Here is a 1,153,433-nt window from a genome sequence, read left to right as displayed (position 1 = left end):
AGGCCATCCCAGCTAAATCAAGTTGTCATTTATTTTTGACTTGCTCTTGCCCAAGGATCAGTAGCTGTTTCTTTCAGGTTGAGACTGGAGCAATTTGAAAGTGCAAAAGCCTATTAGAAAAAATGGCATGAAGGGTTAGTTATAGCAGTGGCGGTTGCACTTTGTCATCTGTAGTTAACCCTTTTGCCCCAGGGCTTCAGAGACTTTCTGTATGGTTCACAGGTCATTCAGAAGCTTTGCTGCAAGTAAGCATTTAAAGGTGAAACCTGGGAGCAAAGCTGTCATAAAGGCATGGGGGCAGGTGCCTGTGTGTGTGGCAGAGGGGAGTTGTTAATCCAGATAATATTTTAAATGGAAAGGAGTTCCCTGGGGGAGAAAAATAAAAACTAAATTTGCTTCTTGTGTTTGGTAGCAAAAAATGCCAATCAGGGAAAGTAGACACTTTCAAACAGTGTTTCAGTTGGATTCCCTGTATCACTGCTTCCTTTTGTAGGCAAACAAAAGAAAAAGAGACCTCTTCAAATTTTGTAGGTAAACAAAAGAAAAAGAGACCTCTTCAAATCCTGAACTCAAATGTTTCAGGGGCTATGACCAAAAAAAAAAAAACAAACCAGTAAGAACAACATAAAAAGTATTTGATTGCAGTTCTCTCAATTTCTTCACATAAAGAGGATGCAAAAGGAAGCGATATGGATCATTCTGTAGGGAAACAAAATTATTCTTCTGTGGGGAGGATGTTTAGATTAGATATAAGGAAAAAATTCTTTAATGTGAAGGAGGCGAGGCACTGGCACAGGCTGTCCAGAGAAGGTGTGGATGCTTCATCCGTGGATGTGTTCAAGGCCAGGTTGGATGGAACTCTGAGCAACCTGGTCTAGTGGAAGATGTCCCTGCCCAGGGCAGGGGAACTGGAACTAGATTAACTTCCAGATCGTTTCCAACCCAAAACATTCTGGGATTCTATGATCCTATGCTCCATACTCATATCCAGAAAACCATTATCTGACCTCTGTGTAGAGAGCCAACTGTTTAAGGGAAAGATTACTGAAACTGTGGCTGTACCATTTTGATTTACAGTAGGCTTTCTGCAGAAGACTCAGTTTATCTGTTGTGTGTCTTGTTTTGCTTACTGCTTTTTTTGAATGGTTCACTTTATAGCTTGACTTGTATTGGAGTCATACCCATGGCAATATTAGGAGAAAGATTTCCATCATCTTCTCATTACTGCACTAAAAGATGCCCTGTCTGATATGCTGGGCACAGATGTGGTTAAAAAACAGGCTTTAGGAGGCGTTTTCTTAATGTGATCTGTTAGTCACTGGACTGGCATAGATACAAAGAGTTGCAACGCCAGCCTCAAGAAAAAATAAGAAAAAAATGTAATTTTTGTGCATTTGCATGGGCCTGTCAAGATATGTGTATTTGAAATGCATAGATAAACTGAATAATGCAGTTTCAACTAATACACTATTTGTTTATTCAGATATTTCTGCAAAAGCACTTGTCGGAAGGGCTTACTTTAACAATGTTAATGTGCTATTCTCTGCTCAGGGATACAACCATTCCAAAAGACTGCATAGCAGTAATCACTAACACCGTCACAATAATTACAAATTTGCCCATGATCAGTGTAGTGGTGTTTTGTTTGTTTGTTTGTTTTCTTTTTTTTCTTCAGGCTTCTTTGCTACACACCAACATATACAATTCTGCCTCTTACTCTGCTAGCCTGAGACACTGGTAATATCTGGAATACCCTAATCTGAAGAACTAAAGCATTTCCCTTTCTCCCTTCTATTTCCAAGAGGATGAATACCTATACTGGGGCAGTTCAAGCATCTAAATAATTCCCCTTATGGCCTCTGTACAAATTTTCAATAGCTTTTCTCACACCTTTTTACATAGCTTTTCTTAAATTCCTTAGGCATCTTAAGTTTACTTACAAAATAAAACAAAGCTGACAGATTTGAACTCATCTCTGATATCATGAGAAAGCAAAAGGAGATAGAAAAGAACCTCTGACAATTCAGAACAAAGATATTTTTTTTTGTTGCAAGCTTGGTAATGGTGTGAGCTCAACCTTAGTCTCTGCTGAATTGTTAAAATGTGAAAGGCAACTTAGCTAAATGGGCAGTGAATGAGGGGAGCTGGATGCACCGTGCAAGCAAAGTGAAAACTATCAATCACCATCTATTACTTCACTCTTGGTATTTGAGCAGTGTTTCAGATGTTCTGGAGAGATTAGCTCAGAGTAAGTAAATGCCAAAATGGAAACTGTCTACACATATCCATCCAGTGTGTCAGCCAAGCTAATCACAGTGTGCTTTATAGACTGACCACTTCGGTCCCAGCTCTATCAGGGATCTCCCAGACATAAATTTAGCAAGGTAGATGAATCTGACTTGTCTTAGTAGAAAGTTCCATATCCTTCAAGCAAGTTGTCCTGCAGATAAGGAATGAAGATATCTGACTTGGAGATTTGACCTTCTAAATAGGCAAAGTAAATCAGAAGCTATGAAGATTTCCTGCAATCATTCCCTGGATTATGTCTTGATTTCTAGCACTCCATGGATCACAGTTTGAGAAGAACTGAGCTACCTTAGCATGAAAGCTGTCATTTAAATCAAAACATAAGCCATGAGCCCACTCTCCGGATTTCACACATGATTAGAGAAGATATCCTCAGGCCTCAAAAACAATTCCTAGTAATTTTACAGACACCTTTTAGTAAACAGTTCTTGAGTCCTCATATTAATTTGTAGCTTAGAGGAATATTTTGCTTGAGAAAATGGGACCTCCCTTCTGGATAAATCAGCGCAATATTCCGTCTCAACACAACAGGTTCTCCACTCAGTTCCAAATACTAAAATGACACCTGGTTCCTCTGAGATCTTTCAAAGCAAAGGTCTTTTGGATGTCTCGAAATGGAGAAATGGTCAGCCACTGTAATAATCTAAACACAACACAGACGCACAGGAAAATTATGAGCTTTCCTTATCCTGAATATGGTGCAATAGGCAGAAAAAAAAAACCTTTTTTTTTCATAAAAGGTTAAAGGCAAATATCACTTGCTAGGGTATGTTTTCTCATGTTGAAGAGAAACCACCATAAGCAATCACAGTGATAAACCTTAGGAGGGAAAATGTCAATTACTAAGCAGTATCTCCTGGAGTACAGAAGAAATCCTCTTTGCTCAGGTGAGATTCACTTCTCAGTCTGGCACAAAAAAGAAAACAGCAGCAGTAGAAGAGAGACCATCAATTGAAGCAGATACTGCAAAAATAGTCCTGAAGGCAGAGAGCAAGAGCAATGGTGGTATAACCTAAGACCTGAAAGGACACCAGTGATAGAATAGCTGTGACATTACAGCTGAAAGTGGTAAAGAGTAGGCAACATCCATGTACTAGCAGAAGAATTACACAGTTTTACAGGTGTAAGAGAAGCTGAAGTGAGATTTAGCTGCAAGTACCGAAAGGAAAGAGAAAAAAGTCATTGAAAGCAGCAAGCTACAGCCATTAAAAAGAGCCATGATTTCTTCCTCAAAAATTGGAAATGTTCTGAGGTATGGAAGATGGAGGAAATGAACCAGAAGCAGAAGAGAAGGAAAAAAAAACAGGCAGTGAAAAAGCAGGACCACACCTGCACAGGCAGGCACTTCAGAGAATTGTTCATGATGTTCTTTTTCTCCAAATAATCATAACAAACACACTCATGATGTGAAGCATGAGCTCATAATTACAATCTAGCAACTCATATAAAGGAATATGTGACAGCTAGGAGAACCCCTAACATGTATTTTAGCAACACATATGCACTTAAGTCTTCTAACTTTTATCAAACTTCATTTGCAAATGACTCTGACATTCACTCTTTTGAAAGACAGAAAAGTGAAAGCATGAGAAGCAGGAATACAATTGACTCAAAGTCAGAAGTTTTAGAGCAAAGACAGGGAAAAAAGAATTTCTAAGTCCAAATCTGCAGAATTTATACACAACTGATAAGAGAATCAGCAAAGAATAGAATACGAAAACAAAAAAGTGTGGTCTTACAATATTGCTAACCCTCTTTCCTTCTCCCAAACATACCTGATTGTATCCATGCTGAATTTTTGTGCCTAATTGTGAGCACAAACAGGCACAGACTCAAATGTAGTTTCTTTGGTAAGCACACAGACAACATATACAAATGTTGTGGCATATAGGATGTGACCATAATTATATGTGAAACCAAGTCAGAATTTATTCATTATTTAATCAGTGACATTTATGAATACATGAAAAGCCAATCTTATCCCAGATAAGAAAAACATAAATTTTAAAAAACTGATTCTCCAAAAATTGACTGAATGTAAATTATTTTTTAAGATACTTTCTAATGAATTAACTTATATCCAAAAAATCAAACTGCTTAAACCATCCCCCCGAGTTTCAGATTTTTGGTTTTTTTTGGCTTTTATTTGTTTATTTGGGTTTTTTGTTTAAAAATTAGCATTTATTGCTTTAGTCATGACACATTTTTCCCAATCTGGGCTTTCAAGCTGATGCTTCTATGTCTGGAATTCATCCTTTCTTATAGATTACTCTAGTGATGGCAAACTAATATTCTCAGAAAACAATGTTTTAAAATTGACAATTCCCTGAGCCTTACTTTTAACTGACAACTTTCAGGACTTTATGAATAAAGTTAAATAACTTTTTTAAAATTATTTATATTTATAGCTAAGAAGATCAGAATATTTGTTTTCTAATATGAAGCTACTCTAGGAAAACAAATACATTGTGACCATATTTCCAAATTTAAGCAATGCAAATTGTAAACAATTCAAACTGATAGAAGGCAAGCAAAGGCCTTCAGGGCAAAATTAGCCAGCTGAAATAGCTGGAATTTCTTTTAGTCTGTTCTTCTGAAATGGAAAACACTGATAACTGGAACTGATAAAATTCATCTCAAGTTCCAGCTCTGTCATGTCACAGAATCAAAGAATAAGCTGAGTTGGAAGGGGACCACAAGGATCATTGAGTCCAGCTCCTGGTGCTGCACAGGACACCCCAAGGGTCACACCCTCTGCCTGAGAGCATTGTCCAAATGCTTCTTGAGCTCTGTCAGGTTGATGCTGTGACCACTGCCCTGGGGAGTTGTTCCAGTGCCCAACCATCCTCTGGGGGAAGAACCTTTTCCTGATATCCAACCTAAGCCTCCCCTGATACAACTTGAGGTCATTCCCTAAGATCCTGTCACTGTCACTACAGAGCAGAGATCAGTGTCTGCCCCTCTTCTTCACCACAAGAAAGTTGTAACTGCAATGAGGTCTCCCCTCAGTCTCCTCTTCTCCAGGATGAGGAGACCAAGTGAGCTCAGCCATCTGACTTCTCTTCAGGGCCCTTCACCATCTTCTTTCCCTCCTTTGAAAGCTTCCTAATAGTTTAATATCTTTCTTATATTGCAGTGACCAAAAGTGCAGACAATATTCAAGGTGATGTTTTACCAGTGCAGAGAATATAGCTCCCATTTTTCTAGTGCAGACACGCTACTTTGTATAGAGTCTTTTTCCAACAATAACTTAAAATATATATTCAGAAGTCTCAGAGGATCAGAGCTAGAGCCAGGATTTGAATATCTTTCTTCCAGGCAGTGAGCTGGATAACCCACTGACAAACTGTGGCTTGCAAGAAGTAGGCATCCAGTCCGTGCTAGTCCCCATGGCTCCCTCTGGCATCCCCTGCAGCACAGGTGAGCACTGCTGAGGGTTCAACAATGCCACCTAAAAAAACTGCCTGAAAGTGCTAGCCTACTGGGGAAGAGATGCCTCATTTAGCTAATGATAGCTGAGATTAATTTTATCCTTGGTTTTCTGTATTCTGAAGAAAGTGACACCAAATCCTTGCTGGAGGTTGGGAAAGCTGTGGGTTTTTCTTCTTCATCTTCCTCTTGTCATGTATCACCTCATTTTCCATCAGCAGTGAATGCACAGAAAGGCTTAGCACACCAGAAAGTACAACTCTGTGCCTCTTGCTCTTCAGCACCCATCATATTGCTCTATGAGATGTAAATATGTGACCTTATTTTGAAAGGAAAATCCTTCCTAGCTGCTTTTCAGCTCCATCACTTATGCATTATAGACTTTCTACTCAATTGCAGCATAATCTCATAGGAATTTATTATGCATCCTGTATATAAAACAGTATGTACCCTCTACAAAGAACATCAAAAGGTAGTTAATAGAGATGTTAAATTATTATTGGTTGAAAGCAGCCGATGCCCTAGAGTAATCAGATTCTCTCTTTCTCTCTCTCGCTTCATATACTATATATAATATATACAATTAATAGTGCACATATATCAGTCTCCGAATAGATCTCTATAAAGTCTGCCTGAATGTTAGAGGAACTGATGTATTAAACATGTGGAACCAAGCAAAGATGTCAAAATAAGGCACACTACAAATACCAGCAAAAGTGGTGATGGATAAGGCAAAGGAGAAACTGTGAGTCCCAAGGAAAAAAAAAGAAAAAAAAGCTTTATTCTATTTCCTGCTCTCACCATTTATTTGTAGGGGAAGACAGTCAAGGTGCTACTGACTGGAGTGAATAGCTGCACTGGTATTTATTAATGGTCAGGAGAAAAATGTTAAATGCTTACAACTGAGCTAATTACTTATTGCCAAAGATCAGGAAAAAGTGTAATGTGGAACTTACTATACAATGATTAGATTAATTGAGATGAGATTGAATTAGAATTGCCATCTCTATGATAAGGCTCTGAAATAGGTACCAGAAAATCTGTTAGATGTTATGGGTATATTATGAACTGTTACTTGAGTTCATTCATCTGGATTCATAATGACTTCCTCAGTCCAATCCCTCCTTTTAGGCAGTTGACCCTTTCCACATGTTTATTCAAAACACAGCAGCATCTCAAACAAGACTAGTAACTTAAAATAATGTTTACATTAGTAGTAAGTATCACTAGTAATAATCAGAGCAACTGGTGAAATTTAAATACAGATTTATAAATGTTTCTTTTACAGGTAATTGAAAATTTGAGAATAAAATTAGGTTAATTGAAAATTAAAGATGTAAGACAGTGGAAAAGAAGATAATGGTTCGCCTAAATGATCTTAGAGATTTCCAACCTTAACCACTTGGGATTCAACAGTAATATGTTAAATATATATATATATATCAGCATGAGCTTACAGTGGAGAAAATATTGCAACACACTGAATCTTGAGTATCTGGCTCCTCTAATTATACACTGGTCTACAGCATGATGCACATTTGCCTGGGGTTTTGCACTGCTCCCTTCTAAATTATCTGGGTCTATCTCTTGCCTGAAGGCTCATCCCATGTAAATCATGCTGCTGTCATGAAGAAACACCCTAGCAAGAAGGAAAAAAATTATCTCAGAAAAGATTTCCAACCTGTTTCACCCAGGAGCTCCAGAAGGGAACTCAGAGAGCAAGTATGGACTCAAGTGATGTGTTGTGCCATGGAATACTCTGATAAATGACCAGACACTGTGTTCTACACCAAGACTCGAAGTGGAAAAGGTGTGCTTGAAGGCTACCATCTTAGTTGACAGAGACTGAATTTCAGTGAGGAGATCTCTGAAAGACCCTCTTAAAAATCTCTTTTGTAGTTCTGAGTGTGATGTGGACTGCACTGAGAAGACCTGGTAGACCTAGCAATAAGAACATTTGTTTTCCTTCATATCCAGGGGAAATTCAAAATCCTCAAAAGCTGTGGTAGCAGGACTGAGGGAGAAAAAAGGGTGAAAAGCTGGAGAAAATCATCCTTCCCTCTTTTACCCATAGGCTGAGTATGAGTATTAATGGATTCTCAGAGATAAGGGTTGGAGAGTAGCACTGAATAACACATCCCAAATGAACCTCATTGCATTTGGTTTTATCATGTCACAAGCTGAAATTCCATAGCACAGCAACAAAGAAAGCTTGACCCCTCTTCCTGCTCTCAGAAAGGTCATCTCAGGAAAACTTATTGCATGTATGGGAATATATCCAAGGTTAGGTACCTCACACACATGAACAGAGCAAGCAATGCTGTGACCAGTGGTTCTGTACCTTACAAAATAAATTCTTAGATGCAATTTGCTTCTTCTCTGGGCAGATTAATTGTTATCTCTATATTTTGGGCCCCACATGGGGTGTCAGTGTAGGACATTATGGTTTAGGAATGGTATTCACCAATTTAATACTCCCACTAAAACCATGCTGCCCCTCACTCCCTCTCCTCCTCCAAATGGAAGTAGAAAAAGCAAAGATCATGGGCAGAGGTAAGAACAATCTACTGGAATCAGCAAAAAGAAAAGAAAACCAACAGTAACAGAAACAACATTAACAGCAAAGGTATAAGACAAAGAGGTGATTTACACAGAAATTCTGCAACAATTAGCAAATACAAATTGGCTCTTCCTTGCCACATTTGCTCCTGACTGGAAAGAACAACACTCTCCTTGGTAGTGAGAGTCCCATTCCCCCAGCTCTGGCAATGATATGAGGTGATATCAAATAACATTGGTGCCCTGGCCATGCTGCCTCCTGGCTGTTGCAAAAAAATTAACCCTGTCCTGGACAAAATCAAGGTCTCTCCAAAGCACAAATTTAATCCTAGAAGATGAGCTGACAACAACTCAAAATACATCCAATGCCTGCTGTTTATAAGAAAGTCCATCAACAAAAGTTCACTTTTGATTTGGACTCAATGTATCAGTTCAAACCATATTAATAATCCATATTGAAGACTGAAAAATGTGGATTTATCTCATCTAGCTGAAGACATTCGATGAAGATATCTACATTTGACTGCAAGGAAAGGAACAGGCATGAAATGAAATACATTCAGTAAGAGCTTATCTTCAGGTATTAAGATATTCAGTAAGGTTAAGCAATAAACTCAGCTGCAGATGTCAACTTTGAAAACCTCTGAATGAATCCTGTATGCTGTATCAATGCAAGTTTTGTTCAAATGCCTTTGTCCAAAAGCAACTGAATTCTGTTTCACTGGTGAGAGTTCCACCTAGCTTAATTTTGTGGGACATTGATTTAAAAAGCAACATAAAATCAACTCTTGAAGATCTGAGAACTGCTAAAAATTCTGAGTCATATTAGAGTTTTGTTTGTTGTGTTTTTTCTCTTGTATATGTAACATATGTTTGGTGTCTTTAAACACAATTACTTTTGTATAATAAAAGTGTTGATTTGATGATGCAACATTTTCTGCAAGTGTGTTTAAGACAGTTTATGTTTTCATAAGTTGCAATGAAACTCAATTATGTATGTGTAATAAGGCTCTTGATTGTTACACTTCTACTTTTCTGTATAATGAAGCCAGCAATTAGAATTTGGTTGCTCTATGGCATAGGAAAACACACTTGTTTTGTAGACAAAAGATCTTAATGAGCATCTTAAAAAAAAAAAAAAGTTCCAAAAAAAAAGGTCAATAATTCAAACATGTAATCAGATTTCTTAACAAAAAGAATTTGCTCTCTGAAAATAAAATAACTTCATTGGGCAAACAGTTGAGATTACATAAATAAACTCATTCCCATGGTTACAGAAATTAATGAGAAAATATTTCACCATTAAAATTATTGCCTTTACATTGTTAACTTACATGTTGTCTTGACTGCAGGTAAATGCACACAGCTTGTGTAGTAATAAGCTCTAATCACACTTATTAGCAGATGCATCTACATCAGACTTCTGCTTTGAACCAGAAGTGTGCTTCTGAAGCAAATTTCCTAATTGTCTTTATTTACCATGCATTCGTTTGCCTTCTGTGGCAGTTTTGGAGCTTGGAAACCATTCCTTTTAGCTTAAATTAGACTAGAAGATATATTCCAGGAGATCTTCAGAGGCATCACTTCTGCAGTCTGTGGGTTCAGACTATAACTGACCCAAAGTAAATGCTCTTGCAGTGTCTATACCATGGGCATCAGGTGTTAAACACCATCTGTTCTGCTTACACAGATTTCTTTCGCTCACCTTAGTAGACATTGTTGACAAAGATAGTGTCTCATCCAGGAGCTGATTTGTTATTTTCTGGTAACTCACCCCAACAGATATTTCTTTTGAATTCTTAGAATTTTAGTGTAGGGCCATGGAGTCAAACTGAGTCCAAACCAACCTGTTGCAACCACAGCTTTCTTTCAGCAGTACCATATGCTGTCCCTGTCCCCATTCATTGATGCTGTGATAGGCAAAAACAACAAAAGCTGAGCAAGTTTCAATCCATTCTGATTACTGGCACAGAGCAAGCAGGGCTGGGAAAAGAGACTTGTCACCTTGGAGTGCAGTCAGTGAGACAAGAGAAGAGGTAGGACTCACTGAGTGTAATTATAGTTATCTGAATCTGATAAACAAACAGTAATCCAATTGTCTTAGATTTTTGTACAGTCAAGCAGAGAAAGAAGCAATTTTAGGATATGAGATGGACTGCGACCAAATATTTTCTATTTCTTTCCATTGACTATAAGGGAGTACTGGCAACCAGTACAGATGGAAATCTCATGTTTTGCCCCTGTGAATGATACCCAAATTGTCTGGTCATTAGTAAAGCAGAAAAGAGCCACAAAGATTTTCACCTTCTGGTGAAAGAAAGGAAACACTGAATTAAGAAGTCATCCACTCGGAAGATTGAAGGCGGAAACAGTCAGTGGCAATCTTCTTTTGATTTTAGAGGAACTTATGTCTTACTATTAAAATTAACATAGAAAGTGCATATAAAATACTGTCAATGCCCATCACTGTGATATCACAGTCAATGTGACTTCAAATGAACCCACAGCAACATGATCTCAAAGGTTTGACACACTCATTTGAATCCACTCACAGCAGTTTAAAAAGCCAGGCATTTTACAGGTGGAATACCTGTGAAAAATCTACTTCTTTAAAATGTTGATAATCCTTAAAAAAAAAAAAATCATAAGGGGTTTTATTAGATTGCTCTGAGATTCATACTTTTCAGGGAAAAAAAAGTAATCACAAGATTGTAAACATATTTCACCACAGCTTAATTTGTCTTTGAAAACCATCTTTTTTTAGAGCTTAATAAAAATACCAATAGAAATATACCCTGGCTTACGGTTGTCTTTGGGGCTTTTTTGATTCTGTGAAATGCAAATTACTTCCAAATCCTAAATTAACTGATTTTAAATAATTTTCCCTATTTTAAGTAGTTTTATAATTGTGCTTGCATTTAATTATGGTCCAAGAGGAACAAGCTTTCTAATTATACTATTTTTCTTAAAAAACATTGCTGAAACCACTCTTTTTCTATAAAGGCCAATTGCTTTGATCTTCTGGGTTATTTTTATTTTTTTCAAATCACACTACAGTACCTGACATAGCCACCCAGGGTGGGTGTGTGACACCAGGTTCTGTCTTTGTGTTTGGAAAAGACCAAAAATAGTACAAAGGAAACCCCAAAGCCCGGGAATTGTGAATGTATTTATTGTTACTTTTCAGGTTTTACAAACATGCAGGTGAGATTACAATGAGTGCAACTCTGATACTGGTAAAGCATGGAGATAGAGGTAGAAGTGAGGCAGAATCTGTGGAAGGTGAGGATTTTTCATCCTGTGTTGCCAAAAATTTGTGGCAACATAAGGCAGACCTCAGGGAACTCCACAAAACAAGATGTTACTCTAGCACAGGCAGGCAGCCCAAGATAGCTAAGGGCTGGCTATGTCAGGGGAGCATAGATGTGGCTCTTATGGATCTCATGTACCAAAACCACGCTCTAGGGCCAGGGTGGGTGTCTGGGGCATTATTACTTGAGCTGACCAAATAAACCTGATCATGTCTGCATGTGTGCAGCAACTGACCCACCATATGGCAGTGTCATCACAGCCTTAAACAGGTGTTTAGGCTTGGGTAAATTTAATTTGGGTCCAATCCAAAAGATATTTTGGAAGCCTAAGCATGTGTTAAACTGCTCAGTCCCTTTACACACATCCACACACATGAAGAACAGGGATTTCTTTGCTATGTCTTTTACATGACAAGCACACAACTTTATGCTCTGGTTTTAAGTACACTGTCTGCCTGCCATTTCACAAATAAACACAAGAAACATATTTTAGATGTTGTTGGTTTGTTTCTCTTGCTTCATCTTCTTTTTTTTTTTCCTTCCCTGCCATCTGGGTTTCCACAATTAGAGATAGGATTCATCTCAACTAACCTTCACTGTCTGAAAGGTGAATGGCCTAAAATAATCACCTAGGGTCTCTCTGCAGTCAGCAGAGAAAAACAGACAACTCCAAGTAGTGATTTGTCCCAACTTAAGCCAGATGTCTGACACAGACAGGACAAATCAGTCTCTGAGGTGCCCATTTCTCTCCACTGAATATAAAAAGGGTCCAGTTATCTGCCTTAGACCAAGTATGTAATTTTAGGCAATAACAGTAAGTGAAATAAATCCTGTCCCTAGGATCTTATGATACTTATTATTCTTTACACACTAAAGTACTTATGTGAAAAGGACTTCTTATACAGGGACTGTCCTAAAAAGTAAAATTAATGTTTAGTAATAGAAAAAATGGAACAGTTAATGCAGAAATTTAGAATTAAACTGCAAGATTATTTGTCAATGACTGCAAGACTGTTTGACTCAGAAACACAATTACACAGCTGTAGATTATTACAGTTAAATACTTTACACCTGGAAACATACATGCATTTTGTCATTAAAAAAAAATCCCATTTTCCATTTCCTTGCACTTGGCCAATTAGATACATAATGATAATAGCATATAGTATAAATTTTGCACACAGATTCTCATTAAAGAAACATCTTAACAATATATTTTAAAGAAATTGCATATATACTTTGTAAAAGTAATATTTTCAAAAGACAGTTTGAAGTTAAGATGAAAAAAATAAAGCAATTACACTTTCTCATACTGGAAGAGACATGGTCAAATAAGACTTAATATGAAAAATTATTCCTTTTAAAAATTACTCTGTATTTCTGAGAAACAGCTTCTGAAGTACTGTGATAATAAATTACTCTTCAGAGCAGTGTCTGTTTTATAAAAGGCCTTCTAAACGTACAGTACATGAATGCAGAAGGCATTAAAATTACACATCTGTTATGCTAAGAGAATATTACCAAGTCACAAATTTAAGTACTCAAACATTAATACTCTTTTTTTTGTTGGAAAATTTGAAATAGTTAAACATACCCTAAACCATTTTCTAATAAAAATGCTCAGTCCTGAGTCAATGGCAGAGCTTGTACTTGTTATATCAATATATAAACTGATCCATCAAGTAATAAACAGTACAGTTAACAGTCAAAATGTTCATCACACCTTCTCTTGATACAAGAATTTTTTCCCTTACAATAAGAAGGATTTAGGGTGCATACAGGGGAAGAGGAAGAGTAAGAGGAAGAAGGGAAAGGTAATCAATTTGTATTCCTCTTAAAGATCTTTCATTGAAACATTAACTCTGACTCTTTGCTTCTAAAGTGTCTGTCATGGAAGGGTTTCTGCACTGATTTGAAATAAAAAGCATAAGTCTACTACACCAATTTATATAACTACATGATCTGAATGTGTTTCTGCCCAGTGAGTGTGAGGAAGTCCTGAACTGGCCACCTCATATATAAACGTCTGTATTTTGAGAGATAAATTGCACTCTCTCTCCTGGCACTAATGATATTCTGATGGTTCATTAATGGTAACAAAGGACTAAGTCACTGCAGTGACTGAGGGTTATAAAAGTCTGCAGATGCTTCCAGTGCTGAGAGCCAGTCAGAATAAGGTTTACAAACTCTCCCTAATACATGGACATATATGATTGTCCATTTGCAACTAACTGCCTCAAAACAGACACCAGATGCCTTAACAGCCATCACCAGCAGCTTCCTTTCTGTGAGGTATAACAATGAAATGAACAGCTGGGGTAAGTTTCTGTTTAATGAAACATTTTACATTTTTTTTAAGTATCCTTCCTCAATTGTATGCATAAATTCCCCTCCTATCTTGTCCAGAAAATGGGCAAGTTCTTCCTAATCCTATGTATCCCTAGTGTGCCACTTCAGAAATTAAATAATGATACCCTTTGATAAGTAAGTGAATGAATAAACAAACTTCCAAATCTTATTATAACAAGTGGTTGCACCATTAAGTAAAGGCCAAATGCCCCTCAAGGAATAATTTCAGGCAAAACTGTGTCATATCACATGCATTTTACCTTTTCATCCATTATCCAACATCATACAGAAACTCTTCTGTTTCCTAATGCCTTGATTTTCAGGGCATGATAAAGTGGCAAAATGTGTGTATCTACATTTTGTGGGATTTTTAAGTCAATTTAAGATGTCTGCGTGCTTCTATCTGATTCAGTGTCAGGTTCTGTCTCTGCAGAGCATGCAGACATGTGCTTCGGAGCCCTTGGCTTCAATAAGAGCTCAGTTCTTATTGAAGGAGGAGGCTCTGAAGCACATACCTGTGTGTTTGGTGAATCAATGACTCGTGGGCACCCGGCCCTGCCCCAGAGGTGCTGGTTATTTCACCTCCTATGGATCCTAGCAGGAGCAGAATGGTAATCTGCCATGGAAAGCACGAAGATTTTGAAAGGGTGTTTTGTTTTTCAGAGCCCTGTTAAACTCCTGTGAACCTTCTGTCACCTTCTGAAACTATGGTTCCTTCATACATCTGCCAGTATGTGGCAACTGAATTTAGACTGTGCATGCATTTTGCTCATGGCCCTGTGACCTGTAAAATATGACATGTAATGGAACCCCCAAGAATAAAAAGCCCCAAGAGGGATTCTGCATGGTTGTGCTTGTATGGGCATTTATTGCCTGTGTATGTGTGTGAGCACATATTTATGTAAGTCTGTGTTTCAGTGTTTCCTAGTACCTTCCTTCCCTGAGCTTTTTGAAATTAGTATCTGATTTTCAAGAGCACTGAATTTATTTAAAAGAATTGCTAAAGAAGAAAGTTGGAAAAATAATGCTCAGAACACTAACAGCAGAAATTACCTCGTCTCGCTTAAGGATATAATGGCCACAGGGAGAAATCTTCAATAATTATTTCAGACTAATATTAGTGTTTAAAAGTTAGTATTTTAATGGAAATGTTTGATCCTGATGAAGCACAGAAATTGGCTCTGTCTTTTAAGTTGCCTTGCTCACACACCTCACATACAGACAGTAGACAGGCAGCATAATCCTCTCTGGGCCTTCAGGTACAAAACAAATCATTATAGTTTTCCCATGTATGCCAAGGTTAAACAAACACCTGTAATGCTCAGTAACTTCAGCTCCTCCGTACACTGTATTAGTGGCAGCTTTCCTTAAGGATTTGACTAAGCATATGTCTACCCAGCAAAATGGAGACACAATTTCAGAGCAGATTGCCTTTAGCCTGCTAGATAGAGGTAAAGATAATAGCAATGGCATGTTGACACAGGCTGGGAAAACTCATATGCACCCACCAAAGGCCCTGGGTAAATATTCAGGCTCCCAGTCCTCACAAATGGACAGGATGCTGATCAGCCAGGACTGACAGCTCGCAATTGACACAGGTTAGGGAAAGGCAGCCTGGGAAGTCCCATGAAAATTTGGACAGGACAGCATGATTCAGCAGCTTTGATACTGATTTCCCCTTGTTCCTCGCTTTAGACATTTGATAACTTTGTATTTCCTCTTTCTGTCATCTCACCTATCTGCCAGGCAGAATCCCCAGGGCAGGTCCTGCCTCTTTCAGTGCAGTCACATTCCCTTTGCAGCCTTCATTATTAGGTCAGATTTAACTTAGAAATTAATGGTAAGGCTGATATATTTATTGGTAATACAGTCTTTAAGCTTTTTTTGCTCCACAAGACCTGATACCATGTTATCTATTTGTATGATTTTCTGTTCTTTAAAATATCCAAGGACACTAGAATCACCTAGGTTTATTATCCTACAACAGGTTGTCTGATTAGAGACTAAAAAATTATCAGCAAGTCCTGCCTTGAATATCTCTTTTCACATTCAAACCAGAATCAAACTTTTTGTTCATTTCCAGGAGTGACCACTTCAGAGTCACTGTGTTTTGCTTTGTATTCAAATCTTTCCCATTATGCCCTTATACCCCTGTAGCCAATTTTATTACCTACTCCAAACTGCCCTGCAGGGTTACCTGTTTCAAGGCTGGCAGAAAACTTTTGAGCATGAAGGACAATCTTTTTCCTTATCACTGGCAGATTTTTGCATTTAATTTTGTAGATTGAGGAATATTTTTCCTTTTTTTCTTTTCTTTTCCCCCTTTAACAGAAAATTATTTGAGAAAAGGTACAAAAGAAGACTACTACACAAATAAAAACTAAATTACAATTCCTTGATTACTTATTGTAGTAGTGTCCTGATGGGGTACTGTTCATTAGAGTATAAAGGATCTAATATTCTCTAAATAAAGAGTCACAACACAATTGTTGTACCACATATTTACTTTAAAAGAATAGATTCAGCTCCAGTGACTTCATTAAAGCAATAATCATTTACATCTCCCGAAGGTCTGTTCCCCTTGGGAAGACTGCCCTGTTTACTGTCAAATGATGCCTTTCAGTCTCCCTCTCAGTTTTCTGGCCAGCAAGATCAGCCTGCACAGTTTATCTCCTTTTTATTTACCTTGGTTCTGATAGTGTTGCCAAATTTAATGATGGAGTTGTTAAATTTTCCTGATTGGGCTGTATCTTCCCCTGATTTAGTGACGCCCTTCTTGAGTGCATTTGTTGCACACTTTGCTGATTGAGATGCATAATTTAATTTAATAAATGGAGAGAGTTTACTATCATTTTTGCATATTTTATTATTAGGGAAGATTCATAGTTTTGAGCGCTGGCTTATTCATTCCCTTTATTTATTTATTTTTGGCAAAACCAGCTGCACAGGCAACACTTGTTCAGCTGCAAAACTCCGCTGACCAAGCTCTACAATTCAGGAACTGAACTTTTGAATATTTTCCTTATTAAGGTGCATATTCTACGAGTAGAAATTCCAGATGCTTTTTGCTTCAGCAGCCAGGGCTTATGTGCTAAGCTGTCGACAAATCTGTTGGGGATATCATTTGTTTTAAGATCACTAAAGTGCATTTTCTATAGTTTCAGCTATGGTTTTAGATTCTTTGATAAAGCAAATAAAGATGCAATCAGTTTCTTTGTAAATCTTCCTATTTTGCATATAGTAAGTGGCACAAGCTTTCCATAACCAGCAGCTTCAATCTTTGGGGAAGCATTTATCCTACTATTTGAAAGAAAACCTAAGCATTTTGCTATCTTAGATTCTGAAGACACAGCAGGTTGGAAATACTGTAATTCCTGTTCAGTTTATTTTGCATAATATATTGGGGGAAAAACAAGCTTGAAACTGGACTGGCAAATGCAGAATGTAATAGCTATATAAACAGTGATAATAGATGGCTCAATCAGCAAAGAATGCAGCATGATTATGTATAAAATTTCATCCACTAAAGTTCACAGCATGATCAGGAAAGGAGGCAGCCAATCAACAGAGCATAGAGCTCTACTGGGAATGAATATGTTTTGAAAACTCAGCTACCCAGAATATTCAACGAGATCAGCAAAGTTCTAAAACGGGGCATTTGTAGATAATAATGGTTATGGCATTATTAGTCAGTAGAATCACAACTCCTTAACATGCCTCTTTCCAGTAGTGTGTTCAAAAGAATTTAAGTATTAGGTACCTGGGAATACAAGTTAATGTTGAGCATGTCAGTCATGGTGAGAGCCCTTGGCAGGACTGGTATAAAAATCTGCTGCTGTTACATGCTGAAGAATTCACTTCATTAAATCCCTACTGTGTTTTAACTCTGTTCATATTTGCAAAGGCTGCCATCTTGACCAGCACCCCGAGAATCGAGTGAAGAACTGAAACAAAGGCATATACAAGGCCTATTTCTTTCTCTGTGAAGCAATAGCAAGTTTATCGTCCTTGAGGAAAGGGCACTCAGAAAAATTGCTAGCAGTTATCTGTATGTTACACAAGGTGCATCAGTCCCACTGAATGCTCAAAGCCTTGTCTGGCTCACAGAGCACATTTCTCACAGCATGAAAATTCCATCCAGCCTCTAGTGTATGTAGTTTGTTCAGAATATATGCCCATATGATCTGGAGATGAACTGTTGGGACTACCTACATGGATGTCATCTTGCATACCTGCCCCAAAATCCTAAGAAACAGAGTCTGGAAATTCATTCCACATGGGCCAGTCACTGACCACTGCAATCACAGCTTTAACACACCATGAGATTGAAAATCTCATTCTTTCTGGGTTTCTAAGACCTCTACCATTTCATCTTTCTCTTTGTAATGCAAAAAGTAGATATTGTAAACAAGTTTTTGAGTACCCAAGGAAACTTCTAGTCAGTGCCACCAGGTCTTAATCTGGCAGAACAGCTTCACACAGTCAAGCAGGGTGATGCAGCTTCAGTAGATATACCGAATCAACTGCTGCTGAGGGCACAGTATCCACACTGTATATCTTTTAGTGCTTTTTTTAGTATATACTAGCCCAGAAGTGGTCCCCTAAGCCCAAGATGCAGGAGGCCATTAGTTATTTGATTAAAGTTTATCACTGATATCAGTTTTGTCTGCACAAGATCCTGTCCAGACACTCCAAATTCACTTTGTGCAATATATAATAATTGAGAAAGGTCCAGAACATCACTTCAGAAATACACTCCTGATCCAAGCTGAATTGTCAAGGTAGACATACCCTGAGCCATGTCAGGTGCCCAGACTTTTCAGTCAGCTGGAGCATGGAACACATTTTCTCTCCAAAACACTGCAAGATTTCAAAGATATAAGTGTCCTGTATTCAAGGAGTACAAGCAATGTTCCCTGTGGCTGGGGAGCAATCTTGTTGAAAGAGGTCCTGGGGTTCTGGTGGACAACAAGCTAAAAATGTGTCACCAGTGTGCCACTTCAGCAACAAAGGCAAATAAAATCCCTGGTTGCATCTGCAGGTCCATCACTAAAAGAGACAGAGATGTATCATCCCATTCCACTCAGCCCATTTAAGGGAAATGGGTCTAGCTTTGGTCCTTACAGCTCAAAAAAGTTGTAGACAGACCAAAGAGGGTCCAGAGGAGAGCCACAAAGATGATCAAAATGACTGGAGAAACTGCTTACCTGGAAGAGAGTGAAAGTTAGGTCTTTTCACCCTGGAAAAGAGAAGGCTGAGTGGCAACTTCATCACTGTATTCCTGAACCTAAAGAATAGCTAGGAAAAGGACAGAGACTCACTCTTCACAAGGAGTCACTAGAAGAAGACAAGCAGCAATGGGAACAAGTTCCTAAAGGTATAGTTTCATCTTCATATAAGTTTTTACAGTAAGAGAAACCACTCAGAACAGCCTCCACACTGGTGTGGTAGAGTTCTCATCACTGGAGGCTTTCAAGCTGCAACTGGACAAGGTGCTAGATAATCTTATCCAGGCTCCCTTTCCCACAGGAGATGGAATCAGATAATCTCTGGAGGTTCCCTCCAACCTGGACAGTTCTGTGGTTCCATGATTCTATGATTCTATGAATATGCCTGTATATATTCATGGATATGGATAGGACATATATTACCTCCCCTTAAAAAGGAAACATATATATATATATATGTTATTTTACAACCCTTTCCACAGCCACCCTCACATTACTGCCAAACTGATACTGAAAAGGGTTGACTCCCATGTAGGCAGCACCAAAGAAGCCCAGCACTTGCTGTGGTAATAGACTGTTATGCATCAAAAGGTATTGAGCCTGAGGCGAGAATTACTGGCTAAAATTCCATGACAGGCGCTATGCAAGAGGTCAGAGCACATAATCATAATGTTCCCTTCCAGCCATAAAATCTATTAATCTGAGGATTTCTTTCTACTGGGTATTGTGCACAATTTGCTACAACAAATACTGAATTCAATTCACCCAGGTCACACAGGAAAACAGTTGTTTTTAAGATTACACTTAGATTTTGCACGTGGTATCAGCTAAGTTCATGTACTAAAGAAACGACCACAGCAATCTTTTCTCACCTTTTGCTTGGATCAGCACACGTTTTAAATCTCTTAGAAATTCCAGTGACTTCAAAGGCTTGATGTTTTAAAAAGAAGAGCCACTTGTTAAGCATATAAATGAAGATTGAACCTCTCAGGTTGCTTTGTTTTCTTTTATTTTGTTTTTGTTTGTCTTTTGCTGTTTTGTTTTTTATTTCTGTGTGGCTGAAAGGTCTGATAAAAGATAAGACTCCTTTCATCCTTTCATCCCATCCTTTTTTAAAATACTTTTGGTTACATTGAATTTAGTACTGAAAAAGAGTTTAATTTTAAGATTATCACCACACAATATGAATTAAACATATGCTAAGTGGATTAAGAACTGGCTAACTATAAGGTCTCAAAATGCAGTCCTGAATGTTGTATGATCCCAGGATTTAGGAGGGAGCTGTTTCTAATGTGGCTTAGTAATTGGTGCAGCATTATTCAATATTTTCATCAATAAGTAAATAAGAAATCACTACACCTAAAATCTGCAGATGATACAGAGATTGGCAGGCTAGTAAGTAAGGGTGGGAACAGGAAAAATCACCAGGCTGTCGCATAAAATGTCAGCCATATAAATAGATGGTTATACCTGGAAAATGAAGGTCCAAAGTGTTCTTTCTATAGAAAGAAGACCCTGAAAGCTTTGCAGAACAGAAGTTCAGTATTAGTGACAGTGGATTGGTTGCACGGTCAACAACTCTATATTATCTAGCACTGTTTTCTGCACAAATTCAAAAATTAGCCCCATCTGCTGCTATGAAGAAAATACTAGCACAGAAACTACAAGACTAGCACAGAAATAAAGCTGCTGACATAAAACTATTTACAAAGAAGTCTTAAAAATAAGGTTTCAAATATATTCTTAATGGAGGATTAAAATAAATTAATTCACCTAATTTTCTGAAATGAAAAACAGGAGTTAACTAGATTATAACACAGGTAGGACAAGGTAGGATATGTATTTTATGCAAAGACAGAACAAGCAAGAATGATTGGATACATTCAAACTGGCAGACAATCAAACTTTTAGGAAGGCACAACTTTTTAATAGCAGGGGTCACAAACTAGTGGAACAAATTACCCAATAAGTAATAGATTCCCTGTGTTTTGATGTCTTCAGAAGTAGTATGGATGCCTTTTGGGAAGGAATGTAATCAAATACTTTGAATTCAATGCTGAATAACTCTGTGACATTTAATAAATTGCAATATGGAACTATCCACAGTAAGAGTGAATGTGAGTGTCCCTTCTGGCTTTATCATCTCTGCATGTATTATTTTGTATTATAATGGATGTCCCACAGGATTGTTGGCTGGAATCCTACTCTCCTTTTTATAAAAGAAGGACATGCTGCAGACCAACTTAAAAATAATAATAACAATAAAAGGAATTTAAGTTCTAGTATTTCTTTTATTTCCACTTTCTGCATCCCCATCATTCACAGCCATAATGGGACACATCTGGGTGTGTGTTACCACAAGATAACTCTCATCTTGGGTCATTGAAGGCTCTCCTCTTTGCCATGTGTTTCACACTTCCCCAAAGGTGTGTGTTATCTCAGTATAACACATGCCTTGTCGTGTCTTATTTCTCATCTTCAGAAGAGACCTTGAAATTAAATAAATAAGTCACCAAACAGTGTGGGAGGAATTGAAGGGTATTTTTCCCCCAGTGTTTCTTCTGTTTGTGTGTGCATAGCGGGCATGTGTGCGTGTCTTTTGGATTTCTTCAGGTGAGAGGAAGGAAGAGAGAAATGTCTGGAAGAAAGAGAGAATTAAGAATTGAAAGAAGCACAGATATTTAAAAAAAGAAAAAAACTGAAATAGCAGCGCAGCTTTGCTACATAGCAACAACATAGGTTTGTGATAATAGGGTCTGATGAAAATGTCCCAAGAAAAGTATTAACACATTTTCACATGTACACAAACTAACAAAAACAGTCTAAGATAATAAAGCATACATAAAGAAGGGGGGGAAAAAGAACAAGTTAGCAAGGTCAGAACAACCAACAGCTGCAAAGAAAACCAGTGCATATAAAACCTGGAGACAGGAGAAAATAGAGATTTCAGAAACAGCACGATCAGGAAATGCAAGAAGAAAACACTGGTATCGCATATTCACAGAATGTGTCCTTTCCCCCTTTTTTTCTCATCTTGTGTTCCAATTGTGATTATAAGACAGACTGAATCATACAGGTGAGGGAGGAGTAGCAGCAAGGTGCTGCAGTGACAGACGAAACATTTTTCCATGGCTGAAAAAATGAAGGCCAGAAGTACACCTGCATCTCATTTCTTCACACTCATTCCTTAACTTGGTTGGAGATGCCTTCAGTAGTCCTGGTAGCCAAAGAAAATGGCAGAAATTATTGCTATTTAGGAAGAAAATGTATATCCAAATACTTAACTGCTTTTGAAAATACCAGCACTGTTTTCGCAGCTGCTTTTTGTGCTTGCTTTTTTTTCATCTGTGACTTCCTCACTAACAGACTCAAGTCAGTAAATCAAGCTCTCTGCACCACAAGTATCATCAGCACTCACCAAAAGGGTGTCATGAGGAGAGCCTTAGGCTACTGTTGGTCATGTCAAATCCAGACCTGGGATTAATCTGGCTGTATGACCCCAGGTCTGCATTCAAACAGCAAAACTGAGCAGCAGGACACGCGACTTGGGATGCAAAGCCATGCTGACAGAGCTAGCCTGTTTCTGGATCCAGTTGTGCAGCTGCACAAGTTCCCAGCATACGCAAGAACAAGAAATCTATTTGGGGGAGCATACAGATTTTGCTCTGAGTGGACATTTGCACCAACAGCTAGACTCTTGGGAATTATAAAAAAGTGACCTTTTATAGAGAGTGGAAGCTGCCATTTGTGTCCTATCCAGAGTGCAATCAGGTTCTAAAGACCACAGAGTTGTACCTCTAAGCACACAGTACCACTCTGCTCTTCAGACTAGCAAACACAGAGACAGTTCCATGTTCATGGAGCATCTTGTCTTGGGTTGGAAGGGTCCCTAAAATTCATCCAGTACCTCAACTGGCCTTAGAGTACCAATTTGGAGCAAAGCCGGTTGTTTTTGGAGCAAAGCCTGTTTAACATTTGTGAAATGCCTAGACCTAGGCAGTCTTGGCCTATTCCTTGAACTTTGTTGAGAATTTACATACATCTCTTTAAAACTGCTCAGAAACTATGTCTTTTCTTTTGCCAAGCAAACAGGTGAACATGATGAAGAAAGAAGGCTAGTCTTTTGCTTGAAAGACCAGTTCCCATCTCAGACCCACTGGAGTGAAGAAGCTCGCTCTCCCCTGCTTCATCTGACAGCAAATGACACAAAGATATCAGGGTCCTGAGTCATCCTTATTGTCCCTGGCCAGCCCCTCCCTGAGTGCCCTAAAGAGAACGATCTAGCTCACTTCCAAAACATCAACTCATGACAAAAGCTATTAACAACCATTTGCCTCATGAGTTTCCAACCCTACTGTTTACCTCATGCGACACGTTTTGCTGCAGCCATGATTTCATGCAAGATTTAAGTCAGCAGCGGTTCTGTTTTCCCTGAGAAGATTCATCCTATCCTCATCCAACCCCTCCTTCAACCTCCTGTGGCATATCCTCCCCAAACTGCTAAAACAAACCTTGGTGTGGCTGCACGAGGAATCAAGTCAAGGAGATTTTTTGGTTTCAGCTAAGAAAACAAAATACATATATTTCATCTAATAGATCTGTCTCTCCATAGAGATGTAGGAATCCTTTTCTTCAGAGCTAAAGAGGGGGAGACAAGGGAGAAGGAAAGGAAGGCTTTGAAGAGTGTTTCTGCTTTACTCCCACATCAATATTGTCCTGACAGAATGATAAATTATACACAAATCTGCAGTTTGAGCCAGCCCTGGTGTCCACACATGGCGAACAGCAGCAGTGACCAAACACACAACCATGTTCCTACACGCCAGCTGCATGTCTGTCAAAGCTGTGGTCAACAAAAATTTGCTGAAGCCATGGGAGAAAACAGAACCATATTTGTCAGCTAGGTCCACCAGAAAAACAGGACAGCAAATGGCTGTATTGGATGCAATATTTGGAAGCAGAAAGCGATAATGGGTAACAAGAGACAGTGCAAAGCATACTAGAGGTAATAAGGTGCCTTTCCACACATCTCTGTTGGCTTTTGACTGTGAACATGCACATCCCCTGTGTATTAACTGCTCTTTTCCAACTAGCACATAGCTGCACAGATCAGCTCACAGATGTGATCAGTTTCTGGATTTTGGCTGCAAGTACAGTACTTCTGGGTATGAATCAGTGGTTCCTGCAGATAAGGAGTTCAGATGCCAGGGCCGGAGAGGAAAATGCCACCCATTTCAGGCTCCTCACTAGTTGCCATAAGAGCAAGAACTAGAGGTGCAGCATAAAAAAAAAGATTTGCAGTCTGGGAGATTTCCTAGTATTGGTGGAAAAACACTCGCTTCGGGCCATTGTAGACCAATAAACAGTTCATTTTTTCATTGTTCTAATTAATTTAATTAAGTTAACTTCCAAGGTGTGTTAAGAAGCAATGCCTTGGGTGATTAACTGTTCCCATATCAAGGTGTTTTCACAAACACATTTACCTTGATTAGTGTACACATTATTATGTAATTAAATACCTCACACAGAGGAATTTATTAGTGCCTCCTTGTCTCCTAACAAATAAAGCAGCCCTTGAAATTCTCTGTGAAAAGAGCTCTCCTAAGCTAGGTGAGAAGGACAAGCAGAAATGTGTGGAGAGAAAGATAATCATGGATTCATCATGCAAGCAAGTCCCTCATTGTCTCAGCAAGGCTCTGCATCTCTGCTTTTGCAAGGACTGTGAATGTCTGCCTGGGTCTCCTGGAGACTTTCTGGCTAATTAACCCACTTTTTGCAGATCTAATGTGTATTTCTTTGGCCAGCAGAATCATCTCTATCCCAGTTCTGTGGAGCAAATTCTCTATTCAAACCTTAATTCAGCTAAATGGAAAACCTCAATTTAAGGCATTTACTTAAGAACATTTCAAATCCTAATAAAAAAAATTACAAAGGAAACTCAAATAGTGTTTAAGAGCTCTTCCTATGGAGCTTAGTCAGAGGAGTGAAGTGGGCCAGTTTCACTGAGGGTTTGCTCCTACTTTTTAGCATTTGTAGCCTACAGCCACTCTAGCCACAGTTCTAGTCTTAAACATGTGCTTAAGTATTTTGTTGAACTGAGGCCAAGGTTACTCCCATTGGCTCCAGCAGAGATTAGTGCATGAAGCTGAGATTAGTCTTTGCCCTATCTGCAGGCTGTACCTGCTATTTTATTAGGCATGACCACAATATTTCAGCATTCTCTTCTCGGTTTGTCAGTAGATCATAAATTGCACTCACCATCTGATGAAGCAATAAGATTTGCTTTATGCCTCATTGGTCACTTTCCCAAGCATTAAAGCTTAGAATGAACAAAATGTGGATGGTTCGAAGGTTCAGTTAAGAGATTTGCCCAAACTTTATAAAAATGTGTTTTGCAACTCTTGTGCCTGTAAAATAAAAAAAAGTTTTTCATTAAATTCTCATATTACTAATTATTTATTCCAGATAAGCTAAGCAGTTGGATGAAAAATTCTTCTAGGCAAGTTAAATATGATTATCAAGTTCCCTGTAGACCAGGAATTTAGTGCTGGAGTATCAAGGTGCAAATTCACCATCATTATCCCAGTTTATCTGTGAGAAGGGAATTTCAGACCTATATCCACAGTCCACATAATTTTCTCATACTGTGGAAATCCCTCTTGAGCTAAATTTTGAATGCTAAGTTGCTGACATTATATTCCTTAGATGAATTTCATCTAGAGTGAATACAATCCCTTTACTTTTCTTTCTTTCCCCCCTTATAAAGATTCTAGCTCCTCTTCAGTGTATCCTACTCTGAGAAATGACAGCAATAGAGTCTGGGTTTTTTCAAGTGCTTAAATGTTCAAATTTATCATTATTGATTTGAGTCATCACCCATAATTCATTTAAACAATAAATTTTGAAAAATTAAATAATAAATTACAAATATCTAAATATTTTCCATTTTGTGGAAAATGGAAGAAATGCAGGAAATAAGGAGCAGGATTAGACAGCTGGCCAACTATCCAGTTAGGAGAGGAAAGAAAATTTTGGATGACTGCCTGTTTTAAAAAGGTTTACATTGCTTAGCTCTTGAGGCAATGCTTGAAATTTCAAGACCTCTGATTTGCTGAGCATCCTCTTACACGACCTCTTTCTGAAGCCATGAGTTTGCCAGTCTTGATTACACAATATGTCAAATATGGACACTGTCATTTCATGACTTAATGCCAGCTGTGCCTGAGAGAAGTCATCCGTCCATCCATCCATCCATCCATCCATCCATCCATCCTCTACATCCCTTTCCTGACCTCATGCCAGATTTAGCACATTGGTGACCACTGAGTGAATCCCATCAGTTTGCTTCTCTGAAGAACAATCAAACATTTAGCATTTTTCTTTTTTTTTCCTCAAATCATTTTCATCCGGAGCACTATGCTGCACCATCTCACTCCACGGTGGCATGATTTCTGGAGCTCACGTGAGGTAATAGCAGGAGATCACAATCAGGAGCTGGGGATGGTTGAGATCATCCTTTCAGCCTGAAGCACAATGTTAGATCAGTTCAGACTAAGTGGAAAGAGAAATATAACCTTCTGAATCCCTGTACACAGGTGATTGGGACTGGCTTTTGAGTCTGACTCTTCTACTCCCCTCAGCACGGAGGGAACACTGAAAAAAAGTTTTGCATTTTCTGGAAAAGTGCTCTCCCCAGCAGGTTTTGAGTAGCTATTCTGCTTCTAATGAGTAAATTTTGATGCAGATTTCTAAGCTCCAAATACCAGCTTTCAAGACTTCAAGTCCCAAATTACAGTAAGAACCTGTGTAGAAGAGAGCACTATAAATGCTCTGCACTCTTTCACATATAATTAGCTAATTACATATCCTGGTGCTTAGAAGCTGACTTTTTCTAGTCCCTGTCTAGGATGAAGAATAATATAAAGGAAAATAAAAGAAGAAATAAACAAATAAACCCACTTTTTTCCCTTGTCCTATGAGTACAGCAACTATGTTCCCGAGCAGTGCTCCAAATTCTTGGAATTAAGTGTGCTTACTTATCTTTATATTTTTCAGGACACCATGCCTCAGGGAAAGAAAAGAAAAAAGAAGTCAAATCTTAATGTTAGTGCATAAGTTTTGAGCAAGTAGGGCCCAGATTTCATTCTATGGTAAGTATAGATCCTTGGCTTGCAATGGGTGCATAGTCCAGACCAACATCTCTGAGTTGCCATTGGACTAGAAATAATAAGGCTTGCTAATTAACCTACCTGCTGACAGACATGAAAAGCCTGACTGAGTTAAAAGCACTCAAAAGCTTTTAATAGCCCTCCTTGTGTGTCTACCATTCCCCTTCCTCAAATCACATGCACAAAAGGCAATAGAGGAACCAAGAGGATCTTGTTTTCCATTCAGCTCTCAGAGCGTAAAGTAGCACCAGGAAAAAACAAGTATTAGGGTCCTCTAATATACAAGCATCACCACCCCTTTTAGAGAGGATGAATTAGGTGACATTTTCTGGGAATCTGGAAAATACTCCTGAATGCCAAGTGAATCAATGTTGAAATAAGAACAAATACAATCCCTACAAATGGGACAAGAGCTATCAAGTCTGTGGCAGTGAGAGAGAATTATGTTTGCCTGGGGCCAGCTCCTCAGGGAGTGAAGATTGATTCTTTATGATTGATGACTCGGCACTTGAATGCCAAGTCATCAATTCCCTGTGTTCATGGCATTGACTGCATCAAGATAACTTTTCCCTCGTGCCTAAGCATGGATATGGTCCTTGCCTGGAGTGCAGCCTCAGAGGGCTCAGGTACAGAACCTGAGTCACTTGCTTTAAATAAAAGACAGACAAAAACTCCAGGTGCCTGGCTGCAAGAAATAGACAAAACTGAAAAATGGAGTGGGAATGGTGCATGGAAGGCTTGGCCACCCCTTTGCTGCAGCAGGTCCAGATTATATATCCTAAAATTAATGGGTTTTTGTTATTTAGTTATGTACTCTGAAATGCAAAATAAATATTTTGGGTTTTATTTGCTATACATTCAATCCTTTGTCGGGGATAACTCAACACTCATTCCACTGCAACACTAAGAGCTGTGCAATTCACAGCATAGAGGAAAGTGGCGACCAGAAATACATACCTTTATCTGTCTGGGGTGGGGTGTTGGAAAATGCATCTGTCCTACAGGTCTTGACAGCAATTGATAAGCTTTGAAAAACACGCACAAAATAAATATTCACTGATTGAGGAGGGACAGTGATTTCATTGCCAAAATAAAGAAACACCATGAAAATCCACAATTCGTGTTTGGAAGAAAGTCCATCCTTTGTCTCATTTGTTCTGTCCCTAAAGTCCATGCAAATAAGTTTCCTAAGTAAAATTTAGGACAGTCTTGATTAACCCTCCCTTTCCAACTTCCACAGTGTTTGAAAAGGTAGCTCCAGCTGGTTTAAACTAACCACTAAGAATTTCCCCATCAGGGAAGGATCCACAGCTGACACAAAGGCCCCCCAGGCTGGGGACCATGTCAGTGGTGTAGAAAGGAGGAGGAAGTCAAGCAGGACTGCGATGCCTCTCAGCTGAATCCAGGCTGACAAAAATGCTCAACCAGTGTATATCAGAGAAGCTGTGTGGCTGCTCTTTCACAGGCTTTGGAATGTTTAAGTCTGGAGAAGCCACTACCAGAGCAGGGAAGGAAATCTGCTGTAAAGTCACACTTCAGTCTCACTTCAAGAGGAACCATCCTACCTTTTTCTTTCTTTTTTTCCTCTTTGGTTTTCTTTTACTTGGCTACCTTTAATCCTGAAAAAAACATAATGCCATTTTTGCTGAACCTATGGCAAAAGTTTTGGGTTTTTTTCATTTGTTTGTTTGGTCTGGTTTTTTTTGTTTGGTTGTTTGTTTTTTGTTGTTTTTTTTACTTTTTAATAACTCAGTTTGCAGAACTCAGACTTTGAAAACATTCCTTCCAAGTTCAGATTGAGTTTCAGAAACAATAACATGAAAAAATAGGAAAAAGATCCTTATTCAGAAATTTCTTCCACCCCTGTTCATTTTTTACTTCTAGAAGGACTGATGTGTGGTGCTTTTAAATAAAGTGTTAAAAATTTTGCAAGCAGTAATTAGAAAGTTCAAAGCTTCACAAATCTTACCAGTAAGGTTTTTACTTTGCTCCAAACCAAAGCAAAATCCAAGCAGAAAAACAAATTCTCACTTCCACTTCCCACAACCAAAACACCCAATATCTCAAGCCAGTCAAAGAGGCAGAGAAGTGTTAACAATAGTAAAGAAATATAGTGTAGATTCCATTTCTAGCCACGTGTAAGAACATGTTCCTTCACATGTTTACTAACAATCCATGATCACTATTGTTTAATGTTTACCTAGTGATTCCTTTTCCTTGATTAAGACTTAATAATGCTGATGTCAAAACCAGTTACCAGGGAGCATTTGTAATACCAGCTTATTAATGCTTTGGGGCATACAATATTACAATCATCCTTTTAATCACATCGCATTGCATTTGCCCTATTCAAAAGCAAGGAGTTGTTTCACACCTCCTGCTAGAATCTTTTTGACTCAGAGGTTATGTGCCATATGCTAAAGGATCTATGTATAGAAATAGATGTGAGCTATTTCCAGACTTCCCTCAAGCCCGGGCTGTTGGATTTCTACTCCTGGCTTATAACTATATGATGTGTTGTACATTTTAGTTGCTTTCAAACTTGTTTTTAAGTGGCAAATACTTGAGGATGAAAGGCTGAGAGTTACACAGTGTGTTTTCCTCTACAGAGGAATAAAAGTGGTGATATCTTTTGAAGGCTGTGAAAGTGCTGTTAATGATTTTCCATGAACTTTTGATGTAATGATAGAAGGGGAAAATGTAGTACTATGCTAAGAAGAGATGACCTCTTTTGCACAAACTGCAGGCAGACAACCAAATCTACACTCATCCATAGCCTGGTCATTCGTACTTAACAAATCCAGTCCAATTCCTTGTAAAATGTACTAATTCCATTTTCTCTAGGTGGGCTTTTGCTGCCAATAAATCACCACAGCTTTTTTATTTGAATTACGCTTTTTTACAGAGACTCTAAAAGACTTTGAGATCCCTTCTGCATGGATGTGATTTTTATCTTATAAGTACCTAATGTTGATGTTACACATCAGGACTTGTGTTTGTTAAAGCGAGCCATGTACATAACAAGTCTTTTAAAATTAGGCTGAAATGCAGAGGTATATATGTACACAAACATGCACAGAGCCATTCAGCCCACAGAAAATACAGCTCCTTTCTTGGTCTATAAGAATCCAGAAGTTTTAGAAGTTTGGGCACATGCACAAAGTCTTGATCATCAGGTCTTAAAACTGCATTGCCAAGAGAAGCAAAGAGGCAAAGTATCACTCTGTGCTTGGCTGATTTTTTTTATATACTTTCACAAAACAGATGTCGTTGGCCTGAGGTAGACTTGATGCTTCAGACTAACAGGACTTTCTGTTTGAGTCTGTATATGGAAGATTTCCTAAGGAAAAGGTCATCCTGAAAAGAAGCAATGCTTCAACTAGTGACCCCAATGTGTGCACAGATGCTCCCAGCTCCACTTTCCCAGCCGTTTTAGTAAAGTCACTAACAGTCTGTCAATTTGTTGACAATTTTAATTACAACAAGACTTGATTATAACTACTCTTCAGACTCTATTCAGCGTTTCTCTTCATTAACATCTTATCAGCAGTATAATTGCAGGCTGGAGTGAACTCACAATGCCTTTTACCTTCTTCAAAGCAGCATTCAAAATGTGAAGACAACTCCAATTCAGTTCTGTGAAGCTAAAGGAGATACATTCCTTCAAAGATTTCATCAATTTGATATTAAAACAACAAAACCTGAGCAAGCACCTTTTGAACTATCAAGATCTTATGAGAATCATACTCACGAAAGCAGTGCCCTGACTTAAAGAATAGGAATTTTCCCAGAACCTTAGCAATTGTATTTGCTGTCAGAAAAGGGGCTGAGTTATCTGTTTCCTAGAAGATTTTTCTGTTTTAAAAAAATTTATTTGTCCACCAGGGCAAGAGGACATTGCTTCAAGCTGTGTCAGGGGATGTTCAGGGTGGACATCAGGAAGGATTTCTGCACTGAAAATGTGGTCAGACATTGGAACAAGAGGCCCAGGGAGATGATGCAGTCACCAGCACAGGAAGTTTTCAAGAAACGATGGGATGTGTCTTAGAAATCCAAAAATATATTATTTTTTTCTGAAAACCTGTAATAATAATACAAATTTAAAAAATTCTTTGGGCCAGTTGACTCCTTTTTTTCCTTCCATTTAAGGCAAATTGCTTCACTCTTAGTAACAATGTATATTACCATTTTGCCCTTGCAGCACATGCATCTTGTTCTTCAAAACTACACTGGAGGCTACCGAGCCTGGCTTGTTGTGAGTGCATAGGACAGGTCTGTGTCTCCCAAGCACAGTTCTCTGAACACTGTGATGGTGAGTGACAGCATCATCCTGCAGTTGTAGTGTGTAACCGCCACGGTGGAAACATCTCTCCTGGTGTCTAGAGGTGCCTGAAGGACGTGTGTCTTTAGTTTCTGTCAGCCACAGGGAAGGGGGAGAACAAAACCAGAGGGTTCCCCCTGTCACAGCTTCCCTGAGAAGAGATGCAGACCCACCCTGATGTGCACCCAGATGCTGTATCAAGAGTTCACCCTGCCTGACCAGCAGAGAGATGTTGCGATGTTAACAATTTAACAGCAAATAGTGATGTTACGGCCTATGATTTTTCTAAACAAATGTAGAGCAGAAAGAACCAAGCAATACTCTCCCCTTTCCCTCATTGCTTCAATTGCTTTGTCTACCAAGATCTGCTATTCTTCTACCAAGACATTAGATTCTGAATCAGGACATTTATTTATCATGTATTAATTAAGTATATGCCTACATAACTGCACTTAAGGTCACTTCTTAGCAATTTAATTACTAAAGAAAGTTAATCCCACTTAGGCAGGCTCTCCCAAGCTTTTGTTTTTTTTTTTTTTTACTTCAATCATTTTTCCTCTGTGTTCAAAATTAATTAGTGCTAGCTAAAAAAAAAAGTTACTAGATTGACACCACAGAGTCTGTTATTCTTCTATTCATTAAACAAGCACTGTGCAAGCAAGACAATTTTTTTTCACTCAGGCATTCTTTGGTTATTGACCTTATTTTTAGAAGTTTATTTGTAAATATATGTTTTATATATACAAATTTTGAGGCCACCAGATATTATAATGCTTACCTACTGCTCCCAGATTCATGAATACGAATACCTAAATTCAGCTCTTCCTCCTATGTTGAAAATTGTGAGAATGTGCTGACAAACACTTTCCTGGTTTTCTTTGGTTGAATTATTCTTATTTTTCTTGAGGAGCTGTCTCATTCCATGTTCATAAACTTAATTTTGCAGCCACAGACACTACTTAAAAACAGATAGGCATATAACCAGACATTTTCCAAAACACATACCTCCAGAAAGTAGACATTTAAAGAGAAGAAATTATCATGAGAAATGAAATTAAATCACAGAAGTTCACAAACAATTTGCAGAGTACAGCTACAGGAACTTCACCCAGTCATTCATGTACAGCGCCCAATAAACATGCCTCCCAAGACAGATGCCTTATCCTGGCTGAACAGGAGGTTTGCCCCCAGATAAATCCACAGGAGCCCATGGCCCTGATTCACACCCAAGTGGGCTGGAGGTATCAGACCTTCCAGATCACTGCCATTTTTCACAGCTGCTGGGATTGTTACTGAGGGTGCCAGCCCAGAAAGGTTGATTTTTGTTTCTGCTTGGAGTGTCTTTCCCTCTAGAAAGGCAGGCACTCACAGTTTCTTTTCATGTTAGTGTGCCTTTTAGAGAGGAAATTTCCCAGCAAGGTAGCTCTGTTTTATGTCTCTTGCATGTTAATTTGCAGATGTTTAAATCACACTTTTCTTTTTTTTTTATTTCCTGGATAAGAAGGATGTAAAATATTAGTGAAAATCCATTTATAAACTCTTCCTCTCCTCCTCCCCGGAGAGCTGCTCTAAGTCTTTTCCTCCACTACAGAGCAGTGTGTGTGAAGGTGACAAAATACCACTTTTAAGTCTGCCCTCCAGGGTCCTTTTGTCCTCCATGTTCAAACAATAAAAATACAGAAGGAGGAAAAAAAAAAAAAAAGAGGAAAAGCAAAGATGAATAAGGGAAAAAAAAACCCAAAACAAACAAACCAGTGAGCTTAGAAAACAGTTTCTAAGAAGCTTTTAAATTGTATAAGGAGCTTCTGTTTCAGATAAGCTTTTATGACACAAATGCACTGCAAAGTCACTGATACCTTTTAAACAGAAAACTTCCTACCTTTCTTAAGCAGATAAATTATTTTGGTCAATATTGTCCCATTTGACAATCATTTGAGTAACAAAATAACTGACCAACATGTAGATTTATACTTTCCATTAGTGCAGTTACCTGACCAGTTGTTAGTTTCCTCTTAGTCAGACGATAAAAATATTATGAATAACCTTAATAAATATTCCACACAATGATGGCAGCTCTAAATAAATAGCAAAGGGAAAAAAAACCAATGAAAGGAAGGACAAAATACCCCAGCTGCTACCAAATCTCAAGCTATGACTGTGTGCTCTGCATTTGAAACTTCATCAAAAAGCAACAGGCACAGATCTGGGGGTGGGGGGGCAGGGGGAAAAGATATATAAGCTATAAGAAATATCAAAGGACACCTTTGTTGGTGGAATATTTTTCATTATATCTTGACATTACAGAAGGCAGGATGGTGATCAGTAAAAATGAGTACAAGTATGAAACAAATAGAAAAGTCAATGAACACATAGAATGCATCAGGTATATTCAATAGATCATCAGCAAAGGAAATCAGCCCAGAGTATTTTCAACTCTATGTCAGTCCATTTACGTATATATCTATTTATCCAAACATTATTCAACCAGAACAGGAAGGTCAAGAAGCCCAACAGATTTAAAAGGAAAGCTGATGAATATACAGGGTTGTGATAGTCACTCGTGTGTGTGTCAGCGGTGTTGGACAGATGGACTCAGTGAACTGGTTGGTCACTTTATGTCCTTTTGTCTCTGTTTCCCATGGTATATTAAGGATCTTGAGGAATGCTTGGAAACACTAAATTCATTTTGCTTAAGAGATCCAAGTGTGTATGTCCATATCGGGATATAAATCTGAGCACTACTAGCAATAACGAGTTTCTTAGACTGTAAGTCCTTAAATGATCAAGCACACCATTGAATGTAGAATTAACCAAAGGGATAAAATGACAGTGATTTCCTGAATGTCTCAAAAAATTGTTTTAAAGGAGAAGGAAAGAATTAAGTCTGTAACTTGTGGGAAAGCAGATGGGAAAACAAGCCTGTGTGCTAAATGAAAGTACTCAGATCCCCACAATGTGTTGATTTTTTTTTTTTTTCAGAATACATATTTCAAATTGTGGAATATTTCACGAGAAATCTTCCTGTTTACTCTGTTTTTGTATTTGTGCCACAGACAGCATAACAAATGGAGTCGGGTCTTAACCAGCAAAAAAAAAAGAGGTGAATAAAGTCTCCTGAGATAACCATTCATTTCTGAAAGCCATTCATAATGATGAATGTCTGTGAAATACACTGTAAGGGGAAAATTGCTCATCTAATCTCCACATTCTTGTTGGTGGTGACAATGAAGAGTCAGTAGAGAAAATTGAAATTCGTGGATAACTTGAAAGTCTTTTCAAGATTCCTCAAATGTTTGCTACAGTTCTTTGAGTTACTCTTTGCCTTCTGCTACACAAGTGGTAGAAAGAGAAAAGAAAGGTGATTATCTTGTTTTCTAAAGACTAAGAAAATGTCCTGCCCTTATGAATTATAAGAACATATAAAAACATGATCTGAAGTCATTTTTATATAAATTCAGGTAAGAGAAAAGGTAGAGCCTCTGATTTACTGAAATGTATTTGCCTGTTTCTCCCTAGCCCTTATTAACCACTCCTTATTGTGGGCTTGGATTTCCTGTTACAGATTTCCTAGGTCAGTGAAATCCATATTTCCTGCAAAGGAGTTAAGAGGAGTTTGAACCATTCTTCATGTCCTCTTCTTCTCCCCTACTTGACATCTCCTGCCTGGAAAGCCTTCATTTCCTTGATTCCCAGATGGAGCAGAGCAACATGACCTCGGGGACCATCAGTCAGCCCTGGTTAAAGCTGCAGCCCTGACATGACAGGACTGGAGGTTTTCTTCTTTTTTTTCCTCTTAGTTTACTATGCTGAGTATGACTCAATATTTTCTGCTTCTGGTTCATCCTTGTCCTCCTGCCACATAAGGGAGCTTTTACTATCCATCTATCTCTAAAAAAGCACTTGCAAAGAGAAAAGCATCAGGATGCATGTGACCTAAAGAATACCAAACTATGGTGTGATTATGGTCTTCAAGCACTCCAGCCAGAGACATCTGGAGGGGGTGGGTGTGATAATTATGATAGGTTCCAACAACATGGATTGAACCAGGTACCATCCAGACTGAGATGGAGGTGTCTTCAACAGCTGGAGCAAAACAAGCTGTCACTTGTTATGGTGAAGGCTGCAGAATACCTGCTGCACAGTGGGAAATCCTAGCAAAGCCAGCCCACGGGAAAACAAACAGGTTAAACAAAGCTATTTGTCTGATTTGATAAATAATGAAAAAATATTTATTCTATATATTTTACAAATTAATTTTTATAATTATAGAAAATTATATATTTATATATTATATAAAACTTCCCAAGTGTATTTAGCTAAGATATGTTTAATATTTTAATCACCTCTCCCATATCCCTCCTGACTCAGATCAGTTGGAGAGTCCAACAACTCCAGACAAAAAATACATGATTCTATCTTTAAACAAACATCCTCCATTGCATGCATAAAAATCTTTGCTCTTCCACTTTCTTGTGAATGAGTAGTGACAAATTCTTTTTTTTTTTTTTTAAACTTCTGGATTACTCCAGCTTCAATCTAGTAGCTTATATCATTTTATCCCAATATCCCAAGGCTTTCTTAGCTGACTCAGTAGTGATATATGTAAAAAGAAGCTTCATTGATCCTATCTGGACTGTGTGAGAATGAAACAAGAAACAGATTGCTCCATACCTCTGCCAACACATGGACACACAACACAGCAGACCCTGCTTAGAGGAGAGAAAAGAATTCAACAAGAGTGAATGCAGGCATCCGTGGTCTCTTCAGAGATAAGGGGCTACATTGCATATGCAAAGGTCTTGCAGAGGCAGTCTGTGTGTTCCCAGGGGTTATCAGCGTGCCCTTCTGGTTATCACACAAAGTCACAACTTGGTTGAGGCTCATACAAGGTTGTGTACAAAATATGAATTATTGATCCTTGGATTTTTAGATGCATTTTGATGTCCAGGTAATGTTGGTAAAGAGTTGGTGTAGATCATCTTCTGATATTTGTACGGCTGTCTCATAGCTCTTTTTTTAAATTTATGTTGATCCCTCCTTCTGCCTTCAGACTTCAGACAAGTGTCTGCAGAAGGAGTGCCTTCTGCCCTAAATTAATCCAAGAATGAGTTTTGTGGACTTGACAGTGCTATGTCAAAGGTGTGACTCAATGATCTTAATGGCCTTTTCCAACCTAAGTGTGTCTGTGATTCTATGATTCTAAGAAGACAGGGCAGATCATGCTTCAGGCAGAAGGAACTGTCAGACAAGTGTGTTGATCAGCAAATTATCCAACTGATCATTATTTACCCTTTAACTCTTCTGTTTTCTTGAACTTTCTTCATTCCTAAATCACCTAATTCCTAGGTATCTCACAACAAGTCTGGTGCAGCCCCAAAGCACTTTTCCCCTGCATTCTTTATCACATCCCACACTTTTTGTCAGAAGCTTCCTCTTTGTCTGGAAGGTGATCCCAGGAGATGACACTGATGCCTTGTGGTGATGGATGTCACACCTGCATAGTGGGGCAAAGGCTTTATTGGACAGCTTGGGTCAGAGGGGCAGACAGGAAATTTATTTATAGAAAGTCCTTGATTTGGGTCCCTGTCTTGTATTGTACCCTTGTGGTTATCTGGGCTTGTGGGTGTGGGTGTTTAATGGAAGTATGGATTCTGTGATAGGCATGGAAGTGACCTGGAAGTGCACTATTCGAGTTCTCCTGCCTTCTATGCTGTCTGATAGAGTGTGATCTGAAAATGAGCTTTTGTCATAAAACCTAATAAGTGCTAAACTTAATCCTCTCTAACTGAAATCGTCCCAGCACTGGGTCTACCTCCTTGTGTGGTTAAGATATAACTTTTTAACTCAGGCAACAAGGCTCATTATTCTGTGGATAAAACAGGAAACAAAAATACCATGTTGGGATTGGTTTCTTTATGGTTTCTTTGTTTGATTGTGGATTTGTTAGTTTGTTTTGGGTTTTTTGGTTTTTTTGTTTTTTTGGGGGGTTTTTGGGTTTGTGGGTTTTTTTTTGTTTTTGTTTTTTTTTTAGTGGTTCTTGTTTTGTTTCATTTTCCTTTCCCTGAATAAAAGTTGCTCTGTTTTGGAAAAGATTAAATGTCTCCATGCTTTGGTAAAACAATGGCCAAAATTTGGTGATCACAGAACATTCCCTTCACTGTGATGTATTTTTTCTAGACAGCAAAGACTCCCCCAGTATGGCAAAGTCACATATATTTGAAAATGTTAGTTTGTAGAGGTTATGTGGGACTATATTCTTACTGCTAAATACCTTGAGATTTTTTTCTTTTTTTTTTTTCTGTTGAGCATGATCTAATCTGGACCTGGGATGCAATCCAGGTTTTGTTATCTGAAGTGCAGTGAAGTTAGTTTTGGATATATTCTCCAAAGAGGAAAATGGTTTGTCTATTTTAAAGCATTATAGGGAAGTAGGAAGTCTGTGACTGAATTCAGAGTGAACAAGACCCAGAACTGGGTGACACATTTTGTCAAACAAAATGGATGGAATAAACCTGAGCCAGCTTTTGAATACCAGGTGGATAGAGTTGGAACTGATGGGGCAACAGCACCCCTTGGCATGGACTGGGACCAGAAATGAGGTAGATGAAGGTCACTAGAATTCTAGCATGAATGAAGAAAACAAATGATAGGGGATCTAAGCTGTAAAAAGTTATGAGGGTGGAGAAGAAACAGAAGACAGATTAACACCCGCCAAAAAAAAAAAAAACAAAAAAGGATAAAAAACCTTCAGGGACATGGACCATATGAATATACTGTCATTTCTAGTTGTGTTTGGATTTGTGCTGGATTCATTGTGGGTGCATTCTTCATGTATAGTTTCTCACCCTCAGCTGTCCACTTATGCTGTACCTGACAAGAAGGAAGAAGGAAGTTGGCATCATTCTTGCTGGGTTTGGGGTTTTTTCAGCTTAAAATGTCCACATGGATGTCACAAGAAGGCAAAGGTTGAGAAATTATCTTTGTTTCAAGGCCTTAAGAATCTCTGCTTCATTTTGTTCAAAATGGTGGATATATCCTGGTGGTTAGGCAGCACTGGGAAATTAAAAAACAAAAAATCTCATTCCTATCTGTTTTGAAAGAACATATGGAGCTAAAAGGCAAGATGCTGACCTGTTTTGGAGATCAGGATTATACCTTGTGTCTGCTACAAATGAAGATTTAAACTTCTCAGGTGTGGTCACTAATGGCTTCTTCCTCATTTTCTGGTGCCTGAATTCAGGCCCTGGGGTCTGATTTATGGTGCTGTGTGCTGGGTCAGGGCAGTAATGAGAGGAGGGAGAGACTGTGCACTCAGCATGTAAAATGTTACATGAACAAAGTCCTGAGTGAGAGAGTTATTCAGTTCACTCAGCTTTAAGTACAGCATACACCCCTGTACCATCTCATGAGCTGCTGCAGAACTCTTCTCTGGAGAAGACTGTCTCCTTCTATTGATTATTGGTGGGATGAGGATACATGGGCTTGACAGCTGTGTGAGCAAACAGGGAGGGGGGCTGGAAGACTGGCACCCCCTTGCTTACAGCGTGGATGTGCTACAGGAATGATGCAGCTCTTGTTACAGGGACTGCCAGACTACCCGCAGGGCTGATAATATCTCTCTGCTTGAAGTAGGGTTTAAAGACTATGTGCTAGATAAGAGTGGGGTCACAGGCGATGGGATGCACCCACAGTGCATAGGGCTCCACCTGAACTAGTCAAAGTCTCTTTATAGTCTGGGGAGACAAGTGCTTCTCCTAAGGGGGTGATTCATTTCACTCTAAAACACACATTTAAAATGGGTCACCTCTTAAAACGCCCCTGTTTAGAGGGGAAGCCTGGAGCAGCTAGAGGAGATATAAACATATACGTGTGGGATCTCTGTAAGGAGGTGAGGTGAATCCCGTGGTTGGTAATCAACAGTGGGAAAGCACATATAGAATCATTATGTACAAAATGAGGCCTATTCAACCTGAGTGTTGAATGAGGCAGGACACCCACGGAGTGAACAACATGTCTTCATGTAATTAAAAGTGCCTTCATAATTGACAGACACAATGAGAGAAAAGGCAAATATCACTAGGAACCTTATTTCTAATGTTTACCAATGCCTGAATACTTGACTTTATAAATTCCATAAGCAGTTAGTACGTATACATATATATGTATGTAAAGAATGCAAACATTTTAAAGTTTATTTAGATTTTTCTCTGCATTTATAATAAACCAGATCCTCCACTCATGTAAACAAGGATAATTCTATTTTATTCTGTACATTTATGACAGTTTCCCCTATCTGAAGATCTGGCCTGGTTTGTGCTGTATGTCTTCTTTTTTTAAGTGCCACAGACATATAAAGTGAATCAATATTTCCGCAGTTATGCTGACGCACCTCCACTTATAATTGCTGACAAGATCCAAAACTAAGTGGCAGCCTCCCAGTGAATGAGATAATTTTTCTTTCTCTTTTGCCAAAGCTTGTCTTACCTGTTTCACTTACAGATAAGTTCATACTGAGTATAGTAAAACCAACTCTCACTTGTAATGGAAAGCTGACTGATGATAAACAGTGCAACTTCTGAATGGGAGATATTGCATTTAATACTAGCTTGAGATGAAGGAAAGAAGGAATTTTCTTGCCAAAAGACTAAGAGAGTTGGATACCATTATGAAACAACTGTTTGGTACATCTGCCTTGATGAGTTATAGAAATAAAAAAACTGGGAGTTCTTCAAAGCCTCCAAAACTGAAGGAATGTTATTTAATGCTTCCAAGCAGCCCTGGGCAGAAAATAGAGTTTGGCACTTAAATGTTTCCCTGGAGGACATTGTGTGATATATTTTACATGTTATTTCTCAAAGTCATGAATCTCATGGACCTAGGGACAGACTATTTGGTCCCCAGCTGTCATTTGACTTCTGTACACACAGGATTACACAGTACCAATTTACACGACTTTCTGGTTGGCTTCATTTAATATATACTTGTACTCTGGAATGTGACAGGGAATAAGCCTTAGTCTAAAAGAGGGGCACTAACCTGCCCTGTAGCTACACATTGTGGTTTTACAGTCCCACTCTTAATCTTGTCTCTAGTATTTTTATAGAAAAGAGGGTTACTCATTTCAGCCCAAAGTCCAAACATTACCATCGCTTAAGGGTGTTCCACAAACAAATTAATGCTCGAGATTTCTTTGAAAGCTTCTGGCTGTAGAAAAATAAAAGCTCTAACAGAATTGGGTCATGCCACTGGTTAGAGAAACATCCTGACTTTGTACAGCTGAATATCTGACAGTGGGTGACAGAGACACAGAGAACTCTCTCACAACCTGGAGGTGGTTTCCATCAAAGGGGTAATGATGGCCAATATTGCTATCAACTAGATTAAGTTCTAAATTAAAGGCTAATTCCAAATGAAGCTCCAGTCTTACATTTCTAACCACAAGGTAGCACTAATCATGGTTGCAGGCGCATATACTCAGCTTGGAGGAATAGGGAATGGAAGCACTAATGGTGGCAAGAGGAGTACTTTACTTTACTCTAATTTGAACAGAGAAGGGCAAGTCAAATCTTTACTTAAAACACATTGTCATCCATGAGCAATGCTTGTAGAAAACAGCAACCAGGTCTTGGTGGAAATGACAAGTAACTTCACCTTGCCTTTTCCCACATGTGAGACACAAAGTAGAAAGACAAATCCTTTATAACCCTGCCTAACAATTTTTAACCACTGAAATATTTCAATAAGTTCAGCTTAGAGGGCTTCCTGTTGAAGAATCATGGGATTGTGTCCACTGGTATCACTTCTGCTAAAACATGAAATTACCTTCTTCTAAGCATGGCTTTTAAAGGCCATAGTACTCCTCCTGACCAGAGTCTGTGCTGTGCTGTGAGACAAAAAGTCTCCTAGATCCTTGGTCTAGTGTTAATTTACTTCAAACTGCCAGTTCATTTCTTACAATCAAACTTTTGGCATATCATGGGGTCATGCCCCAAATAATTTCTACAAGTCCTTCATAATAATCAACTTTCCCTAAAAGGTTAAAAAAAACCCAAATAACAAAACCACAAAAAAAACTAACCAAACAAACAAAAAACACACAGAAACAACACCCACAAAAAAACAAAACAAAAAACCAATACAACAAAACAAAACAAAACCAAAACAAAACAAAAACAAAACAAAACAAACAAAAAAACAAAACAAACAAAAAAACAAACCAACCAACCGAACAAACAAAAACAACAAAAAAATAAGAAATCCACAAAAACACCAACCAAACAACCAAACACACTAACACAACATAAACCTCTCCATTTGTTTTCTTTCCCAGGAACCCTTTTTTTTTCACTGCCCCATCACCCTCAACAAAAATGGGTTTTATTGACTTTAATGTGAAGTTTTAGCCCTCTTTAGATTCTCCTGGAAGACTTTCTGCTGTGGTGGGAAAATGCTGAAAATTATTGAGGAATTTTAAGTTCAGTGTTGTTGAATATGGACACACCTTGGTCTGTCTTACTCTGTGAAAGAAAGAATTGGAAAACAGGAAGTGTAGGAGCTTTTGTGAGAGAGGCCCTAATAGATCTGTGTTTTTCCATCTGAACTTTTCCTTCACTGATGAATGGTAGATTATTTAGAGAAAGTGAAAAAAAATCCACATTAGTAAGGCAGGGAACGAAAAGTTCCCTAACAGCCTTCAGAGTTTAAGTTTAAAAAGGATATTCTGACCATTTGCTCTCCTTTCCACTTTCATTCTTGCCAGAATTGCTGCCAGTGTATATCTGTGGTATCTCATTAATGGAAATGAAAAATGACTAGTTTTGATCCCAGTAAGGTCCAGTAAGGTGCAGGGGAAAACTATTCTTCTGGTTCAATTAACTCAGGAATTCAAGTTACACCTTTTGAGTATAAAATCCAAAACTATCCTTTGCTCTGAATATAGAGTTCTTAACAAAGCAGAGCCTGGGTGAGTGAGGACAGGAGAAAATAAGCTTCACGCTGCCTGTTTTGAAAGTGACAGGTTAAACCCTCAAAGATGCTGCACACCTACAACTCCCATTGAGGTCTCCATAGCAAAAAAGTTATCCTACTAAATGCTCAGCTTCTTCTACTTTCTGGGATTTGGACCTTTCCTTCTAATTTAGAGGACTGTGTTGGCAATGCCAGCTTGAATTCTACTGAAAGGAAGGAAGGTAGTGTTTAAGCCTTGAGGCCTGAATGAGAGATGTTTTTTTTTTTGTGACTTGATCCATGCAAAGCAAGGATGACAACACCTGTGAGATGTGAGATGGGTGTATGTGTGTACAAATGTTGTGAAAATGGGATCAGGACATACTTGGATCCTTTTAGTTTGTCTAATTTTTCCATTATATCCATATTTGTAGCTTTATGGCTACATCGAGTCTAATATACATTTACCATCTTTTTAGGTTTGGGGTTTTTTGTTGTTTTTTTTCTCCCCCCATGGAGAGATTTACCATCAACTATATTGTTGGATACATCTTGGTGTTATGGATTTCATTGAAATTCTCTTACTGTGAATTCTTATTCCCTTATCTGGGATAGGATTTGCCAAGAAGGACTTCTCTGAAGTACTTTTCAGTGATTCACTCTCACATTTTCTATCAGCAGTTTATCCAGTTTCCAGAACTGTTGGGCAGAGAAGTGGAACCATGAAAATTACCTCGTGGACAATTTGTTGCTGTTGCTGTTGTTATTTTTGCCTAAGATTCTATTAGAGTTAAATTTGCTATGACAGCTGGAGGTCTAATCTTTTGGATAGAAACTGCCAGATCTGAATATAATTATTGTAAAGAGGGAGATGAAAATACAAATCTGAGGGTTAAATCTCTGACGTTGAATCTTATCTCAGTGGCTGAATGCACCCATAGTAGCCCTGTGAAAATTGTTTCACTTTCCTTGTTAATCAAAAAACAAACAGACAAAAAACAGTGATGATGGGGAATTGAATGCTGAAATGATTGCCTTATAAAATAATAATAAAAAAGGAAAGGGAAAAGCTCCCAAGCTTCTAATAAAATCACAGGCTTAAAACAATGCTAGGATTTCATCAGTGCAACCAGAACTGAAATTACAGTTTTTGACTGATGTACTAATGGGAGAAGCTCACAATTAATGGAACTCACTATTGAATTCTACATGTTCATTTAAAAAGGTTCATCATGGAATCGAAACCCTGTTCTTAATTTATAAAATGTTTTCACTGACGAAAGTCCAGTAGTTATTCAGTTCTTTCCAAGGAAAATTTAAAGCAGATAAGAGAGTGTCAGTATCCCATAATTTTCAAGAAATTTTCATGTCAGTTTTTTTGAAATAGTCACCCCAAATCAGCACAGCCATTCAGTATGATTGGAAGGGAAAAAAAAAAAAAAAGCAAAAACAGGATTTTTGTTCTCTGTTCTTTTCTTTAAGGGTCTGGATAGATGACATGAGTAACTTACCCCCTCTATTTCTTGATGACAAGGCAAGGGCTCTTTAAATCCTCCTGCTTCTGGGAGAAAAGGGGATAATGAAACAACAGGATAAATTAAAGCAACCTAAGCCAAAGAGTGTAAAGATATTTGGTTTTGTATTACTCTTACAAAAGAACAAATAGGAATGGTAACTGAGGAATTGAAATTGCCAGTATTTTATACCATGATACATCAAAGTATTTAAGATGCATGAGAACATAAATAGAACTGGTTTTAGTGAAGTCGATAGAACCATTAAGATAATCCTGCTAGTTCAGATAGTTGAAAATACCTACCACAGTAGTTTGCTAGAATGAGTGTATGTTCATTTACCCTGATTCTCATGTGAAAATAAGGATAATAATTTTCCCATAATCTTAAATTATTATCAGGATAAAATCTCTTGAAGTCCTGATGCCATGTTGATAAGATACCACATCTGTATTGTATTTGTGATTTTCTTTTTACCTGACAATATTGTCTTTCATTTTGTTATTCCATTTAAAATGAAATATTTCCGAAACAATCAGCTTTGCCTCATATATGTTTCTTTTTGACATTTTTAAATTTAAGTGTTCCACTTTATTTTCATTGTAAAATTCTTGCTCTTGCATTATGTTCCAAATATAATGACTGGTAAATTCTGAGGTTCAAAAGTTCTGCTTTTAAATGCAGTACTTTAGGTTCGTAATCAAGACTATTTTGAAAATGTGGTGCCTACAGTACATATGAATATGCTAATCAGCTAAACTTAATAGTTCTCATTTGTATTAATGCAAATTAGGTGGCTGTACTTTCCACCAAATATTTTCCTCGGTATTTATTAGAGAAATCAAAATCTCTTTCCACCCATAATAAGTCCTAATATTTCATCTTAACATTTTAAAGGGCGTGTTTTAGTTTAGCTTAATCTAATTTTGTTGAACAAAATTGCATCTAAAGGCAATATAAAATTACAATTTTTTCCATGTCAAATGATAAAAATGGAGTTTATATTTTACATGAATTTGGCTTTTTGGTTTGTGCATTTCAATTAAACCTCTCTTGTAATCCAAATGCTAGAACATACTTTATGATAATTTGGTCCTGTAAAATAGTATCCATCTGTATTCCTGGTGCCTCCTTCCCTCTAGCCATAATCCTTTCTAAACTCTCAGTCTCAGCTTACTCCCATGAAGAAAGATTGGGATTTTTCTGCTTACTCAAACAAGCTTTGTATGCATCTTGCTCTAGCTGGAAATGAAACCATGTGGGATTGGATATGCCCAGTTTTGAAAAGGAATAAGGATTGGTAAATACTCACCAAAATCTGGGCTTGTTCTTTCTTAGGTGGCCTGTGGAGTGTGAATCTGGAGCTTTTAATCCTTCAAGTTGCCTTATTGAACACCAGGTGAGCCCTGGAGTTGAGGTAAAGCCCAAAGAGAAAATTTGTAAGAAGTATGTCGAGGAACTACCTGTTTTTCTATGCACAGCAGCATGCCAGACCATGCAGAGGTCTCTCATGATCTTTGTCCATATAAATTTGTTTTTAATAGTAAAAATATTTTTGTTGTTAGTAACTTTCTCTTTTTTCATGAGAGAACTATAGGAAAGCTCTTTACCGTATCATCTTTCCAACTTGTATTAATTTTATTTCAGGATCACACACCAGCCATTTTCTTCTGAAGTAGAAAAACAAAAGAGAATTCACCATCAGTATTCAGAATATTTCCTGCATGCCAATGACCTGCATGATGAAGACAAAGACCTGAATTGAAGGTAGCTATTCCCACCCTCAACAGAGATGAGAAGCAGCTTTGATGGGGCACTGTGACTGCAGTATCCACCGCTCCACTTTCCCCATCCAGAGTCTCCCCATCCCCATGTCTGACTTGTCTGAATGAGCTAGGACCAGCTATTCTTCAGTTTTTATTCTGTTCCTAACTGCACTGGGGAACCCCATACCTGATTGGCCCATACTCACTGCTGCAATTAAGGTGATTAATAATATATGTTCTGCAGAGAAATAGCTGGGAGTAGTTTCCAAAGCTTGGAGCCTTGAAGCCTTGAACTTCTTTTGCAGTTTTAAATGTAGCTTTAGACTGGATGGCTTAAAAACCACTCATTCTGTGTTCAGCAGAACTAATGAAGCCTGATTTTCCCTGGCATTGTGTCTCGTGGCTAGACTGTGCTGTGTCAGGCAAGGTGCAAACCCTGATCCTGGGGCTGAGATGTTCAAAACCACATTCCTTCTATGGGGGATCTTTTGACCGAAATGAGTGTGGGTTTAAATGATGAGAGTGGGTTCATGATGCAGCTTGTCTTTAGTGGCTGTGCTCATAGAGGGCTTCTCTTCTACTCAGACGCCTCTTTTCTGAAGCTTGTAGTAATTTAATATCCTTGACACCTCCAACCCTCAGCTAAATTTGATTGAAATGAGATAATCAGTCTGTAAAGTGAGACAGACAGACAAATACGCAGAGATGCGTGTGCTCTTTGACCATGATAAGCCTCATTTCCTTCAGAAACCAGGGTGAAAAGAATAAAATCCGTGATGCTCTTGGTTTAATTTTGGTTTTTGTTGTTTTCTGTTTTTGTTTTTCTCAGGGCAAACTAACCCCAGCATTAAAAGCAAAGCAACCCTGACGTCAGACTTCACGGAAAATGAAAGGGGCAAGCTATTCCAAGGGGAGTGGGGGGGGAGTGTGGAAGGAAAGGGGATTTAGTTCGACTTTTTTTCTTTTTAACTGCAGCAGAAATCAAACTCCAGAGCTTTAATGGAAAAAAATCTCACTTTTCTTTTTTTTTCTTTTTTTTCTGGGAAGAAGGAGAAGATAGGAGAGAGGAGGAGAAAAAAAAAAATAGCTAAGCGACTGTCAGATCAGCTCAGGATCTCCATTAGAATGCAGAGTGCTCCAGAGTAATTACAAAACAGCTGTAATGGAAAATTGGTAGTCAAACCCATTTTCCACCAACTAGAACGGTGAATGGGCTCCATTATGTTCCTAATTCTCATTAACTTAATTTGCATAGGAAACAATGAAGGAATACCTAATGAGTTAGACTCAGCTAGCAGCAGATCGATACCCCTGTGAACAGGGGTTCGACCCATAATTACAGGACATGTGGCAAAGCCAGAATGTTTCTCCTCTTACATAGGGGAGATGGAAAGGTTGGCCTCGCTGTTGTTATTTATTTAAAGGCTGGAAATGTGGTGCCTACAGGGGCGGGAATTTGTTGCTATTTGGAGGTGGGAGAGAGGGAGTGTTAGTTATTTTTTTTCTTTCTCACTTTGTCCTGTGGCTTTTAGGAAGAAATTTATTATTTTACTTCCTCTGCTGCCTTAAAGAAGGAAATTCTTAAAAACTGATCTTGCACCCAAAGTTTAATAGCTGGGATGTGCCCATGCTGTACACTGAAGGCTGCAGCCAGCACAGTTTTTGCATGTGTTCTGGGCCAACTAAAACCTGGATAAATACACATGATGTGTCATCACACCCCAGACTTTGAGCCCAGCCAAAAGGCAGAGCCTGCTCACCTGGGCTCAGCTCTGTGCAAACACAATCACACGGTATTAGAGCACCAGCAGATGTAAATACCTCGGGCTCAGGGTGCGTGTGTGTCTCTTTGCAGTGTAATCCAGGGAAGGTCTCTGTTCAATTCCTGTTCTTGGCAGCCTGGCTGTGTTTGCTGTCTTGGACATGTGTGTTCAGCTCTCTGGCCTTTAACTCCTGCCTGTGGGACAACGACAGCAAATCCATGCTCTGGTTTAGACCATGTGCTGTATGGGGAAGGCTCTGGATGATCCAAAAATTATGGTAATATGAGTGAGGAATACTTACTCTGATGAGTAAAGACTGTGAGCAAGGTAGTGTTGCCTTAAACAGGCTACCTGAAACAGAGGCCAAGACAAATTAGGAGTATAAACTGGACAAATATATTCGAGGCTTTAAGGTACATTCAGGCAAGCAAAGCCCCCCTCGGGGACTATTCCCAAAATGGACCCTGGGTGACGAGCTCTTCCCCTTTTATAAGTTTTGTCTTATTAGCATATTGGTCCCTAATTCTCCAATCACACCTTCAGGTGATGATATTGACAGCCCCAGGACCTGCTTCCCCTTTCCACCATTGTTTACATATTTTTAGACTCTAGTGTAAGGACTATGCCCTTGAATATCCAGAGAGCTTTGTTTTGGTTAAATGTGTTGGGAACAAAGGTTTTCAGCATTCTGTAAGAGCACAGAACTACACCAAGTTACAGACACATGAAGACAAAAAAAACCCCCAAAATTATTAAGGTATCTGTGGGATGCTGCTTCTTCTGCAAGACAATTTTTCTGATTTTCCTGATTTGTCAGTCCTAGACCACAGCAGCTAGATCATGCATATAGATATCAATACAGTTACTGGAAATGGTTGAATCTCTCCCAATGGTCTCACAGCTTAATTTAGTATCTATTGTTCTTTCTGAGTGAAATTTCCCTTGTGAAGAAGAATTTTGGGGGGAAAAAAAAGGAAAAAAAAAAAGGAAAAAATCCAAAACCAGCATTATGTGAGTGTTCAAAAGAGTTTTAAATTAATGTTACCATATTTTTGTATGTACTGCAGCTGTGCAGTCCTCACAATGCCAGAGGGAACATGCTGTGGCAGATTCTGTAAGAAATGCATAAAAAGAAAAAGTGTCTGCCTTAACAAGCTCACAATCCACTCAGATCAGGAAAACAGAGGAAATCGTCCTATTCCCCTTTTCACAGACAGAGACCTGAGTCACTGAATGATTCAGTGACAAGTCCAATGTCAGACTCAACTTTGGGCTGATGATTTATTACTACAACACATTTCATATATTATATTAGCCAAATTTATAAGTGCATAGATTTTTGTGTCCCACTGTGCTAATTTTTTTCCCATACAACATAAGAAAAAGGAGGTGGCACCATGAAGGCACTGGAAGCACAGGAGACTCTAGCAGATGTGTTCCTAGGACCTAAGGAAACCTTTGGGCTCATGTCAAGACTGTAAGTAAAGGTTGGGTGTTGGAAAAGTTTAGATTTTTAGATTAAAAATCATTGCATCATAGAGTGGATGTTGTACAGTTGTGAGGTCTTCAGGGAAGGCAATAAGTGGGAATAACTGGGAAAGCAACTGCCTTAGGTAATATGTGATGGGGAAGGGTAACAGGTTTGCTCTTGATGGGGTGGGGAGCACCTGCTGACCCAAAGGAGCAGTGAGATGACCAGAGGGCTCTGCTTCATTTCCCCAGGGCAGGGGTCAGCAGGTGGCACTCACACACAGCCTCACGAGGTGCCAATGCCACTGGAGTAAGTGGCAAGTTTCTCTTTTTAGAATTGCTGCATCATTCTTAGATCTTTGCTGCAGTTCCTTTGTGGGAAGCTGTGGCAAACAGCTCAGGAAGGGGTTTTTTCTGTCATAGCATTTCTGACTTTACACAGAATTGCACTTTGGGAAGTGGTTTGAAGTCCCTGAAAGCCAGATGGTCCAAACTCTGATTTGATAAATTCTGTTAAATAAGTAACATATTTAATATCAATACATTATCAAGCTGAACCCTTATATCAATATATCAAGTCATGAATTTCTCCTTCAGCTGCAAGACCAAGATATGTGCAAGACCAAGTTATCTGCCTGCAATGAGAAGTAGCACTGTTCAGTGTTACTCAGTCTCTAAAAAATACTCTTATGATTTCTTTGCAAATGCCTAATATTGTCCAATTTCTCATCTGTTTTAAAATAGAGAGTCTTCTTGGAAGTCAACAGCATTTTCTTCCCAGTTGATGTGCTGATAATATGTGATGACTGTAAGTTTGTAGATGTGTCAAGAGGGTACAACACTGCTCTGGGCCTCTAGAGAGCTGAAGTTCATCTCCTGTGTAATTGACTTAGTGAGAGTTCTTGGCCAACTGATTTCATCATTTTTTGCTCCCCTTCTCCTTTCTAACTGTTTTTCATCTTCTCGTTTCAGGTGTCTCTGCTTCACGTTTTCACTAATCCATACATTGTCTGATGTCACCACAGCAAGCAGAAAAAAATAATCACGATAATTTAAAATATATTATTATAGGTTTTGACTCAGGACAAGGGCCTTTTATCCAGCTTTATTCTGTCAGCTTTGATTTGAAGGAACTCTAAGCAAGCACTGCAGTTAAAAAGTTTATGGGAACAAAAAGTCCAATCTTTCTGCAAGACAAAGCCCCAAATTCATCCTTCACTGGTTAAATTAAATGCAGGATCACTGGCTAGTACTTGAGAATTTAAGTCTGAATTATCATTGCTTTGTATGACTAGTTATATTTGTTTAATTAAAGTAACACATCTGTACAGTAAATAGCAGGTGATCGGGCAGTAACATAATACTGTACAAGCGCAGCATTAATTGGATAATGTAATGAAATGAATGGTGGGGTTTTTTTTTTTTTGTTGTTGTTTTTCTTTTTAAAGAAAATATAATGAGATTTCATCATTTTATACACACAGGTAATCATTTCTTAGAAATACGGGAAGGGTAAATTATCTGCAGATTTGTACTCTCAGCAAGTATTTTATATGGCCCAGCTGAAGAGGTAAAAATAATCTGGTTTAAATGTCTTGAAATTCAAACCAAAATGAGAACAGTACGAAATGAAGGTGCTAGTAAGAGCTAAAAGGACTCAACTTACTTCAGGCCATGTGCCATAATGACTATCAAACTTGTGGGTGATTTTTTGTAGGTGACAGAATGTTTCCCACTGCCTGATTAGCACTGCACACAACTGCAAGCCACCATCCATCCAGATCACTGTCCATGAGATTCCTTTTCTATAGACTTTTCAGATTAACTTCTTTCTAAGCCCTTTCACCAAATATGCCACAATTTGGGAACACTTCCCATAAGCAGATGTTCCAAAACCAAGTGTTTGTGCTAATAGGAATGTGCTTAGAAGAAAGGTGCCAGGTTCTGTTCTGGAGCTGCAGTCAGTGCAGATCTGCTTCTGGGCTAATACTAAATCTCTGTTCTTCACTTTTGGAAAATTAATGCTGTTCCCTTTATGTGTCATGATCACGTCCTGGTAGGGAAGGGTGAGGAGGGAGATAAAACAAGTTAGCGTAGGTTAACATTCAGATAGTTTGGCAGGCAGGATCAGAAGTCAGGGGATGCAACTGCCTGCATTGTGTCCTGAAAACAATCCATCTTCCTGCTCAGACACTCCTGATGTTTAATTGATACATTTCTGCCTTCCCCCTCGTTGTTAATATTTAAGCAGGTGAGCACAGCGGGCAATGGGCTGCTTGCAGTAGCCAGGTGGCCCTGTCAGCAGCCTGCTGCACTGATCACCTCCCCTGAAATTTGCATTGCTTTTGTTCTTCTCCTCTGAATGTGCACCAACAGCCCCAATTTGAAAATGCAAACAAACAAACATATATCTAAACTTTCTCTGAAGGAAGCCTAACCCCCTTGAAGAAAGTTCCGCAGGGCCACCACTAGATTCTTTTATTCTTCTCGCTCTGTATTTTTTTTCTCTCTGCCTTTTTGTTTGGCTTTCACTCTTGTTCTCAGTATTGCTTTCTTTCCTTTGTACTTTGATGTTTCTTCGGGGATGTGAGGAAGAAAAGCATCAACAAAACAAAGCAAAACAACAACAACAAAATTGAAAAAAACTCTAAGGCACTTACAGTTTGTATTTACATTAACTACACCTGCCAACAAAAATGGGGGAGTGTGGAAAACGAGGGGAAAAAACATAACCAAGAAATCCAGCGGGAGGAAGACCAGGGTACAGGGAACCATTATCCTTCCCTAGGGTCTCTGCCCTGAGAGCACAGCCTTCCAATCATCCAAAGGGAAAGGCGCTCGCCTGACTTTCTGGCTGGATCATTTTCTCTTCCCCTGCCCCACTCTGGCTCTTTTCCAGAGCAGCAACCAGGTTGCAGGCAACTGATAGATTTGCTCTTGTCTAAGGGACAGCTGGTTCAGGCTAAAAGCCTCCAGCGTTCAGTGGTCAGCTGCTTGGTGCAGAGTTAGATTAATGAAAAGAGTCTGTGGTTGGTGTTTGCCCAGTTATCACTAAAGTGTCTGGGTCCAAATTCTCCACCATACAAAATTTAGGCCCATAAGAATATCTCCTATTTCCAGTACTACAGCTCAACAGCGTGGCCACTCCAGACAGGCTTGAGATCAGGTCTCCTGCTAGAAATTGTTTCATTTTGTAGAGATTTTTTAAATATTAAAGGGGTTAAGAAGGTATAAAAAAGAGTATTTTATCCAGGGAATGTCATTAAAACCCCTTCTTTGGCAGCCTAGCTAAAATGAAAAGACTGGCCTGAAGCTTTCTCAGATCATTGGACTTCTTCAGTTCATTCATGAACACCTCTGAGAAATTCTGGGCACAAATATAACATTTCCATGCATGAAACAATGTATTGTCTTGAAACTAGTATAGTCATCCACAACTGAGGAGGTCTGAATTTAAATCACTATAAACACAGAGGGAAGTTAGACTGCGATCCAGCAACTGAGATTACAATAAACATACAGCTACCAACTTAGCTAAACCTGAAATAGCATTTGTGGCTGTGAATGGAAGAAGGTGGCAATAATTCTGGAAATCCAGAATTAGGCACCTGTTTTCCTGAGAAAGGCAGCTTTAAGTCAACTGACTAGTTTGCATGCATTCTGCTCTGAGGATATGAACTCAAGTATTCATCTCTTTTTATGTATTCATTTAAACTTATTAAGCCCTGTACCCTCAACGCATGCTGCAGTTTGATGTAAATGCTGGTCCTGCTTTGTTCATCACTCCAGATATTGTGTCCTTTGAAGTTCTAGGGCCCTGTAATGTGTTCAAATTAATTTCAAAGCATCCCAGTGCCTGAGATCTCCTAGTACTGAGAAGGAGTGTCATCCAAAGACCTATGCATACCCTGAGTTACAACCAGATAGTTCTATTTCTTTTTCTGCTGTGAATTACCAAATATCCTGGTGAGTCCTTTTCCTGGCTTATCTAATGGTGTAAAAGTCATTGTCCTTATGAATTTACTGGTTGGTTTTGATTTAGTTTGGTTTGGGGCTTTTTTTTTTATGATTACACATAGTTTATTGTTTATCACAATAAGTTCCTAATATTTCTGTCCTTTTTTGACATAAGACACAGCTTGTAAAATATTTTCCTACCCAGTTCTGGGGACCTACAAGTAGGTAAAGACAGTTACAATCACTTTGTGTGGAATGCCAGATCATTACAAAGCTGTTCCTAATGGTGTATGAAGGTACATAAACCTGGATTAACCAAAATAGTGGAGGTTCTGGATAGAAACAATGTTATTTGGAAAAATCCCAAATTTTAATCTTCCATCACATTTCTTTGCTTTGTGACACAGAGTTTATATTGTTAAGGAGTTGGTCAGTACTAGCAGAAGTACTCTGACCTCTGTGGATCCCTTGATGGGCCCACAATTGTTTGAGAAGTAGCTGGAAAGTGGCAGGAATTAGCAATCTGTGAGTGGGAGAAAGGGCTGAAGAGGGATAAGGGAGTGTCCTACTCTAATGCTGAGTTTGAGGAAACAAGTCAGAAAATATGTTTGATCAATCTCCACACACTCTGCCATACTTCTGAATTTCCCTAAGAATTTTTTCTTTTTCATGAGGAATTAGGAATATTTTCACCGGAAGCAGACACCATTTAACTAAGAATATCCAGTGAAGTGAACATTCACAGCTTTCTTACATATTAGTTGGGGGTGACAATGGTCGTTCAAGGCCTTAAAGAAAACAATCATTGTGATTTTATGTGCTTACTGTGCTTATACCAGGGAGATCAACATCTGAACCACAAAACATCACTTTTACCACAGATCCATTTTATAAATTAGGCTTCGGACAATCAAAGGTTCCTTTGTATTAATTTTATTCCATCTTCTGCATCCTCTAGTTCTTTGATGGCAGTTTTGCCTGTGCTGTGTGCTTTGTCTAGAATGAAGCGTCTTCCCCCATTCTTATGCTGAGCTGCAGAAGGCATTTTAATAGCCCCATTTCAGCCACATAGAAAGAAAAATAGTAAAGAGCAAGTGATTTATTTATATGGACAAAATGGTTTGATGTTGTTCCTTGTTGACAGACTGATCTGGCCAGAATTACATTCTATTGATAAAACTGTGAAGGAATGACATTCATCGACCACATGAAGTTAAGGGATTGGGGAAAATGAATTTGTCCATAGAACTTTCTTTCCCAAGCTGTCAGATGTTTCTGGAGATTTGAACAGCCTCATGCTCACATTTGCGTTCACATCTACTTTATCTTTATTTGTTTAACCATTTTGTCGTTACTGGCTCACATTTCTATAAATGCAGCAAAATTTGAAGTCTGTCTCAGCAGTTTGCTACTAAGATCTAATATTGGAGGCTTTTATCTTGGTGGGTCTCCAGAATATTTTGAACTTTCCCTATCACTAAATAAGTAAATCCCTAGACAGCACAGTAGTGATTTTTTGAGACTATGCAAGGTTTCCTTTCTCATGCATCAGAATACACAATTTAAAGGCTTGTGATCAGTTACTCCCACAAGAGATTCTCTCCATGCATATCACAATTCTCCATGTACCATGTGATTCTCACAGTTATTTTGCTGTCCTCAGTCTGAAAGGTAAAAGACCACAGAACAGGAGGAACAGATGTATTCCAAGAGGGTAGGAAACTCAAACAAGACTTAGTATCTGAAGTCATCCATTACATCTATTTGTTTCTTTTCTCTGCTTTTCTCTTGGGCTCTGCTCATGATCCTTCAGTAAAACATTTAGTCTCACAAACACACACACTTGGGGACCTGTCATCTTTAAATAAGGGGTCCACAGGGAAAGGAAAGTACTTTTAATTTAGATCTGTCTTAACCAGAATTAAACCAAGCTTTAGATCCCATGTGGTGGTGTAAGTTTGACATTTGCTTCTTGCTTTTTTCCAAGCTAGCGAGCACAAATGTGCTTCCTCTATAAAGTAACAGAAAAGCTAAGATTGAATGTAATTAAAATAAAATACAACAATATTAAAATAATATTAAAGGAAGGAAATGTAGTGCATAAACTAGTCATTAACCCCAGCATCCTCAATAGATTTAAATTTGAGTAACTGCTGGTTGATTTGCCTACTTATAATTCCCACTCTAGTTTTAGCTGGATATTATATTCTTTTTCATTCATTAAAGCTTCGCAGCTGCTTCCCACTCCAGTGAGGGGTGCACTGTCATGCCGAAGGGAATGATTCCTAGACAGAAAGAAGTTTTCAGTCCTTTGGGAATTTCTACAATGATCCCAAAGGGGCCTAGGATTTTACCCATAGGCTCCTATCTATGCTATAGATTAACCTGGTATATTGCGTCTAAATTCTCCTGAATTCTAATGAAGTCAGTTAAGTGAAATGTTAGTGTAAATAAGTGCACAGACTACCAGAATACCCTGAAGCTGGGTTTTTTTCAGCTATGACCCAAATTTGGATCCTGACACTGCATTACTGGCCTTTTCTTTCTCAGTGTGAGTGCATATACATAAATGCATGTATGTATATGTGCATATAACCTAGTAAGACATGCTAAAATGTTTTAAGATGAAAGATCCTGGATAACATGTAGTCATAAGATGTTATTTATGCAGTTTCCTTGGAGGAAGATTAATTGGGCTGAGGTATGTAGACTAATGCATGAGTCAGCTGTGGTATCATCACTGCAGATACATGGCTGATTCAGATGATTTAAAACACACGGCCATACTACAAAGCAGCTCAGGACAGGAAGTTAAGAATGATTTCAAAGCCAGCAGATACTGCAGGAGAAATCTGAGCTGGTAGAATATAATTACACCAGTCAGCATGTTGTCTAGGCAAGTGAATGAATATTCTCCTTTCTGCATGAGAGCCAGAGGCTTCTTTCAAATATCCATAACTCCAAGTTTAGACATGATTATGAGGATACTTTGGATTTAATATTGATTTAGAGAGCACAAGATACTGGATGGAGTCCTGCAAAGTAAATCTTAGGACCTGACAATCCCAGTAAAGGCTCTAGTCACCTGAACGAGTTCTGAAGTCTAGTTCTGCAGCTGCCCTCTTTGTCTGTAGGCTGTGCAACTTCAATTATGGCACTTGACACTGCTGCAGCACTTCCAGAAACATAGCTGTAGCTTAGCAGCTTCCAGAAGCTCAAGGACAGGGCCCTGTAAGAGCTGTTTGAAGTGTCTCTATCACTTATCATAAAACCTGTACAATTTAAAGGACAAGGCAGGCAAAGAAATTGAAGACACATTTTGGAGAATGAAGATGGTGCAAAGAGACCATGCAGAACTGTCAGTGATTTGGAAGTGTGATTCTGGACTCACCAGCCACTGGCAGAGCAGAGAGAAAGCATGTGGCTCTGGAGTGCCCAGTGGTTTGCTCATAAAACTATCCTTCCCTGGCTTAATTAAGAAACATGTTTAACGAATTCAAGCTGAAGAACCTCTCATGAAGCTGTAGTTTAAATAGATAGGAGAATCCAACAGCGGAGAGGGTGGGGACAGAGGTACAGAGAGGAGTGCCAAATTCATAATGGAGAGCCCAAGCCCAGCCTGAGCCTCTCTGCTACTTGACTATAAAGTTGTTGCATTCCTGTCATTTATTCCTTTAGTTAACGAGAAGGCACCCACAGTTTTCACTCCTCCCACCACACACCTTTCTGCCAGCTCCTTCTTGCTCCATTTCATGCCCAATCAATATTATTTGACAACATACAGGTCAGCAATGATGGCAGTTATATCAGCAGCTTGGAAATTACAAAAGAAACTATTGTTTGTCTTGAAATTAAGGGCTACTGGAATCAATACTACATTTGAAAATTGATATCGACCACTCTGTGTGTTTGTGTGTGTGTGTGTGTGTTTGCATGTTTAGGTACAAGAAGAATTTTGGGGGTTAACTCCTCTTTCAGCTATATAATTTCTGTTTCTTTCTGACAAAGCCAATGAAATAACCCTAAAAATTATACACAAATGAATCTTTTTGAAGCAATTGAAAGGAGAACAATATTGACATCTCATAATTGGATTTCCCCACTTATAATGGTAACAGCCACTGTTTTGTGATTATTTTCCAGGGCTTGTATGATGGTTTATTGTTTTTGAGGTTTGCTCTGGGTTTTGTTTTATTTATTTAAAGGTTTCTATTCAAGTCATATCAAGGAGAGGGGAGGAATAATGTCTGCAAATGCCATTTGGATCAAACAAGCCAAGAATAGTAATAGTTATTGTTTGGCATGTTTGAGAGCTATTGTGTGACAAATAGATTTGGAGTCATCATTTGTTTAAAAAGGCAGTAAATGAAACTTTATGAGATGGGGACAGAGTAACGACACAAAATTACCCATCCAGAACTCCTGATGGTGATCAGTAAAATGAAATAGATTAACTGTTTGTTTTTCCCCCCCTCCAAGATGCAAAGAAAATAAGATGCAATCAAAAATATTTGTTATCCTTGACCCATAGTGAACCAAAAAATTGCATAGTAGTGGCTCATGACAGCGGAGTTTGATGGGTAATGACTAGATAACCAGAAGCAGATGAGAACATAACGAAAGGCCAACCCAGTGTTGTCACAGCCAGAAAAACAAGCAATTTTGATTAGAAAAATGATACTGATATGAAGTATGACAGTTGTCTCCTGGTATATGCTAATCCCATGCTTCATGATTTCTTCTCACTACCCGAATGGACAAGGAAAGACTTCTATTTTTACCTTTTTTGGCACCCATATTTAATGAATAATTTAGTTTGTTCACTTTCTCTGAACTTTGTCTACAAATCGAGACCAGGAGCATTTGTATAAATCCTGTGAATGGTCTTGAAGCACCTCTTGGTTGGTTTACTCGGACGAGATAGGTGTCATGCTCAGCTCTGGTCCTGGAGACAGAAACCTTTCCTAGGAAGGTTACCAGGGACTAAAAAGTCCTGCTTGTTTGTTTGTTTGGTTGGTTGGTTTTGTTTGGTTATTTCTCTCTTCTACTACTTCTCTTCAGGGGATTTTTGGCTAATTAGAGAACAAGGGGTGAAGTCCTTGAAGTAGTGACTCATACAATGATTTGTGGATCAGATTATTTGAGATTATAAAATTTCACACAGACGGTGGGGAGAACTTGTGTACTTTCAGTGGTGGGTCAAATATTGCACCGTGTCATGAAAAGGATATTGAGACAGATCTTTACAGGGGAGATTGTGGAAAATCAAGGTGTTTCTCCTCATCTTTCCTTAGTCTGTGTTTTTTCTTAGTTTCTCTGCTTTTCTTGTGTCAATTTTTTCACTGGATGAAACTTCTAGAAGTCAGTTCTTTTTCCTGGAAATTTTACAAATGCCATTTTCTAACCGTTATTTCAAGCCACCTCACCTCACCCCCTCCAAACCCCCACAGAAAGCCAAAAATCTCAACAAACAAACAAACAAAGAAAACCAAACCAAACCAGAAAAAAAAACCCACACAATGGAGCAAAAAATAAGTGAAACCAACCAACCAACCAAAGAAAATATACATTCCATCATTATTGCTCATAAAATTGATCTTTTAAACCTGACTTATGAGAAAGGTGTCTACTTATGTCTTAATTACCAAGACAATTCTTCACACAGATGTTGTAAATATTGTTATTTATTGATTACATAGCATGTGTCACCAGGCTAGAAGCACTTTCCCCTGAATTATAAACTACTTGGCCAAATTTTGATCTCTCTTGCACCTTGACGTTACAGATCCCCAGATGGAAGACACTATAAAGAGAGTGCTAAATTTGAAGAATATTCGTTTGAACATTGACAGACAGCAAGAAGACTCTTTCCAGGCCGTGGGCCAAACTGTGCTATGAAACTCACGGCTCCAAATCTAGTATAACTCCCCTGAGTCATCACCACTCTCAATATTTCGAGTGTCAAGTTTTTCCCTGCAGGTCTATCTACTTCTTAGCCTAATGAATCCTTTTCTAGTTTTTCTTTTCCTTTTTTGATAATCCCAAATCCTCATCCTTTCCCTTCAGGTTAAAATCAAACCATACAAAGTGTTCCTTAATCTGAACAAATATACATTGTCCTCAAACTTAGATCCTCATCTATTTATATAATTACAATCATTTCAGTTCACCAAAGTTGATGTAACTGTCCTAATTTATACCAATAAGTATTGCCCATAAACAAATTTTAAAATGTTGAAAACATATTTTACTGAAACACCAGTAAAATGGTCTTTCATTAACCTACTTCAAATGTATTGTATTTTGACATGCTCCATTCTGCAATTCACAATTTGCATCTCTTTCTACTCCTATGTGTTTTTTCTACAAAACGACCTCTTTCATCTTGAAAGCATACATATTTATTCTAAAATTTCTCCTAAAAGCCAAGTGGACATGGAAAGTCTGTCCTTGAGTTAAATCCTGACTGAAACAGGGAGATGCATCAATCAATCTGGGATATCTGGAATATGAAGTAGAAGATTAATTCTAACAAAAACATATGTAGTTGCAGGAATGAAAAGCCTTTTTTTTTTCTTTTTTTTTTTTTTCCAGGACATCAGGAAATCAAGGAAACTTAATCTATAACCTGGACTATGAGGCCACAGTTTTTTCCCTTTCAAAGCTCTAGACTAGAAGATTTAGGAACCTGGCCCTCCTGATGTGGTTTAGGAATAGATTTGTCTACTCCAGTGTTTACAGAAACAGTCAACTTCTACTCTGAAATGGTTGTCTAAGTGCTGCTGGTTGTCAGTGAGAAATGACAAGCTCTTCTTTTTTGGTGGCCTCTGTTTGGAGCATACAGTGGTAGCAGGGATCTCTCCAGATGGGAGATCAGTTGAGAATTGATATCCACATTATCACCCAGCTGGGCCAGATGGGTTAAATAAATCCCACATCTAGGGCTTTCAGTGACATGCAGCAAGGAAATTCTCTCTTTTGGATTTGCAATTGTAACTTCTGACAGACATTTTCTCGCTATATCCTGAAGAAATATACTTCCCCTAATAGGAAATATAACCTACTTACATAAATTTCTTATATATTACTTATGGATTTTAATGTCAGTAAAAATTAGTGTTACATTAATGTTCATTATGACACATTTCATTAAATATTGTATCCCAAACATTGAGCTGGAAAAGCCTAATCACCATAAAAATTATACCTAAATGACATCTAGAAAAATCAAAAAGGAAGATTGAGCCAGGTAATGGAGGCAGAGTAAGACTTTTTTTTTATTATATTTTTTTAGTAGGTTGTTCTGTTTTATTACTATTAATTTATTTTATTTTAGCTCCCTGAATTCAAGCATAGAAAAATAATGGAACATAATCTGAATTCCAAATAATAACAATAATGATAAAAATAAAAACTATGTGGGAGAAGTGGAGAACAAAACTGTTCAGCAGAAATGAGCGAGCAGCAGATTGGAAGTATGAACAAACCTGTCCAATGTCATAGCATGCCAAATTCTTGAAGATGACAGATGGTAGAATTTTCTTTTACTGCACTCTGCAGAAATACACAATAAAGCAAAGTGCACCTCCATCTCCTCCATCCTCTAGCAGGTCATTACTAAATTTCTTAAGACATTACACCCATCCTCCCTTGGTTTTCCATTATTTATTTTTGCATTTCTTTTTTCCTCATCTTTTACTGCCAGAATATTGATCTTTTGTTCCTTGTGATTAGAGACTTTTATTCTATATTCAAAAAAATATATTAGCTTTTTTATTAAAATTTTCCTCAAAATAGTGAATGTTAACATCTAAAGGAAACTGGTTTAATTTCTAATATGGTCCATACCTGTATTTTCATATTCCAGAGGCTACAGATTCTCTTTGGCAATAACTACCCTTGTGCCATCCCTGAATTGACAATCTTTTATTATCTTTCCTCTCAGATGGTTTTGCTCGTATGCATTTAATAAAACTCGTATGTGTGGTGATGTTTTCTCTGGCCATCACAGAGCTCCCCTGAGGGGACAGACAGGGAATGGCTACCTTAATGAGCAAAACACTGCCTGGGAACATTCATGGACACTAGGAGATGATTACTGATACTACGAAACAGAACAGCTCCAGATATGGGTTTGGATTATGGCAATTATCAGCCTCCAAAGCCAGCCCTGGGCATGCAACCAGTATGGGTTGCTCTTAGCAGGCAGTTAAAGTCACGTTTTAAAAGCTAAGAAATTGTTACAGTGTGGATGAGAGCCATTCCATGACCTTCAGTCATCAAGGAATGGACCCACAAATGTTCAATTTGCATCTAATGATATTGTCTAAGAACAGTTCTGGAACACCTCCACATGGAAAACCATGGGATCTACCCAAAAACACGCTGAGGTGAGACCAGAGAATGAGGGAACAGTTGCATGCATGTTTAGAACCAATTTGTATTCTCAAATGACTGAGTGGAAAACACACATTCATTTTGTTCTTCATGCTCTTTCTCCATTTTGTGTATTTTCTGGCTTCAAACAATAAGATTTTCAGGTCGGGGACTATTTTTCACTGTGCTTATGAGTAACTATTAGCACAAAACATTATGCCTCCACTGTGCCTAAAGGAGTGATCACAATCCTTAACTTACAGATCTTGATCTTGAACTCTCACTGCCAAAACACTGCAATTGTTAATACAAATAAAATGCTCCTTCTGAAGATATTTATGGGAAAACTCACATTAATGCTCATCTTCTCCTTCTTTGTCTTGTTTAGTAAGCAAATACCATCCTTCTCAAAAATATTTGCTATATTTTATTAAATGACTGATTTGAAGCATTTTTTAAGTCCTTCTAATAAAAAAATAGCTCTATAAGATGTATTGCCTCTACCTCCCTCTTTCTGTGAAACAGCAAGAGCCTGACAAAAATTCAGAGAAAAAGTGGATAGAGAAGCACCATCGCTGAAGGATTTCCAAGAAAATAATCCTGCTAAACAAGTTTTGGGAGAATGAATGAAGCATAATGGTACTGCAAACACATTAAAAGTTACCACACAAACAGAGATATTTCTTATTTGTTTGTTTCTCTCCTTCTTGTGTCATCCATGGCCTGTCCGGAGGCAAAGAGACTGACACTTGTAATATCCTCCCTCTCAAGCCGTCTGTCAGCTGGGAAATAATGAAGGGAATTGAGCTTGTTTCAGCAGAGATCAAGATTTCTAATGGGAAAGTGGTGATGGAGATTGTCTGAGTGCTTGTGCCCTGAGCATGGATGAGTTAGTCAATGTCAAAACATAAACCATCACTCAGGGAATGTGGATAAGCTTGTTTGGCTCCACAGCTGCTTCTTGTGTTGGGAAAACTCCATTATGTGCTATGCTGTCCTAATTATTTTTTTTAAAGGTAGCATTTCCTTTTGCAAATAGGTAATCAGAAAACACATTGTGCTAGGTACAGAAGACTTTGTTGCCATTTTGAACATGTGAAAGAGATGGGTTATACAAGAGTCCCATAAGGAGTCTTTTCTGAATATTATTTATGCAATATGTAGTGTTTTTTGTTAATACAAGTTGTGATCAGCTGGAGGTTTTCTATCATCTATAAAAAAAAGAAGATGAATTAGGCTAAAGCTAAAAAGTTAGAAATTCCATATAAAATAACCATGATGACACATTATTTCGCTTTCCCTTGGCTGCTTTTTCTGCTGAGGCTGAAGGTTGTTTGGAACTGGAATTGCTTCTTCCTACGAGTTTGCACAGCGTCAGCTGGTAAAGACTTTAATCTGGTCTGTATTCTCCAAATTCTGGTGTAATACATGTAAGTACATGGTTTGCAATACATCACTGGTCATTACTGAGAACAAGAGATAGACAATCTTCCCTTGCAAATGGCTTAGAGTAGTTGATCCTGCCTTGGGGAAGGAACTACATGGATTACACACCCTCTTAAGACCCTTTGCAATGCTGTTTTTCTATGATTGCATCTAATACATACTCCACTGCCATTAAGGCATTTGGAATCTAAAATAGGACTCCTCTTTTAACATAAAGGGAAGTGGAAGTAAGTCTATCTGAAAAACAAAATAAACTAAAACAAAACAAAACAAAAAAAAAAATCTTTGTTTCTGAATTGCTTTAAAATATTTTAAATACTTTTTTTTAAAGTTCCTGAGTCAGATGTTGCTCAAAAGCAGCCTATTGGATCTGTAACCAACTGTACATCTATTGTTCTTTATTCCATTGAATATGTTTCTGATGTAAAAATCACTTGCTGTGTGTTTGGGTAAGAAGGCATCTGTCAGAAAGGTGAAGCATGCTCATCTTTGGAAGGGAGAAGCAAAAAAGCTTCTGTAGGTTGCAAATGCCACTGCCATAGCTGCAGAGATGATTCTGTCTGTGTTCTGTCACTGGTTTCTCCATGTGTTTTGCTCAGGCATACTACAGGTGGCATTTCTCCAGCTTTAGAGCAAGCTGAAGACATGATATTTGATCTACAGCAACCACCTATTTCTTTCCAGTTCTGTGTGAAGGGCAATGCATTTTCTTTAAATTATCTAATCAGAATTATGGAGTGATGAGTAGATATCAGCTTAACAAATAGAAGGAAGAATTAGAAGACTAAACATAAAAACTTTAAACTTAGTCTAGTTCTGCTTAAGCTCTTGTTTTACCACCAAGCAGAGCCTGCTCTGTCCTCTGACATCTCCCTGCAGATACTGGCAGACATTGGTGAGGTCTAATCTCAGCCCTTTCTCCTCCAGAATGAAAAGACACAGCTCCTTCATCCTTTCCACATAAGAGAGGTTCTGTAGGCCCTTAATCATCCTGGTAGCCCTCCATGGGATCTGCCCCAGGAGCTGCACATCTCTCTTGTCTCAAGGAGCCCAGAACTGCACACAGTACTCCAAGCAAGGCCTCGCTACAGCCTATACATTAAAAAAAAAAAAAAAAAAAAGTCTTTGTTGCAAGTTCAAGATGTGAAATTCCCTTTTTGGCTAGGGTAGTGTGCTGTGCTGGTCTGGCTGTGTGGTGACCTTGTGACATGCTGGGTCATTACTCTAAGCCGTTTGGTATCTGAACTCAGTCTCTCCAATTGGCTTGGGAGCTCTGATTCTGCATCTGCAGATAAAGCACCTCCCTTATCTTCGCTTCAGCTCAGAAAACTTGCATAACAGTGCACACTGTGATCTGTGGTTATACATTCAGAACACCTTCCTCGTTGTGACCAGACACTTCTCTGTCCTCCAGAACAGATAAAGGTCATATACAGAAATTTAAAGTGTACCTGATGAAATTATCATATGTTAATCGACCTCTTCAGATAGTGATCTGTACTGTGGATTATTACAAAATCTTGGATACTTTTTTTTATCAGCACCCTCCAGTGGGGCCTTTTGAGTAAGAAGTCCAGAGATGTATGAGGTCTTTATTTATTTTCTATGTCCATTTAGGAGATGCTCCTGCTAAGTACAATTCTTCATTCTCAAGGGCTTCTCACTGCACAGTGGTCCAAAAGTTCAACCACAGCCTCTGCAGGATAAGGCTTACATCCTCTTCTCTGCTTTTTAAATTGCTGGAAACTCTCTCATCCTTCATCTAATAATAAATAATTGCAATAATTAGTATTATTAATAATGCAGGATCTCAGAGGGCATAAGCACTGGTAAAACAGAGCATCCAAAAGATTTCTGTGAGCACAGAAATGCCCCCCCAAGGAAATAAAATAATCAGAGGGAAATATCTTGAAAGCAATGTAACTTTGGGAGAAATGTGTTGTTTCTAATATGCTTTTGGTTCTCTATGGAGCAACAAAAAAAAATCCCATTAATTATTATAATTGTTGATTATTTGTTAGGCACTAAAAATACAGTCAGAGTAATGAATGGCTTTTAATTTTCAAGGCTTTAGGATACTTAAGTGAAAAGAGTTTGGTGGATTTCAGTCAGTCTCATGCTGGAGAGGTCACAGAGCACAAACACAGAATAGTGAACACTTCTTTTCACAGTGCTATCTATAAACTGTAGGCCAAATAAGACTGAGCAATTAATTTTCTCTTTTTTATTGCCTGCCAGGAATACTTCAGCGTGGAACTCATTCTGTCCAGAATATCAGTGTCCAGACTATTTTGAGCATCTGAGTATAATTGGGAAGCTTTGGGTATCTATTCCATGAATAGACGTATTTCATCCAATAAAAACAGGTACAAAACTTTACTTTCAAGGTCAAACCAAGAATTTTTGGAAAACATCCCAGAAGAAAACTGGCTTTATAATCTGGAGGTTACCAGGAATTTCACGTTCATATGGATTCACAGACCTTTCCAGTGGTCACAGTCCTCCATTATTGTTTGTAAAAGAGAGTAAAACCTATACTGAAGCTTATTTCAGATCTAAATAAATTTAACAGGTTCCCAAAGGGTTACCATAGATTACCTCTAGTCTCATGAAAATATGGAAAGACAGGGAAAGACAAAGGCCTTGAGTATGTTTTGGAGCATAACACTGGCAGGAAGGATGAGGGAGGCAGCAGCCTACTGGATTTTGGTGAGGGGGCACAGGTGTGTTGCTCCTCCTGTCAAACAAGTCACCATCATGGCTTATAAATCAGGGCTGTAATCGGGAAAACTCTACAGCAAATTAATCTTCTATCTTTTTGGGTAAGCAATCCAATTTCCCCATGCAATTCTTGAATTACCTCTTCTGAACAAAACAAAGAAAGCATTTTCGTACACAAATGTGAACTTTCACTCAAGCAATGAACAGTACCCTTTAGTACCCCAGTCTCTCCATTCTTTGATCTCATGGTGCATCCATGCATCCTAACCCCATGCTGCTTCCTCCCTCCTCTGATCTCATGGGAAGAGGTTGTTTTTGGGTTTTTTTACAGTAGAAACTCCTGTTTTCAGCTGGAAAAGTGGCAAGACTGGGCCTGATTGTCAGCCTTTCTGGGCTGGTGAGGTTTTTATGAAATTAGACATATTTGTCTTGATGTTTAGTAGAGAGCATGAAATTCAAATCTCTGTGTTTGGCATTCCGCAGGCCAGCGCTTTAATATTCAATGACATAACTTCATTGCGGTTTTGACAACACTATATAGGAGTTGTGCTTACCATTGAAAATTAAAGCCACTGAAAGAGTTGACAACAGCAGAATTGTGAATGCTTCCAGGCTCCTGAAGTGATTGTTATTCCAGTTTGTCTAGAAGTGCTTATTGTGTTTGTAATACCGTCAGTTCCACTTAAGGGCTACTTGAAGTCAATGCAATACAGTTAAGTATTACAGAAATCTTTCTTTCCTCCTGAACATTTATACCTCTGTGGCTCATTTGCATTTTCATTTGCCCATATGTTTATTGATTACATTTTGGCTTGAAATCTTATCCAGGGTTAATGTTTATATCTGTCTATCCTATCTACCAAGATTCTTATCTGCTCCTTGTCTCCATCATATTTTAGCACCTCAGAATCACTCACAGGCTTTTATCCTCAACTCTGAGGGAGGGAAGTGCTGTCTGGGTTTCAGAAATTGGAGATTTGTATGCAAGCCCACGAATTATGAAACTCTATCCTAATTTCCTGTACATGTTAGTTACACAGATTGATCTTGCTATGGCTTCTGCAGTGAAAAGGAATTGTGTACTGAGCATCCAAACTCAGTTAAAAAAATAATAGCAGTTGAAAACATTATAAAAATCAACCTCCAAATCGTAATAAATTCAAAGCAATGAAGCTGTAGAGCTGCAAAATTGATATGCATAAACGTCAGGGAATTAAGAATTTTGCTTTTCTCAGTGAATTTTACATGCACATCACTAAGCAAAATTGTTTCCTCAGGTTTTTTTTGTGCTGGTCTCATCTCTCCCTATTGTATCATGTAAGATCTCTACACCAATATGTAGAACCAAGCCTAAATTTATTCTCAACTAATTTGAGGCATGAGAGGCTCCCCAACAATGGTCTCCATTGTACCTTGCAGTTCAGTGCAAAGATTTACTCACAGAACCTGCTCCTCAAGAGTGTCATTAAGACACAACCCACGATCCTCTGCATCTTAAAAACCCAAATTTTTCTTAGAAGTTAATCTGAAATACAACTCTCTTATTTTCATTAGCTCTTCTCCCTCCAGGCCTGGAGACACTCAAGGGCAATGGTCAAATGCCATAGAATATGACAGTTATCCAGTTCCTTCCACTAGGAAAGTTGCAGCTTCCAATTGGCTTGGCAGCCTCGATGGCTCGTGCATACTCCAGTTCCTGACATTGAATTTTAAAGTTCTCACTAGCTTAATTTAAACCCTTTAAAAATTCAGTCAAAATTTTTAGTTTAGTTAACGTAATATGATACTCTGCCTGAGTTTGTTATATAGACATATAAACAATGAAAAAAAAAATTAATGAATATTCACATTAATGAAGAAAAAATATTAATACCCTTAAAATTTGTGAAATACATTGAAATAAATCTATATGAACTAAATTCTTTTTACACAATCAGTATTACAGGAATATAGAGATTTTCTGTTCACAAAATGCAGGTACTACATCTGAAAATTGCTTTCATTATTTATTGAATTAAAAGAAAATTAAGTTTCCTTTTCCCCATCCTTGTATTACAAGGCTGGGAGATCCATGTTATGCACATAAATTAAAATTGACTTTTTTTTGTCCAGGAATGTTCTTTCCCTTTCCATCCCACATTAATTCACTGCCAATTTACCTCTAGATACCCTTGTGCCAACAATGACATTTAACCTAATAGTTTCTTCTTCCTCCCTGGTATTTATTTCCTTTTCCCCTCACTCACAGACATTCCGAAAATTGACATCACTGGCCAAGATAGAAACTGTGGATCACTGCATACATCATTCTACTACATCTTGGGAGAACCTAGGGGAGCCTTCTTAGATATAGCATTTAACTATGAAAAGCCTAGGTGAAAATCTGCCCTGTTTTCCCTGCAGGCTGCGGGTGATCGCACATCCTTTTCCATGCTTTTGGTTTTATTCGGATGATGCATATGAACAAAAGCAGATAAAGCATAATAGAGGAACATAGGGTTCATTCTGGTGGCTCAGAAAAAGAGCTAAGGGATTCAGTGTCCCCCAAAAAGAGACTTGCTTGGCCCAAAGAAAAATCACAGGCATCAACACAGGACAAAAAACAATCATAAATAAAAAAGACAAACAAACAAATAAACAAAACACCCAAATCCAAATTAAAAAAGGCTCTTACAGGTTGCTGAATAACCTGCCCCCAGGAAAGTTCTTTCTAAAAGCTTGAAATATGATCTTTCAAACACTTATTTTAATTCTTGATATTCATCTTATTTGAGTATCTGCCTCATCCTTTGAGTCGTGACATTTTCTAGGAGAAACAGACTATCTAGCCCCATGGTCTTAATATTTCCATTTTTTGTTTTATTTCTGATTCTCTTATTCCTTTGTTTAAGAAGCTACTATCTTGTTAGCTGCTGCAGATGGTCTCCATGCCAAGATTTTGTTTCCCCAAACATTGAATTATTTGTGCACAAGCAAAGCATCTGCAATGGTCTTCAGGCATGAAAAGTGCTTGCAATTCCCCAGCCACAGCTAACTCAAACCATGAGATTTTAAAACATTTTGTGAATAAAAAAATATAAACCCAAAACTATTCATCTCAGAGAGTGAGGTGCATTTCAGCCTGGAGAAATTTTTCCCATGCCAAAAGTTTTTTAAAGAGTTAAAGGTGCTAAGGCTACACTGTGAGGGTCTTAGCTGGAGTTTAACCAGACAATACTCTCATGAGAGGCACTGGAATTCTGCAGCAAATAATCAAGTTCAGAGCAGCTGAGGATTTCCAGCTTTTCTACTCGTGAATGTCCCTCTGCAGACTTCAAAAGCCTGGAAGTCTCAGAAATCTTGTGTTCTCAATCAGTTTCTTTCCAAAAACATTTTATCAGAAATTGGACACTATTTCCCCTTGTTGGTGTAACAGTTACTCATATGGCTTTCACTTTCTTCTTCGCTGTCAAAAAGAACCCAGTGGTTCTATTGAATTATTTTAAATCCTCCTGATAAAAGGCTATGAAATCTCACTCCACAGGTTGTTGTTTGTTTTTTTATTTTCCCCTTGTTCACAGACATGAAGTCGTTCTAGTGTGGGAAAAAGAATCAGGTTCATACTTGGAGTGCTGGGTCCAATTCTGAGCTCCTCAATACAGAATTATGGATATACCAGAGCATGTCCAGCAAAGGACCATAATGATGATGAAAGATGTGGAGCATTTAGCATATGAAGAGAAGCTGAGAGGGCTGGAACTGTTCACCCTAGAGGAAGGAAGTCTCAGGGGGATCTTACATCAATCTGTATAAATACTTCAGGAAAGAGAGTAAAGTTGCAGCAAACGGGACAAGAGGCAGTGAGCACGAAGTCACAGGAAATTCTATTCAAACAAACACAAAGAGAAGCTTTCTTACTGTAAGGATGGTCAAACATTGCTACAAATTGTCCAGAGAGGTTAGAGAATCTCCATTCTTGAAAATGCTGGAACCCCAGATGGGCATGGTCCTGAGAAACCCATTTAAGGTGACCCTGCTGAGCAAGGGGAAGGACTAGAAGAACTCCAAATGAGCCTTCAATTCTCACCTCTTCTATGACTTTTGATTGTTTTCTGCTATGAATACCTAACACATACAGACAGGAAATAGGTTTCAGTCTGCTTTTCTTTCCTGGCATCATACTATTATTCCTTCTGAACAGTTGCTTCTGTCCTTGGACATTCATCTCTGTGCCCATACTGTTCAGAAATACAGTGTCCCCCAGCTGTCAAATGTGAACTAGTTAACTTTTTCCTATGTGACTTTGCTCACAGTTTTTCTTTCTCAAAATCACAGTGTCAAAACATCCTTCCTAATTTTTTTGTTAATTCTTTAAATCACCTTTCAATCCCACTAATTCTATCAGCATTTTAGTCTTAGTACTTGGGTAGAACTTGATTCTGCCTGTTACTTTTAAACCTGTGGGTCATTTTGTCAGCATTAATGATTCCTTCTCATTAGTCCACATAAAGTATGCAAGACTTGGCTCAAATCAAAAATCAGAAATAAATCCTGAATGGTTCAGAAAAGTCCTATGAATTAGCAGGATGTATTTCCTGAGTAAAGTCTGAGTAAATGCTTAGTGAATATGAGAAGTCATCCAGGAATATCTGAGCAGTCTTATGGTTTCAGACTGTTCTCACAGGAGCTACTTGTCATGAATTCTAGTCAGCAAGATTGCATTTGTATTTCATGTTGGTACATGCATGGTGCTTATCGAAGAAAAAGATCGCTCTTCTGACACCAATCTCCAAGGCTTTGGTTTCCTGTCCAAACACTGACATGTTGACAGATATAAAGCTCCCCATTTCTCAGGCAATATTGTTCTGATCACGATGGTTTTGACGAAATTCCATCTTTATCCCCAATCCATTTTATTTTTTATCATGGCGATCGCTTCCTAGTTTCCCTTAGATTACTTAGTAGCTCAGCATCAATAGACAGTGGTACTAAAGGGAATACACTTTAGTGCTTGTACAAAGACCATCCATCATGGAGAGATGGATTTGGGTATTTTTATAGGATTCTCCTCCATGGTTGGCTGAGTGCTGTTCTGCTGCTGTCTAACATGGGGGGATTATAGGTGTCTCTCTGTTGTACCTGCTGCTTTCATATTGCAAAGCAGGGGGGTTATTAATAGCGATTGTTTTCAGCTGGAGCTTTTAAAGCTTGTAATACCAAGACATAGGATTGAAAGTTATTAAATGAACTGCCAGTGCTGCAGCAGAGATGATAGTGTCTAGCTCTGGGCACTTTATTCCTCAGTTTCTTCTTTTTTCCTGGGTAAGCAGACTTTATGTTGAATGGTTTTTCACCATAGTGCTCTCCTTTAGCAGACTGCTTTCTATACATAGTTTCCAAACAATGCTAATATTTCTTTAATTCCTCTTTTAACCTTTCTCCATCTTTTATTCTCTGACAAATTATAGTCTTGGCATCAGGCTCTTCATCATCTTTCAGCTCACTCAGCCTTTCTTGTAGATAACAGCTTTCTGTGAGGGTTTTCACTCTGAACATCTTGCCTAGGATCATTATCTAAAGGTATTACAGTATCCTAGAACTTCTTGTCCCTTACTTTCCTTTTCCTCACATAAAGAACTCAGTCCCAGGTTTTGCTGATGAACATGGGAACAGAAATCTTCACTTTATTTGTGCCCTGATGGGCTCAGAGCTATTTGGAAATGAGGTCTTGGGGTGATAAAAGAAAGTGCTAGGAAAGTATCATCTCACCAATGGTTAAATTTAGGAACGCAAGAGAAAGAAAAGCACTGCAACTCTGCAGTGTCCCTTAACACGATCCTGTGTGCAGTTCTACTTTTCCTCATCTCTTAGAGCAAGTAGGAGGACTAGAGAAGATACAGAAAAAAGGCAACAAGAAAGATCACAGGTATAAAATCCTGCATAAATTCATGCATCCATGCATGAAACTCTTAATTAAATAATTAAATAAATTAATTAAATAAAAAGATGACTGAAAGACTATATGATGAGGATCTGTGAAAACAGTGGTTTTGGGATCTTTCAAAATACAAGCTAAGGCATGAAATGAAACTGGCACATGGGAATTTAGAAATGAACAAAAGGAAGTACTTGGAACTCTTTGGCACAGGTTGTTGTGTAGGCTAAAATTTCTATGGCTTTAAAAAAGAGACAGAATGAGTAAAAAACTTATTGTTAGTTATTATACCAAAAGATACAGCCCTTGGAATAGGAACAAGAAATGTTTCTGAAACAAGAAATCTTGGAGGATATTTAGGAAAAACAGCACTCCCCTTTCCTTATGACACATTTCTTACCTTATAGCTCTTCTGTGGAACTGGCCAGAAAAAGATTTTTGAAACTGAATGCCATCAGAAACATTATTTCAACAGGCACATTCTGTGTGTCTCTGTGTGTGTGTGTGTATGCCTGAACATCTGTGAAATGAAATACTGATGAATATTTTTGCTTCAAGTAGCTTAGGAGAAACTTTGAGTAGGACATTTTCTGTTCAGACACCTTAATGGAATATTTAAATTTAATATCTCAAAATACAGTTGAACAAAGAAACTTTCCTTGCTTCATATGGAATACATAAATGCACAGATAATCAGAACTTTTTTTTTAAAGTTCTGACAAACTCAAAGTATGTTTATGTATATTTCTAGGAGGGTATTCTTAAAAAGTTTTTTTCAGATTTGTATTAAGATCATGTGGCACTGTTTCTCTGCAATGACATTTTGTACAGTAAAGAATTTACACTTGTTTCTGCATTAAAAAAATATTATTACCATATAATCTTAGCAGGCAGAGAACATAAGGACTTCACATTATTAAAATATTCCATTTCTCTCCCAGGGTAGGATTATTATCCACACTTACATTGTCTAGTGATTTTCTTCTATCTCTAGTTTTAAAAATCCAAGCAAATGAGTTTACTGGAAAAAAAAAAATAACCCATAAAACTGCTCAAACTATTTTTTATATAACTTTTCTTTTCTGCTTGAAAACGCCATTTAAGCAAAACAAAAATCTTTCTGGAATGTGCTAATTTTGATAAAATTCTCTAAGGAATTTTTTTTAAACATTTCCAGGTGGTAGTGATAGCTGTGTTAGCTATGCTTCTGACATTTCCTTCTGTAAATACTCTTTTCCACATGAAATTCCAGACTATATTTTGTTCTAAAATAAAATAAAATTTTAAAAACAGAAGTGTTTAAGACTTGAAGTCTTTCTGAAAAAAACATTTTCTGGTGAGTTCTATGTATCACTTAAAGAACAAAGCACATTTATTAATGATTTCCTTTTATTGTAAACCACAATGAGAAGATGATCTTCTCAACTGTTACAAGTATGGGTGGCAACTCCACCCATGAAAAGTCCTTTGCAAAAGGTTTCATTCTCTTCATCATTACCAGCCCTGTAAAGAAGCCAAATCCTTTTTTATTTGCATTCATTATTTCTGTTCTTATTCTTTCTAAATGAATCTATTCCAGCTCTGCCTCTCATACACTTTGCCATGGTGTGGACCATGTTTTCTGGATCTGATGAGGCAGGCCAGTACCCCATGTTAGAGGATATTGGTCAAAGAGATTCCCAGACAGCAGTCAAGCATCCCTCTGACCTCTGGGCCTTGAACAAAAATGTTCATGTACTCAAGAGAGACCATGAAAAAAACCCAACTGGGGTGTCACTGAAAACTGGGAAATAAATTCTCCAAACTATTTGCTAGACGATTAAACCAAAATTACTTTATTAGCAGTGTCAGGTGCATGGGGAATTTTCATCAAAGCATGCATGCCCAGTAACCTAAGAGACCAGGTTATCTTCCTGAAATCAATACATATTCATCACATTTTCTGAATACACGCATATATGCTAATTATTTCAGTGGACTTATTTGGATGTGGTTCCGGATCTTCTGATTCATCTTTTCTCCTTGAGAGTATTTCAAATAGGAGGTCAGGTCATAATGTACTTCTCTTATCGTTCTTTGTTCTGACACATAGTCCTTGTTCTCAAAACTAAGACATCTAGTAGTGAGTATTAGTCACTGATGTAAGTAAACAAGGAAGCATTAGCTGGCACAAGACTTATTAGTCACGATGTAGGGAGTTAACACAAGGCCACATTAATCTCTGACATTTGCACTGAGCACTCCATGTACAAACCTAAGCATTAACCACGAATATAGGGATCATTCAGTATGTGCTAAAGTTGAAAGAATTTTCCAACATCTTCCCCCACTGCTGCATAGACTCTATCTTAAAGAAATACAACTTGTCTGGGAAAAGGAGTTTCACAGATTCTATGGGTACAGGCTGTGACTTGTGCTGGGAGAAGGGGTGCAGTTATGGGCTGAGACCCCAGGGAGCCTGGCTTAGCACTGAGAGGGATTCCTCCCCATGAGCAGAGACAGGGAAGGTAAAGCTCAAACAAAGATGTAGCTGCAGCTACAGAATCACAGGACACAGGACTATCTGCACCCAAGGGAGGATGAGCAATGCAGTCTGGCACTGACAGTGCCTAATCTCTTCTTAAAAAGCTCCCAAGCAACAAAGTTTCACAACATTGCGTCTCCATCACAAGAAGTAATGACCTGACACTCACTGAATTATTGTATCCCCATTCCCTCTCCTTTCCAATCCTTCATGTGAGATGGGGAAATGCTGTTAGCCTTGCCTTAGAGGAGACAGTGAAAAAATAAATGTTTTGAGGAAATACAAGAAGGCAGAGTAGAAAGCTGAAGCCATTGCCTGAGTGCCACGCTTTGACCCTCCTGTTCTTTCACAGCTCTCTCTACCTCTGAAACATGACTATTATTATTACACTTTCTACTTCCCTGCTGTTTTCAGTCCCTGCCATGGTTAAGAAGCATTTCACTGTTTTCCATTTGGGCATCATCCCCAGGTTCCTATGTGGTGGGCAGTGCCTCAGCCCAGAGGGAGCAGCAGACCAGGAGCTGAAAAACACCAGCCACATACAACAGCTTCAGGATCAACTCTAATTTCTCTCCAACCTTCAGCTGAGGAATTCAGAGAAAGATGAAGTATCAGGAGGGGGGTGGGGGAAAGGTGAGGCATTTTGTCATTAACAATATAGCCTCACTTATCACTTACAACTGGAAGTGCAGATAGCAGTTATTAAAAGATGTACCATTAGTACAAAAGCTCATTACCGTGCTGTAATCCTTGTAAGTATTTGTGACTGATACCAATGGAGCTGGCAGTGTGTAGAGCGGTTTTTTTCTTTTTTTTTCCCCCTTTTTTTCCATATGTCTGGGATTGAGAAAGGAGCCAGAGATTCAAGGATTGAAACATGCTTAGGCAAAATTCCGGTTTCTATACAATTAAAAAGAATGTTTATATGTTTATAAAGGGTCTGAAGATCCATGTGTGAATATTTTTCCATCCTCCATAAAAAGGGACTAAATTCCCCTTTCTGGTAACAGGTAACATCATCTAGAAAGGACGTGCTCATATTTTTTTTGCTTATATCTGACTTTCTCCAATCACATTTGTCTCACTCTTAGGTCCAGAGTCTTTTCTCTTCCTACCTGTTAATATGACACTTTCCCTTCACCCATTGCCCCATATTCTTTCTGCTAATTTGAAACAGAGTTTTCTGTCTTAAAAAACAATTCCCAATATAAATCAGGGCACTTTGCCAGACGTTTGACAAACTTACACTGGAAACTGCTATTCTACCCTGTTGACCATTGAACTTTGTCTGAGCTATGGTTTATTTCCAGCCACTCCACTAACCTCCATTTTAACTGTTGGCAAATTATTTCATTATTTCAGTGCCTCAGGAAAGCCAGGATAAGAACATTTCCTTGTTTTATGAACTTCTCTAAGATATATACAAGAAAAAGCTATAAAGAGCTAAGTAGTACTACTGGTAGTAATAATAACAATCATAATGGAGCTGAAATGAGCCTGTGTTCCAAACTTTGATGCCTTTTTTTTTTCCTTGAAAATATCATTACTGAAATGGAAGGGGAAATAATGACAGAAAGGAAGATGTAGTTCATTCTACTAATACAAAAAAAAAATAGATCTCCAAGAGATTGGCTACCCAAAGTAATATTTTGTTCAGTACAAGAGAGTATGTGAGCCAGTTAGTATTCAGACACCTGGATTTAGGTAGTGCAAAATTAACAGAAACATCATATATGCAAGTTTTATCTGCACATAAGTCACTTAGAAAATAGAGATCTCTTGGTTTCAAGGATTCTTCTTCACTGTAATTTAAAATCAATGGGTCAATTAAATAAGATAATCTTGATTCAGGGTGAAAAATAAAAATGTTGGTCTTTTTCTATTCTGAAGCCACAAATAGACTGAGAAAGGAGAGTCTGTGTGATATCCAACTACTTGTTGTGGCTTTTTTCTCCTGTCTTGAGCAAAAAGATGCATTTTCTTGGTTATGCATAAGTAAACTCCAAGGGAATATTTAATTCGTGTCACCTTAATGGGTAGAAACACTGTTTGCAAGCTTGAATTTCAAACAAATAGTCAAGACCACAAGGCTGCCAACAGCTGACTGAAAGGCTGAAAGGCCACCATGGGTGAATTTTGGATGCAGATACAAATCTCATTAAATGTATTGATGTATTAAAGCTAATGTTTTGGCCAAAAAATATCCTTCAGGCTCAGCAAAAACAGGAAACAAGCTGTTCTTTGCAGTATAACAGCTGGATTGTGTCAAAGATCTGAAACTAAAGTACTTGACAGGCTGGGGACAAGTAAAATGGAGGCTTCCCGTAGGTAAAGAAAGTACCAGAAGTTGCATTCTATAATCCTGTTAAAACAGAAATAAATAAGCCAAGGGGCTGTGAGAGTGAGCCAAAGAAAAGGCAGAGGGACAGGGCCTTTGGAACAGAGAATGTCCCAGTGAGATGGACATAGAGACTTGACTAAAGCAACTAGCATTGTTTTCAGTCAAAAATGTATTGGGATATCCTGCTGGTAATTGCATGCAAATAGTCTTCTCCAAGTTTTTTACCTGGCTGTGATGCCTGAGGTCTCAGCTCAGCCCTGGACAGCCCAAAGGCTGCCTAACCCCAGAGGCAGGCTATGAGATGTGTGGTGCATGCTCAGCTCTGATGTGGCAGTACTGAGAGGTTCACTGCAGGAGACAGACCCACCGTGGAGAAAAGGCTCCAGTGACCAGCAGTGGTCACTGCTGAATGAAAATAAATGGTTTCAAAAGAGACATCACTGGGCAGGGATTCAAACACCCCTTGACAGAGAGCAAAGCCTCGGGGAAAGCCACTGTGTGCTCCTCATTTCCGAGCCTGGTAGATGTGCTTGCAGATCCCCAAGAGCTGTCATGTAACATTCTACCTTCCTTACTCAGATAGCTCAGCAGCCCTGTCTGCCTTATCATCAGATCCTGCACCTCACACTTCTAATAATTCCTACAAGAGCTCTTCTCTTTCCCTCCCCTTCTCCCCTCATTCCTCTGAGTGATTCATGTTGAAGTTGGAAGGATTAAACAATATGTTATCTCAAATGCTGGTAATAGCTTCGGGTTAAAACCATGCAGGCTGCAAGAGGCATCTTGTTGCTTAAGTTATGCAGAGACCAGAGGCTGCAGAGCAATAAGATCTTTTTTCAGACTTTTATCATGCCCACTCCTAGAATGTATTATAAATCATTACCTTCCCACTCAGCATCCTGGAGTCACCAATATTCAACAGCATGCTTTTCTTTTCCTAGAAATAAATTAATATCTATTTTTTTAAAAATACTGACGAATTTACTGCTCAGAAAAGTGAGCACCTAAGAAATGGTGTGGATGGCTGTTGTATGGATTCACACACAGAGCTCTGCAGTCCCCTCACCACTCCAATGCCTGCTGCAGCCCAATTTCCTTCCTATTTCTGGCTATTGGAAACCAAGTCCTTCACCCCACTACTGCTCCATTCTTCATTATTCTGCTCCTTTTCATCCTTTCCCTTTAGTTCTGTCAAAGCACTTGAACTCAACACCTAATTCAAAGCCACCTGAAGCCTAGTAAAGCTAAGAGCAGCTTTTCCATTGACTGAAGGGGACTTTTGATGAGGTCTTTGGTGCATATTCAGAGGAATGGGGATGAGCTGGAGGAGTGGGCCCATGGGAACCTCATGAGGCTTAAGAGGACCAAGTGCAGACAATGAACCTGAGTCAAGGGACTCCCAGCATCAATCCAGGCTAGGCACGAACAGATCAAGAGCAGCTCTGCCCAGAAGGGCTTGGGGTGCTGCTGGGTGAGAGGCTGGACATGCCCTGGCCATGGCACTCACTGCCCAGAGAGCCAAACGTGTCCTGGGCTGCATCCAGAGCCCTGTGGGCAGCAGGGGAGAGAGGGAATTCTGCCCCTCTGCTCTGCTCTGCTCTGGTGAGACCCACCTGGAGCACCTGCAAGGTCCATTCCAACCATTCTATGATTCCATGATACCACCAACTGTTTTTTCAGCACCCCCTATAATCTGCTTTCCTATACTTAGAGCTCCTTAACTTCCAAGAGCTACAAGACCTTTTAGAGTGGTAATGAGGCCTGTTTCTCATTGCTGTTCCCAGTTGTCACTTCTTCTAGTTCTTGAGGAGTCTACAACTCCTGGAATCTGGGCAAAATCTCATTATGTTTTTATTATTAACTTGTGCAAAAAGTAAAAGCTCTATGGATTTCTCTTGTTAAACAAGAACAAAAAGTGCATTGTTTTAAATTCAACTTTATAATTTGAAGATTACTGCCTGGCAAGGTTCATTTGTGGTTTTGGTTTTGGGTTGTTTTTTTTTGTTGTTGTTTGGTGGTTTTTTTTTTTTTCTCTTACGAGTCCAATTAGTTTGGGGATTTTTGAGTGGCATAAATTTTTTAGGCTGAATTTTCATCTTTTTTTATTTTCCCCAATTTCTTCTGGAAAGATAAGTTATGGTAATACAGAGAGGAAATAATTCTTAAAGCTTACATTCCCAGATAAATTTCAAAACTCTTGGAAATCTCATGAGGTGGTGCTGTCATTAAACTGTCAGTACTGAGTCTGGGTAAAGGCAGTTGAGCAAGTTTGAATATAGACTGCCTAATAACCCCAAGCTGGGAGATATTTTAAGCACACACACAAAAATCTTCCATATTTTGAAATATTGACTAGTACTTGGTAGCACACAGTCTTAGCCCACGACCAGCTTTCCTGCCTTCTGTGGTCAGAGATGTATGAATTAACAGTGCACATATTGAAAGTGCTACATTAAGCCTTAGTGAAAGAGCAAGGAGCTGGAGGCTTTCTGTCTCAGAAATTCAACAGTTGTGTGGGCCATCACAAAAGTCTGGCTGCAGTGTCAGATTAGAAGCCACTCCGAGCTAGTCCTGTTCATTCTAGGCAAATTCAGCACACAAGGACTGTTGAACAAGCCCCACACTTTGGAGGAAACAGCATTTCTTAACCATTTGTCAGTGAAAAGTCTTTTGCTTGCAGTATCTGAGACAGGTCTCTGTAAAAGGCATAAACCTAGCTCTGCCTTAAGCTGCTCCACGATTCCTGTACAGAATAGAACTTTCCAGTCACCCTGTTACATCCCCAGATCCTGTTACATTGCAGGATTTCACTTCTGTGTTATACAGAGAGGATGAGAAAGGCAGGATGAGGCAAAAGGCTGTAACTGAAAAATTAATTACAGTCTACTACAGAGCCTGGTAAACTGTGGCATAATTTGAGGGGCCTCATAATTTTTCCTCGTAATTTCGGGTAATGGTCTTGGGCCCACATAATACTGCTTAATTTTTTTAGATTTATCTTCTGATGATTGACTACCCTATTTCTCCCCCAAAAAGAGACAGAAAGAAGTCTCTGGAATGTTATCTTGATCTGGAGTGGACTCCCAAGTCCCAGCATTACTTCTGAAGAAAACCAAGGAATATCCCACTCCTCATATGGGCACATCCTCAAAGTGGATGGATCCCACCTGCTGCTCCACAGTGCCTGCATTCCCCTCTCTGATGGAGACTGCCCAGCTCCTGCCAGTGCTGCCTGGTGTTCAGGGACCCTGACAGCACTGGGGGGAGGATGATTTGGTGCTTCTGCAACATCGTTCTGCAATTCCCCTGCTGTTCTGCCTTCCCCCGATGTTTTCTACAGTGTTTTGTTGGGGTTTGTTTAAAGTGTTATTGCATGCAATGCTGAGAATGGATTATTCCTTGTTATGAATTTATACAGTGCCCTAAGGGTCCCTTGATTTGTACTGTAGAGTTTCTCATGAATAGATCTCAGCTGGGACCTGAGAGCTGTGAAGTGAGGCTGAGCAGCTCGCTCTCTTCTAGATGAACTGTGAGCAGGGGACTCAGTGATATACAGAGCGAAAGGCTTACTGCTGAGGGGAAGACTTGAAGGAGACTCTTCTTAAGAGACCAGCCAAGAAAGTGCTCAAAAATAAAATGTGCATTTCTAGCCTTTTCCTTTGAGCAAATAACACCCCCCAAAACAACCCCCCACTATAATTCTCTGCAAACTAGCCTGCAAAGTTAAGGACACAGACCTCTTGCAGCAAACTCAGATGGCAGTCAGCCATTCCAATTCCATATAGACACACTCACCAGCGTACAACCAAGGATTATGGCTGAGTGGGTGCTGCTGGAGATCAGAGGGAGCCTGTGGATGGGAAGATGATAAACCAGTTGATGGTACAGACTTGGACCTGATTCCTCCCCATGTGACAATCCAGAAAGGAATAAACCCACTGACTGCAAGCTAGAAAGTCCTGAAAAGTAAAGCTCATCTATTTGGACTCTTCCACACAAAGTTGAAGTAAAACAGTTTCTGAACATAAACTACTGGAAGTTTGTTCTCCAAAGACATGTCCTAAGTGCATGAAACCAGTGCTGCTTTGGGAGTCAGGGAAGTGAATTCTCCCTGAGACTGCCCTGTATGTAACACTATGTCCTTATTTGCTCTCTATCTCCACTGTCTAACAGGTCTCTAAACTCTTGAGGACATGGGCAGTCTCTGCCTCACAGCTGAGCTCTGTTGTCTTCTTTGGATATTGATTTTTCTGTAGGCATAGCTTGTGAACATCTTACAGGGAAATGGAGATGCAGAAGGTTAAAACTGGTGTATGATTCCCAGAAAAATGATTGTTCAGTGACACTAAAGTCAAGCTTTCTCCACCAGCTGCTAAGTAGCAGGAAAGACAGTGGCATCTCTCAGCAAAGTCTTCCTACTGATAGATTTTGATATTTTAGAAAAGGTGGGACTTAGAGTAGCATCCCATAATAACCACCCCTGAGTGCAAAAAGCCTTACTAATAAAAGGGCCAGGCTAAAAAGGACAAAAAAAAAACCCTAGAATACAATTTAGGTTTTGTATTATATTTAGGAAGATATAATATATCTTCCTAATATATTATATTTAGTATTTGTATTATATTTAGGAAGATTGTTTGGTTTAAATTTTTTGTTTGTTTATATAATTTTTAATTATGTAGAGGTTTCTGCCAGCATTTGGAGTGAGATAATATGTCATAATACTGGTAGTCAGCAGAGCTGGCAAAGACCAACTTCCCTCCTCCTTCAGGGAGAAAGTTCAAGTCTGAGTTCAAGTCTGATAATTCAGATGCTACCAGCCTTTGCATTTAACAACCTCACTACTTAGATTCTATCAGTTCTCCATCAATCCTCTCATCCTCCCTTCGAAAAGATGGCAGAAGTGTTACACAGGGTTTGTTTCTGAAATGGCTTTTGATGAATGCTGGGGAGCTTAGTCAAGAAAAAAGCCAAATCTTGGTGGCACATTAGAGCTTGAGTGTCAGACCCACGTGTTGAATATATTCTGGTGCAAATATTATCCTCACTAATGATGCTTCCATGAAAACACAAAGATCAAGGAAAGGAAAAAGAATAACAACATCTTTCATTGTGTTTCTGTGTGTCTGATAAAGTCATTAGGGAAAACAAGAAAATGGTTTTTTGATGCTGATGCTGCATAAACATGTTTTCTGAAGGAAAATGTTTTCACATTATCCTAAGAGGTAAAAAAGAAGAGAGATTAAACTCCCAAGCCTCAGCTTGGATAAATGGGAGTAGGGGTGGGTAAAGGGGTACCATCATCCTCTCCATCTTGAGGATCTTCAGGACAGGAGTGAAATGGTGCTTGAAGGCAAGAGGAAAGCTGAGTTTGTGAAGGGAGATATAGAGAAACTAGAAAGCTGGGCTGGAGGGATTACCTGGACAAGAAAGATTGAGCAAGATCATCATGAGGCAGGTACATCAGAGAGCTTGGTACACTTTCTGAGACTCACACAAAAATACATCTAGTGGTCTGCTGGGAAGGGCTGGGTTCTAACCTAGACTTTCTCTTTTATACACAGACACCATGCAGGCATGGATGGGGGCCAAGATCTGCAGTTCCCCCGCTGGGGAACATCCAAGAATGTTTTGTTCTCTCAAACCAAGCTCTTAGAAGACCCACTGGCTGAACAGAAAATATGCAGTCAGGACTAAATGCCCTGCAGTCCATCCTTTCCTTGCTTATCCTGAGTTCAGACCTTTACAGTTGGTGTATATGCTTTGAGTTACAGACAAAAACTGGTAGTGGGAAGAGCAACTGTCCCAGTGATCAGTGGGCTAAATGACACCACTGAGACAGCAGCTCTACATGAGACCACTATTCAAGGTTATATAGATTTCTTCTTGCTTAGGACGTGATCTTTTGTTTTTCTGTGATAGAGGCCAATATTGTGGCTTCTAGAAGGTGGAATAACTTTGTCAAATTATTGTTTTGTTCGGTTTTTTCTGTGCAGTGACTACTGTTTGATGAATGTACAACAAACAGGACATCATTGCATGACTGTATGGGATGGAGTCATCCCCCAGTTCTGACTCCATAGCTTGCAAGTTTAATGCACTGTGGATGCAATAGCTGAGTCTTACAATATATCTCTTACAGACATAAATTAGATTATACCTCATCATGGAACCATTGTACCATATGTACCATTTCTTCTTGTTATGTCTACCTTTCTTAGATATGCTTTTGAGAATCTTTGTACCTCATTAGAAATGTTGAAATGATGAGACATCACACAGAAAAGACTAACAGATTTAAAGTTTTTCTATTTATTAAAATTCCCTACCAAATCTAGATTTTTACTAGTAATGAAAATTCACCAAAAAAAAAAAAAGAAAAAAAAACCAGGAAAATTGGTCTTCATATTTCAGCAAGTTGGCCTAATTCTTCTACGCTGAGTAACCCCAAGGACAAGGAAAAAACCTGGATATCAAAGTATTGGCTGGCCAATTAAACTCAACCAGACACTTTTTGTTTGCCCGCAAGAATGAGATGTGGACGGGGTGAGCTTGAAGCAACTCTTTCAGGGGATCCTAAAAGAGTTGATCTCATTAACTTTTCCATGGGGGACAAAAGTTTTCTGTGATATGTTTTCTGATACCCACAGTCCAGGCCAGGAGTAACCTCTTTTGCACCTGCAGCTAGCAGGCTCTTTAGATCTTTAAAAGCACAAATTAGCTCTGTCACATTATGGGGGCTCTAGAAACAACTTTTCTTTAAAGACATTTTACTCTTCACTATTTTCTTCTCCTTCTTCCTTTTTGTTTTCTTTTCTTTCACCAAACCAAACCTTAGCTTCCTTTCTCTTTTTTTTTTTTCTCCTTTCTTTTTTTCTCCTTTCTTTTCTTCCCCCCCCTTCATCTCTAACCCCTTTCCTTTTCCTCTTTCTTTTTTTTTTTTTTTCTTCAACCTCATTTTGGAGGTCTGACAGCTCAGATCTGTAATGGGTCTTCCTGCTGGACAGCTTTATAATTGGGACTGCAGAGTTCTGAAAGCATGCCAGATGTGTCGTCATCAAAAAGCAAAGTCCTCATTAGAGCCCTAGTTGTAAGTGCATGTGTATGTTTTCAGAAGAACTTTTCCATTAATGGCTAGTAGGTGTCCAGGAGCAAAGATCATTGTCTCTTTTGTAGCTGGCCTTTATATAAAGGATTTTACCTAGTGAAGTGAAATATTTTCTTTTGTCCCACTGTGTTTTCCATTGTAATGGGGACTTGGCTATATAATTTGCTTGCTGAAGTGGTGCTTGATATGACAAGAAACCACTCTCCAGATGCTAATTGTCCTTGGGTTGCATTATTTATGCAGGAGAAGCAAAAATGGGATGTTCCACTATCTTTTTTTTTTCCTCATAAGTGTTTCTTCAATGTTTTGACGTGATAGCTTTCCCTTTGTACTGCATATGCCTGAGCTGTAACCTTTATCCCAAAAAGATGAATTTTCTTTTATTCTGAAAAAGAGAGGCAGGGGTGGATAGTGGTGACTTGTTTGATACCTCAACCCAGATTCTGCATCAAACTAATTTAGTTTTTGCAAATAATTTAGAATCTCCATATCTTAGCATATTAGGGGGAAGATAAGTGCAAGTATATTAGACTACCCTCTGGAGCTTTTTTGAGAATAAAATGTATGTAAGGTAAAGCTCCTTGAATTGAAAAATATTTTTAGATACAAAGTAATTAAATCTTTCTGTAGAAGAACTATAGTAGATAAGTGTCTAGAGAGAGCTCAGATGAACTGATTAGCTATTTTTTGGTGGGGTTCCTTTTTTATTCTTTTAATATAATACAGAGATTTTTAAATAAAACTAGCAGAATGTCCTCTACCAACCTTTCTTTCTTTCTTGCAAAAAATGCTTGTCAAAATTGCATGCTTGTGTGAAAATCTATCAATTCTAATAAAATTTCATTATGAAGAAATCTGAGAAGATTGTTCTGATGAGCTTGTAATGGAACAGAATGTTCAGATGTTTCCATTTCAGTACAGCCTTTTCTGTATATCATTTTAAAGCTGTTCATAGTGTATAAAATCAAACATGAGCATTACAATAAATCATTTCACTTTCCTTGAAAAAGCAGGTTTCAAATAAAAATCATTATTATTTTATTTCAGACTCACATTCCCGAGTAAATTTCACATTTCTCCCATTATTATTATCCATCTAAAAAGAGTGAAAATTATGGGAATAATGTAATTTTCTGTGAAACAGAAAATACATTTGCAGCCAGGTTCTACTTTTAAAAGCAAATTGGTCAAACCATGAGTGAGCAATTTTGTAGATACATGAAGTGGGGTTTGTGTCATCTACTGTTAGATATGAATAGTTCTAAGAAAGTTTCTAGACTATTTCTGTGATCCATGGAGAAAAATAGGTACTGCCAAAGGATTTATCTCATATGTCTTAGAATGGCATGAAGTTCTCGTGACAGATGTATAGTTAGAGTTATGTATTCTGTTTCTTCAGCAAAATAAATATTAAAGTGACTAAGCACATATTTTGATAAGAACACAGGACAGGAAGGGTCCTGGGTATCTTATTTTGGTTATTTTTTTGTTATAATTCTTCTCCAAACTTAAGAATTTTTATGTTATTTGTATTCCTCAGTGTCTAGACCTGCTGTTCTGGACCAGACCCCACTCCCTGCTTGGTGCAATGTTACAGACTCTGGCTGCTGTTAGCCTGTCACTAAAAGCATGCAGTTCCAGGTGACAACTGTGTGAATTCTCAGGTCAGTTTCAGAAACCTCAGCTAGATTTAGTTTTACCTTTTAGTACATGTTAAACAAAACTGAAAATGTCAGTGCTATCCTCAGCCAACAGAGCAGAGAGAACAGGAGTGTCTCAGTGTACAACAGGACATGTGTCATTCACTCCTCCCACAGGATCCTCATTCTGATCCCAGTTGTAATAAAACAAAACATCTCTGTAAAGATTTTGGATTCACACAATAGCAACTAGGATCAGAAACTAGCCTATGCTTGTTAATAAAAATATATACATGATTCTCAACAGTGAAAGATATGGTCCATTGCTCTTTTTGTCTTTGTCCTTACTTTCTTTTCTACTCTATTCTGTCCTTTTTGTCTCTCCTCTCTTTTCTTCAATCCAGTTGTGATTTACTACATTATAATTATATGTTGTCTTCTGACTACTAATAATTCCAATATCCTATCCGGCCATACAACAGTAATTATTAGCTATAAAATGTTGTTCAAAACAAGGACAAACGGAACGTTTTTTGGTTTTTTGTTTTTTGTTTTTTTTTTTTTAAGCTGTTTTTTGAAAGCATTCTTGGTAATGATCTCTTTGCCTCATCCCCCAAGGAGACTAACAAAAAAAAAAAAAAAAAAAGAAAAGAAAAAAACAAATGCCTACACAAAGGAAGAATGAGAATACAAAGAGGAAATTCAATACTGTGTATTAACTCACAAACAGAAACAGTGAGTAAAGTGCTGGGCTTATCATTGACTGGAATGAAAAAAGATTACCCAACAAATCTATCCCTTCTGTTGAAGCAGAGCTTTTCGTAGACTTGCACCAGAAATTAATCTGGACCTGCAAAATTACTTGTATATAAGGAGCGCTAAAAAGAAAACCAGTAAACCACTTCAGAATGGGATTATTTCTTTATTTTATACATACATAAATGCAAGGATTAAAGAAGTTGCATTATATTTACTCTTGACATATGCTGTAAGGAGAAGCACTTTTTATCTTTCCATTCTGTTTAGAAATTCAGATCTTAATGATGAGACAGGAGTCCAAAAAGCACCACAAATTTAATTATTTTAGAAAAGCAGGTCCTTTTAATAATTATAAAACACTTCGAAAATTTCGCCCACAGTGCCACAATGGGTCGATCCACAGGTCTTTTGTTAATAGTATCAAAATATGAGAGATTTCATAAAATTAAATGTTGAGTGCTCAATCTCAACTCATCTGAAAATGGTGGCAAATCTTCCAGTCATTTCAAATGTTTGCCCCAAGAACCTCAGAAGCTTACACCAGGACTCTGTGACAATATTTTGAAATATTCTAACCCATCAACCTAAGTAGCCTTTCTCCACTGGCAATTGGTGGATGCCCAGGTAAGACAAACATATAGTGGCATTTTGTCAGAATACTCTTTCAGTCTCCAATGCTAACTGCAATTTGCAGTGCAAAGATTTCTAAGATAAGGGATGGCCTTTTTATGTTAGCCTTGATGGCTTTTTCTTTCACGAAGGGCTTTTTATGAACCTATATAGATATTTAATCTTCAAATGTTCCTGCAGCAGGGAGTTCAACAACTCATCAGGCTTTTAGTCTTTACAATCAGAACACCCTTGATTTGTTAGATTTGTGTTTGCTTTTTAATGATTGAATTTGATGTCCTCTATTTTCTGTGCTGAAAAAAAGGTCATCAAATGTAATCTGTAGAGCATAAAGTCTGAAAATCTTCTTATTGACCTCCATGTCCTTTGGATTGGTCTCATAATAATTTCTGCTAGAGTATCTCAGCATTAATGCACAACAGAAAACTCGATAGATCTCATTCATTGTTTCTAAGATTGACTCTTCAATTAAAGACCAGCTATAAAATGATGGAGTCCAGGACCACGAGAGGATGTAAAAAAAATTAATGGCAGGATAACAAAGCTGGATTTCAAGTTGGCAAACTTTGATCTGTTTGGGGATTTTCTTGAAGGAATCCCTGGATTCCTTGGAATGGAATACAGCCCTGAAGTGATGATAGGTCCAGGACAGCTGGTTGATTTTGCAAAGCCCAAGCACTAAAATATCTCCTCTCAACTAGCAGGAAACCAAGAAAAGTCATCAGAAGGCCTGCATGGGGGGATAGTAACCTGACAAAACTCAAGATATGAACGTAAGTGTAGAAAAGGTTGATGAATGTTCTGGTGACCTGGGAGAAATAGAGAGACTGAGTTCATATTGATGATGTCCACTCAGAGGAGTTGACTCTGTCAAGAGATGTGAAGGACAAAAAGGTGTTTTTCATCAACAAAAGGAGAATTTATAGAGAATTTAAATCTGGTTCTGAATGGGGTAGGTGATTTGCAATGCGGTGAAGCCTGAAGTATTCAACACTTTATTTGCCTTGGTCTCTACTGGTGACATTTAACACAAGGAATTCCAAGGCTCTTGAGGTAACCCCAGGAACAGTGGAAAAGTCTGAGCAAGGAAGATTTATTCTTGGTGGAGGAGGATCATCTTGAAGCGCATTTTAATAGATTGAATATACACAAGAACTTGGGATCTGATGGGATGCACCCTCAGAGGTTGAGGTTCTGATCAATGCCATTGTGAGAGCACTTTTATATAACCTGTGAAATGTCATGGCATTTGGGGGAGATTCCTGAGGAAGCAAACATTACCCTTGCAGGCAAGAAAGGCAGCCAGTAGGATCTGAGGAACTGTAGTATGCTCAGTGTTATGCTGATGCTTGGGGAGATGATGGACAAAATAATCAGGGAACCAAACACACAAAGGACAAGGAGGTGATTTGGAGTAATCAGTATGGACCTACCAAAGGGGAAATCATGTCTGACAAACCTGATAACCATCTGAGATGAAAAGAATACTTTCATGAACAAGAGAAGGGCTATGAATCTTGGTTTTTCTTGATTATGTCAAAATTCATGACACAGTCTTCCATTAGCAAACTGATGAAATATAGGCCAGTTAAATAGACAGTGAGGTAGGATGAAATCTGCTTAACTTGTGCCCTTAATGAGTTGGTGATCAGAAATTCCATGGAGGCCACTTACTGGTGCCGTATCCCAAGGGTTTACAATGAGGACCAATATTATTTAAAATCAGTATTAATAAATTGAATGGTGGGAAAATGAACCCTCAGCAATTTTGCGTTATAATCAATGGCATAAATGGATACACAGGAAATTCCATTTAAACATAAAGACAACTTCTTAACTGTGAGTGTGATAAAATATTGCAATAACTTGCTTGAAGAAGTTGCATAGTCTTTACCAATGGGCATACTCAAAATCCCTTTGGTCCTAATCTGACCCTGATTTGATCAGGGAGTTGGACTGGACAGTCTCTAGAGATCCCTGTCAACCTCACCTATTTTGTGATGGAGTTAAGTTTCCAAGTGAGTAGGGGTTTGTGTTATCATTTTTTTTCTACCTATCTTTGACATAGGTTAAGGGGCTGGCCAGGGGATAAACAGGCCACATAATATGCTCTGGAGTGTTATTAATCCCCAGTTCATAAATGTTAATGACTTTCCTGCTCATGGCTAATCCAGACAGAGAAAAGTGGTTTTGAGATTAGAAGATAAATCCTTACCTTCATGGCAGGCCCAAAGGACTCTGAAGCATTTGGGAAAATGACATGTTAGCATCAACACCAATTCTGCATCAGGATGCACCAGCACAGATTTATGTTCCTGAGAGGCATCCCATTTATCACGTGTGTGCTGCAAGATTCCACTTTGCACAGGTTTTTCCACAAAAGTTCAAGACATGTTAAGGCTGAGAATATAAAGAGCAAAAATATCAAGAGAGACTCTGTGAGGTGAAATGACAGATACCTCCTGTACCTGTTTCCTCACCACTCATTTCATTCCCTTTCGCTTGTTACTCTGTCAGTGTGGACTGTGTTCTTGCAGTCCCTCAGACAGCCCTTCATACAGACAGTCTGAAAGAAAACCAGGTTTTATAGTCTTCCCTGGGCAATCTGAGAAGCACAACTTCAGGAAAACAGATGTGTTTCTATTCTTATCTGAGCAGTTGAGAGAAGGGGAGAGGTATCAGGTTGATGAATATTCAATCTGAAATTATTTATATGCATGTACATATTTTTGCATGTATATCTACAACTACATGCAGGTACATGTAGATATGCACATATATGCACATAGGGAGAGATAGGCCAGGTAAATATTTCAAAGGGCTATAATAAATGCCTATTCAGATTACTATAATTTGTGTATTTTTGAGCATTAGGGATAGGGTTCTTCAATACTTTCATATTTCATCATCTCCTGTATTTATCAAAGAGATGAAAGTTATATTGGGACAAAAGAAAATGTACAAGCAATTACCACAGCAAAACAAAGCCACCTTAAACTCCTTAAATGCCCAGGAACAAGAACTGGTATCACAGGACATTGCCACACTGCAATTTAAGAGAAAGATATTGTGATAATAATAAGGGTCAAATTCTTGTGAAAATGGCCATGTTTTCAACATGCTTGTCAATACAACCCTCAGGAGATATTCAGAGTTGTTTCTGATTTTTGTCTGCTAGCTAATGCAAATATTTCCTTTTTGAAATATTTAAACATGACTCTCATGGGGATGAGGGTTGATCATGAATAAGGATCATAAAGAGATCACAGAATAATACAATTAAGTTGGAAGAGAGCTTAGAGGTCATCCAGTTCCAAGCCCCTGTCATGGGCAGGGACACTTTCCACTAGACCAGGCTGCTCAGAGCTCCATCCAACATGGACTTGAACACTTCCAGTGATGGGTTATCCACAGCTTCTCTGGAATCTGGAGGTGTTCCTTATTTAATCAAACTGACTTAGCCTCAGGAACAGAAACTGAGGCTGCTTTCTGCAAAATGCCGTGAGTAGGTCAGATTTAAGTTTCCACATAGCCTTACCAATGGGTGTGTCCAATAACCCAAGCAGACATACCCCGTGAGTAGATGTCAATTCCCTACATCTTTTATCTTTGTTGTTCTGAGCAGAGAAAAAATGTCAAATATAAAAGGTTAGTCAAAAATAAAAACAAAAAAAAAAGAAAAAGGATTGCTCACTGTAGATATACATTTGCTTTCTAAATTTTAGAACATCTTTTGCACTACAGGAGCATCACAGTCAAAACTGCTACTCTTTTGCATGTTACAATATTCAATTAGAAATTGAAAAGCTTGAAAAATGAATATCTGGAGTGGCTTGATCTGGAGACCTTCCCAGTGCTTGTAGTAAACTGAAGTTCATCTGAACCTGGCACAGCCAACACTAAAAAAAATATCCCAATTATGAATATTGTGGTTTGTCTGAAACAGAAACTAAAATATAAAGAAAATTCCTTAAGGTCTCAAGTAAAATTATGTTTCTTGCAAGGCTCAGAACAATAGAAACAAACAAACAAATAAACAAATCATTTTTCAAGTACAGTCAGAGTAAAAAAGATTTGAAGAGTGGAATATTTCCATTACTAAGAAGTAATAAAAATTATAATAAAGATGAAAAAAGGATATATTTTATATGAAAAGTTATCTTTCATATTTGAAAGAGGTAATATGAAGTACTTGTAGCAGATGAGGTCAACTAGACATTTTTCAGTCTGGTGGTAACCAATAAAGATAGAAAAATGTTGTAGGCACTGACATTACAGATTATGGGACTGAAATTCTCATCTCAGGAATGTGAGTGTGTGCCATAAGTGCCCTCCTTCCTGTTAATGTCAATTTGTATTAATTTTTTAGAAAAAAAATGAAACAAAATAACACAGAAATACTATAGGATTCTAAAAGGATAGCACTATTAATCCATTATATATTAAAAAAACCTAGATATCAGTACTGGATAAGGCAATGGACAATTTTACCAGACCCTCAGAAAATAGAAAATTAAATAGAATATAATTGTTATAAAATTTGTAGATTATCATCAATAATTAATAATAATAATAACAACAACAATATTAACAACAATAAAAGCAACAATAAGGATAATAATAATGCTTTATTGAAAATAGGTTCCATAAAGCAAACCTGGTTTAATGTTTGGAAACATTTATAGGTTGCTTGATAAAAATAATTCTGCTACTATGCTATAGATTAAAGTATCCTTATTTCAGCCCACCATTTTGATTAAAAATATGAACTTCAGAGTATCAACAATGCACATAAACATTGTTCTGTGCTACCCTGCCAGCTCATTAACTGACAGCAGTGAAAAAAAATGTTATCAATAAGGAATCACCAGTGAATATGAGAAGTTTAGAAAATGGTTTTGTGCTCATCAACATTTTAAACAGGGAACTGGAAGGAAATATAAAGTCATTACTGGTGAAATGTGCAGATGACACAATATTTGTCCTTCCTTTAGCTGATTGAGGGATAAATATTAACAATATCCAAGCAGCCATACAGACACATGTGGGTTGCTTGGTAAACCAATCTCTGCCATCCATGATATTTAGTTTTGCTCCTTTAGTGTTTGGTTCTTTAAATGCAATAATATATTTGGGAACAACAGATGCACCCCAGACACAGGACGCTGGAAACTGAAGACTTTGAAAAGGTTAAGTGTAAATGATGATTTTAAGAGAGGCACTGATAGAAGAGAAGCTTGTGTGATGCTAGGCTGCATAAAAAGAGAAGTAGGAAGGAGCGGAGAAAATATTCCATTTCAGCATTCAGCATTCATAGGACTGAGACTAGAATACAATTGTGGCATCTGCATGAATAAAAATAAAGAGTTTATTAAAAAAAATGAGCTGGGTGCAGAAAAGAGCCATGGAAGTGATTTCAGGTCCAGAGAAACTGCTTCACAGAGAGAGACTTAAAGAGCTCAATCTGTTCAGCCTATTAAAATGAAGACTGAGAGGTGACTGCAGTACAGCGTATCAGTACCTTCACAGGGGAAGAACGCTGGGTATTAATGGGCTCTTTAATCTAGTGGGGAAAGGCACATCAAGAACTAATGGCTGGGAGCTGAAGCCAGACAAATTCAAATTAGAAATTAGGCACAACGGAGGAGATGATTAACCAGAGTCACAAACTACTGAGGAAAAGTGTTTTCTCCACTGCTTGATATCTTCAAAATCAGAAAAGATGGTTTTGGGTGTTTTATTTCAGATCTGTTTTGGCTGAAGTCTTATTTCTTAATAAAAAAGCTCCAACTCAGCTCAGGTTTGTGCAGGTTTGAGATGGCACAGGTGGGTGGGAGAGGTCCCTTGATGTGCACTGAGATGACAAAAATCTGAGTGAATGTAGTTAGCACAGGGATGAGTCTGTGCTAAATAACCTGGCCCGTAGATTAAAGCTCCAGTCTCAAGAGCTTTTTATGCTTTCCAGTTGGCACAAGGAAATGCAGCTAGTCTCTTTTTTTTATGTGAAGCACCCTACAGAAATATCCTTTCTTGTAAATAAGCATATGTTTTATATCCCTAAAGAGATGCAATTTTAACATAACTTTGTCCAGGTACAACATCAGAACTTTAGTTTCAGGGTTTACAGTTCACAGAGCTCAGCCTTCCAGTTTTAAGGGTCAATATTCGATTTTAAATACATATATATATGAACAACATCACGTAATTGAGCTCTAGATCTCCTTTCTGTCTTTTTGTTTGCTTTGGGTGTTTTGTGGGGTTTTTTTGTTTCTTTGTACTTTAATGAAATGCAGAGAAAAAAGGGAGACACAACACAAAGGAACTAGAAAATTAAACACAAACAGATTAAGAAAATGTGAGCTGTGCTGCTAGAGTTTTGAATTTATTAGCCCCAATGTCTTGAATAAAGGGATTGCTGCCATTTTCTCAACCAGTTATTCCAGGAAACCTATGTGCCATGCAGAAGTGTGGCATGAGTTTTAATATGCTGCTAGACACTTGCTGCTTTTCTCATTACAAGCAGACAAATAGATACCAGAGATGATGATTATACAGACTATGTCTCCTTCTATTATTTCCAGATGGCTCTGTTTTGTTGTGATTTTAATGCCATTGCAAAATGTATTTATTAAGACTATGTGTTCTTTTTTCTTTTTTTTCCCCTTTCTTTTTCTTTTCTCTTTTTTTTTTTTTTTTTTTCTCTTTTAGTTTCTTCTTTGTCAATAACCCAGAGTGCTGTGCAATGCTGGAGAAGAGCTCCATGCACCATGCCCCAGTATTCTCAGGGAGATGTCCTGCTGGGAAGCAGAGCTGTGGAGAAGGAGTTCAGGGTCCTGGTGGACAAGAGCCTCCCTCTGAGCCAGCCGTGTTCCCTGTGGAGCAGGAAGGCCAGTGGTTTCTTGGGATGCATTAGGAAGATCATTGCCAGCGTGTCAGGGAGTTGATGCATGCCCTCTCCTGAGCTCTGTTCAGCCATCACATGGAGCACTGTGTCAAGTTGTCAGCTGCTCAGGACAAGGGAGGTGTGGAGCTCTTGGAGCAAATCCAGTGGAGAGCTTACAGGGATGATTAGGGCACTGGAGTATCTCTGTTAGGATGAAAGGCTGAGGGAGCTGGGGCTGTTCAGCCTCAAGAAGAGACAGCTGAGAGGGGAGCTCATCCCTGTCTGTCAGTGTCTGCAGGGAGATGCCAGAGGATGGAGCAGGCTCTGCTCAGCTGCACCCAGAAATGGCACCAGGGGCAGTGGAACTTGCTGGTCATCAGTTTGACCAGGAAGTTCCACCTGAACATGAGGAAAAACTTATCTACTGGAACAGATTGCCCAGAGAGACTGTGGAGACTCCCTCGCTGGAGATACCCCATAGCAGTCTGGATGCTATCCTCTGCCATGACTTTTGACATGACCCATTGTGGTCCCTTCCAACCTTACCCATTCTACAATTCTGTGATTAAGCTCAAGTCCCTTCTTAATATCTGGGTTTGATATTTTCAGATTGGTCACTATACTGCATCTTCCAGCAGATCTGATTATTCTTTTTTTTTTTTTTAAAAAAAAGAAGAGTATAAAGAAGTAGAAATTAAAAAAGAATTATGTGCTTCAACTTTATATTTATTTCTTTGTGCTCTTTTAAAGAAGGACCATATTCTTGTTTAAATATTGCCTAAAAATTCATTCATGTAGAAGAGATTTAGGCCAGCTGTTTAATTATTTTTTATAAATGTTCAGAGTTTATGGTTGCCATTTCAATGAAAGGTAGTATTTATTACATTTCAAATTTGTGGACAAGAAAAGTGTTATTAAGTGTGGCCTCTTCTTTGCCTTCTCACTACATTAGAGAGGATTTTATTTCAGAATGGCCTTTTAAGATAAATAACGCATTTTCCCTGTCTTTTTTTCCAGAATTCATGGTAAGTCATTTGAAACAATTGATGTCAAGGTTATAAAGAAACAGTAAACATCAGATCATGATAGGAATATGATTATGGCTGGAGTCCCTAGTTAGGTCTCAGTCTCCTCTGAGTTATACCCAGGCCAAACACATGTAATGCAATGGTGACACCAGAGACTTTGCAGGTGAAGTATCATTGGCTATTTCTGTACCTTTTCCAAAGGCAGCAACTTCTACAGGAATAAATCTTGGATTTAAGAATATGTGGATCAGTATTTCAATAATAATTTACAATTACCAGCTTTACTTTTTTGGAAAGCCTTTGTGCCATGTGGAGACTATATTTTCAAAAGAATGAAGCTTAGACTGAAGAGATGAAAAACATGTAAAGGGTGATAGATGTTACCACATTTTCTTTTATTCTGTTTTGTTCAAATGTCCCATGATTTTCGGTAACACTAGAAAACACTTGCATCAGTTCTCCTTGTTTCTAGCCTGTTTCACTTTACAAGTCCTTAAGGGGTCAGTTTTCCAAGGATTTAGGAAAACCCAGTACACTCCTGAAAAATTAATTAGTTTAAGCCTGCAAACTTCTGCATGAGAAAACAAGTCCTGCACCAACTTGATGTAAAAACCTTTGAACTGACTTGAAGCGAAAGTGACAAAACTTTATGCAGTTGGGTAAAAATTTGCCTAGAATTCTCTATTTGACATGTTTCCCAATCTAATAAGATAACGTTTTAGTACTGGTATATTATTTTTTTAATTTTATTTCATGTTGACAAATCATTCACTCTATAGAGCACAGGAGCATCAAAGAACAGCCTGTATAGGGGGATGTGGAATTTCTTCTATTAACCCTGAATTTTATTTTGAAAATATCAGGAAATATTAGAGAAATTATAACTAACATATCCACTGGAACTGCAACTCGAGGAATCCAGGCTGGACAGTGGAAAAACATCTGCTATTAGGGATTGTGCAGCCCTGGAGATAATCACACTGGAAATTGAGGATGTTTCTTTCCCTGGATGCTTTCAAGACCAGGTAGGTAAAAACGTGCCTGGCCTAACACAACACTCTCTTACTTCAAATAGACAGCTGAACCACAGGCTTCAAAAGAGGTCTCCCAACCAACATATTCTATAAGTAGCTAAATAATTTCAATAGGTATTGGATCACTTTTTCTTTTAAACTAAATTTGTTAATCAAGGCCTAATAAGTGATCTGAAATAAGTCATAAGGACACATAATTTGTGTATTAAAGATTCCAAGCCCCTTTAATTTAGTACTCGATCTCTTATGTTGCTCTATAGAAAGCAAAAGTACTTTTTATAAATAATTACTAAATAACCTGGATTTAGAAGGAATTTCTAAGACCCCTAAAAAAGCTTTTCTACAGAATCATAGAGTCATTTAGTTTGGAAAAGACCATTAAGATTGTAAAGTCCAACTGCACACCCAGCACTGCCAAGCCCACAACTAAACCATGTCCGTTAGCCCCACAACTGGATGGTGAGTCAACCCTGGACACACTGCTCCAATGTTAGTAAACCCTTTGGATGAAGAATTTTTTCCCTAATATCCAGTGTAAAGCTCCCCTGACTCAACTTGTGGCTCTTTCCTGTTGTCCTATTACTTGTTACTTTTAAATGTGTTTGTTTTATTTTATTTCGGCTTTATGGGAAAAAAAAGAAAAAGCCATCTGAATAAAAATAAAGTTTTAGTGCCAATTTTGTTATGATACCATATTTTGACATATTTTAGAATGAAACATTATAGCTTTCAATTTCCAAAATATCATTTCTGTTATTCCCTTGAAAGATTAATCCTCTCCTTCCTGCTGCGTCTTCAAATAAAAGAAAAAGTTTAACTTTTTTATTTGAATATTTTCTTCAGTGATCCATTTGCGGTACTTTTCATTTTGTCTATTCATATTTGAAAGAAAATAAATTAAAATAAAGAAAACAGTTTCATATTGGTACGTTTTCCTCCTTCCCAACTCTGTAGTTTCATATTCTAACCTTCAAGAGCAAAACAAAAAAAAAAAAAAAGGTATCCTAACACTTTTACCAATCAATTACTTATTGCATTAATCCAAAATACACGTTATTATCTCAAACATTAAAAAGAACTAATTTCCTTGCCAGACTGACTTGGAGTGTGACCCTAGAGTTTTCTGTATCCATGCTTAAAAAAAAAAAAGGTACTTTCTTACCACAGTCTTTCAAAATTTATACATTTAGAATGCTTAATAGTATATAGAGTTATCTCTAATTTACAGCAGTATGACTCTCCTAAATACAGTGCTTTTATTGTGATTTACACCACTGTTCCTGGTCTCTGAATCACAACCATGTCTATATTTATGGTTTTCACAATCCCTTTGGTTGTATGTAATTTTTACAGTAGAATAAAAATAGCAAACCCCTACTTAAAGGACCTTATCAGCATAGATCCTTAATTACAGCTATGTTAAAGTAACCTCTGTAGTGGCCCACAAGCCAAAGCAACAATAAATAAAAGGGACTGTAAAGTGAGTAGCTTCTTCCAAAGGGAAATGTCAGCCTGCGCAAGGAAATGTCACCAGAGCAATAACACTTCCCGCTGCTGCGGCGGGCGCTGAGTGGGAGCAGAGAGAGGAGTGTGGCTTTGTGAAGGGTGTGTGTGGTGAGGGGCTGAGCACTCACAGAGCTCTCTGTCCACTGGGCAAAGCAGGAGGAGCTGCCAGGAGGGTGATCAGAGCTTCCCCTGGACTGTCAGGCTGAACCAAACTGGAGCCCTGGAATGAGGCTGGTGCAGCAGTTTTACACTGATGCCCTGTTTAAGTATTATTTGTTTTAACTCAGACACTACACAGTCTTCCTGGGAAGCAGAAGAGGTTTCCTTCCATCAGATGTGTTCCTGTTTCTGCAACAGCTGACATGGCAGTGTCAGTCAAAGGAGAGTGGACATACCAGAAGTTCACAAGCCTCTTTCTCCTGGGTGGTCGCATATGGTAGGATGAGAACACCTCAGGACAGTGGCAGAAAGCAGCTGTCCTACAAGTGGCCTTGTACACAAAATATGGAGGAAGTTACCTCACTTTCCTGCAAGCAAGAAGTCTATCTGCAATATTTTATTTCGTTCTAAAACCCTGCTTCCATCTCCTGTAAACCTTGAACTGTGGTTTTGATTTTGCTCTGGATACAGTTTGATTTTGCCCAGCCTCCCACCACATGGGCTGCACACACAGCCTTTAGTCCTGAGTTTGAAGAACCATACCCTGGCCCAGACAGCTTCCCCATTTTGCCTCTCATGCATCCATCTCTTGGGATGCTATATATCTAATCCCTTGTTACTTTTGTTGCACGAAGAGGTCTTCTTGCTTCATTTGTTGAATCTGAAAGACCATGCCTAACACAGTGTCTGGCTTTAATGAACTTGGTGATTATCTCTGTTCTGAGAGCAGCTGTGAGAGCTCTTGCTGCAGTAATACCAGTGAACAGAACACTCAGACCTGAAAGAAAAAGGGAATCTGCCGATTCCAAGCAGTCATTAAGCTTAGTACCTGTAAAAAGCAGTAACAAGGCAAAAGAAATTTAGTTAACCATCTATGACATGGATTGAAACATGCTCAGACACAACCCTAGGAAAGACAGTTTAGCTAGTATTCGGAAGTGGGGCTTATGCAGAGATTTCCAGGATGAAGACAGGAATTTGCATAGTGAAACCTAAATTGCATTGCATCATATACTACATATAAATGAGAAATAACACACACCAACCTCTGGTCAGCTGTACAAGACATATGATTCCCTCTGTTTATGGCACTAGCAGTAAACATGAAAGGTTTGCTGGGACTTTCTTTCCCTCCACTAACAGAACTTGTTCAAAGGTGCAATGAAAATCAGACCCCTTGATTAAGGGGAAAGCAAAAGGGAACTCAAGCCCAGCAAATGCCTCTGGCCCTGCCCCTCCAGTCTGTGCCACATCAGTTCACCAAAGGATCCAGTCTTGCATCTCAGAAGAACTAACCTTTTGATGTTTCTCAGAGATGATATCTGCTTCCAATGCCCTTTACCAATTTTTACTGCCAGACTCCTAGACTGGAAAAAAGGCTTCATTTTCCTAGCAGAGGTGAAACTTTTTCTCTTCCTTCTCCTTCTCCTCCTTCTGCCCCCAGCTCCTTTGCATCTTTTCAATTTATGAAATGCTTTGGGATCATTCTGGGAGAAAAGCTCCATGCAGTATAACCACATTAGCTTGTAAAGCAAACGAAAAAAATGGCCTGTTGGTCATAAACAAGCTGTCTGCAAATTTGTCATATGCTATCTCTGCACTGGATCTTATTCAGGACTGCAAGATGTGGTGGTTTGTTTTATACTGATGGGCACTGTTGCCAGGGATTCCATCCCAATATAGATGTTTGTAATACACATCGTGTGTCAGTCTCTTCAGTCAGTTGTCGGTAATAGAGTTTGAAAGGCATATAGTGACAGTATAAATGCATATGGTATATCTGAATATTTTGTTAGAAGGATGATGGGTCCTGGCTGCTTAGGATGCTACATGGACTCCTGTGCAACTTGCATTTTTACCAACTCTGTCTCCCAAACTGGAAACAAAGACAAGCCATGCTGGGCTGTCTTTACTGTCAGTGGAGCGAAATCTGGAGGGCAATTCATCTGACCTGCCTTTGACCTTTATCTTAGAATGAGATAAGCTTCTTTCTGTATTTCTTTCCACTGACTATGGAAACAAGCCTTGTGTGATGAGCTTAACACCTGGAGCTCTATGCAATTTCTTAAACTTAGGCCCGGTCTACTCTGGCCAACCTCTATTTTCTTGGACCAGCATCCTTTGGATAATATATGGTATCTGCCAGCCTTTTTAGCTGTCTCAGCCTAGGACATTTCAAGTGTTACTACTTTTTACATGAGCAGCTGAAAGTCCCAGGCTAAGGTCAGTGCTGGGGTATCTCTTCAGCAGACCACAAACAGGTGGTAGGGCACAGCATCCTGCCTCCAGTGGCAGGTGGTTCTAGACATCTCCCTGAAGTCCTGTTCCACCTGGCCCAGCTCTGTGTGGGTGTCTCCAAATGCAAGGGCACTTCAAATGTTGTCAGACCTCTATTTTTAGGCAACTGACTCAAGCCACTATATGGCTAAATTTAGGTGTTTGCATATGAGCTAGGTGTCTAAGCTTGGAGAGCTATTGGTTGACCAGATATAGACATTTGCTTCATCTCTTTCTAAACCACTAATTGTATTGACTAGACCTCTACTGTCTTTAATGGGTACCTGGCCATTTATCTTGCATGTGGACATCTAAAATTAGATGTCTTAATCCCTAAGCCTAATCACACCACTAACTTTTAGATTCCTAATTAAGATAAATTAATTGAAAACTACAAGACCTTTGCACCATTTTTGAGCCCTCCTGTGCTTTCATCTACCCTAATTTGGAAAGAGTAGATGACCACACTGCTTTCTCCTTTGATGAATTGCAGGGATTAAAAAACAAAACGAAAAAAAATCTGTTAAAAATTTGGTTTCCTTGAAAAAAACAGCAACTTCAGGTACAAGGAGATTTGCTTCTTCATTCTGAATAGTCACGAAATACCTATCAAAACTTCAAAACATGGATCACTCTGTTTTGTCATCAAGCCAAGTATGTCAGGGAAGGTTTAGGTTGGATATCAGCAGAAGGTTCATCCCCCAGGGGGTGATTGGGTGCTGGAACAGCTGCCCAGGGTGGTGGTCACAGCACCAAGCCTGACAGAGCTCAAGAAATGTTTGGACAACGCTCTCAGGGACACGGTGTGATTCTTAGGTCTGCCCTGTGCAGAGCTAGGAGTTGGACTCAATGATCCTTGTGGGCCCCTTCCACTTCAGCATATTCCATGATTCTGTGATTCTGTTTAGAGATAGCTACAGAGTGGCTTATTTTCTCCACCTGGCTAGCTGTACTGGCTAGACCTGACTGAAGATTTAGGTAACCTTATTACCAGAGCTTTATGCCAGCACTTAAATTTTTTTTAAGCTTGAGCACTAGTATCTGAACCAGATCTGCTTTGGCTGCTCTGGCAAGAGGGGTGAGTAAAGTAATGGTCAGCTCTATGCAGCAGCATGTTTAGACTTTGCTGAAAGTGTTTGTGAAGCTCTGGTATTTTTGAGGGTTTGTATTTGTTGGGTTTTGTGTTTAATTTTTACAATTGTTGGGGGATTTGGTTTTGTTTGTTGTTGGGTGGTTTTGGTTTGCTGTTGGATGTTTTTGTTTGCTTTTGCTTTTAAGAAATACTAGGACACAATTTGTTTAATTGTCAAATAACAAAGGAGATACAAAGGTTTGATTACCAGCTTCAGATAAGTCGGGTGAAGTTGAAAGACTATAACCATCATGTTAATACTAAAAATTTTCAGAAAGCAGAACATGTACAGGACAGGATACAGCAGAATTGTCAAAAAATATTCAAAAGATTGTACAAGAATTGAAAGTGCTCAGTCTTACCTAATTAGAAGTTTTTTGTGCCTCCCTACAGAAAATTTCCTCTGAAAACTCATTGTGTCAAAACCAAACAGTGTTTATTTATGCAAGTTGTTTTTTTTTTTTTTTTCTCAGAAATAGCATCATAGCGTTCATGTGATTTCATTTCTTCAAAGTGACACATATTTTCCATTTCAACAGCTATGGAAGGTAGTGAGTACATTTGCTTGAATTTTACATGAAAGAAACTAAGACAGAGAGGGCCAAACCAAAAAGGTATTTAACCTCCTACTTCCTTTTGAAATCATCATATAGCAATATCTTTGGAGATGTAGCTATAAACTTTAAAAGCAATATTCAGAGTACTCACTTTCACATCATAATGGCCAAAAATCAATTTCATTGATTCTATGCTGGCTGTTGAGCAGGGAGAACTCCTGATTCTCATGTCAGAGGCTCTGTGGGAACTGTTCAAGAGTCACCTACAGCCTGTAGACTTCTAAGGATACTTCTTAAGGATTGTAAAAATGGCTCACTCCTTGCATTAGGATCTAGCCCCTCATTCATTGAATCACAGAATGATTTGGGTTGTAAAGGTCATCTTGATCCAGTGATAAGGGCAGGGACATCTTCCACTTGACCAGGTTTCTCAACGCCCTATCCAAATTGGCCTTGAACACTTCCAGGGCTTTTATAACCCCCCTGACAGTAAAGAAGTTCTTGCTAGTATCTAAACTAAACCTGCCCTCAACACTCTGAGTATGATTTGATATTACACAGTAATAATTTGATATTACACAGTAGTAGATGAAAGGTCTCCTTCCAATGCATCAAAAATGCTATTGAGAAAATTATCCATCCACAAGTCCAGTTCTTAAAAGCAAAATGCTGATGAACCCTCTGGATTCCATTCCAATTTATTCACTTAATGGTCACTACTATACCTCAACAGAAGATACAGGCACAAATCAGTCTGCACCAATCCTCTGAGGGCCTGATATTGCTGGATTTTTGAGGGTTTGCTTTGGTTTTTCCTTGTTATAGCTAGTAAATTCTTTTCAAGTTACACTTGAATAACAGAGTAGTGGGAGTCAGTTCATGTTTATAAATTTTTTGAGGAAGTCCATATATGTGATGGGCATGACTGCACTCTAATGCCTCAGGCCAGACAACTCTTGATTGTCCTGTTCTTTCTGAGGTCAGGTATCATGGAAATCTGCAGTGAGATTTGTGAGGCTTTAAGCTTAGACAATCCCTTGAAAACAGCTTCCTGGAATTTAAGGTTTTAAGTTCATTCAAAGCCCCATTTGGACACTGAAATAAACACTCTGGACCACATCTCAAGTGCTTTGTTCAAGGTCATCTGAGAGGAGTTCAATGGATCTTGGAAATGAGCCCAGATCTCTGCTTAACTCTAGCCATAGATGCATCCATTTTCATTCCATAGCAGCATAATAGGGATTTGGAAAACTACTCTAAAACCTTGAGAACTGAATAGATATAAAAATCCTTCTGTATGTATTTGGAACTATCTCACAGATTTCAGTGGAGGATATATTCTTTCTTATAACAAATTGAATTGCTAAATATCTATCAAAATCTCTCATTACTTGTTAAAGTAACCACAGCTTTCTCATAAATATTGTAGAGATACATGCAGAGGGTTAAAAAGCGACAGCTCAGTGGTCTGGATTTAAATCTGTTGCAGGTATATAATTTAGTATGACGTTAATTGGGTAGTGGGGAAGCATAAATGAGGAACACAATGCGTATACATTGGATTTTTTTGTCAAAGAAAGAGCACTGCAAATGCTAACCTCAGCAGCCCAAAATCAAAGAGAGCAGAGGGGAAAGAAGGGAAAAAAAAAAAAAAAAAAAAAGCCTGCCCCCTAAAAACCCAACACACAAAACAACACATAATACACTAAACAATACACAAGACAAGATACAACCAAACAATTGTGTCTTGTTTCTTTGGGAAGAAGTTTAAATTAGTTACCAGGGATTAAGGTTTTCAGATAAAAGGGATCAGTTTAGATCTGAAAATGTAGGTTTAGCTGATTCTAAGTCACTGCCATTCAGCTCATCTTTGCAACTGTCTGTCCTGATCTGGGACAGCTGAATTGTTCCAAGTAGGGGACAGCTGAATTTTGTGTACTTCATTTGTGGCCACCAGGCCCCCCAGAGCTGCTCACTCACTCCCAAACTAGCAGGATCAGGGAAAGGACTGGAAGAGTAAAACCTGGAAGAGTTATGGGTTGAGATAAAGATAGTTTAATAGGGAAAGCAAAAAGCCATGCACACTAGCAAAGCCAACCAAGAATTAATTCACTGCTGCCCATGGTCAGGCAGGTGTTCAGCCATCTCCACCTGAGCAAGGCCCCATTATGCTCAACTCTGACTTGGGAGGACAAACTCCAAATTTCCTCTCTTCTTCCTTCTTGCTTCCACTTTACATACTGAGCATTATGTCCCGTGGTCTGGAATGTCCCTTTGGTCAGTTGGTCACCTGTCCTGGTTGTGTCTCCTCCCAGACTCCCAAGCACCCCCAGCCCCTCCCCAGCCTGGCATTACGAGGAGCAGAAAAGGCCTTGGCTCTGTGCAAGCTCTGCTCAGCAAAAACAAAAACATCTCTGTATTATCAACCCTGTGTTCAGCACAAACCCCAAACACAGCCCCACACCAGCCTGGGAAGAGAATTCTCCTTACTGCAGCCAAAACCAGCACACACATTCTCTGTTTTGCTCTCACTGGCTAACCAGTATTGACTTGCAGAAAATATGTGATGCATAGATTAAATCTGGCAGAATGGGTGAGATCTTATGGAAATTGAAGTGTCAAAGAGATCATAGTAAGTGGGCAGCACAAGTCATGTGAAGACCAAGAGGAACATATGTTTCAGTCTCCTCTCAGGAAAGCTTCTTTTAGCCACTTACATGACAAGAATTAAAAAAAAAAAAAAATCTGCTTCAAATAGGAAAAAGAAATATATAAAAATCTTCCCAGCATTGTATATCCTTACCTAGCTGAATGGATCCCCACATCACAAGAAAACAAAAGATAAAACACCTGGAATTTACCAGTAGAAAAGGGCAGGAGATACAAAGAATATTGCCAATGCTGTAAGTTTCTTCTGCCCTAATTACATGTGTGTTATTCCTGGCCTAGAACAGGGCTTCCTGTGCTGTTCTTACTTCTGTCTCTATCTCTCACTGTTTTTCAGGTCATTAGAGGTAGAATGTTCTGGTTTGGGTATTCAACAGGATGTTCAGGCTCTGACCTGGATGATTAAGTAGTTTCACCTATCTGCTATGCCTTTGGGTTCTTCCTTGACTGTTCTGCTCAGGGTAGGGTCTGTGTTGTGTATAACAGATACTGCTATGGGACCTTGGTCTCTGCTAAGGATATTAAGTGTTGCTACCACACAGGCATTAAGTGTGCCTGCAGTTAGGCACAGGTAATCTTGCAGTGGAAATCAGGGACAAAGAATAAATTCAATGCCCTACCATATTAATTTGCACAGTCGCTGTTCTGTAGATTAGTCTTAAATTATTTTGAATTGCAAATCCGATTGGACTTTAATTATGATTATGACCTCTACTTTGTGGCTCACAGTTCAATCTCTGGAGCCACAGTCTATGGTAAATTACTATAATGGTGCTGTAGAGGATGCACCATAGTAGAGAGCCTTGTCCTATATCTGTAGACAAAGACATGCATGCACATGCACATTTTGACTTGGAACAACCTCCTAATACTACAGATTTATTCTCCTTTGGTTTTGCTTTTTTGGCTTCCCTTCACTCCACATACAGGGTAGCAAGGACTCAGTGACTTGCTGGAAGAAATCTGTAGAGTATGTTAATTTCTGTGGAATTTAGGCAGCCTCATAAGTCTTAGAGATTAATAAGAATCTGGGAAGTATCTATCTTCTGGTGATGCTTTCATTTGCGCAGTAATAAAGCTCGCCTTTCTTGTTTAATAAAAACAATGAGGAAACAAATGGGTGTGCAGGCATTGGAACTTTTGAGGTATTAATTCAGAAGCACGGAGGAAAGTTTTTTATCATGCTGTAAGCACCAGAAAGGTGAAAATTACTCTTCCCCAGAGCTCTTACCCTCTGTGTGCCTTATCTCCTAGTTACACCAAATTTAAGGCAAAACCCTCAGAAGGTGCAAAGTGTCTCTCAGAAAGTGCTGATCATTTTCCTGAAAGGTGATGGGCACATTTCACAGAGACCATCAGGAGCCTGGGAGAATTTTGCATAATTTGCCTTCTTCCCTTACTCACTGGAATGATTCCCTGGTAGAACATTCCCTCTCCAACCAAATGATGTTTCTGTGGAAAATTTCAAATCAGTGAAAATTTTGAAGCCTTACTTTTCTTTCTTATAAGTCTCTTTTGGTTTTGGAGAGATGGCCATGATTTTGCCTGGCTGTCTCCCTTATCCTCATCCCTCCCCAGAAGTTTTTTGTCACTTTAATTTTTTGTGCACAGACAGGAAATTGATGAAAGCAGGAGCCTTGCAGCAGGCAGGAGGCCAGGGGCTGAGCACCCATCTCCTGCCCAGCTCCCAGTCTCCATACATCTCCAGCTGCCAGAGAGGCACAAGCCCAAGTTGCTTAGCATCCCCACATCTCCTGCAACTCTGGCTGCCAGAGAGCTGGAGCAGAGTGAGAACTTGTAAAAGCAATTTGCTTACCCCTCAAAATAGGAACTCTGCAAGTTAGCACAATTTTTTTCATTTAGGCAACAGGATTCAACAAAAAAAAAGTTTCAAAACTTCGTTTCTCTTTGATATGCATTAATGAATGTATTGTATTAAGTGATGTCTTAAGAACTGCACTTTTGCCGGCTGGGGTTGCACACTGAGATAGTCCTCTTCCTGTGGAGGAGAGCTGACCAAGTCTCTCTGCAGCCACCACTTCCCAAGCTCTGATTCAGGATGAACATACTGCCCACAGGAGCCATTTTCAATACCAGGAAAGAAAAGATAGTGCGGTAAATACTAACTGAAGGTTCTGAGCTCCTTATCTTGCCACTATGGCACCTGGTGGTCTCAAGAACATGCTCCAATTCTTGTCTTTCTACAGGGGGAATTTCTCTTAAAGAATACTGGGCAATCTGATCCTTGCCCTACTTCTCAGGCAAACCATTACTTCACCACTTATAGCCCACATGGATGGAACTGTAACATACAGAAGGTTGTTGCTTGATAGGTGCTGCATGCAGACACTGCTGTCTCTGTGGGTCAGGGATGGACTGGATGTTTGGGTTCTTCTCTCAGCTCCTCGTTCCTGAAGTGAAGTTTGTCCAAGTGTCAGCAAAGTTTCCTGTTTTTCTCACTTTGACAAAATTAGAAATAAAATTAGTTGGGATATTTTTCTTCCCTGTAACGGTTTTATCCAGACTTAATGCATAAACCTACAAAAACTACTTGATGGGCAGGCCTGCCTAGTGAGTTCCTGAGATTTGTTCTTATTTGGTTTTGCAGCTGGAGCCCATGCTAGCTGCAGTCTTTATCTTCCACATAGTTCATGTAGTGACACTTTTAAGGGTGATCCAGCTCTGTCTGGGTGGAGAACACGCAGAATTCTTTGCACTGGTAGGAACACAGCTACAGTCAGGAAGCTTTTGCCTTTGCTTCTGATCTGGAGATGATAGTGTGGCACAGGTCTGGGTCAGGATATTATGTTTGTAATCATATTACAGTGGATCTGTTTGGGCCCTGACTTCAACCTTCACTTAATAAAAAATGTGTTCTAGCCACAGGCTATGAGTTCTCATGACTAGCAAAGGTAGGGACCTTTGCAATGCAATAAAATAAGGAGGAAATATTGTGAGATATAGCACAGGTTCTGCTTCCCCCCTCCCATCCTCTTGCACTCTGAAGTGAAATCTTTGTTTTAGAAATAAACACTTTGGAACTTAAATCAGTTTTTGTTTAATCAAGTTCACTTTTTAAATATTCTTAAATAAAATACTACTTAAAATGGGTAATTTTACATGAAGTGGGAGAGAGATAGTGCAAGAACCTACAGTATATCAGACTGAATTAGTTTTTCATGCTACAAGATGTAAACAAATCTATTTAATTAGAACACCTTGTTCTTATTGCATTCAGAGTAATTTTTTATACAGGCAGAAAGAAAAAAAAAAGGCTTGGCAGCAAATTTCTACAATCCTAAAAAAAACCCATCTGAACTGAGCATCTCTTTTAGTTAAATGGATGTTTTCTACTTGTTTGAATTGGGTTCTCAAAGTCAAACCCCTCATTGCAATGATTCCTGGGCCAGCAACATACATTCCTAGAGACCAGCTTTCGTTTTAAACCCCTGATTTTCACTTCATCAGAGGAGACATTGGATGTGTAGTCATCCAGGGTGAAGCTGGTCCTTCAAGCATCTTGTTTAGGTTATGCATACTGAGACCAGATTTCACTCACAGAACTTCCTGCCTATGCCAAGACCATGAGATTTCCATACTTGCTCACCTCTGGAGGAAGCTGTCACATTCTCGCCATTATTCCTTAGGTGTAACCCAGAATCACTAATGACTTTCCCCTCTTTGCAGTTGCTGTCTCTGCTTTATAAGGTAAAATGCAATCTGGAACAGCAGCAGCAAGAGGAAGGAGAGAGGCTGTGTGCTCGAGGGCTTTATTAAACCCCATAAACTCTAAGATCACCTTTCTCTTTCCTCTCTGGTAGCCGTGCAAGGAGCCCACTTGGCTATACAGGCTCATTAGTCACAACAGAGAGGCAGCACAAGGTCCCACAGTGACAAGCTGCCACCTAAATCTAGGTAATGTGCCGTGCTAAAATGCTGTACGCTGGCTTGCTGCAAGATCTCAGCTCCTTGCTAAGGTGATGTTTCCTTTTCTTTCTGAATTCTAGACCTGGATTTACCACCCCTGTGGCCTGTGCTTTCCTTGACACACATTTTAAAATGTGTAGCCTCCTGCCCACACATTTCCAAAGCCTCAAATGGGCAGTAGAGGCACACAAATGTTATCTGGGAATATTATGCATAGTGCTAGACCTCTAGATCCACTCACCACATTCTCCTCTGTACGTAGTTCTATTCCACCAGATTACTAGTATAAGAAGTATTCTTTAACTGTGTTGTAGTAGAAGACCTTGTGGTGGGATCTGGGAAAAAACAAAACAAAACAAAACAAAACAAAAAAAAAAAAAAAAAACAAAAAAAAACAAAAAAACAAAAAAAAAAGCAGGGAGAATTTTCCTGAATAGTCTTTCCTAATCTGACCAAACTGTCTGAGCAGAGCTGCACAATGCAGTCAAGGAAGTGTGTCTCCATCCAGTGATACCATGTGTTTTGGTTCCTAGTACATTCGACAGTCATGCTGCATCCTGGTCCAGAAGTCTATGGATTTAGATTAAACAGAGCTGCAGTAATCAGGGGATTTTAATATTGTTCCTCTCTTGCCCAGAGACCTGCTGTGCCTCCTGGAAAAAATATCTTCTTTGAATTTGTGGAAGACATCCCTACCCATGTCAGGGAGATTGGAACTAGATAATGTTTTAGGTCCCTTTCAACCCAAACCATTCTATTATTTCTTTTTTCTCCTCCCACCTTTCCTTTGGCCTGCCCACTTATATGGCCAACTCTTCATGACACTCTGCTTTGTTCCCTTCTGGTGTCCAGAGGATCCCCATCCCATCTGAATTATCTAGAAATTATACTAGCCTGTAATCACAATCATCACACTGAAAACAAAATGCCAAAATTTTTGTACCAATGTGAGGGCTGGTTTATGTTCCTCTGGCTTTGTCCCCTACATTAATGATGCTTAGAGGCAAAACAAAAAGCTGATCACGTTACCACCATTAAATGTTATCAATGACTTTTAAACAATTGTAAGTGAACTTACATGCTTATTTAAGTGATGAGTTAATAGTCCTGGCTTAATAAATACCTCAGGCAGTGGCACACCACTTATGGGCAAACTGTCAGTGGTGCCTAGCTTCACAACTCTCCATCTGGAGAAGCAGCCAAGCAGCACACAATGACACTGCTGTCTGAGCCACCCTCCTCACTCCTGCCCAGGAGACACAGCTCACTTTGTCACTCCTCCTGTCTGCTCTCTGCAATCCAGCCTTCTCTCCTTCCCCATTCTTATTCCACTTGTGGTTTTCCCCTGGTAGCCTCATACCCCTCCCAAAATATGCCATGCACATCCTTCTTAACACCTGTTCTATTTTCTCATCTGTCCTCCATCAGATAATGCACTGCTCTGAGCATCACGAACAAAAGAGATTTAAGGAATCAATATAATATGGTCAAACAACTCATCATGCCCCGCTCCAGTCCTGGAAGAAATGCTGTGCTCAGTTCTGGGCTCCTCAGCACAAGGAGCTACTGCAGAGTGTCCAGCAGAGGCCACAGAGATCTGGAGCATAAGGAATCTGAAGCATCCCTCTTATAAGAAGAGATGTGAGAGCTGGGTCAGTTTAGTCCAGGGAAGGGAACACTGGGAGGGGAAATCATTAATGCATGTAAGCATCTCAAGCCCTGGTGTCAGAGGATAGTGCCAGACTATTTTTCAGTGGTGTCCAGTAACAGGACAAGGAGCAGTGGTCATAAACACAAAAGTTTCACCTCAATATGAAGAAAAATTTCTTTTCATTGGGGGTGGCAGTGCTGCCCAGGGAGGATGTGGAGTGTCCATCTCTGGAGACATTCAAGCCCCACCTGGATATGTTCCTGTGTCACCTGCTCCAGTTGGCCCTTCACTGACGGAGCTGGACTGGGTGATCTCCAGAGGTCCCTTACAACCCTAAAAATTCTGTGATTCTGTGAAATAGAAACCAATGTGAGTTTATAGCAAAATCTATGGCCCGAACAGCACACCCTATTACTAAAGTGACCCAGCATAAGATGACAATCATGTCAGTAGAAAACTATGCCCCTGTATTAGATTATTCACATTTGTGTGCCCTTTCCAAGCTCTGGAAACGTAAATAAGTGTTGTTATGCCTATTTCACAGGTCTCTACCTGTGAAACTTTGGTGTAGAAAGGTTATTTTGTCCAGATTTATAAAAGACGCCTTATGGCAGAACAGAGACATTAATTCAGTTCTTTTTGCATCTTGATCACTGCTCTTTATTTCCTCTCTCACTGTGATTTCTAGTCTCTAAATTTTCATTAATTCCTAGGAGGTAAGATTTTTTGTGAGAAAAAAAAGATGTGTGTCTTTACTGGCTGCGTGAGGAACACAGCTTAATCAGATGATTTTCAAAACAAATCCCAAATGCCTTCCAGAGACTTATTACCTTCTCTATGGTCTTACTTCTGAGTATTTACCTCAGGAAAAAAGAATCCACACATTTGCTCCTCTCACTGGTGTGTTCAGTCCTTGCCCCATGCTGCCCCTTCTGCTTGGACCACATCCTTGAAACTGTTCTATTGTCCCTTAACTAACTGCCCATACAAACATCTGCATTACCCCCAAGGAAAAAAAATTCCTTCCCTATAAGCGCAGCAAGAAATGAAACCCAAATCTGAACAAAAACAATGTCCCTTCCCTACTGTGATGTGTGAAATACTTTCCCGAGGCTGGTATCAACTCTCTCCATTAAAGTGAAGTTCATTTGCAGTCACTTGCCTATTCATAGTGGTTGGGCAGAGAGCAGAGCCAGGGCTGCCTGTCACCAAGATGAATAGACAGATGGCAGGGACAAAAGTGGTCACATTTGGTCCGAGCCAGGGGTGCCATTTCTAAGGTCAGGTCTTCATCTTGTAGTGGTCAGGAGGAGGCCTGTGATGATGATGATGACAGTACATTTGGAATGATACTGCTATTTGTTTATCATGGCTTTTGCACAGGAGGTACCAATTTTAGCAAACACAGGAGGAAAGCAATTGAGTTGGCCCTGCAGCAGCATCTGAGGATCTCATCTGCATGGATGCTTCCCTTTTTACCCACTGCATATCAGAGTTTAGGTACAGAAACAAAAGCTGTTTTCTTTCCCAGGGCAACAGTGAGTACTCTCTAGACCTTGCTGAATTTCTTCCCATCTCTTGTTGGAAAGAACTACCCATAACTTCATCAGAGATTTACCTTCCAGTTTGAGTCACACATTAATCAGAATGGCTGGATCTTTCACTGGTGCTTATCCCAGTGTCATGGATCTATGGACTTGTTTTTATGTGGAAGTTTTCCACTAATCTCAAATGTCTGGTCATAGTTTCCCCTGGTTAAACTGAATACATGGCAAAAATGGCTTGCTCCCTCTTCTTCCCCACCTGCATCGCTGTGCAGACAGGTGCCAGACCACAAAAATATTCTTCAGTCAGTAAAAGTAGTTGTAGATTCTCAAAAGCAAACCTTGATATGTCAGTTTACATTCACTCAAGACTCTGAGTATAAACAAATTCTAAACATTTCCAGCAAGTGCAAAGACCAGAATATAATTAGATTTTACTTTACCAACAACCCTAGAAGAGGGCATTGATGTCTAATGCATTTTCCTCATTAATTGGAGACTAAAACTTGACCTGAACTAGAAAAAGCATATTTATTTACAAGTTGGAGATATGTTTTAAATAGGAAATTAAAAGCAGATAGCCGTATAATCTTATAAGAATAAATGAGAAGGAAGACTGATAAAAAAACAAAGGAAAATAAAATTTCTTGCAGCTGTATTTCACATATGACCTCTTCAGAATGTGATTAAGAAATAAAAACAAACAAACAAAAACCTTCCTTCTGGTATATGTAATGAATATGAATGTATATGAATAAAGAGTATTTTGGATTAGTGCTATGTTAACCCACTGCAAAACATGGATCTCTATATATTTCATTTTTAATGTTAGAAATCAAGTTCAGCAATGTGTTGGCAGAAAAAGAGTCTCTTTAAAGGATGGGAAGTAAATCAATTTATGGAGGGTTTGGCATGATCTTGGTGTTATGAAAAAACAGAATTGGAGTCTGGAGGTAGCCAAAATGTTGTGTGACTTGTTATACTTTATAGCACGGGGTAAGGAAAGGAAAATAAAACCCACTGCCTCTGCCTCTTTGTGTGGTGCATATGCATCCCAAGGACTTGCTTATGTGGACAGCAACCTACAGTCTCTCTGTCTGACTGTCAGGAACAAAAGAGGAAAGAGGATATCACCTCCCTGCCCAGGTAATATGCAACTTCTTTCTATTCCAGGGCTCACTTATGGAGTCCATTGGAAGTGGAATAAAAGCAAGAATATATTTAGTGTGCTTACAGATGATCTGGAATTAATTTCCTTGCTCTTTTGCAGACACAAAGTGTAAACACTGCAGAGGACTGAGTCTATCTCTGCCTTCTTTGAGTAGAGCAGCAAAAGCCATTTTGTTTCTTCCAGCACAAGTTGATTCCCTTAGGCTGTGAGCTCCTTTCCACAAGAACTCCCTTTACTCTGTAGCCCAAATTGGCACATACCATCAGAAACCTAAACTGACAGAATTCCCAAATCGTTAGAGGTGGCATTTCCTTCTCTTTGTCCTTCCTCTGTAGTGAATGACTTCTCTCAGTGATCTCCACTACAATTCTCTGTTCTTGGGCTGCTCTGGGCACTGCAACAGCTTCTCCAAGACAGGATGAGACCCTCTGGCAGTGTGTTGTCGTGACAATGTGAGAAACAACTCGAGGAGTCCATTTCCCCAACCCAGCTGCTAAGGGAAGGATGGTTCACCAGCGAGGTCAGCCTCACTCAGTGTCTGGTGGCATCTGTCCCCATGTGCATCTTGGCTACCACCTCCTGGTGGGAAAATGTTTTTATGTGGAGCAAAAACCGCTTCCTGGGGAGAGCATTATTGCCTCTTTGGAGAGACTCCAGTACCAGAGGAGGCTGCAGTTTATCAGTTCTGTCCTCACCACTCCACTCAAAGTGTCTATGCTGTCAGGGGGATTGATGGAGTTGGGAAAGCCCCCAAAACCATATAACTTGACATTAAAGAGAGGCTGTGAAGCTCTCACAACCAAGAGTACCTTTCAGGGAGACATGCAGAGAAAACTGCTCTGTCTCTTTGGTGGATGACTTTTATCGTGAAGCTGCACTAAGCCATTACTAAGAAAGGCACAAATTTGCTGGAGCTTGGAGGGGGGAGGAAAGGGGAAAGAACCAACAACAATAAAAATAAGACACATGCTGCTCTCTTTTCTCTTCAGAGGCTTTGGGAGAATCTCCTGAGGGCTGGAGGCAGCTGCAGAGATGTTGTAAGGAGGGAACAGTGCACACAACCCACCTGCAGTTTGACCTAAAGTTAGGACTGCAGTGGACAGGACTCCTGGGGTAGCACCACACATCCCACCCCAATAAATTTACCTGGATAATACCTCCGAGAGTCCCTATGCTACAAATCAGTTTATTCTAACAGACCTGGGGCAGAAAGCAAGAAGTGGGGGCAGCAGGGACCTCATGGCAGCTCAAGAAGTGACTTACAACATGGACTCTGAAGTCAGAAGGAGAGGCTGGTAGATGGTGAGCTGGTGGTACTGTGGCTGGCTTGCTAACCATGTAAGAGATTTCAGGATGCTCAGGTGTATCCACACAGGAGTGCTGGCATTTCAGTGCAGCACCTTCCACTGTGGGCAGCCTCAACTGTCAACAACATTGTGGTGCAGTGTTGTAGGTGAGAAAAAGGGATTAGAGGATCTTTTCCTTTTTTTATTTTTTTTTTTTAACTTACTGCATAAATAGAATCAAGGAAAATATAATGCAATATAAATAAAAACAAATGGCTCAGTCAACTCATCTTTAATGCTTTGCTGCGTGACATCTATTTTGTCTAATGGAATACGACTTTCATACACCAACTGGATATTTAACCTTGGCCAAAAGTTATGATGTACATTACAATACACTTTTATTATATTACAATCTATTGTTGTTGTTTTTTTAATCTATTGCTGAGCCCCTAACAGTATGTCTCTGTCGATGAAACCCATCTGTCAAAAGCACAGTAGGGACATTATTATGTAAATGTAGTTGGGTCTTCCTTTTGTGGAATTGGGGGCAGGAATTTAATATACTGTCCTAATATTCCAGCCAGAGGGGAAAAAATATTTATGAAAAAAATCTTCTTTTTTTAAGTAAGAAAAAAAGTCTAGCTGAATTTGGCTTTTAAAAAGTCAGATCTTTTTCTTCACCCTTCCCAGTAAGATCTTTAGAGCTAATGATACAGTTTCTAATAAAAAATAAAATAAAATACATGAGAGACTTTTTAAGTGCACCAGGAGACAGATAGGTCATTAATATCAGCACTGCTATCTTTTCTATATTACACTCATATTTCAATAACCTACATTTTGGGGTTATTCTTTTTTTTTTTAACAGGTGCCGTTTTGGATTATTTCTTTATTAGGGTTTGTTATAATATATGCACAAAGGTATGTAGATTTCTAGGAAAGGCGTGGGCGAGGAGGAGATTATTTATTACAGTTCTTAAATATCAGCCAAAATCCATCCATCTAAATTGTTTTGCCTTAGATGCATTCTGCCATTATTTGTAAAATTAAGACATTTTTTCCTGCTCGGAAAAGGGGCTAAAATTGAAATAGCCACTGTAGGAAATGAAATATCTACACAACCCTCCCCTGGGCAAGCTCCCAGCCTCAGGAACAGGCTCCAGGAGGTTTGTCCCAATGTGATGCATGAAATGAAGTGTATGTAGCTCTCTAAATCCAGATTACCAGCTGATTTCCTCCCCTAAATTCAAAGGCACCATCTGTTGAAATCACGACAGCCTCCACTATGAGGATCTCTGAGGTGGGAAAGTGTTGTCATCTCCTTCTCTGCAGATGGGGTGCTGAGGAGCAGAACAGCTGACTGTGTGTTTGCACAAAATTAAGGTATATTCACAGCATAAGGAGAGGCACATGCATGCTGGCTGCGTTTCCTTAGCACAGGTAATGGAAACAAGGAGCATATGACAGAGGAAGGGTTATCATGGACAACAAGTATTTATGGCCCACTCACAGTCTGGATCATCCTTTGGATCCTGAGACTTGCCTCCTGTTCAGTGAGTTTTGGTGAAAGCTCCTCCTGTTTAGGAATCCTTTCTAATTTCTTTTCAAGGGAAACTGTGAGAGCAGCCTGGTTGGGTAGAGAGACCTTACCAAAGCACACAGACAGGGATTATCTGTGGGATGTTGTGGTGTCCCAGACAGGCCTGTGGGACAGGAGGCATCTGAGGAAGTAATAGCCAGCACCAATAACAAGGCTATGCATGTCCCATAGGAATTAATCAGGGATTTAAGTGTCTAATTACAAGACTGAAACCAAAAAAGGCATGACTTCATGGCATTTTTCTTGTGCTATTTTCTTATTTGATAAGAAAGATTTTAAAGTATGCTATAAAAACCTCATTTGGTGCATTCACATGGGCATGAGAAAAACCAAATTTTCTTTATCCATAGTAGACTCAGGTCCTCAGGTACCACCCAAGAAAAATGCACCTGTATTCCCAGGCAGGCTCCAGGAGGAGACATTCATCCCTGGTCCCAGATGGGCCACTGCACAAAAAGGAGAGTAGCAAACACAAATATGTTAGTACCTACTGCTATTTTTGGCAGGAAAGGGAAAACATTTGACTTTGGACACACTTCTCTCTGTACAGAGATTTTGGAGCTCTTGGAAACAGCCTCTTTGCTAATATAAAGTCCCACAGGATGTCCACATGTGTTCCTAAACTTGACCAATAATGACAAAGTCCTGGGGATACTAAACTGTTGAGTGTCTGTTTCACATCTAAGTCACGTTCAATAAACATCCTCAAAGCATTTGACAAATTCTTCTGCTAGAAAAAGCTCTCTTTTATCCAGAAGCACAGGAAAGTGTTCACACAGGAGTACAGTAACTAACTTTTAAACCCTCAGTCTTTTTGAAGTGATTTGAAGCAATATCTTTTCCATTCCTGAAGCCTGGGCTAAGGTAATTGGAGATGGGATAGCTGAATTAGGATAGGTGGGATGTCTGGTGTCCACAGTGGAAATATTCTGTAGCCTAAAGACTGAGATGATCATTGAGGAAAATGGAACTTTTACACTACACTGTAGACTCAGTCCCTACTTATTAAGTTGTTGTGTGGACAGAGATTTTATCTCAGTATTTGCATATTATGGTACACAGAAACACTCAAATCATTATGTTTGGCTGGCTGGGCCCAGTCTCAGATATTGAGTGTAAGCTCAGTGTTTTTCTCATTTAAAACACATTCAGGTGAAGCAGAGCCCCTGTGTGAGTGACACAGTGTCTGACAGTGAGCATCGAGGTTCTGTTTTAGGCTGATGAGCTCACAGAATCACCGAGAGGTTTGTGTGGGAAGGACCCTCACAAATGTCACATACTCCAACCACACACCAGCAAGGTGCTGCCTGTGAAGCAGACTTTCAAAGCATTTTCAGCCCATCCTCTCTCCTCCACGCTGCTGCTGCGTGTCATCCTCTCTGCCAAAGGAAGGTGAAGCTCAGTGCTGAATTAGGATAAACATAATGACTGGGCTTAATTGGGCAGCATACAGTGGAGACAAACATAGTGACTTTTCCTCATCCATAACTAAGTCTCACTGCACTCAGCCACTAACATGCTGAACCTGATCAGCAGAGCTAATTTTCATTAGCTAATTGAGCAGACTCACAGCATTCTCCAGCTCCTACTGCTCCCAGCTGCCTGCTGAAGGAGGTGCACTGAGTGCAGGTCCCATCTCAGAAGGGTCAGCTCAGGGGGGAGCTGTCTCAAGAGAGGGAAGATAACCAGTGTTGTTCCTTTTGCATGTCTTTCCCTCCTGCTTTCCACAGACACCTGCTTCTTCACATATTTCTTAATTTAAAGTTTAATCAAATTTTCTTTTAGCATCTAAGCCCTTATGTGATATTAATATCTCTAAAGACTAAAATCCAGATCTATAGATATCTCCAAGCCTAAAAATACCTATCCACTGTTAGTCCACAATGTTAAATAACTATTAATTCCCCTTCAGGGCCAGGTATTAAACCAGGCTGTAGAGATGCATTGTGTGAAGGAGGATGTGAAACACTGTCATGTGCCACTCATGGCATAGCACAAGGCAGAGAAGATAAAGTGTACTATTTAGTAGCAGGAAGAATCTGAACGCTGGCTTGTGAGTCTTTTAAAACTCCAAGCTAATTGGCTAGGACCCATTTGGCAGGCTACAGTGGAAGAAATGGCAGAGATGACAGGATCTGTTTAGTACTACTGACGCTGGTAAGAAAAAATGGATTATATGCTATTTGTGTTTGCTCATATAATTGCAGGGGGTGGGGAGGAGGTGTGGAAGAGTTGTTCCACAGAACTATTATTGGTGAAACAAAATTCAATGTTTTAAATGCAAAAGGGCTTTTTTTTTTGTAAAATTTAACATTGGGATGCCTCATTAATAATAGTCATTTATTACTATGTATGTATCTCTCTCTATATATGTATGTATGCCTATCTGTGTAGGTGTATAAATATTTGTATATATCTAATTTTTTTTTAAACCATTGACAGACAGCAGTTTGATGTTTCTCCTGCATCTCAGGTGGGAGATCTTGGAAGATTTTATTTGGTGGGAAATAATGGGAGATATTAAGTATCCAGTGGTGAAATAAGTGACTTAGATGCCCATCTCAACTTTTCTGCATATGGTTTTCTCCACCTAGGTGCCTTTTGCACACCAAAGTGCCCTCATCTACAGGCAGGAGTGTGGTGCTGTCCTGAGGAGCCCGGGGATGCCTCAGCAGCAGCAATCAGCAAGGAGGAATGGCAGGGAGGCTTCACCCTGTGGTATATGAAATTTTCCAGGCTGCAGAGGGTGCCTCGAGCACTTCTGTGTTTACACGTGGGAGAGAAAGGATGGTGCTGCCTCAGTCTGGGGACAGGGGACAGCTGCTCTGGGCTGGCAGCAGGTGAGTGGCAGATTGAGAGGCAGTTGGGGGAAGGAGCCCATCTCCAGTGGTCCTGCCTTTCGTGCCTTGGTAGATATTTCCATACCTGAGTGAGCTGCAGCAGGCAGCCACTGCTGGGTGTCCCAGAAGCCTCCTGTCACAGCACATCTTGATGACAGCATCCTCACATCTTTTTAAGCACTTCTGAGGCACACAGGCCATAAGGAGGTGGTGTGGGGACAGTGCTGGAAATGCAGACCAGCTTTCATAAGGTCAGCTCTGCTCTGTGATTGGCAGGGCGGCAGCTTCTGATCAATAACTGCAAGGGGTTATTGATCCGGCCACCAATCTGAACTCTTAATTACTGATATTAAATGTCAGAAACTTTCAGAGTTTAAGCCATATGACTGTAATCTCTTATTCCAGACGCCCTGCGGTGGAAAGCTCTCATCAAACTTTGTGTGTCAGGGGTGTTCTCTGAGCTCAGCTGCTGCACACTGGGAATGATGTGGCTGGATTCTGTATGGCTCTCTGGGCTTGCTCGGTGGGAGGGAGCTTGCTGTCTGGCCCACTCTGTCTTTCTCCTGCATATCACTCAAAACTAAAGGAGAATTGAAAAGAAGAGACCTTTTCTCCCACTACCAGAAACTGGAGCTCTCTATCCAGTGAAATTCTTGCTTTAAGCACCTCAGCAGGTCAGGAGCTGAAGCTTTCATGGTTAGCCCCATATAAATATATGCATGTATAAAGAGAAATACAGCAGGTGAGCATTTCAACAGATATGCATTTTTCATAGTATGTACTACAAACTTTTGTGCAGAAAAGCAGAAATAAGTCAGCTTCATACTTCATATCTACAGGTGCATGTCTGTTTGCGTGAGTTAAATGCAAAGTGTTCTCTCTAGCAACTGCTTAATTGACTTGTCTTTCTGATACTTAGTAAAAGTCTGAGACTCTTTCCTCATCATACGATTTCCTTCTCTCTATGTCCAACACTGTCACTTGTTGTCTTTGTAGAATCACAGAATCATTTGGGCTGGAAAAGACCTTTCAGATCTAGCCCAGCAGTAAATCCAGCACTGCCAAGCACATCCTAGCACAGGGTCTATATAGCTGGGGATTTTCTCCCCCTTTTTAATTACTCTGCATTTATCAGCATTGAATTTCTCCTGCCATTTTGTTGCACATCATTCAGCATCATGAGATCTGTGCTCCTAGCTGTCAGATTTATTTTATTTACCCTATCTCAATCCCATCAACAGATTTTTGTCTCTCCTGCAACAGAAAGGATCCCTGTGGGACTCCTTTGGTCACCTGCCTCCAATAAAATTTTGCCATTTATTACTACACTTCACACCTACTACTTTAAGCAGTTATTAACCCAAGAAAAGCATTTCCTATTTCTTTCTGAAATAGGAAATAGCCTGGCTTCTTTACAAGCCTTTGGTAAGGGACTTTTCAAGAATCCAAGTGTGCTTTTATCCATATGCTTGCTGACTCTTTGAAAGCACTATAATAAATTTTGTAAGGGATAACTACCTCCTATAAAAGTTGTGTTGCCTCTTTCAGATTACATTACATCCATCTACTTGCCTGCCAGTTCTGTTCTTGATTACAGTTTCTTCCAATTAGCTTGATACTGTGTCATACTTGCTGATTTGCAGTTCGCCATTTCTCAAACTGGAAAAAAAAAATCCCTGATAAAAAAGGTTTCCTCTTTAGCAAGAACTAATAATCAAATTAAAGATGACCATGGAGTACTCTTGATTGCTAATAACACTTGTGAGTTTAGAAGGAGGAGTTTCAAGTTACTGGTTATAACATCATTTTATTTAAATTTTTTCAGGCTATTTATAATCTGAAGAAATCATTAAAGGTAGAAACTAAATCTCAATATCTCTCTGGATGGTGAATCAGGGTTGATTCCCTTCATTTAGTCTCTTGAACTGGGTTTTTTGTCATGCCATAATTAAAGAAAAAGAAAGGAAAAATGGATGATTCTTTGCTATGATCATTTCATTTTCAGAAAAAGGGAATTACATTGAAAGCAAAACAGTACACAAACAGTGATTACTTCCATCTCCTGCATATTTCTTTATAAAGGGTTTTTGAAAGGTATTACACCTTGGAGGGTCAGCTGATTCTTGAGGGAACCAAGTACTCTATTATCAAAATTAGTGGCAGACAAGTAATACTGCATCACAGGTAATTAAAATAATTCATAGATTGGCAAAATTCATTAAAGGGTAGGTGAATCCTATTTGGTGTATCATGGAGAACCTAAGCAATTTATAAATAGGCAAATGTGACTAATCTTAAATAAATCCTGTGAAACCAAAGAAAGCCTTTAAGTCAGTTAATCAAAAGAAGACAGTCAAGCAGTTGTCTTGAGGCAGGTAAATCAATGAATATCAAGAACCTTAAATCTGTATTAAATCCCATTACTTATCTTTGTTTACCAAATTTTGGCCTTAGTGCTCCCTCCAGGAATATATATTCTAAAAAAGCAGGCATTCAAGAGTAAAAACCCTCAGCCATGTACATGGCAATAACACTTCTACATCCTGGTAGAACTGTTCAAAGAGAATTTAAATTAAGTTCTGTGGCAAAACTTTCCAGCTGCACATCACCTCTTCAAATGTCACCTCAGTGATGTCATCACATGGTAGGGATAATGCTGAGTTATTGAATACTGCTGTTTTATTTTGAGTTGTACTGTCTTTTGTTCTCAGTCCTTCTTCTTAGGCCTCTGGTTGCTGAAAACTCCCAGGAGTGAACTGGAAAAGCTGTTGGCCATACTATAAAGCTGAGCAGTGGGAGAGCTGCCTCTTTATTTCAGAGGATTTTATAACCTTCTCTCTCACTTTAGGCAGGGAAAAATGTGCATCTCTTTCAGGCTTCACTGGATTCAAAATCAGCTCTTTTCATCTACTCCTTAACACCTCTGTGGCTTTAGAAACACAGCTCAGGACTATGCAGTCAATTTAATACATATGTAGGACACTTCTAACTGGCTTTTGTATGTATGTGTGTCTGGAAAGAATGACTCAGAGTTCCTTTCAAGGCAAGGTTTTAAATTTTTGCATTTATTTGAGCCACTTAGTTACATGAGGCTCAGTACAAGCTGAAATTCTGCTTCAAGTAAATTGCAGTTAATTTCCCTTTTAGAAAAGAATAAGGGAACAGTCTAACACTTCTCATAAAGATCTTTTAAGACTTGGTTTTCAAGAGGGCTTTCCAAATTGAATGACCATGAACAAACACTGCTGTTTACCTTATTAACCTGTGTACACAAGCTTGAACTCTTTTTTCCTTTGATTTCCTATTTGGTAAGGAAGGCTATAGCTATAACATAGGTTGCTGGCAAGAACAATGGTTCAGCCTGGTTAAAATACACTAAGCCTAAATGAATAAGCAGAACTTGGAATTTTGTTCAGTAGAGCACATTTCTGCTCTGCCTGAACAATGGGCATAACAAACCCTCTCCTTTTTCACCCTAATCTTCAGCATAGATATTCCTTCATTAGTACACCCAGGACTAAACAACAGACACACAGTGTTACAGAAATACTCATCTTCTATTGTATATACTACAGAACATCACACAGTCTTATATTTGAAAGGTTTCCAGTTGATAACCAGTCATTTCACAAGTGCAATCCTTCTCTGTCCATGAGGCTGAGTAGGGCTTCTGTAAGCTTTGTAAGGAAAGGTGATGCTGGTTTATATATTCCTAAATTATTTGCCTCCCAAACCCACACACACTGGACAGTCCCTCATTTCTGTGAGAGAAATAAATAAGCCTTTGAAAGCCATTAAATAAACACAAAGTCTAGGCAAGTTTAAGTGTTTTAAGGTATCTGGACACAATGTTCCCTTGGAAAGAATCCTATGAAGATGTCAACATTTTCTTATTGACCTGTAGGAATGCTCATCTCACTTGTCTTGAGATGTGTGGATTTTGCATCTCATTGGATTGGTCAGTTGAGGTGACCTCTGTGTCAGATGGGCAGCTGCAGGGATTGTGCTTTAGTTGGCTTCATGTCATACATCAAACAAATGACAAATGTCACAAAGGATAAAAATATCTCATATTCACTACAGGGGGAGCTGTGAGGCTCGTTTACATTGGACTCCTTTCTCTTAGGTAATAAAGCATGGTAAAAATAATCACAATTTTATTTTATAATAACTGCCTCAGTTACTGTTAAAGGTTAGGTTCATGCCATGTACAAACTAAAATATAATATTTATATATAGTTGTCTCAGAAGAAATTTACTATTTCATGGTTATCAGGAGATCAAAACAAAGAAGCATCTACAAGAATAAGAGAAAACACATTTAATATAGAAGTAATTGCCTTCTTCTCTAAAGCCTTTTTGAGTTATAAATACATGTTTCCGTAGGTTCAAAAGTTTAGAGCATTTTTAGAAGAAAACATGTTCAATAAGAAATCATCAGGAAGATGATTTTATTTCAACAAGAAGTTTTTTTTAGAGTGTGGAATGAGAGTTGTTTATGATATATTCTGTTAACATATCCCTACATTACTCTTTGCTCTTTACGTTTTTGAAAGTCAGGATTCTTTCTAAAGCATATTTTATAAAAATCTGTTTTTGCAAGATTATGATAATGTCTCTACCAGCTGGATGTCTAGTACAAGGAGTCTTGTTCTTTCAGGAGATATTCATGCTAGTAGCTTGATTCTTGACCAAATGGCTCCTAGTTTTACAACTGTATTACATTTGCCACTTTATAATTGTGGGCTTTTATTTAATATTGTATATAAAGCAAAAAATATAACGCTTATGTCAATTCTAGTCTAAATCTACTAAAATGATGTTAATGATTTTCTTTTTGAAAGTGGTTTTTTTTTTCATAAGTGCTATAAAATATTCAATGTTTATAAATATATTGCCAAGAATAGCTGAAGATTGTGAAAGCTAAAACATGTTATAATTATACAGGCTGATTTTCAGACTTCATATAATACTGGCTGTTCTATAACCTGTGGTATTATCCTCCTTTAACATGTACAGCTGATTCTCAGATGAAAGAAATAGGACCAGAATGGACTATTTTTAATTAGCTTGAATATTTGAATAGCCTGAATATTTTAATAAAATACACACCCAGATACTTTTAAACCTATTTTAAACATACGAGACTTAAAACAATTACAAAGCTATCTTAAAATTTTCCAGCAAGCTTCTAACCACCCAGAGTAAATTCTGCTAATATGTCCCAATGTTATCTACAGGTACTCAAGAATCAGCAGTGATTGCACACCCCTTCTAGAATTCTGCTGCCCTTTGGGAAAATGCTAGAGCAATAAAGCAGTGTCTCCCAGACCTAGTCATTTTACTTATTTAGATATCTATTCAAAAACAAAGAAAAAAATTCATTTTATATTTTCTGACAGTTGAAAATTTCCATGTGTTTTCCCTTTGGATGGAATTAAACATGTACTAAAAGGAATAAAATATCTTGGAGACCTAAAGGGTGATGGTTTTCTTTCTGAGTATAAAGATGGAATAGAGGTAGCTAGAGGGGAGGGAGAATACTAAAACTTTGTGTTTCTTTGTTTGTGTGTATAAAGAAGACTGCTATTTCAAAAAGTCAAATGTTTGGGGTTTTTTTTAATGTTTTTAGTGTCTGACTCAAAAAAAGAGCCACCAGTGCATAAGGGAACTTAAATAGATATGCCACCAATAATGATATTCCTAGAAATACCTTTTCCTCTTGTATATATGTACCTGATATTATCTGAAGCATTCGAAAATGTGTTTGTGTACAGCAGCACTATAATAGGATTTTGTGAATTGTTCTTATCTAAGCGTTATATATGCATCCAGAGGGAAAACTTTACTTTAACCAGGTACATTATCAGAAAATAACAATCTGGGGCATAAGCATCCCAAGTGTGCACCTTTTTTATGATGTCAAACAAAGCAAACAATACACATATTTTCCCATTATTTTATGTTTGATTTTTTTTCATTATTATTATTATGTTAAGCCAACTGTGTTGGATTTGTAAATGGGCTATGACTGTTACACTGTGGCATCTGCTTATCCAAACAAGTCTCTCCTGATAGTGGTGCTGAGCAGTGAAGGCCAGGAAGTGGCAATGGGAGATGAAACAAAGAGTTCATCTCTGCCAGCGGCCACAGGTTTCACCTCGGGATGATTCACATGAATGCAATAAGAAATTCAACACAAAAGAGTTTTTTTCTTTTTTTCCAGAAAGCTATTTCCAAAAGGAGAGCATGAATACAATCCCCCAAGCTGTCCAAAAATTAAGACCAGGGAGGCAATGGTTGTTTCTGTTAAAAGTCATGTTCCTGTGAGAGTAATGCACTGGAAACCAGAAGAAGCAGGAATCAACAATAGGAATGCAAGTCGACAAAGGTAAAAAACATTCTTCATATCTTTGCTATGAACAAGAAACTTCTTTTCTCTAACTTCAGCACTTCTCCACTGCAGTGTTATGTGTATATTCCCAGCAGTAGAAGACAAGCTGAGCAAGTTTTCATCAAAAGAAAGTTTGCAGGACTGCAGTACAAAGGAAAGAAACATTGATCTACCTACTAACATGAGAGAAAACCACAATTTTTACAGAATTTATGGATAGGCAATTACAATCTTCTTGGTGACAATGTCTGTGTTAATCAGTTTTCCATCCGAATTTGGATTAGAGGCAAAGCAGGTTCATTAGAGTCAACCCTTTAAGAGAGTGATTCCTGTGAGTTCCAGTAACCACAGCTAGAATCTTCTTAATCCAGATGGTGACAGAAAAGAGATATAGAGAGGTGTGGATGATCAAAAGGGGAAAAGATCCCATGAAGATCATCATTAATTTTTCTTTTCATTTACCACTCTTGCTACTAAAAATCTGATGCTTGTCTTGAACTGCAGCTGTCAGAGCCTTGCTGTGTGGCATTTCTTTTCATTAGTTGTAGGGGTAAGTCTCCCACTTTTCAAACTGAGAGCAGGTTGAACCCTTCTGCAACCCAACAGGTGAATTTAGTGTTAGAAATAAAATAAATATAAGATTCTCCATGTTTTATTCTCCCAGACAGCCGAAGCAAGGAAAGTAGAGACTTCACACTTTCAAGAAGTACCTATTTCACTGCATGATAAGAGTGTTTATACTCACTCATTCTTTTCACTCATGAAAATTAACAAGATTCACTGAAGCTGCAGTGGTGAAAGCCATACATTCTCCATACAAGATGCCTTTCTCCTTTAAACTCTCAGTCTGTGAGGCTGTAATTGATATTTTAATTTTTAGATGGTCTTTCAGATTTCACTTGGCATAGTAAGCTCCTGGTAAACTCACAATATTACCACAGTAGTTCCCCTGCTAGAAGTCCTAACTTAGGAGAAAATGCTTAATATTCCTCCCCTCCCTTTGGAGTGAAACATTTGGGAAGAGCTAAGAAGCAGCTGCACATGGGCTGTTAAGAAGTAATTTGACACCTTTACAGCACACAGATACAGGACTAATTGGAGCCTGGTTCTTCAAACTCCCATGATGGCTCAGTCCCGAGGCTGAGAAAAAACCATGCAGGTAATTTACTACTTTTCACTGTTTGTTTTTTCCTGAAGGGGAACTTTTATTCCCACATACTGGTTTTAGGTACTTACTCCATCTGCCTGTCCAAAAGAGGAGTTAAAAGTTTTATGTTGCAATCCAGAAATTAAATCCTTTGCATGTGATGGGATGGACTGCAGTAAAACAGCCCTCAAAACATGGTAACACCCGGCATGAATCACTGGCTCTGGAGAGTAGAACCACCTTGAGGGCTTCCAATGCATGTTAATAAGTCTTCTGAAGTCTGTAGGGTACTTTGGCTACCACAAGTTCTGATTCCATGACCCACATTCTTAGCACAGTGGCATCAATGTCTCCGTCAATTGACTTCAGTAACACTGCTTTTCCAGGTTATTGTTAAGCTGAGTGAAATCTGCATTGTGATCAGTGGTTTGTTAAGCTACTAAGTGCGGCGGCTACTTCTGAAGTCATAACCAGAAGTGCTTTAAATGCCACAAGAAAGTTCGTTCAGTGGAGAGAAGGGCTGTTTTGAGCAACACAGGAGATGAATTTGGGCTTCTGGAAGTCGGCTCATGCGAGGGGACGAGATGAGGTCTCTTCAGCTTTATTGGGGGTTACATAGGGGATCGGAGAGTTTGGAGAGACATCTGAAGAGCCCAGAACAAAGGCTCTGCAACAGGTTATAAGGGTACATAACTGGGTGGGTTTACAAGTTTTCAGAACAAATAGAAAAGTGAATACAAGTAATTTACAGTCTAAATTTACCAATGTCTAACACTGAGATATGCAGGCGTCGAGTGGTTGGGGAGAGATAACGGTCCATACTATCTGTAATACTTTTCTGGGAGGTTGCTGGGATAATCCATTTCTTCTTCACTTTCTTCTGGCACTTCTCCCATTTCATCCCAATCCTCCACATTCTCAAGGGCACTGAGTTCTATCTCAGCTGCTTGGGCCGCAACATCTCCCCGTTTGTTTTCAAATAAAAAGGATAAAACTGCTTTTACAATGATAGATTTGCATACACACAAACAGCAAAGAACAAACGTGACAATGAGAACAACTGACACCAAGGTTTTCACGAGGGAGGCAAGCTATCCGGACAGGCCCCATCCTTGGAACAGCTTCCCCCACCAAGTCTCTGTTTCCTGTTTCAGATTTTTGATTTGTGATTGGATGGTGTGAATCTTTCCAGAAATGCTTTCCCCATGTAGGGAAAAGTTAAAACAGCACATTCCTGCAAATTCTTCACAGCCGTGGCCATGGAGGAGCAGAAGATAATCTATCGCAGCTCTGTTTTGGAGGGTGGCATGTTTTAAAGTTTCTTCATCTGCAAGGAGTTCGCTTAGGGCTTCAGAGGTTGCTTTTGCATTTTTCCCTATCCAACATTCTATACGATCAATTTCTCCAAGGTTGTGGTAAATGGCTGTCCACGGTAGAAAAATAGTTGCAGCTAATTTTTTGCTTCTGGGCCAGGTTGTGATTTCACTATTACATTTTTCCAGGTCCAATTGTGCTGCTCCTTGATCTCTTTTTTGACGTTCGAATTGGGCAGATTTCCCAGTCAAAGATGTTGGTTTTTGACTGGGAAGGACTGAATTTTTGGAGGAAGAAAGCCAATCCATTAACTGTCGTTTGTCTGGTGTAAATGTCGCCAATCTACCGAGTGTACATGGGCCTCCTCGTGGATGAGCAGGGATTCCTGCCCAGGCATGGTTGCCGCAAATCAAAAAGAGGCTTTTTGGCAATTGTTTGTGTTGTTCGGGTCCCACTGATCCATGAATTGCTGTGGTCACACACCAATCTCTCGGGGAATATTTTTTGTCTACAGGGATGAGTGAATATTTTATTTTTTCTGGAGCAATGAATGAGACACATTGGTCTGCACGGGCTGACCCATGCAGTTCAAGTTCTTGTGGTTCTGCTTTCAGAGGTGGCAACTCTGTGACAAAATTGTCCCAGGCAGCTGCCGAACCCCAGTGGTTATTTACTAATTTGTCTATAAAAGGAAATTCTCTCAGTTTCAGTGGGATTCCCAACAAACAGGACTGGATAGGATCTTCTGCTCTGTCCATGCCTAGACACAAACCTTTTTGTCCCAGAGACTCGGCGAGAGATCGCCAAACGTTAGCTTTTGGTTGGGGTACTATGAATGTTTCAGTTGCAACCATAGAATCCAGGATGATGATGATCTGCAGGAGCTCTTTCATCGTGAAACCTACAAAACAAACATGATTAAACAAAAATAACATTTATAAACTTCAAAGGGTCTTCCCAATACTGAAGAATTTTTGGTTTCGGGAAGTCAAAATTTGCTAGGGAATATATGTATGATTCAAGAGGTATTTTAACTAAAGGGGGATCTTTGAGTCTGATTTGTTTCTGTTGTTTCCAGTTGAGGATTGAAAGTCGTTCCCAACTGGGTTTGAATTTTTGTTTTGGTTTCGCGAAATTCACTCGAGGGGGATGAAGTTTGAAATCCTCAGCTGTGTACGGTTTGACGCATTTTGCTGGAACCCACCTGGGCCCGGTAGGCGTGGATACGCACGCGTAACCACGTCCCCAGGTTACCAGGGGAAATGGTCCTTCAATGTTTAAAGTTTCCAAATTCCGAACCAACACAGGTGGTTGTATTTTCAATTTTCCTCTCTTGTCGTTCATGAAGTGCCTAAATATAGGCGGCATGGGCTCCTCGGCCGAGGCATTTAAAAAGTTGATGACATAGAGCGCCTTGGCCAACCGGAGGTGAGGTGTGGTGACTTCTGTTGTGGTCCCCAGCTGTCTGTAAAGTGTTGTTTTGAGGGTCTGATGGGCCCTCTCGACAATTGCTTGGCCTGTCGGCGAGTGAGGGATGCCGGTGACATGGCTGATCCCCCATTCTTCGAGGAATTGATTGAATCGTTTGGATGAGTATGCAGGGCCATTGTCAGTTTTGATTTGCCCCGGGATGCCCAGTGTGGCGAATGCTTGGGTGAGATGCCTGATACAGTCTGTTGTTTTCTCCCCAGAGTGGGCTGATGCAAACATTGCTCCTGAAAATGTGTCCATTGACACATGGACGTATTTCAATCGTCCAAATTCGGAAACATGTGTGATGTCGGTTTGCCACACTTGACAACACTCAGTTCCTCGAGGGTTAACACCCATAGGGTAAGTGGGCAGATCGTCGGTGGAACAGTTAGGGCATGCCCTAGTTATTGCTCTTGCTTGTTCTCGAGAGATTCCGAATAGCCTGGCCAAGGCGTGAGCATTTTGATGGAAAAATTGATGGCTCAACTTCGCTTGGCTGAAGTGGTCTGGCGTATTCGGTTTCAGGGCAGAAGCTGCCAATTGATCAGCCCTACTGTTTCCATCGGCGATGGGTCCTGGCAGGTCGGAGTGTGACCTTACATGCATCACAAAATAGGGATGCTCTCGGTGGGACAAGGCTGTCACAAGCCTCAGGAGTAAAGAAATGATTTTCGGATTGTCAATTTGTTTCAGGACCGAATTTTCTGCTCTCAATGTCACTCCTGCCACATAGGCAGAGTCTGTGACAACATTGACAGGTTCTTTAAATTTTTCAAACAATCTCACCACAGCAGCAAGCTCGGCAACTTGTGGGGACCCCTCGATTACTTGCACATCGGACTCCCACTGTCCTGTGGCGGGGTTCCTCCAAGTCATAACAGACTTTTTGGAAGTGCCTGAGCCATCTGTAAATACAGTCAAGGCGTTGGGAATCGGTTTTTGTGACAGTTTTGGTTTTTCAAACCAATTAAATGCTGTACTTAGAAGTTTGTGTTTTTGATGGCTTGATGTTATTTGGCCAGAGAACCCTTCGAGAGCCATTTGCAAAGGTTCATTGAATTGCATTTCAAAATCCAATTGTTCAGCTTTGTAAGGCACACGTATGAAAACAAAGTCCTGACCTGCTAAGGCACGGAGCCTTAACCTACCCTTTTTGATCACTTTGGATACAAATTCATCTCGGGTAGTTAACGTTTTCGCCAACTGGTGGGGGAGGAAGATCCACTCGATGATAAGGAGTGGATCAGGACGGTCTACACTCCACTGGTAAATTAACCCGTGGATGTACCGGCCTTCCCCCAGGACCACAAGCTCAAAAGGTAGGTTTGGGTCATATCGGTGGGCTTGCCTTTCCGATATGGCCTTTTCCACCTTTCTCAGTGCATCCACAGCTTCTGGTGTTAATTCTCTTGGGGAGTCTAGCTCCCCCCCTCCGATTAAACAGTTGAAAAGGGGGCCATTTCCTCGGTTGTGATACCCAGGAGAGGCCTTACCCAATTCACGGAGCCACACAGTTGATGTAAATCACGCAATGTGCGTGGAAGGTTTCCAATTTTCAAACATTGAGGACGGATAGTACGATCATTGATGGTACAACCCAGGTATTTTACTGGTGTTGTTTTTTGGATTTTGTCTGGTCTTATATCAAAACCTGCTTTTGTGAAAACATGTGAAACAATTGTGAGCACTTTTTCAACTTCTGGGCTTGTTGGAGCACACACCAGAATGTCATCCATGGAATGCAGAATGCGGACTTCAGGAAACTGTCGTCTCACAGGGGCGAGAACTCGTGCAATATATTGCTGACAAATTGCAGGTGAGTTTTTCATCCCCTGAGGGAGAACAGTCCACTGAAACCTTTGGAGTGGTTCTGAGTTGTTCAGAGAAGGCACTGAAAATGCAAATTTGGCTTGATCTGCAGGGTGGAGTGGAATGCTAAAGAAAGCATCTTTCAGATCAAGGACAGCCAATTTCCAGTCTGAGGGTAAAAGGGCCGGAGATGGTAATCCGGGTTGGAGAGATCCCATGTCCTCCATGGCCTTGTTAATTTCTCGAAGGTCATGGAGAAGTCTCCATTCGTCCTTACCAGGTTTTCTGATAACAAAGATTGGAGAGTTCCACGGGCTTGTTGAAGGAACAATTCGTCCTTTTGCAAGTTGTTCTGCCACTAGGGTTTTGAGGGCTTTCAATTTTTCAAGGGGCAGGGGCCATGGATCAATCCACACAGGTTCTTCTTTCAGCCAATTAAGACGTGGGATAGCGCCCTCCACCACAGCCCCGGTGGAAAAAACTTGCTCTTTAGGAGATGGAATGATAATTTTTGCTCCCCATTGGCAGAGCAAATCTCTCCCCCACAGACTGTATGAGAGGTCCGCTACAAAGGGACGGACAGTGCCTTTTGCTCCTTCTACATTTACACAAACAACTGTTTGGGCACTTCGACGTGCCTGTGCATTCCCTCCCACTCCCATAATGGGTGTGGTGGAATCAGTGAGAGGCCATTGGGAAGGCCAATCTCGGCGTGCAATGATGGTGATGTCTGCTCCAGAGTCTACCAGTCCAGTAAGAGTAATTGTCTTTTCATTTAGTGTTAAGGATGCTGTCAGCAAAGGACGAGATTTTGCCAGGTTTTCAGACCAGAATACAGATGTTGCATGTCCTTGGTCAGGGTCTGTTGGCAGCAAATGCTGGAACGTGTCATCATCGGTGTCTGAATCTGATGTCCAGTTCAGTTCTCTGGTCTCACTATTTTTTTCTGCACGCGGTGAGTGTTCGCGTTCATAATTTAGTTTTTTGCTGACTCATTTGCGGTTGGATTAAAACGAATGGAGGGTTTCCTGGCGATTTGAGGTGTAGATTGTTGTGACGCAGGGCGCGAGGTGTTTGGGGTTCCAGGGTGGGATTCCGTAGGTGTTCTCGGAGGAAAAGGAGAAGAACGTGAGAGGGAAATATTGGGACAGTTTCTTGCCAAATGGCCAGGTTGGCCACATTTGTGGCAAGTATAATGTGGTTGTGGATTGGAATGGGATTGGGGTCGGGAAGTATAGGCTTTAGGGAATTGTGGTACTCGGACAGGGGGTTCAAGAGATGGACGGGAACAGGCTTCGATCAGTAATGATAAGGTAATTTCTGTGCTTGGGGGTAAAGAAGAGATGATTTGTCTGCATCTGGGATTTGCATTCACAGAGGCTGTTTGAATTATGACTTCTTCTTGCTGTTCAGGATTTTTAAATTGTTTTTCAATGGCTGCTGTGAGTCTGTCAATGAAATCAGTAAATAATTCAGTTTGGCTTTGTTTAATATACATGAAAGGTACTAAGGTTTCTGGTTTTGAAGGAACAGCCTTTAAGGCATGAAGTGCTGCTGTTATTAAATCTAATTGAATTGATTTTGTAATGATTTTCACTTGTTCAATCGGATTATTAAATCCTTCTTCTGATCCAATGAGAATTGACATTGTCAGGTGTTGCAAGTTGGGGTTTGTTTTATAATTTGTTAAAAGAGATTGGACCCTCCGTTTAAAATGTGATTCCCAGAGTGTCATTTGTGCTGGTGTTAATAGCACTGATATAATGCTTCGAATGTCCACTGGACAACGGGTTTCTGATTGGAGTATTGAATCTAAATATGAGTTAAAATAGGTTGAATTTTGGCCAAAATTTTTTGCAGCTTTTAAAATTTTTTCTCTCACTGAATGTGGAATTGGAAACCAAGTGACAGCTTGTGTTTTGCCTCTGTGGATGCTCATCGGGGATGGTGAGGGACTGGCGGAACTGTGGTTAGAATTAGGAGAGAGTTGGGATTGAGAGGGGTATTGGGGTGAAGGAGGTGGCTGCTTTTTCCTCCTCCGGGCGGGCGCTGCTATGAGAGTCTGACCGCCGGAAGTTGACATGCTGAAGTTCCTGTCAAAATGGCTGCGTCCATGACAGAGTTCTCCGGAGGTGTTTTGTCGGGGTTCGGACCGCCCCTCTGGCGTCATGGAGGAGGCGGTGGACAGGGCTGGGAGAGGGAGTGAAGGGGGTGGATCTAGGGAGAGGGAGGAGGGAGTGAGATCATGGTAGGAGTGGGTTCTGTTCCCGCGGCGAAAGCCGCGGGAGGTTTTTGCGGGTAAACCTGGAGGAGTAGATAGGAGGAAGTTATGACGCGATTGGGCGGAAGGAGAGGAGGAAGGGGAATGCTGGGAAGAAGATGCTTGCGACGAATGCTGGGAAGGGGAACGTCGGGCACGCCCACGGACACCGGCATGATCGTGTCCATGATTGCTTTGTGTGGATTCAGCGCGGTTTGGGGTGTATTTTTCAGCGTTTTTTGGCGCGGACCTGGGTTTATTTTTCCGAGATCGGGGAAAGCGCGGATTAGGGGTAAGAGGGGTTGAGGGAGGAGTTGAAACAGAGCTGCAGTCTCTGTCTGGGGTTCGGAGAGAGAGAGAAACCCGCGGGTCCCAGCGCAGGCAGCCTCTGGGCGTATTTTTACGTTTTACCTGGGGATTTCTCGCTCCTTTTAGGATAGAGGGGTAAGGAGAAGGGTGTTGGGATAAAAAAGGGGAACTGGGGAAAGAAAGCTTTTCAGCAGCAGTTACTAAACTGTGAATTTTGGAGACCAGGGGGTACAATCGGAGGGCTAATTTTTCATGTAAACGGCATTGAAAAGAGATTTTCTCAGACAGTTCGTCCCAGAAATCCCCTGAAAGGATGTCTTGTGGGTTTTCGGGGGGACAATATTTTAAAATAAAACGTATTAAAGATGTTAAATGGCTTTTCTTAAAGAAAACTTCGTTCTGAACTAAAAGTGTGGTTAATTTGGACTCAATCTCGCCTCTCAGATTCGCGACCTTAGAAAAAGAGCAGCCCATTGCTGTCCAAGCGGGGGGGGTGGTCTTTTTCTAAGCCGAAAAACAAAAAACAAAAACAAAACAGTTCCTCTGACCCTCCCCCCACAGCGAGACTCGTTCTCTGCCCTGCAGGGGCACTGGGTGGGGAATTCCCTCTCCCCACTCCCACAGTGTCACGGGGGACTTACACCACTCGTGGGTCCTCTTCCGTGAGGAGGTCAGGGGCAAAATAAAGTCGGTTGTCGCGAGGTCGCGTTCTAGGTGTCTACGCTCGCTTTGATCGGGCGTAGGCTCCCACAAAAGCTGGAAAGTTTTGGTGTTGCTCTCAGGTGGAAATTTCACGCGTTGCTGCGGGTGTTTTGGAGCTCCCCCTCCTCCGCTCGGCGGCGGGCGGCGCGGCGCGGCTCGGCTGCAGCCGCGCTTTTCGGAGGGGTTTGAAATCTGGTTTTTTGCTGTTTCTCCCGGTTTCTTCTTTTCACGCGGTTTCAGCGTCTTCTCCCACGATGTTTCTCTCACGATGGTATCTGTGGTTTTCCTCACACGGGGCACCATTTGCGGCGGCTACTTCTGAAGTCATAACCAGAAGTGCTTTAAATGCCACAAGAAAGTTCGTTCAGTGGAGAGAAGGGCTGTTTTGAGCAACACAGGAGATGAATTTGGGCTTCTGGAAGTCGGCTCATGCGAGGGGACGAGATGAGGTCTCTTCAGCTTTATTGGGGGTTACATAGGGGATCGGAGAGTTTGGAGAGACATCTGAAGAGCCCAGAACAAAGGCTCTGCAACAGGTTATAAGGGTACATAACTGGGTGGGTTTACAAGTTTTCAGAACAAATAGAAAAGTGAATACAAGTAATTTACAGTCTAAATTTACCAATGTCTAACACTGAGATATGCAGGCGTCGAGTGGTTGGGGAGAGATAACGGCTCATACTATCTGTAATACTTTTCTGGGAGGTTGTTGGGATAATCCATTTCTTCTGGCACTTCTCCCATTTCATCCCAATCCTCCACATTCTCAAGGGCACTGAGCTCTATCTCAGCTGCTTGGGCCGCAACAACTAAGTGCTTTGCAGAGAAGTTTTAATATAGCTAAGACAAATGATGTAACAAAGATTTCTATTTATGTTTAAAATGATTCTGTAAATAGTTAGGATTCCATTAATGTATTACAAAATTAGGTAACACGAAAAACAGCCTGATAACAGGCAGGCTTTCAAATCCATTAAATGTGTTTGAACATTGCATCCTAAATGTCCATCACTATTACAGGATTTTATGTGAGAGTACAAATATATAGGACTTAAAAAAACACTGAATAAAAAGACAGTAATAAAATAGAAGCTTACTGAGTTTCTTCTTTGACTACTCTTTCTTCTTCCTTTAAATCTTTATTTGACACTTTATTAAAAGTCCAGAGCTCAGAATTTCAACCCTTGGTTAATCACCACTTAATCATTTGGCATAAGTTAAAGGCACATCTCTGCTGCATCGGTTTTCTCTGTGTAATACTCTCCTGATTAAGCATCAGGCATTGCTACCTTTCCTCAGTCATATCTCTAATTTGTATGTGGTCAATCCACCTTCTAAAATACTGTAGTGTAGATACTACAGATACTAAAAAATATTACACGGAAACATGTGTCATCCTTGAAACAGATGCCACCCTAAACTGTGTTGTGATCTCCATAGCAAGGATACAGGAATGGACTGTGAATAACTCAATGTTTTGTCACGCTCACATAACTAAAAGCCTAAACTTTAAGGAGCTTCTTTGTGCCAGGATCCATCTGGTGACTAAGCTGGACAAATTGGGAAGCTTTGCTTCAAAATCACACAATTACACCTTGGAGTAATTGTTTACAAATACTACATGGTGCTGACCACAACTATTAAACGGATATCAGGAATCATGTTTCCCCACAGCACTGCAGAGGTAGGGCTGGAACCAGTTTTCCTTCCACCTAACTTTTTGTTGCCTTCTCTGAACAGCACTTCTCCCTCCTGTGAATTGCAGAAATAATTTCAGCAGCGATATGTGATCAGGAGTGTAGGAAATCTTTGAGCCAAGATGGATGCTTGACATAATGAGTCGTACAGCGACACCATGGAACTCGTCAACTGTGATCGTCACCAGGGCGCTGAGAGTTTGGGATATTTTCTGTAAACACACACATCTTTATTTTTCCAAGTGTTTTGCAAACCCGTATGGTGGAAGGCTTTTCACACTTTTAGCCTGCAGACTCTTATTGAGTGTGGAAGCAGAGTTTATAAATAGGACTTCTCTTTTTTTTTCTTTCAATGCCATTTAGAGCTCATTTTAGCAGAGTTTATAAACAAGCTACATTTGTTCTTTTTATTGGCTCAAGAAAACAGCTGTCTATCAAGCATTCCTGTTTACATGATCTCCTTTGGTAAGCCATGCTTAGAGACCTTCTGTGAGTTATCAGTAACTGTTATATAAATAACAGCATATTGGATGAAATCTGTGATATTATTTCATGTGCATTTTCTTCCCTTACACTGAAGTTCTCTTGTAGGCAGTGGCCCAGAACCAGATCCATTCACCTCTGAACTGTCTCCAGCATCCTCTTTACAGGCCCTGTGTTAGGTCCTGGCAGACAATGCCCCAAGGTTGCAGAGATCATATGCTGGCTATCTGTAGAGGACTGCATTTCAGCCATAATGAATTAAGTGATTTCTTTCTTCAAAAAGCAGGAGATGTTTGACAGAAAAGCTAAAAAACACAGTGCCAAAGTGGGAGGTCTGTGCTGTCAAGAGGTGTCAAACTGACAGAACTGGAGACCTAAACCTTCTGTTCCCCTACAGCGAAAAACAGATTTCAAACCACGTCACATACTAGAAGCACTGGCAATGGAAGCATCCATGTATGTTAGCCACGATATAGAGGCACCAGATGTAGAGATGTGAGGAGATTATAGCTGCCATCTCAATTCCAGTCTCAACTTTAGAGATGTAGAATTTAGTTACCCAGAACTTTGCCCAATACTGCACCTTTTAGATCTGTAACACTCTCCAATGCTTATCCCCAGTGCACATTCAAATACAAGATTTTGGTTCCAAAGCAGTTGAAGATTCTACTTTTCATTGCCCAAACATTCCCCAATTATACAAGTGAGGTGGAACTTTCAGCACATGTTTAACTCTGTCTTTTAGGAGCAGTAAATGTTCAAATTCCTAAAGGGCACAGCCCAAGTTAGGCATATGTTTAACCAGCATCCTGTCTCAGTTGTTGCCCTGCATGTGGGGGCTCAATGAAAAAATAAAAAAGAAATCCTAATTGTAATCTTGACTTTGGGCCAGGATTGTATTGAAATATTTATAAATAAAGACATGATGGTATTTAATTATTTAAGAAACAAACTGGTTGTGGAAATTTCACAGAGATGTAAGGTCCTTGGACTTGGGTAAGGGATAAACTTGGCCCACTTTCCTGTGACTAATATATACAGTACAGAAAGAGAGAAAGGGGAAGGAAAAGCCATTTTCTTTCTCAACAGGAACATACGATATTAAGGAAACAGAAAACTACATTTCTAAAATCGTTTCCATTTCAGAGTTCTTCTGCCTATGGAGAATCAATACGCCAGAAGAGCATAGCCTTAAACATTAATATTACAGAATAAAATTTGTTTTTGATGGATTGATAGGCACATTTTCTTAAGGCCAAGAAATAATGAATACAACCTTTTTTTCCAGATAGTCTATCTTTCCCCTCTCCCTGCACAGAGGATGTAGAAAATAATATGATACCACTTGCCTGTATATAGAAACATCTGTTATTAGGCACCAAGAGGTTTCACTGGGATGCATGTCCTCAACTCCATATATCCAATGGTAACAGCAAGGGGAGATCAGAATACGGGAAAATGCTGTTCTTTGCTCTGTTTCAGCTACAGAAACCCAGTCAATCAAGGAAAGCTTGGCTGATGTGATGGCAGCTAATAATTCCATGGGGATTTAACTCTGCCCTAACTACAGAGTCCCTAAGCAGGCTGAGCTTAAAAGCAAATCCATGTACACCCTGATTTCAGCACATAGTTTTACATCATGTCACACTTGCTTTTCCTTCTGAATCAGCAGTAACTAGCAAGTTCTTCCCTAGTAATTCTGATCTTACATATGGACAGAGTAAAAATAATTATTTCGGTTTTGTTTTGACATTCGGTCATTCTTTGTGGGGAGGCAGCACAGGCCCATATTTCTGAAGCATCTCTAAATTTCTATGGCTCCAAGAGATACTTCCAAGATCACTTGTATGTATTTAAGTTGAATTTCAAATTGTGTGTGTTTCAGACACATTTTTATTCACTTTTATACTTACAGAAGAGGTGATTCTGATTCCACAAATTCCCTCTTTTCCTTCCTATCTCTTTCACACTTAAAAATTATATATTTTATACCCAAAGTCAAATTTGAGCATCCTTTAGAGGGAGAAAAAAATCACTGAACTCAAGTAAAAAGAGGTTTTTGCAAGGTTGTTCTCCTATTCAAATATATTTGTATGGAGGTGGTTGGTAATGTGGAAAAAAATATTCTTCTCACTTATTGGGATCAGCCATATAGGAGGAAGACATGATGTTAGAACATTATCATGTGTAGTTTTGCTCTGTCATGATATAGTTTATGCAAAATTCAGAGAAAAGTTGACCTTTCATTGTATGTCACCTTGTAACAGCTCACAGTTTAGTCTAATCATATTTTTAACTTAATGGTGGGGAAGAGTATTCTTAGTCTGCCTCAATGGAAAACTGTGGGGGCTCTGTCCTAACTCCCTCCAGCATCCTTAGTTTCATATGGCTGCTCTGACAGAGGCAAAATCAGTGGGACAAAAAAAATGGAAGGAAAAAAGCTTCTAAAAGCCAAAGTTAAAGTCAGTGTAAGAATTCAGTTCAAAATCAGAATTATGAGAGGTCCAGAGTAGCTTTGCCATCCCCTGAGATTCTTGGCAGCTTATCTAGCATCTCCCAGGATTTCTGACTGCAAGAACAGAGCAGAATGTTGCAGTCATTGCTTATGTTTTATTATTGTAGCCGGAGTGCTGACTGAGGGACTGGATTTAGTGCAGCTGAAAATGAAACCTGACTCACCCAAAACTTATAATTGTCTTGGATGAGGTTAAAGATATCTCCACAAAACTGTTTGTGCTATGTTATTGCTGAAAAACCCCAGGCCTTTGGCAAACTCTGGAGCACTGTCTTGTGCATGGAACAAAGAAGGGACTTACCCTTAAGTCCCAAAGAGCTTACAAACTAAAGCTTCCTTAAGAAGACTACAAGCTAAAACTTAATGCTGCAGTATTACGTGTTGATTCGCAATAATATCAGCGTTTGCACATTGTAATATGACTTAGGGATATGTTATTGATTTTCTTTCCTAAGCATCCAGTAATCAACATCTTGGCTAGGGTTCCTCTATCCTTCTGTGTGTTGTACAGAAAGTCACTGTACCTCCACAGAACCAATCCTTCCTTACTTCTTTTTAGTTTCTTGCAGCCCCCAGACTGTGCCAGGTGCTTCCCAAAGAACAAAGCTTAGGAAGTAGCTTTGAGATCTATGTAAAAACTCATTATAATGATATTTTTTCGTTCTTCTTTATATTGAACTGCACCTTTCAACTAGTGAATTCAGCAGAGTTAGCAACTTACACCAAAAACTGGTCCTTTGTTAAACTTTTTCAAGCTTTCTTTTCTCCCTGTATTGAGAGGAGAGAGATACAGGTTCGTCGGTTGGTTGTTTAATGAAATTCTCTTCATTCTTTTTTCTTTTCCTTTTCTTTACCCCCAAGAATATACAGATGGCTTTGTAGCTAAAAATATGATATTACATACCTCTGGTCAAAGTATTTTGAAGCATATCTGTTCTTACTTCTTTATATCTGCAACCATAAATGTCCCAAATACTTAAAAGAAATCATACCTGACTCTCATCTGGAAATCAGTGAGATTTTTGGTTGATTTTTTAGTAGACCTTTCCACTTCTATCAATTTGGACTGAAGTTTGGGAACTCAGAACTAAAAGGTCTCCTACTCTTTATAAACTCCTCCCTTTGAGCCCTTTGTAGAAATATCATTTAGCTAAATGGCTGTTTATGCTCTGAGAGTAAAATTTTTGCTTTTGATCTGTCTTAGACCAAAGAGTTTGTCATTATTTGTTAATTTTCTTGCAGATCATAATGCATTTTCTTGTGTCGTGTTTTTGTCTGGGATAACCTGGTTTCAGATGGCACAGCCCCATAGGCCCATCACACACTGAAATGCAAATATTATCCAACTGGAGTTTCTTATGACCTTAGAAATTAACTGAAAAGAAGATTATTACCTTTTTCCTTCTTAGCCAAAAACACACAGGCACAGAGTACATTTTAATCAAAAAGTCTTACCAAGCAAGCACATTCCTAACACCAGTTAGTATGGATGGAGTTAAAGCAACAGAGAAGTTTCTGCCTAGGAAACCCCAAGATCTCACATATCTTTACATGCAGTTATTTATCTATTTACTTGTTATTGTATTTGTAAGACTCTTTGCATGCACATGAATTTCATATGATGGGAAACGTTAGTCTTATGTTAAAGAAAAGGGTGGGAAATCTTTTTATGTAACTTCTGCAACCAGGATTTATTCTATGACCTTTAATAAATCAATTCTTGATGTCTCAGTTACTCCACTGGTTAGATTTTGATTAATAATGATCCCTAATATAACTTCTGTAGTTCAGAACAGGGTGGTGAAAGGGAGGGCCCAGTCCTGCCAACTTTTACTTCAGTAGGTAGCACTTGCTCCTGAGAATGGTTTTATAAACCTCGATGGAAAACGCTCAGCTGAGAAGTTTTGCATGCGTAAGTACGACTTCTTTAATATCTGTCAGCTTTTTCTATTCTTGAGGTTTAATGTGGCATTTAAGTGAAAATTGTTTTTTCTTTATGAAGGTCTTTTTTTAGCCCATCATCCCTTATGACAACCCAGATAATTTAGCACCATCTTTGATGATGGAAGAGGTGTGATAGTTTGATGCCACTTGGCTACAGTTTAGGTATTTTTTTTATTTGGAGGTGGGGTGGGGAAGAACTTGTTTTCTATGTGTAATTTTTGTCAGCATGGGTTTAATCCTTCAGACAAAGGCTCAAGTTGACTGATGGCATTCCCATCTAAGGTAGACAGCAAAACTCTTTCCAAAATCTATCTGCTATACAGTTATACACATGCAAAATGACTCATTCTTTATTGCAGTGGCATCCAAGATTGTTACAAGAGCTATGACAGCGTCCAAAACAAAGGATGCACTCCAAATCAATTTAGTGGGGAGGGGAAAAATGGCAGAAATTAAAGCTCTAAGAAACATTGTTTCCATCTCCTGGCTATATTCAGGATTTCAGAAGGTCTCCCGTTTCATTCCAAGAAGCCAATACTTTATTCTTTAACTTCTGAACAATGATATAACTCAGAAATTGTGACACACTTCTTTGTTTCAAAAAAGGAATACATGTTTTAACAGCTTTATCAAAATGCACAGCAGAGGAATTTTGATGTATGTTCTTCCCACAGCTTCAGGACATCTTCTGTGAATGGCTCAATAGGCATTTCTGGGAAAACTCTTCCCTTACTAGTGGAACAAATCTGTTTTTCTCTGTCTTTACATAGATACTGAAATCTGTATTAGGCACAATGCAGTTATAAGTCAAGATATGATTCTCAAGCCTTTTAATTTAATAAACTGACAGCACTAATTGTCTCACAAAATTACCTGGAAGTTCCACAATTTTTATTTTGCAGTACTTAATCTATTCATTCAGTGTAGCTCTCATCTGGGCCTAGGAGGTGATAATTACCTTGATGATTCTTTTTCTTTTTTTTTTTTCATTTCAAAAATCAATATTATAGTCATTTTCCACCCTTTCTGTTACCTCTCCACATTTTCAATTACTTTTCCAAAGTCTCTTCCTTGGATAAAATTAAACCAATTACTGCTGATCTTGACAAGTAATGACACATGCCCTGTGAACTAGCAGCTCTTTCTGTGCTCTGAAAGCAGTCCTTCATGAAGCAAAGATGTTTATTTGTTCTTTTAATACTTTCTCCAGGAAACAGAAAACTTAACTGCCATGCCTCTTGATATACCAGAAACTTCTGCTGAACTTTCAGCATGACTTTCTTTCAGATTGTGCCCATTACTACTGGATTACTCTGCTAGATATTTTTAATTTTTACAAAACTTTTAGATTTGTTTCCCTAAAATTCTTCACCAAGCAAAGATCTCAAGCACCTTCTTGACTTAAATCATATAAATGCATTACCAGGCAGGACCCTGGGGAGAGGATGGGACATCAGTCTATGGTCTGAGATGCTGCATTACAAGAACAATTTACACACTGAGTCATAATGAAGGAAAATAATTTCCTGCCTTCAGAAATGGGCAAAATCATTTTATTTCATTTCTGAATATTCAAACCAAAATACGACAATTTTTTTTAAAAAAGTTTCTTTGGGCATTTCAAGTAAGTTAAGATATTAAAAAAAACCCTAATTGGCCTTCAGTTTCTCTCCAAGGTTTTTTGGGCTTTTTGTTTTGTGACAAAAAGAAAAAAATCTTTTTGAGTCTATCAGCCAAGTGAAAAATCAATTAGTTACACAAGTCTGGCTATTTGTTAGAATTAGCTATCAGACAATGCAAGATTTTTGTTAGTTATTTTTCCCCATAATAGGACATATCATGTACCACACTATCACTGAATTTTTGTTTGCGTCTGTACAGACCAAGTAGCATTTTTAGCACCATTCTTCAAGGTGCAGACAAAAATTGTAACAAAAGAGAAGAAGGAGAAGCAACTTCATCTGTATATAAAATTATATGTATAGCTTTTGGGGGAGGAAAAAAAAATTATTTTAAAATAATCCTAGAATGTTCAGCACTCATTCTTTTTACACAAAATCTCAAAGTGACACTCCATTTAACCCCCTCATTTGGTGAGATTCTTTTTGGCCACCACCAAATTCAACTCTCACCTTAGCTGGATTACTTTTTTTTCCCTTATAAGAAGCTATTTAGAAGCTAAAGAATATCTTCAGGCTGGACTTACATGAACATTCTGTATGATCATTCTCTGTCCCCTTTTTTCCAGTAGCTAAAAATTCCTTCTCAAAGTCTATTTTTTTTTTTTTTTTAATATTTTTACGCTGCAGCCTATTAAGCATCCTAATGTCAATATGCTCAAATAACCACTAAACAGGTAATTAGTCGCCGTCATGTACATGAGTTTGCCAGGTGAAGAGGTAATAACATGGGGGAAAACCATCAGCTGTTATGAGGCATTCCAGCTCCACTGGGTTCAGCATAAGAATTTCTGGTTATAACAGAGAAGACCTTGGTATGAAATCTTCTCTGCTGTGAGGCACTCAGTAGGAGATAACTGAGAATAAAATGCATATTTAAGAGTAGACTAAGGAAGGCAACTTACAGGCAAAGGACAATATTAAAAATAAAAAAAAAAGGAAAAAAAAGGTCATCTCTCTGTTGCCGCCTGAGCTGCTCACTATGGAAAAATAACAACTGATGCACAGGGAAGTTGCCAAGGAATACAAGGAAGCACAGCTTCTTATGTGCTGCCTTGGACTAGTTAATATTCATCAGCAAAGGTCAAGACCTTAAACAGAAAGGTTATTTCAGGGAATTGTATGGAATAACAAGAATCAGTACAGCCCAGAAGTGTTGAACTTGGATTTCAAGGGTCGAGGTTTCCAACACCTGAAATTTCACATGTGACTGGATGTTCAGATGCTAGATTGTTTTCTAATTGCTATAAATCTTGTGGGGTTTTAAGCTGCGCACATAATCTGCATTTCTGAAAAACATAGTTATTAGTTACCAGAAACCCAGTGTATTATTAATTTATTTAATGCTGATGGACAGAATAGTGTAATACATAAGGATAGTCAAGGAGCAGTGATTGGCAGGAACAAACCAGTTTCACCAAGTGGGGACAGGGAGGATTTTATCCTAGGAAATGGCAGTGAAACCTATCCTAATAAATAACCAAGCTGAGTTGACTCAAGCACTTATAGTGCCAGTGTCTGTGATAAGCAATGGAAACATTAATATAAAATGCTTCACCATAAATGAATACGGTAGAGTTCAGAATGATATATTGCAGCACAACCATCCCTAGCATGGCATGCTTTTAAGGTGATGCTTATAATCATTTTTATTTTGGTAACAATAGCGGGAAAAAAAAGAACAGAACAGCAAAAATTGTTATCTGCTAAAAAGGAACGGCAATAGCAAAATTTCCTGATAAGAACCTACATAAGGATTTAGCCACAGTGAGAGAACAGTGCTCAGATACAAATGCAGTAACTAGGAACGTGGTTGTAGCTTGTTCATTTCTAATCCTAGCTGTATGTTACAGTCAGATGGTGAAAGCAGTCATTTCATGAAATAACTGAAATTTTCAGATATTTCTTGAAATGACCAGCATTATGGCTGTTCTCCTACACTCTTAGACTGTTCACTCCATCATTAAATTAAATTACTGGTGTTATTGTGAAAGTCACATTGGTGTGATTTCTATCACTAATGTTTAGGCACCTGAACTCAGATGTACAGGTTAATTTAGGCTCTCACAGTCATTGAATAAAAGGTGCCATGTCCAGTTGGTAACCCAGCTGATCTAACTTAGCTACCTGGTTTTGGATTAAATAAAACATCCTTTTGCATATAAGGTTCCCTTTCACTCAATTATAAAATAAGTCAAATGTGATAGATTTGGGCAAAAATGCTTGCCCATTGATTAATCCTTGTGAGTCTTATTCACTGTGCTGCTTAATACTATAAATGCTTACAACTGCTGTGAAAAGTGGAAAGTGTTTCTGCCATGACTCATTCCTGGAGACATTCACTTTTTACACCCTGTGCTCTTTGCCACAGGACATCTGATTGCACTGGATCCATTTGCTCCCTCCTTGTAGCTTACATTTCCCCTTCCCAGCATGCCATGTGGGCTACAGAATGGCATTAGTATTATTTTCAGGATTGTTTGGGGTTTTTTTGTTTTGTTCTGTTTTGATCAGAACAAATAACATGACACATCTTTCTTTACCCGGTCTGGGACATTTATTAAACCTCTCCACAGTCATGGCTTTCCTACAGTCCCTAGACTTAAAAATTTGCCCCTGTTGTGACAGTCAAATTCTAGTGACAGATGAGCATGTTAAATGCCTTTACTGCCTCGAAGAAATTCTGTCTCATATTCCTAGTAAATGCAGCATTTGTTGGTCCTTCCCCTTGCAGGCCAGAAAAGACTAAGAGCCTGTCTTCCTAACTGCTTCCCTGGGAAGTGAAAAGTTCTATCTTCAGACAGGCATGATGAAGTGGTACCATTCACAGGGAAGACAATATTAGTTGAAGTATGGATGTGGTGAATGTCCATGAAGTTATATGACAGGTTCACTCTTTCCTAATGAGAATCTGAGAGGAGCCGAGGGATTCTGCACATCAGATTAGGAATGTCCAATATGGTTCTGATAGAACTGAGAGGCTGGAAACTACATCTCAAAACAAGTTTCCTGGCTGTGACTGCATACAATAGCAGAGGAGATGCAGTTGTGGGTGTTTTTTGGGTTCTAGGACAGAGGCAGAGCAGGCACCTGAGACATAAAGGAGAGCCTGATTCTCCAAGAAATTTACCATATCCCCTGAAACTGTTAAAAAAGCGGTCCTTATCCCAGAGAAAATCATAATTTAAATGGATAGGACTGAAGTAGTGCATGAGGTCAAAGACTACCTGCCAGTTTGAGTCTTTCAGTCTAGGCTGAGAATATGGATAGGGTGAATATGAGTTCCTCTTTCATCTGCATATAAAACCCAGAGCACGTCAGAAGGCATTGACCTTCACATCTGTTCACACAACTGGGTGCTCTGAATTTCCTAGAAGGAGGCTTTTTTTAATATGTACTCCTGTATGTTCTTTTGGCTGTGGGATATTACATGGAAGAATGGTTGAGAAGATAAGCAGGACTCAGTTGTTGAGATCTATTGCCCTACCTGCATAAAACTTTACCACAAATTCATACTCCAGAAGCGAGCAGGGAAGGTTGTAATGGCATAACGAGAGGCAAAGTGAGACATGTCACAACCCTTAAATAGAAACTGGACACTGAGACCCAGGAAATACTGGCCTCAGAGGGGCTATGTTTCTCACTTACCATACATCACCCTGTTTTATCAGATACAGGTTTTTATCCTGAATATGTGCAGCTGTCTCAGAACCTTTTTGAACTTCTGAAATGTCTATTCATGTCAGCAGATGTTATGCAACCATCAGAGCTTGACTAGCTTGACTGTTGAGTATCCCACTGAACCCACTGCCCACACTAGAAGGTGCAAAACCAACTCAAAGGCATCTGACAGAAGTCAAGTAATTCTGAGAAAAAGCACAAGCCCTTTATGCTCTTTCCTGGTCATGGTGCTATAAATCCTGGAGGTTCCCCCTTTCCACAGTCAAAAATGTAAAAAGAAATTGCCTTCTGATTTGTGTCCTTTTCTTTCTTTTACAGTCAGCCTCAAGAGATAAATGGTCAGTTGAAACATCCTTTACAGACTTCATGGATATCAAAGAGTAGAGAGACTTGTCCTGAACTTTAGTAAAGCTAGACATTTGAGAAAAGCTGAAATGTTGGACAGAAATAGGAATGTGATCCCAGACAAGAAGCACAAATTGTCTTCCTGAGGTTGCTGCTAAGGAGGTGACAAACATTAGAGATTTGGGCTTGGTTTTGTTGTTTTCGCATATCATCCAGACATTTAAAAAAAAATTTGCCTTCTAAGTTTGTTTTTTACACTTGGGTTTTCTAGATTTGTTTTTTTAAAGCTCAGCTAGGTTATTCACAAATTATCTCATTTAAGGATCAAACTCTAATTCACCGTATGTTATTTATTTATTTAATGTAATATTTTTAAATTTTCCTGAGAGGTAGGTTTGTTGGATTTGTTTGTGTTTTTTTAGATTAAAAGTTTAGGGCTTTTTTCATGTTATTTATTTGGCTAGTACCTTCATTTCATTTTGATATGAACAGATTTTAACCATATGAGTTTATGCTTATTTTTATAGTCATTATGGTTTTCAGTAAAACATATACAATTAAACCTTTGAATCAGTACTTATGAAGCCCAATAAGCTGGTTTCTGAACTCCAGTTTCACGTATTTGAGATCACAGAATCATAAAGTAATTTCAGTTGTGAGGAACTCCTGAAGGGTCAGGATGGCTCAAAGATGGACCCATTTAAAAGTTATTCCATTTGACATAGGCCCTTGTTCAGCCAAGCTTTGAATCTATCCAGGAATGGGTATTTCACCTCTCATCTTGGCCTCTGATCAGCCTGTTTGTGTGATTTCTTTTCCCTAATTTCTGACCAGAATTTCACTGTCTGTAACCTCTGTCCATTGCCTCCTGTCCTTTACATATCTACCTCCCAAAAGTGCCCAACTCCACTTTAACCTCCTAGTTCATATTTATTAATATTTACTTATTCTGCTTTTCTGAAATCTGGATAAACCCAGCTCCCTCAGTATCTTCTTGCATATCTTGTGGTCTGGACACACACACACCTCACACTATGCAGCTGCTCTCAAACAAGCCTGAGTATCTTGCAGATGCAGGGGAGATGTAGAACTCCAGGTCTGGTTTCACCAGTGCTTAATGGAATGTAATAATCACTTCCTTCAGCCTTTAGCTGATGGTCTTGCTGATGTACCCCGGTCTGTGACAGCCATCACCTCTGTAAGTGTGGCTAGCACAGGTCTTTCCCATGAGAATTCTTTTTGTGTTTTATAAATAAAGTTTGGATGTTATTAAAAACAGTGTCCCAAGATCTGGACGGTGCAGGCCTGGCCAATCAGGCCTAGGGGGAGGCTTCTGGCCTACCAATCTGGGTGACTTTTGAAAACTCTAGATATATGATGAAATCAAAACAATAAAGGTTTTTCCTTCTTGCCACTGAGAACGGAGTTCTTTACTCTGCTAGCTGCTCAACAGCAACATGTAAGGATGCAGCTCAGTGTCCATCAGGGCCCCTCAAGTTCATTTCTGCACAACCATTTCCAAGGCCAGCTGGTGGGACAGGCCAGAAACTCCTGAGCTGCACAAAACCAATCCAGTCTTGATCACATTGAGTGACCCCACAAAGCAAAACCCTGAGACACCCTGCAAAGGGAATGGCTAAGCCTCTTTCAGCCTGAGGAGCAATGCACACCCCTCAGATCAGGGCCAAGGCAAAGCAGTGGATGGTGTATTCCTTCAAGGTACATCTGCTTCAGAGTGAAATGAATTGAGGTTGAAAATGTTCTTCATGATAATTTAAAGCTTTAATGCTGAGCTGCACTCACCATGGTAGAGACAGAGATACAGGGAACTGAGATTGTGAGAATGAATTGTCTCAAAATAAACTGAAAATGTGGCAAAACAGTTGTGCATTTCCAGATGGTAATGAGATGCAATTATATATGTGAACTAAACAGATGTATCATATAGTCATTGTTCTAAAACTATTAGAAACTGCTCAAGACAATAAGTGTACATGCTTGTTTGTCCCAAGCTCACAAAAACTTCAGCTTTACTCAGATCTCTTCAGATGGTAGAAGAATAAACCTTCACTGGCAGGTAGTTAAATAACGTTGACTAATATTTCCAAAGGCAGGTTACATCTATTTAGTGAATGTGGATATATTCTTGCTAATTTTCAAGTAACCCAGAAGTTACATAATAACACTTCCTACAACCAAATGCGTAACCTCTAATACTGATGCAAAACCAAAATGAATCACTGGAAATCTTTAAAACACAAGACAAGGAACTTACGTGCTTCTTCCCAAAGCTTATATCCTAAACAAGGTTTTAAACTGGAAGAGAAGATTGTCTAATCTCCACCTAGAGTCAGCACAGAGGGATGTGACCCTCTCCTGAGGGTGATCTAACCTGGTATCATGTGAATTGCTGAGTGATGGTCTCAGTATGTCCAGTGAGATGCCAGCATGGGTGACAGCCTCTGACTGACACGTGTCATTCATGCACAGTAATATCAGATGAAGAACAACCTTATCTTCTGTTGCTGGCAGAAAACAGGACATATTTAGTATGAGTTATGACTGCATTTGGTCATAAATAAAGAATCGTAGAATGGTTTGGGTTGGGAGGGAACTGTAAATGTTGTCTAATCCCAAATCCTGCAGTTATCAGGGTCATCTTCAACTGGGTCAACATGCTGAGAGACCTGTCCAGCTTGACCTTGAATGTTTCCAAGGGTGGGGCATCCACCACATCTTTGGGTAACTTGCGACAGTGTTTTTTATAAACTTCTTTTGAGTACTTCAGGCTGTTATAAGCTCTGCCCAGAGCCTTTTCTTCTTCAGGCTGACCATTCACTCAGCCTTTCCTTTTAGGAGAGGTGCTCCTACCCTTCAATCATCTTTCTGGTCTCCTGTGAACCCACTCAAGTATGTCCATGTCATTCCTATGTTGGGGTTGTAAGAGGACAAATTACATAAAATTAAGGTTTAGGGAAAAATATTGATTCAGCTTGCAGTTTAACTTAAAGTACTATAGGAAGAATTTTTATGACATTGTAATGTCCTTTTTCAGTATTGGTAGAACAATAACTTGGTATTTGTGTTACAACATGATTTTTATATTATGATAATGTTTTGTCTTAGATGCAGTCAAACAAGATTTTAATGACCTAAGTAGAGGTAGAACCTCATTGTTTTGTTAAAGAAAAATCTTTAAAATATTATGTTTTCCTAATAAACATTTTTGGTGTATTTTATAGAGTTCAGAAAAAATAACTTCATCAACGCAGAAATTGTTGATGAAATGAAATTTTCTTCTTTTTCACACCTCTAGGTTATTTATTACACCGTTCTTCATTCAACATCTGGTACTTATTTTCAGTTGAAACTTTCATTGTTTGTGATAGCTGATTACTCATACCACTTATTGCTGTTTTTCTGGTTGTACTCTATCTGAAACAAAAGACACAGCAAGCAAATGCATTATTACCTTTTATGACATTTATTATGATTATTAATATGTGTAGGGAATATATGCTGATTATTATTCATATGGTAGTTAAACAGTTCCACATCCTTGGTATTTGCTATCTTTCATATCAGGCTATGAGAGTTTCCCCATTTTATACATTAGAGATGGAAAGAAATAATAATTAAAAACCTTGCCCAAAGTTAAGAGAGAAAATGAGTTGGAGCAGGGATGCACAGTGTTCTGGCTCTAATTTCTTCCGGAACAATATGTTTCATTATATTATTGAGACCAAACAGAACTGAGAGTGATAGATTAAAAAATGCCAATGGTAGATATCTGGCTTACTCCTGCAGCCATATCACCAAAATGGATTGATTTTCACTTCAACAGAGTCAGTTTAAAAAACATTTGTCTGAAATCCAGGAAGGTTAAATGCATCAATAAGTATAGAATATCCAGCTCTCAGAGAAGTCAACAGGAGCTTTCAAAAAAATTATTTTGGGTTGGAGGTTTGGTGGATTTTCTTTCTCTTCAACAAATTGAAGCTTTTGACTCTGAGGATAATAAAAGACACTTGTCAATATTGAAGATGAGGGAAAGATTATGTAACCTGCAATGGTTTTCAGAAAGTCTTCTCATACTTTTATAATAATGTGGGCTACATGTTACTGCAATGAAAGTACAGTGGATTGATGGACCAATCTTACTATTATGTGTTAAATATTGCACTGAAACAAGGAGTATATGTAACTGGTGCCAAAAGAAGGGCATATAACTTTCACAGTGTAAGAAAGACAAGTGCCTCCAGTATGTAATTGATTCTATATATTTTAGACTCCTTTTTAGTAATTTGAAAGTGCTCTATCATTCTTCTCAATCAAATACTGGATCTAACATAATAGGTTAAGTTAGGAGAGAAGGATGCTCCTCTACAATATAGCTTAGGAGTTATAAACAGGTCACCAGTGGTAAAAGAAATGAAGGCTTGGAGCTGGGTAAAATTGGGTTTAAGGGCAACGAAGACATAAAAGATATCTAACATAGATAGAACAGATTTTATGTAGTAAACTGGGATGTAATATGAGTGTGCAAACACGGAAGGGAGAACAAGGTACATAAGGATGTTAGAAAATATAAAAATAGCCCATGCCAATTCCCCCAACAAGGAGGAATAATGAAGAAACCACATTAACATCACATTTTTCCCATTTGTGAACTTGGAACACTGATGGCCTGATCCTAATGTTCCCTTGCTCGAGGAAGATGTGTGGTATATGATCCAGAGGCACAATGGAAGTGTTCATGAAAGGGATAGATATTATTTTGTGTATAACAATTATAACCGCTTTGTTATAGCACTGAGACTTTTTTCTTGGTACAAATATTCTTTATTTTCTTTTCCTGTGATAAATAAATCTGAACCAATAATACTTGTCAAGCTTTACCATTAAGATTTCATTTTTATTAATAATAAATTCTTGACTTCATGTATTCATTGCACTTCCCTTTAGTACATAACAAGATTTTAAGCATAATAAAAAGCTTAAAGTTTTAACAGAAAAACAAGTTCCCATTTGACTGGCTTTCATAAAGCGGCTTCAAGAAGCAGCTAGCACAAACAGTAATGTTTGTTTTTGTCTCATCTCATTTTTATTTCTTAGTGGAATTTGCTGCTAGCAAGCAAAAAGAGTTTCTGATCACAGTCAGTTACTCTGAAAAATATATTTTATTACTTTCAAAAAAACCCCACTTAAATGAAGGGAATTATAAAATCATTTTTACAGGAGTCTTCGGATAATAAATTGTCAAGTCTTAAATATCATCAGATTCTTTTATCTGAGTTTATCTTGTTGAGATGGATCAGAATGCTGTAATCAATCACTCAGCCCAGCCATAAAATGGCTTCATCATACATGTGTGTTCTCTTCAAAATCAAGTTGTAACATTTGCACATAATAACTTATTGGGTTGCAAGGTTAGTCCAAGCCTGTGTTCAATATTATCTGACATTTTATTGGCTACTACACAAACTTTTGCCTAATACAGTCATTTTACTTAGAAATTTAATTGAAAGGTTGCCTGTAACAAAGCACTTTTTTAATGTAGGAAGAGTAATGTAAAACTACTTGATGCATGGAGGAAGAGGGGAGACAGTAAAATGTAGGAGAAAATGAAGAAGAAAAAGAAAACACTCATTCTAATGAGAAATGGAGTTTGAAGAGGAAGTTTCATAAGGATGAATTCATTCCCTAAGGGAGCTTAGTCTGCAGTTGGTGCCTGGATCAGCACACCTTCCTAGATGAAAAGTATAAATCACACAGTTATGTGATGGATGATGTTTATTTAGAAGGAGGCTTGTTAAAGAGGTGCTTACGAGGAAACAGGCATCTTCTTTCAAGGAACGAGGTCTTGATGCAAGTGTTTAGAGGGTACAGAGAGGAAGGCAGGAAGACATGGGCTTGCAGGGGAAAATCCCAGCAGAGGGTAAAAAAGGGCCATCCTCAGTTTGCAACTATCCGGACTTTGTCAGAGGAATATGAGAGATGCAAAGAGGCCTCTGCTGGAGGTTTCGGGCAGGTGATGGATCTAGTTTACATGTGAAATATATTGACCTATTTCATTTCAGAAGAATGAGGCTTTCTAAAAGGTGAAATAGAAGCCTGCTTAAAAAGCTAAATTTTTTGTGAGATTATGACCATGCAAGAGGCAACAATCAAAATAGAAATATAATATTAACCTAAATCTATGTTTTCTCATATAGATGTTATTTTATTTGCCTTCCCCTATCTTGAAGAAAATTTTGCAAAGTTTTATTTTTAGAACGCTTTCTCTGTCTATTCCCAACTATATCTCTAGCATAGAATGGAGTCACACTCTCTTCCCAATTCTGAGAAATAAAAAACCCAAACAAACTAACAAATGAAAAAACAAAACATACAAAAAAAAAAAATCTGAATCTACCTCACATTTGACACAGAATTAATATGTTAAAACAAGTACATGATAGCAATGTATTTTGAAAAATAAACTAAAGAATAAATAAGGGTAAAAAGTATTATTAAGTCTAGGTCTATGGCCCCTAAATTTATGTATAAGCACTTTACGTAGAATAGCTCTGAAACTGAAAAACAAACAAACAAACAACAACAAAACTTCTAGAAGTGCTTTATCCTCATTACTGTTTAGTAGTAACTTCCTGAATAATAATATTCCCCCAGGAGGTGGTAATTTATAAAATAAAAATTCATAAAATATGAATGTTTTATGGCAGCTGTTGAATGTTGATAGAGTTGTGTTAGAATCTAAGACTGAGTTCCATTAAAAAAAGTTGTCTTCTCTTTGGTCATTGTTTCTCTCCATTTTTTTCCATTAGTTAGCTATGGAGATAGCCAGGATCCAACTGCAGCTCTTTTCATGGAAGGGAAGATGAAAACTTGGAAGCTGTTGGATCTTCAGTTCCTGAATCCCTTGGCCCCTCCTCATCTTACTTCTTATCGAAGTGGCTTCCCATTTTAAACGTGTGGGATAAGAGAAACAGAAAACTTGTGGAGCCTTTGTACAGCCACCCTCCCAGGAGCTTCCAGTGTTCATACCTTCAGGATGGCTCTTCTGGTGGGTTTCCTGAAGACCCTGACATTTTTATTTCACTCAAAGAATTTGAAATGTGAGGTTCTCCTTCAGTTCATAACAAAGTCAGCTATTCTGAAATATCAAAGCCCTTTGTGAATTGGAATGACCTTTCCCTGGTTAGCTCCTGCCCTTTAGCAATGGGTGTTGCTGGTTGCTCGAAATTCACATACATGGCCACTTTTTGCAAAAAAAGGCTGTGAGGGGGCAAACTTTCTGCAAAAGGTCTTTAACTTAAAAAAGTCAACCCAAGGCATGAAAAAAAGAGAACCAGTTCTGCAGGCTATTCACCTCTTGGCCTCTTTACTGAAATTGCCAACAAGGAGAGGAGCTGCGATGAAGACTATTCATTTATCTCTGAAAATAATGTTGAATATCTGTCACTGCTTTGGGAAATGATTGACCTGATAATGATAGGTTTTATATCAGCAGGTCCTCGAGTGCCATTCTCAAAGTCACTATATGGGGTTTGAAAATTGACTTCTTAATGGTGACAATCCTGTGAAACAGAAAGGAATTGCATTGCAGATGAATTTTCTGATGCAAGTGCATTGTCTTTTCTCTACCCAGATTGATGCCCATGCACTAAGTATGTTGCCCAGAGCAAAACTTCAGGGAATTACTGTGCAATGGCATTATATTGAGCCACATACATTTAATGTCATGCAATAATTTACTCTTAAACTTTTTCTTATGATGGTGAAATGACTCTCACTTAAAAAAAAAAACACCTCAAACATACTTACAGGGGAGTTGTATTTAAATTCATGAGGATATAGTTTAGCCTTAAGAAAAAAACATCTTAATTTGCCTCTTGTTTTTAAGGTTCATTACAGTTAAAGTTTCCTTCCAGAGATGCATCTCACAAAGGTCAATAGAAACTACTGGGGATTAAGGATGGAATTTTCAAAAGTAATTACTGCTGGTTTAAGTCTGATCTCACTGGTTTCAATGAACTACTGTTAACTTTAGTGTGAACAGAGGTAGTCAAATATCAGGAGCTTTTTGGAAATCCAGTATGAGTGATATGCCATTTAGTTGACAGTGAGACAAGAGTTGAGTACAGGACCCTCAAAGTTATCTCCCTCTTTCTTTGCCATGAAGTGTGGATGTTAACTTCTTAAAAACATATAAATGCTATCATACCAAACCAATATGCAAATACAGACAGAGAAAAAAACAGAGTGAATGAAATTGAATGGCCGGGAAAAAAGGGGTTAACAAGGACAAATACAGATAAAAGTAAACAAATACAAATCCAATGAGATATTGCCTTGGAAAATTGCTACCTAATTTATTTCCTCATTAGCATTTTTGAAACTTAACTAGGCCCAATTTCCCAGTAAACAAGAAAAATGAATTGCAGATCCCAACTCTGTTTATGTTCAATTTCTGTGCTGTGTTTTGTTCCCCCTGAATTAAAGAAAAAAATCTGTCTTGTTTGCTCTTGAATTAATATTATAATCAATGCAACTTTCCATGGTGTTTGCAGTTTGTCACTAGTATTTATTAGCTACAGTATGTTAACACCCAAAGAATAACCAACAGAGGTATTCCATTGTGATAGGCAAGACTGAGACACTACCCATTCCCAGCTTTGCCTATTTAAAGGGTTCATTTTTAATGAGTAAAGCAGGGAATACTTTCAGGGGCAGGAGAGAAGAATACACATAACACACAAGTTAAGAAAATAATATTCTGGTTTTTAGACTCCAAATCATTCTTACAATTTCAGGTAACTTTGAAGAGTAGCTGCTTTTAAGCAATTTTCTAAGGAAATTGAGTGCTTGTTGGCAAGAAAAATTAGTGGATGGCAAAAGTTAGATTTTCAATCCGTTCATTATGTAGGCAGCTGTGTGGTTGTCTTTGCACAGTGAGCCAGAAAAGGAATGTCTGCATCTTTATGCAGCAGGAAGAAAGAACCCACTTATCAATCCTAACTAGAAAAATAAGGTTGTACTCTGTACACAGAATCATAGAATCCCAGAATGGATGGTAAAGATCACTGTTCCAATCTTACCAGCATTCACTCCAGTGAGCTCAGAACCCCATCCAGCCTGGCCTTGAACACTTCCAGGCATGGGACATCCACAGCTTCTCTGGACAATGTGTGCCAGTGCCTTACCACCCTACAGAGAAGAATTTCGTCCTAAAATGTAGACTAAACCTCCTCTCTTTCAGTCTGAAGCCATTCCCCCTCAGCCTATTAGTGCATGCCCTTGTGAAAAATTCCGCTCCATCTCTCTTGTAGGATCTCTTGGAAGAGGGAAGGCTGCAATAAGGTCACTATGAAGGCTTTTCTACTCCAGGCTGAACAATCCCTATTCTCTCAGCCTTTCCTCATAACATATCCTAGTCTTTTCCTATCAGTCATATACATTTATTTATTTATTTACCAGGATACTTCACTTATGGACTATCAGATATGAAATGAAGTTTGTACAGTGAAGATGACCCTTCAGCAGTTAGGACAGCATGTGGGTAGGAGCCTCTTCTTAAAGAGGTGCTGGAATCCACCATGCTTCCTTATGTTGTAGCTTTAGGTCACAGTCCTGCATAAGTGAGTGCATATCTGTACATCCAAATTAGAAAACTACAGTATATTATCCAATTAAATACGTTACATCAGCTTTTGAGGCACATAATCTGATCTTTTTAGCATCAAATCTTTGGGCTGAGATTCAGCTACGCTGCAAAAAATTCTCCATATGTGTTTCTCTGATAGCTGAGGATGTTGTCTAGGATAACTGCACATGGGTGCCTTAGTACATAGTGCACGACAGCATGACACTGCTCTAGAGAGAAGGTTGTGTGTTAAATTGGTCTGGATTTCTGTGTGTGTTTGGCTTGTTTGCTTTAGTCCAATATATATTCCCTCTCCTGTACAGCTGGTCGGCTTCTGCTGTCATGCTATATTTTTTCTCCAATCAAGTCTACTAGACTACACTTCCTATAGGCACTGCAAAAATAGGTTTCTTGTAGGGAAAAAAAAAAAAAAAATCAAAATAGTTTCATAATCTCATGCTGAAATGTTGCACATTAAATGTAAAGCAATTAATTTCCATAACAACGAATTTTACTAAATGTAAATGGAATTCTTTTCCAAATATTTCAAAGCAAATATGTTTTATTTAAGTTTGGATTTTTTTTGAGGTTTTTTTTCCGGTTTTTTGGCATAACACAAATATTTATTCTCCCAAATATAGCAAGTCTGCTTACAAGCATTCATCTGCTATATGATTCACTTACACTGGCATTAGCCTGTCTAGACACTTTCAACCAAACATGTAAAAGCATTGAAAAATATCAGGTAATGACTTATAATTGGTACTTCTGATGGACTGTGGATTTCGTATGATTAATTTTGTTCCTCCTTATGAACCTCACATCTTTATTAGTATACTTTTGTTGCAATTTTTTTCTTTTCAGGCTGCAAATTTTGCAGAATAGAAATTGTATCATTTGATTTACTTTTACAACATCTAACATAATGTGATATTAAATATGTCTGTATATAATCAGTGCTGTACCAGTGTTAATAATAAATAATAAAATCCCTGTAAGATTATTATTCATTGCTCAGGTAAACAAACTCTGAAATAAGTAAGTAGGTAACTGCCCTACGGTCCTATACAAATCAAGGGCAGAACCAACCTTCCGAGCCAAAATAGATTAAGATTCACTTTCAAGGCATGATAAAATGATGTGTTTTCTCTAAAAGCACTATTAAAAGATCAACATCATCTGCCATGTGTATCCAAGGGTGAGTTTCACTGCAGACCACTGCAGCTGACTTAAAATTTAGGCACATAGTTTTCCTGTACAGCAAAGAGTGAGGAATACCCACCTCCCAAATCAAATTCCTCCCAGCTCTCTCTCCTTGCTGACTCCAGAGGGAACCAAGACAGCTCAGAAATTCGCAGGCATTCATAGTTTAGCTCATTTTCAGGTACTGACATCTGATGGTCCAAGGCTGGGCTGGCGGAGAGCACAGAGGACATTCCAGGTGCCTCCTGTCCTGCAACATGAACCTCGTGCTTGGGATCCTTTTCCACGGAAAGCCAATGTATTCTGGTGAATAATCAAGCTCTGTCTGAAGTAGGCACAGCATTTAATCAGAGGAATCCCTCTGAGAAGTCACACAATTTTAGCAACTGGAGCTCAGAAAACCAGCTCTTATGTAGACACTTACCCTGCAGTTAACTAAAATTAGGTGAAATGAATCCCAAATTCATAATTTTTAAATAGCTGTAGTTATATTAAATGCAAATGAGCCACTGAGCAGGGATCTGCAGTAATTTCTGATCAAAGATTCCAGAGTTGGGCTGGAAGATGATGGCTGCTAAAGTTCAGGAACAAGCTATAAGGGGAAACTGGGGACCTCACACAGGACTTAAAATGGTGCTAGACAGACACTTCCAATAGACTTGCCTCAAATCTATGTGAAGGAAGGTATTTGGGGAGTATAAAACCTTAATGCTAGCACCAGGATTATGCAAAGAGGACTGGTTGATATTTTGCATATTTTTGGCTTTTTTGAGAACTATGTATCAGATTTCCACCCTTGGAAATGGTTTACTAATTGTAGAAAGGAACTCTTTGTACTTAAAAATCAGATATGTTCCTTGCTCCAAAGAGCATAAGGCAGAGATCTAGATCAAGATATACTTAAAGAGATTATTTTTAAAGAAGACTGAGAAAGACTGTCAGTCTGACAGGCCCTTGAATGTGTTCCATCCGTATGGAATAGAGTATTGAGCAGCAAAAAATATAATATGCATACGCGAGAAAAAAAACATACATAACTAAATGACATAATAAGGAGCATTAACAAGAGCCGTGGTGCCATTCTGAATGCTAGACTGATGCAGTCAAATAACGTGGAGAGGAAGACTGCATTTGTATGTGCGTCAAGGAAGAGAGATTCTGTCTTGGGCAAGTTTCCTGTCAGCAAAAATGTATTTTCAGTTAATACTGGATGAATAAAATAAGTAAACACTGTTCACAAGCAATTTAAAGGGTTGGGAGTGGGTTTTTTCCTATTTTTTGCCTGTAAGAATAATTAAGATAAAAATGTTCTGTGTACGCTTGCAGGTATGGGTTTCAGCAAACTGAAAAAAACCCCAAAACCAAAAGAAAAAGAAATAATTAAAAAAAACCAAAAAAACAAACAAAAAAACAAATTTATGGAAAAACAAAGTTAAAACTGGAGGCCATTTTCATTCCAAAAGATTTGTGGGGGTTTATTGTGTTTTTTTCCAAATACAACTTCCCTGGAATTGCCAAGCACAAGAAATGGTGGCTGCCTGTAAATGACCCAGATCTGTGAATTCAACAGAAACAATGAATTCAGGAGTTCTGTATCACTCACTGTGGCTGTGAATACCATGAGAAGGAGCAATCTCTTTCAAGAAAGCCATAAAAGCTACAGGTCTAGTTGTCTTTCTCATGTAAACCACAGCGACACTTCCTGACTTTAGTGGAATTATGACCATCAACACCTGCTGAAGATTTGGCTAAACTGACTTTTAAGTGTAATCCAAAGTTGTGACTGTCTTTCTTTGAATTTAAGCTTAAACAGATTTGTTCTAAAAAGGACACCTAGAGGCTCTGACACCTAGTCCAAATCTGGAGAACTAAATATTTGAATGCCTGGTCTGCTGGAGACATCTGTTGCTGCTGTTCAATGTTGCTAAAGTAGTTGCCTGTAACTGTAAAACCAGCTAAAGGCTCAGCTTTGGGCTGCAGAAGAAATACACACCTACAGGTGAACTTCTACAAATATTTCCAAGATGCAGACAGCAGGAAACATGCAATAACTACTACACTTGGCCCCATGTACTGCTGTGACTGCTGCCATAGAAATTAAAAAAAGGTGATTGAGAAATGAAGTCATAAGAACAGATGTAGCCAAAAAAAAGACATTTCACAAGCCTTAATTGCAGTTAAAAATATTTCTGTCATTCCTGAGTGAAGAATTTCTGCATCACTAAGATATAATTTTAGTCATCTTATACATACACTAACAGAACAGCAGTTCCTGACTATCTAAAGGTAGCAGAAGCCATGTTTTCCTAATCCTGGGGTTGTTTTTTTCCCCCAGCAAATGCAGCTGAAATAATAACAAAGCAGCCTTATTCCACCTCTACAACCCAGCAGCAAATATAAATCCATCAGGGTGACAATAGGATTAAACTGTGGGCACTGCTTGCTTGTTAGTCTTCTCCCTTAAATAACTTCCATGTGAGATGGGAAATTAATGTTGCAATAAGTTGGTTCCTGTTGTGGGCCCAACAATAGAGCCAGCAATCCTCTTACCGTGGAGCATTACTTTTGCCTGTTTGTCGGCTGGCTAAACTGTTCAGTCACCTTTTGTCTCCATAGGAGTACAATGCGCTTGTTGATTTGCCAAGTCCCAAATCCTATATTTAATACAATACCTTCATGTAATTTGAAAAATAAAAGTATGACTGTCCCTGAATACCATTAAGAAAATTGAAGGGGAGGGGGGAGAAACAGGGGCACAAGCTCACATATAGATATTTTCACATTGACATCCCAGACAAAGACTCAAGCTGCATCTTCAGGTGGAAGGAGGCATGGACAAAAGAAAATGTATTAATTGGACCACCTCAGGAGCAAGTCTTAAGTTACCATGGCTCATCTTCTTCCACTGCTTTTTCCTTGCTTTAATGCAAGGCCATTTATTTGCTGCAGAGCTACATCAGCTCTGAAGGCCAGTGGAGAAAGAGGATGGAGCCAAGCCTGCTCCTTGTCCCAACAAAACACATATTCCTACAGTTAAACCCAGCTGTATTGGGTTTTACTTGTCTGTAGTTGTTGAATCTAAACCTGAGTACTGTTGACATATATAAGTTTATGACTGAGGACTACCTAGTCAAAGCATTCATGAGGAAAAGGACCACACTTACTGAGTAGCCTGGAATCTCTGACTCCACTCCTACTTCAGATGCCTTAAACTGGGCAGTGCATTTCAGAGCCAGAGTCACTGCCATTTAAAGCTGTTCAAAGTAATACTCTCAGAATGCCTGCCTGGTGAAGAACATTGTATCTTTCAAAATGCCTAAAAAAAGCATTGTTTTCAAGCAAATTTCATGTCAGGAGGAAAACAAATGAAACACAGTGATGGTGACAAACTGTACTGAGGCAAAACCTTCCACATGGGATATTTCTTTTAAAATTTCAAAATAGTCTAAAAAAAATCACTGGTTTAGTATATTTAAAAAATCATATCGTTTTCCTGTGAATTAAATGCTCTGAATTTAATACAGCAAAATATTTTGACTGACCTTCACCTCCCTCAATTTTTTTCCTCCAGTGAATTTTATTTTGAAGCAAGATGTTTATTTGTTTGTTCTCCAGGGTTTTTTTGCCTTTTATGAATGAACAAACAAAAATCATGGGTTTTGATTTTCCTACCATACAGGGAAATCTGTGTGTCCTCTCTCCCCAGATCTATCACCATCTCACCACTCTTCTGTAGCAAATTGCTCTGGTGCTCTCAGTTTGCCTCCTATGAGGCAAAAGGAATGCTCAGAACTGTCCCAGAACACAAAAAGGAGGAGGGAGAGCATTTTCAGCTGTAAAATTGTGGGGTTTACTTGTGTTCGAATAAATTCTTTGAAAGCCCAGTGCCCAAAACTGGGCACCATGTGTCTGCTGCTATCCACACAAGAAAAAAAAATTCCCCTGAATTTACGGTCAGGATGCAGAAAGAGACCGACGAGAAAAGAGCAGGGAAAGTGGGCAAGGCAGGAACAAGGTGCAAGAGTGAAGAGTCACACTTTAGCTGGAAAATGGTGAGTTTTTATTTCTGATTGTGTGACCAGTAGAGTTACACAACCTACATAATCATCTGAGACCCTCCCTTCAAGTTAGACCTCATGGGATAGGAGGGAATCTTGGGCTGTGTCTGCCCCGTGTTAGAGGTAAATAAATAGATGAGTACCATAATAAATTTACTTTAATGAGAGAAACAGATGTATACAATTTATTATACTGAGGGCATGAGGAGTGCAAGCAGCACTGCTGTGGCTTAAACATAATTCAGCCCCACACAGCCACTCATTCAGTACCTGGCCATGGTGGGATGGGAAAAGAACCAGAAGTGAAAAAACACATGGGTTTTTCATGAAGACAGTTAACAGGAGCAGTAAAAACCATACACACAAGCAATGCTAAACAAGGAATACATCCAGCACTTCCCATCAGCAGGCAGGTGCTGAGCAATCCCCCAGAAAGCAGTGCCCCATCACACACAACAGTGACTTGGGAAGACAATTCTTATCACTCCAAACCCCCCATACATATTTCCTTCTTCTCTCGGTTTTGTATGCTGGGAATGATGCCTACAATAACATGCCTGTGATCACCTGGAGCCAGCTGTCTTGCCTCTGTCCCCTCCCTGTGCACCCTCACTGCTGAGATGGGGTGAGAAGAAAAGTGCTTGATAAGGTGCAAACCCTGCTCAGAAATAATGACAACATCTCTGTATTACCAACACTGTTTCAGCAAAAATCCAAAGCACAGCCCCTCAGTAGATACTGTGGAGGAAATTAACTCTACCCCCGACCAAACCAGCGTGTGCATGAATCTCCACCCAAAGCACAGTAGACAATTCCCAAAGAGAATAAACAGAGGGTTTCTGAAGCAGAGGTGCATTCTCAAAGTGACTTTATAAAAGCTTTCTCCTCACTCCAGTCTTCTCCCCCAGCCAGCAGCCTCCTTGAGATCTCATGTATCATTGTTCTGTGCACACCGCTTTCCATGAGATGAGTTTAATAGCATTATAAAAGTCACATTGTGCACAAATTGGGAACTTCAGCGCCTCGGTAACTGCTCTGATGCGTACACACTTGCAAAGTTTTCAAAGCAGAAATGTTGAAGGCACTTCAAGGCACAAAAACATCCTTGGGTAAATTACTTCCTATTAGTATGTCACATATATCTTATATATGACTCTGGTTTCATGAAGTGACAGCCGCGCTTGACAATAGAACTTTGCACTCTTTTTTATTTATATTTTTCCTGATTTTTTTTATTTTTTCCAAGTATATAATGTCTGATGCTAAACCACTTATCTTCCTGCTACCAGTGAGACCAGGGCTGCCTACTTTGCTTACCAATAAGCTAGGACATTTCCACCTCACACCTCTCCCTGAAATACCAAGCAATTCTAATCCCTGCTGGTTAAGTCAGACAAGAGAAGGAAGCATGGATAGTTTTAAAAGGTGGGTAGGTTGTAAGTCCTGTGACCCATTTAACATTAAAGCAGAAAAACATGAAAGAAAAGCTGAGGTGTTTCCTTGTCTGTATAAATTCCACCTCAGATCACAGAATATCACCATTTTTTCAATATCTTGAAGGTATATAGCAAGAACAAAAAGTACCAAGCCTTCCTTCTCACCTATAAAAAAGGAAAAAAGAGGCATAGCTTCTACCCATATGAGTCCCCCAAATCGTCTGCAACCCTCCCCCTTTACAGATACTGATTCCAGAGTGAGTAATTTGGTTTTCAATTTTTTAATGAAGAATCTGATCTCCTTTTTTTTGTTGTGTTTTATGCTTGCGCATAATGGGACACTGAAATTGAAAAATCAGTTTAAGTTCAGGTTTACAATCTATTTCACTTCCTCATTTCCAATTACAATTTTGGAATATTTTGTTGTTTGCATTTAAAGCATCATATGGAGATATTTAACACTTCATATCTAGTAGGTTAAATGACAATTTTAATGGACTGTTAGGATGGCTTAGAAATACATAAAAACTAGGAAAAAATAACTCAATTTTTTTCTACTTTTCTGCCCCATACACCATTTATGCGTCACTTTGAAACAGAGAAATCACATCTCCTTAACAAGTTCTGATCATTTTGATAGACCCTGTTTAATTTCCTCTAGAGTATATTTCTGAAATTTTGTGGCTGAGAGAAAGATGGAGTAAATACAGCTAAATTACAGAAAATAGCAAGTGTATCAAACCTACATATTAATCCTCAACTAAATTTACAGTGTCCTTTTAACTGAGCTACGAACTCTGTGTTCTACAGCTGTGGAAAAGGTTTTCTAAATAATTCTCTTTTCAAGCAAATTCCTAAAGATGGTCACATCTGCCCAGAGAAATGTGTAGGAGGGCAAGTTCAGTAATTAATAAGATATTGGAAAATGTAGTTAAAAAGTCTTACTTTTCAGACCTTCCAAGAAACAGCCACATTTGAATCTAGGATTGAACTTTACAATTATGTTAACTTGCAAATATACTTTTTCCATAAAACACTGTAATTTAGTCCACATTAAAAAATGTATACTATTTTGCATTAATCCTAAAAAAAATAAAAACCAAACAAAAAGCAGTCACCACATCAATACCATCACAAGGGAGATTTATTTCAGACACACATTCTCCATGTTTATACTGGCTGAAAAATATATTATTCATATAATGACATTCTCAATACATTAAAATACCAAAAAAAACTAAGGTCATTACTACTCCTTCAAATAAAGAATTCAATTTAGAATCAATGAGTTATGATGGTTTTAACTATTAGTTTGGTTTTTTGTTTTTTATTTTAGGGAGCAGACAGATATTCAATCCAAGATCTTGACCAGTTGGAGTTTTATGCTTTTCAACATTATATGACATCATAAATCATATATAAAGCAAATATCTGAACCATAAATCTCCCTTTAGACATACTGGACAATGTAATTTCCTTCATTTAAGCTTCAAAGATTTAATCATGATTCTTTACCTGAATTTTTGTTCTGGTTTAGGTAGTGGCTGTCTAAATAAATCTCCCATAAATTGCTGGAAAAATCTTAGTTTGAAGGGAGGCAGAAAAGGAGGAAAAGAAGATGAGGAAGAGTGAAAGATAAAAGGAGGGAGAAAAGGAAGGAAGGAAGGAAGGAAGGAAGGAAGGAAGGAAGGAAGGAAGGAAGGAAGGAAGGAAGGAAGGAAGGAAGGAAGGAAGGAAGGAAGGAAGGAAGGAAGGAAGAAGGAAGGAAGGAAGGAAGGAAGGAAGGAAGGAAGGAAGGAAGGAAGGAAGGAAGGAAGGAAGGAAGGAAGGAAGGAAGGAAGGAAGGAAAAGAAAGAATCTCAGAGGCAAGACTGAATCCAGGGGGATTGCAGTGGACTGTGAGGCTAAACCTCATCAGAGAAAGCTTTATTCCCAAAGGGAGTTTCACTGAAAGGGAATAATTGACTACAGAACAGAAAGAACCGATTCATATTCTTTGAAGTCAAATCAAATTCCTCATCCTGAAAACTTCCTTTCACAGATTAAGGGCCAAGTTTCTTCTGCATTCTGTGAAGCACAATAAATTACCCTGCTACGAGTGAGACGAAAACCCATCTACAGGCATTTGATTCTTAGATCAAGGAAGCAGAATATTTTTATATGCATTGATTATTCTGCTCACCATTTCACTGTAAGAAATCTCTATATGACTATTCCTAATCTCTCTTTTCCTGCATATTTCTTCTTATATTCTTAAAAAAGATTTTTTGCTCATTCCAATAACACCTCAAGCCATGTGGCCACCAGGTTTAGTTAGGTCCAGGTCTTTCTTAATCCCTCTTCTGATAAAAAAATTATAATTTTTTTGATTACTCTTTTATATCAAGGCCGTGTGAGTTGTCTCTAAGACCAGTAGAAGGAATGTAGAAATCCACTTGACACCCAGAGTGGAAAGCATTGTGATTTATACAATGGCTCTTTCTTATTTCAGAAAAACTGAGGTCAGTTCCTTTTTTCACAAGAAGCCTTTGCACTAATAGGATCAGGCCATTTGCCTTTCCATAATTTATAAAGTGAGGTTCCAGACTCTCAGCTTGATGTATGCAAGCAGAGTAAGAAAAGAAGGACATAAACATTGTCATTCTGGGAGCAAAGGGATGATGGGATGGTGGTGGTAACCTTTCTTTAGGAGCATAGATAGGTATATAGAGATGGTAATTATCAAAAAATAGTTGATTCCTAAAGCAAGGCAGAGACTTACCCACTTTAACCTTGCACAATTTCCTGCCCTGACCTCAGCTGAGCCTCCAATGTTTTGGGACCTCTGAGTGGAGTGCTCTCAATACAAGCACATCAGAATCTGGGCCAACACATTGCAGGGGAAGAAAGGGGAGGTGGCCCTCTTGAGTAAAGCCAGAACAACATTACCAAGCTCTGGTCTTTGGGAAATTCAGTCCTTTTCCTACTGTTTGTGTGGCCTTTGATGATACAGGTTCACCTTTGCAAAAGACATTTTGCAGCAGACAGTTCAGATCACTGTCCTTTAAATCCAGACATTACAACCAGCTGGAAGTCTGCAATGACCTCTTCCATGGCAGAGCAGAATAAATCAGTGACAGAGTGCTAGAATCATTGCAAGAATAAAAGAGGTCCCTCCCTCCTGGAGCCTGTATTTTAACCTCTTTAGATGAGATTTTTGTTACCTCACATGGTCCTCTGAAAGTTAGACATCTAAGTCTAAGGTAGCCATTTGTGATTCCTTAAGAGTCAACTGAAAGAAACACGATTCTCCAAAAGGGCAGTTCACCTCATCCTAAAATAGCCTTTGGGAATGAGTCAGCAGTGCTGCCCTCTGCATTACCCATATCTGTCCTTTGACTATAATGGATGGTGAGGGCAGTCCACACCTGTAAACTTCAGATACTGAATTTATACATGAGGACTTCCACTTTCTTTGTGGAGTTCCAGGTTTCATTCCTGCAGAATCAAACACAGAAAACTATGAAGTCCACGTATTCAAGACTTGCCTCTTATAAGTACTTGGATAGGTAACATAATCACAATATGAGTGGAGGACTTATTTGAATGGAGAAAAGACTTATGTTGGTCACCTTAGTTACTATGGAAAAAAGGTACCATAAACATAAAGCAATAATATCAATCTCACTTTTATGTCCACACACACACACACACACACGCAAACAAAAAGAAAAGGAAACAAGTTAAATTTGGTCTCAATTACCTAGATGGATAATAAGACTTTCAATTATTGCTGCATTATTTGTGAGTATGTGGATGAAAGATTAGGTGACAATATGCAAAATATATTTTCTGCATATTATAATATTTAGTAATGTCATTTGATTTTTTATATGTTTCATTAAATTGTTTTGTGGCTTTATTATCTACCCAGATGCACAGCTCAGAAATACAATTATTCAGATTTAGAAGCAATAAAATTTGGCATGCATTTACTTGTATTCAGAATTCCTGCACGCTAAAGAGAAATTACTGCATTCTCCCCACATAGCTCGGTTCTCATGCCTTTGCCAAACCATTCATTAGAAGGAGCACATTATAGAAAATACACCATTTATGTTAAGAAACCCTCTGATAACAGATGTATTTGTACAAAGCAAATATTTCAATATATCATAGCCTTTTGATCATGACTATAATAGAAGCAAACCTATACACATTTTCTGTAATGCATATCTCTGTTGTATGATTATTGGGGAGGGGGGAATGAGTGTTTTAGATTATATGTTGTAAGAAAAGGCACCTGCAGACAGAGGTTGACAGTCCCTCGAAAACATTATTGAATACAATACAAATTGTTCCATTTTATTATGAATGTTTTGAGGTTGCATTAAAAGGCACGTCTCCTAGCTGAAGCACAGGGAGCTTTCCTACAGACAAGTCATTCCAGCTTTGTTTTGCCTTCGCTGTGTTTCATAAATCAAGCACTCAAATATACGACACAATGTCCTGAAGTCGTCCCCTGTCCCCTGTAGTTGCGACTGAGTCTGTTCCTGATGGATAGCAGGGTAGGGAGTAAGTCAGCAGTCGTGTCCTAGCAGGGGAGGTTTCAGCAGTGGTGTTGGCTGTGCTCTGAGAGGTTCCACACTGCACCTTGGGGCCCTGCTTGGACCTCAAGTGATGATCCTGGGCAGAAGCACCCCAGGTGCTTTAGTGCACATTTTTTTGTAAAACCTGTCTGTGGTACAGACCTGCTGGGCTGAATTCAGCTGAAACTGCTTATGAATATACAATTAAATACAGTAAGGGGAAGGTGATACTGCTTGGTGTGTTCCTTCCACTCTTCCTTCCAACAGGATCTATAATTCCATCACTGAGTAAGAAATTTTTTCACCAGTGTGTTTCTTCTCGCAGCAGCTCAACAAGAAGAGCATCTCCTGGCAGAAGAGCTCTAAAGAACTTCCATTTGCTGTCCAGGAGTAAATGGGAAGATATTCAGCGACAGGACTCCTCTCCATCCTGACAGTCCCTTGCCAGCAGTTCCAGACTGGATCAGGACACACTGCCTGGTCTCTGCTCACTCTCAGTGTCAGTGCTGCTCTGAGGCAATAGTTTGCATTTTAGGGAGTCCCCCAAGCCACGGCCATGGGCTGCAAGGGGACACCTAGGTCTTTGGTCTTTCCTTTATGCTCTCAGGACTGTAATCTAATTGGTGTTCTGCAGATGGATACCTTGCAGTTTCATGTGTCTCATGGACTCAGCTGTTTCCAATTTCTGCCCACCCATCACATAGGCAAAATTTATCCTGTAGGTGTCTGTAAAAGAAGAGACAAGAATATTCTGAGCAGCTGTGATTAAGGATTTGGATAACTGAGGCACAACATAGCCATCTCCAAGGGACAATCCCTAGTGATGTGGGAGATCCACAGAGTATCAGAAACTGACTGTGCCTTTTTTTCTATTATTTCCTTCTAAAAGCAGAGAGGTCTCCAAGCAGCAAAATTGGTCTGAATATCTCCACTTTACAAATGCCACAGACCTCGTCCTCTTCTTTTTTCTGCTGGAATTATTAAAATGTAGAATAGCATTTTATTTTTTAAATTAATAACTTCTGCTTCAATGTTTCTGATTAGGGTATAAGCACTTTATTACATGAATGAAATCAGTATAATCTTTTTTGCCTAAATTTACACACATAATACAGACAGCTTTAGTTCCCATTTCTGCAGAGGTATAGAATTTTTATTCTTTTCTCCTAATGGATAGAATTTCAGGCAATTATGTTGTTTATGTTTTAGAGACCAAACTATTTTTTTTATGTTAATTTCAAATAACTCTCTTGACTTCAACAGAGTTACATTGGATTTACATTACTATAAATGGGAGTACACGTTGGTCCTTAAATGACTACAGGGAGTTTGGATTACCCAATGGATTTGGAAAACCACACTCAATAATTTTGCTAAAAATGTCTTTATTCCTGGGGCCATTTAATATTTATGCACTTGTTTCAAGCTTGTTTCTAAAGAGTACAATGATTTATTATGAACCAACACTTGCACAATAAGCTATAATAAAACAGCTATTTCGGTTTGCTTATGTTTACCACAAAATCAGTTCAAGGCATCTGAGAATGTTCCTTGGTTAAAGTAAAGTATGTCCAATATAATGGAGAAATCTGACTTGATTTAACTCACAAGCTTGTAGGACAGACAGGAAACTGCCCTAGTTTGACAGATGCCAGTGGATATTCTTTGCCCACCACATTTTCCCTTCTTAGTGGTTCCCTGTTCCTCTTCTCCCTCAAAACACATTATCTTTTGAAATTGGGGATAAGTCTTACCAACAATGAAGAAGCAGCAATTTCTTTCTGTGTTTCTTGGCACACAGCTGACTTATTTTACTTGAGGGGTAATGTTCTGGGAGTTTCTAAATTGTGAGACAAACAGATGGCTGTCCTTTATGTATGGTTTTCACTTTGTACATTATGATCTTTCTATTATTATTTGGAAAAAAAAATATTAATAGCTTTCAGCTTCTTCAAACCATGAATCACATCTTTCAACATCTCTGCAGTTTCCTTGGACAGGTACATTGTCTCAAGAGAGAAGAAGCCTTGATCTTCATGCATGAATTGACCCTACACAGACATCATTGAACATTCTCCCACTTACACTGGATAACCAAGTGAGGGCTAACAAGACCCTTGATAGAGTCAGGGTCAGTCAACAGAAAGGTTTAGAAATTTTATTTTATTATTTTATTATTTTTTTATTTACTGTTTTGTTTTATTTTATTTTATTTTACATTCATTTAATTTGACTTATTTTAAAGACTTGGAATCTAAATTCTATAGACTCAGAAAAATATCATATTGATGACTGACATTTAAACCAAAGGCAAAAATCTAAGAGATCCCAGATTTTCAAACTCTTTCCCTTCTGTCGAATGGTACTTTTTAGTAACCACAGATGTCTTTGATTTAAGTTTTCACTGTGTTCTATCCACCCTATTTTGTTGTCCATTAAGAAAGAAACATTAGTCATCACTCTGAACACAACAGAAAAAAAATGGCTAAAATAGGGGTCTGATATATATCAGCTTCTGTTATTCTTGTTGCAAGCCAAAAGAATACAATTTCCACAAATTTTCTTAGACTCATGAAGTCTCATACTCAGAGATACAGCTGGGGTTTTCAAAGCCACATCACAGCACAAGCCCTGTCACTGCCACAAGAGGGGAAACATTGCTCAAATCGTCAGCACCTGCATTATGCATATCCACTTCCTTCCCTTTGACGACATCCACAAGATCAAAATGGGTTCATCTTTCAGAAAAAATTGTTGTGATTAGTCATAGGTGTTTGGGCCAGAGAGAAATTGTGGGGAGAAACTCTCCACCTTCAGGCTATGCAGTAAGGTCACCAAAAAGCAGTTAAAAGCAATTATTGCATCACCCTTTCTTGCAAGTTTTCTGCTTTCCATGATGTCACACAAGCAAACGATTTTTCAATTAGCAGAAATGCTTGCTGTGTGGCAATTGTCACATCCTTGGGGGAAAAAAAAGAAAAAGAAAACAACCTAGAGGACTGGAATAATTTTGGAAATCCATGAAGAGAGAAGAGAGAGAGAGGAGAGAGAGTTTCTCAGGACACAGGTGAACTTTGTGGCCACTGCAACCCTCAGGAAACAGAGCTTGTTAAAAAGGAGTCTAAAAGAAAAGCTGATGTAGTCTTACTGCCATGGGACTTCTCAAGTGAATAAAGTGAACAAATGGGAATACAGGGGAGAAGGAAATATCTCCCAATTTCAGGTGTTTCCAAACTGGACAAAGATGCAAAAATAAATTGTCTCCTGTCATACTTAAATGGAAAAATAGGACTGAAAACAGAGAAATAAAGGTTAGGGTTAATGCAAAGTATATTCTATCTAATAAGTCCAAAATTTGGCATGTGATTCCACATCTCTGCACATTCAGGGTATCTTTGGAGGCATCATTTCCACACTCTGATGTTGAGGCTGGTTTCAACCCCTGACCCAGCTCCCCACAAACAAGCCACACCATGGACAGCAGAGGGGTCTGCAGAGCTAGTTGTGATGGCTCTGTCATGGGACACTAGAAGTCCAAACCAGATGGCTTTGGTCAGTCTGAAGAAACTGCAAACATGAAAAAAAAACCCCACATGATTTAATTTCATGTGTTTAAATCAATTTCATAAGTTATCCCTGGTCATTCTGCTGCAAAAGAAAGGGAAATTGCGCAGATGAGCAACAGAGAAAGCTGACCACCAGTCTAACTACCCAAACCAGTGGCAGGCAAAGAAACCACCTGGATGCTAAAATGTGATCAAGTCTCAGTAAAAAACTGCAAACAGAACACATTCATTTACAAGGGCCCAGCCATGAGTTGCTCTAAGTGTAAAATGCAGCATGTATTTATTTTTTAAGAAGCAACTACTTTCCATTTTGACCATAAACCCCAGGTAACCATCTCATGACTTCCAATCATCATGCTGGAATTTTTTTTTTTTTTTGTTGTTTTGTTTTGATATGATTTACAAGATAAAACTGAAGTCTGCAGACAGCTTAAAACTTCAGTGCCTCTCTCTGGAACATCTGCTGGAAATGCAAAGGAACACAGTGCAGAGGTTTCCTCTGAGCTTATTCTTTGATTTAGCACAAACAAATGCCTGAAAAGAATCATACTGTACTTGCTAAACAACAACTTTGAAAGAGAACTGCACATCTTGGGAGGTAAAACATAATATCCCAGTCCTGGTGAGACAACACCAGGGTGACCAAGCTGACTGTGCTGCCTGGTGACAAGCTTGTAGGATAAAAGTAACTTGTTCAGACTTTTTCCATTTGTTCCACTGCATGGCTGCACTCAGACATTGCAACTAATTTTGGGAAACTACTAGAGCCAGTTAAGGCTTGAAAAGCCTAAGAAAAAACTAAAAGATGTATTTAAAATGAAGCAACTAGCCAAATATAAATTGACATTCAAGAAGTTGTCAAGACTTGCTATACATGCTGCAAATATAAGTCCAGTCCAAGTCAAAAACATCCAATGTCACTGACTCAGGAAAACAAAAAAAAGAAAAGACTTTCTGGAGCAAAGCTGACAAGGTCTGATCATGCTGACTGAGGGAAAGAAAAGGTGCTTGTTCTAGAATACTATTCTAATTTCTGTGACAGCTTACAAGGAGATATTACGGCTAAACAGGTAATCAGACATGCCAAATCTATTTTTGCTAAATATAGTACATGTGCGATCAAAAAGTCTGACAGTGGGCCACAGTTTTGTAATTTACTGATGAGAATTAGGTATATTAAGTGGTAAAGAGGCCCCAGACATCCATCCTGTGGTTTAATGAAGTTGTCTCCTTAGAACCACAGAATCATAGAATAGTTTATATTGAAAAAACACCTTTAAGAACATGGAGCCCAATCATTAACCCAGCTCTGTCAGGTCCACCACAAAACCATTTCCCTAAGAGCCACATCTACATGTCTTTTAAATAGCTACAGGTATGATGACTCAATCACATCCCTGGACAGCCTATTCCAAATCTTGTAAACCGTTTCCATAAAGAAATTTTCCCTAACACCCAAACTAAACCTCCCATGGCACAACTTGAGGCTATTTTCTCTTGTCTTGTTGCTGTGACTTGGTAGAAGAAAATAAACCCCGCTTCTTTCCAGGTACTTTTAGAGAGCAGTAAGGTCTCCATGTCTCCAGGTTAAACAATCCTTCTTCTCCCAGCTGTTCCACATCAGACATGCTCTAAACCTTTCCCCAGCTCTGTTGCCCTTCTCTGGACACTGTCCAGCACCTCAATGTCTTTCTTGCTGTGAGAAGCCCAGCCTCTTGAACAGGACAATTTGCCCTCCAGAAATCCAAGGCATCAATGTTGCTGACCCCATCCTCCTTACTTCTCCAAGAACTAAAGACTCTATTATTCCATGATTGCTTTGCCCAGGGTGGCCTCTGACCATCACATCACTGACCAGCTGTGGCTGCCTGAACATCCCAGTGGCCTTTTATGATGGGTGACTCTATCAGTATAGATGCCATTTATCTGGACTTCTCTAGAGCATATGACGTGGTGCCACTCAACATCCTTCTCTCCAAACTGAGATGGATTCAACAAGTGAACTGCTAGATGAATAAGGAATTGGTTGAATCGTTGTCCCATTGTTGCCATTTTCAGCCTGGAAATGAAGCTTGAGATAATTTTAGTATAGTAGGTAACATAAAAGTGGATTTTTATTGGAGTTCCATGGGCTATGGAAGAATATCCACAAAAGCCCGACCACAGGGGTGAAAACAGTTTTATAGGTTTCAGGAAATTGGCATAATTGATAAAAATCACTGATTAGAGAGACAAGTGGTGATGAAGATTCCCCCAGGTCAAGGCTCTTCTCTGGAGTCTCCCACCCTTGGTACTAGCAGCACTTGTTTACAAAAATGTGTCTTGAATATTTTGTTCTCAATCTTGGTTCCCAGGAACAACCAAGATAAGAGAGGGGCCTTGTGCCCCCTGGGGCTTGTAGCTCTGGAAAGTGTTTACTCTGTTTAGCTGGGAAAAAAGGTAGGGGAAAGTACAGGGAAGGCGAAAAATATATAAAGGAAATAAAGCAAAAATCACTCTGGCATCACCATTGGCCCAAGATAAGCTCAAAGCTTTAGCTCAAACCCAGAGATTTTACAGCATTGAAATGAATGGCATTGAAGTGAAACCTGGTGAGATTGGAGTGCCCTGTTGGGGAGTTACAGGTGCTACAGGAGGGATAGGCAGGGCAGGAGAGGTGCAGGGGTGGGATTGTATGAAATGAAAGGGCTGGAACATGTGGAGCTCACAGCTGGCAACGTGCAGGTGAGAGCCTCTGGGTAAGAGTCAAGGGACAAACAGATAATGCAGATGCCATCGTGGGAGTCTGCTGCAGACTCCCACCCAGGACCATGGGATCCTTGTGAGGTTTAAGAAGATCAAGTGCAAGGTGTCCCTCTGCTCTGCTCTGCTCTGCTCTGGTGAGACCTCACCTTGACTACTGCCTCCAGCTCTGGGAAAGCCGGGCTAGTGGGAGATGTCCCTGCCCATGGCAGGGGGCTGGAACTGGGGGGGGTTTAAAGATCCCTGCCAACCCAGTCCATTCTGTGATCCCATTATCACCCACCAGTCCTAGCTGTTGTCTGCCTTGGCTTTTTCCTTGATTCTTACCCATAATTTATCAATTGTCATTAAGCTCTAGACAATGAAAACACTCCCTAAACATACATGGCTACCTCACCACCTCTGCTTCCTTGCTTATTGAAGAACTCAAAGCCATCCATTGCAGTACACCAGTGGTTCAAGAAACCAAACCATGTTTCTTCCTGTGTATTCCCTCATTATTCCCTGCAGCTGGAAAGATAGAGGAGAACACTGCTTATGCTCCTGATCCCTTAACCAGCCATCCCAAGGCCCTGAAGTGTCTCCAGATGGCTGTTGGACTTCATGGGTGTCCACCTGGAAAACAAATAACGAATAATGATCTAAGGGCCCTACCAGAGCAGGGTTTTTGCTTCATGTTGTTTACTGGGCCCAAAGGAGACATCAGCATTCCCTGAGGAGTGGGCCTGGTCTGCCACCACAGACACACCAGCTATGCTGGGCAGGAACTCATCCCCACTGCCCTCTGTCCCTTCAGTCCCTGTGTTCAGTCAGGTGGGGAGAGGACAGGGACATGTTTCCTGTCTGTCTGTCAGATATCTATCTCTCAGGGAAGGCAGGGTGCAATTCCAGTAGCTCTCTCTCTAACACTTCCTTAATACTACTCAAACTACTCCTCTCTTCCTGGAGCACTGTCATGAAACAGAGGAGCTTCTCAGCCTGGGAGACCTCCCACTGGCATAAAAGCAGGGTCCACCCTGCAACAGGCACTGGGTGTTCCCCCAGAGCTGTGCCTGGGTGTCTACCTTGGTCACAGCAGCTGTAGAGCTCACAGAGGTCGTGGCTTTCTGCCCTGCGGACACCATTGCCCCCTGGTAGAGCTGACAGGGCTTCAGTGCCCTTCTTGCCTGTCCTTTTGCAGGAGCTGCACCCAGGCTGCCACACCGTGCCCTGAGGCTGTGTCATGCCCTGTTTTCCCACCTTGCTGGTGTCACTCCTGGTTGCTACCTCTCCCCAAGGTCTTGCTTCATAGGTGTAGAGGCTTGGCCACCACTGCCAGACCCACCTGGGTCCTGTCATCCAAAGCCACGGGATCTGTGGGCATCCAGCATCAATTCCAGCTCCTCCCAGTTTCCCCAGTGCAGGAAACCCTGCTGTGCACTGCACCAGGGTGCTCTGCTGCCAGTCCTGCCAGGGCCAGAACTGCTCACCTCAGCAACCTAGGGAAGACTAAGGGGGACAGTGACAAAATAAAAGGGACATTTTGCCAAAGAAACCATCACAAAAGCACTAAACAACAAAGCTAGAAAAACCCAAAAAGATAACTGTCCCAGGACAGCTGGATCAGGTACTTCAGAGCAGCAGTGGCACATGACAAAAGAGTCAGTCCTGGCAAAAATAGCATGAGTGATCAGGCACAGATTCTAAGTACTGATGAAAGTACCAATTGCAACTAGAGGGGCCTAATTTAATTTAATTTAAAATTGTTAATAAAGTAAATATGATGGTTACAGATATTTGTGACAGGATGTCATTTGTCTACATATTATAAAGCTGGTTTTGTTTGGGTTTTTTTTTCCCTTTTGCCTAGGACAATAAAGAAGAACAAATGTTTGGAACTGCACCTTTTAATGGCAAACACAGGCATTGATTTATACCACCTTAAACAGTTAAAATCAGGACCAAAATCTAAGTGAGTAAAACAAGATCCACTTCTGTCTAGTGGAGAAAAACAGACACCTTCATAGGATGCTTTTCTGTACGTCAAGTCAGGAATCTGAACTGGGAAAAGATTTTTTCTCTCTCTCTCTCTGTGTCTCTGTCTCCCTGTGGGCTATACAGGGAAGGCAGATGGAAAGTCAGGCTTAAGTGTCTTACTGTGTGACATTTAGAATCAGGGGCACTGAATCCTGTCCTCAGCCTCAAGGATGATGCTTGACTAACAGTATCCCTAGTAGACAGCTGTTTTCCATGACCTTTTCAGTGACCTTAGGCCAGGCCTTCAATAAGGAAGCTTTTTATCACTTCACCAAGGACTCCTACATGCTACAGGAGTCTGCTCTATCACCCTTTTGCGACATTGGATCGATTTCCCTGAGAGTCTCTAGTACAGTTAGCTTCAAGGTCCCAAGCTAATTTTCTTGCTATTTTCATTTCCACACCCCTCGGAGTCCTCCTTTGCAGCAAACCAAAACCCAGGGAACAAACCCAGGGACAGGACATCTGCATTTCCCTTGGGTTTCATCTGTTCCCTCATGCATGGGGCTATTGGCTACAACTCTGTGCATATGAGATCAGATTGCTTTGCATAGTGTCTACCTCAGCATTAACACTCGGGTCTGCAGCTCCCCGTGTCCTCCGAAATGCTTAGCACCAGGGCACTCTCGAAAGGCGACTGGGTGGCTGCTGGGGCTGGAGGTAATGCCTGGGTTTCTGCATCCCATTTTGAATCTAGCCCATGGTAGATAGCAAACAAGCATTGCTACCATCTGATGGTTGCTTGGGGAAGTGAGTTTAGATGCTGCAATTGTTAGTCTCGGAAAAACCACCACTCCCGGTTGCATCAAGGAGCACCATGCTGGCAGCTCCCTGGCTCGTAACAAGAAAGCTTCACAGATTTATGTTTTATTTCTAGCTCCTCTCACATGACTCTGAGGAAAACAGGCAGCAGAGATGAGTAGAACTGAAAGCTGAAGTCTTTTATATAATTAAATACTTATGTGAAGGACGGAGGTGTATTTTTAACTTAGATATTTTGCTCCCGGGGAATTTAAAAAAACATTATATTAAAAAGTTGTTCTATTAGATAAGTGAAAGGGTTATTATCTTCATAATACATCTTAATTGAGGGGGGGAGAGGAGGAGGAAAAGCACTAAAAGGATCCTTTTATTTATTTTAAAAAGCTTTTTTAAAAAATTGGCTTCCTTTTCTGTGTATGGATAGGTCAGGGATTACTTTACAGTTCTTCATTGTTTCGATGTCATAGTGGGAAACTGAGGCACTGAGACATTAAAGTTTAAAATCACAGGTACTCTATGAAAATGGACAGTACCTGACCTCGCAGTGTGATTCACTTTGTACTCCCTTTTGCACGTGCGAAACCCAGCTGTAGTGAATTCATCTGTCACTGAAAGCTCAGCATTTCCATCAATGAACATAATTGCCCTTCGTGCATTTATTGTGTGCCCAAAATGGTTTCTGCCCCCAGCATAGCATCCATCCTCAGGCTTTTCTTGCCCTCTTGTTCCACACCCCATTCATTTTTAATTAGATACATCAACTGTCCTGTCCATTTTTACTTTCCCTCCTTTCCTTCCCATCAGTTCCTAACTCCAATTTGTTTTCCACTCCTTCTCTTCCTCTCTTTTTCCTGCCATATAGATTTATTGTCCTGAGCTGTTTCTGACATTCTCCAGCTAGATTTCTCTTTCTCATAAGTGCAGCAAGCAATTTCCTCATCTTCTTCAGCAAGACTCACTCGAGGAGAGGAGAAAGGATGCATACCAGGGAAAGCACAGGAGAGTCATTGCATTCAGGTACCAAAATGCTGAGTTTCACAGCCCACCACCCAAACTGCAGCTGGAGCTGAAATTGAATTTAGCAGCTGAAATTTAAGATATCTCAAGGAGCTCAATGAGCTTGTCAATTTTAGAGGTCTGTACAAGAGTCAGGTCCTGGTCACAGCAAGTGACCCATTGAGATCTTGAATCTTTACTGCAGCTTATCAGAGCTTTAGAGCTTAATTAACAAAATATTACCAGAAATCTGTAGATAGGATAAGTAATATATTTTTCTCTACCCCTGTTATCTGAAAAAAAGCTTGTGATTTTGGGCTTTTTGAAGTTTGGGGATTTTTGTGGGGTTGCTGTTGTGTTTTTTTTTTAATGTTTTTCTTTCTCTTTTTTTTTTTTTTTTTTTTTTGATGGGGGAGATTGCTGGTTGTTTTCCATTGTTGGTTTGGGGGTTTTTTGCTTGTTTTCCTTCTTTTTTTTTTTTTTTTTCTCCCTAAGAAAACAAGCAAGTACCCAAGATGTCACAGCTGTAAGGAGCTGGATTTAGGGCCAAATGATGAGTAGTGTCATGAACCTTAGGAAGAAGCAGGAAAACGAGAGCTGCTTATCTGAGAGAAAATGGCCTATTTTTTTTCGAGGTGACAAGACCCAAGAACATCTAATGAATCCATTATCTGAACTATTATCTGCTTTACAAAATGCCAAACTCTCCACTTAAGGAATAATTACAGTTGCAAATTGCCATCGTTTGCATAGTTTACAAATCACACAGTTTAAAAATCCTACCTATTGAAAGCACTGAAGCCTCAACATTGCCCACAAAACAGATAAATGCGCAATTCATGTAACTCTACCAAGAAATGGACATTTGAAGTGGTGCTACACTAAGAAACCAATTTTTGTATTTATTTCTCATCCTGATTTTGGTAGCTGAGTATACCCTGCAAAATAAAAAATCCCCACAGTATAAATTCTTTATAAAATTAATATGTATGGGAAATCTCATTTGAGGTAAACTGTCATGTATTTTTTATGCATATTATGATTTGTTCCTGGAGCAAATGCATTTGTTTATGAGTTAAACAGTAAAAGGCTTTCGTGTACCTGGATCTTTGTGCATAATCTGAAGAGTGTCAGTTCTTCAGAGTTTGTTACAGAATAGTTGTTCTTTCCATAATGGTGCTTATGCATCTTATCATTTTTTTAGTATCATTATGCAGTTTTAAATTCTTTTCTCCTTATGAGGTCTGGAAATCTTCTTCTCCATCTTAAAGTGAGAGAAAACTTAAACAAGAGAAAGCTTAATGATTTACCTACAGTCGTACAGGTAGCACATAATGCAGCTGAATGAGGTTTCCTGTGTAATCTGCAATAAGGACAATACTTGCTCTCACTCCATAAATCTTAGAAATAAACTATGTGCCCACAGGCAGGGCTCAGCACTTTTTAGAGGTGTTCTCACTGGGTGGCACAACTTGGCGCCTTAGCTGGAAAAGCTGCAGTCACTGTGCTGAAAATTACAGTTATTACAGAGACTAAAGCACAGACCCTGAAATCGTTGCACCTGGTGGTACCAGAGCTGCAGTGTCACAGCACCTTCTCTAAACTACTGTCAGAGGGCAAAAGGTGAGGTGCAGACTTACAGACAGCCAAGGACAAATATAAAATCATTCCTATTTACACCAATGTGTGAGAAAAGAATTAACGACAACAACAAAATTCCTAATTTAAAAAGAAAACAACCCAGAATGGAATATTATGGACAAAAATATGCTGTTACATGGTTAAGCTACATCTGTCCTCCAAAAGAAATTTGAAGGCACTGGGGTTGTTTGTCAAAAAAAGTGGGAAGCAAAATAATGGTTCTTCAGTTCAAAAGCTGCCAAGGTAAGTGTGATTAATTATTTTTCAGAGGCACCACGAACTGGAAAAGAAGGCATGGACTTAAATTACAGCAAAGATTTAAATTAGACACCAGTAAGATGTTCTCCTGATGTGGAATAGTTAAGTAGCTGAGTAAACTGGGAAGATTGTAACATCTCCATTTCCGGAGGTTCTTTAAAATATAGCAGAGAACTCTCAGGCCTGAAAGAGACAGAAAATCAGCCTTAGAAGGACAAAGGAATGGATTATTTCATGACTCTACATTCTAACCCTGAGATATCTTCCATGTCTTACTAACCAGAATTGACTTCTTGTTTCTTCTCAAACAGAAACTCTCTGTAACATACAAAACCAGGAGACAAGCATATGATCTAGTAAACTGAAGACCTAATTTGGAAAATATTCATGAGATTTCAAGGCTAGGATATTTGAGGCAAAAATAGAACCATTCTCTTCAATGATTTATAGAATTGCTTTAGAGAGACAGGGTAGAACATGCACAGTGATGTAGTGAGTGAAAACAAAAGTAATTGTGAACATGTTGCATTTTGAAGAGTAGAGGCACCATTTGCCCTCCTGAATTTTGTATCAGTACTTCCATGAGCTCTCCTGATCAGTGCAGATGTGACTTTGGTAGGCCTGGGAAAGGCATGACCTCGGTTATTCCCTTGACCTAGAAATGTCAGGGTTAATCTGTTCTTCCAATTTATATCTAGGTTGCCTGCCCTCCTTCCTGGGAGTGTTTCAAGACAAATACTGAGCAACCATACGAAACTCTCAGCTGCTGTCTTATCCTCTATTTGACAATCTCATGAGTTTTTTATAAATGCAAGTCTTACTTTGATTTTTGCCTGCTGCATCAAGCCCCTCAAATTAAGGGTTACTATTTCATGAGACTAAAATAGCCTCACAGGACATATGTCTCCAGTAGCACAGAAGAAACAAAATGGTAGCAATCTTCTTCTTGCCTAATACTAGAAACAAAGTTGCCTGGGCACTTATGACTGTAAGATAATTATGAACTACCAGGTAATACAATTAGATGATGCCTCACTCCACCTAAACCAGTTTAAAAAGTTTGTTTTGTTTTGTTTTACCTTAAACTGTTGGACTGAACTTCTACCCAAGTGGCTTTTCTGCACATCTGAATATCTTACATCTGAACTGCAATTTGGTATCATCCGTAGTGAGAACACAAGTCTCTGGAAGTCATAGCCTGGTGTTTTGAAAACAATTGGAACCATCTGAATATTCAGAAAACTAGTAGGTAAATTTCCTCAGTGTTTCCTCAGGGGACCTCTGAGATGTCTCAAACATTGCTAAAGGGCCTTCAGTTTTCTGGAAGGACATAAGACCAGAAGTAACACGTGTGGACATCTCTACCATAGCTCCCAGCAACCTCACAAATAGCCACAAAACCCCTGTTTCAAATCTGAGATTGAAACAGGTCTTCTGTCAAATATGGTTGCCACTGGCTGGAAAGCAAGGCTGGAAGAACATGATTTCTGCTGGTTCTGTCTACCAGCACTTTGCATGTATTTTGTTGAGCCTATTTTCTCCAAAAAAAACTATGACATTCTGAGAGTCAGAATGGGCCCAAAATGCACCTATTTGAATGATTCAAATAATTCTTGGTGAGGGCTAGAAAGCAATGGGACACTGGGGGATGTTAGATGCTTTGCTGTATGTGTTAAATCTCAGTGCCAGTTGTGATGCTGCAGCACCCAACCTCATCTCTTTGTCATATTTTTCTTCAGAGGTTAGCTGAATTTCCCCTTTAACCTTCGTTATCTTTACATTAATTTTCTCCCTTGCCCTACACGAGTCCTGCAGTAGAATCCAGAACCTCAGGTGGATCACTAACTTTGGAAACCCTCACATCTCGTTCTCCTGCACTGCTCTCAGACATCTGTCTTTGGCCAGCAGCTCTCCACCATTGTGTTCCATCTCAGCTCATTCTACAGCCTTGTAACTCATCAAATATTATTTATTCATTTCACTCTTGTGGTAGGGCTCAGCCTAGAGAAGAACTTCAGTGAGCTGTATGAACAATGTAGGAGAGTTTCTGGTGCTTAAAAATTTACAGTCAAAAGAGACAAATAGTGAGGGAAACACAATATTTTTGTCATATTTTTCCGAGGTTGAGTGGGAACATCAAACTATTGCCTTCTGTTCACACAAAAAATATCTGATATTTTAAAACATTCTGATTCCCTGCCTAGACTACAAAACCACCTTCCATTTCATCGAGGTTTTTTATTAGGCAAATATGAGAAGACACTCATAGAAGCTTCGATTCATTCCCAACCTTCACCTTTAAGCAGGTATGGTTTGGTATGGTTTGGTTCTTTGTATTTGTTCATTTGATTGGTTTTTTTCCCCCCCTGCTTTCCAAAATCGCTTGCTTTGATTTCACGTCGTTAACAATAAAATCCGTGATCCCCTTCAGATGAAATTTGGTGAGTGCTCCTGATTCGGCTGTTTTCCTCCGTCCTTCGGCCACTAGAGGGTAGCACAAACAGCCTCCTGGAGCGAAGGTCCCAGGACCCCCAGGAAGACCGGGGGGACACGAGAGGTGGAGCAGGGTGATGGGGCAGCAGCGAAGAGCTGTGCACAGAACGCCTTGCCTCTGCTCAGCTCCGCAGTGAAGCCACCCCTGAACCAGCTGGATCCACACATGGATGGTCATTCCCATTAGCCGAGCCTAAGTGTTGTTTTGGGGGAGGTAAAGAAGGGCTTTTGTGCATATTGTATTAATGATTTGCAGCAGAGGTTGGTTTTGTTTAAATGAGGATCTGTTTGTGTTTAACCCTTTGGGCAGCATTCGTATGGATCTGATTGAGACCATGCAGAGCACTAATTGTAAAGTTTACGGGAACAAAATGGATAAATTCAATGATGGTGGAATTAATAAAAAAAAAAAACAATAAAACACATAAAACCAGTTGACGTAGTGACAGCGTGCCTCTGTAAATTCACGTGTACAATTGCCTGGACTTTCTGAATTATTTAGAAATCTTGCTGCTACTACTAACCCTTTGGCTTGTAAGTCACATCACTGCCTCTTGACTTTGCCTTGGGAAATTTGTTATATTTCAATCCAAGATTTCCACAGGATTGAAGGTTTACTAGCCTACATACCCCAAGCCTGAAGCATAGCTCAAGACTGAGAAGAAAGACAGGAGACAGAAGCTCTTCTTGTGTAGATACTAAGAACTATGTCAGACCTGGTGAAAAAAATTTCTCCCTCCTACTGAAAATAAAAAGCAATAAAATGTAATATCCAAGTGAGGATTCTATCCACCTTGGCTGCCCAGATCAGCTAAGAGGGTGAAGAAGCCAAGACAGAGAGAGTGAAAACACAGCTGTGTTTCCTGATACTGACCTCCAGGTATCAGGAGGTCAACATTAACTGCTGTTTAGAAGTGCAAAACACAGCAGCAAAACCTTTAGGAGTGATCCAGTGCAGAACAGGAAGCAACAGCTGAGCAAGGCCTGTTATAAAGCAATTTGCATAAAGTCTCTACAGTAGGCCAAGGAGCTGCAGGGAAAAAAAAAAAGAAAAATATAAGAACAACAGACGGAAAAATTATATAACAGGTTGTAGATCATCAGTGGGGTTTTTTTCCTTCTCAGAAGCAATGAATCTGGTAGTAAAATCAGCAGAAAAGCAGTGTATGGGTCCACTGATGGCAGGAATAAAGCAGACCCAGGGGAAAGCCTAAATGGACAATAATTGCAGGTTATTATATACTGTGCTACAGTACAGTGGAAAGCTGGTCAGCTATTAGCAAGTTTGGAAGGAACAGTCAAGAGGACAGAGAAGAGAGTTTATAATCTTTCACATTCAGCAAGTCAGAGGCAAGCCTCCAGAGCTGAGAGATGGGAAAAGAAACCAGTGATATGATGCACCAGGGCTGTATCTCCACTGCTGAGGAAGGAATTGTCAGAGTTTCTAAATGTGATTTTTTAAAGCACTGTGGCCTGCACAGCTGTAACTTAGCTGATGTTCCTAGGCTGGTGCAAGGTGTTCTAGGCTGATGAAGACAGCACTTCAGGGGAGAAATTCAATAATTTATTAATGGTCATTTATTTACCTATGTTAAACACTGTGAGGAAAATTCAGTATTTTTCAACATAGACATCCACTGTCACAGAAACAGCAGTGGGACATCCCACTCCATCCTGGAGGTCTTGTGTCACATCCATCTGCCCCAAACATGTCTTGAGATTTGTAGGACCCATGAGACATCACTGGATACCTGTGTTCAGACAACTGCATCCCATCCCCAGCTACACGGAGCTGTGAGTCCAACAGGAAATGACAAACACCTCCTGATCCACCTGCAGATGTCCATCCTTCTGCCTCTAATTTATATATCCTTGAATAACCAAACCTCTTGGTTTCCTCAGATGGGTGTCACAGATAAGTGGGATGAGTCTGGACCTGAGTGCCTCCCAGTCCTCAGTGTATTTATCCTACCAACATTCCTGTGAAGGAAAGAGATGCTATAATTCCTCCCCAACATATGGGCAAGAGAAACAGTCACACAGAGAGTTTGTGCCCAAGAAGGAAATTGAGCCTCCATCTCCCAGATCATCATAGCTGTTGAATTGTTCCCTCTTATGTTGTTAGAACTGATTGCCTGCACAACAGACAAAAGTTTAAAAACAATATTGCTATTAATTAGGTTCTGATACGTTCATTTAGTTCAACACTGCAGGTGATTTGTAGCCTTTTTTAATGTATCTTTGTCAAGTCCTTAGTTTTTCTTTGACATAGCTTGATTCAGTTATGGCATTTGGAAAAAAGAAAAGGGAGACAAGAGCCCAATTTTTCTGCTGATTATTTCAACTCCCACTACACAGCAGATGACTGAGAAATCCTAAAGATGAGTCAGAGGGTGAAATAGGAAGAGTGGAGAGATTGTTTTAAATTAATGGGTGTGCTGAAAAAATATCTGAAAAAACCCAATGAAAAACCAAAACAAAAAAAAAAGAAAAAAACAAAAAAAAACCCCACCCAAACAAACAAAAGAAATATATTAATTTCTAGACAAGTTGCTTTTAAAGGTTTTCTAAGTCAGTAAAAGTATCAGTATATCTTCATGTCAAAGAGAAAAAAATGCTGGAAAACATATTTCTCTTGATTTATTTTTGTCAAAGATTGGAGAAAGAATAAAATCACCGAAGCATTATGAAGGATTTGCATTTGCGTTGTAAGATATCACAACTGAGTTTTAACTGTGGTATTGCCCCTAATGCAAACGGGAGATCTGCAAGGGAAACACAAGAGGCTTAGGAAATTGAATGAGCCAGTATAAGACCTCTTTCTTTTTCCACCTCATGCCAGTTACCAAGTAGGGCTCTGCTGAGGCCATGAAGGATATTATGATCTTGCAGATGCCTTCCTTCAAATGAGATATCAAATCAAGTCCTGACTACTAATCGTTATTGAAGGTCTCAGTGCCTGTCCTACTCAAAGTCCAAAGAGAATAATCAGTTACTCTCCATGTACTGATACTGCTTTATCAGTCAAGGAGAAGTTTTTCCCTAACTCCCAGATCTAAAATTTTACCTGCTCTTAAACAGACACTGTTCACAAAAATCTCTATCCTCTTGGGACCACAATTTTACATCTCATCTGTGAAAGACATTGCACGGCATTTCTGGGCTTTTGATTTGACACTGTGAGCTATGGAGAAGCTTTGTGAAAGATGGTGTTTTACATACAAAATTCAAACATTTCAAGATATGCCTTTTAGACAATCAGAAGTAATAGTTTAGTAAAAAATCTTAGTCCAGCCTCATATACCCATAACAGTGGACAAGAATAAGGACACACTGTGTAGGTTGCCAAAATCTTCCTTGCCAGGAGAGTGCTTTTCATCAGAGAGTACCTGGAAGAGTCTGGGAGAGGCTAGAAAGTGAACAACTATAGAAATGCACTGCTGCCAGCTGTGGGAGAAGTGGAGGATTTTGTTGGCTGTGTAGCGTGCTGTTATGAAGGAAAGCCTTGGAGACCTTGCTCCCAGATGATTGCTTGCAGCAGGGATTGGGTAGAATCATTTAGCCTACCTGGCCTCTGAGCAGAATCACTGTCCTGAGCTATTTTTGCATGGATGTTGGCTCCAAGTCTTCCTTCAGAGCTGCCTTGTCACATGCTGTGAGTTTTTGAATTATCCACTCCAAACAGGACAGGAAGACCTTTGCCTTTGCCTTCTACTGCATTCAAAGGAGTTTCACTTGTGTGTGGGTTGATAAAATAAGCTGATAAAAAGACTAGATAACTAGATTAGGGCAAATAGGATATAACTGATAATGACAGTGAGTGAGAAGGCTGGCAACCAGGCAGAGATAACAGGATTTATTGGGAAAATCAAATGTGAATTGAAAGTTTTTTGACCACCAAATGAGTTAAAATAATAAAACAAGGGACACCAAACTAGGCCTTCAGAAAACCAAACTCCTGGGCCCAATAAACCAGAACAGAGGAGGAAGGGAACAAATGATCATTAACAGAGAAAAAAGAAAGCAGTCAAACAAAAACCAGCTCACACCTTAGCAGGGGAGCAGGAGAATGAGATGAAATGATGAATGCTGAGCAGGAAAGGAAGTGGAGCAAATCCTTTTGCTTGGGTTTGAGGCCAGGCTATGGAGAACAGGTAAATAACATATTCCTTAAACTTGAACTAGCCATGCTTCATTATCTGCATTTTTCTTGGCCACAGTCATGCTGAAAGAGACATGTATGAGAATATTGTTCACGTGTTTGTTTAATGGGGAGCACAAAGAATAAAATCTAGCTTCCTTCTTCAGCTCTGCATCTTGCTGGTCACCTGAGTCCACTGGTTATGGAGCAAAACCAGCTGATTTCAGGTTCCTCAGCACATGGGGAAGATGCCAGACTGCAACATGTACTTTTTATGTTTGCTGTTTTGTAGGTGGAGAAAAGTCTGTGTTCTTGTAGACAGTTTTACACATTTAATTAAGCATAAGAATAAGGTGAGTCAGAATAGAAGGAAGTTAAATCTCATTATTAATCCAGCCACACTGTTAAGAAAAACAAAATAAAACAAAATAAAAACCTAACAATAAAAACTTCCTCACCGATCAGATTTCTCCAAGGTCTTCTTCAAGCTCAAGTAACTAAGATTTTTTCAGTTTAAGTTTTAGTGGCTGATTTGTGTGGTTTTTTCCCTGCTTCACCTGTTGGTCTAATATAACTTCCTCTGCTTCTGGTGTTACAGGGAAATCCACAAAACTGGAATCCAAAATGAGTCATCACACACATTCAGAGGGATGCTTTTCATTGGCTGGGGCAGCAGGCATAGGATCACAGTCTGGAGAAGAACAGTGATATTCCAAGTGTGAGTATTTGACCTTGGAAAAGGCAATGGTTTTATATTGTTTCCTTGAAAGACTGTGGGGGGCGGGGGGGGAGTGAGGTAAGGGAGAAATAAAGCTATTTCCATTTTAGAGCTCATGAAACATAAAACAAAGTGGCCCACAGCCACAGAACCAAGGAGGCAGTCCAAATCATCAGACTCCAGGTGTGAGAAAGCAGACAATATTGCCTTGTCCTTTTATTGAGACTGTTTCTCTGGCATCTCTCACCAGTGCTAAACACATAAGGAGAAGAATAACAAAGACTCTAAGTGGAGAGAAATAATGAAGACTTGTGAGGTTTTGTTCAGTTGCAGCAATCTCACATGTTTATTAATAGAAGGTCGCCATGTGTAAATATATAATTTTGGCTGGATATGGGCAGCATCTCTTTAATTATCTGAAGAAAGAGGGTATTCATTATGTAGACAGTAAAGGAACATCATTCAGCAGAAAAGCAACAGAAAATTTCAGGCAAAGAAAAGCATGAACTGATATTTTTCCCTGTCTCTTGCTTGTCATTATGAGTCATTTCTACAGAGTCTCTCTGTGTATGTGTAAGAGTGTATATATTTTTACACATAAAACTGTAATATCTGTATGACTTACATAAAATCATATGTGTGCTTCCTTGGTTACTCTGAAGGCAGGCAGGAGCTGGAAATTCTGGGAAAAAAAAAAAAGTGAAATGAATGCCAAGCTGACCTGGCTCAGCGTGCAGCGACTGAGGGTAAAATAGAATTTGGTTTCACAAATTGAACTTCCTTTCATAGCCAATGTGTCCTAAAGTGCTTTACATACAGTACAATGAGGGTGATGCCGGGAGTAGAGGCAAACACAGAAGTCATTGTAGGCACAAAAATAGATCACATGTAGTCTTCTATATTAGAATCTGTTTCAGCAGGTGAATGGTCTTGGGAACATTATTAACTCTATATTCATCTGTTTCCTTATTGCCAAGGGATGTTGAACTTCTTCTTGGACAGCCTCTGAGAGGATGGCTTCAAGAGCATCACAGTTTCCATTCTCTTTTAAAAACCCTGCTATTATCACTTCCAAGTACTCGCATTTCACAGTGCAGTTATGACTGCATTGGTCTTTTCTTTCTTTTCTTCCATCTTGGACCTTGTCTGATTGAGTGTGCACTGGATATCAGACTGTTATTCAATCAGAAGGCTGGATGAGGGCCAAGAGCAGCATTACACTCAGCCCTTTCCATTCATTGCATGCATTGAATCATATTGCAAAAGAATGTTTCATCATTGCTAAGATTCCCAGTCATCTCAGTCCACCATCATGCAAATGATCTCCCAGGAAATTATTGTGTTCAGGGCAACTGCTCTTTGTCATATGGCACTGATGTACCATAATCACCTTTCTTGTATGCCTTTGGGCACCACTTATGAACTTGGAACTGAAATTTTCCCTCCTACTTTCAGGAATTCACTCGAGTTAGTGACTTGTTATGAGTTTTTCCATGTCACATTCTGTGTTTATTGAATGGATAAAAGCATCTCCACCAGCCAATTTTGATTAGTCAGGAATAAAATGTCATCCAGAGATTCAGCTGGAGGTTCACCTCCTGTTTTCTGGGGTCTTGTGTGGGCAAAAATCTAAATTCATCACTTTTGAAAAAACAGAGTGGCTCTCCATTACTGAGTTTATTTCTCAGTTCAAATGGGAAGCTGGAGGTCAGCATAGATGGATGATGACCCTACTGTGAGCAGCATTAGAGTCAGGAATTAAATTTCATCCATAACATTCACATCCTTCCCTTCCACCACAATGCAAATATCAGAACTTTGGAAAGTCTTTTGAGTGCTTTAGAGTTCAATTTAAACCAATATATATAAAGACTGTATCCAAACTGACTATCAAACATTTATTTTGTTCATTTAATTAAATCACCATTGTTCTAAATCCCTGATTACTCAAACCAGGGGGATCTGAAAAACCATGCAATAGCTCCCATCCAGACTGCATGTCTCACATTTCTTTCCATGGAAACCATGGCACAGGAGCCTTGATTCAGTCCTGAAACTCATCCTGATATGAGCTCAGGGACACAAAAACACTGTTGGGTCTACAAGCTGTTCTGTCCTCATTTAAGTTCGGGGACTAATACTGCTCAGCCTGACTCCAACTCATGTGTAAATTGGTTTATAACAATGTATTCCAGTTTACACAAGCTCAAGTACAAGCAGAACATGCTCCTGCTAATGTCACAACAGTAATTAAAACCACTGAAAGCTATATGTGGAGAAATGTTCCAGAATACTAAGGTCAATATTAAGGTGCACACTGAGATTGTTCAGCTGGTGTACTGATTTATCAGAAGGCACATTGCTCTCCCATGCCCACCTGACATTACTGAGTTCTGATTTTCAAACCTTCAATACATTCTATGGCAAGCATAGCAAAATCAATGAGCTATGATGACTGGGGATGATCTGGTATTTAATCTGCTGCTGACCAAGTTGGCTGCTTTGAAAGAAAGGAAAGGGGATATGGCAGCCAAAAGAGTTCTTTGAAATGTATACTTATGCATTTGATGCATATATTTGAGAGGTATTAATAAAGAATTTTTTGCAGCTTTCAACACTTAGAAACACTTGAGATGAGTTTTAGTGCTTTGAAATTGAGGGGCATGGTGGGGGATATGGTGTCTTTGAGTCTTATGTACTTAGGCAGAGGTTTTGACCCCTCAGTTCTTATTTTCATTTTAAAAAGTAGAACAGAGGATTTGAACAGCAGCAAGGTTTCTTATTTAATTGTTTGGCATGAAAGAGCAGATCCTTACCTGATATGGACTAAGATATTTTAAACCAATCATTAAAACAGAACTCACATTTGCATGAAAGAGTTCTTCCTCTCAGATGAAAAAGCTATGTTTTTCTGGGATGGGTTGTGAAATCTGATCTAACTTTTCTGAAGAGCTTGGGAGGGGTATAGCTAAAGGGAACTGATGTCCTTTGGGCAGCCTCACTTGCTCTCTTGGGAAGCAAATTTTCTGCAGAATCCAGTCACCAAAAATTTCATCCCACATCTTCAGTTAAGCACAAAATACTGTGGGTCTGAAACACAGACCAGTCCACTTTATGAACTAGAAATTCACAGGCCACCAGCAAGGCTCTTGTGATAATTTGACCTCTTGAGGTGGCTATGGAAGACAACCAAGCTTTCAGGCTCTAACAGCCTGATTTGACCACATGTCAGTACAACAAACTTCCCCAGGTCTGAGGCTCACAGGGTATATGGAGTTACAGAAATTCAACTGATTCAGCTGTGTGGATGCAAAAGAAGATCACCTAGAGATAGACATCCCTTTCCTAAAAATGTTCCATTTCATAACAACTGAACCTCAAAGACAATGAATATGTAGTTATGTGAAGGGTTGTAATCTTATTACATAATGTTTTTCAGCCATGTAAAAATCTTCAAAGTAGCCAATTTCCCCATGACCTTGGCTCTTTAAGAGATCAGAATTCTCTCCCACATGCATTGGTAAGAAAACCTCTCTTCCCACTGATTTCATGAGCAAGAATAATAATACATATGGCTGGCATTTGCTACATGTCTCTGATAAAAGGCTTTTACAACCTCACCTTTATGTCCCATTCTCTGGAGTCTTGGTTCTGTTCAAGTTATACTGCAAGCAAGCAGACATCATGCTCTCCTTTGGCCAATTAGTTGGATGCTTCCTGCAGTTAAAACCAAGAAGAAATACAGTATTTCCTTTCTTCTGCACAGACTGGGAAGAAGACCAGGCCTTTTCTATTCAAAATCAATTGCCCCTGGAAAGCAAGGTCTGATTCTGTCAGTCTGGGACTTAGCAGAGCTCTCCTCAGTTTCTTCTTAGTGCCTCTCTGGCTGTTTGCCAGCAGAAGCATGAACCAACACACAGAAGAAGAACTACTGGATAAAAATTCTCCCATTTTGCCTCTGAATCTCCAGCTGATCCTCAGATGGACACCTGTGTCTCATTTGACTTGTTCCATGCACTTGAGATGACTTGCTGTTTATTCTGGTGAGAGACCTTCCAACCAGTCCACTGAGAGGAAGTTTAAACTCATATTTAAACTTGCCCCATTATTTCACACAAAAAAAGCTGGCTTCCAACTGTGCATGAAGCTAGTTCTGGCCTGTCCTAAGTTTCAATGTCAAAATATGAATGTAAATACATGTACAAACGTCTCTGCTCATCTTATGCCCTTTTATGGTGTAGCTAAATTCACAAAGGTCATGATATCTTTACACTCATTCCATTATTTCCTGTCACAACATAATAGATGGTAGTGATAGAAGGTTTCCATGAGGAGCCACTGTAGATGGAGCTGGAACATTTTGTTCAGACTCTTAGATTAATTCAGAGCTGTGGAATTACGGCAAGGTTCAGAGGTCTGTTGCTCCATTACAGACTCTGGAAGTGCCTATGTGTTTTTTGCCATTTCTCCCCATGCATGAACTCTTTGACTTTATGGTTTTACTCCTCCAGGCTCATGCATTTACTTTCCTTAAATGTCTGTTCAGGCCTTCCTCGGAATGACCTCAGTAGCCTTACCTACCTAATTCTTTTCTGATAAACTCTGCATTTTTTATCCCAACAAATATCCTCACCAAAACATTTCTAGTTCTTCCAGGGAATGTAGTTCTCCTCCTGCCTGCACTGTGATTTAGAGTTTTCCCTTCACCTCTTCATTTCCTCTCAAATTCCCCTCTCTACCAGTCCCTCTTTTGACCTTCTCCAAGGATTTTTCTCATCTGCTGCCTCCTAGAGATCTGGCACTTCTCTGTTCTGAATTCTAATCTACCATTTGCTCTTCAGCTAAAGGTCTGGAGAGATGAACAGCCCTCAGTAACATACCTATCTTTTAACATCAACTGCAGATGTAACTGGGGCTCCTAAATTAAAAGGACACATGCAGAAAGCACAAAGGATGAAAAATTGTCTGTTCTAAATTCAAGCCCAGAACAACCCACCAGCTGGATATACAGGAAAAGACCTCTTCACCCTCCCATTTCAGTCAATGGAACAAACACAGTCTGAATCTTTGTATTATGCTGTCACTTGTACTATAACTATTACTTTTAGATCACGGGGAGGCACATGCAACATGCAGTGTTCCTGAGATGCTGGAAGGCTGTCTGAGAGAAAACCAGCTTACAGGTGGAAAAGCTATTCTGAAGTGACCAAGACCTTACACTTTCCTAGAGGATGCATGCTTGAGTGAGCACACAGCAGCCAGAAGACCTTTTGTATTTGTTCCATAAGCTTATTAATGTGTGTTTAGCTCCATGGTTAACTAGAACCATGACTATTCTCTCCCACTGCTGTTGAAGCCATGGACAGTTTGAAAATCCCTGCTTATTCCCTTTACTGTCTCCACCTGCATGTTTGGCCTTCAGAAGACAGCTCACTGTACAGGTGATTGACTATTCTGGACAGAAACAGACAAAAAAGAAATAATCAATAGGAGTTCAAAGAGATATAAGAACAGATCTACATTTTATTACATTCATAAATTCCAGGACGGATTTATAAATTTGACCATTAAGGAAACCGAACATATTTGCAACACCAGTAACAAATAATGCAGGTAGAGATATCATCTATCAGACAGCAAAGAACTGATATATTTGTAGATATGTAGACAAACAGATAGAAGGGGAGTGAAATAGGCAGAGAGACTGTCAGAGAGACTGTCAGAGAGAGGAAAAAAATATCTTTAAGGACACCATGAAATTCTAGCAGGAAGCTGATGAGTATTTTTGCACATTTGGCTGTAGAGTACCCTCCTTCTCTGTCTACAGTATTTCCACACATGTGCATGTGTGGATGCACTCCTACATGGGCTCACAGCCCCCCAAAACACACACACTCTCTCGGTCATCTGCCACGCATCTGCGTTAGAACGAGGTACACAAAATCAGCAGCATTAATGCTGGACCCTGAGTGTTATTCCCTCTAGGCACTTGGAGAATAAAACAGGAGGAAGAATGGGTTTTATAAAACAAGTATTCACTCATGCAAACAAATACAGTATTGAGACTGTGCCTACAACATGTGTCATTCAAAGCAAGGCTGGGCACAGCTTCAGAAGCAGAACAAGCCACGTGATCTCAGGGTGTTCTGAATCTGAGCTCTGACTTTGCCATTTTTCTTTTTTTCGCTGAGGCTGTAAAGGTCCATGTGCAAAGGGACCAGCGATTTGGGATACTAACGTCACACACCTAATCTCCACACTTCATTCTCTCTAAAGTTCAGCAAGAAACTGGGTGCCCAAATATGAATTTGCTGCTTAAAGTCTTTATTAAGAGTTAGGCCTGATTTTCAAGAATACACACTGACTATGACTACAACTCTAGGAGGACAACACCCTCCAAAAGGTGGCTTAAAATCCATCTTTAACTGTGTTAAATTGAGTTAAAGTCCCCAGATCTCAAACTGGATATACAAAAAAAAAAAAAGAAGAGGTTGGTTTTTTTTCTTGCACACAAGCCCTAATTAAAAGGAAATTATTCTGGTTGCAAAGACAAGCACTTAAATATTAAGAGCTCCCAGAATTGAGGTTACTTGCACAACCTGGATTTTCCTTTGTTGTACAGATGCATTCTAATTCAGACTTTAATTACATGATCATTCACAGAGTAGATGGCATGTGTAGTGCTGTTTGTTGACTGTAGAGGACTGAAGGATTCTGCCTCACATTTCAAGTACACAGAAGAGTGGACTTTTAGGGGCAAATATTCTTCCTGGCAAGACCTCCTTTTCTTTTAACTCACCCCCATTTCAGATCCACCCCTTCTCACTCTGTATTCCCTTTCCCTGTTCCAATCCTGTATCCAATTTTACTTTTTGGCTTTTTCTGAGTTTATTTCTTTTATCTTGCCTCAGTCTTTCAGTGCCTCACTCCTGAGTTTACCAGCCCCAGAGATGTCAGACCCTCTGTACTTTACCAGAATTTATTTTCTGATGTTTTCTTTCATTGCATTTTGTATATTAACCCCTCTCTTTTTCCCTGTTTTTGTACCACAGATGGTTGCCCATTAGATTTATCTCCCCTCCCACTTCTCTCCATTTTCCCAAATTCTTCCTACTGAGAAGCAGACTGCTGTGTCTCAGCACAACCTCTCCTCCAAAGCTCTCTGTGGCTAACTGGGTCAATGCAAATAAATAACTGGAGAATTCTTTAACCCTGGGTCCAAATGGCACGGCACCAACTATCCATATGGCTAAATGCTCTTTTCCATAAAAACCCACATTTTCCTGGTCTGTAGTGCCTATTGAAAACACCACACTGGTCTGTGATGACCTCCAAGCTGCACCCAGAAGGTCCCTGGGAGGCTGGTAAGGACCAAACCTGTCAAAGACTGTGCTAAGATTGAGGAAATTAATGCTTTTTTTGAACTTATACTCTGAAACTGGTTGTTCATTTCCTGGTACCAATTACTATCTTTGAATCTGAATCTCAGTCTGTTCCCCATTTGTGTCCCTTCTGAATCCATCCCAATGATACTCCATTCTCCCTGTCTTTCCAGATTTCTTGCATTTTCCCCCAGCAATTTCTTTTTAGTTTCTGTTCTAGTCTCACCTTTGGATCTCCCTGTCAGCCCCTGAAAACAAAGGCAAGACAGAGTCCCTGCTTTTGTCTCAGGTATCCAGACTGCAATTTTTCCTGGCCTGTCCTGGTCCTGAGCTGCAATGACAGGAATAACTCTTGTCTACTGTAACAAACCCAGTGAGAGCCAAGTCACTGGGGAATCTGGTTTTGGAAATCTGCATCTCTAGTGAGCATCTGAGAGCTGCCATTTTCCCCAGGCTTTTAATTGGCCACTTTGGGGCAGATTTTCCCAGAGACAGCAAAAAAATTTGAGAAAGAGCTTCACCCCCTGTCAGCTCTTAGTATCATGCTGTAAAGCATGGGGACAGGAGAGCTTTACAAAGCATCTCATTTGACTCAGTTCAAACCAGCCCAGTTCCCCTGCAGGTTGTTCTCAGGGACTGACAAATATCTCCAGAAAAAATTTTTTAGAAATAATTAAAAAATTTAAACTCAATGCTGGCGCCCAACTTAGAGTTTCAGCCAAAACATGTGCAGTTTATCAAAGCTGAACAGGATTTTACTAGACTGAGAAAACCTTTGTAATTGGTGGTGCTACCAGATCCTATTAAAGTGAAATCTCCCTTCCTCACAGGGGCGCTGTAAGCATTAATTTGTTAATGACTGCACAATAATTTGATGATGAAAAGGACCATATTAACATGAGGCATTATTGTGCCTTCAATACAGTCTTGCCTGCTTTCATTACTCATTATATACAGGGACATACCTATTATGAGAAGGAATGTGGAGATAATAAACTTGATATTCTTTTCAGAGGACCAATCCGACATGTTTACGGTGTGCGCAGCACGGGCAATAGGAATATTCTGGAGAGCTCTCTTTAAAAGGCAGAATCTATTGTGTGGAATGTAATGATGTGGATGTATCTGTCTGCACAAATCCTGTGTCTAAACATACATGAAAACCCATGACATGCACCCTCTCTTCCTAGTTCTCTGTCCTCTGTTAACCATGGGTTTCTTTGCACCCCTCCCTTTGCCACCTCAAACTCACCAGTGCTACTTTAATAACAAAATGCCTCTGTAAACATTTTTTTTTTTATAACAGTGATACCTTTTGTTGCCTGTATTGACTACAATCCTGTGCTAAGCTCCTTTGGATACCAATAATTTTTCATTTCTCTCCTCAATCAACTTTCCAGAGTCTAACTAATGCAGAGAAAACAAAACCAAAAAAAACCACCAGCCTACACTGACTTATGCATTAATTCAGGGACCAATCCTGCAAATGTTCACATGGGTAATCCTTCCTCAGATGAATAATCCTTCTGACCACAGCAAAGTGATTAACAACAATGCAGATAAAGGTTTTCAGGATCGGGCCCATCCTCTGATGCTTGGGTTCTCACCCAAAATTTAGTGGATGGTGGTCCCTCTTCTTTTATGAGATGTGTTAGAGGCCCACATGCAGCTCTCAATTATTTCATTTGATTACGTAGCTAATGTGCCCTCATCCTGTCAGCACTCCCTGAAAAGCCTAACAAGCTGAAGTAAACAATTCCAGCTGAGTTAGAAGACTTGGCAGGATTGGGCCCTTTAATAGCAGCTGTGAGCTGTATCTGATTTGTGATCAGAATGTCTTTGCTATTAACAGTCTCACGTTTCATTTAGAAATAGGCTTAAAAAAAAAAAAAAGCTAGCAAAAAATCTGTGAGTATAGGAGCTGATATAGCTAACTAGATCTAAAGAAGGCTAAATTGCTATTTAGAAACAAAAGTCACACGTATTTTTATTTATTTGGAGCTAAACTTGCCTGCTATTTAGCTTCTCCTCTTTAAAATAAAATTCACATACATCGCTTATTTATTTGTAACAAAACCTGCCTGCAATTCTTTTCACATCACACAGCAACCGATGGTTTTGTGTGCTGTGGGTCCAGGGGTTTGAAGTTCAGCAGAAGAATCCCCCTCCAGCAACCTTTCGGCCTATTCCTGCCTTTCTTCTTTACTTGCTCGTTTCCTGGAGAACGAAGACAGTCAGGACTGATGTATCGCTGTGTCCCCCTTGCCTGCACCAAACGGTGTTCATTAAAAACTTGCTGCTAGCAAGGGCCTGATCCAGCCCTCCTGGAAGTCATTGGAAAGCTGTCTATTGACGTCATGGGGACGAGGAGCATACTAATGCATGCAAGTACCTTACTAATGCGGCCAGTCCTGTTAACAACACCGAAGTTGTTCACAGGATTAACAGCAATCAATCAAGCCCTTTGAAAGGCACATTAAAAGCCAGAGCCTGCTCTGCAAGCCCTTTCTCACAGGAGGTGTGTATATACCTGTGGCTGGTTCTGCTGTACCCTTCTGCTCTTGGCCTGGCCATGTCGGTGCATTTTTCTAGCCATGGTGATTTGAGGTAACATTTCTTCTGAGAAGGTAAAAATTGGAGGCCATCTACCCCCAAAATAAATAATGTTTGCATTATCACAAAAAAAAAAAAAAAAAAAGACACTAACCAGAGTGAGAAGCAGGAGAAAACGGGGCTGCAAATGGTTGTGGGAGGGGGGCTGCTTTTTCCCTGCAAGTAAAGGGGGAAAAAAAAAAAGTAAAGTGCTTTGTTATGTTCCCAAGCACACAAATAATTTTTACTCTCTGGGAGAAACTGAAGGCTGTTACAAAAGACCGTATCCTTACAAAATTCCTCTGGACTTCTCTGTTTCTGGATTGCTGAACTGGACCCGCTGTGATTACACTGGGAACATTTCTCACTGGGGAACTGTTCAGCAAAAGCTGGTTTACAGATAACAATTTCATTCCTCCTTTGCCTGTATCTGTTTAAAATCCGCTACAGCCCCTTGTACATGTGTAAAGGTGCTTATGGGGTATGGCTTATTTCCACCCACAGCAGCAGCTGTGTTCATCTTGGAGCCCTTGTAGCAATATTTGTGTCCGTATTATTTCATCCTGCCACCCCTCACAGCTGTGCCTGTGCACCAGGGGGCTGTACTTGAACAGCATCCATTTCTAAATGACTATACTTACGGCTCTGTGAAAACGGGGCGTGGACCAGCTCAAAGTTTTAAAAAATAGGGATTGTTATAAAAGGGACACCCGCACTGAGCAGCAAAATAGCTCTTTTTACTGCCCCGTTGTTTTAATTGGCTTTCGTTTGGGATAAGCCGTGAGAGCAGGCAGAGTGGCCTGCTTGTGGACAAGGTGTTAACAGAGCTATCTATCCCCGGGATGGATCAGTGCCGGATGCTGTTTCACTTTTCACTGTAGTGGATATTCCTTTTTCAAAAACAAGGTTTAGGTCTTCTTTCAGTGAGTCTTCCTAGCTCTATCACGGGTGTGGTTTTAGGGATCAGAAAGAGCAGATATTGGGATTTTTAAGGGGCGGGGGGGTACGGCTGAAAGATTTTGTTTCGTGTGGGTTTTGTTGTTGTTGTCATTCTTTTATCGCAGTCCAAGGCACAAGGCAGGATTTGAAAACAGGTGAGTCACGGGGCTGGGAATTTGGGAGTGGGGCTGTCTAAGGGTTTTACCCTCCCCGCAGCCCCCGGGCTGTCAGATCTCCATGCCTGTAGCCTTTAAAGGTTGTAGGAGTGTGCCTAGGAAGGGAAGACGGGCAGACTACCCCCGTCATCCCCCGGCTTGGACCCCAGTACACGGCACGCCTGGTCAGGCAGCAGACAATGCGCGGTGCCTGCCACCAGCCCGGCACCAGGCGGCTGACAGCCGCTGCTGCCCATCAGCGCCCGCCGACTTAAAGAGCCGTAAAAGGCAGCGCAGGCTGCCGGGGGCTCCGCACGGGTGTCGCCCCCGGGTGCGGGCCCCGGAGGGTGGGATGGGGAGGCTCCTCGGGGCCGGTCCCGTCCCGCCCCTCGCCCGCAGCGCTCCCCTCGCCGGGATCGGCGGTGGCCCCGGGGAGGGGCGCAGTCCTGCCGCCCCCCCGATCCACCCCCGCTCCTCTGCTGGCAGGACACGGGAGCACTCTCAGACACAGGAGTAGTTGGAATAGCCGAGCCACCTGCAATGGGGTGATTTTCTTTTTTTAAGGCTTTTTGGTTTGTTTTGTTAGGGGTTTTTTTTGTTTTTTTTTTTAAGAGGAGGCGGAGGGGATGAGGGGGTGGTTTGGTTGGCAGGACACTGCCTTGCCTCTGTGTTATTAAAACAAAAGCCGAATAAAGTGGAAAGGCGGCAAAGCTTGTTCCTTCCTTTTGTTTGTTTGCTTGTTTGTTTGTTTTTAAAACAGAAACAAAACCCAAATCCCGGCCAGTAAAGCAACCAGGAAGGCTGAAATTTTTAAACTAACCTCCTACCTCCGCGGGTCCCCCTTCCGTCGGCAGTCACACGTGTTACCTGCGCTCCCGGGGGACGGGCGGCCGGGGGGGTTCAGCTCCCTGCCTTCCCCCCTTCCCCAACTCCCCGGGGCCGCCGCCGCCTCCGCCACGGGGAGCAGCCGGCGGCGCCGGGAACAATGGCCAGCGCTCCGAGGGGCCGGGGCGGCGGGGCGCGGCGGGGGCTGCGGACACCCCCGGGCCGAGGGGGGACAGCCGGGCGCCGAGCGGCTGCAGCCGGCCGGGAGGGGAGCGGGGGTTCAGGCCAGGTAACTCGCAGGCTGCTCCGAGCTAGCCTGCTGGTGCTTCTCCGAGCTTCATCCCCGCGCAGCTTGCACGGGAAGCGGGAGAGCGGGAGGAAAGGGAAAGGGAGGGGAAAAAAAGCACCGACAAGGAATAAATTGCTCTGAGCGCATGCAGAGCCTTGTTTTGTTACTGTCCGGATTACTGTTATTATTATTTGGGGGACAAGGGGGAGTTGCGTCCTTAATCCGAGGCTCCCTGCCCTCCCCACCCCCAGATGCTATGAAAGAAGAGCTGATTTGGTCTCCACCATACAGTACACTTTGTCTAGAGAGCATTGTTCGGACAAGCAACTCTCGATCACTGATGACTACAAAATACGATTTATGTTTCCATCAGAGACAGACAGAATATCCTGATGGCTTGAAAGTCGGGCAAGAAAATCGCTGCTAATCAATCCCTTTCCAATATATATACGCACATACACACATACACACACAGAGTCCCTACAGGAGATAACGCCCGCACTGACAGTACATAAAATAAATATCGGCAGCACGAAAATTAACAACAGTCATCTCGGTATTTTTCGGCTCTCTCTGAAGTGCTACAATAATATAGTTTGCGCTTTCCTAGTTCGATGTCATCATCAGTAACATAATTTATAGAAAAAAAAGAGCTTAAAGAGCATGCATTTTTTTAGATGCAACATGAACAGATATAGTAAAGAGAGCTTGTAACATCACAATCACAACAACAACAGCAAAAGCAACCTCTGAGCCGGGGGTTTCATCCGTATCTGAACTGCTTTTTATTATCATTTGCGAAATTGTAATAAGAGTAAATAATAAATAAGAGACATCATCATAACAGAAAGAAGTCAGAACACCTTGGGTTTGGGGTTTTTTCCCCTCTCAAATAAAAAGGCAGATTTCCCGATGATCACTGAAATTATAACGACAGCGATTGATCGGAGGGCTTGCAAAGGAAAAGGAAAAAAAAAAATCATCATCATTGGTCCTAAAAACGCAACCGTTCCCCTTTGCTCACTTGGCACAATAGAAATTGACTGTCTCTCAAAGAGCCATGCGCCTAGTGCTATTTATAGCCAGGGGCTGTGTTGGAAGATACCATTAGGCTTCTGCCGGGCAGACAGACAGGGGGGTGGTTGGATGGGAGGAGGGGGTTTAGCCAGAGTAGAGGCAAAAGCAATCCCCCACCCCTAGCCTCCCTTCCCCGTACACACACACATCCACACACTCACACCCCACCCCCTAGTCTGGCTGGGAATTTGAACCGATCCAGCCTGTTTAAACGGAAAGGACACAGATCTTCAATGTAAAAAAAAAATCAGATCAGACCCAGAGAGAGAGAGAGAGAGAGAGAGAGAGAGACAGAGAGGGAGGAGTGTGTGTGTGTGTGTGAGTGTGTGTGTGTGTGTGTGTGAAAGAGGGAGAGGGAGCGAGAGAGCGAGAGAGAGGGAGAGAGAGAGGGAGAGAGAGGGAGGGAGAGAGAAAAGAAGAGGGGGAAAAAAAGGAAAGAAGATTTTCTCTATGTATATAAAGATGGCCACGTTAGCAAACGGACAACCAGACAATACCAGCCTGAGTAGCAATCACAGCAACCCCAGCACCAACGGGCATATGAACGGATTAAACCATAGTCCCGGAAACCCATCCACCATCCCAATGAAGGACCACGATGCCATTAAGCTCTTTATTGGGCAGATCCCCCGTAACCTGGACGAGAAAGACCTCAAACCGCTCTTCGAGGAGTTCGGGAAGATCTATGAACTGACGGTGCTGAAGGACAGGTTCACTGGCATGCACAAAGGTGAGTTACCTCCTGAACTTTCCCGGGAGAGATCGGGAGAGAAAGGAAGGCTCCCTCTCCCTCCCCGGCTCTCTCTTTCTCTCTTTCCTTTCGATTTCATTTCATTTTATTTCATTTTTGGTTGGCCCGGGGGCGGAGGCGGCAGGCTGGGGGGGCAGGGAGAGAAATAATAGACCCATCCTAGGAAGAGAAGAGAGAGAGGCAAGGCAGGGAGTCAGCTCCGTTTGGCTTATTTATTAGTATTTTTATTTCTTTCCCCGCTTTTTTGGGGGGTGAGCGGCAGCTCCCGGGGAGCGCCGGGCGAGCGGCGGCGCGGGCGCGGGGCCGGCGGCAGCTGTCCGCGGTGCTGAAGCGGGAGCGGGTGCTCTGTATTTACCTTCGGGAGCCGCTCATCCTCAGCCCAGTGGTGTGTGTGTCCGTCTGTCTGTCCCCGGGTTTGCTGGCAAACCCCTATTTTACAACTGTTCTGTATCTGGCACCGGCGGCTTTCTTTTTCTTTTCTTTTCTTTCTTTTTTTTTTTTCTTTTTTCTTCTTTTTTATTCTTTTTCCCCCCTCTTTTTTTCTTTACTTTCTTTTTTTTTTTTTTTTTTTTGGGGGAATTTTTATTTTTGCTGCTGTCGCAATTATTATTTGTAGTCCTGTACAGAGCAAGAAGTGAAGGAGAGTGAGTTGCTCCGGGGGGCTATTTCATTTTGATCCTATTCAACATGGGAACAGGGATATAAACAACAATAAAGAATCCCATCTCAAGCGGGGCAGGGGTGTTTGTACAAAATCACGATATGTGTGCATGTGTGGGAGAAGGCAAGGCAGAAGGGACAGGTGGCAGCTTAGTTCCAGAGGGAAGAAGTCTCTGACCAGGCATATTCCAAGCACTACTTTAATGTGCCCAAAGTCCATGCCGGGAACTTTTTAGGTTTTCTCTAAAGGTAGCGGAGATGTACTCCTCACGCAATGCCTCACTTGCTCCATCTGTGCCCGTTCATTTCCCTGCTCAGTTTAGGCTCTCCGGAGGTGCCTATCAGATTAGATGGTGCTCCGTTTTGGGGGTGGGGGAGGGTGTATGTAGTGGGGGAGAAATGCTCACATCCTTGGGTAGGAAAGTAGGACTCGCAGGGAGGAAGTTGAAGGTAATTTGCATGGTAGCCCCGCTTAAGAGCAGGAGAGAACTGGGAGCTGTATAAGCCACCTTATTAACTCAGATTCTGTGTACATGTGTGGATGTGTGTGTTTAAATTTATTTTTAAGAAAGAAAAGGGAAAAGGAAAAGACTGGATCAGAAGTGATTGGGGTGTGACTCCAGATTTAGTGCAGGAGGAGAAAGTGTTTTGCACGGGGCCATAGGGAGAGTGGAAGTTGTATCTTTTACAGGACAGACTCAGTACCAGTGTCTAGTCCAGCTTGGTGGGCTCCTGGCAGTGACAGTCACCGGTAATGGCATTACTGGCTTCCCAGCTTTCCAGATGCCTTGGCGAGTTGTAAATCTTGAACTTAACGGCATGTTTAGCAGACATCTCTTCCCCCTTCCCACTCACTCCCCTCCTTGCTTCCACTCTCAGGAAACGCGAATGAAAATATACCCTGACAGTGCAAACTACCAGTTTTACACAGGCTAGAGAAAATGCTCAGGGCTTCGGGGCGAGGGACTCAGTCTAAGTTATAGGATATTTCTTCCATCCTTTCATGCCGATAGCTTCTAACACCCTTCTCATTTTTAAAATGATCAACGTAGCTCTTTCGAACCTTGCCTTCTTTTCAGACTGGCTTCCTAGAAGCCACATCAAGGTCTGATTGGCATCATTTAAACATGACATCCGTACTATAATAATTATTAATAATAGCAATAAAAATAAATAATAAGAGGTGCGGCAAAGGAAAGGTCCTGAGAGATTTCGTCTAATAGTGAGAGTAGACACTGAGCTCGTGTGTGTGTGTGTGTGCATGTGTTTGCAAAAAATTGTCTAAGGTTTCTGCAAAATAAAAATAACAGCAGTAAAAGCTACACTGAAGAGAATCACTCAACATAGTGTAAGAGGAAATCTTTGAGCTAACACTTTGATAAAGTATTTTTATTTTAGTAGTGGGAGGTTACTGTGCTTTGTTGATGAGACTTTATTGTTTTGTTATGCTTTATCTTAAATGTGAAATTAATCAATCTATTATTTCTGTTTCATAGATCTGACTTCTCCCTCTTTCCGTTCAGTTTTGCTTTTACTGTATGCCTGTATTCACAGAGACAAACTCAGGGAGAGGGAGAGAGAGAGAGAGTGAGAGAGAGGGAGAGAGAGAGGGGGAGAGAGAGAGAGAGGAGAGAGAGAGAGAGAGGGATCATTTATCTTGCTTGGATGTGTTTAACACATATCCCTGAATTAAGCAAGATACTAACTTCATTTCCCTTCATTTCATTTCTGTTGTAAAGCTGCAACATAGGAAAAAAGCCAGGTGGGGACACTTGTCACTTCATCAAACCAAATTGCATGAGTTCATCTCAAAACAAACAGTCATTTTTAACCTGCTATAAGTTTTGGACTTTGGAAAGAAAATTTATGATGATAATTGTTATTTTGCAGACTAGGGTTTGAGCGAAGCTTCAATAGACACCAAGTTGCCAGCATTTCAGAGATCGGTTTTATTTAGTACATCCGAGAAGAGTTTGAACTCCTTTCTAGCGATGCCGCTGATTTATTAGCTAATCCTGATAAAAATGTGCCTCTGGCTACCTGGAAAAAAATTACTTTCTTGCCAGTAGTGATTAATTACTATTAAGTCAAAAAGCGTGATGGGGCTTTGAAGGATGAGGATTGTGTTTGGCTTTTTTTATTATTATATCATTCATTTTATTTCATTTTTAATCTATTTTTTCTCTTTTCCCTTCTCTAAATGCAGTCATGTGAAGCATTGTATTCACTCAGATGTCCTTATTTTGGCTTTGCTTTGCAGGCATAGGTGAAGAATTGCATAAAGATAGTCCAACTTGGCTCACAGGGGTAGGTTGGCAATACAAAACCCCAAGATGCTTTCCATAAGAGATGCATAATGCTTATACATTAATTGATCCATCACTCTCAGTTGATTTCATTCCTAACTCAGGGGACGAGGATGTGGCAGTGGTATACCCTGAAGGGTTAATAGTAGGCTGTAGTTTATTTAAGTGTACGGAGAGCAAACCTTGGGTGTGGAGGGGGAGAAAGTGGGATTGTTCTGGGAGGAGGGAAGAGACAGGAATTAGCTTAAAGTGAAAAAACAGCAACCTGAGTAATTTCAGGTGTAAATCCATTGAAACGAGATCAAAGGATGTGTATTCTTGAAAATATTATGAAGATATCCTATCGCGGTGCCCCGGTATAGCAGGAGGAAATTGAAAATTAAGAACCTAAAGATAAAGTACATTACTGTGCCCTCCTCCAAGAAAAACTATCACAAAAGGAGAGTGAAGTCACAGGTTCTCTCACCAGCAGCTCTGGCTGATACCAGTACAGATACCAGAGAAGAGGCAGGGGATTATGATTCTCTTGCAGATACGCAAAGAGAGAAAGGGTACGGGGGAAGCAGCATGTGGGGGAAGGCGGGAAAGGCTTGCCAGATCCCCGAGAAAATAAGCTTTAATGGCACGAGTGTAGCTGCTGCATATTTCCCCCATCCTCACTTCTCTCCACACGGGGCAGGAACAGGCTCCTGCTCTGGTACTTTGCTCTAGGGTTGGGAAGAGGCTGTGTGCTGAGATCCACGGGTAGAAATCTACCGGGGCTGAGCTGACCCACCCACACACTCACACACACACACACGCACATGCACGGAGTTAACTAATCACACTTTAACAATTTAGCAAGACATTCATTCATAACTTCCCCCCATCTTATCTAGCAGTGGAGTATGCTTAAAGGCTGAGTTACTGGGAGATATAAAGGTTAGTGCTCTCAGGACAGCCATATTATAATGCATTATCTTTGAAGTCATTTAAGGCCAATTTAAGTGGTATTTAGGATAATATTTATGAATTAATGTAATCTAAATATAGGACTGTCCCTATAGGTTTAAACAGTCTTTTCTATTGAAGCTTGCTTGTACCCAAGGCCTAGAAAATGTTTTAATTTAAAATACACAGGTCTCCATAATATTCTATTTAGGAAGTCAGAAGAAATCAGCATTCCACACTTAACTGAGATTTACTGAAACACATGCGGGCGAATGCACTTAAAGTGTGGAGATAGCGTGCACTGCAAAAGCAGGAGTCTTGCATAGACTTCAGACCAACAGCACTCCTTCAACCCTTATTTAGGGGCGGAAAAAGCACAAACCCCCCAAAATCTCCTTGAAATCCACTGCTGCAGTCCCGTGGTTAGGGTGTTTTTCCTACCTGACCCGAACCTCACTCTGTAAGCATTCAATGCAGATAGAAAAATGCAGTATGAAGAGAACAGTTTAGTTCTTTCACTGTTTTAGCCTCTTAAAAGTACAAATAATTTTGAAATTTAAGACACCTCTAGGGTAGGAAAACAAGGCTTCCATTCGTTATACTCTATTCTGTTTGATTACAAAGATAGATGATAGAAAAATTAAAACCTTGTTAAACTTAAGGATGTTTATGAAGGTTTTGGATATGTCAGAAATTCAAAGGCGCAATGAAAATGAGCATTCAGTTAAGATGATGTTTATATGTAGAAATGTATAGATTTTTGTGTGTGTATACATACAGAAAAAGAGATGTATACACATTCATGTGTATAGCCTTTGGGAAATGGAAATTTAGTTGAAAAGAAGCACAACGCAATACAGGTGCTGAATAAACTCCTCCATAATTGAAACATAAGACTTGCCTGGCTGAAAGCAACACATACAGCATTTAGTATGGTAGTAAACCAAACAAGTTTTAGGGAGGTAAATGCACAAATAAACTGGAATAAAACAGAGGAGACTTTATGCCTAATGTCTAAAGAACAACCCCTTAAAACAATCACAATGCAATTGGATAGCTTGATGGAAGAGAAGAAAAAAGCAAACCCCTGTACATTAAAATTTCCTGTACAGATGAGCGTCTATGTGTTTTGATAATGCCAAACAAATAGCCCAGATTACTTCATAAATTAGAAGAGTATATGTTAACTCTTTTTTTTCAGTGGTCTGGACATGGATTCTGGTTTCTAAAAGCAGCTGCAGCCAGTTATGATGCTGTTGTTACGGTTGTGTCAGCATTTCCAATACAAACTCCAATTTTCTGGGATCTCTTGCTTGCCTGTCAAGTTTTACACTGAAAGCTGTTCTTCAGCTAGTCCCACTACCATATGAACTAATCATACTTACTAGATGGATTTGTTTAATAGTTACATTAATGAGGAAAAAAAGAAAGAAATTAAAGTTTATGTGTCCACAGCTTTTGTTTCTTCTATTACGTTTGTCCAGGTTAGACCTACATTTCCTACATTTTTACAGATTATGATTGCTTCTGCCCCTTAATATCTACATATACTGGTGCCCCTGGGTATCTTCTGGAATAAAGAAGGGTACTTATTTTTTTCTTAAAAACAAACTAATTAGCAAAAAACCAAATTTCGCAGTATTTATTTGTCCCTACCAAGGTTTAATAAGGGGTGAATCAGAAACTCACTAATATCTGAAAAATAACAATAGGAATGGGGAACAGTTTGGTTTAGTTTTGTCTTTTTTTCCCCCCATATTGAGCCAGAAAAGGTTGGAAATTTCAGCGCTGAAGTAGAGGGAAAAATTGAGGATCCTTGTCACCTTGCATGAAAAGCGTGGTTCATCTGGTCCTGCATCCCACATCGGCTAGTGACCAGTGCCACCGACAGGTCTTTCTTTAGCAAAGGATTCAAATTGCATAGCATAATAAAAGCCAGTCAGCTGATGGAATAGTCTTCTGAAGGAGATTGTCAGAGAGTACCTGGAAATTTTGTCTGGGTAAAGAGTGAGCGAGATCGCAGAAAGTGTCTTGTGCTCAACCGAAAAGTGGATTGTACCTGTCAAGGAGGGCAGGCAGAAAACTCTCTGTTCATGGTGGTAAAGAACAAGGGACGGAAGGGGTTGAATGATCAAGGAGGGTCTCCCCCAGCCCTAAGAGCTGGAAGTATGCAGCCACATTTTTCAGCAAGACATCAGGGTGTTTTTTTATCATGCATACCCTGTGCATACCAGCCGCACTGACCCGACAGACCATAACGACACTAAAGGAGATGTTACTGTCCCTCCCGTCAATCAAGTGTGAACCGAGGCGGGTTTATGCGACAGGCAGTAATGGTTCCAAGGGAGAAAAAGTGGGGGAGATGATCTAGGCTGTTGGATCGCTTACCTGCATTTAAAATAGAGAGAAAACATCAGATGCCCAAAGACCCGTGTAGGTGTTTGCCCTAGCCTCAAATTAATATTCAAAGTAATATTCAAAAAACACGGGAGCTGCAGACATCAGTGTGACCTGTGCATCGAGTATTGTGTGGTTTCTGCCCCGTAAGAGTTTGCACTAACCAGGTGAGGTGTTAAAGAAGTAAAGTTGAATCCTGACTTTAACAAGTAGCTGGTGCTTCATTAATCCCTGTGTCACCTTTACTTCGGAGGCAAAGGCCTGTTACCTGCTTGCTGGGCAGAACGCAGTGAGATTTCTACCATCACTTCAGTGGCTTCGCATTTGGAAATCTTGGTGCAGCTTTGCACTTACTCAGTGTTTCACATTCCTTTTAAAATTCTGGATAATATGTTTACATAGCAAACCTCAACACTTGCAGCTAATGTTACTAATTTCTGCATTTGCTGGCTTGTCCTTTAACTAAGCTTTACTTCCGTAAGTGAAACTAAAACTAAAACAAATTTGAGGAACTGACAAAAGCCAGATCTCTGCCTCACTCCTCACTCACTTAAAAGCTCCGCTGATGCCTGTATGAGTGTTGCCGGGGTTTGTCATGGTGGACTGACCCTTACACATTAAAATCTGCTGCAGAAAAATGAAAAAAATAATAACCATGGTGAGTAAAAGTTATGGTTCTCTTCCACTTACTGAGCTGGGGAATATATCAGAAGGGCCTCTCTTTTCCTCTACCTCTGCACGAGCCATCATCCCATTTTGGGGATCTCAGGATCTACTGAGTCACTTTCTCTGCACTGCATCTCTTGGTGTGGTCTGGAGTCAGGATGTCACCACAGAGATTGCATTTGTTTGCTCTTGCCACTGTGAGCCACAGCCTGAATGCACATACAGGTGAATGCAGCTTTTAATGTGCATTCATTATATCCAACTGACATCCCCTTGAAGGAAGAGAGGGCTTATTATTGTCGCTCCTTAAAATAGAGATGGATGAGAGCTCTAAACCTCTCAAATAAAGTTCCTGACCATACGCAGTTGCTAAAAATAAATCATATACGGCCATCTATTCCATGTAAATTAATGGCAAGACATATAGATATAGACATTGTGTTAAGTTTGTCAAGCAGAAGAAGCCAAAAATATTGATCAAGGCAAGGGGGAAAAATTGATAATGAACTGGACTTCAAGAAGACTTTAATTGACAGTGACTTCTGTGAACCAGCTTTGGACAGTATATATAAACTGACCACGATGTAACTTTATTGCAATGCACTCTCCTGTAATTAATTGTCACCTTTGTTAAGACTGGCTACAGATCAAAGGTTTAAAGATACTTAACAGGTTCTTAGTAACAAACCCTTCAGATGCATTAGAAATATCCGACAGCTCAGCCAATGAGGCATGCAGATTTCGATCTACCTCACCCTTATCTGTTTATTTCTCCCTCCTTTGTTGAACACGGAAAGTCATTGTTTAACATTAACTATTTAATAGATGACTTTGTTGGCAATGTTGATGCCTCCAGGGATATATGGTTGCAGTGACAGGGACCTTCACTGTAAGGTCTTTCAAAGTATTTTGCCAACAGAAAGTCGCTTATGGTTTGGTAGACCAAGGTGTAATGCAGACACAGTTTGCAGTGCAGACAATTCTTGCCCCTTTTTGTGGCTGAAGTGTTTAATTTCCTTATTTAAACCCAGAAAGCATAAAACGAACAAAAAAATCCTAAAAAACGTACATGAAAAGTGTAGCTAAGAATGAACTTCGATGTGAAAACTGCATATGGAGTGAGATAGAAGTGTGCATGACATGTTTGTATATCACACATATGCAACCATTTATTTTATGTGCATGTTAATGAAAACATGCATTCAGTACAGACAGGATAATATAGGTGTCTAAATAATTCCTTTCTAAAAGACAGTGCAGAGAACATATTCTTACATGAAAGTGGCAGGTGACTTAACAGGGCATTCCTGGAATTATATGCAGAGTTTAATATGATACGCAACCGTTTGCTCATTTTACTATTTTAATGATACAGTCAGATTTAATTAATTCATTTCTGGTTCTTCTGTACATTGTGTCTGAGTCTCCAAAATATTTCAGAGGCAGCCAGGCTGCCTTCCCATTGCACCGGGGTAGATAACTCTGGACATGAAGCTTCTTCAAACAGAATAAAAACGGAGCTTTGCAGACAGAGTTGGTCTGATGAGATCTGACTGCATATTTGGCCTGTTTCTAATTCAAATGCCTGTGTGTATACTACACAGAGACTGTGTATGCATGCATGTATCGAAAGGGCAGACTTACATTTGCACATAGTTCCTCTCCTTTCCAGTCCCTAAGGATAGATTCGCATCACATAATATGCATCACTCACTGCAAACGCACACAAATATCTTTGTCGGACTCGGTAGCTTCTTGCAGGTAGATGTATAAAGCAGCATCAGCCTAATAATATCCCTATAAAACAGCACTTCCTTCCTAGGATCGAGAGGGATGAAGGTTGTCAGAAGATCAAAAGATATATCACAGTGTGCTTGTAGAAATCCCCTGATTATGTTTCCTCTCTATAATGCTCTAATTCACTATTTGATCAATTGTAAAAGGGCCAATGCTTTAGGAGGGAAAAAAAAGTATTAGGTTACTGGATGCTTCAGGGTGAGTGAAAATCACACCTAAAATTATATGTAGCAATACAGTAATGAGATTATCAATACTTCTTTAAGGAATCTGACAGCCCTATACGAGAGATTCAGTTCTGTGAGCAAAGGTCACAATATAGATATTGCTTATTAAGACTATCGATAGCCTAGTTGACCAATCTTACCAGAGACTGTATAATGTACCTGCTGTTAACAGGCAGGGAGGAGAACTATGAAGAATTTACAGAATTTCCCACATGTAATATTAATAATATTGATTGATTCTAATAATATAATAAGGTAAAGACGCACTTCTTTGAAATGGTGCACGGAGGAAGCAGGGGGAGAGCAGATTGAATTGGTTTGCACCTCTCTGAAAGTTAACCTAGACAAAATTCAGTTTTCTTGCCTAGGCTCTGTTTCGTGCCCATTATTTCACCTGACTCAGACAGAACCCAGATTCATTTTTCTCTAGATCGCGTCTTGTACCAGCAGGTGCACAAAAGCCAGGGACCTGAGAAACTTCTCGCAGCGAGGAGCATTTTGGCCAACAACTTTAGCCCCTGTCAAAACAGGATTAATCCAAGACACCTCTTTCTCAACACAGAATTGCAATGAAAGTGTTTCTTTTTATTCCCCCTCACAATTTTATCAGCATTTAAGGGATGGGGAGAAAAACATGGTGGAAATAACATATGTTCTACATTATGTAAAATCTATAATTGACGAGAAAGGACTCTGCAGATCAGAAACACACCTGCCCAAAAGCCTGCTGAAGTCCAGAAAAACTCTGCCTTGCCTGCAGCAGTGTTTGGACGGGGCCCGAAGTTACGGGCAGTTCTGCAAGGTGCCGCTGGTTGAAGCAGGAGCGCCGACAACTCGCGATGTGTCTGACTTAGGGTTGTTACTCACCTAAATCCAGACACACAGAACTGGCTCCTTCCGAATTTCTTAACTACTCCCTCTGCAACAATAGGCTGCCTTATCTAGGTAAGCTAGTTCACTCCTTCTGCTATACCATTCAGCTTCAACCGTCGCGTTCCAGCGTCCGTGTGGTAGTTTCAAGAAGGTTTGCATTTCATTACGCCTTTTTTTCCCTTCGGTTTGCAGGGCAAGTGTTTTTCTTTTGTGAGCATTTAATTGCTTTTAAACGCAATTTATTTGATCGTATTCCATCTTCAATAATACATGGATGAAGATGCAATTTTTCACCCTCTTTTATAAAGATATATTGTTATTCAATTATGCTATTCTGTGGGATTTGTTCTGTTTTGTGCATTCAGAGGGAGCTTGGTCATTTTTTTGCTTTGCTTTCCTTCTTCCTGTCTTCTTTTTATTATTATTTATATGGATTTTTTTTTTCTTTTTAGAAAGAGAAATCTCATTCAAGATACTGGCAATAAATGAGAAAAGTAGGAGTGGAAGTGAGGAATGGGCAAGACAACCAACAAAAATCTTTTGGCAAAGTCTTTAAAAGCATACCATTGCTTCATGTTTATTTGAAAGAGGGGATGCAGCCAATTTTGATACCAAAAAAAAAAAAAAAAAAAGAGTATCTTAGAAATCATTTAACTCCAAGTTTAGTCATTGACAGAGAAGGAGAAAAAAAAGAAAGTCAACCCATAGGAGCACTGGCAGAAAATGCACCGAAAGATCTTGCAGGCGGCACGGGTGTTAGAGTGGGGCTAGTTTCTACATTGTGCTAGGATTAGGAAAAGTTAGCAGCAAATTAAGCAAACAAATAGATAAACAAGAAGCACAAGCACTGCCATTCCTTCTGAATTATTTGTAATGGCTAATACACCTCAGAGCTGCTCCCGTTTAAATTGCTGCCTGTGCCTGCAGCTTCATTCAAAGGAAGGGCATTATCTGGTGGGTGAGGGCGGGCGGTGAGGACGCCTAGGTTCTAATCACAGCGTGGATAATTACTCACCAACACTCTCTGATGGAGTCACTTAAGCTCGGTGCCTTCAGGCCTGAACTGAAACCTGTTGAATCAATGGAAAGATTCCCATTGGCTCTAGTGAGCTATTGATCTTTCATTTCCCCAACTGCAATATTAGGCCAGCTGGAATTTTTTTTTTTTTCAATTCTTTTTTTTTATGAGGGAGAAGGTAATGGCATAAATTTGACATTTACTTTTTTATGTGTAAAGGTTTTAGTGTATCTCTGATGGTAAATGTATTACATCAGAGCCCCTTTCAGCATAGATCTGGAAAACATGTTTTCAAAAAACACTCAGTGGGGGCATGGAAAATTAGCTTTGCTCATTTCACTCGTAAATGCATGTTTGTCCCTGCTTTGCTAAGAAAGGGTCAATGGCAATTTTGCCAGTTTTCTTTGTGTGAGTAGGATTCAGCCTTTATAATTTCTCTGTCTACAGGAATGTCATCATTCACTGATTCAGGATCTCGATTTATATTTTTTTTCCCCCTTCTTTTAGTGAATCACATACATACTCTTCATTGTTATGGCAACTGAGGGAGCTGCAAAGCAAGGATTTGAAGAAGGGTTGCATCCCACCTTTCTTCTTTAGGGGCCTGATCCAAACCTACTCTTTGCAACACAGTTTGGATCAAGCTGAAGGTATCTGCCTTCACCAGGTCAGAAAAAAGAGCAAGTTCCCTCTAGACAAGTGTGCTCCTGCCCTCAGTACAGGCAGATGGAATTGGCAGTCGTCGCCCATTTGCTGAGCACCGACCCAACACTTTCTGAAGTCAATAGTTAGACTCTGACCCAGCCTCACAAACAACAGACAGACACTGTGTGAATCCTTAAGCAGGGATGTGAACATCCCTGACTTTGGCAGAGCAAGGTAGTCCAGACAGGAATTTTCACCACTGCTACCCAAGGTGTAGGTTGTGGGGAATAAACAACATCCCAGTGTCCAGACACAAAAAAATTAATTTAGAAATATTGTTATCAAAGAAGAGGGTTTCAGGTGGTCTCCCACAGCAAAGATTTGACAAACAAATGAATCAGGCTTCTTGGGTTTTTTTGGGGTTTTTTTTTGTGTTTGTTTGTTTTTAGTTATTTCAGTTGTAGTTTTAGTTTGCACATTAATAGCAACATACATGGGATTCTTTTGTTTGTTTGTTTGGGGTCTTTTTTGGTGTTCCCATCCCATCTGTGCTCACGTCTTTTATGAAATAAATGGAGGAGCTGGAGTGCGCATGCAGTTATGTGTGTATGTAGAGTCGATTATCTAACCCCTAGTCTATTTGAAATCATCACAGTGCACTCAAGTCAATGATATTCTGTCAAAGGTGGAGGGGAAGCATGCGTGCAGTGTGAGTGCGTGAATGCAATGCTGTTTGATTGCCTGAAATCCAACTAAGTCTCAGTTTCAAAGGCCTGGGGGCAGCAGAGAAAGTATTTGTTTGTTTAATTATTTATATATTTACTCAGCTTTACTGACAGTGTTTGCAGATGGGGAAAAAAAAAATGAAGAAGGAATGTTGGGTTCTTGTTTGGAGGGGAACTGGTGTTGTATTAGCCTCAATCTGTTCTCCCATATAACGGCTGCTTTGTGCTGTTAAATGATCATTTGTTACTGACCGGCTCATTGAAAAAGGCCAGAGAGGTGCTGGTAGAATTAGATTTCACAAGTTTACTCATAAAAGGAGTTCCACAATAGGTGTGTCATTCCCCTGTCTTTTCCTCTGTACCGATCCAGGGACAGGACTTCTGGCAGCAGCTTCTTCCTTCTAGAAGAAATAGCTGAGCCACCAGCAAACCTGGTGACTCTGCTGTGATGAGACACAGGTCTGACTGCCGGGCGAGCAGCTCGCTGCCCCGGCTCGGGCCTCTCTCCCTGGTCTCGGCTTTGCTGCTCCAGCGCAGCATCCAGGCTTTCCCAGGCTGGGCTTACATCCCAGACCAGCTCGTCATCCTGCCTTCCCAGCCTTCCTTGTCTGGATGCAGGTAGAGGTGTGGGCATGTGGACCACAGGCTCAGATCCACTCCCGATCAGGTCCTTTCCCCAGGTGCCGCTTCAGCCTTGCTGCCCAGCTCCCACTTGTCAGCTTATCATGCTCCTGAGCAGTTTATTTTCCATAGCCAAGCTACAGATCTATTTCCCCAGCTCTCGCCATTGCTGCTCACACTCCTCTCCCCTTGGTTCAGCTCTGCAGCAATGTTCTGCCCTCACACCGTCCCTCGCAAACAGAAAGCACTTCACCGGTTCATGTCACAAGTCACCCCTCGGATTCTTGCAGACCACACTGGCTACGTCTCCTCTCCTTTCTCATGTCCTTCCCTAGCAGGTTTTGGGAAATGGAAGCCATGCTGTACATATTTTCAGAAAAAAATTCTGCCACGGGTAGTAGCAGAAAGACCACACTCAAAAAGTACGTGCAAACGCGATATACAAACAGATGCATTTTTGTACGTAAACTATTGAGAGCGTAGACAGAAACAGTTGGGGTTTTTTTCCATTTTGATATTTGAAGCTCAAGGTCCTCTTTAAAAGATTTTAAAAAAATAAAAAAATAGTGCTGTGAGCCCGTAATTTCGCAAAGGTAATTGCATCCTTTTATTTTTTAACTTTTCTTGTTTCGTTAAATCAGCAGCTGATGTCTCACTGCTGAACAAAGGTCCTGCATACTTTTTCTGTTGAATTCTTAAAATTGTGATCTTATCCTTAACTATTCCCGGCAGTCCATTCTAGCACTACAATTCAGCTTCTTGCAAAATATTTTTCCTTTTTTTGAAACATAACTACCCCTCACTTCCTAAACCCCTCTCTAGCAACCACAAATTAATGCAAGAAGGTGAAATAAGCATTTGATGTGATGTTGCATCAGAGTCTTCTTCATTCAGAGGTAGGTAGGAAGGGATTAGGAGCCTATTTCTAGCCCAGTCCTCTTACTAACCTTCCATATCCTACCTGATCCCATTCCTAGACCTTGTTCTTCCTTAGTTTGCTATGTGTAAAGAGGAATTTATGATATCCAGCTTTGCAAAGAGCTTTGTGTGTATTTAAGGCAGAAGTCATGCTGTAGCTTTAGCGGTGATGGTCTAAGGTTATAAATGAGACCACATTTGTAAGGAGAGGTAATATCTTTTATTAGTCCAGCTGATATAGCTGGGAAAAAAAAAGACGGACTTCCTTGTGTGCCTGAAAGCTTGTCTATTTTTTTCCAACTGTATCACTTGGTCTAATAAAAGATATTACCTCTCCCGGCAAGGCTCGTCTCATTTGAGGTGTAAAGCATGTAGGCTGGTAATTTAGGCCTGGGTTTTGTCTGTGTTGAGGGATTAGACTTTTCCTCACCTAGGTGGACAGGGTAAAAGCACCTCAGGCTCGTGTCCCTGTCTCTAACTTTCTGTGATCAGCAGCAGTGGCCATCTCACAGGCATTGAGAGGTGCAGAGAAAGTCTGACAGCCCCTGTTTTCTGATCCTGGAGATGTCCTTCCTTTTTTTGCTGTTCTGCTCCCTTCTGGAGCACCACATGCCCTCTCCTCACCCCTGTGACTGTGATTTATTTATAAAATTGCTGCGTGTATGTGTGTGTGCCTATGTGTGTGGGCAACCACACAAACATCCCCAAGCTGCCGAGCAAGCTGATGAGCATTTTCTAATGTATTTAGCAAGTAATAATGCAAACCACAGGCAAAAAGTACAGCAAGGAGAACAGGTAAAATGCTTAAGCCAGGGAAGGCTTTGGAAGGAAGGGATTTTTTCCTCAGCTATGAATAAATTGCAGCCCCTTCCATGGCTGGGAGAAGCATTGTGGTGGGTTTTTTGTTTGTTTGGTTTCATAAAGTATTGCTGAAAACACTGAGCAGCAGAAAAGGATCCAGCAGCAGATAGCAGGTTTCCAGACACAGCAAAATCTGACTCGTACGCATAAGGCAGCAGTAGTCAGAGGACAGCTATTACTTATGCTTGGCTTTACTACCAGGGAAAGCGTCGGATCATCTATTCAGATCAGGATAGTCAGCTATGCCAAAGGTTTAATCAAATATTAAACATGGTCAGTAAACTTAAACCAACGTTAGACATGCAGGAGTTCTGTTCCTTTTCAAGCAAGCACTTTAGGAGGGGAAAGTTTCCTCCTATCTCTCTCTGATGGAGACCTTTTGAGGCTGGAGGGATTCTTTTTCCAGACAGGGACCAACACAGGTGTATGTCTGGATAAACAGATGTGCATGTGGGCCTTCAAAGGCGTATCTCTTACCCTGCCAAGTACAGACTGAGTTGATTTTTCCCCACAAGTTCATATCTTTCTCGCTCAGGTCATTTCCTGTATGCTGTTAACTGTTCACCCCATCCATTTATCTGTCCATCTGTCCCTCTCCAAACAGTGTTTTGTCTCTTGCACTCCTTCTCATCATCTCTTCTTCACAGTTAGAAAGGTACGTGCATGTAGATATGTGTATTTGCAAAACTGTTCAGGCAAATGTGCATATCTGGCTGCTTATTGATAAATAATACACTTACAATGCCACATCTGCCTCCTTCTTCTGTACATTTGGGCTGTATTTACACCCTCCAGCTCTTATTTATTCTGGCCGAGGACAGTCAAAGGTAGAACATTTTGCAGGGAGTTATGGTTTACAATGTTACCTCTCCCTTCTATTATTCATTCTCTCTGATTTTTATCTAATCTCTCTTTGATTGTCCTGGTGCAGCTTAAGAGACAAAGTGAATTTTTATTACATCATCAATATAATCTCCAGCTAATCAGCATCTGTGTGCATTACCATGCCCCCTTTGGCTTTTCATCTGTGTCCATAAATAATAAGAATAAGGGCCGGTTTTTGTGTGTGTGCGTGTGTTTGTGTGTTGGTATCAGGAAGAGAGTCACAGCTGCACTTTTTCATTTCAGCCAGCTTGTTTTAGCAACATTGGACCCAGCTTTCTGCAGATTGTCTTGACTATTGCCCAGATTAATTTCCTGGTGCCTAATGCTTAAATCATGGAAACAATTAAAGCGGATGAATCCATACACGTCTTCTCGCAGCAACTGAACTTTGCTGTTAATTGTACACACATTTCCACGGCATTACAGGCAATATGCCCAGTGCCAGTGGAGTGTGAGGTAGTCAACATATCCCCCTAGATGGGCATTTAACCTGTAAATTTTTAGTGCGCACTTGCCGCTGTTTCTTGGGTAGGAGGATAGTACATTGCGTGTCTTTGAACAGGAAGATTGGAGACCAGATTTTTGGCTTTTGATTGCTGATATTTTTCCACAGCTTGCTGTGTAGCTCTTAGCCTGCCACTCAGGTCCGCAAATTTTGCAGAGTTGAGCTCCTATACATTTTTTTCTCCTCCCTTTCCAGCTCTGGAAGAACAATGAGAATAATACCTCCCCATAAAGTAAGACTTGTGCCGTACTTTGAAATTCTCATCCTCTGTACAGATGCATTGTGAATTTTAAACAGAACCACTGTGCTTTCTCTTTAAAATACCCTGATTTGGCAGAGCTAGGCAGTGGCAGTGCCTCTCTGTTAAGCAGGCAGATTTCAGATTGGTTTCCCAGTGGCTTAGGGTGAGACTCACATCCGATACACAAACTGTAATGCTTCTGTCCCATTCTGAAGTGCCAGGATCAATCTTTACCAAGATTTCCAAGACTCATCACAAGCACCGTGCTAGGGTTTGATTAGATATGACAAAATCTTCAATTAAAACAGGCACACAGACTTATGGAAAAATTTTAGACTGATATACTGAACAGCAGCAAATCCCTTGGGAAAGAGTATGGCCCTCTTCCAGATGTAATGTAGTTATGGTATAGAGCTGTCCATCCAGCAAAGTGTGCGCTTAATTCACATTGTGGAAAGCCTCCCAGAACGCAATAGGTTCTTAAAGTTGAGCAGGTGCTTAAATGCTTTGCTGGATCTGTGGAAATCTGTAGTTCAGATGAAATAATTAAGCGTAGGGGTGTTACAGAAGCCAAGGGAAAAGCATAATTCTGTGACTCAGAATAACACTCCTTCATAGCTGTGACAGAACAGTGAAATAATGAAAGAAACACTGTGTACCCTGAACACCTTTCAGGGTGGATCAGGCTGAGACCCCCTCTATATTTCAAAATTTTTGCTTTCTGATTTCTTTTTCCATGGACAGATTCTGATTAGATTTGGCTTGGCAATGGGATTTGCTTCAAGCAAACAGAAACAGAATATTTTCAGTTCTCATCTCCTGTTTTCTTTTTTTATACCAAATCCTTTTCCCTGGCCCCTCCAGTTCCATTCCCTGTTTTGACAAACCAGCTCATTTATCAGATGGGAAAAGAGGATGGGGGGAATAAGAATATTTTTGGTTGCTTCTGTTTTGCATGATATAATCCCCCTCTCCACTTAGCACCTCCGTAAATAGGAGCTCCAATCTGAAATTGGTCACAGTTTATCGAACTCAGGATGAGACCAGATTGGGTCCTGAGCCTCTCTCAACCAAGTAATAAAGAAAACAGAATTTTACACTTCAGACAGATAAAGCTGGCACTTCATGTAATGTTTTCTAATTTTTCTGGATCCTTTATTATTTTTTTCGTTTTTTCTTTCTTTTATTTTTTTATAATTTTGAATGTTTATTTGCATGTGTACTACTAGGTTTCTCTTTATTGTATCACTATTTATTTATGCTCCCTTACACCTTTTAACACCCTTTCTTGCCCAGCTTCCCCAAACCCAGTGGCAAAATCGCCTGGGCAGGTATGAAACCACCGTAATTCCTGGATAAAAATCTACCTTGAAGGATGAAGAGCATCCCCCATTTGAAACTAGAAGCCATGAAAAAGAACACATCACTTATCTGAATTTGCTGTTCATCCAAGCACTGTTTATGGAGATTTACAGTTCCTTGCCTGTGCAAAGAGCTCTATTGCATGGTGTCTGCTGGAGGATTTTAGGTGGCGGTATTAGCTGCGGTATTAAAAATGCATCGGAAGGCACGAGGTGGGAGATTAGTTGGATAGAAGGACCCATGAATGAAGGGTTAATTGCATTCAAAGAGGCCATCGTATGGAGCAGAGGAGGCAATAGGTTTCTTTTCTTCAAAATTTACTAAATAGCTGGAAACATGGTTTAATGAATTTTAATGGGATCTTTCTGAATCCTATGCATATTGCATCTGCTGACTGTAGGAAGTCAAAGTATTGTTGAAAGGGAGGGTATTGCCCTACTTTAGGTTTCACAGTTCTGTATTTAAAAAAAAAAATCTGCAACAAGCACTTTAGTCAATATATATTTTTCCCCTTATTTAATTCCTGTCCCCCCCACACTGCAAGTGGAAAAGACTTTCAGAATCTGTGAGCCCTCAATACCATAGATTATTCTACTGTTATGTAACACGTGCTTTACATTTATTGAGCCATCTTGTGCTGTCAAGATAAAGGAGGCCTTAGCATTTTCCTTGCTTATGAACCATCGATGAAGACATGGTGATGAATTCTCCTCTTGGTTATATCCATGTAAATCTAGAGGAACTGACTCTTGTGAATTTCTTCCAGGATTACTGTGATATAAATGAGATCGAGATTTGGCCCGGTCAGGTGGGAGAAAGAAAGCAGGGAAAGAGTTTGAGTTCTCTTTCTCTCTTCCAAGTGTTTATGGACTGGGCTGGGATCTTACACTGCACAACTCATTTCCACGGAAAGAGGAATTTCCACTCATTTCCTCCAGCAGAGGCGGCAGAAAAGCCAATCTATCTGACTCTGATGCAATACAAACGAGATATCCATTCACACTTTAGAGAGAGAGGGTTTAAGGGAAGTTTTTTCCTAAGGGAAACCGAGGCAGGGCACGCAGTGAGTTTGTCTCAGAGCAGCTGTGTGCATCCAGCACGTATTTTTTACGTCTGTCTTCACTAAGTTGAGGTTTCCCATTGCCTTGGTAACTTGAATTTTCTCTGTCGCTCCTTCTCAAAATGCCAGGCACCCTCTCAGACAGCTGATAGGATAAGGCTGCCCTACTTTTTATTAACCTGGGGCCCAGTTCTCCTTTGGGGCACAGAGAGAATTGCTGAGACCCTCAGAAAAGAAGCTTTGAGGTTCCCTCGAAGCCAGCAGGAACTGACAGGGCTTGACATCTTACAGGATTGTGTTTAGGTCTGTGGAAGGAGAAAACCGCACTGTTTTAACGGCAGCAGCACGATCAAGATGACAAAACTTCTCTGTTAGAGACATTGTAGTACTTGGACAGAAATTGTTACTCTCACATATAAGTGCACAGACATACAAACAACTGTAGAAAATGTGAAAGGAAAGTAAAAGCATGCTGGCAGTGGGCATCTTTAAATCAATATGACTGTGGCCACTCCAGGGTCTAGTGGGATAACATTTTCTGTAACCAGTTGGTGTTACACTGGCTCTGCTGATACAGAGGGTGTCCCAGCACAGGAGCCAGGGCTTCCCAAGAGCAGAGACAGCCTTAGATCTTGATTTGGAGCGAGACTTTCCAGACTGAGAACAGCAGGAGGACTTTGCACCCGGGCTTTTTCAAAGAAGAAAGACAGATATTTAAACACTCTTCTGCAGGACTCCAGACAGCACGTCTTCCCGGTACGGCATTGGTGTTTCTTTTTCCCCTTGTCTCCCGTCCCTCCCTCATGTGTTTCAGATCTTTCTCTACTTACGAGCAGGCAATGTGATGCCTGCTTTAATGGCACAGATAAGTTAGCCATGCAACTCGGAGCACCAGCCCTAAACCACCTATCCTCCTCCCTTTGATCTGGAATCAAAACAAAAGACGCCGGCATCAAAACGATCCTTTGCCAGGTAACAGTTACTTTGTGCGCGTTGCCTTAGTTCAGCTGCAAGGAGCTCTCATCTCTTTGTATCGTGCCCAGATCTGTGCTCATCTTAATACTTTATCAATGTGCCAGCAAGCTGCTTCTATCGTGGATACAGCTGTGCAGAAGCTGTCAGGGTTTTTAAGTAAAGCATTAAACAATACTTCGGTAGACAGCAAATTGTTATTTCCTTACCCCTCCTTCAATTCTTCCTCTCCCTCGCCAAGCCCAAATGATGAAGCCCTTATTTTTATGTCAGATTTGTGCTCAAATTATACAACCCAAATGCATTTTCCTTCCCCCCCGCCCTGATGGGACACATTCTCTCCCTAAGGCGTGGAGAAAGAGAGGCACAGGAGTCCTTCCTAGGAGCTGCAGACTAAATGAACCTCATGAACAAGTGGCCTGTCTCGATGGCTCGCTGGCCCACCGTTCCAGGTGAGCTGCTGGAGTGAACCCAGAAAAGCCACCCACCTCATCCAGGTCTTGTCACAGGCACAGCCTGCGTTTCACAACCCTTTCTAGACTTTTAACACACAGTGTTGTTGAGAGCTGGGAGTTAGGAGACATTGTTGTTTTGTTTCTTTTCGTAGCTCAGCTGTTGGTTTGCTCTGTAGACGCTGAGCAAGTAATTTCTAGAGAAAAATTAAAACTGTCTGTCACTTTTTTTAGTGCCTACTTGTTTTGTATGCTTGTTATGTACATGCTTTAGGGAAGGGGGGTCCCTAGCACAATTGGTGTTTCAAGCTGGACACTGTAAATTCAAGACTGATTTAAAAATTTCAAGGTACTTAACTTGTTGGCATTGCCTTTCTGATTCTTGCTTTACAAAACTGGATAAATAAAACTTCCCCATAAAGAACTTTGAAATTTTCCAAAAAAGTTAGTAATGGACAGTCACTTGAAGTATCAGAGATCAGACCTTGTTGGACTTGCACATAGTGTGTACACAGATATTTCCTAACAGGAGTACTTTGCCAGATTCTTGCTTAAGGGAATCCAGCTTGTTTTGGTGCATAATAATCAAGCGACCCCAATTTACTTATTTTTTCTTTTATTTTTTTTCCCCTCTTCTTCAGAGAGGGGCAGTTCTGAGACACCAGGGCCTGAGAACAAAGTTTGCTCCTCGTCTGTCACCTTTGGCACTGACCCTCTCCTGATAAGTCAGGTCGAATTTGACAGGGGAAGGACCAAGGTCAGGCTCGCTTGACTCCGGCTGTCTCTTCCACACACCAGATACAATGCTGCCACTTTGTGGTTCCTTCCTATCTGTTCTGCTGCACACACTCACCCAGCGCTCTCATCCTGCCAGAGAGCATCCCGGCTTTCTCTCCAGGGAGGAATAGTGACACTCCAACTCTCACACTGCCTGGTTGGGGATGCCATGCAGCCCCACTGGCCTCCACAACAGGCTGAGACCAAAAAAAAATCCCTCTGCCAGTGGTCATGTTACAAGCACCTCTTGCACTCCCATAGCTTGTCTCATGTAAGCAGCTACTGCTTCCAGCTAAGACCCTCTGAGCTGGAAGGGAGGGTGTAGGGATGCCTAACTTCCTTTCTTGGATTGTCACCACCTGTTTTACCCTCTCTAGGTCCTTACAGATGCTTTTGGTGCAAGGAAAATGTACTCAGGCCACTCTTTTCCTAAACATCTTTTCTCTTTGTTGTCTGTCAGGTCCTTGATCCTCTTTATTTTTTCTACCACTGCTTTTTTTCTTATTTCCTTCCTTCTTTTGAGGAAAAGAAAAACGCATACACACAAAAACGCAGCAGGACAGGAAATTAAACCTTTGCACAAAGATGATTTGGTGAGATGCTGGCTTTTCACTCATTTGTTTTGCACTGATTATTTTTTGTAGGGGAGAAAGGAAGGAGTGAGAGCAAAAAGATGTGACAGAGAGGGTAACTGAGCAGAGGAAAGAAAGTCCTTTAATTTATTTGGAGAGCGCAGACATTGGTTGCTGCTTTTTCCCTATACACATGAGAAAACCAAAAGAGCTTTAAACCCACCAGCAACACTCACATGAATTAAATGCCAGGTGGAACTGCTCCGATTTTCCTGGATACAATGAGGATAATGGCTTCCTCCTGGCGAGATTCTCCCCACATCATCCCGGTTAAGCAAGTCTTAGCTGTATTGCAACACCACTAGGCATTCCAACACTCCTTTTAATTTAGTAGATGAATCCATTGCTTTGTACTGAAAGGTTGCTTCAATAAGGCCATAGAAGTTCCTTCAAATCCCTCTTGCTCTTTTATGAGGAGATGAACATTACAGCCAGGAAGCACTGGATGTCTCTGGCTCCCTGCTCATCCTAGGTGTTCCCCAGACAGCATGGTTTGCCTCCATGCAGTGAATCCTCAGAGAGGATCTTCCCCTTGAAGATATTGAAATCTAAAGAGCAGGAAGGATCTGCCACAAGTCTAGGAATATACACTTAAAAAAAATGGAGGTAAATGAAGAATAGTCACTATTTCTGAGGAAGATGTGCTCCAGACTGGAAGATTCCAGGGCTTGTCCATGGAAGAGTCTTACACTTCCTGGAAACATTCAAGTGTGATAAGAAACAGCTGTGACAGAGTCCCAGCAAACCTCAGTCCTCAGTGCAGGCTGGGAATTTCCCCACACCTCCTGCTCAGGACAGAGTAGCCCACAGGAATGAGAACAGAGAGAACTCTCCTGCCCCATCCCTCCCTGGCGGCTGCTATCAAAGGATACTTCTGCAGTCCTTGTGCTGTGCAAACACTGCCACATACCCGATGGTGTGTCTGTCACAAGGTTTAAACAACTGCTTATTCACAGTTCTGCAAACCCAGAAAACACCGTGTTCTCTGTGGTTTCTTCGTTCTGTGTTCCTGTTGGCATGAAGGATGTACACTGCCTGCTCTTACTGGGGGAGAGGGACAGCTTTAGGGTGCAGAATGCTGCTATTAGAGAAACAAACACAGTGAGGAGCAGACAGAGGTGGCATAAAGGAGAGGTTTAGTAGCCAGAGGAGTGGAACTGTGACTCTCTTCCCAGGAGACCTGTTTAAAAATGGGATACTTGCAAATCTGACCAAAACAAGAGGAACATGTGTTTTTTCCAGGGCAGCATTTATGGGGATGTTTTGCTATTTCAAGACCTAAGTGCTTGTTTATGTATCCTTTTTCTGGGGCAAAGTTCTGTGACTCAGTTTCCTGGACAGCAAGGTATGCAAGGTAATAACTCCATGTCTGGGACGGCAGGATGCAAAGTGTAGTTTGCACTTGTAAAATAATTGAGATGTTTTGAGGAAGGGTCACTAGGAGGGCTGAATAATTGAAAAGGCCACAAGAGATCAATGAACAGCAAAAGACGGTGTTTGCTGATAATTTTTAAAGCACAAGAGAACATTAACAAATAGATTGCAAAATTAAGGTCCTTCAATTTTTTTCTTTTACTTTGCTCTTAATATATGTTGGGGATCTGATTTTTTGGTTGGTTTTTGGTTTGGTTTTGTTTTTTTGCAATTGTGATCACATTTGTATTATATTTTTTCAGCAACAGCTGAGATCAAGAATGCACTGTGTAGATGCTCTACAGGCACTTACAGACTGCTGTATTCCAATTGGACAAAAACAAGCACACATCCAGTAGGAGTAAAGAAGTACCAGATCGTGATCAAATATGTTTGGTTCCTAACCCTGAGTTGCACTGAGATTAAGACTCAGATCCTTAAGGGCACTTAGAGCCCAACTCCCATTGAAATCAATGGGTGTTAGATACCTAAATAGTTTTATGGATCCAAGCCTAAATAACTTATCCAAGGGCAGAACAGCAATCTACAGCTGGGTTGGGAATTAAACACAGATTATACAAGTCGCAGTCTGATTTCTTAATCATCTTTCCTCTCCATATTTTCTGCAATAAATCCCTAGCATTCACATCACAACATGGATACACAACACCCATCCCATCAAGTCACTGGAAATCTGCAGTGACAAAAATAATTTTCTTCAAACCATGCCCAGCTACAGACAAACACCAGTGCACTTCTTCTGTGCTTGGGGTTGGCTTCTGCTCTTCCTTACACCACAGAAGCTTCCATGGTCTTCAGAGTTTCCTCCCCAGGTTTACACCCAGGTGACAGAGAGCAGAATCCAACCCCAGCACTACAAGTTCAAACATTTTTCACCCAGCTCTAGAGAGGGGATGGATTAGACAAACTGAACTTTCTGAAAAGATCAATATGGAACATCTCTTTCAATTACTCTCCAAGGCACTAAGCCTGTGAAGTCGGTTATGATGCATTTATAAATCTTTCCAGGAGGGGCTGTCTGACATTCTTCTCTTCCACCTTTACTCCCTACAAATAATTCCCTATTGCCTGGGATGGGCTGGCAGGGCAGTGTTACTCAGGGATGGATCAGACTCAAGTTTCTCAGAACCAGGAGAGACAGGAATTTTTTCATATCCCTTCTCAGACACTAAAATTCACATAATTAGAGAGGCACCTACAGAAAAACAGGAGGGGCTGGGTCCAAACCTTCTAAAAGACACTGCAAAGTCACTGGGGCCAAAACATGTTGCAGAAGTTGAATGTGTATTTTACACACTCCAAAAAGATGGAGTGCGTACAGATGGACTACTAGTTTGGATGCAATTATATAGGGGAATGGGGTGGGGGAGCCCTTATGCCGAAACAGCTCCTCTGATTCACGGAACAGGTTTAAAGCCTACCCAAAAAATTGTGCTGAAGGTGTTGATTTAAGTCCAGTCATCTCCTACAAGTCTGCTGGCTCTGGTACTGCAGGGTTGAAGTGAGGATTTGGAGCATGCAGAGAGAGTTTTCTAGAGGACCATGAGTCACTATGCCGTGGCTATGCTTTTCTGTGCATTTACCTGCCAGGACGACAGGACACCTGCCAGTTAAAAGAGCATCAGGGTCACTTGAGATGCAATCTGTGTCCCTAATTCTTCCTCTCCAAACACCCTTGCTTAAGATCAGGCTGTCTGAAGTTTAATTTTGTGTTCTGCCTTGGTGCCTGTTTAGGACCTTCTCTAGAGGCATTAGCTGAAAGGCAGTAACAGGCTCAGGCAGCCAGGGCTGAGAGTGTTTAATACATATAAGCTATTTAGATGTTGCTTCAACAAGGCTGCAGGATTAATGCATATTAATTCCCATCTTTCAAATCCGACTGCAGACCAGGCCTAAAGACACCTCTGCTGTCTTCACTCCTGTGTGGGTGTTCCTCCCCCACAGGGTGCAGTGAGACAGCCTTTGGGGTGCACAGGGGATGAGTCTGTGTCTCCACTTAGGGTGTTATAAAAATAAAATAAAATAGAATCCATATGATGGCAAATAGAGAGGAAAGAGATGCAGGGCAGTTCAGCCTCCTCTCTATTAAAAGCACCCTCCTGCTTCATGTGGCATGGCCACATCTTGGGGCTGCCTTGACTCTGGGCAAAAGTCTGTCACCTCTGCTGGGGCTGAGAGCCCTGCTGCTGGGTGCTGCACAGAGGGGGGATGAATTGAACCTCCAGCCTCAAGGTCCTGGGATGCCAGGCAAGGGACAGGAGACAGCAGATGGATCCTGGCAGACAGGGGACATGTGAGTTGATGCTGAGATATCTTTCAGCAGCGTGGCTGGCAGCCATCCCACCCACCCAGCCGCTTCGGGTTCCCAGGCAAGAGCCAGGGGTGAGAAGGGGCTTGGCAGAAGCTGATGGGTTTTGGTCTTGGCTAATTAACCCAGCAAATGTGACAGCCATCCTGGGATATCTCCCACCATCTTCTCGCCCTTCCAGCTCTTCTTTACCCCAGCTTGAGGAATGTCAGGAGGGAGGTGTGTCCTTGGGTCTTCACTGCTCTGACAGCAGTACTAGGGAGATTCCTGGCCTGAAAGGGTCTGATTTGCTGATGTATCTTCACATAATAGACACCTCTGCAGCCCTTCACTCGTGCTTTTAAGGAATCAGCAGTTGCAGATGTGGGCAGGGAAAATGGGGGAGCTGGAAGTGTGTGAGAAAGGCTTCAAGTAGGGCTGGGGAAAGGGTTATCTTCCATTTCTTTCCTTTGAGGTGACCAAACCCTCTGCAGCTTCAAGGGTTAGTCTCTTGATTTTCCACCCACCGGTGAGGGTGAGACTTGTGAGGACAGGCAGAAGGGACATTTAGGCACCAGTGTGACATCTTTTGCCCACCAAACCTGTAGAAGCCGTGGCAGACCAGAAGATGCCCTCACTGCCACCGGGTGGGAGTAACACTGCAGGGCAGCAGCAGGGAAAGCACTTCAGGAGCAGCTTCAGATGACAGCGAGTAAAACTGACCATAACCTGATCCCAAATGCAGGATCAGGCTGCAGTGGTTGAAAAGGACCTGCCGTCCTCGGTGACAGCATTTGGTGTAAGTGGCAGCCTTATTTTAACCCAATTGATGCTGTTAATGAGAGGATGTAAACGCACCGAGGAAAATTTGCATTCAGTGACTGAGCAAGGATTGAATCTTTCGGAGTGAAATTTCTAGTGTGAGACAGGCTTGGTAGATGTTATGAAGAATTAATATTTATAGACCATCTTAGCTGAGAATTTCTACACAGAGGTACATTTGCATTCTTGGAAAAGAACTTTTTATGAACTTTTTTTTTCCTTTATCACTAAATAGAAATTACTTGTTGATATACAGCATATAATTTGAAAGGGTGATTACTGTCACATTTACAGATAATTGAGCAAAGTGCATATAATAGATGTATTTTTACATTGTAGTGGTTACATTATCTAGAAAAAACAGAGACATGCACATGACTACATTAAAGATTTAGGGCTCTATCCTGCACCATTTAAGTCAATGGGAGTTTGTCACTGATTTTAATGGAAGTTAGATAGGGGTTTATAAGCCAAAGTAATGCAGCTGCTAAGGAATAAATATTGACACAAGTGGGTCAATATATTGGTGTCTTTTAAGTGCTAAAACTGTACTTTGAGATACCTATTGCAAATTTTTTTCTTTTTTTTTTTTTTTTTTTTTGCATATTCATTGTAGCTGCAGTGCAGCCATCCTGCTGCTAGAGAACAGGACATGGTGGCTACCAGTATTCATTGTGTAGTAGTGACACCTTCAGGTTACTACCAAAACCAGTCCCCTCTGTGCAAGGCTCTACACACACGTGTGGGAGACAGAAATCTTCAGTGAGAGATTTGGTGACTTGACCAAGGACATAGGGCACATTAGTGACGGAGGTTGCAGTGAAAGCCAGGGTCTGCAGCACCAGGGAGAAATCAGAACTGCACACACTTAATCAAGGTTTGCTTGGGAGGCTTGGGATATTTTTCACCAGTGGGGATAAAAAAAAAATAAATTAAAAAGAGGAGAAAAAAGAAGTTAAGGTTAAGCTCAAAAGTTGTGGGTTTGGTGTTTTGGGTTTTTTCCTATTAAAAAACCACCTTCGAGTATTTGATTTTTTAACACAGCTATGTTGGGACATCTGTTATACTTTTCGAAAAACATAATAATAAAACCAGATCATACCCATTTAAGAAAAAAAATTATTCCCACAGATAAACTTTTTTTTTGAGATAATAAAAAAAAATGTTTTGAATTTATCCTTTTTATGTCCTGCTTGAAACAACTTGCCAAATTTCCTCCAAATCTGTGAACAGATTTCCTTCTTGCTAAGCTATTTTTCCTCTTCAAATATCAGCTGACAAAAAAAACTGTGCAAGTCTAGTCATCAAGCTAACAGTCTGCTCTCAGTCTCTCCAAACTAAGCAAACAGTATACAAAATAGAAAAGAAATTATGAAAGAGCCAAAGAGACCAGAACAAAAGCAAAAAGGATTTATTCTCTTAAAGCATCAGCCTGGAGTACGGGAATATTACTCCAAGGAGCACAAGAACCACTAGAAACAGCCACCTCCATATGAACAGAGAGAGTGCTGTACTCTGCCTCCATCTAATACGTGAGATTTATAAGTGCTTCAGCTCCCCAGAGGCACTCAGGCATATTGCTATATATAGGACTGTTCCCAGATTACAGAATGCCTTCCCTTGACTGTAGCATTTTCAGTCCACAGGGATTTTTTTTGCTTCTCTTTTATTTTCTTTTAAAACCAGCTCACTCCAAGCTGCTTCCCTTTGTTTGCTCCACCACCAGTGTTAATCATTGTATGGAAATGGGTTCAATGTCCGGTTCAAAAGCAATCCTAGGCAAATATAGATAAACAGCCTCTCCCAGGAAGCGACAATATTTGTGCGGCGCATAATGTGGACAATAGATTTGTTTTCTGAACGAGTTAGCTGGAAAATCATTTAGGGCTCTGCCTCGCATTGAGCTGTGCCTTCACTGAGGCCAGGGCTGGGGGCTGTGGATGCTGGGCTTGGGGCAGAAAGAGATCCACATGGGTGGCCAGAATCACCCAGGGGCTGGGGCAATGCTGCATGCATCCCATCCACAGCAGATCCGTGGAGGATGTGGTTCTGTCCCAGCTCACACTCAGGCTTTTTAGCTCAGGAAGTCTTTGCTTGAATCTGAAGCATTCACAGGGACAGAAACTATCAGCCTCACAGGAACAGTGAAGAGGGGAATTGGACAGTGACAGCTGCTGTTCTCATAGAGGATGTGATTTCACACGGTTTTGGGGAAGATGTGGACAGATCCTGCAAGGATCCTGAGTTCCCTCTGAGCAGAGCTGGCTTCTCTTTCTCTTTGACCTATAGGGAAATTAGTCTCTTTGCCCTCCTTCACTCTGAAACTGGTGTGTGATTTCATACATCTCTGCTTCTGCAATCACTGGTCCCTCCTCCATTTCTTACCTCTTTTTTTTTTTTTGTGCTTTCCTTCCCTGTCATTATTTTTGTCCAACAGCTATTTGTTCAGTAATCTCCCCCAAGAGATTAGCACACTAATAGGCAGTCAACAAAACAAGAAAGAAAGAAAGACACAGTACTTAAAGGATGAATACTTGGGAGAGAGCATCAGTCTTTTGATGTCCTGATTCCAGTCGGGTTTATTTGCTATATATATGTCTATAATAACTATACATCTTCGTACAGCTGTCCTACAGCTCAGACAGAGATTCCTGACTGCCTTGCAAACCTCCTGCCTCTCCTTCAGTTGCAGAGAGGAGGAAAGCGACGGCATTCCCAGTACCCAAAGGGGTACCCTGGCACAGAGCAACTCAGGAATTTAGGGCAGCAGGACGGCTTAGCTGCAGAGTCAGTCCACACATGATTTCCTGCCCTCTGTAGCAGCAGCCCATGTCCTGAAAGCATCTCCACACCTTTCGCTTTGGTTGTTCCTGTTCCCCTTTGAGGAGTCTGTGCCTCCTGATGGTGCAGAACCCTCAGCTTCCATCTCCAAAAGTAGATGTTGGATTTCGCTCAGTCATGGCTAAATAAAGAATATCACCCGATCTTCAGTGACCCTCCTGTGTCGAGTGGATAACAGCCAGGCTTTTAATACAGACGCAGAAAAAGGCAGGGACACTCAGGAGGGAAAAGATGGCTGCAACTGCGTCACATTTTGCAGCATGGTCTGACAAAAGCTGCAAGTACACTTCTCAAAGAAAGTTTAGTTTTTCAGGCATGCTCCGTCTTTGGTGGTTGCTCTTGCTTTGTTTTTCCTCAGACAAATTCTTCTTTTAAACTGGCAGTGAAGACTTACTTAGGACTGCATTAGGGGCTCTTGAAAACACCCTGGAAATTGATACCACACACTTGGGCGATTTTATTTTTTTTAACAGATTGGTAGGCATTCTTTTCATTTCCCCCTTGTGATTTTATACAGAACACTTTTTCAGGCAGATCTTTTTGCACCCCTCCAAAGCAGTCAATGAAACCATTTGCATGCATACAATTAAGCACAAGGGAGGGGGGGAAAGCACGAAAAAGCTACAGCTACAACAGCCTAATAATTTCATCTGAAAAAATCCTCCAGACTGCTAATATTCTGAAGTAACAAGTCTTTTTGAGAAGAATTTTTAAAAAATCATGCATGCCTCTAACAATCATTTTACATACCCACAAATGTGGGAACATATGAAAGCTAATAATTTTAAAGCTAGAATAATATAATACATTCTGCCCCCAGTTTGCCCCTGATCCTGCAAAGCTGAAGATGGTGGGAGGTTTATTATTGACTTTGTTGGGCATATGATGAAGTAGTTGATGGGGAGCAGCTTCCCTCAAGCCAAATGGACTGCAGAGGTGTAGCAGAATTTGCCCCCACTTTTCTGATAATGTGTAACATAAAATCCCACACTTAGCACAATCCAATACCCAGAAATCATACAGGGACAATAGGGAGACTTGTATCTGGGGAATGAACGTGTAAGACATTGGATCAGCAGGAATAAATCTCAAATCTTCACAGTAATATAGGCATCCCAAGTATTCAACAACATAGGGCTCCTCCCAAAAGATCAGAGCAGCACCGTTGTACCCTGTGATTCCCAGGGAACACAGAAGAGGGAGTTACTATTAGAGTTTGGGAGGCCATGAAGTTGTCAGTTTTGGTTTCAAAGAAAACAAACTGAAATTTGAAGGTTAATAGGGCTTTATTGTCAGCTCTGATGCATTCAGAAAAATGGAAGAGATCATCCAAAATTATAGTGCTGGATTAAAAGTTCCTAGACAAGACGCATCCAATCATTTTAGCTCAAAATAGTACATAGTGAGGTTCATAATTGTTGTTTTGCATTATTTCAATCTATAAGATTCAGACTTTCTCAGCTAACACACAGGCTGAAAAATGCACATTAAAAAAAAAAAAAAAAGTTGAGATTCTCATATATTCTCACACGTTCTGGAGCTGGTTGTGAGGAAGCAGAGCAAAGCACACCAGACTTGGAGGAACTAGAAGAGAGAGTAATACCAAAAAAAGGATAGGAATGTTTTTCTTTGAGTATGCACATGGTGCATTTAGTTATTTTCAGGGTCAGATCTCAAAATTATCCCTTAAATTTTGCTTGGCTTGCTATTCATTCCCATTCATCTTCTCCTTGAGTCCAGTGAACACAAGTATAAACCTTATAAACAAAGTTGACACCTTTAGGGTTGCTTAGAAAACTGTTTCAACATTAGGGATACAATGGGAAAAATAATTAAAAATAGAAGAAAGAAATTGCTTTCTTGAGAACATAAGTGCAGCCACCCCAATTCAGACATATGGAGCACACAATGCCATTTGCCACCAGGCCATAAACACAAGCCTAGAGAAAACGAAGAACAGGGCAAGAGTATGCAACACCTCCCTCAGACACTCTCCCAGATCTCACCACTTCCAGCCCAAGGCATTTCCAAAGCTTCATGCTGCTCACTTCTTCATGTAGTGAACCATAATGGGCTATTTTCTCACCACACAACTCCAACACAATCCTTGAAGGCCTTACACTGTAGGTCATGAAATATTCCATCTCTGTCTGTTCATCTGGTCAACAGAGAGAACAAAAGTAGTTCAGAGGGTGCAATAAAGCCTTGAGCAGAGTCTTCTAAGACAAAATACCAGTCCAGAGATCTGCCTGGAGTACACAAGACTTGCCTTTTAGGACTGGCATTTTAGGAATATATACCACTAATATAAGAAAAAAACCAATCACATAATTCCTTGGAGAAGGAGTACACCTGGAACCTGATCAAATGTCTGCAATTCACTCTCATTTAATGTTTTGCTCTAAGCTTCAGGGTCAGTTGAATTAGAACTGAAGTCCATCCAATCTTTCAGATGAGCCTGAAGTTTGAGAGAAACAGGAAGGACTTCTGGTTTTGCAACATTAACCTGTAAATGAAACATTGGTGAGCCTTTCACTTGGAACCAGCTATCAGTGCTCAAAAAAAAACTTGAGAAAGTGTGACTTGAGGAAACAGAAGAGGATTTAATTTGTTCTTATTTTTATCATGCCTTTACAACATTACCCAAATGAAAGGTTAGGGTATTAAAAGTAGTGACCAAATTTACCAGCACTTCTGTAACCAGATCTTTAGATCATCCAATATAATACAAGGAAAGATAAATTTCTATGACCACCTCACCCAAAATGTTGGTTTAAAAGTTTAATTCCCACTTTGTGCCTGTGAACAATGCAATAACATCCTCTTGCTTTTTGTGTTTTCTGGCCCAGGCCAACATAGAAGTCAGCAGTACAAAATTAAGGAGTGCTTTGTATTTCTATTCAAACCGCTCTGTATTCCAAACCCAGACCCCTGCCTCCCCTCATCCCAGGTAGACATTTGCATCCTTTAAATGATCTTGTTTATTTTATGTGTTGGAATACAGTTATCTGAATATTAATTATGGTTTTAGTGAAGTTCATCGGTTGAGTGCAGGAATTGAGAATTCTTCCTTCGGTTGCAGCCACCTGCTTAGATTTCTGTGTTTATCTGCTTCACTGAGTTTAAATCAGTTTCTGTAAGTGAAAGTCTGTTGCTTTGAGCAGATGTTAATGCTCAGAAATAGTGTACAGTCTGCCATTAGCATATGTAGCATAACACTAATAAATAGAGGCATGTACCACCCTTGAAGGTGATTCTGATTTCAATAGAGAAATCTTTCCCCCATCCTGCCAGCCCCTTTCCTCAGCAAAGCCTCCAGCATATACAGCTGTTAAAAGTGAAGGATCTTCCTCCCACCCCTGGAAAGACCTTAGCAAATGGTCCATTCTGTTTATGCTACATTTGGATGATTAATGATATTGTATAGTGTAACTAAATTGTGCTGCTATTATCATCAGGTCACTGCTGACAATTAGATATATCATCTCTGGGGTTCATATACAGATAACAATTTTAACTATGTGGATAAGTAAAGGTTTGATGGTGTCCTAATGTTAATGTAAATATTACCACATATTGGAAATCAGTAATGCACCACACACGGGGATTGGGTTACACAACAGCGGCTGCCGTAGCTGGGCTGGTGAGATGGTTGCAACAGTGGTTTTCTGCTTTATCCTCCTTGTTAATTTTTTCCCTTCCCTAAGGATTTGGAACAATCCATCTGTAAAACATGACAACCATTTAGGCTCAAAGGGACCCAGCAGCTTTCAAGCAAACCTGTAATCAAACTGATTGGGGATGTCTTGGGTTTTAGGAGGGGGGAAGTTTGTTTGGTTATTTACCTCAATGCTCTCCTGGCTCCCTGCTCAATGCAGGGCTTAGAGCTCCAGGACTAAAGCAGAGTCACTGGAAGAAAATTTGTTGTTTGAGCTTGGCCAGCTTAGCCACAAGAAGGAGTAAATCTGAGAAAATCAGGTCCTGAAAGTGTCTTCATGTTTTGTCTCAAGAACAGATCAGTGCTCCTAATCCTGACAGCTGCAAGTAACCATTTGAGAGAGAGGTCGTATTAAGTCAAGATGAAAAATTTGAGAAAAGACTTATTGCAGAAATGCAACTTTACAGCTCCTGGCTAAAGTTGAAAGTATATTGGAAAGGTTTGGGGGAGCAAGAATTCAAATTGAGCAAAGCCTCTGCCCCTTTTACTATTCATCCATCAATAACTGGCACATGTCATGTTAGGGCACAGACTTGAAATTAATTTTCTCGCTAATATTAAGAAACTTTATTGCACCAACCCTTATCTTCATAAATCCTGATATATACCAAGAGCAAAGAACATGGAAGTCACTGCAATAATATCAGCAGAAAACTGGAGCATGATAAAAATCAGCTTTACAGGCCTTGCATTTCCATGAGTCTAATTCCCATTTCATAGGGAGGAAAACATAGCAATCTGCACTCAAAAAGAGAAGAGAATCACTGGATCAGAGCCCCCAACTGATTTATACTCACAATTTCCTTCTGAGATAGCAGCAGCGGATGTGAAAAGCAAAGACTACCAATAATTCTGTTCTCCTCCTGGCATGAGAAGGGAAAGATTTTCCTAAACTCAAGAAATTACTGGACTCAGATTCATTGGACAGTGGTTATTTTTAAGTGGTTTGAGCAACTCACTGCCATCTTTTCAGGTGGGTGATATATCCCATTTTCCAGAGAGGAAGGCATTAAAAAGGAGACAGTTTTTGCACAGAAATAAAGATACAGGCCTGAGTTCACACTTCAGTGATTATTGCACACCTTGTCTGCTATTTAAATAATGGGGTTTAAATTTAAAAAAAAAAAGAAAAAGCAAAATAAAAAGAAATGCAAGACAATGGTGGCTCATCTTCTTAGAAAGCTTAGCTCATGCAGTACGAACAGATATCTTGTTGGTAAATTTTTACAGATATCCAGAAACTGACCAAAAAAAAAAAAAAAACAGAAAGAACAAAGCAGATCCCAGAGCATCCAGGGTTGTGCAATGAGAGATGGTGGGAAGTAGAACCTTGTGATATTAGCTCCCTACTAATCATCACAGATCAGAGCATCATTTCACTTGACATCCTGCACACCCGGGCAAGGGATTCATCTTCAAGATACTGTTTGGGTCTCTGGGCAGACGTACCCAATTTCTGTGGGTCTCAAAGCAAAAAAGCAAATTTCTCCCTCTGCTCCAAGCATACTTTTGTTGTAAAATCTTTCCACTCAACAATTTCGGAGACAGAAAATAAGGAATGAATGGTATCAATTCATTTTTATTCCGCTGATGTTCCCTTGCCCACTATTTGCACTTATTGATCTGCAGCTAAGGGAGAAGGCCAGAAACAGTAAAGGATAAAGGTAAGCCCGAAAAATGCTGCTGTTCTAGAAGCTGGAGGGCAGAGGAGAGACAAGGAAGAAGAGCAGCAGGAGAGAGGGAGAACAGAGAAAGGAAGAGAGAATTAGAGACAGAGCAAACAAGATTAAGTTTCATCTGACTTATTGGATGTACACTTGGAAAGAAAAAGGCAGAGGGAGGAAGGGCAGGGGGAGAGAACATGAACTGCAGCAAGTTCTGTCCTGAGGCTCCATGCAATGGTTTTGTCAGAGACTCTCTGAGGCTGGTGCCACTTCACATGATGTGTAGCTTTAATGAAACAAGGAGGGGGCCAGGAGGGAAGGGAAAAAGAAAAAGTGACTGAGACTCTCTGTCTCTTCCCTGGTCTCTGTTTCAGAGACCTATTGGCCATAACTCTTGCAGGGCAAATAACAAGCGTTCCCCATCCAAATGTAAGCACATTGGCACTTAATCCTATTTTATAAAGGTTATAGTTTTACATAAATCACTTGCTCTAAATGCACTTTAGTCATCCTCCTCATGTTAAGTTTCCCTTTAAGCCTAACTAGGGATGGAGGATTTCTCCCACTGGCCCTCTGGACATGACGCCACCAAGATTGAACTATGCTCTCCATCTTTAATATCCCTGGAGGGATTCATCTATAATGATGTCAGGGGCTAAGCATATTCCCTTGCCAGGGCGGGGGAATTAAATCCGTCCTTCCCCTGTCTCACTCAGCTCCAGTGTAGCTAAAAACAAGTTGTTTGGAGAGTAGAGAAAGCTGGTGACGTTTCTCTTTCAATGTCTTGCTCTCCATGCAGATTCCCTAATGTCTACTGAAGGGTGAGCTTAGTAGCCTTTTCTTCAGTGATTTCACTATCAGTCATCCCATTAATGAAGTTTATAATAGTCTCTGAGACCTCTCCTCTCTATCATATCATGTTGAATTTGCCCAGTGATTTTCAGGTTACAGTGGAAGGACAGACTGACAGAGCCAGCCCTAGGTAGGCATACAGCATAGTGCTTGGGAAAAAATACATTTCACTAAGAAATCAGCTTAAAAGTACCGCTAACATAATTGCTGCAAGTCACCTTTTACGTGTTCTCACACAAACACATCCCTGATGAGGAAGGCACACTCCATCTTCTGTACATTTTCCTAATGGGTTCTGTGCTTGTTTCATAGCAGGGTACACAAGTTGTTGAATCATCAAGCACTCAAGGAACTTCATGAGCTTGGACTAAGCTAGGTGCAATGATTTTAGCAACCTCAGAGCAGAAAGACACTACTCCAGTTGTTGCCTTTACTTTTTTAATTAAAAAGTTACTTAGTTCAGTAGGATGAATTGTCCTGCCATGGACACAGAGATTGATGTGATCAAAACAGAACTTAAGTTCTTTCAGCTAACATGGTTGAGCCATCTCTGTTGTCTCTCACTAAGGCACCTTTAATTTAAATCTCTCTTCTTTACCCAAATGCCCATTTTCATGGCATTTGTTCCAGCTTATCCGAGGCTGAATAGCATTTTCAGAAATCATTTAAGTACAGTAGTGGAGAGTCAGAGACAGTAACATCACCATCAGTAGCCTTGTCTTCTGAAAATTAATCTAAAAATACACTGTCTTTCCAAGGAGAGAAGGTAGGTAAGTAACATTAGCTGGCAGGAATGTTGCCTCTCAAGCTGTCTTGATCCCATTCCACAGAGCAGTTTCTGGTAATCTGCAAGGATACCCTGAATTTCTTGTGAGCAAGCCATAAACCTTTTTCAGTTTTCCACTAGCACACACTTTACCTAGCCTCTGTGTTTGAGAAATGATTCATGAGGTCCAGGTTTAAATGAGTGTCTCTGTCTAGCATTAGAAAAGAAGCTGATGCAACAGGAAGCAGATCTTTTGTTCCTTCTGGCCTTACATCAGGCAAGAGACAGTTTATGTGACTTCCAGTCAACTGATGCAAAACCACGAGTCATTGAACTAAATTCCCAGTGTCTGATTCAGAACACAACTGTAAATAGATGACGCTCCACTGAAATCATGGTTGTTTAACTCTCCCCAACAACTCTTTGACTCTTCACAGCAACTCCGATTCTAGCTCCAAATTAACATTAACAGCACATAATCCATCTTAACAGAAAACTAAGGACAGATAGGAGAGGAAAAGCTTGAACTCTTCTGCAGAGAGCAATCTCACACCTGTGAAATCCTTAAGCCCTCTATGTCAGCCTCAGCTTAAATGACTGTATAAGCCTAAACAGGAATGAATTTCACCCACAAACAACATGAAGAAAAATTCTACTTGCCAGTCAGTGACGATTCATGCATTAGCAAATTCACGGGAAGTTCAAAGCTGCCTAGTTCTGTCACCAGCTTTGCACAGCTGGGAGAAACTCCATTTCCCTGCAATAGTAATGACTTTCTACTACAAGAGTAAGAATAAATTTGTTTTCTATCAGACAACCAATAGAAATAATTCATAAGTTTGCCTTATGCAATATGGTTGCGTTTGGAAAGCTCAGCTGCAATCAGTGCCCCATAGTGCAAGGTGCTGTTCATTCTTTAACAAAAACACAAGCCAAAAGAAACAGAAGAGAGGAAGTCATACACTCAAGGCCGTGCAGCAACTCAGCAGCCAAGGGAAAAAATGAACTTAAGTTTTTTGACCACCAGCCCAGTGTTCCTTATGCTGCACCATTCTCTGTGCCATCAGTGAGGTCAGAGAGTTTTATATTTACGCACTTTACACCATCATCATGAAAAGCACCTCACAGCCCATATTCTTATTTTGCCCCTAGAAAGTAAAAGCTGCTTCTGTTCCCAGTTACGTAAGAGAAATTGATATATAGGAAAAGTCTGGAGCTACAGCCATAAATAAATAAATAAATAAATAAATAAATAAATGTGTCTAGACCATAATTTGTGGTGCTTATGTCCCAACCTCAAAGGCCCTGCTCAGTTTCTACTCAACCCCAAAAGCACCTATTCCATCAGCATAAATACTCCTTCTCTAACAAATCCATATCTTGGAACAGGGCCCAGATCTGAGGTCTCCTCTGAGTCGCATAAATGCCCTTACCAGAGCATCATTTTCTCAAATCTCTGGACCAGAATTAAGACACAAGAAGCAGCAAAACATTTTTATCTCCTGCTATTGCAGCATCCAAAGCACCACCTTGATTCTTTTTGGTGCACACTGTTTGTTTTGGGAGCAGTAGTAGCTGTCACATCAAATCACTGCCATGTACTTGTGGGGCACTCACTCACCTGGAATGGTCCAGAGAGCCACCTCCAGCACCAGCATCCCCCAGCTGTGCTCAGCACACCCAGATCAGCTGCCTGCTCTGAGATCCCCAACCAAAACCACTCTCTCTCCACACAAATGCACAAGACAAATGTTTATCTGATATGTTTAGGGCACAGGGTTTTCTGAGGATTTTCTGTTAAAATCTCCTTGGCACTAAAAACCAGGCTAGGTCATGGAAACACAAAGCTTCTAGTTTCTCTAACAGCTGACAGAAAAAAACCAAAAAAAACCCAAACAAACTGAACATTGCTTCTTTGCAAAGAAAAACAGGCTGAGGCCAAGGACAAAGAATCAAGTTGCTGTTTTCTAAAACATTGATTTGAACCTGCCTCACACTTAAAGCAAAACAGAAAGACAATAAATCCTAGGGAAGAATCAGCAAAAAACCCACAAGATATCCAAACTTATGTAGTCCTATAGTAAATCTAAACTGCTTACATTTAGGTCTTCCTGCTGAAACATTCTAGGAGGACTTTTCTCCTCAAGGGGATGCCAGAGTCACCAAGGTTAGCTTATCTCCCCCCCTGCAATCATCTTTTCCATACTTTGGAAAGTATCACAGCTGGATGGCTGACGTAGATTTGAGACAGACACACACGCTGGACTGCTCATGCAAGAGACCCCACGCAGTTACAGTGACAGTCACACCTGCTCCATCTCTGCATATGCAAGTCCCAAACTGCATCTGAACCACAAGGAATTGCTCCCATTTTCTCCTCCCCTGTTTGGCTGCACAGAGCCACAAGGCAGGGCAGAGCAGCACACATGCTGTTGGGAAAACAAAGGAGCAAAAACACAATGTCATCAATGGAAAGCAGGAGATTGTTCCACACTACTGAAAGGTGAGTGACAAGAGAGTCTTCCTCTTTCTTTGACAATATCAAAACAGCATTGGTTCTCTCAACTGCCACCACAGCAACCTGTGAACAGGGAATATCAATTTTATGCAGTCACAGAATAAACACCAGGTTTAGAAGACTCTGTCCACCTGCTGTCGACAGATATTTCATGTCTATTCTCCTTAACACCAAACACCAGCATAGGCCTTTCCATTACATGATTCCTCCAGTCCAGGAGTACCCAAACTTTTGGATCAATACCTTTTAATTTTTCTTTCTTCCTTTTTTCTTCTTTTTGTTTTTTCTTCCTTTTTTTATTCCCCTGGCAACCCCACCTAATTTCTGGGAAGGTATCAGAAAGGCAATTGATGTCTTAGCACTTTCTACTGTTTCTTCTAAAGCCTACCAAGTTAGTTCCTGGAAATTGCTCTTCTTCCTATTAGGATTATCTAGAGAATGCACAGCAATACAGGGTTAGGACAAAAAAAAGGGGTTCTTTCACATAGTTTGGAGAGGTGATACATTTTTTTTTGCTCAGAAATGAAGGTGGACTTTGGCAGGCTCCTCTGTAAAGCTCTGCTCCTGTTCCTGACCGCTCTCCAGGCTGAAGTGATTTCACACGGACTCAGGAGCTCCTTGCAGGATCAGACCTGGTTCCCACTCACTGCATTTGTCATGCAGGTTCCCAGCTGGTACAAATTCACATTACTTTGCCAAAGTCAATAAAGCTACTGCTCAAGTGTTGGCTGTAAAGTTATTTTCTCTTTTCTGAACATTTTCTTTAACTTTTTCCTTTTTAGAGCTATTCTATGTGAATTAACGGTCCATCTGCAGTGAAGATGATGTAGAGTTGCATCTAAAATGTTATTTACATAGCAGACCTGATGCTGAAATAACTTTTGAAGGTACACACCTGACTCTGGTTTTGAAATAAGCTCTTAGTCATTAAAAAGGAAACACTTCTTTATTTCTTAATTTATGAACATAAGTTCATATGCTACCCACTTAAAACATAGAAGTCTAACTCTTCTCTTTCAGGAAGAATAGAAATGGGATTTAGTAAGTTAGAGCTATAGGGTAATAATTCTTTAACTGCTACGGAAGATATAAACTCTGAAATTCACTTTCAATAGAAGCAAACACCACATCAGAGAAGTTAGCAAGTGGGAAAAGTATTTGCTGTTTTACTGGCAGTTTTGTTTAAAAAAGTTTAGATCCTGGACTACCCCCTTCCCTTTGCCCACAACCCTTTGACTCTCTCTACATAAGAAGTTAGGAGAGATTTTAGAAAAGTGTTCCAAAAGGTACAGTACATTACTGTATCATTGCAGCAAGTCCTGCTTACAAGCTTAACACGCTTGCCCTTTGAACCTTTCTTAGTTTTGTCACTTCTGAAGTATCTATTTGTATTTCATGGAGGGGATTATTAAAGCCCAGTTAGGAAAAAAAACCAAAATGAAAAAAAAACCCAGAACAACAAACCTCAAAACTTTTGCCTTAATTTATTTTCTTAGAAATAATAGCAATCATAGCAAATACTCCTGAGAACACTTTAAAATAGTCTTTCCAATACTTATTAATTGTTTATTTTTACTTTCCCCCGAAGACACTTGGAAAAGCAATTTACTTAAAAAGCAGGAGCACACAAGTTCAGGACTGCACCAGCAGCATCACATAATAACATCCAAACAAGCCCCAGTGTCCTCTTTTTTTATCATTTCCTTCCCACAAGCTGTATCTTGTCAAGGTTTCCCCTCAATGAGAGCATTTTCTAGCCTACTTTTTGGAGGGTTGACTCCTTTACACAAGGGGTAGAAGTACTGAAAAGGCCTTGAAGAGTCTATTTTGCAGTAGGTAGCAGACTGCTAAATCTCTTTGTTTCAGGCTGTGAGTACCCTCATTTCTTGTTTGTGAGCTTTGAGTTGGACTGTGAGTTCTCAAACCTTTCTCCCTGCTTCTTTAATGCTTAGTAGTTATGTTTTTCTTTCCCAGCTGATTTTTGTTCTCCTGAAAATTGCTCCAAACTGCCTCCCTAAAAGAATCATCTCTAAGCAGACTTCAACCATGGAGGGTTTTATTCTGTTTTCTGAGCACTATGGATAGACTAGTTCTTGCACAGTTGCTTGAAAGTAATTCTCATTAATACAATATGTTAAATCCCAGTCTCAAGAAGACTTTGATGTGTAGGCTTAGGAGATGTTCAGGATGGGATCTATCCATTAAGAAGGGCTTGCTTGGGACAATGAGTTTGTGCATTAGGGCCTAGAGCTGTTAGTTTAAACACAAGTAATAAGATGAGGTTATTCCTGGATGTAAGGCTATATATAGCACCACCTTTGCCAGCTTATGCTTTTGCCTGTGCAACTGTCTTACTCCTAAATCCCTATGCCACATTCCTGCACAGTTCTGGGACGCTGTTTTATCCCTCTAGGATGTTAATAAGCCTCACTGGCAAGGAAGAGAGCATTAGTCTTTGATGGGTAGGTAGATTAAATATGCACGCATAATAGTAAATATTTATTTAGGTACCTGAGCTATTCTGATTAATGGCTGCATTTTTCTTTTAAACGATTTGAGTACTTTTTAATGGCAATTAATTAGTATTTATGGCATGATTATTTAATTTATTTCACTCTTCTGCTGCTAGTACTGTCAGGGAAGCTGGAAACTCCAGGTTTTTACAGTTTTTTCAGGTTGGTAAATATTGGAGTTTGCTTCTGTCTTCTGTGTGCCTGGGGATGCACAAACCAGCATGTCTCTGCTCTATTTCCTGGCACTTATTTACCAGCAGCAGAACTACCATCCAGGGAAATAGGACTCTGATCCTGCAAGCACTTCATGAAGTTTTTTAACTTTAAGTACACAAATAAACTTGTTGTGGTCAGCAGTGGCACAAGGATTACATGCATAAGTTTCCAGAATTGGGACCTCTAGGTCTCTCTAGTGACCTGCTTAGCTTGCAGTAATAACAGGGCAGCTCTCAAAGGACTATGCACAGAGATGCCCTGTGCCATAATCTGGCTTTGTGGGTCCGATGTAAGTAGTGGAAATATGATTTATTTTTGGCCCTGATTGTTGAAGTGCAAGGAAAATAAATGAGGGTTTCAAGAAAAAGGACACAAAAAACCCCTTCTGTATCAGGGGTGTCACTGTATCACTGCAGAAGCTATGAGTGAAGAGGATGCAGAAATTTGTGTCTCCTTTCTTTGTCCTGTCAGCTGAGAACTGCAGGCACCCATCTCTTGGTCCTGCCATCATTGCACAGGGACCTTGTCTTGACTGAACCTGGGAAGAATCTCCAGTGTTATCCTCACAAAAATCTACTGAATTCAGAAAACATTATAATTTCTTCCCTGGGTGAAGTCCTAGGAATTGTATAGGCTTTGCTTTTGGTCACTTAAGCAGCTCGAGTTCTCCTTTGGCTTGAGTCATGCTTTGGTAGTTTGATTTTTTTTTTTTCCCCTGAGGCATGTGGGTTTGTAAATGAGACCAATACCATATTAAGTCAAAACTTTGAAGTGCCAAATCCTTCTCCAGATTTGTCTGAGACAATTTCAGAAATGTAGGGCTTCTGGGCTAATCTGGATACAGAAAATCCTGGCAGCCTTGAGGAAACCTTGTCTCCCTACATAGAGTAAGGAGAGAATCAGGCCCTTTCCTGGATCAGACAGAGTTGGAGGCTACCAACAGGGAATGAGCTGGTGGGAGAGGTCCTAATGAGCAGTGGGTGAGACAATTAGTGCCAAGGGATAAATCTTACACAGACGATTCTCTTATTCGCTCATCCCCTGCACTCTCCACACTCGACAGCCCTGAGTCAAAGCAAAGCAAACAGATGGGGAAAAATACAATTAGTTGCAGAGCCACCAGAAATCCAAACAATATTCCATCACGGGTTCTAGGCCAGCACACTAATTTATCGAGTGCGTGGTGCTGTTGGAAGTGGCCCGGTGTGCTAACTCGGCAATAGATCATGATAAAAAATGTAAGTGATCCGTTATCGCCAGGTTAATGCGCTTTACTATGCAATTCTGCTAGCTCGACAGAAACATCATTACATAATGATAATGATGCTCTGCAAACAGGAGCTGGAGGAGGGGGAGGAGGGAACGAGACCTCAGGCTCCAGGATTTTGCAGAAATTCCTGGGCAAAAAGCACTGGATTTTCAACTCATTTAAAAACAAAAATAGGAAACTGAAGATATTTGAGTCTCAAAAAGCAGAGATGTTAAGGAATCATTAGTTCAAAGTAATGAATGCTTTTTTTTTACAGTTCATCTGCCTGATTAGGAGTGTTGATAACCATGAAATTCACCAGATATTTGCTATTGTTTCATTTCTCAAGAGCTGACAGGGCTGCTCAGATCTGGATGCACTTTGCTGATAATGTGGATGAATCAAAAAATTGCCTTCCCACCTGGCACATGGGCTCTTGCAAGCTTGAAAGAGAGGCTGGAAGGAGGAGGCAGGAGGGAGAGAGAGGAAAAGCAAATGACATGCAGTGCCTGGGACACAGATGCAGAGAGAGCACATCAGTGTGGACAAGTGGGAGAGACTGAGCTGGGCAGGGCAATAGGAAGGGGGGAGAAATGTAAAAATAAAGCCCAGCAGTGTGGTACTGGTGGTGGTGTGTGTGAAGTGAGGTGAGGGAGCACAGACCGTGCCCTGGGTGAGGAGTCCCCAAGAGTGAGCAGAAATACATGTGATGGAAAGAGAGCACTCTGCCTGCTCTGAATGCGTGGAGTAGTGAGTGACATGAGTGACGCTCGTGATTCCAGGGTATGGGAGGGTGAGAAATTGCTGCAGGAGCAGGGGCCAAGAGGGAAGTTCTCCTGCCTTTGATGCCCCATTTGGTGCTGGGTGTGGGACAGAGACCTGATCTCTCACAAGCTGTACTGCCCCATCTTGCCCCCCCTATCTTGCTCTGCATCTTCTGGGTGTGACATGTTTGTCTCTAGGGCTGTGGAAAGCTCTTGCAGTTGGTGTGCATGCCTGGGTATTTTTAGCAGGTGCTTTGCATTATAAATCCTGCTGGCTTTAACATTGCTGGGTAGACTTGGTATAATTTACCTTTGGTTTAGCAAGAAATAGGAGCTGACTCAGGGATTAAGGTGTGTCAAGTCAACACAAATAAAAAATAATGCAGGGGAGGATTAGTCAGAGATGAACGCAACACGGGAGCTGAGTGTTAATTGTGGGAATAGTGCAGGGAAAGAAGAAATAAAACCTCCTCTATTTACCCCCGACTTCTCTGAAGACACAGCCTTTCTTGGGGTCAGTATTGACAACATGTCCTGTCGACGTGGCTCTCTGTAGCTTGCAAAGGTTACATCCCATCCTATGGAACTGTTCCTCCTTGCAGCCCAGGTTTTGGAGTCACATCTCTTAAATTAGGAAGTTCCTGTTTGGCCTCCTACACAGCAGGCAGGGTGGCAGCCCTCAGCCACATCTCGTGGCTTGCAGCTGCTGTGTGATGTGGCTGTGAGCAGAGGCTGGCTGCTGACAGGATGAATTGGGAGATGCCTGATTTGACACAGATTTCATTCTCTGGCAGAAGGATTTCCCTCACAGGCTCCAAACAACTTAGCCATATTGGGAAGTGGAAATTTCTGAAGCATTAAAATTCTTCATGCAAACCTGTTGTGGGAGGGAGAGTGCTGTTGAGTAAAGATAGTTGCTGTTAAATATAGGGTCTGTGACTTTGGTGAAAGGGGTGATGTGGCAGCATTGAAAAATCTGTGAAAAAAGGGGCTGGTCTTCCCTGGCCAATTCCTATTTTTTTTTTTGTAAATAAAAGACCCTGAAGGTTTCAGCACCTGAACAAATTATAAAACTTCTGTCTTCCCTGAGGGTCAGGGGGGCTGTTCTGTTCAAACTGCTAGGGTTCATGCTTTTGCCATATGGTAAAGGCTCAGCATTGAATCCTTCAATGACTGTAGGGTAAACTACCTTCCATTATTATTCCCATTCAGCACAACTGTCCATACACACATATGGACTCTACAGTGAATGCACTACCACAGACTTCTGGCTTAAATGCTGCCCTGCTCATATTCCACATTTCATGGCCAGCATCAGGCTTTGACCAGAAGACAAAAGAAGTAAAAATGGCTCAGTGTTCTTTGATCTTTTTGTTCCTGTTCTACCTGTGCCCTGCCCTTGACAAAAATAAGTGGTTATAACAGGCCTTGAAACAATAAATTTCATAGCCTTCGGTTGATTTCTTATGAATTATTGTCCTCATTGCAAATCTCTTTATATTTCCTTTCAATTCTTTTTCTGCAAATATATGCAAGGACTAATTTTGGAAGGAGAGGATGAGAATTGTCGCGTGTGCATGTGGACATGCACACATTCTATCTAAAGGTGGTGTAAAATTTGTGATTAGTTGTTTAGATTAGTTATGCTCCAAATTCCCAATCAAAATTAGATGGGTTTTTTGCTAGTCACAGCCATTTCACAATACCACCCTCCATGTTCCTGACGCTGTCGTGTGGCAGCAGCCTCTGAGAAGGATTGGCTGGATGTAGGAGAAGGCTGAGGGTTCCAGAACTAATAAAAGTCAGCACAGGACAGTAGGTTAGGATCTCTTAATTTCCGGTGTTGTGGCCCAGGAGTGACACTGCCTCACACTGCACGTGCAGAGTCCCAGCAAGCGACAGGCTGAAAATTCAGATCTTGATGCCAGCCTTCAGAACTCCTGTGAATACAGAAGCATGAGGTGCATGTACCAGGTGATATGATGGAGTGGGTATCTGTAGGTTGGGATTGTGTGAATATCGGGCTGAAACAGGCAGGGTACTGCTCCAAAATACTGCCTTCATCAGGTCTGGGCTTCAAAATGCTGTGTGGGAGTGGGGTGGCACTGCATAGGGCTGAGGTAGACTTACATGGTTAAGGACAGCTGGCATCCTGTCTATTAAGTCATTTAATCCTTCTCCTGGGCTAAATACAACCCTCTTGTGTTGAATCATCACCTCTCTGGTACTATGTGTGAGCCTAAGGGAAGACATTGCTAAGATTCCTTAAGAGAGTACATTTTTTAGATTCATTTTCTGTAAGGAGAGCAGAGAAAGAGTGAAAACACTTGAAATTTTTCACCACTGTGGTGTCATGAAGAGGAGACAGGAAGGAGGGATAATGCTGGTGCCAATGGAATATGAAGCCCCTATCATTGTACTCGAAGACCAAACCAATGAAAATCTCAGTCATACAAAATGCTTTATATCTGATCTTTCACTGTAAATGTCATATAAAGAAAGGATCTCTCTGATATTTCAAGGAGCAGCAAAGTCTGTGATGACATGCTGGTATCAAGATTTGCATATTTATTATAGATAAGCTGTCAAAATGTATGTTGTCAATTTCACCTTATACTCAGAATTTAATGATGCACATAAAGGACAGAAAATCTTTAATATTAATATTAATATGATTTTAGATTATAAGACTTCATTGTGGATATCAATCACCTAACCCTTAAGGACATGCCACTCAAGTTGATAGAGTTTATAGAAAATTAATGTGATCCATTCTGTGTGATCTATTGCAGGATGGGGGGCTCAGGGGGTGGCATGGGGAGCAGGCAGGGGGTTGGTCATTCTTAGTTTGCATTACTTCCCTGAGTATCTTCAGCCCTTTGAGTAGATTAACTCTGCCTGACCTGGGACTCGATTGCTGTCTTTCATGGAGCTCTGGAGGAGCTGTGCAACCTCTAACCTGGAGGGGAGTTTGCAGCTTTGCTGATGGCCCCGTGTTGGGTCAGTGCCTGCATAAGGAGGTTGTATTTCATCAGCAAGAGGTGCTCCTGGAGAAATATTTCACTTCCACTTGCTACTTAATAGCTTTAAAGGGATGGGTATTACAGCTTCCAAGAATCTAAAGGGGAAGAGGACACAGGAAAGTAGTTGAGAAGGCAAGATACTCCTATGATTGATATCCCTGGATGGGAGCTAGAAGAAGAGTGTTGAAGCTGACAGGTTTCTTAAACTTGATTGTACCAATATTCTGGTAAAATCACCCTGATATTTAGGTAAAAGCTTTGAAAAGCAGTTGCAAGCCTGTGTTGGGGTTATATTTGGTATCTTCTCTCTTATGTCAGAAAAGGCTCATGCATTTAAGGCACTGCCAAATCAACATTCTTACACCTTCTTTGCATGGGCAGAAGCTTCTGGATAGAGTTCAGAGAGGAATTTGGAGGTTTTGATATTTTACTGCTATGTGCAGGATCTGCTGCTGCAGACCATTCCTTACAGCATTTGACACCAGCAGCTCCAGTGGAGCTCACATGCAGGACCTTAGGAGAAGACAAAACTTGGACCAGGCTGCAACAACTAGATCTGTTTTCCTGTGAGCAGCGGGGACTGAACAAGACCATTGCCAGCTCTCCCTAGCAACTCTAGTACAAGAAGAAGAAATATTTTGTGGGTGAACAAAATTAGGATCAGTTTCAAGTTCAGCCACATGTGGGAAAAAATCTAAATACCCTTAACAATGGTGATCTTTCTTGTGTGGAGCTATGCTGTCCTGCCCTTCCATTGCAATCCTTATGTTCAGGCTGCAGCTGTGCTGGTTCAGGGTTTATATCACAAGTCCACACAACACATGGGTGAAGCCACACAATCCTATTTTAAATTACTAGTGGTGGTGTAGCATGTCTGATTATCTCCCCAGCCTTTATCTCCCTTGGCACTGGTTCTCAGGGAGGAGAGTGTTAAGTTTGATGATGAAACCATGTCTTCACCTTGCTGTGGTGTTTCTGGGTAAATTTTTTCTAAGGGCCAAGAAGAAGACATCCAACTTTAGAAATTATCTGTTTTGTTTCCGTCTCTGTTTTGAATTAAGTAGGTGGCACTACTTGTATTTGGAACTTTAGGAAGCAAAACACCTGATACCCACTTTTTTGTGTTATCTTCTAAGCTGTGAGTTCTGAGAGACAGTTAAATTTGTAGAAATCACCTGGGCTCTGACACCATGGTGGGATGGGGGAGGAAGAACTGGAAACTACAATGCTAATAATATTGCCAACAGCAGAGAATCATAATGTGAAAGTTCAAGCATGAAATGAAGACAACATGAACTGCTTTCCTTTATCCACTTCATAATACCTGCAGAAAACAGGTAGGAGAGATTTTATATTTAGCACGTGAAAGTACCACAAAGACCTGGTAACACAGACTGGATGGATATAGTTAGTTACTGCTGGAGTTTATACACATACATGCTCCTCTTATCTCTGACAAAGACAGCATGTACAGGCTAAATAAATAAATAAATCATAAAAATAAAAATAAAATAAAAAGGGCAGATGGGAATGAGAAAATGAGAAGCAGGGTAAAGATGGCCTGAAATATCTGTAACAGCTTTAAAATCACCTTCCTTCCTTTCATCATGGTTTTTAATGGAGCTGAGTTCCTACGGATCTTGTGTTAGCAACTTGGTTTCTGTCCCATATTCGGGTGGGGAAGGAGAGATTTCATTGCATCTTGATTGTATAAATTAATGGGTGAACACCCTGCACATGTTTTCTTATCTTAAATAGAACCAAAGATTCACTAGTACAACTTTCTCTGTATGCTGGCAAAATGCTGAATTGGGAGATCTTTCTCAACATGTTTATGCCTCTAGAGCAACTGTGAAAATGATAAATTCCAAAATCTGTCCTATTTTGACTGCTTTTTATCTCTTTTTTTTTTTTTTCCTTCTTCCCCCTCTACCCCCCTCCCCAACTCTCTTCTTCTGCCTGCATATTTAGGACACTTACTCATCTGTGTAACTGTCTCATCTCTTTTCTGTAGGCCTCCTGCATAGTAGTATAAGCAATGAAATAACCTAATCAACCAAACACGTGTGCTCTTTCTTGCCTTCTGCATTTTCTCCTGGTTGTATCTGTTTATCTCCGCGTCTCCAATATCTGCTTTTATCTATTAGTATGTCTTCTTTCCCATGTTTTATCCATTAATACCTCTTGTTCAGCTGAGGATAAACTCAGTAATAATTGCACTATAAAATGAAGAGTACACTACATGTCTCGTATTGCTCAGGGGTCTGTTAATTGGAATTTATAAAGTTCAATAAACAGTAATCCAATAAGACCTAAACTCTTATTCATTTATCTTAGAGGTAATATCCAGGCTGCCAGCAGCAAGCTGGAAGTGGCTGAGCCACAAGCCTTGGTCACACGTGCAGAATAGATTTGTCTTTTTACCTCTCTGTGCTAGGTACCTGCAGCTGTGAGTCTCCCAGCATCCGTGTCACTCCCAACAGTGGGAGATGTTTTCCCCTGCTTGGGAACCTTTGAAGGAATGTGGCAATAAGCAACTCATGCAAAGCAGAAGGTAGTAGTTTTTTCCCCTTACGTCACGGCCTGGCTAGCAGATCCATGTAGAGCCAGTCAGTCCTGTGACTCTGGGTGTTTTTCCCTTTTTTTTCAGTTGGACACTGCTAATTTAGAGCTAATTTAAAACACTGTTCCCTACTACCACCCCTTTGAATTCTGTCTTTTGAACTTTAGCCCTGTATCAGAGGCCTCTGTTCTGCTCTCCTCCTTCACTCTGGCCTAAAGCACTGCTTTATGAATCACACTGGACACCACTGGCTCATTTTCAACCCAGCCTATATTTTAATGGAGGGTGAGAGCATGAAGCAGCTCTGTGATATTTTTCAGTGCTGTGCAGAGAGCTCTGTGTGTGAAAACACTAAGTTTTCTGCAATCCACTGCAGTGGCAACCGGTAGTGGAGTCCAGAAGGCATAGATCAGGTCCTGCCCTAAAGCAGTCTGGAAAAGCAGTGCTGATATGGAGTGAGACAGGGTCATGTTTTGAGGTCTCTTGTTGACTAGCATGGGGCCAATTGAATAGCCCTGCATTGGCTATGCAAACAATTAAGCGTTCTGTAATACAATCCCTGCAGATGTTGTACCAAATATATCTCGGTGATAATGCAACTTAAATAGCAATGTATTGACTGGACAGACTAAACAGATAACATGATACCTGATTACTGGATCAGTTTGGGAGCAAAAAGCAGTAGGACCTGAAAGTGATTTACATGTCCTTTTGAAGAGTGTGTTTGCTGCTAGCTGAAAAAAGGATTGTGTAAAACCGATTTGCCAAACAAAAGACTTTCAGTCTATTTTCACTCTCCTTTTTTTTTTTTTTTAACCCTATAATAAATTTGGGCCTTTAAACTGAGTTTGATGAAGCTAAATATATCGCTTAGAAACCATCTTTGAAAATAGCATTTCAGTATCTCAGTACTTCCCAGGAAGCCTCACAGAAGCCTCTCCAGCATGCACCAGTGTTTCCTCCTGTTAAATAGTTGCTGTAGATCGGAGAGAAGATGCCTAGACTGGGGATTACATAGCTGAGCTGAGGGTCTCAGTGTTTCCTTACTCTTTTTCACCTTGAAGCAAGACACCCTGTCAGCCCCTCACAAGCAAAACATGAGGAATACTGTTGATTCCTCTTATCAGAAATGCCCACAGTGCTTCTGCATTTTACCTGGATGCTCAAAGAGGAATTTGATCTTGGCTCTGTGGCATTTTTACCTCTGCTTCCAGAGGCTGGAGTGTCCCTGGAGGTTTTTTACTGATACCTACTCATATCCTGCCATCTGATACAAGCACCCTGCTAAGATTTTGAAGCAATGATATTATGGCAGTGGTTTCTACATCATTGCCTATGCACAGGTTTCTACATCATTGCCTATCTTTGCAGCATGATGTGGTTGGCAGAAGTTTCCCATCTCTAAGTGACTAGGCAAATGATCAGATAACTCCACTTGAGTGTTTTGCTTTGCTTTTTTTTTTTTTTTTTAATCTAAGGTTGCTACTTTGGAGTCAGCAAATCTTTGAGATGCAGATATCAGAGGTTAAGAGAGTATACTAGGAAAAGAGCATACATATTTGTCCTGTTCTTGTGCTTTTTCACTTAATAGCCATTACTGACCGCTGCCAGAGATGGGGTACTGGGATAAATAGATATTGGGCCTGACCCAGCAGGCTGTGGTTACAAACAGCTCTCCTGAGACCCCTCTCTCTGCATTCACTGGCTGCATAAATAACTTTGAACCATCACAGTCTGTTCTGAGAGCCTCAGCTGTGTAGCTAAAGTGAAGTGGAAGGAATCTCTGTCTCCGGGTCTACTCTTGTTGAGTAAAAACTAAAACCATAATTGTGAATGACAAATGCTCTCCAAACCCCAGAAGTGATGCTGGGCAAGGCAGTATATTTGCTTTGCCCCCTTTTGGTGATGAAAAACTGTTTACTGAAGAAAACGGAACGTGTATAAACCCTTAGTTCATCAGTGGGCAACTGCAACAATATATTTGATCCTTTTCATACTTCACTGCTGTAACAGCTTAATATTAGGGTTTAGGACAACATATGTCCCTGCTTTAAGAGTATTCACTTTTTTTTAGGACTGTGGAAAAAAAACAAAACAAGCTCTGTAGTAAGGAGAGGAACGGGACCTCAATTTTAGCAGTTTTAGTACAGAAATGGACAAAAATCCTACCCTTGATTCAAAGCTTCAAAGGTGTAAAGTGAAGGCTCTTTATGACCTGTTCTGTCAAATGAAGTACAGTGGTTGTTCAGAGGTAATATCCTCATATATTATCATGCTTAAAAACAGGCAATGTCATAAACTTTTTGAAGCACCTAACACACTACAGAAGCTGAGCAGGCTGGTAAAGTCACTAGTTAACACCTCTAAATCACGTAAAGCTGGAAGTGCTATATTCTCTCCTGATGTGTTCAAGGTGACCTGCCATTCTTACTATAAACTGGATTTTTAATTTTTTTTTATTATTATTATTTAAGAGGGGAAATGCATCCACTCTGGGGTGGTGCATAACAGCTTTTTAACCATGTTGGGGCACTGTTCCTTAGGTAGTAGCTAAGGACATATGGCCTAACCAGAACAAAGAACTTTTCTGAAGACTTTGCTGGTGACCCCATCCCAATATTGACATATTTTTCATTACTAGAGGCAGATGCCTTTGTTTCCTCGTTCCTTCATAACCATGATGCATTTGTTGAGCCTAAACTCAGGTAAGCCCATGGTGTCTTCCTGCAGTCTTTACAGGTTCAGCAACAGATTGAATGTTAGTTACTCTTTTGAGAAGGGCAATAGGATTTGTAAAGCCAGTGAAAGTGTTGGCCCCTGCTCTTTTCCCAGCTCTTTTCCCAAAGGCAGGAACATACATTCAAATCTCTGCAGCTTCTTTTTAAATATGTCCCTAAAGTTAGACTTTTAATGTTTTATATAGGAACCAAAATGTGCAGCCTGGCTTTCAGAGATACCAAACACACAGCAGATCCCACCAAAAGCAGTGGTGCTCAGAAACTCTGAAATAATACCATGGCAGCTTCACAGGGAGTGCTGATTTCTTCCTCCCATAACATTTCATGGCAAAATATACCTAGACCAGGATCATATGGAACTCAGTGTTTTGAGCTGGAGCTTCTGTCCTGTTTGATTTACTTTTGCCATGCTGTGGTTTGCACCAGCCCATCCCTCAAACCCTCCTCCCTTTCTAAATCTCAGTACTGCTTCACTGACCATGTCAAAGGTTCACTTTGCTCCTGTAGAAGTCTTTTCCAGCCTGGTTAATGTCACTTAACATTCGGCTACAGTGTTTGTTTTGAATCAGATTAATTAGGTTTCCCATGACTGGTGTGCTAAGAGCTTCTTGATTCATGTGTTCTGAATATTGTCTCTGGACGTGTTTTGTGGACAGTCTTTAGAAACGTTTATGCTGTGCTGATGTTTGTTGCTAATTGCTGTGATTTGCTGAGACATGGAACACTTGACTGATATCACTGTTAGCAAGGGCAGGCAGAAAAATAGTAGATTTTACTCCAGGGTCAGAAAAAAGTAGGAAAATATTTCACTGCCAGTTCTAAGGAGACTTTCTCTGTGTAGCAAATAATTACTTTGAAAAGCATCTAAACAAAAGGAACTTTTTGAAAACCAAACAAAAATCTGTTATGTTTTAGAAATCATAAACAAACTTACCAAAGAAGTATAGCTGTTTCCTGCAGCTATGTTAATGGTGAAAGGTGCCTTTAAGCACCTGCTTCAACAGCGGTGTCCAATACTTGACAGTGTTATTGTTTTTCAAACTCCCTTAGTAAAAATGAATTGTCAGCAAGTTTAAGTACAACATCATTTCAAAAAACTCCAGTGACTCCTAATGACTTCTAAAAATCTGTAGCTAAAAATGTAGATTGTGGCAGCTCTCTCTCCTATACATAAGTGAACCTGCAAGAAGTTGCCTATTCCCTCTCCTTCTAGGAATGACTTCCCTTAAGGATCCTGAGTGGTTTTAGTAGCAGTTTTTCCTTGTTCTGATCAGGTTGTCAAAACAGTGTCCAAAGCTGAGATTTATCTCTGAAAACATGTTCATCAGTGAGAGGGATCTGATTCTCTGGCATCTTGTCTCTCCATGGGTCAGTATTCTCCTTAATATCTAAAAGCCAATGGCTTCTGACTGAAGGTTTGGGATATAATCTTGATTATAGCAAGAGAATATGGTGGGAAAAGTGCTGTTTATGGAGCATTGGGATAAAGAGTGAAGTTGTCTTCCAAATACCAAGGAAAGCAGACCTAGTATGTTCCAGCTGCTGATAGTCATAGAGATTACATTCAAAGTATAATAGATACAGACATGGAGCTGGATATCCAAAGAGTCCAGAATTTAAAGTTGGCAGATTGCTATGAATTAGTAGCTTTTTAATTTAGGTCATATTGTTGTCTCCTTGATGTATGTAAATTTGATAGTGTGCATCTTTCACACTCTCTGCTAGCTCACGGCTGCTGCCAGTGTGGTCAGAGTGACAGACTGCCATGGTGTTCTGGGATAAATGCTATTGCAGAATTGGTGCTTTTCTAGCCTGTCAGCAATTCTCGAGGTTCCTGGTCCTGGCATCTTGCCTAAATTCCATCTTTTTTACTGTAGAAATATCAACTCTGTTCAGAGATGTGTGCATACACCAGCCATTGCCCAGAGACTGTTTTGTCCTAATCTTGTTGTTTGAGGGCTGCTCAGTTCTGAGCAAGCCTAAGTTGTTTTATGGGTGTCACTTCTCACAATATGAAAGAGTCTTTTCTCCTCCCTTTGGTCAGAAGAACAAAAAAATGTGTAATGTTTCAGGATTTTCACAACAGATACAGACCAAGAGAAGGAATCACAGAATTATGGAATGGGTTGTGTTGAGAGGAACCTCTAAAGTTTTTCTATTCTAATTTCTCTGTGATGAGCAGGGACATCTTCAACTGGATCAGTCTTCTCAGAGCCCCATCCAAACCCATCTTGGATGTTTCCAGGGAGGAGGGACCCACCACCTCTTTGGACAGCCTAGTCTAGTGTTTTAAAAAAACATCTTTAAAAACATTTTCCTTATGCCTCATCTAAATCTTCCTTCTTTCAATTTAAAAACACGACCCCTTGTCCTACAGCAATAGAACCTACTAAGAAGTTTATCCCCCATCGCTCTTATAGGCCCCCTCCAAGTACTGAAAACCCACAATAAGGTCTGGAAAGCTGGAATTCTGCTCTTTTCTTGAACATTCGTTTTGACATATAAAAGTTATGCCAGCTGGCAAATTTACCATAACTGCTCTTCCTCCTCTTCTGCACGCTCCCTATAATATCATCAGGTACATATGGCCACTGCTTAGGTGGGCTGTTACACTGGAATACACACTAAATTTCACCAGTGCTTTTTGGGGCTCTGTCTCTGGAAGAAATTCCAGTGGTAGAATTTGCAAATGTGCTGGGAGTATGGGGCCAGCCCCCTTTCCCTTGCCTTTGCTGCACACCTGCATGAAACTTACCCTACCAGAACCCAGATAATCTGCAACTCAAATCTCTTCTGTGTATCTGAAACAAATTGTGCTGGCTGTTTGCCATGCAGTGAAATCACACAGTTTTTCATTACACTCTCAGAAGCCTTAATTAGTGAATAAGGCAGCTGTATGCTCTCAAAAATACATCTATCAGTACAAACTGCTGCCTGATGGTCCAAAATAAAACATGCCAACATTTCTTTCATGCTTTCTCTTCTCTTAGAGCTCATGGGCAGGTAATTGGGGGGAGAGGGACCACTGAGGGTTTTGTTACCTTTGTGATTTATATTCATCCCCAATTAAGAAGAAAAGACAAAATGCATCTTTAAATTGTCTGTCTGATTAAAATTATCTGTCTCTGTATGGAATTACATTCCTTTCTGTCTCATCTAGGTATTCAAGTGGTACCTTGTAACTCCTGATTTTGTGGGCCCTGCATGCTTTGAGGAAATGTTTTCTGATCTTCACCCATTAGTTCCACAGTGCTGTTTGTCAGCATAGTGAAAAGAGAATGCTTGTCATGGCATATCTTAAAGAGAACAAGGCTCTCACCTGTCTTAGGGAATTAACGAGAACGTACTGTTTTTTCTAAAAAGGGACAAGAATTTTATTTAAAAAATTAGTATGTGTCTCTTCAAGTGGGTCTTGGTATTTTTGTTGAATAAATTTGCACTGGGGACATGGAAAGGTGAAGTTTCTTTGCCTGGAACTTTTGCTGGAATTTCTTCATTTTTTCAGCAAACTTAGAAATGAGCTTGTGGAGTTGTTTTTGCTTTTTTGTTTTTTTTTTTTTTTTTTTTTTACTAGCATAGCAGGTAAAAACTCACATCACCCAGTCTCAAAGTATTCCTAATACAAGATTTCCACCAGCTTTGAATTGGAGCTGCTGAAGCATCACTGGGGTTCTATCCTCTCGAATTCCCGGTGGGGCAATGAAATGAAATGCTTGTTTTATGGAGGGGAGAAGAAAACCCACCTGCCACCTGGAAAGCTTTTGGTGAAGACAGGAATTGAACCCACAGCTTTCACATCAGCAGGCACACAGCATTGATGTCATGAATGATTGGCACAACTTCAAGGAGGAAGCGGGTTAGTCTAGGGTGGCATCAAGGGGATGCAAATTCACATTGATTCCTCTCATCTTCCTGAGCCAGGAACCTGCCTAATGATGCAAACTTGCAGAAAGTGACAGAAAGCCCAAGGGAAAGGTACGGAAATGGTACAACTATTTCAAAATTTTATATAAACTACAGGAAGGGTGACAAGATATCAGTCCTGTTGTGAGTACTTTGTCTCATTTGCACTGCTGTCTACAGTGGTGGTTGAAACATTCTGTTTTAGAGGCAGGGGGACAAAGCTCTTGTTTTCTGAGTCGGGGGTTGATGTGTGGTGGAAAAATGGACTCTGATCTTTCTGCCTGTCTACATCTAGCATGTACCTGTACACTGTCTTCCTTTCTCCCCTTTGCACCCTCAGAAGATCCAAGTAACTCTGCTTTATTTCTCATCCAGATCACTTCTGATCCACCCTCAATAAAATTCTAGTGCAAGTCTTGGTGTCCTATGTCTGTCTCAATATAAGATTCAAGTGTGAGTCAGAGATCCATCTGGACACTCTCTGGGTCTCCTGCAGAAGACTCAAGGATCAGCATATGAGTCTTGCTAATCTCAGCTGGTGGAATGTCTCTCAGCTAGCTTAGACCGCAGGGATTCTCTTCCTTTTGGAGATCTGTAGTTGGAAAAATGTTCGCTGAAAGAGTGCTAGTACCAAAAGAAAGTTCATCCTTTTTAATTTCTTTTAACGTGTTTTAAGTTTGTACCCCTAGCAACTTCTGACTCACAGTTGCAGATCCTGGGAAATCTAACATTCTTTTGCAGTACAGTGCAGATAGAAAGACATCAAGTAACTTCAGGTGAACAAAACATGTCAAACAAGGCTAGATTTAGACTTAATTCCCCCTCTCTCACCCCCTTAATTTTTCATATTTCTGCTTTTTGGATTGTATTGTGAGGTTTTAGCTTTGGTTAAGATATGAACAAAGAGCTTTGGTTGTCAGCAGGACTCATAAATAAAGGGCACTGCTCATTGTAAAACTCTTACCATTGAATTATATAGTGAAATAAATTGTACACCTCTGAACTTCCCAAAAAGACAATATTTAGCCTTTGCATTAAAAACCACAATTTTTTATAAAATCATACTCCAAGCTGAATTTTATCCTTCAGCAAACAGTTGGAAAGCAAACAAGCAAAAGCTGCTTCCAAAAACATGAAAGTGAAGGAAATACAGCCTTCTGCCCCTACCAGACTGGTAATGTCTCTCAGATGATATGCTCCTACTCTGAGGTCTTCAGTGGTGCTGGGAGGAGATATGCAAGTAGACTTTTCATACTTCTGTTTTGCCTGCACATTTGATCCTCCTCCTGCCTGAAAAAGAGGTAATATATAAAATCAGGGTTATTCATGATAGCAGTAATACCATTTACTGCTGCCTTAATAGCCTGCAGGAAATGAGTGGGAGTATGTATCTTACTATTTATGGTGAGCAGAGGGACACCATGAAGAAGCCTTTGACAGCTCCAGTGGTTTCTGCGGTTTATGTTGTTCATGGTGTGTTTATCTGACCTCAAAATGCACTTTGGCTGGGGCAAGAGATGAAGATAATGTGTTGCCCTCTACAAAGGAGGGGATAGAGGGCCAGCTGGACAGCGAGCTGACCCTGAGGAAGGTGGATTTGATACACACCTTTGTTATCCCTCTCCTGGTTGAGTTTGGCCAAGTCACTTTACATTTCTCCAAGTATCTGTCCTCTTATTAGCAAATGGAATAAAGACACTGACCTTAAGTGCTTTGAGACTTAGATAATTTCTAAGAACAGGGTGGGAATAACATGGTAGGTTGAGAGCTATGGCTTCCTGTACCCCTTTTCTGGGTAAATAGGATGCAATTCTCTCAGGCTGTCAATCCAGTAGCTGTCACTTGTCAGAAGCACTAAATTCAGATGCAAAATGTATAATTGCAGACAAAGTTAAATGTACCAGGGTCAAAAGGAGGGGGTGGTGGGAAAATGAGATAAGTTGTTTATGTGGAGAGGGTAGGTATGTGTGTGGGGGGAAGTGTTTGGTGAACTTCATAGACCACATCTTCTGAAGGATGGACTTGTGTTGCATGAAGACTCTGACTGCTAGTTTCTAGCAAAAAGCATTAGCTGCAGGAGAAGCAAAACCATACATTATGGAGCAGCACTTTCTGTAAATTTTTTTTGAGGCACACATTTGTAAACAAATCTAAAATTAGAGTTCAGCATCAGAACAATGAGTACTAGCTTTTCATATTTTTTGCTCTCAAATTTTGACGTTTTTTTCCTCTCTCCAGATCATAATATAAGTAGTGCGTGTGTATATGATTTATTTATATTTTTAAAAGGAACTTTCTATATTTCCATCTGTTCCAATTAGACTGAATGGAACAGCTTTTGTAAGTAAGTGGAGAGAGGGGGAGGAAGAGAAGGGAGTAAAAAGAACAAAATGGCTTAAAACACAAACCTTGAATGGAAGAAGAGAAAACATTTGTTGCTTAGCACCAAGATGAAAAATATCTTCTCTCTACAAAAATCAGGAAACAAAATTCTTGTTCCTCCCTCTCCACCTTCCTTTCTCCCTTGAAGAACTTCCAGCCACTAGCTAGGAATATGAATTGAGAGACTGGAGTTTACAGAGACACATAGGAGCTGGACACAGCATTGCTTCTGTGGCAGGTAGTATTTTCCTAAATAGATAATGTCTTTGGAGTCAGAACAGACCCTACATCACCTCTCCATGTTTTGAGTGAGTTTAAACCACTCAAGGAGAGGGAAGATCTTGGTTGCCTTGGACAACCTGATCTCCAGAAATCTCTTCCAGTCTCAGGAATTTTGCAGCTGGAGGTGGTCATCAATGTGCACATTCCCTTGGTTTTGATAGGGTGTAATTTTGATTTCTGTCCTGGTGACTTGGCCTGTGGAAATTCCTTGCTAGAAACTCTTAATTTCATGGTGAAGTATCTAAAAATCAGTTAGTCCACTTGGCTTTTTAAGTAGTGATGAGAACAGGCCAAGAGTACTCTGAAAGGATGACTGTTTTACTACCTTTTTTTAATGCCCGTTTTTTGATTTTTTGTTGAGTTTTTTTTTGTTTGTTTGTTTTCTCTAAATTGAATGCTTTTCAGTTCTTCTGATTAAAAACTTGTACTTATTTGTCTTCAGGCTTTTTGGCTGCTTTGCATCCCCATTTCTGAATGAACTGTTTCTAGAGCTGGTAGAAGCTTCTCTGAATTTGTCCTTCTTCAAACCTTGTTTGAGGGTCTCAGCAGAAAGCTGAGATATGAGCAAGGGTGGAAGCTGCTCTCCTCCTGTGTCTCTCGTGGGACCCTGCTTTGCAGTGTGGCATTTGGAAGGTGCATCCATGGTAAATCCTTCTCTCAACCAAGTGGGAAACCCAACCAGACTGTCTAAGCCCTTTTCACTCCAGAAGAGTGAACAGGCCTTCTGTAATGGCTGGAAGTTGTAAGTAGATGGGAACCCATGTGGTTTTTAGGTTCATAACCCCCTCCTTCCTCTTCCCTCTCTTCCCCTGTCAGTGTTTTGTTGCCATGGAGACAGTAATTACTCCAGGAGGTTTCTAGACTCTACTGAAGCTCCCATCAGTCTCGCCTCCCACCTGGGGAGCTTCTGACATTGAGTTAAAGGTCAAGTCCTCATGTAAATGTTTTCCTTTCCAAAATGAAATATTTTACCTATTTTGGGTGACTGTGGTGGCAGCACAGAAAACAGTTTGTCAAATCACTTACAAAGCCAGAGCTGGGACACTTAAATTCTATTCCCATCAGGTGCATGGGAGTATGGGTGGAAATCAACAGCCTCATAAGTCATATTTTAGTCCAAGCTGAATGCTTGATTTTTTTCCCTGCCTAATATTGCACATGTTCTTTGCCATTCCCTTCCATCCCCCTCTTTCCAGCTTTTCTGAGCTTCTTGTTCTCATTAATTTGTTGTTTGCTCTTCTGCCTAGACGTAAAAGCTGGGATGAAATCATTTTTATTGGCGTTAGTCATAGGCTGACACAAGTCCTAGAAAGGATCCCTTGGGTCACTGAGTCTGCCCCCCTGCTATTGCAGCAGGCAACCACATAATTTAATTCCTTTCATAAACTACCTGTTAAAAGCCAGAATAATCCTTTTTTAAGTGACTGTGAGGGAGGTGGGGGAGGGAAAAGGACCCTCATCCCCTGTTGTTTCTTGTACAGAGGGCAAAGGAATGGAAATGTGTTGTTTGAGCAATTAGAATAAGAAGCAGGAAGATGTGGCTCTCTTAGTTTCTTTTCCCCAATTAACCCATGCAGTCACCTGCTTGGAGGTGTTATCCATGTGTGTCAGACTAGACAGGATCAGTGAAATGGTGGTTCTAGCACATCAGTCCTCCCTCAAGAGAAGGACAGAGCTGCAGTTTCAGGTGCTCCACTGGGATTCATGTGACCAAGTCCTGCTTATGTCTTTGTCCTGAAGTCTTCCTAAGTAAGCCCTGACAAACTATTTCCTGGACAAGGTCTTCACTGTCAGTCCATCCATGCTGCAGATTATTTGCAGCTTTCCGGAGAGGCCAAAGCAGAAAGAAGGGTGCTTGTGATGGCTCCTCCAGAAGGAATAGCTCTGCTGAGCAGTCCTCCATCCAAGCTGTGCCTGTGCTCTGCGCCGCTGGCACGGGTGACACGGAGGTCAACTCTGCTCTTGTCAGAGGCAGACTGGAAAGCAGCAAGTGTAATTTATGGAGGCTTGGCGTGCAGTTAAGTGTAAAGTGATGGAAAGTGTGGTGGATCACTGCACTGGTGCACTTGACTCGTGCATCAGGCACATATCTATGCAAGTTCACGTTCAGTTCAAAGACAGTCCTGAAAGCATAAAAAATGGCAGCACTCCCAGCTGCAGCATTGTCAGTGTCAGAGGATGCCATGGGGTTTTGCTCTTGATACCTTTCCGAGCTTCTCAGCAAAGCACACAACTGTAATTAGTTGACAAGCTGGCTGTGAGGAAACTCTGGGCTTTTATAATATCCTTGCGTTTCACTGACACCTTTGATCCTGAAGTGCTTTATAAAACTCTGCATTCGCACAGGGGAGACCTTTAGCCTTGGCACTGACATCCAGCCATTGCTGGGGTGATCTGCAGCAGGTGGGTAAACAAACAGCAGCTGCAGCCTGCAGTAAGTGCTGGAGAAAGAAGCAGCAATGCACTGACATGGTTGAGAAGTTTTGGGTAGGTGACTTGGGTGAGGTTGAGAACAGACCTCAGGGAATGCCATTAGCTCAGAAAAAAAAAATGAAGGAGCTTTCAAAGTGTGTTAGTGCATTGTTTCTAAACCAATGTGTTGAGCTAGGAAGCTTGCAGTCAGGGAAAGTAATACTGGAGGATCAAGTGTACTTGGCTATTTTCTTTGAGAGAGGGACTCAAAGAACAGAGGGCTTTTTTTAACAGCTAAAACTCAGGATACAGACTAATCTCAGCCAGTGTAGTTGAGCTGATGGAGAAAACAACATCCTACAAGCAGATCAAAGCTGGACTGTATAGACAGCAACTTCAGCATTGGTTGAGTATACAATGTACAGGACTGGACCCCCAAAAGTACATCTGTTTGAGTAGATTTTTTCTTTTTTTTCAGTGGGACGAGTTCTAAATTTCCAGTCTCTTTTGGCCTCCTCATTGTGGGGCTGTTTACCTTGGAACACAACAGCTTTCAGAATGGTTGTGAGCAGCTCAGACCCCTGTCCACATCTGCAAATACACCCTTTGTATCTATTTGTTCTGGTCACAAGTAGATATGGTGCAAAACAATGTGAAAGAGACTGCAAATGTCTTTCTTAAAGACATAATGCAGTCTGGCCCACTGGTAACCTGCTATTAAGATGAGCTTATGCTGCCTGAGGTCAGGGTTTGCTAGTCCAGTCAAGAAAGTGTCATGCTTAGCAGTCAGGGACAAACACTGACCTTGGGCTGTCTGTCTTTCTCCCTGTTTTTTTAAGACCTTTGATCTGTCAGGATAGGGCATGGATGCAGTAACTATTGATTAGTTGTGATTTTCAATGAATTTTCCAGTCACCACCATACCCCTTGTTTCCTCATTTAGCAAGCAAAAGTAATCTCTTACCAGCATACTCTGAGGAAAGGGAAAAAAAACTTAGGTATGTTTCCTTTGACTTGTATGACTGATGGAGAGCATCCTTTATCTCAGAAAGATGAATTTAACCCCTGGAGGTTTAGCCACAGCATTAGTAAAAAAGGCTTGAGCATTGCTGTGGCATAATGCTGCTTCTTAGTATGTGAATCAAACACTTTGGGGAGGTGGGCGTTGAGGTAGATTGCAACTTGCCCAGATCCAGAGGTTGTAATCAGCAGCATTTCTGGCTTGGAGACTTTTGTGCTCCCAGAGCTGCACTCTGAAACCTTGGTCTCTCCCAAAACACAGTGTAAAGTCATTGGACTGGACACAATATTAAACTTTCCTGCTTCACAAACCGTGATCTTCTCTGTGGTGTGTTGCCACAGTGCAGCACAGCAGCAGGCTGCTGTGTAGTAAATTCATTGTGTATTGTGCAAGGGACCATTAGTTAGCTTATTATTAATACATGTGTGGGCTTTAATATACTGGTACTGTGTCTGTCAGCATCTCTACCAGGTTTGCTTTTGTCCTCTGTGTTTTCCCAAAACAAGCTTATACAATTAGTTTCTTCTTGTTTCCTAAATTATTTTTGCTGTTCCTAATTATTTCACACTCCATATAAAAGAATTATTGGGGTGGGTAATGGGAGGCAAGGGATCACCTCGCCATTGTAGTGCAGGCAATGTGACGTTAAGGCAATTTGGATTTGTTTTTGTACTAGTTTATATTTGGCTGTTTAAGAAACAGGAGATACTTGGGATCTGATTTTGGAGGTTAGGGTGTGACTTTCCAGCAGAGAACAAGGGGTCTATTGGGCTGGCCCTTATGCCCAAGTAGGATGTTTGCTGAAATAGGTTTAGACTAAATCACTGACAATTCATTCAGAGATTAATGTTCTTGCCTGAACATGTCGTGTTATTGGTAATTTTCCTGATTTCTATTCCTTCATAGACAATTCTTTTTTCTTCCCATCTTTAGATATGTGTAAGTAGGATCTCCAAATATCCATAGCAGTTTACATCATGGGCAGAAGACAGGATTCTGCTGAAGATTGTCTTCTCATCCTCATACAGACAGTGGAGAAGAAATGTGTGAGAAAGGTGTGAACAGAATGAAGTTTACAGCTGGGCAGTTAAAATATATTTACATTTCTGATTGCTGAGAAAGCAGCCAGCTCCCTAAATACTGGTTGACTGAGTGTGACTAGGCCAAATATCACTTATTTCTTAAATGCTGATGCACCCACCAGCTATCCCAGTTAGGACTGGAATACAGACCAGCAATGGAGAGAGCCTGGAGAGACTGCGTACAGAGTGTGCTGCTGGCTTGGAGACAATGCCTCTTGCCCATCCAAGATAATGATCCATGTCCCTCACCAAGCATACCTGTGCCTGAAAATTTTGACCAGAACTGGAGTAGCAGCTGTGCTGTCCAAAGCTCTAGGGTAAACAGGGCCTTGAGTATGCTCATTGCCAAGTCATGCTTGGATTGCGGTGGTTAAATGCTCAAACACCATCTGCTATATACTTTTGCTGCCTTCCTCAGAGCAGCACCCTTGCTAACGTTTGCTTCCTGGTAGGGATGAAGCATGTTTGCCTGTTCTTCCCAGGTTGAACTAGAGCAAACACATCCAGTTATTTTCCAACATAAAGTTCCTTGCTTAAAGTTTGAGGGGTTCTTTCCTCAATGGAACCTTCCCTTCACTGATCACATCCTGCCTTCCTCCAGCCTAACCTCATGCAGCAAGACCTTTGAAAAAATGTAGTTAAATGGGTGGTGGATTCTGAACTGGGGATCATGAAGAACCAGGGATGAAAGTAAACAGCAGAGAGCATTACAGAGGTCAGGGAGAACATACTAATTAAATCTGAGAAATATGTTTCTTTTGTGGAAAAAAAAAAAAAAGCATGGCAATTTGTTGATTGGAGTTTTGTTGTTGGTTGATTGGTTTTTGTTTGGTTGGGGTTGGGTTTTTTGTTTAGTTAGGTTTTTTTTTTTGTTTTTTTGGATCCTTTTCTTTATGGTGAGTGGGGAAGTTTTGAAAAGGGGAAATGTGGTTTACCTAATTATTTATTCTACAAGTGAAGGCAATGGGCAACAGCTCCACATTAGCAGGGGGTGGTCTGGGCTGGGTGGCAGGGCCCTTCCCTGCAAATTTCACTAAAACTCTCATAATCCTCAATGTGAACGAGTCCTTGCTACTAGGGAAGGAAATGCCACAGGAAAAAAAAAAAGGGCATAAGCAGCCAAAACCTCTCTAAATGGAATATTTGTTAGTTTTCCGTGAGGCACTAGTGGGTTTTTAAGCTCTTCCAAGCTTTGAACAAATTAAGACTGAGTGTAAAGTGTAGATATATTTATATTTGTTCCATCTCTTTGGGGTAAGTTGAGGATCTAGAGGAAGACTCATCAATTCAATGCATGTTCCATTAGAAACTTCTTGGGATTAGATCAGGTTAATGAAAGGAATAAATAGGGCTTTGACATGTTGTTTGGTTTTACAGGACTGTATTGTTTTATGATGTTTTATGAGAAGCACTTATACTACTCTTCAGGCGAGAGATTATTGCGCCTTTTATAAAAAGTAAAAGAAAACCCACTTCTCTTTCCTTTTCTCTCTGTTGCTAAGTAGATGCTATGTTTGTTTGCAGTCGTCATTTCCCTGTAGAAATGCTATGTTCTGGAGCACTGCCTAGAAAGAAATGGCTTCAGAGCACAGATTTCACAAGCAAAAGTGGTGGTGCGGTGGGAGGTACCCAAATCATGAACACCCAAAAAAATCTTGGAGTAAATAAGTTGTCTTGGAGAGAAGATGAATGAGCACAGTCCCAGATGAATACACCCAAAGTCCAAAAAAGCCCCCTTGGGCTCCATTCTGAAATATTGCTCTTGTAACATTTTCTATTTTTTTAGAACTCTAATATCTCAACAAACAATTGAAAACATTATTTTGGCATCAAACCTCTGGCTGTTCAGAGAACATCTGAGGTGATGTCAGTGTTCAATTTGAACAGGTTAAGCTCAAGTTCCAAAAATTTCTAATGCCTACTTTCAGAGCTGGTCCTTTAGTCTTTCATCATCCTGGTTAAAATGGGACAGTTGATCTTTTGATTTACTTTAAGGGTTTGGAGATTTTCATGCCAGATCAACAGGGAGTACTTGCTAAGCTGCTTTGTCTCTGACTTCACACTATTCTGTTAGGGTTTTAATCATTTCTGTAGGATTTTAAACAAAAACACAGTAAAAGCGTAAAAATGCATCCTAAGCGCCATCCTCTCTTGCTTCTATACTCTCCAGCTCAGCTGCTCCATCCCAGTTTTCATATAAAGTGACATCAGGATTCTAGATATTGTCTTTTCCACTTGTAATATCCTCTCCCTTCCTGGATGATGACAATCCCTAACCCTTGTTTTAACTTTCTAACCCTTCCAGCACTATGGAGATGCACAGCAGTTACCATCATCTTGCAGATGGGAGGCAGAGCTAAAGAAACAAAGCAGTGTTCTCAGATCCACACACAGCTTGGGGATGCACAGACTTGTACAGGGTCCTCTCATAACCTTGGCTTTACAGGAGGCTCTAGGTTGTACTTGCAGACTGTCACTGGTTTTGTGATATGGACAAATGTCTGTTAAACCAGTGTGACCCACTTATGCGTGTAACCTAATGAAGCTTTGAGTACAGACCTTTCCTCAGAGGCAAAAGGCCAATGCACTCGCCTATGAAGTCTCTTCTCATTCACCTTTAATATTTTGGTGTTAATGGATCATGCTAAAAAGGATTAGCCATTTCAATTTACATTCTACTGCTTTCTGCATTTAACATTCTCACTGTAAGTGATGAATTATTGACTATTTAAATGTGACTACAAACAGTCTGAAATAGAAGGTCTACTTTACCATTTGCAATGTGGACTCACACAGCACAGGTGAAAGTTTTCCTTTCTCTTTTTAGTTACCCACTGGTGGACTACCTTCCTGGCTTTCACCTGCTGTCCCAGAACCCCAGGCTGGTGTACTGCCTGGTGTTTAACAGCCCAAGAAGAGGCCCCAGGGTTAAATATTGTTAAGTGTGTGAAATTTAACCTATATTATTGATATTGGGTTCAGACCAAAGTGTCTGCAAAGTGGCTTAAAAGGAAGAGTTCATTATAGAATAAAGCACTTTGGCAGAAGACCAAATCCACATGCCCTTAAAATTGCTCTTGATTCCCCCCTTCATATTTAAATGTACATAATTACAGAATGGGCCACTGTTCGGAAACCAAGATCTGTCCTTTGAAAATAAGTCAGGAGAGATCTAGGAGCAAGATGGGGTACCATTACTTAGGACTTGAAGCTCTTAGAAGTGAATTGTGCATCTACAAGTGCTATCTCAAGCTAGCATTGGTTTCCAGGTTACTCGTTCTGGGGAAACATAGAACTTCCTGATAAATGTCCAGTTCTTACTTGTAAATGGTAATGGAAGAACTTGTGTTATATCTAACGTGGTATACAGTTTCTGTAACTTTGACATGGGTGGTATGTCTGTGGCATCTTTCTTGAGCTGGAGATGGGCAGAGAAGAGAGACAACCTTTCAAACAATCAGACTGAGAAAGTTCTAAACTCTTAATTTTTTTTTTTTTTTTTCATTTCTCACTTCTACTTCCACAATTGTTCTCCAGGCTCTGCACCATGAGGGAATGTCCATATCTGGAAATCAACCACCAAGGGGAAACCAAGAAAACCCCAACTCACATGAGGAAACTGAAGTGCTTCTATAAAATAGGCTGTAGAAACACCCAGATAAATGTGAGAGGCAGGCATGTGTTGGTGGTGTAGGCAAGATTTTACCCTTCAAGTTATCTAGGCATTTGAAAATAAAAGAATTTTCCTAGAGCAATTAGTCAGAACAGTCTGAAATGGGTAGGTATTTGGTGAACTCTAAACAAACTCAGCCTGGTCTGATCTCTTCTTCACATGTGTCCATTGTAAACACAAACCCCTGGTTAGAGAAGGTGATACCAAAATAACCATACCCCATCAGATGGTTGAGTATCATCTAGCAATTGGTACTAAGCATGGGACTTCTGGCTTGTCTTTCTGTGATAATTATGATCTAAATCTTCCATCAACTTTGGGCAGTTTTTTAAATTTTTTCATTACAAGGCACTATTTTAGTGTTAAGTATTACTGTTGTGCTACAATATTACATACCTGCATTTCTCCATGAATTCATATGCCTGGAGTGTCTTGAATATAAATTCACAGGCATGCAGTATTACATGGTACTGTTAATAATAATTATGTAGATTTGTGCAGGGCCTTTTGTAAAAGAGAACAATACACTTAGAATTTCTCTCATGCACTTAAAGACCTGACATAGGAAGTTAGAAAAGTGTTGACAGAGTTTGAAACAACTCTATTCCATCTCTGGCAAGATTTCTTTAAAGGTAAAGAAATAATCCCCAGTGAAGGCTAATAATGTTTCTTGAAACCCACTGCAATCAGGTGTTCTATATACAACAAAATGTAGGGGAGGATTTGAGAAAGTGCACTTTTATATTCAGATTTCATTAGTTTTAACCTATCATTTTGGAGTAGTGGTGCACCACCTGAAATCAGTGGACCTGTTGTGCTAGTTAATAAACAAAATGAATTCTGATATATTAGTAAATGGAAGAGACAGTGAAGAACCAGTCAGAGACATTGCTCAAAGTGTAAAGTGATGAGAGAGTACATACTGAAACAGATAAATGGCAGAAACTGCTCCTGTTGCTGCATGTTTGTGTTTAGTCCCAACTGTAACAAGCAGCAGTTAAAAATGAAGGTAAGAATTATCTACATGAATGCACTTTTTTTCAAGAAGAGGAATTGGATCTTCTGGAGGAGGGACATTATTAATTTCAAGAGACCTGCTGACAGAAGTGACTCAGTCATGCAAACTTCCTTTTATTTCTTGGTTTTGGGTTTTTTTTAAAATGTATGTTCTTTTGGTAATTGAGGTCTTATTTTAAGAATTTTTACAGCTGTGAGAAAGGAAAAATGACAGACCTTCAAATAGTTTTGGGCCTTTCAGACTATGAAGCGTGATTTCTTAGCATATGGCTAGAGGAAGAGGGTCTGGATGTGCTCTGGAAAATAATTTTCCACAAGCAATTGCCAACTCTGCAAAAGGATTTCCTGAACAGAAACTGAAAAGACGCTTCTGATTCCACTCAGGGTGTTCTCTTTAATGGAAATGTCTAACTTGCTGCAGTAAACCTTGAAGTCCCCATGAAAAATTCATGGAGGAGAGGAAAAAAAAGCTGAAGGACTTGCGTAGTGCTGCAGGAAGAGGCTGGCACTGAGGCTAGGTGACATGAGAAGTCCTGTGGCTCTGCCAGGTGGTGCCCTGGAAATAGCAAGGAGTCCAACTCCCGTCATGTTCTGGAGCACTGCTGAGCTGGGAGCGAAGCGCTGCAGATGAACCCAACCACACCTTGGAATTTAACATCCATCCCTCTCTTTTAGCCTTGCTTTCTCCCCTGGGGAAGTGCAGTAGAGTAGAACCCCGGCAGCAGATGTGAATAGTTTCTTCTCCTTTTGGAAGGAAGGTGTACAAAAGTAGTTCCTAGCCTCCAACCACACTCCTGTGCCTGGGAGAGAAAGGTGTCTTTCTTATCTTCTGGACAAAATCTGTGTTCTGGATTCAGTTCAGTTCATTCAGTGTGAACTCAGTGTGAATTGAATTCCATTCATTCAGTGTGAATTCAATTCAGATTACTTCACTCTTGGTGTAAGTGAATGGAAGAGAGACCTTTCTAGTGTAGAATATGACAGGCAGTCATATTCTGTTCATTTAGATGGTTTTTTCCTTATGAGGAGTGACTATAACTTGTTGTTTTTCTGAGAGATGGAGTCTTGAAAGCAAAGTAATGATGCTGCAAGGCCCACTGGTTAATGGCAGGCAAATGCCAATAAGGCAGTAAAATTGCCTGAGTAGCAATTTGAGCATTGTCATAGCAAGTATGACCCTTGAGTTTAGGAATTTGCCTATAAAATTAAACCTAAATAAAATGAATGTAACTGTCAGAGGAGGTGCAGAGTGAGATTTGAAAATAAGTTTAAAATAAGCAAAATATTTGCATTCCATCTTCATTTAGGGGCAGCTGTGGGGGCTGTGTAGGGCTTGTTTGTCAACAACATGGCTGGCGTGGACAACGACATCAAGAAGCAGAAGGAGGAAGGTTTCCTGTGTGGTGTTGTGGCACACAAGAAGTTAAGAATATCCCAGAAGTCCAGTGATTGACATCATCACATGCACTTACTGTTTCGAAGCTCTTGTCTGTCTCAGGCCTGTTTGGCAGCAGAGGCAAAGGTCAGAGAGAAATTAATCTGCTGTAAATGAAACTAAATGGATTTCAGGGTGCTGTTTGTGACAAGAGTAAGTGGTGGAAGACTTCAGTATGCAAAGGGCTGCAATTTAGACCTTGCTGGTGAACTGGGTCATTCATCTTTCCCATGTAAAATGAGGTGAACCTAATCTTTTCAACAAAATAAGGATAACAAGCAAGAAGGGTGTTCTTAGCAATTTAGCCCCAGGGCTGCAACTATCTAAATAATTAACTATTAAAGTGCCTCTCCTGCTCCCTATCAAAAGGAATAAAAAGAATAATGCTCATATTAATAAAATAGTTAATTGTTGTCATTCTAGATCCTTAAGCTCTAACTGAACCCCTGGTAATATATTCTTTGTTCTCTAAAATGGCTGATGCTGAAGCAGCAATTATATCTGGGGTGTACTGTGGACCAGTTCTGGGTGACAAAAATTTCTCATCCTGCTCCCAGATAAGTGATTTTAGGTGAGGGAATGTTTTTGTCATAGCATTATGGGACCTGGTACTGGGACCTCTTTGGTCACTGACTGATAATCCTCCTGGAATTCTGAGTACTTCTTATTCACTCTTTCCCTCTTCAGTATTTTATTTAATCCTCTGAAAAGCAATTAAGACACACATCAATTTAAGAAGAAGCTTTGTGTTCAGCCAATCTGAATATAGTCCCAGGTATGCAAGTGCCTCCTAACTCAAAGAAAGTACTGATTTTGGTTGAGATTTCTAGGTATTAGAAGGTATAAATAATCTCCTTTTGAAATGAAGTGAAATAAATGGGTGCAGTTGTAGGGGAGCTAGCTTTCTATTGAGAAAGGTATAATGATCCCAGCTTCTGAGGTGTCTGAGCCAAAATGTGTATGTATATAAATGAATGTATATCTTAGTGCTTAGATACTCGGGTGATGAATGCTTTGGGAGAAGATAAAGTAGCCAGAAAGGTATGAATAAATGTCTCACCAGTGCCTATCAATAGGCAGTGACTGCTGCTGACATGCTGTGTCTCAGTGGGCAAACTGTAAGAGCTTTAAGTAAAAACAATTATTGAATGTATGATGTCTAAGTCTATTAGTTGTATACTATTATTGACTGACGTTAGATTAAAAAGCATGTCTTTATTACTCTCTCCTGTCATTAACTTGCCAGAAAAGGTCAGTCAAGAAGTATATTATTACTAAATTGTAGACTCACACATTTGTAGCTGCAGCAGGAATAAAGCCATGGAGGACAAGAGCCAAACTTTGGTCAGGCCCAGAGCCTAGTTTTGTTCTCACTCCCCACACTCTATAACGAGGCCAACTGCTCCCCATCCAGATATGCTGTTGCTTTGTCTATATTCTGTGCTGAAAACAAGAGGATCTGTCTTACTGTAGCTTTTCCCCAAATGCCTCAGGGTACCTCTGCATTTTGTAAGGAACCTGGATGTAAGCCTGCATTCGAGTTCCAACCTGCTGGCCATCAATGTAAGGCATGTGCAAGCCCACAGTGTGCTTGATCTAAGGGACAGAGGGAAAAGAGAGAGAATAAAGGCTTTGTGCTCAAAGTGTATATTTATCTGTATCATAGAGGGACCAGTCTGCTGTGTTCAGCCTGTCTCTTTCTGTTATTTAATGTTTCCTGCAGCCATGGTGGTTGATCCACACCAAATAGTGGAGAAGAGGCTGCCAAATCCTTCCTGAAAGAGCTCGACATCTGCTGCTGCAAAGCAGATGGGATCTGTAAGCAACCTGTCCTAAATCAACTCTCTGTCAGTAGACATCAGGAATCAAAGCTTCAAGCCAAAGCATGGAAGGGTGGAGAGTGGGCAGGAAAGGAATTGACCATCAACCTTGTTGCTGACCTGAGCATCATAAAAGCAAATGCAAAGTTTCAGTGAGAGAATATCCTTGTATCTTCTCTGATTTCAGCAGTAGTTAGTCTGAAATGCCTGAACTTAGGTGCATGAATTCCTTCTTCAGAAATAGTATTGAGCTAAATAGAATGCCACTTTGCAGTGACTCCAGTATTTTGGAAGTCTTTACTTGGTGTTTCGTGTTATTGACATAAAATTGCAAGATTAGGGGTATTGGACTCCACTTATTCCTCTTCCAGAAATTTCTTAGAATGGTCGTTCAGCTGCACAAAACTTCACACAAAGATTTCAGGAGAAATCAAGCTCAGAGGTGAAAATGGAAATGATTCTTTGTCCACAATGTGGGCTTACAAGTGCAGCAGTAGGTTACTGACACAGACGGAAAAACAACTTGCAAAAAAATGAAGCTTTGTTTTGAGATTTTTTGTCCCTTTGCCTCCTATCTTGGACAGAAAGATTCATCACAGTCTTTTGATTGACAACAAAGCTCCTTACAAACATCAAATTTGTGACTTTTCTTTCAGGAATAATGTCATTGTTTTGGCCTTGCACCTTCTTCCCTCTCTTTCCCTATTCCCAAGTAACCTCCTTGAAATCAGCTGGGTTAGTGTATGTTTTTATTCTTGGACTCTTCCATGCCTAAGGGAATTGAGTCACAAATGGCTTGTGTTCACAAAATTGGTGGAATAAAGCCCAAGCTTTAAAGATGCAGCTTGGCAGCTTTTAAAAGGGCATAAGTAAAGGCATAAAATATTGGGTGAAGTTTCCAGAGCGATTTGAGACAGTGATTCCTAAGTGAGTTTGGAGAATTTAAAGAAGATTCTGACATTCATTTTTTGTCTCATAAAGATACAGAATGATGAGCCATTACATATACATTTAAGCATCTTTAAGTGTGCTTCAGAATATATGTTATTCTGTTCCTGCAAGAATGGGGAGGGTGTGTGCGTGTGAGATTCCAGAACAGGCTCATCTTTAAAGTAAAACTCGGGAATGTCATGTGGCAGAAGTAAGAGGGAGTAAGGAAAAAAGTTTCACATTGTAGTGGGAGGAAAGGAAGGAGCTGTTTGCTCTGTATGGAGGAGTTCAAAGGTTCAAGAACTGTTTAGGCTTTTGGAAATATCAGTCCTTTTCCATAGACCAAAATCAGAGAGATGTGGTTAATCTGTTGGCTGAGAGCTGGTCAGGCATCCTGAAAATGAGCTGGAGGACATGTTTTCCAGGGGAACACATTGCTGTTTCTTAACATGCAAAAGCAAAGCAGGGGTACCATGTGTGCCCACATTAATCTTAGCCACAGGGTCATTCTGACTCCTTTACATCCATCCTACTCTCTGCGCTTCTCTCCAACATATCCATATCCCTTTAGGTCTCAAATCTTCTCTTCCTGGCAACTTTGGAAAAAGTTAAGTTTTTAAAGCTAATCTTAAGGATTTTTATCTCTTTTAAACATCCTATCTCTAGTCTGCTGTGTTTCAGAAGTGTCACACCAAATCCTGAAGCGAAGAGTGAGAACACCAAGCTCTGCATAATGCAGGTGCCCAGGAGAGCAGTAGGCAGGCTGGTTGCTATAACAGCTTGTAGCTGTAGAACATCTTCCATTTCAGAAAAGATCCCAAATCTCTTTATGGACTCAGTTGAGAGAAGGTAAAATGCACTATGGACAAGTTGGGAAAAGCTGAAAGAGGCAGAATACTGGGTTTAACTTGGTATCTAGGATAAACAGTCCTGACCTACTAAGCACTCTGTATGCATAGATGAGAAAGGTAGTCAGAGTTCTTCTGCTTTTCTCCAGACATTCTTTCAACATCTGTGAAATGGGGATAGCAATTTCTCTGTTTTCAGTGGTGCTGGTGCAGAAGAGGAATCATGCAACACGGCTAGAAAACCCTATGGCTTAGGAAGTTTAATACACTGTACTTATCAGCTATTGAGTTTCTGTATAGAGGACAGTTGTGTTTGGTGAAGGCTGAGATGAGGGCTGACACCCTGGACTGTGTCTGTGCAGCCCGTTTTTCTTTTGGAAATGGGAGAAATGGGCCATGATTTAACAGCCATGATTGAAGTGATCTAATTTGAGAAACATGGATGGGAAGCATTGTTGGAGTGGTCAGGCATGTGAATTGTGTGGCGAGGCTATGACACCCTTCAGATCTGTCAAGACACCAGAGGTACTTGCTCTATATTCTTATCAGAAGATAATTTCCCTTGCAGTGTGAAACTGCTTTGCATATCAAGACTGATCTTTCCTGGGAACTTTATCAGTTATCTTAAGGAAAAAATAATGGGTAATATCAAGACTGCTGTTGGGGTAATCCTGGGACAGCTTTAACTTTGCAGAAGTATAGCATAAGGCTTTTTTATTGAAAGAGGAGGAGTGGTTATATTCTAAATCTTCTTCACCTGCCACCCTAATACTTAATAAGATTCAGACTGAGGCAATTTATATTGCACTGTGATTCCAAAGTGTAGATTCTTTTTTATTTCTGGAGGTTTCTAGGAAAGGATTGGACAAAAAATGTTAAATGTTTTACTTATGCCATGCATTTTGGTAGCCGGTTGGATGAGCTGACCTCGCAGGCTCCATTTCATAGTAATTGGTGTGAATTGACAGTTCTGTGATTCACCTGAAACTGCTAGGTAGCCAAGAGTGCTGCTCTCAGTTTTTAGAGTTGAACAGAAAATATGGTTTGCATGACTAATATGCTTATCTAGATATGTTATCTATTGCAATAAAACTTACAAATGCATGGACTCATTTTTATTAAATATCAAAATGGTTTCCTGTGTATATGTTTATTTATCAAAATAATGGAGTACTTTGCCCAAGTTTCGAGTAGAAATAATCTTTCCTTTCTTACCCCCACCTTTATTTCAATGATGAATGTCTAAGTTCCTCATTTCCCACCATCTACAAAGATTTCTAAGGGCTTTTTTCTTCTTTTTTTCTCTCCTCTTTTTTTCTTGCAATTTCAGTAGTAGACATTCCCTTTCAATGTAAGTTGAAATGTATGATTTTTAAAAAAAAGGAAACCAGTCCTGTTTTAAAATAGGGTGGTCTCTGAGATGCCTGGTAAATCACTGCACTGCAGAGGAAGATTTGGGTTGACAGGATGCAGCCTGGAACACAGGACTGGGGTGAAATTCTGGCTCATCAGGATCTGTTCCCTACCATTGCAGGCAACCACATCACATAATCCCTTTCATAAGTTTATCGAGCCTCATCTTTAAACTAATTAGGTCGTTTGCTCTCACTATCCTTGTTGGAAAGCAGTTCCAGAGCATCGCTCCTCTGATGGTTAGAAACCTTCTTCTAATTCCCAAATCAAATTTATTCATGGTCAATTTATACTTATTTGTCCTTGTGCAACATTGTCCTTTATTTTAAATGCTTCTTTTCTCCTTGATATTTACTGTGGGGATGTAGCTAGCAATCATAGCTAAGCTATGTGGAGCTTTTTTCTCTTTTGCCAGCCAGACAGAGAAAGCTCTTATTTCTTGCATAATACAGGAATTTGGTAAAATCTCTCTGGCTCCAGGCTTTGTATTCCACCTCTTGGAATACAGGTGTGGGGAATGGCACCCCCTCTTCATGCTGAACCTTCCAAACAGCCTTGTTACTGGCAATGGTACCTTTTCCCCTGATTTTTGAATATTCTTCTTGACAAAGGCTTTGTTTTTAACTACAGGAAGCAGCATTATAGGAACACACTGAGATTAAGCCACTGTCCTTTCCATTTTTCACCTGAAGATAGGGATGTAATCATATCTTAAGCAAACAGTTTGGAACAGAGACATCCCTGGATATGCATTTAAAAGTGCTACAGCATGTCCTGTCACAAAATGATCACTAGATGAGGACTATCTTTCCAAGCAGTCTCCAAATTTGCAGACACCTACATGAATCTTGAGCACTGACCAAAACCAGAACAAGCAGCTGCAAGTTGCTCTGTCTTCACCCTTCCATTCACAAAGTGATACACAGTACAAAACCATGTGTAAGGGGAACGACTGGTGTCAAATTATCTTTCCTGGTGTGGGACGTGAGCTGCAAGTAAAGCCTTCAGAAGTGGAGTTCTTCTGGGGACAGAAAGTTCCATGAGTTTGCAGGAATCATAGCCAAAGGGGCAGTGATATGGCTGCAGGGCATCCGCTCAAAAAACTGTGAAAGTCTTAGACATGGAAATGCAGAGTGGATGAAAGACTTTGTGGATACCTGGCTGTACTCCACGGAGGGCAAAGACAAGAGGTAGAGTAACACAGTCATCAGCTAGTCCAGCGTGTCAGCAGGTTGTCACTGAGCAGGGTTTCTCAGCAGTTGGACAGACCTGACCATGAGTCATCAAATGTCGTGTTAACACACTGCTGCGTTAAATCGCGTGAGCTATCGACGCTAAAATTTGTTTACCTTTTAAACTCGGTGAGGCAACTTCAAACTGCAGCATGCATTCACAAAACATGTCCCCATCATCTTTGGGCATGGAATTATTACAGCATGCATCCTGGTGAAGCAATTCTGAAATCTTATCATGGAGAAAGGAGAGGGGAAAAGCCAAAGTACCGCACAATTAAAGTCTGAGTGGTGTGAGGAAGGGTTGTATGCATGTCAGGGGTTGGGAAGAAGACGTGGCCTTTCCAGGGACATTCAGCACTTGGGATACTTAATAAGAGCTGGGTGAGAAGTTTCTGGTTTTCCTTCTTTTGTCCCTTTCCCGAGGTAAGAATTCCTGTTGCCTTAGGTATAACATAACATTCTGCATATCTTGATAAACCTAATCTGTTGCAATTAAATCATGTGGTGATCATGTCACATGTTTCAATTCAGATGGAGAATTGCTTCAGTTATACTGGAGAAAGTGGTGGCATGGATTTATTTTGATGAGGATGCTGATCTGCTAGGATCTGTACAAGAGAGGAACAAAGTCCAGTGAGAGAAGCTGAAGTATCAGGAATGGAAAAATAGTGGGCAATCATATAACTGACATCTTCTATAAGGCATACATATATTAATATGGTTTTGCTATAAAGGCAATTTGAATTTTGCTGTTTCCTGTCTTCTAATTTCCATTTTAAAAAAAACTGCCTCAAAATCTTGTATTTTCACTTGTATTTTCAAAAATGTGAGTACCTTGAAGAGATTTATAGTCCTTGGTTAGGGGACGGTGGGTAAGGGATGAAGGGAGTGTATGTAAGCTTCCTTTTTTTCCTGGGGGCTGGGGAAATATTATTTAACATTCCTGTGGGTATCATCCCATTATCATGCAGAAGGTATTATTGTGAGAAATTTGGTTTATCAGCAGAGATAGATTAGAGAAGAAATTCTGTGATAAATTAGTTCCCTATTGAGAAATGTTGTTTTACAGGAACCAAAATATTTGAGAAATGCTTCAACACAAAGTTTCTTCCAGCTGATGTACTCAGATCTTGCATGCATGTGTTTGTAAATGAGTTGGTAGGATACTGGGAGCCCTGTAGGACATTTCTAAAGCTACAGCCTCTTGATTCACATTTTGGAGTGCTCCATAAAACCAGATTAGAGGTGGTTCTGGAAGTAGGCTCTTATAACAAATGTTTTTAAGACTGAAGCTTACTAGGCAGGGTTCTACTACTTTGCCTGGAAAACTTACTCACTATAGATCATAAGAAAACCCACAAAACAAACAAACAAGCACCCTTAAATCTGTTTACAGGGAAAAAAATCACAAATGGAAATATTAAAACGTAGCAAATGGCTATGACAAATGAGAGATTCAGTTACATCAAGTGATTACTGAATATGCAGAGATCACATTTGGACAAGAAGTCCCTGAGCCACAAGGCTGAAATCTGAGAAGAATACCCAGAGGACACATGATGCACATTTTCTCCTTATACTTCTTTCAGGGCATCTGCTTCTTGCCACTGTTGGAGAGAGGATATTGAATGAGGTGGGCTTTGTCTGATCTGGTACCATCATCCTTATATAATTTCCAAGTCCACTACTTTTGAAGACAACAGTAGTTGTTGTTTGGGATTTTTAAACTCATTAAACTCTACTCTCCCACTTTCTGACATCAGCAGGGATTCTCCAGTGAGTTTTATCCTCCTAGAGATGCTCAGCAGCTGGCCCACTATTTTTAGCTTTCCTGATAGGAAAAAAATAGTAAAATGTAACCACGACTTTGATGTGTGTCTGCTTTCAGGCATCCACTATCCACTGATTCATTGACTGGTAACAGTGAAAGTTTTGGTAGGTCACTGTATTCATGAGATAGCCTAGAAAGTTTCTTTCATCCATCTTTTAATGTCTTGGTCAAAATGGCTTCCAACAGTCTCTTTTGAGGAGACTGCTCTGCAGTCTGAATACTTCCCCACTGGGAATTCTTTGCTGGTACTGTGTTGGTACAGACATGCCTTTCTGTTCATTTGTGGCTTAGAATTTCTCAATCTATTTGAAATCAATGGCAAAATAAATACTAAGCAAGATGTCATATTAAACTTCTATTAAAAAAATAAAAATCGAGTAAAATAATAATAGCTTTGTGTGTATATGTGTGTGTGTGTGTGTGTGTGTTTGTGATTGATTCTCAGGTCTTTTCCCCTGAAATTGACCTCTACAAAATAACAAAAAAAAAATTATACCACTTAGAAAAACTTGGTGACTGGCTGGCTGCTCAGCTCTGTCCAACCCCTTGAAAATTACTGGCAATTGCCCAGCCGGCCATGGATGGAATTGTGTTTTAATGCAAATTTTATCACAGTCAGTTGACATTCTGATTTCTTTTTACCAAGAAAGGCTATTTGAAACTGTTTTCTTAAAAAATGGGCTTTTTCTTGAGTTAGAAAATGTGTTAAACTTCTGGATAGAGTCATTAAAGTTAGAAACAGGGAGAAGGGGGGAAATGGAAGCCCTTTGAATGCATTTGCTCTTGGATCAGTATTAGCTTTTGTTTATGGTTTCAAGTCACTTAAGTAATAAAAGTTCCATGAAGGACTGATTTGCTCTAATGGCCGGGAGAGACAGTTAGTAATGTTTACTTTTACCTTCTGTAGGGTCATAAACTTCCATCTTATAGCTTGCAATTGTCCTAAATGGCATAAGAATCTGTGGTTGTGATTCTGTTCCAGGGTTGCAAGAATTTCTCTCTCCTTATGCCTCTTAGCAGAATAAGGAGACAAAAATCTTACAGAACAGTCAGATGGAACAGTGACAAGGAAAGGTGTTGGAAAATTACTGAGCTAAAAGTTTTCATTGAGAAAATGAAAACTTTGCCCTTCCGTGTTGATTTAACTCTTCTGCTTTTTGCCTCCCTGCCTTTTCTCCTTCCCTGCTTCCAACACTCACAGACATAAGCACCCCTCAATCATGTGTAAGATATTATTCCACTATTGCCCCTGAACTTGTATGATCTGGAAAACCTTCGGTCATGCGCCACATTCATGCAAATAAATGTCAATAAAAATTAAATTAAATATATTCCCAACTAACAGATTGTTTAGATGGAAAAGCCATCTTTGAGGCTGTGTGACAGGAACAAATACCAGTATTCCAGACAGTTAGGAAGCATTCCTAAAGCTCCGGCTAAATGTTCTGATGTTGAATTTCCAGTTGTTACCCCCAGTTAGTCTTCTCTGGTATCGCCCTGAACAAATTTTTTTCCAATCTTTGTGCTTATACCTTCAAGACTTGCAGCCAGTTATCATCTATCCCCCTGAGTCATCATTTACCCAAGTTATACATATTTAGTTAATCTTCCCTCATAAGTCAGTCCTCCCAGTCCATTACGAACTTCTATTACTCATCTCTGAAATTCATCTTTCCTTTTCTGTTTTTTTCCTTCCATGTGTTTCTGAACACTTTTAGGTGATTAGAGCTGACAGGATTGTTTTAGATGTGGGTTTTCTATTGACACCAAAGGAAAGAGGTGTCTTTGATCTGGAAGAGACATACACACTATAGTATGTGATATTGTCCACTGTCATCTGAAAATGTCTTTTGACATTACTACCTTTCAGCTTCGTTTATCCTGTTGAGCATTTGCCTCTGTGGCTATTCTTTACCTGTATTTCAGGAGCTGAATCATGCAAGGTTCTAGGCATGGCTAATCCTCCCCAGCAGGGATTCAGGTGACTGACCATGCTATTAAAGGGCTCAGCACCCTCTAGGATCTGTTGCAACTTATTCTCCATTCCTCTTGATGTGTGAAATCTTCTTTGCTGTGCTGTTTAAATTTAATATCAGAACTTCTGCTTTGCTAGATAGTTCTTCTACAACTGACATTTATCATGCACGTTCCTCCTGCCAGCCCTCAGTGTTTTGTGGTCTACACTGTTCATCATCTAATACAAGCTCAGTTCTCAAAGCAAAAAAAATTCTGCTATAAGCTGTTTCAAATGTTTGACTGAAACAATTTACTATATACTCAGCATTCACTAATTTTTAAGTTGATCAACAACAAATGTGATCAAAATATCTCTCTGGTAGTTGATTACTACACAGTTTTCCTTCTGTTCTCTCTGTGTCAGGAAATTGTATATCCTTTACTTCAGCCTGTCAAGAGCCCTTTTTAAACCCAGTGCACTGAGGCTTTGTAAATTGTACAGATATTGTTTTAATTAAATTCACTGCTCCTTTTTCACTTCAAAGATTATATCCTTATACCTTTTGTAAAAATCTGTAGTTTTAGGCTTAAATTTACACCACTTGTTTTTAACTTGTTATCCAGGAACTTAGTCCCACAGTAGTGGATGGGAAAATGCACCTGGACACAAGGGACAATGTGTTTCCCCAGTTTGCTGTTTTGAGATACTCTACTGGGGGATGTAATGTATTTGTGAGTCTGTACAGGAATGTGTCCATGCTCAAGAAAAACAGACTGATAGGTGTTCATCGGTCCAGGTAGACTCTTGGGAGATTTTTGGTTCAAGTTTGACATTTACCACAAACTTGTTGTGTGGCTTTGGATGGGTAGTTAGACCTTGTCCTTCTTGCTTGCCTTGTCTAGCTCCTAAGTAAGTTATGTATGAGCCAGGCTCTTAAAGGAAGCTTGTACCATTCAATGATGGCTCAGCTTAGAGCTTTTTGCCAGAGAGGCAGTGGAGCCCCTCATCCTTGGGACAAACCTCTCTACCTTTGTGTTATAATTGATTGATAGAAACTTTGAGAAACCCTTTCCATCTTTCTCCTGCTGCCATGCTCCCAGAGCACCTCATTTCACCTTCTTTTCTCTCTCACACACAGAGTTTGCCTCATGGTTCTCAGCCCTTAGTAGATAGAGGTCTGTTAAGCAAGAAGATTACTTCATCCCTGGCATCTTGCAGAAGAACTTGATCCTACTTCATCCCATTCTGCTACCTATACTTAAAGAACAAGCCAAATTGAGAAAGAAAGATAAGGAGAAAGAAATAGGTGATAAGAGACAATACTTATTTGCTCCCAACATCTCTTAGAGGATAGAAGAAGCTATTCAAAGTCAAAACATATGGAAAACAGCATCTGGTTATGGGAGCTTGGATGTTAATTGTTCTGACAGCTGAAATTTGTCTCCAGAAATCTCATGAAGCCAGCTGGTATTGCAGAGTTTTCTCTGGCTCATATTGTGACTCTTACAAGTTTCTGGAGACTTCTAGTCTCAGGGTGATCATCTTGTAGGAGCAGCTGCTGCCTAAAGATTTTCATTTCTATATCAGCTGGAACCAGGAAATACATTCTTTGTGGGTTTGGATTTGCTTTTGTAACATAAAAATCCTAAGGTGGCTTCAGATGCACTTCCCTGAATTCAAACTTAACAAAACATCGTGGAACTTAGCAAAGAGATTCTAATGTTGTCCTTTTTGCAGTTCTTGCATGCATGGTGTGGAAGAAAACTCAGTAACTATGAGTAATAAGGTTGAATTTGAGATGTGTTATAAGGTTCCATTTTGAATCTCAATTTCCTGAATCAGAAAAATGTAGGCTGGGAAACTTGGTAAGAGCAATAACACTAGAGAGATAATTACAATAGTTTATTTCTGAGCGGCCTAGGAATTATCTAATAATAGCTCTTTTCTGCAGTTGTTTTAGTGCCTTTTGCTTTCAACCTTGAGCTGGAAATGTCAGAAATCTATATTGACACTTGTGCCCTGTCTGAGAGAATAAAGAATATGAGGTTGTTTAGAGAGCATACGAGTCTGTATTTAGAACAAGCTACTTACATGTTTCTGAGACAAAAGCATAAATAACTAATCATTTGATGATGCTATCAACAAGATGTTTGCTGCATGGCCCTGACATTTTTTTTAAGGGTGAAAATACAAACTTTTCTTATGCAAAAATACAAACACGTTTCCTGCACATAGAGTTGATGTTATTTTCCAAGAAATGTCTGTTCCTCACCCTTGTGAAAGATAATGAGCAGTAAAAGAAAAAAAAAAAAAAAGAAAAGAGAAAAACAACCCAAACTCACTCTATATAGAAGCAGAAAGGAAAGACTTGGACAAAGCTGTAAGTAGCAGAGCAGTCTAATTAGTTTAGAGATGCTTTTGCTTTAGCTTTATTTTGCTAAGATTCAAGACATTCAAAGTGATTGTTGTTTAAAAGCAGCATAACCCCTGGAGACTAGTTGAGCATTCTTGAAGAAGTCTCCCCAAAAGAAGTGAATCCAAAATCAAAATAAAATGTAGAAGAGGAAAAGTTTCTGAAACAGCTAAATGTTTTAGAAAATCCACTGAGTTATTCATATGCTGCTAACAATAGAAAGAACTCAAAAGGCAGGACCCAGAACAGCAGGTACAGAGTCTAATTAATGCATGTACTCTAAGGAGGCTTAACCCATAACATTCTGAATGTAAATGGTACTGTTTCAACAGCAGCATTATTTCCAGTTATATTCCTGACTTTCACTAGTGAATCACAAGACAAAAAAACCCCAACTTCTATATTTTTTTCTTTATCACTGCACTTATCATGGCAAACAAGAAATCTTGAAGGTTTCAAGCTATTTTCTTTTTTTTCCCAAGGCTGCATTGTAAAATGGGAAACATAATTATGTTGGATTTTTCTTTAAAGTAATAGGTAGGTTGAAGTGAGTCAAGCTTAGAGGTGATCAGGATTTTAACTCAAACTTGATATATCCTTGTGGAGCAGAAGCTGGAATTTATTTATTCTCATTCCCACTTGAGTGATATCTAGAGTTTTTTCATGACTTTCTCACCAGTGACAGAGTTCTGAAACACTGGGAACACTGTTGCTTGGTCCAGAAAACCACTACATTATTATCTTCACTTTAATGTCTGTCTTTTTCATGTCTGAAAATTGAAAGCATGCCCTAATTGATGATTAGGGGCCAAAGGCATACACCTCTCCTTGCAACATGGAGTCCACAGGTGTTAGACAACAAATGAGAAATTGAGGTTGGTCTGTTTAAAAGTAAGTTTACTACTGTAACTCAAAGCATTAAATATTTGCAGGCCTAATTAGGTACACCAGAACTCTCTGTGATAGACAACTATCTTAACCAGTAATCTACATTCTGATTTCTTTAATGGGGAGTCTATTCATTGACCATTCCCTGTGTATATGGAAATTAGACACCTGTTCTGGGTAGAAAATGTTCTGAATAGTTAGAATTGCAGAAACTTGAGCAGTGAATCTTCTGTTGACTTGGACTGGGATGATCAAAATTATCTCAGAAGTTTCAGGATGAAATTTAAAGCTGAAAATTTGGCAGTTATGAGAGAAATGGACCTGGTATATGGTGTGTCAAATCAATGGTTCATTCTGCACCTTATTTTGAGCATGCCAGTCAGCAAAGGATCGTTCAAAGCAACTTTGCAAGGAATTTTCAAGACCCCAGGAAAAACCCACCTATGTGTGAATCGGAGACAGAAACTGTTCTCTCGTCCTGGGGAAGGAAGTTTGACAGATCAAAATTTCCAGTTTTCCAGTGGTGTGGAGGCAAGGTAACTTGAAAAATAGACATGAATCCTTAGTGATCTGCCAGTGACAGTGTGCTCTCCTGTGCCAAAGCCCTGCATTCAAGACCCTGTTTGCCTGATCTAGGTTAGAACCTGGACTACTGGTTGTCCTGGAATAAATTATTCTTGCTGTAGGCTCTTGTCAGAAATGGTATCATGGGGTTGAGAAACTTGGTGAACTAGTTCGTTGAAAATTTCTGTGAGAAATTCTGACTTTTAAAAACCAATGCTTTCATCAAAAACTATTTGACATCAAAAATCAGGATGAAACCACTGTCTGTGTTGTTGAAATGCTTACATATACCAACAGTTGCTCAAGTCTCTGCTGTCTGCCTGGACACTGCTAAATATAATTAAACACTGCTTAGGCTGAGGACAGACTCTGATTTGGACTGTGCATGTCAATGTCTCATTTTGAACTTTCAAAAATGCATTTTAAGTGAGCTAATATTCTGTAAATATTGTTTAACTTCTGCATTTGCAGGTTTGGCCTCTTAATTTTTTTTTTAGTATTGGTTCATGGATGTATATGAGTGGGTCTTCTGTATGCTTTTAACACAGAGAACCCTATCAAGTTATCTATAGCGGGAATATTACAGCATCATAATAGTTAATGGAAAATAGCATAAGAGGAAAAAGAAAATTAGCATTCCACACAGCAGGGCATTTCGGATGTTAATCTGCCTTGCAATATAATTGACAGGGAAGCTGATATCTGGGAAGATTTTTATTCCTATCTTTTTCTCTAAACAGTTAGTGTTCAGTTGTTGTGCAGCAGGGGAGATGGAAAAAAAGAAAGTTCTAGCCAAGTGAATGTTCTTTACCAGCAAAGATGTTAACTTTTGTCAGAAGGTAGTTAATCACTGAGAGAGAAACAGATGAAGAAATTGGATAAAACATTTCCAGTTCCAAAAGTCTTTATTGATTGTGTCTCCCTCAAGAAAATTCAGCTCAATCTCTGAAACCCTCAAGTGATTAAACCTTGGGCAGTCCACTGTAGACAGAGCAAATGAGAATTGTTTCAAAACCAGACATGTAGAGCTAGGATAGTTAAAGCGAAAAAAGATTTCTTTTTCACTTTGAAATCCTAGCTGGGAGACGTAACCTGAGATGTTGATTTTAAGGCAAGAGTTTTCTTAAGTACCATGATCTTTCTCTATATAACAGATCTCTAAATTATGAAGCAACATTTTTTTTTTTTTTTTCCCAGAGAAGGAGCTCTGTTAGAACACAAACCTAGTCTGGAAAAGAGGGAACAGATGCCTGGTCCACCACAGATACCTTGTATATTTGTGTCTAATTTTTTCAAAGATAATTAGGGCACAGAGAGACTGAGGCATCACTAAATGAGATGCTCAGACCTATGATCAGTAGTGAGTCCCTATTTTTTCCCATAGGTGTGAAGTTTTTGCTCTCAAACCAGCTCCTACAGAAGACTGTGTCTCTCCTTAGGTTAGAGCATGACCCCTAGCCTGTGACCTTAGGTGTGCAGCATTCCTAGCATCCTCCATTTTCTGTATACAGCATGAAGATCTGCTAGAGTTGTGCTTGGATTGCAGCTTGCTTTCTGAAAGTCCACAGTTCTCTGCTGGAGTAAAGCCTTGGTTTCCCTGCTTTGGGGTTTTAGGGTGTGAGGTACCTTAAAGATGGTAGGGGTAAAGGTCCTGCAGTTGGTAAACACCATGAGCTGATCCATGTTCCTTCTTCTGTTGCAGAAGACTATCTTGTTCGCTAGTTCATGTGCTGTGCAGAATTATAGCATAAAACACAGGAAGGCAAATTTAGGAAATCCTCACTGTTAAAGTTAACTAATATATTTGTAACTAAAGGCAAGAAGGTATTTGACTCAAAGAAGAAAAACCAACAAAAACCTGACAGCCTTGTGAAAGTTTTATCTTTTTTTGGGCAACGATTCTGATTTTAGTTACACTCACAAGTATTGGAAGAGTTGTAGTTTCAGAAGTTATCACCTGTCAGCTGAGCTGTGATAACTGGTTGAGTGCATACGCTAGAGACACAAAAGTTTGTGAATCAAAAATTGTCTTAGATCACTTGCACCAGCTTTCTCAATGCCTAGGGTTATCCTAACTGCTTTGGATTGTGGTGGCTGAGGTCAGCATCTGACCCAAGGACTTTTCCAAGAAAGGCAATGTATTACAGTTCAAAACATGGGCAGGGACACCTTCTACTAGACCAACACACTAATCCTCATTCAGCCTGACCTTGAACATTTCTAGGGATGACGCACCCACAACTTCTTTCATCCCCTTTACAGTAAAAAATTTCTTCCTAATATCTGATCCAAATCTACCCTATTAAGTTTTAAGCCATCTTCCCCCTTGTTCTATTTCATGGCCTTGTTAAGAGTCCCTCTCCAAATCTCTTGTAGCACCTTAGGTAAGATATCCCCAGAACTTTCTTTTCTCCAAGCCGAACAAGCTCAACTCTCTCAACTTGTCTTCACAAGAGAGGTGCCCCAGGTCCTCTGATCTTTATGGTCTCCTCTGGACTGTCTCCAGCAGCTCCATGTCCTTCTTAGTTTTATGACTGCAGAGATGAAAGCTGTACTCCAAACGTGCTCTCACAAGAGTGGACTTAGAGGGGAAAATCACTACCCTCAACCTGCTGGCCACAGCTCTTCTGCTGCAGCCCTGGACATGGGTAGCTTTCTGGGCTGTCAGCGCATATTGCCAACATCAACCAACATTTCCAAGTCCTTCTCTATAGGGCTTTTCTCAAGGCATTCTCTGCCCAGTCTTTTTTTGTGCTTAGGTTTGTCCCAAAATGGGTAAAAGACTTTGTGCTTGGTCTTGTCGACCTTCACAAGATTTGCATGGGTTCCCCTCTCAAGCCTGTCAAGATCCCTCTGAATGGCATCCCTTCCCTCCAGGGTGTCAACTGCACCACAAATCAAGATTCTTGTTGTTAAACCTGTTGAAGGTGCACTCAAACCCAATGTCCATGTTGCCAGCAAAGATGTTAAACAGCACCAGTTCAAATTCCAGACCCTGAGGAGCAGGAACACCACTCATCATTGGTCTCCACATGGAGACTGAGCCATTGACAGCAACCCTTTGAGCGTGGCCCTCCAGCCGATTCCACTGGTCCTAAGATCCAGTTTTCTTCGTTTTAGAGAGAAGGATGTTGTGTGAGACAGTGTCAAATGCTTTGCAAAAATCCAGGTTGATGGTATCAGTTGGTTTTCCCTCTTCCGCCAGTGCTGCAACTCTGTTGTAGAAGGCCACAGAGTTTGTAAGGAGCAATTTTCCATTTGTGAATCCATGTTGACAGTCATGAAGCACATCCTTATTTTCAATGTGATTTAGCATGTTGTCCAGATGGCTCTGCTCCATGATCCTGCCTGATGTGGCCTGTTGTTCCCAGGGTCTTTCTAGCTTCTGATTTTAAAAATAGGGATTTTTTCACTGGTCTACCGATCCCAAATATGATAAACAGTGGCTTAACCACCTTCCAGTTCCCTCTGAACCCATGGATCCATCTCATCAGGTTCCATGGACTTGTGCACCGTCAAGTTCCTTAGATGGTCTCAGACCTGATCTTCTCCTAAAATGGGTTGGTTTTCATCCTCCAGTCCTTGCCTTTGTCTTCTTCAACTCAGGCAGTGTGACCAGCTCTCAGTTTTCAGAGTTATTCTGTTCAGTTCACAGCATGTTTCCTGACAGTTTTGCCTCCCAGGCTGGTGCAAAATCTTCTGGAGACTTACTGTGAAGTTGAAGTTGCCGTAACCACAGTCATTATCCATCTGTACCTCATACAATTATTAATTACATTATTGAATTCTCTGGAGATAAAATTAAAATAGAGCTTTTGTAATTTTTTTCTCATCTCAAGCTTTTGTTTTGTTTCCCACCTTCTCTGTAGCAATCCTGTTTCCCAGGAGACAACTTGATATGTCCTCATGCTTCCAAGAGACCGTAGTTCAGTAGGTTCAGAGTTAATTGGCAGGTGGAGGTTTCCAGATGTTTATGTGCTTGCCCAAAAAGCTGTCCACTGGTGGCAAATGAACAGCTGCAAAGACACAATCCAAACAAAGCATCTTTTAGCTGATTGACATGTGTCTGGAATGCATGACACGTTTGAGAGAAATGGAACTGAAATTAGGAACAGTTTGGAGTGAGTCCTTCATTATCAATAATTAGTCAATTAGAATTTTTGTTCAAATTCAGATATAATTCACAAGCACTGTAGTGACTCAGTCATTACCACCCATAGAAGTGGATGACAGAAATCATGCATTGCCCTCACACTATCCTTACTTAAGGGATGTGTTGAGAAACATTCAGTGTACTGCTGAACATGGGCAATTCAAAGGACCTGGATGGTGCAAATGATTTGTAGATGAATATGAAGCCTTTAACCCAGAAATCATGTTCATATCTTGACCAAACCGTTGATGGAAAGCAAGAAGTTAAATTGAGCTACTTAGTAGTTTGCTATAAAAACAAATTCTTTTTCCAATGAAATAAGTGGTTCTGCACACAGTCATAAGGTTCAGCAGGGAAAATTGATTCTTCTAAAATTGTGTTCCATCTGGGAAATCAAAATGAAAAAATGAAAAAAATCCAAACCAAAACAAGACACAATTTTTTTTTCCACCATTTTATTTTGTCTGCCAAAACCCCAACATAGCTGCTCCATAGGACGTTATTTCAAGACTCAGTTTTTTTAGGGTGCTGTGTTAACCTCAGAGTCCAGTGTTGTGCTTTCTAAGCAACATTCTCCAGGAAGGACGAGTCCTTTGGAGGGGTCATAGGGAGGCACATTGAAAGAGGTAGCCTAGGAAAAGTTACACCTGAAATGGGTTTTACAGTTGTCATTTCCCTAAACATCACAGTACAAAATAGAGATCAATTTTGATGTTTCAGGGAGGAGGGCAGGGTGGTGCAGGAAAGAGTATTGCCTCTCATTCTAATGCACAAGGAGGTGAAATATAGAAATTCTTGCAGGGTGGAATAATAGATATGTATTGTTTTATAAGAGACCAAATATTTTTTAAAAATACTATTTTAGCTGATGGCTAATGCTGTGTATGTGCCTTACACAGCAATCTTGTGGTAAGTAACGGGAAGACAAAAAATCTGCATGAACTGTCCTTTTCAAGTTCAGGTTTGAGGCTTGTTATGAAAATTAATCTCTACTTTATTTCATTTGGCCGCTGCTGGGATGGAACTTCTTACTGTCTCTAAGCAACCAAGTCTTACTTAAAATAAATGAGATATTATTTTTCGTAAAGGTATTACTTTTTGCCCAACACGTGTGGGATAGATTGTGATTCGTGTGCATGATATATGAATGGAAAGGGAAAAAGAAACACTTCCACAGAGCATTTTTTTTTGTCACTGGAAAACAGGAGGGGTTTTCAGTCTGATCATATGACAGAAGAGATTTCTTTTCCATTTCAAATCATTTTTGTCCATAACACTGTGTGTGGCAAATCAGTGATAACTGGATGCATTCTAAGTACTCTTTTGGGGACTTTGATACTTCTACCACTTTTGACAAAAGGTTTGGAGAGGACTTAATGGAGTTTTCTCCTGGGTGAGAGAGAACTTGCCTCCACGCACACACTTAGTGTGGATCTTGGAAGGAATATTTGCACCCTCAGAGAAGAGCTGTCTCCTGCTTACTCAGTCTGAATTACAGTCATAGTACAGTAGGAGCTGCAGGACATTGTTACCCTGAACTGTCATCATGGCAATCACAATGAGGAGAAAAATATAGCTATCATTACGAGAGCTTTACACTGCATAGTTTATCTCTATAACAATGTGCTATGATGTGCCTAATTAGACTGTATCAGCTGCTCCACGTCTGCTACTAAAGGGAGACTTTCTTATTGTGTCTAGTAAACAGAGAGCTCTCAGCCTGTGATTTAGCACTGAAATTAAATTTAAGCATAGTTTCCCAGTTGATTATAAGGCTATGGGTGACTTTTAAGGATCCTTTTCAATCTATTACTTCTACTAGCTGTAAACTCTCTGCCACAATTTCTTCCTCTTCTTTGGTAGATACAGACTAACTGAAAACCCATCCATTTAAAGTTAGAGGGGAACAAATCAAAATAATTCCAAGCATGCAAACTTTTGATGATGTTCAGCCTCCTGTTTTGATTGTCACCTTCTGCTTCTGAGTCTCAATTATCAGGACATAATAAATGTGATTGGCTTGAATAAACTGAAAGTAACAAGACATCCAGAGAGTATACAGGGTAAGAAATAGTGAAAAACTTGTTCTTTTTTTCTTTTTGATGACATATCATAGCTTCATTGTGAGAGGAGTAAGGTGGCTTCCACAAGAAAATCTTTGAGAAAAAAATAAGCATATTTATAGAAAAAAAACCCTCCTATTTTCTTCTATGTACTAATCTAGTAAAAGCATGTAAAAGTGTGCCTTTCTTCAGTAATATTATCTAAGGAACCAATTTGGAAAAAAACAGTGAACATTGCATGGACAAAATGCTCACAGTGGCAATCAAAGCTGAAAAAAGTTTAGAGTCTACTTATAACTCACCTTTTACGCCTTTTATATATGCTTGGGGAGAGGATGGGTGGGTCAAGATGAGGTTATGGTACTTGTTTGTTTCTTTGGTAGTGTCTCTCTACCTGTGCTGGTTTTGAAAGACACTCTCAGTCTGAGGGACATGCTGCCTGAACCTTGAAAGATATGATACTTCCATTTCAAGGAGCTGGAGACATTCTGTAGTAATTTCAGAGAAAATGTCTTCTGCATAACAAGCACTTTTTTTTTGCTGCAGGAACTGGCAGGTTTTCAGTATACTGCAGTAAGAAGAAATAATTTGATCACATCAGACACACAACTGGAGTAAGATATTGCAACATCAACCAGTTTTACCAGAAAGCAAGCACAAAGGTGGGGAAAGAAGGCAGAGCAGGGCTTTACCTTGACAGGGCTTCAGACTTTGCAGTTGATAAGACAACTTTTCGGAAGAATCAGAGATATAACCCATTGGTTAATCTCTGAAGTTCAAACAATCTGTGGATGAAGGATGTTTTGGAGTGATTATTTGGGCTTTGGCATGATTGTGTTTATGACTGGAAGCCAATGAGTCCTTGCAGCAGCCAGTGCAGGGTGGTGACTTTCTGGTGTGAAACAAACAGAGCAGCTACTTTTTGGTGCAAGTCAGGCTAAACAATAGAAGTATTCCTCTGCAGTAGGAAGTCCCAAGTCCTTGTGTGCCCTTTACCAAAGGTACTTGGTACAAAAAAAGGGAATAAGACCTTTCAGCCTATGGCAGTAAGGGGCTTGTTGTCAGTGCTGCTGCTGGGGCAGGAGTGGCATCTCATGCCCCACCTCACCATCATGTGGAACCTCTGAGATCCCTAATCCTGTGCAGCCTTCTGTATCTGACACTTGTTCAAGGAAAAATAAGCACTCACAGGTACACTGTTGCTCACTTTCTACCAGGGCTCAGAGGAAACTATGATAGCTTCATTTCTTGACTCTTTACTACTGACATACTAAGCAGAGAATTTTATGATTGATTTGCTGGGAATGGGATGATGACAGGAAAGTGGTTTGTTCTATGTCTCAATTTCAGTAGGATCTTCTCTGAAACAGTGCTGTTATCAAGGTTTTTCTTTTTGTTTGCAGGCTGTGCCTTCCTAACATACTGCGAAAGGGAGTCTGCTCTAAAGGCCCAGAGCGCACTGCATGAACAGAAGACACTGCCGGGGGTGAGTCCAGACTGAAAACTTCTTTTTTTAATTTTTTTTTCCTTTTAACCTAAAATGGGTTACATATGGTGTTCTCATCTCAGATGTGGAAGCAAAAAGTCTCTGTTTGTTTGGATGATTCACTATTTGCATTGTGCTAATAAAATCAAGATACCACCAACCCACCCAAATGGTTTCTATGCACAAAACTAAAAGCTTTCTGCCTTTATTGGGAGTCAGGAAAACAGTAATCAGCTGGGAATGGACTGGGTTCTACCAGCCTTACTCAGCTGAGGAAGTGCTTTAGGATTCTGACCACTACATTGAAATGTTAGAAATCTTCACCGGGTGCTTCCTCTTACTATTTTTCTTCTCTGAAGCAAGGTTTGGCAGCAAGAAATCAAGAAACAGATCACATTATTGAGTTATCACAGAATGAAAACATATTCCTGATGACAAAGTGGTTTGACTCAGTTACTTTAGTATTCAAGCAGCTGTAGCAGATTGGAAAGGCGGTGAGACAAGGAGAAAAGAGAGAGAGGAAAGACGCACACGAGATAATGAGGAAAATTATTCACATGAGCAAGATCTAAGGTTCAGACAACACAAGCAGAACTAAAAATAGAATCAGCATTATGTGGGGAAGACCTGCCCTGCCAGGATGGGTTTCTAGTTTAGCAGTTACCCAGAGGAGGGAGAGAGACTATTTAGATTCAGCCGGAGTACATGGATTGGGAACAGCCAAGTACTCCTGCAGTTGGAACGGGGCTGGTTTTGCAATGACACAGAAGTCAGTGATCAAGTAACTGAGAGAGGGTTTCTGAGGGTTCTAGGCTGCATCTAAACTGAGAGGAAATCTATCCAAAAGTCTGTCTTTATTAGCTGCTGTTGAATGATTGATTCCCGTGTAGCTATAACCTAACTTTCCACCAGCTCTAAGGTACACCCTTTGCTCTGTGTTCTGAGGAAAGTGTTGGTCCTGTTCTGCTTGTTTCCATCATCCTGGGTCTATTTACCTTATCTCTAAGCCACCTTGCCAGAATGGAGATGCCCACGCACTTGCTCATCTACATCTATCTTTGCTTAAAAGGCCATACCTTATGCAAATATATACATACTTCATTCCCTAAAAATATTTCTGTCAGCTGACAACTCCCTCTGAATTACTTTTTTTCCTAGAAACTCCTTAGCAGCAGATTGAAAGTCACTTCAGTCTTGTGGAGGGTTTGAGTTTTTCTTCCCCCTCCACCTTCCACTGTTTTCTTTTTGCTTCTCTCTTTTCTGAATGATAAAACTGGATGTACAAAAAATGAGCATATGTTGAATAAGGATGTTTCAGGTAACATTTTAACTGAAATTTTCTTAAATGTGCTTGAAATCAAATATGTATTTATCAAAACTAGAGATGTGATGAATAGGGTGTTGTGTATTTAAAATACACTAATTGAAATTCCACATTTTCTGCTGAGATTGTTTGCTCTTCTCATTAGGAGCCAGACCATTCACTTGCACATGGAACTCTATCTTCTCTATGAGGTTAAAATCTCATCCTGAAATTGTATTATGGTAATATCTTCAAGAAGACAGTGGGTCAGTGAGATTGAGGACTCAGAGCTGGAGAGTGATGACTTAGGATTTTGGATTTTTTCTAAGTTCTTTATATGTGCACAGTTCTGAATCTTATTCTCTGTTTTAGAGACTTCAAGTCACAGAAGTTTTAAAACTGTTGTCTTGGACCAGTTTTTGCTTTAGGATCAAGACTTTCTTCAAATGCTGTACTGACTGATTCTAGACCACAGGGAAGCAATTTCTTCTTTGTTTTATGTCATTTCTGTTACATAAACTCCATACTGGCCACACTGGTTCTGGGAGGCTTTTTTTGTTTCCTTTTACACTTTCAGGAGACACATCAGGATCTGATTGACTTGGGAAGAGTGAATCTTTCTAAAAGAGCAACCAGGTTTCTTAGAGTTCTGAGCACTGATTTTCTCATCCCTTTCCTTTCCATTTCTATTTGTCTCAGGATAAAGGTTTACTTTCCACCAGCAAACCCTCTGCATGCAGCTTTCTGCCAAGTTTCTGAACTCATCCTCTGAATGATGTCACTGTAGTTTATTTAAGGAAACCAGTCTTGTCTCTTGATAAACTATCATGCCTGAATACTGTTTTATGGTTCCTATCTGAGTAGCAGAGAATTATTTATGACTTACCTGACTGTTCTTGATAACACGCACCAAAAATATCAACCATAGTTCATCACCATAAAATAAGAAGCACTTTTAAGGTCAGGGGTCTAAGTCCTTATTCACATAAGTTCACAAATTACACATATATAACATCTCCTCTTGACACTCCACTGTCTGTGACACAAACAGCACGACTGAGGAGATATCAAAAACAATTAACAGGCACGGTATAGGAAAAAATAAATAGTACTAGATTAAGTCATTCTTTCCCATCCCCCAGTAAACTGTACATTTTCCTGCTCTTACAATATTGCTGTTTGTATTCTTTTTATTATAAAACACAGAACTGAGTAATTTTTAATAATATGCACATGAATGTTAATGTATGGAAATGGTGAGGCATGAGGAGGTTTTGTCCAGATTCAGATGCCTTGCCTCTCAGCTATGTATCACTTTGTTTTTAGTGGAGTGGCTACATGCACATATTTTATAGTAATTACTTTTTGGATGTGCTTTGTAAGATGACAGAAATATGTTTCACATATTTCTATGTTATATGTAGGACATAAACTCATCTTGTGGAATAATCAAAAGACTTCCAAGCAGGTATGTGTTGATTAATAAAGTCTTTATGGCACTTTGTTTTTGGGTGGGAAAGAATCATGATAGATATTTTGAAGCAACTAGAATGGAAAGTAAAACATAAAACTATCAGTTGGATCCTCTCCATCTGAATGAGTGAACTAGGCTCTTTTGGAGAGTTTGAAATTGTTTTGCCTAAAATGGAAAGTTAATGTAGCAGAGTGTGTATGTATGTGTAAAGAGCACTTTGTGATTGTTGGACAATCCAAATTCTAGTGTTTACTTCTGATTGTTTATTTTACATATAATAGAGTAGCTGGATGATGAAGTATATTAGTTCTTTAATAATTTATAGAAATGCTTTGATGTTGCAGTAATTACATTAAAGGTCACATATCAAAGGTAATTTGGTTGAGCAGCTGTGATGGTTTCTCAGAAGCAATCAATATTGCTGTCCATGGCGCTGATTTCACCAAGGGGACTGCCAGATTAAAGGAGGCTTATTACCAGACAGACAGACACGGGGGAAATCAAGAACAGATTGGAGAGATGCACTATTCTTTTTCCTCACCTATAATTAACACTGTTCACCATAATCTGTGCTAATCCTTCATAGTGGGAAACCACCTTTTTTTTTTTTTTTTTTTTTAAGACTAGCATTATAAAAAGTGAATTAAGGCAAGGAAGAGTAATTTTAGGGGAGTAAGAGAGTGAAAGCAGAGAAAGTAGAAAAGTTGATTTACCCCTGGGATTTCTGATGCTGATATATCCCAAAATGATAAAATGTAATATCAAAAACACAGCCCATGGTCTTGAGGAGAGCAAGGCGAGGGGGGGAAAGTGATCTAGACAATGACAGTGAAACGTATGGGAGAATTATCTGCCTGCAGATTTTGTGTAATATTATCTATTTGCCCCACAAAGCTCCACGGGAAATGAAATCAGGGAAATAAAATTATGTTTTAAGTGTAGTCATTTTGATTACAAATTATAGTGAAGCGAACTTTTTCTCCCCTTTCTTTTTTCTTTCTGAAGTGAATGGCAGAGGATAATGCTGAGAAATGTAATTACGCTATCAAGATCTACTTTTATTTATAGCACAAATAAACTGAGCTCTTGTATGATAAGCACAGCAGCATTTTTCTTCCTCTAGTTCTTTGTGGCTCTCTCAGGCAACAGGAATGAACAGTCCATGTATACTTGGTTGGAGGCACTGTCTCTTTGCATAATGTTAAAACCTTCCTGTAAGACTTGCAACGAATAACTATGAAATTAAGTATGTACAAACTGTTAACCTCAGCAATCTGCAGGGCTTATTCAGTCTGGGAAATAGGCTGGGTTTTCTTGCTGAATCTATTCCTCTTGAAAGACAGAGGTACTACTGCTATGCTAAATTTCTCAGTGCATAACATAATTAGTTTTCTCCCTAACTGTTCTGATATTCTTTGTCTCTTCTTGCCATCTAGAAAAGAATGCATTCTGTTTTATTCATCATATGCAAAAATATGCATCTTTAACATTAGGAGACAGGTGAGCTCATAAAACTGAGCTCATAAAACTCATGTTAAACCCATTTTTAAAAAAATAAAAAAGACCCCCCTCTCTAATTATAGTTGCCCTCAGTTTGGTTTTATCGTTTGTTTGTTTGTTTGAAGGATTTTTCAATATGACTGGTCTTACCTGACTTAAATTCATATGTATAGGTGAGGAAAGGCACCTGAGCATAGTGGGGACGAGGGAGGGTACCTTGCAAAGTCTGGCCTCCCTTAAATCCTTGTAATAAGGCTTAAATGAGACATAAGTGTCAGGTGGACTTCAGAAGTCCTGCACATATAGCATTGATTTCACTGTTTAAGCAGACCTTGAAATTTTACTGTCTTATTGCCTTTTCTTTTTTTTAATGTTTCAAAGCTTTTTCCAAAAGCTTGTTAGAAAACCATTAAACCACATATCACCCTGCATGCTGTGTTGTGCCAAAAATGATATTATATTCCCACAACTTCCCATTTCAAAAGTTTTCTCTGCTGATGTAAATTGCAATTTGGTCAGCCGTGGTAGGCTGGATGGGTTCCATTGATTAAAGTAGCCTGCTGAACACACAGCCTGCTCACCATGCCCTTTAGATTTTGAAAGAAAACACATTTAATTGTTCCCTTGGGAGAAACATGTCTGTTTTCTGAAGTTAAAAATGAAGATGAAAAGGAATAAAACCAGATTTGAGGTAAGAGACTAGGGAAAAAAAAAAAAAAAGAAAAGAGAAAACAGAAAAAAACACCCAGCCCTTCAGAAATTCTCCAGAAATTCTCCTTTTAAGATCTTTGGATGTCAATGTCATGCTTAAAGAGATTTTTTTTTTTTTTTTTTACCCCTTGTTTCCTCCTTCTGAGTGACCAGCCAGTAAAAGGATTTATGGATCTTGCTTTGGGTAAAGCAGGGGAGAGCAGAGGAAGAGGAAGCTATATGCACTTTCCATTTGCTAAAAACCCCTGTAGTTTGACAGTGCTGTTCTGTTCACCAGATGAGATGAAACACCTGGGTCCTATCTGCTTGGTAAACATTAAAGTTCCATTTCACTAGTTAAAGATTGGCTTCTGTATCCCTATAAGGCAGCCTCCAGAATACAAAGTAAACTCTCTCTCTGCTACCCAGTCCAAAGAGCTTTGCAGAGAAAGAACACAGTGCCAGCATCCTGACAGAACCAGTGTGGTAGATGCATACTGTTATCTCAGCTGAGACTGGTGTATTCATCACCTTTGTGGTGGCTAATCAAGCTCAACTTGAGATGCAAAATGGGAAAAAGGCTTCTCAGTCAAGCCTGAGACTCGGTGGCAATTGAAAAATGATGTGCAAAAAAATTAAATTATAAAGGTAGCATCGTCTTGTCTTTATAATTTGACACCTTTTGGATCTCAAAGGATGATTTCCAAGTTATTCAACAAAAGCTTTTGCTGGACCTTCATTTGCTTTATGTGTTATTCAATGACAACTTTTCTCTCTGACGTGTCTGCCATAGGAGGATCAATCTAATTTTATGTACAACTGTAAAGATGAATGATAAGTAGAAAGGATTCAGGCAAGTACAAGCTGAATAAATTATAAAGGGCAAATGATGACAGGACTGGGGGTCCCAAGAGACAGTGATATGATAACAGAAACTAAAGACGAATTTATGATGGATGTAGTTAGCATGTACTGAGGCTGTTAATTCTTCAGGGTAGTTTTACAACTTCTTGTGATTGGAGCAATCAAAGTATTTCATTTTAAAGAGATGCTGTATATTTTCACTTGTCTGTTCTGCATATTTGTGTGTATGTCCTCATTTACATGCATAGCAGTAAACTCCCATAGGCTAGTCAAGCTTACCTCCCATCAAAGGACCCCTATTCTCCAAACCATAATGCCACTGTTTATGCATAAATAAATAGATAATGTGTAACGATTTGAGGGCAAAGCTGGATATCAGGGAAAAGTTTCCATTTTCATAGAACACAGAAATCAAATTTTTTTAGACCCTGCAAGTAGCTGAGCACCTCCAGCTACCTTCAAAGCCAAGCGTAGGGATTGAGTTAGCTCACAGATCCCTGATGAAAAATTATATATAACAAGCAGGTAGGTCAAATTTTGGGCTTAAGCTGCTTTAAGAGCAGCTGATGCAGCATCATAAAGTTAGAAGCAAATCTGATCTCAGAGCAGTTCTTGATTGCATTTCATTCATACTCTTATTTCTAACTCTTGTTCCTTATTATTAAGGATATTTGCATGAAAATGATCTTTTTTCCTTCCTCTGAAGGGTTGTCTCTTGTCTGTGAGTAATGCTTACTCTGGCCTACATTTGTGAATACCATGGGCTGGATTCTGACTTCATTTACACAAGCGTAAATCAGCAGTGATCTGATTGAGGTCAAGGGATTTATATGGCGTAGGAAAGAGCAGACTCAGCTATATTTGTCACTGCTGAGATGATGTCATCGTGTAAAGTACCATAGCTCTAAATGAGGAAACATATTTTTACCAAGAATCTTTGCATGTGAATGCATGATCTCACAAAACACTGAGCATCCCTGACACCTGCTGGGCCATTCAACAGCTCCCATGGGCTCTCCTGGACAGAGGTCCCAGCTCCAAACTGTAGGAATTAAAGATGGTTGGTGTCTTGGTGTTTCAGCAGTGTTAGCCATTAGATCCCAATGAACCCTAAGCAGTTGGATTCCCAATTGCATCATCCTACTGATTTGGCAACAATGGGATACACCCATTGTTGAATAACTTGCAAGCAGCAAACCTTTGTTACTCATCCCATGTTCCCAGTCACAGAGAGACTGGGCACCCAGGCACCCACCCTTTCATTTTTTCAGTCATATGGATGATGGAGTGTGACATTGTCTAGCCAAGGAGTCATTGTTCATAGGCTAACCTTTCCATAAACACCCACCTCCCATATTTGCATTATTAATTATGTTCTGGTTGTGCCATGCAAAGCCAGTGTAAGCTTTTAGTAAAGCACTTAGTAGAAGATCCTGCTTATAATCATGATTATGTGGTTTGGATTTCTCTCTGGGGTGATATGCCCACCTCTACTACAGATTTACCAGCTGCACTACTCATAGTCTGCCCTGGTGTGAGCTCTCTGCCCTATGTTTTTCATGCAGTGTATATATCCCTTAAAATCCTTCAGATACTCAGTGACAATAAATTTATTTTTTTAAGCACTAAGATGGAACACCACACACAAGAGTGATGGATCAGATATGTAATGTCTTCCACCAAAATCATTATCTTTGAAACCCACAGACCTGTGTCTTGATCTAATTTAATTTAAATAGTCTGTGTAATAGGAATGAAAACATGAAATCATGGACTTATATGCTGTGGAGAAACTACATTCCATGACTGTAATTCCTGGCGGGCGATTCTACAGTCAGGACTTGAATCTTGCCTGAAACCTTATTTCTGGTAGCACTACTTATGCTATGTAGGTTAAGACCATCTATGCTTGTTGAAAACATTTCAGTTGCAGAGTAGACAGGCTGCCAGCCTCACCATGTGAAACCCATCCACTGGCTGCAGATCTTTAAAAAAAAAAAGCCGTGTTTCCCGCATTAAATCATCTAAGAGCACGACTCATGCATTAAACTTAAATCTGTTCTTCAAGTAAAGAACATCTTTTAAAGAGCTATCTGAGCCGGAATGCTTTTGGGAGTGGCAGAAACTGTCCCATGTCTCCACTTGCAGATAACTTCTGATAGGACTTGACGTGATGTAACCCATTTAGCTCCTGCATTTCCCTTCTGCTGTGCTCTGTCTCTGGCAGGGAGGAAGTGGTGGGGAGTGAGTGACCATGAGGCTGCACTCTCAGCTGAGGTGAGCAGGTATCTGAAGTGACTTTGCTCTGCTGAGTAGCTGCAGAGAGAGACTTGCAGTGGCACCGCATGTATGAGTTGCTGCACTTGGCAGGTTCCCAGCAATGTCAAATCGGTCTGATTAGTTTCTGTAAGTACAAGGACAAAATTAAGCCTAACCTATTTTTCAAAGAAGAAATGTGCTTTTCCTATTTTTCTCTTTAATGGGAACTTCTTATATCTTGTTTCCCATACTTTTGCTCCCCTCCCCTTCCCACCATTTCACTCCTTTTAAAAAAAAATCTTGTTAAAGTACAATTTCTTGTAAAAACATGGGCCTTCAAATTTCTTTGATTTCTGTAACGTATTTTGACCTTGATATGCATTCATTTTCAGCACCAAATGAATCCTACGGTGCTAGAATGAAGTTGTTCTCTTACTGTCCCCTCAGGTACGATAAACTACAATCCTAAAATCCTCTGCTACTTTCTAGTGCGTATTCTCTTTGACATGTTGCAAAAAATGAGTGTTTTGATCACTGGCTTTGTAGGCAGGTTTTGGCAGAGTAAGTCTTGTCCAGTTAAAACTAATCCATTCCAAGCTCAGGTTGCTCCCTCAAACAGATGGAGAAAATTTATTTTTCTCTTGTTCTTAGAATGGCTCAGTAATTTCTATGCTACTATATTGACTTTGCACGGTAAATATGTAACTGATAAGACATGCTGGCGTGAGTTTCTGATTTCATTTGCAGCTTTGATCAGTGGAAGAGCATTTTGTTTTCAAGGTGGTAAAACTGGAATCAGTTTTTCTTGGTCTTTTCATTTACGGCTAGCTTGCTGTCTTCCTTAGTAAACATTTGAGATGTTGCTTCTGTCTTTTACGTGATTTTGCAGTGTCCTTTCTCAAGAAAGTCACTCCAGTGTCTCATGTCTAGCTGAGCATCATTTTCTCCTTTTCTCCCACAACCCATCTCATCCTGCACATCTGTCCTTGCCACCTCTTATCTCCTTCGTAGATTTGCTGGAAACATTACCCTGATTTCCCGTAATGCCTGCTTGGTGAAATGAGTTGAGATTACAGCTGCTGAGGAGGAACACCGTGCTTCCCAACTGCTTCTGCCTGGGAGGGCACGTATTTTCTCCAGACAAAGGGAGAGAATCAGCATACTGATCATTTCCACATTTTGTGACACCACACATATGTAGATTATGGAGTTGGCTTGTCCTGAATCTGACGTCTCTTGAAATTATGGGGCTTAGTGTGTATGAGCTTTTCAGTGTACATATTCATGTTGCCCAAGAGAAACAAGGCAGCCAGGAGAGAGAGAGAGAGAGAGCCATACTGTCTTCTCTTCTCTTCTCTTCTCTTCTCTTCTCTTCTCTTCTCTTCTCTTCTCTTCTCTTTTCTCTTTTCTCTTTTCTCTTTTCTCTTTTCTCTTTTCTCTTTTCTCTTTTCTCTTTTCTCTTTTCTCTTTTCTCTTTTCTCTTCTTTCTCGGTTCTTCCTGAGAGCACCTGGGGAGTGACTGGGGATTGGTTTCTGTGTCTGTGCTTATCCTGCACAGGGGAAGGGAGTGGGATGTACAGGGGGATAACCTTTCAACCTTTTCAGGGTATTTGTTTTGTTGGTAGCAGCCTGGTGCTCCCACCTTGTTCTTTTTTTTCTACTACTGCATCTTCACTTTGCTTGACATGACTCACACTTTCACCTGATATGGGACAGACTGAGACACTCCTGGGGAAGTTGGGAATGTGTTGCTAGCATTCAACAGAGATCTTCTGAGGGCAGATGAGAAAATGTTGGTATTTGAGGGCTTTGTATGTTTTTTTTGGAAGCTACATGCAGGCTCTACAAATGTGGATACACTACAAAAAGGGCAGATGTGACACCCTTCAAAGGCAGTGTCCCATGTCCCAGTGGAGGTCCCAGATTTATCTATACTTCTATGTGTTTCTCTTTTATTTTTATTCTATTAAGCCTTAAACATTTTCCACCAGCACTCTGAACCCAACCTGCCACAGCACAATGGTAATGCCTCTAAAGTGAGACCGTCCAAACTAATTTCATTGTCCTTGTTGAGTGAAGTGCAACAATTAGGCAGACTGCACAAATGGGTCCAGATAAATTGAGTATTTGCAATTATTTCAGTTTGGACAATCTAATGTGATATTCACTGTGCAGCTAAGAATTATGTTTCCCAGTGAGGAGGGGCTGTCATTTAGTACTCTTGTTGGCTGGGTGTAAATTCAGAGTAACTCCATGGGCTCTTGCAGAGTTTAAGCTTCTTTACATCAGTGCAGCTCAAATGAGAATCTCATCCTCTTTCTTTAGTTGCCCTATAAAGCTGCCTCCCTTCAGCTGTGCTTGCACCTTAGAGATACAGCCAGGGGAGCTGGAAGGTCATTTTCTTTCCTTTTTTTTTTCCTCTTTTTTTTTTTTTTTTTCCTCCCCTGGGCCAGGGTTGTGTTGTAGAACTCACTCACTTTAGGGAATCCAGCTTTCTTTGAATGCCTCTTCACTCTCCAGCACCGAAACACTGACTGACAACTTGAGTTACCCTCCAGATCTGGCAGTGTTGCTGACTTTCTGCACAGCACTGCAATCAGATCTCCTCATTACCAGTGCCTCTCTTTCTTGCTATTAACACCTTGTGGCTGTGTCCTGCCTTTCCACCAATTCCAGCTCAAAAATCACAGCAACCCCAGTTGAAAGACAAGTGATTTATACCAGACAAATCTACTCAAAAAGGCAGATTGCTGCTACTTTTTGTTTCATTTCTTTGCAGGATGCATTGCTTCTCATTCCCTCCTCCCGGTCCCCCCCTCTGCTCAAGCAACACACTGTGTTGCTGGGCAATTTTCACCAACTTAATCACATTTGGGCCCAGTGTTTTTCCCGCAGACCCTGGAGTGTGCAACGCTTAGGCCTTGGTTATTAGTTTACACAATAAATGAAGCCCATTAGAAGAGGATAATCAGGGCTTGGAGAAGGCCACCTCACTCGTTATCTGAGGAGGTTATGTTAAGCCTCTGTAGTTATTAATCATACTTTTCCATGCAGATAGCTGGAGATTAAGAGTCACATTTATCGTCTTTGGTCCTCATTCTTTCTCACTGATATGCAAGCACTCTTTATAATCGTTGTTATTATGGTTATTCACAGTCCATCCAGTCAGCCAGGACCACTCCTGAGATGTCACCTGAAGTCTTGCACCTATCCGTGGTGGCCTGATGATACAGATCAGAGCCACTGGAGGTCTCTCCCTTTGAAACTCAGAAAACATCCTTGAGAGTCCTAGAAAGTCTCTGCTAGCTGTTATTGAATTGCAGTATCTTGTCCAGAGGCCAAGAGAATTCTGAACAGAAGCCGACACCACTATAAGAGCCAAGTTTAACAGCAACCCTCTTGATTTCACTTGCTTTGCTTTTTAATACCAGCTCCAACCTTGAACTTTGACTAGGATGATATGCTACCTTGTGGCTTTTTGAAATCTAGCCTAATGCCCTTTTAATCGAAGCGAATGATCCTTTTTCCTTACTTCATTTTTAAAGCACTTAAATCAACTAGGATAAAATCAGAACACTACTAAGTGAACTCACCATTAGTTAAAAAAAAAGGTTAAAAATGGAACCCTTTTCTCGATCACAGACTTTTTTTCCCCATAGAAATATGTTTAGGTTTTTATCATTCTCTTTCTGGTATCCTGAGTGCACATGTACACACACTCAAACACACGCAAAACAACTCCACAAAAAAACTTGTTTAAAACCCAAGTAGTTGAAATATTTACTCCAGTGACTGTAGTCATGGAAGAGTTGCTTCAATAAAATTAAAACAGTTAACAACTAACTCCATTCAGCATTTAGAGACTGCACAACCATCCAGTCGCAGATCATATCAATGTACAGTTGCTTCCAACTGCTTGCACACCTATTCCTTTCCATTGTGTCCACTAACAGCTTTACAGAAGCTGTGTTCCAATTTTCTTCTTGTTCCACTTAAAGAAAACTGGGTTTTTGTGAGTGGATTTAGTTTCTGAAGTAGTAGCCATGTCAGTGACATGCACAAATCCTAAACCAGGGAGGCCATAGTACCTCTCAAGCAAATTTAAAATCACCAGTTCATCCAGTTGCTAAAACCTGGATTTACCCTTTGAACCTGGAGTGTGAGTTACCATATATGTAGTTTTTTCCATGCCAAAATTATTTCTCAACCTGTGAGGAAAAGCAGATTTCCAGAATTTGCACTTCATAGCATTTCCCTTTTAACTGAAGCAAATAAAACTCCAAACACTGATTTCTCCTTAAGAAGTTTCTCTCCTGCCCAGATGATGTGCTTATATACCAGTTCAGCATATCTAAGGGAAAGCAACTCTGCTGTCTTGACTTAGAGGTCTACTAGTCTCTGTCATCTCATGATCTGGCTTCTCCTTTTTTCCTTTTTTTTTTTTCCCCCCTTCTTTTGTATTTTAGTCTTATTCTGGACAGTGTGCTTGGTAATGCATAAGACCCTTGCTAGGGCCTTATGGTTTATTTGTTTGGTTAATTTGGGGTTTGATGGGGAGTTGTTTTTTTGTGGGGTGGATTTTTCTTTTTTAATTTTTTCTTATTTTATTTTTTAATGAAAGTATTTTCTCTAGAAAATGTCAATTCGAGACCTTTTCATTTGAGGGATCATAGTGGATTTGGTCATGCATTTATGTGAGACTGAGTTTTGGATCTGATAGGAAATTCTTGCTCAAATGAAAAGGCCAGAAAAGCAGAAATCAACCCAAACAGGCAGGCATGACATTTGCTTGACATACGTAGCTTCCCTGATACAAATCCCTGCATAACCCAATTCAAACTAAGAAGTGAACAGACCCTTGCTTTTCTCTGCCCTCCCCAGTTAAATTTCCTGCTCACCTGATCCTTGGCTATTTGAAGATATTTGCACATGTGCCTCCGTTATTTTCTTCTCCTCTCCCTCTATTTTTACAGAAATTGCTAAATAATTTTCTGGAAATGCTAAGGACTTTTTTGAGTGGATGAATATTTTGGTGTGGGTTGCTGAAGAACAATACCTGGCTGATTTTAAGATGAATATATAGGTTTTTGATGCACAGTGATGAGAGGGGACCAGGAACACAGACAGGGTTTGCTGTACATCACCTCAGGTTTCATGAAGATATCGACACTTCCTCAGCTGTCTCTGTGCAAACTGGGCTGCTTTGTCCTCCATTAGGTGGGAAAGTGAGTCTGTGAGAGAGTGAAAGAGAAAAATCCTACAATAAAATGCAGTTTTGAGGCCTGAACCAGAACCAGGATTTCCAAACTCTGGATTAAATACTTGCCTATGTAAGAGAAGTCAAGGAACCCACCTTTGCCTTGATGTTCTACCTACAAAATTGAGCTAATTAACCTTCCCCCAGGGTTATCTCTTTGATTAGTAGACATTTAGAGTTCTCCAGAGAAGGATTTTTCCTTTCATATGCATCTGCATTTATGTACAGTGCTTAGCAGTGACAACTCCTGCTTTTGACTACAGTGTCCTAGACATTCCTGTGATGCTGACAAAGGATGATAACTGTTGGGAGGGAAAAGTTTTCTTCCAATATAAGTTGATGGCTCAGGACGATTCTTGCCTTTCAGAAGGGGGTTGCCTCTCTTCTCTTTCTCATGATTGACCTGAAAATAAATAAGGAAAGAGTGACATTCCTTCTATTGCCTTTTTTTTTTTTTTTTTTTTTTAAGAGATAGAGAATTTCTCTTAGCCTCATGCTGTACTTGTCCATACTGTATTTGACATCTGCAATAAAATTTGGGTCAGATACACTTGTCGATAAAAAGAGGCATCCTACAAACAGCCCTGTGCTTGCATTAGGGTCATGTCAAGAATAATAGAGACTATTGTCACTGCAGTGAACCTCTGCATCGTATTAAGTATTCCTCACTTCTCTCCTCTCTGCTTCTCTCCAAGACATAATGCAAGATGCCTATCATGTTCCACCACATCTCACCAAAGGGCATGGAAAGGGAGGAAGGGAGCAAAGCTCCTCTGAGCTACTCCAGCATCAATGATCAGAGGGAAAACCTGGAACATCCACATTGTCTTGCTTGATCATATGTCTCCTCTCCACTTTTGTGGCTGAAAATTGCAGGAAAAAAGGGCTTTTGTGAAGGGGAATTTCAGGTGTTTCTTGTTTTCTTTGGCTGGATTGATATGTTGTTTTGTTGGGTTTTTTTTCTTTGTTTGTTTGGGGGTTTTTGTGAATGAATAGTGTCCAGGGGACAGATGAGGGAATCACATGTTGGCATGTGAAACAGATGGTCTTGGCAACTTCCTTTCCATGCTAAAAGTCGCCCATGCTGCTCACAGGTGCACAAACTTCAGACACCTGTGTGTAGAAAAGGTTCCACCTCCTTTGTCTTCGCAATAATATTTTCTGCTACATCTCCACACTGTCCACCAACACCAGAAAAATATCACAAACCTGCACCCACCAACCTGTTCACACCTAGGGATAGCCCTTGACCTTAACTGCCTCATACATCTTGCCTTAATAGTTCTGGATCAGCACCCAGAGCAGTGTGGTGTCTCAGAGGTACCTTTGCATAACCATCTGTTTATCAGTCCATCTTCACTGGTCAAGAACATTTTCAACACTGAGCTTCAGTCAAACCTCTTTCAATTCTGGTGAGAGACCAGGAAATAAGGAGGAGGGGACACTGATTTCATTTCACTCATACCTCACAAAAGGCTTAGAAGACAGGTCATGTAGCTAAAGGAATTATTTGCTCTGAATTGAATGCCCAGAATCCCTCTGATGTGCTTTGCCTGGACCTTTCCTGTTCCTGAATAGGATTTTCTGGGGAAGACAGCAAAAATCTGGTTCCCCCCAGAAGTGCAACTCCTGGCTGTCCTCTGTAAAAAGCCCACTTTCACTTGGCCAGCACATCAATAATTCAGTGTCATCTGCTTTGGCATCACACACCTGCACCTTCTTCCCCTTTCTGTCTCTCCTTTCCCTTCTTTTTCCAAAGCCTAGTGACATCCTTTGCCATATTTTAGGTGCTAGCATAGATCAAAGTCCTCTCAGGATCAAACGTGCTGCATACAATCCTTACGGTTACAAACAAGGTCTTTCACTGACAGAAACACGTTTCTGTGCTGAATTTTCAGCAGCCTATCAGACTTGATTCAAGGGTAGCTTTTGATTTCACAAGGAAATCTCTTCTGCCCTTCCCCCCAGTTCTTCAGATTGGAACAGGGGGAAGGGAAGAAAACCCACTCAGTTTGCCTGGAAGAAAAGGGAGAAGGGCTTTCTTGAAACTTTGGAGAGACATTTAATATTCCCATGCTGTATTCTTTATTTGTTGTATCAAGTAGCAGAGACCTTTAATGAAGGATGAACTTATCTGATGTAAAAAACAAGAAAGACAGAGGACTGAGACACTTGCCTGAGTCTTTCTTACATAGTTCTGATGGTATTTTTTAGTATCTTGTGGTCCTCACTTCCCAATAATGTTCTTCCTGTTCAAATATCCCTTCGATACAACCTTTGATGTTTGAAATGGTAGGTGGGTCCAGAGTATGGTATTAAAGTTTGATAAATGGTTTTCAATACAGAATACTAGTTACTATGGGCAACTATTTCCTGTGAGTCCTGTCTTTGTGCAGCTTCAAGAAAACCTTCAAAGGAGATTAAGTGAAAATATAAGTATTAATGTACAGTTTTCTGACTGGCTCACATCTTTTGTATTCTATCTCTTGGGGCTTCTGAAGAGCTTTCTGAAAATTTAAGTGACGTAGATGCTGAAAATTGATTGCAAGTACTAATTTTGCAAATCCCATTTGCAGAGGTTCACTTCAGTTTTCAGTATTCTGAAAACACTCTTTGCTGCACACAAACATAGGGTTTTGTTGTGTTTTATTTTTTCAGACCATTTGATAAAAATCCCTTTTAAATTATTTTCAAAAGACAATTCTGCTTGGACCTTGGAAAAAAATCCTAGTAACATATCTTCTTTGCCACTTTCTGTACAGTCAGAAAAATGGAAAAGTAAGGAATGTAAACAATAAGTAATACCTCACTCCACATTAATGGAAGAAAAATCTATATTTTTGCTAGGAAAAATAATTGCAGATTAATATTTCTGAACAAATAATCCTTATGCTCCATAATTCGCTTTCTATTATTAAAAAATCAATCAGTAGAAAGCTCTTTTTAATAATTAAGTTCAGGACTGTTACTGTTTACTCATAGTGTTACTGGGTTTGGGACTGTTCTGGTTCATCCTGAACCACAGAGATGGAAAAAAAGCACTTACTTGTAAGTGGCATACAGATGAAACATATTGCTTTCAAGAAGAAAATTAGAAATCCTCCCTTGATGCCCACTTCATCAGGGTCTGTTTATTTGCCAGGAGAGCCTTACTTTCATTCCTAGCTGGTATTTCTTCTCTAATTTTGAATATCCACTCTTCTCAGGGTACAAGTAGCTGGCTCACAGGTCCTCAGAAGATATGAAAAAATGTAGATGACATCCTCTGAAAAACTGTTTGTCAGGAAGCAAGAACACGAACCTACATCAGAGTGTGATTACCCATTATGGGATCACACATTTGCTGCCTTGCCTCAATGGCCTCTCTTCTGGAGTGCATGCAGGGTAAATAGCTGTTAATTTCCTTGCTACATAGAGAGCATTTTCTGTCTTGTCTGAAGAGAGGAGGTGCTGGTTTTCCCCTGAAGAGTTTCTTTGTTTATTGGTTTGGATGAGACAATCAGGAGAAAGTTCTCTAATCACCACATACTCAAGTGAGATGCAGTGTGCCTTTCTCTCCCACAGCTAATTCCTTCAAATTCTTTCCTCACAAAGTAAAGCAAGGTCTAAGTTTCTTTCCCAGGAAAAATCCCTGCTGGTCATTGCAGATAGCTGATGTGGTAACTCAGATGCATGTGCAGCATCACAGAAGAAAAAAAAAAATCGGTAAAATAATTACGAATTCACATATTGGAGTGAAAGTTCAAACCTCCACAAGGCGTGAAATGGTTACATAAAACAAATCATTGAGTGTGTACAGATGCACTTTAATATGAGGAAATGTGAGTAATACATGGGAGGCATAGAGAGATTTGACGTGGATTCCAGCAAGTTCATTGAAAAAATTTGAACAACAAATTTTCAAATCCATTCCAAGTGTGACTATCCACCTCTGGATCATAATTTCATCTCCTTGCCTAACCTCAAAGAAATAAATTCAAAAAGAAACCTAGGAAAAGTATTTTATGGGAATTATGGTATAGTTAAACGGAGTTAAAATTTTACTTTTTTTTGAAAGGGATGCATTCATACTTTTTCAGATTCTCTGTGAAAAAGAGCATTATGGAAACCTCCTTCAAAAGTACACTGCAGTAATTTCATGTAATGAAAACAGCTTCATTTAAATGAAAATACTGATGTAATTCTCATTAAGATTTAAATATATGAAAAATAGCCAAAAGAGTGATTTTAAAGTGATTCAAAAGAAAAGGAGGAGCCTTGCTAAACTGGAAAACATCAAAAGGGGCAGAAACAACTCTCAGTGAGGAAGGGGAAGACACTAACAGGAAGAGATTGGTAAAACCCTGTTACTTTAAGCTCTCTAGATTATGATCCAGACTGTGTGGAGCAGTTCAGCAGTCCTCAAAGAGCAGGTGGCACTGTCAACTTTTCTCTACACCCCTATTCCTTACCACAGGCAAGCCTTTCCAGATCTGGAGCTGCTCTGCACAGATGAGGCTGCTGAGGCATCTTTCTTAGCAGTTTCCAATTTCCTTCATGAAAGAGAGGGTGTTGGGCTGGGTGAACTATTCCATAATAGGAATATTGGGGCATCCAGCAAGGCCTTCAGGTGATACAGGGCTGGAATCTCCATTCCCACACAGTGATGTGAGGCACCTCTCCTCTCCAGGGTGGGTGTGGAGCAGCAGGAACTTGCTGGAGCCTGTGGGATCTACTCCAGAGGGATGATGCACCCAGCAGCAGATGGCCAGGGTGTGCAGATCTGCTGGCTGCTGACTCACCAGTGCCTCCACCACCAGAGCTCACGTGGCTCAGAGAGGTTGCCTCTCCATGTGGCAAAGTCCCACTGGTGTTTATTTGATGTCATCTGGGGAGTCTGCGGTTTTAAGCAGTTGTGTGGAAAAACTAGAGGTTTTCTGAAGTTGGAATTAAAGCACAGTTATGCTATTCCGAAGGGAAGACAATGAGGAGGCTCTCCAGGCTTTATCTGTTGCTGGGTTTGATCTTTCTCTGTGAATTAGTCAATTACAAATGACTCATTGCAGTGCAGAGAACCCAACTTAGTACTGGGGGAAGGGATGAAGTCGATTGGATTTTCTGTCAGTATGTGGGCAGATTTTTCTTATGTATGTGTTCAGTATCTGTTTTGTTCTGCTCTCAGTTGGAACCAGTGAAAAATCTTCATCTGGATTCCCAGAAAGTAGAGCTAAGTCAAGGACATGACAAACCCCTCTTTTCATGTGAGCTATCCATTATGTCCATTCCCAGTATGTGTGGGAGGAGGTGGAACAGGGCTTAGTGAGCTGATGGTAGAGCTCTTTTATTTCCAAAGATGTTGTTTTTCTTATACTGGGAAGCTGGTGGGAGTTGTGCAGTGAGTAGGTGAATACAATTCTCAGAGGCTGGCTTGGTAGTGGCAGACGTGCAAGTTAAACTGGAAAACGCAGTCATGTGATTTGACTTTTAGATTAAGCTAAAGTGGGAGCAATATTCTGGCATTGCAGTGTTTTTGTGTGAGCTCACTGATCTCAGCCTCTTTATCCAGATATTAACCCTTCCGTATCTCAAAAACTCTCTCTGCAATTTGGTGGTTTAGGTTAGCTGTAGGCAAACTGATGGACATCCAAGGCCATCCCACAGTTTCCTGAGTGTATTCTCATTGCCTTTTCCCCATGGTTCAGTGACTCTTCTATACTGTAGAGAGGCCTGATATCCTACATGATATGGACAGTTGTCCTCTATGAAAGCAAAGTGGACAGGATGAAGGAGGTTATTGCCCATTTGCAGTCTCACCTGCGTGTTCCCAAACCGTGCACAATCAACTGGGTGGTTGAAGTTCTTTGCATTGCTGATTTGTACAAACCTGATTAATCTGAGCCTGAAAGCATTACTGCCTCCCCGTAGTGTAGAGAGATGCCCAGGTGATGGTGGCACTGCTGTTGTGAGCTGGGTAGGGTTTCATAACTCAGATGCTCATCTGTAGCCAGTCTGGCCAGAAGCTGCTCACCTCAGGTACCACACACACCTGGACAGGTTTTCAGTATTCTTTACATCTCCCAAGCAGCTATTAACATTTTGAACTCCAGTTCCCACAGCTAATAGTTCACAGTGACAGGTGACATGGTTTCTTTTGTCAGTGCTTGTCTGTATTTCCCGGGTGGCCTTCTGTGGGGAGGGAAAAGCAGAGAGCAACATGGACATAGTATTTATTTCAAGCACCTATACGCAGGATATCTGGAAATGAAAGATTCAAGCCAGACCTTCAGGAAAACACTCTGTGGGAGATGGAAATAAAGCACTGGGACTTGAACGTTTCTTCTTGTGCTTGGCAACAAAAAGTTGACCATTCTTGTTCTGAAGTAAATAGAATCGGAAAACCCATCCACTACTTTGGTTCCCAGTGATCCTGAGAGGAAATTGAAACCAGAGCCTGGGGTGGACTTGAGGTTTCAAATTTGTTCCCAGGTTAACTATTAGAAATACAGATTATATTGGGCAAATCACTCTGCCTCTCTGAGATCTGGGCTTTCACCCATAAAAGGAAGACAAAGCTCTTGAACTCTTTTGCAAAGGGGCATAGAAAGATCATGTATTTATTGCCCAGTCACCTGCTACCCCTGCACAGGAGAAATCTCTTTATTTTTCCTTAACCACTTCACTATTGTCAGATGCTGGCAAGAACTGCTAAAACACCTTTTTTCCCACCTCTTGGCTTTTAAAAACTGTAAGCCCTTAAAATAAATTTGAAAAACACCAACCAAGCAAAAACCTGAATTTATCATCACCTGGTAGGTCTGGATAGGGCTATTCATGAGAACAATCCAAAGGCCTTCACCTTGACTTCCCAACATAGTTTGATGTGATTTTAATCTGATTATTAGACTCTCGATACATCTTGCAAGCTTGTAAAAGATTCATTGCTGGCAGAAACATTTTCGTTACTGGGGAAACTTTTTGTTGTTGTTGATGTATGTGTTGCCTGCCATAAATACTCATCCGAGAGCCAAAGGTCATTTGGTAGCTGCTTAGCAGCTTCACTTTCTGAAATGAAACTCGAGTGTGTTGGATCTGCAGCAGAAAGCCGGGGGTGTAAAATAGATGAGGGAAGAGCGCTTCCACAGCATTGAAGCAGCCAGATTATTTTCCAGCTTTTTTTGTTTGGTTTGGGCTAGGTTTTGGGTTTTTTGTGGGTTTTTTTTGGTTTTGTTTTGGAGGTTTTTTTTTTTTTTTTTAAATCTTGATGTTGAGTTTTCTTGTTTTTCGTTTTGTTCTCTATTCTTCTTCTTAATGTTCAAGCTACAGTGCAAAGTGTAAAAGGGATAGCCTTGCTAACTAAACCTTGTGTGTTTATGTACAGCCTGTGGCATTAAGGGATGCACTCCCAATGCCATGACCTTCTCCTGTGCTAGCCCAGGGGATTTATTTGCAGAGCAGCAGATGCAAATTTGGGATTGTTTTCTAGGCTAACCAGAATGATTTGGTAACCAAGGGCAGTGGGTAATCAAGCCTTGACTTGGGAATTTCATTATGTGTACAAATGTCAGGCTGAAGACAAAACTGAGATTTTGGCTTATGTTTGGTGTGAAACCTAAATGCACCCTGAACAAAAAAAAAAAAAAATCAGTTTAGTCCCATGCCCATTCAGTTCTCAGTTTGCTTCTGTAAAGTCTACTTGTGTAGGAACCAATTTCTGCTAGGGTTGCAATATCTTTAAAAAACCTCTGTGACCCACATGACACAGCACATCATATTAGGTGATACAGGAGCAGGTGCTCACTCTAAACTTCTTAATTTATTTTGTTTGGGGCAGCACCTTATAGCTCTCTAGATCTCTGCACTAGCTTCACATAGGATCATGTTGTTTCTGAATCTTCAACAGTCGTGATTTGGTGTCCATACTGAGGCAAAAAAATCAGCACTGTTGTAACAATGGACTTCTTTGTCCCTGGTGCTTAAATGGCATTCACTGCAACTCTTTATACATATATATATAGGGGTGTGTGTGTGTGTGTGTGTGTGTGTGTGTGTGTGTGTATACATACACACATATTTATATATGTGTATATTGATATATGTGTGTGTGTGTGTATTTACACACATTTACCGTGTATATGTAAACAAAAACCAAAACCAGAAAAGCCTTAAAACTGTCACTGAGAGCAGGTTTTCACCAAATATTTTTGAGAAGTTAGCAACTTTGGTCATGAAAACAGGCCCCATCAACAGCAGTGACAGAACTGCCAGAATAACAGCAGCTCCTGGCTGCAAGAACAACACCTATCACCTTCCAGCAGTGAGGAGCAACTGGCCTGTGATGAGGAGCTACCTGTGTGCAGGATCTATAGGGCAGTCAAGTTCACTGTTAAAATTGTGACTGCATCCTTTTTTGTTTAAACACAAGACTGACAAATTTAGACAGTCTAAATAGAAATCAGAAAAATTAGCAGAGAAAACTTATTCTCCTGGAAAGCACTGAAATGCTTTCTGGAACAATATTGCTTTCAGTATATTTCTTACTGGGATGGTCTCTCAGATTCAGAACAGTTGTTTGACCAATAAGTTCCCTTTATCTTGTTTTGATGACATCTGGAATCACAAATCAGTAAGTAAACCTGCTCTGAAAATGGTAGAAAATTCGCCTAGAAAATGCTCCTCTAAAATTGCATCTAATCACTGGATAATACACAGTGATATTTCTCCTCTTAAAATATCAGTTCTCTCTTCACAGGAGAGAAATAAGCTTCATAGCCTTGAAGTGTGCATTAAATGGAGTAATGTTTTTCTGGCCAACCCCAGTGGTACTTTGTGTTCATGGTTATATTTCATCTTCCTAACTTCAGCCTAATGATGGTAAAATATTTTGTTTTCTTCTTATAGCCATTGCAGAGCAGTAGTTGAGTGTGGCTACTCATCACATCTTTTCCAGTGATTGGAGAGTGACCCAATGGCTGAGACTGTCCAGGTGATGTTAGGAGAAGCCACTCTGGTTTGTGAATTAAAACCCTGTTCCCAGGCAAAGCAGTAGCCAGGTCTTCAAAATGATCTAGTCAGAAAGTAGGTTTTCATCCTATTAACCCACATGCTTAGAAGATTTAGCATTATGCAGCTCGTTATAAGCTCTTCACTGTCTTTATTAAACTATTTATCTGAGGTAACTTCATATTTTCTTTTAGGATAAACTGGAGATAATGCAATGTGCTTGTTTTAATTTGCAAGGTTAACTGATCTAATTATCTGTGTGTGTTTATTTAAATCCTTTTGAGCACCAGGCCCTTGCAGGTGGCTGCTTTGTTTTCCACCAACAGGAAATCTTTTAAAATGAGATGATATAGCTCAGTGGGTCTTCTTGTATAAAGGATTTTCTAATAATGTATGAATTTATTAAAGACAAATAGAAAGCTTATTTACATTAAACAAATTCACAAGGAACTATTTCTCCCTTAACTGGGAAGAACAAATGACATCTACCTTTACTATGTTAAAGGACTATATATTTCATACAAATATATTAGACATCAGTATTTTGGGTAAGGTCTTTTGACAGACATTTCCGTTCCCATATCTGTCAAGTTTTTCAGAGTTAATGTTTTTGCAAAGTCTTTGAATCCTGAAGATTTGGAGACTTCAGTGGCACAGGAAGTAGCATCACGAGTCCAAACTTCTGCTTCAGGTTGAATGAGTGTAACTTTTGCGCTGCTCTCTGTCTGTATGCCCAGTAATTTAAAGAGAAGAAACATGTTCCCACAGATGTCTAGATAACATTTCAGCAAAATTGAAGGGAGAATATTTTTTCCTCCTACATTCCTCATGCTCATAGCCATATCCTCTTCTAGCTTTTCCATGGCTGCATGAAACCTAGATGTTCTACTTGCAAATGCTGATTTACTATTTTCTGTATCCAGCTGATGGAGTTAAGCCACAAGGGCTGCCATCTGGGCAGGTTTGTCAGCAAAGGTGCTGCATGAATGTGGCCACACTGCCTCTGGACCAGAGAAGGCTCTGCCCTGGCACTCCTTAATCTTTCAGCCCAGGGATTACCTTGAATAGAGCCAGCTTGTGCCAGCCTGCTCCTTATGTTGTACAGTCACCAAGGTCCCCAGATTCTGCAGGACCAGTAGATTTCTTTTGTTTGTGCTGCAGAAGGCTTTCTCCTAGTAACTGTTCATCAACTCTGAATACTCCCCATATTAATGAATTACCATGTTCCTCCTATCAGCTCACAAAGCCACCTTTGATAAACAGACTCATTTGCTCTGTTTCCTGACCAAGCATTAGCTTAGTGGCCCAGTACATCCATCTTATCTTTTGGGAGCTTTGTTCACTATAGCAGAGCCGATATCTTGCTTTAGTTAAGCACCTGCCAGTGATAAACAGAAGAGAGACAGGTGCTAATCTCCCTGGGCCTGCCTCTCCCCAGGGAAAGAGCCCATTTGGTCATAGATATGAATTGCTGATGGATCACTCTATTGATGCCACATCTCACCACAAAGGGAATTGGCTGCAGCCCTTCCCCAATTTTGGATGTTTTTAAATCTTGGCTAGCTGGGACACTGCAGAGTGTGCTGCAGTGAACAGTCATGTTTTGGCTAGCATGTAAAACAGCACTGGTTTCAGACAGAGTTGTGGATGAAGAAGGTCTTACTTTTGCTGATCCCGCTTATGCTCCAGCCAGTCTTTTATAGGCTGTCAAAACACAGAGCCAAAGTGAAGCCTTTCCTTGGATTATATGTGGTCTTTACTTGAGCAGAGCCTGCACTAAGTGAGCAAAATCTAAATAAGGCTGTCAAGGCTTTGACCTAGAGTATTTACTCACACAAGTCCCGGTGAGAATTGCAGACTTTATACATCAGTGCAAATGTAAGCGTTTCAGCGCATTCTCCTGTGCTCTGACAAAGTTAATTGTCTAATCTTGACACCAAGTGCCCTGTACTTTTTTAAGAGGGTTATGCATGAGACTAATTATGTGCTGTTAATTTGGCTGCTAGCAGCTTTCTGCTTTTAACATCCATTTGATTTGGGAACCGTGCAGGGTGGCATTTGCATGTAACTAGTGCAGGGGCTGTGAACTGGATGCTGAAAGACAAAGGCAGCATATACCAGTGGAGCACTCAGAAAGAGGAGGAAAGCACTGATTCCTTTGTCCTGGTGTCCAGAAATAGTAGGATGCATGATACACAAGTGCACTGCATAGAGAAATTTTGCCAGGGTGTATATAGTCTTTTCATGTAGATACAGTGGAAGATTAGAATTTTTTGTAACTACGTGCAAGTGCAAGGAGAAATAACTTAGCTTACAAGGGCAGGGCAGGGAGCCCTAGGTTGGGACAGGCTAGTTCCACTAGCATATTTGAAATTCTAGTTCTCTCCACTGCATTGGAGGAGCCTTTAAACTTAGTAATATCTTGGCACTCAAGCTTTGAAAAGAGACAAACTTATGAGTTATCTAAATTCTTGAGAACATTCTAGTCTGCCATAGCTAAATGTGCCTCAAAATCTGAGTAAAGCCCTTGCACTGTTTCTGGAAATATTCAGCCATATTTTTCACCCTCCCAGTTTTCATCAGATCTTCCAGTGCCTGCAAATGAAAGAGAGAAAAGTGGACTGTGTTTTTTGTTCTGCCTCTAGAAACTGCTGTGGAAAACTAATCAACTTTGTACCACAGGACCTTTAATGTACTGGGTTCCCAAAGTAGTTTCTCAATGGTATAATGAAGCAATGACAGGGCACTTACAGAACTTCTTAAATAAAAAAAAAAAAGTGGGGGAGGCAAACCATTGTGGGAATCATATTAATATGACAGCAATTTGTAGGTGTTTGGGGAGGGGGATGGTCTGAGCTCCTACTGTGTTACAATCATGTTTTTCATGTCATTTCTATCTGAAGTGAAGCATTATGTCAAAGACCTTAAGACAACGTTGAACTAATACAATGCTTCAGGAGTGGAGAAAGTTGGCTGTTCAGACGCTTCTATTTCAAAAGTTTCAGTAGATCAGAGCATCTGTAGCTGGGTTTGATTATGAGCCACATAAACATACATCAAGATTTTGCCAGGGCACTCTCTGATTTGTAGTTTGGGAACTGGCAAACTTCAGCCTGTCCCATCACAAAACACTGATGGGATGTTTAATTTTGGGTTTGAGAATGATGAACCTTGATCTTGGGTTTCCAGCTGAAGTTCCCTGGGACTCACAGCTCAGCTCCAAAGCCAGCGCTGATCTCAGCATGGTGTAGCTCTGAGGCAGCTGGTCTTTGTTATCAGCCTCAGACCTTCACACTGCAGACCAAGACCTTTCTGAAACCCAAAGCAACCAAAAGAAAACAGACTCCTCTGCAAAGAAAATGGTATAACAAATTTCTTAGGAGCTCCTCTGACACTGTAGGCCCGATTGTTAAGAGGATCTGTGACTGTGGAGTCTCTGAAATGACTGCTCTTTATATGGCAGTTTCCCATCTGGTATAGGAATCAGGCTGCCAACAGACCTGTTTTGATTAGAAGAAGAAAAAAAAAAGTAGAAATACGGGTGTCATTAGTAAGGTATTAGGATCCCATTTTTTTATTTAAATCTAGAGGCTGAGAGGTGAAGAATATTTTTGTCCTCTGACACTGTAGTGTCTTAAGGCTGAAAAGTTATCACCACATACCTGTGAACCTTTTGAGCCTTTAAGTGCATTTTATCTGAGCAGGGGACTAAAATAAACACCTAAGCTGATGGATGTAGAGCCAGTGAGTTTTTAAAAGGAGCAGGTGTTACATGAAGTTGGAAAGCAACAAAATAAGGGGACTTGGTTTCTGAAGGCAGCTGGGCTGGGCAGGAGAAAAGCACAAGCATGGGGGCAGCTGGTAACCTGTGCTGTGAGGAAGAATAAAGAGGAGCCTCTGTTGAGGACAGGGGAGAGTGAGGCTGCTCCAGCCGAGTGGGAGGCAGCAGGAGGAGGAAAGTTCACTGCCTGCTTAATTGCAGGGGGTGCCACAGTCCCACTGTGTACACAAAACCCTGTCAATAGCACTGAGGTGCCAGCCTGTTAATTAATGATTTACTTACACTGACCCTTAACCCCGAGGCAAATAAGGGGGATTTGTTTTGCTTCTATTAACTCCTCAGCTTGCTGAGCAGAGGCCCTCTAGTCCCCAGCATCACATGGCCACACAGGAGCTATGTGTCCTTTATTGTGAGAGGATCCAGCTTGTGACAGAGGGGAGGGACTTCTCATGGGGCTCAGTAAAAGAACAGGGAGCTCTGGGCCTCCTTTTCCCCTGCTTAGCCTAAAAGTGCCTGTTGATGTGTCAGTGTGGGTGGTGATAAGGGAAATGTGTACAGCAGTCTCTTCAGAGCCAGATGTGATTTCCTAGTGGTACAAATGGAGATAGAAGTCCCAATACCTCCTCAGGGACAGCTGCTGTGATTAGCACAGTCAGTGTGACCAAATGGCTCCCAGTAGAGCTGGGGTCTGACCTGTGGCTGGTGTCACAGACAGCCTTCTGATGCAGCATTTCCTTCCTGCATGACCACAGCCGAGCATCAAGCCCACACCAAGATTCAGGTCTCCAGCTGCCATGCCATAGGAAATGAAGATCTGAGAAAGCATTGGGAAAGCAAAAGGAGCAGCAATGATCTCTCCTTCCCCTGAGTAGCAGGAGGATAAATACATTTCAGAATGTAAAGAGATTGATACTATGGAAATAGGAACTCTATAAGTTACTTAGTTCACACACGTGCAACTCCCCGAGGGTGTAACTAGGGTTGTTCTGGTTTTTTAGTATTATTGCTTCAGGCATTACACCTGAAAATGCCAGATGTACTTAAATCAAGTGTGATGGTGTCACTGCATAGTAATAGTGTTTTATCAGGGGGATGAACTGGTCTGCTTTCTCTCTCAAGAGCATTTGGAAGAGTATGATGCAGAGTGGATTGGAAGGCAGATGGGTTCCTCTCTACTGGAGAATTACATTTTTATTAAAGTAGCTGGTTGTTGCTTCAGTGGAGGGCCAGTGGCGGCTGCTGTGATCAATAGAACTGTGCTTTTTATGTAAGATTTACTCTTGCTTGTCCCAGTTTTGCCGAGAATGTTCAGCTTGCAATCGATAACAAGCCGTGATGACAAAGTAGCTCGTTTCAATTGAATTTGATATCATTAAAAATGTTAAAAAAACTATTGTCTCTTCCACCTTTTTTTCTAGAGAAAAGTTTTTCAATGAGAAACTTTGGCGCTGCCCTAGCAACCCAGCAGAGTGAGAATAACCAACCATCTGTCTCAGCCTTGCCAATGCTGGTTTAGGTTTGTCATGGCTGAATACGGCATCTTGTAGCACCCTGTTTAGACTGGGTTGTGGCTGTATTTTCCCAGCTGGTACATCCCAAGTACTGACTTGTGCAGCAGCTTCCCTGTACTGCTCAATTTTCCTTCCCAGAAGAAAAAAGATATTTTATACTCAAATGCAAAATATTTCTAGAAAAGAGGAGGGACAAAAAATTAAAAATCTCTCCTTGGTTTCAGGTGTTCTTCCCCTGTTCATGCAGGTTTTGTAGCTGAAACTGATTTCCCAGAAGTTTAAAAAATACTCTAAAAGAGGTGCCCATTGGTGAGGGGAGAAGATTCCTGATGGTCTGCAATATGATACCAGGCAGCTTCCAAAGTAATCTTAGCTGATATTGCTCTTACCTCTGGAATCAGGCTCCTTTTGGTCCTTGGTTTTAAGAGTCTGATTTGTAATTAGAAGAATGACATTATGATAACTTTAAGCTCTGAAAGGTTTCTGTTGCCATGTATCTCATAATTTCCCATTTCCAAAGTCAGAACACATTAAGTAAATATGCGTCTTGTGCCCAGAATGGGTGATTATCTTCTGTTCTGACTTGAAGAAACTCTGATGCAGGGACTAGTTTCAACTTTTGGAGAGCAGCCACTTCTTCTGACTCTGACTGGAGCACAATTGCATTTACCAGGCTTGTCTTGCACATTTCAGCTTGTTTAATTTCCTAATAACTTCCTCTTCTTGGGCAGGGGAGTGAAATGGCTTCTCTCTCTTCCAGGAAGTCGAATCATCCCTGGCTCAGGTGGTTCAGGTCACAGGGACACAGCATGAGGAGATCCCAGCAGTAACTTTCTGCAGCAAAATAAATGGCTGCAGAATTTAATTCAGCTGGGAAGCATTCTGAGTTGTAGACTTGACTTTTCCTCTCCAATCTGCAGAATTGTTGCTGCATTTAGAGAACCTCATATATGCTAGGGAAAGCAGCCCTTAGAAATTAGCTTCCAGCTGTTGTGGGGTTTGCTTTTCTGGCTTTTTGATTGTTTTTTTCCCTTTGTCCCACATCTTTAAAAGCATCCTTGCACCCAGAATATTCCCATCAGCAGAAAGAGGTATTTTAACATCACAGCCAGGCAGAGAGAGATATGTGTGGCTGCAAACCTGCCTGATCCTTCCTCCTAGGTGGATATGTTGGGTTAACTATCTCCTCAGAGCAGGTGGTCCCTCCTCAGAGAGCTTCCCAATAAGGGGCTGCAACAGCAGAATAAGATGAAGGGGAACGGAATGAAATACACAAAGGTCCAAACCATCTTGCTACCTGCAGTTGGTACAGAACACTCTCTTTAGATGGGCTTAGAGGTGGATGGAGCTGAAGTCTGACAAATGAGCTTGGAGACCCTGCTCTGTGCTTGGAGCAGGGGGAAGGCAGGATGAAGTGACTGTAGACCAGGCTGACAGACGGACTTTGTGCTGGTTGCTAGGCAAAGGCAACTCATGCCTGAGCCAGCAATCCCCAACCTCTCCCGAGGAGCACCAGAGCTGGAGATGAAGGTTGCTGCTATTCCAGTGCCAAGGAACAACACTTTCTTTTGTTAAGAGAGTGGTCCTGGATTATTTGTTTCCCCTCCAGCTGCTGGGCATTGGTGGCAAGGTTAACTCTGCCATGTGTGGAGAGAATTCCTCGCTGTGCCCTGCTTCATGTCTTCTGTTTTGTTCTGTTATAATTTCATAACCTCAGCAACAAACTTCTCCCCCTCCTCCCTCCTTATTCCCCCTCTCTCCTCCTCCCCTTACTCCAATGGTTTATGAGTTTTGTGCTCTGTGGCCTATTAAGGTTCAGTTCCCAGCCAGTAAAAATGAGGAATTGGTTCCTGCCATTCCACGCAAGGAGTTTTAATGCACTCGGTCTCCTGGAAGCCTAAATGCAATAGTTTTGTATCGGTGATAGTTGTGTAACATAAAGCCTTAATAAAGGTTTATAAGGGAAGGGATATGAAATGGAGCGTATGGAGTTCAGTTCTGTCTGTGGCTCCACTGGAGAGCTGAACCAGGGAGAATGTGTTTTTAGAGGAGCTGGGGGTCTGTGAGGTGTACAAACACCCTCTGCTGTGACACCCCATCCCAGCTGTATTGCCTCCTCCCCAAGGCAACAAACTCACCATCCTCTGAGCCCTGCATGGGAACTGTGCAGCACTGGCCTGAAAAGCCATGGTTCAGTTTGTGCTGTCCTAGGGAGGACTCCTGTGTCTCATCCTGAGCATTCCTCTGCTGCCCATCTCTCCAGAATCCTTGGAGCAGCACTTCCCTCTACTAGTTCTCCCCAAACTCGTATGTGCTGGGAAGATGCCTGTATGTAGATGCAGCAGCTAGTGGGACACCATCTTACTAAACACCTTCCTCAACTTTGGGCTGAAAAGTTGGGCTTTGCTTCCACTTCATGTTTTGCTTGATCTTTTTGCAGTGATCCCTGTAAAGCAGCTTGCTGTCACCTCCTTTTGCTGTCGCCTCCATTTGCTGTCTCACATTTTTGGGTTGTAAGCTCTTCAGGATGCTGTCTGCCCCTGTGCAGCGCCTAGCACAATCTTTCTTCAGTGGTCAGTGAGGCATCTAACACACATATTTAATATTTAATTGTCTTGTGGGACTCAGATGGGAAGTACAGAGCCAGTCTCATACCTACCCCTTGTCTTTTCCCCTGTTTCAGAGATGGTGCCACATGCAGTTACAACTAGCCTGCCCCATCAATTCATACAACACAAGCTTTTTATGAGCTTTTCCATCAAAAGTCTTGAAAGTAGGTGCATGGGAATGCATTTAGTAGGGTTTGAGGGGTGCCCTTTAGCTGCCTTATGGTATGTAAACATGAAGGTATTTTTTGTGGCTTTGTTCTTTAGCAAAGCAGCAAATCTTTTCCTCTTCATTTTATTGAAATGTCTCATAAATATGAGCTTTAAAAGGATAAGGATGACAGGTTTCTGACATATAGGGAGTTTAGTTTCCCCCCCTGCCTGCAGATCTTTGAAGAAATGGAAGCAAAAACATGAGAATGTATTTCCTTCTCAGTCAGTCTTGTATTCTCAATATTTTAAATTTTAACTTTCCAGAAGTCTTAATGGGAGTGGGGAAGGCACTGACTTTTATTTTGCTGTTGTCTTCTGTGTTCTGGTCTCTAGACCCCATCCCATTCCCAGTCACTTCAAAATCAGATCTCTGTATGGTTTCTATTTTTATAATAAGGACTTGAAAGATACCCATAAAAGTTTTGATGACTTTGGAGAAAGTTTGTCATCTGATCCTAAGGTTTGTTTCTTATTTCTTCAATACTGTTCTTACAATCATTACACAACTTCAGAAATTTAAATTCAGATCTAATTACAACTGATTTTATTGTCAATTTTTAATACAAACATTTTTCAGGCTTAGATTTCAAAACCAATAATGTTTAAATATATGTATGGTGGTTTGATTTTCTTTGTTTTGTTGGTTTTTTTCAACAGGGTGGGCAAAAAAAATATGTGTAAAAGGTACATAAAGGATCAGTGGTCTAGTTCTTAATATTGCAAGAAAAATGCAGGGAGAGTTTAACTCTAAGAAGGACAGTGAACTGTCCTAAGTGATTAGAAATGGTGCTTCTGTAAGGCGTAAATTCCCCATAAATGTATTAAGGGATATTAACCATAAAGCCTAAAAATGATGTATGAATATTGCAATGAACTTTTTCATTGCTGATCAGGTTAATAGATGGGGTGAAGAAGAAGGCTAGTATGAGGCCTTCTAAAGGTCCTCAGGAGTTATTGCAGAGGACAAAAAGCAGAGAGATGAAATAGAGAAAATAGATATGGATAATAAGTGTGCTTCTGAACAGGTGCAGTTTTCTCCTGTGCAACAGAGGTGACAGAGTAATAGCAAGTGATAACTAAATTGGTGTTTCAGTAATTGCAAAGTCTTGGTCCATGCCTTAGCATCCTGCTGCTGTCCTTGGCTTACTCTGATGAGAGGACAAAGTAGTCTTAAATGAATATACTTGTTTAATGATCCAACCTACAAAAAGAACATGGGGTTTTTTGAATACTGATAGGCTTCCTCACATGCTGTTCACCTGCAACCAGCATGGGACAGCTGTAGCTCATCCAGTTTTGTCTCTGGAGTTGTCGTAAATGACACAACTCTCCTTACTGTGTTTCTCAGAATGAAAGCTGATGTCCAAAAAAGTTTCAGCCATTCATTCACTGATTTTCTCTGATGGATGTCTTTCTTTGGCTTGGCATAAACATTGTTTCCAGGGACATCATACCATAGACGTGGGGTAATCATACCCCATTAGTGTGGGGTACCCATAGAAAGATTGTGGCCTTAATGTCCTGCCCAAGTTCACTTCCATTCCTTCAGAAAATTCCTGTTCAGCCTAGACTAAACCACTTTGGGTTACATTCAGAAGACTATTTGAGACTATTTGACTATGACTATTTGACTCATATTGAAATCAATACAGATCCATTAGGGATACAAACTCTGGTTCCTTCTTGGCTTCATTTCCATGTATGTAAAATGGAGAGAGTGTCAACCTCTACCTCCCAGAGCAGGAGGACAAAATACATTAAACACTGAGAGCGGCTCAGATGCTGTGGTGATGGGAAGGCACACAAGCACCAAGTTGCAAATGGTTCAGACTGAAATGCCAGCAGGAAGAACAACTTCAGCATTGGAAGTAAGTCATCAGGGTATCTGCAAAGGGAAAAAAAAAAAAAGTGCTTGAAAGAATCCCCTGAACAAATTAAATCTTGAGGCCTAAAGACAAAGGGAGAGAGAATTAATTTTTCTACAGATATGAAATGTTCTGAATCAGATAAGTCTTGTCATTAGAAAAGGCACTAAGCAGCAAATGTCTGGATAATACCGCCAGCTCCAAGCTTCTCTTGGAACCTCTAAATACATTAAATCCATAAAACTAAATGAAAGCAGCTGCAGTTTTATAGAAATAAAAGGCTCTCATATTAAAAAGCTAAGAGCTTATGAAATGAAAGAAAAAAATAATAATAAAATTAAAGTGGGGGAGGAGGAGAGAGAGAAGAGTGAAAGTTAGAAACATAGGTTCCTAGGAAAGGATGATGCAAAAATCTCTAAGGTAATATGTGAGAATCCTTCAGAGACAAAATAACACACATTCAGTGCTCAGTAAAAAAGAATAATAAATTTTTTAATCAACATATTTTTTGGCTTTAAAGAGAAGTTTTAGTGTAAAAATGCCATTTTGCTATAAAACCTTTTAGAGTATTGTGCCCTGTGAAATTTTGGGGGAGGCCCAGAGGGTTTACCCCTTTTCTCATTTCCACTTCAGTGTTCTGAACTGAAGCATTTTGACTTTCCACTTTGAAACGCTATTCTGCCACCCTTTTAAGTTACAAAAAAATATAAGCCTTTTTGTCCCCTTCTTTTTCCTTAGACTCATCAGTGCGTAGAAATAGCCAAGCACATTTTGTGAGAAATTCTGCAGTTTGTTCTCTTTGTGGGAAATGGAAACAAGGTTTCTGTCCAGCAGTAATTCCTCGTGTCTTATGCATCCTTGAGGTTCTGAGGAAAGAATGAAACTGGAGGTGGGGGAATAGTGCGTGCAAAAATAACTTTCATTTGTATGCAAATTTGCTTTCATTAGGATTTTCAGTTCTTCTTTCTTAGATGTATTACAGCAGTGTTTGGAGGCCTGCTGTACAAACACATGAATTCTGCATTGCTAACATCCTTTTGTGCAAGAGCTGTTGAGCCACATCTGCGTGATTTAAGCAGAGCTGCCACTTGTTGTGCGTTGGCTTTTGCAGAGCTGTTCAAGGAGATTCGTCTTGCCCGCTCTACAACGTTTGAAAGCCAACTGTCCATGCATGGTTGGGCTGTCTTGGACCCTTTTTATAGCCAGGAAAGGGACAGGAACCTTCAGAGACACATTGACCTCTGCCTGTTGGTCTGCAGTGCCTATAAAAGAAGTCTAGGTTGAGTAACTCGAACTTGGAGTTCAGATCACTGACTCCCACTCTGTGATTCCTGAACTTGCTGGAGCCACTCTCACCAGATGGATGCTTTCTGTTGATGTTGTGCACCACAGGGCCGCTATTTTTCCAGCTATTCAGAAAAACCTGTATGTGAGCCAGATGGCTTAAAGTAGCCTTGATGTGTGGTGATTTTAGTATGCTTTCTTCTGTTTGGCTTGTTTTTTTTTAAGACATGGGAAGGATGAAGAGGGGGAAGCTGTTTGGACAGCTTATTCATAGGAATAATTACTTTTGTAAGGCATTTGAAGGGAAAACAATTATTTTATTCCCCCAAAGAGAAAGGCAAGAGCTGAGACAAAGAGACATCAGTGAATAGACATTAAACCAGCTGCCCTTAAGCAGAGCATGGACTCATAGTTAGAGCTGACCTAAGTTCCCTTCCTGACTGTGTCATTGGTTTGATACAAGATGATGGATGAAATGGGTAACATCCTCCTCCATTAGCCACCTAACTTGAATAAAAGAAATAAAAGCTTAGATGTTACCAGCGATGATTTCATGTAGCAGACTTATTGACATTAATAATGCCTTAAAAATGTTAAAAAATAATGACGGTAATGCTTTGAAATCTTAGGCTGGATGCTAGTTCTCAGCAAAACAAAGTATTTTAAGTGCCATTATCCCTTAAATTCCTGTACTTTTTAATTTTGCTTTTTGCCTTGTTCTGATGTGTCAAGCCTGTGGAGCAATATTCTTTCCTAGTCCTTTTGCCTTGTCAGGAGGACACAAAGGCCAGGGAAAGTTGTGTGATTTATTCTAATTTTCCTTAGAACCTCTCTCTTGGTACACTGAAACTCCAAGAGGGCAAACGTTCCCATCCAGGAAGGCAAAGCTTGTCAGATGTTACCATGACAACCTGAGTGTAATTAAGGCCCGTTTCAGCTGCTAACAGCTGTGTGCATTTTATCTGTCTTGAAGATTTTATATATATATATATATATATATATATATATATACACACATAGATAAATATATATCCACATGCAAGTGTACTGTGAGGATATGTGCATCTATCTAGCTGTACATAAACCCACACCTAAATTGCTGGCCCTATGCACTTCCATATTAATTGAGTTGAATACAGAAATTTGTAAAGACGTTGCTGTTCTTAAGGATGCTGAAGCACCAGAGCTTCTCCATTGCCTTTCCTTTTACAACCACCCATTTTTAATGAAGTGTCAGGGGAAAAAAAAATCATAGCCAAGAAAAAGGAAACCCTGCTCCAGGGTTAGAGTTTCCAGCATCTTTTCAGGGTGGTGAATGAGCCTGTAATTTTTGCTCCTATTAAGGAGGAAGTAGGAACTGTTTTCTAGCGTTAAATGTCTCTTGTAAATGCATCAAGTTCTGAAATAAGTCACTTAACCTTTAGGTAACTCTTCCTGTGTTTCTGCGGGAAGCCATCCTCACGTACACTGTTTCTGCACTCAGGATGGTGAGTGTGTGCTGTGGTGGCCTCTCCTTGGAGTGCTGTGTCTCCAGGCTGGGTGTTGACCCTCTGCACCCCAGAGCAGTCAGTGCTGCTCCACCTAGCTCCTTGGTGCAGTGGGCAGGAGAGGCCAGGAGTTGCTGCAGGCAGCCTTCTCACTGTAGAGGGAATGGAAGCTGCAGGAATGGATACTCAGAACACCCCAAAATAGTTCCAGACTGATGACCCTCAGTAGCCAACAGGAACAAGAAGCTTTTGATAGCTACCTAGAGCAGATGTATTCACTGCCTGCTCTGAGCCCACCATCCTGAGCTGGTTGGGTCTACTCAGGTGATGTGAAGGCCTTTCATTGTGTCACAGTAGGCTACAGAATTTTCACTTTATAAGCTGTGCTCCACTTGGTTGTGCCGTAGGTAAACACGTTTGCTGTGAGTGTGGCTCTGGAATAATGTGGGGTTTTGTGAGATGCCACACATAACTCATCTGAGGCTGCGAATATATTAGACTCCCACACAGGTTTAGCTACACATCTTTCCAGCAGAGCAGTTTAACTCTTCATGGATCCCATAGTGATGCAGTAAAGCATGGGAAACATCATAATCAATGAAGTTCTTTCCTGGTATCTGTATAAATTGCCACAGGTGACACCAGTTTCAGTGGGAACTGATGGTCAAGGGCTTAACCATTTTTGGGGAAAAAAACCAGAAAGATGAGGAGGTAAAAAAGTGAAGAACTGCTCTTGGGAAAGATGATTTACAGAGTAAATGCAGAGTAGCAAAGACAACAACTTTATTCAAAAGACATTAAGCTCAGGACATATCTTCTAGAGACCTAGATGTTTTGTTGTTGTTGTTGTTGTTTTTTTTTAAAATGTCCTCCAGGTTTGCACCTGCTATAAACCATACAAATGTGGATGTCCAGAATGTGTTTGGCTGGCCTTTGGGTTTTGTTTTGGCTTTTTTTTTAAAATTATAATAATCTGAGCTGGTGAATACAGCTGCGTTCTCCTGCTCTTTCCCTTTGTGTGTGTGAAATTATAGGTGCCAAGGGATCCTGTGAACTTTCTGTTTTGGGAAGGAATCTCATTGCGATCTGCATTTTGGGAATGCAGAATTTCCCCAGAGTAAGTTAATGGGGTTATGTCCCTGAATGCTTTTTGCCTGGGGGAAAAGGTAGAGGGAGGCTGCAGGCAGAGAAGCCAGCAGTGTGTGATTGTGTCCATAAGGTCTTGTGTCTAAGGCATGGTTCTCAGAGGTCAGATAACTCTTTGCAGCTCTGTTTTTGAGTGCCTTGGCTGCAGAAAGGGAAGTCACCTGGCATCACTGTGCCTGAAATTCATTGTCTCCATCCTACACTCTCTGCTGGTCTCCTAGGTCATAATGTTTCCACTGAAAATGATTGTGTCAGGACACTTCATTTTCAGTTTGGTTTTTTTGTTGTGGGTTTTTTTTTTTTTTTTTTCTTTAGGAGGTGATCAAAAGATTGTATAGAATAATTTAGGGGCTTTGATTAAAAGGTGCTTAACAATGCACTGAGAATGTGTTGCATATGTGTCCATGTGCCCACAGGCATGAGTAACTTGGAATGTGCTCAGGTTTGGGTACAACAATGGCCACATTTTGTGGTATTGCATTCGTATCTGCACAGGGCCCTGGAAAGGGTTTAGCTACAGCTGCAAGATGAATTGGGAGTGGTGTGCTACAAGTTAGCCTGAATTCAGAGAAATTAGAACAACTTGAATGTCGTGCTGTACCTTTAGCAGTGGTCTAAACGATTCCTCAGAGAAAAAATACATTCAGCATTTTGTGGTATTTATGTGAGGGAAGTGCTGTTCAGGGAGAGGGGTGAGATGAAGGTTTTAAACAAAATAAATGGAATTTCATGAAGACATTTAAAGGGGGGAAAAAAGTCGGAATGGTGGGAAGATTGGGGTGACAGGGAGTAGGAGACCTTTGCAGAGTTTGGAGATTGTTGTTAGAGGAATTTGTATAGGTTTTGATTTGAAGAATTCTGTGAATTAGCAAAATATATTTTCCCTTCACCCCACCCAGTCCCCTTCCTCCAAAAAAACCCACCAAACCGAAGAAAAACTGATTATGGAAACTGTTCATTTTTCCTGAAATAATTCCAAACTCGAGACGTTAAAAAATGATTTTCAGGTCCAACTCTTACATGTGAATAGCTCCAGTTCCTAATTTCAAGTTGGCATATGCTTTATCAGACTGGAAAATCCATCTCTGAATGGAAGCGGAAGAAATAATAAACTGGTAATTGGGATAATATGATACCAAGATTAGCTTCCTACATAGCTGCAATGCCTCAAGTCATTTTCTTGGGACTGTGATATACCCAGCTATATCCAAGATTATTTTGTCTTGATATACAAATATATACATACATATATATATATGAGATATACTTAAATCCCTCACTGATGTTTTTATAGCTGGGTAGCCATTTTGTGAAGAGTAAAGTGAATACCCTCAGAAAAAATATCGCACTCCTAATTTTTGTGTGCCATTTTTGGGTTTGTGCTGCTGTTTTCCTACCCCACAAGAGACGACACCATGAGGAAAGTGTTTCGCTGGCAGTTTGTATGGAGAGATGGAGGAAGGTGAGGATGGGATGTGCAGGGGATAGAGAGGTCAAATATTTGCAGAACTAGGTCACATTTTCCAAGCTCAACTTCTGGATAGCAATCACAAAGAAAAAACTCATTCCTTCAGAAACCAGGATGTGCCCTGAATAAGGAGGAGTCAGTAAGAAAATGAAAACCACACTTATCACACAGCCAAAGGATCTACTTGGAACTGTGAGATTCAGCAGTTTAAATGTGCCTTTGGACTGTAAATAGACCCAAACCCCTATCTACCAGTCAAACAGACTCCAGTCCTTTTTAACATAAGATTTGCTTTAATTACAAAAGCATATTACCATTTATCACCACACTCTAATCCCTAACCATACACCTCCTTAGCCTCTCTTATCCAGTAACTTTACTTAGCCTACCTGAACTGATATAAATCTATATCTACATATCAAACATATTCATGAAGCTCTGTCAAAAAAAAAAAAAGCAAACACCCCCTTCCCCCTCAAGTGCAGGATTAATCCAGTGGATGTGTGCTTGTGCTAAGTCTTGCTTTTCTTCTGCTCAAGCTGTAGCTCACCAGAGGTGCCTCCATCCCACAACAGGGGACAGTGTCCCTGCCAGCCTTGCACACCAGCCCATAAATCCCTTTCTTTTCAGTGTGTAGGTGTTTGGTGTCACGGTGCTTTACGCATCTCCTCAGTTGCTGCCGAAGCTGCCTGAGGTCTGCGGCGATGGATCAGGGTTTTGATGTTGGTTTGCCTGTCTGTACACTTCGCTAATTAGAATAACAAAACTGGTAGCAAATCTTCAGGCATCAGCCATGCATTGCATCAATTAAAAACATCAAAAACAAAGTCTCTCCTGGTTCCTCTCCTTTCCACTTGATCTCTTACTCCATGGGATGATGTAACTGTTTCCCTAAGTCCTTCTCCTAATTACTGTGCTCCTTCTTTTCTCTGTGAGCTTTCTTGCAGCCCCAGTTCTCTTCTGACATTTTATTTGCTTGCCCTTTCTTTTGCTGCTAGGGGACACCGCTACCCTAGTAGGGGAAAACATGCATTTGCTGAGCTTACACACTCTGACAGAAATGTAAGCATAAGATTTTTAACTAAATTTGTCTTCTCATTCAATATGATGACGTTTAAAATTTTTCTTTAAAGTACCAGTTTTTTGCAGCATTTCTTCCAAAGGATAGATAAGTACTGTTATCTCTGTTGCATTTGGGGTATTCAAGACACACAAGTTTGAATTAGATGAGCTCATATGTTCTATTGGATAAATCCTAAGCCACTGAGCAAGTAGGTTGATATCTTAGGACATTGACAAAACATGATTGTATGGAATTTAGATAAAACATCCTGAACATTAATTTTGAAAGAGCTTGGATTCAGTTTTGAACCATTCACATCTAAACTCACTTCTCGTGTTTAACTGATGCAGAAATATAAAATACTTGGAGGAAGACAGAGACACTGCCCTAATTTTTTTCTTAGGCAGTTTAACATGCAAAACAAAGCAGAGGAAGATGCCTCACTCTAAAGATAATTCTTTGTGCAGAGTCTGAAAAATGAGATCATAGTATAAAGAGGCTACTTCTGCACTGATGTAATTTCCTTATGGGCTTCTAATATAATTGTTTATTTTTCTTAGATTAATGTAAAAATAGAAAGAGTGCACTGAATATTTCAGGTGATCCATAAATCATACTGTGGTTATTTTGGTCTTGTCATCTCACTTCGTCCAGCTTGAATTATATTGTGACACGTGGTGGAAAAAAAAAAAACTACTCAGTGGAATTCAACACCCAGTGTGCAGGCATGAATGCAGCTCCCCCCCCCCCAATACAGATATTAGACATCCCAAAATTCAGACCATCAATATTTTGTCTTTTTCTCCTCATATTTAATCTCTCTTTTGTTTTTGATTTTGTGCATGATTTTTCGCTCCTGCCACTGAAAACTGGGATGGAAAATCTCATGGCAGAGGCCAGTGCCTCCCCATCATCTTCTTTTTGCTGACTCAGTTCAGAGAAGCATCTCAAACGTGGGGATGTTTCTGAACCTGAACCCTCAGCCTTCCATGCCTCACTTTTCAGTCTCCTTGTTCTGCTTTCACAACGTTTGTTTGCTTGGCATCACATTAAACCTACCTTCTCTGGGACCTCTTTTGCAATCTCCCTATCCAATCACAGCAATGCACATCTTTCCCTTTCCTCCTTCCTCTCATTCTCTTTACCTGTGAATACTCAGAGCTGCTGTTGGGGGAGTGACTTGTACCAGGGCAAACTGCATTTAATTCAAGTCACTCCTTACACCTACAGAGCTGCCTTCCTGCTGTTCAGCATATGTTATGCATCCCCTCTCCGTGCCTGGTCCGTCCGCCTTGGCAATTTAATTCAAGTTGCACAGCATCATGCTTAGAGTCTCCAGTTTGCTCTCAAGTGTCAGCCAAGATGGCTGCTGTCATATTCACTTAAACATCCCATGTAGATGAGCCCTTTGTATGACAGGAGAAGGGATTTGGTGGGTCAAAACCAGCACGAACCAGAAGACACAGCATTTCCTATTTCTAGCTGAGCTATCCTGACATTTCTGACCAGATTTCACGTGCCACAAAGGACTGACTGCAGCACACACTTTCCTGACAAGCTCCTTCTTAATTAATTATTTCTCTTCAAAGAAGTTGTGGGGGCACTGATATATTGATATATGGTACTTCCAGTCAGCTCAAAGTGGAGCTCTGTCTTGAAAATGCCAGAGAATGCTTTATTTAAAAAATAAAAAAAGGAAGCAAAGCAAAAGCCCCAAAAGATTTTAGGCCTTATAAACAAAGCGCTAGGGACCAGGAAAGGCAAAAAGTGGGCAGTGTTAGTGCATCTGACAACATGTAACGGGATGCCTGTTCTTGCATCCTTTGGTTAAATCAACTCAAAGTTACTGTCTAGGAGGAGGATAAAAGAAGGGGGGAGTGGAGGAGATAGAGGATGAAGGTGGATGGGGAACAGGGGGAAAGAAAGAAAAAGAAAAATCAATCGAAGCTGAGTGAGATTTTGTTTGCCAAGTTTCCAGCTGCTGCTCAGAGTGAATTTTTATGGCCAAGTTATAAACCTTTGAAAATAGGAGTTTCTAATGGAAATGCTGACAGACCCTTTATATGGTGACATTAACACTGGCCGCTCTGCAATTGTCCTTGCCTTCTTTTATTTATTTTCCTCTCTTTGTCCTTAAGGTCCTATCACACTTACTGTGATCCTGGTGAAGAAACAAAGAGAGAGAGGTCAAAATCCCTTAGAAACAGGAACTCTTTGTAAGCTGATGAAGCAGGCTGGGGAAGGGCGATTTCACTGTGTGGGGACAGAAATGTTTCAAGTTATTATACCCTCCCACCACAAAGCCTCTTGTAATGCAAAGTAGTGTTCAATCTCTCAATATATATTGTTTTACCTTTCTTCTTTTTTTCTCTAGTCCCAGTAGCTAAATGTCTTGTGAATGGTGTTCCTCCTTACAGCCAATTAATGAGGTAAATCTTTAAGCTAATACAAAAGTGAGCTTGAGAGTAAAAGAAAAAAAAAAAGAGGAATTGTATGCTGTGTTTTCCTTTTGGTATTTTGTGAGTGTTTCAAATATTCAGGTCTGTTTCTCAGCTGAAATGAAAGTGGTCTTGTAGGGGAAAATCAGTCTTTTCTACCCGTTTATTGAGAAACTTGATTATATTCCTACAGGCTTTTGATTTATTTGAGAAAGTTTAAATTTCCTTGTGTCTGAATGGCCTTAAAATGAGTCTCAAGCTGTATTTCTGAAGGAGGCAGTCACCTCTGGGTTGCTGAAAAGAAAATGGTCAGGAATATGACCTTCTCCATATTTGCTGCCACAAGCTTTTCCTTGACGAGTACAGGTTGGGATGTGGAGCATCCAATGACCTGCAGAAAACAGGCTCTGTGTGAAGCCAGCAAAGGGGTTAACAACTCTATGAGGGCACTTGGGAACTTGCAAAAGATGTGAAAGTCTCCCGAAGGAAAGGGAGGAGGGGATGTGCAAGGAGGGAAATGAGGACATCAGTCTTGGCCCTCTCATTTCCTTCTGCCACCCCTTTGACTTGCCAGACAAAAAAAGGAAAAGTTTCTGCATTACCTGAGGTTTAGCTGGATCTTATCATTCATGGAGACATTAAGCATAATGAAGGTCTTTAATGAGAGAGGTGAAAAAAATCATCTCTGATCTTTTAAATCCTGTTACTCACCTTTTCTGGGCCTTGCTGACTTGGCTTTCCACCAGCAAGCTGCTGTGTGCAGCACTGCCTTGGCGGCTGTGAGGAGCTGGGGTGGCACATTTGTGAGGAGAGGTTTCTGATAAGCTGTCCTGCATGCAAAGGCACCTCCCTGCCATGGTGGTGCATCCCAGGCTGCTCCCAGAGTGAGAGAGCCAAGCGTGGAGTCGAAGGATGAGCATATTTAGCATCTCTGAGTATCCTCAGAGAGGAAAGGCGATGGCTCCTTCTCCCAAGAGATGACAGATTCTCCTCTCCAGCGAGGATGCTGGTTTGCCTGGTGGCACCATTCTGTAAATTCGGTGTTCCTGTATTCAGGGTTTGTGCCCTGACTGGAGCTGTTTGCACCTGCGGAGCATTTGGCCATCATTGGATTTAATAGATCTCAGTCATGCCTCCCTGCACTCCCCAGAAGGTGGAAGTCAAATACATGCCGCATGCTTCAGTGCTCTTCAAACACATGTTTAGCATCTTACTTTATTTCTTGGTTTCCATTTTGATGGTACACAAAGGGTTTGATGTTTTCATTGTTATACACAGTAGCTTAATTTTTTTCCTTGTAGCCTCTGGGCTGTTGCACCACTGTTATGAGATCCCTCCTAGGAACAGCAGGGCAGAAATATTCTTTATTATGGGCTTGAATTTAACTTTTTTTCCCTCTCCTCCCTTCGCTCCCCCCACAGTTTCGTTTGCCTCTCTGGTTTTAATTAGCCTTGCTTTTCCAATTAACATCCTGGTCTGCTGCAGTGAGGCCAAAGGAGGGAACCAGAAAGGCATGGCAAGAGCCCCCTTTTCTGAGAAAGGCTCGTGGCTGAGGCTTGGAGACTGAATTTTCCCAAGGTGGAGCTGCATTGACTGATTCTTAATAAAAGGAGAATTTGGGGCCCAGCGGCACTGTAGGTTTGTAACAGGCATTGTTCCTTGAAAATATTAAGCTCAGTAGGAAGCACGTTCCCTCTTGGCCTCTCCTAGTCTCAGGTAGTGATATGGAAACTATCATCACATTTGAACCCCTTGCAACCTGTCCCTAGGTGGTAATGCTTCATGAATACCACTGAGCAAGCAAAAAGAAGAAAGGAAAAAGGAAAATAAAAGATTAAAAGCAAAACCTTTTGGCTTGTCCCCCAGCACAATCAGCTTGGTATTTTCAGTACACTAAAACAAAACCAAAACCAAAAAAATAATTGGGGCTGAGCAAATCCCTTAATTGGGGCTTAAAGATTTTTTCAGACATTCACCAGAAGTGTCAAACTGCTGTTGGTGCATCACCTAATGTGATACATTTCTCTTCTCTAGCCTGGCACTCGCTTTGGATGAAGTGAGTCTGGATTTACCTCCCTGATTTTCCTTCTCCTGCACTTGTCCAGAAAATTGTGGGGCACAGGCATTGTTGCAGTGTGGTCCCCTTGTCCAGCAGGCCTCCCAAACTGGTTCTGTGGCCCCAGACCTTCCATAATGATCCATCCTTCCATAGGGGGTCACAGCAGGTCACAGTCAGGGCAAAAGGAATGTGGATCAGGCTTGATCACACCCTGGGCTGCAGTGTAGGGGGAGATGGTGATGATAACTTCCTGCCAGTGATGCTCTTCAGCTTTCCTTCCTCTGGCTGGGGGCTGATCTGCAGTCACAGACTCCTTCATCCCAGTGTGTCTTAGCAGGAATCAAAGCCTTTCAGAAAAGAATTGTAGGCAGAAATTATAAACATGTGCATTTGTATTCAAATTGGGTATGATTTCATGATATTTCTAGATAATACCATCTTGTAAGAAAATCCCTTTCTATAGAATATTTTTGGTCTGATGCAGCCAATATCTACTTAATGCCACAACCAAAGTGCAAAAAGTGGCTTTGATCTGGATAGAGAATATACCTAAATAAGCACAAATTAACATTCTAGAGAACACTTTTCCACTGGTGTTCTTGAACAGACTAAACTGCCAGAGCTTTAATTTTTTTTCTCTGTCCCTCTTCCTGTCTCTGCTCATTTTTCTGGCTGTGATCATGCATCCTTAATTCCATTCAGATTTCTTTCCTTTGAGAAGATGGTATTAAATTAATAGCTTTGCTGGAAATACAAAAAAAGAATCTAGCCAATATGTAAAGTACCTGGAGATTTAGCACTTTGCTGAAGAAATTAATAATTACAACAATATGAATCTCATTGCTTTGCCCAACCCACCCAAAAATTAACAAGTCTCTTCCCCTCTAGAGATAAAAATCTTATTTAGATCTGTCAGGAATATACTTTTGTTGCCTTTGCAATATCATTGTCAATGCAGGGACAGGGGGAGGGGAAGAAGATTTTACGTAATGTAATGGATTTTGAATCTAAATATTTGATCACTTCATTCTCTTCTGAGATTTTATTTTTCTTTATCTCACTTCTAACAGTTTATTTTTCCCTCTTCCCACTAGGATGGTGTAGCTTTAGTCACACTTCCAAAACAACTCTCTGTTAGACCCTGGATTCAGCCCTGGAAGGGTTATTATTAATAGTGATGTTTCTCAGTAAACTTGCCTCCCAAGGTTGCTCTAGCCAAGATTGTTTAGAAAACTCCACTGGGACACTTGTAAGGGACACCTTGGGTCTAATGTACTAGCGTTTAATGGACAAATCTATTTAGGTCCCTGTGTTAATATAAAACTGTTTTGTTAGTTGTGAAGCAGGCACAAAGCACTACTAATAACAGCTGTGAAACAGAGCTAATTTGAGCATCAGTGGCCACCTGAATACTGGAAATTCAGGGCACTCGTAAAGCCTCTCTGTTCTTGATGAGTAAAATTGGATTGATGTAAATTTCATTATTAAAACAGAAATGCTTGTTTCCCATGGAATTTCCTTTTCACTTCTTTGAAAGCAAAAATTACATTTTGCTTGAGAGAAGAGCACAATTTGACAGCTAGGGGAAGTATATTCCCTGATTTTCCATGCCTTGTTTTGGAAGGCTGATCCCAGGCTAGTCTTGTAATTCAAAAGGATTTGGAGCCTGTGCTAATGTGATAATGGCAATACTTGTGCTATTAATTTTGTGTTTCACTCTGCCTTGTCCTGCCATGTTGCAGTTTCAGGACTGCACTGTCTCCTGCTCTGTGGGGAGGAGGAGATGTCAGCCAGATGACCTCCCCAGCTCAGGGTGGTACTTATTTTCCCCAAACAGTGCTGCAGTAACCAGAGCTGTATCAAAAGTGGGGAGTCAATGGAGATATCTCATCTGAGTAAAGAGAGGTGTTTTGTAGCTTCAGCATTGCAGCTCCTGGTGTGGGATGAAGTTGTATCAAATTCCAGCCAGGTCCCCAGTTTGCCTTGGTGTGAGAGAAAGGAGCTTACTGAGAGCAGAGAGGAAGAGGCAAAGAGAGACACCAAACCATGACTTGGCCACTTTCTTCCCATCCCCAATTGCCTGTGTTTCCCTTCATCTGGCTCTTTTTAAACACATATTTTCCACAGCAGGTCGCAAAAAAGTGCTCTTTGTGTCTCTCCTTTTCATTCCGCATTGAATAACACAGCGGTTCTAAGTTTCCTCCTTGCAAGACTAAATCCTCAGATGCTTGGTTCTGTTTCAGAACTGTCCTAACAGTTGGTTTGTGTTCTCCATAGGAGGGGAAGCAATGACCCTATTTGGACAAAGTGTGTGGGGAAAAAATATAGACGGTATTTTTTCTGAAATATTTCCGGGAGAAACTTTGTAGAAGGGCAGAAAGTTACAGTTGATTTAGCATTTTTTCCCAGGGACAACTGGGTGGAGGTAAGTTTTCAGATAGCAGGGAACTAGAGACTAGTGGGATGTGAGGCTATGTAGGTGTTGGATAGCAACACAGCAAGAAACAACACAAGGAGCAAAAGGTCAGCTGACCAGCACACATCTCCCTGCGTCTGCACTGCTGTGCTTTTAAATGATGCATTGCTTTGGTTTTTCTTCCTGGGGCCTGTGGTGGATAATACCAACAGTTTCTGTGCTGCCCTGGTATCCTGTGTGCCCCAGTGTAGCTCACTCTTGCCGTGACCCTGTGAATATCACTTTCAGCAGCACAGATCCGTCCTGTTGCTCTTGACTCCTCGGTGCAATGTGGGCTCTCCTGTAACTGACAGGTGCATTTCTCCGGGGACTTATTTGTCAACCTGGAATTCCCCTTCCTCTGCTTTAGCAAAAACCTGTCGACACGATTAGCATGGGGACTGCTGATTCACCAAGTGGGAAACAAGAGGAGATTGTTTATTTGCTAATGTCAGATGTCAGTTCAAGGTAATCTCTGACCCTCGGTCAGGTCTCAGGAAATGAAGCTAAGTGATACTTCGGCCAGTTTACTTTTACAGAAGAAGCAAAAAATTATTGTAAACTATACAGAGATTAAAAAAACATATGGAAAAGTCCTCCACCTGGGAACAACTGGTAGCAAGGATTCCCCAGTGTATTATTACCTCTTTGAAGGTATCTTCATATATCTTTGTGACTTCTTACTTAAAAAAAATAACTTAATCCTACCCCTTCAATTTTCAAGGAGAATTGGAAGAGGATATAGAAAAATAAAAAAAAAAAAAACCAACAAAAACCACCAAAACAATGGAAAGGCTTAGTGCTAACAGATGGGCAAAAAGTATGTATAAATTACATTGCCAAAAGACCTTACTGATGGCAAGTTGGTACTTCCCTAATAAAATAATATGAAAGGTGTTTAATTTGTGAGATAAATTAATGGTTGGCAGCATGAAAAATCCATATTGTATATAGTATCCACCAACCCTCTCCTCTGCTGGATTTCATACCCCATATTGACAATGAACAAAAGTAGTGTGGCCTTTTAACAGTGGCTAATACTAAGATTTTACAGAGCTGATTACATTTTTCATGATGTGTGCTCTTTACATAAAGTGGATGAGACTGGATATATTTTTAAATCTGAGCCAGAAGATGACTGAAGTATCTCCCTAAAACCCCTCTGATTTTAAATTGTTGCCTAAAGTAGGGTTTTAATCAGTCGCTGGTGCAAATGACTGGAGAGCAGCTGCCAGCCTGATCCGAGCCTCACTGATGTTAGTGGCAATCCTTAACACCATTGTGAATGGTCCATGAAAGCAAGAAGCCTGAGATTTTCCTTCCCACTTAGAACCCACACAAAGGGACTAGGAAAAAAACATCTTGGGGTCAGTTTCCAGTGGAGGACAGTGTTGCTCTCTCAAAAATTGTTACTCAAAATTCGTATTTGGTGTCTCTGGCCGTTCATATGCACTCCTGTCTCACTGCCTTCCTATGCTATCTGTGAATATTTAGTCCCTAAATGGGAGCTTGGTCCTGGCAACCCTCAGAACAGAATCTCCCACCACAGCAGGTGGGAATAGAAGAAGTCTTGGGCAGATACACAGTGGCAGAATTTGAGGTAAATGAATCCTTGTCTGCTGCAGTACCCTCCTAAATATCCTTACTAGCATCCTGGTGAGATGAGCCTCCATTTCTGGTCTGATGATAGAAGCAGATGATCTTTTAATAGTTCCAGTGGTGGGAATGCTGTTCCCTCGTCTTCCGATGAGGAGTTTAGAAACCGACAGGTAATTAGCAGGAGCAGCTGTTCATATGAATAGGCCTATGTCCAGCTTTACCCTCTTCAACTGTTATGCTCTGTGGAAACAGAGAAAAATGGTATCTCAGTGCAAGCACAACTTCATTTCATGTTCTTTTTCCTCTCCTTCATCATTTACAGTAGTTCCAGCAATACTGCTGTGGTGGCAGGTACTACTTAAAGCTGAGACCTGCAAAACAATGAGACCCTTGACATTTGTGTCAATGGATGCAGAATTTATCCTTTTTTTTTATACTATATGGCACTTAAGTGGTTTTTTATCTATTTCTTGAAATTTAGAATTATAAAATTTCAGTTTGCAATGTTGGTTTTGTTCAGAAAATGCAAGTAAGTGGGTTAAAACAATCTGTTGCATAGACAGCTTCAAATAGAAGAAGATAAAAGTAAATTTTTTAGAGTTCTTCAGGGGGATTTTCTGCTTTGGTGTCTTCTATGTCAACATTTTTTGAGGCGGGTGGGAAAGGAAAGAAATACGCTAGAGGCTTCAGTATAAATTAAGACGTGCTTTCCAAATCATTAAAGGGAACTCTTAATATTCACAGACACTTCCAGGGGTCAGTTCAGCCTACCTAGGATCTGAATTGCCATCTGGCTATGCCAATCTCTGCTCATTCAATACATAGTGAACTTAGGGACTAGACTCCTAATACCAAGATGCTGTTTCCAATTTTATATTAATATTCTACTCAGATCTGGAAGATTGTACTTCCATTAGAATCATCTAATTCAGAGGGTCGTTTTTTTTCAATGTGAGCTGTTGCCTTGTCAAAAGGAGTTCTGCTGGTGATGTAGTAATTCAGATTGTAAAGTTATGCGTCAATAATTGCTTGTTGGGCTCAGTGAGAGGCAGGACCCTGCAGGGTTAAGTGTCTCATGAATGTGCTGAGATGTCCTTTGCCTTTGGGAGTTTTCCAGTAGGGGGAAGGAGTAGAGAGGGGTGGCAGAGATGTGGGGTGAAGGAAGGCTTGTTCACCAGTAGCCAGCAGTACAGCTGTGAAGAGAACTGGTGATTCAGCCTTGCATCTTTGACTGCTGGTCCCTGATTTGCTCCAGCTGAGGTGTCAAGCTAGGAGCTAATCTCCTTCAGTTCACTCTGCAGTCAATGAAATCTCTTGAAGCGTTTCTGAAGGACAGGTTACTTAAGAGCCTGAAGTTAATGAGATAAATTGAACAGTTGGTGCCCCTTTAAGTTGCTGTCACATCTGTCCATTGAAATCTCCAATGTGCATTCGGTATGGCAGCATGACAAATCCTAAGCAACAGTAATGATGACTTCAGTCTCTCCAACACCAGTTAGCCAATATAATATAAACCTGTTACTGGTATAGGTTGTATTTTTTGTTAGATATGCTATTTCTCTAGCTGGGAGAAGTGCTCCATGCAGAGCCCCATCAATAGTTCTGGAAACCATACTCAGTGTTGCTAATTGGATCCTCTGCATTTTCTAAATTGAGGGAGAAATGCTGGAGCTGAGAAAGAGGCTGGAGCACCTCTTTTCCCTCTTCACTCTGCAGCACTTCTGCAGCTGCAACCATTGTTTTTCCAAGTAATTTCCAGGAACCCAGACAAAGGAGATTACATGATCACTACAGTGGCCTCTCTGAAGAGACAGTGTGATTAAATGTGTTGATTAGAAATTTGCTGCTCACCTCTGATAGCAGTGGCATGGATCAAAAAGTCAGCCGTAGGTGAAAAAAGAAAAAGCTGCCTTTTAAGAATAACTGTGAGTACATTCCTGTCAAGTACTTACAAGAGTATAACATAACTAATAAGCAAGCAACGAGTTGGAAAGTTTTCTAGGTAAGTCATTTACCATATGAAAAACAGATGTGTGCATTTAGATGTTCCTGTGCATGGATATTGTAGTAGCCACAGCCTACTCTGCTGCTGACTTCAGATACTCAAGAACATCAGCTGTCCTAGCCCTGAGCAAGTTTCTGACCTTCATCTCTTCTGCCCACCTAGCAATATGGTCATTCTGGCAAATCGTAAAGTGTTGCTGTTGAGCAGCTAGCAGAGTAATGAAGGCACCAGTTCTCAGTGGCAAGAAGGAATGATCTTTATTGTTTTGATTTCATCATATATATAGAGTTTTCAAAAGTCACCCAGATTGGTCGGTCAGAAGCCTTCCCCCAGGCCTGATTGGCCAGGCCTGCACTGTCCAAGTTCTGGGACACTGTTCTAATAACATACAAACTTTATCTTTATTTATAAAACACAAGAAAATTCTCATGGGAAAAGCCTGTGCTAGCCACAGTAAAGTAGCTAAGGTTTCCCTTGAAGAGGAAAGTCTCTTTTACACTGAAGTGTATATTTAGGGTTTCACACTATCTACCGCAGGAACATAGCTTATGTGGGGCAGAGAACTGACATGAGCAACTAGGGGTCCCTGCAGCACCTTCAGAGCACAAGAATTAGATTTCCAACACAGAAGGGCTTCTCCCTTTTTCAGCATAGAAGGGATAGTGGAGTAGAGAAGACCAGCTGATGTATCTTTGCTCTCATGAAGCACAATACTTTGTGTGTTTCCCTAAATTTGTAAAATCGAGAAACAGGTACATATTTTCAAAGGCCTCATTGGCAAGAGTTAAGAGTATTTGTATTGCTTAGGTGTTGTGATCTGTTGTGCTTGTGGTTCTGTAAGCATTCAGTAACAGATAATGTCTTTTCTGATATTCTGGGTTTTTTTCAATATGTAGACAAAATCTACAGCAGCATGGGAGGAGGAATGGTTTATACACAATGTACTCTTTTGGCATTGTCTCATTTTATCCTTCTTGTTTATCTTCTCCTGATTTTGCCCCCTGAACTCAAATTGCAAGGTGTTGAGGCATTGCAATTGTGTTTGCTTGGTGGGGTTCCAGAATAATAGCTAGCTGTGCAAGCTAACATATGATGTACATTAATTTCCTCATATAATTTACAGGTTTTACAGAAAACCTGTGATGATACCAAGATTTTGAACCTGATTTTCCTGTGTCCCAGTGATTTAAGAGCACAGCTGGATATTTTGGTTAATTTTCTTGTTTACCAAATGTGTGTGGGGTTAACTAAGATTTTATGGTTATTTTGGATAATAACAAGATGTGGAATGTGATACTAGGATGCTTCTCTCCAGAATATTGCACTTTTTTTGGCTCTAGGAGGCCTCTGTCTCAACAGAAACTTTGCCATTCAGCTACCTGTGAATAAAAGATTATTCTCTAGGTCAGCAGAGCAGACCATGAGCTTTAGAACAAGACCAGACTAAGTTTGGTCCCTTTGGCCACTGAATAATTGAGCAGACAGGAGATGTCACAAAAAGTGACAAAACAAAACTTTTGAAGCTGCTGTCATTTTTGTTACACTGCACAGGGAAACAGTGTTTTACTTGAGGAGTTTCATGGAGAGAAGAGAGGCACTGAATTTTTTATTTCTCCACATGCTCCTTAGCAGCAGTACTTTTTGCCTCCAGTTTGGTGCCACACCCACAGGCACAATCCTTCCCCAGTGTGACCCCAGTGACACTGGGGATAGAGCTGCCCCCACAAGATAAATTCCATTTGTCATGACAGGTCTGAGTGCAGCACTTTGAACTCACTGTGTACAGCCAGAGGCTGTTCTGTCTTGAAAGGAGCTGGATTTCCATCTCAGGCATACAGAGACCTTTTCATCCTAGACAGGACTCAGCCCTCCTTGCTTTAGTGATGCCTTGACTTCTCCTGTGGCTCTGTGGCTGCACTCCTGATGCCACTTTCTAGTGCTTCACAGACAAGGGCAGGAAGAGCCATGGTTATGTATAATGCTGCCACTGCTTGCAAATGAGGCTCAAGAGCTTCAAAACTGTTTAGAAAGTGTGCCAGACCCAGAAGATCAGTGTGTGCAGTAACAAAAGGAGTCGATAAATACACAAGAGTGTGTATAGCAGTCAGGAGACTGCAGTGTCAGGATTCAGGAGCTGCCAATGTATGAAGCTTAACCAGCTAACCAGTGTAAACATTTATTTTGGTTTAAATTGTCATCCATTTTCCTTACTGATATTTTTAATCTATTTGCTTTCTATATTTTTCTTTTTTTTATTAACAAGTGAGTACAATGAGAGTAAATATTTTTATCGTGCAGAGGTCAAGAAGCTACATCTTTGAAATCACCAGAATACTTTTTGACTCTCTCGTAAGCATGGATTTCTGAGAACATGGGTCCTAAACATTTTTACTGTAGCTGGATTTTCCATTCTTGCCTTGTTTCAATCTGTTGAACTGACTAGCCAGGTCTCTCTCCCTCACTCTCTCTGTCTTTCTCTTTTCCTCTCTCTCCCTCCCTTTCTAGAATAAGCCCTCTCAAATGTATTCCTTTCCTACAAATCTAATGAAAATAAGGCTGTGGATAGAGGAGGGAAAGCCTGAATCCCACTGAGGGAAAAGCCTTAGTTGGAATTAAGCACATTACTTTGACAACAGAGAATCCAAACTGGGAGGAAGACTGGGAAAATTACTGTTCAGTAGTTCCACCATTTGTGCACCTACATGCAGATTTCCTGGCTGTCTGCTACTTCAGAGTGGTAATATTATTTAGTAAAAAGAAACCAAACAAACAAACAAAAAGAAAAAGAAAAAAAAAAAGGTACAAGTGTAAGAACTGTATCTCAGTTTTGGAGAAAATTTCACAGTTTTCACCTGGATGACCAGTTTGGCCAAGCTATTATCACAAACCAGTTCTAAACAAGGACTTTATGTAGGCATTTATACTAGGGCAAATCACTGCACTTTTCCTCAAAACTCCCTGGGGCCAATGGGACAGAGAGCAGGGACAAGCAATTCACTGGCGCAGAAAAATACTAAATACTATTGGAGCTGCATATTAAATTCTGTCCTTCTTTTTAAACAAACAGGGATTGGTGTCACTGACCTGAGAGTGCTGCAGAAGTGTCTCCCCTGGGAGCTGAATGCAGTGGGGTGCGTGAGCTGTGAGAGCAGCACCCAGCAGTTCTTCACAGAGCTGAAGGACAGGAGGCCACCCAAAGCTGTTGGAGAGGGACCTTTGGAGACCCTTTAAAGGAACAAACTTGTAACTTGAGCACAGCCCAGTGAGGTCCCACGCACTCAATATGTCCTCCTCAACCTATCCCCACCCAAACAAATCAGCTTTTCTCTAGGAGCTGCAGAGTCCTTTCACATCCCAAACCTTCACAGAGAGCAGATCTGCTGCTCTGACCTGAGTACAAGATACCCTTGGCTGCTGCTGCAGTAGGGCTGCCAGGATGTACCTGCCATCAACAGAGCCATCCATCCAATCCTCACTGCTAAATTGGAGCACAGATCACATGCTTTTTCAGCCTAATGATGATATAAGGGAGTACAATCCATGGGTTGCCACTGCAGCAGCTCCAGGCAAGCACAGCCTCTGCTATTCAAACAAGAAGGGAGGAAGGAAGCTTCCAAAATTCACCTAGTCTTTGCCCATCACGAATGATCTTTCTCCTCCTGGCTTCAGGCTTGGTTGGTAATATCAGAGCCAGGTAGTGCTGCCTCTGATATTTGGCAAACCTGGTGCAGCACAGCTCAGTTTTCACTCAGTTACCTTTGGCTCTCACAGGTATAGTCAAAGGTGGGAAAATACCAAATGTTATTCTGAAAGCCTCTGTCCCTCAGCACTCTGCCCAAGCAATGTAAACCTCAACCTGGGCAGCCTCAGGCAGGGAAGAGGGTGAAGGATTTTGTGACTAGTTGAGAGAGACAATACATCACAAATTCGAGTGTGCCTTGTGCTTCTCCTGGAGCACATGGGAGTTATGCCTCTAATTTTATGGAGACCAAAATCAGGGCCCTGGCTGACAGAAAATAAATCTTTTAAACAAAAAAGGAGTAAAATGTGAAAATAGATTTCTTTTCATCAAAGTTAAATAGTACTTACTACTTGAAAGTAAAGTATTTGTCTGAATTATGGCACTGAAAGTCACCTTTTCAAAGAGCTCTCTAAATAGATATGTGTTTTCCTTTCAAAAGTTCACTGCTGAAAGTTAAGAAATCCCCAATAAACACTAAAATTTATTTACAAAGTCATAGGTGTGAATATGAAGCATAAAATGAATATTTAATATACAAGAGCTCTTGCTTAATATGTGTGCAATTGATTCTTTTTTTTATTATCCCTGTTGTAATGATCATTGCTTATTTCACACTGAAATCTGTTTCTGACAGTTAGCTCTAAGCAGACAGTTTTTCTGTGATTAACATCATTGGACATCTCATTACAGGCAATCAAAGATTTTGATCTTAAATACTTTTTGGTAATTAATTTGATGTTTTATTGAGTGTTTTTGGCAATGCGATAGATGCAGGAGACAAATTCTGCATTGTATGACACTGTGAAAAGCTTCGACTTAATAACATCACAAAGAATATTTACCATTTGGAAAAAACCAGCTATATTTAGAGTAAAGTCTCTCTAACAAGTTCTTCTGTAATGTGCAATTTAGGATTGACATGCCATCTAATCTATAACAGTGGATTACACCACTTTCCTTACTGCTGCATTCAAATATTGAGCCTAGTTTGAAGTATTGATCCAGCTGTCTTCAGTCACTAGAAATATGACAGTTTATACCAGCTATCTGGTTAGTAATGTCTCCATAAAGTGATACATTTAAAAAATACATGTTTAAAAATAATACTTTAATTTTTGCTTGCTTCTTAAAAAGACCATCATAGTTGTCATTAAATGAAAATAAAATGCTCTGGTTCTGAAGGACACGGTTTATAATTTTTTTTACTACAGTCAATCAGGTCAGATGTACAGTCCTCATGCAGCTGATACTTGTTTTACCAACAGTGTTGTGGACATTTTAATTTTTTTTTTTTATTTTTTTATTTTTAAACAATTTTGCTCAAGGAAGCTTTGCATAATTGGACCTTTATTCCATTGCTGGGCTGGTTCAGATCTGAGCTCTCACATCAGAGGGGCTGGTCTGTTTAAAAGCACCGGTGTGTCAAAGCAGAGGAGAGGAATAGAACAGTTAGGAATTATTCATACAGCAGCAATGAGATTTCAAGGCAAAAAAAAAAAAAAATCCTGCCTGAATTTTTGCACTGTGAGGTGGAGGCCACGCTGACCTTCCCACCCAAAGACATTCTGCCTGCTCATGGTTCATTTCTTCTGTAGTTCTTCTGGCATCATGTCTTGCTTCAGCCTTCCCTCCATCCCACCTCACAGAAGATAACCCAGAGACTGAGGGAGAGAGACACCACTGAAGGGAAATCTCCTGGGGGTGACACTATGCTAATACCAAATAAATAATAAAATTAAACCCAAACTTGTAAGTGGGTAGGTCACACAGCCAACCCTTTTAAGACAACTTCTTGATGCTAGAGGGAAAAGAATATGAATCAACAGGCAGGACAGGGACCCTGCTTCTGCTGAATGACTCATTCTGGGAGTGAATTGTCTTCATTAGCATAGTGTCACCCATTTATTTTCTTCTGTGGAAGGAAAGGGCTTCAGTTTCTTTTCTTCCTCACATGACCTTCTTCAAAGTTATTGTAGAAAACCACTTGGAGATCCAGCACCAGCTCAGTTTCTTTCCTGCTTTTCTCCTCTTTTTTTAGTGTGACAATAAGTGCTATTTGAAACCAAAATCTTTATAGGCTGCTTAGTCTCTATTCTATTTAACTTCGTATGTCAGGACTACATTATGACATTCTAATCAGGTTCCCACATCACACCCATCGCTACTGAAGTGACTTTTATTTATTGTTTTCTCCCTTCTGTCTTGTGCCCTCCTTCATAAGAAGGACGTTGGGGCTATCTGGGAAATGAAATGACTCACTCAGAGAGAAATCCATTTGTATCATACAGGAAGGACAAAACAGATTTGCTCAGTCTCTTGCAGAATGTGAGGGCAAACCTTCTTGGTGGCTTTCCAGTGTCTCATCTTGTGTTTTGAGCCTGAGAGACAATTCGGAAATCGCTTTTTTCTAACTTGGTTTGGGTGTTTTCTCTCACATCTGTCTCGAGGAGGTTACTCGCTAGGGAGGGAATAGAGGAGGAGAGAGGAAGGCAAGGGGTTGATGAAAGAAGGGTAGGATGCAGCCTTGGACAGGATCTGGTGAGGTTATCCAGCATATCTTCTGTATTCCAAAGAGGGATCAACTGTTCTTTTCTGTAGAATTTGAACAGGAGGCTTTGTTGAATTCTGTGGAGCTGAATTTCTGGCCTGATTATTATCTAATCCCAACATGTGAGATTAAAATTGATAGTTCTAAAGCTGAGAAATACATATGTGAGGAATGAAGCTTTTAGCTGTATTGATCAAACTACCAGTTTTATATGAGAATTAGTTGGTATTTAATCTATCTAGCAGCGTATATCAAAATTACAACCTAAGGTTTTTAATACTTACAAAAAAAATTGGGAGGGGAGGCTTGGGGAGGTATAAATCAATGGGATAAACTGTAATTAGCTTTTTTTCTGATAGATTATAGTTCCTTCCCCGAATGAGAACTCAGTACAGTCACTATATATATTTAAATTGCATTAACTATCCTTAGAGCTGTAAAATACCTGGAGCATGGGAGATGTCTAATATAATAAAGAAAATAGTAAGTAACAATATATAACTAGGAGCTAGTGTTGAATTTTTATGGGTCATGTTGTTTATAGGTTTATAACTGTGCTCTTGGTTGGAGCATGCACTAAGGAATACCTAAGTAAGAATCAAGGAAAATACTGTGCCAGAAGATTTGCATGAGTACTTTTCTTTTATAAACTCTGTGTATTAACCGTGTTCTAAAATGGTAGCCAGCTCATGGAATGTTAGATTTAAAAAAAAAAACAAACCCAAACCTAAAAGAATAGAAAACTTTTGTCAAAATATACTATGTGTTTGTTTAAATATCTTTCAGTACCAAATGTAAAAGATTAGAGAGAATTACTTAAATTAAAAAAAAAAAAAAACAAAAACTAACCCCTGACCATTCCATAAACATTGAATTTTAAAAATTCATTACTATTTCACACAACTTGCAAGTTCTCAGAGCTGAGATTTTGTTGCAACAGAACCTGCATTTTACTGAAGTTGTGGCCAAAGAGAACACAAACATAGACCTGGAGAATCAAGTTTTGAAGAAATCTTTTGGCATTAATCAAGCTGACACCTTTAGGATGTTTTTTTCATACACTTTCTCCACCACTAACATTTTCAAGGCTGCGCTCAATCACCTCCAGCACACGTGCTCAGTAGTTTTATAACTGGTGGTTGACTTATCGAGTTGTCCCTCCTCTTCATTGCCACCTTTATTTGGTTTCAGATCCTGAAATCCTCATTCTCCAGTTCAAAGTGACTTTGTCAGAGTACCTGTATGTGACTTGGTCTTACACCTGGGCCTATCAGAGGTGCATTTAGTAGCACCTCTTTAAACCTTGGTACAGTCATAAAAGCTTCCAAGAAGATTGCAGTTAGCTCATCACCTTCTAATGGATGTCTTGTACATCCCTGAAGCAAAAAACCTCTCTTACTGTTCTGAAATGCACCTTGGATTTGCTGTGCTTCTGGTCATCAAACATTAGCACCAAATGTTTGCAATTAGACTGCCTATTGCAGAAACTCAGGAGTTCTTTGAATATAGAGCAGCAAATTGTTCCAAGATGATGGTAGGCATTATCCCCCATAGGAGAGATCCTATTTTCAGTGACATGCTATCTCAATTCTGTTTTACAGCTGCAATGAAGGAAAATAAATGAGGTTGTGGTTCTGTGAAACTCTGGGCTGTTGGTCTGAATCATGGTAAAATTTTCTTCTGCCACACTGCAGCTTTCTTTTCTTATGACAATGCATCTATCAGGATTTTTAGGCTAATTTAGGGATCTTCCTGCTTACATGTTTATTATGAGTCTCAATCAAGCCATCAAGTCTTCATCAAAAGTGGAGAAAGCCTGAAAGTGCTTAGGATGTAATGAAAATAAGCAGCTTTACGACCATAAAGGAGGAGGGAAAGGGTGGGTGGCAGATGAGAACAGGCAGGGGGAAGTTTACATCTTTGTTCTTTCCCAGTGATCTACTAGAAAGAATTCTAATTCCACAAAGACCTGAGTCAACTCTGTTGAGTTCTCTGGCTACAGCAGACATCCCACATGACTTTAGAGGTTACTTAGCTCGTCTATGGCTCAGTTCCCCTTCCTGCTTACTTGCTTTTAGGTAGCACATTGCTGATAGCAAGATACTCATAATTAGTGCCAGGGTAATAGATAGGAGTTGAACAGATGATCTGAGAGTTGTGACTTACCTCAGGGCCATATGCCAAGCCCTGGCTAGTGCAGGAATGGAGCCAAGTCCTGTGAAGGTTGGTGGCTTCCTGGTGAGACTTTCTGCTTGCTGTGCTGTACTGATTGACAGGAGAAAGGGTCCACACTGGTTGGTGAGCTCCAGGATTGGATAGCTTATGTACCCATGCCACCACAAACAATCAATTTAAAATATTTCTTGTCATTGCTCTCACTTGGATCTTGATGCAGCAGTGGGTGAAGGCACTGGATATAAACATTACATGAAGCATGATGGGCAAGAATATCTGGTCTGAAAACTGACCTTGGTCCTGGAGGCTAATCCAGTTTGGTGCTCAGTGTGTTCATCTCCCCACCAGCTTCACCAGAATATGAGCAAGCTGTGCACCTTGAAGGATCAGCCTCCTTTAGTTCGTATTTTAGCCTTTGGCAATGCATTAATTAAATGAGGATAATGCCTACTTTCCCCTTGAGGATATTGTGAGACTTGGTGTAGAGAGATATTTTGAGCCCTTCTCGTGAAAGACACTGCACAGAGTAAATGCCAAGCATTATGCACCTCTTGAGAATCAAAAGGTCACCCACTGAAGACCAGGCTAAATTCCCATTGATTTTTATGAGAACTCTGGGTGGAGCCCAGAAAAACAATCCCCAGGGCATGGACTGATCCTTCTGGCCCAGTCAGTGCTGGGATCATGTAAGTTTTGATACTTTCTGGAATTAAATAATTCACTTCTCTCTTAATTTCATCATCATTAATTTAGCCTATCTTGAAGAGAAGCAATAGGTCAGTTGGATGGGGGGTAAGAAAGCCACATGGAACAAGCGAGGAGGAATTAATTAGGTATGCTGCTGGCAATGTGCTGCTACCCTCTGTGGAAGTCACAATGCTTAGAGCTATGGAACTATCAGGGAATGAAAAATAAAATAAAAGGCTTCAGATTTACGATTCCCGTTCTTATGTGTTCTTGCCGTCGTTCATATGGATTAGGACTTGAGTTCAAACATTCCCTGTAGAAACGAGGGTTTGCTGACTTAGAACAAACAGCATTAGGAATACAGGTTAGGCAAACCCAGAGATATTCAGGTTCATCTTGAGTTTCAGCTGTAGTTGGTCTGAAGTGCTATGTTTAATTTTTTTTTACTCTAGTGCAGCAATATTTGTAAGATAAACAGAAACTGTGGAATCCATATTGGTCAGAGTTTCTCAATGCTGTTTTGGAGAAGAAATTTAAACAAGACCTAACACTCAAATATTTTTAAAAATCCTCTTCCTTGTCTGTTTCTGTTTCTAGTTTTTTTCCAATATATGTCCTTTCTACTGGTTTCAGGTTATTTCCTGAATTTTACCTGCCAGACAGTGTTAATGTTGAGAAGTCCAGGTGGACCAGGACAAATTCCTTTTTGGACAAATTGGACAAATTCCAATCCATCTGAATAAGAAGATGAAACTGATGTCTTGGTATCCAGCACTGAGGCAGTGCAGAGGGGTCAAGAGCCAAGGCATCTCCATGCAAATTACACTTTATAGAAGTGACATAGAAATTGTAAAAGTTACATTCATCAGATGAGGGAAAATGAAATAATTAAATATAGGGGTAGAGGTAGGGTGTAAGGAAAACATTAAGAAATGACAGAAAAACACCATTTTGGCCTCTGTCCCATGGAAGTCAGGCAGATGTGCTTCTATGGAGGTTGAAAATTCTTCTGTTTAGAAAGTTTGAAACTACCATAGGCAAGAGTAAGTTTCAATATATAGGAAAAGAGCTGCAGGAGTGATGTGTAACTGTCCAGCCACAATTTTAAGCACAAGGGTGCTTTAGGATTGTCTCGCTCTCTCAGTCTGCAGAAGCTGTGAAGATGATATTAGACAAGCATCTACGAAGTACTGGATATTAATATTTCCTTCTGGATCAGATGATCTTTAGGGACTCCTCACAGCTCTGATCCCTAGCTTAAGAAACAGAAACACTTATTTGAGACCTGAAATTTGAAGAAAAGAAGAGGAAGGAGGAAATATTATGTACCTTTTAATAATATTATAGTTTTTCACCTGGTCTGCAACACAAGTCCAGAGCTAAAATCATGTAACAGCTGAACATGTGACTCTCAGCCTACATGCACAGTTCAATTCTCTTTCTCACCTGGGGCCAAGGCTGTCCCCAGGGCTGTTTGATTTTGTTCTTCTTGATCCTTAGCACCAATTCCCTACTTTTCATAAATCCAAAAGACAGAGAAACAGACCATAATGAAGGTGAATCCCATGTTCCAGGTAGCTAAAGGGCTAGATCATGAATTGTAAAACCACTCCCTAGTTATCCCCCTAGGGAAGTGGCTTCTCCTGTCCACTTCTCACCCTGCCTTGCACCCATTCCATGAATGGTGGACCATGAATTTTGGCCCTGTACCAGCCTGTGTTGATACCAAGTCAGAAGACTAATTTCTTTGTCTCCACATCAGGTAAAAATTCACTGGTGTCATTAAACAACGAGCCTCTTTCTGCAGCATCCCTCCTCTGGAACGAGCCTTCTGATTTCTGCTTTGGGGAATGCATTAATGATGCCGATAGGGAACTCTCTTGCAGGTTGTTTCTTGCAGCGTACGAGGATTTTACTCTATCAAAGGGTTTCTGGTTGTCTCTTAGGGGCCAGGCAGCATTGCTGCTCTAATTCCTGGGCCTGGTTTTCGTTTAGATTTTTACTACTTCTACCCTGGTGTGACTCCAGTGACCTGCAGAGGATTTTCTCTGATTCATGCTAAAGTAGCAGCCTGTAGTTCACTCAGAGATCCAGAATTCACTCTTTCCTATCCTTCCTCTCCATTTCAGCCACAATGGCCGAATAGTGACCTTGGTTTCATCAACACCTGCTTGAAACAACTCTGTTTGTATATACCTGTTGAATGTGCTTAGGGACAAGCCACCCAGGAGCCTATGTGTATGAAGGGGGTCAGATGTCACCACCAAGCAGCTCATGTTGTGAAGGGTGATGCATAAACTTTCTGTGGTGTTTTCCTTCCAATTTCACTCCCTTAGATGCAAAATCTTTCCTCTGGGGCTCATGTTTAAAAGCTTATTCTACAAAAGAAGGGTGAAAGGGTGATATTTGCATATGTGCAAAAGCACCAGGTTTGGGGTGAAAATCTTAGTAGAACAAGGATGTCACTTTTAATCAACTCCTCTTTCGTACAAAACTGCTGAAACCTCTCTTACCTGACACAACAAAACCAAAATTTTCTAGCACATGCTATTTGATGTTTGGAGAATTCCAAGCACTTATTTGCTAAGAAGCTCATTTAGAAGTTGTGAGACCTGACAGCTAATCCCACATCCCAAGTGCTGTCACATATATCAGGAACTCTGTGCCTCAGTTTCCCCTGTTATAAAACGGGAATAGTTACCATTTTCTTATGCAAAATACATTGAAGATTAGGCAAATTACATAAAAGAAAACACATGAAATCCAAATGCTATTAATAAGAGCTTATTCTCCATATTGTTCAAACTCTCAGAAGCCAATTCAAAGTAGCAGTGGTGTGTGTGTTAAGAAGGGAAGTAGTAAGAGCATTTAGGAAAAGATGAGCAGGCTTAAGGTAACTTTACCTGAAAAGCTGTCGTCAGCATAAGGGGTGGCTTGAATTGAATGACAGAACTATGGGTATGTTTATTTGTAGAAGTAAATGTAAAACATCTGTTGGACCCGTGTATTTAAACCTCCTGGGAGCAGCTTTGAAGCTATATCCCTCTGTGTCTATGCATTTCCCTTCTCCAGGTTGGTGACTAAAGATGAAAAGACATCAAAATATGCCTAAAACAATCTCATGTGCCGATCTGAATGTTTCAGGCTTGTGCAGATTGTAAGACATATTTATGGTTTATTTTGTCACCAGTGATCTCCAGTAAAAACCCTGGCCTTTTATTGTACATTTGGTTCTTGTTATATCCTAGGTAATTAGACAGCAGATCCAGGTATTGAACACACATTTCTCCACTAGCTATCTAAAATTAAAGGTAATCATAAAGACATTACGGAACACATCAAGATTTCCTTTATTACGACATTAATAAGACATTATGCATCGCACCCCATTTGATTAGCATATGGTGCCTCAGAGCAAATCAGTTAACACTGATGCATCTATTAAAGTGTCCAAGCAATATTCCGCATCTCCTAAGTGATGCACGATAAATATACTGCTGTGTGGCCACCCTCACCCAGCCTCTGCCAGCCTGACAGGGCTCTAAATCTCCCGTGATGAGCTGGATGCTCTGCAGATGCAACTCTGGGCATCATCACAGGGCTTGGGGGGCTCTTGCCAGAATGAGAGAAGGAATTTAAGGGCACATTTTGAGCCTTTGTAACCCAGCTAAGCTTGTTTTAAGAGCAAGCTTGTTTTAAAGTGTGAGTTTAGAGAGTGAGGAGTGAGTAAGGCTTTGGTCCCTCCGAGACACTGCTGTTAAATTACCTGGTTCTACTGCATCCCAAAAGCCATGAGAGACATTCCCTCATGAAGCTAGTGCTGTAGCTCAGTGTCTTCCTCTGCAACTGTGCAAGTGAACCAGTTTCAAAACATTCCTCCCATCCTTTGTTAGGGAATTACGACAGAATCAGTAGTGCATGTATTGTCCTGATCCCAGTTGCAGTCAGTAAAGACTGGAATAAATGCATTAATTTTAGGGTTTGATAAATTTGCGTTTTGCCTTGTGACTCAGTGGTCAGGTTGCCATCTCAGATTTGGACTCATTTCTCCTGCTCTCAGAGTATAATTCTTATTGCCTAATTCTGTCCTTTTACATTTTAAATTATGCCTTTATTTAGAATTTATTTCTCTCTTCTGAAATTCAGAATTTCTATTAATAATCCTGTGCAATATTAGAGACATGCAGGAGGTACTATGAAAAATTCAATTTACTTTTAAAAATTTATATTATTGTGGTAAAAAAAGAAACAAGAATGCTACTCATCTTAGAGTTCAACATATTTAATTATATTTAACACTTTTAATGTCATTTAAGAAACAGAATAAAGGCTGGTTTGAGTTTAGGAGTTTTTTTGCTTCATTGTTTTTGGTTGTTTTTTTCAGAAATGCAACAATTCACAGCAATTTCTGTTGGATTGTGTCACATAATTGTGAGATTAAAGCAAACAGTAAATATATTATCCCTTTTTTCCAGGATGAGAAAACTGCATCACAGGATAAGTTACATGACACAACAGAGTAACAGTAATAGCCTGGATATTAAATACATAGTCTTGTTTGCCCTAGATAAGGTCCCTGTGCATTTCTTTCTAGAGATTGTCTCTCACTGAGCAGCTCCTATTGTTCAGGTATTCTGCCTGCAAGACTTTGTCACTTGCTCAATAGTAAAGTAGGAGCTAAACACTTGAAACATTTTCTCTCTTACTATAACTTTCAGGCACTTCAGGAACATAAAGGACCATTTTTAAGTGTGGCACATCCTATTTCTTTAAAGGAACAAGGCAAAATCTCTGATGTGCTTTTGAACTCCCGCAAAATTCACACTGCACTTCCTTCACTTGATGACTCTTACACTGTGACAAGTTGGGGGAAGGTTGCCTGAGGTCAGCTGAATCAGACAGGACTAAGCAAAACTATTTCTTGTCTAGTCTGTAGGGAGAGCATCACCCCGATAAGAGAATTAGCCATGTGTGACCACTGGGCTCTTCTGCTATGAGCTGACAGCTGCCTGTCTTCCTCAAAATCAGATTCTATAATTTTTCTTCTTTTTTTTTTTAGAGCAATAAGTACCTTTCCTGTACTGCTAACATGACTGGGGTTTTTTTTTCTATTTTTAATTTTTTAAAATAAAATCCCTATTGGCGAACAAGAAATATTATCTGGGAAAAGTTCAGTAAACTGTGAATGCTGCAAATGCTGGAGATATCCAAGAGCTTAGGGGCCACAGTCAAATGGGGAAGAAAGAGGAATGTGAGAGTGGAGAACAGAGGAAGGAAGAGTAGGTACTTCAGTTTGATGAGAAACATGAGTTTCCCTTGATGTGCCTGCAGTTCTGCCTTCCACTGGTGTCTTTCATCTGTGAAGCTCCAAGTCATGCCATTCACACACTCCTGGAATTGTGAGCATGTAGCAAAGTTTTTACAGCAGGGGCAGTCTCAGTGTGTGGCACATGCTGTACATGCATTTTTCTTGAGCCCAGTCTAAAAATGCACATATTCAGACACACATACAGGAAGACGATTCTGCAGCTTAAAAAACACCATTTTTTTTTACAACATAAAGCTTGTGTATAGCTTAAAGAAAGGTGGAAAAGAGAAAATATCCTTTCTTTTTTTTTTATAGAAAGCTGTAAACTGCAAGGTATTTATTCAAGAGACAAGAGCTGTTCCCAAGAGCTATTCCAGTTGCTTTTAGAGCTCTCTCTGTGGTTCTCTTTGTGTGGAAGAATTTTAATATTTGTCCCCTTCTTTTTACTTTTAAATATAATGTTAGTGGATCTGTGACAGTTTGAACTCTCTGCTTACATTTTTCCTGATTGAAAGGGCTGCAGGAAGATAGGATAAAATTTAGAGGCATGGGTCATAGTTTTGATAAAACACATTTCAAGAATTGCTGCTACAGGAATGCTACAGCTGAGATTTTCACAGCTAGTAAAATGTAATCTCAAATGTTTTTGCTTGCTTTGCCCAATAAGAAATTCATCAAAATGGGGTTAGATCCTAATTTAAAAAGCTAAAAAAGATGATTGTCAGAAGCAAGTGCAAGATGGTGTGAGTTTTTTCCCCATACCACTCACCCTCCCATAACTTCTTTAACATAAGATCAAGTGAGGCATCTCAGTCACCCATTCCTCTCCACTGCAGCCACAGCACTGCCCTTGGAAAAGCTGTGTATTAATTCACTCAGGCTCTTCAAGAATTTTATTCCTCTGTGTGTCACAAACCTTCAGGTCCAAAGATGTTTGCAACATATTTGCACACATTAGTTTTTCCCTGATGGTTAACAGCAGCAGCCACCTCCTTTACTGTGTCCATTTAAACATCCAGAGGCTCTTCTGATGAGGCTGTTTATATTTGTGTGTAACTTCCCCAGCTACTGAGATTTCACTACTACCAGTGTTGAAAAAAGCATGCTGATGGTGGGCAATAGTAGCCAAGGCTTTAGATGCAAAGTGGTTTATTGTACAGGATGTGAAATTGAACTTCTAATTCTTTGCTCTGGCACTGATTTCTCTGAAACTATGAGCAATTTGTTTTACCTTTGAATCTTCCTTTCTCTGAATCACAGTGCTTACCTGCTTTGAGGTTTAATCAAGGAAACTGTGCAAGTGCCAGATACTGTATAAAAGCAAGAGGCAATTATTAAAAGTGGGCTTTGACTTTTTAAAGGTAGGATAACAGATGCTGGGTAATAAATCTCATTAACGATGATAGGGAAATTGTCTTACTTTTGAACTCTCGTGGTGTTTGCTTCCTAACTTTTGTTACTGCTTAATACTTACTCTGGTTTCACTGTTTGTTTTGCAAAAGTGCTGAAAACAATTAGATGTCACAATGAGCTATTATTTCCCTAGGGTGTCCTAGCACTTTCAGATCTGTGTTTATGTTTAGGAATTATTGAAGCATATTGTTTTGATATAGCTTTAAGCAAAATGATTGGCTTTCAGATCTAACCAAGGCTGAGATTTGAAATCTGTTGAGCAAAGTTGCAGGGTTTTCAAACAGTGTTGCAGTTTGAAATTTATACAAGATATTTCACCGACCTAACATATTTGTGTATGTGTGTGCTTGCTTGTCTACTGACAAGAATTATTGACTTAATAGGTTCTGGTTTTTCTCTCTCAATTTGGAATGGGAAAAACATGTCTCTTGCTGGCTCGTGATGGGAAATCTGCTTCCTGTCCACTTATATCAACAGCTCTGAACGTGGAGCTGCAAATCCAGCCTGGACTTGATTGCTCAGAAGTGTTTCTGTGGTTAAGAAGCTGCAGTGTAGCACTTGGTTCCACATGAGGAGAATCAGATGTACTTTAGGATTTACTTTGCTGTGCTACTGAATGTGCCTCAATCCTGCAAGTTCAAAATGGTGATGCATTTACAGTTATCTGCTGCTCTTGACTCATCCATTTTCCTCTTGGATGATTTCTGTCTTGCAACAAGCAAAGGAACAGGAAATGAAGATCTAAGTTTGGGTGATTATTTGTCTTGGGATGATAGGTAAAGCATTTGCATTAAGATAAAAAAGAAAAGAGTATAAAACTCTTGCTTGAGTAGGAGACAAAAGTGTCAGTGATAAATTAAGCTTCTACCTCAGTTTCCCTTTCCTATACAATTAGGAGTTTCGTCTAATGGCATGCTTGAAAGAGAGAAGACAGCTCTGTACAAGAGGGAAATATCCTTACTCAGGGTCATGAGAAATACTAATCATCAGAAATGCTAAAAGTCAAGTGAAACAGAGGTCTGAGAGCATTTATTAGGTTTTGTATTTGCTAGGGTTTTTTTTTTAAAAACAAGATGTTGCTCTTGCAGAGGGAAAACGGTGATAAATAGACATGCAGGTGGTGTACTTGTGTAGTCCTGGGCTTGCTGGAGATGCTGACCCACCCAGACATGGGCACATCTATCTATCAGGCAGCTCCTCTCCGAGAAGTGTCCTGTGCTGATTCCCTGACTCATATTGTAAAGAGAGAGGGAGACCAGCCTCGTGCTTAGGATTTTATGATGGAGCGTAAATCAGGTCTGCCTGTACTTGACCAAGGTTGAAACCCACAGTGCTGCATGGTAATTAGATTTTTAAAAGATTTTTTTTTCCCTCTGGTTTATTTATATAGCAGTAATTACCTCCAGCACACAGTCGGAGTGACTGCTTGTCTTTCATGACCATACTTTTACCCTTTCATTTGACTGTCCTGTGCTTTTGTGGCTAATATAGAGCTTCATTCATTATCCCCGAGCCCCTTCCCCTGCCAGCCCTTGCACAGTGGCACAGCGGGAGCACAAGGTTATTCTGTGGCAGCTTAAGTGGGAGTGGACGTGAAGAGCGGAGCAGAGACGTGTCCCTCAGCACTGAGCTGGCAAGACAGCTCCCACAGCTCCCTCAGAGCCATGGCATTCCTAGGGGAACAGGGCTAGCCTAGGGGTTCTGAGCCCCTATACCCTCTTCTTATAGATATTTCTAGTGATTTTCCCATCCCTGGCTCTTTCTGGTGTAACTTACCAGTTGTGCAGAAATGCTCCTTAATAAACACCTCATTTTCCAGATCTCCTATCCATGGAATCATCAATGTTGGAAAAGACCTTTAGGGTCATCCAGACCAACCAGCACTGCCAAGGCCACCACTAATGCATGTCCCTAAGTGCCACACTTACATGTTTTTTAAATCCCTACAGGGATGGTGATAACCACTACCCTGGGCAGCCTGCTCCAGTGCTTGGCAACCTTTCCAATGAATAATCTTTCCTAATATCCAAACTAAACCAACCCTGGTGCATATATGTATCTTTTTGCCTCTTTTCTTCTTCCATCTCTTCCCATCTTCTCTTCCCATTAAGTATCTTTTGAACTTGTTCCTGGGTTTGAGAGGGATTTGACAGCACTTGCTATGCTGCATTTAAAAGTTATTTTGCTCTTACACTTCTCATCTTAATATGAGAGAAGGACCATCAGTTAGCTTCCTACAGAAAAAACAAACCCTCATTGCTTCAGCCTGGCTCCTGACAGGATCTGTGGGTCCTGGAGAGAGGAGCCCAGCCTGGAGCAGGTTTGCTGGCAGGACTTGTGATCTCATGGGGAGCCCAGTCCTTATCGCAACTCATGAGCCTTTTGTTATATTTTCTCTCTCCTGACCAGCTGAGGAGGGGAGGGACAGAGCAGCTGTGGTGGGCACCTGATGACCAGCCAGGGTCAACCAGCTACAGCCTAACTTCTATCTGGCTACAGCTAGGGAAGGTGGTTCCCATGTGGGTTAGTTTTCTTGTAGTCATACAAGGATCTTAAAACCAGATTCACTATGCTAGACCAGAGTTTGAGGTAGGAAGGACTGAAGTGGGTGCCTGCTGCAGCTCTCTGTGGCCATGCTCAGCAAGGCAGCCTGCAGAGGGACACTGTCTTCTCTCTGGAGGCTTCCAGGAGCTCTGGGTGTTCCCAGTTATTATTAATGTACAACAGCTTGCTCCTGGACCAGCAGAATTGTGGGGTTTCCAGGGGACATCTTTATAGGAGTTGTCAGAAGGCTTGAAGTAGAACAGCTATGAAATGGAGCATTTTCAGTACTTGAACGAGGGAGAAGGAGCTTGCTGAGCCACATGAGATGGTGATGCTGCCATCAGGCCAGAGCAGTCAGTCAAACAAATGCAACTCCCTTTACAGTGGGAAGAAAAATAGGTTTTAAAAGCATCACCAGCCTCCCCAAAAGCAAACAATGTTGGTGAGTCAATAAATGATGGAGTTCATAAAGTGCCATTTACTTCCCCCTCCGTCTAGCAGCAGTAAATTCAGATCAGACTTTCAGTAGCTGTCTGGCCTCACAGGGGTCTTGATTTCTTTTTGAAAACCATGGATGACAGTTACTTCTCTTCCCCAAGTTGTCAAGAAGGAGCTGATATGACTGTCAGAGGCACAGTGTACATGATGTAAGTAGCATTTCTGTTTCCACCTCACGATTGTTAATGTAGCTGCTTACATTTGAATTCAACTCATATCTAATGATGACAGTAACACTGGGCTAGCTTTCTCTTTCTGAGGAAGTTTGCACCATTTACCAAGTTTCCTGACAAGATCTTGGGTGAGCAGGATCTGTCTATAGATATCACACAGGTCCTAGTTTCTGGTAGAGGAGATCAATGAGGAGGAAAGATGCTGGTGGTTCACCTCTAGGGGGTAAGAGGCAGAGAGAGCTCTGCTACTAGGTGCTGGTGTCAACTTCCCAGCCTGTAATCTTCAAACAATCTGACCAGCTGCCACCCAGTCTTGATGTCACCAGTTTTACCCATGAGCTCAGTTGCTTCAAAACCATCACAGCGACCCACCTTGACCTCTCAAGCCTTGTTAATTGTGTGTCTCTGCTGGCTGAGTTACAGCACTCACAGCTTGGGAGGAACCAGATTTAGAACCGCAGAATCTCAGAATCATTTGAGTTTGAAGGGACCTTAAAGATCAGCTCACTGCAACCACCTGCCATGGACAGGGACACTTTCCACTAGGTGAGGTTGCTTACAGACCCATTCAACATGGCCTTGAATATTTTCAGGGATGGGGCATCAAGAGTCTCTGGGAAACCTGTGACAATGCCTCACCACCTTCACAAAAAAGAATATTTTTGCTATCATTCAGATTAAAGACATTCTCTGTTGTCCTGCTGCTAAATGCTCTTGTAAAAAGTCCCTCTCTAGCTTTTTTGTAAACCCCCTTTAAGTTATGAAAGGCCACAATAAAATCACCTTGAAGCCTTCTGTTCTCCAAGCTAATCAGCCCTGACTCTCTCAGACTCTTCAGAGGAGAGAAGCTATGTCTGATCACCTTCATGGCCTTCTCTGAATTCACTCCAGCAGGTCCATGTCCTTCCTGTACTGGGGACCCCAGAACTGGACAGAGTGCTCCAGATGGAGTCTCTGCAGAGCACAGTAGAGAGTTCCTTCCCTGTCTTACTCAGACTTCTCTCTTTCACACCCTTTCACGCCTGCATGTGCATGGTGCAGTAGAGATCAGCCTGGGTCTGAGCATTGGTATGCAACTTCTAACCACAGCTGCTCTGTCAAGCTATCTGAAGAGCAGTTTCATGGCTCTCAGCATACCACAGACCACTTCCAATACTACTTTCTGATAGTGATTACAGGCAGTGCTGGGTTTTTTTGTTTTATTTTTGTTTTCAAGGTACCAAAAGAGTGCACAGTTTGAGTTCCCGGTGTTATTTTTTTTACCCGCTTTAAGATACCGCCTCACATTACCATTCTTCTGCAAAAAGCCATTTTTAACAACTGCAGGTCAGGAGTCTGTTTTTCCTTCCCAGCTTCAGCCCACAGGGATTTTCATGATAACATTTAGTTTCAGAGCTGCGTACTCTATGGAGAAATGTGATTCAACAGCTGCCCTTCCTGAACTGTGTCCTTAAAGTAGAAGCAAACCTTTCATAAAGCCAGGAATGTAGGGGAGCAGGTCTGTTTGTGTGGATGGGTTTATGCAAATATATAGGGATAACCCATATGAAGAAAATTTTGCTCTGTTTCCTCAGACAACTTCCGATTTCCAAGTACTGTACAAATCTTGGTTTCTGGTTGTTTCTCCGCAGAACCAATCTGTAAGCAGTGAGGGCAAACAGTGATGCTTTGGAATATGGAAACATTAGGTCGGGGTGTAGGTGAGGAGGGAGTGAAGCACATCCTATCCCATGAGAGTGAAGGTCATTCCCACACCTTGATAAACTTACTCCAGTGTCAGTGTCAGGGTCTAATGTGGTCTCCGCCCTGGCAGGGCTGCATAAGTGTGAAGGGACTGAGGATGGATATCCTAGAATCCCAGATACACTGAGGTAGTGCCAGAGTCATGCAACCTGGGCTGTCACTCAGCCAGTTTGCTTTGTCTCCTTGCTCTTGCAATCCAAACTTGTGATATCCCTCTTTTGTTTTGGTTGTTGGGGTTTTTTTGTTTGCTTGTTTGGTTTCATTGTTGGTTTGTTTTTCACCCCTCCCCTCTCGGTCTCCTCCTTCTCACAGATTCTCCTTGTACATGTTGTTTTCTTAAAGCTAATTTGTTTCCTGTGCATCCTCCATCTGCCCCCTTAGGGAGGAGTTGGACCTATTCCCTTTTCACCCACAGACTCTACTTCCTGCCATCATTTGGTGTGTGAGTGTGTTTTAGGGTTCGTTTTAATTATCATTAGTGTCCTGAGATGACCTACACGCATAAGCTGCTTTGCATTCCTGAAAGCTGGTGTGGAGTAATGCCTGGTCGGCTCCTCTCGGGCTGGGTGGGAGCTCTGTGACAGATCACAGCTCAGCTCCTCACTTCCCTCCCTGCCCTTCACCCACCCGCCTGCACCCTGGGGAGCCCACACAGAGCCGCCTTCCCCTGTCACCCCACAGCTGATTGAAAACCTTGCTCCATGGATTAAGACACAAAAGTCCTAAGTGAATTAAATTGCTCAGTCTCAGCTCTTTCCTCCGATGAGAGATTTCAGAGAACAAAAGCCTCTGTAGGTTTTTTTTTCACATGGTTCAGCACAATTGGGGCATCTTGCTCTGAACAAAAGAGATGTGAAGCTGAAGGGAAATTGCAGGGCTGTTTGTTGGACTCTGCCCTCCTCCCTCCCCTCCCTGCTCTGCACCAAGTGCAAAGAGCTGAGAAGATGCTCCAGTAGTGCACATAGTGTGGATCAGGTGGGATTTTTCCCCTGTGCACCTTGGCCTCAAGGTACAGAGGGTCCAGAACTGCCCTGGCCCCAAATGTGTACTCCCTGACAGTGTCACTTGAATTAAAGACGGATGATTTTCACATCATTCCTGCCCTGACAACATTAATCTGATGTGGCTTTCACAGCTTTAGTTGCAAATCCAATCACTTGATGGATGGGAATGTTTACCCACCCCAAATCTCAACTTTCCTGCCTTCCCCGCCTCCTAGCTAGTGTCAGCCAAGTCAGCAAGATCTCTGTCTATAAAATATACCAAGCAAGCTGCAACTTTGCAGTCTTACTGGGATTTATGGACAGGCTTAAATGATAAAGGATATTTTTTTTTGTTTTGTTTTTGTCCTTTTAGGCTTTTATAAACAAACGTTTTCCATGAGTAGCTTTGTTTTCCCGAGGTTCATGTCAACCCTGCTCAGCTGATGCAGAGACCTTGCCCGTCTCTCACAGCCACCTTAATTGCAATGAGTATTGTGGAAAACTGAGAGATGAATTTCAGTTTCTGGAGCATGGAATAAAATTCTTGCAAATTACTTTTAAGACTTAAATCTCCTTTTCTTTGTCAAACCAAGAGAGAATTGCAATATTGAAGAATATTGAGACAGGTGTGGGGGGACAAATTAGGAAAAAAAGAACAAAAAATTGACAAAATAAGCAGCCAGATCTCAATCTGTTTTGTCTGTTATAGGACTGTAGAGGGTTGAGCATTATTTCTGTCACTATTGGCCTCCTCATGTGACTATCCCAAATACACTCCTTCTCTGACCAAATCAAGTATTGCAATGTGTATTTTTGTTTGTATTTGAATGTCAGTCCTTGTCCTACCTTGAGTGACTGCACCGTGTGTGGGGCAGAAATATTGGTTGTGACTATATGAGAAGATTGATGTCACATGGAGTAATTAATCAAGTCCTCTTAAACCTCTTTTGTTTAAATGACAGAATGGGTCATTTTGTAAAGACTGGTACAATTCTCTAACAATTAGAAGGACTTGGTGTCATCCTCCCTCTGCTATCTCACTGTTATCCATAAAGCATTGGCTTTTCAATGCATTAGTATCCTCTTCATAATCTTTCTCTGTTCCCCTCTCTGACTTTCCTTGAAAGGACAATGTCAAGATAAAAATCAAATATTTACTCTTGTGGGTGTAGACAAATCCTTTCTGTGTTACTTATAACGCCTCAGATTATGAAATCGGACATGATTTCAATCCTCTAATTGACCTGTCATCATTTAGGCTATTTACTTTAATTCTTGTGGTGCTCACTGGTTGGACAGTGAGTTCAAAGGAGGATGGGGGAAGAGAGATTTTATTCATAAGTTGGATGCCTTTAGTCCTTTTATGGCAGTAGAAACCTTTACATCAGGTGATAACACTGAGAGGAACAGCCTGACATTAGCTGTGAGAAAGCACAGTGTACAATCACCTCCCTAAAAATGTTGTTTTTGCTTTTCTGGTCTCTCATTAAAGAACTACAAAGCATAATTTGAGGAAATTTTTAATGTAAGTACTATCCTGGAAAACCTGGCTATTAAGGTTTTGTATTGACCCTCAATGTACACTGTACTCAGAGAAATGCAGTTTGGTAGCAGGGATGTGACTCATATGCACTGAAAGCTTCATTTGAGGGGGCAGTAAAGTCAATTGGAAGATCTCTGTTGATTTCAGTGTTATCTTCCTGGCTTTGTATCTACTGACCTTTGCCAGCCGGGAAATTCTGATAATCCAAAGGATGCCAAGATGTCATTGTTAAAGACTGAGTCCCTCTGTGATAGATACTGGAAGGCCCTTCATTTTCAGCCATCACGGCTGAAGGATGGCCTTATGTCAATGTGCTTCAAAGGTATGATACAGAAACTAACATTTTTCTATGTTCTGCCAACCAATTTCTCAGTAAACATGCACAAGTCCCTTTGAGAGGTCTTGGCTTAGGTTTAATGCCAGATCGTTTTCTTGAAACTTAATCACTTCTGCTGAAACTTTTTTGGTGAGGGACTGAGAAGGGCAGAGTGAAGGAGAAAAAGAAAACCCTTCAACTTTTGAAAGTGTTTGGACATGAGAGGCACTTCCCTGTCTAAGAAAACCAGCAAGTTTTCAGCAGGTATGTTGGTGCTTGGAGACTATTCACATAATTTATAGCACTCTCTGAAGACAGTGTTTTCGAATGATGAACTTGAATAAGGTCAAGCTTTCTGAGAGATCCCAGAACACTCGTGGGATGTTTCAATCTTTTCCTTTCCTTAGGGCAAGACATTGCTGCTTGTTGGAATGGACAGGTGGCTCCATGTCCATCCTTCCCTCATACAAGAGTGACTGTTTTGGTCAATGCTAAGGACTGATTGATTGTCACACTGAGGTGACACAGTAGGATTGGGAGGACCAGGAATGAAGCTGAGGGTGCATCTTGCCTTCATCAGGCAGAGATGAGCTGCTGGACTATAGGAGAATTTGAGATAAAAAATACTCCTGGCCTGGAGCTTGCCTTCTTCTGTCACGATACAAATAGGGTTTAAGCACAGCTTAGTGCCCAATCACAATGCATTTCACTGACAGTAGTTGCTGTTAAAATGGTTGGTTTTGCCTTCTTCCTAATGGCCATGCTCTGCACATGACAAGGACTAAGTTAATGACAATTGCTTGTAATAGGTACTGGGAAGATTTTAGCATGTTCCCTTTTCTTCCTGGTGTCTTTTCTCAAAGGCAGCAGGGTGACAGAATTCAGATGTGGCCATCACTGCCCATGGCAGTAAATCTGTGACGGAGCCTAAATTACAGTCCCTCTCTTCAAATTTGTTGCCTGGTTCTCTAGCTAGCTGACAGACAGAGTGGTATTTGCTCCTAGCATGAGATCAGGCGGTGTGGGTATTGTATCTTTGCTTCTGCTCTGATTGGTGGCCTTGATTGAGTCCATGATCTTGTCTGTTCCTGTATCTCACCATTGTAGGATAAAATCTGCCATCTGCATGTTTTATTCTAGCAAGCTTTATATCCCAGTGACCAAACACATCAAACCATTTAAAAGTCTTGCTCCTGCAACTACAATGGTGAGAAGCCAAGAAGCTTTTGATGGAAGGTGTCTTTATCTGTCTGTCTTTTTAACCAGTCTCTTTCACAGATCAAGACATTACCCAACCAGCTACTCCTTAGCAATTTGGGTACCAAGCTGGTGTGTCAAAAGGGGAGCTTTCCAGGGGAGAGTCTCACAAATAAAAGGAAAACAGATGGTTTTTGTCAAATAAATTTCTGAAATGGAAAGCATCACCCCGTTTCAATATGGATGCTCAGGGAGGGTAAGGATAAGAGGAGAGAAAAGAGTTAAAAATTGCAATCAGTGTGTAGTGGGCACGGTCAGCTGAAGAGTTAAGTGACAGAGCCTTATTCACTCATATGAATTAATAATTGATTCAGTAACAAATCACTAATGTTGCAGTAGTCATGGTGAATAAGATAATAAATGTGTCCTGTCCAGGGAATGCAATGTTGTTAGAATTCAGCTGAAATTATTCATAAATGTGCTACTTTTCCTCATCTCCAACTACTGCTAGTTTAGCTTTTCTTTTTAATCTTCCTAAGCTGTCACATTAGATGGTGGAGCTAGTCACATTCTATATACAGTGGGATATTAAGGAGAACTGTGGAGACATTATGTCAAATTTCAATAGATAATAGACACAAATTCAGAAACAAAGTGCCTCCATACCTTTTTGTGCTCCTCATATGGCTTAATAAATAAATAAAATAGAACCCAAAGGCTATTTGATAGTTTTTGCATGTGACCCCTGTAGATTTTCTGCCCCCTCCCTCTGTATCTGCTTGCAGAAGGAGCTCCAAGGACTTCTGTAGCCCTTTGGTGAGATGTGCAGCCTCCTGACTGAAGGGGCTCCAGGGTACCTGGTATTTGACCTGCAGAGAGGATCCACAGCCCCTACACACTGGTCTGAAATGCCACCACAGGTCCTTATGTGCGTGAACCACTCTTCACCAGGGCAGCTGCATGTCCTGGGTGACAGGAAACTAGTGAGGGCTTGTAGTGGTATTTGGAACGTGAGCAGAAAGATGTTGGGGTTGGATAATCACTCAGTGAGCAATTAGAGAGAAGGTGAGGCAGATCGAGCAAAAGATGAGAAGTGCTTAAGAGTGTCACAGCTCAGATGATGTGAACAACAAAATTTCTCTAGCTTATCAGGGAAAACGACACCAAGGACTAACACCTGTGAACGCAAGCCAGACAAAAATGACAAGTAAGGTATGCTTTTTTTTTTTGTAATCAATGAGTGTAATTGAACTTTGTCATGACTTCAAATGGGTGAATTTTTCATTTGCTTGAAGTTTTCAAATCAACATTTGGATTCCTTCCTAGAAATGATGCTTTAGCCAAGGGCAAGGTGTTCAGTAAGTGAGTGGAAATTGTGGTGCATCATGTTAACGAGGTGAGATTAGAGAAATCTGACCTTAAACTCTTTGAACACAATCTTTAAATACATCTGGAAAATGGCAACAGTGTGAAACAAAAACCATCAGTGTAAAAATGAAGAATGCTGGAGAAATTATCTGCATGTTCCAAGAGGGCAAATCAGAAAGATAGGAAACACAGTCCAGAACTGAGGGCTAATGGCAAGAAGTCTAGAAGTAAGGACAAGGTAATTTTCAGAACAACAGAAAGATAAGTGGTAGAACATAGGAGATCTCATTTAAAAGTGAGGAAAACATGGGGAATTCACATGCCTACAATATTTAGGGCTGGTTTGAATTGCAGTGGACAGCATTGCAGGAATGTGGGTCAGGAAGTCTTCAGTCCTGCTCTGTTCCTATTCTTGGTACACAGACAAGAACATCCCTCTGAGCCAGACAGAAGACAAGGGCTGAGTCAAAGACCAGAGACATCGCCAGAGGATTGCTCAGTACTCTTGGAATACTGTGTTGAGAAAGTGAGGGGAGCACAGGAGAAATAAGTGGAGAAATAAGTCTTTAGAGACTGATCTCAGCTCTCCTTAGTTTGATATGCATGCTTTGGTCATCTATAGCAATTCCAAACAAATTGCAAGTTCGTTGCAAATTCATCTTTCCGTGGTGTCCCCAGATAATAGTAATTTTGACTATCACCTCCTGTTAAGACGTAGTTTCCACCAGGAGTCTCTTGCTATGGTGCAGGAACTCAGCAACCCATTTCTGTCTGGAGATGCAGCAGCCAGAGCAGGTTTATCCATACAGCCTGTGATTCCCGGAGCTGGATGCCAGCCAAGATGACGTTTTCAGATCGCTTGTTTTCTAAGAAAAAAAAGCAAAAGCACTGCCATGGGGGCGACAGGGATCACACAACGAGAGGACCCCCCACCTCTGCCTCCCCATCCCCAGCTCCCAGGGTGCTACCAGGGAACAGTAAACCCCAGCAGAAGCGAGCATCACTCCTCCTGTAATCACACAGGATAAGACACGCTGTCTCTGCCTCCCCCCCGGGTTACCTAACCCGTCGTGGTGGCAGGAGCTGTACGTGCCTCCCCGGGAATGATGTCAGAGCCAGGCGTAGGGGGGCTGGGGTTGTGCCACATGGCAAGTCACATGCAGTGGAGCTGTCTTCACCTCCTCCTCCGAAAGGCTCCGTGTTTACTCGCGCTCTGCAGCACACTACTCCTCTGAGCAAGGGAAATGCAGCTCGCTGGGATGCTCGGGGACCAGAGTTCACACGTGTGTGTGCATGTGCCTGTGCAGGAGTGTGCATGTGTGTGTGTACAGGGTTCTCCTCCTCCCTCACTACTTTAGGATCAGATTAGGGACATGCTCTCCCTCTGAAGGCTATGAGGTCCCTTTAAGTGAAGCCTGAGCTCTGCTCCATGCAGCCAGAGGGACAAATACAGTGGGAATGGGGCTGCAGGGAAGTGGAGAGGACCAGAGTCCTTGGCTGGCCATTTGCCCTGTCTGCTCGTCCTCCTTCCACTTCTTCATTCCCTCTTCCCCCTGCCACCCAGCCCTCCCCCTGCCTCCATACACATACACTCCTTTTATTCTCAGTAAGTTATTAAAAATGTAGACATCACTGGCTCCCAGGGTCAATATGTTGTTTTTAAATTTAAACATGAATTTCCATTTCATTGAGCCTTCAGGCCTAATGAGATGTGCTTTGACAGGAGCAGCTAGCTGGAAAAGGCATGATTGAGGGGCGAGCCAATAATATTAACTCACAGCAGAGTGTGCACACACAGCGCTGGAGCCACGAGCCTTGATTCGCTCCTATCCAGGGCTCCGGATACAGCAGGCAAGGATTTCTGCTGCAGGCCCTGCAGTGAAATGTCAAATGCATTTAACCATCTGTGAGCTCTGCTTGCTCGTGCTGGCCCAAGTTGGACAGCCTGAATGGAGTTCCTTTCAGCTGGGATGACAGACGGGGCCAGGAGGGCTCTGGAAGTTGGGCTTGTCAGTTTAGAGGGCATCAGCTAAAACAAAGGGAAGAGCATAAAGCTGTGGAGAAGGCACTGGGATGGGACTTGGGAGATGTAGACTTCCACTGGCTCACTCTGTGACCTGGGCAGATCATTCTGCCTTTCAAGGAGGATCAGGAAGGGGTGTTTGCACATCCTGGTGTTGGAGGTCTCTCCTTTCCCTGCACAGATAGTGGAAAGTGTCACATTCCTCCTGGGCAAAGCTTCCAGTGCAGAAATTTGATGATATTTCCCATGGAGAACATGATTTGTCCAAGAGAGTTTGTGTAAAGCACATGGAGTTTCTGTCGGGAATGCACTCTGGGAAGAGACAGAAACCCTAATTCCATTTCCACAGGGATAACCAACTCACCCACCCTACCAGCATGTTCTGAGTGCTAAGGGACAGTAGTGTCCTCAGCCTGGCTGTGTCACCAAATAAATTTGTCACTGTAAATGACATTTTCCCATATTTTTGAAAGATGGCTCATTTGTGAATATCCATTTTACCATGCTCCAAGCCCCTTGTTTTGTTATTTCTAAGGTGTGTAAGACCACAGATGTGGCAGAGCAGCAAGGAAAGCTTGAAAATACAGTGAGAACTCATGTAACATAAGATAGGTAGGTCTGATTTTTCCAGCTTTCTAGCAGAAAAGATATCAGTTGGAAAAAGTGAGCAAAGGTCCTCAAAAATGAAGAGAATTATTTGTGATTTGTCTCCAAATAACGATTAGCAAAAATCTGTTATCAGAGATGTGTTTGGGAGAAATTAGATATTTGACCTTTCTATTTTTTAATGAAAAAAACTCTGAACCTATTTTCCCCCACCCTGAAAATAGTGATTTAGCATAGATAAATTAAAAGGGGAAGTAGAGAAGAAAATCAAGTTTTGGAAAAAATAAATAATTTTGATTTTCAATGCAGAATTGATGCTTCCCATAGACTCAATCCAATTAAAATGCTACTTTTTCAATCTTTCTTTTTCTCTATCTGAGCATATAGGAAAATCCATTTCCCAGCCAGACCTAATCCAGACCCCTGGTGACTCAAATCACTGAGGAGGTTTCTGTCAGGTGTGATTTGTAGGGCTTCCTAGGTTTTGTTGATCCAGACCTAAAATCAGGAAAAGTCTTTCTCATAGTGCCTTTTTGAGTTTGCTCCTGCTGCAATCCACAGTGGCAGACGCTGATCTGTGTCTGTGTGTGTGTGTGTGTTTATAAAATATGAAAGAGAAATGCAGCATGATATTAAATGAAAAGTAAATCAGAGTAATAATTAATAATAAAGGCTGCTGAATATTCTGAATCTTTGAAAAGGGTTGCTTTCTTCCCCCCTGAATCCAGTGAGCACTCACTCGTATGAATAACATTACATGCATGAGTAATCCTTTTGAACTCAATGAAACCCAAGTTAAGTATGTGCAGGAGACCCACGCAGGATGGGGACCAGGAGCTTTAGCACTGAGCTGAGGGAGGCTGTAGCATTATGTTTGTTCTGTTGCTTAATTGCAAAGCAGATGTAAATAGTAGGTCTCACCAGTTCTATTCTGTTTGGGCTTGGCTGGAAGAGATTCCCTCTTGGTGCCTAAACCTTTCTGGACTCATGCATTTCTGGCCTTTAAAATGTGATATTTAGCTTTCAGAAAGCAAATAACAACCATTGTACACTTTTTTGCACCTTTCTCCTGAGGGTTTTCCAAAGCACTTTTGACAACATTAACTGTTGAAACCTGACAACTCCTCTGTTGAGGACAGCATCTCGGATTTGCCATTTCCCTTCTCCCCTTCTCCAAGTCTGCATATATTTTTCACTTGCATAATGATATTTGGACTCTCCATAAATCTTCACCTGCTAAAAACATGTTTATCTAACAAGCTGAGTTTCCATTTCACATCTTTTTCTAGAAATAAATCTCAAACCTATATGTGCTTAAAATTAAGGAAAAATATAACTTATAAAAATCTTACATTTCAAGGGAAGCAGTTCAATATGTCTCAGTGTTTGGGTTTGAGAGTCCTGGATGCTCAATTCTGATTTTATAGAGAACTAGGTAGATAAAGGTGAAGTCTAATTTAGAGCATTGTGCCCAGTATCATATAAATCACCAGTGTGAGGAGCAAGAATAAGAAACCCAGAGTACCAAATCCCTTGCTTTATGTCCTGGCTGACACTTGTAGTAGAAGAGACATGAACTGCAGCAGCTGAGATGGTGTGAGGATTTGCTGCCTTAACATACAGAACGTTTTCCATAAGCTGAGTTTCATGAGTCAGCATTTCAGAGAGCAATAACTTACAGTAATAAACAGGGAAAGAACGCCGAGTTTGTGTGGGTAAATTTGGTTCTAAAATGAGTGATGTACTTCGTGGTAATCAGGTACAGTTGTGATTTGAACCCCTTAAAGCCTGTGAAATATGTTCTCTGTTGGATGATTCCAGCTTTTTTTTTCCCCATCTTTTATTTTCAGGGGGGTTTTGTTGTTTTTTTTTTTTTTTTCCTCCTTTCTTCCTCCCCTTCTCTTTAGCTTTAGCTGTCTTTAAGGACAGGTATCTCAGTGGGGTATTGTGCATTGCCACTACAGAAAAAGAGAATAGAGAGTGAGGCATGGAGAGGAAGAATACAAATTTCCCCATTCACTATTGATTTTTGTGATTTGCAGAGGGAAGCTGCTGTGGCTTCTATATGGAGGCTGTAGGTGGGGAAGGTGGGGAAAATGATAAAGCAGAGTCAGGAACAGTGGTTTCATGTAAATTTTTACCCATGCCTGTCTTTCTGCTCAGTGGAATCTTGGAGCGGATTCATGCTTTTCATGTTCACAGAGAATTGGAGCTTAGATCTCTGACCTTTTTAAAATCCATTTTGAGTCTCATCTTTCAGAGATTTAAACAAAAGATTTTGACCTAAAGGGCCATTGTTTTACACTTTCTGATAGAGGGGATAAGAAGGACTAAGAGGAAGGAGGGGAGAAACAGAGATTGTCTGAAGCAGGACCTGCTGATTCAGGTGGTAATTTTGCAAGTGGGAAAAGGAGAGAGAAACCTGTGCAAGATGCAAGTTGCTGCTTTAAACCTGTAGCAGGAAATGTGACAAGAACCTTTGGGGTACAGAGTCACTGTTGGGATAATACAGCTTTCCCTACTATAGTCAGGTTCGGTTACAGGAAAAGGACACTCCTGATTCTTTACTGTCATCATAATCAACTGCTTTTATTGCTTTTATACTTAGACCCTGAAGAAATGTCTCAAACAGCAGAACTTCAGAGAGGGAGAAGCTGTGGGATCCAACAACCAGGCATGGTGGGAGATGAGACCTCGCGCTATCTTTGCTTAAAATCAATATTCTGGATGCTGATTTTTTTTTTTCTTGCAGTCCTTTCAATATAAAAAATAGTAGTAGCTATGAAAAGATATCCATCCCAAGCCTTCTTTACTTCTCCCTCCATTTTTCTTTCAAATACTTCTATTTCTGTTTGGAGCAGATTTTGTGGTGCATTTTGGCAAACAGACAGGATTAAATTCTTCACATCCCTTCTTTTTCCTACTGATCCCCCCAAATATTTACCCACTCAAAGGATTAAAAATAGGAATTAGGGAATTCCCCATAGCTAAGAACTTTGGAAGGGGATGTGTCCTTTCCCTAATCACTCTAGGAGGACTTTTGTGATACAGAAATGTGTTACCACTAGAGTTTCATCTCTCCTTCATCTTCAGAAGGAAACATCAGTGGGTGCAGAGAGAGGAGGCATCTGACACACCAGACACATAGAGGGAGGAAGCATTTGTTCCCTGTTGAGAAAGGGACTCACCCCAGACATCAGAAAAGGGTAGAGCAAAGCTCTGCCCCCTCTTGCTCCTGCCTGCCCAGCTGCAGTCAGCTGTACAGTGCAAGGGCTGTCAGTAAACATTCAGACTGGCTCCAGATGTGGAGATCTCTGTTGGGAGGAATGGATTGAAGCAAACCTTCATTTTGCCTGGATTTGAGCTATGTTTTTGGCCTTGTTTCCAAAGAAAACAGAGCCTATTCATTCACACCATCCACCCACATCTGTTCACCTGTTTCCCTCCACACTCCCCCAAGACATTTTAAACCTATCAGTTGGTTTCAAACAAATCTAAAATATCCTGAAAGCCTTGATGATCATTACGATTCCAGTGGTTGTGTAAAAATTGGCAGAGGAAAGGGACACCAATGCATTTCCCTTCTGAGCAGGGAGTGCAGAGTCCATCCAGGGCAGCAGCCCCAGTCTGGAATGTGTCACACCCTGCATGAGCCACAGAGCTGAGTATTCTGGGCAAAGTGGAACTTATGGAGGAGGCTGGCTTGTAGAGAGGGGAGAGCAGGGGAGGCCTGAGATACAAATCTGTAGCAAGCCAAGCTTCATTAGCTTGGCTTCATACTTTGAGAAAGCAATTATTATTTCCAAAGCTTTCACACTGTATGGAGGATGTGCCACTTAGCTCAGAAAAATGCCATGTCCTTGAAAAATACCTGTATCATAGAAAGATCCTGGGTATGTGCAGTCACTCCTGAGTGTACTGAATCAAAGAGAGGAAAAATTAGCTAGGCAACTTTGGAATAGCTTGGAGTGGAGGCATTAAGATCTAAGCATGAGATGGAAGCTCCTCTATTGAAAAGAAGAAATCTTCCCCAAACAATAGGAAAAATGTTGAACCAATTGTTTCAGAACATTGTGAAGATCAAGAAGTATTCCTGGAGTGGAAGTTTTACATAGTTAAATAAATAAAAGCACTAGGCAAAATTGGTTTAGGCACATTTCCACAGAAGTCCACCATCTATGGTGGACTCTCAGATATGGTTACCCACGTAACCCATTTCTGAGAAATTTCCATAATTGCTGATTTTCTGAGGATAAGAGTCTCTAGCTGGGGGGATTGATTTGTGTTCTTCCTATTTCTTCATCCACAAACATCTCCTAATTACTGTCTGAAATAGGTGCTGGACTTGAAGAGTCATTAGCTGGGTCTAACACTACTGTATTCATTATTTCATCTTCATTTGTTGGGTGTTCTGAGTCCTACTAAGGGAAGGATTGAAGTTTGAAACAAAATTCATGAGAAAAGAGTCATGGAGAGATTGATAAAGCTGCTGTGGGATGAGAAACTGATAATTGTGGCAGATTTATGATGACCTTTATAAATGGGCATTGGAACCTTCAATTCAAGGAGGAAGCCATTAACCCTTTTGCAGATATTAAAAATAATGTCATGGGGTATTTTAAGTATGCACAATTTTTCCTCCTGATGACACACTTTCCTTTGGGTCTGATCTGAAAAGCTGTTCATTCTCCCAGGGGCTAGGCTTCAAATAATAGAGAAGCGTGCAGGGAAAGAAGCTACTTTCACACTTCATAAAAGCAGGACAACTTTCCACCGGGGAGCCAGAAAGTAGTGTCCCTGTAGGACCTGTAAAGGTGTGTTTAAAACAAAAGTGAGGCAGGTTAAGAGAAGACTGCAGTGATTACCATGGGGCCAAGTGTTCCCTGTGTATAATAATCTGATTATTGCAACAGTGACATCAACAGTTTCACTGATTTACTCTCTCTGTGGTTCCACCCAGTTATTTCTTCGTGAAAACAAGAAAAATCTGGTAATACAATTTTTTCACATTATAAAATATTTCAGTACTCCAAAGTTATCTGAAATATTAATGTTTTGGGAAAATGTGAAGCATTTTGCTTAAGAAAGGCAACTTGATGAGAACAGTAGCAGATTTCCGTAGGATTTGATGGCAATTGTAGTACTCAGTGTGCTGAGGCTGCTGAGATTTTGGGGAGAGAGTGAAAATTATTATTTCCCTAGTGTGTGAGTGGGGACACTGAGGAAAATTAGAGTTGAAAGGACCTCTTGAAAGAAATCTATGGTGAACTTCTGGGGAAAAAAATTGCTGCTTTTGCTGATTTTAGAGTCTCCTGTATCAGTGTTGTGGCTAAATATAATTTTGTTTTCAAATTCAGGGCAAAATTATTTTTATGAGAACTCACTGGGAGTGGCTTATAACTTGCTGCACAGTGATGAGGAACTACCAAGTAATTGATCAGCAATATCTTGAGAGGCTTTGAGAGGAAAGGTACCAACAATTTTGTAATTTCTGTGCAGGATGGTGGCCACAGATCCCTATAAGCTTCAAACTGACACCTCCCTTGAAGTCCAGTGGTCCCAACCCACATCTTTTCCAAGCATCATTAGAAGCCAGGATGACTTTTGTTCCTGTGGCACAGCATACTTCATCCCACCCTTCAGAACACAGTGCTGGTGTGACAAGTGCAGATACTGCCTGGAAAAGATAAAGGAAGGATAATAAAACCTGTTCCAGGCAGCACTGATTGTATGATCTTATATGAACAGGTTTTTTCCTTATTCCCAGGATAAATATAGCTGTTATGAGGGTCTGTGTTGGTCAGATGTCTTATAGGAAGAACAGACTCTGGCTCATCTCCATTGCTCTTCTGAGCAAAAGTATCTCTAATGAACCAAGTGTTCTCTCTGGTTGCAGCATCCAGGGGACAAAAAGTGCACTCTGTCCTTGCAGGGAGGAGCAGGAGGGGTGAGTTCCCCCATTAGGGCTTTGGAATATGGATAACTGCTCTACTCCAGGATGGCTGATCAGTCAGTAAGATATCTTTTCTTCCACAGCCACTCACAGAGGTGGTGTGGGAAAAGGACAGAACGGACGAGAAGAAGTCTCTTCCAAATTCTTTCCCTTCCCTTGCTCTCCCCTGTTCCTTTGATGTAGCTGCTGGGACACATCCACAGGGTCAGTGAAAGGCCCAGGCACAGAGGGGACTGCCCAGAGCTCCCCCAGAGCGTGTCAGAGGAGCCATACAAACACATGTCCATGGTGAGCAGGATGTTCCAGCAACACTGTGGTGCTGGGGCACAGCAGGTCTTTCCAACAGCACCTCTTCTGGTGCAAAATGAAAACAGAGCTGGTGGTGTGGGACACTGGAGCCTGAAACAGGAGCATATCATGAACACAAAAATGAAAGCGAATGACAGTTACTTTTATCTATTTGTCTTCATTTCAGTGGATTCTCCCTTCACCCATTCCCACCCGCCTCCCGTCCCTTTTTATTGGGTGAATAGCAGTTTTTGAACAATCTGATAGTAGTTGCTAGCTCAGCTTCTTTGCTTTTGAGCTGTATTTATTACTCATTTCCTGATTTCTTACAAAAGAGCTCTGCTGCCTTTGAGATTTACAGAGGGGTCTCTTTTCTGCAAGGAAAGGAAGAAGAAACACAGGGAAGACTTTGCTCAAATCTGGCAGTGGAAAGAGCTTCCCCTCACCTTGTTGCTCTCACTGACCTTTTTCCCAACACTCCCGCAAATTAAAATCAGTTTTTTCTATCTATCCGTCCCTTCTCGCTCTATATATCAGCTTCACATTGCAGATAATAATTATCAAAAAAATCCTACTCCAGTGCACTTGTTGGTAGGGATCTGGAAAGCATGTCTCTGGCTGCAAGGCAGGGCCAGACATATCTAATTGATGGATAATTATGACCTATTTGGTCTTCCAAACTGCTGCTGCTGAAGCTTATCTAACCTTAAGAAGGACGGGCTTCAGCTACTGCAGCTGCCACCTCAGGAATGCCTTGCCTAGACCCACAGTCTCTCTGGCTCAGGCTAATAGACATTAACCCCATTGCTCTGGGTTTTGTTTCCAATTCACAACACGTCTGGTTTTGACAGCTGGCCTGCCCTGAGAGGACTTGGATGTGCCCATTAGTGTGGAGTGAGCCCTGGGACTCAAGAGAGTGCAGTGAGCAGTGGGGTCTCCTCTGGCTGTTGTATGGAGGCTTTTAACCACCACCACGACCCAAATGCAGCTCCCAAATGGGAGTTTTGGGGACTGCAGCTAAGGAGGACAGCAGCGGAAATGTGTGGGAACTTCAGCTGTAAAGAGCAGCAGGAACTGTGGGTTCAAGTCTGTGGTGACACCTGGGCAGAGGGCAGAAACACACAGGACCAAGGAGACACCTGGCCATCCTGATCAGTGGGAAATTCAACCTAACTCCAACCTTATCCTGTGTGGGGAAAGTGTTTAGGAATGTATTTGAACTCCTGCAAAGTCCGCATGTGAGCCAAGGGGGAATAGAGGGAGGCATGGAAACACAAGTCATTCATTTACCTTCCACCCTGCCCTCTCTAATATATTTGATTTACCTAGCTCTAAAAAATTCTGCAGAGGGAAGATCTGCCTGGTTATGTGCAAAATTGCTGAATTCCAAGGATGGTAAATGGCTTAATATTAGCACACTGGACTGAGACATGAAAGAACCCAAGTGACTTGGCTTCTCCAACTCTTTATGGTTTTCACCCTGTTCTCTCCCTTTCTGCAAAGTGGTTGTGCACTAAAGTGCATGGGAACTGCTGCACTTTATACTCACTGAATACAGCTTTTAAATTTGGGCTGCTAGACCTTTCTCTTGAGTACCTGCAATTTACAGTCCCTCCTCTCCACATTTAATTGTGTTTGTAAATAATCAGTATATCTTTAGGTGGAAAAATAAAAGTGCAAAGGATCTGTTACAGGCTAGATTTGTAAAGTAAATCTTTCTTCTGCAAAAAAAGATAAAGGGGAGGAGCCCTTTGGTAGTTTATTTCCTGCACAATTAAAAAGCTCTCATACTGCTGTAAATAAAACTCCAGTAACCATAGTCAGCTGGCGCCATGTGGAAATCACTGATTTTCAGGCTGAGCAAAACTGTCCTTTTGTACACCTCTGCCATTTGTTGGCACTGAGCCGAAACAGTTTGAGTGTGTGTGGAGTGGCAGCTGGCTGTTTGCTCTGCGCCTTGCCTGTGTAGCACCCACCACAGAGATTTTCTGACTCAAAGAGAATATTTTGAGGACATTGCAGTGGTGAAAATACATAATTATGTGTTGGGTGGTAGGTCATTACTGTGCTGACTGCATTTGTTCCTTAAGCAGCCTGAGAGAAGCCAGTATATCCCAATAGCTAAGAAAGGATTTGCACGCCTGGCTGAGGATCTCAGTGCTTTATCTGCTCTAGTGAACCAAGCCTGCAGCTCCCTAAAATGAAGAGAAATGCTGTCACTCAGGACCTTTTCCTTTGTCACTGACTTGCACAGTCCTGGACCAGAAGGGTATTTAAGTGAAGAAGGGAGGGACAGAGTCTAGTCATGGTTGCTCCCTAAGACAGCTTGCTTTAGTTAGATGGTTAGCTCTTGTTTATAACACTAGATCACCTTTTCCTTTTGTTCTTGGGGGTTTTTTTGGGGTTTTTTTGTGTTCTGGGTTGGTTTTTTTGGTTGGTTTTTTGTTTGTTTTGGGGCTTTTTTGTTTGTTCTTTTTCATTTGTTTTGTTTTAGTGGGATATTTACATCAATGTTTACAGAGAGTTTAATTATAGGCATATAAATATAACCATATTTTCCAGCCTTTTCTTTTTGTGTGTGTGTGTGTGTGACTGGGAGGAAAAAAAATATCCATGACTGGTATGAGACACGATAGGTTTATTTTCATGTGAAGTTTCAGAGTGCCATTTCCTGTCAGCTGAATATCTTGATGGAGGAACCAGTGTCCAGGAAACCTGCCCCTGCCCCATGGGCTATGGAGACATCCTTGCACAGTGTCAGTAGCAAGTCTGCAGTATATAGCAGAAAGTGGCTTTATCCCATTTTTTCCAGTTTGGCATCTTTTCACCAGTAAGATGTGCACAAATTGAAGGAAGTTCAGACAAGAGCCACAAAAATGATGAAGGGCTTGTGAAGTGTTGACTTACGAGGAGAGATTAAAAAGAACCAAATATGTGTAGCTTGGCTAAGGAATGACTGGGGGTAGGGGGGAGGAAGGGAATGCAATATTTATCTCCATGTACATACAAGGATGTAAATTCCAAGGCAGGAGATGAACTGCTTATGATAGTACAAAGGAAGATTTATTAGAAGTTGTAGTAGGAAATTAAGGAAAGGAAATTTTCAGCTGAATATCAGGAGAATTTTGTTAAGGGTACGATAACAATGATAAATATTTATACAGCATTTTAATAGTGAGAAGGTGGCACAATGATTCCTGCATCCAGTGTTTCAAGGCAATAGGGAAGGATCACTTTCCACCCTGTTGTGCTATTTGATAAAAAGCTTAGTGCAGAGAAGGGGAAGTTTTCCCTCCAATATGTGAAGCAGAAATGGCTAAAATCCTTGTCTGACCATAAATGGCTTTGGTGCTCTGGCAGGAGTAACTTGGAGAGACCTTGACCATTTTTCCTGGTCAAGTTTTATGAAAGCCAGTTGTTGGTCAGCTATTGCTGATATTTCTAAAGACAAACAGATTGTTTGAATTTTTTCCTGGGCAGCTCAAGCAGCAGATATGGCTGTCTTCTCATGGCAGGGGCTTATATTCAGAAAAAAGTGTTGGAAAACCTGCCATTTACTTGGTAAATAATCTCTGCTTTCCAGCCTGTGATCAATTCACTTCACAGCTCTGTATTAGTGCTTTCTGAACTTAACAGGAATTTTCCAGCCCCAGCCAAAGGAAAGGGATCTTCTTAGCAGGGCAGTGGAAAGCTAGCACTTGAGGTCCTGGAGACAGGAATACCAGAATGTGCTTTGCAAGGGACAATGCCATTCAAATCTGGAAGCAGTGTGTAGGATGGAAAGCAGTGTGTAGGATGGAAAGCAGTGGTGTCTTTTGAGTCTCACATCAATCACAGTGACCCCCATCTGATGCCCCTAAACCCACACTGGAGTCATTCACTTGGCTTTGTCAAGAAAAGGGGAATCCCAAAGACCTTCCGAGCCTTACACACTCTTTCAGAGAAAGATTTCACACAATTCAAGGCAAAAGCAGAGTGGCTTTCTTTTTTTCTTTCTTTTTTTTTTTTTTCCTAGTGCAGTGTTCAGTGTCTGGGACACAAAAAAAAAGGTATTGTCAGATGTGTAAATGCAAATTTAATGAGCGGGTAAAAAAATCCTTTCAAATCAATGCAAAAATATTCCACAGTGGAGTCATTTTGATTAAAAAAAAAAAAGGGGGGGGGGAGGAGGAGGTTGCCTGAAATAAGCAAAATTTCAAGCTAATGGGAATCTCATTCATTATTTAATCCACTCCTTATCTGAAATGTACAAAAAATGGAATCTAATATGGCATATGTATGTTGTTGTCTTAGCGAAAAGACAGGGGCAAAGGCCTGCAATTTCACTTAATATATTAAATCCTACTGCAGGCTTTGAGCCAGATTAATAACTCTAGCGAGCTAGAAAATCCCAATATATATTTTTTCTAGCTCCATGCATGATGCGGCTTGATTCATAAGCAGCTCTACTGCTGGGCTTTATTAAATACAAATAAAATATCTCTTCTATTGCAAAAGCCCACAAGGTGACAGAAAGAGGAGAAGCAACTGTCCTTGCTAGTTAAAATGTATTTTCTTTGGCTTCCTACTCTTTAACTCAGCCCCCAAGTCCCAGGTCCCTAGAATATTTATACAGTCATAACCCTGTGCATAGAATCCAGAGGGATAGACTGAAAGGAAAGAATTTGTTCCCGATCACTGGGGCATGCTTGTGCAAAAGACCCTGCAGCATTCCTACCCTCAAGTGGACACGACTCAATTTTATGTCCGCTCAGGAGAAGAGTTTCAGCAGCCCAGCACGCTTCCTTACAGTCTGGGACAGCTGGTTTGTGGCTGATTTAAGAGTGTTACCCAACGACTTGCTGGCAGCTCTGGCACAAAACCTGGGTTGGTGCTTTGTTTGCCAGGTGGCATATTTGAATCCCCAGCTTGGAAAGCAAGAACGGTGTCAGGGAGCTCAGAATCACCAGTCTGGCTTAAAAATCATCAGATTGGAACTGTACAATTTATAGGAGAGATCCTATATAATTTTAAGGTTGCTCTTCAAGCATACAGGGATAGTAAAACAAAGGATTTAGGAGAAAAAAAGAAAATCAAAATTACATGAACAGCATAGTCCTGCTTACAAATTGCGACACTAGTTTTGGAAATCAATCCTTTTTTGGAAAACAGTGAAACATGTGTTGCATGCATAGATGAGGATGCACTTAAATATCCTGAAAAGAGAAGGATCTACTCATGTACAACCTTGATCTAAACCTGGGCTTCTGTGGGCTCAATATCCAAGACCAAGTTCTTGGGGTCGATACTGAGTAGGTGGATAGGGCTTCCCAGAGAGACGAGTTGGATCCCATTGCAACCCTTTGCCTCGGTGTCTTGTAAAGCCATTAAAAAACCACATGAATATGCCTTGAGTTTAATGGTGGAAATCCCTCTGTGGGACACCAGCAAAAATCTGGGAATACCAAATTTTCTATGGAGGTAGACTTGCTGAAGTAGATACGGTACCCATTTGTAGAAGTCAGATCATCCTCTGGGAAGGTTAATGTAGAAGTAGGCAAGTGAGTTAGAAAAGAAAGATATTAACTGTTTTGAACTGGGCAGAGCTGGCCTGATACAGACCAGGGGAGAGGATACCTGCAAAAACATTTGGGGGAACATGATACCCTCTTCTTAATGGCTTATTTAAGCCATCAGCTATTCTTTCTAAAATAAACAGAAGAATAAGATCTTATTTAATTTATTCCTCTGGAGAAAATGGAGCTTTCAATGTACTGGAAAAGGATAAAATAACTTCTGCTATGTAATTTCACAACTTTTTTTTTTTTTTTTTTTAAGTCATAGATGACCAAAGGGGTTTGTTTCACTTTAATTAAGCAAGAAGAAAAATGGAGACTTAAGCTAGTGCTTAAGCTAGGTTTTCAGATAACTGGCAGTGAAATAAGAAAGTAGTGGTTTTTATTCCTGCAGTTGTTTTTAAGGTGGGAAATTAGTGTAAAGTTATTTTTAAATCCACATTAGTAACTTGATGGATTTTTCCACTCACTCCTGGCACAGACCCAAGGATTCCAGTTCTGACTGCACTGAGCTGATGGAAGGGGTGTCCAAAGGGACCAAGGACAAGGGCATGGCTCAGGAGGAGGGACAGATTTCTGTCTGTGTCTGTGAGGTGTGTGTCATGCTTCTGGTTGGGGGCTGAAACTGCTCTGGCATCACTGCAGCATCTCTGCTGTGCTGTGAGTAAGAGTAAGTGGATAACCTGAGGAAATTTGAGGCTAGCATGGGCTGCTCTGGTCATACTTCACAGCTGGGCCAGTCCTCAGGACTGCTGCTGTTGCTGGTTTATTACAGCATGCATTGCCATGGGCACAGGAGGTCCTATTTGAAGGTAAAAGTCCTGGACTACTAAGTGCTTACCACATGCAAAATGAAAAGATGGTCCTTGACCTGAACTGCTCGGAGATGTGAACGCCTGAGAGAGGCCACAGCAAACAGATGGAGGGAGAGCAAGGTAATATAGAGCGGATTATGATTTGGTTGGGAAGTTGCAGTGATAGCACACTGGCTGCCTCGTGGGTGTTGAGTGGTTTGGAAGTGTCACTGCAAAGGTGAGTTTCAAGGAGGGATGATGAGGCGGGCTCTGTAGTAGATGCCTCTGATGTTGGCAGGACTTTCACATCCCTGGTACACAAAGGTCTCTGGACAGTAGAAACAGCTGACATAGCTTTGGGGTTAAGCCAACACTATCATGCTGTTAGGATGTTTATCTGAACCAACCGTCGCAAAAGGCTCTCCCATGCCTACCTCAATATTAAGGACTCAGAGGATTTTGAGGACGGAGCACATCATTTATCCTGACCTTCTGGATGTAGTAGAGGCCACGGGATTACAGTGATTCCTGCACCAGGCCCCACTCACTTGGGCTGAATCACAGGATCTCTCTCTGAAAGGTGTGCAAGCCTAGCAGAGAGTCTTGAAGGGAGATGGTGTTTCCCTTTTATAGGACCTGTATACGTGTTTGCACAGCATGTGAAATACAGTAAGCATATATTTGTGGTTTTTTTTTTTTTTTCTTTTGAATGTTAAATGCGCTGAAGGGCCTTTCTGTAAAGCTCAGGGGTTTTGAGCAGAATTGTGTACTGCAGAGGCAGCAACTGTAGGCTAATTTGAAAAATTCACGCTGGACACTGGGCTGAGATGTGCCCTTTAAATGATGGTCAGTGACCCAGGAAGAATTTCCTGAGTGCAGGAGGACCTCAGCGGAATTGTCTCATGTCTGCAAGTGTGTGGCTAAGCAGTTTAAATGGAAATAGTACTAAGGGCATATTGTTTTCCTTTGGCTTGCATTTAATGTGCTTATCCTGTGCTTCAAATGCTCATGATTTTACACAAACTTAAGTTCAGCATAAACATTTACAAACTTGAGAAATAGAAAGTCAGTAATATTAGAAATCCATATTTTAGTTTAGGAGGTTTCTTTCGCTCTTTTTGCCCCAAATGCCACATTACCTCTTCTTTCATTTCCCTTATACCATCGGCACCATTCAAAGGGTCCACAGATGGCAAAGTTGTCTGTGACCATAAGAAATGAGATTTTAGCTAGAGGAATAGAATTCAGGAGATGGGTTTTGTCTGTGCCACAGAGGTGCTTTAGAAGTCTTGAGTGGGGCATGAAAATGTTGTGAAAAGGAGGAGTTAAGGAGAAGGGTGGTATTTGGTTTCACAAATGCATTAGGTATCTTGTCTAGATATATGATAGTGAATGAAGGGGAATATGTTTTGTTCTGGTAACAGTGTGGAGCACTGATCATTGCTTATCATTTTTTGACACTATAAATGGAAGTGGAAAATAAAATATTACTGTAAATTACAGGAAAATTTAAAATCTCCCCAGAAATGATGGCATTAACTGAGCCCCGTGTTGTTGTCAACATTCTTCTAAACTTCCCCCATCCATTACAACCCCTTTTCTCTGCTGAGATCATGTCTGTCTACTTTGTAAGCTCTGAGTATACAGTCCAAAACCACAGTTTCAGGCCCTGCTAAGAAATTGTGTTAGCACTAGGACAGAAAATTGATTAGTCCGTTTTCTCTGTTCCAACTTAAGAGAAGAGTGAAGCAGTAAATAGTGTTAATGCTGAAAAGTGAATTAGATTTCTAACACTGTTTCTGCTTTAATAGTTTTTTCCATTTGCTAATAGCCCGGATAATAGCAACTGCCCTTCAATAACATGTGTTGTTTTGTTTGTATCTTTCTTCTGACAGCATCTTTTTAAAGCAACATGTTACAGCTCATTCATGAAATAGTTATCAATTCTGTCCTTGTTTGTTTCTCCAGGCAAGCTAAGTATGTCCTTGTTAACACTGGCTGTCGGGCATTGTGTACCTGCAGGCTGTGCTTAGCTCCCTCTTTTTAAGGGTCTCTCAGTCAATTAAAATTGCAGATACAAATTTCAGGTGCTTTGGAATAGGGCTTTCAAATCCAAACCCCGATTTCACACTTTGTTGGATAGCAGAGCAGCATGGATGGGTGGTGATGGCAGCTCTAGGCAGGAGCAGGAGAGTCCCCTGAACACCAAGGATGCTGAGCCAGGTTGGATTATTTTGGTATCACCTTTTCCAAACCTCCTATCTTATTTATCTCAAATTCCTCCTTAAGTATACTTTTACCAGTCGTGCTGCTCTTGTGAATTCTAGCTTTCTTATCTACTCATTCCTGGATCTAAAGTAGACCAAATCAGCAGAGCGATTATGTCATCTATAGCTAATATTCTTTATCATCATTTCCTTAGCAGAGGGATTGGGGTCGTTCTCTGGTAGGGTTTCTTTGGTTTCTGCCTCTGCAACCCATGTGCTGCTCCATGTGAACATTTGAGGGAGCAGGTTGAATTTGCTATGAGAAATTGATGTGTCCAGAGTGCTCCTTCATTCCTGTGTTTGTTCTGAAATACTATATTTGTCTCGAAAATTATGGTTCCCAGTTAAGTAACACATATGGAGAAAAAGTCTGTCGAGTTTTCAAAGCCTGTCAAACACAGACCCTAAAGTACAGCACTGGGACACTTCCACATGCATAGTCTGTGCCTTTGAGGTGTTCCCCACGTGTCCTTTGATGATTAAGTGACAATTTGTGATTTGGTATTGCCTAGCAAGTTCCTTTTCTTTCACTGTACCAGACTTCTCAACCCACCCCATTCTTTTTTGTCCCAGCATTTCAATGCCTAAATTATCAGGAAACTAGGGCAGAGACCATTTACTTTGGGAAGTCCATTCAGTAGTTTTCCCAAGCATTTAATCTCAGATTGGTGACTGTAAAGCTACAGTAATTTGTAATTGCAATTACTGAGTGATGACAGTTAAATGGTATGTAATAAGAGCCTTTTAGCTACATACTGAGTTTTATCCTAGTTTATCACTGACATTTCATTCAAAGAAAAAATCTGACAAAGTTTTACTTTTGTGGATACAGTCAGCTAGAGCGGAAATGTTTGCAGAGGAGTGCTACTCAGTTGGATCTGTCATGCTATCCTTGGCAAACTACATGTTTAATTATAAAATGCTCTTTTAATTTATTTGATAGTTCAAAGATCTATGCTTTTTTTAAAAAAAAACTTGGAATTGCTATTTATTTGGATCTCAGAAAACATATCTAGCATTTTTGCTAAATTAAATATCCTGGTTGGAATTTGTATCTTTAAAGAAAAGAAACTGATGAAATTGGCATGGAATAATTATTTGATTAGTGTGTTCTCATTCCGTTTGAAGAGCCAAATTCCTTGTTCTGCAGCAGTGTGCAAAGCCTGTACCTAATCCCTGGGTGAGAGAGCTCACAATTATCTAGGTGGAAAGTATCCTTTGCCACATATCCCTGGGAAGCACTCCTCTCCCCTTCTCCAGGGGAGCTAGCTGAGCTTAGCAAGAAGATGAGCTTGGGAAAAAGTTTCTGGAGTACAGGTGGGATGTCTGATTAATTACTGTCCAGAGTATTATTTGTTGTAGTGTGATTGTGATTAGTCAGGACATCACCCTGTTTTTTCTGAGGTTATTTCTTTGAGATTAAGCAAAGCATAATAGTGTGATAGAGTTGAAGTTTATAAGGAAAGAGGTTAGAACATTCATTAAACTTTTCTGTATTTATCTCACTCTTCTTGCAAGACAATTTCTTTTAAAGCCAAAGCCAGATACTTGAATGAAAAATGACCCATCTCCTTAGCTCTCCTATCCACCACTTTTCATGAAAATTGACCTCTCCATTAGATCAACTAATCAGTGGAGCATAACCGAGGTTTAATGGCCATCAAAGAGAAAACCAATTTAGTTTCAGCTGCTTTGACAGGAGTGCATCTGCAGGACTTTGAGCAGACTGATCAGTTGGGTTTTTGCTGGTTGTTATTCCAAGCTTTTGCTAAATTTCAAGTAATGATCTCTCACAACTGTCCCTTTACTTTTTGCTTTGTGCTAAAAATAAGTTCTGGGTATTTCACAGGAGGCACTGTCAAGGCCTGGACTCACATGTGTGCATGAGGATTATCGTGTCACCCTCCCGTGGTATGATAAGGGATCTAACCTTTCTTCAAACTGCAGAAACTTCTTCATTTGTATCCAAGTGTCCAAGAGGGATCACCAGCAATAATGGGACAAATTTCTCCAAGTATTTTCTTCTGAATATATAATCCACTTTCATAAGAGAGTGAGTTCTAGAGTTAAATAAGGTGTTTCACATGCAGCAATTATTTTATTTATTTATTTATTTATTAGCTAGCTCCGTGTTATGGTTTCTCACTGTGAAATTGATCCAGTCTTGATTGAGTGTGAGAGCTGCAGTAATATGTTAGGAGGAGTTGGTTGGTTGGTTTCTTTTTTGGTGGAGGGAAATTAGAACTTAGATGTGCACATGAGAAGATGGTTTGAGAAGACCCAGCTGATTAGGATTGCATTTTCCTGTGGGGTTTTGTTCAGCATTCCTCATGAGTAATTTGAATATGACCTAACCTGCATCTCCATGTCAGTGCAAAGTTTCAGTGCAAATTAGTTCTTAATTCAAATTAGCCTCAATTCATAAGAGTTCCTGGTTGATTTTCTTTCTTCTTTGTTCCTTCTACTGTAACACCTCTTTCAGGTTCCAGATGTATTCTGCAACTCCATTGGCTTTGGGAAAGGGTACAGATTAAAAAATAAAATAAAAAGTTTTTTGTAGCACGTTTGGGACCTAGAGAAAGCATGTTTCCCATTCTTGTTCCAGGGATAATGTGCATCTCCAGACTCTGATCCAGTGGAGCTCATTGCTGTACAAGTACAGTCAACAAGAATATTTTTCATAGACTTTAAACACAGAAAAGATGAGAAAAATGCATGTAGAAACTAGTAAATAAAAAATTAAAAAAAAAAAAAAGGAAACATTTTAAGACAGAGTAATGCAAAGCTTTCAAAAGCATGAATTAAACCAACCTTTCAGTGATTAGGCATTAGGATGAAAGTTTCCATGGGAACATATTATCTCATCAGTCTCTACTTCAGTGTTCCTTGTGTCCTCGATTGAAACAGCTGGAACTAGCTAAATTATGCCATTTTGTTTGTTCTCAATTGTATGAAATCTTTTTCTTTCTGTGTTTCAACTGCAACACCAAAAAGTCAGTGTCTCTTTTTCTCCTCCTCCTTCTTTCTTGGCCAATGAATCTTTAATTATTTATACAAGTGGAATATCTCCAAGAGAAGTGAGGGAGAGAAAGAGGGAGTAAAATGAAGAGAAATTGTTTTAGCTTTGCTGGTGTGGAGTTGATCCCAGTCTTGAAATAAATATCAGCCTTTTTGGACTTGATTATTTACCAGTTAGGAAAAAAAAAAAGACAGAAAAATCATGAACCTCTGATAAATAATTCAGGCTCCTCCATCTGTGAAAATGTTGGATTTGGCCTAATTTTTCTTATAAACAAAGACCATCATCTGCTCCAGAAAATAAAATCTGCAAAATTCAGGTTCTGAAGGGGCACTTTTTCCCTGCCAAGATCTGATATATTTTTTCCCACACACATGCAATTAAAAAGCCAAACCAGGAAATTATAACAGAAAATCAGGCAAGCTATCTTTCATCCCTGTTCTGGTAAAATGTCAGTCGCTTAGGGCTATGTTGTTGAAACACAGGTCAACAAGAAAGGAGTTGTTAGTTTTGCCAGGTTCTGCTATTCAGTGCCTAAATCCCTTTGGCAGCATATGTCAGATACCTGATGCTGATCTGGGAAGTAGACTCCATCATCAAGGTCTGAGATGGAGCTTGAAGGACAAGAAGTAACTTTAGCCTTTATCCTGTGTTGCACAGAATGGATTTCTATTTCAAATTTAAAATAGTTTCAGTAAAACAGTAATTCTGCCCCTCCCAGGATTTTATTTCTTTAGAGCTGTAAAGATGCCTAGGTGTGAGTATATGTTATTATTTGCAGGTAACCTGAAATTAATGAATTCACAGAGACCAACTGCAGCATCAAGGGATTTCTGAGACAGAGGTTTCAGGTGGTAAAGAGCTGAGGATTAGAGCAGCCTGAGGCTCAGGGATCTCATTATGGGTCAGCCTGCAACCAAGAAATTGGTCATCTTTTGTCTTCTACATATAAAATAAAAGTTGGAGAACAATGGTATGCAGCTGATTTCTCCTGGCTTTGAGAGGACTAAGTGCGCAAGGGTGGCTAAATGCCACAGGAAAGACCTGTGGGAAGCTGAGTTGGGAATGGAAGGAAGAGATGCCAGGATGCAGACTTTGATGCATAGTCTAGGAAACAGTGATCAGACCTAAATCTACAGACTTCAGAAGGAGAAGAAAGTTGCAAGGAAGGGAGCCTGGATCCACATCTTAGAAAAATTCAGCAAGAAAATATGGTTGAGGGAACTCTGAGAGGCCCTTGAGTAGAAAATGCAGCATGATGCTGGTAAAGACATCAGCCCCATGGCAAATCCTTCTTTGCATTTGGCTTCTTCCTTTGATTTCACAGAGGTTCAGGGGGAAAGAAAACACCCAAAAATCTACACCAAGCCAAATTCGATCGCAGCTTGTTTGGCAATTATTGTATTCATGTATGCGTGAAATTTCTGATGGGAACTTCTCAGGGAGAGTTTGTGGTTAAATTATCATCATTTCTCTCCCAAAACTCTAAAAATGTTAATGAGGGTTGGTGAAAAACTAGTAACTTTAAAATTAGATTAGTCCAATAGAAATGACCTGAAAGTGAGTTTCCCGTGACAAGCAAACCAGAAATCTTAGGAGGGCAGGATGGCAGTTTTCCCTCAAGGGTGGGAGTGATGAACTCAGCTTTGCAAAATCAGAATCAAACCCAACTATCTGGCTCTGTCAGACAGGTGGGATATTTATCTACCTGCCACACATAAACATGTTTCTACTCAGTAGTAAACATAAGTGACATAGAGGAAGAATCTATCATAAAGTGTTTAGGGAAAAGAAAAAAAAATCCAAATCAACAAGCATTAGTGTTTGTCTTCTAGATTCAAATAAAAATATAAAACAAAATATAAAAGCCACATTGTGAAATGACATTTGAATAGATGTGGACACTTAGACTACATCCAGCTTGTTGGACAGTGTTCAAAAAGCTGTGCTGAGCTGTGACATTACTTTAGATAGGGAAAAAAAAATACATTCTACCATTTCTGAAATGCTTTTGATGCCTTCATGAAGTGGCATTCACAGTGCAGGGTGGACAGAAGCAATGCTATCCTAGGGGCAGGCAGCATTCCCATGGCTGCTGGAGTTAGATGGAGTAAAGTGGCTGTGGCTGAGCACCAGGGTGCCCAAAGACCCTGCCTGTCCTGAGACTCACCCCAAGCAGCAACAGCCGGGCTGAGAAGGACACAGAGAAGCCAAGAAATGGAGATAGGAAAGGATAAACAGGATTATTTGGTGGCGTTCAGCCAGGCTGCAGCTTCCAGAGCTCTCCCTAGGCAGCAGGTTAGCCTCTGCACTCCCCTCCTGCTCCGTGGAGGTGCAGTGAGCACTGTCTGGAGTTGCTGTACCATGAGAGGAAAGTGTTTATATCATGTGGGTTAGAGCAACAAACCTGATTGAATTCCCCAAAGGGAACTGCACTTTCTGAGGCTTTCAGCAATCTGCTGGGAAGATATTTTTTCCCTTTGTCTTTCCTTCCTATGTTCCTCACAATCTGAGCAGCATTTTAAAGAGCATTGCACAGACTGCAGGGAAAAGAGGAGAGGCTTTTCTCAGGGTGCCCCTTCCACCAGAGCCCCTTCCAGCAGAGCAGCAACTACACTTGTTTCTTTGGTGGGGTGAGAGGAATGGATGCAGATCTGCCTTTCTTCTTGCCTTGCTGAGCCAGACCTGGTCATGCAGGGAAGAAAGAGAATGAAACTCGCTTTTGGGATCAGGGGAGGAAGATGGGAATAACTCCTCTTCACCATTATTTCCAGCCTGAGATTGGCTAATTTCTGAGCGATGACACTCCATTAGGCATTGGGGAATTGGCTGTCCCGCCCTACATTGCCAGAAATTCAGTCCTTTCACAACAATCAACCTATTTTTAATTCATCAGCAGCCAAATCCTGGGGAACAGCTCTGTGTACACGTCTATATGTGTATGAGATAGTTATGAAAGACCTGTCTTTGACCTCCTCACTTTCAGCAGAAGGTTATTGTCTTAAATAGCACATCCAGCTCGCAATTCCCTTTGATCCTCTGAAACTTCAGCTCAGCCACCTGATGTAATTTTCATCCCCCTCTCCAACTCCTTGCAATCCCTCCTCCCCATCCACCTCCCCCCAAACATTCAAAGACATTATAGCAGGAACTAATTTTGTCTGGACTATTATTAGATCATGAGATCAGGGCAACATAGAGGTCGTAAAATGTTTCATTCTCTCAGAATGGCCATCGTGCCCCTATCAGGTACCATAACGTTAGGTTTGCTTATTGTGCAGATTGCTTGAGTTGCAAATTGCACATTATCCAGCTTAAACACCTGGCATTTACATTCATTATAACCCTGACACCCCCCCTTTATGGCCTCCCGTGAGGGTCTTCCAATTGGTCAGAAGCGCAAATGAATGTTTTATGATTATGATGAATAATGTGAGGGGCTGTGGAGGGGAAAAAAAAAGGAAAAAAGAAGAGAAAGGAAAAACAAGAATGAGATGTAGGCAGAGGAAGGGCCTTATAAAGCACTTTGGTGATGCAGAGCTTTTTGTGAGAGGTGCATAGTGATCTCTGTAGCTGGAAAAAGACTCGATGTAGCTGAATAGAACTAAAGCAGAAATAAAGTCATTTTCAGGAAGGGATAAAGATGTGTCTTTCCTGAAAGAAGGTTCAAGGTGTTGGCATCCTGGCACTAAACAAAGAGTTGGAGGGAGTGGGTTATATTTCTGGTGGTGTTTTTTGTTCCTCAGTGATTTCAGGCCAGTACCTGCACATTTTTCCGTGCCTCAGTTTCCCCTTAAGCACACATCAGGAGTGGATTTAGCTGCCACTTCTCCTCCTCTTCTCCTCCCCACCAGTCTCAGGGCCTTTGCATTGCAGCAATCCCTTCCCCAGCCCTTCCAGACTTCATGCTTTCCCTGAGAAAAGGCTCTTGGAGACTAGCTGGTAACTGGAGTCAGATCTAGATGCAGTTTTGGGATGTGTGACTGTAACATCCAAATCAAGAGCTATTCTTTCAGTGTTTTCCTGCCTCATTTGCTGGCATGAGGAAGGGTCATAGCTTTGAATTAGGAAGCTGCAAACTAAATGTATGAAGCCATTTACTGCACTACTTCTTGGGTATTTGGCTTTTTATTGGCTCCTTCGTTTCTGCTGTCAGTGGCTGCTGGGCCAACTCTATCTCAAGAAGTCACACTGCATTTTGAACCTGGGAGTTATATTTTCTATTTTATTTCTCAGACAAGACCTAGTTCCACTACCCTAATGTTGTTATGCCTCAAGATTGTTTTTCAAGGGGCAGCAGAAGGTGGACAGAGTTTATCTCTTGCCTCTGAGGCCATCTTCAAAGTTGAGGAGCCTTGACTATAGCATTTTTTTTTTCCAAGGAAGCTGTAGCTATTTTGTGATTGACTTCAGCAGAGACAGAACTTCAGGGTTTATTTCCTAGACTGTGGTCAGACAGAAAAGTTGGAAAAAACAGGCTCTCTCTTGTGGGACTTTCATAGCCTAACAAGAGCCTGGAAATTGCCTCTGGGTTTGCTAGTGCCATGTCTCCCCTCAGGAGGCACAGAGATCATTCCAGGATGCTCCAAGCAAGGAGGAACGGAAAAAGAAAACAAAACAGAGAAAAACCCCAAAAGAAAACAAAAAGTCTAAATGAGACTCCAAGTCTCCAGAGATTGTTTCTGTGGCTTAAATTATTTTAATTAATAAATAAATAAATGGGATTGAAAGTTGCCTGGGAGAGAGACTGAGGTTCTGAGATATTTTTAACCCCTCACCCCTCCCTCCCAGTGTTGTTTTGCCTCATCTCTGAGTGGGATCTGCTGGTTGCTGGGTGCTCTTTTGTGCATCTCAGTCTGGACTAATAAGACTTTCGTGTGAAGGAAAGCTCACAGCAAGGGCAAAGATATATTTGACTATTGTGTTCAGGGCTTGTGTGCATTGTAGGGTACCAGCTGAGCAAGGGAGGGTGATTTTAAGGGCTGGTTTTGTTACAGCCTCACAATTTAGAAACAATCAAGCAGCATACTGATAATGAGAGTTTTTAAATGCAGTCTTGGGGTCTGCACAAAACTGAGCTGGTTGAATAGCAAATTGCTCTGTGTTGCTTTCTCTCTGTCAGTGAGACTTATTTATGGTGTGCACTGAGCTCAGGGAAACCACATGCCCAGCCTAAATCCATACAGAAAAAGCAAGTCAGTCTTATAAGACCTGAGAAGAAAAGGCAGGAATATTTTCCAAAGACTAGCATGACATTTAGGATGCAGAGAAAAGACACTGCTGGAGATCCTTCTGCCTGAGCACTTTGTGGAACATTGCAGAGAGCAAGGCTTAGAACAATGGGATAGATGTGTGTTATTATCCCTTACAAAGGACTTGTATCTGTCACTAGTTTTGCAGTCTATGTGGTTCATAACCTAAGATTTCTCTGATTAAAACATAGATCTTGCTTCGTTGCAGTGGAGGGTTCATGTCTTTAACAGAAGTGGGCTCAAGCCCAGAAGGTGATTGAATCAGCAAGGAAGCCAAGTGCCCAGTCTTATACGGCTGTCATCATATTGCAGCCTTCAAATCTATGCATTCTTTAATTTTTCAAAATAGCCCTTTATTGAATTATCAGCCATTGATGAAAACATAACCTTTGCCTATTACAGGCATAATGAGACCAGTTCCACAGCACTCTTGACATATCAGTTTCTTATGGCAAAGTCCTACAACACTCAATAGGAATGAAATCATCAGGATTTTATAGAAACAACTCTGTGAGGGCATATAATCCATTTGATGATGTTTTGATCACACAAATAGATAGCTGTGGATGTTTCGATACATCCTAAAGATTTCTCTAGGATCATACTCAATTCAATCCCATAGATATGTGGACATACAAACTTTCTCCTATATCTGTAGACAACATGGATATCTGTTAAACACAAAATAGCTATGTAAGTGAAAAAAATTAATCCAGAGGAGGAGGGTGCCTTGTGTGTCATCAGTTACTTGAAAATTACACTTGTGCAATTGAATCCTGCTAGAACTTCTTGATGGAGCACATTGTCTCCATTTTTGCCTCCATTTTTGGTGTTCCAGGACAAGCGCTAAAATCCACTTAAGGTGTAAGTACAGACTAAACCAAATTTCTTCCCAACTTTGTTCCCATGCAGTTGACTTATGCCTGGAAGCATGAGGGTTATTTCCCTAGCATTTCTTATCCGAGACAGTGCAAGTGTGGATGTTTTCATTATGTATACAAATGTCTAATTCTATTTGGAATTACAGTAAGGTCTTGGTTTTCGTGGAACCTTGTGGCAATTTGTTGCTCAGGGTAATTATGCAGTGTAGCTAAAAAATAAATAAAAATCTTTGTCAGCTTTGGATTCATTCCCCCTTTCAGTTAACTGAGACTCTTGCTCAAACTGGTAATATATGCATATACATTTTATGCAAGGTTTTCACACAAAGACTGCTGATCATGATAATGGTTTCTTGGAAGAATGAGGGTTGTGCTTTCTGATCTCATGGATTTCTTTCTAGGCACCTGTTTCTTCATCTTTTTGGAATATGTGTTTGCCTGAATATCACTGCCACATAAAAAAATAGATTTAGTAACATGTTCAGTTTAGGCATCATGATCCTGGAGTTGCAGGTGTTTAAAAAAAAATTAAATAAAGGATTTGAAAGAATATGCAAAAGGGTTGATGCTGCTGGCCAGTGTATCTGGAGACATGATGGATCTTCCATCAGCAGGGGATGTTCACATGAAAATTGGATTGTGTTTTAAGGTGAGCCATATATTAGACAAAACAGAGGGACATGATGCAGACACTCTTGTGTAAGATCATATGAGAATGCTTTATTAAGGTGTCAGACTAGAAATTACAGTGTCTCCTTGTAATCCTAGTGTCTTAATCTAGAAGAAATATTTTTTCTTATTATTTTTAATTAATTTAACTCTAATTCCTAGTTGTTGAGCCATTTTTTTCCAAGTTTATAGTGGCTTGCAAATTTTTTGGTTTGGTAGAACTTTTTGGTCATATAACATTCTTTTAAATAAAAGTGTTGCAGAAGATTTTGTTCAGAATATATTCCGCTTGAACTGAGTAGGATGTTATCGAATTTTAAGTTTTCTATAGGAAATGAGTCAATAAACCTGATGCTACAAAATAGAAAGTAAGATCTTTACAGGGTGAGTTTTCACTATTCTTATAGGACTTGAGAAACTGGGTGTGAGTCTCTCTTGAATATTATGATGTGGCTCAAAATATTTAGGGACAGCTGATGGTTTCCTGTTAAATTCTAACGGGTTGAGAAATGCGACAAAGATGGAGCCTGTGGAAGGAAGTGGAGTTCTTTTTGCCCTTAGTGATTTATGCTCACTGACGTCTTCAATTATAATTCAAATTTGCAATTTCCTCTTAATTGTTTTATAGAATCATTATCTTCAGACTACTTTTCTCATGGCTACATGTAGGGCAGTTGTCTGACTCCAGTTGTCTCTTTAAAGTTTGCCCTTTCTCAGCTGTACTCTTCCCTCACTTTATCTGATTCCTGCCTTGGTATCTACAAGGGGCTGGCGTTGTGTGAAGCTGCAGGAACAGTACAAAGTTGCCACTCATAAAACGATTTTCAAACATGAGAAACATAGCATTCAATTTTCCTGTCCAGAGCTGCATCCTTAAGTTGGCATTGATAAATCAGCTCTTTATTTGGTGTCACAGAAGCCAAGTCCAGGAAGATTTCCTGATGCTTCTGGAACTCTCCCTCTCCATCTGTGTGGTGGATAGACCTCTTCCTGCTGTGAGCCATGAAAGGGCTGCACCACAGATGTTGGGGACTGGCACGGAGCTGGTGATGGAAACCAGCTCAGGCTGGAGGGGCTGGGACACTTTACACCAGCTGAGGGTCAGCAGGGCATGGAGGACCTTGTTGGAACTTGCATTTTGGACACATTCAGCTCTTTTCTCCCAGGATTTCTTAGCATCCCCTTATTTCTTCCTCCCTTCCAACCAAAAAAAAAAAAAAAAGTTCAAACTACCCGTGATGGTTTGCCTCACCCTGTCCTCCTCCTCCTCCTTGCCCAACCAGATCATGCTGTGAGTCTGCAGAAGTTTAGCAATAATTAGTGCCAACCTCTAGCTGCTCACTGCTTGCTGGGAATCCGGGTTGTCAGCTCCGCCTGTCACAGGGCTGTGAGGAAATGAAGCATTGGGAGGCACAGAGATGTGGGAAGGAGGAGGAGAGATGTCCCCGCGCTACAAAGCACATTGCTATTAAAGTGTCAGTTTTTTGGTTTACTGTTGCAGTTTGTGTGAAGAGTTTATGGATCAGCAGATAACAGTAATTATCACAGAGACTTTTCTGCTAAAGTCTAATCTAACCTTTTATAGTTTTGTACCACAGGGCATCCTTCTCCTCACTCCCCCCCCCCTTATTTTTTAAGAGCTTATTGGGTGATTTCATTATTTTATTTTTATTTTTTATGGCCTTTAAATCATCAAAGTTGACATCAGACACCTTCACACAAAAAAAGGATGCATAGATTAATTGAATGAGGGGGAGGATGGTAGGTTTTTATTAATAATACCAATCTAGAGAGTTTATTGTAGCAAAACCCAGGAACAGATTAACTGCATTAAAAGAAAAGGGAGGGGTGAGTAGGGAAGAATGAAAACACTTGGAAATGTTAGTCAAGGTGAGATGCTGTCCTCAAAATTAAAGCACTTGAAAATTTATTGAATGACATTCAAGCCTTGCAAATACTGGTCCCAGTCTGGAATCATTCTGTCAAAGGCAACGCCTTTACTCTCAGCAGATGAACAGAATGGGAAGGCTTATACAGAAAGTGGCAGAGTGAGGAAAAATTGGAAAAAAAGAAAAAAATCATCACCAACATTGCTAGAAAGCATAGGAAAAGTACCACAAGGCAACTTTTTAGCAGTTCTTTTTTATTTTTTTTAAAGAAAGTTTTCGGGATAGAAGTTTGTAAACCTTGTTGAGCTGTCTTGTGCTTTTCTTGTGCTGAAACACAATTTTTTCAGTGAAAACATCTGAAACGCTTATAAAACATGGTGTGTCATTTTAACAGAGGGACAAAGATTTTCATTATTTTTATTTCTGCCTCCACAGTCTTTGCTGTGCAAGCATTACAAAGAGGTCCTGATGGAGTAAAATTCTCACTTTATATTATTTTTCCTCCCTCTCTCTGTCTCTCACCATTCCCACTTTTCCAGAAGAACAAAAAAGGAAAGAAAAAGCTCTAGAAACTAATAATGCAAGAGAGCAGGGGTGCATTTTCCTTTCCCCACCCTTTGGGTTTTCCTTCAAAACACTACATAATTGTCAACACAGGATTTTATTTCATTTGTTCACTATTTCATAATATGGTAAAAATCATCCCAAAAATGAGTATTTATTTCTGTTTCCTTGACTGTATGTTTTTGGCAAGCTCCTGATTCACAGTTGTAATGTGATGGTTTGGAGACAATATGCCAATAATCAGTCCCAGTAGAGTAGGCACTGTTCAGACATCCAGGAGGAGCAGAGAACTGCCTAAGGATCTTTCAAATTCAGCAGAGGAAGCTGGTAATTATTAATTTTGAGGTGGAAGGCTGATGCACAATGGGCAAGACACCAGGTCAAGTGCTGATGATTGCAGAGTGAATGAGACTGACCATCTCAAAAACAGTCATGCCAAAGATGGTCAGTGAACAGCACAATCCAAGCTATCTGAAACTCTTCAGATGTCAGAGAAAATCACATCCTAGCTCTGCCAGTTCTTTGGGACCCTTGAGTCTCTGGTCTTTTGGCAGACCATCATGCTCGGTTCAATTTTTGAATACATTTCTAACCAGGCAGTTGATGGTGAGAAGGATGAATGGTGTAGGGATTGGAGCAATATCTTTGGCATGCAAGATGTTGAGCCCTTTTATTCATATATAAGTTTTCTTTCTGCAGTGCTGCCAGCACAGAATACTTAGGGCTGGGGGCAAATACTTACTATTTCAGTAAAAGAGAAAAAGAGAAATAACCCAAAATGAGATACACAATCATTGACTCCTCATAAGAAGAAATAATAAATAAATAAATTAATTAAATACACAGAGGGAACTGAGAAGGAAAATGCTGAAGCATCTTTGAGGTTAAATTGTTTTGTGTTTAAGGTACCCAAGTGAGATTTGGGTGATGCCTCCTTTAACTTTGTGCTTCGTTTCTATTTATAAAACAAGGGGATGTTTCAGCATGAACATACCTGGATTTTAATACACTAAAGAACAAAGTTTTCCTGGACAGAGTAAGTCCATACTGCAACTCAGAGAGCTTTTCTATTTTGTGTTTTCTATTTTGTGTTTTGTCTTGTTTCCATGCTGAACAGGTAGGATTACAGGTCTCCAAAGCTGTTCTGTTGAGGTACAAAGTACCAACTGAAATGTAATTTCCTGCTGGAACATCAAGGAAAAGGGAATACTGAGACAAGCTATAGTCTCTGGAAGAGCATGGGGATGAATAACCTTCTTTTAATTTATTTATTATTAAAAAAATATAACAGCATTGGGCAGCAATCACTTCTCAGGGTATAAAACACACCAGAGAGATGTGGAGGGTGTTTTTATTCCTGCCTGAGTAGTAGTGTGGGTGGGTACAGCCTTGGTGCAGAAATCCATTGCTGGTGCAAAACACCTGCCATGTCCTGCTCATCATCTAATTGGTGGGAAATGTCCTCAGTGTACAGACCTTCCCCTGGTGCTCAGCACAAGGATGAACTCACCTTGGAGGAATATTAGATGCCTAACTATAGTGTATTTCTGGATGCCAGGCATTTTACTTCTTTATCCATTTTTCTCCTATCATTCAGAAAGCTCTGGCTTATCAAAATAGGAAAAAAAATCAGAAAACCAAACCCAACAAACAACCACATGCAAAAAAAACCTCCCAGATTTACACCTTCTTCCTTAAAAGTATGTGAGTCCAGGCTTTTTCATCCTAAAACGACAGAGGAATGGCAGGAACAGTGAACATGAAATGTAACAGTTCACTTAGCAGGAGAGCAGGCTCCTGGTGTTTGAGGTCTCTGAGAAGCCTCTGTCAAATGGCAGATGTGGCACTGGTGATCAGGCTTTGCTCTTGCTGGATTTAGCACAGTCAGAGGATTTGGACTCTTCTAGTCAACTGTGAAAACAAAGTTCTTTCTTCTGTTTTTGTTCTAAATCTGGGGAGAGAGGAAAATAAAATGCTCATCTTCCAGATACACTGAAGGGCACCTTTATTTATGTCATAATGGGAAATATTTTCAACTTGCAGATCCTTCTCTGGATGCCTCAAATTTTGACATTGTTTTTATAATCTCTGTCCCCTTTCTTTGCCCCTCAGCAATATTGACTATTGTTTATCTAAGCCCTTCCTCAGTCACCTGAATATATGTTTTAAAGATTCAATTTCTTCCCCAGAAGTAGCTCTATTCTATTTTCTCTAAAAAGTGGAAGGAAATTGCTTCCAAGGGGGTATATGGCAGCTTGAATTGCAAAGGCTACCGGCATCTTCTTTCTCGAGCTCCACAATGCCTAGCCAGAAATGCCATTATTGCTACTGGACTTTTCATTTCTGAAATTAACCATGTAACCAGAGGCAGTAGCTCATTTCATGGCTTTGCTGGGAAGCAAAGGAGCCAGGGACAGATATCCAGGCATTTTTACTTTGGCTGCAAATTTATTTTAGCTCTTGCTCTGGAGTTTGCAGCTGGCCTTTGGCATCTGGAATAGCATTTGCTGAGGAGTATCCAGCACAAATTAAGGACTCTAATTTCTTTTTCTTGGGACATTTTCTTTGCAGGAGTATTATTTACTCTCAGAGAATGCAAAGGAAGGGGGGAGGTTGGCTTCTCAGACCTCTTGGCACTTCCTCCAAAGCCACTTGCAAGCCTTTCACATGCCTGCAATACACTTTTGGGGGTACAGACTTTTACCCTCCTTTTAGAACTGGGCACAACACAGTTGCCTAGAGGTGATATCAGAGACACTACATAAATATTTTATTTACAGTTTGACACTCACAAGGCACCCTTAAGTTCAATGATTGCAGATCTCAGAGGACCTGTGGAGGTGTTTGAGTTTAAGCACTCTGCTTTTGAAAGTTTTGTCCTATGAGATCTGACAAAACTGGCGCTGCCAGGTTGGTGGTGGGAGCAGACGCAAAACTTTCGAGTCTGGCTCTCCAGATGCCTCCCTTAATCATCAATTACATTCCCTCTTTTTTGCTATGGTAGATTCATTATGATCATGGCAGCCTACAGGGTTATGGAAAAGTGCAGGGATTTTCTGCTGAATTTGGCTAAGAGAAATTACATCTTGGGAAGTAGATTAAGCAGGTCTTTCCCCCCCCCCCCCCACCAATGACATCTGCTAAAACAAAGAAATTAAAATCACTGTTTTTTTCCTCAGGGAAACTGGTTTCTTTGAAAGCTTGGTTAGGAGAGTAGAAAAATGAGTGACAAGACAAGATATTGGAAAAAAAACTGAGAATCTGAAGGCTTTGTCCCAGAAAGACTTTTAAATAAAAAAATCCATGATCAAAAGTTCCACATCATCTGTGTTTCCCACCTCTCTGAGAAATCTGTGATCTCAGCTGTTAAATGTGAAAAGCAGGGAGATGTCAGCCCTATAGTATGCATCTGCCCTCTCATTGTCAACTCTCTTCTCTAGCCAGTGCAGGAATCCATGCAGCATCTTTCTAGGCAGGAAGGAGTATAATTTTCTATATGTAAGTATAATGGTTCAGGAACCTCCCCCTGCACTGGCATTTAGGAGCTGGAAGCCCCTTTAAATACCAGTGCTTCTGAGGAGCACTCAGTCTGCAAAGAGCAGGCAAACGAGTTAACTCTTGGCTTTGTGCTCTCAGGCATTCCATTTCACACCCTCCTTCACACCGGCAGCAGCCAGAGCACTGAGGAGTCCTTGCCTTCACCCTGCTGCTTCTGCCACTGCTCACACCCCATCAGCCCTCCTAAGCCTGCTGTGAGCCAGAACTTCCTCAGCCACGGAGTCCAAAAGGTCACAGATTTCTCCAAGATTTCATTTTACTGACCCCAGAGCAGATTCACCCTGGCCCTGTTGCCCCAAACGGGACCACATTCCATGCTTCCCAATAGATACACCCTGCAGGTTTAGTCTAAGCCTGAGCTCAGCCTTCTGCCACCATGTCCGTTATTCCCCCTTGGAAATTTCCACTAAGAAAGAGAATTCTTGCCATTAATGCTACTGGTGCCAGTAGTCTGGGTAGTTCCTTCTGGCTGCAGGTCCCTACTTCTGTTTGAAGACCACTGGAAAATACTACAGACTGAGTGAGTGTCCCAGAAAAGAGCAAGCCTGGTCCAGTTTGGTTAGATAAACAAAGTTATTTGAATCCTTTTCCACCAGTCTAAAATTTCCTGGAGACAGATTTCATTAAAAAGGAGGAGGGGGAAATAATTCTTGTTTGTATCTTTCAAGTGCCTTTCTGTAACAATAGTACACAGGAAAAAGGCTTTTCCATCACTCCACACCTCTTGATTAGTTTGGATTATCAATACATCCTGATTATCTACATGGAATTGCTTCAAGAATTATCAGAGGTGACATTAAATTGATTAATCTAGTAAAGCTTTTCTTGCAATTAGATTCATCCTATTTCCAATTACCTAAGCACTTGCCTGGCATTTTCTGTGGTGGGAGAGGAATCACTGAGATGTTCTCATGTGCTGGGTGCACTTTTTCCCCCTTTGCAGAGGAGTTTGTCTCAGAAATAGAAAATCACAATTCAGTGCTGTGTTTCCTACTGTGAGAGGTCACTGCTTCCAGACCTTTCAATGAGAGGGGCAGAGTTGAAAAAAGTACCAGCTCCAAGTCAAAGTTGTAGAACAGAGTCAAAGTTATCTTTTAACAAATCCGATTTCCCTATGGTCTTTTTGGTAATTTCCACTTAGAAAATGCACCAGTCTCCTGGCTTTCCAGTTCAATGTTTTGAAGATGGTCACTTCTGCTTCCCACCAGATAGGTTCTGTGTTTGACTTGCTGGTTTATGATGCAGGAGAGTTCTGGCTGCTCCCAGGACAGTGATTCCATGTGAATCACCCTTTCCTGACTCTGCTGTGCCATCTATAAAACATGGGCAACAACTTTCCCAATGTTTCCATGCTTTAATCTGGTCCCTCTTGACAGTAAGTTCTTTGACTTCAGAGGAGCTGTACTGATTTACACCAACTGAAAGTCTGCCTTGGAAAGTTTTTGATGTGTTTTCCAGCTCTGTGGGTGAAGAACACAGTAAGTTTCCCTGAAATGAAAGGTGAGGGTGACTGGTTGGCTGCGTAAGAGCAGAGTTCTTGTGAGATTCCCTTCTCAAAGCGGGGACAGCAAGCTGTTTTGCCACAACCCCATGATGTGTATCTCGTGTACAAAACAGGACCTGATAGAGTGAGATGCATTTCAGCAGCAGTGAGAGAAGAGGAAGAGCAGTGTAAGCAGTAGGAGGGAATCTTCACAAAAGCTTTAAAGGAAACACATTTGAAATATAATGAAAGGTCTCATTGGGCTTTAAAAAAAATAGAGAAAGGGAAAGGAAACAGCAACCAACCCTGCTGTTGTATTGTCTTGTTAACAGTGTGTCACCAAATTTAGCAGAAGGAAGCTTCTCCCACACATCTCCCCTCACACAACTGTAACTGTCACAACCTCCCGAGCTCTGAAGCACAGCTTTGATCCTGTGCAGCTCTGCCCCAGTTCTGCAGCACACAGAAGAGAGAAGAAAGGGGAATCACCTAGCAGATTTTCTGGGGGAATGAAGAACACCACTGCCAAGACAGGGTTAATTGCCATGACAACAGCACTTCCCCAGCATCTTTCCAGTCTCTGTCAGAAGGGCCCCCCTCCTCGTGTCCTCCTCCCCTCGCTGCATGTGTTGTGTTAATCTAATTTGTTCAGCTCAGTGGCTAAACAAATAACTGCAAACCTGGTGCTCATTCAGATGCATGGCAAGAGGGGGCAGCTCTCCGAAATGATATTTACTTGGTTATCTGATGATACACAAGTTGTATAAGAAAGGACAAGGCCTGGGAAGGGAGCAGACGGAGAGCAAGGTGAGATAAAAGTGAAGGGGCTCCTTAAGTGCCGACTGATTTGTGACTGTGTCCTGCTGCGGTTGGGCAGATTGTACAGAGCAAAGTTGGTCACTGGAGCATGATGTGGAAAGGCTGTAGAGGAAATCTGCTTCCAAGGATTTCCACTGAAGTCCCAACAGCAACTGACAAAACTGCTAGAGGAAAGGAGAAAGGTTTTCTGGGATCACTGGGTCCCAGAACAGATCTTAGAACAAAATCTCTTCTAGTCAAGATCTGGGCCTCTTTGTGAGATGTCTGGTACAAAGAAGTTTGGCCTTTTTAGTTTATTTTCTAATTTAATAATTACACTTATGACCATGAAACCTGATTTCCTCCCTTTATGGGATTTGTGAGTTCTCAGGAATGCTCAGTCTTTCACAACTATGTCATTTTGTTTGCCTAAAATTTGAGAATTTTCAGTGAAAGGAAAAGAGAGTTGCTTCCCAAAAAGCGTTCTTTGCCTTGATTTGCAGAGAACATACATTCTTTGATTTAGCTCAGAAAATCAGCAGTGAGCTACTGGGTCCCAGCCAACACATGGTTCAAACAGCCTGTGGCCATGCACCTTACACTATGTGCATATTTTTTAGAGCATTAATGTTGCCTTTTGGATAGAGCAGATTCCTCCTAAGGAGCAAGGCAGAGAAGTACATGGAGGTACTGGGCATAGAATTGGGCACCTGCATGCATAAGCTGTCTTGCAAATTGCTGAGTGCCTTGAGCATCTGTTTCTGGTGTGGAGGGTGCAGGCAGCTCCTCACCTCTCAAAGTCACTTTTATGTATTCATTTGAAGCAAAGTTTTTGCCAATGGACATGAAATTCCTCACAAATTCCACAGAACCAGTTATATTCCCAACCAGACTGGAAAGCTGTACTTGTAACCTGCCCATCCTCGGATTTCAAATTATTTTCCTGGTGTGTCTGTGCTGCCTGGATGCAGGGCAATCCGAGGGACAGGGAACAAAACCCTGAGAGTCACCTACTCCTCGACCTCTGCGGCAGCTCCCTGCACTTTCTGTGCATCTGTTTCTCCTGCCAGCACTGCCTGCTTGGCTGTTATGCTCAGGATGTGCATTCACTGTGGTCCCAACAGGTGTTACAGCACAGTCTCATGTATTATTAGCAGTAAATAGCAGACCACTTCTGCAAAATGCTAAATATGTTTTGTTTTCCTCAGCTTCCCTAAGCGAAAGGAACACCTATTAGCTCAGGTCTGTTCAGACCTGTAAGCAAGGACTTTCTTAATTTAATGTGCATTCTTCTCCAGTTAAAAATGATGGCTTGTTAGAAACACTGTACATGGACGTAAGATTCAATGCCTCTCTTAGGGCTAACATGTCCACACGCTTACAGTAGTCTTACATTTTAACAACAAAATCATCCATTCTGTCGTTTTTGAAGGCAAATTAGCAAGCTGCAAAATTTTGACCTTGGAATGGTTGCTTTTTAGTGCTTGTGGTTTGTTTTTTTTTACCTGCCAGAATTACAGCAGTACTGTCTGAGACCCTACTCTGTTTAGAAGTAGGTCTGTTTTCAGGGGAAAGGGCCCTGGGATCATAGTTCAGCAGTCCTTTCCTCCTCTCAGCAGTTTCAGGTTGTTTTTCATTCTCTCCTCTTTCAGTATTTCTCCAATTATGAGAGATTTGGGGAAGATGCAAAAAACTTCTCTGCAAACCTCCTGCTCCCCTTCCTTCTTTGCAGCTTGAGATTTTCCATCTCTGGCTTCATATAGAGAGTGGTGACCAAAACATCAACATGCTAATCTCAGAGCCCCGGGCCATTTTCCTTACTGTTGCTGAAGAACACAGCCCTACTGGCTGTGCCCTGAAGCTCTTATAGCAAGGAGCTGAATTTTGATACTCTCTTTCCTTCCCTTGCCCTTTTTTTTTCCCCTGCCTTATTTTATAATTATATTTATTTGAAATTGAATTTTAAAGGTTCAGTCCCCAAAGCAGTGAGATGTAATTTCTGGTGGATATTAAAACGGTATAAAACTGCTCATATATCCCCTCATGAAGAACAGCTGGTACTCAGAGCGGAGGAGAGAGAAAGAGACTGACTCTAGCCTTCTTGCCAGCTATGCAAAAAACCAATAATAATAAATAAAAACTTATTATTTTCCCTTAAAAAAAAAAAAGAAACAACAAAAAACAAGCCTTAAGTTACATGAAGCATAAAAGTTTGCTGTGTAGATTATAAACAGATATTCAACCATATAATTTAAAGTACTGCCATTGAATTCAGTACTGTGATACTGCCTTATGCTGGTAGAAGATCTAGCATGGAAGAGCTCAAGCGGTTCCTGTCTGAGAGTGCAGGGTAAGGGACAGCCATGGGATCTCACTGTATTTTGTACAGTGCAATTCAAGACCACATTTCTATCCAAGGTCCAGATTGTGATGCCTGTATTTATAGTTCATCACTCTCTCAAAAAGCATTGAAAAAAAAAGAATGCAAATAAAACTGTATTGTGTTAACCTGCATGGAGATGACAATAAGGCCTAGGTTTTGCACAGAGACACAGAGACAAAATAGACAAGAGCATGAAATACTGGGACAGAGATAAATCAGTGGTGGTGTCTATTTGATCTACCTTTAGGTCCCTTCAGTGTAGGCTTCTATTTCTCAGTTCCCTTCGTAGTTAATGGAGAGGTAGAAAAGACAGATGGTGAGTTTTAGGGCATGACTCGTGTTGGCCCTCAGCAGATACCTGTGTTTAGTTGGATAAATTGCACTCCAGACTGGTGGGGCTCTTGGTTCCATCCCCAGTGGCTGTGAAGAGAGCCATGGATGAGCCCAGCACAGGCTGTGCACTCTCACTGCTGACAGGCAATTACATTGGCTGTACAAATACAGCCACTGACCTGCTCAGTGTTTCAGTGGCAGAGACAAGGAAGGAGCTCAGGTCTCTCGAATTTGAATCTTGTGTTCATCCTTCACCTCCTTCAACAATGGGTAAATGGTTTTTCTGGTTTGGAGTAGTGGTTATCCTGTACAATTTTCCTACACAGATGCATAGTTTTGGCTTTTTTCCCCCTTTTCTCTGGTTTTCCAGCTAAATTAATGAGATTCAATTTTCACTGGGAAAGCAATAGAAAAACAAAAGTGGCCTCAGTGGCCAAATACCCCATTAGTGTAAGGGCTGAAGCATCTGCACTGGCCCTGCTGGGCCAAGGGGCCATGAACGTGACTTGGAAAGGACAGATTCCTAGAGGGCTGTGCAGAGGGATACTCACCTGATCAATAATTCATTAGGTACAATTTGTAAATAACTGAGTGGAAAATATCCTTTCTTTTCTTCTAATCATTCCAACTAATCTGCTGATCCAGAGAACAGACAGGTTGACAGTGAATGTTATCTCACACTCCAAATGTAGGAGAAGAGGTCAGGCTTCTTTTCCAAGTCTCACCTCATAGACTTTGGGTGCATTTTGGTCCAGGTGGTGTTACTTGAGCTACTCATTTGGCTCCAAACACAGCCTGATCTCCTTGACAAAGTGCTCCCAAATCACTGATTTTTTTTTAATTTTTTTTTTTTTAGTGTCTTAGCTCTTTAGTCTTGTACAGACTGAGGAAATATCATATTCTACCCAATGTAACCATGGGTGAGGTATTAATAGGTGGAAAAATCAAAGATAGCAGAGGAACAGTCTGTTTAATGTAGCGGGTTAGGGTGTACTCTGTCTCCAATCCAGTCTTACAGACACAGTCACATCTCTCAGCTCCTGTTTCATCTTTCCTTTGCCTCATCTATTTTGACTCTATGTTCTTGGATGGAATAGCTCAGTTACCACTGCCATCACAATACTGAAAACACAGTCTGCCCCATATTACCCAGGAACAGTAGGAGTCCCTTCCTCCTCCACATATTCATGCATTTCCTGCTGAAAATGTCAATATTCTGCAAAAACCTGTCTGTTTTCAGACTAGTCTTGTAGGATTTCATTACTGTAGGACAAAAGAGAGAGGGGAAAAGGAGCTTTTTGGCTTTCCAGCTAACAAGCTCTAGAAGGAAGATGAAGGTGAGAATTTTGTAGCTCAGTGTTGAAAACAAATGCTCAGCTTTTTGACATTAAGCTGATAGTTCAACTTAGACAAGAAGAGAGTAGTAGGATCTGAGTAAGTTGCTCTTCCTGCCATTTATGTGGTTCCTCTTTCCAAAAAAATTCCATAACAGAGAACAACCCTGGTGTTTGGCATGTCCATTCTTCTGGCCCAGCAGTGTTACTCTTTGCCCTGTCTTACAAGGAGAGTGATGATTTAATTTGTGTGTGGTAGTATCTCTCTAACCTGCCACAGAATTGCAGGATCATTTATGCTGGAAAAGACCTTTAAGATCGGGTTCAACCATCAGCACAGCACTTCCAAGTCCACCACAAAACCATGTCCCTAAGCCTCATATTTACCCATCAAGGCCATAAAGAGCAGCCTGTGGCATGCTTTGCCCCTTCCTAGACTCCTGCAGAGCTCTTCTCCTCCTCCATCACTGAAGTCAGACTGGAAGATACAAGGCAGTGTGAAACCTCGTCTCTCACCCTCTACTACCAAACAGTAAGACTGAACAGTGTGCAGTATTCTTGTATTTAAATATTTCTGTATTTCCATACACACAAGTATGAGCAAGTACACAGTGACACATATAAGGCATCATTTGCCCTTTTGATTCCTATCACCTGACCTTCTTTTCCATGCGATTGATCTAGAAACACATAATAATATTTAATTAGAAATATACAGGGAAAATTTTTATCATCAACAATAATATTGAAAATACCAACTTGCTTCTTTATTCCCTTTGTTTTCTTGGAGAAGTTAAACCGTAAATTAATACCTATTTAGATTTTCTAAGAAATCTTGCTGTGATGCAGATCTTGCAGTGACCCAGAGAAGCTCACACTGGTTTGAACTCTGCAGCCCCCAGTAGAAAATGTTTAATTACCTTTATTTTGCCGAAAGCAGATCTGTTTATCCTGCAGTTCTTGGAGATCTCTTGGACTCCCTCTGGTGGCTCATCTACTATGATGTGAAAGGAAGGGAAAAGTTGTTTACTCGGTGCATTACATCTTGGCACTGTTTGTGCTGCCGCTGTGGTTTGCATTAATCTCTCTTAGTATTTCCTAGGACTATGTCAGCCTCTCTTTGCCGAGTGCTTTTCAGTCAAAACTCAGTGAGGGTGTGATAGGCTCAAGGTATTTTAATGCCTGGTTGATGGAAATAACAAACCTAATCCTCAATTCCCCATGGCACTAAAAATAAAGAAATAAGTGTCACCATGCACACGAATGCCCAGATGTTTGCATCAGTGCCTGGGGAAATCTGCTGGATAGCAAACCTGTAAGGCAAGACTCAGGTTGCTCCTGCACTTCACAATCTCTTACTCACTGCCACTGTTCACAGTGGGATATTCCTGTGGTCTGAGCCTCAAACAAAGAGCATTACCCATGTAGTCAGAGAATCTGGGAACTTGTCTTGACTAAGGGTACAGACAAATATTATTTTGTTTTGTTGAAAGGCACTTTCTGCATGGAAATTAAAAACACTAGTGTTATTTGCAGCACAGCTATTTTGCTTTCTTTGATACTTTTCCTTCCTAGTTTTTAAGTCAGCTCTTTGTTATTGTTTTTGGTTTTGTTGTTTTTGTTGTTGTTGTCTTGGTTCATTGGTTTTGTGATTTTTTTTTTCTTCTGGCTGGTTTCACATGAAACCAGATGCAGTTTTCTGTCAAACCCATCCTGCCTTGTGTGTCTGAGCTTCGATATTGGTGAATCTGGCTTGAACCTGGACACAAAGTCAGTGCATTTAGAGAGATATCAGAATATTCTGGTGATAACTTCTCTTTAGTTCCATGAATGTCAGTCCAGTCTCATCCATGATAGGAGCCTTTACACATCTCAGAAACTAGGATAAGTTTTCCTGGTGCAGACACAGATGCAACAGTAAATCTGTTCACAGTACAGAGACAGCCAAAAACTCCCTGCATGGGCTCATTGAGCTATCAAGCTGGCTGGAGTAGCTTCATCTGCATCATGGCAAGGATCAGGGATCTTCTGCTCATAGTGTTGCCCACAGAATTCTCCACCACCAAACCAAGCTTTTTCCATGTGCTCACTCAAGTTGAGTTTCAGGGATGGGATTTGTTTAAATGTCTAAAAGATAGATATTTCCAGCTGAGATGATTATCTCCACCCCTTCTGCAGTCAGTGGAAGGAATGAACAGCCTGTCTGTCCTTAAAATAATCATACTAAATACTTGGATCCAGTGACAATCCTTTCAAAATTATTTATCTGTAATGGGATAAACATCTCAAATTCAGATGTCAAAGGTTTAGATGTCAGGAGCGAAGTATCTCAGAAGGGCACAACGCCTGTATTTAGGACAAAAAGTGACTTTTCCTTTTTGGTTCAGGATGAAGTTGAAAGTGTAAAATACATTTTTCATGAAATCTGCTCTATATTGCCAGAATTTCATGTTATGTGATGCATCCTTGAATAAGAATATGAGTTGGTAAAACAACAAGTGCTCAGGGAAAACACTGAGAAGGAAGAGATCTGCTCAGAATGTGGCTTTCTTGAAGGTCCATTTTGCATGTCTGTAACACCTTAAGTGCTGAGAAAGGAGGTCACCCTGCCATAAAGGACTGTCACACCCTGTGGGACTTGGGCCCAAGAGTAACTCACCCAGTAACTGACATTTGCAGCACATTGAATCAGTGCTGAGAAAGAAGTCAGACTGGGCAGTTAATTACATATATGTATTTCCTTAAAATAAGTGTTTATAGCTGTGGATTGTGCTCGTTGCCACATGCACAGAAGTCCATCTGACCAAAGTAATCTGTAATATGTTTTATTACAGTAGTACAAAAACTGTTTGGTTTAGATTCTTTGTTTGTTCTTTTCCAAAAAGCAGAGAAATAAGTGCTCTGCAAGTGAGGTTCTCATATACATTTAGTGCTCCCTTTTGAGATCAAAACTGGCAGAGAACTTCACGGAAGGTATTGGGAAATACAGCAATGCCTTGACTGAATTTGCTGTCCCAGTGCTGCAGTTTTGCTCTGTTTTTACTAAAAATACTGCTTTCTTTCATTGACAGAACTCCTGAAATAGTTATCCATTAATGTACTTTCGCCTCATTTGATAGGTTTTGATACCATTGAACTGATCTTTACCTTGAATAATCAGTCTACTGGCTACAAAGATGGTGTCTCCTAATGTGTCTGATCTGAAGCTCCTGAAGATAGAGTGATGACTTCACAGGACTTAGAATCTGCTCATTAGGGTGCAGCTCATGATAAGCTCACATGAGCAGGAGCATCATTGGGAAGAGGTTTGTGCCATTGATTACTGGAGCTGATCGTCTGCTGCCCCTTTCTGCTTTGGCAGCAAGCTTTATGGCTGGGTGTCTCCTCTTAGGGGGAAAAACCTCACCCCGGGTGAAAGAAAAAATAGCGGAGGGAGGATGGAGAAGCAAGGCCCATGTTTGTAATCTACAGTCAGAGAAATGTGTCTCAAAGTGTTGGAGTCAGCTGGAAACGCTGCTTGCAGCAGCTCCTGGTCACTGGCCACTTGGTGGGTTACAAAAGGCCACTGCAGCACACTTTGCCACCCACAGGGCTCCCTCCCTCACAGCAGGAGGACCAGGGAACAACACCAGCTCCCTGTACCAAATATTTGCATAACAATCTAACAGATATATGGAAATGCCAAAATTGTACATGCAGATGCAATCCCTGGGCTCAGGCCTGGGGAGCGGAGGAGCAGCCACCCCCTCCACCCCACTGTCTGCTACAAGGCAGACCTTGTCTGGTGAATTTTAAAGCATCTGTTGCCTTCAGAGAGGGAGACATGAGGGGATTAATTTTTCCCATATTCATTTGCTTTTTGGTTTCTCTTGAAGGCACTGAAAAAGTTTGCCTTGATACTCACTGTCGAGGCGTTCCCAGTGATTTCCCCCATGGCACATGCCAGTTGTCTTTAACAACCTGTCTGTTAGCACAATGCAGGGAATCTCCTTGGTGTCTGGGTCTAAATCAAGAATAAAGACCCCAGTCTTTTCCTGTGTGGTTATCGGAAAATAGATGGTGGGCAAAATACCTCTATTTGCACAGGGTTCTCTTTGTTCTGCTGAGTGAGGGATACAGAGGACACTCAGTCATTCAGGGAATTACTGACTTAAATTCTGCAACCAGGGATTCAAAATTATTATCCAAATGGTCCATTTTGGCTTGAAACACAACACCCAGGACCCATAGCTTTAGGACATTGGAGATGTTAGGTCACGGTATACTCTCTTGAAGACTCTTAGGAACATTTTTTATCAGATTTTCTTTGTACGGTTTTGCATCCTTAGTCCAAATGAGCTTAAAATGATCCCTCCCTCTCTTTTTTTTTCAGTCACCGAAAGGCTTACATCTTCCCCAGTCTGGTCAGATCTCTCTGGAAATACTTGTCAGTCTTTTAACAGATCTGACTCAATTATAAATCTTTAAGAAACGCCCACAAAGTGAGATGGTCATGGCCTTAAGCTATCTTGCATGCATTTCATTACACCTCCTATCACAGAGAGAATTTCAAAGGTCTCTAGGTACCTTTAGGGTGAGCATCAGTACTGATTCAGGAATGCAAATAATGTGGGATATCTCGAAGTATTTAATTGCGTCTTTGCAGAACTGTTTATATGAATCCCATATGCTCTGAAAGAACACTTCACCTGCTTCTGCCTAACTTCTTGTCTCTCTGAGTTGTGTTTGTGTGCCAAGAACCACAAGTCATAGAGCATGTCAGGTAGCTCAGGTAAATGGAAACTATGGGTGCAAACCAACCCCTGGAAATGAAACTCAGTCCTCTCAGCTTTGGAGGGAAGGAGGAAGTTTAACTACATGCAAGCAAGGCTTTCACGTGCATGAGGTCAAAGAACCAGCCCATGGCCTGGTTTAGTTTTTTAACAGCTATGTGAGAGCTCAGAAAAGTGGTTTTGAAAGATTTCCACTGGTTCATTTCTTCCTAAAGCCAGAAATTCTGATTGCAAAGAGGTGTGGGTAGGGGCACAGCCTCATGGTCAGGATCATGAAGTCATAGAATGTGAACCTTGACTTGCATATGGGGGTGAACAGAAAGTTCAGCTCAAGGGGTGAACAGAAAATACAGATCAAGACAGGGAGGTTTCACTGTTTTCAAAGTCCTTTTCAGGGGATCCTGGGAGAAAGAAATTGCCCTGTAACATACCTCGCAAGGATGCTAGGAGCTAGAGACCTCCTGTGTGCTTCTGCACAGAGGAGGGAAAGGAGAGGCTTATTGAGTGTTTGGATTTCTGCTCCTGAAGGACATCACCATAACTTGGCTTCTCTCCCCTGTGCAGCTCTGTCACTCTATACAAGCAGATAGAAGGCTCTTAATTCACTGTATGCCCTTCTCTCCCTTTTTCTGGTGCAAATATATGTGCATTTACATGCTCTGCTTTCCTGCATCCTCCTCACAGCCCCTGCCCTCTCTCCCACCCACACGCTATAAAAATCTGCCATGGATCCAGTTAGTAAAAGGTGAATTTTTCCTGCCATCTGGGTGTTTGGTGGCACAGATTCTCTTGGCCTGCCTACACACACTCGCGGGCGCGTTACGCCCTCCTCTTTCCCCTTCCTCTTTCTCTCCCCCTCCCACGAGCTGGCAGTAAAAACAAAAGGGAAATCTTCAAAACCACAATGTCAGCTGCCTGTGTCAGTGTGGGTTGAGAGGACGGATCACAGCACACTCATCTCCCAGTGGGCAAAGGGGACTGTATTTCAATAAATTTGTGTACTACAGAAGACTCTGTAAGAGATTGCTTTGGGGATCTCTCTGTTGAGTTACTTTGGGGATGCCAAGCCCTTGACTTGCTCAGGAGGGGTTTGCTGCCACCTGCTCTAAAACTCTCATGTTTTCCATATCCTTTTCATTTCAGTAGCAGTGTCCGTTGTTTGCTTCACAGCACAGTTTTGTTTTCTCCCAGTTTGACGAAAGGCTGTTTATTTTTAGATCTGGAAATGTTGGCTCTGGGCTTGCTCTCAGGGAAGAGCAATGCTAGATTTCCTCTGGTTAGCTCCTCTACACATCTTGCTCCTGACCTTCTTTGGTCCCACTTAAAAATTGTGACCTGTCTTGAGTGGATCATTCAACCTCTCTGACTTTCTTTAATGTTTGTCTTCACTTCTGATTAAATCCAGTGGAAATATTCCAATTTAGGAGAGCAATCTGTGAAAAATATAAGGTGTCACTGAAAACAGCACTTATGTGTTCATCTCACTTTTCTTCAGCATTATGTATAATTTTTTCCTGTGAAAAGATAATATTGAAACAGTTTTTGCAACTGGCTGTTCAGTATAGATTACATCTTTTTGTTCAGAAGAGAAGCAGAAATTTTCCTTAGACATTCCTGCATTTAAACATTTCTGAAATGCATATTTCCAGAAGGCATGTGTAGTTGTTGCCCTTTTTTTTCCTGGCTTCAAGAGAAGTGGCAGCTGTAGAAATAGCAAAATTTCCTGTGTTTTTTGAATCCTTGTGTGCCTCATGAAACGTTCTTCCTCTAGGACCTTACCTCGACTGATCACAGACCCAAATCCCATCCCAGAACACCACAGAACGTGGGGACTGCCTTCCAGATGGGTGTTGCTGTTGCTTATTGGAGGGGTTTTGTGTCATTCCCAGATTTATTGTGGTGCTCACCTCCAGGTAGAACAGGGAAAACCATGACTACACAGTCTACTGAAAGGCAACTCACCTCTGTGCTTAAAATAATCCTTCTCCATGTTCCTTCAAGCTCAAACTGATGTGATGGAAAAGCTGTCCTACCATACTCTTCAAGCAGATGAAGATAATCCTCACCTAGAGGCTGGAATTTAGAGCTGTGAGTAGAAGGTTGGTTTGAGGAACATAAGGAGAGAGGAGCTAGTCAACACTTCATACCCCCGCTGCTGACATGAAAGAAATGGCTTCAAACTCCCTCTTAGGCAGGAGCTTGCTGTGTGACAAGGCAATTAGCCTCCCTGTGACTCTGTTCCCAGTCTATGCAGCGAGGATACAGCACACAGCAGAGCAGCAAAGCACGAGTGCACAGCGTGCTGGTGAGATGTGCCACGGGAAAGGGGGTGGAGGTGTTGCTGAGAACGGATGAGACAGGAGTGAGTGGAAAAGAGCCACGTGAAGCACACACCCAAAGAGAAGTAGCAACCTGCTGCTCAGGTGTTTGCATGGTCCTCAAAGTGCACCAGGTAGCCATGGAAGGGCAAGGCCTGGACCAAGAGGCTCTGAACCAGGTTGTTTTAACAGTTCCTGTCAGAGGAGCATTCGTTTAATGCAGAGAGGGAACAGCTGAGCAGCTGTGTTTAGAGAGAGACACTGTAATCTATTATGGGGCTTGGGCCACCCTTGATCAATATGGCAAAGTCAATAATAGCTTTTGATTCCAGCATATTAGGCTGACTGTCAGATTCACATTTATTAGAAGTTTTTACAAATAAGTCAGGCTTGAAGGAAAGAGAATATGTGTCAAAACTCCAGGTGGAAGGCTGATCTTTATATTTTTTTCCCTCAGGGTTATCATAGAGTGATAGAATAGTTTAGGTTGGAAGTGACCTTAAAGATCATCTAGTTCCAGTACCCTGCCATGCTGCACAGTATTTTAGGGAGAAAAAAAACCCCCTACCTTTCCATATACAGAATGAAATTCAAATAAAATCCATTAAATTTGAGTTTTCAGTTAAGGAGGATGAGGATTATCTGAGGTTTAAACTTGTAATGACCAAAGCTTCATATCTAACTTTTTCTCCTGAAACTTCCATCTCTGTAAATAAGTCAATTCCATTAGTGCCTAAAACTCTGCTTGAAAAGAAAGAAATACAAACCCAAAGCACTTTAGGCATTCCACATGACATCAAAGAAATGTTATAACTTGAATTTATTTTAAATTTCCAGAAAACATGAGAACTGTGATATAAATAATAATGCAATTAAAACACTACCGTATGTTCTAAAAGAAGAAATTTAAAATAATTTTAGATCCATTACATGTGTTTCCACTTCTTATGTTTAAAACAATAAATTTAGAATATTTTGGCTGAAAAAATATTTTTAAAATACCAAATATATAAATACTTCAGTTATTACAGGTATTATACTGACAGGTGAAAGTGGAAGTGCAAAAGTGAAAATACAAAACTGCTTGAATTTAATCTCCTCCATATTTTTTAATCAAGCATGTCTCAAAACACTTCCTGGGAGTTAAGCAACACCAGTACAGAGACAGTGTATTAAAGAGAAAGGGGAATTAAAAGGTATAAGGAAAGGAAGGAAAAAAGCTGTAATAGAAACTAATTGGAATAGACAAGAAAAAAGGGAGGGTTTGCCTGATGTCTGGAAATATATAACACAGAAACGAGGTCTGAACATAGCAGTGACAAGATTGTTTTAGAGACACACACAGGAGGTCTCTGTCCTGGATGAAACTGGAGTGATAGGAGCTCACAGAGGCAAGTGAGATTTGTGTGGCTGGTGGAGAAATACACACAGTAGCATTTTGATTTTTAGTTCTTATATATTAATAGTCAGTGGAGATCAGCAAAATGAAATCTCTCCATTGAAAGAGAAAGGCTGAATGAAGGAAGAGGTGAATAAACCTGTTGGAGAGTAAGAAAGACTGTGTGTCAGAGCTCAGCCTTGAAGGAATATGTAAGAAGAGCTACTTGTGTCCTTATCTGAGTCTCCTGAGATGTTAGCGCATCCAATGCATTTTAAAATTTGATGGATTTCTGTGGTCCTTATCTTCTTTGTTCTGCTGGTGCTTTGCCCTTCTGCTTTCCTTTGATCGCTGCTTGGGATCAGTTTTTTGTAGAGCTACTGGGGCAGAGTGTGTTGGCCGCCTTGCTAGTCGATGACCCAGCAAGAGTGGTACAAGGACATTACATGGAGAGGAGCTTTTCAAGAGATGCTGGATGAACAGGTTTATCATAATTAATGAACTTGCAGAGGAAAGAGCCTTGAAATCTTCCTGCTTCAGTCCTGTACCCAGCCCTTCAGCATATAATTTGCTAGGTTTGTATATTTTGGTAGGTTCGTGCATTTTTGTTAAGAGCTGATGGGTGTGGGGCTCAAATAGCATCCCAGAGGAAAACAGGCTCTCAGTTATGTGCCAGTGGTGGTTTTAGTCAAGGGACTAAATTTTATTTTATTTTGGAATAAAATTATAAAGCTGCTCTTTCATTCTTAAGGCAGAATGGCTTTCACCAGTACACATCAGCAATGCCGGTCCTTCCTGGTCAATTTCTCTAACTTTTTACATGCAAACCTTCTGAAAGTTGAGAAACAAAAACCTAGGAAGTTTCTAAACTGCTGATTTCAGACACAAGAGTACAGCCAGGGGAAAGATCACTCTGTAATTGCCATGGTTTTTATACACTTTCCCCAAACATCTGTTACAGGTCACTGTCAGGAACAGGTTATTTTGTTACAGACGTTTAGTCTGACCCAGGATGACAGTTTTTACGTTCTGATTAATAGCCTTAATCCAACATCACCCACAACTCCTATAAATCCTATAACCTCTTCTTTGGCTCTTACCTACTAGAACCCCAGGAGTGGGAACACTACAAACAAAATACTCCTTTCCCTTGCAGTGGAATTCAGCTTTAAATCCAACCCAGTCTACCAAGTTTATCATTCATTCTTCTTTAAGCCTAATCCTGTTTGTTATTATTCCCTTTCTCAGATCCAGAGCATTATGTGGAAGGATAGATGGTTGAAACCTAGGGTGAGGGCCAAGATGGTTGTCATTCCATCAGCAGAGGAGCACAGAGAGGTTTGCATAACACAACAGTACATTGTGTTTTTATTCCCATGTTGTCATCATAGCACTATCCAACAGAGTATAATTTCTTTTTTTTTTTTGAGAAAACAAAGGAACATATTATTTTTCAGCCTGCCAAACACATGTACTAAAAACAAGAAAGAGAACATGTTCATAACCTCACAATGCTTACAAGACTACAACACATATTTTCATACTGGAATAAAAGTTTTCATCCAAGGCTTATTGCTGTGCCTCTACCAGGATGTTCTGAAGTATGTATCTTGTAGGCATAAAACTGTTTTCTGTAACACTGGTGAGGCAAAATGGTTTAGTGCATTTTCCTTTCTTGTGGCTCAGATAGAACTGTTCTGTATATTTGCTGTTCATACATGAACTTGAAGCCAAATCCTGCCCAAGTTAGTTTTTCAAAATGATTAACAGGACTAGAGTAGGCTCCACACTGTGAGGTAAAACAAGGTCTGATGCTTCTTCTTGCTTTAGTTGCAGCTCTTTTCTATCCAATATTTCAGTGGAAAGAAGATACATTAAGTTTTTGATGGTTTCTCCATGGTGCTGGTATGTTTGGTTGGTACACGTTCGTATAACCTTTCCTCTTTTCTCCAAGTTCTACAATCATCTACACCCAAAACAGTCTTTTCTGTGTGTTTAGTGTGACCAAGTTTCTATTTAAGGTCCCCAGCTACTAGGGGAATGAGAGAGAGAGAGAGAGACAGAGAGTCCTTCTTTGTGGTAACTAACTCTTTATATAATGAGCCCTTTGCAAATTCTCCTTGCATACTTACCGACACCCCCGCAGTTACTTAAATGGGCATTATTGGTCACTAGGTCCCAAGGTCATTCAACAGAATGGGGTTGTTAAAAATAGGAATGAGGGTTCAAGGCACAGGGTCAAGAGAGATTAATTGAAAAATCTTCCGCAGGCCTGACATCATCTGTGGAATGGCAGTGCCCAGACACCTCCAGCTGCTGTTGCGTTTCTTGCGAATGTAAATGAATGGCTTCCTTTGTGGCAGTGGGGTGGTTTCCAGGCTGGGTTGTTCATTTTCTTATGTTCTTTGCCTTTCATTTTATTTTTTTTCCTGCAGTTCATCTTCTTAAGTAATCTTTTCCTGAGTGTCTTTTAGTCTTCCTTCCTGCATTGTCCCCAATTTTAACCTTTGAACTCTTTGGACAGATCCAATTAAATGTGAAGTTCTCACCAGCTTTGTGGAATCAGGGTCCCAAATGAAGGAAATGCTGTTTCTTTTACTGTCTAACTTGGTGAAAGGCGTGTCTTAGTGGACTGTGGAAAATGCCCACCATTGCTGACACGTGAAAAAATATTTCACAAGTCAAAGAGCATTACTTCCCTTACAGGCAGAATTTCTCACATTGGAGATGGGTGGGTGCTACTTTTCTTTATCCTAGGTAAGAAATCAAAGTTGTTTCCTAAAAGGGCATGTAAATCTACTTCTTTCATCACATATTCCTGTTCTAACCCTCAGAGCTATTGTAGATCATGGCAAAATGTGAGCCCTGATGGGAGTTTCCATAGGTCAGTAAGATCCCACATTTCAGAACTGACCACAAACCCAGTTGTGGAAAGCCTAGAAGTTTTGAGGAGGGTGTCTTCTGTACGGTGTCACAACTTGGGATGCACTGATTAATGTGTATAATGAACACACATCTGACCTAACTGCTTAAACTCTGTAGAGAGAAATAGGCAATTCCAGAGAGTGATTCTCCTGACATCTACCTTTGAATTAAATGGATCATCCTCTAGAATTGACTATTTCTCATGGGTTGTGAAGGTGACCTAGATGACTATCTCAGATGTAAATGCCAATACTGTAGATGACTAAATCTGTACCTATGAATCTACTCCCAGTGTTCTGATGAAGATATGCCAGTCCTGAATTGCTTCTGGCTGTTTATGCTTTAGAGGAGCTTGAGATCAGGACTTGCACGCCAGGAGAACACCACTTCCCAATGCTGGTTTGTTGTTTGTTTTTTGTTTTTTTTCTTTTGTAAAGAAACAAGACAAGCAAAAGAACATCCTTTTTCAACAAATGTGACTGAAGTTATGCACCATGCCCACTGTGACTTTGAAATTTTGGTACAGAATCAGTAATAAGACTGAAGACTTTCATTAATCTTATTCCAGTACCTTAATTTTAAAACTAACTATTTTCAAAATGCATTATTTTCAGAGTTTGAAGTCAGAATCATTTAAATTTGAAGTTTCTCAAAGAGCTGAACAGATTTTTGTCCATGAAGACGTTAAGAGGTGTTGGATTTATTCCCTCCTCTGGTCAGAGAAAAACTTTACCAGGACAAAAGTCACTGCAAATGCCAAGTTCCCATCTAATTAGGGTATGGTGCTCAATCTGCCAGTCACAACTTTTATCAGTCACCTCCTCCTGCTCCGATATGCTGTGCAGGATCACTTCTTTCTCTCTCTCTTTCTTCTTTAAAGGAAAAAAATATTATCAGGTTTTGAGGGCTTAAAACTGTTGCTGCCTGCACATCTCTAAAAATAATATAAATCAGTGCCGAGGGACCACTTGTATTTTGGCTGCATGAGGAACTTTAACAGCAAAAGAAAAAGGGGAAAACTCATCAGTGCGTAGATCTCAAAAACTAGGATGCTGTGTCTGCAGCCTTTCAGAAAGTTCAGAAACCCATTAAAAACTTTATTTTTTATTTTCTTTCCTTTGGCTTTTTCTCGGCGGTAAGTTATTCAGCCTTAACACAGCTCTCATTCACACTTTTAACCAGGCTTGTAATACAGCAAACAGGATCATCTCAATCTGACTCTTCCTCTAGAAATAAGTATGAGGCAATTGCAGGAAGAGAGATGCAGGGGTTTATTTCTTCTTTGGACTCTGATTTCGCACTTGTGACTTACAATCTCAGATACAGACAGCAATGGTAACACCAGAGAGCAATATGTGCAGGAGGGATAAGTTGTGATTATCAGCATGTAAAGAGGAATGCCAGAAAGGCAGGTTGACTGGTGGAGACACAGAAGGAAGTCAGCCAGCATCACCAGGACTTGCAGAGTTAAACAGAGGTCCATTTGTTTCACATTTGACCTCCTCAACTTTTTGCATTTTATCCATAGCTGATGTGGCCTTTGAAATTCACCTGGAAGACCTGAAAGGCTCTTCCAGGCATCTTCATTATAGACTCGTTTGTAAACACATATTTAAAAATTTCACGCTGTTAATGATTCCCTTGATAAGCTGCTAGTTGAAGCAGCAGAGGATATTTAATGAATTTGAAATATCCCTCTATCCACCTCCATCCTCTTCCTCAGGTGCAATATCGGCATTCAGGATCAGACCTGACCCATGATCTAGGTCTATTAGAGACAACTGTTGAGCCAAGTTCTCCCCTCTTGCCATACCAACTGAAGCAGAACAAATATGCCTAACATGAACATGTCCATCTAGCTGTTAAAGCACAGAAGATACTCTTTCATACATAAACTTGAGATGAAAAAACACTGATAAAAGCTAAACAATCCTTGAAGGCCAGATAGCCAAAAACCACAAGGATCAAGAGCAATACTAAGGTTGTCCTAGATCCCCACCCTGTTTCTTGCCTACCAGAAGGACTTACTGAATGGATTTAGAGATCAAAGCCACTCACAGAGCTTCTTAGGGCTGTCTTAACCACACTTCTTGAATATCTTTTCTCATAGCTCCTTGAACATTCCCCCTTCATCCTTTTTTTTTATTCAAATGCACTGACTGTAAATCTGTTTAAGTAACATGATAATGACCAAAGGAATGGTTATGATGTCACTAAAATGAGCTATATATAATCAACCTAGTGTATTATTGGGAGCAGACAAGACAAGGAGATGGGAGAGAAGAGAGGGAGGAAAAGTGCTTGGAGTTAAATACAGTTGTTTATTATCTACCTCCTCAGAGGTGCTACTTGTAAGGTAACTGATCAGTTCTTTTGCCCCTTCACCTTCTGTCACTGATGCATTAGAAGTTTAATTTTGATAGCAGAAGTATTCCCCCCAAACTCCCTTTGGTTTACACTAGACTGTCTGATCTGTTTCACTGACATAGCACAACGGAGATGCTGCTAAGAGATATTAAAGTCAGGTATTATCAGTTTGGTAGCGTAATATTATTTCAATCTCATCCTCAATAGATTGTCTGCATAGTGACATGCTGCCAAGGTGAAATGAATGAATGAACCTGGGGAGGTTCATTGCATGGTGAGCACAGGAAATGAAATAAACTAAAGGGAAAGAAATCCAGTGTTAAGGAGGAATAGGAACATGGGATTTGGAAGGGTTGCATTCACCATTCTGCTAGAAATTGACTTAGTGGTGGCACAGGGTTAGATTTGTGTCTGGAGGGCAAATGGCAGGAGTTTAAATTCTTCTTGAATAGTGGAAATGATCTGGTAATTTGGATGAATTGATGAGAGAAAAGCAATAGCCCTGTTCCTGCTGTAAACTGAAAGATCTGAGTTTGGTTCAAGGGAAACAAAACGCTATGAAACTCTACACACAACCCTCCAAGTACTGCAGGTTTATACCAAATACCAAATCACCAATGTTTAAATAGTGGGAGATCACTGAATGTGCTAAATTGACATTTAGGAGGTAAAAGTGGGTTTATGCCACAATCTTTCTTCATTTCTTGGAAAATTTAATGTAACCCAATTTTCCTTTTTTCCTCATTTCACTATCTGTCCCTTGGGGTTAAACCCCAGTTCCTTCCCTAGTGACACTGTGATATTTCTTAACATTTGCCAGCCATTTCCAAATATTATAGGAGACTAGGTCCTTATACACATAGGCAGGGTCTGACTGAATGGTGGGATCAGACCCCAAAGAGGGGCAGTTGTTGGTGAGGCATGGGCTAATCAGTGCAGTGAAGAGTGGTCATGATAATTTTGTTATCTCAACCTGTTCACTGAAGAAATTATATAGTACTGCCGTGGAGATCCCTAAGCATCTCTGACTTAATCTGAAATTATAAATCTGGCTTCAAGGGGAAGGAACACAGTCTGTGTCTGTCCTTCAACTTTTGAACTCAGCTGATTTTTGATAAATTAAGCAGTGGAGGTAAAAAGACTCTGACACATGCTGTTTTAATATGAATTTTGGAAACAGGTGAAATGGTGAGGAAAAGGCACTACCACTGCTTCCACTGAAAAAACGGCTAAGTGATGTTGTCCTTCATTAGACTTCAGAGAATCCAGTCACAAGCAAGCCATTGGCAAACAGTCCTCATTAATTTCACAAAGTCTGAAATAACTTGTTCCTGTTTAAGAACTAGGTTAAAATATTAAGGAAGCAACTTCCAGCTCTGTCTATCAGTAATCTGAAGTACACCACAGGAAATTAACAGCGCTAACAATCAACCTTTTGCTAATGACCAGCACCATAGAGAACTGATTTTATGAGCCTCTAGGCAGCACCTCAAGACTGGCTTTGCATATGTACTTGATTGTGCATTGTGATGGATTTAGGCTGGCTCTCATTTCAAAGTACTTCCAACTTTCCCTCTGCCCATCCCACACTTCATGCCTCTCAGCACAATTCTCACAGCCCATTAGAGAGAGCTGTCCGTGGTTCTGATTGCTGCACTCAGCCAAGATCGATGCAAGCCAGTCCCATTTCCCTCGTTTTCACAGCCCACTCTGTGCACCTGCTGTCCTCAGTCGGAAACACTCATCTGTCTGCACACCCTAGACTTGCTGCTTCAACTGAAACCTGGCAGGAGCAGCACGTTAAAGATGCATCTAGTGGAACCTGCACCCAGAGAAATGCCAATTGGTGCTTCATCCACTGCAGGCAGGGAAATCAGCCAAGAAAGGACCCACTTACCTGATTAGGTCTTGATGAGCTGCTCTACAAGGTTCAGACAAGAACGCCTTACTCTTGTAACTCATCCAAAACAAAGTAAACAAACCACACACTGTTCAACTCCACACACACTTTTGCATCCTGGGTTCTGTTCAGAAAATTCAGATTAAAAATTTCATTTTGTCGTAGCTGTACAACCAGTGAATATCTCAGACTGCTCCCCAGGTCCTGTGAGAAACTAGCAGCTACTTTACTTCCATTTGATGGTTGGAGACTAAGCAGACACAGAAGCAAAGCTACCTGTGCTGTGTAGCATGAGGATGATGGTCCTGAGTCACAAACATCTGAGCTTGCAAAGGGAGCAGGTGGATGTAAAATTTCAACTTCCTTCAGTTGGTTTCAAATTCATTGTGTTTAGACAGTAAAATGAGCAGAGTCTGAAGATAGCTAGAGGATCTATTAGCATTATCTATGGAACACCAAAGTCCCATGTGGGTGTTTATCCCTTTCCTGGTCAACTCTTCATCTATTTCTACAGAAGTTCAGTTTTGCTTCTAAGAGCCAAGTGTTGACTGCAATGAAAGAGTTCTACCCAATGACAGATTTTTGAGGATTCAACATGTTTTTGTCATTGTTTGATGTTAAGACTTCTCATATTTATTGTCCCCAAAGAGAAGGGTGGGGCAGGTAAATCCACCCACATTAGAGAGATTGAGTGCTGCCCAGTGCTCCTTGCATTTGTCTAGGTGATAGGAAAGCCTTTCACCTGCTCTTTTCTTCATTTGCTGAAGAAGGATTGGAATCTGTGCCTTCAGTCTTCCTAAATGAGTCCCCCAATGAGAGAGCTTTCATGCCTGCACCCCTTTTCCCTGCAAATGTTTCATTATTTATAAAAGATAAAACTGTTCCCACTGTATGGAGTGACAGGTTAAGGTACATAGGATGTTAAAGCCTCAGGCAAAAGTTTCTGTCTTGTCTGCTATTGAGGCTTGAACCCAGGAATCTCATGTGAGTAGCTTAACTGTCTGTCTATTCAAGGTCTCCCTGACTGCCATCCATTTATTCCGGAATGAATAAACGCTATCTAGACATCAGACACCAAATGCAAAAATCCCAGGGGATTTTAAAACAAAACAATACCTGACTGATTTTAGACATTTACTTCTCTGTGTTATTGGGGGGGTAGAAGGACAAGTTGTTTGTTTTTTAATCAATCCCACTGACAGAAAATTAAAACTGTTGCTGAATTCTGTAGCAAAGATTTTAAGATTTTTTCCGTAGGAAAGACTTTCAAATGCATGCACATATTTTGCCTTACAGAATACACACTGACTTTAATAATTTATCTCTCTGGAATTGTTTTTATTTACGTTAAACTATTCAAATTTTGAAAGCATTTTTTTCTTAAATAAAATGGTGTAAAATCTTTTAAGTTTTATGGATATTTTCTGTACAGTTAAAGGACAGATTTCAGGGGTTTAAACCTCCCAAGTCTGTGGAGACTTGCCAAAGGGAGCTATTTTTGTGCCACTAGAGCTGGTCCAAAATAAGAAGGACTAGAATAAGACTCTGTGACTTTGTTCATTTTTGTTGCCTGCTGCATTATTGATGTAGGGATGGAAAAGAGTAAGAAGTGGTGAGTTAAACAGGGACATATCAGTTGATCCTGGTCTCTTACAGCCTGTCTTTCTGTCTAGGATTTTCATCATCAGTCACATACTTTCAAAGAGTTTTAGAGATCTATTCAAGGACACCCTACCACTGGATAATTAAAAAAAAAAAAAGCCACCACTATTCAGCACTTTTAGTAGACTTCTGGAGTCACAGTACTTCTAGGAAGTCATTGGATAAATCAAATTATGTTTCATCTTGCAGACAAAGCAAATACATATTTTCATGCTGACAAAACCAGTTACAATTGGTGATCTGCTGGTGCCTAAAGTACCACCTCTTTCTCTGGAGTGCGAAATCATCTAGGGCTTGGGAACCCCAGAGGAGAATATGACTGCAAATACCTTGACCTTGATGCCAGTAAGGTGAGATAATGTCCAAACAACTTGCTTGGGAAAACTGAGAATCATTACTTGGGACTATATCAAAACAAGGGAGATTCCCATATCTCACAGGGCTCAAAGAATTAGAATTCAGTTCATTTTGAAAGAAAATACCAGAGGAAAGGCAAACAAACACACAAAAAGCAGAAACCCCTCAAAAATCACTTCTCAAAAAAAACTTTCTTGGCAAGGTGAATTGGATGTTGGTAAGCAGGATGAGGGTGGTTTGAAGAAGAGTCTGCTGCCAGTTGTTGATTGTCTGATGGAGCTGATGGGAACATTGGCTGAGCCTCTGCCCTCGTTGTGTTCATTAGCATTCACACCATTCACTGGCCACCCCCTTGCACCAAAGACATTTTCTGAGGTTGCTAATTTTCATGAAAGCAAGTGGGGTCACTTTCCACCTTTTTTCCTCATCTCGACAAGGCTCGTCCCCTAGAGAGCTGAGAAGAAAGGCGCTTTCTTGTTGTCATCTGTGCAATTATCAGCTTTGAACACGATGGCAATTTGTTGTTGTTGTTGATTTCCTTTGTTATGCAAATGTACCAGCTCATTCTCTGAGTGCTTTTTTCCCCCACACAGCATAAAAAGGAATATTACACATTTAATTTCATGTTATCATTTGTTTCCCTCTGAGATTTCCTCCAGCCATTTTCTGGTCTTCTTCAGGCTAGTGGGAGCTAGGCAGTGGCATTTTGAATTCTGACTTTGTCACTTCTATTTACTTTTTATCATAAAGGGGTATTGTCAATAGGTCTTATGTGGCACCTATAAAACCCATTTAGGAATTTAAATCTCCACTAAAACACAGAATTTATGCTTCCTTTTATGATTTATGAGTAGAAGCCTAAATTCTGCTTTTAATAGCCTACCCATTTATATTCAAAGCAATCAGCTTACGTGCTGCACGAGCCTTAAAGTTGTTAGTGCACAACTAAAGAGAATAAAAGCAAGAGGATGTAGACAGAGGCCTAAGCCAGGAAGTTCAGAATAGAATTCAAATTAGGACTTCTCCAGGGCTTTGAGATGCTGTATCTCTCTGACACTTATTATGGTTCAACTCCTCAGTGCATCCTGTATTTCACCCTTTGGGAAGAAAAACAATATTCGAAATCAAGAAGCAGGAATATCTTTTTCCTTTTCATTTTTTTTTTTAATCACATAACCAAACCTCAACTGATTCACTCACAAGTATAAATCACTCAAGAAGTTGAACACTTCTCTGACTCAATTGTTCAAAACTTACCAGTCTGTACAGCTAAGGTGGTAAGAGGTCAAACCCAGATTTTTTAATGCTAGCTCGTCTTATTCATTTTCAGACAAATTTAATGGCTGTAATATTTAATTTTTTTTTGAAATCAAAGTGAGTAATAACACTGGTAAGACTTGTCTGTAATAATGCTTAGAATAAATGAAAGAGACTGATGAGTACTTAGGTGTTTTCAAGTTTTTTGATTAATTGAACTTCTTTCCCCTGAATTTTGAGAAAGAGTAAGTGGAACAGGACAAAGCTCTTACCTCGTCTGGCCAATTACTGGTAATTTGTACCTATCAATAACTGCAGATTCATATCTCTTGATTTACATATTTGGAAGGCTATTTGTTGGATGTCAGTTTAATTTGTCTTCCTTTGATCTCACTGGAATAAATCTAAAAGTCTTCAGATAAATGAATGACTCTGGAGTAACACTATCATAACAAAAATTATAATGTGACTAAGACATGCATAAAATAACCCATATCTCTTAAGGGTTAAGGTATTAACCCAAATTTCTCCTACAACCTGACATCTTTTGCTCTCATGTTATCATCATTGCATGCAGAGGCAATCTCAGAAATCGTACATCAAAAATGGGGCTTAGAAGTTATCTATTTATGACAGAATATCTTTTGCTGATGAGCTCTGTTGCAAATGATTTTATGCCTGGTGGGTTTTAAAGGAGTTCTCACAGATCATTATTGAGGTTCTGAGGAATGAATATGAGAGAGGATGCATCAAAACGTGGCCAGTTTAAAAATATCTTCTACTATAAGTGTTAGTGCTGTCTATTGATGAGCATTGTAGTGTGCATAGCAAGCTTTATCTTCACTGTAGATTTAGCAACATGCTATGCTGGAGCTGAAATGGGTTTGTTGATGCAACTGTGGTTCATCCAGTCAGCATACATAACACTCTGTCTCCCAGTCTGAAATATGAAAAGCAAAAGCATGCATCATGATAGTCCCCTAAGTTCCTTTTATACTCTCTGCATGTCAGGCCATTCCAAGAAAACATTCAAAAACTGCATGTGGAATATCATGCAGTGAGTCAGGCTCCCTTGTGCTATTTACCAGTAACTGCATGACACTGTTTGTGTTTTGTTCTTAAGAGTGAGCTTCAAAGTCTATGGTGGAACTACTGTATTGTTTTACTCACAGCCTTTTATGACTTTGATTAAAGTGGATTTGGTTTTGGGTTTGTTTTTTTTTTTCCCCCATCTTCTTGAGAAGAAAAGTAGAAGTCTCCATTTTACATATGCGTTTTCATACAGAGCTTCTAGTGAGTGTGGACCACGAGAGTCTTTCAGGTATTCTACTTCCTTAGCTGGGGTGATGGTGCACATACCAGGGGAATGAGGCTTACATTTCTGGAGAGACAAATGGAAGTCCCACAGGGAGCACAGTGATCAGTCTAAATCCTTAAGAGCAGCCCAAAATTAAGTTGCTTCTTAAAAGGAAGGGTAATGAGAAGTCCACCTGTAGTTTGGCCAGCACAAGCTCAGAGCATTCCTTGAACAGATCATAACATTCTGTGTCCATTGCTCTGCAGACCCCAGTCAGGCCCTTCTCCACACCTGCAATGGAACAAGGATGTGGCTCCCTCTTTCCAAGACTCATAAAGCATTAGAATTTTACCCATTTCTCATTCTCAGTCAGGTAGTGGGTACCAAAAACAGGCTACAACTTCCACCCTCTTTTTAGAAAGCAGCCATTTCTAACAGCATAGCCAGGACTTCCCTGGTGAATCTGTGTTTTGGATCTATATGCTCACTCCTCCAATTATGAGTGCTCTGAAAAAATGTCTTCACAAAGGACAAACTACTTCCATAGCATCAGTCAGTATCATTTAGACTCCAGTGCCCTTGCTGACTAGGTTTATAAAAATGACATCTACATCCCAAACTCTTGGAGCAGAAGAAGCAGCTGCCTCTGCGAACAGCCATTATTTTCCTTATATTATGCTCAGAGTGATAAACAAAACCTCTTTTGAAATATTCATGCTACTGGCCCACCTGGGGTATAAAATATCCAGAAGGTAAATAATGAGCTAAGGTTTCACAAAATATATCCCCAGCCAGAATGGATCACACCAATTTCTTCCAAAGTCCCAGTAAAATAAGTCCCTTAAACTTACTCCTGCCTTGGATAACTATGTGCTTGCAGGAACAGGTGATTTTGCTCAGTGTTATAGGAGATTGCAGATCTTTGACCCTGGAGATATAATATTGTAGGGACAAATAACCATGAAATATTTTCTATATGGACCACAGTTAGATCTCACTAAGCAGGTGCTTTAGCATGGTGCTGAGCTTGGCCTCGCATTCCCTAATTTCCACCATAGCTATTGAGTTTGGAGTACTCTTGATCAGCCATTGCTTAAGTGGCTTTTTCTTCAGAGCTGGCATGTGTAGAGCCTGCCACAGAATAGGCCACAGACATCATATCTGCAACCATCTGCAAACTATTCCTTTTGTACTCCCACAGCTCATCCTGTTAGTCTCCATTTTACAGGCATACTGTCTGTGAACAGCTAGCCTCTTTAAAAACCAGCTGATCTTGTCCTTCCACACAATCTCCTGTGGTAGCAAATTCCAGAGGTTCACCACTAACTGCATAAAGTTTTTCCTTTTGTCATTTTTAAACAAACCTAACTCTACTTGCATTGTTTCCTTACTTCTTTAATTGCATGATGTGTTGAACAAAATTTCCACATTTACTTCCTCCAGTACTTTCACCTTTTGTAAATCCTTGTGGTATCACACCTCAGCTTCCTGAATTGTCCCAGCCTTTCAATTTCCCTTAAAGAGTCATCCACCCCATCTGATCATAATACTTGCCCTTCATTTTACCTTCCTTAATTCAGTATGTCTGCCTTAAGGTGTGTAAGGCAGAAAAGCACCCAAATGTGCTGAAGATGTGAGCACACAACACCTTTTAGATACAAAAATATGTATCCTATCTTGCTATCAACACATTCATGATGGTGCCCAGCATGTCTTTGGCTTTTTCAGCTGCAACTGCACATTGAGTCAAAGATTTCAGACACCTGATGACACGAAATAAGGACTTCTTTACCTGAACTATAACTGCCAGTTTCATGTTCAGCATTCTGAACCTTCAGTAATTGTTTAGGTATTTCTTTTTTTACTTGCATAAGTTTAGGTTTATCCACATTGCAGTTTATTTGCCAACCATTTGTACACTTTTATGAGATCTATCTGCAGCTCCTTGTCAACAGAAAAGTGATTATCATATCTACAAAGCTGGATATTCCTCTGCTTATTCTTTCTCCAGATCATGGACAAAGATGTTGAATAAAATTGCTTCCACGACCAATCCCTATTGGCTTGTCTCTTGAAAAGTCTCTTCTCTTTAACATTCTTTGCCTTTCATCCATGTGTCTACAGTCCCCCTGCTAGAACTTCAGCAGGTTATTGAGGTGGGTTTTCCCTTTGCAGCAGCCATGCTGCCCAACAGAAAATATAGTTCATGTACTGTATGATTTTATTGTTTATTATAGATTCTGTCATCTTTCAAGGGATGGAAGTCAGACTCACCAGTCTGCAGTTCCCAAGATTTTCCCTAGAGTCCTATACACTCTGAGTGAGGTCAGTCTTTGATTAGAAGTTATAGCCTGTCACTATTGGTTTTGATAGCTGGGTTAGGAATCTCCTCCCATGGACTTTCTTGCACAGTTAGCCCCCGAAACAGAGTGAGAAAAATGTGCTTCCATTGGAAGAAAACTGGCATTTCACTCTTTCCCAATTCTTTTTTTGAATGAGTGAAATTAAAAGCCAACACTGATTTTATCACTAAAATACAGTGAAACCAATGCAGCTTTGTGCCATGCAAAAGCTGGGGGGAGGGACACAAAAAAAAATATACAAAAAGTCCCTTCTCTCCCTACAATAGAATATCATACAAAAATTTGCTCAAGGGGTGAGCCAATTTTTTTTGGCTTTGTAGAATAAGGATGTCATTCCTTATTCTGTTTCTGCTTTAGAAATAACATATCGAGGACTTTCAGACTCTTAACCCAAACACTATACCATAATAAGAAGATGTGAAATATGAATGAGTCTTTTCAACTGATTACTACTACAGGGATGAAGAGCTAGGACAGTCCAGCAAGACAGAGATATACCAGTCCTTTGCTAAGTATCTCATTTTGCCAATTCAAATGTCTCTGTAGTCAGGGTTGTTTGAACAGAATCAAATTTACTTGTAATGAGCCATATAGTAATTCTCTTGTCTTTTTTTTTCCCTTTTTTTTTTCCTCTTGTCTTCACATTAATTTCTGCAAAAAAGCACATCTGATTTTGTAATGCGCTAAGCAACTGTTTCTCAATTACACCAAATTTTACTGCTCCTCAGTTGACTTTTAAAGATATGGCAACTTCACTGTTATCAAAGGTTCTTCTCACAATAAAGTCTACAATAATTCTTCACCAGTTTCATAAAACTTTCAGTACCAAATTACTCCATGAATACTTGAGTAAGTAGTACTTTCTACCAAATTCTTAGAGTTGTTTCTAGAATATCATAGACCTGTGGCAATGAAATCCAAATTGCCCACAATAGTAAACTGATAATTGCTGCACACAACTACATTCTTTTTCATAATTTTTTTCTTCCTAAATAATCTTTTTTAATGTATGATTTCAAAAGTGTGCTACAACTAGCAAGAAATGGTGCATATATCTTTGGACTGGAAATGAACAATAGTGGGATATGGGAGGTCCAAGGAGGGGAATGATGAAATAGGAACTATTTTATTGATCAGTCATATTAAAAAAAAAAAAAAGTAATGTTTGTTCTTTCTTTTGGTTTTCCTGTACCTGCGTTCTTTCTAAAGCAGCTGTTTTGGGTCACTTCTTTTCTTAGACCCTTTCTGTCCATCCGTCACTCAGTGTGTGTCTTTTCCAGGCAGCTCATTCCAGTTTCAAAATCTCTCTCTGTCCTGCCCTCAACCCCCTGCCATGATATTTCCATATGTATGAAGGACACAACCTTATTCCTATAGTTTCTCTCCTTCTTGTGCATTTTGAGAATCTGGTCTGGGAACTTTATTCCTTGCTGAGGGACTTCAAAGCACCATGAGATGTTTATATATGAGCCAAGACTCCTACACTCAAATACTTGAGAAACGTGTATGTGAAGAAAGATAGGACAAAATTCAATATGGTCACAGACCAGAAAGAAAATGTCATCATATGTGAAAATATCTCAACATGTCCTTTATTCGTGTTGAGGTCAGTAGAGATAATGGATATTTATATATTTAAGTTTCTGTGCATGAGAGGCGATAGAGATTGATGTCCCAGTTCCTGCATCAGATGGATCCACATGGATCAGTCTGTACATATAGGAACTGTTTCATCATTTAACAATGACCATCAATGGCAACAGTCACAGATGACTTTCTTCTCTCTCCATCAGGTATCTCCATCCTGAGCAAAATGAGTTTTCTCCTCAAAGCCAAAGTGTGAGATGTGTTACTTATAGACAGGGTTGTCTTGCACCTTTGAATTTCCTGTTTAAACTGGAAGGAAACATTGCCAGCAACCCCAGCAACTTATGCTAGTATTCAGAGCCACCCACCTTAAAACCTTACAGTTTCCTTCTGCTTTTCTAATATTAAAATTCTTTCCTATGATAAAATGAAGGGGTAAAAGAACCAGGCATTCTTATTATCTCCAGCAGTATGATGACCTATTCATTGACATTGAGGATCAAGGCAATATGCTCTGGGCTGCAGAATCTTCCCAAACACCAACAGCCATTCATCATCTGTCCTGTGGCAGGAGCACTGCCATGAATCTCCACAGCTGGCTGAATGTGGTGGTACTCAGTTCTGCTGGGTCTTAAATTGGTTTTCAACACATCTTTGTGAATCATGGGCAACTGGAGAATCAAAAGTTTCTGTTGAAAACACCAAGGCAAAGAAACCACATAATTTTTGTTTATTTATTGGAGGACTAAATTCAGCAGAGACCCAAGTACTCTAAATTACAGCCTGAGACATGTTTGGAAATAGTTTACCCTACCTTCTTCACGGCCTCTTCCCTTTCTGGGACTAAAAGGAACTTGGTGACCAACAACAGTACCTGTGCTGCTCTAGGCGGAAATTAAAATCCTGTGAAGCTGACACAGTGAAAGACGTTTGTCAGTGAAAATACAGTATAGAAATACAGGTTTTTACTGTTCCTGGACACATAACCCACTCAGCTGTCACAGGAGTGACCAGTGCAACAAAGTGAAATTCATCTCCCTCAGCATAAGATGAAAAATGAGAGAGCAGATTCCTGTGAATTCTTTACATTAAGAGTTAGGTATGACCTGTCAGAGCTCAGATGGTGCTTTCAGCGCAGCTGAGTTCACATGGCTTTTCAGTGCTAAGACACTTTCTAGAATATGACAGGAACTTCCACCATCACAGCCTGGCTTCAGACATTCCCTGTGGATGTCTGTCAACTCCCTCTATGGCTATGCAGGCTCTATTTAAGACCTTTGCAGTGATGACAGTGCTGATGACCATTTTGACCTTTCTTAAGTTATTCATTCCTCCTTTCAGAATTCCTTTTTCCTCATTTTGCTGTAGTGGTTGCTCTTTTGGTTTAATTATATTAATGTTGTGCAGTGCATCGATTGCCTAGAGATGGGTCCTTTAGAGAAGAGTACAAGAACAAGAGTTTGCAGTAAATCCTTTGTTGTAGAAATAGATACAAAATTCCAAACTTTGCCCTGAGGAACTGTCAATGTGACAATTTTCACTTCCCCTACAACTCAAGAAGAAGGTGTCTTTTTGATGCAGCTGATGGCTAGAGGAACTGTGATCTTTGTGCACATTTTCTCTGCCAAATACATGACAGAGGCAGCCTTTACAGCAGAAAAAAAGTGTAGTTCATAAGCACTGCAGTGAGGGAGGTGGTCAGGAAGTGACAATAGTGTGGACCTTTCTTAAGGTTCTGTCTGACTTGTCCAAATGCAAGAGAAAGAATGAGATGCAATTATGTCTGAGCCTTGACTCACATAGAATGAGAAGATAGTAACACTTCCAAGCAACTTTAATTGCTTGAATTTTTTCCTCTGAGATGGAGACCCATTCAGGGTGAAGTTTCTGAAGTGATTTTCAGCATTTTGAACTCTTCATCAAGCTGAAAGCAATGTGAAAGCAGTGAATTCCTTTGGCGGTTTGGTGCTTGGATTCAAAACATAGACAAAACAGGCAAAAATCCCAAAAATCTGCCTGTAGTGGAAGGCAAGAGGAGAGGTTGTGAAGTTATCACCAGTAAAGGGGTCACTAGTAAAGAGCTGAATATGAAAGTGTCTGTTGTGAGTGTGAAGGCCTTAACTGATGATCTTTAATCTAAGACTTTTTCTTCTTTTTTTATCCAACCCTAGTTCTCCCTGCTCTACACCTGTACTTACTGCTTGAAATTTCTCATGGGAAACCACTTCCTTGGTTGCAGTAATGTCATACCAGCACAGCACAGGAAAAGGGATGAGAGGATGGGAAGATCGAAGGCAGACATTTCCTATTCCCTTTCTTCCCTCACCTCGATATTCCTAGAAGAATTTGTTCAGGTCCAGCCATAGTTACACTAGGGCTTGTGTAAGACGCCTCTGAAAGTCAAAAGGATGTTGGCCATTTGCACTAAAACCACAGTGATACTGCACAATACATTTAGTTTTCCTAGCAGTTCAGGTCTTCTCTTCACCTATTAACTTTTCATGGAAAATGCAGAAGTATACAGAAAGCATCTCTAAGCAGGGTCTGTTGCGGAAAATAGGGAGTCTCAGTCTTCTGTGCCTCATATTCTACTCCTGTGCAAAGAAGAGGGAAAATGATAAAAATGTAATGATGAGCAACTGGGATTGGGGTATAAGGGATGGGGAGAGGAACAAAACCTTCTGTTAATTTGAGGAAACATTGCAAGTCCTTACCTGGTAAAGTTCCCACTTACTTCACTGACTACACAAGGTGTCTCTCAATGTTATAATTTTAGATATTCAGAGCAGACCAGACAAGGCTTAAAACAATCTTCTTCATGTAGCAAAAAACTGTATGACAACTTAAAGCATTGTCATGCACCCTGAGAGTGCCCCAATGTTTTCTGACAGCTGACAAACTAAAAAGGACGAGGCTGTCAAATGCAAAGAATGGGTCCCCTCCTTTTGGCTTCTGTCCCTCTGCTCTATTCAATTAGGATTGATCAAGCTGTGTCAAAGGTCCCTCCTCTGTTTCAGTGGCCACCAAGAGCTTTCATGATGACTAATGATAGGCTATCCTTAAAAAGAAAAGGGGAAGAAACAGAAAGGATAATAAAAGCATTTCTTTTCTCCTTTCTTTCTTCTATCCTTATGTTCCAATTAGGCACATTACCTTTACGGTGCACTAAATGAATTTAATGTAATTGTCATTGTTCAATGATATACCAGGCCCTTCTGCCTTCCAACATTTGCCTCTCAAGCAGAAACAACCTCTTACTGAAGCAAAGTAAGATTTAATCATATTTTGGCAAAAGACAAGGTAGAAGATAAATGTTTTTCTTTGTCTGAAAGATATCTAAAATATTTGAACTCAAGTATGGATAGAAAATGGAAACTGGTTAACAGTGTTGATAAGAAACTTAGACATTTCTTGGGTATCTTGCATAAGTTTAAGGACTGCTGAACTGTTCCATCTCTAGTACTAGAATTGAGGAAATGACCTAAACATCCTCTAGCAGTTCCCATACCCGTTAATATTTCTCCTAAACCTTTTTTCTGGCCTTTTTTTGTGTTTAATACTAATACTCAGGTACCATTTGCACTTGAAGGTATATGCCACACTTTTCTCTGGGAGTATATGTTAAGTTTTTCCATGGCAGTCATTTCAAGATTTTTTTTATCTGTCAATCCTAAAATAGGGTGTGATTTGTAACAGATATTTCCCAAACCTTAAATTAGACCAGCACCAGAAAGACAGAAAGATCTGTGCCAAGGAGTTTAGATGAAGGTGATGGGATGACACCACAGACAGAATATAAATTTAAGAAGATAATTCTTATTATTGCAATAGCAATATAAAAAATGCATCTATCTCATTATCCTGGTAACTAAAGAAGGACTGCCAAAGTCTTCCAGAAAACATCAGTTTTGTACAGGATATAGGCCTCTATCTAGTTAAAAATCCTTTATTTATTTCTAAGGGTTAATCTTCTCTTAAAACTAAAACATATAAAAGAAAGGAATGGGGAGATCTTAGGAGATTTGAAAAGCAAATAAAGCCTGAGAGCCAAAATCTGTTAGAGCAACACAGGCTAGGGATTTTCCTTTCAAATTCACACAGAACTTCCTGATTTTCACAACCCTATTTGTGTCTAGTATAAAATCTTTGGAAATTTCTACTTAGTCTTAAGAACAAATTATTTGCCTGGGCAACTGAGTGAGTTCCAGTCCCATTATGCCAGAAGTTGATCATATCCCTGTTCTAAAGTTGCCTGATCCAGTGTTTCCCACACATAAACTGTTCCATAGAACTGAAAATACTTGTGAATTTCTTAGTGAGGTCATATTAACACATTAGTGACAGAAATTTTGTTAAATTCAGCTTTTTCTTTTCACAGAGGGCTATGGCATTAAATGTTGGTTGAGTTTTTTCCTACTCTGACCTGAAAGAAGAATCACTCATTTATTGCCAGAAAGTGTTATCAGCTTTACCAATCTTTTTGTAATATTTAATCATGTTCCAAAATTACTAAAATTGAAAGACTTCCCACCTTCCAGTGAAACTTTCTGTCTTTCCTTGAAGCCATTGAAAATATGCTCCTAGATGGAAAAAAAAATCCACTAATGTCAGAAACATAACTGAAATTCAAATACTGAGGTTGTGCAGTATTCTGATTCTGTAACAATGCAACACTACATTTATCCTAAGCCTTTGTGCTGAAGGATCTTAAACCATGATAGAAATACTATGACATTAGCCCTCACAGCCTTGAAGCATCAACTGTTATAATTGCTCAGCCCATGAGGAAGTGAGGCAGACACAGACTGAATTAATCCAGGTTCACAGACAGTCAGGAAGGGTCCTGACAATTTTGATAATCAAAGGCTACAGGGATCACATGCAGAGATGCCCTGGGAAGGTGAGGGGAAGTGACAACTACCTAATTACTCACGCAGATCATCACTTTAATCACTTATTGTATGCTTTACTGGACCCCAGAAGTCATAAGAACCATCACTGGTGAGGAGATGCCATAACTGTGCATACCAAAGACTGTCTCACAGAGCTTGCAGTCTAAATCACTGACTACTGATACTGTAATATTGCTCACTGGCATTAAAGTGAAGTCACAAATCCCAAGCTAATGAGATTTTCAACCATTATTAACATTAATTCCTCACAGAAACAGAACTGCCAGCCCCACCAGCAGGAGCTGAGGAGGTGGTGTTGCAAGACAAGCAGGTTTTGGGAGCATCAAAGTCATGGAGCAAGAGAAAAGAGGAGGAGGAGAAGATGGTGTCAGGGAGGTCCATCTTAAAAAGAAAAAAGTGGGGAACAACATGTCCAAATGCACAAACAGATGAGGAGTGGGAGGGGAAGCAAAGACAGAGGGGAAGGAGTTGAGCCCAATTACATGATCACAAACAATATTTTTGCCAGTGAAGAAGTCACCGCCATCCTGGTGAGACACAGCAGCCAGCCAGCTACACTATTATTGCACAGCAGTAAAAAGTCTGAGCTGAAGGCACGTGTACAACCCTGTGATGGTGACTCGATACATAATGCACTGACTTCTTGGCTCACGACCTTGTGGCCAGCCCTCAGAAGGAAAAAAATATGCAGTAATAAAAGACTCTTCAATCTAAGGGAACAAGCATCACAAGAAAAAAAGACCAGAAATTGAAATTAGATAAATGGATTTTTTCTTTTTTAAGCAGTGAGTATAATTTCCTATTGAAAAACAAGGGATGTATTTTACAATACCTTCTTCAAAAAGAGTACAGGGATATTTTGGAAGATGAATTTCAACTTAAAAAGTCATTGTAGTTAATAAAGAGCTAATAGGGGAAATCAGTGCCCGATTACATGTAGAGGGTCAGACAAAAACAGTGATGGAGGACTGTTGGCATTGGTGTTATACCTGGCACTGATGGAGGCCTGGAATGACACCAGCTGCTCTGTGCTGCCATGCTTTAAGTAAATTTGGCAAGAAGAACCTGAAAAATTTGCTGTTGAAGTTGAAGGATCTAGAGGTCTTCAGAAGCAAATGCATTTCTGAATGAACACATTTACTTCCTGGAAACATAACTACAGTGTGTTGGTCAGGGTCATGTTGGAGGGGTGTGTGAAGAGCAGCAGGATTTATCAACAGACCAACATCTGTAAAACATATCCACACAAACTGGCAATTATAGCACAGACATCCTATCCGATGGTTTAAGTCACATTTTTTTCTCTGTTATATGGTGTCTAAAAAGATTGATTTCTAGCCACAGCCTACATTGTGGAGTAACTCTAGGGTTCACTTTGCCTAAATAAACAAACAAACAAATAAACAAATAGATGTTGCTTACCAGCTTTTGCAGCAACTAACACTTCTTGTCTAGGCTTAGCTTTCCATTTCTGTATGTCATGGGCCTGCACTCTGAAAAATGTCAAATGTCTCTAAAATATACACCAGGAAACTGTAGCTCTCTTAAGATTTCTGATCTTTACTGGTGAGAATCAACTTTTCATTGCACACAGAGAAACCAATTCCCATCTCCTCTCCCTCCAGAAATTAGACTGTACAGTGGAAAAGCTCCAAGTTGTTGCTGTTTAGTGGCAAATTGGCTTGGGGCACCAGCAGTACTAGTTCTAAAATCATTAAGTGAGCTGCCACCAATACATCTTTCACAGTCAAGCTGCAGATAAATGGATGGTGAGATTGTCAAAGATGGAATTCAAAGTTACTGATGAGTTCTATCCTCATCTTCTTATTTTTTGAAAAATAATATTATTTTCTTCAAGTGAAATGTATTTTTTTCCAGGTGGGAAACAAAGGGCTGTGATAGGAGAAATAAGAGAATAATTTTGCTCTCTAAAACAATCAACTTCCCTCCCTACTCCCCTTTCTCCAAGACCAAACTCCATTAGTAGTTTACTTTGATAGGAAGGAGTAAGATTTGTAAAAGCTTCTAAGATGAGCAGAAAGGAGACCTGAAAGGAAGAAAAATGATGCATGTTTTTGTTGAGGGGAGGGCAGCATGGCAGAGACATTTGTGGCTCCAACAATATCGATCCTGAGACAAAGGTACCCCTCAGAATTCCCAGGTTACAAATGAACGTGTCTTTCCCCATCCTCATACCCCATTAATCGAAATAAACTCTCTCCTTGAATCAGAGCTTTTCTTCTGCTGTGGATCAGTAAAAAACATTGACTGAGGGTTGGGAAAAAATCCCTTGCAAGGGAGGTGTGGCATGAGCTCACCTCCCTTCAGCTGCTGTGGATCACAACCCAAGTTACAAAGCTGAGCAGACTTTTGAATGGGTGCTACACGAACTGATGAGTCTCTGTATCTCTGATGGCATGGTTTGCTGGCAATGGCTGTTAGAGGGTTTTCTTGCAATTGTGAAATCACATTAAAAGGTGCCTCCTGCCTGGAAGAGGTTGTTTCCTACAAGATACACAATGGAATGACAGAGAGAGATTTAGGGTGTAGGTGGTGTGGATGCCTTCCCTATCTTCCTATGGAACTAAGCTAGGTTTTCTCCTTCCTAAAGAGGCCAAGAAATTTATATGCCAAATACCTGTATTTCTAAGATATCATCAACTTTAGGATGGCATAAATATTCTGCAATGGAATTACAGATCATTATTTATTGATTAGAGTGTTGCCTTATATTACTAGCTTAGAGGTTAGGCTTAAAATCTGAGTATCTCTCAGTCTTTTAAGCCAGGAGACCAACCTTCTCAGCTTGGCTTCCCCCCCCAAGAGGGTCATAGGAAGAGAATCATTGGTGATTTTATGCGAAAAATAGCTGTACCTACAGCATTTTGTTACTCAATGAGGGAATTGCATGGCCAAACATATGGGTGAAACTGTGCTATACATGACTCACAGGCGTGGAAGATAAATATCTGAGACTGTCAACAGAGTGGTCATTTCACGTCCCTACAGATATTAACTCCCACCATAGTTAAAGTCATTGCCTGTATAGAAACACTGTTTATTGGCAGAAAGCACATGGAAAATCTGAGTCATTTTACAGACTCCTGACATATGTACAGACCATGAGGGATAGCAGAGTTATAACAGATGATGCTCCTCCAGCACAAGACATTTTTTATACCATGCACTACATATCACAGGTTCTCAGCATCACCCAGAAATCTTTGATGGTGATTTGTGACTTGTTTGAAAGGTTTCCTTATTTACTGCAGCGAAAAGTTCTTCAGTCTTCTCTAAACTCCAGTATGTTTCTGACCCAAACTGTTCTAAAGAGATATCCAGCTTCTCAGGAATATTATGTTAAACTGTTAGAAGGCTTTTTGCATAATCTTTTGTTAAAAGTCTTTGAGATATTTAATATTTACTCCATATGGATTTATTCTGTTTTATTTTATTGTTAATGGTTAGAATCTATGATATTAAGGGTCTTTTCCAACCTAAATGATTCTATGATTGTATTTTAATACTGCCCTTATGATTAATTGCAAAAGGACATTATTAGAGTGCAGATTCACCCCTCTCTTCCTCAGTGAACTCTACCTATGTCAGGGAAACAAGTGATTCTTCTTTTACAAGAAGATAAAATTATAATGAATGTAATATAAGGAATAATTGAATTAGTGTCATAACAGCAGCATAGACTTCAATTAGAAAAAATATTTCCATTGTGATAAAGTTCTGGCCATAAATTTCAGAAATCATACATTTTTGTAGCCTTATATTTCTTTGCTCAGGAAATGTCTGTCACTGAGAACCTGAGGATGACTGTAGAATGAAAGTTTTCTCTTCACAGAAGAGCAAAAGGGGAGGAAAAAAAGCCTCTCTGTAAATGAGATGATACCATTTTCAGGAATCATGTTAAAATGTAAAAGATACTTTTCTCTCCAAGTACGCAACTGTTAAGTCAAGGTGTTTAGTTTAACATGACAAAGAGCAAAATATGATTCTATAGGTCTGTCTTAACTGTAAAACATTTTCTCCCATTATTCTAAAAGGAAGAAGAGGACAGAGATTAACAAATTTTGAAGGGATCAGACAGCATAACATCTGTTGTTTAGACCATTGCTTAAAATGGAATAAAGTAGTGGGTGTGGATTTGTGCTGGAGGTCATCAGTATCAGGTAGTACATCCTTCAGCAAGGTCCTCATTATTATATGGTTTTATCTGAGAAGTAAAAAGAGGAGTGAGCTTCTCTGATGGCAACCTGGTGTTCTACATATAAACCAAAATCCAAAAGAGATTGGTATAAGAGTGGACTGAAGCTGCAGGGAACAAGTATGTTGTCCAATGAAATCTTAAAAAAAATTCTGCAAGTGTTTATGTGCACATACGTGTGCATTTTGGGACCAGATGGTCCCAGAAGTTAATTACAGTGTTAGCTGATCATGAGAAACAATTGTAGTTAGAGATGGCTGACTTGAGTGACAAGAAAAAAAGGAAAAGACGAAGACATTTCCCTGCTGTTGGTGTTTCATTTTCTTGCACATACTAAAGTACACTTACAAACAGCTTAAGTTTCTTCAGGTAGCAGCCAAGTCCATAGCTATTGTGATGGGCTGGAGTATTTCACAAAATTACTTAAAAAATTGTTCCCCCTGACTTTCATATTCCTTTCTCAATTTCATTCCCTTGAAAAAAAACCCAAAAAATAAAAATATGTATTTGTGATGTTTTGGTCCTGTTTCATCATGATAGTAATTATTTATATAGCACTGTCACTTTCAGCTGGCAGACATGGAACTGATACTCTGGGTAGTTATTGAGAGAAGACCTGGAAGGACTGTACCCCCTTTTTATCATGGCATTGCCACTGTACAAACACACCATACAGCCCTGGCATTGCTGCGAATAAGTGTCGCTAGTGCCTCTTATTAGTGTTTATTATCATAACTGCTCATTGTATTGCCCATTATGTTAATGAATTAGAACAACAGACCTAAATGTTTGTTGTTGTATAAAGCTCATTAGTCTCTGAGAGGAACTCAATGCAACATGAAGGTTGAGGAGCTGGGTTGCAGGAATATTACCAATTAAGTCCTATATGAACACGCAATTAGGTAGGATGACATGCTTGATTTACGTTGCTTTATGGCTAAGCTGGATAAACAGCATATCGCTGAAGACGAGAAGCCTGCTCCCCCTTTGCTCATCCCCACCCTGCTGGAACCTATTCTAATGTTTCCAGTGGGAGCTCAGCACACAAGAGCGGCTGGGCAAGGTTATTGGTGCCTCCTGAAGCACGTTTAACTCTCTCTGCTGAGCTCAAAGGATGGGACAGGGTGTGCTCATGCTGTGGCTCTTGTAAGTTTGGTTGCTCACCCCTCTCTCACCGATGGTTGTTCTTCACGGGGAGACCTTCCTCTGTACCTCATGCAAGCCTGCAGTGACTGCCAGTTTAAAATAGCTTTATATCACATCACACTTCTTCAGATGCAGCACTGAACTTAATTTAGATTTCTCCATCAGCCCTTGCCTTCTCTGAGAACACACACAAGTATTTATTGTGCAGTTCATAATGAAGCATACACCATTGTACATCACACATGCATATATTGTGCATCAACATGCACCATCGGTTGTGATTCTTGTGAAGCATCACTCTTCCTTAACTTTCTCTTCCCTAAGTATGTATTTGCATCATTATATACATTTATCACAACTGAGGGGAGATGCAATTGAAAGGCACTTTCAGGAGTTGTCACCTCCAGCTCCTCAGCCATAAATTGTTACCTCCCATCTGAGACTTGGTAACTGATCATATGAGCTCTCCTAATTGTTTCAGAGCAAGGTGAAACTTCAATAATGAATTAAACTATGGAATCAGCAACCATTAAATAGCGACATGTTGACTTTTCTTTTTTCTTTTTTTTTTTTCCAGTGTGAGGCTCTTTATTTCCAAAATTAGAGGTTACATGTACAGGTAGAAAACTGACGGGAGCCAGGAGACTGCTAGTGAAAGACACAGGCAGCTGATCAGCAGTATCTTGCTTCTGTGTGAGGCACCTGTCTCTCACAAATGTGTCTTTCAAAAAGCCACGTCTCCCCAGTCTTCTGGCTTGTTCTATGCTGTCTTTGGCACCTGCACAATCAGTTGTTGACCTCTGTTTTCAATGACGCTGGCTTGGCACTGAAATAAAGCCGGAGAGACGGTGAGGTACAACTGAGAGACATTTTATGATGCTGCTTCTTACTGCCTGAAATGCTGCACATGGAAAGTCTAAATCACGGAGTTGTATGGAGGGCTTGAGTTTGCATCACTTTTTCTAGCTGTTCTAAGCAAATAAGGTGTTGCTACATACTACATTTGTTGTGTGGATATCTAGTGACTCAGAAATCAAGTTTACTCTTGGTGTTTTAGTGAACAGGACAATATAAATGCGTTATAAGTGAGCTTTTGTATGAGAGTAGGGAACCACACACCTTTTGCCCCTTTCTATCCCTATGTGTGCAATACTAATGGACCATTTGCTGTTTCAGCTCCGTGGCAGGCTTTTGCATCCTATATTTCTGTTGATACTGGTATAGAAGAATAAAAGTTTTCTCCTGTTCTAAATTGTTGATAAATATTGCATGTCTCTCATACTTTTTTCCCCTATTCAGCGTGAAGAAACGTGAAACTTCCACCATTGCATTGCTTTAAAAGTCTGTCATTTCTGATGAAAAGGTCCTTAATAACAACAAACTTGGACTCATCAATGGGGAAATGATTCTGCTTTAGAAACAAAGGTAGCAATCAGCTTGGAATTGAAGTTAATGCTTAAAAAGAAACCTGAGAGGCATAAAATGTCAGTTTTGAATGGAAGGCTGAAGCAACTCTTAAGGGAAGACTTAACTGTTAAGCGGAGAAGATCAGAAAAATGATTCATTGAACATACACAACCTAACAAACAAACAAAACCCCACAAAAACCAAAACCAGCCCCTTAAAGGGAGAAGAGAGGAGGGGACCTGCAGTTATGGAAGGAGTTGGAAGGAAACTGAGTGACAGGTAGCTCTGATGTGATGGTGTGTTCAGAAAGTCTGTTCTGAGATCTTTCATGGTGCTTGCCTGGTGGCAGAGGGGAGGACCTGACAGGAGGCACCTGTACACCTGTACAGCATTCATTGGAGTTCAAGAGTATTTATGGAGGGATTTCTAAAGACAATTTTGCTGCTGCCCCATCTTTTTCTTTCCTAAATATCCTACCCAAGCATGTAATTTTTGATTAATGGTTTGAGATCATTAGTTTTGGAGACTGATGTTCAAAAGAGGCTGCATTCCTCTAGCCAGACATATCCAGGATATCTCAGCCTCATCCTGAAGGCATATATTTAACATTGTGATTATCTAGTTGTCTTCTGACCCACAGTCCTCCCAGAGCTTTGGCAAGAGTGCAAAGTGATGTGAATTGTTAGTAGAGGCAACTCCATTAGAACCTTCCTGCCACCTTAATCCAGACAGGCCACCTCACTCCAGACAGGCCACCTCAATATTCCCACAGAGTCTTCTGGTCACTTTAATCTGGATTCAAACAAGAAATGCATGGTTGCAAGTTTCCTAAAAAGTGTGAAATATTCCAAGGTCCCATGCACTTTCCTCCGTTTTATAAAGGAGCTTTCTCATGCAAGAATGTTGAAAAAATGCAAAAGAGTGATTAAAGGTGAGAGAAATGGTTATTTTAAGAATGAAAAGGAACTATTTTTAATTTATTTATTTTATTTTCCATCTCCATAGAGTCTTTGCTGAAAGGATTTTTCCAATCTAATCCTGTAGATGCTAGATCAGGTGTCCTGTTCCATCTCCCTGCCTTGGTTTCCCTTGACTGAATGGACTGAAGGTGAGAAACCTCTAACGTGGGTTGATAAAAGTGGAGCTGGCACTCCACAGAAATGGAATAAAGTTGGCAGGTCTGATTTTTCAAACTTGTTCAAGAACCTAATTCCACTTTGTCTCATTTTTAACCTTCAGTTTCAAAGACGAGGGAAAGGCAAAAAGGAAAGGGTAAAGATTCTTAAAGGATAATTCTGAACAGTGATCTTCAAAAGCATAAACTGTATGGAGGTCATTTACTGTCAGGAATTTTAAAAATCAGAATTTTTCTTCTACATTGTTGTGGGCAGATAAAGAAAGAGGAAAACTTTAAAAACTAAATTTAAAAAAAATCATTCTTCTCCACCCCTGATGCTTTTGAAAGACACTACTCTGTGTCTCTGCAAAGGGCAGAAATTTTTGTTTTCAGGGATGAAAACTCATCATCATTCATGGGAGTTTGATGAAAAGCTTTTTGGACCTTCCTTCTATCGCTAGTAAATTTTTGTCATCTTTCCTTAGAGTTTGTTATTTACTTGATGCTTCTGCAAAACTTAGGTCTTACTTTTTTGTCATGTTAACAAACAATTCTAAACCAACAGTTTTTGCATGTCCCTGTTGAGGGAGCTGTCCCCAGTTTTCTAGGAAAAAGGCTCTAAGGAAGACATGAGTAAAACCTATCTGGAAGGGAGTCAAGCTGTTTGCAAAGTCTGGTCAATTATAGGGTAGTAGGAGCAAGATAATCACTGCCACATGCGTCCTACAGATTTGATGTGAAGGGAGAGTGAATGAAAAAGGGTAACAAAAGGGTCCTAAATATTAAAGCTGATGCTGCAGACTGTGAACTCTGGGCTATCCTGTTTTCTGGAGATCAGGATCATTTGAGCTAGAGGTGGATCCCAGAGGGACTTGTAGCTTAGTCTCAACCTCTCTAGTTTTAGACAAATTCTTGAGAAACTCATGCTGGTTGCCTAACAACCAAAGTCTGTTCAAGGTGGGGAGAAGTTATTTTCCAGAGGGAACACAACCGCTTAATAATTGAATTGTTATTTTTTTTCTCCACTGCCTACAGTGATAGCTCAGGATAGCTGCACTCTAAGCTTTAGTATCTTAGTTAAATGCATGGAAGGATCTGGGCTACTGTATCCCATCAAACCACTCTTGAACCTAGATGGATTTTACCCTGATAGTAATTCAGAACCAAGACCATTTCCAAATCACAAATCTCTACAAAGTGCATGGCAAAGAACAAGGTGTAATTTCGGAGCTGAGCTGAGCAGCAGGATCTTCTGTGGTATCCACCAGTGAGGTGAGAATGTCTCTTAGTCATGGGACAAATCCACTGGTGGTGAAGTAGAGCAGCTTAGAAAGGAAAGGTCGTCTTCTTCAAAACCAAACTAACGGCGAACAAACTCACTGCCTTAATGCATACCGATTAAAAGGAAATCAGGATGGGTAATTAACTCCTCTCTCAAGTGTTTGTACAATTCACTTTCCCTCTGCTACATTTCCTGAGCACTCCTGGTGCTAAGCTCTGAAGACGTTGAATAATGACTTAGACCACTGAGTTAAAAGTTTATTTTCTTAAAAGATCTGTTCTCCCATTCAATCCATTTCACATATTGCCCTCCACCAAGCAGAACAATAAAATGAACTATAATCATAAATCCACGGGTGTTTTGAGGTAGCCCATTCATAGTTTCTCAGACTAACAATATGAGTCAGCCTGCAGCACCGGGGGAGATGTTAAATTTATGTTGTTAAATTTTCACTCTTACCTCTATAGTTTCTCCGAATCCTCCTTTCTCTATTTAATACAGCCTGCTAATCTGTCTTCTGTTTATTTTTCAAACGCAGGCCTTCTGCCTCCTACACCATTCAGCATCCCGCCCACCTCCCCTCCCCCTCTGACTTTCCCAGAGCAAACAGCGCATTCAGATCGAACCAGATTGACAGGTGTGTGACAGATGGATGGACAGAAAACTGGATCGGTCCAAACTCCTTGGCACTTGAAAAATTGACAACACAACCAAAGCAGCGTAACGGGGAGAGATAGATTGGCAAATGGAATAAATGGTCCCCGGAAAGTTTGCGATTAATCTTTGCCCTGTCAAGTAATGGCCTGATAATGCAGGAATTTAATGGGAACAACTTCTGCTAGTTCAGAGGCATCCATTAGTGTGGAGTAAAGCAGGAGACAGTAGTCGGCATTGTTCTTTTTCATAGCCTTTGCAAATGAGAGGGGATTATTAAAGTTGTACCATCTGCACCCCAGCTCCACTCTCCTAAATGACAAGTCCACACCATTCTACTCTTCTGTTCATAAGGGGTGCCACTTGAGTGTTTGCTGCTCCCCTCCTGAAAATATTCAGTCTTATTTGATCTGTTACATGCTTCTCCTCTCCAGCATGAGCTCCAAGCTACCTAATGAAGTTGGCACTGGAAGAAAGAGATTTTGTTAACTAAAAGGTGTTGCTTTTCAGAAAGCAATGTGTTCTAAGTCCTGTCTTGAAAATAGTAGGTTTTCCTATTTTCATGCATCATTTGGCTCTGCCTCAGTTTCCCTATGTATAATAAGGTTGTTCCCCAGCAACAGGGCACTGTGGAGGATTCTGCTAGGCAAGTCCACTGGGAAAATTCCATGTCTAAACAAATGCTGGTGTTGTCTCAGGTCTAAATTGTGGCTCACATGCTGTGGCTGTTGGTTTGGAGCATGCTAGACTAAGAGTAGGTCTGATTATGGTGAGAAGACATCTATCCTAGTATCCTGTTTATAAAAACACTTGTAGTGATAGGGGACATAGCAAGAGTAGGCAGTAACATTTCCATTGAAATTAATGTTGTAAAGACATGCTATTCTGAAGTCATTTGGCTCAATAGATACTACTTGGCCTGTGAATCTGGTTTGTCATTTTGAACTTTTCTGAACTTTGTTGGTTGCCTCAGCATGTCCTGCAACAAGTGACTTAACTCTGTACCACTTCAGGGGCAAAAAAAATGGCTTTTACTTTCAACATGCTTGTCTGCTCACTTCATTAGCTTCAAGTATTCAGAGCAGGTGCTGACAGTTTTTTCTTTAGCCCTTCAATTCCAGTCAGGGGCTTATTGCACAAGATGTCAAGAGGGGAGGGGAGGAGCTGTTGGGTGAAGGAACCCAAGAAAAGAGCGGGCAGATGTGCTGCATCAGTGGGGTGGTGTTAACTCTCCAAGAAGCCTGGAACAAACTGAGATACCCCAGGCCTAAATGAAATGAGTAGCTGAGTCACCTTCACGTTGGCAAGGAGGGGACTGGCTGGGGAGTGAGAGGGGAGCCCAAGTGCTCAGTCACATCAGTGCAGCTGTAGCACTGGGGGAGGGAGGATGCAGGGGGGCGGAAGAAGCTCATTATGACTGATAAATAGAGGGCTCCTGTTGTCAGCAATGTCATTGTGTTCACCTTTTTTTTTTTACAGTCCCCTCTTTCCAGCTGTGTAATTAATTAATGGATTGGAAGTGCTTAGTTTCCAGTGATCTACAGGTTGACCTTGCACCTAGCCCTGCCTGTCTGTGATTGTTGTCAGTAGGTCCAGCTTTCACCAAAGACACCTCCCTCTCTAAACATCTCTGCTTTGGTCCCCACGGTAGCAATAGTTGATCCCTTACCTTCCTCCCCATGCTTATTTTCACAATGCTAAGGAAAATAAAGCAACAATCCTCTTTCTTGCTGGCATTTTTACATTGACTTTGCATTAGGATAAAGGTTGGCACAAGGTGCAGGTCCTCACAAGCCAAAGAGTAGGATTAAGATCACAGGAATTTTAGTTCACGGAAGGAGGGATGATCATATCATTGGATTTCAGACTGCCCATAATAACGCATGCAATCCAAACTAGATTTTCTGGTTCTTCTTCAGCCAGTGATGAGAAAGGTGCCTCTATTGTCACATCCACTGCAGGTAACAGTTTCAGAATAGGATAAATCTCTTCCAAAAAAGATGTTTTCCTTCTTTAGGCTAGGAGGACTATGGAGGTTAAAGTAGATATTTTGTGTTCAAGGTAGCTAAAATTAGGCATGATGTGTTTATTCCTCATTATCTCTGCCTTGTACTTATAAATGAGGTGAGTAGATGGATTTCTTCACCTCTCATTTATATCTTTAAGCATATGTGTAAAGTAAAGGCATACAATGCTGCAGCAGTTTACCAGAAAATTACAGTTGTTAATGGGGACTGAAGAACTTGTTCCAACAGGGACCTCATGGCTCCAGTCCATAACAGAACTCTTACTTTTTTCAGTGTGTGAACAAAATATCATGAGCTTTACAATCAACACCATGAATGAAAGTCTGGGTAAACACACTTGGTGACCTCGCTGGTAAATCTGCCCGACAATTTCGCAAAACAGACTTAGGCTATTGATCAAGTTGGCTGGAAGGGATCTTTTCACCTCAGGGTCTCTGGACTACATTTGACTCAGGGCAGTCAGGAGCAAAAGTGGCAATTATCAAATGAAAGGAGCAAGCTGAAGGTCTCAACCTAGTCTCTAGAGAAATAAGACCAGGGTATGGAGATCTCAATCAATTTAAGTTATACTAGGGATGACTGACTAGGTTCACATCACAAAACCAGTCTTCTCTTGGTTTTAGGACTGAATGCATAAGAACACAGTTATTTAATCTTCCAGTTTGACATAAGATTGGAAGAAGGTCTGAAAGACCATTAGAGAATCTGCCAGTCTATTGCATCATTGTTTCGGTTTCTCTATAGAAGTAATTTTTTTAACTAAACATTTCCCAACACTGACAGTCTAAAACATTCAGCTACCTTAATAAAGTATAATAACTAATTCAAGACTCTATTCCCCAGCCTCACCTTCTCCAAGAAAAAATACACCATACACAGGAGCAGGATTACCTAAGCAAGTTGCAGGAATGTGCCCATAAGTACTGGGTCAACCACTTTATTACTCTAGTGTACAGCTCTTTTGATTACTCATAGGCTTTGTCATATATTTATTCCCCTAAGCAAAACCACATCTTTCCTAAGAGCTTTACTGACTCAGACCAAAACTCCACCTTGTCCAGCAGCTTCTCCTCCAACACTGACTGTAAGTAAATGTTCAAATAAAGGTGTAAGAGGAAGGCAAAAATATTTTAATAGGTAGTGTCAGCACCCTTGCAGCAAGTTCAGGGTCAAGCATTTTCTGAGGCGAGCCCTTTGCAGTTAGGAGCACTGAGTAGATTTTTCTTTCTTGAATTCTCCATAGCTTTTGGATTTATGCAGTATCTAGAAGCAAGTTGATTCAGAAGTTAAATACTATGTAAAGAATCAACTCCCTTTCGATATTTTTAGCCTAATACATGCTAATTCTGCTACAACCAAACTCCAGATACTAATTTTTTAAGGAAGGTCTTCTCTCTCTCTACTCCCCCCTCTCTTCTTTCTCCTTCTCCTTAGAGAGATGGTCTTCCCTTTCCCTTTCCCCTTCCCCTTCTCCTTCCCCTTCCCCTTCCCCTTCCCCTTCCCCTTCCCTTTCCCCCCACTTCCCACTCCCCTCAATGTGTGAACTATGGGAAAACCAGGCTCAAAAGAAAACCAGGCTGCATAAAACACAGATCAATCTGCAGGAGGGAACAATCAGAGCTCCAAAGCCAGTTTCTGAGACCAATTTTATCATGGTGGTGCCTTCTTTGGGGATCTGGGATTTGGGGGGAAAGCATCTGGCAGTGGGTTCTCTTTTACTCTCTCCATTCTCTCTCTGACTGTTCTCTGCACCTGAGTTAGATGGTGTTTGTATTTCTCCTCTTCAAATGTGCATCAGCATTTCAAATGAAACTTTGGACCACCGCCGTGGCAGCCTTTTAAAAGGATACAGCACGAGATTCCTCTGTGTCCTCTCCTCCACTGGAGAGCAAAGGCAAACTAGAAGAGGGATATTAATGTGCAAATTAGCGCAACCTGACTGGCTCCAGATTGCTACTTAGAATTTGCATATTAATAAATGTTTTTGTGACAGCATTTAGCAGATCAAGAAGGGCAGAGATTAAAAGAAGTCAACAAGATTTTTAAGCTTTTCCTTTATATTCCCTTCTCCTCACATTTGCAGCCTCCTGTATATATCTATATCTCCTTATACCATATCCATATGTGCTTAGGTTGCATATCTATAGGTCAATGCATGTAAATCTGCCCAGCTATTGACAGATGTGAGATTTGCAGAACTGCCCTGCGTGAAGTTAGAGAAACAGTTCTGTGCTGGAAGGAGAGCAGGCAGCTTTTCCTGTGTGTGTATTTGAATGAGTGTGTTTTATACACACGCACACAGAGTTGGAAAGATAGATGTAGGAACTGGACAGTCGCCCTCCCCCACCCCCTTTTCAAATCTTTTTCCAACAGGCGCTTTTATCCCATTCAGCTGAATAAATTGGGACTCTTGAAACTGTGATCTTGACAGATGTGAGCTTTTTTTCTGAGCTGCATTGGAAAAAGATAGATAGTGAAAACCTCCAGGGCATTTGGGCTTAGTGGAGCCAGTGAAAAGGGTTATTTCCAAGTGTGCTGAATAATGCATCCCTCTGAATTCCTTAGTTCTCTCTTTCTGTCCTCCTTTCTGTCTTTCGCTCTCTCTTCCTTTAAATGCTTTGTGGATGAAATGTTGAATGCCCTCCCAGAGTTCTTCCACCACCACAGGAAAGTTGAGATCAAAATCTTACTGAGCAATGGCCCTTTAAAGTGTCTCATGAGAGTAGTCTGGGGGTCAGAAATAGAGGGGGAGAAAGTGAAGAGATAAATAAACAGAGCAAGTTACACGTACATAACTGGTGCATTAAAGATATATTTCTCCATTTCAGCTAATTAGTTGTCACATCAGTCTTAACAGAGAAACTGGCTGATAGCCAGACTATTTTTTTTTCAGAAATCTCTGTGTCAAGAACATATGTTCAAAGAGACTCTCACCCCTATTAGATTTGTCTTCCTGGCTTATTTTTGTTTATCTATGACATGTTTATCAAAACAAGAAACAACTTGAAATTATCTCATTGTCAACTCTTTTCTTTGTTCTCCTCAACTTTCTTTATCATTTCCCAGTTGGAGCTTAAATTTTGTGCTAGTTGGTCAAGGCAGGATTACAGTCTGGAGTGAGGAGAAATCTGCTTTCATATTGAGCTGAATGAAAATGTACAATTTCTGTATGAAACAAAGGAAAAAAATGTAATCTCTTTCAGGGTAAATGTGAAATGTTCTGTTCCTGCCTTGCTTCATACAAGGCAGATGATAGAAAGTTATGTAATTATTCTTTAGGGTTTTTTTTCTTAATTGTCCCCATTTTTTGCCCTTTTTCTCCCCCTTTTTTAAACAAAGGCATTTTGAAAAGAAAAGCCCAATTTCCAAACAGAAAAGTTTTGTTTTTTCCTTTGGCATTTCCACCATGAAGCACTTTGTCTCTGACTGCATTGAAATGCAGTGTTTTGACATTTTGCTATGTGGATGTCGGGCTAAGTGTCTTGCCTGAAACCACAGAGGGAATTAAGACTGCATCTCTTGAGCCCTCGGTTAGCCCTTAACCAGTGGACCATCTTTCCTCCTAGCAACCTTTAGGAATTTTTGAGCAAAAGGGATCCATGGACAACAACATGGAGAGGGACACATCCCCTTATCAGAGGCTCAGGAGCAGAGATGACCCCAAGCAATTTGTGGAGAGGAGTGGGTAGGCGTGTACCCCCCATGCTGGAGTTGGCACCATCTGTCTTTTTGCTATGCCTCCACTATAAAAACAAAGATTTAAGAGAAGCACAACAGTGGCACACACACCCTTGGGCCACACATCAGTGAGTTTGCTGGCGAGAGCAAAGCTGCCGTGTCTCTGCAATGTTTTTGTCAGGATTATCTGACTCCCAGTCAAGGTGCAAACAAACCTGAGGTCTTCTGTCAATAGCGGTGTGTGAGCTGAGAATCTCAATGTCTTCTGAAAGAAAGTTTGGGAGTTCTTCCAGAAAAAAAAAAAAAAGAAAACATGTGCGGGGAAGGAAGCTAGGTTTCTATCCCAACATTTAGAAAGTAACTAGGAGAATCATAGTGAAGACAATGTGAGAGTATCTCCTGATGTGTCTCTTCTAGTGTTTTATTTGGCTCGGTTTTTAACACCTCAAGTAGCTTTCTCTGCTTCTCTCAGGAGCCTAGTGCATGATCTCATTTCCATGAGTCTTCTTGCATTTTACCCTCTCATGATGCCATGCAATCACTCCTTGCATTAAACCATCATTGGTGTAAATTACTTCAGAATGTTCTGTTTCTGGTTCTGGTCCTGGTTCTGGTTCTGGTTCTGGTTCTGAATGGCATTTGTGTGGTTGTGCTCAATCATCCCAGTGCTTCTCTCCTCCAGCCCAAAATCCCTCTACACGTATCTGAACTCCAGTTACATGTACCCAACTCCTGAGAGGTGAGAAAATTGGATGCCACATATCCATACTAAGCCTGTGACACCACTGGAGGTTCAGATGACAGCCAGTAACAGCCCTGATTTCATTGATCCTCAGTCCATTTATTTGATTCAAATAGAATTCACACAATAATCTCACTACCTTATCCCTTCCTTATTCCCTGTTTCTTGCTTCATACCAGTTTCTACGTCCCTCTCTAGTTTTTTCTCTGTCCACAGTATCCTGAAGCATTTTGATCCAGCTGCCCTTCATCAGCCCATCATCTACAGCAGCCCACAAGAAACATTTACCACTAAATCTTCAGAGCAAAGTCTTTGCTCTTCACACAGACTTCTCCCTTGGGTGAGGGAGGTAGAAAAGAGAGGGCACAAAATATTTCTGACAGACATCAGTGTTGCTTCTTTATCTATGGTTGGAAGGCAGTTAAGTGCTGGTGACAAAAATAACGTCTTTGTGCAGCAGAAGGAATGGGACCCAGCTTCCCACATTATCTGATCTCCCTCCTTTCCCTCATCACATCCTTTCTGTAGATTCCCCTATGTCTAATATAAAGAGGTGAACATACTTCATTTTCTCTCAAAAAAGGTTTACAAAACTTTCCTTCACTCAGCTGTCTAGTCTCATAAACATCCACAGAAAGTAATGTCTTCTTTTTTGTCCTGAAGAATTTTGTTTCTCTCACTCTGTCAAATTTGGTTAAAATTGCTCAGCTGCTATAAGAAATATTGGCAGAGAAAGAATGGGACAAGGAGATAGGTAATAAACATAGCATGGTTCTGTAAATCCTGTTTCCTCAGGAAAACTGGGTAAAACAGGATGTTTAGGATTCAGCCTGGTCGTGTTTTGGGCTTGATCACTGCCTCTACTGATTCCTCATATGGAGAGCAGGTGTCAGAGCTTTCCCTTGGAAGTGATCATGGTAACTGGGTGTGCTGGACAGGTTCATCCTGTCTGGATGTGCTGAGGGCAACAGCACAAAATATTGTAGTCTTTGTCTTCAGGTCCTTTTTTAAAGTCATAAAACACTTCAGATGCTCTGAAACATATGCCTCTATGTCCTGAAAATACAGTTCTTCAGTATGTCCTGAGAAGCTGCATTAGCTTTCTTTTCCCACTTTTCCAACTTCACTTCCCCCTTTTTCTGTCTTCTTCCATCCTCAGTCAGCCTCTCTTTCTCGCCTCTCTCTGGTGTTCGTCAATAAATATTCAATTAATGCTTTCCTATGATATAGATCTATGGGTGCCAGATAAGAACATCTTCACAGGATGAATGGTGCTGCTAAGTCTGGCAGCTAATTCTATGCAGATGCAGAAAGTCTGCTGGAAGTGACTTTACAAAATGGAGTGCTCAAGCATCCCTGTTTTATTTTTTAATGCAGATGAGAATTTAAAAGCCTGTGTTTTCTACAATTAATTTTATGTACTATTCTTTTCAATTATTTATGTTCCCTGAATGATAAATGGGCCGGCAGAGAGGAAAAGGAGACTCAAGGTAGTGGGAATCTGTAGAAAGAAACCTTTTTCCTCATTAGTTATTTATTTATTTTAGACTGGAATAGCAGCCCAGATGATAATTAAGAGAATGTGGGCCCTAGATCAACAGGTAATAGGAGATCAGTTTATCACCTAGCAAGGCTCACAGGAAAAAGACAAAAACAGAGAATAGAGGTTTAGTCATAATTTTGCCACAGATTTATTTAATTCACTTTGCCAAATCCCTTAACGTCCCCACTTGTGAATAGGAGGAGATAGCTGCTTTTTGCAAAATAGAAAGGCACAGCAAAAGTAAGCACAAATTCTGTAATTGATGAAAAAGCAAAACTTTTATGGATTCAGCCAGACTTTTCTTGCATATATCAGTGTTGATCTTGGTGAAAGCCATTCTTGGGACTGGAGGCAGAAGGGAAGTTACAGAATTACAGAATCAAGGAATGGTTTGGGTTGGAAGGGACTTCAAGCATCATCTCATTCCAGCCCCCTGCCATGGGCAGGAACACCTTCCACTACACCAGTTTGCCCAAGCCCCATCCAGCCTGGCCTTGAACATTTCCAGGGGTGGAACATCCACAGCTTCCCTGGGCAACTCATGCCAGTGCCTCACCATCCTCACAACAGAGAATTTCTTCCTAATATCTAATTTAAATCTACCCTCCTCCAGCTAAAAGCCATTGCCCTTCATGCTATGTCTACAAGGTATTTCTTGTTAAAAGTCTCTCTTTAGCTTTCTTGTAGTCCCTTTAGGCACTGGAAGATGCTATAAGGTCTCCCTGGAGTCTTCTTTTCTGAGGCTGAGCAACTTGAACCCTCTCAGCCTGTCTTCACAGGAGAGGTGCTCCAGCCCCCTGGTCAACTTAGTGATTCTCCTCTGGACTCACTCCAGCAGATGGACACAATACCCCATTTATTTTATTTTATATTTTATGCCTTCGTGCAAGTTCTTGGCATAGCACTTACATAGAAATACAAATGTTCTGAGGAAAATAACCTTCCTCAATAAAGCAAATGCCTACTTGAATCAGTGGGCTTTTGAAACCTCTGGAGAGAGAGTTTGACCCTCTCTGGTTTCCAGTCCATTTCCGAGGGTTTTGGAGAAGCAACAGGATGGCATTTGGGGCCTTAGAGAAATTGATTCTAAAGATGTAAGGAGATTATTTTAGAGCAAAAGGGAGGAGACCCCATTAAAATAGCACTGAAGTGGAAAGGAAGCTGAACAAATGGAGGTGTGTTAGGCTGAGCGTTGTTTGAAGTGAGACATTTTCCTTGAGATATTGATTGGGTTTTGATGCCATTCTTAACCTAAATCAGATCCTTAAAAACAAACAAAAGCAACCCCTAGTAAAAAAAACAAAAATAACCAAACAAAAAAACCCCACAAACCAAAAAAAAAAAAGCCAAAAAACCCCAAAATAAACAAATAAAAAAACAAACAAAAAAACCCCACCAAAACCAACAAAAAACCAACAAAAAACAACAACTAAAAATATATAAAGGGTTATTTTAGGACTGAGAAGAACAGCCAGGATTTTCCTTCTGCACATTCTGCTTCCCTAAAATAGTAGTGCTTGCTTGTAAGAGAGACATCTTGGCAGTAATGTATATTATTTTCTTTCAAGTTCATTTATAAGGTTAAAATCAGAAAGTTTTTGAGTTTTGGATGGATTTTTTTTTCTCCTTTCTAAATTTATTTCAGCATAAAAGAGTTGAGTTGGAAGGAAAACAATGGAGGCAAAAATTATGCACTGGAAAAAACTAGGGATGGAGCCACTTGAAAAATTGCCAACTTTCAGAGACAAATTCATACTAATTTTAGAAATTTCAAACACTTTCTCAAGTGTATTTTTATTCACAGTCATCCCATTGTGCTTTCATGGCTCTTGAAGAAAGCAGGGCAAGGTGGGGGTGGGTGGATGGTAGATCAGAGACCTTCTCTCAGTTTGTGAAAAATAAGGTGAGCAATTTTATCAATTTTATAGAGATTAAAGTTTATGAAAATCACAATTAGAAAAATCAGCTATCAATTGAGAGGTATAACGCAGATATAAACTTGCTTGTCCTTTACAAGTGTCCACAGGGACATGTGGGGTAATCTCTTCCACCATGACCTTCAGAGATGACTGAAATTATGGCCTTTGATATACTAGAACAGTTCCTTCAGGAAAAAAAAGACAGGAAGAAGTAGTGAGGAAAAAAAAAAAAAAGAAAAAGAAATCCATCAGACTTATAGCATAAATGTTTGTCTTTGTCATAGAGGCTGTTAGATTAGTTCAGCTTCCATAATCTATTTAATTATTGTCTTTAATGGGACAGCCATTAAGCGAACTAGTTACTTTCTGTAAACATAATGAGAAGTATCTGCATTTTTTGCACCAGCCTGCCACCTTCTGAACCAAAATTGTGTACTCATCTCAGTGACATGCCACTCTTTCCAGAGGAGAGGCTGCTCTGAGATGGAGAATGGGAATGATTTCACCACTCTATCTATTCCACTACTGAACTCCATTAGCAGTGGAAGATAACAGCTGCAGAGAAACTGGAGTCTTTGCCCTTTTTTGAGTCTATTGCACCATTGTCAGTGCAATTTGTGAGTTCTGTGTTGAGGAACGCTCAGAAGGTGGGGATCAAACTGGAGCTGTAGGTTCATTTTTCTAGCGGCAAACAAGATGTGCAATGAAGCACTATTTCCCTGTTTGTCTCTATGGCTGAAGTGAGACATATTCCACTGATATGCTCAAAGATATCATTGGAGATTCTGTCACTTTCTAGTGAAATAATAATTCAGAAGAGTGAACAATCACTAAAAGAAGTTGGGAAATGAAACTAATTTCTGAATTAAGAGCCAAATACATAAAGCTTATCTGAAACTTTTTTTTCCCTCAGAATTGCTTTATAAATAAATACTTTAAGGAGGCAGAGACACAAGATCTCAGCAGAACCTGTACCTGAACTAAACCCCAGTACACCACTGAATTTACTTATGACTTGTGGCACTTGTTTTTTTCTTCTTTCCAAATGTTCTCTCTCATGGTCCCTGTTCTTTTCTTTTCCTGCACATTTTTTCCTATTTATTGTGGTCCTAGAATAAGAAGGGATCTGAAAATGTTCAGCTCCTAGGAAGGGTTTTGACCCAGTGGTTGCTAGGTGATTAAATGTTTTGATGATGGGAAGTCATATACACTGATACCAAAAGCATTATCCAAAATACAGCACAAGCAAGTGTGAAAATATGTGGGTGATGAGCCTCTAATTTTACACTTTTCATCCTTCCACATGCGGCTGTGAGTTTACAGTTTGCAAGGATACTATCTAGATGCCTCTTGTATGAGGTTGAGAGGTGCTGGAAAAAGGTAAGGCTACCTTCAAAAATAAATCCATAAACTCCCCTTAGCTACTAGTTACAGCAAGAAAGCAACCATTAGAGCTCCCTATGAGGGTAGAGAAAACTAGAGAAAACAAACTGCTCGAAATGGTTCCCCATGCCCCAAAGTGGCTTCAAACACACTGGTAGAAAACAACTTTACAGAAATAAACCTTTTTTTTCCCCCTTCCTCCCCCACCCCCTGCCCCTGCCATGTGTGATTTGTTCATCCTAATTCAGCATTTAGGAAGCAGGAAGCCATGAGGCAGAAGGAACACTACAATGCCATCCTGTTATTTCTTGCTGAGTAGCAACAGGCTGTGGAGTGGACATACAGCTTTTTCTGGATGTGGCAAAAGGTTTCTTTCAGCCCCTAATTTGCAGTGTCAGAGTAACCCATTATCAAGACGATTAAATTTAAAGAGACTGCAGTAAATGCTAGCATACAGAAGACATCAAGCATCATTAAAATGTAATTGGAAGCAAAGCTTAATGAGGTAAAAGAAAAAAAAAAATACCCAGAATCCTGTAGGGCTTTCTGCCCCCCCCCCTTTACTTGCTTTGCCTGAGCCAGCAACTACTGTATTGAAAATTATAACATGCAAGCTGCATTATTATTTGCTGTTCTTGCAGCAGCTAAAACGACAGGATGCTTTAGTGTAGCTTTGCAATGAGTGTATAAAGTTATATTCACTGTAATTTTAGACTAAAGGGGGGAATGCTTTTGCTTTCTCAAAGTCTAAAGTTTCTGGTAGGAGAAAAGCTAATCTGGTTTTGCTCATCTGGAGCAGACAATAATTGACAAATGTAAATATGTGTTTACAGTTTTGCACTGATCAGTAGACAGCAGTGGGTTTTGAGGCAGCATGATTCAGTCTTTCCTGAGGACAGCAGGGACAGTGAGATAGGGGAGCACAAAAACTAGAAAGGATAGAGAGGGGAGCAGCAGCCATTGTAGCTGGCAAGCCAAAATGAAACTGCAGTGCCTCCGGTAGGGATGTGGATAGTAAATGTAATGTTTGTATAGGAGGTAATAGCTCAATAAGGCAGTGGGCTGGTTTCCCAGGTCCTTAAAGGCTACCTGCTACAAAGCATCTGCAGTTCAGCTGGTACCATTGTGATATGTGCTGGTAGGGCTCTCTGGAGAGGGAGTTGCTCCATTCATCTCTGTCTTGCAGCAAGATTGAGGCCAAGCCTGGACTTTGTAAAGACTGAGTTGGTGTGAGTCCAGCTTCCTTTTTTTTTTTTTTTTTAATTTCTTTTTTGTTTTTCTTTTCTCCCCAAGACACCAAGTCAACACGTTTTGTAATTTTTTTCTGGAGGAGGAAACAGGCTGGTTCAGTTGGCTGCATATCACTATCTGGGCTTGAGTTAGTTGTTGTTCTCCTTGTACACAGCTGCATATTTCCTGGAAGCATCACCATTTCAACTCAAGGCTCACGCAGAAGTAGGTTAACAATGCAAATATTTTTCCCAAACCATCTGATCCAACTAGGGTGCCAAGTCCTGGCCCTTAAACTAGCCAAACATATTAGTCTCAGTTGGATCCATGATCATTTTATCATTTTTGTTTTGATGATGTCCTTTAAATCAAAACTCTGCGGTTTCCAGTGGTGACTCTAGTAGTCAGTTCTGTACCTTTGTTTGAGAACAAAAAACTTTATGTCTGGAGAAAGCTGCCTGAGCTACAAATAGAGCCCCAAGACTGCAGCTCAGTCCTGCCCAATGCCATTCACCATCCCTGGTTTCATTTACAAAAATTCACACCCAACCTTGTGCGTTTGTTTTTTAAAAAGGCTTTCAAAAGCAACAAAGTGACCTCAGAGCTTGGGAATGATTTCCAAGCAATGTCTGCACCAGAGGGGGCTCTGAGGTACAAATGCCTGAGCTCATTTGGAGCCAGGATAAATGCCCACACAGCAGCAAACCCAGCTGTCCTGTCCCCTTTTCCAGAACTGGTATTTGCACCAGACTCCACTGTCCTCTTCCTGACAATCAAAAGAACTGCCCCCTGAAAGTTTTGAGTATCCGAGCCTTCTCTGAAAATGATGCCCTTCAACTTTTGTCTTTGCTTTTATTGCTGTTCCTATTCTCTGTCATGTCTTTTAATTTAAGTCCTCCAGGGAAAAGACATTGTTCCTTATTAGGAGCTCATATAATGTACAAAACAGCAGGACTCTATCTTTCACTCTTTAGGATCAAGCAAACAACCTGAAGATAGGAATTTTGTCAAAACATGTCAACAGAAGCTTGACTGAGTGGCACATCTCACTACAGTAAAGGTGGTGTGCCTGATTACAAAAGATTACAGATGAATCACTGCTTGTTTTTGTTGAATAAGTTCGTCTCTCTTCCTTTCACTGTCACATTTATTTTTAATTGCAGATACAGTGTCAACTTAATTCAATATGGGGAATGATTAGTAGAGTATAACCTACAACTACCGGACAGGTAGAGCACTCTTAAGGATCTTAGCTGTTCTGCAATTAAATAGAGGTTGAGTATTTGAATAAGCTTCAGATTAAATTTTCCCTTCATTTTCTGGGTTGCTGTTATTGGCCAACTATTTTACACTGCCTAAAAATGTAAATCTTCAAGTCTCCAGCTGCTCAAACAAGACCTTTCACTGACACAGTGTTGTCTTTAGATTTTAAAAAATGCATAGTTGCAGGAAGCTGGTCATTGAATTTTTCATCTTCCTGGCTCTTCACTAGCAGAATATTTGCCTTATCATATAGAAGTAGGGGAAAAAATATATTGCTATATGTTTTGATTTAACAGTGAATTTAACTTTTTTGAGGTATCACAAAAAATATAAGAGTAAGATCTCCAAAAGAGATAAGTAAGATCTCCAAATGTTCTTTTCTTCAGTGAACATATGCGAAGTGCCATTGCCCTATATTGCCCCAACATATATGTATGAGGGACTGAGTCAAGTTTCCTGTTATCTGACCTTTCTGTGTCAGTACCTTCTAAATAATTACAAGGGGGTAGGGGAAAGTTAGAGCAATCATCCATTTCATAGTATGCCGAAGAACAAAAAAGGAAATATCTTGATTTTTTGCTGTATTTTGGCCACACCCTTCACCAAGGCTGAGATTGTAATGCCAACACTTACAAAGGTTTGAAGCTAGGATTATTTGGATTTGAACAATATTAAAAAGGAAAAAGAGGATGAGTTGACATCTTCACTGCCTGCAAAGGGCTCTCTGTTTTCAACAGAGTTTTAAGAAATTGCATGTCTTCAAGTTGAATGTGCTTTTTCTGCATATAATTGAAGAGTCTCTCCTTTTTTATACAAATTAGATCCAGAAGATCTCTACAAATAATACGGCAAAGTTCTGTGTCTCAATGTGCTGATTATTTTTACACGTCATGCTTAGCTTTGTAGGGCAATCCTCACTCTACTACGCTTCTTGCTAAAAATAGGAATACTGTGTACTAGAAAACTGTAGCTAATTTTTTTTATCATCAAAAATGTGTTTGACTTTTAAAAGAGGGAGGTTGAGGGATGGAGCTGAAGGTTTGTTGCCTTTTCAGGAGCAGCTGAGACATTTTAGAAGATTTCAGCTTCTTATTTCAGGTCAATTTGCAAAACTTTAATTAGAAAGAGGAATGGAAGGAAAAAGAGTACCTCATTTTTGATCAACCTGTGTGGTGGGGTAATAAGTACTAAATTCAACTACACAGGCATAAATTACAATTTTCATTTTTTCATGTGGTTTTCATGTGGTACTATAACACATAGCTACCTGGAACAAAAATGCTGTGAGTTTTGGACAGAGTCTGCAAAATTATTTGGTTTCATATTGTAACATTTTACAATTTCATAGGGTGAAGCACTAGATTTCCATTTCAATCCCTATTTACTATGTGGACTCTTGGAGGGTGAAATCATTTTACTCCTGGTATTCAGAACCAGGAATTTTGCTGCAGCTTGAAAGCACTTTGGGATATCTTGGGATTTCCATTTTACCAGCCTAGTTCTTTATAGAGATTAACCATTGTACACTTACGATTTTGCAATGGCAACACTGAGCTTTATACCACTCAGTTATGGATAAAGTCTCAGCCCTTAACAGTGGCCTATCAAAACTGAAGTTGTATTGTAACACCTGGGGCTCTGGGTAGACCATCTAGAAATATTTAGAAGAAAGATCAGAGGTGAAGGAGACAAAAGAGGCTAACAGTTAGGAATCACTCTTGTCTTCCCTTCCCCCCTACCCAAAAAAAGAAAAAAAAGAAAAAAGATAAAACCTCTGTATACACATTATCATAGAAATAGATTGCCCTGCAGCTGCTCCACTCCAGATATATTAACAGCTCTGGGATTCAAGAAACCATTGTACAAGCATAAGCTTAAAGCCATCAGAGTGACCGCAATGGACTTTTTCATTAACAACAGGATCACAGAGGAAGGATTTACTCAGGCGTAACAATTAAAAAGCATGGGACTGTAATAAAAGGGAATGAGACTTCAACTCTTTCTCTGCCTCTGTCTTTAGGACTTTTTCTCCCTTTCTGTCTCACTCTTTTTTCCTCCTTCTCTCTTTCATGTTGTTCTTCTAATCCAGGGCTCCCAATGGTCTGGCATTACATCTTCCCTTGAATTAGCATTCCCATTCCCCCGGGAGGGCTGCTGTGGTGATGACTAAGGGAAGGGGTGATAAATGTTAACAGAAACACTTTTGCAGAGTGCTGATTTTTCTGTTTGTAAAGCATGCACCTGCACAAAAGATGCCGAGTGAGAGAAAATAACTCCATCTCGATGGGAGAGGAGTGCACCCGGAGACACACACTTACTTAACATACATTACAGGGATGCCCTGTAGTAGTATCACACTGGGACTTGCATGGCAGAGCAGGAAGGGGGGAGAGGGGAGGAGAGGTGCAGGGTAGAGAGGATGTTTGCTTTGGGGTTAAGGCTGCAGATAGTGTTTAGTATCACTGGCACACAGCCCCACCACCCCTTCCTTTCATGACCTTGTGCCTCTCTCTGGCTTGGTGTCTGAGTTGTCAGCATTAGTGTGGTTCATGGAGTGTGGGTAGGCAGCTGGGGCAAAGGGAGTTTGAGTCCCTGAATATCAGCCACAATATAATGAAGCACCTTTACAGAGCAGTTCAGTCTATTTCTTAATCCCCACATTTTTACACATGGAATTTAAGAAGTAGGGAGCCCATAGGTGATAAATTAGAAGCTGGGGTGGTTCCAGTGCCCATGGGGTCTATATGTGGAGATTAAGATAAGCAAACTAGAGTCTCGTCCCACCTGAAATGCCACTCCACTCCTGCCCCACACCATGAGCCATAAAAGAGATGTATCAGTACATCTCCCATCACACCACCTGAGTGAGGAAAGCAAGGAGAGTGGGGTAGTGGCCTCACACTGGAGTGTGCTCATCTTCAAGAAGCTAGTTTGCTGCAGAAGCTGTAACTTCTTAAATAAATGTAGTAGACTCTGCTTTGGTATCGGAATAAAAATGATAAATATGAGCAACACATCCACATTTGATGAATTGCAGGGCTAAATGTTCTCATGCATATGTCTGAACCACTTCCTGAGTCACCCATTCTTGGCAACATCTACTTTTGGGCTCTCTATTATTCATGGCCATACTGTATTTGCAGCATTTTTAGCTGAATGGACAAAGTAAGGCCATGGACATTTTCTGGGAGAAAGGTCAGTGCACTCCCCATAATGTAAATTCAGAAAAGAGTAAAACTTGTTCAGGACAGTGGTGGAGGCACAGAAACTTGGGAGAGGTCTGGATTGCTTGTGATTTTAACTATGATAGGGTTTTGGTCTAAGGATGTTACATTACAAGGAGTTACTAGGCTGCCACAAACTTTGGATTAGTTTGGAAGCCTGTGTCCAATTTTTTATGACAGTAATGGACTTTGGTCTTTTTCTGGAGTTACTATGGTAAACTATTATGTTATAGAATGGGGGGAAATATTGATTATTTTTTCTTCTGTGTATGAGTCACCTACATTAAAGAATAAACTATGGAGGTGGTTTTACCAATTAACACATTGCAAATCTAGAAAAGGCTAAATCTTTTCTTCTCTAGCAGAACCTCTTCTGGGTTTACTTTTTCACTGTTCTCAGACAGGGTTGGAGATGGTGTGTACAACCTGAATCTGGAGTCTTTTTATGAGGCAGGGACTCAGCTTCTCAATATTGCTGTACATGTCTAGAGGAAAAGATTTAAAAAAAAGAAAAGAAACAATGAAAAAAATTTAAAAAAAAAAAGAAAAAAAAAATGAAAAAAGGAAAAAGAAAAAAAGGAGAAAGGAAAAAAATGAAAAAAGAAAAGAAAAAAAAGGAAAAAAAAAATGGAAGGGAATATTTTTAATCTCTTTCCATCTCACTCCATCAGGCTGGTTCTTCAGCCGTGGTGGTCATGGAGTAATAAGGAGAGGACAGGACAACAAAGGCCTGATCTCCTTCTACCTAGCAAGGCAGTCTGATCCCTCAGTTGGATTGAATATTCCAAAGTTATGGTGGGTGTTCTGACCCTTCTTTATGTGAAAAGTTGGGATAAAAGAGCAAATTCAGAGCAAGCACTTGTTCATTGAACTGTTCCAGCCAACAAATTTGCTTTAGGATCCTTAATGGCTACACATAGCACATTCCTTCAGAGGTACATGGAGAAAGTTGCATGGACAGGTGTGTGAAAAAACTTAGGTATGTTTGAGAAGTCCTTGGGCTTTCCAGGAGTCCTAAGAAGAGCAGCCAGGGTGCCAATCTCCGGGCTTCAAACTGCAGATCGTGCTATTGTGAGATGTTGGTAAAGACATCTCAGCACCCTGCTTAGAAGGAGCTTCAATCTTTGACAAATAGCAGGCACTTTGAGCCAGAAAAGCCACTGACTTCATCCAGAGAGGGGAGGGGAAGAGAGGCAAAGGCAATGTTTAATTAGGAAGCTAATTTCATGACATCATGCCTCCTGGCCTTTATTCCATTAATGAAGCTGAAAGTAGGCCACAAACTACAGGGATTTATTCTTCCCTATTGGGACCATGTTATATCTGTCTGTCTGCTTGCATGGAAAATGCAACATCATTCCCAGTTGTTAACTTATTCCATAAACATTCACCATTCACTCTTCTCTTCCTGTAGTCTCATTTGTACTGCATGCCTAATGCCCTGTATAAATTGCCTCTCTCTGTATACTAATGTGGGCATCTTTTTAGTTTTTCTTATTATATTTTCTTAGGGAAATGGGCATAGGAATAGTGGAAACAGCCACCTCTGAGGATTTACCTGTGGGCTAATCTCAGAGTATAAGGGCTGTCTCCCAAGATACTGAGAGGTGCTGAAATAGAAATTGTGAGATGGGAGAGCAAAGAATTAATGTTGGTTTTACCTGTACCATGGGATGAATACTGAGGATCTGATAACTCAGTCCTTATGTGCAGAGGGAAGAGGGAGAAGAGGACACTGAAAATTAGCTGGAAGCATGCTTGGGATAGTGCAGATTAAAACGCCTGAGGACCTGGCCTGTGCCCTGGCTCCAGGCTCCTGGTGTTTTATGATAACAAATCCGTAGCAGTGCCTGTCTCCCCCTCTCCCCAGCGTCTGCTGCTCCCCACAGACAAGGCAGTGGAGCAGAAGGCACGTCTGCTGCATGCTGCTACAGCTCACAGCCCGGGGTCCTAACGCAACATGCAACAGATGCCAGGTCTGGTTCCTGCTGGAGCCATCCTCTGTCAACAAATTGGGAAAGGAGGCATCCTCAGCCCTTCTGCCATCACTGTTGAGGCACTTAGCTGGGTTGGAGGGGAGCGGTGTCTGAAGTCAGCCCCGTATCAATCACCACTGCTCCTAAGACAGGACAGCGAAGGACATGTCTTGATAATATGAGTAAATAGCTCCAATGGCGAGCTGCCACGAGAAGGGGCAATGTCATCCCCTGTCCTTATCTGCATGTCTGTGCTCTCTCTGCTGCACCAGCATAGCACTCATCAGGCTTGAGGGTTTTATCACAATCGCAGAATCAGAGAATATCCGGAGCTGGAAAGAACCCACGAGGATCATTGAGCCCAACTCCTGAAGAGCTCCTGAGGTGAACCAGCTCTGCAGCTGACCAGGCCTGGTGTGGGACCCATGTGGTGCCAGACAAGCACAAGTGCCACCCTAAGAAAGAGGTGGGAAAACATGTTTCTGCTGCCAAGAAATGCTGTCCCAAGGACCTGCAGTGACACTGAAGTCCTGCATCCCTTTCCCAGACTGCACAGAAGGCATAACAAAGTGAAACCTGGGAGAGTAAGTAAAGGCTGGCATGAGAATACAGCATCTCAGCACTGAAAATTGTGAGTTATACCTAAAAAAATGTAGTCTCTTAGCTCAGGTATGAACCCATCCTCTGTGCCTGAACAGTATCAGCACACATTACACCAAGCCACTCCAAAGGCCTGCTCAGCAATCAGCTGGGTATATTCATAGATGTTAAAGCCCTGAGGACTACTGTGATAATCTGCTTTGACCTACATAACATGGGCTGGAGAAATTCACCCAGTATTTCCTGGAGTGAAAGGAATTGCTCTTCCTGGAGTGATTTCATTCAAAGTAGGACTGAGTTGATTGTCTGTATGTTTGTGTGTGCTTGTGTTTAGCTATGCATTATGTTGTGTGTCCTTTTAATTCTTTCTCCATCTCCCATTAGTGGCCCTTTCCCTTCTTCTGAATGCTTAAGCCCTTGAGGATTTAACAATATTCAGAGAATGCAAAATTCAGAGCTCTGAGCATGACAACTGAAAATATCACCACAAAAATATGTTTAGTTCACCCCAGAAGACAGGGCCATAACAGCATGTGTCATTCTCTGACCAACCACAGTGAAAAGCTGTGATTCAAATTTCAGTTCTGCACCCACAATAACGGTTGAATAAACATCAATTTTGTTTGGTGCCTGACTGCTTAGGGACACCAGCAAGCACTGATGAAGTCAGCAGTGATGCTCTGTGTCATGGATTGCCTGCATGCAGTGAAAAGGGACAGACTCAGCACAGCCAGAGCAGTCACATCTCGTCACAAGTTTCCTTTATGGCTGACACCTTTGTATCCAAAGCAGAGCATTTTTCTCTATCTGTCCTGCTCTGTGGGATCAGCTGTCCCACACCTGCATGTGGGATGCCATCCAGTGGCCCCAGATTTGGGAAAGCTCCGTGTTTTCTAAGCTGGCAGGCACCAAGGGATGTATTTAGGCTGTGATGAAAAATATTTCAGTTTGTTCAGGCTCTGACCACAGAGATTGTGTGAATGAAGTTTGCTGATTGTAATTGATGTTTATGTGGAGAAGACTCCTTTGCAAGGATATCTGTTGCCTTGAGAGATTATGAGCTGGGTGCCCTTACTAAGTGATAGCTGGAAAGACTGGTTGCTCCATGCCAAAGTATTCCTGTGCATTGTCTATTTTTCGTGAAAGTCCTCTTTAAGCTGCAGCGTAGAGCTTTATTCTTCTTCCTTTCACAAAATCTAAGCTACTTTTCGGCTTATGCTTACAAACTGTCCTTCATATAGGTAGTGCCCTCCTGCTTCCTGGGCCAAGTAAATTTACAGCACAGTGCTGTTTCTTCTCCTTTTTCCTTGGACTTTCTTCTATCAGATGGAGGTGTCTGATCAACATATGGTCCACTGAATAGTAATGGAAGTCCCAGAGCTGGGAAGATTACATCATGCTGTGTAGGGCTTCTACTGAGGGCTCTAGAGGTGAATAATCTTTTTACCTACTCCCTACATCACATCAACCCTGACATGTAGGTCCTTCCTCTCCACGTGGTCCCAGAGCCCTCTGTCCAAGACCAGGTGCAGAGTTCACTTTGTACATCATGTGCATCTCTCCAGTGTCCTCATAGCCCTTCATCCCACAGCACATCCCCAACACTGACTGTCTTTGCCCTTCCCATTCCCAGCCCCTATCTCTGAGCAGCCTTCTCCTGCCTCTGGGAGAGAGCAGTGAGCACTGGGAATCATCCCGGTCCCTCCTGCTCAGCAATGCAGAGTGTTACAATGAGGTCAACCAGCCTGACCCTTGCGTGTTGTTTTATAAATACATCCTCCAGTCACCAGGTCAGCCGCATAAAGACTTCTTTCTGAAATATGGGAACCTGACAAGTGCTTAGCAGACGGCCCGACATCCTGAATCCGGTCTCTGTGAGATTCTCCTCTCAGCAGCGCCGGCACATGCTGTTCTGATGGTGTGGTGCCAAGTGACTTCTGGGTCAGTGCTGATCTTTGGAAATAAGTCTCAGTGGGGGATTGATGACAGAGTTCTTCTGACCTGAGGGAAATCGGTAGGAGGAAGGCACCAGACATGGAGTTGGTCTGCAGGAGGGGGTGAGGGGGGGACGGGGCAGGCAGAGGGGAAGGGGGGATGGAAGGCTGGCGACTTGAATATTAAATCCTCTTGAGCCAGGGAGCGTGGTGAGGCAGCCGAGCCTTTAGCTCCCTTCCTCACGGGCTGTTTTCCAGGGAAGGGAAACAGCTTTAATCTGTTAGAAGAATCCCAATTTGTGTTTGAAAGCATATGTTTGCGCTGGGAATCCAGCAAACGGCACTGCAGTGCTTAACTAGTAGGTCAATGCTGTGGACTGGGAATTCAGCTCTGCCTTCAGTGTGGAGAGTTTATCTACAGAGATCTGAGCTGCTGTGGTGGTACTGAGGAGCAGCCTTTGCACAAGGAAGTCCTGGAGGATTCTGGTTCTCCAGAAGGCTCACCCAGACCTGCCTTGGCTCTGGAGGCTGATGGGGTTTGTGGGAACTGTCCTGTCCCTCACTGCTTTTACTGGGGAACTGGGGAACAAAAGATCCTTTTGCCTGGCCTGAGGACACTGGCTGGATTCAGCTCTGGCCTTAAAGAGTTGCTGGTCAAACAGGTGAAAAGGAAGCAGCCCTCTGGCAATAGTAGCAGTGACCTCAGGCAGGAGACTGCATTCCCTCCTCCCAGAACTACTGACTATGTAGAAGTCTCAGGGGTCATTTTGTGACGACAGATCTGGATCTTCCATACCTTTTATTGCTGAAAATCAGGAGTGTACTCAGGAGAGAACAGCACAAAACAGCTCCCAGGATGGCAACCTCTGTGCAAATGCTGCAGTTGCAGTGCACAGAGCAAACCCATCCTTCACCCCACTGCTGCTCCCCTGCCACCAGCAGAGCTTCTGAAGAATTTCCTACAAACTGCAGCAATATTCTACCCTGATTTCTCAATTGGATCAGCAGAGCTCTACAAATGGTTTCTCCAAATGGAGAAACAAGAAACGGAAGGGTTTAGCCTAAGATGTGAATAATATTAGACCAACCTACAGCACAACCTCCATGTTGACCTTACTGTTTGTTTTCAACCAGGCTCATTTTGGTCCAGTCACTTAGGGACAGCCTTGTCTGTGACAATGAGCAAATGTTTACATTGGGTATTTTTATCAAGCAGATAAAACCTAGTTTAAAATAAAACCAACCCAAATAATATGAATTATCTCATTGTAGCTTTGCTCCTGAAAGAAAAAGATGAAGTTATGATTTCCCCCCACATCCTATGTGAGAACACAGTGCAGCACTGTACAGGGAAGCACAATAGAATAGTAACTCTTTATTACTCCTCTCTTCTTAAAATTGTCCCTAACTGTGTCCCATAATACCATCCTTTATTTTTAAAAGTGTGAGTACAGGAACAGATTCTCATCATTTCCATAAAAATTATATAGACGGGTACAATCTGCTGCAGGCAAGACAAGGAATATGTTATTTTCTCATTCTTTATTTGATTTGTCCAGCTATTTCTCTGCATGTGATGAGACAAAGCAGGAGTTTCCTTCACCTCTCATAGTAAGGAGCAAGCATGCATCAAATAAGAAAGAGCTTGTGGCCATCCAGCTATTCCTCCCTTGAGCACTCCGTAAGAATGTATTGGGGAAGACCTTTTGGGGGAAACATCACCCACAGGGACAGGGAGATTTGCACTGTGGTTTGGTTGCTTCTGCAAAGGCAGAAATGTCAGAGCAGAATAAAAAGCAGAATACCAGAGATGGAGTGAGATATTACGGCTGAAATCTAAAGTGACTGTTCTGCATCTCCCTTGGCAAGATCTCTCTGCGGAAAGCAGGAAAATTTTGCTACTTTGGGACACTTGGAAGCCAAAATTGTAGCTTAAGCTTCAGGTAATTGATGAGTTCACATCCAGGATACTAAATCTCCTTAATTGCATGGTGAGTTTTAAGGAGTTTGGGCCAAGTCCCATGATATCATGGGAATACATTAGTTGACAGCTAGAGACAGAGGATTAATCCCAAGGCTTGAAGGCCTGGTGGTGTCTACTCCAAAACTTATTAGTCAGACTTGGAGTTACTTGTGTTTGGCATTAGGAAAGGTGCACTGAGACATAATCAGCTTCTTCTCACTCCATCCCATAATGGGAGAACAAGGGGTGACTTGGTGAAATTAATGGCTGGTAAATTTAGAATAAATAAAAAGAACCACTATGCCATGTGCCAGTCCCCTGTGGGATTTACAGCCACAGGAGGTCATCGAGACAAATACTGTGGCTGTATTATTAAAACAGGCTAGATAATTTTATTACCATTAATAACGTTTACAGTTATGTAAGCTGAGATAATGAGGCTAATCAAATCTCATGCTTCAGGGCATAAACTGATTGCCTGCAGGGGTCAGGAAGAAGTTTCTTTTTCCCCACATGCAGCACTGCACAATTGGCTAAGTGCTGTGTCTGGGGGGGACACCAGCACAGTGGCTATCGCTGGAGTGGGTGACTAAAGCCAGCATCATGGCAGCCTCCCCATCCATCTCTTCTTCCTCCATGTGCTCCTGCTGTTTTGGTTCTGACCCCACCTCCTGGTGTGCCTCTCCTCCTCATTTCCTGAGCATCCTCTGTGTTCTCACTCTGTGCCCCAGGTTCCTCTCTCTGCCTCCACCTCCTTCTTTCCATGCTATCTGTGCTTTCCCACCTCCCTCACCACCCACACCTTGCCTCTGCACCCTGCCACCAGCTCCAGCACACTGGCTGGGAGCCCAGGATAATAAGCCTGGCTCAGTTTGTCTGACCCTGTCCAAAGCTGACCCTCTGTGGAACAAGAAAATGTGTTTGTGTGGGGTCTGGGGTTCATGGTACAGGTTATGAACCTGCGATATTTCCTGCAGTTTCTTTGCAGATTTATTTTAATGACTTACTGCATTCCCTGGTAACACTCAGCATCCTCTGCTGAAAAGTTTTTTGTAAGCAACCCGACAAAAGTGAGGGCATGTTTGCTGAATGTCCAGGGAAAAAAATCTCTTTCTTGGTGCTCAGACAGACTCTGAGGAGAAAAGAGAGGTGATAAGTAGACATATCTAAGTGCTTTTGGATATCTCTTCTGGGGAGCAGGTGAAAATAGCAGTCGTGTCATTGTTATTTTGGGTGAGATGGGGAAAGGAGAAGCAAGGGAGAAAGTGTCATTTAAGTCACATGCAGTGTTTTGGATCTGCAGTGATTACTCATGCAGATATCTGTGCTGGCGTCTGACAGGCAGATGAACGGGCTTTGGGTTTGCAGAGGTGTGAGCAGAGGAGGTCAAAACTCCAGGTGAAGAGGTTTGAGGTGCTCACTGCACTGTTATTAATTTGGCCAAAGCAGCTCTGTACCTGATAACCCCAGGGGCAGTTCTCCCTCCCCTGTTGCAGCCAGAGAGGGGCAGGGTGGAATCAAGGGCTGGATCTGACTGCATCCAAGGCTGCCTCTTCAGCACGATGGTTCAAATTCTTCAGCTGCCCAACACAACTAGTTATCAGGCCCATCTTCTCACAAATTCTGTGACAGTCACTTCAAATGTATTTCCGATTCCACTTCAAATATATAAACAGGCCAGATGAGAACTTGAAAGACTGCTAGGAAAGGACTGTAATAAAGTAAGTTTGCTCCTGTTGCAAGAGTTCAGATGACTCCAGGGCATACACAGAGCTGTGAGCAGAGCTGATGTACACTTGCTCTTCTCAGTCAGAATGGTGATATATTTCCTTCTTTAAGCATCCTTCCCAATTAACTCAATTTGGTGGGAAAGACACCCCATGTTAAATACCCTGCCCAGATTTTGTCCCTGAAAGTACACGTGAGATGACAGTCAGAAGCACGTTTTCCTCCTCACTCATGGTACACCCCCTCACCTCCAGGGTCTGTGTTCACCTCAAACAAATTGGGAAGCTACATGCTTTTTCAAGCCCTGTCTTTGATGTAGCAGAACAACCTAGCATGTGCAACCTAGACCCCCTTTAAAGGGGTCTCTAATATAGGCACAACATGGGGGTGACCTCATCACTGAGCAAATCTCTTACTGAACCACTATTTATTAATGTAGACAGGTGCAGAATGCACCTTTCAATACCCCTTTCTAGCTGAATGCACTGAAAATTACTAGTGCTTTATGTAACTCCATTGGGGGCCACTGAGATTTCAGTTTTGCAATTAGATGCTATAACAGATATGTATAAAAATATATTATGGAGTTGGATTTTTTTCCCCTTCCTTCTCTTTGATTAATCATTATTCCCTCTTGCTCTCCTGCCTCCACTGCCTGCATAGCACGCTGCCCTCCTGTCTGGTTTCACTTGATCATCTCCCAGGAGTGGTACTGCAAGTCCCAAAAATGTGAATTCCAAGAATCATTTGGACTGGGACTGTAGATGTGAGACACTTTCTTCTGCAAGTGAATGATTGTCCCAGGCATTGTTACCACTCACCTGGTAGCATGCTTTTCTTCTTCTTGTCCATATATCTCCTTGGGTTACAGATTGTTCTGATAGCTGGTATACCTTGGAGGATTTTGTAGAACATTACCCTGTGAGAAAAAACTATTTGATTTTGGAGCTAAGTTTTACTGATTAACAGAAATATGAGGTTCAGTCTTGGTGCAGTGGGGCTAATTCTTAAATATTTTAAAACCAAGTTTGCTTGTAAGACGCCTTGATTTAAATTTATGGTCCACTTTCACACATAAAATGGTGGATATGGGATTTTAACACAAAAAATTGGGCTGAAAAGCGGGAGGGCTTGCTTTAGAATTAGAAATTTAGAGAGAGCAGGACAGGAAAGTTATCCCCTCTTAAATGTAAAAAAAAAAATTAAAAGAAAAAGAATTGTTTCATAGAGCTGGGGCAGACTAGAGACTTGCTGTAAGCAGCAGTAGCAGCAGTTGCCCCACTACAACCCCTAGGTAGACAGCCTAAATTGCTCTTCACAACAATGGTGTTTACTCCAATTTTCAGCTCCACTGGTGCAAATACACCAGAGGTTGCACTGTTACAGCCATCCTGGTGGCTGCTGAGCACACAACCTCTTATCCTCCCCAGGACGGAAAATAGTCTTCGCATCCAATCCCACCAAAAGCTCTTTTTCTCACTAAACTATCTTCTGAGAAGTTCACTGGAAGATTAAATACCTCCTTCTGCTATCGCCCTCCCCTCTTTATGTTTTTATCACTCTGGATGGCCCAACCTTTCCCTCTTAAAGCTGTGCTCAGTGGTAATATAAAACCCAGACGAAAGCACAGAAGCACTGAAGACAGCAGCCAAGTTAGAATTTAGGTTGCGTCCTCTGAGCTCCTTTTCGGAATACTGCAGGCTTAATTTGTTGTTTGAGCATCTCCCATATTTATAATAATACCCTCTATTAAACAACATGCCGTTAGCCATAATTTCCCATGTGATTTACATATTTATTATTTTTATTTTTATATATACAGAGGGTGATTTTGTCTCTCAGAATCTACTGCTCTCAGATGGCTGTGGTTGTTGCATTATTTATTTTTTTTTCCATCCTTTACCAAGTGATCAGAGACAGATTGCAGGCTTTTTGTTGCTATTTTTTTAATAGGGTGGCCTGGCTGAAGGAGGGTAGAGTGAAAATGGGTGCAATGCAGTAAACCTGGAATCGACACAAGGAACCCAGAAGGTCTGCTAGGTTCTTGCCTCATTAAGAACTCCATATCTGCTCACTGACTAACCTTGCAAATGAGTTCACGCTCAGTAAAGGAAATTGATTACTTTCCATTGCAATTAACATCTGGTCCTGGGTCAGATCATTAGGATAATTTGTTATAGAAAAAACCAAAGAGGCTAGCTACAGGGTAATAAAGTTTCTTCTGGACCCAATTAAAGATGCATTCTCTGGTTATTTTGCGGGACATCAGCCATCTCTTGGGGGTATTACCAGGGAGAAGGAAGCATACGGAGTGGACAATAGGTGGTGGAATGCCATATATGAGAAAGAGATATCAGGGGAATCATTTACTCCTGCCTCTAGGAAATGCTCCCATTTGCAGTCTGAGTTTCAGAAATGATGTATGACATCTATTTGGTGAGGAATGCAGGGCTGAAGGGTTAGTAGGGGCTGTGAATCTCTAGGGATTCTACTCAGAGAAGGCTATGTTCCAGTTTTGGACAGGTTCATAGATAAAAATAAAAAAATCTCTTTTTTAATTTCACATCCCTGTTTGCTCTGAGACTCATAAAGATGTTGGCTTTCACCAGCAGAGTTTTCCCAATTTGAAACAAAACTCTGAATCTTGCCCAAGAACTAATAAAGGTTCTCTTGGATCTGAGACCTACGGGTTTTTTTACATGTCGATATATCAAAAATCTAAGAAATCTCTAAACATATAGCAGCCAAATTTCAGCCCCATGTGTTGATCAAGTCAAAAAAACAAGCCAATACCACCACCTAAGAAAACTAGTTTTCATTCATTTTTCTCACAACAACAGGTTTGCATGGCTCCAGGGAAAACATTTTGGGAGCCATGCTAGAGTTGGAAATAGAAACAATGCTGTTCATATTCCTAGCAGCAAATGCTTTTTTAACAGACCTGTTGGTGTCTGGGACTTCGTGGTGTTTCTTTCATTCTTTCTGTGGCCACTTAGAAATTCATGGTGACAGAGAAGCTCAAAAAATAGGCCTTCCTGCAGCACAAACACCACTGAGTTAAAGGAGAATCTTCATTAGCAGCAGAATGGATAAAGAAGCTTATTCCAATTATATAACTGAAACTGGGAAGTGGCACATCAGAGCTGGGTGGGAATCATTTTTTTTCCCATTGGAAAAGAGATTTTTAGATTTCTTTTTATTTATTTTAGATTTCTTTTTATTTATTTAATATTTTTGTTCCTGTTGTGATGAAAGGTGAAATTGGGAAAATGTGGCAGATAAATATTTTCTTAAATCATATTGGATCAGGTGAATAAATTTTAAAATCGTGAGTTTAAACTGTTTCATTTTCTTTTCATCTTTCTATGTTTATTCATCCTTTAGTTATGAACTGTATTCTCAAAGAAAAAGCTAATTTTCTATTGACATAGTGAAATAGGCAAATTATTGAATCATTATTAATTTGAAATTATAGTAGGGGGATATTATTTTGTTGTTGGAGTATTTACTTTCCTTTCAGTTTTCTCTGCAAAATTTGAGGGATTTTTCTTTTTAGCAGATTTTTCTTGCAAGTATTTTTCATTTCTTCTGACCAACAAAACACAAAAATGTGATGGAAGGAAAAAAATCAGAATACAATTATCCAATGAGAGAATATAACACCGAGGAGTAAGACTTTACTGTCTGCCATTCTTTTTATTTATTTAGTCATCCTAAGAAATAAGCACATTCTCAACTACAAAATGAGAGCCAATCTTCCTTTTTTTTTTCTTTCTATTTTCCCTTTTTCTTGGATTATTTATTTTTTTTTTCCTGAAAATTTGAGCCAGATGTCGCTGGTGGTTACAACAGTTTGGGTTGATCTCATTGCAGCACAGGACATGAGGCAGCAGAGCCTGGCTCAGTGCTTAGGTAGGACTCAAGTGATGCAAAGACTTGGTGATGGCTCTGTGCAGAAGATGTAAATATCGGACTCCAGTGGCTTTGAAGCATCTTGCTGATAATTCATATGGCTACAGATCTATAAACCTGCTGGTTCTCAGGCACCTTTGCCACAGCTATCCATGTTAATGGGAATGGGAAATGAAGCATATATTTTTCTAGTAATGGATAAACATCAGGAGGTCCAGGGAGTTTGAATTCTTATTAGAGAAGACTACTCTACTTGTGATAAGCCTTCCGACTCTGGAACAGTTTAGACCTAGATCACTGAAATCTGTATAGGTGGTACTTGCATTTCTGATGGGTTTGGTCTCCAGTTTCAAAGCCTCTGAAAGCTGGAAGAGGCTGGCATTTTTAAGATCTGTCTGTGGAACGCAGTACTACAGTCTGACATCAGCTACTGTCCTGATTACCTTGTATCTCATGTTTTGTGCTAAGATCAATGTAGGCCTGTGGTCACTGATGATGATGAGACCTCAGTCTCAACACGGTGAAATAGACTTATAGAAGTATTTTGCAAGCATATTATATATCCAAGTTCTTTATTTTAAGAAACTTTGGCATTGGGTCAGATAGCAGCCAGACTATCTAGGCTGGGATTCATCTTAGCAAGTGCAGACAACATATTACCTATATTTCTAAACAACCTCTGTGGCTCCCAGAGAGAGTTAGCACCTGCAAGATGATTTCCATACTAAAGCAGACATCCTGGAAGGTACCTGTTTTCCTCTATTGCCTCTAATGTCATCAGCACAGCAGAAAAAGTTTAAGTGTGGTAAAAAGGTCAAGTTGAATGCTATTCAAAAAGAGAGGTCTGCCTACAATCTTCATATATCTTCATGTGACCCAGGGCAGATTTAGATTCTGTGGGTAGGTAAACAGGCCAGTTACTGAATTTTACAACACAGTTCATCTCACCCCTAACTGGACACTCACATTTCATCATGTGAACAGGCTGAAGAGATTTCCACAATGATTAAAGGAAAAGCCTAGACATCTACATTCAAGATACCTAAACTTGAGTGGCAGGAATCCTACCCAAAGTCGTAGACTCACAGAATGATTCAGGTCGGAAGGAACCTTAAAGATCATCTCATTCCAGGCCCCTTGCCATGGATAGGGACACCTTCTACTAGACCAGGTTTTTCATCCAGCCTGGCTGTGAACACTTCCAGGGATGGCACATCCACAACTTCTCTGGGCAGCCTGTTCCAGTGTCTCGTTTCTCTTATAGTGAAAAATGTCCTCCTAATATCTAATCTAAACCTGCTCTCTGTCAGTCTGAAGCCATTCCACCTTGTCCTGTCACTTCAGGCCTTGTCAAAAGCCCCTCTCCAGGTCTCTTGCAGGTTCCCTTTAGGTACTGGAAGGTGCTATAAATTCTCCCTGGAAGCCTTCTGGTCTCCAGGGTGACCAACCCCAAATCTCAGCCTGTTTTCACAGGACAGGTTCTCCATCCTTCTGATCGTCTTTGTGGCCTCCTCTGGACTCACTCCATAAGGTCCACATCCTCTGGTAATTAAAAATCGTGGCTAATTTCAGTGTAAAGTGAGCTAGGTTGCACTTAAATCCCCCACCAGAAGGAGGGGTGGGTGAATTGTCTGTTTCACAGGGATTTGAACTTGGGTGGGCTACAGAGGCTTGCAAATGAGCTTAGAACAGTTTTATCACTATCTTGGTAATTCCTCAATAAATAAAATTAATGAGTTCTGTTGTCATCCACATCCCCACTGAAGAGGATTCAGATCCTCCTATCTCTGAAAACACTCAAGGAGTCTTGCTCCTCATCTGCTTCTTGATGATATTTTCTTTTAAAGAAAGGTCCATTTAATATGTTCCTCCCCAAAAAGTATTTGCAATTAATTCTTATCAAGGGCAACAGCTGATTTGTAAGATTACTTCTAAATTGGTAATTAATTAACCTATTACCAAAGGAGGGAGGGGTGCTCTGATTGTCAAGAGGTTAGAGCAGATAAGTGATGAATGGTTGGGTTATATCAGGACCTTGGCTCCCCTCTCTGATCACTTTGGATGTTACCTAACCATGCATTATATTTGAACATGAATCACAGCTCCTCAGTCTTTATATTTCCTAAGCCAAAGCCTGACACACAGAACTATGGGTAGATCTCATTTATTATTGCTTAATTAAAGGTTCAGTGCACAAAGAGACGCCTCTCGCTTCACTTTAGCTAGCCAGCAAAATCATAATTGTACTGATGTCGAGGCCAGCTTTCTAAGTAGCTATTGGAAGTCACAGTGAGGAAGATACGAGCTATTCTGTAGGGAATTCTAGACAACAAAAGTTACATTCATAATTTTTAATTAAGAAATTATTTTTTTTTCCTACCAGGCTGCTACGTTGATTCCTTCTCATTCCTCTCATGACTCCACGCTGGAGCATTACAAGTAGCAAAGAATAATTAGTTATTTTTTCTTGGTTTTAATTTTTGTGACTAGGCAAATATGTTAAAATCTTTGCATTGACCTAAATGATATCTTACAGCCCAGCTAGCATAACAGCTGTATGTTGTTTCAGCACAGTAAAATAAATATTTCAGTTTACCTGTGATATAACCTTACAGTTTTCAGGTTTAAATGCTTTTAAATACTACATAGAGAACTGTTCATAATATTTTAAAAAAATTAAAATACCAGGTTTATGCAACTCAGCTCTAAAACATCTGCGAAACAAATTTCCCAATTCTTCTGGTTTTTGTATGTCTTTTAGTAAAAATAATTTTCTCTGGGTGAAGTAGGTTCAAAGCAGTATTTTCTGTAGCCTCACATTGCTGCCTGAAAGAAATTCCATAGGTTTGCAAGGTGAAAGACAATGTGTAAGGATGAAAACGATCAAGCTGCAATTTTTTTTTGGCAGAATCTTCTCTTCTAAGGTGATGTAAGAGTTAGATAATGCATGACCCATCCTTAGGAAGAGTGTGCCAGACCTGAGTTGGAAATGAAAAAAAATTATTTTTGACTTAACAAATTCAAGCTGGCAATGTTATGAGAGAGAGAAAGAGAGAGAGAGAGAGAGAGAATAAAATATGGAAAGCCCAGATGGCATTACAGAGTCACTTTTCCTGACTGTGGGTGTGTTTTAAGGAATTGTCCTGCACTCTGGAATGCCATAAATCCAACTTGATATAGTGCTGCACTGCTCAGATGCTGTCTCAAAACTTGCATCCTCGGCTTTTTCAGTGGTGAGGCCTGGGCTTTGGTTTTGTTTTCCATCACAGAGAAATAGGAGTATTCTGTGTGTGAGATTGGAAGAAGGCATGTAGGAATCATCTCCTCTTTACTTCCCCTCTCCCTGCTGTGCTACCCAGTTAACAAGATAATCTCTGTAACGTTCAAATAGCAATAGGCCAGTCATTTCTGAGGAAGGCAAGCATGGGATAGAGGTCTGAAAAAATAGTAAGCAAGCCTAACTCCATGGAAATCAAGCTGAAAGCTGCTTTCAGATTTAGAAGGTCTCTGCTGCTGACCAGCCATTCCCATGTGAGGCACCATACAGTAGTGCCATTGCAGGCAGGCTCTGCTCAGCCACACAGACCAGGACAGCAGGAGCTGTGTTGTTCCCTGCAAGCACAGGTGGAGAACAGTGTCATGATGCCAGAGACTTGTGGAATTCCCCTGCTATCTGTCCCTGGTGGCTGTGTTTTGGTTTAGCAGTCACCACAGGCAAACTTACTGCCTGGGTTGTGGACCTGTCCACAGCTCAGGAAACTGCTGGGAGAAAACAGTGGAGATTTCCTGCCTCCTTGGGGTTATTATCCTGCTCCTGACTGCAGGGAAGGCTCTCACCAGCTACAAACAGCTCTCCAGCCCATGAAAGCTTTTTTCTTAGGTTTAAAATTGTGGAAATGTGCTTCTTTCTGTGCGTGGGTGTGGACATATAGTAGTGGATGAATGTGGATGTACATAGTTACAACTCCGTACATCTGGACATACAAATACTGTCATGACCCGACTAGTGAAAGATGCCCCTGCCCAAATTAAGGTGCAGACAGGACCATATGCCAAAGTGAATTATACAGATTTTATTTAACAATAAATCTGAGGTAGAGAGATAGAAAGAAATAGGAAAGAGGAGGGAGTGAGGGGGAGAGAGAGAGATAAGGCAGAAAATAGTCACATCCCGTGGATCCATCAGCATCCTCCTGGTCCTTCTTCACCAAGGACTTCTTCGTGGTGGGGGTCCCACAGTCATTTTTATAGGCACACCACCTTTATATGACCCCAATTCTCGTTATCCACAGCGTGGTATGGCTATGAACCATTGCTTCCTTTCCTACAGCTTGCCACAGAGGGAATCATTGTCCAGTGTGTTAACCATCACGTGCTAAACAGACCTTGCTCACCCCAGGCCTGGAATTAACACCTTTCTGACACAAATTCCTCCTTCTGTGCTTATCTCAAGTTCCTGCTTTAGTGGCTTGTCTTATGGCAAGTTCCTTCTGTGGCCTTGACAGTGTTTGAGACAGGCAGCTGTGCTCTTGAAGTCCTTACAAATGCATGTAAATATATTGGGAGGTAACAGTGTAGTTTCATGATTTCTCTTCTGCTAACCAAAGTCAAGACATCAAGAAGAATATGTACTTAAAATGAATAAATTGAGGTAATTCTTGAAACAAAAAGTGAAGGATATCTTTGAGACACTACAGCGATTATTGTTGAGACACAAAACAGGAGTCTTAGTGAATGTCCTATAAAAGTAGTAGCAGTAGCATCAGTAGTAGTAATAATAGTAATAGTAATAACAGTAATAGTAATAGTAATAGTAATAGTAGTAATTATAGTAGAAAGGAGCTGTATCTGCACCATTGCAGAGGTCTCCCCAAGACTTAGAATTGCTTTTGGAGAGGTGAGTCTCTGCACATTCTCTCAGTGTGTGGATCTTGCATATCGTTGTGCTAATTTGCAAATGCTAGAGGATTTGCTCCAAATTTTTACCAACCTGTCTCCTATGCAAACAAGACTTGTGGTTCTGTGTGCTTGCTGTTGTATTCAGTGCTGTAAAACAACCCAACACCAGCTGTGTTGGCAGATTTTAAAGGTGTTCTTCTTGGGATAGTGCACCATAAGTGTAAGCACATTTTTTAAGTTTGAATTTTTTCTTAATTTTAAAAAGTCACTTATCTCCTCTCACAGAATGTACAAGGATTTTTGATATTATTGTTATTATTATTATTATTTATTATTATTTATCAAGTCTGTTTTCAGGAATGATAGGCCTTATTAAATGCTTTTCATATGAGACAGCAGAGGCCAGTGGACCACCGGTAAAAAAACACTGACCAGCTCTCATGGATAATCCCTGTTAGCAATAAACTCTATACAGCCACTTACACACTCTCAAAACCCAGCAGGATGGGGGAGAGGATCAAAAGAGTAAAAGTGAGAAAACTTGTGGTTTAAGATGAAGAAAGTTTAATCAGAAAAAAAACAAAATGAAACAGTAGTAATAATAATAATAATAATAGCAATAGCAATAGTAATAATAATAATCCCTAAGGAAATGGTGTTTTCAGTTTCTGGTAATGTCTCTGCAATATGCAGGCACTGCATTGCCTTTAACCAAAATTTAGAAAAGCTAGCTTCATCACCAAGTGCCTCTAAAAAACTGTACAACCTCAAGAGATTACTTTTCTAAATGCAAGTGAGGTTTCCATTATGAGATACTTTCTGTTTGAAAGATTTTTTGGTGAGTTGCCACACATTCAAAAACCAACTGAAAATTCTGCTAGCTCTTCCAAAAGTATTCCTAGTGTTGTGCAGGAGGACAACACTAGGAATTCCAAGTGAGAGTGATTTGGATTCCAAGTGAGAGTGTCCAGGGTTCCTCAGCAGTACACAGCATACTGACCTAGTACCCTGATTTAGTTTTAGTCAAAATACTAAGGTTTTTTGCAAATCTGGTATACATGAACTGTGCCTTTGGTTACCAACATGCTGTTTCATTTTCTGGAACTTGGGATAACTAACTTTATGATAGTGATGTTGAGTAGCCATTAATTCTCATTTCTTTCAGCTATTCCTCAACTCCAGCTTATGAGTTCTTCAATAAAAATCTCCCAAAGTTACCTTGGCGACTCATACGTTTGCCAAGCTGACAGATTTATGACAGTTACCTATATAAATATTTATATGCTGCGGCAATGCAATTTTTAAAGGCAGATATATACACTCTCACCGAGACTTTCAAACAAGGCAAAATGCACTCGAACAATGTGACATAACCATATGCAAGTCAGTGTGTTTCAATACAGACTAAACACACAGACATTCACACTAATGATCTTACAGACTTCCTGACAAGCCTGTAGTCTTTGCACTCAAAGACCTTTGGTGAGCCAGAGCATGCTGAGAGATGTGTGGCTGTAATACACATCCCAGTCACCGGAATAAAACCTCCTTCCCTGCTGCACGTTGCTGGACAGGGCAGCACAGGTACACACTTCCCACAGGAACTCCCTGCAGTTTATGGACTTAAATTTGGCTTCTGCATAGCAGCACATTCACTACTTCCCAATAAAGTTGGATATAGGACACCAGAGGATCTCCTTCTCAACAAAGCCAGCTTCAACTGTTTATGCAAGACCATGTGGATACAAAGCATCTATCTTTTAGTAATTATAGAGGAATTATCCATTGAAATAATTCTCTTTAATTTTGCCCTGTCACACACTCATGTACACATGCTGCTACCTTCTTTTTAGACCTGACTGAATCTATTTGTGTTGCATTGCCCTAGGCTGGTGACTAGAGCAAATCCTTAGCCTATAAATTCTGGTGATGAGTTCAGCTGTTTTATTGTCTGGCAGAATAGATGGAGATGATACAAAGTCCAAAGTTAAAAGAAAAAAAAAAGAAAAAATGAGGAGGTGGCTAAATAGAGAAGAGTCATTTATATGTAAACGACTCAGCAATTTATAGAATAAGCCAGGGATCTTTTATTTTTGTAAGACTGAGGGGAAGCACAATCAGCACCACGTTAACCTAAGACATACACCGAATGTGCCATTTTACTCACTCCATCTTCCCTTTCTTTGTCTGAAAGTCTAAATATAAAATCACGTCCCCCCTCCTTCTCTCACTTTAAAAATAGAACTGAGATGAAGTCTTCCTCCTCCCTTGCTTTTGATGGGGAAATCTCAGTGGCTGTTTAGATTTTGCTTGTACATTAATAAAACATTACAGGGAAGTAGTAGGAGAGAGAGCAAAAATCTTTCCTGTGACATCAAAATGCCTTTCTATTCTGCTGTTGCCACTTGAATTCACTGCTGCTTCTTCTAATCTCCAAAACTTTGGCTTAGTGTGAAATGTGCACACAGAGAGAGGTTATGTATGTGCATATATTTTTGGGTGAGTTGTGTCTCCCAGTCCCTTGGATGCACACTGAGGGATGTGAGAAAGGATCGAAGAGAGCCTTCCCTTGTACAATGCCACATCTGTGGACATTGGAGCAACAAGAGTTGCCAAGTTCCTAATTAAAGTCCCAGCCCTGGAGATTTTCCCTGTGCTTAGGGCAGACTCAAAACTTTGAGCAATATCTGTCATGGTGGGTTCTGACTTTGAGTGCTTGAAAGAGGGACACTTGAGGTGAAAGGAGCAAACATAAACCACTGCAGAGAAAAGAGAATGTGAGAGTCTGAGAAGCAGCGGGAATCTGAGCCAAGAGAGGAGTCAGGACAATCAGTGACTTTAGGCCACTCAAATTGGGTGTCCAAAGCTGCAATCAAAACCTGGAAAACCAACTCTCTTGGCCTCATCTTCCCATCTGCAACCTCAGAAGCAGACTTCTATAACACAGTTATCTACCATGCCTTTCATTCTGTGAGCATGGGCAGTGCTGGTAAAATGAGCTGCTCACTATTCTGAGTGCTGACAGCAAGCAAAGAGCCATGGCAGTCTGACTGCAAATTCAGCTGCCTGGGTAATCCTCAGCCTAAGCCAAATCACATGGGATAAGAATTAGACAGTGCTGACATTAAATATTTGTGCCATTTTGTTCTCACCTGCATGTATCTTTGCAGAATTTACAGCCAAATACCATGGGCAAAACTGTTTTTGCTAGATAATAAAAACTTTTGTGATATTTGTAGCTTGCTTTTCTGATGTTTTGTTGGGGGGTTTTAGCTTTCAGTCCATCAGGTATGCAAAGACATCTTCTCATTCTCAGACTTTTGAAGGTCTGAGGTTCATTCAGCAGCATTCCGACTTGTTTCCCAGCTCTGCAGCCACAGCTTTCCTTAGGATCTCATCCAAATCCCTTTAATCCCAAGGAAAAGCCTCAATAGGCATGGTCTGTACACTCTGTGCAGACATCTAAGAAACTTCTCCAGTTTTTCTTCCTTACCTGTATAACATTAGGAAATATAACACTGTATCTCTTCTTTCACATTTTCCTTTTCTTCTTTTATTTAAGAGAAACCTTATTCATTGCTTGTCTTTGCCATATTGCAGTATTATACAGTGTGTGTATATATATATTTTATATATCTATACATATTTTTATCTATTTTTTAATATTTTTATGTATGTATGTATAAATATATACACCTACGTATATGTATGGTCTCAGATATACAATTCAGCCACTAACTTCTCCTGGCTTCGTGGGAAAGAATAGTTTTAAAAGTTTAATTCTACTTCATATTAAGTATGGAGTCTCAACAAAGCTACAAGTCTTACCAAAGTGTTCGAGTCTAGGAACAGGGCCGTGTTTGAATGCTTTGTTGGAAGTCAAGATTAGGAATGTTCCCATCTTAAATCACTTTCTAGGAATTAAAAATGATCATGCACTGTAAGTGCCCATTGTGCTTTTGAGGTTTGGAAATTAAGGAAGTACAATAAATTTACTGAATGGGGTCTACTGTTTCTTGTCTTATTTTCTTCAGGGTAGTTAATCTTAAAATATACTGCCACGTTTGCTGAATCTGTTTGTGTGTGTGTGTGTATAGCCATTTTGAAGTAGGAACAGAAGTACAGAGAATCCTTTAGGAATTTACTGTAAGTCAGTAATGGATTTTGCTTGTTTTCAGGCCTGGTTTTAAAATGTCTTGTAAAAAAATAATATCCCCAATGCATATTGTGCAGGAATTAATGTGGAACTCGAGCAAAATTACTCTGCCTCTTAGGCATTAAAAAAATCCCAGTGACACTAGGTTCAAAACATTGCAAAAATGTGTTTCTCCCTCCTTCTCTCTCTCTAATATTTTAGCAACTCAGTATAATTCTTCATTATTGTGTTCTTTGATATATAGGAAAGGGGACCTTGAACATAGAATAAGTGCTTCTAGTACAGCTGTAAGATATGTGATCTGCAAAGCATAATATTACATAAGCCTGATAAAGCAGAATGTTTTTAAGCCATTAGCCAAAGCAGGTTTTGTAGCGACAAGGGTTTAACTCAGTGGTGTACCACTGAGTTTATACTGGTTTAACACCATCACCCATACAAGGAAAATCCATAGATAAACCTCATCTTTGTAGCTGGACACGTTTTTTACCTTTGAAGGCTTTAATTTTTTTCTCTTTTTGCATGGCACAGTTTCACTACCAAAATAAGTATTCCACACTTACAGAAAACACATTTATCAAAGGACTGAAATTTTAAAAAATCATCTTTGCATTATACAAACATATATATATGTTAAGGAAGGGACCATGATCCCAGCTGGCACTGCTTCAAGTGGAACTTGGACCAAATGACCCCTTTCCAAACAAAGTGGCTCTGGGATTTTGCAGTCCTGAGGGCTGAATTGTAGCGTTCTGAGGACTCCCCACTGAATTCAGGAACCAGTCCACTGTTTATTCACACAGCTTAAGCTTGAAGTCACCTACCAGTGTAGGTCCAATTGAGGAACAAGGGCTTTGGATATAATTTCTTAGAAAATCCTTTCACTCTCTGGATTTTGCTGTTGTCCTTGGTCTCAGGAGATCTGGACTTTATTCTTTCTTGGTTATTGATTTACAATGAAACTCCATGGGAGATACTTCCTCTTCTCTGCTTTACGTTTTCCATCCATCAAAAAGGACTTATTTGAGCCTGGCTTTGAGATGAACTGAGGAAAAGTTTAAGGTTAAATTATTTCAGTGGTGCCACTCAAGGTTAACTTTGCTTGAGCTGAACCCTACCAACATTTGTCAAAGTAGGACTCTTGTCACCAAGACCTATGGAAGAGGACCCCTTTTTCTATCTCCTGTTTTCTTCACACAGGAATAATTCATTTCCTAGAAATATTGTAATTGAGTTAGGCAAACACAGCAGCCACTTTGTGGTTCTGTGGGAGATGGTGTTTAGAGTGGGAGGATGACTAGAGGATATAAGATTAAGTTAAGTGGGGGAAAATTAAGACTGAACATCAGGAGAAATGTTTTCCCAGTATTAAAGTCTGAGAGGCTGTGATTACAATTTCATAATCCAAGGGAAGGACGGGTGGGGTTCATGGTGTCTTTGAATGACAAAGCACAGCAGAAAATATGTTTCTGTTTCTATTTACTGGACTCCCAAGTATGCTGTGATCTGGTCTGGCTTGAATTACACAGTCTAATTAAAACAGACCCTTATTTAATGGGCTAGAGACACAGAACGTTTAGGTACACAAATGCTGGTGTAAGCTTTGCATGCAGTTGCATTAATTTGCCTGCCCAGTTACAAGAGTTCTGCGTAGAAATTGGTTAATTGCACCAATTGAATCGCTGATTGGGCATAATACCCTGCACAATAGCCTTATTTGCATATGCATTGATACAGGCTTGCATGTATAGTTATGTGTGCAACGGTGCTCATATTTTGTATATATAAGAGTGCATGTAAATTGCTTGAAAATCTGTCCCTGTAGATCTCTTCCATCTCTACTTTAGATCATTTTTGTTTGCTAAGCAATAGATCATCCCACTCTGATACGAAAATGCGTCAGCTTAGAGAGTGAATATCAATTAAATGGGTAAATAAAATGCTGCCAAAGGTGTATTTTTGTCTTTTATCTACAAAATCCTTTTTTTCTGTTCTCATAACTAAAATTCTGGATTGTTTGGGGGCCTTTTTCTGGCTGTGAAAGCCAGATTTTTCTTTCAATAATTTATTTATTAGCCCCCTTTCACATAGATTTATTAACCATAAGCCTGATTGAGTTCCATATAAGGCACACCAGTGCTATTCCCAGTAAATTCCATAGGATATGGGTTTAATTGGAATGAAGACCTTGCAGTTTTGGGAGCTATCAAGCTGCTAATATGCTCCTCAAGTCTAAGATCTGTTTTAAGGCAGTTACATTGCCCTGTAAATATCTTTGCTCTGGGTATGTTTTTTGTTTTGAGTTAGGGCAACCGAGTCATAGAATGCAAAGGTCACCTAAAATACTATTAAGGATACTGCGCGTCACAGTGAACTAGATCTTTGTTCACTGGTGAGTCTCTTAGCACTCCTTGCTCTCTCCTGTCTCCAAACATCAGCCAGCTGGCCTGCTCAGTCTCTTCTCTTCAACTCTTCGCTTGCTTTAGAAAGTAATGAGCTCTCCTGTGGCTCTCTTTTGTTGTGTCTCATTCTTCTTTGGCAAAGTAACACATGTTGTCCGAGAAAAAGAAACGGGGAGAGCTTTCTCAAACCTATAACTTGACACAGTAAGGGCTACAGGATGAACTAGCAGAGCACACAGGAATGTTCACCCATTCATCCTGCTTCCTGATTAGGAGAACAGACAGGGATTTGGGAGAGTTCTGAAGAAAACTGAGTTTTTCGAGGAAAGCAGAGTTTCAGACAAGTGATTCCAAAAGGTTTGGTATTGTGTGTGGGCTTTATTCTCAGCACACAAACTGAAAGCCCTGGTTTTTGTTTTTTCCCTATTCTCACATTTGGGAAAGAGACCCTGAAGAAGGAGGAGAATAGTGCTAGGATTAGGCTGGAGGATGCCTGGGCAAGTCTAGAGAAACCTTCCATGGATTGTAACTTGGATTGTGCTTTCCATGCTTCCATCAGAAGGTGCATGAGGAGCTGCATGACCATACTACATTCTTCCTTCTATCAGAGGTGTGATGTATTTCTTAGTCAGGAATTTCCATCCTTTGTGAAACTATTTCAGAATTCCAGAGTGGGTTGATAGGATTGTCAGCTAGTTGGATGTGATGGACTAACTGCAGTAAAACAAGACTGCATTCCTCACAAGTAGAATGATAGCATGTAAGGGGCCTGATGCTCTTACAAGGAATACATTAATCTGAACTTTAAAATACAAAACAGTTTGCAGAGCAGTTTCCAAGCAATGAGTGTCCCAAAATAGCTAAAAATTGTCACACGTCAGGTGAATGAAATATCACCTCCCTGAAGATGGGGGCAGTGAGAAAGTGGAACATCCTTAACACATTAAACATAAATTGAGTCTCAGAACCTCCAGGTGTAGTCCCATTATTGCAGGGAAAAATTAAAATTCAAGTGTGATTTGAAGGGAATCTGTGATGCAGAAAGTAAGAGAAGTCTACTGTTTAGAGAATGAGTCAAAGTTAGAAGGCTCCCTCACCAGTAGAGGAAACCAGTTAGTGTCTGATAAATAGGCAAGTGAAAATAAGGAGGGAGCAAATGGGGTCCAGCCTTTAACACACACACTTAAAGCAAGAAAAGCTCTTTAAATTAAAAACTGAGATCCAGGGACTGTGGGAGCACTGGTATCACCAAAAAAGAAAAGGAGATCTGGCCATTTGTTTCCACTGGGGCTGATGCCTCTAAGGCAGGTAACACCATTTTCCACTACAGTTTGTTATGCTCCCTGTCATGAAAAACAAGTCTACCTCACCACTGGCTCTCTGTCCGATAAAAAGTCAACTCCTGTCATCCAAGAGCATGTCTTTGAATAATGAATCCTGAAAACAGCCAAGAATTCATAGCAAAGCCTATCTAGCTTTCCCAGATGCCAGGCTTCCAGGTTCAGATTTAGTCAAGACTTTTGAGAAGCTCAGGTAAAGAAATAGGAAGTGGAAAGCTTCATTATTATTGCTTGTTGTGGCTAGAGGTACAGAGAGCTAGGCAGCTAGCAGCAGAAAATTGACAGCTTTTCAAATCCCCTCTAAAAAATTGAAGATGCTTTGCAGGATTTTTTTGTTCATTCCAGTGTTGTCTTCTCTGTTACTCTGTGTGTTTTGCTATTTCCAATTTGGCTGGTGCTATAGTAATAGGAATGATTATTCGTAAAGGCCAAACCTTCAGATAACAGCAAAGCAGGGGAAATATTTCCAACAAGAAAACAGGAGAAAAGGAAATACCTTTATCTCCCAAGATAATGCCATACATGATGAATGCATCTCTTGATCACATTAAAGTGTTTAATTCATGTAAAATTACAAAGGCATGAAAATGAGCAGGATTCCTTTTGAAGTCAAGACAGTTTACGTCATCTTGGTGGTCATTTCTCAGGGAGGCAACTCTGAGTTTATTAATAATGAAGTTGAGAACCTAGAGGGAAGGCTCTTTTTGTGGGTGGCTTTTTCCACCTTTTTCTTTTTATTTTTTTTCATTTCTTAGAAGAAACAATTTAAATCACTTGGAGTGTGGAGTATTCTGGCACCTAGAAACACTGGCATTCCTTGAAATAGCCATAAAATTCCTATCTGCTCAAATAAATTCTTGTCCCAGTCATTTCCTCTAATCACCAGAATAATTTGCTCTCAGCCTACATCACTCTTGCCTCTCAGATCATCAGTCAGGAAGTTGGAACCCTGTCCCTATAGTCCACAAGTTTCCACCTAGCCTTTACCCACTGCCAGCAGCAGTAGTCATATACCAAAAGCTTGGAACTATTCCATGCTGTTGGGTATTTTCTGAGACAAGTTTGTGGCAATAGTATAATGTGAGTGTCTGAGACACCAGAGACTTTCCAAAATCTTGGTCTGTGGCCTCCCTGTCTGCAGAAGGCTTGAGATCAGCGTAGGACAGCCCAGCTTGGCACAAGTGGTGTCAAGGTGAGATTTGCATTAAAAGAGATGACAGCATTCACTATGACAGATAACAGTGCTGTGTGTTGTTTAAAGATAGAAAAAGTGGAAAGATGTATTCGTCACTAAAAGGAGGATTCAAACACACTTTTGTGACCTGCTTAGCAGTGGTACAGTGGTTAAATGAATGAAGTTTTTGTTCTGCAAGTCTTCAGTGGCACTCAGCAAACCCATTGGTAAAGTAGAAAATTGGATATATTTAGAAAAAACTCAATGATTTCAGTATCTATGTTTAGTGAATGAGATTCCATATAATTCAAACAACTTTGCAAAAGGCCACTCCAGAGCTTAATTACAGAGCTAGGAAGAAATTGCAGGAGTTCTTGGTTCCATAGTCTCATTTTCCCCCATATTAAAGATTATAATTTTTCCACACTAAAGAAAAAATACTACCTGGAATGAGACCCATCTGTCCTAAACTTGAAGGCCAAAAGAGAGATATCAAAGTCTGGAGTAGTTATGCTAGGCTCCCTTTATGGACAGTGGAGAGAAATAGTCCTCTCCAGAGAGTTATTCATCACATCCTGAGATACACATCTCAACTCAACTGTGTGTTTCCAGGATTTTCTTGTTTCTTTCTATTGACTACAAACATAAAGTCACAACTGTCTGAATTCAGATGTCATGGTGGAAGTGATATTTTTGTTATCTTGTTATCTTATCCACCTGAGAAGTCCCCAAAACTTGACCCCTTCAGATACTATGTTTTTAGTCATATTATTCTTCTCCACCAACAACTCATCCTAAATAATACCAGCATTTATTCTTTGAAATGGCTTTTGAGTGAGATAACCTGTATATATCGTACAAATCATATTTGAAAAGTGTCTCACCCACCAACAGAGTATTCCTGAGGAGTCTGAGCAGCAGATGTCCTTAGATGGAAGTTCACACTGGACGTTTAGGTGAAGTTATTTCCAATTTCTCCATGTGTGTGTGTGTGTTTGTACGTGAGTACGTCTGTAATGGCACATATGACAATGTGGTGTGTACAGGAAGAATGGGTGAACTTTACCATTTCATCCAAGCATTGTGTGCTACAGTAAATATCAGATCTAATGATATTGACTTTAAGGTATTGCAGCTTCAAATGTCAGTTCTACTCTATCTAGCACTCCGTTGGATTTGATTTACATCTCTTCCTCCCACCTCAAAAGCTGCAAAAGGGGGATGTTGGCAAGAAGGGCTCAACACTGACATACTTTGTCTCTGTTTTCTGCCTCTCCTTTTGACAATTTTTGTATTGCAAACTTTTGACCAGGGCTGAAGAATTAACTCCACAGCCCTTTTCCAATGCTTTAATTCTGATTGTAAATAACTCTGCTTCAGGTAACTCCACAGCCCTTTTCCAATGCTTTAATTCTGATTGTAAATAACTCTGCTTCAGGCTCAGGGGTAAATCAAATGGATGAAATATCATCAGCCTCAAAAGTGAGTTCTCTTGCCAGAGGTGCTGCAGCTGAATCAAAAGGTCAAGGAAGTATTAGTGACAGTTTGAACAGAAATTAAACTAGTCCCAAAAACCAAAGAGCTCATAAGAATAACATTTAAACAGCATTTCTTGGTCTTTTACAGGCATTAACTAACAAATCCTCCCTGCACCCGGGTGACATAATGAGAAATATGATGGTGGTATTGATACTGAAGATTCAGTTGCAAAGTGCAACCAAATCTGCACCCTATAATTGAGTTGAAATCCTATATTTTTGATCCTTGGAAATTGCAAAATATTGACTTAAAACTCAAAGTGGGCAGGAAACAGATTTTTCATCCAGGGAGAACTTTGCTTCTCTCTGTGCCTAGATAAGAGAAGCTTCGAAACAGCTAATTTGCAGGAAGGGGACAGCACAGAAAGAGCCCAAGTGGTGATTCAGTGTGGGTGTTTTGCTTTAATAGTCCTGAAGTGCTTAATTTTCTTTTCAGGTCCTTGGCTTATTCTATCTCTTAGAGGAGTGTTGAAGCATATCATTCACTGTGTAGGATCAAGTAAAGGTTACTAAGGAGGCCAGTTCAGCAGGGGTCACTTTTCCAAAGATCCCACAAGGAAGTAATCCCAGAGAACTCCCCCAGTTATGGTTTTAATCATACTAAATGTATTAGGTCACTTTACTGTAAAACCTTTTCTTTCAGCTTTTTCTTCTAACACTCTTACCCTTCCACTATATAGTAAAGCTTTTCCATTGTAAGTATTTTGTGTTTATAGGAAAAGGAAATTACCTTGATAAAGTCTGTGATTTTCAGTACAAGAAGAATTACCCTAACTGGTAGAAGTAGAGTCATCTCTTCTTTATCTCAAGGATGAAGGTACTGAAAGACTGTGTTTTTCTTATAGGATGATTAAAAGGACAAGAAATAAATACACAAAATTGAAGGTGAAAGTTGCCAAGGAAGGAAGGAATTATTTAAGATGGTCCATTGGGATATAACTAAGAATAATGGGATAAAATTAGGCAAATAAAAATTCACAATATATATCAAGAATGGAACAGTTACTGTCAGTGAAGTATATCAAGCCATGGTCTCCCAAAGGAAAGGGTGGGAAATCCAAAGTTGGGAAGACCTCAAGGCACATTGAGCAAAACAGGGAAACAAATGCGGGAAGGAACATTCAGACACTGGCAGTAGAAATGGCTGGATGACCTACAAAAACATAGGTCTTTTTCTTACTCCTGGTCCTGGCAATTACTGTCCTATAAATCTAACTTCTCTCCCCATTAAAATAATGGAATATAAAGACAGAGAAAATATCATGAAACTTCTAGAGGACAATGGGATAGTGAGTCGTAAGGAAGATGGGGTTGAAAATTAATAACATCAGTGTAAAGACAAAGCAGAGGGAAGGTTATGTGATAAGATTTTAGTAATAAGTTTGATAGAGTACATCTGAAAATCTTGAACCCAAAAGGTCATTTGGATGCCTAAGATACTGCCACTTCCTTGTTAGGACTGTCTGTGAGAGGAGGTGATGATAAACAGCAGAGTTTCTAATGATGGAGACTGGTCTGAAAGTACATTGCAGTGCCTTTTCCCTTGTGGTGTCTTCATTCCTGATGCAGAAAAGAGCCGGCATGATAATGATGTTTCTTACTAACAGAAAGTTCATCTTAGTCCTAAATGCCTGTCATGGCAGAGAAATGTTTCCAAGGGATGTATCCAGATTTGCAGTAGTATTTGTTTGAGGGAATGGTGTTTCAAAGTTGTTAATTTTTAGGCTTCTCACACTTTGAATTATTCTAGAAAATGTTAGTCAGGGCTGGTGGTGATATCCTTCTGTAATTGAGAGGAACATAGTTTTTCATATTGTTATGCAGTTCTCTTTTTCTTTTTTTTTTTCTATTAGAAAAAATGAAGCACAAAGAGGTCATTTCTCTTAAATATACTGAGGTTGTTATAGCTGGAAACAGACAGCCTGACTTTCAGGGCCCTAAAGGACTTTTGAGATACTCTTATATCATCGCAATGGTGCTCACTGGTATGCGTGTAAATAAAGAAGTTGGGGTGGGATTTCTCTGACTGTTCATTATAAATCTAAATGGTTGAAACCGCTGCCCAGCACAGCTATCCAGACTGGTCAGATGTGTGGAATTTTCAGCTTCTTTTCTTTGACTATAAACTAGGGGATTAACTCAATACAGATGTAGAAGAATGAAGATAGGTGAGATGCCTTGCCGTCCTGCAACCAAGTCCTCTGAATAATCTGCTTGCTCTTGTAGTTCTTCCAGAACAATATTTGCAACCTCCAAAGAATACCTTTAGATGCCCAGAATTACCATTTAGTACTGTCATGAGGTTTTTTTCAAAGCAGCTGTATTTCTAAACACAGCACATCACACCATATCATAATATTTTTTCACAGCTTCTTACAGACGGAGTTCTGGTTTTCGGCTTTGTTCTGTGGGATAGAGGAGGTCCTTGTGGTTAGATTCTCAGTGTGGCCATTCTGCATCTCCTCCCACCTTCATGACCCAGAGTTTTTATATTTCTGACCGAGAGCTAGACCAGAACATGCCACCAATGACACATGTAACCATGTGAGGGTCCTGCTGTGAAGAGCCTTCAGCCCTTCCAGAGTTGGTTGCTGAGATCACAAACTCCTTAGCAGAGAACATAGTCTTCCCTACTTGCTCTTTGGCCAGTTGGATTCTCATCATATCTGGGACCTGGATGTTTCTTGTGCCCAAGGAGCAGCTGAAACTTCACTGAGAAAAAAAGCTGCCTTCCTACTCTTCTAGCATGACTGATTCCACATGGATCACAAGAGGCTCAAGTGAAGAGGGTAGCAGGGAGCATGTTTTTAATCTGAGTAGACATTCCTTGGTTTGCTGTGCCACTCTCCAACACCACGGCCTCGATGGTCTGTGCTGGATTCAGTCTGAAAGGTCAGACAGAGAGGGGAGACCAGATGGCCACAGAGACCCAGCATGTCTGAACACTATGTTTAATTACACACAAATTTACTGCAGCGTGTCAGGAGGGAGACAGAGAGCTTGTCCCATGGAAAGGTCAGGCATTGTGTGGTGGCTCTACCTAAATTACACTAGGAGGAAGGGAAGTGAGACCCTGACCTTGTATAATGAATGTACAGCCAGACCCCAATGGGCACAGTGCATTCATGTGTTCAGTTCTTGCTTCCCCAGACAAACCAAAAATAATTTTTTTTTCCATACTGACTAAAATGCCCTAGATTTTCATTTTCTCAAGACGTGATAGTATTTCAGTCTACAGGACACTACATATATTAGGATGCTGAAAAACCCCAAAAACAACAAAACAAAAACCAAGGCATTTTTTGGCCATGGAAAGCCATCTATATATGGCATGGACATCTGAAAGAAGCCGAGAAACCACAGCACAGAGAAGAGTTTAAATAGTCAGATGCAGAAATTTCTTCTTTTAGGGTAATTTGATGGGGTTAATTCTCTCTGAAATTTAAATTCTCCAACATTAATATCTGAAGATCTCCCATAATATATTTTTTTATCCTTTTCTTGGTATAATAATCTGAACAAGAAGCAGATTATGTTTTTAACTTACACACTTATTTAGCCTGGTTTATGGTTCATTGGTTTGCTTGTTTGTTTCTGAGAGAGGAGAAGATGGAATGAGGGAGTCAGGAAAGTTCCTTTGGCTGTTACTATTGATCTGAATCTCAGCAGCATCCAATGGTCACCATCAAGATGAAGATCCCCCTGTGCCAACTGCTGTGTGTGCTTTTGTTCAAGCACAGTCCCCACTGAAAGACAGTCCAATTCCAAGTAAATGTAACTAGGATTAAGACAAGGAATAAATAAAGATGATGGGAGAAATTTGTTTCTCAATATTAGAGCTCGTAGCTGGCAAACTGGTAGGGAACTTTGTTGTCCTGATTTCCAGTCTAGTTCTAGTCTTAATGTAGGTTTATTCAAAGACATGAGTATGATGTGAACACTTATCTGGGGAAGGTGCCAATTAGAAATTCTTGTAGGTAACTCACAGTGGTTAGGTTTCAAATTACATTAAGAGCTTGACATGATTTAACTGCTTCTGCAACTAACTAAATCTGATGGAGCCTATAGATTTCCTTTTCCTTGGAATGAAAAATCATAGACTGATCTCATTTTATTCAAAGCAGTTGTTCTACTACTGCCTTAAACAAGGAGTTTTATATCATTATTTGTCAGTTTGGCCTCCTGGGATATTCCTTTAGTTTTCTTAAATGAGAAATGAAGAACAGATAGCAGTGGTGACACTAGTGCCATATTTCTGTATCCTACCATCTTACTGGTATTTACTCTGCTGAAGTAGTGACCTGTCATTTATAAATTAAAGTATTCAGGACCAGGAATTTATTTCTGTGTTTTTGAACTTACACAGCCTATGAACAAATTCTAAGAATTTAGGTTACTCCATGAAGAGAAGTGGTGATGTGAGAAGGTAAAATTGCACAAAGAGTTAGAATGAATTGCACAGTAAGGAAAAATAAAACAAATAGCAATAAATAAATAAAGCGATAGATAAAAGCCAATAGATGGGGACTATAGATCTGTAGAAAGTACTCACTAAGCACCATCACACTGGCCAGGGACTGTCAAAGCTGGAACTTCAAGCTTTTTGTTGCTTTTAAATGACAGCATTATACTTCTGGGGTACAGTTCTGCATTACCGGAAGGTTGGACTATTTGTCTTCATAAATGGGTGTGTTTCTTTTTCCTGAGATTACTTCTGACTCCCTGTGCCTGATTTTGAATATTTTTATGGGCATCTACCACTTTCCTGACCTTCATATTTTAAGAGGTCTGGGAGATTTTCAGCAACTCAATTCAATACAGTTGCATGCCAACTCTGTGAGAGAAAATATGTTTTCCCATGCAACCACAAGGAGGACATGTGCCTATGGTGATGGCATATGAACAAGACAGATGTGTTATGGGGTTGTGAAATGTTATCTAAACATGCAGAGGTCAAGATGACAGTTCAAAATTCTCTTCTTTTCTGGGACTGACACGTTGGGATAAAAAAGGGAAGAAGAGATCAAAGGCTCCTTGAACTACTTGACCATTATGCTCTGAAAATTAGAAAAACAAAGCAAAACCAAAAAAACCCAAAGCTATCGAAGAAAACAAAGCACAGAAACAACAACACCAAACACGTTCACAGATATGCACATAAAATGCTTCTCTAGCACAGAGTCAAAGCTGAATTTAATATTGAGAACTTTTTTCCTTCCTTTTAAACTGAAACCTCCAATAATTGCCTAGTGTTCCTAGGAATGTAAATTACTCTTTCTGGTCTCTATGTGGGAAGCAAGGAGATGAATGGGAGTCTAAATTGGTTTTGCTTCCTGTTCCCTGTAGTGGATGCAGGATTAGTCCACTGTGCCTCTTTGCCCTTCCATTTCCTTGAAGACATGGGAAAACCTTCATTTTGCCAGGAGTTACTTACTCATTAAAATGAATCAAACAAGCCAGATTGTAGCAGGCATTTGAAAACCTGCTATCTGTCAAGAATTTTAAATTTAAAATTAACATTGAGTCCTCCTTTAAAACAAAAACCTTGACCTTAAGTTGCGTAGTGATTGGCAAGCGCTCCCCATCCCCTGACTCGATTAACATTTAAATGCCATTTTGTGTGAATATGAGTAGCGCCTTTGGAACAAACAAATTACTAATGTCTTCCTGCAGGAAAGGAGCATCAGAAGTGTCTTATTAATTTGATGTCTAATTGAAAATCCCTTCCTTGTTCTGAAGAGGTCTATGTGGCCTAGGATAAAAAGACATGGGGTACTTTTGGGCCCTAAAGATGATATCTCCGTTAGCTTACTCTTCCTTTATTTGTGTTTCTGGGCATGCTCTGTAGTGGGACAAAGATGAATGCAGGGGAGAACTTGTCTTGTATGAGGAAATGTGTGCTTTGTGTTTGATTCTTCTGGAAATGAGTAATAAGGAACAACTTACGACTATTAAGCTTTACAGCCTGTAGTACAACACCCAACTGCTGTACCAATGAATAAAAAAGGGTATCGAGAAATTCAAGTTCTTCAAGCAGATTAACAAAAAAATCAAAGCTGGAAGCCAAACTCAGAAGTTCTGTTCTTTGCACATTTGAGCAGTTGGGGTGTCGATGTTTTAGATGAGCACTTTGCAGCCATAACTTCTATTCACACCACATGCTCAGCTCATCCTTGTTTGCTGGACCTCACACATCTCCTTGTAGCTCCTGCAGGTTAGAGTCTAAATGAAACTACAGAACTATTAAGGTTTGGAAAGACCCCTAAAGACTATAAAGTCCAACCTTTGGCCAAGTACCACTATTCCCAATAAACAATATCATGAAGTGCCATGTCTGCTCATGTTTTGGACACTTCCAGGGATGGTCACTTTATCACTTTCCTGGTGAGTCTCTTCCAAGTTTTCCAACATGTACACCTAGTTGGTGAGTACACATTAGAGGTCCTCCCATCCTACATCACCCACAGAGAAATTTCACAACAAATTATGACCCAAAATTTTCAGGTTAGTCTATCAGTGATGTGCTCCTGTTTTGCATTTCAACAAAATATCTGAGGTCTGTGCTGTTAGCAGGGGAAAGGATAGAAGGGAATGCTTCGCCAGCCAGCATATTTATCTGCCAGCGCTAATTGTGCAAATGGGGAAAAATTTGTAAGATGCAAAGGTGCCGCTCAGAGAACAGCAGAATTTGCTGCTATATCAGATAAATAAATATGCATATGCAAATTAGAAATGTGCTGCTTTTTCTTTTTTTTTTTCCCTAGGATAATGCCCGCCATCTCCTTCAAATTATGTCAATTTGACATTGTAAATTTGCAAGGTACACACAGGAATCCTGATACACCAAACCCAGCGCTCGTTCTGTTTCGAGTGTTTTCCCCCTCATCTCATTAACTCTGTCAGTTAATTCTTGTTCAGCCACTTTGCCATATTCTATATTTGAATTTTGAATAAGAAAATATGAGACTTTATTTAATTACTCCCTTGTCCCACCTTTTCTTACTAGAACTCCCATTACAGTCTGTCTATACACACATGCTATGCATCATCTCTAGCTACAGAGATTTTTTTTTTTTTTTTTACATGCTCTTGGGCTAATCAGCATGGTCTTCTGTTGTGGTCGGTAGAGAAAAGTACACTCTTTTATGATGTGATTCCTCTCATCCTAATACTGAGATCTAAAATCAGTCAAATGAATTGTGTCCCAAAAGCACACATTTCTCTTTGGTGGTTATAAAGATTATCAAATGTGACTCGCTCAGATGAAGTAATCTGTGATCGATGGCCACATCTGGCTGGATAAACTTAAACTCACTCCATCCTCCTGGAGGAGAAATGTTCTTGAGGTACCAAACCCAAAATATTATCTCCTACTCCTCAGCAGCACTCATTACAGCACTGTGATATCCATGATGGCAAAGATTCCTGTGTGCTTGGAAATCAGTGAAAGTGCCATTGCATCCGTAAGTGAAAAAACCATGCAGACATTTCCTAGGTACTACCCTGGCTTCTGCTTTACCAAAATGGGATGGAGATGTTTTCTTTGAGCTTGCCCTCATCTTGTAAAGATATCAATCAGATTGTGTGGTGACAGCATGATCATCATTTTAGCTTTCAAGTCCCCACCCCCTGCCAGTTCAAGGATGCTTTCTCCAAAGAATATTTAATCTCCAGCTATCTTATTCATGGCTTTAAGTAGTAGTGTGATGAAAAGCTCCTCCTGACCTAAGTGTTATGCAAAAGGCCTAGGAGAAATATGTTCTTTCAAGATTTTTAGCTCAGAGTGAAACATTTATTTTTGTACGAAGAATGCATCACAGCTTTACAGGTGTTCAGTCTTTCAAGCTTAAATTTTTTTCCCAAGTTAAAAAATAATAATTAAAAAAAAAAGAAAACATGAACTATATATTGATCTTTGTACAGCTGTGATGTTAAAGTACAGTTAGAGTTCATCTGCCTGTTTTCAGTATACAACTCTTAGTTGCAAGTGCTGAAGAAAAGGTTGGTATTTGAGCACTTTGGGGATAGATCTGTCAGCATTTCTACTGTTTTCTTGAAATCTGAGGCTTGTTTGCCTGATACAGGGGTGATAAATCAGTGCACAGAGTGCAGATGACCTGGTCAAAGGTGTGTGGTTAATGCAGTTAATCACCTGTTCTGCTCTTCATCATGTGGTTGTCTAATTTACAAGATCACTGCTGTAAATCCATTGAAAACATGCATGCCATGCCATTGGTGCTATAGACCCAGAAAATGTGGGTAACAGAACCTAAAAAAGGTGTTCCTTAGCTCTTCATAAGCTGGATATACATAATATAGCTTAGGATGTTGACTTATTCTTTAAGTAAAATATAAACATAAAGGGCTCTCTAAGTGGGATGGTTTGGAATAAAGGGGGAATAGTGTGGTGAGGCTTATGGTGAGTAAATGTCCAGTAACATGGCTGTGGACAGCCATATTCAAAAGATACCTACAATCTCAACACTCCTGGGAAAAAAAAAAAAGAGCTGGGAGAATGGATTAGGTGATGTAGGATGCAATTTTGGCAATTGTTCTCTGTTATGTATTTCCTCTAGATCTGTCTGAGTGAGTATTCAAGATCCTAAATAAAAGGGCTTTCTTTATTTCCCAGGGTGGTAACAACCTAATATACTTTTCATTTACGAAAATTCTCCTTGGCATCTAAGCCTTTCATTTTTCTTCCTGTATTTGTGTGTAACTCTATCAGCAGATGATCTGTTCAAAACTGATGGCATTTTGGAACCCAGGACAACATTTTACTCCTGTAGCATGGTCAGCCAGTAGTAAAAAGCTCTGGAACACATCGCTGGCTTCCTTTAAGATTTTACTTTTCATCAGTTTCCAAAGGAAAGTGAGAGTAGGCCAGAATGTCTGAGTGGGAAGTATCTTTATGGACTTGGATGCTGTAACTTCATCTGTCTGTGGAATAGCCCATTTTGAAGAATTGCCAGTATATGGGGAACAGCAGAAGAAAATACAAAGCAAATCAGAAAACAGAACATACTGTTCTTTTGCTCTCTTTTCAAGAAAATGTATTTTTTTTTTCCCCAGCAAACTTTTGGCAATTTTATTAAGGATTCATTTTGAAAAGAAGGGAGAAATCATGATCTTAAAATTATCTTCTCTATCAATGGAAACATTCTAAAAAATCTTTTAAGTTATGTTTACTTTATTTTTATTAAATTTCTTTCAGAGAGAGAAACCTGATGGGAAAAAAAATCCTAAACTTTCAGAAAAATAAGGAAGCTCCTGTGTTTCTTCAGGTTTAATATAAAATAAAAAACTTAATACAGTTCCTATCACGTCTATTAGCATTTTGATGGCTGGTTGGTCTTGGAAATAGCAGAAATTGCTAGGTTTTCATAGAAGATGAAAACAAAGTAGTGGTGTATGCTATGAAATAGGGGGCAGAAATCTGGGTATGTGCATATCTGCAGTGGGAAGAGGATGAAAGATCAGGGAGGGGTTTTGAAATGAGTTTGCTTTTATTCAATCACTAGCCCAGGATCTTTCTTAGTGCTTCAGAAAGCTTTCAATAAAAAACAAATAAAATGCATAATAAAATACGGACTTACAACAAAAATTCAAATGACCATCCCAGTACAAGCCCATAAATAAAAGATTCAGCTAGTGAGACACCCACAAATACATTTTCAAAAGGCTTTTAAACTGATTAAGGAAGCTGACTTCACGTATATTGATACTGGAGGGTACAATTTCCTACAAAGTGCAGGCAGGCAAGGGTTGGTATACAGAGGTTAACCCAGGATGCAGTTTTGTAAGGCTATAAAACCAGCCCTCCCAACAGGTTGTTCTTAGAAGTAGACTGTCATTAAATCTTAAAGAAAGATTTAGGTATGTGTTCTTCTTCTTTCTTCCTCCTCTATCTATTTTAATTTCAGAAAGTTTTACAATCCTCAGTGTAATAGCTCATCTATCTGCAAAATAAATAGAATTTATTCTGTTCAGTTGAATCATGCAATAATGTAATCAGGAAAGAGTCATAGGCTAACACACACACAACCTGATGGCATTAATTTCATTTTTTTTTAGAAAACCTAGCTCTACTTACTAAAAAAGGACTCTAGCAATCATTTCAATCTACAGTTGTGTCCAAGAACCAAAGATTTTATTCTGTCTTGGCTTTAAATCTATCTCATGTTTTAGAGAAGATTGATTAGACATTTTAAAATCCCTTAAAATGAAAATGTTGCATTTTTAATGAAGAATAAGGATGGCAATAGAGTATTTCTAGATATTGTTATCCAAAAGTGTCACAATATCGCCAAACTTAATATATTCGTAACATCAGCATTAAAGTATTTTTTGTATACACAGGTGGAGAGGGTTTATATAAGATGTTGGTCTCCATCCCCTTGGTTAAATTCTTGTCCCCCTCCCATCTGATCTTGCTGTGGTGACAAGTTTGGGCTCCATGTTGTTAAAAGTCATATTTTTGGCAATCACATGGCTGTATGATAAGGTGAGGTTGCCTTGCTTTCCCTGTTTATCATGGGTCCAGCGTGCAGGATGAACGTGGGAATGCAGGCAAGGCTGCTGGCTATACACATGCTGCCTCTCAAGAACCCTCTGAACTGAAAATGATTGGAGTTTAGGAGATTATTCAGGATAAATATAATCTTTCTTACCTACTTTTGCCCTGTGCTCCAACTCTAATGAGAGGAACTTTAGCTGGATGGACCTATTGTATGATCCAATAGAACTGATCTTGTTCCTTAAAAATGTTTAGTATCATGACTCTCCTGTGAGAGTGACTCTGTCACCTCAGGACATTTCCTCCCAGACACACACACACAGCAGAGCTGCACACTCTGGGTATGACCAGGATTGCAGAATGCTCAAAATAAATTGCCCAAGTCCTTTGATCCCATGTGTCTACAATAACGCAGCAGAAACATGTATGCTGCAGACATGATAGCCCTTCAAAGACTCTTTTCTATATCCTCATTCACATCCTGGCCTTTGGTTACTCAGTGAGAGTTTTTGCTATGTGAGGTAGCACACAAGGCACTTGCTACTCAAAGAACTCAAAATATGAAATAAGACAGACAGAGAGTGGAGAATTTAAGAACAGGAAGATTAAATGACTTGCCCACAAGCATCTCAGGAGTCTGATGCAGAGCCACGGACTAACCCCTGTTTTCCACCTCTTGCATCGGTCTATCACTTGCTTTGTTTTCTTGTTTTTATCTGGCCCTTCTTTCCCTGAGGGCAGAGAAATTTCCCAACTCACTGGATCATTTTGTCAAGGGAGATAGATAACTTTCCAGTTCCTCCCTCTCCCCACCCTCTTCCCCCCATTAGCCAATCCAATTATAGAAAATCAAATATCTTGCTAGAGCTGGCCAAATTCAATTACACAGGTACTTCTGGGTAAATTTTGGCAGTGAATAGTTTGCTCGCTTTACCCAGACTTTTCTCTTTAATAAAATGCTCCCAGTTAGCCAATATATCTTCTTATAAAATAAAACAAAACCCCACATATACATGCAACCATAGATAAGCAGAGACATATTCTTCAGATGCTTTATGGGTATAGATTTTCAGGTATCTCCAAGGACCTCTATACCACTCTGGATCTGAACTGTTAAATCCTGTCTACCTCTTCATGATTAAATGGTAGAATGGGAAGTCCTGCCTTTAAAAGCTGGAGCTCAGCAGGCAAATACCAAAACTGCATCTGCTCAAAATATGTTTCCCTTTCACCTGAAAAAAAAAGCCCAAATATTTCACATACAAGTACATTTTAAAAATAAGGTATTTCATTTGAAAGCTGTAATTTTTTGTTAAAAAATGTCAGAGCAACTCCAGGTGGAAGTTTCAATGACTCATATTTTTTTATCTCTGTGGGCTTAACTCTGTCTTTAAGTTGCATTGCTTGTCTCCTCTGCTTTAAAAAGGGCAATTCACTGCCAGACATGAAGTCCACCTGGGCATCACTAGTCACAGAGGAGAAAGGAGACCTCTGGCAACTACCCTTTAGCTCATTGGAACAAACTTCCACCACGGTGTTTGGGCTCCTCTGTAAAAATTCTGCAAGGAAAAAAACAAAAAAAAAAAAAAAAAAAAAAAACAAAAAAAAACCAAAACTATTTTACTTAGGAGGCAAATTGCTGTTTATAAGGTTTTACAGGTGACCAATTTAATGGTTGCACAGGGTAAAGGACATACCACTACAACAAAGTGAACCAACCAAAAAAGTATTGCCTCAAAAAAAGTACCTCGCACTATTTTTTTAGGGATCTCTGGACCAATCTGAAACCTCCACAAACACTTCATGGTTCTGCAAAATGTAAGCAGGAAACACTTGCCAAACTAACCAAATTTTCACTACCTGGCAATTATAAGATATTGCCTAAAAATATTTTGTTGTGTTTTTAAACTTCTTGAAGCTTCATGTGGAGAAATACTATGAATATTCTCTCCCCCTGAGCCTTGTGGTTGTATTCTCGATCTTAAGCAACTCATCCAATAAAATGAGACACTGGACTGGCATTTGGAATGAGTCAGAGCTGATGTATCTCCTTCTTCTCTTGGATAACACCTCTTCTTCTCAATAAAACCTTGTATTATTCAGATGGGGTGTAAAGACAGTGGTCCAGCCAAGAAACATGCACTTAAGATGTCTGGAATACAGAATGCTAAACATGTCCCCTGGACCCCTTCCAAACTGGTTTAGTTACTAGACTTGTTTCATAAAGGAAATGGGTGCTAAGTGTGGAAAGTGAAGATACATGGAAGGGCATTTTCCAGGCTGCTTTAATGATTGCAGCCAGATAACAAAATATTGTTCATTTCTGAATTCAGAAATTCTTCTGAAGTAGTTCTTCTTCTTTGTTTGTTCTAAGCTGGGGAGAGCTGCTGTGAGATATCAGACAGGTTTCTCACTCCTGTGCAAGCAAAGGCTTCAATTCAGCTAAAAATAAAAAAAAAAAAAACCTACTATTTGAGACCAAAATTTTGACAGTTTAGGAGGAGGAGGGGAAGGGGGAGAATGGGATTAGACTTATATTAGGTAGCAAGAACATCCAGATTTAGTATTGTGAGGATTAAAAAAAAAAAATTCCCAGAGCTTCAGAGTGGATAAAAGCTTTTTTGCTTCAGTGCCTAAACCAACTTCTAATTAATGGGGTTTAGGAAGACATTGTCCTTATGAGTATGTTATCCCCATAGCTGCCCACTGAAGGGTGCCCTGCCTGTTGCAGAGGAGCAGATGGTATTGACCACTGTCTGAGACAGGCTATTGAACAAAGACTGACTGTTGATCTGGTCCTCTATGTCTGTGCTTTTTTAATCTAATCTCATCTAATCTAATCCTAATGCATTTTTCTTGTGCATCTCAAAAACTCCCAGGTATATACATAAAATCTTTTTAAATAAACTCTTCAATTCCAATTGAAAGTGGCCTTCTGATTTGAGATACCCTCCCACCTTATCAATCCAGCTATGAAGTCCTCACCCCAAAGGGTGATTTCATCCATCGCAGGTATGACATTTTCCCCCAGAACGAACAGCTGTCCAGTGTAAGGATCAATTACAAACACTTCAGTTTTGGAGAAAACCCTCCCATGGACTGGAGGCCATAAGGGGGTGGTTTGCCCAGGAAAGGTGCAGGGTGTCACACAAATGAGTTTTCAGTGTTGCAGAGCCAAGAAGAGCCATCTGTGATGAGCTGTGTGAGGACACTGCTGACTATAGATGAGCGATCATTCTGTGGACACAAGATGTAGAGGATTGTCTGTGACTTGTACACCTGGATATAAATCATGCCATGACTTTTTTTTTTTCTCCCACCAGTCAAACAGTCAGTGTTTTAAAGAAGACTTTGTCATATTTAATAGTGCTGTCAGCCTTGCAATTTTGCTGGCCTGTTAATAAGAAATTCAAAAATGATATTATTAACTACTATTCTCCCAGAGCTGGGCAAAGTCAGCCACTACAGAGCCTCACACATAGCGGGGTGAAAACCTTCATGGTGCAACAATGAGAAGCTCAATTCAGCCGCAGGGTAACTTCAAGATATTTGGGAAGCCAGTCTGCCACTTGCCTTGACAGCAACAGGGGAAGGAATTTTAACCCTTGTGGGCTGATATGGATGTGGAGGCAAATGCAGGTTGAAGTCCTTCTCAAAGGAAACCATTTATATTCTATATATTGCTGGTGCTTTTTTTTTTTTTTTTTTCTTTTTTTCTCTGGGTGCCATCTCAGTGTGAAGATAAACAGAGCTGGCAGGAAATATCCTCTCAAAACAGAGAAAGAAAAGCCTTAAGGAACTTGATAGATAAAATTGTACTTATATTTCCCCACTCTGCTGAGAGATTTATCCTGCAATAAAAGTTATGCCAGAAGCTCAGACAGACAAGTCCAGACTAATGCCAAACTCCTGCCAAAACCACTAAATGATCTGCATGGTCAGAATCTACTTTCCAATATGTGAGAAATGACTGCCCTAACAGATGACTTAGTTTTAATATTTGCTTTTAACAACTGTAGCAATGAGTTGGAGGGTGTTTGCCCTATGCATGTCAGTTTCTATTCTGTTTTGGTATGCACTTTCCCCCTCTTAAGCAGGTCATCTTCCAATAGAGAAAAAAAAGAAAAATAAAAAATTCGTATCTGTCCAGATGGTCCGAAAAAGCAACTCACAGGTGGTTGGAGTCAAAAAGGTTAGCGCTGTTGATTTTGTTAATCCATTCACTCTCAAACAGAGATTCCTCTCCTCCAAATTCTTCTATTTCAGTCTTTCGATGCAGGTAATTTGACCTTACATGGGGGACAAAAAGTGTCTGTTGAAAGATAAGGATATTTTCAGAGTCATAGGCACCTGAACAACGGATTTCAACTTCTATGGGGTCTTCCCTGATGCCAGCTTTAATTTTTATTCCTCATGGTGTTGACTTGGTTAATTGTGCATTGAAAACAGCACCGTTTGCACCATTAACATTGGGCTGATCTATTCTATCAACAGAGGAACACAGCCCAAATGGATGCAAAACGCCTTGCAGCTGAAACTTGTCATGTTGTGAGGTCTGGTTCCAAAAGACATTACCCAGAGTTCTGAAGAATAAAGGTGAGAAAAGGAAAAGAATGTTTTCCCCCTTGCAAAAACACAAAGCAGCCAGCACTACCAACAATAAGTAGAAAAAAGGTAGAGAGAGGAATTTTGCTGCTGTTCAGATAATTCAACAAACGTTTGATCCAGCATTCACTGAAGTCAGCAGGATTCTTTCCATTCCCTCACTTGTCCAATTGCAGCATCATTAGCCACATTACTTCTAACTGTTGGGCATCTACATCTAATGTTGCCCTCTCAATTGCAGCAAATAAAAATAGAAAATTAGAGAACTCAGCTTTCCATATCAGCACCTGAGGAAGGGGACTGAGCGAAATTTCCACCCAATTACCTTCATGGCCAGATGCACAGGGTTTTGATCACCTTTCCTTCAGTTTGGGAAGCATTATTTGCTGTGCAGCATTTTCCAGGTGATGCTGTAAATGATAGACCCTCATAGGCAAAGCACACCTTGTATGAATGTTGCTCCTGAAGCTTCAATCTTTGCACTTCCCATCTTTTTGCTGCTTCACATTTGCAACATTAACATTGCATTAACACAAGGATGGGGTGTTTAATATGGGTGTGCAGTTGTTTGCAAATCAGTTTGCAAAGCACTTTGGGATCTTGCTGGATGAAAGTTACTATATAAGTGTCAGTCATTATTACTATCATTATTATCATTATTATCATTATAAGTTCACAAGGAGACAAACAGCAGCATTAGAATAACACTGGGGGTAGATTTTCAAAGCTGCAGTGGAGATTTGAGCTGCATGCGAGTGCCATGAGCACACAGTTCATGGCAGTTCTAATGGATTGCCCAGCAAAGAGAGCTTTGGCCTTGTGAAAGGAAAGGTGCATTCAGAGCCACAACTCCATTCCTTAAAGCAGCACATCTAGGTAATGCCAAGGAATTTCAGCTTCTTTCCCTGCTGTGAAAGATGATTCTTATCAGGACATGTAGCTGGGAATGTTGGGATAATTGATGGGAGGAGGATTTGTGGGAGCCCTGCAAGGTGGCAGCTGCATTGGGATTTGCAGCAGCTTCTGACCCTTTTGCATGATGTGCATATTCCAGGATAGTGCTAGAGAAGCTCACCTCCTCCATAATTCTGTGCAAATTCATCTTGGGGCAAAACCTTTCATCTGGATAGGTGAGAAAAGGAAATCAAGAAGGAGTCTCTCTGGCATTTTGAGAGCTGGAATTTGTGTCAGAAGAGACGACTGTTTTCTGGACTTTCAGAAAGAGGTTATATACATAACCACCACATATTACTTATCTGCATTAGAGTTTCCTGTCCTCACCACTGTTCTGCAAGGCATTACTGCCCTTCTCATCTCTACAAACAAAAGTTATTGTTTGGATGAACTTTAAATTAAATCCATTTATGGAGAAATTCCTATTTAAAATTGGGCCCTTAATGGTGTGGATTTTTGAGGGTTTAAATTTTTTTTGTTTGTTTGTTTTCATACTTAAGAAGTATTTTGCCAGTGGATCATTTACCAAATATTTAAATTAAGACATTTCTGAGAATTCTGCAGTGGAAAGAGATCTGTTGTGGAACCATGCCCCAAGTTACATATAGAAATATAGCCCTGGATTGAGAGTACATTTGTAGATGGCACAGGTTCTGCTTTTAATATTGCAATTTCATATCACTGTCTTTCTTTTTCTTGGGAAGGCTAAAAGCCAAGTGTTTGGCTCAAATCAGACATGACATTTTAAAACATAATTATAAAGTAATTGACTGAAACCAGAAGTTACTGTTAGCAGGTTGCATGGCTGAAGTGGAAATGGCCATAAAGCATATCTCATCTCATGACAGAACAGTCTCTAATGGTACAGCAGAACTGAATTTGGGATATCAGAATGTGGTTTTGACAACACTAACAGAAACAGATACTGTCCTAACCATATGTGTTAGTATTCAGGCACCTACTTCCAAACAAAATTAACCCTCGATCTGGATTTTAAAACACCTAATTTTAGTCTAGTTTCTTAAGAAACAGAATTTATGCAATCAGCCTCTTTGTGTTCCTGTCCATCTGTTCCTCCTCCTCAGGAACTGTGCAACCACTGAAATTTGACTGATCTGTGGCGTATTTGGGGTCCCCAGTTAGGTCTTGGATTTTAAAGTGGAGCTAAAGCAGCATGAAGTGAGCTGAAGTGGAGGAGGAGTGAAGCAGCATGGAACTTGGCCCTCGTGAGTGGCTTGGCTTGCTTCTTAGTTTAAAGGACAGACAGATCATGTTGTATTCTATGAGAAAATGAAAAGGCAGATGCTACGAATATCCTGCTGCTTTGTTGAGCAGGAGCATCCCAGACTAAATTCCTCATAGCCTGTAATACAGAATGATTTTTAGGGCAAATGGGACCTGTGACATGAGTCACATGGAAGTAAATCAAGGCTAAATTGAGGGCATACACCCATTTCCTCAGTTTACCAGGAACTTCCTGTCCTTTTCACTAAGTCAGAGGTCTTTAAGACCCATATGGATACCATACAGTCAAAAGAAGGGGAAAGAACTAAGCAATTAAATGTATTCATGTTATTTTTTTGTGATAATCCACCTGTCCACACTATTATTGTCTTGTAAATAGGGTGAGAGACACTTGAGACAGCAATTCTCTTTTCTTTGTTTTCTTTATGATCCTGATTATAAGGGGGTTTCGGTTCACATCTGAATCTTTATGTGTTCTTTTGATACAAATAATTTAGATTTTTTTAAAAACTAGGCTCAATTAACCCTGTGTCCCTCAGTTTTCCAATTTGTAAAACAGAGATAATAAATACCTTCCATTTATAGAACTGCTATTCAAAATTAACATTTTTACCACTGATTTGCAGAGAAAAACCATTTGCAAGTGCAAAGTAATTATTGAAGATGCATTTATAGATGTATGATGATAGACAACCGTTCATGAAAATCCAGCTGCAAATCTTAAACACAACTATTTAGCACTAGCATACTTCTCTAGTAAGATTTATGGATTAAGGGACCAAAAGGGATTTGGATTTGGAATGGATCAAGTCCCTCCAAGGTTTCTATTGGCCATGTGGCTCCAAAATAATCCCACTATCATCATAGTATTTTCATCTTCAGCTTGAAAAACAACATTTGATTTCTCATCTCTTCAAAGATTCTTTGACTGTTAAGTTGTTGATTACAATTCAGATGTTAATTGAGGAACTGGCGGATGAGGATGGGGTGTTTTGGTTTTTTATTTTCTTGGCAGTGGAATATTTTTGCTGGAGAAGAGAGGTGGCAAAGGATGTTTTTGACAAATAGATGTCAATTTAATGCTGCTACGTACACTATTCCTGCTTTCCCCTGCAGGGGCTTCCTTTTACAGTCCCACAATGTGCTAGTTTCCAGAGGCTATGCCTCTGATTATCTCAAAGTTGACAGCATTTCAAACAGTCAGCAACCCTGTTTTAAACGAAGCTGTGGTGATTGGTTGAAAAAGACAGCCTGAAGGCCTCCTGATCCAGGAAGCCACTTACACATATGACATCTTCCCCATACCCTTACTTCTTCAGATCCACTCAATACCAGTTTCTACCATGATAGTGCCCTCGGGAAATCAAACAATTAATAATGGCTGAGAAAAATGCAAAGTTAATTGATGCTTGTTCTATTATTCAATGAAAATTGTGGTTGCCCACGATAGATCTGCAATATTATTTCTCTTCCTGTGTCTTCCGTTTTGACACTGCTAAATCTTTGGGTCAGAGAAAGTGATTCTCATATGTATTTGTTAAGCTTCTGGTCTAAATTAACACTTCTATTGTGAAAACAAGAATTTTCTCCCTAATGTATAATTATTTTTTTTCTTCATATCTTGAACGTGCCTCGTAGAAAATTAAAGTTGATGTAAAGATTTTAAGACTCAGAGAGTTGACTCAATCAAAATAAACCATACTGTAATTTTAGACTTTGTTTGTCTAATGTGATATTCTGTGATGTCTTCACTTCCTAAACTAAAATGCTCTCTGCCATTAGACATTTTTTCTTCTGATAGGTAATAATAAAGGGCAACAAATTTTCCTAACTTTCCTTTGTAGAAGCTCCATATATAGCATCCCTAAACCCATTTCTTAAATAAGGGTTTCAAGTCCTCAACTATTTTTTTTTTCTTTTTTAACTCTTTCCAGAGCCTTTGCATTTTATCAGTCTTCTGTTTGTAAAAGGGGAAGCCAGAAAAAGCACTGTTTTGATTTAACATCCTCACTAAAGCCTCTGTTGTCTTTTCCTCATTAAGCCCTTACTCCTGGAACTCACAATCCTCTTGGTCCAGGAAACCATGGAGGGAATTTGCCATGCTGGCAGAACAACCAGAATTCTTCATGTGTGTTGTGGTTGATGTGTTCTGGATATACATATACATACACATACACATATACATATACATATACATATACATATACATATACATATACATGCATATATATATCTATATATATACACATACATACACTTTTGATTTTTTCTGTTGTAGTTGTGAGACTGCACTTGGGGAAAGCAGGGAAGGTGAATGCAGGACCTTCAGGAAGAAAAGGAGCATTTCAAGGAGCGGAACGTGGAGACAGGATGTTCCAAGCATAACAGGGACATAAAAAGGAATGAAACATCATTTTGGACAAGCAGAAAAGGGGAGAGGAGACAAAAATGTTGAGTCGTTGGCAAGCACTAAATCAAAGAGGGGGGCCTTGAAGTCAAGGGCAATGCCTTCCATTATATCAATACAATTAATGGCATCCTTATGTTCAGTTATTTGCATTAACAGCAAAGTTAATGCCGGCAAAGATCAATGCTGAGATTAGTGATGTCCAAATCAACATGCTTTTAAGCAAATTATTTCCACTGTCTGAGTCCCTTTCCTAGTTAGTAGCATGAATCTTTGGTGGTGTCTGCAGCTCCATCAGCACATGTCTCTTAAGGGCTGCTGTCTCTTAAATATAGTCCTCCTAACATTAGTACCACTTGCACAGTAAGCAGGAATAGCAGGTCAATAGATCCACTCAGTGTGGATGTCCTGTACATCAGAAACAATGGCCAGAAGCAAAGTGTTCTTTTTGTGTTAGTAATTAATATTACTAGTATTATTGAAAATATTTTAATTTCCTTTTCTCTTTGATCCTCTCTCACACAATCTGATTATTGTGCTTAGTCTTTTAACAAAATGTTTTCTTGGAACATCAAAACCAAGCAAATGAATCACACCAAATCCCATAATCCACCTCTACCATGTTGCAAAGGCAAAGAAATCAGGCAGCTGTGGTCACTAGCAGTTCCACAACATGATGTCAATGTTCTTCCTGACAACAGGAGGCCTGGGAGCTTAAGATTTTCAAAAGCTGATTCAAAAAGATGCCTTTGGCTGGGATCTGGTGGGAATAGTGCTAAATCAATGTAACTCAAAGTACCCCAAAAATATCTTAAAATATCCTTGACAGCAGTGACCCAAAATATTCCACATTATTACTCAGTCTTGAGTACTTGGCTGAGTGTTGATCCCCATTCAGCTATTCCTGTACAGTCTTCTCTGCCTTTGGGCCTTCTTAGAGAGCTTAGAAGTTCTCCAGTTGTGGTTCTGCCCCTACAAACATCTAGATTTGACAGACACTGAGTGCCTTTTGGCACTTTGAACACACAGATAGCCAACAATGGTGCTCTCTGCAGCCCCACCGAGACACACGCACATTGTTCCATGTAGCTGCTGGTAACTCTGGGCTGGAAAGATGTTGGAAAGGACTGATCAAAGTAATTTAGACAATGTTTTCCTATTGAAAAATCATGGTTTTAAAAAACACGCTTTTTTTCAGAGAAATCATCAGGGAAGGCTCTTAGATTCAGGCTTGAATTTCTTTTGAAAATTAGTGACAGTGGGAGAGAGAGAACTCTGGAATAGCAGGCTTTCAGGAAGGTATCCAAAAAAATTCCCTTTTTGCTGATCAGTCAGTTATTCTCTAGCATTTCTTTCTCTGTTTTTAATCATTACAATAAATCCGTGTACTTTGTAAGTCAAATTTTCAGTTTGCTAACAGCAAGTTAGAAAATTGGAGAGGATTCTATAAGAAACGCCTTTTTAAATACCTTCCTCTTGGAAGACATGAATTCAAATTAATCTTAAGTGCAGACCATTGGCAAGATAGTTTTGCTGGTAATAATAGAATAAGGTTTTGATGATATAGCAAAGATATGAAAAATACACCCAGAGCCCTGAGACTGTACATGAATGGAGCAGTAGAGGTATCAGTAGCAGTGGTATCAGTACACTTTCTGTTGGCTGGATAGGCAGGTGGACCCTGATGTGCAATATTTTTGACAATCAGTTAGTATTGGATAAACATTTCACAAAGAAATACCTGCTATAATTAAATGCTGTGGTTTTGGCACCTTGAAGCACTGTATAACCTACTTGGATTCTAATTTCTTTTAATTTCTAGAGATTCTGTCACCTCCCTCACAAAACAGCAATGTTTCCCCCCCTACATATGGTATTTTGTGACACTAAGACATAGTGTCAGATAAGCACAGTGCTTTCTTGCAACCCTTTTGCTTCCTGATAGCCCCCAGTCCTTGCTAGGCTATTAAGGAAAGCCAGAGGAAGGTGAAGGTAACATCTTTGGGCCCTGGTTTAATTCAGAGCACCTGCTGTCTTCCTGGGTGCCAGAATTGTATAGCCTTGTTGGGAGCCAGGATGTAATAGCTGTGCCTGATAAATAGCAGCACTAAACATGCTACAGCAAAGGTTTTCTGTACTATAATAATTGTAGGCGCTGACTTGGTGCAATATATCTTTGCCAGCGTGTAGTGACAGAATAAATAGCTGTTTTTAACTATAGGATCAGGAAAAGCTAATGCAGTGATTGAGGGAAAGTATCCAGCTAAATGTAGTCTGTCTTTGTTATGCTGTCCTTCCAGCCCAGTCCTACCTGTGCTCAGGGGGTGACGGATGGACTCCAGCCTCGCTGGCATCCACTGCCCCTCCTGCACCTGGCAGGGCTGGTTCACACCTGGGGGCATTGCCAGGGCTGAGTCTGCCCCCGTGATGGCTCCTGGGTACAGAGAAGGGGGAGGCAGAGAGGAGGCTGAGAAACGAAACGTTCCAGGAAGCTGTTGGAGGGAAAACAAATGAAGGTCGTGAGTTCACAGTCTTTGCAATCTGGTCAGTCTTTGTTGGCCAGGAGAAAATTAATGTGAGCCCAGCCCTGCTCCTGGCAGGATTTCCTTCCCACAGAAGGGTGCCAGAATGGTTGGTCACCATGTTGACAGTCCTGCAGGGACCAGGATTGAGAGGGGTCTGGTATCTAAGCTAATGTCAACCATTTTTTCCTTGCCCATACCTGGGATATTTTATCTTGCTCAGGTGGTTGTGGGATATTTCACACAGTCACGTTTTTCCCTGCTGTGGTTTTTTTTTAGGAAATAAAATTAGCACAATACCAGAGAAGAGCTTTCATTGATGCCATGCTTCCAGGCAACCGCCATCAGGAAAAGAAATCAGGCTCTGCAAAGTGTTGTCAAGGCAGAGAATCCCTTGTGGAGGGTCTGCTTGGGGTATAAGAGATAAATATTTTCCTTCTTGGGATCTGCAGTTTTATGTACATAGATTTCTTATGAAAGATTAAGGTACAACAGGAGTAACTAGCCAGGGACCTTTGGAGCATGGACCTGACTCTCACTGCAGCTGGCAAGTCAGACAAGGTGAAGCCTTTTTCCTCCATCCAGAGGCTGACCCACGGTGAAGGTTCCCCCCACCATTTCCAGGGCAGTGTTGCATTTGCTCTGCCCTGCTTTGCAGACTATTTTTCCCTTCCACCTCTCTCTTTTCTGTGGCTTTGCCGGCTCTTGCTGCTGGTACTGAGAGTACACTTTGCATAATTTATCTCTTTCCTAATGAGGAGATGAAGTCCTGGCTGCAGCTAATGGCACTGAATTAGCTCACCTGCAGTCTGAGCACTGGATCTCATTTACCAAATCTGCTCTGAGTGTCTGAGAGCTCCTGCCAACCTTGGAGATGTAGCTGGATGGTAAAGGGAGTGTTCAGGGGGAAGAGTCTTTAGTCAGCTGAGAGTAAGGTGTTTGAATTTTAAGTTGATTCTTTTGCTACAATGAATGCCATACTCCTCTGAGTCTGCCTCGAGTTACAAACTACTCTCACCCAGGACTAGCAGACCCAAAGAGAAAAGGTCTGCTTAAACAGCAGACCTAGTAATGGCTGTGCATGCATCCTTTTCATGCACACAAGCAGGGTGTTTCAGGCTGGTCAGGGAAGCATGCACACTGCTACAGCTGTAATCGGTTTTAGTTTACAGACTTGTAAATGTGCTTCTCCTACAGCAAGGAAAAAGAAGTAAAAAAAAAATTCATTGAGGAGAGGTTGGGGTTTGGAACTTTTATAGAAAAAAAGTAAAAAAAACCAAACCCAAACAAACCAATCTAAAAGGCAACAAAATCCTTCCAGCAGAATTTCCTCTGTAAGGCATCAAAACCTATTGATGATCGTAAGAAAATGAATCCATGCCAAACTTGGTGACCATAATTTTACTCAAGAAGTGAAACTTTTCATGAATTTGGCAAAAGACTACAGGAAGCCTTGGAATTTTCAGGCATTTAAAATGTGTCTCTTGATTCTAGGATGTGAGTTCTATCCTTTTACTCTGTGTGTGGGACAAGATATCACAGATAAAATGCATTCTCATGTTCATGCTGTACACATCAGTCCAAAGCAAATTCAGTGCCAGGTATTCTGGTAGGACTTTTTATGTAAGAATATGTGTACAATCCTGTTGAGTCAAATTAGGGATTCACAGACTAGCAGAATGTCTAACTGTGGCAAGTGGCAGACACTCAGGAAAAAGGTACCAAAAAGAAAGTAGCTTGGCAGTGATGGCACTGATTCATGAAACTCCTGTATTTTGGGCAGTGCTGCCATGCCTGGAACGGGTTCTCACCATCAAACACAAAAATTAGGGGCATTGACTAAACTTCAACAAAGACCAGAGAGAAAGTGACATCTCAGGAAGATGGGAGCTATCTTACCCTAAGACATGCATCCTTTCCAGGCCAAAATCATTTAATACTTTAATTGAAACTTCTTCATAACTGAGATAAAGTTTTTTCTGAGTGAAGTGCTTCCATACTATTTTCATACCTTTACTCATTCTTTTCTTCTGCACTCTAAGCAGGCAAAATTCTTTTAGCTCTTTCTTGTGGATAGTGTTTTCTCAGCCTCTAACTCACCCTTCTCTGAATTCACTGATCAATCCACACATTTCTTCAAGAAGAGTGCCAAACCTTGGTTCAGCTGGGGCTTTTTCAGTACAAAAGGAGTGTAAAAGCTGTTCACCTTTTTTCTCCCATAGTCTAGTTATAGCAACTTGAGCTAGGAGGCACAGTGAACAGTGTTAATGCACTGCCCTGTGCTTAAAGACTGCATCAGTGCCGGTAGAGGATATTAAATATTTCATGATTTGTTCTTGTTTCTTTTCTCATCATACTGTATGATCTCAGCATCTTGTGCAGCCTAGTAGAGGTTGCTTTAGATAATAATGACTGGCAAAGGTAAGGCACAAAAACTCTTGGATCATTCCTGTGGTCTTTTCTGGCCTTAACCTTTTTGAAATGTCTGTTGTGTTTTCTTGTCTTTCTAATCCATACATATGTATCCATGCGTGTGATGCCTGTTAATGCAGATAATTACCTGTGCAATTATCCTTACAGCAATCATTCCACACGTTTTTCTGACTGAATCCATGTGTGTCTGTGTATGTGAAAAACATCTGTAGAGACAACACTTGGAAGCACCCAAGTGTTTTCCACTCCAAGGATTAGGGGCTGGGTTTGGCCAGGCTGTTTCTGTCACAGGAGGGAAGGAATAGAACTGGGGAAAGATCCTTGAAAAAACATGATTTTCCTCTTTACTTTTGCAGTCATCAGAGAGTGATAGATGCAGAATTAGTGTACCATTTTTCCAGCACACCCAAATTGTCCCTAGATGAGAGCAGGCAGGCTGAGGGGCAGAGCCATTTTGCTGCCCCAAGCAATGTTCTTCTCTGGGCAAGCCATCAGATTTCTGGCCAGAGCAATCCCTACATACACCTGCAAGTGTTTAGATAGGAATTTCATCACACCATATCGGTGAAAACCATCCTCCAGGACAAACATGTGCAGGAGAGCAGCAGTCCCAAAAGCAGCCTAAATAGCAGGAAAATTGCCAGACCCTGCTGCACACTAGACATATGCTGAAAGCACCTCTAGACCATGACGAGATCCATGAATCCCTGGGCTTCATTTTCTTCCAGCCCCCTGTTCATATTCATGAGTTCAGAGGCTTTCAACATAGGTTTTGTTCTGTCTTCTGTTCTCCTTTCCAAGGCAAGAGAACCGCAGGCACTCTGGATTCACAGATTTCTGTGTATTCTTGAGTTAGAAAGAAAGTGTTGGAAAATGGAAACCATTTGTGTTTCTGGATAGACTCTCTCTTTGATTGGGTTTTTTTGGATTCCCTACCACCACTTCTACCCTGCTACTCTCCTCCTCCTCCCTGCCTTTTGGGAGCAAAATCTCTAAGCATGGAGGCAAAAATCGTGCTAGAAATCAGGAACTGGGCACTTGCTCTGTAAATTTCACATGCTGATGCATTTCTATGTTAGCCAAAAATAGCAACAAAACCAACAACAACAACAAAAGAAAAAAAAAATTGTTTAATGCAAATCACTTGCCACTGACTCGTTTCCAAAACAGTAACATTTACTCTATAGTGCAGTGCAGCTGGCTGCTGGCCCCCTGTGGAGATTTCTGACTGAGGTACCATTTAGAAACAATTTGGCTGATCCATCTTATGTATTTTTGGCAGATCTTGTCCCTCATTTCTTCTTTACTAAGAAATTATGACAGATGAGCCTCAGATACAGATATCATCTGCTAGATTCTCCTAGAGGATTATTTAAAACCTAGACCACCTGTAGATGTTCTATTCATCCTTTGGATGTCTGTCCCAAGAGCAGACAACCTCTGGAAATCCTATCTGTGAACTCCAGAGCATCTCCTCTGGAGTTCTCCAATATTGGTAAAATCCAGATTCTGCTGAAATCAGTGACAAAGCTCTGGCAACATTTTGTGCCCAAACCCTGTACATCTACAGGATGGTTCTCAAATTATGGAGATTCCCATTGCATCATTTATTTATCCATTCATCCGATCTTCACAGAGACTTTCTACTCATCAGACTTGACTGTATTTCTAAGTGGGGTCAGTGTTAGGTTTCACTCAGGTTGCAATTCAGTCCCTTGGCAATTTGACTTATTCTCAAAAAGTGCTATTATTTTGCCAGGTAACTGCAGAAGGAGGCTGACACAACTAATTTAGGTGTCTTGCCTAACAAAACCTGTGGTTAAATTCAAACCCTGAGGGAAACATAAGTCTGTGTCCAACACTCTCCATTTCCTCTCGACTGCCCATTGTTATACTGTCTCTATCTGTACTTTCACAATACTCAGGTAAAAAAAGCGTTCATCTATTGTGACCTTCATGTAGTCACTTAATCTCAGTGCTAGAGTTCCTGTAACTTTCCATCCTTTCCTATCCATCATCTCTGCTTACATTGTGCAGTCTTTAGACAGCTTAAGCTTCCTGGTAGCACTAAAATATAAATCATAAATTATATTAAGGTCAACTCTTTTCTCCAATATTGTATTTAAACAAAACACATATGGTTTTTCAGCTGCTTTTCAACTTTTTCCAGGCTAAAATGAGAGCTCTTACTGGATTACATTCAACACACACAAACTTTAGGTGTCCGGAAGTAAGGTGCTAAGGTTAATCTGGTCATCTGGACCTTTCTATAGACAATGGAGAAAAAAGGACCATCACAAAATAAAATTTGTCTTATGTGTTATTAGCCTATGACTAAGAACAAAAAAAATCTCTCTTTGGAGATCTGTGGGTCTCTTTATTTGACCATGGAAAGAGTTGGAATTATTAGGTTAAACTAAATACTACACTGTTAAAATTCCAATTGACAGAGATTAAATGAATCATATGCTAAATATACACACTTCTTACTGTGTCTGTGTTTTATCCAGCGCCTTGGATAAGCATGACACTGCTGCTTTTATATTTTCTGATTCAGATGCATTTTTCTTATAGATCACCTTCTCCCTCCCATACAATCACAGGACAACATTGTTGGAAGTAACATTTTTTAAACAGGTGCTGTTGTAACAGACCCTAAGACACAAAATGCAGCTCTAAAGATGTCATGTAAGACTGGAAATGCCTGTGATTGTGCAATCCTGAAACATTTCTTCTCATCCCAAGCATACCATACATTTCAGTTTTGGTGACAGCCCAAAATTCTCTGTGCTAACTTTCCTATTAAATGAAAACAGCCCACTTACACATCTCTGTTTCCCCCTCAAAGATATTTTTGTTGATGTGTTTGAAACTTTGAGATTACATTGATCTTTCTGAAGGTTGAGAAATTAGCACTGTTTTACCAAAGTCACTCTAAGGATATCTTCTATTTTTGCTTCATTTCACACATCATGTGGTGATTCTTGAAGGTGTAGTCTATGACATATAGTGACATGATTATGAAAAGATTGCCAAATATGTTTTAGACAAAGATTCATTACCAAGAAGCTCGAATAATCTTCCATGACAGACAGTAAGATAAAATATTTTGAAGATTTTGACTTAAAATAATTAGATTTTAGAGGTGGCTGCTTATGTATTATACACATAGCATTTTGCACATGATTCTTTCAACGAACTCAAAATAGAAGAAATGCATTGTCCAAAACCCACTGACATTAAAGAGAAGCTCTCTGACTTGAAACCTACCTGCCTCAACAAGAATGAACTCAGACATGCTAATTTAACATTTTACTGTTCTGTTTTCTTTCTTTGCTTATCACATGTGCTCTTTCTATCTCATATTCTAGCTTTAAAAGTACAGTCTAATAAGATTTACAATGATCGGTTTTTTTGTTTTTCTTCTTCTGTTAACTTATTTTCTGGCTATAAACTCATGATAAATTTCAGACATAAAATGCGCCAAAGTCTACAAACCCAGTGGATCACACATGGGATGAATAAAAAGCAGAGCTGCTATTTATCTGCCCTTGGAACTAATTAGTAACTGCAGCTCATGGCTCCCTTATACTCTGGATACTCAGGCACAAACAGAAGCCAGTTACATTTCAGGGTGTCTACTTATGTCTCGCTTATTATTAATTTCTCTCTGAAAAGCTTCTCTTTGCTCCAAACTGTAGATCAAAGTGATTCAGATGTTACCCAGATCCTCCTAAGTTCCAGGTAGTGATATGGAAGGGTTAGCTGCATCCCTGTACAGCATACAGACTGACCTCCTGCCCCTCAGCAGGGAAAACAGGCATTTTCATCAGCTGAGCTTGAGTTGTTCCTGCCTTGTACTGAAGGAAACTGACCTTTGAAACTCCCTTCCAGCCCTGTTATCCCTGATTTCCTTCTGGGAAAAGGAAGCTATCCAAAGCAATTTAGGGTGGGGTCTCTGGAGAATGCAGTATACTTTCTGCAAAGGGCAAAGCAAGGAAGAGCTCATTCTGCTAAAGTTATTCAATGCTATCCCCTGCCAACATTTACTTAATTATCTTTCTGTTCTATAATGGCAATTGAGTTACGGCTCTTTCCTGGAACTTCTATGTCCTTCCCTAGTGAATGTGTTTGTGTGTGTGTTTTAAAGAAGAATAAATTGAGTCCAATCAGTTCTGCTTTGCTCAAGGCAGAATTTATGATGGCCTTGTTGGAGAAAGAAGCCATGAGGCAGGACAGGACAGGACAGTACTGCTGCTATATTTTAGCTGTTAAATATGTGTCATAAAACTGAATGCTCTTCTCTCCATACTCTTCAAAACTCTGTCTCAGGGATATTGTTGCCACTCGTCAGGATCGTGCACTGCCTAAATATTTAGTTGCTCTGTACTTGCTCTGCTTCTCCAGATCACCTTAGTGCTTGTGGACTGCACTCACCCAGACCTCAGGCACACAGATTTGATGTTTGAACTCCATTCTCTCACTGCAGAGTCAGTTTGATGCCCATATAAAAAAGGAAGGGTGATCCCCTGCACAGCAGGTCTGCCTGGTGAACGGAAAGCATCATTTTCCCTACTATCCACTTTCTCTTGTGTTACTTTGGAGAAGACAGCTGGATGGGAATCTTCTCAGCTAATTTTAGTGCTGGTAAGAGGGAAGGTATTCAGTCTAGGTTACTATTCATAGCTCTCTCTACCCTCAATAGGGAGACACAGGCACCTTTGAAAGCCAGGGGATGGCACCTCTCGCAGCACAGAATGATTCACTGCATGGAGCACCTGACTCCCTGCTGAGGACACAGCGAGTGGAGATGCCTGGAACAAACCTGATGTCTGAGTTTGGCTGGTTAGATTTAAGTGAGCTGAATGTATCACTCAGTTGCATACCTGACCAATGAGAATGGGCTGACTTCTCCTGAGATATTTGAAGGATATGTACAGTCCAGGCTGTTGCTCAGTTGGTATTTCAGTAGTACCACCATAGATGCTGAGGATTTGTCCCTTTTTCTCCTCTGAGAGCTTTTCCCAAGATCTCCTAGCTAACATTACTAGTTGCTTTCAAAGACAGTTTACTCCTCACTTTCATAACCTACACTGATATAATCACAGAAACACTGCTCCTGCAACAACTCTAAGAAAGCCATCAGCCATCAGCTGAGTGCATGAGTAACAGCATAAAAGAACAAAAACTCTAATCTATTTCCTTGCAGGAGATTTTTGAAACTTAGGCAACTTAGGAAACCCTAATTTTCAAGTTGTAGAGGGTTCTTCCACTGGTAATTTTTCAAGATGGTTTTCATTTATTGTTGTTACACTTATATATTATTGTTCTCTGCAGCATGAGGTGACCCCAAGTTGGGATAAAGGTCTGCTGTGCTGCCCTTTACCAGAAGACAATGCAGTCATGGCAATTGAATGCACGTAAAGAGAGAAAAGATGAAATATTTTGCCAATGACTGATTGTGTGATCAGGAAAAAACTGCCATTTAAAGAAACACTTGACAACATTCCCTCCAACTCCCTAATAATGGATAGCTTCCAGCTCCCAAACAAGAAGAGACAGAGTGTGACTGAATATAGGCCCAAGGTGCCTTTGCACTAATCCTCATGTCCTAGGGTTATTTGCCTTTGGTTTTATTTAGTGTCAAGTTTTACTTCTATAAAGAGAAAAGAAAAAAAAAAAAAACCGAAAGAAAGAGCTGATGAATTTTCCTCTTCCTATGGAATGAAATGCCAGTACCTGTTGAGCTGCATCTTCATCACTGCCTTGGGGGTATTTGATTTCATGAATCTGATTAAATTATTCTGCTTTCAGTATTTCTTTAATATTGCTTTATAAAATATACTCCTAGTGGCTTCAATAGTGAGAGCACTGGCTGTACTTTCTTTAAAGCTTGCACTGTCCCTCTTGAGACTGGGGGAAGAGCCCTTATTAAAGAGTTCAGTCATAAAAGCTCCTTCCTCTAGGAGAAGTACTTTGAAACAACTGAAACACACACATACTTTTTTGCTATGATTACAGAGGCACCCATAGTAATTCCTTTCAGTGTACACTATGGCCATCTCTGATTTCATTGGCAGAAAACCTCTTTCTGCAGAAATTTCAGAACATTGTCATCTGATCAGTCACTAACTGATGGGAGACCGTTTTCCTACCCAGTGGTGAATACCTGGCATTTGCTCTGTGGTGAAATGTTGCATTTTTATATCATGAGGGTTTCTGAGGTTCTGACCTTATGTAGGGTAAGGCACTGCATGAACATTCAGGGAGGATTGTCCTGGTGGCAAGGACTGCATAGACCTCATGAGCAGCATGGATAAAATCAAAGTTGATAGAAAAAAATGGACAGAGGGGATTAAGTAAGACCAAAGTGAGTGCCAAAGGTGAGTGGCCGAGTTGAGGAGGACAAAACCCTTCCTCTCCCCCTCTTGCCCAGTACTGCTGTACTGTCACTAGTTAAGGGTCTCCTGTTCTAATAGAAAAAAGGCTGCACTGTTGCTGTGCTGTGTCCCTTGATCTGTTATCAGCTCAGGCCATAGGTGCTTAGGACACTGTGCTTTCAAAATCACATAAGAGTTTTAGGAGCAAAAATTCCAAGGCAAGTCTTTGAAGATGAAACTGAAGAACCCAATCCTTTTCTTTTCTGTGCATTACCCATTGAACACATAAAGCATGAGCAAAATATTATGTAATGTATTGTTACTAGAATACATACCAATGTCCTGAAAAGCTTGTGCAAATAGAAGGAAAAGGTCAAAAATACAGACTCTATAGTTCCTGATCTGTCTCCATCCTCCTCAATCTAATCACATGCTCATAGGAATTTCTGTTCTTTACATCACTTGGATTCATGCAGTGTGCTGTGCAAAGAAACATGACCATATCTTGTACCTGGTTCCTAACTGGGAAATCATCCATCTCATTGCTGCTGATGAAAGCCCTTTACTGCTATTAAATGTCTGCAAATAACACCTAAATTGCTTTTCTTCTCTGAGAGGCACTTATTATATACATATATAAATGTATATAATAATTGTTAGGAGCAACTCACGCATCTACTGCTGGTTTGCAAGATAAATGACATTAATCAATAGGATGCCTACAGAACTTTTGGTGAGTCATTTGTTATGCTAATTGAACCACTTAAAGTAAACTGTCAATGAATAGAGATTTTTGACAGCTGAGATGAGACGTGGGGCTAATTAGTCAGTTGCTATTAAAAAAAAAAAAAAAAACCTGCCCAATTTTAATAATGCAATGTTTAAGAGAGAAGATAATGTTAATCATCTGACCAGACCTCTCTCCCAGAGGATATAGTAGCAAAAGGCATAGCCCATCACAAAAATCAAGTTTCTCTAGGAAGCAAACAAAACAAATGGCTGGCTGCGCAGAGATGACAACCTTTGCAAGAGAGTTGATGTGTCCCATAGGTTACAGCAAACTTTTTAATTAATACACAAAAGCCCAACTTCTGCTCTAAATTACCTGTGTCCTTTTAGATCAATCCCCTTGTTTTCGCTCAAAGTGTTTTGCATTCATGCTAGCAGCAATGAGATCATTGGGTCTGACTGTGAGGCTTAGTCCTAACCTACAAATCAAATGGATTGATCAGATACACACACTGTCTAGAAGGCATGAGCAGCATTTTGGCAGCCCTTTGGAGCTAGCTTGTGGAGGATGTAACCGCATGAAGCTGTGACTGAGATCACAGCAGAAACTTTAGAATGTTGCATCTCTCTCCCTGTGATAGTTTCCAGAGCTTGTAATTGCTTCCTTCCATTGTTTTACAGTGCTGCCACTTTCAATCTTGAAATTGCAGAAGCTACAACAGCAGAAGGCTTTGGAAAAGAAGCCTTTTGGTCTTAGAGCACAACAGAAGCTTTCTAATTCTAGCAGACTGAGAAATACTTTGAATGAAATTACTGTTCCTTATGTACCCAGCTGCTGTATGGTATAAATAGTTAATCTTGATTCCACTGAGGACATACCCAAACCTCTCTGGCTTTAGACAGCATGACTGGGACATACAACTCCTAGTGCATTCCACCCCAAGGTGGCCACAATTCTGAGCAGATTAACAGTGACTCTGGTACTGTAGCAAGTGTCAGTCACAATCACCAGTGACCAACTTCCCTCTAAAATTCTCTCTTTTATGCTTGCCAAAAAGGTCCTTAAAACAATTTACCTTTTGTTTGAAATTTCCATTCTTGATGACAACCAGCAAGATTGTGTGGAATCAGAGCTGCCTTGTTTGCTCAGTACAAGCATTGGAAGGAACATAAAATAAGCTAATCAGCCAGTCATCTTAAATATTGCCATTTAAATTTTCCTTAATAGGATAAAATAAAGGCAAAATCTTGAATGTGTTGAAGAAAAAAAAGCATTTCCATTGCTACTGGTGTTAGTTTCTATTAAAAGCAAGTGTGAGCCAGAAACTTCCATCTTAGTTGCTTTTTGTTTTTTTAACTGTTCTTGGAAATTATTAGACTTCACAAAGCGCATTTGTAAGAAAATTGATTTTTGTAGTTTTAAATTTTCAGGCTTTTAAAGCTAACCACATGATACAGCTACCTGAAGTTAACATTTATCAGTAACCAAAGGAAAAGTATTCAAAGCAGCTTTCCAAAGTACTAAGTAACAAGACAAGTACCAGTTAAGGTATCACATAAAATGCCAGCAGTACTGCGGAATGGCCAGGTCTCTTTGTGTTTTTCTTAGTCTACGTGTGTATATGCACCTATGTCTCCACCATGATAATACCTATATTTTTATGTGCCATAACAATATTAAAAATTAAAGATATTATTTCTGTGGGTTGGCTGTTGCTATTTTGCTGTCACTCTGGCATTCCCCTTGAACAAATTCACACACAAAGTCATGCATAGGTACGTTATTCAACAGACTTTGGCTAAGATACGATGAACTGCATTTCCAGGAGCATTAGAAACAACAACTGTTTTTAGCATCTACACAGGTCAGCCTGTAAATCTGTGAAATAGATGTCACAAACGTCACAAATTAGGAGCTGGTATTTTTGCAATTACAAAAGCTGAGATGTTTTTTGCTGCTGCTTGTGGACGGAGGTAGGGTGACACAGACTTCACCATGAAGGGAACGTTCGGCTTTTTCCAAGGCAATTCAGCTTAAGCAAGCATGAAGCACAAGCCTCATCGCCCAAACCTCCAGCCCTACTTAATCTGACAGGTCTGAAATAGATCAAAGCCTATGAGCTCTTCCCATTTTCTCAGCTTTCTGGTGTCCTGGCACTCAGTGTCTTGCCCTGTCTGGAGGACAGTCTGTGTTGGAGTGGGTGATGTCCTGTGAATTGAAGGGTTAGTGAGGGCTGGGAAATGTGAACATGGCAAGTCTTTGGATTGAGTTAACACACTGAACAATCCATGAGGCAAGAGAAACCAAAAAAAAGTGATGTTTTCAGAAGCAGTGAAGCCTTTACCTCAAGCTGAGAGCAGCTTGCCCCTTTCAACCCCTGTGTCAAAGTTAAAGAGATGAGAAACCACACTAGGATTGGTCTCAGGCAATCATCCAGACACAGACTCAAAATCAGTCCTGGGTCAGCTGATTTGTGGAGTGTATGCTATGCTGTGGCTCTCTCAGGGTTCAGGAGTGGGCTTCAATTGCTTAGGACAGGTTTCTTGCCCAGAACCATGCTGATTTCTTGAGGACCTTTCAAATTCAATTTTACATGATTCTGTGCAGGAAGACTTATCTCAGTCACTGACTCTTCTACATTCCCCTTTTAATCAACAGAAGATACAAATCTTTCAAGGCCTCCTCTGGCCATTTGTCTCTGGTTTTAGGAACATACATTTTCAGCTTTTGACATCTGCACTGTGCTTTCCCAAATGACAGCTACTGGAAGAAGGAAGGGAAAATCGTGTTTGTTTTAAACTATCTTTACCTCCTTACTCTGTGCCATGGCAGCTTCGTGCTTTATTGGCTATGAAGAAATTTGTTGGTTTAAAGAGCACTAAATTTCAGACTTTTCCTTTTCTATCTAAAGAAAAACCCACACACACTGTTGATGCAGAATTTTGATTCAGAGAACTACTAATTTTAGTTTAAAATAAAAAGGCTAATTTGGCTGATCTTTGTTCACAACTGCAAACCTTAATCCTCATCTACAGTTTGTTTCCTTGCTTTTCCAATAATGCTGAGCATCTTTGAAGGAGATTCATGAGTACAGTGGGCTGGGGAATAGGAAACCCAGGGCAGAAGGCAGAGGTGTTCATGTGTGGAGTAGGAAACGAGATTTCCTTCACCTTTACCGAGTACAAGGATTTTAAATCCAAACATTGGCATCTATATGTGTTGAGAGGATCCTGCCTAAGAATAATCTTCTAGAAAACTCCAAATACTTCTTCAACTGAACTCCAGACTTATAATGAATGCATCAGAAGTGAGCCCATGCCTCAAAATCTGGACGGAGTTGAAATCTGAAGTAACCTTAATCACTTTAATGACCTCAACTTTTCCAAATTTTGCTGAGAAAAAAGGAAAAAACAGGGTGTGAAAAAAAGATCCAACTTTACAGCCTTGACCTATTTCTAATCCTGTTCTGATTGCTATTTACTGGGCTCCTTTCCAAACATACTGTTTACTTTAGGGCTGATTTTTCTCCATCCAGATTAAAATTCCAGTGAGTTTCCCTCATTCCTTTAGACTGTAACCCCAAATGGGCCATGGTATTTTATTCAGAATATAGTAGCTGGATAATGATGCTCTCAGCAACTCGCAGAAACCAGGCAGTTTGTATATGAGCAGCTCATATACACACAGAAGCACACGGGAGCTCATGCATTCAGCCCCACAAATTGCCTCATGCACACACACACAGACAAATGTGCTCCATGAACATGCCCATGGCTCCTTCCACGCCATGCACATATGGACTAAACAATTACACTCACCTATGAGCCTGTCACAAGGCAACAGAAATGCCAGCTGCCTTTGAAGTTTCCCGAAGAGCAGGAAAACGAGTCAACAGTGCTGGCCAACATCACATCATTAATCATCTATTAGCTGAGGTTGTGTGCTCCTGTCACCTGTCACTTTGTAATGCATGCAAATCACTCCAAGAGTAACATTTTCAGCCTGACATTTCCAGGGCCAGAGCTGGGATCAACCTGCTCTTTGTATTCAAGATTAAAAGGAAGTGGAGAAACAAGTGGTGAGATTGTTGGAAGGAGACAGGGAAAATGAAAGAAATAAGAAAGGTAATGAAAAATTGGTCAGGAGAGATGAGTTTAAAAATAGAAAGCTAAGATTGTGAGGTTTTGCATATGATTCCAGGAAATACTCATTTTAAACACATACCTTTGCTTTATAGCTCTTAAAGAAAGTGAACTGTAAAGATGACACTATTTTCCTGATAAACTGTGTCGAAACAGAGAACACTTTCTATACTTTTTTCTTTATTTGCAACTTACAAATTTGAAATCCGATCTAGCTTTAAAAATCTCTATCTGAACTGTTTTCTGTAAGTTCCTATTATGGTCGATGTATGGAAATGAGATTTTTTAATACAATTCCCCGATCTCTGTTTTAGATACGTTAGGAAGAAATAAATTGCTGAAGTGCATGAAAATGTCTAATTCTCTCTTTTGCCTAGCAAGGGAGTTGAGGGTGACTAGGTGAGATATACACAGGTTCTGTAGGTATCTATGTTTACTAAGTTGAATCTCATCCCTATTGATTTTTAACTCAGTTTGATTTCTGGTGATTCAGAACAGATAGAAAGTGTGATACCAAACCAACTTCCTCTATTATTTTTGTCGTGACTCTTAAAAAGGTAGGATAATATAAACTCCTCATATCCTAGATCAGACCAACCTAGAAATGCCACAGTAAGTCTTGAATATCTTCATTATGCACTGTGTTCATTAACCGGGAACATTTTCAGTAAATTAGTGTTGCATGACCAGCTCCTCCAGAAAGATACACTTTTCTACATGCAAACCTCCCCTGCCATAGTGAAGACATCTTAAATTTTCTTTGGGTGTGTCATACCTGAAAAAATTTTGGTGTTTTGAAAGTCTCTATTGTGCTGATCCACAACAGACTGTGAGGAAAAAAAGATGAGTTAAATAAACAAATTTATTTTTTTAATAAATGAATAAATCTCAATGTCAAATAAATACCTGGGATAAATCAGATGGAGATGTCTGATAGCTCAGGTAGAGGTGTTCAGGATTGTATCTCCAGACAGGCAAAAGTTCTCACCTTCATATCTGCCTTTTATAAGAGATTCATGTTAGTTTTCTGTCCAACTCCCTCCCTCTTTGTTATCATTCCTTTCCTCTTCACTATTTTCATTTCTTCCTCCCTTGGCCCACTTTGGCAAAATATGTCTGCCCTTTTTCATGTCCATCCTTATGGGGATGAACATGTTAAAAAAAAGCAAACATCCTCACATGGATGAACATTGCTTCAGAGTGAGCAAAGGACACCCTCTGACTGAAAAAAAGGAACGGGTCACAGTCTTGATTGTGGTACTCTCTGCCTCACCACATCTCATTACCCCAGGAAGACAGACACAGATTAATCCCACAGGTATTGGTGGAGAAGCAATACTGGGAAACTAGAACAAGGCATGAGAAGTCCTCACCAAGGTTCAGTTACCTGTTCCCTGTCTTTGTCTTCTGAGCTAGTAGAGCACAGAAATTTTCTTTCCCATTTAAAATCTACATTTTCTTTCTTCCACTGAGATAAATCAGCTTTATTCTTTAATTCCTTTGCTAGGTGTAAAAGGATATAGCTTTCTGCAGGGGCCAGCAAGGAAACATCTTGTCTGTGGAGTCTAAATTAGGGTGCAACATTCCCAGGATGGAGGGGCAATATCCTCAGCTAAACCACAGGATATGTATTTGCAGGAGATTTTGAGGCTTATTTCTTTGGATAGATAAACTACAGATCATGAAGGCAATTAATCATGGACTCATGGACAAGTACATCTGGAAGGGACCTCAAGAGGTCATCTCATCCATCCCCCAGCACGGAGGCAGGATAAATGTGCACAGACCATCCCTGACAGATGTGTGTCTGCTTCTCTCTGCTTCCACTCTGGATGCTTGCACACCATTATCCATCTAGAGAAGAAGCATATTTAAAGTTATGAGGAGAAGCAGAAAATATCACTTTTTAAGCCTGAAGATTTCCCCCTTACTGTCTCTTGGGGCCTGAATCCAGTTTTTGGCAAGAGAAGATCCAATCCTCACTGTAAAATCTTATGAAGGGAAAGAGGTGTGAGCAATTTGCTCGTTTTGTAGCCCAGGTTCTGTTCCAAGATGTAAGACCTTTTTGATTGCTAGTTCAGTAGAAAAGCCCAAAATTAAATCTTATCTGGATATGTGCATGTGTAAAAAAAAAAAAAAAAAAAAAAAGAACAAAGGAGAAGGAGGAAAAAATCGAGTAAAAGAAGAGTGAAGAGAAAGAAAGAGACAGAAAGGACAGAAAAAGATAAAATGTGTAAGACGAAAAGGAAAATGCAGCGAGGGGCAGGGATTAACTTGAAAGGAGGAATGAAGACACAGAAGGAACAGAGGACATACAGGCTGAAGTGAGAATGTAGAGAGATGCAGGTTTTTAAGCTGGCCATTTCTAACAGAGAGATCAGAAAGACTTTTTGTTGTTGTTGTTGTTGTTGTTGTTGTTGTTGTTGTTGTTGTTGTCCTTAAGTGACTTCTCCCACTGGCTAACATCTCATTTTATGGCAGGTAAATAAGGCTGCCTAATTGGTCCCTTGTTCAAGAATGGGAATATCGAGCTGAGCCTGCTCCTTCTGAAGTGGGATCTTGTCCAATTTATGGTCTTAGCAGATGTGATCTCTTCAGGGTTCCACTGTAATGATAAATTGAAACATTTGAATGCTGCGTTCCCAGGTCTGGGCATCCAGCTTTGCGAGTGGGGAGAGAGGATCTGATCAACTTTCCTTCTGAAATGACAAATTGTGGTTTCCAGAAACATGACTTAGTCCCATTTGCAAACCTAACAGTTGTGGAGGCCAAGAGTGGGCTGGGTGAAGAAGGATGCACCAAGGTGACTTGGAGTCTGAAGGACTCTGGTCTGGGAGAAAAGATCTCCTTTGAGAAGGAAAGTTGGGAAGTGCACCTTGACTCAGAAGCACTTTAAATTAAGGTGACACTTACAAACACTTTATTAATAATTAATAAGTGATTAATGAAAATTACTTTTTAGCTGATAAATTGCTTGAAGACACATTAGAGTGTGTTTCAGAAAGATGTGGATAAATATTTTTATGCATTCCCATTTATAAATGCTTAGTAATGGGCTCTCAACTTTCAGGTGTCTCTGCATCATTTATCCCCATCATTCCGGTGGCATGCTATAGAGACATCTTATAATCATTTATTTTCAAAATTTGTTCCTATTAATCATATATTAATTATTATTAAGAAAACATTTGTGCACACTTCTCTTAATCTGAATTCTCGCTTGACTGGTTTTCCTAGAAGTGTGGAGGAACACCCAGCTTGCACAGCTCATCATGTACTCCAGAGCCAGGCAGGTGTAAAATGGTACTTCATATAACTATCTCAGCTTACTCCAGCTGAGGATTGAGTCTAGCCTGCTCTGCCCTTGCTCTGTTTCTCCCTGTGGAGCAAGAGGAGGATCTGCAAGGATGTATGTGCATGGCAGCACTGCCATTTCTGTAGTGTCTGGCCATCACAGGATGGGAACTCATTGCTGAAATCCATCCTCCTACAAACAGACCACTGTGTTTTCCTCCTGTCTGGTGGGTGGCAAACCAAAGCACAGATGCACAGGAGTCCAGATCTTGGAAATCTTTTAGGCACCTATGGAAATTAATGAGCTGGCAGCTGAAAATGCCTAATGACTTATCCGCAGCTCAGTCCCACGCTGGCTCTTCGTCTACTGGGTTGTTCTGCTGCAAGGTCAGGATTGGTCTGTCAGTGAAGTGAGAAACAGGAGATGGGCTGTGCAAGTTCTTTACACCAGGCTCTGACTGAACATCTGCCTCCATAAAAGTTAGAGCAGCATGAAGGCTACTGTTATTTATATCAGCCTTAAGGACTTAGGGAGACCTAAGTCAGTCATGAGGATGTTGCTGTTGAGCAGCTAGCAGAGTAATGAAAGCACCAGTTCTTAGTGGCAAGAAGGAATGACTTTTATTGCTTTGATTTTATCACATATATAGAGTTCTCAAAAGTCACTCAGATTGGTCGGTTAGAAGGTTTCCCCCAGGCCTGATTGGCCAGGCCTGCACTGCCCAAGTTCTGGGACACTGTTCCAATAACATCCAAACTTTATCTTTATTTATAAAACACAAGAAGAATTCTCGTGGGAAAAAACTGTGCTAGCCACATGAGGATTACTGTAAAATTGTCCCTAAATTACTGAATGAGCTTCCAGAGCCAGACTGATTATTTCACTAACTAGCAATAGAGCAGTAGACAGGACTACCTCACTGATGATTTTCTGATTAGTTTAAGCCAGTGGTTCCTAAGCATGAGCTCAGAGTCCCTTGCCTTTAAGACCCCTCAACATCAGCCTGAGTGATGGGAAACTACAGGATGTTAAGACCAAGTCCTGGAGACAACACTTGCTCCATATTTTGATCTTCCAATCAGCAAAGGGCTGGAGGATCTCTACTCTGTCCTACATGGACCAGGTAAATCACAAATAGAAGCTGTCTTAGCTTAGAACTTTCTTCAAATAAGGATCTCAATTTATTCACTATATATTTAATAGTGAGAGAAGTCAATATTCCAAAACACCTCCACTTTTCCAGGAAAGTTTTTTCAAAAATACGCATTCCTTGGAAAATGAAAAAACAGCAGAACCTATTTCCCTGCAGCTTCTTGTGATTACTTTCTCTCATGTTTATCAAGCTGCAAATGAAACCTCCTGTGCCAATTGGTTCAAAGTTATTGAGGGAAGAGGAAAAGAAACAAAGATGTAAATAGACATTAAGGTATAAAATAATCACAAAACCCTTCATTTCTTTAGGAAACCAAACTAAAAATAATTTGAAAATTAAGTCAAAGTTTCCTACGTCTGTCCCTAGTGCCTATGCATAGCTCTGTGACAACAAACCATTGTGCAGGACACAATAGCCCTGTGACTCCTGAATTGAATTTGTTCTGCCTGTTCATGGCCAGTTTGCACTCAATTTTTATGCCTGTTGCATAGAAGAATCATTTTTCACAGACAATGATTTTTCCATGAGCCGCTGTGGAATATGCACAGTGCAGTGACTTGCTGAATTCATAATTACCAATGCTCCTACTGGAAACACACAACTGCAAAAGTTATGCTCTTCCAGGCAGAGAACACAAACAATTTATCTGCCTGCCTAGGTGCTTGTATTCCCTGTGCCAGGCTGTGGAGTGCCTCTTGATCATTACTTGACCTACTGTCTCAAAAACTTTGGAAAAATGCTAAAATACTTATTCAGTGGTCAGTTTGGGGGAATTAGAGACAGGACAAGTGGACTTGGTAGAGCTTGGAATTGAACTAAGGTCTAAAACCTAACACCCGTCCTGTCAGCTAAACTCTGATCAAAATCATCCACTACACCAGGGTATTGAATATTTTGCCTTGATGACAAATGGCTGCCACTTGGCTCCATTGTTCCTCCTACAGACCTTTGTGAATAGCTCTTAAAAAAATAGTCAGAACCTACTCAAAAAATAATTTTGGAAGAGTATATGTACGAGACAAAAAAAATATCCCAGAAAGTCTCTCAGTCCTTTTCTCAACTCACCTGCTGTGATTGATTTTTAAAATATCAGTAATACCTACAATACCAATATTACAGGACATAGTGTTGCCTAGAAAGTAGAGGAAAAAATGTAAGAGGCAAATCTGCATTCTGTTCCCACTTTTTTTTTCCATTGGGGGTGCTGCATGGCTTGTGTTATTCACTTTCCGTCTGCCTACCTGTAAAATTAAAGCAATTTGGGGAAATTTGCTGATAACTACTTCCCACAGAAGGTGTGTAAGGCCTGTGTGTTTCTAATCACACCCATCTGGAGCTGTTATGAAAGGATGAGGGAAGGGCAGTTGCACACAGATAAAGAAATGCACGTGGTGCAAACACATGGAGAGCTTGGGAGGCACAGGAGTCTGGGGTTTGTCTCAGAGCAGGAGCAGCAAGGAGCAAGAGTGGATCACCAGACAAAAGGGAGAGATTCAGAGGTGTCTGACAGTCACACAGGTCAGTCAGACCATGGCTGCTGGCACTGTGATCCCTCCTGTAGAGTAGCCATCACACATTCCCGCTCCGGGCAAGCACTGGAAGTGCCTGGTCTGAACTCCCTCCTCTTTATCAGGGCTGACATGTGCTCCAGTCCAACATCACCCGAGTGCCAGAGGCTGGAAAAACCCTTGCATTCCTTATAAGATGCTCGGGGGGTAGCTAGCAGTATGTCATGTCTCTGCAGGTATTATGAGAAAAGAAGCTGAGACACAGGTGATTACAAATAGATTCAGAGATATAACTTTCCATCCAATTCCATCAGCCCCATCTCTCTTTAATATTTAGCTATTTCTCAATAAACTAAATTGACAGCAGAGTCTCTCCTGCTGCGCATTTAAAATATATGTGTACACATTATATACAGATTGCTCCTTATTTCTTTCCCTCCGTATATCATTAAACTGGTGTTGTGTCTGCTGCTCTGCATATGTGTAAATGGCAGCTTCTCTTACTGATAGCGGAAAAGTTTGAATAGTGTGGTTTTGCCGTAGATGAAGGAAGGGAGAGAGAGAGGAGGACTGTCTGCATGTCTACTGGGTGATGAGTGCGTGGTTGCGGGTGTTAAAGCAGAAACTATTTCCTCAGAGTCTTGGTGGTATGTTCTTTGACAGCCTCCTACACCCATGAAAATGTTTATGTGTTTAAATTCTTCTTTAGGACCCTAATCTTCTTTCCTTATATTGGGCATAAAATATCTAAATGGAAGTTAGGGACCTTTATGTCTTTTCAGATGACTCAAGTTTCTCCCTTCCCAGTGTGTTAATTTTTATGCATGGGGTCTTATCATGGATCAAGGGTACATAACTGCCTGAGGAGCACACAAATGTGCAGAGGGATGTGTGATTGTTCTGCTGAGGCACATCACAAGAGCAACAGCCTGTGCACAGTACCATTCCTGGCCAACACAGGAGCTCCTCCAAGCAAGGAGTCAGGCTGGGAGATACATCAGCTTGCAGGGGTTCTGTGGGTCTCACACAGACACAGACACACACCCCACAGTCACAGCAGGCTGGTCTGTGACAGAGCACACAGATACACCAAGCAGGACAGGGTTTGGGGCACTTCAGTGTGCAGACAAAGTGTGGCATGCAACAGGAGAGCACCCACTGCAAGTCAGGATGAGTCACCTGGGCAGGGACTGAGAGTGGGTCTGCCTGGCCTTTGTCTCTACTCCATAAAAACTGCAGGACCCTCCCAAATCAAGGGGCTGTTGCCCATACTTCCAGGATGCTGTAATTCCACATGTGTAGATACCCACATGTGTATCAAATGGAGAGAAAACAACATGCAGACAAGATCTCCCCAAATAATTAAGTCCACACTAAGCTATCAATCAATACAGAAAACCATACCTGCTCAGCCTCCTTGGGAGAGACATACCCAAGACCCATCTGTTCAATGATCTAAAAGTGAATGCTTGGAAGAAGCATTTAAGAAACAAATGTAGCATGGAGTGACGCCTCCCTGCATTAACCCACTCCAAGGTTCTGGAAAACACAAAACCACAGGGTGTCCACAACCTCTGCTGTTTAGGGTGTACCAGAAAGTAAAATATTTCTTGTGAGATCATCAAGGAGCACTGCTCATACCTTTTAAGCTTCATAGCATTTGTTGTTTAACCTATGAGCATGGACTAAAATTTGCTTTTAAAGTAGTCTTGATTTGCCTGTGCAAGTATATACTTAGAGTCATGACAGAACTTCTCAGCTTCTGCTAAAAGCCTGTGGTTGCCAAAAAAAGTGGTGTGAATTCAGGTGATAGGAAGAGGTTTTGCAGAGACAGGTGCTCTAAAGAGAAGCTGAAGAAGCCACTCTGTCCTGGGGCAGGATCCTGAGGCTGGAGTGACTTGTATTTCATCAGCACTCTTGTGTTGCATTTTTGAGTCCAGAAAGCTTTCCTAATATTCCACCTTTGCCTGTTCATTATAGTAGCTCTGGTTATAATTAAACTCTTTTTTTAACAAGATATCAAATCCAGCCTGCAAAAAAAAATGTTCATCAACGATTTCCATCTGTGTTAGCAAAGACTTCCATTCACTTTGTCTCCTGCCTCACCCCACCCCCTCTGAACACGTCTTTGGGTAGTCTTCAGTACGTCCACAAGGAGACTTCATCTTCCTCTCAGCAGACATAATTTTAGCCTCATGGCAGCTGAGAACCATGAATATTGAAGGGGCTGTGGTTGTTTCTGGGGCTGCTGTGGAGGCAGAAGCCTGATGTTGGTCAGAGAAGAGCTGTGTGCCAGGTGGTCTCATGGTTTAACCCTTTCATGTGCTCAACCACAAGGCATCTGCAAAGCCCTTCTGACCAAGCAGCCTCTGGCACTGCTCTGCTGAAGTCTGTTTATTTGCTAAAGGCAAAGCTGAGGGGCAGCCTCACTGGCAGTAGTTTTCCAGGCATGGACTGCCTGGTTGCACTTCGGAAGGTATCTAGGGATGCTGGCTGCCCTTTTCCCTCAAAGCCAGATATGCTCGTCCTTGTGCTAGCATTGTCCATTATGCAGTCGGCAGTAGTGTTCCCAAAGGCTTGCAGTGAAACACCTGATCCTCAGGTGGGGATAAAAAACCCCAACAGAATAATTCCACTGACTTCTACAGGGCTGTGTCATTCCATGCCAGATGAGCAACTACATCGAGGGACCTTAGAGTCACTTGAGAGGCTGGGAAATCACGAACTCTTAATTCTGTCTGAATAGTTCACCGACCTAAGAGGGAGACTGGATTGTCTCACATTGTCTGTCATTGTCTCCATAGCCAGGATATTTACCCATTTCCAGGGATAAGCAGTGCTGTCTGCATCAGGACAAGTGAATCACGGTGTTGTCACCCATCCTAAGAGATGTGATGTCCCTGCTTTCACCAGGGTGTGTCAGGCACTCAGAGGTGTGTTAGTTTGTGGTGACAGTGACACCCAGCCTGTCCATGCACACCCCTGTTCCTGTGCCTGGAGAGGGAGAATGTACAGAGAGAAACACAGAGAAATCCTGTCGAGAGGAGGGGCAATAAGGAGAGAGACAAATATAAACCCGTGTAAATAAATTGGGCTTCCAGCTCCATTGCCAGATAGGACAGGGCTAATTCACCTTTCTTCTAACAGTTTGTGATTCACTGCCTTTAGAAGCACTTTTTGCACTGTTTTCAGAAATTTTTTAAGGTTTTCTTGGATCTAGTAATAATTTTGGTCCTCAAAACATTCTGTGGCAAAGAGTTCCTCCAGTAAAACACACATGGCATAAATAAGCAATAATTCTTTGATTTCAAATATAGTTTAACATTTTTTTATATTAAAATAAGTGACTATTACCTGTCTGTTTAAAAATCCTTTTGACATTTCATTTATGGTTTTTATATAAATCAGTTTGATTTCCACTCTGCTTTGTCATTTCTGCTGGGGTATCTAGACCACTTCATCTTCCCCATCCTACAGAACCTGTGCTTTCCCTCTGATCTTTGAAGCCATCTTTTTCTCTGCCTTTTGTAGTTTTACTTTACTCTTTTTCTATCTTCCTGGTGAATTCTGTGCACCATCATAGGAGACAGAGTCAAACTCATTTAAGGATCATGACTTTGGAATATAATTTTGTTGTCTTTCTAATTCTATTAAAGGACTCTGTGCTCATACTTCACCTTCCAAAAGTAGGGGGGGGAAATGGCAAAAAAAAAATAGGCTTTATTATTGTTTTCAATCAGTTATTTAAAAGAAAAAAAAAAAAATAAAACCAACCAAAAGTGAAACCCACCCCAAAAATGCAACCCCAACTTCTATCTTGGATGGATGGATGGGTGTTTTTGCTGTCAGGATAAAGCTGAATGCACAGCTCCAGGGCATTGTTCCAATATTTCAGTTCTTCAGCTAGGTGATACTTCTCGAGTGTTTGAACAAGAGATGCATCACGGAGTGGGGGAAGGAGGGGTGGAGAGGGAAGAGTCTGTCAGCAAGAGGCCCCATGCTAATCTTCTCCTTCAAGACGGGAGCCTTTTGGAAACCTGTTTTAATATTCATGGTCTTTAGGTAAATAGTCTCTGAGTCAGGCTGTCAGTTTCTGCAAATGTGGCTGTCTTGCTGAAGCTACTGCACATTTATCAGTGAGTAAACAGTGACAGGAGTAGGGGGATTAGAGAATTAAATTAGTGTGTAACCACTCTCCTTCTCAAGTTTTTGGCATTACCTCGTGTGTGTTTTGTTCCAAGTTTTTTCTAGGTTGGTTTTTTTGGGTTTTTTTAATCTCCGTCTCTCTCTCTTTCCCTTCCTTCCTTCACACACACCCGTCACAAAGTTACCTGAAATTTCTGAGATTTAATTTGTTCTCCATCTTTTAAAATTGCGGGGTTTTTAATTTAATTTTCTATCAAAATGAGGGTTTTAAAATAGCAATGAGGTAGGCTGCAGGAAAGGATCAGGAGGTGCTTGCTGACGCTGACCATTTCTGTTTTCTCCCATCCTGGTCCTTTTAAGTTTCTCTGGCTGGGTTTCCCAACCGAAAAGCTCCGTTCCAGCGAGAAGAGCTGGCACTTCCCATCTGCACCAGTCTTATTTTTTCCTCCTTTCTTTCCCTTCCCTCTCCACCCCCCACAGGGCATGACATAGACTCTGCCACCTGCCTTGTACTCATCAGGTTATAAGCCAAATATGCAAGCCCCTTGGCAGCGCCACGTTCCTGACATCCTTTGTTGCCATCCCCTGACACCGACACAGACACGCGGTGGTCACCCCTTCCCCCATCCCATCTGTGAAAGGAGGAGACATTTTACTCTCTCCTGGCAGCCAGAGCCAGACCGATTGCAGAGGATGCCAATTAGGCCTCGGGGACGCTAACCAGGTCATGTCCAGCAAATTTCACACCGGCCCTTGCAGGGGTGTTGGCTCTCGTGTGGGTGCTGGTGGAGAGTGGAAACACTCTCCTGGGGTTTGAGCAGTGGGAGGTCCTGAGGCACCGTGGGCAATTTGGGGTGTCAGCATCACAGGTAGTGCTTGCATCAGTCCCACAACGCCTGCCCCTGTGTCAGAGCACAGGCAGAGCATATGTTGAGCATCCTCTTCTGTTTGCTGTATCAAAGCCAGTCTACTGGGAGCACTGTGGACACGGCGCTGACTTCCAGACTCCCTTCCCGGCTCAGAGCAGAAAAAAAGGTGGGAAGGAAGGAGAAAAGCGACTGCTTGCCCGTGTATCTCCTCGCCTTGTGTTAGGCTGATATCCACTGGCATGTTCACTGCCACAGATGGGACAACAGTACCTTGTTGTGTATCCAGCCCACAGAGTTTGTCTTGTACGTGCGTCTGCTCGGTTCAGCCGGGTTCGCCAAGGTGGGTGGCGGGGAGCCAGTGCTGTAGCTCTCCGGATTTATTATTAACACCCAGCTTGATTCAATGCAGCCTCCTTTTACAAACCTCATAGTAAGCTTTCTCAGGCAAAGGTTTCTTTACTAAGCAGAAACTCTTCCCCGTTCTGTGTGAGCTCTTGCTTCAGATATGGGGGCTGACGATGCTGGGGCCGCTCTTGCATGGCAGGCATTTGGACTAAACCCACAATAGCCACTGCATATAGTAGTTTGTGTGTGATCTGTCCTTTATCTGTAAGGGCTGGCCCACTTTCTGTTCTGTTGGAGGGCTGGGGTGGCAGATGGGGCAGTTAAATTTGCTGCTGATGGGCAGAGGAGACTGCTGCAGGTCTTCATGGGGCTCCTGAATCCTTTACAAGAGGTAGGATAGGGTGAACTACTTCATCTGCCTCCACTCACCCCATAAATGTGAGCATTTTATGAATTGCTAGTGGACGTTTCTGCAGGAAAAATGCATAGATGGAATAAGGAGAGCACAGTGCAAATAAATAGGGTTGTTTTGGCATTTCCATCCCTGTAAATACCTACCAAAGTGTTAAGAGAAGCGTAACAAGCCTCTCAAAGAGAGAGAAATCCCATTTTGGCAAATTTGCTATTGACCATGTGGACATCCCTGTGACTTTTCCTATACTCCCTCTCCATCACCATCAACCTCCTGCAGGGCAGGTCATCACTGAGGGGGAGGAAAAGATGGTCCCACAGATGGCCTGAGTTCAGAGGGTCTGTGGGAGTGAGATAACTCTCATTTCCAGATGTCAGCAGAAGAAATAAAATCAAGTAAAATAAAATAAGATAAAGTGCAAGCCACCCATGAAGCCCTCTCCCTCCACACTCTCCCTGGCATACACATTACCTTGTTAATGACAACCACCCTTGGGGGCTTTACCATTTGGAAATTCCACAGTACATGGAGAATGCAGCTGCTGCCCCCAAGCAAGTGCCCAGGCCAAACAAATGGACCTGCTGCCATGGTGTAAAGGCCTCCAAGATGTGCATGTGCTCCCTGCCCAGGATGCACCCCTGCTTGTGACACATGGCACAACTCGCTAACAGCAAACACTCAGAGATGCCATCCAGCTGGGATGGGAACAGGAGCAGATGCTCCTATTAAAAAGGCTGTAAGACTCAGTGCCCCTGTGCCCTGTTCAAAGGGAAAGTCCAAAGTGGCTTGTACAAACAGAGGCTCTTTTCCTTCTGTCGCCTCCTCCTCTCTGGGGTTGAGTGCAAAAGCCAGCCATCCCCAAAGATATTTTTGCTTAGTTTCATGCTTTGCAGGACATCATTTATTGTCATGGATCTTGTCTCTCTGTTTGTAATGGTTGAAGCTGCTGCCAGGACTTGCCATGCTAGAGATGGCTTGGGTTTTTTTTGGGTTTTTTTGGGTTTTTTTTATTTGGTTGTTGGATCTCTAAAACTGGCCTAGCTGGGAAAGGATAGGATTTTTGGGGTTGTGTGCTTTTACAGGAGACCAGTCATGTGTGCATGAATCTCAACTAAACAAAGAACAAGAACTTTCCTATAGTATTAGAAGCAAAGCCTTTATTCCTTGGCACAGAGAAATGTCTTTCCCACATGTGTTCTGGAAGAGGGGATTGAGATCAGGTGCATTGTGTGTCATCCCAGAAGATGTGTGTATTTCTCACGTGCTCCCCTGGGCTTCCTAGGGAGGGAACAAGACAGTTTCTTCCTGTGTCAACAAGACAGTTTCTGTCTTTCCCTGTACACTCCTATAATGGCCCTAGGGAAGAGTTACAGATTCCCAAAGCTCCAGATCTCCCAGGTGAATATGGTCTCAGAGAGTTTGTTTTCCTCTCCTTAATGACCAGCCTTGATGCACAGGGAGAGAATGAGGTTGTAGGGATGCCCTGCGAGGTAGGATTGAACTGCATCCTCAAAAAGGGCTTGAAGGTGCAGACAGCAATCCTCCCTGTGAAATTCTTTCTTCATGTCAGGGTGGAAAAGCAGAGTAGAAGAGGAGAGAGACAGAGCACTGCTTCCCATTCTGTGTGTGTTGTTAGCTTTTCCACACCCATGCTTTTGGAGCAAGCAAGATTAGCAAAGAAAGATTAGGAGAAAGGCAGATTCTTTGCAGATTGTTTGTATTTCTCTTGGATATGGCAAGTGATAAAATACCATTTTTGTCTTCTCTCAAAAACTTCCTCACTGCTTGCGGTTATGTCAAGGTCAACCACAACACAGCCAGTCACCCCCTAAAACAAAGCCAGAGTGAAAAAGCCTGTATGTAGTGCTGCAACCTGAAAAATAGCCTGGGATGGTGCTGTAGCCCAGGGATGGCTCTTAATGTGATGCATTTGAGAGAAAACAGACCTCTGGCATAACCAGCAATATGATTAAGGGGTTTCTTTGCTTCCAGTAATGCAATATTCCAGCCTAACACATGCAGGATTAATCAGCCTCTTCCTGTAGACTGGGAGCAGGACATGTGTAAGAAGTTACAGCCCTCGTTTAAACCCAACTGCAGAGGATTTTGCGGGGCTTTTGCTCGTTCTCCTCATCTGCAAAATGCCACTTTGGTGGTTTATGTCAGTCGTAACAGCACCACATAATGTTTTCTGAGCCCAGCTGGCCCTTATTTAGAGATCAGGAGGTAATGAAGGCACAGTGGAATGATATCGATGCGGCTGCTGAAAATTTTCAGGGCTGGATTGCAATTTGCTGGAGTGGGGGCCCCGGGGAGGGGATAATGGTGTGTTAACCCTTTCCATCTCATCGTCCTCCTCCTCCTCCTCCCAGCCAGGCTCCAGTCCCTAGCAGTCAGAGTGAGTTAGTGAGAAGCTTGTTTGTGATATTTCGCAGAGACTGTAAGGTGCACCTTGACTTTTGGCTTATTGCTGTTTTGCCACAGGGACTCAAGGCTAATTTGTAGGATATACCCCCAGTGCCAGGACTGAACCTTCTGGGTGCACCCAGCCAGCGTGGTGTGCCTTTAGTCCTCCCTTAATTTCCCGGGATTTTTGAGAGAGCAAGATGACCACTCTTGGAAAACAATGACTGCAGCTCCTCCAGTCGATTGGATTAGCAGGAGCGATTGGATTAGCTGCTAATGAGTAGTTGTCACTCGAGTTGATGCTACCTCACCACATTACTAAACCAGCATCATCTGCCCTCTGCACACCTTCCCTGGCTTAAGTTCCATTTACATCCTGAAGCACAGTTTAAACAAGACTAGTAATTTTGGGGGTGCAGCGGGTGTAAATGAGGGTGCATAACTCAGTGCAGCTCCAGAGGGGTGCTGAGGACTGTACAGAACTGCAGGCTGAGTGAAATCCTTAGGAAGAGAAGGTAAAGCAGCACATGCCATCGCATATTTCTGGGTATTGGACATTAATATGTTGGGAAGGAAACCATGTAATACACAGGAACTAGCACATTTCCTGCAGTTCTGGGGTTTGGGGATTCCTTTGGATTTTTTTTTATTGGATTTCTCAAAAGCTGCCTAACCTTGTCTTTCCTGTAATTCGGCTCATTCTGATGGTGATTCAATTGAAAAAAAAAAAAAAGAAAAAAGAAAAAAATCTTTCCTCTAGCTAAAGGGGGGAATCAGCGGGTTGTGTGTGTGAGTTGTCAGAAGCCTTGCACATGAGCTCACAATTGACACACATCCTCCTCTTTGGTACAAGCCCCTAAATCTGGTAATTAGCATGACAGATGAGATTAGGGGGAACTGTTGGGTAGATATAGTTGGTAGCTTTTCCCCTGCTGTACCTCTTTGCTCTTTCCACACTTCTGGAATTCTTTTTTTTTTTTTTCACAGCTTCAATATATTTTTCACTCTGCCTGCTTTTTCACTGTGCTAGTTTTTATCCTTTTACCTCCTTCCCCCACACACTCTCTGCTCTTTTGTTCACTGCTTCTCTTAATCAGAACATGAACTCAATACCTTTAGAGACTGAGCTGAAATGTTAAAACCATAGTATTTAGTGGGTTCAAAATTAAGAAAATTTGTCCCAACCTTCCCAACTCATTAGCAGGTCTGGTAGATTTTTGTATCATAATAAATCAAAAAGTTATTCTCCCAGCATCACTTTCAGTGACTATTTATTAGGAAAAAAATGCTGATTTTCTTTCATTGTTTCTGTGCTGTCTCTACCCATAGAACCGAAATTCCCATATCTTCTTCCTCATGGCAAAAGCCATATAGAGAAACCTGGGTTTGTAGATGCCCAGATGCCAAAGGAGAGATAATAAGGCAGGCAAATGGAGAGAGATTCCATCAGCTTCCAGAAAAAAAAATAAAAAAACCCACCAGAAAACTGTCTTCTCATTTCCCTTCTGAAATGAAAGACTACATCTACAGCAAAGCATCTTGCAAGGCAAACAGGTGGCCAATGTGTTGGCTGGACCAAAAAGGAGCGTAGGAAGTGTTGCAAGCCTGGTTATAATTATTTCCTTGCTCTTTCCTGCTTACAGTGTTTCACTTACGTATGGTCTAGTTTTCCAAGCCTCCCTCTACCTGCTCATCCTTGCACATTTATTTGGACCTGGGATGCAGAGTGTGATAACACAATCCTCCTTCCCAACACACAGCCTCTACAAATTGCAGGGGCTGCTCCGTGGGGATCTGGGTGCCCAGTTTTGTCATCTTGTGACACTAATCTTTCCCCCTACTTGTGAAATTAAAGGGGAAAAAAAAAAAGAAGTCACATTTCTGTCATCTATTTTTCTTATCGGATTCATGCACAGATTCCAGGTTTGCATGATTGCCCTGTTGAGGAAGAAGCCTTTGGTGCAAAGTGATAAGGGTTTGGCCCACATTAAGGGAGAGCAAGGGAGGCAAGATAAGGTCAGAAAAGGGGGCTAAATATAAACACCACGGTCACTGTTTCTGAAGCACTATTTGCCCAGATTAATACAATTTGTGAAATGACAATCCCTGAGGTGGCTTTGTCCCAGCAAACGTTTGCTTTTCAGATTAAGCCTCATTTGATTTTATTTTCTATTTCCTTCTCCAAGAGCCCCGTGCCCACCTCCGAATCCTGCTGACAGACACAGGGGCTCTTTGTGCTGCTTCTTCCTCACTGAAGTGGAACAGGGAGAATTGCATTTCTTTGCTTTTCTTCCTGCTGCCCTGGAAGAGAAGAGCAGATGGAGGGGGCTGGGGCTGGCCTTTTCTCACACAGATATCAGTGGCTTTTATGGTCCTTTCTAGTTTGTGGGAATTTGAAGAAAAGACCCTCACACCTATTGATGCTCTTTTTTCCATATACATGTGCATACACATATACACTACATATATGTATTTAAATAAAACACCTCTATGAAAGATAGCTATGTAAATATAAACACATTTTAATCTCAGTCTGGCAAAGTGAGACATGGGAATTTGTTCTTATAAAGCAGCAGCCCAAATGAGTTATTTGAAACTGCAAAAATACTCCTTCTCTCACCAGTCACTGTCCTTTTAAGGTCTGTCTTTCCCTCTCCCTTCTCTATATAAATTTCCAGCCTGGACATACCCATTCTTGTGAAATAAATTCATCCCTCCCATCCGTCCCTAGACCTCTTCCTCGCTTCATCTTTTGGATGTCGCAAGTGTGGCACACCATTTAAGATCAGTCCTTATCCCCTTATTCCTATCTCATTCCTCTGACTACTTAGATTCATCTTAGCTCTATCAGGCTACCTTGCTTTTAGGCTGGAAGCCACACAGCAGTTGTTAGTCAGAGAATCACAGAAGATGGCAGGAAAGGAAAAGGAGGCAGTGCAGCCCTAGTGAGGAGGGGAGGGCAGGAGGTGCTCAATGATACTTCTAATCCTTCCCCAAGCAGATCTTTTTCCTCCAGGAGGGACTTCAGGGACGCTCATGTCCCTCACCTTGGCTTTAGCCACGCTGGGAGGCTGATGCCACTTCCCTGCTGCCAGTCCCGTTCTGCGAGCTGTCTCAGGGAGTGCATCACGCTGCTGTGACAGCAAGGGCCAAACCTCTGCCCCAGCGAGGCTGCTGGAAGCTGGCATGCAGGGCACAGGGCTGGGAGGCAGGGAGAGAGGAGAAGAGAGACCTGGGCGGCGATTTCTGCCCCATTAACTCCCCTCTCCCTGCAGTGAGGGTTTACGTAAGAGGGGATGGCGTGTGCCCGCGTAGGATGGGCAGGACATCTGGACTCCTCTGCCTCTGGAATGGTATTGTTTTGAACAATGTAACCAGGTAAATGCCTTGATAGACTGGACCACACTGCCAAGATAGCATTACTAATTTGATTATGTCACTGTGACATTATTAACCCACTCAACCATCCTTTAGATGCTTCGCTGCATCCTAAACTTGCTCTGCTTTTCCTTCCCAGTGACAGGCTAAGGGTTCTTTCTCCCTAATCTATTGTTCTACACGACTACTACTTTACACAATAATTTCTCATAATACTCAGCTTTCCTAAGAGCTAGCAAGCTCCCTGGGTTTTTCTTTTATATTTCTGCCTGTCTGCCTCTTTCTGTCTTTCTCTGCCTGTCTAATCATACTCTCCTCTACAATAATTTCATAAAACATTTTTTCTTACTTTGTAACCATATACATAGGGTAGGTTCTTGAAGAATAGCCCAACCTCTCTTTCACTCTTCTTTAAAAAAATGAATCTCTGGATGTATTTTACATGAAATCAGCATTGGATAAAAGGCAAATGCATTAACTTTCCCACTCAAAGGTGTGCTCACTAATCTCTGAGCTGTGGAGATATACCCCTGTCACACCCCTTTCTTCTGCTCTATATATTCTTTCTGTCTTTTCTCACCGATTTCACAGTATTAGGAGGCAGAGGGTGCAACTCTCTCTCCTCTCTCACAGAGTAGCTGATAGGCTGGTGGAAAGGAACTTTTCCCAAGAGCAGAGCCAAGGGAAGAGACGCAGCAGAAATCTCCCCTATGAGGGTGATCATCTCATACTTGCACTGCCTAGGCTCTTTCAGCCTGGAGCAGGTGATACCCTCCCAGAAAGGTCTCCTCACACTGTGTGTAGTAAAGGGATAGCCACTAAAGGAAGACTCTCAGGCAGCCTGCATCTGCAGCCTCAGTAATTGTGTTGTGCCTACGTCTGCTCTCTCCTCAGGTGAACGCTGAGCTCCGGCGCAGCCGCTGAGAGCACACGAGTGAGCGTCACTCGAGGTAGTGAGACTCAAATGCATTTTTAAGTCTGTGCTAAATCAGGACCTCAGAGTGTTCCTGGGAGGGGATTTCTTCTCTAAGGCGTTGTGCAGAGCTGTCTCTTCGCATCACATGAATAACCGGGATATTGGGCTCTTAGTGCTAGAGATGCCTTCCTCTTTTAGCTATGCTGAGGAATCATTTCACTGGAACCTCGGCTTCCCAGACATCTCCCTTTTGCTCTGTTTCTCTACATCACGTCTGTGTTTTGCTGCAGCAGTAGCAGTACTGTAGCCATAGCAGTAGTAGCACAGGGTCTGGAATTCCACATAAGAACCCGGATCCTCCCATTTGGGGTGAAGGTGTCACAAAATAAAAAATTCACTCCATTTGCAGTAGTTCCCTGCGGCTCTTTGCATTGCAGTTTGTTCTTCTACTGTCCTGCAGTATGTTTTCACTGCATTTAAGTATTGGTTTTCCCTTGTCCATCCTGTGTTAACTCTCTGGTGCCCTTGTATCCTTGTGCCTGTGTGTTTTGCCTTAATGGGTCATGGATGCACTCCAAGGGCTCAATCTTGGACACCTATTCTCATGAGCCCTTCCAGAAACCAATTTCTTGGAAGCTGGTGCCACTCTACCTCTCTCATCTGGGCAAAATCAGCCCACTGAACTGATAGAAATTTCCAGGACCAGTGGGTGAAAAAAACTAAAAGGAGGGGATAGCTTTTTACAGGGGTAACAGGTTGAATCATCTTTTTGTCTTACAAGCATCAAAACTGGTTTAGATGAGTGTGGCATGATCCCATGGGAGCAAACTGGGGGGGGACGGGACTGGGGGGGGGGGGGACAGCAAATGGAGGGAGGGACAGGGACTGGCCTTACCCAGGCAGGGATTTGAAAGCCAGGAGCAACCCCACTGCACAGATTCACTCTACAACAGAGGGGTTCAGCCACAAAAGGGAAAGCAAAGGAACAACACTGTGGCACAGACTGCAATGAAAAATAACACCTCAGTACACCAAAAGCCTCACCCCTGTGCACTTCTCTGTCTTTAAGCTTTTGGGAGCTTTATGTTTAAGGAAATGTGGGGCTGAAATGAGCCCTGACTGGAGCACAATGCAAATACAAAACAATGATGAGTAATATTAAAATTAAGCTGGACAAAGCACTGAGAGAGTAATCCATAAGGGAATAATCTCTCATCAATTCCTTGGAGCCCCAATGCGGCAACTTATTAGCTCTTTTATAGCTGGGGGAAAAAAAAGGAAAGGAGAAAAATCTAAGATTCCCTTAGCCGATTTGACTATGAAGTAATTTAATAATAGTAACAATTATAAACATAGTGGTAGGAGTAATAAAAATAACAATACTAAGACGACTTCTAAGAAAAAGGAAAACAGTTTCTTTACACGCTCCTTCAAATAGTACTGCTTGTAAAACAGCAACATTTGTACCACTGCATCTCTTTGTTCACCAGCTGCCACCAAGCAAAGTACCTGCCCTCACTGACCATAAGAGAAAGAAAGGAAACACTGGAGTGGTCTGTTGATCCCAGCTTTTATTTTGAATAGCTGATTTCTCAAGCATGGGCAGGCTGAGCTCTGCCTCATTTGCAGGATACTCTGAGGAATCAGCCCTAATGCATTCAGTGACCTGGCCTGTAACAATGCACGATGTGAAATAAAAGGGACTTTATATTATTTACAAAAACAAGCCAGGCTGTGTCAGGTATTGGTGAGCAGCTGTTTCTGCAGGTGCTGCACTCTCTGCTGAGCTGCAAGGAAACTCAGCAAAGGGGTTTGATTTCTTTTCATCCCTGTTTTTCCCCCTCAACGCTGACAAGTGCTGCAGGATCAGGCTGAATATTGCCGGCTCCCCCTCCCCACTATCACTGCTGCAGTGGGCTGTGACTGCCCAAAACCAGCTGTGTTGCCCTCCACCCTACTCAAGCACACGTAAATCACACTCTCCACAGAAACACCAAACACGGGAGTGCTGCTGCACACACACTGCCTGCTGCACCGCAGAGCCAGCACGGCTGTGTCCAGGATGGCCACACGGGCATCCAGTTTTCCTGGAGGATTAGCACCCCAGCACAGCACAGGCACACTCTGCTCCATGCCACCAGGCCAGTGAGCCACCAGAGAGGCTCTTAGTGCGCTCTGATGGCTATAGGGCTTGCCACAGCACAACAAAAATAGTACACCCTGCACCTACAAACATTTCCTAGGATCACTTCCCACTGGAATGTTTTGCACAGTACAGCCACAGCACCACACTGTGCACGTGTGTGCCAGCCACATAACCTCTGGGTGTTGGTGTAAGCTGTGTGTGCACCCCGCTCACACACACTCCACAGGCTGCTCACACACACCCCACAGGCTGCTCACACACACCCCACTCACTGCTCACACACACCCCACTCACTGCTCACACACACCCCACACCCTGCTCACACACACCCCACACCCTGCTCACACACACCCCACACCCTGCTCACACACACCCCACTCACTGCTCACACACACCCCACTCACTGCTCACACACACCCCACTCACTGCTCACACACACCCCACTCACTGCTCACACACACCCCACACCCTGCTCACACACACCCCACTCACTGCTCACACACACCCCACACCCTGCTCACACACACCCCACTCACTGCTCACACACACCCCACTCACTGCTCACACACACCCCACAGGCTTCTCACACACACCCCACTCACTGCTCACACACACCCCACACCCTGCTCACACACACCCCACACCCTGCTCACACACACCCCACAGGCTGTTCATACACACCCCACTCACTGCTCACACACACCCCACTCCCTGCTCACACATACCCCACTCACTGCTCACACACAGCCCAAACCCTGCTCACACACACCAAAAACCCTGCTCACACACACCCCACTCCCTGCTCACACACACCCCACAGGCTGTTCATACACAGCCCACTCACTGCTCACACACACCCCACACCCTGCTCACACACACCCCACACCCTGCTCACACACACCCCACATGCTGCCTTGCTCCCCTGTTCCCTCAGCCCATCAGGCACACATTCTCTGTCTCCACATACTTACACCTTTAGCACATGCTGTGGCCAAACAGGCAGCTGAAATTGTACCCACAGAGTCAAGGGACAGAGGGTTGATCTGCCGCACACACCCCAAAAAGAGCAACACAAACATGAGCTCAAACACCTGTGAATAATGGGGGGGAAAGGGCAAAAAAAACAGTGCACTAACAGGAAAATACCACTAGCAAGGGCTAGCTGAAGAGGCATGTACTCTCCTTTGCTTCGCGAAAGGCTTTCATTTGAAATCTTGGAAATGTTGGTAAGAGTTAACCAGGTGAGACCGTCAACAGAAGGGATCGTGGCTGTGTTGGAGGCTGCTCCAAACACCTGTCCCCTCTCACAACCAGCACTGCTCCCTGCTCCTCATCCTTTCTCTGCCGGCAAGGGGGAAAGCAGATTCAACCACAGAGTTCTCGTTTAATTGCTCTATAATGCCATCTTGTGGCTTCTTCACTCATGAAGCCGGCTTTTTGTTACATTTTCCCAAAATGAGGCGATTACCCTGTAAAGACAGGGATGGACAGAGATAGAGGGAACTGGAAAAGTAAAAGGAGCAGCTTATGAGCATCTACTCATGTATCAGGGGCATGAATGGGTAATAGTATAATTTAAATTTTGAACGGAACGAACAGATACTCTGAAACCACCTGCATCCAGTAAACCCTGTCAGACTTCTTCTAAATAGTTTTCACATCACTTAGAATACCAGGTCATATGATAATTATTTATTATTATTATTAATAATATTATTACTACTACTTTTATTACTGTTATTTAGCAGAAGGCTAAACTCAGATAATTCAGGTCCTTAGTTTGATGGAAGTGTAGAAAGATCCCATTTCCCATGAAAACCTGGTGTTTGATTCATCTCATTTGTGGAAGGACTGATGCTAGCAAGGGGCTTTCAGAACAGGTGGAGTCAGAAAGGAACCATGTTTGGAGCATGCTGGTCACTGTTGTGAAAGATGAAAGAGGTGTGGGGGAATCTGCAGGAAATCTGAAATGCTGGACAAGCCAGGCAGCACACACAGATTTCTTTGTTAGATACACAGCAGAGTGAGGGAAAAATATGAGTAAGGAAATGATCATGGCAAGAAATTACATCACTCAGTCGTCGGTTTCATGATCTGCTTGCACAAGGGATGGTGCCAAACTGAACAAAAGCACTCAGCTATAGGTGCAAGCTTGGAGTGCTCAGGTGTTTTATGCCTCCAAGTGTGACTGTGGTGTTTTGTGAATTGAGGCAGAGATTCCCCAAAAATACAATTCTCGAGCTGTTTGAAAAATTCACCCTTCATTTCCAAACTAAGAGCAATGGCTAGAGTCAGGTTCAACACAGAGACACCAGGCTCAGAATACACAGACCAGATCTGAGATGCTGCCTCACCCTAAAAAAAACCCAACAAACACTGCTGTCATAAGTGGGATTTAATTCTGCTCACTCCTAGCAAAAGCAGGAAGGCAGGACTTCATCCTGGGTGGGAGAAGGCACCAATTCCTTTGGGACCGTGTGTGCTGGCTCCCTTTATGGCTCAGTTAGGTGCTGCCTGTGCTGGGATGCACTGCTGGGATCCACTGCTGTCTGCACTGTGGATCCAAACTGCACCAGAGGCCCTGGAGTTCTTTTGTAAAAACAGTCACTGGGGTTTTGCTAAAAAGAGCCACTCAGAACACAAAATCTTCTCCATCTTTCCTCTGCATCACCTACCACTGTTTCCCATTAGTTTTGGCAAGTGAAGCCTCTCATAAGCAATAGGGTTTTTTTATGAGATTTGAGGCAGCAATGGTAGCAGGAATCACCATGTGGAAAGTCGGCTTTATTCAAGGGGAAAGGAGTTTTGGAAGGTGATATCTGAGACAAATTAGAGGAAAAGAGTATAAAGAGAACCGTCACTCCTGAATAAGTGTCTGCTTCTTCCTTATTTAAACAAAACCCTTGACTCACCTCTGTTCATTACAGGAATATTGGATAAAAATAGATTAATTAAGACAGAAGAGAAATGCTGTCATCTTTAGGCTTTAAATTCAAATTAAGAGGGAAGATGCAGTTCTTCACTACCGTGATATAAACCAAGAACTGCTGTTTCAGTTTCAAAGGGAAGTATCTGTATTTTTATAGCAGTAGTTATAAGCAGTTTCTATCAAGGAAGTTTTTTATTAACAGATTGTTGCAATAGTTGTCCCATTTGACCTGCAGTGGACTTCTTGCATCATCTCATTCAATTATATCCTTTTGTGTCAGATAACCTTCATGCAAGTGTTCTGTTGCACTTAAAAACTCTTAGGGATTTGTTGATTATTTTTCTTTACCTTCTTTTTTATTTTTTTCTTTTTTTTTTTTTTTTTTTACATTCATCTCATCTAACTTTAACCACCTACAGTGTAAATGTCTCCGTTACCTTGGGCTCTCACAGCATAGGGAGAAAAATAGGTGTTTCTGGACTGTGATTCATCTGGTCTATTTTGGATGCCTCATTAGGGTGAGATGATTCATAAGTGATGCTTCATTCTCTCCATTGAATAGAAGGGGCCTGGCTCTGTTATAGGCATCTGCATTTGTACAGATCACTCCCATTCTTTGTTCTGGTTTGGAAGGCTTTTCCACATCTCTGTCTCCATTTCTAGACTAAATTTACTCACACCTAGTCCAAGCCCATCAGTTGAAACAGAGATATTCTCCCTGACTCTGGGCAGCTAAGCAGCTCGTTTGCTGTCAGCCTTTGTCAGTTTTGGGGCAGGTCAAGGGAGAAATGCTATCAAGAGTTTGGGAGAGGCCAGGGCTAAGGACAGATATGATTCTCTGTATGTTACATGCCCATAAAACCTCACAGAATCTTAATTGCTCAGATTAGGTGTTTTGCTAAAAAAAAAACAAAAAACCCACACACAGAAAAAATCCCAAAACCAAAAACAAACAAAAAAAGCCCCAAAAAACAAAAACAAAAAACCCACCAAACAAACAACAACAACAAAAAAAACCTCAGATGTTGGGGACATCATCTTTTGTGTCTAAATGGGGAGAAAATATGATGAACTGAAGAATTAACCTCAGGACACAGGTTTTTTAAAGAGTTTTGTTTTCTCATTGGGTGTAAACCTGGCTTTCCCTAGCAAATTACCAGTGAATTACCTATGAACCAGCCAAAAAGCCTATTCACCACCTGTACCTAACCACATCAGCAAAGAGTTTGGCACCTCTCCAGTGAGAACAAACATTGAGGACAAAATCATTTATAGGGTAGCTCTAGTCAGAGCTGTCTTGGTCTCTTGTTTGCAACTGAGAGATTATACGGTGTTGAAACCAAACACAGGCTGGGAAGTAATAGGCCTTGTTATCAGCAGCAGCAGAAGAAAGGGTTTTGTTGTTGCTGGGTTGGGGTTTTTTTAAAGTGTTTTTCTCATGCAGATCTTACTATGGGATTTATTGGGAACCTGCTCAATCCTTCAAATTAAACGCAAGATAAACCAAAACACTGTTCAAATGGAATAAAATAAAATACCACCCATGAAATAGTCTGACTATAATTTAGTATTTCTTTTCATTCCAAACTAGGCCCAGTATTACAGTCCAGCAGACTGAAGCTGTCTGGTGCAGCCACAGTAACTATAAATGCTCCATTGCACTGGCTTTTAAATGCTCCTTTACAAGGTGGAAGATGGTGCAGCTCTGTGTGCTTTATCTAATCCTTCTCCCTGTGGTGTGCCTGCCAGCAGCAATCCTTGTTGTTAGTAAATGTGAGAGTGATTTTGTCCTCTTATGTACCTTGTCCATGAGGTCCTAGTAATGGCAATCAAACTCCTGCCTTTGCTACTTCAAACTTACCAGGAAAAAATGGTACCTTTATTTCTGGCCAGTTTTTGTAGTCAGAGGAGGGAGAGCTGTGTAGAAGCCCTTCTTGAGACATGAAGTTACTGGACATTTTGCTCTTCTTGCCTGTCTTAGGGTGGTTGGTCCTAGTTCCCACAGGTGCACAGTTTTATTTTTTTAGCCTACGAGTTGCTTGCCTTCATGTCTGCTTCAGTTTGCACAGCTACAGCATCAGCTGTCACTGCCCACCTTGCTGACCTCCCCTGTGGTCAATTCATTCACTGAAACGAGTCCTGCATTGTAAGCTGTGCATTACTGCACGGAAATTCCACATTTCCGTTGTGGTGCCTCCTTTCCTGCAGTGAGCAGAGAGAAAAGGGAGGCCATCCACTGGTGAAACAACACATGTAAAGCCTTTTGCTGAATTCTTCCACTGTGGGATAAGAACTGCAGAGAGGAAAATATATTGCTTAGCCCTGCCCTGTGTGTTTGCATCCTGCTGCTTTCTCAGAGAGTTTTGGACTTGGCAGCAGGAATATAGGCTCAGAGTGGAGGTCCAATTTGGTTAGTCAGTACTACCTTAGCAGTGAGCCTTGAGGAGAGGCAGAGGACAGCATACATTTTGGGTGGGTCTGGCTGCAGCAGCAGGGCACCAGGTACATTTTCACATGAGGTTGCTGGTAGGATCACCAGTCAGTCCGGTGGAGTCAAACTGATCACAACTTGATTCACCCAAACAAGGTGAGCAAGTAGAATGGTTTAGCCCAGTTTTAAAGATGTATCTTTTGGCACCCTTAGTGCAGGACACACTGTCTTTGCAAACCCACACTTGCAGCAGGGATGTGGCAGGTTTGCTGGATTTCCCAGATGACTCATGTCCTAAGAGAAAGCACCTCTTTAGGGATATGAATAATAAAGACATGGACCCTGCAAAGGCAGCATCCTGAGGCTGTTTTTATTTTTGAGACTCCTCTGGAAGTGCAGGATGTTCCCTTCATACCCTGAAGAGCACTGACTGCTTCACTGCCTCCTTCTTCCCTCTTAAATTTGTTCTTCTCCCCACTTACTGCATTTAGCATCCCGTGAAGTAGGCACTCCAGCACTGCCGGAAAAATAAACTGCCTGCCACCTGCCTACCTAGCTGCAGGTCCATTTTTTTCCCTTCTCCTGGCTGTAAATATGTTGGTCAGAATCAGAGCTGGCCCCTACCATCTGCATCAGGTTGTATTTCAGCATTGCCCAGGCTTGTTGCAGTGAGGGCTTCTGACTTAGGGCTGAGAAGAACAATAACAGCTGAGCTCCAGAGGAAGGAGCATGAATCAGGATATTAGTTATTCCTCTGCTTTTCTGGAACCTGGGGCGTGAAGAAAGATACCTGCTTTCTTTCAGATGAATCCCACCATCACAGTTTTAGCTAATGAGGTGCAATTTTACAGCTCAACATTAAACAAGAATCTGAAACTGTTGTTTGCCTGAACACACAAACGGTGGCAGGTGCTAAGCAGCTCCTTCAAAAAGTCTCACCTGTCAGGGCAAACCAAGATAAAAACAGAGTAAGGCATCAAGGTGTGCTTTTTCCATTGGAGTGTCTGTGTGTAGGTGATTGCCCAAACCAGAACTCCTGAGAACTTCTTCACTGCTTTGAGCCAGAATGATTTCCAAGGGCTGCCTGCTGATGTAGCAGACATCTCTGCCTGGGCTCCTCTGTGGGGGACTTCAGTCACTCAGTAGAGTAACAAACAAAAAACCCTCCAGTAGGTATTGTCTGGTTAATGGGAGGACCAGAGCAGAGAGGCACTTATGTGCTTACAAGCCACACAGGAAACATAAGATTTATTGATCCATGCTCCAAATCAGGGACAGAACACTAAAGAGGGACACAGGACACAGGGTTACACAGGGCTACATTCCTCTAAGCCACCACAGTGGAATGGTGAAATGCCTCCCTTTACAGAGGCTGAAGAGCAAGCAAGTAATGGATTTGGCCTCCCTCAGCTTCTCTCCTGAAGGTCACTCTTCCCAGAATCTATACTCTCCAGAGCATGGGACACTCTCCTTCAGGCCTGATTACACAGACTGAATTCCCCTCAGACAAACGTGGAAAGGTGACCTGCTTTGTAGCAGCTTCAAAAAATGAGAATCATTTTATACCAGTAAGACACTACCTGAGACTGAAGCCTTAGTAGAAATACTAATATTGGGTCAGGCTTATCTCAGTTTCATCCCAGTCTGTTGTGGGGACAGCTGAAATTCTGCAGGAATATAATAATAGTTTGTCTGAGGCTTTTCTGAGATGAGATTAGATGAGATGATGTAGTAGGGAATGGTCCTGCAAGAAGGCAGGGGTGAAATCTGGCCCACACAGCTGTGGATCTGCCTGCCTGCAGTGCTTGGTGCTGGTACAGGGCACTTGTGCTTGTCTGTGGCACCAGCTCTGCTCCTAAACTCACACAGCTAATGGCAGGCTGGCTAGCACTCTGCTGTGTGCATTATATAATTCTCCTTATTTCCTTTCCCCCTCATGGTTCCATTTCTTCTTTTCCTTATTCTTGTCTTTATTCTTTCTCCCTTTTTCTCTCTTACCTTCTCTTCTTTTCCTCCTCCTTCTGGTTGATTCTCCTCCATTCCTTCATTCGTTTTTCCTCTTTTCTCTCATTTATTTGTTTAGAGTAAATTTTCAAATCTATAAACCCATTACAGCAAAGAGACTGTGTTGAGGCAGCCTCTGAGCCTGCAGATGTGGTGGGTCCTGGATTCCAATAACAGAACTTATTTGGAAAAAAACATTATCTGTAATGTGGAAATGGTTTGGCTTGAGGCTAAAATTTATCATCATTACCCTAATATCATCTCAAGCCTCAGCTCTGGCAGCAGCTAAAGAAAACACCAAGGCTTAATTCAGTCAGTGCAAGGAAAGAGAGACAGAGGATGGAAAATATGATTTATGATGGAAATCAATGCAATCATAATACTTTATGCTTGTAAAATTGGGCTGTTCCAACAGTGCTCACAGATTGTATAGGCAGCTCTCCACCAAAAAAATCATGGCAAGATAGAATGCAGTAGTACGATGGTGCAGCTGGCACAAAGGGATAATAATCAAGGTTTGGGGTGTGAGTGGGAACAGGTTTTGTTTTGCTGGGGGTTTGTTTTCCTTCCCTCCTTCTCCAGGGATCAGGCAACTTCACTCAACCGAGGTCTATCTCTGCAGGACAATAGGAAGATGATGTCCTGCAGCTCCCAGAGGGTGCAGGAAGGGGGAAAGGGAAGAGAAGGATGACAATCTGGAATATGAAAGGAACGCTGACTAGTTTTCCAAGTAAATGGCAAGATCTGGCAGGAGCAGTATCCCCAGTGTAAAAGTGAAAGCAACAACGTGACTCATTCCTCTGCAGTGCGGAGTACCTCTCAGAGACCAGCTGAAGTATATTTACAAAAATTTGAATCAGGCTGTTCACCTCAGCTAAAGACAGACAAAAGTGATGAGGCCTGGGAGGTTTGTTTCTAATGCAGAAAACTAAAAAGCATCTGAACTTTCGATTTTGACCAAATCATGACTCCTTTCATGCTATAAATAAAATAAAAGTTGCAGAGATCATGGACAAATTGCTGATGTAAAGTTGGGTTAGCTCATATGTAGTGTAAAGAACATGACTTTTCAAAATGTTATATGCAGTTTCCCTGAGCAGTGCTTGAAGGATGTTCTTCACTTTGGTTATATGGGTGGGAATGTACCCCTGCAGCATTGCCTGTCCATGGAGAAGCAGGACAGCTTAGCATCCCCAGCAGCCAGAATGAGGGAATGCAGTTATTCTTAGGGAATGCAAAGGAAAAGTGCTCATTTATTTATATGGTTTCATCAAAGGTGAATTACATGATATCTAGAACTTGCAATTCAATTCAATGCAAACTTTGTCCAAAAGATAGTCAAAAGAGAGCATTTGCATTATTTTTTGTAACGGAAAATATCTTTCCAAACAAACTTAGTTTTAGTAAGATGTTTTTGAAATCCATTTCATATTTCCTGATATCTCGAAAAAGCTTTGTGTGTAAAAGTTGGGGAAAAAAATTGGCGATTCCTCCTTAAAAATAATAAAAATTTCCTGATTATCAATTTATGATTCCTCCATCTTCTTCTCCTTCCCCTCAGGCAGAGTAAATGCATACAGTGATTTAGATCTATAGCCTCAATAGAGGAATACATTGTAATGTGGAGTTATGAGCACCACACTTACACAGAAAGAGGGGACATGCTGGAGCATACCACTCACTGCACACCAGAAAATCCAAACAAGGTCAGGATTCACAGTACAAACCATTAGGAAGACAAGCTTCCTTGTCTTCAGAGCTCACAGGAAGGTTTTTTTTTTTTTTGTAAATGCTGTAGCCAAACAAGGCAGACTTTCCCTGTCCCTTTCCAGCTCTCAGTAACCCCATGTGAGTTTCGCAGTGGCCAACAACACTGAAGCAGCTGAGCGGAAATAGTGCTTAGGAGGACTCCATACTTGAACTTTCATCAGCCACGCTGAGGAGTGCCTAGTGTCACAGAGAGCTCCAGAAATACGCAGCTGCAGGCAGGTTTGCATTCCCAGAAGGACCATCACAATGAAAAGACCATCACTGCACAAAAGTAATACAGTTCACCTTCCACTCCCAGGGCCAGAGCTAGGGTTACCAAGGACTTTGCCTTGTGCTGACAGGGACATCTCCATCTGTAACTTCAAATGCTTAAAGCTTTCAAGCACTGTGCTCTTTGCAGGAATGGATAAAGAAAGAAAAGTACAAAGGAGCATTTAGTCTATTCTTCTCCATCTCATCCACTTCCACAAGGACGCTGACAGATGAGGCTCTGTGGTGCCAGAGAACTTGTGTCCCTCTCTGATCTGAGCTTTTCAAATAAAACCAAGAGGAGGCTGGTTTTTAGCAGGCATTATGTCTTACTCTTATGGATACCCTGCTACATCCCATCAGCATCTGGCTGTCATTTCTGTCACCTCTCAGCCCAGAGCTCACTAACTAGTCCTCTCCCTTTTCCCCTCCCTGCATCCACAGCTTCCCACCACTACCCCACATATCCATGCACACCGAGTACACACACCTGTTTCCCCGAGATCTGTTTGTGAAGCAGGTTGTTGTCTGATGGCCTAATTTCCCCGATGGATTAACAAATGACTCCACCACCTTCTGTAATTCTATCACATTGTCCCCACACTCTTTTTTGCTTCTGGAAAAGTTTGACAGCGGTAGCAAGGGATTGGAGAGCAAAAGGTCCACTGAATGAAACCGAATTAAAAGTCTTGAACACCTGCGGTGTCAGTGTTGGACAGCCATCTGTCCCTCATTTGAGAGCGCCGTTACTGTCTGCCATACCTAATGTTGCTTGTCCCAGACAAATGTTAAGATTCTGCATGGACTGGGTTGATGTACAGGGCCTTGCTTTGCAAATTTATCCTCTATTTTAAAGACAGAAGGGAAGACATGCCACTGGTTTGTCCTCTGGTAAATTACTGAGATCAGAAGAGTTACACTATGCATTAACTCCTGCTGCTGTTCAGGAATGCTACCTCAAAAGAAACTTTCTTTAATTCACATCACTTTCTATCTGCACACTGCCTAAAGTACAGAAACACCCAGACCAGGTACAAGAGTATTTCCTCTTCACAAACACACACACACACACACACACACACATATATATATATATATATACACACATATAAAATTATTTAAAATATGCTAGACTTATGCATATGCATGCCCTCACACATGCACACACATGCTTCACACACATAAGTGATGGAATTTTTCATCAGACCAATGTGCTAGGAGCAAAAAAGAGCAAGAAAAAGCTTGTTCGGTGTTAATTTTTTGAACATATTGTCCATTCAAGAATAAAAGAAACAGGTCTTTAAGGACCTGAGAGGGCTGAAAAATTTGTCCTCTAACAAAATCAGTTTAGTGAGAAAAAAATCTTCAAGGGCTTTTAGAGGAAGCAGAGAGGGATATAACTTTTGTTTTCTAGTATATTCCTAATTTAAAGAAAAACTGATTATCCCTCTTTTCCCAGACTTATTTTTCTGTATGTCAGTTGAATTGGCAGAAGCACCACAGTTTTTGTGTAGGAGACAGAAAAACAGATTTTATTTGCCGGTGTGCTTGAGAACTGTCTTCTGCTACTTAAGCTGATAATGTTTCCTTGTCTGTGACGACATTGAAACCAAGAGATCTCAAAAATTAGGAGAAATGGCTGTCACAAACTCATCTACAAATACTGCAAGGTCTTTGCTGTAAACTGGAAAACGCATGTTGCAAAGGAAAATTTACTAGTAGTCACTGATTTTTCTTCAGAGGACTTACTGTACTTCTACAAACTTGTCCAGACACCAGTCAGAATGAGAACAGGAGTAAGTGGGGAAGTTTCACCATCTTTGCCATGTAAAAAGTCAAACTATGTAGATCCAGACAAACTGACAAATCAGTGGCATTGAGTCAAACCACATCCTTGGTAAATAACTGCACACATCACACAACCATCACCATGGTCAGCATTTAACAGTGAACCTTGTTTACTTCCAAGCACGGTGGCTAAGACTGAAGGTACAGAGAAGCTGTTTCATCTTTACATCCTTGGAGACTGATGTTCAGTCATGGCAGAAAGGGGAGGAACATGAAGGCAAAGAGGGGCGTGACAGCGTTCGGAGGAGATTTTCTCGGGAGGGGGTGTTTGGCTTTTTTGTTGGTATAGGCAGGAAGCTTAAGATGTTATCTGCAGGCTACAATGTGTGCCATTTTAAACACACTGCTCTTAATAAATACCGACAGCAAATCAGGACAAGAACAGACGCAAGTTGTTTCAGGCGACTTCTGTCAAGTGAACAGTAATGCGCCAGGATTAGTGGCAATCCTCTCCATATTGAAGAGAGCAAGTCGCCTGCAGATGAAGTGCTCCAGGCATTGCAGTGGGTTTATCAAGGGGTCCTTGATATTCTGGAGCAGACGTGCAGGCTGCAGCATTATCAGTAGCTTTTCAATTCAGCCATCTCCTGCTGAAAACTGGGTGGCAGTAGTGGTGGGAGTGGGAGGCAGTTGTTTTTAATTCCAGGTGCACACTAAAGAACCCACATCCCAGTGGTTCCCAGACCTTCCACATAGTGATGTTGCTAATGCAACTAGACTTGCTCTTAATAACTAAAATGTTAAAAGCACGGTATTGGCAGGGCAACAGTTTGAGCCAGTAAACCATTAACTTCCATCCCATCAAGTGCAATCAAAGTCACAGTTCACTGGGGCTCAAAAGGCAATGGCAACTATGCCATTGTGTCACCACCCTCCCTTATACCAGGTGTCCCTTGAAAATGCCAGCCCAGAGGACAACTGTTTCTAGTATGACTTAATTAAATAAGGACTAATATCTAAGGCACATTATTCTTCTCTCTGAGAAAGGGACTAGGTGTGTGGGTTAGCTCTTTATTTGTGAAGAAGACACCTCTTGTGTATTACTGAATAAGGATCTCCTTGGACTAACACTGTTGAAGTATCACCAGGCCTATTCTTCAACTTGCAGCAGCTTTATGCCATCCTGCTAGCTTAAAACTAGAGTTAACAAATTTTATTGAGTTACCATGAGGGAACCCTCCTAACAGAGCCAGCTGTGTTGTTTTACTAATAACGCCATCAAGGCTGGTTTCCAGAAGAATCTATCTGATCTCTGGCATCTGGTTTGAATTACTTTGTACATTAGCACTGAGAGCTGACTCAGTCTCTGGGCACCTCAAAGATCTCTTTCAGGCACAGATTGGTTTGCTTGCTAGATCCTTGTCCACAGCTGAGCATCTAAATTTGTATTTCCAATCCAATTTAAAGGAAGCATCCAGAGGAAAATCTGTCCCTGTAAGACCTGTAGACTGGAAAATACTGAAAAGCCAGGAAATTAAGATAGAAGCAGCATCTCACATTCCATGGAAGTAATTTCTAAAAAACCTGTCACCACTTCTGGGATTTAGCTGTGCAGAACTTCTTGCTAAGGGTTTTAAAAGAGGTAATTAACAAAATACATATTATGGTCTCTTTGAAGCTCCATGGTGGGGTCTCGCTCTAATAAATTTTGCTGCAGAACTCCTGTCTTGACCCACCTCCATCTTGAGCTCAGGAAACACAAGTAAAGGGAATCCAGTTTGGAATTCCTCCCTAAATGAGATTCTATAACAGTAAAAGGGTTTGTATGAACTTGGAAGCTTTCCCCTGCTCATTCTGAGTTTACAGCTAACAGGAACTTTTCTTGCCCTTTTTTTTAACCCCCCCTTTTTTTTCCCCTCATTAGCCTTCCAGCAAAAATGCTGCATTACATATGATTCTGAAAGGCTCTGTATTCTCCATGCAGATTTTATGCAGTGTATAAAATAGCTTAATCAGACACACAGCAAAAGAAGCATACAGACACACGGAGTGAGAGACAGCAGGCACACCTGAGACTGAAGTGCATCCTGTTCATAAAGGGAGATATAGTGCTGATGGCATTTCACACTGAGGTATCCAGGGACCATCACATGGCTTGATGAGACCAAGGAAGCTCAATAGACTTTCCAAACTTAATTAGTACTTAATGATCTGGAGAGACACGGATGTCCATCACCTCTGCTTCAGCCCCTCTGTTCTTCCTCAAATTCTTAATTAACCTTTAAGGAGATGATGTGCTGATGAGTTTCCTAGGATATTGCATTGATTTTTTTTCACACACGCACACATACACACTTGTGCACACACTCAGCCACGCCACACACGCCAGCTCACATATTAAAGCAGCTCTAGTACAATTTCTCAGCTCTAATGCACTCCACACAAGGGCTCTGCTGATCAGTGTTTATTAATGAAGCGCTGCCTCGAAAATTGTTAATTGATGGCAATGTACAGAACATTGTCTGGAATTTAACCTTATTCATCATTTAAGTATGTGGGAAACTAGAGCGTGGTGTTAATTAATAGTGTAAGAACAAAGTTGGATCGTTCTGCTGTGGATTTGAAAAACAAAATCGTAAGTGCAAAGAGAGGGAGAAAAAAGCTGTGATTAAATATAAAACCAGAGCAAAAAACTGAGAGAAAATGGAGCCAAAGCCAGTGTCATATTCAAGATGACTCACTTTGTGCTGATAATGAAATAAAAATTTTCTTGTGAGCTTATGTAATATTTTACTGTTGTGTCATATTTAATCAACTCTGAGTTTTAACAAGCTAAGTAGAGGGTGGGGGGAAGCTGCTACCAATGAAGTGAAAACAGATTAATAAGTTTTGAAAAGTTAATAGACAAATTTTCAGATTAAAAAAAAAAAAAAAGAAAAAGAATCAATGTTGGTAGCTGAATTCACCAGGGGGAAAATGACAAATGGAGAATGCCTTACTTCAAGTTCACTTAATAACAGTCTAAATATATGGTGATAATGTAGTGTGCAATGCTAACAGCTGCACTCTTCCAGGCTTGTCTAGATGTTTTCAAAGGCTGTTTGTTCTCCAAGTCATATTCTTGATTAATGGAAACCTATCTACCCAGATATTCATTTAAATGACTTATTACCATGGGGTCAATGCACTGCAGTTTGCGTGTGACATTGCCTTCCATGGGACTGTTGCCCTTGCTGAGCTAGGGCACTTGAACCCCTTGAGTTTGGGCTCAAAATCTCAGTGTACAGGCTTCAGCCAGTTGTATTTGGATAAGTGAACCACAGCAGTGGATCAGTTTTCTGGTCCATGCAGGAATTTCCCTACCACAAAGATATTTGGCCTGTCCTAGTTCATACCCATCACAAAGGATAACAGGGGGACAGCATGGACATTCCTGGCTGTGCTGAAAAGTCATGGTACTGTGCTCTTATAGAATAAAACTCAGTTTCTGCCTGTCATCACACAAAAAATCTGTGTAGAGCAGGGAAGGAAGCCTAGCATTTCATGGGACCTGTCTTCTTCTGCAGTTTCTGTGTTTACATCAACTTGGGGTCTTAACCCTTAAAGAGATATTTCAGTGACTCCTAGGTTTGAAAATGTGGAGGATGGTGTGAACATGTGGTGTGCTCCCCACTCCAGAAATCCTGTCATGTAAAGAGAGATGATGGTCTGAGGAAAGAGAGGAAATGAAAGACAAAAAAAACAAAATATATCAAGGGAAAAGTAAAAGAACTGCCAGATTTTCCTGAATTTCAGGGAAATGTTCTTCAGGGTTTAGTCAAGTCCTTTCAGTTTAAAAGAAAAACACATGCCATTTTGAAACAAGGATAAATCTCATCCATTTTCTTTATTTCCAAAACTCTTTCCTCCCTTCTTTTTCCAGAAAGTATTCTGGATGTTGACCAAATTTCTGACTTATTCAGATCCCCCTAAAACTTAACTTTCAATTGATTTTTTAGTTTATTTGCAATAAATCCCTTAATTTCTTTTTGGGAAGATAAGGCATGAAATTATGAAATGTGGAGCTACACAAAGGCTGTTTAAGGGCCCCAAATCGGGATTATTTCTGCCTGTGTTATTCCTCAAGCCTGTAACCCTTGAGTAATTTGGCTGCTGTGGTGGTGGGGCTGGATAAGCACATAAAGCCTGGAGGAGAATGGGAAAGGGATGGTGTGAAATGTAGAGCACAGGAGAGGATCCGTGCAGAGCATCAGGGACCATGGAGGATGTCAGTGACCACCAGATGCCATGAGAAGGCAGAGATATTTTTTTGCCCAGCTATCCAACGATGAGAAGAAAGGTCCTGGCACTGCATGTGTGATTTGAATTAAGCTCAGATTTCCTCTGATGTAATTAGTGATTCTTCGTGTGCAGCATGATCTAATGGTCAGCAGTGGGAAAATATCCAAAGGACATGGAAAGCTTCGGAGGTATCTGGACTGTGTCAGAAGCAGGATGGTTTGCAGAAAGTACAAGAGAACATTTCCTGTTGTGCACTTCATGACCTCTAGCTGAGGTCTGATTGTCCTGATATCACTCTACTTTGTGCTTTCCCTGAAATCTAATTCAGTCTTTATTCCCTCTGCTCTCATCACATGCTTGGGGGCATAAAGGACATCCCCCACCCACCCACATTAGTCATGTAAGATGACATGTAAGTCAGGTAAATCAAGTCATATAAGAGCAAATACCCCATGTCTCAGCCAGGAAATGCCTGGTGAGAGCAGTATGAGTGCTCACTTATTAGTGGATGTTCAGTGAACTGTTTATTATTTAAAAGTCAGGTGGCTTAATTGTTCTTGTGAACGCAAAAAGCAAACAAATGTCCTATAGACCAAGCTCATTTTATTTCCTATCTTATGGATAATCCTTACTACAATACCTGGTGGCAACTGGACAAGAAGACAGCAGCTATTTTCTCCATCTTTCACTATTTCCTTTCTTCTAGCTCTTACTGTGAATAAAGCTTTTTTCTAGCTTGTAAAATTTTGTTTAGATGAGCAATGAGAGGGAAAATATGCTGCCTGAATCTAGGACAATAGCTGACTAGTTAAAAAGAGCAATGGTCTTATATCTAGGAAGACTGCTTAATGGCAGACCAGAGCAGCTTTCAGTTCTAGAAAATCAAATAAATAAATGAATGAACACATAAAGTAAAAGGAAGGAAACCCACCTCCTCACTCTCTAGAATCTCAGTGTTTTTAGAGAGCCAGGTGGGGCCATCTAGACCACCAAAGGCAACCACCCAAAGCTGGCAGCTTACTGACTGTGTTCTTAGCAATGCTTACACCCAGCCCTGGACATTAGAATCTGTTTAACTGAGCAAAATAAACATGTTGATCATGATCCTGGGGATTAGCTTGTAGTCTGCTTGAAAATCGCTGCATCATTTTTGGCCACCAGAGTTACTCTTTATCAGAGCCTGCTTCACAGAGAGATTAGGCAGCAGCAGGGCTCTCCAAAGTGTACCCAGTACACTCCCAGGGGCTTTTGGGGTCAGTGGTGAAGTACCTTGCAAACAAGCTCCTGGCATGTGTCTCTCAAAGAGGCTCTTCCTGATCTAGCAGGGAGAGTGTTAAATTGTGGATTGCTGCGTTTGGCTTAGTTCCTTTCTTCGCCCCATGAGCGACATGAATGTGAAGGGATCTGTTGTGCTCCTTATGCTTCTCTCACTTCTCCCTGCTATCACCTGTGTAGGTACATCATTTTTTGCATCAATATTTGTGTCTTGTATTTAACACTCTTCGAATGGCAAGGGACAGGGACCTTGGTGGAGTTTGTTTCTGGGGCACAAAGGCAAATCAGGACCATATCACTCTTACCTCCAGCATGAATCAACCCCATCAGAAAAGCCCTGCAGAAGAGAGTGCTCAGCACATGCCTGGAGCTACAGGAGCTGGAGGGTGGTGAGGCACTTGCACAGGCTGCCCAGAGAAGCTGTGGCTGCCTGATCCCTGGAAGTGCTCAGGCCTGGTTGGAGGGGTCTCTGAGCCACAGTCTAGTGGTAGACATCTCTGCCCACAGCACAGAGGTTGGAATGAAGTGGTCTTTAATGTCCCCTCCAGCCCAAACCATTTTATGATTCTGTGATTCTAAGATGCACAGTGGGATAGTCATTGCCTTCTTACCCTGAGAGAGATGTCCTCCCTACTTGTCTCAGTTAAATCCTGCACTACTAATCTTTGCTTTCCACTTCGGGTGAGCAAGAAGTAGCTTTTGATTTCATGACCAGGTGAACTAACAGTGATGTTGTCAACATTCAGCTTTCACTGGCTTTACTGGGGACCATATCTTTACATAGCACAAGGTCAGAACCCATTCTCAAGTAACTTGAAGTGAGCACTTAGTCCTGGAAAGACAGAACACTGAAGGCTTTGTTTGTCTCCTAGACCTAGGGAAGCTGTGCACAGTGGGGATCAGAGTGGAATCATGAGGCAGATGATTGCACCTCCTGTCCTGTTTTGCTCACAAATATGTTTTAATCAGATAGCATCAGTAGTGGTGAGTGTGGCACAACCTGTTTTCTGCACAGTAGGATGCACTCAGTTTTCTGGGAGACATTCACATACTAGTTTGAGTATCTCACTTGTCTCTAGCAGGTGCTTATTATGAAACAGGCTTTTTTTCCACAAATTATAGTTAGTTTTGCTAGAAAGGTGTCATCCACATAAGACATTCTCTCCATCCTTCCTATTCCTTGTTGTCTTCTTCCAGTGACTAAACTTCTGCATTCCTATTAGCAAACAGCCTCAGCATCCCATTGTGTTATTTGAAGGATAATATCACAAGAAAAATAATTAAAAATATTCCCAAATCTAACTGGGAAATCTTTAGGGAACTTTTCTCAATCCTTCCACCTTGACATGGAATGTGTTGATTTCATTCCTTTCCTCCTGTCATTTCTGTTTCCCCTGCTTCCCCTTTCTCCCTCATTCCCTCCCCACTCATCCCTACAGGTATAAATAGCCCAAAAAAACACACAGCTCTGTCTGTGACACAGCCATGCTGCGTCAGTCTCTGCTGTGCCAGTTTCCCCATCTGCTGCCTCCTTGCCCCACGCTGCATGTCCAACACACGCTCTCGTCATGCTGAGTTGAATAAGTTGGATGCCCAGGTTTGAAACTGGGCCCATGCTGAATCCAAGACCAGGTCGTGACATTGACAGTGAACAGGTAATTGTGGCTTTACAAGGAGGGCACAGAATCCATTTCACAATGCAAATAATGAGTCTGATAGACACAGGTGGGAAAGTTATTGAAACAGCAGTGTCCAGTGCTGGCTGTCAATGCAGAAAGATGTCTCTGCTTGATCTTCCTGGGACCAGGCTAAAGGCTGCTGCCTTGCAGGAGCCCAAAATGCACATTGATTCAATTTCCTTCTCTATCTTGGAGTTCCTTTGGAAATGGAACATTTGCTGAAAAGAAATAAAGCAATCATTACAAATGCTAGTCATTAACGGTGTGAACCTTCATATTCACCTGCCAAGACATTGGTAGCGACTCAGCAATGTTGTTCCCTGAGCACTGACTGTTGGGTTTTAATTACATTGTTCTATTAGAGCTGTTCAAATCAACCATTTGAGAGCTGTCTGGCTGCTGTAGTGAAAAAAAATAATAATTTGACCTTGACATCCTCTTCCTTCTCTTTGTCTTCATACTCTTTGGAGGCAATCATTCATACAGTATATATCTTGTATATAGTCTGTCACTCTTCCTCCTGCAGTGCTTGTGGGATCAAAGTAGCTTTTCTGGGTGTTCAAGCTCCTTTATACTGCACTGACTTTACTCAGCACATAAATACTGCTATTCCTGTGGGTGCTCTGTAAATGTTCTCATGCTGGTGTTTCCTACCATGGCTCTGCACCAGTGAGAATTAGGCCATCATGTGTGTTACCTTCTTCATGCTTTACTACTTTGGCTATATATGTCTTTGTTAACACTTAGAGTCTGTCTGCTCTCCCATCTACTTGCATGCCATAGAGTCCCCTAGTCGTCAAATGCAAAAATGTTCCAAAATGTCAAGACCAGACCTCCTGTGCAGCTTCCTTATTATCAGAATAGGTCTGCTTTTCCCCATTCCTTCCCTAAGCCAGGGCTAATGAAAGGCAGATGGACAGGTTTTTAGAAGTCAAAAGACAAGTTCATGCTGGTCTCTCATGGCAGACCTCCCTGAGAAGTTACTGTCTTCATCTCAGCTGACATCATCTTGACAGTTAACGAGAGTGTCCAAGTTTTGAAAATGAAATGAAGATTTGAGTGCACTGATCCCCAAGCCCCAAAAGATGGTTTTATAAGTAGTGGCCAATTCTGTTACCAGCCCTCCAAGATACTGCAGCTGGAAATTGAGTTTGAGCATAGAAACAGCTTATTGCAACATTATCTCTTAACAAGGGTTTAAATACCACGTCAGTAGCAACACAAATAGAGAGAAACTAGGTCTGTAGTAAAAATGTAAACAATTTAATTTTTGCTCCCTTTCCTCATCAAAAAAAAATAAGTTGACAAAAACAATTATATCAGGTCCTTAAAATTTATCCATGGAATATTTTGATTCTACAGACAAATAATAAGTGAATGCATAAATATTTATTTATACTTTAAAAGACCACCATGCCGTGAATAGCAATGTGTGTAACTTATGCTTATATCTTCTTCCATACACCATAATCCTAAATTAGACTCCATGGATATGGTACATATAATAGTCTCTAATCTTAGTGGAAAAAGGCAGTTCATCATGGGAACTTTTACCTACAAAATATCCTGAGAGGCTTAGTATGTCTGGGGAAGCCATCTCACAGCAAAGTACGATGGCAGCATAGGAAATGAAAATACACTTCCTCTGGCAGCATCTCCAGACTGAAATCTTCAGGGTGTTCGGGAGAAGGGGGAAAAAACAAAAAAAAAAGATTCTCCATAGACACCACATTTGTTTCATGAAAAAACATAGAGCTCAAACACTAAATTTCTCTGAAGAAACAGCTTGATTTCATGCTAGGTGGTGATTAAGACCCAAGAAGAGAGGCTTCCTCCAGAATGCAGCCACCCACCTGTCCCCCAGATTTCTTTAGCCAAAGAAGTGCTGTGAGGAATGAGATCGTCACGACCTTGTGGAGGAGTCTCAATGAGATCCTTGTGATCATCCTGTTTGGCTCCAAGTCATATGCAGGAGCAATATCTTCCTTCCAGTTTCTTCCACAGCCGCACTCCCAAGGACAGTCAGGGAAACCACAAGGAAAATGAGCATTTTGTATAACTGCTGCCCGTGTCCAATATTCGCACATGGCACCCCTTGTCACCAGAATGGTGATCTATTTTTTCATTTGTTACCAACATGAATTTAATTCTGTGTAGTTCCCCTGAGGGGAGGAAAAAACACAGAACCCACCACAAAAATAACCTGTGCCGCTCCCATTACTATCCCTTTAGTTATCCTATCCCCTTCTGCTGCAAGAGACCTGCCATTAGCAAATTCCCAAACCACTCATTTATTTCCAGGGCTGTTCTGTGAAGCCTCATTCTTCAAACATAACAAATCCAACAGCTTCATGAGTTGAGCTATTGTGGATTTTTCCCTGTGACTGCAAATGGGAATGGTCTGTACAAATAAAAGCCCAGATCTCTCTGCTATTACAAGTAAAAGAGTCTGGGTGAAATATCTGCTGAGGAATATATTTTATGTGTTTTCTTTAACTGTCCATCCAAAAAGTGCTGAGTGATGGTCGGGTGCTGTTAGGAGGCACTGATAATGGCCTTACATTTACAAAGTACCATCCATCCAGATGGACTCCCAAAGTACTTTATAAACTTTCCTAACTGGTTGTTCCAGCTCCACACGTCACCTTATATCTATCCATCTGTTCACAGCTATAGCCTTGTACAGAGCACTTCTCTCACCACTAAAGGGTGGCTATTCCAGATTTGGTATGTAGCTGATGTTTAAGAGCTCACACCAGTGTGTAGTAAAAACCCCATGGCTTAGCCCTGATTGTCTTCCATAGCTCTGTGGACTTCAGTATGAATTAAAACTAGGGAGCAGAAAATGAAGCTGCTGAGGAATCAGGTAGAAAGAGAAAGGTGATTTTTGTGCAGTAAAGCAGAGTAAGGCACCTCACTGCCAGCAGCTGCTTAGATGTTAAAAGTTTACACAGATTCGTGGAGAAGCTCACAAGTTCATGGAAAATCCTGATTCCACCTCTGCCACAGAGATATACAAAGGCTCTGGGGAGATTACTGTTGGCAAACCTAGACCCCCTTATGTCACAGCTGAATTTGGGCTGTCTGTGTACGTTTTCCTACAACAACGCCCACAACAGAGGACCCAGCAGCAGACTTCTTGTCTGGGCAGTAACATGCCCAACCAGACATCATCAGGGCATGTTGGCTCTGTAATCTCTCACTGCTTTATTGCAAGAAATTTGCTCAAGAAATTGTTCTTTACTGGCTGTATTGCTGCAAAGTCCTGGGCTGAAGCCACAATTCCACCACCAATACGAAACTGGAAGTTGGTATTTGGGGCTGCCAGATTGCAGTTAAAATACCTAACCAAGGAATAGTGAAGGTAAAACCACAGTGAAGGGAGAAGGAGCCAGTGAGAGGTGTGCTGTGAGCCCTGGTGAGCCCCAGGGCACTGCTCCTCTCCCCAGGTGAAATGGAAAGGCTTATGCAGTGCTTTCTCAGCCTAGAATTTTTTTAAACAAGGAGCACGTGTGTCACTTTACACAGCTCTTTGACAGTTCAGTTCACATTTGGTTGGGGTTTAGATCAAAATTAGATTCTGTTAAATTCCAGTTTGCATTTGGCTATAGGAGGCATTTAGATTAGACAGCCTCTGCTCTCCTGAAATATACCCAAAGATCCGACATGATCGTGACTGGTTAGGCTATGATTTTTTATTTTTGCTTTTTAGTCCAGAGGATATTTTCAGACAACAATCTACATTTGTGTGAAATTAGGATCCATCCAACACCCTATAAAAAATCTAAACTAAAAGATTAATTGTTAACCATGATTACCATATTATTTATTGTTATTGTGTGATGTTGAGACTATGTTTGGAACAGATGGGAATCCAATTAGCTTAGTTCTGCCTTTGTCCGTTGGATGAGACATTAATTTCAGGGCCACTCTCCACCTTGTCTGAATAGCTATGAGAAAAGAAATATGCTCATGGAACTTCGTGTTTTTGAGACTGTTTGTCATATATTTTGTTTTCTCAAAAGGACACTACTGGCTGCTAAGCAACAGAATAGCTGTGTTTCCATGTACATTTATCTATATATATGCACATACATACGCAGACACAGGGAGTTGTTTACTCAAGGACAAGAGTCCTCAACAGACTGGCTTTCAACTGAGAGTAATTCTATTAATTAGGGCTGCAGATACCATCCCCCTTCTGCTTCCCCCACCTTACCCCTCCTTTTCTTTCCTCTGTTGCAACTATTACTATTTTTAATTAACGTGCCAAAATGTTCACTTCTAACTATAACAAGAAAAGAGAAAGACAAAAGGGCAGAAGCAGGGAGAGGAGCTCTGGAGAGAAAGACAATTTGTTTGACTAACCCTTTTAGAAAAAGACAGGCTTGTCAATGATTTCTCTTCAGGATGGTATCCCATAACCAGGGGAGGGAGCAGAAAAGCTTTTTAATGGGGCTTTTCTCCCAGCCAGGAATAATCATGCCTACAGAGAAATCTTGAAGCAGGCTTCTGCTTGGGGGCAGTTCTGTTATACAGCTCAGTAGTATTTCTTTTTTGCCTTTTTAACATCTCCTCCTTTTTTTTCCTATTTTTTTAAGGTGTTATGAATCCTTAGTCTAGGAATTATCTCTCACTCCATCTATATTTCTTGTGCTGTATTGATCAGTAGGTTATTTCTCCACCACAAATCCCTATCCCTAGATATTAAATGTTACAACATTTGATGTAATCCCCACACTTCAAAACTGATATCCAGACACCAAAGTAAATATTTAGGGTTCGAGGTTGCCTCTCTATTCTTCATTTTTGAAACAGTTTGTGATTAATTGAATACCCATGGAAGGGGAAGATGATTAAGATGTTCATTGTAGAGAAACAGAGATATAAAAGGCAATACTGGGATTGAGATGTAAAAACAGCAACAGCACCGGAGAAAGTGTTGTTTGAAATTAAGCATGTATGGGTATGAAACCTGGATTTTCATACACAACAAACATTATAAAATACATGTTTTATTGTTGCTATTTTATTTAAGTTGAAATTGTTTGGGTATTGGTGAAATACCAGGGGGGTGAGTTCAGGAAAGAAAATCAGATTTTAACTAAAAGAATAATGGCTTTGCACTTACAAATGTTATCATTCTTTATGGATAATATTAATAACCTAAAGGTTTGCCAGAAACTGGAAAAAATAGATTGCTCGTTTTAGGTTTTTTGTTGAATCTTTCTCTTCCTAAGCCTCCTCCCTGTCCCTTCCCAAAATATGCATGAAAAATTAAAAGCATCAGAAACTGGTGTGTTATGAGCCCTGTCCCTTCCAGTTCTGAGGAGATGTGAGCTTTTAAAGCATCCAGCTGGCATCTACCAGCCTTTCAAGAAAAGCTGTGGATCTGGAGCTCCAGAGGTCCCTGATTCAAACTCAGTGGCTTTGTCAGGAGGGTGGTGACTACTTCTGCACGCACACAAATTGGCAGTTATCTGAACCACTGTGCGCAGAAATCCTTGACTCCTATTCATATGCGTCAGGCAGTGTCTCTCATTTCAAATGACATTGGCTTATTTGACTTTCAAATGAGAAAACTAAGTATCGTGAACAGATGAAGAGATAATCAAAACATCTTTGTTCAGGTTTTTGGAAACTGGTTTTGAAAACTGAAACTCCTGAGCCGTTCTGCCAGTTCTCACAATATTTTTATCATTAGAAAAACATCAACAACAACAACGCTTGCTGATCGGTTTCCTAAATCTCCTGCCTTTGGAGGCATGTGAATTGGTGCTGATTCACCTTAATAATAATTAAATGTAACTTATGTTTCTATCAAACCATATTTGTAGGAAAGCTTGAACAACACTTACTTTCAAAAGAAGAAGAATTCAAAATCTGAGCTATTTCTAAGCCAAGCCTCAGCGCTGACAACAGTATTGCAGGAGCCACCCTTGCTTTGAAATCACTGGTGTAAAATCAAAAGTAATATAAAATGGGGGAAATACATGATAGTGAAAAACTTTCCTGGATCAGCAACTTTGATCCCTTACCACTACATGAACTTCTCAAGGTCCATCTTGAACATTATCTTCTATCTTGCTTCTCACTTTTCCAGCTAGGCTAGGACTGCATATAGTTGATGAGAGATAATCCTCTTCCTAATTTCTAGGCTAAATATATTCATAGCTGGTTGGTCTATTTCCTCATCCCGAAGAATTTATATTAATGACTGGCTAATTGTTAATTCCCCCTTTGTAATTATTCTTAACTATAAGTTGCATTTTCTCTCTATTTTTGCATATTTGAATTGTTATCTATGCATATTCACTCTCCAGGCTGTTTTGGTGAGTTGTGATTGATCAGCAAAATCATACGGTGAATGTTTTTAATTTTCCTGATTTGATAAGCAGACACATCTCTGTGTGAAAATGGAGCACTCATCTTCCTTTAATATTTGAATATATGCCTTAGAAATTTGGGGTTTTCTTGAATATTCATTGCTATAGAGAACAACAGTTTGACTGTTCACAGAACTGCACAAAATAGTAAAGAAAATATTATAAGCAATTCAGTCCTGTTCTCTGAAAAGGAAATTTGCCTTCTCACACAGCTCTTGTTGTGTTACCTTCTAGAAATGGCTGCATTTCAGCAATGCCACAGACATATTCTTTATGAATTCAATGTACTGCAAAGTACCACAGGACATTTTGGGATGTGGTTGTGGGTGTAGTTTGGTTGTGTCTAGACTGGTATTTTTTAAACAGACACCAGGGAATGGAATATCCTCAAGATAATGACATTTCATAAGGATGGGTGGATGCTGTCTACGTGAGAAGGTCTAGCAGCATTTCCTAAGGGATTTCAGGGTCTTTGCCAGGCAATTCCAGAACTTCAGGCCTTGTTTGCTTATGTTTTGTTTTAATTATCTGGAGTGAAAGGACATCTTTGCTTTGTATTTGAACAGCGACACATCACCTGCCCTCTCTAACCTCAGCTAACAGCATTATCTCCTCAGGTCAAGTGAGAAAGGCCAGGGCTCTTGTTGCTGTGGGTGACAGGTTTAAACCCTTATAATCATCCATGACAGCACTTGTTATACTTCTTCTTTTATGAGAGTTTTTCAACTTCTCTGTTTCTGCTCCTTTGTACTGCAAGCCTTTGGTTCTTAGTTTTCCTTTTACATTATTTCCCTTATCCTTCATCAGCAGTCTTGCATTTCAATGTTTGCATGGATTCAACAGTTTTCCTTCAGGTTTCAACTCACATGCTCATGGTCAAACTTTCAAATCCGTGATGTTAATCTGGATTTGAAGTAAAACCAGGAGCATGTTACAGTCCAGTGCAAGCACACACACATCTCTGCTGCTTAGCCTCTTTTTCTCCAGACAGCGAGCTGGAGAAAGACACACAAACACAAATGCACACACCCCTAGGGCACAGACATATCCTGTTCCTTCAGCTCTATCTTCAGCATTATCAAAATTAACAAGTAGCCACTTTAATCCTGCTCACTCATCACAAAGCCCTCTTGTTCCTGCGGATCTGGATCCACAGCTGTTGGCTTCTTATCTTGAAGGCGAAGTAAATAAAGGAAAAGCAAAGGAAAAAATAAAAAAGGACACCTTTCTACTCTTGCATAAGCTTCACACCAACCTTCTACTTATTGATAAGTGGCTTAAAGGGCTGTTTGGAAATGAAAAAGTCACCCTGATAAGATAACCTCTGGCCTTGGCAATTCCTGGTAAATTACTGTGCATCTCTGACTGGACACAGCTTCTCTTACTTTCAGCTTAGAATGGGGCAAGCTGACACCTTGGATCACAGAGTGAGGTACCCCAGGATAATCCCTTGGGCTCACTAGTAGTGTTTTGTTAATTGATAGTGGGCTTCTCCACAAGTTTCTCTCCTGGCATCACTTCTGGGTTCTGTTTTGACTGGTGCTTCCTCTGCCAAGAGCAGAGAGAGGCATACAATGTGAGATTTGACATTTTCTAGCCAGGGAAGATAGGATATTTCAGGAGCTGGACTGGCTGGCAGAGCTCCACTCACTGGTCCCTGCTCTAAGCTGCTGGATGGAGAGACACCAGGGAGGATATCAGTGCAGAACAGACAGGTGATGCTGTAGGTGATGCTGCTGATGCTGCAGCTTTGGTGAAGTCTCTTCCTAGGATAGGGTGACAGCATGGTCCTCTTGGGAATGAGTGTGATGCAATCTTCCTGTTGAAAGTGAAGTTAGACCACGTGAATTAAGCCTTCTACTTGGCAGTGGGTGAGGAGATTTTGTTGCCTGTGCCACCACTCCGTAGTTTTTCTCAGGAGGTAGTGTGTTGCATTATTGTTGTTCCTGCTGCTGTTGTTTTAATCTTTCACGGGAGATTATATAAAACAGCCTCTCCATGAACCAGAACACATCTCTGGGGAATATGATGACAGCATCCATATCTTAAAAAGCCATAAAGTAGAGACGCACTGTAGAAAGTAGTTGTTCCCAGTAATAAGTGCAGTATGACATCCAGGAAAGATACCCTATTGTGACAAGTTTGAACACTAGTGCAAATCTGGGGAAAAGTACATTTAAAACCACAGATGTTGCCATGCTTCTTATTTTAAAGGATTTTGCTTCCCTAAAGTACTCCTGCAGCCAGAACAAAGCCCTTTAACCCTTGGCAGACCATAGCCATTTCCTGATGCTCCCTGATGCTTTCCTGATCTCAAAACTGATTCCTCTTGAAGCCTGCATCACAGACATCCTCCCTTGAAACAGCAGCTCCCCTGCATTTTGCAGGACTCATACTTTGGTGTACTCCAGCCCATGTGGACCCTGACCTTGATGGGTGAACAAGCTGATAAAGGGTTTTCTTCTTCCCTGATCTCACACAGAGATTAATTTCTGGTCTATATATAGTAGATGTGAAGCCCGATAACAGGCTTGTTTCAGGTCTTGCAGGAGCTGAGGCAGGAAGAGAGGATAACCAGTTCCCAGGCACAGAGGGACAGAAACAGTCTTCAACTTTATATTTGCAAAGTGTGCTGCACACCAGAGCAGGACACTCATTAGGAATTGCTGTGCTCATACCTGGAGGTACAATCCTGCTGCATCCCATGCTGCAGCCCACAAGATGGAGTGGGAAGGAGTTTCTTTGCTGTGTTGCTTCACTAGTCTGTTAGGAGAATTCAGGCCACTGAGCTTTCACTACCTTGGGCCACACTCTCAGAGCTGAAATGCCACCTATATCCCCGCAGCTAGTTAGTGAAAGAACAACAAACTCCCAAGCGTGATTGAGACTGCCTGAGCAAGGTGACATGCAGGGTCCTGTTTAGAGTGAGTGAATGGAATGCCCTGGGCACAGTGCAGGTCAGCCTTTCCAAATATGATTCTCCATGCCTCAGTTTCCCCTCTCTCATCAGTGTGCAAATTATGCCAGCAGCCACTGCCCACACTTAGGTTTTATTAATGAACTCCAGGACCAATAAGTCAATAGATCCTGGAGAAGTGTCACTATTACAACCATCCACGACAAGGGAAAGCACATTCCCAAGCAGGGACAGTGTGGAAGGCCTAATGAACATTAAGCAGAGCACTTGTTCTGCACTGGCTTTGTCGCTGCTGGGCAGCCTTGTCCTGACAGAGCTCCTGTCCAACCAGGGACGTACATCCATTCATCATTAGTCCTAATGCAAGCTTGGGAGTTTTAAAGCCAGGGCTAAATCAGACCATCTTAATTTGCAGGCTTAATGCATTGCATATTATCCATATCCTTCCTATGGGATTTATCTTGATTAAGTGCTAATTTGTAACTGGTGGTATACCCAATGAAGTGACTGATGAGAAGGGTGCCTGGGTTGAGAGTCTGTGTTTTGGCAGCAGTGCAGACTGGAGATGGAAACTGCTGTTCCCACTGCAGACACTCAGGCAGACAGCACATTTTGTGCACATCCCCATCAGCCTCATGGGCAAAGTGTCCAGAAGGGTTTAGTTTGAGTTATTCTTCAGCAAGCCAGAGGTCTGCAGTGGGAGAGAGGGCCAGTGTTTTAACGGGTTTTTTCTGCGTTTAAAAAGTCTATCCTGTGCTGCTGTACAGCCCCGTGTGGGCAGAACAGAGCAGGTCAGAGCAGCCAGAGATGTTTCACATATCCTAGTGCAGGCAGCTATTTACACACCCTGGTTTTTCACATCTTTGATCACCTATTGGGCTCGTCCTGGGTGTGCCCAGAGCTGAGCTCCTGCCCCATCCCCTGCAGTGACCCTGCCCAGCCCCTACCTGGCTCCCTGCTTCCACTCTGTGACCACTAAGAACAAATTGGAGTAAAACGTAGAGAGGAAGAGATCATTTTAGACACCATCACAGTCCTGATTTGACCACAAAAAGCTGGCAGAGCCTAACAGCAACCTTAAAAAGTCTCTTTGAGATGGGCAGAGCTTTTCTAAGGAGCTAGGAAGCTCCTATTTCAGCATAGTTTTACTCTGTTGACCTTCATTTTGGAATCAGAAACAAACTTTCCACCTTCACCAGACACACCAAATCTCAGATCAATCTACATCAGCATGTAAATTTTACAGGGTTGGAGGAGAAGTGACCTTTAAGCAGAAATGGGTTCTCAACTTTTGCTATCACAGCACTGGCATTTCACTAAAATAAAAGCCTTTATTTCATCTGGCACTTTGGTGTCTAAAACTGTGTCTGATTCTGTAGCAACCTGCCACCCCCCACCAAATCATAAATACACACTGAATGTATGCCTTAAACAAGTCTTAAACACAGAAACACACATACAGAATTCAGGTCAAGCTGTTTCATAGTCCTATTTTACAGAGGAGTGAAATGAAACTTCACTCAGATTTCTCTGATGTGGTAATAGTAAACCCAGGGAAGGCATCCAAAAGTCTTAATTTATGTTTTATGCTGTGCAGAGGTGTTTCCAAATAGCATTTCTCCTTTTGGTTGTTTTTCCTAATGCTGAAAATAGTGGACATTTTCTCAGCTGACGGGTACTGCGTCCTTTTACTTGAGTAACTAATGACAGCAGTTGAGGAGGAAGGGGGGCTTTGTGTAAAAAAGAAGTTAATTAATTTCGGGGGTTTTAATCTCTTTTCTTTTGTACCAAACTATAAAACAAAAATTCTTCGGGAGCCAGAACATGTACCTCCAGTAATCGAAAGAGAGGCAAGGATCTGACTAATAGATATTACGTTCCATTATATGGTCTTGAAGTCAATAAACATTAGGTTACCTTCATGCAGTGAAAAAAGACCAGATTTATTAAAAAATCTTATCTGGAGGGTTTGCATTTCAATAGGATGTGAATTTGCATATTTTAACAATAACCTCCCATCATTCTGTCTGATCTGTGCTCAGTTGGCCATACAGATCACTTTATCTTGAATAGATTATCACCGGTTTAATAAACCCTTCATAATATGCAGGTATAACAATGGTACTTCATTGGATAAAGAAGGTATTAAAGTTCTTTTTCTGGAAATAGGGGTGGCCCAGCTAGTGATTAACTTTATACCTCTGTACATCCCTGTGCTGAATACCGATTGAAGGAGAGTATTCCCATTATTCACATTCAAAATGGACCAGCTCTTCAGAGCTCCTGTTAACTCCTCCTTGCCCATGGCAGCTGTGCAGATTAGCTGTGGGAGTTAAAACAGCCAAGGCTGCCGGGGATGTTATGTCCAGCAGTGGCCACTGCCTGGAACACCAGGAAAAGCCAACACTCTTCCCCCAGGCTGAGTCTCTCCCATGTGCAGTGTGATCAGTGGTGAGATGTCTCACCAAGGAGGCACCATCTCAGTGCCAGATGGAAGTAGGGTCAATGCACTGCCCAGCAAAGGGCCAGAAAGGCTTCTAGGCAAAAAAAAAACTTAGATAACCTGCTCTTCTGGTGAAAAAGCACCATTATTCTTCCTTGTCTCCTCTCACAGGCTTTTACTTACTGACCACTTCAACTTTCCACACAGACGTTCGTATTCCACCAGTTGCCCTTTACAAGGGATGAGTCCATCCCACAGGTCCCATGGCCTGGCTTGTCATCTCAAAATGTTTGCTTGGGAGCAGCACACTCAGGGCCCCATCAGGAGCACCAAGAAGCCTCTGCCAAACCACAGGGCTGGCTTTTGCCTCCTGCAGTTTCCACGGAGACAGACTATTATTTACATATGCCTGCAGTTCCAGGCTCCTGACCACCCTTCTCATGAGACACAGGGCACAGAGTTAATGCCAGTGCAGCAGTGACGGGGCAAAAATAATTTTCATGTTGTCCTGCAATTTTTGATTTCTTCATTTTTGTTTCTTTGTTGACATTTGCACCCTGACTTGAAAAAAAAACAAAACAAACAACCTGATACTCTTCCTCTCCTGGGTACCCACTACAAAGCAGGCAGCTGTGAGTGTTATCTGTCCATACACACAGCTTAGACAACCCGCAGGCTACTGTGGCATTAAGCCCGAGCTTGTAGACCTTAATGAGAGATAATGTTTGCTCAGGACCAGCTCTGTGGTCATGCAGCCTTGGGATCTGGGCTGCCTCACAGCTGACCAGCTGGGAGCACAGGAATAATGAATTTGGGGTCTGAGTGTGCATGCATGTATGAGAAAGAGACAGTATGTCACACACGCATTCCCCAAGATACTCCTGAGAGCAACTAGAACTTTTCACACTCTCTCCCTCCCCTGTTTTCTTTTTCTCTGCTCAAGCTGTGTTCGTGCTTGCTTTTCCAAAGCTCCCATCAGGAGCTTTTTGCTTCACAAGAGCCAACATGCCGTTGTGCTGCCTGACAGTGGGAGCACAGCAAGGCTAGTGAATAATGGAAAGTTATTGACCTATAATAACCTGGCATTATTGACCATAAATGATTTAGTTAAAGCACACACACACACATACACATACACACGCACACACCATCTCACATGAAGGAGCTGAATTTTGAATTTCCTTTGTTCAGCACTGGCTCAATGGAGCTTGTCACAGGGGCATTTTGGCCTGGCATGAAATTAATGTTAATCAAAACATCTCTGAGGATCCTCTGAATAAGGTTCTTGTGGGGAACAAACACAATACCTGGAGCCAAAAGCAGGTTGTCCTGAGGCTTTACTTGAGGCTCCATGAGAGCACAAACCTTTCAGGATCTTCAGGAGAGTTCAGAGATTTTAAGGCTGAAGAGGACAATTTTCATCAAGCAGCTCAACCCCTGCCATAGAGACTAACAACTACCAGGACCAATAACCTGCCACCAAACCAGAGCACAACAATGAGGGAGAAGGAAAAACATCCACTTTTGATGTCAGACTTCCCAATTCCCTATTACTTTTCCTTTCTGCTGAGGCAGCTGTTCCCCTCCGAAGTGCTGACATCAGGTCCTCTGGAGTCACAAAGTGTCGGTCGCCCTTCGGGAAAGCATGCTCAGGGCTCAAGGCTGGCCTTAGGTGCTCCTCTGGATCCACAAGGTCAGGCACCAACCCCCACCTTCCCTGATGAAACCCCAACACCTTCCTGGGCCTGAATGGAGGCCTGTGGAAGTGCAGATATCTGAGCTGCTGAGCTTGGCTGGGTCTGTTAAAGATGTGAGAGGGTACCTGTTCAGCTGAGCCAGATTTCTGAATAAGCTATAACTCCAACCATTGGCACAATTGCCTTACAACCTGCTAAGAGGTCTTTGTTTGTGTCAGCATCTGAATTTTGTGGCTGGCCCTTATTATGGAAAGTTTCTGCCCAGCTTTTAACAGGTGAAACTTTGCAGCTTGGACCCATTCCTGATTATCTATCAGCACTCTACAAACAGCTATTAAAGCTTCTCATTACCTTTGTGGGTACTGTTCTTTATATACAAAATAGCCATGCTTGCTGGGCCTGGCTTTCTTTGTTTTCTCAGGGTCAGACAGATGAAAGGAAAGATTGCTTTGGTTTCAGATTTGCCTGACTGGGAGACCTTGAGAGATGATTCAAAAACAAAATTTTAACTCTCAATGGTGTTGACCCGTGGTACGGAAGCAGCTATGAATTGGCATTTAAAGCACAGAAAATTGTCAGGATTCAGGGATTCTTTCCCTTGCTTTTCCAAGATCAGTGCAATCTTTTCCTACTGACTCCAGCAGGCAGTGAAAGCACCTGGAGCCTCTCCTGCAGTCCAAAATCACTGCAGACAAGGCAATCACTAGAGTCAGAGGTGCGATCCAGTCTGTGTACTGAAGTAACTAACTTTTGAGTACATTTTAAGTACCTAATGAAGCAGGCTTCCCGGAGTAAATCCTTAATTTCTCCATCTAGGAAATTGGGTTTGCATAATTTAGTTGTTTAAATTTAGGCAGCCAAGAGCTCCCTCTGGAGGTCTCCGGGCAGCCCATTCCCCTGCACGGGCACGGGCAGCCACTTGATTCAGAAAGGCAATTTCAAGATGTATCTGTGATTTCAGCACAAGTCTTTCCATTAAAGAAATAGGCTCTCCCCCAGATTTTCCAATTTTTCCTCCAGCATTAGAGCTAAGCTAGGGGGCAAGGCCAGCAGGAAAGAAACAAGTGAATTGCTCCCTGAAGTCAGGCAAGGAGAGTGATATCCTAGGGTACAGCTCTTTGTCACTCTGCATGTGCACACCCTCTCACACTTGTGCACACCCCTGAGACCAGCCCAGAATATCTGACTCTAGCACGATGTGACAGAGATCCACAACTTTTTCAAAGGGGGGAAGAGGATGGGGGTGCTGACCTCTTCATTCCTTCATGGTATTAAGCTTCTCCAGGGGAAGTTTGGCCTAAACACTTGGGAAGGGTTCTTTGTTGGGTCTGTGTCTGGTCACTGGAACAGTCTCAAAAGAGCACCAAGCCTGTCAGGGTTAAAGGAGCATTTAAACAACGCTCCAAAGTCATAAAGACAAGTATTAGGCACACTACAATTACAGGTCCCTTACAACTCAAGATTTTCCATGATTCCATGGCTTTCAACTCTGTCCTTCTTTCCTCCCTCCCTGTAAATTGAGCTGTTATACCAGTATTATCTGTGCCTTGATACCTTGGATTCATGGAGCTTCTAACAAATATAAATTCCCCTTTGCACACACCCCATTTAATCAAAACCTTGCTGGTTTAAGCAATCTGTTTTATTAAATTACCAACCTATGAAGCCATTAACTCAATTAGAAGCAGCAGTTCTGTGGTCTTGAACAACCAAGGGGTAATATTGCAGTGGTAGACGTTATGCAGGTATGGCACGTTATAATAACAGTGAGAGCTCGTATAGCATCTTAGAACTTTACAATTTTGTAGGAATAATATCTAATTAATCCTCACAATGGGCCCTGAAGGTAAAGATTGCTGTCTAACCCCTTTTTCCATGGAGGAAACTTAGTGGGAAAGGAGATGATAGGTAATAGACTTCAGAAAAAAGGCCATATCTTTCCATAGTCTGTACTCACAGGAAGAAGGGTCCCCAAATTGCTGCTTTCCTTCTGAGCAAATCAACACCAAGTGACCATTATCTCCCTTTCTTGTCTCCATATTGCTCTGTGTAACAGACTGAGTTAATTTTAAAACATACCTTTTTTTCTTTGGAAGGTATGGGGGTAAGAGTGTAAAAGTAACACCAAAGTATTACTAAAATTTAATATTATTATTAAAATTAAATCATACAGAAATAGAGATGATAAATAGGAAAAGGAACTGGACTTGATTTGAATTTGAAAAGAAAGTGACAGATTTAGGATCTGTACTGCTTTTAGCAAGGTTCAGAAAGGAAAGAAACAGCTTAAAACAGTAAAAATCAAATAATGCTTCTAATAATTAACGTTGCCAACTGTAAAGGTGCATCAGTCACAAATTATCTTGAGCAATCATGTGTGATATGATAATGTAAATAAGAGAAATTTTATTTTCACATATTTGTTTTCTTTGAGCTATAATTTTAGCATTAAGGATTTTCTTTTATTTTTGGAGTCAAAATTTTTGTTAAAAAGTTGCTCAGGTCCAGAAGTTGAGGATTTAAGGAAAGCACCATATGTGAGGAGGCTGATGGTAAAGCTCCAAAAGCAAGAGACTTTGGCAGTGCTTGTAAGCAGGGCTAGATCAGGGTTACCTTTAAATGCAGAGAGGTTCATGCTATATCCTTATTCAAAGAATTAATGAGTAGCTTATTTAAAGTAGATTATTAAAAAAAAAAAAAGCCCTATTATTGTTCTCAGTGGTGATGGCTCCATTTTATCTCCTTTCATATTTACACCATGTAGCACCCAATTCACACTGCAGAGAGAGAAAGTACAATCTGGCCCAAATTTTCAAATATGCTCAGCACCCAGTGGACCAAAATCTTTTAATTATCTGTCTGTGCATTTGAGAACATCCTGCGTTTGAAACAGAAGGCTCCTTAAATAGTGTGATTTCTTGCTCGGTTTCCCCCTCTGCATTTTTTTACTCTCAGCATCACATCTTGAGACTATCTCTGCGCCGTGATTTCAGACACATCCTGCCAGGAACCAGCAAGCCTTGTTCTCCTCCGAGCTGGTTCAGACATGTCAGTGTTGCTTAGGCTTTCCACCCATCCACCCAGGAGCATCAGAGCCTGGGAGCTGATGAACACACACTGCAAAAGGTTAATGGCCATGGCCGCCAGAAAGTTTATAGCTGAACTTCTCGTGCCTCTGACAAACACTCAGTCTTCAGTCAAGGGCCACAGCACAGGAGGGGGAAGGAAGGGAAGGAAGGAGGAGAAGGAAGGGAAAGAAGGAAGGGAAAGAAGGAAGGGAGGGAGGGAGGGAGGGAGGGAGGGAGGAATAGAATGCAGCTGGATGCAGCTCCCAGTGAGACCTCTCTGCTTTGCCTCATCCAGCTTTATCCAAGATGACCATTCCATGCAAGCAAGTGAGGGGGTCAAGCTTGCAAGTGGGGATAATGAGAAAGAGAGTAAATAACTTTAAATAAGTTGGAGCTATTGGCTGTGCCAGAGGTGGCACGCTGCTTCTGGCCACTAACACGTGTGGACAGGTGAACCTTTACACCAAATCAATCATCATATTTATTCTAATTGTATCGTAATAGTCCCCCAGGAGCTCAGTTCAAATGAGCTTGACATTATTAAAATTTTAATGCCCAGTTTTCATAGCTGAATGAATATTTAAAGGGTATGTCCCAGGCTTAAGTTATGATGATGAAGAAATTAATGGAATGTCTTGTTTAATGCTTTGGTACATGTTGATGCAAAAAAAAAAAAAAAAAAAAAAGAAAGAAAGAAAGAAAGAAAAAGAAAAAAGTGGTTGTTCAAGGCAGAAAGGAAAGGCAATGTTTAGGCATAATTAGAGGAGGAAAGCATCAGTGATGCATTAGTATCAGACACCAATCTTGTTGGCTAGCTCTCAGCAGAGGGGAAATATTTATCATTCAGGAGGGGGGATGTCAGGGTGCGGTCAGGGACCAGAAGAGAAGCAGCTCCACATGAATGACAGATCAGAAACGAATCCCTGGGAGTCTCTGACCACATCCCTACACAGTGGAATGAGCTTACTAGCTTTTGTTGGCTGGAACAGACAGGGAAAATCACCTTTGTTACCCAACCACGGTGTTTGTTTATTTTAAGTACCCAGATCAGCTTTGAAGGATGGCATAATTAATCAGCAAGACTCATCAGTCTGGTAATTATGTTACAGATAATTGTCAAAACATATGACCAGATGATACCAGTTATACATAGATGGGAATGAGAGGTAGCTCCTTTTGTACTGGAGGGCCTGACGCAGGCTGGAACTGCTACAGAGAATTGCACTGAGGGTCTGAAATCTCAAATGATTGTGGGGTTTTGTTTTATTGTTTGTGCTTGGGGTTTTTTCAAGCCTTCCATCCTTTTTCCAATTCAAGAAGTGTTTGGGAATCTATGGATTTTTAGTTTTCACCTTTTTGAAAGCTGTACTAAAATTTGCAAGGTTCCAGCTTGTGCTTAGTCATTTACTTATAGAAATTGAGGACTAACTTGAGCAGCTGGATGGGCTTAAAATCACACCCTGTATGCTTTTCCTAGCTGTTGAGGAGGGCAGAAAAAAAAGTTAATACTCTAAGTCCCTTCACAGAAGATTTTCTCTAAAGGGGAACTATCAAGATTAAAATAATCTTATTCTTTCTTTGAGTCTTTCCTTGTTTGTTTTCATTTTTGTGGAATTATTTTTTTATTTTCCATTTGCCAGCTCAGGAGCTGATGCAGTGCACAGCTTATCATCAGAACAAAGTGTTCACACATCTAATTTAAGGTGTGATTTCAAACCAGTTTAGACAAATCAGAGGATAACGTGACATGGCTGTTGGGGGTTCTTTAGCTCAAATGGAACTTGTTTCTGGTTGTCTAAAATAACAATAAATTATATTTGTTGATTAATAGAACTGAGAGAACAAAAACATAACACTGGCATAGGATAGGGATACACCTTGAGAAGGAAGCTCTTGTGATTCAGAAATGCCTCAGCATCCTGCTTGGAATAGGTCTAGATCTGAGCCTTCAGGGGTTCAGAACTGAGATAATGGACTGTTCTCTGTTGTACAGCAGCAGGAAGGTGACTTTAACCTTTGGAAGAAGCTAAATTAGGATAGGAGGAAAAGAGTGAACACTCTAAGCTTGAAAGCAGGACCAGTGGTGGGGAGAAAGCACTTTCTGGTTCAGGGTGGACCTAGCCCTGTACCAAGGAAAACCCTGCTTGCAATGTTAACCTAGGGACAGCCTCTTTCTGTTTCTGGGGAGGCTGTGTTTAAAGTCCTGCTCTGAGGCTACCTGTACATTTAGATCACTGAGAGAGCCTGTATTTCATGGTCTTGGCAGTGGGTGAAAGCAGCTAGTTAATTTACACAGCTTACTCAGTTGTTTGTTAAATGGCAGTGCTGTGGAAAGCATTTCTCCATAGGCAAAAGGGCTGGCTGTGGTTCTTATCTTTGTGGCCAGGCGTACAAAGCTACAAGCACAGAAGGTCTAATCTTCTTGGATGGACAGTGGCCAAGGTCTTTTTGCATTCAAAGCACTGAAGTCAATGGAGCCTGGCCTTGCCTAAAGTCTGCAGAGTCAAGCCAAGCAACCATTAGTGGCAAAGGCAATGTTTGGGTCTTGCTTCAGAAGAAGAGATAAAGCCCAGAGAGTGAAGAGCACAGCAGGAATGGTCCAATAGCCAGAGGTCGTGGGCTCAGGATAAGGGAGAGGAAAAAGCAGATGTTCATCTCTTAGTGAGGGAGCAGGGGTTATGTCTACAATGCCTTCAGGGATACATCTGTCTCTCTGACCTGCTTGCTGCCCTGCTCATGTCCATCCTGAGGAGTCCCCCGGGCTCTGTGTGACCATGATGTGCCTCACATGCAGAGAGCACCCCACCTACCCAACAGGCAGCAGCAGAACAGCTCTGAGAGCATCTCTGGGACCCCTGGGAGGTGAGGTCTGAGGGGAGGCTTTCAGCTGGGCTGTGCAGGAAGGGAGACCCACAATCACACACACCTGAGCTGAGCACACACTGCAAAACTGATCCAGGACCTTCAGCACATGTTCTCATCACTCATATAAATTCTGTGATGTGTTGTACATGCATTTAGCCATCATCAGTGTAAGGATTCACACTTGTTGGTGTAAGGCTGTCTTTGCTGTATCTGTCTGGACTACCTTCATATGATGAGGGAACTGGGGTGCTCAGCCTGGAGGAAAGGAGGCTCAGGAGAGACCTTGTCACTCTCTAAACTACCTGGAAGGAGGTCATTGCCAGGTGGAGGTTGATCTCTTCTTCCACACACCAAGTGGCAGGACAAGAGGAGATGGTCTAAGTTGTGCCAGCAGAGGTTGAAGTTGGGTATTAGGAAACATTTCTTCACCAAAAGAATGGTCAAGCACAGGCTGCCAAGGGAAGTGATAGAGTCACCATCCCTGGAAGTGTTCAAAAAACTTGTAGATGGAGCATTTGGGGACATGGTTTAGTGGTGGACTTGTCAGTGTTTTATTAATATTTGGACATGGTGATCCTAGAGATTTTCTCCAACATTAATGAGTCTATAATTCTATGACTATGCTGTTGCTCTGCCATGAGGGAGTTTGGGATCAGAGTGTCTAGGCTAAAAAAGAGGTCTCTTTCTACTCAATGCATGCTAAGTTGGCCAACAGAAGAAGTTAGGGATAGAGAAGAATGATTGTCAATAAAAGGTGTGTGGGCACATTTTAAAAATGGGTGTAATTTATCTTGAAATAAACTCTAGAGGGAAATTAGAAGACAAATGGGATAGTGGAAGAACTTTTCCCTACTGATACTAGGGAAGAAGAGAGGAAAAGACAGCAAAAGACTGACTTAGTTTTATATTAGAATTCGATATGTTTATGAACAGAATTTCACATTGTGATTGTTCATGGCAGCAGCAGGGAATTAGATTTAATAAGCAGCATGTCCGTTCAAGAGTAATGCCTCTGCTGTCGGGATACACAGACAAATAGAGCCTTTTATATAGCTTAGCATCACCAGAGGGCCAGTCCTGGGACTCTTGGCATGCTCTAATGTACTCACTAAATGTTCAGGGGCTTCTTACTTTTATAAGGGGTCTGGGGCTACAGAAACATTTTCAAAACTCATCATCCACAAGACCCCCTTCTTTTCAGGAAATATAGGTCAAATAAATAAATAAATAAAGGTCAAATAAATAAATAAATAAAGGTGCAGCAGCCAAGCAAGACCCATGAGTGCAATAAATAACCATCTGGGTGATCAGGGCATCACCTTCTGTCTTTAGCCACTAAGGTACTGTGTGGAGGCACAGTCTAGTGGCTGAAAATAGACCTATGGGACACAATTTTTACAGTGTGACTGCCCAAAGCTTTAAGGGAATCTCCTTCTGTCTCTTTCACATGCAGATTTGCATATGAAACAATATTTATGAGATATAAATACTAAAAACAAAACCAAAAAACAACAAAAAATGCACTCCCGTATCTCTCATTTTGGAAAATGAGTCTTTGGTCCAAGCATCCTGCTGAGGACTGAGTTCTCCCTTTACCCTATCCCACTTCATTTAAAACCAGAGACACTGTAAGGTTGAACACTACATGCTCAGCTACCCCAGCAACAAACCAAATGATTTGTTGTATTGGAAAGTCTCTGTTAGGCTATTGACAAGATTAGCAGTTTCTTCAAACTCAAGCCCAAACAGTTCTGTGGGGAAGAAGTTTTGTATTTGAAGCCACAGACTTGTGCACATGAGCCTGAACTGAACTGGAGCCCCTCTAGGCTCATCTATACACAGGAGAAAAGGAGAAAGATTGATCAATAGTTAGACAGATGAATTATAATGTGTTTTATATGATATATAGAAACTACTCTCAGAGATCAGGGATGGCTAGTAGTAATTGTTCTCAGGGAGAAGCACCAGAGCACTGACTGATTTGTAAAGGTCAGACCCTACAATGGCTTTTTTTCATATTTCACATGTTGCCATTGCAGGTCTTCTCATCTGTTTGTGTACCTATCTATGGCACACATCTCAGCAGGTGGGGTGGAGTTAAGGATCCTTTACCCAGATAAGGTTTGAGATAGTCATTTCAGAGGCAATGCATTACTAGTGAGGTAAACCAAAGTGATTTGGGTTGTTGGTTTCTTTTAACAAACTTTCTAAAATACTTCTTCCCTTACTCTTTCATTAATCCAACATTGTATCAATTCGTAGTGCCCACAGTAAATGTGGTTAATGTGTAATTACACATCAATCCATGAAAACATAGCACTTACCTCTATTCCCATGGGGACAGATTGTTGCTCTGTGTATTACAGCTGAAATATCCAAATACAGGTTGTGTAGCTAACCTGTGGTGAAGAAGCTTTTCTGATTCTGTAGCATTTGGAGAAATTTCCCTGAGCTGAGCACCTGAGCCCTGACTTTTGTTCTTTTCTTCAGAGAAAGATTGTTTTGGATTCACACTTATGGCTATCTAGTTTAGATCACTGTAATTCAATTATGTCACACAGAATCAGGTACAGAGTGATTTACTTGAACTTTGCAATTACACATACACAATTCAATTTCAGGTGATTTTCTTGGCTTTTCCAACTTTGACACTAATATACTTTGCATTTCCTTAGGGCCCTCTATCAGGGCAGATTTTGTTCAATGCTTTAAAAATTATGACCCACTCCTACAAACACATTCCTGCCAATACTTTTGCTCACATAAATAGCTGTATTGAATTCAGAGGAATTACTATTGTGCACATGGAAGAATCAAAAAAGACTCATGGCAGACTCAGTTGGCAGAACTGATAAAATGAAATTCCTCTTAGTGTTTTGGGGAGAGATTTTAAACAGAAAAACCTGTCCCACCAAAGAAACAAATAGCAAACATATTTTCTGAAAATTTCAGAGCAGTTATTAAACTATTCCTGCCTTCAGATAACATCTGAGGTATGTCATGAGATCATCAAGAACTAGATATTATTTTTAGGGAGGAAATTGCTCTGGGATGGATTTTTTTTTCCATGAGGCTAGCCATCATCTACAGAGATGCAGGAGTGCCTAATAAACATTTGCTAAGACCTGCTAGCTCACATCTTTCATGATTAGGTCACAGCTGTGTTTCATCATTGATTTAAGGGGCTGATGCCTGAACAATACCAAACACTACAGAACATCAGTGAGCAAGAAGAGTTTGTCTTTTGCCATGGTATCTATCCACATAATTCAAGCATAGAAATGACTGGATGTTTGTTTGTTTTTTTGTTTGTTTACCATCAGGATTTAGATACTATTTTTTTTTTATCAGCCACCTTCATAGTACATTATGATATCTTTATCTTCATTATGTAGAAGAAAAAGCTGAGAAAGAGGCAGATGCAATGATGTGTCCAAAATCATCCAGAAACCAGTGTAGAGCTGGAAACAGGCCTTGCCAGAGGTTAGCATCTCTACATTTTACATTCTTTGGGAGCATCCAGAAACATGGGCAGCAGAATTCCTTTCATCACGGTTTTTGATACAAATCAAAGCCCCCAATATGTCCTCAAGGACTGTTCCTTTTTTTTCAGACCTCTAAGGAGGGTGGAAAGAGTATTATTATTATTTAGATGATCACCAGGATAATCTTCCATGGTCTTATAAAATATACAAGCTCCAGAATAACCTTTTGTCTCCTGAAGTGACGTCATCCTTAAGCACAACCAACAGATTATCTCCAACATACCTGTCTTCTGCTTGGAAATGATCTTCCTAAATATTGGTGACATTTCCATCCTCTTCAGTAATCTCTTCATCTTTTGCCTTTTTCTTCCTGTCTCAGAGCACATTTTAAGCTATTCAGGATATCACCATATTTTGGGTTCTTTTTTTCCATTTCTTCTCTTTTTTATCTCTGTATTTGTCCATTCTCAAGCAGAGTTTTACATCTGCTTAAGAGCACTAGGTATACTGATGAGCAATGAAAAAGTGGGTGAGACAAGAAAGAAAAGGGTAGTAGGAACAGTGAGAGGAAGAAAGATGGAGACAGTGAGAAATCAGCTGTCTCTGCTTCCTACTCTTCTTTCCCAGGTGATCCTTCTACCTGCTCTAAATTAATATCAAAGCCAGAGGGAGCAGAAAAAGGTTGGTGGGGGAAAAAATGACAACCTTAGGAAAAGAAAAATCATGATGCAGAAAAGCGTCTGTCCCCTGTCTAATTCCTGCAGTGGCCTGTAGCTGATGGTGCTGAGAAAAATACAGCAGCAAGCTCTGACATTTCATTTCTGTGGAGAATTGAAAAAGGGCTTGCTATAATTCATCGCTTCTTGTAACTCAAACCCTTTTTGACAGGGGTACCTGCGCTGTCTTTTAACAGTGGCACCACCGTGGCTGTAATTGGACATGAAAAATGATGTTGTGTTTCTACTTGCTGGGAGAATTGGGGTGGGGGTAGGTGGGGCAGTGGCAATTTGGTGTGAGGTGGTGACATCTGGCGTAATTTGGATGGGTTGGTTTTAGGCAAAAAAGGGAAGGACAACCCAAAATGAAGGGTATGAAGTGTGGCAAGTATGATCACCTTGCCTAAGTTGTGCAAAGATGATAGTGAAGGTGATATTCAGCAGGGATAACATGCAAACAGTCGCAGGAAAATGAGAAGTGTGATGCACATGAAGTTCTAACTTCACCATCAACACAAACATTTATGGCATTTGTTAGGCCTCTTCCTAAAATAGGCCTTTCCACAGCTGCAGTGGTGCTACTTCCCAGGACAGATGGGGAACAAGAGCCACAGGATTTTACTGACTCCACACTGGGAACACAGTTGTGACTAGAACCCTGGTGTGCCACTCTCCTGTCACCTCTTTGAAAACTGTGTCTATATATGTTAAATTAAATTATTTGGCTCTTGCCTACATCTTTGTGCCTCAGTGGTCCTCAGCACATCTTTGCTACAAAATTGCTGTCAAAGTTAATTTTTGGACAAATGGGACTCTTAATCATGAATGAGTATAAACATTGTCCTGACTTATAATGCCTTCTGGTACCATAAAGTCAGACATCTTCATATCATGAAAAGAATAAAAAATTTTAGTCAGGTCCTAAAGGATGGTAGATAAGTTAAAGAGAAGATAAACACTTTTAAGACTTACTAATGGTAAAACAGTTTACCCCTTTCGCAGTGGCATCCCAACAGGGATAAGACAGAAGAAGGAAGCATGATCATATTTCAAAGGAGAGCAGAAAAAGCATCCATAGACAGAGGAAAGAGGGATCATTGGATGGGCAGGAGTGTAGCATGTCCTAGAGGAAATCCTAACAGAGAGCCCTTACTCCATCTACCAGTTCAAATGTTGGGTCAGCCTGTCTAGGTCTTTTCTCATGTTGCCAAATCCCTTTTGAAGCCTTATTGGACAGGGTCCAATAACACTTGCAGCCACATCTATAGTTCCAATGATCCCACGAGGATTTCCTGATGGTATTGATCAAATTTGCTGTCTGGCAAATATTCTTTCCCCTGTCACACTCTCAGGGTCCACAAAGAGAGGAGAGATATTAAAGATGTCCATATCAGTATTTCCCCAAGCACTCTTTGGCAGGCTGCATTTTGAAGTATAAACGTTGGCTTCATTCCACTAAACTTATGGCAATTTCCAGATAAAGAATAAGCAGAGAATTTGAATATCTGAATTCCTTTCTCTCCAATAAGACATTTCTCCAGGCTGGGGATTCTACATCTTTCTGCCATTTTATTTCCCCACTTAGCCTTTTTCTGGTCCCCATGACAGGTCCTTGCTCCCAGAGTGTCTGTGTGGAAAAAAAATTTCCATAGATGGAGAGAGGAAACTTAATTATTTTCCTCTCAGTGTTTCTCCCTATAATTGGTGTCTTTCATGTCAAGATGATCTCAATTTGTATTATGGGCTCCGTGCAGGCAGCACTTTCTCTTTGGTCTATAAAGAAATTGTCAAGTGTATAAATCATAGTGTACATTAAATTACACTAGCCTTTTACTTATTAATTTCCCCAGTCTTTTTTTCCTCTGTTGGATGCGCAATCCCTCACTCTTTTTTTTAACTTTCTTTGGGATTGACTTCTTTTTCTCACTCCTCAATCTCAGGAAAAGAAAAAAAAACAAACCAAACCAAATTAAACCAAACCAGCAACCAAAGCCCAAACAAATATTTTTCTCCTTTCATTTTTGCTAAAGGGTCTAACAATGTCGTCTGCCATGTGCAAGCTGACTTCATCCAACTCAAACAGGAGGCAGAACTCTGTCTAGATTTTCTAAAGGCTGGATCCAAAAGTTATTTGAGTTCAGTGGAAATTTTAATGTATTTTAGCACACTTCAGATCAGAACCTATGTTGGTAAATTCATGGTATGTTTTGAATCCCAAGGCTGTGTCCATTTGCACTCCAGACTTTGCCTCTCAAGGCTGTGTGCTGCTCACCTCCTATAAATTCCTGGCTACCGTGGCTGTTTCTCTCACTGACTGCTTGGGATGCAGGTTCTGGCTGTCACAGAGTGAGCACCAAGGACCCAGGATTAGATTAGCCATAGGATCCCCATTAGGAACCCATAATATGTAAGAAGGGTGCAAGTGTTAAAGCAACCAGGTGTCAAGTCAGACCTTGGTACGTGGATGGTGTAAACACCAACCTCCTGCAAACAGTCACAGAGGTTGATCAGCTGAGGGAAGAAACTGAGTAGTTTGGCTTCATTATGCTGCACATGAGAAGAAAGATGTGGTTCACATCACCTAAGTCTAAATGCATGGACAATCTTTATGATCAGTACAGAGGAACAGGCACTGCAAAAGACCATACACTGTCTTTATCTCTAATATCAAGCTTAAGAGTGGCTTAAAATTATTATTTTTTTTTATACATTTGGAGTTACATGACATAAATTACTCTCCTCACCTGTGGGTTGTCAGACCTTTGGAAGTCTGTCACAGCCAGCAGCTCATGTGTGGTTAGAAGGGCCCTGGGGCAGTATGTCTGTCCTGCTGTTGCTTCATACATCACCTCTGGCCCTGCTAATATCTTGTGATACCTATGTGAGCAACAGGTCTTTGCAGTGGCAGAAGCAAGGGCTGATACAAGGTTTATCTAATACCAAATTCTTTGTTGGTTTTAGCACTTCAGCTGTCTGGATTTTGTTGGATGATACAGGCATAGAGGAGAGCAGAAGCTGCTCAGTAGCATTGTAGCCATTGATCCTTCTCTTCCAGAGTGTGTCTAACTGTAGTCAGTTTATGGATAAGTACATTTTCCTCTAGAGACAACAATACAGCAGGATCTGCTAGGCTCTTCATCATTTTAACCTACTTGTCAGCCAGCTTCATAACTTGTTATTACTAAATATGTGTGCAGAGCAATTAGAATAAATCTAAGTTATTATGAACCACTTTCCAAAAAAAAAAAAAAATAAAAAAGCGAAAATTAGGGGAAAAAAAAGAAAAATAAAACTAACGGCCTTGCTGCCCAACTGTGATTAGATATAAAAAAGGGACAGATAGTATTCCCTGAAGGCATCCTGTGACATTCATCAGCCAGTTTGTGGTCTGACTTTATTGGGAAGACATATGTTGGGAGATTCCTATTGCCTTCTGACCTCCTGCTCCCTGTGATGCTTGTTTGAACTTCTTCTTTCTTAGTTGGTTGCCAAATCAAAAAGATATTTTCATTCTGCTCAGAGATGGCCACACATAGAAACATACTTTGAGTGGTCTGTCTGCACAGTGTATTGGTTGCTTTATGTGACAAGGAGTATGAGGCAGGGAAGGGCTTTCAGAGTAAAATCTCAGGTGGTTCTGATGCAATCTGCATCTCTGGGTATTGACAGGAGAGGTATATCCCTGGTCTTCAGACACCCACATCTTGTTAGGCACTGCCAGTGAAGAACATTGTGAGCATCTGTTGTGAGCATCTCTCCTGGGAGTGAGCAACTCTGGGGATAGTGATGGTCCCCAATGGTTTTGTTGAGTGAAAGAGGGATAATTTGGATAACAGAAAATCTATTCACAGCCCAGTGGCAAGGTTTTTATACTTACTTATATTGTCATATGAGAAAGGAAAAAGATATCTGAAAAAGCAGCAGAAGGAACATCCTGTCCTCTACTCCCAGAAAATTCTCAGTATCCAACACTCCTGCAGCATGCGGACAAACTGGAGCCAAATCCCACTCCCCAGGTTTGAAATGGAGGCTGCTATGTTGCACTTGACAATCCTACTGAGCTTACAGTAGAAGTGGAATTGGCTTTTCAATTTCCTTTCCATCATGACAAACTCAAGAAATTTTTTCAATTTAAGTTTCACTGATCCTGATGTTCTGACAAAGCATTTTTGTTCTCACGCACCAGTGTTTCCAGAGGAAACTATTAGAAATTTTAAAAGTTACGTTTAAAATTTCATGACCTGTGTGAAATGAGTCAGATCCCTCTCCCAATGTGATTCAACAAAGCCACTGTCAGGTAAGAGGAGTGACACGTTTATTTACCTCAGACCAAGCAGCAGCCTCCACTCCATGGTTAGTTCTTTGTTTACTAATTGCGTTTTCCCCCTCTTTGTGGAGTAAATTCTGATGCTAATTATGACGAGCGGTAAAGAGGCAAAGCAAGCCTCTGTATATGAATGTCTGACTCCTCCATTAATTACATGTCTGTCTTTGTTCTTCCTTACAGATGAACAGACCGATCCAGGTGAAGCCAGCGGACAGCGAAAGCCGAGGAGGTAGTTGACTGCATTGCTTTCAGCCACAGTGCTAAATATAATTGTTGTCTCTGGCTTCTCTCAGGCAATGTGCTGATCAATTAGTAACGTAATCACTGCCAAAGAAATTCCCTCTGCAGCAAAGATTCTCTTTATTAAATCTCCTTTACTTCGTCTCACTTTCCTCATATTCAATTATTATTTGATTTTAAAAGGCAGGCAGGTGCCAGCGATTGCCTGAGAAACAAATAACTGCCTCGTTAAGAAGTGAAGCATCAGGCACTGACTTAACAAAGTTTAACAGCAGTGGACAGCAATGGGGGTTTTTTCAGAGCAATGTCAGGCTGAGCTGTAGAGGTGTTTAATTTGGTTAGGATAAAAAAGATATTTTGTGGTTTCTCTAACCATGTTGTTTCTGCTTGCACTGAAGTGACTCTGCTTTTGGAAAAAGCAAATTCTGAGCTGGCAGAGTCTTCTGCACCTGTATCAGCTTATCTGGATAAACCTATTGTGGAAACTGAAGACTTGTCTTAGACCCGGGGAGTTATTCAGGATTTGCACAGGTGTAGCTGAAATCAGGAGCTGGTATTTTGCTTTTCCATTCTGCACAGTGGATTTGGAAGGCTTTGTTAAGTTATTGTTCAATAGATCACCAGTGATAAGGTGTTTCCTGTAAAAGGTTTTTTACCTGAACTGATGTGGTGATACTTCACCATACTCTTCTAATAGGAGCCTGTTTGTCAGATCAAACACACAGCTCACTGAGAAAGTGTGAGATGGTCTGTTATGCTGGATAAATTACCATTCTGCTATTTTTTTCTTCTGTCTGTACATTTATATATATACACACAGATATATATAATGACACATTCTCTTCCTCTCTATCCCTATCTCTTTGGGAAAAGAATAGAGAGCCTTTTCCTCATCTATTCAATAAAAACCTCGAGTGCTTATGTATAAGATAAATGTGGGAGTAGATTTTGTCATTTAGTAATGATGTGGCTCTTAGATGTCTGAAAACTCTTCAATTTCCACCATAAATATAAACTCTCCTTCATTTGTGGGATGACTGTCTTTGTGCTGGCATTAGTGGAAATCTCCAGCAACAACTACTTAAAAGGAGAAAAATGCTTCACAGACAAAAGGCACCATGTTCTCTTCTCATTTGAAAGCTGTGGATTTCAGGGACTTTGACTGCGTCAGTGTGAGGCTGAAACTCTCCAGTGACTCAAGTCATTGGAAGACTTTGTAGCTTGTAGTTAAAGGCCTGGTGAAATCACAGGTTGAGAGGGGCTCTGTAAGGAAGGGCTGTGGTGCCATGTAATTGCAGAACAGGAGAACCGAGTGCTGGAAAAACACTAGAAATCTCAGGCATGAATATTGCTCTGTCAGACCCTCTCTAAAAAAAATTTGGGTGAATTTGGTTAATACCAGACAGAAAGTATCTGATGGGATCTGGCAAGTTCTGCTATCAAGGTCCAGGGCAAAATTCTTACTTGCAACAAAGGCATATCACATCCTACAGCATTGTTCAGTGGTTTTTAACAGAACCAGGTCAATTTCCTCCCCTTTCCCTCCCTGTCTGACGATCTGGCTCTGTGTCTGAGTAGGATTGGGTAAGCCATGGGCAGTTGTCAATGCCAGTCTCCTAGGGGAAAACGGAAAGGCTCAGCTGCCTTGGCAAATGAGGGGACATTATGCACATTCCAGTGGAGTTCGTGCCGACAGCGAGAGTGAAGGGAGGGCCTTTTGTCTATTTAATTAGACATACCAAAAAATAATAATTAGGCTGGCCAATTTGCTTAGTGCGCCTACAGGGTATGTAGCTCCCAATCATTCTTTTTTTTTTTTTTAATGCAAATCAGTAATAGAGAACACATGCCTGGCTTTCTGGGAAGGGTTTTCAAACTCCTTTGCTAGGAGCAGCTGCTTTCAGGAGCGGAGGTTTGAACTGCAAAGGGCTCCAGTGGCAGTTTGATTCCACATTATCTGTCACACCAGCGGTCCCCTCCCCATTGTATTTTAGCTAATTATCTCCCCATCTCGCACAGACCTCATCTTTTCCCATCCAGTCTGCTCCCATATTTCTTCTGTCGGTGGCGATCATAATGCAGAGGCCAAGCGGGTGCTCTCATCATTGGTGTGAAAGACACGTTGTCCTAATTCCCCACTGACAAGCTGCTGTGGGCTGGTGATGTTTCAGGACAGCATGACTCAAGGGCAACTATGGGAGAAAAGAACAATTGGCACCCAAGGGAGGCATTGTATGAAAACTTACGTTCTTCAAGAGCCCACCGGTTAAAGCAGGCACAGCAAACAGAATGCTAAAGAGGAGGCCATGTATCTTAGGAGCACATCAAAAGACTTCATTAGGGCTGCAAGATAAAGGTCAACTTCAACAACAAAGAAACTTAAGTTGTAGCTTATTATGCCCTGTCCGTGTATCAGGATGGGACATGGGGTAGGAGGGGGGTTTGGAAGATGAAGCAGCTCTTCTGCACAGCACAAGTCTTTGGTCTGCCCAAAGTCCACACTCTGAATACACATGCTGAATTATGGGGAATTCTGGTGCCAGGCCACCGTGTTAATGAAAAAATGCAGTGCTCTCTGAAACTGCAGTTTGCAAGGAGGTTTTTACTGAAAAAGATGAGCAGTAATCTTGAGGAAGTGAGATTGTGTTTGCTTTAGGGACAAATACTTGCATTTTGTTAAAACATGAATCTTTGAATTTTCCAGCAAGTTCTCCCACAGCTAAAAGATGATGAGAGTAACAAATTTATTCTCTCCCTCAACCAGATTTGGCTCAGCACTTTTTCCTGTTGTTCTGGAATCAGGACTTTTTTTGGTCTTTAACCCTCCCTGTGTCCTAATTCTCAGTTGAACCGAGAGTGTTAGCATTTAGTGTGTGTGAGCAAGAATTTAGACCATCTAAGTTGGGGAAAAAGTTCAATATATTGTTTGGCATAAACTACGCTCAACCCACCAAAATGGAAATGCTGAGTGCCCCTTATTAGATTTCCTGGGTTTATTGTTTTGCTTGTTAATCTACATATTGGACTAGGAGCAAGACAAAGCATGAAAACCTTTTCAGCAAAAACTGGCATTATTTACATTTGCCTAATCTCATGGGAAACAGAAATGAATGTGTCCTCAATATATTTCTCTAGGGAAATAGTCTAAATTAATGGAAAAATCTTGCATTTTTCATTCCCACCCGTTTGTGCATGTATGTGCATAGTCAAGCTACAAAATGCTCTATAGGGGTACTCCTACAAAGTGCTCCCTGAAGCTTCAAATACCTGCTAAGAAGGTGAGAGTCCTTTGAGATTTTATAGAGATTTTTAACACTACCGGAATGGATAGAATATGATAGAAAGGGAATAAGTCAGTATTTTGTCCTGAAAAATCAGAGTGTAAGTCTAGCTCTATTAAGAATTTCTTTAAAACCCTCATTGACCTTTGCTTTGGGCAAATTTTATGTTGACTAAATGAAAACTACTTTTCCAGAGACTGGTAATTCAACATAGTTTTAGGGATGTAAGTTATAACCCCACATCAAAATTTTGAACATGGCAAATCCCAATGAAACAGCCAGAATTTTCTATTCTTTTCATCTTGGTGGAGGTGGTTTTTCTCGGCTCCTTGCCTGATATTCAGGTCTAAAAATAGCCTGTATAAAATAGATATCCATCACTTAAAGTTTCTCAAACTCAGAGAAAGACTTCAAGCCTGTTTTGTGGTTTGGGGCAAAAGTTTGGAGCCATTTCTTATTTCATCCACAAAATCTCCAGCTCTTGCTAGGCAACTCTCACTGCAGCTGGCAGGGTTAACCTATGATAAACACAGCCCCGAGGTCCCACTGCATTGCACAAGCAGTAACATTTTTTAAAAGGAAAGGACTCTCCTGCTTCTGCGGTTGCAGTCTGCTAGTGATGCTTAGATGCTCCAGTGCTCCCACACTCCTCTCTAAGGACAGAGGATGGTCCGTGGAGGAAAGCATGCAAAGATGTACACGGTGTGCTACCCTGGCTCAGTGTTAATGTCACTACCAAGTGTTTCACGGTGGTTTTGGGGTCCTCCAGTGTTTTATGAAAGAGAAATAGAAGGCTTCTGGACTAAAGAAAGGAAAAGTAGGAAGTGGTTTAGGGTTGAAAGGGTGCAGCATCCTGCAGAGAGGGTGTTAAGGGGTTTACCAGAGAGGCTGTGGTGCATCATATTGCACCATATTTTTACACACAAGAAATCTGCTAAAGTTTCCATGTTAGTGCGCTCAAGCAGATTATCTTTTGTGCATGTTTGAGGGAGACTTGTGTACCATGTCATTTTCTGCTGTTTGGCAACCAGAAGGCTTGGACTTCATATTTCAACTGACTTGCAGCATTTCTCTAGCCATTACTTAATGTGCAGGGTCTGAAACTATCTGTTTGATCATGGTTTATTCCAGATTCAGGGCAAAATGTTCACAAACTGAATTACAGTTAATAGCAAAACAGTGTGCCTTGCTCATGCATGGTGATTTGCTTCTTTACATACCCTTTCATAAACTTGGTAATGATGATGGGGTCAGAATGGCCTCTCCACATCTTCTTAGCCCTATTTTCATTTGGGACAAAAGCCTGGGTCTAATTCTTACTTCATACAGGTAATGTCTAACTTGCTAGCTCTCTGCTGTGGGTGGCAGGGTAATCTGTCCAAGGTCCCAGTAACTATTATTTAGTTGTTTTCCAGTTAAATGATCAGAATCATGCAGCTTGTGCAGATTGCTAAAACCTCTCAGGAAGCTTCTCATCCAGGTGCTAGCAAGATCTAGACCTATTTAGGTGCTGCAGTCAAGCAAGACTGGTTGCCTTCAGCTTAGTTTTGCTTCACACTGGTATAACAATGCCACATGGAATGATTTCCTTCCTCCTTGGAAGCCCTTTTTAAAGGGCAGGTTGGTTACTCAGACCTTTAGACCTGGAAAGTCCAAAGAGGAGAGTTTAGTGTGAGAAAGGAGAGAGTAATCTTGACAGAGCTCAGCATCTTCTCTTCTGCCCTGCTGAAGGCTGGGCTGTGCCTGTGTGCAAGGACTGCTGATGTCTGAGGCTATGCATAAGCCAGAGTTGTACCTTGCAACTCTCATATCTTCCTTATTTCTGACCCACACATGTTGCCTGTAACATCAAACTCTTCAGAAGACTCTTTGCTAGCTGTTTCCCAACTTTTACTTTAAAAGACTTCCCACCCAAGAGGCTGAAGAGCAGGCTGAGGAAATGTCCTTTTGAAAGGTGGCAGTCCATACAACCTACTTTACATGGCCTGACACAGCTCTTCTTCAGCTCTTCTTCTTCAGCTGTTCATCTTGTTTTTCTTTTATGATCTATACACCCATTCAGCACTGGTAAGCAGGTGGCACTGGAAAACCATTTAGAGAAAAAGAAAACGTTCTCCCTTCTCAGAATTGGGGAAAAGATCTCAGTGACCACATCTCCATTAACTCTTTCAACATCACATGGAGTGCAGTATGGCTCACATTGATCTTTTACAGCTCAGGTAGAGAATGACACAGACAGGGACTTGCAAAGGTCACACAACACATGAATCCCAGCCTTTGCTGAAAATGTTCCACTGGAAATGCTGCCTACTTGTTGTACAGCAACATTTTCAAATTGTATGAAGTCTGGGCTCAAGATCTCTGGAAAAATCGTTTTCTACACCCTGGGTGTCATGTTCCCCTCTCTTTGCCTTAGTCTTCACAACAGTTTAAAGAGCACCTCTCTCTTCTTGTCAGCTCTTGCAATTTGAGAGAAGATTTCCAGCTCCTTGTGAAATTCTTCTCCTAAGTCTCATACACCTCCTCTTCCAGAGATCTGTCCCAAACCTGATCAGCTAGTTTTGACTTTTCTTTCAGGAGGCATTAAAAAAAAATACTCCCACTCCTAAACCTATATATTTTTTCTCTATTAGTTACATATCAAATATTCCCCATTAGTGCTGAATTGCAGTATATCTGTGTGGAGGGTAAAGAGAAGGAATGACTGGCTAAAAATAAACTAATATTCTGTTAAAAAGCATATCAGAAGTGAAGATGAGCTCATGAGTCAAGGGAAACAAAAAGAAAAGGAAAAAGAAAAAGCAAGAACTTAGGCAAAGATCTTGATGTTAAACTGGGAGGCAGCTTTCTTGCCTCAGAGGCTGGGGAACATGTCCATTGGGTTCTATTTCAGGTCTGAACATCTATTAAAATCTGTATTGTCTTTCCTTCAGCCCTAAGACAAACCTGATCTAGAAAGAACATTTTTAGTACTCATGGAAATCTTCTTTCTAGCTATAGCTGGTTGAGGCACTGATTAGAGTCAGTAGGAAATCAAAATCTCCTGGTTTATTGTGGAATTTTAGCACTATGTGACCCTAGTGACAGCTGACACGTTGTTGTCCTCAGAAAGCTGTATTTTCAAGCAGAGAGAATGTACCAGCATGCAAATGGATCAGTTAATTCAAAGTGGCCCTGGATGACCCCATTCATGCTCTCCACTCTCTGGTAAAACTTAATTCTGAGTGAGAAAAAGGGCTTCAGCAGATCCTCATGTGTAGTGTTTTATATATGATGACTCTGCTGAAGGCTGATGTGCTCCACTCCATAGTCAAATGCTGAAAGAATATAAGGGACATCAAACTTTTGTTCACATCTGCCCTTCCCATCGTGATTGAAATCGATGGAAGTGTGCCCATCAATAGGAACTGGAAAAGATCCACAGGACATTGTGTTCTAGCGCATGTCCTAAGGACAACCTTTTAAAATCCAGTATTAAGGGAATAAAAGGGAAAAAAAAAAACCCCACATTGCACATATTTCGTAAAACATCTGTAACCTAACAATTTACTGACGAAAAGGAGGAGAGAGAGGCTGGGGAGCTTATCTCCTGGAGGTTTTGATATTGGTTCTGTTTCTTGCTACAACAGAACTTTTGATCAATTATGTAACTTTGATTCCCTTCTCCTTCACACCCTTCCTTTATTGTCTGCTTGGGCTGTGATATGCTTTTATTTGCTCATTTCTTGTAGATAGTGCCTTTGGCATTCATGCACAGGCTGTCAGTGTCAAAGGGTTAAGGCACCGATTAAAGCCTGTAGCTGTGCCCAGAATTATGTGTGCAGGGCCAAAAATCAGCTGCAGTGGGTGATCGAGGGCCCTCATACTGCAGAGTGATATTTAGAGTTTTTTCAATAACAGGGCAAAAATGGAAGAAGCAGTGGGAGGAGAAGAGTGGAGGAAATAAAAATTATAATCCTATAAAAAATCCTACCTTTGTAAATACAGTTCAGCCTCCTAGGTGAACTCGGGGACACATAATAATCCCAGTATCTTTTTCTTAATGTAAAGGTTGCTTGTCAATGGGGTTTTATATGGCATTAATAATACATTTATATATACACTCCACAATTAATTGCAAAGCATTTATGGCACTGAACAGTTAGAATGCATTATGATAATCACTCCTCGTGCATTGACTTTATTGTAAAGGTTTTGCTGATCACTGTAATTGGCTTGTTATTACACAGGAATATAATAATACCTCTCTGTATAGTAGTTTATAGCACATCAATAGCAAATGCATTCCCTTTATTGGAAGCAATGTGCATTTTATTAGAATACAGCTGAATAAGTGCAATCTGTGTAGAAAATGAAGTTTCTAATGACCTGTCTCACAAAAGAGTCGAAATAACAAGCCATTTATTATGTATTTTTTCCACTGATGAACTTGTAGTTACAGTTACAGAAGCATTCTTTAAAAAAGCATAAGGCATGTTTTGCTGTTCTTTCAAAGAAACATTTGGGGGAAAAGAAACATATGGGCCATTTTTCTGCCTATGTTGAATAAAGTAAGGGTGACTGATGATCACACCTTAGAGATATCATTTGCTTGTTGAGATATTCCAAATTTCTTCCTTGAGTATTTGGTCTGACATTCACAAAGAACTAAAATGTTTTGAGTCCAAATCCAGCTCTTGGAGGAGTTCTGTGTTAACAACCCCTTTGCAGTCGCCAACACATTAGATATGAGAGACTTGGTGCTGTCCTTACTCCTGTTGCATGGGTTCTTTTCCTTTGTCTTAAAAAGAGGCATGTTTTATAGTCAGCAACAAAAAAACCTAAGGTACCCAGAGCTTTTTTTCCTGCCTGCCACCATGACTCTAGGTCTGAATTTCAGATCTTACTGGGAGCCTAGAGTGGCATGCATCTGACATACACAGAGAATTAATGTTCCTTTGTTTATCCAGCTATCCCCAAGTGTGATCAGTGTCAATCAAGTACCTAAATACTTCTGAAACCATGAACCTGGGTAAACAAGATTATTGTTTCCAGGCCTGGAACAGTTATACTGCTCTCCATGGTACAAACTGAGTCCAGTGTTGTAAAGATGGTGAGTGGTAGTTTTTTGTCATAAGCTCAGCTGGTTAGAGAGTGATGCTAATAATGCCAAGGCTGTGGGTTTGATGCCTCTATGGAAAATGCACTTAACAGTTGGACACAAGGATGGTCCTTTTGGGTCCCTTCCAACTCAGAATATTCTGTGATTCTGTGATATGTGCCTGCTTTTTCTCAACTACCACTTGTTTATTGTAGCCTTGCAATTACCCTTCACTCTAGAGTAATTCAGGGTCTTTCTGGAAAGCAGGAGCCAGGAGATGTCTGGGCTATGAGCAGTACCCTCAGCTGTTGCCACACAGACTGGCTCAACCCATTTTTGATGCAGACTGAACTCTCTTCTCCAAGTGGGAGTTTCAGTGAGGAGGGCTTTGCCTCTTGCCTGCTGAGATCCCAGATTAGTGTATCACAGCTTGCAAGAAGTTTCCAGACTCCGGAAATACTGGAGGTCAAGAAAACTTTTCTTTGTGACATACACAACATTTTCCAATTGCTATATATATTTTGCAGTATGTACATGAAATCAGCTTGGGAGGCAGAAAATCTCTCTATGTAAATAATTTACCTCTCTAAGTAAACTGTATCTTGTGCTTTTACCCAGAATCTGAGCCTCTTAGGAGCCTTAGAACTAGGGACAGAAGAAATTTTAAATAGGACTACTATGCCACTGTTATTAGAATGTTATTTCAGGCAGAATTCACTTTTTTCTAGTTTTAGCATGTAAACATTAAGTATATAGTCTATATAGTCTAAGTTAGTCATCTAGTCTCCTCCTGTGGGCAGTGGAGAGAAAAAGGTGCTTCCAAATTATGATTCATCCTGTCCTCAGACAGGTGGGATAAATGGTACTTCAAAGTTTCTCTTCTCTCTCTCTTCACTGAATCAGGCATGAACCTATGGCAATTAACTTAGATTTAGATATCTCACTTTTAGACACCTAAAGAGAGGTAAGATGAATCGCAACTTTCACCTTTTCAGGCCACAGTTTTCTATCTGTATCATATGAAGGATGATACTTGATTTTTTTCTGAAACCCTAGGCAAGATCTATGAATAAAAATTGCTATATAAAAACTATGTATTATAGAAATTGGGAGTTTGTCCTGAGAAGAAAAGACATCTTTCTCCATTAATGTGTTTGCTTCATAATATTAGGGGAAGAATAGGAGGAGTTTCATCCCTATCAGCCCGAGCAATAGAGACAATCTGATCAGTTTTAATTCCTCTTTGAAGTCAATTTCCATTTTCATTTTTGTATTTTGGTTTGCTACCACTCACATACTCAGGATAGAAACTGAACCAAAAAAACCCCAAAAAATTAAAATTAAAAGTATTGTGTAGCATGAGTGTCTTTAAAATGTGTTTTCATAATTAAGAAAAGTATTTTTATCTTTAAAACCAGCTTGCTTTGGAATCTGAGATAGAAAATGAATATGGTCCCTTGTAATATCATTTGTAGAGAGGTAATTTTCAAGGCAGCACTGCACTGAAACATTTTCCCCCAGGGAGGATAAACAGTTGGCTTCAATTAGTGAGGGACTGTTTCCTTTCTTTTCAATTTTAAGGACAGTCTTGCAGCCTGATCCTGCATAGAGGAAGAGAAAGCTCTACACAGGGCAATAGACTGCAGCTTGGAAGACTGAGGCTTAAATTCTTACCTTGCCACAGATATTCTCGACCTTGAGGAGGTTACTTAGGATCAGGCTATTATTTTCACTTCATTTCTATCTGGTGACTATTATTACCTTTGACTGTCTGAATATACACGTAAAATTGGCCGAACATCTTGCTCTGACTCCAGTTTCCTTCTATAAAATAATATTGGTGCTGCAAGGATACATGCATTAAAGATTATTAGGTGCTCAGGTTCTCTAATCATTAGTTCCACAGAAATAACTTGGTTAGACAAATAGAGGTGTTCAAAAGTGTCAAATGTGTTTCACTGCTCAAATCTCACATAAAGTCAATGGGCCTTGGGTGTCTAAATATTCCCTTTGAAAATCTCCCCAAATAATGATGTTCTTCCAAATAGTTGGAGCCAGCTTTGTGGGGCTGATTCCTTATAATTTTACAGTGGAATCAGCTCAGTCTTTTTCCCATAGGAGAACTGCCTACAGATGCTTGTGGAAAGCAAGGAGGACATGTTCCATACCAGGGCAGGTTTGTTTCATAAAACAAGTTGAGACTGCCCGATGAACAGGACTGGAAGTGTGTTAAAAATAAGAGGAAAAAACCTTAAATATCTTAAGACTGGCCTTAATAAGGGAATGCTTTCTTGTATCATCAAACCTGAAATGCAGGAATTGATGGTAACATACTTCCTGCCCGTGAACTGCCACATGAATTGTAATTAATCCCCAAAAATCTTTATTTTATCCATCTCTGGGGTCACTGGTGAATGGCCAGATGCATTGATTATAAACCACAAAATACTAACACTTCCAAGCAGACAGCCAATTAACATGAAATTATATTGCCACAATGTGAGGTACATTGGATGAGCTGCCTTCTTGCAGGCTTTTTTCATTTGTTGGGGGTTTTTTGTTTTTTGTTTTTTTTCTCCAAATGACTGTGACTATTATGATTATTATGAAGACTAGCTAATGAAAAGGATATGTGGAAGAGTGGGCCAGAACCACAGGCAAGGGGGAATGAAGATAGTGTAAATTTAATGACTTTAGCTATTGGACTAAACTAAAAGAACCTTTCTATTCCCTAGATCAGAAATCTAGTTATTTATCATTTTTCTTGGGTCAGTGCCTGGAAGACCATCTAGGAACCATCACACCAGGTTCACTGTACAACACAACACTGTACAACAACATACAGAGGTCATCTTTTCCTTAAAAGATTACCCTCTAAAGACAACCAGATGTGGTGTCTGGATTCAGAGTGGTGAGAGAGAGTTTTCCCAAGTGTGACAAAAAGCATAGTGCTGGGTGTCACAGCTGGGAGTGAAATTAGTAGATCAGGTCAGGTGCTATAGAGTTAGGGTCTACCTGGGGTAAGAAAACAGTGGGATGGCCTTCAAGCAAAGTAGGATGGCCTTTTGGTGACACATCTGGCGCAAAGCAAGTGACATCCTGAATAACACAGACAAGAGCTGAAGCCAAAAGCACAGCCTCCTTGCTGACAAGGACCCTTCTCCTGCACCATCACACCACAGGGTTGGTGAATGGGATCACACCCAAGGCCAAACAGCTGCCTTGGTGTGCAAGGTTGCTAGCAGGGGAAACCTGAGCTTTAGAAGATACCTGAGGGACACTGACAAGGAGCCTGTTATGCCACCATGCCACTTGCTGCAGAGGAGACAGGTGTGTGGTCTCTGCAGCAGAAAAAAGGGTGTAAGGATAGAAATGTGCCTAAATACTGATTGTATCCTTACAGAGAGGTCTTCAAAGGGACCAAGGCCACCTAAAACAAAACAGAGGTCAAAAGTCATTTCTTACAGCAGAAATTCAAATCCAGTGTCCGCAAGAAATTGAATTTATCCCTTTCACTCCTTCCCCTCAGTGTGTGATCCCACGCTTTTCCCTGGTATTACACAAAATGGGGTTATTATTAGGCCTCTAATGTTCCCTTTTTGAAGTTTGGACTTTGAGAGGAAAGGCCAAAACACTGGAGCAGTAGCCATTCTTCTGATGTTTCTGTCTAGAAAAAAAGGAAATGAATAGGGTTTAGATCTAGATGGAATCATTAGCTCTCATTTAACCTCTTGCATAAACTGACTGCAAAATTTCACCCAGATGGTCTGTGCTGAGACTTCTGACTTGTATTTGACTGAAGAATAAAGACATTTAGCCAGAGAATTACTCTTTTGAGGCTTCAGTACAACTTTGATATCAAACAGGTTGGAATTGCCAAGATAAATCTTCTAAAAAGCTTGTAATAAGTTTTCAAATCAGTTCAATTAGTAAGGATACATTTTGGCGATCAGTTAAGTGTAACAAGTAGAGACAGTAGGATGTATTTTTCCATCAAATGCCTAAATACATATGACTTCCCCAGTTTCCCCCACAAAAAGAAATGGGCTATCTTTTCCTGGGGCAAAATTTTCCAAATTTTTCTACACAGACCCTTGAAAAGACACAACAAGGTAATTCTCCTAAAACTGAATGGATGGAACTATTCATATGTTTGGACAATGGAGTTCATTCAGAACAATAAAAGGGAAGTCTCCTGGAAAGCAGCTATTCCCATGCACAGGGAGCAATCTGCATGATTCCTCCTATATGGTCCCAGTGCTATCATTTCCTTCTTGCCACATTTCCATATCAACACAAGTGTTTTCCTCTTCTTCAGCTTCTGTCTTCCTAGTCTGATCATGTGCCAAAGAGATGAGATATGTCCAGTGCTTTTCAGAAAGTTATGCTGTCCCCAGCTCAAAAGAAATCTCTCCTCTGCCCTAGCCAGTGACCACAGAAATGGTTGTTATTGCATGTCCACAGACACTGTGAAGTGACAGAATTTCCATGAGCAACTAATCAGGAGAGAGAAATCCTCCATTTTGCAGACATTAGTAACATATTGACCTTTAACAGCATGGCAAGCTTTCACTCTCTCACTCTCTCTTTAATGTATTATATCCATCCTTAGGGAGGAAAAACTTGTAGCTAAGGATTGAAATCAGAAGTGGATCATAATGCTGGCTGTGCTATTCAATCGCCCTGCTGTATTTAGGATCCATTTATTTCTAGCTGGGTTTGGGGTTTTTTTCCCATCTTGAGTCTAAAAAAAGAAGTGACCAGGCTGGCAGTGACATGTGATTAATAGATTGCACCTTTAGAAAAAGTTAGCAGAAGGAGATTAGCATTGCAGCCTATTATTTATTAATTAAATGCAGACACCCTATTTATACCAATGCTGATGACATTAGCTCACGTCCATGCTTTGGGACTGCATTATCCATCCAGTCTCCTAGCATAGTAATGATTGTTATTAAGCTGGTGGATGTTGCTGAGCTCCTTCTGTCACTTGCTTCTGTTATTAGCAGGAAAGGACAGCCAAGAAGTTAAAGATCCAACCTGAACATTTTGTTCGAGTGTCTGTTCTGTCTCTAACAGCCTGAGTTACCTTGGCCATATCTCTGGGTTCCTTTGGGACATCACTGCTTGCTTTTTACATCTGTACCTCCCTGTAGCTCAGTGTGCAGTGAAGATTAAGCATGCAAGGCATTATGCCATGTGAGACCTTTTCCATTGCCTACAGGAGAAAGAATTACATTAGTGGGCATATAGGATCCTGCTGCAGCTATTTCAGTCAGCAGAATGGGAAAGAGTTATCAGAAGTGTTGTTATTTAGCAGTGCCAGGGTAAAATATTATACTTCACATGACTCTTGTTTGATAAACTTGTCCTCCTGCCTACAAAGTGTTCAAAGGGAAGTTCTGAAGCAAATCCAGCCCTGAGGTTTCCATTGTTCCTAGTGGTTGTTTCCATAGATCCTGCCATTAAATGCAACAAATGGATTGCAGGACTCTTCCTCATCCCACCTCAGGGGATGCCATGGGCTGCTCTGTCACACACTGAGGTTGGGAAAAGCAGATTGCTATGAAACTACCCTCTCCTGCACCTTGAAAAAGGGAAACCCTTGGTGGTGCAGGACACACTTCTGGTTTTAAATCAGGAAATAGCTCTTCACTGCCTTATAAACAAACACATGGCCTTTGGTGGGTCCATGGTTTGACACACTGCAGTTGCATGAGTCAGCAGAGCCAATAGACCATATATGTTTTGCCTTCAAAATAAAGATGGGAATCCAGGGAATCCTTATATTCACCAGTTGGTATCCTTGAAAAATTCCAGTTTGGGCGTTCATAACCCAAATGATCAGTTACTCCTGCAGAAGCATGTCATAAATCCTTGGGTTTGGTAGGGTTCCTTGACAAGCTGTGATGTGGACACTCTCTTATGACTGTGTCTGGCTCTTTTTCCACACATTAAAGGACAAGTTAGATGCACGAATTAATCTCTTAACAGTGTCTTCTACGTGTAAGCAACTGCTTTTCCTGTCAGCAGGACATTCTGCAACCAGGTCAGGCTATGTGGTCATGAATGGGTTTAAGGTTTTCTCTCTCCTTTGGAAAAATTTCTAAGTCTACAGAGGTGCAAAGATATGTCTTGAAACCAGTGTGTACTCATGAAACTATTGAGGATTTGGTTCAAACCCCACTCATAGTCAGACTTCTGGAGTTTGGGTAGGCTTTGGCCAGCCCCACCATGGAAGTGTTCCCTCAGAACAGTCCGAGGACCTGAGCCTTAGGCATCCTCTAACCATCATTTTGGTGTTTGCTTATTTGAATTTTTGTCAGCTGTCGTGTTCCCTCACTGGAAGCTGAGCACTGTAACAGCCAATAATTAAAAGCGAATATTGAAGAGTCTTTCAGCATTATCTACACCATGATACAATCTGAACACATGCAAAAGACATTAAAAGATGAATGAAGAGAGTGAATGGGCTGATTTATCCTGGACTGTTTCTCACTGTGTGAAGTCTGCCTTTCACAGCCTGATGAAGTGCAGAGACAGTTAGTGGATTTGCTACCAGGAAGGGCACACATTCATTTCCCTTCCTGCAAATGTATTTAGAGCTGAAATTGAGCATAGGAAAAGTTATAGCCAAAAAAGCAACCACTGAAAATGCAAACTATAATTTATTTTGGCAAGTTGGTGTTAAAAAGAATAAGTTGAGGGTAGTAGAAACTGGCATAGAAATTTTGCAGAAGGATTTCTCCCTGTGTGTGTATGCTTCCAACTGTTTTTTTCTTCTTTTCTTTTTTCTGCACTGCATTTCTTGTAGCTTTCCACAGCTTCCTATGGACATTTCTTAAATACCATACCAGTTGCAAACACACCCATTCCTAACCTGAGACAAAAAGAGAGTAGGATGCAAAGTGAAACTGCCGTTCCTCCCCATGCCCACTGTTGTAGCAGTAGAATAAAGCATCTCATCTTTATCTAGATGGTGAAGCAGGGCAGAAAGATGGATTTAAAATGGATGCTGCTCCGCTGGATGATGCAGATAATATTAGCACTTCTGCATCTCTGTCAGTGACTCTCAAAACCTCCTTCAGATGTAATCAGCCTCTTCACCTTGCTCAGTGCATGAATAAGGAAACTGAGGAACTGTGACTAATGTGGTTGGGAACAGCACATCACTACACAGTTTGGAACTGAAGTCACATCTTCTAAAACCTGTTCAGTGCCCTACTTAAATCTGGTCTTCCTTTATTCATTTTGTCCTCCTTCCTTCTCTCAGTTTCACATGAGCCTTATGGCTTCTATAAATGTGCTAGAAAGTGAATCAGAGGGCATAGGAGTGCATAGGAGTGGGGAGTTTGCAGGGGAGCTCCCTGTGGGCCCAACCTGTCAGCACCTTAGCACCCACCCATGTGCATCTTCCCTGTGGTTGGGGAACTCCTTGCTGCTGGCATTGCAGGGAAAAAAGGAAAAGGTGGTGCTATCATGCTGGAGAAGATGTAGCCCCATTCCTGACCTCCCTGCATCCTCTGTGCTGTAGGAATTCATCATCACTCTCCTGTCAGTTATATTATCTCCTGCATGCAGCCGTGCAAACATACAGCATAACACGTACAAATATCTGGTCACAAAAGGCTCAGCAACAGCCCTGACCAAATAAAATCCCCCAAACACACAGTGAGTTTGGATATTGTCCTTTTAAATCTCCTTTCAAGGTTCGAGTTTTTCCCCCCTTTTTATGTAAATCTGTTCTACCTACACCACCCAAATGCCAGGAAGTCTTAGAACAGTAAATACCCCTGCAGCACAAACAAAAATCGTGCTTCAGAGAAATTGTTCAGCTTCTCAAAGCCACAGTCTTGCCCTTTAAAATGAAGGACATGCTTCTGCAAAGCTCTCCTTCTTTTCCAGACCTTTGTTTTCAGCACGTTTGCAGCTGTACCACCTTTGCCAGTGATGGTATCATAGCTTCTCAAGTTCAGCAAGGACACTCAGCCCAGGGAGACATTACAGCGATGTCTTAAAACTTCAGAAAGTGCTTTGCCATTGAGTTGATATTAAAGCAACATCTTCAGAAGGCAATATGAAGCAATTTGCTGTAAGTTATCCAGTCTGTTGGCTAGGACCAATCAAATCCCTGCTCCTTCTTGCCAAAGGAAGTCAGACTTGCACAGTCAAGCTGTTTGTGTGTATGTGTCTGGGCCCATCTATCAGTCAATCTGTCAAGGGTCCTTCCTCTGAGCTTTGAACCCACTGGGTAATTTAACCTATCATTGATGGGGTGGAAGAGGTCCCAAAGCTACTGTGTTCCTATAAATTTCATGAAAATAGGCAGCCAAGCAGAGCAGAAGGTTCTCATTAGTGTTCATAAGCCCATCTTTTATTAGACATCAATGAACTCATGGGGGTAGGGACACTGGAACAGGGTTTACACATTCGGCTGCCCATGAAGCAACTTGTTTCAGTGTGTGAGCTCTGATACCCTGTCAAGAGGCCTCCTGTAGTAACAGCTTCTTGGTTTTAACAGGATGTCAGACAGATTTCTTAGCTCCTTTCTGCTGATTTCAACAATGCTTCACACGGCAGAAAAGTCAGCCTGCTGGTTGCATTTCCCTTTCCTCCTCAGCCAAAGCCACTGGGGAGAGTTTCTGCACAATGTTTAACAAGTAGCACAACATCAGAGGTGGCTGCTTTTCAGTGAGGAGTACCTGAAGGAAACAAGAAAAACAGCACAGTCTTTTGAAATTTTTCTTTCTACCATTATGAGTAGGTATCTGTTACTCAGTCATATCTTCAGGTTGTCTAAAACAGACTTCAAGATTAAGAAAGGTTTGTGAACAAATCTTAATTTCATTTAACATTGTCCAGACTGTCTCAATTCCTCTTCCAAACTCTTTTGCATTAGTAGTGTTGATTTTTTTTTTCCCTTTGTTCTGTGGAATAAAGAACTCTGAGCTGTTGCTCAAAGCATCTAGGTTTGAAACAGGAAAGCACACTCTGAAGCAGACCTCAAAAGCTCCAGATGTAAGGAAGTGCATGTAGCAACAGGAAAGATGGTTCTTGAGCTTTAGTTCTGAAATCCCTATGTTTTCCTGGATGGAAGGCAAATCTCTGGCCATTACCCAAGCATACCCATGGACAAAGGTATGTGGATGGAGGTGTTCATAGCACACAGGGTAATGTACTACTGACAAACTATGGGTCTTTGTTTCTGACAAAGATTTTCGAAGTAGATTTGATATAACTTAGCCAAATAGTGCAAGGAATAAATGACATTAAAAAACCATGTACATATACATATATATATATAAATTTTTTTTTTGCAAGAACTGCATTGAATGACAACTGGAATATACTCCCAGCTGGTACCAGTCATATGGAAACCTATGTTTCAAAGAAAGACAACTTAAAATTAACGTCATGTCAAAGTTACTGCTTTTCATGAGTACCAGAAAATGCTCTGTCCCATTATTTCTGTATGTCAAGGGTTTTTATGTGTGTACTTACATTATTTGTTCTCATTGTAGCATTCTGAAAAAAAGAAAAGTGAGTTTAATTCCTCCTTTCAAAGAAATCCACACTAATTTGAATAGGTGGATTGAACATAACTAGGTACTCTGTGGGCTGTGTGTGCACATGTATTGTTCAGCTCCTATGTCTTTTTAGATTTTTTTTAAAAGTCAGTGGCAATTTTAGAGAAAAATTATTGGGTTTATTTTCAATGTGTCAAAGTATTGTTGTTTTTTTTTCCTTAAACTTCATGTCTATATTATTTTTGCTGGAAGTACTATACTTATTTTCTTTCTTTTTTACCATCCTTATTTCTTTTGGTTTTGGCTTTCTTCCTTTCTTTCTTTTTTTCCTTTACCTGCCTGCCTGCCTCACTCTTACGTAATATCACCATAATTTCTAGAAGCTATAACAAGCAGGCAGAAGAATAGGACCAGCCTTTCTTCTTTTTAAGTGGTGGTGACTAAGCAGTAACTCCACACAAGTTCTTAAAAGTCAGTTTGATTTACTGTGGGGTACATTGGAGCAGGCTCTGGTATACATTATCCTGCCAGAGAAGTTGTTTATATGTATGGAAGACCAATAGGATGAAGTTGAAAAAAAGTTGGTTTCTGTCCCTTCTGAATGAATGGAAGCAGAAAACAAGAGAAGGGAGAAGGCGGAGAGTGAGGAGGAGACAATTCCTCCAGGAGGGAATTTCTGCTTGCAAGGGTTCTGCAGAGTGCTCTCTCCTGAGGTGGACCACCCTCTTTGTCACTGGGTGAGTGCCAAGTGATGAACCAGACTAGAGAGAGCAGCTTGGCACCAGGAGGTGTTGCCAATGTGGTTTCATGCAGAAGCTGAGGTTTATTTCCTGAAGGTAAGCCCCTTTCTGTGACCATTCTTCACCCCTGCCCTTGCAATTTAATTTTTTGGCCCTAATAACGTTGTTTTCCTCCTGCGAAACATCAAGCTAGGAATCACATGAGGAATGCCTGTCTAAAGTATCTGTAGTACTTCCTGATTTGATGAAGAAACAAATCAAGAGGAGGACACAGGCTTACTGTGTGGACGCAGAGTTACTTCCAGTTATCAAAACCTTTTGAATATTCCTTTAGTTTAGCCTCACAGTGGGCAGAATGACCTCAGAGTAATGTCCCAGCCAGGCAGGATCAGACTGTAACCTCTGCCATGCAGCAGCACAGCCAGCACAAGGGGAAATCACCTTTGCACTCACCTGATGTTAAAACAGTAATGTTATTTGACTTGTTCTCTGGTGTGCCATGAGGGTGATGTCTACCACTGTGACTGTCCACCACCATCAATGTCCACCCCTGTGAGATGTTCTGTGGTAAAGGGACAGAGCCATGAAAGCATCTGGGCCCATACAGCAGATGAAGTCCCTATGCCATTCAGTACTTGGCAGAGCTCTCTGAAGTAACAGAGAGGAAAAAAAAAAAAGTCTGGGGCCTTAGGAAAGTTTTGTAGACCTCCTTTACACATTTCATGCAAGTCTCTCTTCCCAGTTCCTAATCTTACAGTGAGTCTTTGAAAACACCACTGAGCCAGGAAACCAGGGGCAACACCAGAACACATTCCCTCAGGCCATGCTTGGCTGTACCTGCTCTGATGCGGGATTGAGCACATAATTTTTTAGTGGGAATACTTATTTCCCAAACTTAAATTATCCTTAGTGGTTTTGAGACTAGATTTTTACAGGTCAGGCTTTAGTATGGTCTTAGCCTCCAATAAATTTTATTCATATTGCCTGAACAACTTCTAATAGTTCTTATTTTTCACTCCTGGCAGAAGCCCTGCAGAAGTACTTTGTTCTCTAACTCAAGTACTGAAGTCCTGTCTTGCAGCCCCAGACCCTACATACTCCTCCATGGTGACCTATAATAGGTATCTTTGCAGTTGAAGGTTATACTCATTTCCAGGTCTCTTGCTTTATGAAGGATGAAATTCATCTGGGACTTGGAAAAAATTCTTTTGCTCACTTGGCTCTTGTTGGGTTTGCTCAGACTTACTCATAAGGTCTGGAATCAGTGAGCACTTAGAATCTGGGATGGGCAACATTCCTTCATTTGGACAGCTAATTAGCTTTTTGTTTTTCTGGTGATGTAAGCAATGATCTAGACAGATAAAGAAATTTCTGGAGTGATCTATCCTAGTGATGGTCTTTGTTTCCTTATTTTTGAATGTAAAATACATAGTTGTCTCCCTCCTCCAATTTGTTCATTTTCTATAATCCACCAGAAAAATGTTCCATCTGTGTGGGCTTGAGGATTTGTCTTTCTTTCCAGGATCAGGCTTTCATTTTAATATTCTTTTTAATTTTTCTCATGGGCAGGGATGGAAAACAAACCTGAAGGTCTCACCTGATACCCAATACAGATCATGTTAACACTCCTGTGACTATCAGTGAGCCTGCAAAGTTTTACAAAATGTCTGTGTGCACACATGCCTGTTGGAGTTGAAAGGACAATCCTGGGCAATTTTGATCTTGTTATTGATAAAATGCAATAAACTATTATTACTGGAGTGGAACCCTCTCAACTGTCAGAGAAGTTGCTAGTAAAGAGCTTGCTAAGGATTAATATCTATGTGTGTGTGTGTGTGTGTGTATCAAGGTGAATAATAATAAACACTTTAGTCAGGTGTTCTTTTCAATCCTTTCCTTTATGTCAGCTGTAGGTTTTAATATTTTTTTCCCTTCAGGGGATACTAAGTATGTTAGTTAAAAAGAAGTAAAGCAAATGCAAACCCAAATATTACTTGAAAATGGCATTCATTCCCAATGGGTTGCTGTGCATGGAATTTACCTAGCTTTTCCGTGTGTCTTCAATTATTATTATTGTGTAGAATTTAAACAGGGACATTCGCTCCAAGAAAAATAATATCAAAAATGATCCTCTAACTCTGCTGTTCATAAGAAATGTCTTTATTCTCTTTTTCTCCAAGGGGGAATTAAGGGGCTGAGAGCCACTGAGTTTGGATGAATCTGGGTTGAATGCTTTCTCCTTCCATTCTCCTATGCTCATTTCCCTTCTTCCCTTCCCACACACTCAGCCACCTCAATACATAACAAAAACCCATGGAAAGTGTGACTCTGGGTGTCCAGCCACACTCATCCCTGAACCCAGCTTAATCATGCTGAGGGAACATCACCAGGACTGTGTATTTCCATTCTCTGGAGGTTTTCTGTCCTCTACACCCCCAAGACCAATTTCTTTTTATTTTAAACAAAAAAGCCACAAGATAACTGATTTTCCAACAGAGCAAATTCCAATTTTGCCTCTGTGGTTCATCAGAAGTTGTGTGCCAGATCAGAAAATGTCAACTGGACACAAAAGCAAAACCCATGGGCAAAATAGAGAGTGCTGGTCCACATATGATTGCTGGCTAGAGGGTTAACCCATGCCCCAAGGAGCCATCTGGTGAATGGAGACTGTTTGTTTCAGCCCCTCCCCAAATAAATTTTATTCTTTCAAGTATGGGAGTTAATCAGTCTGAAAGAGAGGCATTAGTCAATGGAACAGCTTTCTGAAGAAATCCTCATTGTTCAAGACGTTTAAAAATTGGCTGGACAATGAACTGCTTGAATATAGGGATTCATTTTGCTCCATCCAGGGAGCAGAGTGAGTGTGTGGGATAGAAGAGTTAATAAGTCTTTTCTGCTGCTAATTGCTGTAATTCTGAGAAAGAAAATGGGGCGAGAGCACTGCAGCAGGGGAGCCAAGAGACCCCAGGACAGGAGGGGTTAACACTTGTCATTCTTAATCGCACACTCGCAGTCTTGTGACAGAGGACTGCGCAGGGTACAAACACAGGCAGCTCACCCAAATCCACTTTCCCCACTGGCACCATCTCTTTATGACTTATTGTGTTAATTAGCTCGCCTGCTCCGTTCCACAGCGGAGCTGAACGTGCAGCGATTGCCACCGGGGGAAGAGGATTCTGTGCCCAGCGCCAGCGACTGTGCTGCTCTGCACAGAGTGCCTTTCAACGAGGCACTTTTCCAGTCATCCCCGGGGCAGCAGAGTCTGCACAGCTGGCAAACAGGACGGTCCTCCCCTTCCCTCTGGTTTTCTGAGACTCTTCCTGGGGCTAGCTGGTCTTCACTGGAGCCTGGGGAGCTGCAGTCCAGTCTCGGAATTTGTCCCTGCAAACCACCTGGGCTCTGGTTCCCCAGAGATGTTGTCATCAGCTCCTGACTGATGTGTTATAGGCCTGGAGGGGAGGGGATTGTTTCTTTGTTTAGTTTTAAAGTAAAGGTAATGTCATGAAAATCAGTGCTTCCTCGTTAAATTAAAAATAGAATATGTCCCCACCCCCTGTCATTGTTTTTCAAAAAAGAAAAAAAATACATTTCAAACTCAACTGAACTGAGTTCTGTCCTTAGGAGGGAGGATGTGTCAGCTTAGTACAGGAATAAGTGTGGCTCAAGGGAAGGAGTGTCCCAGCCAGAGGATTGAAGGTTGTTATACAAATTAATGTGGTAATTACAGTATCATCTGGAGAAAGCAACTGTGACTGTGTCCCTGTTCTGCTAAGTACTGTAAGCACTGTAATAGAAGAGAAGTCCTGGCATGGTTATAATCTCAGCAGACAATTCAGGGCAAAAAAAAAAAAAAGGCCCTTTATTACAGTGTCATAGATAAGAAGCCAAGGCCCAGAGATATTTTGAAGGTATTATAGTCACCGAGTCACCATCACCCCTGGCATCATTTTGGCTATACTATGTGCAAGACTAAATTGAAATTCTTGACAGGGGAAAGGGACATCCACAAATGCTATGGATCAAAGCCATTTTTCATTTAAAAATGAAAATTTCTTCCAAATTAATTTTTTTTTCAAGTTACCTAATAATTACTGAAAAAAATCAGAAAATTCTTTCTTCATTTATCCTTTGTTTTGGAGAGAAGGGATTTTATCTTGAATTCCAGAAGAAATAATAGGTAGAAATTATTCTTTCTAAATACAAAAACAAATCCTAATGGGAAAAAAAATCAGGGCTAAGAAAAGACCTCCAAAATCATATTTTTTGGTTAATTACATACATGTCTTGGTTAGGTCCAAATATGCCCCTTCAAAACATCTGCCTAAGAGTAATTTGCAAAAGGCCACATGAAGAGGCTTTAGCAGAGAAGTCTTATTTCAACTCTATTATAATGAAGGAAATAATGTTAGTAAGATATCAAATGAGAAATCATAATCACGTGTTAGCAGCAAGACGAAAAGTGTAAGTATGTGAGAAAGGGGGGGATCAAAAGCAACTTCTTCCAATGCCAAAATAACTCTACTGCAAACAAAAAGGACATTAGGCAGAGATTATTAAAAAATAGTCCATTGTTCAGTAATAGCAAACATTTCACACCTCACAAGGCAGAAGCAATAAATCCCATTGATTCCTCTGAGACAATTCACAATTAAATACTGATTTGCAAATAAATAAATAAATAAATAAAGGCAGAATTCATTGTGGCACCTTGCACCGCCAAATCAAAGCAATTGGAGTGGAATTGAGAATAATTACCAGATGTGTTGCTTTGTGCTCAAAACGGCATCCATTATTTACAACTACCAGTGATGTTCCTTATTTATTCCTCCTGCTGGTCTAATGACTATTGCCATTCAGCGTTCTTTTATTTAATCATCAACATCCAAAAAAAGAAGTATCTTTTTTCTTTCTCTCTCTGGTTTTGGTTTTTTTTTTCCTTTTGGCAGCAGCAGGAAGGGAGAATTTTTCTAAACCCCAGCAATAGCAAATTGCTCTGAAGGAATGCATCATTTTTTTCAGATTGGCTGTAATGTAATTATGTGCATTGCCTTCAATTTATTGGACTTTTACAGATGTGCAATCCAAATGGATGTTACTTTAACTCCTGGAGTAATGAATATTTGTTTTCTCCTTGCCTATTTCTCATCTTTTCTATGGAGGGTATTTCTGGATGGAAATTGACTGGTGGTCATAAGCATTAAGAGAGTCTGAAGCTCCCCAGGGGAACCCAGTGCAGTCATAAAGTTGTAGTACATGTAGCCATGCACACACAGAAAGAAAAGTGTTCACAGGTGAAGAGACCCCAGGGACATGGATTTTCTCTTTTCTTTATTCTTCTGTTTGTTTCAAACCCATTTGCAGGCGGGGTGCCTTCCAAGCTCATTCTAGGTATGGACAAAGGCAAAATATTCCTTGAGGAATGAAGAATTGATAGGTAGATATGAGCAGACAATTAAATAATCTGTCCCTGCATTTGCTATGTCCACAACAGGCCACTTCATGAGTATCCCCACACTTTTTCTAGTAGGTATTTGCATGGATCTCCCTATTGATATAGAGAAGAATTTCTGAAGGAACAGGTGAAGATGTACTGAATTGTCTCAGTTGCAGGCTGTACTAGAAAACATCCCTCTTCTATTGGCATCTCATAATTTCCAGAGGTAAAACTTTTGGAACATCCTTTTCCCCTCCACAGTTTACAGATTGAACATTATTTCTTTAATTTCTCCTCTCTTCTTGGCTGTTCAGAATGGATCCTCGTGATTATATAGGGGTTGGCATATTTCCAGGCCCTTTTACACATTTCAAGCAAGTCAGATTTTAAAGAAGAGTTTTTATCACTGTTAATCTTAATGAACCCAGGGAGCTCTCCAGGAGAAGAAAGTCCTGGCAGATCTGGCTTTACATGGACAGTGGGTGAACACAAAAAACAGAAACCATTTTCCTCCATTTCAAATGGAATCTGGCAGGTTCTGCCCACTCCAGTCACTGCACTTCCACCATAAGGCAAGTGTGACCACAACACCCTGCAAAAGTGTTAACCCTGTATCCCAGTAAAGGGGTTAGAGTAAACTGGAAGCCAGACAATACTAGAGAAAGATACCAGGTAGCACAAAATAATGCTACTTCTGCTAGCTCAAATTTTCTTCCAGAAATACTGAAGGTGAAAAGAATATGAAATTCTGTAAGGATTACAGAAGGCATCACAGAAAACTCACACTTGAGCAGCATTGCTACATCCCTATTAGTGGCCAAATTCTTCACAACAGGATCTCTGAAGAGCCAAGGGCACAGACCCCAGGACCTGAGCCCTTTGCTGGTCTGTTACACGAGTAAAAGGTTATGGAAGCAGGGCAGTCAGTGTAAGAAAGGTACAGCAAATTTCAGCATACACACACCCACACACACAGAGATTCCTGAATGGCTCAAAAGCTCCTGTCAGTTGAGTACTCTCAGTGAAGACAGACATCACTGCTCCTTGTTCTGTGCCTTTAATCTTCCGTTTTGCTCATTCTGCTCTTTAATCATCAGACGACTCCTGACAGTAATTGTGGATGTCCCTGGATAGCTCAGTAATAAATGTATCCTGAACAAACATGCCTGTCAGACTCTATTTAGCCTAGAGCATCAAGTTTATGACCTCATGAAAGAGAATCTTTCTTAAGTTCTCTAAACACCTCTCAAAGTTAATCTCTACTTGTTCTAATCATTAACTATTTTTTGGCATTTCCCTCAAGAATTAAAGCTAGCACCCTGAAAATCATATGGGTCCCAAACTTCAGGCCACAGACATAATCTCTGTGTCCAAGTCTTAATGCCTGGCCCATTCTGATTCCTCAAATCTCTCTTTTGGGAAGAGCAGTAGCAGCAGAACAACATTGCAGGATATTGTTAATAGAAGTACACTTCTCCCTCCAAAGATTGCTGCTGTAGGAGCATGGAGGACAAGTTCTTTTTCTGTATGCAGCTTTGAGCATGGAACATCTACTGGGACAGTTTCACAGAGTAAAGAAGTGGAGTTGGAGAGCGGTTTCTTTCATTGTTAATTATTTGTGCTTCTGGTCTAGTGACCCAAATTATATTTAGCTCCCCATCAAAACCAAAACCTGAAAATTAAATGGACTGGAATGGAAAGGTGGTCTCTGTGTCACTCTCTGGATTCTGTTTCACAAGATGCAATCTTCCTCGATTTCCAAAACCAATTTTCTCCCATCATCTTATGAAAGTAGAGGTCATCCTGTGAAATGTGATAGCTCACCAGTTTTTATAAAAGAATGTGCCCTTCCCCACGAAAGCAGGGTTCATTAAATCATGCAGCTGATCAGATTGCTGAAGCCTTGATTGGCTGGCAGCCAGGGTGAAGAAATCCATGGGGAAGTGGCACATGGCACCATCCAAATAGGCTGGACCTGAACTAGGGTATTTTAATCACACTGCTATAGAGAGGAAAGAGGAATCTCAAAGAAGGGCAGTACAGGAGCTTTATTGGCTTTTAGGGTCAACAGGAGATGGGAAATAATCATCCAGCCACATCTGAGTTCCACAGCTAGCGTTTATTCCCAGGCACCACTTTACTGCTAATCAGAGTTCAAAAATAATTCACAGCCTACCTCTGCCCTTGTTGCACACCTTCTCCCCACAGTGTCCTTACAGAAGTTGGAAAAAGGCTGTTTGGAGCTGGTATCAGAAGGCAGCTGCTTCTGGAGCAGGGCATAGCAACCATGAGTAACACTTCCTGCAGTAAGTTCTGAGACCAAGTCCATTGTCTAAGACAAACTTCAGGCAAAATGATGCCTTGGGCTAGCAGATGAGACAAAAATCCTTGTGTGTGCTGGTTAGAAGATGAAAAATTGTGCAGGAATGAGTGAGACCAGGAAGGTAGAGCTTATGTTCAAATTGGACAGGTGGGTTAGATGTCCTAAATGTTAGATGATTTAGATTGAGTGTTATTCTGACTTATGGGGTTCATTTGTTTCCCAAACTCCATGTGGAATGAGAATGGACTGGATTTAAGCAATACTCTAATTTCATTTTCAAGGTGATCAAATAGAATGCAAAGCCATAGCTGGTGACTCAAAGGGTAGCCAGGTCTGAGTCAAAACTCAAGTCTACCTGTCTGGGATTTGCAAGGCATGGATAACCTGCCCCTGTGAAAGTATAAAATGAACAAAAAGAAGTGTCCCAGTATTCATCACTTCTGGCTTTGGCCCCAACACTGTTTTGTAGGGAAATTATTAGATACCCTATTAATGCTTTGGGGTTTTGCCACTGCTAGAAACCATTTTACATTGATTTTGTAGGACGTGTGTGTGCAGCTCCTCTGAAAATCAAACTGTTCATTCTGAGACTTAAAATTTGAAAATATGGATACTGCTATCAACTAATTTCTATAAACAACCAATGCATTGTTTTTCACCCATACATTTTTACAAGTGAGAAACTGAGGCAGAGAAAGGCACGGGACTTAGACTAAGACGTAGGACTGAAAGGCAAGAGTTTCTAACAGCTGGTAAGAGCTGCCAAAGGGTCCTAAGTAGATTGAAAACTGTAAATTCAGGGTAGCTGACCCTTCATTCCTGAGAATCAGCACATCCTCTAGGTGTGGCATTCAAAGGCCAAATGCCTTGCCCACCAGCTGTTGTCTGAGAAGTTTTTCAACCCTTTGGAGAATATTGATATTGATTGTAGAAAACAAGAGTTAATCTGGAGAGACAGACAAACACACATAAATAAAGTGCATTTGAGTTTAAAGAAAAAAGTTAGCATCATGCCATTGAACTATTGACAAGGCTGTCACAAATATCATCTTGTCTCAGTGTAAATAAACAAGCTTAGTGCTGTTATTTTAGAATAAAAGGCCGGAATAGGTTTTGTATTGACTTTCTAATACCCACTCAAGAGTTGGAAGAAGAAAATTAAAGATAATAAAGTAAAAGTGCAAACCATAAAAGTGGAGACAGCTGGTGCATAGTAAACTGCAAATCAAAGTCCTCTTCAGTTCAGGAAACCAATTGTGTAACTCAGTAAAGGTCAGCAGCAGAGATAAGAAGTTGAGCTTGTCAGTGAATCCCCTTCTATATTTGGAAGGATGACGACTGCAGGGTGATACAATCTTGGTCTGCTGTGATTCAAAGACTGGTGCTCGTGTCCTACGCTTTCTGTGTGCACTTGAGAGCTGGGTGGTCTTCCTGGGCCCTGCCACATTTGTTTGAAGTTGACCTGCTCTTGGGTAGCTTATCCAATCCACTGGGCAACAGCGATAGTGTAAACTGGTAATTCCATCTTAACTCTGTTTGGTGACAGGGATATTTGTAACTCCCTACAATAGACTCAGGTGTGATCCCAAGCTCTCTGCATTTGCCTTTCTTACAAAAGCATGCACTGATGCCACTTGGTATCTTTTTTGGAGCTCATGCCTCTGTGTCTTGGTTAAATTCAGGCCTCTTTTTGGGAAAGGGTTGTCCTTAGAATATACTCAACATCTTTATCAGGTTCTTCTTAGGAGTTCATTTATTTTCCAAGCTTCTGTGATACTTTTGTGGACTTTCTCACTTCCTTTTTTCATCCTAAGTGAAAGAGGATAGAAGGATCGAAAAAGATCAGAGAGAACTGAAAAGAGGAATCTGATCCCCTTAGTCCAGCAGGCTACTCAGGAAGGACAACTGTTTTTTCCTTTGTCTCATCTCACAGGCTTTGGGCAAATTATGAAGGAGATCTTAGACCTGCAGGCCCAAGATGCTCCCTTTAGGGATGGCAAATCATGTGTGGGAGCCCACACTTTCCATTTGGCAAGTAATGTACTGCTAAATGAGTGAAGTTAAAGGTGAATAAGTGGCGATAGTTGAAGGAATAAAAAGATATTGCATAAGGGGCTGATGAAATGATGAGGATTTTGAATGACAGTGAATTTGATGAAGATGACAATTGAGGAAGAACTTCTTTACTTACAAAGGGAAGTTGAGGAAAATATTAACAACACCAGTGGCTGTAGGCTGCTGTTCCAAGGACATAAAAGCCATCCCTGCCTAAACATACCTTCATCCAAGTGACCAAGGGGAGAACAAGGCTTTCCAAGACCATGACTGCTATGTTTGATTTTGAATGAAATCAAAACATCCTCTACATCTGTTTCAGACCTCAGGTTCTGCCTTGGTCAGCTCCATGAGTTTGCAATGGTGTTGCCTCATAACATCCAGCATATCAAACTCATACAAGTACAGGGTGTAATGGCCCATGGGTTGTTGAATACATGCAAAGCATTCACGCAATAATTTAGTTTGAATCAGAGTGGTTACCATATCCGAATATAATGCCATTTAAATGGGTTTCTTTGACATTCCTTCCTGGATTCCTTTGAGATGGAGAGTCAAATGTGAGTCAGGGAGGAGTTATTTTATTTGTTTTCTGTTTCAGGGGAGAAAATTTGTATGGACAACTCAGAAAATCCACATCTATGTGTAAGCTGCAACTCCTTAGAAAAATGATGGAGCTGCAGTTGTGTGGATAAGCTCTGCTCTCTTGTACTGGGAGTATAAAGCAAGGGGCTGACTCAAGTAGCAACAACACTTCCAGCTTTTACACTTCTTCCTTGGAGGTTTGAAGGCAGGAGTACCCTTTGACACTTCTGCCTGGCCTTACGCACAGTGAATTTCAGATAGTGACTCTTGCCTCTGTCCCACAGCATATGGCCAGAGGGATCTAATTGCCTTGAAAAGTCTCATAGCATGGGAGAGGTTTCCCCATCCCTAGTCTTAACCGTTAATTACCCTCACTGGTTAATTATGCTCACTAATTCTCTTCAGTGACAGCAAGGTGGCAACAGGGTTTTTCCCTAGTGAATTTAGTTCTCCGAGCCTCAGCCTCTCCTTTGTTAAAGTGGAAGTAATAAACAAACAGCCAGATCATCCCCTGATGTAAATTTACAGCACTGAGCACAAAACCACCTTTCCTACCTGATTCCAAACAGCCTTTGCACTGTGAATTTAATTGCCTTCCTGGACTTTCCAACTCCTATTTAGTTCTATTTGGTTTGGGGTTAAAGTCCTTTGAAAATCCTGCCTGTGTCACTCTGTATTTTTGGTAAGCAGGAAGCAAAAGTCCTGAACATGACATTGCCTGTGAAATGATGCAAGCCCACTATCTCTGCAGCATTGTTCTTACAAGCGTGTATCATATCAATAAAAGATTATCCGAGTTCAGGAATGAAAAAATAAAAATGAAGGAGAAAAGGATTGGGAATCATTCTCAGCAGGTCATTTTGGTTGGGCTGCAATCAACTTGCCAGGCTTGATAAGACAGGTATTTGAGAGAGTATTGATCTCAGATCTTTTCTCTTTTTAATTTCATTTTTTGTATTTGTTTATACTTAAGGTTTAATAAGCTCCTTGCATCTTGCCTCCTGGTAACATGCAGCCTCTGGTTTGTGAATTCATTGCTCCTTTAAAGTTTTGTACAATTTCTGCAGCTTTTGGGCCAGCCTCCATTCTTTTATGGTGGGAAAGGGCTCAGCTCAGCTTTTCCTCCCTCTTTCCAGTTTGCCTTTTCATGATTAGTTAAATCCCAGTTTTCACAACACCAGTGAAATTCCCTCAATACATTGCCACTCTGAAATATTTTTGCAATGGGAGTCATGCCTCAGCACTGTGGTTTCTCTTGCTTTTTGTGCTTGTGTGGGCTCAGCACCACCACTGGCCTTCTGGTGGCAATTCCAGGTGTCCTCTGCAAGTGGATTGTGGGTTCCAAGCAACATATTCACACCCAGTAAGGTGCAGTAGTTCTTGACCTGCAGATTCTGCCAGGCCGTACAGAGAAGATGAGAGGTGAAACAAAGGCACAGCGGGGAAAATGACTTTTCCAAGGTCATATTGCTGACCATGTCAGAGCCTGCCCAGACCCCAGCAGGATCAGTCACTCTCTAGTGAGTTATCTCCAGCACCAGGAAACCTCTCCAGGGTGATTTAAAAGGGTGTGATTTTAACCAAGCTCAAGGCCCAGCAGTCTAATGAATCTTCTCCCAATGACTGGCATGCACACAATTCATCTCATTTTTCAGGCTTTTGTGACCAATACAAGAACTGTTCACCCTAACCTGCCTGTATGATTCATCTGTGTTTTGTATGGCTTTTGTTAATCAAATTGTAAGTCTCAAGTGCAATGGGTAAAAACAAAATTAAAGGGTGATATCTGATAGCAGATGGAGATTTGATAATATGAAGAGTAAAGGTTTTTGCTGGATCTTGTTCCAAGTGTTGAAGATGGTTAGACTTGGGCCAAAAATAAGAAAAACATTGAAATGAGAACTTGGATCTGAATTTTTATCTTTTTTTCTTTTCTTTTTTTTTACTGGGTGTATATCCATGATTTCATGTGTTGCGCTAGAATAGATTCAAAGAATCATAAAATTTGTTTAGGTTGGAAAAAGTTTTGAAATCATTGAGTCCAACTGTAAACCCAGCACTGCTAATTCCACCACTAAACAATTTCCCTGAGCACCACATCTCCACATCTTTTGAATACCTCTAGGCAAGGTGACTCCAGAACTTCCCTCACCTGGCTACAGCCTCCTTTCAGGGAGTGGTGGAAAGTCAGAAGGTTCCCCCTGAGCCTCTTTTTCTCCAGGCTGAACACCCCCAGCTCCCTCAGCTGCTCCTCATAGAACTTGTGCTTCAGACTCTTCCCCAGCTCTGTTGTCCTCCTCTGCACCCACTCCAGCACATCAAAGAGGCTGACAATTCAATTCCACTGTGACTTAAACCTTGTTTTGTTTGCAGATTTGGGATCTGTTCACAGTAAGAGGCTACAGGTAGGACAGGAAAAAGGTAGTCCAAAGGATGGACAGACTTAGAGCTGTACCTCCTTCCCCACCTAATTTTTGTTTTTTCATCACATCTAATCCTTGAATGTGTTTAAAGTTTCCCTGTCACCTTCCTCCCTCAGCCAAATAAATCACCACTTTCTTTGTTTATTTAATCAGCCTGATAGGATGATTAGAAGTTAAAATACATGAGGAGTCTTTTCTGCTTAAAAGTTCTGGGATTTTTGTTTAGACCCTGTTTTCATTAAGGTGTTGGCTTAAAGGAATGTAATAGCCCCAGCATGACTTTAAATGCTTATTTTTGTTTGGGAGACATCCATGAACACTGCTTTTCCCCCCATTTTTGTTATTATTATTATTATTATATTATTAATCAAAGAAGGTCAGTTTGGTTTTGAATCAACTGTTTCACTCTACAGGAGAGTAAAACTCTGATCAGTCTGAATTCACTGCTAAGTGATGTAGGAAAACACAGTTTAAACATTCAGTGACTTTTTCTATTACTAAGTACAAAGCTGTCCACTCTAAATAGGAACACTGAGCTCAGCTTTGCTATCCTCCGCCAGCTGCCCTTTCCAATAATGACTCCATGACTGGGAGTTAGCAGAAGGAATTTTATTTAGGACTCATGTTTTGATAAGATTTAAGACTATAAAAAAAAAAAAAAACAAATTTCCCAAATGACAAGCTAAGTAGGTGGTTAACCAGCTCCAAAGCACAGATCTAAAGCAATAGACATTTTCAGAGAAACTGCACAACGTAAGCCCTTGGGGGACAGGCTCAAGTAAAACGAAATGGGGTTTGCAAATTCATTGAAATTAGGTGAAGCATTCGAGAACCATCACCATTTAAAGATATTGATGAGACCTTGTCTGTATGTGCAAGTCCATAGCATTAATCATTCACACAGACAGGAATGGACTGTAGTTTTCAAACAAGATTTGCTGAGGGTTGTTGGGCGCTTTGGAAGACGTGTTGTAGCTGGTGCTGCATATATTGAGGTACAGGTGCAGGGGTGGCTCTCCCTACACCCTGTTACTCCACTGCTCCTCTCTCATCCTCAGGCAGCACTGTGTGCAGCTGAGACTGAACAGCTCTTCACATTTCAGTCACTCCACCTGGGATCTTCCTGTGCCAGGGCTGAGGTTAAAATACCAGTCTGGATCCAAGCTCTCCAGAGCAAGTCATGCCCCTCTTTCTCCTGCCATGCCTCAGTTTCCTGAACTAGGCAAAGTACAAGAGATATGTATTGGTCTGTATTGCAGAATTGTCACCAGAGAGAGGAAAAGAAACATTTGCATGATAAAATGAATAAAAAGTGCCACTGGATTTCATTTGTTGGATTTGTGGGAAGTCCAGACCGGTTGTTATGTTTGGAGCTTTCAACCCCAGCATGAAACTCTTGACTCCTTCCTCTCCCATCATTAAGGTCTGATCCTGCCACTTTTTACTAGCAAGAGTAAACACTGCCCTTTGAAACTGTCACAATGATTGACATGTAAAAACTTCACATTACATAGGTTATTGGGAGTGAATAAAGGTTTCAGGCTCAACTTTACACAGGCTGCAGTAAAGACAGCTCAGTGAGAGGTGTCTGCTCCCATCCCTCAACCCTGGCTGCCCTAGAATGCAGGTCTGCATCCTCAGGACTGGTGTCCTTCAGATAAGCTATTCACCAGAGCTCCCTTGTCCTGCCTGTCTCTGGTGGCTGCTGCTCAAAATGAGCTTAAGAAATCCCAGTGTAACCTTCCCAGAAGAGATATCACCTCAATGTCTTTGCCAAAGTTCCCCTCTGGCTGTAACACAAGGCCCAGGTGAGCTGAGCATTTGATGACTGCCAGGGTTTAACCATGCAGGGGCAGATTGTGTTTACTGCTCTGCAGAAACTGCTCTCCTCCCCTCCACCACTGTCACCAAACACCACTCCATGCAGTGCCTGGTTGGTGACCCATGGGAGGAAGCTCACTCTCAAAGCCAGGACTTCTCTGACACCTATTTGAAAATCCTCTGCATCAAGTCTGCATTAAGATGTTGCCTGATTACAGACTCCAGGCTTCACCCTCAGCACAATAACAAAGAACAGGTATGCTGGGGATGTATACCAGATAACTCAGCATTGAGTTAAATCTTAATCCTTACCCCTGTGACTTCTGCAATTGTTCAGCCCTATACTTCTCACTCTTTCACTCACATAGCTCTTCCTCAGCATGGCTGAGCTCTGGAGCAGAAAGCAAAGAAAAGGCAGATCTCATGCTCACTTCTCCCCTTCACTATGCAGCCCTGGTGTAGCCTATCAGTACTGGATGTAGGCTACTAAATTTGCAGCATTATAGTCCTGCTTTGATGTAGCAGCTCTTTAGTATTGGTAAAATGCAGGAGGACATCTTAAAGATAGTCACCAATTCCCCTATTCTTTCCCAAATTCCAAGATCCCCTCCCTTCTCCTCCTCCTCCCTCAGTCAAGGGGATGGGTGTCTGTCTCCAGAACCGCAGCAGTTGGCTGCTCATTCACAGATTAACTGCTCCAGCTCTCTGCCTTATTACTATTCATATTCATTTCCCCATCCCATCAGGCAGTAATCCAGTAAAAGATGTCAGCTGGTTAGCAGAATCATCTGGGAAAATTTGGGAGACCCTTAACAGACTTCCCCTTCCCGTTGCCAGCCCCCTGCTACTAATTCAAACAGTCCCCAAAGCACTGGGAGTTTATTTTAGTTTCCTTTCCCTTTGTCTGTTTCCTTGGTTTTGTTGCTGGTTTGCGGGTTTTTTTGGTTTTGTTTTTCTTTTTTTCCTCCTGGACCCAGCTGCATCTCTGCAAATTCGATCTCCAAAATGGAAGCTTGGCTGAGCTGGAAGCTGTCAGCACCGATGGTTAGTAGCTGGCTGCAGCCACTTGCCAGAGAAAGGGGAAGATGAGTCCCTAGGCATCAAGGCAGCATGAAAAGTGACTATATCTAAATACTTCAGCACATGATTTCTTTCCCATTACTTTGATTCAAATCTCCCTTAATCCTCAGCTGCGTTAATGCAGTTAGTAGGTTATGAGTGCCGCTTGTGGATGCCACTGGATTTGAGTCCTTCACACAATTGGTTGGTAAATAATTTAGTACCAGTTTTGCCTGGAACAGAACCTGAAAATAGCCAGGCTGCTTATAGATCCTGCTTTCTCTCTTCCCACTTTTGTCCCCTTCATAAGCGCTGGGGGGGTTGTTTGTGCAACCACAGCCTGGCAGAAACTGCCATTTTACATGGTCACAGCTTCCTCCTGTCCCTGCTTGTCAAAATTTCTTTTAATTTATTTTATAGAAGAAAGGGGAGGGGAAGAGTGGGATCAGACCAGAGAGCTGGAGCTACTGACAAAAAAAGCAACTGAATATTCCTGCCTTGGAATCCACAAACAGAAAAAGTTGACTAAATTTCTGCCACCAAACTCAGTTTTTCCTTTGCATCTGGTGTTTTTGAAATACGGATGTATTCAATTATTTGATGTACCTGAACCTCTTCAATTCAGTTTAAGGTCGACTTGGCAAAGGCAGACAGAAAATGGTAATAACAAGGAAGGAATTTATGAGTTCCAGGAAAAAGTCCTGGATGAGCAAGGAAACAAGAATCCCACTGAAATGACCAGGCAATCTGGGATGGACCAAATTCAAGTGTTATGATTCTTTGGGCCGTAATAATATCCCAAATCATGTCCCTCATCCCATTTTATTTCCTGGCACAATTCTTTCTCTTCTTACCTTCTACTGACCATGGTGCACCACACTATCTACTGTACCTCACACTGCTTCTTCATACCAGACACCTCCCTCCCTATCCACACAGGACTGAGCTTCACCCAGCAGATGTGGAGCAGACTCCAAATCCCTGCTGCTCATCACTGCTCCCAGTTCAGCTGAGGTTCTTCTTGACCTGAACCATGGAGCATTTTTGTTCTCCTAACCCTATAAGAGACTTACAAAGACAGATTGGACAACCTCATTGTCGCTGTTGAGCCGCTAGCAGAGAAGTAGAAACCCAGGTTCTCAGGCAAGAAAAGAGACAGTTTATTATTTTGATTTCCATATATATAGACTTCTCACAGGTCACCCAGATTGGTCAGTCAAAAACCTCCCCCTAGGCCTAATTGGCCAGGTCTGAACAGCCCAAGTCTTGAGACCTTGTTTGCAAAAACATCCAAACTTTATCTTTGTTTATAAAGCACAGCAAAATGTTCTCACGAGAAAGACCTGTGCTAGTCACACCTCATAACTGTTTTTGTGAGGTCCTCTTGATTGGTGTCTGCAAAAGCCATGGGGGGAACAGAAGAAACCATGGACAAAACTTGCCATTGGATGTTCTTCTAAAGAGAGGCAAACCAGTTGCACACAGGATCTGATGGAGAAATATTTAATTTTGCTGTATTTAGGAGATTGCACTAGATGAAAGATGCCCCGATTCCTCATTTTCTGGTGGCTGTTAAACTAAATGTTGCTGTGACCTCCCTCAATCACTGAGGCCAACCAACACGGAGCACCTTGTGCCACCAAAGTCTAGACCATGACCACTTTGATGCTGAGGCAGGTATTGAGGGTGACAGACCAATGCATTCTTATTTACACACCCTCACACATCCCCAAAAGCAGGCTGGTGGCCATGCTCCCTCCCTCAGACACCAACTGTCTTAGCACACTACATTTTGGTCAGTCTGCCAGTGCAGCTGCAAATAAACCCATCAGCCAGACCCCAGACTCTTCATCCCCACTTCAGATGCTTTTTTGGAATCTCTTTGAATTTCATAGCTGCTTGTGAGCCCCCAACTCCCAATCCCAGACCCCCAAACACATCTTTCAAAACACCAATTATAGGACCCTGCATCAGCATATGAAGTTATCAGGGTTTAGTCTGTGAAGAGTCATTTATTAATACAAGGATTTAATTGTATATCATAGCCAAAGAAAAAATGAAAGCTGCTTATGCCTTGCACTGCCCCAATTCTGCATTGTTGTGTGTCAGGGCTTTCACTTGCTCTTTCCTGCTCTGCCCTCCTGTTTTGTCTCTTTCCTATTGCAGTTTCTTTCACCCAAGCAGTCCTGGGGCATTTTGCAGACTCACTGCATGTGAGATCTCCATGCTCAGTGCAATAGTATTTCATAGAAGGGAAGACCGAGGCATAAAGGATTTAAGGTCAGAAAGTTCTTCCTCAGGTGCTTAGAGGCAGCAAATCTCTTCAGTATTTAGGGGCCAGAGGAGTCACCTGCTTGCCAGAGGTTGTATCACTGCTTGTTTGGTGATGGCACCTCTGTGTATTTGCATGTTCCATCAGCTCCAATATGAGCAACAGTTGCTTAGCAACTTTGAGATGATGGCCAACTATTCTGATGTCTGGGTAAGGATTCAGACATTTCATTTTGGGGATCCATATTTGAAAACAGTGGTTCAGGTGAGAGGATGAAGGCCACATGCAGAGGTGGTGTCTGAGCAGTAGGGGCAGAGCCAAGCTTTCTCAACGCCCATTTCAATCAGGAGCAACCACTTGCTTCCTCTCCAGAGATGTTTTGGACTTTTGGTATTAGAATTGCCCTGTCTGTCTTGGCATAGCTAAAGCTGGCTCCTGGGAGTGGAGTATTTGTGGAAATGGATGAGGTGAGGGTCTAGAATGACTGTCCACCCAAAGTGTCCACAGCCAAAGCTGTCATCCCCACTGATGCCTGTGGTGACAAGAGGCTGTAGAGCTGGTGGGGCACTGAGCTGCTCACTGGGAGTCTCCAGCTTGACTCACAGACCCTTTTTGAGGGTCACACTTCTGCCCAGTCTGCAAAATGAGAATAGTGATGCTTCAACCCCCTTTGCCAAGAGCTTTGAGAGGCTTGTTTCCCTCCCACAAATGCTACGAAAGATCTAAATAGCAGTGTTATTTCTAGTGTATTATCCTGATAGCGTGAGAGGCATAAACAAAATCCGCATTTGCTGATGGTGACTCACTGTGAGCCTTTGAGGGTTGTGTGGAAGGGCTTGCTCTGATGTTTTTGCTGCTCTGAGATAGATTATTGATTCTCTTTATCTGGTGTTCGTCTTATAAACCCAAGGTGATGAGCATCCTGTTAGTTTCAAGAGCACTGGTGCTATTTTTCTACTGCTTCAAGGGACACAGAATATGATCCAAGTACCCTCAGATGAGCAAAAAAAACCAGGTCAACCTGGTTCACATCAATTAAACTGCCAACTCCAAGGGAAGGCTGAAAAGTAAGATTGGATAACAAAAGCAGACCTTGTCCAGTGAGAGGGTTGGGAATTTTCCATTAAATTGTATTTTGCTTGGCTTGGGTTGGCTTCTGTTGTTACTAAGCTTGTTAGGAAATGCCAGATCATTGAAAATAGTGTCTTTCATCTGGGGAGAAAGCAAAAAAAATCCAGAGGAAAATCTCAGAAAATTGTCAAAATGTTGTATTTTGACATTGCTGCCAAAGGGAAAAAAAGTGCTCTTTCCCATTATAATGGAATTTGTTATTTTAGAAATGTAATCTTATTCCCAGGTAATTAATACGAGAAAATGTGTGGAATCCAACAGATTTGTATATACAGCTGTCAAGATACAAAAATAAGGATTTGGCTGTAGCACAATAGGGATTTTGCTGTTCTTCTCAATCCATAGCAGAAAAAGGTCTCTCCAGCAGCAGCTGCAACATCAACATTCCTTTCTTTGCAGCAAACCCTCCAGCCAAAAAATGCTAGATGCAAAATTTACCACATTCTTTACAAAAAGCCTTTCTTGGCTCTCTTTCTCACCCCACCTTCTGCCTTTCTTGAAAGCCATAAATATGAAGAGGCCAGCTGAAGTTAACTGCAAAATACCCACTTTCAAACAGGTGTAACAAAAGAGTGAGTCTGAAATGAGTGCTCTGCAGAAAAGAGAGGGAGAGAGGAGGTGGGGTGGGAGGTGGGAAGTGGGGAAAGGGGAAAAAAATAAAACCACTACATGATTGAAGGCCTTATAAATGTAAATGGTTTGACAGAAAGGGTTTAGCAGCCCTGGGTGGAAGATTGCACTTGCTGTTTCAAGGCCCTTATTTTCAAAATCACAGCACTGGATCCCTTTCAAAGCTGGTCCCTGTGTTTGCTTTTTCAATCAGTGAATATCAGGTTGTCTCTTTTTTTCTTTCTTTTTTTTTTTTTTTTTTTTTTTATTCTCTGCACTCAGATGTGCCAGGCTTAAATGAAACCTCAGAGAGAGAGAGAATACGAGCTGTGTTCTGGACCTTTGAAAGAGCTCATCCCTGCTGCCTTTATTGCTACTTATTTATGAATCTCCCGTCTCCCCCTCCCAATCCCCCCTTCCTCACCAACCTCCATCTCTTGTTTTCCCGCGGCAAATCCCACCTTCCCCTTTGGATGTTTTTTTACTTTTCTTTTTCCTCTACATTTATCTATATATTTTATACCCAGTAAGTCAATCAGTTTCAAATTATTGGTCCCTGAGACAGATGTTTGGTGAGTCATTTAGCTGTGCGAAGTTCTTTAGACGGCTTGCTCTTCCACCTCCTGTTCATTTAAAGCATCTTTTGAGGCTGATTTTTCCTTTTCAAAATGTCTTTAACTGCCGAACGTTTGCTCCCACCGGGCAGTCTAATGATGTTGGACACAATATGTGTGAACATCTCTTTAGAGGCCATCTCCCCTAGGCTACATTCTTGCCTATAAAATCATTGTTTATTTAGTCCTTAGGCCTAGGAACCATCTGCAGTCCCCATGGCTCCTGTTGTTTTTAAAGTCCTATTAAGTTTCTGCACTTCTCGTCAGAGCATTATTTTATTTCTAAATAACCACAGACAACTTCTTGTCAAGGCGGCTTCTGCCAGGCAAATTAGAGATGACAGTTTCATTCTTCTGACTATGGTGAGCTCTCATCTGATGTTATTTAATGTGAAAAACAACCGTTATATAGAGAGTGATTTAAAAACAATGAAGAAAAAAATAATAATAGTAATAATAATTTTAAAAGAGAGGATGGAGAAGGTGGCCCAGAGACTCTAGGTTAAAATGCTCAGAGGGTGTTTGCCAGTCAGGAAAATACAAGGAATTGGAAGGCTCTATATAATGGTTATAACAAAAGAGAATCAATGAGTGCTGACTTGATATCATTTTCAATCTTTCTTTTCCTGACTGGAACTGAAAACATTTTTGTTTGGTTTGGTGGAATTTATTTTTCTTTCCCTCCTTGCTGTCTTTCCCCACCTCACATTCCCCTCCTCTGCTGAGTAAGCACTCAAAGCCAAGGACAGTAGCTGAGCCCTGTCCCCCAAGGAGAAGCCCCTCCTGCTCAACCCCTCCTGGCCTCACCACCCAGGAGGTGAGAGCTGGCAGTGGGGACACCAACCCCCTTGGCTGAGCAGCATCTCAGAAGCAGGATGTTCTCGGCATCAAGAGACAGGTCCCCCTTGCAAATCACTCTGTGTGACTTTTCCCCATCTCTTAGCAGAAGTATTTAACTTAAACATTACCAGCCACAAAGAGGTGAAGTCACCACAATGATGTCAGTGCCAGAAGGGGAATGTCTGAGCAGCTACCTCTGCTATAGCCTCAGACTTGCTCTGCCGAAGGTCAACCAGCATTAACACATGCCCCCACTTCTAGAAATATTCTTCTCCCTAAAGCCAGATGGCATCATCCTTTTTTTCTACTGGGAAAGGCTCCTGGCTCGTGGTACACCCCAAACAGTGCCCAGGTATTGACCGTGAGTGCTAGCTGGTCAGGGCTGGCATTGTGCCAGCCTACATCAGTAACAAAACAATAGAGACGACGAGAGCAAAACACCTGAGCCCAAACTGTCTCCTTGGACAACGGGATGACCATGGTGTTTTGACCTCCCTTGGCTTATGAACAACAAGCTGCTGGCTCTGGCTTCATGCTGACTGCTGCTGATAAAAGTGTAATCAGGGAGAAAGTGAAAAATCAGTACAAAAAAGAGGTAAACCTGTGTGATGTCTGTGAACCAGCCAACATCTTACTGCATCCGTTTTGCCACCTGCTGATCAGCTGTGGGAGTTGGGCAGAAAGGCTGCATTTGGTTGTGGTCATAAGGCTCTTCAAGACATGCAAGGAGAGGGCTTAAATAGAAATGGCTGAGAGGGGCTGATGTGTTTTGGAAGAACACCTCACTATAGTAATGCTGTGGCTCTGCAGTCAGACCCTCAGATGTCAGGGAAGGAGGTTAAGGTGTCTTCTGTCATCTTAACACTGCCCTCTCCTGAATGTGCAACATTAGGCTGTCAACCAGACCCTCATTTGGTGGACGTTGTGTAGCTCCACAGAAGTTTTAAAAAGTCTGAAATTATATTGCATGATATAAGCAAAGAAATAGCAAGAAAAGAGGCTGCCATCAATGGATCTATGCTGATTGACACCAGCTGAATAGCTGCCTTTTACAGCAGTCACAGGCTGGTTTTTCACATAGTATGGTATCACTTCAGGTGAGTGTTTCTGCAAACCTTTGCTGTTGCCATACTTCTACAACCCATTTGTCTCCTTGAATGCTCACACTGGTTTTGCTCTGTCAGAGCAGTCTACACTATCCTTATCAAGTTAGATGGTTCATCTTCTCACTGTGGCTTGTGTTCTAATCACCTGGGCACCTACCATCCAGTCCGAATTTGCTTTTGAAACAGCAGGGTAGCCTTACGGAGGTACAATTCGGGGGATATGGCAATTCCATTACTGTGAAGCTCATTTACTGCATACTTGGGTGGTCTATATACTTTAGTAAATTTTCACTGTTTATGCTGCAGCTGTGAATAATCTCCTGAGTGCTGTTCTGTTCCAAATAGGTTTTCTTCCCATCCTCAGCACCAGCATGCTAGAGAGCCTTCCAGTCATGCATTAAGCAATATGACCAGTTTCTCTTTAGTGCAACCTCTTCTGATATTTTCTTCTTATGGGGATGAATTTAGTACATGAATTTAGTACTTTTGTTTGGTTGGATTTATTTTTGGAGTCTGTCTCAATGTCTGCACTTGGGATGTACAGTAGAGAAGGCAAGATGAGGAAATGTCCCTAAATTATACAGCTAAAATATGTTTGCAGTCTATGATAGACATATTTTCTGGTGACAACTGCTTCTACAAAGCCCCTAAGAAACTTTTTGGGCTGTTTCAGACCTGACATTGTCATTCAGTTTCTCTTACTCCAGTGGGAAATTGTTCTTCATATGGCTCCAGGGGATTATGCAGGATATTGGGAGAGATGAAATGCATAAAGTCTGTGGAGTGCAATAAGGGGTTCTCCTCTAGAGCTCCTTAGAAGAATTGGGGACTTCTGGCTCAAGGGGTCAGGTTCACAAAAAGCTGATCATTCCACAGGAAGAGATAATTGAGTGGAGACAATCTGCATAACTAACTTTCTGTCTCCACTCCTCATTCCTCCACACCAGTGATGTCGGAATCCTTTACATGAACAGAGTGGGCTCAGTAAAAGTGAGGTGTGCTCACATTGAGTCTTTCCTTCAGCAACAGCCTCATTGAATGGTCCTGACAAGTCTCTTAAGTTCTGCTTTAATTTGTGTATTGTGAAAGATTATTTGGGACTGAGCTAATCATCTATGGCTCCTTTAAAAACCAGCAGAGAGGAAAAGTCATTCCAGGTGGCTATTCATCTCCTCGAAAAAAAGACAGAACAATTGACTTCTGGAGGAACCTGTTTAGCTCTACAGAGCTGTGGAACACAAGCTGTGGCTTGGAGATGAAAGGCTGAATCACAGCTGTGGCCTCTTTTGTGGGACCTACAAGCTGCAGAGAGGATCCCAGGGTTCTACCTCAGGCAAGGTTTAAGAAGAAGAAAATCTCTAGAGAGGAAAGGGGTGCCTTCCCATCCTAGGCAGGAGCTGTGGAGGGGGTGAATTAGTGTATCCCCATCCAAAAGAGCTGAGGTCTGTTGCGAGCAGTTGAGCGCATTTTTCCCCCTGCACAGCCAAACGGTGCATGTGTCCTTCTCCAGACACTAGTGATGTTTCCCCACAGGACAGCCAGCTGTTCCTTTCATATGGGGAGGGGAGGGGAGAGGGGGAAAGAAGGGGAGAAATGGGAAGTGAAGAAAATTAGTTTGAGCCATTACAATTGAACCCAGACAGTATTTGGATGTGACTGCGATTAAAATGGAAGGTCTTTTAGATGTAAGAAAGAAATCCTGGCTCTTAGAGTCCGTGGAGAATGCAGTATTCAGTAACCACAGAGGCAGGCATACATTATAAATACATCTGTAACTACTGAGATAGGTGTGAAAATGTAATTAACTGGAAACCTACTGAGTTTAAATGGACTTTTAGTTGTTTCAGGTTTTTTTTTTCTTCTTCTTTAGCCCTCCCTCCTCCTATTCTAAAGTTAAGTTTAGACTTGTGGGTCCTCTAACTCCCACTGGCACAGTGTAATTTAACAAAGGTTGTTCCAGCCGAATTTGAAATTAATAATTTCAAATAGGCAAATCAATGATATTTAAAAGCTCCCTCCTGTGTGTTTGTACAATCTGCACAGGTATAAAAGCTAATCACATCTTGCTGGGGAAGAACATTTGTTATCGGTTTTAAGTAGAGCTTGGCAGTTTGGCGGGATCAAACACCATGTTTCTTTCCAAAGTGTGTGTGTGCCTCTGTAATTTAATATTTCTCATTAACTTAGTGCTGGGAAAAGGTGTCAGTGCCGATAGGGAGAGGCCAGACAGCCTCCTGAGAGACCATCTATTTTGTGTCACCATGAGATTTGCAAATAGCAGGGAAGGGGCATAGAAGGGATCATGTGGGATAAGAAACAGGAAGTTAAAAAATAAGGTTTCTGAGGGTATTGCTTGTTTGGATGGTGATGGGCTAGGTTTGACTCACTTAGAAGACATACAGGAGGATGCCAAAACACAGGCTTCCTTCAAATATCCCTGCAAATGCTATATTAGTTCGGCTCCAGCAGTACCTGTTGTCCTTTGTCATGATCATAGCACTTTCAAATATCATACACCTCATGAAAAAATATCAGAAAAAAATTGCAGACTCTACATTTTTCATAACAGCATTTCTTTCTAACACCAGTAATTTACTTTTACTACCCACCTGGAAATAAGATATTGTAAAACCACTCCCCACATTTTTTCTTTTTAGTATAATTTTGAATGATATTACTATCTGCAAATCAGAGAATCATAGAATCATAAAATGGTTTGGGTTGGAAGGGACCTTAAAGATCATCTGGTTGTGAATACTATCCCTTTTCTAAGTCCTTGAAGACCTTCAGCTGCAATAATTTCTTGCAGCAAGGGGTTCCATAGGTCAACTCTAGAGAAGGCAAAATATATGCTATTTCTATGCCAACTCCAATGTATAATTTATTTTCTGGATTAGTATTTTGCCTGTGCTTCTACATGAAAAGATCCTATTCAGCCCAGTGCTGTCTCATACGGAGAAGAAAAGCCAGCTGGCTGTGCTGAAATACTCTTTCAAAAAGTTCCAAGAAGGAGGAAGAGTCTCACATTTGTATTCTCCTTGCAACATCTCTTAATAATTTAATTCCCATTAGAAGTGCCTGTGTTGTAGGGGGGAAAGATTTATAGAGAGATTTCACTCCAGGTTGGGTTTTTGTCTTTCTGTGTTTTCTTGGCATTTATCATGCATGTTTTAATTTGGATCTGAGTCTTGCTACCATCTGGTCATTATTGCAAAGAAATATTCATTTTCTCTGAGTGACATGGGCTTCATTCATCATGGAACTAGCTGATTACCCCTCAGTTTTTTTTCCTATTACTTGGAATGATGTCTGAAGATACTTAGCACCAGACACAGCAGTAGTCAATAAAGTTTGCAAAGTTAGTGGCAGCTGGTAACTGGGCATAGGAAAAATTAGAAGACACTTTTTAGGCTCTGATTCTTCCACTTTTTTCCATACATCATGCATGGGAAGTACATTATTTGAGGCCAAGGCAGCATTGCAATGGATGGATAGTGAACTGACGACTCCATTCCCCTTCTACTATTGAACCGTGGAGTGCTGTCACCATCAGAGTGAAACTTGGAGGCTTTTGCTGTCACCTAAACATAGGGAAGAAAAAAAGGAGACAATTTACCCCAGAGGAATGTTGCAACAGCTATGCTCTGTTTCTCTCACAAAAGGAAAATACTTCCAAGAGTGACAGCCTCAGAAGCAGTGCAAGCTCTTCATGAAAAGGTCTCAAAAGCCATAATTCAGGCTTTGAAGGGAAATTAGATATGATCACTTTTAGGCTCCTACGATGCAAGAGCCTCCCCTGGATGCCTGTCACTGCAAACAATGGGCACAGGAGGTGCGGAGCAAACAGAGGGACTCTCAACTAGTTTTAGGGTTATTTGCCATATGCAGTGACCCACAACTGCATCGGCACACGCTTTGCAAATAAATTGCTACTGTCTATTCTTTCCCTTCCCTGGTACTTCCCACGTCCTGTTGTGTAGATCCCTGGACTAATCCTTCTTTGGTTCCTTTTGATGGCAAACATTCCTCTGTGGCAGAGACTGCAAAGAGGGAGGGCTGCATGTGTGAGGGGAGGGGTGTGCCTCGGTCTCTGCAGGCTGTGAAAGTCAGGTGTCAATCAAGGGGTTGAATCAGACAGTCTGAAGGACTGACATCCTTCAGCATCATCATTTATGTACCTCTCCAAATAGGGTATAGCTAAAAAAAGGCCGGCCAGGGGCAGATGGCAACTTGGGATCAGACAGGAGCAGAGACAGATGGCAACGTGCGACCGGTTGGAAGACAAGTTATTGCGTGAGATTAGCTGGAAATGGATGGGAATTGCAAAATGGGACTGGTTGGGAATGTAATTCTGTACAGTCATTTGCAAAGAGCTGAAAATTAGACCACCGTCCTAGCTCCCCTGGCAGTCTTGGACCTACTTATGTTTCCAAACTGCAGAACCACACAGATCTGCAGAAAGCAAAGTGATCTCCCAGGGATAAGATCTGGCCAACATGATCTTACTACGACCTCTGGACTTGGTCCTAGAGATTAGCTTCTTTTTTGGAGAGAACAGGACAACTGGTAGCAAGCATTGCAGTTTAGTGTTCATCAACAGTTGTCACCGTGCCCAAGGAAATATGTTTAACAGTTTTTGGACACACAGCACATTCTGTTGCACCATGTCGAGGGTGGTTTCAAATGGAGCAGCCAACAACTGGAGAAGGTGATAGAACAGCTTGCTTCAATTTGGACCATCTGTGACAGTGAGATTTTGGGGTTATGAATACTCAGCCTTTCCTCCAACCTAGCAAGGCAGAGGGAGAGAGAGAAAGAAAGTGGGAACATCTGTGAATTTGCTGGAGGGTAAAACTAAGCTCCATATTGGGTAGAGCACCATCAAAACACTAAAATGACCAGAAAAAAAAAAAATTGTTCTCAATCAAAATTAATTTTTACGCTTCCTAATTAAGGTGGCTTGTTTGGAGGCTTTGCTCTTGCTCAAAGTGATTTGAAGCTGGTCAAGTCCCATTCCTCCTAGTGAAATCTGTCATGATCTATTCTAACACAGGCAGCAGGCTAAGCAGGGTATTTATTTATTTATTTGACATCAAACAAGAAGAGCAACAGAATCATCCATCGGTAAGGGTAGATGAGTAGGAGAGAACAGGGGCGAGAGAGGCAATAAAAATAGAAGGCAGTCCAGATGTTTACTGCACACTAAAATACTGCCTTTCCTCTCTACTGATAGCACCGAATGTTATTTTGTTTCTTTGGAATTCGTTTTCCGAAAGTGTCTGCATGAGGAACATCTGCTCCCTCAAATCCAGACCTACAATTTGAATAAATTATCAATATCTGGCAGAGCCTGTTATTAATGGCTAGAGTTTTATAAGATTCTCCAGTATAATAATAGCAAAACCAGCGGCTGGCATTCCTCCCAGAGGGACTCTTATTTGTCCCATTTTATTCTGTTCTGTTTTCTTTTCTTTTCTCTTTTACTGTCTGAATCTGAGCATCATCAGTTGATTTTTACCATAGCTCTTGGCTCAAAAAAAAAAAAAAAAAAAAGGGAAGAAAAGGAGAAAAGCCATTAGTAACCTATAAATCAAAAAGAAAAATGACATCCTCAGATATAAAAGACTCCCTTGAGTGTTTTGTTATTATTACCTGTACAAGGTTGCACATGTGGCTTCAGAAACATCTTCTTCCATCAGAAATCATCAGGTAGAAAGATTTCTCACTTCCGTGCAAGAGATGAGTTTTATTAACTTCCTCTTCAGCATATACCCTGGTAATTAATGATGCAGCACACCTTTGAGGTACCCTAATGCAGGCTGTTTATCAAAAAGTGCAACTGCACAGAAAGAGAACTATGTTCCTTCAATATGATAAATCCAAACCCGTGCTTGGGTGTTCTACATCTCTCTTTTAAGTACAGCCACTCCTAGTAATTCCAGGGTTTGACTTTCATTGCAAGTTCTGAAAAATCGCCTCCTGGCAGAGAGGTCCTCCCATGCACGTGCAGGTGACCACGCACCAGGAAAAAACTCATCACTTCCACAGTCAGCAGAGCACTAAACCCATGGGGACATTGTGCAGCCTAATTTTTGGTGCCACTCTGTGAAGCCTGTGGCAGAAGTCATTTATCTGTGAGTCTTCTTTGTCAATGGGGACGAAGGAGAATCCAGCAGGGTCCCTGCAGGGACTTTTTGCCCTCTGTTGTCCCCTTAAACTAGCTTTTACTCCTTTACTCTGTTTGCTCCCCAGAGTTTAGCACTGAGATATGCCTGTTATGAGCCTTAGTGCACAGTCAGGACCTGTGCCACTAAAGCCATCATTACACATCTGAACTCCTGGCAGGATTAAACCAATTCTCCCAAACTGATTGCAGAGAGGATGGAGGCATTTGGCTTATAGGTATGCCCACTGCAAAAAATGGTGGAAGAGCAGACCTCAGGGTGCTTTGGATACAGCAAAAGCTCTGTCGTCAAGTAAGAAAAAGAAAAATATAGAAGAAGATAAAATAATCATGTCAGCAAATATGTGGAGCCTCCATAGAAGTCCCAGGTGGTCCTTTGCCACTGTGATTTGTTTAAAAAGGCTGGTGTCAACCTAAACACAAGGAAAGGCAGATTTCACAGGAGCCTTCCTCATGTGTGAGTCCTGAAAACAGGCCTGAGTCAAGCAGCACCCTGTTTCCCATAGCTCCCACTGAGGACAGGGAATGGCTCTGAATGGATGTGTAGGTCCTGCAGGTGTGGATAAACTGATGGCAATCAATCTCCTAGTGCTTTCCAGGGACCCAGAGGGCTGGGGACTCACCAGGACACAGGGACAATCCTGGAGAGCAGTGTCACTAGAACAGACTCTGCACTGTATCCCTCTCCACATGGGTAAGCAGAGCTTTAGGTTGTCTCTTGGGATACCACTTGCCAATATTATAATGGAAAATGTTCTTTTAATCAAACAGTGCTGGTCCCAGTACTGACCCCTGAGGAATGCCACCTATCACTGCTCTTCAACTGGACATTGAGACATTGACCTCAACCCTTTTAATGCAACCCTCCAGCCAATACCTTACTCACTGAGTGTTCCATCTGTCAAATCCATGGCTCTGCAGTCCAGACAAAGATGTTCAGTGGGACACTGTCAAATGCTTTGCACAAATCCAGGTACATAATATCAGTTACTCTTCCCTTATCCACCAGAACTCTAATCCAGCTGTAGAAGGCCATGAAATATGTCAGGCACAATTTACCCTTAGTGAAGCCATGGTGGCTGTCACCTATCACCTCATTATTTTCCATGTGCCTTAGCATAGTTTCCTGGAGTATCTGTTCCATGACCTTTCTGGACACAGAGAGGAGCATTCCTTTTTTTTCTGTTTTTAAATGGGGGATATATTTACCCTTTTCCAGTCACTGGGACTTTCACCAGGTTGCCACAACTTCTCAAAAACAATGCAGAGTGGCTTAGCTACTTTACCTACCAGTTGCCTCTGGACCCACAGATGAAACTCATCAGGTCCCGAGGACCTGTGCACTATCAGGTCCTTAGATGTTCTCAAACCTGCACATATCCATGCAGAAGCTCCTAAGACACCCCTGTCCTTAGGACAAGTCAGCTGTTTTTCACCCAGAATTGGTCCCTGTGAGCAATGAAACACATGAGCTGCTGTGCTGCCTCAGTGAAAAGCTCCATCTCATGCAGGGATGGTGAAGATGAATTAGTTAATTATGTAAAGTGCTTTTGAGATGAAAAGTGACATCTGAGTGCCAAGTATTACTATTAATAACAAAACATATACCACCTACCAGGTATTATTTCTTCTTTTCGCCCAAAAAAATATAGTTGTGAAGTTCAGATTACACCAGCATAAGTCAGAGGGAAAGCATAAGATTTTCAGCAAAGTATTTCAATCTAAGCTGTCCAAAATTCAGAGGAGCCCATTTTCTTTGGTTCTGCCTGTATTACCACCTCTGTACAATGATGTCCCAGTGCCAATGTGAAACCCAAACAAATCACAAGCCTTGCATAAAAATCTGCCCTTCCTTATGCCAGTGTTTTGTGCAGACACCTGAAGCAAATGTTCAAATTTTTTCAAATTTTCAAGGAAAACATCTCTGTAAGGTTAACAATATGCTTGATTCCTCCCAGCAAACCCCTTTCATACCTACTTAAATTAAGGCACAGGTTTCAGGCTTGAGAAAGCTGGGTGTCAGCTTCTTGGTGGAGCCCCAGTTTTACTGAGAGCCAGAGGGAATGGGAAGGAGAAGGAGAGGAGAAATTTCCCCTGAAAATTCAGCCTCACGTGAAATTCCAGATCGTGTCACATGAAACAAGAGAAGAAGACTGCAAAACAGGAAAATTTGTACTATACTGAGCAGGGTATAAACTACATTTCAGACTTGTGTTGATATTTAAACCTGCTTGGTATGTTCTTACTGAGTCACTTAAAAACTGGATCTTGGTGGAAAAAGCAGCTGGGCATTATTGATTTTGGTCTATTACAATATTTCAAGATAAAGACCCAAAAGTGTTTTGTGAGACAGCAGTTAAGTTACAAACTCTGCTGTAGCAATGTGTCTTATTAAAGAAAGGATTCATATATGGCAACCAAGGCCAATATTAATTAAACAACTCCAAACACTGCAGTGCGTTTCTGCAGGGGGGAAGGAGTTTTCTTTTCATGCATGGTACAGGCAGCCAAATGTAAGATATTTTGAGAATGAAGCAATTTGTTGAATACACATCTTTGTCCTCTTCTCTCCCCCTCCTTTTCCTCTCTCTCCTTGCACAAAATTTGAGGCATTCATGTAAAATGGCTCTTAGGAATTTCACACACAGTTTTATTTATGGTAAATTTATTATAATAAGGATGTTCTCTGTCATTGTCTGAGAGATTTATTTATTGTATCACACTTTTGAAACTGCTGATATTGATTGTTTCAAGAGTTTGCCTTAAAGGAAGAAGGGGAGAAAAACAACAACAAAAAAACGTCACGAATGAAAAGAAATGGCCATGTTGCTATCAATTATTTCATAATGAGATATGAGGAGAGAATTTTAAACATTATCTCTAGCAATACAGTTGAACAAACAATATATTTACTGGAAATTATACTCCAATGATGAATGGCTTGTTTTAAAATAGAGGCTTCTCTAATGGGGGCCTTTCAGAGAAGCAGTGACACACAGTCCAACTCACAATTATTATTGCATTTTAATCGAAACTGAATTCCGTATTTCTGCCAGAGAGTGAGAAGAGTGAATCCCATTTGCAAATATCTCTGTCCTGATGATCCCCAAACAATAACAAATTCTAAGCTGTCCAAAAATATTCTAGTGATAACTCCATTTGCCAGTAATTCATCCTTTTCATCCTGCTACAACACCCCCCACCTTTTGCTTTCTTTCTCAGTGTCCAGATACATTTTCAATTGCAAGGATTCAAAAATAAAAGCTTTTCCCACCACCACCAAACAAGTGCACCCTTCCCCCGCCACCACCTCATCTTATGTAGAATAGGGAATTGAATATTACTCACTGCAGTTTCTAGCTATGACAGACAGTAATTTACCATTTTATTGTGATTCAGTGCTTTGGACAGAGGCACACATTGCCTGTCATGCTGTGTTCATCACCGACTGTAGAGACAAGCATTGCTTGTCAAATAGTAGAACCCTTATAATGAGGACACCTAGGTGTAACATAAAAGATTCACAGGCAAAAGGACTTCTTATGGAGGGCTTAAAGCCTCTAAAGCAGTGTGAGGTAGTTAGATAATACACAAACTTTAGAAGTGCTACAGACAGATATTTCCCCCTTGCATCTATTAGGCATACCAAAAACGTTATCAACAGAACAATATGTAAACCTTTGTGCAAAGTAGGCAGAGCAATTTATTTGCATTATCTCACCACCCCATGGAAGGGATGAAAGAGAAGGGGGTGTGTGTGTGAGTGTGGGATGTGCAAACAAAACCCCATAACCTAACCAGGTGTGTGCAAGGCAAAGCAAAAGCCTTCTACCTTTCACCAGAGCTGTTGGATGGTCACTAATGAGATTTCCAATGATTTTCATTTGTCTTCATTTCTACCAAGGTTGACTCTGCATGGCATTTTTTTCATAAAGTGAGAGGCAAGGTGGGCCAGCAGGTTACAGCACACGCATCACACCATAAGCAGCTGTCAGGGGGCAGAACACTGACACCTGAGATTGGATTAATCCTCCATCAAACCTAATTGGAAATAATGGACTGCATCCTCAGCTGGGGTAAATGGACACAAACCCAGTGTCTTCCAGTGAGGCTGTCCTTTTTTATGTCCGTCACAGAGCTGCACAGCCCATGTGTGATTGTCTGCCTGTCATTGCTCACATGGCTCCCAAGGTTGGAGCTGGTCCCCTGCAGCTGCATCCCTTTGGTATGTCAGCAGGAAAAGGTAGGAAAAGGCCTGCACAAAACTTGTCGGTGCTGAGGCACTGGAAAAGGTTGTCCAGAGAACCTGTGGCTGCCCCATCCCTGGAAGTGTTCAAGGACATGTTGGATGGGGCTTTGAGCATCCTGGAGTAGCGGAAGGTGTCCCTTCCCATGGCAGGTGGGTTGAAACAAGATGATTTTTAAGATCCATTCCTACTCAAATCATTCTCTGATTGTATGAAGGTTTGCAGAGCGTGCAGGCAATACCTTGTCTCATCTGACAGGTGTAGTTCAGGCTCAGGGTTTGCTCAGGATTGCAGGAAGTTTTGTCAATAGGACAGAGCAGAGACCACACAAGGGCCTGAGCAGCTGAGTGTAAAGCCAGAGCTGTGCCTGTCCTCAAACCCTTGGCCCCGATGTGTGCTTGAAAACCCTCTCGAGCAGCAAGCTCTTCACAGGCTGGGGGCCTCTGTGGGTACAGCTGCCTCCTGCTTTTTATCTTTCCTCCCACCCCAGCCTAAGTGGGCTTTGTTAGCTTGAGATGGCAAAGCATCCTTTGAAGTGTTCATTTCCAAGGGTGAGCAGAGGCATTTCTGAGTCCTGTGTGAAGACCATAAACTTACCTGCCCAGGACAAGACAGGGTGAGAGGTTTATGAGCCATCTATTCCAGATAGGTTTTCCCTAGGCTACCCCACAGCTGAACACCATCTGAATAAACCATGTCAGCTTTTTTCTGGCCAAAGGAGCAATGTCCTTCTTCCCCTGGATACCCTATGGGAGGTGGGAGTTTTCTCCCCTCTCCTCCAGGTCCTCTGCCCTCCCTTTCCTAGGACAGGGAGATGGGAGAAACAAAGCTGGATGCAATTGTTGCTGGGTGGAAGTTGCGCCATGGGCTTTTATATTTTCTTATTTGCACAGTAATGTGAGCACACAAGTTCATCAGTGCATTATAATATGCACATTTTCAGTCTTAGATGTTGTGTTACAGAAATCTGCCTCCACACACAGTTCAACATCTCATTTTCAGGCAAGGTTATGTTTTCCTTTAAGGGTAGTTAGAAACACAACCAATTTTAGGTACTAATACTAATTTAGGAAAGCGCATGTTCTAATAAAGGTAGTTTAAATGTATTTAGAGGCTGAGGAGTACTTGAACTTTAATATTGCCAGTTTCAGATAACATTTGAATATTAGTGAAGCTAAACTGATTGATTGAATTACTTTAGGGAAGGGTGAGACACAAATGCAACATTTTAGTTAGTCTTATTACATTTTCATTTAGCTTAAGGGAAATTGTAACTGCTTGAAGATTGGCTATTAGAATGCCCAGGTAAATTTTTGCAAGATTTTGCTTTATCACTACGTGCATATGTCACATGCTGACATTCATTTCCTAATGCTCTTTCCCATCTTTTGTCCCACTTCTCCTAAAAAAGAAAACAATATGTGAAATTGAAAAATGGTGCTCACTGAGGGGTTTAAAGACATTTGAAATTTAGAATATATTTTAAAGGTCAATTTCAGCAGTAATTATGTTATAATGGTGAAGCTTTTAGAGAATGCGAAATGCAAGATTAATATGTTGCCAGATAAAAAGTGGCAGAAGACTCTATCTTGTGTGAGTGTGTGTGAGTACGTGTGTGCACATTGCACATGTTGGAGCTTGAATGCTCCACCAACACACCAGAACAGCCTTCCCAGGCAGAAGGAACTTTGTACAGAGAGGAATTAGAGATTTAATTCGATAAAATGAAATATTCTGATTTACAGTGTGTACGTGTGTAAATCTCAAGTGGGTGCTTTAACTACATTATCATCTCTGCAGCTTTATATTTTGTCAGGTGCGCTATTGGCTCATTGTGTGCTTCTTGTTGCCTCATAACCTAATGTGCCTTAGTGTACTCGATCAAAAAAAGAAACATCTGAGTCATGACAATGCCAAACATCACATGAATTTTCAGTCCTACTAGAGTGAGTTGTGTAAGAAGTTTCAGATCCTCTGATGGAAATTCCTGTATAAAACATGGTAAGGACTTATTCAGTGCAGCCAACAAACTTTTTTGTTACAAACTCTTTTCTGCTGGATGCAATCCTACTACCCCAGGAGTGGCATTTTCCTGAAAACTCAGTCCTGGCTTCTCACTGGTATGGATGGGCACTTTCATCCCCACCAAGCTTTTCAGTCCTCAGGCTTCTTTTTGGAAATCCAAGCCTGACAGCAGATTTCTAAGATGAGCCACAGGGGTGGATCAAAGCCTGAACACAGAAAGGAGTGCTCATACTGTCTAGCTGTAGCTATGTAAAGAAAATCCTGTGAAATTTGGAGGCCCCTGTGTATCTATTCATTATATAGGAGTAGGATTCTTATTCCTCTTTTTTTTAGCATTTACAAGTCAGGGGAAGAGGTCTGAGCTGGCTTTCTTTTAGGGCCAGTAGAGAAAAATTGGCAGGCAATGAATGTGTGCCCAACCAGTCCTAGGTGAATCTCCAGGTTTTTGCTGCTCTCCTCTCGCTGCATAGGGAGGCTAAGTGACAAGCTCAGGGTAGGCATCTAACACTTAGGCACTTAATCCTTAGATGAACCTCAATTGCATGCTATTCACTCCATTTGCATTTAAATTAGGTGCCTAAAGACCCCAGGAAGATGGTAAGCTCCCATCTCTCCAGTGCAGAGTGAATACGAAGGCAGAGCCCCCACTGCAAAGGCTGTGATTGCTCTGGAAGCTGCAAGGCACCTGGCCACTGCAGCAAGGAGAAGTAAAACAATAAACCAGAACATGATGTATAATGAGAGAACTAGTCATTTCCCAAAGCACATCGTAAATAGTATATTTATAACATTAATTAAATGTCTGCAACTAAAATTATTTATAATGGAGATGTGAGAACTCAATAGACTATTAGTGAAGTCAACGTGTTTCATTCCAGAAGGACTGGACAAAGACTTATTACACTGTATATGAAAGTCTTAAAGAGTTGCTGGCTTAGAAAAGTTTCTTTCCAAGATGTCTTCATAAAAATAATGAATGTGTTATAGAGCATAGCTTATGAGAGAAAGCCTAGTTTGTCTTGACTCCTCTCTGACATATTTCCCATATAAACAAGGAGAAAAAAATATGTACTTGTATCCTAATGAAATAATAGCGTACGATGCTAAAGAGAGCCCCAGAAAACATACACAGTAGTATCTTTAGTCTTTTAGTTTCTCCATAGTGTGTAAACCAAAGAGTAACTCAAGGCCAACAGGTTGCTATCTTTACAGTCAGCAGTGCCTACATCTCTACCTGTGAGTAAACAGGATGTTGGCATCCACCCTGCCCTGCAGTTTCCCACACTGATGAACCATTAGCTGACATTTTTGGTCTGGGTCCAAGCTGACCACTAGTCCCTGCATGAAGGCACACATCATTCTTCCAAGGACCAGTCCCAAAAGCCATGTGAATTAATTTCTGCCACATTTGTCTCCTTCCACCCTACTCTGCCCTCTGCTGTGTTTTCCATCAGGCTCTGCATGCTCATGGGTGCTGATGCATCCTCATGCCACACCTCAGGAAAGTAGCACAACCCCTCATTTCCAGGTTTCACAAACACTTCTCTCTTACGTGGGGTTTCTTTCCTGCAGCTCTGAGCAGAATCCATGATTTAACAGACCTATTTACTGTGAGTGCTGTTAGACTACATCAGCTGGCCATGGTGCTAGAGAATGATCCCTAGCCCTGTTTTATTTAGCCATGGAGACATACTCGGAGCTTCTTCCACTTTTGGGAGGGAAGGGAAAGTTTCTATCAGCAGAAAATCCACATCTTTGAGCACTGATAAGCTTCTCCGTTCCTTCTCCAACTGTGGTCTTGAGCTTGGAGGCTCTAGAGCCAGTTACAGAGAGCTGGTCAGGTCTTCCCCTTTTCATACAGCAGCATTTACTCAGAGTCCACTCAGCTGGACCAGCCAACAAATGACCAGGGAAAGAAAGAGGTGTAAGGGCAGCTATTATCACCTTGTTTCATTATTTGGATACCATTTTATGAGGATGTGAACACCTATCAGCCAGCTAAAATTAAAAATATAGCAGCTAACTACCAAACTCCATAATTATTGTGTTGAATTTTGACTTTCCTCTCCTCTTCTTTTACCCTCCTTTCTGCATTTTTATTGAGGTGATTGTACCCACTTCTTGTTTCTTCCTTGTCCTCAAGGTCATGCACTATGAAGATTTCTTTTCACTAAATACACTGAAGGGTAAATAAATCAGAAGAAATCAAGTCCCTCCATCCTCCTTAAGGAAGGATTTTGCCCCTTGCAACTTCTGCTGGTCCTCTTCACTGCTGTTGTCCACTTAATAAACATCATAGCAAGACAGTGTCTCTTTGTCATCTCCCTTCAGATTCCAAGACTGTTATGCATTAAAGGTCTGGAGCCACAGGGTATGCCAAAAGCTGGGTCATATGTTTTGCTATGATGTTTCCACTATTTCAGCTCTGTCTAGAAAGGGCAAATGGTCAATCATCTTCCTGAGAGTTAATGGAGCATTTCTGCAGCAAGAGGAAAAAGTGAAAAAGTTTAAAAAGACTGGCTTATTATCTCAGTCAGCCAAAATTCACCTGGCCTGTCACCTGCCTAGAAGTCTTCATTTTCTTTTCTTTATTCTTCCAGATTTTTCTTCCTTTGCTTGCTTTCACTTTCTAAGCTTTCCTGTAATTCTGTTTCAGATGTACACCCCTTTTTAGTTCTCCAATTATAATATTTTGAACTTTAACATTAAAACCAGGATACCTGTCTAACATCTTTCCTGTATGTTTCTAAGCTCTTTGCAGACAGTAATTAACTGAATCTGACAACAATTCTGAAAGTTTAGGTGAGTGGAGGCATAGAGTGCCTGAATGTTCAGATGCTTAATTAGTGGCAGAGTGAGGAAGGGAGCCTGAGAGTCCTGACTCCTCATTCCTTGATTTGACCATCTGATGTTGTCTCATACAAAGCATAGGAAAATATGGATCAGACTATCTCTCTCCTCATCCCTCTTCATCTTATTCTAATTACCCATATTAAATCCACTTTACCAATGCCAGATACCCCACCAAACTGCTCTGGGTAATGTTCTGTGATACTCTGATTCCTCTGTAATACTCTGTCTTCTGGTCCTAACCCTTCCCTTAAGATATCTGCCCTCATCTGCTGCAGCACAGGAGTGGCTGTTAATGATATTAAAGCATCACCTTCACCTACCTCAACCAGTGAATCCAGCCAAATAACTTAATACTTTTCCTTTCTCCATCAGCAGGGACACAGAATCCTAGAATCATGGAATCACAGAAGAGTTTGTGTGGAAAGAGACCTTTAGAGGTGATCCAGTCCAACACCCCTGCAATGACGGGGGATGTTGTACCCTAAAACCACAACTTAGGGACATCTTCAACTAGACCTGGTTGTTCAGAGCCTAGGCCAACCTGAATGTTTCCTGGGAAACGTTTCCTGGCTTGCTGAGCATTGCAGGACACTTTGCTCATGGTGGGGTTTACAAGCATATCTGGGCTGATTTTCCCTCAACATGTGCCCAAAGTTTACACCTTCCTTTAACTACTGCTAAGCACACACCTTTATCATTCATCCTGACAAGTCTAAATATGCCTCTGACTTCAGGTAGGGACAATACCTTAAGACAGGTAGTATATACATCCTTTACCCATCTGTCCCACTCCTGACATGTTGCTTTCCAGATTAAGCTCTTGCACTCCCTTTTGTGTGCTGGAAAACACTGGGGGCCAGATGGAGGGATGGGGGAATGCTGCTGCCATGATGAGCACAGGTCAGTGGGCTCACAACATTCTTCACATCTCCACGCAGACACATTTCAAATTGCCTTACCCACAGTTGCAAAGGGAGCTGTGGCAGAGTTTGTGACTGTTTCCCTTTTACTGTTTCTTGAGATGTCTCGTTCCTGGTGGGGCCAACCTTCACCTGCTCCAGTCAGGTATTTTGGTACAGCTAGGGGCAGCCAATCTTTGCACATACTGAATCCACCTGTCTCAGTCTCTGCACTGTTTCTAGTGTTCATCATCCTGCCCCATGCTGCCATCTCCCTGACTAATTAATAAGTGAGTCATCTTCTCCTGTGGCCTCAAAATGCATTCAAGCTGTCAGTGGGACATTTATTTATTTATTTTGTTGTGGCTAAAGGCCTATTCTCCTAAGCAAGGAAAGGATAAATAAAATCAACTCAGACAAGGTTATTTCACATTCCTAATTTCCAACACTTTTTTTTTTTTTTGCTTAAGTCCCACGATGCTTGTTCATGTTTTTCCCCTTTCCCTCTCTCACCTGCTAACAAAAAAAAAAACAAAATACATTTTTGAATCAAGATAAAGCCATCAAAGAACTAACTAAACATGATTAGAAAGGACCTCTCCTTAATGGGAAAAAAATCATGATTTAGACCTGGCTGCTTTCCAAATATCCCTGTGCAATCAACCAAAAAAACACATTTTAGAAAACAGAATTGTAAAAGTAACTTTGAAGAATCGGTTGCCATGGAAACAGATCTGTAAATACTTAACTGCAAACATTAAGTGACACAGTGATATTCCAGAGCTCAGGATGCTTTAAAAGGATGGCAAATTTCACCCAGCTCTTTAAATAATCAACTCGGCTGTGCTTTGATTTTTCTTCTTTTTTTTCCCTTCTCCTTTCTTTTTTTCACACTATTCAGTGCAATCGCATCCCTGTTCTCAGGCATGTGTGATAATGGAAATGCCAGAACTATTTTATAAAAGAGAGTCCTGATCTTTTATAACATGGAAGCAGAGAGGGAGGATGCAGCACCAAATACAGAGTCAGAGCAACCTGTGGAGTCTGAAAATATAGCTCAAATTCATTCTGTTTCCCTATAACTGCAGGGTCAGAAGAAAGCGTGATTGATTGTGGCTTTTCACTGCAAGAAAAACCACAAACGACCAGCAATTTCTTGTCATCTGCCAGGGAAGAATCAGATGCAAGGAAATAAAAGGGTTATGGGCAATTTTAATTTAAACAAGTGGGCACATTTATGTTGTGCCCTAGCCTTAAATCTTGGCTCAGATTTAACTCACTCCTAGGTTCCCCAGTAGATTTCAAGACCCAACTCCTGTTGAATTCAGTGCAGCAAGAGTTCCCTGATCACTTGGGGAGTCAGGGCTCCTCTCCTTTCTTGTCTTGGAGCATCCATACCTCACATACTTATCTGGTCCAGACAAGCAGGTGACTTCATCTGAAACCTCAGGTGTTTGAAGGGCAAAACCTCTCTCCCCCTGCTAAGATCAGAAGGGCCAACAGCATTGATGTTTCCTCCTGGGAGAGCAGTGAGGGGCAGCTGCTGATAGACCTTTCCCTGGCTGCAGGCACTGATTATGGAAGAAGTCTTCAAGCCTGCTTTCCCAAGATCTTGAATGATTGAATTTTCAGACATACTTCAAAAGGTCTGCATGCTCTCCCCAGCCTCAGGGAAGGTGAGATGGGTCATCAGTACCACAGTGGGAAGGATAACTTTGGGGATGGCCATGACCCAGTACGTGATAACAGAGTGAACTGTGGTTATACACCCAGTCCCATCAGATACCTCTTAATGGCTTTGCTCATCTGTTTGAAGTTTTGGCAATAGAGGTTTTGCTGTAGTTTTAAATCCTAACATGGGCAGGTTAATTTAACTTGTAGAAATCTTTTGGACAAGGTGATTCCTCTTTGGCTTCTGACAGATTGTGCTCAAAGCCTCCCTACACTGCTGAAATAGCATATGGCTTTTCCAGAGTGAGGGACTAGGAGAGAGGAGAGGATATTTTCCCACTACAACTCTGCTGTTGGCAAGCGTTTGGATTTGAACCAGAGATCCTCACTGCTGAGCAACAGCCTGTGAGTATCTGCAAACACGGGTTTAGCTGTTGCTTTAGGAGGACCTTTAATAACCTGCTTGTTTTCATCGTTCTGGTTGGGTTTGAGGTTTTCTCTTCCCTGTGGGCTGGCTGTGTTATCCTACTGAAAGCTGAGCGGTATTATCCTTTAAGCTGATTTTTCTGCCCAGCTTAGGAAAAGAAGGGACAGGCAGAAGAAGGAAAAAACACAGAGGCCAAGGATGCAGGAAAAAAACAGGAGGGGACAGAGAAAAACAGTTTGAAAGAAGCCCTGATCTCCAGAGTGATCACCTTTTCCTTACACATTTTATTTGCTGGAAGTCTGTACAACTGCAAGAAATTTGTCTATTCCCTATCTGGTCTAAGGGTTACTAAAATGGACAGGGAAACTCAGATAGAGGGATATAGGGGATATCTTAGATATAGATAAGTCGGCAATCAATTTATAAATATAGATGTATATATATATATATTTTTTTTTTTTAAAGAGGTGTCTCTATCTTATATAGCTGCAAAGTTCCCACCTGGATCTCTACTCTGCACAGCTTGCTTATCTCTGTATCTCACATATATGCCATCTGTCTGGGAACCTCTGAGAGAAACCTGTGTGATCTTTGTGGAAGCAAAGTGAGGAAAAGCACATTTTCCTTTGCCTTTCTCCACTCCCTCCCTCTCCCTCCTCTGGATGCATGCTTCAAGGAGATGTGTGCGTGTCAGGCAGAACTCAGCCCAGGGCAGGGAGAGGAGAGGTGGCTCTCATTTGCAAAATCTGCGGTGTTTTCATCCTTGGCATGGTGGTGATGGGGTGGGGGAGAGGAAGGGGGTATGGCATGTCACTTCACTTTATCACTGCCTGGGCTCTCGCCTTGTCATTCGGCACTTGCCATGAATCTAAAGAGAGTTTGGCCTTAATAACTTCACACAAGTACTGCATTGCCAGTGACTTTAGAGACGGGTGACAGCAAGCAAGGAATTATAATGAATTGCTGCAAATGCCTTCTTCACACAAATTACAGTTATTTTCCTCTAAGCCTGCAAGCCTTCCAACATCAGGATTTTGGTTCAGAAGATAGGGTAGGGTGTTTTTGTGTCTAGGGAGGCATACATTTTTCCATTGCACTTGGACCCCTTCATCCCTTTTTTCCCCTACTGCCTCCCTGGGGTTTTTTTGCTGTTGCTTTGTTTCAGATTTTTTTTTCTCTTATGCAATCAGAAAAGTGATTTTCCCACTGAAAGCAGAATAGTACTCACAAGCCACCCTATACTTTAAAAGAAAAGGGAAGGAAGTCTGGCTTTGGTTGACGCTGCAACAATTTAATTTGGGGTTAACTTCCTTCCTTGCCACCACAATCATCTAGACTGGACTGTCAAGGTCCCCTTCTCCACAGAGAGCCATGTCACCCTGGCTATTTGTAATAATCAGGATGGCTATTTGTCTATCCTGATTGGTGTGTCCTGCTGGAGATGCTCTAAAACAACACTACTGCCTTCATTAGGGCAGCTGTTTTGCTCTCAGCAGGGTGGACTACTATTCCTGCAATCTTTGCTTGGCTGTTCCACACTCAAAATGTCCATGACTGGTTCAGGCTGACTGTTGTCTGTAAGCAGACTTAGCTTTGTCAGTCTGTGATGCATTTGGGTTCTGATTAGTGAAGGAAAGAGGGTAAATATCACTCAAATACAGCATGACTTCTTGTAGACTGGTGCTAATGGTCAGCACATGGCCAGAACATGGCTCATAACTATTTTTCATTTCCCCATCAGTCTCCATCATTTCCTTCAACAGATATTTTTAGCAGTAGTGAAGTGATGCAGCTCTTGGCTTTTCTAAGAAGAAATTGTCTGCACAGACAGGTAAATTGCCCTAAAATCTCCCTGGTGCTAACACATAGCCAAACCCTCCATCTTAATGCTCATTCTGGAGACATCTTGTCGGGGCTCAGACCATAGCTATCCCTGGGCTGAGGACAAAAGATTGCTTTCTTTTGTCACCCTCTGTGCTGAGCAGAAGACTGGAGCTGGCACTGTCTTCTCTGTGATTTCAGGTGATTTCAGTGGTGGTCTGCAGAGAGCAGAGGATACATGCCACACAGAATCAAGAGCAGCCTCCCCTAAGGTGGAGAGAACTGTTAGGCAGTCACTTTGTGCAGCTCTGCAAAGGTCACTTCTGTTCTGGCAGAGCATCATTAGAGTAAATGGAAAGATTTATTTTCCCTGCCCTGCTTTTTGTACAGACATTTTCGTACAGACTTTTGTACAGAAACTAACACAAATTAGTTTCTCCACGAGAATGAAAAGTGTAACTCTAAGTGCACTTTAACCTCATCAACTTTAGGTATTTAAAAGACTCCCTAAAGAGTTTTGATTGAGACCACAGGTCAGCTGAACTCTGTACAGTTCAGGCGGCTCTTCACTCCTTCTCAGCATAATCATCCATACAACGAGGCCTTGCTTCAGCTGCTCAGTTCCTAGATTGGTTTTAAAACACATTATTTGTGCTATTGCCCGTGTTACTTGTTTAGTTAGCAGCTGTCATATGTCAGGATCAACTGAGCGATGATAATGTGTGGCAGAAATATTTCAATTATACACAGAGCTATTCTTAAGCATTTTAAAAAAAGGGATGTCTGTCATCCAAGCCCGTGTTATCCCAGAGGTGCACACCCACTGCTGCTGGGTCTCAGGTGCATTCTGGACAGGTATTTGATCTTCTGTTTTCTGGGTTAGATTTTGTGAGGGGTGTTGAGGGAGCAGAGGAAGTCCAGTTACAAAGTGCTCTGAGAAACAGGGGCTGAAGGGCAATATTGTTGAAGAGTGAGCTGTTTCAGAGAAGGCTCTGGGAGCAGCACGCTTGCCTTTTCCCTAATCCAGTGTGTCTTTGAATCACCACTGACTTGGTTACTGGCAGGGAGAGTCTGTTGCTGCCGGCTCTGCGGTGTCAATGCAGTTAAAGGGACACTGCCAACATGCTCTACCTCCTCAGGAACAAAATGTGAATTACAAGTAGTTTCAGGTGCTATGTTTGCCCTTGAGTATCCTTTGCTGATTTCTGTTGTCTCACAAACATGTTTTGAAATGCCTTTCCTTGCCTTGCTGCAATGTGAAAGCCCAATGACGGACTGCCAGTCGCCGAGGGAGTGTTGCAAAGTCCATCCCTGGTGGAAGGGTGATAGTTTCACTTTGTCAGTCTCCCTGTGAAAACAGTGTGTGATGATGGTACCCTGCATCATATGCCTCATCAATAAATTTATCAATTAAATTTCAAGGCTAGGAAGACATCCCCAGGCAGCATAAGCACCTGTTTTTATGAAGTTTTTCCACGCATCCACTGCTGGCCTTTGTCAGAGACAGGACATGCTGCCTGGATCCACAGGCTCTCCCTGAGCAGCCATTTGCAGGTTATAAAGCATGGCATGTTTATTTCTTTACAGTTATGTCAAAAATTGAGCTGGGTTCTTTAGTGTTCAGATCACAATTGAATTTGGCAGGGTTAGCAGTTTCGAAAATCTATATTTAGCTTGGAGGTGACTAAACATTCACTGGTGCCATCTCACAGGTATCAGATATTGCAGTTACTTTTGTCCATGGCTTTAAAATTAGGAATGAACTTGCAACAGCCTTGTATTGGTGTAATCATACTGGACAGAAGTGCAGACCCATGGTCTGAAGTTATCCAGCTACCAATGCTTATGGGTTGCCATCGACCTTTTGGACTTTAATGGCTTCTTCTTCCTGCAGAGGTGGCAGATCTAAAGACACTCATTTGATGAGTTACATCAGGTCAGTTGAAAGAGGACAATTGATTTTGCATGGAACAAAAATCTCTAATATAGGAGCTGTGCATTAAACACTGTGGTGTTAATATATCAGGATCAGGTGTGAGCATACAGCCAAATTACATCAGTGAAACAGCTAGCTCTTCTAGTCTTCAAGTTTTAACATTAGTTTTATGTAGAAGAATAGAAAGTAGATTTTCTGCAACTGGGCATTAATCCCGGATTCTATCTGAACCCTAGGTTGAGTCGGAAACTTTTTGAAACACAGTTAAAGCATCAAAAGCATCAAAGACATTTGAAGCAGCACTGTGTAAGATCAGCACTTTATTTCATGTGCCCGAAGCTTTTGTGATCCTTTAGCTGGTGCCATGTACCTGGATAACATTTAACCACGGCCTTACTTAGAATAGTTAAACCAAACACTAATATTCCTTTAAGAGGGCAACTGATTCCACCTTATTTTAAAACTTCCTGAGTGAGCTAAGAAAAAGTGGAAATGTCCTCACAGCCTTCTGCCTTTCTCTAACAAAATGAACCTAAATAGGAAAGCTGACTTAAGCAATTACAGTTTTGTCAACATTTGGTTTTGTTCTGGATTGGAATGAAAAGGCAGAATATCAAAACCTGTCTTGGCACAAGGAGTTCTGGAAACACTGAAACTTTTTTAGTCTGACATCTTTGATTGAAGAAAAACATTTAGACTTTTCTCAAATTGAAATTCAATTTCCAAGAGGCCAGACCTGAGCTGTCGCAGTGCCTCAGGCAAATGCTGTGGATGGGGGACACCGTGGGATTTGTAGCCTGGCAGGGGAGCCCAGCCCTGTGAAGGATGGGGATGTAAGACAGCTAAACTATTGCTCTCACAAGAAATGGCTTTCAGCACTATTATTTGAATTGTGGGAAGATTCCACTTTCATCAGAAGTCCTTCAATTACCTTTTTTCAAACAACAGATAATTATCCCCATTTAAAGAAGAAAATGATCTGTGGGTTTAGCAGAGAAAAGGGGACATTTGACCTAAAACACACTCTTGAAAGGTAGAATTAAGTGTTCTGTGAATAATTTCGAAGGGGAGGAAAAAAACCCACAAAAGAACCTGGAAAAAGCACATCCTCCCTTCTCCCCCAGCCCCAACACACACAGATGGTTTGTTTGATGAGATGTTTGTGATTTCGGTGAGTTTGACCAATTTTCTTCATTAACAATCTACTAGTCTACTGGATTTTGAGACATTTATAGGAGGGATCATGACTTATTTTCTGTTGCATAATTTATGATTGTATGCTATTACTAATTAAATGCAATAATAGTAATGAATGCAGTCCTCAGGCCTAAGCAAACTCAGTGACTTGAGCAATTCAGGTTGCTTTGTTTAGAAAGTCTTTGTAAATAAAAACAAAAACAAAAAAACAAAACTAAACAAAAAAAAAAAACAGGAAAAAAAGAAAACCAACAACGACAACCAAAAAAACCACAAAAAACAAAACAAAAAATCCCCCAAACAAACAACAAAAAAAAAAAAATAAGAGAACCCACCTTGTTGGTTCATAAATTAAAAAAAAAAGGAAGTGATTAATATTCTTTACAAGGTGAGGGGCTTCAGAGTTATAGATATGCATTAGTTCAGGAGAGGGGAAGGAGTTGAATGTCATGTCTGTGAGGTTCCTGACTCTAGCAAAAGAGAAATAGTTACAAGTGGATTACAGCAGCTCTCTAGTTAAACATCTCTCTTCTTTGTAGAGAAACTTTCTCTATGCCTCTTTTAATTCCTTCCCCATGTCTTTTTCATTCACTATTTCCAATAATTGGAAGTGGTGAAAAAACCTGCCATGGTGACTTTGAGTTGTGCATTGTGCTCTTCCACCTTCTCCATGTTGGGTCAACCAGGACTAAACACCACACAGCCAGGTTGGTAGGGCTGGGGGTGCTAGAGGTGATTGGAAATTTTGTGAGATGGAAGGAAGACAGTGAAATATGTAATTTGGTGAACTCTACTTCATTCCCCTAGTACCTCAGAGAAGGAGTGGAAAGGGAAAAAAAGCCAAGACTGTGTTGAGGGGTTTAAAGGAAATGGGAGGGAAATAGCAAAGAGACAGGTGGAATGGAAAACATTTTTAGGAAAATATGTGTGGAAACATGGATTTGTGAAAGAAACTGAGAGGTGTATTGGATGTTTCAAGAGAGAGAGATGCATGAGATCAGCTTTCTCTCCACCTTCTTCTCCTACTATTCTGCTGAAGTACCATCATTGGTGAGGAATGGAGAAAGATGAGCCTGCTGTGGGCAGGGCAGAGCAGGGATTCTCAGTCCTTGATGGGAATCAGGCAGAGGAAATGCTTGGTCAGCTTAGCTTTGAATGAGAAAGAGAGAAGCCAAGAGTCAGAGAGAAGAGGAGAGACAATCTTGAATGCTTTGTTAATTTAAAAGTGCAGTAGCACAGCAGACTCTGTACTTGATGTCACAGATATGTATTTCAGGCCTTTTCTTCTCAGAGAGCATCAGGGAAGGAGGGGAGAAAGGCAGAGGTGACCTCCAACCTTTCCCTCCCTAAAGAGCAGAGGGAAAGGTCTGTCAGATGCAAAGAGGTCAGAGGAGCTCTGACTGTTACCACCCACCACTGGGAGAAAGGCTCAGCCCAGGTTGTGTTTCAAACAACACAAAGAGATCTTGATGAAAAGAAAACTTACTACATATCGTGCTGTAATGGGTTTTAAATGTCTTTATTTACCAGCATTTGCAATAACTTTCCGCTGGTATCCAGACATCACCAGCTAAAGATAAAGGAATCTTTCGACTGACAGTGCATGGGGTCAGGAAATAATTCTCCTGCTCTCTCTGTTTAGCTTTGCATAATTGACCCTGTGAATTATGGGGGTGAAATGGGGAGAACACCATCTTCCAGGGCAGCAAGCACTACCTGCCAGAAGACAAGGACCAACACTATAAAGTGCAGTGCATCAGAGTCTGTTGTCTCTTTTAATATCCACAATATTTCTCCTGGAGAGACACCCACCAAAACCCAAAATGTTTAATGCTAGAGTAGATAAGTCTACTGCTCTTTGCCATGCTTTATCTCATCCTTGGCTAGAATGAAATCTGATCAGTGGTGTAAATCCAAGTTCCCTTTCTTCAGAACACTTGCTGACAAATTGGACAAGAAATTAAGGCAAGAGATAAGTTTTATTTCTAGTCACCTTTATGTGCTGAAGCGCTGTGAAACATACCTAGCTGGCTAGTTCTTTGTCCTTCCACTCCCCACTCATGTTTTCTAAAGATAGTTCAACTAGGTTCAGTTTATTACAGAATGGTTGGGGTTGGACATGATATCCGGAGTTCACCTAGATCAGCACCAGGAGAGGTTGGAGGTATTTTTGATTTATGAGATAAACAGAACAAAGAGGAGCCAGCTACACTCTGCTGCTTTTATTCGTGGATAGTAAAGAGCAGGTTTCCGTGTCATATATCCCACACTTCTTTTAGAAAGGGAAAACTCTGGCTTTACCAAAAAGTTTCTGCCTCCTGTTAAATGTGGCATCCTAAAAGTCAGGGGCAGACAGAAGTGGAATGATTGCTTCAGATATTGAAGTACAAGATTTTTCAAACTAAGGCTAGAGGACTCAGAGAGAAAGTTTAGGTGTGGTGTGCAGGAGCTCATATCTGAACAGACAATCTTCATTTTGGCTTTGGCTGAGATATAAGATGCACATCTCAGCAGTTAGTGAAATCTGCTCGCAGAGACGATGACCTGAGCTTCCCAAAGTCTTTCCTACTTTCAGGAATGTAGCTCGGTCCTTCACTGGAGGTAGCTCTTACCACAACCACATCTTCTGTACTTGTATGATCATTCCCATACCCACCTCTCAAACAGAGCCTGGACTCCCTTTGTCCTCCTTGGCAGTCTGAGGACATGGTGATCTCTAGATCTCCTCACATTAAGCTTTTGTCTTTGACACCCTCAGGATACCAAAAAGATCCTGAAACCAGTTCTGTGCTTCACCATCAGTGCTGTTTTCACAGGCCATGAATTCCCTAGCTACGGTTCAATCAACAAGAGGAAGTGACACAAATCTTGGCATTTCACAAGAAAAGGCTCCAAAGTATTTTGTGGTTTCAAAAGTGTACCAACATACAAATCTTCAAAAGTGATGAATAAGACCCCCAAAAAATCATAACTGATCAGCTTAAAAACATTTTTTTTTTTCCTTTCTCAGTGGTTGCATTTGTGGCTTCTTATAATTTCTCTTGTAGTTTTCAAGTCTTCAGGGCTCAGGACTTGGTTCATATTTTCAAGCTTTTGTTGTTCACAGCAATTCATGCCTGGAAAGGTATTTATTTTTTAACTGAAACCTGTGATTTGTACACATAACTGCAGAACTCTGAGAGGAGTCATGGATCAACACAAAATATTCTGACACTCAAAGCAATTGCTGGAGTTGGTAATATGGATTCATTACTGCTGTTCAAGTGGCTTCTTTGAAACTATTAAGTATGGTTTTAAGGATGTTAGAAATTCAAGCAGAAAAAAAAAATCTTTATGAAAGCCAGTAGTAAATACCTGGTCTGCTATGACAAAGATGGTTCTTAAACTGCGTAAGGATTTGTGGGAAATTATTTTTCATGAGGTGTGTGCTAGTGATCTCTTTGATGCTTGCATCCCTGAGGAGGATATGTACATCTTCTAAAGTGTTCCTGGAGATATTCCCTGTGAATTCATGCAAGAATTCACAAAGTTTAGCATCAATTTTCTTTAGCTCTAAGCAACCTCTCAGATTTATTTCTCTTGCATTCTAAGTATAAAAGGCAGTGGCCACTCAGTGAACCTGGAAGGTGGGGGTCTTGTATATATATTTTATTTTTTTTACCATTTACTGCAAAAGAGAAGGGTTTCTTCATGTAAAAAGGACCAAAAAAGATGAGTAAGATAACACAAAACCTGTGCAACATGCAGCAAAGATTCCTCTGAGAGGACCCAGTGGCTTAAGGAAGACCCTTTGAATGATCAATTCCCTTATGTTGTTCATTGATTTTCTCCTGGTTTTACCTTATCTTTCCTTTCCTGTTGATATCTCTTTAATTGATTCCTGATTACAGATTACACCAGTTACAAACTGTTATTTGTCAAACAGTGAAGCCAGGCTTCTCTCTGCGGCTCGGGAAAACACATGAAGCTTTTGATAGTTTTAGGAGGTTCAAACTGAACAAACTGTAGAGAACATGAGATGATCTGGTGGTAATTGGCAAAGAGGGAATCTGTATAGACTCTTCTTCAAGCAACTACCTTGTTTACACTCCCAGGCCTTTATACTGCTAGGAAATCCTGTATCCTGCAAGAATTACAATGCAGTAGAATCTGCAACTGAGTTCAAAATGTGCTTCTCGGACTCATTATCAACTTCAGCTCTGTTTGCAATGCTTAGCATATAAATTATTTAAATTAAACTAACTACATAAATTATTCAAGTTTCTTTCCCCCCCACCCCCCTTATCTTTAACAGACACTGCAGAAGTTCAGTGCTAGTGGTGTCACACTTCACTGCCAATCAGATAGGAGTGCTAAAGGCATCTCAAAACATTGGCAGTGCCTAAATGACCACGAGACTCTCAGGAGGCAGCCACCAAAATTTGAATTATAGTGACCCTGGAACACCAGTGATGAGATGCATTCTGCTCCCCAGGGTAAACAAGGAGGGAGTTAGGAGTTACAAAGGGAATCACAGGATGGATGGCTGTTCAGGAATAGGTACCATCTAATCCTGTTGAATTCTCCCTGCTTTGCCTTTGGGTGTGTCCAGGGCTTGTTGCTCCTGCTATGGGGTACCTGAGGTTGTCAACAGCCCTGTTGTGAGCAAACCTAGTGCAATGCTAAGGGCCTTTCCCCTTATCAGGCGTTATTTTGACCTGGATCCCTTATTCCCTGGATCCCTTATTCCCTATTTACAAGCACCAAAAGAATGTGGTCTTGATCTCTTCAGTCCCCTCCTTTCCTGTCATCTGCTGTATCATAGCCAAAATTCACAGTGTCCTAAAAGAAGCTCTGAGCTGGAGGCAGTTGCAAGCTGCTGTTTCTTTAGGGACTCAGCCAGGCACGTGTTTAGGTGTTTCATGTGGGCAGATATGGTTTTCAGATCCAGCAGGGCAATAAACTACAGAGACTGCTTTAGAGGGAGGGCTGTCAAGGGCTGGTTTGCAGGCAGCCATCAGAGAGAGGCAGAAATAAAGTGTAATTATAATAGGAGACATGAACAGAGCCCTTAGTTTCAGTGGATTCCATCTGAACTGCTCTTTATACACATGTCTTTTCTTTCATGTTTTATTCTTGCTATTTTCTTAATTCCACATTCCAAATATGATTTAAGAAAGCAGCCTCCACCACGTCCCCTGATTTTGCTGCGATTGATTCGTAAATCTGCGAGGACATGGTTGAGTTAGATTTCTGAGTATGTCCACACATTGTGATACATCACAGCTGTGGGGTTTGTGGGGGTCATATTTCAGCTGTAGGGAAACAAATAAATTCTTTTGTTCATCACAATCCCCATGTGAAGGTTCAATACAGGTCTGAATAAGAGAAGACAAAATCCAAAATATTGATGACTACCTGTTTAGTCTTGAGTTAGTGTAGCTATCAAGGACTGATATCAATCCAGGCTGGAGGGGAGTAAGACAGATAAACTTATAATAAATATATAAATCATTTGAAGGATGTAAGGATGGGCATGGCATGATCCTTGTTGAAGGGAGAGGGCAATACAGTTCATCCAGCAGGAGGACATGAGGAAAAGAGCTCTCTGCTGAGACATGTGGTGAAGTATCAGAGCAGCATCCCCTTCTTTGCATGGTTTGAGCATCCCTATAGACCAGGCAGCAGAGCCACAGAGGAAGGGAATGGCCTTTTTGTCACTTCAGAGAATTTGAATGTGCTAGAAAGGCAGGCTCAAGGCCCAAATGACATGAGTATGATGGAGAGCACACTGCCACCCTTGTGCCTTCACAGTGATTCTCATGATACTCAGTGCTTTCCAATTATCTGCAGCTCTTACAAGTATTTTTGTATATAACAGCCTGTTTTTCTTTGATTTAAAAACAGTAAAACATTACATCTTGATCACAAGTTCTGGAGAACTGATGGCAAACCTGAACCCGGAGAGCACAGAATTGCAGAAAGAAAACAAAATTACCCAGAGAAATCATTGAAAAACACAGCAGAACAAGAAATATTTTAATCCACCCTCATGATTCAGGGCAAGCAAGGAGAACATACTCTCCTATGTCATTTTTCAGCAGTTTGGGGTTGGTGAAATACAAGCAGGTGAGAGACATGTTGTATCCATTAAAGATGGATGTGGCATGCGTCTTTCTTTTTAGGCCACCAAGAGATGACATTCTGTGTGTGGTGATAACGAAGAGGATAAGGTGGCGTTTCTATTGGTTTCATGCTTGCCTGTATTGGAGTAGATAGACGTAATCACCCTGGAGATACTGTATTTACTTCTCTTTACTTATTTACTTTGTTTCTTTTATTTCACTTTAGGGGACTAGGCTGGAATTGACATTTCTTTCTCTTCAGCAGCAGCCTCCTCTCTCAATGCAGAGTCTCTGGGCACTGAGTTAAGCCAGACAGTGGAATGGACCTGCTGTAAATAGTGTTGATAAATTGGGTAGATAACACAGTGTGGCCTGGTTTACCCCAGTGCACAGAGTAATAAAAAGGAGTTTCCGCCTCGGAAAGGTCATGGTATTGACAAGGGGAACGATTGTGGGGATGGCAGTTGTGAGATGCCTGTCGCAAAAGTCACTTTTCCACGGGAGATGCTGGAGGCTTTTCCTCACTGCCCTCACCCCAAGGGTGTTGGATTCATGGTGCTGGGAAGCCAGTGAAGCTGGGAATCCCTGGTGCCAAAGGGAACTCAGCTGCAAGGCTCCCCAAACCTCTCGTGATGCTGCTGATCCCAAAATGGCCAAATATGCAGGGACTATTCCAAAATGGGGCAGAACCCACAGGGCTGGCCCAGGTGTCTTTAGGTGCTTTGTCACCTCGTCCTGTGTGGCCACAAAATCTTAGTTAGAGGGATGGGATGGTGCCACCAATCAGTCACAAGTCTCCCAAGTAGTTAAGTGGTTTCATGTGGTAATAATAAAAATGGTCCTTTTTAATCCTGCGCTTACATTTCTCAATTCACACACAGGAGGGAAGTATCACAGCCAACAGAGGACCCATCTAATAGACAGCACTGAAACATAATTTTGAAGGAACCAAATCACTTGTGGGTCACAGACATTGAGCAGAGCTTGGGTCAGGTGTGCCTGGCACAATGTAGATCAGCCAAAGAAATAGCTCCAATAGGTAGTTAGACATCTCAGACCACTCTGAGGAAACCTACACCCAAAAATCTAGTCCTGAAAATCCCTGGCTTCCCCTTTGAGCAGTAAAAACAAATGTTGTGCATCCAAAGGCACCAAATCAGAGATGATAGAACAGAGAGTGCAGTGGGGTTGACATGCATCCACAAATAACAGCAAATTGAATAATCTCTAAGGTCTTGCCTGGACTTGCAGTCCTCTTCATGTCACAGCACTTTTAAATAGCTTTCCAATTAACATACCCAATATCAGGACTGGAAATTCAGGTCTAATAAGGTCTCATTAAAAAGCAAGGCATACAGCCCACCAACTGAATTCCATGGACCATGCCAATTGGCACTGGGATGTGCTATGATTACATAATAGCAGCCATTCTGTGTCACATCAAAGGTCCTTGTAGTCCAACAACCTTCCCTGACACTGGCCAGCAAAGCACACTTAAAAAACAAAATTAAGAGCAAAGTGCTTGTTACAGTGATTTTTGCCCCAGTTATTCTTCCAGCACTCCAGAGCTTATGGGATTCCTAAATCAAACTTGTACATAAAGCATTTTGTACATCAATGAGAAAGTATCCACAAAGTGAAAGCATTGCTGAGTGGTGGGGAAAAACATTTGTTCTCCCCAAAGAAGCTAAACAAGTATGACAAAGTATTGATTCTATCATTTTATTTCAAGAGTGATGCCCGTGGTGTATTAGGAAAAGGAGTGTTTCCACAGCAGAGTGAGTTTCTTAGCTCTATAATGTGTCATGTTGTCCAAATGGTATTATAAGTGATGTGGTTTTCTGAAAGGCAAGAGCAATGGTTTTGGCCACTTTTTCTGTCTTGACTATTTGCTTACAAAAATATTGGCTTAAGAGTAGTTTCCAACAGCACTCATGGCCAACTCCCAGCTAAACCTTGAACTCTTGTGAGTCTTTTATAAATGAGAATGAGGTATTGGGGACATTCCTATTTTGCATTGGCCCATATCGAGGAGAGTTTGATGTATCATCAATTTGTGTCACTTACCACCATTCCAAATTCAAAGTGACATGGATTTGGAAACCTCTCTAGATGCAGAACTGTGGCAAAAGGGCCGAGTTTGGCTGGAGTGGGGAATTGTAATGCCTTGAGAAGGTGACAGTAAACTGGCTCAGGGGAAGCTTAAGCAAGGCCCAAGTGATGCCCAGTGCAAAGGCAATCTAATGATTTAATACCCCTGTTCCTCAAGAGTGATGTCCTGGAGCCCAGAATGGCAATCCTTGCTTTGGCCACACAGCACAGCCTTCCAGGAGCCAAGATCAGCTCATTAGACTGCAAGATCTGTGCTCCTTGCAAGAAGCTGGTCCCCATCCAGTTTTGACAGTCTCAGCCAACCTGTGCCATCTGTCTGAGACAGCTCCCCAAACACACAGCAAAGCCCTTCTCAGAGCTCCAGCCACATGGTGGGAATATTTCAGAGGGCTGGAAATAGTGGTCACTGTCAAGTGCAGTAGCTTTTGGCCCCAATGGCCACTTTGTCACAGATGTTGCTGAGGTCCGTTGTAATTTCCAGGCAGTTCTGGAACCAAAAAATAACTTAGTAATCATTCAATTAGAGCAGAAGTAGAAAACTAAAACTGGTAAGCACCCACCTAATGATTAATATTCTCCCTCTCCCCTACCCCTGACTGGAAACGTCCACCCTTTCTTGGCAGAATGACCTGGACTTGGGTTCCTGTGAAGTGAAGTCAGTTTGGGTTAGTCTTGCAGGAGGTTCTGGGCTCTGAGTGATGATAGAAAGTGAGATAATAGAGCCCTCAGCACCTCACCCTCACCTTAGCCTCGTCCACTGGACACATATGGGCTAATGCATTTGGCTCCTATTGCTAAGCAAGTCAGAGTTATAAACAGGATTTTCATAATTGGGTTTTAACATACGTAGAAACCATCCAGCAGCGATGATAGCTTTGCACCAGAAGAGCCTTAAGACAGAGAACAGCTCCTCTGAAGTGTTAAGAATCCCAGCATATTTATCTTAATAAGTTTTATTACAGCCTGCCAGTTTAAACCTAATGACTAATTTATCGTATAAAATACCAGCAATATATTTTTTGGTTTTGCTAATTAATTATCTCAAACAAAGGTGATATTTATAAAACTGTCCAGAAATGGTATGTGCATTAAAATTGCCTTGCAGCAGGAGATGAAATTATTACTAATATGGGATCAAATTATTACTGTATTGACTTAGTTATTTTATTACCTCATAATGGATTTCTTCATTATTTTCCCTGGGATTGTAGCATTCATGATTGCATTAAAGTCTGTTAATCTATGCAAATATCATTAGGAGCTACTAATAACCATGGCAACTTTCTTCAATTTCAAGGAATGTGGTAAGTACTCCCAACACATTGTTTTGTTCTGTTAGTTTGATGGGATTAACTCAGCCCCCAAGTCCTTGGGACAGTGGGTGGGCAGCAGATCCCTGTGAGCCTTTCTTCCTTTGCAGACAGATGAAGTGGAAGGTGAGAATTTGTTCTTCTGCTTAAGAGGTGGCACCATTTTCAGCTCCACCACTGTAACTCTGCCTGATGTCAACCAAGTAATCTGTGAGCTTGGAAAAGGGCCACACCATATAAATTTTCTCTGTATTTCCAGCCCTCCTGTTTATCCTCAAAAACAATAGCCTACCCCATGGCCCCATGTTTTCAAACTGCAGCAGGAACCAGATATTTTCTAACAGTCAGGTCATGGAGTGGTGGCTTTTCTACATGCAGGACGAGGCAGAAGGAAATAAGGAAAGTGAATTTTCAACACTGGTCACAGCTTTTGAGTGTCTCGTGTGCGATCTAATGCCTTCACACTGATGTTTCAGAGGCACTCAATGAACCATTTTCGAGAGGACTGAGATTGCTGCAGAGCTGTGAGCGTGTGTGTCAGTGTTTGTATCGACCACTTCAAAAACATGCAGACAAATATTAAGCCTTGAATATTTCCCTTTTCAAACACCTCAGAAAGCTCAAAGATGCATGCACGAGTAGAGTGATAGGTAAGGGAAAATACGCAGCTGCTGAATGTTATAAGTATTTGTCTCTATTACCTATTAGTCTAATTTCACATTTCCCATGCTTAGATAATGAGGTTACAGACACCTTTGTAGTAATGCACACAAAATTAAATAGAGGAAAATCAGGTTAAATTGGATCACCGAGTGACAAGGATGGAATTTCATCTCTTCACCCATATCTGTCTGTCTGACTATCTGTCTCTCTAAATAATCTAGATCCGTAGCTTATATGCAAGCAAGACAATCTCAACAGCAACTTTCCAGCAGTGATTTCCAGCTGACCAGCACTGCATTATTCCTGCAATATTAGGGTTTACATTGGGCTCTCCTGTCATTTCTGAATGGCACCTGAAGCGTCCTCTTTGAATTGACCTTAGACTGAAATCAGTTTAGGTCCAATTATAAGAGCTACTGAACTCTGGATGCCCTTGTTTTGCTCCATCAGCATGTGCACCACAACTGAGAGGAAGACAGGCTTTGAAAATGTTAAAGGCTTCAGTTTTTGACACAAAAGCTGCATTCTGAACTATAAACAAGCAAAACGGACTTGAGATGTTGGTGAGCAATCCCACAGCTCCAGGGATTCACAGGAATCTTGCCTTCCCACTTAAACAGTAACAAGAGTCTCCGTCCCAAAAATCTCTGAAAAAAAAAAAAGAAAAGAGAGAGACAACCCAACAACACTGCTGCAGTGTCAGAGCAAAGTGGTGTTGGATTAGGCATTTGCACCTCTGTAAATGAATTAACAAAATGTGATTGTTTTATGTTTGGCTGTCAATCTGCATTTGGCTCAGAGGGGATAATTTTTACTTAGAATGTGTTAAAAAGTAATTCCATAGATGGAAGCAGTCTTGGACCCTGTGAAACTCTCAGCTTTTTTGCTGATGAGCTGACCTTGTTTTGTTAAATAAAAAGAGACCCAAAACAGTGTTCAGGAAGGGAAAAAGCAGGGTGAATCTGAATAAAACAAACAAACAAAGAAAGAAACCAAAAAAACCTCACACAAAACAAAACATAAAAAACCCACTACATTATTTTTCTGTACTCTGTCTTTCTTTTCTTTTTTTTCTTTTTTTTTAAGAAGAATGGCTATCCTTCATGGTGAGAGGTAAAAACAAAGGGAAGAGCAAGCCCAGAAAAAAAATACAGGCATTAAATTAGATGGATTGGTTGAAGCTGTTATGCATTAATTGCATTTCAGGATCAGCTGGGCCCCCTCTCCACCATGCAGCAGAGCCCCAGTCTGCTGTGGGGCTGAACAAAGGGTAGGAACAAAGCAGCATTAAGGGTCCTATCTAGGGTCCCTTCGAGTCTCTCCGGTTCGTTTCCTTTCACAGCCTGTTGCAGAATCCAAGCTTATTAATTCCTTGAGTTTGGACAGATTCTGTCAGAAAAGGCTCTTTTGCAAAACTGCTGAATGAACCTCCCAACTTGGACTGCTTGGGAGTTTTGGGAGTGGAAACAGAGGGAGTTGGTCTGCTTGCATTGTGCACCAGACCAGGATCCTAACTCAGCATAATACTTAGGCCAGCCCTGCTAAGGGGTTACAGTAGATTTAGATCTGAGGAACCAAATACTGTAGGAGGATAAACATCTGCCTATTTTTACCCAAAGTGTAAATTTAAGTAATTTAGAAGGAGATGGGTCCACCAGAGTAGTATGGCCCGCCTGTGCTCAACATTGCTTTTAGGCCAGGCAGAGAGGGAAATGGTTTAACTTAAAATGGGGGGTGTAAAAGTATACTTTTGAGACAGATGTGAAAGTAGGAGGCAAGGTTTCGTCCTTATTACTTAAATCAGGGGGTTTTGGAGTGTCTGACATTGGCTCTGAATGGCTGATACCTGCTAGTAAAAGGTTTGCTCTCGGTCTAACTGGGTGGCTTTAATGTAATTTGGAACTTAGGAAAAGTTTGTATTCCAGCCATGATCCCAATGCTGTAATCTTCAGCCCATCTCAAATAGCAGTGGGGCGACATAATTACATGGTGTAAATCAGGATGGCTTCATCATGGTGCTGATTTACACCATCTGAGGACCTGGCTTAGATGTGTTGTGGCAGTGAGCTGCACTGCCTAACCTCCCTGAATTCCCTGCATGGATTCTACACATCACTTAACTTCAGGCAAGACTTTCTCACATTGTCTGAATGCTAATTGCACTTCTGTGCTGCAGCTTATATTAAAATTAATATATAATTTTAAAAAAATAGAGATAATTGAACTGACCCAAAATATAACCCTTTTCCTTATTTCTTAAGCACTTGAGTTTTAGCACAAATCTCTTTTACTGCAGGGGCTTATGTTGTGCCGTCAGCAAATGCAAAGAGCAATTAAACATTTAACATGATCACAAGGAGAAGAGGAAAGCTGCTGTTTAAATGCATCAAGGAAAAAAAAAAGCCCAGGAAAACAGCCTCTTGGGTCTAATGTAAGACAGAAAAATGCACTACGGTCAGTTCAATTGAAGAGCTTTGTTTATTGGGGATCTAGTATATTATTTTTAAAAGTAAAATTCCTACTTTTCTGAGCTCCTTAGAAGGAATTTCAAACAATCCTGTGCCACAGAGATGCCAGGTTGGAGCAAGTGCTTTCTGAAGGGTGAGCATTATGATTTTCACCTTCTCTTTGTTGTCCTTACTTGGGAGGGTTACCTGGAGCTTGGAGAATATCTGCTTCTGGAAAGAACTGCACAGCATTTCCTCAAAAGAAGACAAGAAACAACAGACTTCAAAACCCAGCATCCCTACTGACATTCCTCATTTTTCTGTTTCACACATTTTCCTGTTCTGCCAAAAGCACGTAATCTAACCTATGAGTCATCTTGGTCAGTGCTGCTGCCTATACCCAAAGTATTAATAAGAGGAATTAGTCCTGTTTGTCAGTTTGTCTGTGAATGAGAGATGTAGGATTAAGTCGCTAGATGATATTTGTTTTCCGTAGCTTTTAGAGAATGTTTATTCAGTTGCCATAAGGACATCAGGGTCATGCAGCCTGATATGCAGCTTGAGCAGGTGACCGCAGTGTGCAGCCCCGTTTGGAGGGGAGTCGAGTTCCTATCAGAGAAAGCAGCCCTGATTTGACATTCTGTTTGTCTGAGGGACCTGCCTGGAAAATGCCCTTGGAGTGTGTTTCCCCAGCACAAAGGGATGCACAGCAGCATGAGCTCAAAAAGGCCTCGCTCCTGTGAAGGGCTGGATGGGGAGAGCAGATAAGTGATGGGACTCCAGGGCTGCTGTCAACCTGACAACATCTTAACAAAGATACAGAGGAATTTTGGGGGCCTTAATTTAATAGGATTTGTCAGGTCTTTTAGTGGGATGCTACCATTTTCAATTAAGTATTTTTCAGGACAGTCTTCTCAGTTCTGGTGGGTGGCTCAGAAAAGGGGGCTAATGCCAAAAAGCCAGAAGAAAAGATAGTCAGGTTGCTCACCAGTTGTGTGGGGTATCAGGGAATCAGCTGCCAAGATATTCTTCTTGGAAGGGTCTGACACAGGGAGATTCTGAAATGGAGTGCTGGTCACCAGGAAGGCTGCAGAGCAGACTTCCCCAGAATGTGAAACAGTAGGAGAGCAATGATCTGAACCCACTTCCCTACATTTTAGGAGGGCATATGAATGCCAGAAAATGGTATCTATTTCTTCCTGCTCGAAGATTTTCAAGAGTTTAGGATTTATAGTACTTTTTTTTTTTTTTAATGGAAACAGCTTTAAAAGTTTTTAGGTTGAATTCAGAAAAAGTGGGAAAACTACTCAAATATCAACTGCTTTCTGCCTGAAAAAGCATTTTCTTCTCAGCTCTTGGATTAACACCTAGACTCAGGCATGGCTGTGACACGAAGAGGCTCTTTATTTGCCAATCTCAATTTTTTCTGGGATTGCAATATCAGACACAAAGCAACATTTTCTCTAGTAGATTGTGCCACTAATACAATAAGGGTCTAATATATTAATGAATAAGGATCTATAATATGCTAATATTTCTGCATCACATTAATATTCTATTAGACTAATGTATTATTATGCTAATAAGTCTATTAAAAATGCAAAATATAATTATACGTTCTGTATGGCTCCACTGTTGAAATCTGATTCCTGCCCTAGACACACTTGTGTGTGTATTTCTAGAAATTGTATTACCTGCTGTGCAAAGTTAGCTTGATCTACACCTGATGTCTTCCATCACGCACCCCAAGCAGCCGAGACAGGATTTCATACCCCAAACCCATTAACAGGTGAAACAGATTAAGTGCTTCAGCAGGTCTGCATTTCAGCTGAGGGAGAGACAGGCTGACAGCCGTGCTTTACAGACACCTCACTCTCTCGTGCTTTAGAGCCTGGAATTTACCTTTCCTTTCACAGAGCAACTGATTGAGAGGGGACTCTCCTCTGGGTGGACGTGTTGTGCCAGCAGAGGGTAACATACCCAAATCCCAGCAAGCCAATCCCCTAGGAAAGGGTTGAGAGTTTGTGCAGCTCCCTATCCGGTGTGCTGTTTATCTAGCTTACTCTTTAATGCCTAATTTCCCCCGACACCGTCAAAGGAGACTAAGCCACAGGCAGAGCAGGCTGTGAGTTCCCCTGGACACTAATCCCCAGCACCAGGGCACTGTAATGTGTTTTTCCCACCCTGGTCCCAGCCCTGGCTGTGCTCCTGCTCCTCTGTCAGCGTTGAGAGAGAATTTTCTGAGTGCCTCCCACTCTCCATAAATATATCCACACTCCTGCTCACTCCTGAATAATGGCATTTGGAGGAGAGGTCTCCTGCAGTTCTTTCTACCACAGCTAAATGTTCACTTGATTGCTTTTAGATGGGCCAATTAAGAATGAAAAGGGAAAGTGAACAGCATGGTTTTGTTTTGTTTTAAAAATGTCATGTTTGCCAAGTTTATTAAGCAGGAGCTTAGAACGAATATTGAATTTTCAAAGACTGGCTCTGATAAAGTTTGGAAAAAGAAAGTGGAAGGACATGTCCTTCCGCTTGTCCCTATCAGGATAACTCGCTGCCCTGTATCAGTGTCTGCATCTCGTGGCACCAGGCATTTAATGGATGTTACAACAGACATCTTTAATGAAAGAACAGGGTTTCTGTTACCTGTCTGGAGATCTATTCACTTCCTTATTGCCACTGGGAAGAGGCAGGGAATTGAATGGAGAAGGATTCTGATTTAGAGAAATCCTTTCTAACAGGGAGGAAAGAAACTATGTAGGTAGAACTGGTAGTCTGGGGAGGCTGAGGCTCTCTGTCACTGGAGGCCAGCTAAAAATGAGAGAAATGTATGTATCTGCCACTAATAACTCAGTTGAAGGTGGTTCTGCATTGCACTAGTTGAGCTAGGGAGCTTCTCCAGGTTCTGCCAAACCTTTGCTCTGGTTCTGTCCCTTCTTTCACAGGCAGCAGACATGAAGTTTTGTGAAGACCCTCACAGCCCTCAGGGCTTGTTTGGTATCCAAAGAGCAAAGAAGCTGGGATGGCATGGAATTGTCCTTAGGTGTAAAATAGGAGGAACAGTTCACAAGTGCATCATAAAACTCAGAAGTGTGCTCAATTTCAGAATATTTAGGGCTTGCACAGGCATCTACATGCTTCACACAGCCCACCTGTACTGAGTTGCCTTGTGCATGAATAACCTGGTTGTGTGGTGGCTGTTTTTCTGTCACAGTAAGGATCCAGCTATCATTAACAGCAACTGGATTTGTCTTTTAGAGTAAGGGAAATATCCAGGTCTTTGGAAGTGAAATCTAAGCATTTCATTATTATTTTCTATGGGTATTCAGTATGATATATATATATGCATGAGTGATAATGAACATATGTGACTCCCTGAGTTGAATTTTTCCTAGCACACACAGTCCATGAGTTAGGGACTGGATTATACAATATTTAAAATAGTTTTATTTTTGCTGTCTTATATCCCTCATCTTTCTTCCAAATTTCACCATTCTTAAGACAGCAGCAGAATGATTATATACTGAGTGAAGAATTCCCAACTCTGGTCTACAAAATAGGAAACTCATAATAAAACCTTTTCACTGTCTGTGTTTTCAGCTTCCTGGCTGTCTTCCAGAGGCCCCAGAGCAAATTCCATTTACGTTATTGTCATTATCACCATTATTATTTTAATATGTAACTTGTGCACCAGCATTTCCTGTGGATCCTCCAAGATGATCATCAAGTGGTTTCAATCTGATTTATCAGCTTGAAGTTCAGTGGAGCTACACTGATTTACATGAGACTTTAGCTGAAGTCCCTGAGACTTTAGCCCGAAGTCCCTATTGAAAGTGACAGAAAGCTTTTTGCTGGTCTGTCTCTCTCTGGGAAAGATAACGCTTTTCACAGAAAAGCTGTTATTTGGTGTGTTCCCTTATGTAACAGCACTGCTGGCAAAGTAGAGAGACCAAAAAAACGAGGACAATAATAGTCATGGAAAGGCTCAGGGTGCTGAAGTGACCAGCCTCTCCACAGCACAATGTTGTGCTGTTGTCAAACGAGTCCACAGAAGGAGGATTTTATCAAAATCTGTTCTTCAGTTTGTGCAGATATCTTCAAGCTAAGTCTGCATGGAACAAAGGTTTAAGTGTAAATTATTACTCCAGACTTTGGTTTAACTTGAGTTAATCTGCTTAGCAAAAATCTTCCTGTCCTGCCTCCTGTTTATATTTCTGTGTCAATACATATCTAAAGTATTCCTTTTTCTTCTCTAAACACAATCACTCTATGAGTTAGCCATGATGATTGTCTTCTTGTCAAAGTGGCATGTTGCATATTTTATAGATTTCCTTAACCTCTAGCTGGTCCATCCACAAAGGGATATAAAAGTACCCCTATGTGCTTCAGATATAACCTTAGATCTTCTGGATAAATTCGGGTATTTCAGTGCTGGTATTTACACAACCACTACCATCTTTAAGTGTGTGGGCTAAAGAGCAAGAAAAGCCTTGCAGAGGTGTTAGCGTGGAAAACACATAATCACGGAATGATTATATGCAGGTGCCTTTATTCGAGCTCGGGAAGCCGGGGTGTAACATCTACCCAAATCTGGCTTCGCCATAGGTTTGAAACAAGTACAATTTTATACCTTTCCTTACAGAACAGTGATGTAATCATATGTTAATCATCAACTTATCATTGTTCCATTGTTTTCCCCCAAGCATGACTTTAAGCCCCCCATCTCCCATAGTATTTCTGATTTATTTCACAGGTGCTAATCCGCATGATTTCACTAAAACAATCCCCATTCTCTAAGCAATCTTCGTGATCATGTCGCTGAGTCCTGTACATGCAGTGCCTATCTATCCTGTTCCTAAAGCCTATTTTTAACTAACATTTTAACCCAATGTTAACAGAGGGAGGGTTATGTTGCACATTTCTGTGCTAAAGGCCAACCCAGACATTCTTGTGCAAGCCCCTGGAATGAGAGTTTGCTGCAGGAATCCTGCAGAAGCCTGGTAGCTCACCATCTATCTGTGAGTGTTTTCTCCTCTTAAGCTTGCTTCATACCAGGATTAATAAGCAAAGATTGGCCTGTAAATCTTACACACATTGCAACTCCCTCTCTACATAATGCTCTGCCTTTTGACAGGAAAGCTTCTTTACCCCTCTAACTTTTTCCATTTTTCTCGCTCTTGATCTCACTTTTCTGCCGCCTGAATGCAGGCATGTGTAAAAAATCGGGGTGAGAGGATTTGGTCTCTAGGCAAAGAAAACACCAGAGGTTAATTAAAAACAAAAGGAAGCATAACAAGCAATTCCCTCTCATTCCTACTCTCTCCCCACATGGATCCTTCCAGCCCAGGGTTTCATGCAGGAGTGGAGTTAGCCAGGACCAGGATGGAGGCAAGAGCCCTGGAGGAGAAAAAGGTTTTGCAATCTTTGAACGAAACTAAAGGTGGGGGAAGACCACCCCATCAGTGTAATCCCAGTGGCAATTTCATCTAGGTCTGTTGTTTCTTAATGAGTTTTTATTCATCTTTAATTTGACGAGTCTTCTTTCCCAAAGGAGGGCTAAGAAAGCAAGGGAAAGGGGAAACACAATGGTAGAGCAGAGAGAGAAAACTCTAACAATATTTTTTTTTTTGTTTGTTTGTTTGTTTCTCTCTAAACTGATTGCTAAAATATCTTTCTAATACATTTCTCTGTCCTTTTAATAATGTATTTAGCACAAAATTGTTTTTGGAAATACCAAATTAATAAAGAAATAAAGAAAGCAGGCTACAAAGGTTTTGTATGGTGCTCAAAATTCCTTTCCTTCCTTCCTTCCTTCCTTCCTTCCTTCCCCCCCCCCCCCCCCCCCCCCCCCCCCCCCCCTTCCTTCCTTCCTTCCTTCCTTCCTTCCTTCCTTCCTTCCTTCCTTCCTTCCTTCCTTCCTTCCTTCCTTCCTTCCTTCCTTCCTTCCTTTCTTCCTTCCTTCCTTCCTTCCTTCCTTCCTTCCTTCCTTCCTTCCTTCCTTCCTTCCTTCCTTCCTTCCTTCCTTCCTTCCTTCCTTCCTTTTTTGTTATTGCTCGGGGCTAGGAAGTTCAGCAAGAACAGAAGCCTATCTTGATTTTCTGGATTGTATCTCTTAGATCACATCTAACTGGTTAGATCAAGCCATAATAGTATTTAATGGAAAAAGTCATGGAGTTATTACACTAAGGAACAGGAATGTCAGGGGAAGAATGAGCTTGGGGGATATCCAATCTTGCTGGCATGGCTAAAATGGGATCTGGTCCTTTTGATAAAGAGTGGGGCAACTTTCCACCAAAGTGTTCATCACAGATTGGAGTCCAAGACAAAGAGAGGAGCAGGCTTGTCCATTTGGGTTGCTGGCGTTTCACATCTCTCTTCCTCTCCCTGTTTCCCTCTCTTTCACCCATACATACACAGGTAAACTTTGAATGTAATATTTTGCACATCTCCTGCCACTGCATTACATCCCGCTGGCCATACCTTGACAGGCTGCATCAGTCAATAATGATGTAATATTAAAGGGTAATGACACAGCCATGCAGAGTAATGAGAGAAAGCAATTTCTCTCACTATTTATCCATTTACCAATCGATTGAATTCATCATGTCAAAAACACAGGGATAAGTCCATGAGAGGCTGACATATGTTCCTATTGTGTAGTGGTTCTGCTCAGCTGGCTGACAAAAAAAGTCTAAGTAAACATATTAAGTTAAATTCTGCTCAGGGTGTGAAGACAGAGGAGAGAAAGGAAACAAGTCTGGACGTGAACTTGGAGAGTGGAAAAAATACTAGTAAGAAATAAGGAAAGAAGGTAAAAGAGCGCAGTTTGGATCCATGTAGTGAGCACTGAGGCATGTGTGCTGTTTCATCAGAGTAATTAATTAATTAATACAGGTGTGTCTATTACTTGAGACTCTCTCAAGACTGCAACTCCACTTTGTAATCCTTCCTTTGAGAGCCTCTACAGGCTCAGGAAACATCTGTGCTTCTCATGAGCTGCCCCCAGAGAAGATTAGGATGGACAAACTTCATTTACAATCTGGCAGAAAGTGAAACCCAGATAAATCCTGAGATTAAGCAGAACAAGGACAGGAGCTGCATTCCCTCCTGGTGGTGAAACAGGGGAAGGGCTTGGATCTGGCACAAGCAAAGTTTGACAACCAGATGTGTCCAGAAAAAATACATTTGTAAAAAGTGTGAGGCAGACTTTATGCATAAGTTGGTAAGGAATTCCTGGGACTTCCAGGAAACAGACTCTTCCAGGAGTGCTGTCACTATTTTGGCTTCTTCCACCCAGCAATTTGAAGCTGATGTGACAGGACCCTTCTGCACCTTCATTGCTTCTGATTTCCATTTGGAGGTATTGATATTCCCTCCTCTGAGAAGCAAACTGGATGTACCTTTCTAACAGAGCTGCTCATGTTTGCAAGGATATTTATGAAACAGACCCTGCAAAAGTTGAATTTCTCTTGGAGCAGCCCATTGGAAAGAAATGTGTCAAACTCTGAATCTGATTGTCACTGATGAAGCATTTGGCTTTGCTAAACCACAGGCACCCTGCACAAGCTGTGGGGAAAAAGGCAAAAACACACCATATACCCAGAGCAACTTTATACGTGAGGTGCTGCCCTAAAACACTGTGCTCAAGTAACTGAGCAAAGCTGTGGGACAAGGACAGGGTGGGGAGAGGAGTTAAAATCACACAGACTCCATTGAAGATGGCCAGGGAGGTGTGGAACTCAGAGCATGGAGAAAGGACAGGGATAAGGATTTTGCAAAGTATTTTTTCTTTTTACTTTCTTTCTCAGAGCTGTTTATAGATGTAATCCTACAACTGCAGAGTGTAAATCCTACACAAGCCCAAGCGATTATTGCAGCTGGAGGCTCTGGGTGGTTTTGTAACTTCCCTGCTCTGCTTCAGCTGCTGAAAACCCAGGAGGGAACGGGAGGGAAGGGAGGGAAGATAGAGGAAGGAGGAGAACTGGGCTCTAGCAAAAATCTTGATCCAAAAGCCCAGCTATTTTCCCAGCACTTAATGCCTCGTGAATGCTGTCCAAATGGGAATGGCACTTGCTTCTGGGCTGCATCAAAAGCAGTGTGATCAGCAGGTGGGAAGTGTTGATTCTCCCCCTCTGTTCTTGTGAGACTCCACCTGAAGGGCTGAATCCAGCTCAGGACCTCAGCAAAAACCTGTTAGAGCAGCTCCAGAGTAGGACCACAGAGATTATCAGAGTGCTGAGGCACCTCTACTACAGAGACAGGCTGAGACCACTGGGGTTGTTCGACCAGGGGAAGAGAAGGATCTGGGGTGACCTTCTAGCCCCTTCTGGTCACTGAAAGGTCTAAAAGAGAATGGGAGAGGGACTTTTTACAAGGACATATACTGACAGGACAAGAGGTGATGTCTTTAAACTGAAAAAAGACAGGTTTAGATTAGACATTAGGAAGAAATTCTTTACTGTGGGGGAGGTGAGGCACTGGCACAGGGTGCCCAGAGAAGCTGTGGCTGCCCCACCCCTGGCAGTGCTCAAGGCCAGGCTGGATGGGGCTTTGTGCAACCTGGGATAGTGGAAGGTGTTCCTGCCCTGGCATGGGGGTAAAGAGATCATCTTCAAGGTCTCTTCCAACCCAAACCAGTCTGTGATTCTACACTTCCTCCAAAACTCCTTTCCTCTCGTGATGTCCCCCTGTCCTGGGTGTGTAGGAAAATGAAGTGTGATGTGATCCAGCACCAAATGCTGTACAATGGCCCAGGTTGCTGTCAGCAGGAGCTGGCTGCAGTGTTTATCTCCAGCTGTCCCAGCTCACAAGCATGCCCACCTGGCACACAGCAGCACATTTGCCTGCAGCACAGCAGAGACAGCCCAGTCTGAGACCAGCTTGTGCCTTGCCATGCAGGGAGATGGACCAACCTGGCAGACACAGCAAACCACACTCAGGAGTCCAATGGTCCTTTCTGGCCTGATAGTTTCAAGTATCAATCACATGTATGTTTAAAAACATTTTGTTTCTATTTTGCTTTCTTTTCTTCCCTTTATTGGGATCCATTAATTATAGAAGAGGGTGGCAATATTTGGGACTTGCTCAAGGAGTGTCCCCAACTTCTTGACCACACAAGGGCATCTCTGCTGCTCTCTCTGTCTGCTTCAGCAGAGCTTTCAAAGGAAGGCAGGGGATATGTGAGCCGAGGGAGGGCATTTCTTAGTCAGTGGAGTGTGATGATTTCTCCAAGTGATGCAAATGAAGAACGCAGGATGATTCTTTCTGCCAGCATTGCCGCATGCAGAGCGTGGCTGTGCCCATGGAGCTGTGCCAGCTCGGAGAGGAGGGGACATGAGCACATCCCTGCAGTCCCCAGAGCTAAATGGGCTGCTCATGCCTTGGGATGAATCTGTGCAGCACCTAGCCGAGGGGGGCTCCTCACGGCGTGCAAAATGGAAATAACTTGCAATAATAAAGTAAATAGAGAGTAAAGCTGTCTTCTGTAATGTTATTCTCCAGGTGAAATGAGATGCCAAAAATGAAAAAACAGCCTCCAAATGATTTTAAAATGTCTTTCGCTTTTAATAATTTAAGGGACATACTAGTGAGGAAGATAAGGAAATTTAAAAATATACTGTCTTTCAGGCTGACGGTCTCTTCCTCAGACTCTCTCCTGTCTGATCCACTGAGGACTCATTGACATATCCTAGGCTGAAGCAGACCATTAGACCATGCTACTGGGACAAAAAGTTTTCCTCTTTAATTTTATTGACTAAGCTTTCTCTTAGAAATGCTGGTTTAGCTTTGGGGGTTTTGCTTCTAAAAAATAAATTTCCTTCCTCCCTCTTTCCCTCCTTCCATTCCTCATCCCTCTCTCCCATCCCGTTCTTCACTCCTCTCCCCCCTTCCCTCCCAACACCTCCATTCTTCCATCTCTCTTTCTCCCTCTCTCTCTTTCCCTCATTCTTTTTCCTGGTTCAAAAAGCCCTAGACTGTCTCCTTGAGTGTTAAGGACAAACTGGCAATAATTTATGTTATAGCGTGATATGAAAAAAATTACATTACACTATAAATTATAATATGAAGGGTGAAATGCCAGGAAGGATGCCAAATGCTGGTGGAAGTCCCATTAGACAACAGAGTTCTATTGCCTACCACTCCCCACAGAAATCTTAGCAGGTTTCCATGAAACTGTTTGCTGTGAGAGGAGAGAGGCTGGAGGGGGGGAAGAAGATATACAATATAAAAGATAAAATATGTAATCAGTCAGCTGGAAGTAGGAATTTTTTACTAATGCCCAAAAAGAAAGGTGACTTTTGTAAAGACCTATAGAAATTTCAAGTCTGGATGCCTGGGATTTTGTGATGCTGCCTCAAGCTGCAGCAGAGGCTGTGGGGAGGAACTGTGGTGTGTGCTTGTGTGTGTGTAGTGCTGTTATCTGAGGGGCTCTTGGATTTTATCCTCCCAGACAAACCCCTGTGGAAGTCACAAAGGCTCCTTAGGTTTTCAGGTGTCCCTGCTCATCGCTGCAGGTCCAGAAGCTGCTTGAGGTTTTGCCAGGCACTGTCTGGAACCACACCGTGCTCTGGTGGTTCTTCTCTGCCAACAGGACTAATCAGGGGGGAAACTAAGAAGGGCTCTTGAAGAAAAAATGCAGCAAGGAGAGATAGGAATCTGGAGCCCACCTTGGGGTGGACCATTGTCCCTGGAGGCAGCTGGCTGGAGGGGAGCAGGAGATGGGTGATTTCAATCCTTGTCTTAACACTCACCAGCCCCTGAGAAGATCCCTGTGGAGTCATCCTCATCTCCCCATGCACTGCCTAACCCCTGATCATTATTTAATTCCTAAAAATCTTCACATTCTGTCCATTCCACTGAATCTCAGCCTGAGTCCATCTCTCTCCTAGATGTGATGGCACCAAAAATAGAAGTCAGAAAAAATGAATTATTTTGTGCAACAGGCTGCAGGTCATAAAAACAGAGGGGACAATTTACCCAAGGGTAGAATGGTTGGTGAAGCTGTTGTTTCATTCCCATTTCATGTCTGGTTAAAATAACTGTTTGAATCTGAAACCATCAGTCAAATTTTATAACACTGCAGTGTTAGTGAAGGAACTAGAGTCATCTCTGGATATCAGGTAACAAAAGAGGATAAGTTCATTGTAAGAAAGGGAATATTTTTATGATGGACCAAGAAAGAGAAAATGTCTATTTTTCCTTAAAGATAAAATAAGTACAAGACAAAAAAGGGGAGGAAAAAAAAAGAAACTGAAACAACAGATTATTATTTTACTTTCAAAAAAAAGACAAAAAAAAAGGAAAGTAAACTAAAACCGTACCAAACATCCCAATCAATGGAGAGAAAAGCAGCTTTGAGTGCCTTATTGAACTGACCTACAGAGAAAGCTTCAGAGTTTCAAGCCCAAACAAGTCCCTGATAAGATGTGAAATGCAATGGAAAAATCATTTAGGGGAAACAACAGAGAAGCTGATTTTGCTCTAGTTTTACAGGTCGGTTCAATAAAGGTTCCTGAACTCTCTTTTCTGTGTAATTCTAAGGAAGGGTCATTTAATTAATATATTTATCTGAAGGAAGAAAAAAAGAAGAGTAAGGGAGGGAGGAAAACAAACTTAAAACAAAGACTGTATTTCACTTTGAGCATTGCAGGTTTTGGTTGAGTCTGTCTAGCACTTGAGCTCGCTGGGTACCCACAACCCTTTCTTCCACACGGTTGCTCTCTTAGCTTCATCTTTTAATTTGGTGTATAAATTATCACAAAAATTATGGAATCCAGAGAGGAAAAACACATCCAAGCACATTTCTTACTCATGTTTTCCTTCTTTAGCTCTCTGTGATTCATTTACTGCACTTTCAACCAGCCATCCTGGTTTTATGAGAAGTTGAAAGACAGCTCAAGCATTTTATTATCTCCCTGCCAGCCTCCAGAAGAGTATCTGGCAGTGTTCAGGATACCCCCTGCAGTGGGACTTGTGAATGTAGAACTGTGGGGCTCAGCCCTTGGCTCTGCAGCATCACTCATTCCCTGCTCCTGCCTTTGCTGTGTGTCCTCCCAGGCATGGCACAGCTGTGCAAACCTCAGCACACCACAGCCTCCCATGCTGGGAGCATCTCCACGGCCTCTGGTGGACACACCTCGGGCTGGAGCTGTCTCGACAGCCCTTGACAGCTCCATTTCTCATGCAGGCAGGGCTGCTGAGGGGAAAATGCAGCAAAAGGGTTCATCCATCCCTAGATTGGAGAAGGGGAGTCCATGTCCTTCTCTCAGTGCTCAGCCCAGGGCACTGAACGGGTTAGTTTGGTGGCAAAGACCTGGTGTCTGCAGAAGACCCTGCTTAACACAGGCATTAAAGCCTTTTCACAACTCTGTAGGTCCAGCCTTGCTTCCAAGAGACAAAAACTTCACACAGCCTCAAGCAGCCTGAGGGGGTAACCTGTGAGCTGTGTCCTGAGAGCTGCCTAGGCCAGTGCAGTTAGGAACTGCAGTAATATAATAACAGGAAGGTTTTGTGTGCAAAAATAGGGCAAAAACACTTCCGATGGTGTGCAGACCCTCTGGTGGTGCTCCCCATGCCAGAGCCACGCTGGGGAAGGCAGCAGTGCATCTGGAGCTGGGCCTGGCATGTTTGCCTGCATGTTATACACGGAGGTATTGTTGCCATCTGTGTTCCTGCAGCTCCTCCATGTTGCTTCCTTATGGCTGAAAGATGGAGAGAATTTCCCCCTGCCGCCTTCCTAACAGCACTTTGATTGAAAGGGTGTTCTGTGCAGAGGGAGGAGAAGGGTTAACAGAAAAACTTTTCAAGGTGTGACAGAGAGTTAAGCCTCCATGCTCTCGAGAAATTGAACTGTGGAGAAGTGTGGGAAAATGGCTTTCTTCCCCCACCCCACGACAATGCGGTCTTTCTCAAAAAAAAGAAAAAAAACTGTAAGATTTTTTTTTTCATGTTCTTCCAAATATCACTTCTGCTTGTCACAATATTTATAAAAACCCTCTTGCTATCTCAAGCTGCACAGCCTTTGGCTCAGGTTCCTGCTTATGCAAAACAGGGTCATAAACATGTCACTGTGTATTTGATAAATCCATCTTCCTCTTGTCATTGTCACCAAGAAGCTGAGATGACAGGAGATTACTCCGTCAAATCGCCGTAGAAACGCCTGCAGAGTTTATGAATTTTCATAGGATGTAAGTCCTCTTTAATGGGAAGTGGGGCCCAGTGAAAGCTTGCTATTTTTAAGGAAAAGTACGTGCATCTGTGTGTCTTCATCGGTGTGTGGGAATGCACTGCATGGCCAAAACTTTACCCACCACACATTAGGAGCTGTGCCAATGCATCCCACTTGAGAACATCATCGCCAGTTTGTGCCATTTCCTTGTATCTACTTCTCTTGCTCTGACCCCAATTCACATTTATATTAAGGCTTCCCTAAGCCGTACTGGATGTGTAAAAGAGATGTTAAATAAGTGCAAATGCCATTAGAGGGTATTTACTGATCTAACATATTTCCTGTGAGCGTTTTCATTACCACATCTTGACATGCTTGTCTCTGCCCTCGCCTCCTCCTTTTTCTGCAGTCTAGTGAAGGAATCAACCCATCTTCAGTGAGAATTGCCTCTGTGTCAGGGTTCAAAGGCCAGCTGGGTTTCTCTTTCTGTAGCTAAACTTAAAAGCAAACACATTTCACAGTTTTCCAGACAGGAAAAATGTCCTTTTGTCAATCCTTACAAGAATAAAAAAATGGCTGACAGTATAATCGTCAAATTTGAGCAAAATAGGAGAAAACAGATAAACATGGATATTAACCTTCAGGTTTGAAGCTCAGTTGAGCCAAGTGCTGAGCTCTACTGAGGACATCCTAAAACCTGGTGACCCCTTCAGCAGTTCAGGGGCATGTTTTGCAACTTTCCACTGGCATTCATGCTGCTGCAATTAAACAGCTAAATGCCCAGCCTGGGAAGATTACAGCTGGGTCTTCTCTGCAGACTCTTCTTGTGAGTTAAAAATTTATTTATGACCTATGGTAATGTCTCCTATGATGCTGGGGCATTCTCTTTGCATTAAAGTTGTCTTGTCTTCATTTTCCAGCACATCCAAGTACTTCAGCCTCCTGCAGGGATGTTGTAGCTTAAGCCTAGCCAGCAACTCATCCCCACAGAGCTGCTCACTCACTCCCTGCCAGTGGGATAGAGGAGAGAATCAGAAGAGTAAAAGTGAGAAAACTCAAGGGTGGGGATAAAGACAGTTTTAACAAGTAAAGCAAAAGCTGCTCACAGAAATAAAGCAAAGCAAGGAATTAATCCAGCATTCCCATGGGCAGAGAGGTGTTCCATCATCTCCCAAGAGCAAAGCTCCATCGTGCCCAGCAATGACTTGGGGAGACAAACACCATCACTTCAAATGTGACCCCTTCCTTCTTCTTCCCAAACCTTTATAAGGATTACCCTCTGTGGTCAGCTGGGGTTAGTGATCCTGGCTCTGTCCTCTCCCAACTTCTTGTGCATCCTCAGCCCCATCACTGGTGGGGTGGGGTAAGAAGCAGAAAAGGGCTCAGTGCTGTGCAGTGCTCACACAGCAATAACTAAAACTTCCCTGTATTGTCAATGTCATCTCCAGCACAAATACAAAACACAGCCACTATGAGGAAAATAACCTCACCCCAGACAAAACAAGCACATGGGGCAAGAGTACAAAAGCTTTTTAAGCCAGTACCGTGGGCATTAGTCCCCATGGCTTAATAAAAAACTGTGTTGTACCATGATTGTTGCAGTGCAAACAAAAGCAGGACCCTCCACAAATAGCTGCACACATATTAAACTGCAAAAAGGGGAGAACTTCACTGTTTCTCAGCATTCCAAAGCTTAAAGAGAGACAATTATATGCTTTTGGTCCTCATGGCAGCAGTTACTGCAGTACCAGCCTCAATGTGTTGGTGCATTTACCTAAGGTGAAGTAGCAACTGTTGCTCAGACTTTACCAAAGTGACCATTATTTATAACCTGTCTGCCCAGCACACAGCTCTGTGTGTTTGTGTAAACAAGTCCAGGAGAGCTGGACTTCAATGGGATCTTCATCCAAGTGATCCCACAAGAGCAGGAACCCCAATGTGCTCTTGGTCAGGACGTTCAGTGAGCATTTTCCCCATGCAGTGACACCAGGGGACGATGTCACCTGTGCTAGGTCATGGATTACACCACCTGGGCTTCTGTGGGATACAATTTGCTCTCCATCACAGATCTCCTGCAAAAACCAGGAATCTTGACCATTAGAAGTAAACTCCACTGGACACATTGAATGAAATATCTCCTCTGGTATCTTAAGATAGTGCTGTGCACTTCAGCAGTCATCAAAGTGTTTTAAAAATCATGCACGCTGAACTGCATTAACAGCTCGTTAGCAAGCAGAGCAAAACTAAGAGGAAAAGAATGAAAATCTGGAAAAACATTACCGGATACCACAATTCCATATATTTGCTAAAAGCATCTGACCACTTGATATTTTTTTCATTTTGTGAGAGGGCATAGAGCATAAGGAAGTATAATAAAGGCAGGAATATTAGAGTTTGGTTTGATTATTTAAAAATTAATTTTCAGCTTTACAATGAAGGGATTCTGTCCTATTGTTTTGCAAGCAAACAGCAGCTTATTCTTCTGAAACTCAGCATTCTTACTTTTGGAGGATGAAAGAAACTTTCAGAGAATTTACAAGAGAAACCTGTTCATTAGATTATAAGTTAAAATTAATTAAAAATTGGATTCTCTAAGAAATGTATCATCTGTGCTCACACTCTCTTCATCCAAATGATGTCAATAAGAGAATAGCTCAGACTTCAAACTTTCTGTATAGTTGCAGTTAATTGAATTCTTATGCTTGGGGTATTCTTGAAGAAATTAGGAAGTAATTAGGCTATGCTATTAACCATTGTATATAATTGATCTGATGATATAGCCAACAAACAGGCCAAGGTCAACAGCTTATTCAGCTCTTAAGCTTGATGTGTTCTCAGAGATGATGCTCCATTCCTTCCTCTGTTATGGATTTGCTTGCTGGAGTCCTACTGGCTGCACTGGGAGTTATGACCTTTTTTGGGGAGGGTTAAATCTACCTTCTGCCATACAAAATATTCCAGGTTGGGCACCTGTGCTTGGGATACTTCATATGGCTTTGCACCTCGCTAGGCAGCACTGCTCCATCTCCTCAACACTACCTACAGCAGAGTATCCCACAGCAGGATATCCCACAGCAGAGCATCCCATAGCAGAGTATCCCACAGCAGGATATCCCACAGCAGGATATCCCACAGCAGAGCATCCCACAGCAGGATATCCCACAGCAGAGCATCCCATAGCAGAGTATCCCACAGCAGGATATCCCACAGCAGGATATCCCACAGCAGAGCATCCCACAGCAGAGTATCCCACAGCAGGATATCCCACAGCAGAGCATCCCACAGCAGAGTATCCCACAGCAGGATATCCCACAGCAGAGGATCCCACAGCAGAGCATCCCACAGCAGGATATCCCACAGCAGAGCATCCCACAGCAGAGTATCCCACAGCAGAGTATCCCACAGCAGGATATCCCACAGCAGAGGATCCCACAGCCCCTCTGGGCAGCTCTGAACCAGTTTCCTGCTTGTAGGGCTAAACCAAGCAGGTGACTCCCAAAGCATAAACAGACTGTGGGTGTGGAAGGGGATGTCCCAGGCCTTCACCCTCCCCTAACACACATTACCCAGCCATTAAAAGGGCATCCAGAAAGTAAATGCTAAATTCAGCAGTGCAGTTTGGCTCCTTGCACGGCTGTAGCTCAGAGCAACAGTTACAAATCCAGTTTAACAGGCCAGTGCTCTGACTCTTTGCATTGATTCAGCACACCGGTGGATTTGTTCTTAAAGAATGAAGTCAAAACTCCCTTTGGCTTTGCCAAGGTCTGGCTTTCACCCTGCAGAGCTACAAATCAATAGAAGCAATGGAAGGCAGAACTCACTGTAAATGCCTCTGAAGGGGGAGGTATGGAAAATGCAATTACCCAGAGAAGGGAATAACAAGACAAGTTTTTTTATTTGCCCTTTTCTTTTTCCCCTCTTTTTCCTCTCTTGGTGAAGGGAACTATTGCAGCAATAGCCAAGAAAATGCATTTTGAACATTTTATAATTCTGCAAAGCTGAGTGCAGGAAATTTACTTACAGACAGAAGTAAAAAGATGCACACATATGACAACATAGAATTTTTCAGTCTATTCAGAAATAGCATTATTAGAAAAACACATGTATGTGTAAAAACTGTCAGGAACTAGAAGAACATGGCTCAGTTACTTCATGGTGCCACTGACAACCAAGCATCAGTGTTAGCAGTGTTAGTAGTGGATATAGCACAATCCTTGTCTTCAGGGGCCTTCAAAATTAATTGCTGCCGGGATTGTGATGGCACCCTTTTAAGAATATTAATGTGAAGATTCGTGTAAAAATATATATATTTTTACACATATATTCTGGTGCATATACTCTTAATATTTAAAATATTTTCAGTAGGGATCTTGGCTCCCTGGGTGTTGTTCTGCTTTGCCTTTTTACAGATTGCAATGAGCTGCTTTGGTGTTGATGTTCCTCATCCAGGGGCAGGCCTTTTTTGGTCCCTCTGGAAAAGGAAGGAGCACAGGAGATGGTTTTCTGTACATGCATATCTCCGTTCCCGTGTTTAAAATGCAGCTACCTCTGGGGTTAAACACGACAGCATTTTAACAACTTTCAGTCGTGAAGGATAGCTTCTGCAAGTCAAACTGATTGAGGGCTATCTGACAAGGGGAAGGGGGAAGCAAACACCATGAATTATAGATGGCAATCTGTCTATTTTACCATTACATACCCACAGTAGGAGCAGATTCATTCCTCTTGCACCTCCCATTGTGCAGTCATCCCCACTGTACATTCATTTCCATTGTTTCTCCTTCCATGTATTGTACATTCAGACCCTGTCTCAACTGTACATTCAGGCTCCGTGGCAGGAGATCCATCCATGGGCTCAGCTGTTTCACAAACAGATCTAATAGCTGTAGTGTGCTCAGATGAGCATGATGGGTAATAGCAGAGCAGATTGAACTATATTGTCCCAGGAGTTCATATATTTTTATACACTCGTAGGGTACACATCATCTTGCTATGACAATGAGGCTAAGTCAAGCATCTCGGGATGCAATAAAGCAGATTACAATACTGTTCTTTCACTCATTTTCACTACACTTCCCCTCCCACTTTCTTTTAACAATGCCAGGCTACTTTACACGCAATTCCCAAGTCGTGTCTTGCTTTATGTTCTCTTCCTTCCTCCAAAAAAATATTTAGCTCTTATTCCTCCTGAAACAGTCTTCCATGGAGATAAAAATAAGAATTTCTTAAATATCAAAGAAAGTTTAGGACATGAATTTCAGCAGAGAAACTCCCAGCAATTCAGGCTTAAAAATGGAAAGGTTAATAATTTTTTCCCTCCCCAAGCCATGTCACATTATTAAGTGAAATAAAGCTGACAAAGGAAGTGCTATTCAAATAACCAGTGCTCTCATTTACTGCATTATTATTACCATACACCTTTCTCGTGCAGACATGCTAGGCAATTAAGAGCCCAATTAGCCCCTCAGACACAGGCAAAGGGCTCTCCAGCATCTCAGAATGAGCTATGGATGTTCTTTCAGAGGGTGAAGATGTGACCCTGGATGGGCTTGAATCACAAACTTAGCCAAAAGCTGGAGAACACTTGTGTCCTCTTTCCCAGTCCATCCCCACATACCCAAGTGACAGCTGCATTCATCTCTTGTCACCTGAAGCTTCGCTTAGCTTCTCCACTTCCAGTCTGGGCAGCATAACACTCAGTGCTCACGTGCATCAAGGAGGCAAAACAGCCCATGATTTTCTTTGCTGGTTCCCTCTGTAGAATTCCTGATCCCAAACATTCAAAATCAGGAGTCCAGCTTTACAGAAGCACAAGAGTTGCTCAGATTCTTGAGGGCCTTTTTAACAGACACGTTCTTCGACTTTGCATCGTGTCTGGCCTTATATGTTCATATTTTTCCCGTTCCCCCAGGTGTGATCCAGTGAACACAGGGTGGACAGGGTGGACAGTGGACAGTGATCCAGTGGGCAGGGTGGTCCAGCGATAAGGGTGCTTCAAAACTCGATGCAAAAATAAGTAGATAAGATAATGCTCTCTTTATTACAGGCTTCTAGGTGCTAGTGTGAAAAAAAACCCAAATGGCTAAAAGAAGTAACATTTATGATAAGGTGAAATTTACTCATGCCAACAGCACACTTTAAAATGGCAAAGTCCAAGAAATCTGAAATCCTTTGTTCACACAGCCGCTCCAGGCCTGGAGACCCAAAAGAGCAGGATAAACAAACTTTTGTCTATAACTTGCAGATATGGCTGATCCTGTCTTCTCACAAGAAAAATGAGCTCTTTCTGGGTGCCTTCGAGCCCAACAGTTGTGACAGTCTGTGAACTCAATTCCACTTTGTATTCAGATAGTTCTTCCCACCTTGAAATATCCCACTGAGTGCAGCAAACCATATATAAGGAAACACATCTTCCCAACACTGACATCCGTCCGTCCCGAGGTAGCCACAAGCATCTATCTTAATGACCCGCAACACCACCAGACAACAAATATCAGAGAGAGTCTGAGATGATGGGCTGGTGTAAAATGAGCCAGAGCAAGCTCTGTATAGATTTACACCACTGGAAAGTCAGAGCCAGGGACAGAAAATCATTACTACATGCTTTGGAAAGTAAATGTGTACCTTGGAAGGCCAAATACCGGATTGGAACTGGAGATTAATTGCGGCATAGATGGGGCATTAGGAAATGTATCGTAAGGTACAGTTGTCCTTAATGATATTGACTCCTCTCACAAGGGTGCTGTGAAGCTTTGTGAGGTTGGGTCAGCAAGAGGTTCTGAGGTGCTCCACAAGCAGGAGCCATGGGAGTACAACCCAGAAAGGACACTGCCTTCATCTTTGTGGCTGCAGTAATAAAGGGAGAAAAAGATAAATCTGAGAAGGATGGAGAAATAGGCTAGTTCGACAAGGTGGCTATGATTTCGCCTTTCTTTTCTACCTTCTCATTACTCCAGCACTCATTTTCTGCTTCTAGACCCAACGGGACAAACACAGAAGTATTAATTCCCCTGTCATATCTCTCTTTCCCTCTCTTTATTAAAAGGAAGCCTTTGTTTTCATGGTAAAACATATTAAAAAATCTAAAGCTAGAGATTAAACCCTATCCAGATTTAGGAGAACTCAGGGTCAAAGCTGAGCCAGAACTCAGCTTTACTCCTGAAAAGTTTTGCCAAAATACTACAAATATGTCTCCAAAATGACAGAAACTCCACAATATCAGTCTCTGTGAGACATTTACAGGATACAGAGCAAGTGGATACAAATAAAAAGGCCAGTTCTTCTTTGCCTGTCTCTGATTCAGGCCACATTTGTGAAACTCACTGTGGGCTTGGAGTGCTGCTTTATCCCAACCTCCAGTCAATACAATCAAATATGTCAATAAAGCCAATAAAGAAGTCAAATATGAATATTTGAGACAGATAAATGCAAATTCTTTTCAATATAATTTCCCTCTCCTTCCTCTCGTCTTAGTTAGACCTCCCCACATGTTATTACAATTTATTTCATTAGCAATGAGAGACACATTGGAGTTCTGGGGGAAAGACAACAACAACAACAGCAACAATCTTTATTTCTTTAATGGAAAATTCAGTATATGTTCAAGACCTGCATTCCTTAATCCCTTGTGCCTCACACAGCTAAGCCAGGCATGGATCCCAGCCTCTGGTCAGAGCTGCCTCCATAACACCCTGCACACCAGTTTTATGACCCAATTTCTGCACATCACCAGCCTCCCTGTAACCAGGCTGAGTCTATCTTACTGACGTCAAGGTATTTAGGCTCCTTGTAGATATTGGACATGGATTTCCATTTGGTATGATGGGCCTGAGACAGATGTGCTGGCTGCACTGCTTCAATATTCTCCTCTGATTGTTAATGTTTCAGTTCCAACACAGAAGTACTGGTTATGCTATTTTTTTAAGGCCATCTGACTTTGTTTCCTAAATCAGATGTGACAGGCAGGGATTGCATCATGGTTTTACAACCACACATTCACTCACTCTCTGTGCTGCTGGATGTTTATTGGGCTGGAGAAGAGGCAGCACTGAAGATACCCAAACCCCACAGTTCCTCTAGGCAAAGAAGCCAGCTTTTTCCAAATCCAATTCCAGGCACTGAGTAAAAACCTACAGAGTGCATGTTAACCAGGTTTTGGGAAGGAGGGGATCTATGGTAAAGAAACAGGAAAGTGAACTGCAAGATATAGGAGAGTCACAGAAGCCTGTTAGCGGGACGGAGGAAGATACTGTTATCTTTAAACTTTCATGTCTCGCTGTCCTGTTATCATTACCACATGATGCAATCTTAAAACATATATCTACTCTAGCAAATTAAACCAGCCAAGGCCCATTTTCTGGCCCACAGGACATGAGACATAGTACGGCTTTTATCCAGCTGTCTAAAATCTCTTCCACCCAGAACCGAGAGGAGTGAAAAAAATTACCTCCTGGAAAGGATGGCTGGCTCATAAAAATCTGTATGGCCACAGCACTGTGTCTGAGTCTGTGCCTTATTTTGGTTTAGCTGATAGATTGAGACAAAGTCCAGTACTAAGTCTTTGCTCCCATTTCAAAATTTGGGAAAGGAGAAAAAGGACATTCGGCTCCCTTTTGCATCGGCAAACTCCTTTCCAACTCCTACCAGTATATAGCTGTAAACTCAAGAAAACCCTAAACTTCATATGAGAACAGTTCCAAAGGGATGAAATTGTTATGGAAGGAAAGGATTCGCATTGTGCTTCAATTTTGATTATTAAAAGAAGAGAGGAACCTAATTCATATCAAGATAGAGATTTGAAGTCCCTACCTATGGGTACCCTGGGCTTTATGTTTCTTCCTGTTATAAAGAACTGAGAGCAGAATGGGATTGCAGCCCAGAAATATGCATATCTAGAGAAGATCAGAGATGTTTGATCCTGAAAAATGTCTCTTTTATCAAAATCACCCTGAATAAAAAAAGCCACTGTATGTGAACATCACGCTGTGCTTTGCTCCTGTGCAGGAGAATGTTAGAAAAAGGGCAGATGCCTGCAAATCTGTCAATGGGCAGAAAAGAATGAATGGTAGTGAGGGGCTGAGGTAAGTGTAAATTCAGAGCAAGGGAAAATATTATTATGCTAAAAGCAGTTCAGGCAATGGACTAATGTGTGAGGGAATGGAAGAACCTCTTGGCTGGACAAGACAGTAGATTTTCAGCTGGAGTTGGTCATCATGTAACACAAATCCTGCCAAGGCAGGTGCTCAGGTGAGTAGCACCTGACCCTGCAAGCCCTGAACTCTGCCCGAGCTGCTCCCAGGTGCTGGAACTTTGCATCCTTGTGGAGCTGTCCATTTTCAAAAAAAGTGCAGAATTTACTATGAGGAGAAAAAAATGGAGCCCGAGTGCCATTAATAGGATGTATGGCAGCATTCTGTAATACATCAGTCCTACTTATAACATAATAGCTGTATAACTCATACCAGGCTCTGGCTCATGTGAGGCATGGAGGTCTACATTGCACAGGGGAGGAATAAGCAACACAGTTACACACCCTGCAGTGGGTAAGATTACAACACAAGCAGCGAGCTTTCCAGGCCTTAAACGCTGGAGGGAAGGACAAGGCATAGGAACAGTTTGATCCCTGATTTTTATGAAAGTTAGAGCATTTTCACTGCAGAACTGCAGCAATTCTCTGCAAACCTTTCTGTGTATGTGTGTGTGGTCAGCAGCAATTTTTAGTTGTGTTAGCAGTGAAAGTAAGGAATGAATCAGTGATGGGAATTAAATTTGCCTTCTTATTCTCTCAAGAGGTGATGCCATCAGTGTCAGTGAATGGAGAGCTGGAATGAGACACATTCTCAGATGAGGTAAATTCCTACAGCTCAGATGAAGCAAAGGGAACTATGCTCCTTTATACCAGCTGAGTGTATATTAGAGAACAAAAATATGAGGAAAACTTTATTGTTACAGACCAGGTTTCTTTAAGGAATTAGAGAGCTCTGGACTTGCAGTATGACAGATCATTTGCAGCCTCCAATTCACATAGTTAGGCATAGCGGGGCGACCAGCTTCAAACTGGCCATGAAATGTAAAAAGTCTGAATCCAATCCTTGATTTTTAATTTTTTTCTGTAAGACCTGAATTCAAAGCTTTAGTCTTCCACTCTGGCAGGTGATGAACATCACAAGAAGCTATAAGTGCACCTTAAAAATGCTTCAGCCTTTCAGTGAAAGCAACCTTTGCCTTGGAGACTCAGTATCAGACCTCAATAATTCATGTATTTTAAACCCAGCACAGACTGGTGTGATAATCTAAGCTAGACTGCAAAATATAACAGGCCTTCAGACTTCTCTGAATTATTTTCCATTTCAAGTCCAAGAGCTATTGTCAAAGTAAAATATGTATTTTAGAAAAATACCCAATCCCATTTTAAAGTAGCTAGTGACAGGTTATCTTCTATAGTCATTGGTAAAGGCTTCTAATAGTTAATTACTCTTAAAAAGGGCCACCTTCATTCTTCCTTACATGTCAGACTTTGTCTTCTAGGATTTGACTCTTTCTACCTCCCCATCTGCTAAACTAAAGGGCCTGTATTCCCATATTTCTGTTCCACAGAAAGTGATTAAATAAATGCTTAATTTTCATTTTGAGGAGCTAACTGGCGCCTTTAGTCTCTCCAGATAAAACTGGATTATGACAGATGTGTGTAAAACTGAGTGTCTCAGGGAAGATGAACAGAGAATAGTCATTCACTGCTTCTCCCAGTGTAACAGCTGGGGGACATTGAAAAAAATTATCAGCCAGCATGCTTAAAATGGATCCAGGGAAATTCATTTTTAATGGGACCCAGTCAGGTGGTGTAACTCCGTTCTGCAGAACATAGAAATAGCCCCAAAAAGTCATTAGATCTGTTCTCCTTGCTGTATTTTCTTCCCTTATCCCACACATCTGTTCCCGCCAGTCCCACATCAGTGTTGCACATCCTCCCTTTATCCATAGGTTGAGATGTGTTGTGGGTCAGGTCCAAGCTTCAAATTGGGAAGTGCTCCAATAATAGATAATGAAAAATAGGGTAAGTGTCTTTAACAGGATTAGTTCTAGCATTTTCCAAATGTTCAAAGTAGTATGAATAGCAATGGAGAGAGGCTCCTTTCCGTGCTCAGAATTTCATGGCTCAGGTCCAACCCCCAAGAACTGAGTAGAGCTTCCAGCATCAGTGGGAAGTTTGAGGCACTGAGCAGGAAGTGAGAATTATGTGCCCTCATGGACATGAGCTGCAGAGCCTCTCTGAAAAGATAATGCTTGTGAATTTTCTTGGGCAGCACGGGGGCCCCATGGGCAGCCAGGATGTGTGCACAGGGAAGGAGGTGTGAATGCACCTGAACTGCAGCTGGGCAGAGTGAACATGCACAAGAGGAGAAGAATTACTCTTATCACTCTCCATTCCCAGCCTGGATCATGGGGAGGGTGGATTAGAGCAACAGAGGTTAAAAACTAGAATGCCTACACTGGAATTAAGCCATAAGGTCTGACTGGACAGGGAGAGGAAGAGGGGGGTATCGATAATTGCACCCATAGGGCAATTAGAGTTACAAGGAGCAGTGGAGCTACACTTCAGTCCCAAGAGTGTGATTAATTGGCACTAACAACCCCTCTGGAGTTGCCTTATTGCTATTATGAAGACAAGTCTTTATTTTTTATTTTATTACTTTTTATTTATAAATGAAATATTTAAGTGCATGACTTTGATCGCCAGGATCTGCTAGTTAGTGCCGGCTTCAGCCACAAGGTGCCAGGATTAAAGATTCATCAAAGGCAAAGGATTAACCCACCCTGCTGGAATGCCAAGTAGCTAGTCAGGAAGAGGATGCTGCATTAAAGCCTTAAGAAGTCACTCTTTGCTTAGCTTTTTCTCTAGGGCTGTGGATTTGGAGTCTCCCCCTTCCCTCAGTCCCTGCTTAGTTCATATGCCCTTCTGTACCTGTAAATTGCCTAGGAGGAAGAGGACGGCAACATTAAAAAATACAAATATTCTGCTAACATGGAGTACTCTCCTTTTAAGGAAAGGCAGTTGCAAAGGTGACATCTATAATATCTAGGGTTCGGACACAACCTCCTCTGTCTCAGTGTCTCATGGAGAAAGGGCTGAGATGAATCTGGCTGGTGGTCTTTTGAAAAGCAGCCAGAAAGGAGAGAGCAGAAACACCATCATCTCTCTTTAGGCACAACAACCACATATCCACATTTCCTACCAGAGATCTTCTTTGTTTCTGTGTGAAGATAAAACCCAAAGCTCTACATTTGTCTAAGAATTCTGGGAGCTTTATTTTTTGGACATGTGCTGTGACATGGTCACACCAATTGTGGATCAATGCTGAGGTGAGCAACAAAGCTCCACAGCTGTACAGCAGCCCATGGCAGAGAAATGGCCACCTGTTTAGCAGTTTAAATCTATTTTAAATCCTTATTCCTATCTTAGGGCCTTTGGTTTAGAGGACATACCTTTACATGCCAAGGCTAATAAAATAGACTGGTAATTTTTTAGTACTTCTATTTATTCTCATGCATATTAAAGCGGAGTCACTATTAGAAGAGTGTATTTTGTGATTTTTGGAAGTCCAAGCTATTGCCAGGGTCTTAAATAAAAAATCTGAAATTATTCTCCGTCCTGCTAAGTCCAAGCAAATACCAAATTGTTCCAACAACTTCCCCCACCCCAGAAGGGACCAGTGGAAAGCAGAGCTGTGTAAGCATCCACTGTCTTGCAACAGGGCCCTGCAAACCAGTAAATTCAGTGTTCATTTAATGGGATCTGTCAACAGATGAAACAAATGGGGCAGGAGAGACTCTGCCTCGGACTTACACGAGTTCATCCCAATAATCTCGGACTGCCTGACTAGTGCCTGCCTGTCCTTCTGCACTGCTGGGGCTCATTCCAGGAGAGGATAAATACATCTACTTCTTCTTTCTCACATAACAGTGCTTTTCCCCTTTTCTTTTCTTTTCTTTTTTCTTTTCTTTTCTTTTCTTTTCTTTTCTTTTCTTTTCTTTTCTTTTCTTTTCTTTTCTTTTCTTTTCTTTTCTTTTCTTTTCTTTTCTTTTCTTTTCTTTTCTTTTTTCTTTTCTTCTTCCTTTTCCTTTTCCTTTTCCTTTCCCTTTTCCTTTTCCTTTTCCTTTTCCTTTCCTTTTCCCTTTTCCTTTCCCTTTTCCCTTTTCTCCTCTCCTCTCCTCTCCTCTCCTCTCCTCTCCTCTCCTCTCCTCTCCTCTCCTCTCCTCTCCTCTCCTCTCCTCTCCTCTCCTCTCCTCTCCTCTCCTCTCCTCTCCTACTGCTGCCAAAATTAAGTAATTGGTAGGCTTTGGGAAGACTTGAAATTTTTCTGGCATCTGGCTAGATAAGGTTTCCTTCTCTGTTGCGCTTCCCATCTCTCTTCTATGATGTAGCTAAGAAGCCCAGCAATCTGCTTTCCCTGCCAGATACCATCATTCAATTGGAAATACTATTGTTTTCTTTAGGCAGATGGTTAGATCCTTTGATCCCTTCACTAAACTCATTAGAAAATCTGGCCTCAGATCAAACCTTGAAAAGAAGAAAAATTCAGAGGGAAAAATAAATACCATGGTGATGAAGGTGGTGTGTAAGATGCTGGATAGAACTGAATAGGAGAACTTATTTTCTCTCTGCCTTTAAACCAGGGCTTTTTACTCTCTGAGGTCTGCAACTGTTTCTAATACTAATCAGATCACGCTGGCCTTTGTAAACATGCACACACAGACATATATTCATGTTCATATGAACTTTTTATGTATGCTCGTGTGTGTGGAAGTAACCAAAGGCATTTCCACTTGCTTCAGTCCATGTGTGGACTCTAAGAGCCTGCTAAGGGACTGGTTGCACTGAACCCTGTACTCCTCTGGTACACCTTGCTGTATGTTTATAAGGGCTCTGCTCCACTTTGAAAATAAAGGGTATTTTCAGTGATTTGGGCCATAAGAAGCCCCACAAATCTCAGCCAAGTGAGAGGAGACATGGACTCTGCACTTATCAACCTAAGTCACATCCCTCCACACCTGGCAGTGCAGAATGGGCACAAAGAGAGTGCCCAGCAATGAGTTATCAGCACAGCTCAGTGACCCTCCCTTGTGTGGAGACAGATTTATTGTGTTGTGCAGGGAAAAGGTCCCAGGTGTGTATCTGAGAGAGGAGGATGGAAACAGGAGGAAGTCCAGCAGCACAATTCTGCTCTTCTTTTCGCCTGTTGGAACCGATATCCAAGGATCCCCTATAAGACAGAACCACTGTGAGGTGACAGTAATGCCCAACAGCATAAAGGGACACAGTGAGGTGAAAGCAGGAGGTGTGGCAACACAGCCTACTTTGAACACAGCCCATTGGCACAAGGTGTAGTGGATTTATTTAGTTTTTGGATTTGAGCTATGTGAGAGGAGTGGTCTCCACACCTTCTCTTTCTACTGAACTAGGGAGAGAAATATGAAGGAATTTCCTCAGATCCCCTAGCAGCAAACAAAACCACCTCTCCCAGAGGCAGTCAGTGGCTATCTGTATGGTACTCCATCTTCCAGGCTGAATTAAGAGGGGCTGGACATCCACAGATGCCATCAGTGGGGGCACAGGCACGTCACTCATCCAAAATACCAACACAGTGCATTTTTCTCTGTAGTACAGGACTGGAGTCAAATACTGTGACTGGACTTTTTTTCTTTTTTTTTAATGGATTGTATAATTTTATGGCTGTCAAGATGAACAAATAATTTGCAATGAATAATTTATCCAACAGATTTTGATTCTTTTGCAGCTTACTGAATATCCATGAGCAGACCTCGATTTCAGCTGGCTTATTTATTGTTTGAATTTATTTGACATGTTCCCCTTTCTCTCTTTTTTTTTTTTTTCTAAAAACACTATCAACTAATCAGAGATATCTCCTGAAAAAGTTTGATAGTCTGCAGTTGAAAGTAGTTGTAGCAGCCATGAATCAGGGAGTGGACAGTCCAACGCGCAGAAATATCACTTGAGATATTTGGATTTAATTCTCCTTCACAGACTTCCAGTGTGACCTTGATAAAGGAACTTGGGAACAATGTTGCCACTAAAAAGCTGTCCCTAAGTGACTAATCCAAGCGATAGGGAGGAACGCAAGAATGACCAGACTGGTTCAGCACATCTGTCTTGCCTGGTGCTCTGTCTTGACTATGGCCAAGACAATGTGTCTAAGACAAAATGTGAAACCAGGGCAAGCAGGCAGTGATTCTTCCCTAAAGCATTTATCCCACCTCCCTCAATTTGTACTTCAAAAGATCGCTGAGACAAAGGTGATGTTTTTCTGTTTGGTAGCCCTTGATGTATTTTTCTTTCACATTAGGGCATGAACCCAGGGCTGGTGAGGACATAGATTGCTGGTGTTTTATTCTGTTTTAAAACAGTATTTTATTCTGTTACAAGCTACCTGGGTTACCATGATCCAGTCAATTAGGATGAGATTTATTTACCTTACCTGACATTATCTATTTAAAAGAAAGGTCTCACTGTGAGCTACCCTGCTAGCTAAATTCAGGGATGTGTTCACGTGTCACAACAAACCCATGAGAGTGGTGACTGAGGACCACCAGAAACCCACCAGAGTGGTGACTGGGGACCACCATAAACCTGTGAGAGTGGTGACTGTGTGGGAGGATCAGGGTGCAGGCAGGGCTCCACTGATTACAATAGGGAAGATACTCCCCTCCTCCAGAGATTTTGATTATCCTTGTGTCAGGGGTACACAACAAGTAAGTGGAACAAACAAGCAAGGCAAGATAACAAACTGAACAATACTGGGAGGGAACAGAATCCAGGATTATGTCTGGCTTTGCCCATGAGAGGCAGCAGTGTTTTGAAGGCACTGAAGCAAAAGGTAGATTTTAATTCAGGTTCTTTCCATACACGGGCTCTCAGCTGAGATGAAGGAGGTACTTTAATCCCCTGGGAGCAGAGCTATCAAATTGGCTGGATGGCTCCCTCTGTCATAAACAGCATATTTTATGCAATGTACCCACACTCTGCTCCATTGTGGTAAATTAGCTTTTCCTTCTCTGATGTTGTGTGCTGTTTTGCATAGTTGGGTGGAGGGAAGGAGGCAGGAATGACCCAGGTGGACAGAGATGTAAAATGCTTTCTTGTCCAAAAGACAGGAAGAGCTGCTTGTGAACAGGTGGGATCGAGCAACACTTGATGTTAGATTTCTACACTGACTGTTCAGTGTGGCCCTGAGAGCTCAAGACCAGGAAATCACCCTCTGTGCAGATAATGAGCCTGCAAGAATGGCCCAAGGTGTGTCAAGTACACTCCACTCACACTGCTCAAGACCTCACATGCCCAGGGATGCCTGGAGAGCTGGTGTGTTACCAGGCAGGTCCAAACAAACTCTCCACAGGCAGGCACTCTGCAGGAGCTGGAGTGTGCTGTGCTTCCTGCTGCTCCAGATGGTGCCCTTTCAGAGTAATGTAGATATAGCCACGGAGGTCCTGCAGAGAGACAGCCCTGTCCTGCTGGGCAGCTGTGCATGGGATTGGCAGTGCTTTCCAAAGAGCTTCTGCTCCGGCCAGTCTGTCCTTGCGCCACTCAGGAGGTCTTGCTGTTAGCCTGGGAGAAGCCTGGGAGCCTGCTCCTCTCCTGGGAGCAGGACCAGGGCAGCACAGGGTGCTTTTGAGAGAGAAAATGGCCCCACAGCCCTCAAAGCATAAGATCCTCTCATTCAGGGGTTTGCTGCCACAAGGTTGATCCTTCCTTCTGCAGAAGGAGGAGGGAAACAGCAGGTTTTATTCTGATCTTGGGACAGAAGGCTTGGGGGGTTTCTTGAGGATTAGATGCCAGGGTTGAAGTGCTGGCCATTGTTTTCCGTCCCTTCTCCACTGACAACAAGGGACACTCTCTGCACCAGGGTCACAGCTGAAGTTCTTCAGTCTGAGTCTTGTTTCCAGACTCATTGCAGGCTCAGCTGGGATCACAGATGCCAAACTCACTGGGCTTTCTTCTCTCTTCCCTTATCTTTCTGGACTCCCACTCAGCTTTCTTTTAGGACCTCAACAGGTTAGAGTACCTCAGGTGTTATCAGCACCTCCTTCTACACCCTTCTTCTCCCTGAACCACATAAGTTCTCCCTGCTTATCCTTCTTCTTATGTTTTTCTGTCTCTAAAGCATACAGCCATTCTCAGTGACCCAATCAGCCCTCCAGAACAAGAAGGCACTTTTCTTCTAGGCTGGAGTATTTATTTTGGAGGTTGTCTTGATTCAGGTGAAAGCGTTTGAGGTCTGAATCTATCAGCTACTCAGAGTCACTCAAATTACTTTCAAAAAGTAATTTGTCGCTGATTCCCACATCCAAAAACTTATTGTCAATCTCGTGTTCTTGGTGACCATCTCAGTAAAAGATAGTCACGTATCCGAAATTAGAACCTGGCTGTTGCAAGCTCTGGGGAAATAAACCTGAGGTGCAAATGAAAGAGAGATGTTTAGCGACAAATGTAGCTTGGTTTCCAGTGCTCTCTTTGATGGCTTGCTAGAAAGCAGTCTCCAAACTTTCTGGCCCTTCAGCAGTACTTCCAAGTGAGCTGTGCATTGCAAGTGACATCCTGTGGTTTTTTCCCCTCAGAATAAAGACATGGTCTCTTTAGCCCACGCACATTGTCCAGAAGCCAGCAGATAAGAGACAATCAGACAGAGGGAAGTCTATAACAGGGCTTGAAGGCATCTTCTGCCAATCCAGTTGAGGCAAGGTTCATCTTCCTTAATTTGCGTGTCCTAAAAGCCAGATGTCTAATTGGGGTTGGTCATACCAGGATTTTCTTATAGAAGAACAGGCATCTCCTGAGGTAATTTCATTGCATCCAAAGATAAAAGTGTAAGAAATGCCAGCTGAATTGCTCTCAGGAGGTGTTTATATATCCAAAGTAAAAATAAAGTAACTTTAGGATGACCAGCTTGGACATCAAAATTTTAGACATCCTCAGCTGGAGAGGAAAAGTTTCTGTTGGGAAACTTAGTTGTCCATACAAGAGCAGTTCAAGGCAAAATGTTGCTTGCAATATCTTTCACAGTGCAAAAGATACCAAGTGGAAATTATGTCAATTTCTTTTTTTCAGAATTAAAAAATATATATGTATACATATATATATATGTTTGAATTGGCTTTAGTTGTTGTAGGAAGCATAGACTATTGCACTTGAAATGTGCTAGAAATGTGTAAAATGCAGGCAAAGCTGTAGGGAAGCAGAGAAGAAAGGGTTATCATAAAAAGGGCAAAATATGTAAAATGTTAATATTGTAGCACAGCATTATGGTGTTCACATGGTTAGGGACATGGAAATTCTCATGAGCCTGAGCTAAGAAACAGTTCTTTCTTGTTCTTCAGGTTTGTTGTTAGAAGAAAAGTTTAGCAAAAATACTGCACCTTGACCCCAAATCAGAAAAGGAAAAAAAAATCAGAAATTTCTAGAGCTTATCTCGTTCTTAATTTTCCTGATTTCTTTTGAAAATTACCTATGTTCACACATGGAAGCAGACAAACTGCCTTATAGGACATTTCTGGATAAAGAGCTGTGGTGAGCACAGATAGATGATGTGTATTAGGCTTTCTACTAGTGATACAAATTTTCAATTAAAGCAGGGTCTTTTTGACAGCATAAGATTAAGATGCTTTCCTCAAAATCACATTTATTTTCTGGAGGAAGGGAAACGTCTCTCCAACAGCATTTAGGCACCTTGCTGGAAAAAAAATTCTCCATTAAAAGGCTGGATTTTGATTGAAAAAACATGAGTGAAAATGGCAAAAACATGTACATGGAGTCTGAGCTGAGGGAATTGCAGCAGTGAACTGCAGAGCTGGAGAAATGTAGACCCAAGGTCCCTCACTTACGCTTAGCTTGTCATGCTGACGTGCTGGAGGTATTTAAATATATCACAGGGGCCAATATGGAAGGGGGAAATGCCTTCTCGTCTTCTTTCATCTCAAAACCCAGTCAGTCATTACTGCTTATTCTGACATCAGTGCTGCAGGAGGCAGAACAAAAACACCACTGAAGGGCAGTGCCCAGCTCTCCCTGCCACAGCCAAAATCCAGCTCTGTCTGTTCTCTCAGCCAGCATCCTCCTTGTCACATAAAAATCACAGCTTTTTTAATCCATCCGTGGCATTTACACTGCTGTGTCCAACCATGGTAAGGATCAGTCATTGATAGTCCTGATCTGCTTAACCTCTCTGATAATGCGAAGCAGAGACACAAGGCAGTACCAACATTAAGGTTGGTTCTCACTGACAGAAAAGCAGTTAAATTTGCAGGGTGAAAAGAGCATGGGGTAAAAAGCAGAGCAGACTTGGCCGCTAAGGAATCATCCAGTTTGTCATAGTCTGTGTGTTCTTTTGCAGCTGAGGAAGGTTTTTTGGCCTTATCCAATGTACTGACTCAAACCTACTGTTTCATTTGCCCCAGAGGAAACACCACTCCCTGCAGCCCTAATTCCAGGGCTGCCCATTTCTGCAGCCAGCCCATGTTCAACAGGCAAGCAAGGAGCCATAGCATTTGGGAGGGAACCAAAGGAGTTTTCTGGCTAAGCAGGATTTATGTGAGTCAATTTAAAGAGAAATAGGATATTTCCCATACTATATCCCATACTAACCCCTTAAAACTGCTCCCATAGCCAAAACTGCTGTTGGTTTTCTTCTTAGTGATCAGAAAAAGTACTTTTCTCACAGGGCTGTTTTTTCAGCCTCACAAGAAAGTCACCCTTCCTCTGCATTGTCCCTTACTTGCACACTGAGAGAAACATGCTATTTAGGTTTCCAAAAATGTGGAAGTATGTACATATATGTACCTTGCACAGTATCATCTCCCCTGAATAGGAAGAAGCCTAAGATTGGCCTTGTTCCAAATCATGTTGAACACGCCACCTGGAAGGAACAGAGACATCTGGAAAATCATTCCACGATCTCTGAGGAAATTACAGGAGAAATACCGGATGATTGGAAGAACAGCCCTTTGTGGGATTCTTACTTTATCAGCCAATTTCACTTAGATTTTTTTTCATAAGTAACATATGTTCAGAACTTTAATAAGAAATCTTTGAGTTCTGGAGGTTTATTTATTTGTTTATTTAATTTCCCTCATAAATGAAAGAAAGTTTTACAAATTTCAGAGCTGTCAGGGCAGAGGGTGAGGGTTGAAAAAACAGAGGAAAGAAATATCTGATAATTCACACTTTAGGGTGCAATGGTGGAAAGGTTCATTCCCTTGTCTGGAATGTGGTGAAGATTAAATGAGTCCATAAGAAGTCTTAGCATGCTTGGAATGCCCCAGTTCTAGCTGCAGAAGAAAGAATCATTGGTTAGTGCTTCCTAAGGTCCTCCAGCAGACAAGCAGGGTTGTTTAAAAAGAGCAAGCAGAGTTGTCTCTGGTATGAGTGAAGGTCTAGGTAAAGCTGAGCTTCTGTGTGTCCATGCAAAATATTGACTGCAGTGTGTGGATATGGGGGAATGAGGAGAAGAGGGCTCCACATGAGCTGTTCTTCTAGCCCATGTGTAGTGCCTCTGCTGAAGATCTGCTCCATCCTCCTGTTTGCAATCCCCCCTTAGATATATGGATTTCATACACTAAAAAAACCAAACAAGAAAGAGAGACAGCCCACATTCTGCAAAATTCACACAATACTCACCTACTTAAGCACTTCGTCCTAAAGGTCTCTAAAGGAATTAGGTATCCTCTCTTTAAAAACATCGCTAAAGATAGATGTGCTACCCCTTCTCAGTTACTTAGTTAAATATGGGGAATTGCATGGTATTTACTTTAAATGCCCTCTGGAGATAACAGGTAAACTGAACTCTTCCCACTGCTATTGTGTGGTGAATAGCAGAGAAAACTTTACTGAAGTCATGTAGATATTAGGGGAAACCAAGACATATAAAGTTCAAGGAAATCACAGGCATCTCCACTTGAGCGTTACATTCACTCTGCACTTAACAGAAATACTTACAATTTGTGCATTGTATCTGTGCAGCTCACATCGAGGTGTAACTAATATTCCAATGTTTGATGTTTCTGATTGACTCACAGTGCTGCTCTTGTTTGTGTATACTTGTTCCTGTAATCTGGATAGTGGAAGTTCACATGAAGTTCATGCTATACCTCAATAACTGCAGCTGAAATCACATTCAGGGGTGAGGAGTGTAGATCTTTCCATAGGTATTAGGGAGAGTTTGCATGGTTTAATTTCGCTTTACTCCAAACTTTCAGGTATTTGCTGCCAGGTGAAATGAGTTTCACAGATTCTCGCCCAAAGAGCTTGGACTTCTCTTTAATAAGGAGGATAAGACTCTGTTAACTAAACTTCTAGAGTCACACCTAACCCCTCAGCAAAATCAAGGTTCAGTTTTCTTTTCCAAGTTGCTCATCACTTACACAAACACCTCCTCAGACCCTAATCATGTTCATGGCACAGCTAAGGAACCAGGAACCATATCCAGCCCCAGTGCTTTCAGGGGAAAATTTGTACCAGCAGCAAGCACAGGCATCTGCTCCAAAAGAAGAGAGGCTCCCTCAGTGTGCAGCTGTGCTCACTGTGTTCCTTGCAAAGTCTGAAACCTGGCAGAGCAGCGTGTAGCTTGGGACAAATGCTAATCCCTGTGTGCCACACATCTGCCAACACAGCCATGGAGAGGGGAATCTGCTGTTCACAGCTAGGGAATGGTGGCACAGTTGTAGGACCAAGTACCTGGGACAAGTAGAGCACACTAGGCTCCTAACTCTGCCATGAAATCCAAGAGAAGCCTGGGAAAGGATGCTAGCTGAACAACTCATCCAAAGGAAGTCTTTCTCAGTGCACAGGAACTCTTCAAGTGCCAGGGTGTGAACCTATTTAAGATAATACCAGCCACTGAGCTACACACTCCTTTTGGCAAAGCTCTTTTCTTCCTTTCCTTTTTCCTTGACTTTGTCATTCAGTTCCTTGTGAAATAATGTGAAAGCATCTGTTATCCTCTTTCATTTAATTTGTAAATACACTCCCGACGGGCTGGCAGAGCACGTGGGTCAATCTTTGCATCCAAAGGCAAGGAATGCAGGCTTCTGTCCTCCCAGGACATGCCTTCCATCCTCACTGGAACCAGTGTAGGCTCCAGTGAGGATGGAAGATCACTGTAGATCAGCTGTAAAGATGTTTACAAACAGGTCTGGGTGATTTCTGCACCTACCTGATGTGTACAGGTGGTCAAGGGGCAATGGGGAGCTGCAGAAAGGCCTTATATGCCCCTTGCATAGCTGGACAGAGAGGACAACAGTCACCTCCACAGGGCTCAAATGTGTGATGTCAGACACATTTGGTCCAGCCAACTGTTATGTTTTCTATGAAACACAGTCATATCTGTCTTTTAGACAAAATTAGTAAGAAAAAACACCACCCCTCTGCTCTTACTAGCTTTCATGCTAAAGGTCACTAAGTATGGAGGGAAGGGAGAAGACAAAATTTGGGAGTGCATAAGCACTTACTCAGACAGTTAGCTAAAGCAAGGAGGGTCTTTGCATTCCCTTTGCCATATTATTGCTTCAGATAGTCCTTGGACTGCAGCTCAGTCATTTACAGAGTCCTTGAGACCACAAACTTGTCACCAGCTTATGTGGTCGTTCTGCCCCGCAGCAGACTGCTAGAGGCCTCAAGGTTTCACCCGTGATTGCTATGATTACTATAAATTATCTTTCATTGCACATTGAAATCCTCAGGCACTGAGCACCTACAAAATCATGTTTCTTTCAGCAGCAGGTGCAGGCTTTCAGTTCCTGAACACCCTCTTACGGCTGAGAAGACAGCTGAGACAGCCATCTGGAGACTAGGGAAGCAGTATACCTGGTTCTCCAGTTCCTCAGCTCTCTCACTGCCTTCATGCCTGACAGAAACAAGTCTTTCCTCTGCCTGGCAGCACACAGACTTCGTGGGTGACATGGCTTGCTCTGCTGGGTGCATTCCCAGCCAGAAATCCGGAGGCAGCATCTTACACACTCAAATTGCACTGACCAAAAATGGAGCCAGAAATCTCGTTTCCCATTCTCTAAATAACAAGCACCTGGAAAATCAGCCTCTTTCTCTGGAAATCAGTATAGACGGATAGCTAAATAGTCTTTTAAATCTCGATCATTTTCCCCAGGTTATAATTGTATTTAATTGAGGGTATGAAGTGGCCACGGGACATTTTAAAAGAACCATGTTAATCTCCCCTGTTGACAATGTTGTAACACGTTTCATGTCATCTTGGTGTGTTTGGTGTGCTCTGGGATTAATCTTCATTCCTCAATCCTAGCACAACGCAGGTGACTGAGGCACAGAAGTGTGGGAAACATGCCCAAGCTGAGCCAGGAGGAAGGGGGCTCAGCCAGTTTCAAAAGTCAGGAGTTCGAACTTGGTCCAGCACTTGGTTTCCTAAGCACACTTCTGTTTTTCAATCTGTAACCTGCCTGGCAGCCCCACCAAAGCCAGAAGCCCAGCTAGGGTAGGAGGAATCTCTCCAGGCAGCAGCATATTCACTGCCCTCTCCCTCCTTGCACCTGGAAAACATATTGCAATAAATAGACAGAGACAATCATCACCTTTATAGACAGGCCTGCATACCAAGAGGGATTTCATCCTTGCCTGCTGCTCTAGATTGGGCTGATTGGCAAAGGCGGGTAAATCCCTACCCTTTGTTTAACAAGATGGGAGAATGATGGAAAGCAAGAAACACCCACAGCCCTCCCAGGTACGAACGTTCAGGCTGATTCAAGCCCTTTCAAGTGGTTTTGTCTCCAGCGATTTGCACTTTCCTGCCTCCCAGCCCTTCCCCACATTCCCATTCCCTCTCCCAACTCTGTCTTGCCAAGTTCTTCCACCGCTGTTATTATTTGTGAAGCGTGAGCAGAGTTATGACAAGGGAGGGATGTCATTAAACCACGCCGGGAGGAGATGTCAGCCGCCATGCAAACATCTTCCTGACACTCCACTTTCAAACGATTTCAGAAACTGCACTCAGATGATTTCAGGTTGGGTAGGCCTGTCAACTTGGATGGACGACACGCGTTGCTTTGGTGCCGGAGACAGCTCTGGAGCCTCTCAGCCGGCTGTTGCGCACACGCGTACACAGCCCCGTCCCCACACACACAGCTGCACATCATTATTTTTATGCCACTCCAAGACAGATATCCTTGAATGCCGCTGGAAGCGTCAAACTTTCACTGCGAGAGAAAGCTTTAACATTTAGAGGGTTCCTGTGTAATGCAAATGAACCAGAAAGGTAGGAAGGCATCCCAAATGCCACTCAATGCATTTATAAAAAGATAAGGTGACTTTGTCCTACCCTACCATATCACTTCATTACCAAGTGTCAGCAGAGAGCCTGGCGGCTCGATTGGTTGATGAAATCACATGACCCAAGTGTTATCTTGCAAAAACACATGAAATTACTAAGCTTGAACAGCAAAGTATAAATATCCCTACAGTTTATTCCCATCAACCAATAAAAGACTGTATCTCTTTATGTCCTTTCATTTTTTCTTCCCATTGGGGGAAGAAAAAAATAAATTCCCCATCTAATTTATAATTCAAGATATTTTGCTATCTAATATATTTATATTATTTTCTTCAATATCTAATTGAAGTGCCTTGTTTATGCATTATTCATTTGATCTTTGTTTTCCATCCTTATTGTTAACTTCCAATGCAATTTTAATGGGCTCATGGTCAGAGATCAGGGTGGCAGACTCTTTGATGCCACGTTAACTCACTGACAAAAGGGCAGGAAGAAATTGTGAGTAAGGAAGTCTTTAAAGGCATCATTTCTCATCCAGATCTGAGCTGTACCATGTTGGTATGTGCCTACTTTTCACAGGGGCAGATTTCCTGGCTTTACTGTGGTACTCAGTTAGGTGTTTGGGTGTCACACTACCAAAAAGTGAGAAGAAAAATGTAATTGCTTGAGCTTCTGCAGAAGTGGGACATTAGCCAGTGCCTGCTGAGGTCAGAAATAACGCATTCTGCTGCTCTTCAACCTTTCAATGTCTCTGCTGAATTGCTCACACAAGTAAACAGAGGTGGAGGTGATGGATGTGGCATGTTAGACAGGAAAATGGGTAGGTGTCCTAGGTGCAGTACCTAGGGTGGTGCTGCACAACCAGGAGTGCACACTAGACTCAACCTGGTGCTCTGTAGGCTATGACTCAACCACTGGACAATACAGTCTGCCTTGTGCCTGACCAGATACCAGGTATGGCCTTTTTATTCAAGGCATTGGGGTCTCAGATGGGTCTCCACATCTGGAATGTCTTCCGGGCATAAATTTTGTTCTGCAGTCAGTCATTGAACTCCCAGTTAAGCTGTCTTCCACAAGCAAAAATTCAGAATTTCTCTTTCAGCTGAAATATTGCAGGCCAGCCCCACTGAGATATGAAAGAGTCAGGTTCACTGCTCACTCCAGCCAAAAGCTTACTTTTCATTTTTATTCTTTTCTTCTCAGCTGATCTCAACAATGTTTTTCAGCAGACAAAGAGTTAATAACGGTGTAGGAGCTATAATTCAGCCTAGGGAAATAATTTATGGATATTCTTGGCATTTCTGGATATCGGCACAGCTGTAGCCCTGTCTCACCCATGAACAAATATTCTTGGCCAAGACATCAGCTCTCACAGCCCCTTAAAGGGCTTCTGTAGGAAGGAGTGCACATAGCAAACAATGCTAACCTGAGTTTACAACTGCTGCCCATGGAAAGTTGGCATGGACAGGTAGTGGAAGTATTAAGTGATAGAAGACATAGAGCATTGAAAGTGACAGGCAGCAGATGTAAATAGAGGTAATTTTGTGCAATAACCCACCAAATTCCATTTTAATGAACTTAGCTCTCCAGTCTCCACAAGACGAGACATTACTAGACAAGAGAGAGCGAGAGAGAGGTCCAAAAATAGTGTCATGAAGACAGAGACTGCTAAAAAGTTGCAGCAGGAATCCCGCAGAGCACAGACTCCTGGGAGTAAACCACTCGCCAGCTTCGGTTTGCACCCGCGACAGGAACGGCGGCAGCACCAAGGATGCCTAAGGAAGAATCTGTACTCACAGGATGATGGAAGGAAAGACATGAGGAGTAAATTATGCATTGCACATTCCAACAAGAAACCTGGCAGCCAATGGTGGAAATAAGGGAGATTTGTGGGATCAGTGTTAGTCTGGGACCAGTGTGCCTTTGACTTCCTTCTTTCCTTTGTTTTGCGCATTTATTCCCCTTGAATTAACTCATGGAAGAGGAACAGATGCCATCAGGATTGAAAACAGCATTTTCAGTAGCTTGAAACTAGTGCTTGAATGGAGGATGTCAGCATTTCCTCTGAATTGTACAAATCAGTGGCATTGTAACAGGGCTATTTTTTATAGACGATTTTTTTTTTTAATTAGAAATTCTTAAGGTCAGTTGCTAACAAATGTTTTTCAGAAAAATTTGGGATGATTTTAGGAATTCTCTCTTGCTTAATGATACATCATTTTCAAAAGTTGGAAATAATATCTGCCAGGTGTTCTGGACCTTCACCCTGAACTAAATCTCTATGTTTTCTGGAGCAGAAATCTCTGACTTTGATTCCCTTTCCCTCGTGTTTGACTGACAACCATTGACACACTGTTGTGAATGAAGAGTTGCTGTCTATCTGAACTCAATGGCCTCAGACTTTCCCCTAGATGATTCATGTTATTCAAATGATCAGAAATCTATAAATCTCAGAATGGAAAAGTGCAGAAATGGCATCTTCATTATTCTTCTGGTTCTTTTTTCTTATCAAGGATATAAGAGTCAGTTTTTCCTATGTAGTTGCTGTTTCAGATTCAATATTCTTATCCTTGGAGTTTGAAATTACTTCATGTTAGTCTTTGCATGTGGTTAGAAGAGATGGCCACCTCTGTTAAAAAATATTTTTGTACAAAATGCATCAAATGCAAATAAATTATCCTCACATAAACTCTTGCTAGCTACTTTAGAACCACGCTGGCAAGTTTATTTCCGAACACGGGAAAGAAGCATAGTATAGCTGATGGGCTTACCATGGGGGAAAAAGCAAACAAAATGAAAACATCAGTGAAAATATTACCCTTCTCTGTACAAAATGTAATTTTAACTCATCTTCTATCTGTTGTGAAATCAACTGCTTTAATAAGGCCACATTCTTCCAAAACCTAGACAGCACTGGAAATTAAATTTCCTATATCAAAACAGTTTTGATGGGGAATTTTCAACCTGCAGCTTCCCAGTCAAGCCCCTGGTTTTGCTTGGTCGCTCTTAAAAGCTGTTAATGGCAATACAAAACAGTCCTATGCTTGACTGTGTAAAAATGTAAAAATCACCAGAGGCTTCTTGTATGAACAGAACAGGGATTTCCTCCCTTTCCCCATGGATCTGGTCCTTTCTCAGGGTTCAAAAGAATTTGAGTGCATGGTGGGGAAATATCTTTCTAGCATGAGAGAAGGAGTAAAGGGCAGAACAAAAAGAGACAGAAAAGGAAAAGAAAATTCTACTTGATTAGCTTCTTAGCATCAGTTGGATGTGACAACTCTTTGAATATGGATGAAGTCTACAAGAGGGATCATCTGCCAGCAGTAGTTGTTACCAAGGAAGTAAGTGATGCTGGGGGTCGGAGGGCACCTGCCTCGCCAGCTAATGAAAGAGTTGTGGGAGACAGAGCTTTTCTATCTGATTAGTATAAGGGCTGTAATTCCTGTCCTTCCCACCCCCACACCTTTTTTGCTCTCTCTTTTAAAATGATACCAAGGCTATTGTTGTTCTTGTAAGTGGGATGTGAAAGAGACCATCCTAGGAAGAGCTTTGTCTCTCTTAAGTGATATTTTGGCCAACAACTTTTGTGAATCTCATCATCCCACACAGATTCTGGAAGAGAAAAGCAACTTTTTTCTTTAGTCTATGCCACACTTTTTTTCCCAATTATGCTGGGAACTGAAAGTCACCCTTGATTCTCAAGGGGGAGAAATGCAGTTGTTGGAAGGGACTGATTAAGCAGGAATGTGTATATGGGGGTGGGAGTGTTAGAAGAAATAACTCAGGAATTTTTTATCCATAAGGGCAACAAAGAAAAAGAAGATTTTTGATAATCACAGGCTATTGCCTCAACCCACTTTTCTCGCCCAATTTAGTGCAGAGACAACTTAAATAATCATATCGTTAGTTCTGCTTTTGGTTGTCCTGAGAAGTCCATCCTCACCGTTTCAAAAACCCCACAGCACAGACAGACCTTTAGGCAGAACCATGGACACAGACAGAAAACTGGCAATTTGAGGATAAAGTCTCTGAAAGCCTGATTTGAAAGCAGATTTAGGCATGCAGCATTGTACACTAACCAGTGCATTGCAAACACAGGAAGGCAGGACACATAAAGAAAAACATGAAGAAAAGAAAACAGACCTAGGATTTATAAGGATCACTCTATGTTTTCCAAGGCAAGGCATAAACCAGAGCCTTCTCATTCCCAGACAAAAGGTCCATCTGGTTATCTCAGTCGCTGTCACTCTCTTGTTCAGAGTCTCTCTTACCTGCAAATTTGTTACAGAAGCTCATCCTTTCATGGCATAAATCAGCAAGTTTCAGGACAGCTTTGGCGGTTTTCAAGAGCAAAAAATTTGGCCCCTGCATTTCACAGACAGACCAAAGATCTTGCTTGACCTCTCTAAAGCAGTGCTGGTCTGATCCTCTTATTTATTTACCAAGTAAATGCCAGTCAGCTAATTTAAGATGTTGTCAGAGAGTATGAATCTACACACAGGTCTTCCATAGCCAGGATCAGGTTTTGCAGAGTTTAATTAATGCTGAGTATAAGACATTTTCCCTTCAACTAGCAGAGGAAAGAGAGAGGGAGTCTGGAACTTCTTCATTGTTGAGCTATCACTCAAAAACTTTGCTACACCATCAATCGATACCATGCAATTGGGAAAAGATGGATATAGCAAGGCAGCTACTCCCATGATAACACCCAAACATGGATAGTTATTTGAGGTTACAGTGAAAGACACATCTATACCAAGGCACTGTGATTGAAGTGTCCTACTTCAGATCACTGTGAAAGGTGCAGAGAAATGCCTCAAAACCCCCTACCTAACCCAGGCCCTCCAAAAGGTTGTCACTGCTGGTCTGTTGAGGGTGGGTGTAAGTTAATTTTCAGGTATAATATCTTATTGGCTCACACTTTCAAAGATATTTACTAACAGAATTTACACTTCATTGGTGAGAAAGTCTTGACTTGCCACCTGATAAAACAAAAGCTGGTTCATGATTATGGATTGTGTTTTTAAGTGAAATTTATCTTTTGCATATGTACACATATAAATATATACATATAGATGAATGTACATATATACACATATACACACACACATATATTTGTAGTTTATCTCTTTTGAGTGTGTTTTCTTATGTAAGTGTGGGTTGTAGGAAGAAAGGAAGCAGTTTATATCTCACTTCTCATTTTTCTATGCATTCTAAAGTCTTGATAATATTAAAAGAATGAAGATGAGTTCAGCAGAGATGGGACAGAGCTAATAGTGTTTCCTCTACGGAGTGAGTATTTGCAATTGCAAATAAATTGTGCACTATTGTGCACATTTGGTGCCTCTGCCCATAGGCATTCAATCTGAAATTAGAAGTATTTACTTTCATGTGCTGTTGCACAGCCAGCTTTAGGGAAACCATGGCCTTGTTAGGTTCTGCATAATCCTGTTAGCATCCTGAACAGCTTTAAGGAACAAACTCACTTTTAAACTAGTTGGTCAGGTTTAACATTCCCTAAATTTACCCACATCTAAGACATCTAATTAAAATGCAGATCCTTCCAAAGATCCTTACTAGTCAGTCAAGACTTGCAACATAGAACATGGAGAGGAAAGTGCTTTTTTATGGGAAGTGTGATTTAACAGAAAGCAGATTACTATGCTATGAGGAGAATTGTGCCCTCAATTTTGCAGAGCAGATCCCTCTTAACTACAGAAGAAAGACAAGGGTGATTATCTCAGATAGAGGCATGTCTTGTAGTAAACACTTAAATTTCTCCAAATGGATGCCACCCTTTCAAAAGCAAAACAATAAATCTGCATATTATTGAAGTCAATGCTTGGTTTTCTTTTCAGACATTAGAAAAATGCTATTCCAGATTACAACTGAGGAAGGATTCTGGAAGAATACTTTATTCACCGGGGAAAAAAATAGTTAAGCACTGAGTGGAAATATATGCTTGTTCCTATCAAATAATAAGATACCACAATCAGTTTACTTGATTGAAAATGTGAAAAAAATTGCTGATCAGGTATTTTTTAAACAAAGCTATTTCTTTTCCTTTTTCTCAATTTCCTTTATTAATCTGCTTGCTTTTAATGAGAAGGGAACAAAACACAACAAAATAAAAAGTTGTTACATTTTGGGCCAGGAGAGACACTCTTGTAAACTGGAAATATTCCTTTTTAACTTATTTTGTTGATGTGCATTTTGGAGAGTGAAGTAAACGGTATTCAGGCATGTCTCAGCCCACATGTATGGCTGGCAGCACTGCCCACAGAGCTGGGGAAGAGCTGCCTGGGGCAGCCTTTAAGGATAGAGAAGGTCAGGGATGTGTGGGGTCTGGGAAGTCAGGCTCAAACAGAAATATTTGATATTATATTTAGATTGGATATTAGGAAAAAAGTGTCCATTGAAAGAGTGATCAGGCATTGAAACAGCCAGCCCAGGGTAGTGGTACAACCTCTGTCCTTGGAAGTGTTCACAAGGTGTGTGGATGTGGCCCTTGGGGGACATGGTTTGGTGGGTTAACACTTGGACTGAATGATCTTAAAGATCTTTCCCAGCCTAGATGATTCTGTGATCCTGTGTGGATCCTACATTCATTTATACAGATATAAATGAGAGGAAAACCACTCCCAGGGCAGTTTTAGCTCTCGGTTTCCTTCCCCATATGAAGACGCAGTTTGCCACAGCAGATGGGAGCAGTGATCCATCCTGTCAGGTACAGTGCCTCCAGCATGGCCTGTGCCTGGTGCCTGTGAATTTCTCCCTCCTGGCAGCACCTGGACAAATGTATGATGCTGGACAGAAAGGACAAATTTCTCCTCAGGCCCTGCAGCACTGCCCTGGTGTATTATTGACACACACAAAGACAAAATCTCTGTCCAAACCCTGGGCTGTTGCAGGTCACCTTTGCACCTGCCGAGTCAAGACAGCCCCTTAAGTTACGTCTGGGCACTACACATGAGCAAAGTCAGGGAGTTCCAGAGACAAAAGGCATCTGTGGGACAGCAATGTGGCTTGCAGGAAAGGCCTGCAGCAGAGGGCAGCCCAGGCCCAGGACTGGCTGATCCCCCCATTATGGCCTGATCATTGTTCATAGCAGGAGATCTTGACACAGAGGATGAACCTGACCTTGATTTACGTTGTCTAAGGCACCATCTCTCTGCGCTAGATTTTAGGATGACTGAAATTTCTGGGCACTGCCAGTCATTTTCAGTAAATGAACCCCTACCTCTATGCACTTTTCTGATTTTTAAGAGAAAAAGTGCAGGGACCTGTGTAGACATTCGGCAGAGCACCAGAGAGGGAAAGGAGATGGAGCATGTGCTCTGTGCTGCCCAAACCCTTAGAACCCAGCAGTGGCAGGCTGGGAGCACGTGTTTGTCTTGGATATTCATTATGAAAGCCTTGCTAGAAACCTCTTGATCTCATGAGGAGTGGGAGCAGCCAGGGAAGGGTTTGAAGAAGAGAGATTCATGGAATCTCCTGAGTCGGAAATGACCCATGAGGGTCAGGGACGCCAACACCAGTCCCTGCACAGAGGAAGCAGATTGGAGATTTAGATCTGCTAGGTGAGGAAGAAGGGTGAATGCTTTAGGAAATGGCTTTCTTGGTCATATTATCAGAGCCCTAAATTAGTGGGTTTTTCTGAAAAAAATTTAAAAGCTATTTGAAAAAAAAAGAAAAAGGAAAGCTCGCCATTCAGCCGTTCAGCTCCAGATCTCCATAACACTTTCAAATGAAGGCATTACCACAGAGCACATTTTATTCCCAGAGACACTCTTGAGCTTGAGCAGAGGGGATTTGCATCTGTAAAAAGGACGGAGAGAAGGAGACAGCAAGGCTTAGCCTTTGTATCCATCCCCAGAGCTGGAGGAGGGGAAAGCCCAAGGAAGGGGGTGTTTGACCCTCACCTGGGTAGCAAAGAGATTGGAGACAAAAACATTTTACTCCAACAGTCCCACCTTCTTTTTGTTCCCCCAACTGTGGCAGAGAAATCAGAGCTGCAATCTCCTGTTGTCAGGGGCTAATACATAAATAAATAAAGGCCCAGATAAGATAACAACAGCCACAACAACAACAAAACATGTAGCAGCATCAGGGGCAGGAAGGATCAGCATCTGCTTTAATTAAAAATCTGCCTTCATTGATTTTTTTTTTAAAGGAACACATTTGTAGGGATATGAAGAAAATGCTTCCACTCCATCTTAGTTCAATGACTGGTGTACGTCCGCTGTTAGCTACAAATAAGCCTTTGATCATTTTACTGCTGTCTGTAAAAAAATAATTTTCCTGTGTATTTTCCTTTTTTTTTTCCTTTAAATTGGGAGCTTAAAGAGGGGAGTGGCAATAGACAGATATACTTGGGAAACCTTCAGATGAGGGTGGGGGAGAGAGCAAGGAGAGGAGAAATGAGAATAAATACACAAAGCTGCATCTAGCAAGGAGGGATCAGGTTGCCAGAGCCCAGGGGCTGAAACAACCAACTGTACCAGCCTCAGCTCAGAAAACCCAAAATACTGTGCCTGCTGCTCCAAGCTGCCTACACTCCTCTCCAAACATAACAATTAGAAGCATGCTGGTGTCTTCAAATTGCAGGAAAGCATGCATTTGAGCCCAGATTTAACTGGAGTGCTTCACTGCGCTGACCCTCAGAGGAAAATTGAGGGATGAGGGAGCAGGCAGTGTGGGAACTGCTGGTCCACATGGAGGTGGGACATGGACAACAGAGTTTTCCTTGCCAGGGATGGCACTCAGCAGCTCAAAGCTAAACATGTGAAGATGGAGATGAGCAGCAAAGAGCTGCTCTCCTTCCCAGGTAGAGAGCCTTGGTGGATGCAGTGTGGGTCCCACCTCTGCTGCCAACTTGAACGTATTTGAATGGAAATCACTCGTGTTTCCCGCTGTAAAATGAGCTTAAGGCCTCTTTGCCTGCCTTCCAGGGTTTCCTGAGGGTAAGCAGATTAAAGGTTTGGAGCGTGTGGGCGCCACAGCAGAGGGGAGCAGAGGCCAGCGCAGCACAGCCGGGGCTGGGGGGATGCAGAGCCGATTGCAGCCACCAGGGCTGGGTCCTGCTGCCTCCACATGTCACACAAGGGTGAGAAGCCCTTGCAGGTGGTGGCACTAAGGCAAAGTAGGCTCATCGCCTGGTCAAGAAGGGATTTTAATGCAGCTTCTATCCGCCTCCCTCCCCTTGCCCCAGCAACAGCAGCTGGCTTAGCATGAGGGGCACTCTGCTGCTTAGTGCAAAATCCTTCCCCGTCCTTGTGACAGCATCAGTGACCCATCCTAGGGCTGGCTTATGAGAAGGGAGGAGTGGAAAAAAAATAAGCTTCTCCTAAAGAGCTGAGGAGTCTGGAGCTGGCCTTGGTGGGAAGGCAAGGGGAGAAGTCAGGAGGCAGGAGAGGACAAAGTCCCATCTCTGCTCGGGACTGTGTGGTGGCACAAACTGCTCCAAGATCCCAGTGAGTAGATGTATCCCTTTTGGCTGTGGGTGTCTTTTTGCACAGTCTCTGAGAGGTTTTTTCCCATGGTTGTACATCATCATGACCATCAGCCCATGACTTCCCAAGGGTTTGGGAGATGCACGGAGCAGGATTCACTGCGTCACCAATGAGTTGCATCTTCCTAGCTTTAATCTGTGTGCCTCAGAGCTCAGTTTCTTCTCATAGCTCCTGCCAAGGAGAGGAAGCAGGAAGGTTTTTCTGTCCCCAGGGGCACCATGGCATGGGACACACATCACAGGGTCAGAATACTGGACCTTGCTCCTCTGTGGCCTCACCTGCGCTGGCTCTGCACATGTCACTCACGGGCAGCAGTGACAGCGTGAGAGGGTCCCTGCATGTGCATGTGTACCCACTGTATTAATACATATGTATGTGTATTTTTACATATCAGCTCTATAGGGCTCAGCAACATCAAAAGGAACCTGGATAATCAGAGCAGAAGATATAAAAGATCAAACAGAATATCTTTTAAACAGATCTGAGAAGCTTAATTTTCATCCAATGTTACTGCAGGAGCTTTTCCTTCTTTTTTTTCTCCCTCTCTCCATTTTTTTTCCCACTTCCATGAGTTTCTTTGATCTGTTTTGATGTCTTTTTCAGCTCCTCTTTCAAAAAAACTCTTTTAAAGCCCCTTTTTTTTTTTTGCTTTTCCTTTCCCCGAAAGTCATGGAGGCTTCTAAGAGTAAGAAACTAGCTACATGCAGCATCTCCCCACACACTTTCCTCCCCACAATGCACATGCACTCCACAGTCCCTGTTCTGCTCAGAAACCTCTGACTCCAGGGCAGAGGGATGAAATTAAAACTGCACTGAGTGAAATGTTATTTCCTTCATGTCAAGGGTTTTCAACTCAGTCACTTTTGAGCCTTGTTCAGGGTTTGAATTGGACTACATTTGTGGCAAAAGCTGTTCCCTCTGTTGTATGTCTAGCAAAAGGCCAACTTCACAGAGAGAAACCCGGCAGGCTTCATTTCAGACCTGTGCTATCAGTTCACACTGACAAGGATGTGAGTGTAGGGTCAGGTCACCTGAGTTTTCCCTTTGATTTCCTTAAGGCCTGGGCAAAGTTACTTAACTTTTCAGCCTAACTACTGAAGAAATTACTAACTTCTGCAAATCTGCTATGCCTATAGGCAACAAGGAAAAATCAAATTTCACCCATGGATGAAAGTCACCGGAGAGAAAGCGCACTCTCCACAGCTCTGTGGCACATTTTTCACTCTGGTTAGGGGCACGCCAGAGTATCTCCCCTTAGTTGTCCCAGGTGGTTTGAGGTCTGGTGTCCCTTCAACACCCTGCAGAACCGAGCTCCCACACACAGCATTGCTCCGTGCCGTGCTCAGATGTACCACCTCAACACTGAAATGCTTGCATTGCACCCCAGCAGCTCTCCACAGCTCACCTGGCCACCTGTGGGGCAGATGACACTCCCCACACGTTCCCAACAGCCTCAACTCTCCCAGCCTCCTATCCCACTCCTGCCTTTGCTCCTCTTTCTGTAGCAGACACACTTTCTAAAAGCCCTTCGCCAGTGAAAGGAGCACTCACCAGCACTTCAGAGCAGGCTCTCCACAGCAGGCACCAAGCACAGGCAAGAGCTAAACAATATCAGTTGAGTGAAGTCAGGTGAATATATGTGGCAGGGCACTGCAGGAGATGGCTGTCTGCTGGGCACAGGGCAGATAAAGCCAAAACTCTTTTTACGCTAGCCTTAAGCAGGCTGCAAGCAACCTCTCAGGATGCCAAGGCTCACATTCCTGCATTAAGGCTCTCCCTCCCTCAACAGCTAGTGCCAAAGCAGTAGGAATGCTGGTCCTGTTCTTCTAATTAATATGATTTCGATCTCTCAGAGTGTCCTCAGAGCCCAGATAAAATGTAGAAAGTGTAAATACTGTACAGAGACACACAAGCTCACAAGACTGCCTCGTCTTTCAAGCCGAGTTAGCCTTTCTTGCAGCAAGCAGATGAGCTCAGAGGAATGGAAAAAAAAGACTGAACTATTACAGCAGAAGTTTTGTGTGAAACCAAAACTGCCCTGCAGATTGGAAGTCTATTTTCAGTCATTCCAGTTCCTTCCAAAATACTAATAATAATAATTGAAGTTCTGAGGCTTTTCAAGTAATTTTTATCCACCAGCCTCCTCTGAAGTACAAAGCCAGCTCATGCCTGTCAGGCCAGCTGGGCTGAGCTCAATCCGAGACACAGGGTGCCAGAAATTTAATCCTGAATTTCCCAAATCTAATCGAAATGGCACAAGCCATGATTAATAATTCACTACTTTATTACTGATACGATGCCTCGGACTATCACAGCGTCTGAATAATTGATTTGCCAAGAGGGGCGACATGTCCTTTCCTAAAGCAGAGAAAGTTTGACCAAAGAGTTGCTGTGTAAAGCTGGCTAAATGTTTTTAAATAGTTTGAGACTAGATCTCTGACATTCACTTGGTGTCTAAGGACAAGCTGGGAAGAGGCAGACGGGAAGTTTTATACCATCCTCCACTGTACAAATCAGTCTGTATACAGTCTAGAAGCAAAGGGAAAGAAAGATGAGAAAAGACTGGAAGAGAAGGAAATTAAGCTACCAGAAGAAACAGTCCTTATCCTACAAAATATGCATAGTATGAATACTAGCTGCCTTTAGATTTGATTCATTAGGTCTATGTCCCTTTTCTCCCACACTGACCCCTGCTTTGACTAATGATGGTTCAGATCCTTTGTGTCTAAGGGATGATGAACGTCCATTGAAGAGCTGAGCAAAATTTGGTGTAACACAGCCAGACTTTGTATTTTCTCATCCTGTAAGGCTGACAAAAATCTGGATGACAGTCCTACTGCGCTATAGGATTAGAGGCAAATCTGGGCTAGAAATGGTGTTTCAAAATTGTCCAGAACTGACAGCCCCATATCTGGGCCTTGGAAACCCCTAGAGATTAATAGCCAGTATTTCACTTCAAGTGGTGAACAAAATTCCCTTGTCCCATCAAAACTGGACCTCAATTTTCTCTTGTAAAACAGAGATATGGAGAACTGGTGCACTGTTTTCCACATATTCCTGTGGATGGAGAAGAACTCAGAGTATTTTAAACCACTGCCATCATCTCAATTGATGTGGGATGGTGACCATGCAGGTGGAGTTCTGAAGGCTCAGAGGGACCTTGGTGAGGGAACACTGTGCCCTGGCATTCAGAAAAATTGTGATTTGAACTATTTGTCTCCTGCCATATATGCAAGGTGACAGGTCTACCGGAAAGCAATCCCATCCACATGCAGTTTTGTTGAAATTTTCAGAGCAAATGGCAGCCTCTGGCACTTTCAGGGAGCAAAACACAACAAAGCAAAGCATTTTAACTGCTAGCTGAAAAAGCAGTCCTGCGCCTTCTTTCTTCTCCACTTTATTTTAATACAGAATTTTGTACTTATAAAACAAGTCACCTACTGAGCTAGTAGCAAAGGGGTTAACATAATTGGGGCTGTTTTCTCCCCCTCTCCACTTTGCCTTTGGTAGTTAAATCGAAAGCAAGTGGTACTGCCTTATTACTATCATTGTGCTGAGATATTGCATTAAAGGAGTTTAGGGTTTCAAATTGAATGTCAAATATAATATCACAGTGGAAACTTGAAGTGCACAGCTGAGCTGCTCAGCTCCAGAGGGTTAACGCCGCCCGCCCGTCTGCCCTATAGCACTGCGAGACACTGATCTCCATTTCAGCCCACTGAGCTATCTTCAGATGCTCACCACGACTTGCAGGCAGGAGAAGGGGGCCCTGATGGATGTCAGGCAGCTGCAGATGGAGAGAAAGAGAGTTCAGTGTAACGAATTGATTGCTGGAGAATTGATTGGAGTTCTGTATTGCCTCAGCTGTAGCAGCCGATCATAACTAATCAACCCTTTGTCACTTCAGACTGGAGCAGCGTCATGCATGGACCAGGGATGGGGAGAATGTCTTTCATTTTCCTTGGTAGAAAAGTTCCTTGTTGGAAAAGAACCGTGGCCATTGCCGTATGATTTTTCTACCTCAGTGCTTAGAAGCTGAATCGTTTCAGGTTTGGAGTAATTTTCTAGGGGCATAGACACAATATTGCCAATGCTTTCCTCTAGTTCTTTGTTGTTTGGGTTTTTTTTTTTTTCATTTTCTTGGTCTGATTTATCCTTGTTCTGCAGGGAACATTAATGAAGTACGCTGTATGGTGGAAAAAATGCATAGTACCACATACAGGTTTAATACTGGAAACATGTTTTTATCCTCTTGTTAATGTGAACTAAAGTGTATTAAATCAAATCACTGAGAAAAGCAGATTAGACCTATTCACAGTTTGGAGGAATCCATATGTAGCTCAGAAAACAAATTCCCATTGAAGCAAATTTTCATTCAGTGCAATGAGTTGTCACAGTAATGAGTTCTTGGGGTAAATATTTTACTCTGGTACCTTTTCTTAAGTGGTTGGAGCACTGCCAGTGTTGTTCATCTTTCCAGCCTCACTGACATCATTGCAGTTATGTCCTCCTTATACCAAAACTAGAGCTGTTTAGAAAACTGACCTGACACCGCAAAATTGTCTTTCAAGTGCTGTGAAAATCTCAGACTTAACCTATGCTTTCAGTCTGCTGAAATAATTTAAAAGTGCCCTAGAAATCTTGTTCATAGTCTTTGTGCATGATCGGTTTGAGGATCAAGAAAACTCTTCTCATCCTCCTTCTCTCCCTGCTTTCCTTATAAACTCTTCCTGAGCATAGACCATGTATGAATAAAAGGTACCTCACTTTCTGATTCCCAAAAGGACTGAGTGCTGGGATGTTAGACCAGCCTCAGACTGGCATCTCAGATTGCCCAGAGGGGCTGGTTCACCATTTAGTGTGGGTAGGAGCCCATAAGCTGCTTGTCCTGATGCTGAGACAGGAACTGCAGGGCGCACACCACCCACCACATCATTCCAGTGAACACAGAAGACCTCCTGCTGTGCCTGTGCATAACTTTAGGAAAGGCCAAGGGAGGCTTCACCTCCCCAAACTGACTGGCCAGCGAGGAAGTCACATATGTCCATGCAGCTTTCTGTTCTGCAGAGAGCTGTGACACATGCTGGACTTAACGTGGACTTACTTCAGCCACAGCTTTAGGACAGGCTTCAAGTCACCAATGTGTGTCAGTGCTTTGCTGGCCAGGAATGGATCAAGCCAGGCTTCCCTTTGGAAGAGCACTGTTAATTACCAAAGAGTACTTTTGCACTTGGCATCATCTTTTGGTTATAAAAATGTCAAAAGCAGTTATCAAAATAAAGTCTGCTCATCACATGAATTGTGGTATGTGCACTGTTGACCCATTACAAATGAAAAGAGAATTTTTCAATATAAATGTCTGAAAGAGATAAATCATCTCCAAAGCAGGTGGAAATGCATCGATAGAGCTATAGAGCTATAGAGCTATAAGTCTGCTGAGAGAGAACACCTCATGTAGGAAAGTCTTAGATCTAAATTCCACAAGTGTGATGCAGCTTTTTCCCTTTCACTTCTCCACATCCTTGGAGTACAGTAAAGAAAGATGGTTCCTTAGTTGATGCTGTGTCTTTGTGTTTGTTTACTGTGTTGCACATTGTATTGTAAAAGATTAAAAAGAAAAGAAACCTAAAAATCTGCAGAGTTAAGTTAGAATTTTATAGCCCTGTTGGGAAATAACATGGCAGGAGCAGCAGGCTCATCCTACAGATGCATTATATTTTGTGACAAACTCTGGTGCATGCACAACATCCATCAATCATTGAGATAATTTTCCATCTCATCAATTATGCAAATTAAACCAGAAAAACTATGTTCAAATAATGCTAAGGGCCTGACATAAACCCAGGAAAGCGAGGCAGCTTGGAGCAAAGGTTTAAATCCTACCTTTCCTCTGCCCTGCCGTGCTCTGGCTTTTCAGGACACAGGCTGCACATGACCACCATGGCAAGGCAGTCTTTTTGCTCCTGCCAGAATCAGCAAACCATGCCATGGCTGCTAACAGGAGCCTGAGGGACAGATCTTCGGATTCCTCTGGCTGGTATTCAATATCCATTTTTTTCCAGATTGATTAGAGCCAGGACCCACCTAAGGTGGTTGTGAGGGTGTTCCATGGCCTTTAGCAGCATGGCCCTGCATACTGTGATGCTGATGGACAGGCTGAGCTGTGACACACTCACTGGGTGTGTGGGGTCAGAGGACAGAGGGAGAAGCCTCAGCTCTCAGTGGCTGAGTTCATCTCCCAGAGAAGTGCCAGCACAAAGAAACTCCTCCTACTGTGGCTGTCCCACACCTCTCACATGACTTAATCCTACTTTTCTAGTTTTTCTCTACCATGACATGACTTAATGAACAGAGCCACACCTTGGGGAGACAAAATCCATCCCTTTTGAAGGGGTGGCATGAGGCTCATACAGGTGGCAGATGCTGCCCACACGAAGATGTTGTCATTCTCCCAGCAGATCTTCCTCAAAAGCAGAGCAGCATAGTGTGAGTTAAATACCTCAGAGCTGAAAGCTCAAAGTGACAGGAATGACAGTGGATTAGACATTTGTTAGCTTTTCAGGGCTTTGGAGCAATCTTGCAATCAAAACTGCTGTCTTCTCTTTGATGCCATGTTGTCACCATGAAGCCTTGAGGAACTACAAACATCAATGCGGATAACATAAAGTAACTGCTAAGTCATGGAATAAGAAAATCTCTCCAATACACTGGGTTTTTTTATTATTATTATTGTATAATAATAATAACAACAATAATAATAATAATCACCTGCACAATGCTGGGTTTCATCTTCTTCAATTTTGTTTACTTCAAAATCAAGGCAGTGATTCCTCTGACTGAGTATGTGTGTCTGCAGGGTATACATCTGTAGCAGAGCAAATCTCTCTTGGCTGCCTCTCTAGTCAACAGGGAGTTAGGCAATATGGTCAGTGGAGTTTGATCAAGATTCATTTAGCTCAAAGTAAGTCCCCATCATTCAGTCACAAGAATTTTGTCCTGCGTAATACTGACTGTATTGATGAGATCTCAGTTTCTGTCTGGGCAGCTGGACGCCATTTGGACAATGTCTCAAGCATTCACACCTACACTGTAAAACCTGCTGTTATCTGGGATACATTTCGTGATTGTTCCAGGTCTGAAGCATCTAGTTTTAAACACTTCCAGAGTTATTTAAAACTACAAGGAGGGCAACTTAGTGATTGTGGGATCCCTTTGTTTCTGCAACACTCCTCTCGGACATATGAACTTTCTTCCAGTTTCCAGAGAACTTACTACTTTTCATCAATAATAGAATGTCTTCTCAGCTGGTATATAGAGCAGTTTTGCTGCAAGAGGAGTCAAATGAAAATGTACAGAGAAGTAAATGCTGTCCAGTCAAAAAGAAAAGATTTGCAGACAGAAGAGGAAAAAATAATGTCATTCCCTTGCCAAAGCACAAAATGTTTTTTAATTCCAAGTGCAAGCATCATAAGAAAAAAAACTCATTTTTAAATAAAGCCCACTCTATTTATCTGTCTATCTATCTATCTATCTATCTATCTATCTATCTATCGCTTTTTTTGCCCTCTTTGTAAAACTTTTTTGCCCTCCAAATTATTACTAGTGAAGCTGTGTGGTAGGCTTTTTCCTCCTGCATCTCCATTTCTGATCACAAATGCATTGCTCGAACTCCCCGTTGGTTACACTCCACATTTGGTATGCGACCACCAGCTCTTAAAAGTAAGTGAAGAACTATACTCCACTGATTTGTGTCAGTGAAGCTGTGTTTAGGAGATAATTGTTCACTGGGTTTATTTATTACAGTCACTCTCACAGGATCTGCATCACAGTATGGTCACAGCATGTCTCTGGAAATAAAGCAAAATGAATTGTATAAATAAATCGGGTACATTAACTCAACATGAGCTTTGCAGGAGCAATATAGTCAATAGAACATACTAGTAAAAGTGACAGGACATTATATATTCAATGACACATGCTAACGAAGGTAACAAGAAGCATTTATTCCATAAAGCATGCAAATATCATGTAGAGACAGAGGAAGTTTGAGTCACATCCAATTAAAATGGCTCATTCCTGGCAGGTCAGCTGCACTTGACAGATGTCCTCATATACAGCAGCACCTTGCAATGATCTTTGTACCCAGCCCAACTCATCTCTCATTAGCAAGACATTTCATTACCAGTCTGTGGGACCATCCTCTCAGCATTGCTGATTTCTGTCTGCCCAGCAGAAATGCTGTCAAAGCCAAGAGCTTCCTGTAGGTGACTGTCTAGCCAGAGTGAGAACTTGGCACTCAGTAAAACCCACCTACTCAGGAGGCACCTGAGGCACTTGCAGCCACATTTCCTGAATGCTACTCACTACACTGTTTTCTGAGAAGGCAGGGTAGTTGTACAACTTGTAAGATTTTTTTTTTTAACCTATTTTTCACCTTTTGTCCCTCCTTCCTCTACTCTTTACCTCATGAAAACCTCCTAGCAGGATTCTGATATTTATTTTTCTTTGTGGAGAAAATCAGCTGACAGTGGGATCTTCTGTGCTGACTGGAGGGCACAGGAATAGGGAGAGGAAAATATCACAAATGTTCTGCTTCTCTTGTTGGGAAACAATTCCTCTCCTTTACATAACTCTATCCAGTTATGTAAAGAGTTACCACAGGAAAAATAGGGGAACTTCTCAAGCATTTGTCTGTCAGGTAGAGGTACACATTACCTCTGCAATTACTTTCGACTGTGCCCAGAAATACAGGCATATTTAGGCAGTTCTTTGCATCTACAGGACTTATTCAGACAATTCAGTTCTGGGAGAGCTGCCAGTGACCACAGTAGCACCCCCACATTCACCAGCAAATTAAATAAGAAAAGAGCCGATTTGTGCATTGGTTTTGCCAGAATGCTGGAGGGTCCGTGTAGTTTAGCTAGTAGACCATAAAAAGTACTTAGCGATTCTTTCATTCTCTTTCTTCATACTCAGCTTGATTCTCTCAGCCACAGGTTTTAATTAGACAAAAACTTTGCTTTGACTGTTTTCAGGCCATGAAAATTTTGTAGAAGTAGAACTGAAGTGATTATGGACTCAATGAAGGAATGGATGGTTGTAGAGTAAAGGATCCATGTGTGTGTGCATATATGTTCTAATGTAGTAGACATAACTCAGATGGAAATAAAAACATCAGAAGCATCCTGCTGCAGCTCCAGCCTACCACGAAAAAGCATAATTTTATGTTATTTTAAAAGCATACAAATTATTTAGTATATATATTATATATGCATATTACATGTTATATATCTATAATATAGTTTACTGTCACTATTACCCCTTCTTTCCTTTTCCTGCTACCTATCATTCCATTTAAGAACTGGTTAACACTTGATCCCCAAACTGATGAGCAAAGACATGATTTCAAGGATTACATTTCCATTGTTACCTTCTGTATACCATGGTATTAAGCCCAGGGGAATCTTTATCCCTTCAATTAATGAATGTCTCAGTGAAACACTTTTTAGGTAGCTGCCCATGAGCAACATTCCCCATTTGGCATCCCTGTTTCCTCCAACACTCTTCCCTCACACATCCACTGTGGCCAAGGCACAGCACACCAGTAAGGGAGAAAATTGGTTCTTGTTTCTATGTCCTCTGAACCAAATGATACCCACACACCTCTTTAGTTAATGAAGGCCTTCCCAGAGCCACTACTGCTGGTGAAATCGACCTGTGATTTATGTTCATTAACATCATGACCATTACTGTGAAATTTTTCACCCTGGCACTGTCTTTTTCAAACAATAAAAAATGAATGACTTCCACCAAAAACTCTTCTATCACAGCAACAGGAAAGCCATTTTCTGAAAATGTGGTAACTCTGCCTCAGCTTAGAGAAGAAGTCAATGGGTGCAGCTCTCTAGATTAATAAACATTTCTTAGAATTAATTTGTCTGTGAAGTCTAATGTCTTCAATGTAGTTGTACCTGTCAGATACAAATGATTCAGCTATGCAAGATGAAATCCCAATATGTCGATATGATCTACTGCAGAAACAGGTTATTTTTCTTTCCCCTTTTTCCAATATCAGATAACTAAGTCTCCATCCAGATACAAAGAAACAAAAGAAACCACATAATATAACCAATAACATTCAAATGCAATATTTAATAGTAGTCTGACCAGTGGGGTGAGAAAATCTTATAAAAGCAGTGCTAGTTTTCAGTATCTTCTGTTCTGCATGCTTTTCCAGACACCCATAAAGGCCCTTGTTGTCGTGGCAATGTTTGTATCTCTCTGGTCCAAACTGAGATAGGTTCACCCTGGTGTTCTGTCCCTTTGTTACACTTTTAACTTGTTGTGGTTTTTTGTTGGGTTTTTTTCTTTTTTTTCTTTTTTAGTTTGGTTTGTTTTTTGTTGTTTTTTTTTCACAGTACAGCTGTGGTAACTGGAGGACTACAGTACATATGATTTGCTCTTACAGGGCTTTTTTATTAATTCACAGCAGCGAAGTTAAGATCTCATATTCCTATTTGTAGGAGGTAATCTTCAGAAATGAAATTTGCTGAACATTCATTTTTGTATCCTTCTTATGTCAGATGCAAGAAGGAGATGGAGCACCTTGTATCCACTTCTGTAAGAGCCTAAGATTAGAAGGAAAAGATACTGCTCATATTTCCATTTCACTTTCATTTGGTCGAGGCTTCGAGGTCAGTTTGTCTTCCATCATTCCATAAACACATCAAAAGTGAACAACGCAGAAGTGAAAAGATTTTGAAAAAGCTGCCCCCAGATTTTAGCATCTCCGAGGTAAATATGTGGCATATGCAGAACAGGGGTGCAGCTGTGATATTACTCACTGTGTAGATTGTCCTCATTTGAGGGCCAAAATAGAAGGAGTGTAACTGAACACACAATACAAAGAAAGGCAGAGCAAAAGATTTTAAGGAAAGGTACTTATCACTTCAAGCAGTGAAATCATGATAACTCTATATCAGTGGGAGGGGGTAAATTGATGGTGTGGCACTCTTGTGAGCACCAAATAAATTGCAATTAAGAAAAGGCTGAAAATGAAGAAAACCTCAGAGAGTGTGACAACCATGAGATTCTCGTTTGATAGTGGAAGTATGGTCCTTCCAGTGAAGTGGTAGAGGCTCTTCTGATTATGTTGCCTAATTTGAAATCGGATTGAACAAAGTAGCTAATTTCCAGTAACAACAAGCTGTGCTGAAGCTTAGGTGAGAGAAGTTATTCTAATGGGCTTTGGGAACAGAAAGAGGGAAGAGTCTACTGTGATGATCAAAGAGTTCTAGTTTGGGCATCAGTGTGCAGCAAATTGTTCATTAAAACAGTAACTCTTTCTATCTAATTATTATACTCAAACATTTCTGAGCACGAGCAAGAAAAATTCCTTTAGCAGCATTAGCCTACCTCTGTCCTCCATATTTTTCACCACAACCACCTACAATGGAAAGTGAATTTTGATCTCAGTACCTCCATTATCCATCTAAAAGTAGACCTTCTTACTCAATCTCAGCCCTAACACAATCATATACTGTCAGAGGAAAGTCTGATGCCACTACCAGCCCAACACTTAATGTTCGCATTATGAGGAAAGTGAGGGAAAAACACATGGCTAGTGAATCAGAAGCATTATTATTATTATTATTAATAATAATAATAATAATAATAATAATCACTTTCCTTACAGATTATTACTTTAAGATCAAAAAGTACATTATAAACATTCAACCATTAAAGTTGCACAGGCTTTGAAAACCTGTGTTCTCAGGATTTGCATTCTGTACTGCTTATTACTAACACTATTTATAATACTGTTTTGCATTAGAGCAACAAATAGAGATCTTAATCAGGGCCTGGAGGGCTTTTTCACTAGTTCTGACAACATATATCATTAAAACAATGACTAGTTTCAGACCTACAGCTTTACTGGTTTTGGGTGGGATTTATCTCACCTTCCACTATCTGAAAGCACTGATCACAAGGTTGCAAAATGAGCTTGAGTGTCCCAGTTAGCACCAGACAAGCTGTGGCTCTGCCAGCCACAACCTCCTGGTCTTCTGAAAGGAAATAAGCACGTGGGTTAAGGATATCCAGGTGCTGAGATAATATGCTGTTACGGGTCTTTAAATGTTGTAAATCCTTGAAATGCTGCAGTCTGATCTGTGTGTGTGTACTTGAAATGGTTTGTATGTCCATCTGCACACAGAGAGAAATGTATGTACAGATAGATGGATCTTTTTATATGACTCACTCCTATATTGCTATTCCTTAATTGATGCTATTTGCTTCTTTTGAAACCATCCCTGACTAGCATATCAATCCATATTATGTAGACATCATTGAAACAGGCATAACAAGGAGCAATGACTTGAATCCTAAAAAGGAAACATTTAGCTTAGACATTAGTTAAAAAAAATCTTAATGATAAGGCCAATTAGGCACCAGAGTGAGGCACTGGAGGTGTTTTCAGAGGAGGTTAAAAAAGGGCTTACATGAGGGGTGAGGAAGAAAATTATGCTAGTAATAGAACTGTTTCAGATAGATAGATAGACAGATAGGTATACAGATAGATAGGTGATAAATAGACATGTCTGTGCGTGTGCACATGTACATATATGTATATATGTAAAATGCATAAATGTTGTGCACTTTGTACATATATATGCACAGATGTGTATAAATGATAGGCCCTACATGAATTGGCCCATTGAATATTTGTAAAAGGTGACCTTCAAAATCAAATAAAGTGAAAGGTTTTATTTGTCTGCTAATCTAAGCTTTTTTAAACCTGGTAAAAAGCAAAGTTTATGGAGTTGCAAAGAAATATGGTGAAGCAGCACCTTTACCTCTCAGTTCCCAAACCATGACTTTTTCAGTGGTTAATGATGTCTGTAAGGGGACTCTGAGTCTATACCTACCAAGCAGCCCTAGTCTGACCTTCAGTAGTTGTCACCACCAATGCTGCAAGATAGCTCTCTGTTATTTGATTCCTGACACTGATGATAGCTCTCTGTTATTTGATTCACCAGCCCAGTTCCTCTTGGTGTTTGCCCTCTTCAAAAATGGAAGGTTCTTCTATTCTCTTCTTTCCTCCATCTGGGGTAGAGGAGAGCACAGACAGAGAAACATTTTCTCTCCAGTTTAGAAGTACTCATGGGATGAGTAACTAAGCAAGCATGATGAAGTACACCACTCTGTCTGACTTTACAATAAAAAACAACTTTCATAAAGATTTTGTGTATCTGTGGAAATCACCACCCATTGGGCCTAAGCTTATCTTTAGTCTTTAGAAAGCAATTTTTCAATCTCAGCAATTTTAGTGATACCAAGTAGGTTAAAAAAGTGTTGTGGGGTGTCAAGGAGATGCCTTTGTGCACCTGCTTCAGCACAGCTTCCATCTGAAAATACCAAAATGGAACGACTGCAATTCCATCTGCTTCCAGCTCAGCTTCAAGGCTCAGGTTGCTGAGCAAATCTTCCCTTGCCTAGCCAAGCCTGCATGCACATGCTTCACTTCAGGGCTAGAGTAAATCCTGTTGATTTCCAAGGAATAGTAAGCAAAGCTGGTCACAAAAAGCACATAGTGGTGTGCCCCAGGCCACTGAAATTTGTGTTAGAGCCAGAGCTAAGTCCAAACCTCCCAAATATTGCCATGACTACTGGAAAGCACATGTAATGCTATGGGAAAGGGCCATGCTGTTTGACTGTGACCAATACCGAGTCTGTCCAAAAATCCCAGTCTGTGATAGCATAGGGGGAAGGAGGAGGAAGAAAGTGCTGCTCTCTCTAAATCTATCCCTTTTCCTGAAAACTAGATGGGCTAGGTAGATGTTTGTGGCGTTCCTAGACATCTCTCCTAAATAGCCATCCCTTCCATGCCAGGGGAATCTGATGCCCAGCACTCTGATTTTCTTAGGAAAGGAGAGTGAAAAAAAATGTGGATGACAGCCTCTGGCACCCAGCTCTTCATATTTCTCTCACTTACTCTTCCCATCTCTCTTCATTTTATTTCTTTTGGACTGTAAGTTTCATTCCAGCTGGAAAGGACCAAAATATAACTGTTGGATACAGAGAAAAAGCCACCATTGTGCAAGAAAAAGACAGGCAGAAATAAAGACTCACCTTTGGGCTCTGCCAAGCTAAACACTGGGGGTGTTTGTGTGTGTGTGTGCAGAGAGAACAAGGATAAACATGTGCATGTGTCCATAGGTGCCATTTAATTCTCCAAAGCAGGAACAAACAGGCACTAAATTTCCCTTTCTTGTTGTGGGGAATAGCCAGGCTGAGAATACCCAGGCCCAGCCCTAGTGGTGTTCTCCACCAAAGTATTTGATGAACAGTGAGAGTGTTTCCTCTACACCATTTTCCACCATTTTACCTGTGCCCTGAACTTCCCTGCACAGAGGCAACTTGAGAACCTGGGAGATCCTTGTATACTTAACTGCTACATTTGTCTAATTAACTAGACAATGTGATGGAAAATATCATTTTAGAGACTGTAAAAGTGCCTATAAAAGTTGCATTCTTCCTTACAGGGTTTGTTTAGGCTGTTGTAGATCCAACCCAGCTGTCCTGAAATCATCAGTGCTGTTCCAGATTTACACCACAGCAGCACATGGTCCTGTCATGGGAAATGAAATTCAAATAGTGCATGGGTAGTGTAGGAAGCCTTAGAAAGGATGGATTTGGTCAAATTGACAGGTTTGTCTGTGACTGCTTACCTGTAATACCTGGACAACAAATTCATTTCAGAGGGAATGTGTGGGATTCATTTCATCACCACATATTCTGTAACTCCCTGACAGGAGCTGGACAGTTCTATGTATTTATGAGTAAAGGTGATGGAGACAGGTGACTTTGGGGCAGTGTAAAAGCTGGGAGCAGAGGTCTGAGACAGCTTTTCATGGTGAGACCAGTGTATGGTTTCATCTTACAAACAACCTTTCTGCCAAACTTGCCAGACATGCACTCTGCTGCAGCCACTCTCTCTCCCAGAGGAGATCAGCTTTGGCAAGATACTTCTGGTTTTCTTTTTCCCAAAATTACATGGCGAAAAACCCATGAGAAACCCCAGTGAAAGCTGCAAAATTGCCCAGTGCTTCACTGTGCAGGCACTGGTTCACCTCACAGTCTTTCTTTTCCGCACAAAGTGAGATTTCTCACTCACCTACATCCAAAATGACATAAAAGACTTTTTCTTCCCTTCCACACTGATTTGGGTTTCTGTGGACCCAATAGAGAAGCACTTCTCTCTGACAGAGCTTTGAACTAATTAATTGCACCACCCTGTCCCACTGTTTTGCTTTATACTGCCCAGCACTGTAGTCCTTCGGGTGCAGACCTGCTTTCCATAAGGGAGATTAATAGGCAAACTTTGCCTCAGTTGGGCTCTTTATTTTGGCTTCCTTTCCTTCTGTTATTAATGTTATTTTCTGTAATAGACATTTTGAATTATTTGGGAACTTGGTAAATTAGATTCATTTATAGTGTCAATTGAAATAACTAAATAAATGTGCTGAGCACTGCTTAAGAAAGAGCTAGACCATGTCTTCCCAGTCTCTGACAGGGGTAAGGTCTGTGAAACTCAGATGAGCTGATGTCTTAGTTAATGGCAGAGCTGGGGTTTCTAGGTACAGATTTTTTCAAATAATGATTAGGATATCCTATATTTGCCTAGTCCTTTCCACTCCAGCATTCCCCATAGCATATCCCAAACGTCTCGACAACCCCCAAAGCACAGATTCTTTATTCCTATTCAGCTAAATCTTTCTTCTCTGCCACAGGCTTTTGCTTGAGTTAAGACTTCAAGCCATGTTCCTATGTACACTCTGGTTTTGCTTTATATGGTACTCAAAGGCAATTTCCTCTGGGATGTAATACATCAGCTGTTCCAGCAAGGGAAAGCCACATATCTGCCCAGGGGTCTGCTCTCCAGCTGCTATAAGTCAATGGAGATGCTCCACTGGGCAGAAGAGGAATCCCTTAAACACGATGCTAGAAACAAGGCAGGGAAGCCTTTGCAGCCTGCATAGTAAGGGCTTTTTGTGTTACATTTTTTTCTCCTGGCCAACAAGCCACCTGCCTAGCAGACCTGCCAAAAGGCCTGAGGGGGATTTATGTAATCCAATTTGGACAATATCTTCCACCTTGGCTTGAGAGGGTAGGAAAACTTTCACAGTTTTGATTAATTTTTTCCTCTCTCAAAAGCTTGTCTTCCAATTAGACATTGCAGAAGTTCTTGAAATCATAAGCTTGTCTGGTTTTTTGATCAGCCTGCTCACAGACTGAGAAACAGTGTCAGTATTTCCCTCTCCCTCAGCCAGTTTAAGACCCTTTGTTTAAGGGCAAGTGTCCTCCAAGGAGAGAATGCAAAGCCCAGGAAGACTGATGAGCAGCACTTGGCTGTTTGCAGAGCAGTGTCAGGCATCAATAGGCTCTGCAAGGGGGAACAGGCAAGAGCAGTGCCAAAAGACACCTCTTCTCTAACTGTCTCCAATGTCTCACACCTCTCCCTCCTGCTTTCACTCATCTCTCACTGAAGCTTCTTTTTATCACAAATTAATCGCTACTGCAGCAACCACTGATAGAGACAGTTCGTTGACCCCAGTGTGCAAATCAGGTTCACTGGGGTGGAAAGGGAATAAAAAAATAAGAGCCTCAGAAGGGTGATCTTACACAGTGCATTTTAGCAAGTCCCCAGGACGGTTACTTTTTGGCACATTCCTGTCTCACCCAGGGCCTGCACCAAATCGGAAAGAAGGGTGGGCTGTACTTTATCCACATCTGCACAGTGAACTGGCAAGGATGGCACACCGTGAGTGGAAGAAAAAAATTAAATTCAATTTCTTGTCTTCCTCTGGCTATCCTCAGTCTCTCAGAAAAGGAAATCCTGTGACAGGTCCAAGAGAAAAGCATCCCCACATGCTTTTAGAGGTGTTAGGATGGGCATCTTCTTCTGGAAATATCCCCCCAAAAGAGCCTGTCCATCACCCAAATAAGAGATGTCACTTGTCTGTCCTGTCCCTGGTTTCTTAAGGGCCAATACAGCTACAAACACTTCCTGATGTCATGTCACCTCAAATTGTCACCTTTCTCATCTCAGAAATGCAAATCACAGCAAACCCAAGTGCTGACCTCTCATTCCCCTGATATACTGGGGAGCAAATGATACAGACATCTGCATTCTAGCCTGCTGCCACCTCTGCCACAGTTTCCTGCAGAGGAAAAATAAAAAAAACCAACATTGATGTCTTGTTTATAGCCCTCCTTATAACCCTCCTTTCATCTTGCAGCCTGGGTGAATCTGGAGCCTCTCAGAAGCTCTGTGGTTACTAACTGAACCAAGCAAACTTCAGAGGGAGTAAAAAGGGTTGTGCAGGATTTCAGGAGTTTCTGCACACCTTAACTGAACCAAATCTCACCCCTCTCACTGTACCTTGGATCCTGGGTTTTGATGTGGCTTTGCACAGACAAACAAGCAGTTTAGTCTCAGATTCAAAATTTAGGGCATTTTTGAGTGTATAAGAAACCAGTAGAGGAACTTAAATACACAGGAAGATAGAGCCTTGTGCGAATAAAACTAGCTTACAGCTAATGAAATAATACTTCTGAATGCCTGTGCTTCCCTCAGGTTTCCTTCGTGCTGCTGGGAATATGCAACATATTAGTTATGTTCTCATTAGCGTTGCTCTGAGATGTGTTTGTGCTCTCCATTTAGCTCTGTCTTTTTTATCAGGCTCTCTGCATCTCCACACTCATGCTGAGCAGGCTCAAACCCCTCATTGCCAGGCAGAAATGAGGGAGAGGAATTACAGCTCCCTTTTGTAGGAACACAGTTGTTGTCTTCAGGAATCCCCATGCTGGGGTAGTGAACGAAAGGACAGGGTATATGTTGCACTTGAGTATGACTTTGCCCTCATTTGCCCTTTCCAAGTGCTGATGGGGTACTATCTCCATGGGCTTTGGAAGCTGGACTTAGGGGACAAGTGACACAAGCAGATGTATGCCGAAAGCTAAGGAATGGGGTGGGTTTTTTCCAGTATTCTTTTTTTTTTCCCTGAAATGAAGGTTGGGTTGGAAACCCAGCAATGTTTGTTTCTAATTTAGGGCCCAACAGAAGTGCCAGAGTCTAGTTTCTCCAAGACATAGCCTGACACTTCTGATCTGTTTACATCTCGTCAGCAGAGCAGTGTTAAATCTGGCCAAGACAGAACGGGGAGTGCTCCAGGGAGAGAAATATTGCTGCTGTAGAAATCAGAGCTGGTCAATGACTGTACACCACTTCCCTAGCACCCTTCTTCAGAACATTTCTTTAAAGCACTACCCAGAAGTCGTGGGTAGTGCTTTAAAGACTCTCCTTTTTTCACATTCTTTATGAGCTATACTACAGCTTGGACTATTGTGTTTTGCCAATTGAATGTGCAATGATATTGAATACTTTTCTTTATTTTCCTGCAAAAACATGGAGAACTATAATGCCTTTTTGTGTATCCCTCGATGCCCTGACACAGAAGCACCTTGCTTTGCAAGAGGTGGTAAAACAGCTCCTCAGCATAACAAGCTACAGTGTGAAGGAAGGAAGGAAAACTATGGAACTGCCTCAACCCATGTAGTTTGTGAACACAGCCATGAGGAACTCTTGCACCTCAGAAACCCTGCAGGCTAGATCCATGTAAAGAATGCGTGCATCTGTCTCCACTAAAAAACATTTTGAGGTTTGGGAGTTTATTCCTGCTCCAAAAGTAGTTGATAACAGCTCCCTGCAGGCAGCCTGCACACTACTCGAGACATAGCTTAATGCTAAAAACATGTGAAAAGAGAGAAACCAGCACTGGAGGTCTGCAGGATAGAGTGGCCCATTTCCTTCCTTTTTTCCAAGCTCTTGGCATTGCCATCCATGTCATCCTCCGTTTGCCTGTTGTTATCCTCACATCTGCCTCTGTTAGTGTTGGAGTTTTTCCTGCATAGCTAAAAAACCCAAACAAACAGTGGGAAAAAATGCCCAAGAGTTAAGTTCCTCTTCTTAATACAGGAGCGGCAGGAGGATTGTCTAGCCTTCTGAGCACTGTGCAAAAAAAAACACTATGGAGCCCAAACTTCTTTCTGTCCGACATCAAGGTGGCAAATGCAAGGTCTAAGCATTTATTTATCAAAATCACTGCAGATATTTTCTTCACTGGGAGGCTCAGTACTTTAGGCTGAAATCATCCATCACAACTAAGGAAAGGGAAAAAAAAGGTTTTTCACCTTCATGGATTTCCCCTCTCCCTTCATCTCACCTTATTCGTGCTTAAATGCGTAGAAATTCATCTTTTCCTCCCAAGATCCAGCTGGCTGCAACACGCTCTGTGCTTAAACAAGCTGCCTGCATTGGAAGCATTTTTCAGGCTCTCTGTCTCCCCCTCCCCAGCCCCCTGGGCCCTGATTGACACCTCATCTCATTTTTATATTTGACACCTCAAAAAAAAAATTCTTAAAAGGATAGCCCCTATATGTAAAAGCAAAGCAACTTTTCTCAAAGACAAAACAGGCTTCTCACTAGGAGGTGTTCACACTCAGTTAATGCTCTTTGCTACCAGCCTTGGCAAGGTGGATTGTGTGTGTATATGTGTGCAGCTGCCCTTGCACACAACGTGTGCATGTTTGCATCTTGTGTAATGTTTAATTCCGCCTTTCCTGAAAGCTGATATGGAAAAGCAAACACGCAGCAAGTCGCATGACTGGCTGCTCTGCAGCTCTGAGAGAGGGACGCCTCTTTTATGGCTACATCTCTGATAAAGCTGCCAGCAGCTTCTCCTGTGGTGAACATTAATGTACCTGCGTCCTTAAAGTGAGAGGTTTCGGGGCAGTTCACCCCAAATGTGCTCAGATTGTGTGTCAAACCCACTCTGAACTGGAAAACAGGAGTTTTTCTCAGTTCGCTTCAGTGAGAGAGTTAGCAGAAACCTCTGAGGGATGTGGGGTTTTTGCTGACAAGCCTGATGGTGTGATGGGACCACTGAGGCTTCAGCTGTCTTTGTGGGGAGGGCAAGGTGGAGCAATGCCACGTTTTTTACTTCAGCAGCCATGAAACAGAGCCTGTAGACTTGATAGGTTATGAAAGGTGATTGCATCCACATTTATTGCACTAGGAGGGAAATTACCGCTCAGCAAGGGAAAAAGTGGAAAATAAAGGATTGACATCCTTCTCCCGGGGAACATGGGATGTGCATTCAGAAATAAGGCCATGGCAAAGAATCTCTATTCCCACCTTTCCCCATGTCTGCTTTTGTTTTGGAGGTTTAGTCAGCTTGGGCTGAGATTGCCTTCCTCATGTTTGTATAGGTCTTGGAGAAAGGGGTCCTGAAAGCCTTATAGCTCTCACAACAAAAATGTTCTTCCTTACGGATCTGGGAGCAGTTGGGTTATTAAAGCTCTGAATGGAACAGAGAGATTTTGATCCCACAGACCCACATAAACAAGTGTTATATCTCTTCTGCCATTCCCAATCCTCTACTTATAAAAGGTGCTGGGATTGGCCTAGTGGTATTGAGACATGCTGGCCTTCCTCATGCTGACAGAAGTTCTCTGTATCATCCCTTCATTCATTTGCACAGCGTAGCATCACAGTGTGATGAGCTATTAACATGTCAGCAGAGACAGACAAATCAGACCGCCTGAATCAAGTGGCTTTATTCTCCAAGACATGGTGAAGCAACAACAAATGCATCTTCTCTGTCTTTGATCACAGATGATTACAAACAATGAAGCTTCCAACTTTGTAGAAAGCAGTTTTCATAGCTCCAGTGAAACAGCTCAGCGCCTAATTCCCTGGCACAGCCCACAGCCTATAACCATAAGCGTGTGGCTGTTACAGATAACATGGCACTTCTGGGAAAATTGCAATAGTTTACACATTTTCCAGAGCCAAATTCCAATTTGAAAGGTCCATTATGCCTATCTACACACCCATTCGGCCTCACACAACCACAGCAACTGGCTAGGAAATCCCGCCTTGCCTCCTTCCCTGAACACTTGTGTGTGGTGGGGCAGAGTGTTGCCACAACTCCTGCAGAAGGAGCTGAGTTTTGAAGCCAGAGTGATTAATCCTGAAAGAACAGGACATCCACTGTATACACAGCAAAGCAAGCTACAGCTTTTGGGGGTATAGACCCCTTCTCTGCTTCTTCACTTTAATATAATTCTGCACAAATTCGTGTGATCCCAGGTATTCAAATGGAGGGCATCACATGAGATAGAGCTACCTGAGCTGATTTTCCTGACAAGGAGAAGAGGTGGAACCTCAGACATGCATACAATAATCGTTATAAAATGTGTGTCTTTTAATGGGACATTTCAGGGCATTTTATACTCTTTTTTGAGGCATTGATATCTGCTGGATATCTAATAATACTCGATCAGAAAACCTGAAAGTCTTTGTGGTTTACATCGCTCTCCTTACTTCAGCTAAAAATGATATGAATTCCCTGAACATTAGAGACTGTTCCCTAGAATTTGTCTTTCCCTTTTAAAATTTTTTTTAATTTATTTATTTTTATTTTGGGTCAATCTAAAATATACTTTTTAACTAAAATATACTTTTGTGGTTAATGCAGTGGCAATTTAACCAATTTGTTCTTTTATAGAATTCAAGTCAAATTTTATTAAATATCACTTTGCAACAAGAAGTCCCCTACAGTTGTGCTTTGATACAGGATCAAATATTTGCTCCAAGAAGGGTAATATTTTCAATTAAGATTTTTAACTGTCCCTTGATACAAAATCACACAAGGTTTAAGTTTTGACACAAAGTTCTCCTCTCCGTTGAATGTAGTAATGGACCAAAAAAAACCCCACAAATTCTCAGCCATCCATATGCCATATGTCCTTGGGTTTGCTATCTTACTAATTTGCATATCTTGCATATCTTGCTCTTACTGTACGGTGATTACTGAGAGGCAATCGGATCCAACTTCACTATATTCTCAGACCCGGATTTTGTTCCACATTTGAACATTCTGGCAAACCATGTCCACTGAGGTGTGCTGGCTTATTTCGCATGGAGGTCTGAGGATATATGCAGCAATCACGGGGAACGCTTCACAATAACTCAGTTTAATAACCCAATATTAGGGTGTAATTTTCGGTTGGTGTAATTCTCCGCATAACCTTTAAGTGTGAAAAATTTCCACCTATTCAAATCAGCTGAAGATCTTGAGCCTGAATCTGGTTTAACTGCTTGGTCATTAAATTAGGAGCTTTCCAACCGAGATGCGATTGTATATGCAGTACTAATGCCTATTCACTCATATAGGCCACCCGAGATCGCTGACTTCAAAAGGCTCCTCATGCAAACAGCACTGTGAAATGCCCAAATTGCTCTCTATAAATTCTGCAAACTGAGAGCAAGTGTCTTTGTTAAGTCCACGAGGAAGTGCACGAAAATCCTATTTGCTGAAGAGCAAAGGCTTTGTAAGGCAGAGCCCCCAGCCTGAAATCGCTTGATTTGTGGATCCTTGCGATTAAGTTGAACTGAATGACATGCAAAGCTGGCAATTGAGATAAAGAATCACTCCAGGCTAAGGAAGGGAGGCAGCTAAAATCTGGAAACAAAGGATGTTAATCTCACGCTCATCATCTTTAAACAGGGCACGTTAAAGGAGCAGGTAAGGCTCAGCCGATGCCTTCAGATTACTGGACGGGATGTTGTCTTTTGTCTTCGCAAACCTCATTTTGATCTAGCTGCTGACAATTCTCCCCCCTTCCTTTCCTCCCCCACTTCCATCCCCTCAGGCGGAACATCTCATCCCAGAGGAGCCTCTGCCTCAGCTCCACTCCTCGGCTCGCAGGCAGGAGAGGAATCCTATCCACATCACGGAAAGTTTTCTCACAGTTCCCAGCCTCCCCCAGGAGTGTGATTTCTTTGTCCCTCTGCCCCCTTGGCTGTCTGGACTCAGGGGGTCTTGCCCAGACAGCTTTTTGCAGACAAACATGACACCTTGCTGTAGGACATGTGGCTAATCTGTCTGTCAAAACCCAGAGACAGCCGCATAGAAACAAAGACATTTGTCCAAAGTAGATGTGCACAGCCTGGAGCTGAATCCATTCCCAGAGTTAGGTGAGACACTTATTTCTGACAGTCAGAGACCTGAAATTGTGCTGCAGGGTTGCACTTCAGCACCCTTATCCCAGGACCAGGGATCCCAGAGTCCAGCACTTAGAATAGCTTGTCACAGGTGGTCCCAGACATCTGTGGAAAACAAGTATTGTCCCTGTGCAAATTAATGCCATGGTAGGCTCTGGCAGCACCCAGCCACAGCAGGATAATCGGCAAAGGGAGATGCATTTAAACAGTATTGGAAACATTAGAAACATTCCAGCACTGCAGGTTAAAAACTGCTCCAAGATTGCGAGTTCGGCATTTTAGGGATCAGTGGGAGATTTCTCTGGAGATTAAGAGCAATTGAAAAGATCGACTTCCTCTCTATAGAGAAGTTCTAATAAGGCTGAAAATAAAATGCTGTCTCCCTCAGCCTTCCTAGCAGAGGAGATCCAACCTGCCCCCCTGTTGTTTCAATAATTCAAACTTCAGCTTTAGCCAGCCAAATAGGCCTGAAATTCACCTGTGAAAGTTCATGAGGCTAAGTGGGATTTGGAACAAACTCCTCTTGTTTCCAAACTCATGTATTATGCAGTGAGGAACTTTGCTCAAAGCTAAGCTTTGGCTTGCTGTTATATTTACGGTGCTCCACAAGAAAGAGCAGGAGGGAAACAGATAACACCACGTCAGAGGCATTAGAGTGGGAGGGGAAGGAAAGAGCACAGCCAGCAACTTAGGATAAACTGACATTCTTCTGTAGCTGGGCAGCACCTGAATCTGCCTCTTCTCCCTTCTCAACTCGAGACTGTGGCATTGCCCAGATACAGAGCAGAGATCTGAGTCCTCCAGCCTGGAACAAAATAGACAAGGCATGCACCAAAGGAAGGAAGGAGCAACACCATGAGGAGGGTTGTTCCAGCAGACAGTAGTAAAAGCAAACTGAAGCTGAACACAAGCACTGCAAGCCTATCAGTTTTGTTACACAGCCATCAAGGTGTGTCCAAGTCAAGCTGTCCATCTGTCGGTGCTGCTGCTCTGCTGGAGCATCCCGGCTGACTCTGGGGCTGCCCAGTTACCCCTGGCAGAAGGCATTTTCCAGGATATCCACAGAGCATCACGGCCAGATGGTGTTGGGCTGGCAGTGGCACTGGATCCCTGACAAGGTGGAAATTCAGCTTCAGCAAGGTTTCTTTCACCAAGAGTTATTTGGATAGTACAATGGGTGCCACGCTGGTTTTCTGTCACCAACCCCACGCAGCAGACAGGGAGAAGGTCCCATCTAGATTCACTTCCCTGCTGGCTAACCCTGTTTGTTTTAAAACATTATCCCTGCACTCTAAATAGATTTCTGGAAACCTAAAGCTGTTGCCCACAGACAGAATAGATATGTAAGTTTTAGGTAGCTGGTATTAAGTAAGCTAAATCCGTGATAGAGTATTAGGAATCAACTTTTTACATCTACTTAAATTATCATTGTTTCGCTGAGGAAATACAGGCATTGGTTATATCTAATCATGAATTCCAGTGCTGATCCAAGATCTTTTCTCTTTCCTTCCTTCCCTTCTCTCTTCAATTACCTCACTAATGTGGTAAGATGTTTGTTGTTGTTGTTTTTTCATTTCAAGTACTTGATTTTTTTTGCAGTTTTCTGGGACTGGAGTAACTGAAGTGCAATGTGATTCATTTGAAAGAGTAAATATTTAACTACTAAATGGCACCTTGTTTTTCTAGATTCCCATGTTCTTTCTAATTCTATTCATACTATATATAGTACTATACTCTCTCTGTGTTATACCGTATATATACTGGTCTGTATGTTCACTTATATTTATATATGTTATCTTTATAGATGTATTTATTTAAAGACACTTAGGAGCTGGAGTGTGTCCAAGGGAGGGCAATGAAGTTGGTGAAGGGTCTGGAGCACAAGTCTGATAAAAAGCAGCTGAGGGAGCTGGGGGTGTTTAGTCTGCAGAAAAGGAAGCTCAAGGGGGACCTTATTGCTCTCTACAACTGCCTGACACAAGGGTGTAGACAGGTGAGGGTTCATTTCTTCTTCCAGGCAACCAGTGACAGGATGAGAGGAAATGGCCTCAACTCACCCTAAGGGAGGTTTAGATTGGATATTAGGGGAACAAAAGTGTGGTCATACAATGAAACAGTCTGCCAAAGGCATGGTGGAAACACCATTCCCAGAATTGTTCCTCAAACATGTGGATATGGTGCTTAGAAACATGGTTAGTTAACTCGCAGTGCTGAGTTAATGGTTGGACTCCATGATCTCAGAGGTCTTTTCCAACTGTAATAATTCTATGATATTCATCTTAGCAGTATGAAACTACATTACAAGAAGATAAATATTACAAAATTGTCTCTGACAATGTCAGAAAACATGAATATTAGGCCGACACAGGCAAATTTAATTCTTCTCAATTGTATTTCTATTTCATTATTTCATTACTCACTTCTTGATCCGTTAATTAAATTGAGTTTGTTGAGAGCTACTAAAAGTGAGAGTGCAAAAGCCAAAGCTGGAGTGAATCAGTTTGGTATGTTCATTCTGAAAAGCACAGGCATCTGAAGTCTTGATGGACACTGTTTTCCAAATAAAACAGAGATTACTCTTTACAATTACACTCTTATTGGTACCTTGTAGGCTGCAGTACATCAATGCAGCAACCTCTGCTGTTCTAGGGACCATGATCAGCTGGATGGGCTTTGGGTTGTGTTTGTCTCCTTTGCACCAGGCTGTCTGTTGCTGCTCTGCCTGGGTGTTTTGAATGTTGACCATATTTACACTTTGTTAAGTGTGGCAGGGAATGAGAATGAAAAACTATACTTCAAAATATATAGATGTTGCAAGCTGAGGACATTCTGCAGAATTAATTTTGGTGTAAGCTTGTGAGAAGGAGGAATGTTGCATTTATGTTTCTTGATGAAACTATTTTTCCTGCAACATTTGCTGCATTACAGTTAATGGAATTTATGAGAACAGCTTGTGATTCTCCAAAACTACCTGGTGCGGTCATTTCAGCCAGCACAATGTGAATTATGCAATAAGCCATCACTTTAATTAAAACAAATTGCATTTACTGTATCAGTCCGTGCTATAAATCATTCCCTAGGGCCCCTCTTCAAGGTTTTTGCTTGGCCTATTCTTGAGAAATGTTGACAGCAGCCTCCATTACCAAAAATATTTTTGAGCATTTTGTTCTAATATCCTTCTCCAGGATCCAGCTTTTGAGCTCACTGCCCTGATATACAAAACAAATTTATACAAAAGGCAAGGCAGAAATCATACAAAAAAGCAGAATATCTCATTTTCCCCTTCTCTTCTAGTCTGGCAGCGTGCACTTTAGTAAACTGTGGCAGTGGAAGATGAAATTTATTAATTGAAATAATGACAATAATAAAAGCCAAAAAGGGAAAGCTGCAGATTAATTGTTTCCATCCAAAGTTAGGAGTCACATGGGATTCCTCACACTCCCTACTATAATTAGACTGAACAACAAGACAACCAGATTATTAGTCCTTTGTGTATCTCCAGTTTAATAAAGAGAATGACCATTGGGTATTTATATTCATTTGAGCTCAGTGCAGCTTAAAATGCAGTGCTAAATACAGCATATCATACTGCAGGATGAAGTAACTCACCTTTTAAGGAGAAAACATCATCTTCTTTGTGACCTCTGATGAGGGGGCAAAGGTTTTTGCTTCATTCAGTTTGGATCAGGCATGCTGAGTCCATTCAGCACTACCTAATGCTTAAGTGACTGTTTCCTTAAGAGTTTGTTCAGATTTCCTTGCTTTTCAAATTAAAATAAGGTAGTTAAGTTCTTTTCTCTAAAGGGGTATAGTTAAGAGTTCTCTGAATTAGAATTTTTAGACACAGTGGTGATTTCTGCATTTAGCTGTATGAGAGGCTATTGCAAGTCTGAAGGAGATGCTGTTTAATACAATCATGCACAGTTAAAATGCGCAGGGGGGTCCTAACAGAAGGCTAATGCAAGTTTAAAAATTTCAAGCAAGGTGGTTTTGCAGCCTCTTTTGCAGGAGTTGCTTGACTCTCACTAATTTGGTGGATCTTATAGGTGGAGTTGCTTTGGTAAAATTTATGAGGAAATTGAACCATTTATATCTAACACCAGTTACTTTAAAATTGCTGAAATCTCATGATGAATAACTGGGTCATTGAACATAAAATAAGACCCTAGAGGCTGATTGGAAAGCTATTAAAGCCAATGAAAAGGGACCCACTGGCTGGAGCAACACTGGAGCAGATCCACAGAGAATAATCTAAACCTACTCTGTCTTCTTATTTATTTTCCTCTTGATATATACCTAAAAGAAGCCCAGGTAGATTTTCAGCAGTCTTAATATCTACCTGTTTGTTGTGAAGATTATTTCACTTTACATCAAAGCAGGTGTCCATCTCCTCCAACAGCTTCATGCTGGTGTTGTTCAGGTCTTCAAATGAAAGCCTCTGTCATACAAACAAGCAAATATATCCCAGGAACAGATTTAAACATTGAGAAGGAAAGAAGACAGTACTCATTTTCTTTCCCTGAAAAGTAGACCCAATTGAAAGCAGCATATGCCCAGACTGTGACTCCTGTTCCTCAGCCAAAATAAAGTCTGAAAATAATTGGCATCAATAAGCATTATCAAGGACCATCTGGAACACACATGTACTGAAAAGTGAGCAAATACCTTTAGAGCAGTGGATAAATATCTTAGTTGCATTTCTTATACATTTGTTGTATGGATAAGACCATTTGGCTTATGAATTCAAAAGGCATTTATCGATGCTGTAGTAAGGGCTCACTGCACAAAGCTCAGGAAGCTCAAAATGCTGAAGCCAGCAAAAAAGGTCCTTCAACCGCCAATAAACATAAGCACATTTTCCATCTCTTACTATTAGGCTTGCACTGCATCTCAGTGGTTTACAATTTCTCATTGTCTTTAATTTTTTTCTTTGCCTAAGTTTAACAATAATAAAGTGGTTTCTCATGGACCCTGTGGTCACCACATTTTTTTGTGTTAACAGGATGTTCAAAGTGCATGCCAACAGTTTCTTCTTAATGATCAAAACTAGTTTTGGTTTGGTTGGTTTGGGGTTTTTTTTCCTGAAGTTTTGATAGCTCCAAAAGAGCTGTGGAAATTATCTTCCAACTTTCTAAATAAATTCACTGCTGGCTCGTTATTAAGAAAGCGTAAGAAAATTTCAGCCCTCAAAGGTAATTTTGGGGGAAAGTTATAAACCACTGAAAACAGCAGCTTATAATGAAAGTGTCATCTCAACCATAAAAGGTACCTCAATGCTCCGAACAGGCACCGTAAAACATGATTGAAAGGGAGTTTAGAGATATTGCTAATGGCCCTGACATAAGGAGTGTAGCTATAAAAGATGAAAAGATGCATGGCTGAAACTGCCCACCACAAGTCTTTGAAGAGCATCTGACCACCCAGGCATGCCAGGGACAGTGACTGCTGACAGACCTGGTCATGCAGATCTGCTCAGACAGAGACACCTTCAAACACCTTGTGCTTTTGCTTCCTCTGAAAGTGATGCAGTTGTTCAGCAGAGACACAGCTGGAGTCCCCAGGCTCATCCTGGGGCCACTGGGTGGCATTTGGGGACAGCCAACAGTGAGGCTGGACTGCGGCACTCAGCCTCTGGGTCTGGAGGAATAACATGGCCTGTGGTTGTAAAGTTCCAGTGTCTCATCAATCAACTTTCCGTGTTTCAGCAGCTTTGTATCACTTTTTTGAAATTGTGTCGTTTTGGTTGGAATGGAAGTCTGGATAACATGCAGGAGTCTAGCCTCCTGCTCACAGCAGGAAACTTCAAAGTTAGTTTTGAAGTAGTTCTGTTCTTCCTATTGAAGCCAGGTGATTTAAAGTGTAATTAATATGTGCAAAATACTTCTACCAGGCTGAAAGTCATTTCATGGACTTTCAGAGTTCGCGTTTGGCCATGCTTATTTTGCAACATGGTCCTTATGATATCTTTAGTGAAACGGGTGCTGGTCTGTGCTGAGATTCAGTCAGGAGGATTGTTTGGTTAAATTTATCCTACCCTTCAGGGAGCAAATTCTGAGTAGGAGCTATATTTTGAATATCTGTAGGTCAAGGTTATGCATGACCATGACTATGCATTTTATTTAGGCCATTTCAAAAAATGGATTGCAAGGTAAAACTGTTTTGAAGGCTATGTGGTAGAATTATTTTCTTTTTTAATCACTGGTCAGCAGATGAAATAATAACAATAAAGAGAGCTCTGCCTTGGGGGAAACTTACTTCAATGTTGGCTTTCTGCCTGAGACCCCTCTGTTTCTCATTCTTACTAACTCCACACTAGAGATATGAAAAACAATGCATTAATCCAAAAGCCTGTGTCATGGGTTGACCCTGGCTGGACACCAGGTGCTGACCAAGCCACTCCATCATTCCAGCCTGCATCTGGATGGAGGAGAGAAAAATACGACAACAAGCTCCTGGGTCGATTAAGGATGGATGGAGATCACTCACCAATTACCAACACAGACAAAACAGACTAAACTCAGGGAAATTTATTTAATTTATTACCAACCAAATCAGAAGAGGGTAATGCTAAATGAAAGTCAAATCTTAAAACAACTTCACCCCACCTCTCCTTTTGTTCTGGACTTAACTTCATTCCCTGTTTCTGTTTCTGGTCAGTTCATTGCATGTTGTCTCTGCTGCTCCTTCCCCCACAGGGGTTGGACTCCTCTCACTTTTCCCCTGCTACAGTGTGGGGTCACTCCCACAGCAGGCAGTCATCCATTAACTGGTCTAGTGAGGATTCCTTCTACAGGGTCAGTCTTTTGGGAACAGACTCTTCTCAACCATCACAGATCTCTTCCATGGGGTCATTCCTTCAGGAACAGGCGGCACCTCTGTGGGCTCCCCAAGAGGTCACGGGTCCTGCGAGGATCCTGCTTCATCATGGGCTTCCCATGGGCTCACAGCCTCCTTTGGGCATCCCCCTGCTCCAGCTGGGCTCCTGCAGGGACTGCAGGTGGATCTCTGCTCCCCCATGCCCTCCCTGGGCTGCAGGGGCACAGCTGCCTCACCATGGGCTGCACCAGGGGCTGCAGGGGAATCTCAGCTCCAGAGCCTGGAGCAGGTCCTGCCCTTCCTGCACTGCCCTGGGTGTCTGCAGTTCCTGCAGGGCTGCAGTTCCTGAGGGCTCTTCCTCTCACATGTTCTCACTCCTCCAGCTACTGTTGTGCAGCAGTTTTCTGCCCTTTCCTCTTAAACACATTATGCCAGAGGTACTACCATAGGGGCCCAGCATTGGCCAGTGGCAAGTCCATCCTGGAGCTAGTTTGCATTGGCTCTGTGAGATATAGGGGAACCTCTGGCACCTTATCCCAGAAAGTACCCCTACAGCCCCTCACTATCAAAACCTTGCTGCTCAAACCAAACACAGCCTGACTTTACAAAACCTTTCCTGTATACAAGCTGCCCAAACTTGAAAATGTGGAGAATTTTCTAAAGTCTAAAAATGTTGACAAGTATATTTCTGAATATGTTCCCAAATATTATCAGAGGATCAGAGCTCCAAACATTTTCTTGGTGTTTATTAGCAATTTCAAGGACTCAGAAAATATAAGTCAGACCTAAAGATGTCGTGAGGTTTTACTCATTTAATAATAGAGTTTAGGTTCCTTTATTTGTCTCCTGCTGAGCCTTTAGCTTGAACTTGGGTCACTTTCAAACTTTGGTACACTCCTGAGGTCTAGAAAACCAGGGATTTATTGAACAAGAAAGAAAAAAAAATCTCAAGTGTGCACATGACAGCAGAGGGCAAGGCCTCAAACAGCTTGAGATTGCTGTAAAAATCCTGATGGGTTTCTAAGCCCTATCATTGTCGCAAGCCTCTAGCAGACACTACTCCTTGTAGCCAGATACGTTCCTCATGGGAGGCTGCAGAGCACGCAGCCCTTTCCCAGGGCCAAGAGGTGAGTGTCTCAGGCAAGATGTTAGCTTGACTTTTTTAAGAACAATTTCATATGAATTCTTCAAAGGAAAAAATAAATAGAAGAATAGCTAAATGTAAAGCTAATTCCCTCTATTTTTCAAAGGATTTCTGGATTTACCCTTCCTCCTCGCCTTTGTGGTTAACATCTCCTTCTCTTCCTCCCTCTTCTGGGTTAGGATGGTGCTTAATGTTGAAGATGAGCTATCCTGTTTCCATCCAGCCTAGTAAGGGAGATGGGGAGCAGGACCAGGAGAAGACTCTTGCTCAGTAACAAGTGCACCTCTGAAAATCTGTGAAAATGGTTTCATTCCTTAGGTCACAGTGTGCTTTTCAGGTTGTACTGAGTGCTTCTGTGAGAATGTTCAGGACACCAGGAAACCCTAGGGCTGAGTTTTCCAGGTGTGAGCATGACCATCAAGGGGTGCTCAGGCATCACCTTCTGCTCTCCCACCTATTTCCCCCCTACTGCAGCAGAAAGAGGTTCTTGGGGCCAAATCAGCTTCTGCCCAGTTCCACACCAGGAGGTCTGATGCACATGGGCTGGGAAAGGATAATTGGTAGATGCTAGTTTCCTGCAGCCTTGGAAGATTGCCTTCCACTGCCACAGGGTCCCCAGCCCCAGGACTTAGCTGTTCACAGAGCTGACCTCATCACCACAGCAGCCATGCTCCTGCCAGGGTAGGGTGACACGGAGGTGAGAAGGTCCCTGCCTCTCCAAGCTCTTTTCCTCTCAGCAGTGCTCTTCAACCCGTGGTGTCATCCTCAGGTCCTTCTGCTAGGAGACCAGGACTTTGAGAGTATGTAACTCTTTACAGAATCACAGAATCGTTAAGGTTGGAAAAAACCTCTATGATCACTGAGTCCAACCATTAACCCAGTGTCACTGTTGAGCAGCTAGCAGAGTAATGAAAGCACCAGTTCTCAGTGGCAAGAAGGAATGACCTTTATTGTTTTGATTTCATCACATATATAGAGTTCTCAAAAGTCACCCAGATTGGTCAGTCAGAAGCCTTCCCCCAGGCCTGATTGGCCAGGCCTGCACTGCCCAAGTTCTGGGACACTGTTCCAATAACATCCAAACTTTATCTTTATTTACAAAACACAAGAAAATTCTCATGGGAAAAGCCTGTGCTAGCCACAACCCAGCACCACTGTATTCAGCATTAAACCATGTCCCCAAACGCCACATCCCCACCCTTTGAATGCTTCTAGGGATGGTCATTCCACCATTGCCCTGAGCAGCCTATTCCAATGCCTGACTATCCTTTCAATAAAGATTTTTTCCTAATATCCAATCTAAACCTCCCCTGGTGCAGCTTGAGCCTTATCTTCTCTTGCCCTGTCACTTGCCATCTGGGAGAAGAGGCTGAGGCCCACTTGGCTGCACTGTCCCATCAATAAGTTGTAGAGAGCAAGACCATCCCCCCTGAGCCCCCTTTTCTCCAGGCTGAGCCCCACCCCAGCTCCCTTTAGATGCTCCTTTAGACTGGTGCTCTAAACCCCTCTGTTCCCTTCTCTGCATACACTCCACCACCTCAGTGTCTTTCTTGTCGTGAGGGGCCCAAAGCTGAAGCCAGGTATCTCTTGTGTCAGTATGATCAGTGTGAGGGGTGGTGATGCACTTTGAGCACACTCTGCTCCTCCACATCAGATGAGGAGGGTAGCAGAATGCTGCCTTGAAGAGACTCAAGAGAAACAGGCAGCTCAGTGCAACTCTTTTTTTCTCTGTGTTAAGGCTCAAAAGGAAACCCATGCGTCCTTCTTGAAAACCTCCTCTGCAAACCCACGTGTCTTTCTAATTGAAACAGGGCAGGGTCTGAAACCATAGGAGTCCACAGCTGCTATTTCTATTGTGCATGTCTGAGTCAAGGTGAAGAGAAAAGTCAGCAAAATATCCCACAGGGTGAATCCTCCATGTGCCAAGAAAGCTGACTCCACATTAAAGGTGAGAGCCAGAGCTTGCAAAGCAGTGACGGCCTGGGAAGACAGAGGCCTTGATTCCTTCCAGCAGCCTCCAAGTGTTATTCCCATTAACATTGGCACTAGCCATCACCCTGAATACCCCATGCACCAAAAGACGAGTGAAAGTGAGCAAGAGGGAGGGAGGTGATAAAGTTGTCAGGCTGCAGGCTAGACTCTGGCCTCTCAGGACTGGCAAGGACTGTGTCGTTTAGATACATCCTGGGATGTGTTTTAAGAGTAGATTGGAGATGCTCAGGATAAAGGTGGGTTTGCTGATCTTGCAGAGGCTTCTTCTTTGGTTAGCCTTCAGTTCAGAGTGCCAGATAATCAGGACTCTGCCTTTTTCTTCTCCTTTATCTGCATTGCCAGGGGCAGAAAAGCTGTGTGTGGCACAAAAATGCCTGAGATGGCAAAGCTGCTTATGTTATCTTCCCACAGGTGACAAAATTCAGCACTTGGTGAGTGTTGCCAACCCTGTGGTTCACAAGACGCCTGCCCTGACTGCCTCTAGGGTCAAAAGCACCTTCAGGCCCCCACCAGTAAACAAAATCTGTCTTAAAGAGGATAGCACTCAGTCAGACCGTGCCATGGGGAGACAGGAGGGAGTATCACTTCTGCAATGGACCTGCACTTCTGCTTTGGTGTTCAAATAGCAGAATTTTGGTGTTCAAATAGCAGAATTTTGGTGTTCAAATAGCAGAATTTTGGTGTTCAAATAGCAGAATTTAGATAAAACCCAAACTGCAGACAGGATGGTTTGTTTCTGCCCCAAACAAGTCTGCATGCCACAGAGAAATCAAAAGTATCCTTGTTACCAAAGATCCAACTTCTTTTAAGAGCAGTGCAGCCTTTCTGCAGAAACTTTAGCAGCTGATGCAGAGTCGAAAGTGAGTCATTCTTCCTTCCCTCTTTTTTCTCCTCTTCCTCCCACCTTGGCACCAAAGTGCACTAAGAAAACAAGATGTCGGGAAGATGTCTTCTGGATCACTGCTGCTCCTCGAGCATCTTGTCTGCCTTCAGGCTCTGGTGTCAAGTAGTGATCAGCCTCTTTCCTCCAGCCCTGAAGTAGCAGTTTTCAGACATGACCTTCCACCCCTTCACAGCTCCCTGTGTCTCTGAAATGTCCAGAGGTCAGCCCCTCACTGCCTCCACAAGGAGACCTGTTTTGGAGATTCCTGTCTCGCATCAGCCCCACCTTGTGTCCCTGTCATCCCCCATCATGTTACCAAACTGAAGGGGATACCAGGAGTCTAGATGGTGTCCTCCACCGCGACATGGACTCATCATTTCACTATTTGTTGGGGAATGGCAGCTATGCACTGCTCATGGAAAGGTAGCCTTGACTGACTAGCTAAAAATTGGAGGTGACCTAGCTGTACAACTTACTGCTCAGGAACAATGTGACAAACTTCATCTTTCCTCACTGCCAGCCTCTAAGGTTAGAGAGGGCCACTACCTGTCATAGTGGGAAGGAGAGAGACAGCTATATGGATGTGTCTGTCGGGGAGTGTAGAGGGGGGAGAGGAGGGGTATGCTCTTATTCTTTCTTTCCTACTTCGTTATATTGATTTTTAGTGGCTTGAATGCTTGGAATGCAATAAGGGAGCAATTCCCTTCTATGCTGGCTAGTAAACATTGCCTGTAACTTTATTCTGGGTCAGGAAAGTCAGCACTTAAAATTAAAAGTGGTTCCAGAGGAGGAAAGCCATATTTTAGGAAATTCCAGCTGGGGGTTCCTTGTTACTGTACTTCATTTTAAAATCCAGTGTCGTGTCGTGTCATGTCATATATGCCTTTAAAAAAGCATTTAACTGATATATATTCTCATCTGCTCTTTAGTTGCAATATTTCAACCAGAAAATATTTTTTTAAAATTAGTTCCCTGGCTCTCTGAATTTACAGCGGAGGCCAGAGACTATAAAGTGGAAGGAGTTGAAATTAAGCCCAGGGGAGAGAGAAGTGCACTAGAGAGAAAGGCTCATATGCCAGGCTCATATGCATAGTTTAAACCCTGTGCCATCTCACCAAAGCCAGTGGAGCTGCTCTTGCATTTAAGACTAACCTGCCTTAAGTTCTGGGACACAATCTCTAAAAGAATGTGTGCAATGCTGGGGTGCAGACTGTGATGTCCATAAGCTGCTCCAGGTCAAAGGTACAATCAGCCATTGGAGTTCCTTTTTTTCTGTGCAAAGCTTCGATGCTCAGGTCTTGCAAAGCCAAAAGGTTTTCCCAAGGTGGGAAAACATATGTCCTGGACAGCCAGATTGAGGAATGAGTGTCCTGGCTGACATGTGGCTCCCAGATGTGAAAGCAAGCTGGGATCTGTGTGCTTAGGAAGAGTGGTTTTACTAGTGAAGTTCCACCCAGCAGAGGCTCATTCCTTGAGTATTGGGAATTTTAGCTGGAAAGCTTCCTTCTTATGGACCAGGCACAAGCAGCAAATGTTTCACATGTAGTTAGGCAGCAGCACTGAAGACACGGTGCACTCCTTTTTAGCTGGCTAGAGAGGCATTTTACAAAACCCTGCTCCTGGCACTGCAAAAACATGGTGCTGGTGGGAAATGCCCGGTGCAGGAAGCAGGACCCGCAGTGTGGGGTGCTACCCTATGTGGTGCCATGTGCTTGGCCAAAGCAAGCACCCCCAGTGCCCTATTTGCATTCTGTCCTTCTGCAAAAGCATCCCTGAAAATCCGCTGCCCACTCTGCTGTGTGTCCACAGGCCCAGCAGCAGGGCTGTCACCACTTTGTCAGGTCTCAGGGATGTCTGTGGCTGGAAACCCCGCTGGGGAGATGAAGGAAGCCTGGACAGTTTACGAGATGGCAGGAGGCAAAGCACACCTACCTGGCCCTGAGCTCATGCATGGTCTCCCTTGCTCCCCACTTGACATGTACAAACAGTGACAAGCCCTGTCACCTGCTACCTGATGCAACCATTCCGAAAGCTGGGAAAGCCAGACGTGCTGTTAACAGCTCCAGCTTCCCCAAAGAAAGCCCCAGAGACTTGTGACAAGGAGCTGCCTTGACTCAGGCCAAATGCACTCGTGTTAGGAAACCTCCACAGCTGGCTCCCTGGGTGAAACAGCCCTGATGAAAGGAGACCAGCAAGGCAAGCAGGCACAGGGAGAGACATGGTGCTGGTGCTTCACCCTAGCACTCCTCCTTGCTCCTCCTGTGAGAGCAAAACCCCACAGCTGAAAGATCCTCAGATCTGGGAGTGTCATAAGCTGCTGCAATTCCTTGCACTACCCCTGTCCATGACTCCTTGCTTGCTGATTTTCCTGTTTTTCCCTGGCTGGTCTCCTAACTACAACCAGGACAGATGGAAGCACAGATATCAGCACAAGAGGATCGTCTGAGCACCTTCCTGGGGTGTTCACCTCCTGCAGCTTCATTGCTTTTGGTACCCAAATTGCTATTTCCTGATGGTAGACCACAACCTGGAACTTAGGGGCTAGAAAAAGTTGGGTGCTGCCTTTCTGAGGAGACAAAATGTAGATTTGCAAATCTTTGCCATCAGAAAAAAGCCCTCCTAAATTTCCTAGATTTCATGATTCCCAAGCAATTCTCACAGAGCATCTACTTTCAAGATACATTTTTCAGGATGTGCTGTTGCTCAAGTCTCCATCTAAGCAGTCATGCATCAAGCATCACTTTCAAACAATGGTCTATTGATTACTTGCTTCATTAACAATGATGCTATTCCCTGGGGAGGTTTATTACTCTTTTTTTATTATTATTTTGTGCCTTATGATTTGGTCATTAATGGGTACACTTACATTTCATTTCATTGTGGCTGACTTTCCTGCAAAGAATTCTCAGTGCAGTCCAAGAACCTCCATGAATAAATGTTTACTGTCAGGAGATATGAGTGTGTTGCAGGGCTCAATGGATGTTTTCATCCTGATGATGCAGCAGTAAATCAATTAAAAACATGATTGATTGTAAGATTGTGGCTAACTTGTTTTTGCTTTGGGATTTCACATGACCAAGTTAGTCAGTATAAATCTAGCAATGTATTACTCATGCAGTGATCATCTTGCTGGTATCTACAGTGAGAGCTGCTGTGCACACAGTTAAAGCAAGAGCAAGGGCTAAACCTGGCCTGGCATATCCTGCAGCTCTACTCCTGCACAGAGCACAAAGCCTTGTCCCACTGGTGATTTAGCTCCTTTTGGCAACATTTGACTAGAATTCCCTTTACCAGAGGATAGAATAAATCGAAAGGGCCCTTGAAAGGGCTCTCTACGCAGATATGTTCGTTCAGATTAGGGTATAGTGTACATTTAGCAAAGAATAGCTTTTCTTAATTAATTCCCTGTCTAGTTACTTTTTTTTTCAGTCAGACTACTGTAGCCCAAATTAGATTAATCGACTTTGGATATTCTTGCTAACAATAACTTTCTCTTATTAAGCATTATTAATATTAGTTCTTAGAAACTGATGATTCCAGAATAACTCCCCACATTTAGTTATATCCCAAAATCTCCAGCGGCATACAATGGCCAATGTGCTTTGGCCTGAGCAGACATCCCCACACTCCCAGTTTAAAATGTTTCCCAACATCACTGGGTTGTGTCTGCTGAGCAGAGGTAATAGTTTCTGGTTTGAAATCACTTCAGAAATCTTCTGTCTTAATCTTCTGCAGTAAAGTAAACCTCTTTGTAACAAGACCATATCCACAAGCCACCATTCAGCAGACAGCGCTGCAAGGGAAAGAAATGTGGTTCAAGGAACCAGAGAGACTGGAAAGACACGAGTTCAGGACAAACATCACATCCCTGTTTCCCCCATATCCATCCTTGACTTCAACCAAACCCCAGAAATGTCAATGTAAGTCCTTCTGTGGGCTCTGAGTGCAGAACAGGGGAGCTGCTGCCTCTCCATGTGTGCAAGTGTGCAGATAGGTGTAGAGGAGTGATCTGCATGACCGTGTGCTCAAGCAGAGATTTACAGAGACAGTGTGCATATATCTGGATAATTTATACAGTGCCACAAATACAAACAGCAATGGGCACCCTTCACAAATTCACATACACAAGTGTACCTCCAGTGTGAATAATGCAGTGACAAAGTGAGCTGCCTTTGTGTGGACATCATTGGTATCAGCAGTTAGGAATAATTGTTGTCTAATTGTAGTCTTTCATTGTGTTCTGTGTCAAAGCGTGGGCGAGTAATTGCAACCATCAAAACCCTTTCAGAGTGTGTGCAAAGCCCTAACCCCCATCACCTGCCATCAAGCCCATCTGATCCACCACACACATGCACTTACTGGGCAGATGAATTAGCTAGATGGGCTGTTCTCTTTTATTATTATTATTATTATTATTATTTTCTCTTTTGTTTTGTGTTTTCCTTCCCTCAGGGTTGTGTCTGATTTGGGAAAGGGAGTTTAGACTTTTTTTATTGTTATTGTTATTCTTATTTTTCAATGTATGTGTGAGAGAGAGAGAGAGATAGCTTTTTGGGTGAGTTAATATAGATGACAGACATCAACAATTATACAAAATAATATGGTAACCAGAAACTGAAAAAAAAAATAATAATTGATTCTCATGGGCTGCTGAGTGTTACAATTTGAATGTCTTTCTATTAAAATCCTTGTAATAGACATAGGGAGAAAGCAGGGAGGAGGGAGAGAGAAAGAGGGATTGAGAAAGCAGCTCTTTTTCATATATTACTCATACGATGGAGCAGAAGATATTTTCAGAATGCAAGTGGGACTGATTTCCATTAACATAATCTCATTTCCAGTATTTTTTATTAATACAAACATCTTGGCTCTGGGAATGTCTCCTGGATCATTTATACCTGCTGTATTCTGCATTGGGTTTAAGGGAAAATCAAGGACAGCACTAAAAAAAAAAAAATTGAACCTATTTGTTATATTCATTCTGAATTGCCAGCTGTACAATACCTGAGTGGAGAAGCAAATTTGATTATCAAATGCAATTAAGGCCTGGTTTTGTCGATGTGGAGCACCATGTAAGTGCATATTGTAAATATCTGTATAGAAGACAAGAACAGCACAATCATGTGGGCTACACACTCTGTCTTGCTGCTGGAGAGGACTTGCAGTGATTTTCTCTGGTTCAGCCTGCTGCAGCAAGGAATCCATCTCAGTGCTGTAACAACTATTACAGAAACCACATCTTGTTATTGGAGCACACAGTTTCATGGGTGGATACCCACTTTAAACCTTTAGAGGGTCACAGCTCTGAGTTTTCTGGTACCTGCCTTTGTGTGATAGATCATATCTATTTATTAATAGTATCTGGTACCTTCAGAGACTCAGCAGGATATATCCTTTTTGCTGCAAGTATCTTCTGTTGCATATGGACGTGTGTGGTTTTCATGGCAGGCAAACGTGTGTGCGCTTGAATTTCTGCAATAAGGCAATTTAGAGGTCTGTAATTAAACTGTCCAAGGAAGCAGGAGAAACTCCATTTTTGTGCAAAATGCCAGTAAAAGGGAATTTTATAGAATCATAGCATCATTTAGATTGGGACATTTAAGAACATCATGTCCAACAATATTTATAAAATGTGTACAGAATTCAGTGAAGAAATTCCTCATCGTGAATATTCTTAGACTGTGAGTAAGGCCCCCAAGGGGAAGAGATGTATCTTATTATTTAGACCACTTAAAATGAGGATAGGTGATATATTTTTGAATATTCAGTGGGGAGATGTGCTATGTTATCAGAGACCCAAAAACCGTAAGAAGTCTTTTTCATTTTTGCTTATTGTAAGTAATTTCTACAATGCTGTCTGACACTACTGCCCTCATTCTCCACACTCTGAATTTGCTTCTGTCTTTGAATGAAACAAATTCAGGTGAACAAAAATTCATCCATTTTATAAGACCTAAAAGCAATCAGAAATGGTGATGATATTGAAGAGAAGATACTGCAAAATACTTGATTGGAAATGTAATAGATTGTAGGCTTTTCTCAGTATTGCCACTGCAGAGGTCACCATTTGTCAGAGTGCAGAACACAGGTCTGGAAATAAGAAAAGTTTATTCTTATTGGTCTCATTCTTGCTGTAATATTTGGGGCAAGTCATTTGGGGGTGGAGTAGGTTCATCTATGATACCTTCTGTCTTAGGAAGGTTGGGTGGTTATTCTCAGCTGTTCATCTGAGATGCTTCAGCAATCAGTAAAGAAGAAAAGAGATTTTCCAATACAGTCATTCATTCACTTCTAAAACTGGTGAGGATGAATCACCTTATGGAAGTTCATTTGTATCTACCCATATTTTCTGCAGAGTGTGGCCAGCTGGTGTTAAGTAAATTCCTAGACAACAAAAGTCAGAGAAGAATGCTTCCCTTAAATACCTATTCCTCCTCATGTCAGAGAAATTCTATTCAACAGAAATGTTGGATTTAAAGACCTAGAAGTAGTTTTTTCACATCTGTAAATGTTTAGAATTTTGCTCCCTAACACAAGGAGTGGATTCGTCTCTTCTGATGAAGTTTCCTAATGATCTTGTGGTAAGGACTTGTTTCCTCATCATAATGGTTCCAAAGGGTTAACTGGACTAAACCTGCATCTTAACAAAGTTGTAAATGCTTCTTGTCTTAATCAAAGAGAACTGTTACCAATTTCCAGTTCCATTACCCACTGTGCTTTGCCAGCAACATTTGGCCTGGATGTACTGAAGCATTGTGCTAGAAAGCAACTTTCCTAAATACTTATTATCCACATGATAATTAGCACTGACTGAGGTAATTTTTCAGGCAAAAATGTTAATTTTTCATGATTCATACTCGGGAGACCAAAGCAGAGGATTCAGTAAATTTTTTTATTGGACGGGTTTCTGAGTTCCAGGATGGACTTTTTGCAGTAGCAAGTGCTCCAGTGTGTAATCCATATTCTGATGGCACAGGTCACTTGTGCTGCTGAGTTATCCTGATGTCTGTGCTCATGGGTGTTCAAGGGGGAAGAGTGATGATGTCAGTCCAACCATATTTTAAAGGTCATTGGTACGGAACAAAAATTATGTATGAAAACTTGACATTTTCTGCTAAATGGAATTCTTGTTTCCCACCTCACCCTAATTAAGATAGTGCTGAGAAATGCTTGTCATGGGGAAGGAATGAACATTTTATAAAAACCAGCTAGAGGCATACTCAACTCCAAGCTTTGTACAATGCAAGATTAGTACAGAAAGAAGAAATGAAACCAGAAAATAGAGTTGAGAAAACTGTAAGTTTCATAGTGAGATGAGAAGTGGTTTGAACACACACATGGTTGCAGTGTTGTCAAAGTCAAATGTGAGCACAGGGAGACCAGTTCTGGAGAAATTTCAGGGAACTGAGATGGGATTGCAGTTCTCTTTAAGGAGCTCCAACCATGCATAAAAGGCCAACATGGGAGAAACCAGTGAGACACTTGTCTGCAAAATTCAATTACTGGCTGATAGAGGATGTTATCACAGGATAACCAAAGATGGGAGTTGGCATTCCAAAAGCAAATTAGAGATGTGAGGTAGAGGGGAGATAGGCAGCAAGGAGCCTTTCGGAGGTCCCTGTATGGACATTGAACCATAACAGCCACTCATCAGCATTATAAAACTACCAGAAGCAGTATCCCCAGGCTGGGAAAGACTCTTCTTGGCAAGCCTGTGTACCACACCATGCCATCCAGTAGAGCCCATCTTATTGAAAACTGAATCCCTTTGAGTTCCCTGGAACAGCAGCAGCTGGAGGGGAAATAACAGTAAAATTCTATGGCCATAATAAAACGCATTAGCCATCTGAACACTCATTTCAATCAAATAATGCAGCCTATTCATATTTAAACAGGAAATATTGTTTAATGTTTATGATAATGATCAAATCAAATTTTAAAAATTAAACACGAAATTAAACATTAAAGTGAGGTTCCAGCATTGGGCACTTGGGACACCACTTCCAGCCCACAGCTGATGGTTGCAATCAGCAGGGTCTATCCCCTTACCTATGCCTAGTGCAGCTCTTTGAGGATGGTGACAGAAGAAGGCTTTGGTGTCACACAAATTACCACAGCTGGTACAAGGTGGCCGATTTTGAGCTGACTGCTCCAGTTTCCCCTTGCACCCATTCAGTTTTCCATGATAGTGACACTTAATGGTTGTGGAGGGGGAAGTGGAAGTTCCAGAGGAAATGTTCTTTCATCTAGAGGAAGCTAAATGGGACTTTCTTTTCATCCAAGTAGAAGGCAGTTTTATTCCTATTGAAATATTTTGGACTTTTATTTTTTTCCCAAGGAGAACAGAGAGAAAAAACAGAAGCTTTTTCAAAGCACTGGAGAAACACAAGTTGAAAATGACACTGTGAGAAAGCAAGTTCTCAGATGTACATAACAGTCATAGGAGGCAGAAATCAAAATAACACCCTGTTGCTCTTTAAATATTATTCCTTTGGGGTAGAGCATAGCAGTTTTTACACACCAGTAACACACAGCCTTTTCTGTAATGGCAGTTACTGGTGCAGAGTTACAGATTTCAAAAAATAATATGTTGCTTTACACCAGTCATGATCCCAGCTGATTAATTTATGGTTTTGACAGCACTGTCAAAGTTTGTGTCTAATGAAGACCTTGGAGTGATGGCTAGCAGTTAGGGTATTGCTTTTAGACCGTATCTTGTGCTACAGTAAACTCAGAGCCAGGAAACAACTTTCTCCCACATGAAATCTGTAGTGATTTTATTGATACTAAGCCTAGCAGCTTTTTTCCCAGCTCTCTCCACTTGAAGTCAACAGAAAAGCAAAGTTTGAAACTAAAAAGAATTGAAACAAACTCATTGTCTCTAATATTCCTATGCATTTCAGCCATGGACCTTATCTGTGCTGTGAGCCTGTGCAGCTATATTAACCTTTTGCTCTAATAGTTGCATCTTTCAAGGGAGTACATCCTCAGTGTAAATTAATATTAAATTAGTATGAATTAATACCAAATTAACAAAGCTTTGGACTACCAGTGAACTGCATGTTTTTCCCTAGATTTAAAAAAAAAAAAAAGCCATTACAAAAGGCAGAATCAATCTGTCAATCCTCATTCTTATGGCAATGCTTGCCAAAATTTATTATGGAAGGAGCACGCACAGAAATTTCCATACTATGAAAAAATAAATAAAGTGACTGAATAAATTATCTGGGAAAGTACAGCAAAACAGAAAGATTTATCTTAACCTGTGTCTATTGCTCTCATCCCTGTACCATGCACTTTAAATTGGATTGGTATCCTATAAGAGACTGTCAAGGATTTCATTTGTTCTGCTTGACATACAGATGTACAATTGGTAAAACTGCATCTTATCTTAGTAATTGTCTACAGTGCTAAGGCTGTACCTAGTTATTGACTTCAAAAGTCAGGTTTTGTCTGTGCAGTTCCCTGATCCAACATCAGTCCAACCACCTCGAGCTCTATCTGCTCATCTTTCAGCTCACCTTCCTGAGTTAAACCACCTTTCTCTTTGCAATAGTTGCTTTTTAGCTTTCTGTAATCAATCAAGACCAGACCATGGGGTTAGAGAAGTGAATAGCCTTGTTCCCTTGTTCTGGTAGCATCCTTGTGTATCTAAAAAAAGTCATTATGAGCTGGTGCTTAAGAACTTAGTGAATACATTGAGAGCTTTTAAAGCAAGAAGGGTTTTTCTAGAGTTTGGAGGGAGTTGTTATCTAGCTCTAGTGAAATTTCTGTTTATTAAAAGAATCAGAGTTTCTTGATCATAGAGGAAAATTTCTGCCTGTCTGATGGTCTTTAAGCACATTTTGTTACAAATCCAGATTAGCATGTTGACTGTAATGGTTCAACAGCAGCAACCTTTCCTTTTCACAGGCACATGCTGCAAATAGACCCATTTGTAAAATGGGGTATTTTATTCTTGCACAGCCAAAGAATTCCTTTAAAACCAGTTACTTGATTTCCACTTCCAGCTGGGAAGAGCTTTGACTTTAGAGTTTATATTTTTAAAAAGTGAACAACCCCCAGATTTTTTTTTCTGGGAAGCCCATATTTCTATCACTTTTGTGTATTCTAAATTCTGGGCATTTTATCTGCAATTATTCTACATGGACATTTTTAAGAAACTGTTGGAAGAAAAAGGTTAAAAATAAAACCTTCTTTTCTTCCAATTCTCCCCCATCTCAATAAACAGTAATGCCATCCTGGGAACCAGTCTTGCTTGAATCCCAACAGTGTGGATCCACTTTTTCCAAGGAAAAGAGAAAAAAATATAGAACAACTATAGTCAGCCAGACCAACAGTTATTCTGACACATATCCCATCTCCTAGCCTAGTCAGTCATAAAGCAGAGGGAAAATTGCAAGAGCAATATTCTTTCCTGGCTTCCTGCAATTGGCAGCTCAGGGATTTCCTGAGTCAGGGGTACATTCTTTGTATCAGTAGTTTTCAATGGATTTTTCTTCCATGAGTTGTCCTGCTGTTTTTGAGTTCATGTGGATGTTTAGACTCTGGTTTTGCATCACTGGCATTTCTTATTGTTTGAGCAGGACCATTTTTCCCTGGAGAAGGCAGAAGTTAGTCAAAGTACCTCAAAACTGACAACTTGTACAATCATAAAACAAAGCACTGAAGTCTCTTTTCACTTCCCCAAACGCTGTCAGCTAAAGGGCAGATGTAGCCAGCCTGGCAGTTTCAGAGAGAAGAGCCTGGCTGCACAGGGTGATGAAGCTTACCAGATGTCATCACTCAAGGTAGAATCCCAAACCCGTGGTGCTTTACAGTTTTCAGGAGAGCTGTGAACTGCAGGAGTTCAGCAGCTGCTGCACAGCCCTGCAGCATGGAAGCACCTCCAAGGCCAGTTTGGGTGGAAGCACAGGAGAACTGCTTCCACCTTGAAGAGTAAAAGACATCTCAGTCATAAATGAAGACCATGAGACAGAGAGCACTACGCTCTCAGAAGGTCCTGTGGCAGGTTTGCTATATGCCAAGCAGTCCAGAAACAACTAGTTTTTAACAGCTGGAAAGCAATCCTTCTAAGAATGGCAGGCTGTGCCTGTGTCACCCAAACAGCATTTCAGCTCACAGTGAGGAAATTCCTCTGCTCTTAATAAAAGGTGTATGGTTATCACAGATTTTTGGGGAGATGAGGTGGGTTTTCCACCCCATTTCTCTTCCTTTGTTCCATTTTTAAGCTGCTCTTCACAATCAGTATTCGCAATAAAATGGAACAGTGTTAAGGTAGTTGAAAGGAGCCACACATAAACAAAGATTGTAATTAGGTTAGGATAAAGATCTGGGGGTGTCTGTTACACCAAGAGTTGTGTTTGTGTGTTAGTTTTGCTCCTGGGCCACCCTTCTGAGAAATCCTTATTTCAGGACTTCTCAGGACATGCAATATGGCTTTTGTTGTTTGTAAATTTTTTTACATTATACCTCTTTTTTATTCTTTTATTCCTTTATGGACTCCCCAGGTGCCTGTAACAATGTGGCAATCAACAGGGATATGCACTGTAGAAGAATTTCCCCTTTATAAATAAATCTATGCAGATATGGAAATCGACCTCAGGGTATCTTTCAAACCTGGGGAAAAATGTCAGGGAACGAATCATGTGATGGTTCAGACAGTTTGTGGACATCATCCCCTGAATTTGGAGGCTCCTCTCTCTTTTTTCTCTCTCTTCTCTCTTACCCTCTCACCTCACTGTACTTCCACAAAGATAAGTGAGTAAAACTGGCATGAGCTGCCTTGAGAGGTCAGTTGTGATGCCCAGAAGTTGAGGTCCATCCCCAGAGGAATGGTGTGCCAGGGGGAGCCCAGGGACATGGTCTGCTTTCAGATGTCTACACACACCTGCTACTGGTTTAGCTAGGAACTCCCTGCAGGCACAGCTGAGATGTGGATTTGAAACTAAACCTCTATTAAAATGAAATAGAAAGTGTGACATCTTTGGAAAACAGAGAGCCCAGGACTGCAAACAGTAAGAGTGCAGCATGACGCAGACCCAAGGCAGGATTTGGCTTTGAATGACTCTCACAATCCTGTGTCCTCTGGGCTTGCCACCCACACAACTGATTTCTTCAGCCAAGATTTTGCAAGAAAGGAGGACACATCCTAACCTTCACAGCAAAACTGAGTGTCTTCCCAGTCAGGCTTAGATGCCCAGCAGGAAATGCAGGCAGACAGGTTCTGCCAAGAAGGGCCAAGTGTCTGCATGGGGACAAGGGTGACCACAGACCCTGCTCAAGTGACCTTGGGGAACATCTGACATCCATCTGAATCTAAGCTGCAGGGGAGATGCTTTCCTGGAGTGAAGGGGGAATTACCTGTGGCCTTTGACGTCAGCCTAAAGTGCTCCTACGTGATGACCCTCACTGGATCAAATTACTGTCTCTGTAGCTTGGGGGGATGCTTTTTTATCTTGTTCTCTGTCAGATCAGAAAAGAGAATATTAAAACATTCTAATGCAGGTTGAGCTACCATTATTAGGGGAAACTGGTGAGGTCTAACACCATTTGACAGGAAAATACTGGGAAGAGTCTGAAAGAGTATGAACCTATAGGATTCCCAGACAGACACCCAGACCCAGCACAGTTTTGAAGGGACACAGATGAAACCTTACTTTGTAAAACCACCTTTCCAAATCCAGGGCAGTAGTACAAAATATTATAATATATAAATGTAAATAATTTTCACCAAAACCAAAAGTCAAGTCACACTGTTGTAGCACAGATTGCCATAAACAAAGGTACACCATGGAGATGAGCTCCATCCAAAGAACAAATCCAAACAGAACAAAATTGAATGGAATGACACTAAGGGCTATAGTTTAGATGAAAAGGGTAAATACTTCCAGGTTTAAATGCTCTCAAAAGAAAGACCTTCATTACTTTAAGGAGAAAGAGGACCACCATTCTGCAGTGCCCCTGCAGAAGCCCCTCAGCTCTGACAGCCCAAGTGCCTCCTCCATACATAAGCATTTCCACTGACTACTGCCTGTGTTTGCCATATGTCGTCCCTTTTTTGTTCACTGCCATTTACATGCTGGCAGGTTGACTTTTTAATAAGGTAAGAGTAGGCTGAAGATTTCAGATGTGGGCGCTTGAGAGACCCTCCCCTTCACGGCAGGCTCAGCTTTAGCTCAGGCTGACATTATATCAAACTGTGCTTCTCCCCAGTGGGGATAACCACAGTTTATTTACAAGATACAACAGGAATGTCACACTAAATGAAGACGAAAGATGTGCAGGAAGCGTGATCACTGCCTGTGCCTTCTTAAGAACTGCTTATTAAGGAAATCATCCTTTTAAGCAGCAAAGAGCCACCAGAAGTTGTCATGTTCAATACTGGGGCAGGATCTGACCTGCTCACCAACACTGTCTATCGATAGCATCCCTCCTGTGGTAACGATGCAGATGCTAATGAGTGTATTAATAATAAATTACACTGTGTGTATTTATCATGTCCCTGATTCAAAGGGTGGGAAATGCTTTACCAACTAGAAAGTGGGAAGTCCCAGAGCAGCTCTTTTCTCTGTGTGGAGCCTATTGCTACCCTAAGCAAAGGGAGCTTTATCACCTGGGTTAGCAAAGAGAAGTGTCAGTGGAACCACTGGATTCCAATCACTATGGTGCTGCTGATTCATGGTGTGAACTTGGGGGAGTTATTTCAGTGCTCTGAGTCTCAAGTTAACCATCTGTAAAATCAAGATAATTATATTTACAGTGCTTATTTCATAGAGCTGCTGTGAAGATTAATTAATGCATATATATTTACAAAGTGCTTTGAGATCTTCAGGTGAAACCTGATGCATATGTGCAAAATATTAATTCTCTAAAATACCTTGAAACATCAGGAGTTGCAGTGTCTTGCCAGATATCACTGCATTTTATAGAGCTTTTGTTCTTTGTCTAAGAAAGTTGTTTTGCTGGTAGCAGTAATATATTGTTCTAATGGTGTGATAGTTTGAAAGTAATAAATTTTCCCCATTCCTTTTGACTTCTTCTTCTATTGTACACCATGTGCAAGCAGATTATGGGCTCATCAAACAGTAATTTTAGGTGATTATTAGGGAATATATTTTGAAATTTTTTTTTACCTCTATAGATCTCATCACAGAGAAAATCCCCATGTTTATTTGGTATTGGCTATTCCAGCTGTGTTGGTTGTTTGTGAGAGTCAGATAAGCTATGATGCACACAATCCAGAAAGAAGATACGTGGAGGCACAGTGAGGGACTGAGGATTATGTGTATTTATTTCACATGCTATGGGCAGGATTGGTCTCCCCCAAATTTAGCCATCTGAATATTAACGGTTAAGTCTAAAGAAGTTGTTTGAATTCACTCCATACTCATTGGAAAGAAGTGGGCACTGACTCAGGGCAGCTTTCCTGACCTTTCTCAGGTAACAGAGAGCAGTGCAACTGTCCAAACATAGGTGTCCACTGCAGGGGAAATGAGGCAGTGTGCTGAGTTCCCTCAACTGCACAACAATCCCTCCACTGGCTTTGGAAACCTCAAAGGCCAGACTATCTGTAGGTAAAAAATGTGGATATTTTAATCTGCAATTTAAATCTCACCTCAGACATATGGCTTCATTAAGAGGATTAATACTGAATTATTTGATGTGGGCAGATATGCTGGAAGCACCACATTTCTTACAGTTAAACAACGATGGCTTCTGCAATGCTGAGTAGTCTCTAAGCATCTCAGTGTTTGTAAATCAACTTAAAAGAACAGCAGGTTTTGATAATATGAAACTCACATGCAGTCACCAGTTTTTATCTCTGCCTATTTCAGTTGTTCCAGGACTGTGCATGTTAGTCATATTGTGTCTAAGGTTCTCAGACTGTGGTATTTCCACCTCCTTTATTTTAAAGCAATTCTTCAGTTTCAGGAATTCAAAGCCAAGAAGCTATTCAGTGGAAGATTTCTTCCTTAATTTCTCTCTCTGACATGCAGACAAAGCCCTGTGAATCACATAATTCAATTCTTCCATCTCTCCATTCTTATATATGCATCTCCAGATAGCTGCTACATCCAAAATATCCATAGGTTTTCTTCCTAATTTTTGCCCATTCTAGTCACCTTTGAAAAAATTCTGAATCCTGGATCTATAAGAGAGTGAAAAGCATATTTGCACATGCTCACACTTATATACACGAAAGTTAAAGCATTCAGCCCATGCATGCAGGACACAAACAGGTAATGAATGTTTAAGTATCTTCACATAGTTTCCCTGATTCAGTGGACTTTTACTATTTAGCACCAGCTGACCATCTTCCTTAATATGCACATGTACACACAGACCTACATATGTATGTTCAGATAGACAGAGATATGCAGATTTACATCGGGGTCTTGAGTGAAGAATTCTTTTGATTTTCTCTGGACATCTGATGTTCCTTAAGGCAATTGTCATTCTACATTAATTTGTCTTGTTCTGCCTCAGCTCACTCTTTTTTGTCTTAAATGCCATATTAGAAAATGTTTACAAGCCCCCTGCCTCCTTTGTGATACCCACAATCCACCTGGGCATCTAGGGAAGCATGCCGTGATCCTTCCTGACACATGTCAGCAAACATCTCATCAGGGGCTCAGCTGTGTCACCCCCAATAATACTGCATGGCAAGATCAGTCGTGGGCTACATTACACCCAATCCTGCCCCCAGGGGAGGTGGGAAGGACTATGCTAATTGGTTATGACCTTCCAAGATCACAGAGGGAAATCGCCTTCATCCGGTGCAGCAGTGGGACAGATCTGTTCAACAGAAACCACGTTGCTGAAAAGCACATAAACCCCTCCAGTGCCTTCACAAGATGGGAGAAGCCTTTGCCTGTGTGCCTCTGGTGAGGTGATATGGCACAAGAGTTACATGAGCAGCTTACCTGAAACTATTCCCAATAAATGCAGGAGCATCTTCCCATTCACAGCACTCACATACATCCTATCCTGACTGTGGGGTTATAAAAATATGTGCTTGGGCCCTGCTGCACAGGTGTTGCTTCAGTGGCCTTCAAGACCCCCCCTTAAAAGCCCTGGATTCTCTCTGCAGGGGTCCCAGAAAATAATGGGGCTGTCTATGAAATTCAGGGAAAACACAGGCAATCATTACATTCTGAAATATCCTGCCTGTTCTTTACTTTCTTGAGAAAAGGGAGGTTTTCTAGTTTGCTGGTATCATAGAATGTTTTGGGTTGGAAGGGGCTTTAAAGATCATCTAGTCCAACCCCAATGCCCTGGGCAGGGACAGCTTCCACTGCACCAGGGTGCTCCAACCTGGCCTTGGGCGCTGCCAGGGATGGGACATCCAGAACTTCTCTGGGCAGCCTGTGTCAGTGCCTCAACATCTTCACAGTAAAGAATTTCTTCCCAATTCTTTCTTAATAGAAAGTATCACCTACTTTGCACAGCCAAGAAAGTACTAGATTTGGGGAGACCCAGGAGTTCCTTCTGTTGCCCAGGACTTGCCTTCAGCCCTGCAGAGCCCTACCCTGAGTCAGTGGATAAGCACACAAAAAGGGGAATGAAAGAACCAGCTCTTCTCTGATCTGGCTCTGCATGTCCACATCATCAGACTCAGACTTCTTCATGTCTCTTGTTGCTGTACCAAAGGAGAAAAGTAGGACTGAGAGGTGCAATCATTCCCCCACCTCATTCATTCTTTTCTTTTTCCCTTTCTTGTTCTATTTTTTCCCAGTACTCCTTTTCCTGCTTTAATCACACTTTACTACATTCTGTGCTTTTGTACATCTCCTGCCAGATGACATGCACAGGTTTGCAGCTTTGCATTTCCCTGGCATGCAGACATTGCTGTCTTGTCCTTTGCTGGGCATGAACCCCAGAGTCATTGCCTCCAACAGAAGCAGACCTCCTTTCAGATCCTGTATGCTTAGTTAGCCTGCAGAAACATCTCAGAGGGGAAATAAATATGTGCAATTATGTGAAATAGTTAGAGCAACACTGGATAAAGAAAACAGAAATTTAATTTGGTAGCCTGTTTTCAATCAAGCTTTCAGAAGCACCAGGTGCTCTAGTAGAAGCAGAAGGCAGTTCTAAGATATCCTCGCACCAAACCAGTTCCTTGCCAGTTTTCCTGAATTAGACATTGGCTTTCATCCTGTGTGATAGATATTTTGTCTCTTCCCAAGTCCCAGAAACAGCTAGTCCTTGTGGAACAAAATCTAGCACTGAAAACTCCTTTGCACTGGATGCCAAGGCAAGCAACTTGTTCTTCAGTGAAGGGAAAGGAAAGTAGGGGGTCAGAATTAGGTTAGGCATTAAGATTAAGACCTCAATACTAGCTGGGAAGGGGAAGATGGGTCTTTTTTAAGGGTTTTTTTATTTGGTTATCCAAGAGATGCTGAGTAGGTGGTGCTGGATTTTACTCAGATTGCTTGTGTTTAAACACACACACACAAATACACACTCATAAGCACATGAAAAAGGGTGTTTCAGTGTGGGGGCAGGGGAGGGGGTGGAAGAGTGGAGCTGTCAGGACCATGTCATGGCAAAGGCATCCCATCAGCTAGAGGGGGAGATTTTCTGGGTCTTGGTTTGAGAAGCAGACAGATGACTGACAGGGGTTAAAAGCTTCCAGCTTTCTTTCCCACATTGCCTCCTTGATGGTAAAGAGTTCCCTGTCCCTCACACAGAAGGTGCTCTGCGATTTCAAAGCATTTTGCTGGAAATACTGTACAGACTGTAATAAGCTATTGTAGCCCATGGCAGAGATGCCCAGCTGAGCCTAATTCCCCATATCCTTAACTAATCAGCCTCTGATCATAATGCAGGTTCAGTGTCCTAGAGTACCATTAAATAAAAAAATGCACACACAAAAACCCAATTAGTACATTTCACGATGGTGAGAGATGTCAGACTGTGCACCCTGGGCATAGCAGTTCTCTGGTTAGTCACGAGACAGGCAGTGTAATCCACCCCACAGTCTCCTGTGGGCCTGACCCAGAGGAGCTGAAACCAAAGGGTAGGCAGGAGCATCAGCTCCTGCACTCTCATTTTCCAGCTGCCTGGCTGAGGCTGTCACAGGCAGACATGGTCAGTTGTGCCACTCAAGGCGTTATGATTAACTCTCGTAAGGAACAGAGCACAGCCACCACCACCTAAATGCAAGGAGGGGATGATGGTTAATGGTGCAGGTTAGCAGTTTAGGGAAATTAAGAGAAGGATATACAAACGAAAAGAATGAGAAATGTGATTCTAAGTAGCTGTGATGCTCCTGAAGATCATTGTTGGAGACAGTGAAAAAAGTGGTGACACTCAGAGTGACCAAAATTACAGAAAAACAATAATAAAAAGCACCTGGGATTTGCTGCACAGCCCAAGAAAGTTTGTTACTTAGCTATTCCTGAAGTAGACCACATTCTTCATAGGCTCCTTTGCAAATTCCCTAGGGGGAAATCAGTTGTCTGCCTTGAATTTGACCAGTTCCCTCTCCCAAAAAGATCTGGGCTTGCTCCATCTATTCTTCATTTTAGCTTGGAGCAGATAATTTAATGAACAGGAGATTAGGATCCATGGTAATGTTGTCCAGCACCATTTTATTTAGAAGAGACTGCATCAAACTTTCTAGACTAAGACACAGCAAACTTCACAGATTTCACAGACATAAGAGAATATGACCTCTCAAAGGTCTTTTTGGTTCATTGAGCCTGAAGATGAGACACCATTGTGACACTTGTGCTGTAAACACCTAAATAGATGAGATCTCAGCTCAAAAATAACACCTCCGAACGTCATTATTTAAATATCTACGCCTGAAAATAATTATGCCAGACAACTATCAAGAAAACAACTTCTCCTTAGCCAGCAGACAAATGGGCAGCAGTAAATCAGTGGACATGACTTCTCAGCCCCCAAGCCTAGCTGTGAGTTTCCTGCCGGGTGGTTGCATTACCTGTTCCCATCTCCAGGAGAGGCTGGGGTGGTTCATTTGTGATCTCAGTCATAAGCAATGTCAAGGTGAGCTTTCACAACAAATGATGCCTTTGCCAGGGGAATGCAGCTTAACAGCACATGGCTTAATGTGGATTGAGCCATTGAGTGTGTTTAAATGGGTACAACATATTGGACCCATTTTTTGCACTTTGTAAAACAAAGCATCCAATTAACACAGCAAAACTAGAAAAATAATAAACATTATACTTTTGTATTTTTCTCCTACCAGTACATTCAATTAGTTCTTCCTAATAAACAAGATTCATTCATGATCAATAGGTCTCAGGACCGATTTTATTTTGTTATCATCAAGGAGAGCTGGCTTTGTTGTTAACCTTTCCATTTATTTAAAATGGCCTGGATTTCATATTCAATTTTTATGCTCCCTATTTCTGATTGTTTCCCTGAAATTGGAAATTCAAGGACTTTGAAAAATGGATTGAAAGCTTGCCTTATTTCTCTGTCACTTCTGCCTTTGCGTCCTCTGCAAAATGCTGTTTTGCAAATCATAAAGCTGGGGATTGCAACAAGTATTCATCAGAGTACGGCAGGGAAGGCTGTAGGGGTGGAACAGATTAGACAGTCTTAGTGAGGGGCCAGAAGCAAGAGCTGGTGGGAAACAATTAGGAGCTGAAATTAGAGCAAACTGGCATAGGCTGGCTGTCACTGTAGTCTCTTTGGGGGTGGTGTCCACGGCCTGAATGCACTTTTACACTGCTGTGGTGTGTGGTATTCTGGGAGCCATGGAAAAGGGCCTTCAGTGGGTTTATGAAACTCTGTTGAAGAATTCATTTTTATACCTAGGACTAATTTTCACTCTTTTTATAGTAACTCCAGTTGAAATAGTGCTGATACAGGTATGTGTCAGAATGTGAGAGAGACGGATAGTTATCCATCCCTGCACAAATTGTCACCTAAACTGCAAATGGCAAAGTTTGTCACACACACCCACCCCACACTTCCCTAAGCAGGATCACCATTGCTGGGGTATTCTGTACCTCTTTGAATGAGGCATTGCAAGTAAGTGGCTTCCTCAGAACAGGTTTTCTTGAACTAAGTCACAGCTAATAAGCACCTAGTGCCAGAAGTTTCCCCATTGAAGACATCAGCATACCCAAATAGCAGCCCCCTCTAAAGAGTAAAACTCAGGCCTTAAGTAACTGCAGAATGAGAAACCTCAGGCACTAAAGAAGTTATTTCTCTCCTGCATGAGCTGAAATTGGGTTGCAGTCACTGCACTGAAGCTGATACCAGGAGCACCTGGAGATCTCTTGTAATACCACTATGAGTGGTCACTTGGTAGAGGAGTCGGCCAGTAAGAAAGGAGGGGTCCCTGCAGGACAAACACCTGGGACTGCTGGCTCTCCTACTCTTCCATTCCTGTGCTCAGCTCTAGCCCCCAGAACTCCTCAGCCCTTTTTCCACCTTCTTAGCCCTCAGAGCTCCACTGCCAAGAACATTTCACAGGGAATGCTGAGCTGAGAGGTGACTGAACCCACAGCACTCCACAAGGAGCTGTGTCCTCAGAGGGACATGAGCACCCCACAGGGTCTGTGCAAACACAGCCAGTGGTGAGAACACCAAGACCTTTCAGATGATTCAAATGTTGTCACACTTGTCCCTTCACACCCCTCCATCAGGGCAGCCAAGGACCCGTGTTCCTTCTGGCTCTGCACTTTTCACTCCCATTCTTTGTGTTATTATGGTAAGTGAGGAAAATATTCAACTCCCAGCTCTGAGTCATTGCCGCCATCCCAAAAAACAGACTTGTCCTGAACTGCTCTTTCCCAGGAGCTGCCAAGCACTCATCCCAGTATCCACCCTAACTTCTTAGGCAGCTACAGACTACAACTTATAGCAGGAGCCATTAATACTAATAATAACCCCTTTTTAACACAAGACCTTTTCAAACTGCAGGACCCAAAAGCACTTGACGCATTTCACCACCTACGTGTTGCAAATCCACACCCTCCTAAGAATTTCGCAGCCATCACGGATGCAGGCTGAGCTCCTTGCACCTGCAGAGCAACATCACAGACAGACCTCAGGTTGTCCTGCCCCAAGCCCATAAATGCGTCACCATACAAAAGAACGAGGGGTCATCTGCAGCATAACAGCTCCCCACCGTGCTTTGATGTGCCACCAAACAACTCCACTTCTGAGCATTCCTGTTCACCAGGGCACTGTGAGTGGTGTGCAAGCTTCCATCTTCCTGGATCATTTCTCCCAGCAGCAAAATACTGGAGCTGCTCAGCTCAGACCAGCAGGCTTACTATGCAGGCTAACATTGCATCCAAAGATTCAAGGAAGAGACTGTGTAACCTGTTTAAGAGCATGAATACCTTCTGGAACAAGGATATCCTGTCTAGTTTGTTTGCTGTCCCATTTAACTGTCTGTCCATCCATCCATCCATGCATCCTTCCACCCACATAGTCACCATTATTCTCACTATAGCTGAGCACCTACATTTCCATGAAAAGGGCAATGCGTATTTGTTCATTGATAGCCATCTCATCTCACTTTGATTTATTTAGAAGGCAGGCCTATTCTTTTTGCTTGCTTTCACCTTGGATGCCACTGCCATGACTGACTTATTTGAGCATCTCTGATCTTTCCTGCCTATGACCATTTTCTGCCAAATACCTCTCTGAAAGGGCTTAATTTTAAAAAGAGACCATTTGCTGTAGTGAGCAGTGACTTTCTTTGCCTTTTCTTTCCCACTTGTGTGCTGGGGAGAGGCAGTGTTGGAAGGACTGCTGTGCCATACCCTGGGGTTTGAGAGCAGGGTCTGGCCTGCATTAGGGTGAGACTGATTGTGAGGAAGAGAGGGAGGCAAAGGGGAGATAGAGACGTGAGAAACCGCGTCACTTCCACAACTGCTACTGCTCAGGAGAAAGGAGCAAAAGAAATATATCTGCTTGCCTATTAATTTAAATCTAGACACAGGAAGAAGTCAACGAACTGTAATTTATGAGCTGTCAAAGCCTGAAAAATTCCTTTTGACACTGTATTTTCAGTTATTACATGCTTTCCTGCAAGACGACAGCGTAATTCTGTAGGGAGTTTTCTAGTGAACAGCACAATGGCAGAGGGCAGTGGGGGCTTTCTTATTATCTTTTCTTCCCCCTTTTGTCTTCTCTACCCACTCCTTTCAATCATCCCCCTTTTCCTACCTTGCTGCTTGCCCAAACAGCAGCGAGGAAAATCAGCAGCAGTCCCCACCCTGCCAGACCTTCAAAGCAGTGCTCCGTGCTGGGCTGGGTCCAGCACAGTGCAGAGATTTCTGGGGACTCACTGGGTGATGGGAATGGAGAGGAAACAATGACCACAGCTTCACCACAGACAAGGGAACTGCACTCTCTCACTCTCCCTCTGGCATTTTAAACACTCCAGCTGGTTTCCCTCTGCCTGTGCTAGGCAGCCACCACTGTCGCTGGCACACCTTTTGGTTGAGTCCCTCTCACTTGTATCAGCGTTTATTGACGAGTGCCAGGTTCCTTGGATGTTCAGAAGTTGGCAGCACTGACTGCCTGGCTCTCTGCTTCTCCAGAAAGTGAACCAGGACAGTGGGGAGTTCTGCCAGGATCCCGGGTCACAGATGTTTCCCTGGAGAAGAGCAGCTTCTCCTCTTTTCCAAGCCCTCCTGAAGGTTTCCTCCTTGGAAGGCAGTGCTAGGATGTTGGGATGGAGATTCCAACACACACCTGGACCACAAAAGCAGAGGGTGGGGTGGCATTTAGGTGGTAGTATTTGCTGGAGGGAAAGGCATGGAAGGGCCCATGGGTATCTGTCCACATGTCCATCAAGTTGTGGGGACACACAGGTTTGTATAGTGATGGCAGTGGCACCTTTGCCTAAATATGAGTTAATGGAGGAACTCAAGCTAACATCAAATGAAGCTTGACCTGAAAATGTTTCTCTCTCCTGAATCCAGCCTGAAGTTCCCTTGGCATCCTGCTCATTTCCTTATCACTTGGGGACAGGAGTGCGGGAGGCTTTCACAACAAATGTCATTTATCCCTGTATTTCCAAATCTTCCTTTTCCTTACACACACAATTGCTTTTTAATTTGAGTTGCTTGTGGTAGAGGTAAGGTTGTCTTTTTGCTTTATTTTTTCCTTCCCAGCTTTGGTTTCTCACTTACAGCTCAGAAAACCCTTTTAAGGTCTATTCTCTGTGATAGGCACTTCGCCTCCTATTTAGAGAATCACTCCCACACGCTGCACGCATCCATATGCAAACACACAGACATACGATTTTCTGGGTGAGCTGAACTACAAATCTTGTGCTTTAATATAATTTAGGCAGCCTGTGCAAACCTCTCTGAAGTCAGGATTATGGACCACTCTTCTGGAAAGAGTGTAGAAAAGTCCAGAGAAAAGGATCATGCTTTCTGTGGGGTTGTGCTGCAAGGCCAGTGCTAACAATTCCCAGAGTCTGTTCCAAGTTGTGTGTCTGTTTAACTCCACTGTGTCTCACTCACACCAAGCCTGAATCAGGGCCAAAACCACCACCTATTATTACTTGGGCAGTGTTTGAATGATCATATTAGACCTTCGTTAAGGCTCTGCTATCATCGTTATGGTAGCATGTTCTTTCAGAATTGCATATCAAAACAACCAAGGCCAAAATTGCCCTGGATTGCAGGTGGAGAGATGAAAAAAAGAAAATAAAGAGATTTGCCCAGAATGGCTCTCACATCTAATAGTAAAAACAGGGAGATAAAAGGCTGTCTGTTGAATGTAAGGTGAATCCTTAGGGAGCTGGGGACAAACTGTTGTATCTTACTCATGAGTGGGTTATTGATGGGCAAATTTTCAGTGCTTTTGTTAAAATTCAGGAAAACCTGCACCAAATCCTTCAAGCTACTGCTCACCAAGTCCTAGCCTCCACTTAGACAAGGTGTGAACTACTACCTAGAAGACAGGTCCAGTAGCTCTCTGTAAGAGCAAGTGCCACCAAATCACCCAGGGCTAGATCTGCCTCAGTCTGGGACAACGTGGCTGGAACAGGTCAAAAATGAGACAGGGCAAGCCAATAGTTAAACAGTGAAAAGACAAAGCAGGGTTCAATGCATGTTCCCTGACATCTTTTGGTTAACATTACATATGCTAAATAAATGTCATCCCAGCTGGGACCTGGGCTTTGTTTCCAGCTCAGAGAAATGTTCAGGGAAGCTGAATGATAAGAACCCTATTGCCTTTACATTGCTTCACTGTGCAGGGAAGTCTCTGAGTGCCTACAATACAAGTACTTTTGCTCCCAGGAAAAAAGATGTTGAGGTGGGGAAAGGAAAAAGACTGTCCTGCATTTCTCTTTGCATGAAACACTCTTAGGAATTCTGATTTTGGTTTCCTTTGTCTGCTGGTCTCTCCAGCTCTCACAATCTCTGTGGGAGTAGCTTGTAGCGGGTATTTAATCCCAGGGTCCTGCAGATATAATAATGGCAAGAATATAACAAAGAAGAAAAGGGTCCCTCCTAGGATAGCTGGGTCACTGTATTTGCAAAGATGACATCTACACCTGCACAGCAAACACAACCTGCCAATGAACCAGCCATTAAAAATAAGCTGCAATAACCAAGAGCAAAGAACAGAAATTACTGAGGTCTATGCCAAACTTTTATAACAATATCTGGAGAAAGTAAAATATGGTATTCCTTAAATACTATTCTTAGAGAATGGTGCTGCAGCAGAGGTGAAGTCCTGCTGTTCAAGCTGGGAGAAGGAACAATGCCAGAGGCAAGGGAAGGCAGGAGAGGGACTATGTGTCTTTGAGATCCTATCTTCCCCATGGCAAAACTGACTGATTGAGTTTTCCTTATCAGTATAAGTTATCTTGAGCTGCAAAGGTTCTCTAGAATTGGAACTTCCTTGTAGTTCTTGCTGAGCACAGTGTTCAAGAGGGTGGACGTTAAATGGATTAAGAAGTGGGTAATGGACAAATCTCAAAATGCAGTTGTCAAAGAGAAAGCATGATAGAGTGAGGGTATTTGTAGCAGGGTTCTGCACGGATCACTAGCCAGCTCTGACGCTAGTCAGCATTGTCATGAATGATGTGGAATTAAATATCCTGGCTGATAAAATCTGTGGATAACACAAAATGGAAAATTGTAAGGACAGAACTCTGATACAGAGTCATCTAAGTCACTTAGGTCAATCTGCGTGAGCTTCGGCTGGCTAAGACATTATGTGAGTGTTTCTGCAGAACCAAATCTAAGTTGACTCAGGGAGGAATAGGGCTACAAACCAGGCCTAAAGAAAGAGAGGTTATATTTCATAAGACAGCAACCCAGAAAAGTACCTAGGCAATGACCTAGAAAAGTGGTTCACACCGCTAAGGAAGACAACATTAGCTCCCAGCGTGGTAGTGGGCAAAACCATATAGTGGGACCTCCTGCTATATAAGCAAGGAATCTGGAGGACAAAGATTTTTTTTTAGTAGGTGGCATTGGCAGAGCGAAAACTGATCCCAGCCTTGCAGAAAACTGATCCCAGCCTTGCATTCATCTTTTAAAAACTCTAATAGTTTTTTTGAAAACTCATATAAATGAAACAGATGCCTCAAAGTGCCAGGCTTGAAAAGTTGTGTTCATCCTTGCCTGAGAGAACTCCAAGAGACTTGGGTTTTTATGGAAGTATCTTTTTCTGGGAAAATAGCCTATATACTAAAGAGCACTTTAATCACCTGGAGAGTGGCTGCACTTTTCTCCGAAACTTTTCTAATTTGAACGCAATGCCAAACACATTAAAGCGAGAAGTCAGAGACAGGCTCTTGTCACAAGAGGATGCACATCAAAGCAAACTATGATGCTGTCGGTTGCTCTGCCTGTTTTTCTCATAGTAAGACTTGGCTCCTCACCAGGACACACATTTTAGCCAATACACAGCCGATGGGGATGTCTGTGGGGCAGCAGCAGGATGGCTTCAGCACAATGATTCAGCCCCCTGGGGCAGCTCTGTGGGTGGCTCCGGTGTGGAGGGGCAGAGATCAGACCACTGCAGACCCTTTTTGAGCAGTCAGGTGTGTGAGCCTCGAGGTTTAGGGGGTTTGGGGAGAAAGGAGGATTTAGCCACTGTTATATTTCTCGCCGTGCAATGCCCATCTTTGCTTGCTGACTGATGCTGCAGATCACTGAAGAGGGTCTTTAGCACGGGGAGCGTGCCGAGCCCAGGCGCTGGCTCTCTGTGTCAGTGTTATCGCTCGCTGTCACATTTCGAAAGAGGAAGCAGTCTGTGCCACGCACGCAGAGAACAAAGCCCTCGCCAAGCCGAGTGAGAGTTACAACTTGTCAGCACGTCTCTCAGCCTGCCGAGGGCCAAACATGAAACACAAAAAAGGCCTGAAATGAGGGGAAAAGGGAAAATAATGGCACAGTGAGCTCTCAAGCTCAGAAAAGGCTTGCTATAAAACAGCACCTTCGCTCTCTGCCTCTCTCTGTTTCTCTGAGTCCTGGCTACTGATGAAGGGAAGAGATGACTCCCCTTAGCACAGTTACAGTACTGTTGCAGTAATAGGGACCAGAGCCAGGTTCAGATCTGGCTTGCACAGCCCTGCTTTCTCCACACACCCCAAAAAGCATTGTTAGCCAAAAAGTGTTACTAGTAATGATGAAATCTGAGGCAGAAAGAGCCTGTGGACGGTCATTTTCTCCTATATGGACAGTAAAGCTCTAGTGGTTAGAAATTCACCTTTCTGAGACTTAGACTTTACCCTGAATTATTTTTTTTAATTTCTTCCATTTTCAACATTGAGTAGGAATGGGATAACTGTTTTTTGTATCTGCTGATCTTGCCTTAGCTCTGTTGCTGGGAAAAATAATTGTATCATTTCACGGGGTATGTCTGTAATGTTGATTTATACCTACTAAAGATCTTGTTTCAGGAAGCTTTCTGGATTTATGCTTACTAATCGTTTGGTCCAGGTGTTTAATTTTCTGTTTTAAACACTTTTGACATGGATAATATGCCATGGCAAGAGCAAGACAACAGTGTGGGCAGCACTGTGCAGGGCTAAGATAAAAGACCAACTTCAGTGCCTTTCTGTGAAAAAACAGAGATGCATCTGTACAAAATGAGTGGAGAAAATTGACTGAAAACAGGAGACAAACTTCATATGGACTCAGTCCTGCATTGCCAGTTGTTGTTGATATAGTTGGTAGTATATGCATCCTTCAGGCTCTCCAGTCTAATTAAAATTAGATGAAGCAGAGCACTGTCAATAGAAAATTACTTAACAAATATTTGTCTTACTCCCACCATGGCATTGTGCTGCATCTCCTTCTTCTGATGTCCATACTGGTAAGGGATTTAGCTCCCCCTGTAAGACTCAACTGCTCTTTAACTAAGAAAAAACCCATCCAGTTCAACCCCCCTGGCACAGACAGGGATATCTTCCACCACACATAGTGGTTCAAAGCCCAAACCAATCTGGCCTTGTATACCTGAGTCTTCTCTGTAGATGAAGAGATTCCCCTTCTCTTGCAGTTTCTGTATGGAAGTCTTTGAATCCCAGCTCTTCCCTTTTGCTCTCCTCCATGCATTCCATAGTACAGGGTTTCAGGGATGAGCTCAGGAGTGGCACATGTAAGATTCAGGTGTGGTTTAAAGCCAGGATTTTATCTAACTGTTGATGAGCAAGGCAACAAATTCATTTTTCCTGAAGGAAAACATAAGGACAATAATGGTCCTTCGGATAGTCCAAGACCACCCTGCTATGCTACTTTATCAGAAGCAGAGCCATGATTCCCTCAGGAATAGTTACTAGGCAGTGTTAGGCTGAGCTGAGAAGGATTTTAAAAGACTGATGGAAAGGAGAAACTCAGGAAGGAGAGAGACAAGGTGGAATTTGGCCCTGAGCATTCCCATCTTCCTGCATTATAGAGAAGATGGTGGAGAAAACTTTGAGGTGCAAGCCACCAATATGTCACATGTATCCACTGCAACCAATGTCCTTTTGCTGTGATTTCAGACCACAGCAGCCAAGATCAGAGTTGTGGGACTGTCCCCACAGGCTTGCCAAGCAAAGGCTGACTAAACTATCTGAAAGGAGCGTGGTGCCATGCCTTTTCCTGACCAAGCTCACTCCTGAGACCCACCTGTCCACAACACTGCCAGCAGCACCAGTGCCTGCACTAAACTGTCTCTGCAGCGGGAGGCTGTTTATGAACTAATTCTTTACTGCTGGCATAGCACCCGGCTCGTTTTCACCTTTCTTAAAGGTTAACCTCATTTCCTTCTATTAGTTGGTTTTAGCGAATGCCATTCGGCGCGGCAGTTAAAGAGCTCTGTCAGCGGATGGAAATGACAGTGGCATTTAAAGCCAGTCGGAGCTGAGAGCTGGGGGGGTGGGAAGGTGGGTGGATGAAATAATCTTCAATAAAATGTTTGTAGGGAGATACTAAGTGACATCAAAGGAGTCTTGCTTTCCCCAAGAGGAGAAATCTTTGGCTCAACACAGTCAGTGGAATGGGTCTCCCCTGAGTTTGAAACCAGCCCAGATCCAGGGACACAAAGTGCCTGGAGGACTCCAGAACAGGGCACTGGATATCCCACCTCTATGGGTAACTTCGTTCTGGGTCCAGCTGGCCTTGATAGTGACAAGTGTGTGCTGAATATTACTGTCACTGAAGGAAAATTCCTCTGTGAGTGTGTTGATTACAAACTCTATTGCAAACCCCAGCTGGCATTTCAGGCCACCCTGTTTGACCCCAATTTTACTGCACTCCCTCACTGCTCTGCAGTGCTGTTTTAAACCTGGGTTGAGACCCACAGGAAAGTCTTCTTCTCAGAGGAAGGATGAGTTTTGCTGGTGCAGATTTCACAGGGGGTTTGTTTTCCTTGCTGCAACAGAATTGTGAACAGAGTCTAAGGAAACAGGCTGAATCAGGGAAATACATGCAGACTACCAAACCAAGGCACAGAAAAAGTGTGATGGGCATTGTCCAGGCTCTTGCTGTCCTTCTGCTCTGTCCTCACCAGAGCTCTCCTAGCATGGGTGTAATGCATTGTTCTGCATCAGGGAGAATGCAGTACCCAGCAGCAGCAGGGACATCTCAGCAGCATTTCCGCAAACCAAGACTCTGAGCCAAAGCCTGCAAGGCTCTCTAGCACTCTTTTTCATTAACTACAATAAGCCTCAGCTCTAACCCTGAATCCCTGATGTTTATTTCAAGCACTGGTGTAACATCACTGGAATATAATGTTCCTCCTCATACACACCTTAGGGCAACAGTCTAAATGAGCATGGGGATAAGTCAAGGCAGATCCTGCTGGGTGGCATCCTGAAGTAGATCCATGCATTTCCTGGGTCATTTGTTGAGCTGGCCAAAGCATTTCAAAGGAACAGCTGTCTAGTCCAACATGTAGTTTTGTAACAGGTAAAGCATTCCCCTGGAACAGGTTCATTTCAATGAGATTTTGCCAGGGGACATCTTTTTTTTTAATTAATGCATTGAGTTCTCTTTTCAGGAGGTACAAATCTATCTTTTTAACAGGATCTTTTTGATTTTATTTTGCTTCAAGTCTGTATTGTATTAAATCACTAGCTTCCTTTCTGAGTTAGACCAAAGGTTTGTCTAGTCCAGCATCTGCTGTTCCAACAGAGCCCATTAGAACAGTAGGAACAAGGCTTTTATAAAGAGTGATCCTCCCCCTAATACCCCCTGGCTTCCAGCAGACAGAGGTTTAGTGACTAAGATAGATTTTGCATCTGGATATTCGTGTTTTATAGCACTGAGTGGACATAACCACCACTAATCTGTCTCATTCGCCTTGGAGCTAATTTATGATTTTGCGTTCAGCAACATCCCATGACAGAAATGTCTTTTATTTATTCATACAGTGTGTGAAAATATACTTTCTTTTGTCTGGCTGAAAACCACAGCCATTCTGCTTTATATATTTTATGTTTGGAGGTTATTAAGACAAAGACTTTTTATTCCTCTGAGACAATACCCTGTAACATTTCACAACTGAAGAATTTCCGTATTACAAGAACTTTGGCCTCTCCAATTCAAAGTGGAAGCACATTTTTTAAGACATCAGTATTTCTTATAGAAAAAAAATCCATTTTTCATCCAGTTTCAGTCATTTCATTATATCAGTGTAATTGAGGGTGACAGCAGCAAAAATAATAATAGAAAAAAAAAAAAGGAAATGAAAAAACCTAAACAAAATAACTACCAACAACAACAAAAAACCTACTTAGCCACCCTGGGAAGAACTGGCAAGGATGAATTAAAGTTTCACAGTAGCAGCTTCTTCTTCCCAGCTGGGCTAGGAGAGTCACAAGGACAGGTTGGGAGGATCAGGCACCTCAGCCTCATCACACTGGCACCATATCATGTGCCTCCACTTTATTGTTCAACTGCCCATAAGGCAAGTGTGTTCTATATAAAAGCAGAGCCCATTTCTCACCTTCACTTTTATCAATAAAATCCTCCAAATGGGATGTCCACCTAGATAGAGTGGAACTGGTTTAAGAAAAGTTATGCCATCTTTTTAGGTGATCTGCCTTGTGGGCAGAAAAGGTCACTGTTAGGGTGTCCTGGCAGCCAGGGGGATTCTGAAGGATTAACTGGGTGGATCCTGTTTGGGCTCAGATCTTGTACTAATCACCTGCAATTGGCCATGTGCACTGCATGTCCAGCTCCACTGCTCACATCCGTAAGCAAATCCTTACAGGATTTCAGCTCTTGCTCTGTGAAGCAGGGTGAAATAATTTTTTTTCCCCAATCTTCTTATTTTTCTGCTTACAGTTACAGGCAAGACTATCTCTTTACATGCTTGCATACACAGCCTGGCAAACTCCACTTTTGATTTTAACTAAGGATTCCAGGTACAGAATCAAATAAGAAATGCACAAAACTTCTGTGTGAAATGCAGCTTCATAACTGAAGTGAACATTAGGCTATGAGCTGTATGAAGTAGGAAAGGTGTTATTGAGACCTATGAGATGTGCTGCTTGGATTCCTTTATTATTATTGTTTTCTTTTGCCTTTTCTTCATTTCCTTTGTTTGTAGATGAGGGGATGGAGAGGAAAAAAGCCAGCAAGTTTCTAAAAGCAATAGAGAAGGGAGTTGAGGCATTTTGTGGAGATCTTTAATGACATTCTGTATAATTTGAAAGTGGGGAGAAAAGGGGGGAGAGAAAAAGGGAATTAGCAAAAAAACTGGCAAAAGAAAAGTGGAATGTGGAGAGAAGCGTGTGGATGAATTTTAATGCAATCAGAAAGCTGTAATAATGGTAATAAAGGAATATATTCAGACGTCAAGAGAGGGAGAAGGGAACAGGACCCGCGACACCAGAATTTAAATTAGACATAGGCATATAATTCTCTTTTCTTCCCCCCCTCCTTTCCTCAAATGAAGAAAATGGAATTTTTAAGCACAGCAAAGGAGGGATTAACAATTGGCAGGTTTTCAGCCCTTTGTCTTTTGGCGAATCCCATTTAATCACCGTCTTTAATATTAAGGAGGCTGTGGCCGTGCGGGGCTGTCTCAGGCTTGGGGGAAAAGGGATGATATACAGAGGAAAAGAGAGATAACACTTAGGTTCAGGCAATTGTGAGGAAGTGTTTCAATTACCTCCACTGAAGTCTTTAAAAACTGAAGTTTAATTTGATCTGAAATGTCGTCCCAGCTCCTGCAAGAGAAAATATGTCCTTCCCACCCCCCTTCCTGCCCATGCCTATGCTGTTTCAATAGTCCTCGGTGCTCAAGGCTGGAGTGCTACCACAGATTAATGTCTTGGCCTTCTAGGCTTCTGGAAAGGGTTTCAAAGCCTCGACAGGTCACCAGTGAGATGAGTTTAGGAACTGAAACTTATTTTCCTGACATAGCAGTCTTGACATCACTGACCCTGCGGAGTTTGTCAAGAAGCTTCTAAGCTTTGCTCTGAATGAGCGTGAAAACCAAATGCCCCTTCGGGCTCAGCCTCAACCTCGTGTGGCCACAGAGTGAAAAAGGGATGTTACACATAGGAATTAAGATCTGTTAAATTCCCCAGAACCAAAGGCAGTAAGAGTTGTATTCAAATCTGAGCTGCCTCTGAAAGATGAGTGCAAAAGCACTATTTAGTGTTCATCTGAGGTGTCATTTGATAGTACAAAACAGTCTTCTCCTTCATCTCCTTCTTCCTCAGGAAATCAATCAAACTGGGCCAGGGTAACATTTGTGGATTCACAGGAGGAAGAAGCCTAAACAGTCATGAAAAATCCTGCCAAGTTTAGTCATAGCACAGCTGGACACATCTACAGTTCCACGCTGGATCTCCTTAGGTGCTTTCTCCTGTGAAGGTTTCCAGGGCTGTTCCTGAGAAATGGTAACTGTAAGAACAGGCTGCAAATAACTAGGGAAAGAGGTCTGATTTTTACTTTTTTTCATTATTGGAAGGCTGATTTGAATTTGGATATTTTTTCCTATTGTGGCAGGACTGTGAAAAGGAAGTGTGTGTTTAGGCTACATGTTGAGTTTAGAAAGATCAGATTTTGACTCCCGAGTCTTTTCCTAAAAAGCATTGCCTCATGAACAATTCTCAAAAACATGCCAGTTGTGTGTTTCAGATAACGACTAAACTTGGAAGAATTATGAGCTGCCAGGCACAGTTCAGAGGCAGAGGCTTTGTGCTTTGCCTGGCATGGGGTTTTAGACTTCTCTCACCATCAGCTTTCCTAAGCAAGGGCTACAAATAAAATGGATCTTTGCAGGTTGTTTTACCGGCTCAATATCAAACACCATAAAACCTGTCATTTAAGATCTGCACAGGGAATAGCATCTCTTGGCAATGGACAGTTGTGGCAGTGCTGTTCAGCAAGTCAGAACTACGGATATTTGTCTTGGGGTTATAATATGCAGAGCTGTACAAGAAGATTCTGCTGTTAGAACCATTTAGGCTATGCCTTCATGGCAGGGTTTGCCTGGCCTGTGGCCAAAGTTTTGTCCACACCCTTTGTGCACAGAGGAAGCCTGAGTGTGTTTTCCTCTGCACTGCCCAGATGAGGCTCTTGGGTTGCAGTTGGGTTTCACGTCAGTGCAGGCACAGAGCAGGTGTTGCCACAGCAGCACAGACCAGACAAACCCAAACCCAAATCCAAACCACACCCACCCTCCTGAGCAGAACCTTCTTCTTTATCTCCTTCCATTTTCCATCATAACTCTGCACTTTTTGCATCCTGCTCATACACTTGCTCTCCCAGAAAATTCCTGGATGTGGTTTAGCAGCTGATGCACATTGAGGACCTCTTCCAGTTTCCTGTAAAGGAGATCTTTGCTCAGGAGGGTAGAACTGTAGTGTAGACTAGGATACTGAAAGTAGAGAATGAGCCCTGTCGTGTTTAATTTAAAAATATAATCTTAGATGTTGGGTTCACCCAACAACTGGCAGCAAGTTGATTTTCCTTCCAGTCTCTCATAGGGCCAACAGCAGCCAAAATCTGTGTTCTCTTGGACACAAGCACCTTGATCACCATGACACTGTCTTTAGGAGTCACACCACTGCAGGATGTGAAAATGTCTCCCTGTAAGAAAACTCCCAAGATACACAATCATTGTAATTTACATAAATAGGCTTTCACTGAGGACTAAACCTTGCCTTACCTGCCCCCCCACCCCCACCCCAGCCCTTGCATGGAAAGGAATTGGGAAAGCTCCAGCCTCTTAAATCTGATAGAAACCATTGCAGGGTTCAACCACCAATCTGACTCCCAGCCTGCCAGGTACGTTTCATTACTACTGCCAGACCTACCCAAGCTCCTGACGTGTGGCAAACCTCACCAATGCCCAGTTTAGCCTGTTACAAACACCAATTAGTCTTTTTACAGGTGGGGAAACTGAGGCTGCCTTTTGCACAGGGTAATTTGTGTAGCCCATATTTCCACTGAGGCAGCTGTCCTTGGCAAAGATATATTGTAAGCATTTAATAACACTAACTGCACAGCCATCCATCTCTTTGGTACCAGGAAAAACAAATCACTCTACGAGAAAAGTGGTTTTGCCTTCCACAATTTCCAAAGCATGGCTTGAGATGGGACTCAGGAGTCCCAAAAACCAGTCTGAAATGTACAGAAAAGAGATTCGGACAAGCTCTTGAATATCCTCATGGGTCCTCTCTCCCATAACTGGATCAGGAATGATTTCCATTTTTTCCCAAAGCAATATTTTGGTTCTATCTATTGAAAATAATTAGTGGCATGTTCAAAATAAGCAGAAGGAAGAGGTTCCTGACTCAGTGCGTGCTTAAGCTGCAGAATGTCTTGCTGCAGGATGTGCTGGATGCTTGTAAACACACATGGGTTCAAAAGTCCACTGAACAATTACATCAAAGAAAGACACTTCAGAAACTACTACATATGAAAAAAAAAAAAACAAACCCAAACCCAAAACACTGCAGAATTCCCTGAATTGCAGAGCACTGAATTCTAGGAGAATATCTGTGGGAGATTAACAAAATTCCCTGTTCTTTTACTCTTCCCAAGATATCCACAACTGGCTGTTGCCAGAGACAGCAGAGTCAGACAGACCCTCTGTCTCTTGTTCAGCTGTTCTTTTGCTCTGTTTACAGGATCCATGTCCAAGTCAAGGCTCAGAGTGCAGCCAAGCAATTAAGTAAGAAAAATCCTTCAAACTAAGTTTTTGACATGCAACAGTGGAGAGTAACGCACCTGTGGGATGAAGCTTCCTTCTTTGTGCAGGAGAATTATGCTCCCACACCTGGGCTTATATTCATTTGCGCTTGTCCCCATCACACAGCTGTTCAGATTAGCTGTTATTCTCTCTAGCCCGGGTGTCTCAAAGCCTCTGTCTCCAGCAGTTGGAGACCAGCAGCTGTGCAATCATATCTGCTAATGTACGGGATATAAAGGATCTGTTAAGTAAAACCAAACCAGGGAGGGAGGAGGGGAAGAGATCAGTACAAAGAAATCACTCCTGCTAAGATGTGATTAGGGATGCCCCACAACACCCAGCTGCAAGGAAGAGGTGAACTCAGCAAACATTTTAAAGCCTGCAGCAGAATTAGCCCCTTGAGGGTGTTGTTTGATATGGGGAGGAGGAGGGAAAAGGGACCAAATAGGAGCCACTGCAGGTGGAAGGAGCGTTTGCTATTGTTTGGACTTAGGTAGCAGTAGGTTTCTGTTGTTTTGAGAGTGGGTTGGGCTTTTGAGTCTTGTTGGATTTTTCCCCCCATCCTAATTTTTGAAACACCTCTATTTTACAAGGTTCATGTATTTTCCAGCAAGGTACCATGGAGAAGATAATTAGCTAATTTACAATTAGCTACAACAGAATTCATAATCACTTCCCCTGTGGAAAGGGTGGTAATCATCATCACGTAGCTGTAGGACTGCTGTGAAAATGGCAATAGGAGTGTGAATCCCAGGCCCTGGGAAATGCCCTGCTTTTAGTCTATTGATCACCTGATTAGCATAGGTTAAGGGGACTGGTGGGGCATTCCAGCTCGACAGAGTGACAGCTTTGAGCGTTCAGATTTGAGTTCAGAGCTCAAGCCAAACTTTCAGGACATTCAAGGCATTTGCAGCTCACTCTTCTGCTTTCTAGCTCCTTCTTTCTTCTTTGACTTGAGGTGGATACCTTGGTCATGATTTTCTGAAAGAAACACAGGTTTCTAGCTCTTTTTCACCACTGTAACTTTGGCATATTCCTGATCCCACTGGGGTTCTTCTGGACGAAGGGCTGCTCATGAGTCAGAAGTGGACTCTTTCAGCCCAGAAACCAGCCCTGACCTGGACTGCATCAAAAGAAAGTTGAGGACAGTGATTCTGCCCCTCTGTTCCATTTTTGTGAGACTCCACATGGAGTGCTACACCCACCTTTGGGGCCCCCACCATAAGAAGGGCATGGACCTGATGTAGAGCACCCAGAGGAGGCCACAGAGGTGATCAGGGAGCTGGGGCACCTCTGCTGTGAAGACAGGCTGGGAGAAGGGGATTGTTCAGCCTGGAGAAGGCTCCAGGCAGACTTTATTGGGGTCTTTCAATACTTTAAGGGTACTTAGAAGAGAGGTGGGGACAAATTTCTGAATATAGCCAGTGCCCAACAATAAGGGCTCCTGCTTTTCATACAAAAAAGAGCAGATTCCCAGTAAGTACAAGGAATACTTTTTTTACCTAGCAGGTGGTGAAACACTGACATAGGCTGCCCAGAGGGGTGGTAGATTCCTCATTCCCAGAAACTTTCAAGATCCTGTTGGACAAGGCTCTGAGCAACCTCCTCTAGTTGAAGATGTCCCTGCACACTGCTGGAGGCTTGGACTGAATGACCTTTAAAGGTCCCTCCCAGCTAAGACCATTTTATGACTCTGAGTACATGGTGAACACCCTCAGTGCTTATCTCCTCTCCCCTCTCTGTCAAGGATGAGTCAGGAGAGTGGGCAAGGAAGATCCACTCTGCCTCTTCACTGATGAATGCCTCTTCACTGGCTTCACTCTGCCTCTTCACTGGCTTTTCTTCTTACACACACCTGCACAGAAAACTTCTCCAGGCTCCTTGTTTGTTGTGTCACTGTGCCAAGGAGATGAGCTTAAAGGCCTTCCCAGTGTCGGGACCAAAGCCCTGCAGCTTCTCCCCCTCTGCGTGTGCAAGCTGTGTCTGGGAAGGAGGGGAATAGCACCAGGGACAAATAATTATTAGCTATCTAAATTAGCCTGGGACACAGAGATGGTAAATCTGTCCCTCTTTATTTCCAAGGCCTTGCAAGCAATGTTCTAGATGGTAAAGCCAGTTTGCGCTTTCCCGACACAAGGATTCAGCCTCTTTGTTTTGTGTGAGGAATACGAGAACACAAGTGTATTTATATACTCTTATCTAAATGTACCCCCACGCACACACATACATTAGTGAGAGCTATCTGGATAAACACAATCCTGTGTCATGTCTCCCTGCGAGTGACCCTAATTTTCCCCCAGTCCCTCCACAATTGCTGTGATTCTTGTTCTTGTCCTCTTGCTCCACAGAGGGTCAGACATCCTGCATCTCATTGTCCCTTCTATCTCTTTAATTAGTGCCCGTCCTCCCCCTTCTCCCCCTCACTCCAGTGTCCCCCCTTCCCATCTCCTCTCAGCACTTGGTTTGCAGTGCTCTATTATTTCACCTTTCACGTGTGCCTCTCATTCGCCCAGGCCCATCTGACACCTCTGCCTTACACTTATCATGGAAACATAACATTTAAATACAAATAGAACAGGGAAAAATTTAACCCCTATTTGCACTGGGGAAGGTGCCAAGGCTGTGTATAAACACAGCAGGGAGATCTACAGACGCTGTATATTTATCTGACAAGTCGCGTTTCTTCACCACAGTGCCTTGCAGGCTGCTTTTCCTGACAGGCATGAGCTTCCACTGCTGAAAGAGTGGTCAAGAAGTGAGAAGCCTGGCTTGGCAGGGGTATTGGAAATGTCACCAAGGGGACACCTCTGGGAACTCTGATTTGCCATTGCTGTGGTCTTTCTCTCCCTTCCCATCCTCCTGTGAGGATCTTGGGGTACCACCTTCTGTCATTGTTGTGATTTGTTTGTGGCAAAAGAGGGTAGAGCTGAGAGGAACTTAATTCTCAGTATTATCACAGTGCACCAGCAGAAACCTCCTTGGCTCTCCTGGGTGCCACCACACAAAAATATCCACGGCAAGGTGGGTATGATGGACTCATCTTGTGGAAAAAGGCCAATAATGGGGTGTACAATAGTAAGGGAAGACAAAAATGTGAGAAGAAGCTCACCTGCACACCATATTCAGTTACAACACTGCAGGGCAGTGTCACTGCTCACAGTGATGCTGGTTTTAGGGTTGTCCCTACAGTGAGGTTAGCAGGGTGTCCTCAGGTGAGACAGAAACTGAAATTGTCACTTGGGAGAATGTAATAGACAGAAATTTGGACTCAAATTTGCTCCTCACGAAGGCAAAGGGAAGACACTCAGCTGTGAATCAATACTCGATGCACATCCATGTGCAGCCTTGAGGAGGCTACATGGAATTGGCTTCTTCCATCACACCTGCTCTCAGACTTGGTGAGTAAGCTCAGCATCTTCACTGCCTTCACAGGGAGGAGATGGAGGATACTCCTCATGGCTGCACATCTCTTGAGCTAGACAGTGTGATACTGTGAGGTACAACTCCCTCTTCAAGGCCACAGGCCAGTTTAGCCTGGAGCACAAGGTCATGCCCACAGCTCATGTTGGGGGACATCTCAGACCATGGGCTCATGCCTGGTCTCTTTTTGTCCTTCTCTTCTGCCCTGGACAGTGGTATTTGTGTTCTCCTTGACTGCGGGTTCACTTTGCCCTGAGACCCAGGTCTTAGGAAGCCTGGTCTGGAGGTTTTTCACCCCACAGTCCCACAGTCTGCAATGGTTGTGAGCAATGAGCCTGGCAGTGGAGGAGGTGTGGGACAGAGTCTGCCCAGTACTCTGAAATTCATGTGTGGATCCTGAGGCACACAGATGAGGAACAGTGTCTCACTGGAAGAGGAGGAAGTGTGGGACTCAGTGACATGGGTGGACTATGATTGGTAGAGATGGATCCTAGAGGCAGGCAGAGCTTAGGAACAGCATGATCTAGGACTGCTCCAGATTTGTGTGCAGCCTAAAACTCTGATTTTTGTAGGATGTAATGACCTCAAATCTCCTTAGATGACACTGGAAACATCTAGTGGGGAGCACCTGAGGTGTGCACCCATGCCCAAGACATAGCATGATGACCCCAGCACATCCCTTCTTCATTTTATTCTTGCAACCTCATGGCCTTATTTAGACATATTTACAAATCAGACGTAGTTGTCTTGCTGCATGGCATGTCAGGTTTTTTTGGGGCTGTGAAAGAGTAGTATATGATGACAATCAGGCTGCAAGAGGCTCATACAAGTACATTAGAGGATAAATTTATTAGCCAAGACCTGGAACATATTGAATGGTCCCATCTGCTGGACTCTTCTCTCACTCTTTCTACCCAGGATGTGCAAGGGTTGTTGTTAAAACACGGTGTTTAGCTCCCTGAAAGAGCTGGGATGTGAGAGGCAAATGCAGCACTTTGTTATAGAAACAACTGAAAGCAAAAAAACTTGTTAAATTGACTCATTTTTTATCACTCTAGTGTGTGATGGTGTAGATTTCTGAGATGGCAGATATAACAAATAATTCCCCTTACTACACACTGTTTTTCAGGAGGGACACAGGATGCTGATTTGGAGATGGGGTTGGAGGTGATGTCCAAGCTGTGGCTGTCCATGGGGATCCCCTTCATGCCATCTCCCCTGGGGCAGCAGCTCCTGGGGAAGGTGATCCTCACCTCCAACAGAGCCTGCTCCTGATGGACTGATCACCATCTTGTGGGCAGCTCACCAAAGCCCATCCTCTGCCAGCCAGTACAGCCCCAGTGTACTGCAAAGGTGCAGGAGAGGGGGAAGTAAAAATAAAAATTTCAGTGGTTCCTAAAACACCTGCTTTTAGCTTTGCATAAACTAGACCAGACAAGGCAGTTTCAGGCCAGTTCCACACTAGAGAGTTTTGCTGACAGAGGAGGGATGTGATTTTTTTTTAAATGATACATTTATATTAGCAAAAAGTCTGGTGAAAACAGTTACACAGCTATAGGAGAGCTTTTGCTGATGCAGCTTATTTGAAACAGGGGAAGCTGTATAAAGTACAATATAACATTCTTTTGTTGTGCTGGAAGTATTTACTAGACACAAAGTTTCTAGGCAAAACCTTTTGCCATACAGGTTCCTAGGTCTTTCGGGCTGATCTGCCCCCTTCCTGAACACCTTGCAGGACAGCTGGTCTAATTTGCTAGGTGAGTTTTCTTCCAGTGTCTGGAAAACTTTGGTACTGGGCTCTTTTCCTGAGGCTCTGTCACACACCAGACTGACAGACAACCCCCAGATTGCAGAGGGAACTTCAACAGCTCTCTAAGGTTGGTACCTCACATCTTGGAGTCTCTTCTGCAGGACACCTTGGCCATGGGACAAACAATGCCCAAATGACCTTCTCATGAGGTGGGGACAGCCTACGAGCTGCATGGTGTTAGTTAGTTTGTGCTGCCAGCAAAGACCTCCAAACACCTCTCTGCCTAATCAATTCCATCATAAAGTATGAATATTTCTGGCTTTAACATGTCTATCAGAAGGCTATTTCTGTTTTTCTCACCTATCAGAGGTGCACCTGTATCTCCCTAAACCTATTTTCCCTACCAGTTCAGCAGCCTAGCTGAAGGCAATGTAACTCCTGCTTTTCTGTGGGCAGTACACTTTCCACTGTCGTGGATAACTCGACTGCAGGGTTGAAAGCTCAAAATATCCTCATGCAATAGCCACTGCATGAAAAATTATTCACATCCAAGGCTGTAAAGTAATTTGCCAATGTGCAGGTGCATCTTGGAGAGGGGAATTTTGATCAAACACTGGTTGAAGCAGAACAGATTGTCTACACCGGTGATTTCTCAGGGAACAAAAGTGACATGAATTGCCCAATTAGTCAGCCAGAAAAGGGTTATTGCAAACCAGTGTTTTGTTCAGCTTTAGGTTAACCTGTACATTAAAAAAAATAAATCAAATTAAAAAAATAAAATTATTTAGATATTTACATATATTTATTCAAATTATTTACATCTGCTCTGTAACGTGCTCTGAAAAAACCCTCTTGGTTCACACATTTACATAGTGTTTAATGAATCATAAATAAGACATTTATGAATCATGTGCAAATGGCCTGTTTACATACACAATGTAAGCTATGTAAATTTCCTTTTTTTCTTGGTGTAATGGTAGTAGTCTCTGAACAAAAACCTGATCAAGGGGTGTCACTCAGCCCTCTCTGAGATCTCTCTGATAATCATTACTTTGTTTCCACCAATATTTTCTGGAGGTGTCTCACGAAGATCCCCAAACTTGGTATAAGTCTGAGCATAAATCACAGAAAGGTTTGGGTAGGAAGGAGCCCTGGAGATCATCTAGTTCCATTCCCTGCTCTGGTCTCACTCCAACAAGCTCATGTCCTTCCCACGCAGGGACCCCAGAGCTGATGCAGTGCTCCAGATGGGTCCCACCAGAGTGGAGCAGAGTATCAGAATCCCCTCCCACCCCTGCTGCCCACAGGGCTCTGGATGCAGCCCAGGTCACGTTTGGCTCTCTGGACTGTGAGTGTGCAGTGTTGGGTCACACTGAGCATCCTTTTTCAAAATAAAATTTTCCACTAGCAGCAAATGTCCTGCTTTGGCATGAAATACCACCTGCCTGAGCTATCTCAGATATTAGCAATTGTATAAGTTAACTTTATGTTTCAAAAAACAATTTAAGTTTCAAAAACTTCTGGCTTATTTCAAATGAACCTTATAAATATATTAAAAATCTCATCCAAACTTGTAGATACATGTCTCTGAGTGGGCATGAATGACAAATCTCTAGTTTACAGGCTGTGACTTCCGTTATATCCTGATTTAAAAAAGCTTATGTCGAACATTTTTTTCCTGCAACTTATTTAGTATTGCGAGGGCTACTAACTTATGTTATTTTTCATTTGGAGTTGGTTCCTTTATGCTATATTTATCCACATGCCTCTTGGATTGCAGTCTGAGCAATGTTGTCATTTCAGTTATCACAAACTGACTGCAAAAACTGATCAGAAGGAGGAAGACTTTGGTGCCTAGATTTTAAGAGGCAGATAAAGATTTTATATATAACCAAACTGCGTTTGTTTGCTGTTTGGTGGTCTGGGTTTTTTGAAATTTGCTGGATGATTTTCAAGCATTCATGGGAAGTCAGAGTTAAGGCTTTTCGAGCCAGCCACCTGAAAAGACTAGCAGCTTCTGAGATATGTCACCTCAGTGAAGTCACCGTTTGTTTTGCATGTGATACTGAGCCGTCTTGGCTTTCACATCCCTCCTGAAATATGGTAAGCATCTCTTTATTTTGTTCCAGAAGACAGAAAACTCTTTGTGGGCATGCTCAATAAGCAGCAGTCGGAAGACGATGTGCGCAGGCTATTCGAGGCGTTTGGCAACATTGAGGAGTGCACAATCCTTCGGGGACCCGATGGCAACAGCAAAGGTAAGGGATGGCTTGTGTTGTGACCAGACAGCCTGGGATTCATGTAAATCCCATTTTCTGGAGTGACAAAAATATGGTGTAGCCCCCAGAACAGCATTTCTTGCTTTAGGACGGGTCACATTTTTACCCTGCTGGTCACTCTCTGCTTGTGTGTGAGAGGAAAGAGCTGATTGCATTTTAAAACACACATCTCCAATGGGCTGTGTCTCACCACTGACCACTGGTCAGTGCAAACTGACCCCTGTTACTGCTTGGGCAGAGTGTCCCCTCTCAACAAGGCCTTTACATTCACTCAAGATGTGCTCTCCCCACCCCGCTGAACAGGACAATTCTTTCTTTCAAAAAAGCCAATTCTGACACTTTACATCGTGACTCTTGGGCTCCATCATCAACTCCACTTAATTCTCATCCACCAGCCCCAGGTCCTTCCCTTCTTCACCTGGTCTTTGCATGGACTCATAGCAGCCAATGAGCCCAGCTGCAAGGGGACAAGTGCCAGTTTAAATATTACACTCATTACACATTTTCTGTTGGAAACATGCAAAGGCTTCATTGCAAAACTTCCTCCTTCTGCCACCTTTTGTTACCTCGATAGCACAAAAGATCTTCTGGTACAGCCCAGGTGTGAGGATAAGGCTTCTCTCCTGTACAGAAAGGTCATTTTTCCCCCCATCAGTCTCTAGACAAAGTAACATCAATCGGAATAGGAAACCCTCTTCTCTTGGCAATATAATGTGTCCATTAAATATTGATCTACATATAAAATAGCATAAACTGTGTTGGCATGTGCAACACCAGGGAAGAGGCCAGTCCTGCCGACACAGTTCTTATCTCCCTGGATATTTTCGCAAGCGACAAATTCAACTAGCATATTTTTTCAACAGGGAGGCAAAAAATCCAAATCACAGAGATGCACTGGAGAAAGATATTGTTATTCCATAAAATCACTGGTGGCCAAAAAAAAAATCCTTCACACCAGCCTTATAGCTGTTCAATACACATCAGCACAGCTCAGCCTTCCTGATACAAATGGCTGAAAATAAGCTGTGGTCACCTTTCTTCAATTGCGTGGTTACTTTAGTTTCACAACACCCAAAGACAGGGGCTGCCCCCTGAGAGGCAGTAGGCTAGGATGCTCTAGAGGAGCTCCAATCACCATAATAGCAGACAGTTAAGCACATCATTCACTGAACAAATGAGTAAATTGGGGAAAAGCAAAAAAAATATGTCTGTATGCTTCCACCTGGGATGGAATCTAATGACAAAGGAGTTAAACACAGTAATAATAAAGGCAATAAAGTCTGAGTTCTGTAAGAAACAAATTCCAGAGGAGATCCAACCCATAGACTTGTCTTCATGCTTACTCTATCTTTTTTTTTTCCTTCTAAAACTATTTCATTATAAGACAGAATCTGAGTGGCAGCTCCATATTGCTAACCAGTTTAATTATTAGTGCTAGCAGGCTGCAATCTCAGGCTGACGTTTCACTGAGCTGTTCAGGATCAATACTGAGCCTTGACAGAGTTAATATTACCAGCTTCCATTTGCTGGTGCTATTTACTGAGAATGTGAAGCTCCTAATTTACACACACACAGTTTCGTGCATGCACACACGCACACAGAGCAGTCAATCCAATGGAAAACTTAAGGCTAGTGCCCTTATCTTAGGAGACAGTCAGGCAAGACACAACTCCCACAAAGTTATTCCCAGTCTGTAATGTTTTCCATCTGCTAGAAACCAATATGTGACACACATTGCTTGTGAGCTACTTATTTTGGGTAAAACCCATAAGGCTTAAATTCTATGTAAGTTGAGATTTAAGCAGATTGTCTAAATTCCAGATAGCAGTCAGATCCCATACACTTAAATCCTACCCAGCCCACCAGGTATCCCTGTGGTGAGCTTCTACACCCTTCAGGTGGCTCAATGCAAGCACTGGTCTCAGAAGTTGTGTTGTAGCCTCCCAGTTTAATGCCATCACAGTCCAGTCATAACCAAAAAGCTGCCTGGGCCTTTCCTGAAGCCATGGATGCTCTCCTGAGCCATGGGGCATGCCCTTCAGGGCCTGCAGAAATATCTCCTGCATGAGCCACAGCAAAGGAACAGTGGCTGGAGTGGGCAACCAAGCAGCAGAGGAGCTGAGACTGAGGAATTTCTCAGCCTGAAAGGGAGTGCAGCACATGTGTTTCCTGGGAGAGGATGCAGTGATGCTGCACCCCTCCAGGTAAAGCTGACTGGTGTTCAGCCAGGAGGGCAGGAGTTCTCAGGTGAGGGAGCTAAAGTGGATCCAGAAGGACCCACAGATTCTTCATTGCTGCTGCTCTCTGTGCAGTGAATTTTTTCCATTTTTTATTTTTTCCCATTCAGCCGTGTGCCTCAATAACTCGGAAAGTAAAAATTTCCCTTCACAAGAAGAGCTTTACCACCCACCAATTATAATCCTAGGGCCTGATTCTGCAGCCTCCTCCAATCTGTCAAAACAGCCAGGGCAGCCCATCCAGCTCTGGTCTGTAAGAAAAGGAACAAGAAAAACTCAAGCATGTGTATCACCCTGTTCAGCAGAGGTTACAATCTCTGTGTGTGTCAAAATCCCTTCACTCTCCAGAGCTGCTCCTGTTGAAAGGACACCACTGTTCTGAGAAGAGTGACATGATTCATGTCCTCAGCTCACCAGCTCCTGGAGTCAGTTCTGGTGATGATGGGAAGGAAGATTATGTCCATTTTTGGTGTTGTGTACTGAAGCCATCCCACTGAATGCACAAACCAAAAGGACAAAATGCTGGCATCTCTGCTATCGCCTTGCCATATACACCAGTAAATGCTGAGATTTCACTGGTCCTGCTACCTCAAAAGCTACTGGAAACAGTTAATATGAAGCACCAGGAGGGATCCCATTAGCATTTTGGGCATTAAACAAGATAAATGCCTGATACTCCCTTCATTCCCACCTTTATCCAGCTCCACTGATCCGTCAGGACCCTAAGCACAGGGGTGAATTTCACCTGAAAGGAGTGAAGCCTTCAACATGACAGCAACACCGCAGCCAAAAATCCTGCTCTAAATGAAATTGGTGACTGGAACTGGAAAGCTTGTGTATATTTGCTAATCAGCATCTTCTTTTTAGAGGCAGAAAGTACAAAAGAATCTCTGCAAATAATTAAACACCCTAATTCTGGATTATCTCTGATTAATGAAGAGGAAGACGTAGTATCTCAGGAGCCCGGGAATGCTGGGCTGGGATTATGTCATAATTGATCCCCATTGTTTCCAGCTGAAGTTTATCTATCTCATTTTCTCATGATTGTCTCCTCTCAGCTCCTTATAAATTAGATACAACTATTAGCAATAGTCATTGGGCCTTCCCTGAAATACAGCCTGAGCACAGTGCTAAGAGGGTGACGCAAAGTGAACAGCTCTTAACTGTAAGATATTTTATATGTATATTATTTTTAGAAGGGGCTATCACTACTTTCTTCAATCTCACTTCTATCAGCCTGCAGTGATGCTTTTAGGGACCTTTGGGGTTCCTTCTTCCAGTTTGCAAGTTCTATTGCTTAATTTTTCACCCTGCAATGTAGGGATCCAAAAGGGTGTAAAGACCTTCTAAAGATGGTGCAAATGGGGTGAAGGAGAACCATCCCACTGTCAGGACTGGCATTCCCTGCACCATATTCTGCAGCCCTTCAGGGAAACTGAGAGGGCTTTGCAAATTGATTAAAAGCTCAAAAGTCTTTGGTAGTAATAGAAGGAAATGGAAGCCAAAACTTTTCAGATCTCTCCCAATCTGTTCCAAGAACTGCCTTAGCATATGGAAATTACCCTTCCTCTGTCTGAGTCAGTTTGCTTGTAGTTAGGAGTGTTGGCAATACTTTCCCCCACCCTGGAAGTGCATGTAACCCTTTGAAGTGTTGATCATTTCTGCACTCCAGCGCATATCCATAAATGCACCTTTCTGCCCTAAAATCTTATGTAAGGGTTTGGTGTGAGATTCCCACGTGGCAATACAGGCCAAAGAAACACTGCCCACATTTGTCTAATGTCCAGAAGAGAACACCTACACAGGCACTGACTTTGCAGCTATGAAAAACTAAGATTCAAGCTTTAGTGGTAATCAACACATGGGTACCTCTCCCACCCCTGCTACTTCACCAGAAGGTGTCTCATGCTTTGCCAGACCAAAGTGGCTTGGAGCCAAGACAAGCTCTGGGCAGTCTGTCACAGAGCTGTATCAGGCAGTGATATGATAAGATGCCTCGTGGGTTTGGAGTAACTTGAATTCCTTCTGTACATTTGTCCTGTGGTTGCTTGTATCAAGTATGTACAGCTTTCCAATAATTTACACATATTTCCACACTGTTTCTCATAACCACAGAGGGAGGAATGCTCAGTATTAAGTCTAATACAAATAAAAGAAAGAGCTTTTTCACCCAATAAATTGTAAACTTTGTGCACAATTCTGCCATGGAAAGCTGGAGGTGGAGGTCAAAACATGACTAGATTCAAGATGTACTTGTTAAGTTTGTGTCTGTCAGTGCTCATTACAAGCAGTGTGGGAATTCTGAAAGCAGGTTAGCTTTAAGAAGTCCTCAGGCTGCTGAGGACTGGACTCTGGAAGGGACCAGGACACATTTTTTTTGTTATGCTTTCTTCACAGACATATTTATGGGCCAGTTCTGAGGACAGGATACTAAGCTAGATGGACTTACATGGTATCTATGCAAACTTTCTTACGCTCTTCTTTTTCCTCTTCCAGGGTGTGCATTTGTGAAATACTCTTCACATGCAGAGGCCCAAGCTGCCATCAATGCCTTGCATGGCAGCCAGACAATGCCGGTGAGTAGCTCTGTGACAGGGGCAAGTGAGAATTGGGCCAGTCCTGGCTGCCCTGTGGCCTGACTGAGCAGGAGAAATGATTTATCTATGCTCTGCAACTCATCATCCAGGAAGGCTCAGAGCCTTGGGTGTGTTTAACTCATCAGTGGAAAGGCTAGGGTGACACTGTCATTCCTCACAGGCACAGAACCCCAGAGGGTGCTCAATTCTGTCTCCAGCAGTTTTGATGACCTGAAAAAAAAAAGACACATGGTTCACACATGCCAAAAACTTTGGGTCAGACTCACCATAAGTACAGCCTTTAAAGTTTCAGAGGGATGAATCAAGTAGAAACTTGTGTCTAAGGGTTTCTTTGTTTTCCCTCCTCAAAGAGTCCCTGCATTTAGGCAAAGGATAAAAAACTTTTAGCCAGCATTTAGCAGAGAGCATCATGTTCACATCATGGCAGTAGGAGCTAGAGACAAATCACACAGTCATGAGTGCCTTTTGCTGCTACCACAAAAGCACAAACCTAGGCATGACTGTGGTCCCCTACATCTGCCCTTTGAAAGTGTGTCAGACCAACTACTGGATCTTCTAGGAAACATTTGAGGGATCATCCACTTGCACAAATTTCTGGTCATGTGGGATTTCAAGACTGATTGTTCAAGAAAATAAAAACGGGGTTGTATTTTCTACACAAACAGATATTTGTACACCATCATGAGACAGAGAAGAATGTAAGGCATTCCACTGTCAGTAGGAGAAGAAAATCTGGTACAACTTGTTTTGGTTTATTATAATAGTGTATTATTTTTATTACTAATTATTCACAGTGTAAATCATGGAAGGCTAAGAAGCATGCTGACAACTTGGAAAGGATACAAGAAAGCTCAATTAAAAATATTTGAGAGTGTAAAATCTCCCTTTCAGTAAGAGACTCTAATGTAAATTCATGAATTTATCCAAATAAGTTTTAAGTGGGCCTGACAGATTTTCTCTAGATCTTTGCAGGGCTGAAAATGGAAAATTCTTTACAAGCGAAAAGGTTTCTAAAACTAGCAAACCATCAAGATCTCGTTTTTTTGGAACCCCATCTTAGACAAATCAGTTTAAAAATGGTACGTGTTTACCAGTGATGCTACCAAAAAAGTCTCCTTAAAGATGGGGTCTCCATTTCTTTGAAGTACTTGAATACTTTTAAGAGTCTCTTCCTAAAAGACTCCTTCTAACAAAAACAGATGTTGGGCTTGATGCTGGCATCCCATACTGATACATTATGGACTTCTTTCCTGAAACAGGTTAAAGAGGTGCTTTCAGTGGCATTCTTTCAAACCTTGACCCAAAGTGATAGTGTCTGTAAGCAGACATCAGGAATTGCAATTCAGAAGGGTGTGGCACCACAAGAAGATTTAATAAAAAGTCAGTCCCCATTACAAAAGTCCCGCAAACTCCTGTGACAAACATGAGAGGAAGACATGAGAAAACAGACAAAACCCAATGAGAGTTGAAGATTTTAGCTAGATCTAGTATGCCCAAAATATCGTTATTCTTCTCCAGCCCTTTCTCTTCCTACACCTAGAACACTTCAGGTAAGAAAAAAAAGCACTCATCTCACAACCACCTGGAAAATCTTACGGCTCCATCCTGATGGTATCACCTGAGCTTAGGATGTACAAAATACCTAAGAATTTAGCCATTTCATGGGTCAATTTTATGGGACCATTTGTCCTCTTTAATTATCTGACTCAAAGACCTCTTATAGAAATATTCTTGAATAACCAGACCTGGACATCTGAAAAAGCACCACCATTTTACCTTTTTCAGATGCCCATCCCAGACTCAGAATTGAGTTTCCACAGCTTCACAAGGTTCCGTGAATTGGCTGAACCTCAGAGTACATACTCTTAGTTCACAGGAAAAGCAAGGAGGAAACTAATTTCCTCTCCTTCATGATAAGCTAAGTAATGTGGCATTGCCTTGTGTCTCCCATGAGCTACAAGCAGGCACAACACTGTTAGCATGTCTTTGCAGAGCCGTGAGGACCTGCAGGGTGACCTATGCTCAATGAAGACGTGGAGCACAACAGGTTTTTCCCACAGTGGATCAAAATTTCTAAGTCGCTTAGAAAGAGATAGGCCAAATCCTGCCAGGATCTCTGCTCCCATTCTTGTTTTCATGGTACTTCGGGGTGCGCGGCATCGTTCAGGACTGACTTGGATGTTCACAGGGAAATGCAGCCACCTCGTGGTGAGATGCCGACGCAGCCCATCGTCCTTGGGAAGGAGGGGGGCATTGCTGCCATCTTCCTTCAGCCCCCTTCCATTCCTCTCACCACTAGGACTGGCCTCGTTTGTCCGGCTGCGATGCCAGCTCCACGTTGTTCCTGTGGTTCAGCCAATTTCAGCGTCTCTTGGTTTGTCCTCGTGTACCACCAGCAGGGCATCCATCATCATTCTTGTCAGGTCTCGAGCCGTTCGTTCCTGCGGCAGACTCCTGTTTCTCCACAGCTGTCAGGATTATTGCTCTACTGTGACTTCCTGTTCACACAACATATGTTGCCTAATAGTTTCAAAAGGCAACTTTCTTTTATGAAAGTTCTTTTCTTTTTTTTAATTAACCTTACCTTGGACAAGTGCCTGACCACCATCCATTACAAGCCCATTTCTCTATGCAAGGTTCTTGTTTTTCCTAAGGGTCCACCAAGTCTAAAGCTTTCCAATTTTTACACAATCAATTTCCTTTAGAAATAAGCTGCCTAAAATCCCTTACTTTTGAGCAGGTGCAAAGTTTCTTACATATCTACCTGTCAAGAAAATTTCCTTTTTGTCTATTTAGATCATGTTTTCTATCAGCTCACTACTTTTATGAGAGTGTTTTACTGGATCTCTGTGTCATCCTTTATAAGAGATCATAATTTTCATGTACTTTTGCTTGGACTTATAATATATTTATAGCAATTATATTTCCTGTACTTTTATCTTTGATTACTCCATCCCCTCCTGTCTCTGTTTCCCATCCATATGGGGACATAAACAGGTCTCTTCATATCATTCTCTTCCCTTCCTCATCCAAGCCTTGTCCCTAACAGCCTTATCCACCAACACAAATTCAGCTGCTATTGCTGTAGTGACAGCTTGCAGATCTAACTTCTCTGCTTCAAGACTGACTCCTGTCCAAACCAAAATCTTGGTCTGTCTTTCCAGCATCTCCTGGTGGATGTTTAGCTGTCAGATCAAGCTCAATATGTACAAAACAGAGCTCTTGAACTTTTACACCCAAAACCTGTATTTTCTCTCATCCACCTCCCTTCTCAATCACTGTGGACAATATTATCATCTTACCTGTCAGTCATGCTCCTTCCTAGGCATCATCTTCAGCTTGGTTTTCTCCTTCTCCCCATGTCTTCATATCTGGGCAACAGCCAAATGTTGAAGAGTCATTCTGAAGAACACAGCGTACATAACTAAAAGGTGGCCTTGTCCATCCACCCACACAGAACAAACTCTCCTCCACACTTGACAAAACTGTCATAGGATGGTTTGGGTTGAAAAGGACCTTGAAGATCATCTACATCTCCATTAGCATGAGTAGAGACACTTTCAACTAGACCAGGTTGCTCAAGGCCTTATCCAACCAGGCCTTGATCACTGCCAGGGATGGAACAACCACAGCTTCTCTGGGCAACTCATTCCACTGCCTCACCACCCTCACAGCAACAAATATCTTCCTAATAGCTGCCCTCTTTTAGTCTGAACCTATTCCTCCTTGCACTGTCGCTCCAGATTGTCAAAAGCCCCACTCCAGGTCTCTTGTAGCCCTTTAGGCACTGGAAGGTGCTATAAGGTCTCCCCAGAGTATTCTCTTCTCCACCCTGAACAACACCAACTCTGTCTGTCTTCACTTCTCCAGCCCTCTGAGCATCTTTGTGGCCTCCTCTGGCCTCAATCCAACAGATCTCTGTCCTTCTTATGTCTCAGGCCCCAGGAGAGGTCTCAAGAGAATGGAGTAGAAGGGCAGAATCACATTTAAGTCACAGCAGCCATTATCCTACCCAGAAACTACACAGAGTTAAAAAATACCATATTGTTGCACCGTTTTCACCATCTGACCCACTGTGGCAACTCAAAATTTCTTTGGTTATCAATTCATTTCTGGAAGGACCAGAACAGTATTGTTACTGAGTACATTTCCTGCATAGGGGTGAGAGGAAGTGAAGAGTGTGATTTGTTTGACTTGTGTTTAACCGTCTGAAAGTTTATGATCTCTTCTAAATATCCTCTAGGATTCCTGCAGAAAGGAGAGACATTTCCAGAGATTTTTGCATTCTTCCCTTTATTGTGCTACGATGGGCAACATCACCTTCTGGGCATGCCTGTCCCATTATAATGGATAACTCAATAACAGGCTTAGACTGAATACCCAAGGTGGGACTCGTCTCACCCAATTTGAGAAATCCAGAAGTTAAGAAACCTATGCCTGACATTGTTATCTAAGTTTGTCATCTAAGTTTCTATTATAATCAATAGAGGAAAATGGATACCTCTGGAGAAATTTTATTTTACAGAAATAGATTTTGAAACCTGTCAAACTAATGGGCAAGCCCAAATAGAAGTGTGCTTTTTAGCTAATTTTAGGCATCAGATTGCTATGGTCTGCCACTCTAAAATAGTGGCTCTTCATCCAAAGTGCAGTTTAGAATGAAAAAGGACCAATACTGCTTAAAAACTAAAGCTAAAACCAGTGCAGCTTAGAGTGAATACTTAACTTCATGTCCAATGTGAGGAGACCTGAAACCTGTCCTGGATGTTTTTTGCCCAGGCAAAGCAATTTGGGATTCAGGAACCAGGCATCCCGCAGCAGAGTCTCCTGACTCCTTTTCCATTAGATGTGCTGTGAACTTGCTTAACACACTAACTCTCAGCACAATGTTAATTCTATATCTTTCTTTAATTAATGATGTTTAAGGCTGTTAAGACCTCCAGACTTCTGTAAGGTGGCTTCCCCTACCACATCGGCCAAGTCCTCTTTCCTTTTTTTTTGTTATAGAAACCTGCAGCAGCTTGGTCAAAGCACTGCATTTCTTCTGCATCCAGGCAATAGCATCCCAAGCCTGTCTATGGCTGGCTGAACATCTTCCATGAAAATTACTTTTCAGATGGAATTCTGGGTTTTGTGAAAAGGGAAAATGTGAGATTTGGATACAAGCACTGAACAGACGTCTGCCTTTCAGAGAAAGATTCAGTTTAGCTGAACTTTGAAAAAACAGAAGTATTGCAACACACAACTTTGTTAACTTTGGGACTTTCATTTCAACATTTTTCTGTGCAGCTCTTATCAACACAAATGACAATAGGAACTTCAAATCTCTGTTCAGGAACCACCTATATCAAATTATGCAATTTTTACTCAGTGATGTTAGATGACAGATGGATTAGATCTCTAGTTGTATTTTACATTTTTTATTAATCAAGAAAATATGAATGAGATAAGCCCTTGAATGAGTTTGACTTCAAGCCTCTGCCCAGCATTTTCTTTGGAAGTCCACTCACAGCACAAAAATTCCCAGCCAAATGTGGCTAAAACTCAGGCGAAAGAATTGTCTTCTTTCCTTAGACAATGTACTATCTATCCCCTCATACCATCAGAGAGTTTTTTTCCATTATTTAAGCTGAAAGAATTTGTAACCCATTTGGCTTATCAAGTAAGGGTGACTTAAATTTGAGATTATCAAACACTGCCCCAAGAAATCATAGAATCACAGAATGGTTTGGGTACGAAGGGACTTTAAAGATCATCTGGTTCCAACAACCTGGCACAGGCAGGGATGCCAGGCGCTAATCCAGGATTTACAAGTGTACAGGATTTACATGGGCAGTGGCCTCTTTCAAACCCATGGCAAGTGGGGCTCTGGTTCTCAGCTTCGTAGCTTTCGATGCTGAGGCACTGCATGAAGGAAACCACCCCCAGCTCACAGTAATGACTGCTGCTGTCATTGCTGTGTTCCCACCGAGCAGCTATGACTTTTCAAAGCTCCCTGAGGTTGCCTTCAGACACAGCCCCACGATGGGAAGCAGCTGAGCAGCTGTGCTCACCCCCCCACCAGCACAGCAGAGCAATATTTAGGTGGATTAGGGCTGGAGGGGAAAGCGGCGCAGAGTCTGCAGAAGGAGCTTTGAGCAGGTGGAGAAAAGAAAGAAAATGGGCCTTTGTGTGCATGATGGAGCTGCAGCCTGGGCACCGAGCTCACAGAGTGGTGGGGAAGCAGATTTTGCAGGAGCAGGCAGCACCAAAGTGCTGAGTCGGCAGGAACTCCCTGGGAGGAGCAGCCTAGTGGCTCCGGTGAGTGGGGGGCCACAGTGCCGTGGATCAGCTGAGGTATTTTTAACAATTATTTTGATATAAACAGCTCTGAACTTGAGGAGCTCCATGTAAATGGGAAGCAGTGGGGCTTGTAATTAGATTTGTGTACACTTTCATAAATTGCTGGAAAACATCAAAGCCGTGATAGAAGGCTGTGGTGCACTTTATTTCCTTCTTCTGTTCTTCTGTTAATTGAATGGTTGATGTGTGGATAGGAAGTGTTGGCTTCGCGGAGTACTATTTACAGACCCGCTGACAGCTGCACTGTGAAAATTAACAGGAACAGAGCAGCCTCTGTCACAGCTCTTCCCATGAGGGACTTGCTTCAAATTAGATCATTTCTTTCATAGGAGAAACTTTCCTCATCGCTCCTCCCTTCTTCACAAATATGCACTCACATCCAGCTGCACACTCCCCTTCTCCCCTCAGGCTCATGGCAGCCTTTAGTGCTCAGAAGGGTTTGTCATTTCCACAAAGTTGGGGTAGTTAGGCTGCTGTTTAAAAGTTGTAGCACACTCCACTTCCAGCAAGACACTTTCTTTAGGAAGTCATCCAAATCTGTGAACCGAGTGCACAGAGCCAACAGCTTCATGTTAGCAGGTCTCACATCAACTAGAACATTCTTTTCACCCTCCTAGAAATGGTAGTAGACATCCTGTCAGACTGCTACTGCTGGAAATGTGGTTACTGTTGTTCCTAAAGGAAATGCAGTGTACTAAACACCATAAAAACCTCCAACAGGACAGTTCCTACACTCAGCAGTTTGCAAACTAAAGGCCAGGGTTAACCTGGCTGGATGAATTACTTCAAAGTGTCAGTCAAAGTATAAAACTTCAAGGTCATCTACACTTTTATTACAGTTGATGGAGAGAGACTAGGACCACAGAGAGACTGTCTTGAGCAGCTGAGGGTTTAGAATTGGTGCCTAAAATGGCTGCAATCAGATCATCTGAATGTCTGTTTAACAAAGAAGACACAAGAGAAACAAAAGGAGCAACAATGCAATGCCTGGGAGTAAACTAGTCTTTTATACAATTAGTCTATATCTTTAACCAGTTCTTAGCCAAAGTGACAGCAGTTCTTGTTCCTGGTTCCAGTAGAGAAGTGGTAACCAGTGAACAAATGAGGATCTAAACCTTATTACTTATTGATATCTGGAAAATACAGAATTAAACTTGGATCACTACTTCCCAAAAATGTCTTCAAAACACCCTGTAACAGTGGGTGAATGGAGGGGGAATAAAGCTCATAGACCCCATCCCACCACTTCCATCACTAGCTGATCCTACAAGCTTTGGCACAGCAGCTTCTCAGTGTTGCCATAATTTACCTCAATTCTTTCTATAAAAAATAAACTTGTAGGACTGTGTTCCCTGCCTCTCCCCTAGTTTCATAAATTACCTAATTAATCATGTTTCTGGGTCCCAGAGTAGAATTTCAGGCAGCCTGGCTGCCTGGAAGGGAATGTGAATCATGCTGGCACCAAAGATGGCCTTCACTTCTCTGGTTACATCTCCTTAGCCACACAGTCCTCCAGCAGGACACTGAAGTGACTTGTGGGACATGACTGGCATCACTGGACATCTTCTGTGGGCTTCTCTGCTCCCTCTGAACCACAGCATTCACCACCTCCAAACGGGATACAAGCTAAGACTGCTTGTGAGCCACACTACCCCATTTGAGAAAGAAAATATTTAATTGGCACCATCCCTTCATGGGGCCAGGCAGAGTTGGGCATTAAATCAGCAGATGTGGAAGTGGCCTTGGGAAGGCAGGAACAGGATCATGCCACTGCTGAGAGTTGCCCAGGTCCTGGTGACAGCAGCAGCCCCTGCAATCCTTGCTCCACTCAACTCTTGTCTAGCCTGGGTAAGATTAGAACTTGCAGGGGGCTAAAATATTCACAAGCAATGACCTTTCTGGGAATCAGAGACATTGATAAGCCTCCAGCCTGGGAGACATAAATGGTACCTGCCTGCCAAGGGACTTCTCAGCCTCCTGGAGATAGCTCCACTGGGCATCACCACCTTCCTCTAATAAGGATTAAAGATGTCAGAGTTGTCTTTACCTCTCTGCTTGCTTTGGGGGTATTTCTTTCTTCCTCCCTTTCTCTTCCTGCATCTTTTGATCTAAGCCTCATTTATATCAGCAGGAACTTCCTATATACTTAAGTGGGCTCTGGATCAGTATTAAATCATTCTGGATGATTCTCATTTTTTCCCCTTTAATTCACTCCTTCCCTGCCTTGCTCAGGTGTGTGGTCTGGACTGATAACACACATTCTTGTAAGGAAAATAGAAACATCTAAGTAACTGGTAGATTGTTATCCCTATCCAAAATATAGCATTAGGTGATGCAGCAGCTATTACCCAAATGAGTTTTGCAAAGCTCAAAATGAATTTTTAGAGGACAGAGATGTATTTAGATCAAAACAATGAATTTCAAATAAGACTCTCAATTGAAGCTCACACAAATTCATGAATGTGAAGCATCCTACCAGACACCAGTGTCTTTGCCTCAGATCTCCACTGGCAAGTGAAATCAGGTAGAAGAATATGCTCAGCTTCCCATCCCAAAGGTCTGGCTGGCTAGTGTTTACAGGAATAGTGGTTGTGCTGGTGACATGTTTCAGACTTAGTGGAGTGGAATGCAGCAAGGGCAGATCCTTCAACATAAACTAACTTCTTATTTCACAAAAAAACAGTAGAACTTCACTGAATTGATGCCATTTCATATCTTCAGTTGACCACCTGTTTCATTGTACTAAAGCATGGGTGATACCTCCCAGAGAGCAAAACATTTTCTGATTTAATCACATATTCAGAGAATAGTTTGGGTTGGAAGGGACCTTTTAAAGTTCATCTGGTCCAACCCATGGCTGGACAGTGCTTGAAGGTCTTCAAATATGCTGCAAAAATTCAAATATTTTCTTGTCTCAGTTGAGCAACATGGTTTACACCATGATAGCCTGGTGTCTTGCAGCATGACAGTGATCTGGGATGCACAGTCATGTGCAGACCGTTGGCAGCACAGTGCCATGGAAATGCACTTTTATGTCACACGGACAGCTGAAATATATCTGCCCAGTATCTTCCTTGACACCTCTTTCTTTTCCAAGTCATCGTAGGCTGTTCCTGTCCTCATCCTGAGCTGCCAAAGAGGTGTGGAGCTCTCATGAGCAGAGTCCTGAAGCATCAAAATCTCCATACCTCCTTGAGATGCTGCCTTGCTTTGACAATAGTCAATTCACTTTATGGCTCCAGAATAATTATATTTCTCTTCTTTTCATCCTTGCTTGTTTAACTGAAAGGAAAGATCAAAAGATCATTCATGGGGGTCTATGCTGCAGCTACCAAATATCTTCTTAATCATAATAATAATTTATTTAAAAAACTATGCTGGGTTTTGGGTTTTTTTTGGTAAGGATGTGTGGTGTAAGGATATTATTTTAGTTAATATGGAATTAAACATACCTAATCTTCCAAACCACATTACTCTTATTAGAAAGAGGAAACTTACACTTTCTTTTGGATGCTGAATTTTAAGTTTTTCTTCAAATAGACAAAAAAAATTATTTATTGCTTTCATAGTCCTAAATAGTGGGAAAGAATTTCTAGTCTGTTGGTATAACAATACTTTCTACTTCATAATGCATTAAGGAAGGTGAATGATTTTGTGAGGACGGTTATCATTGATAGACTGAGCTGAAAAACACAGAAGTGCTTGAAGAACTCTGCTTTTAAATTCAGGTTTTTCAGATATCTGGCTTTGATTTGAGAGGTATACTAACACCTGGGTTATATATTGAGTTCTTCCTAATTAAAATTGGGTACAGTGACACCAGGACTCAATGATTCTGTTGCCCTGTGGAAAGCAATAACTTTAGCTCTGAGAGACACCTGGTAAGTAGTGTATGGGCAAATAAAACCTAAATCAAGCTTCCACTCCAAATAAATTAACAGCTCCGGAGACCTGTGAAGGGAAGTACCTGCAGCAACTCTCTCTGCTTAGACATTGCATGAAGAATCTCCTCTACTGAGGGAGCAGCATTATCAAAGGGTCCATCACTACAGTCCTGGATGAATGCCTCCTTTCCTCTCTCCATCTCTGTCACTCTCAAGTGTGTCTAACCAGCTCTCAGGACTGTACAGTGGAAATAGCTCCTGGTGACTGCTGTCCTACTCATCTTTCAGATGAGACATGAAATTGAAGCCCTGAGTGCAGAAAAACAACATATTTCACAAGATGGGAAGGATGCTAGTCCTGGTCTTCTGGTCACCTTCCAGCCTGGGTAATTACATTGCTGCCCAGCTAAAATTCCCACTGATCTACAATTTAATTGGATAGTAGTTCCTCTTTTGCTTGCCCAAAATCCCAGACTGGGGTCACACCCCCCTGTCTGATTCAGCAACCCTAATTTCAGTGGAGCTGCACAGGCATTTCCAAAAACAAATCCAAATTTGTTTTTAGAGTTAGGGGACATCATACCAAATGGCCTGAGATAACAGAGCCCAAAGCAAAGAAATCATCCTTTGGCTTTTAGGCCTTAACATCAAGGATCCTTGTGTGGAAATATCACCCTGATTGTCTTGCTGAAGGTCAGCATCTCCCAGCTTTATGTTGTAGTCACAAAGGGAGTGCTAAAGCAAAATTTCCACCACAAGCAAATCCATTCCTGTGGTGACTCTTAGGAACACAGTCATTGCCCAAAAGAGAAGTATCCAGCAGCACCTACTCATTTAAGGGTCCTTGTTCATGACTGACATTTTGGAAGGTATTTTATAGGTTCCACACATTCAGATCTCTTATACTCAAGATCTTCACTCACTGAAACTTTAATATAATGAACCTTTTAATAATATTTCTGGCCCAGAACTTTTATCTAGCTCCATCTGAGCTAACAAAGATGTAAAGAACTGTCTGGATGGCCAGGCCAGGGGAGTGGTGGTGAGTGGTCTTGCACCCAGTTGGCAGCCAGCTCACTAGTGGTGTCCCCAGGGATCAGTTCTGGGGCCAGTCCTGTTTAGTGTCTTTATTGATGATGATAAGTCCACCACCAGCAAATTTTCAGCTGACACCAAGTTGTGGGATAGTGCTGAAGGGTAGGAGTGCTCTGCAGAGGGATGTGGACAGGCTGGACAGATGGACCAAGTCCAAAAATGGATGGGGCCTTGGGTCCTGAGCTTTGGCCACAACAGGCCCCTGCAGCGCTACAGGCTGGGGGCAGAGGGGCTGGACAGTGGCCAGGCTGAAAGGGTCCTGGGGGTGCTGGTCAACAGCTGGTTGAAAATGAACCAGCAGTGTGCCCTGGTGGCAAGGAAGGCCTGTGGCATCCTGGCCTGTATCAGGAGTAGTGAGGCCAGCAGGACTAGGGAAGTCATTCTTTCCCTGTGCTTGGCACTGGTGAAGCTGCACCTTAAATACTGTGCCCAGTTCTGGGCCCCCCAGTTTAGGAAGGATGTTGAGCTCCTGGAGGGTGTCCAGAAAGGGGCAAGAAAACTCCTGAAGGGTAGCATAAGTCCTGTGAGGAGCAGCTGAGGGAGCTGGGCTGTTTAGCCTGGAGAAGAGGACACTCTCCATCACTCTCTACAATGCCCTGACAGGAGGCTGGAGCCACACGAGGGTCAGTTTCTTCTCCCACGCAATAGGACAAGAGGACACAGGCTTAATCTGCTCCAGGAGAGGTTCAGGTTGGACATTAGGGGGAATTTCTTCACAGAAAGGGTGATTAGACATTGAAAAGGACTGCCCAGGGAGGTGTTTAAGAAAAGATGTGTCATTCAGTGCCATGGTCTGGTTGACAAGGCGGTGTTAGGTCATAGGTTGGACTCAATGATCTCAAAGTTCTTTTCTATCCTAGCTGCTTCTGTGATTCTGTGGACTTTCCCTGATGCCAGGCAGTAAGGTTTGGCTTCCTGAAAAGTTTTTACTTAATTTGTGTATACACTCCATTTGGAAGACCATATCTAATGGGAAGCACTTCCAACAACAACACTTCCAAGCAATAGATCTGTTTTCCTTTGCCTTTAAATGAAATATCAATGGATGGATATTTTATTTTTAGCTGAATATGAAATTTCACAAGCGACCTGTCAAGCTCCTGTTTTCAAGAATGACTTTATTTCACACGTCAAGACAGGCTGGGAAATTAGTTTTTCCCACAGAGGACTCTGATTAGGGATTACAAAGTGAGTGTGGCGCAGAGTGATTTTTCCTCCATCTTTTCCCTCGCCCCGCCAGCCTAGAGAGTACCTGACTCTGCTGACTAAGAGGAGAAATTCATTATCATGTGTACGAAGGGGATGGGAAGCAAGATAGTCATATTAAGTAGACTTGCTGGCCCAAGAGAGAATAGAGAAAGCATAATAATACTTAGCCCTTATCATTCTTTTCATCAGTAGATATCAAAGCACTTGAAAAAGGAGGTTGATTTGATGGGGAAAGAGATAAATTCTGATTCCAAGCAGCCTATTGCAGAGGCACCAGCAGCAATGCTCACTTTCATGACAGTCTTTTCTGACTGTGGGTCTGCAGGGCAGAGAAATAAACAGGTCCTTCCCTCAATAAAATGCAGAAGTACATTTCAAACGTTATTGACTTAGCCAGTGTAACTCTCTTGGGGTTTGGCAAAATATGAGGTCCAGTCCAACAGCCAGAGAGAGCGAGGAGATTATGTATTACTAGTAAATGACAGAGCAGACAGGACCTATTGCCTTTGTCAGCAGACAACAGCTGATTTACACCACGGTTTAACTCCTCGTGGAAGCAATAAATAGTCCAGATGAAGGGCTGCGGCATTTTTACCCTATGGAAAATCTGGCCCGTTCTGGGGCATTTCGGTTGTTATCCAGTGGATTAGTAGAAATCACTGGAGTAGAAAGTAGCCTTGTTCTGCTGTATATGAACAGAAGTATTTGGCTCCACTGCTGAAAGTCCTGCACTGGCTGATCTGATACAGTTTACTGCCTGATTTCCTTTGGGCCACATGAAAGAGCTGCACATGAGGAACCACATACTGAAAGCATCAATCCCAAGGTCAATCTTCATATTCAAGAGCAATGCAGCATCTCCACTGGCTACACATCTTTAACCACTTACATGCACATCTCATTGCAGAGCACTCTTAACAAAAGCCGTTCTTTTCCTCTTTCTTTGTAGTGTGTGTTCTAGCTTGCATCTATTTGCCAGTGGCCTTTCTGCCCTGTGGATATGATAGCAATGTTCAAAGAGGCCTGAAGTCCTGCTGCGACAGGCAACCCAGAAAAACATCTCTTAGGAGGCAGAATGAGATCCCATTGGGTCAAACAGCTGCTGTGCAGTCACTGTGGCTCACATCAGAAGGGAAGAACACTCCAGGGGCAAGCACCTCGTGGGGAAGTTACCCATGTTTTCGTGATGCCTTCTACAATAATAGCCTGGTTTTCAACAGTGTGAGGCATCAGCAAATGCCTGAGGCAGTTCTCTGGCCCTAAAACTTCCAGGGCAAATAGATAGAAGGAAAAGGGAAAGGAAGAAGACACCAACTTATTTACACTTTTCTGTTGTGCTAGCAACAGCAGGTCACATCTTCAAAACCCCTTTTGCAGAGATGAATACACACTCACCTTATTCAGTTTCAAAATCCTCCATCCTGCATTGTGCCCATCATGATGCAGCCTCTGCTCTGCAAATCACAGCAGCAGCTCTAAACAGCCCAATCTGCTGTGGACCAGTGCCTCCCTCCAACACAGCTGCAAATAGGTTTAAATCATTAGATTCAAGTTACCAAACAGTCTCTTGGATCAGGGTTAATTAAATGAGTGTTGAAATCTAATTAAGAACTGGTCCAGGTGATAATTAGCAGGAAATGTATGCATTAAAATATTCATTTGTCGATGAGCTGCAATTAAGAGTGTGATTTGGGGAAGGATCAATATCTGCATCATGTGATCTAAAGAAAAATTAAAAGGCACCCAGCCTTCAACATAAATGCAGGGGCATTTTGGCTACAGTTTTGTTTTTTTTTCTCTCCTTTCCTCCACTCCCCCTTCTGTTTTGGTTTTATAATAACTGCTGGAGATTGCTCTCTGTCTTTGAACGGAGCATCCATCTCTGCATCCCTTTGTTTTCCTGAAGCACTTCTTTCAGACCCTTGCTCTTCACCACATTGTGTGAGCTAGTTATAGATTTATTAAAGAGAGACCAACAGGTCAAAAAGAAAGATTCTTTGCCAATGAAAATCACTTTCTCCCAGAACAAACTGCTAATCCAAGGGAACATCGCTCATTGTGTGGTGTTAGATTGTTGGGGTCTTTTTTAGCAGGTTAATTCCTCAAGTCTTCATTCATAACTGAGGATCTGAAGAGGCTATTGAATATGTATAGCTTAGACTTATATATACATACATCTATAGCTGTGGTTTACTACACTCTTCCCAATTTGTAGCAGAGCAATTCTGCTTTCACTGTTTTTTTTTAGTCACAGACTATTTTTTCTGGTTGCAGGTATGTAGGGGTGTGTGTAAGCCAGATAATAATATTCCTCTTGTGCAATCCCAGAAAACCACCTCTTCTAGAACAGTGAGGGTCTGCAACTGTCCAGCTCCTCTGGCCTGGAGCTGGTCTTCTACTGCCACAGCCAGAGGCTGAGCTGGTGATTTCCCTGCAGACTGCATTTCCACTGGTGAATACCAGTTTTTCAAAAGGGAAGCCATGGGAGCACAATGATTTCAGCTGCTCCTTGTCAGTCTCCTGACCACTCTCCAGCCCATCTCACCAGGCTCGGTGGCAGCCCAGCTCCTGAGGCAACTGTCCACTGCTGTCAGGGCTGCAGCCAGATTGTCCCTCCCCTGTGCCTCCACTATCCCTGGGGAGGTTGCCCTGTGGGGAATCAACCAATCCATGAAGTTAGGAATTCCTTGGAGACAGATCAAAAAATACCCGTGCCTTCTTTCCTAAGCAGATCTATTTCTTCCCATCTCTGCCTCCCATCAGAAATTTAAGGTTTGCAGCTACTGATCTTTCATCTGATTTTGGGAAGGAGAGGGATTTCTTTCATTCCCAAACACACTACATTTTTCACAGATTTCTGCAGGCAGCTCTGATGATCATCTGTAGTTCTGAGCTGGTGTTGACTGCAAACATAATCCTAATATTGTAAATCTTTCCTGGAAATGTGTAGGCTCTTTCATGGTAGCCTCTATTTCCCACTGTTCATGGAGAGGAAGCTCAGGTCCAGCCAGTACTGTTTTTGCTCCTTTAATTTAGCGGTGTAGAAGAGATGCTGTTTCATGATGACACATACACCCTGCCCAGAGTACTGTCTCCAAGGCTGGGCAGGGATTTCTCACTGGATTTGGGGGTTTCAAGACACAACACTGTGAAAGGGTGATCCAGGTGTGGGGTCTGAAATGCAGAGACTTCACACATCCCACCAAAACAAATCAGTCCTCAAATCCTATCACATTCATCCAGCAAAGCCTTCTACATTTTGCTGCACTGAGTCCAGATCTCTGTCACAGTTCTGAGCCTGAATTTTGAAAGAATAAGACAACAGCTTTTGCAGAAAGAACATAAATGACACCCTAGAAGCTTAAATTTTGGAGGAAACCAGGAACCAGGCTGCTGGCATCCACCCTCCAGGGTTCTGTATTTCCTGATGCTCTCAACCCTCCTGCAAGGGTCAAAATCAACAACCTGATAGGCTGCGTGGAAAAAGTGAGCACCTGGATTCCATTCTAGTACATCTGTGTTAGATGTATGGATTGATGAGCTGGTGTGCTCATTGCCTGTGTGTGTCCTGTTTCCTGTGCTGCAGGGAGCCTCTTCAAGCCTGGTGGTGAAGTTTGCTGACACGGACAAGGAGCGTACGATGAGGCGCATGCAGCAAATGGCAGGACAAATGGGCATGTTCAACCCCATGGCCATCCAGTTTGGAGCTTATGGCGCCTATGCACAGGCAGTAAGTATAAATATTGGCTCTCTGCATGTTTGTGGGAGGGGGAGAATCGCCTGGAAATGCACAAAAACACGTGGTAGTGGACAACATACCTGAGCAGAAGAGGAAGCGGTGGCCTATCTGTTAAACTCGTTGCATGATGGGAGTAAAAATGGACCATGACATCCAGGGTAGACAAAGGAATCTCCCAGGTGTCTCAAAGGGGCTGTAGATGTTTCTAGAAGTACCTGTGGTTGTGTGTGGACCCACACAAAACACTTTCCGTGGGGGGCCAAGCCATTGCTGTCAAATAAAGCACAACTGCCCTTTGAGGGTTTGGATAAAAGCAGCCTGTTAGGTTTATCCCAGTTCTCTGCCCCTGCTGCACCTTGCATCACCATAGGTACCTTTGGAGTGACCGCAGAATAAAATGGCAGCTGTTGGCAGAAATGCTTTTAGGTTCACAAAAGCATGACAGATAATAATAAAATGGACAAGAAGACACACATACAATCCTGGTGCCCCAAACAGTATGATTGAAGCACACCGGGAAAAAATCCTGTTGTGCTAACTTCAGGTATCCTGTGCACTAGCATACCTGGACCCTGAGAAGATGCAACTTTACAGGGAGCTGGGCTCTTGATGATGCTGTGAAATGGATGCCTCTAGCGTTACTTGTTTTCCTTAGGCTACAATTTACAAGGATTTGCAAGCCAAGATCAGGCTGGTAGCTTAGATTCTCTGCCAGATATTTTGGAGGAAGGTGGAGGTGATGCCTACAGCAGGCAGGCACAATACTGCCCAGTGACTTTGGCTGCCTTCTGTGGAGCAGATTTTCAGGCACTGACAGTGTATATAGGTGCTTCATCTATCTGATAGCAAAACGTGGCCCTCTGTGCAAAGGAGGGAAGTACTGCTGAACACATTTCCCAGAGTAACATCTTCCTGAATGAGACCAAAGCCTTGCCTCAGGGATACAGGGCCAGCTAAGGAATCACCCTCTGGTGTGCCAATACTACTTCCAGTGCATTTACCACAAGGTTTTGCTTTCCTCCTTGTTTCTTTCCCATATGTTGGCACCACGTATTTCCCGTCACATCCCCATGTTCTTAACTTGAAGCTCTTGAAATTTCTGTTCTTCTCTGATGGTCCTGTGCCCCACTGAACATTTGGTACAAGCCTGCCTACCCCTCATGTTAGTCATGCAGAATTGTGAGGATGTGCTGTAAAGCTCCACAGAAGTTCCCCCTCTCCTTCCAGATGCACCTCTTGGTGTTGTTCTGGACTTTTTTATTCTCTCTCCTCTGGAAAAATTCTATTTTTGCTTCCATTTTGCTATCTTCGTTTTCATTCCTAATCAAAGTCAGTCTCTGTCTCTTCCTTTGTCCTCTGCTCCTTTTCCCAAATGATAGAAGATTTATTCCCTCCCCAGCCTGGCTATGTTTAACTCTCCTCCAGGACAGGGAGGGCTTCAGGAAGAGGAAAAGAGACAGTAAATCCCAAATGAGCCCAGGTCAGTGGCCAGCAGCCTAGCAGAGGGATGCAGCATCTGTGCCCCCAGGTACCAGAGGAATTAACAGGAGGCAACCCATGGACAGCTTGGGACAAATATTGGTGCAGAGGTTGTCAAGAGGAGAAATGGCTTCAGTGTTACTCTACAGACATTGGCAGCTGGAGGGATGGTAAAGGCACCACTATCCTGATGGTCTGGTCCAAAAATCCTTCTTGCATTCTTTTTAATCTATTGTAATTCTTCTAATTTCCAGAAAAGGTTTATACTGATATGAGAGGATGCAGTCTGCACCTTTACACCACAAAAGTTTCCTCTGTTTCTCACCAGATAATACAGGTGCATTATGAGGGGAAATGAGGAATTATGGCAGAAGAAAGAGTGAAAACAATTTCTGGCCTGCTCCCATCCACTTGAAGCAAATAAATATTTTTCATATTGATTTCTTCAAAAGCAGAATTGGACCCATAATATATATATATTTTTTTTTTCTGATAAATATGCTAATAAGGGGGAAAGAATAAGTTTTAGATCTTGACCCATTGGATATGACAAGCTGGTGACACCAATTACCCTGGGGACTTCAGAGCTGTCTAAATGATGGGATCACATTTCTGTGTGGCGCCTGTACACCCAGAGCGTGCTCAGATGCTGTCTCTCAATCAGCCTCCCTATCTGCTCCATCTCACAGTCTCACATAAAAGGGAAGGAAGGGAGCGATGAGGCTCTGTGACGTTCCCTCCGTCCTGATTAATCCACCTCGGACTGCTGGCTCTCAGATATCAGGGTGATTGGCACCTCGCAAATGCCAGCAGGAGATGGAGGAATAGATAGGGGAGAGGGAAAGGGAGACAGCAGTTTTATTCAGCCTGAAGTCGAAGAGCTAATGCAAGTCAAGAGGAGGGAAGGTGAAATATCAGGAGCAGGACTGTCATGATGGGTGATGCCACTGCCACCAGCAACTCTTGTGACATTGGTTGTATTGTTTGACCCCCTGATCTTGTTTCCCCATGTACAAATAAACCTGATGATCAGATTTACTTATTTTCCCTTCTCCCTCAGGGACACGTCTCTCTCTTGTACTGTCTCTCCATGAGCTTTCTCAGAGTGGTATGACAGTAACATAAGTGTAAAACTGCCTAACTGCTTAGTCCTAGGGCCAGAACAAGCATGAGACATCAGGCTCTATGATTCATACTCGTAGCCTCTCCCCCCAGATATCCCCTGCCAGTCCAAACCTGACTGATGTCTCTATAAAAGAATTCCCAAGCAATCCCAAGTGGTTTTACAATAGTTTCTAATGTCCCCATGGAGGAGGTTTCTCAAGTCCCCATCGCTTGCTGAGTTTCCCCCAGAGAAGCATCTTGCATATCACTGTGACTGGATTAGCTCACAGAAAGGTCTTTATGCATCGAGGTGGCCAGTGCAGCAGAAACCCTCAGGGTGTGGCTGTTCAACAGATTGGGCAGCCATGCGTTTGCCAGCCTAGCAGCACCGCTGAGGAGAGGCAGTGAGGGTCTCAGGCCATGGAAGTTTGACAGATAACCTTTGCATTGCCACCAGGATAGATTTGGGCCCCGGCTCCTCTTCAAGTTACCTCCCTCACAGCTCAGCAAATGGCCATGCCAGAGCTCTCCCTGCTGCTGCATGCTGCCAGCCCCCTCAGCCTCAACTTAAACAACTTTAACCTTGATAGCAGCAACAGCCTCGTATCAGCCAAGAAACCAGTCCTGGGGTTCAGCAGCCATCTGGCCTCAGACACAGAGGTAAAAAATATGAGGAGCCAAAGGGATTTCTCCACTGTATGGGTTTTCTATCCTCTCCTCATGTGCCACCTTCAAGCAGACCAGACAAAGCTTGGCAGCAGCTCTGTGTGCTGTTTCAGTGACACAGAAAGTCACATCAGACCTACCTTACCTCTTTTGTATGCAGCTCAAGGCAAGTCAGATTTCATGGATTCCTAAAGCTCCCAGAGCCCCTGCTCTAATTTGTTTCAGGGTGGGTTTTTTGATTGTTTTAGGCTTTTTTCTCTTCAGCAATATCTTCCCATACTCATTTGAGTCCCCCTTTTATGGAGCAATTATTTATTTTATTTCACAAGTGTACAGGGCACCATCCCTTTTTGTTGTCAGATTACTGTGGATCTACATCAGCGGGATATTGATAGCTGTTTTTGCAGTCTAAGGCCAGACTGAGGTATAGATGTGGACTCAGCCTGGAGAGAAGGAGAGAGATGCTACCTGGCACCACCTCTGCTTTGCTGCCAGCATGGGAAGAACCTGCAGGCACACTCTCCACCTTGGAGCAGCACAGCACACCTTCTCAGGGTGGCCAAGCCCAAAATCACAAGCAGTGAAAATCAAAACAGTCTGTGAACAGTGGTAGTACAGTCCTGGCACAAATAAGCTACAGTTCCTGCAGGTCTTTCTTCTATGAAGAAAGGGGCAAGGAGTGTTTAGTGCCTGTCTCATGTCAATGATGCCTCACCATGCAGACAGGAAATGTGCACAGATCAAAAAAGGGTTAGGGAGATGGGAAAATGCAGAAGAGCAAAGCAAGAACAAAGAAAGGAGCCTTGGAAAGTGACAGATACAGTATAAATTATTTAATTTTTAAATTATTTAAGATAAGATCAAAGTCATAAATCAAGTTTGCATAAAAAATAGGGTGGGAATGTTAGCCACAGTCTTCTGGCCAAACTCCAGCCATGGGACTGATTGCATCCTGAAGCAGGGGAGAGGCATAGAGTTAGTGTGTAAAAACAGACAGGCTGGGACAGAGACAACACAGGTAAAGATAACATTTGTTCTCTGGCCTGGAAAAAGTCCTTTCTCACTAAATCCCAGCTCTCCTCACTCTGACAAAGTACAAATGGCTGCTGCTACCGAACTGCAGCCAATAACTGCAACAAATCTGGGAATGTCCAGCACAGCAGAGCTCTCAGACATCATCTTAAGTGGTCTCCTTGGGAAGTTAGGGCAGAAGTGACTACCATGCTGACCATAAAACCCTGGGTGCCCCCTTCTGCCTCCCTGTCCAGCTCCTGTGGAGATGAAAGGATATTTCTGCTAAACAATCTGAGGTAGTGCTGACACGAAGGATAATTTTTCCAATATTTCTTCAATTTGTACTGTGAAATAATTCTGGAGAGATACTTAAAAAAAAAAATCAGCTAGCCCTATGAAATCAGGGAAAAATTACTGACTATAGGCTACCTTCCAGATATAATAGTTACTACATTTAAATTACCAAAATTGTACAGTATATTTGGTAAATACTACCTGTTCATGCAAACTATTTGCGCTGATTCATTCCAGGAGAGGAAGCTATTTTGAGGCCATAATACTTCACAGCAGAGCTAACACTGTATTTCTGACCACCAGCTCCCTGGTAATTTAGAAATAATGAACACTCATATTTGGGCTCTATATACAAAATTTTTAAGGCTTTTTGGGGGGTTTTCCACAGTTCTCAGGAAGTTAGGAGCCCAAACTACTGTGTATCAGACTTTGGAAAGACACTAAGACACATGAATTCAGCTGTTGCATATTTGTTTAGGTTTTTTTAAAATCTTAGTTATATTTAAGTTTTCTTTTCAAAGCAAAAATGTCTATTTCCAAGAAAACATAAGTACGAAGGACTTCTGATTTTTCTACCAATTACCTTCTGCTTGTTTCAAGGCTTGGAAGGTATTTTTAGTTTTATCTCCCAATGGCCAGTTAGGTATAGCAGACATGAATTTGTCAATTACATGATTTTACCAAATATGAGTCATATTACTACTTGATTGATTACTTTACTTATCCCTTTCTATCACAAGGATACCATGAGAATTCATTAGCTAAGCCTTTGTATAGATCATTAGAGGTGGGAAGTGTGGGATTCTGTTATTACTTCCATTATTACTGAGTGAAGAATATGAAAAGTCAAACAAAACATCGTGTGGTTCAGAGACAAGGATAGAAAATAACACTGGAAAAAAGGAGAAGGTCATCACATCATTCAGAGTAAGACTGAAGGGCAATGATCACACCATTTCAAAAAGAGCTCATCAGAAATAATACCCCTTTGCCTGCTTCCCATTCTTCAGTTTCACACACATTTTTTGGGGGGATGGTGAAGGCAGGCTGTGCATTCTTGTCCTATTTCTAGCACAATCTTTTTGCTCTAAGAAAGTTCCTTCATCTCTCCATACAATTGTTCCTCCTGTAAGAAAAGGACAGTGTTTCCTGCCCTTGAGCACCATCGCAACCTGAAGCAGAAAAAAAGATGTGTGAGAGAAATCCTTACATGTGTTTCTCTTGATCAGCCAACACTGCCACCCTTCCCATGCTTTGGATGGCTTTTCCAGTGCCTCTCCACATGTTCCAAGCATTGGGATGGTGACTGCAGGCTCTTATCTGTTGGGGTGCTGTCCAAGGGCAGGAAACAGTCTGGTAGCATCTTCTGGTCTCCTCAGAAGATAAATATTTGAGCAATAGAAAAGATAGCCAGAAAGAAGGAATGAATCTTTTAAATGGATGGGAAAAAGCTCTAAATGCTGAGGCAAAGGTCATGCCAAGGAAGTATGAGAAGCAAAAGGAAATATGTCCTTTCAGCTAAGGGAGGGAAAAGCTCCTCTCCGTCCCCTTGGATCAGTCTGAGATAATAAGGCTGCTGCCTTCCTGATTAGTGCTCTGTAGCCCCAGCCCAGGCAGGGAAAATCTGCATTTCAAATGGCATATTTTAAAGTACACAATACCCAGGGGCTCTGCTGCTATTGATTTGCCTCTGGTGGGGTCACTGCCTCACTTTCTACAGCTTTATTAACTGGGACCATACACTGGGTCTCTTTCAAAGTGAAAGGATAGTGGATGGGACATTTGTCTTCAGGGGGAGCTTGGGAAGGAGTGGGGTGACTTTCATTGGGAATGCCCTGGAGGTTTTAGAAGGAAGACTGGTGACCCTTACAGGACTTGCTCATCTTCTGTAAATTTCCCTAGAGCCACCCTGGGGGGAAGGAGGTAGGTCTTATGCCATCAGCTTCCCTCAAGGTGACAGAGCTCCTGTCCTCCCACCCTCATGATGCCACAGCACTCAGCCAAGCTCTTACCATCAGCCACTGGGCTGGGCAGGAGCCCCTCTTCTTCCCCCTCAACCCTGCCCCTGAGCAACTCCAACCACAGTGGGAAGGGCATGAATGAGATCTGTGACCTCAGAAGTGTGGCAGGAGGGTTGTCAAGGGTGGAAATGTCCAGGCATTCCTGGGAAATGTTTGAGGTCACCTCTACAGCCAAGGAAAGAAAGCCATTAGGTGGGGCACACAGCTGTGTTCAGGTGTGGGATGCTCTACTCCTCCCAGTTTTATGCTGTGGAGTAGCTCTGAATGCTGCAGTGAGGTCTGTGCCCTCTGGGTCAAGATGTGTAGGGCTCCAGCTCATTTCAACATGCCAGAGGGGTTTCCAGGTCTCTAGGACATCCTGGAGAGTACATCCACAGAGCACTGAGCAGAACAGAAATTGGGTGACTGTTCTCTGCAGGATGCCTGTTGTAGCAGAGGCAGCTGATCTAGTTTACCAAATCACAGGTTAGGACCTTGTTTTTACGGCATTAACCTTCTAACCCAAAGCTAAATTTAACCTCCTAGCTCCTCAAGGTCCTAATTCTTTCTCTATGGCACTATGGCCAGTTTTAAATTACTGTTCCACTGAAATCTGCACATCCTGTACCTTCAGCACACATCAGGAGATCAGGATCATCTAGTTCTTCTCACAAGGAGAGAGAAAACACCTTCTTCTTTCTGAAGCTCTGTAACAGAAGGGTGTGAATCACATTAAACTGCAAAAAGGAACATGCATGTAGCTAAGGCATATTCTGCATTCATGCCCCTTACAGTGCAAATTTGTAATCCCTCCAAATGCACAGGAAGGGACACCCTGAGGTTGCCTGATTTCCAAACTAGGAGGAGCACCTGCCACTGCTAACTCTGAACAGCTCAGAGACATCTATAAGCACGAGGAGGAGTTGCATAAGCCATAGTTAATGTCACAAGTGACTGCCCAGCTCTGCTGAGGAGGTTGTCTTTGGAGCAGTACAGTCATTTGCACTACCACTGACAATGCAGCAACTTTTTACATAGAGCCATGTTTCTCAGAAGCACAGGTGAAAACAAAAAATAAGATTAACACCTTTCTTTTAAAGGGATGTGAACCAAGACCCAAAAACATCTGCTGAGGGCCAGGTAAGGGGTGGGAAAGATTTCCTCTGACTGTGTTGGTAGGTGCAGCTGAAGCAATCACCTGAGGCTCCACATACAGACAATAGGGAGACACAAAGCTGCAATTTGTCTGCCTGGAGTCATTTGGGTACAGAAAGATGAATCTTGGCCTAGATTTCTCTGCCTGTTACCACATCAGCCATAATAAGCAACCAGCTCTCAGGAAATTCCATCTGTATTTAATCCACCAAATCTGACAATAGGAAGTGCCAAAAACATAATCCCCTGCCTGCCCTAGAAGGTCTCTGGTCCAAGTACCAGGCTGATATCTGGCAGCAGGACTGACCATGGCACACTCCTGACCAGCCATACATCACTCTATTTTGAGGTGGGTTTATTCATGCAGCTCTGGCCAGCTTTGGAGAAGTACTGAGAAAAGCCATCCAGGGCCAGACTGGAACTGTCCCCAGCCCTTGAAACTGCATCAAACATCTCAGAGAGATTTGTCTTTGGTCTGCAGAGGTTCTTTCCAAGTCACAGATCTTTGCCATCATTTCTGCAACAAACCAGTTGCATCCTCATCTGTCCCCATGTTGCCTGGAATCAAAAGACAAAAACTTTTCCAAACAATGTTAAAGTGGTAGATAAAAAGCAATTCTTTAATGAAAGATTTCAGATGCACAAATATGGCTATGTGCACATGTGGTACAGGATTTCTACAATTTTTATAAGGTTATTAATTAGTGTATCTAGCAGGTACATCCAGTAAGAGACCAGTTGCCCCCACTACCCACTCTTGGGTCAGCCCATTGGGGTCACTCCAGGGGCTTCTTTGCCCTATTTCTTTTTATGTCTCTAAAGTTCTTGTGTGAAACAGAGCACCCTTGCTAGAAATATTTTTCTTGAAGACTAAACAGAATTTCAAGAACGTGGCATAGTTACTCTTTGAAAGTGTGAAAAAGGGTAAGAAGGTGCTAGAGGCTATAAAACTATGTATTAAAAATCTACAAAGCTACAAATGTATGAAAAATATATTAAAAAAAAAAAATCTTTGGGCATCACCCCGGTAAAAATACCCTGAACAGAAAATGAGATGTGAGTCAGCACACCTAACATTGGAGTCAATCCAGTGTTAAAGATGGATGGATTCCCCTTCTTCCTTCACTTCCTTGGCATACTTTCTAATATCACCTGCTCAGTAACTCTTCTGGAGAATAAACTCAAATGATGCCTAGGAACAAATGTACTCCTTAAAGGAGAATCAATATAGTGCATAAGAGAAAAGACTGTCTAATCACTCCATCAGTAATTGCAAAAAGCAAAATATCACTAATTAAAAAGTATCTTATGCAGGGTATAATAAAAAGGCTAATTAACAATCAAAGGGAAAGCCACCACTTTGACACCAGTCTGCATTAAGCTTCAAAAAATAATAATACTCAAATCCAGTACAACAGGTTTCACCTGTAGATCTGACTATGTGGGAAGATAAGTATCCTGCCTTACATTTTGTTGCTGGAGAAATCAATGCAAGTTTACATAACTTGTTCATGGATATTCAGCAGATCAGTGTCAGAGCACCCTTTACTCTGGACTGTTTACCATGGTGACAGGGAAAGTTTCAGCATTTGAATGAGTACAGTGACTTCAAGATTTCATTTTAGTGTGTACTAACTTAGCTGATATTTCAATATTAAAGTGAACAGAAGGGAACAGTGTGTTCCTTGCCATGACTTTTGAGGTCTGTTTAATGCTGAGAAGCATGTCCCGTGTGCTTAAAGAACAGCATCAGAGGGTGATCTCCTGATGGGAGAGAGAGTAAAATCACAGAGAGCAGCCAACGTTTCCTCCAATTCTGGAGACAGCAAAGACATGACTCACTTCTAAAATCACCACAGAAAAAAAATTTTCTTCACTATTATCATCAAGTCACAGATTACTAGAGGCCAGGGAAGGTACAGAGTGAGGTTTCACTCTCTGTGCATCTTCTTACCCCCACACCTTCTCTAAGCATCCAGCACTGGTCACTACTGGGGGTTGAATACCCAGACAAGCCCACCCTGTCTGGCTCTCTGTACAGCTCCAGAGAAGGAGACAAGAGGCAGCTTCAACAAAACTGTCTTATTCTTCACACCAGGACCCTTTTAAAACCTCTCTGCAGCCATACTGAGCACATGAACTGCACCAGCTGTGTGCTAGGTTCTGAGTGTAACATAATGATAACAATGTCTGTTTTTAATGAAAGAAACATTTCCAGGATTCATAACCATTCACCAGCCTTCTGGTCCAAAATTTTTAGCCCCAAATGCCTGAAAATGTAGCCTGGGTTCCTTATTTCTGATTTTTGTAGGTGCCGTGAAAGAAGCAGCTTTATGACCTGTTTCTAGAAAAAAATTGAGAAAGTCAACCCAGATTAAAATCACAGGAAAGAGGTTTTCTCATTAGACAGTATTAGTCTTGCTAAAGCAGGGGAGCTCCCTTCTCTTCTACAGCTCTTCTGGGGGTATCTGCTTGGTTGTGTTGGAAATAGAAGTTTTGGTAGTGGTTTTGTTTTTCTGGAAGTTTTTCTAGAAGTTTTGGTCGTGGTTTTGTTCAGTACTTAGCAGAAGCCTCCTAGCAGCAAAAGAAAAAGTGATTTTTGTCACTGACAGATGGAAAAAAGTCAGGTTATCCCTAGAGAACTGGCCAAACTTTCTGCTTTGGAGAAGGAATCCCCTCTTCCTACATACACTGGTCTCCCATCAGTAACCACCAGGGCTTTTCCAGAATTTTGATATAAGCAATGAAAGCCACGAAACCTCTCTCCTCAGGTATATCCTGTTTCTTCTGTATAAAGCCTTTTCTCTGCCTTTCTGACCAGAGAAGTACCAAGCAGCTGGTGGGCTGAGTCCAGGTCACAGGAAACCTCCACCCTAGGGAACACAGGGCGGGGTGGGGACCATAAACACTCCAAATTGCAAAGATGTCCCTTCCCTCCAGCCCCTGCAGCGAGAAGAGTGTCCAGGTCTGGGGGGTACCACAGGCATGCTGTGCTGACACCCCCAAAACCTTGGGATGCCTTCCACCCTCACTGGGTGCCCTCCTGGTGCCCCCAGGCTGCCCCGCCAGTGACCGCGTGATATTTTTTCCCTGCTCTCTTTGTTCCAGCTGATGCAGCAGCAAGCGGCGATCATGGCTTCGGTGGCGCAGGGTGGATACCTGAACCCCATGGCAGCCTTTGCTGCAGCCCAGATGCAGCAGATGGCAGCTCTGAACATGAACGGCCTGGCAGCCGCCCCCATGACACCAACCTCAGGTAAGGGGACAGCGGGCTGGAGAGGGGAAAGGGCAGGGAAATCTGGCCACATCCCACAGCACACCTGGCAGCACTTGTTAGCTCTCTGTAGCCAGTGAGGATTGGCTGCTCCTGCCAGGCAACAAGTTCCTTCCCAGAGGAAGGGCCTCAAGTGACCCCAGGGGAGGTTTGGATTGGGTATTAGAAAAAGTTTCTTACTAAAAAGGGTTGTCAAGCACTGTAACAGACTGCCCGGAGCAGTGAATGAGAGGCCATCCCTGAAGTTATTTAAAAGGTGTGTAGATGTGGGACTTTGAGACATGGGCTGGGTTAATGGTTGGCCTTGATGATCTTAGAGGTCTTTTAGAACCTTAACTATTCCATGATTCTGTGACACTTCCTTCTCAGTCTAATCCCATACACAACATCTCTTTATCTCTGAGAACCCTCCAAACGTCACAAAACCACCCGCCAGTGACCTGCACTGGTTTATTGATGCATATATGTGTCAAAGGGGTCAGTGCTGGGACTGTCACAGCCAGGCTGGTCCAAAGACAAACAAAACAGTGTTTGTGGTGAGATGCAATGTCATTAACAAGATGAATATTGCCTTTGGGACATGTAAGCCTTTCCCCCTCCATGAAATAGGACAGAAGGTATTCAAGGAAGACATCTGGTGCTACCTGGAATGAAGGTGTTTGGTGAGGGGGTTTCTAGCTGCTGGGACTGAGACAGGTAGCCAGCAAAGGACTGCCAGGTTCTGGTTAGGCTGTAAGAAGCCCATTCTAGGAGCTGCAGGATATGGTTCAGCAGCAGAGAAATAAGCTGGTCTGGTAGTCATGGACTGACATGTGGCCTAACAGCAGGGAAGTAGGGAAGCAGGAAAAGTGTGGCCAAACCTTGAAAGAAGTGAGGGTCTGGAAAGCTTTGCAATATGCTAGAGTCTGGTAGGGATGCAGAGGACTCAAAAGTACATCCTGAAAGGAATATTTTTAAGGCATGGGATAAAAGAGGGTGGTGTAGGCTGTTCCTGGGAGAGGTACTGGGGATGGGACTGTGCTGACACTTTCTGGCTGTGTCAGAAAGACATGGCATGCCAATACCCTTGTGTGAACCTGGAAGCGCCCAGCTGGCCTGGAGGGGACCAGCTTGACAAAGGTTTGGGGTGAGACATGGAAGGAGGGAGCTTTGTCTGAGCCAGCTGGGGTGTAAGCTGTGCTGAGCAGGGCAGGGTCTGGAACTCCAGAGAAGAGCACTAAGAGAGGAAAGCAGCAGCTTCATTGCTGAATAGAAAGAGGTCTGCACCACCCCTAAAGTGGGAAAGTGTAGTCCGAAAAAAGCACTCAGGAAAGATGGGTGAGAAACCCTGGATGGCAGGGAGTTAAGGCACCGAAGCCAGGCAAGTCTGGGGGCCTTTCCTAATGAACTGAATTATGCCAACCTGCCAAAGAGACTCTCCCCACTTTTTTGCAATCTGTGTCTGGGAACAGTGTCAGCAGCAACTGGATAACATACCTATCTTTGCTTGTAATAGAATATCAGGGGGTCTTAGGGGAGAAAGGAGAGTAAGGAAGACAGACCTCATTCCACATGAACTTATAGAGACCCAAGGAAAAGCACTTGACTCAAAAATCTTATACTGCACATTTCAAAATATATGTTTACACAATGATAAATGTATAAACAAAAAGTCGATGGAGCTACTGCAAATCCAAATAAAAAAGTGGCTTAATTATATGTGCACCCTTTAAACCCACTGCTGGCAAGATTATCATATTTGCATTAGCTAGATTTGTTTTGTGTTGGTGGGAGCAGAGAGAACATCAAACAAAGACTGCCTGGAATTCAAATAGTGTCAGACCCTGGAAAGCTGAATCCAGGCAGTGGTTTGCAATGGACCCACCACAAAAGAGCACAAGCTCTTTTGAATATATATGAATATATTCTTGAAAATGAGTGGGTTCCGTGTCATAGTGTGAAAACACCTGTACAACAGCCAAATTCTGTGCCTACCACGATATGCAGCACATATCCCAGCTCTTTTCTGACATAAACTTTTCCTCTTGTGCTCTGACCAGTGTCTTTCAGAGTCATTGAATCATGGAACAATTTAGCCTGTAAAAGGCCTTTAAGATAATCAAATCTAACCACTAACCCAGCACTGCCAAGCCCACCACTAAACCATGTCCTTCAACACCACATCCTCCTTCAGGGATGGAGACTCCACCACTTCCCTGAGCAGCCTATTCCAGTGTTTGACAGGATGAGAGGACTGTTAAGCTCTCACTGTCAGAATACAGGAGAGGAAACTCATGTTTTTTACATGCTCTCCAGATCACCCATGACTGGTCATTATTGAAAATAAGATGCTGGTTTAGATGATCCCTTGATGTCTTTCATGGCAGATGATTTTGCACTCTCCTAATGACATATTTTCAATCACAGAGCCTATTTGCTTTGGCATTATTGCAGATTTACCTTGAATGAATACCTTCCTTCATGAAAAATCTCTGTGGTGGGTTGTGGAAATGTCCATTGACAATTATTCCTTAGGAGAAATGTTTAGACTTTGAAATTACTCCTTGTATTACTACAACACTCACAAAGCATGTGATAAGATGCATAGAAAATGTTTCACATAATGTCTGAGCAAACAAGCCTACAACACTAGCAGCGATTTCTGAGTAGCCAGGAGATATCTGAAGCCTAACATTAATTCTCCTGCTGGCTTTTGTTAGCGTTCAGAAAGCCAAATGGAAAATGATCATTCTGCTTCATAGCAGGATTTCTAGCCATTGAAGTATATCTTTGTTCTGCCTTGGAAGGAAAATGAAATATTTCAAAGTTCTCAGGAAAAAAAAAACAAAAACCAGGCACTAGAAAAAGTGTTTGGAACATAGGAAAAAATAAAAAGGAAGTGTTTTGATCTCTCCTAAGCAAAATAAAAATTGTGCTAGAAAAAAGGGTTCTGGTAACCCAGAAGTCCTAGAGGCTTTAGAGGTATTGGCTCAGCACAGTTCCTCTGTGCTGGTACCTTCAAACCAGCTAATCCAGCGGTTTTCTTGTGTATCCCACGTCTAGGAAAGTGGGTTCCTGGGGGATGACCATAAGTGCATTCATTGCCATGGGACTTAGGAACTCAGAGTTTTGGATCCAGGCAAATCTAACTGATGAGAGATATTATCCATCTCACCTGGCTTTAGCCATACAAAACTTAGACATCTCATCTGAACAAGTCACCTGCAGTCAAAGGAGTACAATAAGCACTCCCCGTGGGTAATTCAGACCAAGAAAATTTTAACACTGTTTTCTGTCATCTTGACAGTCTTCCATCAAGAGTCACATTTATCTCACACAACAGTCCATAATTGTGAGGCAATTAATTTCGCATTTCTGAGAGTTTGGTTCAGGTTTTACATTTCTCCCACCACTGCTATAATCTGGTTGAAAAGTGGGTCTGGCAGTGGGTCTGCCACTCTGTTATTTGCAGAGAGGGGCTAGAAATTAAATTTAATTTAGGCTTCCTTTCTTCTTCCTCCTCTCCCTCCCTCCTTCCTTCTCTCTCTCCGTGTTGTAAATCTGCACCTGGTGTAGCTACAGCCAGAGATATCAAACGAGCGATGAAATCCACAACTGGCATGCACCACCACCATTTGTTTTCCACAGTGGCATTATGCCAGTTTTACTCCAACTACAGACCTGACCTCTCCAGGGGGGTTCTTTATATGAAGAAAATTAAAGAATTCCAATAAATATGCCTAAACTTCCTTAGACACGCACAAAATAGCAAGCACAAATCCCTTGCTGCAATTTTAGAAAAAAAAATTATTTACATTTTCTATGCAAATAAAGGAGAGATCCAGAAAAGCAACTGAAATTTTAAGTAGCCTTTGTGATTTGCAAGCTGATGGCATATGCTAAGAGCATTGCCTTTGGACTTCAGTTGCCACTGCTGGCTCCCTGTACCTCCACAGAGGACATTTTTAAAGGCCAACACCATTTAAATAAGAAAAGGGGAAGCAGCAGCTTGTCTGCTCAGGGTATAAGAAATGAGCTGAAATACCGCCTTTTTTTTTTTTTTTTTTTTTTTGGGTTACTCAAATCTGAACATAATAAAACATCTCATGCATCCATAGTGGCTTTCTTAAAGAACCAACAACGATTTAAGCAGTTGTTAAAGTGTGTTATTGGACTAAGCCATCATGGAATGCTGCTATGGTGAAGAAAATATCTGCAATTGGTTTAAAACGAGGTCTCTGCAAAAATGGTGCTTTCAATCAGTGGTATATCCTAACACAGAAAGATATTGTTGAAGATAGTTTAACTTCCCACACACACCTCGCAAGAGAAAAATATTATTTCAGGCTCATTGAAAACTCATTTTTGGTCCCTGAAATCATCCTGAACATGTTGCAAGAAGAACAGACTGTCCAGTCATTTTACACAAACATAGGAGGAGACAGTGAAGTAGCAAAGGGATTTAATTCTGTCCCCAGAAATTAAAGAATTCTCTACCAGTGGGTGACAAGATCCCACTCAGAACATAAAGATTAATTTGTTCTTCTGAAATAGCAGCATTACAGTCCCCCACAGGATGCATCTGGGAAGAAGGAAAGAAATATGATTCCATGAAAGGAACAAATCTAGTCCAAACTTTGTCCCCGTTCATTGGGAGACATCTGTTAAAAGTGTATGAAGTCAAGTTTGGGCCAAACAGTGACATTAAAAAAAATGTATCACTGGCTACCTTTAGGCTACAAACAAACTTGACAAGTCTTTTAAAGATCCCTAGTGCTGAGAGAGTTCAGAATGAGTTTGCACATGAAAGGTGTATTCATGAGAGAGTGCAGACAGAGCAGTCCTGGAAATCAGTACACCCACAGAGCTCCAAAGGGAATCTGATAGGAACTGCTCTAGAAAGCTGGGGCTGAGAATTTTTGGAGGTATTTCATGCTTTTCTTGAGTGCTTTCTGACCAGGGGAGCAATGGCAAGTACTCCCTTTATTTGCTCTACAGCTTGAGAGTTTTTTCCATTTCCTGGGGTGGTTTTTTTGGCGCATGATGGTCACAGCTGTTGTGTCAGCAGTTTTCTCCATGAAGTCGTTGTTTCCAGCACTCACCAGCTCTGCCCTTGTGTCTTCCCCATCTGCAGGTGGAAGCACGCCTCCTGGCATAACTGCACCAGCCGTGCCTAGCATCCCATCTCCAATTGGGGTGAATGGTTTCACTGGCCTCCCGCCGCAGGCTAACGGGCAGCCAGCCGCCGAAGCCGTGTTTGCTAATGGCATTCACCCTTATCCAGGTAAGCCAGACCAACCCTGTGCCCACAGCCTGCTCCCTCAGTCCTGGGGATACTGCCCACACCCACAGGCTTTGCCCAATGAGAGCCTGTGGCATAGCTCAGGGTTATTCCCCACCCCACCAGGGCTCCTTATAGCATTGGTGTATTGTGTCTTATGCAGCTACAGTGTTCAATCTGGATGACAAACATCAAGGGCATGTTGGAGGTGGAAAAATTGTGTACTGAATATTTGAGTGCTTATCTGCTGGATAGCATGTCTGGTGAATACGGTCAGGACAACCAGCATGTTTTGCTTCAGCTGAAAATTTACCTGACTCCTGAGCAGTTCATGCTGGCAGATCCCCTCGCAGTACTCCCAAGGGTCTTGCTTCTGGTTAGCCTTGAAGGAGCTGTGCTAAGCCTGTTTGCACCCAGCACTGGTGTCTCCTGCTGGAATTCCCTGCAGCCAGATGCCTCTGGGAGGATGACCCAAAGGGTCCATAAGTCTGCTGACCCAAATGGCTTCCTGTGTGCAGGGAGCAGGTGTTGATCTCCAAAATGCTCACTGCACACAAATCCTGCTGCCTTACCGGGCCTGGAGAGTGAAGCTGAGTTAATGTAGCTTCTGAATGGGCTCAGGGTTACCCTTTGGTGGCACACTGCAGGAGAACTGCTGCTGGGGTTCACACTGTGCCTAGCTTGGACATGCCAGCACTAAAGTGATTTTGCAAGCACTGGCAGTCAGAGATGAATGAGGAGGGTTAAATGATACATATCTGTCCCTCTACCTGTATTTACAAATACACATACAGTCTAAAGCTGTAATCACCAAGAACTCAGGAGTTCATCATTCCTTAATGTGCACCTACATTTTTCAGTGTCCTCAAGATTTGAGATAGCCCTCTCCTCCAATACACTTCCTCTAGAAAGACATTTTTTACCATTGCTGTACACACACTAATGCTAACAATCACAGCAATAAAAATTTAAGTAAATGTTACTAACTGATCCTAATCACCAGCTGCCAAAAGAGTATTTTACCCTGGGGAACAGATAGATTGACCTAGTCTGTTAGGAAATCAAATACTCAGTTAGATGCTCCAGCCAAAAAGCCCAAAAAAAACCCAAGAAAAAATAACTCTTTCAGTATTAGCCAGTCCTGAAAACTCAGAAGATTCATCATCATAGGGGACTTTATGAGCCACAAGGAAGAATATCACGTAAAATAGAAATACCAGAGTCTTACCTAGGTATTGACAAATAATTATGCTCCACCCAACAAACACTTTGCAAACATGTAGTTTGTGTTCAGCTCTAAGCAGAATTAAAATCAAGTGACTTACTGTACTGAAAATTAGGCATGTATATATGTGTTTTAGCAGCTTAAGCACTGGGGAGCTTTTGGAGCCTTTTGAAGGCATCAGAAGATTGCAGGGAGCCCTTAGTATGCTCAGTGAGCTCAACCACACCACCAAGATAGCATTCTGTCTTTAAGGTTATATAAACACGGCCATCTGTTCTACTGTCCATTTATTTCAGTATCTACCTGTTTGCCAGTCAATCATCTTTCTGTTTATTCATCCAGTTCTATGTCTGTCCTTTGTTTTTTAATTTACTTAGGTCCTTTTAGCTAATTTTCCATCATCCTTTACTGTGGGTATGAGAGGAAAGATGTTCTTTCTAGATAAATTTTAATGACTTGGGCTTTTGTTACTACCCCCAACTATCCCCATAATTAAAGAAGCCTTTCAGTTAGGTATCTCATCAATGGTTATATAAAAGTCAATGGCCTTAATCTGATTCTCTCTGAATTTTGGAGAGACTTGCTCAGGCAGCAATTCACAGTAAGTCCCTGCACAAACACCAACAGGCTGACATGCTGAAAGGTGACAGTCATCCTTGCCCCTCTTCACTGCAGGCAGAGAGACTCCCTTCTGCCAGTAAAGCTGACATCCAAATAGCCTGAGCTGTGTAAAGTTTGGATTTATCTCAATGAAACTTCAGCAATATATTTGTCTTTCTCATTGCTCAGCTTCCTCATAACGCGGTGACACTTTAAGTTATGGCAGAGGTGCAAAGGGAACAGTGGCAGGTCAAATGCTCACCTCTCATTTTGCTTTTGTCTGTCCCTGAGACACAGAAAGCAAACCCACATAGCTTACATCATGCCTTTGCTCCATCTAATTGTGTTCCTTCTCATGAGCATTTATGTGCTCTCCAAACCTCTCCTCCTTGCCACGGGCTTTATTCAGTCCTGGAGCTTAGCAGCATAAAAAATAAAAGGATTAGACATTTATATGGGTAATGAGAACATCCACAGCCATATTAGACTGGATAAAAATGTAGATAGGACACAAAACTTCATGCTTTATGATATAAACCAGCCACTAATTGCTTGGGGTTAGAAAGAAATTTTCATCACTGGGCAGCTTGTTCCATCATTGTTCATTATGGGATTTTTCTCGCTCTATAGCATCTCTTACTGCCCTGTGGTTCTGCATGGCTCTGTCTCCAAATGCAAGGGTAGAAATAAAATATTACAGCTGAGCAGGCAATTGCAGCAACACTATAGAGAAGGGAAGATCATGACAGTCCCCATCCAAAGTCAGCAACTTCCAAACAACTTTCTTTTATGGTGTATCTCTCATTCTGAAAGTGGCTAAGACTGCTGCAGTATTATGTACATAATCATAGTCTTGCTATGATTATGACTTGCCATATATTGTTTAAATCCTGAATATTGCTCTCAGATACTCTTTCATAGTACACAAAAAAAACCTCAAATGTGGGTTCACACCATTACAGCCTGTAGCAGAATATTCTTTGTTGCCTGAAAATAGCAAAACAGGACAATGAACACCTATACAGGTATGTCATCCATATCATTCAGACCCAAATAAATTCCTTTAATTGTGCAGTTTGTCTACATGTTCACCTTTCTGACCAGCCATATTATTTCTGATGCTGCATCCAAAGGACTCCAGGATACCACAGTCTTTACAAAAACAGGTCCATACTACATGACTGTGTTTAGTCTGTAATTTTACTCTTTTTTTCTTCTGTCTCCCCCTATGCTCTTTTTTCAAGATTCTCTTTGACTGAATAAGGGACGTATATGGTATCATTTGAGTCAGACTACCAAACCATCCATGGCTCTGTGGCAAAGGCTAGAGCACTGTGAACATCCCTCCTCGCCAGGGCTTTGATCACAGCCCCTGTCCCTGCAGGAATTAGCTTTCTCTGTTAATCTGGTCAGGCTATGGATCTATGCAGTGGCACTAGAAGACCATTCCTTGCAGGCATAACCTTTGCAAGCCAAGGTCTTGATTCTCCAGGATCAGACAGTACATAATGCCTCAGTGCCCTTTTTGCCACAGAGCGAGTAACAAGGCAATAAGTATTTCCCCTTCCACTAGTCTGAGCCCCTTTGGAGATCTGACCTTTTTGTGTATTAATTCCTGCCCTTTAATCTTTCAGTTTGCAGAGCTATTGAACATGGCAATGTGTCACAATATATAGTGGGGACAGAGAGCATAATCTGTTGTGCCATGATCTTGTGAGTCAGTTTGCAGCAGCACAAGAGCGTTTGCCATTTCCACATTAGTCATAGTAGCAGGGATTGCACTCTTCTGCCAAAGCTTCTTAGCCACCCAGAGCCCAGAGCCTCTGTTGTAACCATGTGTGATGTACAATAACAGTGGAGACCATCTGCACTGGCTTCTGCTGTGTCTCACATCATCAAAATTCTGCTCTCTGGTAACAGGTCCTGCCCTACTGAATTGTGTTGTGTCAGACTAGTCAAAATGCTCACTCCAAAGATAAAGCCTCTTTGGGAAGAGAAGGGGAGGGAAAGATGAGAAAAATGTGACACCAAAGATAGAGAAGGGATTGGCTGTCAAAGAATTAGTGAAATGAGAGAACTGGAAGAAGGAACAAAGTAGAGCTCCCAGAAAAGTGAGGAGTGCTCCATAATCTGTCCAGTGATGTGCCCAGAAAGAAGTGGAAACACACCACATAGCATCTTACATCCCCCTTATTCCTCCTGGGCCAAAGAATGACCAGCTTGACCAGAGCCAGGGATGGGCCAGTGGTTCAGGCAGCTTTGTGGAGCCTTAGATGGGGAATGCTCTCACAGGTACCAAGGTCTTCAGCTTCCTCGCAAGGTGAAGCAGAGGTGCAGGCACTGATCTCTTATCTGGTGACCAATGACAGGACCTGAGGGAATGGCCTGACATTGTGTCAGGTTTAGGTTGGATATCAGGAAAAGGTTCTTCACCCAGAGGGTGGCTGGACACTGGAACAGCTCCCCAGGGAAGTGGTCACAGCACCAGCCTGAGAGAGTTCAAGAAGCATTTGGACAATGCTCTCAGGCACAGGGACCCTTGAGATTCTCCTGGGCAGGATTTTGATGATCCTTATGGATTCCTTCAGACTTAGAATATTCTATGTGCATTTGATCTGGATTTAGACTGCTGAGGAAAGAAAAGCTGTGTACGCTCAGCTCCTTGTAACATATTAAAAATGTGTCACTTCATTTGGTATTTTCAGGGACACAGTGGTTCTGTTTCTGACTGCCCACCACTGCCAGGACTAGCACTGTCTCTCCTCTCTGCAGATCTACCCCTTTTGGCACACAGTAGGTACATCTGGGCTAGCAAGACAGCAATCTCCACTTCATACCCTATTCAGGGTCCTGCCCTCCCTGATGAGGCTGAGCTGCCAGTAAAAATGGACAGCCAAACCTTTATGCCCACATTTTTCCAAGCCACCACTGAGACAGGCAGTAAAGGTGTGCCTCACAGAGGAATTTCTGTTCTGTAGCAACTCATGTCTTTACAACTGAACCAAGACCATCAATCCATCTTCCTCTGCTCAACAAGGAGGTACCAGGCAGTCACCAATTTCACCCACTGCCAGCAGACAGACCATTCAGACTCCATTTGTAATTATTACCATTTCCCAAGTTAATTTTGCAGGGGAGGAGCTGCTAGCATGGTGATGCAACAGCCTTATCCATCAGCTTGTCAATTAGCAGTACTGCTGATGGACAGGCTGCTGCTCCAGACCAGTGAATCCCATGTCAGTCCTGATCCTGGCAGGCACCATCCAGTGGCACTGGGCAAGAGCAGGGCTTGCCTAGCTCAGAGAGAGGAAAGGGCTGGATTCCCACACCCCAATGTCTACCCTGATATTTCAGACCTGAAATGTGTCAGACAAGAAGAGTTTAGAGAGGAGGTGAATCGGGAGAACAGAAAAAGAGTGACCTTGCCTGCACCTGTAGAAGGTCCAGGATGAAAACCAAACCCCACAGCATTTGGTCCAGACATGCACTGTGATCTAGAAATGTGCCTGGCTTGTCTGCCCTGAGGCTAAGTTCCTCACTGCAGGAAATTTCTGGCTGTGTGCTGTTTGTCCACCCTAAATCTCCAGGTGAGAGCTTTCCTGTTCATATTTCGTATCAGCAGTTCCGAAACCCCAACACTGAGCACCTGAGACATCATTATGACTAGGAAGCATTTATTTGACCCATTTGTAACAATCTGCCATGTGCCATAAACCATGCTTTACCAGTAAAATAAATAAATGAAGGAATGCACTCGTTAAAAATATAATACCAAGTTGCCATCTTCCGTTGTAGTCTAAGCCACTTTAATGATGCCATTTACTTCCAATGACCATGCTGCAGCTGTAATGAATGAGGTTGTTCAAGACAGCTGTCTGAGCCTTTCCAGAGCAAAACTGCTTTCTCCCCTGATCTGGAAGAAGGTGTAAACCCAAATCAGACTCTCAGCTGATGTTTTCAGTAGCATCTGTGTGAGTTAAGACCTTGAGCTTTGTTTTTAAAGATGACTTAAACTATGCTCCCCCAAAATATGGACTCAGAGTGCCTTAATAGCTTTTAAAACCTGACCCTGGCTTAGGTGATTATGGCCTTAGGCAAAGAGTGGAAAGTCTGGTCCTGACTTTGCTGTTGAATTAGTTTGTCACCTTGACTAGCCATGTCCTGTCTGCATTTCTGAGTCATCTGTGTCTTTCTCACTTTGTTACCTTGGAAGCTCTTCATTGCCAGACAAGTCTGCTATCATGCTTTTTTTCAGCATCCATCTCAGAAGGAACCTGATTAGGGGTAGGGCTTGGATGTGGGACTAAGAAGAAGATAATAAAGATACTCCTGGTTTCCAAGGTTGAACTATATGAATTTTAAAGTAGATCCATAGGCTGACCCAAACAAGGACCTACAATAGCTGGGGATATTACCAGAAGGGCTTTTTCCTACTAACAGGATGAAGCAGAGGGCACAAAAGCCCTCGCTTTCTTTGCTCTTTTGATGTGTAGGGGAAGAGACAGAGGGACAGCATGTTTTTAACTGAGTGGTGTCCACCCCTAAATGGCAAAACGAGACTATAAAACACAGGATCAGCCTCTGTTTTCTGCCAGATCAGCACATTCTTTCTGTTATTGCAGTTATTGTTGTGTCTGAATACCTAATTAATTACAACAGTAAGCGCTGGCTTCTTTAATCACAGCATCAGCTGTCCTAATCAATCTTAATAATATGGAATCTGTACTATGGCACCCATGAATTTTAATCTACATAAATTTCTTAAGACCTCTCGCAAGCTTGTTGTACGAAATGATATAATTATGGATATAGATTAGGGCTGTAGAGAGTGATTTAAATTGGATTTAAGGAGAAGGTGAATAGAGCCCTCCCACTCAGTTATTTATTTATTTTAATCCTGGCCTTCACATAGATTTTTTTTTCCTATCATCACGTTATTATCCCCCCCACTAACTGAACAGCACTGCCTCTCTTTGACTGCCCTCCTCCCCCATCCACCTTCCCAAAAGTTATAGTGACCAAGCTGCAGCTCCTGGGAGAGGTATGGAATGCCTCCAGGACAGTGAGAGGAATGAATGAATGGGGCAGAGCCCAGAGCTGAGCAACCAGCTCATAACATGAGGTTTCAGACCCATTTAGGAAGCATCTCTGCAAAATGGGGTGAAATAGATGGAATTGAGCACGTCAGTCACAAAATGCACAGATAATCAGAAGCAGGGAGTGGAGGGAATATCATATAGAAATAAACTGATTCCTTCCACCAAAGTGCAATCACAAGGTGCCTTAGGGGCCTAAAATGTGCCAGGCTCTACTTTTGTCTTTCAGAAGTACTGGATGCCTCTGGTTTCAGAGAGGAGACCTCTTTTACTTTCTCCTACCTGAGCTGGGACAGGGAGGCTGTCCCATAGTCCACTGAGGGCATTGGAAGGCCCTTTTTGAAGGCTCAGGCAGTAACTATCACCCATTTTCCTCACCAGGCTGCTTACTTCAGTGCAGATCCTCCTGATTTACACCCCTGAATACCACAGCAGACTCCAGCCCTCTGTCCCCTGCAAACATTTCCTCTTGGGGCACCCATATAACAGCTTGTCTTGGACAGACACTGGAGCCAGACTACTGACACCTCAGGAAGGATTCTTTATAGAATATCACTTAAACCAATTTTATTTATTTTTAACAATGTGCTTCATTCTGCCACCTCCATCCATTTCATTCTCTGACAAATGCTAAATGTCAGGCCCAACACTAACTGAATGCCCCTTTAAAAAGTTGGATTTCAATCTAAAGATATATCAGGAGTAAGAAAGTTTCCTGGTATTAATTTTAAAGCACTGGTATTTCATGCTGACTTGGGAAATCATCCTCAGTTTTTGGCATCAGGCAGAGGATTTGGAAAGTGACATTAACGGATCTACTTTCTTTGAAGGACTTGGGAGTCATTTCTTGACTTCTGCCTAATGAATAAGTGCTGCCTTCGTTAAATTTATATTTATGGCCATATAGTAGGTCATTGGCTTGTTTTATGTCTCCAGGTTTATGGAAGGTTATCTGCCATGGTCACCTTGTGGCATCTTGGCCAGGATTGTCTTGCAAAGAGACAATTGTATCTGAGCAGGATTTTTCCCATGGAGATATGGAAATGATCAAATTAATATAGAAGAGATGTCCAGGGATAAGGCTCTTGCCCTGAGCTGCCAAATGAAGTTACTATTAGCATCTGTTTTCACAGTACACCTTTAGTTTGCCCTGGCAAGGCCAGATCCTCAGCTCCTGGAAAGCAGCAAGGCCACAGGGACTTCAGTGGGGCTGACATGATTGATAGTTGTCCTCTGGCCTCTCAGGAGCCTCTCTGCTTTTTCTTCCCTTCACCAGCTGATCCTCAGCATTTACATCACACCACCTTTAATCTCAGAAAGTCTGTATATTGGACATGACACCTCCATGAGTCTGGCCACAAGGAAAGCTGTTTCAGATGTTCTCCCTAGGCACACTTGGACAGAGTCAGTACATCCAAGGTCTTTGGAGGGTCCTACAACTTAGAGACATGCTGACTCTGGTCCAAAAGCCCCTTTAAGGTGCTCTATGATACTGTCTCTCATCTATAGCACTTACCTGCCCTTATTCACCTATTTTCCTTGTGTGACACTGAGGAATTGCACCCCAGCACAGACAGCACACAGAGGAGCTGAGGTGTTTTCCCAGCCCTGTATGCTTGTGTTCAACTAATATTTCCAATATCAAAGACTGGCAATCTGGATGGGGAGAAAGGGTGACTGAGGCAGGGTAGCTCTCCCACTGATGATCTATGTGAAGGCCACCCTGTGAAGTTATGTGTGTCTTATGGGGGAATAAAGCAACCTTACCTGATGATCTCCTTGTGCAGAGACACAGAAATTACACATACTTCCCAATCACTTTGAATTTTAGCACGTGGTGGGCTACAGCCACACCCAACCCCTGTTTGTGTAGGTTGACTCTGAACTGTGATCTCCTCATATATCTGAGCCCTTGATGAACTCCTGATAGGTCATTAGTATGTAAGAGAGCTCACCCTTTACAGCATGGCCACAACTTCCTCAAATGTCTAATCTGTGTCTTGAGATTTCTGGATCAATACCAGCTGCTGGATTCATCCATGCAACATCTGTGAGCACAGGCAGTTATGCCCTTTGCTAGATCTGATTCATCTGGCAGAGTGAGCAGCAGCATGAAGATGTGCTCATGGCTGCCCAAGATGCCTTGGCCCCTTGCCAGGGTGTCCAGCCAGCCCTGGACTCTGGGTCCCTGCATCTTCACAGGCTGTGTTGGCCAGCATGGACACATCCTCTGTGCTGAAGTCACATCTTCATTTGCTGGGTAAACACAGTCTCCAGGCTAAGGAAGGCTAGTTCTGCAGTGAGCAGAGGTCATCATTTTTAAGAGGTGCCAAGTTAAATTCCTGCTGGTTGTGACTCACTACAATTGCTTTTCCCAAATGACCAAGACAGGGTGGGAGAGTGCAAGTAAAACACAGCCCCAAGCCAGGAGTTGTTGCCTCCCCAGAGGTGCTTTCAATTCTCCTTTCAAGAGCATCCAGCAATGGTTGGGTCAGTGTTAGGACTCTCTGTGTTAGAACAGCTACTTTGCACATTCTTTTTCCATGAGGAAATGATTTCCAGGTTGCAGCAGAGCTGACTGAAACCAGGGCAGAGCTTTCCCACTGGCTTGTACATGTTGTGAGCCAAGAGGAAACTCCAAGTGTGACCTGGGCCACAAGGCAGCTTCATGAGAAATACTCAGTTAGATATTACCCTTGGTGGCAAGTCATTAACACTTGGGAAAATAATGAGCTCTGAAAGATTTAGTGGGGAATGGGGAAAGGCTGCATTTAATAGCCTGCTGTCCCAAGCACTTTAAATAAAGTATGTGCCCAGTTCTAATATTTAATCTTAAAGGCAAGCCATGATTCTCAGTGTATATTTCCTAAGCAGAATGTCTTAGTTCTGATGGTCAAAGTATGGCTCCAAAGGCAGGTGAGATACCCACAGGTGGGATAAGGAGAGCAGCTCTGCAGTGAGCCAGGTGGTCGTGGCCAGGAGATAAACTCAGTCATAGCTGGAAGGCTGGGCAGTTCCCACATGTGCCCAGATAAGGCAAGGAATAAAGGAAAGGACCACAGTCAGACAGGTCCTGCTTACTGATTTCTCCTGTATCAGTGAAGTGTCAGCCATTGCTAATTACCAGCAGATCAGAGGGAGAACAAGCATGCCTGAATCAGCCTGCTCTGGAGAATGATGAAATGCTGTATTCCCTGAGCAGCAGAGACAATTTCTTCTTCTATGCAATGAAGGAAGGACAGTGGCCTTTGGGGCAGAGATGGCAGATCCTGTCCTTCATTGCAGTCTGCAAAACCATAGATATAAAGATTTGCTTCTCTCACCACAGGTTCCCTCACCTTTCTCAGGAGGTATCTTCTACCTTACAGGACTTGAAGTGTCTAAGTTACTATGATTCGTTCTCCTAAAGGGGTGACGGAACTGGTGTATTGCTAAACTTTTCATAGCTATTCAGTTTTCTTGTGGAGCAACATGATCAATATTCTTTTTTTTAAGGAAAGCATTTTTGAGCAGAGGTTAAAAAGAATAGACTTTAGTTGGTTTCTTCTTCAAGGAGAAAGGGGTAAATAGAAAAAATTTGTATATTTTCCAAACATTTCCTCCAGTTTCCCAGAACAACTACTCTTTAAAAATATAGTGTAGAATATCTACTATGCCTTCCACTGACCTCCCACTGGTTTTAATGTATTCTCCTCACACCCTTTTGTAAGAAATGAAAATCCTGACAGTAAAACGGTGCTTTCCCATTTCACATACACACATATTGAGGGACTCACCAAAAGTCAGCTAGGAAACCATTCCAACCTAAGAATGCAATCCCACTTATTTCTTCCTGTGACTACCCCAGCCTCTAAGTCCAAGTGAACCAGTAATGTCCATAATGAACAGGAGCTTCCAAGCCTTAGCCAGCTGATTGGGTTTGCCACCTCAAATTTGGTCGTTTCACCACTCCTCCTTGTATTTTGGGAGAAAAGTGCAAGACCTTGCAAGTTTCCATCATGACCAATGGTGATCTTTAAAGTTAAGTTTCAAGCTGGTATTTCTATTTGTGAGAAAACACTTTATCCGTGTTCCTTGGGTGTGTAATACTCACGTATGACAACCTCCCCCACACTTTGCCATACAGTCAGTGTCTTTCCTTGGATAGGTGTATGGCACCAGATTTCCTTCCAAGAGGCCCCCACCTTTGCATCCTCCAAGCCTTGCCTCCAGCCACACCTCTGTGCGGGTAAGAAGGAAAAAAGGTGGGATGGATGTGGGAAAGTGGCAGTTCCCTGAGGGATCATCCTACAAGAGATAGGTTGGAGGGACTGCATAAATGTAGAACTGTGCAGTACCAATAAATACAAATTAAACTCATAACAAGAAGTGAAATATTAGGGCCAAGGTGACATTTGGACTGGAGGTTTAGCCAAGCTTTGCTTTAAATTTTTTATTGATGCAGATAAAGAAAGAGCTTATCCAACACGTTTCTCTCTTTTTTTTCCTCCCTATCAACCAAAGGAGAAAAAGAAAAAAAAAATTCTTAACTAGCTTTGGTTGTATTTGAGCAAGACTTCAAAGTTTCACAAAAATAAACAGTTTTAGTGGGGAGGAATGCACACTTGTAAAGAGAGAAAATACACTTTGAAGCCAGCAAGAGACTGCATGCCTTATGCAGAGATTCACAGCATCCTCCCTGGAGCAGACAAGTGGTGTCCCCCTCCCCTCCATGCAGTTTCTTCTCTCTCACTGGGGGCTGCCTGGCAGCAACACAGTCCTTCGAAGGGATGTGGGGATGACAGGAGCCATTGCTTTGTTCTCTTCTCCTTCCTCCTGCTATGCCCCTGTTGTTTTCTGCTCTGATTGAAAGTTTCATGTGACTGTAGCTGTCACTGAGATCTGAGTTTGCACAGCACCTAGCACAGTGTTAGTCCTGGCTTAAGATGAGGGTTCTTTGGGGTTGATTAGTGCCAAAAATCTGCATGATCAGTGCAGTTCCATAATTTAAGCTTGGGAAATGAGGAGAGAGGTTTATTTGTCCTCTGCTCCAAGGTCTCACAGGGTGATGGCTGGGGGCAGAACCCTCTTAGCCATCCTGGGGGGTTCTGTCCATAGAGTGAGCAAACTGCTCCTCTTCTCAACCCTCAGCCCCTGGGTCTGTCTGTCTCATAACATATATTGATGATAAAAAATAACAGGAGAGTGCCTATCATGTTTTAACCCCTTAATTCCTTGTCTCTCTTGTGTCTCCACAGCACAGAGCCCCACTGCAGCAGACCCCTTGCAGCAAGCCTACGCTGGAGTGCAGCAGTACGCAGGTCGTTAGTATTAACACTTTCTCCCAATAAACCTTTCTCTTCTCTAAAGTCATTACCCACTGAACACGCCTCAGGGGGCTGAGGGAAGGGACAAGCTGTGGGCCACAGACTCCCAGATTCACTTTGCACAAACATCAAGACACCCAGGGTCTTCTCTCACAAAGCAGGCAACCTCCTCCCTTTCCCCCGGGAAAGGATCCCACTGGCCTGCACCTCAGTGAAGTCTCATCAGCAGGACCATGCCTGGTCTCCCTTAGCGCTGTGCCAAATCAGGCCACTGCCTTGGAGGCCACTTTCTAAAGCAGGTCTCCTGAGTGCTGCAGCAAAGAGGGAAGATGGGCAGCCTGACCCTGCAGAGCCACAGCTGCTGTGCCTGGCAGCGTATGGAATGCCTGCACACACCCATTTTCTTAGAGTATGTCTACTGGCCATGCCTGAGTTAGCTAATCTGAGCCTTGCTTAAGAGCTATCCAGACATCCCCTGCTTCCCAGCAGATTCACCACAGCTCCCTGTGGCACAGCTCCACTCGTGTCACACTGTGTGCTGAGCAGCTCCTTTGCAGTTGATGGACTGACACCAGCCAAAGTGACCTGGTGCAGACCACGACCCTGCCGTGTTCAGCCTCCCCTCACGAGGTGTCCATGGCCAACGTTGCGAGGAAGCTGCCACCCCAAAGTCATTATTTCCTGTGGTAACTGGAGCAATCATGGGTTCCCGCTGAGGAATGGCTATTATCTCGTGTCAGCGCTGTATCTGGAAACTTAATTTAATTCTCCATGTAGGGCTTCATTTGCCGGTGTTTTAGTTATTGTCATTTATTGCTTGTGAGGTTTGATAGATGGGAAGCAACTCAACCCTTTGAGCTGTTAATTAACCCCTCTGCACACACATGGCCCCTATCCTCTTCTCTCTGGTCTTGCAGGCGACCCATACTCTGTATTTTTAGCAGCAAGGCACATCATCTACCATCTGTGGTAGTGAATGGCTCCCCTTGTTTGCTTGGTGGGGGAGCTGAGATGGGGAAAATTGCTTAATTGCTGCTCACTGTTTCCCCTGCGTTTGTGTGAGAGTGAGGATGTCTCTACGGGCATGAAAGAAAATGTATATCCGAGAGTGTGTGTACAACTGTGGGCACAGAAGGGGAGAAACACACTTGTGACCTGTTTTTATGAGCATGGGAATTGATCAGGGTGCAAGAGGTGAGGTGGGAAAGGTGTGCACGTGCTCTGAGTGTGGCTGTCAGCATGGGCACCTCTGCACTGAGCTCGTGAGTGAGCGCGTTTGTGTCACCACCTGGAACGGCTGCCCATCTCTGCTGGGAGGGGACACAGCAGAGCCCCCCCTTTACTGCATGGCTTCCCTCAGTGCCACTGCTGATGGAGCTGGAGGGAGGGAGGATGCTCAGGGCACCTCCTGGAGCACGACCATGGCTCTTATACCACAGGCTGCACGAAATGTCCCTTCACAGAGCCAAAACACAGGGGCAAAGCCCACATCTAGCTGGTGTGGTGGTTTTGGAGTGAAAGCTCCTTGCTTCCCAGCACTGAAATCTGTCCTTCTTTCTTCTTTTCTTTTCTCCCCCCTGCAGCTGCTTATCCTGCTGCTTATGGCCAGATTAGCCAAGCGTTCCCACAGCCACCTCCCATGATCCCACAGCAACAGAGAGAAGGTGAGTAAAAGTGATGTCCTCTTTTGTGACCCCAGCGAGCCACCCCCACCATATTGGTTCCCCTCCTCATGCACCTAGAGCATCCATTAAACATCTAATAGCTTTGAATCCCTTGTCCACTGAGTTTTTCTCCGTTTCCATGTGTGGCATCCCTGTGGAGGAACATCCTTGTGGGGAATTACTGATGAGATCTCTTCAGTGCCCAGGGAGGAGAGCATGCTGGTGTGCATGGGACATGGAAAGACTGGCTAGCAAAAAAGCCTTTAAAGTCCAGTGGGGGCCTCAAGACAAGCAACAAGAATGCAGACAAAAACGCAATTGTTTTGGAATAAAGAGCTTTACAGGAAATAAAGCACTAGTGGCCCTTCATTAAAAGCCAACAACGTCATTTCAGACACCTGCTATTTGGAGAACAAGGACTTGCTATTTAGAGTAGCTGATCTAGTCCTTTCAGCCTTTCAGCCTCCACTGATAATCTGGAAACATCAATCAGACCTTGTAGAGCACAATCCCTATATCAGGATGAGAAAAATCATATAGTAAAAGTTCCTATTTCTTTGCAATGACTATGAGAGTTGCCTGGGTAATCTACTCCACAGGACTGGATGGCTTCACGGAAGACATGAAGAGTAAGGAGAGGTGAATCTACCATTTTTGCATGTAAATGCTTTGGGAGAAAACTATGCCATGTCATATTTCCTTTGCAGTCAGTGGACTCCTCAGAGGCAACCTACTCAGGTGGTTACATTCCAGTTGTCCTCCAAGGAGTCCACTGCTCCCTTTCGACAAGAAGGAGGGAGTGCTTGCCAAAGTGAGACATTAGAGTCAGGTGCTCCAGCTTAGCAACTCTCATTTTAAATAGTTACATTTTAAATTTTATCCTCTATTAGATCACTAATTCAGACATATTCTATATTATATGTGTTATTATATGTATGTAATTACATTTAATATTTTAATACAGTGTAAGGATCAGAATGAAATTAATCTAGATTATGCTATCGAGCTAAAACATTCTGATGATCTAAAACTACTTTGGGGGAGAAATCTCATTGTGTAAGAACATTAGAAATGTCGTCATTTCCATCTAATTTGGAATTAATTTTTTCCTATGTCAGAATTTCCTGGGGAACACAACTTCCAGCTCCTGATTAGCTCTAGTACATGTCCCTGCTGTGAGAACAGATGCACAGACCTATCGTATCATTACAGAGATGTTTCCCCCATGCTGAAGGACTTTGCTTTTTATTACTTACTGGGGTTAGATTAAGCACAGGACAAAATGGCGAGCAGATCATTGCTCAGCAAAACACTGTGCCAGGAACCACCAGGAGCAGGGGGAAGCTGTGGTGCACACTTTGAAGACCCTCTGCCTGAAGACCCCTGTGCTCACAAGGCATGGTGTGTCTCTGTGGGTTAGGAGTGAGTGTCACCCAGTGGACAAGTTATCTCATAACTCTGCTCCTTGCTATAAGCAGATGGTATTGAGGATGAGGATGGTTGAGGCACAGCAAAATGAGATGAACCACCAGTCCAGTGCAGGTTGCCATTCCCAGTGTCTCTCATTTTCCTGCAGTGCTAAGAGGCTGTGGGTTTCTCTGCTTCTTGCTAGAGGAATATTCTCTAAAGCAAAACACTCCCCTTTAGCAGAGGATCAAGACCTTTAAGCATCTGTAACATTTAACAGGAAAACACAGTGAGAGGGAATTCTAAAAATAATAATAATAATGCTCAGTGCTGAGAAGAGTACTTTAGGTTTGCAAGGATGTGCACAAACGTTGATTCATTAGTGAACCAGCCCTTCCACCAGAATAACACCAATGATCACATTGAAAATAACAATCTTAGCTCTCTGCTCCTGGATCCCAGTTGGATAACAAGCCCAGGGACATTTTGCTGCTGCAACATTCCTGTAGAGATGAGTCATTACTTCCACATGAGCACTGAGGCTGCCAGCAGCTGACAGGGTGCATAGGGTGGAACAGATCCAAAACTAACAAAGCTTGGAGATAAAATAATGATTCAGGCCATGTCAACCACACAAAACTTGGAAGTAATTTTAAATTTGATTTTACATCGTCTTGTTGTAGTTTCTGAAACTCACAAGTACAACTTCAGGTTTGTGACTCTCCTCTGCCCTGCGCTCAAATATGTTCAACTTGTTGTTGTACAACAAGTAAAACAACAACAGGTTTGTGACTCTCTGCCCTGTGCTCAAATATTCTGGGCAAGCAGATGCAGAAGAGGCAATGAAATTCCAACCTCTGAGTGTTTGCTGCAGAGGTGAAGTGAGCCGCTGACCAAAGTGCTGCTGGCTGACTTCATACAACCTCACGGGACAGCCCAGTTCTAATTACTGCTGGAAAACAAGCCTCATCATAGCCTTTCCTCATGACATTGCTTCCCAGTGCTGGGATGCAATGATGGATAGCTGATGTCAGGGCAGGTATATGGAGTTTTCTTATGCTGACAGTGGGCATGAAGGGAGAGGTTGGGTCTGCAGCTGTCCCTGTGCTAAAAAGCTGACAATGAGCTCAAGAGTGAGGAGCACAGGCAGAGAAATGGCTTAGCAATGGCTTAGCTCAAGTCTAACCAAGCCAAATCAACCATGTGTTTCTGTGCCCTCAGTCACAGGTTTTTCCATTATCTACCATGATTTGCCTGTAATCTACAGAACATGCATAAGTTATGCAGTCCTTAAAGCACTTCTTGCCTTTTCATCTGAATCAAGGCTAACTGTGCTTCTTGTGTATAAATGGACAGGAATGTATATATGTCATAAAATGTATACGTCATAAAACCAAGAGCCATGGCAGACATCAGTGTTGAAACAAAACTTCTTTTCTGATGATGGGTCATGGAGGTTAGATTTCAAGCTGCACTACAGTCCTTTGAAAGCAAAAGTAAAGCTTGCAGTAAGTAATTTTATTACTGTATTCAGCCCTGAAGTACCAAGTATAATGATCTCAAATAATCCATTAATTCTGTCCAAAACAAGAACCTTTTCTACAAAAAGATAGTTGGAGTCTTCATTAAGGTTTTTCCATACCATCTGTGGTTTTTCTGTTGTATTTAAGTCCCTTAAAACTCATTGCATTTGTGCACTGATAACTGGCTTAGATCTTCATAGCATTCTGAGATGAAGAACAAATGGAATCATAAAATTGTTTGTGTTGGAAGGGACATTAAACACCCTCTAGTTGCAACTCCCTGCCATGGACAGGGGCACTTTCCACTAGAACAGGTTGCTCAGAGCTCCACCCCCCCCGGGCTTGAACACTTTCAGGGATGGGGCATCCACAACTTCTCTGGGCAACCTGTGCCAGTGCCTCACCACCTTCACAGTAAAGAATTCCTTCCTTATGATCCTGTCTTCGGTTTCTAAAAAATACACATAAGTATACAATGAGAGAGCCATAAACACAAACACAAAGCCTTCCATGAAGTGCCCAAACTAACTTGAATCAGGAAAAAGAATCCAAATATCTAGAAGGGCTGAGGCAAACAGATCTTGTTTTGTGAGTTCTTTAACATGGACTATGACTGTGAGAGGTAACTTACAGATGGATTTAACATAGAATCAATTCTTAAATTCTGATGGCAGAAATTTCATCTGCAAGGGTGTTAAAAAAAATCAAACTATCCCAATTTTTTTTGTCAAGTGCAGTTTTCAGCACTGTCAGTTAGGAAAAGCCCTCAGTAGCTGGGAACAAAGTGAGTTTGGCCTTGAATGTCTGGGTCAGGAAGAGAAGCCACAGGTTTCACAGGCACATTTCAGAGCTGAGCTGGACTTTGAGGATTGTCCCTGCTTTTTCACACCCTCCCTTGGTCTCTTCCTCTTGGTCTCTGACTCTTGTGTGGAAAAGTTTATTTCAAGGTGAAGCAAGGGTTGTTCTCTCCTTGAGCCCAGGCTAAAGGTCATATTGTTAAAGTTGTGTGCCTCATGGTCTGCCTTATGCCTTGGTAGGTGTTTCTCAGCACACACAGGCAGAATCCCTACTCATGCACAACACATCCAAGACCCCAGGAAATGCAGCTGGTATTTTTGAAAGAATTGGCCAGTTTAACAGTGCAAACTGCTGGCTCTGGTGATGTCAGTGGGAATTTTGCCACCAACTGCAGCAAAGCCAAAATTTTACCCATTTTATTATAACGTGGATCTCAAATCCCACAGCAGAAGTGCTCTGGGGCACGTTCAGATGAAGGAATGAATTTTTTCCCTGTTATTCTGGACCATGGTCTGCTCCTGGGCAGAATTTTCTCAATTTTAACAGACACCTAAGGGGGTTAGTGTTTGTTTAACACTTTCAGACTGTTTCATATCTAGCTTATTATGCCAATAACTCTATATTGTGTGGAAATGGATGGCAGCAAGGATTGGAAAAGGGAGAGCTGCTCAGTGAGAAGACTAAAGAAGAGGCAGACGGGAGCTGGGGGGAAGCTGGAAAAGCTTGGCATGAAATAGGGGAGCCTGATTATGGGCCACTGAGGTTCAAAAGTAATTTAGCTAAGCAGATGACCGGGTGCCTAATTAGTTAATTATCCCACCATACCACTATCCCCCCCATTTGGAAGAAACCCTGTTACCATCCTCATGACCTTTAGGAAATGCACAAGATGCAAAGGATCAGCTGTTCCTTCATGACAGTCCTTTTAGCAAATTAGTGGGGAAAATTGTGCTTAGCAAATATTCATTAGGGCTTCATTTTCCATTAATCCAAAAGGAAATGTGGAGAGCCTGTGACTTCAATCATGCTGAGGCCCAGGAATTTTAATGAGCTTTAAATGGGCATCTGCCAGAATCCTGACTTCGCCGTACTTCTCTTGCCAGCCGGGGGGATGAGTAATGGGTAATAAAAGGTGGGAGCATCTAGGCGAGCTCCTCTCCCTAACAGGAAAGGCAAAGTTGTAATTTGCTGTGTTATGACACTGTAATTATGCCCTGATGAAGAAAACGAGAGTATTAAAAAACCCTTTCCATCCCCACACTGTGCCCCAGACATAAAAAGGGGAAAGTTGACTGAGTCAGGTCACAGGGTTGTAGGCACATGGGCTAGGGGGAAGGAGGAAACCCTCCTTCTCTCTGACCTCTAACCCTTTTGGCAAAGGACACATAAAGTATCCCCTTCATCTCGACCCCTCTGAGTAAAGCCGAGCTGGAGTTACCTGTCGAGGTCAGTGCAGAGCTGGGCAGCAGCTGGAAGTACTTTTAGAAATAAGAGGATGAAAAAAACAATCCCTGCCTCCTCAAACTGTACAGTTTTCTTCTATTGAACACTGCAAAAATTTTAAATGTTTAATTTTTTCAACAAAACCACTTGGACACACCTGCCCCCTTTTGACTGTTGCTCAAGGACAGCATGCATAAAAATAAAAGTCAGGTTGAAGAGTTTCATTCTAGGCTATTTGACTAGAGGCAGGTTTGCCCTCTTGTGCCCCAAAAATTTCAACAGAATATTTTTTGAGGGTCTCTACTTTAACTTCATATTCCAGCTAAAGACTCCTCTCTGGATGTTTTCCAAAACACCCTCTGAAGTCAGTAAGAGTATATGTTACAGAATTGAGGCAAAAAAGCCAATTCCTCTCGTCTAGTAGTTTGGATTTAAATCCACCTATACTCTCTCCTGAAGAACCCTCTCGAATGGAGGACATGACCTAACTGCCCAGATCTGGTGGAGCCTTCAGGCTGAGTCAAGCTGGGGGGAAGAATGCAAAATTCTACAAACCAAATAAACCTGTGGGTTTGTGCATATCTTTCTGCTTATCATCATCATCCCTGTGATGTTATTGTCATCACACAGATTCAAGAAGGACAATGAAAAATCTGCATGCAGACACTGGGAAGAGGCAAGGGATAGTGTGGGTCACCCAAAACTCTACTGATTAAATAAGATTATGAGGAACAAAGAAAATCTATGAACCATATTCTTTCATTCCTTGTGTTCTTATTCCTCTATTCTGCTCTTTCCATGGCCACATGTGCTGGTGCATTCCTCTTTATATATATTTTATCCTGGTGTTCTGGGAAGGCTATTGAAGTTGCCATAGCCTCTAGGTGACTTCTTGAGTTCCTGGTCTTCTACTTTGTCCATTCCTCTGAGTCTACAGGCTGCTTCCTAACGTGACCACTCACCAGTAGGAGAGAGAAGATGCCGAAGTAAATCTCTGCCACGTGCTTTCTCGTATTCTATTTCTCTTCATTCATGGGTCTTCTTTTTCTCTTGATAGGACCAGAGGGCTGTAACCTGTTTATCTACCATCTGCCCCAGGAGTTTGGGGATGCTGAGCTGATGCAGATGTTCCTGCCTTTCGGTAATGTCATCTCCTCGAAAGTGTTTGTGGATCGGGCGACAAACCAAAGTAAATGCTTTGGTGGGTAAAGATAACAAAACAATTAGATTCATCCAGGAAAGGGCTTTCTCTGAATACTTTACCTTTCAAACTGCTTTCTTTCTGCTTAAGCTTTATGATTTCTCTCAATTTACTCCTGTCAATACTTTCCCCCTTCCCTCTTTCTCTCCTGATTGTCTCATGCTCAGAGTTGTGTGTGCTGCTTAGAGGTGGAGGTTTGGCATCTCACCAGCAGCAGGATGCTGCAGACACTGGAGGGGTCAGAAAATATCCCCCCTTGTAAGGGGAGGTGGGGAGGGTACAGGAAAGACTAAAGCACCTGGAGCAAAATGGAGGGAGCTGGGCATAGGTGAAATGTTGATGAGATCAGCAGAGGGAGCACGTTATAGAAGGGGAATTTCTGTGCCTAAAGGAAAGGGGAAACAGGTCCTGGGGTTGAAGGGAAGACAGAATTGTGGGGGCAGCTTTCCTGCAGCTGTGAGGCATTAGACTGCAAGGGGATAAGGGCTGAGCATCAGCTGAGAACCTGGTCTGGGGGTGATGGCTTCTTGGTGGATCACATTGAGACACACTCTGAGCCCACGGGACCCCAGCAGATACTGAGGGACCAAGGTAAGCTTGTGCCTCAGCTGGCAGGAGGCTAAGAGGTTCCAAAGCTGCACCCAGCTCACACAGCTCTGGCCTCACTGCTGGAGCAGAGAAACAGCACAGCCTGAGCTGCCTGTGAGCCCCAGGCAGGGTCACCCTGAGCTGCACCCTCAGCCAGCCAACAGCCGTGGGCTGATGTGTGTATGGGCTCTCAGTGGGACGCCACCATTTGCAAAGCTGAGGCTGTTGAGGGTCCCTTCTGGCAGTGTGGCAGCATGGGGACCCAGCCACATTTATGCCATCGTACCTGGTGGAGAGGGGATGTCTCCCAGCCATGTGCCCACAACTGGGATCTGTAATTTTTGATCCTCTGCCATCCTGTGCCCCTTGCAGACCCACCCTGGGAAGTGTAACAGAACAAACTATTGCTTTTCATTTCCTGTTACTTGCAGCTAATCTGGACTCTGTCTCTCAGGCAAACTTCCAGAACTAAGAGTCACTGGAGTTTTCATTTGATTTTAAAACCACTCTCAATCTCCACACTATGCTTTCTTTCCATGCTGCCTTCCCCTTTCTCCTCCTGAACAGCCCACCTCACAAATCTCTTACCTCATCCCTTGCTACCCATGGTGCACGTCAGAGAGTACTTCGAGAGTTTTGTGCCCTTTCTCCATGTACAGCTGCTCCTGTCCATTCGTAGAGGGTCTGAACAGGCTATTTTCCCTTCTGTTTGAAGGAACCCTGACCCCTGATGAGAGGGACGCAGCTCTCCCCATCACCAGGAGTCACTGGGTTGCTGCGCTCTGCAGCACTAGAGGAATGAAGGACAAAGAGTCTGGTGTGCAGAGGCAGTTGGGAAATTCAAATTAGGACTCAAAACTATGAAATAGCCCCTATGAATCCAGTGGCCACCTGCTTTTTATTTATAAATTATATACATAGATATAAAATAATCTCATAACAAGTTGAGCAGACCAGCAAAGCTCTAGGTGACACTGAAACTAACGCTCCAAGCAGATCCATGGGTCAGAAATGGACTTTTGGCAGTGAAATTGTCATTGATGTTTAGAGGAATTCTGGGCCTGGTTCTGCACATATTGGCAAGTCAATGCAGAAATTAAGCAAGAGCCAAGCCCAGCAAGGGAGAATGCCTTCAGGACAGCTGAGAGCCTTATCCTGACTCAGTTCAAAGGCTAATGGCTATGAGGCTCATGAGGACACAACACATACACAATATTTGGGAAGGGGTTTGGACCTGAGATATCCTGAGATATTCTGAGATACTGTGAGACAGAGGTTGAGAGTTAAGCAGGAATTGAGGTGTCTTAGCAGAAATTTTTCTTGAGTCTTACTGTGAGAAATCAAACACCAACTTATTGGATGAAGTGAACTCCAAAACTAATTGTGGGATATTGAAGGCTGAAATAAGAAGATGCCCTTTGGAAGTGCGGACTCAAGCACACAGACAAGGAAAAGAAGGAATTAGAGACTGCTGGTGGATCTCAGTCACATTATATTAGGTTCTGAGACACAAATACCCAAATGCAGTCAGTTTGGGGTCCCAGGGGTCAAGTCATAGTTTTCTCTGGATCTCACCCAGTTTCCCGGAGAGCTGAGTGTCTGCTGTGACTGCTGGTTTCAGGCAAATATGTTAACTATGCTTCCATGTCCACCACCTCCAGAAGGATAGAAATGGCAGAAGCACAGGTAGCTAACTATCACAGGTAGGTTACGCTGCTTTTCAAAACCTCCCACCCTCCTGACCTTCAGCTTTAAAGCAATGTAAAAATATAAAAGGTATTAGAGGAAATCAGGCCTTTGATTTGTTTTCCTAAGTCTACTGAAGCTGGCATTTTTGTTCAGGAAATAAATTTAAATAGAAAAATAAATTACTTTTTCGTAAAGAAAAAGAAGGGATTTTATTAACTTTGAAAGTAAGAAAATTCCTTCTTTTCTGCTTAAACATTTCCCAAAACTCAACATGTAAGAACATAGCATTTGCATTCTATTTCACTTTTTTTTTAGTGCAGCTAGAGCTCTCCAACTGCTAGCCTGGGGGGACAATTCTGTCTGGCCCCAGAAAGATATTCCACTATTATATGACCTTTTAAAATATATCTGCTATGCAGATCCCAAATAAATTGCTGTAACAGAGTTTAGCCCCAGGTTGTAGAGAAATTGTCAAGAAGTCCTGCTTTAGACAAACTTTAAAAATTCTGTGGAGAAAAATGTCACCATGTTTTCTTCCACGGGAAAAGAAAAAACTTTATTTGTTGCTTTTGTCTCACTGTTGAACAACCTGTGAGCAGCTGGAACAAACGGAATGAGTCAGTAGAGCAGCATGTCAAAATAGAATTTTGGAGGGCCACAAAGATGATCAGGGGGCTGGATCACCATTCCTATGAAGACAGAATGAGAGAACTGGGGCTGTTCAGGCTGGAGAAATCTCCAGGGAAAACTTGTAGCACCAGTATTTAAAGAGGCTGCAGGAGAGCTGAGGTGGACTTTTTACAAAGCCATGCACAGACAGGACAAGGGGCAATGGCTCTAAAGTGAAAGAGAGGAGATATAGCTTAGTTATAAAGAACAAATTCTTGACTGTAAGAAAGTGAGGACCTGGCACAGGCTGCCCAGAGAAGCTGTGGATGTCCCATCCCTGGAAGTGCTCAAGGACAGGTTGGATGGGGCTGGGAGCAGCCTGGCCTGGTGGAAGGTGTCCATGCACGGGGCAAGGGTGGTTGGAACTTGATGAACTTTGAGGTCCCTTCCAACCCAAACCCAAGTTTTATTCCTTACCATTTGGCTCTGAATTCTTGCCTGCGTTTTGAACACAAATTTATCTCTTTTGGCCACTGCTGGCAGGATAGTGTTGTGGTAGCTACAGGACTGTTAGGAAGAAAATGAGATGAGAAACAAGCCTTTCTGCACCTGCACATGCTAAAAAAACCACACAGTGGTCAGGAAGCCTTTGGCATTCCCAGTTCAGAGGGCACTGTCTCCTGGCTGACAAGGAGCAGTGAGGAATGCCATCTACAGCAAACACCAATAGCTGATATAAAATGTGAAAGTGCTCAGAGTATGTCTGTTGTTTTCCTCAGCAGGACTGCCTGCTCTACTGTGTAAGACTGCCTGAGAAACAACCTGACTTCTCACTGAAAAAAAGTAATTTAGATTGGGAGGCTTCTTTGCCTTTGACTTTTCTTCTGCCACACACATCCAGGCTAGATGCAATTCCTTCATTTTCTCTTACAATTTTTCAAACCTCTGGCTTTTATTTTCCCCCTGTCCCTGTCCTGATGCAGCTGTAACATGGCCAACTGCAGACCATCCTTCTTCTTCCCATTCACCAACACCCTGTCTATCCCATGGCCTGAGCCTCCATCACTGACCATATCTGCATCCCCTTGGGTTTCTCCTCAGGCACTGTCCTACCCACATCTTGTATCCAGATTTAGTGGTTTCACCTTCACAGCTCTTCCCCGCTCTGCCCTTCTCTCTCCTCTCACTGGTTCTTCACTCAATGCCCAGCTGACACCTGTAGCCTTTGCCCACATACTTCATTTGCAGCCAGCATGTTTCTCCAACTGGCCCATGCTGTCTATTCCCAGTGAAATGGCAGGGCCACAGCAGGAATCATTGTCTCACTCAGGGAAAAATTAAACTTATTTGGACACTCCTTGAAGACAGTGACTCCCATTCTCACAGAGGCTGGTCTAGAAAGGCTTGCACAGAGGTAAAGTGTGCCACAGCCTGAATGTCAACATCTGCAGGATCCCAGAGCTTGTCTCTGCTCAAGGCAGAGCTTGCAATGGGTCTCTCACCTTCCCACTACATGTGTGCAAGTTATTCTGTGTGTAGGTGTGCTAAATGTCAGAGGACATGGATTACATCTTTGTGCTGGTCTCAATGGCTCTGGTGATAATTCTCCTCTTGGTTATGTAGGTAGTTTAAATGTGAAGAGTTTGTGTACAAGGCTAAAAGAGAACTCCAGTAAAACAACACTATTAAGGCTGCTAAGGCAAGTAGGCAATGTGAGAAGAGCAACTCTTCACCCTGCCCACACATGGCTAACTCTACCTCTGTCATGGGGTGACACTACAACACAGCCCAGAACACTCATGGTTGTCTCATAAGACACATTTAAAGAAATCATTTGAAGACATGAAGCTAGTGAAATACAGAGACAGACATATTCTAGAAAAATGTTTTAACAGAGCAGAGAGAGCAAGATAGGTTGGGGCAGTATTAATTAAGAAGACATGTCAGAAATTAGAAAAATGAGAACATGAATGGAGAAGGAGAGGTCAAATGGTTATCCCAAGGTGTCAGTTAAGATGTAGATAAATTTAAGCTGGAGGAATTGTTTCACTGGAACACTTGGTTTGCTCCAGTCACCTCTTTCTGAGAGAAATAAGCACCTGGATCTGCCAACATTTTGCACACCATTGAGCAGCAGACACCGTCAGGCCAGATCTGCTCCATGTCCCTGCTTTGTCCCCTACATGTCTCCTTGGCAGTGCCTGTTCTCCATACCCACTGGTGTAGCAGCTTCAGTTCCTCCCCATGGGACAAAGACTCCAGGAGGCTATGAACAACATTTCTTATTCCCAGAGAGACACTGTGGTTTGCCTCCACTCAGCTTGATATGCTCTGACACCCCAGGTGCAACTTGAAGTGCCACATGTTTTTCCCCTCTTCTGTGCACTCCACAAGCATTTTCACTTTGGCAAAATGTCCCAACCCTTTTTGAAATGTCTCACATCAAACAAAATAAGGAGCATTCTAGCTTACAAACTGCAAGGGCTTCTTAGGACTATAGGTTTATATGTCCTAAAGGAAATATCTTGTTTGACTCCTAGTACAATATGACCATAGAGTTTCTTTCCAGATTCCTGCAGGGAGTGCACTTGAAAGTTGCTAATGGGCCACCTCATTTGGAAAAACATCCAGTCTTCTGTGATGATGCCGAAATAGAGAAAATAACATCACTTGATGAGGGTCATAATAGTTAATTAAGTTTGCTGTTAAATAATTCTATCCCCTACTAAACTCCTCCTAGCTTATGAAAAGAATCTGGGGAGACAAAGGAGAGAGATTAAAAGTGAGAAAAGCAGTGAGGAATGAGAACTGAACACAGGAGGGGGTGAAGCTCAGGAGAAGGGCTGAGGGATGGGTAGAACTTGTATCCTGTTATTAAAAACATGCCGTGGCAGTTAAATGCTGCAGTGTGGTGGCAAAAAAGGTGGAGTGGGAGATGCAAGGCAGCAAGCAGGTCGTGATGATCTACAGAGTTTCAATCTGGAAGCTGAAATAGAAAGAAAAAAGATGCGTCAAGAGAATAGGACACTGGCAAAGCTGTGCAGGGCCCTGGGACCAGGGGCATTGCATATTAGGTCTGAAGTGCATTGGCAGCACTCCACAAGACATAGGAGTGGAACAAGGGACCCTGAGGTACATTAGGAAAATATTGTTCAGCACCTGCTGACAATGTGCCTCCAATATGCCCTGCCAAACATGGCAGTTTCTCATTTAATAAAAAAAAATACTAAGAAAAAGCTAACTCTCCTTGGGTTCATCCAGGGAAATGAGCAGGTAGAGAAGCAAAGTGTTGTAAAGAAAGAAATTCTGGTTGCATGTTGGTAACCCATATGGGTGATCACAGGTCAACCTAGCTGTGCTGCTTGGGTCCTTCTTTTTGGAGCAGTACACCAGCTCCTTTGCACAGGACTTTAGGATCCATGGATGAGGAGAGTTATTTATCACTTCAAAGGGTTTTGGGGTATCTTTTCTGATTCTTCTTTTGGTAAAGAGGAAATTCTCACCAGATAGATGCACTATTAGAGAGGACTTGAGGCATGCAGTGCTGTTTGCTGCTGTTATCAGTACTATGATTGTTTTTTGTTTCTTTTTCTTTTTACTAGTAACATGATTTCAAATTTCCGAAGGAAAGTATCTGCCTGATCCTTTCTCCCTGCAGCCTAAGGAATTGAGCTTTGTCCTTTATTTTACATGATCTAGTGGCAATACATTTTGTTTCAGGGCCCTGGAAAATCTGTTTGTCATTCCCACATGGCTCCAGCCTACAGATCAAAGCCCAAAGAGCAATGGAAGGAACCACTCATTTGAGTGCCTGAGTTGAAACAAAACAGAACTGATTTTCCAGGCATATTAAGCCTGACTGACCCGTTTTTGGTTCAGATCAGCCCTGGTTTGTTGTGGTCCTCTCCACTCTGAAGGACCTGGCACAGCCCAGAGACGCAAGGAGAGATTCATAATGTGTCCAGCTCAGCTGAAAACTAATCCAAGCAGAAGGGAACAGCCTCAGAGGGGTGCTTTGAGCTCTCAGAGAAAAGGGGAAGGAAGCATAGAAGTTTAATATTTCCTAGCTACTCCCTGTCATATTCCAAAACAGCCAGGCTCCGAGATTTCAGGTCTGCAGAGTGAGGATGGAACTCTTCCAGCTGATAAGGAGAGAGTTGTGTGAGTAAGAAAGAGAAGGAGCTGTTCATCAAACACTCTTCACAGCACCTCCAGCCATTGCAGTTGGTTGGGGGAGGCTTTAGGGGGAGGAGGAGGAGCGGGAGAAGTATTAGGGCTGTGAGCCACTATTCATTTACAAACTATAATTAATTTGATGTTTAGATTAATTTCTGATGCACTCTCAAAGGTGCACTGAAAGCATTTTTCCTTTATTATAATGTTGATTGCTTATTGGGGAGATAAATCTAACTGTCAGTTATGCACTGACTTACCAAAACTTTCAGACCAAGCAAGTATGTATGCATAAGGAACAGCTGTTTGCAGGTCTCCAGTTAAAGGGACAGCTCTGTCTTTTCCCAATAACTCACATTAAAGAAAATCCATACATTGTACACAAGGACTTCTGCTTTCTTTTGTAGCTCAACAATTTATTAGACAAGAATATGTTAGCAGAATCTATCTTCTATTTATCTGGCTGTCCACATGTCTATCACTATTCTATCCATCTCTCCCCACAAGTATAAAGTCTACCCAGATTTTTTTATGGATGTGAGTGTACATACCTACACTTACACCATCATTTTAAATGCTCCTACTCCTGGGGTAATGAGATGGAGGAACTCATTACTGCAGGGTCATTGTGGCTACTTCTTTAGTAACATTCAAAGGGGAAATGGTCACTATCTGACTCATAGAAATAACCAGTGTTAACACCAGAGGAGGAGTTCTATTGCTACGTTTATTCCAGTCAGAAGTTTCTGTTCAGAAGCCAGAATAATGACCCCTGCAATGGGCAGGCCCATTTCTGAATTCAAAGTCATGGATTCATGGAGTGCAGACATAACTCCTTCTCCTCTTGCAAGACAGCAGACCCACTACAGCATTTTGTCTACCCATGGCATCTGGGTTTATTTTTTGTTTTCCCAAGATCTCCCTGGTGCAAGGAAAATTTAAGCTGTAGAATAGATGTCTCTATCAGTCCATCCAACCATCCACCCCCCCATATATCTTTTTTCAACTTTTTTATCCATCTACCCTGTCTCATCAATTGCGCAGGTCTGGTCTTCAGCATCTTGAAGTCTTTTGTCTAATTAGTTACTGAGCAGCTGTTAAATAGATCTCACATCTTCATGCTTGGCCCCAAGCCTTCCTTCTACATGATATTCAAACCCTGCCATGAATATGAATTTATTTCTATTTCTTCATCTGCTTTCCTAAGACCTTTCCCAGCAGAGCATTTGAGAGGTTCACAGAGCTAAGTAACATCATTTTCATGGTTCTCGTGGTGTCCTCATTTCACCACGGGGATGATGAGGCAGAGAAAGATATCCAAAACACTTTATTGATCTTGGATTCCTAATCTGAGATGCCACAAGCCTGATCAGTCTGTTTGCCTCCTTTCTCTAAGAATTTAGCATAATGCAGGGCATGCTATGTTTTTGTCTGCTTCAGATGCAGGTACAGGCAGCAGTATTTCTGCCAGTGAAATCTCAGATTATGCACCAAGAGATGAGGAACACCCAGTAAATCTTCATCTTCACTGAAAATTAAAGAGGCATCACATATCTGCAAAATCATTCTGCCACAATTTAATATACATTTTTAACATTTCTGTGCCTCTATGTCAATTTGGGCCATGACAATTAAGCCATGGCTGGACGTTGCTTGGGCATGACTCATCAATGAGAAAGGACAGTGTCACCCATTTTTGAAAGATAAGAGAATTTAATGACATAGATTCAAGCCATGGTGTACCATTGGCACTCAGAACCTGCTCTATTTATTTAATAGCAAAAAACAGCCTAGAGATCTTACTGAAGTAATTCTGTGATATATGATAAATTCAGCATAACTGGGATGTCATGGCAGAAATACGCACAAATTCCAGTTTTCCAAGTCAATATCTGGTTGTGCAACTACAAAAACAACCCTTCCCTGTCTTATTTACTGTCTAAATTCCAACACTCACAGTAACAAGTCTGATACATTGCCATTTTCCTTGCCCTGTTATGTTATTCATTCTCAACAGTAATTAAAACAAGGATGCCATGAAAGAGAAAAATACAGAAATGTGTGGTTAGAAGCATTGCTTTTATGCATATACAAAGCAATACAGAATTAAAATATTATATGTAACATAATTTCTTCCATTTCCAATTCAAGTGCTTCATTTTGCAACTTTATCATTGTTTCAATGTGTGGTTGCATGTCATATCTTCACTTTTCAAGCAAGTAAACCTAAATCAAAAAATCCCCAGACAAGAGTTAAATCTTCAAATAGCATATATTGACAAATTAAAAAACTGTCATCAGGGCAACAACTTGCAGATCCCCATAAAAACAAGTATATAATTCTTAACCATTTCTGGCTTCATCTACCTCAAATTCCCAAAAACAATTCATCACCAGTTCTGCTCTCCCCAGTGCTGATCTGTCATATGGCATATATATAAGTGTTTACATTATATATGTGTCAGATAACATGTGCATGGGTAGGTACATTATACATGTACTAGACACACGTTTATTCAATAACAAACATAAAAATTTGCAGACACAAGTTATTGAAAACTATGAAAATTGTTGAAGAATTGTTTGAATTTCAGCAACCTCCTCCAATGCTTGCTGGCCTTCAAGGTGAAGAGGTTTTCCTTGTTATTCAGTGTGAACCTTGGCTGTTTCAATCTATGTCCCCTGTCTCTCATTCTCACACCATGCACCACTATGAATCATATCTCAAGTTGGAAGGAACCCACAAGGATCACAGAGTCCAGCTCTCTGCTTCTCCCACGACTACCTAAAGCTAATCCATATGATTAAAAGCATCGTCCAGATGCTCCGTGAACTCTGATAGGAAAGAGATTTTCTTCCTTTTGGACAACATGACCTAAAAATCTGATTGTGTTCTGACTATTTGAAGGTGCAATTAAATGATTCTTGTAAAGATAGGTCTCTACTGACCCTCCAAAATCCTCCTCTAGACAGGTTTTCAGAAACTGTAAATCCTTCACCTAGGTCTTTGTGCATCTTCTGACATGGCTGAACAGGTTCCAGAAGGATTATTGTGTTGCTGAATTTTTTAAAATGCTTATGAGAGAGGAATTTTTGCTACAGGATCTTTGAATTCAATGCAGAACACACTTTTTTTTAGGGGTGGCTCGTATTTTTACCCCATCCCTTTAAAGTAAGATCCTGTCCAAACTACCAATAAACATCATGCCTTTCTCAGGTCTTTAATTTTTCTATTCAAAGGCATTTTCAAAACCATGTTTTCAAGATATATTTCTACTTCTCTTATTTCAGTAATTAAAACACAAGCTTAGTTTCCCATCTTCTACCCAAGGGTAGATCAAGAGCTCAGATGGGTCATTGGTCAGAGGCTCCAGAGCCAGTATTAGATCAGATTGACCACAGTCAATCTGTGGTATGTTTCAGGTCCCACAGACTGATTGTAACTCTTCTGAGGAGCTGCAGGTGATTCTTCACTGAGATCTCCAACATTCAGGCCTTTGAAGGCTCCAGATGGTGAAAGTTCAGCTGGCAGACCCACAGGAATGTATGAGCATCTCTGCTATAATAGGATGGTGTTTCATTCGCATGATGTTGTTGAAGGAAGAAGCCAGGCAATCATTTCCTTATCCATTGTGGTCATTGAAAACATAGAGGTGTCTCAATGGAAGGACCACAAATGTATTAGCTGCTTGAATCTGGAGATGTTTAAACTCTTTACTTTCTCCTCTTGCCACCCAGCACAGGTCAGTTCTAGTTTACAGCCTCCTGGTCTAGATACTAAGATATTTTTTTTCTTTTCTTTTCCTTTCCCAATGACTCACTGCCTATGAGGAGGTTTGTTTTCTTGTTCAATTCACTTTTAGTTTGGTTAGCTGTTTTTCACACAGCTGCCTCCACAGAAAGTAAAATATTCCTTCCAAAATCATGGCCAAAACTCTTCATCACCACTTCTGGCTTCTGAACAGAAACTTCCAGAATAAGTCAAAAGAAAAGTTTCAGGCCTTTCTATATGTGTTGGGTTGTCCCAATGTATCCATAATGAGGAATGGGGTGTTCAGCAACCTGAAGGGGAAGTGTGGGCAGTTGTCCATCTAAGTAATGGTCAGCAAGAGCAAGATGGAAAGATTCTGTGCATTGCTGCACCAAGAATAGATCTACTTCAGAGACTCCCTGGGACATGAGAGAATTGTTAAAAGGTAGCGACTAGTATAGTTCACAGTGCGCCTTCCTGACAAGATTTCCTGGTTTATTTGGGAGTTTTGGTTTTTGTTTTTCGGAATTTTTTTTTCTTGATTAGTCCAGGAAGGAGTATTTTCAAAAAGAAGATCATTTCTTACGATGCTTGTCTCTTATAGACCAAGAATGATGACTGGTGATTTCAGTACTTGTATTGTTCATATATGACTTCCTTATCAAAAAGTTAGAGCAGGATCCAAGAGAGAATATGGGAGCAAAAAATTAGATTTGGATGAGAAATGGATTGTGACATGGCTGGTGGGAGCCTCAGTAATTATTTTCATCTTGTTTATATTGGAAACTTCAACAAAACAAATGTAAAAATAGCCTTCATTTTTATTCAGACAAAATCTGCATCCTTAACTGAGCATCAGCATCTACTTAGAACTCGTGTAAAACCTACATCACTCTCATTCTTTATTTCCAATTTCACATTGGAGAAGAAAATGTATCCTCAAACTTCACCTGCTTTTTTCAACCATGTTCTTTCCCCATAAACCTTATACTGGCACATGATGACATCAAACATTTTCAAGGAAGGCTCAGAAAACAAGTCAAGAAGAGTTCAATCTGATTCTGAGAACAGGTAGGAAATAGCTTCAGTCCTACTCATTCAAAAAGAGAACAAATACTGTTTACTCACCGATGGGTGATTCATCACTGGCTGTTTTTCCCTTGTGAGGAAGATCATCATCATTATCATCATCATCATCACCTGGGCTGGAACATTACTTTCCTTATAGAAGGACCACAATGCTTTTAGTCCACAGCAGACATGTATGTATACTGTATTTGATTCATGGGATCTCCTAAGAATGGCTGAAGCCTCAGTCCTTCACTTTTTCCATAAATTCATTGGATGGCTTCAACTCCTACTTACAAAATGGGTAGAACCACAGTCCATAGTGCCAGACAAGCAGTTGCTCATTCTTTAGAAAACCTCTGCTTACAAGAAAAAGAGAAGTTTTAATCTTTGCTCCTTTCTTATGATGAGAGATCTGGTGTGGTTTTCTATATCAAATTTTTACTCCCTGTTATCTTTTTAGAAAAAGTTGGTCCTGATCATGTGCCCAGATTATATGTGACCCAAAACCTTGGATCAGTGAATCGTAGAATGTTTTGGGTTGGAAGGCACCTTACAGATCATCTCACTCCAGTCCCCTGCCATGGGCAGACACACCTTCCACTATCCCAGATTGCTCCCAACCCCATTCAACTTGGCCTTGAACACTTCCAGGGATGTTCTGGGGGCATCCACAACTTCTCTGGGCAACCTGTGCCAGTGCCTCAGCCTTCCCACAGTAAAAAATTTCTTTCATATATTTAACCTAAATTTTCCCTCTTTCAGTTTGAACCCAAATCAGATCTGACCATGCAGTAGTTTAAATTGTCAGAATTCTACTCTAATCTTGAATCTTACCCTTGTGCTTTCAACATGAGTCATGACAACAGTTTTCCTATGAAAAACAATAAAACACCATACAGATTATGAAAGAGAAGACTCTTAGGTGGAAAAGTCCTTCTTGGTCTCAATGACCATATATTCAGGGTCAGCATCTATAGCCCTCTGCTTTCAGAGAAGACTCTGCTTCTTCTGCCTGGATGCTTCTCTGTCTGGAGAGCATCCAACAGGCAATGCACAAAAACAAGGACCAACTGCTCTGCACACTCCAGCTCACACTGATTCAACGTAGAGAGGTAGTTTTGTGCACAGGAAGACAGGAAGGTGACATAAGGAAGATACTTGTGTATTTCAAGCTACCTTCTGCACTGGGTGTTCTGACCTTTAGAGAAAGTTAATCATGCCATCTACGTTCACTCTTCATTTAATCTCCCCTTCCCATCTGTTCAGTTTCTCTCAGCTGGAAGCAAGATGAAGAACGAGTACCAGTCAGCCCTCTCAGTGGTCTGCAGCCCACACTTTGGGGCCATTTATTACAAGGCATTAGCATCAATTGTCACCTCTATCATGACTGTTACCTCAATCCATCCCAGATCAGTAGGCGAGAACTGATTTTTAAATATCTGAAGTGCAAAATGAACAATAGACAGACAGATATGCAGTATCAGAAGAAAGTGTTCTGATCTTTTGGACTGAACTCTGAAAAAACATATGCCAGATGCCTCAGCTCATGTGACAGGTTAAAACCTTCTGCTTGAGTCATAGCATCCCTTTTAGAAAATCTCTTAATCAAGGTTTCATGTGATAGGTGCTCCACCCCTATTGCTAAACAAGATGTTTCCAAAATAGTTAATTACCTTCACTATTTAAAAAATGCAGACTTGGTGTCTTATTTCCATTTTAAGTTTGTCAAATGCCTGCTCCCAGCTACAAGAAATCAGCAAGCTCTTCTTTTTTCCCCCTATTCTAAAAGAACCCCATGTTTTAGTAGATATTATTTATAGACTATGGCCAGAAGTATGTTTAACCTTCTCTTCAATAAACTGTGGCCACTCTCATTACACTTTCAGACCCAGAATTACTCTTCTACTTCTGAATAAGTATTAAGCTTCTTTGTTTTATAGAGCAATCACTAGAACTCAATGCAGAATTCCAGTAAGAACCTTTCCTGAGCCATACTCAGAGGTAACATTACCTTGCTACTTCTAGAGGATATTCACATCCCAATACAGTACTAAGTCTTGGGACTTTAAGAATTTCAACACAGTCCTGAGAGCTCATATATTTGGCTGTTATTACGGCACCCATCTTTTTCTTAAGCAGCACTGTTTTCTAATGAGGATTTCCTCTTTTTGTAAGTGACCCACTTGCTTTTTCCTGCAGATACTTAATTTTGCATTTGATTGGATTAAAATGAACACCCTTGAACTGAGTCCAGCCTACGCAGTGACCAAGGTCACTTCCTTCTGTCATTATTTCACCATTTTTGTATGATTGGCCAATTTCACCAGTAATTACTTCAAATGTCTTCCTGGTAATGTTAGAGAAATTGAATAGCACAGAGGTTTCAGCACAGTGTTGAAGGAGCCTACTGGAATCTCTGCAAATCTGTTTGTCACAATTGACAGGTTTTTTGGTGGTCTCATTTCTGGGCTGATTTAATTTTCTGTGCTGCAGGGCCCTTTCAAATACTCCAATAAAGTTTAAATACACTTTACGACAACTTACTGTATTCATCGAACTTGCAATTTCCTGCAATCAGTTTCATTTGATAGGTGCTGTATTCTATGAAACCATGATGATTGGTACTAATTGTATATCTTTAGGTTCTTTGTTATATTATCTCATATCAAAATTCTCATCTCTTTCCTGACGCTTATGAAAGTTTAAGCAAGTTTATCAGGTCACCTAGTTTACATCCTTAAAAAATTAATATCAGAATTCTTCTTTTCCTGGAACACTTTGAAGGTTTTCTAATATTCCATAAATTTCTAAAATGAACATTAATGGTTCAGCAAATTTCTGAGCCAATTCTTCGAATATTCTGAGTTTCCAATTATCTCATCCCACAGATGGGAAATATTTAATAGTAGTTGTTTAGCACAGTCGTCAGTTACTGACTGTTTCATACATTAAAAAAATAAATTGATGGATGGATGGGATGGATAGCTGGGTAGACAGATCTCTCTTGGACATGATTAAACAGCAGTGGAAGGTTAAATAATCCAAAAAGTCATCCAACCCTATTAGACACCGGAAAACAGCTGAAGTGCTATGCCCTTGATCTGCAGACGCACTCCTTTATTGAGTATTCCAGTACCCATAAATCACCTTACAATACAATACCTTCCAATGCACACATACATTATAGAGCTACTTACATACAGATTGTATCCTGAAATTCTTTACAGCACTAAAAAATTGCAAGGCAGCAGCTAGTACATTGTGTAAAGAACACAGCAAGGTAAAGACCTTGCAAGGCAATTAAAGGAAAGCCTCCATTCTCTGATAAGACTAATAAACACAGAGAAAAAGCAACTGAGTAGTCATAGGAATTAAACAGACTGAAGTAGCAGGGAAGGTCTGAGGAGCAGGTGGCCAGGTCCTGGTGGGGGGAGAAGGTCAGGAGCTACTGAACAGCACTCTTCCCACAGGAAGACTACTGTGATGTGAGCACCTTATTGCTGCCCTCATACCAAAAAAAGCCTCCCTAGATCTCACCTTTCACTGATCAGTAATGAAAGCAAGGAAACCTTGCGCTAAGGGAACAATTATATTAATAACCAATTATATTAATCACTAATTCCTTAATTACCAACTCAGATTCTTGGAGGAAGGACAGGAGAGCAAGGTCTCTGGTCTAACCAATTACCTGTGCTTTCTGCAGGTCCCTCAATTTTAGTATTCTCAGATACATGGTGTGACTCTTGGGATGTCCTGTGCAATGATCCTTGTGGATCCCTTCCAACTCAGGATACTTTATGAATCTGTGGTTGTAGTCTGGCAAAGTCCCTTCTTATGGCCTGGGAAAAATCACTTTGGCCACAAGGGAAGCAAGAAACATGGACTTCTTTGCTAGTGTCTAGGCCATGTGCATTGCCTTTCTTCTCATTCTCTTCCACAAGCTGAGCAGCAGATCCTTGCTCTTCTGTTATTCTCATTTCTCTCTGGTGAAATGAATACAGGTTGAATGTCAAGAGAAAATGTTCAGAGATGCTCTCCTTAGCTAGTGACTTTCATAACTAAAGGAACAAGAAGTACCAAGAGAGATCCCTCAATGCAGTCAGACAAATGCTCTGACAGCCAGAGCCAGTAAAAAAAAATCTCTGGCCTAAAAGGAGCTAATAAGCAGCAATTTCTGCTGGTCTCTGTTGCAATCTCTTGCAAAGTTTATCTTTGAGATGGCAGCAAGTGTCTGGAACATAGATTAAAAGACTCCTCTTAATTTTAGGGCAAGTTTAATACTTGTTCCTTCAAGGTCCTCTTTTCCTTTCCATTGCCTGAAGGCAGCATAGTTACATAAGTGGACCTGCTGTAGGACCATCTGCCCCCAGTTCAGGAGTCTGGATGAAAAGCTTGCATCTGGATCTCATTCGTGATCTTGACTCCCAATTTAAGGGTGGTTCACTGTAGTTACCAAGCACTGGGCTCTATCCAGAGTAAAGGTCCTGCCCAAGAGAGACAACATGTTATTTCAACCTGGTAGCAGATAATCAAGAGACTGTTTTGCACATTAACCACTAATTCTCCTTGCTGGATGCAAAGAGAAACAGAAGACTCTGAAGGACCAATTATGGATCCATGGAAACATAATTATGTGCTCATTCAGCACTGCTCTTATTGCACAAACTAATTCGTGGACATGCAGACACAACATGGACCATAAACAAAAAGTTTACAGTTCAGAACAGTCTTCAGGCATACTCTGAGATAGATTGTGAATTCCCTTCTTTATCATCCTGGCTGATTAAAACAGAAAAACAGTCCTTAAGTAACATCTGTTACACAAAGCCATTGGTGATCATGCTGATCATGTCAAGAGAAAGGCACAAAGCTCCCTCTGCACGCCACACCACACGAACCTTCTATGGAAGAAAGGGGGAGAAAATGAAGCAATTCCAAAATTCTACACAAGTGTCTGCCTGCTAAGAGCTCATACAGTCCTGCAGGAAAAGAACAGGCCAGAAGAAAGAGTGGGCTCCAACAACAGTACCTTTCTGGAATATGGTGTGCAGAATAAGAAAGAGTAGATGTCCTCGGTTGCTGTCCTAGCAGCTTTCTCCTTTCTTTGTGCTTTTGATAAATCATTTATTAGAACAGCGTTTTTACATAATGCCTGGGGGGGGGGGGGGGGGTGGAAGGAAAAAAGAAGAGAAACACCAACATCCCCCCCATAAAGTAGATTTATCACAAAATGCTGTCCTCCTACCAACCATCTCCAGACCAGAACATATATTTCTCTGATTATTAATTAACTGATGCACAGAAAGAGCTTCAAGCTTTTTAACCTCTCCCTTTCTCTTTTGTCCTTCAAGTATGTACACGACAATACAGGGGTGGTGTTCAAAACACAGATAGGAACTGTAGTACTGCCATCATGCTTTGAGCCCATGGGCTCAAATGTTAAACTGTTAAAGACATTTAGGATGCAAGTATTTAAGTTATTTTCCCAGTACATACATTCTGTTCCTAGTCATACATGTTTAAATCTGTCATGGTACCATCAACCCTGCTGACATAGAAGAGGAGAAACAAAGATGGTTAACTGCCAGTAGTGCATGTAATAACAACAAAAAGAGTCAAATCTGCCAGTAGATATTTGACCTGAGAAGAGAAAGGAATATGCAGTTGTTTGCCCAACATGCCTGTCTATCTGCCTATCCCTTATCCACTGTAACATCTCAAATCTCAGGATAAGCCATAGCTTTTCTTCTCTGCAGTTTATCCAAATACCTTCAACAATATGAAACACAACTACACACAAATAACAGGAAAGAGGGAGAGTTGAATGCACCAGCAACTTCTGAGAGTATCAAGGCCCCTATAAACTAAAACAGGGAAATATAAAGCTAGAGTAATTAGCTGCCCTGTCCTTAGAATGTGCTCAAAAAGAAAATACACAGTTATAGGCATTTGCCATTTTCCTTGTCTTCCTCTAGCTCTACAACTCCTGTTCCTCTACCCTCAGCATCCAGCCAGTGGAGATTTTTATATTGCATCAGTGAGTAGCAGAACAACTAAGGAGAAAAAAAATCTGGTCCAAATCTGTAGGCAACTAATACCAAAATCAAAGTACAAGTCCCAGCTTCATTATCTGGTCTAAATGAAATATAGTGAGCAAATGCACTTCTGATCTCTCTTATTAGTCCCATTTGTTAAAATGCTGTATTATTTACAGCTTTGCACAGAATGAGGAAATGGGCTTAGAATTCCATCTAAAAAGCAAAGTGATGATAAAAGCTGGAATGGCTTTGTGAGCTTATCTCACAGAAAGATTCTTACAGAGGTACGACTATATTAGCACCCCAGCACAAGGGCTTATCATCCCTTGAAGGCCTAGTCTTGGCAAGAGTAGACAAATAATAACCTTCTGTCATAGTGGGCAGCATTTCTTGAGGGGTTTGATTCAGCTGTTAACATCACTTTGGGGAGTGACTCACCCCAGGCACTAGACAATTGACATCTTACCTTGAGATGTCACCCCTAACTATGGAACCAGGGAGATCCCTCAACAGATGTGCCTTGGTTTATGCTGGATGCCTCCACTGCAGCCAGCACTGATCCCTGACCAGGGATTCAACTGAGCACAGCTGAGGGTGTCCTGATGAGAGACATCCCACCCTACACTCCACTGGCTGGACCTCCCCTGATCATTGTAGGGTCCGAAGGTGTTTTGTTCACAAACGGATGAACGTGCAGCACAATCTAGACATGTGCACTGAGTCAGTAGGAGGAACATCCCAACAGGACCTGTTGCAAGAGTAGAAATCAAAGTTGCCAGGCCAGGTAGGTTCTCTAAAGACATGAGCTAAGCAACCATCCAGCTGCAGCCAACTCAGCTTTGATATTGGATCACTGTGTGTATATTAGTAAAGTAAACATACCTGGTGTTTCTCCCTGGCACTGGGGACAGCTGGCACAGAATGGCCTACACCCAAATTATTAAATTCTCTCACTTTCCAGAACATCACAGCCACATCCAAGTTAACTACTGAAAACAGCCTCTCCTCTGTGCTAATACTCAGACTTTTGTCCAGGAATTGTTTGGTGTTAAACAAATACCAAAAAATCTCAACAGTACAGATTATTAGGTTCCAGTTTCTCTGAACTTCCCAGGCAGAGCTTTAGTCTACTGTTTTAGATGTAACTTATGGGTGCTGGCCAGGAACATCAACAATCCAGATGTGATTTTTAAAAATAAATAGGTTTCACTATATCCTGTATTCAAAGATGTGAGGTACATAGACAACATATTTAAGGAATATACTTGAGCTTGGGGAAGCTCAAGTAAGGCATCCCCAAGAGAGTTTCCAGAAGTACTTAAAGTCTTAATATAATTGAGTGAAACCAGGAAGCGTTTAATTTATTCCTTTGATGGAATTGAATCATAAGGCCTTGTTGATAGATTTTTCAAGTAGTCAAAGGTGAACTGGTAACATCACCACACACTTACTGGCTAATAAGTGATGGCAAGAGCAGATCTATTGCTGTTGAATAATACCACAGCACATTACTCACTATAGCTCTCCAGTTTTCTCCCTAGAAATTGATGATTGCTGTGGGGCTTGATAGTACTTTTTGTCTGTTCATCTTCAGAGCTGCAGTGTTGGTGGTACCTCCTCATCCAGGTGGTTGGCAGAAAAACTGCATGGACAGCCAGTTTACTTGGAGCCTTGGCTTCAAAAGGGGAGGACAAAGAAGATTCCCTGTTTATTCCATGAGCTTCCCTTTTAAAGCTCCATGTGCCAGAGCCAGTAAACCTGTTATCTCACTTCGAGGCTAAGACCATAGGTTTCCTGGCCTGTCATGAAGTTACATTATTAGCCAAGGTCAGTGAGCACAGCTTTAGTGCAGGAGTGAGAAGGTGCCCTTGCAAGCACAGCTCTGTGTCTTTTTCAGATGCAAGCCACCCTGTGTCACCTGTGAGACTCACTTCCCAGGAGGAACTAGACCAGGGAGCAGAAGCTTCTGAAAGCATCTGCAGCACAGCCCAAGGCTGTAAGCCAGGCCTGGTGCTGCTGTCAGGAGCAGGTGTACACCTGGCAGCTTTTTGAGGGGCTCTCCAAAACCGTCTCTTCATTTCAGCCTGTCTGTTGAGCAACACCAGGCTCCTAGGATTGATTTGTGCTGCCAGAGCCTTGCAGGGGTGGGTAAACAGATGGCTTTGTCTGGAGAGCAGGCTGGTCCAGGCTAGTCTCACCCAAGGTTTGTGCTCAGAAATGTTGCTGGCACACAGGGACATTTCTGGCAAAAGTAGCAGAGGCAATGCTTGTGCAATGTGATGGCCCCCTGCCTCAACAATATCTCAGACCCATGGTCACTCCAGCTACAGCCGTATACAGTCTGGGCAAATGAGGCCTTTTTCAGATCTAACATTAAAAAAACAGAAAGAAGGAAAAAAAAAGTCAACCCACACCAAAAACCCTTCCCAAAGCCGAGAGCATTAGATGCATTGCATCCTGTGTGGTTCTGACCCTTATTGCTTCATCAGGTTGTTAGAGAGCAAATTGAGCCAAAGAATGTCTTAGCTGACCCACAGATACAATATTCAGTCACTGTAGTTGTTTCTAGTGCTGGATGTGTTCTGTGGTTGATTGGAAAATTTGCTGGCAAAGTATGAAATTCCATAGGGAAACCACGTTAGGAAAGCACTAGTGTTCATCTTCCAACTGCAGAGTCAACAGGCATCCTGCAGGAAGTGACAGTGATTAAAGCTCTTTATATTGCTTGGCTGGCCAACAATCAAACTATTCATGCCAATTAATACAATAATTAAAATTTTATTAAATTCACATTTTACTGATATTGCCATAATGAGGAAGTAGCAGTAGTACCAGGCTCCCCTCATCATTAGTGTTGGAAGGCAAAGAAAAGGTTATGCTGGCAAGTTAAGGAAGGTGTAGAGGTTTACCCCAGTCAGGATGGAGGGAAATAGAGGAAGACAGAGTGCCTTGAGACCATGCATTACATCTGCTGACTCGCAGCTCAAAGGTGACCCAAATCCTGTGGCACCAACATTTGGATCCCTGTGCTCCACATAGTCTAGTGTTCAGACTGGCACTCAGACCAGGCAATGTGTCCTGGGACACTGATCTGTAACAACCCCTCCTACCCTTTGTCCCACATTGGCAACCATCCTCTCCTCACTCTCCTGCCCACCTGCCCACCCTCCTACCTGCTCAATTCCCCTCTCTCAGCGCCCTCACCCCCTTCCCCATGTTCATTCTCAGTGGTCGTTGCATGTACGTGCCTTGGCACCCTTCAGCTCATTAAGTCCCCTGCCTTGCCTCATGTTTTGACAGGTTTTGTGAGTTTTGACAATCCTGCCAGTGCCCAAGCTGCTATCCAGGCCATGAATGGATTCCAGATTGGCATGAAGAGGCTGAAGGTGCAGCTGAAGAGGCCAAAGGATGCTAATCGTCCCTACTGAAGGGTTGAGGGAACCACTGGATACAAAGCACTAGCACAGGTAACTGCATGGGGAAGGGGGTGTCAGCTACACTTGTAGCGTCTCTCTGTGTTGTAGACCCTCAAGGAGATTCAGCTCTGTGACTCTCTATCTTCTGCCTTTTTGACTCTGGCTAGAGCCACTCTGTTTAGACATGCACCCACACATAAACTAGGAACTGTCTGTGTGTGTGTCTCTTTAGAAAAAGAGGTGGAAGGATGCTCAACAAGGGATAAGCCAAGTTCCTCATCCCAGGGGCATCCTGCATCTCTAGAAAGTGTTTCTGGTCACTAGAGGAGAGTCAGCAGCTGTCCTGATTCCCCTTGCTCAGTGAAAGAGAGCATTTCTGGTGCTTGAAGAAAATCTGCAGTTAAGAGGTGGGACTGGGCTGCGGTTTAATCCCAGGTGACTGGACTGGGACAGTGTCTGTCTCAATAGCTCTGTGTTGCAAACGTTTCAAAGCATTCTTCATTCTTCATGCGGTACAGTCTGTATCCAATTCCATCCCAGCATAATAACTTAATGTAAATATGTCTTCCTGACAACCAAATAACCCCTAATTTATTTATTCGCAAACAAAATAAATTAATAGAAGGATCCATGTTCACTTCTTGGTCTGTTGTTTTAAACTCCTGCACGTAGATAAAACCCAACCAAATCCAAAGAAGCTTAGCTGGAGTGAGGACTTGGGGTCTCATTTTTATACTCATGTACCATGTATTGCTGGAAAGAAACCAGCTGGATGTTCCAAGGGAACTTCTAACGTGTAACAACACCAAAAATATCAGAAGCAGCAGCTTGTATCACTGGAATCCCAAAGTATCACCAATAACAAAAATGGAGATGTTTCCAAAAATGGAAATATTTTCCACCACTGGCTGGCTCTTCCATTAGGTAATTATTTGAGAAACAGAAATATAAACCCCTATGTATTTGTTTACAGAGACAGGAAGTCTCCCTATTGTTAAAACTGTTACACACCAGAGATTCCCCAATAAACTCAGTATCTAGGGAGGCCCTAAGCAATTTGTACTCCTGAATTAGTGATAAAGAGATTGGACAGGTGACCTTTCTATACCATTTTAGCTGTAATGTCTAAGATTCTGTGATTTTTATTCAGGCCTCTTTGGTCTCATCTAAGACAGGCAGAAAATCCCTATCTTCAGCTTTCCCAAAGAACAAGAGAGTGTTTTAATTTTTCACTGGTATCCCAAATATCTTTGAAAAATATATTTTTGCTGTCTTCAGAGCAGTATCCTTTCCAGTGAGAATTAAGGAATGGGATCAAAATGTCTTTTAAAGAGGTGCTGCACTGAAGACAACATGAAGGAGATTAAGAAACCTTTCAATAAACATATTAGGTGCATGTGCAAGAAATAGCCTCCATAGTTTAGAACCTCCTTTATATGTGACTATATTAAGACAACTGTCAATGCATTTTCCCCCTTCAAATACCTCTTTTCTTTTCCTTGCTTATGGAAAGGCCTCTTGGAAGCTTGAAACCAAAATATGTTGCCATATCCAAATGCTTTTTGCTTCATCACACTGGCTTTTTTCTGCAGGCTTTGCTGGGGGAGAGCGGGGATGCATGCATGCAATTGTGTTCAAGCAGGGCTGCCTTGGTCAGGGAGGTTTTCTGTGATACCTGCAGAGGGATTGAGGAACACAAAGATCTCCCAAGTTAGGCATCAAGATTTATCTCTTAGCATAGCTGTGCTCGTTGAGGTTATGCTTGTTTCTCATGGTGGTGTAAGAAGATGCAGGGCTGTGGATATCTGTGTTGTTAAAGATTCACCAGTATGAGTCTTTGGTGGTTTTTATTATCATGGTTCCTCATGAAGTGCTCTGAGGTCTCAGCTTGTTTCCTACAAAAAGATTACTCACTAGTAGGAGTAAGATTTGTTGTTTGGGTGGGTTTTTTCCCCAGTAAATTATATAAAAATGAAACAGCAGGTTAAACGGTAATACAATTCCATATATCTCTCTTAGAGCACTTTTTTCCTTTCCTTTGCGTCTACTAAGCAGAAAAGTTTTGAAGTGTTGCCTCTAGATAGGAAGTCCTTTAGCCTACCTGGCCTTCACTTTGGCTTCAGTGCTCTGCTGTCCAGAAAAATCATTCAGTTGACACCACCAGATCACTTCCACCATCATCTTAGAGGAGCCTTGTTTAGAGATGGTACCAAAATGTATCTCAGAGGTCCTCATTCTCTTGCATGCTCACACCTTGCTGAGCCCACTGCAGGAGCTGTACCTGACTTTTAGCAGAAAGGAATTCTCTGGGGAAAAAGGGTTTATGCACGTGTTTTTCCACCTAACAGAAAGAATTTCCCGAGTGCATGTGGCCTCAGGAGGACACTGTAGGAACATTCATCAGGGCAGGATTTGGGTTAGCGCAGGGAGTGCCATGCTGCAATAGACTGGAGAGCACACATGGTGACAGCAAGGATACCCAGAAGGGCTAAAATCCCCATCTTCCTTCAGCTCCTCTGCTTCCCAGTGCTTGGGAATATTGATAACAGCACCCTAGGAGCACCCTAGGATTCTTAGTTATGGCCATGGGTGAGATCCCAGTAGGGCTGGGCAGTAGTGGTCAGCACAGAGCTAAGCCCTCAGGAGCAAGCCTGGCTCAGATAGGTCAGCTGTTCTGGGCTCAGCACAGTATTGTTGTTCCTCCACAGCTGGCTTGATTTGCAACTTCCTTTAACTGATAGAAACACAATAACTTCACTGCAGTTTTTATCTATCTTTACTTTGGATGCAGCTCTTCGGGGTCTTTAATTCCAATTTGAAGCATGTGTATAACCACATTGACATCAGGGTAATTACTCATGTGCTTCAAGAGGATGCTCAAGAAATTTCTTAATTGGGATTTTTCCAAGGAAGGGCTTTTTTCTATTGAATTGCTTTCAAAAAATAAGAAGTTGCCAACGATGACAACAAAAACAAACAAAAGCAGCACCTAGTTTGATATAATCCACCACAGTGTTTTTTACTTAACTGAGAAAGAAAGAGCTTCACTAAATTTTAATTCTGGATGCACATTTTGTAAAAAAGACTTGTAATTCTCCCTTTTGGGACACAAGCAGTCTAGGCCACAGTGATCTGAAGTCCTTTGTTTTCTTTGCACATGCTCTAAACTTGCTGTCAAACACTAAAAGGGTCTCTGTGATGTGGCAGATAAGCCCAAAGCTGCAGCAAGCAAAGCCCTGAAGAATTTAGATGGCAAAATGGCTATCCCTGTTCTTTTTTCTTTATAATTAAAGAAGTGGTTGTAGGGAAAAAAAAATAAATAAAAAGGCGGGGGGGAGGAAGGATGGGCTGTGAGAAAGCAAAAGAGAGGAGGATCATTTGAGGCAACTCTGCAAAAATCAATATATTCTATTACCACTCCCCCCCTCAGGACTAGGAAGCAAGGATTTGGAGATACTCCATGTGTCTTTCAGATAGTAAATGCATAAAATAATTAAGAAAAAAACAACCTGGAACCCACAGATCCCTTAGGTGGCCATTCCTAGGAGCCCTTCCATGCCATGTGCTATGCCAAAGCTGCTGGAGCAGCCCACAGTGCCTGTCAGAGCCCTGGGCCCATGGAGGACTGCAGGGACACATAGGTACTGCCTAGAAAAATGCACAGCTCTTCCAGAGCTCCGGACAGAAGGCAGAGCAGCCCAGGAGCATCCAGCTAATAGTTCAATAAAAGACACTGCACACAAGAGCCATGAAAATCCTGTCCATTCCACTTCTGTGGCTTCATTGCAGTCATTGGCAAAGTGATGTTTTTCACCTCAGACAGACACTCTGCTGCTGCTGAAGTTTTATTTAAAGCTAAAGATGAAGAGACATTGGGGTGAAACTAACCCAGAGCACTGACTGGCATGAAACTGGGTGAGATAAAGTGAGTGTGAGTGAGAAAAACTGAGTGAGGCAAAAGGGAAGCAGAAGAATGAAAAAAAACTGAAAAAAGATTAACAGCAATGTTTTCTTAGCTGTGTTTCTGAGTAGTGACAAAACATTAAATAAATGCACTGCCCAGGCAACCTGCTTCTCCAAAACACCAGGGGAAATAACATAGGCCAAAGCTCAAATAGAGAAAAAAAAAAAAGATTTTCAGGTCCTCCTTCACAGCTTCTTGAACATGGACTGATGTGTGGTTTATTGTAAAATGCAGGAAATGCATGTTTTTGCAGCTGTCTGGAATAGGTAGTATTTTTACTCTGAGGAAATGTCTTTTTTTCTTTTTTTTTTTTTTTAATTGGAATGTATAGTTTACCTAACTAGAAAACTTTGCATTTTTCATTTTTTGTTCCCTAATAAGAGAACAAAATAAAAAGAAAACAAACTTCATTTTTAAGTAAGCAGATACTATCAGCCAAAAATAAAACAAACAAGCAAAATTCCAAATAGCCATAAACAAAAATATGTGAGTGGAAAATTTCTGGCTTCTCTTGTCATTTCAGATGGCTTCAATGCAAAGTCTACTGAAAGTGTATTTTTTAACTGAAAATTTTGTTGTTTATGCCTCTCAGATAGCTTTCTATTACCTCCAGTGAGAGGCTATTCTGCAGTTGCATTGATCTCACTGTTTTCTATTAGGCTGTTCATCTTGAGATTCATACCAAATATCCTTTTTCAAGATAAAATCCCATTTTTTAGTAGTTATGCCTCCTACAATCATGCTAAGCAGCTTCTCTTCCACCTGCACAGATTATTGTTGTTTCCCTCTTTTAGTCATCACTTAGATCATTTAGGACTTGCTTAAATTATGGAAATTTGCACTAGTATAATTGCATCAAAACAGTACTCCAGCACAAGCTTTAATATGAGCAAATAAAGTGAGAAAAAAAATCAGCACAGCTTAATTTTGGAAAGTCTGTTTAGGTACTGGAAAACCATCACCTCAGCCAATATTTTTTTTCTGTTCTTTGGATTACTTTTGTTTTTCATTTCCACTGACACCTGTGATTAAATTAAGTGTCCCTCACTGTGTTTGCAACCCAAACTTTGTGCTGTTGTGTTGTACGAAGAGAATGGAAGTGAATTTTAGTGGAGGAGGCTAAAGCAGGATTCCTGAAAGTGTTTGCAAGACTGACAGGGAAATCCTTTTTTTCCCTGTCTGATCATTTTTAACCTGTCTGTCCATTTAAATTACTGATAACTTTATTACAGCAAAATTCTCATGTCTGTTCTACAAACCACAGTTTCGATATCAGAGCATGCAAAATCCCATTTGCTAATTATTTTATTCTAAGATTGGCACACAATATAATGCACTGATGGAAAACTACAATAATTAATTACTGCATTTACTCCAAAATTACAATCAGTAATTACTGCTCTGAGACTGAATTCCATTCAGCAATATTTGGAACTTGTTCTTCCTCAAAGCAGGGCAGCTTTTCAGGAGTATTGCTGTGTTTGCATCTAAATGAGTCCATGTAGGTCACTAACAGATCTGCACTATTTGTCATGGGAGTGATAGAGCAGCACAAGGCAATATCACAATACTTTCCCTCGGTTTGGAGCAGGAATTCTTCATTAAAACACATGTCCCCAGTTTTTAAAAATGTTAGATAATATAAATATTTCAGAATTAAATAACAGATATTAAAGCAGCCTCCCACTTCTCATCCCGCTGTGATGTTCTTGGCCCTGGTGCCCTGAAATAAACTTCTGGGGGTTTGTGAGAACTTTTGCCAAAGTCTCAGCCAGCAAAGAGCCTTCTGAGTTGTTCCTACTGTGAAAAGACCAGGAGGTTGTTATGGTTGTGCTCTCTTCACAGCAAAACCCCCAAAGCTGCAGGGTTGCCTGGAGGGTGGTAATGTCATATTCAGCCACTTGAGCAAGATTAGCGTGGGAGTTCATATGGACAATGTCACACAAATTACCTGAGTAAGTCAAATTTTAGAGCCTTTCTGAGCTCAGTGTGAGCTTCAATTGCATCAGTTAATGGGCAGCTGCAGTAACCTCAAAAAAGCAGCATTTGAAGGAAATTTTTACTGGGTTCGTTCAGTACACAGTTTGCTGGGCCAGTGCATGAGGGACTGCAACTTGAAGGAAAACTGGGAAATTAAGAAAAGGAAAGAGTAGGCGTTTGAAACAGCCGTGATTTGAAATGAGAGCCAAAGAGATGGAAAAACACAGGAGACATCCATAGCCACATTTTTTGTTCAAGCAGAAGCAGCAGCAAACACTGACAGAATCAATCCTCTGCTAAATAAAATATGTACAAAATGAATGAGAGAAGGCAAAGACCCACAATGAATGAGGATTGTGAAAATACAGGATGAGTCCTAGAAAACAAACATAGTCATTTTTCTACAGGACCTTCAAATAAGTTACAAGTCAGCAAAATCCTTTGATATTGGGGCACTAGAGAATAATGTGCAAACCAGAAACAGGCATCTTATCAATTTGCAAATGCTACCCGGGGCCAGAGCAAAGAAAGGTCTAGAACTTCAGAGATGAAGGCAGATAGAGCTGTCCTTGGTGTGTTCAGTCAATGCAAGCATCAGCACCACGAAAATGTTTTTTTCTCCAGGTAAAGACAATATGAACAGCAGAGGCTGAAGGCAGGGCACAACCCTTTGGCTCTAAGAAGAAGGTTAAAACCTTCCAGGGAAACTGGAAATTCGCAATGAAATGAGTTACAAGTCAGCCCCAACACATGATTCACAAGACTCAGGTCACCCATGTAGCATTGATCAGTAAGCTGAAAATGATCTGATGTTTTTGTGACTGACCTTTGAGACCTACTGCAGAACCATGAATTGAAGCTCTATGGGGTAGTGTTTGGCACTTACACTGTAGAGATAAAGAAAAGGGAGGCTAAAAATCTCCATGAAATTTACTCTGCAGGGGAAAACTGCTACAGGAGCTGGCAAGAATCTTAATAAGGGGTTGCAGAGTACTCCATCAATGTGAGCACCTTAAATTGATGTCCTTATGCTTTGGAAGGCATATACAATCAGCTGCACTAGAACACTGTTTCTCGTTCCCACGGTTATACCCAGTGATATATCAAATGCAATAATTGCATATTTGAATAATTCATAGGTACGGTAACTTTGGCCAGATACAAGTGAATATCAAAACTCTGGTGTCTGAAGTGTTTGATTCAGCTGTAGCAGAGAATTGAAGGTTTACGGTACAAACTCTGCTTCTCAGGTGTCTTTCATCCTACCCTGTGACTGCAGTTAGGAAAAAAAAACCAGTTTTTATTTCAAATGGTTCATTTTTCCACTCAGCTGAGCTTCATCCAACCTTTTTGAAATATTGGGTAGAAGGCTGAGCTGGAGGGGAAAGGAGAACAGCAGTCAAGTCATTTCCCAAGCAAGAAGCAGAGTAAATGAAAACTCAGTGCTCTGTCTGGAAAAGTACTAACCACAGCCATGATCAGGCTAAGTTCTCAGGCAGCGTCAATCACCAGCTCCTCTGAAGCCAGTGAAGTGACATTGATTTATGGCAGCCAAGGATTCAGCCCCACTCTTACTTATTTAACTCTAAACGTTCTCCTAGCAGAGATGTTTCAATTATTTGTAATTCTAGACCTCCGGAGGTGCAATGTCACCATTCTGGCTGCTCTGGTCTTCTTAGAGCAGAGAGACTTGGGAATGATCCTGCCTATCTCCAAATATCACAATGGCTCATTTTAAAAATGCCTTTCTGTGACAATGACTTACAAACAGAAGAAAATCTCTTGCACCCACAGAAAGCTGCAGTTCCACACTCAAGTGATCCTCTTTAGAAAGCAGATTTCTCCCATTACTGGGAGACACATTCTCCCTCCCCAGCTCTAGATATCCCCTTTTTCCTATGTTAAACAGATCCAGCAGCTGGGCTGCCTGAAGCACCTGTTCTATGCAGAGCAATAACATTTTAAAATGCTCACAGTGATGAGATTACAACCTTTGAGAATTCTGGCTCTGTGACGCCCAGTCCTTGAAGCCAAAGATATCTTTTGGTTGATTTGAATGCGCTGCAGACCGTGGCTGTCATGGTAGAATCTTAAAAGCAGGTTGTTCCAAAAGAAAATGGGTTTTCACTGCCTTGGTTTCTAAGGATTTGGAAACAATTAGGCCATTAAACCCATGGGCTGTGCAGTCACCTAAAAATTTGTCTTTGCTGGATAAGATTCTCTATTTTTCTCTACTCTCTTGAAGCATCTCCACTCATGAGTAGACGCTGCATTCCATTTCCTGTGATGTATGACAAGTGAATGCTTTCCATGCTCTTTATTTTTCTCTGTGCATTTTCCTTGCATGGCACATATTTCTCCAACATGGCAGATTGGACACTGGGAAAGGAAACCTAGCAGACAGCCCAAGGCCAGCTGCAGGAAACTGGGCTCTTATGTGTCAGTTTTAAGAGATTTGGTGCTTTCAGAAGGGGGTTTATTTGAGGAGTTTCTGTCTTCTGACCTTAGGTTACAAGGGCATTATTTAGTAGAGACCATACAGACCTTGCTACACAAAATCCCAACAGGAATTCCTATAGGCCTTGTTCCCATCACCCATGAAGACCAGTGTAATGCAATTTAGAGAAAGGTGTACAGATCTTCATCAGGAGTAAGTGAATACCTCACTCCTGGAGAAATATTCCTAACTTAAACCTGAATGGAGGAATTTATGTCTTTAGATGGCTTTGTTGAGGAGCATGCTGACATGGTGTTAGTAATTAGTAAAGGCACACAGACTGGCACCATGGTTATCTCTGGGGTCTTTTCTCTTTCAGCACAGACCCACTTCCTGACAGCCTGACTTCTGGTACTCACCAGGGATTCCTGGAAGTAACCCCAGGATGCTGCTTAGGATTAAAATGCAAATAATTTCTCTCTTCAGAAATGCTCTAGAATAAATGAGTTGTCCTGAGGTTCACAGGTAACTGAAGAAGTGCTGGGCCTGTCCTTCACTTGGGGAAAAAAAGTAGGCTTTAAGGGAGTGATGATAATTTGTGCCAGCTAAAGACTTGCTGCGGGATTTGGTCACCTACACTCAGGAAGCAGAAATCTTCTGCTTTTTCTTTTCTAATCTTTCAAATTGCCTCTGTAATTTTTTCCCCAAGTTGTGTGCGCTCAGTGTGTTCTGTCGATGTGAGAAGTGGTAATGTCACTCTGCTCGGAGTTTTATGGTTCACAGAAGGCAGGATTTGTATTGAGATAGACAGATAGATGGATGTCTGGTGCCTGAACACAACGTATTACAGAGATTGACCCAAAATTTTCAGCACTAAAATCCCAAACGATAGACTGAAGGAATCTCTGTCTGGGAGATTTCAGATGGATTTTATCTCTTTTTTTTTCTGATTAATACAAGCCTTTAAAAGCATATCATCCCTGTCCCTTTGGCCAAATAATTGGAGAAGATCAGAGTAAAGAAGGATCAATAGCAAATAAGTAGTCTACATTTTCTCAGGTGTCAATGTAAAGGAGGTCAGACATGCCATACTGAAGGGAAGGATACACAGTCAGGGCAGTCTGGTGTGCATTCAGATAAGGAACATTCACTGTGACAAAGGAGGAGGTGAATCCTCTTGCCCATGCAGCTGCTAAACTCAGGGAAGGTGGCAGTGATGCTCATGTCCCCCTGACAAGCCAGGACCAGGGCCACACTGAGATCTGGGCTTGCCCTGCACATGAGAGGGGAATGGAAAGGAGCAGAAGCTCCAGCTGATGGGAGCAGTAGGGGCTCCATCCTGCCAGGCTGCCTGCAGAGCCTGGAGCTGCCTCCTAATGAAGGCGAGCGGCTGGTCACAACTGGAGGCGAGCTGTTCCCCATTTATTTGTGCTCCTCGGAGTGGCAGGGATCCGCTCTCCATCAGAATAATCCAATTGAACAAAATGATTCATATTAGCAGCCACATCTGTCTGAGGCCAAAGCAGAGCCCTGGTGTTAGTTTAATAAATGGCGTTCATTAAACTCAGCTGAAAATATAATCTGGAGAGACTGATGGGGTGAACAGAGCAAAGAATAAGCAAAAGGAGTTAGCAATTATCAGATGTCATTTGTTCTACTGGTACCACAGAATTGGAGCTTGTTTGCTGAAATCTTAATTTCATTTTGCTGAGGCAGAATCCATCAGAGAAGCTTATGCTGCAGCTATGATTCCTGTTTGTCAGGCCTTGGTAGGGAATGGGGCATTTTTCTTTCCTCCTTTTCTACCAGACAGAGCACTGAAGGAGCACAGATCCCAGCAGAGAGCCCCAGATAGGAAAGATGGAGGGAGCAGCCTTTCCTTTGCCATTAAAAGACTGCTGAGAAAAGCTCCCTGTGCTGCAGTGGAGAGAACATGGGCAGTGCTTTGGGAGAGAAACTTTGGGTATTTCCAATGCAGCAAAAGCCATAAATCTTCCCACATCCTCAGCCATTTCCCCTCCATACCAAGACACTTCTCATTTGACTTTGGGAGCATTTTAGACCCCGTAAGTTGGAGGCCAGTGTTTCCACTGGCAAATGTTTCCCTCTTTTCAGCCTATACAAAGGTTAGGTCTTTCTTGGTGCTCAGGTCAGGGAAACTCCTACAGCTATGGACTGGTGGCTGTTCAAGGCAGCACAGAGGGGGAGGCACAGGCACTGAGGCACAGGCATTGAAGTGCTGAGGGCAGCCCACACCTCCAGAGCATAACCCTGATGGTCTGGGGCTGCCTCCTTCAGGCCCAGCTCTCACCCTGTTCCAGCTCAGCCAGCTCAGTTATTTGGCATTAGCATTCCTGGCCATAAGGCTCCACACAAAACACTGAATCCAGAGGGAGTGCTCTTAAGAGGGAGAGCTGCCTTTCCCAATTCCTGTTGAGCAGAGACAAGCTTCCTGGGACTGACTTACAGAATGGTCAGCATTTGAAGATTGGCTGGACAACCTGTTTCTTGCAAGTTGCTTTGGTATTGTTTAGTTTTAACTTGTCCCTACAGGTATTCAAATGGTCCTTGGTGTGCTCCAGGGGAAGGCAAGAAAGGATTTTATATTTATAGACTTGCCAGGGCAGCTATCGAGTCCCAACCAGTTAGAAAAAATCAAAAGAATAATGGAAGAGAAGGGAAAGCTTGACCTCGTGAGCTTTCAGCGTTGATTAGTTTGTTGGTGTCAGGAACCTTTTCTTGTTCAGGGCAGACTACCTGTGAAAAAAGTTTTTTTCCCCTACTCTTTAATCTGTCTCCTGTATTCCCAAGGGGAACAATGAGCCAATACCTGCCTTCCTGGAATTCTCCTTCTCAGAAAGCAAGTGCATGGAGTTGCACACCAGCAGCAAGGGGCTGGTGGGTGGGGTTTTTTCCAAGACTCATCTTTTCAGTGTGCCCTTTGGCAAGAGGCTGAACACCTTCAATTTCCCTCAAACTGTTTAAGAATCAGTTGCAGACATGAGCTGCTCTGGAGATGGTCAGATGTTTTTCTCGCCCTAGTGAGCACAGAAGAGGGAGGGAGAGTTGCAGAGATGGGCAGCATCTTTTTATATCTGCCCTGGACTCCTCTATCACTATCAGGCTTCCTTCCCAGCCATGGAATGGGTCAGACATGCACTGAATGCCACCTCTTGCCCACTGCCATTCCTCACTCAGGTTACTCCTGAGCTTTCAGCCACAGGGAGGAGCATAAAGGCTTAGCTTAACGTGATGCTGTCATTTGTATGAGACTGGTGAGGAACTTGCTGCATTTGCTTGGTTCAGCTCTGTGGATTAGGGCATGAATGCACTCCCAAGCCAGCACAGCTACAGGCACAAGGGGACATGCTTCATAAGCACAGGCTGTCTGAGGGGACAATGAAGCAGAAACCCAAAGAACTGAGACTGATCAGACTCAACTGGATGCAAATAGAATTTGGGATTTATTTTCAATATTCTTTTTGAAGTACATTGAAGTAATCTTATGAACCAGACATCATGGGAATCAGCACACTGGTTTTCAGTGCTTTCAGAAAAAAAATCGTTTTGTTTTGGATTTCTTTTTTAATTCTCAGACAAAAAGTTTTGACTGTTTTTAAGCAGTGATAACATTTGACTGATAACCTGCACTTTCCATCAATGAAGGCTTTGAACAAAAATGTGATCCAGTTCTAAATTAGAACCATATAAATACTTCAGCTATAGCAGTGAAATGAGTCACAGACATAAGTCACATGCGTAAGTGTTTTCAGAATCAAATTCTGAGACACTAAAATTTGCCAAGACATGTGAATTCTCCAGATGGAAACCATTCCAACTACATGGTGGAATTCTTGTCTTATCTTTCTCCAACTCAGAAAGAGTTACTATCTCCTTAGTAAAAGTATCCTCTTTTAGAAACTTCATAAAGAATTTGGCTTCAAGAATATTTGTGGGGCTTTTAACAAAAAATTATTAATATTTAATAATTAACAGAACTGTGTAAGCTTATTGAGTCATCCTGGACTTTAATAAATTTGAAATATTTGGGGCACCAATTTCCACCTTACTGCTCCTCACTGGAGGTACATCAGAGTTTTAGTGCAATTAAAATGAAGCAGGAAATATTTTTAGATAATTGTACTGTGCACCTTGAAGGTAATTTGAAGCTGCAGGCAAAAAAAATAAAATATCAGAAGGAGTAATTGAGTGTTGCAAGCTGGGAGTATGTGCTCCTGGCTGCATTCTGATTTAAAGGAGTACAGAGGCTAGGCATGGAGCTGAACAGCCTTGGTAGAAGGGAAAGTGAAGTCTCACCTCTGGGGAGCAGTCCCAGGACACATCAGAGGCCAGCAGACCCACCAGCCCCACCATTGGCACAGGACCAGCTTTGGGAGAGTCCCTGGGGAACATCCCTGGCAGGGATGTCAGGCTGGGAGGAGAGCTGGGATCTCCTCTCCTTGCAACCCCACAGGAGCATCACCCCAGCACCTTCCTGTTCCTGGTGAGCAACTGCAAACCAAATTCTTACCCCTCCAGCCTGGCAGGCAGCTGTGGGCTCTGCTGTCTGGTGGCAGGTATTGGAGCCTCTCTGGGGTGTATCACACAACTACTGGGAAGGCACAGGCAGCTTAATTGTATCTGCTGGGATCTATGAGTTGGACTTGATTAGGGTCTTGAGGTCATCCTAGGGGTCTGTTGAGGAGAGGAAGAGAGCAGCAGGCATCCCCATCTAACCCTCAGCAACAAAAACAGGACAGTGTAGCACTGCTTTCATCTGCATTTTGATAAGGTCTAGTCAATCTATAAAGGGAAAAAGCAGAAACAGTGGGGACTGGGCACTGAGGCTTTCTTACAGCTTACCAATTAGACATAGTTCTCAACCATGTACATTTTTTTAATTAAACTGTTGGTACAATGCTCAGGAGATAGAAAACTCCTGGAGGCCCTCTTGTAATAAAGAACCTTTCATTGTATGCAGAAAGGCAAGCTTAATTTCCTCTCCCACCTAATATTCACCTGCAGCAAAAGCAGGGGTGAGCACTCTGTATGAGGCAGGATAAATGCTCCTCAGGGCACAGGACTCACTGATTTGGCCATTGGGAGGGAAAGAGGCTACCTTCTTTGCTGGAAAAGTAGCCATATAACACTCATTTGACCTTTACCATCACTGCCTCCCAAAATGACCTGAGTTCATTGCACTGATCTTTGCCTGCAAAGCTCTTGATTGGAAAAACAGAGCTGAAAGAGGAATAGAGCCATGGCTAAGCATGCATGAGCAAGTAGATTTGGGTGTTGCTGAGAAGGGTGGACAGGGCTGTGACCACTCAGACCTCACCCAGCCCTTCATTGCTCCCAGCAGCAACCCTGGTGGTGGGCAGAGCTCCCTCCTGCACCAGCCCACCCTGAATCCCCACCCTGCCCAGCCCAGCCCTTCCTCCCACCACACTCCTCCACGCCTGTTCAGGACTCCTTCACCACCCTTGTGACCCCCAGCACCTTTGGTCACCTCTTCTCAGGGGCAGAGTGAGAAAAAGCAACACTGCTCAGGGAGGCAGTGACATTTTCTGACTGTCCAGGCTGGCTTCTCCAGGAGCAGCTGCTCCGTTCTGGTGCTTTTTCATCTGCTGCTTGAGACTAATGGCTCTAGAAAAATAGATAAATCAGAGGTGACACAGCTATTGCTGCTTGACAATTTTTCATCAAACAAGCTGGGGGAGGAGGGGATGACCAAAAAGTGACATTTTGACCAAACTGGAGGTTTCTGCAGCAAATTTTCATTCCAGTAGATTAAAAAAGAAATGCGAACAGCACAAAAAACATAACTGCCTTGATTAAAAATGTTGGCCTTCAAAACACTAAATTCCTATTAAAAATGGACTCGTTTTCAGATTGATGAAAAAAAGGCAAAAATTAATCTATTTCTCTGGCCACCTCCCCCACCCCAGATTTGTTTTGTTTATTAACAAAATATTCACAGGAAAGAAAGCCAAAATAATGACAATTTTCCTCCAGAAAATAATTGTCATTTTTCAACTAGCTCTTAATGTAACATAGTTAAATGAGAGCAATCTTAGTAACAACATTGCACAGCAAGTAAGTCATACAATTATTTGAAAGAAGGGCATTGCAATTTAAGAGCTAATTTTTATCATCACCTTAAATTTATAAATGGGGAAAATGAGGCAGGGTCATCAAGCATATTAAAAGAAAAACAAAAAAAAAAACATAAAAGATTGGCATTTGAAATGCTGGACTCCCATCTCCCTGTTAGATCACATTGGCTTCTCTGTCTGTGTGTGTGCAATTGTCTCTGCTGATATGTATGTATATGTAATACCTCTGTACATATACATATGGATATATTGGTGTGCATTTTCATGTATTTAAAGATTCATAAATACAATCTGTCTCCTTTTTAACCTTCAGCTGCTAGAGCTGAAGCATCTGACAAAAATATTCTTCCCCCCCCTAAAAATAGCACCCCAAGAGTCCAGGTGAATGCATTGATGTCTGGTATAAATGATCAGGCTTCTTTTAATCCCAGCATGGATGCAAAGTCCCCTTCACCGCACTGCCCTTCCCACTCTAACACGTTTGGGCTCCTAATCTTGGGCTCACCACACAGTTTTAGCAGTGGTTGTCATAGGGATGGAGTGGGTTTTGGAGAGCCCTGCCTCCTTTTTCCACCTCTGCCAGACAGTCTGGGCAGGAGCTGGGGAAGGGGGAGAATCTGTGTGGGTTGGTATTGGGGTACAGTGAAGAGGAGGACTGAGGCATAAGGTAGAGCAGAGCCATCCAGTACTGGAGGCAAAAACAGAGAGGTAAATTGCTATAGAAACAGTACAAAAGGCAAAGGAGAAAAACACGGGCTGGAATTTTAATAATATTGATCAGCTTCAGAGGCAATAGCTGTGAAGATCCATCACCAGTAACAAAAACATCTCCAGTTCCTTCCAGTAGGTGTGCCTGGCCACAGCCTCCAGCAGACAGAAAGACAGGATTCTGACTGCAGTCTTGGGTTGAATGCAAAGGCACACGTGTGCAAATGGAGATTAATGTATATTGTTTAAAGGTAAGGAAGTTAGTATATGCCATGATCAGAGGCTTCAGTGTGAGCACAGCCTCTTTGGTGCTGGAAGAAGTGATGGCCTTTTTTCAGGGGGATGTTTCTTACATCCTAAACAAGAAAAAGGGGACAGAGGTGATCAGTGGAGACTCGACTAATAAGCACTCAGGGGAGAGACACAGTAGAAATGGTGAGGAACTGGAGGCAGCAGATTTCTGCAGAGGAAGAAGAACTTCAACCTGGTAGCCCAGCTCGATGGTGGCAGTTTTGGGACAATGTGTGGTCCTGTGAAGGCACAGAGTCAGCTTGTACCTGCATCTGGCTGCATCTGCAGCTTAGCAGATACACAGTGACAGCTCCTGGGCTGTGGCACTCACCAGAGAGCCAGGGACTCTTAGGCTTCTGCAGCAGCTTGCACACACCTCTCAGCTCACCTACCTGCTGTAAGGGTATCCTATAATCATAGTACAGATTAGGCTGTAAAAAATGTCTAAAAACATTTAATTCAATCATTAACCCAGCCCTGGGAAGTGTGCCATTAAAATGTGGCGCTAAGCACCACATCCACGCCTCTTTTCAATACCTCCAGGAATGGTGACACCACAACTTACCAAGGCAGCCAATTCTAGTGCCCAGCAGCCCTTTCAGTGAAGAATCTTTTCCTAATATCCAATCTAAGCCATTCCTGTTGCAACCTGAGGCTGTTTGCTCTTGTTCTGTCACTGGTTACCTGGGGGAAGGGATTGAGCCCCACCTGTCTGCCACCTCATTTCAGAGGGAGTGTGAGAAGGTCTCCCCTCAGCCTCCTACTGGCACCTGTGCTGAGCCCTGGGGAACATCACTGGTGACCAGCCCCAACTGGATGTAATTCCACTCACCAACATGCTTTGAGCCCAAACATCTTCCAGTTTTTTACCCAGGCAACAGTGCACCCATCCAAGCCATGAGCAGCCAGTTTCCCCTGGAAAATGCTGTAGGAAATGCTGTCAAAGGCTTTATTGAAGTCCAGGCAGACATTCTCAGCATTTACCTCATCCACTAAGCAGATCCCCTTGTCACAGAAGGAAGTCAGGTTGGTCAAGCAGGACCTGTCTTTCATGAGCTCATTCTGGCTGGGCCTGATCCCCTGGTTATCCTGCATGGGCTGCATGATGGCACTGAGGATGACCTGCTTCATGAGCTTCCCCAGAACTGAGGTCAGGCTGACAGACCTGTCCTTCCCTAGACCCTCCTTCCAGCCCTTCTTGTGGATGAACATCACACTGGCTAACCTGCATCAAGTGGGGCTTCTGCATTTAACCAGGACTGCTGATTAATGATGGAGAGTTGTTCAGTGAGCACCCCTGCCAGCTCCCTCAGCACCAAGTACCACACTCCATGGGCAATGAGTGTCTCTCACAATGAACAGCCAGAGGCTGCTGTTAAAAGCTTTCCTGCAACGGAGGTGTTTGTAGCATTAGGACTACTCTGCTGACAGCACAGGTTGCAAGGACATTGGATTTATGTTTGTCTAACCCAGGCTTTAACTGAGATTCATTTCCCCTGATGGTACAGAGCTATACTGTAACTATCCCCTTCACAGCAAGTCAGTCAAGGTCCTCATTACAACCATGAGAGAGATATTGGCTCCTTTTGGTCATGACTCACAGTCTTATCTGAAACAGTTCCTAAGCATAAGCGAATTGGGACCTACAACCCCTGCAAGTCTCCACTAACACTGCCCTGGACTGATCTGCTCAGATGAAGATGTCTGCATCTTGAATCCCAACATTAGGACTTCAAGCCCTTATCTCTCTCCAGTGTTCAAGGAGAACAGTCCCAGGCTATAAAACACTTAGATGTTTCCAAGAAGAAGCTGGGCATTTACCAGATTTATTTGGCTATGGTTTGCTCAGTGGTGCAAGTCCTTGGACCTGTCCCTAGAGACTATCAAAGGATATCAAAGGGTCATCTCCTGACCACAGGCTAGGTGGGTTCTGCAGATCCCTTCTTTAGGAGGACAGCTTTCTTTGGTGCTTGAGAAACAGACCCAAGATAGGCAGGCAGGATGACCACATGCAGCTTTTGTGTGAAAGAGTATTTTCAGGTGGCTTCTTTTTTTTTCTGTTCTTTTAGCCTCAGCAAGTCCTAATCCTTCATCTGTACATGTATATGTTTGTGTGTGTGTGTGTGTGTGTGTGTGTGTTTCATCTGCAGTGTCTGAGGGTGTCTGTGGAGGACAGGCAGAGGGATGGCAGTGCCACCTCCAAAGCAGTGGTCATTCACAGACAACCCGGTCCTTCCCACTCTGCACATTAAATCTTTTCCTCAGTAGAATTGCAACAAAGAACCTCTGCCCATCTTGAGATTTGCCTGGATCTAGCATCCATGTGTAAACCCACTGCCTGAGCTTCACCCCTGAACCTGCAGCTGGTGCTATCCCATTCTTCAACCCCAGACAGATGAGTGTTGTTGCTGCTTCCCAGGAATAGAGCAGGATATTGTTTGCTCCACCAGATCTCTCCCATTCCTGTTGCCTCCTTTGTCCATTCATTGAATCAAAGCCTGTCAACCCTTCCTTTTCCTGCTGGCACAGCTGAGGTAAGGAAAGAGAAAGGTCTTGCTGTAATGGTGCTGACAGCTCTCCTTCCTTCCCCAGCTGCTTGTTTTCATGTGCTATGAAACAGCCAGAAAGCCCAGAAGGGTAAGAGGAATGCTAGAGATCTTTTCCTCTTCCAGGAGCTGTACAGATGACACTATTTGCTCTTGGGTACCTAGGGACACAAATGACAACAATTCCAGCCTGGGCCATCTTCAAAAGGACAGTTTTCCCCCTCTTGGCTTGTGAGATAACTATAGACACAGATCTTGCATCTGCCTTGGGGGTACCAGTCTGCTGTCTTTGTCAAACCCCAGGAAGCTCAGGCTGACACTTCCAGATCATCAAAGGGCAAGACTTTGGGGCCAGGCCATCAAGAAGGAGTCAGCTTCACCCAAGACAGCAGCCAACTGTGGGGAAAGTGTGGAGCTGAAGCCAATGCTCAGATCAGGGGCTTAGTTCAGCATCGTCTCTTGTCAGCTAAGCATAAATGCTGTAGCCAAGAAAGCATGTTTCAGTTCACAGAAACAGTAAAGAAACTCCAGACAAACAAACAAAAAGCCAGGGAATGAATTTTCGCTAGCCAGCGTGCATGACTTCAGGATAAGAACTGCCAACAGTATTCTTGTGACACCCCGACACGAGGTGAAATTTCATTCGTGTGCAGTGACTTTTCAGAAATAGGCTGCAAGGAGAGATATGAGCTCTGCCAAGGGGACAGAAAGGCAATACCTGAGGAACAGGGTGCAGAGCTGCTGACTGAGACAAGTGTATTGTTGTGTGCAGTGATTTTCGGTGTTTACTGAGGCAAAACTCTGTGGGCCAGTAAAGGGTCATTTTCCTTCATAGGAGAGGAACAGGGTGTTTCTACAGATTGTAGGAACCAGCCCCTGGCAGGTTTTATTCCTTTTCCTTTCTCGTCGTCCTTTGCTTTTTCTTTTCCTTTCTCTTTTTGTTTGTTTTTTTTCCTTCTTTTTTGCTTTATATCCTCCTCTCCTCTCCTCTCTTCTCCTCTCCTCTCCTCTCCTCTCCTCTCCTCTCCTCTCCTCTCCTCTCCTCTCCTCTCCTCTCCTCTCCTCTCCTCTCCTCTCCTCTCCTCTCCTCTCCTGCTCTCTTTTCTCTTTTTTTTCTCTTTTCTCTTTTCTCTTTTCTCTTTTCTCTTTTCTCTTTTTTTTCTCTTTTCTCTTTTCTCTTTTCTCTTTTCTCCTTTCTCTTTTCTCTTTTTTTCTCTTTTCTCTTTCTCTTTTTTCTCTTTTCTCTCTTTTCTCTTTTCTCTTTTCTCTTTTTTCTCTTTTCTCTTTTTTCTCTTTTCTCTTTTCTCTCTTTTCTCTCTTTTCTCTCTTTTCTCTCTTTTCTCTTTTCTCTTTTCTTTTTTCTCTTTTCTCTTTTCTCTTTTTTTCTCTTGTCTCTTTTCTCTTTTTTTCTCTTTTTTCTCTTTTCTCTCTTCTCTTTTCTCTTTTCTTTTTTTTTCTCTTTTCTCTTTTCTCTTTTCTCTTTTCTCTTTTCTCTTTTCTCTTTTCTCTTTTCTCTTTTTTCTCTTTTCTCTTTTTTCTCTTTTTTCTCTTTTTTCTCTCTTCTCTCTTCTCTCTTCTCTCTTCTCTCTTCTCTCTTCTCTCTTCTCCTCTTTTCTCTCTTCTCTCTTTTCTCTCTTCTCTCTTTTCTCTTATCCCTTTTATTTTCCATTATCTTTTCAATTCAGGCCAGAGCCAAATGCAAAAGTAGCAAATGTCCTTCTTTTAATGATGCTGATTTAGGGACCATCGTATCATCCGAGTCCTCCTACAAGTCTGCTTCCCTCACCATACCAGCATCGCTGTTTCAGAGCCCGCCGTCCTGTGAACTGCTAAATGGACATGCAGCAACCAGCAGTAGCTGCTTTCCTTTTGTTTTGGTTTTTTCCTAATTTTTCAATTTTTTTGTTTGTTTGTTTATTCTCTGTAGCCAAAGCAGCTCTTGGCCTATTACTCCCCCACGATTTTAAAGCTGGATGTAAATCAAATCAGAGTGGTGCCTGCTCTGCAGTCCATCCGAGGCGATGGCCAGGCTCCCGGAGGACTCTGTCCAGCCATCCCGCGGAGCGCAGGCGGCTGGGGGTGGTGTGGGGAAGGCCTGTGCTAACGAAAGCATTCTGGTTGGCAGTGAATGTATTTATTTTCCAGACTCCGCAAACCGATCTGTGTCTGCGCTCATCCATTCAGTGCATGCTCTCCTCAACAGCCGCTGCATCACGCTCTGTTCCTGTTCGCTGTTGACCGTGTGTCCACATTTAAGTGTGTGTTTTATGTGTGTGTCTCTGGCTAGGCCTCCTCCATCCTTTATTTTTTTTATTCTTCCTTACTTTCTTTTCTTCTTTTCCTTTCTTTTCTTTCCGTTCGGTTAGTTTGTTTTGCTCTCATTCTTGTTTCGTTTTCTATAGTTTAATGACAAGTATTTCCATTAGAATTTTTTGATTGATGCTGTGTTTGTAACATTTTTTTTTTAATTATTATTTTTATATATATCTTCTTTCCCCACCTTTCCCTTTTTCCACACTATATATAAATATATATATATAAAAAATCTTTTCTTCTTTTGTCATTCAATCAAATTCCAACCAAGAGCCAGTCAAATCCACCACAGTCTCGCGCTGAGCTAGGAAAAAAGTTCTCGTAATGACATGAAAGTGGAGAATACAGTTCCCCAGGCCGTAAGTTCAAATCAACTCGAAGTTGAAAGTGTGACATGATGGCGTCATGTAACAAGCTAAGAATTGGTTGCATGACATGCCGTCAAGTTTCGTGCAGGTGCCGTGATTGAAGCATTTTTCTTGGATGTTGTATCAGTTGATGATTGGCCAGTCATGATCACATGTGCCTTTTTTGACTTTGTGCTGCCACAATTTTTTGCTGTGCTCATTTTCGTTTCGTTTTTGGTGCTTGCAGTGGTTTCTTTATTTGTCGTTTGATTTCTCGTCAGCGTTTTATGCTTCTTTAGATGTCACATAGAAGGAAAAAAAAAAAGATGGATTCCTAATTCTTTAGAAAAAAAATGGGATTGTTATAACTACAGACAATTTGGAAAAAAAAATAGAGAGAAAAATGTGTGGTTAATTTTTTTGCACTGAAAATCTTGTGATTATTTTTTTTTTCCGGAGAATTGGGGCCTTTTTCAATTGACACCTTTTTTTTTCCCCTTAGGATATTTCAAATCACTTTCTAAAAATTAAAAAAAAAAAACCAACCTGAAAAAAACTAATCCAAACTAAAAAGACTAATGATAGTAATGTTAGTTTGCAAACTATAGCAATCAAAAAAAGCAACCCCAAGAAAAGCCTCATTGTATGTCTTTTCAAGAATTCCTAATTCTAAGGTGCCGTATTACAGCAACTCCAGCAAAAATTAATTGCTTAGAGGGAGGGAGGGATTGAGTGGGGAAAAAACCCATCCAGATAAAAAAGCAAAATGCATCTTTTTGTTTACAACTGAAAAAGGGTCCTTGACGAGTGTTTTTTATTTTTTTATTATATTATTATTTTTGGTGTTGTAATTGTTTAGACTGCTGTGTACGGTTTGCTGTTTGTTGAACCAACAGTGTGAAAACCTGCCAGCATGGATTGATATTCCGCATGACACTTTTCCACCAGAGTGGACCTTTTGCAGTTTCTAAGTTTCTTGATGTAATAAATCACCGAGTGTATAAGAAGAACCTGCTTGCTAGAAGGAGATAAGAGCTAATCCTTAATGATTAAGCATCCTACTTAAATGTCAAGCCTAGTCGGATCATGATTATATTTTTTTAAATAATTTTTTTATTTAAGAAATGTTAGCTTTACTTTTTTTATTTTTTTTCCAAAAAAAAAAAAGTTTATTCCAACAGTCTTTTTTATTTAACCTCCTATAAATTGCCTGTTCAAAGTCCTACTTTCTGACATTCACAAAGGAGTAGATGTTATTGGCAGCTACGTCTCCACAGAAAGCTCATACACTGTCAGAGATGGCACCCCATTAAAATACAGAACTACCCTTTCCTGATGCCTTTCACCCTACAAAAGCCTGCCAAGCAAGATTGTGATCTGGCGTTGTAAAGTGGCACTTAAAAATAATCAAAATGCCAAAAATCAATAATCATATGTCTTCACATATGTAGTGATACAGATTTACATAGACACACCTTAATATTATTTTGATTTGTTATTATTACTATTATTACAAATAGGAACAATTGTGTTTTTCTTTATCATGATCGTGACTACCTTGCTTACTTTGGGTTTGATCCGGTTCCCACTGAAGTCAAGGGGAATCCTTCTGTTGATGTTAAGTGGGAGCAGAATCAGAGCCAAGGCCTTCAAAAGCAAAAAAAACACCAAAGCAGAAGCCCCATCCTGTCCCAATTGAAGGGAGAAGAAAACATCCATTACTTTCAACAGGAGCAGGATTGGGCCCAAAAGAACAGGCTTGATTTTAATTTCGTTTTCATTTTTAGGTCTTTTTTCCCCCCCTGTCTCAAATATTCCCCCCACACCTTCCCTACTTCCCCCCTCCCCTTTTTGATTTAATTTGCAATGATCTTCTTCATTTTTTAGGGCAGCAGCTGAATGGGCCACATTTAGAAAAAAAAAAAAAGTATATATATATTAAAAAAAAAAAAATCGTGAACTGTTGGATTACACCTTTGACATATCAGCAAATATCAGTCAAGCTGAAGACTTCAGACCTATTCTCTCTTTGATTGTTTAGACTGTAACATTTCTTCAAGAAAAGTATCACATCTGCTGACTTCGAAGGACATGCGCTTGAAAACAAACAAACACATAAAGTAAAATCAGAGCAGGAGGAAGATCAACTGGGATTTCTGAAGAGACACTGATATCACCACAGCGGCTTTTCTTCAAACAGGAGATGCAAACCTGGATTCTGGCAAAGGAGTGCCTGTTTGCCACCAAGGATGCAGTTACCATGCGAGACCCATGGTAACAGTCACTGAGCATCTTTATCTGTCATTCCTTAGCTATATAGGGACCAAAGGACAAAACTTTTTACCGCAGACTTGTAGCTGTATGTAAAATATGGAAGTTCTTTCCTTTTCTCTGAGCTGTTCCTAAAACAGTTTTCGAGAGCGATTATATGAAATATGTAAAACCTAAAAAAAAAGAAATAAAAAAATTTAAAAATAAAAAAAACCTAAAGAAAAAAACCAAAAAAACCCAAAAAACACACAAAAAAAACCCCACAAAAAAAATTACAAATGCTTAAATGCTTTTAAAACGGCAAGATAATAGTTCTTTGATACTTTGGGAGGTTCTTTGGTTATACATTAATTAGAGTCTATGAAGCTTTCATATGGTTTTCTGTATAATACGCACGGATTGCGTTGTTAAAGGCAGGTAAGACGGATATCTATGAAAAGCAAAAAAAAAGTAAATAAATAATTACATAATTAAGTACATAAAAAGGCATAGAAAAGAGAAAGGAAAGATGGTTGATATTAAATGGAAAACAAAAAGGTTTGTAAATGCTTCTAACTCTCCCCATTTAAAATCCTAATAGTTGTACAGAATTTAAAAAAAGAAAGTTTAAAATACCTATATAATAGAAAAATTAGACAACATAAAAATAAAAAAAAAACAAAAAAGCAAAAAAAAAATAATACTACATAGAAGTTAGCGTTAATGCTAAAAACAAAGATGTTGTAGAACTGTAATTTTTGTAGAGTTTAGATTGAGCATAAATTCCTACTCTCTGCCAATTGCTGTTGGATGCTGTTATTTATCGAGGAGAAAAAGGAGAAAAATGGCTATTTTGGCAGCTTTTTTAACTGCAAGCATTCCAGCTATTAAAAAATAAACAAGACAAGACTCAATTCTGTAGACAATGCAAATGGGAAAAAAACAGCTGTCTTTTTATCAGACGTTAGTTCTAACTTGAACAACAAAACACAGCTAAACGCTTCATGTCTTCATGATCTGCTGTCCGCAAAATTCCCATCATCCTATGCTTCAGTAGCTTCCATATTTGCTCTAGAAACCTTCAGGGCAAGGGATTAGCCTAGTACCTTAATCTTAAAAAAGAAAAAAAGAAAAAAAAAACTAAAAAACCTAAAAAACCTAAAAAAAAAAAACCATAAAAATAAACTAAAGAAACAATCTCTTTGAAGAATTTCTGAAACTGTTTACAAGGAATTTTGAAAAACAGGGGGATGTTTAAAAAAAAAAAAGATGCTGGCTCTGTTTTCTGTAAATAAATTTGCATATTTTGTAGGACTTTTAATTGTAATGATAGAGAAAAAACAAGGAAAACTATTTAATGAAAGCACGATATTTATCTTTGGTAAATGACTTTAGAGCAGTTAAAAATAAGACATTGCTTTAAAAAATCTGACTCAGAAAAAACAATGAATTATTTAAGAACACATATATTTTAAAGTATATCATATTTATTATAATTTATTTTCACAGTCTTAAAACTTGATTTACATCATTCTCACACTTGTTTGCATCGATTGAGCAGTGTGATAATTGTTTTTGATTATTTATTTGGTTATACTCTTGGTTTTGGTTTATGATCTTGTTTTTCTCAGTATTTTTTATCTCAGTCTCAAACTTTTTTTCTTTGTTCTTTTTCCTTTTTCTTTTCTTTTTGCTTTTCCTTTTTTTTTTTAAATGTTAATTTTGATTACATATTGGGCCTGATCGTGCAGTCCTTACTCTTCCAAAACTCTCATGGGGATATAACGAGCATTTTGCCAGAGTAAGGACTGAAGCAAACTGAGCCCACAGCTAGGAAGTACAGATGTGTAACGCAGCTGCAGTTCCATACAACTGCTCTTTCACTCTCAATTCCCTAAAACTCCTTGTAATCTTCTGTAATTATTGAATGACGCTTTCCAGCTTAGCCCTAAATAAAGCACAGTTTAAAAAAAAAAAAAAAAAAAGCCGTGTTCTTTACTTCTTGATGGCTTTCCTTAATGTGTTTGCTTTGAGAACGAAATGAATCTATTTCGACTCTTTCATTAATATACATTGTTTGAGTATCAGAACAAATCCCTTTGTTATATAAAATGTATCTCATTGGATTGAATTAATGACACTGTTTCATTTAATGTCTGCTTGATATTCCAGTGTGGTTTACCTTAAACCTAGTAGGTTAGAAGATCAAATAATGGTACATACAAATTAGTGTCATTGTAGCTCCCATTTGAAGCCTGTTGTTTGATTTCACGCTCATGGTTTTTTCATGCTGATAAGTATAGAGGCCAAAGCTCGGGACATTGCTCCTTTTGCTGCTTTGGGAAAACCCTGTGAAATTCAGCAGTCTCCAGAGATGAGGCTCAATTTCTTCCTGAGCATCCCTCACATCTTGTCTTTTGAATGGTTATTTTTCTTTCCCCTGAAATGGCTGAACCAGATCAGCTGAGCTAAGGCTGAGGCTGAGATCAGGAGCCTTTGCATTTTCTCCCTGCTTCTGCATTTGGACAAGTTGCACAGCCTAAATCCACCTCTAAATGAGACTAATGTGCTTGTCCATAATTTGAACTCCACAGATGGAAGGACCTCTATTAGTAGAAACTCCCATTATTAATACAATGAGTTATTAAAGTCTGTTCAGGGCAGTAGAAATAAATGAAGTATAAATAAGATGATGAATACAAGGAGGGAACGTAGTCAGTATTTGCTTTTCTTCCAAAGGTAAAGGCAAATACAGAAGAGCACATACACCAAACCCATCTCTGCTTTTTAGCAGAGAAGATGCTCTGCAGAGGTGAGAGCAGGCAAAAAATGTGGGAACTGGTCTTAGATGTCACTGAGAGAGAAAATGAGGACAAGATCTCCAGTAACAAGAGGTTTCTGTGCCGAAGACTATTCAGCATCCTGTCCTGAGCTGCAGGGGTGAACAGACAAAGACAGGCACAACCTCTTACCTGCATTAGGTTGAGAATTAAGTGGGGGGGGGGGGGCCATGAAGATCAGTCCTTGAAGGAGGAAAACCCCACAACAAACAGGGAAGACTCAGTTTCCCAAAGTGGCATAGCAAAGGGAGAACTAAAAGGTGCTGTCTGATTGTCTCCCCACTTCTCAGCCCACCTTCCCCACCCTCCGTTGTGACCGTCAATCTCCCCAGAGCTCTTCCCCACCCTCCTCGAGGTAGATGCTGTGTGTCTGCAGCATGAGTCACATCCTGACGTTTCTGCAAGAACACATCCATATCATCCAAGCAGGATGGGCTGCACCCCTGGGGCATCCAGCTGGGAACACTTCTGGCCAAGGAGATACAGCTGGGGGCTGTTGACTGATGATTGTGAGACAAGATTTCAGAGTCTTGTTCAGGTACCCTGAAATGCACAGCAGATGGAATACTCAGTATTGGAAGGCAAACAGCTCCCAAGGGGAGACCAGAGTACACTATTAAAGATGATTCTATGCCTTGGGTCAATACCCCTAGGAACGTTTGACTTTGCAGAGACACCTTTGGCGTTACTAGATTGGGGAATTGGGTATAGCAACCAGCAGGGACAACCAGTGACACAAGAGAGACCATGCCTGGTCCTGACCTTTCTGCCAGGACATCCCCATGCATTACACTGTAAGCTCAAAGGGTTGTCAAGTATCCAAGTTCAGCCCTCAGTGAACAGGGAGGCCCCACAAGGCTGTCAGGCACGGAAGGCTCACTTACACTGAAGGTTCATTTACACTGGAGGTTCATTTACACTGCTGTGCTGGGGAATAAAGCACTGCTGCCACCACAGTGTTGGGTTATTTTGGTACTTGGGTATTTTATATTATGGGTACTTGCCATACTCAGCTCTCTGGCTGTGGTAGAGAGACAGACTAGAACAGAAGGGGCTGAAGCACAAATGTAGACATGGTCCTACTGCTGGTTAAAACATCCTTCTCCAGGCTGTACAGACAGACTAGCCCTGATTTAAGGTTTAAGTGGTTGCCTCACAGAGACTCCATGCTCCTCTCCAGAAAAAGTTCATCCATTTACACTGAAGGTGCTGCAAAGCAAAACAAATGGCAGCATAAGACTGTTTCAGCATAGGACTGTGCTGCTGGGGCAGGCAATTATCAAAATGAACAGCCTAGGTGGAAGCAATGAAAATGATGATAGAGCCCAGGTCCACCTGAAAGCCTGTAGCTGCATGTCTGTCTGCACCACCACACAAAACATTGCCTTACAGAGGTTCAAAATCCACAGGATGTTTGAGGCTGGTTCCTCTCTCTAATTTGTAGCTGCTAAATTACATTACATGAAACTAAGGGGTTTTTTAAAGGTCAAATATTTATCCTTCGCCAATGTGCTCCTTGTACTACAAGGATTATAGTAAATTGCAATCTCATCCCCATGAGTAGTTGAAGGCAGCATTTGGTACAAGAACAAAGTTTGGTTTGCTTTCACTCTTTGTGGAGTCCTCTGGAGACACCTCAGCCAATAATCACATTTTTGTCCCCTTAAGAAAGCAAGTCATCTCTTCTTGCAGTCACTTTTCCATATCAGCATTTCTTGACATAGCCACTGAGCCACTCCCCCTTTGCACACACACGATGAAACAATGCCTCTTGCCACCTCCATCCCATCTCCACTCCAGGCAGCTGTCCATTACAAAACTTTCTTTTATTAAAGGATGATACAGACTTTCAACAAGGCTGCAGAGCTCTGCCTGTTTTCCCTTTGTATAACAAATATTAAAATAACATTTGGAAATGTCCTTGTCAAATAAGTGTGGACTTTTCCACCTGCAATATTTCAGTTTCCAACAGCACATTTCTCCCAGTCCCAAATATGACCTGGGGGCAGTGACTGTCCCATAGGCCTAGAACCATGCAAGGTGTTTGTGGTCCCAGGAATACCTCACACATCACAAGTGGGATTAGCAGATGGGGAAAATCATCACCAGGTGCTTCAGTGCAACACTGTGCAAGTCTGTGCTCTGCACCACCTGGAGAAGGAAGTTGCTGATGCTCTTCCTGAGCAATGCCCCTTGGCAAAGCTCATTTGAAATGGCCTGACTTGTCCTTCCACTCCAGCAACAGTGAAATGAGAACAGGCTACAAACTCAAGGCACCCAACTGTTGAGACTGAAAATAACACTGCAGTCTACTCAGTGAGGGAATCAGTTCTTAAAACAGGTTTCAATCCCTCAGTCTCCCTCTCACTAGAGTAAACACCCACATTAGAGCAAACATATCCCAAAAAAACCACTCAGAAGGTTCCAAATCAGAGCCCTTGTGTGTCATTTATGAAGGGTATGAGGTCACTCTGGTGTCTCACAGAACCATGGAATTGTTCAGGTTGGGAGGAAATATTAAAGGTCATCTAGTCCAACACCCTTGCAGTCAGCAAGGACATCTCCAGCTGGATCAGGTTGCCCAGAACCTCATCCCTTTGCACACTTGCCTCATCACTTTCCAGGCTTCTGTTAGTGCCCACACTACCTGAAACCTTCCCCACACTGCCGCTGAGGAACATGTGTAACGTCAGCACTGGCAAACACACAACAAATTCGGGTGGGAAGAAACACCCTGGAAGCAAGCATCCTCTCACCATGGCATTCATGAGCCATCCTGAATTCTGGGTCTCGATCTGGTGAGTTCTGAACTTGACATGGAGCATTTCAAGCAAGCACAGACTGGGGAAAGCATTTCCTTGCACAGGTAAGCACATGCCCTCCTCCTGTAAGCAGTAGCCTTGCAGGGTACAGTGCATTCATATCAGACACAAGAACAGCAGGTTCAGATTCTTCCCCATCCAGATGACGTTTTCCCCCTAAGATTCCTGTGACACAGCAGATGGCCCTGGTTATAAAATAGTAGGCCAGTCCCGGGAGGTATTCACAACTCCTGTCATTGATCTGCCATGTCTCGCTTACAAAGGTGGAAATAGAAATGGAATCAGGGAGTGACTCCGTAACCTCTCCTAGGAGACCCAGGCTCCTAACACCACTCCTGAATATGATATACACTGTACAGGACACAGAAGGCCACCTTGGTACTCCCTAGTCTGCTCCTCATGACTTTTTCTTGGGGTGCAATCACTGCTGGGTTGTAGTTATTGCTTTCAGCACTCAAAAAGAAGAGATACAAACATGCAGGTTTGCTGTCAGCTGGTGAGTGGGTGGGTTTACCCTCCCCAGTGGGGAGCCACAGCATGACACCCCAAAAATGGGTGCCTCTTCCCACCCCAGAGAAGGACAGACCCTAAGCTTCTCCTCACCCTTTGAGGCAGATCCAATCAGGTATTTTATTTTCTTCTATACACAGCACAGAGAATGCAATTACCTAATTCAGTGTGGCGAGTCCTACCAGATAGGAAAACACCCCCAAATTAGGCATCATGACTGTGATGCCTCCTTTGTGAGTCCCTCCTACAGAGGGTAAGAGAGACAATTCCGCTTCAGCGAGCTACAGAACAGGCTCCAAAACTGGAACGGTTGTCAGAAGGCATATTGTACACAGATCCTCCTACCAACTCCTACAAGAAAAGATTACCTTCTTTCAGCTAGAACAAAGAGCTATTAAGTGAGACAATGGGCCTAGCAGCATTGGTGAGCCATCTGTCATCAGGCGTTAGACATTAGCAATGTCTTTTTTAAGCCAAGCCAATATAAGCTCCCAGCCACTGTTACAATGGCACACAAGCACGGATGAAAAGTATCAGCCCAATTTCTCCTTTTTTAACTCCTTCCAGTAGGTCTGTTCTGTTACTGCTGCTTCCTGTAGCAACACCAGAGCATGCAGGACCACACAAATTTCTCACAATAACCATCAAACTACACTTTGCGCCACATTTCACACAAGTACAGTAGAGTTGGCTCTGGGGTGCAGGCTGGCAACCTTTGCTTTGAGGGCTGGCAACCAGGAGACTGATATGAGACACTTGCCCCTCTAGACCCAACTCTCCCAACCCCAGGGAAAAGATATCCAGAACATCTGTATTTGTGTTCCGGAGCCCAAAAGTCAAAGAAGGTCTGAGTCCCTGTGCACAACTCTGATAGCTGATAAGCAGCAAGCAGCCAAGTTTAGGATAAGAGAAGAAATATGAGGTTTAGACTGAGACACACAGAAGACTGAAGAAAGCAGGCTGGCCATATGTGTGGGAACAGCTATCAGGCTCCTATGCCCAGCCTAAGCATCCCACTCAGTCAAAAATCCTGTTCTGTTCTGTGTTGTACAGAACAGCCCAAGCCAAAATTGGATAAAGAGCTAAAGATCTACCTGGCTCTGCAGATTAAACTCTGTAGCTTAAGCAGGAGTTGTCCTATATCTGGCTTATTTACGCCTTTCAGTTTCCAGCCCAAAAGCCTCATCTTAAAGCTTTACTAAGTAAATATTTTCTCTCCTTGAGTACCAAGCTTTTGCAGTGCTGGGAGGGAGCAGAGTTTGAGTGAAATACTGGACATTTAAGGTGTTCTATTTTTTCTAGAAGTAAGGAATTCACATAAAGCAACACATTTGCCTGGAAGACTTACAGTTCAAATCCAGTTTAATCGGAGACTGGGGAATTTTTCCTTCCATGGAGGGACGGATATGAGCAAATGCCAAATTTTAGGAAGGGTTTTCATGCATCAGATTTAAAGAAGCTTTCTCCCCCCACAAACCATAAACAGTGAAGAACAGCAGGCAGAGTTCTGCAGCTGGGGTGAGAGGATAAACTTGGCCTGACTGGACAATGCTTTGCCTCTCTCCAGGTCATGTGAAATCTTCGGTGGTCCTGGACCAGAGGGGTCCCTATCACTGCTCATGAGCCCAGCTGGTGTTTTTTTGTTGCAGTTTTAGCTGGGGACCCAGGAAATGCGTGAGATGTCACTTCTGAGGGGTTGGTCCTCCAGGGCTTGAGCACGCAGAGCTGCCTTGCCTGTCCCACAGGTGGATGGCCATGGCCCAGCATTGCACCTGGCTAAATTAGGAAACAGCTTCCGTGCAGATGGAAACCAGTAAATCTCATCTGGGAGGTAGTAACTGAGAGAAACCAAGTGAAGCGGGAAGTAGAACAGATTAGCCACAGTTTGTACTCCCCATTTGAAACAGCCTCAGAGAGCACACATGTGGTCAGGGGCTGCATGCAGGAGAGAAGTGCAGGAGATTCTGTGCACCTCCACCCAGAGCTGAGTAATTCCAGCAAATTCCAAGCCAACAGGCTTGAGGTGCATTAAGATCAAGAGACCACAGTTTCACAGGAAAGCAGGATTCAAGGGGTGTAAATCCAGCTCCTCCAACCCTCTGGAAATGTAAATTCAACAACAAATATACTACTGTTCAGTGGGACAAAACTGGAACTCGAGCCAGAGGGGCAGTTGTTGGTCAGCATCACATAGCAAGAACAGAAATTATATGGAACAGAGACTTTGAGATCTTCACCCATTTCACTGCGTGACTAAACTGTACAATGTGACTGGTATGGAGACTGAGTAGATGTGAGGGTGGCATGCAGCACTGCACATATTAAATGGATCACAAGGTTCTTGTATGACCTGCCCTGGACACTGTGAAGTGGCACAATTTTCATGGTAACTGGAAATACAAATGAGGAAGGCACACTTCTCCACAAATTTTTCCAGTGGCTGGTCCTCTGTAAAGCTCCTCCCATGTCTTTCCAAGCGGGGTTGTCAAAAGCATTCAGCAATGGCCTCTTTCTGCAGCAAAATAAGTTAATAGGAACATTTACAACTGTTTTCGGTGAACACCTTACAAAAGTCAACAAGAAACTGCAATTTTAGTGTGTCAGAGGAGCCAGAATATCCTGTCCCAACATGCCCATCTTTTACCCAATAAAATCCACGATTGGTGTGACAAGCTGTAATAGACAAACAGCTACGCTCTGTCATTCTTCTGTGTGAAAACACCTTTAGCCCCTTGCTTTATCAGGCCTAAAGTCATTTCTTTGGCAATAAGATCAACAGAAACCTCTGCATTTTTCTTCCAGCAGTTAAATTATTTATGAGCTTTGAAAATAATCCCACTTTGTCTTCTAACCCTAGTTTTGCATATATACATGTCGACCCCTGTGAATTCTTCAACTAAAATATGCATTCATTACAAAAGCATTTCAGGGTATTTTTTTCTTTCCTCTTTATCTACTTGTTTGAATATGTTGTAAACTTGATTAATGTTGCCTTCTAATCTCTTTCTTTCTAGAGAGAACACCTGGAGCTCTTTTAACCTGCCTCAAATAAAAAATAAAACCCAAGAGACAAACAACCCAAGTGGCAATGTCACACTTCCACCACCCTTTCCTTTCCCTGGCCCTCCATTGCTCCTCTTCTAAGAGGGTGGACACATGGGCAAAATTTCTGTCAATGAACCCACAGGGCCATGGGTTTCTTCTAAAGCCCTCTTCCTTATGCCCCTAGTAACCTGCTTAGTTTCAAGCCTTTCTCAGACTGGAATAGTTTGGGGAGATTTATGACAGCAATTCTTCTGGTTCCTTTCACAATGTGTTTTCCGCTATTCTCATCTATCGCTCTGCCAACATGCATCATTTATTTAATACCAGTCACTAGCCACATTAAGCTTTTTTTTTTTCTTTTTTTTTTTTTTGAGGACATCTCCCCCCATACCTGGAGAAATCATGCAGGTAAATAACATCTGAGCCAACAGTCTTGGACCTGCCTTTTCTGCCTCCATCCAACGCTTTCCATGGGTATCAATCATCCCCGAACTAGGATTCTTCTCATTTTAATTATGCTAATATCGCCATAATTTCATTCTCGTTAACAGCAATTGAGTTTCAGTCTCTGCAGATGGTGAAGCTGGACAGTTACCAAGCCACATGCCATCTTGAGAGGAGGTTATGGACCAGTGCTTAGCCTGTGGCAGTGCTGCTCAGCACCATTTCTGGGTTGCATCACTTCACTTTACCCATTTGTGAAATGACATATGCCTTTGCCTCATAGTGGTTCTGAGATTTACAAAGGACACTTCTAAAAATAGAGAGTCCATTGCCTGGCTAGCTTATTTTTGTTACAATACAACCCTGCCCGATTTGACAATTTCAGGTGAAGGCTAGAGAGGAGTTATGCTGCTACTTTAAAGTGGCTACAAAGAGGACAGACACTCCTCACAAGGAGCCACAGGAGAACACAAAGGAGAACAAGCACAAGTAGCACCAGGAGAAGTTTCTTCTCAACATAAGAAAGACATTTTTTACAATGAAAACTATCAATCACTGGAACAACACACCCAGGGATGTGGTAGAGCCCCCATCACAGGAGGTTTTCAACATGCCATTGTATTGCATTGGGTGCTAGATAACCCCATCTAAGATCCCTCTCCCATGAAAATTTGGAGCATGTGAACATTCTAGGTGCCTTCCAACATGGGATGTTTCCTGATTCTGTGGTCCTGTGGTTGCTGTGGGTGTGCACATGTGTGTCTGTTACCACAACAGACAGCAGCCCTTGGAACCTCCCCAGCAGAACAGGCACAGACCCCAAGCCATGGCAGTGCTGATGTGAAGAACCTCTGTGGTTTTCTCTTCCAGCCTCCTGCTGAAATCAGGTTGGGCCTTCTGGCCACATCTCTTCTTAATCTCATGAAATAAAGCTTTCGAAGGCTGCACAGATGAATTTGTATATCCTCAATCACACCTGTGCTGTGGGATAGGCAGCCAGTGCAGCCCCTCTCCTCACCACTGTCCAACCTGGGAGATGCACCAGGCTTTGCTGCATCTTCTTTCTGGACACGGTTTCTCTTCAAGGAAAACCAGTGTGGGTTGGGTGAATGGTGAGCACAAAAGCACTCACCCAAAGAAATATTGAGGTATACAGAGGGGCCAGGACCTCAGCACACATTGTGAGGAACTACTCTGGCCCACAGAGCAGCTCCAGTTCGACCCAGTGGAGAACAGTTTGTGTGCCAGATGTGCCCTGGATAACCCATCACTGGCTGTCCTCACCAGGCCAAGTCCACCTGTACCATTTGTGAGCTACTTACACATTCCAGGCAAAATCCCCACAGCACAACTCACATCTTAGCTAAGGGAATTCCTACTGCTCCTTGGCTGACAGGCAGTGGAAACTCCAACTTAAACCTGGCTACAGGTCAGAAATCAATACAGTATAAACCAAACTGCACCAGTTCTGCAGGAAGGGCCTGACATTGTGACTGCAAGTGTGATTAATGACTTTACATAGATTTGATGTTTGGGTTGGTTGTTTTTTTTTTTCATCTGAGTACAGAGTCTGGTAAGGCCAGTGGAAATTATGGTGAACTATTGCAGCTTTTTGGTCTGGAGAACATATTAAAATCTCTTCAGGAGATGATATCTGACCAGCTTCTTATGCAACTGTTGCCTCCTCCTGCTCCATTTGACAGCTGACCTCCCTGATAATCAAAGTAAGACACAGATGGCAGCTGCACAGCCGAGGTAAACATGAAATGGTCTCTGTGACAGCCCAGAAGAGTCATTGTTTTACCTTCCTTAAATCAGATGGCAATCTAGGATCCCAGCCAGACCTATCTTCCCCCAAGCATTAAAAGCACACAAGGCATGATGAGGCACCATAGTCTAAAGTGTGAGAAACAGCTTCAGGAAGATTTTGTGTTGCAGTGGGTCTTCTGCAGATACTTTTAGGATATTCTTTTGATAAATGGCAAGGATTTTGACTTTCTTTAATTATTTCATATCATATATTGGTGGGAGATTAATTAAAACATGAGGTTGAGTCACCTTTTAAGGGCAAAAGATTTTGAATTCCACTTGCTGATCAGGATGACAACAGTGTTTATGCTGATGGCCAAAAAGGGCATTTCTGACTCCAATTCCATTTCCAGAAAACATTAACTTTACCTCACAGTGTGTTATTTGAATCGGCGCACGTCGCCAGGGGTTGAATAAGACAGTTTCTCCACACTCCACGACAGAGTACTGGCACTTACTAAATTATGCTGTTAAATACTGTAGTATGGCTATAAAATACAATGAAGGCCCGTGGAAAAGTGCCAGCCCCTTTCTGAGAGAGAGAGCACTGTTTGGATCCCTGCCTGTGGCCCGTAATTTTCACTTCCTCCTACTACAGTCTGAAGTGACATGAAAGGACTTGTAAAGTCAAGTCCAGGAGGCTGGTGGGGATTTGAAGGAGTAAAAATAAAGTTAGAACATCTATGGTAGCATTTGACCTATGTGAACTTTGCAGGAAAAGAAGGAAGGAGCCAAATCTCCCACACATCTCCATAGCAGACCACACTGGGAAAAAAAAATGAAAAATCCAGCCTGCAAAGCCTACATTTTCAGCACAGAAGGGGCAAAAATACTGAAAACATATACACTTTTAATGGAGAAAACTGTTCAATCAAAAGCAGCAGAACTTCACAAAAAATATCTAGCAAGCAAGATATTTCAGTATTTCATGGGAAATGACACTTGGTGAAGGAAAAGAACCTATGGCAGGGGGTGGGAGGATGGAAGAATGGCTTACACAAACTGAGTTTTTTCTGGTACTGCAGCAATTCACATGGACCTTGACATGTGCAAACAATAACGAAGTCCTTTAAGTCCAAGAAGCTCAAAATTAAATGTTTTGTTCCTACTAGTGATTACAAAGGAGTTGAAGGACAGAGAAGGAGTCAAGATGAACCTTTGTGAAAAATAGTTCAGCAGGAAAGATTTGTCTTTCTCCAGTGGTCATAATCTGACTTGTCACACTCTGTGTGTACCTAAAACCCTTCACTGCAGAACAGACAAAATGGTGGTGCCCACAAAGCTTAAAATCAAGCTGAGGAACAGCAACAAAACCAAAACCAACACATGCCAACTATTCAGGTCAACTCAGTGACAGTGCCTGACAGAAAACACACACAATATTCTGCCCTCCTGTTTGCTACCACAGTTCTACAGAGGATGGTTAGTTCAATAGAGGAAGGCTGAATCAGAGGAACATAATAATGAGGTGGAGATGGGTGAGCAAAACTCCATGGGAATTTTTGTCTTCTAGGTCAACATATATCTTCTTATATTTCTTATATCCCCACACCTGTAAGTTTATACACAAATCCAGACAACCACTCAGCCTAACATATGTGCCCTTAGTTGTGTTCCATGTAAGCTTTCATCAGATGGTCAAAACTGGAGAGCAGTAAAATTTTCTTAGCAACAACGTTTTAACAGAGAAAAACTTGGATTTACCCAAAACACCCTATATTCATTTTCTGGGCTGGGTGTTCACTGGATGTGATTCTTTGTTACACACTGTCTCTGGAACAGACCAAGCTTGAGGCATGATTTCCAAATTCATTAAAAATTCAGAACAGCTCTGGTGGCTGCAGAAAACCTTCTCATGGTTCCTAGGGATAACGCCATCAGCAGAGCTCAAAGCTACCTTATTCCAGACAACCTACTTCTTAAAAATCTGTCCAGCCCAGGCACATGTGGACAGTGATTGCCAGAAGTACTTCTTAGGGAAAGGATTTGAAAGGAGCTGTTAAGCCCAGTGATTCAGGGCAGCCTGGAGAGCTCCTGCCCAGCCCCTCCTGCCACGATGAAGGAGGGAAACGGTGCTAGAAAGTGCTTTGCCAGCATGTCAGGACTCCTGACACTGTCACAAAACACACGTGTACCACGCAGGGGAACACCACCATCTCCCAGAGAGTGCAGCCTCTGATGCGGGGAACTGAAATGAAGGAAACAGCATTAAGGAAGATGTTAAGCTTTGTCACCTAAAATAAAATCTACATCAAAGAAAATCCCCCATGCCAGCAGCACAGGAGCCACTTTCATTCCCTCCCCCCACCCCCCCACCTTAGCTTTTTTCTCATCTCCACTGCACTTTAGGACCAAAATTCTCAGTGCAGTTGGTCACAGCAGTTCAGCTGGGGACAGGGTTGAGTATCAGGAGAGGAACAAAATACACAGAAGGGCCCCTTTTACATTTTCAGAGACACAGACTGTATTTTCCCCTTTCCCTCAGGCTCTGTCACTTCACTTTCAACTCCTACAAGTAGCACTTGGAGAGCAAAGAAAGTGGGGGAGAGGTGTGAGAAAGCTGAGCTGTATGCCTGGAGGAGAACAGGGATTCAGGCTCTGGCAGATGAGCTCTACAAACACTGCCATGGTGTCCTTAGGTCCTGCCAGGTTCTCTTGAACCCTCAGCCCCTGCCATGGGCACCCTCACACAAGGGGGGGATGGAGGGGAGCCTGCAGTGCTGACCAAGGAAAATTGATGAGATACTAGACTTACAGAGACAGACAGGCAGAGGTTTCCCCCTCTGCAGCAGGAATGAAGGGCTGGTAATAAACTGTGGGGATAAATGGCAGCACCTTCCCTCAGTGCTTCTGTCTAGTCCCTGAGCAGGTGTTGGACCACAGCAGTGAGGGCAGAGAGAGGGATTTAGTGAACAGCCATGGCCTCTCTGACAGCAGGCATCAAAAACATTCCCCTATGCCAGCTGTCTTCGTACAGGACTGGTCTCAGTCCATGGCTCCCCTGGCTGTAAGATGTTGTTTGTTTCTTACCTCATACTTCCCAACTCGACAAATTCCTTTTCAAGCAAAGCTTTTCCTCCACCTCCTTCTCTCCATTATAAATACATTAGGGAAAAAAAAAAAGAACAACAACCAAGCAACCAACTCTTCACATAAATCCTTTTGGCTCAGGTTTTTTGACAAATACTAGTGTTTCCCTATCCTTCACATTTCACTCCTCTCCACAAACTCTGAGAAAGAGTTTCTGGCAAAGCTCAGCTCTTGACTCTTCTCCATGAAGCACCTTGGGAGAAGTCACTGTGCTGAAACTGGGCAGGGGAACTCTTCCTCTGCCTGTGGAGAGTGGACAAGACATGGAGCGGTCATCTGCCCAGGACATTGCAGCATGGTCTGTCTGTAGATATCCTGTTTTATTTCATTGCAGGCATCACTTCAAGCGTTGTTATGTGGAAATGGTCCCATCTAGCTTCCAATGCCAACATCTGAGCCTGAAGTCACCACTGTTTGGGTCAGCAGAGCTCTCGTCATCAGACCTGACTGCATCATCAGACTGCACGCACAAAACACGCGACAAAGACCAGAACCCAGGTCCAAACCCCAAACCTTTGCTTCCTCCTTGAGTGCTGCTCCTTTCTGCTCTTCTTGGCTTCAGACTGAGATGCAACATTGAACTGTCCATCTGAACTGACCCTTCCTCAGAGGACTTGATACCAAGGTGTGTGAAACTGCATCCAAGTGCTTCCCTCTACATGCCGGGGTAGGCAGTAAAGCACAGGAGAGTCAGAACACGTAAGCATACAGAGAGGAAAGGAGGTCCCTGCCTCTGGTACTGGAGGCTTAACAGAGTTGCTCAGAGTCCAAGAGGATCTAATCAACAGTTTCAGATCCCCTGATGAGATTCAGACTGGGCTTACAGACCTCACTCTCACAGGGGATGGAAACAGAGGGATAGTTTTGTTGGATCTCAGCTGTACCTAAGTTCTGGGCAGTGAATGAAGGAAGCACCTAAATTCCTGACCAGCCAGTGGGGAGGAATAGCTGCTTTTAAAGGCTTCAGAGTGACATCTTGTACTGAAACTGGCAGATAGGGTCTTGAAAAATACCACCCTAAAAAACTCTGTCCAGCCCAGAAATGGGCTGGCTAGGAAATGCCACTGCCCCCACCAGGGCACCAGCTACCTAAAATACAGATGCAAGACTGGTGCCTAAGCCAGGCAAACCTGCTAATGTGCAACTTTTGTATTTCAACCTCAAGAGAAGCTCCTGTTATGGTGAAATATATGGGGCAGCAGACCATGGCAGCAGAGCTAAAGCCTATAGATCATGGAGTTAAATATTCTATTGTGGGCTGAAAGTGAGAGCACACAGTTTCAGCCCATGTGTTGGTTGAAGTTATGAGCACACGAGAAAAGGGGATTTATAATGAGAATGGCAATTCAACCTCAATTATAGTGCACGACTGTCTGCACACTATAAACTGAAGGTTTAATAATGAGGCAAGAAGGCTGAAGGAGAGAATTTCATTGTGTCTGTTTCACAGCCTGGAATTCTTACTAAATTCATCAGATTACTTGAGTTCTCCTGACAACTGTAGCAGTATAACTAATTTTAAAGGGGTTTATTGTATATTCAGACTGCAACAGAAGATACAGGCAGAGAAAACCTCATAGCAAAAGAGAACTCCAGATTGAGGACTATAATGTATATGAGATTTGAAAGAAGTAAGTGCTAAAAGATGTAGACAGCAGTTTTTCAGGGTCCTTAACCTTGATGAATAAATGAATAAAATCCCTTAAAAAATTGCAGTGTTTCTTTCAAGTGGTTTCCAGCATGTTAATGATCAAGAGAAGCTGAGAAAATTGCTGGGAAAGGAGATGACTTTCCTCAATATGCTTTTACCACAGAGAATATGAGACAGACATGAATTGTAAGCAAATAATACGCAAAATATGACAGAGAGAGAAGAACAGAGGCTCTTTATCTGTCCATAATGCATTTGCATACAGATGTGTTGACTGCAAGACTTTGTGATGCTGCCAAATCAAAGCTTTAATGGAGACTTGGAGCCTTCCAGTTCTTCCATATCCAGGTACTTAAACAGGACTCTCCTGTATTGTGTTTACCTCACTACACCAAAAGAAAAAGTACCTAATTTGAAAAGGGGCACAGAGAATACCTGAAAGGCTTTATCCACCACCATAAGCTTCTCACTCACTGTACAACACCCCTCCAGCTAATAACAAATGACAAAGGGGCCTGAGTCCCCCAACCCTCTAATTTCTTTCACCAAAGTCTCCTAAGTACTGCAGAAGATTTTAAAGACACACCAGTAGAATGCAGTACAGAAAAGGGGTATTTCCCCACCTCCTGCCAGACAAGGAATGTCTTGTTGGTTTCCTGGCATGGTCCTTCCCGAGGGAACTAGAAGAAGGTGCAACTGAGACAGGGAGCATCAGGCACTGATGGGCAACTTGTCTGCTAAAAAATATTCCAGATTTAAAAAGCTGTAAAATGGCAAATGAGAAAGGGGTGCTGAAGGCTGAAATTTTGAAGGTGTCATCTCTAGCAAGGTTTTCACCCCCCGGTTTTACTGTCTGACAGTGCTTGAAGACAATGCTCTTGCCTCTCCCTGTCTTTGAACTCTCCCCAGCACCAACATCACCCACACACCCCTTTTCTCTCCTGGCCCCACCAACCTCCAGGTAATAATGTAGCTGATTAGATCTTTCATCATTTTTATTGTTATCCACCCGCAGATTAATAAAACAGCGCTCTGGCTGTTTCTGGCTGACCACATTCCCTAATTTATCATAAAGGCTTAGCCTGAAACACTTCTGTCTGACATGTGGGGAGAGCTGCAGCCCCTCCCAGCTCAACACAGCTGCAGGAGCTCCGTGGTCCACAGCAATACCCGTATTCTCACCTCACAGAGCAGAAGTTAACACGCCGCAGCCGAGCTGCTAAAGCGAAATTACCAGAGATTGGTACCAGAGTCACAGAGGTGGAAAAACGGGGAGTTAACTCCAGCTCACTGGAGCACACTGCTTCATATCTGTACTGTCTCTTAATATGAGGGAATATGCTCTTAAAGCACTCCAAATTTTCTGTTTAAAGACAGTAATTGCAAGGGTGACTTAACATGGCCTCAGGGACTATCCTGTAAGAATTGGAAGATTTGATCCCTTAAAAGTCAAGCTGGAGGAATCATGAAACCAGCGCTGGAGCTCCCACACATGCTCACCTTCTCCTTCTTGTCCCCTCCCCTCCCATCATCTGCCATATTCCTTCCCTTCTCCCTTTGCCTTCCTCCTTTGCAGAGTACCGATTTAAACTCAGCAGAAATGCAAAACTCAAATGTCTTGCAGTCCAAAGGAGGATTTGAGCCCACAAACTCAAATACAATCCCCTCAAAAACACACAGAGTGTCATTATATTAATGGCCTCACCCATTTACTTGGAGCACGAGTGGCTAACTGAAGGTGAGTTCTTCTTTTGGTGGCCAGTGTTATACTGGGACCACCTGTGACCTATGGACTGTTCTACAACCCAAAGTAATAAAAAAAGTGAAGAAAGGAATATCAGGCAGATATTTCTGTAGGATTTTTCCTGTTTTAAACTGATCAACACAAAGAATTTTCAAATTATCAAAGGGGGAAAGAAAACCAAAAAGGTGAAAAACTTCTTATTAAAGAAAAAGGAGGGAAAATTCTACAGAACTGATATTGTTTTATAGAAAGATTCTTTTTCACAAAAAAAATGGAATCAATTTTCTGATGAGAAATATTTTCAGAGGATATATTTCACTCAGGGCTGTCAGTTGTTACTTGCCTTTCAATCTCTGACTAAACCAAAGCAATCTTTGGCTTACAGAGCTGGGGTGTCATTTTGGGAAGAGCTGACTGTAACAAGTAGTGGGGTGAAGGTGCAGTAAGAAGATGACACAGACACAACAGTCACCATGAGAGAGCAGCCCAAGGGCAGAGCATGGCTGAAAACAGCTGCCTCCCAGCTGGGTATGCCCTGCCTAGCTCCAAGCAGGAGCTCAAAAATGTCCAACACAGTCTTCTAGCACACCTTAAGAAAACATTTATCTGAGAAACAGCCTCACACCTCTCAAGGTAGTGCGGTGACAGTGAGGTAGACAAGGATGTGGCAGGAAAGAGGCAGATAGGGTATGAACTGCCTCCTCCTCAAAGACACATTCAGCTGACTCACACAGCTCTGTGACAAACACAAGCATCCTCATCCCCTGTAATGCAAGGCCATGGAGAACTGGCACAACTGGTGGTCTCACCAGGAAAAGGTGTGAGGTGAGAACACGCAGGAAAAGTCCAGAGCTGTCATTCCCTTCCAACAAAAACACTTCACATATTCAATACCACATATTCTGATATTCTGATACCACTTCACATATTCTGTGGATCAGTTTCTGATGTTATGTGTTTGTTTCTTCTTGCTTTCTTTTTCTGCTAGGCCTTTGTCTCCTCATTTTCAGTTGAGTCACCCAAAATTTCTGTGAGCTGAAGAGCCAAGACTGATTTCCTGTGACTCAAGGCCAAGTCTTTTTGTGTGAACGTGTGTGTGTGTGTGTGTGTGTGTGTGTTTTTGTCTCTTTTTGTGTTATGGGAGTCTTGTGCTTACTAGGGCCTATGAAGGGGTAATACCCACGAACATCAGGAGCTGTCCAGAGGACACCCTTCCTCCATACCTTCCTTCCCAAAACACACAGGAGCTTAGCAACTTTGAGATTTCCTTCTGCTCCACTGAAACTTCCTTCAAAGGAGTTAAAAGTTAACGTTAGAGGGGCACCAACCAACAGAATGGCATAAGCAGTACAATTCCATTAACCCTTCCATCCTTAAGAAGCCAGACTTTGGTGGCACAAATGCTCTCCTCCTTCTGCCTGATAGTTTATGAATTCTGCCTGACTGACTCCAGACCTCAGTTATCTTGCATCCTATGTCACCTCTTTCTCCCTTCCTCCCTCCAAACCCTGAGACAGAAAATAGAGGTTAAAAACATTATCAGGAGCTGGAGTTTGGAACAAAGATCTAAGCAACAAGTCCCTCATGAGCAAGTGATGCTTTGCCCAACCAAGTCCAAAGGAAACCCTAACCACATCAGGCTAAAATGGAACAAATGCAGCTTCGCTGAGCTTCCCCAGCCCAGGGAGGACAAGGGTCTAATTCACAGCTCCCAGCCCAGCTCTGCAGTGACAGATGCTGCCTGGAGCTGAAGGAGAAATGATGATGCAGGGCCGTTCCCTTCGAGATGCCGTTCTGTCACCATGGAGGCAGACAGCGTGCTCTCTACAAGTTTATCTGCAAAGTAACATGAAAATTCCTCACAGCAGGAGAGATTTGACAGGACGTGCCTAGCACAGCTTTATAAAAAGGTTTCTTCAAATGCTTCCAAATCCCATGGATCTTTTTCTTGCTTTATCATCCTTTTCAACATCCCTCTTTCTCTCAGCTTTTTCTTTTTTTTAACGCCTTCACAAGGCACGTTTATCAACATCAAAGCACATTCTCTTACAGCTCTTTTTTTCCCTCTGAATCCACTCTTGCAAACTCCAAACTACTATTTCTCTCCACACCCAGTGACTTCACCAGGAGCAAAACTTTCCTCTGTGCAAGAAATCTTCAAAGTCTGGGCAGTATTGACCGACTAATGCAGGGACTGAGATCCCTTACACATAGGTGAATTCCTCTGAGGCAGAGCATTTGTATTTGATTCTCCTTCAGACTCCCCTGTGCCTAAGTTAAATTTTGATGGCTCCTTCATTGCTGAATTTCTCCTGCCTCCCAAAACAAACTAGAGGTGTACCCTGCCTTATGTTCATAGGCTGCATTCAGGATGTTCAGCCCACACAAACAAGTGTTTTGTTCTGTGCTGTTGTCACCAGAGAGATGCTGAAGGCCTGGTCCTGCGGCCACCACACTGCCTGGGCTCAGAGCTACCTGCAGGTCACCTCTGCCAAAAGGGCAATTAATTGTCAGGTGCTTTCAGACCAGTTTCCTGGCACAGCTCAGCCAGCCTACCCACATGACAGGGCAGAGCTGAAGGTGCTGCAACCTGGTGTTTCCTCCCCATGTAGCCCCCAGGTCTCCTCAGAGGACAGATACTCCAGGAACAAGTATCTACACAGCTGAGGTGAAGGATAACTTGGACCCAAGGACAGGTCTAAGCCCCTAGCCCCACACCCTCAAAGCTTTTAAAACTTCTCTCCCTGATTTCTTCAATTCTAAGGAAGAGCTGAGCCATGCTCCAGTAAGCTCTAGAAGCACAATGGAGTCTGCATGGCTGTCTCGGTTTAGCAACAAGTTTTGAGAGAAAACACTCTGGAATGAGTGTTTCCCCTAAGAAAAGGGGTTTTAGCAATCCCTTCCTGCCAATATGAAATAAATATTGGTCAGTGAAAGTGAAAAAAATGTTTATTTGACAAAGTGCCCACACGACACAAAATAAATTTATAGCTGTTAGGTTATTGAACCTTCAAAACCTGACCCACACACACACAGAGCAGAACAAATAAAACCAAAAATGGCAGGGGAAGAGAAAAATCTCCACCAGCCATGTGCAAGGGGAAAACAAAATGGCCAACAGCTTTGTCCCCAGTGAGGGAAGAAGAGTCCACACAGCAGGTTGGGGACAAGAAAAAAAAAGATGGGAACACGCTAAACTCCAACGTGCTTGGTCTCTTCTTCACTGCAGATGAAACTGGTCTATTGAAGTCCCTTCTTTCACTGGCTCAGCTTTTCCCAAGGCCTGGCTGAGAAGGGGTGGTCCCATGGCTTCCCCACTGGTTGGTACCAGGCAGCCCCTGCCAGTGGCACGATCTTGGACAAAGGCTAGGACAAAGAGCTCCAGAAGAAACCACAGAGCCGCCGGAGGATTACTGTTGCCATCCAGGGAAAAACTGCTTGTCTCAGCTGACACAAACCGAGCTAGCAAAGAGCCACAAGCTAACATAAACACACCAAGCACGCTGGAAATGAGGGCTTGAAGAAAGCCCACAGAGCTCCCTGGCTCTCGCTCCACCCCAGACTCAAAGTGACGATTTATTTCTGGGCATAAAGCAGACAATCAGGAATAGAGTGCCATCATAAAATCACCCCAAGACAATGGCGTAGGTAGGAAGGTTTTTGAAGCCCAGGGCTGGTGTGCAACTGTGTTCCTGACAAGGCTACTTCATACAGGCTTTCATTTAAAACACCAAGCCAAGTCCTACAGGGTCTTCAAATCCTGACCTGGATCAGCTGGTAATCCCCACCTAGCAGAGCCTTACATCTGTTCTCAGCACTGGCACAGCCATGGGGACAGGCTGGGCACAGGGGCAGCTTCAGAGTGGCTTTCTCCACCTTTTGGCTAATTCCATTTGGCAAGGAGCCATAGGAAAGATGGAAACTGAGTTAAAGGATGTATAGTCACTCTCCCCAGTGTGTAAAAGGCTATGTGTTTTGGGGTGGGCATGGGAGAAGGTGAAAGGGTAGTTGGAACTGTGAAGTTTGAAGGTGAAAAAAGTCTTTATATCTGGATTAGTGGAGTCCTGGGGCCTTCAAAAATAGTTAAAATTCCCTTTTTTGAGTAATGGAGAAGTAGTTTGCATTGATCTTAAGAATTTGCTTATAGTTTTCCCTGGAGTTCAATGTACTGGGGAGTGCAAAGCTGACACAGCTCAAAAGTTTTATGAACCTCAGGTAACAGCGTGAAAGGAAATTTTAATAAATATTACATTTATTTAAATTTAATTTCTTTCCTTGTTAATAATAAAAGCCAACCTTGGTCTTCTGGGCTTTTCTTATATGCCTGCTTAATACAGCAGCGAAATCGTGGAATTATTTATATTTTAACTTCATTTTCAGTAAATCGTCAATCATTCACCTTTCAAAAGCATTAAATTCAGAGACGAACAGCAGGGGAGAGGGAGACTGAAAAATAAATATTGACTTTCAGGGGTTTGTTTTGGGTTTTTTTAAACACAGGGTTAGAAATAGAAGCTGTTGCAGGTGATGAGTAAAAGCACAGAAAAAGGAAAATACATTTGTGCCTGTAGATTTCTCCCCATCACAGTTCTGCAACTCCATTTCTGCTTTGTTTGCAGGAAGCTAGAGCAGCACCTATGGTTAGTGGCTCTTGCCAAGAGGCTTAAAGAGGCTCTTGGCTGAAAATTTTGGGTCAGCTTATCACTGAATAAATGATCTTCCTCAAACAGGACATCCACTAGTAGCATAGATACTGGTGATGTCGGCAACAGCTGAGATTCCAAGGGAAACCCAAGAAAAGTGGCATGACAGAATTGAGGAATCCACCAGGATTGCTACACAGTGACACTTACTCCATGTGAAGGTGCAACAGATTCTTCCTTTCAAGTTCAGTAGCCCAATCAATGCCCAAAGATAAAGACAGCCACTTGCCACTGGTCTCCCCTGTCCTCTGAAAAAGAACAACTCCAGCCAGCTGCCCCCTGGGTGCCCTAGAAACCTTCTGTAGGGTTATTGCCATTCTGTGAATGATGGCATCTCTTCCATCCCCAGGTAACATCCACCCTCTGCACCAAACTCACCTGCTATTCCCCCACCCTAAACCACCTGACATGCCAGCCTGTGCAGGCTAAAACACATCAAGAGAGGCTGAACATGGCCTGTCAGACATGTGGGGAGCAGGCAAAGGCCATACATCACACCTTGTGCTCATAACCACCTCAGGGAGGAGCACTCAAGTCAGAGCCAAAGACCACAGCAAGAAGAGCCCAGCCTTCAATCCTGGGCATCCCAGCACCCCAGAGAGACACCTGATAGATTGGGTTCAACTACAGCCACACAGCCTTAGTTCAGAGACCTCACCAGGTGAAATCTCTTCTAAGACCTTTGGCAGTTTGTTCCTAGAGATAATGACCAACAAAACAAGTGCTTGGACCCTGCTCATGTCTATTTGTGTTCAGCCTGTGGGCACCAGTCTGTCTTGTGCCTTTCTTTCTCTCTGAGGTTTAAGAGTCCTCTACAGCAGGTGCACACACACAGCAAGCTGCCACTCAAGCTTGCTGATGAGCTGAACAAATTGCTCTCTTGGAAGCATTTTCTCCAGCCCAGATTTGTGTGGGTTTCTGCATCCTCTCCAATTTCTTGTTTTGCTTAACAAAGCACGTGTCCTCAGACTGGAGATGGGTTTCTGTTGTCTGATCCCTTCCAAAGGTAGAATTAGTCCTGTCCTTTCACCAGTCTGCTTCAAGCTGACATCAGCTGGTCCCACCAGCACACTGAGAATACAGGTCCAGGCAAAGGACCTTCCTTTAGGACCTCCCAATGTCCTTCAGAGTCGTTGCCTTCCAGAGGCACTCTGCACACTGGGACTGGCCAGCTGGAAAGCAGCTTGGCAGAGAAGGACCTGGGGGTCCTGGTGAGCACCAAGCTGACCATGAGCCATCAATGTGCCCTTGTCACAAACAAGGCCAACAGGCTCCTAAGCTGCATTAGGCTGACCTCTGCCAGCAGATGGAGGAAGGAGATCCTTCTCCTCTACTCAGCACAGGTGGGACTCACCTGGAGTGCTGTGCACAGCTCTGGGCCCCCCAGTACAAGGCAGAGAAGAGTATATTGGAACAAGTCCTTCAGAGGGCCATAAAAACAACAAATGAATTGGGACATCTGATGTGTGAGCAAAGACTGAGACCTGCCCTGGCCAGTGTGTTGAAAAGAAAGGGATCTTATCAACAAGTATGAATATCTGGTGGGGGCAAGTAAAGACAGAATCCCCTCAGTGGTGCCAGTGAAAAGCTCAGGAGGCACAAACTGAAATATGGGAAATTCCATTTAAGTACAAGAAAAAGCTTTTTTAAACCGTAATATTGCTAAAACACTGCAACAAATTTCTAGAGAGGTTGCAGAGCCTCCAGCTTTGGACATATTCTAAACACAACTGGATGTGGTCCTGAGCAACCTGCTCTGGCTGCCCCTGTTCCGAGCAGAAAGGGTTGGAGTAGATGATCCCAGAGATGCTTTCCAACCTCAGCTGCTCTGTGATTCTGATGTTCACCAGTCCATAGCTTCCACCTGTCCTCCTGGTTCCTATTCTCTCTCCCAGTTTGATGCTGTGAAAATGTATGTTCTACATGCCCAGACTGCTGATGTCCTTTGCACACATCCTCAAACCATATTAATCACTCCTCCAAACTTTAGGTTATCTGTACAATTTAGCCAGCAGCGTTGTTTTTATGTATTTCCAGACCATTGATGGAAACATTAATTTGCATCTAAGTTATGACTGCCTTCTCAGGAATGCCATAGGAAAGTGCTCATTAAACAGATTTCCTGCTCATAATTTCTGTCCAGGATCTGTCAACTACCCATTGCTCAATCTATCAAATATCAGCACATAAAAGAAACATAGATTTCCAGTCCATATAGTCTTTATGTCCTATTTCTCTCCATTTAACAGCAACAGAGACCTAGGAAATGACTGCAAGAACTGCAACACATCCACACCCCCACATATTCTCCACACTTCTGGCAGCTGGATGTTTAGGAGCAGCAATAGCAACCAAACTGTTGGGTCCTACAGTCAGCAGTGGACCTGAATTACTCTACTACTTTTTAAGTTGTTTGCATGTTAGTTGCCCGCTGTGACAATGAATTCCCAAACAGGATTGTATGCCCCAAGAAACACAACTTCCCACCTTTTGTTTTAAACTTTTGTGGGCTATCTTCACTGAATGTTCTCTCCTTTCTGCCACATATGAGCAGTGAGTCGTTCTGCCTTCTTCATGTAGTCTGTAGCACCCAAGTTATTTCATAGCCTTCCACTCAGGTGACCTTGCTGAGACTTGTCAGCCTTGTTGTGTCAGACTTATTTCCAGGGAAGGCACTCTATCATTCCCACTCTTTGGAGCTGGTGCTGGATCTCTGCTGGTAGCCAGGCAGGGCTTTGTCCTCTACTGCCACCCCACTGCACTGCCTTTGCACTCCCAATGGCCTCAAACCACCCCTGTCTGGGCTGCATCCATTTGGGACAACACATCTGCTCAGGAAGCAGGACAAGAACTTTTCTGGTTCACAAGGAAACAGAGGCTGGATCCCTTACAAGCTTCTGCCCTTTGCACAGAAAGCATTCTGTGCAATTCTCCTTCCCTGCTGCCCTCCCCAGGCAGGCAGGCAGGCAGGCAGGCAGGCAGGCAGGCAGGCAGCAGCTCACCATGCGAGCAAGCAAGCAAAAGGGGAAACAAAAATTAAGCAGAGGTTAAGGGAATAGGAGAAAAAACCAGATGACCCCCCGGAGTCTGGGGCTGAGCAGCACGAACAGTCGGAGCCCCTGGAAGCCAGCTCATCCATGCACACTGCCCTTGCTGCCTCCCCGTTCCCAGGAGGGGGCCTAATAAATTTTACAAAAGAGCAAACAGCTGAAAAATGCTCGTATTTAAAAATATATTGAGAGAATTTGCATGTTGTTCCCTTTTGTGTGGGGATGGCATTTATACACCCGGCGTTTCAGCAGCACCGCATCTCAGAGCACTTTACATAGCAATTAATTACACACTGGTAGTGGAGTGACTGTCTACAGGCAAACTCATCAGCCATTATCCACTCAGCAACATCCAGCGTACAGCTGTGAACATTTGCATTAGCAGAAAGTCATCCTGGCTGCCATTAGCAGGGTGAAGGGTGTCAGGGAGGGTGAGAGAGGTCAGCTCACCCCCCACTCCTTCCCAAAAAGCCTTTGACAGCCACCGTCATTGCTTTCACAGCCAAAGTCATGACCCTTGCCTCACCTGACCCCAGGTTTGGACAAGGGAGATGCCATCAGCTTGCAGCATGCTGCAGCCCAGTCCTGCACTATAATGCAGCTTTTCCTACAACATAGGAAACACTCTTGGAAGGCAGACCTCTGAGATAGCACATAAAAGTGCAGTGGTCAGATCTGTGGAGTAGATGATAGGAACTTTGTCCACAGCAGTTACAGTTTCTATTTCATTTCCTTCATGAAGTCGATGTGCCCTGAGAATACTTTCAGCACTCCCCAGGTCTCCCCATAAACCAGTCTGGGAAGACACTGCAGATCTGAAAGACCAACATCTGATAACTCCCAAGTCCTCAACACTATTCTGAAGGACTTTCCAATGCCAGATTCTCTCCTGAGTCCACTTTGCCTCTGTTCTGCCCACAGCATGACAAAAGCATGTGTGTCACCACAGCCAGGAGATCAGAGGAAACCTGTGGGCAAAGAAGATCCCAGCAGTGACCTTCAGAGGGGACCTGAGGACAAGAGACCAACCATCACTACTCACAGAACCCAGAGATATTCTAGCAACAGCATTAAAATAAGCTCCAATACTACATCTTCACCACCTGAATGGACAGTTGTGAAAATATCCCTGGACATTAGAAGTTGATCTTCTGTATTGTTAGTTGTTAAAACAGTACCTGGCATGTTTTTGGCACAGTTGAGCTAGGATGCTCCCAAATGATGCCTAGACACAGCCTGGGAATTAGCACAGACTAGTGCCCATTCTCAGTAGGCAATTTGGATGAAATCCCCCTTTTTTGGAGGGTGAGAGAATTCAATAGTACAGATGCAGGATATCCTGTGCCAGCTGGCCTCTGCACAAGACAGCAGACCTAGCTACAGTCAATTTACAGGTATAGATGCTGCCTCTGAGTCCTGGACAACATCCAGCCAGTGATTGCACCCTCCTCCTTTCAATTCCACCAGCCTGAATTGCAAAAGAAAACTACAATGCTTCTAATCTTTAATTGCTGCTGTGTACCACTGAAATGGTTCTGTCTTTTGATCCTAGATAAGGTGATCTTTGAATTTCTGAAAGTTAGAGTGTATGAAGCCTTTGGGGCTCCTTTGAAGGGCCACATGAGATATGACTGCAGCACAAACCACTAGAGTCTCTTCTTTCTATCCTGCTTGTGTTTCATGTGTGCTAAATCATCCAAAACAATTATTCATTTTGTGATGCTGGCGTGTCTTTCCTGCTGAGCCCACCAAGCCAGCTGTAGTCACCACGAGACTAGAGAGAGTAAACAACCAGAATCATTATTGCCATTTGGCAGATAATGAACCTCAGCCACGAAGGAGTCATGAGAAGCACCTACAAACCTGCGTAGCACACACCTCTTTCCAGTTTGTGCTTTACAAGAACACAGGCTGGGTGGATGGAGAAAGATCTAATGGATTTGGGAGGATAAATACGGTCTTACAAAAGATTACTTCAGTGTGCAAACCCAGCTCTCCAGACTGGAGTTTTCCTCCCACTAAAAGCCTAATAAACCAGGATTCTGTCAGGATGGGACCATTGCCTGAAGGCACAACAGGTCTCTCTGTTCAACTTGTCCACTCCACAGCCTGAACTTGCTATCCAGGGTTGCAGGACCTGTGGCACTAGGAGTGAGCAGACATGCTCTCTTCCCAGACCCTTTTGCAAAGAAGAGAAGGGAATCAATGTTTCCGTGTCTAAAATATTCCCCCAATTTTTCCAAGTAGCTGGTTTACAGCAGAACCATGAAGTCTTTGGAAACAGAATAAGGTAATCTCTCTGGGGTTTCCTTTACCTTGTTTTTCCTGACAGATTCCTAACACTTCTTTGGAGTATGGACAGACAAATTTTAATGAACTTGTGGGAGATGGGGTACTTATCCCACTCTTTGATGTAGGCTGGATCCCATTCAGAGCTTGCTTCCTATTAAATTTGTCTGCCTTTAATCACTCACTTGTTTCCTGTGTGACTTCCTAATTTCTTCCCCAAACACACCCCAAACCCAAAACTCCTTTCAAAGCCCTGGCAACCCACAGACATTACCACCTGGTTTTTGAGGTTTCATTGGTGTGTCACTGTTCAGGGACGTCAACACAGGCAGAGAAACAAGTCAGGAAATTGAAAAGGATATTCCTGAGGAGAAAAGAAATGGGAAGAGTGAAAGCCACAGCTCTCTGTGCTCAGATGTCCATGCAGACTTCCCCTCAGCCAGCAGCCACCACGCTTGGCTTGGCAGGACCCACCCTGGCTTGCAGAGTTCACTTCCCCTGGGTTCCTGGAAGCCTCTGTAGCCAAAGCAACTTTTTTCACATTAGCTCTGTAGGGACTTTTATTAGTTTTGTGTACTTTTTTTGCCATGCCACAGCTGTGGGGAAGAGTGCCTGATCCCCTGGCCCTGACATGCTGCTGGTATATCTCTCCACAGCTGTCTCCAGACAGAGCAGAAACTGCCTTTTCTGCCATGCACAGCCACATCCTGGGAAGCAGAGCTGCAAACCACCCAGCAATTTCACAGATTCCACTGGAGACCATTTGAGAGAAGCCTCTGAGCTTGACAATGCTGATTTACATAGTGGTGCAGCTTTCTCTCACCGTGGGAATTGCCGGGCGGCGTTCCCTGGCCTGCACGATGCTGGAGGTCAGACTGCTGATCAGAGCGGTCCCATCTGGCCTGAAAATCTATAAATTCAGATCTGGATGAAATTGGGCAATTTTGGATTTGGATAAGCATTCATGAATTTAAATGAATAAATAATAATATAATAATAAATCATTCATCTCGCTGTCTAGCGTGCGAGTCCCCTCGAAGACCTGCAGTTCAGAAGCAGCCAAAGTTTGACTACCTCTGCAATTAGAGCCAATGAATTTCAAATGAGGGGGAGGGAGGGGTAAAAAGCAGGAGAAGAGAAATGTTTGGGGGGACCATTTATTCAAAGTGGCTTCCCCCTCCCTGCAGGTCACACAAGGACTGGATGCTAACAAACTCATTCCACTGCTGGCTCAGGGCAGTGGCACTGGTGAGAGCTTCCATCTCCCACTACCTGTACTCAAGACAAGCAAGATCCATAACTCCAGTGAGTTCCAGATCTGCTGTGTTAATATAAATCCTGCACTCCTCACAGCTGGCTCACTGGGATAGGCTCAAGGCTCCCTGATTCAATCCCAGGCAACCATGCTGGGCAAGTACATTTCCTTTTGGTTGGTTATTATGGAAAAGAGCTTTGGGCTAGAGCAATGCTATGCTCTGCTCAGAATCAGGCTCTCCCATGAGCTAGAGGTAAATCCACAGGCACTGACCACAGTGGAGAGGAGACAACAGGCTGGGCTTCACTTCTGACAGGCAACCTCTGCTCCTGACCTCTCTCACCCAGAGCTGTCTCCTCATTCCTTCACCAGCCACTTGCTGTAGGCAAAATTCCTGGCACTGTTCTATCCTTCTTTTCCTCACCTTTCTGACTGATATATCCCCTTGAACCACCCCCAAACCAATTCTGTCCTGATTCTCCCTGGTGAGCTTCTGCCCTCCCCAGACCTTTGTGTTTAATTTCCTCTCTAAACCAGCTCTTGCAGCTTCCCCCCGTTCAGCCTCCTTCACTCATTTCATTAACATGCTGTTTACTTCTGCTTGTAGATCATTAGCAGCAATATTAAACAACTGGCAGCCTGCCCAGGAGGCTGCGATCTCCAGGGTTGATGACTTGTTTTATTTTCCCTCCCTGAGAGAGCAGCAAAAGCATCAGAGATGGGTGGACGTGGAAAGACCCGAGCCAGGAGCAGAGATGAGAGAGGCGGCTTTCTTGCTTTTCCTAGTAAATCTCCCCCTCTGCTTTGCCTTTAAATTCCTCACTCAGATAGGTCCTTCTCTCATGGGCATGCTTCTGATACCTTTACGTGGACCATTTTATTGAAATAAGCCTTTGCCACCCCTTACTTCTCTTAAAACCACTTGGTTTGGAATCAATGAGTCCACATCTGGGACTGAATTTTAGGTCAATTTCCTCTCAGGCCCTTGTATCACACATTCCTTCTGTTTTCCAGCTGAAAGATGAGCCAACAAACTTATTGACTAATTTCAGCCCATCATCTTACCTGCTCTGGCACAGGGATTTGACTCCTTACAAGAGAACTCACCTCCACAAATCAGACTCTTGAGGTTCTCATATGCTTCCCACAGAAAATTCCTCTACGGAATTTTGCAGAGATGTGGGAAAACTTTATGTTCAACCCAGGAACTCAGAAAATCTTTTTAGTAACCCAGATGAAGTATGAAACGAACCCAAGGCAATCTGTGAAGCCAGGAGGAAGCTCAGACCAGGGCAAAGGGGCTTTGGTACTTTGCAACAGCTCTTCTGTAGTGAACAGAGCAGAGAACTGGCTGCACATTTTCATTAAATATTCATCCATTTTCTTCTTAATATGATTTTTTTTTTCTGCCAGGGAAAGCTGAGGGGAAGGAAGAGTGAAAGGGAGTTGGCACATTCAAAATCTTCCAATAGCTGGCAAAAATGTCAACAGAAATGTTACTTGAAAACTCCAGTTCAGAAGATTTTGACTGATCTCTGATCATATGTCCAGTGCCTCGACACTGGCCCCTTGGGCTGTTGGCCATCTCCTCTTTGGACACCTAGCCTGTCCTATCCACACAGGACTTGCAGGGAGCTGCTGTTGAACATCCCCTGTTATCACTCTAAGAATTTCCCACATTAGTACATCTTCAGAAGATGCTCCTTCCTTGTTTCTTCTTTGTTCCTTCTTTTTTTTCCAGATCAGGCTATTGCCAGCTATCATCACAAACCCCTGGAAAACTACCTCTAGATTCCTCACACAAGACATGTTTACACCATTTTTTTTCCTGTTCTAGCACTGCCATAAAGCATTTTCCTCCCCTCTGCACACAGGGGTGTCTTTGGGGCACCACTGGGTCCCCTCTTGGCCCCCAGCTAGCTGGGTTAAGCTGGGTTAGACCCTGTCTACCTGAAGTAAAGGGACTCTTCTAACTCATGGCCAGCAGATCCTGCCATTAGGAACTGACAGAGATAATTTGAATAAAACCTTCTATTCTGTTCAAGTGACTCCCTCCCCTTGATGTGCTGCTATTTCAGACAGGCTTGATAGTGTTTTTCACTCAAAGGCCTTCCATCAAAGGCCACTCATGCGGGGCACAGACTTTTTTGTAATGTTTCAGGCATCCTTTATGATTTCACTCCTTCTTCACCTTGCTGCCTCTCTTCCCCACACAGTCCTGGCTAATGGCATCCCACACTGTTCCAGACATGTGCTCCTGTGCCCATCACTGCATGGACACACACTGCTGTGTCCCCACTTTCAGGGGTGTGCAGCAGATCTGTGTGACAGATAGAAGCTGCATTTGCTCCTCACCCCAGGCACCTAATGTCCTCACGTGGCCTTTTATCTCTGCTTCCCTGCCTACTTGTATTCCCTTTACTCCCCAGCCAAACATCAAGCTATAATTCCCTGCTTGTCTTTCCAGCCTCCCCAAATCTCTTTTGTTTTACTTCCACTATCCAAACCAGCCCCTCTAGCTCCTCCCAGTTTAGCTTCACCCACACATTTCATTAACATGTTGTTTATTCCCACTTCTAGATGATTAGCGAAGGCATTAAATGACTGGCAGCCTGCCCAGAGGGGCCATTACCTTTGGGGTTGATGACTTGTTTTATGCACCTCTCAGAGTGGTGAGAGCAGCAGAGCTGGGCAGGTCTGAAAGGTCCTGAGCAGCACAGGGAAGATCCAGAGGAAGCTCCACATTTTCAGGGCACTGGTGATCTCTGCTTTCCCCCACCACCATGTGGAGACACGAGCTGCCCTGGGACAGCCCCAAGCAGGGGCTTTTTGAGAGGGAGCAAGAGGACATGAAGAGGAGGGTTGGTAGGGAGCACAACTCTTTGTCAGTGATTTTTCTGCTCCAGAAAAAGCAGGGTAGCAACTAAACAAAAGTACACAGGACCTGCTCTGGCAATGCCACACAGTGCCCTTATCACCTGTGAGGGGTGGGGGATGATGTGACAGCATGATGTTTGTAAAATCGTTAAAGTGCCACATTTCAGAGCACGTTTTAACTCTGACTGAGGTGAAAATGGTTCTTTTGAGAAAATACCGACTGAGCTCCAGTGTCTCAGTGGTCCCAGCAGGGATCTGGGTAGACTCCCTCTGCAGACCCTCCCAGCCTTCACAAGCCCCATTTTCAGCAGGGCCAAAAGCTGTCCCATACTTACTGTGGAGGGGATGGTTTTGCCAGGCACCTGGTAGGTCCCAGGACAATAGTGAAAGCAGCCACCTGGACCCCTGACAAGCTTCAGCCTTGGATCTCTGCTTCCAGGCCACTTCTCCAGTGGGAAAGACAATTTCCCTTGGAAAAGATTTCCTTGCCAAAGCACTGTCGAGCACCAAAACACCTCCAAAATGCAACTCACACCTGGGCAACCTGTTTCCTGATGGTCACCTCACTAGGTTTGGTGGGTTTTGGAGATTCTCAGTCTGCCAGATTAGTCTGGGCAGTCACTGCAATGCCTCAGAGCAACGATTTTGCTAAGCAGCTTTGAGTGTAACTGGTTCCAGACCAGAGCCCTTCCCCACATTATAGTCACATTTCCACCAGCCAGGCTGCTTTCAGTGCAAGGAAGATGCTGGTCACCCTTACAGAAAAGCACTCTCTTTTAGGGCTTTTAGAAATACAGATCTTACCTGCCTTTTACACTCCTTTAAAGAAAAAGATGCAAAGCGATCTCTTCCCCAATGAATAAAATCACTGAATTGAGAAAGGAAATGTACCAGGTGGCTCCCACTCTTTCCCACCTTTAAAAAAAAAAAAAAAGGAAGAAGAAGAAAAGAAAGTAAGAAAAAAGGCTTTGAGCTGTTCTTCAAAGGCTGTCTGATTTGCTTTGAATAATATAAAATGATGATGGAGGGAAAAAAGAGAATATTAAACTCAAGGCTGTAAAAGCTCTGCACTCAGGCTGAGCCACTGAAAAAGACCCACGTACACTTTTCATGAAATAATGGCAATGATCCCTCCTTGTCTCTGTAACAGCTGGGGCACCAGCAGCGATGCAAACCTGGGCCCAAACATGGCTGAGGAACAAAAGCTGGGGTGCTTCTTCCCTGGAGATGTTTGCCCACCTGGATCTATCCAAATGCCCCACACCTCACTGTGGGTTTCTCCACCAGAATCCCCTGTGTGTCCCCAGAGCTCCCAGAAAAGGGAGGCAAGAAAGTGGGAAAGGAGGGACATGCAGAAAGGAGAGGGGGGATGAACAAAAAAGTATTTTCTTCTAAGCTCCCCTGAGAAAATTAGTGTGAAGCTGGAAGGAGCTGATTGCTGTCAAGGCCTGCCAGAGCCCAGATAGCCAGCTGCAGTCCCCAGGCACAAATGTGATAATAGCCAACAAGCTAAAATCATTAACAGTAACGATTGCCTCTGGAAAGACCCCAACACCTAGGAGGAAAAACCAGCGACAGGAGAGGGAGGAAAAAAAATTAAAAGGGAGCAATTGTAATTTCCTCTTAGCATTTCTGCACTCTGTTTTCCATAACCCTCTGATCCCAATAAAGACTGCCTCACCTAGTTATGGCTCAGTCTGGCTTTCCCCAGCTGGACTCCAATGAGCTTTTCCTCTCCCTTTATTTGCTGGTGGGAGAGCAAAGGGAATGAGCATGAGGGAGGAGAGGCAAATACTTGGTGAAAACAGCCATCACCTTTAGCTGGCTCTTGTGGATGTTAACTGCTTCAAAAAAAGGGATCTTTGTAGCTTTGGCTGGATGAGCCAAGCCCATGAGATGGAGAGCTGGGGGCTCCCCACAGCCCACAGCACATGACACAGTGGGAGAGAAAAAATCAGTTTCCCCAGCAGATCTCCAAAGTGCCAGTCATAAAAGGAGTACTGCAGTGATCTGTCCTGGGACCAGTCTGGATTCACTTCTTCAACAACAACTCAGAGAAAAGATGGGACTTTGTAAATGAAGGCAGAATTAGGGGGCTGCTCTGAGCTACATTCAGAGACAAGAGAGTTTTGGGATGGATACAAGGAAAAGATTCTTCTCCATGAAGAGAATCAATCTGGCAAAGCTGCCCAGACAGCCTATCCACCCCAGAGCCTAGGCATGCTCATCCCTGGAGGTTTACAAGACCCATCAGGATAAAGCCCTGAGCAACCAGGTCCAATCCCACAGCTGGCCCTGCCTTTCAGAGGGTGCACTAGAGACCTCCTGAGGTCCCTGCCAACCTGAATCATCCTGTGGTCCAAATCAGACACCAGTGCCTCTGCTCTCTGGCCACACAGCCAGCTTCACCACCCTTGCTCAGTCAGCACATCTCTGTCTCCTTCAGCATCCTGATGCTCCTGGGAATGGCTCTTTCCTCTGAGGAATTTTCTGTGACAACCAGAATTGGGAAGCAGGTCATAATGAGTCTGTGTGCTCTGTGTCAAAATGAGACATTTTCAGCTAAGTCCCTTAACTGCAAGTCTCCTTAAATCTTTAGCAATTCACATCCCAGCCTGCAAACCTCAGAAAATGTTTTCTTGCTTCCCAACTCCTTACTCTGTCCAGGCTTTCTCTTTTTCTAACCTCGACTCAAAGCAAACTCCATACAAGCAGCCTTTGGTAAATCAAGTGTTTTTACATGGAAAAGAAAATAACATCAGCTTTTAAAAGTAAAAACAACAGACTTTGGCTCCAGTTTTATTTGTGAAAACATTGGATCCATACATAGGATTTCATGCTTTATCTTGGTACAGCCCCATATACCAAGCAAGTGTATCCCATCCAGGGTTTGGTGATGGGAAGTGGGAAAATTTTGAGTTTGCCCCTGAAATATTTGGCCCAGAGCACACCCTGCAGAGGACAATGCTAATCTTAGAGGGAGGGGAGTACACTCACCCTAAAAATCCCCAGTATAATGCAAGGCTACATTTACTGTGCTCTCTTTGGACTCATTTGCCTTTTTTGCAAACAATTCTCTGCAAAGCCATGGCTGACATTCAGGAAAGAGCAACGAAGTGGAGCACCAGGAGCTTTTTGCACCAGCCAGTGAGCCCATTGCTAAGCTGCTTTGTGCAGAAGTTGTAGAAATCACATCCCATGCTGACGCTCACCTTCTTGGGGAGCTGGCGGGGAGGACCATGTTCCTTTCCAAAGATTGTCAGGGCTCAGAGAAGCATTTAGCAAAGCCACACTGAACCTGTTCAGATGCAGCTGGAGTTCGTAAAATAGGGAACTCTTCTTCCAAAATTAATTCCTGGCTTTGGATTTGTCTGATGTAAAGAGTTTAATTTTCCAGCTCAGAAAACTCTGTGCTGCTCCTTTAGTGAAGGGATAGGCAGGTCCCCAGCCTCCCTGCCCAGGACCAGCAAAAACACCAATTCCTAGGCTATTCCTGGATGGTTTCCTCCTGCACCTCTTCTTACCCACAGGATAGCCTCACATGTTCTTCAATCCCAGGCTCAGTGCTGTGGTGGGAGAACAGTGCAACACTTCAAGAGCACTGGCCCAGGAGAGGCTGTATGAAAGCAGGCAGTAACCTGTGGGGTTTGTCCAAGCTCCCCCAGGACCTTCAGCAAATCACCCTGGATGACCAGCACATCTCGCTGGCCTTAGCACCCCCAGCCCCTCAAGGAACCTGTCAGTGCAGCAAACCCCACTCAGGGATTCCAGAGACCCTGCCAGACCCCACCACTCCCACGGCTCCCTGGTGGCCTTGGGACATCCCACCTTGGCTGCCCTGACCCTCCAAAGGAACAGACCTCTTCTTGGCATTTTCTAGGAGGTGCTTAGGCAGCTCTTGTGCAAGTCTGGTGTCTCACACTCACTGCTGGGTTATTGATCAGGGGACATGCAAGTGGGTTTTGGGGTGGCATGGTGGGAATCTGTCCTTCCCCAGCTGGACTTTATACTGAGGCCCACTGGAAGGTTCATGCCATGGGTGCATCTTGAGCTCTGAGCCATGGGATGCTCCTCAGACACCCCACTTGAGAATTTAACAGCTTTGTTTGGATATTAGGAAAATCCCATATAAATACGAATTGGCACAATGCTTGAAAGAAAAATTCCTTGAGTTTCCCATACTCCCTCTGCTGCAGAAAAGTGAGTTGGCCAGCTCTCCTTCTAAAAAGAAGTACCCACAGTACCCAGAAGATACTCAGAGAGTGTCTCCAAGACACTTAGAGTAAATCACATGTCAGACTCCCAGCTGGCAGAAAACAGAAAGCAGGGAAAGGAAAAGATAAAAGTAAAGAGAAAACTTCTTATACCCTGAAATGAGAGCCCAAAGGTGTAGAAATCCCACACGAAGGACTCCGTTCAGAAACCTTGGCAGAGTTTCAGACATCAGACTTCACAGCCAAGTAACTGATGGCAGAGATAAGAAAAGGAAACTGTCAGAAGTGTACATAGTGCACACATCACCTTGGTATCTAATTAGCTAAAGTAGTCTGAGTCTTTACTCAAAAGCAAAATTTTTCCCAATGTACACAAAAGCTGATTAAACTTTAACCCCTCCCCAAAAAGTTTACAAAGAACAGACCCCAGTCAAAGAAACGTGGTTCAAAACTTTGTCAGACAACAAAAGTTTTGGAGCTCTTATCTCCAGTTTACCTTCTCTATTGAGATTTCCCATCCTTGATGAAAGACTTGCAATTTTGATTTTTTTTTTAAGGAATATGTCTGCTGCTAAACCTCTGAAAGCTCCACAACATCACTGGACTCTGAACAGACCAAGACCGATTGCCTCATTTTACAGAGCAACCTGCATCTTACACACCTTCTGTCCCCTCACAAAACACCTGGGAAGGTGGATATTCCCACTGGGATCACACCCAGTCTTAACATCCCAGGGTTTGTCCATGCTAGGTCATTCAGTCTGAATTAAATATACGTAAAAAGGACTGGTCATGCCACACCAGCAGCTCCTCAGGCACGTTCATTTGATGTCAAAGAGGTCTCTCATCTCTTTTGGTTAATTGAAAGGGTCTTACTTCAACTTATCTTAATTCTGAGTGTTGAAACAGAGTCCTGATTCAGTTTAATTAATCCCCTTTAAAAATGAATTTGAGTTAATTCTCCCGCGGGTCTCAAAGCAGAGAGGTGCCCAGAATTCACTACGTGGCTTAATGTTTAGAATGAGATGGAACTCTTTCAGGGTGAGCTACTAAACCCCACCTGAAGATTTCATTTTCCTTATTACTGGAGATTGGAGGAAATGTTTTAATTCAGAAAGCAATTATGGGCAGTGCTGCCATGCCCATGGTTTGATCATAAGTTTGATGAAGTGGAAAGGTCACAGCTCTTGGAGTCAAGTGCTAGGACAATATTCCCATGTGCCACATAAGTTTATAACTGAAAAACATTGAAAAAAAGCTTTGAAGCATAATAATAAAAGCAAAAACAAGACCTCAAATGCATTAGTATTTTTCCAAATCACGCATTTTTTCATACTTGTGGTTGGCAATGTAACATCCAACAGCATCTGCAAAACACTAAGTACTATTTGAACAGACCAAATGCTTAGGAAGGGAGCCAGAAAAATGTTCATAGCAAAATTTACCAGCCCTTAAATTTAATTACAAATCCAGAACTAAAACTGTGTTCAATGAAAATTTCACTGTGATGAGTGCAGTAGAGATGGGTCTGAGCCAAGAGGGAGCAAAGAAGCAAATCCAGACCTCAGGAGCCTGGACATTGTTCTGAACTTCAGAACTGTGGAATAGGGATGAAAGACCTGGACCTGAGCACCATTCAGTTTGGAGAATTCAAAACCCCTGTCAATCACCATGGGTAGCCAAAGAGCATTTTCAGAGCCAGGGGATTCAGGCACCCTGCCTGCACCACCTCCCTCCCAGGGGTGTCACCTCCAGTGCCAATGGGGATTGCCAGGGACTCTGAAAATTTGGAATTCGGCAATGCCACATGCATAGAGTGGGCAGACAAGTGAGATGTGACACATACCAACAAATCCACACTGACAAAGTTTTTTGAAACAGTCCTGGCCAACAAAAATCTGGCTTTTCCCAGCTCTTTCTTTTTCCATCTCTCCCGCACCTGCCCACCTTCCACTCAGTGGTCAAATCCATGAGGCTTTCAGTGATTTTGAGGAGGAGACTGGGTTTTGTTTATTTCTCCCTCCACCAGATCTCATGGGGGTTTGTCTGCCCAGTGCCTCTGGCCAGGGAGGTTGAAAGAAGAAAATGGAGAAGCAGAGGCTGGCCCCTCTGCCCGTGGCAGCTGGTGAGCCTCAGCTGTGGATAACACCAGGCACTGGTCACTGCAGCCCTGTGGTGCAGAAATCCTGTCTCGTAGGATAGATGCTCTTGCAGATCTGCAACACTGTCTACATTTATTAAGTGAAATCTCTGCCTGTTTTCTGCAGCATTAAAAGTGAGCTGGAGTACAATATATTTATTGATCACTACTAAACACACCCTGGGCTTCCCTTCAGCTTCCTCTCCTGCTTATTCAAGCAGAGCCCAAAGCACACACAACACACCTGCATCCCCAGGACAGGCTGTGCCCTGTCATGGAACAGGAAACCCAAAACTGCTGCCCCAACCTCTGTTTCACCTCTCAGTAGTGGTGGACTTCCACATACAGGGAGCTGAAATCACCAGGAAAGAGAGGGAGAGATGAGCTAGTGATGGGACAGACAGGACACAGCTGATGGAACTGTCAGGAAGAGAGAATGGGTTTTGGACCCCTGGCATTAAAAGGAGAAGCACAGATGAAGAGGAAGCTGATGGAGGTGTCACCACAGCTTTCCCTGGGCTGGGTATCAGGAGGAGCAAGAGTCCTGCAGCAGGAACAGAGGCCAGAAAGGACATTCCAGCACTGCCCTGGGTGGAGAGGACAGAGCAGAGAAACCCAGACTCGGGCACAGCCCATAAGGCAGTGAATCCCACTTTGTCACTGCTCCTTGACACCCTGGGGACCCACAGCAGAGAAATGAGCCCCTGGATTTATCCCCCTTTTCCAATTAGCCTCATTTCCCCTCCTCCTCTCCCTCCGCCCTGCTGGAATCAATCCTTGTCCTGGCATTTTAAAGGGCAATGTGCACGTTTTATGGCTGTCCCCTATAAAACCATTCTACATGATAACACATCCAGCCCTTTATTAGGGACGTTTGGCAAGTTTATTGGCCAGACATTTTTCTGCGCTGACAGATGAGGTCCTGCCATCACTTCTCTGAGCAAGAGAGGCCCTCTCCCATCCCCTCCTCCCCTCTCCTGAGCTGTCCAACCCCGTGATGCCAGCAGCCCACAGACATCCTCTGTGCACCATCAGCTCCTTCCCTGGGCAGCTGAAGTCCTCAGTGTCCTACATCTCACCTGCAGCCAGGTGAGCAGCAGCAGCAGGGCCATCCCCTTCCCGGGAGCTTGCAGTATTTAATTACCCGCTGATACAGCCACACCCATCAAAGACAATTAACTCTTCATAGCAGGGAAAACACTTCTGCCTCCCTGCACAGGCATCCAGGGGGGCAGATTTTCACATCCTGGCAGGATGACTCTTCTCTACAGCAAGGCTGTGCCTTGAGAAGCTGGAAGGCTTTCAGGTGTCCTGTGGGGTTAACTGCTCTCATCAGATACTAGGAAAACAACTGGCCTTTGCAGTTTTGGGCACTGTGATGCTGTGGCCCCCTCAACCTCATCCCAAGGTCACCACAAACATGAGCTCTTGCTCCTGCAGCACTCCGTGGCGAGATGAAGCTGGGACACAAGGCCAGCAGATGTTACATGGGGCACAGGGGCTCTGCTTCCCAAAAAAGCCACAAGTGTGCTGCCAAAGTGGGTTTGTCTCAGCCCTCAGATGCTGACACCACCGAGGCTGTGTCTGTGCCAGCTCCTCCTCCCTGTTGAACTGGGAGGACTTGATGTAAAGCCAGCTGCAAGTTTTATTATCCTGCACTCTCAGCCGCCCATGTGTGTAATGGTGAGTGAAAGGGTCAGCGGGGGTTTAATGGGGGGTCAGGGATTAAGAACAGAGACTGAAATTTATCTGAGTGCTTACCTGGTGCCTCCTCCCTGCACTCCAGGGCCACTGGCCACCTCTGAGGGGTCTGGTCCCCACACACCAGCACAAGGTGTCCCTAGGAAAAGGGAGCAAGCAAACCTCTGGCTCGGGTCCCATCCCAGTCCAGCAGCTGTTGGGCAGCCACCCTCCGAGGTCAAGGCAGACACCATCACCTTGTCACCTTTCAGGAGGCTTGATGGCACGTTGCCCATTAAAATGGGAAGCCAATAGAAGGCCATGTTTTGATTCTCACTGAGCTGTGGGTTTCCCTCACTGATTTTGACCCGTTGCTGTTGTTTAACCCTCGGCAGGGCCAGCAGGAGCAGTGGTGGGCAACCTGCACCTTCCAGCCCCCCTGCCCCATGTTGGTTCACATGTCACATTCCCAGGCTGTGTTATTCTTAAGTGCTGTAAATCTCTCACTATTATTCTCCCACTTGATATAGTGAGCTGTGTCATTTTGAAAGGAAATACATAACAGTATATTAAAGAAATCATGGATCTCCTCATTCATGTTTAAAACAAATTTATTACAATGTAAGAAACCCTGAATAGCATGAATTTATTATAATGATTTAAGGCTCCTGGCACTTGAGTTAAAAATGTCTCTCAATAAATAACTTTCCCTTGAAAACACAGCAAATTAATATAGTTTACCATTTCCAAAGTTATATAAATCCAAGAGGCTTAAATCAACAGTACGCTGGGTAAGATTACTGTTGCTCAGTCAGAGACTGGTATCGCAGCTCAGAGGGATGGAAAAAGTGGTGAAAAATGAATGGCCTTTTTTTTGGTCACCTTTCTCTCCTTTCCACCACCCTAGGCTATGTCTGCTCTGTGAAAGTCAGACTAATGTGAAACGGATGACAGCAGCTGTGGCCTTTGCACACAGGTATCATTTAAACAGAGCAGCTACTCCGCCACCAGACTCAACAAGCACCACTCTGATATTTCCCCAAAGTGCTTCCAACACACACAGCCCCGTTGCTTTCCACAGCAGTGTTTTAATTTGACTGCAACCCAAGAGCTGAGATGTCTCCAGCTTGTCTGCCTCTAACCCTGCTGCAGTCTCCCAGGTCTGGAGCAAACCTGGGGCTCTAAAAAACTGCCTGGGCACTGACCCTGGCCACGATGCAGGAATGCACATGGATGGGGTAGGAAGGGAAGTGAAACCCCACATGGCTGTGGCCATCAGTGGGAGCTGGCAGAACTTGCTCCAAGAGCTGTCTGTGGAGCTCAGCAACTGTTGGGGACAACAGCCTGTGCACATCTGTGTGTCCTGGGGAGCAGTGGTTGTGCTCAGCTGCATGCACAGCTGTATGCCAGCTCACAGAGGAAAAGTCTCACATTTGCTGCCTCCCCATGGACATTCCTTCTCCACAGGCCACCCTCTGGGCAGCAGGAAGAGCTCAGCATCATCAGCTGAACAACCAGGCAGCCCTTCCCAGGCAGCCCTTCCCAGGCAGCCCTTCTTCAGCAAGGTCTTCTACAGCTTTTTATTTTATGAAGGCCTAATTTTTTTCCCTTTACTGTCAGCATATCAATTTTTTTCCACAACATGGGTGATGACTACTTTTTTAAACAAAGTACAGTACCAGTGACATTCTGACAGTGTCAATACAGCCAGAGTACACCCACCTGAGCTTTTCAACACGGGAAGTTAGGGCTGTTAAGAGTCAGATTGACAGCCTTGGTAAATTCAAGTCCTCTGTTCAGCACACAACAAGGAGTTATTAGAAGCAGACAAGGCTTTCAGGTCATCCAGTCCATCTCCCACCCCACCTTTTAATTGTCTCTCTCACCCATGCTATAAATATCTGACTCTTCTCATCTTGTTTCCTCATTATGTCAATTATAGCAGTCCCTGATCATTTTTATTACTCCTCACTGAAATCTCTCCAATCTGCCAGTAAACTCTCTGGTAATGAGGTCCCTGTGCTAAAGGCACGAGTGCAAATAGAGGGGCACCAGCTCCACTGACAAGGAGCCATTTCCTCTGCAATTCAGAGATGTCATCGCCTCCTCACCTGCAGCTCAAAAGTCTTCTCATCTGTTTTCGTTGCTATCACCACCTTGTGCTTTGTTCACTCTTCCCCTTCTGAGACTTTGTGTTGTCTGGGTTTCCCCCATCCCATCAAGAATGTGTCTGGCAGATTGTTTTCAAGGTGTCTGAGCTCACAGGTAGTGCACCCACAAGTTCATTCTCCATCCCAAACTGAGTCCTGCAACCTTTTTCTTTCCTGATACTTCTACTTCACATTATTCTTTCCTCCACAACTCTTCTAAATTTAGCAGAGTCTCCTGGTTTCACTCCTTACAGAATTTCTGCTTCAAGAAACAGAACCATGATCTAAAGTGCAACCAGACCAGATACCCAGCCCAACGCCTCAAAAAAACCCCAAAAACAAAAAAAACCAAAAATAAACCCCAAAGCCAACCAACCAACCAAACACATAAACCCCCCCCCCAAAAAAACACAACCAAAAAAACCCAAAAACAAACCAACAAAAACAAAAAAAACAATGCTCCTGAAAGTGGCAAAAAGGAAAGGCTCTGCAGGCAATGAGGCCATGCTGTCAACATTTCACATCAGCAGCACCTGGAACTAGGTATTCTGCTCTAGTGTAAACCCTTCAAGATGCATAAATGCTATAGAAAGTTCAGAAACAGGCCCTCCAAATCATGCAGGGGATGAAAAAGACATTTGGACACAAGGCATAAATGACGCCATCTCAACAAAGAAAAGGCTGGACCTGGAGTTTATCACTGCCTTTTGAGTACTCACAGTCTGACAACATGGGAATTTTGTAACCCTGCTTCTAGAGGCACAACAAAGTCCAGCAGCTAGGAATTCAAGGTAGATAACCTCAGCCTCAAAATAAGGCAGTTTTGTAGCAGCAAGAATAATTGCAGCTAGGAGATTTTGACAAGGCACTTCTAAAATTTCCATGTAAGTTCCTCGCAGTCAACTCTAATTCAAGAATAAACAAGCTTTTGTGTCTGTGAATCCATCTTGTCCTTTCCTTCATTATCAGGTCTAGCAGAGGAGTTCCCACACTGTTCTTAATGCTCACAATACTCAACACTCTGTGTTTGGGTAAGTGCTTTAATCAAACCCATGCTTCAAGGTTTTAATGTAGTTGCCAGAAAGCAACCAGGAGAGATAACTTTTTTCAGCTTTTCACTTTCCTCTTGTCTGTAGACAGGAGACCAGAAAGGATGAACTACCACTCAGACTGGTTATTGAATGCTCTGACTGAAAATTGTTTTGTTTTACATACTCAGGATGACTCCTGAATTAAGGAACTGGGAATGTAAGACTCTCACTGGCAGCTCGTGGATTAGTTTGTCTGCTGGGACCACCTGGGCATCTCTAACCTCACACAGGTCAGGACTTCACCTCTCAGTGACATCTGAGTTTCTCCAGTTTAGCTCCCTAATGCTTGAAATTACCTCTTTAAGTTTCAGAACACGACACCTGATATCTTCAGCTTCTGTTCAACAGAAATTTCTGACCCATATGCTTCTGCTCTTACAGATTACAGCTCACAGACAAATTGTTGGTGGATACCTCCAGCGCCTTCTGCTGTGGGCACTAATGCAAGTCACAGCCCTTCTGAGAAGTGGTGCTAAACACAGTTCAGCACAGAACCCACACCATGCTGTGCAGGGACACAAAGTGGCTTCCCCAGGGATTGGAAACCACCGTGGTTCACCCACAGCCCATCCTCTTCCTGCATTGGGATGCTCTTCAACCCCTTGTTAACAAATGCAGGAGTCCTCAAGCACCAACACCGGCCAGGCTAGGTTGGGTTTCTTGCTCTTTTTTAGCCCAATTCTGCTTTCAAACACCCTCATCAGGAATCACCATGAAAGCTAAGCTGCACAGCCACACTAGAGATGCTCAAGGTAGTTGTCTCTCAGCTACATGGAGTCACAATATTGTAAAACATTTATTGTTGCTGTGAGCAGACAAGTCTTCAAATGATGCAGGGAGCAGCTCCAGATCGGGAGAGGCATTTTCAAGAGGAAAGTAACCCAGTCTGAGCAGACTTCATTGCTTCTGCTGGTTTAAATCACCTCATTCAATATTCTGTGTTGTCTTATGTAGCATGCAGTTATGTAAATTTATAAATCATACACTAATTAGCACACAATTTCATAAATTTAGTAACAGTGAAAAAGAAGGTTTCTAACTAACCAGGCTGTGCTCTCTCCTCCACAGATGGTACAAATTCAAACACAGCCTGGAGGTCGTATTTGAGAAAATCTCTGCTGCAACTTTTAGAGTTTAACCCCAGGCTCACATGCACTTTGAAGGGCTGTCTTTTGGATATCTCAGGCTCAATCTCTCTGAAGTGCAGCTAAGCCCTTTTCTCTCCCTCCTTAAAACCAGACCTCCACAGCTCATTGGATTGCTGCAAATTTTAATTGTTTATTCTGATTCTTGCTATATCCACTCTTGCATTCTTCAGTCATCTAAGCCACCATCCCTTGCTAGCAATTAAATTCAGTCCATGCCCTGGGTTATACCCAGGTTCTGCACAATTGCTCTCCATGTGTTCTGGCCTCCCTGTCCAGCTACTCAAAAGGGGAGAGGATAAAGTTAGGTCAATATAATTTCCTTCTTTCCCTCATTGCCAGCTTTGGACAGTAGCTCCCCAAATGAAGGAACATGATTTGGAAAAGGCTGTGGAGTCATAAGGCTCTTATGGGAACCAATGTCTGAAGACATTTCTCACTTTAAATATACAAGCAGACAGTTCTCCTTTGTCAGCTTATGATAACTTAGCAACTCATCCCCATGCTCTGACTCACTTCATCTCCACCCTTGGTCATCCTTTGGGACAGTTCTCTGCCTTGTATCTTTGCCCTTTCTTGCCTTCACCTCCATCCTTTCTTCCTTACTCTTTAATTCACCTTTTTGTCCCAAAGCATGGTGCTGGCTCTCCAGTTCTCTACTCCTTTGTATTTTCAGACCTCTCCTCTACTTCATGCTTCAAAGGAGACTTTGGTCCTTCTCACAACAACACCCATGTGCTTGAGAGGAAGAGAAGGCTTAAGACAAGTTTTTCATGTATTTTACCAAACTGGAGACTCACAACATACAGGATGTGATGACATGGGAAGTGGAACACATTGTCAATGGCAGTATCGACATCTGAGCTGGACAAAAAACAGAAGATAAGCCAAAAACAAAGTCTGGAAGAATAAATTAAACCCCCAGATAATTTATTAGATTAAGACCTCACATACACATATAAATACATGCTCAAGATGAGGTTCAACAGCAAGACTGGAGAGGCTAGAAATGAAAAGGGTGTGTTTATTACAGGTCTGTGATGTGCAAGGTGCACAAAAGCAGTAACTACACAAACAGCCAGCAAGTGTGTGTGCACAAACCATGGGGGAAGAACACAAACTGAAGGCATGGGTAGGAGCCTTAGCAGCAGTCATGTTACTCCACAAAGCTTCATGAAAAACACAACCTGATATTCTGAAGGAGCTGACAGATATTCACTGGGAACACTCTGCACAAAGAGTCTATGGCTGGACAACTCCCCAGCAGCAGCTCCCAATATAGAAGCTCAAACTTAAAAGGACACTGTCACGTCATTGCTTTTGCCAGTTTAATTTTTGCATTTTCTCTACTGTTTTAGCAGATGGAAAACAATTCCCCTCCCAGTACCAACTACTGATTTTGTCCTTTCCTATTTGACAATCATTGATTTTTTTTTTCTAAGGCTATAAATGTTTTAATAACTTCAACTTTGTAGTGCCTCATGGCAAAATATCTTTGCTTGCACTGACTGCTAAACACTATTCCTAATGTAGTGCTGATAACTAGAGCAAGAGCCAGCATTATAAAAAATGATTTTCCACAGGGTCTACGAAATTAATAGCTTTTGTTTCTTTTGTCCACATCTCATGGAGTTAAAGCACACAGCTTTTCACCCATCAGGCATTTCAACCATCTTTATACCTGAAAACTTTGCTTCACAAAGGTGTGCCCCCTGTGTAGCTCTGACTGATGGACAGCACCTTAAGCCTAAAGCCCACAACCCTGACAATGTCCTTTTAAAAAGAGCTACAACCAAAAAATACAGATTCAAGCCGAAAGTCACCTTCAGAACTAGATTTTTTTTTTGGACTAAATGATCATAAGGAATGCTAAAGCAGTTAAATATTGGCACCCACAGAAGAACCAAAGAACAGAATGCTCCCATGGAATGTACTCAACTGGGTACACAAAGGCATCTTTCAAGAAATATACATGTATTTTTTGCTGTTTTGAAAGGTCAGTTACCATTTATTAGAAAAGGCAATTAAAGTTTCAGTCAAACTGGAAAAGAGACAAGAAACAATTGGACTGAAATCAGAGAACTGTTTCTTTATAAATGCCAACACTTCAAAAGACACCAACAAAGCTAAAAAAAACACCACAAAACAACCCCAAACCCTAAGATCTATGTGATAGTTATCCCCAACTTTCCTGCTGGCCCATGTACATTTTTCTCTTATATCTCCTCCTTTTTCCTGCCCTCTTTAAGCAGCAGACTACTCAGCAAAGAGAATGAGAAAACTTACTTCCCCACCTCCTTTGTTTCGGCCAGGGCACTGAATATATTTTTGGGGCTCTTAGCAGAAACCTGTGCCTTCACAGGCTCAGGGAGTAGAATGAGAGGGACATTAAACAGCAGATGGACATATTCCAAAAAACTGTAACACTTCACTAAAAGCAGGACAGACCATGCAAGGACTTTCCACAGCAGTAATTTTCTGGTCCAGCAATGCTGTTTCCCTCCTTTAAACTCCTCCAAGCAGCTTTTAAAATTCAGCTGGGATGCACAGAAAGCATATCACCTAATTTGTGATTAAGACTGGGCCTGAATGAAGCAGCCCAGAGTAACCTGAGGTTCTTCTTCCCCTTCATTCTCCTTTTGTTTCACTGACAGAGGAACATGGTGCTGCCAGGGGCTCTTGTCAGCGATCCACCTTGCAAAACATCACACACTGCACAGTAGCAGCATGGGGAGGCAGGCAGCAGCCATACCCCAAGCATCAGTACAGCAACTCAACCCAGTCATTAAGATAAGCAGGGTTGCCTAAAGAGACTGTCTGAAAAGCAGTACTGGCCCACGAAGTGGTGTTTGGGAGCAAATGGCCTAGAACTTGCCCGTACTGGATCAATTCTACCTTTCCCTCGCTGCAATTTTACTGTGTGAAATGAGTATTTTAGTCTCATATTTCTAGGAACACATGCCGGTGGCTACTGTTACAATAAAATATGAACACTGCATTGTGGAGAAAATGACCATTAATCCTGTAATGTGCAGTCATTTTTACCAATTCGGCACATTTCTTTAAATAACCAAGTACATGCAGTAGATGGAAATGCATTTAAATAAACTGAAATAGATACAGCATGAATAATTAAAGCTGGCAGGAAAAGTGTGCATTGCGAGCTGCTAGTGGAAATAATTACTGATTTGTCTTATTTACAATGGAGCCTGGATGCAGGATCAAAATAGTGCAAGTTAGTGAAAATGTCTTAAGACAGCTCTTATACTACCACTACTATGTATTTCATCCTGAAAAGTACATCAAATAGGTTTTGGATCTCTACAATGTCTGACTCTGTTCTGCTATTTCAGGGTTACGTTACCCAGCACATAAACTCTGTCAAATAGCACTGATTTAAAGTGGAATATAATTCAAACCTGTGCCTAGTACATCAACCTGCAACATCATCTATTAACATTATCAGACACTGTAGAGTTGAGCTTACGATATATCCCCTAAAAACTCAGCATGTTAAATAGCAGAATGTTGAAGGAAAAGGTAGATCGTAAAATCAGTGAAAAAGTACTAAAGTGCTTGTACCTTTATAATATGCCAGGTTTTAAACAGACTTGTTTAATTAGAAAATAATCTACTTTGAACATGCTGGTTCTTGAATGTTAGGCAGTTCTTGCAAACTGCTTTAGAGCCAAAAAAAATCGATAATGAAATATACTTCCGATATAAGGCTGGCAAAACTGTGACTTCAATCTATTAGAAAATGTTGTAGATTAAAAAAAACCTGCTATTTTAAATTGATTACTTGGCACACGAAAGGTTTAGGAAAAAAAGTTAACACTTTCTGATTGGCCTACCCCAATAATACACTTGCATCATGATTACTAAATCCGAAATGAAACTGGATGCTAATTAGCTATGTTTTAGAAGAGGGAAAACAAGCAGTGATCACGCAAATAATTTAAGACTGGCTGTAGACCAAGGAGTTGTGTCAAATGAAGAAGATCTCCTCGAGGAGGCGGCTCTCCTCCAGCTCATCTGCTCTGCTCCTGGGGCTGCAGGGGGTTTGGCACCAGGACGAGGACAGCCTGTGGCTCGCAGGGCAGGGCGTGTGTGTTTTGTTCCTGTTACAAGGCTCTCGGCAGAGGTGTCCCGCGCAAGATATTGGGTTCATAGCTTCCACCAGGTCAAGGAGAGAGGCTTCATACCTACAGAAACACCGAGAAAACAGAGCTCCATTAAGATCACAGCACCGTGCGGGAATTGGATTCAGTTTTCCTGCCTCCATAAATTAGACTAGACCTAGATTTGTCTGACAGGGGCCACCAGCACAGAACAAATTTTGCTGTATGGACTCCTGTCAGTAATGACAACACAGAGGTATTGAAAAAGAGGCAAGCAAAGCATGGAAGCTCAGGTTATTTCAGGCTGTTTCATCAGCTTTTCCATTTGAGGTGTGTAATGTCTTAGTCACACTCTGGAGACTGAACATAGACCTCAGAGAGATGACAGCCAAATACACCAAACAGGTACAAGGCAGACCCACACCACTAATGGTAAAGTGACTTATACACAGGCTGCACTTTTTTTTTTTTTTAAATAGACCTCTACACTTGATTTAGTTTCTCAGGGATTTGAAAACAGCAAGAGACTTTATTATTATTGCCACAAACTACATGTGCTTCCTGTAAATCTCTATGTACTATATGGAGTCTGTCTGGTAGAAGCACTGAAGGAATAGAATCCAAGCAAGGCAATACAAAATCATCACTTGAGGCACCAAGAGAAAGACAGAGGTGCTAAGCATTACTGAGGCTGTCCTCTAAGTGCAAGTACAGACATGGGGGAAGGTTGCAAGCCAGTGTTATCTGGTAATGATTGCTGAATAATGGCAGCTACTTCAGACAGGGACTTTCTATTAATACTCACAAGAGACAAGACCTGATCTAAATACCAGCACAGGATTGATCATTACAATATATTTCCTCCTGTCGAATTTTAAATGTCTTAACAATACCATTTCCACTGCTTCCCCAGGAAGACTGTTCTCCAGTGATCTCTCAGGGATATGTAAAAGATATCACTCCAGAGTTTTACCCAAAAGTTTCCTTTGTTCCATCCTATTGTTAGCATCAACCTGCCTGATGTTCCCAACCCTGAAGTAATTCACACATTCAAAAACTTTCATGCACAAAACTTTCTTGCACAAAACATTATTCACATTATTCACCCAACTGAAACTATCAGCACAGGTAGCTGGACACATAGGGTATCTCTCTTGTAAGGAAAAAGAGTTCATCCGTAGCATGAGGAAATATCTCAAGCTGCTCCCTGCTTCGAGAAAAGCCTCTGTTTGTCCTTTCATGACTGTAGGAACCCAGAAAGACTAAGCAACTTAAAACAGCTGGGGTAGGTTTCTCAATTCAGATGGGATGAAAAATCTATATGACAAACATTTACAACATTTTTTGGATGTGAGAGATTAGCAGTGCTCCTAAAGGCAGACCCCCATCTGTGCTGTCCAACAGCCATGTGCAGCAGCAGCAGGTGAAAGTTTTTCCTTCCCTGAACTAGCCATGCTATTAAATACACCCTTCTTTATCTCCACCAGTCAGTGCTATGTCCCACCTGTCATCAGAAATCTGTCACAAAATCATTTAGGCTGGAAAGGACCTCCAAGATCACCGAGTCCAACCTTTGGTCACTGCCCAACCAGACCAGAGCATCGAGTGCCACATGCTGTCATTTCTTGAAAGCCACCAGGGATGACTCCACCACCTTCCTGGGAAGCCCATTCCAATGCTCAACATGACCACTTCATCCATGACAAAGTAACTCGTTATGACTCAGACACAGAACTACTCCCTCAGCTCAAAGGAGTTAGCAGTGGTACTGATGGGTTAATACTGATGTTAATGGTGACTACTGAAGTTATGCTATAAATGCTTTTATTTCCTTCAATTTTTATTGTTTCTTCCAACCTGATGGTCAGCATCATTTCTAATATAGTCTGGCTTGACATTACTGCCTCACAGGGATGTCTCCTCTGTTTGACTACAGAGTTTTATTTACCTGTAGATGCTCCAGCTTGAATCTCACTCACAATCAAAAACCCAATTTGCAAATTTCTCTTCCACATTTGAAACTTGCCCACATGTCTTTCTATTGTCTGTCTAGGTAGCAAAAAATGAGTGGCTCAAAATGAAAAAATGCAGCTTTTGTTTCAATTAGATGTTGTATGTGGCTAACCCTAAGCAAATGTGATGTCTTTCAGTTACTCCAACCAAAAAGTTCAGCAGGACATGGAGTTTTAGGTAGCCAAAGCAGATCATTTTGGAGAAATCTGTTGTTTGTCCTAGCATTCAGAAAGTACCCTTTAAAAGCTGAAACTCCTTAAAAGATATCTCCAACATAAAATGGAATAAGCTGCACTGATAGAAAGAACTAGCACACAGATATATGAGACTTTTCACACAGAAAAAGTTTAGAACTAGACTCTATATAGATACACACATATGGTTTGAACCCCAAAGAAACCCAGTTAACACATACACTGGTTTCATTAGCCACACCTAAAATTTCTTTTTAGATTAATCTTGTCTAGCATACAAATGCTTATCTCCTCTGACGGTAGTGCTATCATAAAATTTCAATTTCTCCAGCAGCCACATGCAATCACAGATTAGGCAGGGGAAACCAAACCAGCCAGTGCATTTACAGCAAACATGCAGGCCCTACATTTCAGCAGTACCTTCGAGTTCATTTCTTCTGCAAGTTTATCTAAGTTTTACAGCATTTCTGCTATCAGGAAGGCTAAATGATTTGGCAGATTACAAGCGCAGCAAATAGCAAAGATTATGTAAAAGACCAGGTGTTGTAAATCAGTCTATTTGACACCACAGTTATATATGCAATAAAGTGAATGAACTCTGCTAACAGAGCTCTATCTGATAAAGAGAATGCTCCTTGCAGGTATTTAGTGTTTAATCCCAGGATAATGGTTTGCCCTGGTTTGTCTAAGTAACATCATCAGACAGCATCTGGCTGGAGGCAACAGAGTAGACCTAGAATGGTTTGATACTTGCAAAGACAATTTTCTCACCATTTATTTGTACCCTAATATTTAAAGAGACACAGTCAGAATGCTCAAATCCTGAAATGTAACTTTCTCTAAAACTAGGATATGTATTCTTTGCATAACTTGAATAAAAGCATAAGTAAAAAGAGGCTTCAGCAGCCGTAGTAGTAGTAGTAGAACACTTAATGGCTTCAGTGAAGTCAAAGCTACAAGATCAGGCACCCAGGAGTCAGAACATTTCAAACAGGAAAATTGATCTGGCAATCTTAGCTTGTGAATAGTGAATGCTCTTTTAAAGCAAACTAATGGCCAAGGATCCCTAGGAAAAAAAATCCCAAACATTCTGCAGAAGTACCAGCACTGTACATTAAGCCACATACAGAAATTACTCATGTACAGATGTTCAGCTGAGAAACTAAATGTCCCATCATTGCTGGTGCTTATGCACATTTTCTTTGATAGGTTTTGCCCTCCCAACAGAAGGAATATGGCATGGGCGACTGTTCCTTTAAGGATGGTGATAATTCAGTCTGTCTTCAGTTTTTTGGTACTTTTGCCAGTGTGCTGGAAGGTCAATGAGCCAGGGGAGAATAACCCAGGTTCTTGTTAAAGGCTCCCTTTGAGTGGATTACAATGAAATGGCACAAAGTCCAATGGCTTAAAATATACTCAGGCTCAGTGGGAACGCCCAGGTACCTCCCCGAGTGGGTGGGGAGCTTTCATTCCTCTGGTGGAAGACCCCAGAAATTAGTCTGGGGGCACTTCAGGGGTCTTTGATAGTTTATGATCACTTCTCAGCTGCCTCTCAGTTGAGTGGATAATGCCCCATCACATCTTCCTCAGGGGGAAGGAGGGCAGTTTTACAACTGAGGGAGTTGTGTGAGGAAGGGTAAGAAGCATGGTAAGAAGCACCATCTCACCTTGCAGGATCCAGGCTGTGATAGTTCACCCCCTCTATCTCATGCAGACTAGAATATTCACACCCAAAAACTCACCTCCTCCCTTGAGGGATGCAAACCTGGCCTCTGCAAAGCACACTGGCACCTCCACAAATGGGCAAATGTTTTGAGTCATTAATCATTAATAGCCCAGTCTCTCACAGCATCTCCGCAACAGACCGGAAAATAATCTCTTTTTTTTTGACACTTCCCCCATGTATACTTTTTCATCTAACTTTAATGAGCTTGAAAGTCTGCATGTTTCATCTTGGGAGAAGAAAATTTGTAAGGTCTACAAGTTTGGATTAGAAGTCTAACTATTTAGACAGATAAAGTTTGGTGAAAGTAACCTTATAAAGTCTCCAAAAAATTCATTAGGAGAGGGAACACTAAGAATTGGTGTACAAAGCAGAAGGAAGGCAGAGCCATGGGCAAGAGGGTAGAAGCAAGGGTAGGGAGACCAGACCAAGGTAAGCTTTGAAACTCTTCTTTCAATGAAGAAGTTCCACCTTTGCTTTTATTGTGGAACATGAAACTCCAAACACAGCTCAGAGAGCAGCACAGAGATGCCCTAACTGTCTGAGAGGTAGGAACCACTGGGATAAAGTTGGGTCAGAAAAGAACTGCAACCTGGGTAGCAAAATCCACCCTGGTCAGGCACTGCACAGTGCTGTGACAGCACTCCTTTCATCTCCTCTGCACTACTAAAACAGGCTGCTAGAAATTTGTCTCCTCAGCCACTAAAACCCTTCTGGAAACTTCATTAGAAACTCTCAGCATTGGCTCTTAATTAAATAAGTATCTAGTAGAGTTTATAAACTCATAATGTAAAAAGAGTTTTGTAGTCTATCACTAAGTTAACAGGAAACATCATAAACCATTATGATTCAGAACAGATCATTAAACATTCACATTTTAAAAAGGAAAACAAAAATAAACACAAGATGGCACAGACCCAAATCCCTCTTTCCACAGTATTTCTTTTTCACTGCTTGTGCAGCAGAAATACAGCTCTCTGAACACCCACAGGTGCATCCTACTTCGTCCCATGTTTCCAAACTGAATGGGAAAGAAAGCTTTCACATTTTTATGACAAATACACAAATATGGCTGATGCTCTGGGAACCATAAGACCAATTATGCCCAGGATGGTTGCTGAGAAATCACCTGAAACCACTTGGTGTTCCTTCTGATGAAACCTACAGGGCAATCAGAGCTCAGACAGTACCACAATGTACAGTATCTAAAAAATGGTCAGATTATGCAAGAGTAAGGCATAGAACTCATAACTGTGCAGGATATTAGAAAGAACAGTGCTCTTGAAGGTAACCACAAAGCCTACTTGCCTCAATTGGCTGAACAGTGATGTTTATTTATTTAGACATTTGGAATATGCCAGTGGATTTTTAATGTTTGTCTATTTCCCGCTGCTGGTAAAATATATTTCTTATACACTGTCCAATTTTTAAACTACACTATTGTATTTTCATATTATGCAGTCCCATTTGGCTAATAATATCATTTGTTCCTTCCTGAAAAGAACCAGCACAACTTCAACAAGTTTGATATTTGGAGGAGCAGGAATCTCCTTACGAGGCAAAATAACTAAACTTATTACAGTCATAAATACTCTGGTAGTAAAATATATGTATATTTCTTTAAACAAGCAGTGTCAGATATTATTTGATCACTATATTTAGAGATATCTTTTCATTTACAGTCTCTGAAAATTTATTCTTCAACCATAAACATGTAGAAAACACATGGAATGTCTCTTTGCAAGGCGATTGCACTTCAACAAAGCATACTGGCAATATGGTTTTGTAGCTGTATGGGCTTACTTTATTTAACTGTATATACCAGAGGAAATAAAAAGGTTTATTTTTATACTACTGCTTATATTTTCAACATAAAGTTCAAAGTGATTTACTAATGTTACATGAATTGCCTTTGAATTACGGTACAGTATTGTGCCTAAGTACAAAGCCTAACACTATTTTGTATTCACAAAACGCCACCTGCCCCCGAGCATTTTACAAATGCTAAATACAGCTAAAAACACATTCAAGGGGTAGGGAACAGACCCATTTTACAGAAAATTAAACAGTTTATTGTTATGATAGAGCAAATATCAAATCACTGTTTGACTGGAACAAACAGGGCAAATAAAAGCAGAGAAAAAACAGATGCACATAAGAAGTGGCCTCAGCAGGCAAACTACTTGAAACCTGAAGACACCACACTAGTGACACAACCTGGAAAAAACTGCTGTGATAACTATCACCCACACCCAAGGTAACCCAAGTTCTACAGGTGAAGGGAAGAACTAAACCCACGTTAAAGGGTCCTAACCACTTTCTGCCATCTTTATTCTGGAATCCACAATTACAGTATAAGGGATGACAGATTATCTCCATGGCTTGTCCTGTCAACATCCATGTACTAACCCACTATCCATAACTTTGCCTAATTCCTTTTTCAACCTGCAGCTTCCACAACATCCTGTGACAGCAAACTCAGGAAGTTCACTGCTATTGACAGACATACTTCAGTTTTCTGTTTTAGTATCTTGCTAGCGTTGCCAAGTGCTTTTTTAAGGATTGACTGCAGTTAGTGTCTTTCACGTGGTGGAATCTGGTAAAAAACAGTTGCACATTCAACTTACCCTCCACCTTCACAACTTTGCTAGCCCTGATCAATTTCTCAGTCTTCTGCTATTCAAAGTTACTCTTCTTGGTCTTTCATTAAATGGCAACTGCTTCATCTTGCTGATCAAATGAATAGTTCTGTGCACCTTTCCACTACATTTTTCTTGAGAGAGAAAGACCAACCAGAATGACAACACAGGTACAACAACCTATGTATCAATAAGCTTTTGAGAAATTCCAGAAAGCTTTGAACTCCACAAATCTTAACCACCTGTTTTGTGTTCAGTATCATGTAGGCATGCTGTTGGATGACTCTTCCCCAGGTGAATTAAAGTTTCATTTGCACAGTTTTGATGCCTTTTTGGAGTTGTTTGCTATTGACATATCATTTGACTACCTGAAAGAACTTAGTGTCACACAAAAATTTATTATGTCACCCAGGAGATTTTGCTGTTCACTTCTCACTCCAGGTCACTGATGAAGTACCAGCCCAGTGGGCTCCTGGGAGATCCCTCTGCTAAAAAATGAGTATTAAGTCACTTTGCCTGCTATCATTTAACCAACAGTAAATCCCTAGAAGGAATTGTCCTCCGATCCTACAGAAACTTGATTTCATTAACAACTTTTGCTGTGGAACCTTGGCAAAAGCCTTTTGAAAATCCATAGGTCTGAGCTGATACCTCAGATTCTTTCTTCCCCACTCCCTGCTCTGTAAGAATAATCCAAGTCTTAACCAGCAGGCTATTTGGCCCAGCAAACCTGAGATGAATATGTCAATGAACATTAGAGGTTAGTTGGATAGGAAATAAAAGCTGAGAAAGAGAAGCTGATTTTGCAGTCATTCCCTGAAAGGCCACAAGTCAGGATAAGGGACCTTGTCTTTCATGTGTGAACTGCACCTTCAGTGACCAAAACACACCCTGGGGGGATATTCCCATGTACTGAATGTCAAGACACCAAAACAGAAAAAAAGAACACAGTGAAGGGCAGTTCATGAGGCTGAAACATCAAGAGAAGGAACAAGATTAAATCGAGAATCAGAGACAAAGAAAGGGACTGTGACAGCCTGAGATTCCTATTTTACTGGAACTCAGAGCACATACTTCACTGTGGGATGCAGGAGGAGGCAAAGCTAACAGTGCTATATATGTATTCAAAGCAACTCCAGGTGGGGACATACTTCTACCTGCAACACAGTCTGTATCTTCTAAATGCATCTCAGAGTTCCTTAATTCTTAAAGAAAAATATCAGACTGCAGAATATTTCAAAGCAATTAAAAAATATCTGCGCCTTTTATTTAAAATATATCACACAATGTAAAACAGAATATATTTATACAGTGTCCTCAGCAAGAGCCTCCCAGAGTGCTGTAAAACCCACACCCACGTAATAGAGAGCTTACACTATCAGAGACTTTTAGAGAGCTCTCCGAGGCAGTATTCACAGAATCATAACCTAGAGAAGGAAAAGACTTATTAGATCATCCAGCCCTCTCCCTGCTGACAGAACTGCTCCCTACAGTGTGCTTCCTCACATTTGTTGCTAACAATCAGCCTCTCTCTACTCTCCTTGGGAAGCCATTCCACAGCCAAATATATCTCATGCTATCATTACCATTATTACTTATTTATGGGCCACGGTATAACCTAAAGGGCCTTGATCAGGATCAGGGGGACCAACTCTAGTACCACTTGTATGAGCACTCCTCTCTCCAAAAGAGCACACAGTCAAAAGAGATAAGTCAAAGCCCAATGGGAAACATATAACATACCATTAAGGAGAACAGAATAGTATAGGAAGTGCCACAAACGTTCCATGAATTTTTGCTTCAGAGTTTGGTAGGAGGGAAAGGTATGTGTCACGAATAAGAAAATGTTTCTGATAGTCACCTAGAGATAAACAAAGAGGATTTTCTTCCTCCAACTTTACCCTATTAGTTATGGCTAAAGATCTGGCTTGGTACTGAGAAATTTGTCGTCTTGTTTTCGGTGCAAATACACCTTAAGTATTTAAACAATGTTACATTTTTCTGTTCTGCTCCAGTCTCAGTCAACATTTATCTGAGCCACACGTATTTTAATCTTCCCTCATAAATCAATACCTCCAGCACTGCAACAGATTTTGCCACTCTCCTTCCATCTTTAACAATTTTTTTCCAGTAAGCAATCACCCAGAAATAAGCACCACATCCCCTGGAGGGGCTGCAGAGAAACAGAGAGGAGATCAGCTCCCTCCAGCACTCACGCAATGCTTGTCTGTGCCCATTCAGCCTTTCTGCTGCTGCTTCCTTTCTCCACAGGCCCCTCCCTCACCTGTAGGTCTTGCACAGCAATGAATTCAATGCCTCTTTTTCTGGGGTTACCAACAATTATCACCAAATCTTGTGGAAAGCAGCATCGGAGATTACAGCCTTTGCACAGGAGAATTTGGAGAAAAGCAGCAGAACTGAGTAACAGTATAACACTTTTGCTAACTGGAATGTGCTGTGCCTGACAGTGTTCTGGGACAAGCCTCCCTCCCCAGCAGGGTAAACAGCAGTAGAGAGCTAAAGAGGACTTGAGAGGGGCTGAGGACTCTGGTTTGCCCCTGGCCTTTTGCATATCAAGCAGTGCCAGTGCTCTGAAGAATACCAGATCCAGCAACAGCATCTCAAAAAAACCTGTGGTCCAAGGCAGGGCTGACAAAGAGATTTTTTTCCCCCCACTTTTCACCCTGGCTTCACCTGTGATAGCATCCAACCAGTTGTCATTACTGAAACAAGAGTTATTGCTGCTCTCATTCCTCCTTGCTACAGAAGCAGGACATTTTCACTTACCTGCTTGTCAGAGACAACACCTGCTTTCCTCACCTTTCCACACTCCCATCTCAATGCTCCTGATCTTCAGATATCCCACCTCTTTGCTCCTGGTAACTAAGCCTTTTCTACTTCCCCATTGGGCTTTTAATTATACCCTACTGCCCTCTTACCAACCTGACAAATACAATTCAAAGGACTGCTTCAATGTCTTTGTCTCTGTGTGGTTTTCGTAGCTAAATAATAACTAACTAGCTAGCTAACTAACCAACCAACTAAATAAATAAATAAATAAATACCAAGAACAAGAAACACCACAGATCATTTCTTTCAAGGTATGGCAGCAGGCTGCAGCTGAACTGGTATAACTGAGGTTGTAATAATTCTGGAACAGGGAGGGTGAACAACGACATGAGTGCTGGGAAGTAAAGAAACCTTTTAAATCAGATCTGCCAGTGACAGAAGAATAATTTAGAATGAAGTTTTTGCACAAAAGAGAGAAATTACAGAACCAGGGAACTACCACCGAGTTTAACAACCACCTTCTGCAATCACTCTGTTTGTATTGTCCTTCTCTCCCCTCCCACACACTCGTTTCTGTGTCATCAAGTCTGAAAGCTCTTCAGATCAGAAAATGAACCTTGGTGTATGTACAGCACCTGGGGCCCTGATTCTGCTGTGATATTACATAATAACTTTGCACTTCAGAGCACGCTTAGCTTTTATTCCCTTTAAGCACTCTGTCATCACAGCGTATCTTCAGCAAGATCTTCACCCTTTATTGTTCTGGGCCAAAACTAAGCTGTCATCATCTTTTCTGCCATACTTCATCCCCCTACATCTCCTGCCTTAACAGCCTTTCTTTTCAATTTTTTACTCTTACAAGTTTGTCCCCAAGCATCTTTCCCCTCAAAGCAAACTCTAATTCAATGAATCATCTTCAGAATTGTGTCTTTTCTTTTATAATGTACTAAAGCCTCTGACAAAGGGTTGCATATGTAAGCCACCATACAATCCTGCATCTCCTCCCTGCCAGTCTTGGTGTTGCTACTTAGTTTTGCGTTCTTTCCACATTTCATCTCTTCTTCCTAGAATACTTTCAGCAAAGCTGGGACTACCTTACACCCTAGAACTTTGTGGGTGTTAAATAACTACAAAGCTATTTCAAGGGGCATGGCTTAGGGGAAAAGGAACCCTACCACATACAGCTCGCAAAGTCTATCACCATTTACATGGATTAGCAACCTGTCTTTTTCGCAAGCTCAGTCCAAATTCCCAGCCTGCCAGATAATAAATCAACTTTTTGCTTGAGTTGTACAGTCATTGGGAGATCTGCATAGTTTTAGGTCAAGCATTTATAACCATTTTATGATTCCAAAGTTTCTTACCTTGTCATTTAGTTACTGAACTGTGAGCTTTCATTGACTTTCTAACCATTGTGGCAAGAACTGCAAGTAGCTGTGCAAGATTTAAAACCTCACTGAGCAGAGGAACAAAATCAGACTGCAGTAATTTTAAGTATATATTGGGGTGGAGTTGTGACCCTATGGAAGCCCATGGAAGTTCTGCCACCATTTCACTGGGGTTAGCTTTCTTCCCTGCCATTTCTTGTGCTGGGGTAAGTATTGCAAGCTCTCTGTTTTACACCCTGGAAATAAGATGGCTCAGAATGCTTGGAAATAGTTTATTTTACCATTCTATTTTCTTTTTTTTTTTTTTTTCCCTATCCTGGTAAAATATTTTACATACAGTCAATTGCTGTACCTAAACAGCAATTCTTCTTGTGGTTCTGCATGATCCTTCCTCTCCTGCTTGTCAGCTTAATTTCTTCTGCTGTGGCATGGAGTGTGTAATAGCAAATCTAGCACTCAAATTCTTCTGTTTCTTAATTATCTGTGCCCTGTCAGCTATATCAGTGAAAAACAAGTTGGCATTAGACAATTCAGATACTAGTAAACATCAAGTTGTGATAATATAAAGTCCTGCATTACTGTCATTATGGAAAAAGCTGTTTCAGGGAGCCTTAAAAAATTAAATAAGCCCAGCACTTCTAAATGGCCAAAAACCTAAGGATATCTAAATTATTCTTCAATATCTTAATCATCCCAGAGAATCATGATCTTATATAATGGCCATTTTAAATGAAAGGTTTGCTGCTCTGCACAGTTACCACTTCCTTTCTAATTGTGAATTAAAGTATAATTTAGGGTGGCCGTATGCCAACTTGACTAGAAAAATTTAGACAGTAACTCTGGTTGAAAGAGGGGGGGGAAAGAGCAGTTAGATTTCTTTAAGTAATAGAAAATCACTCACCAAGTTGTACTTTAAAACAAAACACTAGAGCTTTAACTTGACAAACTGACTTGAATTAAACCACAGAAAAAAGTGCTTGCACTGTAAATCTTACAGGGCAAAAGTGATGGTAGGTTATCATTCTGTTTATTAGCATGCACTTTGGAGAGTTCAGGGCAAGTATGGATACGCATTCATTCCATTTTATGCCGCACATTACTGAAAACACATTCCTCATAAATTATTCATAAATGCATTGTCTGAAATTTCAGATTCCAAAAATACAACACCGTTTTCAGCTTTATGGTTGCTTGGTCTTCAAAACAGGAACAGACAATTGGATGGATGGACTTCACAAACCTGATAAGAACCCATCAGTCAGAATTACACCCCAGAGGTAAATGCAAACATCTCCCAGCCTCTGGTCCCTGGAAGCAAGGCCATGATGATAGAGCCTGTGCTTGTGCTAGCAGTACCTTGGTAGGGAACAGGAAGAAAAAGAGAAGGCGCAGAAGTAACCACATAGTGAGGTGTGGTGGAGAGCTAGTAAATTGAAAATGTGTAGAAATCCAGAGGAATTTAAATTCAAGGTATATTAACAGTCAAAATACAAAGACTCAATATAGCTTGTCTTGCAAAAAGCCCCTTTTTCAGACCCTACTGCACTAGAAACTTAAGCTCTGCCTGTTGTTTTCAGCTCTTAATTGGTATCACTTTGTTAATGACATAGTAACTGGCATCATCTTTATGCCAGCTATGCTAGCATGAGAGAGGTGAATAGGATCTTGAAGTTCATCTAAAGTCTTATTCCTGCGGGGAACAGAGTGACCAAAGTATACACAGAAGAAACTGAAGTATGCTTCACACAATAGAGTGCTTAGGGTTTATATAGACTGTGATTTCTGTATCTTGCTGACATTATATATGTAGCTTATATTCAGTCGCTTTTTTATCTTCATACCATGCTCAGAAGCCTGACATCAGATAGAAACTGCTTTTCAGCCAGATTTGCATTCACTTGCTCTGTTCTACTCACCTCCCACTGACAGGCATGCACAATTTGGGTACCTTATCTAGAGAAATCTTTTGTGCCCAGCTCCTAACAGAACAACAGCCCACGATCTCCCTATGCACCAGCTCTTTGTATGAACTCATTCCCTCCAGTTTACCCGAGAACAAACATTGCAACTGAGCTCAAATACTTGGCATCCCAGCGCACTGATTGCTTGGGTGCAGACCACATGTGAAAAAACAATGCTCTCATAAAAATTGTATTCTAGTACCCAACTGCTGTAAAACTCCCCACTTGGTGCTCCAGCGTGGAAAGACTGGGACTATCTGTCACTCCATTCATTTCCAGGTGTGCTGAACTCTCTGGGGTAATATTTAAATCAGCTGAGATTTCATACATCAAAGATGAGGATACATAATTCAAGAGGAGCCACTGAGATAAAACAGTAGCTGTAAAAAATACAGCGTGTTGGTGGTGGCTGGTTTAGCATGTCAAAGAGGGGCCACTGCTGGCGAGGCGCCGCACGCCGCCGGCTCCAGAGCAGGTCGTGTGGCAGAGCAGGCACAGCCAATGTGAGCTTCACAGGGACACAGCCACCGAGCAGGTCTGACACTGTGCAAGTACCAGGTTGTAAGGCACCCTACAGAAAAAAACAGCAGTGAGGCACGGAGCACGGGGCGCTCAGGCCTGGTGTCCCTCGGCTATAGTCATCACACGCTAACAACCTCTTTCAAAAACTTTACACAGGTGGTAGGTGTCCCACTGAGATAAATTACCTACTTTCAGCTGCTGAACAGATGGGCAGGGAAGTGAAATTTTAGTTTGTTCATTCCCAGCAGTAACTAGCAAAGATGATCTCGGCTGCTGCAGGATTACTTTTCGATAACCACACACCTGCGAACAGCCAATGACTCTGTTAGAAACTACATAAGGTCATTAATACACCACAAAATAAGGCAGGGCATTTAACAGCTCAAGAAACTGGTGCTAAGTCTCTCACTCCCATATTCTTCAGAATATACTCTAGTCTGACAGAGGCCAGAAAGTGTACAGAGAGGGACCTCAACAGGCAGAAGTAATGGGCTCACAAGCGTCTCACAACATGCAGTAACAGGAAACACCTGGTCCTGTGCTTGGGGAGGAATAACCCCAGGCACCAGCACATCAGGTTTGACTGGCTGGAAGGCAGTTTTGCAGAGAAGGACCTGGATACTTGTTGTCCTGGTACATAAAAAACCCTGAATAGAAGCCAGCAAAGTCCAGAACTGCTGGAAGGTTGAAGGAGTTGATCCTCCTCAATTCAGCACTGGTGGGACACTGCTGGAGTGCTGTGTTCTGTGCTGGACTCTCCAGTACGAGAGACATGGACCCAATAAAGATGATTAAGGCTTTCATGTATCTGACACAAAAGTAAAACGTGAGAAAGCTGGGACTGTACAACCTGGACCAAAGGCAGCTCAGGGTGATTTCACCAATGGGTATAAACTTGATATATGGGTATATACTTGATATAGGGAGGAAAGAAGATGGGGCGAGGCTCAAACTGAAATACAGGAAATTCCATTCAAATGGAAGCAAAAAAAAAGCATTTTTGCAATGTAGGTGGTTGAACATTTGAACATTGGCACAGATTGCCCAGAGAGGTTGTGGAACCTCCATCCTTGGAGAAATTCAAAACCTGACCTGGCACAGTCCTGAGCAGCCTGCTCTAGCTGACCCTGCTCCAAAGAGGGTCTTGAGGTAGGTGATCTCCAGCGGTACCTTCCAACCCCAGCTACTCTGTGACTTGGTAGGGGTGTACTGTTACACATCAACATGGACAGAAGGGCAAGGACTGACCATTGAGGACTGGTCACTGACCTACCCATGCAGTGCAGGCAAGGTACAAGCAGGGAAGCTTAAAATACCAATGCCTGCAAACCAGGAGTCTCCACAAAAGAATCCAAACATTAACCAAGGACTTCTGCCCAGAAAAGTTTGCAACTCATGAAAACTAGGGTATGGGAAAACTGATGATATATTTAAATGAGGGTTTTCCCTCCCCTTCCTACATACTCCACCAAAACACTTGCAACTATTCACATGCAAATTTATCATAGTGTAGCCCAAACCCCAAACACACCTTTTTCTTTTTTAATAAAATGGTCATAGCCACACTGTAAAAAACTTAACAAAAATAGTTTTAGTATCTTCCCTTTAAGCTTGCAAATATTTTCCTGGCAGAAATCCTGAGCTAACTTTACAGCAAGATCTCTCAAAGGAAACAGAACTTAAAAAAAAAAAAAATCTCAAAAAATACGCTACAAAATGAATGTGACCCAGGGACTTACCCTTCTATGCAACAACACGATCAGAGTGCACAGAGACAGTGAAGTCCGCAGGGCGTGAAATTAAAATTTTCGCACAGATACAATGAAGTAATGATACAATGTTACAACCTTGGCACAAAAATCTTCTGGTTTGAGTAAAGTCAATGTCATGTGATGTTACGGTTTGTGCACTGGTAGAAAGAGTCTGCTGCTAAAAAGTTCATAACAAAACAGAAGGAGCAAAAGCAAGAAAATTGTACAGCTAATTACTATAGGCCTGTACATTCTAGTGATCCAGACATCCCTTACGATGCTCATCACAGTCTAATCCGGCTGTCACTACGGGCTGAGTTAAGAAAACACACTTTTCTTTCATGTCTAGAAATCTAGATGCTGAGAGGCCATTAGGAGATAAGAAAAAGATTGGCAAGGAAGGGGGAGGGAGAGAACAACTCTCTTATGAGGTCGGTTTGTTGCCTACAAACAAGGTAGATATACAGGTTCAAAATTCCAAGCATATGGATAAGAACAGGGATGCACAGAGCAATTAACAGAGTCAAGCAGAAGCTGGGATGAGCAGCAGCTGGAGCACTGTTAAAGTCCTTTTAGGAATTGCTTCACCTGTTACAGTAAAAAGAAAAGGCAGTGCTGGAAGAACACTAGCTCCTCAGCAAGGACAAGGTCATCAGAACAAGAGAAGAGCTGGAAAAATTCTGGGCAGTGTAATGAATGGAGACACACACTAAGATAAATCTTTGCCTTTTGCCTAGGCTTTTGGCAGCAGGCAGTAGCTCTTATTCGGGTGGCCAGCACCCCAAGATCCAGACTCATTTGCAAGTTTTTTAATAGTGGCCAATTAGGTATAATATGACATAAATTATCATTTATTAGATATAGAAAATAACAGACGTAAGACTTGAGACAAAACTACATACTACACAGGAATAAAACAAAATAAACCACTAGTAGAGAGAATTCAGCGAGTGAAAACGTACCTATTATTACAGCTAGCAAGAAATAATATACCTTAGGAATTAATGTATCTTACCAACACCAATTTGGTGGTGAAGTATACCTCAGAATCCTTTCACTCAATTCCCAGGAAAGTAACCAGCAGAGCCTGGGTCCAGACTCTGGGGAGAAGCTTTTGCACGTTTCCAGAGTGTGTGTAGGAGACTTCTGCCACTGGGATATTTTGTGTGTCTTTTATAGTGTAAAAGTGTGTCTTTCAGTCACATTCTTTTCATCTCTTTTCACATCTGCTCTAAATACCAAGATGTGGTTTCTTGGTTGGAGGCACAAAGAGATAACCCCTTGCTGGGCATTAGACCCATATTTTCTTATATTATCTTATGCACCAGCCATGTGGTAGAGGGAGAGGGGAGGATGTCCTGCCACAGGTAGAACGTGGGACAGGGGCACAGACTCCTCAGAAGACCATGCCACATCAGAGTGGACACTTGCAAAGCAAGCAACCTTGGTACTGCAGATACACCAACACAGTTCCACAGGCAATCACCAGATAATCTGCAGGGAGCAGGAAGCATTTTATTTCTAAGGGTATGGAAAAGTGTGCAAACTCATAAATCATGAAGTTGCTTGTACAGTAGGATGTTTCACAGATATCCGACAGACTGATAGGCATGCACATATTCTATGAAATATATTTACAGGCCTGAACTATGGGGGCAAAGAATGAGAATTCAGCAATACTGCTCATCTCAAACCACAATTCTGTGATCACAGGCACAGAAGTTAATGCATGTAAGAGCTATTGGCAATGTATTTCCAGTAACCCTTCTGGAAATGTAACAGAGAAAGTCAGTCTAACAGTGCAAAGGTCATTAGTTACAAGACATGTTTCTCATCCTACTGATCCAAGACAGTACACACAGAGAAACATACAGCCAAATGTAACTTAATGAAAACTTCAAGTCTTCAGCTTATTAATTTTTTTTAAATTTTTCTCATTTCATTCCAGTGATTTCATTAGGTTAGACTTCTTCATCTTTATTATAAAATAATCAGAACTGAAATGTTTCAATAAACCCAATTTCTGTTTTAAGTAGTAAAAGATGATTCAACGCAGATGAAGCAAAAACGAAAGTTAAAAGTACAATGGCATTAGAGGCTTTGAGAATACACTTTAAAAGCTGTTAAATACATAAATTATATATTAGTACTCTAGAATGCCTTTGATTGTTTTTTACAGAGAAAAAGAACTGTATCAACAATTTTTTTTCCCCCTAGAATAATAGAATAGTTTAGGTCAAAAGGGACTTTTAAAGGTCATCCTGTCCGATCTCCTGTAATAAGCAGGGACATCGTAAACGAGTTAATTTTCACTATGTTTTCCAGCAGTATGGAATACAATATTATTCTCAGTAAAAGGTTTAGATTTCCATCAAATTTCAAAATTATTTCCCTCCCAACACACTTAGGCTAAAAGAAATAATTTAATTGTTTTTTCTCCCTCAGAGGGCCATAAACTAAGTACCATCCCAAACCAAAACAGATCAAAATTAACGTGCATTGTCCCAAACTACTGGGGAGCTAGAAGCATGTTGCATTGAGGAATTTAAATGTTGAATATAATCTGTATCTGCAATTAAATAAATAGTGAAAAAAACCACCAAGATCCATTTTCCTTAAAGATTATCTAAATGTTGAAAAGCTAGCTTCAGTCACAGTCCATCACAAAGCCAAACTTAACAATGATCCATAGCATGTGTGTTTGAAAAGGAAATGTGGCCTAGGAAGAGAAGTCACACCTGCAGTTAAAAACTGGTGCAGTGAGATTGAACAAAGATCTGTAACCAGCGACTACAACATCATCTCTCTGTTCCTTTCAGCTCTGTATCAGAGAGCTAAAGGCATGTTACATGATTCAGGGTTTCCCAAAGTAAAGCCTACAAAATAAAAACATATTCAGTTCGGAGTTCAGTGTTCTTTACACTGAAACATCCTCATTACTTTCCCCAAACAAATGTGGAAGATACCCTGGGCTCTTTCATGACCCCACCTAGGAAAAATCAGGGCTGGGTTTTTCCCAATCACAAATGTCTGAACAAGGACGATAAGAGACGATAGTTATTTAAAAACATATAGCAATTTAAAAACCATTATTATAATCCATATATTAAGGATGACTTTTAAAAGCTGTATAAATTAGAGAAAATGACAATAACACTCGAAATATGTGGAGTTAAGAACACAATAATGACAAAAGATCAGGCTATGAACTCATTGCTGGTTTCTGTCTTCATTCACGTGCTCTGACTGTGCCATCTCACAATTCTGTCTGCTGTCCACCAGTTTTTCCAGTAGACAAGACAATAAAGAATTGTTCCCTACTCATTCTCTGCAGGTCACGTTTGATTTTATGAACTTCTAATAGTAACCTAAAGTTAGCCACCTCTTTTCCAAGCTGAAGAGTCCTAGTTGTGTTGTTCATTCCATAAAACCTCTCTCACATCTGGGAGCAATCCATTGCACTGCCCTGATGTGACAACCGATACACAGTTAACACTACTGAGCAAAAATTTGCTACAGCAGTCTTTCACTTCACAAGCAGAAACAATATAAAAAAGAGAAAGCTTGTTAAAAATAATAGTTAGACTAGGGTTCCAAAATGGAGATTCAACCTATGGAGAAAGACTTCAGATGGATGAAAAGGAGCCCTACCAGTTTAAGTGAAACTGTAAACTGTCATCCAGTCAGGTCTAAATAAAGAAAATGGAACAAACAAATTGCTAGCTCAAGGAAAGAAAAAAAAATACCACAAAAAAACCCACAATCAAAAAAACCCCACAAAGAATTCCAGCCAAAGCCTAAAGGTTAGTCTGTTGAAAGCATAAGGTCTAATAACAAATCCCATTTTTTAGTATATAAAATACAGGGAGTTTAAGTTAAAGCTAGGACGAAAATAAGTTACAAAGGAACAACTAATGATAAAGCCACAGCTGAAAAAGCTCAATGAGATGAACACATATGCACCATGTGGGAACTTGTGAAGTTTCTAAAGCTACAGAGGACAAGGTGAAAGACCTGTTTGAAACGGAAACGTCCTGCAAATAAATTACAGAACAAATTGACATGAATGAACAATAATGAATTACTGGATCAGCTGGTGCTCACTCAAAACTTCTGAAGGAGCTCAGGTATGAAACAGCTGAACTATTAACTGTAGCAAGTAACTAATTGCCTTAAACTGCTTAATTTCTGGGGCAAATGCAGGATTTGCTTTTTTAAGTGATCTGGAAAGATGCAGAAATCTGCAAAGAAAGAGGTCTAATGTTTAGAACAACCAGATTGATAGAAATTATAATAAGGAATCAATAAACTTGACATATTGGCAGAGACTTAATATAAAGTCTTCATTCACTGGGGACCTCTGCAAGATTCATAAGAATATTATGCATCTAAAAAAGGAAAACACAGTTTATATAGTCTACCTGAAGTTCCAAAAGCCCTCCAGCAAATCTATTACCAAAGACCTAAAAGTTGACATAAACTAAGAGAAAAATCCATTAATAGATAGATAACTGGTTAAAGCTCAGGAAATTAAGAGAAAACATTAAAACTGGTCTGCTATGAAGTGGCCAGAGAGGTCACAGAAATCTGCTGGGGCCTGAACTCTTTAATGCATTCACAAGTGGCCTAGAGAAAGGACAATTAAGGAAGAGGTACTTGCTGCTGACATTATGCTATTCATGGTAGCTCAAACAAAAGCTGGATGTCTTTATTGAGGCAGAGAACTAAAATATCACAAAGATTTTTAAAAGTACATTAAAAACTGGAAATGGGGCAACTCAGATACTATAAAGCACTGGTTACTGTCCTCAAGTGACAGAGAGGAAGGAATTTATTTTTGAAGCGGACAACTCATCAGCTGGAAATAACTGATAAAACAGCTGAGAAGACAGAGCTGTGTCTGCCTGCTGAGACCATCCTCTGGTGCATGGCACATCTGATATGGGACACAACTGGTGCAAAGCTCTGCTCAGACCTCAGTCACTGCAGTACCACAGTCACCTGTGTTTGAGGTACAGGGTGTCACCAGGGCACAACAGCTCAACACAGGACTCTCCAAAGCAGCCAAACTTCCATCATCACAACTTTTATTGAACATATTACCACACTGCAAGCTCATGTGCTGCTGATTTAGATGCTGCATGTTCACAATCAGGTGTACACACTCCCTCTCCCAGAGTGGAGGGCTTTATATCTTTGATGCCTAAACCCTTCAATTTATACTGCAAGCATTAGAAGTTTATTAATAATCAGGGCACTGATCATGCAGCACATAGGTTAACCCTATATTTTCCTCCAATCCATAATGAAAATATGAATGGCAAACAACTTATTTTTAGTTCCACATATTCAGCAATAAGAGGGATAAGGTGTCAGTGCATGTTATTCCAGGCTTATTTTACGTGGGATAACAGGTACCACCAATAGGATATTTAGCTGGTTCTAAAATAAGTCCTTGACCATAAAAGGAGCTGAGGGTAACTAGCTCAGCTGTCTCAAGATAAGCAAGAGGAATTTCACCCTAACTATGCTATCATCACCATTAAACATCATTACTGCATGGACCAGCCAAGCACAGAGAGTGTGCTGTGGCAAGATCCTGAGCTAAAGAGTTTACAGCCTGAAAAGCCCAGGAAGATGAAGGAGAGAATAAAAAGGGAATTTATTTACACATATGCAATATGGTGGAAGGATGGCAGAGACATCTTTTGGGATAAAGGCTTCTTAAGGTAAGATGCAATTATACTACATATATTATTCATCAATTCCTCCCACTTCAGAATTAAAACAAACCTCCAAAAAAAAAAAAAAAAAAAAAAGAGGAGTTGCTTAGAGAACCATGAAGACAGGAATCAAGACTGATCTTACCTTGCCAGGCTCTGTAGAAATTGTCATCACAGTAATTCTAAAGAAGTTTTTAAAAGTACAAGACAGAACACTCAGGGCATCAGTGGAGTAAAAAGGGACAGTGAAATAATTTTCTTTGACAAAGGAGTAGAGGAAAATAGAGAGGAACCTGATAATATTTTGAGGGTGTTTTCATTGCTGTGATTACAAATGCAAACAGGAATCACATCCAATGAACCAACATTCTCTTAAGATTCAACGTGTATTTGAGAACCTGAAAATGCATAGGGGGAAAAATTGTGAAAAACAGTAATTAAAATAACAATGAAAATGATGCAAAGAGTTAAGTCAGTTTCATAATATAATTTGTACTCTATTTTCCTTTGCTTATTATTACTTTCAAACTACAATCAAGTTATTGTCATACCACTGAATGATGGAAACCTTGCCAACTACTTCAAAACTGACACGTTTTCTGTTGCACTGAGCATTCCCAGAAGACATTTCCCCTCATTTTAATATAAAATCCTGTCAGATCCATGGAGCTGAAAAAAAACTGTAGAAAGGATATGTAGTTGTAATAGACCTCCCCCAACTAGTCAAGTTTGCAATAAAAGACGATCAAAAAAGACTCAAAGATCCAGTGCTAGATTAATGCAAATATCTGCTTGTTTGCAAGTGTACTTTTTGATTAAACTGGCATACATCAAGTACAATTAGAAGGGTTATTTATAACTAAGAAATACATAATTCTGCATTTTAATGAGGGTGACAATTACAGCCAACAGTTGGTAATTAACATTAATCCTTTTGCACTGCAAATCAGAATTTCCCAATATGATTTTCATTGTCAGCAATGGACACACCAAAACTGTTATTGCAAAGTAGCTATTAGGTAGGTTGCTTTGACACAAATAGGTGTTCCACTTACACACAGTAAAGAAAGAAGCCAATGATGTGTTAAATTTGATAACCTCAGATGTAAATACAGAATGTCACTTCAAAATTTACTCAATGTCTACAACAGGAAATATAATCAAGGCTTATCATTTTCATGGCCAAACCCAATTCCAAGTTTCCCAAGAGCCAGGCTTTACTGGTAAAATCTGATTTCAACACAAGCTTGAAATCTGCCATTGCTAAATTTGGTTTCAATCCCAGCCCTGCATTCACATCTGCATTTTTCCCTCAAGACTTCAAAGCTTTTAGTGGCTGTAACCAAACAGCAGAGATAAGGAGGAGCATTTGCCCAGTCAGTATCAGTTTCCAAAGCAGAACTCTGGAGCAACTAGAAAAGACAGGAATAATCACTGAAGGATTTGCAACGGTAGCAAAGCCTTATTGCACTTTCTTTCCTTAAGCAGGTTATCAATAAAATTTTGGTTCTTAAACCCACCGAATTTTAAATCCCAATCTTCTCAAATTGCTCTAATATATTCTTATTCATTGAGCAAAAATACCTCTGTAAATAAATGACTTGTCCATAGCAACTGTTGACCTAATAAACACTTCTGTTTCTGATACCCATAACCCTCAAAGAGATGACGTAGATTTGCTCTGTATGTCTTTCAAAAGAGAAGGTATTTCTCTTTTAGCCTCTCAGCTGTTTTCAGACAGAACCAATAGAAAACTCTTTTCATACTGGTCTTTAACAGGAAAAGAGATGTGGTCCAAATCCTATCTGAGGCAGATCACAATGCAGCCAGTAAATGAAGCCTTCAGAAGAGTGCTGAGGTGTTCACCACCTGGGTCAGGCAATTGGAGTGGGATCAGTGTCAGATACAAGTAAATGAGAAGGTAGAAAAGGAGAACTGTGAGCAGTAAGCCAAGAAACCTACAATGCACTTCTTACAAAGAGCTGTAAAATTCACATTTATTTTGTAACTATGAGATAGATGGGTTATTTCTACATACAGAGGTGCCCAACTAAAATCAAGATAAGTGATATTAATGTCCTATGGTCAGTATTATTGAACCTCGAAAGCAATAAAGTATGAGTCGATAAATATTACATTTGCAACATAGTTAACATTCTTCTACTGTCTCTGGCACTTATTACACATTGTAACCGCAAGTCTACAATACATTATTCATATTTGGGGTGTCACTGAGTGATGGATTGCTGTAAGAGAGGCTGTCCTTTAAATAAATCAACAAATAAAAATGCAAATGTTAACATTTTCAGCCACAACTTTTTCCATCTTGAATGGGGAATGAAAATTTCACATTATATCGACAGCCAGCAGAGAGAACAATTAACAACCTACACTGTGAATAAGAGAGATTAATTTGCCAATGTCTGGTTTTATCACTTGCATATGGAACTACATTGGACTTTTTGCACTGCTGGCTTTCTCAGGGAGTAGGCAAAACTTGTGTCTCCTACCACATTCAGAAACAAACTCACCACCCCAATCCAAACACACTTTTAATCTCGTTAAATGCTCCTAAGCTAAACATGAAATGAAAGTTTTCTGCTCCTTTTGAATCCTAAGTGGTGTCTGATCCTAAGAGCAAAAAAACAGTTCTATTCCTTTGGCAGTCCTTGCTCAAACTCTACAGTGTAAGGAATTTCAGAGATCATCTTAAGTTGATATCCATATTTCCGCATCCAATATGCACAGATCTCAAAAGCAACTACCACATAAGTAAGACAAAAGCTTGAATCTCATCACTGTCATATTTCCTAACACTCAGCACAACAGATCTACTCTAGACTATTCCAGTGTGCATTATTAAGTATACAATTCTGCATGTTATATTTTACACCAGATATTAATTTGCTTAAAAGTCCCTGAATACACATTCACCTGAGATGTGCTGGGCAATTGGGTAAATAGTTTTGTTTTTAAAATGTCCCTAAACACAAATTTACACAATACAACCTGTTTATAAGAACTCCAACAGGCCACTGTAGTCTAACAGATAATAATACAGCTCAAATACAGCATTCATATTGCCAGAACTTCTAAATCATTTCTTTTAACGGCTACACAAAACTTCACTCCAAGACAATGCATTCAGCAGGTATTAAAGCTTTGATTTGAAACTGCAACCAAAACCCACAGACTTAATGCTGAAATCCCAGACTATCATACAGTCCCTTGATTTACCTAACTATTCTTAAATTCGCTTTGTCCAAAGTGAAAGACGCTACAGGAGAATTATGTGTTTCCATGGTGAGCAGAAGAAACTTTTTTGCCTGTGTCTTTTTAATTGTGTCATTTCTGCAGTGTCATAGGACTTACTGTACCAAACTCAACACTACAACTATTTTCGCGTGGGGAGAGCCTGCCAATTGCAACAGGTCTGTAATCAAATTAAATAGTCTTTCAGAATGTCCAATTTATAACTTTTTTTTTAAGAAATAGCTGAATACTTCAATTTAGAGCAGTTTCACTTCTGTATGCAATACAACATTGGTTTTGCTGAAATCAGTACCTAATTATATCTAAAGTAAGATCTAGTTTATGTAAAATCTTCTTCATTACTAAATTAAAGCATTGATACTTCCCCTGTTCAGCTAACAAGAAAAAACTCCACAGTCTTTCTTCTAGGCAAACACCAGATATGAAAAAATGTACCTGGTCACCAAAAAGCTAATGTTTAACAAAACCACGGTAACCATGCCTTAGGAACAAACCTACTTTTCCAAATTTGCCCAGCCCCAACCTTGTCTGTGATATTTTTTTCCAAATATATTGGCTTTGGTTTACATAAATAAGCACATGGAGTACAAAAGCTTTCCAGACCTGCTGTGAACATAATTTCAAGGGCCTCATGCAGGTGTAGATACTTGGCTCAAGAACATTGGATAGCCAAAGTTGCAGTGCTTGGCTGTGTTATGGAAGGCAGCGACAGGCATGCACAGAAGCATGACGGGCAAACAAATTCACTATTAGCCCAGCTCCAGATGCCAGATAAGAAAATGCTGTGGTTTTCTTTTTCTTTCAGAGACATCTCTGAAATCATGTTGTGCACCCTCATTTTGCAAGTCTGGTGCTTCTAGAGGTCTAGCACTAAGGCTCTCAAGGTTTACATCTACCTTCTAGGGACACTTATTTCTTGTTCATAGCATGATTCATTCCAAGACGGAGGAGAAAGTAGGACTGCAGCAATTCTTTCTCAAGCAAGAGGTAGCTGTAACACACTGAAGCCTCCAGTTGAGCCCTGCCAAGGCAGGCTATCATGCCAACACATCTTCTACCTGCCATGCCTGCTTACCCAGCCAGCCCTTCCCAGAAGCTGTGCTAGCACCCTGATGCCTCTTGCTGCCAGGGAGCTTCTGTCGCTTTCCAACACCTTCTCTCTGGCAGGCTTTCCACTGCTGCTGCTGCTGGGTGCCAGGGTTTGTGCTAGTTAAAGCTGGCACAAACACGAGTTGAATCTAGTCCTATAAATTTAAATAGTCAAAAGTAATTAGGTTTACATGTACTGCTGAATAAATAAATTTGCTCTTAGGCTAGGGCTTTGTGTTGCAAGTTTCAGATCTGTGCCAACTGTTGTGGTTAAGCTGTTAACCCCCCCAAATCACAGATCATAATGAACATGCTGACAAACCCTAACTTTAGTGGCACAAAAGCAGCAATAATTCTCAATATTGATTAATTTAGTTAGTTAAACCTGCAGTCTAAGCTTATAACCGTTCAGTGATAAATTGAGACTGACCTGCTGCCCAAGCAGGTTTTTTGATGAAGGATAGAATCAGCTTTAGGTCTCCCCAGAAATACTTGTCCATTTACCATTATCAATTAGAGAAGGCCAGGAGTAAGGGAAAGCACAACATGGCTGTTTAACCTAGTCAATTATATCTACGGCACCAACAGAGAAAAGGAAAGGGAGGAAGCATGGGAGAAAGTACCCAGAAATACAGGATTTTTCATCAACTGGTGAAATAATCCTTTAAGGATGACAGCTAATCAGACTCCTTTTACTGATCACTTTACCTGGTATGATTTCTAACAGCATATTTCAACAAATATTTTACTCCCCTCTGTGGAAAAGAATAGACCATCAATCCTCTTGAATAAAATTTCTTTTTCTGAGCAGTCATCATATGATGTGCATAATTATATCTGCTATTCAGTGTTTGAATGGAATCTCAACTTAGCATTATTAGACAGTATCAAGCAGTATCTTTACACACACCTTATCTGCTATGACTGACTTGCAAAGGTAACCATTGCTTCTAAGAGAAATGCTTAGGCATCTTGTGGTTTCTGTTAGTTTAAACATACAGCTACTTGTGGGAAACAGCCCGATCTAACTCAGTTCTTAAATCCTCCAAGAATTATCATCCCTTCCATCACAAGAAAAAAAAAGTGTTTCCATAGCAAGTAAGTACAAATTTGTCAATATTGATAGTGGTTTTTCACCTATTATATATCACAAGTTTTCTCAGAAGATAGAAATAAACTGCCAGCTGCTGCCAAGAATACTGGGATGATATCAAGCATACATTTTCCAAGTCCACTGGGCCAAGAGAAGATTAAATCTGACTCTAGCCCTCTCATCCTCCAAGAAACATTTAACTCTCCTCATGAACGGCTGCACATTCCTGTTATGCCACTGCACTGTTATCTAAAGAGTGATATAAAATTCTGCAAGTTCATATTTCAATCTCCTTGTATTTTGTTGCTTAACTAAAGATTTTATTATGAGAAAATGTGGGATATGATAAAGAAAAGCAGGGATTGTATGCTGTTCTTCTAGGCATTTACCACTAGAAATGTAATCCTGCCTAAAGAAGGCAAGTTGTTTTCAGACTCGTAAGTGTAGCAACAATACTGCTTTCAGTTTTTTCATTGGAACAGAAGTGATAATGCTGCTTTTCCAGTGCATTTAGTGCAGATATATAGTATAATCAGGAATTGCTGACTTAATGTGATTTTGTTGCTTGTCATTAAACATAAAATAACTCTCATACAAAACATTTTAAAAGAAATGCCATTTGATAAAATATGGGGGTGGGGGAGGAGGCAGGCAAATGCAGAGGGATTAAAATCTTCAAGTGGATGTAAAACCTAACGGGGTTAACACTGTCCATTCAAATTATTTACAAAGGTATTTAATGTGTCAGGACTAGGAACATAAAATACTTTCTGTTCAAAACCTAAGTAAAATTAAAATGTTAGAACTTGGCATATTCCTTCTTTTCTTATTCTAACAAGCAACTTAAGGCTTACTATAAATGTCAAAAGGATATGGCAGGTTTTAGTTTATATTATTCAGCTTGTGCTAATATGAAACATCATAGAAATTCAGTCACTTCCCTGCATCTAGGAGAATTTGATGGTTGTGTTTGCAGAATCTTAAACCAGAGATTACCCAGCAGCTTACCGTGAAGGGTCATGCTGAATCGGTGATATGGCTGTGGTTGCAAGCGCTTTGCTGCTGCCCATCAACCCAGGAGATCCAGCTGCATCCTTCCTAGGTCCTGAAGCTGCCCCTGTGGAATGAAGTGAAGAACAAGCCAGGCATCAGAAGCCAGTGATTTTGGAATAGATGTTCCTCAATTCTGCATTATTAGAGAACATTGGGATGAAAAACTGAAACAGTTTTCCAGCGACAAACATATACACAGAAATGACAGAGAGCTCATCAGTGAACAGTACTGTGCACAGCCTCAATTTCAGGACCATGCAGAATCATATCTGTAGAATAAGACACACTCTACAGCCTCCATCTTATTGCCCAGAGTTTGACAGACATGCACTGTTATCATTTCTTAAGTGGCCCACAGGATTCAGCTTATTTCACAGATGCAGTTCTCATGACGTGCTATGTTAGTTCTGCAAGTGTAAATATCAGTACAATGTTTTTTTTGTTTAAATAAAATAGAACTAAGAATCCATTCCTTCTTCCCAGCTCCAAAGAACTACTGAATTACAAAATAATCTAGGTTTAAAGGTGAAATTTGGAGGTCATGTAGTTCAATCCTAGATTCAAGCAGCATCAACAGGTTTCAGGCACTTGTCATACTAGGTGCTGAATGTCTCTACTGATAAAACCTCTCTGGACAACTCCTCCAGTTCCAGTGCTGACCACCCTCATAGTGAAAATGTTTCCTGGATAGCTAATCAGAATTGTTCTGAGTTATGACTTTTCCATTTTCTCTTGTGCTGCTGCTGCTGCTGACTTCCAAGAAGTCTCATTACCTCCTCCCTACACCCTCTCCTTAGGTAGCTGAAGCAGGAAGAAAGATCCATGCTGAATCTGCTCTTCTTAAGGCTGAATGCACCCAGGTTTCTCAGCCTCGCCCAGAAGATAACATGGTTCAGCCCCATAGCTGTTCTGGCTGCCTCTGCCAGACCTCCTGTGGTTAGTCAGTGTTCTCAGACTGTCCCAGACTGGACACATCACTTACAGACACAGTCTCCCAGTCTCACAGAGCAGACTGAGGGGAAGTGCCATTTCAGCACTCTGATGACAACAGTTCTGCGATTATGGCTCAGTAAGAGGTTCTGTTACTCCATCACGCAGGTACATAATTGACTCACTGCTGTTCAGCACACTCTTTTCTGACAAAGCTGCTTTCTAGGCTGCCCTGCTACATGAGATCAGTTCAACCCAGTTGAAGGAACTGGCATTTCCCTTTGCTGAACCTAAACAGGCCTCTGTCAAACAGTTTTCCCAGCCTGTTAAGGTCCCTTGAATGCTATGCCCTGTTCCCCAGCACACAGACTGCTTCCCCAAGCCTGCAAAACTGCTGATGGTGCATCCTGTCCTGCTGCCCAGGTTGTTGATGTTAAGCAGCTAACCACTAAAATCTAGCTGCCAGCTGGACTGAAGACAAACCCTTGAAGGTTGGTGGTCCAGCCAACTTTTCACTTGCTCACCTGAGAACTGAGTTTCATTGATCAGATTTAGTAAGACAAATAGCATATAGGTAAATGAGATATAAAGGGCAATAGGAAAATTAGGAGCTTTCTGATCTACTAAACAAAAGCCTGTAGATTTGGGCTTTTTAAATCTAGCCTAATTAGTTCTGTGCAACCAAGAGCACTCAACTAAACAGGTAGTACAGAGAAAACTAAACATATCAGCAAAAATTAAAGTTAAACCAGTGTTTAGCTCTTTATGTAACCCTGTCATGGCCAAGTATTTCTCATCTCTGTGAACAGCCGCATTATCTATCAGCCATGCTGAAACACGAAGCAACACAAAGTAGTAATTCCAGCTTCAGTCCAAAATTTACAGATGTCCTAGGAATTATTTTAAACACTTCATGATCGAAGATTTATACAAATATATATAATTTAGTAAACCCACACATTTTAAGATGCATTTAAGGGAGGCTAACAAAAAAATAGGTTCTTATCACCCTGCTATAATGAACTGTGCTTCAGTACCATGCAGAGAAAAATCTTGCCTAAGAAAGAGTTAATTATCAGTGAAGTCTTGGAAATATCATGGGGATATATGCTGATTGTGTGTCCCTGGTAACTTGATAGTGTGCCAATCCATGATGAGAAGAGTGGGTATGCATATAAAGACTGGAAGCCTCTTGCTTAGAGTTTTGGCTTTACGATCGAATAAGATATTTAGAAATCATTTCACGTGACAATGGAATGAGGCAGCTGGATTTTAAGAAACTAATACCAAAGTAATAAAAACCTTGTTAACATGAGAGAATATATTCAATTGCTAATACGAGAAAAGGCTGGCACACCGTCAACGTACTACATCCAGAGCAAATGAGATGTATTTCTCAGAAAAAGATAATACATGGACTCAGAAGTGGCCAACACAGCCTCAAGGGGACTGTTCAGAGACCCAAGTTTGAAAATATTACCACAGCTAGAAACAGAAAACAAGAAAAGGAACGCAGTAGGAATTTACTTAGGCTGTTAGGCTGCACAGACATAAAGCAGGGGCATCAAGAAATCCCAAACAGGTGTATATCTAAACAAAAAAATGTTTAAAAATACATCTTGGAAAAGGCATACAAGTCTTTTGAGGGAAGAGAAACAAGCAAATATACAAAAATTATTAAATCAATAACATTTCTAAAAATGTCCAAGCTACTACTAATTTTAAAATATATTATGAGAAAAAATAAAGGAATGGAAAGCTGGCAAGTAGAGGATAATGAAGACCCTGTTGATGTATAATACTTACCTATATAAAGCTGATGAAAAGAAACTACCAGGGGGGAAAAAAAGAGACAAAGTCTTTAGTCTGAAGGATATATATTTCAGGGCTAAAGGGAATTAGTTAATGAATTTATGAAGTGACTGGTAATTATTTATGAAAAGTCATAGAGAACTGGGGTGATACAAATGACAGCAAATTAATTAGATTGCAGGTGTTAGAAGACAGTATGAGACTGGAGACATTGCAGATGATCTAGAGAAGCAAGAAACGTGGAAAAAGAACAGACACGTTTACCCCTGGAAAAAAGAAAAAGCTTTTACATGGTGTGGTAATCTAAATCCTGACACCAATGAAAAGAACCTGGAGCAGGAAATAAATAGCAAAAAAAAAAATCCCGAAAAACTGGATATAAGCTTGCAAGGCAAGCCACCCCCAAAGCAATTATAAATGTCTCCTAAATGGTAATGTTAAGAATACTATTTGCAATTCGGCTAACTTTGTACAAGAATGATTTAAAGTAGATTAAAGAATCATTAGAGAAAACTCAAATAGCTGTATATTTCTGCTTCAAAAACAGACAACTAAAACATTATGAAAGTGGGGAAATACAGCAGTCTATATTTTAAAAGTGTTAACACCAAGAATGAAGAAATATGGTTGAGGCTAGTTCAAGCAGCAATGGAATGAAAGTAAGCAACGGGAAATCTAGGTTGATAATCATAAAAGAAATCTTTATAACTTGAATAATAGTAATATTCATAAGACTTAACATTTATATAGTACTTCACATCTTCAAAGTACTTCACTAATATTAACTAATTGCTCTATTCAATTGTAGGGAAGAGTCTTCCCTCAAGGGAAGAAGTGCCAGATCCTGAATCCCTAAGAAGCTACATTAGAAAAACTACTGAAAAACAAACACTATATAAGAGAAATCAGCCCCTGGAAAAGTACAGGGCTAAAATGTGCTGAAATAATTTTCCCTCTCTGACTTTTTTCTTTACATATGGAAGGGAAACTAGGCATGCTATAAAACATCATGCAGATGGTATGTCCAACAAAAAGAGACAAAGGGGAAAATGGATCTTTCTTCTGTTTCAATGCAGAGGTGTTTCAGGAAGAGTTTGTAAAGAGGAATACTTTAAACAGAAATGTAGAGAATTGTTCAATATTGCACAGTACAACGGATGTAAGTTTCCCAACCGCACAGCAAAATTTTCCAGAGCAGAAAGGAAGAGAAACACACACTTCTGTACTCCAGTGCTTTTTAACTAGACAAGTTGTTAGATTTTAGTACACGTTGACATAGCTGGTGGTGACACCAATAAAAACAATTTACTGCTGAAAGGATCTAAGACTTCAGGATTGCTTCACCTGCCTAAAGTTTTGCTGGTAAAACTAAGAAAGTTTGACTACAAGACACAAACACCTGCTAAAGCACAGGAATAAAAACTAAGGAGCAAGCAGAAACAAAAGACAAAAAAGCAACAGTGAGGGAATAAAAATTGATTGCCTAAGTTGATCCAGTAAGTTTCCACCCTGAAAAGAGAGCAGAAGTGACCCTTTCCACTCCACGAGGTGAAGAGACCATGTTAACAATGCTCTTTTCCTCATTACTAACCACCATCAGGGAGAGAGAAAACGTGGATTAATTAGGAAATTACCCTTTCCAAAACCACTGTTGTCACAGCAAGTGAGCAGTCCTGTAGGCAGGAAAGCCTTCCACCATTCCAGGATAGGGACAGCTTCTTGATTAATAATTTTAAACCCGATACAAGTGCCTATGTTGCTCTGGAGGGACCCTATTACTGACAGAGCCACCATTCCAGTGGGACAGCAAGCCCAAGGGCTGACATCAGCACTGGCACTGCACTAAGGTGTGCTTGGGTAGAGCCACCATCCTGGAAAACATGTAATTTAAATAGACCAGACTGATACAGGCATGAGAAAAAATAAACTGCTGTAGCAATAGGTCACCATGTGACAGTTGAGAAGTTTTCAGCTGAACCTGTTTCTCTACACAGCACCACTGTGTTCTGACCAAAAGGTCACCTCAAGGTCTGTGGCTCAATGACATTGAGTTTCATGCCTCAAGATGTCACCTTGTGGAGTTCATTGCCCTTTCTCATACTGTATTGAACCAGAAATCCCAGGTCAGCAGCAGAACGGAATATCCAGCAAAAGCAAGGACAGAGCCAACTAAATCCAGGCTATCCAGAATTTAAAACCTTGACATTGTGTCCCCGTGATCCCCAAAGATGGAAAAAACATTTTACAAGTGTGTGTGTGTGCTTGCTAAAGGAGTCCAAATATATAACAGAAGGAAGCCAATTAAAAAGGTACTAAATACAGAAGACTTCAACTTCAGTGATTAGTGCTAGGTAATTTGCCTCGTGATAAACAACCATTCAAATCAGTAATAGACCTGAGGTTGTTCCACAGCTTGAAAGCATTCCTCTGAACTTTATCTGCTATCACAGCAAGTGCCAATGTTTATAAGTCAAGTTTTGTCATGCAGCTCTACACCATAAAAGCCAGCAATCCCAGTAAGTGTTTGCAAAAGATGCCCACCATCTTCAGAGATCATGCTGACCACTACAATCACTGTATCAGCATAAGTGCAGCTGTGTTGCTATGTGCAATAGCCAGATGCAGCTTGTAACTTCTCCTCAGTCCTCCAAAATGAAATGAATGAATGAAGAGGCCAGGCTGGATATTTTTCTCCGAATCTACGGAAAATAAATTACTTTTTGGGGACTATCCCCATCCAAGGAACAAAACCCATCATCCAGCTGTGAAAAATCCTGGTTTCATCACTACAGCATGGAGAAGGAGGGGGGCAGAAGGAAGAGGAAAAGAGAAAAAAAAAAAATGATAGCTGAAAAAAACCATAAAAGAAAACCATCAGTGAAAATTGCCCCTGAAACTTTGCAGAATTGTAACGGCTTTCTCTTGCTTAAATTGATTGGTGTAGCAATGTTATAAAATGACTATTAGGATTCATTGTGCACAACAGAAAGTGTGAAATGTCAGCAGACTATACAGCAAAAGTAATGGGTCCTGAACCCCTGTTAGTCAAAAATGATTTTGTTTCAAATTAGAAATTGATTTTTTTGGACACAAGCCCTTTATAGGCTTCCAACTTTTGTAGCTGTGCCTTGGAAGAGATTAACCTCAGCCACTGTTTGGGTCCAGGCTGATGATACCCTTTTGAAAGTTTCTTCACAGGGACTGCTTTTTAATGTTGGTACGGTCTTAACCAATAACACAAGTTATTTGTTCCTTTGAGAACTGCACCACATTTCTTCTCATTTTGCCATTTTCTTTATTTTTATGCTGACATATACAGCAAACTGGCTGACAAGTTAAAATAAAAAAATAAAAAAAAAAAAGCTAGCTCATGATTGAACCAAGGATTATGTTCAAGGCTAAGCAGTGAAACATCCAAGCTGCTTTTGTTCCCAACCTTTTCTCTTCCTAAGAGAGAAAAGATTGCTTCTCTGCTCCTTAAGTGGAGGCACTAAGCTAAGGGCAGGATAGGTTCTAGCAGTACAGACATCCCTGTGTGGCAAAATAGCAGGTTGTGATGGTGAAGTCAAGGAGGAAAAGAATGCAAAGAAGATTACATTTAAAGAGCAAACCCCACTGCAGTTACTCTCACTGCCTTTTGGGAAAGTTAAAAAATAAATCATTGAAGGAGCTTTTTGAGATTAAGGGGCTATTTTTTCCCCTTTCATCAGAACAGCAGCTAAGAACACCACTTGTTAGTTAAAATATTTTTTATTGTTTTAAATGCAGCTACCACTTTCTCTTAGGCTGTTTTAAATACTTGCAATCCTTGTCCTTTAATTGCGCATTTTACTGATATCCTTTTGAACACACCACCACACTGATGGCCCTAAAATACTGTATGCTTCCCCTTACCTTTTCTGGACTTGGAGCTTTCCCTCTTGGTCTGCATTAGAGAGGTTTGCCCATCATCCACGTTTGCATCAAAGCCAACCATTTTCTTCCCTGAACTGCTCCCACGACTGCTCCCTGGTTTTCTGGAGTTTTTGCTCACTGGAGGTGTTCTCAGTAAATAATCTTCATGTTTCAACACCGGGACACTGGCAGGAAAGAAAGATCACACTGTTACATGATGCATTCAGCCTGTTAACACTGCACCCAGCTCTCTACCCTACTTTTACTCTCCAGAAGCAAAAACATCGTGCTGCTAGTTGAGCTCTTGTTGAATCCATTTTTAATTTCTGAAAGCAGAACACCTTCAAGAGTTACCAACTCACTTTATCAGTCTTTGGTTATCAGCAGCCAGCAGCACTCTGACAGCCGTATTTGGAGTTTTGTGGCATTGGGCACACTCCCTAAAGCATTAGGTCCTGGATTTCTTAAGCAGTTAGGACAGGACCAGCAGGATGAAGACATGCAAAGTACTTTGTCCAGCACAATGGGCCAAAATTGGAAGAATAGTTTATAAAATGCTCACTTTGCTAGAATAAAGGGGAGACAGAGAAGATTATGTGAAGAAAAATCTGAAATTTTTGTTTGCAAAAGGGAAGCAGATCATAGAATCAAAGAATCATTTACATTGGAAAGGACCGCTGAGATCACCTGAGTCCAAATGTAAACCAAGCACTGCCGAGGCCAACATTAGACCACATGGCTAAATGCCACATCTGCATGTTTTTTAAAAGCCTTCAGGGATGGTGACAAGCTGATTCAAGAAAAGAAAGGATGAGAAGAGACAAAGTGGTGAGATGAATGAATAGAGGTACTTTGAAAGAGGATAGAGAATGTATGAGCAAACTGGTGGGAAAGCACCTGGTATGTAAGTGATGCACTTTGAGTGAAGTAAGAAAAGAGAAAGTTAACCAAAACAATATCAGTTCAAGATGAACTTCAACACAAGATTATAAACAGGTGGCAAATCTGGTGATTGGGAGCAATCATGACCTCAAGCTCTGCAGACACCGGCATCTCAAAATGTTCTGGGAAGACAGGAGGTTATGAATACCCACATTTCTCTCTATTGCTTTCAAATACTGCTCTCTGGGAATTAACTACTGCTATAAATGACAATTCCCAACATGTGTAACTCATTAGTCCCCATCAAAAAAAGCCCCTTTATAATAGAAATTAAAAATATAAAAATGTGTCTTTGTCTTATCCACATGAAATAACACAATTTATCCCTAGATTATATTGATCTACTTGCAATCCTGGACGTGACAAACAGCTTTCCTAAGTTATCAGAAGATTAAACAAATCCTAGCAGCTGGACTTTACAATCCTAGAGATCTTTTCCAACCTAAACCATTCTATATTTCTATGATAAATCTTCTTCCTGTTTAAGTACCAATTTTATATTGGCAACCCAAAGACTGTCACTGAGTTTGTATTAGTTAGGATGCAGCTTTCTGGAGGTTGAATCATAAGAATCATGTAGATCTGATGGAAAAGCAGGAAATTATAGCTAAATTAAAAGTTTCACATCAATGTGCTCTATAAGACATTGTTTAATAGGGCCCACTGAGCCTGTTGGACAATTAGTATTACTCCTGTATTATTAATGCAGAACAGTATATAATGGCTTATGACCTATAATAACTGACTGAAGTGTTGGATATAACTTTTCCAAATAACCTCCGTTTACTTTAGTGCTTCTAACTGTGTGACCACTAATAATACTGCGAAGTGTTTTTAAAATTTATGGTGGACTAAATTAGTATCTTATTTGAATTATATGAAATTATTAACCTACTAATTCCTGCAACCCCAAGAGCAGCAAAAGGTGGTTTTGGATCCTAGCAACTGCTTAAAGAGGCATAAAGGTGTAATACTTGACCAGATTTCTCTGATAAAACAGGACCTGATGTTCCATTTGCCAGCACCTTGATGATTAACAGCATTTAAAAGAACAGTGAGGTTGTCATTATTTGGATGCTTTTTGAGTTGTTTCAAGCACATTTGATTACAACTTACAGTACTCATTTGAAGATAGGGACCTTTGGCTTGCAGATAAGGAGGTGATTATTCAACTGGTTCACTGCAGTGTCTTCTACATGGTGCATTACCTCTAGAATACTGAGTTCTGCTTTAAATAATGCAGTGGCAGAGGCAATTCAAACAAAACAGACACCAAGAAGAAGTTACATAAGCTAGGGTAATAAATAACAAAAGCAAGTGTATTTGCATTTATAACCTCAACAAACAATTAGTTAGAGGCACATTGTTTACTATTTAATAGATGACAACTCATGCTAAAGTTTTGCTCAAGTAAGGATAGAGTCTCAAATCTTAAAATGACACTTAATCTGAAAGTGTGCAGACCAAGGAAGGAAAGAGATAATGCAGAGAGATAAATAAATTCAGTAATTAGCTGTGTACCACAATTAAACAAAGAAAACATAAGGAAAAGAAAAAAAATCTGTTTCAGAACATAATTACTCATTCACCTCTGGAATAATTAGTAAAATGAATGGTGTGACTATTGCAACCTGGAAATTTAAATTCAACATATGGTCCAAAGGAATCAGCTACTTATATCTGGAGAGATTTAGCAACAAAAGTGGTTTTTCTCTATTTCCAAATCCAACTACCTATCGAGTCACTCAAATGCACCACGGTTAGTAGGACTTCCTGCAGGGCACCACAATATCCAATGAACTTTCATGCCACTCCCTGAAACTACACAACAGAGAAGACTGTCTAACTAAAGACCTTATTAACCTCCCTACCCTACATACCAAGGCAGGAGATGTAGTGTCACCAGAAAAGAAGAGAGTCCTAGCACTGCTGCCTCATTGTGAATATCCAAGTACACCATCACCAAAGGAAAACACACCTTGAACATTCTCTCCATCCTGTCTGAGCCTCGTATCGCGATATCCCTGCTGAGCGTGAATGGCAAATTTTAAATGTCATTCAGGACCCACTGAATACTGCTAGTATTTGCATTCCTTAAAAAGTAGAAAAACATTAACCTTTTGTTTTATTGAATTAAAATGCCATGGAAATGCTGATGTAGTCTTCAGAGACTGAAATACTTTTACAAAGAAGAATAGCTGTCATTTATTAGACACAAAGAACAATTACTTGATAGGATGCTTTCTGACAAAAAGCAGATTGGTATTCTCATCATAGAAAAGGCATTGTAAAAAAACCCGGCACAGACCTCTGAGACTTGAATAATTTAAAGCTGCATTTGGTGCAATTTGAATTTTTCTTTAGGGAGGCAAAGTTAAATACCTTTAATTTGTTCTAATTATTTCAAATTTGCAAGTTAATTATGGCTGATCATTAAATAACAAAAAGGACTATCGTCTCCACAGAGTTTTACCTCCTACCCTCTGCATTACTTAAGCTAGATTTTAGTATGCATGAATTAACTTTCTAAATAATCACACGGTTTGACTAAATGGCTCAGTAAAATGAGCTCTGATCCTCAGAATAAGCATTAATGGACATTAGAAAAGCTATTGGGACCCATGTTACTTACATTATAAGTATTTTTAATGGGGTCTTATTTACTAATCTTTATGTACTGTTCAAGTTAGGGCACCATATAGATACATTATTCTGCTTTAATAGAGGAAAGTCAGTTCTTCAAGATACTAAAATAAATGTCCACTTAGAGCGAACTAAATTCATTTTTAAACTAATGCATGAAAACTCTGATAAGATATAACTTGTTTTAGCTGTTGATCCTGATGAATCAATCCAACATAATGGCAACCTTGGTCTGCAAATGGAGTTTTGCAGATCTGTTGAATCGCTAAGCAACCCAAGCAGCTCAGGCTCTTGCCAGAGTCGTGCTTACTATCAGCATGTGATTTACCTCGCCCACGAGGTTTCCTCTCTTCCCTGCTCCACACCCAGAGCTCAGCTGAGTGGGTTCCCAGTCTTCAATCCCAGATTTGGATGCTCACCTTTCACTGAACTCTGATCTTTCCGTGCATTTTTCACTGTGGATCAGTGGCATTTAGAGAACAAGACTACACTGTAAGTACTCAGAAACCCAAAATGCAAGGCAATTCATGCCTCCAGTATGCTCAACAGATGGCTGCCTTAATGGTACCCTACTGCACTCTGCTGAGGCAAGGGCTTGCGAGTTTAACCATTATCAAACTAACAGATTGCCGTGGTAGGTTAGTTCCAAAAGCAAACATGTTGGAATGTTATTTTCCTGTTCCGTAATTTCTGTTTTAAAAATAAAATAATTAACAGTTCATGTGTGCAATCTGCTGCAATTATATCAGGCCAAGAATGCATAACACTTAATGATGCAAAACTGGTGGTAAGTAGACAACCCAAGCAATACGTTTTTGTAGCTGGAACCTGAATTGCCATTTCAGATGCAGTTTGACAAACAGGCTGAAAATTGCTTCCTCCCCTGCCACTTTGGCTGGGAGTGTTTTCCAGCCAGATCAGTTTCCAAAGTCAGCTCAGTATAAAGCAGCAGCACTACAAGCACTGGGACAAAAGCTTAGATGTCAGGATCTTCTTTTCAGCAGGGTTCCAAATTTAGATTCATTCACATCAAGGTATCAAACAGCACTTTAGGAAACCACCCATCCCAAAGTGGGGCTGCTAGGGGAGTTGTTTGTCTGCACAGCAAATAAAAAAAATATTTGCAGGGAGAAAAGAAGCACTGTAGACTTTGCATGTTTAATGGCAGTGGTCTACTGACCAGCCACAGCTTTTCCAGTCCCTTGAAGTGGAGCTGAGGAGAAGCATCAGAATGTATGAACCAGCAGAGCAGCACACAGGAAAGAGAAGGGAGATTGGTTTGCTTGCTACTGCTTTGGGCAGGGTGCACAAATCCACAGGGCAGCTGAGTAGAGCTGGAAGGGAGGTTAAGAGAGTGACACGTGAGGAGGAGAAGCACAGTGTGAACTTCAGGGCAGTGTCTCATTCCTGAATGCCATCACCCTTCCCTTCCTCACCACAAAACCAAGCTCACATCAGGCGATCAACAACCTTGAAACCACACTCTTAAAAAATCTAAAGCCAAAAATTGAAACATAGAATACTGGAGGGAAAAAAAAAGTTTAGCATTTTTTCCTCCCTTTAAGAAGCAGAAAAATGTCCTATTCTGATACAGACCTTGCAGACCATATTCAAGCCCAGAGTGAGATTTCATGGGCCAATTATGAAACCTGGCATTTTGAGGCTTATGTTAGATGCATCAGCATGTTAATGGCACTGCTGGGATCCAGTGAATGTCAATAAGAAACAGCTGCTTTCCTTTCTAGAGAGCATGTGCATTTAAAGCTTTGAGATCACAGAATCAGAGAACAGTTTTGGATAGAAGGGACCTTTTAAAGGTCACCTGGTCCAATCCCCTGCAATAAGAAGGGACATCTTCAACCAGAGCAGGTTGCTCAGAGCATATCCAAAGTGACCTTGAATGTTACCAGGGATGGGGCATCCACTCCCTTTCTAGGCAACTTGTACCAGTGTTTCACCACTCTCACAGTGAAAAATTTGTTCATATCTAACTTGAATCGGTCCATTTAGCTCAAAAGCATGACCACTTGTCCTGTCATTATAGACCCTGTTCAAGAGTGTGTCCTCGTCTTTCTTAGGTTAAAGCTTTTCACTTTAACCATTGAAAAGCTGCAGTCAGGTTTCCCCAGAACTTTCTCTCCTCCAGGCAAAAGAACACCAACTATCTGCAGGACCATGTCCATCTCCTTCCTCACATATTTTTTAGGCAAAAGGCAGGAGGGTAGGGACAGGTAGGGAAACACTTCAACAGTCAGTGAGAGTTCTGGAACTGAAATATAAATATTATCAAATCTGCTTGTAATAAAAGGATTTTTCATCACAGAAAATAGACAGTGATTGCCTACAATCGGCATGTTATTATGCAGACAATATATTGCTGAGCTGTCATGCAGAGATTTCATCTCTTACAGCAGTCTTCAGGCTCAATGCCCTTGAATCCAGTAATGTCCATGGTTGTGTCAGGTTTCTCTGCTGTTTTTGGGGATTTTCCCCCCTGTTGAGCTCTCGATCTTGGACCTACTGCATTTGGTTTATTTTTCTCTCATCTTTGAAGAGCTATACTGGAAACTATGCTAATTTTTTTTGATATCTGAAGCTGTACCAGGGTTCAGCAATACAAAGCACAGCTTCCCCACACCACTCTTTCAGAGACCAGCTCCTTCCCCATTCCCTCAGTGACTGGTGCTCAGATATTTAATTCTGCTGCAAGAATTGAGGCCACATATGCTCTTAATTAGCAATGACCTATTAGATCACACCAGCCATAGGTGAAACCCTGGCCCCACTGAATCAATCAGAATACTGTCTTTATCTTCAATGAAGTCAGGACTTCACTTAATATACATGGTTAGAGGTCCATTTGTAGCAAGTATTAAGTTAAATTTAACCTAGAATTATATTCATGACTTCCCTTTGAAGCCCTCTCCTTCCTCCAGTTTAAGTTCACTACATTTCAACTCCCTACCAGCACCTTTCCAACATATCTAAGTTTTCCTAATAAACAGCAAAATGAGCTGTGATTGCTTTTCTGTCTTCTTTTCTGAATTCAAAGAAAATTCTAGCAGAAAAGTTTTCAGACAATCATAGCGAAATGGCCACAGGAAACAGAGTGGCCAAGCTTTGCAGGGCAAAATGCTGTGACTGTGTGTTTGGCCTTTCTTATAGAACAGAGCAGCTGTCGTTCCAGCAAACTCTGCTGTCAGCCTTCACAAAAGGAAGTCATGTAAATGTCAAATCACAGGTATAAAAACAATACTTTCAAACACTGCCTGTGTATCTGAAAAGCCTGCCTGGCTGTCACAAGTCAAAGCACCACGAGGAATGATGCAAAACCCTGTTTAGGACAAAGTTTTTGAACTAAATCTAAACTTCTTCAGTACATCAGGCAGCGTCACTCTCTCCTGCAGAAGGAGAATCACATGCTCTTCAGCAAAGTGAATGCCAGTCTTAGTGCCTTATCCAGCATCACTAGTGTTTGGCTGAGAGCCAGCCCCAATCACAAGATACCCATCGAAATGCCATATGCAAGCTATCTCCTGAACAAACATGCCCCAAATTGGATTGCAATTTGCAATTTGGTTGTGATAAAGGCATAGAAGAGCAACACATCAGCTCTTCTCAACTTGGTTCACCCATAACAAAAGGCCTCACAGTAGATGGGCTGCATTTCAAAACAGTCAGTGGCAGAGGTGGCTCTGGATGTGCAGGTAACCACCTTATGCTTTCCTTTGCTAAGACTATCAGTACACAAGCAGTCTCTCCTCAATAGAAGTTTCCAGACTGGCTGATAGGTGTTGATAACAGCAGCTTTCAGTAAATGAGCAGCAATTGCAAAAGCCCTTTTTCTGATCATGGAGCAATCATTTGCGAAGGGTAAGTGACAATACAGCACAGGAAGGACACAACAGGAATTGAACAGTAGATAGTAGCAGGGTTACCAGTATGCCCTACTAATAAGAATTTCTGAAGAAATTCCTGATTAGAGCAACAGATATTTAAGATCACGCTTATTTTGAGCAAGTACTAAGAGTTACACATGCACAGAAAATCTGGAGTTTTGGAGCATCAGAACAATTTAAAAAGACAAAACAACTACAGTTGCTTTTATTCATTGACAAAGTTACACTTGATTGATGCTAACTTTCAATACTCAGGATATCAAGAGGATAAATTATCATTCCTGGATTGTAAGTCAGGAAATGGAAGAACAAAGTTTCAGACTTCTCATACCAATAGCAATGAAAATTAATAACCACTAAACTGGGCAATTACAAATACCCCTAAGGATCCTGAGGTGACTTTTGGGGTCACTGACAGCTCCCCTGATATCAGTTAACATGTTTCATGGGAAAGCCTTTCATAAATATATCAAATTCCATAATAAACACAGTTAGAGTTTTTATACTGTCTGTTCTTCTGAGGCTGCAGAATCTGATTTCTCTAACCGGGAAGTATTACCACTGAAAACAACATGGATCACCCTTGCAGGACTCATCTTTTTCCAAGGAATTTCTGTCCCCTTATTCTAATCACCTTTATCTGTATGACAGGATGATTAAATCTAGTATGTTAAGCACAGGTTAGTACAGATTTTTAGGGTTATATGTCTGTAAGTGTCAAAGCCTTACAAATCTTGGGAGTAGTGAATCAGGAGGCTGCCGTGTGTTTCTTATTCCAAAAAGCCATTTGGCTCCTTTGCCAAATACAAACCTGAAATGGGTTTTGATTTTTGTTTTATAACGATAAAAACAATCATGTTAGAATTCTGCCAGGTCTGTAACTACAAATATATATGGCATCCTAAATATTCTCATACTACAGCATCTTCTAAAATAGTGTCGTACACTATCCCAGATCTGTTAGAAACACCCCTCCTGATGCATCTTCACACTTCATTGGCCTTTTTTCTATGATCAAATCACATCTGTGGGACATGGTCACTCTATGATTAAAGAGTATATTAATGATTTACCACTACACTAGTACTCATCCATATTATATTGCTTAGTAAAATGAAAACACTGAGATTGTTTATTGATCTTCTTTAAAAAAAATCCTATAGCCCGAAAAGAAGTAGATAGAGAAGTTAAGACTTTGGACTTTACTCTTAGTGGATTACCATACCCAACAGATGCAGATTTGACAAGGAAGCTCTTGGTAAAGATTTAAAATAACAATTTTAGCCACTTCAGTTGCCTTAAATTCACTGAAGTTACATATTTCACAGAGCATGTTTGATGGCTAGTGACTGAAAAATCAAGTATTTATTGCAAGTGCAATACAGACTTAGATGCCTAAATAATGGCATACAACTATAAAAACCCTGGTCTGGGCCCCACAAAAAAACCCAACAAACTAAAGATTTCCTTTCAGTGCGTATATTTTATGTGAATTTGACAGCACCACCAAATATTGACTCAACTAGGATGTTTACGGAACAGATTTAACACGTTTTTGCACTCATATTTAGAAAATATTCAGATATAATAGAATTGAAATCAGACAGAAACCACTGCCTCGCTAAAAGGCACATACCACTGAGATATGTATTGGCATGCTCTGATGTCCAGCACCAAGGGAAAGAACAAACAGAAGAGATCCTGGCACAAGGCTGTTTGCTTGCCATGAAGCTCTGGGCTCTGGGCTGCCAGTTCCCAGCCTCTGGAAACCCTTTTGGTCCAGATATAAGTGATTTTTGCCACCTTAGAGCTACCACTATTGATTTCAGGGCCTGAAAGTCCACCTTTTGTTGTTTGTTACAACCTGCTGGAAATGTCTGTCCAGTGCAGATGCCACGAGTGTCACTCTGACACTGTGACATGGGTTCAGAGGGTTGCATTATTTGTGCTGCCAAACCATCACAGCCCTACTGAGTCCACAGCTGGTGTATAAACTTAGCCCATCTCTCAGAGACATGATTTGCTCAAAAAGGATGCAAAGATGTAAATGGAGATTAAGGGAACACAGAGTTAAAAAGAAAAGAAGGATTAACTATGCATCGATCAAACAGAAGGGCATGTAGTTATACAAAGAGGTGAAGCCTGGCACTCTTGACATAAGACTGAAGACACTTGCAAATTGTTTTGTTTCAAACACTTGTGCGTGCTAGAAGCCACATGAAAATGTTTTTGCAAAGAGCTGATGACTTGTCACTCTAGTTGAGTTCTAATGCTTTTCTTTTTCCAGATCACAAATGAAATCTCTTGAGCGTGATTTAGGTTTTATGTGGATTTTCCAGGCAGAGACCATCTTTGTGACCAGTTCAAAATAACACATTAGTTTGAAACTCACCAAATTAGGATTGAGGGTGGAGAGAGAAAAAAAGCGCTCAAAGTCTAAAAAAGCTTAGGACAAAAAAAAGAGAAAGAAAAAAAAAGAGCTCGCAGTCATGAAATGTAAAACAAGAAAGATGTTGTCAGAACAGACAGAGGCAGAAGACACCATGACATGACCCAGTGGTTCCAAGAGACAGAAAGAACTAGGGAATGTAGTAGCAGCACATGGCTGAAAGTTAATCCAACACACAACAAAGCTCCGAGTGCCACATAACTGAAGGAGAAAAGACGAGATGGTGGCAGAGAAAAAAAAGAAACAGCTTTATGACTTTTAACAGACAACTGGCCCCTGAAGGTGAGTTTCAGAGAAGCGAAGGTGACAAGATTTGAGTGAGCAGCCAAGATACCCATTTGGAAAACTTATTTTGAAGTAGGCGAATGAATACTGAGCAGTGAAAGAAGACTGTAGAGTAGTCAAGGTGCAAGAAGAAGGACTAGATCGAGGGGTGTTGTTTTAACTGTTGACACACTAAAATAGTATTTTGTCTGCGAAGGAGAAAGAAGCTGCAATAGCTGTCAGCAGCCCAGATGCCTGTAGAGAAGGGGAGTGACCCAAAGGTTATGAGTTTGAGTGGCAGGGAGGGTGCGGCATTATCGAAACCAGAAGTGAAGAGAGATTCAGGAGAAAAAGTAAGGAGTTCTGTTTTGGCCAGATTAGGAATGATCTGAAGGCAAAACAACTGGGATTATGTGTCAGGGAGGCAGTCAGATATGCAAGACTAGACAGAACAGAGCAGAGGGTTTAAGAGTTATTGGCAGAGAGATGATAGCCAAATCCGTGTAACAGGATGTTGTCATCCAGTGGGTACAGAAATCTCCAGTCAAATCAAGGAGTGACTAAATCCCTTCCCTGCCACCTCACAGAGATTCCTACCTAGTTTAAAATGAAATTATCTAAAATAGTGCTGCAAAAACATGCATAAAAAAACCTGACTTTCCATAAAATCTAAAGATCATACTGTTTCTAAAACTAGGGCAACCACTAAATGAAAGTTAACCCGAACAATAACTTTAGCTAAACTTCAGGTCACATGCATTTAATATAATGAGATGAGGAATATGAAAAGGCCATTCATAATGGAATTCATCGAGTTAGGAATGCCATGCTTAGCTGCCTTATAACATATAATTAATGATCCTATAAAAATCCAGCAGTACAAACTCTCCCGGCTGCCCGCAGAACTGTTCTTTATGCTGGGTAGGGCAAGCAAGCATCTGCTTCCACAAATACTGCCCTTTGAGAAGCTGAAAAGCTTTTTTTCCCCTGTTCCATCAGGGACCACAGTGCCATTTCCATGACACGCTGAGCTTTGAACCATTACCCAAATCAGACTATAGCATTTGGCAACCCAGTACACATCTGTCATGATAGACTGGTTATTGGTCAAACGTTAAAGAAAAAGCCATTAACTCTCTTCCACTGCTTGTAATACCCCACCTTCCTCCAGATTATTTATAATCCCCACTAAACCCACCCTCTGTTTATAGTCTTCTAACACAACAGTGAAATATATACCGTCTGGAGATCTGTCTTGCCTTATACCACTCCCAACCATTTGGTACAACAAAAGATGTTCTCTCTCCATCAAAAGGCCTGATCCCTCCTGAAGCACTGATTCTCGCATTCAAGGTTAAAGGATTAAGGCCTGAAGCACTGAGTACCAGAGGAAATGAAGCCAAATATCAAAAGAAACACAAAAATCAATCTTCTTCACCGCAGGAGCAGTGTGAAGAACAAATCAGCTGGGCTGAATCTAAAATTTTCTCTGCATGGCTCTCAAAAATTAGCACTTTTATAAATATAACGGGTAGTTCTGCGAAGCCTCAGCACCCGTGCAAAGCCACAGAGTTCAACTCAATACATCAGTATCGTCTGAGAAGTTTTATGTCAGAATAATTCAGTGGCAAATACACAAAGTCCACTTCAGAGAGAGCAAGAGCTGGGAAGTGAGTGAGAGCATATGTGCTGTTATCTTTATACGTAGTCTGCAAATCTGCAAGTGGCAGAACCTAATATTTACTAAAGTTTCCCTTTTGCTTCAATTCTCTGTGTGCTGAAGTGCAGCCAAGGTCACAGGAGGGGTGGGAGAGTGGGTTTTAGCTTAGTGCAGCTGTGATCATGGGCAGAACAGCAGGGTACAGAGGATTTCTTGCTTAACTTTGTAATACCAATAGCTTTTGTTCTTAGTCCTGCCCCATCAGTTCTGATATAAGCTTTTAAATGGCATGAAAGTTGTGCGGGTGGGTTTAAAATTTCCTGATTTAAAACTACCTTCCAGAACATTTTGTTTTATAAGGTTTTTCTTAACTTTTCCAACTGATAAATTTCTGGGACATATGAATGTCTAGATAAAACATAATATGCTCTTCACCCAAGATAACACATAAAAAGTAACAAAATGATATGTCTGAAAAAGTAATACACTACAATTTATAAAAATAGAATTCAGGTTTTCAAAATTCAATTCAGGCAGTAAACTAACAGTGTCTACATTTTCCTGTAAGGGAGGCATCTGCAAATGACTTGCAAAAATGTCTCTCACTGTCTGCAAGTGTTGGCAAGGAACAAATTCCTTCAGGAGATGCATGCATTTGAAACATTTCAACCCAAATCAAAAATTCTCCAAGCACTTTCAGTTTTGATGTGGGATAGTACCGAACCAAACTCATGCAGAACACTGTCAGGAAATTGCAAGTTTTGTGAAAATACCAAAGCACTTGTGTTTTAACAAGCCTGTTTTCACCAACTGCCCTCCTAGGCTTAGCAGTGTTTCTAACACCTGAGTGTGCTTTTTGAAGACCTCACAGGCTGGGTGTATCTGCCTATGGAAACCACTTACAGCATCTCCTGCTTATATCTTACACCTCCAGTCCCTCCATAAGGCTTCCCGCTCAAGGTTACTTTGGACTGCAATGGGAATGATGTAATACTGCTGTGTGCAGCAGACGTGATCATGAGAACAGAATCAGCATAATTCAGGTAAATGTTAGATAGGCAGCTTGAAATCACTGTTGCAGTTGAAAGTAAACCTGAAAATTAGATTAGTGAAGGAACCAGGTCAGCAGAAATGAACTCCTCTCTCTCCAGACCGATAAGGATCACTGCCTACCCTAACAAAAAAACCCCTGAACATTAAATGCAGGCATAGGTATATGTAAAAAATTGCCACACACTCCCTTTTGGCAATATGTTTTTAGTAACTACATCAGAACAAAAACCTTCACCCTGTGCAAGAAAACCTACTATCTTCAGAGTCTGCACGTGGCACCAGTGAAGCAAAAATGTGTGTCTAACTCTGACTGTACTCTCCCATACGTCACAGCAGACTCCAGCATCCATCTGTTGGAAGGATGCTGTGCCTATATATAGCCAGACACCACCACAAGAGAAAGAAAAACTCATATCTGCACCTAATTCAGCGTGTGCACTATTGGCAGATCTGCAAGCACTTTTTTTTTTTACCGGCCAAACAAGCGTTTGCTCCACAAATAGCCTATCTAAAAATGATACAAACTTCAATGTAAAATTATCTGGAACAAGAAAGTAACTTGGTTGTTAAAAGGAGCACTAACAGGTGGGTAAGCAGCTTCCAGATACACAGATTTTATGGGCCATTTGCAAGCACAGTTGATTTCATCCCAATTTAATGTGCCAGTCTGCCAAAACAGCAAATAGAAAAAAAAAATCCCAACTAACTGTATGCAGTACATTCCTAAAAGTTGGCCAAGTCCTATACAGACACACCTCAAGAGACCAAGGACAACTCAGACATGACCTGAAGCCTGGAAGTCTTGTACAATGAGCCAGTTGCAGCTCTGGTGAGTTTCTCCTTCACAGGCTCAGGACCTGGACACACCTCCAGACCTGGGAGGTGACATGCCAGAATGAAGAACTAAAAGCTCCTCATAGGAAACAAAAGGGGTGCTACCATTGTTTTTCAGTCCTCTTCAAATACAGGAGTAAGGGGGCCAGAAAAGTCAGGTCAGCAGTTGCAGAGCCATGCAACTGCGTGTGATTTTTATTTTATATTTAAATTATTTGGAGAGGGAGACTGTGTCAACAAACCTGGATATGCCTGGGACAGCAGGGGGAGCTGCGAGTCTGCGTTCCTCCGTAGGTCTCTTTAATTGCATTGAATATTTGGACAAAAGCACATAAGTGTGCTTGCACATCACCACAGAAAGATGCCCGCATGTCTAACAAGCCTCAGAAACGAGAGTTCATAACAAAGCATTAAACAAGGAGCAACAGATAATTGTCACCTTCTCTCACTAGATAATAAAAATAGTTACACCATAAACATAAAAATCTTTTAGAAGACCCCTGACAGCATTCCCTCATGGAACTATCACCATAGCAATGAGCATCCGAGTACAGGGTATGTACTGCTGAATCCTGTGTTTGATATTTTCAAGTAACTAAAAATACAAACTGGAAAAAATACACACGGGTGATGTAGAATGAGGCACACAAACATGAAGAGCCTTCAATGAAATTAAAGGTGGCAAATTCCACCTGCAAATCTTTAATACACCAGGAAAGAATCATTTCACCAGGTAGCACACACTGAAAGAGTGCCTGCAGATAACTGTAAACATATCTGATAGCTGCTGTATCCAACAATTCCTATTTAGAACACTTTGCACGGGTTTGTATAGAGGCTCAGTGGCAGAATCATGTGAAATCTGAGGCAAAGATGCCCCTTAGAGAGAAAGCAGTAAAAAGCCACACTGGCAGAGCCTTATAGGAAACCTACACTCAGAAAAGCAGGGGATCTCGTATGCTAAGATTTAGGCACACAGCAGCGCTCTGGGGAGGAGTGCTTGCAAAGCAGAAAACCCTGTCTCCTCTAGCTGGTGCCATTAAATAGATCTTATTTCCATGCCATTCAGATCCTAAGTTAAGCTTAAACGAAGGAGAGAAGAGTTTTAAAATTCCTTTCCCAGATGCAGATGTCAGGAGCACACACAAAAGCAGGTGCTGGGTGTATTGATCCTACTGAATACGCATGGAGTGGGTACTTGAGCATGTACCAAGCATCTGCGTCTGGGAGATGGAAAGCACTTTGTAAAAGGCTGTTTTATGCTAAACAAATGCATCAGGTTATGTTTTTATTTTGAATATTTTAAAGCATCTTGCACACTGGGGCAGACTTGAAAAGAAATTATACAGACAACTTGCCATTAATTGCCCAAGCTACCATCTCCATAGCTGCAAATTGGCTGTGGGCTCACTCAGGAGCACTCCAAGCTGCTGAAAACCATCCTCAATAAAACCTGCTCTGACTGCTGCACCTTAGAGAAATGGAGATCCAGCATCTGAAGGCGGTTCAGGTCCCACATGCTGTCCCAGCTGCAAGTAGGCAAAGGGACAGGCACATTTCTTCTCAACATGAGGGAAGGGACAAATCCAACAGTGCAAATTCATGGAAGGATATGTATCCAAATAGGCTGAGATGGACAATGCTCGCTGACAATGACAACAAAAAGACCTTAACAGCACACGTAGAAAACGAAACAGGCATCCCTTTGAAAATCTGGCTATAGTTTGTAGCAGCCCCTGAGATCAAAGTATTCATTTTCACTAACATACTATGAGGAAAATATCAGAAATCAAACTGTACTGTATTTGCTTGTGGAATCTTTTCTGCTTTCTTCAATGAGGGGAAAAAATTAATCCCTACAGGAGATGACAAGATGCCTTTTAAACTACGTACCTCATTTCTGACTACAATTACCTTTCAATAGTCTGGCACAGCTGCATGCTCCTATTTGCTTTTTTTTTTTCATTAAGGGTTCCTCTATTATTTGTACCCATCCTGTAGCATTTATGCCTGGCAGTGATGCACATTCCCCTGTCTACAATTCTTCCTGCAGATAGTAGAGGATAAATTGCAACTAGATTTTTGTAATTGTAGATAATTAACTCAAAATGAGCTGTTAATTATATAAAAAACAATGTTTTTCAGTTCTGGATTATATTATTTATTTACCTCTCACTTCAGCAAGTTTTGTATTTTAAAGGTATTTCACCATTTCCTTTAAAATACCAGGATATTTGTAAGCTAAGTTTTGTTTATTTGAAGACTAAAATCAAGTTTTATGCTGTGAGATTTGCTGGAAGAGCTCTCATGTATGAACTGGAAGTCAGAGAGGGCTGATTTTCCATTAGCATTCTGCTGGCATTTGCTGTAACAAGAACTGTTTGACAGGTCAATTAAAAAGCAAACACCACCACAAAAAAAAAAAAATCCCCACACCTCAAAAAAAAAAAAAACCAAACCAAAAACAACACCCCAAAAAATAAAAAGGCAGGGAAAAGAGAAAAAAACCCCAAAAACAAAGGAGGCGGTTACAAAAAGGATGTATATCTACCAGCTCTTCGTCTTTGCTAAGACCCAGCCACACACACACTCACTCTCTGTGTACTGAAGAAAACATCACTTACATATTCAAATGCATAAAAGAGACAAATGGACTTGTCTTCCACAGCCTCTTTAAGACTTACATTAGAGTAAATTATTTAGGGACCATTCATCTGGTAACCTTTGCGAAACTGAAGATGGCATATAGGAAGAAAAACTTCCAAGTGTTTTGCTGCCAAACTTTGTAACCAGCTGGCATGGCACCTTGAGACTGCTCAAACACATAATAACTTTGAAAAATTACAGTAAATTAAACCAGGGGAATGAAGAGAGGGTGGGGAACCTTTTGAAATCTGGGACTCTCATTTTGTTAACAGCACAGGTTTTCCTCATTTTCCCTGTTAGGATATGTAGATATTTGCAGGTTTTTGGTAAACTGTTGCCAAGAAACCCTACAGATGTTCTAGGTTACATTTTTCCTCCAAGGGGCTTAATGCTACTGCATCTGAAACATGTCATGACTCTCCATCTTTTTTGTTACAGTGATAATACTTTGATCACTTCAGTTTGTGTGAAAATGAAAGGAAAAAGCATCAGAATACAACAAAGATATGCCAGTAACTCACAGCAGCCAAACACCTGGTTAAGCAGTGAAGTATTCCAAGAAACTAACAACTCCTGCTGTTCTGCAGAAAAAAAGGCTTATCCTTTTTCAGTGAAAAGGGATCTCAAAAAGAAAAATAAAATTAGTATAATAAAGTAAAAAAATAAGAAAAAATAAAGTACTGAATCCTTAGTTTATAAATGAATTATCAGTTCTTCCAGTATTATCAGAACAGAAAAGTTTATTATTTTGAGGTATTCTCTTCTCACTAAAGGGGTCAGTCAAAGCACAGCTGCTCATATTGTCCACCATTCTTTGGTCAAAAGAACACCTATAGTTACAGCATAGAACAAAAAGCTGTTACTTTCTGAGAAAAGGATGCAACTCTGCCAAATCCACAGTTTTTATTTGTTGCTTTTCTAATATGCGTGAATCTTCTTCCAGTGTTAACTTGAATGTGACAGGGTAGGACAGAAAGAAAGTACAATAGTGTACTGATTGAAGTTTTAAATAGCAAGCAGGATGCAGATAAAGAGCTAAACATTGGCTTAACTCTATTTCAAGTTATTTCAGTGGTGGTTTGCTCTGATCACACTGAAGCAGGGGTGCAGTGCAGAGGTTTTTAAAAAACAAGTAACTGTCACCAACAGTGGAAGATCTATCTGAGAGTTAAAGGATAATGTATTATTTACATCAGGTCCAAATCAAGACTGAAGAGATGTTCTGATCTTAATTTAAAAAGTAACAAGCAGCACCTAGAACAAAGAACTAAAACTAAGATTTTGCCAAAACTCCATTTTGCACTAGGCTAAGAGGTGGCACACAAAACCTGAAACCTCTTCAGGAAATCAGCCCCTAAACTTTGAGTAATAACAGGTCAGCATAACTATTGAGTTGACTCATAAAACACAGCAGTCAATGAATTTTACCCTTCCTGCAGAAAAAAGCTCTTAATCTGAAACAAACACATGAACAAATACACTTGGCAGGCAACAGCACACTGTCAAGAAGATATACCGACCCTGTGAAGCACTTAGAAGTGAAGAGAGAAATTACCTTAGCCCCATGCTGCTGCCGTTCATCATCAGAGCAAGTTCTCCGGGTGCTTCAGCAATGGGCACATCTTCTGAGCCAGGAATGTGGCCTCTAATCCTGGAAAAGATGAGTTAGTTGGTTCTGCAGCTGGTCAAACCATTGCACCAGGAATTTGCCACTAAAACGTGACCTATGTGTCTACAAACGGGGCACTTATACACATTAAATGCAGAAGCTTTCATGACTGTCTTCACACTTTCAAACATAATTTTGTGTTGGAAGGGTGATTTAGGCCCAGTGCCTTTGCTTCTAAGGGCTACCGCTAGGAAATAGAAAAGTTTCATTTACAGGTTACAGCACAGGAGCTCAAAGGCATTATGTGTAGGCTGCATAAAAGAGAATTTGTTTAAGATGGCTGTGTGTCCCCCAACTACAGGTCCACAAATGATGCTCCATTTTTAATAGACCAGTCCATCTTTTTCTTTCTCTCCAACAAAGACAGAAAAGTCAAGATAGAGGTACTCTTTATTTGAATAAAATTCCTGTTTCCAGGCTTTGCTGTTACTGGTCTGCTCCAGTGAGGCTTGAACCAGGAGCCACTGAACCCTCCCTCTTCAACAAACACACACCATTTTTGAGCAACTACTTGACATAGAGAGAAATAGTACACTGAAAGTACTGTGGTCACATGAGGCTAAATAGGAGAATGTGGAAAATTAAAAGCAGTTATGATGCAGCATGGCAAGAAAAAAAAAGGATCAATTCATACTTTAGCTAAAAGATCAGAAAAGTTAATAGTCAATAATTGCAAATGGTCAAATCTCTTACTTGTCATTCAATGACAATGGACCTTAACCAGCACTCCACTCAGGCAGAAGGACAGAAAAAAATAAACACTATCTTGAAAAGGATTTTTCTTGTATTGTTTTTTTTATACTGTCATGTTTTTCTAACTCAGTTGGAACCTCCTAACAATGAGGCAAAGGGTATTTGAGCTTAGATAAACAAATTTTTATTGTTAGTAGTATATAAAATTACCCTGTTACCAAGTGCAAAGGTGAATTATATATCTGGAACTGAAATAGAACTGTGATGCCTAAGAGATTTGCCTCTAAATATCAAACATTTAATTCTAAAGATACTGAAATATTTTTAAGAGAAAGCACATTATATTCTAGTTGTTCTTTTAGAGAGAATATAGCAAATCTGACTTCACATGCACCTCTGAAAAGAGATCACAAAAATACCAAGCTGCCAGATTGATCATATATGATATTTCTTCATAGAATTCCTTTTAGGTAACTAGAGCTCAAAAACCACAAAGGGTTTTTTCCCAGAAAAAAATAACTGAAATAGATATAATGGTACTAACAAGCACATCATTACAGATATTTAAGGTGCATTTTTTTCTGGACTTATGCCTCCAAACCTGAAAAATTTCCATTAGAAAAAAAAAATCCACCAACAAACTCAGTTTGTATGTCCTTCATATCTACTTGTTTTTCATTAGAGGGATGCATGCATAGAATTAAGCTATTTGATGATTAAGAATCCATCTGTTCCTACTTAATTCTCACCTGAAGTCATAATCCTTTGTTAGCAACCTCAGTCATCTTCAACACACACAATGTGATTTCCTCTAAGACAGGTACTTTTAAAGCCATATAAACACATTATTTTCAATGTAAACAACAATCCAAAGAGACAAACAAAAGACCACGTAGATTATAGTACTCTCTTTTACAGATTGGAAAGTAACAGGAGGGGGCTGAAATTAAGAAGGGTAAGTGATGTATTCCTCCATGGTGGTTAGAGCACACAGATGCAGAAGCAGGTCATCTAAAGCAGACTCTCATGGGATGCTGTCAGCAGCTGCCATATTAAAACAGCATAGAAATATGCATCCTTGAGAAACACTCCTACTGCCTCTTCTAAAAGACTGAAGATTTTTCCCTATTGTTTTCCCTTTCTAATGCTGAAATGCTAGTACTGAGTTACACTGTTCCTCTCACTCTAGTGAGAAAGTCATACCAAAAAAGCAGTTGCTCCCTCTTTCTCTGAGACTTCATTTACATTGTCAGAAAAGTGTTACTTCACCTTCTGCAACAAACTCACAGGCCACATTTCAAATTTCTATGGCTGCTCCATTTCCCTTGAAGTTTTAAGCATATATATTTTGCCTCACTCTTGGCATTCTCCCTTTTCACTAACATCACTAGAAAGAAAATGTCCTTGCTACACATAGCTCCCTTCCTCTTCCATAAATATATGGGGGAAAAATATACATATTCCTTATGTGTATATATATAAAAATATATATACATATAGATGTGTGTGCGCGTGTGTGTGTGTGTGTGTGTGTGTGTGTATAATGATCTCCATCTTTTCTGTAAAACACACTTCTTCCAGTCCCTCCCTAGGAGGGTGCAACACTTTAAAACTGACCTTTCCAAGGGAAGAAGGGAGAATGCCACATCTATGTCATCCATGCCCTCTTGCCAAATGTCTGTATTTCTTTCAAGTGCCTGACTAAGATCAACCTCTCATTTTCTTCTACAGCTTCTCTTTTCCTACCTAGTCTTTTAGCAGTGCTTTTCTTGTGCCTTTCTTTCTACCACATACTGTTTTCCTCTGCTGCTTTCCACAGCTGTCATGCTGCTTCCCAACAGTATACACTAACATACTAAAAAGACTTCTCTCCTCTGAATCACTGCTAGAAATCGTGCCACAAGTCTTGCCTATCTTCTTTTATTCTACCTATTGTTGCTTATTTTGTTCTATTCTCCCACTTAAATCAACTATTGCTCATTAGAAATTTTAGAATTTTTTTTTAATTGTCTCAAAAATTACCTGTTATAATCCATATGGGATTGGTGTAGTTGCTGTTGTTTCAGGAGTAGTTTTGCTTCTTGCTTAGTCAATAAATGTTGGAGTCGTTCCTTTTCAATTTCCAGTTCCATTTTTTGCAGAAGCAGCTTCTGCCTTCTTTCTTCATACAACCTTTTAGCCAGCTCTGTGTCCTTACGCCCTGAGTCCGTGTTGTGATTCAGCCCAGAGCCTCGACAGTGCCTAGAATGATCACAGGTTTTGGGAACTGTCCCAGGGTGCTTCCTAAGTACCTGGCTGACACAGCAGTTCTCTTCCATGCTCCCTGAGCTCCCAACATGCCTCCAGGCACAGCCATGACTCACTTGCTGAGGGCTCTGAAATTCACTTGCTCTCTGGTCAGTCTCCTGAGCTCGTTTGGCATGGTGAGGGCTCCTCTGTTTGGCTGGGGAAATCACATTGTTGCACTTTCCATTCAAGTCATTTTCCACTGGATGCTCCTTCAGGCGCTCCTGATGGTTGTAATGCGTTTCAGTCCTGCTACCATGGTTATTCCTGCAAGGCTGAGACAACACAACACGGGCTGGGCTTCCAGGCTTTGGTCCTCCACTGTTCTTATGAAGAGTCCAAGGTCTCCCAAGACCCAAGCAGGAGCTGTCCAGCCCCAAAGATGGCTGTTGGCACAAGCTCTTCTTGCATACCTGCAATAGGAGAAACAGCGTCCTGTAAATCACCAAAATTCATCTTTGTTCACCGATTTCCCTTGGTATATGTGTTCTGTTTGAAAGAGAGATGCTGTTCCACATTGATGGACATACAGCCAAACCCAACAAAATGTTTAGCAGAACACAGACACAAATCTGCTATCAAATCTACAGTTCATTCCATCTACACAAGTGTAATAAATGTAAAACTACTGTCTGCAGGATCCTCAGCATAAAATGAGTCACTTCAGAGTATCAAGTAGTTGTGAGCATCTAGGGTTACATAAAATCAACTTGAAGAGTGGCAAAAAACATTAAATGTTAAGGTTTGAAAATGTTTAATTTTGAATACCGAGCCAAAAAATCCATTCAGCCACTATAAATACTCTTTGATTGGCTATTACACAGCAGGAGATTTGATGTAAAACATTTCACCTTGCACTGAATGGGATATTACTTACCGCTAGAAATTTGATAAGAGTTTTTGAAATATCTTTACAGAAACACAGATAAAAACCAACTACTTTCTGTAAAAAATGGTTGTACATCAAAAGCTGTCATTTAAATACAAAACATGTTTAAATACAGCTATAAACGTAAGTGATTTTTCAATTAAGCTGGGCAAGTGATTATAGTCTGATAAAACTCTGAAGAAAGCAAGCAACTGTAATTCACATTTGTCAACCCAGTACAAGCAAATTCCAGTGGTTTTGTTATAGTCACGGATATTATGTAACAGACATCACAATCCTAGTTAGATCCCGGAGAATCTTTGCACTAAGGTTCATCTAGGCAGTTAAGCATTTGAGCTTTTATGCACATCACAACAGCACTGTATCAGGCATACGCATTCCTTTTGCTAGAACTGCGCATTAATTTCAATAAACTGAATTTAAGCTGCTGCAGCCTTTGGGACCTTTCACAAAGATATGGGCCTTTTTAATTACAGAAGCCAGATTTGTTAAAGATAGCAAAACCACTGCAGTGTAAGTGGTTTAGCAGGGAAATCTGGAATCCACTGATGAAAAAGAAAGGTATTATTTGCCCTCTGGCAATGCTTACAATAGATAGGTATTGTGCACATAGAGTGCAAGACAGTCAGCCAGACCCAAAACACTCGAATTTAGGAATGCATGCAAGCATCCAGCAATGATTAAAAGAGAGATATAATACAAATCTATGCAGCATTTGTATGTATAATTTAGATTCTTTTTTTAATAAATAAACAAAATACCAAATATACTCAGCTGCCCTTCAAGACAACCAATTACAAGTTTCTTGTAGACTTCACAGAATGTAAATTAATGTGGATTAGCACCTGAATACTGATATTTTATTATTTCCAGATTTGTGCATACAAATACATTCTCTCTGCCATGTGATTGAAAGCCAAGGATGTCATGTTTTGCCCCAAAGGGCCCAGTGAGTTGGAGGCATTTGCATTAATGTCAGTGCTAAATGTCTGAGGAAAGTCTGGTGCTTGGACTGGGTGAAAAGTGCAGGACACTAAAATATTTTAAAGTCAGAGGGGCTGGCAGGGCAACTGAGCAGAAATGCAACATGCTGCCAAAAAGATGGAGTTTTGTTATTTATTATTTGTAGCATGCCATCCTTGTCGGCAATATTTTCTAGACAAATTAAGGCTGCAAAGCCCTTTTAATCTAAACTAGACAATGCAGGAAAGGATGACACAGTCTCTCATTTCCCACCTCACCTGCTTCTGGTTACAAATGCTCTCGTTAGAGCATTTAGGGCACCTACAGGAAGAGGCTTTCAAGGTGGAGGGTTTCGCAGTCCCCATGGACAGCAGAAGGTCTCAGACCTGAAGGTATTCTTAGAGGATCCTGTCAGGGCTGGCAGTGTAGGGTGGTCTACAGAAAGCAAACACCTATCCTTCTGCAGCCCATAAACAATAGTTTAAAAAGTACACACAAAACAAAAAGGAAACACAAAAGGTGAAACGTCTGAGAAATCCTTATTTTAGCAGTTTACTGACTGAAGAGACAAGAGAATGTTAAGAAATCTAAGCACATGAATGAAGATGTTACAAAATAATCATCAGGTTTAAGAATAAAGGTCCACATTGCAAATTAACTTCATGGATGAGACTCTATTAAGAGTCCCTGAAGGCCCTAAAAGAGAGGTACCAGTTAGCATTTGTTGACCTTGGCCGCCATTAAGTCTGCCCTGATGGTCTCAGAAATGGCATTGACATTTAAAGACTTCATAACAAGGCAGAGAAACTTTAATGTTATTTCACAGTTACAATATGTTTGCAGGGGGGAAAATTCTCATTAATGTCATTGAATGTAAGTGGGATTTTTTTATTCCTTCAGAAGGGGGAGCTCATGTTAGGCTGAAGACTGAGTTCCAACATGCCTTTGATGGCTATTCAGTACTTTCCAGGGTGTAACCCCAAAGAAAAATTAACTTTTGGGAGTCAGAAACTAGTCAACAACTTTTTTAGTTATTTGTGGGTTTTGTCTTACAGCCTTAATTGAAAATACAGCTGGATGGTAGAGGCTGCAGGGAAAGTGGACTGACATTTACACGTATGAGGGATCAGAAGAGACTGGTGCAGATGACAGATCTGTAAGATGCAGGCCAGGTGAAGGGGAAAAGTAGAGAAAAGAAATATTCCAAAGACCCACCTACTACTGTGAGTCTAAAGACACAAAAGCATAAGGAATTGGGTAATTTTACAAGATGAGTTTGAGAAAGATATCGCCTATGGGACACATGGAAACCATGACGGACCATGATGGAACAGCTGTGCTTTCTCCTCCATGGAGCTCTTCCAGGCTTGCTGTGCCATATTTAAAGATACAAGTTCCTTTAACTGAGGCTTAAACAAACTCAGACTGCTCCTTGCAACGTAAGGAGTTAATAAGACATAATCAGATGTGAAACTCTTGTGAAACAAGGAGATACTAAAAATGGTTTTAATAATCTTTACAAGGACTTAAAGAGGGAGACACGTGCAGGTCTACCAAGTCTTTACTGCAACCCCAGTAATTTTTGCTCAGGGATTCAGCATAAAGCTTAAACAAACATCCAGTCCTTAAAACTTCCTACGAACAGACAAACAGTGCACCAGTTTTATGCATGCAGCATTACGATCTCTGCAAATTGTTCTTAAATGCAACTTGTGTGCTTCGCAGTTCTAATTCACAGCGCTGGCAGAGGAAGCACAGTTACAGACTGACTCCAGCACAAAGGGCTTTGTACTGCAAGGTAAGAACTAGCAACTGAGCAGATCTTTACAATCTCAGCACAGGCAAGGTCCTGACAGATTTTACTGCATGTACAAACATGATTAAGAAACAGCCCAAAATCATACACTTGAGAAGTCTTTCACTCTGAGTGACAAAAGCTGGGGTCCCAGCAAAATACAGTGCTGTTAGTTGTAGAGCAAAATTGCTGGAGATGTTAGGAGCATTAAGAGTTTAATTCATAGCACCTGGGTTTCTAGTTTTTAGCTGAAATATGTCTGAATACAGAAAAAGACATAATGAGGCAAAATCATTCTCAGTTGTATCCTCTGGACATTTTTCTAATCTGGATTTTCAACTCAGGGATTTCTTTTGGTGGGGTAGAAACAGTGGAAGGAGCAACTGATTCAGAACTAGTCCATTGTGCTGATCTAAGTGAGGACCCTGAAGGAAACCACGAAGAATGAACAGAGGCAGCAACCAGAGGAGAAATACAAAGATTTAAAGATGTTTTTAAAGATTTTTAAAGACGAAGCAGAGGCTACCATACACAGAAACACCCCTAAGAGCACCAAGAGCACACATACTTAAGAGTCTTCACCACTGCAGTTGTTCTTTGGACATGGTCACCAAAATTTGTTAGGAAAAATTCGTTAGGAAAAATTCGTTCACTGGAAGTGCTGTCAAGCCCTGGCACAGGCTGTCCAGGGCAGTGCTGGAGTCACCAACCCCAGAGGTATTTAAGAGACATGCAGATGTGGTGTTTAGGGATGAGGTTTAGTGGTGGGCTTGGCAGTGCTGGGTTAATGGCTGGACTCAGAGGCAGTTTCCAACATAAACAATTCTGTGATTCCATCGGTGACCCAGCTGACACCCTCACTAAGGTATACCTACTAAACCTGGAATTCAGTCACCACTCCACATGGATGATGTATGGGTCTCACTTGAATAAAGCTTGGCTTTGGGTTTCAGGTCTATCAACACTATAAGCACTTTCTTTTGTCAGCAAAATGAGGAGGATGTATTATAAAAAACTGAGATAGGATATTGGGGCAACAGAAATGCTGTTTTTAAGAACAATTACATCAAATTATAGGACTATTTGAAGTACATTACTCATGATTAAGGAGCTGTTCTTTCCAATATTCTGTAAGAATTTATCAGGGAGAATGAAAAAGGGTAAAGATTTTAAAGTATATTAGTAGGATCTACTGAAGTCTATAATTTTTTCCTTTAAATCATATAATCCTTTGTTAAAATCTGTACCATAAATAACCCACTATCAGTTATTACAAAGTACCATGTAATAGTACAGCAACTGTCTCTGTCACTACCTAAGATAAATACAGTAGATAACTTGTAAGGTAAGCCGACCATTTTTCAAGCAAGAAATAAAGCACCATTTTCTGTAAAAATTATGTATAGCTATGATTGCCATATTCCACTGAATAAAACAAGTGGTCTCAAATTAAAGAAACCGTGAATGACAGTCTCCAACCTGTATTTTTCCTGTAAAAATATACTGAATTCAATATACTGAACGAACGTAGCTAAAAAAAAAAAAAAGTAATATCACATCACAAAAAAAGTGAATCTATAGCTGCTAGCTGACAGCAGAGGAACACCTCCTATGTTTGTGCTGCCTTCAGTATTTTTTCTCCTCTTTGTTAAGAGGGTTTGAGCTGGCACGCCAGGTGCACAAAAAACCTGCATTCAAAGTAGCATGTGAGCATTTGCTGGCACTCAGCTTTAAGTGTATATTTTGCATTCATAAACATGCCACCCTTCTTCTCCAGCTACCCAAACACTGTAGATAATCTCTAACAAAGGCTCCCATTTCAGAGCAGCAGACTGGTTTTACGCTGGCTGATAAGGCAGTTAATAATGCAGTGCTCCAAGAAAACTAAAGCGAGGTGTCAGCGTGCCGAGTCCTGGAAGTCACTGTGAGCAGAATGTCCATTAAGCCCACACAGTACCCACACATGGCACTGCCATACCTGGCCACTAAATTTAAGCAAACATGTTTGCTTTTCAAAACAGAACTGTATCATTCCTGTTTGCACTATAGAAAAATGCCACTACACTAATCTCAACAGCACCAGGTCCAACTATTAAGATTCAATGCGCTGCCAACATTCTAAAAATAATAAAATAAAAAACCCCACAATCTTCTGACTTCAATTTTTTACTTCTGCCCTTTATTTTACTGAAGAATCAGTAGTTCAAGACCTAGATAAATATTTCAAAAACTATACTATTTGTGAGCAGAGCAGGTCACTACCATTTCCCAGTGCATTTGGAGTTCATGTGAAATAAGGGCAGAAGAGTGATGAGCTGCATTTTTAACATAGGCATATACAGAATAGTTGTCTAGCTGATAGAGAATGTGTAATGCAACATCTGCACCGTACGCCTTGCCAAAGCCCATCCCAAATAAATGTAGTGCATTCTCCCTAGTGCAATTAACTCTTGTACTCTGGCAGGTTGTGCTAGAAGATCATCAAGGTAGATTACCTTCCAGCATATGAACTAAATACTTACAGGTGTTATATCATCAGTTATTACTTACAAACTTCTGCATTTAACAAGACATCCAGGCAAATGAATGATCTAATTTATGAATTATTTATAAGAATTTCACAGCATGCTCCTGGCGTCATCCATGGCCTTTTCCAGGTCATATGACACCAATTAGAGCTGAATTTTAAATTATTCAATAACCTGAACTCTCTTGTCATTTAACATATAGATATCAATGCAGTAAACAAGTTAAGTCTAATGGGCCCTGGAGGTTTGCATTCCTCCACCCATCAGCAGCAGAGGCTGTATGCTACCACTGGAATAGAAAATAATAGAATGCAGCAGTCAAAAACATTTGCAAGGTTTTAATAAGTTATTTTGCCTCCCTTAGGGATTTTAGTATAACTTACAAGCCCTGAATCTAAAACATATTAAAGTCCTTAGCTATGTGCTTTTAAAACAAAATTAGGACATAGCCAAAGAGCAAGTCTGACACTAACCCTAATTTAGGCCTTTAATTTGAAATGTAGTGGAAATTATGGAGTAAGCAAGATTTACTATGCACAAGTCATTACCTTCAGGCTCTCCTATAGCAGAGCCAAAAATAGCCCCTCTCCCAACACAGATAAGGCTACACAGAGGGAAAACGAAATGTTAATTTAACAGCTATCAGTTGAGAGGTGTACCTCATATTCCTTACCATTTGGGTGGCAAAAAGACTTCCACCATTCTTCTGCTCCAACAGCACTGGAGACACCAGTGATCTACAAACTCATCAGGACTTGGGTATTGGCTTCAAGACATAACACTTCAGAGATGTTTACAGTTGCACCACATCATTAAAAAAAAAGTGAATGTAACAGCCACAAAAGCAACAGATGCAATAAAAGGTATCTTGAAACAATCATTTTCCATGATGACTACAAGAACAAGAAGATAATAACAACAAGGATGATGAGCTGAACAGCTCCATTAGATATATGATTCTGCCTCAGTGTGAGGTCTGCAGGAAATGCACGGCAACCATGCCACATCCCGGCTCTGAATCTCATGAGCCTGTGAGCATGACCCCCCATGGACTGCTGATCTGCCCTGACAACTCCAAGTCATATGGGAGAAAACTTCTGAGACTGGGTGTGCTCAATACAAACCTAAACTCTGCCTGGCACCAACAGACTTATCTTTACAGCAGCTGTGCCTCAGCTTTCTAAAGGCTGCTATTCTAAACCCCAGACTCACTACTCCAGATGGTCACTTGCAGCCCCCTGTCTTGGATGACCCAGAGATCCCACTCATCTGCACACACATTTCCTTTGTTCACTGCTATGCAAGGATTAAAAAGTTTCCTGAGATCTATCCAACAGCAACAGGAAAAGATAGAAAGAGAGATGTTCAGCTTATCCATTTAAACACTAGCAAGAAGTTCTCTAGCTACTGCTGTCAAGATAAATGCCAAAAAAATGATGTTGAGAAAACATCATGCCAAATAAGTAAAAACACACCTATCCAAAATGTCTAGCCAGATTAGCAAGAATAAGGATTTAGATAAAGAACACAACATTGGATTTTCTGCTCCCTGACCTTATCATAGAGGAGGGTGCTGCAACAGAGTTCTACATGGTTTTTTAAACTTTTTAAACTTTTTAAGAAAAATAGCAGAGAGTGGGAATAAAGACAACTGCCTAATCTCTCAGCACACATTTTAAGAACATACAAAAATAGCTATAAGGGATTTTATTTTGGTTGGCAGCCAGGTTTAGCTTCATTCCTACACTGGGCAGCATTTGATTATTTCACATTAAGGGTAGTAACATGTTGGACGATAAGAGGGAAGTTCATATTGGTTTTCATTAAAGAGTAATATCCACCATGTATTTGGTTCTTCAAGGTAACTTTTTCAAAGTTATTTTAAAAAGCAAACAGTTTTCCACTTGGAATCGCAAGTTTAGCATATCACAGGCTACACATGTTCCCAGCTATTGCCAGTCTCTTTAGAATTCAATCAACATTTGCTCCAAAGTCATGCTTTCATAGCTCCAGACACAAGACAAAAGGGCAAATATACTGTGACCCTTCTAAGTAGTCCTGATTACTGTGATCAAACAGAAGCCAGATACTTATGTGGATAAGAAGGTGCAGAGTTTGATGTGTGAAGATTACTGAACAAGTAGACATTGAATCAGCATTTGCCAACATGCACCTCACTATGACAGCCAAAATCACCGTTCCCCTATATTTACAGTGGGGATAATTCTGGTACCCACTGGCCAGGGATGAATTGTAAGTAACAGCCACTGTTCACTCAGGAAAATTACAGAAAGTTTTACTTCCTTCAGGTGTCTCCTGCAGCATCCCTAGGGTATGGATGAAGGCTCTGAAATACTTTTGCTGCACAAAGGAAGGAACAGATGACATCTAGGAATTAAAAGCATGTTCAGAAGTAGGGAAGTGTTTTGGGGAAAAGAAGAAAAAAAAAATCACAAAACAACCAGAAAGTTATTTAAATAATAAAGAAATCTCAGACAAGTAAAAGCAGAAAATCTTTTGATTTTAAGAGTGGAAAGGTGTGCCCAAGCGAGTGCATTCTGTCAGCAGTGTCCTTGCACTAAGAGCTAGACAGCATTTAGATTCTGCTAATGATCCCATCTCTGGGAAATAATTCATAAAAAGTAAACAGTAATTTTCATATGCCTGCCCTTTTGATCTTACATTTGTAGGGAGTATCCTGAGGCTAGCTGTGGGCGCCCTCGTGGCTCTGGCTGATTGACCTCTAATCTGCCCCTCAAGTAACGATCATGCCAAGGAATGACAACAAGAGTTGCAGACATTTCAGTGCAATCCCATTAAAGACAGGCTGACTCACTTCATCTTGTCAAAGAAGAAGTTTCACACAAGAAATAAAAGCTTTTTAGAAGGACTCTTTTATTTTGTAATGATGCTGTTCTTCAGAACAAAGACTGGAACAAGACTAATGCACCAGGACCTGACTGGTACAGAGCTTTACATTAACTGGCCAAATGCTGTTGCAAGACACAGTTACATGGTAAACAGTCCTGGTAGCAGAAAATTAAGAGTGACTTCCACAACAATCAAGTCAGAACCACAGTACTTGACCTCTCCACATTTCAAGAAAGTACACATACCTCTTACAAGATAGCAGTTATCTAAGTGACTGCTCAGAGCCTCATCAGCCACACAGGCTGCGAGCTTTGAGATCCCAGCCTGCGTGCCTAACCCCTAGCAAGCACAAGAGAGATCCTAATGTCTCTTCCACTGGGTATGAAGCTAACGAGGAAACAGCCAGTCCAGAAACTCGCTCTCATGACATAACTTGCTGTCATGCCAAGGTGACTAAATTACCAAGAACAACTTATTGAAATACAGGAGTGGAGAAACTACAGATTAACATGCTGGAATCCAAAGAAATGGGAGCACAGAATATTTCCTATATTAGAGTAATACTAAAAAAGCATGCATACTCCCAACACACTGAAGGGTACAATGAAACAGAGAGATAAATGAACCAGCAGAAAGGGTGCATTACAGTTGACACCACAGTGCTTAGAACACTAAGTCATCTCTGAATGGTGGTACCACTATGTCATGGGCAGATATTACATATATACTTCCACTTCCTGCTTCAGTCTTTCCAGAGTTCATACCCCTGCTCTTGTCAGATACTCTTGCCTTAGCAAGAAGTCAACATCTTAGTTTACAGTTACATAAGAGGAGCACTCTGCAAATTGAAAGGATGTGAACTTTTTAACAACACATACAGCTGGAAGTTTTGTGCAAAATACAACCACCCCTGAAGATGTTCCACCTAAGCACGGCACCTCATAATCTGTTACCTAATCTGACAGTCTCTGCATTGGACACATGTCCCCAAGACCTCAGGGCACCACAGGCAAATGATCTCACCAAAGTCTGAAAGGTTCAGCTCACTGAACATAAAAATTCAAGGTTCTCTTGGCATACAGGCTGTGATTTCAGTGAGAGATTAAATATTTTCTCTTTGGCAGGCTTGTAGTATCTCAAACAGGAACATAAATTAACTAATGAAAGACTGCATGAAAAGTTGAATCAAGGAATAGGAACAGGCATAGAACAAATAGCAATCTCTCATTCCCAGGGTAAGCCAGCTGTTGCGTTTTGAAACTCACCATGAAAATGCTGACTCACAACACTCCCCCCAGACTTGAAACACCACAATGGATGTCCCAGCAGACATTCCATGTATGGCTAAGGCTCCTTGAGAGTTGAGGGCATTCTGCAGTGGGTTTAGTACTGTTGAAGGCAGCAACCGCTGACAGAGGGAAACGACCTCTGATATATTAAGCTACAAAGATCAACTTCCTCTTGACCTATGGAAATGGATCTTTTACAGTCCTGCTTAACACCATAAAGTATAACAACATTGTCAAAGCTATTATTTGCATAAAATGGTGCTAGATGTGTTGTAGAGCAGTTTGACAGTCCAACCTGATGGGTCTCAGCTGCAGAATATTGATATAAAGGCTCTTCTGTAGTAACCATAGGCCATTAGGTTGTCTGAATGGACATCCATCACTACCAGCTTGTGTGAAGAAGAACATTAAGTTAAAAAGGCATGACCAAGAATAAATTGAAAGGCCCTTCACTACTCCAGGGCAGCAGTGACTTTGTGAGGCAATCGCCTTTACTCTGTGGTACTGCAGTCTGGACAGACAGACCAAGTAAAACCCACCCACAGGTTTATTAAAGTGAGCTCAGTTTCATAAAGCTCTCAAAGTCTCAGCAACTGCAAGAGCCAGAGAAAAGGACATCCTTGCATACATAAGCACACAAAAATATGCGAAAGAATTAAATATGTGATCACAGTCTCACATATATAGTTAGCAAAACACTGTTGTGTCCTGCTTACAAGCCATAGGGAAGGGACATGGAAGGACAGTTTCCAACTGTGAACCCTTACATTACAGTCTTTTCAAGTTGCAGATGTGGAACTTCCTTTCAACAGAGAACCATTATTTTGTTGTGTTGTGCCAATTTAAGAGCTCTGTTGTGATGAGCAGGCACTCCTTACCTCTTTTGTGCCATTTTCAACCAGTACCCTAACAGACATTCATTTAAAAAAAGAAAAATCTCTTCCCCACATGATAGCAATTAATGTAGCAGATTAGACAACCGAAATTTGACATTAATTATTCTCAAGTAGGGAACCAATTTTTGATGGAATTTTTTTCTTCTCAGTGTAAACCATAGAAGTTGGTGTTTTTACATATTACCTTTGCTCTGGTTTATCCTTCCCCAGTTTGTGAACTCAATCTGTACAGTAAGTCTGCACAAATGCTGAAAGCAGAAACAGCCCATGATGCAGAAAGTGGAGACAGGCCATGATGCCAAAAGGTATAAATTTTTGAAGTTCTGACAAAATTCTAATGCAAAGTTGAACCCTCTATCTGGGCTCCCAGGCCACTTCTTTGGATAGAGTTAGTTAATAAATGTATTCTGATTACCAGGCTTAAGCCTTTCTTATTCCATCTGAAAGAGCTGCACTTCAGCTCTCCTCCTTAAACTCTGGATTCAACAAAGAATAGTAACGCTTTGAGGCTGAAAATCTCTAAAACCACTCAGTGCCAACTTTAACGGGAGCAGAATTAGGTCAACAGTAAAATTCACTCCCTCCAGGAACAGAATTTGAACCACACAGTTGAGCAGAGAAGAAATTCTCACCACATGTTTCCATATCTGTAAAGTCCCTTGGGATTTGTAAAGAGTGGGGGGGAAAAAAAAAAAAAAGAAAGAAATTTCCAAATGTTGTAGAGCAGAAAGCTCTATCCTACCGGTGAAGTTAAAACAAAGAGATTTAATACTTAACTCTGAGGGAGACTCAGTAAGTGCATCTTTTTTAGTATCACCAACTTGATGAGGGAGAAGACATGAAGTCACAAGTATTTGGAAGAACTGAAGGAGGGGAAAAAAGAGGAAGAAGGGCCAAGAGTAAAAAAAAGAAGAAACCCAAATCACATAGTTTCAGTCAGGTATTTAAAATGAGTTTTCTTTAATTAGCTGAACTGTAATACAAATTAAAACTGAATTTCTTGTTCACAGTGTTTTCATTGGAGGGGAGGGGATGCAGCTGGCTATTTCCAGAGCAGTTTAAGCTAAAACAGTCTCAGTTCTGCAGGACTGAACAGGAGCCAGTTTCCGTCCTTCTCAAAAAGACCAAAAAGCAACTTGGCAGCAGAGAGTCTGACAGCAAGCTCCATCTCAGAAATACTTATGAAGCAAGACAAACCTGTGGCAATTGTGACTGAACTCATTAAAATCACTACAGATTATTTAAAGTCTTCATGCCTGACATTCAAGTGCTTTATTATGCTTTAAATGCCCAGGAAAAGAAGCTGCAGACACAGGGCAGAAATGAGGGTTTTAATACCACAGCAGATCGCTAAGTGATAAGTAAAAGAAGTTTGGTCCCACACTGTATTTTTGGCATGAAATGTTAAACTGGATTGATTATAGAATTTTCCCTTGTTTTTGAAATGATTTGCTTTCTGATGGCAGAACTGTTGATGATACAAATGCCCAAGCCCAGCTTTCAGTCTGGATAATGACCAGAAGCAAAGTAATCAGATCTCTTGGATCAGTGTCTGTCTCATGATACGAGGTAAGATTAATAGTTTCATGCTGATTTGCCATTTCCTAGAGTAGTGTTAAATTACAAATTTACAGGGGGGTGGGAGGGAATGGTTACGGTATGAAACTCTCAGAAAAGGGCAAAACCAAAGCACAGTTATCATAAGATAAAACTATAAAACAATCACAGCCCTTGGGGGACCAGAAGCTCTGTGCAGCCTCTCATGTGTCAGATCATCACAGGGTGCCTGGTTATTTCATGATAAGATTATCTAATGCTAATCTCACCACTAGAATTGCCTGCAATAAAAATGTTACCAACTTTCTAATTTTAATTACTGGGTTCCTGAAGATAACTACTTCAATTCTGTTTGGGAAAAAAAAAAAACCCACAACAAAAACACTCCCCATGTGTTCTCTGAAGCTGGGAGTACTTCAGAAACCCAGACTGTGGATTGGATGATTTTCCACGTCTTTATTTCTGTGATTATTAACTCTTCCCTTCTCTCTTTACCCAGTCATCCTGACACAGGACACTAAGTGCTTACAGGATAACACAGTTTCTTCCATTTCATTTCACAAACTACGTCCAAAAAAGCAGCAAATACCTCAAAAGAAAAACAGAATGCATCTGTAAGTAGGCATTCTTGAAATAACGTAGAAGGGGAAATTTTTCCTAACTAAAAATTGTCAATGTCAATGACCTCAGCATTAGCCAGCAGAACTGGCAATCCTGACTGAAACACCTCCAACAGCAGAAGTATAAGAGCTAATTCCCTAGACAAGATTTCTGTGGGGCAATCTCTTCAGAACCCACCAGTAATTCACTGAAAAGGTAATCTCAGCTGTTAGTTACATCAGCTGGTATTGTAACACTTGCATACACACACACACCCCCCCTCCTTGCATTGTAATTGTTATACCTGTAAAGCTTTCATAGCAAGTATTTTCCTCCCACTGCCCAATGCACAGTGGCAAATGATTGCAGAGCCGTACAAGCCATTCATGGTCATAGGACTTCAACCTGCAGACAAGAGCTTTCAAAAACAGATACTGTGCAAAACAGCCTTTAGGGAATTAGTTTTTAGGGGCAGTGGGGCTCCTCAGGAACAGAAAGGAAGTGCAATATCAAATACGAGCAAATACAAGCAAATACAAATACAAATACAAGCAAAAGGACTCAGACAAATTCAAGTACCTCCCATTGTATCAGTCTGATCTGGTCCAAAACCACACAGATGCCAGGGACACTGGTTAACTCAATAATTCACAGTTTGGGTCTGATTCTACATTTTTCATCAAGCCTTATTATTTTCAGATTAAGGACTTTATGCTATAACAGAACAAGTTTCTCTCAAGAGTTGCAACCTGGTAAAACCAAATAACTATGTCCTAATCACACTGTCTTTGGATACTATTCTACTGGACTTTTCAGTGCACATTCTATTAAGAGTATTAGACATTAACACATATCCTAGTAATAGTATTCTACTATTCTTTTCTGTAGATGAAACTAGAGAATAAGAATAGTTGAAGCAATTAAAGAATAGATTTGTCATTTTATTCACTGGTATGATACAATTTGCTTACACATCACTTATTTTATATATGCATACATAATCTATTGTTCACACTTTCCTTGTGCTTTTAGCATAAAAATGGTTAGAGAAAAATCTAGATGTGTATTTCTCCTGAGTTCACCAGTTCCTGCTGTTTGTTTCTCACCTGAAGTCATAATCCTGTCTTTGACATCATAATCATTTGCACAGCCACCAATTGAGATGTCACAAATGGAAGATTATGGCCAGGTGGGGAATAAGCAGCAGGAGCAGTTGAACTCTTAAGAAACAAAAATCTTGTTTTCATGCAAATGTCCTTCATAATAGAGAACAAAAGAACAAAGGGAGAAAACTACAATGTAGAGAAAAATACTAGAAGCCAGATTGTTTCTAAATACATGATCTCCCTGAAGCTTCCTCTGAGGAGTCAGCTGCCTATTAACAACTGCACAAATCATTACAAAAATAAAACAAAACTTGACATCTGATGATTGAACTCCCCCCACTGCCACCACTACACATATACATAGTTTTCTACTTAACATGAAATCAGCAGAAATACAAGGCACTTTGAGAGAACTTGTAACCTTTAGAGGTACTTATATATTCCTGGCAGTAACTAAGCACTCTTCTCCTTGTTCTATAGATGAAGACACTGAGGTCAAAGAATACACAGGACCTCTCTGAATCTCAGTCACAAACAGATTGCTGAAGACACTAGAAATTATAAAATTCAGAGCTGAAGTGGCACAAATTCTGGAGGAACAGACAACTAATAGCTTCAGTTGCAGTCCAATAGGAGGCTGCTGCAAAAAGGATACTCTGGTTTACCAGTTCCAAAGAGTTAAAAGAATCACTAACAATTTTTATGTTTTAAAAAAATCATTCATAAATTAATCTGTCTGAAATTGATAGCTAGAATCAATGTGAATGCCAATATAAAATTACTGGGAAAAAAAAATAAATCAAAACTGCAATCCAGAGCCAAAACAACAGTAACTTTATTTGTAAAAAGAAATCCAATCAGCTGCACTGATAATGCTCACTTTGTAAGGTTGCTGCAAAAATATCTACCAGGAATAATTCTGCTTTCGAGTTTCTTCTTTTATTCAGGTTTGGGTAAGCAGTGCTAAACTGAAAAATGCTTAAATTGCCATGATCTTGGCACTGTTGTTATACCCATATCAAGAAAATGAGTGTTTCTGCACCAGCCTAATTAAAAAATACAATAAATTCATTTTTGGAAAGGGAAAAAAAAGCACTGCTTCACATACTTGTGTTTTGCCTCACTATTGCTTGTGATGATGCTGAATGTATGCCATTAAATGTGACAGCATAGATAGCCTACAGCTCAAACAATTCCATCATCTGCCTGTATTCTATTCACATACAGTTTTCTGGACATATCCTGTCCAGATCTTGTCACAGCACAGCAGATGTGGCAGCTCATTTCCTCAGCAGTAGAGCAGAGTAGGAACCTTAGCATGAAAACTGTGCCTTTTCTTCTCTTATTTTCCAATCTCCGATTTGTGGTGCTGAAGTATCAGGATTGTTTCAAGTTCATTAGAATTGTCCAAATAGCCTGCCTGTAAATAAAAGTGCCACTTGACAAAGTACTTATTTCAACAGAAAAAACTTTTTGATTTTGCCACTAATCACTTCGTATTTTAGAACTCCCTCTTTCCTCCAAATCTGAAATTAGTACAAACAGGACTATAAACAGCATTCCAGCTTTTAGACACTATCAAGCATGAGAGCAGACTGCTAAAAACACAGAATAGTCTGGGTATTTGTACAAGACAATTGCACTTGAAAAAATCTAAGTAGGATATATGAAATCTATCCATGACTTCTAATAAAGGAGTTGCTGAATAACTAAGCTCGCTCAGGATTTTACACTTGATGGACACACCTCTAGCTATCCTAACTAAATTTTAAACAAACTGTTAATTGCTCTCAGGTTGTATTTAACTTTGAAATCTGCTGTTTCTTTTCCAAATCTCAAAAGAAGCTTGGCTGCCCAGAACCTTATTAAATTTTCCAAGCTTATCAGTCTAGTTTAACAAAAAATAGTAAGCCTACCTAGAAAACTTGTCCCACATTTGTTTTTATACCTATCCTGTATTTTTTAAAATAGCAGCTTTATTCATTCACAGTATTTCTGAGCAACTTTAAACCTGTCGCTTTAAGAGTCCAGATGGTAAAAGAATCTTTTGCTCCTGTACAAATTTATGTATTATGTATTAATAAGGCTCCAATTCTATATTCAGAGAGCAGATATGGGTATTTATGAATAACTCAAAGAAAATTGCTTTACAGAAAATACGTTTAAATTGCTCCCTTCATTTTTCATAAAGGATGACGGGTAGTTTGTTACACTAATAATCACCTGGAACATGCAAAGGGATGTTTAACTGTGTTCCTGTATCTTACTGTTGGCAGTTACCTTGCTCACAGAACTTTTTCTGTCCATACCAAAAGAAGCAGGCACACAAGAACATGGTCAAGTTAAGAACAAGTGAAAGTCACAGTTTTACCTTACCTGTACTGAAGCTTTTCATCTAATGGGAAAATGGATACTTTCAACTTTCCCTTTTCTAAAAATTTACACACCTGTAAAAAAGTTCAATCATCTTGGAAAAAGTGTGTTCATATTGTATCTTTACTTCTAGGTGGAGGGAATAGAGGGTAGAATCAATTCTACACTAAATATACATTCAAACCCTGTATTTCCTTAACACCTTTGTAAGGTGAGCAGCACCCGTGCTGAGAACTGCCTACTAAGAATTCCAAGACTCAGCCTTTAGATAACATACAGCAGCAATGGATAATGGACACTCTAGAAAGCAGCAGATAGAAAAATGCCAGTTAAAATATTTTAACACCAAGGAGGCAACAGGCCTTTCAGAATGAATAAAATCTCCTCTTAGAAATAAACCAAAAAAATATAGTGTACTTTGTTCAAGGCAAAAAGAACACAGGATGCAAAGCCATGCATCTGAAACCAAGGACTGAAGGCCAGCACAGCTACACCTCTGCATAGTCTGTAAGTAGCAGCATTTCATTCCTAGAGGCCATTGGTGTGTGCTGTTAAAGTGAAAAAGTCTGGTAGGTAACAGTATAACTGATGTGCCTCCCAGCCAAAAATCCTTACTGTCATAAAACTGAGTGCTAAGCAGAGCTTTAAATAAAGTTTGGAAGTGAAATGTTCTCAAATGTTAGCCTGTGATTTCTGAAATTAGAGGTCAACTCTATTACCCCTTGATGCTTGACTTCTGAAATTCCTTAAAATATGGCACTTGCTTCCCATTTTCAGGAACGCACCTCATGCAGTCAAGCATATGGAGTCAATAAAGGTGTCTCTTCATCTGCCATCTGAAGCTTTATTTTTCTCACTTATAAATTGCAACTGGTTTTAGTAATAGCAATCCCTGCACACATTTGAAATGCACTTCCATTTTCCACATTGCAGAGCTATATGGCTTAGTAAATACATGCAATTTAGGTTCAAAACCATAGCTCCAGGCAGTACATATCGAGAATTTTATATTACTGAAAATTAATGCCTTTTTTGCATATGCTTGAGCAATAAATTAAAAAGCTATGTCTTATATGTATCAATTGGGATTTTCTTAGCCTTCATTTTTAAAAAGAATCACGCATACAGAGTTGCATTTCTGTTTCTTCTCTGGGCTTTTAATAAGAGAATATGAATTTATTTCAATTCATCAAAAGCAACTAACTAGAACTCTAGTAGTCTTATATTTTATACTAAAATTTGTAGGTGTTCAATTGCATCAATATCAACCTCCAAATTCAATTCTCCAACTGAAAAAAAATTGGCACCTGCATGTACAGTACGCATGGCAGTACCCAAGTAGAATAATCACAGTAACAGTCGTAATTTCTTTCAGCACAGAAAACTGCAGTCCCCATATCAGAGTTGAGAGGAAAATAAATGAGGTTATAATAATTGCGGGAAGGGGGCACCAGGACTAAATAATGCTTTGATGCTGTTCTCTCCTGGAGAGCCCTGTTTCATCCTCAAATTCCATTCTCCCACGTAATGGAGCAGAGACAAAGCCATGGGTAATTACTAAATGCATATTGAAGGTGCTCGTGAAAAAGGGCAAGAGTCTTGCTCTCTGCTTGGTAACACGACCGCACTTCTTCTGTAGCTTTCTTTTCCCACCCCAGGCTCTCCAGTGACCAAGCTGTGAATGCTGGAGTAAGCCATAGCTTAGGGACTCTTCACATTAAGGCTACAGTACAAGTGGCTCAAGAGATGGCCAAGGAAGGGCCAGCAACTGTTGGTCTTTATTCCTCCTCCCCACAATACAGAAAGGAGAGCCTGGAGCCAATTAAACCTAACTGGCTGCAATGCTAGGCCACAGACTTGTGGGACAGAAAGCGTAATCATGAAATCAGCAAGCTGTGTCAAAAAACACTTGAAACAAACATCTCACACAGAACTCATTTGGGAGAAGCCTTTCATTTTTGCCATACATAAACCATAAAGAAGACAGAATTGGAAATAAACCTTTTCCTTCCTCTGTGTCTTACTCGCTTCACTCAAAATATGCCTCTGATCTAAATTCAGATTTAAACTTGGGGACGTCATGCTTCAGAAAGTAAAACTAATGTGGAAAAGATGAAAAAGAACTTTCAACATGCAATCTAATACACTTTTTGCCTCCAAAGCAAAGATGGAAGAATCAATTCAATAAAACAATGGTAAGAAGAATCTATTAGCTTATTTCCCTGTGAATCTTAGGAGTTCACATGAATTATTAGGAATTATACCATGTGATTTCATGAATTCCACGAATTTTAAAATGTATTCCTTTATAAAACCTACCAAAAAAATTACTTAATTGGAAGAATTTTAGAAGAAGTATCACCTTCTACTTCACAAGAGCAATGAGTGAGCCAGGCTGCTCACTTATAAAAGATCTAGAAAATTATAAACATTTTCATTAAGACAACTTTAACTCACCAATATTTGAAAGGAGCATATACAACTTGTACGCAAGTCAAGTTCAAACTAAACTGGGATTTGTTTGTTGGGGTTTTTTTTAAAACTTCAGCATACAAAACCCATACTTAATGGATTTTGCTTGTGTTTTTCCAGCAGTGGGATCTCCCTGGAACTGGAGCAATGCCAAAAGCCTCCATTACCACAAGGCTGGATATCAGCAATGGAAGCCTTTCTAGAGTCACTTTTTGAAGGTAACTTTCAAAGTCTTTCCTACATTACAAATGTACTAAATGCACCAAAATATAATTTTCTCTAAACAAAATGGTATTCATCAAATCTTCAACCTATTATCCCACATTCTCTTTTGGAACAGACATGTTGATAGAACAGCATCGTCAATCAATCCGATAGATTTTGAGTGTATCCGCAATGAATCTACTCTGCAATAAATTGGCTTGAGTCATTTAAAAACTCCTATCTTAATGTTAGGAGAAGAAAAATTATTATTTTGATCTACTCCTCCTCCCCTTAAAGCACCTTGGGCAAGGGCTAAGCATTAAAAAGAAAAATAACCAACAGCTGTATTACAGCAATAAAGCCTAAATAAAAATGACTGATCAATCTAGACAAGAAAATATAAAAGACATCATTCTATATAAAATACACACAAAGATTTTAACTCAAAAGTTTTCAACTGTGTCAAATGTGTTACAGTAATTAAACAAGCAGACAGGGTGCCAAAGCTGTAGGTAGTTAGCACACCCACATTTTCCCCCTTTTAAATCCTTCTGTAGTTTACTAAAGCATTTAGACTTGTATCCTTTCACAAACACTGTTCTATTAAGGTACTTAGCAAGAGCACCACAGGCAATGATGACCCATAAACCTGTATGTGGATTTCTCTGCTAGTATCTATAGCACCACAAGAAGAGAGCCACGATTCTCTCCTCCCTCCCTGCATTAGGCAGGAATTTGCAATTCCTTTTCAGAAACGATTCCCATTACACTTCCTCCTCAATACATGTTGCATTTACTTCTCTTGGAAGAATCCCAGCTATGTTGTACTGCATCTCAGACTCCTATCAGCTCACTTTAAAAGCTTGTTTTCCTTCATGAAATGGTTGGGCCTGAAAATACATAATTCACTACAATTTCATCAAATGGCACTGAGCAATTGCTTAGCTCAAATTATAAAGAAAGAAGAAGGTTCACCAGAAGGCAGTTTCTGCTGCCCATATAAATTACATTTCTGACATTTGAGCAACGTAGTAGTTTGGAAAGGTGCTGAGGAGCTGAGTGCTCCCACCTTTCAACAATTTCAAAGGGTCAAGAACACTCAGCATCAGCAATATTAGTTCAAGTCCATGTCAAATCACTTTATCTGAATATATATTTAAATATGTAAAGTAAGCTACAGGTATAACTGAAAACTGTACAGAATAGAATTAAAAGGGCCAGTTTCCCAAGGCAGAGGATGACCTGCAAGGGAGAAGCAAATCACCCTTCCAAGGGCTAACGAAGAAGTCCTTCAGAAGAATCCCAAGGTAGTATTCCCTTATAACTGAAGGCACACAAATGTATTTCAAATACTTCTGATACCATAAGATCACCCTAAAAAGTTTCCCCAAAGTAACTTTTAGACTGCATCTATCATTCTGTTCAAATCAATTCTCTTCAATGCACTGCACTACGTAAGACTGGCTGAGATACGGCTGGCATCAATGACAGCACCATGAAAACTGAAAAATTACCTCTAAAAGGGTTTGAGAAGAAAATGCTCAACAACACTCTATTTCATATCACAGAGCTGAAACACAGCATGTTGTTTGTAATGCTTTCTCAAAGTACCACCATTAAAAAAAAAATTAAGATGTATTAAGATACAGACGGCAATTTATAACACCAGTAATCTGGTTAAAAGAGAAACACTTAAGAAGCAAAACATAATGCACTAACAGGTTAATAGGCAACAGTTACAAAGGTTACTGAAAACGGGTGTGAAATGATGAAATGGGAAATAAGGGCTATAAAAATGCCCTGCAATAGCAAACCACAAAAGAAGCATCCCATGGGAAGAAATGGAAACCAACTTTCATGCTATTTAGGCTGGACAACAATATTTAAAAGAACATCTGGAAGGAGAAAAACCCTGCAGTGGGAACAGGGAGGTGAAGATGAAAATTTTGGTTACACACATAGATGGAGAATACAAGGATAAGACAAATTATCAAAAGTAAAACTGGAAATTTGAGAGAAGCCCAGAACGCTCTAAGTGGAAAGAGGCAAAGAAGGAAAGGGCAGAGAAGTTCTCTGTCCCTAAGGTTTCTGATTTTTACATCGTTTTTCTAATTCAGTGAAAGCAAGCAACAATCTCCAAGCAGAATTAACAAGCACACAGAAAGGCAATAAATATGGATTTAAAGTGGAACATCTAATAAGAAAAGAAAGTCTTCCTCTTTTCTGCAAATGGAGGATAATGACAATTTAAATAAAAAAACCCATAGCAAACCATATTCATAATATACTGTTTCTGCAGGCTACAAAAATCATTGTGAGGTGCTGTATACTGCAGAGTTTTATGACATTTTTTGGCTGAGTTGATGATTAGGAGATTACATAAGCTGTTTATTACTTGCTGCAGCCTATGGAGCGCAAAAAAATGAACTGGTCATTTAATTTACACTAAATTTGTCCCAGATAGCAGAAAAAAAGCAAAGCAACTCACTGAAGACAGAGCAAGCATTAAAATGCTGCAACTGAGAAAACAGCACGATTTTCCAATATCGCATTGTGCAGAGAAGAGATGTAGTTTGGTAAAAGACAATTAGTATAAAAAAGCTCTTGAACTCTGCCTGGACCCATGGATTAATGCCTAGCAACAGAAATGTGTGCATGTGTATTCACATGCACGCATGCATGAGCATAATGGCTGTGGATGGACAAGGGAAGAGCTCGAGAATTGACACGGGGCAAGGGAGGAAAAGAACGGCAATTCAGTCTTCATGTTTCCCCAAAGCCTCAACTAGAACTAATCAAAATGAATTCATCTGAATGTCTGTGATGGCCAAGAATTTAGTCACACACAGTCTGGCTGTCCAAATGAATGGTGAGGAAAGGGCTCACATCAATCAGCTTCATCTGAGAAGATTGGCACAACTTCAATAGGGATTGACAGAGTTCAGTGTCTGCCAGAGTGATGAGCCAAGCATCAAGCTGAAAATGTTCTGACTATCCATAATGACATTGCAGTCTAGGGCCTTTGATTAATTAATTCAGGAACTAAAGCATTCAGTTACTGTAAGAAAAATATTCGAGGTAGCTGTTTCTCACCCTTTACTGTATATGAAATCCCACTGCCCTGCACTCAGGGCTCCACTGGTGCCATTACTGGAATGTCTTTGCTGCTATGCTGGGTCTAATGTACACTCCAGTTCCTCCCCTCGCTCAAACAATTTACTTCCCTACAAAATAAATAAAACCTTGCAAATGCTCAGTGCCTTGCCTTTGAGAGATTTTGCTAAATGAGCCTTCTTCAAGCCACAAAAGAAACATTTGTCTTAATTGTTACTAATAATGTTATCTTTCAGCCCTCTCCCAAAATCTCTGACCAACAGCAGGGCCCTCGCCAGGCACTGCTAAAAATGTCGCTAGGTAGCATTACACATGCAGGCAATTAACAGCTTAAAAAAAGAAGGTTGATCATTTTATTGCATTATTGTTCAGACAGAAGAAAATTCATTTTCATTAAGATAAGACCTTTCTACTCATTCTCAGCCCTAAATCTGGTTAGGGGAAGGCAAGGTGTCTGCTATATTAATGTATTCCAATTAAACACAATTGGGTAACACAAATAGGAAACTAGAACAAGTTGTATTGAAGTTACGGGGTGCTGCTACACCTTCTTGGGCATGCAGTCAATCACACCAACTGTGTTTAATGGAAACTTTGAAGGATGAAAGACATTATACTGGTCAGATTGAAAAAAATCCCCTTACTCAGCTCTCCTCAACCTAAGTTATTTCACCAATATTGTCCATGTATTTGAACAGAGTAACCCATGCAGACTCAGACTGTTGTTGCCCTTTCTTTCTTTCTTTCCAGTGTGCATCACTTTTCTGCTTAGCAATCATGCTCTCTGTAGCACGATATTTCCCTCAAGTATCCATCTGCACTGAAAAATATTTTAAAGGGAAGCAACAAGCTTGACATAAAGTGTAGGAGTGAGATCCCAGAAAAAAAGCAAGGAAAGAAACCAAGGATTAAAGTTGAGAGAGGTTACTAATTGACCTTATTTCTCCAGTATCCACTTTGCACCCAGTGTGCATTTATTTTTTGAAATTCTATTTGTTCAAAAATAAGACTTGCATGCCTTTTGCTGGAACAAGGTCAATCATCAGCAGGATTGTGGCCCACGTAAAAGGAGAAATTTAGCTAAGTAATATATGCACTAATAGGAAAGTGAAGAGGCATTTCCATAGTTTTCATGTCCATTTAAGCAATCTTTTTGTTCCAGAGTATGTCTCACCTGGCATTAAGCTGCAAAGCACACAGGATTCACAGGGCAGTGGCATGAAAGGCCCTTGCAGGCCACATACAGCAAATGCCTAATGGAAATACACCTGGCAAGAGAGGATGCAGTATACACACTGGGTCCACAAACTACACCATTCTCCAAATTACAATCTATTTTAAGGGACACAAAAAGATTACAAGGTCTATTATAATCCAAAAGCTGTATTTACAGGCTTGTGGCTGTTCACAATTTTCAATTTAGATTCAGCTTTCCGTTAAGATTCAAAACTCTAGTTTTGCTCCTGTTGTGAATAAAATATTCCATATAAAGACGGTTTTTTTCCTTCTTAGCACTGGGAAATATGACCTTTAGGACATTTTGGCTTAGTTCAAGTGATTTGGCTGCATTTCTCTCTTCCCTCGTTCCATTTCAATAGATTATATAATTTAACTTCATCTGTAAAACCCAAGGAAACCTACAGGTAGAGAACAATCTACTGATCTATTACAAAGCAGCAACTGGTAGAGAATTTTTTACTTCCTCTTAACTTTTAAGCAAGCCCTCTGCAGTAGTTTCTTGTATGAAATAAGATTTGTCATGCCAGTATCTAATTCTGAAAATCAACTTACAAAATCAAATATAAGCAGAGCAACTGTTATTTCAAAGCTAAAGGACATGCACAGGGAAACAAAAAGACTGCTGATTTAAACTGAGTTACTGAGATCCAGAGAGTCTCGATGAAAATGAGAGCACCAATGACTAAAGAAAAGCCATCCCACCAAAAATGTCTATACACAAACCTGTAATCATTTTGTTTCAGCCATACATAGAGTGACACCTTCCATTACACTGCTAACAGGTGACATGGAGAACGGACTTTTAAAATCTTTACTCCCTCCTTCTATCCTGTTGTCAGTGCTGCGCACTTCAGCCTCCCTGGCCCTTGGCACAGTCACCTCTCTGAAAGCCACAGAAGTATTGCAAATTGACTAACAAGATTAGCAAATCCACGCTTGACTTGTTCAATAAGGTGTTGATGCATGCAGATATATTTGCCAAAATTACTTCATCCAGGAGGCATCAAATCTCGCTGGAGCCCCTTCTATTTTCAGTCCCTAATCCCTAAACCTTTCTAACCTGCATATAAGACAAAAAAAAAAAAAAAAAAAGAGCTGAAAAGGAAGGCGAGGAGATAATGATGCCCGCCGCGAAGGCAGCCGATCAGGAGTGCCTCCCCCAGCCCCTGCACATACAGTCAGTGCCAGCTGTAGGCCAATTAAACCCAGCCGCTCGCAGGTGTTCGCAGAAATGACTAACACAAAAGAAACTCGCACTTCAGAACTGCAATATTTAAAAGCTTTGAGGTGGAACCAAGAAAGATAAAAGCCCGAATTAAGTTTATTGCCACCTTGTGCTTCACTCTAATGCAGGTTTTGAACAGGGCCTCCCATTGGTATTAAAACTTGGATGAACATCTGCATTTAAAATACAGGAAACTGAGCACGTGAAGTGCTTTTTAAAATGCCAGTTGCCATAGTAGATGGGGGCTTTAGTATATGTTCATTTATTATTATAGTTGTACAGCAATATGGTAAAATATATTTGCCAAGTGGGCAATACAAGCTCAACTCTAAGTCAACATAATATGCTAGATTGCTTAGATTTTCATAAATATTTTTGGTGCTTATTTTCCCTAAACATAACTCTCATTTCCCAAAATAACAATTTCTTTAATTTTTAATGAGAACAAAACCATGGCAAGATCTTATCATGCTCTCTTACGTTCAGATTAAAAACCACAAGAGGGGAGAAAAAGGAAAAGACAGGCAGCCCCCTGACAACTCTCCATGTTCTCTTAAGTGGTCAAGTGACAGGAACTATCCGATAAGTGAATTCTTTCCCTCTCTCTGCAGAGCAGCAGGCAAAGTATCTGTAAAATGAATTTGTCTTTGTGGTCCTATACCAAAAATAAGTATACAAATTAACATCCAAATGTCTTTAATTCCCATGATATGTCTATTAAGCAGCAATTCTACATAAGGCTGTTTAGCTATCCAAACAGCAGCCTAAAATTATTATCTCTATAAGCTTTCCATAACTTATCACTCAGTTCCTATGAAAAGCCATTAATTTTGGCCTCTCTCTATCTTGGTCTCGCAGGAAATATTCTGCAAAGGGATGTAATAAAAATGTGATTTCTGCCATCATTTCATTAAAATTCCCTGTTAAATTTCTATCTGAACAGTGTACATAATATAAAAAAACTCAAGGCTCTTATTAATGGTGCTGTTCCTTATGATACGGACTTTAAAAAATAATGAAGACCATTTCTTACTTGTAAGAATATTGTTCATTTTTCATTCCTATTAAAATTTAATCTGGAAGTTGTTTAAAAATGTTTAAGTTTCATTACATTTCAACATCTTAAGAAGGAGAAAGAGCTACCAAGTTCATGAGCAGGAATGCTGTCACTCATCTGTCTCTTCTACTCGTATCTCAACAGTAAATCACTCAACCCATCCACGACTCAAGATACTCATCTGCAACACTTCACTACTTACCCATCTCATGAAAGCACTGTGGGGCAGTGTTTGCTGAAGACCTTCAGCTCCATGGGTGGAGGATGATTGAGAAGAAGAGCAAACTGCTTCATCGACAATAAGTCTAAAGTTTTGGGAGAGGGCTTTTGGAGGTTTTTATTGGGGTTTTTGGTGTGGGTTATTTTGTTTTGATTTGGTTTTGGGGTATTTCTGGAGGATTTAAGCAAGCTGAAATCAGTGCAAGAACTTGCGGGCAATACACAAAAAAAACCACATTAAAAGTCACCAAGTGTTCAATATGGGAGCATTCTTAGCAAACACATTACTGTGATGCAAACCCAAATTGCCTTTTAGAAAATGGAGAATCAACTTATGTAGAATGTTAGCCTGGTTTTCACAAGTGGAAACCGAGCAGCTTTTCCCCACAGCAACACCGGGTTACTTCACATTTTAAGAGTTTTTTAGACCGGTTACTTCACATTTTAAGAGTTTTTTAGAAGGAATGAGTGGTCTGATTTTCAGTGGTCTTCTCTCTGCTTCCTTACCTGTAAATACTCAGCGGTAAGACAGCTCCACCCACCTGAGTCGCTGTGCTGCAAGGGCACATCCCTGCACTCACTGCCATTCAACTCAACCAGCTTAAGCTAAGAGAACGAGACATTGTTCTGGGACAACACTGAGTTAAATGAAGTGACAGTAACCCACCAAGAAAACTAAAATTAAACTATCAGAACTAGGGCATGCATCTCTTTACAAACACTTTGCTTAAGCACTTTCTACAATCAGGTCTTTTATTCAGGGGTTTAATTTTAGACATCTAAGTATAAAAATTCTGGCCCATACATTTAATGGAAGCGTGCAATTGCCAAGCTGAGAATGTTAAATCTAATTTTAGTTTTTCTTTGCGCACTTGTTTTTTCACACAATTTCTGCAACTCAATAGGAAAATATCTGTGATATTTTCTGGACTATACTCACAATACTCAATTTAGTCGTTGCATGTGGTGTAGCTATAAAGCCTACTCCAGTGAGTTGGAGCTTTTTCGTTACTGACGGTGAGACCAAAATTTAATTCTAAGCAATCGAATTATTTTCTGGGGAATTTTTTTAGTTCTGAAAAGATTTGTATTAAAAATAATGTTAATACATTGTGATCTGAACACATTCTAAATTCGAAAGTAAAAGTTCACTAAAAAGTCTTCCTTTTAGATGTCTTTGTGCAACTATCACCTAGTTATTGTGCTACAGGCAAATTTTTGAATTTTCTTCCTCACATAGATGGGCTCGTAACAGGGATATATTGATTTAAGCTAGTTTCATTACTACTAATGCTCTGCTAAATTTTAAAGACAATGCAATATTGAACAGAATAATGTGTTCTATTAATAAGCATGCTATTGAAATACTGAGCAGATTTATTGCATTTGGATGTTCAAATAAACACTAAGATCATTTTATATATATCATCTCCTGCCTAAAAAGATGACTGAAATGGGATTTGATTTAAAAAACAATAATAAAAGCAACAAAAAAATTGTTTGAATAATTAACTAATGGATTTTAATCAAAAAGAATATTCTCTAATCAGATACGTGCGGCCCTTGTTTAAAGCAGTACTTATTCTTTATTCACACAGATACAAAGGACCTCTAAATGCACTGGCTGTAGCAAAAGTTTGAGGAAAGAAGTTTAAAATGAGATTTAAGGTCTGTTTTGTAAATGAAATAAAGCAAAGATGGCAAAACTTTTAAGTTCACACTGCACAGCGCTTGGCTCTTGCCCACATACTTAAGCTGGCTCAGGAACCAGAAGTTAAGTATCCATGTCAGTGCAGTATCTGCTTGAGCCTGCTAATTAAGGTTGCTGAGAAGAACTAATTACTGATGCAGCTCTACTGCTTCTGGGAGCTGAGCTAATACCACTATGTGGTACAACATATCAGCCCGTTCAGGGGGTACCTGACCAAAGCAGGGCACAACCATGCCCTCAAGTAATTCATTTCTGATAACAAACAACAAATAAAGATCCTGTTTCTTCAGCGGTGATCTCCCACAGGCCCTTTCCTCCGTGCCTCATCTGCCACATACCGAAAATGCTCCTGCAAGACTGCCTGAGCAGGGAAGGACTTACTGAAAGACAGGAAAATAAGCACCTTCTGAACGCTAGCGTAACTGCAGCCAATGGTTTGCACACACTGAAATCTTCTTCATTAACTCTGCTACAAAGCATCCTCATTTCCTGCATTCTTGATTGCCACAAATATTGTACTAAGTGCTAAGGTTAAAAGAGAATGCTTTAAGCCATTTTCCAGCACAAATTTGAGCTTCCATAAAACATTCACTTCCTATCTTGCTCTAACAGTCCTCCATAAGAATATTGCTAAAATTACATGGGAATCCAAGCTGAGGGGGAAAAAACAAGATTGTAATCAGAATAGCAAGCCCTGCCAGGGCTAACAACAACTGCTGGTTACTACTGCTAGAAGATAACAGCGAGGCAGGCACAGAGCACCACTGTGCTCCCAGCAAGCTCACAGGGCAATGTGCTCTGTGGACATCTTTGTCTTCCCATCTCTGCTATCACCACTACATATTTGCTTTCATTTTTCTGTTGCACCCCCAAACCATAAACTGGACAGGACAGGAACTCTGTTTTATTTACACATTCAGCACCTGCCTAAATGACTCCCCAGCTGATGACTGTGGCCCCTCCATTTTCCAGCACTTCTGCAGTGACACAAATAAAGCAGAAAATCTAAAATTTGTTTCTAATTTATTACAGCGGTTCACAAAACCTGGTAGCTCCCTTGGCTGTCAGTAGGTATTACCAGGCTCAGGACCCTGTTGCCCAGAACACCACCAGACTGCCCAGTAAAGAACCCAAACACAGGTGTGAGCATCAAGCTGTGCTTCTGCAAAATTGCAGTTATGGGCCAGAAATCTGTATCTTCCTTTAATATTCATGCTATACGTAAGGAACGGAGCTTGAGCTTCTAAACACTAACACAATACAAACAACCACACTAATTTTTTACAACCTGCCATTTCTGCTTGCACACGCTGCATGGCCTACAAAAGGTTATGCATATAAAATTGTTAGGTTACAGTTATTATCTTGTTAGAAAGAACATTTTAAGAGCGTTTGAGGAATGAAAGGACTTTTTTTATTAATATTTCAGTAAAACTATTAGTGTGCAGTACTTGCTTCTGATGTATGAAAAACTCATTTCAATTCAGTAATGCAGCATAACTGCAACCTCAAATCCCAACATGCCTCCAAAATCTTAAAGACATAAAACTGGGCCACAGTCAGACCCTAACACAATCTTCACTAGAGAAGAGATCTTCCACTGCCTAAACAAGCTCTCTAATCACAGCTATGTAGAAATCTCAGATATTAAATCTTCATAATCCCAATACTGATTAAGTATATTTTAAAATGTTCCCAACAATTATTGTCATTACAAAGGACCTCTCGTTGACCTGTGCTGCATACTTTCTCCGATCATTTTATTCCCTACGCACATTCTCTCTACAGCTTACAACAAAAGCATAAAAGCCTTTTTTTAATTAAATGATCTCATCTTTGACGGGCAGCTGAACTTGGCAAACTGAAGACACCTGCTGTGTAGCAAAGGCACACACTTACCCTTACTTACAGAGTAAATGACAGAGTTTCTTCCAAGTTTGAGAGAAATCTCAACTCTGGATTTCCACAAAACCCTCTTACTATCACTACATGCATTTACCGATATTCTTCACAATGCCTATCTTGGAAGATTACCCTCTTAAGAAACAATAACCAGGATGAATTATTCTTTTGGGAATATCTACTGAGACAACATTATCATAGTTCACAATTATCAACAAAGCATGGCTATGTCACCTCCCTGTTCCTCCACTTGAACACATCTCCATTTCTACCCTTTGTCTTTTTCTCACTCTGGTCTTACATTCCCATTTCACCCATCTACTGTTAATCTCCAGGTAATAACTTCTGTAACAAACAAGTTACAATGCATGCTTTAGGTAAACATTATGTAAATGTCAGAAGTCTTCTGATTATTTTCAATCATTCTTAATCTATATTGGCTTACCAAGTAAATTATTTGTCAACTACTATGAGCCCTCTTCTCAATTATGTCCTCAAACAAGCTTTAAAAATTAAGTTAATAAAAGAAATGTGGATTAAGCACCTCAGGTCTCACTAACATACAGTCTTTAGCTAGTCACTCAAGATCCTTCCATGCATTCTTCTTCAAGAGGTATATCCCTTTCAGTTTACATGTTTCAAAGTTACTTCCCCTGTCCTCTAACCTTTTTAAATACCTGACTGGAACAATGATGAAATGCACCTCACCAAGTGCACACTTGTCATTAGCCCACTGCCTAGCCAGCACCAGTACCTGGTCCTAATCCTTTGGTTTCCACAAACAGGCAGAGTTTGGGCACATTACTGCACCCTCAATTTAATTAGATGTGAAAACTCAGGTATCACCTGGGGTTCTGGGGCTTATTTCTGACCAAAATGAGACACAGTCCTCAAAAGCAGCAACCTGAGGAGTCTAACAACCCTGTTGGCATTTAAATGGTTTGCCATTTTGCACAAACGCTTCTTATGGCTATTTCATATCTCAAAAATAGAAAAGGGATAACAGACTTGATTCATCACTCTTACCCTAGCCCTACTGTTCTTATTTCAATAGAGGACTTTGGTACAAAGGGAGTAATGCCATTATGAATCATGACAGTGCTTTGTTCTTGTGGTTTTAAAGCACAGAACTTGAAAAGCTTTACAAGTGCTGGTGGGAAGCACTGTTGACCTCACTGTACAAATAGTGAGCTTAGGAACAGAAAGCTGAAGTAATTATCCAAAGGTCACACAGTGAATCAGTAGCAGATGCAGGACAAGGAGCCACTTACATTCACTCCCAAATTCCAACCCCCCCCCCTTACTGCAATGAAGTTTTAAGTGTAAATCAATAACTGAGGTCACCAAAAAACTTTCTGCATGCAGATTGCAGTGAAGTCACCCTCAAAGAAAGCAATGGCAAAAGGGAAGATGCTTAATGAATTTTTCAATGGTCCTTACATAAGGATACAGCAATCCAGGAGGAGGTGAGAAGATGCTCACTCAGGAAGCCCTGTAACAAGGCTGCAGTGACAAATCATTACTCCCAGAACACTGCTCAAGGAAATGTAATGCTGCCGTCTCCCAAATGCTAGGTTATAAAACCTTTCACACATACAATATTTAAAACCGTGAATTACACCCGAGAATGTATCCAAACATCTAACAGTACCAAGTCATGCTAATGGTTATCTGTTTATAGGTCAGAAGGGCAGTAAATTATTGCAATGGAAAGTAGTAAAGCCACATTGTACCTAGTTGTGCTGTTTAACAGGTGATAGTGAAAAGTAGGTGATGCATGGAAACTTCAAGTTTTTATAGCTCCTGCCTCATTCTATATTCACTTATATAAAGATGTCACATTTTTAAACATTTAAAAGTCAAATTGTCTGGAGAATAGATTCATATAAAATTTATTTTCAGAAACTGATATTTAGCCTACTGCTATCAGAGTTGATTGCTCTTATGTCTAAGCTTTATTCAAGTTTCTACAGGTTTGAAAATACAAAGACTGACATTCAGATCCCATACTTAAGTGTGTCATTAACCAGAAATTGAAATGGGAACATTTCCCCTTCCTCAGAAATACTCAGTTTGTTAGGGTGATAACTGCATTAACTGTTTTTGAGTTTTTGTGAAGCTACTAAATATGACTCTATTTCAATACAGACAGGAAGGGGGAGTCACAATGGCAAAAGAAAAATCCTGAATTGGTTCCTTACCCAGCACAATATGCCCTGAGAATTAAATAGTTTCAAAGCTCTGCCAAAACAGATATTTGTAAGTGGCTAATGGCAGAAATGTTTTATTCTGTTTATGTCAAAGACACGTTTGTCAGGTGCTGGACAGCCAGACAAATCAGGGTCTAATTAGTTCAGTCAATTCCTTCAGTTTTATCCTTTCAGTCTACACTGAGTTATTAAAGCATCAGAAATAAAATGCTACTGAGACAGCAATAAGGGAAATAAGATGTCAGAACTCTATTAACAATGGCATTTTCAGGAAGCAATGTAAATAGAAAATCAAATTTATGCAAGAAATATATATCAGTAAGTAATACTTAATTTAATCATGCTGCATTTATCTTCAAAGCGGCTTTCATATCCAACTGATTTTAAAAAAAAAATGCTTCAACACATCAACATTGTGACTTCTTTGGAACAGTGACCATCATTCAGATTCAAATTCAGATGCCTACCTAATACAAGAGGATATTGGTCCCCCATCCAAATAGTACAGTTATACAAATAACAGTATGTGAGTAATAATTTATTCCACCCTCGACATTTAGCCAGCTCAGAAAGAACGTGTGACAGTTAAGCAGTTGCAAGATAAAAAGAACCGGAAAATGCCACATTCAACTGAAATGACAGGAAATATTTAGGTAGACAGAATGTAATAAATTTGGCAGACTTATGGGAGTTTAATTGCCCCTTTGTGAAAAGAGATAAATACATGGAAAAACTGTAACTGTGAGGACCAGTTTCTGGGAGGAACAGCTTTCTGTTAGGGGTGTCTAAAACTTCACTACTTGAATACGACCATCAGAGAAAGGAAATTTTCCCAACTTGCAGTGGTGATGGCTGTGCTGGCAGCAGCAGCTCTTGGCTCTGTGCTTGGCTCTGTCAGGCACCAAGAAACAGTGGCCTCCTGCCCCAGAGTGTTGTCACATGTACCCACAACTTACTGGCCTTACACATGATTCACATCTACTAGCAGAGACAGTGAGATCCTTCCTACTTTAAGCAGCATCTGCCATTCAAATAACTGAGCCTTATTTGCTTCCAGATGTCCCCAGGATGACTTTTTTCTTCTGCCCCTACTGTGAAATAATTATTCTTACTGTGATGGCTGGCAAGTCCCAATTTAGCCCATACTCCAGTCATCCTGTCCAAATCATGATATGGAAAGATTCCTCACTAACACAGATGGAAGAAAGATTAGTGATTACACCAAAAGTAAGAAGAGGCTTCTCCTAGGCTTTTGATAATTTAGAAAATAACCAGCCCTCCACTTTACAGTGTTTCTGACATTTCAAAGTATATTTATTTTTTTATTTCATGTTTATTTTAACAGAAGCATTAATCTCTTACTTAAATTTTTTAACTTTCTTTTCTTAGGTTAAAAAGGGTTAAAAGGTAATAATGAACACCCCTAGTTTTGCCAGGTCTGTTTGGCAGCCTGCTATAAGGATTTGTTCCCACACAGAAGTGCACACTCATGGGTCCACCAGGTTGAAGACAAATTGAATGGAATATTTACAATACTTACTAATTTTAAGAGAAAAGAGATTTAGTTCAACATGTAAAGAGCCTTAATGATATTTCTGAAAATCAACAAGCCAAACCAGAAAAACACATGGTCCTGCTTATTACTTAAGGTTGTACACTTCATGTGCAGTGTTGATTGTCTTAGTGACGATGTCATCTAATAATTCATGAAAATGTAAATGGAGTATCTCAATATTGAATAAAAAATAACAAGGACTTCAGAAAGAAGATGCCCAGATTCATCTAGCCTGAATCATCTGCTGGATTTGAGTAACTTTCTGCAGGTGCCTCACACTTTCACTCTTGCCATGTAGACAGGGACCCAAGAATGACTGACATTGCTGTCAGTCATCATTAGAAAGAAGGAATCAGGGAGTAACTTTCCAATATGTCCACTAAGTTACACAGCCTGACTGACAAAGCACTGAAAGGAAAAAGCTGCAAGTTTTTAAATACTTTTTATAAAGCAAATCTGTAGCCCTCTACATTAACTCATTTTTAAATAAGAACACTTTTACAACCACAGTGCGTTTAAAAAACTGTTAACAATAGAATTAATCCTTAAATAAACTGATAATAATAATGCAGAGGGTGTGTCTACCTAAAAGAGGACTTAGGTGTTTTCTTCCTGTGTTTTACTGACAGAAGCACATACTCTTCATTTCAGATTATATGATTCTTTTTACCTCTGATAAATAAAAACATCCATGAAATGGATCATATAATGCATATAATACAATATAATACATATAATACAATCTGCCTTGTATCATACAGCATTGAAGGAGTTTTCCACATGTTGAGTGCTTGTTTTTTCTAACCCAGCACAGACAAAAGTACCACCTTTTTGTTAGAATTAACCTACTATGGAGAAGTTCCAGGCTAACTGAGCTCTCCTTACATTATCTTACAACTAGACCTACAATTCAACTTTGCATTTACACAGCATTTTAAATTCACTGAGTTTACATGTTTTAACAAACACTGGGCATCATCTCCTATTTAAAGAGCAACAAACTAATCCAGAAAGCAATTAAATAACTTGATGGCAATACAGTAACAGAACAGAATTAGAACTCAATTCATCTGCTTGCCAGCCCTCACTGACCTGGTAGACCACAGCAGCAGTCACAGCTGCACCCTTACATGCAGAATTCTTATAGTCAGCACAAGTAATGAAAAATATTAATCAAAACTTCTCATGTCCCTTTAATGATATTCCCGTGGAAAAAATGAAAAACAATGGCCTAAATATTTAAAGACCTTTTTAAATGTTTCTGAACTCTTATTTCTGCAAGTAAAAAGGACTGCCTTCAGACCTACTCCTGGCTCTGATTTTACCTGAAGCATTGGAATCTACAGTAAGGGCCTAAGATAATGTTTCAAAAGGCTGACATCAGCTGATTAACCAGAATGTTCAAGCTGTAAAAAAATAAACAAATCTGGGACTTATGTCTGTGTTAAGATTAAGAGAAAGTAGAAAATACTATACTCACAACCAGAGACAATATTATATTCAGCTGGCTCACATATTTATCAGTGGTAATGCTGAACTTGTGCTGGTGTTTCAGCCATAGGTTTGTGCCTTCCATGGGTGCTAAACACAGGTTTGCTAAAAGACAGGTTATTTACAAGTCAGTCTGTGTATTCATCCACACGATGTTTGCACATGCACCCAGGAACACAGAACAGGGTGTTTTTGGAGGGTTTTTGTATTGGCAGTGCTGGTCAGAACCAAGTCCTTCCCACACATATACTGATACCAGAACACCACTGTGCATCCTAGGTCCTCTACCCCTCTCAACATCAGAATCTCCAGAGACTCCAAACAAGTGTACCCACACTTAATGCAAAAGTTACAGCTAAAAATAACCATTCTGTCTCCTTCAACCCCATGTCTGAATGTGCACACTCATTACAAGGCACACTCTCAAATACACCAAAATCACAAATGATAAGGAGTCCCAGGGTGCCTAGCTGAATAAGTTCTGAAGGGTAAGTATTCAAAAGGAAGCTGCATTAACTGTGGAATGTTGTCCTTCATATGAGGAGTGTATGGATCTCAGGAAAAGAAATGATTTCCACATCTGTCACTTAATATCCAGATGAGTAACTTCAGTTGCTCATAGGCAACTACCTTTGCAGTCTTGTGCTCTCACCTAATGACACAAGTTCTCCATTAAAATTTTCTGTCTCATTTTCTGTAACCATGAACATAAATGGTTCCTGACTGAAACCATGTCCTCAATATGACCGTGAATAAAAGCCTTCTTGCTGAGGTTTAGAAGCGACAGCCTGCAAGAGCAGGTCCTTGACCTAGTCACAGAAAGGACCAAGGTTCTTAGAATCAAACAATTTAGGTTAGAAATTACTTCTAAGATTATAAAGTTCAACGATTAATCCAGCACTGTCATGCTCACCACTAAACCCTGTCCCAAAATGCCACATCTACACATCTCTTACATGCTTGCTTCCATGGGCAGCCTGTTCTAATGACTGACCCCTCTTTCAGTGAAGAAATTTTCCCTCACATACACCTTAAACCTGTCCTGGCACAACTTGAAGTCACTTCCTCTTGTCCTGTCACTTGTTTCCTGGGAGAAGAGACTGACTCCTTTCAGGTTATTTGTGGAGTGCGAGAAGGTCCACAAGTCTCCTTTTCTCCAGGCTGAGCCCCTGCAGCTCCCTCAGCCATTCCTCATCAGACTTGCTCTCCAGACCCTTCCCCAGCTCCATTCCCTTCTCTGGAGACACTCCAGCCTCTCAGTGCCCTTCTTGCCATGAGGGAACAAAACTGAACACGAGATCTGAGGTCTGGACTCACCAGTGCCCAGCACAGGGGCATGGGCACTGCCCTTGTCCCACTGGCCACACTGTTGCTGACACAAACCTGGTGCCGATGGCCTTCTTGGCCACCTAGACATACTCCAGCTCATGTTCAGCCACTGAAAACCAACTCCTCCAGATCCTTTCCCATTCAGCAGTTTTCCAGCCATTCTATTCCATCCTAGAGTAGAAGGAGACTGTTGTGACCCCAGGGCAGGACCCAGCACTTGGTCTGGTTGAACCTCACCCAATTGTCCTCAGCCCATGGATGCAGCCTGTGCAGATCCCTCTGCAGAGCCTTCCTGCCCTCCAGCAGATCAACACTCCCACCCAGCTTGGTGCTGTTCTTGAACTGACTGAGAGTGCTCTCACTTCCCTCCTTCAGATCATTGATAAAGACATCACACAGGACTGTGCCCAGCACAGAGCCCTGGGGAACACCACTAGTGACTGGCCCCAGCTGGTCAGCAACACTCTCTGGGCCAGGCCATCCAGCCATTTTTTTTCCCAGTCACCAGTGAACCCACCCAATCTATGAACATCCAGCTTCTCCAGGAGAATGCTGCAGAGAATGAGACAGAGTCAAAAGCTTTACTAAATTCCAGCTAGACATCATCTCCAGCCTCATCCACCAAGCAGCTCTTCTCTGTGAAAATTCCTGTGAAGTTTTAGAGCAGAGACATTCATCAGATGCATTGCACAACTGATGCTCATGACTCAGCTCCAGAGAGAAAGAGGAGTTTCTGAAATTACAAGAAAACAGAAGACACCCTGAGGTTTTTTCTTATGCTCAAGTCAATAGAATTGCTACCACTTATGGAGAACAGATAGGGAAAGATTTAACATGGAATTAAATGCATCTATTAAAGATTAATGAGAAATTACTTTATTTCAAGGCAGAGACCAACTTCAAGGTAATCCAGACTTCCAAAAGAGGTCAGAGGACATCATTTGCTTTCCCATACTCTAAATCTTAGTAAGTAACTCAGTCAGCCTGAGAGCCCAGGCATCTGTGTGGGTAGCTTTGAATAGCTTGGTTTCAGACTGACCATTTTCTTGCATACACAAGAAAAAAATAATCACTTTTTCTGTTGATGGTACTGTGAATCATCTTTGGCACATGATGGCCCTGAATATCTACACGATCTGTTTCTACCCACGTTCCAAAATCTGAAATCACACAAGCAAATTTCCAAAATGATGAAAAATGTGTATTATTGTAAGTCAAAGGGAGACATGTCAGACATTTTCTGGCACTTGACATAAATAGATGGCAACCAAAAATTGTTATGCAATGATATTTAATGCATTCACTGGATCAGGGGCAGGTAATCATGCTGCTAATAAACTAAAAACACATGCCATGTGTACACAGACTTGCAGTAAATGCTGTAGATACGTGGCCTGTGCAGATGCCACCTCACCAGTTACACTCTCCTTATATAAGGGGATGAGTCTAGCTGTCTCAAGAACTTTACAAGTTTGTCCTATGGTGGATAAAATCCCGGAAGGAGACTCCTTACAAACTTCAAATGGCAAGTTGTGCATAAGCAAAACTTTAAGTTTGAACTTTTTTTGCAGCTCAAAATGAAAGACTCAAGCTAAATCTTAGGGTATTCAGAACTAACTCGAGGAGATATTTCTGCAGGCAATCATCCTGGTACAGACAGATAACGAATTCCCACCTTCTTAGCTGAAAGAAAATTACACCCTCAGCTCTCATGAAAAATCTTTCTGCCATACAAAGAGCAACCTTTAGTGCCCCAAACTGATAATCACCTGGCTTTCATTAAATAAAGACACTTCTAATTAAACAACCTGATCAACACACAAAAATGTGTGCTTTGCAGGCAAGAGATGGCAAGCAATTTATCTTTCAATGTAGTAATCACTTACATCACGCTATCTGTAATCTACAGTGATGAATAAAGGTATTTAGATTATGAAATCCTAGATGAGCTACAGACTGTATTCACTTCAACAGCAAGAAATGGCAACTCGAACTGTTTCCATTTTCAGAAATATGATTCCAATTGTTGGACTGGCCCAGAAGCATTTTCACTTTTTACCAAAATATGTTCTTACAGGATGATCTCCCACTTGAAGGGCAGGTGAAGAGACAATACGCAACAGTGACAGAAAAATTTAAGTTGGAAGGTCTACACCTCAAAGTACATGAGGTTCCTGGTTCAACTGAGCTTTGAAAGCTGCCAGCACCAACTTTCAAAAAGTCAGGAGCTTCAGGAACATAATGTTAACCACAACATAAAGGATATGCCACACTCAGAGGAATCAGAGACCTCCAGGAACCGGGAACTGGTGAATCAAGGTTTTAAGTACACAAGAAACTGATTTTCAAGAGCCTCGTTTTGAAAAAAGCCAAATATTGCTGAATCAAAGGGCATGTGGGTAGGTCAAATGGACTACACAGCAGTACTGCCAGCATATGGATAGGCAGCTGGTATGCTCACACTCCTAATGACTGCCAGGTAAACAAGTAACTCCATAAACTGATGGACAGAAGTTTCCTTCTTCAACACCTACACCATAATACAAAATCTTTGACAGCAAATGCATTCATATGCATCCTTAAATCCACTGAAGAACACCTTACTCCCATTTCAAAGTGAGAGGATGCTGGTGAGTATAGCCACAATGCACTCTCCCAAGGGCCACTACAACTTTAGACTGGAGAAATTGCAATATCAGATTTAAGAGTTTACAAAGTGCTTCTCAAGGACAGGCAGTTTTGCTGCAAATTTAAATTCTCATATAAGTCCAGAAGTGACGTTTCACAAGTGTAACAGTATCATTAGAAACTCACAAAACCAAGAGGATGTTTTGATCTTAGAGAATGGAAAGGAAGGCACTATCTTCTTTCCAGGTTTCTCCCCCAACAGAAAAATACACACCACAGGTGACTGTTCACCCAAGCAAAATATTTCCACAGGAGGGACAGTTTTTAAAGCCAAATGGATGAAACTGAAAGAGGCATATTCAAAGAAAACAGAAGGAAAATAAACATACCTTAAAGAGACAAGAGACAAGGTGAATTAAAGACTGTAGAACAAAGAGATGGTGAACTGGCACAGAGCTAAGCAGTGAACTGAGTGAGCTGAGAGTGAAGTGCCTATCACCAGCAATAGTGTCATTCACATCAAGAAAATAGACTGGACGAGCCAAACAATTCTACTGTGACACACATTCCAGTGGATTGAGTGTGGGTGGAATTCTGTTGTGAATGCTAGCAATACACAGGTATTGCAATACTGGTATTTCCTTTTCACTTAAATATTTATATTCATCTGCTTTGCTGTTCAGCGTTAACATTTTTTAGAAAAGACAGGTAAATTAACTATGACCTAGTATCTTAGAGGTAAAAGGAAAGAAACATTTTTCTTCATGCTATTACAAGGTAGTCTATTCCACACCACCCTGTGTTTGAAATATCACTGCTAATCACTTTGAACACCCATGAAAAAGCACCCAAAACCTGACATTCTCAGTAAAAAAACAGAAAGAATGAGGATAAAAACATTATCTCATTTTTACAGATAAGAGAGGCACAGAGAGAGATCAGAGGATTTGCAGAAAGTAACACAGGTAAGGCAAGGCTATTCCTGACAGTTACTCATGCTAAAACTGTCTCTGTCTGGCCTTGCAAAATTATTCCAATACCCTTGAGTCCCTAGTCAAATTAGTTCTTTATTTATTATCCCAGTTTTCAAGTATCTTTCAGATGGGCTCATCCATTGTTCCCATACAGCTGGGTAAACAGACAAAGTCAATTCTATCAAGCAGGTTTACCTTATAGCATTCAAAACCCTTCACATATGGGGGATGTTTTTTCCTTTAAGCAAGCTAAGAATGTGTTTAAAGGTGACCTGTGCTGAAAACAAAGGTAACTGGCAAAGTTTGGGGACCATCACAGTGGAGAGGCTTCTGAAGATTGGCATGTTTCAGTATCTTTTTCAAAGGAAAAAGAAAACAATAATGTTTGTAGCTTTAGTATGTAATCACCCTTATCAAGGCAAAAAAAAAAAAAAAAAAGGACAATAATCTTAGTTGCTGGCATGAAAAGAAAGCAAGGCTTTCTCATTCTTGCAGAAAAAGTCCTTTTTCAGACTTTACTGTGAAATTAAACAACTGCATTCAGCAGTTTTTAAAAAGTGATTCAAGAGAAATAGCAACATTGTTAAAAAAAGTTTTTATAAAAAAAACCTTCCCAGAAGTCAATTTTGTTAGGATTTTACTATATGCCCAAAGCAGACCATGTCTTTCAGGATGCTTGCACGGTGCTTAGCATTGAACAGAACCTCATTCCTGATGAGGGTCACCTGCAGACCCCAAAGAGAAGACAGACATCAGAACAGAAAAGAAGAGAGATTATACACCATTGAAAATAAATTCTTGATATTCCTTACTGTCTATAATCCCACTCCATATTCATGCTTTTTCTACACAGGGAAGAACTCAAACCTCACACACACACACAAGAATCACCGTGAATCAAGGGAATTAGCAGATGTGCTGGTAATCTTCCACAAATAAGAAACAAATGCTGCCAGCTCTTCTCATAAATTCGAAGACTAACACTAATAAGCAGTGCCAAGACAACAGGTATTTTCTTTCTTTAGGTGATAGAGCTCAAGAACCCCAGTTCTGCAGAAACTTGGCTGCCTGTCCAACTTTAGTGTCTCAAGTCCTACCCTATGCTGCAGAACATCTACAGATTCATCACCCAGAACTTGCCAAAGCAAAGTGGATTCTTGCAACTGTTTGAGATGGCAGTGAAGTAGCGAGTATATAAACTAGGTTAGACATGATTACCTAGAACAAGGGCAATTGTCTTTACATGTCTATGTAAAGCTTCTGAAAATGGCAAAGACTGAACATTTGGGAGCTGCAGAGAGTATATCCAAAAATCATTTTTGATAGAAAAGGTTTAACTACATTTTAATATGAATGATATTTTCTATTAACAGCAAGGCAGAAGCCTATTTTTCAGTACAGCTCTCCTTTACCAAAGTGCTATCTCTCTGAATCTGAGTCAACTTTAGTGACCACTTTAATATTCACTTTACAATTAATGCTTCTTTTTATGGGTTGGTAGAAGGTAAACCAATTTCAGTTCAGCTTCTAGGTATTGAATTTATTATAAAAAGTTATGTACTTAAAACTCCTATAATGAAACCAGAGGCATCATGAGATATTAACCTAGAGTTAATGCTGAGAAGGCCAGTTTGAATAATTCAATTCATGTCATCTTAAGTATCTTTTCAAATGGAATTAACTTTATCTCACAAAAAAAAAAAAAAGGAAGTTCCATGTTCCAGTTACTGATTATTGACTCCACGAGAGTTCTGACTTAAATCATCTTACCACCATCTTCCCAGCAATTTTATTTCACTACCACCAGGATGCTTCTTTACATTTTGAGGGCTGGCTTTCATTATAAAGAAGCAATTTTAGCTAAGAGGAAAACATGGTTTCAGAGTTACTGCTATCGTTAGGTGATACTAAAACAGACAAAAATAAAAGTTAACACCAAAGCATCTGCATTAGTTCAGTACAGCTACAAACCAGGGCTGCATTTCAGCCACACGCACAGCTACTGCAGTCGTTTATATCATGTAGAACTCCACCTCTTTTTACAACAATGCCATCGATGTTTGGTAACACTGCAGTTCTCTTGACCTGTTAATTGTTTTATTCTAACAGAAAGCCCAGTATTTAAACACTGAAAGGAGATGTTTTCCAATACCTACCTAAGCCCAGGCGAAAGTGACAGCTCATGATCAGCATTATGGTACGGTAAGAATGAGGGAGACAGACAGGTGAAAAGCAGAAGCAGGAGCTGTTATGATATAGGTGTAGAACTAGAAATTACTCCCAACAAACAAGTAAGAAAAAGAGGGGAAAATGAACAGAAACAAGAAAGGACAGCTCAGAATAGGCAGAACAAAGAAGTGCTTCATGACCGAGTACAACTGTGCAGTCCAGTGTTTCTGCAAGACATGGTAAAATCAGAACATCATACATCGAAACACAGATACCCCAGTAAGATCTGCAGTGTCCTGAAATAGGAAATGCTGATTATGTCTCCTACACAGTTCTACGAAGAGAAAACTATGTAGGAAGCTAGTTATCTTGATTTAAACCCAGACATATTCAGGATTTCCTTAACCCAGACAAAAACAAGCAACAAGGAAAAGATTTCAAATGGATCTGGATTCAAACAAAACTCAGGAAGACTTTCATTATCCTAGTATTTCAATCAAATGGCTTTTGTCAAAGTCCACCTTAAAAAAGACAGGGAAAACACAAAAACTTCAGCAGGGCAGAAAGAGCTGGCATGGGCAGCACTCAGAGCTGGAGGAAAGTATTCTGGGTCGGTCCTCTTCCAGTTCTTTCCTCTCAACAATCCCTCTCTCCTGTGTTCTCATCAGGCAGTCCCCATCAAGGGAGACAGAACAATGCCGGCCTGAGCTAGTGTGTTAAGATAACACTCAAATAGAACACTCAAATAGAACAGAGAGAGACCCATCAGGACACTAAGAGTTCACAGTTCAAGTACTAAAAGATGTGTGAAAATGACAGTAAGTCCATGGAGAAGCAGCCCAGTGACCCTTCTTGGGTTTCCAAAGCTATCCCCATGAAGAGGGGTGTTAGGGAAAGAATGGACAGAGTGGGGCAGTGCTCCCCTCTCCACAGTTTCTGAGGCTGTGAGGAGAAGCAGCATAAAAGGCTTGTTTGGAGGAAAAATGGTAACAATTTACAAAGCCAAATGCAAAGAACAAGAAAATTGAAGAGGAAGGCTAGAAACATCAGAAGCATTTTGCATGCTATAAGAAAAACCAGTTGAAGCATGTTTTGACAGGTTTTTATCTATGGCTACAAAGCTTCGCACACAACAAGAGGACTAGGGTAATTTCAGACCTGCTAGGCTGGAGCTGTAGAGTATGTAACCATAAATGAAATGTCAAGGCAAACCTCAATATAATATCTGAATTTGCATTTGTGGACAAAAGTACTTGTAAGTAGAGAGAAAAGAAATAATGGAATCACAGACAAACTTGATAGAACTTTGCACATGAAACCAGAAAACTACTTTAAAGAAGTCTCTGTGTATACACTGATAGAGTGATTAGGAAGACAGAACAACAAGACAAGATGAGCATGGATTGTTGAACTGATTTGACAGTCAGTGGGCTGAAGGTTTCCTATTATCTGCACCCATGCTTTAGTCCTGTACATGTGATAACACCAGATCCCTCAATACTAAGGGCTAAACTAGTACAGGATAAATGCGTTTGAAATTGAAAGGCTAGAGGTGAAACACGCAGGGCAAAACCTGAAAGGAGGTTTGGGATCACCCAAAACACAGCTGCCACAGTGCTGTTGGACTACATGGATTCCTCAGGACTGTTTTCCATGGAGATCCCCAGCAAACTGCATACCATAAAAGCCATAACATTCTGGGAGAAGGAGATTCTTATTTTGAACTCAGTGCTACCACAGAATGGAGAGCAGATATAAACACAAAAGAATGGAAATAAAATGTTTATAAAAAGATTAAAAAGCCTGACAAACAGCTCAATGTCCAACAATGCTGGACCAAAAAACGCGTTTAAAAAAAAAAAAAGGTTAAAACAAAACCCACATCATTAAGATTAAAAAAAACCACTTCTGACACCAATGAAGTCAGAGTATTGCTACCTGCTTCCTGAGGAGAATTAAGACTCCTTCCTGCACAGTCTCCAGTCTCCTGAGAAGCAGGATCTGCCTGTACAATTCTCACAGCAGGGAACCACTGAGATGCCACAACCAGGCCTCCTTTTGATACTCTGTGCTGATGACTTTACTTCTAGCCGTGTTACAAATAAGCCTTTAACACTTTCCAGAAGAAGAGGGGATAAACAGTACAACTTCTGCAAAAAGGCATGGTCTTAGGTAGGATGGATTCTGGAGATCTGCAGATGGAAGCTGCTACCAGAGAACACCAAGCACGAAAACAGGGTACAGCACTTGCAGAGACAAGTGTTCCCATCCAGGGTATGATCTGCCATCAGCAGGGATGCAAACTGAGTACCTAGCTACCAGAAAAAATAATCTCAAGCAACCATGTTCTCAAGGCTTTGCGCCCCTAAATCTGAGAAACACGTTACCACTTAATTTAACACATATCTGTAGTCAACGTTTTCTGGTTTTAACTGCATATAGAACTATAGGTCTTCTATAAATAGCTCAAATCAGATGAGCTGCTTTACAGATTTGAGAAAGCTCTTATTGACCAAATACATCATCTGTAATGCCCTTTTCAATCATCAAAAGCCACAGTGAAAATGTGAAAGGCTATATCTACAGTGACTGCAATTATTTTCCTGTTTAAATAACAGAAAAGAAAACAGAAGAGCATCTTAACTTTTTCCTTGGCAAAGGTGTGGGTTCCCATGATTCCTACTCCATTACAACAGGGTCAATTAACTTCACCCATTTTATTGACCCAAAACTTGTGGGGGTTTTTTGTTTGCTTTCCTGCAACCCGTGTATTAAGGAAAGGACCCATGGGAAACCAATCACAAAACAGTATTCAACACTTTATGATACATGACAATACACCTACAGTTATGAAAAGATGTTTTGATTATGCTATTTTTTAAAAAAAAGGGAGATGGCAAAAAAGAGCTTACCTTCTGCTCCTTTTCCTTGGCAGCACTGAGTTCAGAAAGGGAGCGTGATAGTTTTTCTTGCTGCTCAGCCAGGTACTTCTGATAAAGGCTCAAAAGTTCTTGGCATTCTCTGTACTGCTGCTGCAGAGGTGAGACATCAGAAGTTAAGGGAAAAACACTCTTTAGCAAACAGTTATAGCCAAATATATACCAACTTATTCTGTGTAAATCTGATTTAGATCCATAACAGTTCAATTTAAAAACAGATACTGTGTGTTTGAGTAGTGCCTAATGATGATAAATCTGCCTAGAGATGAATGTTCAAGTACAACCTTCTTTCAACTCAGAGTGGAAAAAGAAGAATTGCACTAAATTCTTTTATCATCGGAAAAGGGACAGCAGCAGGAGGCAGGTGATGACATTGCTTCAGCTGGAACAACTACAACCCTCTGATTCGTATTCAGCAAAGCCAGCCATTACCAATGTTTATTTATAAATAAATAAATAGCCAGCCAAGTAAGTAAATAGTCCATTTTTAAGCACAGACATCGATTCACAAGCCCACATACCCAAATCCAATCTCTTTGCTTGAGCACCAATGGCTCAAAACCCCACAGCCACAGATGCAGCGCTACAGGCCTTTTACAGACCAGCAATAATTTTTGGACAGTAATCTGGAGAAGCAGCAACTGTGGTGTTTGCAAGGATATTAGCAACAGTGTCCTGCCTTGCTTGCAGCATTGAAATTCCAACAGGAGATAAATCTGCTCTTCACCTGTCATTGTGTAATTCCCTCCCTTGCTCATGTAGCATGGTAAACCATTTATGCTCCCCTCTCTCCCCCCTCACTTTTAATTATGCATGCAGATGGGATAAGGGCTCGCTGTCCAAAGAGATTACTCTGAATAAATACTTTAATAACAAGTCACTGCAATTAAGGTAGGGAACAAAAACTTCTTCAGTCTATAAAACGGTGTTGAGTTACAGATTTCCTTAACATTTTTATGATCTAATCATTGCTTCTGGGCAAATTCATGTTGCAATCACTTTTGCCAATCATGGCTGCATAAATAACTCACTGCTTTGTTATTCCCTGTTATGACCCCAAGGGGTTTTTTTTTTGGTTCAGTTTTGTTGCCTCCCCCCCTCTCCCCCCCCACCACTTCTTCTTTTGCAGGAGGGGTGGCCTTGCCAGGGCTTCTTTTTTGTTGTTGTTTGGTTGGTTTTCTTTCCTTTAAATAGAAGGCTACCGAGAGAATAAGCAAAACATTATAGGAAGGAATGGAAGGTTAATAAACCCCAATGTTGAAATCAATCAGGAGAACTCTCATAAACACCTTTGCTCAGCACCTGGAAATATGGGAGAGTACAAACAATGGTCTTAACAAGCTAATTGCTTTCCAGAGCAAGCCTGCCTGAAGCCTGAGCTGTTTTACATTTCAGTTCATTTCGTCAGAGAGCACCAAAAGGCTGAAGTGATTTGTGGTGGTCTCAGGAGTCTCTGCCAGCTATGATGTATATAAAAGGAATTTTTTATTCCAGTTGTAACCATAGGCAGTAATGTTTATAGTAGGTGAACATATTAGCCTGGACGCAGGGCATGAATTTTACTCTAGCAAAAGCCAGTTCATTTATACAGCCTAAGAGTTAAATGTCGGTATTTGAAGACAAATTATAGGGAAATTCATTTAAACTCATGTTATGTGGCAGAATATAAAAACGGACAGTCCTATCTATCTTTATCAATTTTTTACAGCCCTCTTAATTCACTTTGCTTCCAGCAACCCCTTCCCCACAAAACAGATTTTGCCCTCTCCTCCCTCCAGCTAGCACACTGCTGGCATCAGGAATGAGCACCCTTAGCAGCCTCGGGGCACAAAAGTGATAGCCAAGCACCCACCCTCACTCTGCCACAGTGCTAGTATCAGTCCTACAGGAAAGCCAGGCAAGATTGGCCCTCACTCCCAGGCACCATTAACACGATGTCCCATTTGTGTTTTACAGACCACAGAGCTGCAGAGCCCTCGCTGTACACGATGCCACCACCTCTTGCATGTGGCTGCCAAAGTTATTTAAAATACAGCTTTAAACATGACATGCAGAATTAACATTAGCAAAGTATGCAAGCAAATCCTGATTGTCCAAGGGCCAGTTGTGTGATCACGAGTGGGAAGGGCAACAGCTCACATGAGCTTGAATGGCAACCGAGATGTTCCTCAAATCCTTGTAAGATTTGGTCAGCAACAGTCACTGCTACAACTTGCTGTATTAAAAGATTAAAACCTTGCTCATTCACACAATCAGTCTACATTAAGCAAAGTATTGTTACAGCCACCATAGTCTAAGAGTTTTAAGCCCTGTTTTGCTTATTAAGTAAACATGAAGCTTCAAATATGAAAAAAGAAAAAGTTCCTTTAAGACACATGCAGAATAGCTGAAAGTATGGCAATTCTCAAAAATGTGCTGGTACATTTACTGCAGAATATGTTCTTAAGAAAGAAAAAAAAGCCTTAATATTAGAGCCTATGCACTCATTCTATTGAATTTTTTGCTAAAAGCAGCAAAATTATCTCATTTTTTTCTCCTACAAATTAGCCAGGCAATACACAACACTGCCACAAAAGTATTTAAATCATTGAGATATAACAAGGTCATGCATCTACTAAGGCAATACAGTCTTTGGACAAACGTGTTCCTTATGATAAATATTTTCATAATCTGCTTTTTTTTAAAAAAAAAAAAAGCAGTTGTAAGGTTGAAAAAACAGTATAGGGTAAGTCCTACAGATTTACAAAAAAAGGTAATATAACTAAACGCACACATTAGGTAATTCTTCATGTGTTCAGGAGCACAAATATTGGATTTGCAAGATGTTAGTTACGTGGGAGAAGTGGTACTTGGCATTTCACTGAATGGTAGTTTTATGTCCAAGAAATATGCATTTGAATGTATTAGAGTAATACTTTTTATGCAGTTTATTAGTAAAGTATTAAGGTTGTACGTGGAGAGGGGAAACAAAAAAATAAATCAAAATTAGAAATGCAAAGGTTAGGATTTCAACAGCCACATTTACGTGTCATACTGCAAGTAGTACATATTTTATAGAATAAATTAGTTAATTTTTTTTTTCACTGAATGTAAGTCAAAGAATTAAGAGCTCATTTATGGCTCGTAAGAGATAATAACCTCAGTGGAGATAGCTGGCTTTGAGAAGAGGGGCTGCCAGCACACAGCGGTGACACGCCTACAGAAGCCAAGGGAGAATGCCCAGGGAGCCAGGCAGGGAATAAAGAGCTTTTCCTTCGGGGCAAAGCTTCACAAGAAGGCACAGCCAACCTAATGCTCAACTGCTTCCAAAGATACTCTCCCACTCCCTCCTTCCATTCACACCAGCTCTGCAGCCCCCTCCACATCATACAGGGCTGAGCAAACTGATGCAGCAAGGCAAAGAGACAGTCAGGCACAAGATCCAGTAGGAGGCAAGCAGTGGGAGTGAGAGCTGGGAGCAGAGGACACCTCTTACAGCAGCACTCACCAGTCTGGGAATGTTTATCCACCTTGCAAAGTCTCAATCCCACTCTCCCTTCATTTCCACTCTTAATACTCAGGCTTTTAAGTCTGCTCCATGACCACATCAACTACAGCTACAGTTCCTGCTTCCCCAGAAACTGGGAGGGGAAGGTCCAGTCTCTAGCACACCCACTGATCTCCTGCACTGTTCCCAGTCCACTGCCTCCCCTGCCACTTTGAATATAAGTGAAGCCCAGCTTAAAATCTAAATGTTTTAGTTTAGAGCATCCAGCATCTACCTAAGAAGCTCTTGAATTCTACACATGAGCCTCCACATCCTTCTGTGAGCAATATTGATGCTACAGCAATTCAAACAACCACTGGTCTCTTGAGCTCCAGGTTTCCAAATGAAGCCAACACCACGCTACTCCATGAGGACTATTTGCTGAAGTTCTGCTTTTCTTTTGTCACTTTTCAGAGGGAGAAAGACAACCAAACTAGAAGACAGAGAACCTTCTCCTTAAAAAGAACATTTTTGGGGGGCCTTTATTGTTTAAGAAGAAATGTTTAGTTTTATCTCACTTTATTTGAAGAAAAAATACATTCAAAGCAGCTTCTGATCACAGCAAACTGAGGCTGGAAACAACTTTTCTAGAAGCTACTAGCAAGGGAAGAGAACACAGCTAATGAGATTCTTTGCAATCAACCTAATAACAATGGCCCTTCTGTATTTTCAAAGTGTTTGTGAGAACTCACCTCCTAGTGTCACTTTCCTCACTGGTTTGCCAAGATTATTTTTGGGACAGGCAGCAAAAATAATCTGCAAATAATCAGGCAGCAGGTCTACTGTTCCATTTTTACACACGGGAAAATTGTGTCACAGGGAGTCTTTGGGCATGTCTGAGCAAACAGGTGCAGCCCAGCAGGTCCACACTCCACAAGCCAGCCCCAGGACACTAGTCTTGCAGCTGCAGGGTAAGTTAGTACAGCTCAGGCACAGCACTAACAGACCAGATTCATCTTGCACCTGATTAGCTCAGAGTACGACTTTTCCTGCATTCACCCATGCAGAAAAGCCCTAATAGACCTCCCAAGCATCAAACAAGATGCCCAATGATGACTCATTCCCTTAGTCCTGGCCTGTAGCTTCAGTTTAGACTGTCCTTTCACTCAGGGCTGCATTCTCTGATCCATGGCCAGAAGAGAGCACAAGAGCTGAATCTCCATCTTCAGCCACAAGATGCTGCAATCCCATCAGCTCCCATATCCAATGGAAGATTCTCTAGAGACTCAGAGCTATTACAGAGATATGCAAAGATGAATAAAGCAATCAAAGGAAAGAAAAAGTCAAATGCACATGAATTGGATTGGAATTTAAATCAGACAGCATTAACTGCAACTTTGCAGTAGAGATACAAGAAACTTTCAGTGATGTGATTTCAGCATGTGATGTAGAAGGTTTTTTGACATCTGAAATCATGACCCAGCAGCCACAAAACACTGGTCTTTTTAAATTCCCACTTAAGGACATGCACCTAGAAACCTGACTAGTTATCATCATGTTGGCAGATTCAGCAAAGACTCAACTCTCTTCACTGCCTCAGGTAGTCCCTTGAAGACAAATGCTGCAAAGAAAGTTAGACAAGGAAGGAGATGCTGAGAAAGTGCCACAGACAGTGGGTTGCTGAAGCTACACTGAGCACTGAGAGGTCTTTGGTTTCCCAAGAAAAATCTATTCAGATAAATTGCAGGCAGACCTGAACTTATCTGCATGCCTTTCCAACCAGGTGTGTGTGCCAGACCCATTCAAGGAGCCACGCACAGTCCCAGCAAAACACCATCAAGCTCAACATGCCTCATCTAACTTATCTTGCTTTGATGTTTTTGTGGAGTTTGTTTGGGGTTTGGGTTTTCTTTTTTTTCCTTTTTTGCCAGCAGCAGCAACGATACAGCACTTCCAGAATGCAGCTGGACCACGCTTGGCACTCAAAGGATGTCACAGCAAGCTCACAGCTGTTTAACAGACACACCACTGCATCCGTAACTTTGGCACCATGTGCTACGACCACATTTCACTGCAGAGGTACTCAGCAGCCCAAAAATTACTTTAAAGAATACTGCAAGAGTAAGAAAGCATTTCACCAAACTGAGGCAAAGGCTAAGACCCATGTGGCTGGGTCTCCAAACAGTGCTATCCCTGTAGCTACAGCTAAGGATCAAGATACATCTAAACATGCATAGTACACGGGAACCAAATTTATGGTCTGCAGAGCCCCAAAGACCCAGGACAGACTCATGACAAATTCCACTACAAGTGCGCTCAGTTTGAAGTGGACCCACTTTTTTTTCATGCATCACCCAAGCATGTATTTTGCACAGTATTTTGACACGTAAAGCAATGGGGTTTATTTTCTGCCTTAATATTTTGCATATCAATAGGAGAGATACCGTGCCTTTTGGGAAAGAAGCAATATGTATGTCATTCTGATTTCCACCTGCAGGCTTTTTTCTTCCTAACCAAAGAAAGGATTAAAATAATGCAGCTTCAACTACTTACATATGAAAAGTCATATGAATAAAAATAAACTGCTGGTATTAATGAATTAACATCTAAAAAGAACACTTTAAAATATAAACTAAGATATTCTAAGCTCTTTCCTTTAGCATTTAACAATTACATACTTCATTGGAAGCTGACCCACATTTAATTTTAAAATACTACTTGTGTTTAATACATACAGTCCTGTGCTTTGACAATCTCATCTCAGAAGAGCAACAGGACTGCATTTTGGAAATCAGACTATCCAGGCACAGATCAAAGTCAACCCTAACATGCTTCTTCTGCCTTTAAAATTAAGAGAAATAAAATAAGTGGTTTGACTCTATGTGAATCATTGTTCTGAGACAGGGTAGAGACTAGTAACTTCTATGAAGGTTTATTATCTAAACTCTGAAGTTGCTGCAAAGACTGAAGGTAATAAAATGTTTTATGAACAACTTCACTTCGCTCGTTCTTATATAACTGAGTTTATGTGGACTCCCTGGCACAGTGATGCTAAGAACCTGTAGGGAACTTTCTGCACATCCACTTTTCGATGTATTAAAGAAATCATCTGGTGAGAGTCTGAACCTTATGAGCCTTCAATTCAAAACACAATTTCCTTCTGATCCAAATGCCTTAGGAAGCACAATTCTGAAAGCACTATAAAGAAGCAAGTCACATACAATAAGACAGAGTGATCTCCAATCTGAAGCCCAACAGTTACATTTTAATTTACACTTGAATATTTTAATGTTGTTATCCAGTCAGTAAATTAACTCAAGATGCAAGAATAAAAAGGGAAGATGCATAGGGAAAAAGGTCACAAGGTCCACAAAAGTTAAGAACTTCACTTCTGTTTGAAGCATCAGCATTATGTTGTTGAATGCCACAGCTCTCATATAAAGGAATTGCTTAATACATTCCCATTCTGTTTGAAGGGAAATTAAATTTACATTCTTTGGGAATATGGTATTGTAATTAGTTCATGACTTGATTACACTTTGAAGTGAGCCGAGACTGCATTTGGTGCATACAAATTAGTTAAGTTATGGTTACCTACCTAAAGAAAAGCGACTGAGTTAAGAAAGTTAGGGACAAAGCCAGGGCAGTCCTTCAGAGCTTTCAGGAAGCACATGTAAAACAACAAATTCAAATCTAGTCTCTGGACTCACTGATGTCAAGGGTGAACAGAAATAAAAAACACAGTTTCCTAAACAGCTAGAAGAGTTGTTTTCAAAAAATAATCTTTCTGTTTCCACCTATAGCACCTGTACAGCCACTGTTAAAACTGGTCCTGAAAAAAATGCAATAAAAGATACAAGATTTCCTAGCCTGGCTAAATTCACCAGCATGATTTATCCTAGTACTTGTAATTCTGTAATTTCCTTTACAGACAGCCTAAGTTTTTTATCATCTACCAAGATGCTCTGATCCACACAGATGATGAAATTCCCAAGTTCACTTTAACACTCTGAAAAATATTGAGATGCACAATACAAATATAGTGCATCTAAAATTGGCCAAAGAAAAAGATAGCCCATATGATTTGATGAGAGCAAGAAAAGCATTTAAACCTAGAACTAATTCCCAATATAGCAGATGAACTCAGAGAAGTCTCTAACAGACTTTCAAAATGCAAAAACAGTTTAGGGTATGGGATTTGATCCTACATATTGAAAATCCTTTCCACAGGATATGCCAATCAAACTGGACAGCTTATCTGCTATGTTCTCTGGTTCAAAGGTGGGTAAGGACAAAAATATCACACGCCATCGTATGCCAGCAGATGTGCCTGGATCGATAAATGCAAATACCATCTCAGAGCTCACATTTTCTATTCCAAGTGGAAAGCACATCTTCAGCCTTACCTTCATTAATACAAACAATAGGATACTTACCAGGAAATGAAAAAAAAATAAAGATTTGTTTTACAGACAACTTTCTTTTACTGAAAAGGAAGGACATAACACACAAAAGACAAATCATGCCACTATATATACTGGCAAAAACATGCATTTTTGTAATAATGAACATAAGGGTTCTGATGAGAGAAAAAACTAAGAACCTGCATACATGAAATACAGACCACACAGATCATTGTAACAAGATACTGATCCTGGCATGGGCTATGAAAATTTTGACTTTTAGCTTAAGAACTGTGATAGCAGGAGATTTTCCAGACTGGTAAGAAGGAATTTGTTTAGAACATACTTGCTCCTTTCGGGGGAGCTCTGCCAATGACTACAGTGACTTTCTGAATTTAAAGACTTCCTTCGGCATTTGCTTAAACGGCACAGCCACCCAGCCTCTTGCACTGGAAACTGCGAAGGAACTTGTTACTTATCTTTGTCTGCCTGCCAGTAAACGTACCATGCATTTTTTATGGAAGAATGGAGCCTGGAGATTCAGACATACACAATTTCTGTGCAAAACAGTCCCAGCACCTGAGAACAACTCCACACGCTTCACCATGTACGAAAGAAAACAATCACAACCTGCGCCGAGTGGGAACACGAAGCCAAAAGGAAGCATTGTACCTACCACCACCCACACAAAACCGGAGCTATTTTTCCTTCCACATATTTGGAGCGCAAAATTAAACAAATAAAAGGAACACTGCATAATTTAGCTTTCATTTTCTATCAAATTGCTCATAATTGTAACCATAAAATGATAATATTGTGCCATATGTGCATCTGCAGAGCGGCAGCGGCGCTGACCGCCGGGCCAGCCAAAAGTGGGGCTGTGCCGCCACCCTGTGGCCGCTCCGGGTATTGCGGCTCCCGGGAAACCGCTCAGGTTCATTTTCTTACAGAAAAGGGATCTAAAGCATCGCTTTCAAACGTGAAAATCCACCGTGCAATCCTCCTGCTACTGTTCTTCCTCAAATTGCACTCTCCCCCATCCGCAGAGGCAGTCACGGCTTTATGTGAAATACTCATCACTGGGAGTGCTTGCTGTTTTAGTCGCAGGCCTTTGTGAGAATTAAAAAATCTTGCACAGTAGCCACCGTTACCGTTTACACAAAGCCATTTGTCATTTCAGTACTACTCAATATTAAAACAGACATGTTCCTTACTCTAATTTGACAATGGAGCTCCTGGCAGAAGCCCGAGGAGGCATAGGTGGGAATTGAGGTATCTGAGAAAAGATGCTCAGCCTCTTATGTTTAGACACAGTAAGAGGAGTTATTTAATAGGATAAATGTGAGCTCAGAGTTAGATGCGTGGACAAAAAGGGGATGAAGAGGCAAAAGAGAAATGGAATGTAAAAGCTGAACTTACTGAGAGCAGAGCTACAGCACCTCCATCTCAATTAAAGAACATGCATAGTAAATTAAAAAGGTGTCTGCTTCGCAGGGAATGAGAATGTAAGATCACAAAACATCAACTCATTTTATAGCTAAGCTAATCAGGTTTGGTCTTGGTTACTATCAGAACAGGGATCACCTGAGAATACACAGTGGTGTCTGTCTTGTTGCTTCCTTGCAGGAAACAATCAATCATTGCTCCTAATTTTATATATTTGCTTGATGTCTCTCACTGAACCTTTTCCTTACCCTCAAATAGGAATAATGCTGATGGAGAAAGGCAGACTCCTTCAGCCAAGCTCCCACCATCTTCAGAATGAGAAATTCCTCGTTTGGGTCCTTATTGGAAAGGAAAAGGGGATGCTAGGGGAAGTTTTTGTTCGCTGTTTCCTAACATGGTTACCACTCCGTATCTTCCACAGTAGGCATTAGGTTTGGGTATTCAAACTTTCTTATTTCTTCCTTTTAAACTAGAACATAATCAAGACAGCAGCATGCAGATTTTAATCTGACTATTGGCAAATGGTGCAAAAGACAAGATAAAAATCTGCAAATGCTGCTGGACGAAAACAGAAAAATAATAAATACCAGTGAGCCAAGAAATTTTGCCCTTCTCATGGAACTGCCTTCAGTGCTATAGCTAGAAGAGTACTGAATGTAAAAATCACAGATCATTCTAGATATTTTCATTTTTTCCTGTAAAACTATTGCTATTTTGACAGTCTTTCTAACCTCGTTAGAACTCAATCTGTTTGCACAATGTAGATAAAAGAAACACAGTGCTCCTTTTGCTAAGAGAGAGTTGAGGTCAAAACAGACTCTATACTAGCACAATAATATTAAGGGAGGTGTCCCCAAGCCCAAAAAAGGGAAAATATTCCATGATGGAAAGATCTTTTGCACCACGTGCTGTACACATCTCTGATGAGGTAAGTACTTCAAAATTACAAAGGCCTCCGGAAGTTGGTCCTTTTTTGCAAAATCTGGCTTTATGCATGCCAAACCAAGAAGCACTGGTTTTACTGAACTGAGGCCAGTAAAGGAAAGATTTAATAACAGCCTCATTATTAGGTTCATTGTTGTAGGACTATTTAATATACAAGATTAACACATCTTATCTCCCACTTTCACTCAAACCTATTATACCCCTCATTAATACATGCACATTTCTACATCATTTACAGCACTCCAGGTCTCAAACAGTATTGCCTGAAACTGGGTGTGTTCTGCTGCTCTTCCTGGTGATAGGCTTTTTTGCAGTAACAGGACTCAAAAATAAGCCTCACAACTCAAAATTAGAGATATGGGTAGGTAAACAGGGCTGTCTAAAACTGGAAGGAATGAAAAATCAAAAATCATTTGTTTTGTCAACACTCTGGATTTCATTTCTTGATTTCAGTTCCCTCACATCCAGACCATTTACATAAGATAGGAAACGTCTACCTTCCCAGCCTGACAAATAATGATATCCTTTCCTCCTGGCAATCTGAGATGTAGAAGTAGGGAAAGTGACCCACAGCTCCCCAGATTAAGAGGCATTTTAAAGATCTTCAGATCTGGATGATCAAAGAAATGGAAGCTGTAAGGTAAGAACAGTGCAACAACACCTCCCCAGATTACATTCCTTTGTGTCCATGGATGTACCAGGGCAGACCAGAATAAAATTATATGAAGGGGAGGAAAATGTATCTGTTTTTATGTTCTCGGTAGACGGAAGGGTGCAGGTTGGCCCTTATTCTAACAAACTGTTAGGAGCTTACAAGCTTCTCAGGACAGAGAATACCCACCTGCAACTGAACAGATTCAGGTGTTTGCAAGCCCTCCTGAGTTCCCCCTAAGATGTGGAACTGTTCTCACAGGAAGCTGCAAATGTTTATAGGGACTCACCTAAACAAATTCCTAAAAACAACAACACCACCAACACCATCCAGTGCTATCAAGCATAGACAAACATTCTGACTGCAGTTTCGAACTACAGGGTTCTGGACATTGTGACACTTTGGGCGGGTGAGTATTGCTGTTTGCTTATCCTACCCTGACACTTTGCCACATGCTTGTGGCAGTATTGTAACACTGAACGTTAACACAGTTATGTTTTATGTTCTCACCATACTACAATTACTAAGTCAAACATATGAAAACATGCTAAGAGCAGTGAAGATAGCTCTCCTCCAACCATCTGAAGAGAATTGCTACCCTTTGTAAGTTGTTAGAAAGCATGTTTACAAAATGCCTTTTCCCCTCACACTTGACTTTCTGAAGCTAGGCTGTGGTAACAAAAAGGTTTTCAAATCAAATGGTTAATATTTATTGAAGAGAAAGCAAATGAATGACCTGGAACAATTCTCCTGGGAAGTACTGCTAGCAATGACTTGACTTCCAGGGGTCAAATGTACAGCTCTTGGAATTTTTTCTACTGTTCTTGGAGATAAAGATGTTTACGCTGGCTGATTAATTTTATATCAGAAAATGCATCTCACCAGGACATGCCCAGAGTGACACTGACCCATTCACACTGAAATTTAGAATTTTTGGAATTGTACATGCTTTCAGGTAAAGACAGTCATGAGGTTTAGGAAGTTGACAACCTCCTACAAGAAAAAACACTCATCACTAAATCCTCGGATTTGTTACCACGGAAGAATAGCTGACATTCTGGAGGCGTTCTTGACTTCTTACAAGGAGCATACCAAGACATCCAGCGGATGTGTATGGACCAAGGAAGTATAAGATATTGGTGGGGAAGATGGAAAACCTCTTCTCCATAGCTATGACTTTTTTTCCCCTCCCACTATAGCTCTCCATTCATCATAGAGAAACATTGCTAAGTGTTAGCCTTGAGGATATCAGTGCTGGAGGGCTGTTAGTCCTGAAGACAGGAATTCCTGAATCTAAGCTAAAAAGTGCTCATCAGAAGAAAAAAATAGCTGAAAAGAGTTTGCATAAAGACAGTTACTGGCAGCAAGAAAATGATACTTTCAGATATCCTCCTCTCACAGGATTAATATTTGAGTAAGCAAATAGTTCTTTGGCAAGTTCTTTACTTATTGCAATGCAGTCAGAATCACAGTGAGATGACTCCATGCATACAGCCACTGCTGATAATGCAGGGATCACCACGGATGCTTAGAAGAGCTTAGTCAAGTCAGGAATGGAACAGGCCTCCTTGTAAAATACATTCCCTTGGTTATAATAAATTTCTGAGCCATCAAACCCAAATGCAATGTAAGGAAATGGGGAAAAAATGCCGAATACTAAGAGGTTTTATAGAAAAATGGCCTAGAAAAATCAAAGAAATTAGGGGTATTTTCCAGACCAATAGGTGATCTTAGTAACCTGCATGCCAAGCAAAATGGGAATGCCTATTTTCTGCCAACAAGTAAGAAAGAATAATTAATGTTTGTGAATACCTTGCAAGGACCCTGGACTAGAAGTGACTGGCTTTCAGGAAATGGATCCTAATAAAATTTAAAAAACAAATAAATAAATCTAGAGAGCTGTTTTCCTCCCAGAAGCTCAAAACAGAAGACAAGTAAAGGGCACAAAAGCATTGAACATTTAGTCAAATTTTCTCACTGATAAACATCATGGAGACTATGGAGGAGTAATAGCCCCCAAAGAATTAACTACTTTTGTACAGGTTTAATTTAGAAGCCAAAACTTCAGCAGAATTCTTAGTACTTTTCCTTAATTTCAACAGATCAAGGAAACACCCATAACTCTTCCATCACAAATGGAAACTTATTCCTGTGCTAACTGCCAGAAACCTTCATCATTGCAATATCTCAACACCTCACAGGCATTAACAGACTTACTGCCATCATCCCTGAATGTTCACTCAACAGGGAAGATCACATGGGGGAAGCCAAGCTACAGACAAGGCATGTGATTTACAGGACTTCACAAAAGTAGGAGAACCCACGTGTATCAGAGCTGAGAGTTCTTCCACAAGAGCATGCAGGTCCATTCTCTGAACTGTTGCACCCCATACTGCTGCTATAAGTTTCTGGGCAGCCTCCCTGACATCCAATCCCTAGCTAAACCAGGATAAAAGGAATTTTTTCCAAGTTTTCATGAGTAAGACATTTCATATATTCTTGCCATCCCCTTGCAAGGATTAAGGTGAGAAAGAACTGAAGCAAAATAGGGACAAAAATTAAAGCAGTAACCATACCACAACACATCTGCCTCTGAAGCAAGAAGGAACAGAACCAAAACATCTTCAGATCTGACAGACTGCTCTGCTACCAATCTGCACTAGCAGGTGAGACATGTCACTCCACGACAAGAATCAGAAATAAAGGAGCTAAATGCAACTTCTAGCGTTTTGTACAATTTCTCTCTATTGTGCAACAGGAGACGACAAGCAGCTCTAACAAAACATGGGGAGATTTTTCTCCCCTGAGCTGCAAAGCTTTAAAATTAGCACTTTGTGTATGCTTGTTCTTTTAATGTCTGCATTTATTAAGGAGCAAAACAACCATGCATCTGAAATGCCAGAGAAATATGGAGCCATAAATAATGCCACATTCCTATTCACACCTAATCTAAATATTTATGTAGTAATTTACCAGCAAAAGATGCAAACTATTCTTTAAATGCTACATTGTATTAAAGGTTAACCACATGACATGTTTTATTATAAGGCTCTGAATTATGTTTAACACAAATTTTTATCTTCAGTGAAAGTTTTGGTGTTGAAATGGATGGACAGGGACAAGGAGTTTCAGTCACCTCTCAAAGATGAATGGTGAAGTTCGGACTTCTTCAGAATATTTTCAGCCTACATAGCCATAGGCCATGCAGCTCAGCAGCATACTGATCGGGAGGAAGAGCCACCTTGTTCAAAACTAGGAGAGCTGGAAATAGCTCTATTAGTGAGGCTTGATGCTTACAGCAGGCCTGTTGATGCAGAGTTTAACTCAGATACGCAGCCTCTGCTGGAATCAGTGCCAAATCAGAAGGGCTGTGCACACATCCCTGAGGGGAATGTTAAAGGAAGAGGAGAACTGCCCCCAGTACAAGCACGTGCCCCTGGATTTCACAGGTACACCTCGTCAGCGATGTAACACTTCTCTGCCCAGCACCTTACACAGGAATTCATGATCCTCACTCAGTCCTGCAAAACCAGCTTCTCTTTCACTTCATGTCCTGCTACAGTCATCATCACATATTTATGGCTATAACTGTTCCTTTTCGTTCCTCCTTCAGCTCTCACCTTCATGCCTTCTGTTCCTAAAACCTTTCATATTAGGCATAGTTTCCAACTTATCTTCTGTTTTCTCTCTTACGCAAGGCTTTCTTTAGAAATATTACTTTGCTGACTTCGTTTCCAATTCTCTTGATCTCTACGTGATCTTCCACACAGAACACTTTCTTCATGTCATCACTTTCCTCAGATGCAAGACCTTTGAAGTTCCCTACAGACTCAGCCATGCAGGAACTGATACAAAGATTTTCCTGTGTTTTCCTTTTTCACGAACAGAGCCCCTTCCATTTATACTACATTGAGAGACATCCATCCACTCTTGTGTGACTTTTTGAGCCTATAATATGCCAGAGTTTCGAAGGCTGTAAAATAGAGGGGTAAAAAAAAACCCAACATTTAAACTTAAGTAGTGTTCTAGGAGCTAAATATCTTCCAGCTTGTAGTATAAGAAGAAAATTAACCCAACTGCCAATATGCCACTTCCTAGACTGCAACTCTTGCAAGAAGAGAAATTCCCCAGCTCCAAGCACAAGGTATTCACAAATAAACATTATGACCCTTTTTAAAAGCCCAAATTCTTCACATTTCCTTTGTGACTGCTAAAGCAGATACCTCTAACTCAACAGCAGGAAAGGCTCACTTTTTTCCAGACACAGCTAATCAGGCAGAGAAACATGAGATCTAGTAATGTTCCCTGCTTCAGCAAGAGATGAAATGCAGACTTATTGAGAGAATCTGCATTTTTGGTTCTCATTTGTTCTGCCTGAATAAGCTTACTAATCTGAGGCAACATTTTCAGACACCAGTATTTTGAACACCACTGGTCTCTGGGACTATCTTTTTCTGCATCTCACCTTATTTAGATTGAAGAAACCTTGGCATACAAAAAAAAACAGAGGAAACTGGAAGCATAAATGTTCATTCTTAAGTTGCAGTAAAATCTTTCATTTCAGTGATATACAGAAGTACTTGGAATGTATTACAGCTGATAAATGCAGAAATGAAGTATAGAATACTACTGAAAATAGACCTTATTTGTATGCACGCCGTACAAATATGTTAAAATACGTAGTTAAATATGCTGTTGGAGTTAAGTAGCTTTCATAGAAGAGAATCATTGCAATTATCAGTGGTAATAGCAAATCCTCTCTGATACAGATGTTTACTTCCTGTTCCAAGAACTAGGGCAGGAAACAGCCATGTTAAAAATATTTGTCTACCACCATCTATAGTGTTCCTATTTGTTACAGCTAAGTGTACAACCTGTAACAAAAATAGATAGTTTTTTCTTCCTCCCCCTCCAGCATAACTTAATATATTTAAAACCTTTAGTCAACAACCAAATGCCTGCTACCATATTTCGGTACAAGCTGTCCCTAACTACAGTCCTATCTCTTCAGTTAACAACTGGAACACAGAATTAGTCATCTCTGGGAAACAGCATTAGCTTTTCATCACAAAAAGCTCAATTAAAGCCCATTTGAGAGAAGCTGAGCCACTTCTTTACTGCATTTTTTTTCTTTCCCTGCCTCTTGATAGCTAGGCTGAACCTAAATATTATTAACTGCTGTGAAGGGTAATATGCAAAGCCTAAGTAAGTACAGACCTGACTATGGCAAGTGCATCTCTCAGTTGTGATGCACGGCGGAAGAAAAAAGAAGTCATCCACATAAGGACACAGTTTCTTCCCAATGCCCACATGTTTACTTTTTGCCAATTTCTTTTGTGAAATGGTAGAGGTGTAACTGTCTATTCAATTTTTTAAATTTCATTGTGTGCCTTCTGTTTCTCAGAACATGGCAAATACTGTCTCTACACTACATCCCTAGTACTTAGAATGCAAAACACTTTATGACACTTCTAGCTCTGGGAGAAGAGAAAATGAAGCATGAAATAAGAAATATACTAGCAGAACAATATTCATTCACACTGGTAAATCTGTATACTGCTGCATTGGGAAAGTATTAGTATTTGGGGTTTTAGGCTGTTTTTTTAGTATGTTTGCCCAGCCTGTCTGATGTTAATGGTATGTCTGTCCTTGCAGCTTTTCCATGTAACATGCAACCCAGATGCCAAATTCATCAAATTATGCTCAAAACCAACAGATGTCTATGTTCTCATTTAAATGACAAATATTTTTTAAGCTAAACGATGTAATCATCCTCACAGTTCTTCATAAATCCGCCACCCCTGAAAAACATGATCACATTCATTGCAGAGTCTGAGGCCAAACACAGAGCTAGAAATCTTTTCTCTCCTAACAAGAGTCTAGAACTAGAAATAGTATTTTCTCTTCTAGCAAAAGTCAAGACAACAGATTCACAAACAATAAAGCCATAAACACAGAACAAAACACATAAAAGAACATCCTGACTGACCAAATATTGACTTTGGTTGAAAAAAGTTTTCACAAATTATTCTTTGTTTCTTCTAACTTGTACTGAAATTGAAAGAAAATGGCACCAAAAAACAAAAAAAATCACACTCTTTTAAGTCCATTATATACCAGCAATATTCAATGTAATGTGCACTAATTCAGTCAGCCTCATGCTGAGATCAGATAATATGTTCTTGCACAGTTTTTAATACACAAAAGCTAAAATTCCTGCAGAAATATTTACAGGCAGGGACAGAAGTCTAAAATTGGTCACATCTAACAAGTAAGAGTTGAGCAAACTACAAATGGAAGAAAGTGCATTGTAAAAACAGAATAAATGCTTTTCAGAGCAGACTTCTGAACCTCAGTACCAAAAGAGGAACTATGAGAATCAGCTGGCTACAGCATATCCCAGTCTGGTGTGTGGTAGGAAAGGTATGGGAGACTTCACACTCTCACACCAGAGAAAATGTATGGAGAGTGCCACTTCTGCAGCAGGTATCCAAAGCAGAAGCAGATTTATGTATATCAGGCTAATCAACACTAAAATGGATGATATATGAGCCACCTAGTGCCTTATGCCAGAAATTCAAATAGTCTGAAAACCACAACTAGCCTTTGTTTTAGACTGTAAGAAACTGGTACAATCCCCTTCAGAGGCCACTTGTACTGCTGCCACCTTCCTCACAGCTCAGGGGAAAGATCCCTCTTATTTTACTTTTAATGGAAAAAAACTTTCCATATACTGCAGGAAGGTACAAGACAGATCAGCACTTCTGTGGGTGAACTAGTTAGAAATTTGGCTAAAGTCATTATAGCTAACTGACAAAGGCTTAAATCTTTTGCTACTGATTTGCTTGAATTATACATCAGACTCGCACTAATGTAATAGGCAACTTGGAATATGCAGCCCTGATTTACCAGGGATTCACTCAAGAAGAATTATTAAAAGTAAAGAACGTACAAACTAAGAGACAAAAAAGCAAAGATAAATGTCACAGCACTCATTTCCATCAGGCCCAGTGAAATAGTGACTGTGTCAAAGCCACAGCATTGGCTATGTACAATGTGAACACGTAACAAACGTAAAAATCAGTTTGTGTATCTCTTCTTTTTTATTTTCTTTCAGTGTCTTGGGGATGACCCACTCCCACCTGCAGTTTTACCTATATTCAAAAGTACCTGGACTCTTTTTGAAGAGAGAAGTTAGTATTTTATGGTTTCTAAACCATTTTCAAAGCCTACCACTTCAGTATCAATACATTTTCAAACAAAGGAACTATCCTAACTATCTCATACAGGAAAAAAACCTACCCATAATTATAACTGTACAACATAGAACACCAGAAGAATTTGCTCGTATTTTGCATCCAATTTAGTTACAGACCACCATAAATGGACAATAGCTTTTTTATTGCACTTCCTTAAGGCAGGAGGGACACAAAACTGTCAGGGGAGGCAGCAAAAATCAAAAGATGATTTTCAACATCCAGGGTAGAACATGCAATGTAGATAACACTTGTTTATTTTCATCCCCAAAAAAACTGATGGGCTCTTATTTACAAGAGACGGGTCTGGTGGGGAAATAGGTACTTAATGTATTCTTTGCATTAAGGATAATATTAATTTGGTACAAGTGTCTTGTATTTCCTGCTACATAAATGAAGTCATTGACTAAGCACCCTAAAATAATCTCATGCCACAAACACCACACACCACTCATCACAGCTGACATTTGCTGCAGGGTTGGTACTGCTGCACTGAACTTAGGCACACAATCCACCTCTTTTCTAATTTAACTAGAATCTATTCTAGTCTGTAGCAGAACTACAATCTTAACTGCAGAATATGTATATTTTTCCCTTGATTGCGTCTACTTGTTCTTTCAAGGGCATTCCCATTAGGAACAAACACTTCTCCATCCTCTCTCCCCCTTAAAGCAGAGTGAAAATAATCCTATCAAGGGAAACTTATTACTGTTTCCAAATTGCGCCTGGCTCTCAGCAGGCACACTCTCCAGGCAACAGTTTTGCCGCTACATTATAACTAATTTTTTTTTCCAGATGACATTTTGTACTGTAAGTAGGTAGAGGAAGGACAGATAAATGTGGTTTGGGATAAGAAAGAACCTTCTTGAGCCAAGCAAAAAAGCACTGTCTCCCCTCACTCTGCACCCTCCTGCAAAGAAATTTTGTTCTCACTCCTCGCAACGATTTCTTAGCACGTTGCACCATGCCCAAAACCAGACCCTTTCACAAATTAACGCTGCGAGAGACGGATGAAACCTGTAGTTTGTTCAAATTTGGAGCTCCTGGCTGCAGAGGATAATGAAGAAATAAAAGGAAAGAGGGGAAGCAGGAGAACAAAAGAAAGCCCAAAGCCATCATTTGATTCCCGGCACCTGGACACGGCACTCGCTGTCCAACGCTGCCACCTGGTGGCCGCACGGAGTGGCGACACAGCCCCGACTCCGAAAAACAACTCGGGAGTGTCACCCACACTGTCCCCTTCCTTCCGCAGCCACCTACTCCTGCATCATCATTCGGAAACATAAAAACCCTTCCGCGGTTCCTGTTCTGTTTGTGTTTATGGCTTTCCGCAATCCTTCCGAATAGATTCACCAGAACGCTTTAAATAAACTGTTCCCACTGAGAAAAAAAAAACCAACCCAACCTCAAGCCAAGACATATTCAACAGAAGTAAATGTTGTGCATTTGATTTTTACTGAGTAGATAAAGAGCAATTTTTAAATTAATTCAAGCTAAAGTCACTAAAGGCTGCTTCAAGATCAATTAACAAAAATGGCTCAAAATCACACTGCATTCTTCCAGACAAAGGGAAACTTATCCAAATACATACCGATGAATTTATGTGTAATTTCTAGCTTTTTAAACAGAAAACAGAAACACACACAAGTCTTACTGACAGAGCCACAAGAAATCTAGCAGGATGAGACAACTAGCTGAAGCAACAGAAAAAGCTTCATATCTTAAACAACTCTTCTGAGCAAAATAATCAAGAGAAATAGATACTTCTTTGCAAACAGGACAGAGAGAACACAATTGCACAGTAACAACCGAGACCTGTGCATGTCAGAACACAACTTCAAAACCAGATTGAAGAGAGCTCAGGAGCTAAATCCCAGCCTTTAATCTACAAGTGTAAGAACAGCAACTCTCAGCCTACCTAAAAGAAAGGTTTATTCACTGCCATTCTCTCTCCCAATAACCCCTGTGGCCCAGTGCCTCCTTGGGAGACTCTCAGCTTAAGAGCAGGTTCAGCTGAGAGATATTATTTAGCCACATCATGCCCGCCTGGACATTACACTGTTCTGCATTTCACAGCCTCCCAGAGGCATTTAACCAGCCACATCAATGTCCTTTCCCACCACGTGCTCTTGTGCTCCTGCATGAATAATGTACTTGCTCCTCACATCTCCCCACGAACCAGGCAGGACTCCTCACCCCATGCAAAGGCGTTTTTTAAAAGCAGGACCATTCCTCTTCATTCCAGAACCCAGGTGTGCAACTCTCCCAGATTCACAGTATCTATACCCTTCCTGCTCACAGAAGTGAGAAACAAAAGTCTACAAAACCCACTGCAGGTTAATGTTTTAGGAAAATGTACTACAGGCTTGATAGGAATCGACGACTTTGTTAAAAGACAGCAAAGCAGCATCCCAGGCTTATTCTCCAGATGAAGCACAGCTCCAACTTCCCACTTTTGCACAGCACCTTTTCATGTCAAATACAACAGTTATATGATAGTTGCTTAAAAATCCTTTTGGCCAACAGGGAGTAATACTTTAAATGAGAGTCCAAAGACGTAGTAAGAACTATGCCATAGCTGAATTATCAAATTTTAAAAAATACTGATGCAGTCAGTTCTACAGGCATAAAGATTGTCAGAAATAACAAAGCTTTGAAGCCACAAAATCCTCTTCGAAGCTTGGCTCCAAGCAACTATCACCTTTTAAGTGTCAACTATTCTAGATTACAACTTTAAGTGAAAGGGCCTGGCAAGCCCAAAGCACTCCGAATAAAATAAATTAATTAATTAATAGACTAAAAATTGAGACCCTGTGATTCAGCACGAGCTTCAAAAAAAATATAAGTAAGATGACTTACGTCAGGCTTATTTCTTTAACTGCATGGGAAAAGACTTTGCAAAGCACATGCAGATTTTTCTAAATAATTTAAATTCTGCAGCTATGAATGGCCATACTGGTGCAACTCAGGCTTTTCTCATTCTGATTTCTTTTTCTTCTGACTAGCAAGTACCATTAAGATGATTTCAGTATTTCTTCTTGTAATTCTCCAACAATAGCCTGACCTTGGTCACTGAAAGTCTTCCTTTGGTGAAGTGAAACAGAACACTTTTTCCTTCTGAACTTGCTGCATCCTTAAATACAGCACACAGTCCCTGCATCCTCATTCTGGTGCCTCTTTGTTTCCAAAAAGTCACAAGTCAGGAGGACAATCAAAATCAAATCACTTTTCCCTCAGCAGGTCTCTGTAATGCATTCAGCTTGCTGTGTTTTCTGTTGTTTTAAATCTGTAATGTCCTCTTCAATTTGTAAATTTTTAATTGGAACCACAAGACATGCAATTGTTCTCCCATTTCTGTAACTCTTGGGAACCTCATACCACTATTGTCTTGTTATTGAGCATTTTACTCCATAGGCTCTGCCAGTTTGATTGCAACTGTTTTCACCAGCTTTTTTTTTTTTTTGCTTTTTTTTTTTTCTGGCACTACATTCAGATTTCTACCTTCCTATCCCTATTTTTACTAGAAAGTCAGACTCAGGTAAACTTTTGTCACTGTCCAGTGCCTGTATCACTCTGGCTAAGTACCTACTACCTTAGAAATTCAGATGCAGAAGAGAAAGATTGTACCTGCTCCAAATAATTCACACTTGAATATAATCTGCAGTAAACTTTGCACCTTATTTCTTTCCTCATCATGATCATAAAACAACTGCTGCAGTTTGTATTTTCTCCAAATGAGATTCCCCAAACATATCCTGAATTCAGTCAGCTATAGGAATTCATTATTTTAGTTCGATCTAGTGCTCAATCTTGATTGTGTCAGTGTCTCAGCTGTCATTTCTTGGCTTCTCCACCTCTTCCTATCACTTCAGTGCTTTACTTTGTTACCTTCCTGCCCACAATGTTTTCCGCCTTTACTCCCATTGTTCTCTGGATATCAAAGAGGACAATCTGCTTTCAAATACTATCTGCAAAGGCATTAACATCAGCTTGCCCTCCTCATTAATGCTATGCCTACAATCTCATCTATTAAGTTTCCATTTCTAATTATCTTGATCCACAAGATATTTAGATGGCAAATATCCTAGTAAAAACACTGTAAATGCACACGCCTAACACAAAAACATAAACACAGTTTTGAGCAAGTCAGATTTGAACCAGACAAATTGAGGCTGTACAAGTAAAACACTAGCACTTTGAGATAAGTTTTGGATGAAACAAGGGAGTAGACCAGAGATCTCCAGTGTGCCATATTCAGCATGGCTCACACGGCTGCAATAAGAAGACAGCAGTGCTCCAGCAGAATATTCCAATCGGCTTTCAAAATAAATCTCAAGTAGGGGGTGTAATAATCAAGTTGGTAAACTCAATTTGAACATGAAACATATTGATTTCTTCTGTGGCTAATCACCATCATGATTCTAAATTATAAAGATCAGAAATTCTCTTCTCCCTGAATGCATACAGTAAATTGCAAACCAACAACAGCCCACAGAGCTGTAATTGCTATCCTGACAGGATAAAAACGCCCACTCGTCCTTTTGTTTTTGTAAGTCCATCTCCTCTCTACCCTTTTCCTCTGCCTTTCATTTTATCTGTTTTTTCACCACAAATGTGAATTTTGGGGATATAAAACCAAAGAGCCTTTTCCAGATGTTTCTACAGAGCACAGTACTTCCTTTGATGCCCCAAAAATCTGCCCTTTCCTGCAGTAAAACACTGCACAGTCTCAGTTTAGTCACAGACTCGTAAAATGCTCTGGGTTAGAAGGGAACCCTGATGATTACTTAACTCCAACCCCTGGCCATGGGCAGAGACCCCTTCCTCTTGACCTCAGGTTGCTCAGAGCCCCATTCAACCAGGCCTTGAACAATTTCAGGCATGGGGCATCCACAGCTTCCCTGGGCAGCCTGTTCCAGGGCCTGACCAAGCTCACAGTAAAGAATTTAAGATATAATTGAAACCTATACTTTCTTTTGGTTTGAAGCCACTCCCCCTTGCCCTGTCACTACATGCCCTTCTAAATAGTCTTGCCTCATCTTTCATTTAAGTTCACAGTCAGTAACCATGACTAATGAACCTCACATATTCCAGTGCTACTTCTTTATAACCTGTGCTCCATTCAATTGAGTCTCTTCATGCATTCTGTTAATTCCAGCCCTCTGTTGGTTTTTGGCTTGTTTTTTTTAAACCACAGTCATCCCATTTCAAGTTACTCCTAAAATACAGATCTCACCCAACCTCTGTAACACTTAACTAATCCAGGAAGATAAGCAGCTCTCTACTATCCCAGAAGACAAGGGAGCTAATGTGTATGTCTCAAACACCAATAACCAGATGGCTGTGGAGCCAACCAAGGACTGTTGGTAGCAATAGACAAGAATTGCTGGTAATAATCAAGGATGGCTGGTTTCTCGTGGACATACTATGAGGAAAAACAGAATGCAGCTGGAGAAGGAGGCATAAAGACATAGGGCAGCACTTTTCCAGGACAAACTTCCTCTTGGAGCACAACACAGTCAAAGTGCAGGAATGAGGCCAAAAAGCAGGCATGGGCTGTAGGGGGATATGGAGACCACCAAATACCCTGAAGCCTCCAACCCATTTCCAGAAAGGCCTGGGAGAATGGACAGCACACAATAACTAAATCACATACAAAGTGAGAAATTGACCTCCAGTGCAGGGAAACTCATCTATAAAAATGTACTCCCACCAAGCCCAGGCATGTGTGCACCACAGGACCCTGCACACCCCATAAGGTGGATCAGCAATGGAGCCAGGACTGATGATCTCTCTCTCTTTCTCCCTCTCTTTAATTCATCACTCTCTCTCTTCCCTTTCACCTCACTCCTTTATCCTAAACTCTCTGTCATGTGCTTTTAGGAGGCCAAGGACTAACATAACAATGTCTGTTCCAAGTGTGTAATTTATTAATAGAACTTTGTGATTGTTTGCAGACCCTCTGACTTCTGTTGTCCCTTTGAACCATGAGTATCTACAAATCTTGGGTGCTCACTTCACCTTCAAGGTGGGACATCACAAACACCAGAGATATGAAAGGAAATTCAAATTCAGACTTATCATAAATATCATTAACCAGTTTGGGGTATTTTGTCACATTTCAGTCCACAGATTTCACTTTCAGTACATTCAATAACCCCGAAGGACTTAGAATTTAAGAGTGTGCAATGTTTAACACTTCTGATACCAATAATACAGGCCAACTATACAATGTAGATTTTTCACAACCACATTACTCTATGGTTTTGCCAAATTTAATACTACCATATTATTATCTACTTCAACTCTCTTTCCTCTAAAAGAGGAAATCTGTTTCATAAAGGTAATACCTCATGGGGTTAATGTTTGTATTATCTGATGTTGAAAAACATGGATAATCTTAACTGTGTCTGACAAGATACCCATGAAAATAAGCTTCACACATCTTTGTTGGGATTACTGCAATACAAAGCTGAACCCTCTTTGAAGACAGTATCTCAGTAAAGTACAGAAAGGTCCCAACCTCAGGGTGGGATGAACAGCTGAGTTTTCTTTTTTGATTTTCAAAAAGATATCATTATCCAAAGCAATAATGTTGAAGCTGTTCATGCTGAAAAGAATCTGCCACCTTCAGAGACCAGGACACACAATATGGGCAATTAAGCTTTAACTGAGATTTGGCTCAAAGTAAGCATGGATGCAAATTAAAGTACGGCAGTCTGGAGCTTACTAGAAGGTCCTGAACTATGACCTTCATCTTTAATAATTAGACAAAGAATCATAAAGATCACTCCCTGGTAAAGAACTGTCTTGAAAATTACAGGAGGAACAAGTTTTAAATATCATACCTTCACTTATTTTCTTAATAATTATCTGCAAAGAGAAGGTAGTGATGGAAAGTGTGGAATATCTTTTGAAGAGGGGTAAGATACCACTCAGATGGTGTTTATTCTCAACATGTACCACAAGAGAGCTTACATCACTGTTATTAACCTCAAAACTAATATTTAAGCATAACTGACTACTTTAAACAAAACCAAAAAAAGAGAAAAGCAGCTCCTTTGAAAAGAACATGCTGCCTCTAGCATACAACACAGCATTCTTGTTCAATCAGCCTAGATGATAACTTTGGCAAAAGAATTGTACTTTTAACCAGGGCAACAGAAGCATTTTTCACCACAGGTAATCCCTTGCTACTACTGGTGCTTAACCAATTCTGTAAGAATAACTCACACAGAACAGCTAAGGGCACAGGAACTGTCCACTCTCCTGCACCTCTCACTGCTCAGAGAACAATCTTTCATTCTCATCCTTTCCACTCTTTGCATATTCACATGCATATTCCCTTCCAAAACAATGCTGGTTGTAACTTTAGCAACTTCAAAGTCCTAAGTAGGAAAATACAATTTATGCATTAAAAAACAGAGGGTTGCCATTACTTGAAAGGAGTCTGTTGGCTACAACTGTCCCCTGCATTTGCACAGATGAGCTGCTAATGAGAGGACTCAGGCATATTTTCATTTGAACTCTAAAATGTCCTCAAAAAGCTCCAGTTCTGTGCCAGAAATTTCATCCTCATGGGTTTAAGCAAAAACAAAGAGGAATTCATTTGCATTCTCTACACAAACAATTTTTAGTCAGCAGAAGGCCTTTCCCTGATGGTAGGAAAAGAAGACTATTGCTCAGATTTCCCTTTATCCACAACTGTCTGCCTGCTCATGTGAGGGCCACACCAACTTAATCATTCTAAAGTTCTGATATTGCAAAGCAAGCCTGCTGAAAATTTCAGGCAATTTTAATAGAGAATTCACATTTTCCATACCCTTCACTGTTCACGTACCCCAAAAGCACTACATCTCTCCATCTACCAAACTGGGGCTTCTGAACTGTAGAAGGGCTCCACTAGATCCCTAAAATTTAGTTCTTCTGTTAGGCCTGGATCTTGCTCAAATCTGTGTGCCAATAGTGGCTCCCCTCTGAGAGGTAAGTAAGGAAAAGTGCTGTAGCATTATGTACTTGATCAATTCTCCCACTATGTAATTACAGCTCCAACAGAAATCTGTGCACCCCCATGAACCATGCAGTCTGGGTCACAAACCTCTCCACAGGTATGTAAGTCTTTTCTTTCCTTCCCTGAGCAGGAGGGAAGGAAGCAATGTTTCCTAATCATTGCAAGGATATAAAAATTATATATACAAAGAAAAATTACAAAAGCATACTCCAAATACTTTGAAGATGTTCAAGAAAAGTCTTTGGGCATGGCCTGTATGCAGCTTCCTCATACAGACTGACACCAATCAACAAAAAACCTTCTTAACAGAGGGAACAAAAATGTAATGATTAAAAGAAAAAAAAGGGTTGCTCTTGGACATTCTGAAGCAACATAAATTAAGGAAAGTTATCAAGGATGTCTAAACAGAAACCAGAAAAGACATCAGTCAGGTTCCTCTGTGCTTTAAAATTACTCCCCCTGGATAAGGAAAGTCTCAACATACAAGTATTCAGATATTTTCTCTGATGTAAATCCCTCCACCTACTCAAGGACCATGTTGCCAAAGGTGACAGATACCATACTGCACTCACTGTATCTCCACCAGACAATAAATTAAGTTTCCAATATAAAGTTGTTCAAGAACAAGATAAAATAGCAGCAGCCACACATCCAAACAGATACTTAACATGGAAATGGCAAAAGGCACTGCTTCAATTTACACCACTTGATTTTGTAGAAACCCTAAAGCTGTCTAAGGAATTAATGTCCATGTGCAGACAAATGGAAAATGCCTAAATGTTCCAGAAGGAGATTAGGGCTGAGTCTGAAATGAAAATATAGGAAGACAAAAGCAGCAGTAACTTGTAAGAACCATTGTCAGATAGGTTCTTTCAAGTAGCAAAAAGATACAGTTTGACATAAGCAGGTTTAATACCACATCTTTAGGATAGGGACTTCAGAAACATGTGGAAAAGGGAATCTGAAGTTCCCTTTCTTTGTCAGCAAAAGGGTATTTTTACATACTACTGCAGGCTGTCCTAACTGGCAATAGAACTCATCTTCACGTGTTTTTGAATGAAATCCTAGTCCTTTTGCCTTCAGTAAAGGCAAAAGTTTTCTCTCAGTCTTTATTGTGCAAACTCAGAAATTAAGACCAAAAAAAAAACTAAAGGAAAACACAAGTGCCAGAATAAAGACATCTGAATTTTAAACATAGTTCTACTACAACCTTCCTTTAACATGTTGAACAAATTCTGAAATTTCTACTTCATTTTCTTCATTTTTATGAAGATGAGATGGCAGCAATACATTTTAACTCACAGAATGAGGACAGGATCATGAGCATTTGCAAACAACTCTGATCTCCCTGAATGAAAGGACCTAGATTAGCACAACACATTATATCAGTCCTGAGAATGAGCTGATTTTAAGTGAGCAGCAGCATTATGTAAATTAGTTACAAGAAAGAAATTAGAAGATTCAAATGCAGTCAAAAGGTTTGAGTAAATATAAAGTTTAGTACAGATTAATGCCCATTGGCTCCATACACACATTTTCTCTTTGCACACACAAAATGGAAGCTACTGCATCTCCTAATTATATTTCAAAAGAAGATGACCATTCCATGAAGTTATTTCAATTCAGTAACCCTGTATGTTCTCATAAAGCATGAACCATTTATATGGAGATACATATATACACACACCACCACTCTAATTTTATAAACACTAAAAGAAAAAAGCCATGACGCATACAAATCCAGTTTTCACGCTATTTTTAGAATTGACTGCAAAGTACAAAAGGCACCTGAAATTCACCATGTCCTCAAGAATACTATCCCTCTTCCTCAAAACTGTAAGTGTAATTTTGCAATTAATAAGACACAGCATAGTTTCCCAGTTCATGCAGAGCTCTACACAATGCTATTACAAGCTAAACAATTCTTAGAATTGCCAAAGTTTTTGTACTCTCGAGGTGGATTTCATAGTGCTATGCCCAGAAAGTAAAAGTATTCATCAGGTTGTTTTTATGATTTGTCCTCTGAAAAAGGAAGAAGCTGCATGGGAAAGAATATAAAATCCTAGGTACAGCTTAATATCCATAATTTCATGTTTATGCATGCTTATCCAGATCACAAAAATAAAGTGATAGCAAAAAATAAATCAATTTGACCTGCATAACCAGGGCATAGCTGAGAAACAGTCTTTTTTCAGGATGGTCCCCTGGAAATTATTAAAACTAGTTACAGAAATTAAAGATGTGTGAAGGTGCCTTTCCAGGATGACAAGCCTAGAATTATTGCCTAGACAAGCAATAATGACAAGCTTAGAATTATAGTTTTAGAACAGAAATTCTTTTATATTCTGAAGCATTTCTGCGAGATACACTAAGATGGTCTCTTTCAAGACATTGAATACCTTCTCTGTGGCTCCTTTGATGATAATGTAAGGGTTGTCAACTTCACCAAAATATATCAAAATCTAAGGCAAAATAGATGCAAACATTTTAATCCACCATTAAGGTTCACAAGAAGAAAGTAACAAGCAGCAAGGCATGCAAAAATTCATATTTCAGTACAAGCATTACTCCAGTCATACCACATATTCTGTATGACTTGCAACACAATTCATTAAAACCACTAAAATAAAACCATGTCTAATTGAAACACATAAAAAAATCTACAAATGAGCTAATTAACACCACAAATGCAAAAAACTCACTAAAACCTGCTGTAAAATTGCTAGACTGGTTTCACTAACAACCCCCCCCCCCAAACACACACACACACACTTGGGGTATTTTGGTTCATGTTAATGCATATTAAGGGAAACAAGCAACTACTCAGGCTCCTTCTCACATCTGTCATTAGCTGTAATTAACATCTCCATACGTCACATAACCCATCCCAAACTTTCAAATGTTCTTTTAAAAGGCATTTTAACTGCTAGGGCATCTAACAGAAGTCATGGCAACCAGGGAACTATTAACCAAAATTTCTCTCCTGCCCTTTTTGCCTTTATATTCAGGAGACTGGTTGATTCCTTAAATTGGGAATTGACTTGAGCAAGGAGATGCATGCAGTGAAGTAGTATAAATCAAGGCCATCTCCACTCCTGTGCCAAAACCATAACTGAATGCAGCACACTTTCAGGGGGTACAGAAGTCTTTTGAATGCCACCAAAAACCATACAAGTCAAACTTTTACACTGTTCAACAGGAACAGCTGCAAATATGCTTCAGACTGGCATTTAAGGGAAACCTAAAATCGTAACTTGAAATGTGGCTCTTCTTTTTTCCCAGCTGAAAATTCAAACAAATTTACTTTTTAAGACAGAATGTGTGTCCATCCTCATACAGCCACTCCCACTTAACTGATCTCTACAGTCTCTTCCCTTCCCACCACAAAACCCAAAGTTCCATTTGTGATCCAGAGAAATTCAAGACTGGGAATCCAGGAGCCTGACTGCTAGAGAAAGGGTGCCTTTAAAGGAAGATAAATTTACGTTTGGTATAACAGCTCCTCAGTCTGTGACTGTTGGTTTCACCTTCCCATTATGAATTGCTAATACAATGCAAATAAAAATACACACAGCACTGCAATCCAACAATATTTGGCTCACACATGCACACAATTAAACAGAAACAAGTTACTAGAACATGAACTTCTGTCACAAGATTGTCTTCTAAAATAATAACATCAATCTCCAATGTTTATTGTGGTAGTCCTGTAATATGACTTGAAACAGATCCCTACACATCTGTTAACAAGTGAACGGAAGTCTGTTCTATGTCTATAATATTTTATTATAGGATCTCAGTTCTGGCCAAACAAACAAGAATTTTTTGCCTAATTAGGAAAAGATTAACCTATTTTGCTTATGAAGGACAGACTTGCCATTTGAACGCATTTGTGTAATACAAGCATGGAAACTAGAAAAATATAAAATAGTATGAGAACTGCATTACATTCACATAAAGGGTAGTTTAATAATTCAAGGTTTATTTGGAGGTTTGTTTGCAACTGTAGGAAAGGTCAGACCTTATATGAATAAGATATTAAGGTTTGCACATAAAGTCTAAGGTAAGGATAAGTAAAAAGGTTTGTTTACCATGCAGTTGCTCAGTGTTGTAGAGAGCTAACATTTTTAAAACCAACACAGTGATAACAGAATGGATTACTGAGAAGATTCTGCATAGAGATCAGCACACATGCATCAAGAGTTCAACTGAAAATCACAAAATCTGTTAACACACAGATTTTGAGAAGAAGTTTTAAGAGATGTGTGGCTTTGAATTACACAACATCCTTATTTTAAATTTCGCATTGCTCTTCCTTGCACATTTTGGATTTAATACTTTACAAAACAGACTCCCATGCTTTTGCATTAAACATTTCCAACATTGTTTAGTGGCAGTCAGATAGAACAAATTGTTAAGTTTGGGCCTGGCCTGTGCTGTTCAGGAAAGAACACATTACACCAACAAGCATCTACTTTGGGCATCTATGACCAGATGCAGAGATAGATATATCCAAGAGGATGTAGAAGGGTATACATCCTGCTGCTCTGGGACTGCTAGCTAAATATTTGGAAAAAATACCTGTGCATATTCAAATAAACACATGTTTTCACATTGAATAAGCTCAAACCATCTCTTACCAAAACACTTCCTCAAAGAAGACAGTGAGACACTAAAAATACTCAAAAGTCTAGTAGGAGCAGGAACAAAGACATCAATTATTAGTAGCCAACAGAAAACAAAAATATTCCACAGTTGCAGAAAACACAAAAAGCATGTTTCAGGAAAAGCACACTTCAGGGTCATACAGAAATGCTTCCACATCACCTACCCTACCTTGGAAGGAAAGCAAACATAGAAATTTCTAAGCTTCAGGAATAATTATTTCTCTTCTAACCCAAGCTCCACTGACCAAATTCACAGAAGTCTTAGCAGCACTGAAGTAATTTAATTTCATTCAATCCTTTTCGCCTCTTGATCTGAAAAACAGACATGACTGCTTCTCCTGCTAACCTTTACACCCTCTCAAGTGTCTCCTGGTAGGAACAACAGCACCACAAGCTTGCAGAAGGGACCACGGCACAGAGCGCATTAGGCAGGTCAGCTGCTGGAAGGAGCACCTTACCCATATGCATCATCTCTACTCCTCTTTCAGATGTGAGGCAAGAGCAGAGGAGCCCCAGGCTGGCCCAGCTAACAGCCAGGCTGCAGGACAGGTGCTTTCAGAACAGTCACATCAACACAGTGCAAATGCAGCACAGGGCAGGCATCATCTCTGCAAGCTGCACATCCATCACGAAGGATTTAAACAGTCTGCACCTACTATAAGCAAGAAGCTGCAATTATTTTGTCCTATGGCTTCCTTTACTTACTTGCACTTTCACATCATCATGATTTTGTTCTGCAGTTTAAACATGATTCATACCCTCAATTTAACTTTGATTCATAGTTTCTAATAACATCAGTCCATTGTCCAAACACTGCAAGGGGATATTAAACAAGCTTAGATGGTCTGGGGAATTTGCCCACCAACATTAAACACAGAATAATTGGTTGCCATAATATTGTTTTAGATAACAGTTTCAGATAAACAAAGTATAACTGTAATGTGCCTGCTCTGCACCAAGAAAATAAAAAATAAATTCAACAAGTGTTAGACAATATTGCAAAACCTTGTATTATTAAAACACATAAGTGGTTATAGCTTATTCCAAAGAATTGTTACCCAATTTCAAATTATATAAGAGCAGAAAAACAATCACAAATAAAAATTTCAAGTTTTATGAGTGGGTACAGCCCACAATTCAATGTGAAGCTCTATTGTCTTTGTCCAGACTATCAGCTTGCTTACTAGCTGCAAAATGTCACCCTTGGGAGTTTAGGTTAAATTGCCACCGTTTTGGAAATTTAGGCATCTGGCAAGACACACATACACACACATACACACACACATATATCTATGTATTAAAAAACAAAATTGAACTATGCCTAAGAGATACCTAGGTAGCTAAGTTGTTTTGAACTCCCCTTATTAATGACACACTTCTTTGTAGAACAGATAATGCACTAAAAACGAAATGTTGAGCAGATGGCTTTCTTAAAGTGTGATTTAAATATGTGGCACGTGCATGACATGTGCCTTTCCTTGATATTCCAGAAACTAATTGTTAAATAAGACTTCTGAAGTACTCATAAATGCATGGAATTCAATAATCAGTCAAGTATTTAGACACAAAAGAGAAGTCAGCAGAATTTTATGGATAGACAAAAATTAACTTACCAAAACTAGAGTACATTCTGTGCTAGAAACACAGTCAGCACTATGAAAAAATGTTAGAACAATACAAGTGCTTGTGCACGTACACTGAGACACAAAGGAAATTGTTTGCATTTCACACCTAAAAGCATAAATATCCTTTAAAATTGTACCATTTCCCTTACGAAATCTAAGTATTATTAGGCAAATTTCTTTTGAGAACTGTATTCTCCCATTTAATAGGAAGTCTACCTCTTTGCCCCAGCAGCCTGATACTTCTTTTCTACTGTCTGTATTGAATATTCAGTTGCCTTTCATCACCTCTGTATCTGTTTGCCAGCACTTTTACTTTGCCAGTGCTCCTTATTCCAAGCACTCTCCCCAGCATAGTGTCATCAATATTTTTTGAATATACAGTCCTGCACGCACTGATTCCAAATACAGCAAGGATACATACTCCATACTTGCATATATATCATTAGGAGACTTGTAGGACCTTATCCTGTCAAACCATATTAAAGTGACATTTTTAAGGCTGACATTCCATTTTCTCTAAGCTTGTTTTGAGCAGACATTTAGTAGAAACCTCCCCCCATTCAGGATTTTAATCAAGAGAGAAAATTAAGAAAAAGTTAAGTCTGCTATCTAGGAAAAAGATCTATTAGGTCTTGTCTGGACTAGAGAAATGTATTCTTCTAAGAATCAATTTAGTCTTTGCAATGCACTTGTAAAATGTCACACGTTCACACACAGAAAGCATTGCAGATCCTGTTAAAACTAGTTTCATTAACTCTAAATGCTATTTCAGTCAGGCTGAATTAATGGCAGCTAAGTTAAAGGTTTACTGGCATTGTAGTTAATGCTGATCAAAGATCCTACCCATCACTTTCCCCACAATGTACTCATGGCCCTTTGAAATCTGCCCAACTTCACCATTCCTGAGACCCCTGCCACAAATCTGTGGGATGGGTACCCAAACTGCAATGCATTTCACAAAGCACAGCTGAGAGCAGAGGAAACCTATGACAGCTTGAGAAACTTACCAACAGGACACTGCAGAGCTTAATTTGCTCACTCAGAAACAATTCCAATTTCTAGACAAAGGCTTACAGCTATGGCAAAGCCTCCAAATCAGAATGAAAGTCTAAACTTAAATTCAGACTATCTGTACAAAGAACTAGCAGCCAGAAAGACAGATAGTGATCCATCCTCTGCTGGAAAAATATGCCTAAAGATCTCTTTCAGGTTTTTTTTCTAATACATGCTGCTAACATGACATCAACTGTTCATCAAAACCACTTTTCAAACAGAAGAAAGCCAACATGCTGAAATTTAAGAAAATCCTCTATTTTTTTTCAAAGAAGACAATATTATCATTTTGCGTCAGGTGTTTGGTTGCTTGTCGAAGTCTTTTATCATAAATTGTCATGTTTTGCTCATTATAAAAAAAAATCTTTTTCAGCAGTAGCTGAACGTCTAATAGGATGACTGATTCAGTATTGATACACCATGCATGTTGCAATGACAGACTGACACAGTTTAAAAAAAACAAATCACTTCCATTATGTCAGAGCACAATCATCAGAACAGCAGGATCACAACATGAGTCTCTCACTATGTCATGAAAGAACATAAAACCAAAACATGGTATCTTTGAATTTGTTTGGAACACATTTTAGTGAAACAAAATTGCATTTCAAAGTATTAACAATGCTTGCAAAATAGAAATTTAAAGTGTTGATGAGCTCTAAATGAAAAACAAGTTGTTGTGTGCTTTTAATTCACTTAATTTTCAATGCCTGTTTAAGAAAAACTACTATATAAGCCAAAAGACTGATGGAAGAGATTTCTACTCCTAATCTAAGAAAACTGAAAAATAAAGAATAAAATTCGTAAGATGCTACAAATTGTTTTCTTTTCTACACAAGATCCATCATAATAAAATGTTAAGATCAATTAACAACAATTTCCTAGCACTGCACCAAGGCTGTCTAACCACTATAAATCCTGTTGTAATTTTTGCTTGTAACAGTTTATTTCACCAAACCATTGTCTGTTCAAGGCTATAGAAACTTTGGGAGACTCCTTTTGTAAATGAATCTTAATCAAAATTTGTTTTGAGCATTGCTGTGTTTTCCAAGACTTCTGATGCATCCTTTACACAGAGTAAGGCATATAGCATTCAACATTCCACAGGATTAACCACAGCAAAATTGGCATTGTGGCAATAGAGGCTACATCTCTATTAAACTCACAGAACAAGGCGCCAACTGAGTTTTAAACAAGATGAAGCACCACATGGCTATACTAGGAGTCTCATGTCTGTCAGCAAGTCTGTTCCCAGCTGACCAGGGTTCTGACAGACGATTTGGTATGCAAGTTCATTACTGAATCTGTCCACACTCTCTACCTTTCATACTGGAGTTCTGTCAGGCCAATGAAAACAACCTGACAAACATCTTGCAGTGCGACACCATCACTCTATGTATCTGTTTTATTAATGTGCATTCAGTGCAGCTTAATGTATGAAAATGTTACAGTGAATTATTCTCCTGCTATCAGAGACTTATCTTGGCACTCGGCTTGATATTGCATTTGATTCTCAAATTGCCTCTGTAAACATGAAACTGTTATGTCCATAGCCCATAACAAAGAAAGTGTTTTGATGATGATTGTTCTGATATAAAAGTTTACAAGCATGGAAGAACTACTGTCCATTACTCAGACAACTTTAGAAGACTCACTCTGCTTGAGATAAAATTGAGATCAAAGAACCCAAATCCCAAAGATGAATAAGAAACTTTAACAAATTCTAGGGAAAATGTATCCAATACAATAAACTAGTACTACTAACTAAAGTTTCTCCATTCTTTGTATATTCATTACTACAGAACTGACAAAAAATGGGAGATGAGCAGGAAAAAAAAGAAATACTGTGCACATTCACATACATTTATAGCTGACTCTCCTCAGGAGAGAATGATTCCATGGGCTGCACTCACAATTTATGTTGTGACTGGCTACTGCACTCCTTTTTGGACATGCCCACATTAGAGGCACACAAGGCACTGTGAACACAGCTCTAGGTCCACCCAAAGCATTGGACCACAGATGCCACAGGGATCAAGTTGGGCAAGGCAAACACTGCCAAGGGTGAGAGGGAGGACTGAGCAAACTGGCTTCCAGCACATCTCTCCAAGGAGTTCACCACAGCTTGGACAGCATGGGCAGCACGTGGGTCATCACTTATCTTTGCTATTAAAGAAGGGTATCTGAAAGTCCCTCAGATAACATATCAAGAAGCATGATGTTGTCAGAATGTCTGGAGTAGAAACTCCAAGATATGATCTCCAGTTCTCTTCGTGTGATGTAACAGCATAACTCCATTCCACAAGGGATGGAAATGCTTTTCCTCCATGCTGCTGCCCAAAGAAACTCTACAAAGCCTTGTGCCTCACACCAGCATGTGCTTCCCTTGAAACTTCCTGCCCCCTCCTACATCCATGCTTCTCCCAACTAAAAATGATCTTCAATGACAAGCAGACATGAAAAGATAATCTTGAATTCCAAAATAACACAAACTGAATCAACCTACAGCAAATACACAACACAACTGTTCCAAAACACACAGCATTGAAAAACAGATCCACATACACACTTCAAAGACAGTTAGACTAATTATCTTCCAGGAAAATTTGGAGAATATACCATGCTATCTTCCTGAGTAGAAAGCCTCTTTCCTAGGGAATGAAGTTTCACATCATCTAGCAAGCAGATCCAAAGAGTGAAAAAGAGTTTATGCATAATCTCATATACTTTTCATGAGCCTTATAAACTTCTGGCAGATTTAGTAATCTTCCATAAGTCTCCAGATTTCACAAGTCCTATTAAAATAAAATTCTTGACATTGAAAGAAAAAGGAAGTAGAAGAACACCTTAAGCAATGCAGCATGGACAGAGAGGAGAGCGAGGAGAAAGAACCAGTGTTTATTAGAGCTCACAAACACTTTTTGGGTTGCTCTTGAGGCCAAAAGATGTAAGAGACAAAATATCACTGATTCAGCATGGCCACAGTAATATTATGTCAAAACTGTGAACTGCAGTACAAAGCTCCTGCAATTCAAGTTACCCATACTTTACTTAATTTCAAGGACTAGCAGAAAATTCAGTAAGATATTAATTGCAGAGCTTTCCTTTCATACGTTTTCTATGAAATATGAGGTAAGAAACTATTTTAGTGTCTACAAAGAGCAACAGACATGGCAATGGCAAAGAGCTGCATATCATCCAAAAGAGGGACAGAGGTAGACAAAGATGGAGCCCAAACACTGAAGGATATCATTTAGCAACTCTGAATTAATAATCAGTTGTCCTGTAATTTCTTTCAGAATTATTTCAGCTATGTTTATTTCTTCATGCACAGTGAAAACCCACAACATGAAAAGCAAATAAAATATACATCTGTTGCAGATGAAAACCCCAAACCTCTCATTACTTTATTACTGGTATTTAAAAGGTAAAAATCATAATGCTGGGAAGTAAATCCTGACTTTGCTGTGGGCTAGCTACATAGTTAATGTAAATCTAGCTACATGAAGCCTTTTCTGTAAAAATTTAAACCATTCACAGCAGCTCAATGTGCTTGAAAAATGAACAAAAGAATACCCAGAGTGCTGTACCTGGCTGATGATAAAGCAAAACTGAACAGGATATCTCACATGAAGAATTGAGAAGACACCTTTGCCATGCAGGAAGTCAAAAGTCACACCATCATTTGTCTGCTCAATCATCTCAGTTACTTTAGAAGACCAACCTTTAATCATGACATACATGTGCATTTAAGTTTGACCTTTGGGGACTTTCTGTAACACCAACCAGAAGCTTTTCTGTGTAGCTTTGCAAAGATGAACTTAATCAAGACAGCTTCCATATGCAAGAAAAAGCAAACAAATTTCAATTACTACACATTGCTGTCCTGACTTTGCTAAGCTTTCTGACCTTTCAGTCATACAATCCTTCTCAGCATTGTTCCATTTCAGCCAGATTTCTAGCCTGTTCTAATCCAGAAGCCAAGACTTCCCATCATTCATACAAGTGAAACTTCTCTCGCTTTGTCCTCTCTTTTCACTTTGAAAGAGAGAATGTCTATTGCTCTAATCCCTTCTACATAAACATGAAATAGAGGAAGATCTATTTAAGCAAAACACTGGCAGAAGAACAAGCATGTTTAAGCTAGCTGTGACTGTGTCTAGCCTAGAAATTAAGAGGTGTCAAAAAAACATTAGAAGCTCTTTTAAAACACTGATCCTTAAAAAACGGCATAGAGAAGAGAACTAACAAATGAACCAAGGCAGATATTTACAGTTTTAGAAACATAAATATGTTAAGAGGATTGTTTGAAAGAGCCAGAAGGTTCCTGATAGTCATCTGTCCCCTGCAGATAAGCCAGGAGACTCTCTGATGTGTTCACTGTGCAGTCAGAACAATGTAACTATATTGTTGTTAAAATCTTTGGACTGCCCTGTGGTTGTTTCCAGAACGGAAAGTGTAATATACAACATGAACCTTGCCAACATGAGAGAAGTTCAATATAAACAGTTCATTAAAATCAACTAGGATTCATTAAATTCAACTAGGATTCAACTAGGATTATACAGCAGATGTATCCAGGAAATACCCAGATGGCTTTCTAGAGAAACCATGAGCCTTTCTGGGTTACCATATCTAGCCCCACACTACCAGAGACAATACTGGGCTATCCTTTACATAATCAAATTCAGTCCTGAATTCAGTTCATTTTACTTGCTCCCATAACTTCTCTCTGCAGATAATTAGAAACATATTTTTCATTTTTAATTTCCCTCTTTTCATAGGAAAAATTTATGCAGTAGATTTATTAGCAGGTTAAAGCAAAGAGCAATGGCAAGTTAAATATGGTTATTTGCACTGAAAGAGAGCAATAAGGCCTCACAGGACTTGTCCAGTTACCTGAAGTGACAGCTGGACATTAAAGGTTGTGCTCACTTGAGTCTTATCCTGCACCGTTAAGAGATGATGAGTAAAATCTTTAAAATCATCTAAGGATCTTTCATCAGTGTGCCCAGCAATATTTATAGAAACCAAAAACTTCTCCCTGAAGATACTGAAATATGAAGAAATCCAGTGGAAGAGTTCCTGTATTATAGCCTGTAGTATAAAGGCTGTTAAATGCTTCGCTTGCATTTTTATACCATTACTGAAATTCTACTCTCTGAAGAAACTACGTGAAAGCAACACACTTACTTCAGTATTCTGTTCTCTGGATGTAAACAAAATTAGACCTGCCAATCTTTGTGACCATAATACATTTTCTTTACCACTTCTTTCATTTTTGCATTTTAGAATAAGCCATATTCCAATCCTCCTCTTGGCTCTTCCTACAAAATCTCAAAGTGTTACAGCTTAATGTGCACAAACATGCCAAAAACAACCTCTACAAGAAGATTATTAAATGTCCAAATTGCACTCTAAAAATTAATTTACAGGACTTCAGAAGACAGCAAGGTGCCACTTTATTGTCAAATTCCAAGCTGAGATTACAGAACTACTACGTGGGGGAAAAAAGCATCATTTCTACTAACAAGGACTTAAAATATGCAGAAGTCAAATGACAAACCTTCACAATGGCATTTTCACATTCCCAAACAGTAACACTAAGTAGTTCTGATGGCAAACATGTAGCTTCATGTATCAAAACATGTGCCAATCCACCAGAAATGAAATTGTAAGCGGATAAAAAAAAGCCTCACTGACTGCATACTGCTGAAAAATAGAAACATTGCTAAATCAATCATATTTGAACCTCTCTGGAGATGAATCCAGAAGCAATTATCTTGGCCTGGCTACTAAATTTAGGTATAATCATTACTTGGTGGCTTAAAATTCATGGATTAGGATGCCATCACAGCATGCCAACTACTCCCTTACTGCACCTGCACTGACACCTGGGAAAGACCCAGTCACTGTAAACACCACCACACTTTGGTCTCCTAGTTCACTCAGCCAGGACGTTTCGAGAAAGTTTTGATAGCCACAATTGTTTTATTCCATTTTATTCTCACTACTTGGGATATACATCCTTCAGCTGACTCATTTTTTAAATCACTTCAGTACTTAAACTGTCACACTTGACGCATAATCTGACACCACAGAGTCATAGTTTGAATATTTCAGTTCTATTACTTTTAATTCTGTGCCAGTTAATCATATTTTATTTAAAGGTAAAATGTTAATCCTCTGATGTTAAAAATCATCATACGTTACCTTTTTATGGCTGCATATTAAAATAAGGATACTTGCCAATTACCTAGAGTCTTCTTTTCAGGATTTAAATGAGACATTGACAAGAGGTCAGCTCAGAATATCTGCAGTACAAGAGTCTGCTCTGCATGCCAGAGGTGCTCTCTTTAAATTTCCCTGTACTTCACAGCTGAAATTAGCACATCTCACAAATTTGCTACTCTACATTGGTGTGTCCTTATTCTAATCCAGAGGAAAAGGTGTACCAAAAGCACCTGGCTCCAAATTGTTTGCTATAAAGTGGCTGCATGCCCAACTGCAAGCTCAAAACTGTAATAGAAATCCTTCAAATATCCAAGGGTTCTCTCTGAGATAAAGAAAGCAGATTTTTGTTGTTTTTATATTGCTACTTCTCATGACTTAAAATACTTCTCTCTACACACCACCAGAATCAGTTCTTAGACTGCAAGCACCTCCCAGCAGGGATTTTTGTCTCTACACTTGTCTGCAAAGCAACTAGCAAATTGTTAATCATCTATAATTAAAGACACCATAAGCCCAGAACCCATCAGAATATATCTCCAGTTTGCTCATTTGGCCCTTTATGCATAAAATATGCCTTTTCATTTCACTCCAAGTACCTCTTTCTGTTTGGGTGCCTCCTTCCAACCTTGTTCTAAGACATGACCAAGAGAGGTAATCTTTAACATCTATTTTTATACATAAAACAATGAAAATGGCAAAACTGTGTAACATACTTCCCTCCGTCTTTTCCTTGACCTTAAAATTTTGGGGTTTATTTAAGATTTTCAGAGTGTGTCCATGAAATGCCATAACTGAACAACATGCATACATTTAACCTTTCATGTCACATGAAGGCCAGCAAGCAGTACTACAAATTTTTAAATAGGGAAGTAGGAGAGAAGACAGCAGAATGGCCCAATGTCACATGTGGTAAGTCAGAAAAAGCAGAAAACTGAACTGGAGACTCACTGGATTTCCAGACCAATTCACACAGGTCATGTCTGGCTCATAAACAACACACACTATATTTCAATTGTTATTTTTTCCTTGCAGTAAACAAGCCATCCCAAGATAAAGTTCATACAGAACCAGATGCAGCATAATCATTTCATTTTTAAATGGAAGAAAAGCAGTGATGTTTTGGTGGTACTGCTGATTATTTATTTATATTCCATCATTTCCCCATTAAGACCTACAATTATTGGCAACGTTGCTCAGGTTTTGGATGCTCTATTTTCAGCATTGACTTCAGTACAAGTATCAGAGCTCTTACACCTGTATAAAAAAAAAAGTCAACACTGTTCATACAAGAACAACTACCATCCACACTAGGCTGGCAGGAGCTCATATACCTCTGGCTGTCTGCAAAATGAAAAAAATAGTTTAAGTGTAAAACAAAAAACCTGACAATGTACAACTCCAAATGCACTTCTGCTGACAAACACAGAATCCAGCAGGTGAAATACTTCCTCCCTAAACCTTTTTTAGTGATGCCTTGCTGCCAGGCAAGCAAATCCATGGACCACTGTCTGAAGAGGCAGCTTGCTCTATGAGGCTCCATGCCTTACACAGGCGGCAAGCTCAAGGCTACAATTTTTATTTTAACATAATTGCCTTGAATTTTCCAAGACTCTTCCTCCTTCAGGCAGAGGACAGTCTTCCACCATTCACAATGGAGGTATCTGTTATTACAACATTTGGAAGTGATTAACAGGAGTGAAAGCTAAGTTTCAATTCTTATAGATTCTCTAGAATGAAACAAACTATATCTAAAAAGTGCAGATATGCTTTTTTATTTCTTTTGCAGTTCAGGGGAGGGGGGAGGGAAAAGCATCACTGATTTGTATATTAAAGTGCAAGCATCTGTCCTACTGATGACATTCTAGGGAAGCACATTAGCATAAAATTTAACGATGTCAAATAAGTGGATGTGAAATAGGGACTGCGTAAAGACACTATTTCCAAGCCTGACAGAAACATCACTGTTTAGAAATGCAAATGATACCATTATGTTCAATAATTATATGAAAATATGAACAGTTCAGCATGTTTTCCAGCCCTGATGGCGGTTAATGGGATGTACGCTTATGTAAATAACTACTATTAAAGCTAATGCTGAAAAAAACTAATAAATTCATACTAAAGCAACTGATTTAGTACGCTTTTAAACCCCAGCAGTGCTCACTTATTAGAAAGGAGTGCATTCTTATGTTTAGAACTCATTACTGTTACAAGTCACTGCAACTCCATCAATTACCATGCATTAATGAAAATGGGACACATACAAAAAAAAAATTATTGCCTCTCAGCAGTTTTCTTTAAAGACAAAATATAGGGGTATTACCATCACTGGGCCTTGAGGGGAACTTATCAGCAACATAATCCTTATTACTACAACTGTACTCCCTATGCTATAAACCCTGGGGTATTTTTTGTCCCAAGAAGGGGATGACCTTCATGTAAATCTCTTGCCATACACGCAATGAAAGTGACCGTACTGCCATCAGTAAAAGCTTACCACTTCCACAGTTAAAAATGTATTTAAATAAATACATACATACTAGGATCTGAACTGAAAACTGTAAATGTGAAATAAAAAACTGCTGAAACTAGACCAAAGAAGGTGTAATGCCAACAGAACTAAGGATAAAAGGCATACGAGGAAGTCTTCACCAAAGTTCTTGTATCCAGATAAATTCCATCCAGTTTTACACTTACACTTTCAATAACCTCCTACAGAGCCATGGAATTAAGACTTTAAGGATGCTATTCATTCCTCTTTGGATGTTTTCTCCAATTCCTCAGCATTACTCAAAATTCTTAGCCTTGATTAAACATCACAACTGATAGAGGAAACAAAACTAAGAGTGCTGTTAGAGTCATGAATTCCTAAAGAAATTAAAAGCTGAGATTTACTGAATGTCTGTAACTCTACAACTAACCCACTTTCATTTTCTAAGCAGTCTATGAAAATAAGATATTAGTGTAACATCCACTAGATCCTAAGAAGTTTAGCAAGGCTAAAAATGCATTTATATTAGTTTTGCATTGACTGGCAGTTTAAAATTAAGGATGGATTTGAGCAACCTTACAAGAGACTGTGGATGAAGAACTGATGCTAGGTGGAGAAGATTAATGGAGGACAGTTACCTGTCCAGTCTCAGCTGCTGCAAAACAAGACAGCATTTTGCTCTGGGAAGGCACAGACTTGCAACTCTCAACCACAAAAGCACTGTCAATAAGAACTATGAAATCCCACATCAATAGAAAGGGGGTGAGGAATAGCTCCAGTTTTCATCATGCTTGAACAGTGACAAAGCTCTTGCAGGCCAATGTCCACTCTAAAAGCCAATGTTAAATTAATGCTAGGCTTAAGTGCAATGTACTCCCCCACAGCACAAGGCAAACATAAAGCCTATTCCAGCCTGAAAAAATTCCAATCTAAAAGCAGGCAACAAAATATGGTTTTCAGAGGGCCAGCGGCTCACAGAATACAACAGCAAATACATGATGACAGTCACTGTGACAAATGTTTGATGGGAGAGAGATGGAAGAAAAAAACCGCACAAAACTATCTGATTGCTTTCACTAAATCTCTGTTCAAAGAGAGGTATGAAGTGTTTTGCTATCTAGACCATTAAAACGATTTCATGAGTGAAGGCCACTCTAAAAACAGTAAGACAAATTTGCTACTGATTAATAATAAAGCCATTCATTTTATTCTTCAAATCTAAAGTAATTACAAGCCAGAGCATGGCAAATGGATTTAGAAAAAGCCATTACGTCAGAAGAATCCTTTAAAGAAGAACAGTAATTTAAAAGACTGAACTGAATAATGAACTCTCCTGAACAACAATTATTATGAGATTGATTTATTGAAAGTGTATTTAATTATGCAAGAAATGTTTAAACTTTCCAAAATAGTGCAGGAAGACAGAGAAACCAATAGCAGAGTCAGCCCTACGTCCTCATTATAGTTGAGAAGCTGAAGCAGATGGAGAATTCATTTAGTTTAGAAGGATAAAGTACATCAATTTCTCTGAATCCACATTTCTAGTCAATTTGTTACAGTACCAGCTTCAACAATTAATGATCTCATTTTCCCATTTGTGCCTCCTTTTAAAAGATCTCAGTCTTTGTTTCCAAATGAGCCAAATGCCATACAGAAAAAATTTAATTCAAGCATCACTTTGAAAGCTCACATGCTTAAAGCCCAATGTTTCAGCACTAACCACAGAACCAGGGGTCAGATCCAGTCAGGTTAAGTAGACTGGTCAGTTTAAGCATCTAGAAAAAGAAGAAAGATCTGCCTTTTATCTGAGACACTTAAATTGACCAGCCTGACTTCTACAGAGAAATTTTTTTTTTTTAACCTGAACCAGTTCACTTTTTTTTCTTACAGTACCTGATATTGATATATGAGATTGCCATATGGCTGAAGGCGCATTTCCAATGACAGGTGTCTCCTGTTTTGTTTAGACAGGGGCAGCCCATCATCCTATCCAGTTCTGACACCACCACACAGTTAATATAGATAATATCTTAAGTCTGTGCTTCAGGCACCCAGAGCTAGGACACAGGCTGTCTGTAAAGTATATTTCTACCAGTGGCTATCAACAATCTGGCAGAGCAGAGCTCCAGCTCTTATTCCTTCAGATCATTAAAAATCATCAAATCTCCTGTATCAGGTACAGATCACCACAGTGTAAAACGTCACAAAAGACAGGAGATGAGAAAATGCTACTAGCCCTCAACACGCTCCTCAGGGGAACCCCAAAATTCTATACAAGAGCTGTTGGGGGGGAAAATGTACTCTTCAGTCAGACACACATACAGAACACCAATCCACCCTTGGTACAGAACACAGAGCAACTCTGCTTCTCCCAGTCCACAGCTGTATTTCTATGCTCACTGTACCATCTCACAGACAATCCTGCACCACTGAGTGAAGAGTTTCAGAGCAAAAAGTCTGTCCACCTCATATTCTACAGAGGCTGTTGTTGACTGCTTAGATGCTGCCTGCTGATTCTGGGTATTTTCATAACATGGACAGTGTGGCTAGACTGTGTGGCTAGCACAGGTCTTTTTCGTGAGAACACCCTTCTGTGTTTTATAAACAAAGATAAAGTTTGGATGTTTTTTAAACAGTGTCTCAAGATTTGGACAGTTCAGGCCTGGCCAATCAGGCCTAGGGGGAGGTTTTTGACTGACCAATCTGGGCGACCTTTGAAAAGTCTATATATATTGAAATCAAAATAATAAACTTCTTCTTTCTTGTCACACTGAGCTCTCGAGTCTTTTTCTCTGCTAGCGGCTCAACAGCGACAAGACTGTGTTCTAAGCACTAACTAGGATTAAGCACAGAAAGCTTTAAATGAATCTGCATCCATTGATCCATTTGAACACTCAACATTACAATATGTTTCACCTTGTTTTAGTTTAAAAGTTCATGAAAAATTCAAAATATCTTATTTACCCAATAGTCCTTGACTGATTCTTCTACATTTAAGTTCGTAAATAGATACATTATTTAGCCAATACTGCAGTTACAGAATAGCATATAAATATTCAGGGACTTTTTAATAAGTGCAGCTTTTTTCCAATAGACCACAATGGTTGCTTAGAAACATTTACTAGTAGGATACCTGGAATAACAGTAAGAGAAACACCTTCAAAGAGTGAAGTAGTTGGATAAAATGGAAGAAAGGAGCAAAATACTAATTTTTCATTCTCCTCACACACCTTCAAACAAATTATGATGCACAAGAAGATATGTAGTATGCATTCATATATGAAAAATAGAAAGGGAAAAAACTTAAAATGATAAGCTGAGGGAGCCAAGTTAAGAAATAAAAGAAAAATAATGACGGTCATTTCAAACCCTCAGTTCATAACTTGTCAGAAACTACACCATCAGGAGCAGACTTAGCCAAAGTTAATCTCTAAAATTGTTACTAAGTTTTAAATAAATAGCCTGACTTTCAAAAGCCCAAGTTTCCTGCAAATGGCAAATTTGCTTTCATATAGAAATTTTCTTCTTGCCTTTTTTTTTTGGGGGGGTGAGGGCACAGCAAGGCTGGGACCCATTTTCACACACAGGTGCTTAACTCCAGGGTTACTGTCCATGCCCCACCTCCCCCTGACACTGTCCTGTCATTTTGAGCTCAGACTGTCCCCGTGCCAACAGCAGCCCTGGGGTGGCACACACACACACATGAATCCACAACACAGGACACTGGGACCACACATCCAACGTCCATGGCCAAAGCCTTTCTGTGCAAAACCTTCTTTGTTCCTTCACCTGTGATGACAACTGGGTGGGTCTGATTAAAAAAGGAAAGGAAGTAGAAATGCTCTTATTTTCAGAAAATCAAATTTAACATTATAGAGAAAGTAAGAGAGAACCAGCTAGTAAATTCTGTACTGATACCTCCTTTTCTACCATTTTTTTCTTTGCATTAAGCAAGTTTGTAACTCTTTTTCTTCTGAAAAATATTACTAATTTTACATTAGCACAGTAAGATAGGAAAAGGAGAAAATATGTAAGTGGCCCTAATTTATGTATGCAAGACTAATGTAATGAACAGTACCATGGCAAAACTAAAAGCATTTTATTAAAGTCTCTAGATAATGCTTATAAAGCCCATTATTCTTCCAGCAAATTAATATTCTATGTCTCACTAACGCTATAAGCAAATGAAGTGTTTTAGTTAAATTAATATTCATGTTAACTGCATGCAAAACCAACTAATTAAGTAGTTCTGTAATATTAAGGACATATGTAAACAGAGTCTGTGATCAATTTTAAGACTAACCAAGTAAATCATATAGTATTTGTTGTATGAATTTGGCTGGGTCTTCAGCAACCTGCTCTGCTGGGAGATGTCTCTGTCCAGGGGGGTTGGACATAGATCATATTTCAGAGCTACATCATTTTGTAAGTCTTTTTTCAGTCAGAAAATAATTTCTACAAAAAGTTTACGTAACCCAGGTACATGCTAAATATGAACCAGAACAGCAGTTTAGTACAGCTGATTAGTTTAAATCTACAAAAAGAAAAGTTCATAATATACAGAATCTCTTCTTCCATTTATTTGCCTATTCTTTGCCTACATAATAGTAATTTAAGCAGAGCTTAGAATTTAATAATCAATTTTTAAATTTTTTTAAAATATGTTCCCTCTTCACCTATTAATAAATCTTCACAGAAATACTAAGAACGTTTTTCTTCTTCATTTATGCAACACCATCAAATTTACATGAAAAAAATCCCTAATGGTGATAACAAGAAAAGCTAAAGACCACAACATGATTTCTTTGAGCTATGAAATATCAGTAGTATTTGTTTCTTAATAATCTCATTTAAATTTTTTTCCTAAGACATCTTTTATGACGGTACTGGGACTATCCTACATAGGATATATTCCTGATTGTTACATTAAATATTATTTGGGACCTAAATTAATAATAGATGCCTGAAAAGACATCAGGGAAAAAAAAGGAAAGCCAGAAGCTTTTCTATTAAGAGCTCCTAGCAGAAGTGGAAAAAGAAGCAGCACACATACTCTATGTGCATAACATAGTGCACACTGCTCATCCCTTACTGTGAAAACGTAAATGAAATTACACAAATAAGAACAAGGAAGTTGCAAGTCACACACTTCAAAGTCAATGCCAGAATTTAGACTGCCACTAGAAGCAGTTTAGTCACTCAGAATGTATCCATGCAGCAGCAAAGAGAACATGAATACCTAAAGTGGATGCTGAAGAAGACAACAAATGAGGTTACACATGGCAATTCTTCTCACACGAGCTTAGTCCCAAATTCTGTTTCAAGTTCATAGAGTGCTTGAATACCCTGAACAGCTACATCCCTACCTGCATCAGCAGCCTCACAATCGTCTGACTGTTCCTAGGTCACCTATGAACCTAGACACCTTCCTGGCTTTATTAACCTGACTGCTTATCCCAAAAACATTCCTGAACACATCAGTCACACGTTTTTGTTGCTTTCCCACCAGTCATGTCCAGCCCAACCTCCTTTTCCCAGTCTTTCTTTCCTGACAGTTTCTAGGTCTCACTTTCCCAATACACACTTAATTTACATTTTCCCCCTCCATCTCTTACTTAAGCTTCACTTTCAGAAGCTTAAGTAAGCTTTTTCCCCACCAATTTCTCATCTTCACAGTTGTAAGATGTCTCATTGTGGAGGGCATCAAAGGAATGGGAGCAGCTGTTACTGGATTATGCAGTTCAGCCCAACTGGGCAAATTTTAGTAAGAACAGCAAGAGATGTCATAACAGCATGCAAACCTTAACACTACTAAGTGCAACATCTCCTAAGACCAGCAGCACTAGAACTTTCCAGTTTATTATAAGCGAAAGAGTTTATTATAAGCAAAATAAAGTTTAGATCCTCTTTTGGTTTTGGAATTGTTTGAAACACTTTGGATCAAGTTTTTTTTGAAAGAAGTCAGTTTGAAGTGTAAATATTACATGAAAAACCAAGCCAAAATACCTTATTTTGACCCAATTACAGGATAAGATTATAGGTCTAAATACTGCTTTAGGAAGGTGTAGACCAGCTCACTACTTGAAATGCCTAATTTTCCCTAATTCTGTGATACTAAGTATTTGGCAACCCTGACAAGAGGCTGGACTATTTATGGTTCACAGCATGCTTGTCAGGGCTGCTCTCCATTAGCAGCAGCCCTAGTACTAAGTACTTCATTTTAAAAGTTTCAGCTGCTAAGGAAGGGTAGAATTGATTTCTAAACCTGCATGTAATTTTAGGTGTTGTTCCCTACCCAGACACCACCGAGCAGCTCCAAAGCAAATGTAAGCTTCGGCTGAGGACAGATAGTGTTCTTTAAATACTGCTAGATTACTCAAAGTTTTGTAGTGAGATCATTGCATACCATCCATTTCCCTACCCCCAAAGCTTCTGTCATAGTTCATCAGCAATAAATTTGAACAGACGGGTCCTCACAGCTTCTCAGGGGAAAAAAACCAACCACAACAAAATAAGGACCGATTTTTCTCAGTGGAGGGATTTCAAGCACCAAACAATACTTCTCCTGCAAGAATCTCAAGGAAAAAACAAAATAACAAAAATAGATATTGCTGAAAAAAATGCCACACAGTCCCAGTGCTAAGTGAACTAAATCTTTACCAAGTTGAAATTGCACTTTGCTGGATAGCCACAGTCATATGAGAAGAACCAATTTATTACTGCAGGGTAGTTTTAAATACTGCAGTAAAGAAAGTAATCTTATAAAGAATACATCAGCTATGAGGGGCAAAAAAAAGAAAAAGTAAAATTGATTTTAACAGACTTGAAGATTTTTTCTTATGGTATTATATCCCTGATATCTTATTTGCAAGTGGACACTACAATCCAGAAGAACTTAAAGAATTTCAAGTTGCTGTACTTGAAACAGCCATCATCTGTATTCAGCCTCACCAAGTCATTTCTACTATTCATTGTCTCTGCAACAAGCTTTAAAAAATTAAGTGATCAGAGTTACATTGAAGATCTTGAATCATTCATGTATGATAGGCAAGTATTGCAGTAGTTAAAATTACATTGTTTTAAATTATAACCTTGTTTTATATATCTAGGTTTTACAGAGTTTTATGAAGTGTAAAATTGCATGCATTAACCTTCTGCCATGTCTACCAGACTTCTGGAAAAGTATTCATGCTTGTGCAATCTATTTCTGGTAAAGAAAAAAAGAAAGGGGAAAAAAAAAAACCAGAAACGCCAAGCAAGCATGCCTACTTTCAAGTAGCCAAATAAACCTCATATGAATTAATGAAAGCTTTATGTGGATAAATTGCAAAAAAAGTCAGGAACATGCATCCCACCCACACTCACATGAGCTGACTGAATACACAACATGTAATATACAACAAAATACTGGCTTCAGTGAAATCCATGTCAAAGAGTCGTGACATCTAATGGCTCATGAAATACCTCAAGTCTAATTTTTTCCGGTAACTGTTCAAGGCCAGCTAAGTTTGTTGATGTGTATATTACTTAGTACAAACAGACAAAATCCTTTCTAAAAAAGTAAGTCCCACTGTGCTTCAAGTCATGTTCTGGGTCATCATGGGCAATACCCTGCTGACAGAGACCACAAGTCACTGAACACCTTTCCTAAGCCAAGCAAGTTCCATCATAAAGAAAGCACTGTTTTTGTTAAGCTTCCCAGTGCCAAACCATGAAGTAGGATTGCCTGAATTTTCCAGAACCCTCCTCTATCTTCAAGTTTAAGTTTCTGAATTATCTCTGTTTATTTCCCTTTCAACACTGGCCCATAGCTTGAACAGCCCTTTCTTGTCACTAACTTCACATTAAACTTGAACAAGGAATGGCTCAAGACTGAAAACAGTACTAGACACTGGGCTCCATCATGCTTTTTGAAACAGCATTACTACCCTCCCTATCAGAAATGAAGCTCTTGATGAATCACTCACTATTTGCTTTTGCTGTGGTTGCAACCCTGTGTCTTCCATATCCCACTGCAGTCAACCATTACCCCCTGAGAAATTTAGCAACAAAGCATCCGTATCAGAGATTTAGAAGAGAAATGAACAAAAGAATTTTGTAAAGGTCTGTCACACCACACAAAGGAAAACTGCAATTCCTGCAATAGTGACTTTGCATGTGATATTCCAGGATTGGGACTGAGTATATGCAGCTTAAAAAAATGCAAGTTACAGTCTGTAAGAAAAGAGAATGTGCTGTTTTTATAAACAACCAAACCCTACACCAAACAAAATGTCTAAACTAGCTAAACCTCTTAGTAGGTGTATTTAGTTTATATGCATTTAGTGTGGATTGTCTTTTCCTGGATTTGGAGAGAAATGAAATACCATGCAAGTTTTAGATCAAAATTACAACCACCTAACAGAATTAATTTGAAAAAAATATATAAAAATCTATAATAATATTTTAATGTGTAAATTCCTTATTGTCATTTTTAGTTGACAAATATGTATTTCATAGCAAAACAACATCATAGGAACAGCTGGATGGCAGTTTTAAGCTCAAATGAACCAGTGTCACATGCTGACAAGTCATCTCTCTGATTGCTTTTGAATGGCAGCACATGCAGATTTATTCTATGCCATAAATTAGAACAATTATTTCTCTGTACTTCATTTTTTGTTTCAGTGAGCCATTGCACATATTTTTAAAGGATATCTTCCCTTTCCTTGATGATAAGTTCATTCTGCTCCTCTAGCTGTCTGATCTTCTTCTCAAACGACTCCTGTTCAGCTTTCAGCCGTTCTTCTGTCACCTCTTTTTCTTCACTTACCCTGAAAAGAATTTGAGAAAAATAAAATATATGCCAATAACCACAGTGCCTGACTTCCAATTCCTCCACCACTTTGCAGGTGAATGGATAACATCCTCTCCCCACCCTTAAGCATGTTAGTTCCTCACAATGTTTATTTTAATATATTACACTGCGTATGTGTAATACGCAAAGATGCGTATGACCTTATGAAATACATCTTTTTTTTTTTCCCAAAAACACTGGTCTCAGTAGAGTACATGCACATTAATGGGCAGTCTGGAAGAACAAAGTAAGGGACCAAACCCACAATTAGGTTTGTCCAGTCTGATTCCCTGTAGCCATAATGAAGACTCACTGGGAGATCCTTACAAACCTAGGGCATGAAGACAGAAAACTCAAATGGGAGAGCTTAGCTGACAAGACAGGAAGGAAATTCTGTAAAACTTTTCTATTTTTTAATCTGTAAACTAATCCTTCTTTCACCTTTACTGGTCAAATACAAGTCCAGGAAAGAATCATTTTTCTTGTTAGCTTTCTCCAAACAAAACAGTTTGTCCTTTTCTGATGATTTTCAAATATCAAGCTGCAGGAGTAAATTTTCCTTTCTGTCTGGGGCATGGCACCCTGTATCTTGCTGCTCAGTGTAAATAATTGGATCAAGATTAAAAGATGACAATGTGAGAAAGGCTTACAATAATCATTTGTTCTGCACCTCAAGAGCAGGCTGTAAAAACAATTATTCTGGTCTCACGTAGGCAAGAAGATCATTATGCACAGATGATCCTGTAACTATGCAAAAAAATGTGGCTTGGAAATCATGATTCTATAAAAGCTCCACAAAAATATTAAGTAATGAGCTTAGACTAATAAATATTATTGCTCTGCACTTAGGTAATTTCTCCTGCTGAAGGCTCTTAAAGTTCAGTCTTTTATGATGATGAAACAGCTGCCACAACACAGGTGACAGGAGACCAAAGCAATAAAACTTTTAGAAAACTCCAATTTTAACTTCCATTAAGTGGAACAACCTTACAGGAAGAGGAAAGAGGAGAAAAAAACATGAAATATTTTATACATATATATATTTATATATATATAAAAGCATTAGGCTAAGCCTTCCACTCCAGATGAGTGGAAGGCTCATCTCACTCATATTCTTAACAGAAAGTTCCCTTCAAGGACTGAGCCATAGATTCGATATCACAGTTTCCCCTAAGAGGGCACAGATTTGTTTTGATCTTCCAGTGGAAAAGTCATAAATACCACAAATGGGTCACCCCCCTGGAGAGAAGTACAGACAAGCAGTATTCCCCAACTCCAAAATCAACACACAGCCCTTTCCATATCAGCTCAAGCAGACTGCATGAAGTTGGAAATAATACTGAAAGTCACACTTTTTCTCTACAAACCTAGAGGGAGACAAACAACAGATACCATACAATCAAATTCTTTAAATTAGGGTGGTTTGAGAGCTTGGATCGAACTATTAATTGGAAAGTGTCTGAATTACAGAAGGAAAAAAAAAAAAAAAGACATGGATTTAGTGTAAAAACATTCCTCTAGTCATATGCCCATGGTCTCATTTACAATCCTGGCCCTGGCCGGGAAAAGTGTGATGAGTTCAACCTGTTCCTCAGCCCCTTCCCCTCTACTCACAGGCTGTCAGAAGGGTTGTGAATGCAGCATTAAAGAAACATGGCAAAGAGAGCTACCTTGTCTAAACTCTGGACACACACCAACACCTCCGCACTCCTTAGCTAAGCAGGCAACAAACTTTTGAGGAATCACACATCCTTGCTCCCAGATGCAGTAACAGCCACAGGCTGCAGACAGAGGCTTTCACACCTATCCATGGTCCATCGTTGGTTTTCTCCAAGACCAATTCAAACACCTGTATGACTACAGCATATATGACTTCCTTCACATAACCAGTGAAAGATGCAAAAACAAAAAAAAAAAGAATCAGTTAGAAAACTGCAATGAAGACAGCAATGACCATGTGGATGAAGGACAGGAAGGAAATAAGAGCAGGGCAGGGAACTGGAAAGGAAGCAGAGCACAACTATCATCTCCAGGGCACTATGAAAGGAAGGAAGCTTGCTCAGTAACACGCAGGAGTGATGCTGCTTGAGAAAAAGGTTTGGGGCAACTGAAATGCTGGGCTATGGTGGCACCCAATAACACTAAAATCAAACAATAACTAAGAAAATAAAAATAACTAAGAAAATAAGGTATGAAAGACCAGAGCACTAGAGATATCAGACTCAACCTAGCAGGCTTTACTCATCTCTAGATTTTGTGATTTGTTGCTTTTATCAGTGTGCATCACATTCACATGCTGTGTTTGTATTTAACACAGATCACAGCAAGCTGTCACACTCCCAGACACATGAATGTATTGTGCCACATATCTTATGTAGTAAATGACTGAGAACAGTAACTGATCTTAGAAGAAATGTGGCAGTATGTGTTTATGTATCACAAAGCAGAAGACAGCCCATAAAGGGCAGGCAAGATACAAAAGACGGTTACTCACAGGAGGTGGCAAAAGGAAGTTAGAGAAAAGGAATACAAGAATGCCATCAGATTATACTGGATTTATGTCACTTCCTATAAATAGCTCCATGAGGGTTTTTTTTATATACTTATTTCTTTGCCTTCTGGCAGTAAAGAACAGATGATTTTTAGCAGAACTGTGGAGGACTTCACTGATGCTGCACAAAAACATTACAAGGCTCATATAATGCTCCTCTAAAGTATTTTCACCCCCTGTTCACCCACTTGGGTCAGAAAAGAGCAGAAAGAATGAAGGCACAACTATAAAGGGCAAAACTGCTCCACTGAGCAACATGCTGGTGTCCAGTTCCATTGCTCTTGCATCCAGGATCAAACAGAGGACTGACAGCTAAGAGCAAAGATGATGAATCAGTAAAATTATTTCTTCCATTTAGAAAACGGAATTGCAAAATTTTCCTGCATGCAATTCACATTCACCTACCTTGGGGCCATAGGACATGCACCATCTTTGTTCAAGATTTGTTTTTAATTCAACAGTTCAAAGCCTATACCATTCTAGATGCATTTAAACAAATATTTTAATTTTCTTTTATAGGAGCCGCTTTAGAAAAACTCATAATGTAAATATATAGACAAAAAGCCCTCCAAAGACATCAGCCTTGGGGTTAAAATGAATTCCTAGTTCACCAGTTCCAATTATTATTATTGTGTGCTCCCAGGTCCACTGCTGATACTAGTATTTCTGTCTGATCTAAAGAAGGAATTGATCAAGGAGTTTGCTGATGACACTGACTCATTCCACTGAGTAAGCAGGACTGATGCTCTCCAGGTGGAATTTTTGAAGCACTGCACAAGTCAACAGCACTTCAAGTTTTATTTGTTTAATGAAAAACTGACATGCACAAGAAAGAGCCATGGTAATACTCACATCAACACTACACTAGGGACACAACTCAGCTCTTTCTGACTGAAGGCAGAGTTGAAAAAGAAAATTAAAAACGTCTTCTATTTCTTAAATTTTTTTAAATGAGCTTTCACCAAGAGAAACCTGAAATGCATAAAGAACACTGCATCTCAGCTAGTTAAGACAGAAGACAAACTAAACAAAAAATAGAAATATAGACACTGGAAACTTCACTATACTCCTTGGGACCACTTACCTTTTAAGAAACACTAACCTGCCTAACCTACCTAACAGACATTAGTCTGCCAACTAGCTAGCAAAGATGAAAATATTTTAGTTACCATTCTTGAACACCACAAGTTTTATTTCCAGGCAAAGAATGGCATCTGAACAGGCAAGGCCACCATATGAGGAAAAAAAAAAAAAAGCAAGGGCCAAGAAAAGACCATCATGCATAGCCAAGAATATATATCCCATGGAGTGAAACTATGAACCCCACCTGAAGAAACACTCTGAAAAGACAGAAACAGAATTTTGGTCCAAGGATCCGGGTTCAAAAATCTGATACTTTTTACTCAAGTATCATGTGCAGCTTGTATACAGGAGAAAAAAATAACAAAAAACCACAAGCACTATGGGCCCAAAACCTAATTGAAATTGCTACACAATGGATAAATTTTACGATATGCAACCTGCAAAATACAAAACTAGATTTCACAGCATGAATTTATAGCTACAAATGACTTTTTAAGCACAGAAGGTAAGTGTGATTGGTGATACCATAATCCTGGGCATGCTTTACCTATCAACACAAAGTAATTCCCAGACAAGCTTAGGGATATCTCATTTGCAGTCTCACTGCCTGACCAATTAAGAAAACGGCAGCACAAAATTGCTCCTAAAGTAACACACCAAAAAAAGAGAAAAGATTTTGACATTAAAGCCAGGTAATAATTTGGTTAAATATGAAGTAGTGTAACCCTGAAGAGAAAGCAACCCAAGAGGCCAAACACACAACATTTGTAATACAAGCCACAGGCAAGTTGTCCTTCAAGGATCTTAAGGACTAGAAGAAAAACAGCAGATATACACTATAATAGCTTTACTGAAACCTCTGCAATGGTTTCCAGTTCTGTAACGAAATAAACACTCTGTTTTGATGCCCATTTTCACCTTTTGTTAGAAAATTTCAATTTTAGTTGGTCAATTTCAACTTCATATCAAAGACAGTAGAAAAGGCTACTAGAACCCCAAACTGCTAGCACCCTACAAAGGGTTTAGGAATCCAACGTGTTGGGAAGAGGGAAGCATTTTCTCAGTAAGGGACAAAGAGGTGTCTGAAGGCTGTTAGTAGCTGCCAGTTACAAGTCATTCTGAGCAAGCCAGTGATCTTAGCCAGGAAGACACTAACATAATAGCAAAAATTATCTTGTATCTCATTTGGAAAGGAAAATCACTCCCTCCCATGGGTGCATAAGGGCATTATGATACCTTTCTATCTAAATTGCTTTTGAAGATTTGTTTGTGAAGACAACAGGAAGCCAGTTTTCTCCATGTTTATCTTGTTTGAAGAAAGAAAGAATATAAAGTAGTTAGATTCCAATTTTCTCCACTAAAAACAAAAATTAAACTTTCATGAACCATTCTACATCATTTAGTCAATGCCTCTGCTCGCTCAAAAGGCAAATTGCATATATGAGCTGTACAAGCATCTGTGATCAGGGGAGAAGTATTTATGATGCACCTGCCACACTAGTAGCCCCAAAGTCACAGAACTATGGCTATATATCAGTTAGGAGAGAAGTGAATGCTTGCAAGCACACACATTCACTTTCTCTGCTAAGGAGTTATGATCCTCTCCATTCAGCCAAACGCCAAGACAGAGTGAGCTCTCAAAATCTGCATATCACTTAAAGTATTTCACTCCAGAACACTTCATAATCATTCTCAGTGTGGTGTCTAGCAAGTCCTTAATGTTCCACAGTCAACTGGCTATGTCCCAGCGGGCCCTGCGCTGCTCCTTCTCAGAAGAGGCTAATGTGTCCTGACACTGCCAGCAAGTATGAGCACAAGAATCTTTCTGTGTCTTCACCATGTCACTGCTCATTTCATTGCATAAGCTGATGACTGCTTCAGGAGGAGCCTGCAGGAATAAAAGCTCAGGAAGAGTCTTCTTTGCCTCTTTAGAAAGGATGTTGCTTATAGGGAGAGACAAAATTTACTCTTACTGTGCCACTTTCACCACAACACCAGGAGGACCTTGCTGAAAACACGAAGGTGCCACGCTGGTTGATTTTGAAAATAATGACTGCTCACGCTTAAGAATATCCCATTTACTCACAAAGCACTTTGGCATTCATGGGCATGACTCATTCTACTCAGAAATTCCTCTATAAAAAAAATTTTAAAAGAATCTGCTGACACAATAAATTAAAAAGCTCAAATTTGCCATGTTCGAGTATTTTAAACTCTGGCTCCAGTCTGCCACTCTCATTTCACCTTAAAAGGATACACTCAAAGAAAGGCAAGATAATTGTTAGATTTACAGGTGGCAGCATACATCAAAAACTACCATTATTTAGCCTAGAAAGGAGGATTAGGAAAAGATACAGCTGAGTCCTTTCTTTTGAGCCTGTCTCAAAATCCAATTCCATAAAATTCCAAACACCTAAAGTGATGTCAGCCGCTGGAATCCCCAGCAGCAGATCTTTACAGTCCAGAAACTCTTTTTTTTTCCCCGAAGACATTATACCAATGTAGCCAGCACCAAATTTACTCACACCAAGACAAAGTCATGCCTACTTCAGCAAATTAACCAATGCACTGGCACACACATTCTCAATGTTCAAAAGTGCAGTGGGAATGAGAGTTGGAGGAAGTAAAAAATACAAAGAGAAAGAAAAGTAGAGGAGAGCTCTCTCCTTCAGCAGTCACACAAGTTGGGAAAACACCACTACCCTCAACTGCTCAAGCAAGACCTGGTTGAAATTCAAGCCCCAGGAGTCAATCATATCTTGCAACTGGTTTCCACACAAGCAGAATTTTGCCACTTCACAACAGGCTTCATGCATCTACTTACTGACCAATTTATTTCTGTTCACCATCTTGCAACAAACATGCACAAATTAGCCTCAACTACTATTAATGAATTGTAGCAAAATAAAGAACAGAGACATATAATTCAAGTGAGAACTTTATTATTCCAAGAATTTACTGCAGGACAGTGTTTCTGTAAAACTTTTAGCATTCTGCTGGTCCTTTTTCTTCACCAAAGCAGCAAAGAATGTTCTACTGCTTGTAAAAACTCTCTATCATTGCACAACTAAGGATGAAAATTATGGAGAGTTTTAAAAAAGTGACGAGGTGAGCGGAATTAAAGTTCAACTTCCCTATTACTCTGCAAAGGACTTTTAATTACGTCCAATAAAAATATGATTAGGATTAAAAATAAAAGAGAACTAAGTATAAAATAATAGTGTTCCACTAATTTTACTTTTCAAAATTAATGTTGCTGCACCTTCTATTTTTCTTCAAAGAAATGTCAGGCAGAAATATCAAACTGTCCTCAGGGAAAAATCACAGCATCTGAGATTTAAGAAGAATCCCATGCTCAAATGAATTAGTGTACTACTATTCACTAGGGAGCAGTGTATTATGAGGAACAATGTAATAAAAGGCTTTTTTTAATATTAGAATATACCTCTATATATCAACAGTGGCAACAGTGTCCGAATAGCTCCAACATCTGACAATTTGTAACCAGGCCTCCCACCAATCTACTCTTTATGACAGTCTTAACTATACATTTTCTAACACAAGGCATGATAAAATAGAGTTGCAAGCATGAAGAACTTCAGAAATTACTAAAATACTATATGGCAAGAAAGCCTGTATTAGTACAGATTATTAGCAGGTAAAATGGTCCACTGGATAAGGATAATCAGAGAGAAAATATTCCTAGCTGCACAGGAGAGTTACTGCATGACCTTGAGCAAGTAACTTAATTTGTCTAATTTTCTGAATTTCCCTATATAAAATGAAAAAGGACAGTAATGCTTGCCAATTATTGCACAGACATAAGAGATCTATGTCAAAAAGCATTTCATTATTATTAGAGAACCTACATTTTGTTTTAGAAAAATTTTGCCTTTAAAAATGTTAAGTATGTACACTGACATTTAGCCCAAAGGACCTGGGATCATCTCACAAGACCTTCCCCACTGCTGTGGCAAAGCCTGCCAAAGGCCCATGTGCTCCTCCTCATTTTTACATCCAATCTGTAAGAAACAGGTTTCCAGAGATTCTGAGGTTTTAGGGAGAAAGAGTAGGACAAAAACCTCCTCACTCTAATTCAGCCTCTTTTTCACATCCTTTACCTTTGAGAATGTAACCAGTACTGGAGAGAAACTTAGAAAAAGGACTTTTCCTAAACCTGAGAAACTTGCACTATTTCTGCCTCTCTTTTCAAAGAATAGGTAGAACCTGAAGAAATTAAGGGAAGCAAGAAAAAGTTTTGCTAGGTAAGTAAAAATTAGAGAGGCAAATAATTATCAATATATCTCAGCCACAAGATCAGCAATCCACCTTTTAACATGGCTTTCCACATAAAAGCTTACCCCTGCCAAATAATAAGCACTACTAACTTTCATAGCAACAAAGTCTGTCATCTCCAAAAGCAGAATGTGTTTATTTATAGCACTTGATACATGCAAAAACCAAAATCCTAGCCTTGTTACTGGTTTTATACAGATGAACTAGTGCTGGTCACCAAACTTCACCTGTTGTTTTAAATATATATTTAGGAGCTCAGAAAGCAAGGAAAAAACCAACCAGGCTCCTTCATACCTCTTCCAGCAAGAAAAGCTACCTTGTGCAAATATTCAGTTTTTTAATGCAGCTCTACGTTCCTTGATGTTAATTAGAGAAATTACTCTCTTTAAACATAATGCATTTTCAGGTGATGCTTCTTCTTACCTGGCAAGTTCTTTAATTAAGTTCGCAATGCGTCTCTTGTCCTCAGGACACAAATCCTTTAAAGAAGCACTCTTCATTCCTCCTTCATTAGTGCCCTGAAAATTTAAAGTTACATTTTAGAAAGTACTGTTTAAAAGAAAACAAATATATCATACGCTATTAAAAGGATTTCAAGACCTAATAATTAGAAGCTGAAAGTAGATCAATTCCAACTGGAAATAAAATTCATATTTTTTAAAACGTAAGTACATTTCAGTGAAACAAATTACCAAATTGTGAAGAATTATTTTACGAGATTTGTAATTCAAATGCAAGCTGCTAGCTTCAATACTAAAACATGCTGGGTAAAGTTTTAAGACATGCACTATTCCTTGATTCATACTACATAAAGAGGAGTAGGTTCTCATGACTTGGAAATCTAGTGCAGCAATATCCAAATCCAACTTCAGACTTTATCATATTAGGATAGTAATGTAGTAAGAAAAAGAATGTTGCCTTAGCATTTATGACCAAAGCATACAAAACAGCAAAATATTCTTAGTAGACAGTAAGTCCCTTATTTCATTTTTCTAACACACAGAAAAAGCACACACACCTTCACACATGGCTACTGCTTGGGTTTAATGGCTTATCTGCTGCTTTGGTAAATAACACTTGTCAAGAGAAGGCTGTGGCAGACCTGAGCACTTCCAGGTCTTTCATGCATGCCAGGGAAAGCACACGGAGAACCGCCGCACTTGCTACGTGTAACCACCAGAGGGCACTCTGCTGCCCGGCATCCCCGACTTTCCAAGCAGGAAATTGCTCTAAACTGGTTTCATTCACCAAAAGTCCCTGCGATCCGGCGGTCAGCTCACCAGTGCTAGTGGTAAGCACGAAATACGAACCCCAAGGTAAATGCAGCAATAACAGCCATGCTGTTCTGCCCAAAATTTTGGCAAGTTTCAGTATTTCCACTCAATCTAAAGGAGTTTTACTTTACACTTTTACAAACCTCCCCAAGTGCATGCAGTGCTTAACATGAGATAAAAGATGCCCTGTAGTTTGGCCAAGTTAACACAACAGTGCACAAAAGAATACAAAGCCAACACTGGGCTTCTTCCCTCTCATTATCAGTAACAGCAGCTGATCTCACACACCAGTGAGGAAGTGACCCCATCTTAGCTAACTGATTCTTAAACAGTGTCTTAAAAACAATCAAAGAATAATGTCCACTACTAAAAGAAGTGATGTTTTCACAGACTCATACTATACCCACCTGACCCTTCAGTATACTCTTAACTTCAATGCAGTCTTCTCAGGGGCAAAGGGAAAGGAATTTCACAAGGCAAATTTCAGCACTTTTCAAGGGGCATTTGATTTCACAGTTTCCTTCCCAAATATATGTTATTTAAAGTCATACAAATGAAGAGAGACTTGACTTAACTTGACAGAATTCAACTAAACGTATGGTTGAAGGAATTTTATTTCCCATGCTACAAATTTGTGACTTCTTTTTTAGCAGCCACACAAGGGAATTTCTTTAAGAAAAATGAAAAATTACACTTCTCAGAAAAGAGAATGAAGCTCGATCACATAAGTGAAGAAGATTTAACATAAGGTCTCTCAAACTACTACCCAAACTGATGTACATACTGTCAGACAAACATTTGTGGGACGAAGAGGAAAATCAGTTTTTTCTATCACTCACAGGTATGCATAGATGGTACACAAGAAATTCTCATAGGCAGACTTGAAGAATAACACACTGATGCCTTAAATCACTAGTAAAAAATTTTGAGATGCAGACACACAGTATAGGAAAAGGGTATTACCTTGGTTTAATAGGATCTCAGATGCGCACCGATGAATAAGTTCGACGATATCTCTCGTATACAATTTATGGACAGCCTAGATTAGCATACCTATCTAAAAGTGTCCAATAAGAAGTCTAACAAATGAAGTAATTGCCCCCTTATTAAAATTGCCCCCCCCCCCAAAGATTACAACTTAGTTTACAAAAAACATGTCTCAGTGATGGGGGCCTGTTCAAGGTTGTGCGTCATGCTTTTGAGATTGTGGGGTTTGTTTCGTCTTCTCCAAAGAACTCTGAGCAGGGCAAGGGGTACTAGGGTGATAAACATGTAGGGTTAAGATACAGGGAGTAAAAAGTACAGGAATGGGTAAAGGTAAAAGGATATATATAAAGAGAGTATAAAAGTAAAATGAAAAAAAGACAAAAACCTATCAGGCATGAACACGTCAAAATGAAGCTGTGGAATAGTGTCCAGCAATAGCTCAGCCATCAAAAGAAGATGACAAAGGAGGTAGAAGACAAGACTGCATTGTCTCCTTTTTTCAGATTTCTGTGCTTTCCACACAGTTCAGGATAGAACACAGTTCTGTAACCCAGTACTTGGAAGATACTCACCACACCCTGAAAGGTGACAATCTGCATGACAGAATGACACAGAATCACAGAAGGGACCACAGCAGCTCACCTATTCTAGCCCAGAGCATTTTACTCAGAATTATGTCCAGGCCAGGCTGAATGAGACTCTAAGGAGCCTGGACTAGTGGAAGGTGTCCCTGCACATGGCATGGGGGTTGGACTGGATGATCTTTAGTGTCTCATACAACCCAAACCGTTCTAGGACTCTATGCTAAAGTAAAGCCATCAGTTCTCCCTAGACTTGCACACAACGTCTTGCAGAAAGTGAGTTCTGTTACTGATGAAAATTGCATGCCAAGGAAGTTTTTCTTCAATTATGAATAAAACCATTTGTTCTGTTTGTTTCAAGTAATTCAGAGCTTATCTTCAGAGTACAAAGTTTCCATGAGGATTTGGCAAGGTAAGCAAAAACCAGAAGGTTTAAGAAGACAAAAACAAAACATAGCTTTGAACACATTTTGTTGTCAGTAATATAAAAGCACGAGTCACCAATTAATATTTCACATATCAGGCATTATATTAAATGAAAAAATACACCAAATCCCATTTATACAATGGCTTTCACAAAAAAAAGAGTAAAAACTCTCTAGACAACAAATAATGCAATCAATGCACCATTCAACAAAACAGATTTTAATGTGACATTATGAAGGCATCTGTGAGGCAGCAGGCTTGTAGATACTTATGAAGAGATGCTACATAAAGACTCTGCATAATGGAGGCTATTTGTGGAATTTATCTGCATGCCACTTAACAGCATCATTTGCAAAGTAGAGGTACATACCAGGCTCCTAAAAGCAAGTACTGATAAACAGAGAAAGGGAAATGTACAAGTCCAGGAAAAGCCCTAAAAATTAATCCTAGTAATAACTAGTCATGTGTCATGCTGAAGGATTCAAAAGGCAGTGACACTGTAAAAGCAACAAGAATTCAGTAACCTGTCTTCACACCAGAGTTTTGAACATATATGTGAGGCACACAGCACTTACACAGCATACACAAGGCAGAGAAGTACATCTTAGCTCAGATCAAGAACAAGATTCAACTGTAGGATAATAAAATAGTGATGTAGAAGCAGTCAAAGGTTTTAGATCCTGCCTGCAAGTGGGAGGATGCCAAACCCTTTCACAGGCTGGCCCAAGATGACTGCAAGGCAAGAGACTTCACAGTACTCAAATGACTTATGCAGTCATTGTACTATACAAACCATGTTAGAAAAATGGCATCTCTCAACTGATTTCTGAACATTACAGCATCTATCACAATGCAGAATAACCTTCCAAAGGAAACCCTGCTGCTTTGAAATTTGTAATGCAAGAAACTGTAGGAAAAACATCACCTAGTCTCACAGGAGGAGACCACATGACTCAATGCAGCTGACATCAACTGACAAAGCTGCTTCTACTACTCAAATGCATCTTGAACTTTTACTATCAACAACAGAAAGGTATTTTACCCTACTAACGTGAGCAGGCACAGCAAAAAGGTCTCTAAAATGAGTTTTTACTAGTCTTATTTCTACATGAGATGACTAGAACAATGAAAATTAATAAACTGAACACAACTTCTTGCATGTTTTGCTAGTAAAATATAGATTAGGCACTACCCAAGGCTACATGCACAGTCTCTGTACAAATACACACATAGAAATATAAATAATCTGTTTTATATAGCCCCCCTTACACACCATTTACATAAATTAGCACATTCAGCCTTTGTTCTCTTTAGGTGATAATTTCTGCTAGAAAGCCGTAGTGTGAAGTAGGCAAAAAGTGTAAGACTAACAGTACTCTGAAACTATTTAAAAGTTTCCAATCTAAAAATATTCTGCCGTATTTTCTACTACGTGCACTCTTAAGAGCAAGAAAAATTTGCCTTTACTGACCTGTTGCCCTGTTAGATCTCCTGTACCTCCAGCAGGATCCATGGAAACAGAAGGAACAGCTAGAGGCACCTTCACTTCGGTTTGACCTGTTTGATATTTTGACAAACACCTTGTTCTTAAATTTCCTTTTGTAGGCACTCCTGTAAATGAAAGACAAACAGAACACACAGATTATAAAGTGAAAAGAGACCCTACTCTTGCCTTGTACAACCAGACTTCCACAAAGGCATCCTTGCCTTAGCAGCTCCCTTTTTTGAGAAGAATGAGCACCTCAAGTATATTTTTGCAGTTCCCCCCAGCCTCTCACTGCATAGCAAATTTTATTAGGATGTACACAACAGCAGAAAAAGAGGTGCATAGCACTGAAGCACACCCAGCTACAATGAACATTTCATAAATTTTGAAATGCACATTATGTCTTCAGACTGAGGTTCAGTGCAAAAAACCTGTGTTTGATTAAGGTGCAAAAGCATAAAATTGAGCTTCTGCTTTGATACCCACAGACAGTGAGGAACCAACCATCAGTAAAGGTGTTAAAAGTACCAGTCATATAATAAAATACCACTTTTTCTGGTTTACAGCCAACCTACTGATGCTGAGGCTGTTTGTTCCTTTCAGAACCAGGCATATGAGGAAGGCAACACTGCAGTGCACACTCCACAGATCATTTGTCAAACACTTCCTGCCACAATTAGAATTAGATCACCACTACAAACGGTAAGAACATGAAAACACTGAAAATCCTGATGCTGCAATTACAAAGTGCCAACACTGACACTAACATTAAAACCTCCCAGGGCCAGATTAAAGCCCATAGCTTCTTGGTACTGCCTCAAGGTTTGATTTTTGACTGTTCAGAAGAGGAAAAGTTTTGAACAAAAAATAGTATTTCATACTAGCATGAAATTAGCATGCAAAGGGTAACTAGCATTACCATTTATTTGGGTAATGAATTTCAGAAGTGTAACAGCAATTCAAGGCAAAGAACTAAATAATACATTGTAAATTACACATTGTAACATTTCCATGCTCCTACACAACGGAACACAATGTTCCTGACATTCTCTTCCACAGAAGTGGAAGAAAACTTCCCAGAGTAAATCAATGTCCATCATTTAGGATCAGTGCTTTTTTTTCCAGGGCACATAGAAAAATGATCTGAGATTGCTTGGCTTAAAAATCCCCGCATGTGTTTTGCTGTTCAACAGAGATGTTTTGAAGGGAAACCATGTTACCCCAAACCTAAAGAGTACAGTTCCTCAAAATTTGTAACTGCTGGATGACGCACACATTCAATTTCAGTCTAGAGTTAACTATCCCCAGATATGTTTTCAGGACCTGGTGTCCCTTTAAGAGCTGTGTTTGAAAACAATTAAGAGAATTCTGAAGGGGAACTGAGAACACTCATCTTTTCCCCAGCAATATACACAAGTATGCACTCACTAAATCAAGGTCAAAAGAGCTAATAAAAAAAAAGATTGCTTTATCTGTACATAATGAATCTTCATTTCAATTGATATCTTCAAAATTTACAAAAACCTGAACACCTCTAATGCTTCAACATTCCTTGGAGAAGATATTAAAAATTCAACTCAACTTATAAATTGGATAAAGCCATGCTGTACCTGCAACAGAAACAACTCCCCTGAAACTATTCATCTTGTACAGTATGCTTATCTAAGCAGCAAAGCATAAATCCTCTCCTACAATCATGTATGTCCCATTACAACTTATGATGACACTCTACCTTACATGCATTTATGTACACAAACCACATACCTGAAAAGACATTGCAAATTTTATCATCCACAGGTAAAAACCTTTTTTTACATCTATTAGAAGGTCATACCTGAAACAGATACCAGTGGCTCTTCTTCATCAGAAGCTGGATGTGGCTGTGTTAAAGGAAATACAAGGAGATCAAGCTTGGCTCTTTAAACAGGACGAAAAAAAGAAGTATTTGGTCTCTTAATTTTACACAGCTGTAGATAAGAAAACAAACTGTCAACAATTTGGGAGCAACAAAAGCAAAGAAAACTTGGTTAGAAAAAAAACATCACCACAGACATTGCTAAAGCAAAAGGCCTGTGCATTAACTTTCAGCCTGTAAAGATTATCTTAGTGGTCACCTTCGCAGAAGATCCCATGGACCAGCCCCACTTACAAGAGCAATTACTAAAATAATAGTGTTTATTTAAATTTAAATAATTTAAATTTAAATAATGATAAATAAACAGTTTATCGTTATATAGGGAATATCTTGATGTGTAGGGAAAACAAATTCTGAAACAGTGCTTATTGACATTGCAATGAAACACATTTTGGGCAATACGTTCTAAGAAACATAAATGAAGATAAATGCAAAAGACTTCAAAGGAAGTTGGTCATTCTCATCTGATCATCACATGATGAGTAATACATAAAAGCCTGAAAACTAGATTTCTTTAAGAAGTTTCAAAAACTTTCAAATGTCCCACAGCTTTAACTATTAAATAACTTGGCCACAGAAAACACTTAAAAATCAGAAATATCAGGGCACCATGCTATTTGTGCTATGTTAGCAATTGCTGAATTTGAATCCCTGCCTCCTAGAGGTCACCAAAAATAGGACTCAATGTAATTCAAGGACGGGTGTAAACAGTACTGTCTTCCTTAAAGCAGCAATTTCATTTAGCTGAACGTAAAGATTGTTATTCCTACATAAATAACTAATATACTTGTTGTGGCTTAAACCCAGCCAGCAACTCAATACCACACAGCCACTCCCTGTCCACCTCCCTGCCCCATGTGAGGAGGAAAATCAGAGAGAAACAGTAAACCTAATGCGTAGAGGTAAGAAAAGTTTAGGAACTGAAACAAAATAAAATAAAATAGGATCATGATACTAATTGCAATGTAAAGGGAAGAGGGAGACAGGATTAAAACACAAAAGAAACATGTGATGCACAGAACAGTTGCTCACTGAACAATGCCCAGCCCTTCCCCCAGCAGGAACTGGCAGCTCCTAGCCAACACTCCCCAGTTATGTACTGGACATGATGTTCTCTGCTATGGAATCTCCCGTTGGCCAGCTCAGGTCAGCTCTCCTGGACAGGATCCCTCCCAGCTTCTTGTGCATCTGCTCACTGGCAAAGCCTGGGTCACTCAAGCCCATGTTTTTGGGTAAGCACTGCTGAGCAACATCCAAAACATCAGTGTTATCAGCGTTATCCTCATGCAAAATACAAAACACGGCATACCAAGTACAAGGACGAAACTTAACTCCATCCCAGCTGAAACCGGGGCAATAGTAAAGTGAAAAAAAAAAAAAAAGCACAGGGCACAGAACTTCTCTTACACTACCTTTTGTTTATACCCTTTTACTTTCCTCAGCCTTCTATGGTTGGCCAATTAACTCAATTACCTAATTTCTGTACTGCTAACAGATAAAAGCATTTAAGGTTTTGCAGCTGCATTCACACAATAAAATAAAATTGTGAAAATACTTCAGTTAACCTATACAAACTCTTGCCTCAACTAAAATTTGATTCTGATCGCACCATGTCAAAACCTTAATTCAGTAAACTACTACACAGTATAGAAAATCAGGAAAAGTTTAGGAGCTTCCCCTGTGGACAGCAACTTCAATCAACACCCACTGTCCATCACACACCTGGTACCTGTCACACTGGAAGGGCTTGATCGAAGGCTCACTTATGATCTTGTCAATGCACGTTATCACTTGTAAACAATTACCACTCACCAGCCTCACACCAGTTTAAAAACATTCAGTGAATACTGCTGTCAAAGCCAGCTCTCTCTATGAACACTCAGAGCACTCCTGTTCTCACTTGTGAGCTGCAGCCTGCAATCTCCAGCTGCCAGAGCACACTGTGGGGGCATAGCAGGAACCAGGCGAGGAGGCTGAACAGACTCTACGAGGAAGGCACTGTGCGTACCCTCCTTTCAAAAAGCACCAAGGTGGAGCAAAAGTCCAACTCTGGATCCCAGCCCAGCCCAAATGGCTGTGTCAGCACAACCACAAAGCAAACTGCAGGGTACTGAGGAGCTGTATCTTCAGCTCACACTGCTTCGGGAAACAACAAACTTTAGCACAGGCAATTCCTACTCAACTGACATATGGTTAATCAGTGTGTCAACACATGGCTATAGGAAATAAAAAAATTTGCCTAAACAACATTCTGCTTTTAGAGTGTGCCTCTGGTATTGCCAGCTGCTGGGGATAGATTCCTAGTAGCAGAATGCAAAGATTAGTAAAAGCTGTCACTATTACTCCCCCAGCTACCAGGACCACTCTCCTGGTGAAGCTTTGCAGCCCAGTGTATTAGAATAACCCACAGTTAGAGCAGGTTACCTCAGTCAGCTAGACTGAGAATTACAGTGACTCAGAGCTGATTCATAAGCAGGTCCAATGTCCTTGCCCTGGAGTAACAGACTGGGGACAGCCCCAGCATCAACCTTTTAACATTAATCCACTGCCACGTGCCTCTCAAGATTGCCAGTAAGGCGAGTGTAGTATTATAAACCTTGTAGCACCACAGCTAAAGGTCAGTGCAACAGCAGAGACAGACATTGGAGAAACTGAACACCTGGGTACAGCTCACTTACACAACCTGCCTTGCTGTGCTGAGTCTATTCAACAATTATGGAGAGAACTTCAGTTTTCCAAACCTATTAAACAAATCTACCAAATTGCCCACCTCCTCCTCTTTTTTCGAAAGCATACAGTACCATTATTTTTAAATTGTGCCATGTGCATTTCTAAGTATTTAAACTTTTCCAAGATCAGAGGCAACACTGTCTTTTCATCAAAACAAATAAAATGGAAATGGTTGTCAGGAAGAACTTCATTCCTTGGAAGATCATGATGAATAGGGCCACTGCTGGGCTCAAGAAATCGTACTTAGTCATGGGAAACAACCTGTAACCCAGTAGTTAACTGATAAAAATAGACTGTCAGTGTAATTGCATCAACACTTCCACAACTGAGCAGACTAATGACAGTGTGGAAACAAATCTGCTATGTGGCCAGGCACCTTCATCCCATTCACAGCACAGAAAAGTTGTAGACAATTTTTTTTACTTTACACAGATGGAAGATGGTAACGTGCTCCCTAAACAGGCCATGGGATGGTTGGCCTGTTTGACTTGCACAATGCTGTCCCAGTAGGTGTGCAGTCAAATATAAATGAAAGAGCACACACACATACTCTTCTTTCCAGTCACTTGAAGCTGAAATCACACTCTCAGTGTGAGTACCAGGAAAGCCTCAAACCCCTCATAGCTGGAGCTATATTGTCAGCTCCTAAATTTCCCCCAGGCCAGACTGTCAGTTCTACCCTGATGACCTGAAGTCCTTGAGCGTCTAACTCAGCCACACAATCCCAAACACCAAGGCGAGCTCTTGGTACCCTGAGACACACAAGCCCATCTCTCTCTAGCCAGGCATGTACAGGGTGAGCTCCCAACACCACAGCCACCACCCACTCCATCTACGTGCCTGGCCCCAGGTAGTCTCCCACAGTGGCAGCCTGAGGTCCTCTGCCCAGGAAGCCACCCCAGCCTCACGCTCATCCCTCACAGACAGAGCTCTCCACGTCTCACACAGGCTCACCCAAAATGTTGTGATTGCAGTCAACCTTAAGTGACAGTCACAAAAGACACATCTGTTCCATGCTCAGCCTCCAGCCTCAGTTTCAAAGAATTACAGGATTACCTACGTATGGAAAGACTTCTGAGACCATCAAGTCCAACCTGTGGCCAAGCACCACTGTGTCACCCAGACCTTAAACACCTCCAGGGACAGTGACTCCATCACCTCCCTGGGCAGACCATCCCAATGTTTTATCACCATTTCTGTAAAGAAATTCCTCCTAATGTCCAACCTAACCTCTCCTGGAGCAGCTTAAGACTCTGTCCTCTTGTCCTGTCACTTGTTACCTGGGAGAAGAGCCCAACCCCACCTGGCTATAACCTCCTGTCAGAGAGCTGCCCAGAGCGGTAGGGTTCACCCCGAGCCTCCTTCTCTCCAGGCTGTAAAACCTCATCCTCTCTACTGATTCCCTCACAAACTGAACGCAGTTTCCCCATTTCCTATATACTTATTTGCCCCGGGATTTCACAGCTGGGTCACACTGAAAAGGACTTGCGACCCTCCCTTCTCTCCCGGATCACTTTTGCTTTGAAATCCCGCGTACTCCACCGCACACGCACACGCCAAATCGCTCTCCCCAGGCCAAGCCTCCCCACATTCCCCAGCGGAGCCCCACACCGCCCGTGTCACGGCCAAGAACCCCACCCGACCCACAGCCCCGCACCGCCTCCACGCCAAACCCCATGCCAAGCCGCCCCGCACGCCCCTGGCGGCGCCTCCCTCCGCCGTCCCCTCACGCCGAGCTCCAGGCAAGGATACAGCCCCGGGCCCAGCGAGCACGTCCCCCCGCACCGGCGGCCGCCGCCGCCATCTTGAAACAGCCGCCACTCCCCGCATACCCCCGCCGCCCCACCTGCGCTCGCCGCCCATTGGCTGCCTGTGCCGGCGGCACGCGGTGGGGCGCGGGGCATGCCGGGAATCGTGGTCCTCTGGGCGCCGGCCGCCGCCATATGCCGAGCGGAGCACCACCGGAAAAACTACTACTCCCAGCGCGCCCCGCGCCTACGGGGCAGCAGGAAGGACAGAAAGGCTTTGTTCTCTACTGGGCTGGGCAGAGACGGGAGGGTCCCGTGGAGGATGGAGGACAAGCCCCCCACCGGTATCAAGCCCTACCTGGACAAGCTCACTCTGGGCGTCACAAGGATATTGGGTGAGTGGCGTTGAGCTACAGCCCCACGGGGCCCGGGGCAGACCGGGGCGGGGGGAGCCACCCTGTTGTCTCGGCCCCTCCTTTGAATCGCGCCGCTGAGCAGCCTCTGCACACCAACAGACATCCTTGTTCCTGGAAGCACCGGCAGGAATCCCGAATCCCTCGACTTAAGAGTTTCATAAACATCAGAGAAGGAGAATGGTGTTTTGTGCAAAATCATGGAAGCATGGGATGTTAAAGGGTGGGAAGAGAGCGCAAAGATGATCCAGTCCCAGCCCCTCTGCCCTGGGCAGGGACGGCTAGATTGCTCAAGGCCTTATCCCTTATCCCGCCCGGCCTTCAACTCTGCCAGGGATGGACATGCACAGCTTCTCTCAGCAAACGTGCCAGGGTCTCACCCTCAAAATAAACAATTTCTTCCTAATGCCCAACCTAAATTTCCCCTCTCTCAGTTTGTACCCATTACTCCTTGTCCTGTCGCTCCAGTTCCTAATGAAGAGTCCCTCTCCAGCTTCCCTGTAGGTCCCCTTCAGATAGCTGGAGGTTCCTGTGAGGTCTCCACACAACCTTCATGTGTAAATTGTGCCTAAATCTGATCTGCTGTCCTAGTGTGGGGTCAGCAGGGAGCATGCCCCAGGAAGGGGAGTTTCTGAATCTGCTCAGGATCAGATCTGCCTGAACAGTTGCCCTGCAGTTCTTTTCCACACTGTGATGCTTGTTCCTTAAAACACCCTGCTTGCTGTTCATGGGGTTTGTTCATATCTTGAGCCTTCTTGCATCCCCTCAGCTTGCTTTGAAGTTCAGCAGGACTGCAAGGCATCCAAAGGAAGGATTCTCAGACATAACTTTACTCATGTCAGTGGAATCACAAGGATTTGTGCAAGAATTTGCATGCAGAAAGGATTTCAGCATTAGACCTTTCATCCCTCAGCAAAACGAGGCACAGGACTGTCCTATTTGTATGGCTGGAAAGCCATATATCTATCCCAAACCACGTGTGCAACGAGATTACAAACTGCAGTCCTGGAATTTCTTCCTGGACGTTTTAAAGCTGAAAGTGAGCACTGTAATTACCTCACCCTGATGCTACATTGCAGGACAGTGAGTTTCACCTGATAACCTCAGTATATCTCTAGTTGCATGTGGGTTTGGATTGCTGCTCAGACAGATGAGATTACAAGATCAAGGCTAAATTCTTGCTGTGGGCTTGTTTGAAGACAGGATTTCACCCTCAATCTCTGATCAGCATTGTCATACTGACTTATGATTTGACTTCTTGAGGGGGGGTGGGTGGATTTCTTTTTCTGTTTGTTTGTTTTGTTAGTTATGAGGTGAGGATAACATTATCTCCCTGCTCTATGAGTGAAACTAATGATGATCATCATGGCAAAGGCTTGTTTGAAGTAGCTCTTTTTAAAAAATTACTAGTCCTGCCCACATTTTCACCACCCTCAGGTGTGTGAGATCTTTGAGATGTGAACTGTGTCCAAATGTAGTGTTGCCATATAACCTGTTTTGGGTAGGTGTGTTGCCTGTACCAGCAAAACACGGCAATGCAGGTACGGCTCTGAAAGTCCTGTAGCATCCTTTTCACATGCAATGTGTTTCCTGGTTTTTGTTTTCTTGTTTTTCTCTCTGTGTCTCTGACAACTTGTACTGTGTAATAATACATCAATGTGCATCCCAGTCCATCGCAGTGATGCTTTACTCTGCTTCTTTTCTCTCTCTCTCCACACCTTCTGGAATTTTTGCACATTTTTTCCAGTGAAGTAGTCCAACGCATTTCAACTGTGTCACCAAATTAATTATAATTGCTTAGCTAATTGGGAAACATTACCAGTCTATTGAGTGCTTGTTTCTTTCAAATAACAAAGGGTATCTCATTCAGAATGATGCCTTGCTCAGTAGTTAGTAGTACTAGGAACTGTCTTACTTTAAATCTTCTGGAAAGTGTCATGAAGTCACTTGATATTTTCTGCCTACTGTAAAGTAAAATCGGGCATGGTTTTGTTGGTTTTTTTTTAAACTTTAGTCTCTGTAGACATCCTGACAAGGAAGGATATTTCTCCCAAGCATTGTGGAGGTTAGAACTTGAGGGAAAAAAAGGGAGAGATCTTTCCCATTGCCAGTATGATTCATTTTGCTGGAAGTTCTCTGAATAATAGAAAATTCCAAAAAGATTTATTATTAATAACTAAGTCACAATGGAAGGTGTTAGCTCTTCTGGACTGCCCAGAACAGAACCATACTTCACTGTTAGCACTCTTTATTAGATAAGAACATAACTCTTCAGATATTTTAAAATTATGTTGAGAGTTTAACCAACTTACAGGCAGTATTAGCAGTACTGTAAAGCCTGAATATCCTGTGATTTCCTGCTTCAGCTTTGTGTCACACCATTGCATTGGCTCTTTCTGATTTAATACTGCAAACCATTTTTGTCAGCTTCCGATGAAATGTCCTAAAAATAGGGCAGAGTTTACTATGATCTTGATTCAGAGTAATTAATAGGGTGGAGTCACCTAAAGTAGTTAAGCTTTATCATGTCTGTAGGTGCCACCAAAGTGGCTTCTTCATTCCTTCCATCTGGGAGAAAAAGAAACTGATAGCAAAGTGAGCCCTTAATGTCTAATGGAGCTCCCATCCATACCTACACACATCTGTTAAACATGGTCTTCAGTTCACCCACAGCGTGTTTGTAATATAACATTCAGGCTTTTAAGATGGAATTTCTCTTTCTTTTGATCTTGGATTTGGTTCAGACCTCTTTAGAAGTTGCATTTCTCCCGTTCCTAGACATCTTCTTTGACTGATATGATATTTAATCTTCTGTCATCCCAGCCAAGCTGTTGTGCATGATGAATTAAACATCCCTGATGTTTTCTTTGATCAGAGAAATAACAATTACTCTGTTATTATAATCTCTTCAATTTGTCATATGGTTTGCATTGCTTAGATGGAAAAGACCAGTTAGGTCATTGATTCCACTCTCTCGTTCAACAACTTATATTTGAACAAGAGACGGATCGCCCTGCCTTGGACCCACCTACCAGAAGTGAAATCTAGTGAAACATCAGTCTTCTCTCTGTGTTGGAGGTCCCCTTTGGCCAGACAAATTTACCTATGTGATGTGACCTACTGTAATTTTTTTTTCCATCTTTAGCTTGGAGCTTGGTTTTCTGTGGCCTTGTTTTATCTTTTCAGATGTCTGACAATGTACCAATCAGTATTTACACCTGAAGTGAAGTTTAGGCTTCCTGAAACTGTGCGCCACTCCTCCACCAACAGAACAGACAAGGACAATGTTACTGATAGAATTAAAAGACTAGCATTGAAGATAAAAAACAGGCCAAAGCTCTCTAGTGCCTGCTTTTCCTGTCTGGTGCACTGTGTATGTTTTACCAGAAAGCAATTGTAATGTGTGTGACTGCTTTCAGGGCCAGTACTTTCACAGCAGAGCCAGTCTTGAAAGCCCTGCATAGTTATCATTTCTATTCCATGGCCCTGTCTGCTGGGCTTGCAGTTCCCACAACAAGTTAGTAGTCTTTCTGGACTTGATCCAAAGAGAATTACCTCAGTGGGAATTATTTCAGTTGGCTGTGGGTGAAGTAAAACATTATAAAATAATAAGTGTAAGGGAGTCTGTTCTGCCATCACACGCCTGCAAGAGGTAGCACCATGTGGATTAGTATCTTATATTTGTATAGCATCCTTTTCCATAAAATATTCAGATTATTTTTATCAATTACAAGCTCAGTGCTCATAACAAATTTGCATATGTCCAGCTGGGCTTCCAGAGAGCTGATGTTTGCTCATGCAGATCCGTTCAGCGGGATCAGGTGTCTGTCCAAAGCCACTGAATCCAGAGCTGAAGTGTGCCTGTCCTTGTGGAACAGGGTTGTCAGCAGTTCACAGCAGCACTGTGCTACATCTTGTCCCAAGCTGAGGATATCCTACCCAACAGAAGCCACAGGGCATGCTTACAAAGAAAGATTCAACCCTCTGTAAGAGTTTGCCTCAGAATCCATCATTGTTTTTTTTTTCCTCTGAAACTTCTGCAGAAGATCACACCTTGAAGACAACTTGTGTGTGTTTATATTGTAGAATCAGAGAATGGTTTGGGTTGGGAGGGACCTTAAAGATCATCTAGGTCCAACCCCTCCCACCTTGGGCAGGAATGCCACCACTAAGTCAGTGTATGTGTAGATACATCATGCTACATGCATATGTAAGTATAAAAAAATTCAAAATATAACATTTTGTACAGCATTAGACATCCTCATGCCAAGACATGCTAAGTACAGTCGCAGACAAAAGAAAGTGACTGCTCAGTCAGCAGCACAATGCTTGCAGTCATTTATGCCTTTTGCCTGGCTGTCACTCAGATTAATTTGCAAAATTGTCTGTCTCACAGTGTTGGCATCACACTTGCCAGCTGCAAATGTGCTCCTCTTTTCCTTTCAGAGACTTCTCCAGGAGTTGCTGAGGTGACATTCGTGGAAAAGGAGCCAGCTGAACGCCACACAATAGTTTCTTGGGAGCAAGTGAGTATTTTCCTGGTAAAACTGCAGTGAGGTCAGTGTGAATGTGCAGCCGCCCATGCAGAGTGTCAATTGCAATGGCAACCTTGTGTTTGTTTATGAGACAGTTTGTTACCAAGTTGGATGTACAGTGCAGCCTAAACAGGTGGTGTTGGGTTTTTCTTAATCAGGTATCACTCTTTTAGTCTGTCACATGCACCTGATTTTTTAGAGAAACATCATCAGTGTGGGTGCATTCAGGATGACAGCTTTAAAAAGAAGTCACGTAACTGTAGTAGGCAGCTACAGTGGTGACTCAGTGGGAAACAAACATTTTTCTGACTCAGGTCTGAAAAGATTTTCCAACTCCCTTTCAAACAAAATGAAGCAGTGCTTTATTATCCATGGCCATTAAAGGTAAAAGCCTCAAGCTGGCAGATAACACTGAGCTACCCACTTTGTTCCAGTCATCTGTTTCTCTTTTTAGTCTCAGCCATTCACTTCAATTTCTCATATCTCTTTATTCTTTATTTCGCCTTCTCTTTGACTACCCAATCCTATCTTTTGGCCAGGGCATGTCCCATTGCCTCTTTTAGAACGCTATGAAATACACATGCTATCTTCACTCTGCATTATCTGACCTTTACTGCACCAGTCTATGTGATCAGAGGGCTCCCGAAAACTATTGTGTCACTGTCATGGGCAGAAATGGCATTTTCATTCCCCTTTTGGAATATACATATCTTCATTAATTCTGTGGCAGTGGTGGAATAACTGCTTGGTAGGTATCATTCATGGAAGGTAGGGATGGGACAGTAGAAGCTCTCTGGCCTTTGGAAAGGGACATGGCAGAGGATGGAGTAGAGTGAGTTATCCTCCCTCTGCTCCAACCCTGGCTACAGCCTAACACAAAGGGTCCCAGAGATTGCTCTTGTTACCTCTGCATAAAATAATTTCCCCTTTGAAACCTTGCCATTTACAGTTTTTCCTACACAGTGAGAAAAAAGTGTCGGAATAGTTTTGGTAATGCCCTATTCCAATCAGTGACATTTATCAAGAATTTATTTATGCAGGTCAGAATGTATGTAATGTAAACATTTGTTAGTTACTGAAACTTGTCCAGTAGCCAGCAACTGTGGTCAGGGTGAAATGTCCTGTTTTTCAGGTTTGTGTAAACTGATTCCTGGTTTCTTGTAGCTGTTGTTCAGGTGTTGGGTTAACTGGGCTGGAAAGTTTGAGGCACCATGACTGTGAGCCAGCTCAGGTCTGGGAACACAGAGTGGTATTTGCTCATTCTTCTGTTGAGTGGAGAGGACTGTTTCTCCTGGACACGGTGCTCATTCCTCTCATTTTCAGGTGCAACTTCTCCTCTAAACTAAAATGGATTTATTTCAAAACTGAGCCATCCTTGTAAAGTCAAACAGATGCTGTAGTGGAAGCACTTCATTCAAGAGAAGCCAAAACAAAATTTCAGTTCCCACCCTACCGCCCAGCGATGGACTAAGTTAATGGTGGAAGTAAATATTGAAAATTAGGTGGGTGCAGTTGAGCTGGACTTCTAATAGTGTAGGACTTGGCTGTATATTTATTTGGTTTTGGTTCCAGTTGCATTGACAAATTAAAGCTCCCTTCTCAGATTAAAAGGTAATAGGATTTTTTTTTCCTTTTTTTTTTTTTACCTGGAGCTTTGGGGATGAATCAATAAATCTAACCCACTCCACACAATTACAGGACAAAATGTCCTGCCATGATGATTAAGTGCAATGCACTCAACAGTTCACAAAGCCCCTCCAGGATGAACTTGCAGCTCATTTTCCCACAAACTTAACCTTCCTTGAATTTGAATACGTTTGTTTTTATCGGAATTTTGGCCACTAGGTGGCAATACTTATGCACGTAATCATTTCTCCATAGTTGAGATTTTAAACTATGTTTTGTCAGAGTATATATTTTTAACTTCCCTCTGCATTTTTTGTTATGAAAGTATTTTCAGGACTTCTTCTATGGTGTAGGGAAAATGTGGGGTGGAACTGTTCCAAAATTACATTATTTTTCCCCCAACAATTTTTGTCTCTATTGAGACTCACCAAATAAAAGCTTTGTTCTTTAGATTATCTTTTAATGGAGTCAATTTTTCCAGTCCTATTTCAGTTTTGCAAGGGAAAGATTTTTTTACTGAGAAAAAAATCCAAGTGTTCAGAAGCTCTTAAAATCAACCTTTTTAAAATTATAAATTATTAATTAACATTTCATTCATTCTGGCAATACATATTTTTTGTTTCCAGCAGCCATGTTTTCTAAATTGTGCTGTGCCACATTTGTGCTACTGTGTAACTGGATACTACCATGTTTAAAATCTTACCTTGTTGAGATTAAAAAAATCTTTAAAATCTTAAGCTTGTTGAATGTCCCTTAGCTGCCACGAAGCTTTGCAGAGGAAGCTGAGCTTCATGACAGGAGTTAGAGCAGCAAGACAGTAGGACAGAGGAAGGGATTTTTCCCAAGGCAGAAAGAGCTGTTAAGGCTTACACTTCAGGAAATCAAGCCTGAAATCACTCCTGAATAATTTAATGGAAATCAGCGCATTCACAAAAATAAAGGGTTATGATTATCCAGTGTGTTTACATGGGTAGCATCACTTCCCCCCAGATTTTAAGCAGTTCAGTATATTTTAATAAAACCAGATAATTTTTCAACCTTTCTTGATATTTATATCCCCCAAGATGTTACCTTTTCCTGAAGAGAAGAGACAAGCAATAGAACAGGGAATAGAGACAGAGTAATCTGGTCAGCAGAAAACCAGTGCTAATAACTATATGTCATTCTCTGAACCCTTTCCCACTCCTAAAATTAGTCTGACAGTGGCCTTGCTCCCCTCCACATGCAGTGTTTAGAAATAGGTGTTACACTAAAATACTGCTAGGAGGCACTCTGGTGCAGCATCTGAATCACATTTTCTTTTTTGCTTCAGCTGGAAGAAAAATGAGTCACTCACATCCGTGTTCTGGTTTTCAAAAAATAAAAAATTGCATTTTGTTAGAGGGACACAGAGGTACCTGAGACCATTTCCTCTTGTCCTTTTCACTTGTTACTTGGGAGAAAAGCCCGACCCACACCTGTGTTTTGGGTACTTTCAGTACCTTTCAGGTGGTAGAGAGTGAGAAGGTCTCCCCTGCACCTCTTCTTCTCCAGTCTGAAAACCCTCAGCTCCCTCAGCCACTCCGGGGGTAGATAGTGTTCTTTAAACAGTGTTCCCCCTCTTGTTAAGCTTTATCACATTCTGTTTGACAAATTGGCTGCACAACAATATCCTCAAGAGAGCTGTTACATCCTGTTCTCTGCAGAAGGGGATCAAGTCTACTCCAGCCCCAGAAAATCAAGGTGATGCCCTGGCAGCCCCCCTGGGTCAGATTTATTGAAGGTGCAACAAGAACATCTCTGTGTGTTATATAAATTAACATTAGCATTCACTGGCAGCTAGGACAAACCAGCCAGGAAACTGCAGGACATTAGGGAGAGAGGAAGGTGGCTGCTAATATGGTCTGATACTTGGAAGCCTTGAGAAGTGACATGAGTGCCTTCCTTCTCTCCCCAGAAGTTGTCTAAAACTCATTCATATTTTTAGGGAAGTCTCTCTAGAGCTATATGTTTTCATTGTTTTCTGTTTATTAAGTATATTTGCTTGAGAGGCATTGTGTCAACAGTGCTTTAAGTGAATTGCCATACCTCAGGGTTTTTAGCTTTGGATCCAGTTGTAATAAGGTCCTGGCAGCAAAACTAGCCTGGTTCTAATATTTTTCTCTGTACTCAGTGAACTGTGCTTTCTTGGGAGACTATTTGGGGATATTGTGGAGAACAAACAAGAGGAATAGACCTCATACACCATATTGGGCATTTGAGATATTTTGTTTAGGAGCTGATGAGTGTAACCAGATGACTGGAATGAAAACAGCTGCTTGCCAGGTTTATGGTTAAGCCCATTCTAACGGGTTATTTAGAAATAGTATATTTTATGGGGCTGGAGATCACAACCCTGAAAACTGCCAGTTAAGCAGGAGGAATAAAGAGTTTGCTAAGCCATTTTTATACATAGTGACTTGTTTCTCTGAGTGCTGTCAGAAGATTACTGTTCTGATCTCATATGGTTACGTGACTAAGCATAATATGGCAGATCAGTCAATCCTTTCCATTAGATTAGAGAGATGGGTATTAGTGAAGCTTTCTATTGACAAGCCTTTTCCTGTAGACCCCAGACCTGCTCTGGTACTGAATTTTCTACCTACATATTTTGCACCATCATTTGGAAACTCATGCAGAGATACTTGGTTAAGAGAATCCTTAAATAAGTTGGTATAGCAGCCAAACATGCACATGTTGATCTTTCATTCAAAAAAGGAAGATTCAGAGCAGAAAACTTACTCAAATGTGATTTTTCCCTTGTCTTAGTTAGCTATATTTGCTAAATTGGTCTTGCCTGAGTTGTAGCAGTATTTCTCTAGATACCACAATGGAAGTTTCGTAGAGTTTGCCATCCCAGTGCATCTGGTTCTCCTGCTTGGGGAATAACACCCACTGAAACCAGGAGACCCACTCGCATATGTGTTTTTACTGCTGTGATTAATTAGTTTAAACTGGGAGATTTGAAATGTATTAAAAGTGTTGTGTAAACTTTTGTACTCTCCTGGGGCTTTGTGGCAGGTCTGTCATACTTTCCTTCTTCATAGTTTTAGCCATAGTCACTCTGCTTACAGCTACAGCTTGAAATTGGAAGTGATGAAAGCAGAGCATGAAATTATAAATATTTAGGACTGAGGAGAACCCACAGAAGAAGGTGTGTTTGTTAAAGGCATTTGAAGAACTTCAGATATGCCCATGTGGTTTAGTAACCACCTTAAACTTGCCACCAGGTCCTCAGCCATCAGCAGGCTCTTGTCAGATGAGATGATGGTAAATTCTTCTCAAAACAGTCTCTACAGTGTCAAGTTATCTGCTTTAATACCTATAGACCCTGAAGATTTTCCCTGCCTGAGTTAGGAAAGTGCTGTGCTGGTGACCAGTCCGCTTGATGAGGCAAGTGGTCTGCCCTGTTGCAAGATGCAGAGCCATTAGTGCCTGGGACTCCTCAGTAGCAGTCAGTCAACATTAATGGATGTGCTTAGAAAGTAAGTTAACTAGCACGAGGTTGTGGGCAGGTTAGGGGGTCCTACATAGTGTGTGCACCCCAGTTTAGGGGACAGACACTGTAACAAGAGAAAGTGGCTGTGAATAATGCTTTAACAGGCAGAAAGGCTGCCCTGGTTCTAGGGGAGGGAGGGCATGTGGACAGGAAGAGGCCAGCACCTTCCCTTGCTCAGCAGGAAGGGTTGCTGGTGGGTTGCTCCTGCTGGCTAGATATGTTGAGGCAACATCAGGAAAGATAATTGGATATGCACAAGTTGAAGATGTGGCGGAGAATCAGATAAGCCTCTCTTGAGATACTAAAAGTTCATGCCCAAGAGATACTTGAACTGCATGTGCATCTTCCTTTTCCTTAGTGACTGGTTACGAGAATATTCTGTCTTTATTTAATTAACCTTTTCCACAATGAGAGTGGTGCAGCCCTTGGATAAATCAATACACAGATTGTGGAACCTCCATCACTGGAGACTGTCCTGAATTTTGAGGTCTGATTCTTTTGGAGTCTTGGGTATTTTAAATTTGAACTCACTGGAATCTTTCTCCATCTATTTTTTCTCTAAAAGAATTACAAGCAGGTCAACAGGTCCTCTAGTCATGCTTGTTGCCTGTCTTCTTAAAACTGGCAAGTTTTCATACTGTTTGTGTACCTGACACTTCAGCAGGAACAGAGGGTTGCTGGTGTGCAGCCAGTCCTGTCCCCAGGAGTGGGGTCTACAAATGCCTGTAGCTCTTAGGGCTTCTTTTTGTTCTGAGAATTTAGCCTTTTCCTTCCTTCCTTGTATTTGCTGCTTAACTGAAGATTCTATGTTAAGAAAGACTCCTTCCACAACCAAGAACAGGTACAGAAGAAGTGTACTGGTTCCTAGAAGTTCCAGCTCACTGGAATTGCTTCTTTCACTGCTGGCTCAGAAGGAAGCAGGTTTAGGAGCCCCAGCCATGCACTGAAGTTGGGAGGGATGAAGCTAGACCAGCAGGCTTGTGAGTCTGGCTTTGCATGTGTTTGCACACATACTTTTTGTTAAGTGAAATGTCAAATCTGCTTGAGTATGTGCAGCTTTTGAGTGCATGCTTCTTTCACCTACTTGGAACTGAAGTCCCTCAGAAGAAGAGAGTCATTGTGCTAATATTGTACATGCTTCAGTGGAACAGGTAGGTTTAGTCTGATTTCACTTAAAGCAAAACCCTATTCTTGTAAGCCATGTATGTGAAAAAGGTGATTGTTCTGATTTATGTGAGCTTGGAGTGACTATTGATCTCAAAAGGTAATATGATGTCTAAGTTGGAGAACAATGCTGTAATAATTTTGTGATGACTAACTGGCCATTGTGAAATTTTCCCAACCTACCTTTGTTAAGACAGCAGCACAGTCCCAAGAAATATGCAATTTTCTCTCAAGGCTTTAGAAGGAGATATTTGTACCAATTTGAGTCACCTTGGAGTTAGCCAAAAAACTTGGTGGCAAGTACTTCTGTACCAATTTTCAGTTGTTCTTAGGGTTTGAGGCATGTTCTGCATTTTCCCGTAACACTTTGATTGTGATTTGCAGAAAAACTCCTGTGTATTGCCAGAGGATTTAAAGAACTTCTATCTGATGACCGATGGCTTCCAGATGACCTGGAGTGTGAAGACTGATGGTGAGCCCCTATGTTCCTCTCCACTGACACCCTCATTTCATTGTGGCCAGTCCTTCCTTTGCAGAACCTCTTTAATTTCAAACTTACTTTCTGCACAATCAATACACATCTCTCAGGGCAAAATCTCTATTGCTTGCATTTTCTAGGCTCCCACAGAAGAGGTGCATGTACTGAACACTGGCAAGAAACCAGTTATTTGTGACATAAATACTGTTCTGTAATACATTGGCCATCTGTTGACACTCAAATTTAGGTGAATCATTTAAACCTCATAGCTCCCTTTGTAGTTCATGGGGAGAGAAACAGCTGTAGCTCATTATCCCATCATAAATCAGAGCAAAGAGTCACCCTGTGAAAATGCTTCTTTTCATTAAAATGGGTATGTACCTGCTGGAGCCTGATCCTGCTTTCCACCAGCTAAAGTCCAAGCTACATTTTCCATCCTTGTTTGGCAAAAATCAGGGAGTTTGTTCACTCTGCAGCTACTATCCTGGTTCTCATTGCCTTCAAGCAGGGTTCTCAAACTGGGCTGTAGACCACTGCTCACTTCTGGAGATGGGTGTCAAATTCAGGGTCTTTCTCAGGAAGCAAAATGACATTTCAGAGACAGTTGACATCAGTGCTTTAGCACGTGCAGTGAGTCCCATCATGTTTCTAGTGGGATTTGCTGTGTTGTGACCTCTGAGAAGTCTTGTTTTCAGGACTCACAAGTGCACAAGAGACCAAGGCTGCTGATAAAACTGTCTTGTTTGAGCAAACATCCAGCAGTGCCTTCTGAGACCCATCACACTGGCACATGGCTGAACAAGGTGCTTGCTGGCTTGATGTCTGGTAATAGTATGAGTCCTCAGAAAGAGGGATGAGTGCCAAGTCCTCAAGCGTTCCTTCAGGAACACCCACATGTTGATGCACAGATAAAGTGCTCTGTGGAAGTGGGAACCAAGAGGATGTACCCTGAGCAGGTACATGGAATGGAAGTGGGCAAGCTGCCCAGTAAGCTGTGAATGTGTGGGGTGGTTTCTGGTAGGAAGGGCAGCAGCAGGGTAAAGAGCTTTGAGGAAGAGACTGTAGCCGAAATCCTGTAGCCAAGATTTTTAATTTTTCATGGGAATGAGCTAACAGCTGCAGCACAGTCTTTACCAGCAGTGTAATTCTCATGCTTTTACAGCTCTGAGATGGTGTTGCGTCATATGTGAGTGTGAGTCTGTGTTTGAAAAAGCCTCATTTTTGCTTCTGTAGAGTCTTATTTAGTTAAGTGTCCAGGTCTGCTGGGTATAACCAACTCTTCACCCCACAAAGGTGATGTCTGGAGGAAAAGAAATACCTCCTATGCTTTCCTGACACTGGATGTGATTAATGCTCAGTCTTGTTGCAGATACCCCAATGCCCCTGGGCTCCATGGTGATTAACAGTGTCTCAAAGCTGTGTCGGCTTGGAGGTTCCTCTATGTACACTCTGCCTAATGCTCCAACTCTTGCTGACCTGGAAGATGACACAGATGAGGAAGGTAAAGCACTGTTAACAGTCTAGAAAACCTGCTGTCCCATCCCTTTTGCTGTATTAAAGTAATGTTGGGATATAGCACAAGATATGTGGGCCAAAACACCTTCCACTAGACCAGGTTGCTCAGAGCTCCATCCAACATGGCCCTTAAACACTTCCAGAGCTGGGGTATCCACAATTTCTCTGGGCAACATGTTCCAGGGCCTCATCACCCTCATAGTAAGGCATTTTTTCTTAATATATAATCTAAGCCTACCCCCTGTCAGTTTGAAGCCATTCCCCCTTGTCCTATCACTACATGTCCTTGTAAAAAGTCCATCTTTCTTGTAGGCATCCTTACAGGTACTGGAAGGCCGTAATTGGGTCACCCTGAAGCCTTCTCTTTTCTAGGCTAAACAAACCCAATTCTTCTACCATCTCAGCTATCCACCATGGGAGGGGAATTGGAACAAGATAATCTTTAATGTCCCTTCCATTCTAAGATGCAAAAACAGAAAAGGTTACTCCAGGTAGATGGGGTTTACTTGGCCTAGCAGCTGGTCTAGGGAAGGGTGTCCTTGCCCATGTGAGGGCAGCTGGAACAAGATGATCTTCAAGGTCCTTTTCCAACCCCTAAACCATGCTATGATTCTGTGACTCTCTGTCTCCTGTGCTGAATCTGTTAGGTATTGTATTAGTCCCTTACAGCCTTGGCAGGTAGGTGTGTATGCTGTGAATGTCATGGGGATTAGTGGTATTTGCATCCTCTTTTAATAGCTTGTCAGCCTTCCTGTTGTACCTTTTTCCTGTTTAAACTTTCACCTGAGCCTTGCTCCAGTGATTCAGCTTCCAAAGTCTTTGTGTGCTTATGGTATTACATGAACAAAAGATAACAGGTTTTGTTTTGGTAGTGAAAAGACAGCTGCAATTGGAAAAGTAACTGGTATATTCATGTAACTGTGAGGTTACCCTGGAAATTGTGTGTCCCAGGCTGCCTAAAAATGCTGGGAATACTGCTGTTTGGAGACAACTGAAAAAAAAAAGCGCCCACTCATTTTGTCAGAACTCTTACAGTCCAGCTGGAAAAATCAAGATTAGAAGAACACAGCCAAGTGTCACACCAACTTCTTAACAGAATGCTATTTTATTTCAGTCTTGTCTCTGCATCTCTACAGCACTTCTGGCTTCTGAATATGGCTGAAAGTATTTTTGGACATTGCAGTTTGGCTGCAGCCCTCATCTTCTGGCCATTGTAATGAAATGCACCAAATTCTGCTTCTATTTAGTGGCTTAAACCTTTATTGACGTACTTTAAAGGTACACTGAGAAAAAAATTACATCCCCACAGAAATTTTCACCCTGACATTCATGGAAAATTCTTCTGAAGAGTACAGCTTTTATGCCTCACTTCTTTCCCATCAGCTTTAGGTTTCAAAATTGTATTCTGCAAGAATTTGCAGCTGCACAGCCCCAAAATGGTGTTGTAGAAATGTTTGGTGGTGGTTGTGGGTCACAAGTTGAATAAGAGTCAGATGTGGTTCTTGAGAAGGATGCTGTTGTCACCCTGAAACACATGGAGAAATATATATATCTGCAATTTCATTAGTCTTGTCCCAAGAGAAAAAGAAGAAATTGTTCTCCCTGTCCTTCTTAGAAAAAAAAAAAATTAGGACAAAAAAAAGCAATGGTGTATAAAACAGAAGTAATGGGTTTCAATTGTAGCAGGGAAGATTAAGGATACATGAGGAAAACATTTAAGTGATAAGTGATGGATTTGGGTTGACTGCCAAGAGTCTGTGCCATTTCTAACACTGGAGAATTTTAAGAAAAGGTTAGACAAACCTCAGGAGTGACATCTGTAAACCTTGTCTTGCTTAATGTCAGGGAGGAGCTAGAGGTCATCTCGTCCATTTACAGCCATCAGATTTTGACTCTGTGGTTCGTTTTCCTAAGAGAGATGAAAATTTTTCTCACTTTGGGTTGGTTTTTTTTGGTTTTTTGTTTTATTGTTTGTTTTTTTTTTTTTTGCTTAGTTTGATTTAGTTCTTCATCAGCTGATTTATTAATAAGTATAAAACAGATTTACCCTTTGCAACTGAGTCACAGTCAGTTTTCCAAGCATGTTTCATGAATTTTTTCTTTGGTTTCAGGTAATGGAGACAAACCAGAGAAGCCACACTTTGATTCTCGTAGTCTTATCTTTGAATTAGATCCATGCAATGGGAATGGGAAAGTCTGTCTTGTTTATAAGCATGCTGACCCAGGTAAGACTGAAAAGAGAAAAGTTACCTATCTCTTGTTGTGGATTGTATCTGCAGGCCACCTATGGAGAGTTACCTTGTATTTCTGATCTTCTTTGCAATTTGAAGATGAAACTTCTACTGGGATGTCCTGTCTCCACTGAAGTCAGAAGTGGAGATTTCTAACTAAACCTTACAGAGACTTAATTAGAGCTAACTGCTTTAAATTTTGGAGTCTGAGTTATAATTTACAATTTCTGCATGCATAGAGACAAGAAAGCATTCACATGTGACCTACAGACAATTGTGTTGAAATAATACAGAGCTCCACTAATTTATCTCTGGTTACTTCATGTCTTGGAACAAAGCCCTTATATTTTGATGAGAAAGGGTATAACTCTGCCTAGAAACAAAGGGTAGATGGTAAAAAAAGACCTTGGCTGACTGTGACAGAATTAAACTAGTTCTTCCACCTTGTGCATGGACGCAAAGCCTCCAGGTGCTAACTAGGTCAAAATGTGGCAGGAAAGGTTAATGGGAGGGTGAGAAATGGGATCTGAACTGTTTCTTCTGATAGATACAGAGATATCTGTTATCAGTGAGTGAGTAGTGAAACACCAAAGCCACTTGTAAAGTAGTTGTCATCTGAGACAGTGCACAGGTCACTAGGTATATGTGTGTTTCCTGGGTAGGGGTGTGCAAGTGCAATGTACAGATTCTTAAGAAAAATCTTGGGTTTTTATCTCGTGTCTTTTGTTGGGAGTTACTACAGCTACCATGGCAGGAAGTTCTTGTCCTCTTGCCTTCCAGTGTGAGTGATTTCAGCACATGCAGTGGATAACCTGGGCAAGTGAAGGGAGCATTGGTTACAGGTGTTGATATCAACACAGGAGCAGTCTGTGTTGTTTAAAGGACAATATTCAGCATCTTAATGTCCCAAGAAAATAATTTCTTTTTATGCTACAAAGGATGTCACCACCAGAGAAGTATTTAATCACTGTGGGAATATTTTGCAAAATGTGTTTTTGTTGGCAGCTCACACTCCCATGACTTCCAGACTCTGGACTCTATTCAGTAATCCAGGTGACTGGCAACTGAATTAGTTGTTTTTTACTTTGTGGGGCAGATAAATGTTTGCCATAATTGTACTTTGAACTTATACTGCAAAGTTGCTGATGTCCAAGAATGCTCCATGTAGCGTGTCAGTCCCAGGTTGTGAAGAACAGCGTTGCATTCATTGTCCAGCACCCAGCTAGACAAATACTTCATGCAGTGGGTGAACACTGGCTGATGGGTAGGGCACATTATAGTAAATGGGGTCACACCAGGCTGACAGCTGCTCACTGGTGGGGTTCTGCAGGGCTCCACCTTGGGCCCAGAGCTCTTCAATATCTTCATATCACAGGACTGGGAGGGATACTAAGTTTACCCATGACACTAAATTGGGAGGATCTGATATCTCCCTCAAAGGCCCTGCAGAGAGACCTCAAAAAATTACAGAGATGTGCAACCACCAACCATATGAAGTTTAACAAAGACAAGTGCTGGATTCTGCACCTGAGCTGAGGAACGGTGGATCTGTATAAAACAGCCTCTCTGATGAGTATGTTTTGTCTCCCACCTGACAATGGCCAGGGGTTAATCTTACCACTGCAAAACAACAGTGTAATTTGTGCTTGTTTTTTTCTAGTGGTCTCCCCAGACACAGAGATATGGTTCCTGGACAGAGCTCTGTACTGGCATTTCCTCACCAAAACCTTCACTGCCTACTACCGCCTGCTCATCACCCACCTGGGTCTCCCACAGTGGCAGTATGCCTTCACCAGCTATGGGGTCAGCCCACAGGCCAAGGTAGGGCAGCAGAGTCCAGCTTGTCACTATTTTGCACAGGTATAGCATGGAAAAACATCTTCCCACCTTTTGGCAAGCAGTTTATAGGCTCAAGGGGGCCTCCCTGGTGAGCCATGGAAGGGACCACAAGTTTCTCCCTGTAGCATGTTAGCAGCCATTTGTTTCACAGTAATTTGAATTCACTAATATTGTGTAAACTCTGCTTTTCTCATGGCAGTTGGGCCTCGATAAAAATTACACCCAAAAAAGGACAATTTAAAATTCTAGAATTAGTTACAGAAGACCTCAACCTAAAGCCTTGTGACTGTTCCACTCTCTTACTATTATTAAAATTACTATTCTGCTAGCCAACATCCTGCTATTAGAGGCTTCTGCTGTGCCTCTGTTTGTGACTGGGCCATCAGCCCTATCCCTTCTTCCATCCTGTGAGAGATCAAGGAATGGAGCTGACAGTCCTGCTGAACACAGCGAAGTGTCAGTGCACCTTGGCAAGGCTTTTGGGGACTCAGTGAGTGCCCAGCACTCCACCCACATGACAGCTGGCATTCCCTGGTGCTGTGTGCACATCAGAATTACTAAAATCACTCCTGACTTCCCATGAAATAGTGGCTGTAGAATTTTTTTCTTTTCATCCCTGGTGCTTTCCCTGTTATACTACACTGTACTTCATCAGTCAAGGCTGTGTACATGGTACTGTGCTCTGCCTTTCTGTAACTTTCCTACTATAAATATTTTATTATGTTCAGTATATATGCAAACCTTAGGAGGAATCATTTATATATTCCCTAATCATTTGCAGCCCCTGTTGGTTAAAACCCTCCTAGTTCGTTAACCATTATAATTTTTAAAGGTTTTCAAGGGGGTGTCTTAAATGTACATTAAGACATTAATGTACTTAAAGAGTACATTAATAGATTTCTATCTACATTTTGGTATTGATCTTCTGTTTATCTTGTTCAGCACTTTGCTGATGGTTTCAGTGTGATTTGTAATACCATAAATCCTACAGTTTTGTTTCCTGACTTTGTCAATGGAAGAGTGGTAGATAAAAAAGAAAAAAAGAGTTGAGAACTGTAGGGCATAATATCATAGTGTCTGCTGCAGCCAGAAAACCAAATCATTATATCTACTTCTAGATAGAAAATCAGAAATAGAAACAATAAGAGAGACAAACACAAAATTCTTCATGTAAAGAGTTAAACAAAGTCATTATTTTATGCGTGAAGAGGGGGGAGGAAGGTTACATTTTGAGAAATTCAGCTAGTTGGCTTTCAGTTTATAAGCACATGTAAATTCCAAGTTTTTTTTAATCTTTTCTGCTTATCTGAACCTAAATAAATGTGGTTTAGTTCCATCCCCTCCCCTTGCTTTTTCTCCTGTGGTTTAAATCAGGAATTTGTCCTGATAGGAGTTACAGTGCAGGAGCAATGGTGTTAGGGTTGTGTCTGGTTCTCCTCTACCTGGAATGCACTTCCAGGGCTGGGGATGTAGCCGTGCCTTGTGTATCCTTATCACAAGCACTCTTCCAAGGCCTGTAAACTGCAAACTGATAAGTGGCATAGGATTAAAATCGTGTCCTGAGGAAGACAGGGAGCCAGGTGGAATTGTCTAACTGCAGTTTGAATTTAACCTGTTTCTTCCCTACCATCCTGCCTTTCAGCAATGGTTTAACATGTATAAACCCATAACCATCAACACGGCACTCCTGTCTGAAGAAGCTGATTCCTTTGTGAACAAGCTGGACCCCAATAAGGTATTTAAAAGCAAGAACAAAACTCCAGTGCTCAAGAAGAAACCACCCTCACAGCCACCAGGCTCCCAAAAGAGTCACACAAGCATGACCTCTGCCAAGACATCCTCACTAGCTGGGAATTCTTCAAGGAAGTGAGCCCACCACATCTGACCCTGGACAACATTTGCAATAAGCTTTGATTTTTTTCTGCTGCAGAGCCTCAGTGGTTCAGACTAAGTTCCTTGTGCATGAATAGATGTGCCCATGGAAAACACATTGCAGCACTTGCATGAAATATAGCCACGTGGATGTAGTTCCTGGAGACTCTTAAAAAATGCTTGAGACATCAGTTTTATTCCCTTCTGCTACTTGCAGCACATACTTTTCAGAGGGCATGAAGAAACCCTTTATGTCACTGCTCCATAGGGAAGCTTCTGTTCCTGTGTAACTGCAGCAGTGAAATGAAAGCAAATGTAATTCACCATTTCTTTACAGACCCATGCTGGAGTAGAGGGTATGAAGATATTTCTGCCACATCCTTTGAAAGAAAACTGTCCTGACCTTGCATGCTGAGAGAGCAGGCTGGAACTCACTGAACAGAGAATTATCTTTCACTCCTGACAGAATCAAACTCTGCACTTCCCTGTGCTCCTTCCAACTTCTGAGATTCCTGGTACGATGGAGCCTGCGACTTCCATGTCTCTGCATTAGCCTAGCCACTTGCTCTACAGCCCAGACCACTTTTTGGCCTTCATGCCATATCTTTTCAGATGGTGACATGATTTGCAATAATCCTGAAGCCAGAAACTGCAAGATCCCTTGTTGTCTCACTTTTGTGGGAACCACTGAGCAGAGAGTCAATGGTGTTGAGTCCCAGCAGCCAGAAGGACCCCTTGGTTTGTCACACATTCATTTGCAAAGCTAACCATTGAAACAGCCTTTGACACTTTTCAGTTGGGCAGGATCTCACCAGGGGCCACTGAGATCCTACAGCCTTAGAAGCCCCTGATGCTGTTTTATATGCTGTAAATTTTCAGATTAGTACTGCACTTTAACCCTTTCACTGCTGGTTTTCAGTTACACCTGATTGTTTCCATTACTTTTCTATGCTATTCTGTCTTCCAAATATGCTGGAATCATGGTAGCACCCAACACATTTTGTGCCTAAATATGGAAATCAAAGTCACTGTCTTCAAATAAGCATTGACTATTTAAACGGCATCATCTTTAATTTTTGAAACCACCACATAATTACACAAGACAAACCTACCTCACAGGGATGTTGTGAGGCTTTCGTGAGTATTTGTATGGTCTTCAGAAAGATGAAGCCATCCTGTAAGTGCTTAATAGTATTTTAATAAATACTTGAATATTTTCCTCCAGAGTGATAGGGTATTTGAAGATGCTTTGGGCAGCACATGGTCATGGGCTGCAAAGGATGTATGGCAAGAGCAGTGTGCAGGGTGGATTGTTTGGGGTGTTACGTAATGCATTGGAGAATCTCTCACTGAGAAGGGATGGATTACAGTGCTTTTAACTAATCCCTCTTGAGATACTCAGAAATTCCCAGTTTATTTCACATAGGCCAAAAGACTGAGCTGTGTGACAGCTGTTCCACTTGTGTCCTGCAGTCACTGTACAAAATCTCTGCAGCCAGCAGCCCCTGCTCAGGCATATTTTGCTGGCTTCCAGCACTGCCAAAGGGCCAACCTTCAAATGCAGTTGCTGCATTGCCTGGCAGCCTCGCTCTGTCACCTCCAGACAAGGAATCCTCTAATGCACCCTCTCAAGCCCATGTGCATCTTAAGATGGGAGAGGATCTGTTGTAGCTTCTCTACTGATCTAAAGTCAGCTTTAATGAGAAAACACAGGTCAGCTTTAATGAGAAAGCACAGTACCTCCCACCCTACCCCACCCCATGCCATTGCAGTCCATCAGTTATCCTTTTAATAGTGAGATGGGAATGATCATTAAAGCCAGTAAATGCCGTTTTCTGAATTTCTGTGCAGTAGTGATGTTCTGTCACTTCCTGCTCTTGGAGATCTCTGTGTTGTTTATTCATGGCACCTAGCCCTGGCACTGCAGTTATGTGCTTGACATACCTACCATACTTGCTTAAGCACTTTCTAGAAAAGTTAAGACTGTTGTCACCCCTCCTGGGAACAGACAGCCTCTGATAGTGTTTTACTTTTAATCCAATGACACCTCAAACTTGTAAGGCTGTTGCACATCCAATTCCTCATTCAGATGGGGGTAGCAGAATTCCTGCAGCATTAGGGCAACCTTTTCTCACATTTCTCATGCATTCACAGTATAAAAAAAAGTGTTGGGGGGATGGTTGTGTAAGTCTTTGGGAATGCTGTCACAGAAGTTGTCGGAATTCTTTCATGTGGCAGTAGTTGGTGTAGCTCAAGTCTAGTCTGTCAGTAAGACACATGGATCTGTGATTCCAGTGTGTTCCAGCAGAACTGTGGCAGGATTCAGGAGACCCTGTAGTTTAGTTCACTAATTTTTTAATGCTTCCTGAATGTTCAGATCAAAAAACAAAATACAAGTATGAACACACCAGGTTCATGTTTCTGTTTTAGACTATCCTTGCTGTTTTCTCTCTGTGCTCTGCCAGACTAAGTGTTTGTTAGGGTGACAGATATAGAAATGGAAGCAAGGTGAGGCACCTGGTCTATCACTGCAACATCTACCTCTTACCAAAGAATATTCCAGATCAAAATTTCTAGGCAGATTAACATAATAATGTTGTATCTGCCACTGTGGATGCCTGTATTTTGATATAGGAATTTAGGTATATAGGTATAGGTATATAGGTTTATATAGGTATCTGGAAACTTGTAGCTCTGCTTTGCTTTTCTTCAGAATGTGATGATTGATTGGGAGTTGAGTTTTGGTTTTAGCTTTTTGGGTTTTTTATATATATTTACACAAGGAGATTGAATAATTTCTTCATGTCACAGTCAGGTCTAGCCCTACACAGGTCTGCCCAACATCTCAGATACCAAGTTTGTCTGTTAAGCAGCGTAGGTTTACTGAAATCTAGTCCCTCATCTGTACACCTGCATGGTGGACAAACAGATGTGCCCTTCACGTGTGTCATCAGAGCATGTGGCCATCACAGTGTGGAAGTCTCCATGCTTGCCTGTTCTTTCTGGGTTTCATTGACAGGTTGGTTGTGAAAATCAATGCAGATTTTGTAGATGAAAACACCAACAAGACATCCCAGAATTGGAGCTACGACTGGGACCCACCACCAGGAATGGTCACCCCTAAAATGAAACACAGAAGAGGCAGCCAGTGAGCCAGACTGGAACCACTGCTGTGCCACCACATCATGCAGGGTGAGCTGGGCTGAGTCTGCTGGGCAGTGTTGAGCTGTGTGAGCAGAGGAGTCTGTCCCACTCCATGTACTAAGCCCACATCTGGCTTAGACAATTCACTGTGCCCTTATGTAATTACTGGAGGGAAGGTCATTTTCCCCATCAGCATGGAAAGATTGCTCCACACTGAAGGTTTCTTGTTCTCCAAAAGAAATGGGCTGTGTGGTCTTGATGAGTGTGACTCTCAGACAGCCATCTTCTGAGCTAGAGGAAGGCAGGGTTTCATCTCCAAATTCAGACCCTAAATTTAGGAGACCTGTTCAGCAATCCAGCTGTAAGTATCTGTTTTCAGGTGAGCTGAATGCATTTAGGCTCTCTGGTCTCTGCAAAAACCAACCAGATCTCCAGGGAACAGGCAAACAATTTGGTGCCCAAACTGAGGTATCTGAGTGGCAAGGTGAATCCCATACAGGAGAATTAGTGTACTGCAAATTTTGTGTGTGTAATGCACAGGGCTTCTCTAGGCACAACCCTCATACTCTGCAGTGATACCACCACTTGGTCCAAAGAAAAAGGCTTCATGACACATTTTATCTCGTGCTTTTTTCCCCCCCTTGCAAGCTGAGCAGTGTAAGAGCAAACCAGGTCACTCACGTGAAGACGTCCATTCCCCAGCCAGCCACTGCCGTGAAGACTCTGGGGGGCAAATCCCTGGAGGGGTTTATGGCATAGCCTGTGTTGAGCCCCATTCCCAGACCGATGCCCAGGACCAGCATGCCTGTCAGCACGGGCTGAGCGCTTTTCGTGGCTCCGTTGTTTTTCTCATCATGGATGACTAGAACACCCAGAATCAGCATAATCGTTGCTATAAACTGCAGAAGCAGAAAAGGGAGAACAGGTCAGGAGAGAGAATTGGGAAGGTTGAAGGATCCTGCTTAGCAAAGGGAGAGAGACTTCCCAGAATGAAAGAGCAGGTGAGATTAATGGTCTGATGAAGGCAGGGAGGACCCAAATGTTACTCCCTCCTCACAGGTGGACTGAAGAAAATTCTTGACTCATTTCTCAGCAAAAATGTGTTCATCTCATCACCAAGACTGATACGAACTTCTCAGCAATGTCCTCTCCCTCCATTTCAAGTCAGGGAAGTGGGTTATTGTAAGTACATTCCATCTGATAGAAGTAGAGCCATAGTAAACTGCTCACAAGACAAATCTGATCCCAGAGGAAGTGATGTTTTATACAGTCTCCATGCAGATATCAGATTCTCACCTGGGAAACTGAATTTCCCATCAGTGACTACATAGCTGGCATTTGTAGATTTGCAGTGCCCATCAAGAATTACAGTTTTCATAGAGGTGATGACATCTGTTTCTGCTTCAGAAAATGCAACTGGAGAGACTTGCACAGACACCAGCAAAACCAGAAACTGCAGCTTTTGGCAAGGCACTGTCAATCTTATTTGCCGTGTGCGGCAAGGCTACTGCTTGGTCCACAGAAGGCAGAGGGGATCTGCTGCACACCTCTAGGCTCTTCCACTATCCTCTTCATCATGCCCACACAGGAGTTTAGTCAGCTCAGAGCCAAAATCACTGGCTTCCTAAGATTTGCATTGGAAGTGAATCTTCCTTCTCCAGTGTGCCTCAGTGTCCCGCATCCCCTGAAGCTTCTTTTTCCTATTTCTGAGTATCTGGACACTGTGCTGTAAGCTAGGAATCCACTGCATACAGTCTCAATAGGCCTGTTCAAACATAGAGGTTCAATCCAGGCTGTGCTCATGTGGAAACAGACCCAGGCTCTCTGTGCTGGGGAGGGGCAGCCAGCACAGCTGCCAAGGAGCATGGAGTGGGTGTAGAATCCAAATAGGAAGGAACAGTTCAGCCCAGAACCCAGAGGAGATGGTTGGTGATACAGCTCAGCTTCTGACTTACCACTGCTTGCACTGCATGCAGGGAAGGTGTCTGGAGAGCCCTTACACCAAGCTGTGGAGCAGCCTGCAGGCTTTACCCTTTAGGCTTGCCCAGCCTCCAGTGTACCTTGGATCTTACCTTTCAGGCCCCTGCCTGGATGCTGGGCTCCTTGGGGAAGAGGTTGTGGTTGTGTCTGTGCATACAGGACTGTGGGGACCCTGTAGCAGCCCTGCAGCAGCCCCTGTTACCACCCACCTTCTCCTAGCACACCACAGCCATTCCCACTGACCTCTGTGAAGAAGGCTCCCTGCAAGGATACATTGGGAGCAGGATAAGTGGAGAAGATCATTGCTGTGGCAGTTGGTCCCGACACTGTAAGGTTCCCACTGGTGAAGTCATAAATAGCATCTAGGAGAAGTGGGAATTACAGAAGTTAGCACAGTGTTTATCCCACAGGGCACACACACAAGTCCACCTGTTACAGCCAGCACAGACACCAGGCAGAAGGGAGGCAATGGAAGATGTGAAGGACATGACACACTCTTCTCAGAGAACAATCTCATCAGTGTCTGTTACCCACAGACTTTGGTCTGCAGTCACTTCCTTACACCTATCAGCTCCCTATCCCTGCTCCAGGAGCTTGGAGTTAATAGTAGGGGTAGTCTGGATGGTCTGGATGCACTGGAGGCCTTCAACCCTCTGCCCCTCAGAGACTGAGACATGCTAGAGACAACGGGTGGTAGGTCCTCTGCTCACAGCTCAAAACCCCTGATGGCTGCAAACCTGTGTTCCACAGAGCAGCAGAGTCCCCCAGAGCTCCAGCAGCACCTAATACACAGCAGTACATGCAAATAAAGCCCTGCAACACCTAGAAACAAAATGCTGACAAAATGCAGCTACTGCCCTTCTGCTGAAGACAGGTTTTGGAAGTGGGAATGCCCTGAGTAAAAGGAGCTGTTCTCTCCAGGAACTGTATATTCTTCCCAGAGGTATATCTGAGACCTGCTGTGCACTTGAGCTGTGAAATCTGTCCCACAAGCCAGGAGATTGCCCTCCTCACCCAGAAATCATGTTGGGGGCTGTAACAGGACATATTTTTGACAACATTGTGAGTTGACTGAAATGATACCCACAGCAACCTCTGTGATAAAAGACACAACCCTACCATAGTAGAGGGCAAAGACGGTGGCTGCTGCCGTGAAGGAGCCCAGGAACTGGCCAATTATATAAGCTGCAAGCTTTGACAAGGACAGCTTTCCTAAAACACATTGTGTAACAGAGATGGCAGCATTCAGATGAGCTCCTGCAAAATCACAGAAAAAGAGAGAAAAATCAACACTGATGCAGCTGCTTTGGAACATGTGACATGGTGGATGCTCCAACCCTGGAAACATTCAATGCCAGGTTGGACAGGGCTCTGAGCAACCTGCTGTAGTTGAAGATGTCCCTATGCATTGCTGAGTGGTTGGACTGCATGAATTTGAAAGGTCTCTTCCAACCCAAAATATTCTATGGTTCTATGCCCCATGTCCCACAGTAATCACCCAGACTTTGCTCCAGAAAAGCAAGACTCTCTGAGGACAGGATCTTACTCCTGCACAGACACAGAAACAAGCCTTTCTCCCTGGACAGCTGGATCAAACAACTCAAAGAGCTCCTAGCATTAGTCTGCTAAAAATTCTGTAGACCACAGGCTGCCTGCAGAGACTGGGTCATCTTATGTGTCAGACATAAATCTCTTGGAATGAGTTTCCCTGAGAGTTTCTCAATGGGCTTCTCCCTACTGAGCTTAAAAGAGCCCATACTTCAGCACTTTTTAAGTGGCTACCGGTAGATGAGGACATGTTTTTTGATGGAACACTTTATGTGAAGGATGTTGGTAGCATAGTGTGCTTTTGAAAACTAAATGGATCTGTGTCTGTTGCCTTTGGTGCAGAAACCACGTGTGTTCTCCAGGCCTCCTGTCCCCAGGAGTCTAAAGGAGATACTTGTTTTTCCTGCCTGATAGGTATGAACTTTGAGGGTCAGTAAATGTTCCAACCTTCATGACCATCTCCTGCTACAGACTCCAAAACTGGTAAGATGCAGACAGCCAACATCTCACCGAAGTGCAGGACAGAGTGCAGTGAAAATGCATGTACCACCTGCTGCAGTCCAACAACCACAACAGTAATAGGGGCAGATCCGTTCTTTGATCCTCTGCTCTTTTGTGGGTATGACCAGCCGTTTCAGAGATCACAAAAAGCATGTTTTGACACAGATGAAGCCAAATTACTATATCAGGAAGCTCTGAAGTTTGTTTTGTAACCATACTGTTGCTGGCTGAACTGAGATCCTTTCTGCACTGCCCTCTGCCCTTAACAGATCAGCTCCTTCTCAAAAGGACTTGGGACTGCAGGACCTACTTTCCTCTGTAGGTCCAGGATGTTTCCACCAGCTCGAAAAAGACAAGAAAACCAAGAGCTGACTGCTTGCATGGAAAATTGTTCCTTTCCAGCCCAGCCCCAGGTTTGGACTTCTCTCTGCTCCAACAGTTCAAGAGCAAGGAGTTGCTTTAACTTTCTGCCCATTAGGGCCCTTAATGTCTTCTCTTGGTGCAAATGAATGCAGAAGTTGCAGAAGGCAAAGGTAATGCTCTTGTCATGTGAGGGATGCCACCCCATGGCCCTGAAACACCACCTCCTGAGTTCGTGTGGGGCATCTGTGCTTGGGTGTGTGTGATAAGGAGAAAATTTGCACACCATTCCTTTTGCAACATCAGCAGTAAGCAATAACTTGCAATAAATTATTTACTTCACCATGGTTTGTATCAGCAGCATGTTTTGGGAGCTGCCTGTCTCTGTGGGCTGTGCTGGCACACCCCAAGTAGGGAAGCTGCTGAAACCTGGCTCTGCTGGCCACAATGGGATAGGGTGGCCAAACCTCCTCCACACTGCCCACCCTGCTTGCCCTGTTATAGCTCAGAACACAAGTTTGGGATCAGTATTCTGTACGTATGCTGTGCATGCCTTGTTCCTGGCTTCTGCTGCTTTTCTTGCCTGGGGATTCTAGGACTGGTTCTTCTTGGGGTGAGGGCACTGCTCTGCCTTGCCATGCTGTTACCCACCCCTCCACAGCTCACTGCTGCTGTCCCAGTGCACATGGACCTTATGAGACTTGGATGTGTCCCATGCCTGAGTGTGCTGCTCACCAGATATTCCTCCAGCCGCATAGACACCCAGGGTAACACCAATGCCAAATGCTATATTGATGCTCAGATACTGACCAGTGCTTCCTTTTCCCAATACCACTTGTGCCACAGAGGACAAGCCAAAAACCTGTGTAAAAAGGAAGAGAGAAAGGAGTGTTAAAAGTATTCTTGTTGCTGTGGTGGACTGAGCTTCTTGTGCTATTTTTTCTGCAAAAGTAATGAACTCCCAAAGACAGGAATTCTCTAAGGTGACCATGGTCAGAAGACCAAGAACAACCTTCCTCTGCAATAACTGGGAATAATTCAGAATAATTGGGATACCTGATTGGTGCCCATCAAACCAAGCCAGTCGCTCTCATTATGGTTACATATGGGGAGATCAACCCCAAAACATCCTCAAAAAGAACTGGGGCTCAGTGGGGATCATTCACACAGCCATGGTACAGACATCTGTGCCTGAACCAAGGACTTGAACCAGGGGAGCATCACCAAGGTCCAGCAGGAAACAGCACCTAAGACAGGTGGAAAGAGGGTGTGCAAATTCTTACTGTCCTTTTCCTGGTGTGCAATTTATTGTCTAAAAATGTAGTTTGGGCAGTATGTGGCTATTTGCCAAACTCAGCTCTAATTTTGGGTAACATCCCAGCAAAAGACAAGAAAGGAAATTCTTGTTTGACTTTTCCATTCAACATATATACTTTTAGTTTGGAAACAGCCAAACTTTCAGTGGTTTTTTTAGTGGCTAAAGGAAACCAAGGAAAAAACTATGGGTAAACACTCTCCAGCAGGAAAACACATGTGCAAGACATTGCTCTGTCCTGAAAGAGGGAATTCTATTTCATGCTTTTGATGTGGTAAGAGTGGAAAAATCAGTTCTTTGCGTGCTCTTACACTGAAATCTGGAGAAGGACAAGGCATCTCTTGGGGTTTCTGCCTCACAAACCACTGAGGGCTGGGAAAGTGTATCCTGTTCCTTGGACTGCACTGATGTTTATGCAGGGTGACATGTCTTTCAAAGACAAGAAGGTCAATATGTTCTCCAGCATATAAACTTCTGCTTTGGCTTGTACTGTTTTTACTGGGATCTTTTCTGGCTACTCTGCCTGGATCCAAATTTTATATCATGTGTTTGCTTCCTTCCTTGCTTTCAGACATCACTCAAATCCCCTGTTCCCCAGAGATGCTGCTCTTCTTATCTCTTTTGTAGACACAGAGCACACTGTGCTCTGCACAGAGCTACAGCCCCCACAGTGTGAGCCCTTCTCAGTCTGCCTTCGCAAAAGCTCCCAAAAACAATTTGTGATGACCTGCAGCACCTGCAAGGCCCTTACACAAATTCTGCATATGCATCTCTAATTTTTCCAAAACCAGATCCAAGAGGCAACAAATGTGTAAGGCTCAGGTTTTGCCAGGGAGCACACAGGTGTAGAGAGAGGGGTGCAGGGCAAGAGACATGACTGAGCACAAACAGCATTATGCTGGAGAAAACACAAGATGGACCACAGAATCTGTTTTTCTGCACAGATCCAAACCTCTGTTTTCTTTCTGCATCCTCACAGTCCCTAAATACCCTTATTTTATTTCCTTCCTCTGTAGTCCTTGTGCTGTTTAGTCCTGCTGCCTGGTTCCTCTTATGAACACTGCCTGTCCATTGAACTGAGAGGCCCTGGGGGTGAGTGCTATTGTCCAAATAACAGCCATTCAGGAATCCTGGAGATGAATTCAGCATGTTGCCTGTTGCACTGATAGCCAGGATGCTCCTGAAGAGTTGGGTGCTGGATGCTTTGTTCTGATACTGGATGCTGCTTGTCTCCAGCCCTTGATGGGGCACATCTGCAGTGCCCTCTTTTTCTCTCTTCCCTCACATATATCGTGGAAGGAAGAGCCAGTGTGAGCTGCAGGCTGCAAAATCTGCCTTGACCTGTCAGCCTGCAGAGAAAAGTCTCCACCTCGTGCTGCTTTCCAGAGACTGTCCTGGCAGGACAGCCCTGAACTTGTTTTTTATCACCGGGGAACTTCTACCACTAAATAACAAAAAGGATGAAAAAAGCAGGTTGGTTTGCTAAGCTGCTACAGAGGAGTCACAGATGGCAAAACTACTTGGGAGTGAAATTCAAGAAGGTGGATGTGCAATATGATGGCATAAAAAGCAACCACAATCTGCATAGGCAGTTGTTGCCCTTGGAAATGGGCACTTTTCTTGGTACAGGAAGCTGTGTCAGAAGGTCTCTATGCTTACACAAATATTAACTTCTTCCTCTGTAAATCTCCAAGTACAAGTTTTTTGTGTTATGCCCAGCTATGCATGGCAGCCTCTGCCCAGTCTGAAGTATCTGAGCCCAGGCTAAGTCCAGGTGTAGCAAGTTGGCACAGATAGATACAGGGCCTTATAAAAGGGAGGGTCTCATTCTGCTATGTTGGTCCAACACTCAAAGTCTCTGGTCCCAATGGGTACTTCACCTCCAGCTGGGATAAATTCTGATAGCAAAGCCTTCCTTGTCCTCTACCCAAATTTTTCTGAAGCAGCTCAGGAGGTCAAACCCACATAATTAATCCTTTGTGAAACAGATCTCTCTGGCAAGGGGACAGTTTTATGTATGATTTACAGAAGCACTGCTCAATTGGCAGCAAGAAAATCAAAAGTGAAATCCTGGCATGCTTCGCACCCTGTAATTACATTTCCTAATGGTGGGCTGTAGTTCTGGAGAATTTCTCCAGGATGTTCATTAACCTGGCAATCCCAAGAGGAAGATGGATGAATGCTGTTTTCGTTTCACAGCAGCTGTCACTGATGGAAGAGTCAGGTAGTGCTCCCCAGACCTATTCAAATCACCCCACTCCCTAACTACATCTCTGGCACAGCAGGAAGAAAAGCTTCAATTCACTATATGGGATCTTCCAGGGAATATGGCATAAGCATTGCAGACACTGCTCTTTGATTTCATTCCCCAGCTCTTCCTCAGTTTTCTCCTAGAAGAGAACTGAAATGGCAATGTGTCCAGAGAAGGGCCAGGGAGCTGGGGAAGGGTCTGGAGCACAAGTTTGATGAGGAGTGGCTGAGGGAGCTGGGATTTTCAGCCTGGGGAAAAGCAGGGTCTGGGGGAACTGATCACTCTCTACAGCTCGCTGACAGGAGGGTGTAGCCACATGGGGGTTTGTCTCTTCTCCCAAGTAACAAGTGAGTGACAGGACAAAAGGAAATCTCCTCAAATTGTGCCAGGGGAGGTTTAGATTGGCTATAGGGAAAACTCTGTTCACCAACAGGGTTGTCAAGCACTGGAATAGGCTCCCTAGGGAAGTGGCGGATTTATATATCTTATGTATATATAATACCTTGGAGGTATTTAAAGACATGTACAGGTGGCACTTAGGGACATGATTTAGTGGTGGTTACAGCAGTGCTGAGTTAATGTTTGAACTCTTAGAGGTCTTTCCCAGCCTAAATGATTCTGTGACACTTTGATTCTCTCCCACCTACCTTACTCCTTCCCATGACCCACTTCCCATTCCCCACATTACTTTTTTGCTCTAGGTTTTTGGCAGACAGTCTGCCTGCTGGGAAACTGCCACCCCACCAAAGCAGAGGGGTGAGCAGTAGCAACCAGCCACTGAGCAACCCTGAGGACGTGGTAGGAAACCACTGACCTTACAAATTGCTGCCTAAAATGGTTGCGCACACACACACACACAGACACACACACACACGGATTCCTCCTTACCATGAGGATGAATGTTCCCAGTGCTTCTGCCAGCAGCTCCCTCACGGTAGTGTTTTGAATCCTGAACACCTTCTTAGTCTTCTCCAACATTTTCCTCCCCGATATCCTACTGCTTCTTTGGTCCTCCTGTTGTGACGGCACACTTCATTGCGCTGAGTCAAGTTACCCTTTGTAACTTGGCACCCTCTCTTCAGCCCCAGACATATTCTCTCCTTTGGTTAACGATGAACAAACCAACAAAGCAGCAGCTAGCTTCAAAGTCTTTCCCCCCCACAACATGCCATCCTATAAAAGTTCTATGCTAGTGATGCAGTATTCTGTTATGAGGGCATTGGTGACACTGTGCCTCTGCCCAGGAGTAGCCTAACCCCACAACAGTGGAGCTGTCAATAGCCTTGGTGTGCTCCTAAAGCCTTTCTTTCTCTTTAACCTTCCCTACAGGAACTGTACAGGAATTTTGGCTCTGCTCTGCATTGTAACCCATTGACTGGTGGTTTGGTACCAGTTTTTTTAAACAGGTGGGATTAGGGCTGTGCAGGACTATTTGGATGCCTCTTCTGCAGCAAGGATGCTCTGCTGTCTGCAGCTGGGAAGAGCACAGTGCATCCCACGTGGCAGGAATTCCACTTCAGGTTGAGTATTTGCTCTTGTTGAATGCACCTGTGTCTGCAGCTGCCATCACACTAGAGGAGAGCCTTGCCACCAGCCACCCTCCCTGTCTGTCCTCCCATGTAGGGCAAGGAGAAACCAACCTCAGGAATGGTCTCAAGAGACCTTCAATCTCATCTGGCTGCCAGAGCAGAGCCTTTGTTGTCCTGATTCCTCCTCCATCTCCTGATTCCCTCTGCCTATCTCCCTGCTCACCAGGTGCTCTTACCTCTTGACGATGAAAAGGTTTTAATACCTTTGATTAATCATGGAAAAACTTATATCCACTGAACACTCAAGACCTTTTCCCTTGAGTCTTTCCTGGTTCTTTGCTGTTTTTCTTCGCTTTCCTCTCAACCTGCTGCAGCTTCTCAGTGTGGCTCTAGAGGTGACAGCTCTGCAGAGGTGTCAGCAGCTGCCCCGATGGGGACATGGTGCTCTGTTCATGCTGCCCCTGGCCTTGCCTCCCTCTGCTCTACTGCATGGCAAAAGTTCATGAGCTTTTCTTTCACCCACAGAGCACTCAGCAGCTGTATGAAATAACCTGGGAAGCTGGTTCTTCTCTCTGCTCCATAGATGATTGTATGTCTTCTGGCAGGGAGAGTTTTATGGACGGGGGTAATCCCTCCTCCAGTGACAGATTAGCTATTGACCTCAGTGAACACCTGGCTAAATATGCAGTAAATTACTGGTCTGTCTCTGATACTAAGGATCATTTAATTATGATGGATGATAATAATGTTTTTTGCAATGGTGTTTCTACAGCAAAATTCTAGGTGGGAAGGTTTTTGTCCTGTGGGTCTGTGAGCTACGCTGTGGCACAGAATAAACCTTTCTAGGTCACTTCATTCTCTGCCATGCAAATGTTTATTGGTTGAGCACAAACATGGGTCCTGGAGTGCCAGGCTGGGGTGGTGACAAGAGCCTCAATTTTCTTTTGCACAAGGTGATTTCCATCTGACTTTACATGTCACCTGAGATCCTTGCACCTGCCTGCATTGGAGATCTCAGAGCTTCTCTCAGATGGACAAGGTGTCAGTGAGTCAGTAACACCCACAACTGGACCTAGAACTTTGTTTTTTACTCCTAGATGTCAGGGAGCCTTCCATGTGGATTCCTTCCCTGTGGGCAAACAGTGAAGCTGCTGTGTATCTGACAGGCTTTGTCTCCTGCATTCAGGCATTAATTGTAGGCCTGTAAGAATATTAATCTCAATATTCTGATTTGGGCTTAAAATGGACAGATGCCTTCTGGTAACACCAGGTTCCCATGGACTCGCAGTCTTCTCAGGGAATAAGGTAATCCCAGTTTGCAATAGAAATCTTTGGTTTGGTGATATTTGCAGCATAATTCACAATATTATCACCAAATTCTGTAAAACGCCAGCTTGCTTCCAGGGTGGCATCATGAATCACTAAATGTCTTTTGCCACTGCTTGTCCTTTTATATAGGTTATTCCACAAGATGGCACTGAGACATTAATTTCTCCCTTTAAGGTGTTCAGAATGGCTCCTCTGTTGGCTGCTGAAAATGTAAGAATTCTTTAATTTTGGGATTCTGCTGGCCATTTTTAGACATCAAAGTGGCCTACTAGTGTTCAAGGAGTGTAACAATAACAAAACCATCACCTTCCCAAAGGTCATGTAGGTCAGATTACCTCTGCTCTGCAAGTACACAAACCCAGAATGTGTGAGCCTGTGCCTGAGTTTATAATCATCACAGAAAAAGAGGCAGCTCCAAAGGGCAGTTCTTCCCCACCTAAAATAAGCATCTGAGGCCTGACCCATGAGTCATGCTAGATACTGGCACTTTCCCTCAGGTGTCTGCACAGGAACATGAGTGATGAGCTCCAACATGCACCCCCATGACCACCAGGGGGGCTGGATTGCCCCTTCTCCCTGCATCCAGACACAAGGATCTTGAGCAAGTGCGAGCCATGTGAGTCAGCCGAGGGCTGGATTGCAAATTTCTGCTGGTTTCCCAACAGCAACCTGCTGGTACTTGCTCAGTTTCACTTACCCGCAGGGCTGACGAGGATCTCTGGGGTCACTGAATACAATCCCCTTCTGACACCCACAGCCACACCACCTCTGCCCTTTGGTGACACAACCACTCTCCATTTTAGTTGTAGATGGTTGTTGCCCAAGTGCTCCTGTTGGACCCTGTTAGCAGAACTTGCTGCTATGAAGATTAGACACTTTTCTCTAATTTTTAGCCAAATTCTCAAAGCCATTTGTCCATGTGCAGCATCAGCCCATCACAGTCATGGGATAACTTATTTCTTGCAGGTGCTGTAGCATGAAGTGCTCCTATAAGGTTTGTTAGAGCAGCACTGGCTGCTCATACTTAGCTCCACACCACCTCCTGATGTTTGCCTTGATTCCCTCACAGGCTGAAACTTCAACATTGGCCCTAGAATGATTTTGTTACATTTCCCACTGCACGTTAGGCAGCCACCTGCTAAACCAAACCCACTTTCCTCCCCAAGACAGGTGTGCTTTCAGCACTAGTAATAGAGGTCTCCATTTGGAAAGGAAAGTTTTGGCACAGTCAAGGCCCACTAACAGTGCTGGTGTTGATACCCGTGGTAATGAAGAACCAGGAGGATGATGCCCCTGAGTCCTGCCAGAGCAGCCCTGGGAAGAATGAGTTCCCAGGCACTCCAGAGCATTCAGCAAGGAATAATTTCTCTGATGCAGTTTGACAGAGCGCATGTTTCCTCTGCACTGAGGTGCTAATTTGTCTCTTAATTGGGCTAATCAGCAAGTGGAACATTGCCTCTTCATTTGCTTCAGCCCTCCTGGTGGAGCATTTTCTCCCCAGAGGCCAAAAGGAGCAGGAGCAAACAGCTGAGGAGAGGAGCTGCTCACCACGGGCAAGAACAGCTCATTCCTCAATGAGAGCAAATGAAAATGGCAGCAAAATATCTCCAGTGCCCTTCAGGAAGCACGACCCAGTCAGAGAGATCATAACAGCGCTGCTATGACCTTCACTGTCCAGGACAGTCCCTGTTTGACGTACCCTGGAGCACCTGCTCCCTTTAGTCTCACATTCCACACTCATGGTCTGTCTCCTTCTCTCCTTTAGGGATGGCAGGCACCAAGCAAGTCTCACACACCACACCCCACATGTCTCTAAGCAGATGTCTTTGCTCTCTGTAAAATCCCCCTGCTCTCCATTCCCAGGATACCTGCCCCCACAGCCTTTCAGCTCACCCTTTGTCCTGAAGCCTTCCCAAGGTCTGTCCCCTGCACATGCTGCTCTTCTGTGGGAGCAGGCTCGACATAAGGGGCAGGTGGATGGACGTAAGCAGGAAGTGGATGGGCATACTGTGGACGGACATTGCGGTCTGCTGGTAGCATCCTGCCCTGGGCACAGTGCTGCCCTGCCCCAGGCTGCTACAGCTTACACAGATGGAGGTAATCCATGAGGTGATGCTGCTGGCAGAGCAGAATTACTTGGCTTTGTTTGTCTTTAGGGGCAGAGCAGGGCTCTGTGTGACAGGGTTGCCAGGGGTGGCCCTGGCCCCATTGTTGAGCAACAGAGTGGAACCCTCCTGGTCACGAGGGACCCATCCACCCCACGCTGGGCCACATTCCTCCTGCCCTTGTCTGACTTATCAGACTGAATCAGGTCCTTTTTATACAGAGCAAAGCATGATGGTTTTTGAGGCACCCACCAGCTTTGATCTGTGAAAAGCCCCAGAAAATCTTCCCTACCCACATATATTTGACAGAGAGTGAAATTCAGGCACAGAGGTAGATCAGGTTGTAAAATCAGAATGATAAGCATTGAAAGGGACCTTAAAGAACATCCAGTCCCAACCCACCCTTGCCGTGGGCAGGGGCACCTCCCACTAGACCAGGTTGGTCAAGGCCCCATAAAACCTAGGCTCAAACACTGACAGGGATGGAGCATCCACTACTTCCCTGGGCAACCTCTTCCGGTATCTCACCACCTTTACAGTAAAGTATTTCTTCCTAATATCTAGCTTAAATTTCCCCTCTTTCAACTTGTACCCATAATTCCTTGTCCTATCACTACAGTTCCTGACAAAATGTCCCTCTCTGTCTTCCCTGTGGGCCCCTTCAGGTACTGGAAGGTTTCTATGAGGTCTCCACACAGCCTTGTCCAGGACAAATAGCCCCAATCTTCTCAGCCTGTCTTTGTAGGGAAGGTGCTCCAGTCTTCTGATCAACTTTGTGGTCCTCTCTGGACTTCCTCCAGCAGTTCCATGTCCTTTTTTATGTTTGAGGCACCAGAATTGTGAGCAACAGAGGTCTCACAAGGTACCCATGGGATTTCCAACACGGTCATGCTGGCTGCTCATCCACCACCATCCCTCATTTCCGTAACCATCTTGTTCTCCTGACCTGCTCAGGGCAGTGATCCCACCATACCCCTGTGTGTGAGAGTGTCTGCCTGCCTGTGCTGGGGCCCTGCTGTGGGGCTGCCCACACCCAGAGAGCAGCAGACTCTGTGGGTTCAAATGCTTTCACCGAGCTTTGAGCCTTCTGCTCAGGTCTGTTTTCAATCCACAGATAAAGCTAGGGAAACTACAGAGCTCACAGGACATCATCACCCTGGAGATAAGAGCAGCCAGGCTTTCTCCTAGAGGAACACAAACACCCACATTCTGAAAGGAGAGATTAAAGGGGAAAGGCTGCAGGCTGGGGGAGGAGACACTGGGTCAGGTAAATGAGGTCTTGAAATTGCAGTGTGGTGAAGCCAGCACTCCGCTCTGAACATTTCCCTGGCTCTGACTGTACCCAGAGACAGTACAGCATGCCTGTGTCCCCCCAGCCAGTTTGCAAGGAGTTTGCTCTTACAAATGGTGCCACTGATAAAACCCCTGTGCTTCATCCCATACTGTCTCATCTGCCTCATCCCTTCCCCAGGAATTCCAGTGCAGGATGGTCTGCAAGACACACCAGCCCAGCATTTGCCTGAGCAGCACCAAAACCCACAAGCTGGTGCTGACAGTCACAAAGAGCAGAACAAGAGCAGGGGCTGGTGACAGTCACACAGCCATGCCTGCTCCCTCTGCTGCTGAGCAAGCAGAGCAAAGCTGAGCCATTAGTGCTCCACATGGTCCTTCACATCCTCCAGGTGCTTAAGAGTCTACAACATCCATATGTCCCACTTATGTAAGTTATGCCTGAAAACCTCTCAAGAGATGATCCTAAACCCATAGGCAGACCATAGAATCACAGAATCATGGAACGTTTTGGCTTGAAGGGACATTAAACACCACCTCATTCCAACCCCCTGACATAGGCAAGGACACCTTCCAATAGACCAAGTTGCTCAGATCCTCATCCAGCCTGGCCTTGAGCAATTCCAGGGATGGGGCAGCCACATCTCTTCGCAACCTGTGCTAGGGCCTCACCACCCTCACAGAATTCATTCTTAATACCTAATCTAAATCTTCCCTCCTTCAGTTTAAGGCCATTCCCCCTCATCCTATCACTTCAGGCCCTTGTAAAAACTCCATCTTTGCTGCTGTCTGTTACCCAGATGTTTCATGGGGTGAGGAACTGGCTGGTCACACTAATCTTTGCACATATGTGTAATCAGTGAATTACCCAGCTATCTCCCCCAGAACATGACTATGCTCTCCCATATCACACCTGCCAGGGGGTGTCTGAAGACCATATAGGATCTGGCATGACTCACACTGGTGCTGAGCAATGCCTGCCCCATGGGATTTGTCTCTCCACAGGGGAGGGAAAGGCCAGGATGTAAATGGCTGGATCAGCTTTCCCAGCGCCAGCCCACCCCAGCCCAGAGGGCTGCCGCCGGCACGGACGTGAAGGCATCCCAAGGAAACCCCCGATAAAGTCCCACTATCTCTGTGGGGAGATGCCACAGATTCCTTACATGCATGCACCCAAATCCCCTCAGACACAGCCCAGCCTCTCCTGGTGCACTGAGGAGCCCCAAAGGCATTTCAGTGGGAGTCAAGGTTTCCTCCAGCATCAGGTAGACCCCACCACCCTCATCATCCCCCAGCTCCTTTTGCCTCTTGTCCTGTTTTGAGACACAGGAAAGAGGGCCCAGGTGTGGATCTGGATGGCTCACTGGTCATTCCTATCCTTTCAGTTCCTGTGTGTAAAGACATTGACCCAGAAGAACTCACGGGAGCTGAAAATCCATCTGTTGGTGTACTCTGAACAAAAGCCAGTTTTCCTAGCTCATGTAGTTTCCCAGCATAAGTCCTGGATGACACAAGTGTCAGCTTCATGAATTGTCCCATATTAAGCAGAGCACCAGTATGCCATTTATTTCCCCAAGCACAAGGCACCACATATCAGTCCCCACTGACAGTGCAGATCTCCCTAACCCATGGCAATTACTAAATTTTGTCACTGTCTTCATTGTCCCTATGTTTGTTTTTACCCAGACACTCAAATGTACACTTCCCTATCAGCCATTTCCTAGTGCAGAAGTAACTGTTACACACCGCCTCCTGAATTTTGACTTCATAGGAACCTCATTATCAAATCAAATGATCCATTTTTAATCTTATAAGAATGGCAGAGGATCTGTCCCTCAATCTCGACATAGAACTCTGAGGAAGCTCTCAGGAACCACCTCGGGGTGTATTTTGCACAGAGACCTGGGTCTCTGACCACAATGCAGCCCCCAGGCTCTGCCTCAAAATGCAAACCACAACAGAGCTGTGAAGCTATGGGTAGTGATCTGGCACGTCAAATGCTCATGCATTTCCAAACCACAGCATTAGGCACAGCAAGTGCCTGTCTGTACCTCTCACCTACAGGAGCAGCCAGCGAAGAATCCGCTGTGAAATATATAACTTTGCCGCAATGACTTTGCTCAGGATAAGCTCAAACTGCTGTTCATGCACCAGGATATGTAATGAATGTCTAGAAGCCCTTGACACAGGGTGCTGAAGGTGCTGAAAAGACATCTAAAGATAATTAGATAAATGCATGAAGGTAAAAATGCACCCATGGCTATAAAACATGGGCACCCCTGTATCACAAGTGGTCCCTGAACTGTGAATCATTGGAGATTGTAAAACAGATCTGGGGAAGTACATTTGTTCTGTTCACATGATCTTTTCACACCATGCTCCCATGGATTTTCTTCATAGGTTCAACCCATCTCAATGACCACTGCCTGGCTGACTGTGCTGTCCAGTGGAATGGAATGTTGACCACTTCAGTACTTAAGTCACATGAACAGAAGGCTAGCAGGCTTTTCTAGCTGATGTTCTTGAATTGCTCATTTCTGAGATGACATGAAAATGGAAAAAATATATTCCTGGCTCTACTGCTCACCAGTGCAGGACCTGAGCATCCACTCCTCCTCCTTGCCCAGTTCCCCATCCCCAAGGGGTAGCCAAGACACCTTGTTCAGAAGCAGCAAATGAGGGGCAAAGGAGACATTTGCCACTGCATGCAGCAAGTTGTGTCATCTTTGCTAAAACACCTGCCCCAGCTGAGTGCTGGAAATGCCATCAGCTCCTGGGTCATCCTTCTGGTTACTCCTTTCTCCTCTGTGCAGTGCAGATAGTGACCTCATCCAGTCTCAGGACAGCCAAGGACATACACTTCACCACTGATGAGGTCAGTGGTCAGAGGGCAAGTGGGAATGTCCTTCATACCCACAACAGGTCAGGCCAGTAGAGCAACTCCTCAGCTCACAAGAGCACTTACTATAATGCCTACAGCAATGCAGCAATTCAATGGCATTTTAGATCCAGTAAAAGCTTTAGATGACGGATATCTATTGCACTGTGGTAGAGCTTCCTTTCTCTTTCCCTCCAGGAGCTGGAGGAAGCCACATCACGTGCGTCACTTAAAAGCAGAGTTGAAGCAAAAGGCACTTGAAAACTGACCATGGGGAACAATCATGCTTAGGGCAGTAAATAACTGACTTTGTCTCATTCATCTCATATTTTATGGCCTTTGCTGTTTGCACAGGGCTTCACGGGAGAAGGCAAGCTAGCGGAGCAAAGCCTGCTTGCCACTCACCTGCCTCCTCGCCTTTGCAAGCACCATCTCGTCTCTCGCACTTTCTCTTCTGCTCAGCTCCATGGGATGGCAGCTTTGGATGCCACACCACCACACTGCAGTCACACAACACTGTCAGCAAGGGCAAGAGGGAGAAGAACACTGCCAGATCCCTGGAAGTACCACAGGACCCCCAGTCACACTCGCTCTCTGTAGCTGGGGTGAGAGTTTGCACCTTCCTCCCTCCTGGTCCATCCAGTCCCTGATCCATGTGGGAGCTGTAGTGTTGCAGGGAGAAGGAATCTCAGAGCAGGATCTCACTCCCTTGCAAGCGCCATGCAGTTTGCCATGGGCCATCTTGGAAATTTAGAGCATGAGCAAGATCCTTTGGACTCACAGTATCTCTTTTAAGCCCACATTGGCAATCACCTTAGAAGCAGCAAAGGGGAAATTTTACAGCCAGCAGTTGTGTGTGACACAGCACACTTGTTGGAGACAGAGGGTGATGTGGGGGAACAGAGATGTCTGGCTTCACCATGGGCTGCAGCTGGACTCTCAAAGAATGTGTTTGTTCAGGAGCTTTGGATAAGTTCTTGTTAGTTGTTATTTCTGTCATACAATTGCCCCATATTTCTTGGACTCTGCCTTGTTTAGAAGCACTGCCAAAATAATCCATCACCATGCCTTGTACCCATAGGCAATACCCTGATGGAAGACAGCATGCCCTGATCAACATCTGCATAGAGCAAGATATGATCCCGGAGTGACATAAACATGTTATGTTCTAGGTTGTCAGCACTGAGGAAAAAAACATGTTCATAATTTGCATTTGTTGATTCACACTTGCTAATAGGATAGGAAGATTGATCAACACAGAGAAACTAAGATTAATGAATCATTATCATTTTTAAGTTCTGCACAGACTGACCCTATTAGGGTCAAAGTCTACATTATTCTGTTTTGAGTTTT

The 1,153,433-nt window shown here is 41.3% G+C and overlaps 4 protein-coding genes and 2 long non-coding RNA genes across 17 annotated transcripts; 3 read left to right on the top strand and 3 right to left on the bottom strand.

Moving 5' to 3' along the window:
- The first annotated feature begins 199,132 nt into the window (after positions 1 to 199,132).
- On the top strand, positions 199,133 to 895,622 carry CELF4 (CUGBP Elav-like family member 4). 10 transcript variants are annotated; one of them, XR_014846705.1, is made up of 15 exons: positions 199,133 to 199,798; positions 290,043 to 290,125; positions 591,866 to 591,914; positions 791,589 to 791,717; positions 796,472 to 796,551; positions 812,689 to 812,832; positions 823,662 to 823,809; positions 828,941 to 829,090; positions 840,156 to 840,236; positions 841,246 to 841,311; positions 842,898 to 842,978; positions 849,207 to 849,350; positions 870,570 to 870,736; positions 891,312 to 891,399; positions 893,275 to 895,622. XR_014846705.1 is itself a non-coding variant. In XM_085042047.1 (14 exons), exons 1-13 carry the CDS (start codon positions 199,519 to 199,521, stop codon positions 870,695 to 870,697), a joined length of 1,560 nt encoding a protein of 519 aa, XP_084898173.1. In that variant the 5' UTR covers positions 199,133 to 199,518; the 3' UTR covers positions 870,698 to 870,736; positions 893,275 to 895,622. The 10 variants fall into 10 exon arrangements, 9 of the variants coding, with proteins under 9 accessions (XP_084898173.1, XP_084898175.1, XP_084898179.1 ...); XM_085042047.1 differs by lacking the exon at positions 891,312 to 891,399 and having other exon boundaries at positions 841,246 to 841,308; XM_085042049.1 differs by lacking the exon at positions 891,312 to 891,399 and having other exon boundaries at positions 849,207 to 849,290.
- On the bottom strand, positions 322,048 to 325,719 carry LOC146425188 (uncharacterized). The gene is made up of 3 exons (XR_014846785.1): positions 325,125 to 325,719; positions 324,135 to 324,214; positions 322,048 to 322,447 (listed from the first exon to the last, which is right to left on the bottom strand). It is a non-coding gene; the product is annotated as an uncharacterized LOC146425188 (long non-coding RNA).
- A 73,848-nt stretch (positions 895,623 to 969,470) lies between the features above and the next one.
- On the bottom strand, positions 969,471 to 1,112,746 carry KIAA1328 (KIAA1328 ortholog). Its single transcript, XM_085041909.1, has 10 exons — positions 1,112,665 to 1,112,746; positions 1,108,102 to 1,108,137; positions 1,106,253 to 1,106,392; positions 1,101,937 to 1,102,031; positions 1,093,445 to 1,093,560; positions 1,042,472 to 1,042,599; positions 996,930 to 997,606; positions 994,101 to 994,196; positions 976,156 to 976,340; positions 969,471 to 969,583 (listed from the first exon to the last, which is right to left on the bottom strand). Exons 1-10 carry the CDS (start codon positions 1,112,714 to 1,112,716, stop codon positions 969,471 to 969,473), a joined length of 1,638 nt encoding a protein of 545 aa, XP_084898035.1. The 5' UTR covers positions 1,112,717 to 1,112,746.
- LOC146425186 (uncharacterized) lies at positions 1,009,710 to 1,023,821 on the top strand. 2 transcript variants are annotated; one of them, XR_014846686.1, is made up of 3 exons: positions 1,009,710 to 1,009,993; positions 1,016,653 to 1,016,750; positions 1,023,516 to 1,023,821. It is a non-coding gene; the product is annotated as an uncharacterized LOC146425186 (long non-coding RNA). The 2 variants fall into 2 exon arrangements; XR_014846687.1 differs by lacking the exon at positions 1,009,710 to 1,009,993 and adding an exon at positions 1,014,192 to 1,014,271.
- A 147-nt stretch (positions 1,112,747 to 1,112,893) lies between the features above and the next one.
- Positions 1,112,894 to 1,133,074, top strand: TPGS2 (tubulin polyglutamylase complex subunit 2). The gene is made up of 7 exons (XM_085043694.1): positions 1,112,894 to 1,113,055; positions 1,117,520 to 1,117,599; positions 1,124,300 to 1,124,387; positions 1,125,763 to 1,125,894; positions 1,128,020 to 1,128,133; positions 1,129,800 to 1,129,960; positions 1,131,621 to 1,133,074. Exons 1-7 carry the CDS (start codon positions 1,112,983 to 1,112,985, stop codon positions 1,131,846 to 1,131,848), a joined length of 876 nt encoding a protein of 291 aa, XP_084899820.1. The 5' UTR covers positions 1,112,894 to 1,112,982; the 3' UTR covers positions 1,131,849 to 1,133,074.
- Positions 1,126,995 to 1,147,759, bottom strand: LOC146425183 (aquaporin-7-like). Of its 2 annotated transcripts, none has more exons than XR_014847102.1 (7): positions 1,143,838 to 1,144,397; positions 1,140,119 to 1,140,245; positions 1,138,094 to 1,138,231; positions 1,137,218 to 1,137,336; positions 1,135,676 to 1,135,893; positions 1,127,712 to 1,127,817; positions 1,126,995 to 1,127,433 (listed from the first exon to the last, which is right to left on the bottom strand). XR_014847102.1 is itself a non-coding variant. In XM_085043695.1 (7 exons), the coding sequence occupies exons 2-7, from the start codon at positions 1,143,925 to 1,143,927 to the stop codon at positions 1,134,817 to 1,134,819; spliced, it is 846 nt and encodes a 281-aa protein (XP_084899821.1). In that variant the 5' UTR covers positions 1,143,928 to 1,143,963; positions 1,147,701 to 1,147,759; the 3' UTR covers positions 1,134,539 to 1,134,816. The 2 variants fall into 2 exon arrangements, 1 of the variants encoding a protein (XP_084899821.1); XM_085043695.1 differs by lacking the exons at positions 1,126,995 to 1,127,433; positions 1,127,712 to 1,127,817 and adding exons at positions 1,134,539 to 1,134,970; positions 1,147,701 to 1,147,759 and having other exon boundaries at positions 1,143,838 to 1,143,963.
- Between the last annotated feature and the right edge of the window lie 5,674 nt (positions 1,147,760 to 1,153,433).

Source organism: Lichenostomus cassidix, chromosome Z, assembly GCF_008360975.1.
Source record: "Lichenostomus cassidix isolate B80296 chromosome Z, HeHo_3.0, whole genome shotgun sequence".
Classification (NCBI taxonomy): Eukaryota; Metazoa; Chordata; class Aves; order Passeriformes; family Meliphagidae; genus Lichenostomus; species Lichenostomus cassidix.
Note: the sequence above shows the minus strand (reverse complement) of the source record. Positions and strands in the feature narration are given on the sequence as shown.

What these genes read in the sequence shown, in the direction of transcription:
- LOC146425183 (XM_085043695.1), bottom strand. Translation starts at nt 1,143,927, where the DNA reads ATGTTGGAGAAGACTAAGAAGGTGTTCAGGATTCAAAACACTACCGTG. An exon ending in TGGGAACATTCATCCTCATG is followed by an intron (nt 1,140,246 to 1,143,837) that starts GTAAGGAGGAAT and finishes CTTTTTACACAG; the next exon opens with GTTTTTGGCTTGTCCTCTGT. An exon ending in TGCGGCTGGAGGAATATCTG is followed by an intron (nt 1,138,232 to 1,140,118) that starts GTGAGCAGCACA and finishes GTGATTTTGCAG; the next exon opens with GAGCTCATCTGAATGCTGCC.
- CELF4 (XM_085042045.1), top strand. Translation starts at nt 199,519, where the DNA reads ATGTATATAAAGATGGCCACGTTAGCAAACGGACAACCAGACAATACC. An exon ending in ATGGCAGCCAGACAATGCCG is followed by an intron (nt 796,552 to 812,688) that starts GTGAGTAGCTCT and finishes CCTGTGCTGCAG; the next exon opens with GGAGCCTCTTCAAGCCTGGT. An exon ending in CCAGCCACACCTCTGTGCGG is followed by an intron (nt 840,237 to 841,245) that starts GTAAGAAGGAAA and finishes GTGTCTCCACAG; the next exon opens with CACAGAGCCCCACTGCAGCA.
- KIAA1328 (XM_085041909.1), bottom strand. Translation starts at nt 1,112,716, where the DNA reads ATGGCGGCGGCGGCCGCCGGTGCGGGGGGACGTGCTCGCTGGGCCCGG. An exon ending in TTAATTAAAGAACTTGCCAG is followed by an intron (nt 1,093,561 to 1,101,936) that starts GTAAGAAGAAGC and finishes AATTCTTTTCAG; the next exon opens with GGTAAGTGAAGAAAAAGAGG. An exon ending in GGCAGCAGCATGGGGCTAAG is followed by an intron (nt 976,341 to 994,100) that starts GTAATTTCTCTC and finishes CTTTCCTGCCAG; the next exon opens with TGTCCCGGTGTTGAAACATG.
- TPGS2 (XM_085043694.1), top strand. Translation starts at nt 1,112,983, where the DNA reads ATGGAGGACAAGCCCCCCACCGGTATCAAGCCCTACCTGGACAAGCTC. An exon ending in GGGCGTCACAAGGATATTGG is followed by an intron (nt 1,113,056 to 1,117,519) that starts GTGAGTGGCGTT and finishes TTTTCCTTTCAG; the next exon opens with AGACTTCTCCAGGAGTTGCT. An exon ending in AGATGACACAGATGAGGAAG is followed by an intron (nt 1,125,895 to 1,128,019) that starts GTAAAGCACTGT and finishes CTTTGGTTTCAG; the next exon opens with GTAATGGAGACAAACCAGAG.